This window comes from Thalassophryne amazonica, chromosome 14 (assembly GCF_902500255.1).
Source record: "Thalassophryne amazonica chromosome 14, fThaAma1.1, whole genome shotgun sequence".
Classification (NCBI taxonomy): domain Eukaryota; kingdom Metazoa; phylum Chordata; class Actinopteri; order Batrachoidiformes; family Batrachoididae; genus Thalassophryne; species Thalassophryne amazonica.
Window position 1 is genome coordinate 86691795 of NC_047116.1, and position 1153433 is coordinate 87845227.

The window sequence follows — 1153433 nt, forward strand, 5'->3', positions numbered from 1 at the left end:
CAAGAAGGACGGCGGACTCCGTCCATGCATTGATTACAGAGGGCTGAACGAGATCATGGTTCGTAACCGATACCCGTTACCTCTGTTGGATTCAGTGTTCACGCCCCTGCATGGAGCCCAAATTTTCACGAAATTGGATCTTAGGAATGCTTATCACCTGGTTCGGATCCGGGAGGGAGACGAGTGGAAGACGGCATTTAACACCCCGTTAGGTCACTTTGAGTACCTGGTCATGCCGTTCGGCCTCACCAATGCGCCCGCGACATTCCAAGCATTGGTTAATGACGTCTTGCGGGACTTCCTGCATCGGTTTGTCTTCGTATATCTAGACGATATACTCATTTTTTCTCCGGATCCTGAGACCCATGTTAAGCATGTACGTCAGGTCCTACAGCGGTTGTTGGAGAACCGGCTGTTTGTGAAGGGCGAGAAGTGTGAGTTCCACCGCTCTTCTTTGTCCTTCTTGGGGTTCATCATCTCCTCCAACTCCGTCGCCCCTGATCCGGCCAAGGTTGCGGCGGTGAGAGATTGGCCCCAACCAACGAACCGTAGGAAACTACAACAGTTCCTCGGTTTTGCAAATTTCTACCGGAGGTTCATCAAGGGCTACAGTCAGGTAGTTAGCCCCCTGACAGCCCTGACCTCCACAAAAGTCCCCTTCACCTGGTCGGATCGGTGCGAAGCCGCGTTTAGGGAGTTGAAACGCCGGTTCTCAACTGCACCAGTTCTGGTGCAGCCCGATCCCAAGCGCCAGTTTGTTGTTGAAGTGGATGCCTCTGACTCAGGGATAGGAGCCGTGCTATCCCAGAGCGGAGGGTGTCCGACAAGGTTCTCCATCCATGTGCCTACTTTTCCCGCAGGTTGACCCCAGCTGAACGGAACTATGACGTCGGCAATCGGGAACTTCTTGCGGTGAAGGAGGCTCTTGAAGAGTGGAGACACCTGTTGGAGGGAGCGTCGGTACCATTTACAGTATTCACGGACCATCGGAACCTGGAGTACATCCGGACCTCGAAGCGTCTGAACCCCAGGCAAGCCCGCTGGTCGCTGTTCTTCGGGCGTTTTGACTTCCGGATCACCTACCGCCCCGGGACAAAGAACCAACGATCTGATGCCCTGTCCCGGGTGCACGAAGAGGAGGTCAAGACTGAGCTGTCAGACCCCCCTGACACCATCATCCCCGAGTCCACTGTCATGGCCGCCCTTACCTGGGACGTGGAGAAGACCGTCCGGGAGGCCCTGACATGGAGCCCGGACCCGGGGACCGGTCCGAAGAACAAACTGTACGTCCCACCAGAGGCCAGGGCTGCGGTCCTTGACTTCTGTCACAGTTCCAAGCTCTCCTGTCACCCAGGGGTGCGAAGAACCGTGGCAGTGGTCCGGCAGCGCTTCTCGTGGGCGTCTATGGAAGCCGACGTCCGGGAGTATGTCCAGGCCTGCACCACCTGCGCCAGGGGCAAAGCTGACCATCATAAGGCCCAAGGTCTCCTCCAGCCTCTGCCAGTGCCTCGTCGCCCCTGGTCTCATATCGGCCTGGACTTTGTCACGGGCCTCCCGCCGTCCCAGGGAAACACCACCATTCTAATGATAGTGGACCGGTTTTCCAAGGCGGCCCACTTCGTGGCCCTCCCGAAGCTCCCGACGGCCCAGGAGACTGCAGACCTCCTGGTCCACCACGTCGTGCGTCTGCATGGGATTCCATCAGACATTGTCTCGGATCGTGGTCCTCAGTTCTCCTCCCAGGTCTGGAGGAGTTTCTGTAGGGAACTGGGGGCTACCGTCAGTCTCTCGTCTGGGTACCACCCCCAGACGAACGGGCAGGCAGAGCGGACGAACCAGGAACTGGAGCAGGCCCTCCGTTGCGTGACCTCCGCGCACCCGACGGCCTGGAGTGACCATCTGACCTGGATCGAGTACGCTCATAATAGCCAAGTCTCGTCTGCCACCGGCCTCTCCCCATTTGAAGTTTGTTTGGGGTACCAGCCCCCATTGTTCCCGCTAGTGGAGGGAGAGGTCGGGGTGCCCTCGGTCCAGGCCCATCTGAGAAGGTGCCGTTGGGTGTGGCGTACCGCCCGCTCTGCCCTGCTCAAAGCCCGGACGAGGGCCAAGAACCATGCAGACCGCCGGCGTGCCCCGGCCCCTGCGTACCAGCCTGGGCAGGAGGTTTGGCTTTCTACAAAGGACATTCCCCTGCAAGTGGAATCCCAAAAGTTGAAGGACAGATACATCGGACCTTTCCCTATCCTCAAGGTCCTCAGTCCAGCCGCAGTGAAGCTGAAGCTGCCAGTTTCACTGCGGATCCACCCGGCTTTCCATGTGTCCCACATCAAACCTCACCACGTGTCACCCCTCTGTGCCCCCGGACCGGCGCCGCCTCCTGCCCGGATCATCGACGGGGAGCCGGCTTGGACCGTGCGCCGGCTCCTGGACGTCCGTCGGAAGGGCCGGGGGTTCCAGTATTTGGTCGACTGGGAGGGGTATGGACCCGAAGAACGCTCCTGGGTGAAGAGGAGCTTCATCCTGGACCCGGCCCTCCTGGCCGACTTCTACCAGCGGCACCCGGACAAGCCTGGTCGGGCGCCAGGAGGCGCCCGTTGAGGGGGGGGTCCTGTTGTGTGGGCCGCTGAAGAGGAGGTACTGCTGGCCCACCACCACAAGATGGCGCCCTGCTTGAAGTGCGGGCTTCAAGCACGAGAGGGCGTCGGCTTTGCTGGAGGTGACAGCTGTCATCAATCAACACAAGCTGTCACCCATCACCACCACTACAAAGACTGGACTGCAACTCCACCTCCTCGCCGAGAAATCAACTACCATTCAGGTAATTTCTCTGCTGACTGACACTTTGTGTGTAATAACCTGAACTTCTGTTGCAGCCGTTTTCCTGGAGTGTGTCCTTATCTGAGGGATTGGCGTTTGATGTGACAGCGACGGCTTCGCCTCACACCCCAACCCAGATAAGTGGTTGACCAGGAGCTGCACGAGTGTGTGTGATTGGAGGTGGAAGTTTTCCCTCCTTTACTTAATACAGACTGTGGGATTACTGAGTGTGCGAACTCACACTCATCTGGACTGTCTCTGTTCTCTGCCAGCAGTACCGGGTCTGACTGCTGAAGACAGCGGCCACCTGGGGCGCAGGGCTTGGTGGCTCCGGTGTTCTTCAGCTCCGTTGGTGTTGGAAGCTGTGTGGGGATCCAGCTCTTCTCTCTCCAGGCGTCTTCTATCGTCGAGCCTGCCCACACGTCACCTGGTGTATGATTGACAGTCCACCATATTGTTATTGTCTGTACGTTGTTGTGCGATTCACAACATTAAATTGTTACTTTTTGGCTTATCCATTGTCCGTTCATTAACGCCCCCTGTTGTGGGTCCGTGTCACGACACTTTCACAACAATAAATCCTGTTGCCTCATAATAATGTTATCTAATCAGCATTGCGTTATGTGATGCTAGTGAATTTCATGCTAATGTTAGCCCATTAGGATCACGGAATGTGACGCCAGCGAGTTCTCATGCTAACATTAGCCTTTTCGCGTTATGTTATGTGCTGACCAAATTTTCAAGACCTAAATGAATAGATACATTGTGAATCACTAGTTTAAGTCACTCCCCTCATTCAGGTCCGTGGACACTACAAGTATGCAATTTCTAAAGCACAATATAAATCCCGCCACAAGCACTCATCTTACGATAACATTATCTTACTAACATTGTGTAATGTGATGCTAGTGAATCTTCATGTTGATACTAGCTTAATAGGATCATGGAATGTGACATTAGAGTGTTTTTGGGGATGGTCCACTAGTCCTAGGGCCCACTAGTCCTAGGGTCCACTGGTCATAACCGCTTTATGTTATTTGATAGTGTATATTACAATCCCAAACTGATTTTAAAGTTCACAAATAAATGTAATACTTTCAAATAGCTAACAAACCAGATCTAGTTTTGTTCAATTTACACAAAGAAAACATATGATTCTGTTGACATACACCATAAACCACCTTTAATTGTACTATTGTCTATAAATCTGTTGAACTGAAAATCAACAAATAATGGCAATTCACCATAATTAAATGTTTTTTTTTAATGTCACACATTTGTAACATTGCTTAACCTACTTTAGTGCATCATATAGTCTACTGTAAAAAAAAAAAACACTTCAACATGCTTTCCTTAATACTAGGACTAGTGGAACCTAGGATGAATGGGAAGTTCCCGTGTTTTCATTCCAACATTAGCATGCTAGCATCATGTTATATGACACTAGCAAGTTTTTAAGACACATAAATGATTAAATACACTGTGAATCACTGGTTTAAGGTGCTTCTCTTGTTCAAGTTTAATTATCCAACAGATTATATCCAAATTTATCTGTGATTATGATAAAGTTTATTATATGGCTGTGATGCTATGCGAGCTCTGATTGGCTGATTACTGGTTGGATATTTTTCCATATCAGACCAGTTACCATGACAAATGGTTCGCAACACGGACTTTTGTTACAAACCAGGAAGCCAAATACACAATTGGAAAAACCAAGTCGTACATGAATGTACTCCATAAATATCTAAACAGCATTGAAAAAAACACACAGATTGAAATCTTACCAGCTAATGACCAGACCATCTGTTAAGCTAGCGGAGGTGAAGAAAGCGAATGAGCTCAACACATCAGCACCATATTTGGGCGATACTATAAGTTTGCATGTTTATATATATATATATATATAAAATAAACAAATTATTAACAAACTAAAGAAAGCTGAGCTAAAGAAAGCAGAGGGTTTTCCAAGAAGCGGTGATGAAAGCCAACACCAATGCGATGCACTCATTGCTGCACAACATGACAAACTGCGAATTCAACATCAATTCCTTTGGCCCAGAAGGACAGACGGCACTCCACCAGTCCCTCATTGATGGGAACCTGGAGCTGGTAAAATTGCTGGTGACATTTGGCGCAGATATTTGACTGGCCAACAGAGAAGGGGGGAGAAAAGTAATTTATAGCTACACAATTGTGCCAGATTTAAGGAAAAAATAAAAAACTTTGCAAGCATCACCACCACCAACCACTGTAAACCAATCAAACATGGCGCTCTTTGCACTCTTGAATCCAAAATGCAGCGCTGCTTTTACACAGTGGTTCACTGCAAAAATTTCAAATAAAATAAATAACATGAAACAGCCACGCAGGCCAGTTTTATCAGTAATGAAGTTTTCTCCTTAAGTGTGTGTTAACACCGATCCTGTGCTCCACTCCAGCAGGAGCCGATCCGTGTGTATGTGTGTGTGCGTCAGCGTATGCACATTTGGAGTCCAGATCACAGACGGCCCCCTTTTCATCCTCCACAGTCTCCTCTTCCTCAGCGGGGGTGAAGATTCAAACTGTCTTTTATTTTTTGTCTTTTAAACTTGGTTTATGTCACAGTCAAACATGACACGTGATGCTCAGCATCACAGTGACAGCCCGTTCAGCTGGCTCTGAGACACACTGAGTTGTTGCACAGCTCACCTGACTGGGCTGTTACAGATACAGTGAGGCAAATAAGAATTTGATCCACTGTCGATTTTGCAAGTTTCCCCACCTACAAAGAATGGAGAGGTCTGTAATTTTTGTTGAAGGTACACTTCAACTGTGAGAGACAGAATCTAAAACAAATTTCAGAAAATCACATTGTATGATTTTTAAATAATTAATTTACATTTTATTGCATGAAATAAGTATTTGATTAAATAGAAAATCAGACCTTAATATTTGGTACAGAAACCTTTGTTTGTAATTTTGTTCCACTCCTCCATACAGATCTTCTCCAGATCTTTCAGGTTTCGAGTTTCAGCTCCCTCCAAAGATTTTCTATTGAGTTCAGGTCTGGAGACTGGCTTGGCCACTCCAGGACCTTGAAATGCTTCTTACCGACCCCCTCCTTAGTTGCCCTGACTGTGTGTTTCGGGTCATTGTCATGCTGGAAGACCCAGCCACGACCCATCTTCAATGCTCTTACTGAGGGAAGGAGGTTGTTTGCCAAAATCTCACGATACATGACCCCATCCATCCTCCCTCCAATACGGTGCAGTCATCCTGTCCCCTTTGCAGAAGAGCACCCCCAAAAATGATGTTTCCACCCCCATGTTACATGGTTGGGACGGTGTTCTTGGGGTTGTTCTCATCCTCCAAACACGGTGAGTGGAGTTGATACCAAAAAGCTCTATTTTGGTCTCATATGACCACATGACCTTCTCCCATGCCTCCTCTGAATCATCCAGATGGTCACTGGTGAACTTCAAACAGGCCTGGATATGTGCTGACTTGAGCAGGGGGACCTTGCTGCCCAGTAGGATTTTAAACCATGATGGCGTCGTGTGTTACTAATGTAATCTTTGTGACTGTGGTCCCGGCTCTCTTCAGGTCATTGACCAGGTCGTCCCCTGTAGTTCTGACCTTTCTCAGAATCATCCTTAACCCACAAGGTGAGATCTTGTATGGAGCCTCAGACCAAGGAAGACTGACAGTCATCTTGTGTTTCTTCCATTTTGTGATAATTACACCAACAGTTGTTGTCTTCTCACCAAGCTGCTTGCCTGTTGTCCTGTAGCCCATCCCAGCCTTGTGCAGGTCTACAGTTTTGTCCCTGGTGTCCTTAGACTGCTCTTTGGTCTTGGCCATGGTGGATAAGTTGGAGTGTGATTGATTGAGTGTGTGAACAGGTGACTTTTATACAGGTAACAAGTTCAAACAGGTGCAATTAATACAGGTAAAGAGTGCAGAATAAGAGGGCTCCTTAAAGAAAATTAACAGGTCTGTGAGAGCCAGAATTCTTGATGTTGATAGGTGATCAAATGCTTATTTCATGCAATAAAATCCAAATTAATTATTTAACAATCATACAATGTGATTTTTTGATTTTTTTTTTTTAGATTCTGTCTCTCGCAGTTGAAGTGTACCTACCATAAAAATTACAGACCTCTCCATTCTTTGTAGGTGGGAAAACTTAAAATCAGCAGTGGATCAAATATTTATTTGCCTCACTATACATGGTCATGTCTTCTCATGGAATTAGGATCATTATCTTAGCTGTTGCAGTTGCACGGCGCCCTGCCCCACGGCGAGTCAAAGGCTCTATGCGGTGCGCAACTTACACCCATAATGTGCATGATATTACAGATCCATTGTCAGTCCACCTTAAGTGTCAGAGTTATCATGGCTGTTAGACCCTGTCCAGACAGCCGCAGTGCGCGTCAGTGCGTCACAGAGATGCGCTGACTTGCTGTAACACACAGTGTATTGGGTGTGATTTTGTTCATGTCTAGTGCACATAATGATTGCGTGGCACAGACTTTGCAGGTAACAATATTTACTAACCCTAAGTGTAACCCCAAACAGGAATGGGGGGGGGGGGGGGGGGGGGTGATCCGGCTCATGCAGACAAGATCAGACTGCTGCTCTGAATGCTGGCGGGTTGCCATTTCGGATGCCTGCTGTTTGAATGCCTTTCTAGGAAGCAGTCACATAGCAGTATGACCACTGTATGAATGTTCCCTGGTTCGAATGCAGCATGAGTAGTAGCAGTTGTAGTGTGCCTGTTGTCTACATTTGTGCTGGCCGTGCGAATTTGCTGCATTTCCCTAAGTGCCGCACGAATGCTGTCCGAGCAATTCAAATGCAGCTCAAATGCAATTCGACTGCAGCACGATTTGCACGAATGTCGCTCGAATGTCAATTCATACAGCATTTGTGCAATTTGTGTATAATATGTGGGTATAATATTTGCAGATTAATGCCAGAAACCTGTTTGTTGGGTGTAGTCGGCTTCCTACTTTGACAAGATAACACCGCGTGCACGTCTTTGTATTGAGACTCTTTTAATTTATGTTCTTCTACAGCTGCCATAATTTTGATCCATCAATCAGCCTCTGTCTGAAATTAGATCCAGCCTCAGCATACCTCAATTGTTTCTGTGATGCCATATATATTAAACAGTGACCTAAATCATGGTCACATGGTTGTTTGTTTGATGCTCATTGGCTGGTATGCGGGTCGGCCATTAGCATGGTTTTATGTGGGCTGTTGTGCATGCATCAGTTATTTTGAACCATTGGCTCCGGAGAGATCTCAAGGGAAAATATTATCATAATTATGTCAGCTCCAAAGTGTATCAATAACAACAAATGCTCTTGTGGGATCACAGCACATTTGCAGGCAAAATCGATGGAGAGCTCCGATCACATACACAGTGATGGTGGGCCTGTGCCTGACAGTGCCTTTGAACCGGATCAGGGGCATAGACTGACCTGGAACCCCCAGCCTGACTTCTCATCTGTACATTGTCAAAATCCTGCTGAGAACCCTGAAACCGATAAGGACACTGTGGTCACTTTCCAGACGTTTTGTACGTTCTGTAATAATTGTCCAAATATTGGTTTTCCTGTGAACATTCTGAAGTGATTTTTCTATTCATCTTTTCAACTGTAGATTGGGGGGGGGAGCATAAGGTATAGTTTAGATTTTGTTGCCATTGTCAAAGCAATGCTAATCATGGGTCATGGTCATGCCCCCCGTGGCTGTTACCTTAACTTTGCCTGTTAGTTGATGGTAATATGACTGGCAGAGCAGACACACCTATGGGGTACTACTGCGGCATGGGGTTGAGGGTGCAAAGCTTCCCAACATTGGTAGAACACCTTTAAAAAAACATTTGTTTTATACAGTGGCGGCGCCAGGAATTTTTTGTTGTGGGGTTGAGGGGGGCTAGGGTAAAAGTTGGAGGGGCTCCACAAAATGTCATCGAAATGAACAATATATAGTAAATTGCTTTATAAATACCAAGGTATATGTTTTAGTCACCCGTGTTGCTCTAAAATGTGGTATCAATGCACACACACATCACTTAGAATGAGTGCCGAACAACGATATACAGCTTCTGTATATTCTGTGTTAGTGCGCGGCTGCGGCCAACGTGCTTCATGAATTCCTGCGCAAAAAGTAGTTCCCAGATAATTGTGATATATTCCTGTGAGATAATAAGTATAGCTCATCTAAATCAATTCTAAAATTTACCAGTAGTAAAATTATAAAGATAAGTGACATTTTAAGAGTGGCCATAATAAATATTTAGGAAACCTAAATTTTTGGAGTATGGAGTTAAAATTTTCTCATTAATACTTGTAAATGCACAGAGGGTAATTTACAAATATCCTTTGATTTGTACACATGCTTTGTGATCCACAAACACAAATTTCTGTTTTGTAACTTGTGTGTGGGTTTGTACAAATAAATATTTATTTGCAGCACTGAAAATTCTGTTTGTGAAGGGTGATTCAGCATTGGTGGATCACCGAACACACACATTCATCACTTTGTTCAGTTACGCAATATTGAGACATTCTCAGTGCAGAACTGCAGGTGAGATCCACAAATATGTCAGTCGCTATTCACATTATTGGCAGAATTATTGGGGGGCTGAGGGGAGCTTGGCTCATTATTGGGGGGGGCTTAAGCTCCCCCAACCCCCCTTGGCGCCGCCATTGGTTTTATAACAAAAGAACACTTTGTCTTCAGAAAGTCTTTAAAAAAAGTCTTGAACAGGAGTAGGAGGAGGTCTTATAATCAGGGTCATCTTATATTCAGAACAGTATGTTAATTGGATAAAATAACTATAAGGATTAGTGTTATACAATCAGTACTTCTACTGCTACTTCTCTTTAAGCAATTCTGGCCGGAGATGGACACATTAACATATGCAAGTTACTAAAATATGTTCTGGAGTTTACATCAGCAATTAAGGAAAACAAACAGTATGTAAATCTGACTATAGTAGGCTGTTTTCAAAAACTGAGTGTGAAAAAAGAAGATGAGTGAGGAAAGCCACCAATACACCCTTGACATCTCTGATGAAATTTGAGGATTCTTTGGATATGGGAAAATGGATACGGTTTTTGTCTGTTGTATCACTTATTATAGAGCTTCATGGTGGAGTTGGACAGAGACGGATTTTCTTAGACTCACAATGTGAAATGTAGCTAATTTAGCAAATTGCTAGAAGGCACATGTGAGACTCAAGCTGTTTTCTTGTATTAAAGTTCTTCTCTGTTGCATTCCACCATCTAGTTGTGAGCAGCTGATGCAATTACTGGCCATCTTTTTTTCTGCATGAATGGTGTGTGTATTTTATATTGCAGTGTATAGTTCTGATTAACTGGCAGATAACGTTATTATTTTAGAATTATACATGCCTGTGATGGCAAATTGTGGTGTGTGCACAAAGTGTGCAAGGCCTGTGCACAACAGGAACCCACACACTCATTTATATGGGGACAATTTAATAATGACATATGATACAGCAGCAGGACACAGTCTGCTGCACAGTGTACATAAAAACACATGCAATCAATAAAAAACCTTCATGACCAAACCGAAATAAGTGGCAGAGCTTAATGTGCAAACACTGCACAGTGACAGTCGAATCTGCTGTGGCTGATCTGCTGTGGTGGATCGTTTCAGCAGGAAGCAGAATGGCAATGAAAACTGTTTTTGGGCAGGGTTGTGGAACTGCTTACTCCTTCTTTGCTGCTGGAATGTGTGTACAACTCAGTCCAGCACGCTGTCCTCTTAGACATCAGTGTGTGTGTGTGTGTGTGTGTGTAACTTCTGGTGAACTTCCAGGACAAATCCAATCCAATCCACTTTATTTATATAGCACATTTAACAACAAAAATGTTCCAAAGTGCTGCACATACAGTAGAATCACAATAGATAAAACCCCAATAGTCAAGAAATAAATTAAAAATAAGAAAATTAACAATAAAAATAACTAAAATGTGCAAGCTAAATAAATAAATACATACAGCATACAAAAGATAAAACCAATAAAATCTACCAAAATAAAACAAAACCAATAAATCAGAGGACCACACAATTCACGCAGTGTTAAAAACCAGAGAATAAAAGTGGGTCTTCAGACGAGACTTAAAACACTCCACTGTGGGAGCTGTTCGGACGACAATAAAGTTGTAGCTCGTTGTCTACTTTCCTGAGGTTAGAAACTAGTGTTATTTGTTTTTCTACAATGTTTGTCTTAAGATTAATTGAGCTGTGAACTTCGAAAGTATGAATATCTTTCAAACTTTGCCAGAGTCTTACCATTGGAGCGTTCCAGTCAAACCCTCACCTGCCGTTGTCCCTGGTGTAGGTCAGGCACTTGACACCAGAAGCAAGAGCCGCTCTGGGCTCACTTCTCCACCTCATCGGCTTTAGTGACCCCCACCCCCCAAAACAAACAAACACAAAAAACAAACACAATTTTTTTTTTTTGCGATTATAGGGTTTGCAATCAAGACTTCCTGCAGTAATTGAGCTGTAAACTGAAATCATTAACACTTTGGAGATAATTCATGATTTGCAGCTGATTCACGTTTTGGGGTTAACAGGCCTGTCTATATGGCGTATAAGACACACTGTGTGAAAGCCAGCCAAGCATTTATTTTGGAAAGTCCACTTCCCTGCTCCAAGGCTGAGACATACCAATGGCCAACAGTTTTCCATGCCTTGGCCACTAGATGGCAACTAACTGGGTAATTTGGCATCTGCTCAAGAGGATGTAGAAGATTCAGTGAATGCGCATGGTCCAAACACCTGTCATGCTATCAAGTTACAGATTGAATAACTGAACTTTGATGTTTAATGAATGTGATAAATATATCAGCTGAGTAGGAGGAGAAATCATGTTCAACAATCCCAGGACAAAGATCATTAATATCAGGACTCACTACAGTCTTACTTTCCCTTTTATGCTTGCAGATATCCTTCCATCACAAATCACTCCTGCCACCTTTCCTCAAGCACTGCACTGTGCAGCATTCTCTTTTTCACCTCTCTACCACACTCTCCATTACTTTAGCTGGTTGAAGTATTTACACTCATCTGCATTCACCACCTCTACTCCTAACTGCAATATTCCACCGGGCTCTCATTCACACACATCTGCTCCATTTTACTCTCACTGACTTTCATTCCCCTTCTCTCCAGAGCATATGTCCTCCTCTCCAGACGTTCCACAACCTGCATTCTACTCTCACTACAGATTATGATGTCATTTGCAAACATCATAGTACATGGAGACTCCTGTCTGATTTTGTCTGTCAACCTGTCCATCACTATTGCAAACAAGGAAAGGCTCAGAGCTGATCCTTGATGTCCACAATGAATGCACCTGTCATTCCTATTGCACATTTCACAGCTGTCAAATTGTCCTTGTACATGTCCTGCACCACCCTCACATACTTCTGTGTCACTCCAGATTTCCTCATACAAAATCACAAGTTGTCTCGTGGCACACTGTCATAAACTTTCTCTAAATCTACAAACATAATTCCTTCTGGCCTTCTCTATACTTCTCCATCAGCATTCTCAACACAAACATCGAGTGTGTAGTGCTCCTTCTCTGCATCAAACCATATTGCTACTTAGAGATCAAGCTGTCAAACCCCAAACTTTTGTCCATGTTGTGACACCTGGGTAATGGCTCAAGTAGGGGACTGCCTGTTGGGGTGAAATACAGTGAGGACTTTGTGTGCCCAGTCGCTGGTATGGTAACTTTGAAGGCCCAACAGGAACCCTGAACATGACACACCTAATGGGGATCTGGTGAAACAAGAAGTCCTCAATGGCGGATCACGCAGAGGAGGTGATGGCTTCTAACCCATCAACTGTGTTGATGGATGAAGGCTGCAGCAAGTCCTCAAACCTCGATCATCTGGGCTTTCCCAGCTACTGGACCAGGCTAAGGATCTTTTAAGGACCTTGTGTTTGTCAGTGTGAAATGACATTCCCACCTTAAACAAACCCACCACAGGTATCTCTAAACTGGCCCTGAATATACCATCCTGGAATCGGTCAAGAAACAGTCTTCCTCACCAATGCGAGATTGCCATGACTCAGAGATCATCATCACTTTTCTCAGTCTAGCTTCCACTACTCTTTCCAATAGCTTCATGCTGTGGCTGGTCAACATTATATGCCTGTAGTTAGTGCAGCTCTGCACATCTCCCTTGTTCTTAAAAACTGGAACCAGCACACTTCTTCTCCACTCCTCAAACATCATCTTACTTTCCAAGATTTTATTAAAGAATATAGTTAAAAACTCAACTGCCGTCTCTCCTAAACATCTATATGCCTCCACTGGTATGCCATCTGGACCAGCTGCCTTGCAACTTGTCATCCTTTTCATAGCTGTTATCATGTCATGTTAACACAGTGGATGCTGGAAAGCTTGGCATGACACACAAGACAATCTGGCAGGAGAGAAGAGAGGACACAGTCAATATATACACTGGGAACTAATTGGGGGAACCAGAGACAGCTGAGTGCAACTGTCGTAAGATATTTGGGAAGAGCTGGGCAGACACACAGGAAGAAAGCTAAAATCTACACAAGGAGATGATCACAAAAATAAAACAGGATGTGCAAAAGAAAAACACAACTGTAATACTTTCCAGGTATGTCCCTTGTCTGTCCAAAAATGCTTGTACTTTATTCCTTCTGGTTGGTTGGTTAGTGAGTGCTCCTGGTACCAAAAATTGTTTTGGTCACCATTAAAAAAAAGGCTATGAAAGATGGGATTTACTGTACAATATTTATCACTGTGTGCAAATAACTGTATCAGGTGTACACTTTTTAAACTTCATTCTGAAGCCTTTTTGTTGTTGTGCAATAAATTTGGCTATCTTATTAAATATTCTGACATTAGAAAATTGGCTTATTTGCATTTATTTCTGAAGATATTTGAAATTCTCTGACTTAAAAATCAGGAGTGCCAATAAGTCTGCCCAGGACTATAATCACACATAAACTTGAATTCCCTTGTTGCCCGCTGGGAGTTCCTCAAATGCTTCACAGTCACTGTGCGTGGGACTCCCTAAGGCACTTCCCATTATGGAGAGCATCAGTGGGACTGATGGGGCTTTGCAGATTTATTACACATTTGCATAGATTTCAATATGGCAAGGGTGCAAAATGAGATTGAGTCAGGCGGGTGCTTCCATTTGCAGCAATGATGTGGTCTGTTTTCTAAATTCAACACCTCCACTGCAGCTGAGGGCAGACTGTTGAGGAGATGGTATTGATGACACCTATGCATTAATGTTCATGCATTCAAGTATAATCATGTCCTGGAATGGTGGACTGTGATGTAAACTGTTGGGGATTCATCTGGACTTGTCATAAGCATATAAGAGTACGGTGCATCCGGAAAGTATTCACAGCACTTCACTTTTTCCACATTTTATGTTACAGCCTTATTCCAAAATGGATGACATTCATTCCCCCCCCTCAAAATTCTACACACAATACCCCATAATGTCAATGTGAAAAATGATTTGATATTTTTGGAAATTTATTTAAACATTATTTGTTAAAATTTAGGTTTGTAATTTTTATGGCAGGTACACTTCAACTGTGAGAGACAGAATAAAAAAAAAAAAAAATCAGAAAATCACATTTGTGATTTTTAAATAATTAATTTGCTTTTTATTGCATGAAATAAGTATTTGATCACCTACCAACCAGCAAGAATTCTGGCTCTCACAGAGCTGTTAGTTTTTCTTTAAGAAGCCCTCTTATTCTGCACTCTTTACCTGTATTAATTGCACCTGTTTGAACTTGTTACCTGTATAAAAGACACCTGTTCACACACGCAGTCAATCACCCTCCAACCTGTCCACCATGGTCAAGACCAAACAGCCATCTAAGGACAACAGGGACAAAACTGTAGACCTGCACAAGGCTGGGATGGACTACAGGACAACAGGCAAGCAGCTTGGTGAGAAGTCAATCAGAGCAACTATGGAGTGGCTCCATTAATAGCATTTCAAGGTCCTGGAGTGCCCTGGCCAGGTTCCAGACCTGAACGCAATAGAAAATCTTTGGAGCAAGCTGAAACTCGAAACCTGAAAGAACGGGAGAAGATCTGTCTGGAGGAGAGGACCAAAATCCCTGCTGCAGTATGCAAACTTGATCAAGAACTACAGGAAATGTCTGACATCTGTAATTGCCAACAAATTTTTCTGTAACAAATATTACGGTCTGTTTTTCCATTGTATCAAATACTTATTTCATGCAATAAAATGCAAAGTAATTATTTAAAGATCATACAATGTGATTTTCTGATTTTTTTTTAATTCTGTCTCTCACAGTTGAAGTGTAGCTACGATAAAAATTACAGACCTCTCCATTCTTGGTAGGTGGGAAAACTTGCAAAATTGACAGTGGATCAAATACTTATTTGCCTCACTGTACATAAGTATTCACAGGCTTTGCCATGAAGCTCAAAATTGAGCTCAGGTGCATCCTGTTTCCACTAATCATCCTCCAGAAGTTTCTCCAGCTTAATTGGAGTCTACCTCTGGTAAATTCAGTTGACTGGGCATGATTTGGAAAGACACACACCTGTCTACATATAAGGTCCTTCAGTTGACAGTCAGAGCACAAACCAAGCATGAAGTCAAAGGAATTGTCTGTAGACCTCCGAGACAGGATTGTCAAAGGAGTGGCTTCAGGACAACCCAGCCAGACCGCAGACCTGAATCCGATCGAACATCTCTGGAGAGAACTGAAAATGGCTGTGCACCAATGCTCCCCATCCAACCTGATTGAGCTTGAGAGATGCTGCAAAGAGGAATGGACAAAACTGCCCAAAGATAGGTGCACCAAGCTTGGAGCATCACAGTCAAGAAGACTCGAGGCTGTAATTACTGCTAAAGGTGCATCAACAAAGTATTGAGCATATGTACATATGATTTCTTAGTTATTTTTAATACATTTGAGAAAAAAAAATCTTTTTCATGTTGTCATTATGGGGTGTTGTGAGTATAATTTTTAACATGTGCTGTGAATAGTTTCCGGATGCACCGTATGTGAGGTTATTTTTGCAAACCCAATTTGTCTGTTCAGAGTGATTTGGACTGGTTCATTTAAAAAAAAAAAATTTCTATTTGATTTTACGGTTCATTTGCACAAGCTGATCTCTCAACATGAGCCATCAGGCTATTATTTCTACTCTCCTGTATTTCCCGCCCGTTACCCTGTTTGCACTGTTGAACTTTTGCAAGCATCGCAGAAGTAAGTGCAGTGAGGGATAAGAAATGAATTCCCTGGATGTATCACTTAAGCAAATAGTTCCCAGAAGGGAGGTGAAGCAAACTGCAGGGGTCCTCTGCAAGAAGAATGATACCTGTGCCTGTCTGCTTGCCTGGATATATCTCTGTCTATGATGCAGTCTTACACAGTAAAACATAACTTGCCTATACTTGGTGCAGATCAACAAGCAAATAGGGAAGTGTAAGAAATAACAAATAGGGAGACATGAACTGATGCATCCGATATCAGGGGCACGTCAAACTTTCTCTTGGAAATCTTGAACCACCGTGATATTGAAGAAGAAATGCATGCTGTGTTGCAGCAATTATGGAGCAACAAGAATGGGTTTGTGTTTTAGTATTGTCAGAGTAGAATCAGAAGACTTTATTAATCTAGTAGGAAATTGCTGATGTTACAACTGCACAGATCACCAGAGACACAAGTCAACATGAAGAGCAGCGTATTTAGAAAAACAATCATGCTAGAAGAAAATAAACTGAACATAAATGTCCACATAAGTCTGCTTTAAAAACCTCTTGAACACTGAACTTGAATTATTGCAAAGACTGCACATGCAAACTATTTAATGCACATTCAAATCTTGGAAGGGTTCTAGTACATGAGCAGCTGCAGATGATACCGTATTATAGCATTTCAAACATGGTCAAAACTTCTGTGATGCACCCGGTGCTGTGTTGCCCATAGTGTATAGTGACAAGTGTTAATCAATCAATCAATTTTTTTATATAGCGCCAAATCACAACAAACAGTTGCCCCAAGGCGCTTTATATTGTAAGGCAAGGCCATACAATAATTATGTAAAACCCCAACGGTCAAAACGACCCCCTGTGAGCAAGCACTTGGCTACAGTGGGAAGGAAAAACTCCCTTTTAACAGGAAGAAACCTCCAGCAAAACCAGGCTCAGGGAGGGGCAGTCTTCTGCTGGGACTGGTTGGGGCTGAGGGAGAGAACCAGGAAAAAGACATGCTGTGGAGGGGAGCAGAGATCGATCACTAATGATTAAATGCAGAGTGGTGCATACAGAGCAAAAGAGAAAGAAACAGTGCATCATGGGAACCCCCCAGCAGTCTACGTCTATAGCAGCATAACTAAGGGATGGTTCAGGGTCACCTGATCCAGCCCTAACTATAAGCTTTAGCAAAAAGGAAAGTTTTAAGCCTAATCTTAAAAGTAGAGAGGGTGTCTGTCTCCCTGATCTGAATTGGGAGCTGGTTCCACAGGAGAGGAGCCTGAAAGCTGAAGGCTCTGCCTCCCATTCTACTCTTACAAACCCTAGGAACTACAAGTAAGCCTGCAGTCTGAGAGCGAAGCGCTCTATTGGGGTGATATGGTACTACGAGGTCCCTGAGATAAGATGGGACCTGATTATTCAAAACCTTATAAGTAAGAAGAAGAATTTTAAATTCTATTCTAGAATTAACAGGAAGCCAATGAAGAGAGGCCAATATGGGTGAGATATGCTCTCTCCTTCTAGCCCCCGTCAGTACTCTAGCTGCAGCATTTTGAATTAACTGAAGGCTTTTTAGGGAACTTTTAGGACAACCTGATAATAATGAATTACAATAGTCCAGCCTAGAGGAAATAAATGCATGAATTAGTTTTTCAGCATCACTCTGAGACAAGACCTTTCTGATTTTAGAGATATTGCGTAAATGCAAAAAAGCAGTCCTACATATTTGTTTAATATGCGCTTTGAATGACATATCCTGATCAAAAATGACTCCAAGATTTCTCACAGTATTACTAGAGGTCAGGGTAATGCCATCCACAGTAAGGATCTGGTTAGACACCATGTTTCTAAGATTTGTGGGGCCAAGTACAATAACTTCAGTTTTATCTGAGTTTAAAAGCAGGAAATTAGAGGTCATCTACCTCTATCTAGTGTTATGTGATGTTACATGTTATTACAGGCATAGAGGCACTTGGCAACACACAAACACTTGAGCAAAATGGGAGCAGCCAGACAAAGAAACACGCATAATCACAAAATTGGCAAAATTCCAACAAACTTTTAGGGGGCGATTTGTATCGCACTTGAAATGTTATTGCATCCACACAGTACAAAATTCATTCCCATGGTTTGATTAACTAACGCACACAAGCTCAAATAATTAAATGATTTTGTCAGCACATACAGCCAAGACATTGATTCTTTCATCTTTATGCATATATTTTTCTGAGCAAGGTAAATTTGTATTATGTTCAACAAATGTATTTCCTTTTTTGTTATGATTAGTACAGGTTCTAAGCAAAAGTATTGCTCAGATTAGGAAGAAATCATGAAATTTGGCACACATGTAGCACAGGGTATATGGAAAATAATTAGGGGTGGACACCAGTGAAATTGATCTTCTGAAGAGGTGTGGCAATGTTTTGTTTTTTTAAAAGGTGGCCATCAGAGTGCCAAAAACTGCTTTTTTGAATAGTTCTGTCTTTGCACACTTTGCTTTTTTATTATGACTGATGGGGAAATAATTTTTAAAAACTTACAATGCAGTGTGCTGCCTTTGACTTTCACCTTGCAAATATTTACTTTTTACTTGAATAAATGACAGCAATTGTAATATAATAATATAATAACCTTTTTTTAAGCAGATAAAATCCCATTCAGATAGAGACCTCTTTTGCAAGGGTAACCTGGCCAAGAAAGCCAGGAGCACATGTCATAACAGACAGGTTAACATCTTCAAGAGAACATTAATAACAAATAAAATACAACCCCAATTCCAATGAAGTTGGGACGTTGTGTGAAATTTAAATAAAAACAGAATACAATGATTTGTAAATCCTCTTCAACCTATATTCAATTGAATAAACCACAAAGACAAGATATTTAATGTTCAAACCGATCAACTTTATTGTTTTAATGCAAATATTTTGAAATGCTCATTTTGAAATGGATGCCTGCAAGACTGGGAAAATTGATGAATACTCAAAGAACACCTGTTTAGAAACAGGTGAGTGTCATGATTGGGTATAAAAGGAGCATCCCCAAAAGGCTTCACCTTTCACAAGCAAAGATGGGGTGAGGATCACCACTTTGTGAACAACTGTGTGAAAAAAATAGTCCAACAGTTTAAGAACAATGTTTCTCAACATTCAATTGCAAGGAATTTAGGGATTCCATCATCTACAGTCCATAATATAATCAGAAGATTCAGAGAATCTGGAGAACTTTCTACACGTAAGCAGCAAGGCTGAAAACCAACACTGAATGCCTGTGACCTTCTATCCCTCAGGCAGCACTGCATTAAAAAAACCAACATCACTGTGTAAAGGATCTTACTGCGTGGGCTCAGGAACACTTCAGAAAACCATTGTCAGTTAACACAGTTCGTTACTACATCTACAAGTGCAAGTTAAAACTCTATCATGCAAAGTGAAAGACATACATCAACAACATCCAGAAACGCCGCCGCCTTCTCTGAGCTCATTTGAAATGGACAGACACAAAGTGGAAAAGTGTGCTGTGGTCTGATAAGTCCCCCCCAACCATAACCACCCCGACCCCTCCGCTTCACTTTTAATTTCGTGCAGCCATCATGGAATGAATTAGAATGAATTCGTGCTGCTGTGATGAAAATGAGGCGCTTTCATCACAATATCACGAACCAATAGATTAATGTATATTTCGTGCTGCTGAATCACGACTTGCCGTGAGACCAGGTTGTTCTAACATTAATTTTAAATGATCGTTAGGTCAAAATAATAAACTAAATTTCAACATTTTCCTGTACAGGAAAATGATCAGTTATTGTGAAATGACTAACCACAGCTTGTGCAGCTCCAGTCTTGCTCCTTCGCTGCACTGCTTGGAGCAGATAGTGTTGCCCGCTGTACCATGTATTGTTATGTTTTGGTTTATGATGTGGCAGTATCGCCTCGTGTATGGCTGGTTTCATTCATTGATTTATTTATTTAATATTTCACCTCTTTAACAGTCAGACCTTAGTAGATAATGGGATTGAACCTGTTTTCCAGCAAATGATTTGCTTTGCCAAGAGGGTGATGTCAGGTTATCAGCAAGGAGAAGAAGGAGGTCAAAGAGGAGGTTTATGGATGTGGTGAGGGAGGACATACAGGTGGACAGTGTGACAGAGGACAGGGTGAAACAGAAACGGTTGATCTGCTGTGGTGAGAGGAGCAGCATAAAGAGGAAGAAGAAGAGTTTAACCTTCCACTAACCTTTCTTTTGGCCAATTACAAAAAAATGTACTACACAGCTGAAGGAATACTGTGCACTGTGCACTTTTTTAGCGACCTCACTGTGAAATATGCAACGGCCTCAGAACACAACTGAGGTAACGTTTTAACGTATGGGTCTTCGATGATTTATCAAAGGATACTTTGATCAATGTGAAGAAAATGTTCAAAATCCTTGACACCAAGAGGATTTTCAGGGTAGATTATAAAAACTAAGTAGCTTGTGTCTGTGAAACAAATTGAGAATGTAACACATGTTACATCAGACCATTCATCTCTATACTTGTCTTGAGGGCTTAGTTCATGTGTGGACTGTGTTCTTGGAAATTCTCGGTGTTCATTAATGTATCTAAAACCAAACGCAGAGGTGGAGCAGTGATGCTGCAACACCTGACTACTTCAACGAACTACAAATACTGGTAATGGCAGAATTTGTTCTGATAAGCATCATGAGAGAAATGTTGTTACTCCTATTTACTAATTAGTTCTCATTAATTAGTTTAGCTTTTCAGATCTTGTTTTCCTTCTGTCTTAACTCAGCTTGTCTATTTTAGTCCTCTGACTTCCTCACTGTGAAGTCACTCAGTGTGTGTGCAGGTGTTTTTACTATGGCTGGCAGAAAAATAGCCTGCATTTATATACCGCTTTTCCATCTGCATCAGACACTCAAAGCACTTTACAATAATGCCTCACATTCACCCCAATGTGAGGGTGCTGCCATACAAGGTACTCACTACACACCGGGATCAACTAGAGAATTAAGGACCTTGCCCAAGGGCTCTTAGTGGTTTTCTGGTTTGGTTGGGTTTTGAACCGAGGATCCTCTGGTCTGAAGCCCACCGCTTAAGCACTAGACCATCACCTCCCCACATAATGCATTAATTTAGACTCATTTGTTATATAAGAAATAATAAAAAATAAAATGAATCTCGATTAATCAGACTTCCTGATGCCCTTTGACATGGTTGTTATTCCATCCACGGTAGTTTTGTAAGCATTAGTGGTAGACCAGAATATATATATATATATATATATATATATATATATAGTGCCAAAGAAAGATAACACAAAATATTAATTAATTTGTAAACCAATAATGATTTCAGTGCATCCAAAGCACAGGGATCAACTCTGAAGGTTGTTCCAAAACATAAGGGATTAAAGACAGCTTTGTTTATTTTTCCTGGCCTGTTAATTAATTTTCTTGCAGAAGTGACTTAGTTTAATAACTGTCATAGAAATATATAGATTTTTTTGTTCTGTGTATTTGTGAAGTAGCAGACATTTGACAGAGTTTTGCATCAAAACGATGTTTAACCCTTAAGTACAGCCGCGGTCCATTTAAAACTGTAAAAATTGTAAATTGTGTAAATGTTTGATTCATATAATAATCTGATTATTAAAGGGGTCATACTGATACAAAATCACTTTTTATCTAGCTTTTACATTTTAATGTGTTTGATGTTTAATGTTCAACTTCTCCAAAGTCCCACAATTCTGAGAGTTTTCACAAACATTCTCCTGCTATAAACATCATGGGGAGGTGATGGTGTAGTGGTTAAGTGTTGGGCTTAAGAGCAGAGGATCCTTGGTTCAAATCCCAGCCTAACTGGAAAATCACCAAGGGCCCTTGGGCAAGGTCCTTAATCCCCTAGTTGCTCTCAGTGTGTAGTGGGCGCCTTGTATGGCAGCACCCTGACATCGGTGTGAAATGTGAGGCATTACTGTAAAGCGCTTTGAGCATCTGATGCAGATGAAAAGCGCTATATAAATGTAGTCCATTTACCATTTAAATCCAACACAGCTTGCATTATAACAGAAATGCTGTTCAAATGATTTTATGAAAGACTGCCCTCGCCAACCACCACATACACACACAATTGTCCACGATTACCACTGTATTATAAAATCACAGAAAAAACAAAACAAAACGTAATGTAAAACTTGCAACATGACACAACACCACCTGAATTGAAGTGAAAAAAAAGACCTCCAAAAACCTACAACATGATCTTGCTGCAGATAGTGTCGATGTGCATCGTTCAACTATGCAGCGCACTTTGCACAAAGAGATGCTGTATGATGCTATAATACAGAGGAAGCCTTTTCTGCATACACGCCACAAACAGAGTTGCTTGAGGTATGCTAAAGTGCATTTGGACAAGCCAGCTTCATTTTGGAATATGGTGCTGTGGACTGATGAAACTAAAATTGAGTACTTCTCAAATATCACTGTGTTCATCTGCTATATGCTGCATGTTTCTACATGTTTAGATGAGTAATGCACTGAGAAGGACCTGCATTCTTCATCTTGCAGGAGAAAGCTCAGAGGAGGTGAAGCCCTTCACTACAGAAGCCTGGAAAAAAGTTCTGTCACGTCAGGAAGAAAGACAGAAATGATATACAACGTCCAAATTTTTTGACATTGAACTTCCAGAAAAACACGATGACAAGATCGGGTATCACTTCCAGTGCTACTGCAGTTTCACTGCAGTACCCAAACACGAAAGAGAGACTGTTCAGGAAAACACAGCATCTAGGGTTACGAGATCTGACACAACATTTTTTACCAAGGCCTCCACTGGTGTATTCCCTCGTGTCTCTTTTGTGACAATGCAACAAAATCCCTGGGAAAACACAAGGGCAAGGAGCAACTAGGTGGTTGCGAGGTCACTTCAGCAGCAACATAAGAGAGGCTGCCACAATTCTGAATGAATACAGAATGTTGTCACAGATGGCTGACTTGGATCTGATTGCAAAAGAGGTGAAATATCACCATTCTTGTAAAACCAAGCACCAATACATAACCTTATTTGGTATGTTAACATACCAATAAGAATATGCATTGGTGGACTTGCTACACAAACCATATCATATATTAATGTCCTAAGTAATCTTTTTCTCATCATACCCTTGTTTGATGTCTGTTTCTTTACTTCTACTCATGGCATTTGCTGATGAAAAATTTGTATTTTGTGATTTTGGAGAGAAGAAAATGATATTGGAATGTGTCTATTTTGCGTGAAGTGTATTGTTAGCTCTCATCAAACTCTTCAACTTAGTAACTATGTAAATGTAGCAGAAGAACATTTCATTGGTTCATATACAGTTTCTATGGTTAGGTGTTGCTGTAATTGTTTCCATACAGTGTGTTCAATTTGGTCTTTGCACTGTAAAAATCTTTCATATATAAAAATTAAAAGTGTTGAAGTAAAATAATCAACTTTATAATCTTGTTTACTATAATAATAATGGCAAAAATGAATTATTCATGGCAAGATATTGGACAAAATCTTAGGAACTCTTGAGGTGTGAGTATATCTTAATCACACATTTTATATGCAGTAAAACACTGATGTTGTACAGTGCAATACAGACAAGATAAAGGTACACAAACTGTTGTATACATATTTGATATACTGAGACTGCTGATTTCAAAAGCATTCATTCAGAACTTTAGCTACTGGAATGGTCCATTTGCTCTGGTGGCCATCTTGAAATGCAAATTAGGTGATTAAGAAATTTTTATAGCAAAGAAAGTAAAATATTCAAAATGAGCACCACAGAATTGCCCTGGAAAGTCCATTTTCATTCCATTTGCCTGAGTTTATATGGCTTGAGATACCTTTTCCATGAAACCCATCCCAAACAAAGCTGAAAATCGAGACAGTCAGGTACCCAACTTCAAATCAATATTGCGACGTTGTGTCTACCTTTAGAGCCCCTTCACACATAGTACTAATAAGAACAAATCAGGGCGAATCACGGTGGAACTGCACATATGAGCACGTGGGAACACAGTGCGAGCAGCTGCAGCATGTGTAACCACATCGCACAGCTGCTATGAAAATAAAAAAATTAAAAAATACACAGGAATCGAACCTGCAATTTCCAAAAGCTCTGATTGCCAGCTAGAAATGTAACCACTGTCAAAGGTGTGGGAAAATGCCTGATATCAAGAAGGATGTATTTAAAAAAAACACACACACACCATATAAAAACACTGCATTTTATTGAATCCCTCTTATCAAGCGGGCAATACAAGTATGAGCCATCTGTTCCTCTGTAGATGACCCATAGTCACAGACGTACAGTCATGAAATGACATGAATGAGAAGCAGGCCTCTTATCCACATCTTGTTCACATCTGCTGGCGATGTGTCCTGCTGACATGTGCGTCTTGTGGACAGCACATCGCAGGATAGACACCATGTCATGTGGAACAGAGCTCACATGGGTGACATGACATTCAGATCATCTGCTGCGTGTTATGATTTGATGGTCCATTTCACCTGGGGTAGCCTGTCAATGTGCGCGGTGTGCACTCCCCTGCTGCAGCCCATTGCAACAGCGAATTATGTATGTCCACGTGAGGACAGCAAGCAGACACATGCATGTCACAGTGAGTAGTTAGTTCATGTCAGTCCAAACATGGTATGTGTTCTCCAGCTGGGACATCCAGAACCAGTGGGCGACAACCCCCGTGGCACATGCAAAACACCTCGTGTAAATGCAAAACACCTCATGAATATTCAAACATTGTTGTCTTACTTGTTCTTTTGTTATGTTCAAAATAAACCTTCAAATCAAATCAAATATACATATGAAGCATGAAACATGTTCTTATGATGGTAACATAAAGGAAGAGCAGAAAAACACATTTCTAAAACAGAAATCGAGGCACTTGTGTGTGGTTACAGCCGTGGGATGATAAAAAACAACAAAGGAAATGTAGTCCTGCATATTTCTTGTTAACTTGGATATCACACTCCCTTACAGACAAAACGTTAACAAAAACCTTTAACAGTTTTTAAATATCTTACCATAAGAACCAGCATGAAACTTCCCAATTAATGGAATAACTGCTAGTATTGTACTGAGGGGGGTGGCAGGGTGGATTAGTGGTTAGCACTGTTGTTTCACAGCAAGAAGGTTGTAGGATTGTTCCCCAGGTTTACATGGGTTATTTCTGGGTACTGATCCTGTATATGTTTGTGCCATCTATGTTTTCTCAGTCCAGCCAGCTGTAAAATTGGCTCAGCCTTGGCTGCAGCAGAACCTGCGATGGACTAGTTTCCAATCCAAGGTGAACTCTAGACTTGTCCTCTTGGCACAGCGGAAACCAAATACAACCCCTGGCAAAAATTATGGAATCACCGGCCTCGGAGGATGTTCATTCAGTTGTTTAATTTTGTAGAAAAAAAGCAGATCACAGACATGACACAAAACTAAAGTCATTTCAAATGGCAACTTTCTGGCTTTAAGAAATACTATAAGAAATCAAGAAAAAAGATTGTGGCAGTCAGTAATGGTTACTTTTTTAGACCAAGCAGAGGAAAAAAATATGGAATCACTCAATTCTGAGGAAAAAATTATGGAATCACCCTGTAAATTTTCATCCCCAAAACTAACACCTGCATCATATCAGATCTGCTCGTTAGTCTGCATCTAAAAAGGAGTGAACACACCTTGGAGAGCTGTTGCACCAATTGGACTGACATGAATCATGGCTCCAACACGAGATATGTCAATTGAAACAAAGGAGAGGATTATCAAACTCTTAAAAGAGAGTAAATCATCATGCAATGCTGCAAAAGATGTTGGTTGTTCACAGTCAGCTGTGTCTAAACTCTGGACCAAATACAAACAACATGAGAAGGTTGTTAAAGGCAAACATACTGGTAGACCAAGGAAGACATCAAAGCGTCAAGACAGAAAACTTAAAGCAATATGTCTCAAAAATCGAAAAATGCACAACAAAACAAATGAGGGTGGGCTAAACAATGGGCTAAGGAAAAGCAATCGTGGACTGTGGATGACTGGATGAAAGTCATATTCAGTGATGAATCTCGAATCTGCATTGGGCAAGGTGATGATGCTGGAACTTTTGTTTGGTGCCATTCCAATGAGATTTATAAAGATGACTGCCTGAAGAGAACATGTAAATTTCCACAGTCATTGATGATATGGGGTTGCATGTCAGGTAAAGGCACTGGGGAGATGGCTGTCATTACATCATCAATAAATGCACAAGTTTACGTTGATATTTTGGACAATTGAAAGGATGTTTGGGGATGATGAAATCATTTTTCAAGATGATAATGCATCTTGCCATAGAGCAAAAACTGCGAAAACATTTCTTGCAAGAAGACATGTAGGGTCAATGTCATGGCACAGGGTCAATGTCAACGAGCAGATGTGATTTGATGCAGGTGTTAGTTTTGAGGATGAAAATTTACAGGGTGATTCCATAATTTTTTCCTCAGAATTGAGTGATTCCATATTTTTTCCTCTGCTTGGTCTAAAAAAGTAACAGTTACTGACTGCCATAATATTTTTTTTCTTGATTTCTTATAGTGTTTCTTAAAGCCTGAAAGTTGCCATTTGAAATGACTTTAGTTTTGTGTCATGTCTGTGATCTGCTTTTTTTCTACAAAATTAAACAACTGAATGAACATCCTCCGAGGCCGGTGATTCCATAATTTTTGCCAGGGGTTGTATATTGGAGTGATGTGCCTCATAGCATGGATAGGGTTTACTCTCAGATTGTTTAACCCTTAAGGGCTTAAAGGGTTAAACACCACTCCAAATCTGCTCATGATTTCCACTGTCTTACAAAGTCCTACAAAAACTCTGGTGATAGGTAAGGTGAAGAATTGCACAGGTATTGCGCAACAATACCACCAATTTTGATAAGTTTTTTATGCTTTAAATGAATTCCTAAATTATATATACTCAAAAAACTGATGCATTGGATGAACTCAGTTCAATTATGTGCAGGATTTCCAACTTATAAATATATGTAGCCCCAACGTAAATAAAGCACATCCATGCAACATAATTAAATTTAATTTAGTTGGGACTACATATATTTATTATATGGAAATCCTGCCCATAATTGATTTGAGATCATCCAATGAGTCAGTTGTTTGTGTGATACACTTAAAAAACTGACTCATTGGATTGGACTCCATTTAATAAATATATGTAGCCCCAACTCAATTAAATTCCATTATCTTGCATGGATGTGTTTTATTTGAGTTGGGGCTACATATATTTATTACACATAATTGAATTGAGTTCATCCAAAGAGACATTTTTTTAGTGTATGAAGTCCATTTCACAATACTTTTGCTCATTAAGCTTTGACAAGTAGATAAATAGAATTACTAAACTACACATTTATCCTATTGCAATCACAAGACTTCCCACAATAATCATAATGTTGTGGGACCCTGCTAACAAGTAAATTACTCATAAGGTCACGGACACAACTATAAGTTGATTTTTGGCTGTCAATACATCTTATTTTCGGCAAAAGTTAATTTCTCAAATAAACAGTCGAGACCTTGCCACACATTTGAGCAGCTTTTGTCTCCATCTAGTGGGTGAATGTGAGTATTTCAGAGTCTCTGTGCATTTCCTACTTGAAACCCAAAGTTCTTTAAAAAAAGGCATTTATAAATGTCAGAAACGCATGACTTTTTTGGCAGGAAAAACTTTGACCTCCCAGTATTAATATAGAAAAATTTCAATTTTAAGAGTTTTCATGGTTCTTGAGTTTTAGGACATGGAAGGTTTTGCTGTGCAGATGGATGGAAGGACAGTAGCACAACTTACAGTTGTGAATAACTATCATACTGACAGTATGGTGGTAACCATATAGTGGCATTTGCTTAAGTATCAACAGTGTAAGTATGAGAAGCATGTACATTTGTAGTGTACAGTAGATCCAGTGACAGTGGTAATAAAACTCCCTTAAGAAATCTACACTACTTTGTCTTTGCAGTTTGTTACTGGAGATGTGTTGAAACACTGTCACGCAGATAAATGTCCTGTCACCTGTGAGCATACTTAATAAATATTTTATTATCTCTCACTGATAGCTTGCAGAGGATCAAAGACAGGTTTGTTTGACATGTGGATGGATTTGCCTGATTGGCAATTCATCATGTAGCTTCACACTCAGCAAGGCTGCCCTTCAATCCATAATTTATCTCCTGTTTTCCTCCAATGCTTTCAATTTCAATGACTTGTCAAGAAAATTGGTTTAGGAAAATCATAATAGCATTAACTATTTGTTCAGCCTTGGAATCAGGATACGTAGCAGCTGTGTGAAATAAATAAGGGTGAATGTAATTGGTTTTAGCTTTGCTGTTATCCAGTGATTTGTTTCTTCACACAAAGTGACAGTAACCTTAGTTGTGAAAATGTACATTTTTCATCTGATTACAAAATTCTATAGACCAAACCTACACTGTTAAACCAAACACTCCATTTTAATAATAATTAATTTAATGTAACTGAAACTCATTTCCATTAATTAAACTAACTCAAAAATGAATTGTTGTCATAACAACTCAGTTCCTTTAAGTGCATTTAAAGTTTTGGAGCATTTAAGTGTTGGTGATGTATTTCCAGTGATTCCATTCACTCATTTTAATTGAGTTTATGTAACAGAGCCCAGCAGGTGTCGCTGTGCAGATGTAGTTAGTAAACCTCACTCAAACAGCTCAAAAGAATTCTCTGATCACAAGGCCAGAACCCTGGGTTTTAGCCTTCTGGTTAGAGAGTCCAACTTCCATGCAGGAGATCATGAGTTCGCGTCCCGAGGGGAGCAAATGGGCGGAGTCATAACAACACAACGCAGAGTCAACAAGTAAAGAAAAGAATGCATCAAAAATCTAATCCAAAATGTAATGCAAATTTTTGAGGCATAAATTTATTTGTCACTTTTTTATTGAAAAACATAAACTAGATTTACATAAGTTTAATTAACTATAAATTGTTAAGTTACTAAACCTTTAACAATTACATTTTTGAAAATTATTTTATTTAAGTTGGCAAACTCAAATGGTTTAAGGCAGTCGGTTTCATCATTGAGTTTTACAGTGTATTTTAACTGTGGATGAATTGGGTGCATATTTTGGGTATATAATCAGCACCCGTTCCTGGAAAAAAATTGTAGCCACTGATGATAATTTTACTCCTTTTTAAAAAACATATAGTCCATGGGCCAAGTAGGTTTTTGATACCACTAAAGGTGGCCAAATGACTTTTAGAATCCAGCCATTTAGAATACCATGGCCTAGACAAAAATGTATGATAACCATCCCAGGGTGGTAGCTGTAGCCAGGTAGGGATCAATGAAGAGTTGAGTTATGTGGTAAAAACAACACAAATGGTGAAAAGGTCAGTGTCAGTTTGTACAGAGGTCAGAAGTTAAAGTTGCTCCAATTTCAGTAAAACAATATTACCAATTATTGTTTGGGTTAATAGGGTTCTAAAAAGGAATAGTTTGCACCATCTGTCATGCTTAGTTATCACGTTACAGTGTAACATATGTCACATGTCATTGAATTCTATGGATGTCGACCTTGTTTGACCTTTACTTTGGAGACCAAACATTCAACACAGTCAGAACTATTTCATTTATTAATGTTTGTATTTCAACCAATAACTTGCATCATTTTTTACTGAAATTGCAGCAACTCTATCGTTTGACCCCTGTACCAACTGAAATTGACCTTTGTCACCATTTTGCTGTTTTTACCCCATAACTCCAGAACATTCAGTCACAGACGGTCCAAACTATACATTTTTTAAATTGTTATGATGAAACAAATAATGTAGTATACATTTTAACATGATTGAAGCATTTTTACATTTTGACCTCTATGTAATTCTTCACTGACCTCTACCTGGTTCCAGCTCCCACCCTGGGATGGTTATCATACATTTTTGTGTCGGCCATGATACACTGAGGTGGGAGTCTAAGTGTCGTTTCTTCACCTTACGTGGTCAAAGGTGATGACTGGCTCATAGACAAATATTAATTACACTCAACAAAAATATAAATGCAACACTTTTGGTTTTGCTCCCATTTTGTATGAGATGAACTCAAAGATCTAGAACTTTTTCCACATACACAATATCACCATTTCCCTCAAATATTGTTCACAAACCAGTCTAAATCTGTGATAGTGAGCACTTCTCCTTTGCTGAGATAATCCATCCCACCTCACAGGTGTGCCATATCAAGATGCTGATTAGACACCATGATTAGTGCACAGGTGTGCCTTAGACTGCCCACAATAAAAGGCCACTCTGAAAGGTGCAGTTTTCTCACACAGCACAATGCCACAGATGTCGCAAGATTTGAGGGAGCGTGTAATTGGCCTGCTGACAGCAGGAATGTCAACCAGAGCTGTTGCTCGTGTATTGAATGTTCATTTCTCTACCATAAGTCGTCTCCAAAGGTGTTTCAGAGAATTTGGCAGTACATCCAACCAGCCTCACAACCGCAGACCACGTGTAACCACACCAGACCAGGACCTCCACATCCAGCATGTTCACCTCCAAGATCGTCTGAGACCAGCCACTCGGACAGCTGCTGAAACAATCGGTTTGCATAACCAAAGAATTTCTGCACAAACTGTCAGAAACGTCTCAGGGAAGCTCATCTGCATGCTCGTCATCCTCATCGGGGTCTCGACCTGACTCCAGGTCGTCGTCGTAACCGACTTGAGTGGGCAAATGCTCACATTCGCTGGCATTTGGCACGTTGGAGAGGTGTTCTCTTCATGGATGAATCCCGGTTCACACTGTTCAGGGCAGATGGCAGACAGCGTGTGTGGCGTCGTGTGGGTGAGTGGTTTTCTGATGTCAATGTTGTGGATCGAGTGGCCCATGGTGACGGTGGGGTTATGGTATGGGCAGGCGTCTGTTATGGATGAAGAACACAGGTGCATTTTACTGATGGCATTTTGAATGCACAGAGATACCGTGACGAGATCCTGAGGCCCATTGTTGTGCCATCCATCCAAGAACATCACCTCATGTTGCAGCAGGATAATGCACGGCCCCATGTTGCAAGGATCTGTACACAATTCTTGGAAGCTGAAAATGTCCCAGTTCTTGTATGGCCGGCATACTCACCGGACATGTCACCCATTGAGCATGTTTGGGATGCTCTGGACCGGCGTATACGACAGCGTGTACCAGTTCCTGCCAATATCCAGCAACTTCACACAGCCATTGAAGAGGAGTGGACCAACATTCCACAGGCCACAATTGACAACCTGATCAACTCTATGCGAAGGAGATGTGTTGCACTGCATGAGGCAAATGGTGGTCACACCAGATACTGACTGGTATTCCCCCCCCCAATAAAACAAAACTGCACCTTTCAGAGTGGCCTTTTATTGTGGGCTGTCTAAGGCACACCTGTGAGGTCGCATGGATTATCTCAGCAAAGGAGAAGTGCTCACTATCACAGATTTAGCCTGGTTTGTGAACAATATTTGAGGGAAATGGTGATATTGTGTATGTGGAAAAAGTTTTAGATCTTTGAGTTCATCTCATACAAAATGGGAGCAAAGCCAAAAGTGTTGCATTTATATATTTTTTGAGTGTATTTTACCTTCTGCTTTATATTATCTCACACTAGCCTTGCTGGGACAGAGGATATGGAATTGAGCACCACCTGTGTGTGTGTTTGACCATCAGTCCATCACGTTTTTCGTTCATTACTATATCTTGTCCGATTTGTTCCAAAATTGGTATCTATAACCATACACTACCTGTACTCACCCAATGTTTAGGGCTATCTATCAGCCAGTGCCGTTAAAACAGGGCCACTTCAAACACTGTGTACATTTGATCAATGTTTGTCACTAAATGTTTTTATCCTGTGATTTGTAAATGTAAAGATGAAGTTTTACTGATAGATTTTTGAAATTTAAAGTTTACACACAGACATGTAAGAATTAAATCCATCATTTAGTGGTTTGTTTGTTTTGTAGATTCTTTGCAGTTTTGTGTGGGGAGGTGATGGTCTAGTGGTTAAGCGTTGGGCTTGAGACCAGAGGATCCTTGGTTCAAATCCCAGCATGACCGGAACATCACTAAGGGCCCTTGGGCAAGGCCTTTAATCCCCTAGTTGCTCCCGGTGTGTAGTGAGCACCTTGCATGGCAGCACCCTCACATCGGGGTGAATGTGAGGCATTATTGTAAAGCGCTTTGAGCTTCTGATGCAGATGGAAAAGCACTATATAAATGCAGTCCATTTAACAAGTTCTATAACCTGTGCCAGAATTATTCCATAACACTACATGTACTCATTCAATGAACTTTTGGACCTTCTATCAGTCAGGGCTTTTACAATAGGACCTCTTCAAACATTGTTGACTTTGTACATTATATCATTGTTTAAAATTTTCTATAACCTTTGTACAAATTATTACATATGCATAATCATATATTATGATTCTTAATCCTATGAACTACTGTGCTCTTTCCTCCATGTGGTTTTGTGCTCAGGTGAGATATATTTGACTCAGACTCTACTGTCCTTACTTGGCCTCGTCATCCAATGACATTATCAATGCACCGGCAGCAGCGAGGCAATAAATCGTCCACAATACATCAGCTTGAGTCGATGAGGTGGATAGTATTGAAAAAAGAAAGAAGGTTGTGTGCTTTGTCTTGCGGATTTGAGTACTTGGTTGAAAACATCTTCTGCAGAGTGAATTTTCATTGAAATTTTCATGGTCTTTGACTATGAATGAGGCCCCGTATTTTTCACATCCATGAATCTATTATATCCATAATGTATTTTGCTGCAAGACTATTACTGGCTGGCTAAGGTGGGACTTGCCCTCATCATCACCTTGAAAGTTAACTATTAAAAGAATCCAAAAGCATCGATCCGATCAGTTCCATCTTCAAAGAAAAAATGATTTCTTTTTAAAACTTCAAGGTTTTTCGTGGGCAGTTTTTACATGTTGTGTGGTTTCACACTAGGTCTTAGTTTAAAACTATTTTATTATGTCTCTCTTGTAATATGCATTGTTTACATACGGTCTCTAACAGTAATTAATATACGGCACTCTTATAAATATTCAGTGATGGGATTACAGGAGAAAAATGAGTTGTCTCAGGATGTTTATAGTTTGATTCAAAATGATTAATGTGCACTGTCACTTTTAAATAAGTAATAGAAATACATTAATCCTGCAGTAAGAAACGCAACTCCAGAGAGACACTTGTGTTCCCCTTCATTCCTTCATCGGTTGCTTGTGTTGTAGACCATTTGATCATGACCCTAATAGCTTCAGATTCCAGTTAGACTGTGGGATCTCCATGACAAGGACCAAGAGCAGCACATTTAGCTAAGTAGGAAAAGAAACTGGACTATCAACATGTACAGTAGGCCTCGGTTTGATTCCTGCTAATGCCACCTGTCTGCATCCTTGGACAAGGTGCTTGACCTGATTTACCAAGATTCCAGATAAGGAGTGTTACGGTGCATGGGCAGTCCAAAACTTTTGCATCTTGGGGTGGCAACAGTTTTGTGGCCTTAAGTGCAAAATGAAATTAACCCTCTGGGGTCCGAGGGCATTTTTTGGACAGTTCACTCACTTGGCATAAATGTTTTATTATTGCTGTTAACAGCTCTCCCTGCATCCCACAATCAAGTTTTATGTCTCTTTTTTTCAGGACAACCTGTTCTTTCATAATATATATGCTTTTGTTGTGTTTTGTAAGTGTAATAAAGGTTTACAATCACAAATAACAAAGGAAAAAGTAAAACGGAAAATAATTTTCCACACAGATTTATTCAAAACACACAGCAATCTATAATAAACAACTGTTTTGACACTTTATAAAGGTAATTTGAGGTCTTGTGTGAAAGACTGTACAACAAAAAAGTTCAAACAATAAACACAAATGCACACTTTGTACAATATATTCAAAATGGTCTATGCGTTTATGCTCCAGTCTGAGGAGCAGCCCCTCTCCCTCACCCAATTCATATGGTAAACAGTACTTTACGCCAGAGGGAGAGAGCCACATAGTGATCCAGTAACATTCAAATGCAAACTAGTGGAGCAATCCTGATAGTTACACACTCTTTGTTTGAGCATGTGAGATTGTCAAGCGAGGCTCTCCATCTGCTTTCACTTTTGCTGTGCATAATGGCGCAGGGCACATTGGAGGAGTTAGGGGGCTATTCAAACAGGCCAACTAGTAAGATATCACTCCTGAAAACGATCTTTGGTTTATCACATGAGGTAAATCTGCCCTATGATTGGATTTTGGAAAACCAATGTGACGGTGAACCAATTCCGATTGGACATTCACATTGTGCACATCATCACACAGCTTCTATGAGGAGTACAAAGATGGCCGACGGTGAATCGAAAGTCCGCGGAGTTAACTTTTCAGCAAAAAAAAGTAAGTTTCTATCTCGTATCATTAAAAAGTTATTTATAATTTTGTAAAGCTTGGTACCAGCCGTTGTATACGACGGCATCGGCCCCAGAGGGTTAAATCAGACACGAAAGTTAAATTACCATATTTTCCGGAGTACAAATCACATTTTTTTTTCTAGTTTGGGACTATCAGGCTTGGAGACACACTTGGTTAGGACACAAATGCTGGACTCACTCACAGATGGTCAGCCTTCGAAGCTCTCCGATACACAAAAAGGCAGTCAAAGAAAAGCAGCAGTAACCAAATCATCGGCCGAGAGGCAGAGATCAAAAACAGGTAGAGAAGTTCAAAAGCATGGTAAGGCAGTTAGGACTCACAAAAAAAAAAACTCTGAAGAAAGGCTGGAAATGAAGGCACATGGCACAACAATCTGGCAAAATAGCAGGAAGGAAGAGAGACTGAAATAAGTTGAGTGAACATCCGGTGATGCAGAGCAGGTGCAGAAAAGCAACAATACAAAACAAGATCACAGAACCACCAGTCTGACAGGGACGTTCTGCAACTTATACTTGGGTGCGACTTATATACCAAAAAAAAAAAAAAAAAAAAAATTAATAATGATACTCGTGTCAGATGCAGTTCTCATTGCACACTGTTCGTAACTCTGCTTGCAGCTGTATTTGTGACTGCAGTGGTGTTTGTGCTCATTTTTACACAAGCAAACCTTTGGTAAATCAGGCCTTTAGTATGTAACTGCTGCTAACTACTCAGGAAATAATGCTTTATATATTTGTCTAATTCAGAACATTTCTGTGCAGCGTCTCTCAAGGACACCATTCAGTGTGCCTGACTTGACAGTCCCTCACTTTCTCTTTTTCTTTTGGAGATAAATTTATCCAAACCCCTTTCAGCAGGGTTCTAGAAATATGACCATGTGTTTTGGATTTGTAGAACGTAATCCTTGTGAAGCAGTCAGAAAGAACATATGCTTGTTTCTGTGATTTAACACATTTAAGTGTGGAAATAGTTGACCTTATTTACAACCACACCTGCAAATCATCAATCCAGCATCCGTGAATGATCCAACAGGTAGCAGACATGTTTGTGGGATACTACAAAAGCAAAACAAAGTTAGTTTTTGGTTTAATCTACTGTATCACTCAATTTTAATGATTGTGTCACCTTTATATGCCTGTTTACTTTGGTGAGTTAACTCAGCCACATGGAGTTTCCATACTGGATCGGTTGAGGCCTGAGTTAACAATGACCGCCACAGGGTGCCAGCAGCAATTGGGCTACTGCTGGGCAAAGAAGAAGAGGACAAAAATGTGTCCAAAGACAGCAGGAGAAGAGAAAAAAACAGAAGAGTGGAAGTGAGAGTCACAATCTAGAATGTTGGCAGTATGACTGGTAAAGGGAGAGAGCTGGCTGATATGACGGTGAGAAGAAAGGTAGACATAGTGTGTGTGTGCAAGAAACCAAGTGAAAGGGAAGTAAGAGCAGGAGCACAGGCGGTGGTTCAAGTTGTATGATGGAGTGGATAGGAAAGGAATGGTGCTGCGGTCATCTTAAAGGAAGAGTGTGTTAAGAGTGTGTTGGAGGTTAAGCAAGTGTCTGACAGGATGATGAATGTGAAGTTGAAAATTGAAGGGGTGATGAATATCATCAGTGCATATGCCACACAGGTAGGTTGCGAGATGAAGGAGAAAGAAGATTTCTGGAGTGAGTTTGATGAGGTGGTGGAGAGTGTGTCCAAGCATGAAAGAGTGGTGATAGGAGTGGACTTCAATGGACATGGTGGTGAAGGGAACAGAGGTGATGGGGAAGTAATGGGTAGATATGATATCAAGGATAGGAATGTGGAAGGACAGATGGTAGATGATTTTGCAAAAAGGATGGAAATGGCTGTGGTGAATACCTACTTTAAGAAAAGGGAGGAGCACAGGGTAACATATAAGAGTAGAGGAAGGTGCACACAGGTGGACTACATTCTTTATAGGAGACTGTGAAGATGTTTCACATGAAAGTCCAACTGAAAACAATAAATTCAAAGCATTTTTCCACACTGTGACCTTTTAATTTGAAAGACTCAATGAAAAATATCAAGTTTGAAAAAGACTATTAATGTGCAAAATAACATAAATCATCCAAAGTATTCAGCTCTGGCGTTTCTGGAATTCAGTCATCCAGAGTTGTGTGATTTTTGTGTGTTGATCAGCGTTGTTCTATTTTACCACTAAATGAGTAGGCAGCAGCAGGATAAGAAATCATCCCTTGAGTCTCTCTCTCTCTGTCTTTCTGTCTCTTTTTTTGACAGTGTAACTGTGCATTCCTAATAATAGCAGTTCTGTGTGAGTGAGAGAGTCCCAGTGAGGAGGGATGAACAGGTAAAGTGTGTGTATGTGAACTTGCTCTTAATACGTAACACTTGCCTCAGGGCAAAAGGGAATTTTTGCCCTGTACCATTTGTCATATCACCTGTTTGTCTCCTTGTAACACAGTTTTCTTCCTGGGCATTTTGCCTCCCACATATGCACGTGCACACGGGTTCACGCACATACATACTACACATCTATGCACTCTCCATCGATGCCAGCCATGCTTCAACGCCTCGAGCAGTCTCAAACAGAGCTCGTAAGGAGCTCTTAATGGGCTGAGCTGAATCTCTAATAAAGCTGCATGTGGATTTATTAACGGCTAATGCACATTTTTATTCCAAGTGGCTGCCCGCGTCAACTTGGCAGAAATTCAGTGGAAGCAAACACACTGTGGAATGCTTCTTCAGAGTGGAAAACCTGTGTAAATATAGTATCAAAATGACTGTTGTCCCGCTGTCATTAAGTACTCCTTAGGTGCTCCGTGCATTATTTGTTGATGAAAGATAATCTTCTTCTTTGTCTTTTGGCTGTTCCCATTAGGGGTCGCCACAGCAGATCAATCGTTTCCATCTCACCCTGTCCTCTGTATCTTTCTCTGTCACACCAACCACCTGCATGTCCTCTCTCAGCACATCCATGAACCTCCTCTTTGGTCTCCCTCTTCTCCTCCTGCCTGGTGGCTCCATCCTCAGCATCCTTCTCCCTATATACCCTGGGTCCCTCCTCTGCACATGTCCAAACCATCTCAATCTCGCCTCTCTGACTTTGTCTCCAAACCGTCCCACCTGAGCTGTCCCTCTGATATGTCCATTCCTAATCTTGTCCATTCTTGTCACTCCCAAAGAGAATCTCAACATCTTCAGCTCTGCCACCTCCAGCTCTGCCTCCTGTCTTTTTGTTAGTGCCACTGTCTCTAAACCATACAACATAGCTGGTCTCACTACTGTTTTGTAAACTTTCCCCTTCACTCTTGCTGATATTCTTCGGTCACAAATCACTCCTGCCAACTTTCTCCACCCACTCCACCCTGCTTGCACTCTCTTCTTCACCTCTCTACCACACTCTCCATTACTTTGAACAGTTGACCCCAAATATTTAAACTCATCTACTTTCACCACTTTTACTCCTTGTAACTGCACTATTCCACTGGGGTCCCTCTCGTTCACACACATGTACTCAGTCTTGCTTCTACTGACTTTCATTCCCCTTCTCTCCAAAGCATATCTCCACTTCTCCAGACTAGACTCAACTTGCTCTCTACTCTCACTACAGATCACAATGTCATCTGCAAGCATCATAGTCCATGGGGACTCGTGTCTGATCTCATCTGTCAACCTGTCCATCACCACTGCAAACAAGAAAGGACTCAGAGCTGATCCTTGGTGTAATCCCACCTCCACCTTGAATGAGTCTGTCATTCCGACTGTGCATATCACCGCTGTCACACTATTCTTGTAGATGTCCTGCACTACCCTAACATACTTCTCTGCCACTCCAGACTTCCTCATAAAATGCCACAACTCTTCTCTTGGCACCCTATCATAAGCTTTTTCTAAGTCCACAAACACACAATGTAACGCTTTCTGTCCTTCTCTGTACCTTTCCAACAGTATTCTCAGAGCAAACATTGCATCTGTAGTGCTTTTTCTCGGCATGAAACCATATTGCTGCTCACAGATCTTCGCCTGTTTTCTAAGCCTAGCTTCTACTACTCTTTCCCATAACTTCATGCTGTGGCTGATCAGCTTTATGCCTCTGTAGTTACTGCAGCTCTGCACATCACCCTTGTTCTTGAAAATAGGAACCAGCACACTTCGTCTCCACTCCTCAGGCATCCTCTCACTTTCCAAGATTGCGCGTGCTCTCCCTTCGCGGTGCCGTGACTGGCCTGCTTGATGAGGACGCAGAACACAATGCACTGTAAAAAAAGAAAAGCATGCAAAATTGGACTAAAAAATCCGCGAAACTGCGAGGCCGCGAAAGGTGAACCGTGTAATAGCGACGGACCACTGTATTCATATTTCAGAGTACTTTTGGGTACACACACACACACACACACACACACACACACACACACACACACACACACACACACACACACACACACACACACACACACACACACACACACACACATATATATATATCACACATAATATTTATATGTGATAGCCATCCTAGCATGGTAGTTATGGTCAGTTTGGGGGTGGTGGTGGTTAATGATGGTTTACACAGGGGTTGGTATTTAAAAATGCTCTAATCATATTGAAATTATACCACATCATTTGTCTGACCATAAAGATTCCAAAAGGTATAGTGTGGACTGTCTGACTGAATACTATGGAGTTATGGGGTAAAAACAGCAAAAATGGTGACAAACGTCAATTTCAGTTTGTGCAGGCATCAAAAGTTAAAATAAAATTCTCCAGTTTTGGTAAAAAGTGATGCAAATTATTAGTTCAGCAAACTAAAGGAATATTTTCCTCCTTCTGACATGCTTAGTTATCATATTACAGTTATGTTGCAGACTCCAATGGACATTGACCTTGTTCGACCAAAGCATTCAACATAGTCAAAACTATTCTATTTATTAATCCTATTAGCTCAACCAGTAATTTGCATCACTTTTTACCACAAGTGGAGGATAACTGACCTTAATTTGACCCTTTTTATATACAGAAATTGACCATTGCCACCATTTTTGCCCTTTTAAATCCCATAACATTCAGTCATAGATAGTCCAAACTACATGGTTTTAGAATCCCTGTGTTCAGACTAATAAGATGGTCTACTTCTCAATATGACTGGAGTGTTTTTAAATTTTGATACCTGCATAAATCTTTATGGACTCCAACCTGACTAAAGTTATGACACTGGGGTGGCTATTATAGGTTTCTTCAAGTCCGTCTACATACGTGACCTATCAAAGGCCACCCTGGCTATCTGGCCTATGGACGAGGGCAGGTGACCCCTGCATTACATGTTTGAGACCATTTTTTTTTTTCAAAATCTAATTTTTTTGTCCTTGGCTACCCCTCACTGGACTGAAAATAATACTCTTGCATTCCTTACTGTGCCTGAGTGCAATGAACTGTATCCATATTCATCATCACTGACAGATTCCAGTACATGTTTTATAAGTGTGAGAAGTGTAGGCAGAATATTTCTGACATTTTATTTACCAGACATACTTTTTTTTTTTACATTTTGGTCCTTTTCCACTGAAATACTTGTGAATTACATGACAGTTTTACATGTACAGTATCAGGGTATGAGCATGCCTGGTCATCCATGGTTCCAGAACCTTGAACTTCTGAACTCACTTGAGAGGTGTAGCAGGTTTGACAAGTTTGGAAGTAACTTTATGACTTGTGATATGGCATGTTGTAATTTTAAGCAAGTTGAAATGTACTTCAGCAATGCAATAAAGAAAATAGACTGAAAAAAGAACAGAAACTGAATAATAACAAAACAAACCTCACAAATCTGTAAAGGGTTAAAACTGAGCATTGCTTGGATGATAGTCTATAGTGAAGTGTGGTGGCACTTGGGCAGAACACACAGGTGATGAATGCAGGTGGAGTCCAAATATTTGGCTAAATGATCTCCGATGAGCAGGTGGAGACCATCCTGCAGTCACCCTGTGAGGATCGAGCAGCAACAATCTGGAGGATGCCCTCTGGGGAGGAGAAATCAAACTGAGCCATCTGGAGGATGTCCACAGGGCCAGTGATGGGCCAGACGGCACCTGCAGGAGGGACATGGGAGGACTGTTTCAGCAACGCATTCAAGTAGACAGTAACAGATGGGTGGACACCCTAAAAGAAGCAGGGGACACTCAGATGAATCTACAGTGACTGAGTTGTAGGCAAAAAATGGGAAGTGGGAGGAAAATCAAGTTTTTCCAGTTATTCTTAAATACAGAGTGTGTGAAAGCAATGGAAAGAGAGCATGAGAGTGGATTACTGTGAAATGCCTCTTGCTGTCAGTGTATACCACAGCTAGTACATGGACCTGGGGTCACAATTACCACTTGGGGGGAGGTAATCATATTTTTCTGGAAGTTATATGTCTCTAGAGTTCATTTTAGTTCATGACAGTTGTATTTATTTGTGTCATGATTATCACTGTAAAATGTATGCTGCCTTTTTGGCCGGGTCTCTCTTGTGAAAGAGGTTTTAATCTTAATGAGACTGAATTGGGTAAAAACAAGTAAATTACCCATTAGGGCAAGTGACACAACTGTAAGCTGATTTTGGCTGTCAGCCCATCTTATTTTTGCCAAGGGCTTCTGTACATTTGCTACTTGAAACCCAAAATACAGTATAAAAAAGGCATTTATAAGCATCAGAAATATATGATTTTTTTGTTTTTTGCCAGGCAGATCATTGACTTCTCAGTATTAATGTATAACATTTTCATTTTGACAGTTTTATGGTTATTGATTTTTAAGACACAGAAAGTTTTGCCATTCAGATGGATGGAAGGACAGCGATTTCTCTAGACAAGCACAACTTACAGTTGTCCATAAAAGCTATCAGTGGTGGGCACAGCTAACCAAAACGTTAGCTTCAATAACCTTTAATCCGCTAACTGAAAAGTTAACCTTTATAAAGCTAAACCGATAAACCCCTAAAACATTTAGCGAAAGTCACAGTTAAAAGCTAAACTGATAACTTTTAGTATTGACTCCAGTACACTGGCAGCTACTGACACAACGAGCCAGCGCTTCTGTCCCAGATCAGCCTTCTTTCATCAAAAGAGACCTGGTGACCAGAGAGAAAGGAAGAGGGGCAATAAATAAATAAAAAATAAAAATAATTTATTTTCACAGCCATACAGACTTGCAGATGTATCACAGGAGTCATGCACAGCAAGACAGTTTTGACTTATGGTTAAAATTTTAAACAAACAAATTCCGGACAAGTTTTTGAAATTAACGTCACCTCTGTCATTTTACAAAGTGAAATATCAGCTATATGCTTTAGTTTTAAAGTAACTCACTAATTTTGAAGGTTTTAGTGTTTACAGAAACACATACTGAAATGCATTATGGGAAAATTAGTTTCCTGTCATTAATGGTTGGTCAGTATATGTAAAAAAAACAACACAGAGGTTACTGTAACATGTGTGTTGGTTTTTACAAATAAATCTGTATTTGTAAATCTGTAATTTCTTTCATTTCTTAAAAAAATGGAATTTGAAAACTGAAAATTCTGTTTGTTAAGTGATTCAGCACTTACAGTGAATGTGTGGCAATTGGTATTCACACTGGTGACCCCTCTTACACAGCCTCTTACCCATGAATAGTATGGGTAAGAGGCTGGTCCAGTGTGTGAATGAGTGCTGCACGCAGGCCTCTGAGCCAAGGACTAGAGGATCCTATAAATGGGGATTGTCTGCTGGACTTGGAGGAGAGGGCAGTAGATCTAGCAGGGAGGGGAGGTGATAGTCTAATGGTTAACTGTTGGGCTTGAAACCAGAGGATCCTTAGTTCAAATCCCAGCCTGACTGGAAAATCTCTAAGGTCCTTAATCCCCTAGTTGTTCCTGGTGTGTAGCGAGCGCCTTGTATGGCAGTACCCTGACATCGGGGTGAATGTGAGGCATTATTGTAAAGCGCTATATAAATGCAGTTCATTTACCATTTCTTCTTAACACTCATAACCCCAGTGACTCTCTCTGTGGCCTGGTCCACTTTTCATCATATCTCTATTAATAGGCCATGTCCATACACATTCTTCTTGACAAATATATGTTGCACATTTAGAAGGTTGAGATTGTTCTGAACATTTGGATATGCAACACATGAGCATTATATTTAAATAAACTTCCTGAAAAGGGGGCTTAGGGATTGGTAAAAAGAAGACTTGAAAGTTCAGCTACAGTTTGCCACATGTGAGTTTCAAGCCTACATTTGATCTCTTTTGTTGCATGAATACCTTCATTGCTCCACTCCACTGTGCAGGCTAGTTTAACTTTCACATCATCTTTTGAAGAATGTTTGTTGCTGCATGACTCACTGCTGCACATCTGAACACATTTTATTTTTTGTGTCATTTGATTAGCGGTTATTTGTCTGCACTGAGACAAGCATCCATAAAATCCACCATGTAACATTTCATTTGTAACCTCATAGCAATCAATGTGTTTTTCATAAAGCATGAAAGAATTATGGATTCATTTTGTTTTATAGCGGCTGAATCCTTGGATCGTATTTTAAAATCACACCTCACCTATATGGTTGAAGCTGTGTGTAACAGCCCATCATGTAATAACTCAGCAAGATTAAACCAGTTTCATTTAATCATGTAATAAGGCATTTTCATGGGAAAGGTTGCAAAAATTTCCATTGTGTTGTTCAAACAGATGTGCAGGAAAGGACATTTCTGCAACATGTTTGATCCTAGATGATTACAAATGGAATTTAAATCACAAGTCAGTGTGCATCCCACATCCTTCTTCATGAACATTCATGAACATGGTTATTGTCTCTTTGTCCTCACTTTCACTACATGTCCTTGCTCAGGAAAGGACAGATTTTAACAGAAAATAATAGTCCCAGTATTGGTACATGGCTCCTTAGTACTGTGCTGTCTGCTCGGTGATGAGCCTTCTGATACTTTGTAATAATTCTCTTGTAATAAAAAAGATAATATAGTGAGTCCTTGCCATGCAAGAATGCTCCCATGGTCACTGAAGCAAAGGAGAATTTTACAGCCTTTCCCATGAAAATGCCCAATAACCAGTTGTGATTATAGACTCTTGGGCCAAGGCAAAATATTCACAGGGGGCTACTTTAACCAGCATTTATCAACATTATGTTATAGCTGTAGTCCTATATTATGTGTTAACTGTAAATTAAAAAAACTTTTCTTAGGGTGCCCCGTGTGAGTCCTTGTCACCCCTAGGATTCACCTACACCACCTAAGCAATGGTTAGCGTTTGTTGTACTTTAAAGTTTGTCAACCATCAGGGGCCCCCTAGTGGCTCTGGGCCCGAAGCAGTTGCCTACTTCACCTGTTGGCAAGTGGCACCTCTGGCAGCAACACCTGTATTTTCTAATAAACAGCTGTACCATGTAACATTATTAGTAATATTGTTGGAATGCATCACAGTTGCGTCAAGGTTCATGTTTTGGTCACTTCCTGTCTTGTGATGTTCAATACACAATAAGCCATATGGTTAGAAAGCACAGCAATTTTCTACAACTAGCAGCCACAGACAGGGTGTGCTGTGCAACTGGAGTGCTGAGCTCTGCTCAGTGGCCCTGCACTAGTTGTCACTAAAAGCAAGCATTTTAAACTAAATCTGTCTATTACCTCTGCCAGTGAAGTTGGGTGGCGGTTATGTTTTCACCTTGTTTGTGTGTCTGCTTGTTTGTGCACAGCCTGTAAGCAACATTTTTTTATGTATCATTATAAGAATTTTTTTAAACTGAGGATTCATATTCTGATAGGCAAGAACTGATTCAATTTTCAAGGTCGTAGGTCAAAGGTCAAAGTCAGGAAAAATCATGGAAAATTGGAAAAATCCCTATCTTTAACTTTGAACAAATTTTAAAAAATTCGTAACAGCCATAAAGGTTGAATTTCTGTCATATTTGAGAGCTTTATGTAGGATGGTATCCTTTATCGACTGACAAGTTTGATCCGGATCTGATCCAGATTACAGATTTTGTGGCCATTTAAATTTAACATTAAAAACCCAATTTCATATATATTTTACATTATATCTTAATCAAACATGCCCCAATCACTCCCATATTTGAAAGTGAGGTGCAGACTGGCACTCACTATCACCTGATAAAGTTTGATCCAGATCTGATCCGGTTTGTGGATTTTGTGGACATTTGAATTCAATATTGAAAAGTCCATTTGCTGTACATTTTGCATTATATCTCAATCAAAAGTATCTCAATCACTTACATTTTTGATGAGCAACCTGGCACGGTTGATCCACATCTGGCCTATATTGTGGATTTAGCGGATATTTGATTTTAATACTGAAAAGCCCTTTTGGTTTCCACCTGGCTCTCGCCCAGTTTCTGGCAAAAGTTTTAATGCAGTAGCGCTGCTCCAGTCGTTCCTTCATTTTCCTTGCAATGAAAAACCACCGAGAGTACTACACAAATGCTGCTTGCCAGCAACTGACGCAATCGACAGGTGTGAAAAAATTCATGCATGCGCACAAAGGTTCAAGGTTGGCTCATGCAAGCACACTTGATTCAAATCCATCAGGTTTTTGCAAAAAAAAAATAAGGTCGGATACTTTTCTAAAAGACCTTGTATACAGGCGTGCCGATGATTGTACTGAGGTAATTACAGAATACACACACACATATACACTCAACAAAAATATAAATGCAACACTTGTGGTTTTGCTCCCATTTTGTATGAGATGAACTCAAAGATCTAAACCTTTTTCCACATACACAATATCACCATTTCCCTCAAATATTGTTCACAAACCAGTCTAAATGATTAGTGTACAGGTGTGCCTTAGACTGCCCACAATAAAAGGCCACTCTGAAAGGTGCAGTTTTATCACACAGCACAATGCCACAGATGTCGCAAGATTTGAGGGAGCGTGCAATTGGCATGCTGACAGCAGGAATGTCAACCAGAGCTGTTGCTCATGTATTGAATGTTCATTTCTCTACCATAAGCCGTCTCCAAAGGCGTTTCAGAGAATTTGGCAGTACATCCAACCAGCCTCACAACCGCAGACCACGTGTAACCACACCAGCCCAGGACCTCCACATCCAGCATGTTCACCTCCAAGATCGTCTGAGACCAGCCACTCGGACAGCTGCTGAAACAATCGGTTTGCATAACCAAAGAATTTCTGCACAAACTGTCAGAAACCGTCTCAGGGAAGCTCATCTGCATGCTCGTCGTCCTCATCAGGGTCTCGACCTGACTCCAGTTTGTCGTCATAACCGACTTGAGTGGGCAAATGCTCACATTCACTGGCGTTTGGCACGCTGGAGAGGTGTTCTCTTCACGGATGAATCCCGGTTCACACTGTCCAGGGCAGATGGCAGACAGCGTGTGTGGTGTCGTGTGGGTGAGCGGTTTTCTGATGTCAGTGTTGTGGATCGAGTGGCCCATGGTGGCGGTGGGGTTATGGTATGGGCAGGCGTCTGTTATGGACGAAGAACACAGGTGCATTTTATTGATGGCATTTTGAATGCACAGAGATACCGTGACGAGATCCTGAGGCCCATTGTTGTGCCATACATCCAAGAACATCACCTCATGTTGCAGCAGGATAATGCACGGCCCCATGTTGCAAGGATCTGTACACAATTCTTGGAAGCTGAAAATGTCCCAGTTCTTGCATGGCCGGCATACTCACCGGACATGTCACCCATTGAGCATGTTTGGGATGGTCTGGACCGGCGTATACGACAGCGTGTACCAGTTCCTGCCAATATCCAGCAACTTTGCACAGCCATTGAAGAGGAGTGGACCAACATTCCACTGACTGGTATCTCCCCCAATAAAACAAAACTGCACCTTTCAGAGTGGCCTTTTATTGTGGGCAGTCTAAGGCACACCTGTGCACTAATCATGGTGTCTAATCAGCATCTTGATATGGCACACCTGTGAGGTGGGATGGATTATCTCAGCAAAGGAGAAGTGCTCACTATCACAGATTTAGACTGGTTTGTGAACATTATTTGAGGGAAATGGTGATATTGTGTATGTGGAAAAAGTTTTAGATCTTTGAGTTCATCTCATACAAAATGGGAGCAAAACCAAAAGTGTTGTGTTTATATTTTTGTTGAGTGTATATATATATATATTGCGCATGGTATGTGCAAAATACTGCAAGAGTTTCAAATGCAATGCAAAATATTTGCAACCTTTTTTTACAAATGAATGTGCAGAACACATTAATTGATCATAGCGTAATTCATCCAGGCAGTAAGGAATGTGAAGAAGTAATGAAAACAGTGAGCTGGAGAGATCCCATGTGGAGACAGCAAAGATAAATGGCCCACACAGAGGAGGGGCTCTGTGGGATGGGAGCTCACCTGGTGTCTCCTGATCAAGCACTGGATATGGTCTATTTGTCAGCCTGACTCTCTGAGAGATGGCTCTGCCAGCATATCCGCTGCTCACGACGGGCTACCTTGAATAAATAATGGAAGATCTGCATGTGCAAAGGCGTCTCCCCCCCCCCCCCCCCCCCCCATTGACCACAATTGAATTGAAAGTGGATCCTCACTGACTGGATGGTAGGAGAGTCAGCTGAATGATGAATTGCTGTCATTGGGCTGATAAGGCCTTTTTTGTGAAGAAAGTGACATCTACAGCATGTCAATTAACCACAGGCAACCCACTCCTTTGAGGAACAACCCGCGGTTGGCGCTTCACTCTTATTTGTACTTAAGCTTTAAAACCAACACACCCTATAACAGATTATAAAGTTCTAATCTGTTATAACGTGTTCCATATGCTGCTATTTCACCAAAATTTGCAACATGTGTAATGACCACAGGATGATGCAACTTCCGGAGATGATTTAAATTTCAAAGTTCTCTGCAATTTGAGAGTAGACTAATATATAATTTGACTGATAGGCCAGTGGCTCAACCCATTGAGCTTTTGTTTAGCTATGGCAATAGTCACGCAGATATACTGATATACTGATGTTATATACTGATGGAGCGCCTTGGGGCAACTGTTTGTTGTGATTTGGCGCTATATAAGAAAAAAGTTGATTGATTGATTGATTGATTATTGCTGACACAATTAGTCTGTGCTTGCTCATAGGTTTTCTCTGTGATCATAAAAGGATGTGTTTGATAGGACTGACCAATATTCAGAACAATGGGAAAATCTAAAGAACTCACTGATGATCTTTTGCCACCCTGGCAAAAGTACAGTTCAAAGACATTATTAAAAGCCCCAAATTACAATGACATTAGCACGTTGGGGATCCATGGGCTCGAGATTGGGTAGTGTTTATAAAAATGATAGCTGACATTTTTCAAGGGTGGTAGTAAATTATGCAAAGTTTCTATAATGACTTGGAATGGCATGTGAGTCCAGAATGTAATTATCAATGTTCCATTGTTCACTGTTGGTAGCTATTATACATACTTTCTCCAAAAATACTAGTCCTATCAACATTCTGTTTTGGTGGGGTTCATGCTTGACCAAAATACATAAGCATACCAAACGGCAAATGTCAGGTCTTCTCAGTTTCCCCGTGACCAAAGGTACACGCATACACACACACACACACACACACATGCACGCACACAGAGGCCACTTTGCTTTATATATATATATATATATATATTTATATATATATATACAGTAGTGTTCAGAATAATAGTAGTGCTATGTGACTAAAAAGATTAATCCAGGTTTTGAGTATATTTCTTATTGTTACATGGGAATCAAGGTACCAGTAGATTCAGTAGATTCTCACAAATCCAACAAGACCAAGCATTCATGATATGCACACTCTTAAGGCTATGAAATTGGGCTATTAGTAAAAAAGTAGAAAAGGGGGTGTTCACAATAATAGTAGCATCTGCTGTTGATGATACAAACTCAAAACTATTATGTTCAAACTGCTTTTTTAGCAATCCTGTGAATCACTAAACTAGTATTTAGTTGTATAACCACAGTTTTTCATGATTTCTTCACATCTGCGAGGCATTAACTTTTTAAGATTTTGCTCATTTACTAGTGTGCTTGGGGTCATTGTCTTGTTGAAACACCCATTTCAAGGGCATGTCCTCTTCAGCATAAGGCAACATGACCTCTTCAAGTATTTTGACATATCCAAACTAATACCTAGTATGCGATATATAGGCCCAACACCATAGTAGGAGAAACATGCCCATATCATGATGCTTGCACCACCAAGCTTCACTGTTCTCTGTGAACTGTGGCTTGAATTCAGAGTTTGGGGGTTGTCTCACAAACTGTCTGCGGCCCTTGGACCCAAAAAGAACAATTTTACTCTCATCAGTCCACAAAATATTCCTCCATTTCTCTTTAGGCCAGTTGATGTGTTCTTTGGAAAATTGTAACTTCTTCTGCACATGTCTTTTATTTAACAGAGGGACTTTGCGGGGGATTCTTGCAAATAAATTAGCTTCACACAGGCGTCTTCTAACTGTCACAGCACTTACAGGTAACTCCAGACTGTCTTTGATCATCCTGGAGCTGATCAATGGGTGAGCCTTTGCCATTCTGGTTATTCTTCTATCCATTTTGATGGTTGTTTTCCATTTTCTTCCACGCGTCTCTGTTTTTTTTTTTTTTTTTTTTTGTCCATTTTAAAGCATTGGAGATCATTGTAGATGAACAGCCTATAATTTTTTTGCACCTGCATATAAGTTTTCCCCTCTCCAATCAACTTTTTAATAAAAATGCGCTGTTCTTCTGAACAATGTCTTGAACATCCCATTTTCCTCAGGCTTTCAAAGACAAAAGCATGTTCAACAGGTGCTGGCTTCATCCTTAAATAGGGGACACCTGATTCACACCTGTTTGTTCCACAAAACTGACAAACTCACTGACTGAATGCCACACTGCTATTATTGTGAACACCCCTTTTCTACTTTTTTTTTTACTACTAGCCCAGTTTCATAGCCTTAAGAGTGTGCATATCATGAATGCTTGGTCTTGTTGGATCTGTGACAATCTACTGAATCTACTGGTACCTTGTTTCCCATGTAACAATAAGAAATATACTCAAAACCTGGATTAATCTTTTAAGTCACATAGCACTACTATTATTCTGAACACTACTGTATATATATTCATGCACATGATGAGTGAATGTAAACTTTCGACCACAGCTGTAGTTGTCTACTTATTATGTTAATCTGAACATTTTATTCTGGTTCTTGATGTGATCTTGTTAAAGCTTCTTAAAGTTACGCCCATAAGTGATAGTGATGGGATAATTAAGAAGAAACAGACAGCACTGTGACAGAACTGGGTTCATTAACTTAAAAAATTAATTTTGTATTGTTTTATTTTGAAAATGGGATCAGTGTTATTCCTATTCATTGAACATCTACACTTTCCACTCTCTTTGCAACTCACACTAATGTCAACATCAACACTTGACGGGCCTCTCACAAGCGCCCACTAGTGGCACACTGTATTGTGGAAACTGAGTAAATGTGTGTGTGAGACAGGCTGTGACATCAGGGCTTTCAATAGAAGGTGAAAAAAGGCAGAATCTACATCTACTTGAGAGATTTTACTGTCAGCGGGGGAGGGGGTGGGTGATATATGACAAAAGTAGGACATCACAGACATCCCTCCCGGAAAATATTTTGTGGTGCCGACATCTTTTCTCATATGCCCCCTCAATGAGTGCACAATATAAGGTGCCGTTAAAACTCTTGTCAAGCGGAGCAGCGTCGCAGCATTCTCTGCTTTTGACAGATGGACAGCAGCTTGTTAACTCACTATACAGCATGTGAAACAGTGTGAAAATCAAGACTATCACATTTGGGGCCCTTTCTTTGTTTAGACCTGACTGAGCAGGGGAACAAAAAGATAGCACGTTGAGGGGCAACGGAGGGGCAATCTGCACCTGAAAGGGAGCGGGCCGGATGGATGGAGATGGAGGAAGTGCAGCAGGTAGCTTTTGCACAGATCTGTTTCTTCACCAGAAAACCTCTCACTTTTGTTCTCTGTCTGTGTCCAATATTAAAAAAGCAGTCAAATTCAAGCATTCCACCATTCATCAAAGTAGACTACAGACAGCAGACCACAGAAAGTAGACCACGGAAAGTAGACCACAGACAGCAGACCACAGAAAGTAGACCACAGACAGTAGACCACAGACAGTAGACCAAAGACAGCAGACCACAGAAAGTAGACCACGGAAAGTAGACCACAGAAATCAGACCACAGAAAGTAGACCACAGACAGCAGACCACAGAAAGTAGACCACAGAAAGCAGACCAAAGACAGCAGACCACAGAAAGTAGACCACAGACAGTAGACCACAGAAAGCAGACCAAAGACAGCAGACCACAGAAAGTAGACCACAGACAGTAGACCACAGAAAGCAGACCAAAGACAGCAGACCACAGAAAGTAGACCATAGACAGTAGACCACAGAAAGTAGACCACAGAGAGTAGACCATAGAAAGCAGACCAAAGACAGCAGACCACAGAAAGTAGACCACAGACAGTAGACCACAGAAAGCAGACCAAATACAGCAGACCACAGAAAGTAGACCACAGACAGCAGACCACAGAAAGTAGATCACAGACAGTAGACCACAGAAAGCAGACCAAAGACAGCAGACCACAGACAGTAGACCACAGACAGTAGACCACAGAAAGCAGACTAAAGACAGCAGACCACAGAAAGTAGACCACAGAAAGCAGACCACAGAAAGTAGACCACAGACAGTAGACCACAGAAAGTAGACCACAGACAGTAGACCATAGAAAGCAGACCACAGACAGTAGACCACAGAAAGCAGACCAAAGACAGCAGACTACAGAAAGTAGACCACAGGCAGCAGACCACAGAAAGTAGACTACAGACAGTAGACCACAGAAAGCAGACCAAAGACAGCGGACCACAGAAAGTAGACCATAGACAGTAGACCACAGAAAGTAGACCACAGAGAGTAGACCATAGAAAGCAGACCAAAGACAGCAGACCACAGAAAGTAGACCACAGACAGTAGACCACAGAAAGCAGACCAAATACAGCAGACCACAGAAAGTAGACCACAGACAGCAGACCACAGAAAGTAGATCACAGACAGTAGACCACAGAAAGCAGACCAAAGACAGCAGACCACAGACAGTAGACCACAGACAGTAGACCACAGAAAGCAGACCAAAGACAGCAGACCACAGAAAGTAGACCACAGAAAGCAGACCACAGAAAGTAGACCACAGACAGTAGACCACAGAAAGTAGACCACAGACAGTAGACCATAGAAAGCAGACCACAGACAGTAGACCACAGAAAGCAGACCAAAGACAGCAGACCACAGAAAGTAGACCACAGACAGCAGACCACAGAAAGTAGACTACAGACAGTAGACCACAGAAAGCAGACCAAAGACAGCGGACCACAGAAAGTAGACCACAGACAGTAGACCACAGAAAGCAGACCAAAGACAGCAGACCACAGAAAGCAGACCACAGAAAGTAGACCACAGACAGCAGACCACTGAAAGTAGACCACAGACACAGACCACAGAAATCAGACCAAAGACAGCAGACCACAGAAAGCAGACCACAGAGAGCAGACCACAGAAAGTAGACCAAAGACAGCAGACTACAGAAAGCAGACCACAGACAGCAGACCAAAGACAGCAGACCACAGAAAGCAGACCACAGAGAGTAGACCACAGAAAGCAGACCAAAGACAGCAGATCACAGAGAGCAGACCATGGAAAGCAGACCACAGACAGCAGACCACAGAGATCATACCAAAGACAGCAGACCACAGAGAGCAGACCACAGAAAGCAGACCACAGACAGCAGACCACAGACAGCAGACCACGGAAAGTAGACCACAGACAGCAGACCACAGAAAGAAGACCACAGACAGCAGACCACGGAAAGCAGACCACAGACAGCAGACCAAAGAAAGTAGACCACAGACAGCAGACCACAGAAAGCAGACCAAAGACAGCAGACCACAGAAAATAGACCACAGAGAGTAGACCACAGACAGCAGACCACAGAAAGCAGACCAAAAACAGCAGACCACAGAGAGCAGACCACAGAGAGCAGACCACAGAAAGCAGACCACAGGGAGCAGACCACAGAAAGTAGACCACAGACAGCAGACCACAGAGAGCAGATCATAGAAAGCAGACCAAAAACAGCAGACCACAGAAAGTAGACCACAGACAGCAGACCACAGAAATCAGACCAAAGACAGCAGACCACAGAAAGTAGACCACAGAAAGCAGACCACGGAGAGCAGACCACAGAAAGCAGACCAAAGACAGCAGACCACAGACCACAGAAAGCAGACCAAATACAGCGGACCACAGAAAATAGACCACAGAAAGCAGACCACAGAGAGCAGACCACAGAAGGTAGATGACATACAGCAGACCACAGAAAGCAGACCACAGACAGCAGACCGCAGACAGTAGACCACAGAAAACAGACCACAGAACTCTTCCAGTACAAGAAGCAATCATTAACATTCAACAAGGTGTCCTGACATGAACCAGCCCTTATGGCTCCAGACAGGCACTTAAGCATCCAAGTTGAACAGGCACACGAGCCATGAAGAGCACAGGGAATAACACTAGTAGGTTGGCAGAGCAAAACCTAGCAGTGTCCGTTCAAAGTGAACAATGAGCACTGCCTGCACAAGACGAAAGCCCTACATGTGCAGAAGGAAGTGCTTGGCTGTGTAAAAATTCAACAGGACTATCATAGGCATCTTCAGGAACTCATTGTAACTGGCCAAAACAACACTCAAAGGCCATCTTTGAAACTGATATTTGATCCTGTGCTTTGATCCTGTTTTCTGATCTTTGATCACAAAGACTTATGATCCTGTTTTCTGATCTTTGATCACAAAGACTTATCTTTGAACCTGATATTCTTATTGGTGACCTTTAATCCTGATGACAGAAGTTTAGTCCTGATTGCAGACCTTTGATACAAACTCATCTTTGATTCTAAACATTGATTCTGATTGGTGTCCTTTGATCTTGATAAGTCATCTTTGTTCTTGACCTTAGATCCTGAATGATGAACTTTGACCCTGATAAATTATATTAATCACTCATCTTTGATCTTGACATTTGATCCTTATTGGTGACCATTGATCCTGTTGATAGAGCTTTAGTCCTGATTGTTGTCCTTTGATCGAAACAACTCATCTTTGAACGTGTTATTTGACCCTGCTTGGTGACCCCTGATCCTGATCATATAGCATTTTAGTCCCAATTGCTGAAGTTTGATCCTGATGCCTGATATTTGATCCTAATCATTTATCATGATTGGTGTGACCTTTGATCTTGATAGGTCATCTTTGTTCCTGAACTTTGACCTTGATCATTAATACGAATCACTCATTTTTGATCTACATTACTGATCTTTGTTGTTTGAAATTCACCAAGTAGGGTGTGTTTTTGTTTAAGTTTGTCTTTTTTCCATCTGTCTTATTGAGCTATTTGGAATGGCCAAGTAGATCTGCAATCAGGATCAAAGATCAGGACCCACTCTGCGTTCCTGGTTCCATTTATCCTATAATTAGAATCAAAGGTGGCATGAAGAACAAATAATTCACCATCAAAGATAAGATCTATCCTTTGAACCACATCCATATCAATATTTAATCAGCTCTTCCCTGACCTAAGGTCTTCCTCAAAGTTCTTTGAAATTTGCTGATGTTCTTTCGGGATACTTTACTGACATACTTGTAATTGCTCAAACAGTGGATCCTACTCCAGAAAATCACAACACTGGTAGGTAAAAATCAGGATTTATTAAAGCACTTAATGATGATAGTGTCACAGTACTAGTTAGCAGCTCAACATTAATAGGATTAGCAAGGAGTTCTTTTAGTTGCTTACAAATGCCAGGGCCGGTAAGACAGAAGAACAGTCCAATCAGCAACAGTTTCCCTGTAGAGTGCAGCTGAAGACAAATACATAAATGCAAGCAAGGGGTCAGTACACAGGAAACAATCAAAACAGGGGACCAGAAACAAAAACGAATAACAACAAAAACCCCATTAAACACAACAGCAAGGGTCATTAACTCAAAGGCAAAGGAGCACAAGAGACCTGGCAAGCAGACAATCTGGCATGTAACTAACATGCCAATGACAGTTACAAAGAGCAGAAATTAAATCAACCCTGTCAGAGCAGAGAAACTCAAACCTGGAAAAGCAAGACAGGAAGCAAAGCTACAGGAAGGGAACTTGAAGGACATTTCAGAATAAAAGTGCAGAATTAAACAAACATGGATTGGAAATAAAAATAATAATCTAACCAGATGCAGAACACAACACCTGAAATATGAAAAGGGACAATACTAATGGAGTTAATGAATTCACAATTTTTTTTTTTTACTTGTATTAAAGGAACACTCATTGAGAACTGGATAATGAACATGTTTATTATTATTATTATTATTATTTTTATTTTTATTTTATTTATTTATTTATTTTTATTTTAAACATACCTGTGTTTTTATTTGCCAGTGCCTCAGAAAACCTGATTATGTGAATCTGGTTATATTTAGCATTTTTATTTCCTTAAGAACACTTAGTTTATTTCACAAAGGCTAATCTTCATGATATCCATGAAGCATTTATTCTGAACCTGTGATCAAATGCTTGATGCCTCTGAGGCTGAGAGAAAGCAGGTTTTAAGAGAGCACTTCATCAAAAATGGAGGATGTTTTCTGAAATATTTCTTTTGTTCTGTTGCAGGCCATCTGTTCAGCATGTTCAGGCGATGGACAGATCCTTCTGGGTTAGGGACTGGTCTGGTGATCTCCTTTCCTGACATTGTCAATCTGACCCTGACCAGCAAGGGATGTCCTGTTCTGCTTTCCATAAAAGGAGGATGCAGCACAAAGACTGGCAACAGGACCTTATTAAATAATTGGACCTGCTCCACACTACTGGGCACAGTTCTTTCATCATGCATCTGGGGCATCGTGGATCATTTCATAACTTTATTTGATGATTTCCATTATTATTTTGAGAGCTGTTTCCTGCTGTGTGCCACTGGAGAGATGACATAAAAGTAAATTCCCGCTCTCACTTTCATGGACGTGCACAAGCTCACAGTTTGAAGCCTTGTCTTTAGAAAGTATTAGCCTGGGAGGCTATCCGGGAAGAACGTGAATACTCCCCCATTATGCCCTGGTGTTGTTTGAACTGTGGTGAGATTTTCAAAATGTATGAAGATTTCTTTCTTTGATTGTGACATGTTTTGGTAATCCTTTGAAGTTCTGTTGAGCTCATAACTTTGTTCTACATGCCGTGACCTCGGCCGGAGGCTTTCTGGAATCTCCAAGGTTGTGCTGAAGTTCTACTTTGGGCTACGGTGGAACAGTTGATGTAACTAGATTAAGTAAACACGACATTTGAATGTCTCATAGGGAAATGTTGGCATGTTTCTTTTTGGTAATATACAACCAAAGCTTAGGTATGTTTGTGACGAAAAGAGAGCTGACCCAAAAGGCGAAGGTCTCGATCGACTGGTCAGTCTTCGTTCCTACTCTCACCTGTGGTCACGAGGGTTGGGTCATGACTGAAAGAACTAGAGCGAGTACAAGCGGCTGAAATGTGCTTCCTCAGGAGGGTGGCTGGTGTCTCCCTTAGAGATAAGGTGAGAAGTTCGGTCATCCGTGGGGAGCTCGGAGTAGAGTCGCTGATCCTTCGCGTTGAAAGGAGACAACTGAGGTGGTTCAGGTATTTGTTAAGGATGCCTCCTGGGCACCTCCCTAGGGAGATGTTCCAGGCACGTCCATCTGGGAGGAGACCCCGGGGAAGACCCAGGACTAGGTGGAGACATTATATCTCGACACTGGCCTGGGAACGCCTCGGGATCCCCCAGTCAGAGGTGGTCAGTGTGGCACGGGAAAGGGAAGTCTGGGGACCTCTGCTGGAGCTGTTGCCCCATGACCTGGACCCGGAAAAGTGGTTGAAGATGAGTGAGTGAGTTTAGGTACTTACAATCCCCAGGACTAATTTTCTTTGCTTTGGAAAAGCCTAGACATGTGAGTGAACAGATGGTCAGACAGATGGTCAGACAGACAGACAGTGGTTGGAGATCACAGCGCAACCAAAAGTAGCAAGACTGCATACAATCACGTTGCTGTCACGTGTGGAGAATGCTGTCACGAAAACCCACAGACAATCCTAAAAAGCCGAAACCGGGAACAGTCACTAGAGGGAGACAGCGGACAAGGACAGGCAGATATGAAACATGACAATGGCAACCACGAATTGTTGTGAAAGTGTAGTGACACGGACCCACAACAGGGGGTGTTAATGAACGGACAATGGATAAGCCAAAAAGTAACAATTTAATGTTGTGAATTGCACAACGGAATACAGACAATAACAATTGAGGAGTACAGTCAATCATACACAAGGTGACGTGTGGGCAGGCTCGAGGATAGAAGACATCTGTCCAGAGAAGAGCTGGATCCCACACGGCTTCCACCGCCAGCGGATCTGAAGAACACCGGAGCCACCAAGTCCCGAGTCCCAGGTGGCCACCGTCTCCAGCTGTCAGACCTGGTACTGCTGGCAGAAACAGAAACAGTTAATGGTGGGTGTGTGAAGACACACCCAGTAATCCTTCCTTGCTCAGTTCCTCCGGGAGGGAGAACCTCCATCTCCAGAAACAATTTCACCCGTGCAGCTCCTGTTGGTCTCTTTCCTGGATGGAGTGAGAGGCGAAGAACGTCGCCCTCTCACTGTCCACCAATCCAGCCTCCGACAGAGCCCGCAGGAACACGGCTGCACACAGAACAATGTTTTTAGTCTTAATATAAATCGCAGAGAAGGTTACCTTGAGTGGTAGCTGATTTCTCGGTGAGGAGGTGGAGTTGCTGTCCGGCCTTTATAGTGATGGTGATTAGTGACAGCTGGTGCTGATAAGTGACAGCTGTCACTCCCAGCGGCTCTGACGCCCTCTCGTGCTTGGAGCCCGCACTCCAAGCAGGGCGCCATCTGGTGGTGGTGGGCCAGCAGTACCTCCTCTTCAGCGGCCCACACAACAGGACCCCCCCCCAACGGGTGCCTCCTGGCGCCCGACCAGGCTTGTCCGGGTGCCGGGTGTAGAAGTCGGCCAGGAGGGCCGGGTCCAGGATGAAGCTCCTCTTCACCCAGGAGCGTTCTTCGGGTCCGTACCCCTCCCAGTTCACTAAGTACTGGACCCCCGGCCCTTCCGACGGACGTCCAGGAGCCGGCGTACAGTCCAAGCCGGCTCCCCGTCAATGATCCGGGCAGGTGGCGGTGCCGGTCCAGGGGTACAGAGCGGAGAGGTATGGCAGGGTTTGAGGCGTGACACCTAAAAAACCGGATGGATCCGCAGTGAAGGACTTTGGTGATGGTGAAGGGTCCAATGAATCTGTCCTTCAGTTTCTGGGATTCCACTTGCAGGGGGATGTCCTTTGTAGATAGCCAAACCACCTGCCCGGGCTGATACGTAGGGACCGGGACACGCCGGCGGTCTGCATGGGCCTTAGCCCTCATCCGGGCATTGAGCAGGGCAAAGCGGGTGGCACGCCACACCCGAAGGCACCTCCTCAGATGGGCCTGGACCAAGGGCACCCCAACCTCTCCCTCCACTAGCAGAAACAATGGGGGCTGGTACCCCAAACATACCTCAAACGGGGAGAGGCTGGTGGCAGACGAAACTTGGCTATTATGAGCGTACTCGATCCAGGCCAGATGGTTGCTCCAGGCCGTCGGGTGCGCGGAGGTCACGCAGCGGAGGGCCTGCTCCAGTTCCTGGTTCGTCTGCTCTGCCTGCCCATTCGTCTAGGGGTGGTACCCAGACGAGAGACTTACAGTGGCCCCCAGTTCCCTGCAGAAACTCCTCCAGACCTGGGAGGAGAACTGAGGACCATGATCTGAGACAATGTCTGATGGAATCCCATGCAGACGCACGACGTGGTGGACCATTAGGTCTGCTGTCTCCTGGGCTGTCGGGAGCTTCGGGAGGGCCACGAAGTGGGCCGCCTTGGAGAACTGGTCCACTATCATGAGGATGGCAGTCATGCCCTGGGACGGCGGGATGCCTGTGACGAAGTCCAGGCCGATGTGAGACCAGGGGCGATGAGGCACGGGCAGAGGCTGGAGGAGGTCTTGGGTCTTGTGGTGGTCGGCTTTGCCCCTGGCGCAGGTGGTGCAGGCCTGGACGTACTCCCGGACGTCGGCTTCCAGAGACGCCCACCAGAAGCGCTGCCGGACCACTGCCATGGTTCTTCGCACCCCCGGGTGGCAGGAGAGCTTGGAACCGTGACAGAAGTCAAGGACTGCAGCCCTGGCCTCTGGTGGGACATACATCTTGTCCTTCAGTCCAGTCCCCGGGTCCAGGTTCCGTGTCAGGGCCTCCCGGACGGTCTTCTCCACGTCCCAGGTGAAGGTGGCCACGACAGTGGACTCGGGGATGATGGTTTCTGTAGGGTCTGACAGCTCGGTCCTGACTTCCTCCTCAAATCAATGGCACAATCGTACGGGCGGTGCGGGGGCAGCGTGAGTGCCAGATCTTTGCTGAAGACGTCAGCGAGATCATGGTACTCCTTAGGCACCGCCGTCAGACTGGGGAGGACTTTAACCTCCTCCTTAGCTGTCACACCGGGTGGAACCGAGGATCCTAAACACTCCCGGTGGCAGGTTTCGCTCCACTGCGTCACAACCCCAGACGGCCAATCAATCTGGGGATTGTGTTTTAACACCCATGGAAAAGCCAAAATCACTCGGGAGGTAGAAGGTGTTACATAAAACACAATCTCCTCCCTGTGATTTCCAGGCACAACCATTGTCACTGGCTGTGTCTGATGTGTGATTAGTGGAAGAAGGGTGCCATCTAGTGCCCGTACCGACAATGGTGACGGTAAGGCCACTAGAGGGAGCCCAACCTCCTTTGCCCATCTGCTATCCAGCAGATTCCCCTCTGACCCCGTGTCCACCAGTGCTGGGGTGTGAAGGGTTAGATCCCCACTCAGGATCGTAACTGGGATGCGTGCAGATCGTCGGGGTTTCCCCGCTTGAGTATTATGACCCACCCTTAGCCCAGTCTCTAAGGACGAGTGCTGCTGTTTTGACTGTTTGGGGCAGTTTTTCTGCGTGTGCTCGGTTGAGCTGCAGAGAAAACACTCCCCACGGACCAGCCTCCTTTGTCTCTGATCTGATCGCCTTTTGGCCCTGCTCATCTCTCTAACAACGTCAGCAGGGGGAGCTGTCGTCACGTGGAGTGCCCTGGCTGTGGAGCGTAGGGAAGACGGCTCTCTTTCAGACCCAGGAGGAAGAGGGACGGCTTGTGCCTGACCACGCCCTTCGTCTCGCTCCCGTCGGTGTTCTGTTAATCGGTTGTCTAACTGTATAACCAGGTCGATAAGCCCGTCTAAATCCCGCGGCTCGTCCTTCGCCAACAGGTGCTCCTTAAGGACCAGAGACAGTCCGTTTACAAAGGCGGCGCGGGGCGCAACAGCATTCCAGCCGGCTCGTGCTGCCGCGATGCGGAAGTCGACTGCATACTTCGCTGCGCTCCGACACCCCTGTCTTATCGACAGCAGCACGCTTGAAGCGGTCTCGCCTCTATGAGGGTGGTTGAACACCTGTCGGAACTCCCTCACAAACCCAGCATATGTCACTAGGAGCCGTGAATTCTGCTCCCAGAGCGCCGTAGCCCAGGCGCGTGCCTCTCCACGAAGCAAATTTATAACGTAAGCCACCCGGCTAGCATCTGACGCGTACATGACGGGACGCTGTGAAAAGACGTGCGAGCACTGCATCAAGAAGTCCGCGCACGTCTCGACACAGCCTCCGTACGGCTCCGGAGGGCTTATGTTTGCTTCAGGGGAAGGTTGGGGGGTTCGTTGAACGACCAGTGGAATGTCTGTTTCTGGCATTCAGTCAGCAGGAGGAGGTGCTGCAACACAACACGAATCCCTGAACTGGGTGTGTCGAAGACGCCATCCAGGTCTGCAGCCACCCGCAGTCAGCTGCTCAGCCAGATGGTGATAAAACAAGCATAAGACCGAGTCTGACAGCAACTCACCTGAGTGTGTGAGTGAATGGTGCCTAATCACATGTTACAGACATTTAAATCACCATGTGAAAACATTCAACATGGTGGCCAATATGGCTGGCATGTTGAATAACTTGCATACCATTCATGATAGTTAAATGAGATTGCCATATTTTAATTCATTACCTCAAAATGACCCTATATTGTTAACTTTGTAAACTTTTGGTGACTATAAATGCTTATATGCTAAGATCCAGGGTACACATGGACAAAAAGTAGTCTCGGAGGGGGTGTCATATAACCGTCCGTAGAAAAATTTGCACAACTTTGGACAACTATGGACACCAGACTGGTTATATATGATGGTCAGGGAAATGCATGATGGCACTGGAATTGTTCTGGAAGCCGGGGTACATCTAATCCCTTTTCTAGGCAACTTTTTCAGAACAGGCCTGCAGCAGGTCCTCAGACCCCGATTGCCTGGAATATCCCAGCCATTAGACCAGGATAAAGATGGTTTGTTTGTTGGCACGCAGTGACACTCCCACATTAATCAAAAGCATCCACAGCTGTCTCTAGATTGACCCTGGAGGTGGATCGTCTGGGAATCAATGAAAAGGCCATCTTCCTCACCAACGAGGAATTGATACTAATATATTTGACTGTGGATTCCACTTTGCTGCTTAAGAAAAGTTACTTCTGTGCAAATAAGAGGTCATTACATTCTCACATCCAGATTATGACATTACAAAACCAAGCTGACCTGGATAGTTTGTGGTAAAGTGACCTATTGCTGTGTGTTCGGTAAGTTTTTTGATGTTTTCAGTGACTGGAAAAAAAAATACATTGCCAACTCAGAGTTCATTAATGTTGGAGCTTTAAGAGGCAGATGGTAACAGATTATTCTTTTTCTTCTAAAGATAACTGAGCACTATCTGGTCCCACTGTGCACCCAGAATTTAAATTGGGAAGAGAAATTATACTCTGCAAAACAAGCAGAACTGTGATATTTAGCCAAGTCTTTATTGTAAAATAAAGGTTATATGACTTTACTGGAGCCCTTTGCAATATCAACCTTTAATATATTTCCTTTGATCACAAAAGCTTTTAACTTTATTTCTATTATTTATTCAAATCCATTTAATTTCATCACACGCTCATGGTGGAGGCATAGAAGAAAAACATAACCCCCAAAACATCAAGAAAAATGCTATTAAGCATTTAAACTTCATGACTTTGGGGCACTTTAAAAACACTGGATATTTTCTGAAGTAGCTGGTTATTATTTTGTGCATGTTTTGGGCTTATCAAAGCAGCAAATCCTTTCTTAGAATAATTGTGTCCTTTCAAAAATTTTTCGATGACTTTGAGGCAATATTTTATGAATTTTATCTTGAGGTTCCAGCATGTTTAAGCAGTTTTCACTGATTCAGCATTTTAATTTTTTTGGAGCAGTGAATATTTCTAACGCAATTGTTTCCTTTATTGTTTCAAGCATTTTGAAATGCGATCAGTTTCTTGAAGCAATTTTTTAAAATTGTTTTGCATTTTGAACATTTTGAAATTTAATAACATTTAACTGTATTATTCAGCAATTCAATTGCTGCCTTTGCTGGCTTTGAACATGACTTAAAGCTGCATATCACTGTCTGAAGTAACTGCTTCATAAACTACTTTGAGCAGTTTGAAACTATGTATAATTGGTTGGTTGTCTGTTTATTTTTGAACAGCCTGGAGCCCACAGTTTTTCATATATCATTATGAAATTTTTACTGAGATTCATATCCTTATACGCAAGAACTGGTTCAATTTTCAAGGTCATAGGTCAAATGAGAAAGTCAGGAAAAATCCATATGTTTAACACTGAACAAATTTTCAAAAATTCTTAACTGTGTCAAAAAAGATCAAACTTCTTTCATATCTGAGAGTGTTATGTAGGATGGTATCCTTTATTTACTGAGAAAGTTTGATCCGGATCTGATCCAGATTACTGATTTTGTGGCCATTTAAATTTAACTTTGAAAACCCCATTTAATGTGCATTTTACATTATATCTTAATCAAACGTGCCCCAGTCACTCTCATATTTGAAAGTGAGGTGCAGAGTGACACACTATTGCCTGACAAAGTTTAATCCAGATCTGATCCAGATTGTGAATTTTGTAGACATTTGAATTTCATTTGGAAAAGCCTATTTGATGCACATTTTGCATTGTATCTCAATCAGAAGTGCCTCAATCACTCTCATTTCTGGTACTGAGGTGCAAACTGGCACTCCCAATGAATAGACTAAGTTTGATCCTCATCATCTAGATTTAGAAGATACGAGGTCTGTTAGAAAAGTATCCAACCTTTTTATTTTTTTCAAAGACCTGATGGATTTGAATCATGTGTGCTTGCATGAGCAAACCTTGAACCTTCGTGCGCATGCGTGATTTTTTTCATGCCTGTCGGTTGCGTCATTTGCTTGTAAGCAGACTTTGTGAGGATGGGTGGAGTCTCTCGTTGTTTTTTCTTTGCAAGGAAATGGCAGAATGACTGGAGCAGCGCGACTGCATCAAATTTTGCCACAAACTGGGCGACAGCCAGGTGGAAACCATTCGGATTATTCAGACGGCTTTCGGTGACGATCCTCTGGGCATCACACAGATTAAGGAGCGGTACAACCGGTTTAAAGACGTCCACACAACGGTGGAGAGCGCGCCGCGCTCTGATCGGCATCAACACGCTGAAACGACTGGATCATTTCCAAAGTGAACTCTGTGGTGATGCGGGACCGTCATGTGATTATCTGAGAAATTGCACTTTTTCGGCACATTCCACTGTGAAAGAAGATTTTGCCATGAAAAGAGTGGCGGCAAAATTCATGGGCACGAAGCTGATGGTGCAGCAACAGCGCCTCCGTGATGAAGCCTCACAGGACATGTTGTGACATGTCCAGCTTGTCCACAATTTCTCGGATAGTCACATGACTGAAAAGCCACCGAAAGCCATCTGAATCTTCCCAATGGTTGACAATCAATCATAGGTAGTCCAAACTATACCTTTTTGGAATCATTATCATCACACACTTAATGTGGTATCACTTTCAATATGATTGAAACATTTTTTAATTTTGGCCCCTGTGCACTTCTTCAATTGACCCCAACTTGGCTCCTTTTGAAAATTCAAATGACTAAAGTTATTTTTCTACAATATGTACCAAAAGGTATACACAGTCAAATTTTGTTGCTTGTAACCAGATTTGAACTATTCTTACAGTCTGCTGTACTAAAACAGCATTCAGACTGTCACACCAGCACTCCTGGCAATTAACCCTCAGAGAACACAGGCCCTGGACAGCAACCACATCATTGATGCTTTTGCTCTTAACCACAACAACAGGCGCCTCGTGCTGTTATGACGACATCAACGTAGGGGAAAGATTTCCATTTTTTCCCTGAGGCTAGAGGCTACATGGGTATTAGCTCTGTGGATATTTGTATTGAACAGTAACCTAGGTTTGTGTGTGATTTTGTTTATTCGGCATGTTATCATTGACTGTCGCACATCAGAATGTGGCTAAGTGTGCATACGCCCGTGAATGTGGCAGAGGTGTAGCAGAGAGCCGTCGCAAAACAAGAGCCCTTCATAGCACCCTCGTAAAAATGCCAAGCTCCCCCCATAGCACCCGCAGAAAAAAATCCCTGGAGCCGCCACTGCTTGTAACAAGAAGACGAGAGACAGTTGTGGTGACTGTGATGAGACACACCTGAGAAGGAACACCAAGTGACAGGGCTGCGCTGGCAAGCACACACACGGGAACTGACAGAGAAACATCAAACCACAAAGAAACCCCCCCATGAGCAAGCACTTGGCGACAGTGGGAAGGAAAAACTCTCTTTTAACAGGAAGAAACCTCCAGCAGAACCAGGCTCAGAGAGGGGCAATCTTCTGCTGGGACTGGTTGGGGCTGAAGGGAGAGAATCAGGAAAACAAACTATTCCATTTTAAAAATGTAACCAATAATTTGCATCCCTTTTTACCAAAAACTGAAGCAACCTTAACTTTTGACCCCTGTACAAGCTGAAATTGACCTTTGTCACCATTCTTGCTGTTTTTACCGCCCTTTTCCTCCCCACGTTGAAACTGGAAGTGAACTTACAATTTCATTGGTCGGTTGTGATCGCGTATTTACTTTATTTAACCTACGACTGGGCATATAGCCACTCCAGACAAAATAACGTGGCATAGTTTCCAATCTGATTGGAGTGTCTTATTTTTTACCCTTGTGTAATTCTTCAATTGACCCCTACCTGGTTGCCTACTGAAAATTCACGTGGCTGAATTTAGCGCTTGTATCAGCGCTTGTATCAGCATTTGCAAGATTCCTCTGTAAATATTCTGTTATCTGCTGTACTAAATGGAAAACACAACTACTAAAATACAGGACATATGACAAAGACAGGGGACAGACCACAACAGTTCAACTGTTAAATATATAAGCTGACTCAGTAATGTAATAATTCATCAGCACACTGGATCTGCTGAAATGTCAATAGTAGTGGACATGACTGGATTATTGGCATCATTTGGACAAGGTGTGATGACCTGCCTGCTGCTACAGGCACAAATCAAATGCAAATCTTTTCCTTCCTGCATGTTAAAGTTATGTCCATAAGCAAGTGTGATGTCAGAATTAAGACAAAATGTGCAGGAGCATAAGTGAACCATCATTATGAATGTTTGGAAACCTTTCAAGGCAGTGCTACTGTTTGTTTCATTTATGGTTGAATGTGGGTGATTTGAGGGCAGGGTATGACACAGATCATCTGCCCTCAATTTAAAAGTACTGTATAATTATAAAGAGATTTTTTCTAGCAGTAGAAGTCTGATTTTTACTGTCCATACACATTTAGTATGAATCCTATGCAGTATTTTATGAATGAAACCCCATGTTGGAATTCAATCTGGTGCCCTCTCACGATGAGGAAACTGCACTAATCATTTCTGAAGCAATCATGTCATTTACTTTTTCCACACATTTTGAAATGGTGACTCATTTCTTGAATCAATAAAGCAATTGGTTCATCATTTCACACATTTTGAAACAGCAACACATTTGTTGAAGCAATAAAGTAATCGTTCTTTCAAATTTTGAACATCTTGAAACAGAGAATCAGATTCTGAAGCAATTAACACATTTATGGCCTCACACATTTTGAAACAGTGACACATTTCTTGAGTCAATAAAGCAGTTTTACAATTTTGAACATTTTGATACAGTGAATCACTTTCTGAAGCAATTAGCACATTTACTTTTCCTCAAATTTTGAAAAAGTGACTCATTTCTTGAATCAATAAAGCAATTGTTTCATTCTTTACAATTTTGAACATTTTGATAGTGAATCATTTTCTGACACAATTAGCACATTTATGATCACACACATTTTGAAACAGACTAATTTCTTGAATCAATAAAGCAATTGTTTCATTCTTTACAATTTTGAACATTTTGATACTAAATCATTTTCTGACACAATTAGCACATTTATGATCGCACACATTTCGAAACAGACTCATTTCTTGAATCAATAAAGCAATTGGTTCATTTCAAATTTTGAACATTTTGAAACATTGAATCATTTTCTGTAGCAATGATCACATTTACTTTTTCAACACATTTTGAAATAGCAACACATTTGTTGAATCAGTAAAGCAAATTTTGAACATCTTGAAACAGTGAAACATATTCAGAAGCAATTAACACATTTATGGTCTCACACATTTTGAAACACAGACTCATTTCTTGAATCAATAAAGCAATTGTTTCATTCTTTACAATTTTGAACATTATGATACAGTGAATCACTTTCTGAAGCAATTAACACATTTATGGTCTCACACATTTTGAAACACACTAATTTCTTGACTCAATAAAGCAATTGTTTCATTCTTTACAATTTTAAACATTTTGATACAGTGAAACACTTTCTGAAGCAATTAGCGCATTTATGATCTCACACATTTTGAAACACAGACTCATTTCTTGAATCAAAGCAATTGGTTCATCATTTCAAATTTTGAACATTTTAAAACATTGAATCAGTTTCTGTAGCAATGATCACATTTACTTTTTCCACACATTTTGAAACAGCAACACATTTGTTGAATCAGTAAAGCAACTGTTCTTTCAAATTTTGAACATCTTGAAACAGCGAATTACATTCTGAAGCAATTAACATTTATGATCTCGCACATTTTGAAACAGACTCATTTCTTGAATCAATAAAGCAAATGTTTCATTCTTTACAATTTTGAACATTTTGATAGTGATCACTTTCTGAAGCAACTGGCACATTTACTTTTCCACAGATTTTTAAACAGTGACTGATTTCTTGAATCAATAAAGCAATTTTCATTCTTTACAGTTTTGAACATTTTGATACAGTGAATCACTTTCTGACGCAATTAGCACGTTTATGATCTCACACATTTTGAAACACAGGCTCATTTCTTGAATCAATAAAGCAATTGGTTAATTTCAAATTTTGAACATTTTGAAAGGGTGAATCATTTCCTGAAGCAATTAAATTTTACTGACTAGCATTTTTCTTTTGTTCACAATCTACTACTGTGAGCATTTTGAAACAGTGAATTCTGAAACATTTAAACTGTTTTCATTAGCAGCTGCTTCATTTAATGCTTCACACATTTTGAACCAAGCAATTGTTTCATTTGCGACTGCGACTGACTACAAACAATGGACTATTTTTTTTTTGTTTGTGCCACTGGATCATTTGCTTCATCACACAGTGTATAATATTCTGGGAAGGGTTTGAACCTAAAACTCCATCCTTGAGCAACACCCTGAATTCGTTTTGGGAGCTTTAACAAATTCTCAGAGCTGCACACATATCTTCAAATGGTGCAGCGTTAATTTCTTCAGGGAGTTCTTCACAGACAGATCTAAGCTCTATAATATGATGGATTATGTTACAGATTATTAATCTCAAAACTGAGCCCAAGGGTTTGGTATTGTCGCTGTGAATGCTGGCAAATTAATCTGCAGGTCACTGCCTGCTTCACCCTGGTCTACCATGCAAGGAACATCCTACTGAGGCTCCAGGGAGCATTTAAGTCCCGTCTCGGAGAACGAGAAAACAGCCAGCATCTTATTTGTGCACCTGCCCGTGTTTTGCTTGCAGAAGGTGCCTGCACAGAGCTCAACACCACCTTCTAATTGTCACTAAATGAAAGATGAGGCATCGTGAGCTGGTCTTTTTTCCTCTTGTGTCCCACAGTAAGCAGCTTTATTGGCTTTTGGACTCACTCTGTCTTCTGTGTGCATTTTGTGTCACAGAGCCACTTGCAATGTGTTTTTCATGAGCAATCCTCACATCCAGTCTAAGCACTTTTCTCATTGTGGCAGCTTTATTGTCTGTAGTCGGGGAAGCAAGAGAATAGTTTCATTTATGCACAGCTTCAGGCTGTTTGAGGAAGAGCGGACTACAGAGAGCGCCGGCCGCTCACGTGGATGGATGAATATCTTTGTTTAAAGCAGGGTATCATTTTCAGTTGAGAAAATAGTTCTTGTAGGAGACAAAACATGTTGGTTTAATTTTACAGTGTGTCATGTGATTTGATGTCTTAATTTCCTCAAGAAAATGGATATTGTTTTCAAAATGCTACATTTGTTTTTGCTTGTTTCATCAGAGGTCTTTCCTACATGTTTTAGTGTCACACAATCTACTGTCTGAAATATGACCAGACTATATACAAGGTCTGTTAGAAAAGTATCCGACCTTTTTATTTTTTTCAAAAACCATATGGATTTGAATCATGTGTGATTGCATCAGCCAAGCTTGAACCTTCGTGCGCATGCGTGAGTTTTTTCACGCCTGTCGGTTGCGTCATTCGCCTGTGAGTAGGCTTTGTGTGAGCAGTGGTCCACCCCTCTCGTAGGATTTTTATTGCGAATAAATGTCTGAACGATTTGGAACTTTGCTGCATCAATCCTCTTTCCATGACAAAAACTCCTGTAACAGTGGAATGTGCTGTTCATTTCCAAACTGGACGTGTTGTGTTTTATCCGGGACGTCCTCTGACTAGCACAGGAATTGCGGAAGATGTGGACATCAGCACTTTTTTGGCACATTGAGACAGACGTGCGGAGGAATTCCGCACGTCGCGGTGGAGCCGCATGGTGCAAAACAACGTCATCATGAAGCCTCACAGGACATGTTCTGGTATGTCCAGGCTCATCCACAATTTCTCGGTTCGTCACACGACTGAAAACCCACCGACAGCCGTCTGAAAGCCATCTGAAACCCGTCCTGTGAGACCAACACGGAGGTGGTTTTGTGCTGCACCATGAGCGGCACGGTGGCACATCTGTCCGCTTTTCTTTCCATAAAAAAAACTCCTGTAACAGTGCAATGTGCCGAAAAAGTACTGATGTCCACGTCTCCTGCCATTTTTGTGTAAGTCAGACGATGTCCCGGATCAACAAAGCCTTCACGTTGGAAATGATCTGGTTGTTTCAGCGGGGTTTGAGCCTGTCAATCGGCGCTCGGAGCACAGCACGCTCTCAGCAGCTGTGAGCGGTCTTTAAACCAGCTGGAGCACTCCTTAATCTGTGTAATCCCCATAAAATCATCCCTCAAAGCCATCTGAATTTTCTGAATGGTGTCCACCTGGAGGTCTCTCACAGTTTCTTGAAACATTTGATGCAGCAAAGCTCCAGATCGTTCAGACATTTATTTGCAATAAAAATCCAACGAGAGGGGTGGACCACTGCTCACACAAAGCCTGCTCACAGGCAAATGACGCAACCAACAGGTGTGAAAAAACTCACGCATGCGCACGAAGGTTCAAGTTTGGCTGATGCAATCACACGTGATTCAAATCCATATGGTTTTTGAAAAAAATAAAAAGGTCTGATACTTTTCTAACAGACCTCGTATATATATTTTTGTTATGAATTAATGTGGTAACATTTACTAGACTGAAAAATGTTGTGACTCGGATTTTTCGGTGTCAGATTTGGACCACTTGCATGTTGTCCATTGGTCTGACTGGACGTTGTGAACAGAATCCCAAAGCAAAACACTGATGACAAACTGGAGAAGAATAAAAGTTTTAGTTTGGACAACCCAAATAACTGCTTGGATTCTGTAGCTAAGGGTCCTATCTCACTGGGCTGCAACAGTGTTCGAATAACAACTGCAAAGGAAATCGACTGATTTCACGCGACGTTCGCTGGGTGGCGTTGTTCTCTTGCTTGACTTGCAGGGCGTCACAAGCATTGCACCTGGATTCTGAACGATGACAAGGCTCCTCCCAATATGCTCTTAGAGCCATTGCTGGTGTTGTGTGACCCTCACTGTATTCACTGGCACTCCTAACATGAGATATTCATGAGAGAACTCTGGGAGGGGTGGGTGGGCCACATGCACAAGCTGCTTGGGAGCAAATCAAAATAGTAGAGATGATGGGAGAGGAACAGCTGCATCTGGAAGTGGCCAAGCTGCTGCTGGTGTGGCTGTAGATGCAGTGGGCTTCAGGGCTCCTGTTCGAGCTTTCTGAACTTTTGCAATTATTGATTTTAAATTGAGGAGCATAGTTCTACAGGAACAGAGTGCATAGCACTGTCATTTAAAAAAAAAATATATATATATCTATATCTGGAGTGCCCCACCCCCATCCAGAGGACGTGCGCTGGACTTGTTTGGCATGCTCGCTGTGAGGACAACGCATAACCAGTGAGGAAACTTGATGTCATGATTCCATTAAACAGCAAACTCTGCTCAAATCCAGCTCTCCCACAGTGCACATATGTCTTTAAACTGGAAAATCTTTCTGTTCAATGCCGTGCTGTGGAAATGTGACATCTATCCATCAGAGGTAAAACAGAAGACAGAGGAGGAGGACATCACGCATGATCTTGGCCAAATCAAAATGCATATCCCCCTGGGATCTGCAAAAACACAGAAGCAGCCAAAGAGACTTACAATGTTATTGTCAAATAAATCAAACCAAGTCAAAGGATGCACACCTCCAAAATGCTGTGAGACATCACTGCATCATGGGTTAAAGGCTGGTCCAGTGTGTGGATGAGTGCTGCACGCAGATCTCTGAGCCAAGGACTAAAGGATCCTATAAATGGGGTTTGAATACTGGACTTGGAGGAGAGGACAGTAGCTCTAGCAGGGACCTACACTAGGCTTTATTATTATTTTTTGTTATATTTCACTGATGGTAAACAAACAAAAACAAAACAAAAAATTCTTGCATGGACTTTGAGAACTGATTTAGGCTAATTTTGAGGAGCTGAATCCAAATCTGAGCTCAGATTTTCTGTAACATGTTCTCTATTGATGGATTATGCAAAAGTTGCTCATTCACTCAAGAGTGTGAGTGTGACTAAAGCCACTGCGCAAAAGCAGCTTCAAAAGCATAGTTTTAAACCAGGTTCATGAAATGTGAACAAGAGCCGTAATATTCTATTTGCACTATTCTAACCACTGCCACATGCGGTGTGGAATTTCCAATATGTGAGCATATTAGTGCAAACCAGTAATAGTAATGTACCCGTACACAAATGAAATACAAATTGAAACAATCATCCTTTCTCCTTTAACTGACCATACAGGAGAGATAAAAAAGTATTACATGTCACAGTCCACCAATTTGGTGAAAACAAAGTCATGGGGAGTGGCGTTTGGTTCTGATTTTCTTCACCTCCGGGAACTGACGTTGATGCCACTCAACAACTTGCAGCAGGTATTGGGGCTGCCGCTCCACTCTTAGCTTCATAGTGGAGTACAGAGGAGGAGGATTTTCTTTCACCAAAACAGATCAGAGCTAGGCTTGTATCTCAGATGTACCTTCTGACAATTTGTAGCTAAACTTTCAGGTCTTCTTTTTAAGAAAATCCTCCTCTGTACCACTTCATCATGAAGCTGTATAACAGGGGATACAAATTGCAAAACACTATGCACAATTTCTCCAATCACAGCCACATAACCCTGTAAGATCTTCTCGGTTGTCTGGCTGCTTTCCACATGGCTTCTCCCTCTGGATGCACACTGGGCTCCTTTCATGGATCTTCCCAGCTACAGACCCACTGGGACCCCATCTTGTGATCAGAGGACAGGCTGTTTTATTTAGTCTTTTTCGAGAGTTCAGTCAGCTGTTTGGGACTTTTCCTGTTCCTTGTTTAATAATTAATGATAGATGATTAAATGGATTTTTTGAGCCCACAGCTGAGCTCTGTCAGATTCTATGTGGAGCATTTCCCAAAGTAACAGTGGCCCCATGAAAAATTACGGTGAGTTCAATTTTAAATGAGTTCACAGTGCATTTATCTGTTTCCTGTTCATATTGGCACTCTGCTGTGGAAATGAATGTCTGTTCATTTGTGCACACACAGACATGAACATCTGTTCCTGTGCCTTTTACAGTGCAGTTCTTTGTGTCATTAGACACTCTTTGCTGTTTCACAAAGACATTTATTCGTATTTATTTGCTTGAAGTGGGCATGCTAATTGTATTTTATCTGGGGTCCGACATGAGGAAAAGCTCAAAATAGTAACACCATGACAATTTCTCGTTTAAAGAACGCTTTAATTGTGACCCAACTCTGTTCTAAAAGCGTGCTGTAAGTAGTCAAGCCCCGTTAAGAAGTTTCTACATCTCTCGTTTTTAAAACAAAAAAGCAGTTTGATGCATTTCTCATTTCAAGTGTAAAGAAAATTTGTGGTCATGAATCATGTTTTTTTTTTTTTTGTATATATGTCACATCAGATTCTAAATCGCAGGACCTCTCAAACTCGTAAAAAAAAAAACAAAAAACAAAAAAAAAAACAAACGTGGCTTATACTCCCGAAAATACAGTAAGCTTTTTCAAGTTTTCTTGCGAAGTCTGCTGTGGCTTTCCTGTTCTTGAGTGAAACCAGTGGTTTGCATCTTGCCTCTTATCCTCTGTATTTGCATTCATGAAGGCGTCTTTTGATTTAAGACTTTGACAACAATATGCCTACCTCATTCAGAGTATTCTTGACTTGACTAGATGTTGTGACAGGGTTTTTCTTCACCAAAGAAAAAATTCTTCCATCATCCACTGCAGTTGTCTGTCAGGTTTATTCTGTGCCCCCCCCCCAGCATTATTCCTGTGCAATATGATTCCACAGTTGTATATAGTTCTCGTTTTACATTTTACTTGGTCCACATCTTATTTTATTTTATCTTATGATTATTTAGTTGTACATATATTCCGAATAATTTATTGTTAAATTTTATTATCTTTTATTTGACTAAAAATTACTCGCACCATGGAAAGCACCTTTTTGGAGTTGCACTCAAATCTCGTTGCAATGCAAATTACAATGACAATAAAGGCGATTCTGATTTAATTATGGCCTAATTCATTTGCATTGATGCCTCTTTTTACCTCATATTGAGGTCCAAAACTGCCAAATGGCAAATTCAATATGTGGAATAAACTCCAGACCTTGGATATGGAGAATTTGCTGTGGCATAATGTGGGAACAAGTTTGTCACTTGTCCAATTACTTATGGCCTCAAACAGTGGAGAAACTATAACCAAAAATGGCTTTAATTCCTAAACAATTAATGTGATATTTTTTGTTAAATCCCTTGAATTAGAGCTGAAAGCCTGCACTCCAAGCACATCGTAATTGCATCATTTAAAATCCACTGTGTTGTGCAGAAGCAAAATTACAAAAATTGCGTCATTGTCCAAATAATTCTCAACCTGACGGTACTTGTTGCTGTTATTGTGCTAAATTTTATTATCTTTGTTTGACACACAGCATTTATTGAGATATGTTTGTTTGTGCACTTTATGTGCATTCTATTTTATTCATATTTATTGTCATCATTTTGAAGCTTGCATTATTTGTAGTAAGTGAAACCTCAGTTAAAACCATTTCACTACTTTTTTTCCCCTCTCACACCCACTCATAATAATTGCCTGTAATGATGTTGCTTAGATTGTGGTAATGCCAGGAGAGACGTGTTGGCTCATGGTCTAATTGCTAAGCCTGATTGCACTTCGTTTCTATAAGCCTGAAAGGCCGTACACAGCACGGATTCATCACCGAGTGCCAATATCTCATTTTGCAAGAAAATAAGGATGATGCCACTGGCCTGTCAGACAACTGTAGCAAATTACGGCTTTGGGAAATGAGGGTGCTGTTGGGTATTACTGTAATTAGGAGGACGGATTGGTGAAGAATGAACGGAGCCCCACAGAGTGCAGCTCTCTGTATGGTCACCTCCTTGTTTGTGTTGCAACATTGACCTTCTCAGTAAACTAAAAGGACAGTTTCTCTGTCAGAGCATATGATTTATCAGATTACCCATCAACAATAACTGCCAGAGTACGTGAAGAGCTAAAAGGTTGCTGGAAATATGTCGAGGTGCAGGTCGAGTTTGGTTCTGCACATAAAAAAACACCAAAAACACACTTATTAAAGTGCACCAACAGAATACAAGAGCTCAAAGCCTCGTGCATTTTGTTTCATCTGCCTCTGAATAGAACATTTGCTCTCTGTGTAGCTGCTGTTTTACTTGACACAGTATGTTGGCAGAAAACTGACCATTGCTGACCTTTGCACAATTTCCCATTAACAAAGGACGGTAATGGAGAAGAGGCGAGCATAATGAATACTGACGGGAGTGGGCAACTTCCAGGGGTGGGTGACCGCGCGAGGTCAGTGTGAGAAGAGCACGAGTGCAGAGAAAACAGCTCGGTGAAATAAGTGTTGGTTATTGGTTTTGTTTGGGAGTTGGAGGGGTGTTTGTGCTATCTGTGTGTGGTCTGTTATTTATCAGGAGTCAGAAGGAATTCCCTGATGTATTGTGGTTGTAGGTTGGTTTGTCATTAGTTACTTAGCTGAGGCTGATGCCTACCTGGACTTTTGAGTCTGTGGATGGTGCTGTTTTGTTGTTTCCTCTGCGGTTGTCTTTGGTTCCTGCTTGTTATGGGGAGGTTTTGGCATCAGTGGGTCAGGTGCAGGTTCAGTTGTAGACTTTACTTCTTGCCTTCAGGCAAAGTTTGGGTAGCTATGGGTTCTAGGGTGCAGGTGCTGGGGTTAGTGCCTGGTTTAGGGTTAGTTGTCTCTTGTCTGTTAGTGTTGCTGCAGAGTTTTGGGAATTTCTGTGGAAAATTTTATTTTAACAGACTCTGACTTTTGATTTCCTTTTGTCTTTGGTCTTTTCTAGTTAATCCCATCTTGTACTGGGTTCTTTAGACTCCGGTGGGGTTTCCTCTTTGGTACAGATGCTTCTGCCTCCTGTTATGTGATGAGGATTTTGATATTTTTACTGTGTTCTGTTGCTTTATTACAATAAAAATATCGAAAATGCGTGATATTCCATCACTGTGTCTTCAGCTTCAACAAGGATAGACTGTAAGGAGTCATCATGTATGAACAAAAACCATCAAAAATGAGAATCGATGGTAGTAAAGTCACTGTATTAAACTTATTGTCATGTATGTGAATGTCATGTGAATAGCAGTCCACAAACGAAAACTCACACACACAGATTTGTGGAGGTAAATCTGTTGATTTTGTTACATTAATATTCAGCAGGATATTAGCTAACCTCAGGGGTTAATGGAAAAAAGCCACTTTACTCGAGATGAAAATGAAAGTACATAAACTATATATATTTTCAGAAATTGATTGATGAAGAGGTAGAAAATCTCTCAAATGAAAGCTGTCTATTTTAGCAGGTTTCTTTAGTTGTGGTATACGTGTATGAAATACGAGTTGAGAAATCAAATATACTTCATTATGACCACAGCCAATAACACACACACTCACACACAGTACCGTGCAAAAATTTTGGGTATGCCAGAGTTATAATAAAAGTAGTGTTTATACCTTTCTCCCCCAACCCCTTTTTCATTGTTATGTCGACACAAAACTAAGTACAACAAAAGTGAATATGTGTACTATTTTTAAATTCAATAATAATAATAATTTCTTTGTAAGTGTACTGGCCAGTAGAATACTACACAAACAGTTGCAAATGATCATTCAATATTAAATTAAAACACAATTACTCTGACATTACAGTTTTTCCGAATTTCTAAAACTTGAACCTCCGTTCCTTGAACCAAATTCACAGTGACCTCAACTCATTTCTTCAATCAAGCAACCCTTTGGGCAAAACCTTAAACAAGTTTAGCCTAATTAGACACAATTTGCAGATCTTATGCGCACTTTTTTGCACAACTCTAAACACATTCTCATTCACTAAACACAACATTACACTTTTGTTGCAAAATGTGAACACGACTCCAACACAGCCGTCAGCTTTTACACACAACTCGGAACTGAACACACACGTGTCAAATGATGTGATCAGACAAACTGGGCAGGATGAAAGTCAGGTCAGAGTGCACAGGTGGCACACGTGCATCCATCTACCGTGGACAGAAACATCCACAGAGAGGTGGTGGATGAGGAGGACCAAGAATGATGATATTCAGCAGCACTGCATCCTGCATATGTCGTAGTTTGGGACCATGTGGGCGTTCACCATGTTGTCCTGATATGTGAACAACCAGCACTTCATAAAGGTTTTCTTCCCACCTTCAAGACCCTTTCTGGATGCTACAAAGGAGTTTTTCCTCAGCATGGTGGTCGAAGGTCTGTGACCAACAGCCAAAATAATCACTAAAATGATGAAATGTTGATATTTAAAAAAATCCTGAACAATACAAGTCAATAAGTGCACAGGTGAATAATAAACTACAGCTGTCTGAAGCCTGCGCTCGATTTCAGCCCTCAGCCGCGGCCATATCACCGGAACGGCACCGGCTGATTCAAGCCCAAATCAATTGTAAACACAGCGGAGGTCAAGCTGTTTTCAGATGATTTTTTTTTTCTAGTGTGGAGCTTTTTGAGCCTTATGGTTTTGAGCCTTATTTAGACCACAATGAGGAATGAGGAAAACCTTCAGTCTAACAGTGACGATATTTATTGGCAGAGTTCAGAACACAGAATAGTGATTGTAAAATAAATAAATAATGCAGGCGATTTCAGCATGCGAGTGGAGGTGATAGTGCTTTTTACTCTTGGTTTAATCAACTGATTAAAAATAGTTTTACTGTCTGTGACATCAGAAAAAAATTGATGGTGTGGATTTTTTTTCCCTGAAAAACGGGTACATTCAAATCTGAAAAATGTCATGAGGGACTGAAAATATCAGCTATTTTTAAAATAGGTATTGTTTCCTTCTTGAATAGTTAGTGTACAGTACTTTAGTAGCGTAAATATTAAAACCGTTCACACAAGGAGAAAATAATATAGTCTTACCTGTCCATTTCAGTGAGATCATCTTCAGTCTGATGAAAACGTCTGAAAATAATTTAATTTGTTGTCCTGGCTGAAGAAAAGTCCATGATGGTTTGAGTCTCTGCTGTACTGATCCACGACTGGCACGGTCAGCTACAAGTGTAATCCGTTCATTGCGTCTGCGGCTGATGGACTGAGTCTCTGCTGTTTGCGCTGCAAGTTAAGAGAATGGAAAAGCCGCCGACACCGTGTGAGTGCACTCGTCAATAGAAGTGCTCTGCCTGCCAATCAAAAGGATTCTGTTGGCGAGAATTAACAGTTCTGACACGTATCAAAAATGTGCATCACCAACACGAACCACTTGGTGGAAACTGGGCTGCCAGTAGCATGTAAAAATCCATAAATGAATGGGACTATTAACCCTCTGGGGTCCGAGGGCATTTTTTGGACAGTTCACTCGCCTGGCATAAATGTTTTATTATTGCTGTTAACAGCTCTCCCTGCATCCCACAATCATGTTTTATGTCTGTTTTTTCAGGACAACCTGTTCTTTCATAATACACTCAACAATAATATAAACGCAACACTTTTGGTTTTGCTGCCATTTTGTATGAGATGAACTCAAAGATCTAAAATTTTTTCCACATACACAATATCACCATTTCCCTCAAATATTGTTCACAAACCAGTCTAAATCTGTGATAGTGAGCACTTCTCTTTTGCTGAGATAATCCATCCCACCTCACAGGTGTGCCATATCAAGATGCTGATTAGACACCATGATTAGTGCACAGGTGTGCCTTAGACTGCCCACAATAAAAGGCCACTCTGAAAGGTGCAGTTTTATCACACAGCACAATGCCACAGATGTTGCAAGATTTGAGGGAGCGTGCAATTGGCATGCTGACAGGAGGAATGTCAACCAGAGCTGTTGCTCGTGTATTGAATGTTCATTTCTCTACCATAAGCCGTCTCCAAAGGCATTTCAGAGAATTTGGCAGTACATCCAACCACCCTCACAACCGCAGACCACGTGTAACCACACCAGCCCAGGACCTCCACATCCAGCATGTTCACCTCCAAGATCGTCTGAGACCAGCCACTCGGACAGCTGCTGAAACAATCGGTTTGCATAACCAAAGAATTTCTGCACAAACTGTCAGAAACCATCTCAGGGAAGCTCATCTGCATGCTCGTTGTCCTCATCGGGGTCTCGACCTGACTCCAGTTCGTCGTAACCAACTTGAGTGAGCAAATGCTCACATTCGCTGGCGTTTGGCACGTTGGAGAGGTGTTCTCTTCACGGATGAATCCCGGTTCACACTGTCCAGGGCAGATGGCAGACAGCGTGTGTGGCGTTGTGTGGGTGAGCGGTTTTCTGATGTCAATGTTGTGGATCGAGTGGCCCATGGTGGCGGTGGGGTTATGGTATGGGCAGGCGTCTGTTATGGACGAAGAACACAGGTGCATTTTATTGATGGCATTTTGAATGCACAGAGATACCGTGACGAGATCCTGAGGCCCATTGTTGTGCCATACATCCAAGAACATCACCTCATGTTGCAGCAGGATAATGCACGGCCCCATGTTGCAAGGATCTGTACACAATTCTTGGAAGCTGAAAATGTCCCAGTTCTTGCATGGCCGGCATACTCACCGGACATGTCACCCATAGAGCATGTTTTGGATGCTCTGGACCGACGTATACAACAGCGTGTACCAGTTCCTGCCAATATCCAGCAACTTCACACAGCCATTGAAGAGGAGTGGACCAACATTCCACAGGCCACAATTGACAACCTGATCAACTCTATGCAAAGGAGATGTGTTGCACTGCAATGAGGCAAATGGTGGTCACACCAGATACTGACTGGTATCCCCCCCCCCCCCCAATAAAACAAAACTGCACCTTTCAGAGTGGCCTTTTATTGTGGACAGTCTAAGGCACACCTGTGCACTAATGATGGTGTCTAATCAGAGCTCTATTGAGCTGAGTATTCCATTAACTTTAACTAGTAATGACTTCATGACTTTCTTTGCTAACAAAATTTTAACTATTAGAGAAAACTTACTCATAACCATCCCAAAGACGTATCGTTATCTTTGGCTGCTTTCAGTGATGCCGGTATTTGGTTAGACTCTTTCTCTCCGATTGTTCTGTCTGAGTTATTTTCATTAGTTACTTCATCCAAACCATCAACATGTTTATTAGACCCCATTCCTACCAGGCTGCTCAAGGAAGCCCTACCATTATTTAATGCTTCGATCTTAAATATGATCAATCTATCTTTATTAGTTGGCTATGTACCACAGGCTTTTAAGGTGGCAGTAATTAAACCATTACTTGACCCAGCTATCTTAGCTAATTATAGGCCAATCTCCAACCTTCCTTTTCTCTCAAAAATTCTTGAAAGGGTAGTTGTAAAACAGCTAACTGATCATCTGCAGAGGAATGGTCTATTTGAAGAGTTTCAGTCAGGTTTTAGAATTCATCATAGTACAGAAACAGCATTAGTGAAGGTTACAAATGATCTTCTTATGGCCTCGGACAGTGGACTCATCTCTGTGCTTGTTCTGTTAGACCTCAGTGCTGCTTTTGATACTGTTGACCATAAAATTTTATTACAGAGATTAGAGCATGCCATAGGTATTAAAGGCACTGCGCTGCGGTGGTTTGAATCATATTTGTCTAATAGATTACAATTTGTTCATGTAAATGGGGAATCTTCTTCACAGACTAAAGTTAATTATGGAGTTCCACAAGGTTCTGTGCTAGGACCAATTTTATTCACTTTATACATGCTTCCCTTAGGCAGTATTATTAGACGGTATTGCTTAAATTTTCATTGTTACGCAGATGATACCCAGCTTTATCTATCCGTGAAGCCAGAGGACACACACCAATTAGCTAAACTGCAGGATTGTCTTACAGACATAAAGACATGGATGACCTCTAATTTCCTGCTTTTAAACTCAGATAAAACTGAAGTTATTGTACTTGGCCCCACAAATCTTAGAAGCATGGTGTCTAACCAGATCCTTACTCTGGATGGCATTACCCTGACCTCTAGTAATACTGTGAGAAATCTTGGAGTCATTTTTGATCAGGATATGTCATTCAAAGCGCATATTAAACAAATATGTAGGACTGCTTTTTTGCATTTACGCAATATCTCTAAAATCAGAAAGGTCTTGTCTCAGAGTGATGCTGAAAAACTAATTCATGCATTTATTTCCTCTAGGCTGGACTATTGTAATTCATTATTATCAGGTTGTCCTAAAAGTTCCCTAAAAAGCCTTCAGTTAATTCAAAATGCTGCAGCTAGAGTACTGACGGGGACTAGAAGGAGAGAGCATATCTCACCCATATTGGCCTCTCTTCATTGGCTTCCTGTTAATTCTAGAATAGAATTTAAATTCTTCTTCTTACTTATAAGGTTTTGAATAATCAGGTCCCATCTTATCTTAGGGACCTCGTAGTACCATATCACCCCAATAGAGCGCTTCGCTCTCAGACTGCAGGCTTACTTGTAGTTCCTAGGGTTTGTAAGAGTAGAATGGGAGGCAGAGCCTTCAGCTTTCAGGCTCCTCTCCTGTGGAACCAGCTCCCAATTCAAATCAGGGAGACAGACACCCTCTCTACTTTTAAGATTAGGCTTAAAACTTTCCTTTTTGCTAAAGCTTATAGTTAGGGCTGGATCAGGTGACCCTGAACCATCCCTTAGTTATGCTGCTATAGACGTAGACTGCTGGGGGGTTCCCATGATGCACTGTTTCTTTCTCTTTTTGCTCTGTATGCACCACTCTGCATTTAATCATTAGTGATCGATCTCTGCTCCCCTCCACAGCATGTCTTTTTCCTGGTTCTCTCCCTCAGCCCCAACCAGTCCCAGCAGAAGACTGCCCCTCCCTGAGCCTGGTTCTGCTGGAGGTTTCTTCCTGTTAAAAGGGAGTTTTTCCTTCCCACTGTAGCCAAGTGCTTGCTCACAGGGGGTCGTTTTGACCGTTGGGGTTTTACATAATTATTGTATGGCCTTGCCTTACAATATAAAGCGCCTTGGGGCAACTGTTTGTTGTGATTTGGCGCTATATAAAAAAATTGATTGATTGATTGATTGATTAATCAGCATCTTGATATGGCACACCTGTGAGGTGGGATGGATTATCTCAGCAAAGGAGAAGTGCTCACTATCACAGATTTAGACTGGTTTGTGAACAATATTTGAGGGAAATGGTGATATTGTGTATGTGGAAAAAGTTTTAGATCTTTGAGTTCATCTCATACAAAATGGGAGCAAAACCAAAAGTGTTGCGTTTATATTTTTGTTGAGTGTATATATGCTTTTGTTGTGTTTTCTAAGTGTAATAAAGGTTTACAATCACAAATAACAAAGAAAAAAATAAAGTGAAAAATTATTTTCCACACACATTTACTCAAAACATAGCAAAGTATAATAAACTGTTTTGACACTTTATAAAGGTAATTTGAGGTCTTGTGTGAAAGACTGTACAACAAAAAAGTTAAAACAATAAACACAAATGCACATTTTGAACAATATATACAAAATGGTCTATGCGTTTATGCTCCAGTCTGAGGAGCGGCCCCTCTCCCTCACCTCATTGATATGGTAAACAGTGCTTTACGCCAGAGGGAGAGCCACAGAGTAATCCAGTAACAGTCAAATGCAAACTAGTGGAGCAATCCTGATAGTTATACACTCTTTGTTTGAGCACGTGAGATTGTCATGCGAGGCTCTCCATCTGCTTTCACTTTCGCTGTGCGTAATGGTGCAGGCCACATTGGAGGAGTTAGGGGGCTATTCAAACTAGTAAGATATCACTCCTGAAAACGATCTTTGATTTATCACGTGAGGTAAATCTGCCCTACGATTGGATTTTGGAAAACCATGTGACGGTCAACCAATTCTGATTGGACACTCATACTGCGCACGTCATCACACAGCTTCTATGAGGAGTACAAAGATGGCTGATGGTGGATTGAATGTCCGGAGTTAACTTTTCAGCAAAAAAAGTACATTTCTATCTCATCATTAAAAAGTTATTTCTAATTTAGTAAAGCTTGGTCCCAGCCGTCATATACGATGGCGTCGGCCCCAGAGGGTTAAGATAATGGTTTTGGCGGTGATGCCACTTCCTCCTTCTCCACTGTTGGCACTCGCCAGGAAGTTCCTGGTTTTTAGTGGTGTGCAGATCAAAATCCGAATATTTATCTTTTTAATCACTGCACACCAGGAAAGGATAAATTTCAATCTGTTCTTTGATTTTAGTCTTAAAGAGCAAGGGAAAAAAAAATACATATCGTGTCACCTACACTTTGAACTCTGTATGGACTCTAAATGGAAAAAAAAATCCTAAATAATTTTCGTAGTGTAACAAAGTAAATCATCACTTTGACACCAGTTTTTCTCAGACAACTCAAGAATGGTTACAAGAACATTTCCAAGTCACTAACATTTTTTGTGTGTTTTATTTGATCTCCTCAAACATTCAAATTGGCAAAATTTGGTTTTACCATATTACGTAACACAATAAGCCCACCTGTAGTACATTCAGTATGTGGCTCGTCACATGTATGTTACTTCTGTTCTGCAACCTAATATTTTCCTCAGTGTCTTTTTTTCCCTACTGGACACATAAATAGAAAATACATTTTCACCTCGTACACTTGATATTCTGCTTGCCGCCTGGAATGAAAGCTGTTAGCTAAATCATGAATGCAGTGTAAGACACATGTCTCGGTATCAGCGCCAAACAGCGTTTTTGTCATGCTCCTGTCCACAGGATAACAAGTGGCATCACACACACTCCTGCCAAGAGCCATGACGAGAGAGACGGGTAATCCCCTTTTCCAGCCATGCATTTCTTCCAGACAACCTAAAGTTGAGAATAGTTACAATCTCATTTGGAGTTCAATACGTGGGCAAGGTGAGAACGTCCCAGAAACAATGACCAGTGAAATCAAGGTGGAGACGACAGGATTGGCTGCCTTAAAAGATCTTGAGGGGGGAAAAACGAGATTAAAAAAAAGACACAGCGGTACTGAGACAAGTATTACTCTGCTGTGAATTCCAGCTATAGTCAGGTTCATAAATAGTTTGACAGTGATACTTTTTGTAATTTTGCTTCTGTGCACCACCTTAAAAACAATATGTGAACTTTCAGCTACAGTTTTCCAGAAGGGACTAGAACCTAGATTTGATCTTTTGCTGGATTAAAAGCCTTCACTTCTCCACTGTACCATGAAGCTGTGATTGATGGTGCAGCAGGCAAAGGTTGCACAAATGCTGGTTAAATGTCACCATGTGCCGGTACAAATGGTTCATCTGACCTTTCAGGAATTTGTAAGTGAGAAATGTTTAAAACCAACCGTCGTGGTTGTTTGTGCAGAGATCTTAGTCTTAAGTGGTAAACGAAGAAATAATAAATGTCGGTGATCAATTCTGGAGGAGACAAAGGCATGAATCAGTGTGTCTATCTACAGTACTGTGCAAATGTTTTAGGCGCAATCATAAAAGCATTAAACTATGAAACCCGCTAAATATTCATAAATAAATGAAATGTCTGAATTTCAACTTTTAATGATAATCGTTAAGAAAAATTGGGTTCTATTTACATGTGACTTTTTAAGTCATAGGACCTCAAAAGCTATTTTAAGGATGTGACTTAAAGTATGAGTAATTGTGTTTTGCAATCATTTTAATATTGATCATGATCATTTACAACTATGTTTGCGTGGCATTCTACTGCCAGTACACTTACAAATAAATTATTTCTAGCAAACTACCCACCCTATGGGTGGGAACTGCACTAGGTGCAAATTTTGAATGCTGATATCACATCCTGGAATGGAATTATAATCATTTCATTTTTTACCTGCTATGATGGGGACATTTGCTCAGAATTTTGCCATCTAATAATCACACTGGTCACTGATGTTTATGCAACTTTATAAGAGTAATACATTATGACGCGGCTATTTCTACATCTGTATCACCATGACCACACTCCATTCTCCAATCACAGGACCTCCAGCCACACACCATTGCTGATAAAATTTCTTCTTTGTCTTTTCGCTTCTTCCCAAGGATTTTTAAATGCTCACAGTCCCGGCTGAACAGCCTACTCACTGTAAGAAATGCAGTGTGTTTGGATCCAGTGCCGATTAACGTTGCTGGTAAAAATGGCATTTGTTTTGGATTCAGTGTCGGTTAGCTTTGCCGGCCAAAATGGCGTGTGTTTGGATCCAGTGCCGATTACACCCCCCGGCCAGATGGTGGCGGTAATGCAGCTGTCCCTGTGCTAACTACCATAAAACTTCACAGAGGAGGTGTAGCTAGTTAACATGCTAATTCTTTAGACTAAGATGATAGTACTTAATGCCATATACATGAGTAGCATGCAAAAATTTACCCCCACCCATGTTACCTCAGTGTCTAGATAGACAACATAGAACAAAGGGATCAAATAATCCATGTCTGCATGAACAGGGGAATGGGCGGATATTTCACACGCCTGTCCAGATGGTGGCGCTAATGCATTTGTTGGTCTGACAATTGCTATAGACCTTCAGAAAATAAGATTTGGTGCTGTTTAGCCTGCTAATACTTTTGTTGAGGTTTGAAATGATGGCACCTACTTCTATATAACTATGAGGGGAACATGAAAATGAACTCTATTTTCCTCTCAGGTCTACATAGAAGACACAGAACAAAAATCATGGTGATTGAGTGAGCTGTTTGAGTGATGCTTGATCAGACAGACAGACAGATTTGGTGGATTATTATTATTATGGAATTAAAAATTATAGCTCACATATTCACTTTTGTAAGAACTGATTTTGTGTTGAAATTCAATGAAATGCAGTGGGCTCCATAATAATTTTGCTTATGGGGTCTGCTTGGACCCCAGTTTGATATTATGGTATCAGGTCGGACTCCATCCTCGGTAAACGGTGACATTTCTCAACATTGCAACATTACTGGTTTCGCAGAATGTAAAAGATGGAGAACCACACCCTACTGTTTCTGGGTCAGGCGCAAAACGTCTCAATCAGCCCTCATACCCTGGGTTCAGCACACAGAAGATGTATGCAGGAAAGCACATCGGCAGCTCTACTTCTTGAGGAGGCTGAAGAAGTTTGGTATGAATACCACCAGCATAGTCACCAACTTCTAGAGGAGCACATTTGAGTCTGCTGACAGGCTGCATAACCGTATGATACGGGAACTGTTATGTGTAGGATTCGGGTTAGAGAACTGAACCAGCGTCTGACTGAACCCAGCGCTAAATAATCAGAGAGCGGTTCCAAAGAACAAAATTTATTTCCCTCCTGTGCAATAATACAAGTGCAAACAAAAGACATATAATGGCCTGGCGAGGTGAACGACGGCGCGCTCTCACAGCGCCCAAACGGATCGGAGCCCGGCAGTTCTGGACTCAAGAAACTCCGTCGACACCCCCCAGGTGGTTAGGACACGAACTGACTCTGTGAAGGAGGGACAAGGTGAGGTAAGTTAACACTGTAACACAAAACACCATTCAGAGGCACACATCATCAGCAACACGTTCAGCTTTAAATTCAGGCTTAATTTAAAGGGGAAGCTTCTCACGGCAAGTGGAGGATCATTAATCCGCATGCCACGGCAATGAGGAGCAAACCACACAATCTTCACCACTGTTCCAATAAAGCTGCATTAGACGCCAAATTACAATCATTAATTACTCAAACAGTAGTCACCTCTGAAGTGTGCTGAGAGCGTGTATCCCTCAACCCTGACCTCCTTCACAGGCACGATGTGTCAGAACCTGGAGCGGCCCTCAGCGTCACACAAACGGTTATCACAAGGTCGTATTCTCTGACAATTCAGCCCTGGTCACTCAGGGCTTAAATGCAGTACTTCATCTCATAATTGGTCCCAGCTGAAAGTCTTTAGGTCCGCACGTGAGCGTCATCCACAGGTGCAGCAGATAGGCTTAATGAGGGTGCACGTGAGCGTCATCCACAGGTGCAGCAGATAGGCTTAATGAGGGTGAAGGATTCTTCTGTACAGCACATTCCTTTCAGGAATCAGTTCAAAACCACCTGGAGAGAAATAAAAAATAAAAGCAGCACCAAAAAGTCCAGCCAAACCCCCCCAACACACAACAGTACTCCCCCATCAACGGGAAACCTCCGAACACACAGACCTGGTCCAAAAACAGCCCCTCCCTCCGGGGTTCACTGCAGGAATCAGGCAGTGCGACGCCCCCAGAGTCCACAGCAGGCAACAGGACAGGGTAATGCGGCTGGAAGGCCGGCTGGCATCAAAACCAAAACAGACCCAACAACCCCAAAAGAAACCCATAACACAGTCCAACATGAAAACAAAAACACACAGAAAAACCCCCCAACATACCCCCCAGATGACAGTACAAACACACCCCAGGGAAGCACACCGGGGAACAACATAAAATAAAAACACAATAACCACCCCAACTCCTCCCCAGAGGACCGTCCAATCAAACCTCGGGGAGAAAAGAAAAAATACAATCCCAAAAACCCAACAGAGCCCCATCAACACAATACAAACACAAGTTCCATAAATGAAAAATAACAAAACACCCCCCCAGACGACTAGTGGAGCACAACACCCCCCAGAGGACATTAGCGCCAGCTCCAGGAGTAATAACCATGGCTGGAGCCCTCCTGAGGTCCCCAGGCATATACGGGAGCTTTAGCACCCCCCAGAGGACCGTCCCATCAACCCCAGGAGACACCCCCATGACCCAGAAACCCCAGCCCCAGCCACACACGGCTAGTCAGCCCCACAGTTTTTCCTTCCCACTGTCGCCAAGTGCTTGCTCACAGGGGGTCGTTTTGACCTTTGGGGTTTTTACGTAATTATTGTATGGCCTTGCCTTACAATATAAAGCGCCTTGGGGCAACTGTTTGTTGTGATTTAGTGCTATATAAATAAAATTTAATTGAATTGAATTGAATTGAAAACAGGAGGAAACATAAACAACATAAAGATCCCAAACCCCCAGAGGACCCCAATAAACTACCCCGGGGGCAAATAAAAACAAAAGGAAGCCCCGGTTTCCCCCCCAGCACACAGAAAGATCCCGGAACACCCCCAGAGCCTAACGACAGTAAACGTTTTGGCGAACGGCTCAAAACTACCGAGCCGGGGAAGAAAACAGGAGAAAAAAACCAATCCAGTCCCACCCCAAGCGCAGAGGAAAACCGGAAGTACGTCCGGTGTCATTACTTAGACTATACTTCAGCCTACCGGGAGGGGTGGACAGCGGAAAAGGCGTACGGCTCAGATCGGCGCCACCGCTCCGACTGAAGCACATTCCCACTGCACTACACCTCAGTGACGCCGATGGCGAACGGTCAAAGGCTCACTGAGGCTGGAGTGGAACCGGGAATCAACTAAAAATAAATAACGACCCTGAAACCCCCCCCCCCCCCCCCCCAGGTGCAGAGGTTTTCTTGGAGACGCCCAGCGTAACCAACCTGCACCACCCCACAACACTAAAGACGAACGGTACAGAAGTGTGTGAGGTTGGGGTTAGGGGACAGGGAAATAAAAAACAACAAAACAAAATGACCCAATCCACTAACAGAAAATAAATAACTACAAATAATAAAACCCACGATTATCTGAGTCCAACCGAGCTCCGATCTGCCAGTCTGTTCACTCCACCAGGACCGCCTCAAGTGCTGTGATTCACAAAAACATCATATAATTCCCATAAAACCTCATATCCCAACAAGAAAAACAAAAACAGGCCGAAAAATAAAAACAATTGGTCAGTTTCTTTTTATTTCTCAGTAACTCACAAAAAATCCCCCTCTTTTCTTTACACTACTTATTTCTAAAAACGCCTGAAGCTACGCCATTGTCATACTTACTGACACTTGTTTGACCAGGGCAATATGGCTGTTTTGACCCTGCCGTGCTGCATCGGCTCATCTGCTAGAGGAGCTAGAGGTCCCGTCGGAGGAGTCTCAGTGGGGCGAAGAAGAGGCGGCCCAGATCTGTGTCGGGGAAAACCCCGAGACGTAAAGACCCTCTCAGAGGTCTGCCCTCTCTTGCGTTCACGCTCCTTTATCCGATCGTCTAGACGAATAACCAAAGATATTAACTCATCTAAATCTTTTGGTTCATCACGGACTGCTAGCTCGTCTTTCAGGGAATCGTTCAAACCCTCTACAAACACCCCTCTCAATGCTGCGGCATTCCAACCAGACTGTGCTGAAAAATTCGGAAGTCAACTGAGTAATCTGCTGTGCTCCGCCTCCCCTGTCTGAGATTCAGCAACCCTTGGGCAACGGTATATGTTTTTACCGAATGATCGAAAACCAATCGGAACTCACGGGAAAAATCCTCAAAGGAGTCTAGCAATGGTCTAGCAATGGTGAATCTCTGGACGGCGGAATTATCTGCACCGGTATCGATGGTGCCGCAGCTGGAGCAGCAGGAAGCGGAACGGCTTGCGCTGTGATCTCCATAATACGGGCATCTGTTTGTTTGATTTGGTTCACGAGATGCTGTAATTGCTCCCAAATCTTCTCCAGGTGTCTTTGAACTTTTCCCGAAAAGGAACCACTTCTGCCGCTGGGTCCATTTTGATATGGCCGGAGAATTCTGTTATGTGTAGGACGCTGGTTAGAGAACCGAACCAGCGTCTGACTGAACCCAGCGCTAAATAATCAGAGAGCGGTTCCAAAGAACAAAATTTATTTCCCTCCTGTGCAATAATATGAGGTCTATTAGAAAAGTATCCGACCTTATTATTTTTTTCAAAAACCATATGGATTTGAATCACGTGTGATTACATCAGACATGCTTGGACCCTCATGGGCATGCAAGAGTTTTTTCACGCCTGTCGGTTACGTCATTCGCCTGTGGGCAGTCTTTGAGTGAGGAGTCGCCCACCCTCTCGTCGATTTTTTCATTGTTTAGGAATGGCTCAGAGACTGCTGCTTTGTTTGATCAAAATTTTTTCAAAACTGTAAGGCACAACTGAGTGGACACCATTCGATAAATTCAGCTGATTTTCGGTAAAAATTTTAACGGCTGATGAGAGATTTTGGTCTGGTAGTGTGGCTGTAAGGACGGCCCACAGCGCCTGATGGCGATCTGCGCTTCGAGGTGGCAGCGTCTCGCCGTTTCAAGTTGAAAACTTCCACATTTCAGGCTCTGTTGACCCAGTAAGTCGTCAGAGAACAGAGAACTTTCAGAAGAAGTTGGCATGAGGAGTTTATTCGGACATTCCATTGTTAACGGACATTTTGTAATGAAAGAACGTGCGGGTAGAGTCGCATGTTGGGCCGGACCCGACCGCGGGGGGTCGCGACAGGAAAAACACCTCCGTTGGAAACCTTAACGGGCAAGTTGGAACATGCCCAAGCTGTTAAACAATTTCTCATTTCCTCACTTGTTGGAAGCCATCAAAAGCCACCTGAATTTTACAAATGGTTTTCAACACGGAGGTGTTTTTCCTGTCGCGGCGCTCACAGATTTTGCGCGCACGTCTTTCATTAAAAAATGTCCTTAAACAGTGGAATGTCCGCATAAAGTCCTCATGCCGGCCTCTTCTGAATCTTCTCTGTTCTCTCACGACGTCCTGGGTGAATTAAGCCTTAAATTAGGATGTTTTCAGCTCGAAACAGGCCGACGACGGTGCCTGGAAGCGCTGCGCGATGTCCTGCTCCGTGGGAAGTACTTACAGCGACAGAAACACCCCATAATCTCTCATCAGCTGTTAAACTTTTCACCAAAAACCAGCTGAATTTCTCGAATAGTGTCCACTCGGATATTCCTCACAGGTCCAGAAAAAATTTTGATAAAGCAACGCGCGCCGTCTCGAGCAGCATGTGAAACAAAGGAATTCAGCCGAGAGGGCTGGACCACATCTCACTCAAGGCATGCCCACAGGGAAATGACGTCACCGACACGCGTGAAAAAACTCACACATGCGCACGAGGGTTCAAGCATGATTGGTGTAATCGCACGTCAAATCCATATAGTTAAAAAAAAAAAATGTTGGTTTCTAATCTAATAGACCTCGTACAAGTGCAAACAAAAGACATATAATGGCGTGGCGAGGTGAACGACGGCGTGCTCTCACAGCGCCCAAGCAGATCGGAGCCCGGCAGTTCTGGACCCAAGAAACCCCGCCGACACCCCCCAGGTGGTTAGGACACAAACCGACTCTGTGAAGGACGGACAAGGTGAGGTAAGTTAACACTGTAACACAAAACACCATTCAGAGGCACACATCATCAGCAACACGTTCAGCTTTAAATTCAGGCTTAATTTAAAGGGGCAGCTTCTCATGGCAAGTGGAGGATCATTAATCCGCACGCCACGGCAGTGAGGAGCAAACCACACAATCTTCACCACTGTTCCAATAAAGCTGCGTTAGACGCCAAATTACAATCATTAATTACTCAAACAGTAGTCACCTCTGAAGTGTGCTGACAGCGTGTATCCCTCACCCCCAGCTGAAAGTCCTTAGGTCCGCACGTGAACGTCATCCACAGGTGCAGCAGATAGGCTTAATGAGGATGCACGTGAGCGTCATCCACAGGTGCAGCAGATAGGCTTAATGAGGGTGAAGGATTCTTCTGTACAGCACATTCCTTTCAGGAATCAGTTCAAAACCACCTGGAGAGAAAAACAAAATAAAAGCAGCACCAAAAAGTACAGCCAAACCCCCCAACACACAACAGGAGCTGCTTTACCTGTTGCTGGAAAACTCTACAGAGGGTGGTGGAGGCAGCACAGCGCACTCTAGGCATCTTCCTGCCATGCAGGACATTTACAACCAGCGATGCCTGCAGAAACCATGCCATCAAAGAGAACAGCCACCCTGCACTCCAGCTACTCGCCCTGCTATCATCAGGCAAATGATACAGGAGCTTGGCTGCATGGACCACAAGACTTAAGAACAGTTTCTACCACCAAGCCATGACGCTTCTCAGCTCCCATACACATACTACCTCACTGCACTGGACTTGAACTAAAGGCACATTCTCACACATTATTGCACGGGCCACTTCAGCACAACCTACCTGAATGAATGAATGAATGAGTGAATGCAAATAAAATACAACTGACTGACGTGGAAACTAAGCATATATCATTAATATATAAAAGAAATGACAATGACCCAAGAACTGAACCCTGGGGCACCTCACAAGTAATCATCATGAATTCAGAATTTGTCCCGGCAGTATGGACACACTGATACCTATTGCTTTAGCCAGTGCCAGTCCCGTGATACCATACCTCTGTAGTTTATTCAATAGCAAAGTATGATGTATAGTATCAAATGCTTTCAGTAAATAAAAAAAAACAAAAAAACAAAACAAAACTCTACAGTATATTGCTCATTTTCAATTGTATTTGTAATCTGTAAAAAAAAAAAAAAAATCAATTACAGCCAATGAAGTAGTGGGATTGTTTTTCCTGAAACATATTGTTGCTCGCTAAGTATGTGATGTTTAGTTATGAAATAATTTAACCGCTTTACAAATACCTTTTCCAAAATCTTTGACAACTTTGGTGAGAGTGAGATTGGCCTATAATTTGAAAAGACATGTTTGTCACCATATTTAAACAGTGGTATAACTTTAGCTAGTTTCATTCTGAAAGGAAATTTCCCAGTCATTAGTGACAAATTACAAATATACGTGAAAAGTTTATATTTTTAAGTTAATAAGTTAATATTTTTAATCAAAAACATATCAAAATTATCACTATCAGCTGATTCCCCCCCCCCCCCCCCCCCCGAGTTCATGAACTAAGTCAATTATTTCATATTCATCTATTTCTTTAATGAACATTGAATTCTGAATTTTATTCATTGTTTTACTGTAATTCAAAGACCATATTTTAGAAGATGCAATTGAACTTGCAAAATTTTTACCCACATTAACAAAATCATTAAAATATGCTATAGTTTTATTTTCCTTAACCGTATCAGTATTTGTGTGTGTTTTTTGAAAGGCAGGATATTCTTTAACAACTTTATTCTTATTTATGATTTCATTTAAAAGCATCCAAGTACTCTGTGCTGTGTGCAACAATGGAATTAACTACCTGGATGATCTACTACCGCCATAATGTGCAAATGGACTAGACTACCCTATTCCATGATGCAACTAAACCCTGGTAGCAGAACAAGAACCTCCTGTGAAAAATAAAGATGATACTGGACATAGAGGAACATGGCAGTAGTGTTCAAGAGACCATGGTACTGTGTACACCAGGAAGCTTTTTAAAGTCTTCAGCCATTTTCTATACCTGCTTACTCCAGTCTATTACTATTACAGGATGCTATTACAAGATGCAATTAATAAGTTAATTGCAGAGTTACATGTAGACAAACTCATTCACACACCTACAGCCAAGTTAAATTTTCCAGTCCACCTAACCTGCATGTTTTTGAATGTGGGAGGAAGCACCTTGAGAGAACCCACGCAAACTCCACACAGCAAGGACCAGACGTGGGAAACAATCCCACAACCTTTTTGCTGTGAGTCAACAGTGCTAACCACCATGCCACTCTTTTTAAAATATCTTCTTGCAAAACAGAATTTTGTGCAATATACAAGAGGTTGTGCCAATTTGTCATCTGTAAATATCGGGGGCAAAGACCAGGTTAGGATGGTAATCGGTCCAAATTATGGCCCTACTACTCACTCACTTATTCTAGTACAGAATAGAATAATGATTAGGTAGCAGGTTCCACACTGACATCAGTAGGTACTAAGTATTTGGATGACGGTTTAGCAAAACTCACATATGGGTATTTCCTAGTTGGGATATGGTGACATATCTGTTAATACTTCGTTTGCATCACTCTGGCTGAGTTTGTCATTAATATTTGCATGAAAGGCTGACAAAACTCAGTGTGACACACATACAGGAATCAACTTTTTGACAGCCTTGTTTATGAATGGATCATCACACAAGGGTATTATGAACACATCACAGTGCGACAGTAGATGAAAGGGTTCATGTAGTCTCTGAATTCATGGAAAAGTCAGGAAATAAATACCAATGCAAATCAAATCCCCTGTGTGCTCTGTGCGATTGAGTCTCCAGTGAATGCATATTTAATTAATTCTCATAAAAGACAATTAATCTCTTCAATCAAATTCTTTGGACATATTTGAGTTTGGACAACTTATTTTCCACTAAAGCTGATGATTAATCATGCTGTGTTCAGACAGACTCTCTCTTGGCTCAGCCAAACCTTCTTATTTTCACCATCTTTAGTCACTGGATTTATATTTGGTATAAGTGGCTCTAAGATCATTAAAGCTTGTTCTGATCACAAATTTATGATTTCAGTGGCAAATAATTCTTAGTGTATGTACTGTGTGTGTGTGTGTGTGTATATACATATATATATATATATATATATATATATATATATATATATATATATATATATATATATATATATATAAAAATGATAAAAGGGGTGGGTGTTTAGAAGCTTTTGCTTCTGCCTGCACCCTTTCGGCTGCATAAAACTGGGAAGTTGTTTACACGTTTTTTGTTTTACAATTTTTTTTTGTTAAGTATGCCAGTGTGCCGAATTAATTAATTCATTTATTTATTCACATACATGCATCAACTTTTGCATGTGAAATTGCAGGAATTAACCTTGAAACATGCCAACATATACCAGCCATTTAAAAAAAAAAAAAGTAGGTTATTAGACGGCCTGGTGTACTAAAAGTTTGCAAATTTAAAAATGTGTGCAAACACCTTATTCTTGGCAAAACTTTGTATACTGATTTTACTAAAGTTGGGCACTGAGGACTGCATCTTTCCAATGTGCAAAATGGCATATATTGTCCATTTAACACATTTGCTTTCATGAATGTACAGTTTGAGGTGTGTCCACCTGAGTGCTCAATGTCATGGGTGTTGAACATGCAAATAGGTGAGGTTTGCACAGGCAATGTGATTTATCAAGGCTAAAAGCAATTCCAGGGGCTGAAATTGCATCTATAATTTAATATTTTTGAAAACTTGGAACTAACTTCCCCAGTGTAGCACAGTCAATGCAAACATACATAACTCTGATCAAAGTGATTCCCCGTAAGCATTACAGCGGCCTATTTTCAACAACATAAATGTAAATTTGGAATTTATCATATATTTGTAGTTACTACTTTTCTTTCACTTTGCATTTCACACTGTCATCTGGGTATGAATATCATGGTAAATTTGGGGTTTAATGATATGGCTAAGTGGTTGGTCCACTTGGTTTCAGTACAGAAGGTTTCTGGTTCAAATCCCACCTGTGCCCATTTCTCCATGTAAGGTGGAGTTGCGTCAGGAAGGGCATCTAGCATAAAACCTAGCCAAATCAACATGCAGATCTGCTGTGGTGACCACAAGTGAAAACAAGGGAGCAGCTGAAGGGACTTAATGATATCTTTTGCCATAGAGGAATGACTGCACAGCATGCAACAAAAGAAAAAAGACTTGATTACAGAAGTTTGAATTTATTTACATGCTTAAATCCATACATACGCCCCAATAATATTTCGTTAAATGTCCCATAGCAAGCTAAACCTTGATCACACACTTTTGGTAGCCATCACTAACCTTCTGACCTAATTCTAGCTGGATATTTGACCACTCTTTTTGGCAGAATTAGTAGAGTTCACTGAAATTGGTTGGTTTCCTGGCAAGGACTTGGCTTTTAAGCATAGTCCATACATTTTCATTCAGGTTGAGGTTGGGGCTTTGGGAAGACCATTCCAGAAGCTTAATGTTACTCTGCTTTATCCAACTCACAACCAGTTTTGATGTGGGTTTGTGATCATTGTCCTGTTGGAACACCCAACTGTGGGCAAATTTCAAATATCTAGCTGTTGATTTGAAGTGACGTTGAAGAATTTGTAAGTAGTCCTCTTCCTTAATTATTTCATCCACTTTGTGCAGTGCACCAGCAAAACAGCCCCAAAGCATGATGCTACCATCACCACCATGCTTGACAGTTGTTACAGTGTTAACTTTGAAAATTTTACCTTTACTCCGCCAAACATACCTCTTGTAATTGTAGCCAAATAGGTCAAGCTTCATCTCATCTGACCATCAAATGTTTCTCCAGAAGACATTTAGGTCGTCCATGTGCGCAGCCGCAAAGTTCAGTCGAGCTTGAAGGTGTTGATTGTGGAGCAGGGGCTTCTTTTTTTTTGTCCGCACCCTCTCAGTGCATGACCATGTAAAACTTGCTTCACTATAGACAGTGATGCTGGTGTTCCAGCAGTTTCCATTTCATAGTAGACCTGAGCCTTCGTGGTTCCTGGGTTGGTGATGAAAATCCAAACAAATTTCCTCTCATCTGAGGGTGACAGTTTGTCTTCCAGACCTTGGTAAGTGGTGACACATCTGACTAACTTGTACTTATGTAGAATTGTTTGAACTGATGATCTTGGAATCTGCAATTGTTTAGAATGGCTCCAAGAGACCTTCCCAATTTGTGTAACTCTGCAATTCTTCTTTGATCTTCACTAAGTTCCTTGGACTTAAGTGCTGTCAAACACATCCCTTTTATGCTGGCAAAGTGAACCTATCAGTTGTAGTCAATCATGATCACTAAGAATGAGTTAATAGGTCTTGCCATGTTAAAAAAAAATGTGAAACCTTCAGCACCACTTATTAAAAGATTTAAGTGAACATATGTGCATATTTGAGACTATGTATAATTTTGACGTGGATTAGAGAAGATCCCAAATAAATTCAAACTTTACATCAACTTCTTGTTTTTTTAAAGTCATTTGCGATGTTTGTTGTGCATCATTCCACCTTGGCAAAAGAACAATCCAAAGACATCATTAAAAGCTCCAAATTTCCATGACAGTCATGCTCATGATGCGTGTATGTAAATTTCTGACCACAACAAAAACAAAGTATACAACATTACTCCGTGTACTATGAACTGCAGAAAATAATGCTGTTATATGCATAAACTCGGCCCCATGATGTGTACGAGCCAGCGTGTTCTGAATGCCGGGCCTGAGCCCGGATAAATGGGGGCAACTCAAACATGCAGATGACAATTTGAATTATATAGTGGATCTGCTGATCCCCAGGTTAACAATGACTGCCGCTGGTACTGGTGACCTGCAAGGTGCTGACAGAAACTGCGCTGCCATTGGGTGAAGAAAAAAAGCAGGTGGAGCACGTGTCAGGAGGCAAAGTTAGAGGAGCGTCAAATGTCAGTGTGTGTCGAAACTTTGAATGTTGGCAGTATGACTAGTAAAAGGACAGCAATAACAGATAATATGACAGAGAGGAGAAAGATAGACATCCTGCTCTGCATTCAGTATCTGATAAAAGCTCCCAGCAGTGCCCCCTCCAGCACCATTCTTCTTTCCAGTCTCAATACTCCTTCACCTTTCTCTGTGTATTTATTTGGTTTGGGGGTTCTGGTGTGCCGCAGCTTTGTGATCTCTTCTGCTATTTTAATGGGTTGTTTAAGAGAACATGGTAAAAAATGTCCAGAAACTGAGGCAAAGTCCAAAGGCCGAGAAGAAAACTCTCCCTCTCCCCAGGAGATGACTGAGGACATTCTGAATCATCTGACTGTTTGTCACCCTTCTGACGGGCTGTGTGCTGTGTGTTCATGATGTGCTTTGCGTGGAGGGAGAATAATACACACTCACTCTCACACACCTCAGTCATATCTTCAGAGTTCAATCCTCAGGTCCTGCTGCTTTCTGGTCCCCTGGGAGAATGAACATTTTAGATTTCTAAGCAGTTTTTATTTGCTCATAATGTTCAGATTGGATGAAAGAATAAGCTCACTTTTTTCTTTTTTTTACAGCATTTGTCACATTGAAACATCAATAATTAAGCCTGTGGATAATTTTCCTTTGACATATGCATCATATGCGATACAGAAAATTCATTTTTTACACCACAAATTGCTGAAAAAAAATGAGCACAGCTATTCCACAGGGCGCCATTCTATGATCGCCCACAAATTAATCCAAAGAAGTGCAAAAACAGGATGAAACCGCTTCATTTCCCCCATACTAGCAGCTGCAGGCTTGCCTTCTCTACTGTTGCGCAATCAGCCAGATGTGATCAAGCTGTGCAACTCTGAACAAAAACCACAACACATGTTCATCAGGGCTGCTTCAGCTTCAAATTTTTACCCTGATGGAGCACAATCAAAGACGTTTCTGTCACGACTGAGTCTGTGGGGAGTGGTGGTGTTTTTTTTGTTTTTTTTTTTCCCTTTTATGTTTGCTTGATGTTTTGGTGGAGGGACCTTTCTTGTCTAGTGCTTGGTGTTGGGTGTTTTCCTCCTATCCTCTTTCCTGCTTGCCACGCTCCATTCCAGATCCCTCCTCACACACCTGTCTTGCAGTTTCTCCTGATCACACCCTCTATTAAGTCGCACCCTTTTCATAACCTGTTTGTGAGATTGTTGTGCCTTGTGCCTCTTTCAAACCTTTTGTCTTCAGAGTATTTATCTAGTGTTTGCTTACCTGTGTTCTGACCTATCTACCTGATTTTTGGATTTAGTCTCTGCCACATGTTCCAGACACTGTAGCTTCTATCTGCTTACCGTTTTGTGTACCAAACCCCACCAGAAGCTTTACGATTTGAATCCAGTATTTGTGTCCCACCTCCTAGAACCATCGTGACTGACAGTTTCAAGCTGTAGTCACTGTGAATTCCCTGTTTAAAGACACTCAAACATGATCGAAGCTCTTAAGACTATGAATACCCGTAAGTTACCACGTACTATCAACGATGTCAAGAATCGGGATCAAATGTTTGAACCTTTCAAAAAAAATTTGATTCTGATTTTAAATCTGGTGCTGATGATGGCCATAACTACTATGTACACCAAGTCTGTTCAAGACTGACAAAGATGTATCAAGAAGTTATTTATGATGCTTCAAAACATGCACTGAATTGCTATTCGGGAGTAAACGGGAAGGAACGGCCCTTTGTGGAATAGCCCCACTTGTTCTCACTGTCACAGACACACATTCTGGAGAGTCATGGTTTGAAACATCGTCCTTACCATGGAAAACCTTAGTGTCCAGTGGGTATCCATGCTGAACCAAGATACAGTATCTTGTCATTGTGCCATGGTCTAGTTTTAATTATAGTGTGATTTTGAATATGTTTGAAAATTCACTTTTTCTGTCATGAACCTTTGCATGCTTTGGCAATTCCTTTGAAATGACTGTAATGTTGTAATACATGCTGTTACATCACCAGGAGGATTATTGGACAAGCCAAGGCTGCGCTATAGACATGCTGCGGCATGGTTCCAGGTATTTGTACATATTTTAAAAATATTTATTTGCACACATCGCATGGTTGAGCTCACCGATTATGTGATGAGTGTAAAAATCAGTGGTGTGAGATCAGTGGTGCATGAGATCGACAGATTGGTGCTGTGTCTGAGGTTGCTGTACCAGACTATTGTACTGAAGAAACAGCTGTGTCAGAAAGTGAGACTCTCGATTCACCAGCTGATTTATGTTCCTGTCTTCACTAATGGTCATGGGCTGTGGGTAATCACCAAATGAACAAGGTCACTCATACAAGGGGTTGATATGAGATTTGTACAGTTATCAAGGCTTACACTCAGGGACTCTGAGTAGAGCCACTCTTATTCAAAGTGACCACACCTCCAAATTACAGAACTTTGTCTGAAAACATCTTAAACTACGAAGTTAGAAAAAAACCTCACCCCCTGTGCAGTTGCCATCGAGGAGGAAACTATCTATAGAGAACAAATCTGTTTTTACTAACAGGCCATAAATATTTATTTCTGCTCTAAAGTTGGACATTTTAACATGGAGTCCTATGGGAAGTGCTCTGTTTTGGAGCCAGCCTCAAGCAGTCGAGGAACTGCAACTTTCTGTACTTCTGGTAGGTTCCATGGGGTCCAATGAGGCCCTAACTGCAGGGAATGGACTGAAGATAAAAGGTTGCTTTGTACAGTTCACAGCTCTCTACACTCCCCTGCTGGTGCCCTCCAGTTACTACTAGTACTGCTGGTGTTAGCATGAAATAAAATAGACACAAAGAAATGTAAAATCCTGTGTGCCAACTAGTGAAACTGATGGCAACACTGAAATTTAGCGATAATACAAATACTCAAATGAAGCATGCGAAAACATAGTAAATTAAACATTAACATATTACTGGATCTAACCCCTGTGACAGACTGACGTCCTGTCCAGGGTGTACCTGTTGTGTGGGCCGCTGAAGAGGAGGTACTGCTGGCCCACCACCACCAGTCGGCGCCCTGCTTGGAGTGCGGGCTTCAAGCATGAGAGGGCGCCGAGACAGAGAGTGACAGCTGTCACTCATTTACACCAGCTGTCACCAATCACCTGCATCTCTACAAAAGCCGGATCATTACTCCACCTCCTCGCCGAGAAATCAACTACCGTGAAGGTAACCTTCTCTGCTGAATTATCGTTGTATCTAACATTGTTCTGTGTGCAGCCATATTCCTGTGGATTGAGTCTGAAGCTGCATTGGCGGATAGTGGGAGTGCGACGTTCTTCGCCTCTTACTCCATCCAGGAAAGAGACTAACAGGAGCTGCACGGGTGAAATTATGTCTGGAGGTGGAGGTTTTCCCTCCTTGAAGATCTGTAGAAAAAGGATTACTGGGTGTGTGGATACACACTCACCATTAACTGTTTTTTCATCTTCTGCCAGCAGTACCAGGGTCTGCAACAGAAGACGGTGACCACCTGGGGACTCAGGACTTGGCGGCTCCGGTGTTCTTCAGGCCGTTGGTGGTGAAAGCTGTGCGGGTCCCGGCTCTCCGATCGCCAGAGGTCTCCTATCTTCGAGCCTGCCCGCACGTCACCTTGTGTTCAATTGGCATTATCTTTGTCTGTATTCAGTTGTGCGTTTCACAACATTAAATTGTTACTCTTTGTCTTATCCATTGTCCGTTCATTTGCGCCCCCTGTTGCGGGTCCGTGTTACGACACCTCCCCAACAGTACCACGCCTTGCATTCTATGACTGCTGGGATAGGCTCCAGCCCTCTGCGACCCTTAATTATTGGACATAGAGATCCAACAAATCCATTATTTAAAGAATTAAAGACCTTGAAATTTAATGAATTGGGTGACTACAACCTTTTAAAAGTTATGTATAAAGTTCATAAAAAAAATGACCAGACAATTTGCAAAATAAATTTGCTAAAAGATAAAGTAAATATCAACTAAAAGGAACTGAGGTTTCTGCCAAACCCAGATTTAGAACAACTTTAAAGGAATGATTTATTTCAATCAAAGGTGTAAAGTTTATGGAACAGTCTCGATTGTAAAATTAAAACCTTTGAGTGCATTTATGTATTTAAAAAAAATCGAAGTCTTCTCTGTTGCAAAAATATAACTCTGCAGAGTAGTATTGTTATTGATTATTATGTTTTGTTATTGTTATGCTTAATTGTCATATTACTTATGCTGTAATATTCTGAAACTGATCAGATGTCTGTGTGAACAGCTCAGATGAACTGATTTTGTGTCTTAAAGGGGGCAGATATGATAAGCTGTTGCTTCTTTCTGCTCCTTTTCATTGATGATGAATGCTGCTGTTGCATTTGTCTTTTAAATGAATGAAATAAATGAAATGAATTGGACTAAGCGGTTGAAGATGAGTGTGAGAGTGGATCTAACCCAACGGTATAAGCGCACATTATTCCATCCAGTGACTAGTCAGTATTCCGAAGGTCCATCAGGCTGGATGTGGAGACAGCGTAATGCCTGAATGAGAAGGCCCTGAGTGTCAGAGGAACCTGCAGGCAGAAGCCCGGAGCTTTAACACTTCCCTGCTGCCAGGCCAGAAGCTGAACAAGGATGTCTCCCAGAGAACCTTTCAAAATCTTGAGGAACGTTAGACAATGGGAAGGTGTTACTTAATGCTGTTTGCTAGCTAACTAGCTGACTGGCCTTCTTTAGGGACCTTCGGACCAATGGACCTTCGGAATAACGATCTGTCCTTCACACCAAAATGGCAACATATGGACCTGCCCCAGTTGATCTACACATCCGCTCTTCATAAAAGGCATCTGTGATGTCACAGTGAGCTTGTCCAGTAGATATTCAGCTTACATAATGGAAAAAAAATACATATTTGAAAGTGGTATGCATGAGTGTGTTTGTGTTCCACAAAAGCATTTTATAAAGGGAGAGTGCAGCTATCCACATGTGCAGTATGACCTTTGCATCATATTAATAAGAGGCTTAAACCTGACAGAACTACCCTATTTCAAATAATTAGTCTGTCCAAGCTGAGGGGACAGTAATGCATTGGAAATCTTACATGACAAGTGCTCTGTAGACATCAGCCGTCTGTCACAAGGGTCACTGGCCACAGCTTTTGCAGAGTTCTTCTTTATATAATGTTATGTTCTCACGAAGCACATTAATGCTGCTGCTGTTAAAGAAAGCATGCATACAGCCGCTAGAGTTCAGTGTCACCTGCAGGTACCACCAGTCTATTACCCCATCCACCGCTCGTGATGCGTTGAGAGCTACAAACACAATGACTCTTTGTAGTGACGGAACAAAAAACCCTGCACGTCATTGAAAGAACCTATTACAAGCGCATACATGCTCAGTCATCTGCATCACCTGTACCGCTTCCCTTATGGCCACCAGCAGCAAGAAATATTACTCACTGAAGACTGACAAGACTGAAACTTTACACCGGGAGTGTAATGAGTCTCTTAGTAGCACAAAAGATGTTTATGATGTTGAAACATGCACAGATCCATGCATTTAATACATGGACACATTTCAGAAATGTAAATGATGCACATATAAAATACCTGTGTTTATGTCACATTTCAGAAAAAGCCTTTTGCAGAAAATATATATGAAAACTACAAAGAATAAATGCTGTCATCTTGGAACTGAAGGGCTGTTCCAGGTGCTCACTGGGTGCCATCGTGCTGTGGATGACCCCTCAGCACTGCACCAGTTGCCACCCTCCAAAGCCTCTGGGTGTTGTCCTTTGGTTTCTTCTTGGGGAGTGAAGCACCAAATGGCTTCCTTCCATCCCCTTCATTACATGTGCTACATTCTGATGGAAGGCAGTGACATTTACTCCCATGGAGAGTGGAAAAATAACTTACTAAGGATGAGGAGCATCAATTGCATTGCGGCGGAGCGTCAGGTTTGACATTTTGGCCATGTGGCGCATTTCTGTGTGCATGAAGTAGCTGTAGAAGATCTGGCTGTAGTAGCTCGATGGTTATTTTAGAGATGTGGGGATGGACCAATTGTCTGCATGGGTGGTTGCCACCCAGGACCCAAGGTGATTCCTTGATGTTGGCACCATTGGAGTTTCTTTTTCAGTTATATGTACACAATACCCTTGTGTATTTTATTTTATTAAATGGTTTAGTAGTTTTTACATAATAAACTTGTGTGTGACACCCTGTGCAATACTTACACTTGTGCATGTGCAAATGAGTGTATTGGGCAACGTGCAATACAACCTAGTACTGTAATACGCAATTACAACCAGGTACTGAAGCACTTAGCACTTTAATACAGTACTTTTGCACCTCAACACCCATCACGAAACTCTTTTGGTTCCTCCACCTGTTGTCTATTTATTATCTATCAATTATTGTTGCTTTGAATTGTAAATATCTGTATGTGTATTTTGTTTTAATTGTTTTTCTGTCATGATTAATTGACTTTGGAATATTGTGTGGTCTTAGTCTGTTTTTATGTTACTGAGACTACAGATGGAAATTAGCATTTTGCTATAATCTGGCATTTTTACATGTAACTATGTCCATTAATATGCACTGTCCCATTTCACATAAACATATATATATGTCTGCGTGTCTGTGTGTGTGGAGAAGCACAGCACCTGCATATGCTCCTTGACTTGACTTGTAATTCCACATTACAACAACACATACTGACAATGAAGTGATTCTACAGTAATTAAATCAAAAAAGCAACTCTATTTTGCCTATGTAATATCTCATAGACATGTCTGCCACCTGCTGGATGGTTAGTACAGGCTGGAGGGATTATTACTAGTATATTAGTCCTATCAACTTTACGTTTTTGTGGCATTCATCCTTGACCCAAAATATATAAGTACACCAATTTCAATTCAATTTATTTTCAATTTATTTTCATTATAGCACCAAATCACAACAGAGTTGCCTCAAAGCGCTTCACACAGCTAAGGTCTAACCTTACCAACCCCCAGAGCAACAGTGGTAAGAAAAAACTCCCTCTGTGGAAGAAATCTCAAGCAGACCAGACTCAAAGGGGTGACCCTGTGCTTGGGCCATGCTACAAACATAAATTACAGAACAATTCACAAAACAATTCATGAATGAATATACAAGAAATGCTATTGGCGCACAGGACAGGAGGATCGCCAACATGAATACAACTCCCATCTCTGGATGAAGATGCACCTTAAACAGAGAGAAAAAACAGAATCAGGCATCAGAAAGACAAAAAAATACTGTATAATTTGCCAGCATTAAACAACAAGAAAAACAGAGAAATACTAAGGTGATCGCTGGCCACTAGCCCTAAACTTCAATAAAAGACCCAGAATTTAGGTAAAGTTGAGGCCGCAGCCCGCTCCAATTACTAATGAATGAATTAAGAGTAAAAAGCGTAAAACAAAACTGTACCAGTATGCTAGCCATATGAAAGGGAAAATAAGTGCGTCTTCACAGCAAATGTCAGCTCTCCCCAGTTTCTCCGTGATCGAAGCCGCATACACGTACACAGAGGCTACTTGGCTTTTAAAATACAGACTGTAATGCTTGGATTTCAGTAGAAATGAAATGTTTGCAAGGCCGTGCAGCTTTAATTTACACCCCTATGCACGTGTACATCTTTTTTTTTTTATTGGTAGCAGCTGAATATAGTAATCACAGAGCAGCTCGCCTGCAGTAACAGTAAGACAGAATCGTCCACTTTGTGGTCAACCTCAGAGCTCAAATCCAGTATGAGGCGCATTTCTGCACCCAACAGCAAACCAAAGAACTGTGCTGGCCTGTCTGGTATTCTGACTGTTCCACATGTTAGATAATACCTGTGTTAACTCCTTATTTTATTATTTTATGTTAGTTAATCAAGTATTTGCTTTTATCTGTTTAGAAATGCCTGGAACCTGGTTCAAAGTCTCAATAGAAGAGTTAAGTTTCACTTCCATTACGCATGCGCAAGTATCAGATATAGAGAGGGCTTCCTTCTGTCTGTGGGGAGCCAGTAAGATTAGCTTTGTGAGACTAAAACCCACCCACTGTACTGCCTACGTCGTCTTGTATAAAAGCCATTTGTCGGCCATGTTCGCGGTCCTTCAGAAGATGGATCCTTGGTGTGGGCTGTGTCTCTGGGGACCCGGGCCTGGTTTTCAGCGTGACTTTCAATAAATTCAAACTGAGTAATATATTGATTTTGTTCTTTGTAAGGGGCAGTATTACAGTAAGAACCAGGGGAAAGTAACACACACATTTAGACATTGATATTCCGCATTAGACACTTGTCAGGGGGAAAAAAAATAATCAAGATGAAAGGGGTCAGGTGTTGTGCAGAACTTCTCTCTAATGAACCCCAAGATAACAATGCATGATGGGAAACAGATGTGCAACAATTATTCAATTAACCCCCAGTCCTTTGATAAGGAAGGTCCCTGAATATCTGAACATTCTTAGACTACAAAATGGGACCCAGAGAGACATGTGGTGAACAAAAATGAGACAAAGGGGAAAAACAAAAAGGATGAAAGAAGAGTGAAAATCCCTCTTACACAAAGAAGGAAGCTGAAAGTCTGTGACACCAGAGGGCTGTGAGAGTGTAATTTATAAGCTTCTGAAGGCCACTGCAGACACATTTACTCAGTGTGTCACTAAGAAACATATTTCTCCTCTGCCTGTGGAATCACCTCATATCAATGCATTTCCCCTGAAACACAAAGTTCCCTCAGCACTAAAACCACATGTACCGTACCTTCTGTTTTTGCACTATTTTTCCATGTTAAAATCCATTTTTGTCAACAGCTGAATTGGTTATGGGGAAATTGAGTAGTCATCTATCTAAATAAGGTGTAGAATTTACAGCCCCGCTCTCACTTTCACGGGGATGCATCCTGGAAGGTCACGGGCAATAAGTGAGACAAACCGTTGTGTATAGCTCACGGTGGCCCGTGAACATGATCTACAGGATGGTTTGGCGATGTAACGTTCCAGACCTGCACCATGTGACGTGTGCTACCACCTTAACCTGCTTGTAATTTAACTTGAGGACAACCTCGGTACTTCAGGAATGCTAGCAGGGATGCCAAGGCCTGCACAGCAATGTTTTAAGCTCCAAAAGTATGTTAAAGATTGCAATGGAAAAAAGGAATTTTTAAACATCTTGAAAACAGGCGGTGTGGGGTCAAGTGGTCAGTGTGCTTGTTTCTTGAGCAGAAGGTTTGCAGTTGAAGACCATAAAAACGTGCAAAGTGAAAAAGGGAGACGCAGAAAGAACTTGCTTACAAACATCTTGAAAATCCTGCCATGGTTTAAACAAAATCATGACACAATATCCAGGTTTATCATGGGCACGTTCCCAAAAATCTCTAAGGTTTTCCAAGGTAAGGACAAGTTTCCAAGACCTCTCAAGATCAGTGATGTCAAGTGGCTGATGCTGATAGCAGATTCACAAAAATCTCTGTGAAAACACCAGCGAAGGCGCATTCCAGTGGCCCAACGCAGTGGGCCAACGTGGCCCAACGTCTCCAACGCAGGTCAACTTAGCCCAGCAGAGGGCGTAGTCATACTGGCTGAGTTTGACGCCCACTGAGGCGACAGTCCCCTGCCTCACACAGGATGTAATGTAACTTCTGCCATCAGAGGGTGGGCACATTTGTTGTGGAGCTCATTGTCAAATCAGCGTTTGAGACATCGCGTGATGTAGCCTATACAAACTCAGCGTTAATCTGCGATGGCTTCACTTACTCCTGGTGTGTCCTTGAGACCGATTCTACATATTCCTTCATATTGCTACATACAGTAGTGTTCAGAATAATAGTAGTGCTATGTGATAAAAAGATTAATCCAGGTTTTGAGTATATTTCTTATTGTTACATGGCAAACAAGGTACCAGTAGATTCAATAGATTCTCACAAATCCAACAAGACCAAGCATTCATCATATACACACTCTTAAGGCTATGAAATTGGGCTATTAGTAAAAAAAAAAGTAGAAAAGGGGGTGTTCACAATAATAGTAGTGTGGCATTCAGTCAGTGAGTTCGTCAATTTTGTGGAACAAACAGGTGTGAATCAGGTGTCCCCTATTTAAGGATGAAGCCAGCACCTGTTGAACATGCTTTTCTCTTTGAAAGCCTGAGGAAAATGGGACGTTCAAGACATTGTTCAGAAGAACAGCGTAGTTTGATTAAAATTTGATTGGAGAGGGGAAAACTTGTATGCAGGTGCAAAGAATTATAGGCTGTTCATCTACAATGATCTCCAATGCTTTAAAATGGACAAAACAACAACAACAACAAAAAAAACAGAGATGCATGAAGAAAACGGAAAACAACCATCAAAATGTATAGAATAACCAGAATAGCAAAGGCTCACCCATTGATCAGCTCCAGGATGATCAAAGACAGTCTGGAGTTACCTGTAAGTGCTGTGACAGTTACAAGACGCCTGTGTGAAGCTAATTTATTTGCAAGAATACCCCTCAAAGTCCCTCTGTTAAATAAAAGACGTGTGCAGAAGAGGTTACAATTTGCCAAAGAACACATCAACTGGCCTAAAGAGAAATGGAGGAATATTTTGTGGACTGATGAGAGTAAAATTGTTCTTTTTGGGTCTAAGGGCCGCAGACAGTTTGTGTGACGACCCCCAAACTCTGAATTCAAGCCACAGTTCACAGTGAAGCATGGTGGTGCAAGCATCATGATATGGGCATGTTTCTCCTACTATGGTGTTGGGCCTATATATCGCATACCAGGTATCATGGATCAGTTTGGATATGTCAAAATACTTGAAGAGGTCATGTTGCCTTATGCTGAAGAGGACATGCCCTTGAAATGGGTGTTACAACAAGACAATGACCCCAAGCACACTAGTAAATGAGCAAAATCTTGGTTCCAAACCAACAAAGTTAATGCCTCGCAGATGTGAAGAAATCATGAAAAACTGTGGTTATACAACTAAATACTAGTTTAGTGATTCACAGGATTGCTAAAAAGCAGTTTGTAGCATCAACAGCAGATGCTACTATTATTGCGAACACCCCCTTTTCTACTTTTTTTTTTTATTAATAGCCCAATTTCATAGCCCTAAGAGTGTGCATATCATGAATGCTTGGTGTTGTTGGATTTGTGAGAATCTACTGAATCTACTGGTACCTTGTTTCCCATGTAACAATAAGAAATATACTCAAAACCTGGATTAATCTTTTTAGTCACATAGCACTACTATTATTCTGAACACTACTGTATTTCCTCATGTACAAAGGATCCAGAGAAGGTGGTGCATCCAGTCAAACCTCTGATGCTGGCCAGTCGAGGCTGGTGCAGGTGTACTGGCGGAGGTTATGTAGCCGTATCTGAACTCAACTATTGCCAGTGTTTTAGCATGAAAGTTGAAGATTTTAAGCATGTTGAAAATTTCTCCAGGACCATGCCAGACATGTCCGTTTCCTGACTGATGACTTAGCTCCTGCGAAGTATGGAGGGCCTCTGCGCTGTTCAACGGTAAGCATCTTTTCACTCTCCATCGGCAAATGCCAGGCTAATCATCAGAGTGTAAATGGGTCATAAGGTTTTCCAAGCAGGGCATAACTAGCTTTTATGAAGGAGTCCTAAGATGCCACCCAGTCAACATAGTGAGGAAAGCCACCAAGACATCCAGTCAACTTTGAAGGCGTTCTGGGCTTCTGTGGTTGTGACTGGTGAAACCTGTCTGTTGCATCACCACTCACAGCTTCATAGTGGAGTGGAGCAGAGAAGGATTTCCATAGAACAAAACAGATAAAATCTGGGCTTGTATCTCCCATGTGCCTTCTGACAATTTGTCACTGAAATTTTACTTTTTTTTTTTTTTTTTTAAGAAAATCCTCTGTCATGCCAACATGAAGCTGTATAACTGGGGAGGTCTGCAGAGGGATTACTTATATCTTCCTTTGTTTGAACTTCTCCCAAGTCATACAACATGTCTTTGTAGATGTTCCTACAGGAATTATAGTTGGAAGAGAAATTTTAAAATTCAAAATTGATCCATTGTAGATTTGGCATGGTCATCATGGATCCAGATATCTGGCATAAATTACACCTTAATTTTAAACATCCAAACTTTTGGAATTATTGGTGGTCAGAACTACAATACAGATGCTGTGAATTAAACACTATACACTGTTCAGTTGTTTGGTCTGCTGCATCAGTCTTCTTAAAAACAAAAAGTGGTCAAAACAAGGCTGCAAGACTTGTTCTTGGTTGATCCTCAATAGCAAGTGTTGTAGAAATGCATGAACGTCTCTCCTGGTTGAGGGTTGAGGATAGGCTATCTACTAATATACTGATATATTTTCATAGAGTTATTAACACTTGCACTCCTAAATTTCATTATAATAATATAACTTACTGTTCAACCATTCATTCATATAACACTTGAGGGGCGAATGGTGGTCGGATTACGTTACCCTTACCTAAGTCATCATCTTAATATCATATAGGCCATATTAGCTGACATTTTGACACCAACTAATGGGGATCCTTTTAAATAAACAAATAAGGTATACAAAATGTAAATACTGGCAATTCTTTATACAAGTCCAAGGAACATTCAGAATTATGTCTAAACCATGAAAGTGCTTGTCAGTCATTTGTCCAAATACTTGTGTCCTGTACAAACCTGAGGGGCTCTGTATAATAATAGCTCTGTGTGTAATACAAATATTTAATAACTAATACATGTCAAGATAGCTTGCCATAAACGTTTGAATATCAAGATACATACTTTTACTCAGTAGACATGATCATATAATGACCCTCCATGTTTTGTTGGAAATTGCATAGCTGAGCTGAAAGCTAGGACTCTAGCTTTTAGCTCAACTGTGCAATTGCAAGTGTTCATTATGAGCATGAATTGAGCAAATAAAACTTTTTTCCTCTAGTTTCCATTAATTTACAATCCAACACGAGGAAATGTTCACAGTGAAATCACCAACTGAATGCAAGACTGCACACAAGTCGCACAATTACCGTACATTCTGAGTCATATCTGGAAAATTGAAGAAGATATTAGACTGCTAGAATCCCTTAATAATGATCAATCTGACTCTCTTTGACATACTAATATTCACTTCCTCAAGGAATACACTTTTTCTGAGATAGAATCATTTCAATTGTGCATGTTGCTCGTTACTGGACTTCAGTGAGGGGAATTTAAATTTCAGGCAAATTATCCACTCAGTCTGTGAGGATCAGCCTCCTGTGGCCTCATTTATCAGCACTTTTTCTGATTGTTATGAACTCTTTTGGTCACTCTTATCATGTCAACCGTTTAATAGGATTTTTCAGTGAACCACACCAGCGATGCATCTGTAATCATGGACAGTTTGTGCATCACGGTTTACTGCTGGACTATTACAGTAGTGTTCAGAATAATAGTAGTGCTATGTGACTAAAAAAATTAATCCAGGTTTTGAGTATATTTCTTATTGTTACATGGTAAACAAGGTACCAGTAGATCCAGTAGATTCTCACAAATCCAACAAGACCAAGCATTCATGATATGCACACTCTTAAGGCTATGAAATTGGGCCTTTAGTAAAAAAAAAAAAAAAAGTAGAAAAGGGGTGTTCACAGTAATAGTAGCATCTGCTGTTGATGCTACAAACTCAAAACTATTATGTGCTATATATAGCACATATACTACACTATACTATATATAAACTGCTTTTTTTTTAGCAATCCTGTGAATCACTAAATTAGTATTTAGTTGTATAACTAACTCACTGACTGAATGCCACACTACTATTATTGTGAACACCCCCTTTTCTACTTTTTTTTTACTAATAGCCCAATTTCATAGCCTTAAGAGTGTGCATATCATGAATGCTTGGTCTTGTTGGATTTGTGAGAATCTACTGGATCTACTGGTACCTTGTTTCCCATGTAACAATAAGAAATATACTCAAAACATGGATTCATCTTTTTAGTCACATAGTACTACTATTATTCTGAACACTACTGTATGTTACTCATTACTTTGTTGATCTGCCATAAGGAGTCTTGTCGTCCCCGGGTTTTTCTGTGTTACATAGCCCAGTCTCACTTTTTTTTCTTGTGATTCCGTCACAAAATACAGTAGATTTTTGTGACATGGTCAACCATCGCTGATTTTAATTTGGCAGCCTAACCCTAACCACAACCCTAACACTCCCTGGTGTAGCCCCAGATATCATGATACAGTCACAAAAATGTACTAGATTTCATGATGGTATCACAAACTAATAGATTAAATCACTTTTCATCAGGCAGTCACCTGTATGTTTTTAGACATACAGGAATGTTCTTAATAGTAATATTAATGAGTCTCTGATCTGAAAGTCATAAGTTTCTGATATGATTGATCAAGCCTCTGCTTCAACTGAACACAATAAAACCCCTGGTGCTAATATATACGCATTTATTTACATATATACATGGATAAGCATAGATGACTAACATTTTGAGAATATGAATAATGATTCATATTTTTATTATGGAGACAGTCTGTTAATAATAAAAGATAAAGAACTGAAAGAACAAAGAACTTAAGGAGAATAAATCTGATTGGAATTTAATGATGACTTTGGGTACACAAATTATTACTATTAAGAAAATTATCAAATTGTCAATGATCAATTGACAACAAACTCCTTGGGAACACTTGGTTGGGTCACTTAGCCCGGGTCTGTTAGACTGGATGTGGTTCTGGTCCGGTCCGGTTTCTTGATGGCCCTTTGCATCCTTAGTTTGCCTGTGTTAGGGTTGAACCGCTGGTTTTCCAAGATGACTACAGGGGTTGGTCAAGCTTGTTTTGCTGGCACAACCGAACAGTGGTTTGATGGGTACGTCAGCTGGTTGCGATTGACCCAAGGATGAAGGTTCAGGTGTTTGTTCTCAAAATTGCTCTGGTGGCTTCAAAAACTTGTGGAAGACCAATTTAAAGTCTTTGTATAAATTTAGAAAAAGTTCACGGCTTGATAACAAGAATTGCAAAATTAAAGAAAAAAAAAAAAACGCCTTTGGAAAAATTTGCTCTTAATCTGAAAAACCTGGATAGGAAATAGTCTTTAAAATGCAGAAAACTTGATTCAAGCCTTAAGTTATCAACACTGGTGCCTTACCAACAAAAGTTATTAGATATAATGTAAAATATACATTAAAAGGGGTTTTCGATGTTAAATTTAAATGGCCACAAAATCTGTAATTTGGATCAGATCTGGATCAAACTTTCAGTTGATAAAGGATACCATATATAACACTCTCAAATATGAAATAAATTTTATATTTTTTGACGGTTATGAATTTTTGAAAATTCATTCAGTGTTAAAGATAGGGATTTTTCCAATTTTCCCAGATTTTTCCTGACTTTGACCTATGAAATTGAATCAATTCTTGCCAATCAGGATATGAATCTTCAGTAAACATTTCATCATGATGTATCAAAAATTGTGGACTCCAAGCTGTTCAAAAACAAACAGTGGCGAAAACATAAACTCCACCCAACTTTGCTGGTAGACATAATAATGCTGAGAAATATGCCTTTGAAAGAAACATTGTCACTCATTAAAAGCAATAATTTAGGACAAACAATTGCTTATTTGTGATCTCATGAGGAATATAATTTAGAGGGTGTATTAATAGTTTCTACTGTTTTTGCAAGATAAAAGGAAAGCTTATTGCTTAATTTTCAGAGTGTACTCATCACAACATGATCTGTCAGTGGCTGGCAGACTATAAATTCACTTTGTGGAGGTCCATGTGCAACTGTGTTTAGTTGATTATACTTCCTCTGGATGTACACGCATGCAACATTATGAAACCAAGGAGCTGGATTGACACCACCATCGTAAATATATGCGGTTACAGCTTGAAGAAAAGTAAATTGTTTTTTTAGTTAATATTTTATTATTATTTGGTTCTTATATATACACACCAGTGAGATCCTCTGAATCACTGATAGTTTCCATCACCCCATGACTCTTAACTGGAACAAGTAAGTTTAGAAAATGGATGAATGGATGCGATTCTCTGTTCTCATGAAGGGTCTTCCGTTTTCTGCTGGAACATCCTCTGGCTCCACCACTCTCCAGATTCTGATGATGTTCAGCAGTTTTCAGAGAATCACCTTGTGGGGCGAAATAAATAAATTGGGGTGACATTTTGGTGTGTGCATGGTACCAGTTTCTGCACATAATGGGCTGTTTGTCTAGCCTAAAATATTTAATTTTTAGATCATTTCACATCAGAAATCCAGTCAGGAAGCAAGGAAGCTAACAGATGTGTAAATGCTGTCACAATGCATAAAACGGTGATTAAACATATCCTGTATTATTTTCTATTTTGTTGTGCCTTTTGCCTGTTGTTAAATTTGCTTCTGTTTCAGAGGACCACAATGGGGGGTCATCTGTTATATTATATCATTTGGCACATTGTTTTATGTACATGTAACTTTTATTGCCAAAAAATTAAAATGTTTATACTTAATCTGCATTTTGGACGATAATTACAGAAATTGCAGTTATGCTGAAAACTCTCAATCTTTCCTGTTAAGACATTTTAATGCTTGTTTTATTAACAGTGTCCATGACATCAAACTTATTCCAACATCCAGAAGGACAAAGTGAAAAGATAGGTTTATGGCATAAAAGACTTTTGTGGTTGGTACATAGTCCGTTTGTCAATATTTGCTTATGTATATAGAGATATGGAAGTAATGGTGTTTGGAGCACAGCATGAAGTCAGATTCCATCTGTGTGTTTTCTGAGCCACACCAACGGAGGCTAGTATCTCACTGAGGTGCAACTGGTGGGGAGTAGGCGGAGGCACAAGATTGAGAGAAAAGGCAACAACTTTCTTCAGTAGAATGTCATGAAATTGATCCTACCAATATGTGTGCGCATGTCAGCCGACTGTCTGCTGAATGCTGTCCAGAGTGGCAGCGAAAACACAGCCACAAATCTCCAGCAGTTTGCACACACACCGCGCTGTACACACTCAAGAGTCAAATGACACTGCCGAGGCCTTTGCAGGCACAAAGATTTGTGTGTGAACAGCATGCGGCGTTCTCATGGATGTTGCGTAGAGTAATTTTTGCTAAAGACAGATGAATTGCTAAATAACAAACTTATCATGATGATATGCAAATGCCAGAAGATGGTTTTGTTTATTTCTGATAGTGAACAGATGTTGAGAAGGACATATGTTGTGCAAAATGTATGTTTTATTAAAGGGAATTATAAGGCCAAAATTTTGATTTGAGTGTAATTTGAGAAAACACTTAATTTTTGAAGAAAATGAATATTGAATTAGTTGTGTTTTACAGGAGGGGTAAATGTCCATGACTCAGGGTCTGATCACCCAGAGTTAAACTCACAGGCCTGGGGATATTCCACAAAGTGGTCTCCTCACACTTTTGGCATTTCTGAGAAAAAAATGTAATTGAAAGCTACTTTTATTGGTGTAAGATTCACTAAGTTTGGAAAGACCACCCACTTTGGGTGGAGACACGGACCCCTGAGATGTATATAAGTCCATTATCATCCTTTGTTTTTTTGAAGCGGTCCTTGTGTTTGCTGTTTTATGGGGACTCTGTGAGCTGCTTCCTTCTGCAGGCAAAAAATAAAACTATTGCTTTGAGACTTGATTCTCTCTGGCTTTTCTGGACGCCTTTTAAGAAAATGTTTTTATAACAGAGCACAGTTAAAAGAATTAGACTCTTCTTCTGGTGATCAGTGACTTTGTCCTAAAATCCCCACGACAGCTGCGTGCCACTGGCGTGGCTGAAATTATGACATGTTTGAGCATAGAGTGCTCAGGATGGCTGTGCACGATATGTATACTATTATGTGAAAGAGACTGTAGAAATTCCCCTGACTTTAGGCAGAAAAAGCACTGAAAATAATAATGTAATAAAGTTAAATAATAATAATAAAAAAAGATGCGTGGAAAGCCACTCATGGAATTTGCAGAATGATATCCAGGAGCTGGTACATGTCAATATTATTGTCTTTGCTGCTGACTGTCCTTTCCTTCTGTGAATGACAGTACAACCCTCCACTGGGTGTGCACCATGGTCTGCTTGAAGTGCTGCTCAACGCACATGTGGGCTCCATGATCCTCTGGAAGGCTCCAATAAAAATAAGGCTGGAGCCCTTGCATTGTCCTCATTCAAGGCACAGGTGATGTCCAGCATGCTGTTCATGTGAGCACAGCGAGTGGCCACCGGCCAGCAGCATTAACCTTCTACTTCTGTCCTTAGAAAAATAAATAAAAAACAGGTAAACACAAAAATTGATTCATGTAGCTCCTTCATGGCTGACCAGGATGTGTCAAACTCACTCACTCGTGTGCTGACCAGGAGCATTAAACTTATTTTCACTTCTGTGCTCGGGAAAAAAATAGAGGTAAACACTAGGGATGTGAATCATACAACAACTCACGATTCAATTCGATTCCGATTCTTGGGGTGACGATTCGATTCAGAATCGATTTTCGATTCAAAGAGCTCTGAGAAATAGTTATATTACTTAAAAAATGTTTATGTTTAAGAAAATTCAGCTTTAGAAGGTTAATCAAGTGATTCTAAAGATGTAAATGTACTTATCTTATTTGTTCGTTCAGAGTTGGCTGGCAGTTTAGTGAAGTGATGGAGTGTGTGCTGGTCAGTAGTCAGCAGAGAAGACTGCTCCACTTCTTTTAGCTCCACGTGATGGCGTCATGTGGGCTTGCGGATTTGAAATGTTTCTGAAGTACTTAACTTTCATTTTGCAGATTTTGCACACTGCATAAGTCATGTCAAGCTCCTTCTTACGCAGCAAATAATAAAATCCAAAATGTGCCCAAACATTTGCCTTCAGCAAAGACAGTGCTGGCTAAATTAGCTCTTTGTCCGCCATGCTAAGCTGTGGCTCACGAATGTTTGAAGCACGCCGGACCATCCCCTCGCGGGGACACTGTAGTACGGAAGCCGTTGCCTGACAAACAGTACACGCAGAGAGTAAGAAAGAAAATGTTTTAAAAAATGCTTTTTAAAAATCGATTCTTGGACATTTTGGATCGATTCAGAATCTTAATAGATAAGAATCATGATTCTGACGTGAATCGATTTTTTTCCGGCACACCTAGTAAACACAATAAATCTGGTTTGTGCAGCTCCGTGGCCACACAGGACGTGTCCAGCCAGTTTACATGCAGGCATGATTGTTGTGTGGGCCGCCAGAAGAGGAGGTACTGCTGGCCCACCACCAGAGGGCGCCCTGTCTGAAGTGCGGGCTTCAGGCACGAGAGGGCGCTGCCACCTCCCAAGAGCAGCCGGGTTGACAGCTGTCACTCATCAGCTACGACAGCTGTCACCAATCCTCTGCACTTCACCCCGGATAAAAGCAGGATGACACCTCCACCATGTCGCCGAGATATTGTTCTTCTAAGGAGGTAACACTCTCAGCCTGAGTATTCCTACATTGAGTCCAGTAGATACATTGTTGCAGCTGTCTTTCCGAAGGACCGGCGTAGGCTGCGACTGCTTCGCTCTGCTTTCCGCCAGATAAGTAATCAGACAGGAGCTGCACGAGCGTGTGATTAGAGGTGGAGGTGGAATTACCACCATCCTTATTACTGGGTGTACACACACCCACACTTGACTGTTTTTGCTCTTCGCCAGCAGTACCAGATCCGACACGCGGAGACGGTGGCCACCTGGTGAACTCGGGACCTGGCGGCTCCAGTATCCTTCTGGTTCGGTGGCAGAGGAAATCGTGTGGTTCGGTTCTTCTCTAGACGGACGTCTCCTATCGTCGAGCCTGCCCACACGACACCTTTATCCATTGACTTTGTATTTATTCTATAATCTGCTGTGTGTGGTTGTGGCATTCACAACAGTAAAGTGTTCAAATCTAACTTCTTCTATTGTCCGTTCATTTGCGCCCCCTGTTGTGGGTCTGTGTCACTACACTTTCACAACAATGATGGGTGTGTGCTGACCAGCATTAAGCTACATTCCTCAGGCCTCACATTTCCACAAGAAGACTCAATGGGTTAAAGACAAACGACTTATGTCATAAATTATTTATGATAAGTTATTTAGAAAATTAATGTGGTTTGGCCTCAGTCCTGAATCCTACTGATGGAGGCAGAGGATGGAGCCCACCCCCTACGGTGGACAGGAACCAACTGGTGGTGGGGTGGTGGAGGGAGTGTCAGGCAGGGAACTGAAAAACACAAGAGGTGAGTGACACTGAAGCTTTTAAAGGATGTGCCTGTGTCCAATTGGTTTATGATGATTAACGGTGACGTGTTTAAGATTATGTACATGGTTGAAGTCAATTAGCTGATTGTGAGAGATGCTAAGTTGTGAGTCTTCTGATAGAATTTATGCTGCTCTGCATTTCTTTGGCTTGTTCACTTTGCAGCTCTCTATCAGTGATACTTCTGCAGCCACTGTTCACCGAATAGGCCACAAACAGAGTGAAACACAAGGTTACACAAATTATTATTTGAAAGATTGATTTGATTTAACCTTTAAATCATAATACAATCAATTATAAAAGGAAAGGAAAGCAAGAAAATAGTGGCACATAAATTAAAATACCAAGGATAAGACGAGCAATTCAAATAACTTATTTATATTGTGGTTCTCACAATAAATTCTAAATATGTTCACGAGTGTTATAGAAGCTTCTATTTGAGAGGCTGCAGCCTATACAGCTCTGTATTTAAAGCATTTTTTGTGAAACATTAAATGAATTGAAAAGGCATCTTTGTGTAAACCATATTTCACCGACTGGTGAAATGTGCATTTGGACAAATAACACCAAAACTTCTGTAACACATCTGGGCTACTATTTTTTTTTTTTTTTTTTTTTTTATATTTATTAGCAGCATGGTCCTGTTTTGCGTCAGTGTATTGCAGCAAAATGCTAAAATCCCAAACAGAGCCAGTGGACTGGCTGACGTGCTCATAAACATAAAGATGCTGATGTTATTGTGTGTTTATAACTGCGCACAGAAACGCGGTGGCCACCCTGCCAAAAACATTACGGTCGCCCCTGGTTACCACATATTGCCGCACATTTACTACATGAACTGCGCTGCATGTGAGACGTACACGCATACAGTCAGAATCAGACGCGGTTGCGCGCTTCACCTGCACGCTGAACAAAGGCAGAGACGCGCAGAGTTGCAGAAGACTCGGCTTTGTGTCGCGTGCCGGCTGCCTTGTTGGACTGTTTGCTTCCCATCATGAACCAAACCGCCACCGTGTCACATCAAGTCAAATGCCAGTCTACAAAGACCATCAAGGTAGGAAGCCTCGTGCTCGCGCTCATTAACTTTACGAGTTTTTACCCGCGTCAGCGCGTGCGCCTTCAGCTGCGTAAAAACTTCAGTGCTGCTTTGGCCATGCGCTTTAACGCGCAGTGCGCTTTGGACACGGTTTGGATTTGTGGCAACTCAGTGTTTCACTCCGTTTATGTGAATAAATCCGAGTGACGGGCGGCTGTGTGCGCGCAGTGCGTGACATCCAGTGGAAGTGTGTTGGATAACTGGGAAGATCTCATTCGTATCACGACGCTTGCTTTGTGTGTGTGTGTGTGCGTGTGTGTGTGTGTGCGCGCGCGCGCGCGTGAAATGAATGTGTGCACGGACTACCCTCACTTCCACGCGCCACACACTCCCCCGCTTCATGCACATGTATACGACGACGCAGCAGTTGTCCAACTTCGGTGCGCGTCGGTGTCAGGAGGCTGCGAGACCTGAGACCTGTTGTTGGCCGGTTCAACGTCAGTGAAGTGGCTGCGGATAATAACAAGTGGGTTAGAGATGCGCAGTGAGAGGACAGGTGCGCGATCCGCCAGCATCCGCATTAGAAGCCCACGTTGTGCGCCCGCAGCCTGGGATGGCGCGCGCTGCTGGAGCTTCTTCTTGTGTATGTGCGTGTGTGCACGTGTGTCTGTGCATTATCGATTTTAACCGCGGGTTTTGCATCACTTCCCAACGTAGAAGTCCCACCACACACATTCAGCTTGGGGGAAAATCTATTGATCTGCTTGGTGCAGTTTGAGGAAAACAAAGCAGATTGTTTGAATTGGGAGACTTCACTTTGGGACGAGAGATGGATTAATGCATTAAATTGGTTGCATAGGGCTGCTTCATGTCTCTCTCTTTCTCTTGGCATTTTAACCCTCTAGCCAATCAAAGGCAATAAACTACTTGAATAGCTGAGAACACCAAGTGCGCACCGCCTGCTAATTGTTCCTCCGTGCAGTTGTGCGCTCTGACGTGTGAGACGTCACCATCATTCATGTGCGCCTGTTTCTCGTACCTGTGCAGAAAGCTGCCGCAGTCTTTGTGCTGGTGAGGCTGCTCAACACACGCGCATGGCATTAGAGGCAGATTTTGCACGGAGGCCCAGAATCGAAAATGCCATGCATAATCTATTCTCAGTGGTTCAGAACTGTGCTGCGTTTAAGATGAGGCGGTTTGAATTGTGGAATGCATTTCATTTTGAAAACCCTCACACACCTCTTCAAGTTCAAGCAGGCTGTTTTCTCATGGCCTTTTCTTTTTTAAATTTCAGGCATTCCCTCCCTTTCTTCAGGTTAGCTCACAGGTGTCAAACTGAAGGTCAGAGGGCTGGATGCAGCCATGAACACGAACATTATGGCCCACAGCGTTCTGATATCTTTGTAATTAAATGTGGTTCATTTTTCAACTGGGTGTGCACCCCCCCCCCCCCCCACACACACAATATTCTGTCAATTTTGATGAAACCAGGCAAACTGTTGCAACATATACAACCTCATATGACACAAGCCAACAATAAAATCTTTTATTTTTATTTGTTTGACAGGTTCTATACTATAGTTTCTGGATTATAAGCCACAGATTTGTTATTTATTATTTTGGGATGCCAAGTGACTCATATACACCCCTCCCCACCCCAGAAAACAGAAAAAAAAATCACATATTCATTAATAATAATCATTCTCATATTTATTTATTCAGAACTTTCCCAGGAATCAAAGCACAAAAAGAGACCCCGATAATAAAACAATAATAAATAGAAATAATCAGCCTAGTCTCACATTTTTTTCCTTCATGCTCCCGTCACGGAATGAGTCAAATTTTTGTGACAGGGTTTTTAAACTCGCTGTTACTAACTCTACTCCTACCCCCAACCTTAACCATAACCTAATCCTAATCTTTCCCACAACCTTAACCATAACCGTCCCTCCCCTCCCCCCCCGATTCACTTTTAATTTTGTGCAGCCGTCACAGAATGAATGAGAATGAAATCGTGCTGCCGTGATGAAAATGAGGCACTTTTCGTCACAATATCACGAACCAATAGATTAATGTATATTTTGTGCTCCTTAATGACAACATGCCGCAAGACTAGGTTGAAATAATGGTACACAATAGCAATACAGCTACAGGTGCAACTTTATACTACGGAAAAGACGGGTCACCTTCAGTTCGGTGTGAAATTATTTCCAACATCCAAAATCATCTCCCTTCTCCACTAGATCTCGATGGTGAGATGTAGTGGAGAAGGCTTGCCTCTACTGGTGGTTGGCTCTCACTGCGGTATTGTATCACTTCCTGTTCCGGAGCACAGCAGTGTTTTTCTGTATCTGTTAGCTGTTTAATCTGCGCAGTTAGATTGATCTAGTTATCTAGATTACGATTTGTTTCCCAGTGTAATCTTTACGTGCCTTAACTAAAGCACTTCTTCTGCTGAATCACCTCTAAATTATTTATACATTATTCACTTTGCGTGTTTTTAGGAATCCGCTAGCTTAGCGTAGCTACTAGCTCTTAGCCGATTTAGCATGGCGGCTTCTCCTGTCTCTCCTGCACTTTTCTGCTCTGGGTGTGAAATGTTTAGTTATTCCTCGGCCTCCTTTAGCAGTAATGGTACTTGTAATAAGTGTAGCTTATTCATAGCTTTGGAGGCCAGGCTGGGCGAATTGGAGACTCGGCTCCACACCGTGGAAAATTCTACAGCTAGCCAGGCCCCTGTAGTCGGTGCGGACCAAGGTAGCTTAGCCGCCGTTAGTTACCCCCTGGCAGATCCCGAGCAGCCGGGAAAGCAGGCCGACTGGGTGACTGTGAGGAGGAAGCGTAGTTCTAAACAGAAGCCCCGTGTACATCACCAACCCGTTCACATTTCTAACCGTTTTTCCCCACTCGACAACACACCCGCCGAGGATCAAACTCTGGTTATTGGCGACTCTGTTTTGAGAAATGTGAAGTTAGCGACACCAGCAACCATAGTCAATTGTCTTCCGGGGGCCAGAGCAGGCGACATTGAAGGAAATTTGAAACTGCTGGCTAAGGCTAAGCGTAAATTTGGTAAGATTGTAATTCACGTCGGCAGTAATGACACCCGGTTACGCCAATCGGAGGTCACTAAAATTAACATTAAATCGGTGTGTAACTTTGCAAAAACAATGTCGGACTCTGTACTTTTCTCTGGGCCCCTCCCCAATCGGACCAGGAGTGACATGTTTAGCCGCATGTTCTCCTTGAATTGCTGGCTGTCTGAGTGGTGTCCAAAAAATGAGGTGGGCTTCATAGATAATTGGCAAAGCTTCTGGGGAAAACCTGGTCTTGTTAGGAGAGACGGCATCCATCCCACTTTGGATGGAGCAGCTCTCATTTCTAGAAATCTGGCCAATTTTCTTAAATCCTCCAAACCGTGACTATCCAGGGTTGGGACCAGGAAGCAGAGTTGTAGTCTTACACACCTCTCTGCAGCTTCTCTCCCCCTGCCATCCCCTCATTACCCCATCCCCGTAGAGACGGTGCCTGCTCCCAGACCACCAACAACCAGCAAAAATCTATTTAAGCATAAAAATTCAAAAAGAAAAAATAATATAGCACCTTCAACTGCACCACAGACTAAAACAGTTAAATGTGGTCTATTAAACATTAGGTCTCTCTCTTCTAAGTCCCTGTTGGTAAATGATATAATAATTGATCAACATATTGATTTATTCTGCCTTACAGAAACCTGGTTACAACAGGATGAATATGTTAGTTTAAATGAGTCAACACCCCCGAGTCACACTAACTGCCAGAATGCTCGTAGCACGGGCCGGGGCGGAGGATTAGCAGCAATCTTCCATTCCAGCTTATTAATTAATCAAAAACCCAGACAGAGCTTTAATTCATTTGAAAGCTTGACTCTTAGTCTTGTCCATCCAAATTGGAAGTCCCAAAAAACAGTTTTATTTGTTATTATCTATCGTCCACCTGGTCGTTACTGTGAGTTTCTCTGTGAATTTTCAGACCTTTTGTCTGACTTAGTGCTTAGCTCAGATAAGATAATTATAGTGGGCGATTTTAACATCCACACAGATGCTGAGAATGACAGCCTCAACACTGCATTTAATCTATTATTAGACTCTATTGGCTTTGCTCAAAAAGTAAATGAGTCCACCCACCACTTTAATCATATCTTAGATCTTGTTCTGACTTATGGTATGGAAATAGAAGACTTAACAGTATTCCCTGAAAACTCCCTTCTGTCTGATCATTTCTTAATAACATTTACATTTACTCTGATGGACTACCCAGCAGTGGGGAATAAGTTTCATTACACTAGAAGTCTTTCAGAAAGCGCTGTAACTAGGTTTAAGGATATGATTCCTTCTTTATGTTCTCTAATGCCATATACCAACACAGTGCAGAGTAGCTACCTAAACTCTGTAAGTGAGATAGAGTATCTTGTCAATAGTTTTACATCCTCATTGAAGACAACTTTGGATGCTGTAGCTCCTCTGAAAAAGAGAGCTTTAAATCAGAAGTGCCTGACTCCGTGGTATAACTCACAAACTCGTAGCTTAAAGCAGATAACCCGTAAGTTGGAGAGGAAATGGCATCTCCCTAATTTAGAAGATCTTCACTTAGCCTGGAAAAAGAGTCTGTTGCTCTATAAAAAAGCCCTCCGTAAAGCTAGGACATCTTTCTACTCATCACTAATTGAAGAAAATAAGAACAACCCCAGGTTTCTTTTCAGCACTGTAGCCAGGATGACAAAGAGTCAGAGCTCTATTGAGCTGAGTATTCCATTAACTTTAACTAGTAATGACTTCATGACTTTTTTTGCTAACAAAATTTTAACTATTAGAGAAAAAATTACTCATAACCATCCCAAAGACGTATCGTTATCTTTGACTGCTTTCAGTGATGCCGGTATTTGGTTAGACTCTTTCTCTCCGATTGTTCTGTCTGAGTTATTTTCATTAGTTACTTCATCCAAACCATCAACATGTTTATTAGACCCCATTCCTACCAGGCTGCTCAAGGAAGCCCTACCATTATTTAATGCTTCGATCTTAAATATGATCAATCTATCTTTATTAGTTGGCTATGTACCACAGGCTTTTAAGGTGGCAGTAATTAAACCATTACTTAAAAAGCCATCACTTGACCCAGCTATCTTAGCTAATTATAGGCCAATCTCCAACCTTCCCTTTCTCTCAAAAAATCTTGAAAGGGTAGTTGTAAAACAGCTAACTGATCATCTGCAGAGGAATGGTCTATTTGAAGAGTTTCAGTCAGGTTTTAGAATTCATCATAGTACAGAAACAGCATTAGTGAAGGTTACAAATGATCTTCTTATGGCCTCGGACAGTGGACTCATCTCTGTGCTTGTTCTGTTAGACCTCAGTGCTGCTTTTGATACTGTTGACCATAAAATTTTATTACAGAGATTAGAGCATGCCATAGGTATTAAAGGCACTGTGCTGTGGTGGTTTGAATCATATTTGTCTAATAGATTACAATTTGTTCATGTAAATGGGGAATCTTCTTCACAGACTAAAGTTAATTATGGAGTTCCACAAGGTTCTGTGCTAGGACCAATTTTATTCACTTTATACATGCTTCCCTTAGGTAGTATTATTAGACGGTATTGCTTAAATTTTCATTGTTACGCAGATGATACCCAGCTTTATCTATCCATGAAGCCAGAGGACACACACCAATTAGCTAAACTGCAGGATTGTCTTACAGACATAAAGACATGGATGACCTCTAATTTCCTGCTTTTAAACTCAGATAAAACTGAAGTTATTGTACTTGGCCCCACAAATCTTAGAAACATGGTGTCTAACCAGATCCTTACTCTGGATGGCATTACCCTGACCTCTAGTAATACTGTGAGAAATCTTGGAGTCATTTTTGATCAGGATATGTCATTCAAAGCGCATATTAAACAAATATGTAGGACTGCTTTTTTGCATTTACACAATATCTCTAAAATCAGAAAGGTCTTGTCTCAGAGTGATGCTGAAAAACTAATTCATGCATTTATTTCCTCTAGGCTGGACTATTGTAATTCATTATTATCAGGTTGTCCTAAAAGTTCCCTAAAAAATCTTCAGTTAATTCAAAATGCTGCAGCTAGAGTACTGACGGGGACTAGAAGTAGACAGCATATCTCACCCATATTGGCCTCTCTTCATTGGCTTCCTGTTAATTCTAGAATAGAATTTAAAATTCTTCTTCTTACTTATAAGGTTTTGAATAATCAGGTCCCATCTTATCTTAGGGACCTCGTAGTACCATATCACCCCAATAGAGCGCTTCGCTCTCAGACTGCAGGCTTACTTGTAGTTCCTAGGGTTTGTAAGAGTAGAATGGGAGGCAGAGCCTTCAGCTTTCAGGCTCCTCTCCTGTGGAACCAGCTCCCAATTCAGATCAGGGAGACAGACACCCTCTCTACTTTTAAGATTAGGCTTAAAACTTTCCTTTTTGCTAAAGCTTATAGTTAGGGCTGGATCAGGTGACCCTGAACCATCCCTTAGTTATGCTGCTATAGACGTAGACTGCTGGGGGGTTCCCATGATGCACTGAGTGTTTCTTTCTCTTTTTGCTCTGTATGCACCACTCTGCATTTAATCATTAGTGATCGATCTCTGCTCCCCTCCACAGCATGTCTTTTTCCTGGTTCTCTCCCTCAGCCCCAACCAGTCCCAGCAGAAGACTGCCCCTCCCTGAGCCTGGTTCTGCTGGAGGTTTCTTCCTGTTAAAAGGGAGTTTTTCCTTCCCACTGTAGCCAAGTGCTTGCTCACAGGGGGTCATTTTGACCGTTGGGGTTTTACATAATTATTGTATGGCCTTGCCTTACAATATAAAGCGCCTTGGGGCAACTGTTTGTTGTGATTTGGCGCTATATAAAAAAATTGATTGATTGATTGATAGTACAGTCCATGGGGACAGTTCGGTCTGCGACACTGGATCAGGGGCCACCTGACAGTGAGACCAGGCTGAGGGAATGCTCCTCTGTGTTATTTATGCTTTACACTTCTGATTTAAAGTACAACTATGAGTCATACTTTGCCTTGCCTCTTTGAGCTGAAAATCACTAAACTTTCTGAAACGCACTGTGATGCCACTGCACTGCCTTTTTTATGCAACAGAGCAAAACTTCTCAGCTTCACAAAAGGAACGAGATATTTTTCTCCTTTCTGGCTAAAATCAGCAGACTTGCCAAACAAAATTTAACCCGATAGAAAAAAAAAAACCTCATCCTGCTGACAGTGAGTGCTTTTTATTGCTGTACATTCAACCACATCTCATGGCATTTTGTGATACCATCACGAAAAGTAGATGAATCTGTTCGTTCATGATACTTGTACGCAAATATAGATTTCCGTAGTTTGGGTTACAGTTAGGGTTCAACAACCCCATCACGAAAATCTACTACATATTGTGACGTTATCACGATTTAAGAGTGTGAGACTGGACTGTGTACATTATAAGCTAGTCACTAGCTGTTTGTTGTTACAGAAACAAATCCCACAAGGAGCACTTTTTAGTTTTCAGAAAGCAGTGAAATGGGGCACGGGGATTGTTTCTTAGTGACTTCTCAGCAATTTTCTGCTAGGAAAAACAACAAAAACACCACCACAAAGCAACATGGACAGGCTATGAAAACACCGTGGACTCAGTCCACAGGACTATCGAGCCATAAAAAGTGTATGCGGTCCCATGTTTACCTTTATTACTATGAGCTTTCGATATAATACAGATGCATGTTATTTGTAGATACAAACACCGAGTTTCTTCCTAAATACTTCAAAAACATGAATGCACACTTCCACAGACACCCAGAGTCGTCCGATATTCTTTTACAAACTGGCCTCTTATTTGCTTCAAATGATCACATGGAAATCTTCAACCAATCAAGGTGTGCATGGTATCATGGCATTGCATTTCAGGTCTCCATCAGTAGCTTTGTGTTGGACTAGTCAAGCTAAGTTTCGATTTATGATCCTGCACCGACAGTGGTGTTGGACATTCAATGTTTATATAGAGTAAATGATTTCATTACACTGAAACTGATATTTCATTGTTGGCAGTTTCTGGCTTACATGGAATTAGGAACCATTTCTTCAGTTGTGGCATACAATCATCAAGTAATATTGTATGTTAGTATTTGTGTGTTGTACAAAAGCATACTGATTTTAGCTGCTAGAAAAGGACTCTTAAATACTACACAAAAAGTTTAGTAATTACATCTCTGAATGCACCATTTTAAGGTCATTGTTGGAGATGTTCCTACTGCTGAAAGGGGCACTTTCACCTGTGTATTCAACATGCAGAAATTCATGGACAGCACTGTCATTATGGGGCGGGTGGGAGGAGCGTGGTGGAGGACTTTGTATAGTGATACATGTCCAACTATCTTCAGCTGAACATCTCCAAGATCAAAAAGATGGTGGTGGGTTTCCAAAGGAACAGACTCCATGTGACACTGGTCTGGACTGAAGGGGTCCACATGGAGGTGTTCAGGATCTATAAGTACTTGTGGGAGCAGCTGGACAACAGACTGAAGTGTTCAGCAAACACCAACACTATCTACAGGAAGGGACAATATATTTTGATCCCTTGACATTTGTACTTGGGGGGTACACAGAATAATAATACAAAAGCAAGTTTAGGGTTAGGATAAGTATGAAAGTGATACTGTAAGGTGACCATACAGAGGGTAAAATAATAGTAGCTAATACCAAACAATGGGTAATGGATAACAGACAAGTATCTTAAGAATCTTATTGGGGTGGGTCCAAATATTTCTATGATATTTTGACCCCCGAGTCCAAATCTCATCTGACACTGTCCCTATCTCCTAAATAGGCTGGGGTCCTTGAACATCTGCAGGAAACTCCTGCTGATATTTTAGCACACAGTGGCTGATAGCGATCTGTGTTGTGCTGCAGTGTGTTGGAGTGGCGGCGTTAAGCAGAGGGACTCTGCAGCTTTCTGGGCTGGTGCCTTGCAGGCACAGAGCTGGACTCCTTTAAGTCAGTGGCAGAGAGAAGGACCCTGAGCAAACGATCATCTATCATAGACTATGCCTGCCACCCCGTGCACACTCCGTGCACAGCACATTCACAGGCAGTATTTCACTGGCAGGCTGCTGTCTCTGTCTTGTTCAATAGACATTCCGAGGAGTCTTTTGTTCCCTGGGATATCCAGATGGTCAGCTCCTCCAAGTCACAACAGGCTGAAATAGTTTGAAATTGATTGATTGAACTGATCAATAAATACTTTGATCATGCTGAGTCTGTTATTGGTTAGTTTTGGCTTTGCACACTTTTTGTCTTCTTGCATTATCAATATTACAGTAGTTTACCTCATTTCTGTGTTGCTGCTTGATTTCTGTGCTGTTGCTTCATTTAATTTTAAGCTTTTTTATTCACTTGTTTTTTTCTTCTGCAGTTGAGAGCTGATTTCTATCTGCTTTGCATTTAAGCTGCTATAATTCTTGTAGTGTTGCCTTTACCTTTGCGTAGCCTTCTGTATATGTTCCCAACTGTTTTTTTCTTTTATTTAATATGTTTGAATGTGTTGCATAAGGACAGCTGGGAGCCGCTGGAATGGCGTTGTTTCCTCAGATGAGGAGCATCACTTGTCTTGTGAGAAACATCAGCTCTGACAATTTGGCCATGTGGCATATTTCTATAGGCAAGATCCAGCACTTCAGTGTTGAGGACTCTATCAGTTGGAGAAGCAAAACCGGTTCCCATGTTTCATTTCAATTTACTTTCTTGAGGTGGTGATGGATCCATTGTGGTTGCCATCGATATAATATGGTGGTTGCGGTGCATGCTCCAACACCTTGATTCAAGATTACTTGATTGTCATTGTACAATCCTGTATATACAACAAAATTCAGTGTATGGCTTAAAAACGGAGCTCAATATACGTATATACACCAAACAAAAATATAAACGCAACACTTTTGGTTTTGCTCCCATTTTGTATGAGATGAACTCAAAGATCTAAAACTTTTTCCACATACACAATATCACTATTTCTCTCAAATATTGTTCACAAACCAGTCTAAATCTGTGATAGTGAGCACTTCTCCTTTGCTGAGATAATCCATCCCACCTCACAGGTGTGCCATATCAAGAAGCTGATTATACACCATGATTAGTGCACAGGTGTGCCTTAGACTGCCCACAATAAAAGGCCACTCTGAAAGGTGCAGTTTTATCACACAGCACAATGCCACAGATGTCGCAAGATTTGAGGGAGCGTGCAATTGGCCTGCTGACAGCAGGAATGTCAACCAGAGCTGTTGCTCGTGTATTGAATGTTCATTCAATACATGAGCCAAATCACAACTGTTTGTTGTGATTTGGCGCTATATTAAAAAAAATTGATTGATTGATTGATTGATTTCTCTACCATAAGCCGTCTCCAAAGGCGTTTCAGAGAAATTGGCAGTACATCCAACCAGCCTCACAACCGCAGACCACGTGTAACCACATCAGCCCAGGAGCTCCACGTCCAGCATGTTCACCTCCAAGATCATCTGAGACCAGCCACTCGGACAGCTGCTCAAACAATCGGTTTGCATAACCAAAGAATTTCTGCACAAACTGTCAGAAACCGTCTCAGGGAAGCTCATCTGCATGCTCGTCGTCCTCATCGGGGTCTCGACCTGACTCCAGTTTGTCGTCGTAACCGACTTGAGTGGGCAAATGCTCACATTTGCTGGCGTTTGGCACATTGGAGAGGTGTTCTCTTCATGGATGAATCCCAGTTCACACTGTTCAGGGCAGATGGCAGACAGCATGTGTGGCATTGTGTGGGTGAGCAGTTTTCTGATGTCAGTGTTGTGGATCGAGTGGCCCATGGTGGCGGTGGGGTTATGGTATGGGCAGGCGTCTGTTATGGACGAAGAACACAGGTGCATTTTATTGATGGCATTTAGAATGCACAGAGATACCGTGACGAGATCCTGAGGTGCATTGTTGTGCCATCCAAGAACATCACCTCATGTTGCAGCAGGATAATGCACGGCCCCATGTTGCAAGGATCTGTACACAATTCTTGGAAGCTGAAAATGTCCCAGTTCTTGCATGGCCAGCATACTCACCGGACATGTCACCCATTGAGCATGTTTGGGATGCTCTGGACCGGCGTATACGACAGCGTGTACCAGTTCCTGCCAATATCCAGCAACTTCGCACAGCCATTGAAGAGGAGTGGACCAACATTCCACAGGCCACAATTGACAACCTGATCAACTCTATGCGAAGGAGATGTGTTGCACTGCATGAGACAAATGGTGGTCACACCAGATACTGACTGGTATCCCCCCCAATAAAAAAAACTGCACCTTTCAGAGTGGCCTTTTATTGTGCCTTTTATTTTATTTTATCCCATTACCCCATCCCTGTAGAGACGGTGCCTGCTCCCAGACCACCAATAACCAGCAAAAATCTATTTAAGCATAAAAATTCAAAAAGAAAAAATAATATAGCACCTTCAACTGCACCACAGACTAAAACAGTTAAATGTGGTCTATTAAACATTAGGTCTCTCTCTTCTAAGTCCCTGTTAGTAAATGATATAATAATTGATCAACATATTGATTTATTCTGCCTTACAGAAACCTGGTTACAGCAGGATGAATATGTTAGTTTAAATGAGTCAACACCCCCGAGTCACACTAACTGCCAGAATGCTCGTAGCACGGGCCGAGGCGGAGGATTAGCAGCAATCTTCCATTCCAGCTTATTAATTAATCAAAAACCCAGACAGAGCTTTAATTCATTTGAAAGCTTGACTCTTAGTCTTGTCCATCCAAATTGGAAGTCCCAAAACCCAGTTTATTTGTTATTATCTATCGTCCACCTGGTTGTTACTGTGAGTTTCTCTGTGAATTTTCAGACCTTTTGTCTGACTTAGTGCTTAGCTCAGATAAGATAATTATAGTGGGCGATTTTAACATCCACACAGATGCTGAGAATGACAGCCTCAACACTGCATTTAATCTATTATTAGACTCAATTGGCTTTGCTCAAATGTAAATGAGTCCACCCACCACTTTAATCATATGTTAGATCTTGTTCTGACTTATGGTATGGAAATTGAAGACTTAACAGTATTCCCTGAAAACTCCCTTCTGTCTGATCATTTCTTAATAACATTTACATTTACTCTGATGGACTACCCAGCAGTGGGGAATAAGTTTCATTACACTAGAAGTCTTTCAGAAAGCGCTGTAACTAGGTTTAAGGATATGATTCCTTCTTTATGTTCTCTAATGCCATATACCAACACAGTGCAGAGTAGCTACCTAAACTCTGTAAGTGAGATAGAGTATCTCGTCAATAGTTTTACATCCTCAGTGAAGACAACTTTGGATGCTGTAGCTCCTCTGAAAAAGAGAGCTTTAAATCAGAAGTGCCTGACTCCGTGGTATAACTCACAAACTCGCAGCTTAAAGCAGATAACCCATAAGTTGGAGAGGAAATGGCATCTCACGAATTTAGAAGATCTTCACTTAGCCTGGAAAAAGAGTCTGTTGCTCTATAAAAAAGCCCTCCGTAAAGCTAGGACATCTTACTACTCATCACTAATTGAAGAAAATAAGAACAACCCCAGGTTTCTTTCAGCACTGTAGCCAGGCTGACAAGAGTCAGAGTTCTATTGAGATGAGTATTCCTTTAACTTTAACTAGTAATGACTTCATGACTTTCTTTGCTAATAAATTTTAACTATTAGAGAAAAAATTACTCATAACCATCCCAAAGACGTATCGTTATCTTTGGCTGCTTTCAGTGATGCCAGTATTTGGTTAGACTCTTTGTCTCAGATTGTTCTGTCTGAGTTATTTTCATTAGTTACTTCATCCAAACCATCAACATGTCTATTAGACCCCATTCTACCAGGCTGCTCAAGGAAGCTCCTACCATTATTTAATGCTTCGATCTTAAATATGATCAATCTATCTTTATTAGTTGGCTATGTACCACAGGCTTTTAAGGTGGCAGTAATTAAACCATTACTTAAAAAGCCATCACTTGACCCAGCTATCTTAGCTATTTATAGAGCAATCTCCAACCTTCCTTTTCTCTCAAAAATTCTTGAAAGGGTAGTTGTAAAACAGCTAACTGATCATCTGCAGAGGAATGGTCTATTTGAAGAGTTTCAGTCGGTTTTAGAATTCATCATAGTACAGAAACAGCATTAGTGAGGTTACAAATGATCTTCTTATGGCCTCAGACAGTGGACTCATCTCTGTGCTTGTTCTGTTAGACCTCAGTGCTGCTTTTGATACTGTTGACCATACAATTTTATTACAGAGATTAGAGCATGCCATAGGTATTAAAGGCACTGCCGCTGCGGTGGTTTGAATCATATTTGTCTAATAGATTACAATTTGTTCATGTAAATGGGGAATCTTCTTCACAGACTAAGGTTAATTATGGAGTTCCACAAGGTTCTGTGCTAGGACCAATTTTATTCACTTTATACATGCTTCCCTTAGGCAGTATTATTAGACAGCATTGCTTAAATTTTCATTGTACGCAGATGATAACCCAGCTTTATCTATCCATGAAGCCAGAGGACACACACCAATTAGCTAACTGCAGGATTGTCTTACAGACATAAAGACATGGATGACCTCTAATTTCCTGCTTTTAAATTCAGATAAAACTGAAGTTATTGTACTTGGCCCCACAAATCTTAGAAACATGGTGTCTAACCAGATCCTTACTCTGGATGGCATTACCCTGACCTCTAGTAATACTGTGAGAAATCTTGGAGTCATTTTTGATCAGGATATGTCATTCAAAGCGCATATTAAACAATATGTAGGACTGCTTTTTTGCATTTACGCAATATCTCTAAAATTAGAAAGGTCTTGTCTCAGAGTGATGCTGAAAAACTAATTCATGCATTATTTCCTCTAGGCTGGACTATTGTAATTCATTATTATCAGGTTGTCCTAAAAGTTCCCTGAAAAGCCTTCAGTTAATTCAAAATGCTGCAGCTAGAGTACTAACGGGGACTAGAAGGAGAGAGCATATCTCACCCATATTGGCCTCTCTTCATTGGCTTCCTGTAATTCTAGAATAGAATTTAAAATTCTTCTTCTTACTTATAAGGTTTTGAATAATCAGGTCCCATCTTATCTTAGGGACCTCATAGTACCATATCACCCAATAGAGCGCTTCGTTCTCAGACTGCAGGCTTACTTGTAGTTCCTAGGGTTTGTAAGAGTAGAATGGGAGGCAGAGCCTTCAGCTTTCAGGCTCCTCTCCTGTGGAACCAGCTCCCAATTCAGATCAGGGAGACAGAACCCTCTATATTTTTAAGATTAGGCTTAAAAACTTTCCTTTTTGCTAAAGCTTATAGTTAGGGCTGGATCAGGTGACCCTGAACCATCCCTTATGTTATGCTGCTATAGACTTATACTGCTGGGGGTTCCCATGATGCCTGAGTGTTTCTTTCTCTTTTTGCTCTGTATGCCCACTACTGCATTTAATCATTAGTGATTGACTCTCTGCTCCCTCCACAGCATGTCTTTTTCCTGGTTCTCTCCCTCAGCCCCAACCAGTCCCAGCAAGAAGACTGCCCCTCCCTGAGCCTGGTTCTGCTGGAGGTTTCATGTCTTGATCAACCAAGGAAAAGACATTGTGCCTGGAGGCATATTTCACCAACAAATCATACCATTTGGAGCGTAATTTTGAAAGAACATGATTTTTATGCAAAGCGACCAAGATAACGGAAACTTTGGGGATTGATCTTACAAAGACTGAAGTTTACAAACATTTGTAGGATTTATTACAATTTTTATGGGTTCTGTTTAATTTTTTTTTTGGTCACCCTGTACTGTAGTACTGTCGATAGGCTGTGTGACTTTAGCTGCATTGTCAAACTAACTTTGAAAAGCTACTTTTTTAGTTACTTTATGCAGTTACTTCATTAGCAGCTTTATGCAATTACTTTATTAGAATCTTCCAAAAACTTGCAACTAATAAGTAATGTAACTAATAAGGTAACTAGTAATCTAACTTGGTTACTCTTAAGATTGAGCAATCAGCAAAGTAACTAATCAGCAAAATAACTAATAGTTACTTTTCTGAGTACTAAATCTTAAAATTAATAAAGTCAGATTATGAGTTACTTTATTAATTACATTCAGCAGCTGCTGACAAGTTGTCCACAGCTGCTAATGAAGTAACTGTAAAATATAACTGTATAAAGTAATTAATGAAGTAACTTTTCAAAGTTACATGACAACACTGGATTTTAGTGCATAGTTCAGTGTGATGTAGGCTTAAAAACTGGTTCTCAGTTTTGTGGCGATGGACCTGTATCATTTGCTTGAGGGTCATGCTTATGTTCTTTGGCATTCCAGGTGGTGCAGTCAATGTGGTGGACAATGAAGATGGCGTCATCCTTTTGCCTTTGATTCTGTAAGCATCTTGATGAGGGACCAGAGTAGGTGTGAGAGCAGCTTGATGTACTTGAGGAGCAGTCTCGCTATGCATTTCATGATTATTGGCGTTAAACCCATTGGCTCATCAAGAGGCAAGTTCTTGCCGTATGCTTGGAAGCTGGTCACTTTTGATGTTTTTAGGTTAGTGGGATGTTTGTGTTTGGATGTATTTTGTATAAATTGCTAGAAGCTTTTCTTTTAAGATCAATAAAGTGCCTACCTACATAACCTACCTACCTACCTAATCTATGGAGGTCCATTACAACATCACCAATTTTGTGCTTTCTTGGAGGAAATTCATGCAGTATCTTCTGATCCTTTATATTTATAGTTTGGCAGATTTTTTTTTATACCCATTGAGTTGGTCAAGTGGCTTAATTTGAAGTTCAAAACCTGACTTTTGCATTGACACCAGTGTGTTAGCTGGTATGAAATGGACTGCTGCAGTGTGATGTGTTGCTGCTGTTCTCTTTGACACACTGTGTGCGTTTTATGTGCAAGGGAGTGAAAACTCAAACAGTCACAGTAACACAGTGGGCAGAGCTGTTGAAAAGTCACACAAGGTCCATTGATTTATCTTGTAGCTGAGCTTCTATGAGAACCCTGGCAGTCTGTGGAGCAGGAATGTTGACAGCATATGTTTGCCACAGATTTTATTTTTTTTTGGTCATGGTTCATGTCTGTTGGTCAATTGGATTTCCACACTTCATAGCTTCAGCTGATGGATTGAAAATCTGCATTATTGCTATATCTCTATGGTACAGATGTGCTGTGATTTTCTATAAATGTCAGATATTTACAAGTCAGTAACTTTAAAACCACCCAGAAAAATATTTGTGTGTTCAAACGTGTTCAAAAGCAGTGTGCCATTAACTTTAACTCAACCACCTATAATATATAATTTCAAGAGGGGTACAGACAGTCTCACGCATTGTATTTATCTATAATATAGCAAATTTCAAACCGGATTATTCATAATTTAGCTGGATTAAACATCACAAAACAATACATTTAAGCCAATTTTTGGATTAAATTTTAATGTGTGAATGGTAGAAGAATGATCTTTTTGTATGTTATCCTGGTGTTGAGGCCAAAAGTGTTTTTACATTTGGTTACTGAGTAGTTTGATGGGCAGCTGACAGTCTGCATTCTGTGAATTTCTTATTTACTGTATCCAGCATATTTTTTTTAAACAGTAAGAAAAATTCTACACTCTAAGAAATAAAATGTTGAATTTAGACTCAGACTCAGTAAGCGCATCGGAGGCAGTAAGAGCAATCGTGGTGATGCTGACCGGTGCCACGACCGCGCCTGTTAAGGATGCAGAACACAATGCACTGTTAAAAAACAAAAGCATGCAAAATTGCACTAAAAAAAAATCTGCGAGGCTGCGAAATGTGAACCGCGTTATAGCGAGGGACCACTGTATCCCATAATCCCTTGTGCACCAGAGAGTCGCTGCAGTCAAAACAACATAGAGAATCCACATGACAATTGTAAATGAATATTATACTACAAAAATGTAATTTTTTAATGTTTTTCCATCACATTAATAAGAGACTGCATGCATGATATCCTGAAAACTTGCTCAAACAATTATAATAAATAATCCGTGTCTGCTACGTTTAGTCTGCGTGGAATTTAATAAACGCAAACCAAATTTCAGATGTATTATATATATTAGTCTTGAACAAAGAGGACAAACAGTGTTGTAAAGAACAATAATCAAGACGTTAAAGAGCAAACTTCACTTTCCCCCAGAATGACATGATCAGGAAGCGGACATAGCTCACAGCAGTTCCCATTGAAAATAACGGAGAGACAGGCTGTGATTCTCCCATGTTTACATAAAACAAACGCAATAACAACGTCTAAAAACCCAGAGATATATTCATAAGTGTTTTAGGCACAATATAAAAATAGTTTTATGTTTGATGTTAAAGGTGTTGTTCGTGTGCAGCGGTTAAAGTGCAGCGTGATCAGAGTGTCTCGATGCAGTTCTCAATGTTACTGAGATCTTGCAGTGTGGTGACCTCTCCGAGGTTTTACGGGATTCGAAACCTGAAAGGGCGAATAGGAAGTTAGCTTTGTGTTAGCAGACGTTAGCATGCACACTAACGTCTGCAAATTATCTTGTAAATCAGTTCAGAGGTGTTATTAGGTTCCAAAAACAGCATTTTCAGTTTTAGAAGTGTTTATTTCTCACTAACCTTTACATAATATATGAGAAACGTGTTATTCCAGCCAAAAACAAAGCGAAGTTAGCAGCTAGCAACACCAGGAAGTGACATTACCACTCTAACATCTGTGAGACCGTACCATAAAATTAGGTACAGAATGTGACTTTTTAGCCTCTTAAAATATGTCAGAGTGAGCCATCTTTGAACTTCTCCAAGGTCTGTGACCCAAGAATGTTCCCTGTCAATTTCAAAATCAATTTCAAATCTGAGCTGAAATATGCAACAGAACAGGAAAATCAAAATGGAATTAAATAATAGACAGTTGTCACTGTAGATGGTGTAAAAGCCTTTTATTATTTCAAATTAGTGATGGGAACTCGAAACATTTTGAAGAATTTGAAACACCCGTGTTTCCATCATGGTTCAGGAGGCGGCATGAAAAGCAAGCAATCACAATCTGAGTCAAAATATACAGCAGGATGGGAAACTAAATTTAGAAGTAAAGAACAGATAGAATGTGTGGCTGGGGGTGGTGGCAAAACATGTGATTCAGTTTTGGAGGTGACCTGGAATATATTCTGGAACTGACATCCAGAAGAATATTTGGCACACAGCAACAGCAACATTTAACTAAAAAAACAAAACAAAACAACAAACAAAACAACAACAACAAAAAACAAAACAAACAAACTGAGAGGACATTGATGGCTTTTGGTGTGCAGATATACAATGTCCTAGAAAATGAGGGTTTTGTTTTTAGTTTTTATTCAATCTGGAACATAATTTGGATCCAGGATCTAGACAAAGTTTTAAGCATTTAGGAACATTTCATTCAAACATTTCATAATAATGAAGTTCAGTAACATTTTGTGATCAGATGTATAATGTCCCAGGAAATAGTTTGTGTAACCTTTGAGTTGATACTGAACATGTTCTGGATCTGGGATCCTAAAGAATGTCAGAGTTTCCAGCAGCACTGAACTCAAAAGGTTATGAATGGATCTAGACATTTGAGGAGCATATAGATAAGTTCTTATTGCTCGATACTAAATGCAAATGAAAGTGGATATTTTGGCGGTGGTGTGTGTCCGGTGCAGAGGCATGCACTCTGAGTGCCTTGCAGTTATTTTTATTGAAGCCCTGGTCACACAGCACTAACAAAGGACACCGAAGCCCAAACAAAACAAGAAATCTGGACTTACGTTGACTTGATGGAAACGGCAGTGCACAGTGTAAGAATCGTTCAGTTGATGATGCAAGCACCAAATTTGATATAAATACTTCTGAAAAGTCCTTTCTTTCCTTCAAAAAAACCTTTAGCCACATCAAATTTAAATTTTTGGAGGGTATTCGTGCAGCAGGTAAGTGTATGAATTGCTCAATTGATGATCCCAGCACCAAAGCAGTGCAGCAAATACAAATAATGTAAATATGATGATATGAAACAATCCTTCAAATAGTGACAGACTCCAAAATTTGGCACAAATACTCCTTAGGCATTACTCTTTTGAAAAACAACAACAACAACAACAAAAAAACTGGCCATTTAAATTTTCAATAGGCTGCCAGGTCAATTGAGGAATTACACAGAGGTTAAAATTTAAAAATGCTCAAATCATATTGAAAACTACACATTATTTGTCTGATCATAAAGATTCCAAAAAGGTATACTTTGGACTATCTATGACTGAATGTTATGGGGTAAAAACGGCAAGAAGTTAAAGTTGCTCCAATTTTGGTTAATAAAAGTGATGCAAATGACTGGTTGAGCTAATAGGATTAATAAATGGAATAGTTTTGACTGTGTTGAATGTTTGGTCGCCAAAGTAAAGGTCAAACAGTGTTGACGCCCATTGGATTCTATGACCTGTGACATGTTACCCTGTAACATAACTAAGCATGACAGATGGTGCAAATGATTCCATTTTAAAACCTTACCTAGCAACCAATAATTTGCATCACTTTTTACCAAAATTGAAGCAATTTTAATTTTTGACCTTTTTGACCTTTTTTTTTTAAAGTAAAAACAATACCTCTACTACTAAACCATTACACCCCAAACACTATCACATATTTTGTGGCCTCCATGTTCCACAGCATGCATGTAAAAACATACACAATCCATCTAAAAAGCATGAAAATATTGCCTTAATGTAATGTCAAATCCCTCTTTAACAGGTACACTATTGAAATAAACCAAGATTATGCAAATACAGCTGTGCTCAAACATTTACGTGCCCTGGCAGAATTTTTGTGTCCATTTTTCAGAGAACATGAATACCACAAACAAATGAATACCATTTATTATCAAACAACTGTGTTTATTCTTTTTAAATCATAATGACAACAGAAACCATGGAAATAGAGACCTGGAATGGGCATCATGTGACTAGCGGCATGCCGCACAGCGGCCATTACTAAGGGTGGAGAGAGACCTTGAGCCAGTTAAGGCACCTGTTAAACAGAAGCAAAATGAGGGGGGAAAAGGCAGCTAGTGCTTCACGATCAACTGCATCAACTACAAAAATAAATTCTCAAATACTAAATGAACTGTACAAGGGCCTTAATGTAATTATGTAAAACAAATGTCTATTTCAAAGTCGTTATGTCGCAATTTAATATCGATATACTGAGACTATAACTCAACGCCATAAGTTCTTTTCATTAAGCTGCGTTCACATGCATACAGATATGGAAACAAAAATGTTTAAATGTATATATACTTAGTGTTGTTTAATATGATATGTACATAGTTGTCACAGGTGGCATTTTAATTTTAACAGTGTGGTTGGAAGGGATGGAGGAGGTACTTTTTACCCTGACTGAGGGTCAAAAGTCATAAATTCTGAATGGCTTTATATCTACTTGTAATAAAATGTTAGTAAAACTCATATGTTGTTGTCATTAAAAGACTAGCAATAATATTACAGTGGAAAAAGCAGCAAGGTAAATGAGCACAATGGCAAGGCATACTTCAGATTTATATTTAATACATAAGGATTGCTTATCCAGGCATGTATGGGTTCATTAGAGCTTTTAATCAGCTTGAATACAACTTACAAGGCCTCATTTATAAAAATCCATCGAGAATTATGACAGGAAAAAAACATCAACAGTAAATGAACAGAATGGCATATTTCCCCCCAAATTTCCACAGTTTACATAAACATTTTTTTTCTACCCAGGCATGTATGGTTCATTAGAAAGAGCAATTGAAGGGCTTTAAAATGAGCCTACTTTTATTAAAATCTGTTAACAAATAGCAACAATAGAGCAAGAAAAGCAGCACAGTTTGTCATAATTTCCCCAAATTTCTGCATTTTACATAAAAAAAATTTTTCACCCACACATGCATGGGTTCATTGGAAAGAGCAATTAAAGGGCTTTAAAACAAGCCTACATTTATTAAAATCTGTTAATAGCGACGCTAGTGCAAAAAAAGCAGTCAGTTTATTATTGATGATCTGCACATCTCCACCCTTAGTAATGGCGCCTTCCTGTCCTGAGCGACGCTAATAGATTGAGGCGCGCACGTCCATTCCAGCTCTATATTTCCATGACAGAAACTACCCTGTGCAAGAAGGAGAGTGAGGACAGCCACCAAGACACCCAGATGACCCATATACAACAGTATATGATGAAAATACACATTTCCAGGCACTATCTTGAAAAATTGCTACCATGTTGAAAATTGAAGTGGCTAATTTTTTGCAAAAAGTAGACCCAAGATGTACCATGTTGCCAAATTTGGTGCTTGTATCACAAAATGAAAGATTCATATTTAATATGCATGTATCTGTTGCAGTATCCAGCAATGAATCTCTTATAATCAGAAACATTAGTTACAAGTTTAATTCTAAAAATGAATAAACAAACAAAATGTAATTATGAACATAGTCAAATGATACAGTCCTATTCCAGTAAACTCTATAAACCTTCACATCCCCACAGTATCTGTAGTGTGTGTTGTTTGGACAGTATATGAAAGCTTTCAGCACCAAGGACAGCGTCCAGACCAAATATGCCACAAGTAATTGTAAATATAGAACTAGTAAGTAGCTGGTGGTAATATAGCTTCTACACTGAGATATGAACCATGAAAACATGTTGTTTTATAAATTGGCTGGTAAAATATGGACAGGAAATTAGTTCATATTTTTTCTGGTTTTTGTGAGCGAGTCTGTGCACTGCAGGAAGGACAGTGTGTGGTTGTTCTATCGCTGTTGTCCAAACTGCAGTAGATCACTTATTCCTTACCAAAAAGTAGTATATGCAAGTATGTTTCAAGTATACTTCCAGTTTACTTTTTATATACTTATCAGTACTATTTTTTGGTAAGGGATGTGCATTTGGTTGGCAGCAATTCTCCACTGACATATCTCCCTGGTGGCTTCTCGTTTTTACCTCTGTCCAACCACTCATTTACTTAATCATCTTCAACCACTTAGTCCAATTAAAATGCAATTAAATTATGATTGACACCAGAATTGGTGAATATAAAGCAAATGTTTCCTTCATTTGGCCTGCATGTTTCTGCAGCGCATGCATGAGGGTTACAAAGTGTGCCCCGAGGGCCACATAAGACCCACTCTCCTTTTGTGTGGACATGCTTTACCAGGTGTCTGGACTTAAACTTTGAAGAAAAAAAGTGGGTGCACATGCACCCTAGGTCTGTCAGGGATCACTGGTGGGATTCTGACAATAAATTTTGCTTATACCCAAACATAATGTTTACACTCGTGCCGTTACTGAAATGGTCAGGGAAGCTGAAACTGAGGGATCCTATTCTTTAAATGTAAAATACTTCTGCAGTTTTTTTTTATTTTATTTTTACCACAAATGCAGGACTGTGGCAGCATTATAATAAATAATGACCACATCAGTCAACTTTAGCCTTTGCAATTGTGAGTGGCTCACATTTTTCCTCATGTCCCTTGCGATTTTTTTTTTCCAGGGTGGTGGTGGGGGGGAGGGGGGGGGGGTTGGTCGGTGAGTAACACAGAGCCTGAAAAAATTGTAGTACAAACAAAAAAATATTAAATTAAAAACTCTAAACAACTGTTTCATTTTTAATGTGTCTTATCAGTTCCACTCAGTGCAGAATTAAAACCAAGACAGAGTAATAGTGCTATTTATCATCATTTATCATTATCATTATGTCATCATTTATTATCATTATCACAGTGAGGCAACTAAGTATTGATCCACTGCAGATTTTGCAAGTTTTCCCACCTACAAAGAATGGAGAGGTCTGTAATTTTTATCATAGCTACACTTCAACTGTGAGACAGAACTAAAAACAAACAAACAAAAAGACAACAGAAAATCACATTATATTATTTTTAAATAACTAATTTGCATTTTATTGCATGAAATAAGTATCTGATCCAATAGAAAAACAGACCTTAATTTTGGTACAGAAACCTTTGTTTGTAATTACAGACGTCAGATGTTTCCTGTAGTTCTTGACCAAGTTTGCACACTGCAGCAGGGATTTTGTTCCACTACTACACATAGATCTTCTCCAGATCTTTCAGGTTTTGAGTTTAAGCTCCCTTCAAAGAATTTCTGTTGAATTCAGGTCTGGAGACTGGCTCGGCCACTCCAGGACCTTAAAATGCTCCTTACAGAGCGACTCCTTAGTTGCCCTGGCTGTGTTTTTTGGGTCATTGCTGGAAGACCCAGCCATGACCCATCTTCAGTGCTTTTACTGAGGGAAGTAGGTTGTTTGCCAAAATCTCATGACACATGACCCCATTCATTCTCCCTTCAATACGGTGCAGTTGTCCTGTCCCCTTTGCAGAAAAGCACCCTCGAACATTTTTCCACCCCCATGCTTCACGGTTAGGACGGTGTTCTTGGGGTTGTTCTCATCCTCCAAACAGCAAGTGGAGGTGATACCACAAAGCTTTATTTTGGTCTCATCTAACCACATGACCTTCTCCCATGCTTCCAGATGGTCACTGGTGAACTTTAAATGGGCCTGGACATGTGCTGGCAGGGGGACCTTGCTGCTCTGCAGGATTTTAAACCATGATGGTGTCGTGTGCTACTAATGTAATCTTTGTGACTGTGGTCCCAGTTCTCTATAGGTCATTGATCAGGTCCTCCTGTGTAGGTCTGGGCTTTCTCAGAATCATCCTTATCCCACGAGGCAAGATACTGCATAGCACTCCAGACCGAGGGAGACTGACAGTCATCTTGTGTTTCTCCATTTTGTAATAATTGCACCAACAGTAGTTGTCTTCTCACCAAGCTGCTTGCCTGTTGTCCTGTAGTCCATCCCAGCCTTGTGCAGGTCTACAGTTTTGTCTCTGGTGTCCTTAGACTGCTCTTTGGTCTTGCTATGGTGGACAGATTGGAGTGTGATTGATTGAGTGTGTAAACAGGTGTCTTTTATACAGGTAACAAGTTCAAACAGGTGCAATTAATACAGGTAAAGAGCGCAGAATAGGAGGACTTCTTAAATAAGAACTAACAGGTCTGTGAGAGACAGAAATGGTTGGTAGGGGATCAAATACTTATTTCATGCAATTAAATGCAAATTAATTATTTTAATTAGTTTTTAAAAAATAATCAATGTGATGGCAGACCTCTCCATTCTTTGTCGGTGGAAAACTTGCAAAATAGACAGTGGATATAATGCTTTTTATAGCACTTTTCCATCTGCGTCAAATACTTATTTGCCTCACCATGTATTTTTCAAGCTCTGACTGTGGCAGAACTGAGTGCTGCCTGTTAATGTACACTGTTGATTTTGTTTATTTCTGATAGTGAACATATGTTGAGAAGGACATATGTTGTGCAAAATGTATGTTTTTAAAGGGATTATAAGGCCAAAATTTTGATTTGAGTGTAATTTGAGAAAACTTAATTTTTGAAGAAAATGAATATTGAATTAGTTGTGTTTTACAGGAGGGGTAAATGTCCATGACTCAGGGTCTGATCACCCAGAGTTAAACTCACAGGCCTGGGGATATTCCACAAAGTGGTCTCCTCACACTTTTGGCATTTCTGAGAAAAAAATGTAATTGAAAGCTACTTTTATTGGTGTAAGATTCACTAAGTTTGGAAAGACCACCCACTTTGGGTGGAGACACGGACCCCTGAGATGTATATAAGTCCATTGTCATCCTTTGTTTTTTTGAAGCGGTCCTTGTGTTTGCTGTTTTATGGGGACTCTGTGAGCTGCTTCCTTCTGCAGGCAAAAAATAAAACTATTGCTTTGAGACTTGATTCTCTCTGGCTTTTCTGGACGCCTTTTAAGAAAATGTTTTATAACAGAGCACAGTTAAAAGAATTAGACCTTCTCTCTGGTGATCAGTGACTTTGTCCTAAAATCCCCAGCTGCGTGCCACTGGCGTGGCTGAAATTATGACATGTTTGAGCATAGAGTGCTCAGGATGGCTGTGCACGATATGTATACTATTATGTGAAAGAGACTGTAGAAATTCCCCTGACTTTAGGCAGAAAAAGCACTGAAAATAATAATGTAATAAAGTTAAATAATAATAATAATAAAAAAAGATGCGTGGAAAGCCACTCATGGAATTTGCAGAATGATATCCAGGAGCTGGTACATGTCAATATTATTGTCTTTGCTGCTGACTGTCCTTTCCTTCTGTGAATGACAGTACAACCCTCCACTGGGTGTGCACCATGGTCTGCTTGAAGTGCTGCTCAACGTACATGTGGGCTCCATGATCCTCTGGAAGGCTCCAATAAAAATAAGGCTGGAGCCCTTGCATTGTCCTCATTCAAGGCACAGGTGATGTCCAGCATGCTGTTCATGTGAGCACAGCGAGTGGCCACCGGCCAGCAGCATTAACCTTCTACTTCTGTCCTTAGAAAAATAAATAAAAAACAGGTAAACACAAAAATTGATTCATGTAGCTCCTTCATGGCTGACCAGGATGTGTCAAACTCACTCACCGTGTGCTGACCAGGAGCATTAAACTTATTTTCACTTCTGTGCTCGGGAAAAAAATAGAGGTAAACTAGGGATGTGAATCATACAACAACTCACGATTCAATTCGATTCCGATTCTTGGGGTGACGATTCGATTCAGAATCGATTTTCGATTCAAAGAGCTCTGAGAAATAGTTATATTACTTAAAAAATGTTTATTTTAAGAAAATTCAGCTTTAGAAGGTTAATCAAGTGATTCTAAAGATGTAAATGTACTTATCTTATTTGTTCATTCAGAGTTGGCTGGCAGTTTAGTGAAGTGATGGAGTGTGTGCTGGTCAGTAGTCAGCAGAGAAGACTGCTCCACTTCTTTTAGCTCCACGTGATGGCGTCATGTGGGCTTGCGGATTTGAAATGTTTCTGAAGTACTTAACTTTCATTTTGCAGATTTTGCACACTGCATAAGTCATGTCAAGCTCCTTCTTACGCAGCAAATAATAAAATCCAAAATGTGCCCAAACATTTGCCTTCAGCAAAGACAGTGCTGGCTAAATTAGCTCTTTGTCCGCCATGCTAAGCTGTGGCTCACGAATGTTTGAAGCACGCCGGACCATCCCCTCGCGGGGACACTGTAGTACGGAAGCCGTTGCCTGACAAACAGTACACGCAGAGAGTAAGAAAGAAAATGTTTTAAAAAATGCTTTTTAAAAATCGATTCTTGGACATTTTGGATCGATTCAGAATCTTAATAGATAAGAATCATGATTCTGACGTGAATCGATTTTTTTCCGGCACACCTAGTAAACACAATAAATCTGGTTTGTGCAGCTCCGTGGCCACACAGGACGTGTCCAGCCAGTTTACATGCAGGCATGATTGTTGTGTGGGCCGCCAGAAGAGGAGGTACTGCTGGCCCACCACCAGAGGGCGCCCTGTCTGAAGTGCGGGCTTCAGGCACGAGAGGGCGCTGCCACCCCCAAGAGCAGCCGGGTTGACAGCTGTCACTCATCAGCTACGACAGCTGTCACCAATCCTCTGCACTTCACCCGGATAAAAGCAGGATGACACCTCCACCATGTCGCCGAGATATTGTTCTTCTAAGGAGGTAACACTCTCAGCCTGAGTATTCCTACATTGAGTCCAGTAGATACATTGTTGCAGCTGTCTTTCCGAAGGACCGGCGTAGGCTGCGACTGCTTCGCTCTGCTTTCCGCCAGATAAGTAATCAGACAGGAGCTGCACGAGCGTGTGATTAGAGGTGGAGGTGGAATTACCACCATCCTTATTACTGGGTGTACACACACCCACACTTGACTGTTTTTGCTCTTCGCCAGCAGTACCAGATCCGACACGCGGAGACGGTGGCCACCTGGTGAACTCGGGACCTGGCGGCTCCAGTATCCTTCTGGTTCGGTGGCAGAGGAAATCGTGTGGTTCGGTTCTTCTCTAGACGGACGTCTCCTATCGTCGAGCCTGCCCACACGACACCTTTATCCATTGACTTTGTATTTATTCTATAATCTGCTGTGTGGGTTGTGGCATTCACAACAGTAAAGTGTTCAAATCTAACTTCTTCTATTGTCCGTTCATTTGCGCCCCTGTTGTGGGTCTGTGTCACTACACTTTCACAACAATGATGGGTGTGTGCTGACCAGCATTAAGCTACATTCCTCAGGCCTCACATTTCCACAAGAAGACTCAATGGGTTAAAGACAAACGACTTATGTCATAAATTATTTATGATAAGTTATTTAGAAAATTAATGTGGTTTGGCCTCAGTCCTGAATCCTACTGATGGAGGCAGAGGATGGAGCCCACCCCCTACGGTGGACAGGAACCAACTGGTGGTGGGGTGGTGGAGGGAGTGTCAGGCAGGGAACTGAAAAACACAAGAGGTGAGTGACACTGAAGCTTTTAAAGGATGTGCCTGTGTCCAATTGGTTTATGATGATTAACGGTGACGTGTTTAAGATTATGTACATGGTTGAAGTCAATTAGCTGATTGTGAGAGATGCTAAGTTGTGAGTCTTCTGATAGAATTTATGCTGCTCTGCATTTCTTTGGCTTGTTCACTTTGCAGCTCTCTATCAGTGATACTTCTGCAGCCACTGTTCACCGAATAGGCCACAAACAGAGTGAAACACAAGGTTACACAAATTATTATTTGAAAGATTGATTGATTTAACCTTTAAATCATAATACAATCAATTATAAAAGGAAAGGAAAGCAAGAAAATAGTGGCACATAAATTAAAATACCAAGGATAAGACGAGCAATTCAAATAACTTATTTATATTGTGGTTCTCACAATAAATTCTAAATATGTTCACGAGTGTTATAGAAGCTTCTATTTGAGAGGCTGCAGCCTATACAGCTCTGTATTTAAAGCATTTTTTGTGAAACATTAAATGAATTGAAAAGGCATCTTTGTGTAAACCATATTTCACCGACTGGTGAAATGTGCATTTGGACAAATAACACCAAAACTTCTGTAACACATCTGGGCTACTATTTTTTTTTTTTTTTTTTTATATTTATAGCAGCATGGTCCTGTTTTGCGTCAGTGTATTGCAGCAAAATGCTAAAATCCCAAACAGAGCCAGTGGACTGGCTGACGTGCTCATAAACATAAAGATGCTGATGTTATTGTGTGTTTATAACTGCGCACAGAAACGCGGTGGCCACCCTGCCAAACGGTTCGCCCCTGGTTACCACATATTGCCGCACATTTACTACATGAACTGCGCTGCATGTGAGACGTACACGCATACAGTCAGAATCAGACGCGGTTGCGCGCTTCACCTGCACGCTGAACAAAGGCAGAGACGCGCAGAGTTGCAGAAGACTCGGCTTTGTGTCGCGTGCCGGCTGCCTTGTTGGACTGTTTGCTTCCCATCATGAACCAAACCGCCACCGTGTCACATCAAGTCAAATGCCAGTCTACAAAGACCATCAAGGTAGGAAGCCTCGTGCTCGCGCTCATTAACTTTACGAGTTTTTACCCGCGTCAGCGCGTGCGCCTTCAGCTGCGTAAAAACTTCAGTGCTGCTTTGGCCATGCGCTTTAACGCGCAGTGCGCTTTGGACACGGTTTGGATTTGTGGCAACTCAGTGTTTCACTCCGTTTATGTGAATAAATCCGAGTGACGGGCGGCTGTGTGCGCGCAGTGCGTGACATCCAGTGGAAGTGTGTTGGATAACTGGGAAGATCTCATTCGTATCACGACGCTTGCTTTGTGTGTGTGTGTGCGTGGTGTGTGTGTGCGCGCGCGCGCGTGAAATGAATGTGTGCACGGACTACCTCACTTCACGCGGCCACACACTCCCCCGCTTTCATGCACATGTATACGACGACGCAGCAGTTGTCCAACTTCGGTGCGCGTCGGTGGTCAGGAGGCTGCGAGACCTGAGACCTGTTGTTGGCCGGTTCAACGTCAGTGAAGTGGCTGCGGATAATAACAAGTGGTTAGAGATGCGCAGTGAGAGGACAGGTGCGCGATCCGCCAGCATCCGCATTAGAGCCCACGTTGTGCGCCCGCAGCCTGGGATGGCGCGCGCTGCTGGAGCTTCTTCTTGTGTATGTGCGTGTGTGCACGTGTGTCTGTGCATTATCGATTTTAACCGCGGGTTTTGCATCACTTCCCAACGTAGAAGTCCCACCACACACATTCAGCTTGGGGGAAAATCTATTGATCTGCTTGGTGCAGTTTGAGGAAAACAAAGCAGATTGTTTGAATTGGGAGACTTCACTTTGGGACGAGAGATGGATTAATGCATTAAATTGGTTGCATAGGGCTGCTTCATGTCTCTCTCTTTCTCTTGGCATTTAACCATCTAGCCAATCAAAGGCAATAAACTACTTGAATAGCTGAGAACACCAAGTGCGCACCGCCTGCTAATTGTTCCTCCGTGCAGTTGTGCGCTCTGACGTGTGAGACGTCACCATCATTACATGTGCGCCTGTTTCTCGTACCTGTGCAGAAAGCTGCCGCAGTCTTTGTGCTGGTGAGGCTGCTCAACACACGCGCATGGCATTAGAGGCAGATTTTGCACGGAGGCCCAGATCGAAAATGCCATGCATAATCTATTCTCAGTGGTTCAGAACTGTGCTGCGTTTAAGATGAGGCGGTTTGAATTGTGGAATGCATTTCATTTTGAAAACCCTCACACACCTCTTCAAGTTCAAGCAGGCTGTTTTCTCATGGCCTTTTCTTTTTTAAATTTCAGGCATTCCCTCCCTTTCTTCAGGTTAGCTCACAGGTGTCAAACTGAAGGTCAGAGGGCTGGATGCAGCCATGAACACGAACATTATGGCCCACAGCGTTCTGATATCTTTGTAATTAAATGTGGTTCATTTTTCAACTGGGTGTGCACCCCCCCCCCCCCCACACACACAATATTCTGTCAATTTTGATGAAACCAGGCAAACTGTTGCAACATATACAACCTCATATGACACAAGCCAACAATAAAATCTTTTATTTTTATTTGTTTGACAGGTTCTATACTATAGTTTCTGGATTATAAGCCACAGATTTGTTATTTATTATTTTGGGATGCCAAGTGACTCATATACACCCCTCCCCACCCCAGAAAACAGAAAAAAAAATCACATATTCATTAATAATAATCATTCTCATATTTATTTATTCAGAACTTTCCCAGGAATCAAAGCACAAAAAGAGACCCCGATAATAAAACAATAATAAATAGAAATAATCAGCCTAGTCTCACATTTTTTTCCTTCATGCTCCCGTCACGGAATGAGTCAAATTTTTGTGACAGGGTTTTTAAACTCGCTGTTACTAACTCTACTCCTACCCCCAACCTTAACCATAACCTAATCCTAATCTTTCCCACAACCTTAACCATAACCGTCCCTCCCCTCCCCCCCCGATTCACTTTTAATTTTGTGCAGCCGTCACAGAATGAATGAGAATGAAAATCGTGCTGCCGTGATGAAAATGAGGCACTTTTCGTCACAATATCACGAACCAATAGATTAATGTATATTTTGTGCTCCTTAATGACAACATGCCGCAAGACTAGGTTGAAATAATGGTACACAATAGCAATACAGCTACAGGTGCAACTTTATACTACGGAAAAGACGGGTCACCTTCAGTTCGGTGTGAAATTATTTCCAACATCCAAAATCATCTCCCTTCTCCACTAGATCTCGATGGTGAGATGTAGTGGAGAAGGCTTGCCTCTACTGGTGGTTGGCTCTCACTGCGGTATTGTATCACTTCCTGTTCCGGAGCACAGCAGTGTTTTCTGTATCTGTTAGCTGTTTAATCTGCGCAGTTAGATTGATCTAGTTATCTAGATTACGATTTGTTTCCCAGTGTAATCTTTACGTGCCTTAACTAAAGCACTTCTTCTGCTGAATCACCTCTAAATTATTTATACATTATTCACTTTGCGTGTTTTAGGAATCCGCTAGCTTAGCGTAGCTACTAGCTCTTAGCCGATTTAGCATGGCGGCTTCTCCTGTCTCTCCTGCACTTTTCTGCTCTGGGTGTGAAATGTTTAGTTATTCCTCGGCCTCCTTTAGCAGTAATGGTACTTGTAATAAGTGTAGCTTATTCATAGCTTTGGAGGCCAGGCTGGGCGAATTGGAGACTCGGCTCCACACCGTGGAAAATTCTACAGCTAGCCAGGCCCCTGTAGTCGGTGCGGACCAAGGTAGCTTAGCCGCCGTTAGTTACCCCCTGGCAGATCCCGAGCAGCCGGGAAAGCAGGCCGACTGGGTGACTGTGAGGAGGAAGCGTATTTCTAAACAGAAGCCCCGTGTACATCACCAACCCGTTCACATTTCTAACCGTTTTTCCCCACTCGACAACACACCCGCCGAGGATCAAACTCTGTTATTGGCGACTCTGTTTTGAGAAATGTGAAGTTAGCGACACCAGCAACATAGTCAATTGTCTTCCGGGGGCCAGAGCAGGCGACATTGAAGGAAATTTGAAACTGCTGGCTAAGGCTAAGCGTAAATTGGTAAGATTGTAATTCACGTCGGCAGTAATGACACCCGGTTACGCCAATCGGAGGTCACTAAAATTAACATTAAATCGGTGTGTAACTTTGCAAAAACAATGTCGGACTCTGTACTTTTCTCTGGGCCCCTCCCCAATCGGACCAGGGAGTGACATGTTTAGCCGCATGTTCTCCTTGAATTGCTGGCTGTCTGAGTGGTGTCCAAAAAATGAGGTGGGCTTCATAGATAATTGGCAAAGCTTCTGGGGAAAACCTGGTCTTGTTAGGAGAGACGGCATCCATCCCACTTTGGATGGAGCAAGCTCTCATTTCTAGAAATCTGGCCAATTTTCTTAAATCCTCCAAACCGTGACTATCCAGGGTTGGGACCAGGAAGCAGAGTTGTAGTCTTACACACCTCTCTGCAGCTTCTCTCCCCCTGCCATCCCCTCATTACCCCATCCCCGTAGAGACGGTGCCTGCTCCCAGACCACCAACAACCAGCAAAAATCTATTTAAGCATAAAAATTCAAAAAGAAAAAATAATATAGCACCTTCAACTGCACCACAGACTAAAACAGTTAAATGTGGTCTATTAAACATTAGGTCTCTCTCTTCTAAGTCCCTGTTGGTAAATGATATAATAATTGATCAACATATTGATTTATCTGCCTTACAGAAACCTGGTTACAACAGGATGAATATGTTAGTTTAAATGAGTCAACACCCCCGAGTCACACTAACTGCCAGAATGCTCGTAGCACGGGCCGGGGCGGAGGATTAGCAGCAATCTTCCATTCCAGCTTATTAATTAATCAAAAACCCAGGACAGAGCTTTAATTCATTTGAAAGCTTGACTCTTAGTCTTGTCCATCCAAATTGGAAGTCCCAAAAAACAGTTTTAGTTGTTATTATCTATCGTCCACCTGGTCGTTACTGTGGTTTCTCTGTGAATTTTCAGGACCTTTTGTCTGACTTAGTGCTTAGCTCAGATAAGATAATTATAGTGGGCGATTTTAACATCCACACAGATGCTGAGAATGACAGCCTCAACACTGCATTTAATCTATTATTAGACTCTATTGGCTTTGCTCAAAAAGTAAATGAGTCACCCACCACTTTAATCATATCTTAGATCTTGTTCTGACTTATGGTATGGAAATAGAAGGACTTAACAGTATTCCCTGAAAACTCCCTTCTGTCTGATCATTTCTTAATAACATTTACATTTACTCTGATGGACTACCCCAGCAGTGGGGAATAAGTTTCATTACACTAGAAGTCTTTCAGAAAGCGCTGTAACTAGGTTTAAGGGATATGATTCCTTCTTTATGTTCTCTAATGCCATATACCAACACAGTGCAGAGTAGCTACCTAAACTCTGTAAGTGAGATAGAGTATCTTGTCAATAGTTTTACATCCTCATTGAAGACAACTTTGGATGCTGTAGCTCCTCTGAAAAAGAGAGCTTTAAATCAGAAGTGCCTGACTCCGTGGTATAACTCACAAACTCGTAGCTTAAAGCAGATAACCCGTAAGTTGGAGAGGAAATGGCATCTCCCTAATTTAGAAGATCTTCACTTAGCCTGGAAAAAGAGTCTGTTGCTCTATAAAAAAGCCCTCCGTAAAGCTAGGACATCTTTCTACTCATCACTAATTGAAGAAATAAGAACAACCCCAGGTTTCTTTTCAGCACTGTAGCCAGGATGACAAAGAGTCAGAGCTCTATTGAGCTGAGTATTCCATTAACTTTAACTAGTAATGACTTCATGACTTTTTTTGCTAACAAAATTTTAACTATTAGAGAAAAAATTACTCATAACCATCCCAAAGACGTATCGTTATCTTTGACTGCTTTCAGTGATGCCGGTATTTGGTTAGACTCTTTCTCTCCGATTGTTCTGTCTGAGTTATTTTCATTAGTTACTTCATCCAAACCATCAACATGTTTATTAGACCCCATTCCTACCAGGCTGCTCAAGGAAGCCCTACCATTATTTAATGCTTCGATCTTAATATGATCAATCTATCTTTATTAGTTGGCTATGTACCACAGGCTTTTAAGGTGGCAGTAATTAAACCATTACTTAAAAAGCCATCACTTGACCCAGCTATCTTAGCTAATTATAGGCCAATCTCCAACCTTCCCTTTCTCTCAAAAAATCTTGAAAGGGTAGTTGTAAAACAGCTAACTGATCATCTGCAGAGGAATGGTCTATTTGAAGAGTTTCAGTCAGGTTTTAGAATTCATCATAGTACAGAAACAGCATTAGTGAAGGTTACAAATGATCTTCTTATGGCCTCGGACAGTGGACTCATCTCTGTGCTTGTTCTGTTAGACCTCAGTGCTGCTTTTGATACTGTTGACCATAAAATTTTATTACAGAGATTAGAGCATGCCATAGGTATTAAAGGCACTGTGCTGTGGTGGTTTGAATCATATTTGTCTAATAGATTACAATTTGTTCATGTAAATGGGGAATCTTCTTCACAGACTAAAGTTAATTATGGAGTTCCACAAGGTTCTGTGCTAGGACCAATTTTATTCACTTTATACATGCTTCCCTTAGGTAGTATTATTAGACGGTATTGCTTAAATTTTCATTGTTACGCAGATGATACCCAGCTTTATCTATCCATGAAGCCAGAGGACACACACCAATTAGCTAAACTGCAGGATTGTCTTACAGACATAAAGACATGGATGACCTCTAATTTCCTGCTTTTAAACTCAGATAAAACTGAAGTTATTGTACTTGGCCCCACAAATCTTAGAAACATGGTGTCTAACCAGATCCTTACTCTGGATGGCATTACCCTGACCTCTAGTAATACTGTGAGAAATCTTGGAGTCATTTTGATCAGGATATGTCATTCAAAGCGCATATTAAACAAATATGTAGGACTGCTTTTTTGCATTTACACAATATCTCTAAAATCAGAAAGGTCTTGTCTCAGAGTGATGCTGAAAAACTAATTCATGCATTTATTTCCTCTAGGCTGGACTATTGTAATTCATTATTATCAGGTTGTCCTAAAAGTTCCCTAAAAAATCTTCAGTTAATTCAAAATGCTGCAGCTAGAGTACTGACGGGGACTAGAAGTAGACAGCATATCTCACCCATATTGGCCTCTCTTCATTGGCTTCCTGTTAATTCTAGAATAGAATTTAAAATTCTTCTTCTTACTTATAAGGTTTTGAATAATCAGGTCCCATCTTATCTTAGGGACCTCGTAGTACCATATCACCCCAATAGAGCGCTTCGCTCTCAGACTGCAGGCTTACTTGTAGTTCCTAGGTTTGTAAGAGTAGAATGGGAGGCAGAGCCTTCAGCTTTCAGGCTCCTCTCCTGTGGAACCAGCTCCCAATTCAGATCAGGGAGACAGACACCCTCTCTACTTTTAAGATTAGGCTTAAAACTTTCCTTTTTGCTAAAGCTTATAGTTAGGGCTGGATCAGGGACCCTGAACCATCCCTTAGTTATGCTGCTATAGACGTAGACTGCTGGGGGTTCCCATGATGCACTGAGTGTTTCTTTCTCTTTTTGCTCTGTATGCACCACTCTGCATTTAATCATTAGTGATCGATCTCTGCTCCCCTCCACAGCATGTCTTTTTCCTGGTTCTCTCCCTCAGCCCCAACCAGTCCCCAGCAGAAGACTGCCCCTCCCTGAGCCTGGTTCTGCTGGAGGTTTCTTCCTGTTAAAAGGGAGTTTTTCCTTCCCACTGTAGCCAAGTGCTTGCTCACAGGGGGTCATTTTGACCGTTGGGGTTTTACATAATTATTGTATGGCCTTGCCTTACAATATAAAGCGCCTTGGGGCAACTGTTTGTTGTGATTTGGCGCTATATAAAAAAATTGATTGATTGATTGATAGTACAGTCCATGGGGACAGTTCGGTCTGCGACACTGGATCAGGGGCCACCTGACAGTGAGACCAGGCTGAGGGAATGCTCCTCTGTGTTATTTATGCTTTACACTTCTGATTTAAAGTACAACTATGAGTCATACTTTGCCTTGCCTCTTTGAGCTGAAAATCACTAAACTTTCTGAAACGCACTGTGATGCCACTGCACTGCCTTTTTTATGCAACAGAGCAAAACTTCTCAGCTTCACAAAAGGAACGAGATATTTTTCTCCTTTCTGGCTAAAATCAGCAGACTTGCCAAACAAAATTTAACCCGATAGAAAAAAAAAAAACCTCATCCTGCTGACAGTGAGTGCTTTTTATTGCTGTACATTCAACCACATCTCATGGCATTTGTGATACCATCACGAAAAGTAGATGAATCTGTTCGTTCATGATACTTGTACGCAAATATAGATTTCCGTAGTTTGGGTTACAGTTAGGGTTCAACAACCCCATCACGAAAATCTACTACATATTGTGACGTTATCACGATTTAAGAGTGTGAGACTGGACTGTGTACATTATAAGCTAGTCACTAGCTGTTTGTTGTTACAGAAACAAATCCCACAAGGAGCACTTTTTAGTTTTCAGAAAGCAGTGAAATGGGGCACGGGGATTGTTTCTTAGTGACTTCTCAGCAATTTTCTGCTAGGAAAAACAACAAAAACACCACCACAAAGCAACATGGACAGGCTATGAAAACACCGTGGACTCAGTCCACAGGACTATCGAGCCATAAAAAGTGTATGCGGTCCCATGTTTACCTTTATTACTATGAGCTTTCGATATAATACAGATGCATGTTATTTGTAGATACAAACACCGAGTTTCTTCCTAAATACTTCAAAAACATGAATGCACACTTCCACAGACACCCAGAGTCGTCCGATATTCTTTTACAAACTGGCCTCTTATTTGCTTCAAATGATCACATGGAAATCTTCAACCAATCAAGGTGTGCATGGTATCATGGCATTGCATTTCAGGTCTCCATCAGTAGCTTTGTGTTGGACTAGTCAAGCTAAGTTTCGATTTATGATCCTGCACCGACAGTGGTGTTGGACATTCAATGTTTATATAGAGTAAATGATTTCATTACACTGAAACTGATATTTCATTGTTGGCAGTTTCTGGCTTACATGGAATTAGGAACCATTTCTTCAGTTGTGGCATACAATCATCAAGTAATATTGTATGTTAGTATTTGTGTGTTGTACAAAAGCATACTGATTTTAGCTGCTAGAAAAGGACTCTTAAATACTACACAAAAAGTTTAGTAATTACATCTCTGAATGCACCATTTTAAGGTCATTGTTGGAGATGTTCCTACTGCTGAAAGGGGCACTTTCACCTGTGTATTCAACATGCAGAAATTCATGGACAGCACTGTCATTATGGGGCGGGTGGGAGGAGCGTGGTGGAGGACTTTGTATAGTGATACATGTCCAACTATCTTCAGCTGAACATCTCCAAGATCAAAAAGATGGTGGTGGGTTTCCAAAGGAACAGACTCCATGTGACACTGGTCTGGACTGAAGGGGTCCACATGGAGGTGTTCAGGATCTATAAGTACTTGTGGGAGCAGCTGGACAACAGACTGAAGTGTTCAGCAAACACCAACACTATCTACAGGAAGGGACAATATATTTTGATCCCTTGACATTTGTACTTGGGGGGTACACAGAATAATAATACAAAAGCAAGTTTAGGGTTAGGATAAGTATGAAAGTGATACTGTAAGGTGACCATACAGAGGGTAAAATAATAGTAGCTAATACCAAACAATGGGTAATGGATAACAGACAAGTATCTAAGAATCTTATTGGGGTGGGTCCAAATATTTCTATGATATTTTGACCCCCGAGTCCAAATCTCATCTGACACTGTCCCTATCTCCTAAATAGGCTGGGGTCCTTGAACATCTGCAGGAAACTCCTGCTGATATTTTAGCACACAGTGGCTGATAGCGATCTGTGTTGTGCTGCAGTGTGTTGGAGTGGCGGCGTTAAGCAGAGGGACTCTGCAGCTTTCTGGGCTGGTGCCTTGCAGGCACAGAGCTGGACTCCTTTAAGTCAGTGGCAGAGAGAAGGACCCTGAGCAAACGATCATCTATCATAGACTATGCCTGCCACCCCGTGCACACTCCGTGCACAGCACATTCACAGGCAGTATTTCACTGGCAGGCTGCTGTCTCTGTCTTGTTCAATAGACATTCCGAGGAGTCTTTTGTTCCCTGGGATATCCAGATGGTCAGCTCCTCCAAGTCACAACAGGCTGAAATAGTTTGAAATTGATTGATTGAACTGATCAATAAATACTTTGATCATGCTGAGTCTGTTATTGGTTAGTTTTGGCTTTGCACACTTTTGTCTTCTTGCATTATCAATATTACAGTAGTTTACCTCATTTCTGTGTTGCTGCTTGATTTCTGTGCTGTTGCTTCATTTAATTTTAAGCTTTTTATTCACTTGTTTTTTTCTTCTGCAGTTGAGAGCTGATTTCTATCTGCTTTGCATTTAAGCTGCTATAATTCTTGTAGTGTTGCCTTTACCTTTGCGTAGCCTTCTGTATATGTTCCCAACTGTTTTTTCTTTTATTTATATGTTGAATGTGTTGCATAAGGACAGCTGGGAGCCGCTGGAATGGCGTTGTTTCCTCGATGAGGAGCATCCTGTCTTGGAGAAACATCAGCTCTGACCATTTGGCATGTGGCATATTTCTATAGGCAAGATCCAGCACTTCAGTGTGGGAGGCTCTATCAGTTGTAGAAGCAAAAACCGGTTCCCCATGTTTCATTTCAATTTACTTTCTTGAGGTGGTGATGGATCCATTGTGGTTGCCATCGATTAATATGGTGGTTGCGGTGCATGCTCCAACACCTTGATTCAAGATTACTTGATTGTCATTGTACAATCCTGTATATACAACAAATTCAGTGTATGGCTTTAAAACGGAGCTCAATATACGTATATACACCAAACAAAAAGATAAACGCAACACTTTTGGTTTGCTCCCATTTGTATGAGATGAACTCAAAGATCTAAAACTTTTTCCACATACACATATCACTATTTCTCTCAAATATTGTTCACAAACCAGTCTAAATCTGTGATAGTGAGCACTTCTCCTTTGCTGAGATAATCCATCCCACCCTCACAGGTGTGCCATATCAAGAAGTGATTATACACCATGAGTTAGTGCACAAGGTGTGCCTAGACTGCCCACAATAAAAGGCCACTCTGAAAGGTGCAGTTTTATCACACAGCACAATGCCACAGATGTCGCAAGCTTTGAGGGAGCGTGCAATTGGCCTGCTGACAGCAGGAATGTCAACCAGAGCTGTTGCTCGTGTATTGAATGTTCATTCAATAACCTGAGCCAAATCACAACTGTTTGTTGTGATTTGGCGCTATATTAAAAAAAATTGATTGATTGATTGATTGATTTCTCTACCATAAGCCGTCTCCAAAGGCGTTTCAGAGAAATTGGCAGTACATCCAACCAGCCTCACAACCGCAGACCACGTGTAACCACATCAGCCCAGGAGCTCCACGTCCAGCATGTTCACCTCCAAGATCATCTGAGACCAGCCACTCGGACAGCTGCTCAAACAATCGGTTTGCATAACCAAAGAATTTCTGCACAAACTGTCAGAAAACCGTCTCAGGGAAGACTCATCTGCATGCTCGTCGTCCTCATCGGGGTCTCGACCTGACTCCAGTTTGTCGTCGTAACCGACTTGAGTGGGCAAATGCTCACATTTGCTGGCGTTTGGCACATTGGAGAGGTGTTCTCTTCATGGATGAATCCAGTTCACACTGTTCAGGGCAGATGGCAGACAGCAGTGTTGGCCATTGTGTGGGTGAGCAGTTTTCTGATGTCAGTGTTGTGGATCGAGTGGCCCATGGTGGCGGTGGGGTTATGGTATGGGCAGGCGTCTGTTATGGACGAAGAACACAGGTGCATTTTATTGATGGCATTAGAATGCACAGAGATACCGTGACGAGATCCTGAGGTGCATTGTTGTGCCATCCAAGAACATCACCTCATGTTGCAGCAGGATAATGCACGGCCCCATGTTGCAAGGATCTGTACACAATTCTTGGAAGCTGAAAATGTCCCAGTCTTGCATGGCCAGCATACTCACCGGACATGTCACCCATTGAGCATGTTTGGGATGCTCTGGACCGGTGTATACGACAGCGTGACCAGTTCCTGCCAATATCCAGCAACTTCGCACAGCCATTGAAGAGGAGTGGACCAACATTCCACAGGCCACAATTGACAACCTGATCAACTCTATGCGAAGGAGATGTGTTGCACTGCATGAGACAAATGGTGGTCACACCAGATACTGACTGGTATCCCCCCCAATAAAAAAAACTGCACCTTTCAGAGTGGCCTTTTATTGTGCCTTTTATTTTATTTTATCCATTACCCCATCCCTGTAGAGACGGTGCCTGCTCCCAGACCACCAATAACCAGCAAAAATCTATTTAAGCATAAAAATTCAAAAAGAAAAAAATAATATAGCACCTTCAACTGCACCACAGACTAAAACAGTTAATGTGGTCTATTAAACATTAGGTCTCTCTCTTCTAAGTCCCCTGTTAGTAAATGATATAATAATTGATCAACATATTGATTTATTCTGCCTTACAGAAACCTGGTTACAGCAGGATGAATATGTTAGTTTAAATGAGTCAACACCCCCGAGTCACACTAACTGCCAGAATGCTCGTAGCACGGGCCGAGGCGGAGGATTAGCAGCAATCTTCCATTCCAGCTTATTAATTAATCAAAAACCCAGACAGAGCTTTAATTCATTTGAAAGCTTGACTCTTAGTCTTGTCCATCCAAATTGGAAGTCCCAAAACCCAGTTTTATTTGTTATTATCTATCGTCCACCTGGTTGTTACTGTGAGTTTCTCTGTGAATTTTCAGACCTTTGTCTGACTTAGTGCTTAGCTCAGATAAGATAATTATAGTGGGCGATTTTAACATCCACACAGATTGCTGAGAATGACAGCCTCAACACTGCATTTAATCTATTATTAGACTCAATGGCTTTGCTCAAAATGTAAATGAGTCCACCCACACTTTAATCATATGTTAGATCTTGTTCTGACTTATGGTATGAAATTGAAGACTTAACAGTATTCCCTGAAAACTCCCTTCTGTCTGATCATTTCTTAATAACATTTACATTTACTCTGATGGACTACCCAGCAGTGGGGAATAAGTTTCATTACACTAGAAGTCTTTCAGACAGCGCTGTAACTAGGTTTAAGGATATGATTCCTTCTTTATGTTCTCTAATGCCATATACCAACACAGTGCAGAGTAGCTACCTAAACTCTGTAAGTGAGATAGAGTATCTCGTCAATAGTTTTACATCCTCAGTGAAGACAACTTTGGATGCTGTAGCTCCTCTGAAAAAGAGAGCTTTAAATCAGAAGTGCCTGACTCCGTGGTATAACTCACAAACTCGCAGCTTAAAGCAGATAACCCATAAGTTGGAGAGGAAATGGCATCTCACGAATTTAGAAGATCTTCACTTAGCCTGGAAAAAGAGTCTGTTGCTCTATAAAAAGCCCTCCGTAAAGCTAGGACATCTTACTACTCATCACTAATGAAGAAAATAAGAACAACCCCAGGTTTCTTTTCAGCACTGTAGCCAGGCTGACAAAGAGTCAGAGTTCTATTGAGATGAGTATTCCTTTAACTTTAACTAGTAATGACTTCATGACTTTCTTTGCTAATAAAATTTTAACTATTAGAGAAAAAATTACTCATAACCATCCCAAAGACGTATCGTTATCTTTGGCTGCTTTCAGTGATGCCAGTATTTGGTTAGACTCTTTGTCTCAGATTGTTCTGTCTGAGTTATTTTCATTAGTTACTTCATCCAAACCATCAACATGTCTATTAGACCCCATTCCTACCAGGCTGCTCAAGGAAGCCCTACCATTATTTAATGCTTCGATCTTAAATATGATCAATCTATCTTTATTAGTTGGCTATGTACCACAGGCTTTTAAGGTGGCAGTAATTAAACCATTACTTAAAAAGCCATCACTTGACCCAGCTATCTTAGCTATTTATAGAGCAATCTCCAACCTTCCTTTTCTCTCAAAAATTCTTGAAAGGGTAGTTGTAAAACAGCTAACTGATCATCTGCAGAGGAATGGTCTATTTGAAGAGTTTCAGTCAGGTTTTAGAATTCATCATAGTACAGAAACAGCATTAGTGAAGGTTACAAATGATCTTCTTATGGCCTCAGACAGTGGACTCATCTCTGTGCTTGTTCTGTTAGACCTCAGTGCTGCTTTTGATACTGTTGACCATACAATTTTATTACAGAGATTAGAGCATGCCATAGGTATTAAAGGCACTGCGCTGCGGTGGTTTGAATCATATTTGTCTAATAGATTACAATTTGTTCATGTAAATGGGGAATCTTCTTCACAGACTAAGGTTAATTATGGAGTTCCACAAGGTTCTGTGCTAGGACCAATTTTATTCACTTTATACATGCTTCCCTTAGGCAGTATTATTAGACAGCATTGCTTAAATTTTCATTGTTACGCAGATGATACCCAGCTTTATCTATCCATGAAGCCAGAGGACACACACCAATTAGCTAAACTGCAGGATTGTCTTACAGACATAAAGACATGGATGACCTCTAATTTCCTGCTTTTAAATTCAGATAAAACTGAAGTTATTGTACTTGGCCCCACAAATCTTAGAAACATGGTGTCTAACCAGATCCTTACTCTGGATGGCATTACCCTGACCTCTAGTAATACTGTGAGAAATCTTGGAGTCATTTTTGATCAGGATATGTCATTCAAAGCGCATATTAAACAAATATGTAGGACTGCTTTTTTGCATTTACGCAATATCTCTAAAATTAGAAAGGTCTTGTCTCAGAGTGATGCTGAAAAACTAATTCATGCATTTATTTCCTCTAGGCTGGACTATTGTAATTCATTATTATCAGGTTGTCCTAAAAGTTCCCTGAAAAGCCTTCAGTTAATTCAAAATGCTGCAGCTAGAGTACTAACGGGGACTAGAAGGAGAGAGCATATCTCACCCATATTGGCCTCTCTTCATTGGCTTCCTGTTAATTCTAGAATAGAATTTAAAATTCTTCTCTTACTTATAAGGTTTTTGAATAATCAGGTCCCATCTTATCTTAGGGACCTCATAGTACCATATCACCCCAATAGAGCGCTTCGTTCTCAGACTGCAGGCTTACTTGTAGTTCCTAGGGTTTGTAAGAGTAGAATGGGAGGCAGAGCCTTCAGCTTTCAGGCTCCTCTCCTGTGGAACCAGCTCCCAATTCAGATCAGGGAGACAGACACCCTCTCTATTTTTAAGATTAGGCTTAAAACTTTCCTTTTTGCTAAAGCTTATAGTTAGGGCTGGATCAGGTGACCCTGAACCATCCCTTAGTTATGCTGCTATAGACTTATACTGCTGGGGGGTTCCCATGATGCACTGAGTGTTTCTTTCTCTTTTTGCTCTGTATGCACCACTCTGCATTTAATCATTAGTGATTGATCTCTGCTCCCCTCCACAGCATGTCTTTTCCTGGTTCTCTCCCTCAGCCCCAACCAGTCCCAGCAGAAGACTGCCCCTCCCTGAGCCTGGTTCTGCTGGAGGTTTCATGTCTTGATCAACCAAGGAAAAGACATTGTGCCTGGAGGCATATTTCACCAACAAATCATACCATTTGGAGCGTAATTTTGAAAGAACATGATTTTTATGCAAAGCGACCAAGATAACGGAAACTTTGGGATTGATCTTACAAAGACTGAAGTTTACAAACATTTGTAGGATTTATTACAATTTTTATGGGTTCTGTTTAATTTTTTTTTTTGGTCACCCTGTACTGTAGTACTGTCGATAGGCTGTGTGACTTTAGCTGCATTGTCAAACTAACTTTGAAAAGCTACTTTTTTAGTTACTTTATGCAGTTACTTCATTAGCAGCTTTATGCAATTACTTTATTAGAATCTTCCAAAAACTTGCAACTAATAAGTAATGTAACTAATAAGGTAACTAGTAATCTAACTTGGTTACTCTTAAGATTGAGCAATCAGCAAAGTAACTAATCAGCAAAATAACTAATAGTACTTTTCTGAGTACTAAATCTTAAATTAATAAAGTCAGATTATGAGTTACTTTATTAATTACATTCAGCAGCTGCTGACAAGTTGTCCACAGCTGCTAATGAAGTAACTGTAAAATATAACTGTATAAAGTAATTAATGAAGTAACTTTTCAAAGTTACATGACAACACTGGATTTTAGTGCATAGTTCAGTGTGATGTAGGCTTAAAAACTGGTTCTCAGTTTTGTGGCGATGGACCTGTATCATTTGCTTGAGGGTCATGCTTATGTTCTTTGGCATTCCAGGTGGTGCAGTCAATGTGGTGGACAATGAAGATGGCGTCATCCTTTTGCCTTTGATTCTGTAAGCATCTTGATGAGGGACCAGAGTAGGTGTGAGAGCAGCTTGATGTACTTGAGGAGCAGTCTCGCTATGCATTTCATGATTATTGGCGTTAAACCCATTGGCTCATCAAGAGGCAAGTTCTTGCCGTATGCTTGGAAGCTGGTCACTTTTGATGTTTTTAGGTTAGTGGGGATGTTTGTGTTTGGATGTATTTTTGTATAAATTGCTAGAAGCTTTTCTTTTAAGATCAATAAAGTGCCTACCTACATAACCTACCTACCTACCTAATCTATGGAGGTCCATTACAACATCACCAATTTTGTGCTTTCTTGGAGGAAATTCATGCAGTATCTTCTGATCCTTTATATTTATAGTTTGGCAGATTTTTTTTTATACCCATTGAGTTGGTCAAGTGGCTTAATTTGAAGTTCAAAACCTGACTTTTGCATTGACACCAGTGTGTTAGCTGGTATGAAATGGACTGCTGCAGTGTGATGTGTTGCTGCTGTTCTCTTTGACACACTGTGTGCGTTTTATGTGCAAGGGAGTGAAAACTCAAACAGTCACAGTAACACAGTGGGCAGAGCTGTTGAAAAGTCACACAAGGTCCATTGATTTATCTTGTAGCTGAGCTTCTATGAGAACCCTGGCAGTCTGTGGAGCAGGAATGTTGACAGCATATGTTTGCCACAGATTTTATTTTTTTTTTTGGTCATGGTTCATGTCTGTTGGTCAATTGGATTTCCACACTTCATAGCTTCAGCTGATGGATTGAAAATCTGCATTATTGCTATATCTCTATGGTACAGATGTGCTGTGATTTTCTATAAATGTCAGATATTTACAAGTCAGTAACTTTAAAACCACCCAGAAAAATATTTGTGTGTTCAAACGTGTTCAAAAGCAGTGTGCCATTAACTTTAACTCAACCACCTATAATATATAATTTCAAGAGGGGTACAGACAGTCTCACGCATTGTATTTATCTATAATATAGCAAATTTCAAACCGGATTATTCATAATTTAGCTGGATTAAACATCACAAAACAATACATTTAAGCCAATTTTGGATTAAATTTTAATGTGTGAATGGTAGAAGAATGATCTTTTTGTATGTTATCCTGGTGTTGAGGCCAAAAGTGTTTTTACATTGGTTACTGAGTAGTTTGATGGGCAGCTGACAGTCTGCATTCTGTGAATTTCTTATTTACTGTATCCAGCATATTTTTTTTAACAGTAAGAAAAATTCTACACTCTAAGAAATAAAATGTTGAATTTAGACTCAGACTCAGTAAGCGCATCGGAGGCAGTAAGAGCAATCGTGGTGATGCTGACCGGTGCCACGACCGCGCCTGTTAAGGATGCAGAACACAATGCACTGTTAAAAAACAAAAGCATGCAAAATTGCACTAAAAAAAAATCTGCGAGGCTGCGAAATGTGAACCGCGTTATAGCGAGGGACCACTGTATCCCATAATCCCTTGTGCACCAGAGAGTCGCTGCAGTCAAAACAACATAGAGAATCCACATGACAATTGTAAATGAATATTATACTACAAAAATGTAATTTTTTAATGTTTTTCCATCACATTAATAAGAGACTGCATGCATGATATCCTGAAAACTTGCTCAAACAATTATAATAAATAATCCGTGTCTGCTACGTTTAGTCTGCGTGGAATTTAATAAACGCAAACCAAATTTCAGATGTATTATATATATTAGTCTTGAACAAAGAGGACAAACAGTGTTGTAAAGAACAATAATCAAGACGTTAAAGAGCAAACTTCACTTTCCCCCAGAATGACATGATCAGGAAGCGGACATAGCTCACAGCAGTTCCCATTGAAAATAACGGAGAGACAGGCTGTGATTCTCCCATGTTTACATAAAACAAACGCAATAACAACGTCTAAAAACCCAGAGAATATATTCATAAGTGTTTTAGGCACAATATAAAAATAGTTTTATGTTGTGATGTTAAAGGTGTTGTTCGTGTGCAGCGGTTAAAGTGCAGCGTGATCAGAGTGTCTCGATGCAGTTCTCAATGTTACTGAGATCTTGCAGTGTGGTGACCTCTCCGAGGTTTTACGGGATTCGAAACCTGAAAGGGCGAATAGGAAGTTAGCTTTGTGTTAGCAGACGTTAGCATGCACACTAACGTCTGCAAATTATCTTGTAAATCAGTTCAGAGGTGTTATTAGGTTCCAAAAACAGCATTTTCAGTTTTAGAAGTGTTTATTTCTCACTAACCTTTACATAATATATGAGAAACGTGTTATTTCCAGCCAAAAACAAAGCGAAGTTAGCAGCTAGCAACACCAGGAAGTGACATTACCACTCTAACATCTGTGAGACCGTACCATAAAATTAGGTACAGAATGTGACTTTTTAGCCTCTTAAAATATGTCAGAGTGAGCCATCTTTGAACTTCTCCAAGGTCTGTGACCCAAGAATGTTCCCTGTCAATTTCAAAATCAATTTCAAATCTGAGCTGAAATATGCAACAGAACAGGAAAATCAAAATGGAATTAAATAATAGACAGTTGTCACTGTAGATGGTGTAAAAGCCTTTTATTATTTCAAATTAGTGATGGGAACTCGAAACATTTTGAAGAATTTGAAACACCCGTGTTTCCATCATGGTTCAGGAGGCGGCATGAAAAGCAAGCAATCACAATCTGAGTCAAAATATACAGCAGGATGGGAAACTAAATTTAGAAGTAAAGAACAGATAGAATGTGTGGCTGGGGGTGGTGGCAAAACATGTGATTCAGTTTTGGAGGTGACCTGGAATATATTCTGGAACTGACATCCAGAAGAATATTTGGCACACAGCAACAGCAACATTTAACTAAAAAAACAAAACAAAAACAAACAAACAACAACAACAACAAAAAAACAAAACAAACAAACTGAGAGGACATTGATGGCTTTTGGTGTGCAGATATACAATGTCCTAGAAAATGAGGGTTTTGTTTTTAGTTTTTATTCAATCTGGAACATAATTTGGATCCAGGATCTAGACAAAGTTTTAAGCATTTAGGAACATTTCATTCAAACATTTCATAATAATGAAGTTCAGTAACATTTTGTGATCAGATGTATAATGTCCCAGGAAATAGTTTGTGTAACCTTTGAGTTGATACTGAACATGTTCTGGATCTGGGATCCTAAAGAATGTCAGAGTTTCCAGCAGCACTGAACTCAAAAGGTTATGAATGGATCTAGACATTTGAGGAGCATATAGATAAGTTCTTATTGCTCGATACTAAATGCAAATGAAAGTGGATATTTTGGCGGTGGTGTGTGTCCGGTGCAGAGGCATGCACTCTGAGTGCCTTGCAGTTATTTTTATTGAAGCCCTGGTCACACAGCACTAACAAAGGACACCGAAGCCCAAACAAAACAAGAAATCTGGACTTACGTTGACTTGATGGAAACGGCAGTGCACAGTGTAAGAATCGTTCAGTTGATGATGCAAGCACCAAATTTGATATAAATACTTCTGAAAAGTCCTTTCTTTCCTTCAAAAAAACCTTTAGCCACATCAAATTTAAATTTTTGGAGGGTATTCGTGCAGCAGGTAAGTGTATGAATTGCTCAATTGATGATCCCAGCACCAAAGCAGTGCAGCAAATACAAATAATGTAAATATGATGATATGAAACAATCCTTCAAATAGTGACAGACTCCAAAAATTTGGCACAAATACTCCTTAGGCATTACTCTTTTGAAAAAAACAACAACAACAACAACAAAAAAACTGGCCATTTAAATTTTCAATAGGCTGCCAGGTCAATTGAGGAATTACACAGAGGTTAAAATTTAAAAATGCTCAAATCATATTGAAAACTACACATTATTTGTCTGATCATAAAGATTCCAAAAAGGTATACTTTGGACTATCTATGACTGAATGTTATGGGGTAAAAACGGCAAGAAGTTAAAGTTGCTCCAATTTTGGTTAATAAAAGTGATGCAAATGACTGGTTGAGCTAATAGGATTAATAAATGGAATAGTTTTGACTGTGTTGAATGTTTGGTCGCCAAAGTAAAGGTCAAACAGTGTTGACGCCCATTGGATTCTATGACCTGTGACATGTTACCCTGTAACATAACTAAGCATGACAGATGGTGCAAATGATTCCATTTTAAAACCTTACCTAGCAACCAATAATTTGCATCACTTTTTACCAAAATTGAAGCAATTTTAATTTTTGACCTTTTTGACCTTTTTTTTTTTAAAGTAAAAACAATACCTCTACTACTAAACCATTACACCCCAAACACTATCACATATTTTGTGGCCTCCATGTTCCACAGCATGCATGTAAAAACATACACAATCCATCTAAAAAGCATGAAAATATTGCCTTAATGTAATGTCAAATCCCTCTTTAACAGGTACACTATTGAAATAAACCAAGATTATGCAAATACAGCTGTGCTCAAACATTTACGTGCCCTGGCAGAATTTTTGTGTCCATTTTTCAGAGAACATGAATACCACAAACAAATGAATACCATTTATTATCAAACAACTGTGTTTATTCTTTTTAAATCATAATGACAACAGAAACCATGGAAATAGAGACCTGGAATGGGCATCATGTGACTAGCGGCATGCCGCACAGCGGCCATTACTAAGGGTGGAGAGAGACCTTGAGCCAGTTAAGGCACCTGTTAAACAGAAGCAAAATGAGGGGGGAAAAGGCAGCTAGTGCTTCACGATCAACTGCATCAACTACAAAAATAAATTCTCAAATACTAAATGAACTGTACAAGGGCCTTAATGTAATTATGTAAAACAAATGTCTATTTCAAAGTCGTTATGTCGCAATTTAATATCGATATACTGAGACTATAACTCAACGCCATAAGTTCTTTTCATTAAGCTGCGTTCACATGCATACAGATATGGAAACAAAAATGTTTAAATGTATATATACTTAGTGTTGTTTAATATGATATGTACATAGTTGTCACAGGTGGCATTTTAATTTTAACAGTGTGGTTGGAAGGGATGGAGGAGGTACTTTTTACCCTGACTGAGGGTCAAAAGTCATAAATTCTGAATGGCTTTATATCTACTTGTAATAAAATGTTAGTAAAACTCATATGTTGTTGTCATTAAAAGACTAGCAATAATATTACAGTGGAAAAAGCAGCAAGGTAAATGAGCACAATGGCAAGGCATACTTCAGATTTATATTTTAATACATAAGGATTGCTTATCCAGGCATGTATGGGTTCATTAGAGCTTTTAATCAGCTTGAATACAACTTACAAGGCCTCATTTATAAAATCCATCGAGAATTATGACAGGAAAAAAACATCAACAGTAAATGAACAGAATGGCATATTTCCCCCCAAATTTCCACAGTTTACATAAAACATTTTTTTTCTACCCAGGCATGTATGGTTCATTAGAAAGAGCAATTGAAGGGCTTTAAAATGAGCCTACTTTTATTAAAATCTGTTAACAAATAGCAACAATAGAGCAAGAAAAGCAGCACAGTTTGTCATAATTTCCCCAAATTTCTGCATTTTACATAAAAAAAATTTTTCACCCACACATGCATGGGTTCATTGGAAAGAGCAATTAAAGGGCTTTAAAACAAGCCTACATTTATTAAAATCTGTTAATAGCGACGCTAGTGCAAAAAAAGCAGTCAGTTTATTATTGATGATCTGCACATCTCCACCCTTAGTAATGGCGCCTTCCTGTCCTGAGCGACGCTAATAGATTGAGGCGCGCACGTCCATTCCAGCTCTATATTTCCATGACAGAAACTACCCTGTGCAAGAAGGAGAGTGAGGACAGCCACCAAGACACCCAGATGACCCATATACAACAGTATATGATGAAAATACACATTTCCAGGCACTATCTTGAAAAATTGCTACCATGTTGAAAATTGAAGTGGCTAATTTTTTGCAAAAAGTAGACCCAAGATGTACCATGTTGCCAAATTTGGTGCTTGTATCACAAAATGAAAGATTCATATTTAATATGCATGTATCTGTTGCAGTATCCAGCAATGAATCTCTTATAATCAGAAACATTAGTTACAAGTTTAATTCTAAAAATGAATAAACAAACAAAATGTAATTATGAACATAGTCAAATGATACAGTCCTATTCCAGTAAACTCTATAAACCTTCACATCCCCACAGTATCTGTAGTGTGTGTTGTTTGGACAGTATATGAAAGCTTTCAGCACCAAGGACAGCGTCCAGACCAAATATGCCACAAGTAATTGTAAATATAGAACTAGTAAGTAGCTGGTGGTAATATAGCTTCTACACTGAGATATGAACCATGAAAACATGTTGTTTTATAAATTGGCTGGTAAAATATGGACAGGAAATTAGTTCATATTTTTTCTGGTTTTTGTGAGCGAGTCTGTGCACTGCAGGAAGGACAGTGTGTGGTTGTTCTATCGCTGTTGTCCAAACTGCAGTAGATCACTTATTCCTTACCAAAAAGTAGTATATGCAAGTATGTTTCAAGTATACTTCCAGTTTACTTTTTATATACTTATCAGTACTATTTTTTGGTAAGGGATGTGCATTTGGTTGGCAGCAATTCTCCACTGACATATCTCCCTGGGTGGCTTCTCGTTTTTACCTCTGTCCAACCACTCATTTACTTAATCATCTTCAACCACTTAGTCCAATTAAAATGCAATTAAATTATGATTGACACCAGAATTGGTGAATATAAAGCAAATGTTTCCTTCATTTGGCCTGCATGTTTCTGCAGCGCATGCATGAGGGTTACAAAGTGTGCCCCGAGGGCCACATAAGACCCACTCTCCTTTTGTGTGGACATGCTTTACCAGGGTGTCTGGACTTAAACTTTGAAGAAAAAAAGTGGGTGCACATGCACCCTAGGTCTGTCAGGGATCACTGGTGGGATTCTGACAATAAATTTTGCTTATACCCAAACATAATGTTTACACTCGTGCCGTTACTGAAATGGTCAGGGAAGCTGAAACTGAGGGATCCTATTCTTTTAAATGTAAAATACTTCTGCAGTTTTTTTTTTATTTTTATTTTTTACCACAAATGCAGGACTGTGGCAGCATTATAATAAATAATGACCACATCAGTCAACTTTAGCCTTTGCAATTGTGAGTGGCTCACATTTTTCCTCATGTCCCTTGCGATTTTTTTTTTCCAGGGTGGTGGTGGGGGGGAGGGGGGGGGGGTTGGTCGGTGAGTAACACAGAGCCTGAAAAAATTGTAGTACAAACAAAAAAAATATTAAATTAAAAACTCTAAACAACTGTTTCATTTTTAATGTGTCTTATCAGTTCCACTCAGTGCAGAATTAAAACCAAGACAGAGTAATAGTGCTATTTATCATCATTTATCATTATCATTATTGTCATCATTTATTATCATTATCACAGTGAGGCAACTAAGTATTGATCCACTGCAGATTTTGCAAGTTTTCCCACCTACAAAGAATGGAGAGGTCTGTAATTTTTATCATAGCTACACTTCAACTGTGAGACAGAACTAAAAAACAAACAAACAAAAAAGACAACAGAAAATCACATTATATTATTTTTAAATAACTAATTTGCATTTTATTGCATGAAATAAGTATCTGATCCAATAGAAAAACAGACCTTAATATTTGGTACAGAAACCTTTGTTTGTAATTACAGACGTCAGATGTTTCCTGTAGTTCTTGACCAAGTTTGCACACTGCAGCAGGGATTTTGTTCCACTACTACACATAGATCTTCTCCAGATCTTTCAGGTTTTGAGTTTAAGCTCCCTTCAAAGAATTTCTGTTGAATTCAGGTCTGGAGACTGGCTCGGCCACTCCAGGACCTTAAAATGCTCCTTACAGAGCGACTCCTTAGTTGCCCTGGCTGTGTTTTTTGGGTCATTGCTGGAAGACCCAGCCATGACCCATCTTCAGTGCTTTTACTGAGGGAAGTAGGTTGTTTGCCAAAATCTCATGACACATGACCCCATTCATTCTCCCTTCAATACGGTGCAGTTGTCCTGTCCCCTTTGCAGAAAAGCACCCTCGAACATTTTTCCACCCCCATGCTTCACGGTTAGGACGGTGTTCTTGGGGTTGTTCTCATCCTCCAAACAGCAAGTGGAGGTGATACCACAAAGCTTTATTTTGGTCTCATCTAACCACATGACCTTCTCCCATGCTTCCAGATGGTCACTGGTGAACTTTAAATGGGCCTGGACATGTGCTGGCAGGGGGACCTTGCTGCTCTGCAGGATTTTAAACCATGATGGTGTCGTGTGCTACTAATGTAATCTTTGTGACTGTGGTCCCAGTTCTCTATAGGTCATTGATCAGGTCCTCCTGTGTAGGTCTGGGCTTTCTCAGAATCATCCTTATCCCACGAGGCAAGATACTGCATAGCACTCCAGACCGAGGGAGACTGACAGTCATCTTGTGTTTCTCCATTTTGTAATAATTGCACCAACAGTAGTTGTCTTCTCACCAAGCTGCTTGCCTGTTGTCCTGTAGTCCATCCCAGCCTTGTGCAGGTCTACAGTTTTGTCTCTGGTGTCCTTAGACTGCTCTTTGGTCTTGCTATGGTGGACAGATTGGAGTGTGATTGATTGAGTGTGTAAACAGGTGTCTTTTATACAGGTAACAAGTTCAAACAGGTGCAATTAATACAGGTAAAGAGCGCAGAATAGGAGGACTTCTTAAATAAGAACTAACAGGTCTGTGAGAGACAGAAATGGTTGGTAGGGGATCAAATACTTATTTCATGCAATTAAATGCAAATTAATTATTTTAATTAGTTATTTAAAAATAATACAATGTGATGGCAGACCTCTCCATTCTTTGTCGGTGGAAAACTTGCAAAATAGACAGTGGATATAATGCTTTTTATAGCACTTTTCCATCTGCGTCAAATACTTATTTGCCTCACCATGTATTTTTCAAGCTCTGACTGTGGCAGAACTGAGTGCTGCCTGTTAATGTACACTGTTGATAAGCCGGGTGAATAAAATAAGCTTGTTGCAGATTTAAAGCCGTGTTGAATTGCTTTTAAAGTATGGAGTGTGGCTCTGTAGTGAAGCAGCAGCACCCATGACTCTGTTGGCTCTATTACCACCGTGCTTATAAAGCAAAACAGCAACAACACGCACACACTTATCTGGTGACTCCAGTTTAATTTATCACGTATGGTCAATCAAAAATGTCTTGATTGGGACATCTGTATGTCCAACAGCATGTACTGACGTAAAAGTAATAATAATAAAATGAAAAGGGAAATAATTATATTGAGCCTGATTGCACACCTGGCAGAAGTATGTTCTCTCTGACTGCCTTTCTAGTCTACTTTGCACAGTCTTAAATAGTCATGTGAATGTGAATAACAGAAAAGTTTTATTCCAAATGTTCTGGGTGAAACTTATTTTATCACATTTACATTAATGCAGTCTGCAGATGCTTTAATCCAAAGTGCCTTATAGTCGAGGGAAAGAACAGTGCATGCTGGGAAATGTACATTTCTGTCACACTGGACTGATGAAAGAAAAAGTTACTCTGCGTGCAGTTGTAAGCGTTCTTTGAACTATTAGTTCTAACTTGAGAATACAAAGTGAATATAAAAACTGCACAGTTCCAGACAAACATGGGAGCTGGTTCAGATTTGTTTTAGGATTTTTTTTTTTTCCTTTGTCTTACAGCAACAATAAACAGAGCTGGAATTATTCCGGCTTTTGCAAATACCCTGAGAATATTCAGCCTCATCGTTTGCCAGAGGAGTGCCGTGTCCTGATATGTTTGCCCTGATTGGCTACAGGAGTTACTGCAAAACAAAAACCATGCTTGCATTTTGGTGCACCGCACATTTTTTTCTTTATTTTGCTCCTTTGTGAAGTCAAACAGGAGATGAGCTGCTGTTAAAAAAACTGGTGCTGGTGAAATAACAGTCCAAAGTCTCACAATGATGTGAAGCAGCCGGCACCTGGATCCAGATCACCTCCAAAAATTCAGTGGAGTCTTCTGTGCCCTAATATCTATCTGTGGTGCAAATTTGGTGAGAGTCCGTGAAGTAGTTTTGACGTAATCTTTCAACATGTAAAGTGAAATCTTGATCCAGAATCCGGATCTGGATCCGAATCACCTCCAAAAATTCAGTGGAGTCTTCCGTGCCCTAATATCTATCTGTGGTGCAAGTTTGGTGAGAATCTGTGAAGTAGTTTTGACGTACTCTTTCAACTCGTAAAGTGAAATCTTGATCCAGAATCCGGATCTGGATCTGGATCACTTCCACAAATTCAGTGGAGTCTTCCGTGCCCTAATATCTATCTGTGGTGCAAATTTGGTGAGAATGCGTGAAGTAGTTTTGAGGTACTCTTTCAACTTGTAAAGTGAAATCTTGATCCAGAATCTGGATCTGGATCCGGATCACCTCCAAAAATTCAGTGGAGTCTTTCGTGCCCTAATATCTATCTGTGGTGCAAGTTTGGTGAGAATCTGTGAAGTAGTTTTGATGTACTCTTTCAACTTGTAAAGTGAAATCTTGATCCAGAATCTGGATCTGGATCCAGATCACCTCCAAAAATTCAGTGGAGTCTTCTGTGCCCTAATATCTATCTGTCGTGCAAATTTGGTGAGAGTCCGTGAAGTAGTTTTGACGTAATCTTTCAACTTGTAAAGTGGAATCTTGATCCAGAATCCGGATCTGGATCCGAATCACCTCCACAAATTCAGTGGAGTCTTCCGTGCCCTAATATCTATCTGTGGTGCAAATTTGGTGAGAGTCCGTGAAGTAGTTTTGACGTAATCTTTCAACTCGTATATAAAGTGAAATCTTGAACTAGAATCTGGATTCGGATCCAGATCACCTCTGAAATATAATGGAGTTTTCCATGGCCTAATATGTATCTGTGTTGAAAATTTAATCAAAATCTGTGGTGTAGTTTTGACGTGATCCTTCTAATACTTATCCTTCAAAACATATATCCAGGATCTGGATCCAGATCACCTCCAAAATGAAATGGTTTCTGCCATGGCCTAAAATTGCGTCAAAATCCATGCAGTAGTTTTGACGTAATCTTTCTAAAAGACAGACTAATAAATTCCAGATCCAAATTCCAAATCAGGTCCACGTTTCAAACTACACACATAAACTGGCTTTTTTTTTTTTTCTTTTTGGTGAAACAGCGAGCGGTGTCAGCAGAGCAGAACTTGTTTCTGAAAGACCAATTTTAGGATCCTGTTTCACAGAGACAAGATAAAGCGTGCTTGAGTGCAACACCCACTACCTCCAAACCTTTCAGTCACTTTTAATATTTGGCAGTGAGGGAAAAAAAAAAAACCCTAGCAGCTAAAAATTAAAGTGATGTTTAAGGAGTGGGTGCGACAGTTGTTCATCTAAACAGAAAGTCTGCTCTGTAAAATCACCCCCTGATAGAGCGTTTGTCACTTTCACTCAGATTTGAAGCGTCAGTGTTTGTTTCTACCTGATGTCGTTGTAATTGTTATGGCCAACACCCGCAGCCTGTAAACTGTGACACCGATTGTGCTTGTATTGGTGTGTTAGACTGAAAATGAAGTGTGATGGGTAGTGACGACCAAACAAGACCTCATGAAGCATTTGATGTTTAAGTTTCTGAGTCCACTAGATGGTAGTGTCATTGAAAGAAAAACAAAACAAAAAAGGTTCAAAGGACAATGCAGTACAGTATGCCTAAACCCAGTGGTGGGCACAGTTCAGCTAATCCGATAGCAGATAATTATCGAAGCTAATGTTTTTACTATCGGATTAGCTTTTCAGATAAGTTTTGAAACCATCACTGGGACTAATTATCTTCCAATAAATTTAGTTCCGATAACTTTCAGTTCGATAACATTTTTTTGCTGGTCAAGTTTAACGGTCAAAAACATTTGTAAACCCTAAAATCAAACATTTTAGTCCGTTTGTTGTGTTTTTAGCAGACTGGCTGCCTGTCGCTTGCTGATGACGTCATCATTAAGCACAAAACGTGACTGGCCGCTCGACGCAGGGAGCATTGTGGGTAGTGTAGTTCAGGTTTACTTTGGACGTTACAGTGACTCGTCCACTCAACACAAAAACAAAACAGACTAATTTTAACATTATTTTGTTTTATTTCTTTGTGGCTGTAATTTAATCACCAAGATTCGGTGTGGGAGAGAAGCTCTCACGGTGCAGCTGTGTGTACAGAGGGAGGGACTTTTCTTTACATTTAGACACTGTTTTAGATTTAAAAAAGGACGGTTTATGTGGATTATTTCTTAAGCGGAATCCCACTGAAACTAACAGGTAAGGATTTATATTTACTACGTGTGTTTTATTCTGTATTTTGTTTTTTGAGCCGCAGGGTTCAAAGCGTGTGAAAAAAGCAGCAGCTTTTAGCTCATAAATGACGGTGTATCTAATACTGAGATAAATACTGTGTTTTACTGCTTTTGAAAGATGATGACAGTGTTTGGTTTTTTTTATTTATTCATTTTTTGTGTGTTCTTTGTGTTTGTGATCCTTGAAATTACCCAGCAGTCCCTGCGGTGCTTAAAGTGAAACTGGTTTATTAGATGCCGACAGTGTAATCTGATGTCGCCGTGTCCAAATCAGTACTAATAGTTATTGGTTATCTGTAATAAAGATACATTTTTTGCAGTTTATCGTCATAAAAGATAACATTTCAGTTATCTGATGAATGGTTATCGAAGCTAACTTTGTGGTTAGCTGTGCCCACCACTGCCTAAACCTCTTTTTCTAAAACCAATTGACACTGCCATCTAGTGGGCTCAGAAAAAACACTTAATTCTTCATGAGACCTGACTTTGGCATCACTTGTGGTCTTGTCGGAGCTGCTGCATTTATAGTGTCTGTCACTCAAAGCATTTGTTGCTTTCGACCCCGTCTCCAGAAATTTTTTTTTTCTTGCCTGTAGTGCATGCAGCCACAGTCAGCCACTGTGGGGGGGAACACAGTCACCAGCATGTTTTTGTTTTTTCAGAGAGGACTGATTTAGTTATTTATTTTTGAAAAATCCTTCAACATTTCAGACGGAAGCCATCAGGTCACTGCAGGGCCTCCTCAGGCAAACAAGAGATGAGGATTATTTTTGCTGATTTGTCACTCAGGATTTATTACAGTAGAGACTAAAAAAGAACTCAACTGTGAGCAGACTCATCAGGTCACTGTACAATAAGAAACAGTCAGATGCACCTTACATAAGTGAGTTCACAACACACGTACACTCTACTATGCTGCTCCTGCCGTTTTGTAAAATAGCCATTGTAGGAAAAAAACCAAACAAAAAATATAATATGGACACAGGGCCTTAGACGAGCAAAAAGTGGGTCGAAAGCTCAGCAATATCTCATTGTACAATAAACAGTCAGATGCACCTTACATAAGTGAGTTCACAACACATGTACACACTACTGTGCTGCTCCTGCCGTTTTGTAAAATAGCCAATGTAGGAAAAACAACAAACAAAAAAAAGAGATAAGGGAGGAAAAACATCAGTGTTATGTGAAATACACAAAGAAAAGAATAGGTTAAAAAAGTAAATTGCTGATAAGGGCAGGGACACAAGTGTATTATTGCTTTATAGATAGATGCTTTATAGATAGATAGAAGTTTTAATGTTACAATCATTTTAAGCAACATTTATTTTCAATATGTATGGTGCATTGTGTGATGGATACAGACATGTATGCAGTGCAGTGAAATTTACTTTTAAATGCTAATTTTGTACATTGATAACAATCATCATCAGTAATGTAATACTGGCTATCTAAACCTTTTGCTGTCTTGAACAAAAAAGAGGTTTTATCTGCAGATATAATTTATTCATGTCATCAGGCTCCGATTTTGTTTTCTCCTGCTGTTGTATTTTCGCTTTCCACATTTTCTGTCATTTTTGGCTTCTAGGATATGTATGCCAGATGACTGCTGAAGGGCAACATCTGCCTTGAAGAGTAGCTCAAACAATCAACTAAATTTTCATCTTGTAACAGTCATCATAAAAGACAGCATGCTGTGGAATTTATTTATTTAAGTAGAATGTATTTCATTGCCAGTTAAATTGTTTCTTTACAATATACTGTATGTATTAACAATGCTCTTCAGCACCAAGGACAGCAAATATCAGGACGTTGTTATATGACACATTCACCATTTTACATCTTTATTTGTATTCAAGCATTTTTTCCAATCATGCCTCTGCGACAGCTTTGACGTCTGCATCACATGCAGAGAAATCGCACAGTTTTGGTATTGAGATTGCAGACAGAAGTGAAAGGATTTTTGTTTGTCATTTTCACTTCACTTTCACTTTGTATGTTACAGCATATAAACTTGCCGTCCATGTTCTTGCATGTATGCGTGCAACCAGGACATGAAATACAAAAGCTGATACTCCATTACCAGTGGTGGGCACAGTTCAGCTAATCCGATAACTGATAATTATCAAAGATAATGTTTTTGCTAGCGGATTAGCTTTTCAGATAACTTTTAAAACCATCAGCAGACCTAATATCTTTTGCTAAATTTATTGCTAAATTTAGTTCTGATAACTTTCAGTCTGCTAACATTTTTTCTTTTTTTTTTTTTGCTGGTAAAGTGAGCAAAGTTTAATACGATGGCATATTAGGGCCATTCAAAGACGGGGGGAAAAATGGAGATTACATTTTCGAGTTTAAAGTCACAAATATACAAGAATAAACATGCAAATTTATGAGAAATAACATGCAAGTTTGTGAGATTTAAACATGCAAATTTGCGAGATTATAAACGTATATTTGCGAGAAAGACAACGCGAGATTAGAACACGTAAAACTACAGGTACATAAATGCACATGCAAATGCAGCCTATTGGCGCCTTATAGAAATGGAATGAGACAGTACAATGGCTTCATCATGTATGTTTTTACAGTCAAAAATAATTAATTCATGGGCAGCGGTTTCAATATTTAATGTCTGAGAGATAAGAGAAATAATGCTATAATGCTTGTGCTTGCAGTTAATACAAATGCAGGTAACAGCTAGCCTGGATGTTAGCTACTGTATGTTGATTTGGCTATTTATCAAATTGTAGAGAAGCTTGAATCTTTGACTGGACTGGGTTGCTTGACGCGAGGACGTTTTGCTTCAAATCGCAGAAGCTTCCTCAGCTAAAATTCTTGCTCTGGTGGTCTGACTTCTGTCTTGACTCTTGTAGAGAATAATAATCAAGAAGTCACAAAAGCTGGAGTTTTAAACCTAACCAGACCCCTCCTACCCTGAGGCAGACTGCTATAGGCTAATGACTAAACAATAGCTCTAATTAGCACCTATTGTTCTCTAGTTAGCACCCTCCTAATGACAGGGCAGCTGTCCCTCTCCTGATGGCTCCCTTGATGACTCTGCTGATGACATGAATGACTCATTACCATGAACAAAAGACTGAAACTGCTTTGACCTGAGTACCCCATTGTAAACAGGGGATAAAGCGTGTCTCAGACCCCCTCCCCGGTTAAGGCTGGGTTTCAAACGTTTCACAAAGAATGCCTCCTTGACCCCTCTCTCAAACCATTTCTTCTCTCTGGCTAATATTTTAACTTCCTTGTCCTCAAACGTGTGGTTAGTGTCTTTAAGGTGGAGATGAACTGCAGACTGAGGTCCACTGGCGCCCTCTCTGCGGTGCTGGTATAGCCTTTTGTGTAAAGGTTGCTTAGTCTCACCTATGTAGTGTTCGTTACAGTTTTCCTGACATCTGATAGAATACACTACATTGCTCTGTTTGTAACTAGGGATCCTGTCCTTAGGGTGAACTAATTTGTCTCAAGGTGTTAACCGGTTTAAAGTAAACTGGGATGTTGTGCTGTCTGAAGATCCTCTGTAGTTTATCCCCTACTCCTGCTAAATAAGGGAGAGACACTCCTCTTCTTCTTGTCTCCGTCTCCTGTCTATCTGGTCTCTTTGTTCTCTGGGACTTCTGCACTTTGTCCAGGGACCATCGTGGGTACCCACATACTGTGAGGGCTTTCCGGACAAGTTGTTGCTCTTTAGCCCTTCCCTCTGCAGTTGTGGGCACCTGTAGGGCTCTGTGTTGAAGCGTCCTGATCACCCTGAGCTTGTGTTCAAGGGGGTGGTTTGAGCCAAAGAGCAGATATTGGTCAGTGTGAGTTGGTTTTCTGTAAACCCCTATCTGGAGCTGCCTGTTCTCTCCAATCGTAACATCACAGTCCAAGAAGGCTAAATGGTTGTTTATGGCATCCTCACGTGTGAACTTGATATTGGCGTCCACCGAGTTGATGTGTTCTCTAAAGTCCTCAACTTCCTGTTGCTTGATTTTAACCCATGTGTCATCAACATATCTGAACCAGTGACTGGGAGAGATGCCCGTGAAAGACGTCAAGGCTGTCTTCTCCACTCGCGCCATGTACAGATTGGCCACAATGGGGGATACCGTAGACCCCATCGCACAACCATGAATCTGCCTGTAGTAATTCCCCCTAAACAGGAAATACGTGGTGTTAAGACAGATCTCCAAGAGTTGGCAGATGTGGTCTGGTGTGAGTTTGGTCCTTTCAAGTAGAGACACATCCTCCAGCAGTCTCTGCCTCACAGCTGAGACAGCCTCAGAGGTGGGGATGCAGGTGAACAATGAAGTCACATCAGATGACACGATTGTTTCATCTGCCTCCAGCTGCAGGTCCTTGATCTTGTTCACAAAATGTTGTGTGTTCTCCACATGGTGTTCTGAGTTACCCACTAGAGGAGCCAAAATCCACTTGAGGTGCTTGGCCAAATTGTACGTGATGGAATCTGTGCTACATACAATAGGCCTGAGTGGCACGTCCTGTTTGTGGATTTTGGGCAGTCCATAGATGCACGGAGTGGCGTCCCCAGGGTACAGTCTGTAGTATGTCAGCCTGTCGATGAGTCCCTCTTTCTCCAGGTTTTGGAGGTAGCTAATGATTTTCTTCTTATAGCCGCTCGTGGGGTGTCTCTTCAGACGTTCGTATGTATGGGTTGCTTGACGTCCTCGCGTCAAGCAACCCAGTCCAGTCGAAGATTCAAGCTTCTCTACTATGGAAACCACCTGGACAACTGAGAGCCTACACAGAAATATTTATCAAATTATTAAGTTAATGTAGCGAGCGTGAATGTGCTACTTTTTTCCTCACAGATTTGCATGTTTATTATCTCAAAAATGTGCATGTTTAATCTGCCAAATTTGCTACATTTTTTCTTGCAAATTTGCTGCTTTTTGTCACATATTTGCATGTTTATAATCTCAAAAATTTGCGTGTTTAATTGTTATTTCTCGTAAATTTGCATGTTTATTCTTGTATATTTGTGACTTTAAACTCAAAAATTTAATCTCCATTTAATCTCCATTTTTTTTTCTTGTCTTTGAATGGCCCTAATATGCCATTGTATGGGATCGTAGGGGATCCCAGACTTCCCTTTCCCGTGCCACATTGGCCACCTCTGACTGGGGATCTCGAGGCGTTCCCAGGCCAGTGTAGTCAAAAAACATTTGTAAACCCTAAAATCAAACATTTTAGTCTGTCTGTTGTGTGTTGGTAGCTGTCGCTTGCTGATGACATCATCATTGAGAGGAAAACGTGATTGGTCGGTCGATGCAGGGAGCATTGTGGGTAGTGTAGTTCAGGTTCACTTTGGACGTTACAGTGAGTGTTACCAGCCGCTCAACGCAGAAACAAAAGAGACTAATTTTAACATTATTTTATTTTTTTGTGGCTGTAATTTAATCGCCAAGACTTGGTGGGGGAGAGGAGCTATCATTGCACAGCTGTGTTACAGAGGAACTTTTTTAGACACTGTTTTGGATAATCGGGATGCTTTATGTGGATTATTTCATCAGAATTTAATGAACCCCACTGAAACCAACAGGTAACAGTTTGTAAATATATAATATATAACACCGAGATAAATTGTGACTTCTAATAGTGTTTTACTGCTTTTGAAAGATGACAGTGTTTGGGGTTTTATTTTTATGTTCATTCATTTTTCGTGCCGTCTTTTTGTGTTTGTGATCCTTGAATTTACCCAGCAGCCCCTGTGGCACTTAAAGTTAAACTGGTTTATCAGAAGCTGACAGTGTAATCTGATGTGGCCTTGTCCGAATCACTACAAATAGTTATCATTTATCTGTAATAAAATTAATTTTTTTTTTAGCAGTTTATCGGTTTAACGTCATAAAAGATAACTTTTCAGTTATTGGATTAATGGTTATCGAAGTTAACTTTTTGGTTAGCTGTGGGCACCGCTGCCCATTATGTAAAAGATGGAGGGGGGGGATCATAGCGAGTAATCACAAAGCGGGATGGTGCTCAAATTTGTCAGTTTAGTATAATTTTGTTGGATATGGATAGATCTAACAGCTGGAAACACCATGTCCACATTGTTATTTTACTGAGCTCCAGTGACTTTCTTCAGTGGCCTTGAATGAGAATGGAGCATGTGACTGCAAGCAGCCACATAGAGTTACCCTTTTTTTCTGCAAAAGCTCCAAACACTCACTCATCACCCATCTTCAACAGCTTTTCTGGGTTCGGGTTGCGGGGGCAACTGCTCCAGCAGGGGATCCCAGACTTCCCTTTCCCGTGCCACATTGACCACCTCTGACTGGGGATCTCGAGGCGTTCCCAGGCCAGTGTGGAGATCTAATCTCTCCACCTAGTCCTGGGTCCGGGGTCTCCTCCCAGATGGACACGCCTGGAACACCTCCCTAGGGAGGCGCCCAGGAGGCATCCTTACCAGATGCCCAAACCACCTCAGCTGGCTCCTTTCAACGCGAAGGAGCAGTGACTCTACTCCGAGCTCCCCATGGATGACCGAACGTCTCACCCTATCTCTTAGGAAGACACCAGCCACCCTCCTGAGGACGCCTGGGGCCCTCATCTGGAGCCAGGTCTGGATGTAGGGCCCGTCAGCGTGTGCCTGGTGTCTGGGCTTGCTACAGACCCCAGTCAGGCACAGCCTGAAAAGGCAGCATGGACCTTCCATCTCCACCCTGTGGGCTTACCACCCGCAGGAGGAACAGCTGGTGTCGGGTGTGCTATCCCATGGGTGGAAGTGAAAGTCAAGGGCCTCGACGGACCACACCCGGGCGGCAGGGGCTGGCTCTGGGGGTGTGGAACGTCACCTTGCTGTAGGGGAAGGAGCCAGAGCTTGTGCGGGAGGTGGAGTGATACCAGTTAGATCTGGTGGGCCTCACCTCCACCTACAGCCTTGGCTCCGGAACCACTCTCCTTGATAGGGGAGCTCCAAACACTTCAAACTGAAATGAAATTCTCTTAACTTTTTAGGAACTTGCTGTGTTGTCACTGTGAATTGGACAGTGCAAAATGGATGGAGAATCTTGTTTTTACCGTCTCTGTATATAGTCACTTATGTCATACAGAAGAAACAGTTAAATATTTCCATAATTTTTTTGATAAAGTATACTAAATGTCCATAAAAACTGTCTGTTGTTTTCAGACTTTAGTTGTTATACTCTTCAAACTGGTAGCATTATCAAAATATATATCGAGATAAATATTGATTTTAAAAAGGTCTAGTGAAACCCAATCACCCTAAAGGTGCTAACCAAGATGCGTTACAAATGTCACTTTTCTGTCATTCGTGACACATTCCTGACATTCTTAATGTGACTTAACGCATCTGAATAGGTTTCTTAATAGTGCGTGTTGGTGCGTGATATTCTTGATATTCATGGAGCATGTTTTTGCCTGTCAAATAATCTTCCACGAATGTCACACACCACCCTCATTTCGTCTCACGTCGTGGAGGTCGCAACTGAGCGTATTGATCCGTCTTAATGAGTAGTGATCCTTAATAGAACGTGACAACCTTTGTAGTGGTTCCTGTGATGGTTCTTGGAGCCCAAACTGTCACGCGTTATTATGAAGTGACATGGAAACTGTCAAGTTCTGACACGACTTGTAACGCGGCGTCACATTTCACTGTGTGCCACGACAAATCAGTTTTCTGTCATGTGCGCACAATTAAACTCGGCTCCAAGTGTCGTTCCACAGTTCCTGCTGAAGCTCCTCAGGACGCTCCTGCAGGTTTTCCACCTGCTGTTGTAACCGATGAGCGGGAGGATGAGTCTGAGCCAGAGGAACCAGAGGAGCGAGAGGAGACTCACGTGCAGCCAGACATCTCTGCACCTCCTCCAGTCCGGCGGAGGAAGAAGCGCATGCACAATTAAACCCTGCTGCACCCCATTCAGTTTGATTGCTGACACCAAGTTGGCTAAAAGTCTAATTTCAGTGGTCTTCAGCGCGCTCCTGCAGGTGTTCCACCTACTGCATGCACCTGATGTTTGGGAAAATGCGCGAGACGAGCTGCATGAAGCCACACATCTGGCTCTGTCCTCCTCCTCCTCTCTGCACCACTCCATGGCACAGAGCCCAACTATGCATGCAGTCACAAAGTTCTCCTGAAAAACTGGAGCGATCTGAATTCGGTTGGATGAATATGGGTGTGTGTGTGTGTGGCGACAATTCACCTAGTTCACAACATGACAGAACTTAACGATGCGCTGTTACACGCAATAGCGCGCAACAATGTGGAACACTATTCTTGACCGTGCGTAATGGTTCCTGATAATTCTCCAGCAACACGTGCCATTAATCACACCAGTGTTTTTAATGCATCATAGTTTGTCATGAAACTGTTTTGGGTAATCTTACCTCAAAGATCACCCATCATTAACTCTCATGAGATTATTGTGTGTCATGAATGATTTTCATTCCTTTACTTGAGCCAAGCAGAAGAAAAGTGTGGAATCACTGTCATATTGTCCTAAAACACTGCCTGCTCTCAAAATAGAAGACTTTTTTCACTGTAGATATATTAGGAGATTAAGGGCTGATGTGCTTTGATCTTGCTCAAAGAGTCCCTTATTTTGGAGGAACTGCTTTGACAAGTTCTAATTTTGCTTTCGAAGTGAACATATAAGCCACTTGACTGTCGATTTTTAAAGGGAACTAATGAGGACGTCTTCTGAGGGACACTCAGCGGCTATCTCACTCTGTCATGTAAAAAACGTCGAGTCTGAAAGTTGCCCATCACTGAAGATGTGTTCGTTCAATATCAAAAACAAGTCCCAGAGAGCTGAGGGGTTAAAGTGACGTCTTTTCGAAACTGTTATTGCTTTACTTTTTTTTTTTAATGAATGTATGAGCCTGCACAAAATTTCAGCTTCATTTATGTTTTGCATTTTGAGTACACAAAAGCAGAGCCAGTCAGTCAGTTTAGCTATAAATGAGTGTGACGAGCAGTTAGCATTCCTGGGGTTGTGGCCGGTTTGTGGTTACTCTGGGTTATTGTGCACAGTGTTTATTGATGGGTTCATATAGATTAGAAAGGATGTGAAAAGCCGTCACTGTCATGATACAAGAATGTTACCATGTTCCATGGTAACATTCTTGTATCTGTGACCTCAGGACCTTCATGGTGGGATGGCAGTGGGATCGAACCCGGACGGCTCGCACTAAAGACCATTCCTTTACCAGGTCAGCCAAAGGGGAATTCCCCGTTAGCCAAGCTAGCCGGAACGTCTTTTCAATCAGGACCTGGGACCTTCATCCCACTACGTATAACTGGGTAGCATGCTAATAAATCCATAAATCACCTCAGAGGTATTATATGGTTAAAAAAACATTTTTGGATTCAGAAGTGCTTATGTCTTGTTTACCTTTTCAATATATAAGGGACATAATGAAAAAAAAAATTTATACAGGAATACAGCTGTTTCAAATCATATTCCATCATCTTGGATTAATTTGTTTAAGTGAACCACCAATGCACATCATGCTAACATACCATCACGCTACTTTATCTATCTATTTATCTATTTTTAGCCCTAGCTAGCTGGTGACATAGCGACATTTTGCCTCAAAATGAATGACGGCTGATGTGACCAATGGGTTGGGTTAGTCCCTCATGGTTTGCCATCTTTGTAGCGCGCACACAGCTCTGGTAGTAGATGTTGGTAGCTGTGATGTTGGTACGCCGGCAGCCTGGATACTGAGCACCACAGCCGGTGGGTCCCAGAACCTGCGAGGCATTTCTCCTTTTATAATATCTATCACATAAACACTCTTTAAAAACTGCATGGGATGAGCTTACTCTGGGAATGATGGATGGCTAGAATCAGTCTCCTAAGAACGAGTGCATAGGCTCTCCATTCTCCCAGTCCATAAATTACAGAACTATACCCGCTGATCTCACCATATCCTTCCTCTTAAGCACTTCTCTCATTCCCAAGCCTCCACCATGAATATGTCATTAATTTGTTTTGTGTTTGGGCCACAGAGTCGGAGTGTTACTAACTCTCTGCAGCACATTTTTTTCACAGCAAGAAAAATAAAACTTCAGAGAGAAATTCAGACTCTATAAGTTATTTTTCACCCATGCGTAATGCTTGCACTTGGGGGTTCTTGACATCATCCTTTTAGATCTGAGTACGCTTGAAGATTAATGGTTCCTAAAACAGAAAGTTTGTTTGCAAAGCTGCACAGCCACGAAGATTGAGTTCATTTGCACGATAAGTGCGTGTGATTTTGTTCTCTGATGTGTGATGGTGTTGTGTCACACTAAGGGCAAATGAGAAACTTATTGAACGGCCGTTTGACATTTAAAGACTTCATTTAAACACAAATATGAGTAACTTTTTATCAGAATTTCAGATATTATTTCCTTTATAGACACTGAGTAAGGTATGCTTTGTAGATTGGGGCCTGTATTCACAAACCCTCTGTGTATAAAGAAACTACTTTCATGAAAGCTGAAGAAAAGTCTTAGAAAAACATTTTCTAAGAATTCCTCTTAAAATCAAAAGTATACGAGGGTAGGCTGAAAAGTTCTAAGCCTCCCCATGAAGGAGTAATGCATTAACTGCATTATAGTGAGCCTTAGAACTTTTCAGCCTACCCTCGTATATCCTTGGGTTGAGTTATTCACAAAATATTTTGGCCCTTAGGTCCTAAGCTCCTCAGGTAAACAACCTGAGTAGGGACAAGGAATTTTAAAGTGCTTACAGATTTCTTGCAGTCATTTACTTAATGAGCCAAGAGTAGGCACTGCTCGTATGTCCAGTTCGGTTTTTGAGAACTTTTACTTGATTCCTTGATATTTGCCTTTTACTTGCTAACACTCCAGCCCCCCATGACCCTTAATTGGAGTAAGCGGGTATAGAAAATGGATGGATTGATGCACTGTAAAAAATCAATGAGTTAATTGAACTCAAACCATTTGAGGAAACCAATTGCCTTTAACCATTTGAGTTAGCCAACTTAAATAATTTAAAATTTAATTGTTAAAGTTTTAGTAACTGAACGATTTATAGTTAATTAAACTTATGTAAATCTAGTTTATGTTTTTCAATAAAAAAGTGACAAATTTCTGCCTAAAAAAATTTGCATTACATTTTGGATTAGATTTTTTGATGCATTCTTTGGTTTACTTGTTGACTCCTCGGGACGTGAACTCACGATCTCCGGCATGGAAGTCGAACTGTCTAACCAGAAGACTAAAACCCAGGGCTCTGGCCTTGTGACCAGAGAATTCTTTTGAGCTGTCGGGAGTGAGGTTTACTAACTACATCTGCAAAGCAACACCTGCTGGCCTCTGTTACATAAACTAAATTAAAATGAGTGAATGGAATGCACTGGAAATACATCACCAACACTTAAATGCCCAAAACCTTAAATGCACTTAAAGGAACTGAGATGTTATGACAACAATTTATTTTTGAGTTAGTTTAATTAATGGAAATGAGTGACTATAACTTTTTTCAAAGTTGGAGTTATATTAACTTAATTATTGTATTAAAATGGGGTGTTCGGTTTAACATTTTGGATACTGGCTAACAGTTGAGGTTTACAGACTTGCAATCTCAGAAATTGGTGAATACTGCCCCTTCCTCAATTTAAATAGTAAAATTACTAGCAATTATTAGAAAATAAATATAGTGACTGTTGCTCAAGTATGCCCGTGTTTTCTAATATTTTGTAGGCTACTTTTACAAGATTTAATGTCTGGCTTACAATTGATTAGACATAGATGACATTAAATAATATTCATAATCACATCAGTGTCATAATGGAAACTAAATGGAGACTCTAATTATATGTACATTATCAACAAAGTGCTTTTTTCTCCCAAAATGTTTTCCTAAAATTTTTTTGATCAACCAATCACATTCTTCCACAGAATGTATCATAAGTATCAGTGAGGTCAGCACATCTCCTCATGAATGACCCATTCACACTCCAACAATAACAGTGTAGCAGATAACTAAAACAATCCTTCAAATGGTGATACAAGTACCACATTTGGCACAAATACACCTTAGACATTACTCTTTAAAAAAAAAAAACATTGGCCACTTGAATTTTCAGTTGGTGGTCAGGTAGGGGTCAATTGAAGAATTACACAGGGGTCAAAACTAAAAGATGCTCCAATTATATTGAAAACTATACCACATTATTTGCCTGATCAAGATTCCAAAAAGGTATAGTTTCGACTATATGTGACTGAATGTTATGGAGTTATGTGGTTAAAAACAGCAAGAACGGTGGCAAAGGTCAATTTCAGTTTGTACAGGGGTCAAAAGTTAAAGTTGCTGACCAGCACCAAGGTCCACCAGACTCTACATTAGCTACGTTGACATCACATGGGCAATGCTGATTTTTGTCGTGAATCTGAAAAAAATTTCAACATTCATGGTAAAACACTAGCAAAAGTTTAGCTCTGCTACTGCTGCGTCACCTCCTCTATTGCCATTGCTGCTCTGATGCTTTCAGCTGGCCAGCATCGGAGGCTTGACTGGATGCACCACCTTGGGCATGAAGAAATATGAAGGAATATGTCAAACCTGTCTCAACAACGCACTAGTAGCAAGTGACACAATCCGAGTTACGTCAAGTTTACGAGGTCCGATTAGAAAAATATCGGACCTTTTTATTTTTTTCAAAAACCTGATGGATTTGAATCACGTGTGCTTGCATGAGCCAACCTTGAACCTTCGTGCGCATGCGTGATTTTTTTCACACCTGTTGGTTGCGTCATTTGCTTGTAAGCAGCCTTTGTGTGAGGATAGGTGGAGTCTCTCATCGTTTTTTCTTTGCAAGGAAATGGTGGAACGACTGGAGCAGCGTAACTGCATCAAATTTTGCCAGAAACTGGGCCATAGCCAGGTGGAAACCATTTGGATTATTCAGACGACTTTCGGTGACGATCCTCTGGGGATCACACAGATTAAAGAGCGGTACAACCGGTTTAAAGACGTCCGCACAATGGTGGAGAGTGCGCCACACTCCGATCGGCATCAACACGCTGAAACGACCGGATCATTTCCAAAGTGAACGCTGTGGTGATGCGGGACCGTCGTGTGATTATCCGAGAAATTGTGGAAGAGGTGGACATCAGCACTTTTTCTGCACATTCCACTGTAAAAGAAGATTTTGCCATGAAAAGAGTGGCGACGAAATTCATCGGCACGAAGCTGATGGCGCAGCAACAGCGCCTCTGTGTTGAAGCCTCACAGGACATGCCCTGACATGTCTAGCTCTTGCACCATTCCGAAGATTCAGACAGCTTTCGGTGGCTTTTCAGTCGTGTGACTATCCGAGAAATTGTGGACGAGGTGGACATGCCACAACATGTCCTGTGGTGCTGTTGCTGCGCCATCATCTTCGTGCCGATGAATTTCACTGCAACTTTTTTCATGGCAAAATCTTCTTTCACAGTGGAATGTGCCGAAACAGTGCTGATGTCCACCTCTTCCGCAATTTCTCGGATAATCACACAACGGTCCCGCATCACCACAGCGTTCACTTTGGAAATGATCCGGTCGTTTCAGCGTGTTGATGCCGATCGGAGTGTGGCGCGCTCTCCACCATTGTGCAGACATCTTTAAACCGGTTGTACCGCTCCTTAATCTGTGTGATGCCCAGAGGATCGTCACCGAAAGCCGTCTGAATAATCCCAATCGTTTCCACCTGGCTGTGGCCCAGTTTCTGGCAAAATTTGATGAAGTCGCGCTATTCCAGTTGTTCCGCCATTTCCTTGCAAAGAAAAAACGATGAGAGACTCCACCCATCCTCACACAAAGGCTGCTTACAAGCAAATGACGCAACCAACAGGCGTGTAAAAAATCACGCATGCGCACGAAGGTTCAAGGTTGGCTCATGCAAGCACGCGTGATTCAAATTCAGCAGGTTTTTGAAAAAAATACAAAGGTCCGATACTTTTCTAACAGACCTCATATATAGGCTACGTCACTTGACATCTCAGAACTTTAATCCCAGATCTGCTTTGCCAAGCGACGCTCCTGCTCCATGGAGCTTGAGACCAATGCACAAACTCTTCAATGACAAAAGTTGAACTGTGTTCAATAGTAAGTCAATGGATTGCCACCAAACGTCGCCCTCTGCTGAACTGTGTCAACCTGTGTTGAAGAAAGAAAATTTGGACCCCTGGAGCAAGATTTCTCCAGCGTTTCACAGAGATTTCTGAGAATCTACTACATCAACCAGCGTCAGCCACTTCACGTCATTGTGTGACTCGGCTCCAAGTAAAAGTTTCTGTTCCTTGCTCAGAGACACTCAGATGTTTTTAAAATTATTCCTATGCAAGGAGACCTTGCTAGAAGTTTTTAGATGAAGTTAGGAGCTCTCTGACAGCATTCTCAGAATTTTTATGAATACGCATCCAGGTCTTGGTTAGATCAAAGATCATGCTTTTGTGCCATGTATTACAGCATCCACCACCCTAAGGGTCTGCTCTTAGTACCGATAAAAACCACCCAGTCAGACCAGCAGCCACACTGCAAAAATACAAATCTTACAAAGAGTATTTGTCTAATTTCTACTCAAAACATCCAGTCTACAATTAATAATAATAATGATTAATAAGACACAACCATTTAACAAGTAAATTTCAGAAAGATTTTTTTAGAGCATGCATATTCACCTTAATCAGTGAAATATTCTAAGAAACATCTTGTTTTGAGTCATATCTGAGAAGAAACAAGCTTTTTGGACTTGACATTAAATTTTTAAGATGTCGTGATCTTTGTAAAATATGTAATACTGCCTAATACTAATAAAATACAGCTCAAAATTAGTTTTCTCAGCTAATTACAAACACCTTATTTAAAGAATCAAGCATTTGTTCTTTTCTTTGCTTCTTCTATTGACATTTTTGAACATGAAAACAAGGTGTTTTTAACCTGTAACACTTAAAAATTATATTTAATTAATTTAAGATTTCTTGAAATAAGCTATTGGAATTAGCCTGAAAAAATTGATTTTCCAGCCTAAGGCATACCTGTGCCATAATCATGCTGTCTAATCAGCATCTTTATCTGCCAGACCTATGAGCAAGGTTGGGTAGGATTTGTTGTGAAAGTGTTGGAACACGGACCCACAACAGGGGGCGCAATGAACGGACAATGGAGAAAGTAAATAACAAGATTTACTACTGAACAAGCAAGAGTAATACAACAAACACAATTTAGGGTCGAATCCGCTGGTGTCGTGTGGGCAGGCTCGAAGGTAGGAGACGTCCGTCTCAGTCGAACCGGAACCACCCAGATCTCCTCTGCCACCGAACCCTGGAAATACTGGAACCGCCAAGTCCCGACCTCCCAGGTGGGCACTGCCTCCGCTCGTCGGATCCGGTACTGCTGGCAGGAGAGAGCAACAACACACAGGAGTGGATGAACGCACCCAGTTACAGAGAGGGGAGAAGCCGCCTCCACCTCTTGACAAAGTTCAGCAGGAAGGTGAGTACTTATCCAAGGAATAAGGTTCTTAGTAGTCACCAGTCCTGAAAAACGGTTTTGACAGTCTTAATTAATAATGCAAAGTATACCTGCAGAGAATACTACCTTGGTCTTAGGTGATATCTCGGCACTGAGGTGGAGACGCCGTCCTCCTGATATACCTCGGTGCTGAGTGGAAACAGCTGTGTTTGGTGATGGGTGACAGCTGTCACCCAGATTACTCCCATGATGCGGCAGCGCCCTCTGGTGCCTGGAGCCCGCACTCCAGGCAGGGCGCCCTCTGGTGGTGGTGGGCCAGCAGTACCTCCTCTTCAGCGGCCCACACAACAGGACCCCCCCCTCAACGGGCGCCTCCTGGCGCACGGCCGGGCTTGTTCGGATGGCGACGGTAGAAGTCGGCCAGGAGGGCCGGGTCCAGGATGAAGCCCTTCTTCACCCAGGAGCGCTCCTCGGGGCCGTACCCCTCCCAGTCCACCAGATACTGAAAACCCCGGCCATCCGACGGACGTCAAGGAGCCGGCGGACAGTCCAAGCCGGTGCTCCGTCGATGATCCGGGCAGGAGGCGGTGCCGGACCCGGGGTGCAGAGGGGTGAGGTGCGAAGAGGCTTGATCCGGGAAACATGGAAAACTGGATGGATCCGCAGTGAGGCCGGAAGCTGGAGCCTCACTGCGGCGGGGTTGATGACTTTGAGGATTTTATATGGTCCGATGTATCGTTCTTGCAGTTTAGGAGAGGTAACCTGTAGGGGAATGTCCTTGGTGGATAACCAGACCTCCTGCCCAGGACGATACTTGGGAGCCGGGGCCCGTCGCCGGTCTGCATGTTTCTTCGCCCTCGTCTGGGCCTGCAACAAAGCAGAGCGGGCGGCCCGCCACACCCGACGGCACTTCCGTAGGTGGGCCTGGACCGAGGGCACACCGACCTCTCCCTCAACCACCGGAAACAAGGGGGGCTGATACCCCAAGCACGCCTCAAACGGGGAGAGGCCGGTGGCTGATGACACTTGGCTGTTGTGGGCGTACTCGATCCAGGCCAGATGGGTACTCCAGGCCGTCGGGTGCGCGGGCTGTCACACAGCGAAGTGTCTGCTCCAGTTCTTGATTCGCCCCGCTCTGCCTGCCCGTTGGTCTGGGGGTGGTACCCAGACGAGAGGCTGACCGTGGCCCCCAGTTCCCGGCAGAAACTCCTCCAGACATGTGAGGTGAACTGGGGACCGCGATCGGAGACGATGTCTGATGGTATGCCATGCAGACGGACGACGTGGTGGACCAGGAGGTCCGCTGTCTCCTGGGCCGTAGGGAGCTTCGGGAGGGCCACGAAGTGGGCCGCCTTGGAGAAACGGTCCACTATCGTGAAGATGACAGTGTTTCCCTGGGACGGCGGGAGACCCGTGACGAAATCCAGGCCGATGTGGGACCAGGGGCGATGAGGCACGGGCAATGGCTGTAGTTGCCCTGAGGTTTTTCTATGATCTGCCTTGCCCCTGGCACAGGTGGTACAGGCCTGGATGTAGTCCCGGACGTCGGTCTCCAGGGATGCCCACCAGAAGCGTTGCCGGACGACTGCCACGGTCCTTCGCACCCCTGGGTGACAGGAGAGCTTAGAACCGTGACAGAAGTCCAGGACTGCAGCCCTAGCTTCTGGTGGGACGTATAGTCTGTTTTTTGGTCCGTTTCCGGGGTCCGGGACACGGGTCAGGGCCTCCCGGACGGTCTTCTCCACGTCCCAGGTGAGGGCGGCCACGATAGCGGACTCCGGGATGATGGGATCCGGGGGATCCGACGGTTCCGTTTTGACCTCATCTTCGTGCACCCGGGACAATGCATCCGATCTCTGATTCTTGGTCCCGGGGCGGTAGGTGATCCGGAAGTCAAAACGGCCAAAGAACAGTGACCAGCGGGCTTGCCTGGGGTTCAGACGCTTGGCGGTTCTGATGTACTCCAGGTTCCGATGGTCAGTGAAAACCGTGAATGGCACGGCTGTTCCCTCCAACAGATGTCTCCACTCTTCGAGGGCCTCTTTCACAGCAAGGAGTTCCCGATTGCCGACGTCATAATTCCGCTCAGCGGGGGTCAACCTGCGAGAAAAATAGGCACACGGGTGAAGGACCTTATCGGTCTTCCCGCTCTGGGAGAGCACCGCTCCTATCCCTGAGTCCGAGGCATCCACTTCAACCACCAACTGGCGGCTAGGATCGGGCTGCACCAGAACTGGTGCAGACGAGAAGCGCCATTTCAACTCCTTGAACGCGGCCTCGCACCGGTCCGACCAGGTGAAGGGAACCTTTGGAGAGGTCAGGGCTGTCAGGGGGCTAACTACCTGACTGTAGCCCTTAATGAACCTCCTGTAGAAATTTGCAAAGCCGAGGAACTGTTGCAGCTTCCTACGGGCTTGTAGGTTGGGGCCAATCTCTCACCGCCGCAACCTTGGCCGGGTCCGGGGCGACGGAGTTAGAGGAGATGATAAACCCCAGGAAGGACAAAGAAGTGCGGTGGAACTCACACTTCTCGCCCTTCACAAACAGCCGGTTCTCCAACAACCGCTGTAGGACCTGACGGACATGCCGGACATGAGTCTCAGGATCCGGGGAAAAGATGAGTATATCGTCTAGATATACGAAGACGAACCGGTGCAGGAAGTCCCGCAAGACATCGTTTACCAATGCTTGGAAAGTCGCGGGAGCGTTAGTGAGACCGAACGGCATGACCAGGTACTCAAAATGACCTAAGGGGGTGTTAAATGCCGTCTTCCATTCGTCTCCCTTCCGAATCCGAACCAAATGATACGCATTTCTAAGATCCAGCTTGGTGAAGATTTTGGCTCCATGCAAGGGAGTGAACACTGAATCCAACAAGGGCAACGGGTATCGGTTGCGAACCGTGATCTCGTTCAACCCCCTGTAATCAATGCATGGACGAAGCCCGCCATCTTTTTTACCCACAAAAAAGAAACCTGCGCCCATCGGTGAGGTGGAATTCCGGATCAATCCGGCAGCTAATGAGTCCCGGATGTAGGTCTCCATTGATTCGCGTTTCGGCCGTGAGAGGTTGTACAGCCTACTGGACGGGAACTCACTGCCTGGAACCAAATCGATGGCACAATCATACGGGCGGTGGGGAGGAAGCGTGAGAGCCAGATCCTTGCTGAACACGTCAGCGAGGTCATGGTACTCCGCTGGCACCGCCTTCAGATTGGGCGGGACTCGGACCTCCTCTTTAGCCTGGGAGCCGGGAGGAACCGAGGAACCGAGACACTCCCGATGGCAGGTTTCGCTCCACTGAACCACTACCCCGGACGGCCAATCAATCCGGGGATTGTGTTTAAGCATCCATGGAAACCCTAAAACCACACGGGAGGTGGCCTTAGTCACGAAGAACTCGATCACCTCCCGGTGGTTACCTGACACCACCAGAGTTACTGGAGGTGTCTTGTGCGTAATTGGTGGGAGTAGGGAGCCATCCAGTGCCCGAACCTGCACAGGCGAGGTAAGAGCCACCAGAGGGAGCCCTATCTCCCTGGCCCATCTACTGTCAAGCAGATTCCCCTCAGAGCCCGTGTCCACCAGTGCTGGGGCCTTCAGGGTTGAATCCTCAAACAGGATCGTGACTGGGAGTCGTGTAGCAATGTGGGTGTGTCCCACGTGAATGTTTTGACCCACCCCTGGCCCAGTCTCTAGGGGCGGGCATTTGGCGTTTGACCGCTCGGGGCAGTCTCTCACATGGTGCTCTATTGAACCACAAACCAGACACGCTCCGTGGGTCCATTTCCTCTGTGCATCTGGTGCCCTAAATGTTGCCCTACTCGTGTCCCTAGCTTCGTCAGTAGGGGGAGCTGTGACCCCACGGAGTGCAGGGGCTGTGGAGCGTGGGGAAGGCGGTGCTCGATCGGAACCGGAAGGGAGAGGGACGACGCGTGCCTGGCCACGCCCTTCGCCTAGTTCCCGACGGCGTTCTTCTAACCGGTTGTCGAGTCGTATGACTAGATCGATGAGCCCGTCTAAGTCCCGCGGTTCGTCCTTCGCCACCAGATGCTCTTTTAGGACCAGTGACAGTCCGTTTACAAAGGCGGCGCGGAGGGCAGTGCTATTCCAGCCGGATCTCGCCGCCGCGATGCGGAAGGCGACTGCATAGGCAGCTGCGCTCCGACGCCCCTGTCTCATTGACAGTAGCGCGGTTGAAGCGGACTCTCCTCTGTTGGGATGGTCGAACACCGTTCTGAGCTCCCGTACAAACCCAACGTACGTATGAAGGAGCCGTGAGTTCTGCTCCCAGAGCGCTGTAGCCCAAGCGCGTGCCTCCCCGCGAAGCAGATTTATTACATAAGCTACCTTGCTAGCGTCAGTCACGTACATCACGGGACGCTGTGCGAAGACGAGCGAACACTGCATCAGGAAATCCGCGCACGTCTCCACACAGCCTCCGTACGGTTCTGGAGGGCTTATGTATGCTTCTGGGGACGGAGGAAGGGACCGTTGAACGACCAGTGGAACGTCACTTTTACGCGCAGGGTCCTCGGGAGGGAGAGCCGCAGCGGCGCCCGAAGGGCGCGCCTCCACGTGTGCGGCGAGAGCCTCCACCCTGCGGTTCAGGAGAACGTATTGCTCGGTCATTGAATCGATCCGAGAGGTGAAAGCGGTGAGGATCCGCTGCAACTCGCCGATTACCCCTCCCGAAGCCTCCGCCGCGTCTTGGTCTTCCATTGGCCGTTCAACAGCCGGTTGACGCCCCTCGGGGTCCATGACGCTGGCCGAGATATCCTGTTGTGAAAGTGTTGGAACACGGACCCACAACAGGGGGCGCAATGAACGGACAATGGAGAAAGTAAATAACAAGATTTACTACTGAACAAGCAAGAGTAATACAACAAACACAATTTAGGGTCGAATCCGCTGGTGTCGTGTGGGCAGGCTCGAAGGTAGGAGACGTCCGTCTCAGTCGAACCGGAACCACCCAGATCTCCTCTGCCACCGAACCCTGGAAATACTGGAACCGCCAAGTCCCGACCTCCCAGGTGGGCACTGCCTCCGCTCGTCGGATCCGGTACTGCTGGCAGGAGAGAGCAACAACACACAGGAGTGGATGAACGCACCCAGTTACAGAGAGGGGAGAAGCCGCCTCCACCTCTTGACAAAGTTCAGCAGGAAGGTGAGTACTTATCCAAGGAATAAGGTTCTTAGTAGTCACCAGTCCTGAAAAACGGTTTTGACAGTCTTAATTAATAATGCAAAGTATACCTGCAGAGAATACTACCTTGGTCTTAGGTGATATCTCGGCACTGAGGTGGAGACGCCGTCCTCCTGATATACCTCGGTGCTGAGTGGAAACAGCTGTGTTTGGTGATGGGTGACAGCTGTCACCCAGATTACTCCCATGATGCGGCAGCGCCCTCTGGTGCCTGGAGCCCGCACTCCAGGCAGGGCGCCCTCTGGTGGTGGTGGGCCAGCAGTACCTCCTCTTCAGCGGCCCACACAACAGGATTACTTTGAAAGAATACATGTGGATTACATGTATGTATGTACATACGAGGTCTGTTAGAAAAGTATCCGACCTTTTTATTTTTTGCAAAAACCATATGGATTTGAATCACGTGTGATTGTATCAGCCAAGGTTGAACCTGTGAGGCTTCATCATGGTGTTGCTTTGCGCCATGCGACTCCGTCCCGACGCGCAAATTCCTCCGCTCCTCTTTCCATGACAAAACCTCCTGTAACAGTGGAATGTGCCGTTCATTTCCAAACTGAACGCTGTGTTGATCCGGGACATCGTCTGAATACCAGAGAAATTGCAGAAGACGTTTTCAGCACAGTGAGACAGACATGCAGAGGAATTCGCGCATCGGGACGGAGCTGCATGGTGCAAAGCAACGCCGTGATGAAGCCTCACAGGACATGTTCTGGCATGTCCAGCTCATCCACAATTTCTCGGATAGTCACATGACTGAAAAGCCACTGAAAGCCATCTGAAAGCCGTCCTGTGAGACCAACACGGAGGTGCTTTTGTCCCGCGCCATTCGTGGCTCTGTGGCGCATTCCTCCGCTCCTCTTTCCATAACAAAAACTCCTGTAACAGTGGAATGTGCTGAAAAAGTGTTGATGTCCACGTCTTCTGCCATTTCTGTGGTAGTCACACGATGTCCCGGATCAACACAGCCTTCACTTTGGAAATGATCTGGTCGTTTCAGCCTGTCGATTGCCGCTCGGAGTGCGGCGCAATCTCAGCCGCTGTGTGCGGTCTTTAAACCAGCTGTAACACTCCTTAATCTGTGTGATCCCCATAAAATCGTCCCCGAAAGCCATCTGAATTTTCCGAATGGTGTCCACCTGGCTGTCTCTCACAGTTTCTTGAAAAATTTGATGCAGCAAAGCTCCAAATCGTTCAGACATTTTACTCGCAATAAAAAACAGACGAGGGGGGGTGGACTACTGCTCACACAAAGCCTGCTCACAGGCGAATGACGCAACCGGCAGGCGTGAAAAAACTCACGCATGCGCACGAAGGTTCAAGCTTGGCTGATGCAATCACACGTGATTCAAATCCATATGGTTTTTGCAAAAAATTAAAAGGTCGGATACTTTTCTAACAGACCTCGTACATTTTGATTACTTGTAATCTGATTACTTTTGGATTACATTTCAAAGTAATTCTACCCAACCCTGCCTGTGAGGTGTGATGGATTATCTCGGCAAAGGAGGAGTGCTCACTAACACAGATTTAGACAGATTTGTGAATAATATTTGAGAGAAATAGGGTTTTTGTGTATATAGAAAATGTTTTAGATCATTGAGTTCAGCTCATGCAAAATCAGAGTAAAAACAAAAGTCTTGCGCTCATACTTTTGTTCAGTGTAAACAGATATTTTGATTAGAATTTGAATTTTACTCATCCTAAACACAATGTTGACATAGTAGAACTGCCACACTGAAGCTATCGGGGGATCAATGCCAGGTCGCCACTGTTCAGGTGGACCGATAATCAGAATTGATACTCATCATTTCTCTCATTATCAGTATCGAATTTTGTTTGCTGTGATTGATGTTTAGATGATACCATTTAAAAAGATGCATTACTCTAGGCATGCAGACAGACCTATTAAATCATTATGTGGCTACACGGGTGTGAACAGAAGAAGGGGATAGAGAGCACCAGACACGAAGGCTTCCTCAGTTTTCGTGTGAACAGAAGAAGGGGATAGAGAGCACCAGACACGAAGGCTTCCTCAGTTTTCTTGCACAAGTAAGTCTGTAACTCGATGGCCATTAAACTTAATCTTTGGAAATGAATGAAACTGACAAAGAAGCTCATTTCAAGCAACATATAAATTTAACCACACATGCACCTAATTTCCATCATGCATGTGATGAGATTATTATCACATGCAATGGTCACAGACAATGCTCAGCAGGTGGCAGGCAGGTCAATGACATACTACATAGACAAAACTAAGTTGCTTATTGGAGTGATCTGGTGCATTCAAAGTTAACCAAATTTTAATCAATTTATACACATTATATGCCTTTTTTAATTTGGTAAAGTACATGGTGATGGCATTCATTGTTACCCAAAGCCAAAATATGGCTATCGGTATTGTGAAGGCCTTCCATCCGTCCATCTGTCTGTGCTCAGCACAAGTCCAGTACTATTCCTGCCAGGGTGCTACAGTGAAGACCAAAAAACAAGGTTAGGACCCAAAATGCAGGAAGCTGAAATGAGAAATAACCAAATAATTTTATTGTGCAACAAGAACAATCAGAGATTTCTGACGTCCGCCAATCCAGATCCGGATCATCTTCAAAATTTAATTGATTCTTCCATGGCCTAATATGTATCTGTGTTGAACATTTTGTCAAAATCCATGCAGTAGTTTTGAAACAGAAGTAAAAGAATAAAACAGGTGAAAAAATAAAAACTATTCATAAGAAAGAGAATAAAAATGGGTTTTAAGTTTTGACTTAAAAATGTCCACGTCTCCGACTGCCTCACGGTTGCAGGAAGACCGTTCCACAGGTTTGGTGCACGATGAGAAAAAGCTCTTTGACCCGCTGACTTCTTCTTCACCCTGGAAATACAGAGAAGTCCCGCATCCTGCGACCGCAAAGCCCAGGCCGGCACATAAGATTCCACCAGATAAGACGGCGCCAGTCCATGAACAACTTCATAAGTCAATAAGAAAACCTTAAAATCTGCTCTCCCAGAGACAGAGAGCCAGTGTAAAGATACCAAAATGGGTGTGATATGTTCAGACCTTCTGCTCTGTGTCAAAAGTCTGGCAGCAGCGTTCTGAACCAGCTGAAGACCCCTAATGCTGGACTGCAGTAACCCTGAAAATAGAACATTACAGTAGTCTAGTCTAGAAGAAACAAAAGCATGAATCAGGCCTAATATGGCCTAATATCTATTTGTGGTGAAAATTTCATCAAAATACGGTAGTTTTGACCTAATCCTGCTAACAGACAGACAGACAAATAAATGCTGATGATTTTATTATGTCATTGGCAGAAGTAATAAATAAATGATAAATGTACAAATCCAAGGGGTGAGACACTGGCAGAGGGAGACGCTGACTGGACCAGAACGATGAACGGAAGATATAATTTTCAAACATTAGTCTTGCAATGTTTACTTTTTCAGTATTTAAGTAACCATGTTTAAAAGTTAAAAGGAACTTTTCTTATGGTATTGTTGTTACAGTAAATTTTAACAGTAAGATTTTAATTTGAACTAATCTATATTGGCTCTAAATATCAATTTTCACTCCTTTATTAGTCATAACTGACATCAGCCCTGATCAGATCCAATGCTGCCTTGCTAAAGGGCAGTAGCGTGAAGCTAATGTGCATATGTGAAACATGCACATCCATGAGGACTCCACTAAGAAAGCAGGTTTGCTTTGGCTGGGATTCAATCCCACAATGAGTGGTGGGCACAGCTAAGCAAAAATTAGCTTTGATAACAGATAATGAGCTAACTGAAAAGTTATCTTTTATAAAGCTAAACTGATAAACCACCCAAAAATTTATTCGGAAGCTACAGATAACCGACAACTTCCAGTATTGTCTCCGGTACACTTGCAACTACTAACAAGCTGATTTTGAGTTTTAACACCACGATCGCTTCTGGCAGCATTAAAGGTGACCACAGACCCAAACAAGGAGTCAGCACTTCGGTCTTTGAGCGTCCTGCCCCCTGCCGGAAGCTCCTGTTTATTACATAGGTTCCAGCAGTGAAACAGTTGAGAGGAGCAGCGAAGCTCAACTCTCTACTCAATAACAGCGTTGCCGTGAGGTGGAGGTCTTGAAAAATAAAGCAGTGCTGAGTTATGGTTTGGTTTATAAATAAAATGAATACTGATAGAATAACTCCATTAATGTCAATTCTGTCATTTGTACAAAGTTAAAATATAACATATATCTTTTAATGTTGAATAATGCACTAATTCTGAAGTTTTGTAACAAACACAGACAGACGCCAAAGGGATTATGGGTAAAATGTGCCTCCGCTAACACTGATTGGTTGACTCATTCATTCTATGTAAACCAACACATTAATGTGAGGTATGTCGTGTGTTGGTGTTTACAGATAAATGTGCTTTTGTAAAATGTCATTTTTTTATTTGTAAAAAAAAAGCCAAGACAGTGAAAACTTGCCAAAACAAAATTCCAGATAATCCCTGTCTGCTACATTTAAGATGTGTGAAACTGAATTTCAGACATCTTACACTCAACAAAAATATAAACGCAACACTATTGGTTTTGCTCCCATTTTGTATGAGATGAACTCAAAGATCTAAACCTTTTTCCACATACACAATATCACCATTTCCCTCAAATATTGTTCACAAACCAGTCTAAATCTGTGATAGTGAGCACTTCTCCTTTGTTGAGATAATCCATCCCACCTCACAGGTGTGCCATATCAAGATGCTGATTAGACACCATGATTAGTGCACAGGTGTGCCTTAGACTGCCCACAATAAAAGGCCACTCTGAAAGGTGCAGTTTTATCACACAGCACAATGCCACAGATGTCGCAAGATTTGAGGGAGCGTGCAATTGGCATGCTGACACCAGGAATGTCAACCAGAGCTGTTGCTCGTGTATTGAATGTTCATTTCTCTACCATAAGCCGTCTCCAAAGGCGTTTCAGAGAATTTGGCAGTACATCCAACCAGCCTCACAACCGCAGACCACGTGTAACCACACCAGCCCAGGACCTCCACATCCAGCATGTTCACCTCCAAGATTGTCTGAGACCAGCCACTCGGACAGCTGCTGAAACAATCAGTTTGCAGAACCAAAGAATTTCTGCACAAACTGTCAGAAACCATCTCAGGGAAGCTCATCTGCATGCTCGTCGTCCTCATCGGGGTCTTGACCTGACTCCAGTTCGTCGTCGTAACCGACTTGAGTGGGCAAATGCTCACATTCGCTGGTGTTTGGCACATTGGAGAGGTGTTCTCTTCACGGATGAATCCCGGTTCACACTGTCCAGGGCAGATGGCAGACAGCGTGTGTGGTGTCGTGTGGGTGAGCGGTTTTCTGATGTCAGTGTTGTGGATCGAGTGGCCCATGGTGGCGGTGGGGTTATGGTATGGGCAGGCATCTGTTATGGACGAAGAACACAGGTGCATTTTATTGATGGCATTTTGAATGCACAGAGATACCGTGACGAGATCCTGAGGCCCATTGTTGTGCCATACATCCAAGAACATCACGTCATGTTGCAGCAGGATAATGCACGGCCCCATGTTGCAAGGATCTGTACACAATTCTTGGAAGCTGAAAATGTCCCAGTTCTTGCATGGCTGGCATACTCACCGGACATGTCACCCATTGAGCATGTTTGGGATGCTCTGGACCGGCGTATACGACAGCGTGTACCAGTTCCTGCCAATATCCAGCAACTTCGCACAGCCATTGAAGAGGAGTGGACCAACATTCCACAGGCCACAATTGACAACCTGATCAACTCTATGCGAAGGAGATGTGTTGCACTGCATGAGGCAAATGGTGGTCACACCAGATACTGACTGGTATCCCCCCCAATAAAAAAAAACTGCACCTTTCAGAGTGGCCTTTTATTGTGGGCAGTCTATGGCACACCTGTGCACTAATCATGGTGTCTAATCAGCATCTTGATATGGCACACCTGTGAGGTGGGATGGATTATCTCAGCAAAGGAGAAGTGCTCACTATCACAGATTTAGACTGGTTTGTGAACAATATTTGAGGGAAATGGTGATATTGTCAATCAATCAATCAATCAATCAATTTTATTTATATAGCGCCAAATCACAACAAACAGTTGCCCCAAGGCGCTTTATACTGTAAGGCAAGGCCATACAATAATTACGTAAAAACCCCAATGGTCAAAACGACCCCCTGTGAGCAAGCACTTGGCAACAGTGGGAAGGAAAAACTCCCTTTTAACAGGAAGAAACCTCCAGCAGAACCAGGCTCAGGGAGGGGCAGTCTTCTGCTGGGACTGGTTGGGGCTGAGGGAGAGAACCAGGAAAAGACATGCTGTGGAGGGGAGCAGAGATCAATCACTAATGATTAAATGCAGAGTGGTGCATACAGAGCAAAAGAGAAAGAAACACTCAGTGCATCATGGGAACCCCCCAGCAGTCTAAGTCTATAGCAGCATAACTAAGGGATGGTTCAGGGTCACCTGATCCAGCCCTAACTATAAGCTTTAGCAAAAAGGAAAGTTTTAAGCCTAATCTTAAAAGTAGAGAGGGTGTCTGTCTCCCTGATCTCCCTGATATTGTGTATGTGGAAAAAGTTTAGATCTTTGAGTTCATCTCATACAAAATGGGAGCAAAACCAAAAGTGTTGGGTTTATATTTTTGTTGAGTGTATATATATTACTCTGGAAGAAAGACGACAGTGTTTGACATAAGCATGACTCTAAATAGCAAACAGGAATCGATTGCAGTGATTCCAATTGAAAAAAATGCAGAAGCATCCTGAGCTGTTTCTGGCATTTTTACATAAAACAAACACAATAACAACATCTGTAAACCCAGAGAATATATTCACAAGAGTTTTAGGCACAATATACAAAGAGTTTAATGCTGTTGTCCGTGTGGAGCCTTATCAAAGCGTCTCAAATGCATTTCTTCTGTTGTGAATGTACTGAGATACCCATAATGCACTAGGCATAGCATCTCCACACTAAAACATATATCTGATATTTTCACTTTATAAAACTTCAGACGTGACGTTAATTTTAATAACTTGTCCGAAATTAGTTTGGTTAAAATTTTAACCATAAGTTAAAACTGTATGCCTCTGGATGACTTGGGTGATATTGCCAGCATTTTTTTCTTTTCTGTGACCAGTTCTCCTTTGCCTGCAGAGGATAGAGTGGTTTCTTTTAGAACCAGCTCTCCTCTGTTTACGGAGAATAGATCTGCGCATCTACTACAAAACATTTGAGGTAGGTACTTAACTGATTAAAGATTTCATAAATGTTTGTAACTATTCAGCTTTGTTTACCACGTCTGCAAAAATACATTAGCGGCCCAGAAATTATTGGACCAAAACATATCGAAAGATAATTAGTCTGATAATGGTTTTCAAAGTTATCTGAATAGTAATGAAACTATCTTCGATAATTAGCGGTTAGCGGAACTGCCCACCACTGCCCACAAACCTGAGTGCTAATAACTCCTGTGCTGTGCTGTTCATCATACAGATGAGCATAGTAAAGCTTGAGTAAATCATAGACTTTCATTGGTTTATTAAACCTGTTTACATTTTTTTTTCCTGCACGGTGCTCTTTGTCTGACGCCTTCAGAACTATAAGTGGTGATATGATATTACTGAAAATCAGACAGCTCACATCTTGCGAAGCCTTTATTCATCTTTGATCTGCGGTACATTTACTGTCGGATCTGTGAAGGCTTGTGGGATAATGACAAAGCTTCAGCGCACACAGTGGAAGAGACAGGTGTGAATATACTGAAGAGCTGTATGGCACATTGAATCCTATCCTGCAGTGCCATTCTTGTGGATTTTCTCATTAAGAGCAGCAGCACAGCCTGTTTTTAGGGTCACCTCAAAGCTCAATATCTATACATTCACATTGATTTGAATATAGTGTTGGATACTTGAATCATCTTCATAAGCCCGTCTGTGTGTTTGTCACACAGGTTGTTGGGTTTCTGTCGTTCTAATCAGTTTCCTGAGTAGCTGTACATTGTTGTGTTGTTTGTGTAATACTTGGTTGATTGAATGAAAAGGTAAGAATGAGATTTTTGACTTCGTGTTGTTTCAGAAACACTCCAAAGATAGCTACTTGTAGCAAATGAAAGGCATCGGAGCAGCGATTCATACTGTGCACGCCCACATATTGCTGCATGGTGTAATATTTTGGGAGAATGGTACCTGTAGTGCGCATCATTATGATGTGATCTTGGAAAATGTGTTGAGAAATATGATGTAATTTCATGATTTCATCATAATATAATATTAATTTTGTATACCTGCTTACTCCAATCAAGTGTTATGGGGGCTGGAGCCTACCCCAGCAGTCTCAGGGTGTGAGGCAGGGCACACCCTGGACAGGACGCCAGTCTGTTGTACGGTAGGGTACAATTATCATAATGCTCAAGTATAAGGTTTACATAAGGCACCTTGACACTTACACAAATTTGGTCCCCACACTGGTGTGCCGCTGAGTAAACCCATTGTAAACTGTGCTGGCTGCGTGCAAAGAAAATTTTGAAATGTTCAAAAGTACTTGCACGCATTAATTTCGCACATCTGAATGATATGTTACAGCTATAATAAACATAACGTTACAGATACGTTCTCTAACTCATTAGAAGGAATGAAAATGCAACTGTTTTACCAAGCCATTACAATATATATTATAAATAATTACTTTTGAGACAAGATTCCAAATGCGTTCTCCACCACACAACATGCACAAGATGGCCTGCAGTTGTAGATAATTTCTTTGTGATTCTGGGAGCGATGAGAGATGGTTTCATCAGCCAAGTTCTGAGACCAAATGCATCACTGGCTACAAAATGATTATTTTATATAGTGTGGTGTCAAACGGGACAAAGTGGGATGCACTGGCAAGTGTCAAGGTGCTTATTGGTTATGCAGATACCCTGGAAAATGTGTTTCTCAGACAATATATTTGATGTCCTTGACATTGACCTTTAACCAGCTGGACGACACTCACCCAAGAATATTCCTAGAAAGTGTATTGAAAATCTGATCACTTCTTTGAGTTATTTCTACACAGTCAGATACACTCACATGGTTGGGGACATTGTCCTACAATACCAATGGTGTGCAGAGAAAAATCACTTGGAGATAATGTATATCGAAATATTAATTTACATTTGTGTAAATTTTAAATTACCGTATCTGCTGAATTTCTCCACACAATTTCCAACCAAAAAAAAAAAAAAATCCAACCTCGCCATGGGTTCAAATATGTGTGCGCCAAATGTGTTGTCGCCATTGTTTTTCTGGTTGTGTTTTGTAAATTTGAGTTCATTGGCTAATTTTGGATGCTTTTTTTGGCATTCATCATCATGGGTGTGTGTATATGTAGGTATCTATGCAAGTATATATCTATGTATTTATGTAGTGTGTATGTGTGTGTGTGCTGCGAGCCGACACTGCAATCCGTCCGCACGTCTTTCATTAAAAAAATCTCCTTTAACAGTGGAATATCCAGATAAAATGCTGAAACCGACTTCTTCTGAAACTTCTCTGTTCTCTCACGACATCCTGGATCAATAGAGCCTGAAATGTGGAGGTTTTCAGCTTGAAACAGGCTGACGACGGCTCCTGAGAGCGCTGCGCGACGTCTCGCACCATGGGAAGTCCTTAAAGCGACAGTATCACCTCAAAATTTCTCATCAGCCGTTAAAATTTTCACCAAAAACCAGCTTAATTTTTCGAACCGTGTCCACTTCGATGTGTCTCACAGGTTTAGAAAAAATTTTGATCAAACAAAGCGCCAGTCTCTCAGCAACTTCTCAGACAAAGGAATTCCGACGAGGGGCTGGACGACTCCTCCCACAAGGAGTGCTCACAGGCGAATGACATCACCGACAGGCGTGGAAAAACTCACGCATGCGCACGAGGGTTCAAGCATGTCTGACGTAAAAACATATGAATGAAATCCATATAGTTTTTGAAAAAAATAAAAAGGACCTATACTTTATTGACAGACCTCGTATACATTTATTTTTATAGTATAAGGGGTGGGTATTTATAAGGTTTGCTTCTGCCCTTACCCTTTTGGTCACATGGGTTCATTGAAGAGTTGTTTTGTTATGAGTTTTTTGTTATTGTTTTGTGTGTTGAATAAATTAATTCTTTCATTTATTCATTGTTGGAGCTGATTATTTACACCATGTCATGATCGCAGCACTAATATGATCGCACCTCTATCTTGAACACTACGATTCTACCTCAAAGGTCAGCAGATTTAGAGACAGTCAGACTGGTCAAGTTAATCAGAGTTGTACTGTCTAAGAACCATGCCCAGGTACTGTACCTTGTATTCACGACTGTTCAATGACCACACAAGTGATTTTGGTCTGAAGTTTCAAGAAACAACACTACAGTGTGACTCTTGTACAGAAGCATTTAGTGAACAGAGCACAAAGAAAAACAAATCATGGCTTCCTATATGATGATATTTGAGTGACAGAAGAAAAACCACAGGTAAAGTGTGACAAAAACAAAATCATTCTGAACAAGAAGGCAACAATTAAATGCCTCTGGCTGGTGCAGAGAAGAGAATTATGGGTAATCAAACAACACAGAGGCTTTTTGATGTGCTGATATGCCGCCCTGACAAGTCTGAACAATGCGTTGTTTGTGCGGCACCTTGAGGTTATATTGACCTCCATGGTGAAATAACATGGTTGAAACACAACAAAATAACAAAACCGAAGGAGGAGATGGATGTTTACATCATCACATGAAAATCAGCACAGGGGAAGCTTTCTGTTATAAGATATTATCCAGTACATCATTAGTTAGCTATAGTTAGATAATCGCTTTAACTTGCTAATGTTAGTTGGTGTAACCGTAATGTAGGACAAACATTAGAAACTAGCTACCATTAGCATTCACCCGTAAACATTTTTGGTGCCTAATTCAGAACCTCTGAAGGTAAGAAGGTAAACTGTATGAAACAAGCAAGCTAGCCACTTCCATTAACTGACTACAGACACAACGGGACTACCTAACTAATCACATCATGATGGAAAGGGGCACTGACCAATCATAAAAATGTGACGAGTGAGGAGTGAGAATATGTGGAGACATGTTAAAAAAACTATTTTATTCACACAGAACATCAACAGCGTGCATCAGTCTCGCTCTGTTTCACGACATGATGCAGAAGCCAGTGCACGTGGCGCAAATTTTAAAAACCTATTTCACTCTCCTTTGTGCACCAGGTCTGTTACTAATGGATGATGAATGTGATATAACCTTCTTACTGGTCACTCAAGTAGTACTTTGCACAGTAAATGAGTTTTTCCTTCTCATCGTGTCTGTATAGGTTCATAGTCAGAGGAGTGAGGAGATGAACGTTTCCCCCCTCCCTCCCAAACACCTTTAGAACAAAGGTCCACTTTTGAATAATAAGATGTAAATTGCCCATAACGGCAGGGACCACAACTGTAAATTGATTTTTGGCTGTCAGCCCATCTTATTTTTACCAAAAGTTAACTCGTCAAATCAATAAACTTTCAAGACCTTGCTGCATATATGAGCAGCTTTTTTCACCATCTAGTGGGCGATGTGAGTATTTCAAGGCTTCTACTGCATTTCCTATTTGAAACCTAAAATTCAGTTTAAAAAAAGGCAGTTCAGATTTGCTGAAGGGCACCTCAGAATTTTTTTCTTAACATTTTTTAAATCTTTTTTTGGGGGTGAGGTCATAGGCGTAGGCAAACACTCATTATTTTGTGTTTAGTGATATACATTGTTAGCACTTTTTAATTATTGCTGTATTTCAGCAGAAAGACTGCCAAATCTTCTCAAAGCGATAGTTTAGTTTATTAGTGTTTTTCTTTTCAAAGCTATCTTTTGATTTTTCGTTACACAAATAATGAATGTTTGAGTTCAATGGTACGAATATTTCATGAGGTAAAAGATAAAATGTTCCATTCAATGAGGCAAAGCCGAGTTGAATGGAACATTCCAGCTTTCACAGAATTAAATATTCGATCCATTGAAAGAATGAAAAAAACCACCCTATTAATTATTTGTTTTATATAACAGCTAAAATAGATCCTTGTCATTTGATATTTTATTAATTTATAAACAGAAAAGGGACTTACATTTTTGTGTTCCACTGGTGCTTAACAGTCCAACAGAACTTTGCATTGGAGTCCAGAATTGCGATGATGTTGTCCATGATGCTGTGGATTGACTTTGTGTACTTCCAAAAAAAAAGAAAAAAAAAAGACTTTGTATAGTTCATCAGTCCAGTGAAAATCATGTCAGAAATTTGACCAGCTTTTCGTCATAACAGATCTTCATGCCTCCAGACGGCTTACGGTACAGTGGATTTGTTTTTTCTTTTTTGTCAGAAGAATTAGCAGTGTCAATTAGCTCCTTCATATCGTCATCTGCCAGCAAAAAACAACAAAAAAAATCTCTGCGATGTTTAGCTAAATGTTGCCCCCGGTAATATGAGTGCACGCGGCAGTCGGAGCGTGCAACAGCACATTTCAAATAGCACCAAAATTACACGCTGAAGAACTATTGCAACGTCAATGAAACATAATGGCAAATGGCATGAATAATCCATGTCAGGTGACATATAATCCACCAATCAAATGACAAGGATCTACTCAGCCGTTATATAATTTCAATTAATGCATTTAGAGCGAGTAAATAAAAGCCACTATTGCAGACACATTAACATGCTCGTCCACTTTGTCTTAAGTGAGCAGCTACTGTACTAAACATGCAGCCAGGCTCGTGATGAGGGAGAACATCATTTGAATATTTGAATTTCTGTCAGCAGCAATCTAATGATTTAGGCTTTTAAAACTGTGCTATTCTTGGCTGTATTAAATTTGTGCCTCTGAACGATCAGTGCTATTGCAGCATCCAGATGTGCAGAGCAAAAAAAAAGACATAGCCACATGTAGGCGAAAGGCTGGACCAAGCATGTGCATAGTAACTGCTAAACTGAAGGGTAAATGTGTGTAAATATTTTATATTTCCAGTGAATTTAGATTTGTGTGTGTGCTGATCAATGTCTAAAAAAAAAACTGCATAAAATCACCTGTGACTCAGTGTTTGTTTTAAAAAAAGAAATCATAACAAAATCATAACGGCCTCCAATAGTTCTTTTGTTGGCACCAAAAGAAACCATTAAATTTTGGCAATGACCTGCATACAGCTTTATTAATTTCTTGTGCATAAAAGAGAATTAATCTTACTTCACATGCTCCAAAAGGCCACAAATGGTAGGACTTAATTTCCTTCTGCTTTGAATGACCGCATTGATACATTTGCAAAACCTCCACTATCTTTCAAGACATTTTTCTTCATCATTAGACCACAAAAACAAAAACATATTTTTGGTATCCTTTCATTTAATCATCACAGCAAGAGTGAGTCATCCACAGGAACTTTGCTCGGTGAAAATTTCGAATGCTGAAATCATGTGTCCTGGAATGGAATTATGATCATCATTTGATCTTTTACCTGCTATAAGATAACCATGATGGGGACATTTGCTCAGAGAGTTTATTTACAACAAACCAATCTGTACCTGAAAATGGCTGTAAGCTATGTTAAATTAGTCTTGTACAACTCTGAGGAATCGGGCAAGTTTTGAAGGCTTAAAAATTTCTTGACATCTCGTCAAATTGTGATTCAAAAAAATGAATTATCTGACTTAACTGGTGCAGTTTGAGGGTACTCGTGCAAATGTAGGTGAAAGTGGACGAGCAGCTCCAGTATACAATAATTGAGACCTACAGTTCGCAGAGAAGAAGCCTCCTTCAGATACTCTTCTTCAAAATACAGATGCACTTGTATGTAAGCCGATATACAGTGGATAAAATAAGTATTAAACATGTCACTATTTTTCTCAGTAAATATATACTCAACAAAAATATAAACGCAACACTTTTGGTTTTGCTCCCATTTTGTATGAGATGAACTCAAAGATCTAAAACTTTTTCCACATACACAATATCACCATTTCCCTCAAATATTGTTCACAAACCAGTCTAAATCTGTGATAGTGAGCACTTCTCCTTTGCTGAGATAATCCATCCCACCTCACAGGTGTGCCATATCAAGATGCTGATTAGACACCATGATTAGTGCACAGGTGTGCCTTAGACTGCCCACAATAAAAGGCCACTCTGAAAGGTGCAGTTTTGTTTTATTGGGGGGGGGATACCAGTCAGTATCTGGTGTGACCACCATTTGCCTCATGCAGTGCAACACATCTCCTTCGCATCATCCGTGAAGAGAACACCTCTCCAACGTGCCAAACGCCAGTGAATGTGAGCATTTGCCCACTCAAGTCGGTTACGACGATGAACTGGAGTCAGGTTGAGACCCCGATGAGGACGACGAGCATGCAGATGAGCTTCCCTGAGACGGTTTCTGACAGTTTGTGCAGAAATTCTTTGGTTATGCAAACCGATTGTTTCAGCAGCTGTCCGAGTGGCTGGTCTCAGACGATCTTGGAGGTGAACATGCTGGATGTGGAGGTCCTGGGCTGGTGTGGTTACACGTGGTCTGCGGTTGTGAGGCTGGTTGGATGTACTGCCAAATTCTCTGAAACGCCTTTGGAGACGGCTTATGGTAGAGAAATGAACATTCAATACATGAGCAACAGCTCTGGTTGACATTCCTGCTGTCAGCATGCCAACTGCACGCTCCCTCAAATCTTGCGGCATCTGTGGCATTGTGCTGTGTGATAAAACTGCACCTTTCAGAGTGGCTTTTTATTGTGGGCAGTCTAAGGCACACCTGTGCACTAATCATGGTGTCTAATCAGCATCTTGATATGGCACACCTGTGAGGTGGGATGGATTATCTCAGCAAAGGAGAAGTGCTCACTATCACAGATTTAGTCTGGTTTGTGAACAATATTTGAGGGAAATGGTGATATTGTGTATGTGGAAAAGGTTTTAGAGCTTTGAGTTCATCTCATACAAAATGGGAGCAAAACCAAAAGTGTTGCGTTTATATTTTTGTTGAGTATATATCTAAAGGTGCTACTAACATGAAATTTTCACCAGATGTCAGTAACAATCCAAGAAATTCACACACAAAGAAATCAAACCATAGATGTCCACAAATGAAGTCATGTGTAATAATGTGAAATGACACAGGGAAAAAGTATTGAACACCTGAAGCAAGGGAGTTGCAAAAAGACATGGAAAGCCATGATACCAGCTGAAATCTCAGTGATTAGTAGCAATCCTGCCCCTTGTCAGTGCAAATTAATATCAGCTGGTTCGGTCCCAGATGATGGCCTATAAGAAAAGGTGTCTCATCACCAAGGTGTCACACGAGTAACATCTCATGATGGGCTAAAGCAGAGATCTCACTCAAGATCTTCGCAACCGTATTGTTGCAAAACATACTGACAACATTGGTTACAGAAGGATTTCTAAACTTCTGAATGTTCCAGTGAGCACGGTTGAAGCTATAATCCTGAAGTGAAAAGAACATCATTTCACAATAAACCAGAAACAACCAGGTGCTCTTCACAAGATTTTTAACAGAGGAGTGAAAATAATATCAGAAGAGTTGTCCACTGAGGACCACTTGTGGAGAGCATCAGAAAGACCTGGAAGTAGCAGGTACAAGTGTTTCAAAGAAAACAATAAGTAATGCACTCAAGCCCCATGACCTGTATTCACGCTCACCACACAAAACTCCATTGCTGAAGGAAAAGCATGTTGATGTTGGGAAAGTGTAGTGACACGGACCCACAACAGGGGGCGTAAATGAACGGACAATGGATAAGCCAAAATATAACAATTTAATGTTGCGAATTGTGCACAACGGAATACAGACAAATGCAGTTTGAGAATGATAGTCAATTATACGAAAAGTGACGTGTGGGCAGGCTCGAGGATAGAAGACATCCGTCCAGAGAAGAGCCGGGTCCCACACGGCTTCCACCGCCAACGGATCTGAAGAACACTGGAGCCGCCAAGTCCTGTCAGACCTGGTACTGCTGGCAGGAAGCAGAGACAGTTAATGGTGGGTGTGTGGGTACATACCCAGTAAATCCTCACACACAGATACAGTTCCTTCGGGAGGGAGCACCTCCACCTCCGCAGTAGGAAACAAAATAGCAGCTCCTGTTAAACCACTTATCTGGTTGGAGTGAGAGGCGAAGACGTCGGCACTTTCACTGACCGCCAACCCAGCTGAAAGGGCACCACAGGACAACGGCTGCAAACAGATCAGACGTAAGTCACAGTTTAGATACTGCAGAGAATATTACCTAAGTAGTAGATGATATCTCGGCAGCGAGGTGGAGTTGCTGCCCGGCTTTTATGGTGATGTGGTGATGATGAGTGACAGTTGGTGCTGTTGATGAGTGACAGCTGTCACTCCCGGTTGCGCCGACGCCCTCTCGTGCCTGAAGCCCACACTTCAGGCAGGGCGCCCTCTGGTGGTGGGCCAGCAGTACCTCCTCTTCAGCGGCCCACACAACAGTTGAAGCTCGTTTAAAGTTTGTGACACAACATTTAGACAAACCTGTGAAATACTGGGGGAATACAGTCTGGTCATATGAAACAAAAAAAAAATTGAGCTCCTTGGATGCCATAATGCACAGTTTGGAGGCCAAATGGCACATCACCCCAAAACACCAGACCAACAGTGAAGTTTGGAGGTGGTAACATCATGATGTGGGTCTAGTTTTCTGGCAAAATGTACGGAGACATTCTTGATTAAAAAATCCGTTGCCATCTGCCAGGATGATGATGATGAAACGAGGGTGGACATTTCAACAAGACAATGATCCCAAACACACAGCCAAGGAAACTCTCAACTGGTTGTGGCATGTGACTAGTTTCGCCATACAGGAGGCATCTTGAAGCTTCATTACCAAGAAAGGCTTTTGTGCGAAGTAATAAATAAATTTATCGTGTTCAATACTTTTTCCCTGTGCCATTCCATTTTATTTTCTGTACATACTTGAGCAAATTTCCTTCATTTTGAAATGAGGTCAAAAAATGAGCAATGGGAGACTTAGCCAAGTTCAACAGCAAATAAAGGTCTCCAAGCACACTTTAACACCAGGCTAATTTGCCTTTTTAGAGTTTCAAATGCAAACTTTAAGATGATACCATAATTTTTTAGTCAATACTGAGTGATTCCATAACTTTTCCTCTACCTGATCAGAAAACAATGTACACTACCATTAATACAACCAATCCTATTTCTTTGTTCTGAGTGATGAGCTGGTTCTCTCGAATCAATTTGTCGACTCATTTTTTGTGAAACTCATCTGTTTCTGGCAGAAGTCATCCAACTCTGTTTGTCACACAAATCCATTGTTCTAGCTTTGCCATCTTTGCATCTTTTGAACCAGCACCGCATAGGGCTAACCTCAGCACATCCATTTCCAAACAGGATTTGCGTTCTTTGATGAATTTCCACTGGAGCATCACCTTCTGCTGTCAAGAACTCAATGACCACTCAATGTTTAAAACATAGTTATGTGCTTACTTCATAGGGTTCCATTCTTATCGCAATAACGAGGCAACCTTTCACTAGTAGAAGACGCTACAGACCGTATTAAATCCTGTTTCATGCCAGTGTTGCCAACTGTTGACGAAAAAAGGAAATGGAGGCATTAAAAACTCATATGTTTAAAGAAGCCAGAATCTTCAGTTATTCAACAAAAAGATGTTCTGAGTCATATGAGATTAGTTTATTTTCTATAAACAATGTGGTCAAGCCATCATTTTCTTTTCTTTTTTTTGTCCACAGTTTCATGCACGAAGGGCGTTTCCACACCTGTGCTTTTTAATTGTGGTTAAAACAGGCTTTGCCCATTGGTGCAATTTGTTTAGGCAGATGTGAACACAATCTGGTACCTGGTATTTGTGGTGAGAATGCTAACAAAACCAATAGAACACATAATGAAACCAATGTGAATAATAATAATAATAATAAATGTGAATAAAGTTGTATATCATACAGTATTTTTGCTATAAAACACACCTTGTTATGAAATCAGTCATGGCTAATAATAACGGTTGTATTCCCGAAGCTGCACATGTGACACATACATCTGAAAGAAACACACTGGACCAGTAAGGGGACAGCGTGCTCACATGTTGTTTGCTGTTACACAATAAAATACAGTAAAAGTCGCATATAATGGATTTAGGTGGACTAGCGAATTTTGTCCATTATAATTGAAATCCATTATGTATAAAATGGACAAAATCTATTATATGTATAAAACAGACAAAATCTGTTGTTTCTAAGTCAGCTACGGAGTGGTACCTTAAAGTCCTAAAGCCTGATTTATGATTCTCCAGCTCTGTGGCTATTTTGATGTGCGCGTGGCCCTTTAAAGGTCTCTGTCGCATCTGTATGCAATTTACAGCAGAAACAGCGGCTTTTTCTGGATTCATTTGTCCCTCAACAAGCTCCAAACCTACGGTACATACAATTTCCTCCATGAATTGCAGGTCATTTCAGCATCTTTTTCTGACTACGTGTTGTAAAGTTTGTCATTTTTGTGGGCTTTTCTGCCAAATGTATTTGATCCATGATTGAAATGTAATCGGCGGGCACACTGCCAAAACTTAAATATCATGGGACAGAAAGGAGTGAAAATGTAAAAGTGACAAATCATAGCCCTTGCGGTCTCAGTCATTTAGCAGGTGCACTTCAGGCTCCAGTGAGGGTTCACAGCCACGCAGAGGGCTCTGATCTAAAGCGGTTCTATTCGTCACACCCAGGGATATGTGTGAAATGTAACAACATATTATAGTACAGGCAACAAGCAGCATTTTGTTAATAGTCACTGGCCTTGAATTATGCCCTGCCTTGTTTAGGTGCTGTGTCTGAGCACGGTTTTAAAAATAAACATCCGGTCTTTTAATCAAGGAAATACGGTCCCCACTTTCCTTGAATCGGCGAGTGTCAGTGCTGAACTTTATTTCATACCTCTGTTATTGGGCACATCCAGACTGCTCTGTCTGGCATATGTGAGGGGTGTTTCATGAAAATGCATTGCGGTGAGACAGGACATTTTGTCCAGTGTGAGTGAAAATCCGTTAAATATAGTGTTTATTACATGGAAAACCATACAGAAGCATTGGGACGTTTGCTTTTGTCCAGTGAGTGCGAGTATCCCGTTTATACGATGACTGTTTGGGCGAGTTTTGCTGTATATAAAATATAACAATATTGCTGTGTGAAGGTGAAAAAGCAATGTTGTAACTGAATAAAACAAACTATTAGGTGTGAAAACATCTGAGATGAACATGGAGTTTCCTTCAATCGGATGCTGTAGTTTGACCAATCTCAGATTTTGGTCAGAATAATGTAATCATATAACAAGATTTATATGAATGTAGATAGTGAGCACACCCACTTTAACTACTCTTACTGTGACCACAAGCAGGCACTTCAATTTAACATCTCCTGGCAGTAGAAGACATTTTTAAAGGTTTAATTCTGAATATCACTGAGGACCCAAAGTCATGGTTTGACATTTCAATTACAGTCTGCCTTTGTCCTTGTGTTTCCAATAAGTACCATCAGGAGGGTTATTTATAAATATATATTTACTGATTAGCTACAGAAATATCAGCTAATGTCAGAATATTAATTCATGTATTTCTACCAAATTAGGTAGAATCTTTCATTGGTGGAACTGCAGACCAAGAATCATTATTAATACTATGAATTTATTGGATTATTACCTCTGCCAATGAAGTTGGGCGGAGGTTATGTCATTAATGTTGTTGTTGTTGTCAAGGTATAGTAAGCCGTCCGTTACAGTACACACCCTCCACTGACCACCACACCTTTTGCCATTCGCCCCTCATTAGGGATGAATGAAATTGCTTTAATTTGTGTGAAGCCCTTTGGGAAATCCTGCGACCTTGGACATTATAATTAATTCTCAGGATTTAATGCGTGGATCTCAATTATAAACCATTCAGAATATTTGGTGTATTAATCCACATAAAAAATGTGGGACAGAGCCAGATAATTATCTGTAGTCATTTTGATTATCTGAGGATTTTTTTCCTTCCCTAGAGCTAGTCTAGCTTCCCTAGTCTCTCTTAGTAACCACTCATTTCATATAAAGTCATTCCAGTCATACCCAAGGATGCTCTGAAGAGACCTAGTACCAAAGACTTCTGGTCATCTCCTTAGGTCACTGGTTAGTGTCCAAGTCTCACAACCATACACCAAAACGGCAGCACCAGGAAGGACCCTAAAGAGTTGGACCTTTGTTCACATGCAAAGATATTAGCATCGTCAATGACCTCAGGACCCAGAGGCATGTATATCACTGCAGAGATAAGTGAATGCCTCTACAAGTTCAACTCTTTCAGCACATACAGGAAGTTGTTAAAAGTTGTTAAAAATCTTAGTCTTGATCCAGGACAATCTCAAACCCAGACCCTCTGTTTCCTCACTCAGCTTCTTAAGTGCTGCAATCAGTGTATCCATTGATTCTACAAAGATCGCAGTTAAGGTCAATAAACCTTTCCTCACTGGTTTCCATTATATCACTCTTGCAAAAATAGTGAAATATGTATCATGTTTCATTATTTTATCATAGTCTTAATAGGATACACATCTACACAAGATGGATGATTGGATTCTTTTTGGGTGAAGGACCACTTTAGAAGATGTATTTCTGAGATTTTTTTTTATTGTCACTGTGGCCAAAGCAGATGGTTACTCCACTGGGTCTGTTGGTTTCGTACCACTGTTGCCAATGTGCTTGCTCAGGGGGTGGGTAGGGTTAGACCTTTCTCATGTGAAGGCCTCAGGGTGATTTATGTTGTGATTTGGCACTGTGTATAAATGAACTGAAGTGAATTAAGGAAGAATGGGCCTGATTTGCTAAGATCCTTATAAGTGCTAAAATGTGTGGGTTCAGCATGGAAAAGTGCAGAGCTGTGGTCCACCTGTTACACATGGAGACTTTATTCTTTATCAAACAAGTACAATCTAAATAAATGGACTGCATTTATATAGTCCTTTCCATCTGCATCAGACGCCCTGTCTTTAAACTCTTTAAATATGCTCAACATTTCCAATCAATTATGTTTAATTGTGTTTGAGGAGGTGGCAGTGTCTCGGCCCCTGAAACAGCAGTTTGTCAAACACAAGAAATCAACACCCAGGTTCCAAACTCACAACACATACACACAACCAGAACCACAGCCAGAACATGGAGAATTTCTTTTTGATCTTGATAAATGTCGTGTGTGTAAACATCACCAATGTGCATGTTCACATCCCATAATTTTGCACACTCAGGTGGCCACACCTGAAATTGCATATTCATGAAGGTGTATTCATGTGTTAGAGGCACTATGCAACTCTGCTCAGTTTTCACTGTTTTGTCTTTTTTTGGTTGCATTCTTCTTTATGGAGCTCCCCCTGCAGCTCCAGATATGTCACAAAACGGTCGTAAAAACACAATGGTGACACCCCCAATCCACACACACTGTCCATATGCATTCATTTTCAACTGAATCAGTGAATGCAATCTATGGAGCCATGGCAAGACTGACAGTCCACACAAATACAGCGAGAACAGAGACTTTATATCAACATACAAGTACAGCAGCAGAAACGCCAGGTCTGCATCCATTTTGCACACTTCTTTATCTGTCAGCTCTCTCTATTTCAAGAAAGCCAGACCAAGGTTGACCTGTGCGTGACCCCTCGCTCGGTCTCACACTCTTTCTCTTCCTCGCTTTCTCAGACGGTGGTTTTCTTTGCTTTTTCACCAGCTCTGTTGAGGCGATGAACATGTAAAGTAAATAAAGCCTTCATTGTGTTGTTCTTATAGCTGCTGTCTCGCCGGTGCCTCAATGTTCATGTTTCTCTCGAGACCTCATTAAAAGTGTCAGGATGCCTGAAGCTGCAAGTAAGGATGGGGCTCATCCGATCCAGTATCGGTATCTGCTTCCGATACCAATGTAATTCAAGTATCAGAAATTTCCTCCGGTGTTTTCTGATACCATAGAGGAGCCATGTATGTGAAACCTCTCAAATGCTGCTTGCTCTCTGCTCTGTTTGCTGCTGAGCGTGAGGAGGGGAGGGTGGTAGAGGGAGGTTTCTGAACTGAAGCCGAACTGTTTGAGAGAGATCTCTTCCGCAGTTGAGGAGCAGTGTTCTAGCCACAGGTGGTGGAAAATTTCTGCCTGGCTCTCAGTTTCAAATTGGCTGTGCCGCCGAGCATGGATTTTCTGAAAAATGAGCTGAATTGTTGCTGAAGATGTGTGCTGAAAAATCAGCCACTTTAGCGTCCTGAGGTTGTGAAACACTATGAAATGGCAGCTCAGAGAGGAGCTGAACAGAGTTTCTATTCACTGAATGGGGGGAAAAAAAACTCAAAATCCTTCAGTATTAATCCAGAGTTCCTCGTATGAATGTACCTGATGATACATTGAGAAATTTCTGGTTTATTTTACAGTTGAAATGCTTTGTGTTTCCAAAAAGTTCCATGTTTGCTGTTTTGAGAGAAAGAGAGAGAGAGAGAGAGAGAGAGAGAGAGAGAGAGAGAGAGCTTCATTTTAAATTTTTATTTCCACTTTGACAATGTAAATGTATGTTTTAGATCGGAAGTGATTGGTCCATCCCTAGTTGTAAGGCTGGTTTTATGCTACGAATTGTCTGGTGAGATGGAGTGAGCCTCTATTCTCCCCAAAACAAGTAATTTAATGATTACAGTTATTCCAAAACTGTAAAATTAAAGTAAAAATGTTGCATAGTTCCCCTTTAAATGAACAGTATGCACCATTTTACTCATTTGAAAGATGTAATGCTCAGGGCGCACTGTTAGTAAATTCGTATGCACTCATTTGTGCATGTTTTTATAACAGGCAAACCTTTTTTACTCAGAGTACTTTTAGCCTGCTCTATACTGTTATGAGTGAAAAGATGAATCACAGAACATTTAAAAACGGAGCCTATAGGTTGAAATATTCTGGAGTTACCCCTTAAATGACTTGGAGCAGGATTGGGCGGGGGCATTTCTTGTTAATTGTGTTTTTTTTTTATTTCTATTTGCAACGACATATAATCTGCAGCTGAATCCAACGCGTCCTGTGGGCTGCTTTCTGCAGATTTGAAGTATCTGTCAGCCGACGCTGCTGTTTGCTCTTTAAACAGAATATGGGAAGACTGAGGATGGAAGCAGGAGATGCACTGCCAGTTAAAATTGCACATGCTTTAGACGGCTTTCAGACAGAAACACTTGGCAGAAATCCTGCAGTTCTTTCTCAGAAGGACAGCCTGTGCAGACGTACCACACATCAGGGTCTAAAAGGACTTTTGTTGTCCTTGTTCACCTGCCAGAGAATCATGGTGTTGATTGGAGCTACAGCTTCAATGTGTGAAGGCTTTGCAAATTTGAGGTGAAATCTGCCATTCTCCACATTGCGCTTTCGTGCAGAGAAAAGGATTTTCTTTTTCCCCAGCACACTTCTCTCTGTGTCAGTTCCAGTAAGACAAACCTGACATTTTGACAAATTTGGAAGAAAACATTATTTTTCATGCTGCAAATTTGCATAATTCAGACAGAGATGTATGTCACGCAAACATCGGTGATGCCCTGCAGGGATGTTTTGATTTGGGTTTACTAGGCTGACTGATTAAAATGCTGGTCCTCATCCGGGGTGGTTCTAAGGGGTGGAGGATGGGTCTTGAGGAGACCCTACAACAAGGCTGGACTGTGGTCTAAACTGAGAAACTCCCAAAACATAATCCAGCAGCTGTAACAGCAAATGCAAAACAAGTTATTTGATTCCCAGATTGGTTCACTCCTACCTGGTCTGCTTTCAGCGATAGTTGAGGACTGCACCACTGCAGCCATTCTGGATATCTTTGGCACACGGTCTCTTGTCAGGGGGATGTTGGCTGCAACATTCTTGCCATGTGATGTGTTTCTCTGTACATCATCCAGGGCACAAGTGCTTCAGGACTGATAACATATTTATATATATGTTAGACTCAAGCTCCACCAGAGTCCTGGGAGTTTGAGGGTTCGGCACCGTATCTTAGCTGTTCCTTGGACTGCACTCTTCTGGACAGAGACCTTTGATGTTGTGCCTGGAATCTTCCACTCTTCCAATTTGGGCGTTACCGCTCCTAGTATTCCTGTTACCACTGGGACCACTTTGGACTTTCCACATCTGCTCCAGTTGCTCCTTCAGCCCTTAGTACTTCTCTGTTTTCTCGTGCTTCTTCTTTCTGATGTTGCTGTCAGCTGGGATTGCCACATCAGTCACAACTGCGGTTTTCTTTCCCTTGTCAACCATCACTATGTCTGGTTGGTTGGCCAGCAACTGCTTGTCTGTCTGGAATTTGAAGTCTCACAGGACCTTAGCCCTGTCATTCTCAACCACCTTTGGTGGCGTCTCCCATCAAGACTTGTTGACTTCTAATCCGTATGCAGCACAGATGCTCCTGTACAAGATTCCCAACACTTGGTCGTGCCTCTCAGTGTACACTGTCCCATTTTGCATCTTGCATCCTGCTACTATGTGCTAGACACTCTGAGACAAGACGCGTCATCATCGAGAGCTGCGTGTCATCACTCTCTCAGAGTTGCGTGTCGTAACAGCGAGCGGCAAAAAGTTTGTACCTGAGTTTTCTGAGGTGGTGTTTGTAGTTGCCATCTGCCATGCCGATGTTTGCCAACCCGGACAGTGGGAATACCACCTCAACTGGCAACTTAGCCCCGCGACTGGACAGCAGCAACGTCTGAGGCCCGCCCAACATGGTGAATTCACTGAGGCCGCGCGTCACGAGTGCTGCTTCCCCGAGGCCTTGTGCAGCCACCGCGGATCCATCAGCGCGGAAACACTGAGGCGGCGCGGCACCAGCGCAGTGCAGATCCATCCCGGTGACAAACAACGCAGGCTGTTAACATCGGCAATCGTCAAGCTGCTCATAAGCCGACCATGGAGCCTAAGAAGGTTCTGACAGCGGAGGAAGGTGACGATATTAAAAAATTTCTGGACTTTCTATCAAAGGAGATTTCTGTTGTGAAGCAGCAACAGAAATCAATCATGGATCTGGTGGAGGAGGTGAAGGCATTATGGCTCCAGAACGCCGAGAAAGACCGGCATCTGGTGCAGCTGGAAAATAGAGTGGCTGAATTGGAGCAGTACACCAGAATCAACGACGTCATCATCACCGGTCTTCACATCAAACCACGGTCCTACGCACGGTCGGTAACAGATGAGAGCGGAGGGGATCCCAGTGAACAGGAGGTCAGCTCTGTGGAAAAACAGGTTGTTGATTTCCTCCTATCTAAAGGTATAGAAATGGATTTAAATAACATTGAAGCGTGCCACCCTCTGCCCCGGAGAAATGACGGTGATAAACGAACCGTCATCATGAGATTCATCAACAGAAAACACAAAACAGCACTGTTAAAACAAGGAAGAAAACTGAAAGGGACAAACGTATTCATCAATGAACATCTCACCAAACGGAATGCCGACATCGCCAGGAAAGCACGCTTCTTAAAGAAACAGGGAAAAATCCAGCACACATGGACTTCAAACTGTAAAATATTCATCAAACTGAACTGATCACCAGAACAAGCAAAGGTTATGGCAATAAGGAACATCGAGGAGCTGGACAAATATGAACAATAGGTATGAGGACTCAAACACATCACAGCACCATGATGCAGACTGGAGCAACCCACTCATCCACATCATCTACACCCGGAGACAAGAGAGACATAATGACTAAGGATAATGATCCGTTTATTTCTGCCCAGGAGCTCTGTCTAGATACATTTAATTATAATAACTCTGCTAACCACCCCTTCGAATCTGAAAATGATCCTGATACCTTTTTCAGTGAGAATATTGTGAGACAGTGCAAATATTTTACAGAACAATTCAAAAATTATAAAATCAATGATGAAGATTTTTCTATTATACATTTCAACAGCAGAAGTCTTTCTCGTAATCTGTCCACTATTAATGATTGTTTGAAAACATCCAAAAAATGTTTTTCAGTTATTGCAATTTCAGAAACATGGTTAAATGAGGATAATAAAGATCTGGTATATCTTGATGGTTATGAACTGTTCCTGGTTAACAGGCAGACGAGAAGGGGCGGAGGCGTTGCATTGTTTGTAAGGTCAGATTATAACTGTAATCTCATTAAAAACATGTCATTTACAGTGGACAACATCATGGAATGTGTTACCATAGAAATTACATCTATAAACTCCAAAAACATAGTTGTTAGTTGCATTTACAGAGCTCCTGGGACAAATATTGACACCTTTGAAGACATCATCTTAGGAATGTACAACAAAATCAACAGAAATAAGCATTTATTTGTCTGTAGAGATTTCAATATAGATTTTTTAAACCCTCACAATCATCCACAAATTATAAATTGGGTGTCGAGTTCACTGAGATGTGTCCTTTTTGCGGATGATACAACTGTGTTCTGTAGCGGTGAAAATCTTGAACAGCTTCTGGACATAGTGGAGAAAGAACTGGAAAAATTTAAGGTTTGGTTTGACGCTAATAAGTTGTCACTCAACCTTGGGAAAACTAAATGTATTATATTTGGAAATAAACAGGCACCAAAATGTAAAAATTTAACTATAAACAATAAGGAAATTGAGTTAGTAACAGAGAATAAATTTTTAGGTGTTATAATTGATAATAAACTTAGCTGGAAACCACATATAAATTATGTGAAATCAAAATTGTCAAAAACTATAGCCATTTTGTATAAAGCCAAAGACCTACTGCCGCAAGAAGGGTTACTTACTTTATATCATTCTCTGATGGTACCATATATGACATATTGTGTTGAGTCATGGGGAAACACTTACAAATCAAATACCAATCCAATATTCCTTTTTCAAAAACGAGCCATACGAATCATCTGCAATAAACAATATCGTGAACCAACTCATTCTCTATTTGTGTCTTTAAATTTATTACAATTCATAGATTTGGTCGATTACATTACAATTCAAACTTTATTTCGAACGAAAAACCAAGCCTTACCGAGACATGTCCAGAGTCTGTTCCGATTGAGGGAATCCAGATATAGTTTAAGAGGTTGTGCAATTTTTATGAAACCACCAGTAAGAACAAATGTAAAGGGTTTTTGTGTGTCTGTGGTTGGGGTGAGGAAATGGAACAAATGTTCAACAGAGGTTAGAATGAGTAGTACCTTAGTAAGATTTAAGAAACTACTCAAAAAGAACATTATGTCTAAATATCATAAAGAAGCAAATATAATTTGATTTATATGGAATGTTCAATTTATAAGTGGGACTTATTGTATATTTGAATGTGTGGGTATGTATATGCGTATGTAGATATATAGATATGGGTAGGTGTATATGTATATAAGTGACTGTGTATATGTATGTATATATTTATGTTTGTAAAGTATATACGTATGTATATAGATATATATGGCACAGCCCAAGCAGAGGGTCACCCCCAAGAGCCTGGTCTGCTTGAGGTTTCTTCCTTATAGGGAGTTTTTCCTCACCACAGTTGCCTAGTGCTTGCTCTGGGGTTGGTAAGGTTAGTCCTTACTGGCGTAAAGTGCCTTGATTCGATTTTCTTGTGATCTGGTACTATATAAATATAATTATAAGTGAATAGTATATTGATGTGTATGTCTGTGTGTCGACATGTAGTAGTGAATTTGTATTTATGTAAATATGACTGATTAGAATTGTTGGACTTGTACTAGCAGGGGTGGGCGCTAATAAGCTTTGCTTCAGCCCACACCCTTTCGGACTCACTAGTTTTGTCTGTGTTTGTTTGTGGAATTGTTCATTTTTTTTTCTATTTGAATATTTTGTGTGCCGAATAAAAAAACTTTGTCAAAAAAAAAAAAAAAAAGACTGTCTTTGGGGAACATTTGCACAAACTGCAACTTGGGTCCTGTTTGCTGTGGTAGACTCCTGGCTCTGGATCTGGTGCTCATGGCTTGTTCTTTTGTTGCCATTATCAGAGTCTCTGTGGTGTCCTTTTAGGCCTTCCTTTTCTTGCCACTTGTAGGTCTTCTTGATGTCAGCCACATCCTGTATCTGTTGATGGTACACAGAGGAGCTTTGTCTTTATGATATCTCCTCCTTCTGTTCCTTATCACCATCTGTCGTCAGCTGCCTGAGACATTCTTGTAGCAGCTGATCTCGGGAAGCCATCTTCCTGATGTGTTCATGGATGTGTTGGGAAAGTGTCAGTACACGGACCCACAACAGGGGGCGCAAATGAACGGACAATGGAGAAAGTCAAATAACAAGGCTTTACTGTTGTGAACGTGCACAACGAATACAACCAATCACGAAATGGACAACAGTCAATTCACAAAAGTGTCGTGTGGGCAGGCTCGAAGATAGGAGACGCCTCTCCAAGGTAAGACCCGAACCACACGGCTTCCTCCGCCACAGGACCCCGGAAATACTGGAGCCGCCAAGTCCCGAACTCCCAGGTGGCCACTGCCTCCGCGTGTCGGACCTGGTACTGCTGGCGAGGAACAAAGAACAGTTAGATGGGGGCGCGTTTGCACCCAAGACTCCGAACAGCAGGGAAGTTACCTCCACCTCTCGTTGGAACAGTACTCCACAAGCTATACACTAATCCAAAAGGATACACTCCGTCAGCTTTGATACGTTACCTCGTAGGTAGAAACGATATCTCGGCAATGAGGTGGAGGTGCCGTCCTGCTGATATACCCCACAGATGATTGCCGTCAGCTGTCTCAGGTGATGGGTGACAGCTGTCACCGTAGCTGCTCACGTGAGGCGGCGGCGCCCTCTGGTGCCTGGAGCCCGCACTCCAGGCAGGGCGCCCTCTGGTGGTGGTGGGCCAGCAGTACCTCCTCTTCAGCGGCCCACACAACAGGATGCTCCTCATTTCATCATGGATTGTGGCTCTGACACTCACTAATCCTTGCTGTCCCTCCATGCGTTGCTCATAGAGCCTCAGGGTGCTGGACTTTGGGTGTATTGTGAGGAATTTTTATGTCTTGACATCAGTGGCATCTATCTCCTCCTGTGGCCAAATTATTATCCCAACTGGGTATCTAATGACTGGTAGGATGTATTTATTGATGGCTCGGATCTTATTCCTACCATTGAACTGGCTTCTCTATACCTGTCTTATCTTCTGGAGGCATCTGGCTGTGGCTGACCTTCTTGCATCTTCATCATGGTTCCCATTGGCTTGTGGGATTCCCAGGTACTTGTAGTTGTCCTGTATTTTTCCTATCCTGCCTTCTGGCAACTCTGCCCCCTCAATCCAGATCACCTTCCCTCTTTGTCACCATTTAACCATTCCGAATGACACCCCGATATCCTAGCTGTAGATCCTGGTGAGGTGGATCAGTGAGTCAATGTCTTGCTCATTACTGGCATACAGCTTGATGTCATCCATGTACTGGACGTGGTTTATTGTTACTCCATTCCTGAATTGATATCCGTAGCCGCTGTGTGTGTGTGTGTGTGTGTGTGTATATATATATATATATATATATATACAAAACCCCTGGCAATAATTATGGAATCACCGGCCTCGGAGGATGTTCATTCAGTTGTTTAATTTTGTAAGAAAAAAGCAGATCACAGACATGACACAAAACTAAAGTCATTTCAAATGGCAACTTTCTGGCTTTAAGAAACACTATAAGAAATCAGGAAAAATAATTGTGGCAGTCAGTAACGGTTACTTTTTTAGACCAAGCAGAGGGAAAAAAAATATGGAATCACTCAATTCTGAGGAAAAAATTATGGAATCACCCTGTAAATTTTCATCCCCAAAACTAACACCTGCATCAAATCAGTTCTGCTCGTTAGTCTGCATCTAAAAAGGAGTGATCACACCTTGGAGAGCTGTTGCACCAAATGGACTGACATGAATCATGGCTCCAACACGAGAGATGTCAATTGAAACAAAGGAGAGGATTATCAAACTCTTAAAAGAGGGTAAATCATCACGCAATGTTGCAAAAGATGTTGGTTGTTCACAGTCAGCTGTGTCTAAACTCTGGACCAAATACAAACAACATGGGAAGGTTGTTAAAGGCAAACATACTGGTAGACCAAGGAAGACATCAAAGCGTCAAGACAGAAAACTTAAAGCAGTATGTCTAAAAAATCGAAAATGCACAACAAAACAAATGAGGAACGAATGGGAGGAAACTGGAGTCAACGTCTGTGACCGAACTGTAAGAAACCGCCTAAAGGAAATGGGATTTACATACAGAAAAGCTAAACGAAAGCCATCATTAACACCTAAACAGAAAAAAACAAGGTTACAATGGGCTAAGGAAAAGCAATGGTGGACTGTGGATGACTGGATGAAAGTCATATTCAGTGATGAAACTCGAATCTGCATTGGGCAAGGTGATGATGCTGGAACTTTTGTTTGGTGCCATTCCAATGAGATTTATAAAGATGACTGCCTGAAGAGAACATGTAAATTTCCACAGTCATTGATGATATGGGGCTGCATGTCAGGTAAAGGCACTGGGGAGATGGCTGTCATTACATCATCAATAAATGCACAAGTTTACGTTGATTTTTGGACACTTTTCTTATCCCATCAATTGAAAGGATGTTTGGGGATGACGAAATCATTTTTCTAGATGATAACGCATCTAGCCATATAGCAAAAACTATGAAAACATTCCTTGCAACAAGACACATAGGGTCAATGTCATGGCCTGCAAATAGTCCGGATCTTAATCCAATTGAAAATCTTTGGTGGAAGTTGAAGAAAATGGTCCATGACAAGGCTCCAACCTGCAAAGCTGATCTGGCAACAGCAATCAGAGAAAGTTGGAGCCAGATTGATGAAGAGTACTGTTTGTCACTCATTAAGTCCATGCCTCAGAGACTGCAAGCTGTTATAAAATCCAGAGGTGGTGCAACAAAATACTAGTGATGTGTTGGAGCGTTCTTTTGTTTTTCATGATTCCATAATTTTTTCCTCAGAATTGAGTGATTCCATATTTTTTTCCCTCTGCTTGGTCTAAAAAAGTAACCGTTAGTGACTGCCACAATTTTTTTTCCTGATTTCTTATAGTGTTTCTTAAAGCCAGAAAGTTGCCATTTGAAATGACTTTAGTTTTGTGTCATGTGTGTGATCTGCTTTTTTTCTACAAAATTAAACAACTGAATGAACATCCTCCAAGGCCAGTGATTCCATAATTTTTGCCAGGGGTTGTATATATATATTGAAACCTGCTCTGATTTGGGGAAAACTACGGTTACTAAGTTGTGTAGCATAGTTCATGATTAAACTGAACCGCTGACATAAATTGCTAATATAATCATTTGGAAATCCTAAACATTTAACCATTACAGTTTTACTGTCCAGTCTGCCTTTTGTTTAATTTTCATAACGAAGACATTTGGTGAGAAACTTGGGCTTCCAGTGCTTCCAGGTATCTTCTGAATAAGTTTGGAAGTGTTCTGGTTACTCACCAAAGAAAACAGACTCAACTATGAAATAAATATATTCCTCATTGGCTTTTGTAGTGGCTTGAGGGTGTTGAAGAACTCTGCGGAGAGAGGAGTGAGGTGTGTGTGCATGCACTGTGTGTTTGTCTGTGTAAAGTTGGCACAGATTGATGTGCCAGAGGGGGAACGTGAACGCTCAGCCCAATGACACAGGAGAGGGGTGGAGGGGGATGTCGGAACATTAATGAACAGCTGTGTGTTCTGCACAGTGGCGATAGAGATGGAAGAGGATCCGCATATTTGAAGGGATGTTTCAGACATGCACAGAAACATGTCCATGCATGTTATAATCTGTAATGTTAAATTGTTGAGTCGTCTGGCAAACTTCAAAATTCATTGTTTGAGAATCAACTTAAGACCTCTTTGGCTTCTGTTATAATTTCATTCATTTTCAGTACCTGCGTATTCCAGTAGGAGTCACAGGGGAGTCATGGGAGCTGGAGCCCATTCCTGCAGTCACTGAGTGGGTTGGGGGAGGGGGGTGTACCCCGCACAGGTCGCCAACCCATCACAGGTCCACATGTCGACAGACAAATGCATTCACACCTACTGTCAGTGTGAAGTCTGTAATTCACCTAACCTACACGTGGTATCGAGAATCATGTCAGTTCATGGTACTGGTGTTGAATTCTAAATGTTTGGTATCATGACAACCCTAATCAGGATAAATGATGAGTGATCAGGAGTAATGGTTTCATTCATTCATTCATTCATTCAAATCCTCTGATCAGGATCAATAAGAAAGGTTATGTATTATGTGTATAACTTCACCACTGCCACTGCCTCGGGGATCTGGACCCTGAATGAATGAATGAATGAAAGAATGAATGAAGAAACCTCATATTAAAATGGTTTATGTAACGGCTGAGTGGATCTTTGTCGTTTGATTGGTGATTTGTATGTCATGTGACATGGATTATTCCTCCCATTTGTGTTGCATTCCATTTACCGTACAAATTTGGTTCCATACTTTTTGTACCATTGCACGCTGTGAACCCCGCCCATGCACACACTAGTGGGAGCGGCATTTAGCTAAACATGGCAGAGTTTGTTTTGCTGATGGATGATGATTTGAAGGAGCTAACTGACTGTGCTAATTCTAATACACACATACAAAAATAAATCCACTATGCTGTAAGCCATCTGGAGGCATGAAGAGCTGGACTAATTTCTGATGTGATTTTTCGCTGAAGTCTTTTTTTTTTTTTGGAAGTACACAAAGTCAGTGCACGGCATCGCGGACGACATCGTCAGAATTATTTTTGAACTACCTTACTGTTTTTCCCAGTTGACTGGGAACAATTTAGGACTCATATAAAGTTCATGTTGGACTGTTGATGTCAAAGCACCAGTGATGCACACTAAAATGTATGTCCCTTTTCTGTTGTTTATAATTTAATAAAATATCAAATGACAAGGATTAATTTTAGCCATTATATCCAGTAGTGTTCAGAACAATAGTAGTGCTATGTGACTAAAAAGATTAATCCAGGTTTTGAGTATATTTCTTATTGTTACATGGGAAACAAGGTACCAGTAGATTCAGTAGATTCTCACAAATCCAACAAGACCAAGCATTCATGATATGCACACTCTTAAGGCTATGAAATTGGGCTATTAGTAAAAAAAAGTAGAAAAGGGGGTGTTCACAATAATAGTAGCATCTGCTGTTGACGCTACAAACTCAAAACTATTATGTTTAAACTGCTTTTTTAGCAATCCTGCGAATCACTAAAGTAGTATTTAGTTGTATAACCACAGTTTTTCCTGATTTCTTCACATCTGTGAGGCATGGAGTCAACCAACATGTGGCACCTTTCAGCTGTTATTCCACTCCAAGATTCTTTAACAACATTCCACAATTCATTCACATTTCTTGGTTTTGCTTCAGAAACAGCTTTTTTGATGTCACCCCACAAGTTTTCAATTGGATTTAGGTCCGGGGATTGGGCAGGCCACTCCAAAACATTCATTTTGTTGGTTTGGAACCAAGATTTTGCTCATTTACTAGTGTGCTTGGGGTCATTGTCTTGTTGAAACACCCATTTCAAGGGCATGTCCTCTTCAACATAAGGCAACATGACCTCTTCAAGTATTTTGACATATCCAAACTGATCCATGATACCTGGTATGCGATATATAGGCCCAACACCATAGTAGGAGAAACATGCCCATATCATGATGTTTGCACCACCATGCTTCACTGTCTTCACTGTGAACTGTGGCTTGAATTCAGAGTTTGGGGGTCGTCTCACAAACTGTCTGCGGCCCTTAGACACAAAAAGAACAATTTTACTCTCATCAGTCCACAAAATATTCCTCCATTTCTCATGGCCAGTTGATGTATTCTTTGGCAAATTGTAACTTCTTCTGCACGTCTTTTATTTAACAGAGGGACTTTGCGGGGGATTCTTGCAAATAAATTAGCTTCACACAGGCATCTTCTAACTGTCACAGCACTTACAGGTAACTCCAGACTGTCTTTGATCATCCTGGAGCTGATCAGTGGGTGATTCTTTGCCATTCTGGTTATTCTTCTATCCATTTTGATGGTTGTTTTCCATTTTCTTCCATGCGTCTGTTTTTTTTTTGTCCATTTTAAAGCATTGGAGATCATTGTAGATGAACAGCCTATAATTTTTTTGCACCTGCATATAAGTTTTCCCCTCTCCAATCAACTTTTTAATCAAAATACGCTGTTCTTCTGAACAATGTCTTGAACATCCCATTTTCCTCAGGCTTTCAAAGACAAAAGCATGTTCAACAGGTGCTGGCTTCATCCTTAAATAGGGGACACCTGATTCACACCTGTTTGTTCCACAAAATTGATGAACTCACTGACTGAATGTCACACTACTATTATTGTGAACACCCCCTTTTCTACTTTTTTTTTACTAATAGCCCAATTTCATAGCCTTAAGAGTGTGCATATCATGAATGCTTGGTTTTGTTGGATTTGTGAGAATCTACTGAATCTACTGGTACCTTGTTTCCCATGTAACAATAAGAAATATACTCAAAACCTGGATTAATCTTTTTTAGTCACATAGCACTACTATTATTCTGAACACTACTGTAAAACAATTAATGTTTTTACATTATTTCAGTGGAACACTTATGTAATTCGGTGAAAGCTGGAATGTTCCATTTAACTTGGCTTTGCCTCATTGAATGAAACATTCCAGCTTTCACCTCATGAAATATTCGTACCACTGAACTCATAAACATCCATTATTTGTATAATATTGAGCCTCCAGACAAAATTCACCGCAAACTCTTGGTTTATTTTTTTTAACCCTTTCTCATGTTCTCACATGCTTTTAAGTTATTACACGTGATATTATTGAAAAACACTTTTCCAGACTAAGTATTATGAGAACTATTAAAAAATATAAAGAGTGCTGCACTGTGCAACCTGACTGCAATTAGGTCACTGACAAAATATTTTTCTCATGAAAAAAATATTTGACACTACTGGCCTTTCTTCTATCGCTATAACAAGATACACATTGTTTTTTTTCCCCCCTCTTGGTTATGCAATGACTCTAAAGGTCCTGGCTCACCAAGTCAGCCATCAGCTGCCCCACAGGCATCCTTATGGGTTTCTAGATGAACAGTGCCCTTATTTTTTATTTTTTGCACTGTGCTCAGTGCTGGGGGCTTGACTTAATGCTTTGTGCTGACCATTTGGCCAAATAAAGATTCTGAATTGGCCATGTATCCCGGCAGCAAGAGTGCTGTCTGGATGGTTATCTTAAAGCAGCCATTTGGCATATTTGGTGCATTTGTTCTTATTTTTTTCCATCTCCTTGCTATTCTTATTTTATTCTCTCATTTCTTCTTGATACGGTGACAAAAAATTACTTTGACAAAATTATTGAAATGTTTAAAAATGCATATATAATGCATATAATAATTCATTAGGATATTAATATACAGCCATGTCCATGTTTCAAAGCTGCTGCACCTCAGACGTGTGCGTCTAGTATCAACATCTATGATGCGTAATGATGACGAGAAGCAATATTGTTCTGCAAGGGTGAAAAAAAAAACCAAACAAAAAACTCCTGAGTACCCCGCACCCTGTCAGACACAGCTCACATATTGTTACAGATGCAGTTGCATGTCATGACATTCCTGCCAAAAACAAAAAAACAAAACAAAAAAAATCATTAATTTCATGCTTTTTCTTGTCCGGGTTGTGGTGGCAGCAGACGAAGCAGATAATCCCTCACTTCCCTATCTTTACCCAAGCCCTGTAACTCTTCCTGGGGGATCCTGAGGCATTCCCAAACCATCTGGGAAATATAATCCCTCCAGCGTGTCCCAGGTCTTCTCCTCCTAGTTGGATATGCCTGGAAGGCCTCTCCGGGGGCACAACCATGGAGCATACTCACCAGATGCCTGAACAACCTCAACTGGCTCCCTTCAATGTGAAGAAGCTGTGTGTCCCACCCTGGATCACAGATTTATCGTGATGGAGGGGTTTGAGTGCTCCAGTGATCCTGGAAGATGTCGCCTGGAGTATTAGGTCCTCGTAGGGCCACCCTTGACAAAGTGGTCTGAGGTGAGGAGACAGACAATGCACAATTCAAAAAGACCTGCTATGATGGACAACTGCAGATTCATCTCACCCAGATTAGGAAGACTGGGGCTATTGGTGACCACTGCCCTCTGATGTGCCATAACAGGTTGTTGGTGATCCTTTAACTCACAAGTGTCACCCTGATTGGTTGATATGTTGAACAACAATGCCCTCATGTGATGTTGTGGGTTCCATCCTATCTAGTAAACTGCCAGGGTTTCAGAAGGTTTGAACCCAAAGGGACCACACAGTAGAAACTGCCAGTAGTTTATTTACTGCAACGAGATCCAGTACGTGAAACACAGGGAGTCCAAAAACTGGGAAACAGTCCCAACGACACCAGGACAAGGTGAGACAAACAAACAAACACAAAACTACAAACAGGCCTAGAACAGACCAGGGCAGGGGACAGACCATGACAGGACATAAGACCAGGGCAGGGGACAGGCTGTGACAGGTCATAAGACCAGGGCAGGGGACAGGCTGTGACAGACTAGGGCAGGGGACAGACTGCAACAATAAACCAAACACAGAATTTCAAAAAAGCTAACAAACATTGTGTGTACAGCATGTTGGTGGAGCTGTGATGGTTTGGGGACAGTTGATAGTGGCTTAGTGGTTAGCACTGTTGCCTTACAGCAAGAAGGTAATGGGATCAATTCCCACCTGTGGCCTTTCTGTGTGGAGTTTGCATGTTCTCCCTGTGTTTGTGTGGTGTCCCTCCGGGTGCTCCGGCTTCCTCCCACATCCAAAGACAAGCACGTTAGATGAACTGTAAACTTTAAATTGTCCATAGGTATGAATGTGTTTGTTTTTCCATAAATGTAAGATGAAATGTAAGTGGTCCTTTTAAATCTTTTGTGTAGAGAATCGTGCTAACGATGGAGGGCGCTAGTGCGTCTCTAGACCTTTTGTTGTGTCCAATCGATGTTCTGTGTTGCATACCGTGCTGTTCCAAAGTCATGTTTTTGCTTATAAATGACAGTATTTTCACAAAGAATAGAGTGAAACAACCAGAGGAAGTCACTCCTGTGTATTTCAGATGATAATTCCTCCCTTTGCACATGCTCAAACAAGAATATTAGATGTTTACGGTGCAATAGGATTTAATGCTAAAGTATTAATCTGTAGCAGCAGAACCTGCCAGGTGATGCAATTTCTTAGGTTTATGCTTTTCTTATAATTTGGTTTAATAGGATGTTTAATCCTCTTTTGCAATCACAGCCTAATGTGATATGACAGGGAAAATGATTTACTTAGAATTTTGTTCCCTGAAAGATGACGTAAGTTTAGCTATGGATTGTTTTTGTCAGTGTCATGCTTCAGGATATTTTAGGGCTGACAGGGACACAACGCCGGCTCTTCATTGGTATTCACAGGCTGCTCCGACTGTCTTGCTGTACTACAGAATGCATAGACTTTGTGACAAAATTGATGAAGTGTGCATTTTCATCACAGCAGCAGGGCAGAGCTTCAACAGTGGCTGTGGAGGCATTTAAAAAAGTGTGTGAGGACACAAATGTACATGCACAAAAATGTTATGCCGTGCATGGAAGATGGTTTGTGGTTCTATTTGTTTCTGGTGTCAGTTAATTTTTTTTAAATATTGAAAGTAGCATGCATCTCTGTGAATACAGTGAATCTGGTCAGTACTTCATTTTTTTTCCACATTTTATGTTACAGCCTTATTCCACAATGGATGAAATGCATTGTTTTTCCCTCAAAATTCTACATACAATACCCCATAATGATAATGTGAAAAAGATTTTTGCCAATTTATTAAAAATGAAGGACTAATGACATGTACATAAGTATTCACAGCCTTTGCCGTGAAGCTGAGATTGAGCTCAGGTGCATCCTGTTTCCGCTGATCATCCTTGAGATGTTTCTACAGCTTAATTGGACTCCACCTGGGGTAAATTCAGTTGATTGGACATGATTTGGAAAGACACACACCTGTCTATATATAAGGCCCCACAGTTAACAGTGCATGTCAGAGCACAAACCAAGCATGAAGTCAAAGGACAGGATTGCCTTGAGGCACAAATCTGGGGAAGGGAACAGAAATATTTCTGCTGCTTTGAAGGTCCCAATGAGCACAGTGGCCTCCATCATCCATAAATGGAAGAAGTTTAGATGCAACAGGACTCTTCCTAGAGCTGGCTGCCCATCTAAACTGAGTGATCAGGGGAGAAGGACCTTTTTCAGGGAGGTGACCAAGAACCTGATGGTCACTCTATCAGAGCTCCAGCATTCCTCTGTGGAGAGAGAAGAACCTTCCAGAAGGACAACCATCTCTGCAGCAATCCACCAATCAGGCTTGTATGGTAGAGTGGCCAGACAGAAACTACTCCTTAGTAAAAGGCACATGGCAGCCCACCTGGAGTTTGACAAAAGGCACCTGAAGGACTTTCAAACCACTCACTCATCTTCAACTGCTTACTCCAATTAAGGGTCATGGGGCTTGAGCCTATCCCAGCAATCATAGGGCATGAGGCAGGGTACAACCTGGACAGGATGCCAATCTGTCACAGGGCCACATATGGACAAACAAACACATTCCCACCTGCGCGCACACTTACAGTTTAAAGTTTCCAGTCCATCTAACCTGCGTGTCTTTGGATGTGAGAGGAAGCCTCAACACCAGGTGAGAACCCACTCAAACATGGGGAGAACATGCAAACTCCACACAGAAAGGCCACAGGTGGGAATCAGTCCATCACCTTCTTGCTGTGAGGCAACAGTGCTAACCACTAATCCACCGTGCCACTGACTCTCAGGTCATGAAAAACAAAATTCTCTGGTCCAAAGAAACAAAGATTTGAACTCTTTGGTGTGGATGCCAGGTATCATAGTGCAGCAGATAACAGAATATTTACAGAGGAATCCTTCAAATCTGGAAACAAGCACCAAAGTTGGCACAAATATTCCTTAGACATTACTCTTGTGAAAAAACTGAGTATCCACTTGAATTTTCAGTAGGCGGCCAGGTAGGGGTCAATTGAAGAATTACACAGGGGTCAAAATTTTAAAATGTTTCAATCATATTGAAAGCTATACCACATTATTTGTCTGATCACAATGATACCAAAAAGGTATAGTTTGGACTATCTATGACTGAATGTTATGGAGTTATGGGGTAAAAACAGCAAGAATGGTAACAAAGGTCATCATTAGTTTGTACAGGGGTCAGATGTTAAAGTTGCTCTAAATATTGTAAAATGTGATGCAAATTATTGGTTGAGTTAAAAAGGAATAGTTTGCACTATGTTAGTTATCATGTTACAGGGTAACATACGAGGGTAGGCTGAAAAGTTCTAAGGCTCCCCATGAAGGAGTAATGCATTAACTGCATTATAGTGAGCCTTAGAACTTTTCAGCCTACCCTCGTATGTCACATGTCATAGAATCCAATGGACGTCGCCATTGCTCTACCTTTACCTTGCAGACCAAGCATTCAACACAGTCAAAACTATTTCATTTATTAATCCTATTAGTTCAACCAATAATTTGCACCACTTTTTACCAAAATTGGAGCAACTTTAACTTCTAACCCCTGTACAAACTGAAATTGACCTTTGTCACCATTCTTGTTGTTTTTACCCCATAACTCCATAACATTCAGTCATAGATAGTCCAAACTATACCTTTTTGGTATTGTTGGACAAAACCGCCCAAAAATAGGTGCACCAAGCTTATGACATCATATTCAAGAAGACTTGAGGCTGTAATTGCTGCCAGAGATGCATCAACAAAGTACTGAGCAAAGGGTGTGAATACTTATGTACGTGTGATTTCTTTTTTTAAATTATTTTTAATAAATTTGCAAAAAAAAAAAAAAAACATGTTGATGAATTTCCTCTATTATCGAATAAGGCTGTAATAAATAATAAAATGTGGAAAAAGTGAAGCACTGTGAATACTTTCTGGATGTACTGTATTTCAGTGCATAAACATATGGAGTCAAACTGAGTGGGTGGACTGCTTAATGTCAAATCTCCAGTCCATATATAAATATACACACACACTGGAGTCTTCCCCACAGGGGAAAAAAAAATGAATCCAGCAACCAACATGCTTCATCACAAGACAGAAGCCACTGTGAGGCATCATGGGACTAAAACTGAAAGGGCACAGGGGTCAGTACATAATCGGAGGTCACAAGGGACTTGAATACAACATCAGAAGGTCAAATCATCCACTGCTGCTTGATACACAAGTACGGGGGGTCAGACTTTTCTCATAACGAGAACTCGGTAGCAGGCAGGCGTGTGCTTGAGTGAACTAAAGTCTCAAAAGTATCTTGATCATTTAATGTCATGTGATCAAATGCCTAACAAATATCACTCTCCTCACCAACAACAACCACATAAGTACAAAATGATTTAAAGACAATTCCCTCATGAAAATTCAGTAAGGTATATCTTCTATTATACATTCCAAGTCTAAGGTGGAACTCTACTAGTGTATACTAAGGTACTCCTAAATATAAAAAAAAAACCTAAAAAACAAAAAAAAAGACAAAGAAAGAAGGGACAGAGCCACCTCGGTGAACTACCAATTCAGCCTGAAGAAAGCAGATGCAGTATGACCAAATATGGCATTTGTCGGATTTCTCATTTCAAAAAAATGTCTGATGTCATCACAAATTAAAAAACAAAAATTAAAAAAATTACAAGCATCTAACCTGTTTCCTGTTTGTTTTTGTCCTTTTCTCATTCATTATATGTGTTCCTTGTTTCATGTCACATCAGGTGGTGTCTGCAGAATTTGCCAGAAAGTTCCAGTCAGAGGCTCAGCTTCTCCTAAAATGTTAAAAAATTAAATGGTCAAATATGTGCAGTTTGTTAACATTACATTGACTGGTGTCAATGACAAGGTGTTAGAATTCGATTTTGTTAACCGTCATATATCATTTTCTCATATGGTCTGGGGTCGATGCATTTGTCCATATAAGTCGAGCATCCATTCACGTCAATGGGACTGCATGGAACAGTTTTTTTCATTGCCTCGAAACTTGATGGTCATTGGATAAATGCCATGATTTTGCCCTGCCCCTGGACACTTAGTGTCTCTGGGGGTGAATGGAGCTGTGGGTGGGCCTGGACACTGGGGTTCCGCACAATGATTGGAGGGATGCTGCATCCTGTTTTGATTGACAGCTACTTTGAGATAAAGTCATGTGAGAATTGCGCATTTTTGCATATTTATGCATTTTAAAATTTGCCAAAATTTTAAAGGCACATGTGAGATGTCGCATGCTTATACAGTGTTACCAAACTTTAAAAAAAAAAAAACTTGCTTTGTAAGGGGCGACAAACCGCAGCCAAACAAAAAGAGTCAAAATATGTAGGAAGACAATAGAAACAGATGAAACTGGTGATTTGGATGCCAGGAACATTAACAGAGCAGCAGGCATCTGATACACATGGGATTGGATGTTGTGAGATCCAGGTGAGTTGCTCTCTGCTTTGTTCATCAGTAAGTTTGTTTAAAGGTCATCGCATGTTAAAGTACTGGTTCACAACACAACATCAAAGTATTCATGATTGTAAGTCTATCAGTGTACATGTGGTAAAAATGAATGGCTGCTAATGTATTTTATTGATGACCATTAGTGACAGAGAAACTGAAGCGTTTTGAACGTTTTGAGCGTTTTGTTAAGACCATAGTTGTACAAAATGAAGGGAATTTGGAGGCTTCAAAGGCTTTCAGTGGGGTTAGGTTTCAGTCTGTTCTTCTTTCTTACTACCTGTCCAGTGGTGGAGAAGACCCTCTCATACGGCACAGACGTTGCTGGCATATGAAGACGGATATTGTCCACCCTCCGTATCTCTCCTTGAAAATTCACTGCAGAAAATGGCTCTGGGGAGCATTAGCATGGCTAAAACACTTCAGCTTCTGGGGGAGCTTGGCACCCAGACCCCCCCCGACCAAGGCTCTCTTGACCCCCTGCCATTTTAAGCATTTTTCTTTATTTGCCTCTCACATGCCTAGCTCTGCTGGCCATTGAGAGGATGCTGGTCATGTCCCTGTAAAAGACGCCTACTTCCTATGATAGGGTCACAGACCATTTTCTTGAAAAGGAACGAAGGGCAGAATTTAGATGTAAATAAATTGAAATTTTATGATCTAAGCCGACAATAAGCTTCCCCTCTTTGAAAGACCAGCAGCCGCCACTGGTTTCAGTACACTGTGAAAAATTTGAGCGGACATCAGACGGAGAACTTTCTAGATGGTTGTTTTGTCCTGTGGCCATCCAGTCGAAGTGAAGCTGCTTCCTCACATCGGCAGCATAAAAACTGTCTCACATCCATGTTAATGTTCACAAAGCTAGCCACTGTCCCAGAACATTTCCTCTTTTCTTGCACAACATTCTTTCAAAATAAAAGTACACTTCAACATAAATTTTGATTCCACTACCAGCACACACTGATGACATTGTCACAGAAAAGATGCGGAAGAGACGAGAAAATGTGTAAACTCATCATTTGTTTACTTTTTACGCTGTGTCGAGGTCACAAAATTAATTTATTTTTTGGTGGCTGTTAAATAAACTTAAATAAAAAAATAAATTATAATTTGAATTGAGGATGGGAGTTTATCCAACTTTTTTCAAAAAAGTTGAGATGCTGATGCTCATCCAGTGATGGTCCAGCACATGGATATGGTAATCTAAAAGAAATAAAATAAATCAGTTTTCCACATCTCATTCAATAAATTATACCCCAGATATTGTTGTGTCACAATACCAGAACTGATGTTTTATTGCTCCTTGCTCACATTGACTCTGTGGATGAATCCTACTATGAGTTCACAGAAGTACTCATACACTTGGACTAATGGAATTTCTCAGATTTCAATGCATGGCATTTTTCAAATGCACAGCATGGCCTTCCATCTTCCTACACTCCCTCTCACCTGCAGTCAGTGGAATATGTCTTCATTTGCCATGATGCTTAGAGGGAACTGCTGCAGCCCCCATATGACGGCCCGTTTCGCATGTCAAAAATGGGGGACAAAAACTTTGTGGTAGATGTAGGCAGCAAAGCTGAGCACATTTCAGTGGACTGTCTCAAACTGGCACATCTGGATCTGGACAGACCCAGGAGCTTGCCCATCCTCCTCCAAGGGGGCACCCTCCGACTGGGGGAGGCCTACGGCTCCTTTATGCCACAGTGCCTGCGGTGCAGAGGAGTCATGGCGGCCAGATTATTCACCTGCCCCCTCAGTAACCTTTATTTTTTCCGTTATGGTGAATTCTGGGGCGCACAGGTAGTGGACATTCAACACGTAATGCATGTTGTGGACATAATTCACCATACTGAGGTGTGCATACGGAGTTTCCCTCTCTCAGCAATGTGTATTCTATGCATATAAAGCTGTTTCCCCGGGTGCCGGACTGTGGCAACCCACTGTTCCTAGTGGTTGGTTTGTGTCTAACTGTAATTAAGATGGGTTAAATGCAGAGGACAAATTTCTTTGTGTCTATGTATATGTACAATGACAATAAAGGCTCTATTACCCAGAACAGTAAAATGAATTTCTGAGTAAAAAAAAAACAACTGGGTGCTTGCCTATTATAAAAGCTAATATCATAACAGCAAAATGCTAAACCACCACACAGGCCTGAGGATCAAGGGCTCTAATTTTTACTGTTTTACCCCCCCCCCCAAAAAAAAAAAAAAATCAAAATGTCCTAGGGCTGCCTCTCGAAGGCTGCAATAGAATTTGCTTTTGTGTTCTGGAGATACATGAATCAAATGTTTGAAAACATATTTGTCACTTTTTTACAGTTTGAATGTGAAAAATTTATTTTTCAAACATAATTTACAGTTTTAAATTGTTCAAACAGAAATGAGCTTAAAAACAAACAAAAAACTGACATCAGCTCACTATGGTTCATAAAGCTTGACTGAGTTAATCTGAATTGTGCAAACCTTTTCTTTCACTGTCTGAAATGTGTAAAAAAAAACAGCCTGTCATCAGAAATGTTCAAAAAAGTGCAACAATGATTCTGGGCAGGTACAACTCGTCATGACGCCTGCTTTTGGTGGACCCGTTACTGACAGTAATGTGCTTCAGAGTGGCACACTCGGTGTGCCAAGTTTAGATTTAGGTGGCAACAGTATTGAATAAAGTAAACTTTATTAAAGAATGATGATAAATCTGATAGTCATCTGTACTAAACAAGCTAAACAATATGAGGTCTGTCAATAAAGTATAGGTCCTTTTTATTTTTTTCAAAAACTATATGGATTTCATTCATATGTTTTTACGTCAGACATGCTTGAACCCTCGTGCGCATGCGTGAGTTTTTCCACGCCTGTCGGTGACGTCATTCGCCTGTGAGGACTCCTTGTGGGAGGAGTCGTCCAGCCCCTCGTCGGAATTCCTTTGTCTGAGAAGTTGCTGAGAGACTGGCGCTTTGTTTGATCAAAATTTTTTCTAAACCTGTGAGGCACATCGAAGTGGACACGGTTCGAAAAATTAAGCTGGTTTTCAGTGAAAATTTTAACGGCTGATGAGAGATTTTGAGGTGATACTGTCGCTTTAAGGACTTCCCATAGTGCGAGACGTCGCGCAGCGCTCTCAGGCGCCGTCGTCAGCCTGTTTCAAGCTGAAAACCTCCACATTTCAGGCTCTATTGATCCAGGACGTCGTGAGAGAACAGAGAAGTTTCAGAAGAAGTCGGTTTCAGCATTTTATGCGGATATTCCACTGTTAAAGGAGATTTTTTTTAATGAAAGACGTGCGGACGGATTGCAGCGTCGACTCGCAGCCGCCGCGACGCTCCGCCACAGGAAAAACACCTCCGTTGGAAGCCTTAAGGACAAGTTGGAACATGTCCAGCTGTTAAACAATTTCTCATATACTCACTCCACTGAAAGCCATCAAAAGCCGCCTGGATTTTACAAATGGTTATCAACACGGAGGTGTTTTTCCTGTGCCACCGCACCGCGCCGGCTGTGTCCTGACGCGCGGACCCGTCCGCACGTCTTTCATTAAAAAAAAATCTCCTTTAACAGTGGAATATCTGGATAAAATGCTGAAACCGACTTCTTCTGAAACTTCTCTGTTCTCTCACGACGTCCTGGATCAATAGAGCCTGAAATGTGGAGGTTTTCAGCTTGAAACAGGCTGACGACGGCGCCTGAGAGCGCTGCGCGACGTCTCGCACCGTGGGAAGTCCTTAAAGCGACAGTATCACCTCAAAATCTCTCATCAGCCATTAAAATTTTCACTGAAAACCAGCTTAATTTTTCGAACCGTGTCCACTTCGATGTGTCTCACAGGTTTAGAAAAAATTTTGATCAAACAAAGCGCCAGTCTCTCAGCAACTTCTCAGACAAAGGAATTCTGACGAGGGGCTGGACAACTCCTCCCACAAGGAGTGCTCACAGGCGAATGACATCACCGACAGGCATGGAAAAACTCACGCATGCGCACGAGGGTTCAAGCATGTCTGACGTAAAAACATATGAATGAAATGCATATAGTTTTTGAAAAAAATAAAAAGGACCTATACTTTATTGACAGCGTCCGTATGTTGGGGTGTGCTGTGACTCATTGCAGGCACTGCAGGTGAGATTCTGATGCTCATGCAGGGATGGTCCAGCACGTGGATATGGTAATCTAAAAGAAATAAAATAAATCAGTTTTCCACATCTCATTCAATAAATTATACCCCAGATATTGTTGTGTCACAATACCAAAATTTATGTTTTATTGCTCCTTGCTCACATTGACTCTGTGGATGAAACCTACTATGAGTTCACAGAAGTACTCATACACTTGGACTAATGGAATTTCTCAGATTTCAATGCATGTCATTTTTCAAATGCACAGCATGGCCTTCCGTCTTCCTACACTCCCTCTCACCTGCAGTCAGTGGAATATGTCTTTATTTGCCATGACGCTCAAAGGGGACGGCTGCAGCCACCATATGACGGCCCGTTTCATGTGTCAAAAACGGGGGACAAAAACTTTGTGGCAGACATAGGCAGCAAAGCGCATTTCAGTGGACTGTCTCAAGCTGGCCCACCTAGATCTGGACAGACCTAGTAGCTTGCCCGTCCACCTCCATGGGGGCACCCTGCGACTGGGGGAGGCCTACGGCTCCCTTATGCCACAGTGCCTCCAGTGCAGAGGAGTCATGGTGGCCAGCTTATTCACCCACCCCCTCAGTAACATTTATTCTTTCTGTTATGGTGGATTCTGGGTTGCGCATGTAGCAAACAGTCAACACGTAATGCATGTTGTGGACATAATTCACCATACTGAGGTGTGCATACGGAGTTTCCCTCTCTCAGCAATGTGTATTCTATGCATATAAAGCTGTTTCTGCAGGCGCAGGACAGTGGCTACCCACTTGTAATCTGCATACTTAATTTGGTACAGAGAGTGTATGTATGCAATGCCCTTGCTGACACAATCCCAACATTTTATCTGTTTCTGGGACCAGCACCTGACTGTGCAGTACCTGAATTGTGATGCTTTCACAAAATTCTAAGTTAAATTCTGTATTTGCATAACTTGGTGTTATGGTGGTGTCACTTCCCTGGGTCGAGAGCGATGCTGCCTTTCATATTATAAAGAACCATGGTTGTCACTACATTTTCACAGAGTTGATTTTAGAAATTATAATAATTATTTTAATAGACTAGAAGATATTCAGTTGAGTTAGAAATATTCTAATCTTTGTATTTTGCTGTCATCTACTGGTTTCCAAAGACACCTAATGGTAAAACAACAGAGAAGCATTTAAGTTCTTATCTATAGTTATGAACCTTTAGAATATGTAGTTATATTCATGATTTGCAGTTATTTCCTGTTTCTGGGTGCGGCTGTGAGCTTTTCAGATGCCAACTCAGTCAATAGATCATCAAATGTGCTACGTATATAACTAGATCATGCACCATCTCTGCTGTTGAGATGCCATTCTTATACACACATATACACATAATATTTTAACTTAACACATTAACTGTCCTATTTGTTTAGTGGATCAATGCAATGCAGCCGAAGCATATGCAAAAATCATACAGCAACAAACCGTTTGTTTGCACCAGACCAAATTAAATTGCCATTAATTACCAAATTATGTTGCCGCTGCCCCCACACACCGCATACCTCCACATATAATAAACTGATTTGACAGTGTCTGCTGCAATTTCAGATAATGCACCCACACACAGAAATGCACTGCAAAGCTCCACAACACAAAGTACTAATAACACATAGATATTTCTGTCAGGAGAATTTTTATCAAATATCTATTGCCCAGTGCATTGCAAATAAAATAATATATGGCTGACCTAAGGGTCAAATCATCAATAAAGTAAATAAAGAATCTGTCTCCGCTTTGCTGATCACTTAGACTGGATGCACAGACCAGAAGAGACAATCAGTTAAAGTTCACACGGCAGAAACCTCCTTCAGTGTTGTTACTTTTGTTGTGTTGTGGAGTTTTGCAGCGTGTTTCTGTGTTTGTATTTGCACTGGAAAATCTGTCCCTCTCAAATAAGCCGTATAATCTGAAATCTAGCCAAACTGTCTTGTGTTAAGCAAAAAAAAAAAAAAAAAAAAAAAAAGAAATCTACCAACGGGGTAGAAAAAATTACTTGGCTAGAATTCTCAAAACTAGCAAAATGTCTGGGCATTGAATAATCAAAATGTGCCTTAAAACGAGACATGATTCTTATTTTAAGATTAGCCTCTGTCTTAAAATAAGGAAAACAATCTTGTTCCTTTGCTTGGATGATTTGAAATCCAGTGCCTTTCCTTGTTACTGGTTAAATACAGTGTGATATTAGCTGGATAAAATTATTAAGAAAATGTGAGGTACATTTTTCTTATGTAAAAATGCTTGACAAGATTATTTTTTTCTAATTAGACAAAAATTAAGTAAATTTTTCTTTAAACAAGTCCTTTTTTTCCCCACTTTCTTAGATATCAGTTTTTGCAGTGTGTTTTCTGCATTTGTGATTGTTGTCTTAATTTCGAAGTGCTTTGGAAGGCCATGACGGGTGCTGAATGCAGAGATGAACATGTGTTGGAGTCAATGTCTAAGCAATCCACTTGTTTGATTGTGCAGAACGTTCAGATTCAGACTGGCAATTTTGGAGGCTATGCGGCTAATAGCCTCTGCACAGTTTCCACATGGCTACAAATACTCATAATCCCGTGCAGTGTGGAGCATTACAGGGGATTATGGGTAGTGTAAAATGTGCATGAATGCACAGTATTGCATGTGTCCTTGCACAGCAGTAACCAGCCTTGCTAAATTCTAAGAATAATAGTCTGCCTGATGGATGAGGTTCAACCTCACGGTGCTGAAACAATCTTTTCTTTTTTTAGGCAGTATTCAAGCTGCGCTTCTGTGTTGATTATATCTTAGAAGAACAATTTCTCAGTTACTTAGTTCTTCAAATTATCTTTTTTCTAAAGCAAAGCTGCTGGAAAAGAATCTGACTCTGCCGATAGTACAGAGGGACTACTTTGCCAGAGGAATGAAACTGTGAAGATTAAACAGCTAAGTGTTGAGTTGTGTTTGCAGTGCTGAAACTGTAGTGTGTCTCACAGGCGATAATTAAACCATCTGAAGAAGGGTGAAAAGCGTAGATGATTCCTGGGTATTTTATGGCTCACACTGTGATTTGCTGCAAACATACATTCATAATGCAATGTTTGTTTGCTTCCTTACTTACGACCCTGTTTGCTCCTTTTCAAAAAAGTGATTTCATTTTGGTTTAAGTAAGTAAAGTAAGTCCCTTCGGCTGCTCCCTTGTTTGCACTCGGGGTCGCCACAGCAAATCCAGGGTGGATCTGCATGTTGAATTGGCACAGATTTTATGCCGGATGCCCTTCCTGACGCAACTCCACATTACATGGAGAAATGTGGCAGGGGTGGGATTTGAACCTGGAGCCTTCTGCACTGAAACCAAGCGCATTAACCACTTGGCCACCACCCCTGCTCAAGTGCTGCAAAAAAAAAACCTAAAAAAAAAAATTATATATATATATATATATATATATATATATATATATATATATATATATATATATATATATATATATATATATATATATATTAAACTTTTATTTCTTTTTTAATTTATTTTTTAGAAGTGCTGCAAAAATAAAAACTAATAAAAAATAAATGTCACAAAAAAATCTTTAAAAAAATCTGCATAAATTGTTTTATTCATTTTTGTTTTGTCTGTAAAAGTTTTTTAGATATTGTGCTCCTGAGTAAGTGTTCTGGGCAATTTGAATGTATTATTATTTATTGTTTTTCAGTATCAAATGGCAGTCAGTCAAAAAAATACTTACAGTTTAAGGATTTTTTTTTTTTTAATTTCAAGCACAGTGATGCAAATTTTTTTTTCTGTGACAGACCAAAAACAATGTTAATAAAGTTATTCATTGCTGTAAATTGATCTAAAGTTCTTTCTTTTTGATTTTCTTTAATATTAATAAGGATACAATGTTATGCAGAGGTGTATTTATAACAATTTTATGGACAAATGATACTATTTATAGTCACGGCAGAGAGTGGGGCGCGGGGGGGGGGGGGCGCGAAATGTTTTCTTATTCTTGGGAGGGGTGGCGCAACAGAAGATAATAGAGAAGCACTGATTTAGGCAGTCATGCTTGCTGATTTACAAAATTCTCTGCAGTGCTCACAGCTTAAATATTAAAGAAACATTAAATATGTGTTCTACTTTGTACTCAATTTCACAACAAAAAAAGTGTGAAAAATGACCACACTGACATATTCACACCTGGAAGCTGCCAAGAACACCACAGTGTGACCTGCTGCTCACTGAGGAGCTCACAGTTGGGTGTTAGGACTTCCTCATACAACTGTGGCAGTCGAATGAAATCAGATGCAAGGAATGTTGTCATCTGGATTAAACAACCCATTCAATGGTTGTGCCTAAACCACCACCTGAGTGGGCTGGGACGATCACACCAGTGCCGGCTGCTGGTCTGTCAGAGGGAAAGCTCATTGTCATTTTACATAAAATTTGTCAAGTTGTTTTTATGTAAATTCAAATATGTAAAATGGTCATAACAGTTCCCAGTTGCACGAGCATTTCACAATTTATATAGCCATTACATACAATATTTTATGATGGCACAATCACTTTAGATAGAACCTTATTTAGAACTTTATTAATCCCTTGGGAAGACTGCTTCAAGGATTATAATAACAAGTACCGTATTTTCTGCACCATAAAGCGCACCGGATTATAAGGCGCGCCCTCAATTGGCGGGTACTTATTCCTTACAAAAGGCGCACCGGATTATAAGGCGCGGCCTCAATTAGCGGGTACTTAACCCTGACAAAAGGCACACGCTAAAACATATAGTCTACAAAAAAAATAAAAAAAAAAGGTCACGGAAGCAAAACGGTGAGTTTATTTGAACTTTTTAACAACTTTGAACTACCGGTATTTAACAATATGGTACTCACATTATTTTTTATTATGCTTCTGTCACAAATCCATCGAAGTCCTCATCTTCTGTGTCTGAATTGAACAGCTGGGCAATTTCGCCATCAAACATGCCAGGTTCCCGCTCATCTTCCCTCTCGTTGTCGTTTTTGCCTTCAGCCGAATGGTGACTATAGAGACGCTTCTCCTGGCTGTTCTTTGTTCAATGACCCATTGCTTGAGTTGGTCTTCTAGCTGTGGCCACCTCGCTTTGTTTCCACGGAAACTCCATTTGGTCTTTTTAACTTGGCGCAGTTCATTTTCTTGTTTCCTCTTGCAGCTGCTCTATTCCCATGAACAACCGCGTAACTGATAGCCTGCAGTTTGAATTGTACCTCGTAAGCATTTCTCTTTGCTGGCGCCATTTTCGGGGGTCCTTAGACAAACAAATGTTGTTTTGCAGGATACCTGTAGTATACGGTAACTACCGGAGGAGTGGCGGAGGTAAGTGTACGTACCACGGACTCATGGATTCTTCTCTGATTGGTTTATCGCTGGCAGTGTACGTACTCTACACTACCAGCGTACGTACTTTACGTATTACGTAATGTTCTCCGATTGGTTTATCGCTGCCAGGGTACGTACTCTACGTATTACGTCCTTGTGTCAGCGGGAAATGGTCCGATATTCTGACAGTCAAAGACAACGTCAGTCGTTTTTACAGATTTTGGAATTCAGTGCGCACATAAGGCGCACCGGATTATAGGGCGCACGGCTGATTTTTGTGAAAATTTAAGGCTTTTAGGTGCAGAAATACGGTATGTTATTAATGTTTTTAAACACGATGGACTAACAGGTCTTTGAGGGCCAGAATTTCTGCTGATTGGCAGGTGTTGAAATACTTATTTGCAGCAGTAACATGCAAATAAATTATTAAAAAGATCATACATTGTGATTTCCGGATTTTTTTTTGGGGGGGGGGGGGGGGGGATTATTTCTCTCACAGTGGACATGCACCTAAAATGAAAATTTCAGACCCTCCATGATTTCTAAGTAGGAGAACTTGCAAAATCACAGGGTGTTCAAATACTTGTTTTCCTCACTGTATATACTGGACAGAGCCTGCATGACATCACCCATTGATTTTCTATAGAGAGCCAAAATGAAGCCAGTATCTAGGCTCTATTCTGTACGGCACCATGTTGATAGAACCTAAATGACAAACTCATTAATGCATAAAAGTGTGGAGCACGCATGGCTCTACGTGCAATGAAAGACGCCTGAACACACGTTGTGGAGTCAGAGCCACGTAACCTAGGTTCTGGTGTTTCTTAAATCATATTTACAAAAACTGCACATTGCATTCATGAGTTTTTTTTAATTTGTATTTATTTTTTAGGACAACAGTACAACATACTTGTAATAAAATAATTGAAACACTTTTTGAAGTAAACTGCCTGCCTGCAATGTGTCTTTAACCCCAGACTTGGCTAGATAATAAGTATCAAAAATATATTGGATTACTGTTGCCTGATGTCTGCTTAACTGGTATATCACAATGTCTGCCAAGGTCCATCATGCAGACGAACTCTTACTGTCTTGGATTAATTGCTTTTCCCCATGCTCGAAGTGAAAATTATACACAATCAGACGTTATCACAGACATGATATCTATTAACACATGTTAGAAAGTATTTTTAACCCCTTAACGCCTATTGTCGCATATATGCTACAATATTTAACTCAAATATGCAACATACCAAATTGACCAGTATGCCTGTTGTTGCAAATTTGCAACATACCATTATTATATATTATATTAATATATTAAGTCTGTGTGAACAAGTTAATCTTTCTTCCATAACTATTATGCAAACAATGAATGTTTTTGAGTGCAATGGTAAGAATATCTCATACTCTTTCCAAAAAAATTCATTATTTGTTTTATATAACACTTAAAATACATACTTGTAATTCAGTTACAATTTATGAGGAACATTGTTATTTCAGAAATCAAAGATTCGAACTACCGTAAAAAGTCAGTGTGTTTCGGTTAAAGGTGTTAACACTTGGAATAATTGCCCGGATAACATAAAATCACTTGGTACTTTGGCTGGATTTAAAAGACTCTATAAGAACTACTTGATTACTCACTATAGTATGTTAAATTAGGTTTATTGATTTTGTTTTGTTTTTTGTTGCACTGCTGCTTGCATGTTTGTGTTTTGAAATTTTAGTTCAGGGATCAATTTGTACTTTGTAATAGTTATCAGGGGTATATACATAATTTTATATACATATGTATAATTTTTATTTTTTGTTAAAGGGGTAGGCGTTCACAAGCTTTTGCTTCTGCCTACACCGTTTTTGGCACATGGGTGCATTGATGGATTATTTTCTTTCTTTCTTTGTATGTTTTGTGTTGTCTTGGATCTGTGTGTGCTGAATAAATTCATTCATCTGATGCAGATCTGGCTGTATTCGCTGTGGTGACCCTGAATCAAAAAACGGGAGCAGCCAAAAGTACAACAATAAACAAGAGAATAGGGACTTAGATTTTGGTGTGTCTCGCTGAAATTTGTCAAGCTTTTCATCTGACAGCGCTTCTACTTTAAAGGTCTTTCACACTGCACACATTCAGGACGTTAAAAGTGTCATGCATCACTCTAAAACCCATTATTTTCAATGAGAAGCAAAAACGCGACACTTCTCATGAGTGTGAAAGGCCCTTTAACTAGAGATGCCCCAGTGAATACTGCAAATGCCTCCAGATGTCTTACGGTGTAGTGGATTTGTTTTGTTTGTTTTTTGTGTTAGAAGAATAAGTGCCGTCAATAAGCTTGTTCAGATTGGCATCTGTTACCAAAGCAAACCCCGCCATGTTTGTTTTTAAACTAAGCACCGCTGCCGTTGAGGTGGTCACAGCGTGCAATGGTACAAAACACATGCAACTAAAATTGCACTGTAAATGGAACAAAATGGCAAATGGGATTAGGATGATTCTTTAACTACGGGCACTATTGGCCTTGTAAATGTAATTTCCATCACACCATTGCCTTACAATATAAAGCGCCTTGGGGCAACTGTTTGTTGTGATTTGGCGCTATATACATGTGCTCTGATGTCACTGTTTATCTCCATATAAACTACCCAAACAATCTTTCATACAAACTGTTTAAAGGGACATTACAGTGTTGTGGTGGAAATTACGGCAATAGTGTGGGACAACTACATTTTGTTTAAAAAAATCACAACAGTTGTATGACATTGAATACCCCAATTATGTTTTGATTATTTTACTGATATTTTATTCAGAGATATTTTAAAACATTAGAAAAAATGTTTCTTTACCATTCATTTTATCATTGAAGATCAAAAGTCTGGGTGTGGGACAAGCACAAAACGGCAATATTTGCATATAATGATGCTGAAAAAAGGTGAAAAAGTCATCATAGACTACTAGAACAAATTTCTTAACACACTTTCATTGTGAAGATAACTATAAAAGTGTGAAATTTCTCCTTTTTTCTGTTTTTCATACAATATGATCAAAGGATATAATAAGTGCCCGTAGCCTAAGAATCACCCATTAATGATCTATATCACGTGACATACAAACCACCGATCAAATTCAAATTTATTAATTTACATAGCACCAATTCACAATGAGATCGTGTCAAGGCACTTCACACTGCATAATAAAAACAGGAAAAACTTAATTAAAAATTTAATAATACAATAAAAAGACAAAACCATAAAAGAATACAAGAATAAAACACATAACACTAATGATAAAACAAGGAAAACAAATGAGCCTTTAAATGTGATTTAACCCCCTGGGGTCCGAGAGCATTTTTTGGACAGATCACTCGCCTGTCATAAAAGTTTTATTATTGCTGTTAACAGCTCTCCCTGCATCCCACAATCAAGTTTTATGTCTCTTCTTTTTCAGAACAACCTGTACTTTCAGAATATATATGCTATAGTTGTGTTTTATAAGTGTAATAAAGATTTACAATCAGAAATAATAAAGGAAAAAGTAAAGCAGAAAATAATTTTCCATACACATTTATTCAAAACACACAGTAAACTATAATAAACAACTGTTTTGACACTTTATAAAGGTATTTTGGGCTCTTGTGTGAAAGACTGTACAAAAAGGTTCAAACAATAAACACAAATGCACATTTTGAACAATATCTACAAAATGATCTATGCGTTTTGTTTTTCTTCATCTCAATTTCTGTCTGCTATTACACAAAGGCCACATCACAAACTTCTACTTCTACTGTGTTTTGGAGTGTTTTGTCCTGCCCTGAAAGCAGCTTGGACACTTTGGCCCATTCACACTCTGAGGAGCAGTCCCTCCCCCCCTTGCTCCATTGATATGGTTAACTGTGCTTTACGTCGGAGCGAGAGAGCTTGCTACAGGCTTATTCAATAACATTCACAGGTAATGAGGAGTGGAGCATCTCTAAAACTCACACACTCTTTATTTGAGCAAGTGAGATGGTATGAGAGGTCTTCCGTCTGCTCCCTCCTCTCACTTTCACTGATCGCTGTGCGTAAAGGTGCAGGGCGCATTGGAGCCAGCAGCCAGGGCGCTATTAAAATGGGCCAACTAGTAACATATCACTGCTAAAAATGATCTTTGGTTTATCACGTGAGGTAAATCTGCCCTACGATTGGATATTGGAAAACCATGTGACGGTGAACCAATTCCGATTGGACACTCACATTGCGCACATCATCACACAGCTTTAATGAGGACTACAAAGATGACCGATGGCTGGCTCGAAATTCCGTGGAGTTAACTTTTCAGCAACAAAAAGCAAGTTTCTATCTCATATCATTAAAAAGGTATTTATAATTTAGTAAAGCTTGGTCTCAGCCGTCGTATACAACGGCGTCGGCCCCAGAGGATTAAAAGTATCCACAGTATCTAACTGTTGTATGTGTGCCAGGAGATCGTTCCACAGAGCTGGGGCACAGAGGAGAAAGCTCTGTGACCGGCAGACTTTTTATTCACCCTGGGAACACATAAAAGTCCTGCACCCTGCGAACGTAGGGCCCGAGCTGGTACATAGGGCCTTACCAGGTCAGCCAGATAGGGAGGTGCAAGTCCATGAACAATTTTATAAACTAATAACAGATCTGGAAGCCAGTGTAGGGAGGCCAAAATGGATGTAATGTGGTCAAACTTTCTGCTTTGTGTCAAAAGTCTGGCAGCAGCATTTTGAACCAGTCGAAAACCCCTAATCCTGGACTGTGGTAAATCAGAAAATAGGGCATTACAATAGTTCAATCTAGAACAGACAAATGCATGAATCAAAGTCTCAGCATCAGCCATAGACAGGATGGGACGAATCTTCGCTATATTTCACAAATGGAAGAAAGCAGTCCTTGTAATGTCTCTAATGTGGAGGTCAAAAGACAATGTAGGATCGAAAATTACCCCAAGATTCCTCACTTTATCAATATGATTCTAACACACGAACCTAAGCTAAGCGCTAGCTGATCAAATTGATGTCGATACCTCGCTGGACCAAGAACCATAACTTCAGTCTTATCAGAATTTAAAAGTGGGAAGTTACTAGACATCAAACTTCTCACTGATGCAAGACAATCTTCCAAAGATTTTATGTGAATGAGATTACCAGCAGTTATCGGCATGTACAATTGGGTGTCATCAGCATAGCAATGCTATGACAAGGATCTATTGAAGCCTTCTATAAAACTAAATGAATCAAGCCAACATAATGTTGGTGACTTTAATTCATTCCCCTCTTATAAACACTTGCACTCAGTGTGATACAAACCACGACTAAAAGAATCCTCAAAGAAACCTTTTGTCACAACCATTTTGTGATTTATAGGTGTCAAGACTTTGATTTATTTATTTATAGTTTCACAAGATAGTTGGCCATAGACCATCAGCCAAAGGAAAAGGCCAGATTTAAGAACCTTCTTGATAAATGGTCTGGGGGAAGAAGCAGACAACTTATAGGCAATTCCATCGAACCAGTGATGGATACTGACCAAAAAAAAAAAAAAAAAATCACTCAACTCAGATAACACCTCAATCTGTCTTTTAAAGGAGAGAGAAAAATGAAGCGATACTTTCATTTAGGAGCACAACAGATTCCTTTCAATATCTTCCGGAATAATTGGGCCTCCGTTTTTGCTCACTGAATATCGATTTTATCGGTCGTCACCGCTTGCAGGACCGATGGGCAAATACGAACAAGCAGGCAGAGACAGATTGGCCACCAGTGATCAGGTTTCCTCCCGATTACCGAGCTTATAACGCTGAATAGGAAAGCAGCTAGATGAGGCTGAAACACAAAGCAGACACACAATAGCTGTTTTGTGTCCTGTTTGAATGCAGACTGTGAGCAGGCTTTCCATCGCTCTGACACAGTCATGCTGAGATTCTCTGAAGAAGAGTCAGCTTATTTACAATTTCTGCCAACGTGAGCTGTATTAAATATCAACTTTCCTCCTCCTCCTCAAAAAAAGTGTGCACTGAATAGCCAGCGCTCGCATCTTTGTGTTTGGAATTATTTATGTGAGCAGTTCAAACGTACAATGTGCAACCTGCAGTGAAGAGTGTGTCCTTTCAGATTAAAATATTCCTTCAGTGTGTTTCGGTGTTGGCAGGATGCTCAGCCTGCACGTGCACCATCTGCTGAGAGCAACAACGTCATGTCTCCGGGTTTCACCGGGAGGCACGACGCCGTTGTCACTGTATTGCCAGTGACAAACGTGTGCAGGCTCGTTGTCGGTGCAAGCTGGTGTACTGTGTGCATTTTCTTTTTCTGACCAGCAGAAGTCAGCGTTGCCCTGGAAAACACACACACATGCAGTTGCCACAGAGGCTCTCACTGTTTCTGAACTGACAAGTGAACATGTTGCAGTGGTGGATGGTGGAAAAATAACCAACAAGTTAATGTATATTAAGCCATACTCCTCAAAATAATTAAATAAAATAATGAAATAATTTAGGGTGGCACGGTGGCGTAGTGGTTTGCACTGTTGCCTCACAGCAAGAAGGTCATAGGATCAATTCCCACCTGTGGCCTTTCTGTGTGGCGTTTGCATGTTATCCCTGTGTTTGTGTGGGTTCCCTCTGGGTGCTTCCTCCCACATCCAAAGACACGCAGGTTAGGTGGATTGGAGTCTTTAACTTGACCTTACGTGGGCGTGCAGGTGTGAATGAGTTTGTGTTGTCTACAACCCCTGGCAAAAATTATGGAATCACCGGCCTCGGAGGATGTTCATTCAGTTGTTTAATTTTGTAAAAAAAAAGCAGATCACAGACATGACACAAAACTAAAGTCATTTCAAATGGCAACTTTCTGGCTTTAAGAAACACTATAAGAAATCAAGAAAAAAGATTGTGGCAGTCAGTAACTGTTACTTTTTTAGACCAAGCAGAGGAAAAAAATATGGAATCACTCAATTCTGAGGAAAAAATTATGGAATCACCCTGTAAATTTTCATCCCCAAAACTAACACCTGCATCAAATCAGATCTGCTCGTTAGTCTGCATCTAAAAAGGAGTGATCACACCTTGGAGAGCTGTTGCACCAAGTGGACTGACATGAATCATGGCTCCAACACGAGAGATGTCAATTGAAACAAAGGAGAGGATTATCAAACTCTTAAAAGAGGATAAATCATCACACAATGTTGCAAAAGATGTTGGTTGTTCAGTCAGCTGTGTCTAAACTCTGGACCAAATACAAACAACATGGGAAGGTTGTTAAAGGCAAACATACTGGTAGACCAAGGAAGACATCAAAGCGTCAAGACAGAAAACCTAAAGCAATATGTCTCAAAAATCGAAAAATGCACAACAAAACAAATGAGGAACGAATGGGAGGAAACTGGAGTCAACGTCTGTGACCGAACTGTAAGAAACCGCCTAAAGGAAATGGGATTTACATACAGAAAAGCTAAACGAAAGCCATCATTAACATCTAAACAGAAAAAAACAAGGTTACAATGGGCTAAGGAAAAGCAATCGTGGACTGTGGATGACTGGATGAAAGTCATATTCAGTGATGAATCTCGAATCTGCATTGGGCAAGGTGATGATGCTGGAACTTTTGTTTGGTGCCGTTCCAATGGGATTTATAAAGATGACTGCCTGAAGAGAACATGTAAATTTCCACAGTCATTGATGATATGGGGCTGCATGTCAGGTAAAGGCACTGGGGAGATGGCTGTCATTACATCATCAATAAATGCACAAGTTTATGTTGATATTTTGGACAATTGAAAGGATGTTAGGGGATGATGAAATCATTTTTCAAGATGATAATGCATGTTGCCATAGAGCAAAAACTGTGAAAACATTCCTTGCAAAAAGACACATAGGGTCAATTTCATGACATAGGGTTAATGTCAACGATGAAAATTTACAGGGTGATTCCATAATTTATTCCTCAGAATTGAGTGATTCCATATTTTTTTCCTCTGCTTGGTCTAAAAAAGTAACCGTTACTGACTGCCACAATCTTTTTTTCTTGACTTCTTATAGTGTTTCTTAAAGCCAGAAAGTTGCCATTTGAAATGACTTTAGTTTTGTGTCATGTCTGTGATCTGCTTTTTTTCTACAAAATTAAACAACTGAATGAACATCATTTGAGGCCGCTGATTCCATAATTTTTGCCAGGGGTTGTATATGTGACCCTGCGAGAGACTGGCGTCCTGTCCGGAGTGTACCCTGCCTCTTGGCATATCTCCACTGGGAAAGGCAACTGTTGATTGGAATAAACGGGTATTGGAAATTAATGCATTAAAACAATTTAATCAAATGCTTGATTTCACCTGGTTGACACATTGTTTCTGAATTTTTAAAAATAGTGTCACTGTATTTAACAATGATTTCATTTAATTCATTGATGGAAGCTTGCATCATAGCTAGCTGTCGTGCCCCTGGCAAGAATAGACCACATCTGTTTTTTTCATGCATGTCATGAGCAACATGCAGCTGAAATAGAGAGAAAAATGACCTGGAGGGTGTCACTTTGACATCCTACCCATAACAGTACATAATTAAAACTGGGAAAGAAGTCATCGGCGTATGAAAGCTATTATCAAACACAAATGGCATGGAATGTGTTGTGTTCTCTGTCCATGTCTGTGTCCTGTTGTTTGTATTCTTAGTGTCCTGTCCCCTGTCTAGCTGTGGTTAGTCCTTTGTCTGTGTTCGTGTGTTAACTGTCTTCTGTCTGTGCCCTTTTGTTAGTATTCCTTGTGTGCTGTCCCCTGTCTGTCAGTCATCTGTGTTCGTCATCCTGGTGGTCTGTCCCCTGTCCATGTCTGTCATCTGTTTTGTCTTTGTCCTTGTGATCTGTTCACTGTGCGTGTATCTGTGTTTATTGTCTTTATGTCTTCTTCATGTGTTCTTCAGGTCATCATGTTAGTTTTCCCAGTTTGCACTTTGTACACTTTTGGAGTCCTTGTTTGGTTTTTTGTCTTTGTGTCCTTTGCTTGGTATTTGGTTTTGTGATGTCCTTTTTAGTTTATCTTTTTGTTTTGGTTTTACTCTTCCCTGGGTTTCTGTTAGATTTTTAGTCCCCTTTGGTTTGTCAAGTTCAGCACGTATGTTTCAACCCTGGTCTCCCCTAATTTTCCCACACCTGTTGCTTGTTTTGTATTTAAGTCTGCACCTTTTCCCTTTTTATTTGCCATGCAGTTCCTTTGCATTGGTTCCTCCTGTGTGTAAGTACTTTGAGAATCTTTGTCACCTCCAGTTTGTAGCAGTGTATAATTTGAGTTTTGTTGCCGTTGCGTTTCTTACATGTTTGAAATCTGTCTGGTTTTGGTTTTTTGACTTGCGTTTCTTTTTTTTTCCTCTGTGGCTCTCATGTTGTTTGTTGGACTGTTTGTTAATGTTTTACATTTAGCACGGTCATTTTTTCAACTTGAAAGTGTGAACCTCTTAATTGGAGTAAGCGGTATCGAAAATGGATGGATGGAAGTGCATTATTATTACTATTATGATTACATTGTATTTATTTTGAGGAGTCTTCTTCCATCAGTCTTCACTTCAGGAGCTGAAATACATGTTCAATGAGGGTGAGGTCTGGTGTGTGTCTTGGCCAGCACAGAGACTTCCATCTTTTCTCCCGGATGACATCCTTCATCGAGTCTTGCTGGATGATAAAGTCCATCCTCTTTAATTTGGATGAATTTCTCACCATCAATTAAAAGATATGTTACTCTGTTCCAAAAGCAGTCAAAGCTATGACACAACCACCGCCATGTTTCACACATACATGCATATTGTTATGGGCATATCCTTTCATCATGTGGTCTTTCTGTAACTTCGGGCCGAGATTAATCTTGGTGTCCTCGGTCTATAAAACTTCCAGAACTGTTGTGGCTCATTTTTAGCCTTTGCACATTCCAACCTGGCTTTCTGATTTGAATGATTTAACATCACCATTGCCAAACTAAGATGAATAACCCAAACCAATGCACAGTGACTGGAATAAGTAGCCATTCAGCTGGAGAAGCATCTTCCTCAACAGGAGAACAGAAAACCTAACAATACAACAAATAAACCAAAGCCTATAAACACTGACAGTAATGACCAATCTAATGCTTCGTGTATTGAAAGTTGCATGTAGTGACATAAGGCAGGAATTATTATCCACCGCAAAATAGAACAATGTGGAGGTCATTGATGATGTCACTGACTGTTTTTTGGGGTTATTTAGCCACAACACTCACTGTGTTTCTGTCATCAGCTGATGCTTTCCTTGGTTGACTCGGCCAATACAAGAAAGTATAATGTCTTAAAAATCAAACACACCAGTGGTGTACTATGCCCAGTGTTTGTGCAATACCACTACCGATTTATTATATTTCTTTTCTCAGCTTTAAAATGACTTGCTTTTTTCCCCACAGACAGCTCTGTGGTCTTCACATTAGCTTAACCTTTTTACCAACACCTGCAGCATTCACAGCTGAAACCCAAGGCCAAACCCAAGAATCGACATTCACAACTATTTTGGGTCCTGTTTTGACTAAGTGGTGCCATTGTTTTGTTTAGGGCATTCCCAAGGTCTGTTTGCTATCAAGAAGGCATATAAACTGAGTGCAAAGTGCTGTATTATTCATGGCCATGTTGTGGGCATTCTCTAACCAAATCCAACCCAGTCTTACGGCATGTCGTGATTCAGCAACACGAAATATGCATTAATCTATTGGTTTGTCATATTGTCACGAAAAGTGCAAAATTTTCATCATGGGAGCATAAATTTATTGTCATTCATTCTGTGATGGGTGCACGTAATTAAAAGTGCAGGGGGGGGGGGGTGTTATGGTTAAGTTTAGGGTTGTGGGTAGGGTTAGGGTTAGTGTGAGTTAAAAAAAAACCCTGTCACGAAAATTTTAATCATTTCATGATGGGAGGACAAAACAAAACTAAAAAAAAAAAAAAAAAAAAAACGTGAGACTGGGCTGACCAAATCAGAGTGGCACCTGCCCTCTCCTTTAAGCCAGAGTTTGTCAAGTTCTAGTTTGTTATTGAGCCGGAGCTACGTGTGAATGTGCAGTTGATGCTTAAAAGAATAATTAGATTTTATCTCAACAACTGACTATGTTTTAAAACCCATTTAAAATGGAAACAGGCAGCTGACAAAAAAATAATACCGCATTCGGGCATCGGAGTGCCCGGGGTATTCCTCGCAAAATTTTGCAGTAGTTTTTTGTAATCCTGCTAACGGTAATCCTTCAACACCTATAAAGTAAACTTGAGTGAGTTCACTAAGCTAGCCATTGTCCCAGGACACTTCTTGATTTATTGCACAAGTCTTTCAAAATAAGAGTACATTTCAACAAACTTCCATTCTGCTGCCAGCACACACTGATGATGTCATCACAGGTAAGACATGGAAGAGGTGAGAAAAACATCTTGAGAACATTATTTTTTGCTTTTCACCATATGGTGGGGTTACAAATGTCTTTCTTTTTGGGTGGACATTTAATCAGTTTTAATTTAAAAAAAATTAATTTCAGGTGAATGTTGAACCAACTTTCTTTAAAAAAGGGGGTGGGCTGATGCTTGGCAGTGGTAATTCTTGGAATTGGTAACATTTAATAATTTCAAGTGATACCACACACACTGCAGATACCTTTTAAAATTTAAGAGAGACTACAAACAGTCAGAAATGTGTTCAGGTTGGTTGTCAGGTCAACTGGATTTAAGGTTCTTGGAAAAACCTGATGCTCTTCATCCAGAAAAGCCCAGTCAGTTCTTCAGATTGGAGCTGATGAGTGGAAAACCACAAGTTCTGGTTCAGAATCCCCAAAAGAGTAAGGTACTGTGTCAAGTGAACATTTACTCCCAAACATAATGAAAAGGCATCAGGTTGATGAGCATTAAGATTAAACAGAGCAGTTTTTGTGTCTGCAGGTTCTCTGTGGTTCGTCTGTTTGGTGGCATGCACGAGACGCGAGTAGTAATTGGTGAAATGTGTTTTTCATCATCTAGCATCACAGGTGGTGAACTTTTTTTTTCAGTTTTCCTCAGTTGTGTGGCTGTTGGACTGCTTATTTGTTCTGCATCTTATTTTTGGTGATAGCCGGTGGCTCCGTTTGATCTGCCCGTGCAAAGAAAAATTGCTCACATTTCACTCGTAGGTGGAGACATCTGATATTCAAACACATTAATTCTCCAAGAGACCATTAAATCAACTTCTGTTATCTTTTAAATTAAAGAAGGCCTGTGTGTGTCTTATATTCATTTGGTTTGGTTTGGTGTTCAGAGCAATTCAAATGACTGTGACGGGTTACTGTAGAGCTAAAAGATGCATTTCCTGGCCTGGGGTGCAAACTATTCTCAGGCCAAGGACCGAGCTAATGAAAAACTGGCCGTATCCCTAAAACCTGCAATGTGAGTCCAACAACAAACTGGTCCCATGGTGCATTGCAGCCTCCTGAGCTGAGATAAGAAATACATTACTGGTAGGTGAACATAGTTCAAAGCAATTCTTTTTACCTTTAATAACTTATTGGGAATTGATTTTTATTGCAATCCTTCAAATAGTCAGCTATCTAAACCAAGGTTTTTTTTCTTCCTAAAGCAGAACATAATTATCTTTCTTTGACTGAGCTATCTTTTAGCGGTATAACAATATCTATATCTGATGAGACAGTGCGCTGCACCAGCAGATAGAGTTGCTAAATGGTTTGCTCAAATCAATTCTGATTGGTTCGTTCTGCTGTGTGTGGGTTACTTGTGTAATTATTTCCCCCACAGCCGTACTTCTACCTCACTTTGTGGTTAATATAGGCAAAAACAAACAAACAAACAAACAAACAAAAAAAAAACAGGCTGCAGACAGCAACATAGAAATGTGAATTTCTGAAGTAAGACATGTAGCACAGGGATTCACAAATGTTGTGATTTAAAAACCAGTAGATTTAAAAACTGTTCCTTGCATGTTGACAGCAATGCTTAGGGAACAAAACCCTCTTTGCCTCTTCCACAATTAACAATACCATCTGATATTTGATTGTAATTCCATGTTTTCATTGTTTGAAGAAACACAAGGCCACACCAAAAAGAAAAACCACCAGATGGCCTCTGTAGTGTTGCTGTTGAGTGTTCCTGAGACAGCTGTTGTATCACCTCAAGAAAACAGCATGCACACATACAACCACAGATGGCCTTTTCAGCATGCACAACTGTGCACAAACCCTCTGTCCCACCGTGAAATGAAGCAATCTAACAGCTTAGCTTTCCCTCCAGCTACCACAAATTGTGATCTCAATTGAAAGCAAAGGGACGGTTGCTGGGTGACCACCTGGCTGTACCACATGTACACTTCAGCCGTACCTCCAAACACCAGTAAGTTTGTCTTCTCATGGATAAATCAATAAGGGTCAACCTTCGCATTGGCTACTTGTTTATGATGCTACACCTGAATGGTGGGGAGGAAAACATTACCAAAATGGACTTTTGGCCTAGTTCAAAAATAATGAAGCCAAAGTGTGACATAACCATCAAAATTTAAAAGTGGTCTTTTTTGTGAAATGTAATCATTTTAGGTACGGTTATATATCAGAGTTTCAATATTTCTATTGGTCTCAGTTCAGTCATTGCTAGAAACTATCAGTGCATATATACTATAATGTGCTAGAGCGTAACACTTGTGACAACAGTTGGAGGTATCTTCTTTATTCTGCAGAAGCCTGAAACAAAGAAATTCTGTCCATTAGTTCCTGGTATTATTGAACAAGTAATATAATTATTCTATTGAAGCAGAGTAGGAGATATAGCTAAGGTTTGGCACAAATAAATCAAGGACTTATTCTCAGCGTTACGCTTGCAACAGTTTTACCTTGCTTTAGAAACATGATGTTTTTTCTAGGAAATGACATTTCTACCTTTACAAAAATGTATTACTGTGTGTTAGTATGAAGCACAAACTGACAAAATACAAGGTTATTTAAAGGATAACGCTAAATATCACTGTCAGACAAAATTGATGAAAAAGTGCTATTTTTGGGGTAAATTTCATGAATATCTCTGGAACCGTGTGGAATTTTTCCATGAAATTTTCAGTACCTGTCAAAGAGACTATAGACAACTCAGATAAATCTGGATGGTGCTAAATAAAATAATGGCTTCTTCATGACAAATGCAATGCAAATCAGCAGTTAGGCTTCATTATTTTTGAACTAGGCCATATGTACTGTGCTGTGATCTTTGCAGAATCAATGGATATCCTGATTGTAGCACTTGAGAATCAGTGTGCTGGATACAAAATTAAGACCCAGGCATTCAATAACTTCCTGGACTCATCCGTCAAAAGTGTGTGTGTGTGTGTGTGTGTGTGTGTGTGTGTGTGTGTGTGTGTGTGTGTGTGTGTGTGTGTGTGTGTGTGTGTGTATATATGGTGAAAGTGTTGAACTTGTAGAAACATTCCCTTATCTCAGCAGCATGGGCGGGGGATGGGGGTACATATCCCCCCTACCTTTTCAACCAGGGAGGACAGAATATGGTATGTCCCCCCCACCTTCTGACATATATGTGTGTATTTGAAACATGCAATGCCAGTCTTATGTGCAAAACCATGTCAGAATAGTAGCTTTGTTTCTGCAAGTTTGTATTTTTAGCAGCATTGACTTGTTTACAACACCTGTTTCTTGTTTGTCACATTCAGAATTTTCTGGGACTGCATTTGCCCAGATTTGAAACCAAAAATAGTTGCCTCTAGGGACTAGTGTCTACACATAAGTATCAATGGACCATATGCTAATTTACTAAATTCTGAAAGTTAGAAAATGAAATCAGAAAAGTTATCTGGGACCTCAGAAAGCCCATCTGCAATTATTGCTTGATCTCCAAAATCAGTCTATGCAAGCAAAATTATGTTCAGTATGTTGAGTGTTGTCATTAGTGCCACTTCGAAAATTAAATTCATGATAAGTAATTTATCCTAAACTTATGATCTGTAGTTTTTTCAAACTTATGCAAAAACAAATCTTGAGAAAAAAATACAGCATGCGATAGTTAATAATTATTAAGAGCCTGTTCTTTCATATTTATGAGTATATTTTACCACATTGCAGTTGTTTTTTTTAATGCAAACTCAACTTATCATTCTTTTTGAGTTCTACACATGTGGTGATACCTTATTTACACCAGAATGTTAATAAAATGAATGCTGGCTATTCTCAGAATAAAGTACTTATATCCACAGTTTCAAATTGCATAAGTCAAATGGTGTCCACTTTATGGTCTTCTCAAAACATTAAAATTACTGTTCTGGATGCTCAGAATGCATTTTAGCTTATCTAGAAACCGTTGGCTTCTGGGGGCCTAAAGCGGCCCCCAGACCCCTAGCCTATGGGCTGCGGGCCTTGTACTTTGTCTCCCCACCAATTTCTAGTTCTAAATTGCGCCCTTGCTCAGCAGTGATGTTTATGTCTCAGAGTCCACTGATTTTTGGATAGAGAACCACCTGGGAAGAGCTTATGGTGTCATGAGGTCATTGAACAGAGGTGTTTGGTGATGCCAAAGGTTAACATCTTTAGGCTGCTGGTGCTTCCTGGCATGCTGTATGCTTGTGAGTCTGGGGGACTAACTGGTGACCTAAGGTGATGACTGGGTGTCTTTGGTAGGTCTCAATGGAAGATCCTTGGGTAATGCTGGTATGACTTGTGTCATACCAGAAGACTTGGGAAGACTCAGATAAGAAGTAACACTTTGAGTCTGCGGGAGGGTCATCTTCGACACTTTAGTTATGCATCACCTTTCTCTCCAGCACGTATTTGCCTTAGTTTTGACCCCAATGGTTGGAGAAGGTCAAAGGATGCCCATGCTTCACCTGACTACAGCAGATAGATGGTTACTTTTGAAGGGTGGAGATGTCTGCCTGGGAGGGTCACCATCCAGAACCAAAAGTGGTGTTGAGGGTGCAGAGACGCACAACACCAATGCATGCTTCCAGACTTGACTTGATACTAGAATACATAATTAGTAGACTGGCTTATAGAAATACATTATATCCTCATGATGTTAAAGAAAATCCCTGATTGGTATGACTGACACCACTCCAGGTTTCTGGTACACTAACTTTAAGCAAAGAATTCCTGTTTCTGCACTACATGCATGGGAGCCCACTGGGCATTTAGGAAACACGGTCCTTGACGGTTTCTACTTCGTACAGCAAAGGCATTTGATGTTTCAGGATACCGGGGAAAATACATTTCAACAGCTGGGGGGAAGAGCTGTTTTCACCTTGGTAAGTTATTTTCAGGATTCCCATTAAGTACTGGAACAGTGTTAGGTGCACTTCCCGGGGGTATTTGCTGGAAAGTTTTATAGCGGTACATTGAGAGGCATCAAATGACTGCGCTCAGGTTCCCCATAGTGTTGAAATGTGGGGGGCAGGGAGTTTCAGTGACATCCACAAACATTTGAGAAGTATTTCTTGAACTTGGCATCATTGTTCATCACACAACCTGCCTGTCGAACCAGGTCACAAACACAAAAACAAAAAAGGATCCACATGTTGGTCTGTTTTTTGGTTTTCTTTCATACAAACACACTCTGGGATGAAATTAAGCTGTTTGTCTTTACAGAAAAGATAATTAAAGCAAGTGATTCCAGTGGGGTAATTCATCATTTGTCACTGTTGCTGTGTTTTATGTACTTGTGTGGATGAAATAATAGAAATAAAGCACAGAAATAACATGGGCAGCCGACTGACTTCACTACAAAGCTGACCAACCAACAGGGCCGCTGCTAAGGTTTTGGAGGCCCTAAGCATAACTGGTCAGGGAGGCCCCCCACCCCCATACAAGAGAACCCCCCCCCCCCCCCACACACACACACACACACACACACAAAAGTTCTACTCAAACCGTTACTATTTATTAAAGCATTTAAGTTTAGCGTTTAAAGCTACATCAAATCAGCAAAGCCAACACAACCTAGCTTAAGCAGCACCACTGAACATTAAGTAATCAAAACAATTTAAACCTTTAACACGTACTTACCAGCAAGGGATGCACGGGCATCATCTTTTTGTTTCTTTTTCCTCCGTTTTTCAGCTCCAGACTCCTGCTGTTGCTTCATTGTTTAATTGTGGCATAGTGGCAACTTGTCGTCTCGTGTCAGAATCGAATGTGGGCTAGCAGTGCTACTTCAGTTAGGCGCAGGGTTGCCAGATTGGGTGTTTTCCCATCCAATTGGTTTGTTTAGGGTAAAAATATGGCACTGAATGAGTTTTTTGTATAGAATTGCCACACACATTTTAAAAATCAGTTCAAATTGCGCAGGATTTAGTGCCTCCATGCATTTTTGAGCATTTATTGGACTGGAAATCGTTACATTTGGCAACCCTGGTTAGATGACACAGCGAACAGAGAAAGACGCAAACAGGGCTGTACCATTTCAGGGAATCGGGGCGGGGGTGGATGGGGGCTTTATATTAGCCAAAAAAAACTGTTAAGTAATGGGGTAGGGGCCTACACAATGTTTAAAGACAAAAACGATGGGCCTATTCATAAATAATTCATATTGATTTTTGAATGTAATAATCAGTGTTGCCACAGTTACTTTGATAAAGTAATCCAATTACTGATTACACCTTGAAAAAGTAACTTAGTTACTTTACTGATTACTCAATTGTAAAAGTAACTAAGTTAGATTACTAGTTACTTTTTTAGTTACTTTCCCCAGCTGCCGACGACAACCCTCTGCCACCTCAACATGACAATGATACCTGTTTTGCCAAAACTCACTTTATAGTCACCCTTTCTTGACTTCAATGAAAATAAATACTTGTTTTATAAAAAGTAAAATAATCTTTCTTGACCTCATATTTAACTGTTGACAGCACTGTAACAGTAAAACTCGAAATTTCTAACCTACATTGTTTAGAAATGTAACTATTAAATTCTAACATTTTTCTAACATTTAAATTCTCTATAAACATTTTACTTGTCAAAATTATTATTATTTTAAGTAGTATTAGTAGTTGTAGTGTTGTGAAAGTGTAGTGACACGGACCCACAACAGGGGGCGCAAATGAACGGTCAATAGATGAGCCAAAAATTAACAATTTAATGTTGTGAAGGAGCACAACGAACATACAGACAATCTCAGAATATGATTACAGTCAATCCACAAAGGTGACGTGTGGGCAGGCTTGAGGATAGAAGACGTCTGTCCTGAGAAGAGCCGGAACCACACGATTTCCGCCGCCACCGAACCTGGTGAATACTGGAGCCGCCAAGTCCCGAATTCCCAGGTGATCACCGTCCCCGACTGTCGGATCTGGTACTGCTGGCGAGAACAAAGACAGTCAAGTGTGGGTGTGTGTACACCCCGTAACAACAATGGTGGGAATGCCACCTCCACCTCTCACTCAATATGTAGCAGAGTACTGCAGTGATTCCTCAGGGGAAAAGAGTGCAGTCCAGCACTCAATCAGCTCCCGCAGACAGAGGATAACAGGTACTCCTGCAAAGACTCACAATATACAGATTGATGTGTAAAACACAAACGGCTGAGAATATTACCTCCAATGAAGTACGATATCTCGGCAACGAGGTGGAGATGACGTCTGGTCTTTATGGAGTGAGACGATGTTGAGTAGATGGGTGACAGCTGTCAAGAGATAATGAGTGACAGCTGTCACCCCCGGCTGTGTCCGTGGCGGCAGCGCCCTCTCGTGCCTGAAGCCCGCACTTCAGGCAGGGCGCTCTCTGGTGGTGGGCCAGCAGTACCTCCTGTTCTTGCGGCCCACACACAACATGTAGTTTAAAAAAAACAGCTTCAAAACTGGACCTTTAATCTAGGGGTGTTGTGGGGGAGGGGGGCACATCCCTGCCCCACGCCCCCATTCCATCTGGATTCGCCCCTGCTTTGGCGTTTGAGCACAAAGAATGGTTAACATTTATTTATGCAGAAAACATGACCAGATTTACAGGTAAGAAAGTTTTATTGTGTTTTCACATCATGTGGTCCTCAGAAAGAGAGTTTAGGTGCATTTGAGTGGAAAATAGTGTTAGTTGTTGACATGTCGCAGAGGATCAGCTGTTTTTAACGAGACGATACGGAGCGGCTCAGCTCAGAATTCTAAATAAAGGAGAAACATAAAGCATAAAAATGACTTTGTAAAGCTCAGTGCAGGTGTGCTGTTTTCACCGCGCTTTAAGAGGTGAGGACGAGTCGTAGCTGATGAAAAGCTCACAGCTCGCTTAAAGTGGGCAGTTCAGTCGAACCTCCTGTCCACGGACCAAGTTTAATGCTGCTATCGACCCACAATGTAAAAATAATAGTAACGCACAGTGACTTGGAGAAGTAACTTTAATCTGATTACTCATTTGGAAAGATTAACGCGTTAGATTACTCGTTACAAAAAAAGTGGTTAGATTAGAGTAACACCGGCATCACTGGTAATAATGTAATAATTTCAACACATTTTTCATTCAATTGGAGGCCCTGCAAACTAGTGCAACATGGTTGGTGCCCCACGCAGGCTGCGTAGTCTGCTTATGCTGAACGGCGGTGCTGCCAACCAACAACTGGTGCAGTGGCTGAAGTGCTATAATTCATAAGCTTTTAGAAGCAAATGTGGTTGGATTTCAACTCAGGCAGACAGACAAGCTGTTTGATAAAATTTGGACAGTAGTGCATAAAAGTTTGTGAACCCTTGAGTTTTTACTGAATTTAGTAAAAACTAATAATAATAATAATTCAGGCTTCTTTTTATCAAAATTTGTAAAATGACTGGGCCCCATTCACCAGTATCTTCTTAAGAATCTTCTTAGATTCCTTCTTAAGCTGTCCCTAAGAAGGTTCTTAATAAAACTCTGTCATATCCATCATCATGTTCTTAAACTGCAGAATGGTTTGTAGTTGTGTTCTTAAGCTGATGAATCCCATCTCCTCATAAACTGAAAGCACGTGACTGGTGACCCTAATTAACATATGGTTAGCATATGTAACAGCCCATAAATGCCCATACAAGGGCATGGAAGTGCACTGCATTGTCTAGATGCAGATTTCATAAAGGGGAAACAAAATGCCGAAAGCAAAAGGAAAATCAATTTCAACGCAGTGGTAGTTCAGAGGAGGAGGTAATGCTGTATAATTTTAGTTTATAGTTAATTTTGTTGTGTAAAAAAGTATACAAATTTGTATATATCGCCACATCATAACAAAAAAGGAAAAAAATATATTAACGTAGTGGTGTTACTATATTACAAATCATAATTTCATTTAAAAGCATGCACACTAGGCGAGGAAACCACATTAACATCATAAAAGGATTTTCTTAAAAAGAAGACCTGAAAGTTCACCGACAATTTGTCAGAAGGTACATCTGAGATGCAAGCCGAGATATGATGTTTTGCTGAAAGAAAATCCTTCGCTGCTCCACTTCATCTGGAAGCTGTGTAACTGGGGATACAAAATGCAAAACATGCAAAATTTCCCCAGTCACAGCCAGAGAAGTCTTTAACTTCTTTTGGATGTCTTGGTAGCTTTCCTCACTTTTCTCATTCTTGAACAGTCACTCAGTTTTTGAGAACTGTCTCCTCCACACAGATTTACCATAGTGTGCCACACAGTTTGTATTTGTATTTCCTCCTCCTCCGCTCCTCTTTCCATGACAAAAACTCCTGTAACAGTGGAATGTGCTGTTCATTTCCAAACTGGATGCTGTGTTGATTCGGGACGTCGTCTGACTACAACAGGAATTGCGTAAGACGTGGACATCAGCACTTTTTCGACACATTGAGACAGACGTGCGGAGGAATTCCGCGCGTCGGAACGGAGCCACATGGCACAAAGCAACGCCGTGATGAAGCCTCACAGGACATGTTGTGGCATGTCCAGCTCATGCACAATTTCTCGGATAGTCACACAACTGAAAGCCACTGAAAGCCGCCGGAAAGCCATCTGAAAGCTGTCCTGTGAGAACAACACGGAGGTGGTTTTGTCCCGTGCCATGAGTGGCTCCATGGCACATCCCTCCACTTCTCTTTCCATGAAAAAAACTCCTGTAACAGTGGAATGTGCCGAAAAAGTGGTGATGTCCACGTCTTCTGCCATTTTTGTGGAAGTCAGACGACGTCCCAGATCAACAAAGCCTTCACTTTGGAAATGATCTGGTTGTTTCAGTGGGGTTTCAGCCTGTCGATCGGCACTCAGAGTGCGCCGCGCTCTCAGCAGCTGTGGGCGGTCTTTAAAACGGCTGGAGCACTCCTTAATCTGTGTAATCCCCATAAAATCGTCCCTGAAAGCCATCTGAATTTTCCAAATGGTGTAGGTCTCTCACAGTTTCTGGAAAAATTTGATGCAGCAAAGCTCCAAATCGTTCAGACTTTTTATTCGCAATAAAAATCCAACGAGAGGGGTGGACCACTGCTCACACAAAGCCTGCTCACAGGCGAATGACGCAACCGACAGGCGTGAAAAAACTCACGCATGCGCACGAAGGTTCAAGCTTGTCTGATGCAATCACACGTGATTCAAATCCTTATGGTTTTTGCAAAAAATAAAAAGGTCAGATACTTTTCTAACAGACCTCATATATATATATATATATATATATATATATATATATATATATATATATATATATATATATATATATATATATATATATATATATACAGTGAGGAAAATAAGTATTTGAACACCCTAGCCAAGACCAAAGAGCTATCTAAGGACACCGGGGACAAAACTGTAGACCTGCACAAGGCTGGGATGGACTACAGGACAACAGGCAAGCAGCTTGGTAGAAGACAACAACTGTTATGATTATTTATTAGAAAGTGGAAGAAACACAAGATGACTGTCAATCTCCCTCGGTCTGGGATTCCATGCAAGATCTCACTTTGTGGGGTAAGGATGATTCTGAGAAAGCTCAGAACTATACAGGAGGACCTGGTCAATGACCTGAAGAGAGCTGGGACCACAGTAACAAAGATTACATTAGTAACACATGATGCTGTCATGGTTTAAAATCCTGCAGGGCAGCAAGGTCCCCCTGCTCAAGCCAGCACATGTCCAGGCCTGTTTGAGGTTCACCAGTGACCATCTGGATGATCAAGAGGAGGCATGGGAGAAGGTCATGTGGTCAGATGAGACCAGAATAGAGCTTTTTGCAATCAATTCCACTTACCATGTTTAGAGGAGGAGAACAACCCCAAGAAAACCATCCCAACTGTGAAGCATGGGGGTGGAAACATCGTACTCTGGGGGTGCTCTTCTGCAAAGGGGACAGGATGACTGCACCATATTGAAGGGAGGATGGATGGGGTCATGTATTGTGAGATTTGGGCAAACAACCTCCTTCCCTCAGTAAGAGCATTGAAGATGGGTCATGGCTGGGTCTTCCAGCATGACAATGACCCCAAACACACAGCCAGGGCAACTAAGGAGGGGCTCTGTAAGAAGCATTTCAAGGTCCTGGAGTGGCCTGGCCAGTCTCCATGCCTGAACTCAATAGAAAATCTTTGGAGGGAGCTGAAACTCCAAACCTGAATGATCTAGAGAAGATCTGTATGGAGGAGTGGACCAAAATCCCTTCTGCAGTGTGTGCAAACCTGGCGAAAAACTACAGGAAACGTAGGACCTCTGTAATTACAAACAAAGGCTACTGTACCAAAAATTATCATTGCTTTTCACAGGTGTTCAAATACTTATTTGCAGCAGTAACATATAAATAAATTATTAAAAAATCATACATTGTGGGGGGGTGCTGTTGAACGATGAGAAGATAAGACGCGCTAGCTGTAGCTCCTGCAGAATTTAACTTAAAATTTTATTTAAAACCAAACATACACAAGCTAAATGATTTATTTGGAGGTCTGTGGATTTGTGATACTCAAACCTACAAAAGGGCACCAGAAATGGGCAAACCAAAAGCGAACATTGGGACCGAACTGTCTGAGGGTGGAGGCCCAACCGAAGCACCGAGCCGGAGTGGGAAAGACAATCCCGAAACAAGCACTCAAAGCGCGGATCAGCAGGCAGTGCTAGCCGTTATAGCAGCTCTACAGGCGGACTTGTCACAAGCTAAATCGGACATTTGCACCAAGATTGATGAAAAGATTGCTGATGTGAGTACAGTTTTGAGAGGTGAAATTGCTGCGGTGAAGGCGGAAAGTGATAATGCATTTATTACTGTACATGCTCGCCTTGATGGCCAAAATGACACGCTGAAAAGTTTAGTTGAGTCGGCTAATGCTAATTCTGATGCTGTTACGGATCTCAAAGCTAAAGTTAAGGCACTGCAAAGTCAAGTCGGCCAACTCTCAGAAAAGTGCCTGGACCTTGAGGGGCGGTCTAAACGGCAGAATTAGAGAATTGCAGGAGTTAAAGAGGGGCTGGAAAATGGACAAAAAACTAGAGACTTCGTAGCACAGCTGCTGGCAGATGTCCTACAGCTGGATGAAAGACCAGTGATTCACCGAGCTCACAGGGCACTGCGAGTACGCCTGGATGATAACGAACCGCCTCAGCATCTGATCATCAGGGTGCACTACTGTCATGCCTTCGAGGAGATTCTGAAGAAAGTAATGCAGTCTAGAACCCTCACATATCAACACGAGCGAATTCAAATTTTCAGAGACTTCCCCCCTGCTGTTATCAAACGCCGTGTGGCTTTCACCCCAGCCAGAAACCTACTGCGGGATAAACCTGGAGTGAGATTCGGTCTTATATACCCAGCCAAGCTAAGAGTTACGCACAACAGGAAGGAGACTACATTCACAGACGCAGAGAAGGTGCGTTTGTTTGCTGAACGCCTATTTGGCCACGATCACGAAACACCTGAAGGAGAAAGACGCATGAGACAACTTGCACTGCTGTGAGCCAAAATTATATAAACATTCCCTTTTGGACATATAGGGGCTGGGTCACCTAACCTACTTCAATGCCGACGTTATTGGGTAAGGTAACATTACTACTACTCTCTTTCCTTAAGTGACGTTTTGGGTTTGTTTTGTCTGTTTACAAAAAAAGGAAGAAAGAAAGCAAGCTTAAGTTTCAGAAGGTCATTTCTATGGCTATTTACACTCAGCAAAAATATAAATGCAACACTTTTGGTTTTGCTCCCATTTTGTATGAGATGAACTCAAAGATCTAAAACTTTTTCCACATACACAATATCACCATTTCCCTCAAATATTGTTCACAAACCAGTCTAAATCTGTGATAGTGAGCACTTCTCCTTTGCTGAGATAATCCATCCCACCTCACAGATGTGCCATATCAAGATGCTGATTAGACACCATGATTAGTGCACAGGTGTGCCTTAGACTGTCCACAATAAAAGGCCACTCTGAGAGGTGCAGTTTTGTTTGATTGGGGGGGGATACCAGTCAGTATCTGGTGTGACCACCATTTGCCTCATGCAGTGCAACACATCTCCTTCGCATAGAGTTGATCAGGTTGTCAATTGTGGCCTGTGGAATGTTGGTCCACTCCTCTTCAATGGCTGTACGAAGTTGCTGGATATTGGCAGGAACTGGTACTCGCTGTCGTATACGCCGGTCCAGAGCATCCCAAACATGCTCAATGGGTGACATGTCCAGTGAGTATGCCGGCCATGCAAGATCTCGTCACGGTATCTCTGTGCATTCAAAATGCCATCAATAAAATGCACCTGTGTTCTTCGTCCATAACAGACGCCTGCCCATACCATAACCCCACCACCACCATGGGCCACTCGATCCACAACATTGACATCAGAAAACCGCTCACCCACACGACGCCACACACGCTGTGTGCCATCTGCCCTGAACAGTGTGAACCGGGATTCATCCGTGAAGAGAACACCTCTCCAACGTGCCAAATGCCAGCGAATGTGAGCATTTGCCCACTCAAGTCGGTTACGATGACGAACTGGAGTCAGGTCGAGACCTCGATGAGGATGACGAGCATGCAGATGAGCTTCCCTGAGACGGTTTCTGACAGTTTGTGCAGAAATTCTTTGGTTATGCAAACCGATTGTTTCAGCAGCTGTCCGAGTGGCTGGTTTCAGACGATCTTGGAGGTGAACATGCTGGATGTGGAGGTCCTGGACTGGTGTGAAGATCACATATTGTTCATTGTATCTCTGGGAGGGTATTTAACACTTAAATTGAATTCAAGTAGGTTTGGTTAGGAATTCTATAAATGTAGAGCTACTAGAATGAAGAGTTATTCACTGTTAGTTGTTAAAATTAAGAGTATATTCTCTTTTTGGAAGTTTCCTACTTTGCACTAACTGTCAGGCTGACAATACATATTTTATTTTATTTTATTATTATTATTGTTATTTTTTCTATGTGTCTGTATGTTTCTAGGGTGGGAGGGGGGAGGGGGCAGGGTGGGAAGGAGTGCTATTTAGTTTGTGGTCGTATGTACCAAGCGAGAAAGAGGAAGAGACTAAGGTATGCCTTTATTCTGTCCATATAATGCATGCTGGGAAACAGTTTGGGAAGAGTGGTGGCAACTTAAACTTCTGCTCATGGAATGTGAATGGTATTAATTAACCAGTTAAGAGAGGTGAAGTGCTTGCTCATCTTAAATCATTACAAGCGGATATTATCTTTCTACAAGAAACACACCTAAAGAATGACTCACACGGAAGACTTAGATGTAGGTGGATACAGCAAATTTACCACTCTAATTTTTCCATAAAGGCTAGAGCTGCAGCTATTCTAATCCCCAGGGGGTTCCTTTTAAACAAATGTCCACAATTGCTGACAAGGATGGGAGGTATTTAATTGTTGTGGGGGAAATTCATTCCACCCCAATGACCTTACTGAATATATACGGACCAAACCATGATGACCCGGAATTTTTCAGAAAAGTCCTAAATTTGATACCAGACATTTCCAACACTAACCTAGTCATTGGTGGCGACTTTAATTTTGTTTTGGATACATACCTGGATAGATCTTCTACCATTAGAATAGAACCCTCAAAGGCATGCGATCTCCTTAGGTCATATACAGAAAATATGAATCTTTCTGATGTTTGGCGGATCTCTAATTCTTCAGGCAGAGAGTATTCCTTTCATTCCCAAAGTACACAATGTTTACACAAGGATAGACGTTTTCCTAGTTGATGGCAAATTATTGCCCTACTGTTACAATGCTAAATACCACATTATTATTTCTGACCATAGCCCAGTGTCATTTGCACTTAAGCTCCCTGGGCATATATCCAACCAAAAAAACTGGAGAGTCAATCCAGAACTCCTTACAAACATCAACTTTTGTGAATACCTAGAAACGCACATAAAACTCTTCTTTGAAACTAATGATAAAGATGACATTTCACCCACACTATTGTGGGAAACCTTTAAGGCATATTTCAGAGGCTGTGTTATCTCTTTTCAATCATCCCTTAAAAAGAGTAATAAGGAATGACAAATGGAATTAGAAAAACAAATTAGTCAGCTAGACAGAGATAATACTCAACAACCCTCTTTGGGAAAACACAGAAAGATCGCTGCACTCAAATACGAGCTGAATAAAGTACTGTCTGATAAGATGAGCAGAGCCTTTGTTTTTGTAAAACAAAAGCACTTTGAGTTTGGTGATAAACCGCATAAATTATTAGCAAGACAATTACGTAAAATTGAAAATGACAGAGCAAATCATAAAATCAATTCAGGAGTGGGACTTCTCACTTCACATGAAGACATTAATGACCGATTCAGGCAATTCTACAAAAATTTATACACATCCGAGCATAATACATCGCCAGATGCAGCACAGTCATTTCTGGATAAATGCAACCTCCCATCTTTAAGTGAAGCAGAGCATAAGATCTTAAATGCAGACATTAGCTGTGAGGAGCTACTAGCAACTATTAGATCGCTGAACAATGGCAAAAGCCCAGGCCTTGATGGGCTCAGTAATGATATATACAAAAAATGTGGCGTATTGTTGGTTCCATATCTGCATGCACTATATACCCGGCCACATGAGGACGGTGTGTTACCGCAAACTCTAACTGAAGCCACCATCACCCTATTATTAAAAAAAGGAAAGGGCCCAGAAGAAGTGGGCTCATATAGACCAATGTCCTTATTAAACACTGACCAAAAAATTCTAGCTAAGACGCTAGCCAAGAGGCTTAATGCCTTCATGGGCAAATTAGTGCATCCAGACCAAACGGGGTTGATCCCAAATAGAAACTCTTTTCACAACCTCAGGTGTGTTCTTAATATTATGCACTGTAATAGGCCACCCACACAAGACCTTGTCATCCTTAGCCTAGATGCCGAAAAGGTATTCGACAGGGTGTAATGGCCCTACCTCTTTGCGGTCCTGGAAAAGTTTGGGTGTGGCCATACATTTCTGTCCTGGATCAAGCTACTGTACAATAACCCCTGTGCTAAGATACTTACAAATCAGACACTGTCTGCTCCATTTCAGCTGGGTAGAGGTACTAGACAGGGTTGTCCACTTAGTCCGTTGCTCTTTGCCCTAGCCATAGAACCGCTTGCGGAAACTATCCGTGCACATCCCAGGATACATGGCTATGAAACAGAATGCACCAAGAACAAGATTTCTTTGTATGCAGATGACATATTGTTATATATACGTGGGCTGTCAATAAAGTAACGGTCCTTTTTATTTTTTTCAAAAACTATATGGATTTCATTCATATGTTTTTACGTCAGACATGCTTGAACCCTCGTGCGCATGCGTGAGTTTTTCCACGCCTGTCGGTGACGTCATTCGCCTGTGAGCACGCCTTGTGGGAGCAGTCGTCCAGCCCCTCGTCGGAATTCCTTTGTCTGAGAAGTTGCTGAGAGACTGGCGCTTTGTTTGATCAAAATTTTTTCTAAACCTGTGAGACACATCGAAGTGGACACGGTTCGAAAAATTAAGCTGGTTTTCAGTGAAAATTTTAACGGCTGATGAGAGATTTTGAGGTGATTCTGTCGCTTTAAGGACTTCCCACGGTGCGAGACATTGTGCAGTGCTCTCAGCCGCTGTCGTCAGCCTGTTCAAGCTGAAAACCTCCACATTTCAGGTTCTATTGATCCAGGACGTCGTGAGAGAACAGAGAAGTTTCAGAAGAAGTCGGTTTCAGCATTTTATCCGGATATTCCACTGTTAAAGGAGATTTTTTTAATGAAAGACGTGCGGACGGGTCCGCGCGTCGGGACGCAGCCGCCGCGACGCTCCGCCACAGGAAAAACACCTCTGTTGAAAGCCTTAAGGACAAGTTGGAACATGTCCTGCCTGTTAAACAATTTCTCATATACTCACTCCACTGAAAGCCATCAAAAGCCGCCTGGATTTTACAAATGGTTATCAACACGGAGGTGTTTTTCCTGTGCCGCCGCACTGCATCGGCTGCGTCCCGACGCGCGGACCCGTCCACACGTCTTTCATTAAAAAAATCTCCTTTAACAGTGGAATATCCGGATAAAATGCTGAAACCGACTTCTTCTGAAACTTCTCTGTTCTCTCACGACGTCCTGGATCAATAGAGCCTGAAATGTGGAGGTTTTCAGCTTGAACAGGCTGACGACGGCAGCTGAGAGCACTGAGCGACGTCTCGCACCGTGGGAAGTCCTTAAAGCGACAGTATCACCTCAAAATCTCTCATCAGCCGTTAAAATTTTCACTGAAAACCAGCTTAATTTTTCGAACCGTGTCCACTTCGATGTGTCTCACAGGTTTAGAAAAAAATTTTGATCAAACAACGCGCCAGTCTCTCAGCAACTTCTCAGACAAAGGAATTCCGATGAGGGGCTGGACGACTCCTCCCACAACGAGTGCTCACAGGCGAATGACGTCACAGACAGGCGTGGAAAAACTCACGCATGCGCACGAGGGTGCAAGCATGTCTGACATAAAAACATATGAATGAAATCCATATAGTTTTTGAAAAAAATAAAAAGGACCGTTACTTTATTGACAGCCCTCGTATATTACAGAACCACCAATAACTATTCCTTCAGTATTGGAGGTGTTTAGCTCGTTTGGCGTTTTCTCTGGGTATAGGATTAATTGGGGTAAAAGTGAGTTGTTACCAATACGATTGGGAGATCAGGAGTGGCTCAAACAGCTTCCTTTGCGTGTAGTCCAGGACAATTTAACTTACTTAGGAGTGACAATCACCAAGAACTATAGTGCCCTTTATAAGGCCAACTTCCCAGCCTTGCTAAGAAAACTGGAGCACAGCATTCAGTTTTGGAGAACAGTACCAATTTCCCTTCTGGGAAGAGTCAATGCCATTAAAATGATTTTTCTCCGTCATATACTTTACCTTTTTCAAAACCTACCCATATTTCTCACTAAATCTTTCTTTAAGAAACTAGACTCCATTATTCTTCCTTTTATATGGAACTATAACGCACATAGAATTAAAAAAGAACACCTCTGTAAACATAAATTTGTTGGAGGGTTAGCACTACCCGACTTCAAGCAATACTATTGGGCTGCTGGGTTGCGCTCTATCACACACTGGTTAGAGGATGCCCCTTCACCTTTCAATGGGTTGGAGATGGAGTGTGAAGACTGTTTACCATATTCAATAAGAGCAGTTATATTAGCACCTGTGAAGATCAACAGAGCATGTTACAAGAATAATCCTATCATTCATGACACTATTAGGACATGGAAACAACTGAAAAAGCATCTCAACCTTAGTGCGCTGTCCTCTCTGTTGCCAATAGCGGCCAACCCTACCTTCATCCCCTCCACTTTGGATGGAGCATTCAATGTGTGGAAGGAGTTGGGGATAGGAAGCATTGGGGACCTGTACATTAGGGGCACCTGTGCCTCTTTTCAACAACTCCAGGAGAAATTTAAATTACCAAAGAATCATTTTTTCAGATATCTCCAGATTAGGAATTATGTCAAAACATATCTTCCTAACTTTGAGACGGTAACACCAAATGCTTTGGAGATCTCCATTAAAATGTTTGCCAGGTCACACGCCATAATTTCTCAACTGTATGACACATTGCTGAGCATGGGTTCACCCAAAACGAATGCCCTAAAGGATAAATGGGAAGCAGAGCTTGGAATCCAAATATCTCAGTTCGTGTGGGAAGAATGCCTTGAACACATACATGGTTGTTCCATTAACACCCGACACTGTTTGATACAATTTAAAATTCTACATAGGTTACATTACTCCAAGGCCAAGTTGCATAAAATATTCCCAGACGTATAGCCACTGTGCGAGAAATGTGAATGCGCAGAGGCTACCTTATCACACAGTTATGCCCTATGTCATAAACTACAAAAATATTGGGGTGACATATTTCATTTCCTGTCTAGGCTTCTGGAAGTCCAGATGATCCCAGATCCTGTTTTGATCATTTTGGGAATATCTGATGAGCTCTTAAAGCTTAATGTAGCACAACAGCGTCTCCTGTCATATGGTGTTATAACTGCCAAGAAGCTGATCCTTTTATATTGGAAGGAAAAAGAAGAGCCCTCATTTAAACACTGGCTATCAGACCTGACTGACACCCTCCACCTGGAGAGAATCAGATTCATCCTAAAAGATAAACTGAGGGAGTTTGAAAAAACTTGGGAACCATTGGTCTCTTACCTTGAGTCAATAACTGACTAACATGACCAACAATGTGGCACTCCTGGGGGAGGGGGGGTTAGACTTGGGTTGGGGGGGGCTTGTCCTATATATCGTGTAGGTCTTGTATTTAATACTTAATTTCTTTAGAGCGGGCTACTGCTGTTTATTGTTTTTTTATTTCAAGTATTATTATTATTGTTTCTTATGTTTTGATTATTTTTATTTCTATTATAGATATTGTCACTATGCCTTTTTGTTGTTTATGTATGTGTCAGATTTTTAAAAATATATAATATATATATAATAAATATATTTGAAAACAAAAAATCATACATTGTGATTTCCGGATTTTTTTTTTTTTTTTTTAGATTATGTCTCTCACAGTGGACATGCACCTAAGATGAAAATTTCAGACCCCTCCATGATTTGTAAGTGGGAGAACTTGCAAAACCGCAGGGTGTTCAAATATATATATAGTAAGTCCCTTCGGCTGCTCCCTTGTTTGCACTCGGGGTCGCCACAGCAAATCCAAGATGGATCTGCATGTTGAATTGGCACAGGTTTTACGCCGGATGCCCTTCCTGATGCAACTCCACATTACATGGAGAAATGTGGCAGGGGTGGGATTTGAACCCGGAACCTTCTGCACTGAAACCAAGCGCATTAACCACTTGGCCACCATCCCTACTGTTCAAATATATATATATATATATATATATATATATATATATATATAATTATTCATGGACTGGCACCTCCCTACCTAGCTGACCTAATTAAACCTTATGTACAGGCCCGGGCTTTACGTTCACAGGGTGCAGGACTACTTTGTGTCCCTAAGGTGAATAAGAAGTCTGCGGGTCACAGAGCTTTCTCTTATCGTGCCCCTGTTCTGTGGAATGATCTCCCTGCGTCAATAAATTTTCAAGTCCAGACTTAAGATGCACTTATTTTCCCTTTCATATGGCTAGCATACTGGTACAGTTTTGTTTTACTCTTTTGACTCTTAATTCATTTTATTAGTAATTGGAGGGGGCTGCGGCCTCAACTTTACCTAAATTCTGTCTTTTAGTGAAGTTTAGGGCTAGTGGCCGGCGATCACCTTAGTATTTCTCTGTTTTTCTTGTTGATTAATGCTGGCAAATTATACAGTATTTTTTGTCTTTCTGATGCCTGATTCTGTTTTTTCTCTCTGTATAAGGTGCAGCTCCATCCAGAGATGGGAGTTGTATTCGTGTTGTCGATCCTCCTGTCCTGTGCGGCAATAGCATTTCTTGTTTATTTGACCGTGAATTGTTCTGTAATTTATGTTTGTAGCATGACCCAAGCACAGGGTCACCCCTTTGATTCTGGTCTGCTTGAGGTTTCTTTCTCAGATGGAGTTTTTCCTTACCACTGTTGGTCTGGGGGTTGGTAAGGTTAGACCTTGCCTGTGTGCCTGTTGTGATTTGGCACTATATAAATGAAAATAAATTGAAAATTGAAATATATTTGTATTTTGATTGATTTTGTTCATTTTGTGTATTGGGTTTCATAGCTTTATGTTATAATGTCCAATCATACGTTGGATATGACACAATATTTAGGATCTACTTGAGCAGAATGAACAAAATGTCAGATTTAATCCCCTGGTTTGTCCTTAATTTCCGTTTTCTCTGAAAACTTTCATTTATTTTTTTTCTGATGGAAAGCTTAAGAGTTATATCACAAGAAATCACATAAAGGTCAGGATGAATTTCATAGGCGAAGGAGTGAACCCAAACCACTCGAAAAAGAGTTTGACTTTTAACAACCTAGAGAGTCAAAGTTTTATTAACTCTTTTCAGACAGCACAATACATCACTACCATGCTGTCAAAGCATAGACACTTTCAGATTTTAAAGCACAGATGGGTTATCTCATCGTTTTTGAACACAAGATGATATGTCATGTACACTGGGACTATGCCAACCAAAAGAAGAAAAAGAATAGTGAAGACAAAGATTATGCAATGTGATCTAATTATTGGATTATGTACATTGTACTGACTTTTATTTAGATAATAGTGTTTCTGGTCATATTACAACTCTTAGCACATCAAGTGCTGTTAGTTTAACTATTCGTTGGTGTGTTAATTTTTTCAGAGAATTACACAAAAAATATGATTATAGTAATTCTGCATCCACTTACTTCAAACATGATTCATAGGGCGTGAGGCGAAGTACCCCCTGGACACGATGCCAGTATATCACAGGGCCACATACAAAGACATTCACACTCGCACGCACACATACTGTCAATTTAAAGTGTCCATTTGGAAGCTACAGCACACAAGGGAACCCATGCGACCCCGGGAAGAACATGCAAACGACACAGAAAAGAGAAGGGGGAATCGATAAATCAATAAAGCGCCTTGAGGCAACTCTGTTGTGATTTGGCACTATATAAATGAAAATAAATTGAAATTGAAAATTGAAATTGAAATCGATCTCACAAACTTCATGCTGTGAGGCAAAAGTTCTATCCACTCATCCACCTTGCCACCCAGTATAGCAATATATTAAAATAATATTAGTTACTATTAGCTAAAACAAAAAATTACACAAAATCCCCCAAACAGTCTTGTGGTAAACAACCAATGAGCTCCTCAAGATAACTGTAAGTCTGACACATCTTACATGTGGCTCTTGAAGTGCTGGTTCATTTTGAGCTCTGTCATTGGTAGTTTTGCTACAGGCTGGTTACAATAGAACCCTTGAGGTCATTGGATGGAGATGTTTGGTGATCTTTGCAGTCGAACGAAGGTCCAAGTCCTTAGGGTCCTGGTGCTTCCTCTCTTGCTGTATGGTTGTGAAACTTGGACGATAACCAGTCACCTAAGGCGATGACTGGATGTCCTTAAGGGTCTTAAAAGGATCCTTGGGTACCACTGGAATGAATTTGTATCAAACAAGCGCTTACTGAGAGATGCTAGGATGAGGAGTATTCCTTGCATTGTGAGGGAGCATCAGCTCCAAGATTTTGGCCATGTGGCCCATTTGTGCATAATCCAGAACACAGTTGCACACGTGTCAAGGACCCCAATAGGTGGAGAAGGCTAAGGGGGGGTGACCAAGTTTTACTTGGCTGTGGCAGATCGATGGTTATTTTAGAGATGTGGAAATGGACTGGTTGTTTGACTTTTAACAGTAGTTCAAATCTTTCTTCTTTCAAATATCAGTGTTCCTCACAAATGATAACTGGACTCCCTCATTTTAAACAACTCCTGAACGTGTAGAGGCAAAAGATTCTTTTTAACTTTGTACATGATCTGTATATAAAATAATCCACCAAATTTTGAAATGTCAAAATACCCAGACAAGCAAACAATTGGTTTGTTGGTTCGGAACATGTTTTTTTTTTACTTATAACTCTTTCTTATAAGCTTTCTTTTGTAACAGAAAAACTGAATTTGTTTTTGTTTTATACATGTTTCCCCAAACCTCAATACAATAGGTCATATATGGGACAAGTAATGAATGATACAACAAGACCAATGAATGTTGGTGGGGGAAATAATGTGCTTTGTACAAAATTTAAATAACTTTTGAAATTTTAGATTTGACATAATTTATGTGAGTTTTCCAACTTAATTTATCATCAATAAAAATGCCAAGAAATTTAATTTCAGATACAATTTCAATTTCAACATTGTTCAATGATAAGTGCCTATTTAAATTCCTGGGCTTATTTCCAAATATAATACACAGTCTTACCAAAATGAAGTGACAATTTATTAGAATCAAACCAATATTTAAAATTTAATAATTCCTTCTCCATCCTTTCCAAAAGTTGTCCCATATTGTCCCCACTACCGAACAAACAAAATACAATGCACAGACTTTGACACCAAACTTATATCATTAACATACAACAAAAACAGCAATGGCCCAAGGACTGACCCTTGGGGCACCCCACATGTGATGCTCAATAATTCTGAATGTGTCCCTCCAAAATGAACACACTGATGCCTATTTGATAAATAACTAGCTAACCAATCAAGGGCTAATCCTCTGATGCCGTACTTCTGTAATTTGTCCAGTAATAAAGCATGATCTATGGTATCAAATGCTTTCTGTAAAGAAAACATTGCATTTGTAACAAAATCAATTATAGCCAGAGAAGTGGTGCGACATACTGCTGTTCACTAATGATGTTTGGATATAAAATCATTCAGCCTCTTTACAAATATCTTTTTCCAGAATTTTAGAAAACTGTGATAACAAAGAAATTGGCCTATAATTTGAAAAGACATGCGTGTCACTAGATGTAACCAATGGTATCACCATAGCTGGGAATTTCCCAGTCATTAGGGACAAATTGCAAATATAACTTAAAGGTTTAATAATACAATGAATAATAATTTGGTCACAATCATACTAAAGTTATCACAGCCAGTTGATTTTTTTCCCCTTTAATTTATAAACAATGTTGATAATTTCATTTTCATCTACTTCTCTAATGTATATTGAATCCAAAACAGGATTAATTAATTTATTGTTGTCCATAGAATGTGTTTTATAAGATATAATTGAAATTGCAACGTGGCTGGGTCTTCCAGCATGACAATGATCCCAAACACACCGCTCAGGCAATGAAGGAGTGGCTCCGTAAAAAGCATTGCAAGGTCCTGGAGTGGCCAAGCCATTCTCCAGACCTCAACCCATAGAAAATTTGTTGAGGGAGTTGAAAGTCTGTGTTGCCTAGCGACAACCCCAAAACATCACTGCTCTAGAGGAGATCTGCATGGAGGAATGGACCAAAATACCAGCTACAGTGTGTGCAAACCTGGTGAAGACTTAAGCCTTGGTCCCACCGAATAGTGAAGGCTGAAGAAGGAGCCACGCATGGGTGTGGGGTGATTATTCGAAGAATTACCCACGTTTTGATCTATCACGTATCCACTATGAAGCTGCCACTATGTCCCTCTCTGTACCCCGCATGTGCCGCATAGCAGCCTCTAGTGAGCCACGACCGACCTGTCATTACAGCCTCGAATGGCTCGCATCAGCCACACTAAGCCACGTAGTGCCATGGTAGCGCCATGATAACGCCATGTTGGCACACGTTTAGGCATGAATTTGGTCCAAACCTCCAGCCCTCCCACACCTGGTTCCTTCAAAGTGTGGGTTTTCAATTCACAGATTCACAGCAGCATTTAAAGATGTCCCTTCTTTTTTTTTTAAACGCAGTCCAAAAATAGACACTGCAGCACAGTTCCGCAGTTGTGCGCTGTGCGCCAGGCTGCTGTCCACCTGTAATGCACCAGACCAGCTAGACCCGAACCACGGGTTCCTGGAAAGCCGCCTCTGTGCTCCTTGCTGGCTCCACCGCTCTCTGGCTTTTCTTCTGCGGCTTTAAACACACAAAACTTTATGTTTGTCCATTTATTTCTGCAAAATCGTTCTTTTACGCATGCGCTGCTGTTGTCCGTTCATGGACAGCCGCCTCTTTGCTCTTTCTAAGTGGCTTCCTTTCCATCCATGGCTTGCTGGCTTTTTTTTTTCCCTGGCTTTAAACACAATCATTTTTACAACATGAATCCACTTTTAACTTTGTGTTCGTCCGTTTATTTCCGCAAAAGCTGTTGTGTGGGCCGCTGAAGAGGAGGTACTGCTGGCCCACTACCACCAGAGGGCGCCCTGCTTGGAGTGCGGGCTCCAAGCACGAGAGGGCGCCAGACCCAGAGGAAGTGACAGCTGTCACTCATTACTCCAGCTGTCACTCATCTACACCACCATATAAGCCGGACTGCAACTCCACCTCCCCGCCGAGAAATCGACTACCAGAACCAAGGTAATTTCTCTGCTGACTGACACATTGTGTAACCAACTGAACTTCTATTGCAGCCGTTTTCCTGAAGTGTTGCCTTGTCTGGAGGATTGGCGTTTGGTGTGAGAGTGACGGCTTCACCTCGCACCCCATCCCAGATAAGTGGTAGATCAGGAGCTGCACGAGTGTGTGTGATTTGGAGGTGGAGGTGCTCCCTCCTAACGGTGTCTGGACTATGTATTACTGAGTGTGCGGACTCACACTCACACATCATATTTCTGCTTTCTGCCAGCAGTACCAGGGTCGACAGTCGAAGACAGAGGCCACCTGGGGACTCGGGACTTGGCGGCTCCGGTGTTCTTCAGGCCGTTGGTGGTGGAAGCCGTGTGGGACGCGGCTTCTCTCTCGTCGGGCGTCTTCTATCTTCGAGCCTGCCCACACTTCACCTGGTGTTTATTGACTGTGAGATTAAGACACGTTTCGTTGTGTAATATCACAACATTAAATTGTTACCTTTTGGCTTACTCTTTGTCCGTTCATTTGCGCCCCCTGTTGTGGGTCCGTGCTACGACACCTTCACAACAAAAGCTCTCTTTTGTGCACAGTGCTGTTCTGCATATAGAATGAGGTGGGTGTTTTATTATATACACCTGTGGATCATTTTATATATATATATATATATATTTCTTCTATTTTCTTCTAAATGCTCGTTTGAAGCGTGATGATGAGTCACTGCCTCAGTGCGCACACACAGCGGAGCTCATGTGATCCATTAATTCCAGAAGTGATTAGAGGTGTTTTCAGCATCCAAGGTTTGACAGAAAATGATTAATCTGCTACAAAATATATATATATATATATATATATATATTTCTTTATTTCTTCTATTTTCTTCTAAATGCTCGTTTGAAGCGTGATGATGAGTCACTGCCTCAGTGCGCACACACAGCGGAGCTCATGTGATCCATTAATTCCAGAAGTGATTTGAGGTGTTTTCAGCATCCAAGGTTTGACAGAAAATGATTAATCTGCTACAAAATAATTATTTTATATAGCGTCCAGCGCACAGAGCAGGTGGAATTATGTGCACAAGAGGAGAGCTGTTCCAAAAATAGCCTCTCAGGTCCTGCGAAGGTGCCAGGCGCACGGATAATGGACTTTTTGCAGACTTGTGAGCACCACGCAAATGCCTCTAAGCCGTCACAGTAACTCAAACACAAACTGCGCCACGCTGTTGTTGCTAAATTTTGAACATCTTGAAATTAGCGTCACGCTCAGAGAGGAGCCTCGTTAACTGAAGATAATGCCTCTAAGAGCCACTCTGAGCCACTATACTGCCACGATAACTCACGAAACAAAAAAACAGGGTGCGTGGCTCCTTCTTCATCCTTCATTATTCGGTGGGACCGCGGCTTTACAGGAAACGATTGACCTCTGTCATTGCCAACAAAGATTATGTTACAAAGTATTGAGTTGAACTTTTGTTATTGACCAAATACTTATTTTCCACCATAATTTACAAATAAATTCTTTAAAAATCCTACAATGTGATTTCCTTTTTTTTTTTCTCTCATTTTGTCTCTCATAGTTGAAGTGTACCTATGATGAAAATTACAGACCTCTCTCATCTTTCTAAGCAGGAGAATTTGCACAATCAGGAGCTGACTAAATACTTTTTTACCCCACTGTAATTGAATTGAGTTCATCCAATGAGTCATTTTTACTGTTGTGGACAGTTTATTCAGGATTGTCGCTGCATGTTGACGTTCCATTGGGAATGACACTGAATCCCAAAACGTCTCTCCCTTGGAACACATATACACCACAGAAATGTGTGTGTGTTGGCTGCTGAGACTCAAAAAGACTTCAACACATTATCACAAATCTGCATAAAAAGGTACATCTTGGAATAGAAAATTGCTAGTAGGCGTGCACAGCCTGAGTGCACGTCTACTTTTATACTGTTTTATCAACTCCAGATATTCCCACCGTTTGATCGCTCTCTTTCTCTCAGCTGTTTCATTGAAACATCTGTGTCAAGAGGACAATTGTCAGACAAAGGAACACCTTAGAGAGAAAACTCCACCGCTGTGTAATTATGCACATCCATGCATCGCAAGATTCCCTCAAGCCCTGTTTTGCATTTATATTCTGTGTGATTTAGTATGCTGAGGAGTCCCCGTTGTGTTGCCATCAAGTCTCTGAATATTGTTCTTGCTGATTATACTGATATGTGAACGATGAGAGAGGAGTCTAAGCCAGGGGAATGCAGATGGTGAGACTCTTGTCTTCTCTAAATTCATAGCATTATGATTAGATCAATAGAATATAAGTAACAGCATAGTCAGATATGAGCAGCTGTAAATGAAGATGGATCATCTTGTCTTTGGGATGCAGCCTAAAGGGTCATGCGAACACCCTGAGCAGCGATGCCTCTGATTTAATCTCCCCTCTCTTGCCTCTCATCACAGCAACCAAACATTCTCGCTGACACCGAAATGCCGGATCGACCGGCATGTGCTAAAGTTTCCAAAAGCAGAAGGAAAACATTAGGCGGGGCCCTCGCTCTTGCTGTGTCACCGTGCTGGATATTGATTTTACAACAGCATGTGGTTGGAGTGATGATGATTGACCCAGGAGGAGGGATCTCTGTGTGACCTCTCATTAGCCAGGCCCACTGCCGGTAAACTTACCGTACCAAAACAGACACATGACCCCACACCGGGTGAGTCCACAGCTCTGATGAACCCTCAGAGCTTTCTTGTTATTTTTCCTTGTACTGTGTGACATTTTCTTGTCCGGGATTTGATTCTCTGCTGTCACCTGGAGGGACCTGACCCCCACAGGCTCCACAACCTGAGCTGAGCTCTGATTATAGTATCAGCTCGAACTCCAGGATTCCGGATCAGAAAACTGTGGCTGCAGGCTGAAATCTTCAGTGTGAATTCGATGAATGTCTGTTGGTGCACTTTGCTTGCTGTATTCTGCAGAGCTTGATTTCTGATTTTCAACCACTGGCCACTTACCACCTGGCCACAAGAGTCTGTAGGATAGTAATCCCTCCAAAATCTTTCTTTCATTCATTCAATCAGCTCATCGCACGCTTCTCTATCCACGTTCTGTAACTTTTCCTTGGGGATCCCGAGGCATTCCCAAGCCACCTGGAAAATATCATCCTTCCAGCATGTCCTGGGGTTTTCCCACGGGCCTCCTCCAGTTGGACGTGCCACCTCCCTAGGGAGACAAGCAAGGGGCATCCTCACCAGATACTCAAACCACATCAGCTGGTTCCTTTCCATGAGAAGAAGCCTCTGATCCTGGATATTGAAGCATCTCGCCCTGTTCCTGAGTATAAGCCCAGATACCCGATGGAGGAATCTCAATTTCATTGTGTCTGTAACCTTGTTCTTTCGGTCATTTCCCAAATTTCATGACTATAGGTGAGGATAGGAACATAAATCGAGAGTCTCACCTTCTGGCTCTTTCTTCATGGTCCGGTACAGCGTTTGCAGGATATCAGATGCAGCCCGAGTCCATCTGTTGATCTTGTGCTCCATCATACCCCCGCTTGTGAACAAGACCCTGAGATATTTGAACTCCTCCACTTGAGGCAATAACTCTCCCCTAGTCCAGACAGGACAATCTACACTTTTTTGACAGAGGACCATGACCTTAAATTAAGAGTAGCTGATCCTCATCACAGTTGCTTCACAATTGGCGGCACCCCTGCCCAGTGCACATTGGAGGTCACTGTGTGATGAAACCAACAGAACCACATCAGCAGCAGCAGAGATCTATTTCTGAGGTCACCTAACTGGACACCCTTCAGTCCCTGACTGCTCCTTGAAATCCTGTTCATGAACACCACAAACAGGATTGGTGACGGTGGGCAGGACTGACAGTCCAACACCCAATGAACACAGGTTTGATGTGATACTAAGAATACGGACACAGCTCCTGCTTTGGTAGTACAGGGACTGGATCATGCATTGCAGTTGATCTGGTGTCCAGCCCCCTGCAGCACCCCGGTCATATGCATGTTCTGAGTGCACAAATGCATGGAGACTGGTTGGTCATACTCCTAAACCCCTTCCAACAGCTGCACAAGGGTAAAGAACTGGTCCAAAATCGTTTACTTGTGAGATTTTTATGTTAAAGGAGTCATATTGTGGAAACATTTCTTATCTGTACTTCTACAATTTTGGTGGATTCTATGTTAACAATCTTCAAACTTACACAGATCAATGTTCATGTGGAAACTACACTGTTCTAATTTTTTTTTTTTTTAGGTCTGAAACATGACTTTAGACTACTATAATGTAGGCTATGGAAGTCCACAATGGACTCCTGTTTCCCCTGTACGACACATTCACTGAGCCATTCTGCATTCACTGAGCCATTCCATGTAGATGTTTCGCACATGTCCACATGGTCTGTGGAACAGCTTTTTTCCCCGTAAAAGTAGGTTTAGCATTTAAAATCATACGTAGCTTGAGGGAATTTAGAAGCAGTGATGATCACTGATGGGAACAATGCTGTTAAAATAAACTGCTTTTTTTTTTAGTAATGGGTAAACTAACTAATTACTGTTACCATTGCTATAACACCGACATCATTACTGGCAATAAAATGCAGTGCATTACTATACTTAAGCTCACAGAAGATGTTTTTGTGTCTGCAACATGTAAGTTGACAGACTAGCCACTGTGTGTTATCTGTCAAATCTCAAAATGACTCCAACAAGGCTCATGTTACACAAACTGTCATGTTTCCATGAGGATATATGCAAATAGCACCAATTAGCACCTTTCAACCTGAGGCAAAAAGGCAATGACAGAATTAAACAAGCGGAATTACAACAACCAAGACAGCAGTAGGCCCTGGGATAGACTGTGGCCTTTCCATGGTGTACCTGCCTCTTGCCTGCTGACTGCTGGGATAGCCTGTTAACTGGAACAGCTGGGTTTACAACATGAATGGATGGATGACATACAGCAGTAGTATGACTGATTTTTCTACTTCAACAAGACATGAATGAAAAAAGAAAACTAGCAACAAGTCTTCCTAATCCAGTTTAAAATAGAGAAAACTTCTTGAAAAGCCCCCCGAGGCCCTTGATTGGAGTAAGAGGGTATAGAAAATGAATGAATGTTGTCGTCTCTATTTTTAATGCGTCTGGCATAAAATGTGTTCCAAAATAAATATGCAAGTCCATATCTGATTGGCTGTGGTGACCCAGAGTGAAAAAGAGACAATGTGAAACTAATTAGTTTTATTGAGCATTTACTGAAATGCTTATGTGTTGTACATCTATTTCAATGCTTAACTAAATATTAAACTAAACATTTAGACATTCAACATTCAGCATTTACTGAAATACTTGGTCTATAATTACATATTTAGTATAATATCTAACTAAATATTTATCCGGATATTTGACTAAATGTGGAGCTAAACATTTACCTAAATATTGAACAAAATATGTATTCCATATTTGTTTCAATATTTCAATATATAAACAACAAGAACAATCACAGATTTCTGAATTCCGCCAATCCAGATCCGGATCACCTCCAACATTCAGTGGAGTCTTCCATGCCCTAATATCTATCTGCTGTACAAATTTGGTGAGAATCTGTGAAGTAGTTTTGACGTAATCCTTCAAAGCCTATATAAAGTGTAATCTTGATCCAAAGTCCAGATCCGGATCACCTCCAAACCTTAATGGCATCTTCCATGGCCAAATATCTATCTGTGGTGAAAGTTTTGTCAAAGTCTGTGCGTAATCCTGCCAACAGTCAGACAAATAAATAAATAAATAAATAAGTAAGTAAGTAAAAATCTTGATCCAGAATTCGAATCCGGATCACCTCCAAACCTTAATGGTTTCTTCCATGGCCTAATATCTATCTGTGGTGCAAATTTGGTGAGAATCTGTGCAGTAGTTTTGATGTAATCCTGCCGAGAGTCAGACAAATAAATAAATAATTAAAAATCTTGCTCCAGAATTCGAATCCGGATCACCTCCAAAATGTAATAGTCTTCCATGGCCTAATATCTATCTGTGGTGAAAATTTCATCAAAATCTGTGCAGTACTTTTGACGTAATCCTGCCAACAGTCAGGACAAAAAATAAGTAAATATCTTGATCCAGAATTCGAATCCGGATCACCTGCAAAATTTAATAGTCTTCCATGGCCTAATATCTATATGTTGTGAAAATTTGGTCAAACTCTGTGCAGTAGTTTTGATGTAATCCTGCCAAAAGTCAGACAAACAAATTAATTAATTAATTTAAAAAAGTAAAAATCTTGATCCAGAATTTGAATCTGGATCACCTCCAAAATGTAATAGTCTTCCACGGCCTAATATCTGTCTGTGGTGAAAATTTCATCAAAATCTGTGCAGTAGTTTTTACATAATCCTGCCAACAGTCAGACAAATAAATCAATGCTGATGATTTTATTACTATTTAATCACGTAGTAAAGAATACATTTTCTTACATTATAAAGTTTAGCATGAAGAATTACATTTCAACCTACATATTGAAAGCAAAACATATCTAAATGTGGAAAAAGTAGTCAGGCTCTGCCAGTGTTTGGTAGATATGTGTTTTCTTTGGTCCATGTCTACTTTCTATTTTTGCTGTTGTTGAATGGAGAGGAGCGGCAGATTGGCCACAGCAGCCGTTCTCCCATCTGCAGCATGAACACCCTTTGCCCAAGCATGAAATTGACCTTGGCCTGCATGCTTGGCTCTGAGATAAGCCCAAACAGGTGCGATAAAAAGTAGATTCCCCGGGCACCTGTGGTTAGCATGGTAAGAACGTAACTAAGGGAGGTGACGTCAGGGAAGTTTTATTGTCCGCTTGCTTCAAGCAAAGACATGCAGAGTCTGAGGACAGCTTGCCAGCCCACCTGCCTGCCCATGCTCATGTACAGTGCATTAAAATTCATGAGCTTCTGCACATTGGATTGAATGTCAAGGTTTATGGCAGCATTCTCCCTCTGCATAGGTCCTCAGGGATGAACACTGGAGAGATTAGAAAAGGATGGCTGGCTGAGATATGGGATCAAGAGGGTAAGAGGATGAAAGACCCAGAAAGAGAGCGCGAGACAGAGAAAGATGGTGGATAGGAGGAGATAAGCTAAGAATGGATGGAAGACAGAAGGATGCCATCGAAAATCTGTGGAGTGGTGGGAGGAAGGAAAATTGGAGTGACAAGCAGATAGATAAAGAAAGATGGAGCAAGAAAGCAGTGAAAGTGGCATGAAGTACCAGTACGAGTGTCAGGGACCAAATGGACAGCATGTGGCGAAAGAGGCTGAAATACAAAAAAAAAAGTGTCTGAAGCAGATGTTCAGGCGTTTTGGAGAGCAACAGATTGGACAAAATTGGTTGATGCTTCCTAAAAAGACGCCAACTGAGGTGCTGTGTGATTGATAGGGAGGGAAAGTGCTGGCGAGTGAGGGAGAGAGGAGGAAGTGAGGGGAGCAAATCAGGCAAGTGGGATTGGAGTGAGTGAATGAGTGAGAAGCTGACGGACTGAGAAGGCGAGGTACAGTGACTGAAAAAGGGAACGGGACAAGGCTGACTGACAGATGGAGAGAGAAAGTGAACGAAGCAGAGATTGGATGACAGTCTTGCTTAGTGAGATGTGGGTCAGAATGAGAATCAGGGGGACTCCAGGGGGCAGTGTTGTTCCACGCTGGCTCTGCTGGGTTTTGTGATTAAGATGACGTGCTCTCTGCAGAGGTCATCGCCACGAGGCTACGCTACAGCTGTCCTTCCACATGGACTGGAGAGCGGCAGGACACAATGTGGCAAATATACAGCCAGAGCCTGTGAGACAGTCGACATCCTCCCTCTGCAACCTCCCCAAAAACACTTTGGATCTCTTGCTTATCAATTTAAGCTTCCTTAAGGAAACCTGAGAGAGCTTAATATTCAATTTTAGCACGACAGCTACATCTCCTTTTATGATGAACCTTCTGTGGGATTTAAAAAAGATGAATATGGTTTGAGACAGTTGAATGTCAAAGCAGTGATTCTGTTATCCATTACTGGGGCTGCGTTTTAGCTCTGATGTTGAGTCTGTTTTGCTGAATAGCTGACAATACTTTAAATTCAAAGCCCTCAAGACACTGACAGTCACTAATCAAGAAGAAACGCAAGCACCAATAGAAGACTCCGATAGTACAACAACGTAGATAGTAACGTCCGATAGCACCGTTGTACAACTACAACAGCAGTGCAACAATAAAAAAAAAGTGGCGATGACATTATTGAATTAATTTTGAAACATCAGAGGCTTGGTGATGTAGGCAACAGCATTTCCTTTCTTCTTTACATTTTTATATACACAATGTAATACAAGAACATGATGAGATGGAAAAAGTCTAAGGCACACCTGTGCACTAATCATGGTGTCTAATCAGCATCTTGATATGGCCCACCTGTGAGGTGGGATGGATTATCTCAGCAAAGGAGAAGTGCTCACTATCACAGATTTAGACTGGTTTGTGAACAATATTTGAGGGAAATGGTGATATTGTGTATGTGGAAAAAGTTTTAGATCTTTGAATTCATCTCATACAAAATGGGAGCAAAACCAAAAGTGTTGCATTTATATTTTTGTTGAGTGTAGTTCCATATTTCCAAGTTTTGAAAATAAGTTTCATACTAAAGTTGATTATATTCGTGTTCCTGATTGTTAATGTACACAACTTGTTTACTTTTTGATGGGTGAATAATTTACGAGGGGTGACTGAAAGGTTTTGAGCCTGGTCCAGAAAAAAGTAGGGCATGTTTCTCCATCTTTTTGCATTCTGAGAAAACATCTGTATTATAATAGCCAAGTGGCCTCTGTTTGTGTGTGCGCGTGTGTGTGGCTTCAGTCATGCAAAAACTGTGGAGAATTGACATTTGTTGTTTGGTATGCTTATGTATTTTGGGTCAAGGAGAAACTGTTCAAAACCAAACGCTGATAGGAGTAATTTTTTTAAGGAAGCTCCACATATTAGCTAACAACACTGAACAATAGACATTGATATTTACATTCTGGACTCACGCCAGTCTAGCAGTGGGTGGTAAATCATCTGTTTATTAAGAGTGTGTATGTGATTTTATTTAGTATGTTCAATGTGAGTACATAATATAAGTGTAAATACATTAAAAATACATGGGTGACACAACAAAGTGAAAAATCTTATTTCCATTGTGGTCCATTTAAAATCAAATGACAAAATATAAGTAAAATAATAATTATAATAACAATAACATTGATAGTAGTAATAATAATAATTGTGTTTATATCACAACATGAACCTAAACAGCTTATAAATATATTAAGGCAGTTAATTAACATAACAAATACACAATTAAAAGGAAATAAAAGGGCTGAGTTCTTCAAAAAAGTCATTATAGAAACTTTGCACAATTTATTGCTACCCTTGAAAAGTGTCAGCTACCTATTTTATAAACTCTACCCAATCTAGAGCCCGTGGATCCCCACGGGCACTGCGCTAGTTTCTCTTGTGTGCAATTTTGACTGACTGGGTGCAATGTTGCAGGCATAATATTTCTATGAAGTGAGTAGAGGTGGGCCATACTGGCAAAATGGACAAAGCTGGTGGGTGTGCTGTGATTCAGTATCAAGAAAAAGGTAATGTCTCTGAAGGAGATCCATGAGGATGTGGTAATGACATTAGGGGAGAATGCTACAGTCTTATGCTACAGTTAAACATTGGTCAGCCAAATTCATGTGGGGAAGAACAAGTGTTGAAGATGGAGCAAGGAAGACCCAGATCTGTCACCTCAACGATATGATCCAGAAGAGCCATATGGTCCTTGCTGACAGAAGAGTAAGTTAATGTTACATTCAATTTCAATTTTCAATTTATTTTCACTTATATAGTGCCAAATCACAACAAGGTTGCCAAACCTTACCAACCACCAGAGCAACAGTGGTAAGGAAAAAAACTCCCTCTGAGGACAAAACCTCAAGCAGACCAGACTCAAAGGGGTGACCTTCTGCTTGGGCCACATAGCTAGTATTGTAGGCATTTCCTAGGAGAAAGTTCTAACAGAAGAAAGGGAATGATGAAACTTTCAGCACGGTGGGTCCCAAGGCTTCTCCTGACTGATCAGAAATGCACAAAGTTCCAGATGACCAGGGAGAATGTTCTACTTTTCGAGGCAGATCCGGATAACTTTATGCAACAATTTGTGACCATGGACAAGAGACATGGGTCCATCACTTTGAACTGGGCTCCAGACAACAGTCAAAGAAATGGAATCGTGGATTCTCCCCTGCCAAAGGATGCCAAAGCTGTCTCATCTGCTGGAAAGGTCTTCTCATCTGCCTCTGTCTTCTGGTATGCTGAGGACATCATAATAGTGGGCTATCTCCAGAAGAGAGAGACCATCAGTGGGGCCTATTATGCTTCCCTTTTGGGACAACTGCAGGAGAAAATAAAGCAGAAGTGGCATGGAATGTTCTGATGAGGTGTTATGTTTCACCAGGACAATGCTCCACTATTAAAGCACTGCAGCGACGCTGGAAACGTGTGAGGACTTGTATGGGATTATGTTGAAGAAATAAAACATTACATAATTCAGCCGTGGTTTTGTCTTGTCGGGCTGAAAAGTTTTCAATAACTCCTCATCAGTTATGATGATGATTTCACCTGTTTTGTCTGTTTTTTTTTTTTTAAATGTCACTTTTTCAAAATAGTGCTTATTTGCACTACCTCTGGATCCCTTGGGAATGAAGAATATGTAGAAATGTGCTGGAATGTGTAGAAAGCTTTGATGACACGCCAGTAGCAAGGGACACAATCTCAGTTACATCGAGTTGATATTGGTAACGTCATGTGATGTCTGAAATGCTGAATCAGCAGTAAGGTTCACCGAGCTATGTTAGTGCTTTGAGGAGTGCGCTCACCTTCGCCCGTGATTCACATTGCTATGTCAGTCAATGTCAGCCAATTTACGTCATAGAGTGAATTGGCCCAAAAGTAGCTCAAAGCAGTAGTGTTAGTAGTGAACAGTAGTGTCAAAGGACATGCCCAACACAGCAAACCCAAAATCTGACTAAAGAACATGGCATTCCACAGCTTTTTCTGAATTTGTTTTAACAACAGAGAGAATCACATGAAATTCTGAAGGCTTCAGGGAAGATTTTTTCACCTAGAAAGAGTATGGGGGAAATCTGATTGGACAAAAAGAAAGGAAACGAAAAGTGACTTCCGAGTGTTCAAGGTCTAAAGAGAAAACAAAGTATCACCCGGATGAGCTGATTTTGGGAGCCTAGAAATGATTTCATTGGAAGGTGGAAATAATAAGCAAGCAAATAAATAATGATTTGGTAAAATGCATAGGAATGGAAAGAAGTTTTAAAATTCAGTTTTCACTTTCTGACTATATCTAGGACAGCACAGAAGCCCTCACTGGCCTTGACAGTGCACCATTGGTTAAATTATTCCCACAACATATTGGTATTTTTGGCTGCTAATCATGGATTAGTCAGTTACTGTGTCAACTGATCCGACTGTTTATCAGTGTTAATTTGAAAAAGGAAAAACACGGTGCAATAAGTCATTGTGGCAATCCCTTGGCGGCGAGGAAGACTGTGCATTGGAGCCTCAACAAATCAGTTTGGTGCAGTGATTTAAGAAAAAATAAAGTCTTACAAAATATTTGCATGCCAGTTCATGCTCATTAGAGTCAAATGTTAATTTGTAAGTAGATGATAAAACATTAGAAGGCAGTGCAGCTTCCCACTGACGAGAGGAGAAGATGACCTCAAGTATACCGTATATAGGAGGGAATGCATAACTATCTTGGCTGTTGTGGCCTTGACTTAACTGATGCTTCTTTACATTTGGTGCAAGGATCAATATGTAGGAGTTGGAACGTCTACGGGCTGCAGCACTGCCGCAGACATATTCACAGTGTTTGAAGCAAAATCATAAATCAGCTTGTAGTGGTAAGCAATACTAATGTGGGTACTAAAGAAAACAAAAAGTGGCTTCTGAGTGTTCAAGGTCAAAAACCTGTTTCTTTGAACGGTACTATATGGCTCCTGCACTGGCTTTCTAAAGCATTTTTTTTTCCTCTGTGACATTTGCAGCAGTCAGTTACCCAACAGGGAGTTGTAGTTTCAGTAAAAACAGGGACAAAGCCACTTACAAGAGCTGCAGAGACTGCAGGTGCTAGCTCACTGAATTGTACCTGTTGGAAAAGAAAATGTGCCTTTACAATCATATCAGAGTAATGAAGGTTAAGAGGGTTCCTGTTATAAAGTCTGTTAAGGTGTTGTTCTCCGGGTTTATTTACCTGTTAGGCTGAATCACATATCTTAGACCCACATGCAGGTCACAGCCACCCATTGAGAGACTCCACACGGGTCGGTATATGGTTGTGCAATCTTCCCTTTAGTTAACAGCTTTCAAGGTGTACTTCCATGAATGTCTCACACAGAATACTGCTCTCAGGTCATTTGAACATGGTTAATTGTGTTGATAAAGGTACCATGGTTGCTCCTTTCACCATGCTTCTGTCCTTTAAAAGCGCCACAGTTTATTTTTCTTTGTTGGGCTCGGTTATTTGTAGAACGAGTAGGGGACAAATTGGAGTTTTGGTCAGGGTACCTGTCTGTACCCTTGGACAAGCCAGTTCATCTGCATTGTTCAAGTCCACCCAGTTGTAAATGGGTGCTGGCCTTACTTGGAGAAGTAACCTTCAATGGACTGGCATCTCATCCAGGGGGAGTTGTAGTAGTGCAGCAGACAATCATCCAATGGATGATACAAGCATCAAATTTGGCATAAATACTTCAGAGAAGTCTTTTTCTTCAAAACAGCCATTTGCCACATGAAGGTTTCCAGTTTTCATGTGTAATGGAGGCCAACAGGAGGTGCTGTGCATATGTAGTTTGTAAACCTCACTAACAACAAAAGATGTTCTAGCAACAAATGCTAGAGACCATGAGTTTTAGCCTAGTCGTAGTTACAGTGCATGCCTGCCTCTCATCCCGCAGACTGTGAGTTTGAGCCCAGAGTGGGACAAAGTGAGAGAACGCAACAGGTTACACATGCACTGATATGGCCATTTTGAAAATGGCACCTGGAATAGGATAGGATCTGGCATCAATGGGCCTCATGGCCTATGTGGAGGGATGGGGGCATGATTATTTAGTGGTATTGCAAATAATTTTGTAGTTGATGTAAAATAAGCAATTTGAAGTAAATTTTAAGTACCTAATACATTTAAATTTCCACATGCAGTACACATTCATATGGGACTAATAACAATTGTTGAACCTTTTTCAGACCTAAGGTTTGGGGTGTCTGGGTTTGTGATTATCCTGGATCAAGATTAAGAACAAGGCTCCCATTGACTTCCTGTGTTCTTTGCATATTTTTGATGCTTTTTTATTTGGTCAATTTCGGACAGTTTCTTTTGGGGGGACTACTTAACGAACAAATACGTCCTAATTGAAGATTATTTCAAAGGTGTCAGTAGACATGATTTGAAAAGGAATTCTATCCAAATCAATAATTGTTGCTTGCTTAAAACTGAGGGCCAGTTTGTCCATCTCATCTTCACAGTTGTATCACTTTTCCTGGATTGTACTGCTTTACTATAATGCCCCTTTTGGTTAACATAGAGTTGCGTCATGTGGCCTCATGATGAAGCCAAGTTATGCAGCCTAATGCCACAATTTGCTGAGGGACGTAAAGGGGGACGCAAAATGAACGCAAAAAATTTTACGTTTTTTTCGCGAATTTTCGGCGTAGAGCACTGAATGCAGAAAGGAAGTAGGTTTCACACAAGTTGAGGCAACACTATGGTACTTAAGGTGACTGGATGCCACACCCACACAATACTACGCTAACCGACGCCAATTTATGATTCCTGCTGTGATCCGTTGTTGCTGAGCTATAAATCATGCAGTATTGTTGTCTAACTTTTTGCTCCATTGTTGCTGAGCTATAAATCATGCAGTATTGTTGTTGAACTTTTTATACCGTAACACAATGCAGTAACTATACCGCTCAAAGAGCACATGTGAATAAATAAATGCTCATTACAGCCTGGCTTTAGCTCCTCGCGCTCACCTCCTCAAGTTCTCTCATGACTGTGTTAAATAAAGTCCATTAACTCCTGCTCACAGACCGATTGCCAGCAAAAGGAAATGTCCACATCCAGTATAACATCTCCACGTCCACTCACGGACAGTTTGCACATGTGTGCAATTGCTGGCTGCAGCTCCGCGGTCACAGGAAGAATGATAAACTATAATGGAAATCAGAGCACAGCCCTGCAGCCCTGCACAAGAAGAAAGATAAACTAGAAGAGAAATCAGAGCACATACCTGCAGCACAGCACAGGAAAAATGACAAACCTGAAGACAAATCGGATAAGAGAAATCAGTAATAAAGTTCTTAAAGTTCTTTTCTGGAAATAATGTATTCTGACTTTATCCAATGTATCAACTCCATTTGTGTGTCCAGGCAGTCTGCTGTCCACCCTGTTGTGCGCAACTGACGTAGACATTCCTGCATTATTAGATATGCAGCATATACAACTTGAAGCAGGCCTGGTGTAAAAAAGGGCTTAAGTCGGAGTTGGACAGGTCATTGCAAAAGTTTCACAGATGTACTCCCCAATTAAAAATGTGCAGAACATAGAGAGGTACCCCAAAGGTGACGCGATTTAAATAACTCCTTTTAACAGGCAGTTACTCAGAGGGGTTCACTTGCAATTATCACTTGTGACCCACAGCAATTATCACTTGCTCCCAGCAGACAAAAGGCAATTTCCAACTAATTGAGTGCTAAGCCACAGCAACGCTGAGAGCTTGACCTTTTCACAATGGTTTGGAGGAGCCACTGGAACATTTTTGAGGGCAAAAAGCCGTTTTCAAACGGTGACAGTCAGCTTTACCTTCTTGACCTTAATGATTCTCTCAAAACCATGAAAGGATAGTCACACTTTTTCTAATTGTAGAACTCAATATGTTTAGGCATTCACACCTACTTAAAATGTGTATTTCAGCAACACAAGGATGAATATTTAAATCTGATACTTTGAAGTCATCAAGTTCTTTTTTTAGCTGTGCTGCACTTGATAAAATCCACGACATCTTCAGGGATAAATTACCCAAATTATTTTCTCAAATTGTGGCGAAAACACAGCTCCTTTTACTTCATGCTTATCATTACTCATTACCTGTGTTGCAGTTTAAAATGGACTCACTATTTTTGACCTGCGGTAGATTATCTTCCATCAGGAGTCACAGCGGCATGCTTATTTGGAGGCCTGAATGTCAACCAAGTCATGTGAGTGACTTTAGGAGACGGGTCTATAGAAGAGGACATTGGGTCATTTTACCTCCTCTTATTTTGAAATGTCTGACCTTTCATAGTGACAAGAAAAGATGATATTGATCATTGTACAGTGTCACAGATCCATAAGCTACTGTATGCATGCAAATGTCTGTCTAAAGGTCATGTGCCAACTCAAGTCCTTCAGTTGTTCCAAGTGTGACAGAAGATTGTTACCTTGTGTAGAACATACTGAAAATGGTCCTGTGTGTTCTTGTGTAACTCAGTAACTATTCCTCTGATTATCTTATCATTTTGTACAAGGTTGGATGTCACTGTGGCTCAGATCTCTCCAGGGTCTTTAGCTATCATTTCTGTGCCTTTGTCAGATTAGGCCTATTTATGGCATATTGCACTCTCTCTCAGAAAACATGCTTCTGATATACTTCAAAATATTAGAGTTTAGGTGTCACTGCTTTGTACCCATCCAGGTACACAGGGATCTGGAACCGGATCCTGCAAATTATCCAGAAATTTTGGTCCATAATGTCACATGCAATTTTAATTTACCTGGCTGATATCTTTGGAAAGAATCTCCTGGTTGACTTGAATATTACAAAACAAACAAACAAAAAAACAGCACCATAACTCCTCCTCCATCAAGATGAACTAAATTCACGCATGATTCTAGATTCCGATCATGTCTGGAAGCTGATGCAGCACATCAGTCTTTCCAAATTTCCTGAAAGTACACAAATATCTCTTGCAACTAGGTGATATGTGTCCCCTTGATCAATCAATCAATCAATTTTATTTATATAGCGCCAAATCACAACAAACAGTTACCCCAAGGCGCTTTATATTGTAAGGCAAGGCCATACAATAATTACGTAAAAACCCCAACGGTCAAAACGACCCCCTGTGAGCAAGCACTTGGCGTCAGTGGGAAGGAAAAACTCCCTTTTAACAGGAAGAAACCTCCAGCAGAACCAGGCTCAGGGAGGGGCAGTCTTCTGCTGGGACTGGTTGGGGCTGAGGGAGAGAACCAGGAAAAAGACATGCTGTGGAGGGGAGCAGAGATCAATCACTAATGATTAAATGCAGAGTGGTGCATCATGGGAACCCCCCAGCAGTCTACGTCTATAGCAGCATAACTAAGGGATGGTTCAGGGTCACCTGATCCAGCCCTAACTATAAGCTTTAACAAAAAGGAAAGTTTTAAGCCTAATCTTAAAAGTAGAGAGGGTGTCTGTCTCCCTGATCTGAATTGGGAGCTGGTTCCACAGGAGAGGAGCCTGAAAGCTGAATGCTCTGCCTCCCATTCTACTCTTACAAACCCTAGGAACTACAAGTAAGCCTGCAGTCTGAGAGCAAAGCGCTCTATTGGGGTGATATGGTACTATGAGGTCCCTAAGATAAGATGGGACCTGATTATTCAAAACCTTATAAGTAAGAAGAAGAATTTTAAATTCTATTCTAGAATTAACAGGAAGCCAATGAAGAGAGGCCAATATGGGTGAGATATGCTCTCTCCTTCTAGTCCCCGTTAGTACTCTAGCTGCAGCATTTTGAATTAACTGAAGGCTTTTCAGGGAACCTTTAGGACAACGTGATAATAATGAATTACAATAGTCCAGCCTAGAGGAAATAAATGCATGAATTAGTTTTTCAGCATCACTCTGAGACAAGACCTTTCTAATTTTAGAGATATTGCGTAAATGCAAAAAAGCAGTCCTACATATTTGTTTAATATGCGCATTGAATGACATATCCTGATCAAAAGTGACTCCAAGATTTCCTACAGTATTACTAGAGGTCAGGGTAATGCCATCCAGAGTAAGGATCTGGTTAGACACCATGTTTCTAAGATTTGTGGGGCCAAGTACAATAACTTCAGTTTTATCTGAGTTTAAAAGCAGGAAATTAGAGGTCATCCATATCTTTATGTCTCTAAGACAATCCTGCAGTTTAGCTAATTGGTGTATGTCCTCTGGCTTTATGGATAGATAAAGCTGGGTATCATCTGCGTAACAATGAAAATTTAAGCAATGCTGTCTAATAATACTGCCTAAGGGAAACATGTATAAAGTGAATAAAATTGGTCCTAGCACAAAACCTTGTGGAACTCCATAATTAACCTTAGTCTGTGAAGAAGATTCCCCATTTACATGAACAAATTGTAATCTATTAGATAAATATGATTCAAACCACCGCAGCGCAGTGCCTTTAATACCTATGGCATGCTCTAATCTCTGTAAAAAAATTTTATGGTCAACAGTATCAAAAGTAGCACTGAGGTCTAACTGGTTTGGATGAAGTAACTAATGAAAATAACTCAGACAGAACAATCAGAGAGAAAGAGTCTAACCAAATACCGGCATCACTGAAAGCAGCCAAAGATAACGATACGTCTTTGGGATGGTTATGAGTAATTTTTTCTCTAATAGTTAAAATTTTATTAGCAAAGAAAGTCATGAAGTCATTACTAGTTAAAGTTAAAGGAATACTCGGCTTAATAGAGCTCTGACTCTTTGTTAGCCTGGCTACAGTGCTGAAAAGAAACCTGGGGTTGTTCTTATTTTCTTCAATTAGTGATGAGTAGTAAGATGTCCTAGCTTTACGGAGGGCTTTTTTTATAGAGCAACAGACTCTTTTTCCAGGCTAAGTGAAGATCTTCTAAATTAGTGAGACGCCATTTCCTCTCCAACTTATGGGTTATCTGCTTTAAGCTGCGAGTTTGTGAGTTATACCACGGAGTCAGGCACTTCTGATTTAAAGCTCTCTTTTTCAGAGGAGCTACAGCATCCAAAGTTGTCTTCAATGAGGATGTAAAACTATTGACGAGATACTCTATCTCACTTACAGAGTTTAGGTAGCTACTCTGCACTGTGTTGGTATATGGCATTAGAGAACATAAAGAAGGAATCATATCCTTAAACCTAGTTACAGTGCTTTCTGAAAGACGTCTAGTGTAATGAAACTTATTCCCCACTGCTGGGTAGTCCATCAGAGTAAATGTAAATGTTATTAAGAAATGATCAGACAGAAGGGAGTTTTCAGGGAATACTGTTAAGTCTTCAATTTCCATACCATAAGTCAGAACAAGATCTAAGATATGATTAAAGTGGTGGGTGGACTCATTTACATTTTGAGCAAAGCCAATTGAGTCTAATAATAGATTAAATGCAGTGTTGAGGCTGTCATTCTCAGCATCTGTGTGGATGTTAATATCGTCCACTATAATTATCTTATCTGAGCTAAGCACTAAGTCAGACAAAAGGTCTGAAAATTCACAGAGAAACTCACAGTAACGACCAGGTGGACGATAGATAATAACAAATAAAACTGTTTTTTGGGACTTCCAATTTGGATGGACAAGACTAAGAGTCAAGCTTTCAAATTAATTAAAGCTCTGTCTGGGTTTTTGATTAATTAATAAGCTGGAATGGAAGATTGATGCTAATCCTCCGCCTTGGCCCGTGCTACGAGCATTCTGGCAGTTAGTGTGACTCGGGGGTGTTGACTCATTTAAACTAACATATTCATCCTGCTGTAACCAGGTTTCTGTAAGGCAGAATAAATCAATATGTTGATCAATTATTATATCATTTACTAACAGGGACTTAGAAGAGAGAGACCTAATGTTTAATAGACCACATTTAACTGTTTTAGTCTGTGGTGCAGTTGAAGGTGCTATATTATTTTTTCTTTTTGAATGTTTATGCTTAAATAGATTTTTGCTGGTTATTGGTGGTCTGGGAGCAGGCACCGTCTCTACGGGGATGGGGTAATGAGGGGATGGCAGGGGGAGAGAAGCTGCAGAGAGGTGTGTAAGACTACAACTCTGCTTCCTGGTCCCAACCCTGGATAGTCACGGTTTGGAGGATTTAAGAAAATTGGCCAGATTTCTAGAAATGAGAGCTGCTCCATCCAAAGTGGGATGGATGCCGTCTCTCCTAACAAGACCAGGTTTTCCCCAGAAGCTTTGCCAATTATCTATGAAGCCCACCTCATTTTTTGGACACCACTCAGACAGCCAGCAATTCAAGGAGAACTTGCGGCTAAACATGTCACTCCTGGTCCGATTGGGGAGGGGCCCAGAGAAAACTACAGAATCCGACATTGTTTTTGCAAAGTTACACACCAATTCAATGTTAATTTTAGTGACCTCCGATTGGCGTAACCGGGTGTCATTACTGCTGACGTGAATTACAATCTTACCAAATTTACGCTTAGCCTTAGCCAGCAGTTTCAAATTTCCTTCAATGTTGCCTGCTCTGGCCCCTGGAAGACATTTGACTATGGTTGCTGGTGTCGCTAACTTCACATTTCTCAAAACAGAGTCGCCAATAACCAGAGTTTGTTCCTCGGCGGGTGTGTCGCCGAGTGGGGAAAAACGATTAGAAATGTGAACGGGTTGGCGGTGTACACGGGGCTTCTGTTTAGGACTACGCTTCCTCCTCACAGTCACCCAGTCGGCCTGCTTTCCCGGCTGCTCGGGATCTGCCAGAGGGAAACTAACAGCGGCTAAGCTACCTTGGTCCGCACCGACTACAGGGGCCTGGCTAGCTGTAGAATTTTCCACGGTGCGGAGCCGAGTCTCCAATTCGCCCAGCCTGGCCTCCAAGGCTACGAATAAGATACACTTATTACAAGTACCATTACTGCTAAAGGAGGCCGAGGAATAACTAAACATTTCACACCCAGAGCAGAAAAGTGCAGGAGAGACAGGAGAAGCCGCCATGCTAAACCGGCTAAGAGCTAGTAGCTGCGCTAAGCTAGCGGATTCCTAAAAACACACAAAGTGAATAATGTGTAAATAATTTAGAGGTGATTCAGCAGAGGGAGTGCTTTAGTTAAGGCACGTGAAGATTACACTGGGAAACAAATCGTTATCTAGTTAACTAGATCAATCTAACTGCGCAGATTAAACAGCTAACAGATACAGCAAAACACCACTGTGCTCCGGAACAGGAAGTGATACAATACCGCAGTGAGAGCCAACCACCAGTCAGTAGATCAATCTGATCTACAAAATAACAGCCGGGTGGTTTTCAGCATTAGTCAAGAGCAGTGAAACACAGCAGACCTCCTCCAAACAGTAATATCATTAATGTTCATTACAATATTTTGCATTATCATATACCTATAAATGTTACGCCAATATGATTGGATAAAACACTAAAGAATAAATAGCAATACACCCTTTTCGTGGACAGGTAATATTTTTCATACCACCTGAGTAATCAGCCAATCCGGACAGCGGAGCGAAGAGGCGCGGTCAGAGGAACTGTGAAATACTGGTAAGTCACTATTAATAATTTCTTACGTGTCCAACCTTGTAGGTTGATGGTTAAAATTAAATTTGTTAGTTCTAAAAGCCATCATAATTATTTATAGGAAAACGTTCAATTTTTTTTTACTAAGGTTTGAACTTTGAGAGTTTACACAGGAGAGAAAAGTCAGAAAATGTTAATGCCTGTTTGAGAAAAGTGTATAAAGTGTGTAGTGAGGGGTTATACAGCCTTAAAAAGCCTATAATAATTGTAAAAAATTATGCTGACTACTTCACGGATTTCGCCTATCGCGTGTTATTTTTAGAACGTAAGAAAACCATACATATATGGTTTTCTTCAGGGTGTATAAAGCCATATTCATTGGTGAACACCTTGATAACTGATAATATCTCACAACACGTATCCTGTGCAGTGACAGTCTCACAAATGCATATTGCCATGTTAAGAAATGTTAACACTGGTCAACACGATTTTTCTCGCATGGAGTTTTTCAACAGAATTGGCTAATTCACCCATTCACCTAACAAGCATGTCTGTCCACTGAAACATTTTTATTTGTATCACTGAGTCGCCTTCTTCACTCTCGGGTGTTTGTATTCTTCTAGTTTTATGGCAGTTGGATGACAGAAGCATCATCAGCACACCTGCTTGCTCACTGTCAATCCCACGGACAGTGACCTGTGTTTTTCACCCTTTAATTGGACATTATAATGACTTCATACTTGGGAGCTAGCAGAGTCCATTCAATGTCTGATCCAACTGATTCAGACATTTGCTTTCTTACATATTGTTCCTCTGGGTAATGTCCAGATATGTTGAGGGTTGCTGTGCACATTTTAAAGAGTATTTAGATGTGTAGGCAAAGTTCATTGTGGCCCAGAGGACAATCACAGAATATCAGCCTAAATTTAATGGTATGCCTCTGTGGTTGCCATCCAGGACCCAAGGCAGTTCCTTATGTTGGTGGAAGTAGCGATACACCAGTGCCTGCTCCCACTCCTGACCTGACATAAATTTGACTTTAAAAAGTGGCACTAAATTTGTCATAAACTGAGGCAATAAATGTCACACTAGCAAAGTCATAACTGATGCTTCCTTGTGGGGATGTTAGAAACTTTTAACAAGAAAACTATGACCTATGTTTAAGTTTAAAAATAGCACAAACAGATGCATAAGATACTTGTACAAATTAGAAATGTTAAATACAGCATTATGCAAATGTTTTACACTTTTAAAGATACTGGAAAAGTCTTAAATATATAATATTTATTAATAAGTAATATGTCTGACCACTACACCCATTTAGTAGAGAAGCTTGAATCTTTGACTGGACTGGGTTGCTTGACGCGAGGACGTTTCGCTTAAAATCGCAGAAGCTTCCTCAGCTAAAATTCTTGCTCTGGTGGTCTGACTTCTGTCTTGACTCTTGTAGAGAAGAATAATCAAGAAGTCACAAAAGCTGGAGTTTTAAACCTAACCAGACCCCTCCTACCGAGAGGCAGACTGCTATAGGCTGGTGACTAAACAATAGCTCTAATTAGCACCTATTGTGCTCTAGTTAGCACCCTCCTAATGACAGGGCAGCTGTCCCTCTCCTGATGGCTCCCTTGATGACTCTGCTGATGACGTGAATGACTCATTACCATGAACAAAAGACTGAAACAGCTTTGACCTGAGTACCCCATTGTAAACAGGGGATAAAGCGTGTCTCAGACCCCTCCTCGGTTAAGGCTGGGTTTAGACTGGTTTGTGAATAATATTTGAGGGAAATGGTGATATTGTGTATGTGGAAAAAGTTTTAGATCTTTGAGTTCATCTCATACAAAATGGGAGCAAAACCAAAAGTGTTGCGTTTATATTTTTGTTGAGTGTGTGTATATATATATATATATATATATATATATATATATATATATATATATATATATATATATATATATATATATATATATATATATATATATAATTACCAGTGTTAATTTTAACAGCATTTTTATTCATAGTCTTGATTAAAATGTCAGTTTTCATCATTTTATCATCCGAATTGTTTAAGATTTTAGTAACTCTCCTGTAGATTTAGTTGACTAAAATCTTATATTTAGTCAACAAAAACTAGACTAAAACTAAAGCAATTCAGATTACTAGAATTAAGTGACATTTTAGTCTGGCCTATGACTAAATATGCTGTCAAGATTATGTAATTAAGTAGTACTTACATAAGGTCATCAAAATTAACAAGTGAAACAAATCCAAATTGCATGAATTTACGTAGCATAATCACTAAAATCAAAATCCATCAATAGAATAGAACCTTGATTGTCATTGCACATGTATACATACAATGAAACTTGTCCTCTGCATTTAACCCATCCTATTTACAGTTAGACACAATCTAACCAATAGGACCAGTGGGCAACCAGAGTCCAGCACCCTGGGACCAACTCCAGATGTAGACGCTGCCTTGGTCAGGGACAGAGAAAGTAGCAGACCCTAAATAAACACGTTTTTTATTGAGCATCAAGCATCTGAACTCTAATATTTAACTTAAGTGCTTTTTAAATAAGTAATTATTAAATGTTTGTAGGGACAAGTAGGATAACATCTCTGTGCTTTTGGTACCTTTTCATTTGCAAACTTTGCAACATGCATTGAATCACAGATAAATGTTTTACATTCATGTAGATTTTTTTCACCATTTTCAATATTTTGTCTCCTATTCCAGACGATGTTTTGTATTATACTGAAATTCAAAGGCAAAATGACATCTCCTCTCTGATGTCTACCAAATGGTGTAAATCAAATATTTTATCTGGATTTGGTTGAAAGAAATGTGCTTCTTAGGTGTCATACTAATGGACCCACTGAGGCATTTCCGAGTGGGCAGCTGGTTTTAGTTCCTCTTACGCAGTGGTGGGCACACTTCCAATAATCCGATAACAGATAATTATCGAATGTTTTCATTATCGGAGTATCTTTTTAGATAAATTTAAAAACAATCATCGGACTAATTATCTTCTGATGAATTACCATCCGATAACTTTTAGACCGATAACGTACTAAACTAAGCTGAACAGTGAAAAACATTTTCAAAACTGTTAAAGCTGTTGAGACCTACCTGTTAAAAGTTTCCTAATAAACATGTTGTTCTACCCTCTGCAAACAGAAACCACTCTATCGTCTGTAAGCAAAGGAGAACTGCTGACCAAAAAAAAAGTAATTTCCTTTAAGACCATACTAATATAATCGCAATGTCACCAAGTCATCCAGAGGCATACATGTTTAACTTATGGTTCAAATTTTAACCACTCATTTTAGACAAGTTATTTAAAATTATTGTCATGTCTGATGTTTATAAAGTGAAAATATCAGATATATGTTTTCGTTTTAAAGTAATGTGCTAATTTTTAAGGTTTTGTGAGCGCATGCTGTGCCAGGCAGCAAGGCATTATGGGTAGCATAAGGTAATCTCAGACGTTCACGACAGGACAAATGTATTTCAGACACTCTGTTCAGGGTCCACAGATAACAGCATTAAACTCTAGTGCCTAAAACTCTCGTGAATATATTCTCTGGGTTTATAGACGTTAGTGTATTTGCGTTTGTTAAATTCCACGCATCTTAAATGTAGCAGACACGGATTATCTGGAATTTTGTTTGACATTTTTTCAAGGCCGCTACTGCCATCTACTGGCCAGGAGTGTTCATGGCAGTATTAAACGTCTGGGTACCTGGCTGCTCTCAAAGTGCTGGTATTGTCCATTGTCCAGGTGCTTTTTGTGTGTATATATTTAACTTTGTATTCTAAAACTACGGTTAGAAGTAATTCCGACTCCTTATCGGTCCACACGAACGAGGTTGGCGCCATGTTTTTAGTTTTTGTGGAAGTGACGACAAGAGAATAAGGCTCCTGATTGGATAGAATTTTAATCAGTACCACCACCCAAAGTTTTGGCAGACTAATTACAGCACATTTATACGGTTCAATGTGGATGGATTTTTTTTTAAACGACGTAGTGTGGATGAAGTTTTTTCCCCAAACTGAAAGGGTAAGATATTCGGTTTTACAAATACCCGACAACGTGTGTACATGGCCTTATGTCTGTGAAAGGCACTATATAAATAAATTTACTTACTTACTTACTAATATTGAGTGCACGTTTTACAACATCATAAAAGTTTTAAAACATGCAATTGCGATGACACTTCCAGGACTCCGTAAAAATGCCTGTTTTTACAAATAAAAATGGAATATTTTACAAAAGCACATTTATCTTTAAACCAACACACGACACACACCACATTAACGTGTTGGTTTACATAATGGATTACTGAACCAATCACTGTTTAGCACTTTTACCCAGAATGCTTTGTGGTCTGTGTTTGTTCCAAAACCTCAGAATTAGTGCCTTATTCAACATTAAAATATATATGTTATATTTTAACTTTGTACAAATGACAGAATTGACATTAATGGAGTTATTCTATCAGTATTTTCAAAAAACCATAAGTTAGTATGACTTTATTTTTCAAGACCTCCGCCTGACCGGAGTGTTGAAATTGTTAGGGAGTTGGTCTTGTGGCTGCTCTCAGTGTGCCTCTGTGGTGGGAGTACTGTTGTAAACAAGAGCTTTCAGCAGGGACAGAATGTTGAGAGAAAAATGATTATGATTAATAAAGTGTTGATTTCGTGGGTGCTCTCAGGATTTGTCTGTGCTGTTTCCTGCAGGGGGCAGCATGGTCAAACATTCTTGGTTATTCTTTAGGTCGTCTACCGCTTTTGATGTTTTCAAAAGCAATCATGTTAAAAATCAATTTCAGCTCTTTAGTAACTACAAATGTCCCATAGACAACACCGGAATTTATCGATTATCTGTAACTTCCGATACATTTTTGGGTGGTTTATCTTTATCAAAGATAACTTTTCAGTTATCTGTTATCGAAGTTATTTTTTTGGTTATCTGTGCCCACCACTGCTCTTACATAGCTTTTGTATATGTGCTGTGTTTTCTTGTGTGTTCTTCCTTCTGAAATGATTCCATTTGTAATTGAAAAGGGCAGTCTGAGCTCCAAACACCTTTCATTTCACGCTGACTGAAACCACATGAAGGAACTATTTTGGGCGTGTTGTGTGTGTTGAAGTTCAGCGGAGGCCAGGCGCTTTGATCCAGTTGAGGTTGAGGCAGTTCTAAAGGACGCCTCACATCCTCTTTTTGATCAGTTTGAACTGCTCCCTTCAGGATGGAGGTATAAAACTCCTTTCTGCAGAACTAAGCGCTACAAGAGCACTTTTATTCCTGCTGCTATTAGTGTTCTTAACAGATGACTTTGAATGTATATTTAATTAATTTAGCTGCTATTTTGCATTGAGATGGCACACGCTTTGTGACTTTCTTCTGGGTGCCATGTGATTGTCCTGTACTTGCACTGCTCATTGTATTTTTATATTTTTATTTTTTATTTTATTTTTATTATATTTATGGTATTTTTTATCGGTATTTATGTGTTATGTGATTGTTATGAATGGAGTGACTCACTGCCAAACCATATTTACCTTTTGGTACAAATAAAGTAACCTTGACCTTGACCCTTGACCTTGATCCTAGAGAGCTCCAGCTCCGTGTGTGAATGAGGTGGTGTGGTCACAGTAAGATACTGAATAAAAGTAGATTAAATACAAACGTGTCTAAAGGTTTCCTTTCTTCTGCATTTGTTCTTAGTCATGCATAACAGCACTTCTCAAACACTGATGTGGAAATCATATTAGTATACTGATTTTCAATTTCTGCAGTGTGTTGGCCATTTGTTTGGTGACAATGCTTCCAGACTAGAAATTTCCTGTTTCAAGACCACCCGTGTAATGTGGAATTGCATCAGCAAGGGAATCAAGTGTAAAACTCATGCCAAGTCAACATGCAGATCCATGTTGGATCTGCTGTGCCAATGCTGAGCAACAAGGGAGAAGCTGAAAGATGTTACTTTACAGAATGTCAGTTTCTACCCTTTGTAATTACATATATAATTTTTGTTCTGTAAGTGTCTTTTTTTTCCTTTCTTATCCTTGCTGTGGTTGATAATCAGCACAACTGACAGAACAATATCGAGATGCTTTTCTGTCAGCATACTGCATAATGGAAAACAAGTCTCCTCACACTTTACTATAACCTTACCAGAACTACCCATATTGTTGTGTGGGCCGCTGAAGAGGAGGTACTGCTGGCCCACCATCACCAGAGGGCGCCCTGCCTGGAGTGCAGGCTCCAGGCACCAGAGGGCGCCGCCGCCTCACGGGAGCAGCCTCGGTGACAGCTGTCACCCATCACCTGAGACAGCTGACGGCAATCATCAGTGGGGTATATCAGCAGGACGGCATCTCCACCTCATTGCCGAGATATCGTTTCTACCAGAGAGGTAACATATCAAAGCCTACTGAGTACACAGTTTTGACTGAGCTAGTTATTGGTTTACTGTTCCAACGAGAGGTGGAGGTACCTTTCCTGCCGTTCGGAGTTCTGGGTGCAAACGCGCCCCCATCTAACTGTTCTTTTTCCCTCGCCAGCAGTACCAGGTCCGACACGCGGAGGCAGTGGCCACCTGGGAGTTCGGGACTTGGCGGCTCCAGTATTCCCGGGGTCCTGTGGCGGAGGAAGCCGTGTGGTTCCGGTCTTACCTTGGAGAGGCGTCTCCTATCTTCGAGCCTGCCCACACGACACCTTTGTGTATTGACTTTTGTCCATTTCTGTAATTGGTTGTATTCGTTGTGCACATTCACAACAGTAAAGCGTTGTTATTTTGACTTACTCCATTGTCCGTTCATTTGCGCCCCCTGTTGTGGGTCCGTGTTCCTACACTTTCCCAACACATATTACAAAATAACTTTATAATACATTTTGTGTATCACAACTGCAACTGTATTTTAGGTTGGCATAATCTAATCTAATATCATTGCAAGGATGTTCTTGCTACCTTTGCAAGTCACGTCATATTTGGATATCCTTTGTGAGATTTCTATATTGCATAACAAACATACTGTGATTTTGTAGTTTGTATCAAGAAAGGTGCTTCCGTTGCTTTTAGTAAACACTGTATGTGTTGCATATCAAAATGTTCAAAGCAATCTCAGCCTTTGGAATATATGACACACATTTGTCAAGACCATACTGGCTATAGAACACTGGTTATATAAATGAGCTGGGTCTAAACTTGAAAATATGAAATGCATTTTTTGAAAATTCATCTTTTTTGAAAATACATTTTCATTTAGGTGGACAAACGTTTTTGGCGCTAGAAATGGGTTTACCAAAGTCTTTGGGTCACAAAAGAAGTGTAATGTATTAAGCAAATTATGGATCAGTGTCTAATAAAACCCCAAAATGAAGATATGTAATTTTACATAGAGTGAAAATGCAGTGTCATTGTATATTACCAAATTTTAGTGTTTTAGATAAAATCATACAAAATGACTGCATACTACATATCAAGCTTCATTCATTCCATTTATACTATTTTGCAAGACGCTCATATCTATCACTGATATTCACTTTTATATCAGAGATGAGTTGTGCAAAAGCTAAAGAAAAGGCAAATGGCGAGCTGTACAAGAAATTGAGCAGTAAGGAAGGAGAAAAGTAGTTGTACCGACTGACCAGACAAATAGATTGAGCCGGAAAGGATGTGCAGCAGGTCAGGATGGTAAAGGATACAGATGGTAAAGTGCTGAGAAGTGAGGAGAGTGTGTCGAGAAGGTGGAGTGAATGTTTTGAGGAGCTGTTTAATGAAGAATATGAGAGCGTGAAAAGGTTGGATGACGTGGTGAGAGTAAATCAGGAAGTACAAGAGATTAGTAAGGATGAAGTGAGGGCAGCGATGAGGAGTGGAAAGGCAGTTTGTCCAGATGACATTCCAGTGGAGGCATGGAAATGTTCAGGAAAGATGACAGTGTAGTTTCTAACCAGATTGTTGAATAAAATATTGGAAAATGAGAGGATGCCTGAGGAGTGGAGACAAAGTGTGCTGGTTCCTCTTTTTAAGAACGAGGGTGATGTGCAGAACTGCAGCAACTACAGAAGCATTAAGCTGATCAGCCACAGCACAAAGTTATGGGAAGGAGTAGTAGAAGCTAGGCTTAGAAAACAGGTGCTCCGTTTAACCTGCGTGGAACTTCATAAACACAAACTGAATTTCAGACATCTTATATATTTTACTTTGAAACAAACAGGACAAAAAGTGTTGTAAAGGACAACAAGCAGGGCATTAAAGAGCAAACGTCACTTTCCCCAGAATGACATGAACAGGAAGTGATCGCAGCTCACAGAGATTCACATTGAAAATTGGGGCAGAAGCTCAAACTCTTTTTTCAGTGGCCTCTACTGGTGGTTGGCTCTCACTGCGGTATTGTATCACTTCCTGTTCCGGAGCATAGCGGTGTTTTGCTGTATCTGTTAGCTGTTTAATCTGCACAGTTAGATTGATCTAGTTAACTAGATAACGATTTGTTTCACAGTGTTATCTTCACATGCCTTAACTAAAGCACTCCCTCTGCTGAATCACCTCTAAATTATTTACAAATTATTCACTTTGTGTGTTTTTAGGAATCCGCTAGCTTAGCGCAGCTACTAGCTCTTAGCCGATTTAGCATGGCGGCTTCTCCTGTCTCTCCCGCACTTTTCTGCTCTGGGTGTGAAATGTTTAGTTATTCCTCGGCCTCCTTTAGCAGTAATGGTACTTGTAATAAGTGTAGCTTATTCGTAGCTTTGGAGGCCAGGCTGGGTGAATTGGAGACTCGGCTCCGCACCGTGGAAAATTCTACAGCTAGCCAGGCCCCTGTAGTCGGTGTGGACCAAGGTAGCTTAGCCGCCGTTAGTTCCCTTCCAGCAGATCCCGAGCAGCCGGGAAAGCAGGCCGACTGGGTGACTGTGAGGAGGAAGCGTAGCCCTAAACAGAAGCCCCCTGTACACCGCCAACCCGTTCACATTTCTAACCGTTTTTCCCCACTCGGCGACACACCGGCCGAGGATCAAACTCTGGTTATTGGCGACTCTGTTTTGAGAAATGTGAAGTTAGTGACACCAGCAACCATAGTCAGTTGTCTTCCGGGGGCCAGAGCAGGCGACATTGAAGGAAATTTGAAACTGCTGGCTAAGGCTAAGCGTAAATTTGGTAAGATTGTAATTCACGTCGGCAGTAATGACTCCCAGTTACGCCAATCGGAGGTCACTAAAATTAACATTGAATCGGTGTGTAACTTTGCAAAAACAATGTCGGACTCTGTAGTTTTCTCTGGGCCCCTCCCCAGTCGGTTCTCCTTGAATTGATGGCTGTCTGAGTGGTGTCCAAAAAATGAGGTGGGCTTCATAGATAATTGGCAAAGCTTCTGGGGAAAACCTGGTCCAAATCTGGCCAATTTTCTTAAATCCTCCAAACCGTGACTATCCAGGGTTGGGACCAGGAAGCAGAGTTGTAATCTTACACACCTCTCTGCAGCTTCTCTCCCCCTGCCATCCCCTCATTACCCCATCCCCGTAGAGACGGTGCCTGCTCCCAGACCACCAATAACCAGTAAAAATCTATTTAAGCATAAAAATTCAAAAAGAAAAAATAATATAGCACCTTCAACTGCACCACAGACTAAAACAGTTAAATGTGGTCTATTAAACATTAGGTCTCTCTCTTCTAAGTCCCTGTTAGTAAATGATATAATAATTGATCAACATATTGATTTATTCTTCCTTACAGAAACCTGGTTACAGCAGGATGAATATGTTAGTTTAAATGAGTCAACACCCCCGAGTCACACTAACTGCCAGAACGCTCGTAGCATGGGCCGAGGCGGAGGATTAGCAGCAATCTTCCACTCCAGCTTATTAATTAATCAAAAACCCAGACAGAGCTTTAATTCATTTGAAAGCTTGACTCTTAGTCTTGTCCATCCAAATTGGAAGTCCCAAAAAACAGTTTTATTTGTTGTTATCTATCGTCCACCTGGTCATTACTGTGAGTTTCTCTGTGAATTTTCAGACCTTTTGTCTGACTTAGTGCTTAGCTCAGATAAGATAATTATAGTGGGCAATTTTAACATCCACACAGATGCTGAGAATGACAGCCTCAACACTGCATTTAATCTATTATTAGACTCAATTGGCTTTGCTCAAAATGTAAATGAGTCCACCCACCACTTTAATCATATCTTAGATCTTGTTCTGACTTATGGTATGGAAATTGAAGACTTAACAGTATTCCCTGAAAACTCCCTTCTGTCTGATCATTTCTTAATAACATTTACATTTACTCTGATGGACTACCCAGCAGTGGGGAATAAGTTTCATTACACTAGAAGTCTTTCAGAAAGCACTGTAACTAGGTTTAAGGATATGATTCCTTCTTTATGTTCTCTAATGCCATATACCAACACAGTGCAGAGTAGCTACCTAAACTCTGTGAGTGAGATAGAGTATCTCGTCAATAGTTTTACATCCTCATTGAAGACAACTTTGGATGCTGTAGCTCCTCTGAAAAAGAGAGCCTTAAATCAGAAGTGCCTGACTCCGTGGTATAACTCACAAACTCGCAGCTTAAAGCAGATAACCCGTAAGTTGGAGAGGAAATGGCGTCTCACTAATTTAGAAGATCTTCACTTAGCCTGGAAAAAGAGTCTGTTGCTCTATAACAAAGCCCTCCGTAAAGCTAGGACATCTTACTACTCATCACTAATTGAAGAAAATAAGAACAACCCCAGGTTTCTTTTCAGCACTGTAGCCAGGCTGACAAAGAGTCAGAGCTCTATTGAGCCGAGTATAGAGAGAATATTAGAGTATTAGAGAAAAAAATTACTCATAACCATCCCAAAGACATATCGTTATCTTTGGCTGCTTTCAGTGATACCGGTATTTGGTTAGACTCTTTCTCTCCGATTGTTCTGTCTGAGTTATTTTCATTAGTTACTTCCTCCAAACCATCAACATGTTTATTAGACCCCATTCCTACCAGGCTGCTCAAGGAAGCCCTACCATTAATTAATACTTCGATCTTAAATATGATCAATCTATCTTTATTAGTTGGCTATGTACCACAGGCTTTTAAGGTGGCAGTAATTAAACCATTACTTAAAAAGCCATCACTTGACCCAGCTATCTTAGCTAATTATAGGCCAATCTCCAACCTTCCTTTTCTCTTAAAAATTCTTGAAAGGGTAGTTGTAAAACAGCTAACTGATCATCTGCAGAGGAATGGTCTATTTGAAGAGTTTCAGTCAGGTTTTAGAATCCATCATAGTACAGAAACAGCATTAGTGAAGGTTACAAATGATCTTCTTATGGCCTCAGACAGTGGACTCATCTCTGTGCTTGTTCTGTTAGACCTCAGTGCTGCTTTTGATACTGTTGACCATAAAATTTTATTACAGAGATTAGAGCATGCCATAGGTATTAAAGGCACTGCGCTGCGGTGGTTTGAATCATATTTATCTAATAGATTACAATTTGTTCATGTAAATGGGGAATCTTCTTCACAGACTAAGGTTAATTATGGAGTTCCACAAGGTTCTGTGCTAGGACCAATTTTATTCACTTTATACATGTTTCCCTTAGGCAGTATTATTAGACAGCATTGCTTAAATTTTCATTGTTACGCAGATGATACCCAGCTTTATCTATCCATGAAGCCAGAGGACACACACCAATTAGCTAAACTGCAGGATTGTCTTACAGACATAAAGACATGGATGACCTCTAATTTCCTGCTTTTAAACTCAGATAAAACTGAAGTTATTGTACTTGGCCCCACAAATCTTAGAAACATGGTGTCTAACCAGATCCTTACTCTGGATGGCATTACCCTGACCTCTAGTAATACTGTGAGAAATCTTGGAGTCACTTTTGATCAGGATATGTCATTCAATGCGCATATTAAACAAATATGTAGGACTGCTTTTTTGCATTTGCGCAATATCTCTAAAATTAGAAAGGTCTTGTCTCAGAGTGATGCTGAAAAACTAATTCATGCATTTATTTCCTCTAGGCTGGACTATTGTAATTCATTATTATCAGGTTGTCCTAAAAGTTCCCTGAAAAGCCTTCAGTTAATTCAAAATGCTGCAGCTAGAGTACTGACAGAAGGAGAGAGCATATCTCACCCATATTGGCCTCTCTTCATTGGCTTCCTGTTAATTCTAGAATAGAATGTAAAATTCTTCTTCTTACTTATAAGGTTTTGAATAATCAGGTCCCATCTTATCTTAGGGACCTCATAGTACCATATCACCCCAATAGAGCGCTTCGCACTCAGACTGCAGGCTTACTTGTAGTTCCTAGGGTTTGTAAGAATAGAATGGGAGGCAGAGCCTTCAGCTTTCAGGCTCCTCTCCTGTGGAACCAGCTCCCAATTCAGATCAGGGAGACAGACACCCTCTCTACTTTTAAGATTAGGCTTAAAACTTTCCTTTTTGCTAAAGCTTATAGTTAGGGCTGGATCAGGTGACCCTGAACCATCCCTTAGTTATGCTGCTATAGACTTAGACTGCTGGGGGGTTCCCATGATACACCACTCTGCATTTAATCATTAGTGATTGATCTCTGCTCCCCTCCACAGCATGTCTTTTTCCTGGTTCTCTCCCTCAGCCCCACCCAGTCCCAGCAGAGGACTGCCCCTCCCTGACCCTGGTTCTGCTGGAGGTTTCTTCCTGTTAAAAGGGAGTTTTTCCTTCCCACTGTCGCCAAGTGCTTGCTTACAGGGGGTCGTTTTGACCGTTGGGGTTTTTCCGTAATTATTGTATGGCCTTGCCTTACAATATAAAGCGCCTTGGGGCAACTGTTTGTTGTGATTTGGCGCTATATAAATAAAATTTATTTGATTTGATTTGATTGAAAATAATGGACAAACAACCTGAGATTCTCCCATGTCTACCTAAAACAAACAGATGATATATTCAAATAGTTTTATGTTGCAATGTTAATGCTGTTGTCTGTGTGCAGCGGTTAAATTGCAGCCTTAATATACCAACTCAATGCATTTCTCAATGTTACATCTTGTAGAGTGGCAAACTCTCAGTAGGGTGAATGCGAGCTTCTTCGGTCTCTGTAGTTTCAGGAACTGGTTGAAAGACGTCTGTGATGTTCTGTCACTGATTTATTGATTTATTAATAGAAACATGACAAAGTCAGCTCAGATGCACTGGTATGTCTATGTGTAACAGAGACTGTGGGGTTTCATTCCACTTGCTTGTTGTGTGGTTTTCATTAATTCCATGGCTCAAGAGCGCCCTCTCTCTCTGTGGACTATATAAACCTGGTAGGCAGAGGTACCGCCTTATCAGTGTATGAGAGAGACGCTCAAGGTGAGTTGCAGAGCGCAACACCGTTAGGCATTTCTTTTGTTTTATTTCACAATTGGTATGATATGAAGCTGTAACTGAGCTGAAATATGTATTAGCGGTGCTCATATCATTTACAGGTGTGTACATCTTTGTAACATATATTTAACTACCTGTTTATCCCCACACCAACTTGTGTTGTAGTGTGCTGTCGGAATGAGACACCGAGCTGTGATGTCTGATTATTTTTCCATTTTGTTCAGGTACAAATATGCTTTTGTTTTATTTTTATATACACTTCATTACTTATATTATCAGTGTATGAGAGAGACGCTCAAGTGTGCTCTCGGAATGAGACACCGAGCTGTGATGTCTGATTATTTTTCCATTTTGTTCAGAATAAACCACGATCTGAAGTGAGCCTCCCGATCTTCAATAAAATCACACAACGCAGAGTCGAGGGGTTTACTGAACCGGCCCAGTTGCATGAATCGCGACTGAGAACGGTTACATATGGACCTCAGAACATTAAGGCCACATAGTTTGATAGTTCGTATAACACAAACTATGGTCAGCAGTGTATAGGTTTGCGACTATACCACCAGCACTTCAGATGTCTTTCGCCTTCCTCACTTTCAGAACTGAGGAACTATTGAGGGTTTCTTTTTTGCACTGAGAACAAGTGTTTGTTTTTGTTCATTACACTATTCTCTGCGTAATTCCTCTTAGTTTAGATTTAGTTATCACTCAGTTTGAAGCTTTAAACACATAATGAAAACCTTTGTAATTGACAATTAGCCTTCAGTGAGCTGTAATTGCTGATGGGATCACACAATGGTTCTGAGATAGCACAAGAATAAAGTCCTGGCATGTTTAAGTACAGTTTCTCATTGATACAGTCAGGCCCATAAGTTGTCAGACAGTGACATAATTTTACAATTTTTCATCTAAACACCTCCTCAATGAAGCTGAAATGAAACAAACACGATGTGCTTGTAGTGTAGACATTCATCTTTAATTCAAGGGGGTGTTCTAGAAAATATTGTATTGTCAAGCTCTCTTTCCTCCAGACAGATGTGTAACACACAACCGCAGTTTGTATTTCTTAATGATTGATGTAAATGAGATTCAAGACATATTCAGTGACTTGGGAACATTCATGTATCCATATCCTGACCTTGTTTAAAGAATACTTGCTGTAAATGTGATGATTTATATAAAATCTGTTAGGTATATATATATATATATATATATATAGAGAGAGAGAGAGAGAGAGAGAGAGAGAGATCTATTATTTTGTTTTCTTTGCCATTTGTTTTGGTATCACGTAATTACATAAATGGTTATATTCTTAGTTTGATTTACTTTTAGTCTGTTATTTGTCTTAAAGTGCATGTCGAACTGGGTTAACCTGGTTTTACCACTTAGAACAAAGAGATTCAAATTATAGTATCTCCTGTTATTACGCAGGTTATGGGCAAAGGCTGGATCTCCTTTGAATTCCCACGGGGACCAATAAGGGAAGGATTTTGGGAAATAAGGTCTGCCTTTGTCACGCCAATGTTGTGTTTTATGAAAACTATTTTAGTCTTTTGTTCGAGGTTCTGAATGGATGGATCTCCTGTGAGAGAGAAGTTCTTCAGAATCCATGCCTGTTTTTCCACTGTGACTTTGAATAAATTTAACTTGAGAAGTAGTTTGACTTTGTACTTTGTAAGGGACAGTATTACAATAAGAACCTAATCTTCATATGTAAGATGGGTTTTGCTTGGAAAGAAAGCATCATTTATGATATTTTGGCCATGTGGCACATTTCCCTGGGTATGATCCAACACATCTCTGTGATGACGAACCCAGAGGCATGAGAGGGCCAAAGAGATGCCCACATTACACCTGGCTGTGGCAAATAGATGGTTATTTTCAAAAGGTAGGATGGACCAGATGGTGGCTGGCTGGTTTCCACCCAAGACATGCTCTACCACATTTCGGATCTGCATGTTTTAATGATTGACGAAAACCCATGCAGACAGAGAGAGAACACAAAAACCCCACAAAGAACTGGACATTGGTGAAACTGAATCCTGGACCTGCTTGCTGTGAGGCCACCCTGCTGCTGCTAGTTTTTTTTTTTTTTAAATAGAAAGTCTTTTTAACACATACAGCAGGTGATGGTCAATTTCAATGTTGATTGTGCGCTTCTCACACAAAGACGAGCCCAGTCATCTGTTCTGATCTGATGGCGTGTGCTGGCACAGTGATTACATAGTCGACTGCTGACGAGTCCCTGCAGCCCAGCATTTGAAAGTCATTTACACTGACGCTCACAGAATTCACACTCTATAATTGTGGGCCTCTTGCTGCTGGACAAAATAATCAGAACAGTAAATGCAACCAAAAACATGCAGGACATTTTCATGCATGTTTTTGGTGCCAAAACTACATTGAAAAAACAGAATGGTTGAACCAACTTAAAGTGTTATAATTTGTAAAAAAAACCTGAATGAATTAAGTTGTTTGAACTTAAGTTTGTAAGTTAGAGTTGATTTAACTTTCAAACTTAAGTTCAAACAACTTAAGTCATTCAGATTTTTACAAATTGTAACACTTTTTAAGTTGCTTCAAACATTCTATTTTTTAGTGTATGGTGGCTGATACTGACCAAGACGGCACTAGTATGTAAATACAGAAAAGATTTAGAATTGCAAAATAAAAACAAAGAACATCTGAATCTTGGAAGTGCCACAAATACAAGGGAAGTACTAAAAGCACAAGGGAAGTACTAAAAATAGAACAAAAACACTAAAAACTCAACTGATGTACAATTATTAAATATGATGGTAAAATATGATGCATGTGACATGATTTCTGTTGTGTGGGCCGCTGAAGAGGAGGTACTGCTGGCCCACCACCACTAGAGGGCGCCCTGCCTGGAGTGCGGGCTCCAGGCACCGGAGGGCGCTGCCGCCTTACGGGAGCAGCCAGGATGACAGCTGTCACCCATCACTGGAGACAGCTGATTCCAATCAATAAGGAGGTATATCAGCAGGACAGCATCTCCACCTCATTTGCCGAGATATCGCCTTACCAAAGAGGTAACGAACTCAGCCAGTTGTATTATTCTGAGAATTAATACTGTGTTGCTTGTGCTTAGGTCAGCTGAAGACCGTATTGGACGAAGTAGGATAAGTACTCACCTTCCTACATTACTTGATTGTTGTTGACGAGAGGTGGAGGTGGACTCTCCACTCTCCGTGTTGCTGGGTGCAGCCGCATCCACACCTGACTGTTTCTGTTTCCTGCCAGCAGTACCGGATCCGACGAGCGGAGGCAGTGGCCACCTGGGAATTCGGGACTTGGCGGCTCCAGTATTCCCGGGGTTCGGTGGCAGAGGAAATCGGGTTGGTTCCGGTTCGACTTGGACAGACGTCTCCTATCGTCGAGCCTGCCCACACGACACCGTTGTAATAAGACTCAATCTCCATATTGTAATCAGTTGTATTTGTTGTGCCTTTTTCACAACAGTAAAAACAGTGTTATTTGATTCCTCCATTGTCCGTTCATTTGCACCCCCTGTTGTGGGTCCGTGTTCCTACACTTTCACAACAATTTCTCTACTTCCGGGGATAAAAACATGGCATGTTCTCTGAGTTTTTGGGCAAATTACATGCAAACAAAGTGAAAATGCAAAGAAAAAGTGACAAGTCGATGGAAAAGTGGACATGTGTTGCGGTTTGTTTATGACCTGGAGCTCAAACATGTCGAGGTGGTTTTGCAGGAGGGAGAACGGCGCTACTCTGGTTACGTATGTACGTAGGCCATTGAATGGCATTTCTATACCTGAGGAAAAAACATTAAACATAGAATTTTGAGTTGTTTTTTTACACATGCTGTTAAAATTTGAGATCATTTGAATGAAAATTGGTAAAGTTATTAGATTACGAAATGATCTAAATTTTTGTGAAACACTGTGTGTGTGTTTGTGTGTGTGTGTGTGTGTGTGTGTGTGTGTATACAATATAATTTCTGGCAGTGAAACTAACAAGGCAGGGGTATTGGTTCATTTTCTCTACTGACCATTGGCTGGTCCAATCAGATGTCTTGGCCTACTGCTACTACTACTGCCTTTCATAAACAGGGTGATCACAGTTCATTCCACATGTATCTTAATGCTGTAACAGCAGAGGACTCAAATCACGGGTATGTTTCAGAGCATTTGTTTTGAATCATTTGGCGACATATTGAGGTCCCGTTTAGCACAGCTTGTTTGTGAGTAGTTTTGAGTCTGGGTGCATTTGCATAAATTTGCAGCAGACACATGATCAAATTAAATTCTTGCACATGCTGGAAGTTACTTTTTTTTCTAATATGCAAGAGTTTTTGCTGAAAAAAAATCACAGTTAGGATCATGTTATTTATGTCTTAATTTGGAAGTGTGGTGCCCCTATTGGCCACTGTGCAAAACAACCTTGAATAGCATCATACTAGAAATAATGCAACACATATTACCTGTGCTTCTTGATAAGGGGTGTTGGGTATCCTCAAATTACATATGACATGTGTCATTGTCATGGCTGCAGGTGTCAAGGTTATACAGCATCTCTAGGAGATACACAATCATCATCCACATGTGAATTATACAGCAGCTCGCCAGCAGTAAACACACATTTTATGTATGCCTCATAGCTTTCCACCATTCATTTTAACTGTTGTACAGATTGAATAGTTGGGGTGTAACAGCTCACAACACTCAACAGTTAGGATCATAGTTTTGTGTCACAAAATCTAATCAGCAAAAAAAAAAAAAAAAAAAGATATAACTTTGGGTTTTGAAACAAGAATGAAAGCAAGAAATGCTTGTCCATGGTCCTGAATGAACATGTTTGAAGTTAAATGTTTAAATAATAGTTTTAAATAGAACAATTAATTGTCTATTTAAACTGCATAATGAACCATATTTGTAAGAAAAATAGCTTTTGTCAAAATAATAAAAAGTCACAAAAGAAGAAGACCTGAGTTTAGTAATAATAATAACTTTATTTATATGGGTGATTCTTTAACTACGGGCACTATTGGCCTTGTAAATGTAATTTCCACCACACCATTGCCTTACAATATAAAGCACCTTGGGGCAACTGTTTGTTGTGATTTGGCGCTATATACATGTGCTCTGATGTCTCTGTTTATCTCCATAGAAACTACCCAAACAATCTTTCATACAAACTGTTTAAAGGGACATTACAGTGTTGTGGTGGAAATTACGGCAATAGTGTGGGACAACTACATTTTGTTTAAAAAAATCACAACAGTTGTATGACATTGAGTACCCCAATTATGTTTTGATTATTTTACTGATATTTTATTCAGAGATATTTTAAAACATTAGAAAAAACGTTTCTTTACCATTCATTTTTATCATTGAAGATCAAAAGTCTGGGTGTGGGACAAGCACAAAACGGCAATATTTGCATATAATGATGCTGAAAAAAGGTGAAAAAGTCATCAATAGACTACTAGAACAAATTTCTTAACACACTTTCACTGTAAAGATAACTATAAAAGTGTGAAATTTCCCCTTTTTTCTGTTTTTCATACAATATGATCAAAGGACATAATAAGTGCCCGTAGTCTAAGAATCACCCATATAGCACTTTCAGGAAAAAGCCTTCCTGAAGGCCCTCCACCACTATTTGGCACAGGTCAGAAAAAGTGGACTTTTTTCTTTGGTCAGCTGACTTTGAGCCTCTGATTTGAGGCTCACACGGCACACGCTGCACACGTAGCTCGCACTCACTCACCGATCTGAATCATTCATTCTGTCCTCATCTTCCTGATATTTTGCAGTAATTATTTCTGTGCTTGTACACATATATCAAGCTGCACCAAGGAGTGGAGCACAAAGTAGCAGTGTATATATTCAGTCTGTCTGTCTGCTTTTAAGAAGCTCTGTTCATGTCAACGCACAAATGCTGTTTTTTGTCCATTCATACTTTGATTTCAGTGCAACTCTGCGTTGAGATTTACAGTTATTACTTCAAAAACAATTCACCATGGCAATGCATCTGTGTTTCACACTATTCTGTAAACTTCCAGGGGTGATATGTGTGCCAAACTGTGGGTGGGGGGACCATATGGATCACTGATCAACTGTGGTCCATTACACCACTACTGAACAGGACATGTGTTGAAGATAACACAGCAGAGTGCTGCACTGGGCCAGACAAGGCCAGTACAAATTTGGGTGCTCATGAAAGCGTGGATGAAGGAAGGATTGAATGTAGGAGTGAGTGTGTAAGCATATAAAAATTCAGTTTTTGATTTTGTATATTATAGGTGTGTGCTGGTGAGTGTGGAAATACAAGAAAACTTTAGATGTGAGAAGGTGGACCAGTGATTGAATGAAATGGTGAATTAAGTTGTTAATTATGTAAATTAACTATGTAAATTGTAGAATTATTAATTATGTAAATTGTAGAAAGTCCCAGCCAAGGACAAGAGTTGTAAATTAGCTGTAGCTATAAACTCTTTGTGCATCACATCAGTTGCAAACATTGCTTGCTCTGTGTCTGATTGCATTGTCCCTGTCAAATAAATAAATGAAATAATGTCAAAGAGATAATAGGCTGTTCAAGAACAGAAAAAATGACTGTCCAGTCAGTCTTAAGAAGTCAACAAGAGTACAAGTGGAAGTCCAAAAGAAAGCATCCGAGGCACTCCAAACAATAAAAACTCCATATAGTCCATGAGCCAGTCAAGAATTTTGACCCAATCGGTACCACTTAAGGGGAAAAAATTACACTTAGAATCCAGCCTCACTGTGTCATGGCCTACACAAAAATGTATGATAACCATCACAGGGTGGTAGCTGTAGCCAGGTAGGGGTCAATGGAGAATTACACAGAGGTCAAACTTTAAAAATGCTCCAATCATGTTGAAAACTATGTCCCATTATTTGGCTGATCATAACAATTCCAAAAAGGTATAGTTTGGACTATCTATGATGGAATGTTCTGGAGTTACTGGGTAAAAACAGCATACAATGGTGACAAAGGTCAATTTCAGTTTGTACAGGGGTCAAAAGTTAAACTTGCTCCAATTTCAGCAAAAAATTATGCAAATTATTGGTTGAAATAAAAGGATCAATAAATGGATTAGTTTTGACTGTGTTGAATGCTTTGTCTCCAAAGTAAAGGTCAAACACGGTCAACATCCATTGGATTCAATGACATCTGGCATATGTTACCCTGTTACATGATAACTAAGTATGACAGATGGTGCAAACTATTCCTTTATAGAACCCTATTAACCCAAACAATAATTTGCATTTTTTTTTTTACTGAAATTGGAGCAACTTTGATATTTGACCCCTGTATAAACTGAAATTGACCTTTGTCACAATTTTTGCAGTTTTTACCCCATAACTCCAGAACATTCCATCAGAGATAGTCCAAACTATACATTTTTGGAATTGTTATGATCAGACAAATAATGTGATATAGTTTTCAACATGATTGGGGCATTTTTAAAGTTTGACCTCTATGTAATTCTCCATTGACCCCTACCTGGCTACAGCTACCACCCTGTGATGGTTATCATGCATTTTTGTGTAGGCCATGATACACTGAGGCTGGATTGTAAGTGTTGGTTTTTTTTTCCCCTTAAGTGGTACTGAAAACCTGCTTGGCCCATGGACTAATATTAACTATTGAATGCCATTTTAGTATAAAAACCAAAGCATTTCGATCCAAGAGTCTTCATCAGGGGACACATAAGAAGATACAAAGATGGCAAGTGCCTGAATAGATTTAATAGATCAAAATAATTTGAGCATTCTTATGAAGTGATTAGGTCACATGGCATGGTTAACTATCACTGTAAAAAGGAAATAGGGATACCTTTAACTGAGGAAATATGAGGAAAACCATCTATCATAGAAACAAACAAAACAAGTAATGATTAAGGAAAATCAGTACAACAAAATAAGGAAGTAAAGTAAATCCTTATGAGTCCTGAGGCCCATTGGGCTGCTGCTTATCTGAGGTTTCTGCGGCATGAAGTGGACGAGAGTCTACAACTCCCACTGGAGAGGATCCCAGTCCATCACAGATTAGTTCCCAGCCAAGGCTGGTCCCCATTTTACACCTGGGTGGACTGAGACGATGCAGCTTAAGTGTCTTGCCCAAGGACACACTGATAGCACAAGCGGGATAAAAAAGAAGTGTTTATCACTACACTATGAATAAAAATGAGAAATAAAATAATAAAAACACAATGAAGCAAGATATTGTATTAAAAGGAGAAAAACAGAGGAGAATGTCACAAAAAAGACTAGCAATTAAATATCTAACATCAGGCAAAAATAAAATAACACCATAAATCCTGAAGGTCCTAACTCACTGGGGTGCAACTGTCAGAGTAGTTGTAGATACAAATTAATGACCAAACATGTGAATGAGAGACAAATCTGCAGTTGGTATCTCACTGAAGTGGTGCAAATGACACGCTGGCGCTTGTCGTCCGAATGTCAGCCGTATTTTGCATGGACTTACAGCAAAGATGTCCGCATACATATTGAGAGAGTGCCACTAAAATACCATGCAGCATTCTCGCGAATGTTGAGCGCAGCCTTTGTACATGCAAGAATCTGCTGATTTATGCGTGACTGCTGTGTGGCAATCTTACAGACGTCTAACTCCACTCGTGGCTGAAATGACGAAACATTTGCACACAAAATGATCAGCTGGTATTATCCTGCTATTATGTGAGTAGATGCTGTGGAAATTCCCCTGACTATATCTAATAAGGAACAACCCTATAAAAATATTACTAAAATAAAAAAAATTATAATCATAAATAATAAAAAAAATTACCATGCCTAGCATGGCTCCAGTGAGGAGAAAAAAGAAATGGGGAAAGGAAGAAAAGTAAAACATGTAATGTCCAGCGATCCATGTCATCCAAGAGCTCCTGGCTGACACAGTCACACACAGATTACACATGATCGCCACCCACAGGGTGAAAAATGTAATATCCATCATCCAATCCATCCGGGTGGCACAGTCATGCACATACTGGACGCGATTGCCACCAGGGGACGAGATATGTAATATCCAGCATCCAAGCCATCTAAGAGCTCCTGGTTGGCACAGTCATGCATGGATTGTGCGCGACATCCTCCTGTGGTCACATATTCTCCTCGGTTCTCAAAAATGACCAGTATTCATCCACTGCTCTGCTGAAGCCCACCTCTGTGCATGCACACTGACCATGTTTGCACACAGATCACGGCCACCAGCATGAAAGTGGTTCCCCTTGTGGTCCTGATTTAGATGAGGAAAAACAAACAAAAAAAAGATCATTCCAGCTGCCACAGACAGGTATGTACGGCCCGCTGATCATGAGCCACAGCTGCTCACTTGGCCACTACCAAAAGTGCTGTCTCTGTTCATCTCCACTGTTTTGGCATGCTCCCAAGGTAGCTTGTGCATGACTTCCACAGGGAATGTCAGATCCTCATTTTTGTCTCCAATCCCTCACAATGTTGTTTCATCTATCGTCAACCCTCCACAAAGTCCTCTCATGATTTTCACACACTGTGCATTGCAAGGTTGACATTCAGAGGGCTTCCCATCATCTGGGATGGCTCTGGGAGTGTGTGGGACTGTGTGGTGACGACCCTCATCGCCTCGCCAACTTTGAACTGTCAAAATCCAGGCACAGCGCATGCAACGCGCCCTGCAAGTCAAGCGAGGGAAGGATTTTCTTTCACCAAAACCTAAAATCTAGGCTTTCATCTCAGATGTACCTTCTGGCAAACTGTAGCTGAACTTTCAGGTCGTCTTTTCATGAAAATCTTCTCTACACCACTTCATCATGAGGCTGCATAACTGTGATACAAAATGAAAAACATGCACAATACACAATTTCTCCAGTCAGCCACAGAAGCCTATAACTTCTTCTGGGTTGTCTGGGTGTCTTTGTGGCTTTCCTCACTCTTTTCCTTTTTGCACAGTTGCTCAGTTTTTGAGAACTATCTACACCATACAAATTTACCATAGTGTGCCATACTGTTTGTATTTCTTCATAACTGAGGTAAATAAAGTCCAAGACACATTGAATGACTTGGAAATGTTCATGTATCCATCCCCTGACTTAGCAGTAAAACTGATTATTTCCAGGTATTATACCAGAGTTTGTCAACAGGGGGCACTAGGGCATGGAACACTGCCTCTGTCATCACATGCATCTCATTTTGTCTGACAGATGACACAGAGGGCTGTATTCATTTTCTTGATTAAATGCTTCACTTGACCCCTTGTTGCTGCCACCTGTCTAAAAAGTACAAGTAACAAAGATACAGTCTGTGCTTTTGAAATGCCAATCCTAATGTGTTCTGAGAAATATTCATAGAATGTTTTACTTCGTGTTAGACACGGAATTGTCTTTAGATGTCTCATTCTACTGCACGTACTTTATTACTCATTTGATGCTCTAATAATAGCAGTAACAATTTCTATAGTGCCTTCAAACAATTACAAAATACAAAAATGCTGAAAAAGTATGAAACACAAACATTAAAAAACATAAAAGTTCACAAAATGCAAAGTCACTTAACCACACACACACACACACACACACACACACACACACACACACACACACACACACACACACACACATACATACATACATACATACATACATATATATATATATACTGGTGTGTTGCCTGTGGGGATCCACAGGCTCTAGATTGGGTACTTTTTATAAAATAGGTATATGACATTTTTCAAGGGTGGTAATAAATTAAGCAAAGCTTGTGTAATGAGTTGGAATGTGTGGGAGCCCAGAATGTTTTTAGAACCTTAGACCTCAACAATTTTTAGAAGAGGAACTCAACCATTTTTTATTTACTGTTAATTATGTAATTTTTTTATTTTGATCATATACACACATTATTATTATTATTATTATTTTATTATTATTAATATTATTATTATTATTAATATTACCTTCTGTTTTGTCATTTGATTTTTAAATGGACCACAATGGAAATAAGTGTTTCCACTTTCTTGTGTCACCATGTATTTTTTTTATGTATTTACAATTATATTATGTACTTACATTGAACTTACTAAATAAAATTACTTACTGCAGTCACACTTTTAATATAAATATGACTTACTGCCCCCTGCTGGAATGGCATGTGAGTCCAGAATGCGCAATGAATGAATGTTAGCAACATCCATTGTTTGGTATTGTTAGCTAATATATTTAGCTTCTTTAAATAAATATTTGTCCTATCAACGTTCGGTTTTGGCAGCATTCATCCTTGATCCAAAACACATAAGCATGCCAAATACATAAGCATACTTTTCACAGTTTTTCTGTGATCAAAGTTACATGCATGCATGCTCGCACACATGTACACAGAGCATCTTGTCTTTCCCGCATTCTGCCACAAGCAGGTGCTTCTGATTTTAGACAGGCAGAAACAGAGACAGCGGTGGAAGACATCAAACACACGACAGTTCTCACTCACGGTACCAGCAACATGACACTTAGCTAAACTGACTAAACCACCTGAGCTACAAAAACACAAATCAATAGCCCTAACAACACTGTTGAACTAACATGAACCACAATAACATTTTAAACCCCAAATTCCCAAGGTGCAATACAACACAAGGGCCTTTGTTTACTGGTTAGCAAAAATTGCTAATTCCTCCAAAAATATTTCTCCATTTGAGCACAACTCTAAGTTTGTGATGGACACTAAACATGTCCGACCTGGCAGAGGGGATCATCAGCGGACTTTGATAGTGCTGAAGCATCATGAGAATAAAAAGCAACATTAATTGAATGTTCCTAATTCAAATTGCATAAGAACTAAACTAAAGGTGTTTGTTAGTTTAGTAACTTGGGCAATCTGGGTAAATAACCAAGACATGCAGTAGACCGAAACATCCTCTGATGCGTGAGTTCACTGTCTCTGCATCTTCATACACAGACCAAGACGACAGATGTTATCTTTCACAAGATCAGTCATATTTACTAAAATCCTTCGATAACATACAAGTGCAATGATCTGATGAATATACTTTGAAATAATGAGCAGTCTAGTGGCAGCTCTCCAGTTCTGTTTCCTCCATCTGACTTGAAGCTCAGATCAGTCAGACACTGTCAGGAATTTCATTCTGATTCAACTTTTTTGTCATCTTATTTTGTCATGAAGATTTCTTCACACATTATGACTGTACTGCTGGTGCAGTATTTTTTTTATTTTTTGGTGCTGTTTCTTCAGGAATGTAAGCGGTCGGTCGTTTGCGTCTGGCAGCTGTAAATTCATTCCTGCCATGCAGCGGAGGCGAGTGAATTACATGTCAGTGTGAATAGCATGAAATGGCTTATTGATTACGCTGCTGCAGGGGTGATTAAAATTCATTGAAGGGGAAAAAGATACACAAAAGCAGCCGTAGTGACAAAATGGTCAGCTCAGCCTTTGATGCAGAACATTAAACTGTACATTTTAATTGATTGTTGTTCTCCTAATCTGTCGCTTTGGCCTGTGTGATATCTGACAATGAGTGAGATGGGATGAAAACTGTACATTTGATCTGACACTTATGTGTGGATGCACATTGTGGGATCATGGAAAGCTAAATCCTGCCACTCTGGATTGAGACAGTTGCGTGTCCTCTTGGATTTTTATCAACATACAGTGCATCCAGAAAGTATTCACAGCACTTCACTTTTTCCACATTTTATGTTATGGCCTCATTCCAAAATTGAGTAAATTATTTTTTTCTCAAATTCTACTCACAGTACCCAATAATGACAAGAAAAATAAAATATTAAAATAAAAAAAACTAAGAAATCACAGGTACACAAGTATTTGGGAGAGCAGGAGAGAAAGAGACTGAATAAGCTGGTCAGGAAGTCCAGCTCTGTCCTGGGCTGTCCTCTCTGGAGGAGGTGGCTGAGAGGAGGGTGTTAGCCAAGTTCAAATCCATCATGGACAACTCCTCTCACCCTCTGCACCAGACTGTAGTGGAGCTGAGCAGCTCCTTCAGTGAGAGACTGAGGCACCCTCAGCGCAAGAAGGAACAACACCGCAGGTCGTTCCTCCCTGCTGCTGTCAGACTGTACAATAACACTGTGAAATAACCACATGCAATAATATGTCCACAAATCACGTGCAATATTAATATGTCCACAAATCGTGCAATAACAACTTGTTTACAAATCCCTGCAATAATGTGACCTTATGTCACCTTATCACATCTAAATTCCACTTCACATATTGTAAATAAGATGCTCCTATCGTTTTTGTTCAATCCCAATCATGTTTATATATTTCATTCATATGTTTTTACGTCAGACATGCTTGAACCCTCGTGCGCATGCGTGAGTTTTTCCACGCCTGTCGGTGACGTCATTCGCCTGTGAGCACTCCTTGTGGGAGGAGTCGTCCAGCCCCTCGTCGGAATTCCTTTGTCTGAGAAGTTGCTGAGAGACTGGCGCTTTGTTTGATCAAAATTTTTTCTAAACCTGTGAGGCACATCGAAGTGGACACGGTTCGAAAAATTAAGCTGGTTTTCGGTGAAACTTTTAACGGCTGATGAGAGATTTTGAGGTGATACTGTCGCTTTAAGGACTTCCCATGGAGCGAGACGTCGCGCAGTGCTCCCAGGCGCCATCGTCAGCCTGTTTCAAGCTGAAAACCTCCACATTTCAGGCTCTATTGATCCAGGACGTCGTGAGAGAACAGAGAAGTTTCAGAAGAAGTCGGTTTCAGCATTTTATCCGGATATTCCACTGTTAAAGGAGATTTTTTTAATGAAAGACGTGCGGGCGGATTGCAGCGTCGGCTCACAGCCACTGCGACGCTCCGCCACAGGAAAAACACCTCTGTTGGAAGCCTTAAGGACAAGTTGGAACATGTCCAGCTGTTAAACAATTTCTCATATACTCACTCCACTGAAAGCCATCAAAAGCCGCCTGGATTTTACAAATGGTTATCAACACAGAGGTGTTTTTCCTGTGCCGCTGCACTGCGCCGGCTGCGTCCTGACGCGCGGACCCGTCCGCACGTCTTTCATTAAAAAAAATCTCCATTAACAGTGGAATATCCAGATAAAATGCTGAAACCGACTTCTTCTGAAACTTCTCTGTTCTCTCACGACGTCCTGGATCAATAGAGCCTGAAATATGGAGGTTTTCAGCTTGAAACAGGCTGATGACGGCGCCTGGGAGCGCTGCGGGACGTCTCGCACCGTGGGAAGTCCTTAAAGCGACAGTATCACCTCAAAATCTCTCATCAGCTGTTAAAATTTTTACTGAAAACCAGCTTAATTTTTCGAACCATGTCCACTTCGATGTGCCTCACAGGTTTAGAAAAAATTTTGATCAAACAAAGCGCCAGTCTCTCAGGCGTGGAAAAACTCATGCATGCGCACGAGGGTTCAAGCATGTCTGACGTAAAAACATACGAATGAAATCCATATAGTTTTTGAAAAAAATAAAAAGGACCTATACTTTATTGACAGCCCTTGTGTGTGTGTGTGTATATATATATATATATATATATATATATATATATATATATATATATATATATATAGTGAAAAACTACAGGAAACGTTTGACCTCCGTAATTGCAAACACAGGTGTTGAAATACTTATTTGCAGCAGTAACATACAAATAAATTATTTAAAAAAATCATACATTGTGATGTCCAGATTATTTTTTTTAGATTATGTCTCTCACAGTGGACATGCACATAAGATGAAAATTTCAGACCCCTCCATGATTTCTAAGTGGGAGAACTTGCAAAATCGCAGGGTGTTCAAATACGAGGTCTGTCCATAAAGTATAGGTCCTTTTTATTTTTTTCAAAAACTATATGGATTTCATTCATATGTTTTTACATCAGACATGCTTGAACCCTCGTGCGCATGCGTGAGTTTTTCCACGCCTGTCGGTGACGTCATTCGCCTGTGAGCACTCCTTGTGGGAGGAGTCGTCCAGCCCCTCGTCGGAATTCCTTTGTCTGAGAAGTTGCTGAGAGACTGGTGCTTTGTTTGATCAAAATTTTTTCTAAACCTGTGAGACACATCGAAGTGGACATGGTTCGAAAAATTAAGCTGGTTTTCAGTGAAAATTTTAACGGCTGATGAGAGATTTTGAGGTGACACTGTCGCTTTAAGGACTTCCCACAGTGCGAGACGTCGCACAGCGCTCTCAGGTGGCGTCATCAGCCTGTTTCAAGCTGAAAACCTCCACATTTCAGGCTCTATTGATCCAGGACGCCGTGAGAGAACAGAGAAGTTTCAGAAGAAGTCGGTTTCAGCATTTTATCCGGATATTCCACTGTTTCCACAGGAAAAACACCTCTGGTGGAAGCCTTAAGGACAAGTTGAAACATGTCCAGCTGTTAAACAATTTCTCATATACTCACTCCACTGAAAGCCATCAAAAGCCACCTGGATTTTACAAATGGTTATCAACACGGAGGTGTTTTTCCTGTGCCGCCGCTCCGCGCCGGCTGCGTCCCGACGCGCGGACCCGTCCGCACGTCTTTCATTAAAAAAAATCTCCTTTAACAGTGGAATATCCGGATAAAATGCTGAAACCGACTTCTTCTGAAACTTCTCTGTTCTCTCACGACGTCCTGGATCAATAGAGCCTGAAATGTGGAGGTTTTCAGCTTGAAACAGGCTGATGACGCCGCCTGAGAGCGCAGCGCGACGTCTTGCACCGTGGGAAGTCCTTAAAGCGACAGTATCACCTCAAAATCTCTCATCAGCCGTTAAAATTTTCACTGAAACCCAGCTTAATTTTTCGAACCATGTCCACTTCGATGTGTCTCACAGGTTTAGAAAAAATTTTGATCAAACAAAGCGCCAGTCTCTCAGCAACTTCTCAGACAAAGGAATTCCGACGAGGGGCTGGACGACTCCTCCCACAAGGAGTGCTCACAGGCGAATGACGTCACCGACAGGCGTGGAAAAAGTCACGCATGCGCACGAGGGTTCATGCATGTCTGACGTAAAAACATATGAATGAAATCCATATAGTTTTTGAAAAAAATAAAAAGGACCTATACTTTATGGACAGCCCTCGTACTTATTTTCCTCACTGTACATATATATATATATATATACGAGGTCTCTTAGATAATAAACCGACCCTTTTATTTTTTTTTTTTAACTATATGGATTTGAATGACATGCGATTACACCAATCATGCTTGAACCCTCGTGCGCATGCGTGAGTTTTTTTACGCGTGTCGGTGACGTCATTTCCCTGTGGGCAGGCCTTGAGTGAGATGTGGTCCCGCCCTCTCGGCTGAATTCCTTTGTTTCACACGCTGCTCGAGACGGCGCGCGTTGCTTTATCAAAATTTTTTCTGGACCTGTGAGGAATATCCGAGTGGACACTATTCGAGAAATTAAGCTGGTTTTCTGTGAAAAGTTTAACGGCTGATGAGAGATTATGGGGTGTTTCTGTCGGTGTAAGGACTTCCCACGGAGCGGGACGTCCTGCAGCGCTTCCAGGTGCTGTCGTCGGCCTGTTTCGAGCTGAAAACATCCTAATTTAAGGCTTAATTCACCCAGGACATCGTGAGAGAACAGAGAAGATTCAGAAGAGGCCGGCATGAGGAATTTATGCGGACATTCCACTGTTTAAGGACATTTTTTTAATGAAAGACGTACGCGCAAATTCGCCGAGTCGTTTCCGTGACGACTCGGCAAATCTGTGTGCGCCGGACAGGAAAAACACCTCTGTGTTGAAAACCATTTGTAGAATTCAGGCGGCTTTTAATGGCTTTCAACAAGTGAGTAACTGAGAAATTGTTTAACAGCTTGGGCATGTTCCAACTTGCCCGTTAAGATTTCCAACGGAGGTGTTTTTCCTGCCGCGACCCCCTGCGGTCGGGTCCAGCCCGACATGCGACTCTGCCCGCACGTTCTTTCATTACAAAATGACCGTTAACAATGGAATGTCCGAATAAACTCCTCATGCCGACTTCTTCTGAAAGTTCTCTGTTCTCTGACGACTTACTGCGCCAACAGAGCCTGAAATGTGGAAGTTTTCAACTTGAAACGGCGAGACGCTGCCGCCTCGAAGCGCAGATTGCCGTCAGGCGCCGTGGACCGTCCTTAAAGCGACACTACCAGACCAAAATCTCTCATCAGCCGTTAAAATTTTTACCGAAAACCAGTTGAATTTATTGAATGGTGTCCACTCAGTTGTGCCTTATAGTTTTGAAAAAATTTTTATCAAACAAAGCAACAGTCTCTGAGCCATTCCTAAACAATGAAAAAAATCGACGAGCGGGTGGACGACTCCTCACTCAAAGACTGCCCACAGGCGAATGACGTAACCGACAGGTGTGAAAAAACTCTTGCATGCCCACGAGGGTTCAAGCATGTCTGATGTAATCACACGTGATTCAAATCCATATGGTTTTTGAAAAAAATAATAAGGTCGGATACTTTTCTAATAGACCTCGTATATATATATATATATATATATATATATATATAATGTGTGCGTGTATAAACACACAAACCTACAGTATCACCTGAATATGTAGTCAATGACCTGCTCGCTTCACTCCCATAAAAAAAACTTGCTAACAGATGGTTTGGCCGTTAGCTGGTAAGCTTCAATCTGTGTGTTTTTTTTTTCTTTCCTGATGCTGTTTAGATATTTATAGAGTATATTCATGTCCAACTTGGTTTATCTAGTCATGTTTTTAGCTTTCTGGTTTGCAACGAATGGGATGCACGTTTCCGGTCGATTGCCATGGTAACTGGTCGGATATGGGAAAATATCGAACCAGAAATCAGCCGGTCGGCACACGCATGGCGTCATAGGCAGCCATATAATAGATTTTATTCACCTTATGTATTTACTGAAATGTTGGACAAATTTTGGGAAACATACAAAACAGATCCTCAGTGTTGTCAGTCACAACAAACACTGACAGCATGCCTTTCACAGTAAAGGTATTTGCTGAGATGCTGGCATTAATTGTTTTATTGTGAAATGGTGCGAGCAACATGAACTATCTGATGTTGTTTAAGTTTGCTGCCAGTAACATCAGCGAGCCACGCTGTCTTGGAAGTACAAATGTTACAATGTTAATCAAAATAAAGGTTTCAAAATAAAGCTTTTGAAAATTTATCTCAAAAACTTTAATAATAAAGGATGCACATCAGTGTGCCATGCGCAAGCCATATCCGAAAGCTGAGGCAGATCTGACAAACAGAGAGATATGCGAGCCACATACCCACACACAGATGCTTCTTGCTTTATAGACAGATGTATTTCTTAATGACTAAATGAAGTCCAAGACGTCTTCAGTGACTTGGACTTGTTTATGTTTCCATTCCCTGACTTGTCAAAAACAAGCTGTAAAAGTGAAGCGTCCAGGCCCAAAACTCAGTAAGAGTTTGATGTGTACTTGGCTGCTTGGGTAACTATCAGTGTGTAAAATAAATTTTTTTTAACATATTTTCATTTTATTTATGGGAAATCTCTTTATTTTCAAATGTGCTTTCCTATAAATTCCCATTTTAAACTGAATTTTTCTCTGGCATTTGGACCGTTCAAGTGATTATTTCTATTAACAACTAGGACTGAGAGCTTTATAGACATATAGAGGATGTTGAAGCACATAATGTCACAGGGCACATATTGTCACCAGGATGATATAAGCCGACATTCACGGCCCCATTGCGGCACATAGTGTCGCCAGCGACACTATGTGCCAGGTGTGTTACTACATACAATCCATTGCACCAGCAACAATATGTGGTGTGAACTTTGGTACATATCGTCATGATATGCCGCAACAGTTGTGTTTGTGTGAGAGAGAGAGAGCGAGAGAGAAGTAGATGGTTTGTCGCCATTTTAAAGTATTTCTGTTTTTGTTTTTGCTGTTTCTTTTTCTGTGTTGTCATGGGAACCATGATGGAAATAAGTCTGTGCTTTTTCATGCTATCCTCGGCAAGTATATGTATGTATATTGTCAGTTATTTCAGATCATGTACTTTGCCAAATCAATCAATCAAAAAGTATATATATATATATATATATATATATATATATATATATAAATGTGACACTTTTCATGCTCTCACAGCGATAAAACTCCAGAACCGAACTCGGTGCGCATCCACAGGAAGCCTACTTTTTAGACCGCCATGTGATGCGTGATGGTCTCCGGTGATGGTGTTGAGTAAGTGGGTGTGTGTGTGTGTGTGTGTGTGTATGAGACAGAGCGGGAAAAAAACAATTTATAGTTAAACATCAAGTTTTACTTCTTGCTCTGATGACCAGCGATGATATGTGCCTTGACTGTCACTATATATTGTCGCTTGTGATGATATGTGCCGGCGACATTATGTGCCGGTGCCTTTGAACATCGGCATATCTTGTCGTGGTGACAATATATGCCCTGCGAAAATATGTGCCATAACAGAGGGCACTCAGAGAGGGTATACTTCCACCAAGGTGATCGCTTATTTAGAAAGATTCATCAAAAGCAGCTGTACCTGCAGATTCCTCTTCATTGATATTCATGTCCTTTGTTTTTTGAGAAACTGAGAAAAATGTTGGATAAATAGCCCATCTCACAAAGTGAAAAGCAGTTTTAGTAAATTCCTGTATCCACTCTGCTCTCTGCTCCACCATGCCTTATGAACATCACTTAGTTTTTTAAGTGCGACACTCAACACACGTCCTTCACTGAGGTACGACACCTCAGCCCACCTCCCACCCCCAAAACCTGCCTGTGTTCCTGATATTTGAACAACTTTTGCACTTCTCTGCCGTCACCTTTCTGTTATATTTTAAAGAACATCATACTGGCACTGGGTTTGCTACTGAGGAGATTAATAGGATGTTTGTGTACTTAGTTCTACAATGAGAAACTTCCTTCCACAAAATTTTTAAGTGGGTACCTGCCACTGTGCTATTAAACTCAATCACCCACACACCATTACATTATCTTACTTTGGCAAACAATGTTGTAAAATTAAAATGCTCTTTGGAACAAACTGTGCAAAATATAAATTAGGTTTTATCGTCAACACAGTGTTGGACGTCAATTTAATATCCTTTGAATTGACAGATTTATCAATGAAGTTTTTTGGAGCATGTCTTTCCTTCCTAATTTAAGCAGTCGCTGTGATTAGAATCCACAGACACCGTGGTTAATATAGTTCTAAATCATGATTTAGAACTATATTAATAGATTCTTTTATTTTTTGTGAAAATGGCTGAAGTAGTTTTTTTTTTCCTTGTTATGAACCCATAACTGACTGTAGGACATAAGTAGACCCCCGGTGTCATAGACCGAACGGTCCACCCCTAAAAATTGGTCCACCCTGCCTTCACTGTGCATGCGTCATTTCGGAGCTCAGCCGCTCGTCTAAGGCAGTCTCTTCAACCAAAGCAATCAAATGAATTAATGGGGTTATTAACCATCAGATGACAAGGTAAAACTTCTTAAATCATTCCAGAGTCAGTTTTAATCAGAAACTAGGCCGTTTTAAGCAGAAACAAGGCAAAATTCAGTAATGCTTTGAAATGACCGATGCACAGTAAACACATCAACTAGCAGGTCGTGTAGCTGCGGTGCTCTGATCGCTTCCTCTGTCTTTAATGATGGAATAATACTGAATTTATGCAGAAATGATTGTTGTACAAAAGCTTCAGATATCTGTTGCTGAGATAGATGATGACTGGAGTGCAGTTTTAAGCAGAAACAAGGTGATAATCGGTGAACCATGGCTAATGACAAATGCACAGTGAAGGCATGGTGGAACGATTTTTAGCAGGGACCGTTCAGTCCGTGACACCAGGCTCAATTACATTAACTCCCCATGCACTTGATGGGAGAGCACAGCTATGGCGTTGAAGTACTGTTTCTGTCGGTCATGTTCCACTGTCAAAGTGCAGCTTGGGTTGAAAACACTGAATGTAGTTCTAGCCATCCACAGATTATTCTTTGACAATGACACTCTAGAACATAAATTAAAAGCCATTCACTGATGAAAAGAAATCAGTAAATACATTCTGTTGTATCTGCATTAATGGCAAATGCCCGCTAGGTGGAGATATTGCTCCATTGCTGTGTGGAACGCAAGGACAACCAATCTGTTGTTTGTACTTGTAGATACAGCTGTCACCTATAAAAGCTATGTTAGGTGCCCACTAGCTAGTTGTTCATTTTGAAAAATGGCTGCCATGGCTGTCCTGGGCAAAAATTCATTGGGGTCAACATCCGCATTTGCTCAGAATATGTGTGTACATGTGTGCCAAATTTGGTGCTTTGAAACAAACTGAGCAACTGTTTTCTTCATTCCACTGGACGAAAAGATATTCTACATATTCATTCAATAATACTTCCTTCTCCACTGGAAAGAAATAGGTGGATTCAGCATTTTTTTTCTTTCTGTTGCCATGGGGAATCATGCTATCTGATCTTTTGACAAGGACATTTTATCACCACCAGATTAATTTAACTTCTGGTTGAACTGCTAAAAGTTGTTCACAACAAAAATCGGTAAAGCTGATAAGTTTGACAGCTCGGACATCATGGCCTTCTTTGTCGTACGTCATTTACGAGATCCAAGATAAACAGCACAATCTAGGATCTATTATACACATTCAATTTCCACAGTTTATCAAATACTACATGTGAAGTTTAGATTAGACAAGCCAGAAACATCCATCTGAAATTGAATAAATGTAATAAAATACATGCGGGTGGTTGAAATATTTTTATTTGGTGGACTTTTGGAGTGGATTTATCCACAGGGATTGCATAATATGACCTGAATCATCATCTTCGACAGAATTACTTTTTGTGGTTTAAATTAATGCAGTTTGAATTAGCATTTTATCGTATTCAACCTGTAGGTTTGACAGTTTGATATGTCCATTAGCATATGAGTAGGTAAAGTTAATATTTCACATGCTACTGCAGCTGCCCCCTCGTGAATTTGAGAAGTGGCCAAAAATTCTGATTTGCAGTGACACTGGGTGGCTCTGCACTGCTGCATATGAATGGGAATTTATATCTCAGCACTCCATCTGCAGAGATGAATTATGAATGTTGTCAGTCAGATTGCATGAATAAATAAGGAATAAACACCTCCCACACACAAATGCACACATGATCCGATTACGAGAACACAATATATCATGTAATGATATTAACACACGATTTAAGAGTGGAAGACCAACTTTTACTGTGCACCGTACAGTGTGATTCATAGATTTCCACAGCAGTTGCCAATGAAGCAAATTCATCTTTTAGCCTGCCAAGCCAACGCTGCACTTTAATAAACTATGAAGTGGCCTCACATGAAGTGGAGCAGGAATAACGCACCTCCTCTGAGGGCTGCAGCTGTCTTCTCTAATTCCTCTCTGGTCAAGGTCAAGCATTGCTGCACAGACCAAATGAAACTGATCAGCCTCCATTCATTTTATTTACTGTGCTGCTTTTTGACAATTTGATTGTCGTAGATCAATCTGTCTGCACCCTATTGGAGGTCACAGCATTTGTGCATGTGACTGTATTGTGGCCGAAAGGATCTAAAATTGATATTGATCTTCTGATTTTCATAATAGTAGACGTTATTCGTTAACTAAAAGATTTTAGAATGTACAGAAAAAAGTCAACAGAAAGCAATCAGTGTTGATGTGGGAGGTATTATACTGCATGGGAAGGAAAATCTGTGGCTGATCATCAAAAAAGAGATACTTTTGGAGATGAAGAGGACCTATCGTATGGCTCTTTCACACATAACACAAAGTTGGGCAAAAGAAGCACGAGCTGAAAAACATAAAAAAAAAACAAAAAAACAAAACAAAACAATTTGGAGAGCCACAAAAATTCCATCTGCTGTCGGGAGGGACACACGGTTGGACAGGCAAGAATGATACTGCAGCGATGGTTTTGTCCACGCTCGTGCACGTGCATGGACACAGTGTGAGCATGTTAGAGGTGTGAGACCACATTGTGCACACACAACAGAAGAAATTAGATGTGCAAATGTACACAAATCACAGAAAATGTCTAAGGATAAACTGATAGAGCACACAACAATCAATGTACTTTTTAAATGTAAGACAATCTGGCAATGATTCTGTTCCCACTGTAATAAAATAAAGAACCAAAAGAAAAAAAGGGAAAGAAAATACCCAAAACAATTTACTGTGACTGTTTTGGCACTCTGGCAAAACAATGTCCTTCAGGATTAATAAAATTCCCCTCATTATTCTTATGATGTGTAATTGATGCCTGATGATGTGATGGTCTCTGTTGGAAATGACACAGCAAATGGATTGCATTTTGCCTGGTAAAATATTTAATTCCTGGTTTAAAGAGCAGACAATACAACAATTAACCTCCCTCTGTCCCTGTTCCTCTTTACATGAACCAAGGAATTAATGAACTGACATAATTGAATGATCGTGAACACATCAACCAGCTCTGGTATCTCTAGAGTGCTCAGTGAAGCCCTGCTGAAGGTGTTATGTGTTTTTATTTATTACCACCACAGGAAAGCATGCCGACACGTGTGCCTCACGATGGAGTGTTCAGAGGTGGTGGTCGACATGGCAGGATATGTGTTCTCCAGCTGTGAGCAGCAATGGCACAGAGCTGAACTGTGACATGCCCACCTGTTCAGTGTGAGTCACAGTGGCAGAACACATCTGCCATCAATTCATAACATGCCACAGCAATGCATGTGTGCCGGGCTCTCATGACATGCTGATCATTGTTTTATTATAATATTTATTGTTCTTTTTTTGCAATTTAACACGTTGTGTTCACCCTGTCGGTGACAGCTGCGAGAGTTAAGTCTGAGCTGGACACACCCCCTTATCTGCAAATCAAAGTTATCACAGATGAATGAGCTTGTATTGCTTGTATTTTTTATTTTACCACTGTTTCTTTTAATTGAACACCTCGCTGTCACTCACACTCTCTCTTGACAAGGTGCGTGTCATCTGACAGCATCGGTGAGCCTTCGCTGACATGATCTGAGTGACACACCCCCTTGGGTTCACTGTCCCTCAAAGCCCCACGTTGCGACCGCATGTCACGTGGCTGTCCACTCGATGGCCTCGATGGCCATGGACCAAGCTTTTTTCATTTGTTACTCTGTAGTGCCGACATATGTGCACTGTTGCATGATGGTCCCACCCCAGAGGGACATGCAGAATATGACATCTTGGGCAGTCGACAGCTCCGACATGCCTACAGACTCTCACATGCATCAACTCACATGGGCACGGAGCTGTGCACAGCTGAAATGATCATAATATCCCATTTTATGTAATGGAAGGGAATGTGCGACATGACGTCACGCATTGGACATGGCAGGCCATCCAGATGTGCACACTGCGCTAGACAGTGATTGCACTGCACTCCGACTGCTGTTAAAGCATTTTCCACCTCAACCGCACCTCCACAATGTTGGATTGTGGTTTGGGGGGAAGAGGGAAACACATGGCACACTGGCAGTGTTGCACTCGCACACCATTTCATTTGTGTAGCGGGGGAAAAGGACACTGCATTCATTTTAATTGTTGCTGGGGGGCACGGCGCACTCGTGGAGCACTTAGAAAATATGGGGCCATTCGCACATCCAGCTTGGATGTGGTCACCTGCTCTCTACTCCTGTGCTGGCAGCGCAAATGGCCCCGCCTTTTGTAAGTTTCCTGCGAGTGGTGTTAGATGTTTGTGGGTAGCATCTGAACTCCAGACGACTCCAGCCAAGAGTGGGTTGAATGGCCACGCGCACAGCATTCGATGACTTTCGGCCGCTGGTGTGAAGGATGTCTCGATCGTGTCATTCAGCCATGGTTTGACATGGCCGATGATTTCACGCAGCTGCTCGACCGTGGCACAATATGTCCGACCAGCATACGAAATGCTGTTCAAATGCTCCAAACACGATCAGATGGCAGTGTGACCTCATCTTTCCTGCCGTTCGAATGGGTTTCCGGTGTGAGCAGCACGCGAATACAGACTGCATGTGCCGTGCCCGAATGAATGTGGCAACTGCTGTACGAGGCGTCTGAGTGCGGCTCCCAGTGCTTTTCACGAGTGCCATTTGACTCCTCCTTTGTGCGCCATTCTGTCTCAATCATGTTATGTGTGAAGGGGCCCTTAGCAGCACATTCAGAACTAGAAGGATACCCAGTAGAGTGTACACTAGATCTTCAGAAGATTCAGTTTAATTCAATTCATTTTATTTTATTTATATAGCGCCATATCACAACAACACTGCCTCGAGGCACTTCACATGAGCAAAGTCTAACCTTACCACCCTGAGCAAGCACTCAGGTGCCAGTGGTAAGGAAAAATTCCTTCTGTTGTTTTTGAGTAAGAAAGTTTAGGCAGACCAAACTAGAGGGTCACCGACTGCTTAGGCCATTCTAAAAGTTACAAGGTTTTAACAATTTTTACAAGAATTTCTTGACAAACAGTAGAAATGGAAAAGTCAAATCCATCTGGCCACTCTACCATACATGTGGGATTGGTGGATTACTGCAGAGATGGTTGTCCTTCTGGAAGGTTCTGCTCTCTCCACAGAGGAATGCTGCAGCTCTGACAGAGTGACCATTGGTTTCTTGGTCACGTCCCTGACTAAGGCCCTTCTCCCCTGATTGCTCAGTTTAGATGGGTGGCCAGCTCTTGGAAGAATCATGGTTTACACATGGTGGAGGCCGCTGTGCTCATTGGGACCCTCATAGCAGCAGAAATGTTTTTTTGTTCCATTTCTCAGAATTGTGCCTCAAGACAATCCTGTCTCAGAGGTCTACAGAAAATTCGTTTGACTTCATGCTTAGTTGGGGCTCTGACATGCACTGTCAACATGGGACCTTGTATGTAGACAGGTGTGTGGTTTTCTAAATCGTGTCCAATCACCTGAATTTACCCCAGGTGCACTCCAAGTAAGTTGTAGAAACATCTCAAGGATGATCAGTGGAAACAGGATGAGCTCAATTTTGAGCTTCATGGTAAAGACTGTGAATACTTATGTAGATAAAATTTTAGTTTATTTTTTAATAAATTTGCAAAATTTAAAACAAAATTTTTCATATTGTCATTATGGGGTATTGTGTGCAGGATTTTCAGGAAAAAAATATGAGTTCCATCCATTTTTGAAACAAAATTGTAACAAAATATTGGAAAAAGTGAAGCAGTACAAATACTTTCTGAATACACTGTATATTTGAAATAATGTCATCTATTTTCTACACTTCCCTATCCTTGGCCAAGTCCTGTACCTATACCTGTTCCTGGGGATCCCAATGTATTCCCAAGACAGCTTGGAAATATAATCTCTCCAGCGTGTCCTAGGTCTTCCCCGGGGCCTCCTCCCTGTTGGACATGCCTGGAAGACCTCCCTATAGGGAGACAACCAGGGCTATCCTCCCCAAATGCCCGAATTCCATTCAGAATTCCATTCATGATATCTGACAATTAAGAACAATTGTACGAGGGTAGGCTGAAAAGTTCTAAGGCTCCCCATGAAGGAGTAATGCATTAACTGCATTATAGTAGAACTTTTCAGCCTACCCTTGTATATATGTACAGTGAACATCGTCACTTGTAAGAATTGAATTGTTGATATCAACAATTAACATTTTGACTATTATTAATTAGAATTGCAGCTAGTCAAAACAAAATTACATTATGGGTTTACATGAAATTCTAAGGAGTCACTGAGCTATGATTTGCCGACACTCATGATTACATGTCCTTGTACTTTTTGAATGCAGTGATAATTGTTTCCCATTCAATAAGCATAGTTCTGTGATTTAGGTTGCAGAAATGTTCAGCACTTTGTGGAAAGAAGAGGTCCTTAAACCCCGTCTTTATAAGCTGGACGAGCCAGACGGAGGCTGTAATTAAGGGATCCATTTTCAAACACAAGTGCTTCACTGTGCAGCAAGAGGCGGCTTTGTTGCCTCAGCCTCATGCATTAACAATGAAAGTCATCTTATTGATACAAAAAGAATGGGCAGCATTAAACATCCATTTGTATCATGGCCTTCAGAAACTCTCCTGGTTTGCACTGCAGAGGTATTTGTGTTCACTTTCTGGCTAAATATGCTGCCTTTTTTTCTATTTCCTTAGTTGGAGTACTGTTCTAATTGCAAAATCTGTTATTTTTCTTTTCGAGTTTAATTTGGTAAAAATTTCATCTTATATATCTCCAAAGTGTCAATTTTATATATATATATATATATATATATATATATCAGGGGTGGGCATCGAGGGCCGAGACACTGCAGGTTTTCCATGCAACCATTCAACACAGCAGGTGGGTTGCTGATGAGCTTCTCCTCTGAACATAAACACCTGGTTGTCAATGAAATCACCTGCTGAGACACCTGATCATTAATGAAATCACCTGCTGAGGTGACTGGTTGCACGGAAAACCTGCAGTGTCTCGGCCCTTTATGGCACATGATTGCCCACCCCTGATATATATATATATACGAGGTCTCTTAGATAATAAACCGACCCTTTTATTTTTTTTTTTAACTATATGGATTTGAATGACATGCGATTACACCAATCATGCTTGAACCCTCGTGCGCATGCGGGAGTTTTTTCACGCGTGTCGGTGACGTCATTTCCCTGTGGGCAGGCCTTGAGTGAGATGTGGTCCCGCCCTCTCGGCTGAATTCCTTTGTTTCACACGCTGCTCGAGACGGCGTGCGTTGCTTTATCAAAATTTTTTCTGGACCTGTGAGGAATATCCGAGTGGACACTATTCGAGAAATTAAGCTGGTTTTCTGTGAAAAGTTTAACGGCTGATGAGAGATTATGGGGTGTTTCTGTCGGTGTAAGGACTTCCCACGGAGCGGGACTGCTCTGTGGGAAGTCCTTACACCGACAGAAACACCCCATAATCTCTCATCAGCCGTTAAACTTTTCACAGAAAACCAGCTTAATTTCTCGAATAGTGTCCACTCGGATATTCCTCACAGGTCCAGAAAAAATGTTGATAAAGCAACGCACGCCGTCTCGAGCAGCGTGTGAAACAAAGGAATTCAGCCGAGAGGGCAGGACCACATCTCACTCAAGGCCTGCCCACAGGGAAATGACGTCACCGACACACGTGAAAAAACTCACGCATGTGCACAAGGGTTCAAGCATGATTGGTGTAATCGCACGTCATTCAAATTCATATAGTTTAAAAAAAATAAAAGGGTCGGTTTATTTTCTAATAGACCTTGTATGTATATATATATATATATATATATAATGTCACACTATTCAAATCCAACTCTCACAGCACACATATGTAACTTTAAACTGGAAAAATCTTTATAAAAATGCAATGCTGTGGAAATGTGATGACATCTGTCCATCAGAGCCAAAATGCAGGACTGATGATGACGTGTGTGTGCCAAATTAGTGTCCAGATCTACCTTGTATCTGCTGTGGAGACCCCGAGTGAAAAAACAAGGGAACAACCAAAGGAACTTACAATGTTACTGCAGAATAAATCAAACCAAAGGAAGCACACCCCTGAAGTGCTGCTGTACATCACTGCATCATGGAGAAGAGGCTGGTCTAGCGTGTGGATGAGTATTTCATGCAGATTTTGGAACAGAGAACAAATGGATCATATAAGCAGGATATTATATACTGGACATGGAAGAGAGGACAGGTGATCCAGAAGGGACATCATTCTGCAAGTCGGTGAGTGTGCTGTGCATGCTTTTGTCTCTGTGGAGCTACTGGGCCTTATTATTATTTTTTTTTTATTTTATTTTGTCATTACTACGTACAGTTGTGGGAATTTCCACAATCTATTCACATGGATAACAGCAGGATAATAAGAGCTGAACACTTGTGCACAAACGTCATCATTTCAGCTGCGAGTTCAGTGAGGTATAAACTGTGAAATTGTCACTTGTTCATATTTCCAACTGCTCTCCTACAGTCATAGTCCAGTGAGATATTACTCTTACTGGCTCCATTCCAATGGATACTAGTACTGATTTGTTGAAATGGCAACGAGGTGTGGATGAGAGTCCCTGTAAAATATTCTGCATTAGCATCTCAGTGATTATATTGATGCCAGATAAGTCAACAAGGTAAGGGATCTCCCCAAGCTCACCCCAAACCAGATATATCTCCAACCCCTCCCCAAAATACCCCATCATTGGGGTATGATTTCCTGACTTGCAGTGTAAACCACACACTTATTGATTCTTTTCAACCGAATATAGATGAGCTGGTCATGAACTCATCCCGCACCTTTTCAAAGTTCTTAATTCCTTCAATACCCCCACTCCTGAAAATGTCGGTTTCAGAGAGTAATGTTCAGTTACACCCCAGAAACATACATTTGCATATATCAAATAGTGCAAAATGATTGACAAATATGAAAAAAACAATTCAAATCAGAATGCAAAACAGAACAAAACAGCCATGAGTCTGATGGTGCGGTAATGGATGTGGATCTATCTTATTTGGCAGGTAGTTTATATATGCACCGTAAAGTTAGGTTTATTGCACGTATGGGTGTCACAAAACAAGAATGTCAAATAATTGTATATGGCTGATCAGATGTTTTTTTTTTTCACTTTTTCGTCATGTCTGCTGTGCACTTTATGCTCATTCATGTTCAACATTAAATTACTGTAGGACTTTAAATGTGCATGTTGAAGTATTTTCCCAACAAGCCTATAAATTAACCTGTCTGTCAGAGAAATTGTGCAGTTATAAATAACAAGTACTTGGCAAGATATTCTGTATTTTTCTTCTTCTTTGTCTTAAAGCTGTTTGAAGTGGTTAATGCCCATATGATGATCACTCATCTTGGCTCCGAATCACTTGCCCTCCACCTACCTTGTAGCGATGGTATCTATCCTTCCACATACTCTACAATGTGCTTTGCCAAATGGCCTTTCAACACTGATGATATCCTGCAGCAAACATGATAAACAGGACATGCATAACTTACCCTGTGGCCTCTGTATACAGCTTACTGCAATACTGAGACATGACAACCTATCAACAAGTCCAACGGTGGTAAAAACGTAGTACAGACATCACTGCAAAGGTGTATTGCAAGACGAAACACTATCTGATACTGCGTGAGGCAAATAATTTTAAATATATTGGCTCTAAATCCATCACAGTGCTCACTGAGGACTGTACACAGTGAGTCACCAGCGGTGCAATGAACCTGCACACTTGTACCATACAAAGATGCAATACTGAATAAAATATAACCACACAGTACAACTCATCTGCTGACAGGCTGCAATGACCAAAAAAAAAAAAAAAATCGCAAAAAATCCCCTGCACACTAACAGTGATCCCATAGGGCTTAAAATGGCACTGTCTATACGCCCCTTGGCTTCAAAAGGTAATGTCCCTGCACCGGGGTGCTGCTGAAGGTTGTGTTGCCAAACACTGGCGTGCCATTATCACTGCTTCCATAGTGGCGGCGAGGCGGAGACATTTAGCAGGGTGTCAAACTCACTAGAGTCCTCCATCAAACAGCAGCATGCAGAATAAAGGCTCTGTCAGAAATACTGACAGCAGTTATATTTCACCTGGCCCTGGAAGCCATTCCATCAGCCAAAACACAGACATAGAGATATATTTCATTTCTTTGCCCCTCCACCCCAATCCCACTGTATGACTATATATGAATATTTTGGAGTAGTAGCTTGTGCAGTTGGTGTCACTGTTGGACAAATACAGGACATATTAGTAAGCAACATTCTATTACACGACCTTTGATTACTCATTTTTGAATTGAAAACTGATACAAATCTTCTCCCCAAGATGAGTAATGATTTTTTTGTTCTTCCATTTTAATTTGTTTTTCGTTGCAGCCAGACATTAAAGTGTTTTCAAAGTATCACTTCACTTCAGTACTTTTTCATAGCCACAGCAGTGGTGTTTCATACAAATAAGAAAACGTCTATGTATCAAGTAGCATCTACAAGGATACACTTGAAAAGAAAAATAATAATTTGTACATCACAAAATAAAATTCAATAAAAAAAAATCCAATAAATAAATAAATAAATACCACCATATAATTCTCATTAATCGAAAAAGTGTTATTAGAAACATTAAGATAAAAAAAAAAACTATGGATCAGTGTTAATTTTAGGCAGTTGAATACAAAAAAGTCTTAAGACTAATTCTAAAAAAAAACTATATATATATATATATATATATATATATATATATATATATACGAGGTCTGTCCATAAAGTATAGGTCCTTTTTATTTTTTTCAAAGACTATATGGATTTCATTCATATGTTTTTATGTCAGACATGCTTGAACCCTCGTGCGCATGCGTGAGTTTTTCCACGCCTGTCGGTGACGTCATTCGCCTGTGAGCACTCCTTGTGGGAGGAGTCGTCCAGCCCCTCGTCGGAATTCCTTTGTCTGAGAAGTTGCTGAGAGACTGGCGCTTTGTTTGATCAAAATTTTTCTAAACCTGTGAGACACATCGAAGTGGACATGGTTCGAAAAATTAAGCTGGTTTTCAGTAAAAATTTTAACAGCTGATGAGAGATTTTGAGGTGATACTGTCGCTTTAAGGACTTCCCACGGTGCGAGACGTCGCGCAGCGCTCTCAGGCGGCGTCATCAGCCTGTTTCAAGCTGAAAACCTCCACATTTCAGGCTCTATTGATCCAGGACGTCGTGGGAGAACAGAGAAGTTTCAGAAGAAGTCGGTTTCAGCATTTTATCCGGATATTCCACTGTTAAAGGAGATTTTTTAATGAAAGACGTGCGGACGGGTCCGCGCGTTGGCTCGCAGCTGCCGCGACGCTCCGCCACAGGAAAAACACCTCTGTTGGAAGCCTTAAGGACAAGTTGGAACATGTCCAGCTGTTAAACAATTTCTCATATACTCACTCCACTGAAAGCCATCAAAAGCCGCCTGGATTTTACAAATGGTTATCAACACGGAGGTGTTTTTCCTGTGCCGCCGCAAAAGTGCTGTACACAAAAATCAGTTCACAAAAAACTCCCCAATTATATCCCAAATAATTCCCAAAAAACACCTGGAGCCATATTACTGTCCTGTCTCCTGACACTCGTTTGACCGGGGCAATATGGCTGTTCTAACCCTTCCGAGTTGCATTGGCTCATCCACTAGAGGAGCTAGAGGTCCCGTCGGAGGAGTCTCAGTGGAGCGAAGAAGAGGCGGGGTTTTGTGTCTCGGGGCTTTCCCCGACACACAAAACCCCGCTCGGACGTTCGCCCTCTCTCCCATCCACGCTCCTTAATCCGATCATCTAGACGAATAACCAAGGATATCAACTTGTTTAAATCCTTCGATTCGTCACGGACTACTAGCTCGTCTTTCAGGGAATCATTCAACCCGTCTACAAACACCCCCCTCAAAGCGGCAGCGTTCCAACCGGATTGTGCAGAAAAGATTCGAAAATCCACAGAATAAGCAGCTGTGCTTCGCCGCCCCTGTCGGAGGTTCAGCAATCGTTGAACCACGGTATTTGTCTTTACCGGATGATCAAAAACCAAACGGAACTCACGGGAAAATTCATCAAAAGATTCTAGCAGTGATGATTTATTGCTCCACAACGCAGTGACCCACACCAGGGCGTCCCCTCGCAGCAGATTTGTAACATGACACACGGCTGCTCTCAGAAGAGAAAGACGCCGGTCGCTGAGCAAAAACTAAAGAACACTGCATCAAAAACGGAGCACAAGTATCCACATCTCCCGAATAAGGTTCCGGATGACATATAACCGGTTCAGGAGCCAAATCTCTGGACGGCGAACTTATCTGTACCGGGCTCGATGGAACCGGAGCTGCAACCACAGGAAGCGGAACTGCCTGTGCTACTAGCTCCGTAACATGGGCATCTGTCTGTTGAATTTGGATCGAAAGGTGCTGTACTTGCTCCCAAATCATCTCCAGGTGTTTCTGGACTTTTTCCTGAAAAGGAACTGCCTCTGCAACTGGGTCCATACTGCAATGGCCGGAGAATTCTGTTTTGGTTTGGACGCGGATTGAGGAGCGATCCAGCGTCTGACTGAACCCAGCGTCAAATAACCAGAAGCAGTTCCAAAAGAAACAAGTTTTATTTTTTTCCCCTAGTGCTGTACATGAAATACTAAACAAAACTGGTGAGGTGAAGAGGCGGCGCGCTTTCTCAGCGTCTCAATAGATCGGAGCCTGAACGTTTTGGACTCAGGAATTCCGCCGACACCCCCCAGGTGGCTTTTCCCAGGACTGTACTCTGTGAAGGATGAACAGAGGTGAGGTTATTCAACACTGTTACCACGAAATATTATCTAGAGGCACACTTATCAGCTACACGTTCAGGTCTGTTTTCGGATTTAGTTCAAAAGGGCTGCTGCTCACAGCTAGTGGAGGATAATCAATCCGCGCGCCACTGCCGTGAGGAGCAAACCAGACAATTTTCACCAATATTTAATTATGGCTGCGCAAAAAACCCCAAATTACAATTACAGATAAGCCTTGCAGAATAATCACCTCTGACGTGTGCTGACCGTGTTTGCCTCTCACCCTCGTCCTCCTTCACAGGCGCAATGTCAGAATTTGGAGCGGCCCTCAGCATCCCCAAATGATCGTCACATGGTCGTATTCTCCGGCAATTCAGCCCTGATCACTGCTGGCTTAAATGCAGCTCTTCATTTCTTCATTGGCACCAGCTGAGAGTTCTTAGATCTGCACGTGAATGCCACAGGTGTCGTAGATCGTCCTGATAGAGAGCCGCACGTGAGTGCAACAGGTGCAGCAGATCACCGTAACAGAGGTGAGAGACTCTTCTGCAGCACACTCTCCCCAGAGATCAGCCCCAAACCACCTGGGAGGAAAATAAACACAAAAACAGCAAAACAATGCCCAGCCAAACCCCCCAACACACAACAAACATACTGGCATCATATGTTTCTATGCTATCTACCCTTTTAAATTCATTTTATTATGAAACAGAGCGGCCTGCGGCCTCAACTTTATCTAAAGTCTGGGTCTTTTAGTGAAGCTTAGGACTAGTGGCCGGTGATCACCTTAGTATTTCTTCTGTTTTTCTTGTTGCTTAATGCTGACAAATTATACCTTATTTGTTGTCTTTCTGCTACCTGATTGTTTTTCTTTTCCTCTGTGTTTGAGGTGTGGCTCCATCCAGAAGTGGGAGTGGGTGTCTTCTGCAAGCCTCCTGTCAAGTACACAAGCATGGACTCCCAAAATTTCCTCTATATTTGTATTGTTAAGTGTGTTGGTAGCATGGCCCAAGCAGAGGGTCACCCTTTTGAGTCTGGTCTGCTTGAGGTTTCTTCCTCAAATCATCAAAGGGAGTTTTTCCTTACCACTGTCGACTGTGTGCTTGCTCTAGGGTTGGAAGCGTTAGACCTTACTTATGTGAAGCACCTTGAGGCAACTTTGCTGTGATTTAGCGCCATATAAATAAAATAAATTGAAATAAGTTGACAAAGCACCTTTGCCTCATTAGTTTTAAATATGAATTTATATAAATTATATTTATGTAATTATATGATGAAATACTTATATTGTAGGAAATGTTCATTCACTCATTTTCTATACCCACTTACTCCAGTAAAAAGCCATGGGGGGAAGCCTATCCCAGCAGTCATAGATCATGAGGCAGGCTGCCCCTGGACAGGGTGCCAGTCTGTTGCAGTGCCACATACAAACAGACAAACACATTCACTCCCACAAACACAGCTATGGCCAATTAAAATTTCTCAGTTCACTGAATCTGCATGTTTTTGGAAGTGAAATGAAGGGAACCCAAGTCCACACGGGGAGAACATGCAATCTCCACACAAAAAGAACCTGGCAGATTCAAGGCCTCAGTATACAGTATACTCGGTATACTGTCCCAGCATTGCACTGTGTTCCAGCTGAGTCCATGGTAAATACATCAGACTGTGTATATACTCTGACATCTGTAGATGGGAAGGACAAACTGCAGTTCCACCTATATAGATTAATGTTGGAGTTCATGGTCTTCGTCACATGAGTGCATTTCAGTAACTATGATAAACACATTGGAATTGGACTGCTGAGAATGCAGTGGAGTTAGCTGGTGTAGCTATGGTCCAGCACATTGATTGGTAAACATGAAAGTCAGGGCTGCCCTGTCTCCTGTATTACAGCAACGTGTAGGGAATATGAATAGTATCACTTTGTTTCGAGCAAATTTTGGACATGAAGAAACACTTTCTAGGCGTATGGTGAATGTGAAAGAACCAGAAGGGAAATACTGAGCTGAAGAAACCCAGCACATCGGGTTTGTTTGAGCTACTATCTCTGATTCCTTACAGACAAAGAGCGATGCTCTATCTTGACCTATGTCTTGGAAAATGATTACAAGAGCACATTTTCAGCATCTTCTCATGAGCTTCTGCAAACCCTGACATTATGACGAGGTGCCGAAGGTAGACAGCCAAGATCACTTAGAAGTCTTATGAAAAAAAAAAAGACGTGATACCGCAACCTAGGGAAGGAACTTAGGTTCAGGCACTGTAGCAGCAGTATCACTTATTACGTAGGTTAGAACTAATTGTAGCCCGGGAAGACAGGATTGGTGAGGCAAACAAAAGAGGGCTACAGAAGAGCTTATGGGTGAATGCAAAATAAATAAATAAATAATAGGCTCAATATAAACTGAAATGGGCTACCAAAATACTGTTGCATGCTTATTCTGCAGAGTTGACATGTCACTGGGCATCAAAATGAAGCCAAGAGAAAAACCATCGGGACCTTCACACAGGCTGCAGTGAGAGCCTCCAGGTGGCTCAGGATCAGGAGGATCTGTGGACCAGTACTACTGAGACAACAGTTAGTGTTGAATCAATACCTGAGTTACCTGATGTTGAAATGCAAAAAAACCCTGTTACATGACTGATAATGTGTCCCAGGGAACCTTTGATTGTATACTCATGTTACATCTGTGAGCACTAAGCAGTAGTCATGCGTCGGGATGGGTATTGAAAAGTTTTTATTAATATTGATGCCGTTATCGAGTCCACTTATCGATCTGATTCCTTATCGATTCCCTTATCAATAATGCTTGTGAATTTTGTGTGTACTAAAAGTAGGCTTTACAGGTTTTCTATGTCAACAACATTTTATTGAGTCTTAAACTAAATAAATATGAAATCGGTCACTGGATCCTTAATCTCGGGACATAAATAGAAATAAACAATATTTAGTTTTTGTCAAAAGCATTTCCTTTCAGACATTAATGGCACAAATTTAACTCCATACCTCTAAGCGGAGCTCAGCCGGCTGCCCTGCACATCAGCAACAATGTAACTCATAAAGAATGCAGGACGTCTCATTTTGGGGGGGGAAATGTTTTGGTCAATTGTAGCTTGTTTGTATTACAACATTTGGAAAGAGGTGTCATTTGATTTAAACGACAATTCACTTTGAAGTTACTGATTCTGACCGGACTCTACCTTGACTCGGCAGAGAGCGATGCAGCATTTGGAGCAGTACAAATGGAACAGCTCCCCCTCTAGCTGCCACCTTATCGTGGTGGGGGAGTTTGCGTACCCGGATGATCCTAGGAGCTATGTTGTCAGGGGCTTTGTGCTCCCTGTAGGGTCTCCCAAGGCAAACAGGTCCTAGGTGACGGGTCAGACTAAGGGCAGTTCAGAACCTCCATGACCAGTAAAAAATCAAGGACCGAGATGTCGCCTGGTATGGCAGAGCCGGGGTCCCACCCTGGAGCCAGGCATGGGGTTGGGACTCACGCGCAAGTGCCTGGTGGTCGGGCCTTAGCCCATGGGGCCCTGCTGGGCTCAGCCTGAAAGAGCGACGTGGGCCTGCCCTCCTGTGGGTTCACCACCTGCAGAGGGGGCCATGCGGGTCGGGTGCAGAGAGGATTGGGTGGCGGTCGAGGGCGGGTGGCCCAACAGCCCGGTCCATGCTCACAGCCCCTGGCTGTTGGGACATGGAATGTCACCTCGCTAGGGGGGAAGGAGCCTGAGCTTGTGCGGGAGGTTGAGAAATACCGAGTAAAGATAGTCAGGCTCACCTCCACTCACAGCTTGGGCTCTGGTACCCAACTCCTGGTGATTGCCTGGACACTTCATTTTTCTGGCATTGCCCACAGGGAGAGGCGGAGAGCTGGGGTTGCATTGCTTATTGCTTCCCAGCTCAGTCGCCATGTGTTGGAGTTCACTCCGGTGAACAAGAGGGTCGCGTCCCTATGTCTTCGGGTCGGGGACAGGTCCCTCACCATTGTCTCGGCCTACGGGCCGAGCAGCAGTGCAGAGTACCCGACCTTCCTGGAGTCCCTGGGAGGGGTACTAGATAGCGCTCCAACTGGGGACTCCATTGTTCTCCTGGGGGATTTCAATGCCCACGTGGGCGGCGACAGTGAGACCTGGAGGGGGGTGATCGGGAAGCACGGCCTCCCGATCTGAACCCGAGTGGTGTTCAGTTGTTGGACTTCTGTGCTAGTCACAGTTTGTCCATCACGAACACCATGTTCGAGCACAAGGGTGTCCATAAGTGCACATGGCACCAGGACAGCCTGAGCCGGAGGTTGATGATCAACTTTGTAGTTGTATCATCTGACCTTCGGCCATGTGTCTCGGACACTTGAGTGAAGAGAGGGGCAGAGCTGTCGACCGATCACCACCTGCTGGTGAGTTGGATCCGCTGGGAGGGGAGGAAGCTGGTCAGACCTGGCAGGCCCAAACGTATCATGAGGGTCTGCTGGGAACGACTGGCGGAACCCTCTGTCAGCAAGGTCTTCAACTCCCACCTCCAGGAGAACTTCTCCCAGATCCCGGGGGAGGTTGGAGACATGGAGTCCGAGTGGACCATGTTCTCCACCTCCATTGTCAATGTGGCCGCTCGTAGCTGTGGTCGCAAGGTCTCTGGTGCCTGTCACGACAACAATCCCCGAACCCGGTGGTGGACACCGGAAGTAAGGGATGCCGTCAAGCTGAAGAAGGAGTCCTACTTATCTTTGTTGGTAGGTGGGACCCCAGAGGCAGCTGACAGGTACCGGCAGGCCAAGCATGCCGCAGCCCGTGTGGTCGCAGAGGCAAAAACTCAGGTCTGGGAGGAGTTCGGGGAGGCTATGGAGGAGGACTATCGGTTAGCCTCGAAGAGATTCTGGCAAACCGTCCGACACCTCAGGAGGCGGAAGCAGCTCTCCACCAGCACTGTTTACGGTGCGGGTGGGGAGCTGTTGACCCTGACTGGGGATGTTGTCAGACGGTGGAAGGAGTACTTCGAGGATCTCCTCAATCCCATCGTCACATCTTCTGAAGAGGAAGCAGAGCCTGGGGACTCGGACTCATCCATTACCCAGGCTGAAGTCACCGAGGTGGTTAGAAAGCTCCTCAGTGACAAGGCTCCTGGGGTGGATGAAATCCGCCCTGAGTACCTTAAGTCTCTGGATGTTGTGGGACTGTCTTGGCTGACACGCCTCTGCAACATTGCATGGTGATCGGGGACAGTGCCTCTGGATTGGCAGACTGGGGTGTTGGTCCCTCTGTTTAAGAAGGGGGACCAGAGGGTGTGTTCTGGTGATCTGGAGAAGGCGTTCGACCATGTCCCTCTGGGCACCCTGTGGGGAGTGCTCCGGGAGTACGGGGTCCGGGGTCCTTTGTTAAGGGCTATCCGGTCCCTGTACGACCGCAGCAGGAGCTTGGTTCGCATTGCCGTTAGTAAGTCAAACCTGTTTCCAGTGCACGTTGGCCTCCACCAGGGCTACCCTTTGTCACCGGTTCTGTTCATTATTTTTATGGACAGAATTTCTAGGTGCAGCCAGGGTGTAGAGGGGGTCTGGTTTGGGAACCACAGAATCTCATCTCTGCGGTTTGCGGACGATGTGGTTCTGTTGGCTTCATCAAATCAGGACCTTCAGCGTGCACTGGGGCGGTTTGCAGCTGGAGGGCTGGATCCAGGATGAAAATCAGCACCTCCAAATCCGAGGCCATTGTTCTCGACTGGAAAAAAGGTGTTTTGCCCTCTTCAGGTCGGTGGAGTGTCCTTGCCTCAAGTGGAGGAGTTTAAGTATCTCGGGGTCTTGTTCATGAGTGAGGGACGGATGGAGTGTGAGATCGATAGATGGATCGGTGCAGCATCTGCAGTGATGCAGTCGCTGTATCGGACCATCGTGGTGAAGAGAGAGCTGAGTAGGGGGGCAAAGCTCTCGATTTACCAATCGATCTACGTTCCAATCCTCACTTGTGGTCATGAGATTTGGCTCATGACCAAAAGAACGAGATCGTGAGTACAAGCAGCCGAGATGAGTTTCCTCCACAGGGTGGCTGGGCGCTCCCTTAGAGATAGGGTGAGGAGCTCGGTCACTCGGGAGGAGCTCAAAGTCGAGCCGCTGCTCCTCCACACTGAAAGGAGTCAGTTGAGGTGGCTCGGGTATCTTTTCCAGATGCCCCCTGGACGCCTCGCTGGAGAGGTGTTCCAGGCATGTTCCATTGGGAGGAGGCCCCGGGGAAGACCCAGGACACACTGGAGGGACTACATCTCTTGGCTGGCTTGGGAACGCCTTGGGGTTCCCCCAGAGGAGCTGGGGGAGGTGTGTGGATCGGGAGGTCTGGGCGGCTTTGCTTGAGGTGCTGCCCGCAGGACCCGACTCCGGATAAAGCGGAAGAAAATGGATGGATGGATGTACAAACGGAACGGAGGACGATTCTCATTTCTTGCCCACAACAAGGCAAGACTCTCAGTTAGTGACTTTAATCTGCACAAAGGTAGATAGATAGATAGATAGATAGATAGATAGATAGATAGATAGATAGATAGATAGATAGATAGATAGATAGATAGATAGATAGATAGATAGATAGATAGATAGATAGATAGATAGATAGATAGATAGATAGATAAACTTTATTGATCTCACAGAGGAGAAATTCACGTTATGTAAGCTCTTAAGACAACACACAAGGTGGGTGCAAGTAGAGGAAAATGTTCATCGAACAGCGTGTGCAAGGATAAGCAATAATAATAATACTTGTAACAGTACAAGACATAAGAAATGAGATAGAAATAGAATATATATATATATATACACACACACACACACACACAGACGCCCTCACATACGTGCGTATATATACATACATACACACATATACACATATACATACACACATACACACAGTGACTCACAATTGACATTTTTAAATGGCTTTGAAAGGGGTTAAGAAGCGGACTTGCCCCTTCTGAAAAGCAGTGAAGCAGAGTACCAGCGAAGCAGTGGGTCAGGGCACTGCTTTGTTGGTTCAAGCTTCAAGCAGAGCCACACTGCAGAAGTGGTTGATTACAGACCTGCTGCAGGGTCTGTAATCAACATAGAGAAATGATCATTTTCCTTATAAACACCCTCAAAAACCGTGGTCACTCTGAAGGACTGATAACAGGCAGACAACTGGTTTATTGCCACCTCTTCAAAGTAACCATCCATATGCCATAGCCAGGTGAAACATGGGTATTGTCAGGATCTGTGGTGAACACAAATGCAGACTCATCAATGATGGATGGGAGTAAAGGAGGCTTTATCCAATAAATGGGCAGGGGTATGGCACACAGTAAGACATTCAGCCAGGTGGAGGTGACAGTCAAACGTGAGGCAGAGGCGTGGCCCAAAAATGAGCAGAGTTCAACACACAGATCAAGAAAGTTCAAGGGCAGAGACAAGAGTGAGGTCAAAAAAGGGAGCAAGGTCATACACAGAAAGAAAAACTGAACTATGATGAGAAGGCTGGAATGAAGACACTAAGTACTACAAACTGGCAGTGAGATACATGACACTTAAATACATAGGGGTAATCAAGGCATGATGTGAGACAGGTGCGGGGAACATTCAGGTAAGGGGCGTGGTCGGACGAGACGAGGGAAGACAGGAGACGAGAGTAGAATGACAGGTGGGAGTGGCAGACAGGAGCTGAATTTAAAAAGGATAAGTGAAAGTATCCAAAATGAGAAGAACAAGGAATCAAACTAGGAAACAAATGAAAGAATTGCAAAGCGATCAATGAGAAAATAAAAGGCAGAGACTAAACTAGAACGGAATTCACCACATGGATAAAGCATAACAAACAAATAATTCAACCAGTGATAAAAGTATAGTAACAGATGACAGGTGCCGGTACCAGACAGTTGAACCATGAAGGGGAAAGTGGACACAGACAGGGGACACACCAAGACATAAGCTCAGACAAGGGGCAGAGCATGACAGGCATGTCGGTGGTCTTCTGGGACCCTCAAAAGTGATATACTATATACTGTCTGCAAGATTAGTTGAACAACTTAGTTGCTCTAGATTTTAGACTGATCAGTTTAACAGCAGGAAATGTCTGTAGTATGCAAATTTCTGAACAATCACCTCCTTTGAATTAAAGTTAGATTATTACTGTACCTTCAACTTAAGAGCTGCTGGCTGTCTTGCTGAGGAACAGAGGAAGTGTGAGCAGGCAGAAGACATGATGCTTAAGGTCACAGATCAATTTTAATTGATGCCATGGTTTTTCTGCTCAATGTAACTCATCATTGTGGGTCAAATCTTACAGCAAGAGAGTGCATTGATGTTTTTCTGCTTTTTCTGGATACCTTTCTCTACAATTATCAAGCAACAGCAGATTTACAAGTTGCAACACAGTAAAAGTATATTCATACTATTATGGCATCAGTATCAATATGCATGCTATAATGCTATCATAATAGCCCTATGGATTTGTTTAGGAACCCTGACACTTGTACAACTTTGATTCATGCACTTGTACGCACTGTGTTGTGCAGGAGAGTAAACTCATCTTTAACGCGTGTAGACTGAACATGAGAGGGGCGGCGGTGCATTCAATTGCGCAAAAACAATTTTGAAATGTTCAAAAAATCTACTTTCCAACACTACGTGCAGCTCATCAAGTCCAGTAAAAAAGAAGTGAACCGTGCGAGTGATTGCGTCAGCGCACCGCATCAGAGCGCAGCTCGTCTGAATTATAATAATGAGATGTTAAGTCATAATCATAAACATACTTTTAGAGCTGCAGACAAGAAGGAAAACTCATGCAGCTGTTTTACCAAGCCATTACAATATAAATATGTCCAATAATTACCTTTCTTGACGACTCCAAATACTTTTTCCTGCTCGTTCAGTGCATGCGAGAAAAGCAGCAGCTGGAGCACTCTTCTGTGATTCAGAAGCAATTAGAGGCCTTTTCAATAGCTAACTCGGACAGAAAATGATTAATCCGCTACCAAATAATTATTTTATATACACAGCGTCCAGCGTGCAACATGTGGCAGCCAGTGGAACAAAGCATGGCATCCAGCTGGGAACACAGCGGGTGGGATCACCATGTTGATGTCTGCAGATCAAAGTTGTGCAAGTGTCAGGGGCCTTTTCCCATAAAAATCAATGAAAAGTAAAACTATAGTGTATCTCAACTCATTGTCATTCTAATAGCGGACTAATGTCCAGTGAAGAGTTGACACTGATTAAAGGGAATGAAGGACTACTGGAGCTTATTCATCCTTACCACTTTCACTTTGTCATTATAATTTCATAGTGCTGGTTCACTAAAAAGTCATGCATTAGCAATATTCTGATCACTTGCAGTCATTTTATATTTGTTGGGAAAGTGTAGTGACACGGACCCACAACAGGGGGCACAAATGAACGGTCAATAGATGAGCCAAAATATAACAATTTAATGTTGTGAATGTGCACAACGAACATACAGACAAACACAGAATATCATAACAGTCAATACACAGAGGTGACGTGTGGGCAGGCTCGAGGATAGAAGACGTCTATCCTGAGAAGAGCCGGAACCACACGATTTCCGCCGCCCCAGAACCTGGTGAATACTGGAGCCGCCAAGTCCCGAATTCCCAGGTGATCACCGTCCCCGACTGTCGGATCTGGTACTGCTGGCGAAGAACAAAGACAGTCAAGTGTGGGTGTGTGTGTACACCCAGTAACAACAACGGTGGGAATGCCACCTCCACCTCTCACTCAACACGTTGCAGTGGTCTCAGAGGAAAAGGAGCGCCGTCATGCACAGCCTCCACCAAAACGACCGGTTCTCCTGCAAACACTCACAATCACAGATTTATAAATCTCAAAAAAAGACTGAGAGTAGTACCTCCTATGAAGTATGATATCTCGGCAACGGGGTGGAGATGACGTCTGGTCTTTATGGAGTGAGATGATGTTGAGTAGATGGGTGACAGCTATCAAGAGGTAATGAGCGACAGCTGTCACCCCCGGCTGTGTCCATGGCGGCAGCGCCCTCTCGTGCCTGAAGCCCGCACTTCAGGCAGGGCGCCCTCTGGTGGTGGGCCAGCAGTACCTCCTCTTCTGGCGGCCCACACAACATTATTGCTGTGAATATTACAGGTAACATATTTCTGACGTACAAATAATCTTATATAATTTCTGATTAGATTTTTCTGTGATCACTATTTATTCCACATCTACGTCTTGACATTTGGACAATTTGTGACTCACTTAGTCACAATGTACATTCCAGGTTCCACAACATGTATATTTAAACAGTTCATATACATGAAAGTTTAACAAAAGCATTTTTTGTGTACCTCGATGTAGGCAGCACCCTGGATTAGTGGTTAACTCTGATGCCTTACAGTGACAAGGTCTCAGGTCACTTCTGCCCTTGTCCCTTCTGTGAGGAGTTTGCATGTTCTCCACATGTGTGTGGGTTCTCTGCAGGTGCTCCAGTTTTCTCTCACTTATAAGACATGCAGGTTAGGTGACCTGATAACTCTAAACTGACTGTAGGTGTGAATGTGTTTGTCCAGCGTGTACCAGGTCTCTTGCCCAATGACTGTTGGGATAGGCTCCAGCCACCCTGTGACCCTTAACTGGAGTGAGAGGGTTCAGAAAATGAGAGAATAAGCCTCAGTGCAATCATTGATGATTTGTTACTGAATTATGGCGTGTCATAGTGTGCAACCACTACTCATAGTTGTGTTGTAGAACCAAAAAAATTAAATATGTTCAACACTATCATGACACTATGACCCATTGTGATACACAAAAGTGGATTGTAATCAGGGCAAATAGAGCCTAATATGCGTCATTTCCTTTAATTTCATGACTGCATCTTGAAATAAATCCTTCATGCTTGAATGTGGATTTGGTTGCACAGTCACTTTGACACCAAGTTAAAATGACCAGGCTGAAATTAAAACATAATGCTGGTTTATTTCTTTTGCAATTTCATTGGTTTGAGGTATAGTGCCCGTGCTCCATGGTGTGCAGTAACTGTGCACCAGGGGAGCGGCGAGACAGTAGCAGAACTTGGCAAGATGCACGGTAGGATGTACGGCACAGCGGCACAGCCGGACTCACACCACTGTAATTACGCAGTGGATAACTATTATTTCCATTATTGCAAAACTGGAACTCAACAAGGCTATGAAGGTTAAAATTTCAAATGAACAGACAGTCTTGAACTACTGACTTAGTGACCATAGAAACGTCACAGGTCACGTGGATTCTTCCCCAGACTTGCGAAGGGATGTTGGGAGGCAGACTGACAGCCAGTCACAGTAGAGATGCACGGTGACATCTGCTGGTTGCTCTCTCCACCTGCTAATCCAACGTGGTAGAACATGCTCCACAACCTCTCCACAACTATTTCTGTATAAATCTAGTGGTCAGTAGTTTCTCATATATTATCTAAAAGCTACAAGAAATAAACACCTAAATCTAAAAGCGCTGTTTTTAGAACCAAATAACACCTCCTGAGTGATGTACAAGACATCTTACGGATGTCAGCGTGCATGCTACGTATGCATGCATCACGCGAGGTCAAAGGTAAAAGCTAATGGACGTGCAGATGCACTAACTCCTGTAGATGGCGTTAAAAAGACGAAAATATTTATTATGGAATTTCCCCCAGGTAAATATGTTCTCTTCATTAAAATGACATGTAATTTTGAAATGCATTTCAAAAATAAACTGGATTTATAATGCTTGGATTTCAGTAGAATCTAAATTTTCAGTTTTGTGGAATTTGAGTGGCCCTATAGCTTTATGTAGCTTTGAACGCAAGACAGGGTTGGCACCAGTTTGGTTGGTGTGAGTATTTCTGAAACTGCTGATCTCCTGGGCTTTATAGACACAACCATCTCTATAGTCTACAGACAGCACTTCTAAAATGTCCCATCCAGTGAGTGGTGCCTCTTTGGGCAAAAATATCTTGTGGTCTTGTTAATCTGTAGAATTATAGTGAGTGTGCAGATGGATGTGGACATGTCCTCTACCTGGCGATGAGTCTGTAAGGGCCCTGTCCCACTGGGGAGAGGATTAATTGCGCATGAATTGAGTATACAAATTATAGGCATTCGTTGTCGTCCACAACAAAAATGGCCAAAAATGACAAATGTCCCAGTATGAATTATGGATATATTAATAATATATAGCGAATATATGATGAACAATCACGGTTGTATAACGCATGTAGTGAGGAAACTGATCCGACACATTGAGATTATCACGATAGTATTACGGGTGTATTATGAATGCATCACGCGCGTGTTGCGCGTGCACGGCATCTGCATTGCGGCCATAAAAGAAGCGCACTCGCTCCTTTCGGCATCACTATTCACACCAACAATACATCCTCTGGAGCATTTGCTGGACTTCGACAAGTTGATCACAGAGTTGTTCTTGTTGTCATGCGAGGGTTAACTGTTCATGAGTTTTGGGAGCGGGAGGGGGGAAGCCACTCGGGTGTGAGACGGTGTTTTTTTTTTTGAGAGTGTCACAGAAAGCAGACTTCAGCGTGAGTTGTGGCTAAACAGCAACTCTTCCTTTTGTTGGTGTTAAATAAAAGTCCTGGAGGAGACCCGTTTTCAGTAGCTACATCTTTGTGGATTTACACAGCCGGACCGGCACTGACTGGCAGGTGTGTTGCTTTCTGCCACATATAGTACTTTGGGTTTACGTGTCGTGTTTGTTATGCATTCACAGATTGTCCGCAAATCAGCTGCAAAGCAGATGTAATAAAAACGCTTTATTCGTGGCCAATTTGTATGCATTCGCTACAACTTATTTTAGTTTGTGATGTGGACGTGATAGGCAACTTGCATGAAAACTACTCCTGATCTGCATCCAGTGCTCTATGCTGAAAATCCACGAAAAATTAAACATGAAATTTTTTGGGTCCATTTCGCATTGCCCTTTGTGTCCCTCAGCATATTGTGGCATTAGGCTGCAAAAATCAGCATCGTCATGACGCCACATGACACAGCCCTATGTTGGCCTGGTGTGAAAGGGGCTTAAGCAGTGGGTCACGGGCTGGGCCGATAATCGGTCTATCCCATCAGCAGGGCCGATTTGAGTCAGTTGTCCATCGCCAAACGTCCAACTCGGCCAGGACGTCACCCTCTGCTGAACTACATTGACCTGCACTGAAGACAGGAAATTTGGATGCCTGGAGTTGCATTTCACAGAGATTTTTGAGACAGGCAGCATCAGCCTATTCATGTCATAGTGTGAATGGACCCTTAATTTTATAGAGCAATGCCCCCCCCACACACACACAGTATTGAGAATGTATAATACTCTTCCATGTCTCCCATTTGACAAATACAAATTCCATTTACATGACATATCAAAATGTTCATTTTATTTGCATAATGGAACTCATTCCAAAATTTGAACAAGTGCTACTGTATGTCACTGTCCAAAAAGGGAAAAATACTGTGGTATCAATTTGACATTACATTGCCCTAACCCAGTGCCAATGCCACGTTCTCGGCATTACATCAGACCCTGAGAAGACCAAAAACACACTGGAGAGATTATATTTCCCAGATTGCTTTGGGATGCCTTGGGATCCCCCAGGAAGAGTTACAGGACTTGGCAGAGGATGGGGACATGTGGGATGATGTACTTTCTCTGCTGCTGCTGTGACCTGGACCCAGATAAGTCTTTCAACATGAATGAATTTATTGTCTTCTACCAATCTTTTGCAATTTAGAATTTAGAATTTGTTGAGCCAACAGCCTTCCTGGGCCGTCTTTTTTTTTTTCCCCAGCAGTCTGAGCAGTCTGACAGAGTGAGAACGTAGCTACTTTTGATTTATGAACCCTGAGTAGATGTTCTTTCTGTCTTTTCTTCCATTGTACACACATGTAGGATCACTGTTAATCAGCACCTTTCATCCATCAGACTAGCAGCCTGGCTGAGTATTACCGCTCTACCTCTGGCTGCTTTTACTAATTAAAAAGTTTCACTTCTTGGACTTTCTATTTCCGTCAGAGCTTTTCATACGTTGGCACTGGAATAAGTTGCACTAAAATGCGACACTCATGTGTCACACCTACAGATGTGGTGTGGCCGGGTAATGAGGTGTGAACCTGACCTGTACGTTTGATAGGTGCTACCCGATGGAAGCTGTGCTGATCAGAGGCCTCTTTGTTTGTGTGAAGACCACAGTGGGTGTCCGTGTGGATTATGGGCACCGGCCCCGTTTCACATTCTGCCTCATTTATTTGCACAATAGAAGTAAACAATGGATGGGCAGCTCAGCGTGTGACAAGGCGATGTCAGCTGACGCCAACATTCATCTCCTCATTCACCTGACTCATTCACGTCACGGGGACGCAGCGTGCGGCAGCTGAAAAAAGACTCGCCCCCACCGGAATTGCATTAGAAAAATGATTAATTCAATTCCATCTTCACTGTGTTCTCGGACAATGTTCCACAGGAAAACAAGCCATTGATCTTCCTCAAGAACAACAAAAACAAAGTCATTCTTCAGGAATTTTCTGGCTGCTTCGCCTCAGAAATGAGCAAATATTTGCACAAAAACAATAAAGTTTATCAGTTTGAACATTAAATATCTTGTCTTTGTGGTGTATTCTATTGAATATAGTTTTAAGAGGATTTGCAAGTCATTGAATTCTGTTTTTATTTACATTTCACACAATGTCCCAACTTTATTGGAATTGAGGTTGTATAAATGGGGTGTAAGGGCGATGAGGAACTCCCTCTTCCAATAAATTTCATAATATTTCATAAATTGTGGATAAGAAACTGTTCAGAAATGAGACAAGTAGAGCCCAAGCAGCCGACAATTGCAGCCTTCAAAGTATGCAGCCTCTGAATTTGGACACAGCATTGTAGCTTTAAATTGGCTAAATTCATGCATTGCCTTGAGAAATACATCCTGCATCACTTCCAAGCTGTGCACGAATGCATTTACAGTATGTTTGTGTCTTTGTTGACATGGACATGTCATTCATGGGTGAATGGTTGAGCATGACAAAATGCATAACTGAATTTCCTTGTGTCCTTGTTTTGTCTTTTCGTGTTGTGGACTCATTGGTTAAAATGTCAAGAACGTCAGTCTCCTGAGATAGCAAAGCCATGCTGTACTTCTTAGGGCAAGGGCACCTCGGTCCGGATTTGTGTTCTGCATTTGAAGAGATTGGCCTAATCAAATGACATCACTGAGACATTTTGTCCTGTCCTCGTTCTCCAGTAACCTTCTCACTGTCATATGAAATGTGTATCAGCAAGCAATAGATTTAGAATCCAGTGGCAGTCTACGTTTCTTTAAAAATAACACACACACACACACACACACACACTAAATTAAGATAACCTAGCCAGAATGTAAAACTGTCTATTTCAATTTAATCAACTTATAAAGTGCCAAATAGCAACAAAAGCCACCTCAAGGTGCCTCACACAGAACAGTTCAATATAAAATTTGAAATAAATAAAAAAATTCAAATACATAATTAAAAACAGAAGTAAAAGAATAAAAAAGATTAAAAAAAAAACTATTCATAAGAAAGAGAATAAAAATAGGTTTTAAGTTTTGACTTAAAAATGTTCATGGACTCCGACTGCCTCACGGTCGCAGGAAGACTGTTCCACAGAGCGGGTGCACGGTAAGACTGTGGGCTGTTCATGTTATTAACTGGAACCTGGGTCATTATTCTTCATTGTTTCACAGAAAAATGTTTAAATTCATACGTGAAAATAAAATTTTGAATGTTTGCATGCATAAAATATTGTTGAACAGAAACAATTTTTACATTCCCTGACTCTGACTTTCACATTTCCCATATGGATCAAGTTGGGATCAGCTGGTGTCAACATATAAAAAAATGCTCCAGTCCTGTTGAAAAGAGCTTCAAGACCTCCATAGGCACTATTGAAATTATGATATTGAAAACAGATGCACTAATGAAAGTCATCACAGGCCTGATGTAAACCCTGCAAGAGCTGAACAAATGTACAAGGAGTGATTGGAAAGTCTTGAGCCTGACACAGCCTGAAGCACACACCTGGAGAATCAAACTCCAGCCTGTAGCTTGGTGGTCTACCTCCTCTACCACAGAGCCAACTGCTCCACACAGTGTGGGAAAAGTTATTTAGAATACTCCCATACTCTCATGTGCACCACTAGCTTATGGCAAGCCAACAGTGGATGCTCTCGTTTTGGCCCAACAACGATATACAGTTTCTGTATATTCTGTGTTAGTATGCGCCCGCGGCCGACGTGCTTGATGAATTCCTGCGCAAAAAGTAGTTCCCGGACCTGCGATGGGTAACAAAAACATCAGGAGTACATTTGGCACAGGAACTTGTGTACCTTGTGTGTTTTTACACCTAAATGATTGTAAATCAATACTCACACTCATCCAGCAGCATCTTCTCATTTCGGCAAATTCAGTGCTGGGTCAGGCGAAAGTAGTCTGGCGAGCTATCCCACAATGCAAGATGAGATGAGATGTCACTCCATTGAGAGCGCCACGCTGAGCAGGGTGGAGCACTCCCTCAATCTGATGCTCTTTGTCATTGGTGCTGGTAGCTCTCTGATGTTCAGCAGTTGTGCACTGTGTGTGTGTGTGTGTGTGTGTGTGTGTGTGTGTGTGTGTGTGTGTGTGTGTGTGTGTGTGTGTGTGTGTGTGTGTGTGTGTGTGTGTGTGTGTGTGTAGGCAGGCTTGGCAACCAGGCAGAAACATAAATATGATAAAGTTATAAAAATCAATTACTAATCCACCTTGTTTGTCCTGGAAAACCTGCTTTGTTTTTGCTCTAAACACGAGGATTAAACTGGGAAAATCCAAGTCCAATTTCATCCATTTATTCTTTTGGAGGGTCATAGGCAGGGTGGCGCCTGTTCCAGTATATACTGGACAAAATGCAAGGAACATGTTATCTGTCTGATAATTGTTCACTCTCAAACCTACAATACTGTGCAAATAAGGTTTGGAATATTAAATGTGTTTGAAACTGCAGATATGCTCCTTTGTGTGCTCCTGTCAGATGTCAGAAATGAAGCTGATCAGGTCCTGACTTCTACTTGTCTGGGAGACCACTTTGGAAGACCAGGGGTTGTGTGTGTTTCTCCTTGTAGAAATAGAGTTTGAATGACAAAGCGCATCTGGCATTAAACGTGTCAAATCCCACTCCGGATCTCTACTGCATCCACTCTTGTGACCCTGAACAACCAGGGACAGCTGAAAGACCACAAATGTGTTTGAAACTGTTAAAATAATATAATATTCCCTGAAATCACCACGATAAACAAATGGTTTACTCAGTCGGACATTTAGGATTCTGACAAAAACAGGCACGGATCAGTGAACCACGTGTTTGTGTATTTTGTGAGTCCATGTGGCCCCTCTCACACAAACCATTTGTTTGTGTCATTCAGAGGTGCGTAGAGCACTTGCTGCTATCTGCTACAAACATGTTGCACAACGTCACATCTATCGCTGTGGGCCGTCCTTAAAGCAGCAGTAACAATCCTTAATCTCTCTGAAGCCCATAAAATTTTCACAGAAAGCCAACCGAATCTTCAAAATGGTTTCCAGCTGGTTGTCTGGCAGAGTTTCTGAAAAAATTTTAATGCAACAAAACGGCAGTCCTTCAGACATTCTTCTGACAATGAAAAACGACGAGAGGGGTGGACCAGTGCTCACACAAAGCCTGCCCACAGGCGAATGACGCAACCGACAGGCGTGAAAAAACTCACGCATGCGCACGAAGGTTCAAGCTTGGCTGATGCAATCACACGATTCAAATCCATATGGTTTTTGAAAAAAATAAAAAGGTCCGATACTTTTCTCACAGACCTCGTATTTATATGGTTTATGGGGCAATGATACATCATTTAATTTTGTGTCCTGGTGCAAACTGTTTTTCAGTTTCAAAGTTAATGATCCAGTTTTCTGCGACAGACTGGTGTCCTGTCCTGGGTGTACCCTGCCTCACACCCTATGACTGCTGGGATAGGCTCCAGCCCCACTGCGACCCTTAATTGGACTAAGCGGTAGAAGGTGAATGAATGAATGATCCAGTTTTACTTTCATGAGTTTACTCAACATTTTTGGAAATACAGAATAATAAGACTGAGTTTTTGCCTCACACCAAGAAGGTCATGGGTTCACATCCCACCCTGGGACCTTTCTGTGTGGAGTTTGCATGTTTTCCCCGTGTGCGCTGGCTTCCTCCCACTTCCAAAAGACATGCATGTCAGCTGAATTAGAAACTTTAAATTGACTGTAGGCGTGCATAAGTGTGTATTTGTCTGTTTATATGTGGCCCTGCAATAGACTGATGTCCTGTGCAGCCAGGATGTACCCCCCCTCACGTCCTGTCACTGCTGTCATAGGTTCCAGCCCCCAGTCACCCTGAAGAAGAAGCTTTTATTGTACATATACAATGAAATTTGTCCCCTGCATTTACATCCTGATGACATTTAGACACAATTCAACCACTAGGAGCAGTCACAGTCTGGCATCTGGGGGCCAACTCCAGATGTAGAGACACTGCCTTGGTTTGAGACAGAGAAAGAAGCAGATCCTAAATAGTGTGTTTTTGATTGTGGGAGGAAACTCTTGCAGACACTGGGGGAACATGCAAACTTCACACAGAAAGAGCGGAAAGTGATCCCAAGACCTTATTGTTGTGAGGCATCAGTGCGAACCACTAAGCCACCGTGCCACCTTTAATTGGAGTAAGCGTGTATAAATAATGGGCGGATGGATGGTAAACCGAGTTTTTGAAAAAATAACTAAACAAACAAAAACAAATCAAACTTTGATGTAGCATAAGAATTTTAATTGGTCTTAAAACTCAAATCTATTGTAGCAGGTTGTATTGAGCTTTTGACTTTTCTCAGCTTTTTCATTTTTACAGATTGGTACATTATCCTTGGGTATACTTTAGAGCAGGCTAATAATTTGACTCATTAAGAAAAAGGCTTTCTTGTATCATATTCAAAGAAAACAGTTTCACCGCACCGTAGGAGACCACACTCTAAATGTGTCTTTTAAAATAAATTTTAATTACAGCGTATCATCACAGAGACAAAATAGAGAATTTGCAATTACACAAACACATACTTTACCGATTCATTAGGTACACCTCGTTAGTACCAGGTTGGACCCAGTTTTTAGAATTGCCCTATAATCTTGTGAAGTCCAGATTCAGAAAGGCACCAGTTTTTTTTGGTGTGACAGCATCGCTTTTATCACATCATTACACCACCAGCAGCAGCCTGAATTGCCGATACAATACAGGATGGAGCAATGCTTTCATTTTGTCACTGCAGAAATCAAGCCTCATCAGGCCAGGACATGCTTTCCCAAACTTACTTGGTACAATTTTGGTGATCCTGTGATCACTGTAGCCTCATTTGTGCATTAGGAGCTGCTTTCTGCATGTCATATTTGTAATGAGTGGGTATTTTTGGAGATAGTGGTGTTTTCCTTTTAACTTGAACCAGTCTGGCAATTCTTCTCTGATGTTTTCCACTGTTAATGCCAATTTATTATTTCTCTGACCATTTCTGTAGACGGAACCCTCTTCTGGCACCTACAGCATCCACATTTAAAGTCATATAATTCACCCTTCTTCCAAGCCAAATGGTTGGCTGCAATAAATACACACACTTGGACTTCTAGCACAGTATGGTAAATGGAGTTTTATGGACATTGCTGTCCAGGTTTCTAGTGTTGCAAAAGTCCTGCCAATTTTCTAGGGTCCACATTTCATAAGGTCTGTATATATACCACAGACATCCTGTCTTTCCTGAAGTCAGTTAAAACACAAATATGAGCTAAAACTGTTGTGCTTGTGAGGATACATTTGCTGTTCTGGCCATGCTGTCATCAGCATGCACTTTACCGGATGTGAACCAGGAGTGAGTGATGTGGCTCACCTGGCCTCTTCCTTCCAGTTTCATTCTGCAGAGCATCTTATGTATTTATGAAATGTCAAGCAGCTAGGTGACTTTTTTCCTACTGTTGAGCGCTTTAAGTATGGGATGCACCAGGACTATAGAGAAGCAAGCAACTCTGCGTCCGATGCATGGGCCCCCAGGACATAGTCTGTAATTTAGATTTCATTATGATAGGACCAAGGGTAAAGTAGAAGGCAAGAGGCAGTATGTTGAGGAAGGAGATGGTGGTGGGAGATGGTAGCCATGATGGATCACCCGGATAAGTGTGCACTTTGCTGAGAAAGAGAACCAAAATGAGCAGACAAGATGGTAGATAGTTACTAAAAAGAATGGAAAAAAGTAGGTGACTAAGAAAACTGGTGAATAATTTTTCCAATAAGTGCAGCCTTAAAAAATAAGTTGTGAGAGGGAAATACCAAACATAGCTACTTTTACTATGGAGAGCTTGCAACGCTGTACATCACTATTGTTTCCAAACTTATTACAGGTGTTTGTCGTGTTGAATGTTCAGCAGTGACACGTGTCACTTTATTGCCCTCTTCAGGATGGGAGGGCACCAATCCACAAATATTCATGAGATATACTTTATTGATCTCACAGTGGAGAAATTATGTTTACACTCCAGTTACCTCAGACAGCAATTAGTCCACAGTTATTACTTGTTTACCGTAATAATGGCACACATCAGAATTAAAGGCAGCACATACACATTTGACACTGTTTATGTGCATTAAGTTTGAAGAAGTCTGTTATTCGAATTGAGGCAAGTGGGTGAAGGTCACGCAGCAACACTGAGATGCGCCACCATCAGCTTGGGGGGAGGAACGGGGGCCAGCTGCAGCTAAAACTGCACCGCCCCCACAGAAGGGGAAAGGAATGACGTGAGCAGAAGGGGAGGGAATGGAGCATGCTTAAGTCCTATGAAAACAGTTTATTGTCTTTGTGAGTTGAGATAAGAAACAGCCAAATGTTCCCCAGGCCGAAAAAATTCCTCTGGAGGAAAACAGTCAGGCAATTTGACCTTCAGGCTTGATAAGCCTGTAATGTTGTGGTTTGAGCAGTGAAAAACACTTTTAACAGTTCCACTTGAACAACCAAATCCCAATTATGAATTAAGAATATTCCCAATTATGAATTAAGAATATTCACCGGCCTCTGAAATCTTCAACTTCAACTGCAAGGCATGCATCTGCTCCAAGATGTCATCCAATTTGCATCTGAGTTCAAAAGTCATCGCAGTCTGAGAATGCACTGCCTTGTCAACCTTGTTAATCATGATGGACAAGCGAGGGCCCGTGGTTCTTGATGCCGCCATCTTGACAGTTTTCCTGTAGATCAGGGCAGCACATAAGCCAAAAAGTACCAGCCCTGCTACCATAAGACCAAAAATGAATAAATCCTCAACGTCCTCAACAGAGAAAGGCACCAAGCATGCAATCCGCTAAGACCCTCAGGAGTCGAGAACATAGCCCGCAGGATGCGTTCCATCTGGGCAGGTAGGATCCCCCGGTCCTGACTTTCTTGTAGGAAAAAATGGTGTCAATAGCGTTCAGAGACCAGTTGATCAATTCCATGGTTAATCCAATAGTAGTCCAATAGATCCAGTATCCAATATAATTTGAGGAATTCACAGTCTGGTACAATATTTATGAACAACATTTTACAATATTGATTTTTGGATATTAGCAATCTATTTAGGACTGTTCAAGTGAAAATTGGTATTCATTCCTTTTTTTGTAATGCAAAAAAAAGAGTTTGATATACACACATTGGGATGCCTAAGAGTTATTTCAGCTAATACAATTTGAGTAACATGATTACCTTAATTTGTTTAAAGTAACTTAGTCAGTTTGATTACACATTCATTAATTAGCATAATAATAACAATTTTAAATATATCGAGTTAATATACATACCTTTGATTTTTCATTCATTCACAATATTGCTCAGATAATTTTAAATATTAAATTTCTCCAGCATTGAACCACTAATCTATGCACTATCTTCTTCCACTTGCCCTTTTTTGGATTAGTTTATGTCAGTTTGATGTGCTTTGTACAGTTTTGTCCAAGGTTTGAACAGCCAGATGCCTTCCCTTAAAGTATCCTCTCCAATTTGTATTAGTTGTGGAAGAGGGGACAGTTTGGTGTGTAGTGTCTTGCTCAAGGACACTGTGATGTAGTCAGGGATCAATCCATCAACCATTCCGTTTATACTGTGGATGTCCTGCTCTGCCACATGTGCCATGTTTGCCAAATGGTGTAATGTCACGTGGCGATAAAAACCCCATAAGACAGACTGTGACAGCAAGTCACCTTCTGTGGGTGTGAGCATGAACGGGGCCAAGTTGACAATTACATGCAGTTCATATGATAGAATATCGTATTTTCTGCAGCATAAGGCGCACCGGATTATAAGGCGCGCCCTCAATTAGCGGGTACTTAACCCTTACAAAAGGCACACCGGATTATAAGGCGCAGCCTCAATTAGCGGGTACTTAACCCTTACAAAAGGCGCACGCTAAAACATATAGTCTACAAAAAAAAAAAAAAAGAAAGGTCACAGAAGCAAAACGGTGAGTTTATTTGAACTTTTTAACAACTTTGAACTACCGGTATTTAACAATACGGTACTCACATTATTTTTTATTATGGTTTTGTCCCAAATCCATCGAAGTCTTCATCTTCTGTGTCTGAATTGAACAGCTGGTCTTCTAACTGTGGCCACCTCGCTTTGTTTCTGTGGAAACTCCGTTTGGTCTTTTTAACTTGGCACAGTTCATTTTCTTGTTTCGTCTCGCAGCTGCTCTATTCCCATGGACAACCGCGTAACTGATAGCTTGCAGTTTGAATTGTGCCTCGTAAGCATGTCTCTTCACTGGTGCCATTTTTGGGGGTCCTTAGACAAACATATGTTGTTTTGCAGGATACCTGTAGTATACGGTAACTGCCGGAGGAGTGGCGGAGGTAAGTGTACGTACCACGGACTCACAGACTCTTCTCTGATTGGTTTATCGCTGGCAGCGTACGTACTCTACGCTACCAGCGTACGTACTTTACGTATTACGTAATGTTCTCCGATTGGTTTATCACTGCCAGGGTACGTACTCTACACTGCTAGCGTACGTACTTTATGTATTACGTCCTTGTGTCAGCGGGAAATGGTCCGATATTCCGACGGTCAAAGACAACGTCGGTCGTTTTTACAGATTTTGGAATTCAGTGCGCACATAAGGCGCACCGGATTATAGGGTGCACGGACGATTTTTGTGAAAATTTAAGGCTTTTAGGTGCGCCTTATGGTGCGGAAAATACGGTATATCAAATGAGTTTGACAAATAAGGGAACAGCACAGATCTGTTGGCATCTGTTGTTTCTGTGATGCAGAGCTGCATTTAATGGATAACAAACCACACAGGACCACTGACCAAATTTAAGTTAATTAAGTTAACATTATCAGGATTACTACTTGGATAATATTTGTGTTAAAACATGTCTGGTTTCTCACCTTATTAAGGAGCATGAGTGAGGGCACAAAAGCTGCAGAATATTTCCTTCTGCCTCTATGAAAACCTTAGATGCGTGCAGCATGATTGATTGAGTAATCCCTTATTACATAAATTATGCAGGTGGGACAGGCTTTATATGGCTTTTTCCAGGGAGGAGGAATGAAGCAAGTATTACCAGAAATCTGTGGTTTGCTGAATAGTAATGTGCGACCACAGTGAAGCTGGTACACTGAAAAAAAAGAGAATAGTTGAACCAACTTAAAAAAGCATTACAATTGGTAAAACCTGAATTAATTGAGTTGTCTGAACTCAAGTTTGTAAGTTAAATCAACTCTAACTAACAAACAACTTAATTCATTCAGGTTTTACTCATTGCAATGCTTTTTAAACTTGGTTCTATGACATTGGACAAGTATTAAAAAAAACAAAAAACAAGAAAAACAAATTCATTCAGCTTGAAACGAGTGAGGAATTTATGTCAGAACAGTTGTTATGTATTAATACAAGCACAGGTCACATTTCACAAGTTCTTAAGTTGTTTAAAATGTGTAGTTATGATTTATACAGTCAAATCTTTTTGGTTTCTTTGCTTTAAGAACATATATGAGGTCATACTGACTTTGGTAAATCAAAACTAATACATCTGGCATCACAAGATGCTTTTTTGTGAAACAACTTTGACTTGATTTCTATTTTTTATTTACAAATAAATCCATGAAGTGTCAATACCTTTGGACCTTCATATGATAAAACCTGTGATGCACACAGACAAATGTGCTCCATGTGACACAAGGACCCTTTTTGCAAAACACCCACTGCATAACTTTATATAAAATTTAAATAAAAAAACATCAAATTAATCTATGTAGCCAGTGGCGCCAAAGCACCTGTGGTGATATTTTTAAAAAGAGGCCTAGTGTCACATGGAGAACATTACTGTGTCACATGTATTTTGATGTGACAAGGTCAAAAGGTTGTATAACAAAGTAGATTTGTTTAATTTCTTTTTATTTGATTTTTTATACATTCTAGAACTGCCATTGTGCTAAAGTTACACTGTAATTTTGCTACAGTTGCTTTTGCAGGTTTAATGGTACAAGTTTGGTTTATTACACCATCAATCCACATGCTGCATCACATTGTTATAGACAGTAACCTTCTCAGATGCACGTCCACTTGTGAAGAAAGTGAGAAGGGAGCTCTTACCACAAACTTTTTTTGGTCCCAAACTTTGCAGGATTAGCTGACCAAGACCAAACAGAACACATCAACAGCTTATAAAAGTCAGGCGTTATTGTTGCATAATTCAGACAAGTAAATTACCCATAGGTGCAAGCAGAGCCGGCCCAAGGCATACGCCAACTACGCGGTCGCTTAGGGCCTCCACGCCACCAGGGGGCCCTGAGAGCACCGAGACGTTGTGATAAAAAAAGTAAATATATACATGAAATTAAAATAATATTGAACAATTTAAACGAAATTGTATTACACCCGAAAAAAATAAATTCATTTTGACAAAATACCAATACTAGGTTAATTGATGCCTCCTGTTGGCTGCTGCCACCGTTGGGCAAATTTAGATGCACCGCTTGGGTCCAGGTGGTCGATGACTAATCGTGAGGAAGGAAGTGAGTGAAAGTCATGAAAAGAAATGATCCCTCTGGAGCGGAGAAAAGAAAAAACAAGAAGTTGGAAGACGAGAAAAAACAACAAGACAAAGGTAGGTTTGCATGTCCAATATTACAATTTTTGTTGTCATTATTTGCGAAATGCTCCGTTCGTTTACTGTAAAGTGCTTTAGGTGTCTTAAAGTCAGAGGCGATTGCTCTAAGACTGCAAGGGAAGCTCAGCTTCCCCTAAAATGTCAAAAAATAAGTGATCAAATATATACTGTTGTGTGTACATGTCACTGACTAAATATGCGCTACAACGCGCTCAACTTTTGTTCAGAATCAGCTTCTTATCACTGGGAACGACGCGGCTTTCCTCTCACTCAAACCCGCAGCTTCACAGCGCTTTAAACAGCGTGGAGCGTCCACAGACTTTAATAGCGACACAAAGCATGCAGCGAAATGAGACGAGTCATTGGATAAATGCTGGGCTTTGTCCCGCCCATCGGACGCTCAGCGTGTCTGGGGTCTATGGGGCAGTGGGCTGTCCTCGGCTGGCCCGGACGCTCAGCTTCTGCATGATGATTGGATGATCTGTCTGAGACTGAATCCCTTTTTGATTGACAGCGAAATGAGCGAATCAGCGATCTTTTGGTGTAAATATCCGTGGGAGCATTTTCATTCTGTTCTGAGTTGAACCGGAGACTTTCCTAATCCTCTTAGCGGCATTTTCTTTGTTAAAAATGACGAGCGACAAATCAAGCTTCTATTTCTGGTGGGTTTTTTTTTTGAAGCTGCTTGTGTTTGGAGACTGACTTCTGTCACTCTTTCTGACTTCTATCGCAGTTTCTGTCCCTACCGAGCAGCGGGTGCTGCTGAGCTCCTCCACCGTCACAAAGCGCTCACAGGCGGACACACGTCACACTAGCCTCGCGCCAGTCCCAGCTAGCGAGCTAGCTAGGTAGCAAGCTGCACATAATGGCAGACAATTTCAATGTTGTGGACCGGATTTTGGCGAAGCCATTTGATAGTCTTCCTTACGAAGAAAAACTTAGAGTTAAACAGCAGGGCAGATCAACTCCTCAGATTAATTTGGTGCAAAAGGTGTGGAAAAGTAGTTCAGCTCTCAATGGTTTGCAGGCCAAAGTTAAAGCAATAGCCCCCAGTGCAATGTTTGTGCATTGCTATGCACACACATTGCTGTTATGTTGTGGTTTCTGTGTTCATTTTGGAGATTATTTAAGTATTGTATTTATTATTTAAGTATTTATATTGATTACAACTTTATTTTTCTGTAAGATAATGTGAATGTCTGATTCTATTTTGTATTTGGATATTGAACATTTTGCACACCATTGAACATCTGAAAGAAATTAAACTATTTAACGTGTTTACAGGGCTTAATTTGAGGGGGAGCAAGCCAGAGCGTGCTCCGGAACCTCGGACATTGGCTCCACCAGCTATTTATACTGGATTCGTGATCCGCCACCTCTCTTGACTAACAAAATATATATATATATTTAAAAAAAAAATAAATCACCGCAATTGCTCTCACTGCCACTCACACCGCCTCCCTGTCTGCTGTGCAGAATTGCACCAAATCTGGCAACAGGTCCAGAGGCTACGCTCGCTGTTTTGATCCGGATGTTGACCGTAGCCGCAGAGCTCCGTGGCCACCGAGAGAGGACTTGGATTCTTTGTGGGTCCTGCATCTGTACCCCCAGAGGCAGTGAGTGAAGGGAGAGCCACGCATTGTGTTCCGCGTGTGTCTGTTTATAATCTTCTCACACAGAAGAAAAAAGAGAGTGTTTCCACAAGAGAGAAAAGTGAGAAAATGTTAATGCCTGTTTGAGAAAAGTGTGTAGTGAGGTGTTTTACAGCCTTAAAACATCTATAACAAGTGTAAAAAAAATGCGCTGACTACTTTGCGGATTTCGTTTATCGCGGGTTATTTTTAGAATGTAACTCCCGCGATAAACGAGGGACCACTGTACATCATTAAACAGGAGTTTGTACTCTATCCGGATTTGGTGTGACTAGTGTTATTAGGCCTACAATACATGCCCAGTTTATTTTCAGTGTGGCGCACAGCGTTGTTCGCAAGCCCCCCCCCCCGCCCTTCTTTTTTTTCTGCACCGGAACCACCCATCTTCTGCGCTCCGGGACCTCCCACTTTACAAATTAAGCACTGCGTGTTTACTATAAATGCAGTCTCCTGCCTGCTGATGTTACTTTCAAATAGTCAAATTAATGAGCCATACTTATACATCACTCTGTATGTAGAAGTTAATTAAAACATATTCATGAGTTTGCTACTCCTTTAAGGTTAAAAACAAGAATGACACCTGTATGATGTAAGATAATTACAAATAATGCTAATGATTGTGGGTACATTACACACATAACAGTGTAGCCTATGGAATAATGAGGCATCTGGTGCTGAGGTGATGGTAGGGGGGCCCCCAAATTAAATTCTGCTTAAGGCCCCATAAAGGCTTGGGCCGGCCCTGGGTGCAAGGGACACAACTGTAAGTTGATTTTTGTCTGTCAGCCCATCTTATTTTTGCCAAAAGTTAACTTTTCAAATGAATAAGCAGCTGAGATCTTGCTGCACATTTGAGAAGCATTTGTCACCATCTAGCGGGTGAAAGAAACATTTCAGGGCTTTTGTATTTTTCCTATTTGAAAACCAAATTTTGGTAATAAAGACGTGAGGGATGTATAATTATTTATTTATTTATTTTTGGCAGTGATATTTTTAACCTCCCCAGTTTTGAGAGTTTACGGTTCTTGAATTTTAGGATAAGGAAGGTTTTGCCGTATGGATGGATGGAAGGACAGCAATTTCTCTTGACAAGCACAACTTACAGTTGTGAATAAATTCAGGATTAAATATTTCACATTGCATTTCCAAGTCATGGTGAATAATAAAATTATTCATTATTTGTTACATGGGATGGGGTGGTGGTGAAGTGGTTAACTGTGCTAGTTTCCAGTGGTGAAGGTTCCCTGTTCAAAACCCACCCCTGCCCATTCTAAATGTAATGTGGAAGGGGATCTGGTGTAAAAGCGTGTATCGAGCCATCATGCAGAACCACCTCAGATCTGCTGTGGTGACCTGAGTGAAACAAGGGAGAAGCAAAATAGACTTATTAATTAGATAAAAATCTATCAAGTTAAATTTACTTGCAATATTTTTCAGTACACTCTAAAAAAGGAACTGCTATCTTAAGAGAAAAACAGATGTAACAATTTACATAGATTTTTGAAAGTTACTTCAACTTTCAACTGTGTTAATAACTTAAAAAAAACCCTATGCTAATTGTTACATCACTTTTTCTCATTGAGACAGTGGTTCATTTTTTTAGAGTTTAGATTTAATGGGTTGATAGTTGAAGGCAGTTGGAGTCCTCAAACTATTTGAGTTGAACAAATTTTTCAGGTTCTGCAGTGAATAAAATTTCTCTTGGATGAAGGCAAAATTGATGAAAGCATTTGAGTATGACATATGCTTTCTTTAGTTTGCTTATTTAACAAGCTTTGCGAGATAAGTCACCCAAACACTGAGGAGGATATATCGTAATCCCACTAAAACTTTATATTTGAGCATTTTGCTCTAATTTGTTAACTACAAATCCAGAGCATTTATTCCCAGATGTAGTTATTTGAGGTTTTAAAGGTCTGAATGTCATCTCTTGCAGCCATATGTTAATTAGATCTCGTTAAGATGTCCACTGTCCTGCAGTCTTATCAGCTAAATTGTCTTATTAATGACCTTGACCATTCTAAGTGGGTTGTCCTGACATTTCATTTGTTTTTTAAATTAATCCATAACTCCACAAATGTAATCTTACTACTTTAAAGACAATCAAAACCTAATAGCATTTATGAATGTACCAGTCATCTGTCCACTTTCTTCCATTCGTATTGTTAACTATAAAGCTGTATTCACATTGTCACAGCAAAACCTCTGACATGCACCTTTACTTTGTACGGCTGTATAGGTAGTGTGATAGAAGCTGTTGCTAATAATTCAGACACTGGAATTTCCAGAATTTTACAATTAATTTGAGTTATTTAAACAACTTGGTGTCCAAAAAAAGCAAACGCAGTCCCACAGACTTCATTCTCTACTTTCAACAAACTGCTTACACCTGAACAAACTACTTCTCAATTAACACTGGCCACACAATGTCATAACTTTTTGGATTTTTTCAGCTGCAAGATAAATAACATTCATCATTAACTAATCCCCTCTACATCAACTCTGGCTGAGTCTGCCTCCAGAAACATCTGCAGAAACACCTCAGATCTTTCACTCTCTACCACCTTGTCACCTTTCCAACACCCATCAAAAGAATACATCACTGCACTTATTATGTCATGCAAGACCTCTACCTGCTCACATGATCCCTTCTCTAATTTCCTGGTCAAAGCTTGTTGACCATCTGTTCTGTACCATAGTTAAAGCCTCCATGCCTACTGGTACTGTCCCTCTGCAACTCAGAACTGCTTCTAATACTCTGATTCTTAAAAAAAAAAAAATCTGGCTTAGACCTCACTTATTTCCAGCATTTAGCTAAACATGGCAGAGTTCGTTTTGGTGGCGGACGACAATTTGTAGGAGCAAATTGATGCTGCTAATTCTTCTAACAGACAAGCACACACACACACACACAAAACAAATCCACCACACCGTAAGCCATCTGGAGGCATGATTAGCTGTTAGGACGAAAAGCTGGAAAGATTTCTGATGCAATTTTTTTTGCTGGAGTGAGGAAAACAAACATCAGTTTGTACACAGAGTTAGTGGATGGCTTCACAGACTACTGAGAACAGTTTTGGACTCCTATTTAAAGTTTTTGTTGGACTGTTAAGCACCAGTGATGAACACCAAAATGCAAGTCCCTTTTCTGTTGTTTATAAATTAAAAAATGTTAAATTATGAGGATCTATTTTAGCTATTATAGAAAATAAATAATGTTTATCCATTCTTTCAATGGTACAAATATTTAATGTGGTGAAAGATGGAACGTTCCATCTTTCACCTCATGAAATATTTGTACCATTGAACTCATAAACATTATTTGTATAATGTGTGTGTGTGTGCGTGCGCATATATATATGTATAATTATATAGTGGGGGTGGGAGCGGGGTGTGTTACTAGTACTGAGGGTTCCTTTATTTCCCTGAAGTGTCTGATGAGAGGGCTGCCTTTACCGCACACACTGGCCAAGTTAAAGGCCGCTGTTGACTTTCTATCTGGGCTATCACCTATCCCAAGGCAGCTGCGCACCGACATGGGCACTCACTCAGGCAATGTTTGGTAAAAACATGATTTTCTAATAAATCTGCCTTCACTCTCAATCCTCCTTGAAGTTATCTGTTGTTAATCCTCAAATACCTGAGAAGAACATGCACACTGCTCTTCCATGTCACACCTGCACCTTCTCAGAGGAGACGGCGCATGTATAATTTATGACTAGAAACTGAAGCCTTGAAGAGAGTTTGGAGTGAAGCTGCAGGAATGTGTAATAACGTCCACACTAAAATGAAACGTCCAGTTTAATCAGTAAACCAGAGCTGTTACTGCTCGCGGTGGAGCACTACAGGATGATTGAAGGTGTTATCGTAAATGCTAACATTATTTTCTCCCCAGATTCACAGATATCCATCTTGGTATGTATTTGTGGAGGGATGTGGTTTGAGGCCGGCAGCAGGTACAGCTGCAGTTTATCAGGCTGATAAAACAGGCCCAGCAACTGTGCGCTCACTGTCTTTTACACAGAAGCTGGAATAAAGACAAACACAACCTGAGGACTGCCCGAATCACATTATGAAATGTAAACTGGTGATAAACAGCTCAGTTCAGTCATCCACTATCTCCACTCTGCACACAGTAATTCTTTGTAAATGAGCAATTTTTTTCCCATATAGCATTGCATAATGCAATGCATGATGCTGAGGCATTCCAGACACATGCGGTTGGTTTTGCTATTTTAAACTCAATGCACAGCTGTGGCTTCATTTTTTTTTATCACACAGAACACCTGATGCATATAAAACCTGCAAATTTAAGCCAAAACTTTAACAATTATGGAACTACTGCACACTATCATCCATGTGATCAGGAACACGGTGACCTGAAGGTTGCAGAAGCAACCTTGTAGGTTTAATCAATCAAATCTGGTTGGACAAGGTAAAAGACTTGCAGTTGGTCTGTCATCATTAACGCCAGTATGATGCCCTTGAGCAAGGCCCCTAGTCCTCAGATGCACCAGAAGAGCCACTCAGTGGTTGACAGATCAGACTACAGTTGTATTGCTTCAAAATCTTTATGCTGCGCTTACACATAGGCAGGACACGTTACGAATGTCATATTTGCGGCATTCTTGGCACATTCCTGACTCATCTCTGTGCTTGTTCTGTTAGACCTCAGTGCTGCTTTTTTTTGATACTGTTGACCATAAAATTTTATTACAGAGATTAGAGCATGCCATAGGTATTAAAGGCACTGCGCTGCGGTGGTTTGAATCATATTTGTCTAATAGATTACAATTTGTTCATGTAAATGGGGAATCTTCTTCACAGACTAAAGTTAATTATGGAGTTCCACAAGGTTCTGTGCTAGGACCAATTTTATTTACTTTATACATGCTTCCCTTAGGCAGTATTATTAGACGGTATTGCTTAAATTTTCATTGTTACGCAGATGATACCCAGCTTTATCTATCCATGAAGCCAGAGGACACACACCAATTAGCTAAACTGCAGGATTGTCTTACAGACATAAAGACATGGATGACCTCTAATTTCCTGCTTTTAAACTCAGATAAAACTGAAGTTATTGTACTTGGCCCCACAAATCTTAGAAACATGGTGTCTAACCAGATCCTTACTCTGGATGGCATTACCCTGACCTCTAGTAATACTGTGAGAAATCTTGGAGTCATTTTTGATCAGGATATGTCATTCAAAGCGCATATTAAACAAATATGTAGGACTGCTTTTTTGCATTTACGCAATATCTCTAAAATCAGAAAGGTCTTGTCTCAGAGTGATGCTGAAAAACTAATTCATGCATTTATTTCCTCTAGGCTGGACTATTGTAATTCATTATTATCAGGTTGTCCTAAAAGTTCCCTAAAAAGCCTTCAGTTAATTCAAAATGCTGCAGCTAGAGTACTGACGGGGACTAGAAGGAGAGAGCATATCTCACCCATATTGGCCTCTCTTCATTGGCTTCCTGTTAATTCTAGAATAGAATTTAAAATTCTTCTTCTTACTTATAAGGTTTTGAATAATCAGGTCCCATCTTATCTTAGGGACCTCGTAGTACCATATCACCCCAATAGAGCGCTTCGCTCTCAGACTGCAGGCTTACTTGTAGTTCCTAGGGTTTGTAAGAGTAGAATGGGAGGCAGAGCCTTCAGCTTTCAGGCTCCTCTCCTGTGGAACCAGCTCCCAATTCAGATCAGGGAGACAGACACCCTCTCTACTTTTAAGATTAGGCTTAAAACTTTCCTTTTGCTAAAGCTTATAGTTAGGGCTGGATCAGGTGACCCTGAACCATCCCTTAGTTATGCTGCTATAGACGTAGACTGCTAGGGGGTTCCCATGATGCACTGTTTCTTTCTCTTTTTGCTCTGTATGCACCACTCTGCATTTAATCATTAGTGATCGATCTCTGCTCCCCTCCACAGCATGTCTTTTTCTTGGTTCTCTCCCTCAGCCCCAACCAGTCCCAGCAGAAGACTGCCCCTCCCTGAGCCTGGTTCTGCTGGAGGTTTCTTCCTGTTAAAAGGGAGTTTTTCCTTCCCACTGTAGCCAAGTGCTTGCTCACAGGGGGTCGTTTTGACCGTTGGGGTTTTACATAATTATTGTATGGCCTTGCCTTACAATATAAAGCGCCTTGGGGCAACTGTTTGTTGTGATTTGGCGCTATATAAAAAAATTGATTGATTGATTGATTGATTCTTAACGTGACTTAACACATCTGAATAGGTTTCTTAATAGTGCGTGTTGGTGAGTGATATTCGTGATTTTTGTGGAGCATGGTTTTGCCTGTCAAAAAATCTTCAACAAATGTCACTCACCACGCTCATTTCGCCTCATGTCGTGGAGGTCGCAACTGAGCATGTTGAGCCATCTTGATTAGTGGTGATCCTTTATAGAGCGTGACAGCATTCTTCTCTGACGTGCACACATTTAAACCCTGCTGCACTACATTCAGTTTCATTGCTGCAGTATGCTGAAGAAGGACAGTGATGCCAAGTCGGCTAAAATTTCATTCCAATGCTCCTCAGCACGCTCCTGCTGGTATTCCACCTGCTGCATATGCCTGATGTTTGGGAAAACGCCTGAAACGAGACCTGTGTGGAGCCACACATCTGGCTCTCTGTCTCCTTCTCCTTTCTGCGCCCCTCCATGGCACAGAGCCCAACTAAGCATGCAGTCACAAAGTTCTTCTGCTGTGGATTTTGAGGGGGCAAACTGGAGCATTCTGAGTTGTTCAGCAATTGATGGATGAATATGGGGGTGTGTGTTTAGACAATTCGCCTCATTCAGAGTGTGACAGAACTTAACGATGTACTATTATGCGCAACAACGCAGAACATTATTCTTGACCGTGCGTAATGGTCCCTGATAATTCGCCAGCAACACGTGCCATTAATCGCAATGCGTGGTAACAGGTTGCAGCAGTTCCTGAGGACACCTGACTCCTCTGACTCAGATCAGTGGCCAAGAATGTATACTTCGAAGCATTCTTGACTTGCCGTCATTATGTGTAAACAGGGTTGGGAGGTTACTTTAAAAATGTATTCCGATACAGTTACTAGTTACCTGTTGAAAAATGTAATCAGTAACGTAATCCAAGTACCATAATATTAAAGTAATGTAATTTCATTACTTTCAATTACTTCTGGATTACTCCAATATCAAATATGCTAATACAGACAAAAGAAACTAAATATAAATAGTCTTGACCACATAGTACAGTTTATTAAGCAAAAATAAAACTTTCTTTTACATGGCATGCTCTGTTTTACTTCACATTATGAATTAAGAGCACCCACAATATTGTTTTAAACACACCCAGTGTTCACCTGCTAAATTTTCAACAAAAAATGCCAAATAAATGAAGGATAATGAAAACTCAGGCGTGTGCAGATGAATTTGTAAATAAAAGTGACTTGCAGAACAATATACAAAACAAAAAAAAAGTCTACTACTTGTTCAGTAAATTCGCACCATGTTTACCATATCAGTCCACTTATTGAACATTTAAAATAAGAACAACAGCATAATGAAAACCATTAAGTAAATCCTGTCAGTAAGGAGGCGTGGTCACCATTTTAATTCCAGGCAAGTTAGTGATTTGCGTGCATAGAAGTTCAAGAACAGGTGGAATATGCCGGAAAGCTGCGCATGTTTCCAAAGCCACAAACGGAAGAGCAAGGGAGACAATATTTCCTTCCATAAGTAAGTGGTTTTGGTTCTTCTTGTCACTTTGTCTGTGATATTTGGATGATAAACAGCTGTATGTTTCCTGCCGTACCTGTGTCACCCGATGACACGGACCATTAACTCTTCACTTATGTCTAGTTGATATTTTCCACTGCTAGACCAATGTCTAGTTAAAATACTTGTCATTAGTGATTAAAATTGTTCGTCAAGACTGGAGATTTTTTTTTATTTGCACCTTAAAATAATGAGATTATAATGACCCACGCTGTGCCGCTCACAGTCACACCTGCACAGAGACGTGTACCCACACCACTGACTTCATGAATGAAACTCTGTCACTAAAGGATAATTGTGTAAAAATATAATATGTATATAAATGTATTGTAATGGTTTTAGGAGCTGCGTTGAACACAGCAGCTGCAGGACGCCTCAGCTCAGCAGCTTGAACAGCACAGATCCGTGTAACTTTCAACACTAATATTTGGGAATGTGTGAGTGTGTCAGAGTACGTTTAATACTTTCCTGACATATATTAATGTAATTTAATTTTACTGTCTCAATATCCAGGTCAAAATGGCATTTTAACACGTATTTTGCAAGCATTTTTCTGAGTGTGTCCAGTCGCGGATCTCCATTGAAAATGCATTAACATCCGGGTACTTCATCAATATTTTGCCCAGTTAGGAGACGTCATGTCACTGTCCATGAAGGGACATTTTCGTTTCAAAGAAAAAAAAAATTATATACAGATAATATCATAAAATGCATTCAAATTGTAATCCTGCAAAGTAATCCCCATTTTTACTAACTATACCTGTAATCTGAATATGTATTTTTTTCTGTAACTGTAGCGGAATACAGTTACCTTTTTTGTATCCTAATTACGTAACGCCGTTACATGTATTCCGTTACTCCCCAAGCCTGTGTGTAAATGCAGCATTACATTCACCACAAGTAATCACATTTATGAGCATTTAAAGCTAAGCTGTCCCACTGCAGAGATTTGAGTTTCCTTTTCAGTTTCTGTTGTTGCATTGCACAATATAAGGGCAGGGGATTTCAGCCATAGTTCAGTCTGAGAATAACCACGGTTAGGTATACATCAGGAAAATATTAACAGTTTCTGACTGTAAGTAGAATGTACACTGTAGTATTACATTGGCGAATACAACAAAAAATTGTATGTGAAACACTGTACTCGTAATATTAACTAGTGTGTGTGCCAGGTTGACAAATTCAGCAACATTTCACAAAAAAACTGTACAGAGAAGAGGCAGCATGATGGTGTAGTGGTTAGCACTGATGCCTCACAGCAAGAAGGTCATGGGATCACTTCTCGCATGGGCCTTTCAGCGTGAAGCTTGTCTATATGCGTTGGCTCACGTGGGCTCTGCCTTCTACCCACTTCCAAAGACATACAGATTAGGTGAATTAGAAACTTTGAAATTGGTCATGAGTATGACTGTGTTTATGTGTCTGTATGTGGCTCTGCAATAGACTGGCGTCTTGTCCAGGGTGTACCCTGCTTCGCACCCTGTGATTGCTGGGATAGGCTATAGTGCCCCCATAACCCTTAATTGGAGTAAGTGAGTATGGAAAATGGATTTATAGAGAGGTTCAACAGGTGCTGGCTTCATCCTTACATAGGGGACACTTGATTCATACCTGTTTGTTCCACAAAATTGGCGAACTCACTGACTGAATGCCACACTACTATTATTCTGAACACCCCCTTTTCTACTTTTTTTACTAATAGCCCAATTTCATAGCCTTAAGAGTGTGCATATCATGAATGCTTGGTCTTGTTGGATTTGTGAGAATCTACTGAATCTACTGGTACCTTGTTTCCCATGTAACAATAAGAAATATACTCAAAACCTGGATTAATCTTTTTAGTCACATAGCACTACTATTATTCTGAACCCTACAGTATGTGTTGGCCCTGAAATGGACTTGGAGCCTGTCCAGCAAAGTTCACTATCAGGAACCAGCCATCACTTGCCATTACTGCAATGAAATGAGATGTAGGTATGGAGGGATGTAATGTTTCCATTCCTCTCTGATGACTGCTCACAGATTCTATAACAAATGCCTCCTTCTCTACCCTCAGTGATATCACATCCCACTTTCTAAATTCTTTTTGCAGAATTTCCATCAAGTGATCCCTGTGGATGATATTCAGTCAGCCCTCCGAGATTAAACTCCTGCTTTGGAGATTGGCAACTCCCACATTCAGGTCATTTTTTTGTGTCAATGTTTGGAAGTCCTCCATCCAGATTGTGTGCAGACTCCTGCAAAACAGTCTGAACTTGAAGTTGAGACAGATGTCTTGGCCATTAGACAGGGGGAAATTTACAATATGTCTGTGTTAAGAGTTCACACTTCTGTACGCCCTACACTTCTGCAGGACTCTCCATCAGCTTTCCACTCAACCATAATTTATCTTCTGAGCTAAACCACTGCTTTCATGGTACCATGGCAGGCAGTGTTGCTCTGGATGCTCAAACCTAGTATCCAGTAACTCTAACTTTTTGTAAAGTCAAGGAACATTGAGCCATTTTTTTACCACTTTTTCCTGATCCATGGAGACCACTATAGTCCTTGTAATCAGCCCTGTCAGTGCCAGTGGTTTCACTGAAATCACCCAGGGCCAAATGAGTGTCACCTCTGAGGCAGCTGTCAATCACAGAGTGAAGCTGAATGTAAAAAGTCTCCCCCAGCAAGATATCACTCACTGCAGTCAGAGCGTAGAGTGAAAATTCAGAAGTCTGAGCCTCATACAGTGCTTGTTGAGGGTGAAATTTAACACAAACGGATGGAGCCAGTCTGTCACAGCAACTGCTGTTCCCTCAGTGCACTGACCACTAGAGAGGCCAGACCAAAAGCAGGTGTATCAATAACACGTAGTAACGATGATGATGATAATCATGGCAGTCCCTCAGTGGCAAGGAAGATCATCTCTTGATTGATTCTCAGACGGGATCTACAGTATATCCACGGCTGATCTTGACACAGGTGTTTCAGTGTGGGAATGTCATTGCACACCGACACACACACACACACACACACACACACACACACACACACACACACACACACACGGTCCTTTAGCCTGTTCCGATGACTGGGAAATACCAGACGATTGGGGTGTGAGGACCTGTTGCAGCCTTCATCCACCTTCACAGCCATTGCTTTAAAAATGCATCACATCGTCCTCCTGATCTGCCATTGAAGACTTCTTGTTTCAGCAGAGCCTTGTTAGCAGGGTTACTGTATTTCACCCCAACAGGTAATCCCCTACTTGATCCATTAGCCAGGTGGTACGACGCAGATGAGGGATTGGATTTTAATATTTATAGCTGATTAATTAATTAATTAGCTCCCAGCTGGTGGATGAATTTCCTTCAAACATGAGGTGATTAGTCACTTTTTTTGTATAGCTCAGCATCGTGGAAGCCTAGATAAATGGTAAATGGGCTGCATTTATATAGCGCTTTTCCATCTGCATCAGACGCTCAAAGCACTTTACAATTATGCCTCACATTCACCCCGATGTCAGGATGCTGCCATACAAGGTGCTCACTACACACCGGGAGCAATAGGGGACTAAAGACCTTGCCCAAGGGCCCTTAGTGATTTTCCAGTCAGGCGGGGATTTGAACCCAGGATCTTCTGGTCTCAAGCCCAACACCTTAGATGGATGCTCTAAAGCATATATTGATCAGTAAAATATGTAGGATTGATTGGTATGGATGACTTTATAATGATGTCATATGATGAAGTCATACATAGTCAAAAACACCATGACAGACAAATGTGCATTTTCATGCAGATATATTGTGGTGTGTTGCACGCTCAGGGTATACATCAGCCATTTGACGCGTTTCATTTATTTACAATTTTTCAGTCAGTAAAAGACAGATATTAATGCACATTTCTATTTGCAGAAATATTTTGTTACCTTGAAGTTGCTGATAAAATGTGATTATTAATCACTTGCATGCGGGAAAAATATTTTTTCTTTAACAGAGTGCTGAATGATGATGATGGTGTCCCTTTGAAATAAATCGGGTTTTAACCGATTGCTTTGGAATGAGCAGAATGGATCCTCGTGCTGGTTCAGTATAATGTCTTTGTGAATAACTCATGACTTTATCCAGTGTGTGCATTTTTTTTTTTTTTAGTTGGGATGAAACATTGCCCCCAATGTCAAAGGATACCTGAGGACTTTAAGAGCTCTTTGTTCTTCAGCCAAACTCTCTGCTGATCCGTGATGCACAGAATGCAGAAGCAAGCTTTAGAAAAGTGTAAATGTAGAGTGCTTGAGCTCTGTCACGCTATCAGATCAGTGTGCCTGTCTTTGATCACTGAGGGGGGCTGCGCTCTGCCCCTATACCCCCTCTCCATATGCAGATACCCAGAGGCTGTATTGATTTTGAATAATGCTTTGTGTCTCCCCGAACTGCATACATCCATAATTTGTCTTCCTTATGTTTTGGTCAGAGTCACGTCTGCTGTGTTTGCTTATATTTTAAGTGTTGTTTTCAGAGGAAAAGGTCATGATGAATGCAAGTGAGAGCGCTGCAAGAGGAAAGCTGTAAAATGTACTACATGGCCAGAATTCTTCAACAGTAATCCTATAGTCTGTCTTTAGATTGGTGTGTCTTTACTAAATGATACCACAGATAACGTATGAAAAATGTTTTAATTATTCAAGGTTCAAGCTTTCAAGTGGATTTTTTTGTAGACTGTATTATGAGAAGTATCACTTGCATTGTGAGGGAGCATAGCCTATGACATTTTGCATCCAGCAGATAGGTGTCTCAGTGCTGAGGACCCCTGAGGATGGAGAATGCCAAGGGGACAGGCTGTGACAGATAGTGCCTGTATGCCATGTCCTGCATCATTTGTCTGTCTCTGCACAGACTTTGGTGAATGCTGATCATGAATAAAGGAACTATTGTGACAAGAATAAAATTATTGCAGAAAAGACTTCCAGCTTTTAAAATGTTATTTTTTCTTCTTCTTGTTGGCGGGACAAAGCCCCGGCATCCTCCAGCTAAGTCTCAGAAATGCACCCGGAGCTGACAAACACAGAGGGGCTTCTTAAGAAAAAAGAAAAAAAAGAAAAGCTGGTTATTCACAAGCAGTTTTTCCACAATTAGGAATTAAAGTATTTCCAGACGTCATCTTCCAAAACAAGGGTGTCTTATGTGGATAACAATTTTTGTCTTTGATGATAAATCCGGCTGAACACAAACAACAGGTTAGATTAAAATACTTTACGCTGTGTGCAGCTCTGTAAAGTTTAATTTCTGCTGCTAATTTAATTAGATTCTTACACCAGTTATGTGCATGCTCCACATCTTTTTTTTTTTTGTGGAGGCATTACACCACCACATACAGGCCCGGTGTATGTACTACAGCGGTTTTCTTGTGGATGTAGCTATTTCTTGAAACAGTGCCGTGCTTATGGAACACATTTTGAAAATGAGAAAGAAAAAGATTGTATAGGGAAAGTTCCATTTCTGAGTGGACAAGGCCTCACTTTGAGGTTAATGTCTGTCTACTCTAAAAAGTGAAACTAGTGCTGACTTAAAAAAATTCTTGTAATATATTACACCTAAAAACATTTCCTCAAACTGAAGATGTCATTTAAGGTTTTGACCAAATTCTAAATGTATTTTCAGAAAAACTAAACATTTTCTCAGAAATTACTGAATTGTTTTTTCAAAATTTGGTCAAGTTTCCTATGTATCATCACCACTATAATAATAATAATGATGATCATTATTATTAGCAGTATTGCCTGCAGGGTTTGCACATGCAGACTTTAATTGATGTACATTCACAATACAATGCAGCCACCATTAGAAATACTTCTGACACTGGATGATAATGTAAAATTTATTTAGCGTATTACTGATTTTACCTTCCACCCAAAGCAAAGCAGCACTATGCAGACCACAAGTGTCACTGGCAGTGTACAGTCGTCACAGTTCCAGCATCCATTGCTTTAAGCTGTAAGTCCACTTTCAAGGATCGGTGTGCCCATGAGCATGTTGGTGTAAAAATGAGGTGTAGGTAACTGTGACAAGCATTGCTGTCATATGGCAGAAGAAACAATTTGCACCACAGACCAGCAAAAACTTTGTGTCAAGTCTGAGGAAGAGTCTTATGTTTTTTTTACAAAATGCAGTGTTCAGTGCATCATATGACCACAAACCTGAACTGAAAATGACAATTAACAATGAATAAAAGAAAAACTAATTACAAAAAAACAACTGTAATACGATGCTAGATGTTTGTACTATATTTGGTTGTGTGCATGTGTGTGGGAGGGGAGAATTCTGCTTTGGTAAGGGGCCTGGACCTTTTACATGGTATAAATGAAAACTGTTGACAATATGCTATTAAGATGTACAACAACCACTGCTTTGACACAAAAACGCATTAAGAAACACTAATCCCACACTCCAACCTTAACAGGATGGCATGTCTGAACACAGCACACCGAATGCACAGCATTTTCAGTTTTTGTGACATTAACAGTTTTTATCGTACTGTTAACAGTGCTACAGAACATTATACTTTTATTTATTTAGTCTTTTTCTCTCAAAGGCCAGATATGTCTTATGTGCATGGTGAATGGACCACTGGCAGTTCCGTTATGCTAAGAATGAATGTTCACACATACGAGGGCTGTCCGTAAAGTATAGGTCCTTTTTATTTTTTTCAAAAACTATATGGATTTCATTCATATGTTTTTACGTCAGACATGCTTGCACCCTCGTGCGCATGCGTGAGTTTTTCCACGCCTGTCGGTGACGTCATTCGCCTGTGAGCACTCCTTGTGGGAGGAGTCGTCCAGCCCCTCGTCGGAATTCCTTTGTCTGAGAAGTTGCTGAGAGACTGGCGCTTTGTTTGATCAAAATGTTTTCTAAACCTGTGAGACACATCGAAGTGGACATGGTTCGAAAAATTAAGCTGGTTTTCAGTGAAAATTTTAACAGCTGATGAGAGATTTTGAGGTGATTCTGTCGCTTTAAGGACTTCCCACGGTGCGAGACATCGCGCAGCGCTCCCAGGCAGCGTCATCAGCCTGTTTCAAGCTTAAAACCTCCACATTTCAGGCTCTATTGATCCAGGACGTCGTGAGAGAACAGAGAAGTTTCAGAAGAAGTCGGTTTCAGCATTTTATCCGGATATTCCACTGTTAAAGGAGATTTTTTTTAATGAAAGACGTGCGGACGGGTCCGCGCATCGGGACGCAGCCGACGCGGTGCGGCGGCACAGGAAAAACACCTCCGTGTTGATAACCATTTGTAAAATCCAGGCGGCTTTTGATGGCTTTCAGTGGAGTGAGTATATGAGAAATTGTTTATCAGCTGGAGATGTTCCAACTTGTCCTCAAGGCTTCCAACAGAGGTGTTTTTCCTGTGGCGGAGCATCGCGGCGGCTGCGAGCCGACGCTGCAATCCGCCTGCACGTCTTTCATTAAAAAAATCTCCTTTAACAGTGGAATATCCGGATAAAATGCTGAAACCGACTTCTTCTGAAACTTCTCTGTTCTCTCACGACGTCCTGGATCAATAAAGCCTGAAATGTGGAGGTTTTCAGCTTGAAACAGGCTGATGACGCCGCCTGAGAGCGCTGCGCGACGTCTCGCACCGTGAAAAGTCCTTAAAGCGACAGAATCACCTCAAAATCTCTCATCAGCCGTTAAAATTTTCACTGAAAACCAGCTTAATTTTTCGAACCGTGTCCACTTCGATGTGTCTCACAGGTTTAGAAAAAATTTTGATCAAACAAAGCGCCAGTCTCTCAGCAACTTCTCAGACAAAGGAATTCCGACGAGGGGCTGGACGACTCCTCCCACAAGGAGTGTTCACAGGCGAATGACGTCACCGACAGGCGTGGAAAAACTCACGCATGCGCACGAGGGTTCAAGCATGTCTGACGTAAAAACATATGAATGAAATCCATATAGTTTTTGAAAAAAATAAAAAGGACCTATACTTTACGGACAGCCCTCGTAGCTGTGGATGCAGCATACGTAAGCAGCCACTACGCTTTCTTCTTGGCATGGCTTACAGCATTTTGCGGTATTTTGACAGATGTTTTGTGTTGTCCATGTTGTGGAGGAAAGGAAAAATCAGGTAGACATCTGTGCAATAAGGGAAAAAAGTTGAAGTGGAAAGGCCAGACTCTTCCACGAGACTACAACAAGCATCACAAGATAAGCAACAGACTACAAACCACAGTGGGAAAAGAATCGACGGAGGTCAAAAAACAGCAGATGTTGGACCCTGATAGACCTTGAGACAGTGGACATCACCTGATAGCAAGCAAAATCTCCTGCCAAAATAAAATGAGTGAGGTGCAGGCCCTGTGCTTTCAAGAGGTAATGAAAACTAAGCAAAGCCATGTCATTTTTACCTTTTGTTTCTGTTCACATATTTTCAGCACAGCGGCATAGTGACCTCACAATAAAACCTCTCACTGCTGTTTTCACCCTCTGAATACCAATGTGTGAGGTGCTGTTTCACTTGTCTCTTTAAAAGAATGATAGGACGCACTCCGACTGGTTTATGTCATGTTACCCCTCAAACACACCCATGACTAAGAAGCACAGCTTACAACTTAATTCCACCATGCGACTCATATCTGGCACATTGCAATCAACTCCGATACAGTGGCTGCCAGTACTGGCTGACAGTGCCAGTGCCAGACTAGTTTAGAAGGCAATCAACAATAAATCCTGGCCACTCCGCAATGATGTTGACAACCACTCAAGACTGTGCCTACCAACATGGAAACCACTATGGATCACACACTCATCTTTTGATATCACCAGTTGATGGTGGCAAGCCTGAAAATTGGAGAATATGGTCAGCAGTGCTCTAGTAGCTGACCCAGCAGTCCAACAACCTGGTTTTGACCTTCCCCGACACCTGTGGTACCTTTTGAACCATTTTCAGACTGGACAAGGCCACTATGGAGCACTATGGAAAAGATGGGATCTGACAAACAATGATCTATGCCTATGTGGAGATTTATAAATAAAGGGGCACATCACAAACAGCTGTCCCATTACAAAATATAATGGTGGACTGTGGGGATTGCATCAAGCTGATGAAGATGCCACCAACTGGCTGCTGACTGACAAACGAGTGTAAATTGCACACGCTAAATAGTTCACGCAACTGCACGCACAGTTCTGGGTCTGACTGTAGCCCTTAAATATGAAAGTTAGAATTTTATATGAGTGCACAATGCACATATTTAAAGCATGCAACAGGTGCCAGTGTTCAGCATGTGTTCCTTCTGATGTGCAAATTATTGGTTGAAATAAAGCAGTAATAAATGGAATAGTTTTGACTGTGTTGAATGTTTGGGGGATTCTTTAACTACGGGCACTATTGGCCTTGTAAATGTAATTTCCACCACACCATTGCCTTACAATATAAAGCACCTTGGGGCAACTGTTTGTTGTGATTTGGCGCTATATACATGTGCTCTGATGTCACTGTTTATCTCCATAGAAACTACCCAAACAATCTTTCATACAAACTGTTTAGGGACATTACAGTGTTGTGGTGGAAATTACGGCAATAGTGTGGGACAACTACATTTTGTTTAAAAAAAAATCACAACAGTTGTATGACATTGAATACCCCAATTATGTTTTGATTATTTTACTGATATTTTATTCAGAGATATTTTAAAACATTAGAAAAAACTTTTATTTACCATTCATTTTTATCATTGAAGATCAAAAGTCTGGGTGTGGGACAAGCACAAAACGGCAATATTTGCATATAATGATGCTGAAAAAAGGTGAAAAAGTCATCATAGACTACTAGAACAAATTTCTTAACACACTTTCATTGTAAAGATAACTATAAAGTGTGAAATTTCCCTTTTTTTTCTGTTTTTCATACAATATGATCAAAGGACATAATAAGTGCCCGTAGTCTAAGAATCACCTGTTTGGTCTCCAAGGTAAAGGTCAAACAAGGTAGATGTCCACTAAATTCAATGACAGGTGGTATAAGCAGTGGTGGGCACAGCTAACCAAAACGTTAGCTTCGCTAACCATTAATCAGATAACTTAAAAGTTATCTTTTATGTCGATAAACCGATAAACTGCTAAAAAAATTATCTTTATTACAGATAACCGATAACTATTAGTATTGATTTGGACGCGGCCACATCAGATTACGCTGTCGGCTTCTGATAAACCAGTTTCATTTTAAGCGCCGCAGGGGCTGCTGGGTAAATTCAAGGATCACAAATGCAAAAGAATGCACAAAAAATGAATGAATAAAAAAAAAAAAAAAAAAACCCAAACACTGTCATCATCTGTCAAAAGCAGTAAAACACAGTATTAGAAGTCACAGTTTATCTCTGTATTAGATACACCATCATTTACGAACTAAAAAGTTGTTGCTTTTTTCACACGCTTTCAACCCTGCGGATTAAACAACTAAAATACGTCCATTAATGGATTGGTTGGCAGAGTAAAAATACACGTAGTAAATATAAATTCTTACCTGTTAGTTTCAGTGGGATTCATCTGAAAAAAAAAATCATCCTGAGATTATCCAAAATGGTCTAACGGTGAAGAAACGTCCCTCTGTACACAGCTGCACCATGAGAGCTCCTCTAGTCCACCGAGTCTTGGCGATACCATCAGCCACAAATTTTAAAATAATGTTAAAATTAGTCAGTTTTGTTTTTGAGTCGAGCGGACAATAACACTTCTTCTTCTTTCGGATCCAATGGCGGATGGCACCATCTTAAGGTGCATTTACCACCACCTACCGGGCTGGTGAGTAATCACTGAGATTTTACAAAACCTTAACTCCTGGCAGCCAGTCATTTGTTTAGATGTGACAAAGTAATCCAGTGTCCTTTAGATATTTAAATAATTCTTTTTGCACGATGCATGATGGGTTTTGCAGCAAGGGACAAGGGACATAAAAACACTAATGTCCAAAGTGAACCTGAACTACACTACCCACAATGCTCCCTGTGTCCACCGGCCAATCACGTTCTGCACTTAATGACATTGTAAGCAAATTACAGCCAGTCTGCCAAAAATAAACACACAACAGACGGACTAAAATGTTTGATTTTAGGGTTTACAAACGTTTTTGACCGTTGAACTTTGCTCACTTTACCAGCAAAAAAAAATGTTATCAGACTGAAAGTTATCGGAACTAAATTTATCGGAAGATAATTGGTCCGATGGTGGTTTTTAAACTTGTCTGTAAAGATAATCCATTAGCAAAAACATTAGCTTCGATAATTAGCTGCTATCAGATTAGCTGAACTGTGCCTACTATTGGGTATACTGTATGTTACTCTGTAACATGATAACTAAGCATGATAGATGATGCAGATTATTCCATATTATAGCCCCATCAACCCAAACAATAATTTGCATCTTTTTTTTTTTTTTTTACTGAAACTGGAGCAACTTTAACTTTTGACCCTGTACAAACTGAAACTGACCTTTGTCACAATTTTTGTTGTTTTAACCCCATAACTCCAGAACATTCATCACAGATGGTCCAAACTATCAATTTCTGGAATCGTTATGAGCTTGGTTTCAGTTCAGAAGGCGCCGGGTTCAAATTCCACCCCTGCCTCCAGTCCATACAAGCACTGAACAGTGTAAGAGCAAGAACACAACCCTGTGGAACACCAGCTTTCATTGAGGAAAGGTTTTTGGTTGAACTCTGTAAAGCAAACAGAGTTCCTGGATATAGACAGGCTGTGATGACCAGCACCATCTTAGAGATCACACAAAAGCTCACAATGTCAAGAGCACCATGGTCACCTGAATGAAGTGGTTTGCAAAAGTCAACATAGGCTACAAAGAAGCAATGCCGATATCTGCGCTTGCATTTAGTGGGTACTCGTGGAGTGTTAGGTGTAAAGCGTAGATTTATGTCGACACTACCTGGCTATACCCGCCCGCTGTGCATAAGCAAATTATGTCATAGCACGCGTGCAGCCGAAGAACTGTCCACGGAGGGGAAAAAAACTGTCCGCAGAGGAAAAGATAAAAAGACGAGAAATGTGTGATGGTCCCAATATGGATATTCTGGATGATTTTCTCATGGATAGTACGACAATGAACATCAGCCAAAGCAGCCAGCTTGATGAGGACACACTGCCGAATTTGGAGAGCAGCGCGCGTCAGTCGACATGACAAAAGTTAAAGTGAGCCAACTTTTTATGTGTATGCGTTACGTGTTGTGTATCTCAGAAAAAGTGATGATAATGCAAATAACATGCATTTGTTGTGCGGTATGCATTTTCTGAGTCCCTCCGTCCATGCCGTTGCCCGCAATGACAGATATTCGCCCGAGTTAGATGTCATTTTAGGCGACTGGCCATGGACATCGGGCCTCTGAAAATGCATACCACCCCCCCAAAGCATGTTATTGTACTATTACGTACTCTGTTAAGTTGGTAATTCAAAAGATGACAGTATTTATGGTTTTTGAGTTATTGAGTCACTAGGATGCAGTAAATCACTCACTCATCTACAATGCTGGTGTCCAAACCCTGTGCTGTTACCAGCACAGGAAATTAAAAGACTAAATACAAAAACTCTGCTTGACTTTGAGTTCAGATATTATGCTGTATAAACACTATCATGGGGTTGGACTCATGATAAATGCATTCTCCCCTATTCGCTTTAGACCATGTGCCACAGATTGTCAAGATAAGGGCCATAGGATGTGAATTTTACAAATACTCCCATTGGTACTGATGCCATATGTGTGAACACATGTCTGGTACACACATGACTGTTCCCTGAATTACTGTGTCAGATGTGAGACTTAAAATTTTGTAGGAGTGAAATGGTTTACAGTAGTGTTCAGAATAATAGTAGTGCTATGTGACTAAAAAGATTAATCCAGGTTTTGAGTATATTTCTTATTGTTACATGGGAAACAAGGTACCAGTAGATTCAGTAGATTCTCACCAATCTAACAAGACTGTGTGTGTGTCAAGATGGCGCCACTGTGTTTGGTTCGCCGTCCTCGTCTGCTAGACTTACTTTGATTCTGGGTTTTGTTTTGCTTGTCCTACACAATGTATCATCTCTGATTGTGTATGATCGCCTGACACTGCTGAAAATATGTGATACCTTGAACTGTTTGCCTGGCTGTACTATAAACGGACAATCGAAGTCACCTCCACCACCACTCCTAGCTTCTGTACCTCTCTACCTGAGGCGTCTTGCCTGTGTGTTGCCTCACAGCAAGAAGCGTAGACGTGGAAGGAGGGGGGGATTACACGTCAGGATTAAAACTTACCTGGCCTTCTCTGGAGGGAAATATCTCAACTGCCAAACAGTGATGTCCATGGAGTGTGGCGGTCTCGGTCTGTGCCGCTCCAGATGCCACTGGCGATGGCTCCGGATGGTCATTCCCAGCACCGAGTATCTGCCTCCATCTTGCCGGCAAACAAGGACTCAGCGCCAGGGCTGCGTGCAGGAGAATCTTCGCCCGCTCAGCCGTGCAGCTCTGTGGCAGAGTACGAGTCCCAAGCTGGTGTGCGCAGCACTGCTGAACGCCCGCTCAATCATGAACAAGACGTTTGTCTTAAATGACTTTATTTCCTCCCAGAAATTGGATCTGTTCATGCTCATGGGGACCTGGCTAAAGCCAGGTGACAACAGTGCTTTCTCTGAGCTCCTCCCCTCTGGTTACTCTTTCCTGAGTGCGTCCCGTACAGCGAGCCATGGAGGCGGGCTTGCTACTGTGTACAAACAGAGCATCAGCTGTTTGGAGGGCAATCATTTCTGCTTCAACTGTCACGTCCCATACTGGGTGCTGTAGTTTATCGTCCTCCCAAACACAACAAGGATTTCATCTCTGAAATGTCAGATTTTCTCTCAGAAATAATACCAATTTATGACAGTTTTTTCATTTGTGGGGACTTGAACATTCATGTCTGTTGTCCTTCCAGTCAGCTGACAAATGAGTTTAAAAGCCTTTTGGCCTCTTTAGATCTGACTCAGTTTGTAAATGCTCCCACACATCAGCGCGGCCATACATTGGACCTAGTTATCTCCTACGGTCTCCCATTGTCTGTCTCTGAAATATGTGACACCTGTATCTCTGACCATTTCCCCATTATATTTAATTTCACTGTCTGTCCCCCAGCAACTAAAACGCTTGCCCCTGCCTGTGGCTGCCATACCATCACCTCAGACACAGTAAAAAAAAAATTCATTGCAGCCTTTGTGAACTCCAATATACATGTTGAACCAACTTCCCAATCCCCGGACAAATTCCTTGCCTCATTCTATTCCACCTGTTCTGGAATCCTGAACACCATTGCGCCTGTCAAATTTAAATCTACCAAACCTACACCAGACCCCTGGTTAAATGACACCACCCAGGCTCTGCGGAGGCATTGTAGGCAGGCTGAACGCAGGTGCAAAAATGACAGACTGCATGTATCACTGGAGATGCTTAGGGACTCCTTCTCTGATTACCAACATGCAGTAAAGGAGGCAAAGTGCAAATATCTTTCCAACATAATTTCTACCAGCTGCAACTGTCCCCGTGCATTATTCAATACAATTCAATCAGTCGTAAATCCTACAGATAAAAATTTCAATAATGCAACCACGTCAACTTGTGAAGACTTTCTTCAATTTTTTGTTGACAAAGTGGCATCTGTCAGACAAAGTATAAAACCAAACCACCATATCTCTACTTTGCCAAGCTCACCTCCCCCTCTGTTGTCTCCAGTTCCAGTGTTCTCAAAGAGTTTGTGCCAGTGTCACTCTCTCAGCTTTCTGAGGTTGTGCAGAAGTTGAGACCTACCACCTGTCCCCTGGACATAATTCCACCAAAGATGCTGAAGCAAATTTTTGACACAGTAGGACCAAGGCTTCTTTTATTTTTCAACAACTGTTTAAGATCTGGGTCTGTTCCAGCTGTTTTCAAACAGGCTGTGGTCAGACCGCTGCTTAAAAAAAACAAACCTTGATCCAGTAGTACTGTCAAACTTCAGACCAGTGTCCCATTTGGCTTTTCTCTCCAAAATTCTAGAGAAGCTTGTTTTTCAGTTACTGTCTTTTCTGGACCAGAATCAGATTTTGATAAATTTCAGTCAGGTTTTCGTACACGCCACAGTACTGAGTTTGTGCTGTTGAGAGTCCAAAATGACATCCTGTTGTCCCTGGACTCAAAGAGACCTGTACTGTTGGTAATGCTTGATCTCACTGCAGCATTCAATACAGTGGACCACTCCATCCTCCTGAACCATCTAGCCCAGCAGGTGGGCTTTCAGAGACCCGTGCTGCAGTGGTTCAGGTCCTATTTAACAGACAGGCACTTCTCTGTTTTCTTCAATGGCCACTCCTCTTCTACTGCCCGACTGTCTTCTGGTGTCCCGCAAGGCTCCATTTTGGGCCCAGTTCTGTTCTGTCTTTACATGCTGCCTCTGGGTTCAATCATCTCCAGCCATAATGTGTCTTTTCATATGTATGCCGATGATCTTCAAATCTATCTACCAGTCTCACCAGATTCTCCAAATGCATCTCAGGCTATCAACACCTGTATGGATGACATTAAGCACTGGCTCACACAGAATTTCCTGAGTCTAAATGAATCCAAAACAGAATTCTGTCTTTTTGGCACCACAAGCCCACTCGCCGTTGTCTCAAACGGTCACTCACTTCCTCACAATAACACCGTAATCAGAAACTTGGGAGTTCACTTGGACACTGACCTAAATCTCCATAAACAAATTGACTCTGTTGTTAAGACAAGCTTCTTTCAGCTCCGCATTCTCACAAAAGTGAAACCCTTCCTCAGTTGTTGTGACCTGGAGAAAGCAATCCACGCATTCATCAGCTCACGCTTGGACTACTGCAATGCTCTGTACATTGGACTCAGTCAAACATCCTTACACAGATTACAACTGGTACAGAATGCTGCTGCCAGGCTCCTCACAAATTCTCGTAAACATCACCATATCACACCTGTTCTGCGCTCTCTCCACTGGCTGCCAGTGAAATACAGAATCCAGTACAAACTTCTGTTCATTTTCTGCTCCATCCACAGCCTCGCACCTGCATATCTATGTGAGATTCTGACCCTTCACCAGCCCAGCAGATTTCTATGATCTGCACAGCTCTACTTGTTGGAGCAGCCCAGGTCTTGGGAATAAAATGTATCTGTGTTCTTCTGTTTAACTATATTTTAAATACGATTTTTATATGTACAGCGCTTTGGTTAACTTAGGTTGTTGTAAAGTGCTTAACAAATAAAATTTGATTGATTGATTGATTGAAGACCAAGCATTCATGATATGCACACTCTTAAGGCTATGAAATTGGGCTATTAGTAAAAAAAGTAGAAAAGGGGGTGTTCACAATAATGTTGATGCTACAAACTCAAAACTATTATGTTCAAACTGCTTTTTTAGTAATCCTGTGAATCACTAAAGTAGTATTTAGTTGTATAACCACAGTTTTTCATGATTTCTTCACATCTGCGAGGCATTAATTTTGTTGGTTTGGAACCAAGATTTTGCTTGTTTACTAGTGTGCTTGGGGTCATTGTCTTGTTGAAACACCCATTTCAAGGGCATGTCCTCTTCAGCGTAAGGCAACATGACCTCTTCAAGTATTTTGACATATCCAAACTGATCCATGATACCTGGTATGTGATATATAGGCCCAACACCATAGTAGGAGAAACATGCCCATATCATGATGCTTGCACCACCATGCTTCACTGTCTTCACTGTGAACTGTGGCTTGAATTCAGAGTTTGGGGTCATCTCACAAACTGTCTGCAGCCCTTGGACCCAAAAAGAACAGTTTTATTCTCATCAGTCCACAAAATATTCCTCCATTTCACTTTAGGCCAGTTGATGTGTTCTTTGGCAAATTGTAACCTCTTCTGAACATGTATTTTATTTAACAGAGGGACTTTGTGGGGGATTCTTGCAAATAAATTGGCTTCACACAGGCGTCTTCTAACTGTCACAGCACTTACAGGTAACTCCAGACTGTCTTTGATCATCCTGGAGCTGATCAGTGGGTGAGCCTTTGCCATTCTGGCTATTCTTCTATCCATTATGATGGTTGTTTTCCATTTTCTTCCATGCATCTCTGTTTTTTTGTCCATTTTAAAGCATTGGAGATCTTTGTAGATGAACAGACTATAATTTTTTGCACCTGCGTATAAGTTTTCCCCTCTCCAATCTACTTTTTAATCAAACTATGCTGTTCTTCTGGACAATGTCTTGAACGTCCCATTTTCCTCAGGCTTTCAAAGAGAAAAGCATGTTCAACAGGTGCTGGCTTCATCCTTAAATAGGGGACACCTGATTCACACCTGTTTGTTCCACAAAATTGACGAACTCACTGAATGAATGCCACACTACTGTATTATTGTGAACACCCCCTTTTCTGCTTTTTTTTTTTTTTTTTTACTAATAGCCCAATTTCATAGCCTTAACAGTGTGCATATCATGAATGCTTGGTCTTGTTGGATTTGTGAGAATCTACTGAATCTACTGGTACCTTGTTTCCCATCTAACAATAAGAAATATACTCAAAACCTGGATTAATCTTTGTAGTCACATAACACTACTATTATTCTGAACACTACTTATCAGCAGTGTCTGCCTGTGTTGTCATAGTGTCACCCTGGAAAACACCATTTAGATTTCATTCTGCATGTCTGGCACACCCTTTGACTATATCAACAAACAGTATGATAACACAACAGTCATAAATGAGATCCGTTGACTGCAGAATGAATGACGTTGCAATGTCAACAGCAGGGAGCTGTAGTCTAATCTGAGCCTTGGTGCATAAAATTGAATTAATGAGTAAATCAGTTTGCAGAGATCTTAGCTTGAAGCTGCTCTGTGTGACGGCTTTTGGCCTAAAATCAAACAACATTCTAATTTGCCCTGTCTAATAATATAATTACAGTTATTACTTTGTTGCTTTGTCTAAGATTTAACACATAGCAGGAACTCAGTGACATTAAACTAAAATCATTCTGGTGTTTGAGCACATCCTATTTTATTATTTGACTGACTATGAAGGTAAAAGCCTGAAACAAGCAACACAGTTATTTAGCAACCACTGCAGGAGGCTGGAATAACTGTAATGTATTAAAGTGATATAATGCATGAGTTAAAAATATCCAGGTCAAAATGAGTGTTCCTACATTTTGAATGTATCGCCACATGATGACACATGCAGCCATGCTGCTCTGTGCACACCTGATGTGGTCAGATCTCAGAAGCAGGGTAGGTCCCGACTAATACTTGGCTGGGAGTGGTGGATAAAATCAGGATCTACACACATTTCTCCATGTTGCACTGGAATTATGGTATCCTGTAAAAGACTTATGCCATACCCCAATATGGGTCTCTGGCTTATCCTGTGTAGTGACTCCAAGCAGGTGGGGGCAGCCAAAAACCAACAAATAAAAAAACAAAGCATGTTTTTTCTAAAGGGGTTCTGTTATTTCTAGTGTGTGTCCACTTACTGGATGGTGGTATCATTGGTAGCACAGTGGGACAGGTGTTGGGCTACCAGTATGTAGACTTCGGTTTGATTCAGAGTCACACTCACTGTCTGTATCCTTGGACAAGACACTTCATCTGCATTGCCCCAGTCCACTCGTGTAAAAGGGTACTGGCTTTAGCTGGGGAAGTTATCTGTGATGGACTGGTGTCCCATTCAGTAGGAGAATTAAAAGTTAGTATATACCAATTAGCCAGAAGGTCCAAAAAAAAAAAAAGGTCCCCATTTTATCTCCAAGCCAACCCTGACCCAATAAGGCATGGACTCCACTTGACCTCTAAAGGTGTGCTGTTGTATCTGGAACACAGACATTAGCAGCCAGACCCATTAAATCCTGAGCGTTGTGAGGTAGTGCCTGTATGAACTGGTGTCACAGACCGAATGGTCCCCCTTAAAATTCGGTCCACCCTGCCTTCACTGCACATGCATAATTTCTGAGCATCAGCAGCGATTCATTGTTTATATTCTCATGTCTGCTTCAAACTGCAATTCAGTTATCTGTCACAGTGATGGATATCTACAACATTTGTACAACAATCATTTCCACATTAATTCAGCATAATTTCATCATAAAAGATGGAGGAAGTGATCAGAGCACCGCAGCAGCATATCTGAGTTTGACGTGCTGCTGCTGCTGCACCTACATCATTTCGGAGCGTCAGTAGTGATTCACTGATTATCACTTTGTTTCTGCTTAAAACTGACTTTGGAATGATTTAAGAGGTACTTTGTCATCTGATGGTAATAATCACATTATTCCCTTTGATCGCTTTGGGTGTAGAGAGTCAGACTCACAGAGTCAGTCTCAGTTGCATGCGCAGTGAAGGCACATAGAAGACAGGGTAGAGCAATTTTTAAAGGGGACCGCCGGTCGGTGACACCGGACTTGTTTGTCCAGCACATACCACATGACTCTGTCTCCAGTTTACTGGTTTGCCTTCCTTGGATCACATTTGGTAAGTATGACCACAACAGATTGGGAACATCACACAAGAGCTGCAGTTTTGGAGATGCTCTGGCCCACTCACTGAACCGACACATATCGAGCACTTGTCAAAGTCACTCACATCTTTGAGTCCCTGTTTCTCCTGCTTCCAACACACCAACAGCGAGGACAACTTGTGTTATACACAGTGGTGGGCACAGTTCAGCTAATCCAATAACAGATAATTCATTCATTCATCTTCTACCGCTTAGTCCAAGTAAGGGCCACGGGAGGCTGGAGCCTATCCCAGCAGTCATACAGAGCGAGGCGGAGTACACCCAGGACAGGACGCCAGTCTGTCGCAGGGTCACAAATAGACAAACAAACACAGACACACCCACACACATACCTACGGACAATTTTAAAGATTCCAATCCACCTAACCCGCATGTCTTTGGATGTGGGAGGAAAGCGGAGTGCCCGGAAGAAACCCACGCAAACACGGGGAGAACATGCAAACTCCACACAGAAAGGCTGCGGGAATTGAACCCTCAACCTTCTCGCTGTGAGGCAACAGTGCTAACCACTAAGCCACCGTGCTGCCCCATAACAGATAATTATCTAAGCTAATGTTTTTACTATTGGATTAGCTTTTCAGACAAGTTTTAAAACCATCATCGGACCAATTATCTTCCGATAAATTTAGTTCTGACATCTTTCAGTCCAATACCATTTTTTTGCTGGTAAAGTGAGCAAAGTTTAATGGTCAAAAACATTTGTAAAAAAAAACATTGTAAACCCTAAAATCAAAAATATTTTGTGTATTTGTGGCAGACTGGCTGCCTGTTGCTTGCTGATGATGTCATCATTAAGCGCAAGATGTCATTGGCCAGTCAACGCAGAGAGTATTGTGGGTAGTGTAGTTCAGGTTCACTTTGGACGTTACACTATTACGGTCCACTTGAAGCCAAACAAAATGGACTAATTTCAACATTATTTTATTTTATTACTTTGTGGCACGGGATAATTTAATTGGCAAGACTCGATGGGAGAGAGGAGATCTCACGGCACACCTGCAAGGACTTTTCTTTATCATTTACATTTGGATTTAAAAAAAAGGATGCTTTATTTCTTCAGAAGAATCCCACTGAAACTAACAGGTAAGAATTTATATTTACGAATGTGTCTTTTATTCTGCCAATCAATGCATTAATGGACGTATTTCAGTTGTTTAAGCAGCAGGGTTCAAAATGTGTGAAAAAAGCAGCAGATTTTTAGTTCATGTATATAATTCTGAGATAAAGTGTGACTTCAAATACTGTGTTTTACTGCCTTTGAAAGATGATGACAGTGTTTGGGGTTTTATTTTTATTCGTTCATTTTTCATGTGTTCTTTTTGTGTTTGTGATCCTTGAATTTACAAAGCAGGGAAAAGTGAAAGTGAAGCTGGTTTATCAGAAGCTGACGGTGTAATCTGATGTGGCTGCATCCAAATCAATACTAAAATGTGCTTGGGACTCTGATGAGGGTGGTCGCATCTCCTCCACTCTCCCTTATCTCTGTTCTCTGCTTTAACCTTCAAGTCACTACTTCACGAGACTGTGAATTCCTCAAATTATATTGGATACTGGATCTATTGGACTACTATTGGATTAACCATGGAATTGATCAGCTGGTCTATCAATGCTATTGACACCATTTTTTCTACAAGAAGGTCAGGACCGGGGGATCCTACCTGCCCAGATGGAACGTATCCTGTTCTCGACTCCTGGAGTTCCTGGCGTGTGGCATGCTTGGTGCCTTTCTCCATTGAGGACGTCGAGGATTTATTCATTTTTGGTCTTATGGTAGCAGGGCTGGTACTTTCTGGCTTATGTGCTGCCCTGATCTACTGGAAAGTTGGCAAGATGGTGGCATCAAGAACCACGACCCCTCGCTTGTCCGTCATGATTAACGAGGTTGGCAAGGCAGTGCATTCTCAGACTGCGATGACTCTGGAACTCAGATATAAATTGGATGACATCTTGGAGCAGATGCGTGCCTTGCAGTTGAAGCTGAAGATTTCAGAGGCCGGTGAATATTCTTAATTCATAATTGGGGATTTGATTGTTCAAGTGGAACTGTTAAAAGTGTTTTTTACTGGTCAAACCATAACATTACAGGCTTATCAAGCCTGAAGATCAAATTGCCCGACTGTTTTCCCTCCAGAGGATTTTGTTTGGCCTGGGGATCATTTGGCTGTTTCTTATCTCAACTCACAAAGACAATAAACTGCTTTTCACAGGACTGAAGCATGCTCCATTTCCTCCCCCCACCCCCTCCTATCCCCCATCAACACTCCCCACTCCGGCGCCTGCTCACATCACTCCTTCCCCCTTCTGCGGGGGCAGTGCAGTTTTAGCTGCAGCCCCCGTTACTCCCCCCAAGCCGACGGCGGCACATCTCAGGGTTGCTGTGTGACTTTCACCCACTTGCCTCAATTCGGATAACGGACTTCTTCAAACTTAGTGCACATAAACAATGTCAAATGTGTATGTGCTGTCTTTAATTCTGATGTGTGCCATTATTACGGTAAACAAGTAATAATTGTGGACTAAATGCTGCCTTAGGTAACTGGAGTGTAAACATAATTTCTCCACTGTGAGATCAATAAAGTATATCTCTTAAAAGTTATTGGTTATGGGTTATCTGTAATAAACATACATTTTTTTTAGCGTTGGCCATTGTAACGAGATAATCAATGTTATTCACTTCAGCTGTCAGTGGTCACAATGTTATGGCTGTTTAGTGTATTTCATCATAATAATATTCACCCTCTTGTAAAATTGTAATTTCCCATGTTGATATTTATTTGTGAGTTATTTTCTAACAGGTTGTTTTGGACTGACTGACCTGCATTTTGAGGTCTAAGTTATGATTTTCATGACTGGAAACAGGAAAAAGGTACCACAAATTCTTCTGGTTCTCCAGAGTCCATGAGAACCAAGAATGTCTTGACTTCCTCTGACATTTTTGTTCTCTGGATTTGGAAACCTCTGAGCAGTGAACCTGAACAACCCTCCTAAACTCATGTAGCCCTTTGAAGTCCTACAGAAGGTTGTTATGGAGTTGGATAGTAACAGTCTTTAAAAGGACGGATGGACCTCTAAAAAAAATAAAAGAAGTCTATTAGTAAGCTGTTTTATTGATGTGTTCAGGGACAGTCTGACCCTGCAGTTTCTTTGCAAACTATGTTGAAACATGAGATTGTTTATTTTGCACTGTTTGGTCTGTTAGCCTTTTTAGCATTCTAACGCCTGCTGACATATTTCAGTGGAGGTGCCTTTCGTGCTGTACTGCCCTCCAGTACTTGTTGATTTGTCCACATAGATAGCAGCTTTTATTTGAAGGCAGGCTTCAATAATCAGTAGCTTTGCTGTGGCACAACATGTACCCTTCATATTTTGCCTGCTTCGTGTACAATGGTTGCTGTCCTGTCCTTTCAGAACATTTGGGGCCTGGTGCTGTTTTGCAAGATGTTCCTTTTGCATCTGAGTAACCACATTTGTCATAACTTTAGATGAACTTTTAATGGTTACTTTTGTGTCCTAAAGGCTCTAATAAAATGTTTTTCCCAAACTTGGTTGTTGATGAAACACATTTGCTTTTTTGTGTGTGCACATCCATTCTAAGTTGTGTCAAATAAAAAAAAAATTTTTCACAGTACTTCATGTACACTGATGTACAACATCTTTTAATAGGGTACCGTAGTCTCCTTTGAGGGTGGGTGATAAAGGAGTTAAATGAAAGAGCATATAACATACATCTGGGGACAGCCTCAGTATCATTATTGACATTAAATCTCGTTAAAAATAACTGACACAACCTCTCTCATTTGCCTTTTCTTCCCGTCTCCACTAGGAACCGAAAAAACCTGCATTTTTTTGTGAGTGATTCTGTGATTTCAGCCAAGAATAAAACAGTACACCATTTTTCCATTAGAAGTGATGCTCTGTTGGTGTAGGATTTGACGACCCGGTTTCAGAGTGGCCTTTTATTGTGGCCAGCCTAAGGAACACCTGTGCATTAATCATGCTGTCATATCAGCAGTGGTGGGCACAGATAACCAAAAAATTAACTTCGATAACAGATAATCTAATAACTGAAACATTATCTTTGATAAAGATAAACCACCCAAAAATGTATCGGAAGTTACAGATAACCGATAACCGATAAATTCCAGTATTGTCTCTGGTACATTTGCAACTACTAACAAGCTGAATTTAAGTTTTAACATGCTGCCCCTGCTAGAAGCTACATGGCTACAGCACAGAAGCACCCTGAGAGCAGCCACAAAGCCAGCTCTCTACCAATCACAATGCTCTGGTCAGGCGGAGGTCTCGAAAAATAAAGGCATGCTGACTTGTGGTTTTGTGTGAATACTGATAGAATAACTCCATTAATGTCACTTTTGTCATTTGTACAAAGTTAAAATATAACATTTAATCTTTTAATGTTGAATAATGCACTAATTCTGAGGTTTTGTAAACACAGACAGATCGCAAAGGATTCTGGTTAAAAGTGCCTCTGTTAAACACTGATTGGTTCAGTCATTCATTATGTAAACCAACACGTTAATGTGACGTGTGTCGTGTGTTGGTGTTTACAGATAAATGTGCCTTTGTAAAATATTCCATTTTTTATTTGTAAAAACAGGCATTTTTATGGAGCCCTGGAAATGTCATTGCAAAATGTTTTGCATGTGGAGAGAATCTGCGCTCATTTTATTAATTTTATTATTAGTTTTATGATGTGCGCATGTTTTATGATGTAAAATATGCACTCAATATTGTCTTGAAACATAAATGTTGGCTTTACACTGTGCGAGTTTTGGCCCTTTTTCAGATGATTTTTCATTCGTGCAAGAATTTTTTGGGCCAAGTTTCAGGTTAATCGCCTGTCCTGCATCATGTAGTGTAAATGGAGTAACAAGCTGCATTTAACATCTTACGACCACCTCCTGATCGCTGATCGTATGGTTGAATGAAAATCAAACCTATCTGATATTATTCTGGTCGACTGTCGTCAGGTTATCCTGCTGCTGAAGAGCTACAAGCATCCAACCACTCGCACTGTGCATGTGCAAACACCACAGAGCTGTCTTGTAATGTGTTTTGTTGTTGTTTTGTTTTTAAACTTAATTTGTAAAACAAAAGCCATTTGCAAAGCCAAAAAGTTGATTTGACAACCATCTGATATAACCAGGGTTAAAATAAATAGATCACTGCCATCTACTGGTGCCCAGATGCTTAGTACTTAGGGCGAATACTGCCATGAACACTACTGGCCAGTAGATGGCAGTAGAGGCCTTGAAAACTTGCCAAAACAAAATTCCAGATAATCCGTGTCTGCTACATTTAAGATGCGTGGAATTTAACAAACGCAAATACAATAATGTCTATAAACCCAGAGAATATATTCACGATCGTTTTGGGCACTAGAGTTTAATGCTGCTGTCCGTGGAGCCTGAACAGAGTGTCTGAAATGCATTTGTCCTGTCATGAACGTACTGAGATTACCCTATCCTACCCATAATGCACTGCTGGGCACAGCATGTGCTCACAAAACCTTAAAAATTAGCACATTACTTTAAAACTAAAACATATATCTATTTTCACTTTATAAAACTTCAGACGTGACAGTAATTTTAAATAACTTGTCCAAAATTAGTTTGGTTAAAATTTGAACCATTAGTTAAAAATGTATGCCTCTGGATGACTTGGGTGATATTGCCAGCATATCAGTATGGTGTTAAAGAAAATTATTATTTTTTTGTGACCAGTTCTCCTTTGCCTGCAGAGGATAGAGTGGTTTCTTCTGAAAGCAGCTCTTTTCTGTTTGCAGAGGGTAGAACTATACATCTATTAGGAAACTTTTAACAGGTAGGTCTCAACTGATTTTAAATTTAAAAAATGTTTACCGCTGTTCAGCTTGGTTTACTACGTATCGGACGAAAATTTATCAGAAGATAATTAGTCCAATAATGGTTTTTAAAGTTATCTACGAGGTCTGTTAGAGAAGTATCGGACCTTTTTAATTTTTTCAAAAACCTGATGGATTTGAATCACGTGTGCTTGCACGAGCCAACCTTGAACCTTCGTGCGCATGTGTGAATTTTTTCACGCCTGTCGATTGCATCATTTCCTGGTAAGCAGCCTTTGTGTGGGACGTGTGCTGTGCGCTCAGCGTTTTTTCATTCCAAGGAAAAAGATGGAACGACTGGAGCAGCACCGCATCAAATTTTGCCAGAAACTGCGCGGCTTTCCATCACAAAATCTCTTGTTAAAAGTGAAATCTGCCGGAAAATGGCTGATGTCTCGTATCCACAGAGCCATCCGTTTGGAAATGGTCCGGTGGCTTGTGCCGCGTCGTCGCAGCTCAGGGCGCGACGCGCTGAACGTCCTTAAAGGGGTCCTTAAAGCTGTACTAACAGACCTTATTCTCTGTGAAGCCTGTAAAATTTTCACCGAAAGCCAGATAAATTTTTCGAATGGTTTCCAGGTGCCAATCTCTAACAGCTTCTGAAAAAATTCTGATTGAAAAAAACTCCAAATCATTCTGCCATTTCCAGACAATGAAAATCCGACGACGGGGCGGGACCACTCCTTCCACAAGGTGTGCTCACAGGCGAATGACGTCACCGACAGGCGTGGAATAACTCACACATGCGCACGAGGGTTCAAGCTTGTCTGACGTGAAAACATATGAATCAAATCCATATAGTTTAAAAAAAAATAAAAAGGTACGATACTTTATGGACAGACCTCGTATCTTCGATAATTGTCTGTTATCGGATTATCGGAAGTGTGCCCACCACTGCTTATCAGAATATTGACATGCCACACCTGTGAGGTGGGATGGATTATCTCAGCAAAGAAGGGCTCACTAACACAGATTTAGACAGATTTGTGAACAATATTTGAGAGAAATAGGTTTTTTGTGTCTATATAAAATGTTTTAGATGTTTGAGTTCAACTCATGCAGAATGGGAGCAAAAGCAAAAGCGTTTATATTTTTGTTCAGTGTAGTTCTACATGCAGATGCTAGATTTCCAACTAGATCTTGGAAATATGACCACAATTGCTCAATAATAATAAAAATAATGATAATAATAATAATAAGAAAATACTATTATTACTGTATTTTCCTGACTATAAATAGCACTGGAGTCTTTGTCACATCTGTCAAGAAATGCATCTTCAAGAGGGGGAAATACAAAAATGATTTAACAAGCCCATTATTTGGGCAATTCTACAGTAATGGAATTACAATCTGAGCTAATCTGTCGTGGTTAGATGCCATATGTCCAGATTTTGCCGCTGTTGTAATTCCGTTACCATAGAATTGCCCATTTATAATGCAAATACCGCAGTAGCAATTGTAAGCTAATTACCTAATTAATGTTGCTGTATGTGGCACAAAGAACTTGAGTAAACTGCTTCTTTTGGCCAAGGAACCAATCATAGATGAGGTAAACATGCAATGTAAGTAAACTTGTGAAAACTCAGGTCATTGTATATTTATAATGCAAACACTACATTCATGATCAGACGCTAACAAGAGAATTAATGTTATTGTATGAGACAAAACACGCATGTGCATTGCTGGAGTGTTGTTCATGTTGTTGATTGCACGACATATGTCCTGCACCTGAGTTGCGAGTACACAGCGTTCAGCTGACCCAGCTGGACATTACAGCCATCCAGATGCATGCGGCACTAGCCAGCGATTGCACTGCAGCCATGTCAGCAGCACCTGACAATGTTCGATCATGGCGTGGGTGGGGTGGGGGGGGTGACACACTCCTTATGATATCTGTGTTGCAGGGGGGATCACACTTGCATGTCACATGTGTTGCACAGAGGGAGTGCAACACACTCACACTCCACATGTTGTGGGGCCTTGCATGATGTGTTGATCGGTAAAGGCATACTCGTGGGGCACTTAGAAAGTGTGCTGCCATTCGCACGGCCAGGTTGAAAGTGGTCAGATGCTCTCTACTCTCATGCTGGCAGCGCGAATGGCCCTGACTTTTCTAAGTACCCCACAAGTGGTGTTGTATGTTCATGGGTGGCACCTGGACTCCGGCTGACACCTGCCAAAAGGGGGTCAGTTAGGCACTTGCAAAGCACTTGCTGGCTTTTGGCTGTTGGTGTGCGTGAATGGTGGCTCCGATTTTTCACGAGTGGCATGCGATTGCTCCTTTGTGTGCCAGTTGGCTTCAATTGTGTTATCTGTGAAGGGGCACTTAGATTTAGCTTGCTGACCTGCTGTTGTTGTTATCTTACACAGTCCAAACAAATAATGCTTAATGCTGAATTGTACCTTAAGTGTAGTTTTTTGTGGCTGACTGATTCTGTTGTCTTTTTCTCTTTGTTTGAGATGCGGCTGGATTCACGTGCTGGATTGGATGATTTCTGTGGCAGATGTAGGATGGAACAAATCCTTAAAGCTATTTAAACTAAATAAATTAAAACTGAAGTTAAATTGATAAAACCAAGAACAGCTGTCCCCTCCATTTTAGTCATATATTTTTTTATAATTATTTATTTATTCACTCTATCTATCTATCTATCGATCTATCGATCTATCGATCTATCTATCTATCGATCTATCTATCTATCTATCTATCTATCTATCTATCCATCCATCCATCCATCCATCCATCCATCCCACAGTATATGAAGTGGTTCAGTTTCTGTTGACAACCTCCACACCACAGTGCTGTTCTCCAAGTTTTCACAAAACTATGCAGAGCCTTCAGCATGTCAAACAAAATCTAATCTGATTTTCTTGTATTGACCGATTATTTTCCTTTCTTTTTAAGTATAAGTGCTACTTCAGTGATACCTTTGAAGGACAATGGTAGCAGTTATTGCATGCCCTCTAAATCTGTCTCTTTCACAAAAAGTATACTCATGTAATTTCTTCAAAACGTTGCTTTCATTGTGTGGCACATTTTCATTCAGGGACAGCAATTCTGCTGACAAAAGCCTCTTCTAAACCCTGTCCTTGAAAACAGAAAGGATCGGAAAGTTTTTACCATCGTATTATTGGCTGAACCAAGAGAAACAGGAGCTTGTGGTTTGCCTGATGATAATACAAAGTCCATTTCCACTGAATCTTTAATGGCTGTTTATGTTCTGTGGTCTGTAATTACCTCTATCAAGGAAGTAATGTTTCCACCATGGTTTGTCTGTTAGTCCGTAAGCAGGATTACTCAAAAAACAATGAACGAATTTCAGTGAGATTTGGTGAGCAAATAGATAATATTGTGGGAAATAAGTGACTGAATTGTGGAGGTGATCCAAGATCCAGAACAATGTTTGACACATAGCAACATTTCTCGAGATCTGGTGAGAAGTTTGACAATGTCATAGAAAATGAAGGATTTTATTTTCAATTTGAGCCTGGAACATGTTTTGGATCCAGGATCCAGAATAACTTTTGAGAGCATTCAAAAACATTTAATTAAAAAATCTCCCAAGATATAATTTATCGAATTTTTCAGTAAATGATTCCAGAATATATTCAGGACTTCATTCTTCTGGATCACCAGAAATGTTAGTTATAGCAAACTTGACCTCATAAAATTATGAATGGATTTTGATGAAATTTTATGAGCACAAACAGTGCAAGTATTCACAGCACTTAACGTTTTCTACATTTTATGTTACAGCCTTATTCTAAAATAGAATAAATTTAATTTTTCCCTCAAAATTGTACTCACAGCAACCCTTAATGACAACTTGAAAAAGGTTTTGTTGAATTTTTTTGCAAATTTATTAAAAATAAAAACTAAGAAATCACTTGTACGTAAATATTCACACTCTTTGTTCAGTACTTTGTTGATGCACCTTTGGCAGCAATTACAGCCTCAGGTCACCTTGAATATGATGCCACAAGCTTGGTGCACCTATCTTTGGGCAGTTTTGTCCATTCTTCTGTGCAGCACCTCTCAAGCTCCATCAGGTTGGATGGGGAGCACTGGTGCACAGCCATTTTCAGATCTGTCCAGAGATCAGATTCAGATCTGAACTCTGGCTGGGCCACTTAAGGACATTCACAGAGTTGTCTTGAAGCCACTCGTTTGATATCTTGAGTGTGTGTTTAGGGTCATTGTCCTGCTGAAAGATGAACCATCGCCCCAGTCTGAGGTCCCAGTCAAGAGTGCTCTGGAGCAGGTTTTCATCCACGATGTCTCTGTACATTGCTGCATTCATCTTTCCCTCAATCCTGACTAGTCTCCCAGTTCCTGCCGCTACAAACATCCTCACAGCATGATGTTGCCACCACCATGCTTCACTGTAGGGATGGTGCCTGGTTTCCTCCAAGCATTATGCCTGGCATTCACACCAAAGAGTTCAGTCTTTGTCTCATCAGACCAGAGAATTTTGTTTCTCATAGTCTAAGAGTCCTTCAGCTCCCTTTTGGCAAACTCCAGGTGGGCTGCCATGTGCCTTTTACTAAAGAGTGGCTTCCGTTTACCATACAGGCTTGATTGGTGGATTGCTGCAGAGATGGTTGTCCTTCTGGAAAGTTCTCCTCTCTCCACAGAGGAATGCTGGAGCTCTGACAGAGTGACAGTCAGTTTCTTGGTCACCTCCCTGACTAAGGCCCTTCTCCCCAATCACGCAGTTTGGACGGGCTGCCAGCTCTAGGAATAGTCCTGGTGGATCTGAATTTCTTCCATTTATGGATGATGGAGGTCACTGTCCTCATTGGGACCTTCAAAGCAGCAGAAATATTTCTGTTCCCTTCCTCTGATTTGTGCCTCAAGACAATCTTGTCCTTTGACTTCATGCTTGGTTTGTGCTCTGACATGCACTGTCAGCTGTGGGACCTTATATGTAAACAAATGTGTGTCTTTCCAAATTATGTTCAATCAACTGAATTTACCACAGGTGGACTCCAGTTAAGCTGGAGAAATGTTTCAAGGAAACAGAAAGCACCTGAGCTCATGTTTGAGCTTCATAACAAAGGCTGTGAATACTTATGTACATGTGATTTATTAGCTTTTTTTATTTGTGATAAATTTGCAAAAATCTAAAAAAAACTTTTTTTATATTGTCATTATGGGGTATTCTGTGTAGAATTGTGGGGAAAATAGAATTGAATCCATTGTGGAATAAGGCTGTAACATAAAATGTGGAAGAAGTGAAGCACTGTGAATACTTTCAGGATGCACTGGAGATAAAATCTGAGGAAAAATGGCTTGATGTTTGCTACAAACAAATCAAAGTGGGTATTTTAGTGGTGGGGAATATCTGATCTTGGCAGAGGTATGCACTCTGAGTGCCTTCTTGTTATTTTTATGGTTTTATCTTTATTTTGAATTATTCTTATGGATGTAAAAGTTTGCTTTGTTGTTGTGCCTTGACACTTTTATTTTGTAAATTATTCTCCCTGAAATTACTATATGTAAATAAATCAGTTATTTGTTTTGCTGTTGCAATGAAACCAGTAAGATGGTACGGTGTATCCGCTTACCTAAGAGTGACTTTGAACAGTCTCCATGTCCTACTGATTTGGTTCTGTAGTGGTAATATTGCTGCCAGACAGAAGTGTTAGTAGTTGCTGTAATGTTGCTGTGAACGCAGAGTTGCTCTGACTTAGCTGCAGTTGCACACAGTGGACTTGGGTCATGAAACTTTCATCAGCGGTCTGGTGGCGTGGAGTTCCTGAATGTCTGCACTAAATTGCCCCAGGGTCATAAATACTTTATCAACAGCTGACACCTCAGCAAAAACACCTCCCCAGGGCTCTCTCTCACTCTCACTTTACCTTTCTCGACTTTACTTCTCTTGCTTTTTCTTGGCCACCCCTGTATCTTCTTTCCTTGGCTCTTCAGAGCTCTCCTTGGTTGTTTAATCTCTCTCTTCTCTCTTTTGCTCTCTCTCCGTGCATGGCAATTTAGTGCTCACCTTCCCAATTCTGTTGCAAATTATATCCTGAAATAAAACGTCATTGCAGAGGCAGAGTATTGTTTCACACCATGGGCCTTATCTTACACTCGGCACACAGAGAAGCAAAGCAAGTGTCAGTGCTGATTTTCATCTATCGCAGTTGTCATTTTTATGCCTGCCACCCATGTCCCCCAAGTGATAGTAGCACTAGGGCTCCTCTTTTGGGCACACTGCCCAAAACATTATGGGTGGCTCGATGATCTGGTGTGTAGATATTGTCCATCGCCATTTGTCCAGTGCTGTCGATTCCTTTACAATGAGCTCAACAGTCAAATGTGAATTAGATAATCAGGTTCACCAGAAAAGTCTCCTTTGTAACCTATAGGACTGTAATATTAACCCTCAAGCTACCAAGATGCTTTAGCAACTAAAATGGCTGAGTGGTGTCATTTAAGATTTTTTTAATGGCTCTGTTTGTATTTATCATACCTATACTATGTATGTATATATATATATATATATATATATATATATATATATATATGTTGATATCGGTTTAGGTGTGTAGGAATCTATGTGTATATGTGGCAAAGGGTATTACTGGTTGTGGGGAAGAAGGGGTAGGGATAAACAAGCTGATGCTTCACCCTACCCCTTTTCGGACATGTTGGGTACACAGTAGGAACTTTTTTGTTGTTGTCTTTACTGATCTATCTTGTAATTGTTGTATCAAATGTTCGAAATAAACAGTTTTCATTCATTCATACTGCTTCCTTTATCCATGACAGTATTCTAAAATGTTATAATATTAATTTTTGATTCATATGATATTTAATCCTATATAAAAACCAAACACACACACATGCATATCTATCTATCTATCTATCTATCTATCTATCTATCTATCTATCTATCTATCTATCTATCTATCTATCTATCTATCTATCTATCTATCTATCTATCTATCTATCTATCTATCTATCTATCTATCTATGATATGACTTTCATGCTACATGCTCTCTGATTGGCTGATTTCTGGTCTGATATTTTCCCATATCAGACTGTTACCAGGGCAATTATGTATCAGATTTGTTACAAACCAGAAAGGTTAAAGCAAGTCAGACATGAACATACTCCATAAATATCTAAACTGCATCAGAAAGAAACGGATTGAAACCAGTTAATGACCAGACCATCTGTTAGCATGTTCTTCACAGAGTTGAAGAAAGCGAAGAAGTCTCACTGCGAGACCAAAACCGTCAGCTCCTTTAATATTTGGGCAATACCGTACATTTGTGTGTTTTTATATATAATAGCCATAGAATAAACAAATTATTAACCTTGCTTGTTTGGTCTGTACGGGAATATCAGATCTCTGATCTCTCACTTTGCTTAACCCGTACTGTCAACACCTCTGTCTGATATTCATCCGTACAGACATCGCGTTGATAATCATAATAATAATAATATATACACACACTCACACAGTACTGTGCAAATGTTTTATGCATCCCAGAGTTATAATAAAAGTAGTGTTTGATGCCCAAGCCCCACCCCTTTTTATTGGCATGCCAACACAAAATCAGTTCCAACAAAAGTGAAAATGTGAGCTATATTTTTTTATTCAGCAATAATAATAATACTAATAATATTTTTTGTAAGTGTACTGGCCAGTGGAATACCACACAAGCACAGTTGCAAATTATCATGCAATATCAAAATGATTTTAAAATACAATTGCTTTTTTCTTAAAATATTTTTCGAGGTCATGCAACTTGTACTCTGCTGTGACCTATATACCCAAAAATCACATGTAAAGAGAACCCAGTTGTCTTCGGTTTGATGAGCTCAGGACCTCAGAAACTCAGGGTTTGTGTTACTGGTTTATTGTGTTTTTGTAGCTCAATTGGTTTACTCAGTTTAGATAAGTCTCATGTTGCTATTACCATGAGTGATTTTCCTGTTGGTAACATGAGTGAAATGTTTTGTGGTTTTAATGTCTTCAACCACTGTCTTTGTTTGTCAAATTAAAACCACCTGCTTACAGCAGCTGTGCATACGTGTGTGTATACATGCATGCTGCTAGCTACTTTCTGGACTCACGCCATTCCAGCAGGGAGTGGTAAGTCATCTTTATATTAAAAGCATGAGTTTGGTGACTGATTTTTAGTTCAATGTAAGATAATGTTCAATGTAACATAATATAATTGTAAAAATGTTAATAATACATGGATGACACAAGAAAGTGAAATTCCATTCCAGCAAGATATTCACTTATTTCCATTGTAGTCCATTTAAAAATCAAATAACAAAACAGAAGTAGAAATAAAATAATAATTGTGTATATGATAACAAGAACTTAAACAATTTATAAATACATTAAGACAGTAAATTAACATAAAAAATACATAATTAACAGGAAATAAAAGGGTTGAGTTCTCCTAAAAATTGAGGTCTAAGGTTCTAAGTATATACTGGACTCACACGCCATTCCAACTCATTATACAAATTTAATTTATTACCAACCTTGAAAAATGTCAGCTACCTATTTTATAAACACTACCCAATCTAAAACTGTGGATCCCCACGGGCAACATGCTAGTGTTGATTTAAATAAATAATTTACACTTTTAAATATACACTTAGCCTTGAAATTAAATTAGTGTTCACATTAACAGGATTATTATGATTAATGGTGCTGTCATTAATTCAGGCATCAAAAGACAGCAGTGCCTTTGAACATGTATGCACACAAACCAGTGCATTAAATTAGCACATGTATTTCCCTTGAACCATTATAGTGTGAAAGGTAAGAGGTCTTTCTTACTGTGTTGAAAAAGATAAACAAATAGACTTACTAAGACTGTTGTCACTCAGTGAAATTTCAAAAGCAATGAAACAGCTGAATGGGTACACCTGCAGGGATCTATGTTCTCAGGGCTGAGTTTCCTTGGCATTGCAAATATTTGCTTTTATGTAACAGCTGAGTGGATCCTTGTCATTTGATTGGTGCTTTGTATGTCATGTGACAGGGATTATTCGCCCCATTTGTGTTGCATTGCATTTAGTGTGCAATTTGGTTCCTTTTAGCTTGCAAATTTGGTTCCATACATTTGGTACCATTGCACTCTGGGCACGCACACACATGCACATGCATGCACACACATGCAAAACAAATCCACTGCACTGTAAGCTGTCTGGAGGCATAAGAGCTGTTAGGAGAAAGTTAGAATGAAGAGCTGGACTAATTTCTGACGTGATTTTTTTTTTTTTTTTTTGGAAGTACATGTGCACAAGAGCCGCACCGCTTGTGTGAGTGTGCGCATGCATGCCATCTGGAGACATGAAGAGTTACACGTCACAATTTGGACTCCTATTTAAAGTTCGTGTTGTACTTTGGCAGCAGTGGAACACCAAAATGTAAGTCCCTTTTCTGTTTTTTTTATAAATTAATAAAATATCAAATGACAAGCTGTTATATAAAACAAATAATGAATGTTTTTACATTTTTCAATGGAGCAAATATTTAATTCAGTGAAAGATGGAATATACTATTTAACTCAGCTTTGCCTCGTTGAATGTTATGTTCCATCTTTTACCTCATGAAATATTTGTACCACTGAACTCAAATGTTCATTATTTGTATAATATCTGGTAGACAGGTATCACCCCAACAGACTGGAAAAAGGACTTGTCATCCCTTTCTGGAAAGAAAAAGGTGATCACTTGCATTGTAACTATGTACAGAGGTACTGCACCATTGTCTGTATCCATTCTGCCTTCTGTCCTGCTTAGTACTTCCATGATCTGGGTGTTAGAAAAGGCCATGGAGTCCAGGAACTTAGGTGCCTTAGTCACTGAGGAAAGGATTACTGACACTAACTTTAAAGACCATGCTGTGGCCCTTGTGGAATCAATGGATGCCCTCATTGCAACATGTGAGAAGCTGAGTGAGAAGTCAATCTTCTGATTGTTCTCGATCAAGACTGTCAGCCACACTTCCTCAGCCTCTGACTCAGCCATCACAATTTAATCTATTAGTGATGAAAGTGCTGAACTTGTTGCATGAGTAACTTACCTCTCTGGGCCCTTGGTCTTTAACATTGAGATATGTCTGGGAATTAGAGGCCGACCTATATATTGGCTGTATGAGCATTTCATTAATATATTGGTATCAGTGTTATTTTTGCAGACAGGAAAACTTTTTTTAACTGAATAAACATTTAAGCAGAAAAAAACTGGGCTGCTGGAAATGGTGTCATTAATTAGATTGTCCAGCAGAAGGCACTCACAGCATTGTTTACAATGCTGTTAAGTATGGTTGGGACCCCCATCAGCCCTTCCTCACATTAGCTACAAGAGACAGAGGCAAAGCAAGCAGCTGCCATACATTTTCAATCAAAGTGGGTGTTTTACAGTGATGAGAGAAGTGGTCACTATGTCACCAGCTACGCAGGGCCAAAATAGAAAAAAGTCAATCTTATGTAAATGCTGAGTGATATGACACAGTGACTGCTAGTCCGAGTGAAGGCAGCATGAAGGCAGTGTGACGTACATTGATTACTTGGTTATTATATTTACAGTAGTGTTCAGAATAATAGTAGTGCTGTGTGACTAAAAAGATTAATCCAGGTTTTGAGTATATTTCTTGTTGTTACATGGGAAACAAGGTACAAGTAGATTCAGTAGATTCTCACAAATCCAACAAGACCAAGCATTCAGGATATGCACACTCTTAAGGCTATGAAATTGGGCTATTAGTAAAAAAAGTAGAAAAGGGGGTGTTCACAATAATAGTAGTGTGGCATTCAGTCAATGAGTTTGTCAATTTTGTGGAACAAACAGGTGTGAATCAGGTGTCCCCTATTTAAGGATGAAGCCAGCACCTGTTGAATATGCTTTTCTCTTTGAAAGCCTGAGGAAAATGGGACGTTCAAGACGTTGTTCAGAAGAACAGCGTAGTTTGATTAAAAAGTTGATTGGAGAGGGGAAAACTTATATGCAGGTGCAAAAAATTGTAGGCTGTTCATCTATAATGATCTCCAATGCTTTAAAATGGACAAAAACAAACAAACAAATAAACAAAACAAAAAAAAAAAAACAGACGCGTGGAAGAAAATGGAAAACCATCAAAATGGATAGAAGAATAACCAGAATGGCAAAGGCTCACCCATTGATCAGCTCCAGGATGATCAAAGACAGTCTGGAGTTACCTGTAAGTGCTGTGACAGTTAGAAGACACCTGTGTGAAGCTAATTTAGTTGCAAGAATCCCCCGCAAAGTCCCTCTGTTAAATAAAAGACATGTGCAGAAGAGGTTACAATTTGCCAAAGAACGCATCAACTGGCCTAAAGAGAAATGGACGAATATTTTGTGGACTGATGAGAGTAAAATTGTTATTTTTGGGTCCAAAGGCCACAGACAGTTTCTGAGACGACCCCCAAACTCTGAATTCAAGCCACAGTTCACAGTGAAGACAGTGAAGCATGGTGGTGCAAGCATCATGATATGGGCATGTTTCTCCTACTATGGTGTCGGGCCTATATATCGCATACCAGGTATCATGGATCAGTTTGGATATGTCAAAATACTTGAAGAGGTCATGTTGCCTTATGCTGAAGAGGATATGCCCTTGAAATGGGTGTTTCAACAAGACAATGACCCCAAGCACACTAGTAAACCAGCAAAATCTTGGTTCCAAACCAACAAAATTAATGCCTCGCAGATGTGAAGAAATCATGAAAAACTGTGGTTATACAACTAAATACTAGTTTAGTGATTCACAGGATTGCTAAAAAAGCAGTTTGAACATAATAGTTTTGAGTTTGTAGAGTCAACAGCAGATGCTACTATTATTGTGAACACCCCCTTTTCTACTTTTTTTACTTATAGCCCAATTTCATAGCCTTACGAGTGTGCATATCATGAATGCTTGGTCTTGTTGCATTTGTGAGAATCTACTGAATCTACTGGTACCTTGTTTCCCATGTAACAATAAGAAATATACTCAAAACCTGGATTAATCTTTTAGTTACATAGCGCTACTATTATTCTGAACACTACTGTATATAGTTAATTTTAATAAAGTTCATATTTAAACTGCAAAACATCACACCTCAGTTACATTTCTTTGTTGTAGGGGATGGTTTACAAAATGTCAGGAATCATTGCCACTTTTTTAACTTAACCCTGATATATCTGTCTGTCTGTCCATCTGTCCATCCATTTGTTTTTGATTGTTAGCACGATATCTCAAGAACCAATTGACCTTTTCATTCATATTTATCATAAGAGTATACTTGGTTGATCCCCTGATACCAGCCGATTACAGTAACCATGGGGTCAATTTCAAGGTCACAGCAAGATATTCAAGATATTGTCATTGCCACCCTTGTTAATGCGATATCTCAAGTACCAATTGACCAATTTCATTCATGTTTAGCATAAGGGTGTGCTTGGGTGATCCCTTGACACCTGTCGATTACGGTGACCAAGAAAACTGGAGCACCTGGAGGGAACCCACAACATGCAAACTCCACACAGAAAGAATAAGTATTCTTTTATTAATTAAGTAAAACCTGTTTCCCCTTTTGCTTGAGGGGAGGGGGGTACATGTGTGATGGGCTGAGAGGTGTGGAGTATTGGGGGATGAGTTCTGCCTTCGTTTCACATAAGTTGGGCTGGGGATGGAAACCACTGATGTAAATGAAGACTGAGACATATTCAGTGACTTGTAAATGTTCATGAATTCATCCCTTGACTTGTCTAAAGAAAACTGTGTGTAATAGTAATCTTGTAGTCACAGTAATCCTTATATTTAGTTTGCCCAATTACTTGTGGCCTCTGTTGAATCCTTAGAATTAAAGTTCACACTCTACACTGCAAGTACACTTGGATTGTTTCACTTTAACTCTATTGTGGTGGTGCACAGTGGAAAAAAAATGTGTCACTCTCCATACGTGCGGACTTTACTGTAAATATCAGTCAACCTGCTAACTATACTCAACAAAAATATAAATGCAACACTTTTGGTTTTGCTTCCATTTTGTATGAGATGAACTCAAAGATCTAAAACTTTTTCCACATACACAATATCACCATTTCCCTCAAATATTGTTCACAAACCAGTCTAAATCTGTGATAGTGAGCACTTCTCCTTTGCTGAGATAATCCATCCCACCTCACAGGTGTGCCATATCAAGATGCTGATTAGACACCATGATTAGTGCACAGGTGTGCCTTAGACTGTCCACAATAAAAGGCCGCTCTGAAAGGTGCAGTTTTATTTTATTGGGGGGGATACCAGTCAGTATCTGGTGTGACCACCATTTGCCTCATGCAGTGCAACACATCTCCTTCGCATAGAGTTGATCAGGTTGTCAATTGTGGCCTGTGGAATGTTGGTCCACTCCTCTTCAATGGCTGTGCGAAGTTGCTGGATATTGGCAGGAACTGGTACACGCTGTCCTATACGCCGGTCCAGAGCATCCCAAACATGCTCAACGGGTGACATGTCCGGTGAGTATGCCGGCCATGCAAGAACTGGGACATTTTCAGCTTTCAAGAATTGTGTACAGATCCTTGCAACATGGGACCGTGCATTATCCTGCTGCAACATGAGGTGATGCTCTTGGATGTATGGCACAACAATGGGCCTCAGGATCTCGTCACGGCATCTCTGTGCATTCAAAATGCCATCAATAAAATGCACCTGTGTTCTTCGTCCATAACAGACGCCTGCCCATACCATAACCCCACCGCCACCATGGGCCACTCGATCCACAACATTGACATCAGAAAACCGCTCACCCACACGACGCCACACACGCTGTCTGCCATCTGCCCTGAACAGTGTGAACCGGGATTCATCCATGAAGAGAACACCTCTCCAACGTGCCAAACGCCAGCGAATGTGAGCATTTGCCCACTCAAGTCGGTTACGACGACGAACTGGAGTCAGGTCGAGACCCCGATGAGGACGACGAGCATGCAGATGAGCTTCCCTGAGACGGTTTCTGACAGTTTGTGCAGAAATTCTTTGGTTATGCAAACCGATTGTTTCAGCCGTTGTCCGAGTGGCTGGTCTCAGATAATCTTGGAGGTGAACATGCTGGATGTGGAGGTCCTGGGCTGGTGTGGTTACACGTGGTCTGCGGTTGTGAGGCTGGTTGGATGTACTGCCAAATTCTCTGAAACACCTTTGGAGACGGCTTATGGTAGAGAAATGAACATTCAATACGCGAGCAACAGCTCTGGTTGACATTCCTGCTGTCAGCATGCCAATTGCACACTCCCTCAAATCTTGCGACATCTGTGGCATTGTGCTGTGTGATAAAACTGCACCTTTCAGAGTGGCCTTTTATTGTGGGCAGTATAAGGCACACCTGTGCACTAATCATGGTGTCTAATCAGCATCTTGATATGGCCCACCTGTGAGGTGGGATGGATTATCTCAGCAAAGGAGAAGTGCTCACTATCACAGATTTAGACTGGTTTGTGAACAATATTTGAGGGAAATGGTGATATTGTGTATGTGGAAAAAGTTTTAGAGCTTTGAGTTCATCTCATACAAAATGGGAGCAAAACCAAAAGTGTTGCGTTTATATTTTTGTTGAGTGTATGAGCAAAAGGTGGAGTAGCGTCCAACCCAATCTCATGCTGAGCGGCTGAATGTCTGGCAACAAGAAATGTGTTCATTCTGTGCACTGATGCATGTTTTCTTTCTAATCTGAGTTTTCAGCCACATGAAATCGTGTCTTAACACTCTGAACAATGCTGTCTGCTAAACTCCTCGCTGACTTTGATAAGGTTTGGTAAGGTTCACAGGTGGCGTTTCACTCTTAAGTATTCCAAACTCCGATTCAGTTGCATTCGGAGCAAAGTGATGCGTTTATCTGGCTGCGCTGAGCCCCGCTGAATCCGGTTTTATTGACCGCTTAAGCTCCTCGCTTAAGGCCAAGTCAAAGCTCCGGGATTCCAACAAAACAACATGCTTTTCAGCTGCCTGTTTCACTGTGGAACAACCAGAGCTGGCGTGCTGTTTGCGCCTGTGCGCACTGAGGATGAATGGATGCGCGTTCAGCACCGCGGACAGCGCCGCCGTCACCGACACCACTCCAGCTGTCAATCACCGCATCTGACGCGTGTGATCGAGGTCCGACAAACCCCCTGCTCTCTGGAAAACCATCACAAGACCACTTGAGTGCACTCCTCCTCCTCCTGTCCCTCCTCCTCCTCCTCCTCCTCATCATCATCACAAACACCAGTGGGGGATTCGGGCGCAGAGTTCTCACCGCCCCGTTTCACGCGCAGCTAAATTGTGCTAAATCGTGAGAACACTTCTCCTTTCTCGGTCGTACGAGGAGCGCAACGGATCGACTCCCCTGCTCCCTTTTCCCGACGTGCACGCACGGACTCCTCCTCGCGCCTCTCCTCCATCCTGTTTGAGATTCCACGGCTTCTCCACTGCATCCGTCCATTTTCTCACTTATTCCGCGCACAGTCTGGATCTTGCCGTTTTTTGTTGGTGTTTGGGTCCGAGCCAGTCAGTGAAGTTGATCACACGAGGAGTTTTTATTTATTTGTTTGTTTATTTACAATGACAGCTACCAAGGAGCAGCCGAACCAGAGACCCAGTCAGTCGCAACAGGATGAGGTGGGATTTTTTTTTCTTGCTTCTTTGAGATCGTGTTCTTGCTGTTACTGTTCGACTAATCTCAGTTGAATAATTGCTGGAAATGATTTGCAGGGACAGCTGGGTTACAATTAATTATCTCATAATTGGGAATTTTGTATTTCCGTTCATTTCCAGCTGCAGATTTGTGGTTATAGAGCCAGGAACTGCTGCTCAGTGTCTGTTTTGACGGCAGCAACATTAATCTTACCCTGGCTCTGACCCTCATCTGTCACAGAAAATGGAGAAAACTTTATATCTGCGCTTAAAAAAAATCTAAACTGATGTGCAGTTTGGGCTCAGGTTTTAATTTTTGTGCAAGCAGAGTGGAAGCCGATGCAGCAGAAAAGGGGCTCTGGGATAATGCAAACCTCCACTAACTGACACAAGACTTGCTTTCAGTTTGGTTGCTTGTGCTTGTGACCTCATAAAGCAGATTAGGTTTACAGCCACAGGACTGGTGCTGAAACGTACACTGAAAAAATATGACTCATTGGATGAACTCAGCTCAATTCTGGACAAGATTTGCCTCCAGGACACATAAAAATTAAATTAAATTTCATTGTGTGGATATACTTTGAGTTTGGCCTGCACATATTTATGGGATGCAAATCCTGCACAAAATTGATTGAGTTTATCCAGTGAGTCTTTTGAAATTGTGCAGCTTTTTTATTCATTACAATGTTTTTATTTTTGTTCAAGATTCAGACAAAAATCAGTTTGCAGTAAGACCATAATTGAATACAATTGTAATATCTATCTATCTATCTATCTATCTATCTATCTATCTATCTATCTATCTATCTATCTATCTATCTATCTATCTATCTATCTATCTATCTATCTATCTATCTATCTATCTATCTATCTATCTATCTATCTATCTATCTATCTATCTATCTATCTATCTATCTATCTATCTATCTATCTATCTATCTATCTATCTATCTATCTATCTATCTATCTATCTATCTATCTATCTATCTATCTATCTATCTATCTATCTATCTCCTTCCTTCCTTCCTTCCTTCCTTCCTTCCTTCCTGTTAGAGTGGCATACTTGTGACACCATACATAAAAATCATGATGGTGCATTGAGCAAGGTCATTAATCCCCAATTTGGTATGTAGTTGCAGTATCATTCACTCACTCACTCACTCATCTTCAATCGCTTACTCCAATTCAGGGTCACAGGGGTCTGGAGCCTATTCCAGCAGTCATAGGGCATGAGGCGGGGTTCACCCTGGACAGGGTGCCAGTTTGTCGCAGTGCCACATATAGACAAACAAACACATTCACACCCGCACGCACACCTACAGACAATTTAAAGTTTCCAATCCACCTAAACTGCATGTCTTTGGATGTGGGAGGAAGCCGGAGCACCCGGAGAGAACCCACGCAAAAACGGGAACATGCAAACACCACACAGAAAGGCCACAGGTGGGAATGGATTCCATGACCGTCTTGCTGTGAGGCAACAGTGCTAACCACTAATCCACTGTGCTGCCATAGTTTGTCTTTTCTCATGAAAATTTCACAGTAAAATGTAAGAAAAAGTGGTGTACAAAAATCAGTACATATCATGCATTTTCTGCTGGGAGGAAGCAGTGCCATCATCAACACCAAGATGGTGGGTCACCCAAGTTTATGCAAGATGTGGTAAATAATGTTTTAATTATTATTATTACCCTAACATAACCCTAACCTAACCAAAATGTCATACATATGGGAAAAGCATGTTACAAGTGCACTTATGAATTTGTAAGAATTTGCAAGGAATTTAGCGCTTGACTTGTAATATATCATGAGAAAATGAAAATATGTTGTCAGATGAGCGTCTTGCATGGCAGCATCCTGACATCGGTGTGAGTGACTGTGTGGATGAGTGAATGTCAGCCATTATGTTTTATAAAATGCTTTGAGCTTCTGCATCAGATGGAAAAGCACACTGAAGGTAGTCTATTTTAATACAGATGAATAAAAGTAAGTTTCAGATTATTGAAGGGAACTGGAGATTATTCAGTGAATGTAAATACAAGTTTGAATATTGATGTAAACAACTTAAAAAAATTTCATCACTTCATTGTTCCAAGGGTATTTTTAAACATCTGGTGACCTATAGGAGCTTATACAAAATGTAATGTTCTTTGCCGAGGAAGGACCCATCACAATTTCTTTCCTTTGAGATTTGTCCTTTCGTTCTTGTTATTGCAGCAGATAACTGAAACAATCATGCAAATGGTGATAAAAGCATCAAATTTGGCAGAAATACTCCTTAGACACTCCTCTTTTGAAAAAACCTATTGGCCACTTGACTTTTCAACCGGTGGTCAGGTAGTGGTCAATTGAAGAATTACACAGAGGTCAAAATTAAAAGATGCTCCAATCATATTGAAAAATGTTCCACATTATTTGCCTGATCATAAAGATTCCAAAAAGGTATAGTTTGGACTACCTGTGACTGATTTCTATGGAGTTACGGGATTAAAAACAGCAAGAATGGTGACAAAGCTCAGTTTCATTTTGTACAGGGGTCAAAAGTTGAAGTTGCTCCAATTTTGGTAAAATGTGATGCAAATTATTGGTTGAGCTAATAGGATTAATAAATGGAATAGTTTTGACAGTGTTGAATGCTTGGTCTCCAAAGTAAAGGTCAAACAAGGTCTACGTCTATTGGATTCTATGACATGTGAAATATATTGCCCCGTAACGTGATAAGTAAGGATGATACATGGTCCAAACTATTCCTTTTTTAAACCGTGTTAACTCAACTAGTAATTTGCATCACTTTTTACCAAAATTGGAGCAACTTTAACTTTTTTGACCCCTGTACAAATTGACATTAACCTCTCACCATTCTTGCTGTTTTTAATCCCATAACTCCATAGAATTCAGTTACAGACCATCCAAACCATACCTTTTTGGAATCTTTATGATCAGGCAAATAATGTGGCATAGGTTTCAATATGATTGGAGCATCTTTTAATTTTGACTCCTGTGTAATTCTTCAATTGACCTCTACCTGAATGCCAAGTGAAAATTCAAGTGGCCAATCAGTTTTTTCAAAAGAGGATTGTCTGAGGACTATTTCTGCCAAATTTGATGCTTTTATCAAAATTTGCAGGATTCCACTCTAAATATTCTCTTATCTGCTGCACTACGTATGTGACTGTGGTCAAAACAGAAATATGTGCAAAAGGATGGAGAGAAGCGATCACTCATTAGGTCACAGAATTGAGTGCAACATCCCGCTTCTCAGATGTGTTAAGTGAAATGTGTGAAAGCATTCAGGTGCTGTACTGCTGGTGGTTTGCACCTTGTCTCCATCAGCATCAATTTTGTGCACTGATGATACAGTGCAAGTGGTGATGGAGCTGCATATGGCAACAGTGAAACAATCCAGCTATCATCATGCTCAGCCTGCAGACTGTCAGCTGTCATAGTGGATCACAGTATCCTTGCATCCTGTGAACACCAGTGATGTTAGAAGAGCAGGAGGAGAGCACAGGATGCATTGCAATTCATCCACTGCTTCCTCCCCTCAGCTGCCCCTGACACCTTGGAAGAGAACAGTCGTGAAAAATCACTTTGTTAACACAAAAAGAAAGACACTATCTCCGCATTTTCCCTTCATCCTCTCTCACACTTCCACCTGAGGATTCTGTCTGTAATCCAGACACGGTCAGATAGCCTTTGTTGGACAAAGTAGCTGCATTTATAGGAAGGTCTCCAGTCAGAACATTCATTCAGATCAGTAAATCCACATGTATCATTTACTGTAAATGTGCGTTATAAGAACATAACATTGTGACCACCTGCCTAGTATTGTGTAGGTCCAACTTTTGCTGCCAGAACAGCCTCAACACACTAAGCCATGGACTGCACTACACCTGTGAAGTTTAGCTCACTTGATCTGGACTCTGTGTGTGTGTGTGTGTGGGGGGGGGGGGGGGGCACAAGGTGTGCAGAAGTGGAGGTGTCGATCTCTTTTTTTGTCTGCATATTGTTGTATGCATGTATCTATCAGAGGATGCATAATCTTTTCCAAAAATGGTTACAAATTAAATTTAAATTAAATTTCAAAGTAAAACTGCTGACAGTTGCTGACTGACTGTGGTGTGTTGTGTATACACTCCAAATTAACAATGTTTACTTTCATTGTTTTTTTGCAATACACACACACACACACACACACACACACACACACACACACACACATACGAGGGCTGTCAATAAAGTATAGGTCCTTTTTATTTTTTTCAAAAACTATATGGATTTCATTCATATGTTTTTACGTCAGACATGCTTGAACCCTCGTGCACATGCGTGAGTTTTTCCACGCCTGTCGGTGACGTCATTTGCCTGTGAGCACTCCATGTGGGAGGAGTCGTCCAGCCCCTCCTCGGAATTCCTTTGTCTGAGAAGTTGCTGAGAGACTGGTGCTTTGTTTGATCAAAATGTTTTCTAAACCTGTGAGGCACATCGAAGTGGACACGGTTCGAAAAATTAAGCTGGTTTTCTGTGAAAATTTTAACGGCTGATGAGAGATTTTGAGGTGATACTGTCGCTTTAAGGACTTCCCACGGTGCGAGACGTCGCGCAGTGCTCTCAGGCGCCGTCGTCAGCCTGTTTCAAGCTGAAAACCTCCACATTTCAGGCTCTATTGATCCAGGACGTCGTGAGAGAACAGAGAAGTTTCAGAAGAAGTCGGTTTCAGCATTTTATCCGGATATTCCACTGTTAAAGGAGATTTTTTTAATGAAAGACGTGCGGACGGGTCCGCACGTCGGGACGCAGCCGGTGCGGTTTGGCGGCACAGGAAAAACCCCTCCGTGTTGATAACCATTTGTAAAATCCAGGCGGCTTTTGAAGGCTTTCAGTGGAGTGAGTATATGAGAAATTGTTTAACAGCTGGACATGTTCCAACTTGTCCTTAAGGCTTCCAACAGAGGTGTTTTTCCTGTGGCGGAGCATCGCGGCGGCTGCGAGCCGACGCTGCAATCCGTCCGCACGTCTTTCATTAAAAAAATCTCCTTTAACAGTGGAATATCCGGATAAAATGCTGAAACCGACTTCTTCTGAAACTTCTCTGTTCTCTCACGATGTCCTGGATCAATAGAGCAAAAATAGTTAGCACTTCTTCTTTTTTTAATATATATTGCAACTGTTATTGATTTAATTTCTTGGTAATTTTATGGAAAGATTTAAGATTCAAGGAAACTCTTCCCAATTGGGGCAATTTAAAGACATTATTCATGTTGTATTTCAATTGATGCTTTAATAAATTTATTATATTCTGTATGGTGTTTATTTTTTGGCCCCTTTTAAACTATTATAATTGTAAATGTGATATAATGAGAGAGAAATAAAATGCTGGATGATGTGGATAGAATAAATCATGAATGCAAGTGGTTAGTAAGGATGAAGTGAGGGCAGCTATGAAGAGGATGAAGAGTGGAAAGGCAGTTGGTCCAGATGACATTCTAGTGGAGGCATGGAAATGTCTAGGAGAGATGGCAGTGGACTTTCCAACCAGATTGTTTAATAACATCTTGGAAAGTAAGAGGGTACCTGAGGAGTGGAGACGAAGTGTGCTGGTTCCTATTTTTAAGAGCAAGGATAATGTGCAGAGCTGCAGTAACTACAGAGGCATAAATTAATCAGACACAGCATGAAGTTATGGGAAAGTAGTCAAATCTAGGCTTAGAAAACAGGTGAAGATCTGTGAGCGGCAATATGGTTTCATGCTGAGAAAGAGCACTACAGATGCAATGTTTGCTCTGAGAATACTGATGGAGAAGTGCAGAGAAGGCCAGAAGGAGTTACATTGTGTGTTTGTGTATTCAGAGAAAGCTTATGACAGGGTGCCAAGAGAAGAGTTGTGATTGTGAGTTGATCTTTTCGTGGTGACCAAAGCAGTATACATGCTACAATCTTTGCCGAGAACAACACAACACAAGAACAACACAAGCTACTTTTCATGTTGTAGTAATGAATGATTTTCATGACTAAAACTGTGAAAAAAAAGTTCATTATGTACAAATGTACATAGGATTACAGCTGCCAGCACAAGTGTAGGCTGATTGCTTTGTCTCTGTGATAAGCAAACAGTTTTTGGCTGAGATACCATTATGAAGAAGATTTCACATGATGCTGCATTTTCTCTTTAAGAATTTCTATGCCTGATTGCAGCATGACAAGCGCACATATCTGTTTTCACCTAAAGCACTGAGCATCTGAGACCATCAGCTGTAGATTTCCTTCTATCAGTCTAAAGCCTTCTGGTCGATGAGACCAACATGAATGATGCAGATTTTTTTCTTTCACCATGGGCCTTCTGGGAGATGTGACTCTTAAACGGACTGCCAAATATATTCTGCCTCTTCCCTGCTGAATCCAGCCGGTCCTATTACTCCAAGAAATCAAAACCTCAGCTCGTAATTGAGTTTCTGTGCCTATAATATGAGCTGGCCCCGTGAGATGTGCTTGAAATATGATACCTGTTCAATACCTGCTCGTCTGAAAGAGTTATCTTGTTGGTGGGAGTGGCGTTCGCTGATATAATTAGAGATGATGCTGTATGGTCGCAGTGTTACTCGAGCCTGGTGCTGCTGCTTCTGGAGACACTCTGAGTGATTTGAAACCTGCGTGTAGCTGCCTACTCTTCCACTTTGTGGCACATGTGAATTTATTTAATAACACCTTGATGATTCCAAAGCAACTCTGTACCATTCACATTTGGACTGATCATGAATTTTCAGCCTATCAGATGGTGTTTTGTGACTTTAAGTAGCGTACCGAAGAACCACGCCCACCTTGTGCTTTTAGTTTTGTTGTATCGTGCAACTCTGCTACTTTTATTTCTATGCCACCTATATCGTTTGATCAAAGTCATCATTTTTCTTACTGGTTTTCTTTGTGTGACAAATTTCCTCACTTTGGTTCAGGTGATCTCTCTCATGTTTGGCTGGTGTGAACACTGAGATCAAACAAGCATTCACAGTCTAGCAGGTTGTCTAAGTACACTGTGACTGTAAAGTTGATGCCCTAAAGTGTCACATTCCAACTTTCAAGTGTGCAAGTAAAGTCAATTTAAAATTTATCATATTTTCTGGAGTATAAGTCACATCTGACAAATATATATATATATTCTTGAAAAGAAAAAAAACATACATAAGTTGCACTGGAACATAAATCACACTGAAGTATGAGTCAGATATTTTTCTCTGTGTATTATCTACTCTTTAATTAGGGATTTTTGTGCATTGTTCTATTGTACTTTTTATTATTGGCATTTGTACTTTTATTAGACTTTTTTGTTTAGTACTTTGATTCCTAGAAATGTCTGATCTTATTAGTCATTAGAATTATTATTATTAATAAGTAATTTTGATTTTTGCTATATAAGTCACACCGGAGTATAAGTCCCAAATTACTGATAACCCACCCCCCCAAAACAAATATGACTTATACCACAGAAAATATGGTATTTATATCACACATTCAGACAATTACTGTTAACCAAAGTGCTGTACCTAGGCCATAAATAAATGCTATGAACCAAAACAGATAACTAAAAACACACAGAAAGCAACTTATAACAACACAGACGAAACACCAGGTGGACTGGCTCGGTATTACGGGAGGGTTCAAATGCATAAAAATAAAAGTGGGCTTTACACAGACTTGAGGATGTGGATGGATGAATAAATTGTTTTTTTTTTTTTTTTTTTTTTTCTACAGAAGAAGAAGAACGGGGAAATCTGTGAAATTCTGCCACGTGATACGCTCAAATATTTTCATAATTTTTCCATTTTCTATTTACTTATGTCCTGTGCTTCAGATTTGTGAGTTTTGATGATTACTTTGAGATACTGTGAGTCCCTAAATAACAACACTTGTCTATTTGCTTTGAGCACTTTAGTAGTGGTTAGCAAAGCCTGTTAGCTTTGGCTCCCACTAGCTTTTTTGTTATTTGGTTTAGAGTTAATTCCTAATGAATGCTGTGAAAACGGAAAGTTGATAGGACTAATATTTTTTGGAGAAATTGGTACTTTTAGCTAACCAGTAAACAGTGGACATTGTGCACCATGCAGTGCATCATGGGAGTTTGGGGTTTTAAATGTTATTGTGGTTCGTGTTAGTTTATCAGTGTTGTTAGTGTTACTGAATGATTGTGTTTTGGTAGTTCAATTGGTTTAGTCAGTTTAGTTAAGTGTCATGTTGTCATTACCATGATTGAAAAGAGAATTGCTTTTGATGTCTTCCACCACCGTCTCTGTTTGCTTACAGCAGAATGCAGAAAAAACAAAAAAGCTCTGCATGCACGTGACTGGGGACAGCTGGCATTTGTCGCTTTGGGTCAAGGGTGAATGGCACCAAAACAGAATGTTGATAGAACTAATATTTTTGGAGAAGCTACAGATATTAGCTAACGTTGCACATGCAAATATCAGCACCTCTAAAATAATAAAACCCTCAATGGCTTTAAAAGGATTTTAGTATTTTGCACAATTGTGATGCAGCGAGCAAGGTTGTAAAAGTTGGTGTAAGAGCAGTGCTTCTTCAACGCCAAAGCTATTACTGTCCCAGGCAGTACTCAAAGTTCCTTGGCAGGCTTTTAACAGGGTTACTGTTCATTAAAGTTGTATGACGATGCTGACAGAATTACAAATAAGGAAAGCACTACGGGATCTTTAAATAATGGGTGAAGGAAAGCCTTGGTTGCTTTAGTATCAGCATTGTGGAGGAGCAGTTAATTCTTTTATTGCCATTAAACAGGTAACTGAGGATAAACCCAAACAGTGTTAGCTGTAATGTGTGGAGGATTGTTGAGAAACTACCCAAACAGTAATTAGGAAACCTAGTGAAAAGGTTGACCCCAGCCTGGACTGTCATCCTCTCCATTCGGTTCAGTTTATGGAGAGGGCATACCTTATGGTGTTGAGTGCTGCAGCAATGTTAGGCCTTCATTATATTTTTCATTTGTGCTATTCGCTGAACTGGTTGACATACCTGTAAAATTTTATGCATTATCCTTGGAAAAAAAGGCTCAGTCTTATTTATTTATTTTTTTTTTTGTCCAACATTCAAGTAATAGGCTGCAGATATTTGTTGGGGAAATTGAAGATGTTTAGTACTCATGCGCCTACACACTTCAACATTTATCACTGCCACATGGTTTGCAGCCACAATATTAGGATCATGTGAGTGAGGCAAAATACGTACCTTCAGGCCTATATGTAGCTGGAAAATGACACAGTATCTGTAATTTTGCCTCTGTGCAACACCACATGGTGGCTGATAAGGGCCACAATGTTTTCAAATTATGACAACACTAGCAAATGAAGAAAACATTTACAAATACAAATACACACCTGCATCAATTTAGCAATAGGTAGTTGCATCAAAAAGCCTTTTGCAAACTGAAAAAAAATGCTTGCAGGCATAAACAATACAAATACACGTAACAATTTGATGATGCAAATTCAGACAGTGAATGCAAAACACAGTGTGGAAGTACTCAGCAAAAAGAAAAAAAAAAAGACATTTCTGCCAGGGGGACTTTAACTGACTTCCATTGTTCAATTCATTGCAAATAAAACAATAAAATATATAATATAGCTATCCTTAGAATAAAATCAATAAACCTACTCAGCTGTGCTGAGCAGGTTGAGATGAAGAGCAGAGCACTGCTATGCATTGCAAATAATAGAATAAAATGTGAAACTATAGCCAGCGTGAGAGGAAAATCATCAATAAGATAAATAATTAGACACTCAGCTCTGCTGAACAGGAACAATAGAGTGGACTGCTGTCCGCCATTCCTGCATTTAAGGCCTGCAAAACATTCCAAATACTTTGGGACACTAAAGCATTTGCCACTTGTAATGTTACTATTCCTTCTCACAGCACTTAAAAGATGTTGAGGACAGCAAGCAATGAAGCTTTTCAGGTGTTTTTGTTGCGACAGGCCCGGGAACTGAAACTAACTTGAATGCAATGAGGCAGGAAATGATAAAGAACTGATTATTGTAATGGTGTTTAGGATATAGTTGGTGTGGTGGAGACCAGGAGTTGAAGGCACTGGAGGACGGGTTGCGGGTGCAGGAAACCAGACAGGTTTGGTGGCTGCAGACTGCACAAAAGACAAACACAAAACTTAGAATAACTAAGGAAAAATCCAAACGGGGAAAAACACAGACAAGAATCAATAAATTGCGCAACACTAAACATGAGGCCAGTATTACCACTCCGGAGATGGAAAGATCTGGCAGCGTCCTACTGTTCAGCTGAGGCTTAAGTAGTACGCCGCTGACTGATGCAAGTGTACCGCAACCACAGGTATAGATGATGATCAGCTCCACTGACAGAGAAGTACAGGAAGGAGGGGAGAACAACAAAAGGAGCCACACCGATTCTCCAGACCACAAGAGTTATTTTGTTCCATTTTTTCTGCAAACATGTCTTAGGGCCCCTTCATACACAACACGATTGAGGTAGAATGGAACATGAAGGAGGAGTCAAATAACACTCGAGAAAAATCAGAGCCGCCTCAAACGCCTCGTACAGCTGTCGCGACAACCATTCGCACACACCAGCGGCGGAAAGAATGCCCTGCGAGTGGCCATTCGACTCCTCTCTTGGCAGGTGTCGACCAAATTCCAAGTGTTGCACATGAACATTGAACACTACTCGTTGGACACTTAGAAAAGGCAGAGCTATTTGCTTTCCCAGCACGAGAGTAGACAGCAGGTGACCACAACTGACCTGTCTATGAAATCTGTGTAAGTGCCCCATGAGTGTGCCATAACCTAGCAACACACATGGGTGTGACTGTGCCGAACCCTCCCACACACACACACACCATGAATCCAACATTGTCAGTTGTCGCTGAGGGTCCCGGAGTCCGGTCACTGTACAGCACAGTGCGCTGCTGGAACAGTTGATCGTTATGTACTGCAACGCAGCTGTTGAACACGAAATGCACATGTGTGGGTGGGTGTTCATGCCCTCATGACATGCTGATAATTACGTACCGACACGATCACATGAGGACAGGTGCGCGGCATGGTGTGAAGCCGGCTGAGCAGGCTGATGTTACTTCTACCATGTAAGTTGTAGTTTACATGACAGAAAGAGTGGAGATTAAATAACACAAATAAGGGTAAAGGCATGAATTCATTCATTTGTGATCGCTTTGCTCGTATGCTTTGCTCATACGCTTTGCTGTGGATATATAGCGCCTGTCAGCTGACCGCCAACTGAAAGCTGGTGTGAACGTGCACGCAAAGGTGTTAGATTACAAACACAGACATCAGACAGATGCAGAATAAACAAATAGCAATACATACATCAAATAAAAATCACAGAATGAAGGAACAGAGAGTGAGCCTTTTTGTTCTGTGAGCTGCCGTGACCCGCAGACAGAGGTGGGCATGTCCCCCTGTGACATGCAGCTGTTCAGATATCTGTGCTCACAAATCACAGGTGGGGAACACCTGTACTGGCTTGTAGGATATGAAGTCACATAATGACAGCATGAAGCGCAGACGTTGGCATGCTGTCCTCGTGTGGAATAAATCAAAACACATATTCCTTCAGCTGACCACAGCCTCAACGCACTGCAACGCTGGTGAATATGATGCCATACAGGTAATCACCCCACGGTATGCCCCCGCGAGGTGCGTGTCACTGTGGGATTTCCTCACATTCCTAATAATTAAAACACATATCACATTTGCAGCAGATCACTGCACGCTGGACATGCCATGACGGCTGAGGTGTTCATGATGCAAGAGCCTGGTGTCGACAGAACAGGCCGCCCCTAAAAATGAGTCCACCCTGCCTCCACTGTACATGCGTCATTTTGGGGCTCAACCACTCGTCTAAGACCGAGTCTCTTCACCAAAAGAGATCAAATGGATTAATGGGATTATTAACCCTCAGATGACAAGGTAAAACCTCTTAAATCATTCTAATGTTAGTCTTAAGCAGAAACAAGGCCATTTAAAGCAGAAACAAGGTGATACTCATGACGCTTTGAAATGACCGTTGCACAGTGAATGCATCAGCTAGCAGCTTGTGTAGCCGTGGCGCTCTGATTGCTTCCTCTGTCTTTTATGATGAAATAATGCTGAATTTTTGTGGAAATGATTGTTGTACAAAAGGTTCCGATATCTGTTGCTGAGATAGATGATGACTGGAGTGCAGTTTGAAGCAGAAACGAGGTGATAATTCATGAACCGTGGCTAATGAAGCATGCGCAGTGAAGGCAGGGTGAACCGATTTTTAGGGGGGAACCGTTTGGTCAACAACACCTGGTTTTCGTGACACGGGAGCCGACTCTTTATGAGATGAGCCCATCAGGTAATTCATGTAAAACATAGAAGGGAGAACAGTAATCCACCTCATTTCATTACTTCCTGGTGTATGTCTAGGTAGAGGCTAAATCTGCTCTTTATAACAGGAATTAAGTATTATAGATTCAACTCCAACTTCAACTTATTTTCATTTATATAGCTCCAAATCACAACAGAGTTGCCTCAAAGCGCTTCACACAGGTAAGGTCTAACCTTACCTGTGTGATTTTACATTGTGGTGTTTTTAATTTTTTTTTCCTCTGCTGCTGTGTGCGCAACTTTCCACATGCTCACACTGTGTTCGTGCGTGCGAACATGGGCATGCACAAAACCGTCACCCCGTATCATGCACGCCTGTCCAACCATGCATCCCTCCTGACAGTAGGTGGAATGTTTCACGGTTCCCCATTTCGTTTTTGGTTCATGGATTTTCTTCTGGTTTCTGCATCTTTTGTGTTATGTGTGAAGGGGCCCTTAATTTATACAACAGTATGGGGATTTTGTTGTTGCATTTTTGCTTTGGGGACATATTAGGACTGCACACAGGCGAGTCCAATAGCCATACCAACTTCTTCTGCAGGTCATGCCTTTGTAGTGTGCGCAGGATGTGTTTTTGCATTGTCTTGTTGAAAAAAATACATAGCCTACCCTGAAAAAGATGTCTTAAAGGCAGCATATGTTGCTCCAAAAACTTAATGTATTTTTCTGCATTTCTGCAATGCTGTCACCACAAAAGTGTAACTTACGTTTGCCAAGAGCAGTGACACAACCCTGTACTATCACAGACCCTGACTTTTGGACTTCTTGCTGGTAACTGCCTGGATTGTCCTTTTTGTCTTTGGTCCAGAGCACATGACCTCTATTTCTTCCCAAAAAAATATCTGGAATACTTATTCTTCTAACCACAATACACATTTCCACTGTGCAATGGTCCAACCCACGTGCCTCGGAACTCAGAGATGTGATTCTAGACAAGGTTAACATAGAGATTCTTTTTTGCACAGTAGAGTTTTAAGTGGCATTTGTGACTGCAACTGCACATTGTAGTGGTTTGACAAAGGTTTCCCAAAGTAATCCCTTGCCCATGTGGTTACATCAGCTCTTGATGATGGATGGTTCTTGATGCAGTGCTGTCTGAGGGATTGGAGATCATGGGTGTTAGGTTTATGCCCTTGCCCTTTACTGACTGAAATTCCTCCACTTTCCTTAATTTGTTTCATGACATGAACTGTAGAGGGTGAAATATGCAACCACTTCCAGTCTTTCTTTGAGGAACATTGTTTTTAGCCATAAATTGCCTTTGTCCCAACTTATATTGAGAAATCAAATGAAGTCTTCCCACCTTTTTCTGATTTGGGCTTGTAAATCAAAACTGATTTTACACACTATAACCCTTCAACAGCTGTCATTCTGATGTCATTGACTTGTATTTTGGGTCTCTGTTTACCAGTGGCAGCTGGTGGTATTGATTTTTAAGACAGCGCATCTTCACTTCTTCATGAAGGGAGATTTGCTACAGGGCTACATTACTTTTCACCTAATAAACTGTGAACTGTATACAGTTAGACCTTGCTTACTCTCTCTCTCTGTCTCTCTCTCTCACTCACACAGACCTATCACCTATCATTCGATAACATTTAATCAATTGATGTATTGAAAGATCAGTGCAGTGCCTCTGTGCTGTTCAGGCAGCCCCACGACTCTGATAGACTGTATAGGAGTATGTCTCATGTATTTGAACCATTAGGTGAAGCTGTTGATGTCTGAAGTTGATCAGCTGCTGTTTCTTGTTTTGAATTCAGCCTGTGCGACTAGCTTTGATTCAAAAATTTCATTCAATGTTTTGAATAATCCAGAGTGCTTTGGCTGCAGTGTTTGCGTCACGTTGATATCTAATGTTATCAATCGATAACTTGGTACTGTAAATTACTTAGTCTTTATTAGACTTCTTGTTCTGAATTCAGCCTGTGAAACTAGCTTTGGTTTGTGTGCTGAAAGTTGTTGAGCCCCGTTATGAAGTTTCCCCCTCTCTCATTTATTTCAACAAAAAAGATTTAATATTATGTTTCTTGTCTCCACTGTAATGTAAATTCAAGATCATAAATTGAGATTTTTTTCAGTGTTTAAGTCGTAGGACCTCTTCATCTAGTAAAAAAAGTGACTTATAATCTGGAAAATGTAGTAAATAAAATGACAGTAAATAAAATTAAAACTACAAAGTGAAGTATTAAGACACTGACAGGTGCTTGCATACTCTGACTCTGTGCTAACTATACTTATTTATTAATTATGCTATAGTATGTAACCTTTTCTCAATATTTTGAGGGGGTGGTGCCGTAGTGCCTTCTAGTTTCCAGCCACCCCTGGTTTTTTGCAAACATGCAGAAAATGGGCTTGTTGCAGCACTCAGGACAGTCAAACAATGTGGCTGAGGTTGCTTTAGTTTGTCTGAAAGAATAGCCAGACTCATGTGACACAGGCCAGACTGACCAGGACTTACACAACAGTTTGACTGAGAGGTTGACCTCCTGCAGGAGCTCGTGTCCAAGTCAGACGAGTCATTAACTTGTATAGACTTTCCACCTGTTCTGACAGAGGGGCCTCCTTTGCTCTGTGAGTGGAGCTGTAGGCTCAGACTGCACCTGGGACAAAGGCAAGCGTTGAGAGAAATGGATGCCTCCTTTATTGGGAGTAAGAGGAGCACTTTCACTCGCTATGATCCCCTGGCCTTAGAAACTATAACTCAAGCTAAGGGAGATAAAGGTCCAGGAGACAGTGTCTACTTCATATGAGCCTCACAGGAAGAGCAGTGTGAGACAAGACTGAGGGAATAAGGAGGTTAAAGGAGTGGACGGACAGCAATATCAGGAAAGAAATGAAAGGAAAAATGGGGAGCTTATCTTCTACCTAACAAAAAGCAGCATGCAGTGCAGGTTTTGCTGGTTGTCACCTCATACGACTGCCATTTTCACACCTAAAACCTTTGTGAAGCACTGTGTGGTGACTTATGTTGTGATTTGATGCTATATAAATACACTTCATTAAACTGAACAGTACATGTATTTGTATTGAACTGTTTCGGTACGGGACGTTCGGTTCGATACAGGGCTGTGCACGGGTGAGTTTGCGTTGCGTGTGTTTACATTCAGTGTTGCCAACTTGGTGAGTTTTCTCACTTTCCAAACCCTCTTGACGACTTGTTTTCTGAAAAGCGACTAGCGACAAATCTAGCTACTTTTTCTGGCCTTACTGGAGACATTTCTGATGTTTGGTGACTGAAGGTGAAAGCCTCTGTTGTCACCGAGTGTCAGCAGGTCTCATTTGCTGCACTGTGATTAAATAGTCCCCAGACTTTGATAAGCGCTGGCCTTGAGAAGTTATTTTATTTTAATAAGTGATGGCCAATTTTAATGGCAAAATAAATAAACAAACCAAGAATCAAGTTTATTTGTGGTTCTAAATATTTTTAAGGTGATTTTGTTTTACTAATTTTTTGCATCTCCTACAATGTTTTTGTTTTCAAATCTTTATTTAAAAAGATATATTAACAAACATTAAGTGGACAGTTAATAGAAATAGATAGAAAATAAAATAAATTGTACAAAAGTAAAGGGATTCTTTAACATTAATTCTCTTTTAAAAAATTCCTTATAGAGGGTGACAGTTTTGGACAAGTTAATTTTTCTGGCAAAAATATGAAAGTTGAATAAAATTGAACATGGCTTCATGCTGGAGTTGTTGTGCTGTGCTTTACTTGTAGAAAGGTTTTTTCAAAGCTGTTTACTAGGAATTTGTTTTTATAATATTTCATACATTTGTTGTTCATTTGAGAACATTTTATTTAACTTATTACCAGGCAGCATTTTGCACTTATTTGATTTTCCTGTTTGTATGTTACAATAAATTGTTGGTTTAAACAAGCAAATTTAGGTTTTGCATTTTCTTCCCATACTGTACCGAAAATGAACCGAACCATGGCCTCAAAACCGAGGTACGTACCGAACCATGATTTTTGTGTATCGTTACACCCCTAACGTCAAGATTTGCACCTCCCCATGGACAGCGGCACATGTTCGACTGTTGACCAGCTGATGGAAAAGAAATCAGCAACTTCAGAAGCCAAAGAACCATGTTGAACACAGAACATATTGTTCACTAAATGAACCTGGCAAAACTGTATTCTGCAGACACTTGGGTAGCAAGCTAGCCAACACAGCAAGACAGTAATAGATGCAAGCGCACTGTTGAGTACAGATGTCCGAACATCATATACAGCAAATTTGCCAACATCATCTTGAATTCTTTCTTGGCTACACCTCAGTTGAAATGGGCTTGCCTATCTCATGATCATAAACTAGCAACTTGCCAACTTCACTGACAGCCTCACAACAAGGAAGCACAAGACAAAGTTATTGCTCCAAGAGCTGCACGGTTGAGTCGGCATCTGAACCCTTTTGCATTTCTGAGAACTCACCAAAGAGTAAAACCTGGTTAATTATTCAATTTTGTCCAGTTTCTTGCGCATCAACTTGACTTTTTCTCTTCTTCATTTCCTCCAACAATGTCCTTTCTGGTTTCTCCACTGGCTCTGCCATTATATCCATTCTGAGAATACCAAGGTAGCTTCTTCTTATAGCTACCTATTGAGTGAATTCCCGGTGACTTAGTGGTTAGCACTGTTTCCTTACTGTAAGAAGGTTGTGGGATCTGAGTTTGCAAGTTGTTTGAGTGGCTTCTCTCCAGGTACTTCGGCTTCCTCCCACATTCAAAGGCATGCAGGTTAGGTGAATTTGAGACTTTAACTGTAGATGTGTGAATGTGCTTGTCTGTCTGTACAGGCCATGGTATAGACTGGTTGTCCTGTTTGGGGTGTACCCCACATTATGCCCTAAGACTGCTGGGATAGGTTCCAGCCCTCCATTGACCCTTGACTAGAGTATGAGGATATAGAAAATGAAAGAATGACTAAATTCCACCTGTGTAAAGTCTGGTTTGGTGTGTGAGGTATGTCATGAAGCATTTCACAGAATTTGTGCTCAATCATGAAACCTTAGGGCAGTAAGAGGCATTTTGGGAACACTATGCCAATGACAGATACTTCATTCTCCTTATTATATGTTGGTATGTCATCAAAATGATTCTGAAGCCTTTATTTATGTAAGAAACTCCATATTATTACTTTAAACACCATGTCTACTCATGCTCATCTGTGTCCCCATGGGGGTGTTGGTCTTAAAATAAGGTGTGATAACACATATTTTTGGTACATTGCTATTGTGAGGAAGCAGAAAGCAGAGTTTTACTGCTATGTACATGGTGTCGTACAATCACCTTAAATAGGTGGTGTCATGACATGTGTACCCTCCCCTTACAGGCATATGTGCACATTGCATCAAACTACAACACAACTGAATGGAAACAAAAAATTTAAAATGAAAAAAAAAAAAAATACACTAAAGGAAAGAGAGAAAAATGTCAAAAAACTCGTTTGTACCATATTTATACGGTCAGATCATGTGCCATGTAAATACCAAAGGGAAGCTGGACATGCATTAAATTCACAATACATTTTAGATCCTGTGCCATTGATTGTCAGACTCAGGCCCAGAAAGAGGAAACTAATGGAGTGGACAGGACCGGGAGAGTTACAAAGATGGAAAAGTACAGAGGTTGAAATGGTCGAGTGATTTATAGAAGATCAGGAGGCGGATGAAAGGATAGATAAAATTAAGTGAGAAGAAGAGGTGTGAGGTTAGGAGGTATTTGACTAAGACAGATGGGAGTTGGAAGTAAAGCACGACCTTATATTATAGCACATAAAAAAGATGGACGCTGCACTTCATTTCACTCCCACAGTGAGCACAGATGTCTAATTAACATTATTAACACTACTGCAAATAACTTTTTGGTTTAAAAGAAAGGTTGGAAAGTTTGGTACAGCACATGTGAAAGTCATTGCAGCTTATTTGTATGACATGCCCCACTGACCTGATGTCAGACGCCAGATTCATCCCGGTCTCATCCCCAAAGCTTTAAATAATATGCAGTGCACATGTACCACCAAATGTAGCTGTTTTATGTCAGCCCTCATCTGAAACATTATGGTGGTCCAACTATAATCTCACAAGCACAAAACCAGGACTACGTACTACATGCACCAAATTTAGATGTATTGTTCATTGTCTAGTGGTCCAGTCTCTCTGATTTGGTCTGTTCAGGTTTGCGAGGATGTGACAGTGTAGTCACATCCAAAACATTATAGAACTGTTCTGAATCCCACGTAGACAACCAGTCTATCTCCACCTCCCAACAGTAGACTTCTAAATGCTACAGTCATGTCAAATATGCGTGTTCCATTGGCCTTTTTGAAGAAGCTGGGGTCCTCATTCATTAATCCTCTAGGGTCAACACCGTCCGTCGTATACAACGGCTAAGACCAAGCATTGCTAAATTCTAAATAACTTTTGAATAATATGAGATGGAAACTTTTTTTTTTTTTTGCTGAAAAGTTAACTCCGCAGACTTTCGAGCCAGCCATCGGCCATCTTTGTACTCCTCATAGAAGCTGTGTGATGACGTGCACAATGTGAGTGTCCAATCGGAATTAGTTCACCGTCACATGGTTTTACAAAAATCCAATCGTAGGGCAGATTTATCTCACGTGAAAAGCCAAAGATCGTTTTCAGGAGTGATATGTTACTAGTTGGCCCGTTTGAATAGCCCCCTGGGTGCTCCAATGAGTTCATACTATTAGTACATACTCAGTGTGCCCTGCGCCATTACGCACAGCGATCAGTGACAGCAGGAGCAGACGGAGATCCTCTGATGACAATCTCACATGCTCAAACAAAGAGTGTGTAACTATCAGGATTGCTCCATTAGTTTGCATGCGATTGTTACTGGATAACTGTTGCTTTCTCTGCGTAAAGCACTGTTTACCATATCAATGGACAACAAATTGTGCATTTATATTTGTTTGAACTTTTTTGATGTACACAAGACCTCAAATTACCTTTATAAAGTGTCAAAACAATTGTTTATTATAGTTTGCTGTGTGTTTTGAATAAATGTGTGTGGAAATTTTTTTTTTCCACTTTATTTTTCCTTGCCTATTTTTGATTGTAAACCTTTATTACACTTGTAAAACACAACAAAAACATATATATTCTGAGAGCACAGGTTGTCCTGAAAAAAGAGACATAAAACTTGATTGTGGGATGCAGGGAGAGCTGTTAACAGCAATAATAAAACATTTATGCCAGGTGAGTGAACTGTTTAAAAAACGCCCTCGGACCCCAGAGGTTTAAGGTACCTACGTGCTGGATCATGACCAGAGAAAAGTGGCACATGACCAAAATGTTGTTGATGTTCCCAAACAATGTAAGTGATACTCCTTATTTCAGTCTCCCCTAAAGCCCATGGCACACAGCACTACGAAGGACAACGAAGCCCAAACGAAACAAGAAATTTGGACTTTCACTGAGTTTCGGAGGCATCGTTTAACCTTCGTTCAGCTTCAGTGCTGCCAGCTGGTGCTTCGTCAGAATTTTTTAAACTGTTTGAAAAATTTGAATACCATTGATGATCTCAGTTCTTCTGTATTTCATTTTGCTTTTGTTGTTGACGGTTTCTTATTGTTTGCTTAGTTTTCACACCGTACGTTAGCCTTTCATTTGACTTTCGTCCCAACTTCGTTAAAGCTCCCAAGTGCAACGTATTGAATGAACACAACAATATCTGAACGAATCAGTAACTAAAGAATCGATGAGCTGAATGAAGCATCCTTGTATCATGAATGAATCGTTCATTTGTGGGACAAAAAGCAACTTTTCATAAAGAAACAGTGCTAAGAATGTTTTATCAATTACTTTAACTATTTACGCATGTTTCAACCATTTGTGGCTGGCTTGTGTGTGCGTGTCTTCAGGAGTAGCCTTCGTCTGGCACGGGACAGTTTCCCATGGCTGATGCCGTGGACTCGTCAAAGGTACTCATCAGGACAAGTACTATCACAGATATAAAATGTTCAACAAGGTATAGACACGCTGTGAGAACACAGAATGTGAAGATAAACAAACATGTTGTTGTGAAGACAAACAAAATCTCTCACCTGTTTTCAAGAAAAAAAAATCTTACTGTTGGGAAAGTGTAGTGACAGGGACCCACAACAGGGGGCGTAAATGAACGGACAATAGAGGAAGTTAAATGTGAACACTTTACTGTTGTGAATGTCACAACCACACACAGCAGATTATAGAATAGATACAAGTCAAGAATGAAGGTGTCATGTGGGCAGGCTCGACGATAGGAGACGTCCGCCTGGAGATGAACCGGAACCACACGATTTCCACCGCCACCGAACCCGAAGGATACTGGAGCTGCCAAGTCCGAAGTCCCCAGGTGGCCACCAGCGTGTCGGATCTGGTACTGCTGGTGGAGAACAAAGACAGTCAAGTGTGGGTGTGTATACACCCCATAACAATAACGGTGGGAATTCCACCTCCACCTCAACATACACTCGTGCAGCTCCTGTCTCAGTACTTATCTGGTGGGAAGTAGGACGAAACAGTCGCGACCCACGCCGGTCCTCTGAGTAGACCAGCTGCAAACACAATAGCTCTTGGAATCAATCAACACAGGCAGAGAAAGTTACCTCTCAAAGAAGTCGATATCTCGGCGACGTGGTGGAGGTTGTCATCCTGCTTTTATCCAGGGTGAAGTGCAGATGAATCGGTGACAGCTGTCATAGTTGATGAGTGACAGCTGTCACCTCGGCTGTTCCTGTAAGGCGGCAGCTGCCCCCACTCGTGCCTGAAGCCCGCACTTCAGGCAGGGCGCCCTCTGGTGGTGGGCCAGCAGACCTCCTCTTCTGGCGGCCCACACAACACTTACACCTGCAAGTACTGCAAAAATGAGGACAAGGCTGGCTGTACTAGGCTTTATACCCCACTTTCGGTGACGTCATTGTGAATGTTTCATTTTAGCTTTGTTTTAAAGCGTTGTGGTCGACGTTTGCTTCGTTTTTCTTCCGTTAGTTTCTTCCTTTCATTTCGGTGATGGAAAAGTGCAGGATCTTTTGTCCACCTTTTCTTGACCATTTTGACTTTTTATCCTTCACCAGTTGTTGCCAAACCGGGAGCATAAAAAAACCCTCATTTGACCCAAAGTCATTTACTCGAAGAGACCTGGTACCAAAAAACATCTATTTAGGTTACTGATTAGCATCCAAGTCTCCAAACCATACAGTAAGCCAGGATAGTGCCAGGACTCTCAAGAATTATACCTCTGTTGTTCCTGTAAAGCATCACCAAACATCTCTGTCCAGATAACTCATGACTCCATTAAACTCTAACCAAGGAGTCTCTCCATTTCAGTGGTTGATTAGCCAGAGACATGAGTATCACTGCTGAGATAAGTGAATCTTCATACTTTCTCTGCATTCTGATGCATTCTGCTGGCTGAGGCCAGGAAATAATGAAAGCCTGGATCTTTGTTCTTTATCCAGCACAAATGGAAATTCAGGCCCTCAAACACCTCACTCAGCTTTTGAGGTGCTGGAATCAGGGCATCCTTTGATTCAACAAAGATCACAGCATCACTTCAATTTCAAGATCATTTAATCCAGTGTCTGATTGGCCATGGTGAAAATCCACCATGTCTGCTATTTTTCAGCATGGCAGATAAAACATTAATTTATTTTCTATAGCTGCATATTCTGGTCAAATGTAACAGGGGAGCTGGAGCCTATCCAGTAGTCATAGGGTATAAGGCAGGGTACACCCTGAATATAACGCCATCTAAAGGAGGGCCAGATGAAAACCAACTTTCTAAATTTTATCTTGGCTATAGAAATGATGTAATTGGCAGATCTATTTTTGTTTTTGTCAAGTTAATAATAATTTTTTGCCATTCTACATCATAATTAAAAAAAAAGTTAACAGAGACATGCTAATTTGCAGACCTGTCAACTATCAACACAACAACTGATCAAGACAAACAAAAATGAACCATATATTGTCAACATTTTGGCACATAAGAGCAATAAAATATTCATCAACTTTGTGTTTTTCGAACATTTCATAATTTTTACATTTTAATTTGAATTCATTATTCAAACTTATACAGCATCAATCATGACAGCGTCACCTCAAAGTGCTTCACAGAAAATAATACAAATCCCAAAATGGACCAAAGATCAATGAGCATAATTAAGATTAAAAGCACAATAAAAGAGTAAAAAAACAAAAAAAACAAACAAAAAAAGCATAATAACACAAGATGCTAATCATATAAGAGAGGAAAACAAATGCATCTGCCTCACTGACGCAGGGAGATCATTCCACAGGACAGAGGCACGTTAAGAGAAGGCCTCGAGGACCCGCAGACTTTTTATTCACCCTAGGGACACAAAATAATCGTGCGTCCTGTGAACGCAAAGGCCCGGGCCGGTACGTAGGGTTTAAGTAGATCAGCTAAATAGGGCGGTGCCAGTCCATGAACAATTTATAGTGCCAGTAGCAGGACCTTAAAATCTGATCTCGCAGAGGACAGGAAGCCAGTGAAGAGATGCCAAAATGGGAGTAAAGTGGTCAAACTTTCAGCTCCGTGTCAAACGTCCTGCCAGCAGCATTTTGAATCAATTGAAGACCCCTTCTTGTGTATTAAGCCCCTTTTTAATTTTGAAATGTTTTCATGACAATTTTTTACATTTCCAAAATGGCCATGAAAGGATTTTTTGCTTGTTTTGGGGCTGTTAGAAAATGATCAAATATATATTATGTCAAAATATTTTGTTCTAAAAGAACTTTTTAAAAGCATCTTCTGATCCTGTTTTTAAGTTGATCCATTTTGGCAAATGCAAGAAACCTTCACTTGTGCAAAAGTACAAGCAAGGAGCTATTCAGAGAAAAATATATCATCCTGAAGGACAACAAATGGACATGATCGAGAGAGGAAGAAGCGATTCATCATGAAACATCAGTAGGTGGCTGTTGTGATCTGTCATGTATACAGTTCAGGTTTGGTTACTGGTGAACAGCTATTTACGGTTATGGATGCATTTTTCAAAGAAATCAACACTGAGTGCTTGTTGAGGACAGGAAACAAGATCTAGTGTCAAAGTTGGATTGTCGTTGTGAACATCTATTCACTGCAGCTTCCTCTTTGGGTGATGTGTGGCAGGATAACAATGTCACACTATGTCTGCCTTTGTTACAAAACATAAAAGGCCACTTAAAGAAATGCAGTTTGGAAATCTATCAATGGTGAATGTTGCTCACATCTCAACAAATCAATTCAAAGAAAGAAAGAAAAAGACAAGTTTTACAAGCAACTGAAAAGTGGACTTTGAGCATATATATATAATGAAAGAAGTGTAGAAGGTGTCTTTTGGTCAATGTGGTATGAGGTCCTCCTAAAAAACAGCAGGAAATATATGAAATCATCTCTTTTCTGAAAGTGACATGTCATTGTTCATCATATCTGTCTAAAAATGTGTTATAAAGAGGAAAAACTCATCAAGTCCAGCTTGTTTTGAAGCATGGATCTAGTGCTTAATACAACAAGAAGCAAAATTAATTGAATTGGCACATTATTTATACATTGGCTCACCATCTATGGTTCGTAGCTTGGCTTAAGGTTTGGGCTGGTAAAGTAAACAGTCTTCCTCCTCATTGCTGCTCTGACTTTCCAACAAGGGTGCAAACAAGTGGAGTGCGGAAGGCTATCTCCTTTCTATTTTCAACAGCATGGTTTTTCAGTTTGAAACCATGATTTTTTTCCCCAAAGTTCTACAAACAATACCCCATATAACGTGAAAAATGTTGTTTTTTTTTTTGCTAATTTATTAAAAATGGAAAACTAAGAATTCACATGTCCATAAGTATTCAAGCCTTTCCCATGAAGCCCAAAATTGATCTCAGGTTCTTCCTGTTTCCAACTGATCATCCTTGAGATGTTTCAACAGCTTAACTGGTGTCCACCTGGGGTAAATTCAGTTGGCTGGACATAATTTGGAAAGACCACACCTGTCTACATATAAAGGTCCCACAGTTGACAGTGCATCCAGAGCACAAATCAAGCATGAAGTCAGAGGAATTGTCGTAGACCTCAGAGACAGGATTGTCTCGAGGCAACAAATCTGGGGAAGAGTACAGAAACATTTTGTTGTTTGAAGTCCCATGGAGCACAGTGGCTTCCATCACTGTAAATGGAAGAAGTTCAGATCCACCAGTGGAGAAAAGTGGCAGACAAGAACAGAAGCAGAGTCAAAAAACAGGCACAAGTCAAAACCACAGCATAAGGGCAATCAGAGGCAAGACAAAACTCAAGGTCAAAAACAGGCAGGTCAAAATACTGATAAGCTGGACAAAATTAGGCATGAAACAGAGGCTGGAAAGTGACACAAATTCGATGATCTGGCAGTGAGCTGTGAGACTGTGAGGGCTTAAATAACTGGTGGTGTGATTAGTGAAATGAGATGCAGGTGTTGGTGAAGGTTCTGGAAGGGGGCGTCACTAGTGAACAGAGATATGCATGGGACAAGATAGTGAAGGCAGGAAAACAGAGTGGGGTGATGAAACAGACAAAGATGCGTGAGTAGGTGCAAGAGCGGGAGTGAGTGAAAATGCAAAGCAGACCGAATCAAAGTGTGGGAGACAAAGACACAAGAGCTGGAGCAGGGGCGGTCAAAGAACAAGAGGCAAAACAGAAACCATGGACAGAATGCAGAACAACTAAACTGGTAACAAACTAAGCATGAACATAAGAACTGAATACACAAATGAGAAGAGCAAAATAAACAACTGAAAAACAGAGAATAAACAAACCCAGTAACTAGAGAATAATGCAATTAATAAAAATAACTGATAAACAGAAAATGCAATAATAACAGATGGAACATAATCAGATAAGAAATGCTTGAAGATAAATGATAACCAAAACCTGTGACTAAAGTAATCCAGACAATATGATAAACACTATTAAACTAAGACTAAAGCATAAGGGACCAAGAGTGAAAGAAAATAATAAACAAAGCAAAACTAAATACATGATAAAGAAAAGATACACGGAGACAAAAAGAAAAACAAATCATAACTGAAGCATGACCATGGCAACCAGATATAATATAAATAAACCAGAAGATTCAGAACATGAACCCATCATGGGCAGTAGCATGACAGAGACATCTGTGCTTGGGTTTGTTTAATGTGGAAATGTCATTGCACACTGACCAGCACATGGTCATTAAAAGATCCTTAGCCTGATCCAATGGCTGGGAAATCCCAGAAGATCGGGGTCTGAGGACCTGCTGCAGTGTTTGTCCACCTTCACAGCCATTGGCAGGGCTTGACAATAAGGCAATTTATGCACTGGCCCACAGGGCCAGTAGAATTGAAAGTTACTGGCTCGGATGAAAATATCACTGGCCCATACTTTTCACGCCCGCACCGAACCGGGGGTAACCGATATGAATTTTTTAAATCAACACTCAGACATTAGAATTGGGTTTCTTTCATTCAAAAACACTTGAAAACAAACACAATATTCTTATACTACATGATAAAAACCTTAAAGTGAGTCAACTTTGAAAAAAATGTCGGTAGGTAACTGATAGGTTTTTTCAACACTCAGACATTAAAAAATAAATTTATTTCTTGATCATTTACAAAATTAATATAAGTTAAATTTCATATACCAAGCTCCCTTGCTAATGTTGTCACTGGGGTTTCCACAAGGGCATACTGATTAGACTTTTAAACTGGCGTATGAAATCATACCAGATGTCTACCAGGACTTGGTATATTTATACTTACTTGTTAGCATATTCTGGCATGGCCCTACAAGTTCCACAGAAGACAGCCTCGCTCCTCATCACGCTCCAGCCATGGCCATCTTTTCTTCCGGGAAGCTTGCCAAGTTTTCCTCACCCTTTTCTTCTCATATTCAGCATCAGCAGCCTTCCTCTTCTGTGCTTGTTTTGAGGGTGATAGCTGTTCTTTCCTTTGCTTCCCTGGTTTCTGCCCATGAGCAGGAGGTTTCAAGAAATTCATAATATTCACTGCGCTCGATCTTGCTTATGTGAAAATGATGCGTCGATGTTGAAGCGAAATTTGCGCCACATCAGAAGATGCTCCTGCAGACAAAGTTCGTCTGCACTTCGGCAATGTTCCGAACATTGCCGAAGTGGTGCAACATGTCCTGTCTCTGGTAGCAGCCTGTGAGCAGGACGTATGTCTCTTTTGTCCTTTATTTCACAATTATGACAAGAGTTTTTGGAGCGAGCAGCAGCCCCACAGCAGCGGGAGTGGAGTTTCTTTCTCTTTTTATTTACGTGCGCGCGCCAGCGAATCGTCTGTAGAGAATATTTTATTAATTACCTACACAGATGTATAATAAAACAAATGGTGACTGGTTTCTAAACACAATTGTGACAGACTTCTTGGGGAAGAGTGAGCTGCAGCCACACAGCAGGAAGCAGAGTTTCTTTCTTTTTTTTTTAATTGTTCACATGTGCGCGCATGAACAGGACAGTTGGTCCTCAAACTGGGTCCCGCAGAGGTGCAAGGACCGCTGAAAGCAGCCGTCATCCAGACGCAGCTCCTGCAGCAAATAATGATACTGCCTGAATTGGGAACGTCTCATGACGTTTGTCCGCTTTCCACAACAACTCGCTCCGTGTGATCAAGGTCCGTCATGTTAACTTGACTCACAACTGGAGCTGGCGAGCTGAATGGAAGCTCCTCCTATTTGATGACACACTGGGGCAAATTCGCAGCAAAAGCAGAGCGACACACCCGGCGAAGGAGGCACGTCCGTTGCCACGCGACCCCCGTGAATTTATAGCGTCTGATCACACCCGGTGTGAACGTGGCATTAGACTAATAAATTTGCCAAAAGCGATTTTAATTCTTACTGGCCCGTATGGACCAGTGAAATATGAACTTCACTGGCCCGTGGTGGCCCGGAACGTGTAAAAAAGGCTGCCGGGCCATCGGACCAGTGCTATTGTCAAGCCCAGTTTGGGTTACAAGCAATAACCATTGAAGACATCTGTTTCAACAGCGTCCACTAAGCCATCTCGTGTTCAGGGTTCCTGTTGGGCCTTCATGACTACCTTAGCGGCCACGGTACACACTAGGTCCCCACTATATTTCATCCCAACAGGCAATCCCCTACTTGATCCATTAGCCAGGTGTTATAATGTGGACGAGGTGTTGGATTTTGACATCCGAATATAAAAGTAATCACATATTAAATTAATGCTGTATGAAGCTAACAGAATATAATGTTAACTCAGTCCAATCCAAAATAATATGAGGCCTATGCATCTATTTATTTAGCATTTTAACAGATGCCTACATAACCTAAAGTATGAGTTTGAGTGGTCCTGACATACATCTATAGGAGTCCAAAATTCACAGCTGAATATACAGTAGTTTTTACCAAGATATATGCGGAAATTTGGCGTCTCTACTGGTTCATTGATTTATTCCATTGCAAATGCAATGAAATAATGCAAAACTAACACAATGTAAAGTGAACTCAATCTAAAACCCATTTAGAACTCACTGAATATAAAATGAGCAGGATATAAAACTAACAGACTTTTCCGTGTATTGATTTAAACGAGTCCCCTTCATTTGGCGAGCTTTGCATCCTGGGGCTGCTGGTAGCCCAAATTAGCCAGCTATGACACATGTTCTCTCCTTGAATGTATTAAAAGCCAATTACAAAGTTTGAGTCATCAGTTGTGACACAGACACGGGACAGACTGCGCTCAAACCCCCTGTAACACGAAGAACAGCTCGTCCTTGTGTGAACAGCAGGCATCTAAGTGAGCACAGATAACCGCATATGCATGAGTAAACCAAGTTTATACAGTAGCTCGGCTTAGGTAATCCATGGATCCATGATTGTGGTTCTGTTAATGATTTTTTTTCTTTTTCTGTTAGGCTTCATAGAATTGTTACTGTCAAAATTTAAAGCGGCTTCAGGCACCATTCTTCAACAAAGTCATCTTTTTAAAAAAAAAATAAATGTTGCAAGATGTGGGTACTATTTATTTTTCCAATGTTTTCTGGAAATGCTGCCAAATATGCAAAAGTCTGTAAGCTGTGCATAATACCATGTGTACTGTAAATACATCATTCTAGTCTATAAATACTAGTCATTACCACACTGAGCTCCCACAGTTAAAAATTATTGATGGGCATGAACAGGTGTTTGCACATGAAAAACTACATCAACGATCAATGAACAGCAGATCAGAGAAGAACAGCTGTTTCTTCCAAATTACTTTAAAACATCTGAGAACTACTTTTTGTGAACTGGTGGCCATGCTGATGCCATTACAAGAGAACAAAGGTCCACTTAGGGCAGGGGTGGCCAAGTTCGGTCCTCGAGAGCTACCTTCCTGACACTCTTAGTTGAAAGGCTCATTCTAATGAGCCTTTCATTGGATTCAGGTGTGTTGAAGCAGGGAGACAACTAAGAGTGTCAGGAAGGTAGCTCTCGAGGACCGAACTTGGCCACCCCTGACTTAGGGCCCTGGTGTTTCCTGTCTTACTGTATGGTTATGAGACCTGGAAGATGGGCAATACTTTTTTTTTGACTTCGTGGATCATTAATGTAATTTTCATTGCAAATAGAATGCTGGAATCAACCAAAAACAAGAAAAATAACTTATTTTAATAACTTATTTAAAAAACTGAATGTCCTTTCTGCAATTTATTTTATTAGCATCACAGGGCTTTATTTATTCATGATCAGCATTCACCACAGCCATCCATCGTCTCTTCAGCACTCTGCTAGCGACGGAAATGAATCACCTGAGCAACCAAGACAAAAAACAAAACAAAACATTAAATTACACTGTTAACAATAACATGTCTTTCATTATGAGCTGCTGAGGTTACAGAGGCGGGGCTATGACATCATGGTTTCAGAAAAGCTGACCTGTTTTCAAAAAGTATTATTTTTACCCACCGAAAACACCTTTTCTATATTTTGACAAAATGCCAATATGATACAAAACCTATGCAGATACACCTGAACCCATTTCAGTGTGGAACCGGGCCTCAGATGAGGCATAGGACTTGCATTGACAGGGAACTTCACCTACAACGTTTTGGTCATGTGGCTCAGTTCAGACATACATAATTTAGTCCGTAACATGGATGTTTTGGGGTACAAAAATCATACAACTCGAGTGTTTGTAAAATAGTGATGTCATGCTTCTTTTATGGGCTACAGATACCTCCAGTGTTGTTTTATTTTTACAGCAATATTTGCATTGGCAGGTGTAGAGCCATTGTGAGGGTGGTAGGAACCCAGTGTACCACAGGTTAAAAATTTGTCAAATCCAAAATTGGATGAAGTCTATCTTGCTCTTGTATTCCTGAACAATCCTGCGACCACATTTCTTGGTTTGACCAGTTTTCTTGGTATGCCACTATGGTATGGTTTTAGTGGGTATATGTTTTCAGGTAGTAACAGTAACTTTGGTAAAACTGAAACTGCAGCAGCATACGTACTTGATGAGATTACTTAATAATACTCAGACATTTTTCTGACTATAGTCAGAGAGCTGAAGCAAACCCATTCACACAGAGAGACAACAGAGAAGTAATAACAGCCACATTTACATATGGCCACCAATCGACCAAAAAATACCATAAATACAAATACACCATAAGACTTAAGCAGATTCTAGCCAAACTGTTGGATATTATGTGGGTCAGTCCACGTTACCTCTACGCAGGTATCCAAACTGACCATCTCCAATTTGCTTCATATGTATGTTCACAAACTACAGGGTGGGACGAAGTCATCATCAGGTCACTCTCAAGTCATGAATCTGCAAGTCCCAAGTCAAGTCTCAAGTCAGTTTGGTGACTTGAGACTTGGCTTGGGACTTGCAGATTCATGACTTGACAGTGACTTCGTCCTACCTCTGACAAACTGATTTTGTTATTCCCAGTAAACTCCACACAAAATTTCAGCTTTATGTCTTTAAATGAATGGCACAGACAAAGATAAGTCAATAATCCATTACTTCAACTATTCATGCTAGATGCATGGAACTGTCAGGAGTTGTTCTCAGATACTAGATGTCTTTAAGTACTATAGAAAATATCCACAGTTGCATATTTGTTAGTTTGTAACATGATGAAAATTGTTACAATAAAAAGTGCTTTGGATTGGTTTTGGCCTCATATTTCCACACTGAAGTAATCATGTCTTTCAAATTTTGGTGTTTAGACAAACAAAACATTCACACCCGCACGCACACCTACAGACAATTTAAAGTTTCCAATCCACCTAAACTGCATGTCTTTGGATGTGGGAGGAAGCCGGAGCACCCGGAGAGAACCCACGCAAAAACGGGAACATGCAAACACCACACAGAAAGGCCACAGGTGGGAATGGATTCCATGACCGTCTTGCTGTGAGGCAACAGTGCTAACCACTAATCCACTGTGCTGCCATAGTTTGTCTTTTCTCATGAAAATTTCACAGTAAAATGTAAGAAAAAGTGGTGTACAAAAATCAGTACATATCATGCATTTTCTGCTGGGAGGAAGCAGTGCCATCATCAACACCAAGATGGTGGGTCACCCAAGTTTATGCAAGATGTGGTAAATAATGTTTTAATTATTATTATTACCCTAACATAACCCTAACCTAACCAAAATGTCATACATATGGGAAAAGCATGTTACAAGTGCACTTATGAATTTGTAAGAATTTGCAAGGAATTTAGCGCTTGACTTGTAATATATCATGAGAAAATGAAAATATGTTGTCAGATGAGCGTCTTGCATGGCAGCATCCTGACATCGGTGTGAGTGACTGTGTGGATGAGTGAATGTCAGCCATTATGTTTTATAAAATGCTTTGAGCTTCTGCATCAGATGGAAAAGCACACTGAAGGTAGTCTATTTTAATACAGATGATAAAAGTAAGTTTCAGATTATTGAAGGGAACTGGAGATTATTCAGTGAATGTAAATACAAGTTTGAATATTGATGTAAACAACTTAAAAAAATTTCATCACTTCATTGTTCCAAGGGTATTTTTAAACATCTGGTGACCTATAGGAGCTTATACAAAATGTAATGTTCTTTGCCGAGGAAGGACCCATCACAATTTCTTTCCTTTGAGATTTGTCCTTTCGTTCTTGTTATTGCAGCAGATAACTGAAACAATCATGCAAATGGTGAAAAGCATCAAATTTGGCAGAAATACCTTAGACACTCTCTTTTGAAAAAACCTATTGGCCACTTGACTTTTCAACCGGTGGTCAGGTAGTGGTCAATTGAAGAATTACACAGAGGTCAAAATTAAAAGATGCTCCAATCATATTGAAAAATGTTCCACATTATTTGCCTGATCATAAAGATTCCAAAAAGGTATAGTTTGGACTACCTGTGACTGATTTCTATGGAGTTACGGGATTAAAAACAGCAAGAATGGTGACAAAGCTCAGTTTCATTTTGTACAGGGGTCAAAAGTTGAAGTTGCTCCAATTTTGGTAAAATGTGATGCAAATTATTGGTTGAGCTAATAGGATTAATAAATGGAATAGTTTTGACAGTGTTGAATGCTTGGTCTCCAAAGTAAAGGTCAAACAAGGTCTACGTCTATTGGATTCTATGACATGTGAAATATATTGCCCCGTAACGTGATAAGTAAGGATGATACATGGTCCAAACTATTCCTTTTTTAAACCGTGTTAACTCAACTAGTAATTTGCATCACTTTTTACCAAAATTGGAGCAACTTTAACTTTTTTGACCCCTGTACAAATTGACATTAACCTCTCACCATTCTTGCTTTTTAATCCCATAACTCCATAGAATTCAGTTACAGACCATCCAAACCATACCTTTTTGGAATCTTTATGATCAGGCAAATAATGTGGCATAGGTTTCAATATGATTGGAGCATCTTTTAATTTTGACTCCTGTGTAATTCTTCAATTGACCTCTACCTGAATGCCAAGTGAAAATTCAAGTGGCCAATCAGTTTTTTCAAAAGAGGATTGTCTGAGGACTATTTCTGCCAAATTTGATGCTTTTATCAAAATTTGCAGGATTCCACTCTAAATATTCTCTTATCTGCTGCACTACGTATGTGACTGTGGTCAAAACAGAAATATGTGCAAAAGGATGGAGAGAAGCGATCACTCATTAGGTCACAGAATTGAGTGCAACATCCCGCTTCTCAGATGTGTTAAGTGAAATGTGTGAAAGCATTCAGGTGCTGTACTGCTGGTGGTTTGCACCTTGTCTCCATCAGCATCAATTTTGTGCACTGATGATACAGTGCAAGTGGTGATGGAGCTGCATATGGCAACAGTGAAACAATCCAGCTATCATCATGCTCAGCCTGCAGACTGTCAGCTGTCATAGTGGATCACAGTATCCTTGCATCCTGTGAACACCAGTGATGTTAGAAGAGCAGGAGGAGAGCACAGGATGCATTGCAATTCATCCACTGCTTCCTCCCCTCAGCTGCCCCTGACACCTTGGAAGAGAACAGTCGTGAAAAATCACTTTGTTAACACAAAAAGAAAGACACTATCTCCGCATTTTCCCTTCATCCTCTCTCACACTTCCACCTGAGGATTCTGTCTGTAATCCAGACACGGTCAGATAGCCTTTGTTGGACAAAGTAGCTGCATTTATAGGAAGGTCTCCAGTCAGAACATTCATTCAGATCAGTAAATCCACATGTATCATTTACTGTAAATGTGCGTTATAAGAACATAACATTGTGACCACCTGCCTAGTATTGTGTAGGTCCAACTTTTGCTGCCAGAACAGCCTCAACACACTAAGCCATGGACTGCACTACACCTGTGAAGTTTAGCTCACTTGATCTGGACTCTGTGTGTGTGTGTGGGGGGGGGGGGGGGCACAAGGTGTGCAGAAGTGGGGGGGGCGATCTCTTTTTTTGTCTGCATATTGTTGTATGCATGTATCTATCAGAGGATGCATAATCTTTTCCAAAAATGGTTACAAATTAAATTTAAATTAAATTTCAAAGTAAACTGCTGACAGTTGCTGACTGACTGTGGTGTGTTGTGTATACACTCCAAATTAACAATGTTTACTTTCATTGTTTTTTTGCAATACACACACACACACACACACACACATACGAGGGCTGTCAATAAAGTATAGGTCCTTTTTATTTTTTTCAAAAACTATATGGATTTCATTCATATGTTTTTACGTCAGACATGCTTGAACCCTCGTGCACATGCGTGAGTTTTTCCACGCCTGTCGGTGACGTCATTTGCCTGTGAGCACTCCATGTGGGAGGAGTCGTCCAGCCCCTCCTCGGAATTCCTTTGTCTGAGAAGTTGCTGAGAGACTGGTGCTTTGTTTGATCAAAATGTTTTCTAAACCTGTGAGGCACATCGAAGTGGACACGGTTCGAAAAATTAAGCTGGTTTTCTGTGAAAATTTTAACGGCTGATGAGAGATTTTGAGGTGATACTGTCGCTTTAAGGACTTCCCACGGTGCGAGACGTCGCGCAGTGCTCTCAGGCGCCGTCGTCAGCCTGTTTCAAGCTGAAAACCTCCACATTTCAGGCTCTATTGATCCAGGACGTCGTGAGAGAACAGAGAAGTTTCAGAAGAAGTCGGTTTCAGCATTTTATCCGGATATTCCACTGTTAAAGGAGATTTTTTTAATGAAAGACGTGCGGACGGGTCCGCACGTCGGGACGCAGCCGGTGCGGTTTGGCGGCACAGGAAAAACCCCTCCGTGTTGATAACCATTTGTAAAATCCAGGCGGCTTTTGAAGGCTTTCAGTGGAGTGAGTATATGAGAAATTGTTTAACAGCTGGACATGTTCCAACTTGTCCTTAAGGCTTCCAACAGAGGTGTTTTTCCTGTGGCGGAGCATCGCGGCGGCTGCGAGCCGACGCTGCAATCCGTCCGCACGTCTTTCATTAAAAAAATCTCCTTTAACAGTGGAATATCCGGATAAAATGCTGAAACCGACTTCTTCTGAAACTTCTCTGTTCTCTCACGATGTCCTGGATCAATAGAGCAAAAATAGTTAGCACTTCTTCTTTTTTTAATATAATTGCAACTGTTATTGATTTAATTTCTTGGTAATTTTATGGAAAGATTTAAGATTCAAGGAAACTCTTCCCAATTGGGGCAATTTAAAGACATTATTCATGTTGTATTTCAATTGATGCTTTAATAAATTTATTATATTCTGTATGGTGTTTATTTTTTGGCCCCTTTTAAACTATTATAATTGTAAATGTGATAATGAGAGAGAAATAAAATGCTGGATGATGTGGATAGAATAAATCATGAATGCAAGTGGTTAGTAAGGATGAAGTGAGGGCAGCTATGAAGAGGATGAAGAGTGGAAAGGCAGTTGGTCCAGATGACATTCTAGTGGAGGCATGGAAATGTCTAGGAGAGATGGCAGTGGACTTTCCAACCAGATTGTTTAATAACATCTTGGAAAGTAAGAGGGTACCTGAGGAGTGGAGACGAAGTGTGCTGGTTCCTATTTTTAAGAGCAAGGATAATGTGCAGAGCTGCAGTAACTACAGAGGCATAAATTAATCAGACACAGCATGAAGTTATGGGAAAGTAGTCAAATCTAGGCTTAGAAAACAGGTGAAGATCTGTGAGCGGCAATATGGTTTCATGCTGAGAAAGAGCACTACAGATGCAATGTTTGCTCTGAGAATACTGATGGAGAAGTGCAGAGAAGGCCAGAAGGAGTTACATGTGTGTTTGTGTATTCAGAGAAAGCTTATGACAGGGTGCCAAGAGAAGAGTTGTGATTGTGAGTTGATCTTTTCGTGGTGACCAAAGCAGTATACATGCTACAATCTTTGCCGAGAACAACACAACACAAGAACAACACAAGCTACTTTTCATGTTGTAGTAATGAATGATTTTCATGACTAAAACTGTGAAAAAAAAGTTCATTATGTACAAATGTACATAGGATTACAGCTGCCAGCACAGTGTAGGCTGATTGCTTTGTCTCTGTGATAAGCAAACAGTTTTTGGCTGAGATACCATTATGAAGAAGATTTCACATGATGCTGCATTTTCTCTTTAAGAATTTCTATGCCTGATTGCAGCATGACAAGCGCACATATCTGTTTTCACCTAAAGCACTGAGCATCTGAGACCATCAGCTGTAGATTTCCTTCTATCAGTCTAAAGCCTTCTGGTCGATGAGACCAACATGAATGATGCAGATTTTTTCTTTCACCATGGGCCTTCTGGGAGATGTGACTCTTAAACGGACTGCCAAATATTCTGCCTCTTCCCTGCTGAATCCAGCCGGTCCTATTACTCCAAGAAATCAAAACCTCAGCTCGTAATTGAGTTTCTGTGCCTATAATATGAGCTGGCCCCGTGAGATGTGCTTGAAATATGATACCTGTTCAATACCTGCTCGTCTGAAAGAGTTATCTTGTTGGTGGGAGTGGCGTTCGCTGATATTAGAGATGATGCTGTATGGTCGCAGTGTTACTCGAGCCTGGTGCTGCTGCTTCTGGAGACACTCTGAGTGATTTGAAACCTGCGTGTAGCTGCCTACTCTTCCACTTTGTGGCACATGTGAATTTATTTAATAACACCTTGATGATTCCAAAGCAACTCTGTACCATTCACATTTGGACTGATCATGAATTTTCAGCCTATCAGATGGTGTTTTGTGACTTTAAGTAGCGTACCGAAGAACCACGCCCACCTTGTGCTTTTAGTTTTGTTGTATCGTGCAACTCTGCTACTTTTATTTCTATGCCACCTATATCGTTTGATCAAAGTCATCATTTTTTCTTACTGGTTTTCTTTGTGTGACAAATTTCCTCACTTTGGTTCAGGTGATCTCTCTCATGTTTGGCTGGTGTGAACACTGAGATCAAACAAGCATTCACAGTCTAGCAGGTTGTCTAAGTACACTGTGACTGTAAAGTTGATGCCCTAAAGTGTCACATTCCAACTTTCAAGTGTGCAAGTAAAGTCAATTTAAAATTTATCATATTTTCTGGAGTATAAGTCACATCTGACAAATATATATATATTCTTGAAAAGAAAAAAAACATACATAAGTTGCACTGGAACATAAATCACACTGAAGTATGAGTCAGATATTTTTCTCTGTGTATTATCTACTCTTTAATTAGGGATTTTTGTGCATTGTTCTATTGTTTTTATTATTGGCATTTGTACTTTTATTAGATTTTTGTTTAGTACTTTGATTCCTAGAAATGTCTGATCTTATTAGTCATTAGAATTATTATTATTAATAAGTAATTTTGATTTTTGCTATATAAGTCACACCGGAGTATAAGTCCCAAATTACTGATAACCCACCCCCCCAAAACAAATATGACTTATACCACAGAAAATATGGTATTTATATCACACATTCAGACAATTACTGTTAACCAAAGTGCTGTACCTAGGCCATAAATAAATGCTATGAACCAAAACAGATAACTAAAACACACAGAAAGCAACTTATAACAACACAGACGAAACACCAGGTGGACTGGCTCGGTATTACGGGAGGGTTCAAATGCATAAAAATAAAAGTGGGCTTTACACAGACTTGAGGATGTGGATGGATGAATAAATTGTTTTTTTTTTTTTTTTTTTCTACAGAAGAAGAAGAACGGGAAATCTGTGAAATTCTGCCACGTGATACGCTCAAATATTTTCATAATTTTCCATTTTCTATTTACTTATGTCCTGTGCTTCAGATTTGTGAGTTTTGATGATTACTTTGAGATACTGTGAGTCCCTAAATAACAACACTTGTCTATTTGCTTTGAGCACTTTAGTAGTGGTTAGCAAAGCCTGTTAGCTTTGGCTCCCACTAGCTTTTTTGTTATTTGGTTTAGAGTTAATTCCTAATGAATGCTGTGAAAACGGAAAGTTGATAGGACTAATATTTTTTGGAGAAATTGGTACTTTTAGCTAACCAGTAAACAGTGGACATTGTGCACCATGCAGTGCATCATGGGAGTTTGGGGTTTTAAATGTTATTGTGGTTCGTGTTAGTTTATCAGTGTTGTTAGTGTTACTGAATGATTGTGTTTTGGTAGTTCAATTGGTTTAGTCAGTTTAGTTAAGTGTCATGTTGTCATTACCATGATTGAAAAGAGAATTGCTTTTGATGTCTTCCACCACCGTCTCTGTTTGCTTACAGCAGAATGCAGAAAAAACAAAAAAGCTCTGCATGCACGTGACTGGGGACAGCTGGCATTTGTCGCTTTGGGTCAAGGGTGAATGGCACCAAAACAGAATGTTGATAGAACTAATATTTTTGGAGAAGCTACAGATATTAGCTAACGTTGCACATGCAAATATCAGCACCTCTAAAATAATAAAACCCTCAATGGCTTTAAAAGGATTTTAGTATTTTGCACAATTGTGATGCAGCGAGCAAGGTTGTAAAAGTTGGTGTAAGAGCAGTGCTTCTTCAACGCCAAAGCTATTACTGTCCCAGGCAGTACTCAAAGTTCCTTGGCAGGCTTTTAACAGGGTTACTGTTCATTAAAGTTGTATGACGATGCTGACAGAATTACAAATAAGGAAAGCACTACGGGATCTTTAAATAATGGGTGAAGGAAAGCCTTGGTTGCTTTAGTATCAGCATTGTGGAGGAGCAGTTAATTCTTTTATTGCCATTAAACAGGTAACTGAGGATAAACCCAAACAGTGTTAGCTGTAATGGTGGAGGATTGTTGAGAAACTACCCAAACAGTAATTAGGAAACCTAGTGAAAAGGTTGACCCCAGCCTGGACTGTCATCCTCTCCATTCGGTTCAGTTTATGGAGAGGGCATACCTTATGGTGTTGAGTGCTGCAGCAATGTTAGGCCTTCATTATATTTTCATTTGTGCTATTCGCTGAACTGGTTGACATACCTGTAAAATTTTATGCATTATCCTTGGAAAAAAAGGCTCAGTCTTATTTATTTTTTTTTTTTGTCCAACATTCAAGTAATAGGCTGCAGATATTTGTTGGGGAAATTGAAGATGTTTAGTACTCATGCGCCTACACACTTCAACATTTATCACTGCCACATGGTTTGCAGCCACAATATTAGGATCATGTGAGTGAGGCAAAATACGTACCTTCAGGCCTATATGTAGCTGGAAAATGACACAGTATCTGTAATTTTGCCTCTGTGCAACACCACATGGTGGCTGATAAGGGCCACAATGTTTTCAAATTATGACAACACTAGCAAATGAAAAAACATTTACAAATACAAATACACACCTGCATCAATTTAGCAATAGGTAGTTGCATCAAAAAGCCTTTTGCAAACTGAAAAAAAATGCTTGCAGGCATAAACAATACAAATACACGTAACAATTTGATGATGCAAATTCAGACAGTGAATGCAAAACACAGTGTGGAAGTACTCAGCAAAAAGAAAAAAAAAAGACATTTCTGCCAGGGGGACTTTAACTGACTTCCATTGTTCAATTCATTGCAATAAAACAATAAAATATTAATATAGCTATCCTTAGAATAAAATCAATAAACCTACTCAGCTGTGCTGAGCAGGTTGAGATGAAGAGCAGAGCACTGCTATGCATTGCAAATAATAGAATAAAATGTGAAACTATAGCCAGCGTGAGAGGAAAATCATCAATAAGATAAATAATTAGACACTCAGCTCTGCTGAACAGGAACAATAGAGTGGACTGCTGTCCGCCATTCCTGCATTTAAGGCCTGCAAAACATTCCAAATACTTTGGGACACTAAAGCATTTGCCACTTGTAATGTTACTATTCCTTCTCACAGCACTTAAAAGATGTTGAGGACAGCAAGCAATGAAGCTTTTCAGGGTTTTTGTTGCGACAGGCCCGGGAACTGAAACTAACTTGAATGCAATGAGGCAGGAAATGAAAGAACTGATTATTGTAATGGTGTTTAGGATATAGTTGGTGTGGTGGAGACCAGGAGTTGAAGGCACTGGAGGACGGGTTGCGGGTGCAGGAAACCAGACAGGTTTGGTGGCTGCAGACTGCACAAAAGACAAACACAAAACTTAGAATAACTAAGGAAAAATCCAAACGGGGAAAAACACAGACAAGAATCAATAAATTGCGCAACACTAAACATGAGGCCAGTATTACCACTCCGGAGATGGAAAGATCTGGCAGCGTCCTACTGTTCAGCTGAGGCTTAAGTAGTACGCCGCTGACTGATGCAAGTGTACCGCAACCACAGGTATAGATGATCAGCTCCACTGACAGAGAAGTACAGGAAGGAGGGGAGAACAACAAAAGGAGCCACACCGATTCTCCAGACCACAAGAGTTATTTTGTTCCATTTTTTCTGCAAACATGTCTTAGGGCCCCTTCATACACAACACGATTGGGTAGAATGGAACATGAAGGAGGAGTCAAATAACACTCGAGAAAAATCAGAGCCGCCTCAAACGCCTCGTACAGCTGTCGCGACAACCATTCGCACACACCAGCGGCGGAAAGAATGCCCTGCGAGTGGCCATTCGACTCCTCTCTTGGCAGGTGTCGACCAAATTCCAAGTGTTGCACATGAACATTGAACACTACTCGTTGGACACTTAGAAAAGGCAGAGCTATTTGCTTTCCCAGCACGAGAGTAGACAGCAGGTGACCACAACTGACCTGTCTATGAAATCTGTGTAAGTGCCCCATGAGTGTGCCATAACCTAGCAACACACATGGGTGTGACTGTGCCGAACCCTCCCACACACACACACACCATGAATCCAACATTGTCAGTTGTCGCTGAGGGTCCCGGAGTCCGGTCACTGTACAGCACAGTGCGCTGCTGGAACAGTTGATCGTTATGTACTGCAACGCAGCTGTTGAACACGAAATGCACATGTGTGGGTGGGTGTTCATGCCCTCATGACATGCTGATAATTACGTACCGACACGATCACATGAGGACAGGTGCGCGGCATGGTGTGAAGCCGGCTGAGCAGGCTGATGTTACTTCTACCATGTAAGTTGTAGTTTACATGACAGAAAGAGTGGAGATTAAATAACACAAATAAGGGTAAAGGCATGAATTCATTCATTTGTGATCGCTTTGCTCGTATGCTTTGCTCATACGCTTTGGTGGATATATAGCGCCTGTCAGCTGACCGCCAACTGAAAGCTGGTGTGAACGTGCACGCAAAGGTGTTAGATTACAAACACAGACATCAGACAGATGCAGAATAAACAAATAGCAATACATACATCAAAAAAAATCACAGAATGAAGGAACAGAGAGTGAGCCTTTTTGTTCTGTGAGCTGCCGTGACCCGCAGACAGAGGTGGGCATGTCCCCCTGTGACATGCAGCTGTTCAGATATCTGTGCTCACAAATCACAGGTGGGGAACACCTGTACTGGCTTGTAGGATATGAAGTCACATAATGACAGCATGAAGCGCAGACGTTGGCATGCTGTCCTCGTGTGGAATAAATCAAAACACATATTCCTTCAGCTGACCACAGCCTCAACGCACTGCAACGCTGGTGAATATGATGCCATACAGGTAATCACCCCACGGTATGCCCCCGCGAGGTGCGTGTCACTGTGGGATTTCCTCACATTCCTAATAATTAAAACACATATCACATTTGCAGCAGATCACTGCACGCTGGACATGCCATGACGGCTGAGGTGTTCATGATGCAAGAGCCTGGTGTCGACAGAACAGGCCGCCCCTAAAAATGAGTCCACCCTGCCTCCACTGTACATGCGTCATTTGGGGCTCAACCACTCGTCTAAGACCGAGTCTCTTCACCAAAAGAGATCAAATGGATTAATGGGATTATTAACCCTCAGATGACAAGGTAAAACCTCTTAAATCATTCTAATGTTAGTCTTAAGCAGAAACAAGGCCATTTAAAGCAGAAACAAGGTGATACTCATGACGCTTTGAAATGACCGTTGCACAGTGAATGCATCAGCTAGCAGCTTGTGTAGCCGTGGCGCTCTGATTGCTTCCTCTGTCTTTTATGATGAAATAATGCTGAATTTTGTGGAAATGATTGTTGTACAAAAGGTTCCGATATCTGTTGCTGAGGATGATGAGGAGTGCAGTTTGAAGCAGAAACGAGGTGATAATTCATGAACCGTGGCTAATGAAGCATGCGCAGTGAAGGCAGGGTGAACCGATTTTTAGGGGGGAACCGTTTGGTCAACAACACCTGGTTTTCGTGACACGGGAGCCGACTCTTTATGAGATGAGCCCATCAGGTAATTCATGTAAACATAGAAGGGAGAACAGTAATCCACCTCATTTCATTACTTCCTGGTGTATGTCTAGGTAGAGGCTAAATCTGCTCTTTATAACAGGAATTAAGTATTATAGATTCAACTCCAACTTCAACTTATTTCATTTATATAGCTCCAAATCACAACAGAGTTGCCTCAAAGCGCTTCACACAGGTAAGGTCTAAACCTGTGTGATTTTACATTGTGGGTTTTTAATTTTTTTTCCTCTGCTGCTGTGTGCGCAACTTTCCACATGCTCACACTGTGTTCGTGCGTGCGAACATGGGCATGCACAAAACCGTCACCCCGTATCATGCACGCCTGTCCAACCATGCATCCCTCCTGACAGTAGGTGGAATGTTTCACGGTTCCCCATTTCGTTTTGGTTCATGGATTTCTTCTGGTTTCTGCATCTTTTGTGTTATGTGTGAAGGGGCCCTTAATTATACAACAGTATGGGGATTTTGTTGTTGCATTTTTGCTTTGGGGACATATTAGGACTGCACAGGCGAGTCCAATAGCCATACCAACTTCTTCTGCAGGTCATGCCTTTGTAGTGTGCGCAGGATGTGTTTTTGCATTGTCTTGTTGAAAAAAATACATAGCCTACCCTGAAAAAGATGTCTTAAAGGCAGCATATGTTGCTCCAAAAACTTAATGTATTTTCTGCATTTCTGCAATGCTGTCACCACAAAGTGTAACTTACGTTTGCCAAGAGCAGTGACACAACCCTGTACTATCACAGACCCTGACTTTTGGACTTCTTGCTGGTAACTGCCTGGATTGTCCTTTTTGTCTTTGGTCCAGAGCACATGACCTCTATTTCTTCCCAAAAAAATATCTGGAATACTTATTCTTCTAACCACAATACACATTTCCACTGTGCAATGGTCCAACCCACGTGCCTCGGAACTCAGAGATGTGATTCTAGACAAGGTTAACATAGAGATTCTTTTTGCACAGTAGAGTTTTAAGTGGCATTTGTGACTGCAACTGCACATTGTAGTGGTTTGACAAAGGTTTCCCAAAGTAATCCCTTGCCCATGTGGTTACATCAGCTCTTGATGATGGATGGTTCTTGATGCAGTGCTGTCTGAGGGATTGGAGATCATGGGTGTTAGGTTTATGCCCTTGCCCTTACTGACTGACTGAAATTCCTCCACTTTCCTTAATTTGTTTCATGACATGAACTGTAGAGGGTGAAATATGCAACCACTTCCAGTCTTTCTTTGAGGAACATTGTTTTAGCCATAAATTGCCTTTGTCCCAACTTATATTGAGAAATCAAATGAAGTCTTCCCACCTTTTTCTGATTTGGGCTTGTAAATCAAAACTGATTTTACACACTATAACCCTTCAACAGCTGTCATTCTGATGTCATTGACTTGTATTTTGGGTCTCTGTTTACCAGTGGCAGCTGGTGGTATTGATTTTTAAGACAGCGCATCTTCACTTCTTCATGAAGGGAGATTTGCTACAGGGCTACATTACTTTTCACCTAATAAACTGTGAACTGTATACAGTTAGACCTTGCTTACTCTCTCTCTCTGTCTCTCTCTCTCACTCACACAGACCTATCACCTATCATTCGATAACATTTAATCAATTGATGTATTGAAAGATCAGTGCAGTGCCTCTGTGCTGTTCAGGCAGCCCACGACTCTGATAGACTGTATAGGAGTATGTCTCATGTATTTGAACCATTAGGTGAAGCTGTTGATGTCTGAAGTTGATCAGCTGCTGTTCTTGTTTTGAATTCAGCCTGTGCGACTAGCTTGATTCAAAATTTCATTCAATGTTTTGAATAATCCAGAGTGCTTTGGCTGCAGTGTTTGCGTCACGTTGATATCTAATGTTATCAATCGATAACTTGGTACTGTAAATTACTTAGTCTTTATTAGACTTCTTGTTCTGAATTCAGCCTGTGAAACTAGCTTTGGTTTGTGTGCTGAAAGTTGTTGAGCCCCCGTTATGAAGTTTCCCCCTCTCTCATTTATTTCAACAAAAAAGATTTAATATTATGTTTCTTGTCTCCACTGTAATGTAAATTCAAGATCATAAATTGAGATTTTTTTCAGTGTTTAAGTCGTAGGACCTCTTCATCTAGTAAAAAAAGTGACTTATAATCTGAAAAATGTAGTAAATAAAATGACAGTAAATAAAAATTAAAACTACAAAGTGAAAGTATTAAGACACTGACAGGTGCTTGCATACTCTGACTCTGTGCTAACTATACTTATTTATTAATTATGCTATAGTATGTAACCTTTTCTCAATATTTGAGGGGGTGGTGCCGTAGTGCCTTCTAGTTTCCAGCCACCCCTGGTTTTTGCAAACATGCAGAAAATGGGCTTGTTGCAGCACTCAGGACAGTCAAACAATGTGCTGAGGGTTGCTTTAGTTTGTCTGAAAGAATAGCCAGACTCATGTGACACAGGCCAGACTGACCAGGACTTACACAACAGTTTGACTGAGAGGTTGACCTCTGCAGGAGCTCGTGTCCAAGTCAGACGAGTCATTAACTTGTATAGACTTTCCACCGGTTCTGACAGAGGGGCCTCCTTGCTCTGTGAGTGGAGCTGTAGGCCTCAGACTGCACCTGGGACAAAAGGCAAGCGTTGAGAGAAATGGATGCCTCCTTTATTGGGAGTAAGAGGAGCACTTTCACTCGCTATGATCCCCTGGCCTTAGAAACTATAACTCAAGCTAAGGGAGATAAAGGTCCAGGAGACAGTGTCTACTTCATATGAGCCTCACAGGAAGAGCAGTGTGAGACAAGACTGAGGGAATAAGGAGGTTAAAGGAGTGGACGGACAGCATATCAGGAAAGAAATGAAAGGAAAAATGGGGAGCTTATCTCTACCTAACAAAAAGCAGCATGCAGTGCAGGTTTTGCTGGTTGTCACCTCATACGACTGCCATTTTCACACCTAAAACCTTTGTGAAGCACTGTGTGGTGACTTATGTTGTGATTTGATGCTATATAAATACACTTCATTAAACTGAACAGTACATGTATTTGTATTGAACTGTTTCGGTACGGGACGTTCGGTTCGATACAGGGCTGTGCACGGGTGAGTTTGCGTTGCGTGTGTTTACATTCAGTGTTGCCAACTTGGTGAGTTTTCTCACTTTCCAAACCCTCTTGACGACTTGTTTTCTGAAAAGCGACTAGCGACAAATCTAGCTACTTTTTCTGGCCTTACTGGAGACATTTCTGATGTTTGGTGACTGAAGGTGAAAGCCTCTGTTGTCACCGAGTGTCAGCAGGTCTCATTTGCTGCACTGTGATTAAATAGTCCCCAGACTTTGATAAGCGCTGGCCTTGAGAAGTTATTTATTTTAATAAGTGATGGCCAATTTTAATGGCAAAATAAATAAACAAACCAAGAATCAAGTTTATTTGTGTTCTAAATATTTTAAGGTGATTTTGTTTTACTAATTTTTTGCATCTCCTACAATGTTTTGTTTTCAAATCTTTATTTAAAAAGATATATTAAACAAACATTAAGTGGACAGTTAATAGAAATAGATAGAAAATAAAATAAATTGTACAAAAGTAAAGGGATTCTTTAACATTAATTCTCTTTTAAAAAATTCCTTATAGAGGGTTGACAGTTTTGGACAAGTTAATTTTTCTGGCAAAAATAGAAAGGTTGAATAAAATTGAACATGGCTTCATGCTGGAGTTGTTGTGCTGTGCTTTACTTGTAGAAAAGGTTTTTTCAAAGCTGTTACTAGGAATTTGGTTTTTATAATATTTCATACATTTGTTGTTCATTTGAGAACATTTTATTTAACTTATTACCAGGCAGCATTTTGCACTTATTTGATTTCCTGTTGTATGTACAATAAATTGTTGGTTTAAACAAGCAAATTTAGGTTTTGCATTTTCTTCCCATACGTACCGAAAATGAACCGAACCATGGCCTCAAACCGAGGTACGTACCGAACCATGATTTTTGTGTATCGTTACCACCCCTAACGTCAAGATTTGCACCTCCCCATGGACAGCGGCACATGTTCGACTGTTGACCAGCTGATGGAAAAGAAATCAGCAACTTCAGAAGCCAAAGAACCATGTGAACACAGAACATATGTTCACTAAATGAACCTGGCAAAACTGTATTCTGCAGGACACTTGGGTAGCAAGCTAGCCAACACAGCAAGACAGTAATAGATGCAAGCGCACTGTTGAGTACAGATGTCCGAACATCATATACAGCAAATTTGCCAACATCATCTTGAATTCTTTCTTGGCTACACCTCAGTTGAAATGGGCTTGCCTATCTCATGATCATAAACTAGCAACTTGCCAACTTCACTGACAGCCTCACAACAAGGAAGCACAAGACAAAGTTATTGCTCCAAGAGCTGCACGGTTGAGTCGGCATCTGAACCCTTTTGCATTTCTGAGAACTCACCAAAGAGTAAAACCTGGTTAATTATTCAATTTTGTCCAGTTTCTTGCGCATCAACTTGACTTTTCTCTTCTTCATTCCTCCAACAATGTCCTTTCTGGTTTCTCCACTGGCTCTGCCATTATATCCATTCTGAGAATACCAGGTAGCTTCTTCTTATAGCTACCTATTGAGTGAATTCCCGGTGACTTAGTGGTTAGCACTGTTTCCTTACTGTAAGAAGGTTGTGGGATCTGAGTTTGCAAGTTGTTTGAGTGGCTTCTCTCCAGGTACTTCGGCTTCCTCCCACATTCAAAGGCATGCAGGTTAGGTGAATTTGAGACTTTAACTGTAGATGTGTGAATGTGCTTGTCTGTCTGTACATGGCCATGGTATAGACTGGTGTCCTGTTTGGGGTGTACCCCACATTATGCCCTAAGACTGCTGGGATAGGTTCCAGCCCTCCATTGACCCTTGACTAGAGTATGAGGATATAGAAAATGAAGAATGACTAAATTCCACCTGTGTAAAGTCTGGTTTGGTGTGTGAGGTATTAGTCATGAAGCATTTCACAGAATTTGTGCTCATCATGAAACCTTAGGGCAGTAAGAGGCATTTTGGGGAACACTATGCCAATGACAGATACTTCATTCTCCTTATTATATGTTGGTAGTTCATCAAAATGATTCTGAAGCCTTTATTTATGTAAGAAACTCCATATTATTACTTTAAAACACCATGTCTACTCATGCTCATCTGTGTCCCCATGGGGTGTTGGTCTTAAAATAAGGTGTGATAACACATATTTTTGGTACATTGCTATTGTGAGGAAGCAGAAAGCAGAGTTTTACTGCTATGTACATGGTGTCGTACAATCACCTTAAATAGGTGGTGTCATGACATGTGTACCCTCCCCTTACAGGCATATGTGCACATTGCATCAAACTACAACACAACTGAATGGAAACAAAAAATTTAAATGAAAACAAAAAAAATACACTAAAGGAAAGAGAGAAAAATGTCAAAAACTCCGTTTGTACCATATTTATACGGTCAGGATCATGTGCCATGTAAATACCAAAGGGAAGCTGGACATGCATTAAATTCACAATACATTTTAGATCCTGTGCCATTGATTGTCAGACTCAGGCCCAGAAAGAGGAACTAATGGAGTGGACAGGACCGGGAGAGTTACAAAGATGGAAAAGTACAGAGGTTGAAATGGTCGAGTGATTTATAGAAGATCAGGAGGCGGATGAAAGGATAGATAAAATTAAGTGAGAAGAAGAGGTGTGAGGTTAGGAGGTATTTGACTAAGACAGATGGGAGTTGGAAGTAAAGCACGACCTTATATTATAGCACATAAAAAAGATGGACGCTGCACTTCATTTCACTCCCACAGTGAGCACAGATGTCTAATTAACATTATTAACACTACTGCAAATAACTTTTTGGTTTAAAAGAAAAGGTTGGAAAGTTTGGTACAGCACATGTGAAAGTCATTGCAGCTTATTTGTATGACATGCCCCACTGACCTGATGTCAGACGCCAGATTCATCCCGGTCTCATCCCAAAGCTTTAAATAATATGCAGTGCACATGTACCACCAAATGTAGCTGTTTTATGTCAGCCCTCATCTGAAACATTATGTGGTCCAACTATAATCTCACAAGCACAAAACCAGGACTACGTACTACATGCACCAAATTTAGATGTATTGTTCATTGTCTAGTGGTCCAGTCTCTCTGATTTGGTCTGTTCAGGTTTGCGAGGATGTGACAGTGTAGTCACATCCAAAACATTATAGAACTGTTCTGAATCCCACGTAGACAACCAGTCTATCTCCACCTCCCAACAGTAGACTTCTAAATGCTACAGTCATGTCAAATATGCGTGTTCCATTGGCCTTTTTGAAGAAGCTGGGGTCCTCATTCATTAATCCTCTAGGGTCAACACCGTCCGTCGTATACAACGGCTAAGACCAAGCATTGCTAAATTCTAAATAACTTTGAATAATATGAGATGGAAACCTTTTTTTTTTTTTTGCTGAAAAGTTAACTCCGCAGACTTTCGAGCCAGCCATCGGCCATCTTTGTACTCCTCATAGAAGCTGTGTGATGACGTGCACAATGTGAGTGTCCAATCGGAATTAGTTCACCGTCACATGGTTTTACAAAATCCAATCGTAGGGCAGATTTATCTCACGTGAAAGCCAAAGATCGTTTTCAGGAGTGATATGTTACTAGTTGGCCCGTTTGAATAGCCCCTGGGTTGCTCCAATGAGTTCATACTATTAGTACATACTCAGTGTGCCCTGCGCCATTACGCACAGCGATCAGTGACGCAGGAGCAGACGGAGATCCTCTGATGACAATCTCACATGCTCAAACAAAGAGTGTGTAACTATCAGGATTGCTCCATTAGTTTGCATGCGATTGTTACTGGATAACTGTTGCTTTCTCTGCGTAAAGCACTGTTTACCATATCAATGGACAACAAATTGTGCATTTATATTTGTTTGAACTTTTTTGATGTACACAAGACCTCAAATTACCTTATAAAGTGTCAAAACAATTGTTTATTATAGTTTGCTGTGTGTTTTGAATAAATGTGTGTGGAAATTTTTTTTTTCCACTTTATTTTTCCTTGCCTATTTTGATTGTAAACCTTTATTACACTTGTAAAACACAACAAAAACATATATATTCTGAGAGCACAGGTTGTCCTGAAAAAAGAGACATAAAACTTGATTGTGGGATGCAGGGAGAGCTGTTAACAGCAATAATAAAACATTTATGCCAGGTGAGTGAACTGTTTAAAAAACGCCCTCGGACCCCAGAGGTTTAAGGTACCTACGTGCTGGATCATGACCAGAGAAAAGTGGCACATGACCAAAATGTTGTTGATGTTCCCAAACAATGTAAGTGATACTCCTTATTTCAGTCTCCCTAAAGCCCATGGCACACAGCACTAACGAAGGACAACGAAGCCCAAACGAAACAAGAAATTTGGACTTTCACTGAGTTTCGGAGGCATCGTTTAACCTTCGTTCAGCTTCAGTGCTGCAGCTGGTGCTTCGTCAGAATTTTTAAACTGTTGAAAAATTTGAATACCATTGATGATCTCAGTTCTTCTGTATTTCATTTTGCTTTTGTTGTTGACGGTTTCTTATTGTTTGCTTAGTTTTCACAACGTACGTTAGCCTTTCATTTGACTTTCGTCCAACTTCGTTAAAGCTCCCAAGTGCAACGTATTGAATGAACACAACAATATCTGAACGAATCAGTAACTAAAGAATCGATGAGCTGAATGAAGCATCCTTGTATCATGAATGAATCGTTCATTTGTGGGACAAAAAAGCAACTTTTCATAAAGAAACAGTGCTAAGAATGTTTTATCAATTACTTTAACTATTTACGCATGTTTCAACCATTTGTGGCTGGCTTGTGTGTGCGTGTCTTCAGGAGTAGCCTTCGTCTGGCACGGACAGTTTCCCATGGCTGATGCCGTGGACTCGTCAAAGGTACTCATCAGGACAAGTACTATCACAGATATAAAATGTTCAACAAGGTATAGACACGCTGTGAGAACACAGAATGTGAAGATAAACAAAACATGTTGTTGTGAAGACAAACAAAATCTCTCACCTGTTTTCAAGAAAAAAAAAATCTTACTGTTGGGAAAGTGTAGTGACAGGGACCCACAACAGGGGGCGTAAATGAACGGACAATAGAGGAAGTTAAATGTGAACACTTTACTGTTGTGAATGTCACAACCACACACAGCAGATTATAGAATAGATACAAGTCAATGAATGAAGGTGTCATGTGGGCAGGCTCGACGATAGGAGACGTCCGCCTGGAGATGAACCGGAACCACACGATTTCCACCGCCACCGAACCCGAAGGATACTGGAGCTGCCAAGTCCCGAAGTCCCCAGGTGGCCACCAGCGTGTCGGATCTGGTACTGCTGGCGGAGAACAAAGACAGTCAAGTGTGGGTGTGTATACACCCCATAACAATAACGGTGGGAATTCCACCTCCACCTCAACATACACTCGTGCAGCTCCTGTCTCAGTACTTATCTGGTGGGAAGTAGGACGAAACAGTCGCGACCCACGCCGGTCCTCTGAGTAGACAGCTGCAACACAATAGCTCTTGGAATCAATCAACACAGGCAGAGAAAGTTACCTCTCAAAGAAGTCGATATCTCGGCGACGTGGTGGAGGTGTCATCCTGCTTTTATCCAGGGTGAAGTGCAGATGATCGGTGACAGCTGTCATAGTTGATGAGTGACAGCTGTCACCTCGGCTGTTCCTGTAAGGCGGCAGCGCCCCCCTCGTGCCTGAAGCCCGCACTTCAGGCAGGGCGCCCTCTGGTGGTGGGCCAGCAGTACCTCCTCTTCTGGCGGCCCACACAACACTTACACCTGCAAGTACTGCAAAAATGAGGACAAGGCTGGCTGTACTAGGCTTTATACCCACTTTCGGTGACGTCATTGTGAATGTTTCATTTTAGCTTTGTTTAAAGCGTTGTGGTCGACGTTTGCTTCGTTTTTCTTCCGTTAGTTTCGTTCCTTTCATTTCGGTGATGGGAAAAGTGCAGGATCTTTTGTCCACCTTTTCTTGACCATTTTGACTTTTTATCCTTCACCAGTTGTTGCCAAACCGGGAGCATAAAAAAACCCTCATTTGACCCAAAGTCATTTTACTCGAAGAGACCTGGTACCAAAAACATCTATTTAGGTTACTGATTAGCATCCAAGTCTCACAACCATACAGTAAGCCAGGAAGTGCCAGGACTCTCAAGACTTATACCTCTGTGTTCCTGTAAAGCATCACCAAACATCTCTGTCCAGATACCTCATGACTCCATTAACTCTAACCAGGAGTCTCTCCATTTCAGTGGTTGATTAGCCAGAGACATGAGTATCACTGCTGAGATAAGTGAATCTTCAATACTTTCTCTGCATTCTGATGCATTTCTGCTGGCTGAGGCCAGGAAATAATTGAAAGCCTGGATCTTTGTCTTTATCCAGCACAAATGGAAATTCAGGCCCTCAAACACCTCACTCAGCTTTTGAGGTGCTGGAATCAGGGCATCCTTTGATTCAACAAAGATCACAGCATCACCTTCAATTTCAAGATCATTTAATCAGTTGTCTGATTGGCCATGTGAAAATCCACCATGTCTGCTATTTTTCAGCATGGCAGATAAAACATTAATTTATTTTCTATAGCTGCATATTCTGGTCAAATGTAACAGGGAGCTGGAGCCTATCCCAGTAGTCATAGGGTATAAGGCAGGGTACACCCTGAATATAACGCCCATCTAAAGGAGGGCCAGATGAAACAACTTTCTAAATTTTATCTTGGCTATAGAAATGATGTAATTGGCAGATCTATTTTTGTTTTTGTCAAGTTAATAATAATTTTTTGCCATTCTACATCATAATTAAAAAAAAAGTTAACAGAGACATGCTAATTTTGCAGACCTGTCAATACTCAACACAACAACTGATCAAGACAAACAAAAATGAACACATATATTGTCAACATTTTGGCACATAAGAGCAATAAAATATTCATCAACTTTGTGTTTTTCGAACATTTCATAATTTTTACATTTTAATTTGAATTCAATTTATTCAACTTATACAGCATCAAATCATGACAGCGTCACCTCAAAGTGCTTCACAGAAAATAATACAAATCCAAAATGGACCAAAAGATCAATGAGCATAATTAAGATTAAAAGCACAATAAAAGAGTAAAAAAACAAAAAAAACAAACAAAAAAAAGCATAATAACACAAGATGCTAATCATATAAGAGAGAAAACAAATGCATCTGCCTCACTGACGCAGGGAGATCATTCCACAGGACAGAGGCACGTTAAGAGAAGGCTCGAGGACCCGCAGACTTTTTATTCACCCTAGGGACACAAAATAATCGTGCGTCCTGTGAACGCAAAGCCCGGGCCGGTACGTAGGGTTTAAGTAGATCAGCTAAATAGGGCGGTGCCAGTCCATGAACAATTTTATAGTGCCAGTAGCAGGACCTTAAAATCTGATCTCGCAGAGACAGGAAGCCAGTGAAGAGATGCCAAAATGGGAGTAAAGTGGTCAAACTTTCAGCTCCGTGTCAAACGTCTGCCAGCAGCATTTTGAATCAATTGAAGACCCCTTCTTGTTGTATTAAGCCCCTTTTAATTTTGAAATGTTTTCATGACAATTTTTACATTTCCAAAATGGCCATGAAAGGATTTTTTGCTTGTTTTGGGGCTGTTAGAAAAATGATCAAATATATATTATGTCAAAATATTTTGTTCTAAAAGAACTTTTTAAAAGCATCTTCTGATCCTGTTTTAAGTTGATCCATTTTGCAAATGCAAGAAACCTTCACTTGTGCAAAAGTACAAGCAAGGAGCTATTCAGAGAAAAATATATCATCCTGAAGGACAACAAATGGACATGATCGAGAGAGGAAGAAGCGATTCATCATGAAACATCAGTAGGTGGCTGTTGTGATCTGTCATGTATACAGTTCAGGTTTGGTTACTGGTGAACAGCTATTTAAGGTTATGGATGCATTTTTCAAAGAAATCAACACTGAGTGCTTGTTGAGGACAGGAAACAAGATCTAGTGTCAAAGTTGGATTGTCGTTGTGAACATCTATTCACTGCAGCTTCCTCTTTGGGTGATGTGTGGCAGGATAACAATGTCACACTATGTCTGCCTTTGTTACAAAACATAAAAGGCCACTTAAAGAAATGCAGTTTGGAAATCTATCAATGGTGAATGTTGCTCACATCTCAACAAATCAATTCAAAGAAAGAAAGAAAAAGACAAGTTTTACAAGCAACTGAAAAGTGGACTTTGAGCATATATATATAATGAAAGAAGTGTAGAAGGTGTCTTTTGGTCAATGTGGTATGAGGTCCTCCTAAAAAACAGTCAGGAAATATATGAAATCATCTCTTTCTGAAAAGTGACATGTCATTGTTCATCATATCTGTCTAAAAATGTGTTATAAAGAGGAAAAACTCATCAAGTCCAGCTTGTTTTTGAAGCATGGATCTAGTGCTTAATACAACAAGAAGCAAAATTAATTGAATTGGCACATTATTTATACATTGGCTCACCATCTATGGTTCGTAGCTTGGCTTAAGGTTTGGGCTGGTAAAGAAACAGTCTTCCTCCTCATTGCTGCTCTGACTTTCCAACAAGGTGCAAACAAGTGGAGTGCGGAAGGCTATCTCCTTTCTATTTTCAACAGCATGGTTTTTCAGTTTGAAACCATGATTTTTTCCCCAAAGTTCTACAAACAATACCCCATAATAACGTGAAAAATGTTGTTTTTTTTTTGCTAATTTATTAAAAATGGAAAACTAAGAATTCACATGTCCATAAGTATTCAAAGCCTTTCCCATGAAGCCCAAAATTGATCTCAGGTTCTTCCTGTTTCCACTGATCATCCTTGAGATGTTTCAACAGCTTAACTGGTGTCCACCTGGGGTAAATTCAGTTGGCTGGACATAATTTGGAAAGACACACACCTGTCTACATATAAAGGTCCCACAGTTGACAGTGCATCTCAGAGCACAAATCAAGCATGAAGTCAGAGGAATTGTCTGTAGACCTCAGAGACAGGATTGTCTCGAGGCACAAATCTGGGGAAGAGTACAGAAACATTTCTGTTGTTTGAAGGTCCCATTGAGCACAGTGGCTTCCATCAACTGTAAATGGAAGAAGTTCAGATCCACCAGTGGAGAAAAGTGGGCAGACAAGAAACAGAAGCAGAGTCAAAAAACAGGCACAAGTCAAAACACACAGCATAAGGGCAATCAGAGGCAAGACAAAACTCAAGGTCAAAAACAGGCAAGGTCAAAATACTGATAAGCTGGACAAAATTAGGCATGAAACAGAGGCTGGAAAGTGACACAAATTCGATGATCTGGCAGTGAGCTGTGAGACTGTGAGGGCTTAAATAACTGGTGGTGTGATTAGTGAAATGAGATGCAGGTGTTGGTGAAGGTTCTGGAAGGGGGCGTCACTAGTGAACAGAGATATGCATGGGACAAGATAGTGAAGGCAGGAAAACAGAGTGGGGTGATGAAACAGACAAAGATGCGTGAGTAGGTGCAAGAGCGGGAGTGAGTGAAAATGCAAAGCAGACCGAATCAAAGTGTGGGAGACAAAGACACAAGAGCTGGAGCAGGGGCGGTCAAAGAACAAGAGGCAATAACAGAAACCATGGACAGAATGCAGAACAACTAAACTGGTAACAAACTAAGCATGAACATAAGAACTGAATACACAAATGAGAAGAGCAAAATAAACAACTGAAAAACAGAGAATAAACAAACCCAGTAACTAGAGAATAATGCAATTAATAAAAAATAACTGATAAACAGAAAATGCAATAAATAACAGATGGAACATAATCAGATAAGAAATGCTTGAAGATAAATGATAACCAAAACCTGTGACTAAAGTATAATCCAGACAATATGATAAACACTATTAAACTAAGACTAAAGCAATATAAGGGACCAAGAGTGAAAGAAAATAATAAACAAAGCAAAACTAAATACATGATAAAGAAAAGATACACGGAGACAAAAAGAAAAACAAATCATAACTGAAGCATGACCATGGCAACCAGATATAATATAAATAAACCAGAAGATTCAGAACATGAACCCATCATGGGCAGTAGCATGACAGAGACATCTGTGCTTGGGTTTGTTTAATGTGGAAATGTCATTGCACACTGACCAGCACATGGTCATTAAAAGATCCTTAGCCTGATCCAATGGCTGGGAAATCCCAGAAGATCGGGGTCTGAGGACCTGCTGCAGTGTTTGTCCACCTTCACAGCCATTGGCAGGGCTTGACAATAAGGCAATTTATGCACTGGCCCACAGGGCCAGTAGAATTGAAAGTTACTGGCTCGGATGAAAATATCACTGGCCCATACTTTTCACGCCCGCACCGAACCGGGGGTAACCGATATGAATTTTTTAAATCAACACTCAGACATTAGAATTGGGTTTCTTTCATTCAAAAACACTTGAAAACAAACACAATATTCTTATACTACATGATAAAAACCTTAAAGTGAGTCAACTTTGAAAAAAATGTCGGTAGGTAACTGATAGGAATTTTTTCAACACTCAGACATTAAAAAATAAATTTATTTCTTGATCATTTACAAAATTAATATAAGTTAAATTTCATATACCAAGCTCCCTTGCTAATGTTGTCACTGTGGGGTTTCCACAAGGGCATACTGATTAGACTTTTAAACTGGCGTATGAAATCATACCAGATGTCTACCAGGACTTGGTATATTTATACTTACTTGTTAGCATATTCTGGCATGGCCCTACAAGTTCCACAGAAGACAGCCTCGCTCTCCTCATCACGCTCCAGCCATGGCCATCTTTTCTTCCGGGAAGCTTGCCAAGTTTTCCTCACCCTTTTCTTCTCATATTCAGCATCAGCAGCCTTCCTCTTCTGTGCTTGTTTTGAGGGTGATAGCTGTTCTTTCCTTTGCTTCCCTGGTTTCTGCCCATGAGCAGGAGGTTTCAAGAAATTCATAATATTCACTGCGCTCGATCTTGCTTATGTGAAAATGATGCGTCGATGTTGAAGCGAAATTTGCGCCACATCAGAAGATGCTCCTGCAGACAAAGTTCGTCTGCACTTCGGCAATGTTCCGAACATTGCCGAAGTGGTGCAACATGTCCTGTCTCTGGTAGCAGCCTGTGAGCAGGACGTATGTCTCTTTTGTCCTTTATTTCACAATTATGACAAGAGTTTTTGGAGCGAGCAGCAGCCCCACAGCAGCGGGAGTGGAGTTTCTTTCTCTTTTTATTTACGTGCGCGCGCCAGCGAATCGTCTGTAGAGAATATTTTATTAATTACCTACACAGATGTATAATAAAACAAATGGTGACTGGTTTCTAAACACAATTGTGACAGACTTCTTGGGGGAAGAGTGAGCTGCAGCCACACAGCAGGAAGCAGAGTTTCTTTCTTTTTTTTTTAATTGTTCACATGTGCGCGCATGAACAGGACAGTTGGTCCTCAAACTGGGTCCCGCAGAGGTGCAAGGACCGCTGAAAGCAGCCGTCATCCAGACGCAGCTCCTGCAGCAAATAATGATACTGCCTGAATTGGGAACGTCTCATGACGTTTGTCCGCTTTCCACAACAACTCGCTCCGTGTGATCAAGGTCCGTCATGTTAACTTGACTCACAACTGGAGCTGGCGAGCTGAATGGAAGCTCCTCCTATTTGATGACACACTGGGGCAAATTCGCAGCAAAAGCAGAGCGACACACCCGGCGAAGGAGGCACGTCCGTTGCCACGCGACCCCCGTGAATTTATAGCGTCTGATCACACCCGGTGTGAACGTGGCATTAGACTAATAAATTTGCCAAAAGCGATTTTAATTCTTACTGGCCCGTATGGACCAGTGAAATATGAACTTCACTGGCCCGTGGTGGCCCGGAACGTGTAAAAAAGGCTGCCGGGCCATCGGACCAGTGCTATTGTCAAGCCCAGTTTGGGTTACAAGCAATAACCATTGAAGACATCTGTTTCAACAGCGTCCACTAAGCCATCTCGTGTTCAGGGTTCCTGTTGGGCCTTCATGACTACCTTAGCGGCCACGGTACACACTAGGTCCCCACTATATTTCATCCCAACAGGCAATCCCCTACTTGATCCATTAGCCAGGTGTTATAATGTGGACGAGGTGTTGGATTTTGACATCCGAATATAAAAGTAATCACATATTAAATTAATGCTGTATGAAGCTAACAGAATATAATGTTAACTCAGTCCAATCCAAAATAATATGAGGCCTATGCATCTATTTATTTAGCATTTTAACAGATGCCTACATAACCTAAAGTATGAGTTTGAGTGGTCCTGACATACATCTATAGGAGTCCAAAAATTCACAGCTGAATATACAGTAGTTTTTACCAAGATATATGCGGAAATTTGGCGTCTCTACTGGTTCATTGATTTATTCCATTGCAAATGCAATGAAATAATGCAAAACTAACACAATGTAAAGTGAACTCAATCTAAAACCCATTTAGAACTCACTGAATATAAAATGAGCAGGATATAAAACTAACAGACTTTTCCGTGTATTGATTTAAACGAGTCCCCTTCATTTGGCGAGCTTTGCATCCTGGGGCTGCTGGTAGCCCAAATTAGCCAGCTATGACACATGTTCTCTCCTTGAATGTATTAAAAGCCAATTACAAAGTTTGAGTCATCAGTTGTGACACAGACACGGGACAGACTGCGCTCAAACCCCCTGTAACACGAAGAACAGCTCGTCCTTGTGTGAACAGCAGGCATCTAAGTGAGCACAGATAACCGCATATGCATGAGTAAACCAAGTTTATACAGTAGCTCGGCTTAGGTAATCCATGGATCCATGATTGTGGTTCTGTTAATGATTTTTTTTTCTTTTTCTGTTAGGCTTCATAGAATTGTTACTGTCAAAATTTAAAGCGGCTTCAGGCACCATTCTTCAACAAAGTCATCTTTTTAAAAAAAAAATAAATGTTGCAAGATGTGGGTACTATTTATTTTTCCAATGTTTTCTGGAAATGCTGCCAAATATGCAAAAGTCTGTAAGCTGTGCATAATACCATGTGTACTGTAAATACATCATTCTAGTCTATAAATACTAGTCATTACCACACTGAGCTCCCACAGTTAAAAATTATTGATGGGCATGAACAGGTGTTTGCACATGAAAAACTACATCAACGATCAATGAACAGCAGATCAGAGAAGAACAGCTGTTTCTTCCAAATTACTTTAAAACATCTGAGAACTACTTTTTGTGAACTGGTGGCCATGCTGATGCCATTACAAGAGAACAAAGGTCCACTTAGGGCAGGGGTGGCCAAGTTCGGTCCTCGAGAGCTACCTTCCTGACACTCTTAGTTGAAAGGCTCATTCTAATGAGCCTTTCATTGGATTCAGGTGTGTTGAAGCAGGGAGACAACTAAGAGTGTCAGGAAGGTAGCTCTCGAGGACCGAACTTGGCCACCCCTAACTTAGGGCCCTGGTGTTTCCTGTCTTACTGTATGGTTATGAGACCTGGAAGATGGGCAATACTTTTTTTTTTGACTTCGTGGATCATTAATGTAATATTTTCATTGCAAATAGAATGCTGGAATCAACCAAAAACAAGAAAAATAACTTATTTTAATAACTATTATTTTAAAAAACTGAATGTCCTTTCTGCAATTTATTTTATTAGCATCACAGGGCTTTATTTATTCATGATCAGCATTCACCACAGCCATCCATCGTCTCTTCAGCACTCTGCTAGCGACGGAAATGAATCACCTGAGCAACCAAGACAAAAAACAAAACAAAACATTAAATTACACTGTTAACAATAACATGTCTTTCATTATGAGCTGCTGAGGTTACAGAGGCGGGGCTATGACATCATGGTTTCAGAAAAGCTGACCTGTTTTCAAAAAGTATTATTTTTACCCACCGAAAACACCTTTTCTATATTTTGACAAAATGCCAATATGATACAAAACCTATGCAGATACACCTGAACCCATTTCAGTGTGGAACCGGGCCTCAGATGAGGCATAGGACTTGCATTGACAGGGAACTTCACCTACAACGTTTTGGTCATGTGGCTCAGTTCAGACATACATAATTTAGTCCGTAACATGGATGTTTTGGGGTACAAAAATCATACAACTCGAGTGTTTGTAAAATAGTGATGTCATGCTTCTTTTATGGGCTACAGATACCTCCAGTGTTGTTTTATTTTTACAGCAATATTTGCATTGGCAGGTGTAGAGCCATTGTGAGGGTGGTAGGAACCCAGTGTACCACAGGTTAAAAATTTGTCAAATCCAAAATTGGATGAAGTCTATCTTGCTCTTGTATTCCTGAACAATCCTGCGACCACATTTCTTGGTTTGACCAGTTTTCTTGGTATGCCACTATGGTATGGTTTTAGTGGGTATATGTTTTCAGGTAGTAACAGTAACTTTGGTAAAACTGAAACTGCAGCATACGTACTTGATGAGATTACTTAAATAATACTCAGACATTTTTCTGACTATAGTCAGAGAGCTGAAGCAAACCCATTCACACAGAGAGACAACAGAGAAGTAATAACAGCCACATTTACTCATATGGCCACCAATCGACCAAAAAATACCATAAATACAAATACACCATAAGACTTAAGCAGATTCTAGCCAAACTGTTGGATATTATGTGGGTCAGTCCACGTTACCTCTACGCAGGTATCCAAACTGACCATCTCCAATTTGCTTCATATGTATGTTCACAAACTACAGAGGTGGGACGAAGTCATCATCAGGTCACTCTCAAGTCATGAATCTGCAAGTCCCAAGTCAAGTCTCAAGTCAGTTTGGTGACTTGAGACTTGGCTTGGGACTTGCAGATTCATGACTTGACAGTGACTTCGTCCTACCTCTGACAAACTGATTTTGTTATTCCCAGTAAACTCCACACAAAATTTCAGCTTTATGTCTTTAAATGAATGGCACAGACAAAGATAAGTCAAATAATCCATTACTCTTCAACTATTCATGCTAGATGCATGGAACTGTCAGGAGTTGTTCTCAGATACTAGATGTCTTTAAGTACTATAGAAAATATCCACAGTTGCATATTTGTTAGTTTGTAACATGATGAAAATTGTTACAATAAAAAGTGCTTTGGATTGGTTTTGGCCCTCTATATTTCCACACTGAAGTACATCATGTCTTTCAAATTTTGGTGTTTATTTCATATGTTATAGTACTGTTTGATGACTATGTATTTTTCTAAAATTAATTCAAATGATGATTTATGAAAAACCATATATTTCACACCTATATTTCAAATGCATATAGCTCATGTATGACAAGGTCTACCATAAAATTAATTACACATCTGGAATGCATGTTTTCATTAATAAAGTCACAAAATATGAAGATAAGGGTCAATCGGGGGGTGGGGGGTGTCGACTATCATTAGGTGTGAGGCAGTAGGCACCCTAGACAGTCTACTGCAGGGCAGACACATATACAGATGAGCATAATCACACTCTCACTCACACCTACAGTCAATTTAATGTTTCCAATTAACCTGCATATCTTTGAACTTTAAATTGACCTTTGGTATGCATGCATTTATCTGTCTATATACATATGTGGCTGATGATGGACTGGTGGCCTGTCCATGTTGTAACCCTCTTTGCCAAAGATTACTGGGATAGGCTCCTGCTTTCCCGTTACCTTCAGTTGGGATAAGGGAGTCTAGAAAATGAACAAATGCATGTCTTTGGGAAAGGAAGGAAGTCGGAGAGCACGGGGAGAACATGCAGACCCCACACAGAAAAGACCAGGTGGGATGCGATCCCAGGACCTTCTTACTGTAAGGCATCAGTGTTAACCATTAAAAAAACCGTACTGCACAATAGACAGATAGACAGACAGACCAATAGATATTGCACAGTTTTCTTTTCATTGTGAAGGTATGGAGATTTATTTTTGGACTGTGGACATCAGTATTGACAACATGGCCTGTGCCAGGTGTGTGTTTGCCGCTAGTTCGTCAGCTCAGGTCTGATGAAGTGTGACAGCATTTCTGTCAATTTTCTGTACAAGTAGGACTTATTGTAAGCACTGAAAACAGACTAACATCGATTCCAGTCCCAGTGGTACATAATCAAACATTCCTCTGAAAGGCACAGATCCAAGCACTGTGCAAAACATCTATCTATCTATCTATCTATCTATCTATCTATCTATCTATCTATCTATCTATCTATCTATCTATCTATCTATCTATCTATCTATCTATCTATCTATCTATCTATCTATCTATCTATCTATCTATCTATCTTATCTATCTTATCTATCTATCTATCTAATCTATCTAATCTATCTAATCTAATCTAATCTAATCTATCTAACTTGTATTAAAAGCTAAGTAGTCCTTCCAGGTTACTGCACTGTTATTCCTGGTAGTTTTCGATTTTTTCGACCGATCACTATCAGAAATAACTGTGCAGTAATCTGGAAGGACTACTTAACTTGTAATATTCATGAGAATTTTACAATAATGAAGTCCTTTGGTGAGTGTTTTTTTTAAAGACTTGCACAGAGACTCTGGAATTATTCTAATTAAATAATTGTGTGCACAATCTACATCATAGGGGTACAAACAAAACTGAATTCATTCCATTTCTTTTGTTTGCTTCTCATATTCTTGCATCTGCCCATTGTCCCTGTCTTGTGTCCTGTTTGTTATTAAATATTGTAGGTTCTGGTGGGTTTGTGGTCACTTTATCCTTGTTTTATACTTTAGCCATTTTTGAGTTCTGCTTTAGTTGCTATTCACTGGAGTTGTTTTTGGTTTATTCTCACTCTGGTTTCATTTATAGTCTGATGTTTTCACTCTGTCATTCTGAGTAGAGCAGTTAGTGGAGTGGATGAGGAGTTGGCCTACAAATATTGTATCTAGACCTAGGTTAGAATCCCACTTCATCTACATTGTCTCAGTCCACCCATCTCTATGTGGAGAATGGCCTCGGCTGGGGAAGTAATGTGCATCAGACTGGCGTCCTACCCAGGGCGAGGCATAGACTCTCATCTGCTTCCTGCTATGGGCCTCGAGGGCCTATATAGGACTTACTTCTTCTGTCATTGTGTGTATGGTCCCATTACCTGGTGTTCCTCACAGCTGTTTCATGTTACAATCACTGAACCTGCCACATTTCTTGCTAAATTGCTTGATTATTCTTGTGATTTTCATTGTCCTTCATCTCCCCATCACACCGTACTGCCACCGACTCACCGTCCTGACAACCTGCTGTTTAAGATTTTTCCCTGTTATTCACCAGTCCATCTGCTGTGGGGTTATGTCTGAATTTCTGGGTTTATGTGACTGCACATTGTTCCATTCCTTCAGTTCTTTCTCCATTTGATTAATGATGCAGTATTATTCGGGATGGACAACAGCTTTGCTTACTTGCTGCTTGCTGACTGATAGAAGTGCTGGAGGTTTGGTTATGTACGTGTTTTTTTTCCACTGTGAAGCTTTAAATGATAAATGGACTGCATTTACCGTATTTTCCGGACTATAAGTCGCACCGGAGTATAAGTCGCACCAGCCACTTTATCCATTATAAAGAAAAATAAACCATAAATAAGTCGCACCGGAGTATAAGTCGCAACAGCCACTTTATCCATTATAAAGAAAAATAAACCATAAATAAGGTCCACTGGACTATAAGTCCCATGGACATACAGGTATGTTAACATGAAAAGTTCAGATGATAATATTGTGACGGCTACCGTTTTCGGATGCATATTTCACCAGTCGCAACTTGTAATCTGCAGAGTATGATTTTCTTTTTGGTGGCATTTTTTCGGGCCTTCTCCGTTGTCTTGTTATGTTATCAGTAACGTTAAAATTTTTATTTTTCTATGGTAGTCAGAAGTCGCAGGAACAGTCACACAAGCCTCGAGTGCCCTCTCGTGAGCTGCATTTTACCTACGGATATGTTTGTATTTTGCGGACCACATTGCGAGCCGAACCATGCAGCGCCTACCTGCGCAGCTCATGACCGCCCAGCGGTGTCGATCCAGCTCCTTCCAAGTGCAGACGCTAATCCTCCGCCGTCGCTCAGTGCTCCCATGCAGCTCTCAGCGTCAACTCTGCTCACACTGATATCCAAGGGTTGAAGCTGTCTTGTTAGCCGTCCCGGAATAAACACCATGTTCATCTGCTTCAAACGCTTTTCACAATCATCGACGCCAGCTCCTTCCAAGTGCACACGCTAATCCTCCGCCGTCGCTCACCCAATGCTCCCACGCAGCTCTCAGCGTCAACTTAAACACTCTGCTCACATTGATATCCAAGGGTTGAAGCTGTTCTGTTCGCCAAGCCGGAATAACAGCAAGCACCGAGTTCGTCAGCTTCACACGCTGTGGGTGAGGTGAGGAATACGCATCCAAAGTTCTGTTCTCTGATTGGTTATCGCGACCAGCGTGAACTATAGGATGGCCGTCATACTACAGTGCCCATGATGCATTGCATTTCCTTTTCCGGTGGCCATTTTAAAACATAGATCGACTCTGTCACGTAAAATTGTTTTGTTACAGTAAATTAATTGAGATCCTACCGGTATATTTTTCATTTATAAGTCGCACCGGAGTATAGGTCGCACCCCCGGACAAAACATGTAATAAAGTGCGACTTATAGTCCGGAAAATACGGTATATAGCACTTTTCCATCTTTATCAGAAGCGTTACAGTGATGCATGCATTCACCCATTCAAACAGACACACACACCAATGTCAGCGTGCTGCCATGCAAAGTACTCACTACACACCGGTAACAATTAAGGGATTAAGGACCTTGCACAAGGGTCCATAGTGATTGTCCGGCCAGACTGGGGTTTGAACCGAGGATCCTCTGGTCTGAAGCCCACTGCTTTACCACTAGACCATCACCTTCCCATCAATTACTTTAGACATAATTATGTGATGTTACAAATCTAATACTGCATTCACATGCTGATGGTAAATATACTGTCACTCTGGTCATATTGCCGAATTACGGTCATCTGCAGGAGCAGATGGTAGATGAACTGAAGCATGGTTGTTTTTCTCTGTTAACGAGATAGACAATAATTTACTTAACTAAAAAATACAACAGAGTCTTCTATTTTTTAGTCTTATAAAGCAGCCTTGGCTCTGATGATTGATTTAAAAAGTCAACTATTTGTGACGCTACAACTTACCACAGTTTCTCTCTGAAATATCACACAAATTATTCACATTTACGCAATATAAAACCAAGTGTTTCTGCACTTAAATACTGCAGTTCATCTTTTGCTGCCCATCATTAAAGACAAAACAATAAAAGTTGAACATTGTTTCACTTTTAATGCCAAATGTGGCAGAAAGGTGGCAGAAATTGACATTGTTTCCTCAGTAGAAGAGACGGTTAACCATTTGCCACGTACGCCCAACATGTGAAAGCAGCGTGAGGGCAATCCAGTTAATCATGTTGCTGACTGGTAGCCTGATGTACACACTCAACAGGTTCACTTCTCAGCCAGCTGTGATAGCTAGTGCAACTGCTACCCAGAGAAATCAATCAATCAAAAGGAAATCCACTACAATACAGAGTGTATTTGTTCTCTGTATTATTGCCTTCCAGCTCTCTACCAATAATACATTTTATGGGTGATTCATGAAGAATAAGTGTGCAAATGGCAGCAGGTGGTAAATAAATGAGGATTTTTGATGTTAATGACCATAAGTGCAAAATGAAATTCAGCCACTTGCAGATATGCAAATAAATAAGACAAACACACACATTTTAACTTAAAATGTCTATTGAACAGTTATTAAACTGTAAATGAATGTGGCTTGAAAATGGCTTCTCTGCTATTACAAAGAAGGTGCACAGTGTGTAGCACAAGCCCGGATTCACACCACTGAAGTGGAAATTCCACAGCCGTCACAAATGAAGACTATTTTGATTTTATTAATGCAAAATGCCCTGTTGTAAATTGACTCAGTGCTCATTCATTGTCTCTGCAGATACTAGAATATCCTCAATAAAAAATATTGAATATAAAATTCTCAGCTTAATGTGACAATCTACAAATGCACGTTCCTGTGGTGGAGGGGATTTGCATGACATGGGTACTGTTAATATATTTACTCCTAGTTCACAGAAATGGACAGGATCCAACATAGAATCAGAATCCTATAGATGTGTATGCTTTATTTTTAAGTGGACCTGTGCACAGAAGCAGCGCTGGAACAGTTAGCGCTTACAGATCTGCAAAGTACAGACATGTCATGAGCCTCTAAAATTTCTTCAGGTCTTGATAAATCACGTTGCATGTACTAAATTAATTTATTCGCATATTTTCCTCCCAGTATTTTATGCACTTAGGTTGACATACACCATTCAATAAGGCAAATGTACTAAATGGACAACATGTACATGCAAACCTCAGTGCACACAATTATGAGATGTTTGCAAGTGATATGGAGTTAGCATATACCTCTGCATTTAACCCATCCTAGTTACAGTTAGACGCAATCCAACCATGAGGAGCAGTGGGCATTACCTGTTAGCAAGTAATGCCTACTGAACTACTGAAACACTTTGGGTCACCCATGCTGATAACTTGTCCATTACCACCTCCTGAAAGTAGCCATCTGTCTGCTACAGCCAGGTGACATGTGCATGTCAACCAGTTGTTGGGGCCTTCACAACTGTGGCTTCAACACGCTAGATCACACTCAGGGAAGGGTGCTATATGTCCCCACAGCATTGTAACTGATGTTCTGTCCTAATGCAAGTCATATGCTTCAGTCAAGTCTCCCTAAAATTTGTTTGAAGTCAGTCTAGCATTAACCAACAATTCTCCAGAGTGACCTAGTACCAAATATATCCAGTTATCACCTTAGGTCACCGGTTAATGTTGAGGTCTCATAACCATGCAATAAGACAGGAAGCACCATGAACTCATAGACCTTTGTTCTCCTAAAAAGATATCAGCATTGCCACGTACAGCTGTCCAGTAATTTCTCAGGTGTCTCTCAATGTCAAAGGTGGAAGACCCAGGTACATGAATGTCGCTGTTTAGTTAAGTGAATCTTTCAAAAGATTCAGCATTTTCACCACATGCAGTTGCACTTCTCATTGAGTCCAGTAAATTATCAGACAGGATGTTCAGGAATGGCAGGACACAAATGCATGGCTCAAACAGAGAGCTCTGGGTTTCAGAAGACTTTATGATTGTGGTTAGCGGAGGTTGGTACACAAGTAAGCAGTCCAGAAAAAAACAACTGTACAAAAATCATCAGGCAAACGGGCATGGTCACAGCAACAGACTAGAGGTCAGGTACACACAAGGAGGCAGGCAGTACTATGGAATGCAGATACAGAGCTGGAATGAAGGCACAAGGCACGACAAACTGGCGAGAGACAAACAGCCTCAATGAGCTTATATAACCCCAGGTGGCAATCAGCAAATCAGAAACAGGTGTGCATGGAAAGCACCAGAACCAGGGCGTGGCCAGAGAGAGAGAGAGAAGAGTAACAGAGACAGACAACCCTAAGCAGAAAAACCCAGCAAGAGAATAAACAAACCAGACCCAATGAAATACACAAATTAACAGAACAAAATAAAACAGACAACCAAACCCAAAACTCATCTCCTGACATAAATGACTGAAAGTTGGGCTCTTAGTCTTGATTCTAGCAGTCATTTGCAAACTGGATGGAGAGAAATGTAAGATCTCCAACAAATGCTTTCTCTTGGCTTAGGCTTTTCTCCACCAAAACCATGAGAAGGTAACAGAGGGTCAAAATTATGTGAAAAGAGTGTATTTGTATATTTGTAGGGATTTTGAGTCAAATTTTAGCTACATTTCTTTTTTATTTTGAACAATTTACACTTCACTTGGCAAGACTATAAAATCTGATAACTTGTGATATACTGTGACATCTGCTCTTGTAGGCTTTCATGAAAGTACTGCAGTGAGTAGTCCACAGCTAACTGTATATTTGTACTATCCTGTATTGCCTTCCAACTTTGTACTTTCAATGGGTGGTATGAAATGAAATCAGATGAAGAGTTAATGTAGTAGCTGCCTATAGAACACGTGTTTACTTCCACCTTGTCTGTGTTATTTCTGTTCTTGCTGGTCACCCTGCGGCACCTAAAGAAAAGTAACAGCAAGGAATGAAGCAGCCTGACTGCAGTGGATGTATTGTCAACGTATGGGAAATTCAAGGGCAGATGCACACACAGATATAATTGCGTTGACTTGTGCAAGTGGCTGTGGGTAAATAAATGAGGGGACCCACGTGGTCTCTCTCCTTTCTTTGAGGAATAACTAATTGCTGAATGTTCGTTTTTGCAGCATTATTTAATATCAATATCTTCAAATAATATTCTGATTGTCCATTCAATGCAATTCAGTTAGCAGGCCAAAGTTGTCCAACAGCTCAGCGTGTTATCTGAGCTAATTTGTGCAAGTGCCCATTGTAAGTAGAATGCTCTGGATGTACTGTGTTGTCCTGTGTACTTGCTCTAAGACAGAGAAGACAAAAGAGAAACAATAATGTGGAGTAGTGATTTGCATGTGATCAGCCTTCATATTAGAGTTCCTGGTCAAAATTCAGTTGTTCTCAACTACTTCTGGTCTAACAGCTTCCTTTATATTTTGAACATGGGGCATTTTCTATTTGCCTGGACTGTTTGTAAAAATCCACAGCATGGTGGCTTAGTGGTTAGCACTGTTGCCTCACAGTAAGAAGGTCCCAGGTTCACTTCCCACATGGTCTTTTCTATATGGACTTTGCATGTTCTCCCAGTGTTCATGTAGGTTCCCTCCACATGCTCCAACTTCTCTCCACTCCCAAAGACATGTAGATTAGATGTTGGCCCTTGATATACCCCAACAACTCCTAGGATAGGCTCCAGCTCCCCCATGACCCTTAGGGCCTGGTCACACAGCACATGATAGATAGCCAAACGAAGGAAAAAAGTCACAAAGTCACAAATCGTTGAGAAAAAGTGGATGAATGAGCCAGCGCCAGAGCACATAAGAGAACAAAACAAAACTGAAACTAACTGAAAATAAAATGAAGTGACCAGTGACCTCGAGGCTTTAAACAAAATCAAAATGAAACATTCATGATGACATAACTTGACAGCGTGTATCACACCGAGTGCCAGCCTGTGATCAAGTTTGCAGCCAACCTGTGGTATCCACAGCACCTGCAGGTGTGGGATCTGGTTGTCTTGACAACAGGTTAGTCTTCACAATAACAATGTGTGTGCACATGCATATCCCATCCACAGATGGTTGGAACGTGCGTAAATAGTTAACGTAGTTGATAAACCGTTCTTGCCGCTATTGCTCCTGTATGACAGCGTTGCTTTTTGTCCCACACATGGAAGAGTCACGTTCAGCTCATTGGAGTTTTAGTTATTGATCCGTTCAGATGCTGTCGACGTTCGTGCAAGACGTCGGACTTGGGAGGTTGAACAAAGTTGGACAACAACTAAACAGAACACTGATGGTACGGGAACTATGCAAACGATGAGGAACCGTCAAGACAGAAAGCAAAATGGAATACGGATGAATTGAGGCTGTCACCAGGATTCATTCACATTTTTCAAAAGAAAATTCAGATGAAGCGCCGGCTGCAGGAATGAAGCTGGACGACAGTTAAACGATGTCTCCAAAAGTCAACGTAAGTCCAGATTTCTTGTTTGGTTTTGGCTTCAGTGTCCTTCGTTAGTGCTGTGTGCCCGGGGCTTTACGTGGACTAAACAGGTTTAGAAAATAGATGGAGGGATGTTTAGCCAAAGCAAGACACAAAGGATCTGTTCAAAATAGTAGCTCCTGCTTTTCTGCTCCATGCCACTGTTTTTGTTGCAGGATGTACCAGTCCTATGGGTATTCTTTCAGACTAAGGCAATGCCATTTAACTAGGATTTGAGTTGGACATGGTACGTGCATGATCATGTACATGGAAAGATATTAGTGGGAACATGTCTGCCAAAAATGGTTCTGTACAAAAAGGGACTACAACTTGCTGGATCATGGTTTCACTGTCCAGAGTGGCACCTTTGGACATAGTATTTTAATACCATCCATGTTGCTAAGATGATTGGTCATGCTATCTTGGAAATACTCTGGACTTAAGAGTCTGGATTTTTCTGTAGAATTCTAAGGACTTGAACTGCCCACAGATTTGTTGTAGATTTCTAAATGTATAGGGCAGCGCAATCTTGTTTGAACCCCTGCGTGATTGCGTGTTTGAGGTTTGATCAACAGATAAATTCTGTTGTCAAAGCTAGTTTTTTCCAACTTCGCCTCTTGGCTAAAATAAAGCACTTTCTCAGTAGACGTGATCTTGAGACGGCCATTCATGCTTTCATCAGCTCCAGACTTGATTATTGTAATGCACTTTATGCGGGCATTAATCAGTCGTCTCTTGTGCGTCTCCAGTTGGTGCAGAATGCTGCTGCTCGTCTTTTGACAAACACTTCTAGACGTGAGCATGTTGCGCCCATCCTATACTCACTCCACTGGCTTCCAGTTCGTTTTAGAATTGATTTTAAAATTTTAATGTTTGTTTTTAAAGCTATTTATGGCCTTGCACCTCCCTACTTGTCTGAAATTTTAACTTTGCGCACCTACAGCAGGACGTTAAGGGCGTCTGGCCAGCTTTACTTAGATGTTCCAAGGTCAAGATATAAACGCTGGGGTGATCATGCTTTCGCGGTAGCTGGCCCCAGACTGTGGAATGAGCTACCTCTTGAGTTACGTACTATTCCTGACCTAGCACTTTTTAAATCTAAGTTAAAGACTTATTTATTTAAACTGGCTTTTAACACTTAGTGGGGAGGTGACATGTTCTGTTATTTTTATGTTCTTTTTTTTTATGTGTTGTTTTAAAATTTTATTTTATATGTGTTTTATTTTGTAAATTTGTGTTTTTAATGTTAAGCACTTTGGACACCAGTCGGTGCTGTAAAGCGCTTTATAAATAAATGTTGATTGATTGATTGATTGATATTGCAGGATTTGTCCACTTTTGGGGACAGCCTGCCGTTTTACAACACAAACACAGTGTTACTTCTAATGGAAAACGGTGTAGTGTTTTGTTTTTGGCTGCAATCACTGAAGCAGTCGTGAAAAGTGCAGTTTTTTTTGGTTCCCAGTGGAGAAGGGAAGACGAGGCAAATGGGAGAAATTGTGTCGTAAGTCTTAGCCTACACACCTAGCCAGAGTAGCTGCCCACAGCTAGTCTAGTCAGTGGCCAAAATTAAATCTGGTTCAACTTCAAGATCAGTCTTTACCCAGAATTTATATGAAATCTAGATGGATGACCTGAAGAAAAGTGATTTGTGAGTCTCCCAATGTAACATATCACTTTTTATACTTTGACCTCACACATGACCTTTGTGCACACAGCCAATAACTATAGGGCAGAGGCAATTTCAGAATCTTAGAAGAAAAGCAAGAGAAATTTTGTGCAGCACTACAGACAGGCTTGGGGATGTCAATGATTATAACACCCAATGTGGTGCCAGCTTTCCTGTTGCTGCTATTGACTCCTGTGAGAAAATGCAAAGTTGTATAAGAGGTAAAAGTTTGAAACAAAAGCAAATATAAATGCCACACTGACCTTCAATGTATTTGGATGTAATTTGAGGGGCCTCTCCAGCATGTGCTGTTTGGGGCACCACTCACATGGTATCTCCGTCTCTGTAGGAGCCTCCTCATTAGCGCGGTTCTTTCCTCTTCTCAGAGCTTGCCGGGTCACTGAGTAGGCAAGAAGCCACTCTGTGCTTCCAGATTCTGCATTTTCTCAATGTTTAGTCTGGTTGTCTGTGATCAAATCAGCCTTGGTGGTATTAACACAGACAGTTTGTTTGCTGCAATGTAGCACTTTTTCCTTGGTTTGGTTAACTTTCACCAGGCAGTATTTCTCAGCAGTCCACAGCAACACATTTTTTTTTTCTTCATGTCTTGCACACTGTCCCCTCTGTTGCATGTATAGTATTATTTATTTGTATAATTTTTCCCAGATAAGTTAACTGAATTAGTCACACTGTGGACAATTAAAATCTGAACAGAGTGAGGTTTTATGAGATGCCGTCATTTGTGAATAAGTAAATCAAACTTAAATTGACTAGATTTTGAAGGCAGTGTGGCTCCGCGTGTCGTGTCACATAAAAATAAAAACAAAAGACAAAACAAAAAACAAAATTCATCCCAACGTGAATGATAAAGAGTAGAGTCTTTGGTTATGTAGGAGTTTCCTCCAATTGAAACATCTCCTAATATGGTTCTTTTTCAGCTAACTGACATATTATGTTTATGGGGTAATCAAGTGCTCCATGATTATATTTCACTGGGTGGTATTCCATATACTTGTCTAGCCTTGTTTTGAAGGCTGATGATTGATGGTGCAGTGATGTCATCAAGTAGCCCATTCCACCATGGTATGACCCAGTGACTGAAGAAGGACAATCTTTTGTTAGTATAGTACTCCTTTTTAAGCATAGAGTATGCCCTCTAGTCTTCCTATCCCTCATCACTTCTGGTGTGCACAGTATAGTGTCATATAGTCTGAGTACATAAGTGAATGTGTTGATGAGGTTCCCCCATTGTAGTGCTTTCTGTCTTTCTTCATGTAGTCCCGGCACTCTCTTGGTTGCTCGTCTTTGGACACTTTCCACTAGACCTGCTAGTTTCCATGTGCACAGTGACTAAATCGGTGCCACATACCTGATGTGTGGTTGTATCAGTGACTGATACACAATTTTGAAAACTTCTTTCTCCACATATTCAAAGGATCGCCACAGAGGTCTCACTAGTTGGTTCACTTTGAAGACACTGGATGCAATGTGGCTTTCAAATGTCAAGTCTTAGTGAACAATGATTGATTACAACCTGTGAATGCATGGAAGAACGGCAATGCCTGAGCTTGGGATGGAGGCAGAGAAGCAACGATCTCATGTATTGCAATGTACCTCTGTGATTTACCACTGCCAAATGATATCCACAACTCAGAGACATTGAATTTGTGGAAATTTGCCACAGGAAGTACAACCACATCAGTGTCTGCTGTTCTGATGAGGATACGTTGGTGGCCCTTGTTGGCAGCATCCATGACATGCAGCATGATGCAACTGTCAGCTTCCTCTTGGGTGCAGGGCTCCAGGTGGGACTTGTCAGTGACTGCTGTATTGCTCACTGCCTCATCTTTCATGGTGCACAGTATTTGTTTGTTATGCTCCTCAATTCCTGCGCCATGTTCAGCAAGAAGGCCACAGAGTTCTGTTTTGTTGTCACTGTTATGCAGAAAGCTTTGCCAGTTGCCAAGGATTTTTGTAGTAAGAGCTACTCTCCTACGTACACCAGTACCTCTCTTCTCTCTGGTTGACATCTTGAGGCTTTGAATGTCACAGACATCAAAGACAGCGTCTACTCTCTCTACATTCTGAAGGATACTCTGGATGTAGGGTTTGAAGACTTCTATTGCAATTCCTGCAAAGGTCTTTGCTGTTCCAGGAGTAAGGAAGTGCACCACCAGTGCTGCACAAGTGACCTGAGGTGTTGTGTTGGTTCCCTGTGAGAGTTCCTCTAGGGGAGAGCAAGTCAGATTTCTTGCCTGATCTCATCTCGCCTGACTTTGACAGTGATGGTGGCCATGGTTGATTCTCAAAATTGAAGAACTCTTAAAGTTTACCTTTTCTATAATGGCAAGAGCTACAGTAGTGTTCAGAATAATAGTAGTACTATGTGACTATAAAGATTAATACAGGTTTTGAGTATATTTCTTATTGTTACATGGGAAACAAGGTACCAGTAGATTCAGTAGATTCTCACAAATCCAACAAGACCAAGCATTCATGATATGCACACTCTTAAGGCTATGAAATTGGGCTATTAGTAAACTAGAAGCACTCAGAGAGTGCAAACCTCCGCCAAGGCTATGGGGTCACTGACGCCATAACAGCTACACACCGTGGAATCATTGAACCTAAAAAAGTCTAACAATGATGTTTGCTCAGTAGTAAAAAAAAGTTTCATCTGCTGTGACTGGATAGCATGTATCCTTAGTGCTTGGCATCACAGTTTATTGCATCTTGCACCTTTCCCAGAAGCTACTGTCATCTGAGCACTGATATTGATATTGCATGTGCTTATAGACAAAAACAAATAAGAGACAAAATTCAATATATTATTCAACTAAACTGCAAATATATTAATGTTTTAACATTTATGAAACACTTCTCTAAACAAGGCCATATGGTCACTGACCCTAAACAAATTCCTTCCTTGGCACAGTGATCTATTTCTTTTTGTCTCTTTCTCTAAAATTGTATATAATAATCATTAGATTATTAATACTGTATATAAACAAAAATAAATTTAAGAAAGAAATGATCCAGATCACCACTAAAATTTAATCACTTGCTCCTCTTGTCATTTCCAACCACTCCACAAAATTTCTATAAACAAAAATAAATTTAAGAAATATTACAATTTAAAAACAAATGCACCCGAACGTGATGACAGTTGCAACTGCTTAATGCTAACTTTCAATATTGAAAATGCCATAGACATGCTAACGCGTTATCATCGGGATCCGGATCGGGATCCGGATCACCACTAAAATGTAATCTCTTGTTCCTCTTGTCATTTCCAGCCACTCCACAGAATTTCATCAAAATCCGTTCAAAACCTTTTGAGTTATCCTGCTGACAGACAGACAAACAAACAAATGCGACTGAAAACATAACCTCCTTGGCGGAGGTAACAAGGCCATAGGGTCACTGACCCTAAAGAGATTCCCTCCTTGGCACAGTGATCTATTCAACAATCAGTGTTACAACCAAAACTATGATACATACACTTTCTTTGATACATTATGATACATACATACATTTGATACATTCTTATGATACATACACTTTTCTTTCCTTATATTTGACATCCTTGACCATGAAAATATACCACTAGAACTTGGAATCACTTTTATGTCTTTATTAGTTCAAAGATTATTGTATAAAAATGATTTTTCAGTAATGGCGGTTTTCTTCTCGATCTAGCTCCATAACATTTGAAGCTACATCAAATCTGATGACACCTTACTGAATCAGTACAGATTCAGCTACAATTTGGTGTTAGTTGTGCATCTCTAGCTTCATTTGTCACCTCACACTGACACATTTTCTATTTTCCCTATATTTTTGCATATTCTGGATCACCACATCTGGAATCCGGATCCAGTCATCACCAAACTTTGTTGTTTGAACATTTGACTATGTTACACCCTAATTTTTTTCAAGCCTTTCTGCCTTGTTTTTGTGGAGTTAGAAACTAGAATGTCAAAATTCCCCCTATCCTGCAATGTGAAGAATCCTTAAAAAAATTCCTTGATTCGGATCGTGATCCGGATCACCACTATAATTTAATCACTTGTTCCTCTTGTCATTTGCAACCACTCCACAAAATGTCATCAAAATCCATTCAAAACTTTTTGAGTTATCCTGCTGACAAACAGACAAACAAACAAACGCGACTGAGGTAAAAAAAAAAAAAAAAAAAAGTAGAAAAGGGGGTGTTCTTCAAAAAGGCATTTGAAGGACCTGAAGGAAAAGCAGGCACCATGCTTCCACCATGAAGCATGGTGGTGGCAGCATCATGCTGTGGGGATGTTTTTCAGTGGCAGGAACTGGGAAACTAGTCAAGATTGAGGGAAAGATGAATACAGCAATGTACAGAGACATCCTGGATGAAAACCTGCTCCAGAGTGCTCTTGACATCAAGACTGGGACAATGGTTCGTCTTTCAGCAAGACAATGGCCCTAAGCACACAGCCAAGATATCAAAGGCATATCTTCAGGACAACTTTTATTTTTTATTTCAGACATGTACATGTAAAAACATTAACAGTCCATAGATGAAAAATAAAAAACAAATATAAAACTAGGACTGCAAGCAGTCATATTCGGGCCCTTGTTCCGCGCGACCGCCTGCCCAGGCTAATGCATGCCCTTGTGACCAGATGTGGGCATGTGCGTACAGGGGCAACCACTTATCCCACAATTCAAATTTCAAGCAAATCACACAATGCATGAAGGAGTTATGACATGTTGATGGTTCATCCACTAGGGGGCACTCAGTGTACAAACAGAGGGGCCAGGTGTGTTGAGGGGCCAACTGTCATCATACATGTTAAGTTTCAAGTCAATCAGGCAAAGCATGAAGGAGTTATCATGACTTGATGTTCCATGGCAAAGGGTCAAAATGGCGGCACCATAGCGGCCACACCCTTCAACATAGAGTAAAGCTTTCAATAACTTTTGGTCAGTATCATCTCTGGATGCTGTTAAATAAATTTGAAGTGCATTGGACAAAATCCCTAGCAAGAGTTTGTTCAAATACAACGTGTGGAAATCATGGCAAAATGACAAGAAAATTGAAAATGGCCGACTTCCTGTTTGGAGTAGACCAATGGTGCAAGAGACTTTTGAGATATGACCTAACATTGTTCCATACAAACATGAAAGGAGCACTACATCTATGGCTCAGGTTATGAAAGATTCTTAAAGCATCATTATAAGCAACTTTAATTGATGCTCTGCTTTAAAATGCTCTGCTTTACACTACTTTAAAATTTCTCCACAATACACATAAGCAAATAAGCATGGCCGGCATACTCACCGGACATGTCACCCATTGAGCATGTTTGGGATGCTCTGGACCGGAGCATACGACAGCGTGTACCAGTTCCTGCCAATATCCAGCAACTTCGCACAGCCATTGAAGAGGAGTGGACCAACATTCCACAGGCCACAATTGACAACCTGATCAACTCTATGCGAAGGAGATGTGTTGCACTGCATGAGGCAAATGGTGGTCACACCAGATACTGACTGGTATCCCCCCCCCCAATAAAACAAAACTGCACCTTTCAGAGTGGCCTTTTATTGTGGGCAGTCTAAGGCACACCTGTGCACTAATCATGGTGTCTAATCAGCATCTTGATATGGCACACCTGTGAGGTGGGATGGATTATCTCAGCAAAGGAGAAGTGCTCACTATCACAGATTTAGACTTGTTTGTGAAAAAATGGTGATATTGTGTATGTGGAAAAAGTTTTAGATCTTTGAGTTCATCTCATACAAAATGGGAGCAAAACCAAAACTGTTGCATTTATATTTTTGTTGAGTGTATAATGTTCCATGGCGAAGTGTCAAAATGGCGGTGCCATAGCGGCCACCCTTCAACATAGAGAAAAGCTTTCGATAACTTTTGATCAGTATTGTCTCTGGATGATCTGGAAGAAATCTGAAGTGCATTGGACAAAATCCGTAGGAGGAGTTTGTTCAAATATAACGTGTGGAAATCACCCCAAAATTACCAGAAAATTCAAAATGGCCGACTTCCTGTTTGGAGTAGACCTATGGTGCAAGAGACTTTTTTGTACCTTTATGCAAGTCACACATGTGTACCAATTTTCATCTCCCTACTCCAAAAAAAAAAAACCCTATGCGGAGAGGTTTTTGAAAGTTTCAAGGGGGCGCTATTGAGGCTTTTTGCCTCGCCCATGGGCGACGTCCTATGAATTGTAAGAGGCTGTCATGCTTGACCTGTGTATCAATTTTCATGATGATATGACAAAATTAAAGCCGTCAAAGGAAGAACATAATTTCATTGCGATATGGGCAATATTCGGCACGCCGCCACACAGACGCAGTTACTCATAACTTCACGGCGTTCATCGCCTACATTCACCAACTTGTTCTGCATGTTTTAGAAGTGGAATGAAGTTGATTGGGTTAAGTATATGACATCAGGACCTCTTAAAGTAAAAATAGGACATTTCCCGCCACCACCGGGGGCGCTATGGCGGAGGTGGGAACTTAATATATGTAGACATTCAGGGCAGAGCCCTCATCATGTCCAGCAAGTTTGAAGGATCTACGATGAAGTATGTGGGCGGGACAGCCATTCCAAGTGAAACGGCGTGCTCCGAAAAGCTCGCCAAAGTTTGCCGACCCCTAGCACCCACGCCTTTTGACTTAATTAGAATCATTTGATAACTTTTGATCACCATTGTGTCACCATTGTGTTGACCAAATTTGAAGATGATCGGATGAAATCCCTAGAACGAGTTCGTTCAAATGAAAGTAGTGGAAATGGCCAAAAATGGGAAAAATTTGCTCAAAATCGAAACTTAAAATAAAAATGGCTGACTTCCTGTCGATATTTCACCATGACGGTAAGAGACTTTTTTGTGTGTCCTAGCATTATAAATATGTGTACCAAATTTCGTGAGGCTACGACGAATAAACCCCAATGCGGAGGGGTTTTTGAAAATTTCTAAGGGGCGCTATTTCGCTGCGAACATGTGCGACGCCCCCAAAATATCGAATTTTGGATCCGGCCGGATGACTTCTGAAAGTTTGGTGAGTTTTTGAGCACGGGAACAGGCCAAAATTTTGATTTCAAGAGTGAGAAGAATAATAAATAATAATAATAATAACTAGGACTGCAAGCAGTCATATACGGGCCCTCGTTCCGCGTGACCGCCTACCCAGGCCAGTGGGTGCCCTTGTGACCACATGTGGGCATGTGCATGCAGGGGTAACCACTCATCACAGTTAAAATTTTAAACAAATCACACAATGCATCAAGGAGTTATGACATGTTGATTGTTCATCCACTAGGGGGCGCTCAGTGTACAAACAGAGGGGCTGGGTGTGTTCAGGGGCCAACCGTCATCATCATGTGAAGTTTCAAGTCAATCAGGCAAAGCATGAAGTAGTTATCATGACTTGATGTTCTATGGCAAGGGTCAAAATGGTGGCACCATAGCGGCCACACCCTTCAACATAGAGAAAAGCTTTCGATAACTTTTGTTCAGTATCATCTTTGGATGCTGTCAAAGAAATTTGAAGTGCACTGGACAAAATCCCTGGGAGGAGTTCGTTCATATACAACATGTGGAAATCACGCCAAAATGAGAAGAAAATTGAAAATGGCTGACTTCCTGTTTGGAGTAGACTCATGGTGCAAGAGACTTTTTTGTACGTCTATGAAAGTCACACGTGTACCAATTTTCATCTCCCTACTCCAAAAAAACCCCTATGTGGAGGCGTTTTTGAAAGTTTCAAGGGGGCGCTATTGAGTCATTTTGCCTCGCCCATGGGCGACGCCCCTATGAATTGTAAGAGGTTGTCATGCTCGACTTGTGTATCAATTTTCATGATGATGTGACAAAATTAAAGCTGTCAAAATGAAGAACGTAATTTCATGGCGAATGGGCAATATTCGGCACGCCGCCACACGGACGCCGTTACTCATAACTTCACGGTGTTCATCGCCTACGTTCACCAATTTGTTCTGCATGTTTAGAAGTGGAATGAAGTTGATTGGGTTAAGTATGTGACATCAGGACCTCTAAAGTAAAAATAGGACATTTTCCCGCCACCACCGGGGGGCACTATGGCGCAGGTGGGAACTTAAGATATGGAGACGTTCAGGGCGGAGCCCTCATCATGTCCAGCAAGTTTGAAGGATCTACGATGATGTATGTGGGCGTGACAGCCGTTTGAAGTGAAATGGCGTGCTCTGAAAAGCTCGCCAAAGTTTGACGACCCCTAGCAGCCACACCTTTTGACTTAATTAGAATCTTTTGATAACTTTTGATCACCATTGTGTTGTGATGATTTTGACCAAATTTGAAGACGATCGGATAAAATCCGTTCAAATGTAAGTAGTGGAAATGGCCAAAAATGGCAAAAATTTGCTCAAAATCAAAACTTAAAATCAAAATGGCCGACTTCCTGTCGATATTTCACCATGACAGTAAGAGACTTTTTCGTGCGTCCTGGCATGGTAAATACGTGTACCGAATTTCGTGAGGCTACAACGAAAAAAGCCCAATGCGGAGGGGTTTTTGAAAATTTCTAGGGGGCGCTATTTTGCGATTTTTCTGCGACCATGTGCGATGCCCCCAAAATATCGAATTTCGGATCCGGCCGAACGACTTTGGAAAGTTTGGTGAGTTTTTGAGCATGGGAAGAGGCCGAAATTTCGATTTCAAGAGTGAGAATAATAATAATAATAATAATAAATAATAATAATAATAATAAACAGCGCAATTACAATAGGTCCTCGTAGGACGTTGCCTACTCGGGCCCTAATAATAATAATAAATAATAATCAACAGCGCAATTACAATAGGGTCCTCGTAGGACCTTTTCCTACTCGGGCCCTAATAAAAGCGCCTTCAAAATCATTCACTAATAACAAGTGTTTACAATGACTATTCCAGAGCGCCAGCAATGACGAGGATAAGTAAACATCAGTTGTAACCAGCAAAACAGCAGTGACATTTGTTTATGAGCAAAGGTGGTTCATGAAGCAGTTGTTTTGTACATTTTGAGATATGACGTAACATTGTTCCATACAAACATGAAACAAGCACTACATCTATGGCTCAGGTTATGAAAGATTCTAAAAGCATCATTATAAGCACTTTAATTGATGCTCTGCTTAAATGCTCTGCTTTACGCTACTTTAAATTTCTCCACAATACACATAAGCAAATAAGCATGGCCGGCATACTCACCGGACATGTCACCCATTGAGCTGTTTGGGATGCTCTGGACCGGCGTATACGACAGCGTGTACCAGTTCCTGCCAATATCCAGCAACTTCGCACAGCATTGAAGAGGAGTGGACCAACATTCCACAGGCCACAATTGACAACCTGATCAACTCTATGCGAAGGAGATGTGTTGCACTGCATGAGGGCAAATGGTGGTCACACCAGATACTGACTGGTATTGTGGGCAGTCTAAGGCACACCTGTGTACTAATCATGGTGTCTAATCAGCATCTTGATATGGCACACCTGTGAGGTGGGATGGATTATCTCAGCAAAGGAGAAGTGCTCACTATCACAGATTTAGACTGGTTTGTGAACAATATTGAGGGAAATGTTGATATTGTGTATGTGGAAAAACGTTTTAGATCTTTCAGTTCATCTCATACAAAATGGGAGCAAAACCAAAAGTGTTGCGTTTATATTTTGTTCAGTATATTTCCACAATATGAGCTGAACAATCTATTTTCAACAGAAGTTTAACAAAAATAAATTTTTGTCACTAATGTATTACTTCGAGCGTACAAGAGATCAATTTTCCTTTTCATATCTAAGTCAATAATTCTAACAATGTATAATGGAACACCAGCACTAACCAGTTTGGCTAAAAGTTTCATGTGATTCAAGTTGTCAAACGCCTTTTATGTGTCCAGGTATGCCACAAACATTTGAGAGCCATGTTTAATATAATATTGAATAATTTCTTTCAAAGCATAAACACACATGTCAGTACAATGTTTAGGTTTGAAACCAAATTGATTTGTGGTTGTACATAAGAACTGTTTAACAAGGCGAAGTATCACAATTTCAATCATTTTTTGTCAAAATATTTGATAGACCAGATGGGCAATTATTCTTGTCACTACCACGCTTGTTTTATCCTTGATTAAAGCAACAATAACAGTTTCTATACATTCTTCAGGCATATACCCATGAATCAACACAGAACTAACAATGATAAAAAGATAGAAATATTCATGCCAATATTCTTCAGTTGCTCAGAGGATAAGTGAAACCTGTGAACCATAAATACACCCAGATAAGGTACAAATTAGGAACAGGTGTGCGTGGAAAGCACCAGAGCAAGGGTGTGGCCATACAGAGTGAAACACCAAGCACCAAGGAAAAGACAAGAGAGAAAGGGAGAGAGAAAACCCAAGCAAAAGAAGACTAGCAAGATAACTAACGACATAGAAAAACTAACACAATACACAGAGCACTCAGTTCAAACAAGACACAAAAATCCAAATCCTGACATGAGGGGCCCAGCCAGAGCCCCAGACCTGAATCCAAGTGAACATCTCTGGAGAGATCTGAAATGGCTGTGCACTGACGCTCCCCATCCAACCTGATAGATCTTGAGAGATGCTGCAAAGAGGAATGGACAAACCTGCCCAAAGATAGGTGCACCACGCATGTGGCATCATATTCAAGAAGACTTGAGGTTGTAATTGCTGCCAAATGTGCATCAACAAAGTATTGAGTGTGACTACTTACATATATGTGATTTCTTAGTTAGTTTATATATATATGTAAATTTGCAAAAAAAAAAAAAAACTTTTTCCATGTTGTCATTATGGGGTGTGGTGAGTAGAATTTTGAGGGAAAAATTCATTCACTACATTTTGCAAATAAGGCTGTAACTGTAAAAGTGAAGCACTGTGAATACCTTCAGGATGTACTGTTATGACCACGGTATCCACTGTAAATATCATAGGTGTGGAGATGGCCAAATCAGTTGCAGAAGCACAGTTTCCAGTCTGACTCACAAATGTGTTGTCCTTCAAGCTCCACTTCTTCATGTGCAGTAATTCCCTCTCGACGAGTAATTTTATAGCTCAGTGCCCACCGAATCCTCCAATATCACCTATAGGTATAAAAAAATATACACAATGCCCCTTTTCAACCTTGCACACAGAGACAATTTCCTGTTTCCACATGGAGACAGTCAATCCATGTTGATGAGTTCCTGTTGACTAGTGTTGCTCATTTTTATTTCTCTTGATAAGCATGCTTTGTTTTTGAAATGGGTGGAAACAGCTACAGTCTTATCCAAAGCCTTGAGTGTCATTTGCCTAAGAATGCATTCAGCTGTGACTAATTGCTTTATAATAAGAGATTTGACTGCAGGGGAGAAACAAAAAAATTGGCACCCACTATCTAAATTTCACCAAATCTTATTATAATGAGTGGAAGGCAAAATAGAGAAGAATAAATAATAAATAGAAGTTTATGAATATAAATACTTTTCTTTTTTCCTGCCTTTGGGCTCATATTTGTGAATTCTAAAATACTACAGGATAAATTATGCAAAATTATTTTTTCTGTTTTTTTAACTCCACTAAAAGCAGTGCAGCTACTTTGTATCTGAGATTTAATTGATCCCAACATTGAACTTTTATGAAACAACTTCTGTGTTCTTTTTCAAGAAATCAAATGAATGCTACAAAACATAGAGTGCATTTAATTTTAAGTATTCTCTTGAGGAAAACTAATGATATTGTTTATTTCCAGTGTATTTTCTGGTGTGGCTCCTTCATCCCAGACTTCACTGTCCAATGAAATATTACATTCAAATGACCTATCTGTCACTTCCTTGTCTTACTTCTTTGATCCTAGCACTAGTTTTCAGGGAATATTTATATTTTCTTCACCCTCCATGTTGACGAAGCAGAGATAGCAAAATAATGTTTTCATTGGAGTTTGTGTGTGTCTGTGGACAATATAACAAAAAAAACGAAGATTGCACAACAGCGCGAGGATCAAATTCGTGCAAGTGTCGAGGTGCCTTAAAACACATTTTGCCCTTGCACCGGGAGCGGGGCGGGTGGAGCGACTGCGGGACGAAGAATTAGTCCCACACGGGGCTCTACTTTACATTTCTGGCCTAAAAAAAGTGCCCCACTTAGAACAATGCAAGGCCCTTCTGCAAATCTGTGTCTGATGCTGAGACTGGTCATGGCATCTGATCATGTGAATTTCTACCCTTCAAGGGTCAAATTCTAAATTGTTTCCAGGCAGCACACATTTTTTGATAATATTGGCAATATCATATTATGAATCTTTTATTTAAATGCTAAGGAATAAAATAATACTGGTGCCAAAGAAAATTATTTTTATGACTTAAATCTTAAAAAACACAGAAGCCATACAGCTTTTGGTTATCAGTTCCATTTGACAGTCAGTGGTTGACTAGTCATCCAATATCACTCAACCACTCATTTTCAACTGATTACTCCTCTTAAGGGTCACAGGGGGCCAGTCATGGCGCATGAGATGGGGTACACCCTGGACAGGACGCCAGTCTGTCGCAGGGTCACATATAGACAAACAAACACATTCACACCAGCACGCACACCTACGGACAATTTAAAGTTTCCAATCCACCTAACCTGCATGTCTTTGGATGTGGGAGGAAGCCGGATCACCCGGAGAGAACCCACGCAAACACGGGGAGAACATGCAAACACCACACAGAAAGGCCACAGGTGGGAATAGATCCCATGACCTTCTTGCTGTGAGGCAACAGTGCTAACCACTAAGCTGCCATGGTGCAATACACATATATTCTTCCCAGTTACACCTCAGGTTTCCGTCACTGTTTTGAAGCTGTCCTCGCCAGCTGTTGGTGTGGGCAGAATTCTCAGCAACATTGTGACAACAGCAATCACGGTTTTCAATTTATCAGCTCAAACAAACCATAACAACACACATCTTTTCACAAATTCAGCCTTCCTCCTTCAGGCATTTTTTACTTCCCTGTTGAGAATTTTGCAGAGCAAAGGTTGTAATCAATTCAGTTTCAATTTAATTCGATTTATTTTCATTTATAAATTGCCAAATCACAACAAACTTGCTTCAAGGCACTTCACACAAGTAAGGTGTAACCTTACCAACCCCCGGAGCAAGCACACAGGTGACAGTGATAACAAAAAAACTCCCTCTGAGGAAGAAACCTCAAGCAGTCCAGACTCAAAGAGGTGACCCTCGGCTTGGGCCATACTACTGACCCAAATTACAAAACAATTCACAAAATGAATGTACAGGAAATGCTGCCTGTGCACAGGACAGGAGGGTTTCAGAAACAGACACCACACACATCTCTGGATGGAGAATCAGGCATCAGATAGACAACCAATACAGTATAATTTGTCAGCATTAAGCAACAAGAAGAACAAAAGAAATACTAAGGTGATTGCTGGCCACTAGCCCCAAGCTCATTTTAGAGTATTTTCAAGCCATTCCTCTTCTCTTCTGTTGACTGTTACTGCGCTACTTACAGTAACATGAGAGCAGAGTTGGAGCTTGTGAGTACAAAGGAGCATAATCAGGGTTTGATGTCAATGACAGGTTAGCTGAATCTTGCCAAAATGGGCGACATCAGACAAAACAAATTGATATGTAGCACAGGATGCAGCATTCAGTACAAAAAGGTGCATTTGCCTTTTGCTCCATTCAGGAATTGTTGGCTTTGCACACAGAGCGGCCATTTGCCAACCTTTGTGCTGCACCAAGGGAAGGTTGTGTACTGAAGGCAGCTTTTCACACTCACTCCTGACAAAAATCAGTGATCTTGGCTTCCACAGGCTTGAGAGTGCAATCAGTGGAGTGCTCGGAACAGCCTTCAGTCCCAGATAGATGTGCTTTACTTTGCTTTGTTCTCTCCCACCAACTGACATTTTATCATACGGTAAAAACATTACACTTCAACTTCTTTACTTTTACAACATTCGCACCTTTGTTTTCTATCTATCTTTCTCTAATGAGGCGTTCTATAATGGCGTGTGAGTCCAGAATGTTTTTAGAACCTTAGACCTTAGCCCTCAACAGTTTTAAGAAGAGGAACTCAACCCTTTTATTTCCTGTTTATTACATCAATTTTTAATGTTAATTTACTGTCTTAGTGTGGTTATAAATTGTTTAGGTTCTTGTTATCATGTATACACTACTACACAGGAACTTTTGCTGAGTAAACTTTACTCTGCTGGGATAACATCTAGTTCCAGTCTATACAGAGTTAAATACAGTAGTGTTCACAATAATAGTAGTGCTATGTGACTAAAAAGATTAATCCAGGTTTTGAGTATATTTCTTATTGTTACATGGGAAACAAGGTACCAGTAGATTCAGTAGATTCTCACAAATCCAACAAGACCAAGCATTCATGATATGCACACTCTTAAGGCTATGAAATTGGGCTATTAGTAAAAAAAAGTAGAAAGGGGGGTGTTCACAATAATAGTAGCATCTGCTGTTGACGCTACAAACTCAAAACTATTATGTTCAAACTGCTTTTTTAGCAATCCTGTGAATCACTAAGCTAGTATTTAGTTGTATAACCACAGTTTTTCATGATTTCTTCACATCTGCGAGGCATTAATTTTGTTGGTTTAGAACCAAGATTTTGCTCATTTACTAGTGTGCTTGGGGTCATTGTCTTGTTGAAACACCCATTTCAAGGGCATGTCCTCTTCAGCATAAGGCAACATGACCTCTTCAAGTATTTTGACATATCCAACTGATCCATGATACCTGGTATGCGATATATAGGCCCAACACCATAGTAGGAGAAACATGCCCATATCATGATGCTTGCACCACCATGCTTCACTGTCTTCACTGTGAACTGTGGCTTGAATTCAGAGTTTGGGGGTCGTCTCACAAACTGTCTGCAGCCTTTGGACCCAAAAAGAACAATTTTACTCTCATCAGTCCACAAAATATTCCTCCATTTCTCTTTAGGCCAGTTGATGCGTTCTTTGGCAAATTGTAATCTCTTCCGCACATGTCTTTTATTAAACAGAGGGACTTTGCAGGGGATTCTGTTGGGAAGGTGTCGTGACACGGACCCACAACAGGGGGCATTAATGAACGGACAATGGATAAGCCAAAAGTAACAATTTAATGTTGTGAATCGCACAACGAAATACAGACAATAACAATAATGTGGATTGTCAATTATACACAAGGTGACGTGTGGGCAGGCTCGAAGATAGAAGACGTCTGGCGAGAGAAGAGCCAGATCCCACACAGCTTCCACCACCAACGGATCTGAAGAACACCGGAGCCGCCAAGCCCTGTGCCCCAGGTGGCCACTGTCTTCAGCAGTCAGACCCGGTACTGCTGGCAGAAAACAGAAACAGTTAATGGTGGGTGTGTGAATACACACCCAGCAATTGTGTAAAGCTTAGTTCCTCCGGGAGGGAGAACCTCCACCTCCAGACACAGAATCACCCGTGCAGCTCCTGTCAGTCACTCTCCCTGGAAGGAGTGTGAGGTGAAGACATCGCAAGTCACACTATCCGCCAATCCAGTTACAGACTGAGTCCACAGGATACACGGCTGCACACAGAACAATGTTCAAACACTCAGAAAATCACAGCAGAGAAAGATTACCTGGAACGGTAGCTGATTTCTCGGCGAGGAGGTGGAGTTGCAGTCCGGCTTATATGGTGATGAGTTGAACGAGTGACAGCTGGTGCTGATAAGTGACAGCTGTCACTCCCAGCGGCTCCGACGCCCTCTCGTGCTTGAAGCCCGCACTCCAAGCAGGGCGCCATCTGGTGGTAGTGGGCCAGCAGTACCTCCTCTTCAGCGGCCCACACAACAGATTCTTGCAAATAAATTAGCTTCTCGCAGGTGTCTTCTAACTGTCACAGCTCTTACAGGTAACTCCAGACTGTCTTTGATCATCCTGGAGCTGATCAGTGGTTGAGCCTTTGCCATTCTGGTTATTCTATCCATTTTGATGGTTGTTTTCCGTTTTCTTCCATGCGCCTCTGGTTTTTTGTCCATTTTAAAGCATTGGAGATCATTGTAGATGAACAGACTATAATTTTTTGCACCTGCGTATATGTTTTCCCCTCTCCAATCAACTTTTTAATCAAACTACGCTGTTCTTCTGAACAATGTCTTGAACGTCCCATTTTCCTCAGGCTTTCAAAGAGGAAAGCATGTTCAACAGGTGCTGGCTTCATCCTTAAATAGGGGACACCTGATTCACACCTGTTTGTTCCACAAAATTGACAAACTCACTGACTGAATGCCACGCTATTATTATTGTGAACAGCCCCTTTTCTACTTTTGTTACTAATAGCCCAATTTCATAGCCTTAAGAGTGTGCATATCATGAATGCTCGGTCTTGTTGGATTTGTGAGAATCTACTGAATCTACTGGTACCTTGTTTCCCATGTAACAATAAGAAATATACTCAAAACCTGGATTAATCTTTTTAGTCACATAGCACTACTATTATTCTGAACACTACTGTAAACTCTGCCACAGGGCTAAATCAACTCTTATTGGAGTAAAACCACTTGCATTGACTAGACGGTTTCGCTGACCGAACGGTCTGCCTTAAAAATCAGTCCGCCCTACCTTCACTGCGCATGCGTCATCAGCCGCGGTTCACACTATATAACAAATTTTTATTTTTGTTTTGTTCCTGGGTACACAGTGTGTTTTCCTAACCTGTTATGCCTGAAATAAATAGAAAATAGCTGTTATTCCACAGAAACCTCTGTGATCAGGACAATGATATTTTGAAATTTGTCTGTTTTCAAGAATATTCTCGATTCGCCTTCACCACTACTGAGTAGTCTTCTAGAATATTCTTTAACTGCTAGAACTGTCCAGAATTTTCTAGAAGTTTCCAGAATTATCTAGAAATTTCAAGAAACTTTTGGAACTTTCTAGAGCATAAAAAAATTAAATCAAAGTTTGTGCTGAATGTAGTCATTTTTTCATAGACTTTAGACATAAGCAGTTGAAATATAACACTTAGAAGCCAGGAACAAAAATTGTGTTACATAATGTTACCTCGTTTCTGCTTCAAACTGCACTCCAGTCATCATCTGTCTCAGCAACAGATATCTGAAGCTTTTGTACAACAATCATTTCCACATAAATTCAGCATTATTTCATCAGAAAAAGCGGAGGAAGTGATCACAGCGCCACAGCTAGACGGGCTCCTATCTGTTGAGTTCACTGACTGTCTGTTATTTCAAAGCGTCACGGATTAACGCCTCATTCCTGCTTAAAATGGCCTCATTTCTGCTTACAACTGACTTCAGAATGATTTAAGAGGTTTTACCTTGTCATCTGATGGTTAATAATCCTATTAATCCACTTCATCACTTTGGATGAAGACAGTCCATCCACAGAGTGTATGAGCTCTGAAATGACACATGCGCAGTGGGGGGAGGGGCTTCAGTCGGCAACACAGGTAGAGCTGATTTCACTCTACAATATACTGTTTTTTTACTCTTTAGATGGGGATCAAATGTTATCCCGGCAGAGTCAATTTTACTCAGCAAAATTTGTACTATCATTATTATTGTTATTTAAGTTTTACTTTTATTTTGTCATTTGATTTTTGAATGGACCACAGTGGAAATAAGTAATGACTTGGATTTATAGAGCACTTTTCAAGACACCCAAAGCTCTTTACAAGTTTCATTATTCATTCACTTGCACATTCACACATTGGTGATAGTTAGGATTAGTGTTAGGATTAGTGAACTAGTGTAGCCACAGCTGCCCCGATGGAAGCACGGCTGCCATTCTGCACGTATGACCCCCCTGGGACCACCACCTTATTTATACACAGGCAAGGGTTAAGTGTCTTGCCCAAGGACAAAATGTCAATATGCAAATTTATAACTGGGTGGAAGCCGGATTCGAACTGCAGACCCTTTGGTCATAACACGGCTCGCTCTACCAACTGAGCTATTGCTGCCCCAGTGTTTAAGTGTTTTCATGTTTTTGTGACATCCTCTTCTGGATTGGAATATCCATTGTCCAGTGTTGTTCGCTAATATATGTAACTTTCTAAAAATCTTAGTCTCATCAATGTTCAGGTTTGGTGCCGTTCATCCTTGATCCAAAATACATAAACATACAAAACGACAAAAGTCAGCTCTCCCCAGTTTATGCATGACCAAAATTGCATGCATGTACACATGAATAGCTTTTTGTTTTTCTGCATTCTGCTGGAAGCAGGTGCTTTTAATTGGACAAACAGAGACTGTGGCTGAAGACATTGGAAGCGCTTTACTTTTCACTTATGGTACCGGGAGCATGACTCTTCAGTCACTCATGACAACAGCAACATAACACTTAACTAAACTGACTAAACCAATTGAACTAGAAAAAAACAATGGATCAATAACACTAACAACACTGTTAAACTAATGTGAACCACAATAACAAAATTTTAAACCCCAAAATCGTGAACTCCCATGGTGCATTGCAGCACTGCATGTTGATTTGAAGTTTTGCGCAGCTCCACATTACATGGAGAAATGTGGCAGGTGTGGGGTTTGAATCGATAACCTTCTATAGCAGCTTCAAAGTACATTAATCTAAAGTAATCATGTTTAATATTTCAGGGTAAAAATGAAACAAAGAAAACCCTCAAATTGCAAGTCTCTGGGATAGGCTTAGTACTCCATCTTTGATGAATTAATGTCAGTCAAGAATATTTTTGATGGCTCAAACCCTTTTCTTTAGAAGTAAAACTGTAGTCAAAATGATATAGTTTTATATCAATGCTTGAATTGCCCATCATATAAATACATTTATTTATTTATTATTCCAAACTGAAGAGAAGGTTTCTGTGCAACTGAATACTGGAATTTTAACTTTCCAGTATTACTAATTTCTAGATTACTATTTATGCACAGTACAGTACAGCTGTGTGTGAGTTCATATCTGACACCGACACGGCTGACACAGTGGCTAATTGAGAATTATCTCACATGAATCTCAGGCCAATGACGATGTCCTTCAGGACAAGGCTGGTAATGCTAAATACAATGAGATGACAATGCGTGGCTAAGCTTGCCATTTCCTATTAGCCAGTGGATCAATTTCAGATGTTAATCCTCAAGACACCAGCTTGGCTTAGGGTGTGGCTGTCAATGATATATGAGGCAGTGAGTAATGGTATTTCATGGGTAAACAAAAATCAGGCCATAGAGACGGTATTTATTTTTCTGGCTCTGACCCTGCTGTCATTGTTGAAATGGCCTGGCTTCTGCTGAAATGCTGCTTGTCATTTGTCACACTCTCTCCAAGGTCAGAGTCCAGGCGAGGGGAAGCTCACGTCTCTATAAATAGCCCGACTCCTCTAACAGGAGGCTTATTGCATTGCATGTGCATGCACGTGCGTGCACACCCACTCAAACATGCATACAGACTGTGAGCGAGTGACAAATGTGTTTATTAGGTGGGGGCTGATGAAGATGGCAGGGGGCTTAATCAAACATCTTGGAGGCATTATTAGCATTCTAATCTTACCAGGTTTGACTCTCTGTCTCACATTGTCTGTTTAAGCTCACATGTATGCCAATAATAGCTTTCTTGTCATGGTTTTTTCTCTTTGTCCATATCGTCCCCTGGGACTTAACGGTTTCCATTCAAGACCAGGTCCAACAATCTTTAGGGATTTCACCAAAAGGTTACTCTAAATTGAAACATTTTGGGCCATATTTTTGTACCTGGCTCAAAACAGCTTGCAGCACAAATGTCACTGTGAGACTCCATCTGACAAATTTGTCATTTTCATACCCAGTGCTCACATTATTTCAGTAGCCAGTGTACTTGTAGTTAACTGTGGCCTCATAGGTGTGATAGACTTAAAATAAGGTGTGGTCACGCATAGTGTTGGTACATTGCTATTGCAAGACAGCAGAAAGTGTTTGCACCACAGACTAATGAAAACCTGGCCCCATGATGTAATATCTAGACAAGTATTTCTATGAATTTTATTAACTGTGAAGTATTAACACACTTCCCATGAACTTTTGTGTTTCCACTAAGCCTGCTTATTTTGGACTTATGACCTTGGTTACTTTTTTGGATATGCCTGAATTCCAGCGCCGTGTTTATTTAGACTATTTTGGGTTTTGTTTTTGATATCTCTTTTATTAAGATGTCCTTCCTAAGTTGTATTTTAGTATTGAAGTCTTTGTGTTATTGAGTTTTGATTATTGCTCCCTGTGGCGCATTAACAGGTCTCCTTTTATTAATAAATTCCCTTTACTTTATCACAGGCTTTCAGTGTGTGTTCCTCTGCAAAGAGGTCGATTGCCTTAGCGCCCCTAGTGTCTCTGCTCCATGACAAAAAGCCATCTTGTAACTCTCAAAGCAAAAATAATTTTTTTAAAGGCTGAAGTGATAATTTAGTGGCTAACTTTGGTATACGGGATAATAAGCAACTTTGGTCTGCCTATGTAATATCCCATAGACATGTCTGCCACCTGCTGGTTTGGTTGGTGAATGCTGGCTAGATCATGGAAAATTGGAAACAGCTGCCTGCCTTCACATGAACATCAGCTCACAACCTCCTTTACGTGATCATCAGTTAGCAGGCTGGCAACCGCAAGGAGAAATAAGGGACCAAATATATAGTGCACTATTTGAAACATTTCAAAAGCTCTGCAACACCTGTGTTTTAAAGCATTGAGTCCAAATTAAAAAAGACACCATAGGCTTTTTACGTGCAAAAAATTGCAGCTGAGGTTGCCAGAACAATTGTATAAAATATACAGTAAAAATATGTAAATACCTTTACAGAAAATACAGCATATTTTACAGTGTAAAACCATTGCAATTTGCAAATAAATAAAAGAAGAATGGGGTTTGGACAGCCTTGAACTTTGGGAACCACCTTTCTGTCACATGTGTTTGAAAATATAATGAACTGCAGAATTCTTTTTATCCTTCTTATATGTAGCCTACTCACTTCTAAACAAACATGATTTTTTCAAAACTCCTCATATTAACATACTATGTACACATACAGTAAAAATGTTAATATGGCAGCATGACATACAATTCAGTATACTGTCAGAGTAGTTCCTGTTGTTTGACAACACAGTAATGGAAATGAAATATCCTAGTTTCAAGGCAACCTGAAGCCCATCCACCTTATACAGCTGGACTTGTGTTCAAAATATGAGACCAATACGTGGATCCCATACCAAAATGGTGGTGGCCTGGAGGAAATTGGATTCAAGGTACAATAGGTAAGAACTGCATTTAAATAACATGGAAATAATGTTGTGTGGGCCGCTGAAGAGGAGGTACTGCTGGCCCACCACCACCAGAGGGCGCCCTGCCTGGAGTGCGGGCTCCAGGCACCAGAGGGCACTGCCGCATCATGGGAGTAGCCTGGGTGACAGCTGTCACCCATCACCAGACACAGCTGTTCTACTCAGCACCGAGGTATATCAGGAGGACGGCGTCTCCACCTCAGTGCCGAGATATCGCCTAAGACCAAGGTAGTATTCTCTGCAGTTATACATTGCATCATCAGCTAAGACTGTTAAAACCTTTTTCAGGACTGGTGACTACTGAAAACCTCATTGTTTGGATAAGTACTCACCTTCCTGCTATACTTTGCCAAGAGGTGGAGGCGGCTTCTCCCCTCTCTGTTACTGGGTGCGTTCATCCACTCCTGTGTGTTGTTGCTCTCTCCTGCCAGCAGTACCGGATCCGACGAGCGGAGGCAGTGGCCACCTGGGAATTCGGGACTTGGCGGTTCCAGTATTTCCAGGGTTTGGTGGCAGAGGAGATCTGGGTGGTTCCGGTTCGACTGAGACAGACGTCTCCTACCTTCGAGCCTGCCCACACGACACCAGCGGATTCGACCCCAAATTGTGTTTGTTGTATTACTCGTGCTTGTTTCAGTAGTAAATCTTGTTATTTACTCTCTCCATTGTCCGTTCATTGCGCCCCCTGTTGTGGGTCCGTGTTCCTACACTTTCACAACAGGATATCTCGGCCAGCGTCATGGATCCCGAGGGGCATCAACCGGCTGTTGAACGGCCAATGGAAGACCAAGGCGCGGCGGAGGCTTCGGGAGGGGTAATCGGTGAGTTGCAGCGGATCCTCACCGCTTTCACCTCTCGGATCGACTTAATGACCGAGCAGCACGTTCTCCTAAACCGCAGGGTGGAGGCTCTAGCCGCACAAGTGGAGGCGCGCCCTTCGGGCGCCGCTGCGGCTCTCCCTCCCGAGGACCCTGCGTGCGAAAGTAACGTTCCACTGGTCGTTCAACGGTCCCTCCCTCCGTCCCCGAAGCATACATAAGGCCCTCCAGAAACGTACGGAGGCTGTGTGGACGTGCGCGGACTTTCTTATGCAGTGTTCGCTCGTCTTCCGCTCAGCGTCCCGTGATGTACGTGACTGATGCTAGCAAAGTAGCTTATGTGATAAATCTGCTTCGCGGGGAGGCACGCGCTTGGGCTACAGCGCTCTGGGAGCAGAACTCACGGCTCCTTCATACATATGATGGGTTTGTACGGGAGCTCAGAACGGTGTTCGATCATCCCAACAGAGGAGAGTCCGCTTCAAACCGCACTACTGTCCATACGACAGGGACGTCGGAGCGCAGCTGCCCTATGCAGTCGCCTCCGCATCGCGGCGGCGAGATCCGGCTGGAATAGCACGCCCTCTTCGCTGCCTTTGTAAACGGACTGTCTCTGGTCCTAAGAGCACCTGGTGGCTAAGGGACGAACCGCGGGATTTAGATGGGCTCATCGATCTAGTCATACGACTCGACAACCGGTTAGAAGAACGCCGTCGGGAACGAGGCGAAGGGCGTGGCCAGGCAACGCGTCGTCCCTCTCCCTTCCGGGTCCGATCGAGCTCCGCCCTCCCCACGCTCCTCTGTTCCTGCGCTCTGTGCGCCTATGGCTCCCCCTGCTGACGAAGCTATGGACACGAGCAGGGCAACATTTAGGGCACCTGGAGCACAAAGGAGGCGGCCCACGGCGCTTGTTAATGTTTGGTGCTCGAGTGAGCATATGGCAAACGACTGCCCGAGCGGTTAACCCAACGCCCGCCCCTAGAGACTGGGCCAGGGGTGGGCCAAAACATTCACGTGGGACACACCCACATTGCTACACGACTCCCAGTCACGATCCTTTATGAGGATTCAACCCTGAAGGCCCCAGCACTGGTGGACACGGGCTCTGAGGGGAATCTGCTTGACAGTAGATGGGCCAGGGAGATAGGGCTCCCTCTGGTGGCTCTTACCTCGCCTGTGCAGGTTCGGGCGCTAGATGGCTCCCTACTCCCACCAATCACACATAAGACACCTCCAGTAACTCTGGTGGTGTCAGGTAACCACCGGGAGGTGATCGAGTTCTTCGTGACTCAGGCCACCTCCCGTGTGGTTTTAAGGGTTTCCATGGATGCTAAAGCACAATCCCCGGATTGGATTGGCCGTCCGGGGTAGTGGTTCAGTGGAGCGAAACCTGCCATCGGGAGTGTCTAGGTTCCTCGGTTCCTCCCGGCTCCCAAGCTAAGGAGGAGGTCAGAGTCCCGCCCAATCTGAAGGCGGTGCCAGCGGAGTACCATGACCTCGCTGATGTGTTCAGCAAGGATCTGGCTCTCACGCTTCCTCCTCACCGCCCGTACGATTGTGCCATTGATTTGGTTCCAGGCAGTGAGTTTCCGTCCAGTAGGCTGTACAACCTCTCACGGCCGGAGCGTGCAATCAATGGAAAGCCTACATCCGGGACTCCATTAGCTGCCGGGTTGATCCGGAATCCACCTCTCCGATGGGTGCTGGTTTCTTTTTGTGGGTAAAAAAGGATGGCGGGCTTCGTCCATGCATTGACTAGAGGGGGTTGAACGAATCACGGTTCGCAATCGATACCCGTTGCCCCTGTTGGATTCGGTGTTCACCCCCTTGCTGGAGCCAATATCGTCAACCAAACTTGATCTTAGGAATGCCTATCATTTGGTTCGGATCCGGAAGGGAGACGAATGGAAGACGGCATTTAACACCCCGTTGGGCCATTTTGAGTACCTGGTCATGCCGTTCGGTCTCACTAACGCTCCCGCGACCTTCCAAGTGTTGGTAAACGATGTCCTGCGGGACTTCCTGCACCGGTTCGTCTTCGTGTATCTGGACGATATACTCATCTTTTCCCCGGATCCTGAGACTCATGTCCGGCATGTCCGTCAGGTCCTGCAGCGGTTGTTGGAGAACCGCCTGTTTGTGAAGGGCGAGAAGTGTGAGTTCCACCGCACTTCTTTGTCCTTCCTGGGGTTTATCATCTCCTCTAACTCCGTCGCCCCGGACCCGGCCAAGGTTGCGGCGGTGAGAGATTGGCCCCAACCTACAAGCCGTAGGAAGCTGCAACAGTTCCTCGGTTTTGCTAATTTTTATAGGAGGTTCATTAAGGGCTACAGTCAGGTAGTTAGCCCCCTGACAGCCCTGACCTCTCCAAAAGTTCCCTTCACCTGGTCGGACCGGTGCGAGGCCGCGTTCAAGGAGTTGAAACGGCGCTTCTCGTCTGCACCAGTTCTGGTGCAGCCCGATCCTAGCCGCCAGTTAGTGGTTGAAGTGGATGCCTCGGACTCAGGGATAGGAGCGGTGCTCTCCCAGAGCGGGAAGACCGATAAGGTCCTTCACCCGTGTGCCTATTTTTCTCGCAGGTTGACCCCCGCTGAACGGAATTATGACGTTGGCAATCGGGAACTCCTTGCTGTGAAAGAGGCCCTCGAAGAGTGGAGACATCTGTTGGAGGGAACAGCCGTGCCATTCACGGTTTTCACTGACCATCGGAACCTGGAGTACATCAGAACCGCCAAGCGTCTGAACCCCAGGCAAGCCCGCTGGTCACTGTTCTTTGGCCGTTTTGACTTCCGGATTACCTACCGTCCCGGGACCAAGAATCAGAGATCGGATGCATTGTCCCGGGTGCACGAAGATGAGGTCAAAACGGAACCGTCGGATCCCCCGGATCCCATCATCCCGGCGTCCGCTATCGTGGCCCGCCCTCACCTGGGACGTGGAGAAGACCGTCCGGGAGGCCCTGACCCGTGCCCGGACCCCGGAAACGGACCAAAAAACAGACTATACGTCCCACCAGAGGCTAGAGCTGCAGTCCTGGACTTCTGTCACGGTTTCTAAGCTCTCCTGTCACCCAGGGGTGCGAAGGACCGGGGCAGTCGTCCGGCAACGCTTCTGGTGGGCATCCCTGGAGACCGACGTCCGGGACTACGTCCAGGCCTGTACCACCTGCGCCAGGGGCAAGGCCGACCATAGGAAGACCTCAGGCAGCTACAGCCATTGCCCGTGCCTCATCGCCCCTGGTCCCACATCGGCCTGGACTTCGTCACGGGTCTCCCGCCGTCCCAGGGAAACACCGTCGTCTTCACGATAGTGGACCGTTTCTCCAAGGCGGCCCACTTCGTGGCCCTCCCGAAGCTCCCTACGGCCCAGGAGACAGCGGCCCTCCTGGTCCACCATGTCGTCCGTCTGCATGGCATACCATCAGACATCGTCTCCGATCGCGGTCCCCAGTTCACCTCACATGTCTGGAGGAGCTTCTGCCGGGAACTGGGGGCCACGGTCAGCCTCTCGTCTGGGTACCACCCCCAGACCAACGGGCAGGCAGAGCGGGCGAATCAAGAACTGGAGCAGACACTTCGCTGTGTGACAGCCGCGCACATCCGACGGCCTGGAGTACCCACCTGGCCTGGATCGAGTACGCCCACAACAGCCAAGTGTCATCAGCCACCGGCCTCTCCCCGTTTGAGGTGTGCTTGGGGTATCAGCCCCCCTTGTTTCCGGTGGTTGAGGGAGAGGTCGGTGTGCCCCTCGTCCAGGCCCACCTACGGAAGTGCCGTCGGGTGTGGCGGGCCGCCCGCTCTGCCTTGTTGCAGGCCCGGACGAGGGCGAAGAAACATGCAGACCGGCGGCGAGCCCCGGCCCCCAAGTATCGTCCTGGGCAGGAGGTCTGGTTGTCCACGAAGGACATTCCCCTACAGGTTGATTCTCCAAAACTGCAAGAACGGTACATCGGACCTTATAAGATCCTCAAGGTCATCAACCCCGCCGCAGTGAGGCTCCAGCTTCCGGCCTCACTGCGGATCCATCCAGTCTTCCATGTTTCCCGGATCAAGCCTCTTCACACCTCACCCCTCTGCACCCCGGGTCCGGCGCCGCCTCCTGCCCGGATCATCGACGGAGCACCGGCTTGGACTGTCCGCCGGCTCCTTGACGTCCGTCGGATGGGCCGGGTTTTCAGTATCTGGTGGACTGGGAGGGGTACGGCCCCGAGGAGCGCTCCTGGTTGAAGAAGGGCTTCATCCTGGACCCGGCCCTCCTGGCCGACTTCTACCGACGCCATCCGGACAAGCCCGGTCGTGCGCCAGGAGGCGCCCGTTGAGGGGGTGGGTGCTGTGTGTGGGCCGCTGAAGAGGAGGTACTGCTGGCCCACCACCACCAGAGGGCGCCCTGCCTGGAGTGCGGGCTCCAGGCACCAGAGGTCGCTGCCGCATCATGGGAGTAGCCTGGGTGACAGCTGTCACCCCATCACCAGACACAGCTGTTCTACTCAGCACCGAGGTATATCAGGAGGACGGCGTCTTCCACCTCAGTGCCGAGATATCGCCTAAGACCAAGGTAGTATTCTCTGCAGTTATACATTGCATCATCAGCTAAGACTGTTAAAACCTTTTCAGGACTGGTGACTACTGAAAACCTCATTCTTTGGATAAGTACTCACCTTCCTGCTATACTTTGCCAAGAGGTGGAGGCGGCTTCTCCCCTCTCTGTTACTGGGTGCATTCATCCACTCCTGTGTGTTGTTGCTCTCTCCTGCCAGCAGTACCGGATCCGACGAGCGGAGGCAGTGGCCACCTGGGAATTCGGGACTTGGCGGTTCCAGTATTTCCAGGGTTCGGTGGCAGAGGAGATCTGGGTGGTTCCGGTTCGACTGAGACAGACGTCTCCTACCTTCGAGCCTGCCCACACGACACCAGCGGATTCGACCCCAAATTGTGTTTGTTGTATTACTCGTGCTTGTTTCAGTAGTAAATCTTGTTATTTACTCTCTCCATTGTCCGTTCATTGCGCCCCCTGTTGTGGGTCCGTGTTCCTACACTTTCACAACAAATAATTAGTTTTAAAACAGCATTATAATGACAATTTAACAGAAAAATGCTGTTGGATTTATTGATTTAAAATGTTAATTTTTGTGAATTACAACAGGTTTATACTGTAAAATTTACAGGTTGTTCTGTAAAATTTACATATTTATATGTTTGTTTTATTGAGTTTTGTTTTTTGTTTTTTTTTAAAGAATAATTGGGGCAACCCCAGCTGCCATTTTTTTTAAAAAGTGAAAACATGTCAAATGTTACAAAATCTTTTGGGCCACATGTTGTTCTTGTTCCACTAATAAAATAAAAGGCCTGTGCCAAATTTTATTGTAATCGGACATTGTTTAAGGGTCCCCCACAAAGCAATAATTTTCCCCAAATAAGCCAAGTAGTAATCCAGAAAATACAGTAATGTTCTCCTCTGGGTGACCAATCAACCACCACTTTTTGTGATTAGAAGCCATCACATGTACCTGTAAAATAAAAGTAATGGCATCAGAGCCTTTAGTAGAGAAGCTTGAATCTTCAACATGGACTGGGTTGCTTGACACAAGGATGTTTCGCTTCTAATCGCAGAAGCTTCCTCAGTTAAATCTCTTGCTCTGGTAGTCTGACTTCTGTCTTGACTCTTGTAGAGAAGAACTTTAACACATGGAAATAGAACTCATCTGTATTTGAGCTCTAATTTCTTTAGTTAATGGGGCTGTGACTGATTTCTGATTCATGTCAAGATAAACATTTTCATGTTTTGTGTGTTGTGCTCTGTGTGTGTTTAACTAATGGTCCCATTAGAAATTCAGTGCTGATAGCCTTCTTTCCTTAGCAGAATAAGTTTGTAGATTTGTAAGAAACATTTTGAGCTCAACTATATTTCTATTATCTGTAATAATCTGTTAATAATTCTAATAATTGCAGATCTGAATAGAAATGCCTCATGTAACAGTGAATGTAATTAACCAGCAATCAAAATAATAGCTGTAATAATAAGCGATGTGAACTGTTGATAATCTGATACCTTGGAAAATTTTCAAACCTTTTGATTAAAGTGGCTTCAGAATCTTTTTCCATCCAGTGCCTGTGTACATTATTTTTCAATGCATTATGGGGTGATGGGGTGAAGGCTTTGTGTTTAAGCAGTGGGGTTGACACAAGAGGATCCTCGGTTCAAATCTCTGCCAGAGCAGAAAATCTCTAAGGGCCCTGGGCAAGGTTCTTAATCCTCCAGTTGCTCATTAGTGTGCAGTTGAGTGCCTTGCATGGCAGCACTCTGACATCAGTGTGTGAGTGTGTATGTGAATAGGTGAATGCAAGGCATCATTATAAATGCTTTGAGTTTCTGATTCAGATGGAAAAGCACTATACCAGGGTGGGCCAGGTTCGGTCCTCGAGAGCCACCTTCCTGACACTTAGTTGTCTCCCTGCTCCAACACACCTGAATCCAATGAAAGACTCGTTAGCAGACTTTTAATGAGCCTTTCATTGGATTCAGGTGTGTTGGAGCAGGGAGACAACTAAGTGTCAGGAAGGTGGCTCTCAAGGACCGAACTTGGCCACCCCTGCTCTATACAAATGCAGTCCATTTACCATTTTTCTCCCTGCTGGAATTTCAGGAAAAAATTTCAGCAGGAAAATACATTCATTCATTCATTCATCCATCTTCTACCGCTTAGTCCAATTAAGGGTCGCGGGGGGCTGGAGCCTATCCCAGCAGTCATAGAGCGCGAGGCAGTGTACACCCAGGACAGGACGCTAGTCTGTCGCAGGGCCAGGAAAATACAAACTGAGATAAAATTAGACAGCTGGTCCATTTTCAAACTTTTGTGCCACACAGTTTATGAAAACATTGATGCAGTTGTGTGAGATGTTTATCTGGGGCTGGGTATTAAACTATGATAAAAGCTTTCCTCAACCTTCAGAAAGATGTGACCACGCAAGAGAAAAGGGTCTCAACTCCAGCACAGCATAGAGAATTAGTGGTGGATCAACTTAGCTACTGAAATTCAAGCCCTCCCCAACAGAAATGACACCAGAGGCTTTTAATGCCACCAAAGCAATCTATGGCCCCTCCGTCCAAAGACAAGCACCTCTTTGAAGCAAGGATGGCCTGAGCCTGCTGAAGACCAAAGATGACATCAGTGCTCGATGGAAAGAACACTTTTAAACTTAAACCAATCACTCAGGAAGAGGAAGTGCTCAGCCATTTACCAAGATAAGACATGAAGATCTCAGCTGAACCCCAACACATGTGGAAACTCTCATTGCCCTTCAAGAAATGGGAAAACAACAAAGCACCTTGGAGGAAAACATTCCTGGTGAGGTCTTTAAGGAAGGACGTCCCTTTCTACAATGTCAACTGCACCAACTCATCAAAATCTGGTCTCAAGAAGAAATACCTGCAGACCTGAAAGACTCAATCATTCGCACCATGTTGTTGTTGCACGGATTGCAGAAAATGTCTTTCCTGAAGTCAGGAACAGGGCCTTCAACCAGCTTCGAACCTTTGTTTTCAATAACAGACACCTTTGACATGACATGAAAATCATTGTCAATAAGAGGTCTTCATGCCAACCCTGCTGTACTGATCTGAGACCTGGACCACCTCCCGCACCACCTAAAAACCGTCACGCTATTACATCTGTTACATCAACACTGCCTGCAGAGTATCCTGCCACCGCCCATATATATATATATATATATATATATATATGGGCGGTGGTGGGGTGTTTCTACACACAAATGGTAAAGGCGCCATATTTCTCCAACTGAAATAGCCACATAGTTATGGGTTTGGGGGGTCTGACGTTTATGTCACACTTAACAGAAAGACTGCTAAACTCACACAGCCTATGGCTAGCTTAATCAGGTATACGTATCAAAGTTACAGCATGAACAATGGTAGCGATATAGAATATTTTTTGAATGGTACCCAACAATTCAAAAAAAAATCCTTTGTGGAAAGCTCATGGGATAAGGAGTTGGGCTCCCAATATCTAGACCTGAGTTTGATTCACAGTTATGGTACTTGTCTTTGTCCTTGGTCAAAGCGCTTCATCTGTAATGTGTCAGTTCCACCCAGCTGTGAGTTAGTACTGTCGTGGGTTGGGGAAGTCATTAGCGGGAGTTGTAGACTGTCATCCACTTCATACCACAGAATCGGGGGATAAGGAGCACCACCTCAGGGTCTATATGTGACTTAACTTCACATCTCATAAACATAGTTGTTGAGCCTGAAGAAATACATTCCATTGTTGTAGCTTTGCCTTGATTTGTCCTGCAGGTTTCAAATAGAGGACAGTCATAGTAAGAATAAGAAAGAGCACGTACACGTTCAACACAGATTCATACAAGTGAATTCTTTGTGATTTAGCATGCTCTGTGTTACCATCACATACTGTATTCAGCATAAGTCTTGTTTTTTTTTTTTTTTTTACTAGTTTGGGAGGCCCTGCAACTTATACTCTGGTGCGGCTGATATGCTGCAAATTCACAAGTTTGTTGGAATTTGGAATGTGATTTATTGTCATTGTCATCACAAATACAACAACGAGATTACGTTTACACTCCAATTACCTCAGATAAAATACAGCAATTAATCCACAATTATTACTTGTTTACCGTAATAGTGGCACACATCAAAATTAAAGACAGCACATATACATTTGACATTGTTTATGTGCCCTAAACTTGAAGCAGTCCGTCATCCGACTTGAGGCAAAGTGGGCGAGGGCCGACACAACATGAGTCGTGCCGCCAATTCACAAGTTTGTTATTAATAATAGTAATTAGAATGACTATTTATATAGAACATTTCCAAGAGTCAAAGCACTAAACAAAATAAATTCCAATAATAAAAGCATAATGCCAGTAATAGAAAAAATGCACTCCAACAATGCACAAACATCCCAAATTAAAGAGCTCATAACTAGGGATGTGAATTGTACAACAACTCACGATTCAATTCGATTCCGATTCTTGGGGTGACGACCTGATTCAGAATCAATTTTCAATTCAAAGAGCTCTGGGGAGTCGAGCTGCTGCTCCTCCACATCAAAAGGAGTCAGTTGAGGTGGCTCGGGCATCTCTTCTGGATGCCCCCTGGACGCCTCGCTGGAGAGGTGTTCCGGGCACGTCCCATTGGAAGGAGGCCCCGGGGAAGACCCAGGATACGATGGAGGGACTACATCTCTCGGCTGGCTTGGAAACGCCTTGGGGTTCCCCCGGAGGAGCTGGGGGAGGTGTGTGTGGATTGGGAGGTCTGGGCGGCTTTGCTTGAGCTGCTGCCCCCGCGACCCGACTCCGGATAAAGCGGAACAAAATGGATGGATGGATGGATGGATGTTTATGTTTAAGAAAATGCAGCTTTACAAGGTTAATAAAGTGATTCTAGATTCTAGATTCTAGAGCTGGCTGGCAGTTTAGTGAAGCACTGGTCAGTAGTCGGCAGATACCATTGCTCCCCTCTTTTAGCTCCGGGTGATAGCGTAGCATGTGGGCTTGCGGATTTGAAGTGTTTCCGAAGTACTTGACTTTCATTTTGCAGATTTTGCACACTGCATAAGTCATGTCAAGCTCCTTCTTACGCAGCAAATAATAAAATCCAAAATGCGCCCAAACATTTGCCTTCAGCAAAGAGGGTGCTGGCTGAATTAGCTCTTCGTCCGCCATGCTAAGCTGCAGCTCACAAATGTTTGAAGCACGCCGGACCATCCCCTTGCAGGGATGCTGTAGTATGGAAGCTGTTGCCTGACAAACAGTACACACAGCGAGTAAGTAAGAAAATGGTTAAAAAATGCTTTTTAAAAATTGATTCTTGGACATTTTGGATCGATTCAGAATCGTAATAAATAAGAATCGCGATTCGGACGTGAATTGATTTTTTCCTACACCCCGACTCATAACATAGATAAAGGTGCGAGTTATAGTCTGGTGTGACTTCTACTCTGGTGTGACATATATATATTTTGCATCTTCATGAGGCCTTTTTTTTCCCCCAGGTGTGACTTATACTCTGGAAAATACGGTGTGGTTCAGGCTGATGTTGACATTTGGTTATTTCTGTCTATAATTTTAGCTTTGACGAACACACAACTTTTTCAGCATGTTTAATCCATAGTGTCGCCAAACTGTTTGAATTAACCAGTTGAGTTTGACCTTTCAAGGTCAAAGGTCACATGACTCACAGAAATGTAATATATGACTTCATATTAGTACCCAAATGTAATCATAGATGTATCTTTAACTAATTCCTCATGCACGTCATTCTTCAGTATCTATCCCCTACACACTGTATAAGGATTGGGCTCAATTTTAATCCTTTGCTGGTGACCTTGACTTTTTCAAATATATTGTCCTTGCCAAGCCCTCAATCATTACACCATGTTTCGACGAAATTGGATCAAAACCTTCTGAGTTATTTTGGTCATACACAGATGTTCATGTCGGCCCTGAAAGCAATACCTTCAACTGCACTACCGCTGTGCGCCGTTGCAACAAAGGTCAAGCTTAGTGAAGCTGTTGCTTGAAAATCTGTGGTGTTTGCTTTACGTCAGAGTGGACGTGTTTGCTGTCAGCTTGTTGCACTGGTTTCTTCAGCCTCAGGATCAAAGCTGTTTAGAGCTGGCTGCTCATTAAAATGACTGACAAGTGCTGCTCCAAGAACTGCACAACTGGAGGTGGTAGAATACTGGACTAACATTCAGCTCCCTCTCGCTCACTTAAAAAAAAAGAAAATACTGGTTTAAAGGTACAATCCTAAATGTTCTTACAGTGCCAGCAGTCCTAAATGCTTCATAAGCCTTCACGGATTATACCCGTAAAGCTGCACAGCAGATTTGATATGAAATGCAAAGGACTGAATAACGAGTGGTTCTTCTCCACACTCGTGCAGAGAACAGGAACTATAAATACACCGTACGTTACATGTTCAGTCTCCATGCAATCAGGCAGCATTTTACATTCAGTGCGCTGTCTGTACACCTCAAGCCGGCCTATGCTTTCATTTTCGGCCTCCTAGTATAAAAAGCATTTCATTTCCATTGTTGCACATTGGGTTGCTTTTTCTCTCTTGCCGTGGCCTGCTTTTCAAAGACAGATGATGTGATTATAGAAAATGGGTTCTGTTAGCCACAGCTAAGTCCTACGACTGCCTGGGGACTGCTTTACAGCAATCACTGGAGTTTTACCCTATCGTCCTCAACAATGTCCGCTTCAGCATTTAACACCCCTTCCAGACATTTCCCGAGCGAAAAATGTAACAGAATAATCTCTGCTCACTGAACCTATATTGAAATTGACTTGGATTATTCACACATGGTTGGAACTATAAATTCTCTACCTCCGATGACTCACATGTTCGCTTCCTCGCTGTAAATCTGTCTATATCTTAAATATTTCATTGTTGGCAGCACTGTGTCCTTCAGGTCCTGCAGAACTTTACACTTGCATGAACATCATCTGTTCATTCAGTTGTGTCCATCTTTCCTAACAAATGTTCCCTGTTATTTTCTGTGGTCTGCTTGACCTGATGAATAATTGATCGTATTGACTGAGATGGTGTTCCTTTCACAGGAAGCCTGCTGGAATCACAGCCAGTGTCTGTTTAATTATCAGGTGGATTTACATGAATTCCAATAGGAATATCAATTTAGGGGAGCCACAGACCAAAGCAGTGTGTGCTGTCTGCAGTAGTATGGAGGGAAAGTACATCTTTTTAGGAATATAAATCAACGGATTCATCAAGGACGCATGCAGTGTTGGTAGAACTTGTACCGTGCATCCGGTAAGTATTCACAGTGCTTCAGTTTTTTTCACATTTTATGTTACAACCATATTCCAAAATGGATGAAATTCATTTTTTCCTTGGAATCCTACACAAAATACCCCATAATGACAATGTGAAAAGTTTTTTTTTTTTTTGCAAAATTATTAAAAATAAAAAAAACCAAGAAATCACATATACAAGTGTATTCACAATCCTTGCCACAAAGCTCAAACTTGAGCTCAGATGCAGACTCTTTCCATGGATCATCCTTGAGGTTAGATCTTACTTGTGTGAAGCATCTTGAGGCAACTTTGTTGTGATTTGGCGCTATATAAATGAAAAGAAATTGAAATTGAGAGCTTTCTACAGCTTAATTGGAGTCCACCTGGGATAAATTCAGTTGATTGGACATAATTTAAAAAGGCACACACCTATCTACAAATAAGGTCCTACAGTTGACAGTGCATGTCAGAGCACAAACCAAGCATGAAGTGAAAGGAATTGTCTGTAGACCTCTGACATAGGATTGTCTCGAGGCACAAATATGAGAAAGGGTACAGAAACACTTCTGCTGCTTTGAAGGTCCCAATGAAGTTCGAATGCCCTAGGACTGTTCCTAGAGCTGGCTGCCTGTCTAAACTGAGCAATTGGGGGAGAAGGACCTTAGTCAGGGAGGTGACCAAGAACCTCTTGGTCACTCTGTCAGAGCTCCAGCATTAATCTGTGTAGAGAGGATAACCTTCCAGAAGGACAACTATCTCTTCAGCAATCCACCAATCAGGCCTGAGTGATCAGATGGAAGCTACTCCTTAGTAAGAGGCACATGGCAGCCCAGCTGGAGTGTCCCAAAAGGCACCTGAAGAACTCTCCGTTCATGAGAAACAAAATTTTCTGGTCTGATGAGACAAAGATTGAACTCTTTGGCTTAAATACCAGGCATCATGTTTGGAGAAAAAGTGTGGTGGTGGCAGCACCATGCTGTGGTGATGTTTTTCAGCAACAGGAACTGGGAGACTAGTCAGGATTGAGAGAAAGATGAATACAGCAATGTACAGAGACTGTGGTGACTGTTCATCTTTCAGCAGGACAATGACCCTAAGCACACAGTCAAGATATCAAAGGAGTGGCTTCAGGACAACTCTGTGAATGTCCTTGATTGGCCCGGCCACAGCCCAGACCTGAATTCAATTGAACATCTCTGGAGAGATCTGAAAATTGCTTTGCACTGATGTTCGCATCCAACCTGATGAAGCTTAAGAGGTGCTGCAAAGAGGAATGGACAAAACTGCCCAAAGATAGGTGCACCAAGCTTGTGACATCATATTCATGAAGACTTGAGGCTGTAATTGCTACCAAAGCCAAAGTGCATCAACAAAGTATTGAGCAAGGCTGTGAATACTTACTTACATGTGACTTCTTAATTTTATATTTTAATAAATTTGCTAAAATTTCAAAACAAAATATGTTGTCATTATGGGGTGTTGTGAGTAGAATTTTGATGAAAAAAAAAAATTTACTCCATTTTCAAATGAGGCTGTAACATAACAAAATTAGTGCAGCGGAATAAGAGAATATTTAGAGGGAATCCTGCAAATGGTGATAAAAGCATCAAATTTGGCAGAAATAGTTCTCAGACAATCCTCTTTTGAAAAACCAATTGGCCAGTTAAATGATCAATCGGTGGTCAGGTAGGGGTCAATTGAAGAATTACACAGAGGTTAAAATTAAAAGATGCTCCAATCATATTGAAAAATATTCCACATTATTTGCCTGATCATAAAGATTCCATAAAGGTATAGTTTGGACTATCTGTGACTGAATTCTATGGAGTTATGGGATAAAAACAGCAAGAATGGTGACAAAGGTCAGTTTCATTTTGTATAGGGGTCAAAAGTTAAAGTTGCTCCAGTTTTGGTAAAAAGTGATGCAAATTACTAGCTGAGTTAACACGGTTTTAAAAAGGAATAGTTTGGACCATGTATCATCCTTACTTATTACGTTACAGGGCAATATATGTCACATGTCATAGAATCCGTCTCACTAATTTAGAAGATCTTCACTTAGCCTGGAAAAAGAGTCTGTTGCTCTATAAAAAAGCCCTCCGTAAAGCTAGGACATCTTTCTACTCATCACTAATTGAAGAAAATAAGAACAACCCCAGGTTTCTTTTCAGCACTGTAGCCAGGCTGACAAAGAGTCAGAGCTCTATTGAGCTCAGTATTCCATTAACTTTAACTAGTAATGACTTCATGACTTTCTTTGCTAACAAAATTTTAACTATTAGAGAAAAAATTACTCATAACCATCCCAAAGATGTATCGTTATCTTTGGCTGCTTTCAGTGATGCCGGTATTTGGTTAGACTCTTTCTCTCCGATTGTTCTGTCTGAGTTATTTTCATTAGTTACTTCATCCAAACCATCAACATGTTTATTAGACCCCATTCCTACCAGGCTGCTCAAGGAAGCCCTACCATTATTTAATGCTTCGATCTTAAATATGATCAATCTATCTTTGTTAGTTGGCTATGTACCACAGGCTTTTAAGGTGGCAGTAATTAAACCATTACTTAAAAAGCCATCACTTGACCCAGCTATCTTAGCTAACTATAGGCCAATCTCCAACCTTCCTTTTCTCTCAAAAATTCTTGAAAGGGTAGTTGTAAAACAGCTAACTGATCATCTGCAGAGGAATGGTCTATTTGAAGAGTTTCAGTCAGGTTTTAGAATTCATCATAGTACAGAAACAGCATTAGTGAAGGTTACAAATGATCTTCTTATGGCCTCGGACAGTGGACTCATCTCTGTGCTTGTTCTGTTAGACCTCAGTGCTGCTTTTGATACTGTTGACCATAAAATTTTATTACAGAGATTAGAGCATGCCATAGGTATTAAAGGCACTGTGCTGCGGTGGTTTGAATCATATTTGTCTAATAGATTACAATTTGTTCATGTAAATGGGGAATCTTCTTCACAGACTAAAGTTAATTATGGAGTTCCACAAGGTTCTGTGCTAGGACCAATTTTATTCACTTTATACATGCTTCCCTTAGGCAGTATTATTAGACGGTATTGCCTAAATTTTCATTGTTACGCAGATGATACCCAGCTTTATCTATCCATGAAGCCAGAGGACACACACCAATTAGCTAAACTGCAGGATTGTCTTACAGACATAAAGACATGGATGACCTCTAATTTCCTGCTTTTAAACTCAGATAAAACTGAAGTTATTGTACTTGGCCCCACAAATCTTAGAAACATGGTGTCTAACCAGATCCTTACTCTGGATGGCATTACCCTGACCTCTAGTAATACTGTGAGAAATCTTGGAGTCATTTTGATCAGGATATGTCATTCAAAGCGCATATTAAACAAATATGTAGGACTGCTTTTTTGCATTTACGCAATATCTCTAAAATCAGAAAGGTCTTGTCTCAGAGTGATGCTGAAAAAACTAATTCATGCATTTATTTCCTCTAGGCTGGACTATTGTAATTCATTATTATCAGGTTGTCCTAAAAGTTCCCTAAAAAGCCTTCAGTTAATTCAAAATGCTGCAGCTAGAGTACTGACGGGGACTAGAAGGAGAGAGCATATCTCACCCATATGGCCTCTCTTCATTGGCTTCCTGTTAATTCTAGAATAGAATTTAAAATTCTTCTTCTTACTTATAAGGTTTTGAATAATCAGGTCCCATCTTATCTTAGGGACCTCGTAGTACCATATCACCCCAATAGAGCGCTTCGCTCTCAGACTGCAGGCTTACTTGTAGTTCCTAGGGTTTGTAATAGTAGAATGGGAGGCATAGCCTTCAGCTTTCAGGCTCCTCTCCTGTGGAACCAGCTCCCAATTCAGATCAGGGAGACAGACACCCTCTCTACTTTTAAGATTAGGCTTAAAACTTTCCTTTTTGCTAAAGCTTATAGTTAGGGCTGGATCAGGTGACCCTGAACCATCCCTTAGTTATGCTGCTATAGACATAGACTGCTGGGGGGTTCCCATGATGCACTGTTTCTTTCTCTTTTTGCTCTGTATGCACCACTCTGCATTTAATCATTAGTGATCGATCTCTGCTCCCCTCCACAGCATGTCTTTTTCCTGGTTCTCTCCCTCAGCCCCAACCAGTCCCAGCAGAAGACTGCCCCTCCCTGAGCCTGGTTCTGCTGGAGGTTTCTTCCTGTTAAAAGGGAGTTTTTCCTTCCCACTGTAGCCAAGTGCTTGCTCACAGGGGGACGTTTGGACCGTTGGGGTTTTACATAATTATTGTATGGCCTTGCCTTACAATATAAAGCGCCTTGGGGCAACTGTTTGTTGTGATTTGGCGCTATATTAAAAAAAAAATGAATTGAATTGAATCCAATAGACGTAGACCTTGTTTGACCTTTACTTTGGTGACCAAGCATTCAGCCCTGTCAACACTATTCCATTTATTAATCCTATTAGCTCAACCAATAATTTGCATCACCTTTTACCAAAATTGGAGCAACTTTAACTTTTGACCCCTGTACAAAATGACACTGACCTTTGTCACCATTCTTGCTGTTTTTATCCCGTAATTCCATATAATTCAGTCACAGAAAGTCCAAGCTATATCTTTTTGGAATCTTTATGATCGGGCAAATAATGTGGAATATTTTTTTTTCAATATGATTGGAGCATCTTTTAATTTTGACCTCTGTGTAATTCTTCAATTGACCCCTACCTGACCACCGATTGAAAAGTCAAGTGGCCAATAATTTTTTTCAAAAGAGAAGTGTCTAAGGAGTATTACTGCGGAATTTGATGCTTTTATCACCATTTGCATGATTGTTTCACTTATCTGCTGCACTAAATGTGGAAACAGTGGAGCAATGTGAATGCACGTATTACTAGAATTCAGCTGTATGGTATCTGTTGTCTTTACAGAATAGCATTTTCCTGATTAGCAGGGTAAGCACAGTAGTAATACATTCAATCATTCAAAATTTCTGTAAGTAAGACTTTAAAAACTTATTCAACTCTGAAATTTTGGTAGATAAAGGTGAGAATCAGTGAACATCTCATTTTGGTCCATGTTGGCAGTTTTTGGAACATCCACAATAACCACAACATAAATAAGGCAGCCAGGCTTATCAAGTTGCTTGTGAAGTGTTGTTGCTAATCACAAGGTCCTGGTGGTCAATAAGGCCATTGGTGCTTGTCAGTAAAGTTCAAATTGAACCATCATAGCTCGCTGTGTGAGCGACAGATGCTAAGCCTGGATGCTGGTTGTATGGTATGGATGTGAAGTACTTGTTTCAAATTTCCTGACCGGTACAATCATGATGCAGTGTCCCTGGGTGATGCTGCACTGAAGTACATACTAAATACTACAATGTGTGGAGTAGAAGAAAGAAGAATGTTCTATTTAGTTGGCCCAAGAAGGTTATTGCAGTCCATTTTTTTTGATAATTTCACTCACATTCATAGTAATTGTTATGCTGAAATAGGTGTTTCGCATGAGGGGCAAAGACAGAAGAGTTTTCCTACCTGCTGATCACCTGAGCAGGTGATTTAAAAGATAAGGACTTTAAAGCTATAGGGCCTTTCAAATTTCACAAAATAGAAAATTTTGTCTCTGCCAAAATCCAAGCATTATAATGTAGGTTTATTTTTGTAACATGTTACAAAATTAGCTCATTTTAATGAAGAAGACATATTTATCTGTGGGAACTCCATAGTGAGTATGATCTTTCCTTCATCACCATCATCAAGACTAACTGTGTCTGAGCTTGCATGAGGATTTGAAATTACTTGTGACCTATCTTACGTTAACATCCATAAGATTTTTTTTGTCAGTCACTTCCACGTCTACCAAATGTTGGCCATCACATCTGATTCCTTGAATTTCTTCCCCTCAGGGGTTGAAATTTTAAATTGTTTCCAGACAGCATTTATTTTGGTCATATTAGCAACATCATGTTATAAATCCCATATGTAAATGCTAAGGAATAAAGTTATAGTGGTGACAAAGAAAATGATTTTTATGTCTTCAATTAAAAAACAAAACAAAACATTGGCACTATACCTTTTAGGCTAGGGGGGATGATCATGAGCTCAGGTGCTGAGCCCTTTGGTTGCAAGAAAAACCTGTCTTGGCCTGTCATGGGACCATGTTGCCCACTCCTGCTTGAAACTTAATCCTTGATCATATCTTTGATGATGAACTGATGAAGTTTTTCTTGATGAAGAGTGAAACATCTTCAAGGAACTAAGCAAATTCAGTTGACCTGACTCAACCTACTTGGAAGTACAGGGATACTTTTAAACCAGTTTTTGCATTCAGATTACATAATCTTTACCTGTAATTTATTACTCATCAAGGTCTATATAATTCAGTGCTTGAATAGGATACGTTTAAACTTTACTGGTATAAGTTCTCATACTTAACTCTCCTTTAAATCCACTGTCTTTCATTGCATGCCAATGAGGCTGCCAGAACGTATCAGTGGCCAAAACATAATGGGATCAGAGCCATAAATCACTTGAGACCTGAATTTAGTGAGGGGCCATCCTGCACATACAGATCATGCAGAACTGAAAATCCATTCAAAGTAAATCTGACGCTTCAATGGGGGATTTTTAAGATCCTGACAGATCTTAGACAGCGCCTAAGTGCATGTGTGATAATGTCAAAACTCTATCCGGTTAGGGACACACGGTTTGTTCAATAAGAACTGTCAAGAAACTTTCTCATGTGTGGTTGGAGTTGTGCAGCAGTAGTAATAGCCTTTTGAATGCTTGAATAACAATGTCACAAAGAAATCAAATAATAGTGAAAACATGTTCATTACACCCAGAATGTTGGTGTTTTGGTTGTTGAACTTTCCTAGCAACAAAGCCCCGGTCACATGGCACTAACGAAGGACACTGAAGTCAAAACAAAACAATAAATCTGGACTTACGTTGGCTTTCAGAGACATCATTTAACTGTAGTCCAGCTTCTTTCCTGTACGAATCCCAACAGCAACTTTAAGTTGTCCGTATTCAGTTTTGCTTTCTGTCTTGATGGCTCCTCATTGTTTCCGTAATTCCCGTACCATCAGCGTTCTGTTTGACTGTCATCCAACTTTGTCCAACCACCAAAGTTTGACGTGTGTGTGCACAGTACAATGTTCATGCAAGATGTTGGACTTGGGAGGTTGGACGAAGATGGATGGTCAAATGGAACGCTGGCGGTACAGGAATTACACTAACGATGAGGAGCCGTCAAGACAGAAAGCAAACGGAATACGGATGACTTGAAGTTGCCGTCGGGATTCGTACGGGAACTAAGCTGGAGGACGGTTAAATGATGTCTCGGAAAATCAATGTAAGTCCAGATTTATTGTTTTGTTTTGGCCTCAGTGTCCTTCATTAGTACCGTTTGACCGTGGCTTTAGATCGATATTTACTCCACCAGAGCACTCCTTCTCATTCCTTGTCTGTTAACAACAATGACAACAAAATTGCTTTCCGATGTGGTGTGGAATTCACCTCCAGTGGCTCTTTCACTCCCTGGAAATCTGACAGCTGAACAGGTGTTTCTAATGAAGCTAAACACGTGAGCGAGAGGCTCACTAACCAGAAGTCTTGGCAGCACAACTTGAAAATTGTCCATTGAATTCAGTGCAATATGATTTATTTATAACCACAAAGTAACAAACTGACAGGCCAAAAAATGGGAAAGCAGCATAACAAAAGATTAAGGCTGAATCTCGATTCTACCCCTTGGCCCTTCCCCTTACCCCTTCCCCTCCATTTTGTGCGGGCATGAGAGACAGAGGGGTGTCTCAATTCTCTTTTAGGAGCGAGACGGAGCGTTAGGCGGAGAGCTTCAAACTCTTCCATTTGGAGTGAATCTGGATGCACACTCCGTTTAGAGGGGTAGGAGGAGCTTACTGCTGCCTTCAAAGAAACAAACATGGCGTTGATAGAGCCGCACAAATGTAAGCGGCTTTCATTACAAATTACACTGTTTACAAAGTTATAACTTGACAAAAAAACTTTACAGGCAGTTGTCTATGACAGCAACGTGTATACTGCTGGATGCATGTTGTGTATATTGTCGTTCTGAAGAATATCGTAACTTCGCTCGTGCGCTGAGGCGTTACAATGCATATACACACGAACGCTACGATAAGACACTTTTATATCTCACAATGGAGAAAATCATGATAAAGGATAAGCACGTTCATTTGTATGTTCATAAATGTTTAGATCATAGCGACCCCTGCTGTTGGATTTCAAGGTCTGTAACAGGTGTGTGCATTTTGTAAACAAACAGGGAGCCCTGAGCACACTTGGCTCCTAATAAGCTTTCAGGCAGAAAATGAGAGAGAAGTTTCACCAATGGGAGTAAGTTGGAAAATATATACACACACATGTATATATGTAACACATAACCTGATGTGCTAAAAGACTGGTATTATTTCTCAAGGAAATTTCTTAAGGAAATAGGGCTGGATGCAAAAAATTGGAGAATTTGAAAAAGAAATATAAGGTTAACAGAACTAAATGCAACCCAAAACATACATACAGGTGCTGGACGTATAATTAGAATATCATGAAAAAGTTGATTTATTTTAGTCATTCCCTTCAAAAAGTGAAACTTGTATAATATTATATTTCAAGGGTTTATTGTTGGGGGAAGTGTCGTGACACGGACCCACAACAGGGGGCGTTAATGAAGGGACAATGGAATAGCCAAAAAGTAACAATTTAATGTTGTGAAGGTGCACAACGTAATACAGACAGATACAAATATGCGTTATATCAATCCGACAAAAAGGTGACGTGTGGCAGGCTCGAAGATAGGAGACGTCCGGTGAGAGAAAAGCCGGAACCCACACAAACCTCACCACCCACGGACCTGAAGAACACCGGAGCCGCCAAGCCCTGCGCCCCAGGTGGCCACTGTCTTCAGCAGTCAGACCCGATACTGCTGGCAGAAAACAGAAACAGTTCTGGATGAGTGTGAGTTCGCACACTCAGTAATCCCACAGTCTGTGTTCAGTAAGGAGGGAGAACCTCCACCTCCAATCACACACTCGTGCAGCTCCTGAGATAACCACTTATCTGGGTGGGGTGTGAGGCGAAGCCGTCGCAGTCCACACCAAACGCCAACTCCGCGGACAGGGTATCCGTCCCAGGAAAACGGCTGCAAAGAGATCAGACTAATACTCGAATTTAAGGTTTAGCAGAGAAATTACCTGTATGGTAGAAGATTTCTCGGTGAGGAGGGTGGAGTTGCAGTCCGGTCTTTGTAGTGGTGGTGATGGGTGACAGCTGGTGTTGATAGATGACAGCTGTCACCTCCAGCGGCTCCGATGGCCCTCTCGGGCTTGGAGCCCGCACTCAAGCAGGGCGCCATCTGGTGGTGGTGGCCAGCAGTACCTCCTCTTCAGCGGCCCACACAACATTTATTTTTGAATTACTAATGAATTAATTACTTAATTAATTATTAATAAATCAATTAATGATTACTCAATTAACAATATAAATTATGAATATTATTAATGATTAATTATTAATTATTAGTAGTATTATTAACATTGATTTCTAATAAATTAATTATTACTCTTAATTATTATTATTATAAATGACTAATTAATTAAATTAATTATTAACAACACAATTCTCCATCATGCATTATGATGCTCGAAGAAATCTGACTTCTTCTATTTCTTTGCATGACACGTACAGTCAATTAAAAGTCACCAAGTTACCTATCCGTATGTCTTTAGTAGGGAGGTCATAGCGCCCAGAGGGAAACCCACACAAATGGGGAGAATTTGCAGTCTCCACAAAGAAGGTCCAGGTAGAGGGACCACGCTGGAAGTGAACCGTGGGACCTTCTTGCTCCAAGGCAGCAGTGCTAATCACTACCACCTTTTTAAAAGACTTTTTGTCACAATCAAGTCCTCTCTATTTGTATGGTGGGAGAAAAATAAAATGAAAAATAAAAATGTATTTTTCTCTGTTGTTTTAAGTGCTCACGCTGTCACATGTGTATACCCCTGTGTAGCACAGGCCCACACATCATTGTGGAGTAAACAAGTACATTTTGAGACAGAATGACAGCTGACATAAAATCAAAGCATAAAAAATTGGGTTGTCAAGGAAAAAAACAATGCTATTTGGTAATAATATTTTTGATTTATGGTGTCGCACTTTTCCTTTGAACCAAGAGAGTGGAACGTCAGTTGTCTGTTTTCCCCTATAAGAGGGAACAAAAGTAATGTTGCATAAGGTTTCATTATAGAACTCATACAGGTTACAGTCACAATTTCTTATTCTAACAAAGTAAAAGGACACGTTAACTTTTTATAGCCTTGAGCCCTAAGTGGATGAGATTTGTTTGCTTTTGGGAGGTGGGATGATGATGTGACTATTACCAGAGTTTGTCCGTGATTTTAGTTCCATGCAAATACACAATGACAGTGAAAATTCCATTGACTTTTGCCTTCTTTAAAATGATCTACACAGAAATAGCCTCAGGTTAGACTCATCCTGTCCAAATAAACATGTCTGTAAACATCCCATCATATCCTGTAGAAGTGGAGTGTTCCATTTATCTCAAACATGGAGGCATTTGAATGGGCTTTTGGTAGACAGTCAACCTGGCAACAGCAGAGATTGGACATTCACACTAAAGTTTTATTCAAGCAGAATTTCTCCATCAGTCTGTTCACACATATTGCAGCTAAAGTCTCTAAAACCTTGTTCATTTCACCACTCACACCTCTGTGTTCACAAACTGTGCGTCTTCTACAGCAGGCAGAGTAAAAGATAAACTGACACATTAACCCTCTGGTGCCAACGCCGTCGTATACGACGGCTAAGACCAAGATTTACTAAATTATAAATAACTTTTTAATGATATGAGATAGAAACATACTTTTTTTGCTGAAAAGTTAACTCTTTTGGACTTTCAAGTCAGCCATTGGCCATCTTTGTACTCCTAGAAGCTGTGTGATGATGTGCACAATGTGAGTGTCCATCAGAATTGCTTCACCATCACATGGTTTCCAAAATCCAATCGTAGGGGCAGATTTACCCTCACGTGAAAAGCCAAAGATTGTTTTCAGGAGTGATATGTTACTAGCTTGTCTGTTTGAATAGCCCCCTGAGTGCTCCAATGAGTACATACTATTAGTACATACTCTGGCGCCATTACGCACAGCGATAGTGAAAGCAGGAGCACACGGAGAGCCTCTGATGACAATCGCACATGCTCAAACAAAGAGTATGTAACTATCAGGATTGGTCCACTAGTTTGCATGTGAATGTTACTGGATAACTCTGTTGCTTTCTCTGCATAAAGCACTGTTTACCATATCAATGGACAACAAAACACATAGACTATTTTGTATATATTGTTCAAAATGTGCATTTGCGTTTAGTTTGAACCTTTTTGTTGTACAGTCTTTCACACAAGACCTCAAATTTCCTTTATAAAGTGTCAAAACAGTTGTTTATTATAGTTTGCTGTGTGTTTTGAATAAATGTGTGTGGAAAATTATTTTTCGCTTTATTTTTTCCTTGCCTATTTTTGATTGTATACCTTTACACTTATAAAACACAACAAAAACATATATATTCTGAAAGCACAGGTTGTCGTGAAAAAGAAAGAGAGACATAAAACTTGATTGTGGGATGCAGGGACAGCTGTTAACAGCAATAATAAAACATTTATGCCAGGTGAGTGAACTGTCCAAAAAATGCCCTCAGACCTTAAAGACAAAGTCAGTGGGATGGGGCAGCTTTGTTTCATACTTGTGTGAGTGATCGAACTTAGGCTACCTGAATCTAAAACTGGCACACACTGTTGAAATATAAAATTTTATGCTGCTGTCATGTAATCACAAAGTGCTACGTAGTGCTCTGAATCAGGTGTTAAAGGCCGAGTTGTGCCTGCTGAGAATTTCATGCAGCTCACGGGGAACGCACACAGCTAAAGAGGAAACAAATGAACAGATATCACAGATTTTTAGGGAAAAGCCCACCTGAAAGTGACACAATCCAAATATCAAATTTACTAAATTATCTGACATTGGTAGTTTGAGTATATCTGGATGACTGTCCTCTACACCTCTCATTATTTTCTATACCCACGTACTCCAATCAGGGGTCACGGGGGTCTATCCCAGCAGTCAAAGGGTGTGAGGTCTGTGGATGTGGGAGGAAGCTGTAGCACCTGGAATGAACGCACACGAACACGGGGGGAACAATGCAAACTCCACACGAACAGGACCAGGTGGGAAGCAATTCCACGACCTTGCTGCACCGGGCAGCACGGTGACAACAGTGCTAACCACTAAGCCACAGTTCTGCGCTCATTCATTCATTTTTAAGCAAAATTTTTCATCTTCAAAAGTGAATAGAACACTCAGAAGCTTCACTGATAACAGTTTTTAGGGTTTGAAAATAAAAGTGGACTCAACCTTCTATATGAGACCATTGTTGTTTCGGCAGCATTTGTATTCATGGTTTTAGAGTATCCCAGAATCCTTTGTGCGCTGGGGAAGGAGGCTGGAAAATGGCTTAGCTTAATGCTAACTTAAACATTGAAAATGCCATAGACATGCTAACGCGTTAGTATCCTTCCTGTTTTTAAGTTATAAAATACATCTATCAATTGTTTCAGAAGACCATAACAGGTCAGTTTAACATATGCTCTTTAAGATTTTAGCAGGGAAAAATTTAGATAAAGCGAAATAAAACAATGAATCAATGAAGCAGCAGGTCGAAGATCAAAGCACTGCTTCATTGATTCAAGATTCAAAGCAAAGCCGTGCTGCAGAAACGGTTGATTATACAGACCGCTGCAGGGTCTGTAATCAATGTAGAGAAATGATCATTTTCCTGACAAAGACCCTGCAAAAACAACGGCCACTCTGAAACACCAATAAGGGAAGCGTTAAACAAAACGTCTATTGATGTTGATGGATCGAATCATTTCTTAAGGATACCCGAAAGGAACTGGTGATTTGTAATTTACATCTGTAGCATGGCCCAAGTAAGTAAGTAAGTAAGTACACTTTATTTGTATAGCACCTTTCACAGACAAGAGCCACAAGGTGCTTCACAAAAAAAAAAAAAAACAGACAACACAATGCACCACACAATGGCCGAGACTTTTAAAAACTTAGCATAGCAGCCTAAAAAACTAAGCAAAAGCTTGTGTAAAAAAGAAAGTCTTAAGTTGGCTTTTAAAAGTGTCAACAGAGTCCAGCGAGTGCAGCGAGAGTGGGAGACCGTTCCAAAGCCTGCTTCCCAGGCTTTGGAATGGACCCAAGCAGAGGGTCGCCCCTTTGAGTCTGGTCTGCTTGAGGTTTCTTCCTCAGAGGGAGTTTTTCCTTACCACTGCTGCACTGGGGGTTAGTAAGGTTAGACCTTACTTGTGTGAAGCACCTTGAGGCAACTCTGTTGTGATTCGGCGCTATATAAATGAAAATAATTTGAATTGAAATTGGTTCCCAACACACAATCCTAACAGCAACACTTTTTTTTTATAAAACTCACATAAAAACTCGTGATTATCTTAGTTAACACCTAAATACATATTTTGTTTGAACTCACTTTTTTTTTTTTTTAAATAAAACTCACATTAAAGACACGATTATCTTAGTTAAACACCTAAATATATATTTTGGTTGAACTCACCTTTTTTTTTTTTAATAAAACTCACATTAAAGACTCACGATTATCTTAAACACCTAAATACATATTTTGGTTGAACTCACCTTTTATTTTTTAATAAAACTCACATTTTAATAAAAACTCACATTAAGACTCACAATTATCTTAGTTAAACACCTAAATACATGTCTTGGTTGAACTCACCTTTTTTTTTAATAAAACTCACATTAAAGACTCATGATTATCTTAGTTAAACACCTAAATACATATTTTGGTTGAACTCACCTTTTTTTTTTTTTTTATAAATCTCACATTAAATACTCACGATTATCTTAGTTAAACACCTAAATACACTCAACAAAAATATAAACGCAACACTTTTGGTTTTGCTCCCATTTTGTATGAGATGAACTCAAAGATCTAAAACTTTTTCCACATACACAATATCACCATTTCGCTCAAATATTGTTCACAAACCAGTCTAAATCTGTGATAGTGAGCACTTCTCCTTTGCTGAGATAATCCATCCCACCTCACAGATGTGCCATATCAAGATGCTGATTAGACACCATGATTAGTGCACAGGTGTGCCTTAGACTGCCCACAATAAAAGGCCACTCTGAAAGGTGCAGTTTTATCACACAGCACAATGCCACAGATGTCGCAAGATTTGAGGGAGCGTTGCAATTGGCCTGCTGACAGCAGGAATGTCAACCAGAGCTGTTGCTCGTGTATTGAATGTTCATTTCTCTACCATAAGCCGTCTCCAAAGGTGTTTCAGAGAATTTGGCAGTACATCCAACCAGCCTCACAACCGCAGACCACGTGTAACCACACCAGACCAGGACCTCCACATCCAGCATGTTCACCTCCAAGATCTTCTGAGACCAGCCACTCGGACAGCTGCTGAAACAATCGGTTTGCATAACCAAAGAATTTCTGCACAAACTGTCAGAAACCGTCTCAGGGAAGCTCATCTGCATGCTCGTCGTCTTCATCGGGGTCTCGACCTGACTCCAGTTCGTCGTCGTAACCAACTTGAGTGGGCAAATGCTCACATTCGCTGGCGTTTGGCACGTTGGAGAGGTGTTCTCTTCACGGATGAATCCCGGTTCACACTGTTCAGGGCAGATGGCAGACAGCATGTGTGGCATCGTGTGGGTGAGCGGTTTTTCTGATGTCAATGTTGTGGATCGAGTGGCCCATGGTGGCGGGTGGGGTTATGGTACGGGCAGGCGTCTGTTATGGACAAAGAACACAGGTGCATTTTATTGATGGCATTTTGAATGCACAGAGATACCGTGACAAGATCCTGAGGCCCATTGTTGTGCCATACATCCAAGAACATCACCTCATGTTGCAGCAGGATAATGCACGGCCCCATGTTGCAAGGATCTGTACACAATTCTTGGAAGCTGAAAATGTCCCAGTTCTTGCATGGCCGGCATACTCACCGGACATGTCACCCATTGAGTGTGTTTGGGATGCTCTGGACCGGCGTATACGACAGCGTGTACCAGTTCCTGCCAATATCCAGCAACTTCGCACAGCCATTGAAGAGGAGTGGACCAACATTCCACAGGCCACAATTGACAACCTGATTAACTTTATGCGAAGGAGATGTGTTGCACTGCATGAGGCAAATGGTGGTCACACCAGATACTGACTGGTATCCCCCCAATAAAACAAAACTGCACCTTTCAGAGTGGCCTTTTATTGTGGACAGTCTAAGGCACACCTGTGCACTAATCATGGTGTCTAATCAGCATCTTGATATGGCACACCTGTGAGGTGGGATGGATTATCTCAGCAAAGGAGAAGTGCTCACTATCACAGATTTAGACTGGTTTGTGAACAATATTTGAGGGAAATGGTGATATTGTGTATGTGGAAAAAGTTTTAGATCTTTGAGTTCATCTCATACAAAATGGGAGCAAAACCAAAAGTGTTGCATTTATATTTTTGCTGAGTGTACATTTTTTGGTTAAACTCACCTTTTTTTTTTTTTAAATAAATCTCACATTAAAGACTCACGATTATCTTAGTTAAACACCTAAATACATATTTTGGTTGAACTCACCTCCATAATGACACAATGTTGCAAACAAGTTGCCGCAAATGCTTGTTTACACTGATAACGAAATCTTGGCCTCCCCAGTGAGAACGTGTTTACGCACGAGATTTCAGACCATAAAGGCGTCTATTCCTGTTGTCAAGACGTTTATGCAAAAGCAGCTGTTTTTCTTGTTTAGTCTTCAAGATGTTTCACCACTCATCCAAATGGATTTTTCAGTTAAAACCCAGATGGAAACATGGCACAGAGCAAATATCAATGGAAACCAGTTGATTCCATTTTGTAAAGGTGTCCAGTTGGTCCCTCTACATATTGCACGCATCCTAGATGGCCTCCGTGTACTGTAATTCCAGTGATGAGGGTCTAATGACTGTTCTAAAGATGTTGCTTGGTGAGTGTCCCTGAGAAACCCTCCCAGCCTGCTTGCAGCCTCTTATCTCCCATGAAGCTATATCAGGGTGGCGGCCATGCTTCTATAATTCTTATAATGATAATAGAGGGACTCAGGAGGTTGAAATTCTCTTAGTGGTTTCTATTATTGCTCATAATTGAGTTAATAAATTGCGGATGGTTATTCAAAAGTAGCTAAATAGGAAGTGGGCAGAAAATGAAGAGAATAAGGGAGTGCAACAGAGAAGGAGAAAGAATGTCATGCATGCATGGAAGCACAAGGGCAATTTGGAGTTGCTGTCAGTTTTCAAGGACACGTCATCCTTTTGTGATATGAATGAAATGAGCACTGGCCCACGTCCTGATAATAGATCAACCTTATGAGTCCATCGGGGCTGTAAATGATTTAACATTGTGTTCCTATAATGTGCACCTACGGTTATATTCTTCTGAGGCTGAATGGATGAGTTGAGCTTTTGTGTGTCAGATGTTGGTTGATTCAGCTTGCGTCCCGACTATAGGCTGTATATACGTACTGTACAAAGCCTGTGTGACATTTTCCATTGGTTTCACCCGGATGAGTCAAAATAACCCCCTTGTTTGGGTCTCGCTATGTTGACAGCCTCATCCACACTGATTCACACAATGAACTCATGAATACATAAAGTGGCAGCACACGGGTGGCTCAGTGTGTGACAAAAAAGCCTGAACACGTCCCCGTCTTTGAGTCCAAAGTACCAGCTAACAGGCTAATCTCAGTCAGGTGTTTATTAATCATATATTTGGGGACTGCTTGGTAGTACTTTGGTGTGGACAGGAAACATTATGCACCACATATTTCTCAGTAATTGTATATTAAATGGACCTACCGACTGCTTAAAAGTGCTAACACCGTTAGCACACAACATTAACCAAGACAACTGTTTCACTCATTGTCAGTATTACAACAGAAACATCTTTAAGATCTGTTAGGATGTTTCACCGCACAACAAGCTGTTTTATTTCAGATGTTTGTGATAAATATTCTAAACAGACAGCAAGAACACAACAGCTAGTGGTTCTGCATCGAGCAGACGGGGTCAGAGGTTACGAGAGGAGGAGTCACTGGGCTCAGTCGCTCTTACTCAAACAAATTACACAGAACTTTATGAATTAAAAGATCTAAACTAAATCCACCCCTGTACAGTTGTCATGGAGGAAGAAAACTATCTATAGCGACCAAAAACCATTTTTCTACACTGAACAAAGATAATAGTTGAACCAACTTAAAAAAAAGCATTACACTTGATAAAACCTGAATGAATTAAGTTGTTTGAACTTAAGTTTGTAAACTCCAGCTTACAAACTGAAGTTCAAACAACTTAATTCATTCAGGTTTTACCAATTGCCATGCTTTTTTTAAAAGTTGGTTCTTTTTCAGTGTACCAGGCTGTAAACATGTTTATTTCTACTCTAAACTTTGACATTTTAAAATGGGCTTCAATGTGAATGTGCTCTGTTTTATGGCAACTGGAGGTACTTGTCAAATAAAACTGATCATTACCTCATCACTCACTGTAAGCGTTTGAGTTCACATAAATGGTCCATCTTGACTATTAGATAAAAATATATAGTTTTCTACCCTTATTTAACCATCAGTTCTAAGTACTAAATCCATTTTAGAGAAAATGTTTGAGAGTTGATGAATTCTCCTTTATAAAATGTAACCTATCTCTAATTGGCAATCTGTATCTAACCCCCTGCCCCCCGGACCCAGCACCCTGCAGCCAGTCAAGCTGTAGAAGTAGGTTTGTGGCAAGTAATCACTACATTGGTGCTATAGGGTTGTGTGGGTAATTGAGGCCAGAAGGAGATGCAGAGAAAAAAAAATAAAGGAGTTTATTTCACCTTATTCAAGGAAGCAGCAGTGGTGAAAGACCAACTAATACTGAGTTTCAGTGGTGGAGTTGTTGGTAAAAGCTTCACAGTCTGGGGTAGCTGTTCTACTGTAGATGATATTACACAGTTTTGTCTGCACCCACTCAGGCTGCTTCAACTATTTCTTTATTAAATTAATTTGCCTGATTTTTTTTTTTTTTTTTTGGCTGATGAAGTGCCTAAATGCAAATTCCTGTTATATTTCTCTTAAATAATGCAGCATATTCCGTTTTGGTTAGGGTTAGGAGACCTCGGCAGTTAGTGTTTACTTGTCTGTGGCTCAGATGTGTTTTATAACACATCAGTTTACTGTCTGATTTAGGTTTTTGGAGAGGCTTCCTAACAGATGGTAGTAATTCCAACATTTTATAATATCTGTAGAAATCTATAATGTTGGCTTGACAAAATACCATACAAACAAATAAACCCTACAATTACAATAGGTCACAGTCCATTTGTAGCAAAAGGTTATTCATGTTTGACAAAAAAAAAAAAAAAAAGCTTCTTTCTTTCAGGGGGATACTCTTACAGATCTTTCAATCATTTTCATGGTAGTGAAGATTCTGCCACAAGCGCTAGTCCCAGCATTAGCAACATTATGTCCTAAAAACCCATATTAATTGGTTCGCTGATGGCTGGGTCTACAACTGTGGGACTTGGTTGGGCTCAGTCTGAAAAACAACATGGTGTCTCCAGATTCACACTCAATTATGGTACTCGAAAAGACACATTCTTCATCATATTTTGCAACTAGAGCTCTTGGCAGAACCTGCATTAATGGTAAATGTCCACAAGGTGGAAATATTACTCCATTTCAAGAACCTTGGTTATAGGCTGCTGAGGGACACTGCCAATGATCACCAAACAAATTAGCAGATGTGGCAGTTAGGCAAGTCAGTTAGCAATGTACAGTTGTTTCAACTCTGCTGGTATCCCAGATTCACATTTTGTTGGATTTTTGTATAATTTATTTTAAAGGTTTTAAATATTCAATTATTTGGGTTTGAGCCTGTTGTTCGGTCAAGGATTGTGAGAGCAACAAATTAGCAGTTATGCTGTTGTGTTGGAGAAAAGTTGTTCTTTGATAAGTTGGCCCAGAGGATGTGAATGAGCCAGAATCTTGTTGATGTGTTCTATCATGCAGTTCAATAGAGCAGTGATTCTCAACCGGGGTGCCGCGGCACCCTAGGGTGCCGTGATCGATCGTCAGGAGTGCCGTGGGTATTTTTCATATTCGCGATTACCATGAATTATTTATTTTATCCATAAAGCATAAAACGACTCAGCCTTGCGTGCTGCAGCCTCACTCTCGTCTTAAGGCGGGACAATAACAAGGAGGCTGACGGCCGATTAAAACAGTGCCGTCTCCTTCAAAAGCCGTCTAAAATGCGGAGCTGTCGGTGTGTGTGTCAGTGCCTGTGTGTGTGTGCGCGCGTGCGGAGTTAACAGGCTGCAGACTGTGAGGGAGGGGGTGAGTGAGGGAGATTCCTGAATGCAGGCGCGACACGTTCAGTGCGCAGCGAGCGCGGAGCAGAGAGAGGATTTTAACCCGAGTGAACGTTAACAAAACAGAAACATGAAGCTGCCTTTACTTCTCTCTGAACTTTCTCTAAAGGTGTGATTCTGCCGTTACCTTCCTGTTCACACCATGTGCGCGTCGTATGCTGAATTTATGAGATCATGAGATGAAATAAATGGTCAAACATATTTAAAAAATGAGAATATATGAATGAACTGAGCCCACAAAAAAAAAAAACAATGTTCAGACGCACAGATCACAAAAAGCAGGTGAGAACTCTGAACTTTAACAGCTGTTATTTTCCAAAGGTATTTATTTGTTCAATCTTGAGCTTAATGCAGTGTTTAAGCACAAAACGTGACTGATGAGGAGAAACAATTTCAGAAATGCAACAGAAACAACCACAAATCAGAAAAAGTTGGGACTGTATGTAAAATGAAGATAAAAATAAAAATGTTGCACCATTCCAGTTTCTCCACTCACAGAAGCCAAACGTTCTTCCAGAGTTGTGTAATTATACTACAATAGTAGAATATAAAGAAGGGGAAAAAAGAAAAAAAATAGACAATATATTCGTCAATCGCAATTATTTGTCTGACAATTAATCGTCTCCAGAAATTCGTAATCGTGACAGCCCTACTTGAGATCAGAGCGCAAAATGCTTGAGGATTTTCGAAATGCGGTGTTTTCTGTATCGATTTTCTATTGCGATAATTGGGTTTTGTGCAAAAGCAGAGGTAATAGCATTATAATATTATTTTAGTTGGTGGTGTGCCGCAGGATTTTGTAAATATAAAAAGGGTGCCGGGGCTCAAAAAGGTTGAAAATCACTGCAATAGAGTATGATTGCAGTAAGCATGGGAAGCTTGTAATTCACTGTCAGTCTAAAACTGTAGACACACTGTGACAGATTGACGAAACAATGAGTCATGGGTATGAAATTTTGATATCTGTTTGTGTCCATTTTTGTTTTCTACAAATCCTTTTCTTGAGTGCGTTAGAAAGTTTTGTGCATGCTCAAACTTTGAGCAGACACCACATGGAGAGCTTCCTGGTCGTTACACATTTGCTTGCCATTCTGTTCTGTACTTGTTCATTAGCTTGCCATTGGCAGACATTAGTGGTATCTGTGCATTATCTGTTCATCTTCTGGAAAGCGCTGTGCACCTGCAATCAGTGGTTGTCCAGTCAACCCATCAGAGCCCCAAATGCACTGATTAGGTGATTTTTGCCACTGGACACATTATTTCAACTTGTTACTAATCAGTTTACTCAGTCCATCACAGCGTTACTACACCGCTGCAATTTGAGAGGATTTGCAATCCAAAGCTATCTATATTGTTTAATGTTGCTCATTTAAGTACTTATTTGTACAGTATATGCGTGGTTTGCATGCATTTTCTTTTACAGCACTTAGCCCAGCACAAATTTTCTCCAAGGATACAAAAGATAGTATTGCATCTTATTATAACCACTCATTAAAACCATGGTGGTGGAAACAATTGGAGGTTGTGAATTAACTGACCCTGCAACTAAAATTTGAATAGATCCATGTTTTATGATGTGATTAAGCAGATAATAGACCTGAATGAAGCTATTATTTAGTGCAGCTGATTCTGTAAAACACCAATGTTGTAATCAATGCAGATCAACCAACAAATTGCAACTTCAAGCAGTTTACATGCCTTAATTAAGTTATAGCTTGGCTCATTCAATGCAGTTCATTGTTCTTAGTTTTATCATGCAAGAGCTTGAGTGCATGATAAAAATCTCTATGGTCTGTGCTCATAATAGATGCTGTTCACTGCAACAAAGTGAAGGATAGTGCTGATGTCCACTCGAAGAGCTGGATAACTGATAGTGTTGCTGAGTTGAAGGTTCCTCTACTGGCATGCATAAGAATACTAATATCTATGGCATATACCTTGTCCTGTTTACTTATTTATGTTTCTGCTTTTTGTATCATTTGCATCATTTGTAGTGGGGTGGCATAGCAAAACAATTATTAATTTTGTGATAAAAGCATGGAATTTGGCACACATATTCTAAATTAACTAATGTTTATTTTTAGTTTTGGCGCCATCCTGGAGCTGACCTTGAATGAGCTACAGGGGTCAAAGAATTACACAGGGGTCAAAATTTTAAACTGCTCCAATCATGTTGAAAACTATACCACATTATTTGTCTGATCATAACAATTCCTAAAAGGTATAGTATTGACTATCTATGACTGAATGTTCTGGAGTTATGGGGTGAAAATGGCAAAATTGTGACAAAGATCAGTTTCAGTTTGTACAGGGCTAAAAAAAGTGAAAGTTGCTCCAGTTTTGGGAAAATATGATCTAAATTATTGGTTGAAATAAAAGGATTAATAAATGGAATAGTTTTGTCTCTTTTGAATGCTTGGTCTCCAAACTAAAGGTCAAACAAGGTCGACATCCATTGGATTCTGTGACGTACGACATGTTACCCGTAACATAACTAAGCATGACAGATGATGCAAACTATTCCTTTTTAAAATGCTATTAAGTCAACCAATAATTTGCATATTTTTTTTACCAAAATTGGATCAACTTTAACTTTTGACCCCTGTACAAACTGAAACTGACCATTGTCACCATTCTTTGCTGTTTTTACATCATAACTCCATGGAATTCAGTCATAGATAGTCCAAACTATACCTTTTGGAATCATTATGATCAGACAAACAATGTGGTATAGTTTTCAACATGATTGGAGCATTTTTATATTTTGACCCCTTGTAATTCTTCAATTAACCCCTGTAGCTCATTAGAGGTCATCTCCAGGATAGCTCCATATCTGAAAATAAACATTAGTTAATTTAGAATATGTGTGCCAAATTCCATGCCTTTATCACAAAATGACAATTTTTATGGAACTTTAGCTATGCTGCACTGCTATTGAAGTATACATCCATCTTTAGTCCCTATTACAGAGCACTTATAATAGGGATGTACAGTTCTGGTCAGAATACTGACACACCTATATTCTATGTACACATTTTAAAATAGAGTCAGAAATAAAAACAAAAAACAAATTTTTGTTCATAAAAATAATTTTATTGTCACACAAGACCAAAACAAAATGCTTTCATGAAGTGAAACAAAAAATCCTGACATAAAACCTATGCTGTACACAGTTATTGGCATCTTTTGATAAATTATCATCAATTTACAGCCAGTTTTCTTTAGAGAAACCAGTGGATTGATACATGAACATATTAAATTTCATTGACTATGTCTTGGAAGTCATTTCCATCAGTCTTTTTAGAATTATAAATAGTATGGTGCTGTATGGTAAATCTACTTGGAGGAAGCAGTTATCAAAAACTGAGTGACCATGCAAGGAGACTAGTGAGGGAAAGCCACCAAGACACCCAAGACAACTCAAAAGAAGTGATACAGTAGGCTTCTGCGGCTGTGAATGGAGAACTTGGGCATATCAGAACTATTTTGAATCAAGAAATTGCGTTGTTTGCATTTATTTTTGACCATACTTTACAAATGTGTACTTAAAAATACAGGTGCTGTTCATTCTGGGCAATACTGTAATAACAAATCTACATTTACTTACTGCTGTTAGTTGCAGTGATGTGAAGCAGTGAAATTTGTCTTTCAAACTTTGTCTGAATTGGTTTCAGTAATATATACAGTGAGGCAAATAAGTATTTGAGCCACTGTTTTTTAGATTATGTCTCTCACAGTGAAGTGTACCTTTGATAAAAACTTACAGAAGTCTCTATTCTTTGTAGGTGGGAAAACTTGAAAATTGACAGTGGATCAAATCCTTACTTGCCCCACTGTATGTCAAATCTTATGCTAACATGGTCAATTCCTTTCTTGACCATTGTATCTCCAAGTGGAACCAGTCAGGTACTTGGTTTGCTGATGGGTGACAAAGAGGAGGCGTGAGGTGCCAATACAAGCAGGACTCAACCGACCGCATTCCAGAGCCTGGATAGGAGGTCTAATCGCTGAACCACCACACTCTCAGCATTGCATACTGAGCATTAATTTATTCCTTAATGCCTGGCAAACTGGGATTAATTTGGGGATGCTAGCCAGTGGCTCACACTCTGGTTGGAAGTTTGTGTTTTAATATTAGTTGGCAAAACTTTGATTCCAAAGGTAATGGCCATGGTAAAAAAAAAAGCCCGGACTTTAATAACTATCTCCTGCCACACCTGATACACGACGTGCGATGAGCTGTGTGGGTGGAAGCTGAATGATGTGTGCTATGATCACTTTATGCCTAATAAGATCAACCCATTGAAATCACATTCTGAAATAATATAATAAATTTCTGCTGAAATTACACTCTGGCCACATATTTCATGTCATGCCATGGAAGCGATCTGTCATTTCATTGTCTTTATTAGAGAGACTGCTGTGTTTCTAGCCCAGCATCAGTCTTTTTCTTTCAATATAACATGCAATGAAGCAACTTCATTGTCTTTCTGGTTCCCTCTAATGTTTTTATTGTTTCATATTCTTTCTCTGTAGGACCTGGGAGGAATGAGTACCCTCAGAGGAACTGGAGGGGATTGCCATCGCCTGCTGGTAATCCTCGTGGTGTGTTCTCTGATCACCATGTCTGTCATCCTCCTCACACCAGGTAATAGAGCCCTGGATCCCCTATTTTTGTTTTTGTTTTGTTGTTTTTTTAATGCACATGCAAGCAATCCAAAGCTTTAGTTCAAAATTCCTCTGCAAGTCTGAAACAAGTCATAAATCTACTGAGCAAAACATCCAATGCAAAACCAAGCGATAACATTCAACAGTCCAAAATGGGGCACAACAGAAAGAAGAACAAGCTGCATTTTCTTGACTGGCCACTTCAAGCTTACTCCAGAATAGAGGAGGTTCCCATGGAAGACCATGTTAAAATGTCAAAATTTTGACCAGAAATGAACATGTAATTTTGTCTCTATAGATAGTTTCCCCCTCTATGAGAACTGCCACAGAGGGCTGACTTTGTTTCTAACTTCTTAGTTTAAGATGCTTTAAAATTATGCATAATTTGTTGCGTGACCCCTTTGAGTGACAGCTTGTGTAATGCCACTGCTAAGTTAAACTCAAAGCTCTGTTAGCTCAGCGGCCACTAGCTGTGGCTGCTGGGGAGGACTGTGTCTATCCTTTCTGAGAATTGAATTGCAAATATCTCTATAATATAGCCTGTTGTGTGGTTAATTGTCCTAATGGATTATCTAAAATATCTGTACTGGACTGAAATTTTCATCTTATTTAATGTTGTATGCTAACAGCATTAGCACTTTTAGGAGCTATTGGAAACTGAGGACATTAGGTCCAATTAATCCATGATTACTGAGGTAATAAGTGGGTCAGGAATACCCACACAAAGTCAGGAATTATGAAAAACCACTACCCAGTTCCCAAAAAATGATGTAATAAACACCCCAGGCAAGGTTAGCCTGTTAGCTTAGCTAGGTTCATTAACTAAAAGATTGGGTGTGATTGGGGATTCATAGTCTAACCTAGGTCACATAGGCCATGGGCCTGCATGGGCTTGCGTGCATTTGGCATCATTAGAACGCTTAGGATGTCTAGATACAAAAATAACTGGTAGTAGTAAAATGTGAGCACTTTTATTGACCTACCTTAGCCAAACCAAATGTTCGGCATCTGATTTATTTTTTTCCGCACCACACAAAGTTACAAATCATCATCTATTAACCCTCTGGGCCGACGTCATCGTATACGATGTGTTGTGAAAGTGTAGGAACACGGACCCACAACAGGGGGCGCAAATGAACGGACAATGGAGTAAGTCAAATAACAAAGCTTTACTGTTGTGAAACTCGCACAACAAAACACAACAGATAACAATTTCGTGAATAAGCCGAATTCCAATGGTGTCGTGTGGGCAGGCTCGAAGGTAGGAGACGTCTGTCCCAAGTCGAACCGGAACCACTCGATTTCCACCGCCACCGAACCCGGGAATACTGGAGCCGCCAAGTCCCGAACTCCCAGGTGACCACTGCCTCCGCTTGTCGGATCTTGGTACTGCTGGCGAGGAACAAAAACAGTCAGAGGTGGGTGCGCTGCACCCAGCAACACGGACGGTGGTAACACCACCTCCCCCTCTCGTCAAGTAAACACTGAAGTGCAGGAGTGTGAGTACTTATCCAATACTGTCTCCTGCTGCTCTTCTCTCTCTCTGTATAAAGGCAAAAAGTATTCAAAGGTGATATAGTCGGCTGGATACGTTACCTCCTCGGTAGAACGATATCTCGGCAATGAGGTGGAGATGCCGTCTGCTGATATACCCCTCTGCTGATTGCTGTCAGCTGTCTCAGGTGATGGGTGACAGCTGTCACCCTGGCTGCTCCTGTTAGGCGGGCAGCGCCCTCTGGTGCCTGGAGCCCGCACTCCAGGCAGGGCGCCCTCTGGTGGTGGTGGGCCAGCAGCACCTCCTCTTCAGCGGCCCACACAACACGATGGCTAAGACCAAGCTTTACTTTTTAATATGAGATAGAAATTTACTTTTTTTTGCTGAAAAGTTAACTCTGTGGACTTTGAGCCAGTCATCTTTGTACTCCTCACAGAAGCTGTGTGATGCAATGTGAGTGTCCAATCAGAATTGGTTCACCGCCACATGGCTTTCCAAAATCCAATTGTAGGGCAGATTACCTCATGTGAAAAGCAAAGATCATTTTCAGGAGTGATATATTACTAGTTGGCCCTTTTGAATAGCCACCTGGGTGCTCCAATGAGTACATACTATTGGACTCCAATGCGCCCTGCACCATTACGCACAGTGATCAGTGAAAGCAGACAGAAACAGACAGAGAGCCTCTGATGACAATCTCACGTGGTCAAACAAACAGTGTGTCACTATCAGGACTGCTCCACTAGTTTTCATGTGAATGTTACTGGATAACTCTGTTGCTTTCTCGGCGTAAAGCACTGTTTACCATATCAATGGAGCGAGGGGGAGGGCCACTCCTCAGACTGTAAGGAGGCAAAGTGGGAAAAGGGTGATTGAAAGCTGCTTTAGGACTAAGCAGCTGTTACACCAAAGGCTATACCAGCACCACAGAGAGGGCGCCAGTGGACCTCAGTCTGCAGTTCATCTCCACCTTAAAGACACTACACCACAGTTTGAGGACAAGAAAGTTAAATCTTAGCCAGAGAAAAGAAATGGTTTGAGAGAGGGATGAAGGAGGCATTGTATGTGAAACAGTTGAAACCCAGCCTTAACCGGGGAGGGGGGTCTGAGACATGCTTTGTCCCCTGTTTACAATGGGGTACTCAGATCAAAGCAGTTTCAGTCTTTTGTTCATGGTAATGAGTCATTCACGTCATCAGGAGAGCCGTCAGGAGATGCATCAGTCCCATCGTTAGGAGGGACAGCTACCCTGTCATTAGGAGGGTTCTAGCTAGAGCACAATAGGTGCTAATTTAAAACACTTGTTTAGTCACTAACCAATAGCAGTCTGCCTTTCGGTGGAGAGGTCTGGTTAGGTTAAAACTCCAGCTTCTCTACAAGGGTCAAGACAGACGTCAGATTACCAGAGCAAGAATTTTAGCTGAGGAAGCTTCTGTGATTTGAAGCAAAACGTCCTTGCGTCAAGCAACCCAGTCCAGTCGAAGATTCAAGCTTCTCTACTGCTGATTTAGGAGCAGCACAGAACACTCCAAAACACAGTAGAAGTAGAAGTTTGTGATGTAACCTTTGTGTAATAGCAGATAGAAATTGCTTTGAGATGAAGACAAACAAAGCGCACAAACCATTTTGTATATATTGTTCAAAATGTGCATTTGTTTATTGTTTGAACCTTTTTGTTGTACAGTCTTTCACACAATACCTCAAATTACCTTCATAAAGTGTCAAAACAGTTGTTTATTACAGTTTGCTGTGTGTTTTGAATGAATGTGTGGAAAATTATTTTCCACTTTACTTTTTCCTTTCTTATTTCTGATTGTAAACCTTTATTACACTTATAAAACACAACAAAAGCGTATGTATTATGAAAGCACAGGTTGTCCTGAAAAAAGAGACATAAAACTTGATTGTGGAATGCAGGGAGAGCTGTTAACAGCAATCATAAAACATTTATGCCAGGCGAGTGAACTGTCCAAAAAATGCCCTCAGACCCCAGAGAGTTAAGCAGATTGGATATATAAGACACCAAATGAAAGCTGTCCTTATATAGATTTGACTACATTTTGAAATATGTGCACAGCTTTATTGGTCAGATCAGAGGGTTTGCCTTCATACAAACCCCTATATCGAAGGTTATAATGACATACTCTTGACCTACTTCACGTATGGCCTCTTCTGCTACTCATGGGTATTCTTTAACAGTTTTGTCATCAGTAATAAGGTGGTTAATAACAGTGTAGTAAACCAATGTTTTCATATGTCATGGTGAGTCCCAGTATTGTTACTGTTACCAGTTATTTTTGTAATCTAGACATCCTAAGCTTTGAAGTGATAAAAAACGTATAGGGTTGTGGGGGGGGTGCACATGGGAAAATGCTGGCCCATGGCCTAACATAGGGCATCACCCAGACTCCACCTCTTTACCCATTTATGGGTTCCCTGTGATAGAGGCAGACTAAGTACTACCAACATGGCGACGCCCGCAGCTGCAGTTTTTGAGATTTAAAACAACTGTTAGCCCCCACATGATCTATTAGGTCTCTACCAAATGCAGGTCATGGCATCTGATAGCTCGAATTTCTACCCATCAGAGGTTGAAATTGAAAATTGTTTCCAGGCAGCGCAAATTTGTGATCATATTGGCAATATAATATTATGAATCTCTTATTTAAACATTAAGGAATAATATTACACCAGTGCCAAAGACAATTCTTTCAATGACTTAAATCTTAAAAAACCCAAAGGCTGTATGACTTTAAGTTATTATAATTTCCATATGACACAATTAATGGTTGAATAGCGACATTTTTTTCCCCACAGTTTTTTTTTCCATCACTGTTTTGGAGCTCTCCTCGCCAGCTGTTATTGTGAGCAGAAATCTCAACAACATTTTCGTGTCCGTTTGGCCTCCTGCAGACTGATTGGTCATTCTTATGTCCTCTGATTTACACAGCATTCACAGTGGCATGACAGACGTGATGTCATCAGTGTAGTCTTGTTACATGTGGTCTGGGGGCAGGGAGTAGGTCACTTGTGTTGTTTGTGTCGTATCGACTCCACAACCTCAAAATAGAGGACAGATTGACATTGTGCACTTGTACAACTGTTGTTGTGGCATTTCACCAACAAGCATGACAACACTTCATTCTCCTTCAAGGTGAGACAAAATGTTATTTAATGTAGGCTTCAACATGTCCCAAAAGGACCAGTCAGTTAAAAAAAAAAAGCATGAATGTGACCAGCCCATTATTGCAAAATCTGCCACAAAATTTTTATTTTCAAAAAGAAAATCTTTTTTTAAGTTTTAAAATATATTAAATGAATCATTATCCAAAATTCAATACATTCTTAATTTTGCTCATCATTTGCTCAGTGTTAGTATTTTGTAGTCAGTTTGAACTCAGATCAGGTCAAGCTGAGGAACATGGGTCAGAATCACTCCTGTCATGTGGTTTCAAGCTGCGTGAATGGATTTAAAGGAGTAGTTGAATTCTAAATCATGTCACCAATTTTGTGTGGAAATTTCTGGAGGCTAGGAATCACAGGCACATCCATATACAGAGTTAAAGATATATAGGATGCACACTGAGCACTGTGGTTCAGCATTTTTCTTGTGGACACTTCAACAGATCATGTCAGGTTTGTTGCGTCCACCACACCACATAACCACCTGGATCGAGAATGGTAACCTGTCGGGCAGGCAATCAGTCCGTTCCCACTTTTCAAAGGCAACCATCAATCGACCAGATGAAATGTTATTCTTCAGCCCTCCACGCTGGGGCACCTATGTGCTGGATCATGCACAGAGAAACGTGGCATATAACTGATCATACGTATCAATGCAAGTGATACTCCTCATCTTTATCTCGCTCAGTGACCATTCATTTGACACAAAGTCATTTCAATGGTAACCAAGAACCCTTTGAAGAGACCAAGTACCAAAGGCATCTAAATGTCTCCTTAGGTCCAAGTCTCCCAACCTTACAGTAAAACAAGAAGCACCAGGACTCTAAAGACATGGATCTTCATTCTCCTTTGAGATATCACACTGTAAAACTCAATGAGTTAGTTGAACTCAAACCATTTGAGGAAACCGGTTGCCTTAAACCATTTGAGTTTACGTACATAAAATAATTTTCCAAAATTTAATTGTTAAAGTTTTAGTAACTTAACAATTTCTAGTTAATTAAACTTATGTAAATCTAGTTTATGTTTTTCACAAAAAAAATGACAAATTTATGCCTAAAAAATTTGCATTATATTTTGGATTTTTTTTTTTTTTTTTTTGATGCATTCTTTGGTTTACTTGTTGACAATAATTTACTTTCTAAAAAAAAAAAAAAAAAATCTAAAAGGACTAGAACAGAATGAAAAAGGCTAAATGGTAGCCCATGAACAGAACTTGCAGTTTTTCATAATGGTATAAATGTAGTGGCTGCACTCCTGCATTGTGTTGTTATGACTCCGCCCATTCACTCCCTCGGGATGCGAACTCACAATCTCCAGCATGGAAGTCAGACTCTCTAACCAGAAGGCTAAAACCCAGGGCTCTGGCCTTGTGACCAGAGAATTCTTTTGATCTGTTGGGAGTGAGGTTTACTAACTACATCTGCACAGCGACACCTGCTGGCCTCCGTTACATAAATGAATGGAATGCACTGGAAATACATCATTAACACTTAAATGCCCCAAAACTTTACATGCACTTAAAGGAACTGAGTTGTTATGACAATTCATTTTTGAGTTAGTTTAATTAATGGAAATGAGTGAGTATAATTATTTTCAAAGTTTGAGTTACATTAACTTAATTATTGTATTAAAATGGAGTTTTCAGTTTAACAGTGCAGCATTGCCAAATATTTCTGTCCAATGATCTCAGCACATGCACAAGATGAGCTAAGATTTGACCCCTTAGCTTTTTGATTGGATCGTTCCTTTGCTGATTTCAACAAGAATCAAGAAGTAAAAATAAATATGCATAATTTATTTAAAACCTTTTCACGTTGGCTGCATAAATCATCAAATCATTTTCTTAATTTCAACATGTGAAGCCCCAGTAGCTTCATATTTATTCAGGCCACTTTGTTGGTTTAATTTATTTAATACTTTAATATATCCACTTCAACAGGAGTTAAACAATAGAGTCAGTCCGACGCTGACGTACGCTCATCACAATCTGTTGCTCACCCAGCCGCTTCCCCCAGTGCATTCCATGGTTGGTTAGACTTTCATTGCTTTTATAAACAAACATGCTGTGTGGAGTTATCAAGGAAGCCAATATGGCTGACATTCAAAATGACTTGGCCCTCCTCTAATGCCCACAGTGAGCAGCTGTCCTATTCAGAATGTGCTTATAATTGGTTTAGCACATTCTGTTTCTGCTAAAAGCATAATGATTCATAATTAAACTGACCAGTTTCCTCTAACAAATGCAGAGTAGTTGAATGATGTCACCCACAAATGATTGTGCTATTAAATATATGACGTGATATTGTAAGAAAATGTTCCTTGTCAGAAGTTGTTTCATTGACATGTATTTGTGTGCGTGTGTGTGTGTGACATGTTTGCCTCCAGAACAGAAACCACACAGCTCTATCCCATCTTTTTATCATATGGAGTGTCGCCATATTTGATATTTGGTTTACAGACTGTAGTATATAATGTGACATATTACATTGGGGGAAGTTTCAATTTTAAATGTTTGCTTTAAAAAGAAAACTAACACTTATTCAAAACTGCTTTTTACTCATGCCTGTTCCCTATGTAATAAAGGTCCATTGGTACCAGTGTCGCCAACTGAATGGTCCCCCACGCCTTCATTGCACATGCGTCATTTCTGTGTCTTATATGAGTTTTATGTGCTGCTCTGACTTTCCTTGTCCCCTTTTCTCTCCTGCTCTACACATATGCCCTTCCGGGTCGAGCAATTATGTGGCTTATTTCCTCTTCAGCACAGGTAATTTCAAAATAAAATAAACATCTTAAGCTGTAAAGCCGTGTTACACATAGCCTTAAATAATCGTGCAGTTATTTACCAAAATGAACAAAGGAAATTTTGTATCATATTCCTGTTGTCGTGGTAACCTATATACAATTCATTTGGCGTCAGTTACACTCCCACCAAATTACCTATGATACACAATGAAGATGCTGCACTTTACACTCTTCATTTAAATAAATCAATGGTAATTTCAAAGAAATCATCTACTTTCTACAAGAACGACAAGCTTTTGGATGGGTCTCTCTATAATGGATGGTTTGCGCAAGCGTTCACCCTTCTTCCCCAGTTGCTTGTCTCCAACTTGTAGTGACACCTTTCTAATCAGTCCATCATCACCCTCGTGTACATCTACCACTCTGCCAAGTGTCCATTCATTACGAGGGATGTTTTCATCCTTGACTATCACAATATCACCAACTCTCATGTTGCGCTTAGGGGCATGCCATCGCTGTCTCAGAGTGAGGTTAGCAAGGTATTCTTTCCTCCATCTGTTCCAAACTGCTCTGTAGCATACTGGACTCTTCTCCAGCGTTTGGTGGCATACACGTCTTCTTGAACAAACTTGCCAGGTGGGGGCAGTGGTACAGCGCATTTCATGGTGATAAGATGATTTGGTGTTAAGGGCTCCAAACTTGTGGGATCACTGATACTGTTAACAGTGAGTGGGCGACTGTTTACAATGTACATGGCTTCATAAAGAAAGGTTCTTAAAGATGCGTCATTCAACCTTCCAGCACTTTGGGCAAGAACTTTACTCAGTACACTTTTTACAGTCCTGATTTGGCGCTCCCATGCGCCTCCAGCATGGCTTGAGCTTGGTGCATTCATGAGGAAGTCGCACTGCTTATTTGCCAAGTATGATGTCACTTTGTCTTTGTAGATTTCTCGTAGAGTTTTGCCATTTCATTCTTTGCTCCCATGAAGTTAGATCCCTGATCCGATCTGATTTGTCTGATAGCTCCACGGATAGCTATAAACAGCGTAAAGCATTGATGAATGTATCAGTTGTCATGTCTTCTAGCATCTCTAAATGAATTGCTCTCGAGCTGAGACATGTGAAGAGAAGAGCATAGCGTTTGTACACTTTGCGGCCTTGTTTGGTACTGAAGGGGCCAAAGCAATCCATACCTACATAGGTGAATGGTGGGGAAGGGTCAGTGCGATCACTAGGCAGATCTGCCATTCTTTGTTCCTCTGGTGGTGCACGGGCTCTCTTACACCACACACATTGTCTGATATACTTAGCTACTGCTTTACCTCCTCCAACAATCCAAAACCCATTAGCTCTGATCTCATTTAAGGTTTGACCTTGACCTTGATGCTGTGTCTTCTCATGACAGTGTCCAATAATGAGCCTTGTAATAATGCTGTCTTTAGGGAGTATTGCAGGATGCTTCACCTCAAAATGTGTGGATGCCTTCCTTAGCCTACCTCCAACTCTCATCACACAGTCCTTGAGGAATGGATCAAGCTGATAGAGTCTGTTATTACAGGGCATCTTTCCTGTTTTCTGTTCAAGGTTATTCAGCTCTTCCTGAAAAGCATTTTGTTGTGCAAGTTTAACAGGGTCAATGTGGCTTGTCTCCTTTGTTCCACATCTGGTGGCTCCGATGTCTTTATTTTCTTTGCCATTCGTTGAATGCGTGCAGCAATATTGACTGCAGTAGTCCATTTGGAGAGTCGTGACAAATGTTCTGCAATGCCCCATTGTTGTTCCAACTCAGTATCCAGCACTTGTATGGCCTTTACCTCTGGATCTCCCACCAACAGCTCCGGAATGTTTTGTTCTGTTACTATCTCTCTTTCCCATAAAAATCTGCGACCTGTGAACCAGTTTGAGTCAATAAGGTCAGTGACTTTTAGGCCACGTGAGGTGTGGTCAGCTGGATTTTCTGCAGTGGCAACATAATACCACTGTTCCCGGGTTTGTAGTTTCGCGGATTCTCTGTACACGATTGGCTACAAAAACATGGAATCTTTTGGCCTCGTTGATATAGCCTAGAACTACCTGTGAGTCTGTCCAATAGTATTCCCTGTCAACTTTGAGCTCTAGTTCTCTTTTTAGCATAGAGCTCACAGCAGCAGAAGTTACGGCCGCTGTTAGTTCTAGTCTTGGGATAGTGACTATTCTGGTTGGCGCAACCCTTGCTTTGCCCATGACTAAAGTGCAGTGCACTTGTTGGTCACTCACCAACCTGAGGTAGGAGCACTGGCCATACCCTTGACTGCTTGCATCAGAGAAGTGATGAAGTTCAACTCTCAGGACTTCACCAAAGTTTATGGGTTTGAAGCATCTGGGGATCTGGATCATTTTGAGATTTTCTAAATCTTTCAGCCAACCCTCCCACCTTAGCTTCAGTTCAGTAGGTAGCGGATCGTCCCACCCAATGCCTTTCTGACACATTTCTTGCAACACTTTCTTTCCTTCTAAAATGAAGGGGCCAGGAACCCTAAGGGATCATAAAGAGATGCCACAACAGAGAGAATACCACGGCGTGTCAGTGGTTTCTCATCGAATGTCACCTGGAAGAAAAAGTTGTCATTTTCTACATTCCATCTTATGCCTAATACTAGTTGCACTGGAAGGTCATTGTAGTTGAGGTCCACGTCCTTTATCTCAACTGCACGTTCCATTACATCGATTGTGTCTAGCACGTCTCTGCTGTTGGAAAGAAACTTGTGAAGGTGCAGCTTCCCTTTGGCACACAAAGCTTGGGCCTCCTTTAGAAGCTCAATTGCTTCTCCAACAGTTTCCACACTTATGAGGCCATCATCCACATAAAAATGCCTTTTAACAAAGTTGGCTGCTAGCGGGTACTCTCTCTCATTTTCATTGGCCAGATGTTTCATACCGTAATTAGCACAACCTGGGGATGAGGATGCTCCGAAGAGGTGGACTTTCATGCGGTATTCTGTGGGCTCCAAGTCTGTGTTCCCATTTTCCCACCAGAGAAACCTCAAATAGTCTCTATCCTCTGATCTGACGTGGAACCTGTGAAACATCTTTTCTATGTCACACACAAGTGCAATGGGGTGCTTACGGAAACGACGTAGTACTCCCGTGAGGCCATTTGTGAGATCAGGCCCTGTCGTTAAGTGGTCGTTTAAAGCTGTCCCTTCAAACTTTGCAGAGCAGTCAAATACCACCCTGATCTTGCCTGGTTTTCTCGGGTGATAAACACCTTGGTGTGGTATATACCAGACATTTCCTATCGTCGGCTTTAAGTCTGTCTTTTCAGCATCACCATCTCTGAAAACTCCTTCCATGAACTTCACATAGTCATTTTTAAACTTAGGATCTCTGTCCAGTTTCCTTTTGAGGTGCTTCAAACGAACCAGAGCCAGACTCTTGTTGTTTGGGAGTTGGGGGCGTGCCTTAAATGGAAGGGGCATTTCAAGATGACCATGCTCATTTTGATGGATCCCTTCTTTTAGGATTTGGAGGAATTGGATATCCTCTTGCAATATATCACTCTCGTTTGGTTTGGTATCTGCAAAATCTGACTCGAGTACTTTAATAATGGCAGTTGGGGTTACGGGAGGTATCTCTTTCACAGCCACACGATGACATAGACCAGTTACATTGCTTGCATTTGCCAACTGTGGTGCCCCTCCTACAATGCTCCAGCCTAGGTCTGTTCTGACAGCATAAGGCTCATCTCTAGTGATGACCTCTCTGGGAGCTAGGGCTCTGGAACAGTCGTAGCCTATCAGCAATCCAACTGCACAGTCCATTAAAGGGGGAATCTCTTGAGCAATGTTTGCGAGATGTTTCCATTTGCTGGCTGTTTGACAAGTAGGAATGTGTGTGCGCTCAAGTGGAATGAAGTCTCTTGTGTAAGCTGGAGGTAGGTCGATGCACGTATTGGAGAAGAATCCTCTGACCTTAAGTCCTTGTGCTCTTTGACTCTTCACAATAGTGTCCTTTTGACCATAGTTGCGAGCTTTAGTTTTACTGGCTCTAACACTGCCTGCAGCTTTCCACACACTTCCTGATCAACAAACGTGTGGGTGCTTTGCGTATCTAACAGCGCATACACCAAGGTTTCACTGCTAGGAGAATTAGTTGACGAAATCCACACTGGCACAATCATTGAGGTGCTTCCATTCTTACTTCCTTCCACTGAACAAGAGAGTGAGGCCATGTTCTCATCTGCTGTAATTTGTACAGGTTTGTCTGCTGGAGAGTGATCTCATGCAGAGGAGTTGGATGGCTTCTTTTGCATATGCTGCACGTGGCTCTGTTTTTACAGTCTTTAGAGATGTGACCTGTCCTCAGGCATGCAAAGCACAGTTTGTTTTCATGTACATAGTTTTTCTTATCATCCACAGACATTTCTGTTAGCCTTGGACATTTATGTATGGTGTGATTTTCTCCACAGCAAATGCACTTGCTTGTGCTGGAGTTTTGTGGCAGTATGTCTCTTTTCTTTTGCTTATCAGTGTCTCTTATCTTTATTTCCTCTATGTCAGACTTAGCTGTGAAGGTTGCAGTGTCTGAAGCCTTTACACGGGTGACAAAGGCATTTGCTTTTGTGCGTTTTGTTTCTCTCGCTAGGATTTCTGCAGGTGGCTTTAAAGCGTGTAAGGACGACACTGGGTTACAGGCTATGCGTGCCTCCTTAGAGATAAAGGAGGCAAAGTCTTTAAAGCTTGGATAGTTCTCACTTTTATCCAGCTGTTCTGTTACATAGCGATTCCACCTGGACGTTATCCAATCTGGGAGTTTGACCAACAACTTCTGGTTCTCCTCACAATCATCTAGCACTTGTAGACCTTTTATGTGAGGCATGGCATTGCTACATGTTTGCAGGAAATCACTGAATTCTCTCAGTTTGACATACTCTTTTCCCCCGATTTTTGGCCATTTGTTGAGTTTCTCTCTGAAAGCACGTTGCACTACAAATGAATGACCATATCTTGCATTGAGCCTATCCCATGCTTCCTTATAGGCTTCCTCATCTTTACGGTAGAAACTACCTTCAAGAGTAGATTTAGCTTCTCCTGCTATGTATTTTTGCAGATAAAATAGCCTGTCTGCAGGATTTGAGCATCGTCTCTCTATTAGAGCCTTAAAACTTGTGCTCCACTCTATGAACTTGAAAGGTTCACCGTAAAACACAGCAGGCTCTGGGGCAGGTAACCGAGTGAGAGCTATTGACTCTTGAACCATCTGTACAATGGCTGACTCATTTTTTGTGACTGGCTGATCATCACGTTCAATGTAAGAGGTGGACAGCGTAGGGCTTACTTTGCCGTGTGCACATCTCTCACTTTTTTCTTTAATCTCCTCTTCTGTGTAGACTTTCAGCTTTGCCTGCATTACTTCAATGTCTCTTTGGTTTTCAAGTTTTTTCAATTGTTGATGATGAGCTTCAATAGCTTCTTCCAATTCCATTTCGGCTTTCTTTGCAGCTAGTTGTGCGGCCGTCTCCGCTCTCTTGTTTGAGATGCTAGGTGACTCAGAGAGATGGTCAGAATGAAGGCTGTGTGTAGTTACTCTGGAAGCAGTAGATCCATATATTGATCTGGCATATTCGTTATCAAGGAGCATACGTAATCTTGCCTTTTCTGCTACAGCATCAAACCCATTTTCTTCTTCTATTAGTCGTAGTCTCATTAACCGCACCAAGTCCAAAGTTACAGCAGAGCATGCATCAACTTTCCTCCGAATTTCTTGACTTGGGACTGCTTGCCTTCTAATGTTGTCATAGGTTTCTTTCAATTCGGAATCAAGCATTTCAACATCATCCATCATGTCACACAAGTCCTTTCCTGAGCATGCTTCTTTTAATCTTGTGCGAGTATCTCTTACTTTAGTTTTCCACTTGTCATAGAGTGATTGGAACTTCTTTTGCTTTTGGTCTAACTCCTGTTCCTTGAGTTCTTGCATTTTAGGTGTAAAATGTCTTTCACAGGAGGATTTTCTTATTTCTCTTCCAGACTGATCAGTTATAGCATACATTTCCTTTGGTCTTACAGCTGCCTCTGTATGTACTTCCCCTTGTTCTTGGGGCTCATGGTCGATTTGGTTATCATTTTGTAACAAGGAATTGTCATTGGAAGTCATTTTGTATTTTTCTTGCTTTATTTTCTGTCGTTTTGTTATTCATTTGACTCTTTATTTATCCATCAGTAGCTCTGGCCATTCATAACTACACAATTTGCCCTTAAGATGCGCATTTGCACTTGGTCTTGCAGCTGCAGATGAAACTTTGAACTCTGAAGCCTTGGCTTGCTGCAGGATGCGAAGAACTCTGGCGCCGCCTTGTGGGTGTAGGACGAAACAGCCTCAGCACGATGGATCAGGTCATGTTTTCACTGTAGCTACGCTGGTCTGCTCAAAAAGGACTTCACGCTCCTTACTGATGTCCACAGACATTTATTTCTTTATTCAGCTCGTGTAACACCCGTGGAACACCGTGAAAACTAAAAAAGACAAAATGCTACATTTAAACTCATATTCATAGACATTAACCCTAAATTACACATTTCGGCTGTAACAAGACAAAACAGCATTATAAAATAACTTTTACCGTGTGCGCCTGTTTGACCAGCAGTAGAATGACACCATAAGCAGATTCTGTGTCTTATATGAGTTTTACGTGCTGCTCTGACTTTCCTTGTCCCCTTTTCTCTCCCGCTCTACACATATGCCCTTCCGGGTCGAGCAATTACGTGGCTTATTTCCTCTTCAGCACAGGTAATTTCAAAATAAAATAAACATCTTAAGCTGTAAAGCCGTGTTACACATAGCCTTAAATAATCGTGCAGTTATTTACCAAAATGAACAAAGGAAATTTTGTATCATATTCCTCTTGTCGTGGTAACCTATATACAATTCATTTTGGCGTCAGTTACAGTTGCAAAGAAAACCTGCACCCTCTTGGCCCTTTCTGGAATTGGTTTGACACCTCTGCACTAGGAATGCAAGGGGATTAGAGAAAGTATGTGGACCACGTCCATCTGTCAAAAACATGCTCCATGAAAATCACAAATATCATGCGCCAACACGCACTATTAAGAAACCTATTCAGATGCGTTAAGTCACATTAAGAATGTCAGGAATGTGCCAAGAATGATGAAATATGACATTCATAACGCGTCTTGCCTATGTGTAAATGCAGGAATAATAGTTACATTTATAACAATGTTGACTAAAAATTATTGGCTAAAGGTTTTACCACTACAGTGCTGTCAACAGTTAAATATGAGGTCAAGAAAGATGTCTGTTTTATTCTTTACAAAACAAGTATTTATGTTCATTGAAATCAAGAGTGACTATAAAATGACTACTGGCAAAACTGGTTATCATTTTCATGTTGAGGGGCAGGGGGGTTGTTGTTGGCAGCTGCTGAAAGTAACTAACAATCTAACTTAGTTACTTTTAAAACTGAGTAATCAGTAAAATAACTAAGTTACTTTTCAAGGAGTAATCAGTAATTGGACTACTTTTTAAAAGTAACTGTGGCAACACTGGATCCAACATAGATGAGAGTTGTGGACTGGAGCTGTCCAGCACACGGAGGTGCTGTTCCCACACTGGATAGACACACAACCTGAAAAGATAAAAGTCCCCATAGAAATGTAACATTGGTGTCAAAGGGGAAATAAAAAAAAAAACATTTCATATTTCGTTATACTAATTAGGCCACGAGAAATGAATGTGTAATTGTGCAGTGTTTTCTCCATTAAAAATGATTAGTAAATGAAAATAATGGAATGCAATGTCTGCAACTACAGTAACACAGGTATTACACTGATTTCACATGTGCAAAATATAGAACCCACTTAACTTCCTTTTGACCTTGATAGATTTTGCGCACTTGGCTAGACACACTCCAAATTGCATATTCGTGAAGGCAAATGTGTTAAATGGCCAATATGTGCTGTTTAGCCCATTTGAAAGGCACAATCCTGAGTGTGCACCATTAGTGGTTCAGCATGCACATTTGCTGGAGCTACACAGTTTGTGTACATTTCTACACATGCAAACCTTTTAGAAATCAGGCCCATGATTTCATTTGGTGACATCATCATGATGCCACATCTAGATCAGCAGATAGTATTCTGTTCTGATAAATTAATTGTGAAAAATGTGGCTTTCAGACTAGTCAATAACTGTGATTGAACTTGACCTTTTAGGTCAATGTTCATGTTGTGCTGAGATGTTATCACTCACAGTATGAATCCAATTAGTAATAAAAAATTCCTGGCCTGTTTTTGCAGCGGACAATCAAGCAGGAAGCGACACCAAACTGACTGTGGAGGATCTTTTCAAACCTGAGTTCAGAGTCCACGATCCGGAAGCCCAGTGGATCAATGGTGAGTGTCCAGACAAATCTTTGGCCTCTTCTGTTCTCTGCCTTATCCAAGGATGAGAACAGAATGTGACTCTGAAATGAATGACATGAGCATGAATGACAGCTGTTTCTTTTTTATTTCAAGCACTTATTACACAGAAGGATTAAGGGGACCAGAAAGGCTTTTTGAGAATTTGTTTGTGCATTCCTTGGTAAAAATTAAGTGTTATTCATACACTTGCAGAATATTTGAGCACAGTGTAGATAATATTATTTAAATCAAATTTGCCACTAAAGTGACACGTAAATGGCCATTGGCTGACGTCAGTGGAGGGCAGTTCCGTTTGACGTCACTGGTTGGGGTCGTCCTCTGCTGGGGACAAGTGCAGTTTATTGAGCTCGCTCATTGAAGTGCTATTAGTCTCATCAAGAAACAGGTGGAATACGCTGGAAAGCTGCGCATGTTGGCAAAGCCACAAATGGAGGAACAAGGGAGACAATATTTCCTTCCATAAGTGGTTTTGGTTATTCTTGTCACTTTGTCCGTGACATTTGGTTGATAAACAGGTGTATGTTTCCTGCCCGTGCCTTACACACGCCACTCACACACAGAGATGTGCACACACACCAAATATAATATATATATATATATATATATATATATATATATAAATAATAGGGGTGCTGGAAAAATTTAATTCACGTCCGAATCACGATTCTTATTTATTACGATTCTGAATCCATCCAAAATGTCCAAGAATCGATTTTTAAAAAAGCATTTTTTTTTTTACATTTTCTTGCTTACTCGCTGCATGTACTGTCAGGCAACAGCTTCCATACTACAGCGTCCCCACGAGGGGAGGGTCTGACGTGCTTCAAACATTCGTGAGCTGCAGCCTAGCATGGAAGACGAAGAGGTAATTCAGCCAGCACCATCTTTGCTGATGGCAAATGTTTGGGCGCATTTTGGATTTTATTATTTGCTGCGTAAGAAGGAGCTTGACATGACTTATGCAGTGTGCAAAATCTGCAAAATGAAAGTCAAGTACTTCAGAAACACTTCAAATCCTCAAACCCACATGCTACACCATCACCCGGAGCTAAAAGGAGTGGAGCAGCGGTCTCTGCCGACTACTGACCAGTGCTTCGCTAAACTGCCAGCCAACTCTGAACGAGCAAAGCAGATAAGTAAATTTACAACTTGAATCACTTGTTTAACCTTGTAAAGCTTCATTTTCTTAAACATAAACATTTTTTAAGTAATATAACTATTTCTCAGAGCTCTTTCAATTGAAAGTCGATTCTGAATCGAATCGTCACCCCAAGAATCAGAATCGAATTGAATCGTGAGTTGTTATACGATTCACATTCCTAATATATAAATGTTTGGTAATGGTTTTAGGAGCGGCACTGCACTGAAAACAGCAGTGCAGCTTAACAGTGCAGATCCGTGTAACGTTCAGCACTAATATTTGGGAGTGTGTGGGTGTCAGAGTAAGTTTAATACTTTCCTGACATGATTTAATGTTAATTAATTGTACTGGCTCGGTATCCAGGTCAGAATGGTATTTTAACATGTATTTTGCGAGTGTTTATCTGAGTGTGTTCAGTCATGAATCTACATTGAAAATGCATTAACATCCAGGAACTTTGGCAATATTTTGCCCGGTTAGGAGGCGTCATGTCGCTGTCCATGAAGGGACGTTCATGTTTAGTGGGCAGCATTGGGAGTGGGGACTCCCATAGTCATATATAACCTCTTTGTTGGTTATGCCATGGAGTGGTGCAGAAAGGAAGAGGAGAGGGAGAGCCAGATGTGTGGCTCCACATGGCTCTCGTCTCACTCGAGAAGGAACACCTGCAGGAGTGTGCTGAGGAGCATTGGAATTAAACTTTTAGCCGACTTGGCATCACTGTGCTTCTTCAGCATACTGCAGCAATGAAACTGAATGCGGTGCAGCAGGGTTTAATTGTGTGCACGTGAGAGAAGAACGCTGTCACACTCTATTAAGGCTTACCACTAATCAAGACGGCTCAACATGCTCAGTTGTCACCTCCACGACATGAGGTGAAGGTGGTTCGTGACATTTGTGGAAGATTTTTTGACATCCAAAAACATGGTCCATGAAAATCATGAATATCACGCACCAACACACACTATTAAGAAACCCATTCAGATGTGTTAAGTCATGTTAAGAATGTCAGGAATGTGGCAAGAATGATGCAAATATGACATTCATAATGCGTCTTGCCTATGTGTAAACGCAGCATAACGTTGAACAAAATAAGATTTATTCATCAAAGTTTGAATAAGAAATTTAACGGTATGTGCATTTCATGAACAATTTCACAAGTTTTCAATATGTGCACTGTGTTGGAGCATACACTAGCAGAGTGCTGCTTCTTTTCCAATGAATGGCATTTCTATACCTGGAAAACAAAAAACAAAATAAACATTAAATCTAGAATTTTGAGTTGTTTCTATAAATGCTGTTAAAATGTGAGATAATTTGAATGAAGATTATATTGCTGAATTAGTTATATATGTATATATGTATTATATCCTTGTAATATATATATATATATATATAAAATAAATGGGTCAAGTTGACCAACAGAGCAATGATGTCTCTCTTTACACTTGAAACATCTCAGACAGTTCACTCGTGAACAAGGCTGGCATGCTCTGCTTGCACATTCTAATGGAAATATAGACATCTATATTTATTTTTCTGCTCTGATTTATATCACAGTGATTCTATTTTTGCTAGAAGGGACAACATGTTTAGCCTAAAGGTGTTAGCTGGAAATAAACCACTTCACATAAAGAACAAGTATATGTGATTATGGTTAACGATCCCACTGAGAGGATACGTGAGCAGAATGGTGACATTCCCACTTTGGTACGAGTCTGTCTACTTACCTGCAGATTTGTGTGTTTGTCTTGGCATTCTCCTTCATTGCTCATTGACTGGGAGACTCACTCCAAGCCTGAAGGCAACTGAAAGAAGCAAGGCCTTTCTGTCCATCAATATTTCATCCAAGGTGACATTTTACCACTATCCTTGCAATATCATCTCATTTCCAGAACTGACCTCAGGCTGGATCCACAGACTACCAAAGGTGTGCTATGAGGTATTCCGAAAAGTCAGGTTCAAAGGGTCGTTTGTGGGGAGCTGGGCTAAAACAGACCCCAGACAAATGAGAGAAGATAACAGACAGACGGGTGAGAATCATGATTGATCACTAGGCTTGGACTATTTTTTCCCTTCCTAAAGGCAGAAGATGTGGTGATTTTCACATCTAAAGGTTTAATATCAGTCAACATTATGCTTAATCTGATTGGATACATGGCAGCTAATGAATCGTTAACCTCAAATATGAAGCAGTTGTGTGCAACGTTTTACCTTTGTGAAGAGGTTATATTGGTTCATTTGCTGGATTATTAGCTCAGTTACTGTGTGTGTATTTAGGGAGCGGGTGTACTGGCACCCCTAGTTTCAACTTGAAACCTCCCAAAACCAAGGTTTTGGGGTTTCAAAACACACATACTCTTGCTACCTGTTATTGTAAATACAGTGGTCCCCTTCATCAGTAGCCTCTCTCATGAGAGGCCACGTCTCATATTTCTACTTCCACATTTTTACTGCAACAACTTTCTATGGATTTCACCTCTCAAGACAGACCACACTGTCAGGCGTGGCACAAACAGAGCAGGACACAAATGCAAAACTCTCACAGCCAGACTGGTGTAACAAAAAGGTCTAATTTAACAAGCAGGGATTTGGTACACGGGAGGTCCAGCAGCGAAGCAAAGGTACAGACAGACGTGAGGCTGAGGCTTGGTCCAAAAAACAGGCTGAGGTCAAAATGCATGGCGTGGAGGTGTTCAGAGGCAAAGACAAGTTCAAGGTCAAGGGAAAAGCAAGGTCAAACACTAGCAGGCAAAACAAGATGAGGAATGGCTGGAAAGTGAATAACATTCAACAATCGGGCAGTGAGCTGTGAGACTGTGAGGGTTAAATAACTGGTGGTGTAATTAGTGGAACAAGATGCAGGTGTCAGTGAAAGTTCTGGAAGGGGGCGTGACTAGTGAACAAAGATTAAGCATGGGCAAGATAATGGGGAAGGGAGTGCACAAAGTGGAGTGATGTCAGATACAAAGATACGTGAGCAGGTGCAAGAGCGGGAGTGAATGAAAAATGCAAAACAGACAGAATCAAAGTGTGGGAGACAAAGACACGAGGCGGGTGCAGGATGTGGAGTGAAACAGAAATAAGCACAAAGCTACAACTGAATATTACTGTGAACAGGAACCAAATATGAACATGAGAACTAAACTAATCATGAACTGGCAACGCGGACTTGCACGGACTTGGAGACATGCAGCAAAATACTAAAAGGACATTAAACACAAACTGACTTAAGAAAACAAGGCAGTAAGACAAACCATAAGAAAAAGCAGTGACCAAACAATAACCAAAACAAAGGGGGAGGTGATGGTCTAGTGGTTAACGTGTGGGCTTGAGTCCAGAAGATCATGGGTTCAAATCCCCGCCTGACTGGAAAATCACTAAGGGCCCTTGGGCAAGGCCTTTAATCCCCTATTGCTCCCGGTGTGTAGTGAGCGCCTTGTATGGCAGCACCCTGACATCGGGGTGAATGTGAGGCATGATTGTAAAGCGCTTTGAGCGTCTGATGCAGATGGAAAAGCGCTATATAAATTTTACCAATTTTACCATTTACCATAATCCTGACATAACAGTACAACAAGTGATAACTTAATAAACAATGACTGAAAACTACTAGAACAGAATGAAAGGCCAAAGTAAAAAGTGACAAAGAAAACAAAGTGACAAATCAAAACAGAACAGAGAACCATATGATGAAAATGAAATAACTAGTGAATCATAACAAACAGAACAAAGTGACAAGAAAAACATGACAGAATAAATCCTGATGAAAATAAATATTAATAAATCAAAGCTGAAGCAGACAGGAAATAACAAAAAGGGGAAAAACAAGGGCTCAGCGCCCTCACTTGGCCAAATCCCTGACACACACAAACTCAAATGCAGCCAGCAGCCCACTCAAAAGGGTGAAAATCCCCTCAACAGCATCCATTCCATGGAAATTCCCAACTGGGTTTTCCCACAGAAGGCACATCAAAACTCTCCCATGACATGAGCTTGCGAGATTAGTCCAGTGAACAAATTAAAGAAAAATGGCTCCTTGTGGCAAAAACATCTGCATCTCCGAAAAGAAAAGCTTCAACGTCAGAAGTAAAGGTGAAAGGTCCATCCATCCATTTTCTTCCGCTTTATCCGGAGTCGGGTCGTGGGTGCAGCAAGCTCAAGCAAAGCCGCCCAGACCTTCCGATCCACACACACCCTCCCCCAGCTCACTCCGGGGAACCCCGAGGGGTTCCCAAGCCAGTCGAGTGACGTAGTTCCTCCAGAGTGTCCTGGGTCTTCCCTGGGGCCTCCTCCCGATGGGACGTGCCTGGAACACCTCTCCAGCAAGGCATCCAGGGGGCATCCAGAAAAGATGCCTGAGCCACCTCAGCTGGCTCCTTTCGATGTGGAGGAGCAGCGGCTCGACTTCGAGCTCCCCCCGAGTGACTGAGCCCTCAGCCTATCTCTAATGGATTGGCCCAGCCACCCTGCAGTGGAAACTCATCTCAGCCCGCTTGTTACTCGCATCTCATTCTTTCGGTCATGAGCCAATCTCATGACCATAGTGAGGGTCAGAACATAGATCGATTGGTAAATCAAGAGCTTTGTCCCCTACTCAGCTCTCTTTTCACCACAAATGGTCTGATACAGCGACCACATCACTGCAGAGCTGCACTGAGCCGTCTGTTGATCTCACTGCTCCATCCGTCCATCATTCGTGAACAAGACCAGAGATACTTAAATCCTCCACTTGAGACAAGGACACTCCACCAACCTGAAGAGGACAAGGCACCTTTTTCTGGTCGAGAACTATGGCCTCGGATTTGGAGGTGTTGATTTTCATCCCGGACGCTTCACACTCGGCTGCAAACTGCCCCAGTGCATGCTGAAGGTCCTCATTTGACGAAGCCAACAGAACCACATCGTCTGCAAACAGCAGAGACGAGATTCTGTGGTTCCCAAACCAGACCCCCTCTACAACCTGGCTGCGCCTAGAATTCTGTCCATACAGATAATGAACAGAACCGGTGACAAAGGGCAGCCCTGGTGGAGGCCCATGTGCACTGGAAACAGGTTTGACTACTACCGGAAATGCGAACCAAGCTCCTGCTGCGGTCGTACAGGGACCAGATAGCCCTTAGCAAAGGACCCTGGACCCCGTACTCCCGGAGCACCCCCACAGGGTGCCCCAAGGGACACGGTCCAACACCTTCTCCAGATCCACAAAGCACATGTGGACTGGTTGGGTGAACTCCCATGAACCCTCGAGCACCCTATGGAGTGTGTAGAGCTGGTCCAGTGTGCCGCAACCAGGATAAAAACCACACTGCTCCTCCTGAATTTGAGGTTTCATTATCGGTCGAATTCTCCTCTCCAGTACTCTGGAATAGACCTTACCGGGGAGGCTGAGGAGTGTGATCCCCCTGTAGTTGGAACACACCCTCCAGTCACCCTTCTTAAACAGAGGGACCACCACCCCGGTCTGCCAATCCATAGGCACTGTCCCCGACCACCATGCGATGTTGCAGAGGCGCGTCAACCAAGACAGTCCCACAACATCCAGAAACTTAAGGTACTGAGGTCTTCCACCCCAGGAGCCTTGCCACGGAGTAGCTTTTTACCACCTCATTGACTTCAGCCTGGGTGATGGATGAGTCCGCCTCTGAGTCCTCAGTCTCTGCTTCCTCTTCGGAAGACGTGATGATGGGGTTGATGAGATCCTTGAGTATTCCTTCCACGCGCCCGACAACATCCCCAGTCAGGGTCAACAGCTCCCCACTCACACCGTAGACAGTGCGTGGAGAGCTACTTCCGCCCTCCTAAGGTGTCGGATGGTTTACCAGAATTTCTTTATGGACCGACCGATAGTCCTCCTCCATAGCCTCTTCGAACTCCTCCCAGACCCAAGGTTATTGCCTCTTGCGACTGCATGGGCTGCAGCACACTTGGCCTGCCGGGTACTGTCAGCTCCGGGGTCCCACTACCAACAAAGACAAGTAGGACTTCCTTCAGCTTGACGGCATCCCTTACTTCCGACATCCACAACCGGTTCGGGGATTGCCGCCGCAACAGGCACCAGAGACCTTGTGACCACAGCTACGAGTGGCCGCATTGACAGTGGAGGTGGAGAACATGGTCCACTCGGACTCCATGTCTCCAACCTCCCCCAGGATCTCTGAGAAGCTCTCCCGGAGGTGGGAGTTGAAGACCTTGCTGACACAGGGTTCCACCAGTCGTTCCCAGCAGACCCTCATGATACGTTTGGGCCTGCCAGGTCTGACCAGCTTCCTCCCCTCCCAGCGGATCCAACTCACTACCAGGTGGTGATCGGTCGACAGCTCAGCCCCTCTCTTCACCTGAGTGTCCAAGAGATGTGGCCAAAGGTCAGATGACACGACTACAAAGTCGATCATCGACCTCCGGCTCAGGGTGTCCTGTTGCCATGTGCACTTATGGACACCCTTGTGCTCGAACATGGTGTTCGTGATGGACAAACTGTGACTAGCACAGAAGTCCAACAACTGAACACCAAAGTCATTTGTTTGAATGAGAAAACAGAAGGTTCCTGAAGTTTAGTTGTTGATTAGTTGTTGATTTCAGTTCCGGTAAAACAGATCAAGAACATTCATACAAATGCTGAAGATGCACTACAGGAAGAAACCCTTGTATCATGTGTTGATGGTAATACATGGTGTTTCCAAGGCACCAGATGTTGCTAGGCAAGTTAAAGATTTTATGTGCTTAACCGTTTTGTGGACTGATCTTGTTTTGATTTTACATCATTTTTGTGACTTTAAAGGATAGAATTCTTGTGCTGTGATGTTTGAACTTAGATCAAGTGGAAGACATGGTTTGTCTGTGAATATACAGTAGTCAATAAATCTGTCATGTTTTTCCCCATACTTCATGCTTGTAGCAATATGTTATTGAATACTGTACTGTGCACATGCTGGACTTTGTCTCCCCTTCAACAGAGGCCAACCATCTGATGTGGCCATTTTTAGTCTGCAGTTCAGGTGGCCTTAATAGAGGGGGACCACTATACTGCAATATATTTTCTATGTTCATGTGTTACAGTTTGGAGGTAGAGTCCAAATGAAACCCCCAAGATGCAAGCAGCCAGGGGACAAACAGTCAGGTGCAAAAACCACAGAGCTTTAATTGTCCACATGGCATAAACATTCTAACATAGACCAGTGCCAGGGCAAGCATACAAAAAAAGAGTTCGGGACAAAAATACAGGGTGGAGCACCGACAGGAGGTGCAAGGAGAAAACGGAAACTAACAGTGGTAGGAAATACAGTGGGAATTAATGAACACAAAATACTTACAAAACGTGACCACAGGAGAGAGTAACAAAACCACATAACACTGGCAATCAAACGACAAGGGAACAAGCAGGACAGGTGTTGACTTAAAAGCAAACAGAACTAATGAACTCAGGTGTGAGGAATCAATGATGGCCGGAAGAACAGGGACGCATGAGGATCTAATGGAACATAAGACGACTAAACACTGAATCAAGACGAACACTGAAATAAACCCTGAACATGAAACAAACCTGAGATGTAAAACCACAATAGAACATCAAGTACATAAATGTAAAAGCAACTGTGGAACTAAAAGACAACATGATAAAGAAAAACAACTCAATGATTAATAAATCAAGTTAATGTAAAAACCCCATATGAAACACATGTGAACACATTGCCAAAACAGGGAAACAGAACCTGATCAACCAAAGAACATATACGGAAGACATACTGACAAAACCCACAACAATGATATAGGGCAAGAACCAAGACTACAAACACTGATGGGAGACAAACCTCAAGGAAACACAAATGACCTACACACGCAGGGGAGTGAACACAACGCATTACAAATTATACACATACACAAAAGGCACACAAATGAACCACGGTGTGCACATACACGACAGGGATCCACACAGATGACAGACACAGAAGACACACCACACACACACATTGAAACCAAGTGAGATGTTTGACAACAGACAATAACATAAACCGTATACAAAAGGACAGGACTGAACACAGGAACAGACAGGGCAGATGGATGCACACACAACATCATGCTTCAAAGCTGTCATAATTTTGACAGCATATTTTGTTTTAGTTTTAGTGGGTTTTGACTAAAAGATCATTGAGTTTTTGGCATATTTTACTCATTTGTTGATGTGGAAATTCAGTTTGTACTCTGCATCTTTAGTTTGGCTTGTTTTATGCCAGATGTTGTTCCTGATACAACCATACTCATTTCTCCGGGCTTGGGACTGGCACTCAGAGTGTACTGGGTGGACACCCCATGTGACTGAGATTTGACAAACTTTAAGATCAAGCCCTGTCTCCTTTTAGCCTTATTTATCGGGGCATGGGACTGGCACTCAGAATGTACTGGCTGCACACCTCATGTGGCCGAGTTTAATCTAGTTTTACAAAGGTGTAACACAAGAGCAATCAGAGATTTCTGAGATCCGCCAGTTTGGATCAGATCACCTCCAAAATTTAATGGAGTCTTCCTTGGTCTAACATCTATCTGTGGTGAAAATTTAATCAAAATCTGTGCATTAGTTTTGACGTAATCCTGCTAACAGACAGACGTAATAAGAGAAAACTCACATGAAGAACTAACACATGAAAAGCGGCAATCAAATGAAGTACATAAACAAAAAACTAAGTCAAGAACTCAAACAGAAAAGCAGCGTGGAGATCAGCATAGAATACAAGTGCTACAGTAAAGAAACTAAACACACACACACACACCAGGTGTTATTTGTATAAAAGCAGGAACCATTTGATGACACTTCCTCAGTCTCCTTCAGAACATATCTGTGTGTTCAAATGTTCAAAATCACTCAAAGGTGTGTGCTTACTTCGTAAGCCATTTTAACCCTTATAGGGTCTTAGTTTTTTGTTACACAGGGAGTCCTGCTGGATCTGGTGGACCCATTGTATTTTGGGGCTTTTAATTCAACCTAATCACACTTTTTTGTTAAAATGTTTACTTCATCCCAATTGCAAGTAATATGAACAACACTTATGTTAAGTTTGTTCCTTTTACCTTTGTTAAATCACATTTATGAATAGAAATGCAACTCATTTTTATTTTTTCATTAAAATGTAAGAAAATAAGGAAATGCTTCATAAAACAGGCATAATGGGAAAATAATTAACAAATGTACAAATGAAGCAAGATTTTTCAAAACTATAGTGTTTTATTTTTTTTGTTTTCATGAGAAATTTAACCTACTCAGGTCAGTTTACACATAACACCTGTCTGAACAACACATTAGCTCCATTGAACTCAGCCATTTTCATACCAGACTATACCACACATCCACTGTATGTATTGCATATGTTCCTCTTGCACTGGGTACATTTATATTGTGTTTTTTCTGTCCATCTTGGGTCCACACACTTCTAGACTAGTCCTGGCTGCTGAAGGGCTGGTGTATTTATGGTGTCAGGTTTATGGTGAAATGTGTGGGAATGTGGCTGCAGTCACTGCACAATGTTGCAACCTTGTGCGGGAACGGTGGTGCTCACAAACTATGGGCATATTCACCTGCTCCGCTCCACTCCATTCCACTCCACCCACTTACTCACTCAAAGGCCCAGAGAGCAGGAAGGATAAAGGAGGGTGCACAGGACCTATGATTTCTACACTTTGAATAGCCCTGGTTCCAGTGGACCCGAAGACCCTGTATGCAATATAAATGTAAAGAGGGGTATACAGGGGGCACCACTGAAAATGTTTTCTGATTTATGTTCCTCACAGAAAATGAGCCAAAGCCAATGAATCTTAGTTTGCAAAATAGTATTTATATCATTTTTCTTAAGCTAAAAACTGAAAACTGGTCCCACAGACCCAAGACCTTACAAGGGTTAAGTTTGCAGAAAGTGTGTGTAGAACATATGAATGCAGTAATGGATACTGACATTTGCTGAAGGAGAGTCATATTTACGATTGGCTGTGTGTCCTTGATGATGATAAATCCTCGCCTTTCTGTGGCTTAATGACTAACATGAGCTGATTAATATGTTTGACTAATGAGAAATCCTGTTTTTTGCAGGTACGTCACACCCACATTCATGAACTGCAGAATTCTTGCTCATAAGTCATATCAGAACTCATATGGTCCTTCATATGAATTGTTCTAGAACCTAAGTTGTGTTGAACACTGCAGTTACAATAACAAGCAGTTACACTATTTAATGTAAATTATCATACGATTAGCTGTCAAGCATAGAGATTTTGTTTGGAAGATGGAGCTGTTAGGACAGAGTAACTGCATAGGCCTGCTGGAATATTGGAAATTAGTTCCCTTTTTTCCGTGCTCATTTGTGCTGGAGACCTGGGATTGAACATAAAACATGATTTTTACCCCCATGTTCTTCCTAATGAGTTGCTCACCTTTTTCGCCATGGTTATACTGATATAATCCAGTATGTTGGCTGTGGGGAAGTACTTGGTACTTTTTTATTATTATTCTAAATTTAATGCATGTATTTACTGATTTATTTTTGTAGAAGGTGGTGCTACCTGTCACTGAGATTCCAATGAACAGGCTGTAAGCCAACCCGGTTATCAATCCATGTCAACATGCTGAGTGCCTCGGAAAAGTGTTTACCTCCTTCTGCCCCTGGATTAGTTAAAAATATGAAACACGATCTATTTTTATCTCTTCTTTTTTTTGTATTCTTTGTGCAAATAAAATCAAAACAGTGTTTTGATTTTACAGCTTTAGCAGCAATGATACAAGGGGTGATGGAGAATTTCTGAGCCCGACCCAGAAAAATGGCATGGTTCTCCAGCATTTGTCAGCTTAACACCATGAGTCAAAATGGCACATTCTTGAGAAATGTTGGTTTCTCAGAATGCAAAAGATGGAGAACCACGGCCTACTATTTCTGGGTCAGACTCAGAACATCTCAAATGTCCCTCATAGCTTTAACCCCATGTACACACATTACCATCTTTGCATATCTATATATTGCAGTTTTTTTTTTTTACTGTTTTGGAAATTTGTTCAACTAGCGCAGTGCGTGTAGGAAGTTTGTATTCTTATAGAAATTTGGGATAAAAAAATGCAATAAAAAGGCCATAACCAGAGCAATACCGTATAATAATGCCAAATGTTGTGAAACGCCATCAACAGAATGCAGTGCTTTCAAATGCCACCAGTTATAATATAAATAATAAAAATCATAACAAATGAATATACCTGTGCAGTATTTAGCACAATGCTTTAATTTTCCCTCAAAATATTTTATTTTACAAACTATAACTCATCAGTTTTGAATAGTTTATCTATTAAAGATGGGCTGGACGACTCCTCCCACAAGGAGTGCTCACAGGCGAATGACGCCACCGACAGGCGTGGAAAAACTCACGCATGCGCACGAGGGTTCAAGCATGTCTGACGTAAAAACATATGAATGAAATCCATATAGTTTTTGAAAAAAATAAAAAGGACCTATACTTTATTGACAGCCCTCGTGTGTGTGTATATATATATATATATATATATATATATATATATATATATATATATATATATATATATATATATATATATATAAAGTTAGCGTTTTTTATGATGAAATAAATGGAACATGGAAGCAAATTTTGACAGAAATCCATATACAAGTGGAGGATTTGCAGGGAAGAGATGCCAAGGAGGGCGCCATCTTAGAAGTACTAATGCTACAATGTCAAAATAAAGGTTTAATGTCAAAATAAAGGTTTTTCTAAATTAATCCCCAGTATGGAGTTGCATCAGGAAAGGCATCCTCCATAAAACCTGTGCCAAATAACTATGCAGATCCACTTTAGATCTGCATGGTGATTTGATGCAGGTTTTCAGATCCACCAGGATTCTTCCTAGAGCTGGCCACATGTCTAACTGAATGATCAGGGGAGAAGGGCCCTTAGTCAGGGAGGTGACCAAGAACCTGATGATCACTCTGTCAGAGCTCCAGCATTCCTTTGTGGAAAGAGGAGAACCTTCCAGAATGACAACCATTTCTGCAGCAATCCACCAATCAGGCCTGTATGGTAGAGTGGCCAGACGGAAGCCACTACTTAGTAAAAGGCACATGGCAGCCCACCTGGAGTTTGCCAAAAGGCACCTGAAGGACTCTCACACCTTGAGAAACAAAATTCTCTGGTCTGATGAGACAAAGATTGAACTCTTGGTGTGAATGCCAGTCGTCGTGTTTGGAGGAAACCACACACACAGTAAATTTTGCAGAGTAACATTTACTTTGCCAAATAACATTTGGTCCCAGTCCAAATAGAGTTAAATATACTCTATCTCAGTACTAAATCAGCTCTATCACAGTGTAAAATTAACTCTTATTGGAGTAGAAACACTTGATTTGAATAAACGGTAGAGCTGATTTCACTCTATAATAGAGTGTATTTTACTCTATTTAGATTGGGACCAAATGTTATGCCGGCAGAGTATATTTTACTCAGTAACATTTACTGTGCAAGCACCATCCCTACTGTGAAATGTGGTGGCAGCATCATGCTGTTGGGATGTTTTTCAGCACTAGGAACTGGGAGACTAGTCAGGATTGAGGGAAAGATGAATGCAGCAATGTACAGAGACATCCTGGATGAAAACCTGCTCCAGGGCGCTCTTGATCTCAGACTAGGGTGAAGGTTCATCTTTCAGTAGGACAATGACCCTGCGTCATTGTCAACAGATGTCAAACGAGTGGCTTCAGGACAACTCTGTAATTGTCCTTGAGTGGCCCAGCCAGAGCCCAGACCTGAATCTGATTGAACATCTCTGGAGAGATCTGAACATGGCTGTGCACCGACACTCCTCATCCAACCTGATGGAGCTTGAGAGGTGCTGCAAAGAGGAATGGGCAAAACTGCCCAGAGATAGGTGCACCAAGCTTGTGGCATCATATTCAGGAAGACTTGAGGCTGTAATTGCTACCAAAGGTGCATCAACAAAGTATTGAGCAAAGGGTGTGAATACTTATGTACCATGTTTCTTTAGTTTTGTATTTTTAATAAATTTGCAAAAATAAAAAAATCATGTCGTCATTATGGGGTTCTGTGAGTAGAACTTTGACAGGGAAGAAATGAATTTACTCCATTTTGGAAGAAGGCTGTAACATAAAATATGGAAAGAAGTGAATTGCTGTGAATACTCTCTGGATGCACTGTACTTTCAAAAGGGGTGATGGGCCAGCTGTTCATCTGGGTGGCTGTCATGTGAGAACCACGGTGGTTTTGCGGCGATGTGTTGCACCCAGTCTCACTGTAACCCCTGACCTTCTGATTAATGGTCCCATTGAAAACAGGGCAGACCCTAGAGAGATGATCTCCTTTAGGTGGAGCTGTTCGTCTTCTGTCTTTACAATGTTGGGCAGTCCACCTGTTTCTCAATTTCAGCAGATTCTGGTACCTGCATGTAGTTGTTTAACAAGACAGCATGATTCAAAAATCATGGTTGTACCAGATACCAGGTACAGGTTACAGGTACCAGATACCAGAGACATTCTAAATGTACTGTAGCTCACATATGTGAGGAGCATTAACATGCTCAGCTTATCACACTGAAATACTTAAAGTAGATGTAATACGTGCTATGGAAACAGGTTCCACTATTGGACAAAATCAGCAGCTGCACCCTGGAGCTGCCTATGTCTGACACATCATTTAAAGATGCGTGTTGTGCAATCCTTTATCTCATGTTGGCATACACCGTTCAAATTAAGAGCAATCACAGCCACAAAGCTGAGTGTTTGTCATGAATGGGCCGTGACTGGAGGTTTTAACTTACTGCAGGTCTCCTGCTGTGATCTGTCAGCTATTATCTTCCATCCAATACATCACTGTCATCCATCCACTGGCCCTGCCTCCTCCTTGCTGCTAGGTGAAAGCAAATCAATACGCTACCTCGTTAGAATGCCACAGAATAGTATCCAGCTTCTGCACTGCATCGTTATTAGCAGAGACAACAAAAACAGGTACATGCAGTTACCATTTCCCAACATGTTATCACAGCACAATGTATTATCACATGACAGAAGTGAAGTAGAATGGGCACTCAGAGTACAACACCCAGGCCTTCCATTTTTGACATCAAGTCATGCAAATTATGTCTTCATGATTCAGATTTATCATCAAGTATGATTCTGAGGGGTCTTGATGTTGGAACAATTCTGTCTAAATTTGAATTCTTCATATGTGACAAACACACAGGCCTTCCACCATGTTTAATCCATATTGGCTGCAAACTACTTGAGTTAAATAGTTACAACATTCACTTTAACCTTTCAAGGTCACTCATCCAAGATCAAGGGTAATGCAACCAAGAGAACAGCAATGTGTGATTTTGTGTGTCAGATTCCTCAAAATAGTCATTCTACAAGCTTTTGGCCTTTCAAGGTTCCCTAAAGTCAAAGGTCATGTGACCAAGAGAAAGGCCATATAGGACTTGATATTAGTGTTTAATAGTAGCCATAGTTGTATCAGGAAACAATTTCTTAAAATAGCCATTCAAAGTGAGTTTGATCTTTCAGGGTCATCCAAGGTTAAAGGCCATATGACCAATAGATAGGTGATATATAATTTCAAATTTGTGCCTCATCGTGACCATGGATTTATCCTTAAGTGGTTCCTCAAAAACATTCTTAATGTGCCCTGTATATCAGCGTTAAGCCCAAATTTTGACTTTGGCCTGTGACCTTAATTTGAAATGATTTTTTTTCCCTAAATCAAATCACTTTGCTCTTGATTGACTTTCAAGTCTTGTTTCAAGTTTGATTAAAATTGTAAAAAAAAAAAGTAAAGTTATTTCATTGACTTATTTTGATAATTTGAGAGATAAATAAATAAAACTGAATTTGATACGGCAGGGGCACAAGAAATAAATAAACATTTTATAGTCGTACCTGTACAGTAATGATGAATCAGAAAAAGTACATCAAATTATTTAATGCTTACATAATCAGTGCCGATCTAGCTGATATCTAAACCTAATTCTTATGCAGATACATTGCCTTAAGCATTATTTCATCACTTCTCACAGTAAGCTTGGACACAGTCAAAACCAACTGCAATAAAATCATGTCTGTAATCTGTGTTTAAAAAAAACAGACTGATTTTTGCAAATTTATGCTTTTTGGAACTACTTGATCAATACAAACAAAACAACCTAATACATTTGTGGATTTATTAAAGATACACATTTATTAAAAATGTAACATAATTTAAAATGCATTCATTTATTTGAACACATTTTCTACATTTATTAAAATTTAAAAGTCAAATAAATTTGTAAAAGTATACATATTTAAAATGTTTTTTGCACACTCTTATCACAGTAAGAATTTGTAATTCAAATCTAATTCCACAGTTGTTTAGGTGAACTCATGAAAATTTTTCAGATGGTGCACAACTTATATTTCGCAAACACTCCATTATTGACCAGTACAGATGCACACATTTTGGAATCAAATAACTCTGAACACCAAAATAATTTCCTTTCTGTATCACAATGTCTGGAACAATGTGGTTTCATGCCCAAGATGTTGACCATCAACCCTATCCTAGTTCTGCAAGTACTCATTGAATGCAAGCATGAACAGCAGTAGTTGTAGCTTCTTTGTAGCCTGTGTTGATTTTTGCAAAGTTTTGATTTGGTTGACTGGACCTCTCTGTGGGACATTTTGAGAATTTGTGGAATCCCCAGGGAGTTGATAGGCATCATAGCGGAAAGGAATATCTGAGTTCTTTGTAGTGCCATTCTGGCTTTTATCCAAGATGTGTGTTGGCTTCTACTCTGTTCAGTGCTTGGATGGACTGGGTGTTGGGTAGATTTGTAGAGTCCAGTTACATATGTGGCTTTGTTGGTGGGAAAAGGTTTATTGACCTTAACTTTGAGAATTCACTGATCATGGAAGTGACATTCAATGACAAATATGGGCAGGCATTGATTACAGGGCCATGATAAGAGTTGTGAGTTCTCTGGACAAGGGTGCTACATTATGCCAACACTTTTACAGGAGAATGAAGTTCCACATGTTTACAGTGGTGGTGGTGCTTCCTGTCTTTCTGTATAGTCATGAGACCAGTTACAGAATTAAATTAATACAATTCACTTTATTTGTATAGCACTAAGTCACAATATAAGTCACCCCAAGGAGCTCTGCAAAAGTTAGGTCTAACATTTCCCACCCTCTGAGCACCCATATTGGCAACAGTGGTAAGGCATTTTTTGATTGTACAAAGAAACGTTAAGAAGACCAGAGCTAGAGATGTGACTATCTGCTTTGGCCATCTTACCAATACAAAATTAACAAATAAAACCAAGTACAACAAAGAATTGTCAAAAATGTAAGACAGAGAAGGTAGAGCTAAGCATCCAATTGATCATAAAATCCAGGGGTCATATTAACCAAATGTCAAATACAAGCAAGCAGTAAAGATGATGGACCTGAGAAGTATAGCACATTTGGTATAATCGGTGAGTTCACATTTCTGATTCTTGGGAACATCTTGACTGTACCAGTCCCCAGAGTCATGCACCTACAGCGATGACCAAATACCTTTGGTAGTAGGTCTCTTCTGACCTTTGGCTAAACGAACAGTTACTACAAAAGTCTGAGTTGAGGCATATGACTTGCATTGTGAGGGAATATCATGTCAGAAAGTTTGGCTAAATGGGGCACTTTCTGGCCTTGATCCAACATGCAGGTGCCTCAGTGGTGAGGACAGCTGTAGCTGTAAAAAAAAATTAAGGGGATGCCCAAGCATCATGTGGCTGCAGTTGGTAGATGGTTACTTTTCAGAGGTGGGGATGGGCTGATAGTATAGCTGGGTGGTTGCTTACCAGGATCCAAGGCAGTTCTGTAGTGTGTTGGATGTGGTCGCATGTGGCACCACCAGATGGTGCCATACCTCACGAAATCATAAGTTGAAAGCATCGTTCAACTGTGATGCTTTAGTAGGTACTTTACACAGTTACATTTTACAGTTACTTTAAACAGTTACTTCATTAGCAGCTATGGACAACTTGTCGGCTGCTGCTGAATGCAACTAATAAAGTAACTAGTACTCTAACTTGGTTATTTTTTAAGATTGAGTACTTAGAAAAGTAACTATTAGTTACTTTGCTTATTAGTTAGGTTACCACAGTCTAGCATTAGGGGTCTCCAGCTGGTTCAGAATGCTGCTGCCAGACCTTTGACACAAAGCAGAAGGTTTGGCCATGTTACCCCCATTCTGATATCTCTTCATTGGCTTCCTGTATCTTTGAGAGCGGACTTTAAGGTTTTGCTGCTAACCTACAAAATTGTTCACGGACTGGTGCCCTGCTCCCTGGTTGATTTGGTGAAACCCTACGTACCGACCCGGGCTCTGCGTTCGTAGGATGTGGGACTACTTTGTGTTCCTAGGGTGAAAAAAAGTCAGTGGGTCAAAGAGCCTTCTTTTACCGGGCCCCTGCTCTGTGGAACAGTCCTCCAATGTCACTGAGGCAGTCTGATTCTGTGGACTTTAAGTCTAGGCTCGAATCATGCTTGTTTTCCCATGCTTATGATTAGCATTTTATGCCATTAAAATTTTTATTGTGCTATTTGCCTTTTCTTTCTTTTATTTAATCGTGACTTTTAAATTTTTTATCTGTTTTTAAATTGTTTTTATGTGAGGCGCCTTGAGACAATGTAGTTGTGAGTTGACGCTGTATAAATTGAATAAAATGAATTGAAATGAGTTACTTTGCTGGTTACTCAATCTTAAGAGTAACCAAGTTAGAGTACTAGTTACCTTATTAGTTACATTATTTATTAGTTACAAGTTGTCACCAGCTCCTAATAAAGTAACTGCACAAAGCTGCTAATGAAGTAACTGTATAAAGTAACTAAAAAAGTAACTAATAAAGTAACATTTCGAAGAACTGTGGAAACCCTGCTGTTCAGTTTGTTGTTCATAAATAAATAACATGTAATGTTGCCACAAATTAACTACTACTACTACTAATAATGTGCATGACTGTGTGAAACATGTATAGTGTGGGTGTGGTCCTGTCTGACTGGCCCTTCTGGACTTTTAGCTATTCACACAAAAGGAGAAGGACAAGGTCTTGTGAGAGTGTGAAAGACATTTCACTGCTATAATATTTTACAATCCCTGCCTCCCTCCCTCACTCACCCACCCTAAACATTATGCACTGAGCCATGATGGCTCTCTGGCAAAGATCCATTTATGGCTGGGGGATGTACGATGTCCAATTTTGATGACTATTTGCACATTTCTGTGCAAATCAGAAAGCACCCTCTATCCAGCTCAGAGAGCAAAAGATGTATTTCAAAATTAGTAGCACTGAAATGTCAGTCTTTATGAGGTCCTAATCACTATGTTCATGTTGGCAACGGTTCCTTTGTTAAAAAACACACACAGACACACACACACACACACACACACACACTGAGCACAGACAGAATTCAAGCTCTCCCTTTTAATCAGTCTCCCTCGCTGCTCAGAAAAAGTGATAATGGACATGTAGGGATCCACAAAAACAGGATGGTGCAAAAGAAGCTTAATGGAAGATGGTGAAAAAAGATACAAAAAGCTTAAAGGGGTCTCAACCCTGAGGTGAGTGACACTGGAGTTCTCACAGTACTGAGACACCAACTCCAAACAGAAGATTTTGTCTCTGAGAGTAGGATAAGGAGCCGTGTGCATTCGTACACATACACCCAAATAGACAAAAGCCGCCTTCTCTGCACCAGTGCTTCAGCATCACTTGTTGGCACAGCATGGGGAATCTCTAATGTTAATTAATGGGAGGCACCAGAGCATGCAATTCCTAATTAACCCCTGAGACTCATCCTGCTAAGTCATGCAAGTGGAAAAACAGCTTGAAAAAGAATGCAATTTACTTTTTAAACACCCTATTTTCCTGCTGCCAGTCCATACATTGCAAACCACTTTGCAGATCGTTGGCAACTGACAGCAAAATGACGGCTAGCACGCTGAGTGGCAGTGGAATAGACATGGACTGCTCTTATTCATTGATTGTCTTCATCATGTAGCTAATTACAAAAATGAAAGAAAATCAAGGTAGGTATATGTTAACATAAGGAGAGAAGCACGATGTTGGGGTAGTTGGTGACAGTAGCAGAAGCTTGCAGTTACTCTGTGATACAGACCGTACATCCAGAAAGTATTCACTGTGCTTCACTGTTGCCTGGTAGTTTAACATAATGTAGTGTTAAATAATGCAAACCCTTAAAATTTCTGGGATTAATTAATTGTTTACCTGATTCGGCACTTGCCGATGGTGCACATCCACTGCAACGTCTGCGGTCCAGCAAAAATCAGAGTCTTTTGGTCAGTCTGCTGACTCTGACCCATTTGATTTTGTTTCATCTGCTCATTTTGACATGCACCTGTTTCTTGACATTGTCTTTTTCTCCATGAGTGTGACCAGTGAGCTGAGCCCCACCCGGCAATTGTTTAGTGTTGCTCAGAAATACCTATTCGAGAGCAGGGATTTATTTTGCCATTCAGGGGCAGTCAGTGCAGTGAGACGTGCAAAGATCTAGAACCCCCTAAAATGGCCCGCAAGTTCTTGCAGTGTGAACAGGGTTAATAATCATCTGAAGGCATCCAGTACCAATAGCATCCACAGGAGCACCAGAACCCTTAAAGGAAATGTTGCACCAAAATCATAATTTAGATTTAGGCTGTTAGTGGCCATCCGATGATCCACTGGGATTACTTTGTGCACTTCCGTGACAGGTTTCAAAGTATACGGCATTTACAGCAAACAGCTACAGAGACGTCCGAAAACAAAGTACTCGTGAGTACTCGGGTGTTTCTGGCAAGTAATGTAGCTATTAGAAGCATCCCAGCATGCGCTTCAGTGGAATGTAGCTACTAATATTAAGAACTGAGGCACAGATTAATTCCAAAGTTTACATAAGTGTGATGTTGTGTTATGATGAGTCATTTTTAAGTGAAAACTGTTAATTGTGATAGAGTCACAGTTAAAGGTGCAGCTCTGTGAAGGTTTCTGTGCACCTGCACGGCCATGAGTCATAAACACAGCCTGTCACTAACCATCTCTGCTGCACGATCAGTTTTGTGCAGGATTAATTATAAGTTGTTTTTTTTTATCAATAAAATCTAAAAAAATACATCTGGAAATACATGTGGAAAAAAAATAAAAACATCTTTGAGACATTTCTTTTGCAGTGAGCTGAGAGGAGCAACAGGCAACACACACACTCACACACACCACACACACACACACACACACACACACACACACACACACACACACACACACACACACACACAAAGCAGGCGAAGCAATTGCCGGCTCCAGCTTCACCTCTCTCACAATCGTGGCACTTTAAATAATGTCCATTATTTCTTGGAAATAATGTATTCTGACTTTTTTTAATTTAACAAACCCATTTCTGTGTCCAGGCAGTCTGTTAAAAACAGTGTAGGGGTGATTCTTTAACTACGGGCACTATTGGCCTTGTAAATGTAATTTCCACCACACCATTGCCTTACAATATAAAGCGCCTTGGGGCAACTGTTTCTTGTGATTTGGCGCTATATACATGTGCTCTGATGTCACTGTTTATCTCCATAGAAACTACACAAACAATCTTTCATACAAACTGTTTAAAGGGACATTACAGTGTTGTGGTGGAAATTACGGCAATAGTGTGGGACAACTACATTTTGTTTAAAAAAATCACAACAGTTGTATGACATTGAATACCCCAATTATGTTTTGATTATTTTACTGATATTTTATTCAGAGATATTTTAAACATTAGAAAAAACGTTTCTTTACCATTCATTGTTATCATTGAAGATCAAAAGTCTGGGTGCGGGACAAGCACAAAACGGCAATATTTGCATATAATGATGCTGAAAAAAGGTGAAAAAGTCGTCATAGACTACTAGAACAAATTTCTTAACACACTTTCATTGTAAAGATAACTATAAAAGTGTGAAATTTCCCCTTTTTTCTGTTTTTCATACAATATGATCAAAGGACATAATAAGTGCCCGTAGTCTAAGAATCACCCGTAGATGTTCCAACGTCCATGTCCACAGCTTCAGAAACCAGCATCCACACAAACAGAGCGTCACCACACTTTAAGCTCCAAAATCCAACACTCTGAAAAAGTTAAGAGTTTCGGGGTGAAGCGTCTCATCTCCTCTTTGCAAATCTGAGCCATCGCTTTTGAACGGCAGCTCAGAAGCTTCGTTTTTGGACGGAGAAGGTTCATTTCCCTGTGTCAGTCATTGCAATGTTTCTGTTTTTCTAATAAGGATGTCACACACTGAAAAATGCTGAGGATTGCAGAGTGAAACGTTTTCTGGAAATGCACCTGCTAACGCTCAAAGTGAGAGGAATAAAATACATCAGAGATCACTAATTATTAGCACATTTGTGCGGAGACACTTACAGTCATGAGTACTTTTATGCTGTCTTGCTAACTGGGATGTTAAAAAACATGAGACATGTCCTTTAAGACTTGAACCTTTGTTCTCCAGCAAAAGTTTCATGTTAGGATTTCTGACAAGTTTTTATTTTATTTTCAATTTTTTTTATGTAAAGTTGAAGAGATTTTCTACTTTTTGCGATGATTCAGAGCTTTTCAACTGAAACCCAACTAACTGTCTAATGACCTTCCCTTTTAATCAGTCTCCCTCGCCGCTCAGAAAAGTGATAATGGATATGTAGGGATCCACAAAAATAGGATGGTGCAAAAGAAGCTTAATCCATCGTAACTCAGGTGGTGAAAAAAAAAACTCAGTATTTGTCTGAACTGTGCCATTGTTAGCTGTGTTGTTAATCAAAATTTTAATTTGTGTCCAATGAAAATTATGTTCCAATTGTGTTTTCTTTTCTAAATAAGAATTAGGGCCACTTAAACAAGCCTCACATTTTGTAGTCTGGTTTACCTTCACTTGTTACCCATGACAACCATGTGCTTTAGATAACCGTTCATGGCTCAAATGCAGCTGATATTGAGGTTCAAAGGCAAGATTCAAACTCATTAATACCAGTCTGTGTAATCTGACGTGAAGATTTTATTTCACACATGTATTTTTTTGTAGAATGAAGCCACTCTGAGGGCACTGTGGATAAGTGGTTAGCACTGTTGCCTCACAGCAAGAATATTGTTTACGATCGCTTCCCACCTGGTCCTTTCTGTGTAGAGTTTGCATGTTATCACGTGTTCGTGTCAGTTTCCTACAGGTGGATTCCTCCCACTTCCAAAGACCTGCAGGTTTGGGAAATTAGGATGTTGGAACTGAACAAGAGCATGTGTGTGAATGAGCTTGTTTGTCTATATGTGGCCCTGTGACAGACTGGTGTCGTGTCCAGGTTGTACCCTGCCTCTTGCCCTATGACTGGATATGCTCCAGTCACCCCCCCCCGTCCCCACTGTGACCCTTAATTGGAGTAGGCAGGCATAAAAAATTAATGAATGAAGCCACGTTTCTGCACACCATAGAGATTAATAATGACTGGAGGAGACACGGAGCTCATTCCCACAATATTTCCATCCACCATGTTAGTAAAGCGATTGTCATGAGTTCTATTGACAGGAACATTAAGATCCCCAGTATTCAGCCTTATTCTTAACAACATGGTTCTGTCATCACATTTGCACTGCAATAAACAGACCTGACACAGGTAGAACCGCATAATAAATAGAAACAATTCATAGGTGGATCCCCTCACAAACCTTTCATAGGGGAGGTGGTGGTCTAGTGGTTAAGGCGTTGGGCTTGAAACCAGAAAATCCTTGGTTCAAATCCCAGCCTGACTGGAAAATCACTAACCCTAATCCATGGGCAAAGTCCTTCATCCCCTAGTTGTTCCCGGTGTGTAGTGAGAACCTTGTATGGCAGCACCCTGACATCGGGGTGAATGTGAGGCATTATTGTAAAGCCCTTTGAGCGTCTGATGCAGATGGAGAAGCGCTATATAAATGCAGTCCATTTACCATTTCTGCTGCTTTTAGGGTGGAAGCAGTGAGCATATTGCTTTGATTGTATTGTGTGAGGCCACTCAATCCCTCTCCCAAGATGGCGCCCCGAGCCATCGTAACTGGCGGCTTAAGAGAATGACTGTTCCCTCTAGTCACTAATAATCTCTATTGTTGCAACGTTAATATGGGTGCTAGTGCATATCTCACTCATAATAGACACATTATTGCATTGATGTTTGACATCCTGACACAGTGCTACAATTTTACCAAAGCTCCCATAAGCAGAACTGAAATTGTGAATGCAATTTACACGCCATGTCTTGTGCTGTTTGACACTTTCCGTGCAATTGTGGTCTCGACCAGTGTATAATTTGCATAAGCTATGGTCTCTATGCTCCTGTCAATTTTTTTAAGGTGTATTTTCACCCCGAACAGCACAGTGGCTTAGTGGTTCACACTGTTGCCTCACATCAAGTAGGTCATGAGTTTGGATGTTCTCCCGGTGTTTGCGTGGGTTCTGTCCAGGTCCTCTGGCTTTCTCTCACATCCAGAATACATGCAGGTTAGGTGAATTGAAAGTTTTAAATTGACCTTAGGTCTGCATGCGGGTATGAATGTGTGTGTCTGTCTATATGTGGCCCTGTGATACACTGGCATCCTGTCCAGGGTGTATCCCGCCTCACGCCCTATTACTGCTGGGATAGGGTCCATCCACCCGTCACCCTTATTTGGAGTAAGCAGGTATATAAAATGGATGGATGGATGGATGTACTTTCACCTCAACCACTGATTTTAAAAGCATTTTTCACATTCTGAAGACTAAATAGCAATAGCTCAGTTGGTAGAGCAAGCCATCTTGTGACTGAAGGGTCGACGGTTTGAATCCGGCTCCAAACCAGTCAAAAATCTGCATATTGCCATTGTGTCCTTGGGCAAGTCACTTAACCCACCTTGCCTGTGTATCAATGAGGTGGTGGTCAGAGGGGCCATAGGCACAGATTGGCAGCCACACTTCCATGAGTTTGCCCAGGGGCAGCTGTGGCGACACTAGTAGCTCACCACCATCAATGTGTGTGAATGTGCAAGTGAATAAATAAATCCAAGGCATCATTATTATTATTATTATTATTAAATACACACTATCTGCATGTTTACAAGAGCCTTGAAGATGTAGAGGAAATTAATATCACCTTTAAACGTGATTATTTTCAAGCTCACGCCAAACTCTGTCAAAACATCCTGAACTGATCCGACCACGACTGAGCTCCACAGAGAACAAAACAAAACAAAACAAGAAAACCTTTGTGGCTGCCTTTGCTGTCAGACATATCTGTGTGATAATGAAATATTCATCAAATGAAATTGGTGTTCACTATTAAAGTATCAAGCAAATCAGATTGAGATGAGGGAAATTTTTCCAACACAAATATTCCGTTTCTTTCACCACTTTGGAGGAAAACAAAGATGGGATAGCAAATGTGTGTTTGCTCATGGAACTTTAAAACAAATATGGATGCAACTGACTCAAACATTTTATTCAGGATTTTATTATTTATTAAGGTATTGGAGAGACCAAACTTTTCACTGAAGGTGACCCTGAAATTGCTGTTAAATAATACATTTTGGCAGAGGTCAAGGTCAAATCATTTAATTTTCAACCCAGTTTGAACCAAATGTGGCAAAACACTTAGGTGAATTCTAGAATTACTCTGGCATGATCACCCAGAGGTCAATCAATTGGGTGAATGTCACCGTCACTGGGGTCACAACCTGATTGCCTTAGCTCTTATTGCCTACATACCCAGATTTGCTATTACTTACTTATCCCACATTAATAGGTAATGTAGTTCTGTCAAGACAAAGTGTTTCCATACACAATATGAGATATTTTGACATTACAAACACAGTTTTCTGCAAACGTCTCTCTGCCAGAAGCAGGAAACTACTAAGTAAGTGGTACAATCTGCCGTTTCTGATGCTCTTGCATGCAGTGGTGAACTTGCTGAGTGCCTTATGGTTTGATTAAAAGCTTTGTTAAAGCTTCTCATTGTGGGAAGTATAAAGCATTCGCTATGAAGTTAAAAAGTCATAATGCTGTGTTTCTTTCCCTTTATTCTCACATTCATGCAAAAGCAAATGTGGGCCCCAACAGTCACAGGTGCCTCACAGATATCAACACACTTTGCAGCCAAATGCTAAATGATACAAGCCAGAATAAATTATCTTTCTCTGAATAAAGATGCTTAAAAGATGTGGGTACCACAGTATGTGGGTACCCACGTTGGTCCCTGGACAAAGTGCAGAAGTCCCAGAAAACAAAGAGACCAGATAGACAGGAGACAAGAAGAAGAGGAGTGTCTCTCCCTTATTTAGCAGGAGTAGGGGGAAAAACTACAGAGGATCTTCAGACAGCACAAAATCCCAGTTTACTTTAAACTATTCAACACCTTGAGACAGAAATAGTTCACCCTAAGGACAGGATCCCTAGTTACCAAACAGAGCAATGTAGTGTATCATATCAGATGTCAGGAAAACTGTAATGAACACTACATAGGTGAGACGAAGCAACTTTTACACAAGAGGCTATACCAGCACCGCAGAGAGGTCGCCAGTGGACCTCAGTCTGCAGTTCATCTCCACCTGAAAGACACTAACCACACGTTTGAGGACAAGGAAGTTAAAATCTTAGCCAGAGAGAAGAAATGGTTTGAGAGAGGTGTCAAGGAAGCATTCTTTGTAAAACAGTTGAAACCCAGCCTTAACCGCGGAGCGGGTCTCAGACACGCTTTGTCCCCTGTTTACAATGTGGTACTCAGGTCAAAGCAGTTTCAGTCTTTTGTTCATGGTAATGAGTCGTTCACGTCATCAGGAGAGAGTTGTCAAGGGAGCCATCAGGGGAGGCTTCCGTCCTGTCATTAGGAGAGTGCAAACTAGAGCACAATAGGTGCTAATTAGAGCTATTGTTTAGTCACTAGCCTATAGCAGTCAGCCTCTCGGTAGGTGGGGTCTGGTTAGGTTAAAAAACTCCAGCTTTTGTTGGCTTCTGGTTTATTCTTCTCTACAAGAGTCAAGACAGAAGTCAGACTACCAGAGCAAGAATTTTAGCTGAGGAAGCTTCTGTGATTTGAAGCGAAATGTCCTTACGTCAAGCAACCCAGTCCAGTCGAAGATTCAAGCTTCTCTACTATGCTTAAAGATGCATGTATTGTAGGGCACAACGGTCAGTCCCACTATTTTACATAGACAGGATTAATGATGAAATAATGCTGTCTCAGGAGCAGGCAGTAAAGATCTGCTGGGTGGGCAGTGCGTGTGTGTGTGTGGAACAGAATAACTGGCTTAGTGGGGGAACATGAGCTGGTTATTTTTCAGCTTAGTCAATAAGGCTCTTCCAAGGCATCTCTCAGTCTCGGGGGCTGAGGTGCCAGAGACATGAGTGTCACTGCTGAAGATCACGGAATCTCTTAAGAACTTTAACACTTTCACCACAAATAGATACAATACGATGAAGAAATTCAGGAAGTCAATGAACACCTGGAGATTATTTGTGAATCACGACAATCACAAACCGAGACACTTCCACGACTCACTCAGCTTTTCAAGTGTTGCAAACGGGATATCCATAGATTCCACAAACATTATACCATTTTTGTAAAGTTAAGGTCAGTATACTTTTCCTGGCCAACAAAGTCACATAAGTAAGTGGACTCCTAAACTACTCAGTCCATACAAACACTGAAAAGAGGAGAAGCGAGAACATATTCCTGATGAACACCAGAATTGTATTCATTGCTTAAACATCAGATACGGTGCACCTATAAAGTATTCACAGCGCTTCACTTTTTCCCACATTTTTTATGTTGCATCCTTATTCCAAAATGGATGAAATTAATTTTTTCTTCAAAATTCTACACACAACACCCCATAAGGACAATATGAAAAAGCTTTTGAGAGATTTTTGCAAATTATTAAAAAAAAACACCTAACAAATCAAACATAAGTAGTCACAGCCTTTGCCATGAAGCTCAAAATTGAGCTCAGGTACCTCCTGTTTCCACTGACCATCCTTGAGATGTTTCTGCAGCTTAATTGGAGTCCACCTGGGGTAAATTCAGTTGATTGGACATGATTTCGAAAGACACACAACTGTCTACATATAAGGTCCCACAGTTGACAGTGCATGTCAGAGCACAAACCAACCATGAAGTCAAAGGAATTGTCTATAGACCTCTGACACAGGATTGTCTCAATCTGGGGAAGGGTACAGAAATATTTCTGCTGCTTTGAGGTCCCAATGAGCACAGTGACATCCATCAACTGTAAATGGAACAAGTTCAGATCCACCAGTACTCTTCCTAGAGCTGGTGGTCACCCATCTAAACTGAGTGATGGGGAGAAGGACCTTAGTCAGGGAGGTAACCAAGAATCCAATGGTCACTCTGTCAGAGCTCCAGCATTCCCCTGTGGATAGAGGAGATCTTCCCAGCGGGAACCTCTGAAGCAATCCATCAATCGGCCTGTATGGTAGAGTGGCCAGACAGAAGTCGCTCACAGCCAAGATATCAAAGGAGTGACTTCAGGACAACTCTGTGAATGTGCTTTAGTGGCCCAGAACTGAATCTGATTGAACATCTCTGGAACAATCTGAAATGGCGGTGCAACGACACTCCACATCCAACCTGATGGAGCTTGAGAGGTGCTGCAAAGAGGAATGGACAGAACTGCCCAAAGATAGGTGCACCAAGCTTGTGGCATCATATTCAAGAAGACTAGAGGCTGTAATTGCTGCAATGGTGCATCAACCAAAGTATTGAGCAAATGGCATGAATACTTATGTACATTTGATTTCTTACTTTTTATTTTTAATAATTTTACAGAAATTAAAAAAAAAGTTGTCATTATGGGGTGTTGTGAGTAGAATTTTGAGAGAAAGAAATTCATTTATTCCATTTTGGAATAAGGCTGCACAAAATGTGGAAAAAGTGAAGTGCTGTGAATACTTTCCAGATGTACTCTATGACTTTTGGCTACGAGTACAGCAACTTATTTGGGATCACACAAATTTTCAGAATGTCCCAGAGAGAAAACTGGGCCATCCAAATCAACAACAGCTGCAAAGAAGCGCAATTGCATTTAGTGGGAACTCGCAGAGCTAAACTGTTGGACTATTTTTTCACACAGTTGTTCACAAAGTGGTGGTCTTCGCACCATCTTTGCTTGTGAAGGCTGAGCCTTTTGGGGATGCTCCTTTTATACCCAATCATGACACTCACCTGTTTCCAATTAACCTGTTCACCTGTGGAATGTTCCTAACAGGTGTTCTTTGCGCATTCATCAACTTTCCCACTCTTTTGTTGCCCCGTCCCAGCTTTTTTGAAATGTGTTGCAGGCATCCATTTCAAAATAAGCAAATATTGCACACAAATATTTGTCTTTGTGGTGTATTCAGTTGAATAGGTTGAAGAGAATTTGCAAATCATTGTATTCTGTTTTATTTACATTTCACACAACATTCCAACTTCATTGGAATTGGGGTTGTGTGTGTGTATATATATATATATATATATATATATATATATTATATATATACACCCACACACACACACGAAGAAGTGAAACAGTTGTGTACAAGAAGGAAACTGAGTGAAATTCAGCGTTTATTGAAGTAAAATTGCTCCCGAACCAGGTTAGGTTCACAGTAAAGCCCCGTTTACACATAGACGGTTTAGTCGGCGGGTAGTACGTAGACCGAAGTTCGCGGTAGTTCCGGCTGTTTTCACAGTGGAAAGGGGTGGAGCACTTTGCCGTCGTTTTGACCGCTGTACTATCTGCAAATAGGCGGATGAAACGCCACTAAATCCACCAAATAAAGTGATGTTTTGACGCTGTAGCATCCGGCACACATCAGGCAATGGGGGTTAATACCCAGTTCTATCCCTTACAATCGCAGGTTAAGACGCGGGTGAGAATGGCGGTGTTCTGCTGACGCCGATAAAGCCCTGTATACCACTGGTTAATACCCAGGTTTTTACCCAGGCAAACAGGGTAAATCCTGCGTTACTGTGGGAAGGTGTCGTAACACGGACCCACAACAGGGGCGCAAATGAACGGACAATGAGTAAGCCAAAAGGTAACAATTTAATGTTGTGATATTACACAACGAAACGTGTCTTAATGTTCACAGTCAATAAACACCAGGTGACGTGTGGGCAGGCTCGAAGATAGAAGACGCCCGACGAGAGAGAAGCCGCGTCCCACACGGCCTCCACCACCAACGGCCTGAAGAACACCGGAGCCGCCAAGTCCCGAGTCCCCAGGTGGCCTCTGTCTTCGGCTGTCGACCCTGGTACTGCTGGCAGAAAACAGAAAGATGATGTGTGAGTGTGAGTCCGCACACTCAGTAATTAACAGTCCAAACACAGTTGGGAGGAAGCACCTCCACCTCCAACCTAGGAACACACTAGCAGCTCCTGTAACCACTTATCTGGATGGAGTGAGAGGCGAAGACGTCGCTTCTCTCACTGACCGCCAACCCAGTTGAAAGGGCACCACAGGACAACGGCTGCAAACAGATCAGACGTAAGTCACAGTTTAAATTCAGCAGAGAAATTACCTTAGTACTGGTAGTCGATTTCTCGGCGGGGAGGTGGAGTTGCAGTCCGGCTTATATGGTGGTGTAGATGAGTGACAGCTGGAGTAATGAGTGACAGCTGTCACTTCCTCTGGTCTGGCGCCCTCTCGTGCTTGGAGCCGCACTCCAAGCAGGGCGCCCTCTGGTGGTAGTGGGCCAGCAGTACCTCCTCTTCAGCGGCCCACACAACAGGACCCCCCCCTCAACGGGCGCCTCCTGGCGCCCGACCAGGCTTGTCCGGGTGTCGTCTGTAGAAATCGGCCAGGAGGGCCGGGTCCAGGATGAAGCTCCTCTTCATCCAGGAGCGTTCTTCAGGTCCATACCCCTCCAAGTCCACCAGATATTGGAACCCCCGGCCCTTACGACGGACGTCCAGGAGCCTGCGGACCGTCCAAGCAGGCTCCCCGTCGATGAGCCGGGCAGGAGGCGGCGGAGGTCCAGGTGCACAGAGGGGCGAGGAGTGGTGTGGCTTAATACGGGACACGTGGAAGACAGGGTGGATCCGCAGTGAAGCCGGGAGTCGGAGCTTCACTGCGGCCGGGTTGATGATCTTGAGGATGGGGAATGGTCCGATGTACCTGTCCTTTAATTTGGGTGAGTCCACACAGAGGGGGATGTCCTTTGTCGACAGCCACACCTCCTGCCCGGGCTGGTACGTGGGGGCCGGGGAACGTCAGCGGTCCGCATGGGTCTTGGCCCTCGTCCGGGCCTTTAACAGGGCAGAGCGGGCGGTCCGCCACACCCGGCGGCACCTCCTGAGGTGGGCCTGGACCGAGGGCACACCGACCTCTCCCTCCACCAGCGGGAACAATGGGGGCTGGAACCCCAAACATGCCTCAAAAGGGGAGAGGCCGGTAGCAGACGAGACTTGGCTGTTATGGGCATACTCGATCCAGGCCAGATGGTGACTCCAGGCCGCCGGGTGCGCGGAGGTGACGCAGCGAAGGGCCTGTTCCAACTCCTGGTTAGCCCGCTCTGCCTGGCCGTTGGTCTGGGGGTGGTACCCGGACGAGAGACTCACGGTGGCCCCCAGCTCCTTACAGAAACTCTTCCACACCTGCGAAGAGAACTGGGGACCACGATCTGATACGATGTCCGATGGTATCCCATGCAGCCGCATGACGTGGTGGACCAGGAGGTCTGCCGTCTCCTGGGCTGTCGGGAGCTTCGGGAGGGCCACGAAGTGGGCCGCCTTGGAGAACCGGTCCACTATCGTGAGAATAACGGTGTTGCCCTGGGACGGCGGGAGGCCCGTGATGAAGTCCAGGCCGATGTGAGACCAGGGGCGATGAGGCACTGGCAGGGGTTGGAGGAGTCCCGTCGTCCTCCGATGGTCTGCCTTGCCCCTGGCGCAGATGGTACAGGCCTGGACGTAGTCCCGGACGTCGGTTTCCAGGGACGCCCACCAGAAGCGCTGCTGGACTACTGCCACGGTCCTACGCACTCCGGGATGACAGGAGAGCTTGGACCCGTGACAGAAGTCCAATACGGCAGCTCTTGCCTCTGGTGGGACGTACAGTCTGTTCTTGGGGCCAGTTCCCGGGTCCGGGCTCCTTGTCAGGGCCTCCCGGACGGTCTTCTCCACGTCCCAGGTGAGGGTGGCCACGACAGTGGACTCGGGGATGATGGTCTCGGTGGGGTTCGACAGCCCCGCTTTGGCTTCTTCTTCGTGCACCCCGGGACAATGCATCTGGTTTTTGGTTCTTGGTCCCGGGGCGATACGTGATTTGGAAGTCAAAGCGCCCGAAGAACAGAGACCAGCGGGCTTGCCTGGGGTTCAGCCGCTTGGCGGTCCGGATGTACTCCAGGTTCCGATGGTCCGTGAAAACCGTGAAGGGCAACGATGCCCCCTCCAGCAGGTGTCTCCACTCTTCAAGAGCCTCCTTCACCGCAAGAAGTTCCCGATTGCCGACGTCATAGTTCCGTTCAGCTGGGGTCAACCTGCGGGAATAAAAGGCACAAGGATGGAGGACTTTATCAGCCTCCACGCTCTGGGACAGCACGGCTCCTATCCCCGAGTCAGAGGCGTCCACTTCTACTATGTACTGGCGATCAGGATCAGGCTGCACCAGAACTGGTGCAGTCGAGAACCGACGTTTCAACTCCTGGAACGCGGCTTCGCACCGATCCGACCAGGCGAAGGGGACCTTGGTGGAGGTCAGGGCAGTCAGGGGGCTAACTACCTGACTGTAACCTTTAATAAACCTCCTGTAGAAATTTGCAAAACCTAGGAACTGCTGTAGTTTCCTGCGGCTTATCGGTTGGGGCCAATCTCTCACCGCCGCAACCTTAGCCGGATCAGGGGCGACGGAGTTGGAGGAGATGATGAACCCCAGGAAGGACAAAGAAGTGCGGTGGAACTCGCACTTCTCGCCCTTCACAAACAGCCGGTTCTTCAACAACCGCAGTAGGACCTGACGTACATGCTGGACATGGGTCTCAGGGTCCGGGGAAAAGATGAGTATATCGTCCAGATATACGAAGACGAACCGATGCAGGAAGTCCCGCAAGACGTCATTTACCAAAGCTTGGAACGTCGCGGGGGGCGTAGTGAGGCCGAACGGCATGACCAGGTACTCAAAATGACCTAACGGGGTGTTGAATGCCGTCTTCCATTCGTCTCCCTTCCGGACCCGAACCAGGTGGTACGCGTTTCTAAGATCCAATTTTGTGAAAATTCGGGCTCCATGCAGGGGCGTGAACACTGAATCCAACAGAGGTAACGGGTATCGGTGCGAACCGTGATCTCGTTCAGCCCTCTGTAATCAATGCATGGACGGAGTTCCGCCGTCTTTCTTGCCCACAAAAAAGAAACCAGCACCCATCGGGGAGGTGGAGTTCCGGATCAGCCCGGCAGCTAAGGAGTCCCGGATGTATGGTCTCCATTGATTTCGCGTTCCGGACGTGAGAGGTTGTACAACCTACTGGACGGGTACTCAGCGCCCGGGACCAAATCGATGGCACAATCATACGGTCGGTGCGGGGGAAGAGTGAGTGCCAGATCTTTGCTGAAAACGTCAGCAAGATCGTGGTACTTCCCTTGGCACCGCCGATAGATTGGGGGGAACTTTGACCTCCTCATTAGCCGTGGTGCCGGGAGGAACCGAGGATCCTAAGCACTCCCGGTGGCAGGTTTCGCTCCACTGCGTCACAACCCCAGACGGCCAATCAATCCGGGGATTGTGCTTCACCATCCATGGAAAGCCCAAAATCACTCGGGAGGTAGAAGGTGTTACATGGAACACTATCTCCTCCCTGTGATTCCCAGACACAACCAAAGTCACTGGTTGTGTCTGATGTGTGATTAATGGAAGCAGGGTGCCATCTAGTGCTCGCACCTGCAATGGTGCCGGCAGAGCCACCAGAGGGAGCCCTACTTCCTTTACCCATCTGCTGTCCAGCAGATTCCCTTCAGACCCTGTGTCTATCAGTGCTGGGGCATGAAGGGTTAAATCCCCACAAAGGATTGTTACTGGGACTCGTGCTGATTTGCGGGGTTTTCCCGCGTGCGTGTTATGACCCACCCTTAGCCCAGTTTCTAAGGACGGGCGTTGTAGATTGACCGTTTTTAGGGCAGTCCTTCTGCATGTGCTCGCAAGAGCCGCAGACAAAACACTCCTCGCGGGCCAGCCTCCTTTGTCTGATTTTTGATCTTAATTTGGCCCTGCTCGTGTCCCTAGCCTCCTCAGCAGGGGGAGCCGTAGCCACACGGAGCTCTCTGGCAGTGAAGCGTGGGGACGACGTCACCTTGTCGGAACCGGAAGGGGGAGGGACGGCTCGTGCCCGGTCACGCCCCCCGGCCTGCTCCCGACGATGCTCATTCAAACGGTTGTCTAAACGTATAACCAAATCGATCAGCCCGTCGAATTCCCGCGGTTCATCCTTGGCCAGTAGGTGCTCCTTAAGGACCGGGGACAGTCCATTTACAAAGGCGGCACGGAGCGCAACGTTATTCCAGCCGGACCTTGCTGCCGCGATGCGGAAGCCGACTGCATACTCGGCTGCGCTACGGCGCCCCTGTCTCATCGACAGCAGCACGTTCGAAGCGGTCTCGCCTCTGTTGGGATGATCAAACACTTGTTTGAATTCCCGTATGAACCCAGTATAAGACGTTAGGAGCCGTGAATTCTGCTCCCAAAGCGCCGTAGCCCATGCGCGTGCCTCTCCTCGAAGCAGATTAATAACATAAGCTACCCGGCTAGCATCTGATGCGTACATGACGGGGCGCTGTGAAAAGACGAGCGAACACTGCATGAGGAAGTCCGCGCACGTCTCGACACAGCCCCCGTACGGTTCCGGAGGGCTTATGTATGCTTCAGGGGACGGTGGGGGGGTTCGTTGAACGACCAGTGGAACGTGTGATACAGGCCCAGGACCAGCCAGAGGAGTGGCTGCAGCGGCGCCCTGATCGCGCGCTTCCACCCTGGCGGTGAGAGCCTCCACCCTCCGATTAAGGAGGACACTCTGCTCGGTCACTAATTCTAACCGGGCCTTGAAGGCGGTTAAGATCTGCTGCAGCTCACTCAACCCGCCTCCCGCTGACGCCTGCGCTCCTGGCTCTTCCATTGGCCGTTCAAGCTGGAGTTGACACCCCTCGGAGTCCATGACGATTGGCTGAGAAATCCTGTTGGGAAGGTGTCGTAACACGGACCCACAACAGGGGGCGCAAATGAACGGACAATGAGTAAGCCAAAAGGTAACAATTTAATGTTGTGATATTACACAACGAAACGTGTCTTAATGTTCACAGTCAATAAACACCAGGTGACGTGTGGGCAGGCTCGAAGATAGAAGACGCCCGACGAGAGAGAAGCCGCGTCCCACACGGCCTCCACCACCAACGGCCTGAAGAACACCGGAGCCGCCAAGTCCCGAGTCCCCAGGTGGCCTCTGTCTTCGGCTGTCGACCCTGGTACTGCTGGCAGAAAACAGAAAGATGATGTGTGAGTGTGAGTCCGCACACTCAGTAATTAACAGTCCAAACACAGTTGGGAGGAAGCACCTCCACCTCCAACCTAGGAACACACTAGCAGCTCCTGTAACCACTTATCTGGATGGAGTGAGAGGCGAAGACGTCGCTTCTCTCACTGACCGCCAACCCAGTTGAAAGGGCACCACAGGACAACGGCTGCAAACAGATCAGATGTAAGTCACAGTTTAAATTCAGCAGAGAAATTACCTTAGTACTGGTAGTCGATTTCTCGGCGGGGAGGTGAGTTGCAGTCCGGCTTATATGGTGGTGTAGATGAGTGACAGCTGGAGTAATGAGTGACAGCTGTCACTTCCTCTGGGTCTGGCGCCCTCTCGTGCTTGGAGCCCGCACTCCAAGCAGGGCGCCCTCTGGTGGTAGTGGGCCAGCAGTACCTCCTCTTCAGCCGTCCACACAACAGTTACTCCAGGATCATATTTTTTATTATTATCTGTTTGTTCTTCTTCTGTTTCTTCTTTTTATACTATACTTTTTATACTGGAATGCTGTTTTAACCAGGAGGTGGCGTATAGAACGGTGTACTGTCTGCTAGCACCGCCGTTTTGACTGCCTCTGTTGCCGTTCTATACGCCATTGATTATGGATACAACAGCGGTGTAAACTGCGGCACTACAGGAAGAGAAAGGATGAAACAGTGATGAAAAAGTATCAAACGCCATTGTTCGCATTGTCTCCGTCGTCACGCGAATTCTCCGGTCTTCTCCATGAGCGCTCCCGGAATTATTCAACATGTTGAATAATTTTTTCGACGATTCCCGGTAAAGCCAGAACTAAGCCACACCCCCTAGTGCCGGCGTTAACAATGGTGTTGATCCCTAAGACGGCCCGGAGGAGCCAAAAACTCTTCCGGTGTAAATGGGGCTTAAGTGATTGTGTGCTTATCTTACCCCCCTCTTTGAAATGGGCTTGAGTTACCCATCTTTCTTAGGTTAGATTAAACTCCCTGTCTGAAGCAGAAAACTCAGTTTCCCTCAGTTCAGGGTTAACAAACAGAGTTCTCTCTGAAGCTGCTTTCTGAAACAGGCCCCAGAGCTGCTCTGTCGATATTCAAAGGATTCAAGGATTCAAAAGAATTTTATTGTCATATGCACAAAGGAACATGTTCCCTGCACAATGAAATATGATTACTGCATTTAACCATCCTAATTGCCAGTTAGGAGCAGAAGTCGCCTTTAGGCGCCCGGGGACCAGCTCCAGATGTATATCCTGCCTTAGGTCAACAGCAGGGCTGAGCAAACCTTGACCGGCCTCATGACGACAGACGACACACACATAACACACACATAAGCCGGTCCGGTACATGAACACATATAAAAAGCACACACAAGGTAAAACCTTGTGTGTGCACCTTATCCGGGGTCAGTTAGTTGGTCAAGGCCACTGGAATCAAATATCAGATTGTCAGGCCTTATTTTCTACAGACCCCTGGTACAATGATCTAGTTATTCAAATTTAGTAGTTAATGTGGATTTGTTGTCCAGAAATGTGTTTCCACACATAGCATGAGATATTTTGGCATTACAAACATGGCTATTCACAAAAAGTCTCTTTTTCAAAAAAGCATGAAACTGCTCAGTAGGGGGTTGGATTTGCAATCTCTGATTGCTCTTACTTGCAGTTGTGAAATTGCTGAATGCCTTAAGGTTTGATATCCTGTGTTAAAAGCTCCTCACAGTAAGAAGCATTCTCTTTGAAGTTAACAAAATAATAACACCGGGTTTTTGTTCCCTTTATTCTCATATTTGTCCAAAAGCAAATGGGTGCCCAACAGTTACAGGTGCTTCACAGATTTCTACACAGTTTGCAACCAAATGGCAAGTGATATGGGCCAGAATAAATTATCTTTCTGTGCATAAAATTGTCTCTAAAACACGTGTGTTATAGGGCGCAATGGTCAGCCCCATTATTTTACACATACACAATAAATGAACAAAACAATGACTGTCTGATGTGTAGGTGATCTGCTGGTGTGTGTGTGTGTGTGTGTGTGTGTGTGGTGTGTGTGTGTGTGTGTGTGTGTGTGTGTGTGTGTGTGTGGTGTGTGTGTGTGTGTGTGTGTGTGTGTGTGTGTGTGTGTGTCTAAAACAGAATTTTTATTATACAGCAACTCTGAGTATTTTTTTCCCATTGACTTCATGTCATCTTGTTTTCAGAATACTTTTTACAATCAAATCTAGAAGTCAAATGGACAAAGCCTGACTAGCTTTACTTTGTTTCAGACTCACAGCTGTCATGAGTCCGAGTTTAGACCCAAATGCATGACAAATACTGTGGTCCAATTTAGAATCAGTGAGCTTTCATCAAAAACAGAGACATGGAAAGGATGGCAGAAGGGTACATCTTATGTTCCATTAAGTAGAAACAGACTTGGTGCATATTTGAAGCAAAGGAGAGTGAAATATGTTTTTTAAACTTGCACTGTGGCGGCATTGAGCAGTGCCTATTGTCAATCTGTGTTCATGAAACAGAATGAGACTGATGCACACTGTTGATGACGTGAGTGAATATTTAAACAAAGGAGAGCGTTATAGTGCAGCAGCTAAGAGAATATTTAGAGCAAAATCCTACAAATGTTGATGGAACCATCAAACCCAGCACACTTACTGCTTAGAAATACCCTTAACATTTTTACCCCTGTACAAACTCAAACTGACCTTTGTCACCATTTTTGCTGTTTTACCCCATAACTCCTGAACCTTCAGTCATAGAAGGTCCAAACTATACCTTTTGGAATCATTTGTCATGACTGGGTGTGACATGGCACAGAAAGTGGTAGGGCACACAATGCAGACTCACAGGCTGAAGCATGGAGGTAAAAAATAAGCTTCATCAAAAAACAGGCAATGGTTCGGTACACAAAAAGGCAGTCAGCGGGGCGGCAGTACAGACAAGCAAGAGGCAGATTTGTTGTTCATTACACAAGCAGGGTGTGTGGCGGAGATCGAGTCAAACAAGCAAGGTCAAAAACAAGGCAAACTGTGACAAAGAAGGTGAGGATGTGACACACGATCAACAAACTAGCAGGGAAGTGAGGGACTGTGAGAGCTTAAATACATGGGGAGTAATCAGGGCGTGATGTAAAACAGGTGTGGGGATGGTTCTGGAAGGGGAGTGGCCAGACAAGACAGGTGGGTGTGAAAGACAAAACAACTAAGTGCCAGTGACACACCCACAACCAACAAAGATAAAAAGAACTGAAAATCACAAAGTGATGTGCTCCTGTGTCAGGACCCAAAAATAAAAAGGCAGGGACTTAACTAAGGGCCCTGTCCCACTGGCATTTAGGAGGATTTGCGCATGAAATGAGGAGACAAAAGCTGAGCGTCCACAACAAAGGTGGGCGGGAAATGACAAATGTTCCGGGTGGATCAGCGAATACATGAGGAAGAAAAGCGGATATAACAGGGAACAGAAGCGAAGGCGCCCCCATGAGGGGCACAGCGGCCATGATGCACTCGCTTCATCCGTGCCCACTCTGTCTGCATGTGTGACATACCATTTGCGACCGTGATGTGGCCGTGCTGGGCACGCGTCATATCTGTTTTGCATGCTGTCCCGGTCCGCCGCCAAGCCGCTCCAACCTGTCAGTTGCGGATATCAGCGGATAACAGGGGATATGCGGCACGTTGGTTGTGTATGTCCTGCGTATGTCTTCAGTATGTGTTCAGGCAGTGATGCGGATCTCATCCGCAGCAGGATTTTTGAGTCGCTCAAAAATCCTGGCTGCGGACATGCGTGACTCTGCGGATGATCACGGACGTGTTCGGATGGCGGCCGACTCATACAGGAATGTTACACTGTTATTGCGGTTGTTTGGCAGATGTGGGGCCACTTTTGTGCGCATTCCATCCGCAAATCCTCCTAAACGCCAGTGGCACAGGGCCCTAAGACAGAACTCACCCTGTGGCTAAAGAATAAAGGGAATACATATAAGTGCAAGGCAGAGTGCAAGTAAAGAAGAAAGAGAAAAAAGCAAGGTCTAAACTAGAACTGATACAGAATAAAGTAAGAAAGTAATGCCATGACCGACTATTAGCTGACTAAGAAAAATAAAAGGCACAAGACTAAACCAATGACAAAAGAATCCCAATGAAATACAACACAGCATAACTGATAATCAGAGAAAGCAATGAATAACTAAAGGAAGATAACAGGAAGAAAACACTGAAGGTAAATACTAACCAAAACCAGTGAATAAAGTATAAAGCAATAATGTGATAAACAAATAACTAAACTGGGACTGAAGTAACTAAAGGGACCATGAGTAAAAGAATACAAATCCATTACAATGAGCCATAAAGAAGAACAAACTACAGATCAGACAGAAACAAAGACAAAACTAAATACATGGTAACCTGGTGATACAAAGAAAATAAATGAAACAAAACTAATCATAACAGAGCATAACAAGATGAGAAGACACAAGACATAGAGATAAACAGAAACCACAGACAGAATAATCACAAACCAGCAGTGAGGCAAAATGATGAAAACATGACCAGGGTGCTGAATGGGCCGAATCCTGACATCGTTATGATCAGACAAATAATGTAATGTAGTTTTCAATTTGATTGGAGCATTTTTAATTTTGACCCCTGTGTAATTCTTCAATTTACCCCGACCTGGCCGCCTATTGAAATTCAAGTCGCTAGTTGTTTTTTCAAAAGAGTAATGTTTAAGGAGTATTTGTGCCGACATTGGGTGCTTGTATCACCATTTGCAGTATTGTTTCAGTTATCTGCTGCAGTATTATGCAGCTTTGTAGTGAAGCAGCAGCAGACATGACTCCCTGTTTGGTCCACTGGCACTGTGTCTGTAGAGTGAAGCAAAGGGAATGTGCACTTATTTGGTGACTCAGGTTGAATTGATCCAATATCGGTCAATTTAAAAATCCCTTGTGTCAATTCTTGTCATTCCAAATGTATCGGAACATCCCTAGTGGCTTGTGCTTGTGATCAGCAGTTTTGCCCTCTTTGTATTATATTGTAGATTCTTTCCATTTCAGAAGCTATGGGCTGTTTACAAATAATCACTTTTGCAGCCACTTTTCTTTAGACAAGTCAAAGGATGGACACGTGAACATTTCTCTAGCACTTAATATGTCTCATTTCTGTGATGTCCTCTCTGTGACTGAATCAAAGTGATGGATATGTGAGGCTTCAAGAAGCTTTTTGTGTTTTTTTACTCAGCCTAGTAGATGACAGTGTCAAAAGAGCTCAAAGCACACCACGGTTTGTTTCTTACAAACCCTTTTTTGAATGCACACTGCACTTCTTGAGGCCTTCTTAGACCGTCACTGCTGAACAGATTTGTCTTCATAGTCACTTCCCTGTTGATTTCTTTTTTAAGCTATCCGTCGCCTGACCCATTAGCACAAAGAAATTGATTTGAAAACAAAAAAAAGAAGGAATATGAAGGAGTTCCTGCAGGATCAATTTCAGTGCTCCTGAAAATGATCTGCTTTGTGCACAGATCCATTTCCTTTCCAGAAAACCTCTCACTACTGTCACTTACCGAGTCCACTATCCATACAGCAATGCACCAGATCCAGTGCCCATATAACCTTTTAAAAGGGAATGAGAGATGACATTCTGAATGGTTCATGTTACAGCCAACACACCCAAGAAACTCCAAGCAACAAAACAACAGGAGATGACCACACTTCAGCTGAACTTGTGGTTCATATCTTTTGTAAGATCTTTGTATGGGCAGTCAGATTAGATGCCAGCAATAAAAAGCATCTTCCTGATCAGCACTGAAATCAGTCAGAGCAAGTTTTTAACTGTTTTTACTGTGCATGAAACATTTGTTAGTCTGGTAGCAGACAGGCTTCTCAAGTGCATGTTTGGTAGGAGACATACAGTACAGAAGCCATGGATCAAGAGAGTGCTCTTTCTGTGCCTCGTGTTCTCAGTTTATTCTGCCAAAAAAGTTGCCACGTTCAATTTGACACATGCTCAAGTGTGAGAAAGCAAAGGAACAACTGGCAGTATGAAGCTTTATTTCACTGAAAATCAGATTGCACAAAAATAAGCTTGACAGTGGGCATTTCCATCCATTGAATTGTTTTTATTATTGATTTTTTTTCCCTCCCCCCAAAAACTCAGGGCTCTGGAAGCAATTTCCCATCAGTTTTGCTGGAAGGTGTTTGCAGCAAAAACGTGTGTGCTGTGTATCAGACACACTCAAAAGAGAGAGCAGTGCACCCCATGACAAAATGGCGTTCAAAGTTCTTCCCCTTCAATGTTAGGTTTCTGTTACACAGCAATAAGCAACAGTGTGGATTTAAGGAATTCTTCAAAGAGTTAATTAAAAAAATGAGCTTTGCAAAAAAAAAAAAAAAAAAGCAAACGGTGTTGCTTTGCGCCATGCGGCTCTGTCCCGACGCGCAAATTTCTCTGCTCCTCTTTCCATGACAAAAACACCTGTAACAGTGGAATGTGTCGTTCATTTCCAAAGTGAAGGCTTTGTTAATCCGGGACATCGTCTGACTTCCACAGAAATTGCAGAAGACGTGGACATCAGCACTTTTCGACACATGAGACAGATGTGCGGAGAAATTCAGTGGCGCATCCCTCCGCTTCTCTTTCCATGACAAAAACTCCCGTAACAGTGGAATTGTTATGTGGGCCGCTGAAGAGGAGGTACTGCTGGCCCACCACCACCAGATGGCACCCTGCTTGAAGTGCGGGCTTCAAGCACGAGGAGGGCGTCATAGCAACCGGGAGTGACAGCTGTCACTCGTCATCAGCACCAGCTGTCACTCATCCACATCACCATCACCATAAAGGCCGGACTGCTACTCCACCTCCCGCCAAGAAATCAGCTACCTTAGAGGTAATATTCTCTGCTGTGTCTGAACTTAACACTGACTTATAGGCTGAACTTCTTTGCAGCCGTTTTCCTGTAAGTGTTGCCTTATCTGTGGGATTAGCGTTTGGTGTGATCAGCGACGACTTCGCTTCACACCCCAACCAGATAAGTGGTAAGACAGGAGCTGCACGTGTGTGTGATTGGAGGTGGAGGTGCTCCCTCCCAAAGGAACACAGACTGTGGGATTACTGAGTGTGCGTACTCACACTCATCTGTGCTGTTTTTGTTCTCTGCCAGCAGTACCAGGTCTGACAGCTGGAGACGGTGGCCACTGGGGACTCAGGACTGGCGGGCTCTGGTGTTCTTCAGATCCATTGGCGGTGAGGGCCGTGTGGGATCCGGCTCGGTTCTGGACGGGCGTCTCCTATCCTCAAGCTGCCCACACGTCACTCAACGTGTAATTGACTGTAGTTCCAAACGTGTTATTGTCTGTATTCCGTAGTGCACAATTTACAACATTAAATTGTTACTGTTTGGCTTTTCCATGCCCGTTCATTTACGCCACCTGTTGTGGGTCCGTGTTCCTACACTTTCACAACAGGATTTCTCGGCCAGCGTCATGGATCCCGAGGGACGTCAACCATCGCTTGAACAGCCAATGGAAGAGCGAGGTGCACAGGCGCCAGCAGGAGGCGTGTTAGGTGAGCTGCAGCACATCTTAACCGCTTTTACTGCTCGGTTGGACTTAGTTACCGAGCAGAGCATTATTCTCAATTGAAGGATGGAGGCTCTCACCGCCCAGGTGGAAGCGCATGCTCAGGGCGCTGCTGCAGCACCTCCTCCTGCTGACCGAATGCCAGAAACAGACATTCCACTGGTCGTTCAACGAACCCCCCCACCTTCCCCTGAAGCATACATAAGCCCTCCGGAGCCGTACGGAGGCTGTCGAGACGTGCGCGGACTTCTTGATGCAGTGCTCGCTCGTCTTTTCACAGCGTCCCGTCATGTACGCGTCAGACGCTAGCCGGGTGGCTTACGTTATAAATTTTGCTTCGAGGAGAGGCACGCGCCTGGGCTACGGCGCTCTGGGAGCAGAATTCACGGCTCCTAACGACATATGCTGGGTTTGTGAGGGAGTTCCGACAGGTGTTCGACCACCCTCATAGAGGCGAGACCGCTTCAAGCGTGCTGCTGTCGATAAGACAGGGGTGTCGGAGCGCAGCGAAGTATGCAGTCAACTTCCGCATCGCAGCAGCGCGAGCCGGCTGGAATGCTGTTGCGCTCCGCGCCGCCTTCGTAAACGGACTGTCTCTGGTCCTTAAGGAGCATCTGGTGGCGAAGGACGAGCCGCGGGATTTAGACGGCTTATCGACCTGGTTATACGGTTAGCCAACCGATTAACAGAACACTGACTGTGAGCGAGACGAAGGGCGTGGTCAGGCACAAACCGTCCCTCTTCCTCCCGGATCCGAAAGGGAGCCGTCTTCCCCATGCTCCACAGCCAGGGCACTCCACGTGATGACAGCTCCCCCTGCTGACGGTGTTAGAGAGACGAGCAAGGCCAAAAGGCGATCAGATCAGAGACAAAGGAGGCTGGTCCGTGGGGAGTGTTTTCTCTGCAGCTCAACCGAGCACACACAGAAAAAATGCCCCAAACGGTCAATACAGCAGCACTTGTCCTTAGAGACTGGGCTAAGGGTGGGTCATAATACCCACGCGGGGAGGACCCCGAAAATCTGCACGCATCCCAGTCACGATCCTGAGTGGGGATCTAACCCTTCACACCCCAGCACTGGTGGACACGGGGTCGGAGGGGAATCTGCTGGATAGCAGATGGGCAAAGGAGGTTGGGCTCCCTCTAGTGGCCTTACCGTCACTGTTGTCGGTGCGGGCACTAGATGGCACCCTTCTTCCACTAATCACACACCAGACACAGCCAGTGACATTGTTGCGTCTGGAAATCACAGGAGGAGCTTGTGTTTTATGTAACACCTTCTACCTCCTGAGGTGATTTGGGTTTTCCATGGTGTTAAAACACAATCACCGGATTGATTGGCCATCTGGGGTTGTGGTTCAGTGGAGCGAAACCTGCCACCGGGAGTGTTTAGGATCCTCTGTTCCACCCGGTGTGACAGCTAAGGAGGAGGTTTTAGTCCCCCCCAATCTGGCGGCGGTGCCAGCCGAGTACCATGACCTTGCTGACGTCTTCAGCAAGGATCTGGCACTCATGCTGCCCCCGCACCGTCCGTACGATTGTGCCATAGATTTGATACCGGGCGCTGAGTACCCGTCCAGCAGGCTGTACAACCTCTCACGTCCGGAACGTGAATCAATGGAGACCTACATCCGGGACTCTTTAGCTGCCGGGTTGATCCGGAACTCCACCTCCCCGATGGGTGCTGGTTTCTTTTTTGTGGGCAGAAGGACGGCGGACTCCGTCCATGCATTGTTTACAGACGGCTGAACGAGATCACGGTTCGCAACCGATACCTGTTACCTCTGTTGGATTCAGTGTTCACGCCCTTGCATGGAGCCCAAATTTTCACTAAACTGGATCTCAGGAATGCTTATCACCTGGTTCGGATCCGGGAGGGAGACGAGTGGAAGACGGTATTTAACACCCCGTTAGGTCACTTGAGTACCTGGTCATGCTGTGAGGCCTCACAATGCGCCGCGACGTTCCAAGCATTTGGTTAATGACGTCTTGCGGGACTTCTGCATCGGTTGTCTTCGTATATCTGGACGATATACTCATCTTTTCTCCGGATCCTGAGACCCATGTCAAGCATGTACGTCAGGTCCTGCAGCGGTTGTTGGAGAACCGGCTGTTTGTGAAGGGCGAGAAGTGCAAGTTCCACCGCACTTCTTTGTCCTTCCTGGGGGTCATAATCTCCTCCAAATCCGTCGCCCCTGATCCGGCCAAGTTGCGGCGGTGAGAGACTTGCCACAACCAAACAAACCGTAGGAAACTGCAAACAGTTCCTCGGTTTGCAAATTTCTACCGGAGGTTCATCAAGGGATACAGTCAGGTAGTTAGCCCCCTGACAGCCCTGACCTCCACAAAAGTCCCCTTCACCTGGTCGGATCGGTGTGAAGCCGCGTTTAGGGAGTTGAAACGACGGTTATCTCAACTGCACCAGTTCTGGTGCAGCCTGATCCCAATCGCCAGTTTATAGTTGAAGTGGACGCCCTCTGATCAGGGATAGGAGCCGTGCTATCCCAGAGGGGGAGTCCAACAAGGTTCTCCATCCATGTGCCTACTTTTCCCGCAGGTTGACACCGGCTGAAAGGAACTATGACGTCGGCAATCGGGAACTTCAGCGGTTGAAGGAGGCTCTGGAGGAGTGGAGACACTGTTGGAGGGAGCATCGGTCCCATTTACGGTTTTCACGGACCATCGGAACCTGGAGTACATTTGGACCGCCAGGCGTCTGAACCCCAGGCAAGCCCGCTGGTCACTGTTCTTCGGGTTGTTTTGACTTTCGGATCACCTACCGCCCCGGGACGACGAACCGACGATCTGACGCCCTGTACCGGGCTGCACGAAAGGAGGTCAAGACCGAGCTGTCAGACCCAATGGAAACATCATCCCCGAGTCCACTGTCGTGGCCACCTCACTGGGACGTGGAGAAGACCATCCGGGATGGCCCGACACGGAGCACGGGACACAGGGGACAGTCGAAGGACAAGTTGTAAGTCCCACCAAAGGCAGGGCTGCGGTCCTAGGACTTCTGTCACGGTTTTTCCAAGCTCTCCTGTCATCCAGGGGTGTTGAAGACCGTGGCAGTGGTCGGCAGCGCTTCTGGTGGGCGTCTATGGAAGCCGACGTCCGGAGTATGTCCAGGCCTGCACCACCTGCGCCAGGGCAAAGCCCGACCCACCACAAGGCCCAAGGCCTCCTCCAGCCTCTGCCCGTGACTCATCGCCCCTGGTCTCACATCGGCCTGGACTTTGTCACGGGCCTCCCGCGTCCCAGGGCATGACTACCATCCTCACGATAGTGGACCGGTTCTCCAAGGCGGCCCACTTCGTGGCCCTCCCGAAGCTCCCGACATTGAGACAGATGTGTGGAGAAATTCAGTGGCGCATCCCTCCGCTTTCTCTTTCCATGACAAAAACTCCCGTAACAGTGGAATTGTTATGTGGGCCGCTGAAGAGGACGGTACTGCTGGCCCACCACCACCAGATGGCGCCCTGCTTGAAGTCGGGTCTCAAGCATGAGATGGGCGTCATAGCAACCGGGAGGACAGCTGTCACTTGTCATCAGCACCAGCTGTCACTCATTCACATCACCATCACCATAAGGCCGGACTGCCACTCCACCTCCCCTCCTTGAAATCAGCTACCTTAGAGGTAATATTCTCTGCTGTGTCTGAGCGTAACATGATTTATAGGCTGAACTTCTTTGCAGCCGTTTTCCTGTAAGTGTTGCCTTATCTGTGGGATTGGCATTTGGTGTGATCAGCGACGGCTTCGCTTCACACCCCAACCAGATAAGTGGTTAGACAGGAGCTGCACATGTGTGTGATTGGAGGTGGAGGTGCTCCCTCCCAAAGGAACACAGACTGGGATTACTGAGTGTGCGTACTCACACTCATCTGTGCTGTCTTTGTTCTCTGCCAGCAGTGCCAGGTCTGACAGCTGGAGACGGTGGCCACCTGGGGACCCAGGACTTGGCGGCTCCGGTGTTCTTCAGATCCGTTGGAGGTGAGGGCCGTGTGGGACCCGGCTCGGTTCTGGACGGGCGTCTCCTATCCTCAAGCCTGCCCACACGTCACTCAACGTGTAATTGACTGTATTTCCAAACTTGTTATTGTCTGTATTCGGTGCACAATTTACAACATTAAATTGTTACTGTTTGGCTTTTCCATTGCCGTTCATTTACGCCCCCTGTTGTGGGTCCGTGTTCCTACACTTTCACAACAGGAATGTGCCAAAAAAGTGGTGATGTCCACGTCTTCTGCCATTTCTGTGGAAGTCAGATGACGTCCCGGATCAACAAAGCCTTCACTTTGGAAATGATCTGGTTGTTTCAGTGGGGTTTCAGGAGTGCGGTGCGCTCTCAGCCGCTGTGGGCGGTCTTTAAACCGGCTGTAACACTCCTTAATCTGTGTAATCCCCATAAAATCGTCCCTGAAAGCCATCTGAATTTTCCAAACGGTGTCCACCTGGAGGTCTCTCACAGTTTCTGGAAAAATTTGATGCAGCAAAGCTCCAAATTGTTCCAACATTTTATTCGCAATAAATATCCAACGAGAGGGGTGGACCACTGCTCACACAAAGCCTGCTCACAGGCGAATGATGCAACCGACAGGCGTTAAAAAACTCACGCATGCACACGAAGGTTCAAGCTTGGCTGATGCAATCACACGTGATTCAAATCCATATGGTTTTTGCAAAAAATAAAAAGGTTGGATACTTTTCTAACAGACCTTGTATTTTTTTATTTTAATAAATTTTCAAAAATCTAAAAAAAAAAAAATCACATTGTCATTATGGGGTGTTGTGTGTAAGATTTTGAGGAAAAAATTAATTTCATCCATTTAATTTGTGCAGCACGGTGGCTTAGAGTATCTGGCTAATAAACCACATTTCATTTTGAGAGATTTTTAATTTATTTTCCTTTTTTTTTCTCTGCAAAAATCCTGAATAAAATTTGCTCTGACAGTTCAGTAGTTATGAAAATTTGACACTAAACTCAAAATTCTGCTGTGGCATTTGTGTTGGGAAAAGTGTAGTGACGCGGACCCACAACAGGGGTCGTAAATGAACGGACAATGGATCAGCCGAAATACAACAATTTAATGTTGTGAATGTGCACAACGGAAAAAACAGACAAATGCAATTTAGAACAATAGTCAATAATACGAGGTGACGTGTGGGCAGGCTCGAGGATAGAAGACGTCTGTCCAGAGAAGAGCCGGGTCCCACACGATTTCCACTGCCCACGGATCTGGAACACACCGGAGCCACCAAGTCCTGAATTCCCAGGTGGCCACCGTCTCCAGCTGTCAGATCGGTACTGCTGGCAGGAAGCAAAAACAGTTTATGGTGGGTGTGTGCACACCCAGCAAAACAATCAGCAATCAGTTCTTATCCACTTGGAGGGAACACCTCCACCTCCAACTCAGGAACAATTTAACGGCAGAGCCTGAACCACTACTTATCGTATGTGGAGCGAGGAGTGAAGGTTGTCACTCCTCCACCGTCCACAAAACCCAGCTCCCAGCTGCAAATAGAGGTACAGGAACTCCTGCAAATAGTTCAGAAAAGGATTACGTTCAATCGGCACAACAGCGGCTGAGAATTTTACCTTCCAGGTAGACTGATATCGGCTTTTATGGTGCTGTGGTGATGATGAGTGACAGCTGGTGCTGTTCGACAATCACAAACCGAGACACTTCCACTCACTCAGCTTTTCAAGTGTTGCAAACGGATATCCATAGATTCCACAAACATTATACCATTTTTTGTAAAGTTAAGGTCAGTATACTTTTCCTGGCCAACAAAGTCACATAAGTAAGTGGACTCCTAAACTACTCAGTCCATACAAACACTGAAAAGAGGAGAAGCGAGAACATATTCCTGATGAACACCAGAATTGTATTCATTGCTTAAACATCAGATACGGTGCACCTATAAAGTATTCACAGCGCTTCACTTTTCCCACATTTTTTTATGTTGCATCCTTATTCCAAAATGGATGAAATTAATTTTTTCTTCAAAATTCTACACACAACACCCCATAAGGACAATATGAAAAAAGCTTTTGAGAGATTTTTGCAAATTTATTAAAAAAAAAACACCTAACAAATCAAACATAAGTAGTCACAGCCTTTGCCATGAAGCTCAAAATTGAGCTCAGGTACCTCCTGTTTCCACTGACCATCCTTGAGATGTTTCTGCAGCTTAATTGGAGTCCACCTGGGGTAAATTCAGTTGATTGGACATGATTTCGAAAGACACACAACTGTCTACATATAAGGTCCCACAGTTGACAGTGCATGTCAGAGCACAAACCAACCATGAAGTCAAAGGAATTGTCTATAGACCTCTGACACAGGATTGTCTCAATCTGGGGAAGGGTACAGAAATATTTCTGCTGCTTTGAAGGTCCCAATGAGCACAGTGACATCCATCAACTGTAAATGGAACAAGTTCAGATCCACCAGTACTCTTCCTAGAGCTGGTGGTCACCCATCTAAACTGAGTGATGGGGAGAAGGACCTTAGTCAGGGAGGTAACCAAGAATCCAATGGTCACTCTGTCAGAGCTCCAGCATTCCCCTGTGGATAGAGGAGATCTTCCCAGCGGGAACCTCTGAAGCAATCCATCAATCAGGCCTGTATGGTAGAGTGGCCAGACAGAAGTCGCTCACAGCCAAGATATCAAAGGAGTGACTTCAGGACAACTCTGTGAATGTGCTTTAGTGGCCCAGACCTGAATCTGATTGAACATCTCTGGAACAATCTGAAAATGGCGGTGCAACGACACTCCACATCCAACCTGATGGAGCTTGAGAGGTGCTGCAAAGAGGAATGGACAGAACTGCCCAAAGATAGGTGCACCAAGCTTGTGGCATCATATTCAAGAAGACTAGAGGCTGTAATTGCTGCCAATGGTGCATCAACAAAGTATTGAGCAAATGGCATGAATACTTATGTACATTTGATTTCTTACTTTTTATTTTTAATAATTTTACAGAAAATTTTAAAAAAAGTTTGTCATTATGGGGTGTTGTGAGTAGAATTTTGAGAGAAAGAAATTCATTTATTCCATTTTGGAATAAGGCTGCACAAATGTGGAAAAAGTGAAGTGCTGTGAATACTTTCCAGATGTACTCTATGACTTTTGGCTACGAGTACAGCAACTTATTTGGGATCACACAAATTTTCAGAATGTCCCAGAGAGAAACTGGGCCATCCAAATCAACAACAGCTGCAAAGAAGCGCAATTGCATTTAGTGGGAACTCGCAGAGCTAAACTGTTGGACTATTTTTTCACACAGTTGTTCACAAAGTGGTGGTCTTCGCACCATCTTTGCTTGTGAACGGCTGAGCCTTTTGGGGATGCTCCTTTTATACCCAATCATGACACTCACCTGTTTCCAATTAACCTGTTCACCTGTGGAATGTTCCTAACAGGTGTTCTTTGCGCATTCATCAACTTTCCCACTCTTTTGTTGCCCCGTCCCAGCTTTTTTGAAATGTGTTGCAGGCATCCATTTCAAAATAAGCAAATATTGCACACAAATATTTTGTCTTTGTGGTGTATTCAGTTGAATATAGGTTGAAGAGAATTTGCAAATCATTGTATTCTGTTTTTATTTACATTTCACACAACATTCCAACTTCATTGGAATTGGGGTTGTGTGTGTATATATATATATATATATATATATATATATATATATATACACACACACACACGAAGAAGTGAAACAGTTGTGTACAAGAAGGAAACTGAGTGAAATTCAGCGTTTATTGAAGTAAAATTGCTCCCGAACCAGGTTAGGTTCACAGTAAAGCCCCGTTTACACATAGACGGTTTAGTCGGCGGGTAGTACGTAGACCGAAGTTCGCGGTAGTTCCGGCTGTTTTCACAGTGGAAAGGGGTGGAGCACTTTGCCGTCGTTTTGACCGCTGTACTATCTGCAAATAGGCGGATGAAACGCCACTAAATCCACCAAATAAAGTGATGTTTTGACGCTGTAGCATCCGGCACACATCAGGCAATGGGGGTTAATACCCAGTTCTATCCCTTACAATCGCAGGTTAAGACGCGGGTGAGAATGGCGGTGTTCTGCTGACGCCGATAAAGCCCTGTATACCACTGGTTAATACCCAGGTTTTTACCCAGGCAAACAGGGTAAATCCTGCGTTACTGTTGGGAAGGTGTCGTAACACGGACCCACAACAGGGGGCGCAAATGAACGGACAATGAGTAAGCCAAAAGGTAACAATTTAATGTTGTGATATTACACAACGAAACGTGTCTTAATGTTCACAGTCAATAACACCAGGTGACGTGTGGGCAGGCTCGAAGATAGAAGACGCCCGACGAGAGAGAAGCCGCGTCCCACACGGCCTCCACCACCAACGGCCTGAAGAACACCGGAGCCGCCAAGTCCCGAGTCCCCAGGTGGCCTCTGTCTTCGGCTGTCGACCCTGGTACTGCTGGCAGAAAACAGAAAGATGATGTGTGAGTGTGAGTCCGCACACTCAGTAATTAACAGTCCAAACACAGTTGGGAGGAAGCACCTCCACCTCCAACCTAGGAACACACTAGCAGCTCCTGTAACCACTTATCTGGATGGAGTGAGAGGCGAAGACGTCGCTTCTCTCACTGACCGCCAACCCAGTTGAAAGGGCACCACAGGACAACGGCTGCAAACAGATCAGACGTAAGTCACAGTTTAAATTCAGCAGAGAAATTACCTTAGTACTGGTAGTCGATTTCTCGGCGGGGAGGTGGAGTTGCAGTCCGGCTTATATGGTGGTGTAGATGAGTGACAGCTGGAGTAATGAGTGACAGCTGTCACTTCCTCTGGGTCTGGCGCCCTCTCGTGCTTGGAGCCCGCACTCCAAGCAGGGCGCCTCTGGTGGTAGTGGGCCAGCAGTACCTCCTCTTCAGCGGCCCACACAACAGGACCCCCCCCTCAACGGGCGCCTCCTGGCGCCCGACCAGGCTTGTCTGTGTAGAAATCGGCCAGGAGGGCCGGGTCCAGGATGAAGCTCCTCTTCATCCAGGAGCGTTCTTCAGGTCCATACCCCTCCAAGTCCACCAGATATTGGAACCCCCGGCCCTTACGACGGACGTCCAGGAGCCTGCGGACCGTCCAAGCAGGCTCCCCGTCGATGAGCCGGGCAGGAGGCGGCGGAGGTCCAGGTGCACAGAGGGGCGAGGAGTGTGTGGCTTAATACGGGACACGTGGAAGACAGGGTGGATCCGCAGTGAAGCCGGGAGTCGGAGCTTCACTGCGGCCGGGTTGATGATCTTGAGGATGGGGAATGGTCCGATGTACCTGTCCTTTAATTTGGGTGAGTCCACACAGAGGGGGATGTCCTTTGTCGACAGCCACACCTCCTGCCCGGGCTGGTACGTGGGGGCCGGGAACGTCGCGGTCCGCATGGGTCTTGGCCCTCGTCCGGGCCTTTAACAGGGCAGAGCGGGCGGTCCGCCACCCCGGCGGCACCTCCTGAGGTGGCCTGGACCGAGGGCACACCGACCTCTCCCTCCACCAGCGGGAACAATGGGGGCTGGAACCCCAAACATGCCTCAAAAGGGGAGGCCGGTAGCAGACGAGACTTGGCTGTTATGGGCATACTCGATCCAGGCCAGATGGTGACTCCAGGCCGCCGGGTGCGCGGAGGTGACGCAGCGAAGGGCCTGTTCCAACTCCTGGTTAGCCCGCTCTGCCTGGCCGTTGGTCTGGGGGTGGTACCCGGACGAGAGACTCACGGTGGCCCCCAGCTCCTTACAGAAACTCTTCCACACCTGCGAAGAGAACTGGGGACCACGATCTGATACGATGTCCGATGGTATCCCATGCAGCCGCATGACGTGGTGGACCAGGAGGTCTGCCGTCTCCTGGGCTGTCGGGAGCTTCGGGAGGGCCACGAAGTGGGCCGCCTTGGAGAACCGGTCCACTATCGTGAGAATAACGGTGTTGCCCTGGGACGGCGGGAGGCCCGTGATGAAGTCCAGGCCGATGTGAGACCAGGGGCGATGAGGCACTGGCAGGGGTTGGAGGAGTCCCGTCGTCCTCCGATGGTCTGCCTTGCCCCTGGCGCAGATGGTACAGGCCTGGACGTAGTCCCGGACGTCGGTTTCCAGGGACGCCCACCAGAAGCGCTGCTGGACTACTGCCACGGTCCTACGCACTCCGGGATGACAGGAGAGCTTGGACCCGTGACAGAAGTCCAATACGGCAGCTCTTGCCTCTGGTGGGACGTACAGTCTGTTCTTGGGGCCAGTTCCCGGGTCCGGGCTCCTTGTCAGGGCCTCCCGGACGGTCTTCTCCACGTCCCAGGTGAGGGTGGCCACGACAGTGGACTCGGGGATGATGGTCTCGGTGGGGTTCGACAGCCCCGCTTTGGCTTCTTCTTCGTGCACCCGGGACAATGCATCTGGTTTTTGGTTCTTGGTCCCGGGGCGATACGTGATTTGGAAGTCAAAGCGCCCGAAGAACAGAGACCAGCGGGCTTGCCTGGGGTTCAGCCGCTTGGCGGTCCGGATGTACTCCAGGTTCCGATGGTCCGTGAAAACCGTGAAGGGCAACGATGCCCCCTCCAGCAGGTGTCTCCACTCTTCAAGAGCCCTTCACCGCAAGAAGTTCCCGATTGCCGACGTCATAGTTCCGTTCAGCTGGGGTCAACCTGCGGGAATAAAAGGCACAAGGATGGAGGACTTTATCAGCCTCCACGCTCTGGGACAGCACGGCTCCTATCCCCGAGTCAGAGGCGTCCACTTCTACTATGTACTGGCGATCAGGATCAGGCTGCACCAGAACTGGTGCAGTCGAGAACCGACGTTTCAACTCCTGGAACGCGGCTTCGCACCGATCCGACCAGGCGAAGGGGACCTTGGTGGAGGTCAGGGCAGTCAGGGGGCTAACTACCTGACTGTAACCTTTAATAAACCTCCTGTAGAAATTTGCAAAACCTAGGAACTGCTGTAGTTTCCTGCGGCTTATCGGTTGGGGCCAATCTCTCACCGCCGCAACCTTAGCCGGATCAGGGGCGACGGAGTTGGAGGAGATGATGAACCCCAGGAAGGACAAAGAAGTGCGGTGGAACTCGCACTTCTCGCCCTTCACAAACAGCCGGTTCTTCAACAACCGCAGTAGGACCTGACGTACATGCTGGACATGGGTCTCAGGGTCCGGGGAAAAGATGAGTATATCGTCCAGATATACGAAGACGAACCGATGCAGGAAGTCCCGCAAGACGTCATTTACCAAAGCTTGGAACGTCGCGGGGGCGTTAGTGAGGCCGAACGGCATGACCAGGTACTCAAAATGACCTAACGGGGTGTGAATGCCGTCTTCCATTCGTCTCCCTTCCGGACCCGAACCAGGTGGTACGCGTTTCTAAGATCCAATTTTGTGAAAATTCGGGCTCCATGCAGGGGCGTGAACACTGAATCCAACAGAGGTAACGGGTATCGGTTGCGAACCGTGATCTCGTTCAGCCCTCTGTAATCAATGCATGGACGGAGTCCGCCGTCTTTCTTGCCCACAAAAAAGAAACCAGCACCCATCGGGGAGGTGGAGTTCCGGATCAGCCCGGCAGCTAAGGAGTCCCGGATGTAGGTCTCCATTGATTCGCGTTCCGGACGTGAGAGGTTGTACAACCTACTGGACGGGTACTCAGCGCCCGGGACCAAATCGATGGCACAATCATACGGTCGGTGCGGGGGAAGAGTGAGTGCCAGATCTTTGCTGAAAACGTCAGCAAGATCGTGGTACTCCCTTGGCACCGCCGATAGATTGGGGGGAACTTTGACCTCCTCATTAGCCGTGGTGCCGGGAGGAACCGAGGATCCTAAGCACTCCCGGTGGCAGGTTTCGCTCCACTGCGTCACAACCCCAGACGGCCAATCAATCCGGGGATTGTGCTTCACCATCCATGGAAAGCCCAAAATCACTCGGGAGGTAGAAGGTGTTACATGGAACACTATCTCCTCCCTGTGATTCCCAGACACAACCAAAGTCACTGGTTGTGTCTGATGTGTGATTAATGGAAGCAGGGTGCCATCTAGTGCTCGCACCTGCAATGGTGCCGGCAGAGCCACCAGAGGGAGCCCTACTTCCTTTACCCATCTGCTGTCCAGCAGATTCCCTTCAGACCCTGTGTCTATCAGTGCTGGGGCATGAAGGGTTAAATCCCCACAAAGGATTGTTACTGGGATTCGTGCTGATTTGCGGGGTTTTCCCGCGTGCGTGTTATGACCCACCCTTAGCCCAGTTTCTAAGGACGGGCGTTGTAGATTGACCGTTTTAGGGCAGTCCTTCTGCATGTGCTCGCAAGAGCCGCAGACAAAACACTCCTCGCGGGCCAGCCTCCTTTGTCTGATTTTTGATCTTAATTTGGCCCTGCTCGTGTCCCTAGCCTCCTCAGCAGGGGGAGCCGTAGCCACACGGAGCTCTCTGGCAGTGAAGCGTGGGGACGACGTCACCTTGTCGGAACCGGAAGGGGGAGGGACGGCTCGTGCCCGGTCACGCCCCCCCCGGCCTGCTCCCGACGATGCTCATTCAAACGGTTGTCTAAACGTATAACCAAATCGATCAGCCCGTCGAATTCCCGCGGTTCATCCTTGGCCAGTAGGTGCTCCTTAAGGACCGGGGACAGTCCATTTACAAAGGCGGCACGGAGCGCAACGTTATTCCAGCCGGACCTCGCTGCCGCGATGCGGAAGCCGACTGCATACTCGGCTGCGCTACGGCGCCCCTGTCTCATCGACAGCAGCACGTTCGAAGCGGTCTCGCCTCTGTTGGGATGATCAAACACTTGTTTGAATTCCCGTATGAACCCAGTATAAGACGTTAGGAGCCGTGAATTCTGCTCCCAAAGCGCCGTAGCCCATGCGCGTGCCTCTCCTCGAAGCAGATTAATAACATAAGCTACCCGGCTAGCATCTGATGCGTACATGACGGGGCGCTGTGAAAAAGACGATCGCGAACACTGCATGAGGAAGTCTCCGCGCACGTTCGACACAGCCCCCGTACGGTTCCGGAGGGCTTATGTATGCTTCAGGGGACGGTGGGGGGGTTCGTTGAACGACCAGTGGAACGTGTGATACAGGCCAGGACCAGCCAGAGGAGTGGCTGCAGCGGCGCCCTGATCGCGCGCTTCCACCCTGGCGGGTGAGAGCCTCCACCCTCCGATTAAGGAGGACACTCTGCTCGGTCACTAATTCTAACCGGGCCTTGAAGGCGGTTAAGATCTGCTGCAGCTCACTCAACCCGCCTCCGCTGACGCCTGCGCTCCTGGCTCTTCCATTGGCCGTTCAAGCTGGAGTTGACACCCCTCGGAGTCCATGACGATTGGCTGAGAAATCCTGTTGGGAAGGTGTCGAAACACGGACCCACAACAGGGGGCGCAAATGATACGGACAATGAGTAAGCCAAAGGTAACAATTTAATGTGTGATATTACACAACGAAACGTGTCTTAATGTTCACAGTCAATAAACACCAGGTGACGTGTGGGCAGGCTCGAAGATAGGAAGACGCCGACGAGAGAGAAGCCGCGTCCCACACGGCCTCCACCACCAACGGCCTGAAGAACACCGGAGCCGCCAAGTCCCGAGTCCCCAGGTGGCCTCTGTCTTCGGCTGTCGACCCTGGTACTGCTGGCAGAAAACAGAAAGATGATGTGTGAGTGTGAGTCCGCACACTCAGTAATTAACAGTCCAAACACAGTTGGGAGGAAGCACCTCCACCTCCAACCTAGGAACACACTGGCAGCTCCTGTAACCACTTATCGGATGGAGTGAGAGGCGAAGACGTCGCTTCTCTCACTGACCGCCAACCCAGTTGAAAGGGCACCACAGGACAACGGCTGCAAACAGATCAGATGTAAGTCACAGTTTAAATTCAGCAGAGAAATTACCTTAGTACTGGTAGTCGATTTCTCGGCGGGGAGGGTGGAGTTGCAGTCCGGCTTATATGGTGGTGTAGATGAGTGACAGCTGGAGTAATGAGTGACAGCTGTCACTTCCTCTGGGTCTGGCGCCCTCTCGTGCTTGGAGCCCGCACTCCAAGCAGGGCGCCCTCTGGTGGTAGTGGGCCAGCAGTACCTCCTCTTCAGCCGTCCACACAACAGTTACTCCAGGATCATATTTTTTTATTATTATCTGTTTGTTCTTCTTCTGTTTCTTCTTTTTATACTATACTTTTTATACTGGAATGCTGTTTTAACCAGGAGGTGGCGTATAGAACGGTGTACTGTCTGCTAGCACCCGCCGTTTTGACTGCCTCTGTTGCCGTTCTATACGCCATTGATTATGGATACAACAGCGGTGTAAACTGCGGCACTACAGGAAGAGAAAGGATGAAACAGTGATGAAAAAGTATCAAACGCCATTGTTCGCATTGTCTCCGTCGTCACGCGAATTCTCCGGTCTTCTCCATGAGCGCTCCCGGAATTATTCAACATGTTGAATAATTTTTTCGACGATTCCCGGTAAAGCCAGAACTAAGCCACACCCCCTAGTGCCGGCGTTAACAATGGTGTGTGATCCCTAAGACGGCCCGGAGGAGCCAAAAACTCTTCCGGTGTAAATGGGGCTTAAGTGATTGTGTGCTTATCTTACCCCCCTCTTTGAAATGGGCTTGAGTTACCCATCTTTCTTAGGTTAGATTAAACTCCCTGTCTGAAGCAGAAAACTCAGTTTCCCTCAGTTCAGGGTTAACAAACAGTTCTCTCTGAAGCTGCTTTCTGAAACAGGCCCCAGAGCTGCTCTGTCGATATTCAAAGGATTCAAGGATTCAAAAGAATTTTATTGTCATATGCACAAAGGAACATGTTCCCTGCACAATGAAATATGATTACTGCATTTAACCCATCCTAATTGCCAGTTAGGAGCAGAAGTCGCCTTTAGGCGCCCGGGGACCAGCTCCAGATGTATATCCTGCCTTAGGTCAACAGCAGGGCTGAGCAAACCTTGACCGGCCTCATGACGACAGACGACACACACATAACACACACATAAGCCGGTCCGGTACATGAACACATATAAAAAGCACACACAAGGTAAAACCTTGTGTGTGCACCTTATCCGGGGTCAGTTAGTTGGTCAAGGCCACTGGAATCAAATATCAGATTGTCAGGCCTTATTTTCTACAGACCCCTGGTACAATGATCTAGTTATTCAAATTTAGTAGTTAATGTGGATTTGTTGTCCAGAAATGTGTTTCCACACATAGCATGAGATATTTTGGCATTACAAACATGGCTATTCACAAAAAAGTCTCTTTTTCAAAAAAGCATGAAACTGCTCAGTAGGGGGTTGGATTTGCAATCTCTGATTGCTCTTACTTGCAGTTGTGAAATTGCTGAATGCCTTAAGGTTTGATATCCTGTGTTAAAAGCTCCTCACAGTAAGAAGCATTCTCTTTGAAGTTAACAAAATAATAACACCGGGTTTTCTGTTCCCTTTATTCTCATATTTGTCCAAAAGCAAAATGGGTGCCCACAGTTACAGGTGCTTCACAGATTTCTACACAGTTTGCAACCAAATGGCAAGTGATATGGGCCAGAATAAATTATCTTTCTGTGCATAAATTGTCTCTAAAACCGTGTGTTATAGGGCGCAATGGTCAGCCCCATTATTTTACACATACACAATAAATGAACAAAACAATGACTGTCTGATGTGTAGGTGATCTGCTGGTGTGTGTGTGTGTGTGTGGGTGTGTGTGTGTGTGTGTGTGTGTGTGTGTGTGTGTGTGTGTGGTGTGTGTGTGTGTGTGTGTGTGTGTGTGTGTGTGTGTGTGTGTGTGTGTGTCGTGTCTAAAACAGAATTTTTATTATACAGCAACTCTGAGTATTTTTTTCCCATTGACTTCATGTCATCTTGTTTTCAGAATACTTTTTACAATCAAATCTAGAAGTCAAATGGACAAAGCTTGACTAGCTTTACTTTGTTTCAGACTCACAGCTGTCAGTGAGTCCGAGTTTAGACCCAAATGCATGACAAATACTGTGGTCCAATTTAGAATCAGTGAGCTTTCATCAAAAACAGAGACATGGAAAGGATGGCAGAAGGGTACATCTTATGTTCCATTAAGTAGAAACAGACTTGGTGCATATTTGAAGCAAAGGAGAGTGAAATATGTTTTTTAAAACTTGCACTGTGGCGGCATTGAGCAGTGCCTATTGTCAATCTGTGTTCATGAAACAGAATGAGACTGATGCACACTGTTGATGACGTGAGTGAATATTTAAAACAAAGGAGAGCGTTTATAGTGCAGCAGCTAAGAGAATATTTAGAGCAAAATCCTACAAATGTTGATGGAACCATCAAACCCAGCACACTTACTGCTTAGAAATACCCTTAACATTTTTACCCCTGTACAAACTCAAACTGACCTTTGTCACCATTTTTGCTGTTTTTACCCCATAACTCCTGAACCTTCAGTCATAGAAGGTCCAAACTATACCTTTTTGGAATCATTTGTCATGACTGGGTGTGACATGGCACAGAAAGTGGTAGGGCACACAATGCAGACTCACAGGCTGAAGCATGGAGGTAAAAAATAAGCTTCATCAAAAAACAGGCAATGGTTCGGTACACAAAAAGGCAGTCAGCGGGGCGGCAGTACAGACAAGCAAGAGGCAGATTTGTTGTTCATTACACAAGCAGGGTGTGTGGCGGAGATCGAGTCAAACAAGCAAGGTCAAAAACAAGGCAAACTGTGACAAAGAAGGTGAGGATGTGACACACGATCAACAAACTAGCAGGGAAGTGAGGGACTGTGAGAGCTTAAATACATGGGGAGTAATCAGGGCGTGATGTAAAACAGGTGTGGGGATGGTTCTGGAAGGGGAGTGGCCAGACAAGACAGGTGGGTGTGAAAGACAAAACAACTAAGTGCCAGTGACACACCCACAACCAACAAAGATAAAAAGAACTGAAAATCACAAAGTGATGTGCTCCTGTGTCAGGACCCAAAAAATAAAAAGGCAGGGACTTAACTAAGGGCCCTGTCCCACTGGCATTTAGGAGGATTTGCGCATGAAATGAGGAGACAAAAGCTGAGCGTCCACAACAAAGGTGGGCGGAAATGACAAATGTTCCAGGGTGGATCAGCGAATACATGAGGAAGAAAAGCGGATATAACAGGGAACAGAAGCGAAGGCGCCCCCATGAGGGGCACAGCGGCCATGATGCACTCGCTTCATCCGTGCCCACTCTGTCTGCATGTGTGACATACCATTTGCGACCGTGATGTGGCCGTGCTGGGCACGCGTCATATCTGTTTTGCATGCTGTCCCGGTCCGCCGCCAAGCCGCTCCAACCTGTCAGTTGCGGATATCAGCGGATAACAGGGGATATGCGGCACGTTGGTTGTGTATGTCCTGCGTATGTCTTCAGTATGTGTTCAGGCAGTGATGCGGATCTCATCCGCAGCAGGATTTTTGAGTCGCTCAAAAATCCTGGCTGCGGACATGCGTGACTCTGCGGATGATCACGGACGTGTTCGGATGGCGGCCGACTCATACAGGAATGTTACACTGTTATTGCGGTTGTTTGGCAGATGTGGGCCACTTTTGTGCGCATTCCATCCGCAAATCCTCCTAAACGCCAGTGGCACAGGGCCCTAAGACAGAACTCACCCTGTGGCTAAAGAATAAAGGGAAATACATATAAGTGCAAGGCAGAGTGCAAGTAAAGAAGAAAGAAGAAAAAAGCAAGGTCTAAACTAGAACTGATACAGAATAAAGTAAGAAAGTAAATGCCATGACCGACTATTAGCTGACTAAGAAAAATAAAAGGCACAAGACTAAACCAATGACAAAAGAATCCCAATGAAATACAACACAGCATAACTGATAATCAGAGAAAGCAATGAATAACTAAAGGAAGATAACAGGAAGAAAACACTGAAGGTAAATACTAACCAAAACCAGTGAATAAAGTATAAAGCAATAAATGTGATAAACAAATAACTAAACTGGGACTGAAGTAACTAAAGGGACCATGAGTAAAAGAATACAAATCCATTACAATGAGCCATAAAGAAGAACAAACTACAGATCAGACAGAAACAAAGACAAAACTAAATACATGGTAACCTGGTGATACAAAGAAAATAAATGAAACAAAACTAATCATAAACAGAGCATAACAAGATGAGAAGACACAAGACATAGAGATAAACAGAAACCACAGACAGAATAATCAAAACCAGCAGTGAGGCAAAATGATGAAAACATGACCAGGGTGCTGAATGGGCCGAATCCTGACATCGTTATGATCAGACAAATAATGTAATGTAGTTTTCAATTTGATTGGAGCATTTTTAATTTTGACCCCTGTGTAATTCTTCAATTTACCCCGACCTGGCCGCCTATTGAAAATTCAAGTCGCTAGTTGTTTTTTCAAAAGAGTAATGTTTAAGGAGTATTTGTGCCGACATTGGTGCTTGTATCACCATTTGCAGTATTGTTTCAGTTATCTGCTGCAGTATTATGCAGCTTTGTAGTGAAGCAGCAGCAGACATGACTCCCTGTTTGGTCCACTGGCACTGTGTCTGTAGAGTGAAGCAAAGGGAATGTGCACTTATTTGGTGACTCAGGTTGAATTGATCCAATATCGGTCAATTTAAAAATCCCTTGTGTCAATTCTTGTCATTCCAAATGTATCGGAACATCCCTAGTGGCTTGTGCTTGTGATCAGCAGTTTTGCCCTCTTTGTATTATATTGTAGATTCTTTCCATTTTCAGAAGCTATGGGCTGTTTACAAATAATCACTTTTGCAGCCACTTTTCTTTAGACAAGTCAAAGGATGGACACGTGAACATTTCTCTAGCACTTAATATGTCTCATTTCTGTGATGTCCTCTCTGTGACTGAATCAAAGTGATGGATATGTGAGGCTTCAAGAAGCTTTTTGTGTTTTTTTACTCAGCCTAGTAGATGACAGTGTCAAAAAGAGCTCAAAGCACACCACGGTTTTGTTTCTTACAAACCCTTTTTTGAATGCACACTGCACTTCTTGAGGCCTTCTTAGACCGTCACTGCTGAACAGATTTGTCTTCATAGTCACTCCCTGTTGATTTCTTTTTTAAGCTATCCGTCGCCTGACCCATTAGCACAAAGAAATTGATTTGAAAACAAAAAAAGAAGGAATATGAAGGAGTTCCTGCAGGATCAATTTCAGTGCTCCTGAAAATGATCTGCTTTGTGCACAGATCCATTTCCTTTCCAGAAAACCTCTCACTACTGTCACTTACCGAGTCCACTATCCATACAGCAATGCACCAGATTCCAGTGCCCATATAACCTTTTAAAAGGGAATGAGAGATGACATTCTGAATGGTTCATGTTACAGCCAACACACCCAAGAAACTCCAAGCAACAAAACAACAGGAGATGACCACACTTCAGCTGAACTTGTGGTTCATATCTTTTGTAAGATCTTTGTATGGGCAGTCAGATTAGATGCCAGCAATAAAAAGCATCTTCCTGATCAGCACTGAAATCAGTCAGAGCAAGTTTTTAACTGTTTTTACTGTGCATGAAACATTTGTTAGTCTGGTAGCAGACAGGCTTCTCAAGTGCATGTTTGGTAGGAGACATACAGTACAGAAGCCATGGATCAAGAGAGTGCTCTTTCTGTGCCTCGTGTTCTCAGTTTATTCTGCCAAAAAAGTTGCCACGTTCAATTTGACAACATGCTCAAGTGGAGAAAGCAAAGGAACAACTGGCAGTATGAAGCTTTATTTCACTGAAAATCAGATTGCACAAAAATAAGCTTGACAGTGGGCATTTCCATCCATTGAATTGTTTTTATTTATTGATTTTTTTCCCTCCCCCCAAAAACTCAGGGCTCTGGAAGCAATTTCCCATCAGTTTTGCTGGAAGGTGTTTGCAGCAAAAACGTGTGTGCTGTGTATCAGACACACTCAAAAGAGAGAGCAGTGCACCCCATGACAAAAATGGCGTTCAAAGTTCTTCCCCTTCAATGTTAGGTTTCTGTTACACAGCAATAAGCAACAGTGTGGATTTTAAGGAATTCTTCAAAAGAGTTAATTAAAAAAATGAGCTTTGCAAAAAAAAAAAAAAAAAAAGCAAACGGTGTTGCTTTGCGCCATGCGGCTCTGTCCCGACGCGCAAATTTCTCTGCTCCTCTTTCCATGACAAAAACACCTGTAACAGTGGAATGTGTCGTTCATTTCCAAAGTGAAGGCTTTGTTAATCCGGGACATCGTCTGACTTCCACAGAAATTGCAGAAGACGTGGACATCAGCACTTTTTCGACACATTGAGACAGATGTGCGGAGAAATTCAGTGGCGCATCCCTCCGCTTCTCTTTCCATGACAAAAACTCCCGTAACAGTGGAATTGTTATGTGGGCCGCTGAAGAGGAGGTACTGCTGGCCCACCACCACCAGATGGCACCCTGCTTGAAGTGCGGGCTTCAAGCACGAGAGGGCGTCATAGCAACCGGGAGTGACAGCTGTCACTCGTCATCAGCACCAGCTGTCACTCATCCACATCACCATCACCATAAAGGCCGGACTGCTACTCCACCTCCCCGCCAAGAAATCAGCTACCTTAGAGGTAATATTCTCTGCTGTGTCTGAACTTAACACTGACTTATAGGCTGAACTTCTTTGCAGCCGTTTTCCTGTAAGTGTTGCCTTATCTGTGGGATTAGCGTTTGGTGTGATCAGCGACGACTTCGCTTCACACCCCAACCAGATAAGTGGTAAGACAGGAGCTGCACGTGTGTGTGATTGGAGGTGGAGGTGCTCCCTCCCAAAGGAACACAGACTGTGGGATTACTGAGTGTGCGTACTCACACTCATCTGTGCTGTTTTTGTTCTCTGCCAGCAGTACCAGGTCTGACAGCTGGAGACGGTGGCCACCTGGGGACTCAGGACTTGGCGGCTCTGGTGTTCTTCAGATCCATTGGCGGTGAGGGCCGTGTGGGATCCGGCTCGGTTCTGGACGGGCGTCTCCTATCCTCAAGCCTGCCCACACGTCACTCAACGTGTAATTGACTGTAGTTCCAAACGTGTTATTGTCTGTATTCCGTAGTGCACAATTTACAACATTAAATTGTTACTGTTTGGCTTTTCCATTGCCCGTTCATTTACGCCACCTGTTGTGGGTCCGTGTTCCTACACTTTCACAACAGGATTTCTCGGCCAGCGTCATGGATCCCGAGGGACGTCAACCATCGCTTGAACAGCCAATGGAAGAGCGAGGTGCACAGGCGCCAGCAGGAGGCGTGTTAGGTGAGCTGCAGCACATCTTAACCGCTTTTACTGCTCGGTTGGACTTAGTTACCGAGCAGAAGCATTATTCTCAATTGAAGGATGGAGGCTCTCACCGCCCAGGTGGAAGCGCATGCTCAGGGCGCTGCTGCAGCACCTCCTCCTGCTGACCGAATGCCAGAAACAGACATTCCACTGGTCGTTCAACGAACCCCCCCACCTTCCCCTGAAGCATACATAAGCCCTCCGGAGCCGTACGGAGGCTGTCGAGACGTGCGCGGACTTCTTGATGCAGTGCTCGCTCGTCTTTTCACAGCGTCCCGTCATGTACGCGTCAGACGCTAGCCGGGTGGCTTACGTTATAAATTTGCTTCGAGGAGAGGCACGCGCCTGGGCTACGGCGCTCTGGGAGCAGAATTCACGGCTCCTAACGACATATGCTGGGTTTGTGAGGGAGTTCCGACAGGTGTTCGACCACCCTCATAGAGGCGAGACCGCTTCAAGCGTGCTGCTGTCGATAAGACAGGGGTGTCGGAGCGCAGCGAAGTATGCAGTCAACTTCCGCATCGCAGCAGCGCGAGCCGGCTGGAATGCTGTTGCGCTCCGCGCCGCCTTCGTAAACGGACTGTCTCTGGTCCTTAAGGAGCATCTGGTGGCGAAGGACGAGCCGCGGGATTTAGACGGGCTTATCGACCTGGTTATACGGTTAGCCAACCGATTAACAGAACACTGACGTGAGCGAGACGAAGGGCGTGGTCAGGCACAAACCGTCCCTCTTCCTCCCGGATCCGAAAGGGAGCCGTCTTCCCCATGCTCCACAGCCAGGGCACTCCACGTGATGACAGCTCCCCCTGCTGACGGTGTTAGAGAGACGAGCAAGGCCAAAAGGCGATCAGATCAGAGACAAAGGAGGCTGGTCCGTGGGGAGTGTTTTCTCTGCAGCTCAACCGAGCACACACAGAAAAAATGCCCCAAACGGTCAATACAGCAGCACTTGTCCTTAGAGACTGGGCTAAGGGTGGGTCATAATACCCACGCGGGGAGACCCCGAAAATCTGCACGCATCCCAGTCACGATCCTGAGTGGGGATCTAACCCTTCACACCCCAGCACTGGTGGACACGGGGTCGGAGGGGAATCTGCTGGATAGCAGATGGGCAAAGGAGGTTGGGCTCCCTCTAGTGGCCTTACCGTCACTGTTGTCGGTGCGGGCACTAGATGGCACCCTTCTTCCACTAATCACACACCAGACACAGCCAGTGACATTGGTTGCGTCTGGAAATCACAGGGAGGAGATTGTGTTTTATGTAACACCTTCTACCTCCTGAGTGATTTTGGGTTTTCCATGGGTGTTAAAACACAATCACCGGATTGATTGGCCATCTGGGGTTGTGGTTCAGTGGAGCGAAACCTGCCACCGGGAGTGTTTAGGATCCTCTGTTCCACCCGGTGTGACAGCTAAGGAGGAGGTTTTAGTCCCCCCCCAATCTGGCGGCGGTGCCAGCCGAGTACCATGACCTTGCTGACGTCTTCAGCAAGGATCTGGCACTCATGCTGCCCCCGCACCGTCCGTACGATTGTGCCATAGATTTGATACCGGGCGCTGAGTACCCGTCCAGCAGGCTGTACAACCTCTCACGTCCGGAACGTGAATCAATGGAGACCTACATCCGGGACTCTTTAGCTGCCGGGTTGATCCGGAACTCCACCTCCCCGATGGGTGCTGGTTTCTTTTTTGTGGGCAAGAAGGACGGCGGACTCCGTCCATGCATTGTTTACAGACGGCTGAACGAGATCACGGTTCGCAACCGATACCTGTTACCTCTGTTGGATTCAGTGTTCACGCCCTTGCATGGAGCCCAAATTTTCACTAAACTGGATCTCAGGAATGCTTATCACCTGGTTCGGATCCGGGAGGGAGACGAGTGGAAGACGGTATTTAACACCCCGTTAGGTCACTTTGAGTACCTGGTCATGCTGTGAGGCCTCACCAATGCGCCCGCGACGTTCCAAGCTTTGGTTAATGACGTCTTGCGGGACTTCCTGCATCGGTTTGTCTTCGTATATCTGGACGATATACTCATCTTTTCTCCGGATCCTGAGACCCATGTCAAGCATGTACGTCAGGTCCTGCAGCGGTTGTTGGAGAACCGGCTGTTTGTGAAGGGCGAGAAGTGCAAGTTCCACCGCACTTCTTTGTCCTTCCTGGGGTTCATAATCTCCTCCAAATCCGTCGCCCCTGATCCGGCCAAGGTTGCGGCGGTGAGAGACTGGCCCCAACCAACAAACCGTAGGAAACTGCAACAGTTCCTCGGTTTTGCAAATTTCTACCGGAGGTTCATCAAGGGCTACAGTCAGGTAGTTAGCCCCCTGACAGCCCTGACCTCCACAAAAGTCCCCTTCACCTGGTCGGATCGGTGTGAAGCCGCGTTTAGGGAGTTGAAACGCCGGTTCTCAACTGCACCAGTTCTGGTGCAGCCTGATCCCAATCGCCAGTTTATAGTTGAAGTGGACGCCTCTGACTCAGGGATAGGAGCCGTGCTATCCCAGAGTGGGGAGTCCAACAAGGTTCTCCATCCATGTGCCTACTTTTCCCGCAGGTTGACCCCGGCTGAAAGGAACTATGACGTCGGCAATCGGGAACTTCTAGCGGTGAAGGAGGCTCTGGAGGAGTGGAGACACCTGTTGGAGGGAGCATCGGTACCATTTACGGTTTTCACGGACCATCGGAACCTGGAGTACATTTGGACCGCCAGGCGTCTGAACCCCAGGCAAGCCCGCTGGTCACTGTTCTTCGGGTGTTTTGACTTTCGGATCACCTACCGCCCCGGGACGAAGAACCGACGATCTGACGCCCTGTCCCGGGTGCACGAAGAGGAGGTCAAGACCGAGCTGTCAGACCCAATGGAAACCATCATCCCCGAGTCCACTGTCGTGGCCACCCTCACCTGGGACGTGGAGAAGACCATCCGGGAGGCCCTGACACGGAGCCCGGACCCGGGGACAGGTCCGAAGGACAAGTTGTACGTCCCACCAAAGGCCAGGGCTGCGGTCCTAGACTTCTGTCACGGTTCCAAGCTCTCCTGTCATCCAGGGGTGTGAAGGACCGTGGCAGTGGTCCGGCAGCGCTTCTGGTGGGCGTCTATGGAAGCCGACGTCCCTGGAGTATGTCCAGGCCTGCACCACCTGCGCCAGGGGCAAAGCCGACCACCACAAGGCCCAAGGCCTCCTCCAGCCTCTGCCCGTGCCTCATCGCCCCTGGTCTCACATCGGCCTGGACTTTGTCACGGGCCTCCCGCCGTCCCAGGGCATGACTACCATCCTCACGATAGTGGACCGGTTCTCCAAGGCGGCCCACTTCGTGGCCCTCCCGAAGCTCCCGACATTGAGACAGATGTGTGGAGAAATTCAGTGGCGCATCCCTCCGCTTCTCTTTCCATGACAAAAACTCCCGTAACAGTGGAATTGTTATGTGGGCCGCTGAAGAGGAGGTACTGCTGGCCCACCACCACCAGATGGCGCCCTGCTTGAAGTGCGGTCTTCAAGCATGAGAGGGCGTCATAGCAACCGGGAGTGACAGCTGTCACTTGTCATCAGCACCAGCTGTCACTCATTCACATCACCATCACCATAAAGGCCGGACTGCCACTCCACCTCCCCTCCTTGAAATCAGCTACCTTAGAGGTAATATTCTCTGCTGTGTCTGAGCGTAACACTGATTTATAGGCTGAACTTCTTTGCAGCCGTTTTCCTGTAAGTGTTGCCTTATCTGTGGGATTGGCATTTGGTGTGATCAGCGACGGCTTCGCTTCACACCCCAACCAGATAAGTGGTTAGACAGGAGCTGCACATGTGTGTGATTGGAGGTGGAGGTGCTCCCTCCCAAAGGAACACAGACTGTGGGATTACTGAGTGTGCGTACTCACACTCATCTGTGCTGTCTTTGTTCTCTGCCAGCAGTGCCAGGTCTGACAGCTGGAGACGGTGGCCACCTGGGGACCCAGGACTTGGCGGCTCCGGTGTTCTTCAGATCCGTTGGAGGTGAGGGCCGTGTGGGACCCGGCTCGGTTCTGGACGGGCGTCTCCTATCCTCAAGCCTGCCCACACGTCACTCAACGTGTAATTGACTGTATTTCCAAACTTGTTATTGTCTGTATTCCGTTGTGCACAATTTACAACATTAAATTGTTACTGTTTGGCTTTTCCATTGCCCGTTCATTTACGCCCCCTGTTGTGGGTCCGTGTTCCTACACTTTCACAACAGGAATGTGCCAAAAAAGTGGTGATGTCCACGTCTTCTGCCATTTCTGTGGAAGTCAGATGACGTCCCGGATCAACAAAGCCTTCACTTTGGAAATGATCTGGTTGTTTCAGTGGGGTTTCAGGAGTGCGGTGCGCTCTCAGCCGCTGTGGGCGGTCTTTAAACCGGCTGTAACACTCCTTAATCTGTGTAATCCCCATAAAATCGTCCCTGAAAGCCATCTGAATTTTCCAAACGGTGTCCACCTGGAGGTCTCTCACAGTTTCTGGAAAAATTTGATGCAGCAAAGCTCCAAATTGTTCCAACATTTTATTCGCAATAAATATCCAACGAGAGGGGTGGACCACTGCTCACACAAAGCCTGCTCACAGGCGAATGATGCAACCGACAGGCGTTAAAAAACTCACGCATGCACACGAAGGTTCAAGCTTGGCTGATGCAATCACACGTGATTCAAATCCATATGGTTTTTGCAAAAAATAAAAAGGTTGGATACTTTTCTAACAGACCTTGTATATTTTTTTATTTTTAATAAATTTTCAAAAATCTAAAAAAAAAAAAATCACATTGTCATTATGGGGTGTTGTGTGTAAGATTTTGAGGAAAAAATTAATTTCATCCATTTTAATTTGTGCAGCACGGTGGCTTAGAGTATCTGGCTAATAAACCACATTTCATTTTGAGAGATTTTTAATTTATTTTCCTTCTTTTTTTCTCTGCAAAAATCCTGAATAAAATTTGCTCTGACAGTTCAGTAGTTATGAAAATTTGACACTAAACTCAAAATTCTGCTGTGGCATTTGTGTTGGGAAAAGTGTAGTGACGCGGACCCACAACAGGGGTCGTAAATGAACGGACAATGGATCAGCCGAAATACAACAATTTAATGTTGTGAATGTGCACAACGGAAAAAACAGACAAATGCAATTTAGAACAATAGTCAATAATACGAGGTGACGTGTGGGCAGGCTCGAGGATAGAAGACGTCTGTCCAGAGAAGAGCCGGGTCCCACACGATTTCCACTGCCCACGGATCTGGAACACACCGGAGCCACCAAGTCCTGAATTCCCAGGTGGCCACCGTCTCCAGCTGTCAGATCGGTACTGCTGGCAGGAAGCAAAAACAGTTTATGGTGGGTGTGTGCACACCCAGCAAAACAATCAGCAATCAGTTCTTATCCACTTGGAGGGAACACCTCCACCTCCAACTCAGGAACAATTTAACGGCAGAGCCTGAACCACTACTTATCGTATGTGGAGCGAGGAGTGAAGGTTGTCACTCCTCCACCGTCCACAAAACCCAGCTCCCAGCTGCAAATAGAGGTACAGGAACTCCTGCAAATAGTTCAGAAAAGGATTACGTTCAATCGGCACAACAGCGGCTGAGAATTTTACCTTCCAGGTAGACTGATATCGGCTTTTATGGTGCTGTGGTGATGATGAGTGACAGCTGGTGCTGTTGATGAGTGACAGCTGTCACGTCCGGTTGCTCCGGCGCCCTCTCGTGCCTGAAGCCCGCACTTCAGGTAGGGCGCCCTCTGGTGGTGGGCCAGCAGTACCTCCTCTTCAGCGGCCCACACAACAATTTGACCAGATACAATATCAAATTGGGGTCCAAGTGGTCCCCATGGGATGAATTATTATGGAGCCCACCATGTTTAATCAAATTGGATCAAAACAAGTGAAACTGATAATAATTGTATAGGTGACAATTACATAAAACTTCAGCTGAATAAGTATAATGGTTCAGAAAATATACCATATTTAAAGAAGTCGCATTTTTGTTTTACTAGTTTGGGAGGCCCTGTGACTTATACTCCAGTGTGACTTATATACCAAAAATTCACAAGTTTGTTATTAATAATAGTAATTATAATGACTATTCATTTTGTACTATTTTTGTACTATTCATTTCCCACGAATCAAACCACGAAACAAATGAAACTCCAATAACAAAAGAATAAATGGCAGTAATAAAAATACACTACAACAATGCACAAAAATCCAAAATTAAAGAGCTCATAACACAGACTTATAGTCCAGTGTGACTTATATATGGTTTTTCCTCTTCAAGAGGCATTTTTTGACAGGTGCGATTTATACTCCGGTGCAATTTATACTCCAGAAAATATGGTGTCAATAACTTTGGGTTTGTTTGTGGTATCAAGTTAAATGAAACGTGTTCTGTCAGTGATGATCAAAAATCCAAATCTAATGAAGCTTCTATCAGACTTTGAAACCAGTGAAGTGAAATTAATAGGCGTCAATGAGCTGCGTTAATCCACGTTCATCTTGCAGTTATTATTCATAGCAAGCGTTTAAGTGTGCTGTCAAAACACCCAGTTGCAGGTTCAAAAGTATTACTTACAGTTCAGTATGTCTGAGGAACCTTTAAGTACCATTCAACCACCACTTTAACAAATGAAAGGCAGCACAATCGCTTTCTTCAGGTTACAGAGGATCCCAATTAAAGCGGGTCTGTGAAGCATGCTGCTGCCACCTGTCCATCCCAACACTGTAGCTGCTGCCTCCCTCGTGCGCAATTTAAGAATTATCCAGAATGCATCCAGTCATCCACAAATCCACCTTACACTGCCCCAATGTACTGTATTCAAAGACTAAGTAACTGAAAAATTAGCAGCACAATATTTTTTGTCTTTTATTATTCCGAGCTCCACTCGGGGAGAATTATTTTGAACTCATGGCAGCTTACTCATGACGTCTGCGACTGATTTCCTTTTCTTTTTCTTTCTTTCTTTCTTCTCTTTTTTTTGCAAGAAGTAATTGTGTTCCTCATGTTGAGGAACTCTGCTGTTGTCAAAAACTCTTTTTTGTCAAACTCTCAATCTTTTTTAGTGAGTGACAGTGAGGCGTCGTAGTGATGAAAGACTTTGGGATAATGGAAACTTTCCTGTTAAGTGCCGCAGGGAAAGTGCACGATGCAGGCGGAACTGCTGACTGCACAGAACAATGCAGAGCCCAGGTGCACCCTGGGAAAGCATTTGAATGTTGGAAAGGCACCTTTTTCGAGAGGACTCTGCTGCCTTCCCAAAAAAAGAGCGCTGGCTTTGCTATATGAACGTTAGGGTGCAAGAAAACTGTATACAGTGCCTTAATAAACTATTTAGTCCTTTGGGGTTTGATGTTTTATTTTTAATTGTTTTATGACATAGAACTATCATGTTATATTCTATTATTAAAAAAATATATGCTTTTTGACCTTAAAGCGAAACCAAATCTGTACATATTGCACATTAATTTAGGTTGTCCACGTTCCTTCTAGCAAACTACAGCCACTATTTCACATTTTCTTTGAAACAGAGTCCTCTGTTTTCTTCTACCAGAAAGATGTATCTGGTGTACAAATACGTAAATCACAGCCACTGATGCTTGTAACTTCTTCCGAGTTACCGGATACTTCTTGGTGGCTTCCCTCACAAGACTTCTTGTTGCACCATGTTTTTGGGGATAGTTGACTCCTACAGATTTACCACACACAGCCTTTTACTTCTCTTTGTGTCGTTCCTGTTCGGGGTTGTCGCAGCAGATCATCCATCTACACCTCACCACCTCACCATTTTCTCTACATCTTCTTCTGTCCTTCCTCACCACATCCATAAACTTCATCTTGTTCTCTTTCTCCTCCTCTTTCTGCTTTGCATATGCCGACACCATCTCAATCTCACCTCGAACTATGACTAGCCAGTAAACCAGTAGCGATCAGCATGTCTGGAATTTATATTTGTGTATTTATATTTATATTTGCAAACTGATTTTTTTGCTTTTGTTTTGATACTCTGTGTGCTTTTTACCCTGCTATACAATGTTGCTGAAACCTCAATTTCCCTGATCACTGATCCCTTCCCAAGGGATCAGTAAAGTTCTATCTATTCTCTTTACAGCCTGTGCTGTCTCACTGACATGGTCATTTGTAAACCCATCCATCCTCACCACTCCTAAGGAAAATCACAGCATCTTCAGCTCTGTCTTTTCTAAGCGCCACCACCTTTACACCATACAACATAACTGGATTTTTCTTTCAGTCATGCACATGCACACTGTCCTATTTTAAACTTTCATTCCCTTTCTCTCCAGTGCATATCTGTTCACTAATCTCACTATAGATCACAATGTTGTCTGCAGCCATTGATATCTGATCTGATTTGTCAACCTGTCCATCACCATTGTAAAGCTCAGAGTTGATCCTTGATGTAATCCCACCTCCACCTTGAACCCATCCATCATTCCTACAGCACATCTTATCAGTGTTACAGTGTCCTTGTATACATGTATATACCATGGTCTCATGCTTCTCTGCAACTTCAGACTTTCTCATGCAATATCACAGGTCGTCTCTTGGCATCCTGTCATAAGCTTTCTCTAAATCCACAAACACACAATGTAATGCTTTCTGCCCTTCTTAGTCCTTCTCCATCAGCAGTCCCAGAGAAAACATTGCATCTGTGGTGAGATTTCTCAGCATGAAACCATGTTGTTTCTCACAGATCCTCACCTCCTTTCTAAGCCTAGCTTCCTCTATTCTTTCACGTATCTTAACACAGTGGCTGATCAATTTTATGCCTCAGTAGCTACGGCAGCTTTGCACATCACCCTTGTTCTTAAAAAACAAAACGAGTGCACATCTTTTCCAGTCCTCAGGCATTCTTCTCTTCTTATTCTAAGATTTTATTAATTCATTTGCTTAACTCCACTGATGGCTCCACTGTTTTGTCATCTGGACCAAACATATTTTTGCCCCTTCACATTTCCTGTATTATCTCCACATCATCCATTGTGCTGCCAATAACTAACATCCAAGACAAAATGTATTATGTTTTATAACCTTTGCATACAGAGCAATATTTCACATCATCTCATTTTTAGCATGCACACCCACTTGTCCCACTAGTCATGGACTCAGTGCACAGATGACAAGGCTTTTTAGACTAGTTCATTCCAAAAAGCATGTACAATTATTCATTCTTTAATTTTCTATACCCACTTACCCCAATCAAGGGTCACATTTGGGATGGGCTAGAGCCTATCTCAGCAGCCATAGGGCTCTCTCTCTCTCTCTCTCTCTCTCTCTCTCTCTCTCTCTCTCTCTCTCTCTCTCTCTCTCTCTCTCTCTCTCTCTCTCTCTCTCTCTCTCTCTCTCTCTCTCTCTCTATATATATATATATATATTAAGTCAGGTTCACCAGTGAAAACAGGTGTCCATTATGAATATTTATTGACTCCTACATTGCTCAAGGGTTGCATAGACTGGGCGTTGGATACAGTTGTGGAAACCAGTGACTTATATTCTTTTGTTGGCCTTTACTTTGAAAACAATTTTGTGGTCTTTATGGGCCCCTTCACACATTGTGCAAAAACGTACAACTCCAGGGTAACTCACGGGGAAACAGCTCATACGATGTCAGAAACATTACCACTGAGCTACGATCACAGTCCTGTGAAAGTTGCGGGAACCTGCCTGATATGGGGAAGGAGATGAACATATTTAAAATGATATAAACCCACACACCATGGAAAAACACCATTTATCAAGTTGGCAATACAAACATGATCCATCTGCTCCTCTGTAGATGACCCATGGTCACAGACATACAGTCATTAAATGGTAAATAAATGGTTAATGGACTGCATTTATATTGTGCTTTCCCATCTGCATCAGACGCTCAAAGCGCTTTACGATAATGCCTCACATTCACCCCAATGTCATGAAGGGGCCCTTAAATAACCCTGGTTAAATAAAAAGAAAAATCACCACCGGATTCAAACCCACATGCTCTGATTACCAGATGGAAACTTTACCACTGCGCTACAATCACTGTCTTGTAACAGGGGCATGAAATGGGTAAAATCAACAGCAGATAAATATTTTTTCTATATAAAAAAACAAAAAACAAAACCCTGTGATAACTGACCAAACATTGTTTGGTAAGGCGTATTTCTGCTGATACATGACTGAAAGTGGCGTATTTGTCATACTGTTGGCTTGTCCTGGTCATGCGGTGCGCCACTCACAGCCCTCACGGCCCGACGCGTGTCCTGTCAGATGTGACATTCAGATCACCTGCTGCATGTCCAAACGGACTGACGGCCTGTTTCTCCTCCTATCACAAAAGCGATATATGTTTTTATGTATTTCCACACAAGCACACACGCACGTGTCTGTAAAAACATGGGACATGCTCTGCAGCTGTGATGTCCAGAATTGAAGATGTCTCAACAGCTGTGGGCAGCTAGCCACACCCCCTGTCCTGTCAGTGCACAGACCAAGATGTCACTCTGTGATCAGATGAGACGTGCCTCCTCTGCGGGGGGGCGAATCACGTGCACAGATGTGTTGTGGGGATGGGGAGTGGGGGAGCGCAAACCACACGCACACATGTTGTGGGGGGAGCCGACACTCTGTCACACTATATGTACACTCTGCAATTTCACAGTCATGGGGCATTTAGACAAATTTCACATCCAGCTCGACAGTGATTGTCTGCAGACTGTTGTCATGTTAATACTACGAATGGCCACGCATTTTCTAAGTGCCAAGGGAGCGGTGTTAGATGTTTGTGCGTGTCATTTGAAATTTGGCCGACACCTGCTGCGAGAGGTTTGCACAGAGCACACTCTGTCTTTCAGCCACTGGTGTGTGCAACTAATTGTAGCAACAGGTGTATGAGGCATTGGAGGCAGCTACGAAATTACATGTTTTGCACACAATTCCTGCTTCATGCGCATTTTCTGTGCAAATTGACCAAATTCACACTGTGTGTGAAGGGGCCCTATGGCGAATCTGAGAAAGGAATTGAAGTTTCTGGTTTTGCAGTTGTCTTTGATCAAGACTAAGATCCAGGTTATTAATGATTTTCTTCGACTCTGCCATCAGAAGTGTGTCTGCATGTGGTGAAAGTGTTGATTTTGTTGACATTGACTTATCTCAGCAGTGACATTAATGTCTTCGTGTTCTCAGTCTTTGTAATTAAAATAGGCCAGGGAATAGTTTAGTCAGCAGAATACTGGAGTCATGAGCTCACTGGACAGAGGTTTTGGGAATGCTGATATTTTACAGCAGAATGGAGGTCCAAGTCTTCTGGGTTTTGGTGCTGCCTGTCTTACTGTATGATTGTGAGACTTGGATGCTAACTGGGGACAAAAGGGGAAGACTGGATGTCTTTTGTCCTGGTTGTGTTCAAATGATTCTTGGGTACAACTGGAATGACTTCATGTCAAACGAGCAGTTGACAGGTCCATGTTCTTAAGGTCCTGGTGCTTCTTGTCTTATTGTATGGTTGTGGGACTTGGTTACTACATGTCTGTGAGAAATAGGCACTAACCAGTGACCAAAGGTGGTGACTGGATGTCTTTTTCAATCAATCTCTTTGGCAGATCCTTGGGTACCTCTGAAGTGGCTTTGTGTCAAATGAACAGTTTCACAGAGAGACTTGGATGAGAAGTATCGCTTAGACTGTGAGGGTACATCAGGTATGATATTTTGGGCATGAGGCACATTTCACTGGTCATGATCTACCACATAAGTGCTTCAGTATTGAGGACCCCAGTGGCTGGAGAAGGCCAAGGCGATTCATCCTTTTCACGTTGCTGCCACAGATGAATGTTTACATTTGAGTGATGGGGACCTGCTTTCTGCCATCCAGGTCCCTAGACAGTTTTGTGGTGTAGTGTATGCGGTGATGCATGGCACCAGCATATTCTCCCAGACAACCTGACCAATACATCAATGATTCAATCATCAGGATCGTTTAATGCATCAGACTCAGTAATTAATTACATTTCTACATTGATAGTGGCTAATGAGCTCATGTTGCTGAGGAGGTGTGTTAATTTATCTGTTAATCTATTCATTGAATTAGATAATGTCGGTGGGTTATTTTAGGGACAGAAAAAAGAGTCAGATTTTAAAAGGATTGTCATAGGGCTTATTCTAATTTAGGCGCTGGACTGCTCCTGTTTTGTCAATCACAGTGTGTTGGTTCCTAGATTCAGTGCAACGTGAGGCAGATAATTGGATGAAGCTTTCACCAGACCACTTTCAGGGACATGACAGCGGGAGAATTTTGAGAAACACTGGCAAAGTACTGTAATGCAGTAGTCGGTGCATTACAAATGGATTTTATGAAGGCAGCAGAGTACTGGCTGAAATTTAAAGACTAAAATTAACATTATCCAAAATGCAGAGGATGATGTTCTTTAGTCCATTCAGTGCAAGACAAATGTGATTTTAGTGATTCTTTCTTGGTCTTGTTCTCTGTCAAAACTGGCTCAGTCTCATGCAATGCAGTTGTGTTACCATCAGGAAATGAAGTAGATTTTCATGATGGGGATAAATACTTCAAGTGGCAGTCTAACCCTGACCCTAACGCCCCACAGTGGGTCCGTAAAACAGCCCAGTCTCACAGGAGTTCATGATCTATTAGCTCGTGTTATCCTCACGCAAATCTACTACATTTCATCAGACTACATTGGCCAAAACCCAATAGAGTCAATTTTCCGATGTTAAAAGTAATACATCACACTTTTCTGGCTCTAACAAAAAAACATCAAAACATGCTTATTTAGAGTCTGCTCCTTTCTCTGCCCTGGAGTTGGTCGGCAGGTGCCGGACTCTGGCTGCCCACTGCTCCTAGTTGTTGGATTGTGTCTAAATGTAATTAGGATGGGTTAAATGCAGAGGATGCATTTCATTGTATGAATGTATATGTATAATGACAATAAAGGCTCTATTATTATTATTATTATTATTATTATTACCTTTTCAAGATGACACACACACACACACACACAGACACACACACACCTCTTTTTTGATGGTGGTGGTTGTGGTCACTCATTACACACACAATTCTTTAAAACAGTCAAAATAAAGACTTTACATTCATTTAAATGTGAATAACTAAAAATGATGAAAGTGGAGTATTTTTAATGTCTTCAATAATAATAATGAACAAATAATAAATGAATAATAAATAAACATGGATTGTGTCCCAGTATTTTCAATGCCAAGATTCAAATTAATGTATATTGGATCTAGAGGTTTGGAATAAACCTGATTTTGATGAGTTGGGGGGGGGGGGGGGGCATGGGACCCACCTCTGGCCCATGGCCTATTTTGTAGTGTTGAAATGGACAATAGGATCTGCTGAAGTTCAAACCAAGCATGTGGAACAAAGATGATCTGAAGATGATTTTGTGTCATGGCTGTTGACTAGTTGGAGTATTTCACAAACTGCTGGTGATAATACTTTTTTGTAAGGAACCTTCAGATAAACATATCAGATGAGAGTGCATCTATCTAAAAAGCAAGACGTAGCTGTGTGTGGGTATGTGGCTTGTGTATCTCTCTGTCAGATCAGCCTCAGTTTTCGGATATGGCTTGCACATAGCACAATGATCTGTATCTTTTATTATGAAAATTTTGGGAATTAATTTTCAAAACCTTTATTTTGATTAACAATGTAGCATTTGTATTTCAAGATGGCGTGGCTCGCTGGTGTTACTGGTAGCAAAGTTAAACAACAATAGGTAGCTCATGTTGCTCGCACCGGCAGCACGGTGGATTAGTGATTAGCACTGTTGCCTCACAGTGGGAAGGTCGTGGGTTCAATTCCCGTGGCCTTTCTGTGTGGAGTTTGCATGTTCTCCCCGTGTTTGCATGGGTTTCCTCCGGGTGCTCCGGTTTCCTCTCACATCCAAAGACATGCGGGTTAGGTGGATTGGAATCTTTAAAATTGTCCGTAGGTGTGTGTGTGGGTGTGTCTGTGTTTGTTTGTGTATTTGTGGCCCTGCAACAGACTGGCATCCTGTCCTGGGTGTACCCCGCCTCGTGCTCTATGACTGCTGGGATAGGCTCCAGCCCCCCACGACCCTTAATTGGACTAAGCGGTAGAAGATGAATGAATGTTGCTTGCTTGTTAAAACATTAAAACATTTAATGCCAGCATCCCAGCAAATACTTTTGCTGTGAAACACATGCTGTCAGTGTTCCTTGTGATTGAGTTTAACTTGACAACTCTGAGGAGACAGTGAATATCCATTTTTTGCTAACACAAAAATTTTCCACTATTTGTGCAACATGTCAGTAAGTACACAAGCTGAATAGAATCTTTGCTGTGAGTCTCTTCCAATAACCTTTTTAATAGGAATCCCTTTATTTTCATATAATTGATAATAAAACTGATTTTTAAAACAATATATACTATATTCAAATAATAATATACTATAACATAAGTACACCTCTTTGTACATCCCACCTTCAAACACAGCCTCATACGACCATCCATGAGAAATCTACTTAAGCTCCCAATGTTCTATAGGAATACAAACTTTCTACAAGCACTGCACTACACAAAACACTGCATTGATCAAAACGCTTTTCAACTAACTACTCGTGACAACTCAGCTTTGTAGAAGAGCATCTCTGAATGTACGTAAAACACAAGGAACCTGAAAGTAGATGAGCTACATCAGCAGAATATGACACGAGATACCACTTTCTGTCAGCTTAGAACAGTCTACAGTGGACTACTGTCCAAAATTGGACAGTAAAAGGAAGTCGGTGGCCTGGTCTGATGAACCTGAATATCTGCTGTGACATTCAGATGGTGGGGTCAAAATTTGGATGAAAGCATGAATCCATTCATTGCTTGTATCTACAATTCAGGCAGTAACAACTACACGATCATCATGTCATTATAGACCAAAATGTCTGTATATGTGTCTGTGTCTGTAATGTCTGTCAATATAGACCAAAATGTCAATATAGACCAAAAAACACTTTGCTTTGAAAACATTTCAGCAGAAAAAAAAAAAAAACACATACAAGCAAGAGGTATCTCAATAAGTAACCACAGGGCGCAAACTATTGCGAGATTGTTGGAGTTACTATGGAAATGGTTAGGGCCTATTTTCCGGCATTTGTGCTTTATCAGCTGACACGGTAACCTTGTACACGAATCCAACATGAACTGATCTGAAGTGCGAGTTGTCTGTTTTCAACAGCATGATTGTTTTGTGCAAAATGATTTCCATATAAATATTTGGAGGACAGGCCACATGAGCACCATCTGAATGCACTCGCATCGTCTCGGTAGCATCCCTTCTTCAGCCTGAGTGTGTTTGCCACTCAGTAACTCTCATTAACTGTTATTTCGCTAAGTGAATGCTGTATTCATGTTGTTGTCATACATCTGTAATTGAACTCGTGCATCATTAATGTGCTTTTACATGGGAGTTTTGCTTCCCCTCTATTTAGTGTTTTTCCTGTCAGTGTTTATTAAGTTGATCAGGATTCATTTGAATGAATTTCTCTGTCATGGGTAAATTCTGGATAATAGTATTAATGATAAACTTCATATGTAGAACAGCTTTTGTAGAAAAACTGTAAGGCCCCTTTTGCATTTTTTCTGTGCTCTTTGTTTTGAGTTTTCTTTTATTTGTGCCTCAAAGGTGAGGAAAAAGAAAAAAAAAAAAAACACCTCGGAAATCTCCGGGGCTTACAGTTCTTTTTTGGAATGAATGTGACTACTGAGACAAATCAGGAAAATATTTTCTGTCATTTTAATCTACTGTGCATCCAGAAAGTATTCACAGCACTTTATTTTTTTCACATTTTATGTTACAGCCTTATTCCAAAATGGATGAAATAATTTTTTTCTCAAAATTCTACACATAATACCCCATAATGACATACATATATATATACATATATATACACAACACTTTTGGTTTTGCTCCCATTTTGTATTAGATGAACTCAAAGATCTAAAAATTTTTCCACATACACAATATCACCATTTCCCTCAAATATTGTTCACAAACCAGTCTAAATCTGTGATAGTGAGCACTTCTCCTTTGCTGAGATAATCCATCCCACCTCACAGATGTGCCATATCAAGATGCTGATTAGACACCATGATTAGTGCACAGGTGTGCCTTAGACTGCCCACAATAAAAGGCCACTCTGAAAGGTGCAGTTTTATCACACAGCACAATGCCACAGATGTCGCAAGATTTGAGGGAGCGTGCAATTGGCATGCTGACAGCAGGAATGTCAACCAGAGCTGTTGCTTGTGTATTGAATGTTCATTTCTCTACCATAAGCCGTCTCCAAAGGCGTCTCAGAGAATTTGGCAGTACATCCAACCAGCCTCACAACCGCAGACCACGTGTAACCACACCAGCCCAGGACCTCCACATCCAGCATGTTCAACTCCAAGATCGTCTGAGATCAGCCACTCGGACAGCTGCTGAAACAATCGGTTTGCATAACCAAAGACTTTCTGCACAAACTGTCAGAAACCGTCTCAGGGAAGCTCATCTGCATGCTCGTCGTCCTCATCGGGGTCTAGACCTGACTCCAGTTCATCGTCGTAACCGACTTGAGTGGGCAAATGCTCACATTCGCTGGCGTTTGGCACGTTGGAGAGGTGTTCTCTTCATGGATGAATCCCGGTTCACACTATCCAGGGCAGATGGCAGACAGCGTGTGTGGCGTCGTGTGGGTTAGCGGTTTTCTGATGTCAATGTTGTGGATCGAGTGGCCCATGGTGGCGGTGGGGTTATGGTATGGGCAGGCGTCTGTTATGGACGAAGAACACAGGTGCATTTTATTGATGGCATTTTGAATGCACAGAGATACCGTGACGAGATCCTGAGGCCCATTGTTGTGCCATACATCCAAGAACATCACCTCATGTTGCAGCAGGATAATGCACGGCCCCATGTTGCAAGGATCTGTACACAATTCTTGGAAGCTGAAATGTCCCAGTTCTTGCATGGCCGGCATACTCACCGGACATGTCACCCATTGAGCATGTTTGGGATGCTCTGGACCGGCGTATACGACAGCGTGTACCAGTTCCTGCCAATATCCAGCAACTTCGCACAGCCATTGAAGAGGAGTGGACCAACATTCCACAGGCCACAATTGACAACCTGATCAACTCTATGCGAAGGAGATGTGTTGCACTGCATGAGGCAAATGGTGGTCACACCAGATACTGACTGGTATCCCCCCCAATAAAACAAAACTGCACCTTTCAGAGTGGCCTTTTATTGTGGGCAGTCTAAGGCACACCTGTGCACTAATCATGGTGTCTAATCAGCATCTTGATATGGCACACCTGTGAGGTGGGATGGATTATCTCAGCAAAGGAGAAGTGCTCACTATCACAGATTTAGACTGGTTTGTGAACAATATTTGAGGGAAATGGTGATATTGTGTATGTGGAAAAAGTTTTAGATCTTTGAGTTCATCTCATACAAAATGGGAGCAAAACCAAAAGTGTTGCGTTTATATTTTTGTTGAGTATATTAAGCAAAGGGTGTGAATACTTACGTACCTTTGATTTCTTAGTTTTAGTTAGTATTGAGCAATGGGTGTGAATTCCTATGTTCATGTGATTTCTTGTTTTGTTGTTTTTTAAATAAATTTGCATAAAACAAACAGAAAACCCAACTTTTCTCATGTTGCTGTTATGGGGTGTTGTGAGTAGAATTTTGAGGGAAAACATGAATTTCATCCATTTTGGAATAAGGCTGTAACATAACAAAATGTGGAAAAAGTGAAGCGCTGTGAATTCTTTCCGGATACATTGTAGATAGACAACATAGTTTATGTTTACTATAAGCATCAATGACATCATTTTTAATACACCTTATTTTATTGCCCATGTAAGCATAGACATTAATTATTATCAATAACAGTTCATTATGTTTTCTGTCTCATTTATGATTATGTTTGTTGCATTATTGAAAGTGAAAATAAAATGAATGGTTGGAAATAAAATTATATTATTATTGTTATTTGTTGTGAAAGTGTAGTGACACGGACCCACAACAGGGGGCGCAAATGAACGGTCAATAGATGAGCCAAAAGGTAACAATTTAATGTTGTGAAACGTGCACAACGAACATACAGACAATCTCAGAATATAATTACAGTCAAATTCTAAAGGTGACGTGTGGGCAGGCTCGAGGATAGAAGACGTCTGTCCTGAGAAGAGCCGGAACCACACGATTTCCGCCCCCACAGAACCTGGTGAATACTGGAGCCGCCAAGTCCCGAATTCCCAGGTGATCACCGTCCCCGACTGTCGGATCTGGTACTGCTGGCGAAGAACAAAGACAGTCAAGTGTGGGTGTGTGTACACCCAGTAACAACAGCGGTGGGAATGCCACCTCCACCTCTCACTCAATATGTTGCAGAGTACCGCAGTGATTCCTCAGGGGAAAAGAGTGCCGTCCTGCACTCACTCAGCCTCCACAGAAAAAGGAACCGGTACTCCTGCAAACACTCACAATATACAGATATATTGCAAAAGACACAAACGGCTGAGGATATTACCTCCAATGAAGTATGATATCTCGGCGATGAGGTGGAGATGACGTCTGGTCTTTATGGAGTGCAATGATGAAGAATGTGTGACAGCTGTCAGGAATTAATGAGTGACAGCTGTCACTCCCGGCTGTGTCCGTGGCGGCAGCGCCCTCTCATGCCTGAAGCCCGCACTTCAGGCAGGGCGCCCTTTGGTGGTGGGCCAGCAGTACATCCTCTTCTGGCGGCCCACACAACAGGACCCCCCCCTCAACGGGCGCCTCCTGGCGCCCGACCAGGCTTGTCCGGGTGTCTGCGGTAGAAATCGGCCAGGAGGGCCGGGTCCAGGATGAAGCTCCTCTTCACCCAGGAGCGTTCTTCGGGTCCATACCCTTCCCAGTCCACCAAATACTGGAACCCCCGGCCCATTCGACGGACGTCCAGGAGCCGGCGCACTGTCCAAGCCGGCTCCCCGTCAATGATCCGGGCAGGAGGCGGCGCCGGACCGGGAGCACAGAGGGGTGGGGTGTGGTGAGGCTTGAGTCTGGACACATGAAAAACCGGGTGGATCCGCAGTGCAGTTTTGACCTCCTCTTCGTGTACCCGGGACAAGGCATCCGACCTCTGGTTCTTGGTCCCGGGGCGATAGGTGATCCGGAAGTCAAAACACCCGAAGAACAGTGACCAGCGGGCTTGCCTGGGGTTCAGCCGCTTGGCGGTCCTGATATACTCCAGGTTCCGATGGTCAGTGAAAACCGTGAACGGCACAGACGCTCCTTTCAACAGGATATCTCGGCCAGCGTCATGGACTCCGAGGGGCGTCACCCGGCTGTTGAACGACCAGTGGGAGAGCAGGGAGCGCAGGCGTCTGCAGGAGGCGTGATTGGTGAGCTACAGCACATTCTCACCGCCTTTACGGCTCGGTTGGATCAAATGGCCGAGATATCCTGTTGTGAAAGTGTAGTGACACGGACCCACAACAGGGGGCGCAAATGAACGGTCAATAGATGAGCCAAAAGGTAACAATTTAATGTTGTGAAACGTGCACAACGAACATACAGACAATCTCAGAATATAATTACAGTCAAATTACAAAGGTGACGTGTGGGCAGGCTCGAGGATAGAAGACGTCTGTCCTGAGAAGAGCCGGAACCACACGATTTCCGCCCCCACAGAACCTGGTGAATACTGGAGCCGCCAAGTCCCGAATTCCCAGGTGATCACCGTCCCCGACTGTCGGATCTGGTACTGCTGGCGAAGAACAAAGACAGTCAAGTGTGGGTGTGTGTACACCCAGTAACAACAGCGGTGGGAATGCCACCTCCACCTCTCACTCAATATGTTGCAGAGTACCGCAGTGATTCCTCAGGGGAAAAGAGTGCCGTCCTGCACTCACTCAGCCTCCACAGAAAAAGGAACCGGTACTCCTGCAAACACTCACAATATACAGATATATTGCAAAAGACACAAACGGCTGAGGATATTACCTCCAATGAAGTATGATATCTCGGCGATGAGGTGGAGATGACGTCTGGTCTTTATGGAGTGCGATGATGAAGAATGTGTGACAGCTGTCACCCCCGGCTGTGTCCGTGGCGGCAGCGCCCTCTCGTGCCTGAAGCCCGCACTTCAGGCAGGGCACCCTTTGGTGGTGGGCCAGCAGTACATCCTCTTCTGGCGGCCCACACAACAGTTATTATTATTATTATTACTGACAAGACAAATCTTATGTTAAAAATCCTAGCAACAATTAAATAAATGAAAATGAAAACACTTGTGAAGTTTTAGAAATGCATTATTTTCTCTCTTTCTTTTTTAACCAAGATTTTTGAATTGCTTGGTGGGGGGAGGGGGGGCAAAATCCATCTTTCAGTATTTCACAAAGTTTTAATGACATTTAATTTAATATTTAATTATATGCTTAATTATTTTACTTTACTTACAAAATGATGATATCAACATGTCAGCTGTGTGTGCGTCACACATTTTTAGATCAACATGCCCACATGTGCATAAGAGGTATAATGATTTAAAGGATGGCGGGTGCTGGACATAAAGACGCCACGTGCATCAGGAGGAAGTGAGTAGTGACACTTGTGTTATGTGCTGCTTTGTGCCGAGAGACCTCCATATGTTTGCCGTTAGCTTTTATGATTGTAAATCTCTGACTCAATTACAAATAAACCTGCAGAAAGAAACAAATCATTTTAAGCTGCAGTTCCATACTTTCTGGCTTGCATTTCTATTTCTATATAGTCTCTGTATACACACACACACACACACAAAATGTTGATTTGTCTTTACACTTGTATCACAAATATAAGTTGTACGAGTACAAAATGACTGTGATTGATTGGAGGCTTCTTTTTCATTTGTGCACAAAGACAGTGAAGTGGTTCAGCAATGACGAAAAGTGAATCTTTTCACTGGAGCACATGCTGACTTATTTACACTGCAGAAAACCACTTGTGTTCTATTTTTCATAAGATAGCTTTGAGCTTGACTAGCTCTGATATTTAGTGGAACCTTAGGGCTCATGGAACCTGTGGGACTGCAGACATCCCATTCAAGTATTATGTCACCTGGGTTAAATAATTCAGAGTGTGCTATGCATATTACATTGTGCCCAGAATTCCCCTTTTACCACTCGGCTTCTGTTTTCCATTGGCTTTGGCTGTAGCTGCTAATGATGCAGCTGAATTTTTCAGTAGGCTACATTTGACTTCTCACAGGTGAAGAGACTGCAGCAAATTTTGCAAAAAAAAAAAGTTGTTGAACAATGCAGTTAAGCATACATGATAGGATGCTGTGGTAGTTGATAATGGTTAAAATCAGCTCCTGGATTGTAGGTTTTTGGAATCAAAACCATCAAACTTTGTGCCATCAACACCATCCCTGTCATATTCTGTATAATAAAAGCAATAAGTACATCTTATATTTCTCCATATTGAAAGGGTCATCAAAATCCAGCCTCTTGTCATCGTCATGACACCTAGATAATGGATCAAGTAGGGGATTATCTGTTGGAGTGAAATATAGCTGTATCCTTTGTGGCCCACTACTTCTACGGTAACCATGAAGGCCCAACAGGAACCCTGAATGCGAGATGCTAAAGGGGCTCTGGTGAAACAACAAGTCCTTAATGGTGGATCAGTCGGAGGAGGTGATGGCTTGCAACACAACAGCTGTGAAAGCGGACGAAGGCTGCAGCAGGTCCTCGGACACCGATCATCTAGGATTTCTCAGCCATTGGACCAGGCTAAGGATCTGTCAAGACTGTGTGTTTGTCAACAATGACGTGTGAAGGCTGCCTCGATCGCACCATTCGGCCACAGTTCGACATGGCCGATGAGTTCGTGCATATGTCCGACCTGTGTACGACATGCCGTGTGAATGCTGCGAACACGATCAGATGACAGTGAAACCTTATCTTGTCCGCTGTTCGAATGGGTTTCCAGTGTGAGCGGCACGCGAATATGGAGTATATGTGCCTGACTGGATGTGGCAACTGCTGTGCAAGGCATTCAAGTGTGGCTCCGATTTCCCATGAGTACCATTCGAATCCTCCTTCATGTGCCCTTCTGCCTCAATCGTGTTATGTGTGAAGGGGCCCTAACATTCATTTAGGAAGCCCTCAAATGACATGTGCTGGCATTTTGTTAACACTCAGCAGGTTTATTTATGTAAGTTTGTAGAAAACTAAAGAACTGAGGTAATAAGACAACCATTTAATCTTGAACACCTTGAAACATTGTGGCATAAGTGTTTAGCACAATCTGTTGTGTCACATGTCACATTCTCCATGTACATCTGGAATTGTGTCAGGATTAGGAGATGCGGATATAACACATTGTGATCCATAAAACATCAATAATTGAATCTAATTTGTACTAACAAAAGGTAGAGTATGTATGAGGGGTGAGTGAGAGGTTTTGAGCCTGACCCAAGAAAAGTAGGGTGTGGTTCTCCAACTTTTGCATTCTGAGAAACCAACATTTCACATGAATGTTTGAAGTTTTGACTCAAAGGGTGCAATGTTGAGAAATGTTGGGTTCTCAGAATGCTACAGTTGGAGAATTACACCCTACATTTCCTCAGTCAGGCTCAAAACTTCCCAGCCTCCACTCATATTTGCGCACTGTGACCATCAAATTAATAAAGCTTGACACTCCAGTCCTGGCTGGAGGTGAGTCACTCTGTTTTGCTCCATCTTGCAGTTGTAGTGATTCTGCCACCAATTTTATGGGTCAAATGAATCTGAGTACCAGTGATTCAAAGTCTTCTATGTGTTTTTCTCCTGAGGAAACTCCCCTGATTCCCTCAATCAGCTCACCTGCAACCCCCTGAGGCATGAGATGAATTGTTGTGCCAACCAATCCCTGATGTCTGCAAGTTGTGGAACCTCTGGCAGCTACTTGCTACTTGTAAAAACTAGGCAGATGGAGTGGGGTATCTCATAAGGAGACTGAGTGTATTGAATGCAACATCATTTTAATTCGGCTGGTGTTAGCAACAGGTGTAGGGCCAAAGGGATCTGGGTTACTGGTATCATGGGTCATGTTTTGATGTTGAGGTTTGATCTCTGTTATTCTGGTTTTGCACCTTCATATCGAGGCTTTTCTCTGACATTCTTCTCTGTGTGATTATTATTCTCTGTTATCTTGCTAATTCTACCCAATGGTCATTATTCTCTGACAACTTTAATTTTACATTTCTATCGTGTTATTTTTGTATAGTTTAACCTCCAGTGTCTGGCCGTCTGGTCTCATGTTTCCACACATCCACGTTTGATTGTTTGGTTATCTACATATCCACTATTAATGCATTTTGTCACTGCCAGATTGTATAGGTTCATCCTGCACTTTTGAGTTACTATTCCACTGTTTTTTACCTTGATGTTAAAGTAATGAAATTTTGCCTTCTGCTTCTTCCTTTTGAAAGACTGTTAGAATTTGTGCTGATTACCAGTGTACTTGACCTGTTTTCTGTTTTTGACCAAGGCTGTTAGTCTGCTGATCATGACAGTAATATACGTGTATTTCCCTGCTGGACAATAAACTTGCTTTTACCTTCCATTGTTGTGGTTCTCTGCGTTAGGATCCCTTTGCCAAATAATTACAAATGGAGACTAGAGACTTGTCACTTCCAAATAAGATCTAGATCAATGTTCTAAATAAGTCAGGACTTGTCCAAGTATAAATAAAAGTTCAAAATTTTAGATCATGTGAGGTGAAATGTCTCAAAAATGAAAATGCTACATAAAATCTTTAGACTAACATCAGGCGTCATCTGGACATTTTATGCAAAAGATTGGTTGATTTATCCAGAGGCAGGATGTGAAAATCACTCTATACATACATACTCATTCAACTATCATTTATCATTTCTTGTTACGATTGAATGTAGACGAGTGTGTGATTATGACACGTTTTCCATTCAAGCTGTATTTTATATTTTCTATTGAATGTTGTTCATTGCTACCTTCAGTTTGGCAGAATTAATCATGTATTTCCTCCCAGGGATGGTAGTTATGTGGGCAATAGACTCTGGAGGTGGACAGTTAAAACTGGAAAAAAAAAAGAAAAATCTCCAATTGTCAAAAATTACACTGTGTCCCAAGGTTCACTAAGTATACCCACTGGAAGGCACACATTATTATCCCACCCTCATTTACTTCTTGTCGTGTGCTTGGACATTTATATGGGAATAACAGCTCAGCCCACATACATTATCTGGAAGGAAATTTCAAAATAGGCAATTTGGATTCTGTGTTTCAGTCATTTATTGTGAACACCTATTGCTCAATCAATGAAATGGTATTTTCTTTTAAAATGTACTTCATGATGTCAGTGGTGAATCCTCTGCAAAGGATGGTGGTGCAGTTAAACTGTCACTGCAGTCTACACCTGATTCACATAGACTCTTTCCCTAATGTCACACTGGCTCATTTTGGACTAAAGCAATAAATATGTTCTCATCCAGAATATTTCAGAGTGGCACTCTTGACATTTTTGGAACAATGTGGATGCTTTTTTTTTTCTTTCTATAAACCATGGATTTGGACCATACTTCCCTTGACCTTTCACAAACCAACTCCAAAATCTAATTACTACTAGATATCTTCTCATGAAGGTTTTTTCACTTTTGACTTATCTTGTTAAAGGATATCTTCTGGCAACTCACCAATTTAAAAGATGCTTTAACGAGGATATATAATGAGAAAGTGTTGTGATGTGGATGTTTGTGACACCTGTGTTTATGCCACATTGTCTGAATTTGCAGCACACGCAATATCAAATCAAAGTGTTGTATGTGTTGGAGGCTATACTTGTTTATGTTCTCTGTGTTTGCAGTTATTTTCTCAATTTGCAAGGTATTTTTGTGCATCTGTCTGTTGAACTGATGCAGGTGTTTTGTCTGTCTTCTTGTAAGGCTGTATATGCTAATGTATTAATTTGGAGGTACTGTGCCCTGTCATCCACCCACCATTAACCCTTTAATATCCTCACATTTTTCAATAGAAAGTAGTAGATATCAATATGCTCTACCAAATGGTTGAGTTGACCATTAATAGTTTAAAAAAACCCAACAATGCAACAATGTCAAGACAACATGGATCTTAAGGAGAATGACAATTAATAATATGTTAAAACACAGCCATAAATAATCAAGAGACTAAGTACAACTTGTCTGTGCCCTACTCTGAATGTATGTCCTGTGACAGGCCCCAAATGACTTGGTGTTAGACCATGTAATTATGGTAGATCATCAAGATAGGGTCTTCAATCTTTGACTGTTTGTGCATTGTTTATCTTGATCATTTTTGCTCTCTTCTGGTGCACACATAAACACAAATAATAGCATGTGTACTCTGATCCACGTACATGCATCCAGACCCATGATAAGAGACTGTGATCCACCCTGGTGCAGACTACACTGACTGATATTTAACTTTTACTTCTTCCTGGAACAGGTCATACTGATTCTCTTGAGCTGGACTATATCATAAGTTGCCCACATTGGGATGAAAATCATCACATACAGTAAAAAGTATTTATTCAGCCCCTGATTGTGCAAGTTCTCCTACTTAGAAAGATGAGAGAGGTCTGTAATTTTTATCATAGGTACACTTCAGCTATGAGACAAAATGAGACAAAAAAAAAATCCGGAAATCACATTGTAGAATTTTTAAAGAATTTATTTGTAAATTATGGTGGAAAATAAGTATTTGGTCAATAACAAAAGTTCAACTCAATACTTTGCAACAAAGATTGTTACAATGGCAGATGTCAAACGTTTCCTGTAAGTCTTCACCAGGTTTGCACACACTGTAGCTTGCATTTTGTCCCATTCTTCCAAGCAGATCTCCTCTAGAGCAGTGATGTTTTGGGGCTGTCCCTGGGCAACATGGACTTTCAACTCCCTCCACAAATTTTCTAAGGGGTTGAGGTCTGGAGATTGGCTAGGCCACTCCAGGACCTTGAAATGCTTTTAGAAGCCACTCCTTCATTGCCTGAGCGGTGTGTTTGGGATCATTGCAGCGGTGGGCACAGATAACCAAAAAAAAATTAACGTTGATAACAGATAATCACATAACTGAAAAGTTATCTGTGATAAAGCTAAAATGATAAACCACCCAAAAATGTATTGAAAGTTACAGATAACCAATAAATTCCAGTATTGTCTCCGGTACACTTGCAACTACTAACAAGATGATTTTGAGTTGTAACACCACGATCACTTCTGGAAGCATCAAAGGTGACGACAGACCCAAGCAATGAGTCAGCACTTTGTCTTTGAGCATCCTGCCTTGAAGCTTCTGGAGAACCTGCACAATCAGCAGCTGACTAAATACTTTTTTTACCCCACTGTAGTAAATTATTACTTCCACAAACTGGCAAAGAAATACTGAAGGTTATGTGAACACCCTGTCAGGATTCATGGTGAGGAATTAACAGAATGCAGGACACAATGCAGACTCACAGAAACTGGAGTTGGAGTAATAAAAGGCTTTATCTGGAAAAACTGGCATAGATTCAGTACACAGGTGATCACTCAAGGTGGCAGAGGTAATAGGTAGACGTAAGGCTGAGGCGTGGTCAAAGCAAACTGGGTTCAGTGGCACAGAGTAGCAATGTTGTCAGGACAGGCAGAATCAGAGTCAAAAAACAAGCACAGTTCAAAAAAGCACAGTGAGTCAAGGGCTGAGGCAAAAAACAGGGTCTAACACAAAGCAAGGTCTTACACGGTTGAGCAAAAGGTCAGGAGCAAAACAAGGCTGGAACGCAGACTAGGTCAAACAAACTGGCAGAGGAGTGGAGAAAAGGAAGGCCTTAAATACACAGATGAGGTAATTAGCTTAACAAGGTGCATGTGTGGATGAAAGTTCCAGAAGGGAGGTGTGGTTGGGTGAATCCAAGAGGAGCGAAAAGATGCAAGAGAGTGAGGGAGTGATTCAGGGGGACTGTGACAAAGATGAAACAGACACATGCAAGAGAATAAGTGAATCTAAGGACAAAACAGAGACAAAGAAGAAACAGACAGGTGCAAGAGTGTACGTGAAGGAAATGCAATCGGTGACCAAAATTAATGACAATAAAGGAACAAACTAAACACATGGCTAAAGTCAAGAAGATAATAAACATAGCAAAGAACCTATAAATTACCATCTGAACTGTAACACAGAAAACAAAACACAAGACAATCATATAAGCTACATGAAGAACACAAGAGGACTGAAACAACTAAAGACTACATTATAAGAATCAGGAGACAAACCAGAATGGTTAACACAGTGGAAACAACCATAACTGGATAGAACAAAGAATGAAAAAAAAAAACTACATGACTAAAATATGAAAAACAGAAAATCCAAAAATAAACAGAAAACAAAACCAGAGACTAGAGAATACAGAACAGAAAATAAATGATGAACTCAGAATGAAACTAATAACTAGAAAACTGAGCTATGAAAATGGGAAATAAGTGAACCTACCCCACCTTGGGGCTGGACCCTGACAGTACCCCCCCACCAAAACGGCCGACCCCGGAGGCCGACAGAACCCCCCCAAAAAAACATGGCAGAAGGAGACACAAGGCCATCAACAATGGGCGGGCCGGTGAGGGCTGGCAGGCGGGCCCAATCCCACCGAAGAGCTACCGGAAAGGATCCCTGAGGCCAGAGGCCAAAAGGGCAAGAACAGAAACAGAAACCTTGCCCCGGGGGTGTCAGTCCCCAGTCAAAACCACAACTGGGGGGTCGACTAAGAGGCAGACCAACACCAAGAGCAGGAGGTCGACCATGAAAACCAAAAGTTCCCCACTTCTTGGGAAAACGGTGGGCAAGATGACCAGAAGCTGAGGCAGGGATAGAGGCAGGCCTAAAGGGAGATGCAGGAGACAAAACCTCAGAAAAACCAGACCCCTTACTGGGAACAAATTGTTGGGGTCCAGCATAGCGGGCAGGACAAATTAAAGAAAAAATGGACTGAAAAGCCATGTGTACCCGCATCCAAAACAAAAACACAAAGCGGGGAATCAGAAGAAATAAAAAACCATCAAAAACCAAGCAACCCAAAAAAAAACAACCGAGTGGAGGAGGGACTGGTGAAAAACAAAGGGGACCTGAACCCAGGAAAAATGGAATATACCACATGAAAAATCCAACATAAGGATCTCGGCCGGAAGTAACCCAGGTTAATTAAATCAGCAAAAGATTTGAGATAAGTGAAAACCAACAAAAGACCTGGGGGGTAAATCAACATTATAAATGGGCAAAAATGAAGAAGCCAACCAGAAAAACCATAACCAGGGCAACAAAACGGAAACAGATTAATAACCGACCAATAGGGGGCACCAAACCAAGAAAAGATAAGAAAAACAAACACACCATAAAGGAGGGCAAAAGAAAATGGACAAATCACTGGAAAAGATCAAAAGAAAAATTATACTTGGAATTGGGGCCCAACCAATGCAGAAAACAAAATAATACGTCATGAAAACACTGAGACACCAATGAACCAAACCAAGTAAATTGGACCCAAACCATAGCAGGCATCTCGTGAAAAAGAAAAACAAACTGGTGGAATGGACTTGAGGACTGACAAAAAATGGGCAACTTAAGCCAGGAACCAAATAACCTTACCCATATGTCATGCAGGGAAATTACTGGTTTCCCTTTTGATTTTAACATATGTAAAAACCAGAAAAACATGAAAGACAGGGTGTACCAGACCAGAGAAAGGATTATAACTGATGTAACATGATGACTTAACGAAAAAGGAACAAAACATTGCTTTAAGAGTCCAGACTGCATGTCAAATGAAAACGATAGAAAACACAGCAAGCAGAGTTGCCCAAAGGAATAAAAAGAAGCAAAACTCAGTCATGAAGATGATGGAGTTGGTGGTTTGTTTTGGTGAATCCACAGTAGTGCAGGGAAGTTGTGAAAGTCCGGAAGTTGTGTTCTGGGGTGAATTCTCCTCTGTGGCGCAGGCTGGAGATGAGCTCGGTGCCATGCATGCAGCTGGTTCAGGGGCTGTGCATGGAGCAACCCATTCTGGAGCTGCTTTAAGGTGTGAGGCTGCTGGTGGGGGTGCTGGAACCACCTCCTTCGACACCATAGACATCTGTGGAGCTGCGGGCAATATGATTGCATCAGGTGAAGATTTGAGTCCGCTGTGTCCTTGTATGGCCAGTTCGTTCTGTCGGGATTCATGGTGAGGAATGAACAGAATGCAGGACACAGAATGCAGACTCACAGAAACTGGAGTTGGAGTAATAAAAGGCTTTATCTGGAAAAACTGGCATAGATTCAGTACACAGGTGACCAGTCAAGGTGGCAGAGGTAATAGGTAGACGTAAGGCTGAGGCGTGGTCAAAGCAAACTGGGTTCAGTGGCACAGAGTAGCAGTGTTGTCAGGACTGAGGCAGAATCAGAGTCAAAAAACAAGCACAGTTCAAAAAAGCACAGTGAATCCAAGTACAAGGGCTGAGGCAAAAAACAGGGTCTAACACAAAGCAAGGTCTTACACGGTTGAGCAAAAGGTCAGGAGCAAAACAAGGTTGGAACGCAGACTAGGTCAAACAAACTGGCAGAGGAGTGGAGAAAAGGAAGGCCTTAAATACACAGATGAGGTAATTAGCTTAACAAGGTGCATGTGTGGATGAAAGTTCCAGAAGGGAGGTGAGGTTGGGTGAATCCAAGAGGAGAGAAAAGATGCAAGTGAGTGAGGGAGTGATTCAGGGGGACTGTGACAAAGATGAAACAGACACGTGCAAGAGAATAAGTGAACCTAAGGACAAAACAGAGACAAAGATGAAACAAACACGTGCAAGAGTGTAAGTGAACACACGGGGGGAACAAAGAAGAAACAGACAGGTGCAAGAGTGTACGTGAAGGAAATGCAATCGGTGACCAAAATTAATGACAATAAAGGAACAAACTAAACACATGGCTAAAGTCAAGAAGATAATAAACATAGCAAAGAACCTATAAATTACCATCTGAGCTGTAAAACAGAAAACAAAACACAAGACAACCATATAAGCTACATGAAGAACACAAGAGGACTGAAACAACTAAAGACTACATTATAAGAATCAGAAGACAAACCAGAATGGTTAACGCAGTGGAAACAACCATAACTGGATAGAACAAAGAATGAAAAAACTACATGACTAAAATATGAAAAACAGAAAATCCAAAAATAAACAGAAAACAAAACCAGAGACTAGAGAATATAGAACAGAAAATAAATGATGAACTCAGAATGAAACTAATAACTAGAAAACTGAGCTATGAAAATGGGAAATAAGTGAACCTACCCCACCCTGGGGCTGGACCCTGACACACCCATATGTCTGTTTGACTGTTAAAGTTTGAAGTTGATCAGTTTGTATAGGTGGGTGATTCTTTAACTACGGGCACTATTGGCTTTGTAAATGTAATTTCCACCACACCATTGCCTTACAATATAAAGCGCCTTGGGGCAACTGTTTGTTGTGATTTGGCGCTATATACATGTGCTCTGGTGTCACTGTTTATCTCCATAGAAACTACCCAAACAATCTTTCATACAAACTGTTTAGGGACATTACAGTGTTGTGGTGGAAATTACGGCAATAGTGCGGGACAACTACATTTTGTTTAAAAAAATCACAACAGTTGTATGACATTGAATACCCCAATTATGTTTTGATTATTTTACTGATATTTTATTCAGAGATATTTTAAAACATTAGAAAAAAAACGTTTCTTTACCATTCATTTTTATCATTGAAGATCAAAAGTCTGGGTGTGGGACAAGCACAAAATGGCAATATTTGCATATAATGATGCTGAAAAAAGGTGAAAAAGTCATCATAGACTACTAGAACAAAGTTCTTAACACACTTTCATTGTAAAGATAAGTATTAAAGTGTGAAATTTCCCCTTTTTTCTGTTTTTCATACAATATGATCAAAGGACATAATAAGTGCCCGTAGTCTAAGAATCACCCAGGTATAGTTTATTTTTCTTGTTTATTTCAGACTTCAGACAACTTTATTGATCCCTAAAAGCAAGCAATTAATCCACAATTATTACTTGTTTACCATAATAATGGCACACATCAAAATTAAAGACAACACATATACATTTGACATTGTTTATGTGCTCTAAACTTGAAGCAGTCCGTCATCCGAATTGAGGCAAAGTGGGTGAAGGCCGCAGCAGGAGGGGCCTGCCCACCCAGCTTGTGGTTGAAGGCTGCAGCAATAAAAACTGTGCTGCCTTTGAGGTGGCAGGGAGGAAGCCAGGGTGAGGGGAGTGGAGAGACATGGGGGGTTAATAGGGATGGAGGGGGGAGACATGCATAGTGTGTAGATAAGTTAAATTTCTGTCCATTTCTGTCTGTGTGTGTATAAAGTGTGACAGTTTCTGTCCATGTGTGTGTAAAGTCTGACTTTGCTAGGCAACAGCAGTGTGGAGGGGGGTGAAAGATGAGAAGGTAGCTGTAGATGCTGTAGGCGGAGGATACAGAATTCCATTTACTGCACCTCTGACCGTCTAGAATCCAAATTCTTCTATAACATTCTCTTTTTATGACATCACAAAGATCTGATGCATGGAAAAAATCTGAATTTAAACTATGCTCTCTCAACTCAATGCTGTACTGATGGTTGTCAGTTATTACCCCGAAAGAGGTGACCATTCTAAGTTGTGTGATAAATACACTCAGTCAACCCATTTAATTTGATCCAGTTAGTGTTGATGTAATTACTGCAGTAGAACATCATCAAAAACCTAATGCTGTTGATCTTACACTATAAGTAAGGAAAAAAAATATTTTGAAGATGGAAACACTGTGGGATGTTGAAAGCACAGGGAAACATATTTGATTTATAGTTATTTAAACCACTTTGCCCACACTGCAGTGTGACATTACACACTGTAATTCATGTTTTTCCAACATGCTTTTGAAGTATGTCACTCAGTGACATACTAAGAGTGTGTATGTATCGTCTGATGTAACTGAACATGTAAGTGGCTTGTGGTGAATGACATGGAACCTTACTTCTAAGGATATTATCAACTGATTTTATATGAGATTAACTTGTTCCAACATAACAATGGTAATGTCAAAGTCCTGTCACAATAAATAGTTCTGCACCTTGGCCATGTTACCACAATGCATTAACTCAGTCTTGCACAGTTTAAAAGTGGCATGTCTTTTCAGTTCTTGACTGTACCTTTGTTCTCTTTTTAGATCTAAATTCAGCAGGACAGATAGCTCCCTGTTTTAAGTCCAACACTATTTCCATACAGTGCATACTTTAGGTCAGCATCTGTAAGGAGGCGTGGTCTTGTGCTTGAGAAAAGGAGGTGTGGCCACACCCCTCTGCCTGCTGTGTGTGACTAACTGTGGTGCGAGTCAAATGAAGTCAAGTGACTGGGTTATTCCAATCAGAAATTTTGGAATATGAATATAAATGGAATTTGTTAATTTACGTTTTTTCTTCTGAAAGACTAATCTAAAAGCAAAAGCGTACTGATGACTCATTTGTTGTTGAATCACTGCGCCTGGATGAAATCAGACCGCATTCAAGTTTAGACGCCACCAATTTATGACAAAAGCTGTTTTATATGGAGTAAATTTCACAGATGAGATAGCTGCCGGATAGCGACACTACGTACAATGATTTAAAATCTGTACAGAGTGACGTTTTATGAGATGGCGATTTGCGCAAAACGCAAACCAACGTAAAATGGGAAAAATACTGAAGGGAGACTGGCTCTACACATTACAAAAAAATACAAAAAAAAAAACCACACACACAGCACAGTAAAATCATCCCAATGTGAATGACATGATGTAATCAATTAATAAATGTTTCACGAAAAAAGAAAGTTTACATTTACACTTTGTCTCACACTGTGAAAGTGTCTGACAGCAGCTACCTACTGATCACAGTTTAAAGTTGCTGTCCCAAACTTGTACCAAACCATCACGTCTAAACACAAGTATGTACTGAACCATGATTTTTGTGTACTGTGATAACGCGAATATATATAAATATATATATATAAATATATATATATATATATATATATATATATATATATACACACGAGGTCTGTCAATAAAGTATAGGTCCTTTTTATTTTTTTCAAAAACTATATGGATTTCATTCATATGTTTTTACATCAGACATGCTTGAACCCTCGTGCGCATGCGTGAGTTTTTCCACGCCTGTCGGTGACATCATTCGCCTGTGAGCACTCCTTGTGGGAGGAGTCGTCCAGCCCCTCGTGCGGACGGATTGCAGCGTCGGCTCGCAGCCGCCGCGACGCTCCGCCAGAGGAAAAACACCTCTGTTGGAAGCCTTAAGGACAAGTTGGAACATGTCCAGCTGTTAAACAATTTCTCATATACTCACTCCACTGAAAGCCATCAAAAGCCGCCTGGATTTTACAAATGGTTATCAACACGGAGGTGTTTTTCCTGTGCCGCCGCACCGCGCCGGCTGCGGCCCGACGCGCGGACCCGTCCGCACGTCTTTCATTAAAAAAAATCTCCTTTAACAGTGGAATATCCGGATAAAATGCTGAAACCGACTTCTTCTGAAACTTCTCTGTTCTCTCACGACGTCCTGGATCAATAGAGCCTGAAATGTGGAGGTTTTCAGCTTGAAACAGGCTGACGACGGCGCCTGGGAGCGCTGCGGGACGTCTCGCACCGTGGGAAGTCCTTAAAGCGACAGTATCACCTCAAAATCTCTCATCAGCCGTTAACATTTTCACCGAAAACCAGCTTAATAGCCCTATATATATATATATATATATATATATATATATATATATATATATATATATACATACATATATGTATACATATATATATATATATATATATATATATATATATATATATACATATATATATATATGTATATATACGAGGGCTGTCCGTAAAGTATAGGTCCTTTTTATTTTTTTCTAAAACTATATGGATTTCATTCATATGTTTTTACGTCAGACATGCTTGAACCCTCGTGCGCATGCGTGAGTTTTTCCACGCCTGTCGGTGACGTCATTCGCCTGTGAGCACTCCTTGTGGGAGGAGTCGTCCAGCCCCTCGTCGGAATTCCTTTGTCTGAGAAGTTGCTGAGAGACTGGCGCTTTGTTTGATCAAAATTTTTTCTAAACCTGTGAGACACATCGAAGTGGACATGGTTCAAAAAATTAAGCTGGTCTTCAGTGAAAATTTTAACAGCTGATGAGAGATTTTGAGGTGATTCTGTCGCTTTAAGGACTTTTCACGGTGCGAGACGTCACGCAGCGCTCTCAGGCGGCGTCATCAGCCTGTTTCAAGCTTAAAACCTCCACATTTCAGGCTTTATTGATCCAGGACGTCGTGAGAGAACAGAGAAGTTTCAGAAGAAGTCGGTTTCAGCATTTTATCCGGATATTCCACTGTTAAAGGAGATTTTTTTTAATGAAAGACGTGCAGGCGGATTGCAGCGTCGGCTCGCATCCGCCGCGACGCTCCGCCACAGGAAAAACACCTCTGTTGGAAGCCTTGAGGACAAGTTGGAACATCTCCAGCTGATAAACAATTTCTCATATACTCACTCCACTGAAAGCCATCAAAAGCCGCCTGGATTTTACAAATGGTTATCAACACAGAGGTGTTTTTCCTGTGCCGCCGCGCCGCAACGGCTGCGTCCCGACGCGCGGACCCGTCCGCACGTCTTTCATTAAAAAAATCTCCTTTAACAGTGGAATATCCGGATAAAATGCTGAAACCGACTTCTTCTGAAACTTCTCTGTTCTCTCACGACGTCCTGGATCAATAGAGCCTGAAATGTGGAGGTTTTAAGCTTGAAACAGGCTGATGACGCCGCCTGAGAGCGCTGCGCGACGTCTCGCACCGTGAAAAGTCCTTAAAGCGACAGAATCACCTCAAAATCTCTCATCAGCTGTTAAAATTTTCACTGAAAACCAGCTTAATTTTTCGAACCATGTCCACTTCGATGTGTCTCACAGGTTTAGAAAAAATTTTGATCAAACAAAGCGCCAGTCTCTCAGCAACTTCTCAGACAAAGGAATTCCGACGAGGGGCTGGACGACTCCTCCCACAAGGAGTGCTCACAGGCAGATGACGTCACCGACAGGCGTGGAAAAACTCACGCATGCGCACGAGGGTTCAAGCATGTCTGACGTAAAAACATATGAATGAAATCCATATAGTTTTTGAAAAAAATAAAAAGGACCTATACTTTACGGACAGCCCTCGTATATATATATATATATATATATATATATATATATATATATATATATATACATTCTTCAGTCTTTGTTGTTGGACATTGGACTTGTCAAAATAATTGAAACAAATGCATGCTGTTATTGCAATATATACAACACGAGGCACCTCCTCTCAGCTTCTGTATGCAAGTTTCCTTGTTGTTGCAATTTGGATTCAGCAGATTGAACTATTGTGCAGGACCTCATGGTGTGACATGGTGCTGGGTGTGATGACAACCATACATGTCACCTATGTTCCTCAGCAGCTAAGCTGTTTGAGCATTTCCAAGCCTGTTATAAAACAAAATATAAGCTTACTTTCAACAGCGCCTTCAGTGTGCTTGCGGAGTTTGGAAGATGAGTTTTTTAAGAGCAGAGATTACAGTGTTAACTGTGCTGCACGATTTTGCTACCTGATTTGGAGTGGTCTGTTTGTAAAGGAGATATTATGGCAAATATGGACAGTGGCGGTTCTACATTGAATTACTCCCTGGGCGAGACCCCCTCCGAGCCCCCCCCCCAAAAACAATTGTACAAACAGCCATTTTTTATTATAACACTAAGGTGCACAATCTCCTCCCACCTCCAAGACAATGAGGCAATTCTGTACAAAACAGTACAAGTTATCGAAACCTAAATATACACTATTTACATAAATACACGCCGCCAACACTAATTTCCATTTCTAGAAATTTTTACCTTGAAAAAAAAAATTCACAGTCAAAGTCCTGTTAGAAGTGGCTTTTCATAAGCTAAAATACAATACAAAATATTGCTCAAAAGTGTTTTCAATGTTAAAATCAAATACCCACTAAATCCACAATACGAATTAGATGCGGATCAAACTTAGTGTATTCATTGAATGCACCAGTTTGCACCTCACTGTCACAAATGAGAGTGATTGAGGCACCTTTGATTGAGATATCATACAAAATGTATACCAAATGGGCTTTTCAATATTAAATTCAAATGGCGATAAAATCCACAATCCAGATGAGATCTGGATCAAACTTTCCCAGGTGATAGTGAGTGCCAGTCTGCACCTCACTTTCAAATATGAGAGTGACTGGGGCATGTTGGATTAAGATATAATGTATAATGTAAAATATACAATAAATGAGGTTTTCAATGTTAAATTTAAATGGCCACAAAATCTGTAATCTGGATTAGATCTGGATCAAACATCATTAGTTGATAAACAATACCATCCTACAAAAGAAATTTGATCTTTTTTGACAGTTATGAATTTTTGAAAATTTGTTCAGTGTTAAAGGATAGGGATTTTTCTCTGATTTATTTCCTGACTTTGACCTGTGACCTTGAAATTTTAATCAGTTCTTGTCTATCAGGATATGAATCGTCTGTAAAAATTTCATAGCGATATATGAAAAATTGTGGGTTCCAGACTGTTCACAAACAAACAAACAGGTGAAAATGTAACTTCCAGCTTTGTTGGTGGAGGTGACAATGATACAAAGCATTTTTTTCCTAACTCACCACACAATGAATTTTCTATCCATAATGACAATTCTGATACTCACTTCTGATAAATAGGCTTTCCCTTTGTGTTTGTTTGGTTGTGAGATGTCACTTTGATTTTCAGAATAAATCGTATTTGTTCATATTCAAGCCTGTTTGGCTGTCTGCTATACTGTCACCGTTATTTACCTTTCTGGAAAAATCATGCTGTCATTCATTTATTCTTCACCGTATAGTGTAACCAGGATTTCTACATCAGACAACTTTTAATTTGTGTGTAAGTTTTATTTGGTGGGGGAATGTGACATGGAGGGGGGGGCTCAATTTTCTTCACTCATAAGTTGTTTTCTTCTCATTTCCTGTCATCCCTGAATAGATTCTGAAGTCCTCTACAGAAACAGTGATGGTCACGTCATCAAGTTTAACATCCTCACAAACGAAACAGAAATTGTTCTGACAAACACAACCTTTGTAAGTAGATGGTGTCTCCAAGTTTGTGTGTGTGTGCATTGTTCTGTCATTTCTTTTGCAAACATGTGACTAGTGTATTTATTGGTGTGTCTATGAAATCAATCTAATTGATTTTCCACTAGATAAATTTCAACGTTGCCAAGTATTCTGTCTCCGCTGACTTGAAATACGTCCTCTTCACTTATGATGTGAAACAGGTAAGGTGCACAATTATTCTTGTATTTTGAAACTTCAAACAATATTCAGAATTTTGTTTTCATAGTACAGTCGGGGGAGTTTACATGTTCCCATATTGTTTGTGTGGGTTTCCTCCGGGTGATCCAACTTCCTCCCACATCCAAAGACATACAGGTTAAGTGGACTAGAAACTTTAAATTGTCTGTAGGTGTGCGTGCGAGTGTGTGTTTGTCTACATGTGGCCCTGCGACAGACTGGCGTCCTGGCTAGGGTGTACCCCACCTCATGCCCTATGACTGCTGGGATAGGCTCGCGGCCCCTGTGATCCTTAATTGGAGCAAGCAGTTGAAGATGAGTGAGTAAGTGAGTAGTCAGGTTCATACATATTTGGACATTGACACATTTATTATAATTTTGCCTCTGTGCATCACGACTATGGAGTTAAAATGAAATGATCCAGATGTGCTTGCCATGCTGACATTGAGCACTAATTCAAGGGGTTTCACAAGAGCATTGCATTAATTAATTTACAAATTCCAGCCATTTTTTTTACACAGCCCTTCTCTTTACAGAGGCCATAATTGGACAGACAAAGTATCAGGGGTGTGAAATGAAAATAGTGAAATCCAAAGAAAATTTGCAGGGGGTCTGGGGGGTGTAGGTCCCTGGGGCCCCAGAAAATAAATTACTTTTTTATCTAATGACACATTTTCAGCATGTCCTGGAAGAATAAATCTCAAAACTAGAGCATGCTTGTATTGAAATGATCCTACATTCAACCTTTCATTTGAACTGTCAATGATCAAGTTGAAATAACAGAATATGTCATGGAAGTAGGACCTGGAAGGATTTTCCTTTGAATTGTAAACCAAATTATGCATCAACTCAGAACAATTAAACTACATGAAATTCATGAAGACTGAAAAGACTGTTAAAGCATTTCAAAAACCACAGCTAAAGCTTGTAGAATATTTTGAAAATCATGGTAACATGTCAATAACATACCTTATAGTAAAAAAGCCACATATTCTTGTGTAAATTTCTGTAAATCCACTCAAAGCCACAGTGTCTTTTTCCCATGAAAAAAGTCTACATTAATAAAAACTCATTTAAATTCTTGTGTAAATTAATGTTAATCCATTCAAAACCACAGTCTTTTTTTCCAATGAAAGAAAGTCTAGATTAATGAAAAAAAAGTCACACAATCCTAAAATCCTGTTTGAACAGCACAATGTTTATTTTCCAGAGAGAAAAAAAATCTTACTGTCTTTCCTGACAGCACAGTTTGCTTTTCCCGTTTCTTTTATATTTCAGGTGTGTTCATGAAGCCAGCGACAATTCCACGGATTCTTGTCCTTATCAAACTTTTTCAAGCCGCCTTTCTCACCATCTCCCCTCTGTCTGATGTCACTCTGTGAGACAGACATGCTGCACTATTCTTTTAAAAACTTGAGGCCTCTAAAAGTTTGCAATGTCCACATGCTACGTTTAGCTTAAGCTTTGCGCATGAGCCACACAGCGTCTCCGCAGCAACCAACCAGTCCCGCTTTATGACAACTGTCATAACAACCAGGCTTTGAGCAGCATTTTTCCTCTGCGAAGTTCTGCGGATCCACGGAAACTGATTTGTATCTTTAACACACAGATCAGTGTCCACGGACTTATAAAACTTGCACGATGTCGTAAAAAAAAAGAACGCTTTGCGATAAGCATTTTAAAAACTCAGTGTCGATCACAATTAAAGAGTACAACACTAGCACCCCCCATGAGGAAATCCACGGAATTTCTGGATCCGCTGAGTTTTTACAGCCCTTATAACAGGGCTGTAAGTAAAGTTTATTTCTGTAGCACTTTTCAAGATAAAATCACAAAGTGCTTTACAGGAATTTAAGAACACAGACATAAAAATGCAGAAATGAAAAGCAGCAATAACACAAAACTGGTTAAAAGCAAGTATGTACAAATACGTCTTGAGCTTCTCCTTAAATGTTCCAACAGAGTCCACAGAACGTAGGTGTAGTGGCAGTGCATTCCACAGTTTGTGTGCCACAAACTCAAATGCACAGGCTCCTTTGGTCTTCAGCCTTGACCTTGGTACAACCAACAGGTTCTGGTCCAAGGACCTCAGAGACCTGCTTGTCACATACGGGTTCAAGAGTTCACTGACGTAAAGTGGCATTTGATTGAGCAAAGGTCTAAAAGTCATCACCAGTATTTTAAATTGCAGTCTGAACTCAATTGGGAGCCAATGCAAAGAGGACAGAATGGGTGTTACATCAGACCACTTAGATGACCTTGTAAGGAGCCACATTCTGAACCATTGTAAGCGGTCCAGCGAAGATGTCAAGATGTGAATAAATAAAAGTATGAATTATCTGTTCTCGCTCAGCTTCAGACACAATGTTTCTAAGGTGGGTAATAGCATAGTGTAGTATAAGGATTATTGGGGAAAAAATCATCACTTTTATGACTTATACTCCAGAAAATATGGTAAATATCAGTAAGTTCAAAAATAACTTTTATGCATGGATGTTATTATCACTGATACTGCTCATATAATGTATTTTTTTTCTTTTTTATGTTCTGTGTGTTGGATGTGGAACAATTTCTGAATTTTTATATTTAGGAAATTCTCACATCCCAGTTTGTGTGGAAAGCAACATTTTCCTGTCAAGCAACATGCTGTGTGAATCTAAATTATGACAAGAATGTCACTATGTTAAATCCAGAATGTAAGCACACACGAGATGGGAGTGGTGGGTGAGGAGCTCGGAAATCTGACTGTCTGGCTGTTGGTTTTCCGATGTAATAATGGTGTTGGTCTGTCAAATTTGAATTCATACCGTGTCAGATTTCTGCTGTACTGCAGACTTCACTGTGAATATAGCAACTCAAAAACCATTTTTACAAACATATGACATATGAGTGAAAACACCTCAAATGCATCCCTTCTTTAATATTATTCTGTCCATTCTGTTGTACAGAAAACTTTAGCCCATAAAGACATGTTATGAAGAAATAGATTGTCAGAGTTGAATAAGTCTGGGCTATAGTCCTTGTGTGATTAACTCATTTTGAGGAGTGCCGGGGTCAGGGCGTGATTAAAAATTCAAGTGTGGCCCATCTGCGATTGGCAGCTCAAATTCATTCACTAATGGAGGAGTGTGCCAAACCTGAACCATAATTACCATCTTTCCATCAGAAAAAGAGGAGATGCAAAAATGAGATATGCAAATTATGGCCTCTATTCTGGAAGGGATCAACCATGAGGATTAGTGACAAGGCTATTAATCAGACCTTATTAGCATACGAGGTCTGTTAGAAAAGTATCCGACCTTTTTATTTTTTTCAAAAACCTGATGGATTTGAATCACGTGTGCTTGCATGAGCCAACCTTGAACCTTCGTGCGCATGCGTGATTTTTTTCACGTCTGTCGGTTGCGTCATTTGCTTGTAAGCAGCCTTTGTGTGAGGATGGGTGGAGTCTCTCCTCGTTTTTTCTTTGCAAGGAAATGGTGGAATGACTGGAGCAGCGTGACTGCATCAAATTTTGCCACAAACTGGGCGACAGCCAGGTGGAAACCATTTGGATTATTCAGATGGCTTTCGGTGACGATCCTCTGGGCATCACACAGATTAAGGAGTGGTACAACCGGTTTAAAGACGGCCGCACAACGGTGGAGGGCGTCCCGCGCTCCGATCGGCCATCAACACGCTGAAACGACCGGATCATTTCCAAAGTGAACTCTGTGGTGATGTGGGACCGTCGTGCCATGAAAAGAGTGGTGGCGAAATTCATCGGCACGAAGCTGATGGCGCAGCAACAGCGCCTCCGTGATGAAGTGTCACAGGACATGTTGTAACATGCCCAGCTCGTCAACCATTCGGAAGATTCAGATGGCTTTCGGTGGCTTTTCAGTCGCGTGACTATCTGAGAAATTGTGGACAAGCTGGACATGTCAGGGCAAAAAAATAAAAAGGTCCGATACTTTTCTAACAGACCTCAGCGCCTCCATGTATGTAGGAATTCAAACATTGCAACAATTCTGTTGTCAGTTTTTGTCTGTTTTTATGACTGATTGTAATTTTTTGTAAAATGTAAAAAAAATATCATGCACTGATCAGCCCCTCTCATGTATGTGTGTGTGTGTGTGTGTGTGTGTCTGGCACTCAGAGGCATGTGTAGCACTTGTTGCTCACCTTGACACTATTCACTACAAATGTCACTACTCACCACAAACATATCACACAATGCTACACAGTTGTGGAAATTCGCACAGTGTGACAAGTGTTGCCACTAAACTCCACTCATCTTGTGGTCGACCTTTAAACACCACTCGTTCTCCACACATGCCACACCACGTACAGGGTGTCTGTGTGACAGGAAAAGCACCAGGTTGATGAGAAACTCCAAATTCATGATAAAATGGAATAAAAAGAGACAAAGACCAGGAGGAGCAGGTGATGTACTCTATTAAACATCACTCACATGCAGTGGTCTCATGTCGTGCACCTGCTGGCAATCACTGTACTTGCAGGTGAGGATAGCATGACAGTGTTTACCATTAACATGCCACATATCCGCCTTCTGTGTGAGAGGGGCTATAGTTTGTGGATAAAATCAAATGCAGTTATGCAGAAAAAAGATCTCTTCATTTCAGTTATTATATAAAATTTTTACCCATAATACCTCTGTGTAATTGTGTTTTTGTCAAATTTGTTGTGCTTGCAGAATTGTCTCTCTGTCTCTTTCTCTCTTGCTCTCTCTCCAAAAATATATCTTATCCATGTTATCAATAGTTCCACCTTAGAATTGGAATATAATGTATAAGATATACCTACTGAATTTTCATGTGCTGGACCACCCCTGGCCAAGCGGCAGTTCACTCCCTTTTTTGAAGAAATTTCGTTAAATGCCCACTTTAAAGTTTACTAAATGACCACCCTAAAATAAATCAATTTTGTGACCCCACCACATCTTAAAAAGCAGAAAATAATGAGTTTTCACAACGTTTTTCTCGTCTCTTCCATTATCTTACCTGTGATGACATTATCAGTGTGCCCTGGCAGTGAAATTCAAATTTCTGAAAAGTTCTCTTGAGAGACTCAAGAAAACAGGAAGTGTTCAAGGACAATGCCTAGCTGTGTAAATGTTAAGACAGAATTCCATTGTGAGACAGCAGAACGTTTACTGGACATCCGCTGGAAAGCTACAAACAAGTACAGGTACAAAATAACCATCTGGAAAGTTCTCTGTCTGATGTCCAGGGATTAAGGTTCTCAGTTGCTATGTCAGTTGGGCTGCCAAAAGCCAAAATGCAAAATCAAGGCTGGACGTACGATATAAAATTTACCGTGTTCAAAATCAATTTGTAGAATAAAGTCTGTTTTGTTTTTGGCTTAAAAACTGGACCTTTAATCTAGGGGTGTTGTGTGAGGGGGCACATCCCTGCCCCACCCCCTTTCCACCTGGATTCGCCCCTGCTTTGGCGTTTGAGCACAAAGAATGGATAACATTTATTTATGTAGAAAACATGACCAGATTTACAGGTAAGAAAGTTTTATTGCATTTTTACATCATGCCATCCTCAGAAAGAGAGTTTAGACGCATGAGTGGGAAAAAGTGTTAGTTGTTAAGGCTTTGTGGCTCAGCTGTTTTAATCGAGCAGACACAGAGCGGCTCAGCTCAGAGTTATAAAGGGGAAAAAAAAAAAGCATAAAATTGTCTGTAAAGCTCAGTGCAGATGTGCTGTTGTCACCACGCTTTAAGAGCTGAGTATGAGTCATAGCTGCTGCAGAAAACTGGTTGAAAAGCTCACACCTTGGTTGCAGTGTGCAGTTCAGTCAAACCCTGACCCCCTGCCCACGGACCACGTTTAATGCTGTGATCGACCCACAATGCAAAAAATAATAGTAACACAGTGACTTGGAGAAGTAACTTTAATCTGATTACTGATTTGGAAAGATTAACGCGTTAGATTACTCGTTACTGAAGAAAGTGGTCAGATTACAGTAATGCATTACTGGCATCATTGTGTGGGTAACATCAACAGTGGGTGACCTCCAATTTCCATTTCAAGCGGTTGTTTCCAGTACGCAAGGTTCATGGCTCAAGGCCAACCCCGCACATTCTCCATGTGATGTGGAGCTGCATCAGGAAGGGCATCCGGTGTAAAACGTGCCAAATTCACATACACAACCACTTCGGATCTGCTGTGGTGATCCTGAGTGAAACGAGAGAGAAGGCAAAGTGGCTTATTTACTGATACATGCTGCTTCAAACTCATCAATCCAGGAGTTAAAAAGCACTGGAAAGAATATGGAAGATGCATCACTGGTTCATATTTTGTGTAAGTAAGCATAGCAGAGGCATGTTTTCTCTATTGCTGCCTGATAGTCAGAGCTGTGTCACTAATAACTGGAGGGTGTAAACGTTCATCGATGAAACTAATGTGCAGCCAAGTGTAGCTAGATGCATCATCGTCATGGCAATTTGATAGATTTTACCATGTTGTACAGGGTTAGGGGCACATATGTGACAATCCAAACCTTTGGTTGGTCTTTTGTTTAGTTTGCTTATAGCGACAATTTCTAAAAGGCAAGGACGAGATAAAGTTAGTCCTTTCTGATTTGCCAATGGGCTTATTTAGGTCTTCTTTGGGTTCATTTTCTAATAGCAGTTCCAGACTGTTTGCAAGACTGATTGTACGTGACTTTTTATCGTTCTTGATTTTTGTGTCTCCAGTTCACACACATGCAGCGGGTTGTGAATGAGGCTATAGATGTGTTATGTCCTTTGATCATATTGTATGAAAAACAGAAAAAAGGGGAAATTTCACACTTTTATAGTTATCTTTACAATGAAAGTGTGTTAAGAAGTTTGTTCTAGTACTCTGATGACTTTTTCACCTTTTTTCAGCATCATTATATGCAAATATTGCCGTTTCGTGCTTGTCCCACACCCAGACTTTTGATCTTCAATGATAAAAATGAATGGGAAAAACATTTTTTCTAATGTTTTAAAATCTCTCAATAAAATATCAGTAAAATAATCAAAACATAATTAGGGTATTCAATGTCATACAACTGTTTTGATTTTTTAAACAAAATGTAGTTGTCCCACACTACTGCCGTAATTTCCACCACAACACTGTAATGTCCCTTTAAACAGTTTGTGTAGTTTCTATGGAGATAAACAGTGACAGAGCACATGTATATAGCGCCAAATCACAAGAAACAGTTGCCCCAAGGCGCTTTATATTGTAAGGCAATGGTGTGGTGGAAATTACATTTACAAGGCCAATAGTGCCCGTAGTTAAAGAATCACCCTTATATGTCTGCGATGCTACGCGCACTCTGATTGGCTGATTACCGATTGGGTATTTTCCCATATGAGACCAGTTTCCATGACAATCCGTCCAAAATGTGTATTTTCTTTATAAACCAGAAGCCAAAAACGTGATTAGAAAAAACAAGTTGGACATGAATGTACTCCATAAATATCTAAATACCATCTGAAAAAAAATACACAGATTTAAAGCTTACCAGCTAAGGTCCGGACAATCTGTTAGCAAGTTCTTCATAGAGGTGAAGTGAACAAGTTGGACTATGAGCTGTCGTCATATTTGGGCGATACTGTAAGTTTGCATGTTATATATATATATAAAAAGCCATATAATAAATTATTAGCCTCACTTGCTTGGTCTGTACAGGGATAGACCTGTGTTTTTCCCCATGCAGACTGAGCAAGGGAGGTTAATAATCTAATATTATGACAGCAGAGACCATAGGACAGTCAAGTAAGAATGAAATTAAGGATGGAGTGTACAAGCAGATGTCCATAATGCCATTTTAAGCTTTTAAAACATTTGTATAGCGCTTTTCCATCTGCATCAGACGCTCAAATCACTTTACAATAATGCTTCACATTCACCCTGATGTCAGGGTGCTGCCATACAAGGCTCTCACTACACCTTGCTCAAGATCTTTAATCCCCTATTAGTGATTTTCCAGTCAGGCTGGGATTTGAACAAGGATCTTCTGGTCTCAAGCCCAGTGACTTAACCACTAGACCATCACATTTCATACTGAATTATGCAATGAAATGTGATGTCAGATAATTGAATCAAGATAGAGCACATATAAAGAGAAATGAACAGGCCCCAAAATATACCCTAGCAGAACTCCACGTTATCAGGCCTGAAAAAAAAGCCAGAGGTGTTTGTTGTGTGTACATTTGGTGACTGCACTGCGTAAATGTACTGCATTTATATAGCAGTTTTCCATCTGTATCAGACATTCAAAGCGCTTTACAATTATGCCTCACATTCACCCAAACACACCAATGTCAGAGTGCGGCCATGCAAGGCACTCACTACACACCGGGAGCAAGTTGGGGATTAAGGACCTTGCCCAAGGGCCCTTAGTGATTTTCTGGTCAGCCTGGGATTTGAACAGAGGATCCCCTGGTCTCAAGCACAACTCTTACCCACTAGGCCATCACCTCCCTCAATGTTTTCTTGATTTTCATTTAGGCCACTGTTAACAGATTGCACACCATCTGCACGAGGAAAGCATCCCAGAGGAGTCCCAAATATGTGTCTCACATTACTGCTGAGGCGCTCCACTCAGGAATACAGCCAGCACGTTTTTTTCTACATGTGATGGGAGTGACAGGTAGTAAAACTAGACAGAAAAATCATTTTAACATTATACTGGCAACATCTTTTGCTGGAGTCCATATGCCTAGGGAAGAAGCCACAGACAAGTGTAAATTACTTAAAACCAGTTGACTAATTTAAAAAAAGTCACATGACTACTATTTGGTTACAAGACACTTGTTTCCATTTTTCAAAATCCTTAATCAAGCTCAACGAGAGGCCTGTCCGTGTATCTGGATTATTGTCAAGTTGAGTACAAAGTTGTGAGTCCAGCATAGAGAACAGATCACAAGATTGAGTTCAAAGTTCTTTATTCAGAGACAGGAATCAGCCCAGGTTCATTAACAGAAAGGTCATCCATTAGGTATTTCAGAGGGAGATGGCAGAGGGTTATCCAAAAATAAGCAGAGTTCATTAACAAGGAGTTTTCATACCCAGCCATCAATCTGAAATGGAATATCAAAATAAGGAACATTGGGACAGCTGCACACATGCTTTTTGGCATCATGTCTGTAAAATGCTAAAACCTTCCAAATTAGTGCATTACTTTAAAACTAAAACATAGCTGATATTTTCACTTGTAAAATGACAGGTGACAATTTCAATAACTTTAAAATTTTAACCATTAGTCAAAACTATCTTGCTGTGCATGATGTGATACATACTGTGATACTTCTGCAAGTCTGTGTGGTTGTGAAAATAAATATCACCCACCCCGCTCCTTTCTCTCTGGTAGCCAGCTCTCTTCTGTTAGCAGAGGCTTGGGCTCTATCTCTCATACCTGTCTTTCTGCTACAAAACATAGGCACTAGAATGTATGATTTCAGGCTTTACAAATGTGTTTAACTGTTAAGCTTTATTCACTATACCCGCAAAAGTTTTTGAACTAAATTTCGTGGAAGTTAATTGGTCCACTGATGGTTTTCAAAGTTAGCTGAAATGCTAATCAGCTAACAAAAAAGTTAGCTTTGCTAATTAGCAGTTAGTGGATTAGCAGAAATGTGCCCACCACTGTTGGCTAGCTTGTGGATGGAAACTCCATGCTTGGATGAGGTCTGCTGATCCTCAACTACCGCAAGGACAAGAGCAGGTGGGACATGCTGCTTGGTCACGAGCTTGAAAATGGAGAGGATAGGCACAGAGGCCACAGCATCCTCTTGAAGGGGCTTTTTGAAGATGGCTCATTCTATTTTCAGGACTCTGTTACTGCACCATCCTCTAATGGGGGCTCTGTTGTTGCAGCATCTTCTTGTGGGAGCTCTGTGGCCACAGCAACGTGTTGAGGAAACTCAGGATTAGACTCCAGGGACTCTGGAGGCGAAACCCTGGATTCTGATAGTGCAGCAGCACACAGAGGAGTGGACTTTGGGAGTACAGCAGTGGTGTCCTGCACAGACTGTAGTACCTGTAGCCGCAGCAGAGCTGGAGCCTGTGGCAGTGAAAGGAGCCCTGAGGAGGGCCGTGAGGAGGCCTGATGAGCTGGGGCGTGCTGTGACTGGAGATGTGGAGCATGTAGCAGCTGTGACTAAGAAAATTAAACATGAAGTAGTTTTGAGTGATGAACTGAAAAATGCAGTTTCTGTGACAGAGATGACCTACTGACAGCTGGGGTGGAGAAGACGTGCTGCTCTTCTTCCATCCCAGGAGCACTGGACAGCCGGGACCAGTGAGGTGCACTGTGTCAGCAGCAGAAGAGGAAAGGCCACTTCTGGTCAGGGGCCACAAATGCAGGAGTAGGTGAGGCAGCTGCTTGTCACCCATCTCAGAGATGATAACACATGTGGCTGCCTCCCTTTGAGCAGATAGTGGTGGCAAAGTGCACCGCATGTGTAAAATTACATTTCAGTGAAATAAAGCACACTGTAGTAACTTTTTTGGTAAAGGTTATTTCAATGTGTATCTTTAAAAATAAGGCTGACAAATGTTGCCCAATGTCAGTGAAGGGCTCATCTGGAATTTAATCAGTTTTCTTGTATCTTTGTTACTGTGCAGCCTGGCATTAGGGTTATGAAAGAGTGAAATTCAGACAAGCCACCCTCTTATTACATTTGGAGCTTTAATGCTCTGTGATCAGTCGTACATCAGGGAGGGGAGACATTTTAAGGAGTCTGGCAGAACGCTTCGTCATGAGATATACGTCTGCATTTCACTGTCGGAGCTGAAGATTTTATTACACAATATGAAATCAATGTTTTCTTGTCAACGTCCTGTTGGGAATTCATGAGTATGTTATTGAGGCTGTTAGATTGGTTTCATAAGATGGAGCGAACAAAAGGTCAGAGATTTTTCAGAAGGACAAAGTCAAACCCTTGGTGCTTTGCTACAGAGGCCGCACCAAGCTGTGAGGTGACGGCAGCAAAAGAAAAAAGGTCAGCCTCCGCTAGTCTGAAAAGCCTGTGGAAATTACTTTGAAATTAAATCTGTTGTGTAACTCCTGGAAAGCTGAGCTGACACTGAGGATTTAGGTTCTTTCTCATGATGTATGATACATGCTGCAGAGTATTTACTGTTGGATGCCCTTTAGATTGTCGCCTGAGCAATAATAATCTGAAGCTGCTTCTCGACACTGTTCTCACAGGTACATGAACTTTTTTAGCTGTTATTGAGTCTCCATTAATTTCTATGAATCTCTAAATTATCTGTTGCTTTTTTGGTACAATGTGAAACTGGTATTTGTGAAATGATTGTGTGTGTGTGTGTGTATACATACATACATACATACATACACACACACATCCCTCTCACCCCCTGTGAAGGTGGTATGTGTTAAGGTTTGTTTGCAGAGTTCAATTGTAACCAAAGCATGCAGGCAGCGTGGACACAAAGGATTATATCAACCAAGTTGATTTATTGTGACATAGTTCCAAAAAGGTGCAAATCTTTAACAGTCCCAAAATATTCCATACATACAGTACAGCAAAAATACAACAAAGGCTGCAAAGTGAAAAATCAAAAACCAGAGCCAGAAATGCAAAAAGTCTAAAACTGGAGAAAACACCAGAAACAATACTTACACATAAGGACATACAGGAACCTGGGTGACAGGAGACATACAATGACCCAGCAATAACTGACAACTGAGGAAGTGCCTAAATAACCAAACTGATTAAGGAACAGGTGTGTTGAATCAGGGGAAGGAGGAGGAGCAAGTGCACAGGAGTAGTTGACTGAACAAAATGGAGGATGGGTCAAAGGTCATGTGAAAACTCATAAAAAGTGATCAGAATTAAATAGAATCTGCAGGTGAGTTGAACATAAAATATACAGAAAAGCTAAACCAGGAGCAAAGGTGCACATAAAGTAACTACAGAAAACAGAGAAAATAAGAAAACAAGCAATTTAACAAAATCACAGTGAAAACTGAGCAATAACCAGAATGAATTACATAACCAAAACTAGAGAGGAACTCAAACCAGTGAGGGAGTGTAACAGAAAACTAAGACAGGACATGAGAACAGCACACAAAACCATTGCAAATAAAACTCAAAAGTGCACTAACAGGGGAAAATCCCAACAGTATGTGTGTTCCTAGGACTGCACTCTTCTGGACAGAGACATCCAGAAGTTATATATATATATGAGGTCTGTTAGAAAAGTAACAGACCTTTTTATTTTATGCAAAAAATATATGGATTTGATTCATATGTTTTTACATCAGCCAAGCTTGAACCTTCATGCGTATGCGTGAGTTTTTTCACGCCTGTCAGTTGCGTCATTCGCCTGTGGGCAGGCTTTGAGTGAGCACTGGTCCACCCCCCTCGTCGGATTTTTATGGTCAGGGAAATGGCGGAATGATTTGGGCTTTGCTCCATCAGAATTTTTTCAGAAACTGTTAGAGACAGGCAGCTGGAAACCATTCGGAAAATTCATTTGGCTTTCAGTGAAAATCTTTTGGGCTTCACAGAGATTAAGGAGTGTTACTACCGCTTTAAGGACGGCCCACAATGGTGCACGGTGCGCCATGCCCCCCGAGCCGTGATCGACAGGCAGAAACGACCATTTCATTTCTAAATGGATGGCTGTATGGCTCTGGGACCATCGTGTGCAATTTCTCTGGTTATCACAAGAGCTGGACATCAGCCATTTTCTGGCAGATTTCACTTTTAACAAGAGATTTTGTCATGGAAAGCCGCGCGGAGACTTTGCACGTCACGACGGATTCGCTGATGGAGCGAGACAAAGAACACCTCCGTTTTGGAGTGTCAGAGGACAAGTTGGGACATGCCTATCTTGACTTTGAGTGGCTTACCAGTCGAGTGAGTATAAGAGAAATTGTGGAGAGCTGGGCATGTCCCAACTTGTCCTCTGACACTCCAAAACAGAGGTGTTCTTTGTCTCGCTCCATCAACGGCTCTGTCATGATGCGCGAAGCCTCTGAGCGGCTTTCCATGACAAAATCTCTTGTTAAAAGTGAAATCTGCGGGAAAATGGCTGATGTCCAGCTCTTGTGATAACCAGAGAAATTGCACACGATGGTCCCGAAGCCATACAGCCATCCATTTAGAAATGAAATGGTCGTTTCTGCCTGTCGATTGCGGCTCGGAGCGCGGCGCGCCATGCGCCATTGTGGATCGTCCTTAAAGCGGTAGTAACACTCCTTAATCTCTGTGAAGCCCAAAAAATTTTCACTGAAAGCCAAATGAATTTTCCGAATGGTTTCCAGCTGCCTGTCTGTAACAGTTTCTGAAAAAATTCTGATGGAGCAAAGCCCAAATCACTCCGCCATTTCCCTGACAATAAAAATCCGACGAGGGGGGTGGACCAGTGCTCACTCAAAGCCTGCCCACAGGCAAATGACGCAACCGACAGGTGTGAAAAAACTCACGCATGCGCACGAAGGTTCAAGCTTGGCTGACGTAAAAACATATGAATAAAATCCATATATTTTTTGCATAAAATAAAAAGGTCCGTTACTTTTCTAACAGACCTCGTATATATATACATACGAGGGCTGTCAATAAAGTAACGGTCCTTTTTATTTTTTTCAAAAACTATATGGATTTCATTCATATGTTTTTACGTCAGACATGCTTGAACCCTCGTGCGCATGCGTGAGTTTTTCCACGCCTGTCGGTGACGTCATTCGCCTGTGAGCACTCCTTGTGGGAGGAGTCGTCCAGCCCCTTGTCGGAATTCCTTTGTCTGAGAAGTTGCTGAGAGACTGGCGCTTTGTTTGATCAAAATTTTTTCTAAACCTGTGAGACACATCGAAGTGGACACGGTTCGAAAAATTAAGCTGGTTTTCAGTGAAAATTTTAACGGCTGATGAGAGATTTTGAGGTGATTCTGTCGCTTTAAGGACTTTTCACGGTGCGAGACGTCGCGCAGCGCTCTCAGGCAGCGTCATCAGCCTGTTTCAAGCTGAAAACCTCCACATTTCAGGCTCTATTGATCCAGGACGTCGTGAGAGAACAGAGAAGTTTCAGAAGAAGTCGGTTTCAGCATTTTATCCGGATATTCCACTGTTAAAGGAGATTTTTTTAATGAAAGACGTGCGGACGGGTCCGCGCGTCGGGACGCAGCCGACGCGGTGCGGCGGCACAGGAAAAACACCTCCGTGTTGATAACCATTTGTAAAATCCAGGCGGCTTTTGATGGCTTTCAGTGGAGTGAGTATATGAGAAATTGTTTAACAGGCAGGACATGTTCCAACTTGTCCTTAAGGCTTTCAAAAGAGGTGTTTTTCCTGTGGCGGAGCGTCGCGGTGGCTGCATCCCGACGCGCAGACCCGTCCGCACATCTTTCATTAAAAAAATCTCCTTTAACAGTGGAATATCCGGATAAAATGCTGAAACCGACTTCTTCTGAAACTTCTCTGTTCTCTCACGACGTCCTGGATCAATAGAGCCTGAAATGTGGAGGTTTTCAGCTTGAACAGGCTGATGACGCCGCCTGAGAGCGCTGAGCGACGTCTCGCACCGTGAAAAGTCCTTAAAGCGACAGAATCACCTCAAAATCTCTCATCAGCTGTTAAAATTTTCACTGAAAACCAGCTTAATTTTTCGAACCGTGTCCACTTCGATGTGTCTCACAGGTTTAGAAAAAATTTTGATCAAACAAAGCGCCAGTCTCTCAGCAACTTCTCAGACAAAGGAATTCCGACGAGGGGCTGGACGACTCCTCCCACAAGGAGTGCTCACAGGCGAATGACGTCACCGACAGGCGTGGAAAAACTCACGCATGCGCACGAGGGTTCAAGCATGTCTGACGTTAAAACATATGAATGAAATCCATATAGTTTTTGAAAAAAATAAAAAGGAACGTTACTTTATTGACAGACCTCGTATATATATATATATATGTATATATATATATATATATATATATATATATGCAGCCGGTCTGCTCTGTGTCAGCCTGATCCCGTCAGATCTCAGAAGCTAAACAGTGCAGCGTCTGATTAGTACTTGGATGGGAGACCTCTTTGAAACACCAGCGGCTGTGTGTGTTTCTCCAGGTAAAACTGGACTTGCATCAGGAAGGACATCCAGTGTGCCAAATACGTATCTGACTTTATCCACTGTGGCGACCCCAAACAATGATGGAAGCAACTGAACTGACAACTATATATATATATATATACACACACACCCACCCTTGTTTGTTGCAGCTAAATGAATACATTTCAGGTACATTATTTTTCTTTTTCCTTCTTTTTTCCCCTTCCTTTACTTATTTGCTCCAGTTATGTGTGATGGAAAATGGTTCTATATCAGGTTTAAACTTGAAAATGGTTTGTATATTCTTTTAAACTTGTATTCTTGTAAATGCAATTACAACAAAATTAACGCACAGTCAACAGGAACATAAATCGATGACTTCAAACTAAGCACACCATAAGTCAGAAGAAATCTATCAAAATTAAATTAAACTTGAGCCCAGTTGTTCTATAAAATGTTCCAGAAAAACTATATGAAGCCTTGATTTAAACCCTTCTTTGAGTTTACTTGTGTAATACAGACTGGTTTCTTCAGTGATGTCTGCAGGTAATGACAGTTTGGTCTGTTGGTGTGTTATCTAACCTGCTACTGAACTGTAAATAAATATCTTGACCTGTAAGAAACATGTGTACATGTCATTTATACAACAAATCCTCTGATCCTTATGAATATATATATATATGCGATTTGTTAATACTCTCTTATACAATCCACAGGATTCCAGTTTCAGAAAGCATGAAATATAAAATGTCTGTGGGTGGCTTTGAAGTGTGGACGTCATTGTTACACACCTGCTTAAGGTCAACTACAGTTTGTCAGAAGACACATGGGAGACTGGAGCCTAGATTTGTTCTCTAAAGGAGTTGTAAGCTTATATCACTGTGCCTGCTGATGTACAGTTTCTACTTTACAGTCACAGCGATAGAAACTTAGAGTGCCTTCAGAATTGTCATGAGTTTCTTGGTGGCTTCCCTCACTTATCACCTTTTTTCAAAGTCACTCAGTTGCTGAGAACTGCCTTCTCCATGCAGATTTATCACATAGTACTATACTCTTTGCATTTATTATTGACTGATGTAAATGAAGTAAAAGGCATATTCAGTGAGTTGGATATGTTAATATATCAATCCACTAAAGACTAAAGACCAACCACTGTGGAAATCATGATTTAATCATGATATTTATCTTTTTTAGTTTGTCCAATTACTTATGGCTTCTGAAAATGGAAGAGCTCTGCATTAAAAGGGTTTTAATTTATAGATGCAATATTTTTGTCAATCCCTTGAATTAAAGCTGAAGGTCTACACTTTGAGAACATGAATGGTTCATTTCATCTCCATTGTCGTGGTGTACAGTGGTAAAATGACTAAAATGATGTCACTGTCCAAATACTTATGGACCTGGCTGTATTTTAACATGAACAACTTGTCATTATCTGCTTTCTGATAGCATGGCCCCAGATTTTGCACACTTTCTTTGTCCATGAATTTGATTCTGTGTTATGAAATGTGAATAATACAACCTGTTTCTCAGGTCTCTATTATCAAGTCATGAAAAGATTCCCCAGAGACTTTCAAACAGCTTCATGTGCACCCCTCTGTCGCTGAATGGCCCTCACTTTCTCCTTGCTCCCTGGACTCTCTGGGCAGACACACTGGGCGATGATGGGTTTCTCAGTGGGAGTTAAAATGTCTCATCCCACTGCTGTCATCTATGCAAATTGTATTGTCTCCAGATTCTATCAGTGAAACTTCCAGCAGCCTCTTTTCTTTGATGCCTTTTATCTTTTGCTTTTTATTCATAGTGTCATTTTGTGCGGCAGAGCTGCTTTTCTCCTTAATGTTTTATCTGCCTGTGTGTGTTTTCCAGGTTTACCGTCACTCCTACATGGCCTCATACAGCATCTACAATATACACACCAGGTGTGTTTTCGTCCTCTGCTGCACTTGCTGCATGGCAGGTTCTGTGTTTAGGTGCACTTACACGAGCATGCCTTTGCTTCACGCAACAGCATGACGTGTGTCGTGACGATCCCACCCGCTGTGTTCACAGCTGGACGCCGTTCTTTGTTCTACCGCCTGCCACGCGCTCTGAACTGGACGCTGCGTATATAAAATAATTATTTTGTGGTGGATTAATCTTTTTTTTCTGCAAATTAGCCATTGAAAAAGGCTCCAATCACTTCCTGAATCACAGAGAAAGCTGCAGCCGGCGCCGTTCGCGTGTGTGCGCCTAACAAGCTGCAGGAAGCATTTTGAGCCGTCTAAAAAGGTATTATTTGTCTTGTTTACATCGTCATGGCTTGATAAAACAGTTGCGTGTTTTTCCTTCTTGTCTGCAGCTATTAAAGTATGTTTATAACAGATTTAACTTCTCGTTATAATCATTCAGATGAGCTGCGCTCTGATGCGATCCGCTGACGTCACCACTTGCTCTGTTCATTTCTTGTTTACTCCACTTGATGAGCTGCACATTGTGTTGGAGATTAGATCACGCCACAAAGCACAGCATTTGTGGATGAAAGATTTTTTGAACATTTAAATAATTCTCTGTGTGCAATAGCACGCACCGGCACCCCTCTGGCTTCCTGTCTGCACCAGTTAAAAATGAGTTTAATCTCCAGCACGACACATCGTGACACAGGTCGTGCTGTTGCATGAATCAGAAACATGCTCATGTAAATCCCCCTTTTCAAAAAAGTGCAGTGTGCAGGAACAGGAACTCAGATAACTTTATGGAATTGCCAGTTAACGACGAAGCTCAACAATTTACTCATCAGCTCCATTTTTAGGTGTTTTGTGGTTGAGCTTTTCACTTGTGACAAAAAGGAATTTGGGGAAGTGGGCAGTACAATGGATTAGCAGTTAGCACTATTGCCTCACAGCAAGAAGGTCATGGGGTTGATTCCCTTTCTGTGTGGAGTTTTCATGTTCTCCCCGTGTTTGCATGTGTTTCCTCAGGGTTTTTTTTAATAATCATTTATTTACACAAATATAAACAATACAGGCTAATAAAACAAACAGAACATAAAACACAGAACAATGGCTTGAGGTGTGCAAACAAAGAAAGGCATTAAAATAAAGAGCTTCATAACGGGGTACAGAAAACGGATTAAAAGTTAAATTTTCTTAATAACGTTTTGGTTTTTACAGCTTTTTTGTTAGTGCAATGTTTCAAGGTCTCCATATATGATTTCAAATAAGCCAAGAAAACAACAAAATTGGGTTTTTGATTAAAAAATTTGCTGGTGTGTATATGGAATTTGGCTAAAATAATAACAAGGTTGATCAGATATGTTTTTTAGCACGGGTTTCATCATTAAAGTATCCAGATAACACAAATTCCACTTTAAATTGAAAAAAGAGAAATATCGTTCGAAAAGGTATAACAAAGAGTACAATCAAAGAAAAGATGAACAATGAATTCCTCAGAAAGCTGACAAAATGTACAAAAGGGGTCCACATTGAGTCTGTATTTCCCAACAATTAACAGGATAACATCTGTGTAAAATTTTCAGACACTTCTCGCACCTTATTTGAAATGAAAAATTTTCCATGCAAAGACCATGTTTTTTCACAGTCAACATTATAATATAAGTTATTCCAGAAAAAAAAAACAGATGCAGGTTTACAAACAATATTTCTATGAATTAATTCCCAGGGGTTTCCTCGGGGTGCTCGAGTTTCCTCCAACATTTAAAGACATGCCGGTTAGGTGAATTGGAAACGTTATAATTGTCCACGTCTCCCATACAAAAGAGATCTTGATCTCAGTGGGACTAACCTGGTTAAATAAAGGTTAAATTAAATTAAACAGTGCAGTATTGATTTAGAACACAAAATCCATTACATCTTAACCTGCTGCATCATGTTTCTGAGTGGGGCAAACTAAAAACACAGTAAACTGCTTCTTGTCACCATTTAACAGGTGGAAATATTGTTATTAGCATGTATAGACTATGTATGTGTGTGCATGTGTGTGTATGTGTGTGTGTACATACATACAGAGGGTAAAATAATTATTAATTGTGTCACCACTTTTCTCAGTAAATATATTTGTAAAGGTGCTACTGACATTTTCACCAGATGTTGGTAACAACACAAGTAATCCAGATACACATCCAATGAAACAGAAACAAATAAGTACAGAAATTACATTATGTGTAATAATGTGACATGACACAGGAAATAAGTATTGAACACATGAAGAAAGGGAGGTGCAAAAAGCCATGGAAAACACACCAGTTGAAATCTATCACTAATTACAAAGCAATCCGGCCCCTTGTCAGTGCAAATTAAACAAGAAATATCTCAAGATGGGTAAAAACAAAGAGCTCATTCAAGATCTTTGCAACCTCATTGTTGCAAAGTATACTGCTGACATTGGTTGCAGAAGGATTTCTAAACTTCTGAATGTTCCAGTGAGCACTGTGGGGCCAGGTGCTGTTTGCAAGATTACTGGCAGAGGGCTGAAAAGAATTATCAGAAGAGCTACCCAACAGCCAAGGACCACTCATGGAGAGCAAGTGAACAATTGTTTCAAAGAAAACAATACGCAATGCACTCAACCGCCATGACCTGTATGCACACTCACCACACAAGACTCCATTGCTGAAGAAAAAGCATGTTGAGACATGTTTAAAGTTAGCTGTACAACATTTAGACAAGCCTGTGAAATACTGGGAAGATCAATATTGAACTCTTTGGATGCTTTAATACACACCATGCTTGGAGGTCAAATGTCACAGCACATCACCCCAAAAACACCAAACCAACAGTGAAGATTGGAGGTGGGAATATCATTGTGTGGGGCTGTTTATCATCATATGACACAGGCAAACTTTATATGACTGACGGAAGGATGCCTGGAAAAATATATCGAGGCATTCTTGATAAAAATCTAATGCCATCTACCAGGATGATGAAAATGAAACGAGGGTGGACATTTCAACAAGACAATGATCCAAAACACACATCCAAGGAAACTCTCAAATGGTTCCAGAGAATGAAAATAAAGCTGTTAGAATGGCCCAGCGAATCACCTGACTTGAATCCAAGAGAAAATCTCTGAAAAGAACTAAACATCAGAGTTCATAGAAGAGGTCCACAGAATCTTCGAGATTTGAAGATCGTTTGTGTGGAAGAATGGACCAAAATCACACTTGAGCAGTGCATGCCACTTGTTTATCCATACAGGAGGCATCTTGAAGCTTCATTACCAACAAAGGCTTTTGTTCAAAGCATTAAATAAATTTCAGTAAGTGTGTTCAATATTTTTTTTTCCTGTTTCATTCCATTTTATTGCACATAACTTTATTTCTGTACGTATTTGTTTTTATGTGTGGATTACTTTACCAATATCTGGTGAAAATGTCATGTCGGTAGGACCTTTAGAAATATATTCACTGAGAAAATGGTGACGCGCAATACATATTTTACCTGCTCTGTGTGTGTGTGTGTGTGTGTGTATATATGTGTATATATATATATATATATATATATATATATATATATATATATATATATATATATATATATATATACACATAGGTTTCCTGAAAAGATGTGGGCATTAAAAATTATGACCCACTTATTTCCTCAGTAATCATGGATTAACTGGACCTAACATCATCAAGTTAAAAGTGTCTATTGGCGCTAACATTTCAAGTTAAAAAACATGGAAATTTTACTCAACAAGAGGGTTGTGGGATCTCTTCCCATCCTTTCTGTGTAGTGTTTGTATTTTCTCCCCATGTCTTTCCTCTGGGCACTCTGGTTTCCTTCCACAATCAAAGACATGCTGTGGAACATCTACCAGGGAGAAGAGATGGAAATTAGCTGATGGCTATAATCTGCCTTGTTTACTTCACTGTATGGGGATGTACATGAACTTGCACTGCGGGGGTTGGAGCCTATCCCAGTACACATTGGGTGAGAGGTGGTCTACCCTCTGGACAGGACACCAGTCTACCAAAGGGCCACATATAGACAGACAAACATCCACAATCTCACTCACACCTAACAACAACTGACCTAAGCTGCATGTCTTTGGAAGGGGGAGGCAGCCACAGGGAATCCATGAGAATACAAGGAGAACATGCAACCTAAACACAGAAATGTCCAGGTGGAAAGCAAACCAACAAACCTCTTGCTGTGAGGCAACAGTGTTCACCATTCTGCCCCCACTAAATATAAATAAAATTTTAAATTTGACAGATTGTACAGTGACCTGCTTACCTTAGCATATCCATCATCCCACAGTTCACCTCACCACTCATCAGCAGCTGATTGCCAATGAGGGACTCATTATGTAAAATACAGCCTCATTGACAATCGACTTATAATGCCTTAATGGACTGTAGCCCCGCTGGACAGCTATGATGCTAAATTAAGCAGCTAACTCCATAATCCATTGGTGTTTTTGAAACGTTTGTTTACATTTAGTGAGGTATAGACCCTCTCCTTGCTACCAGTAACTTCTAATGAGATTTTTGCCTCTTCATTGGGGACTAAAAGCAGTTTACTGTGATTGTTTTCAGTTTGTCCCATCTAATAACATTAATTAGCCGGTTAGCCCGTGACCATGTTTGTGTTCTAAGTCTATTTGTTTCTGTGATTGAAAAGGTTAACCCCGACACATCTAAAAATTGAGCCTAGGTTGAAAAATATTGAATTTCCCCTTGAACAGGCTTTTGATATAAAGCGCAGTTGCGTTGCTGTTCTGTCCTTGCTGCAGAAGCCGGTGGTGACATTCTGTGTTCCCTTTATTTTCTGACTCAGGGAGGTCTGGGAGTTGGACCCTCCTGAGGTGGTGAATTCTGTCCTGCAGTACGCTGCCTGGGGTGTTCAAGGACAACAATTGGTGAGAACACAGAAAAACATCCACACGTCCTTGCTCATTCACCTCCCAAACACATCATTTCATTTCTGGGAATAAATAAGAGTTTTCTAAGACTGAAGCACCTTTATTGAATTTATTCGCATTTCTTAAGATCAGATAAGAGTTTATGATGACATTATGGGCTTTATGTCAAAATCAAAGCACAGGGCTTGACAAAAACTATTTGGTCATGTGCACAAGAACTGTGTTAACAGAACTGACTTTTATTTTTGTGCAAATAGGCACAGAGTTGTGACATGGTTGTTTCACCAAAACCAACAAACAATCACTTGAAAAAACACCAGGAACAAGCAGATGGTGATGTTTTTAAAAATTTGTGTTTATGAGGGTACTGTATGTCCAAATCATATCGATGTAACTTTATTAGCAGCACCACCAGAAACGTATGTTCTTGTGATCTGCTTGGTTTCTATAGCCCTGTCACACAGAAGGCGTTTAGAGGGGCATGCAGCACTCGACACGCAACTCACCATATCCGCCACAAACATGTCACACAAATCCACATAGTTGCCAACACCAGGATCATCAACTGTTGAGTGGTTGACCCTTACATGCCAAACACGCCATGCACACGGTGTCTGCGTGACAGGTTGGAAACCACCAGGTTGTTCAAAAGCTCCACATCTATTATAAAATGGAAGAAAACAGAGACAAAACTGATAAGACACTGACCAGGAAGCAGCAGATGATTAACGCCAATGAAATGAGGAGTACATAGAGTGCCAGGCTGTACACAGTGAGTATAGTATGCAGTGGTTTCCACGAACACGCCAAGCACACGCCTTTTGTGTCAGAGCAGCTAAAGTAACTATGTTTGTATACATGTCAGCAAGATTTCTCAAGAATGCCTAATTCGGATGGAGTAGGTACATGGGGGTTTACCCCTTTTGGTTCTGGTGTTCGGACTTTGGCCCCCAGTTACGGGGGTACCTGGGGTGTTGCTGGTTTACTCCCCAGAGAAGATACACAATAAATCCAAACTTGTGCGCCCATTTCTTGTTTTTTTTTATTCATTGATGTATGCTGTTCAATCCACCCTGGCAAAGGAACAGTTTAAATACATCATTAAAAGCCCAAAGCTACCATGATATTCATTCCCATGGTGAGTGTATGTAAATTTCCAACCATGACTATATTTGTGAATGTATTTGTTTAAAAGCCCATGTAACTTTTTCTTTTCATGTCTGACGATTTCAAATGTGGGCGTGGCATTTTGACTTAATTTGTGTGTATATAGCACCAAAACACAACAGACATCACCTCTAAACTTTGTACATACAGAGCAGGATTGTTGTACTGTATGATTTACAGAGACCCAACATATCCCCATGACCAAGCACAAGCAGTTCTGCTAATGTTACATGTTTTATTTTGAGATATTCACAACAGCCCTAACATATTGCTGACGATGTTTTAGTCAACAGGAAAGCAGTACTCCATTCTCATGCCTTTTATTTTAATGCAGTAATAGTTTACTGTAGTTTATTATTTTTTTATTTTTATTATATCAGTGATTAAGCTGAATAAATCAAATAACTGCTGAATATGAACAATATTTCCTTTGTAATTTTAACATAAATTAATTTTCTTTAAAAAAAAAACAAAAACAAACACATGAAAAATAAAGACAACAATCCTAGAAACCAAGTGTGGTTCTCTGTAACTTGGTGGCTTTAACAGAAAAATAAAAATTGTTCACTAACCCTTGCGTTTGATTTGGGAAATTTTCATGTTTGCTTGTAGATCTGATTTAGATCTCACCTATGTTGCCATGATTGCTATGAAGACTGTCACATCAGAGACTGTAAGCCTAAACCCATTGACATACATAAGTGTTAACATTCCAGATTATAAAGGTTAATATGGCAAAAAGTCCATCCAGCCATCTTATGCTTACGCCAGTTAAGTGTCATGGGGGGCTGTAGCTCTATCCCAGTAGTCATAGGGTGAGAGGTGGGGCATACCATGAACAGGACGCTACTCTGTTGCAGTGCTTGGCGAAAAGTCAAAAAAAAAAAAAAAAAAAATATATATATATATATATATATATATATATATATATATATATATATATGTGTGTGTGTGTGTGTGTGTATATGTATGTATGCACTTCACGTATCTCGGTAGGGTTATCTCAAACGACGCATCTGTTGCCAAGGACCTAGACAGTCGCCTTGCCAAGGCCAGCAGTTCTTTTGGTCGACTCTCAAAGAAAGTCTGGCAGAATCATGCACTGCACTTTTCCACAAAAGTGCAGGTCTACAGAGCCATTGTGGTCCCTACCCTCCTGTATGGAGCTGAAACCTGGGTTCTGTATCGCCAGCAGATCAGATTACTGGAATGCTTTCATCAGCGTTGTCTCCGAAACATCTTTGTGATCAAGTGGCAGGACTACGTCTCAAATGAGGACATCCTTACCAGAGCCAAATTGCCCAGCATGGAGTCTATTATACTCAAACAACAGCTTCGTTGGGCAGGTCACGTAGCCAGGATGGATGATACACGCATGCCGAAATTAATTCTCTTTGGCGAGCTCAAGGAAGGGAGACGAAACCAAGGGGCCCCCAAAAAGCGCTATAAGGACCAGCTGAAGAAACAGCTCTCCCTTGCAGGCATTCAGCATCAGTCATGGCAGCATCTAGCTACAGATAGACTCAGCTGGCGTTCCAGCATCAAATCCGCCAGCCTAAAGTTTGAGGCAGAAAGAAGTCAATCAATCAATCAATCAATTTTTTTATATAGCGCCAAATCACAACAAACAGTTGCCCCAAGGCGCTTTATATTGTAAGGCAAGGCCATACAATAATTATGTAAAACCCCAACGGTCAAAACGACCCCCTGTGAGCAAGCACTTGGCTACAGTGGGAAGGAAAAACTCCCTTTTAACAGGAAGAAACCTCCAGCAGAACCAGGCTCAGGGAGGGGCAGTCTTCTGCTGGGACTGGTTGGGGCTGAGGGAGAGAACCAGGAAAAAGACATGCTGTGGAGGGGAGCAGAGATCGATCACTAATGATTAAATGGAGAGTGGTGCATACAGAGCAAAAAGAGAAAGAAACAGTGCATCATGGGAACCCCCCAGCAGTCTACGTCTATAGCAGCATAACTAAGGGATGGTTTAGGGTCACCTGATCCAGCCCTAACTATAAGCTTTAGCAAAAAGGAAAGTTTTAAGCCTAATCTTAAAAGTAGAGAGGGTGTCTGTCTCCCTGATCTGAATTGGGAGCTGGTTCCACAGGAGAGGAGCCTGAAAGCTGAAGGCTCTGCCTCCCATTCTACTCTTACAAACCCTAGGAACTACAAGTAAGCCTGCAGTCTGAGAGCGAAGCGCTCTATTGGGGTGATATGGTACTATGAGGTCCGTAAGATAAGATGGGACCTGATTATTCAAAACCTTATAAGTAAGAAGAAGAATTTTAAATTCTATTCTAGAATTAACAGGAAGCCAATGAAGAGAGGCCAATATGGGTGAGATATGCTCTCTCCTTCTAGTCCCTGTCAGTACTCTAGCTGCAGCATTTTGAATTAACTGAAGGCTTTTTAGGGAACTTTTAGGACAACCTGATAATAATGAATTACAATAGTCCAGCCTAGAGGAAATAAATGTATGAATTAGTTTTTCAGCATCACTCTGAGACAAGACCTTTCTGATTTTAGAGATATTGCGTAAATGCAAAAAAGCAGTCCTACATATTTGTTTAATATACGCTTTGAATGACATATCCTGATCAAAAATGACTCCAAGATTTCTCACAGTATTACTAGAGGTCAGGGTAATGCCATCCAGAGTAAGGATCTGGTTAGACACCATGTTTCTAAGATTTGTGGGGCCAAGTACAATAACTTCAGATTTATCTGAGTTTAAAAGCAGGAAATTAGAGGTCATCCATGTGAGGCCTCACGCCAGAAGCGTCAAAGACAGAAAGAGCAGGCAGCAACACAAGCCCAGCCTACTCAAGTGTTCATTTGCCCCAAGTGTAACAGGTCTTGTGCATCCCGCATCAGACTTTTCAGCCACCAGAGGGCTTGTAGAAAATAAACTAAAAAAGGCCTTCCCACTATCCTCGCAAGCGAGGAAACTGCCAACATGTATGTATGTATGTATGTATGTATGTATATGTGTGTATATGTACACACACACAATAGACCTGTTCAAAATGTCAAATCTTTTGGGCCACATGTTGTTCTTGTTCCACTAATAAAATAAAAGATCTGTGCTAAATTTTATTGCAATCAGACATTGTTTAGAGGTCCCCCACAAAGCAAAAGTTTTCCCCAAACAAGCAATGTAGTAATCCAGTAATTCCATTAATGTTCTCCTCTAGATGACCAATCAACCACCACTTTTTGTGATTAGAAGCCATCACATGTACCTCTAAAAGAAAAATAATGCATCAGAGTTCCCGTTAGGGTGACGTTGTCTTGCCAGTGGAGGGAGAGGAAAATGTGTCACTCTGGGGGACCTCTCAGTCTTATCTTACTGAGTTCAAATTTGATCCGCACTTATAAAACCCCAAGTTGAACAAAAACAACATGTGGCCCGAAGTCTCTCAGAACTTTTACTTTTTCACTATATAACATGAACAGCCCATATATATATTCTATCTATCTATCTATCTATCTATCTATCTATCTATCTATCTATCTATCTATCTATCTATCTATCTATCTATCTATCTATCTATCTATCTATCTATCTGTCTGTCTGTCTGTCTGTCTGTCTGTCTGTCTGTCTGTCTGTCTGTCTGTCTGTCTGTCTGTCTGTCTGTCTGTCTGTCTGTCTGTCTGTCTGCCTGCCTGCCTGCCTGCCTGCCTGCCTGCCTGCCTGCCTGCCTGCCTGCCTGCCTGCCTGCCTGCCTGCCTGCCTGCCTATCTATCTATCTATCTATCTATCTATCTATCTATCTATCTATCTATCTATCTATCTATCTATCTATCTATCTATCTATCTATCTATCTATCTATCTATCTATCTATCTATCTATCTATCTATCTATCTATCTATCTATCTATCTATCTATCTATCTATCTATCTATCTATCTATCTATCTATCTATCTATCTATCTATCTATCTATCTATCTATCTATCTATCTATCTATCTATCTATCTATCTATCTATCTATCTATCTATCTATCTATCTATCTATCTATCTATCTATCTATCTATCTATCTATCTATCTATCTATCTATCTATCTATCTATCTATCTATCTATCTATCTATCTATCTATATCTATCTATCTATCTATCTATCTATCTATCTATCTATCTATCTATCTATCTATCTATCTATCTATCTATCTATCTATCTATCTATCTATCTATCTATCTATCTATCTATCTATCTATCTATCTATCTATCTATCTATCTATCTATCTATCTATCTATCTATCTATCTATCTATCTATCTATCTATATATATATATATATGTACACACTCACTCACCTTCAACTTATCTAAAGTTTTAAAAACTTGGTACACTGCAAATGATTTGGTTCTTACCATCATAACAAAAACAGATTTAGAAGTGTTAGATAATTTGTTATTTTATGTGTTTGAATGCTTCTTTCTAGATTTAACAAATGTTATTCACATCTTGTCAAGTAATCTGTTCATGCAGCAAGATAATTTACCTCAGATTTAGTGTTTTTATCTTCTTTTTAGACACCCCTTTTTTGCAGTGTACATTTGATCTGCTTTGTTGTTCATGTTAAGCTTTTCTGAATTAGAATGCTAAACTTGTCTCGTAATGTGCTCCAGTTCAGTTTTTGAAGAAACCTTATTAGCTACTAATTTTTTCCTGTAATACCTTTTTATTTATCTACTCTGGACAGATGGGGAGGTTATTTTGTTGACAGCTAAAAGGCTTAAGTATAACAAAGCATCTGTCTGCATTAGCCGCTTCCTCCACAGAATATTTGAGCATAAGTCACACATGACTCCATTAGGAAGTCATTATGGTGATAAGGAGGTGTGAGTTAGACTGATGTGAAGACTTTCCACCTCTCGACTGCAATAATGCAGCAGTAACTATGTAACTATGAGTTTATCTTTTCAGAACCGGTGATACAGCCTGTTTTTTATGCCATGATCATAATTGTCTGGAATGAGTCAGTCTTTTAATATAGTGAGTAATATGTTTCAGAGTTCATCATTGAATATGAAAGTTCAGTAGTATACCACAATACATATCTGCAGAGTAAGGCTGGTATTGGTTAACATTCAGAGGATTTGTGTGTTCAAAAATTCTGGTGTCCATATTTAAGCTTCCCATCAAATTGCAAGTAGAATTAAAAACCAACAAAGTGTGCATAGTTAAGACCAGCTGGGGAACATAATCCCTCCAGCACAGGGGTGGGCAATCATGTGCCATGAAGGGCCAAGACACTGCAGGTTTGCTTTCTACAAATCATCTCAGCAGATGATTTCATTGATGATCAGGTGTTTATGTTCAGTGGAGAAGCTCATCACCAAACCCACTTGCTGAGGTGATTGGTTGTCTTGGCCCTCATTGCCCATCCCTGCTCCAGCATGTCCTGGGTCTTCCCCAGGGCCTCCTCCCAGTTGAATGTGCCTGGAAGACTTCTCTACGAAACATGCCCTTTGATGTGAAGAAACAGCAGCTGCACTCCAAGTCTCTCCAGGATAGTTGAGCCTCTCACCCTGAAACAGTCTGTTGGATTTGCCTGATTTAATTATGCAAATCTGTTGCACATGATCAGAATGTGTCCAAATAACATAATTTTCTTATGCTTCAATTTGAGAAACATGTGTTATTTGGACACATTCTGATCCTGTGGAAATATAAATGATACTCCCAGAATTTCATGCAGCCAAAGATCCCTAATGGAGGAATCTCATTCCCACTGCTTGCATATGCGACCATGTTCTTTTGGTCATTCACCAAAGTTTATGACCATACGTAGGTGAGAATAGGAGCGTAAAATGATTGGTAAATCCAGAGTCTCAACTTCTGGCTCAGCTCTTTCTTTGCCATGAGGGTCTGGTACAGCATCCTTAAAATGTCAGATGCAGCCCCAATCTGTCTGGACCTTAGTGCAGCTTTTGAGACTATCGATCATTGCATGTTGTCAAATAGATTTGAAAACTCTTTGCACTTCTGATTAGATTCTTTCATGGTTGACAACATGCCTGTCCAAACAACCAAATGTGTTTTGTTTCACGCTACTTCCAAATCTTCTGTGGTGAGGTATGGGATACCTTAAGGTTCTGTTTCAGGTCCTTTGTTGATGTATCTTCATATAGCTTACAGAGATATTTCAAAACGATGGAATGAGTTTTCACTGTTACACCGATGAGAGTTTTCTGCCTATAAAGCAAAACAATTTGTCTTATAAGAAGATCTTAGAGGACTGGCTAGCTTCAGTCTCAAACAAGTTGTCATGTCATTTTGTACTTGTAAAAGACTGAGATGATGGTGATTGGCACAGCAAGGCAAAGATGATCAGTTAACGTTGTCCGTGGATATATGGATAGAAACAAATGTTTAAAGCTCAAAATCTTGTGGTGACTTCCTGTCCCACATTTTTCTTTAACCTGTACTTCAGAGAGATAACAAATAATGTGTATTTTTAAAGGGATATAGTGAAGATTCTGCTTATGCTGTCTGTGGCTGATGCAGAGACATTGGTTAATGTGCTCAATTAATTTAGAATTGATTTTTGTAAAATGATTTGTGGTTTGCTGCACACTAATATTAGAGGTTAACAATGTTGCTGTGAGCATTCTGACTACACTCTAAAATAAGATCTGCTGTCTCAATGAGAAAAATTCATGTGGTAATTTGCATAGATTTTTTTTTAGTTATTTCAACTTAGTTATTTCAACTTTCAACTGAATTAATGCTACAAGACTTCTGTAGTTAAGTTGAAATAACTTTAGTTAAGTTGAAATAACTTTAAAAAAATCTATGCAAATTGTTACATCACTTTTTCTTGTTGAGAGAGCAGTTCATTTTTTACACTGTAGGAAGAGAAAATTATAACCATACTACACTAATCTTCACTCACTTCCTGTTAATTTATGATTTTCCTTGTTACCTTGCATAATCTTAAATGGACGAGCGCCTTTTCTATGGAACAGCTTAGCACCTCAAATAATTCAGTAGACTCTTTCAAGACTCAAGACACAACTTTTCTCAAAAACATATATAACTTGTAACTCATTAAACATATGTTATTATCACTTAGGTTAGTCCAGTGATAAAATGGGGGTGATTCTGTTTGATATGTTTTTAGTTATTTTATATATATTTGATATGTTTACATTTAATTCTAAAAACACTTAGAATTTTCTAATATGTGCTAAAAACTTTATTAGTTTATTATTAAAGTTTCTTATTATTGTAGGTTTTAGGGTGCTTTGCCTGTACCCTTGCAAAAAATGAGTGTCGTACAAAAGTATTCAACTCAAACTACATTTAGTGTTCCATTCAATTCATAATTTCAGAATAAGAAATGTCATTGATTGTAATTTTTGATGTATTAATATGTTCATGGCAGATATCTAATAAATATAATACGTTGCTGCAAAGAAGCAAATACTTGGTGAAGATGTCAGGTAAGTGTGGTGGCGTAAAAAAGTGCAATATTTGCCTTTCAGATGTAGTATAAGAGCTTTGGGGTACAAAATGAAGTTGAGCACAGGTCGCCTGCTCTCTGGAGTGCTGCTGTGCTGCAGCCACATGCACACACGCACGCATGCACTCACACGCACACGCACGCACACACACACACACACATACATACACACAGCTGATTCATCATGTTTCGTTTGTTCCTTTCTCACAAGGTACAGTACATCCAGACTTTTTTTAAACTCATAGATGCATTTTGAAATGCAGCAAGATGTCATGTTTTTGATAAAAATAAGTAAGGCTCAAACTAAAATTACATAACAAGTATGCAAACCATACAAATAATAATAATAATAATAATAATAATAATAATAATAAAAACTGGTAGCTTTGTTACAAAATGAAATTCAATACTTCCACACAACATCACCACAATTCTTTTTTTTTTTTTTTTTTTTGGCGGGGGGGCACTACAGCCGGTGAGGTGCGGAGGTGATCCAAGGTGTCAAGCGCCTGGCCCTGCTGGGTGTGTCCCCCTCTGGTGACAGTGTCAGGTGAGGAGTTTGACTGAGACAGTCCACCTGTCAAATGGTAACGACAGTGTCAAACTCAGGGAGGAGAGAAACGGCTCAGTAATCTTAAGAGAAATGTTGTAGAAAAACAAACACTAGTTTCTTACCACAGGAAGGTAAACAACGAACTACAACCTTATTTTTATCCATATGATCTGTCCTCTGAGCTGGAAAAATAATATTGACCTGAACGAGCAGGTGGCTGAGAAACGAAAGTGTAGGGACCACCTACAAAGTGCAAAAACAAGACACCAGAAAATATTCAATAAGTTCAGGTGAGGTGTCACCGAATTCACTGCACACATCAGTGGTCTGCTGATGAATTGCTCATTTTATGGCTTATTTTAATGATACAAAATCACTAACATTCAATTTTTGCATATTTTTCCAAACTGAGTGCTGTATTACAACCAGCAGGACCCCGCTGATGTGTGCAGAAAATTTTGTGTGACTACACTTAATAACAATGATGTCCCTGAAAATTTAAACAATGAAAAATTCTCCAAAGTTTTTCACAATTGCATTTTTCCAAACTGAGTGCTGTCGTATAACCAGCAGGAGACCACTGATGTGTGCAGTGAATTTGGTGACACCACACCTGAATTTATTGTATTCTTTTCTGGTGTCTTGTTTGCACTTTGTAGACGGTCCCTACACTTCTGCCTGCCATCTGCTCGTTCAAGTCAGTATTATTTATCCAGCTCAGAGGATGGATCATATGGATTAAAAATAAGGTTGCAGTTCATTGTAGCTCATTGTTTACCTTCCTGAGGTTAGACACAAGTTTGTTTTTCTACAACATTTCCCTTAAGATTTATTGAGCCATTTACTGGAGGGGGCGGTTTCTGTCATCTGTGAGTTTGACAGGTGGACCGTCCCAGGCAAACCCCTCACCTTGCACTGTCCCCTGGAGCGGGACACTCTCAGCAAGGCTGGCGCTTCACACCAGGACTGAGAGCTTGGATCACCACCACCCCTCACCAGCTGTAGTGACCCCCCGCTCCGCCAATAATAATAATAATAATAATAATAATAATAATTTTTGAGGTGATAGGGTTTGCGATCAAGATTTCCTGCAATATTTGATCTGTAAACTGAAATGCATAAACTACTTACTACTTACTCTGGGGTCCGAGGGCATTTTTTGGACAGTTCACTCACCTGGCATAAATGTTTTATTGTTGCTGTTAACAGCTCTCTCTGCATCCCACAATTAAGTTTTATGTCTCTTTTTTCAGGACAACCTGTGCTTTCAGAATATATATGTTTTTGTTGTGTTAAGTGTAATAAAGGTTTGTTGTGTTAAGTGTAATAAAGGTTTACAATCAAAAATAGGCAAGGAAAAACTAAAGTGAAAAATAATTTTCTACACACATTTATTCAAAACACACAGCAAACTATAATAAACAACTGTTTTGACACTTTATAAAGGTAATTTGGGGTCTTGTGAGAAAAATTGTACAAGAAAAAGGTTCAAACAATAAACACAAATGCACATTTTGAACAATATATACAAAATGGTCTATGCATTTTGTTGTCCATTGATATGTAAACAGTGCTTTACGCAGAGAAAGCAACAGAGTTATCCAGTAACATTCACATGCAAACTAGTGGAGCAATCTTGATAGTTACGCACTCTTTGTTTGAGCATGTGAGATTGTCATCAGAGGCTCTCCATGTGCTCCTGCTTTCACTGATCGCTGTGTGTAATGGTGCAGGGCACACTGAGTATGTACTAATAGTATGAACTCATTGGAGCACCCAGGGGGCTATTCAAACGATCCAACTAGTAACACATCACTCCTGAAAATGATCTGTGTCTTTTCACGTGAGGTAAATCTGCCCTAGATTGAATTTTGGAAAACCATGTGATGGTGAATCAATTTTGATTGGACACTCACATTGCGCACGTCATCACACAGCTTCTATGAGGAGTACAAAGATGGCCGATGGCTGGCTCGAAAGTCCGTGGAGTTAACTTCTCAGCAAAAAAAAGTAAGTTTCTATCTTATATAATTCAAAAGTTATTTATAATTTAGTAACGCATGGTCTTAGCCGTCGGCCCCAGAGGGTTAAACCGAAAGAAAGAAAATTTATATACATCACAGTATTCATGTTTTGCAAGTAACGCTTTGTGGATAATTCATTATTTGATTCATGATTTGCAGCTGATTCACATTTTGGGGTTAACAGCCCTGTTAACCATCTTGTTTTCAGGGTTCCTGTTGGCCTTCATGGTTACCGTAGCAGCCACGGGGCACACAATGTCCCCACCATATTCTACCCCAACAGGCCATCGTCTACTTGATCTGTTACCCAGGTGTCATGACACGGATGAGGAGTTGAATTTTGACACCCTAGTTGCCTTAGTGCTGTGAAACCCAGCCACTGGAAGAGGCCAACAGGACACCTACATAACACCTAGTTGGGGCAGATATTTGGCTACTTTTGGGAGGTGAAGGCCCACCTTGGTGGCTGCCATCAGGACCCATTATGGTTCCATAATGTGGTGGATGCAGTGGAGCACAGCAGCAGTACATTCAAAATTGACAGAAACCTACTGCAATAAAATACATTAAATTCTAATCAAAAGGTATAAAATTACATATAATTAAATGATGTTAAAATGGGGCAGCACTTTGACTTAGTGCTTAGTACTGTTCCCTCACAGCATGAAGGTTATGGGATCGCTTCCAACATGGGGCTTTTCTGTGTGGAGTTTTCATGTTCTCCCAGTGACTTCTCTCCGGGTGCTTCGGCTTCCTCCCACATCCACAGACATACAGTTTCAGTGGATTGGAAACTTTAAATTGTCTGTAAATGTGCGTGTGGGTGTGAATGTGTTTGTTTGTCTATATGTGACCCTTAACTGGATTAAGTGGGTAGAGAAAATGGATGGATGATGTTAACATGGTTGAAAATATAGCATTTCACAGGATTAAAATAATGCAAAATAGACTGTAAATCTGGAGGCTTTTCTCTTTTTCTAAAAAGCTAATTTTGGCATGTCACAAAATGTTAAAAATAATAAATGAGGATGGATGCTACAATTTATTCATTAATGATAAAATGTTCAAATTTCCTTGGATAGGGGCTTCTTTATATTGACTGTATTTTTCAAGGGCTTTTTCTGGTTAATTGCGTGACCTTCTGTTTGCAGAATTTGTGTTGAATAAATTGAGAATTTCTTGTAAGCCATATATGTATGTTATAGTCCAGCGGATATGCGTCAATTTTCGATAGAATCGTTCACTTCCGGATAGAAGCATGAAATGTGGCACAAATGTAGCTATCTATGTCCTCTTTCATATAAAAGCAAGACCCACCTCAGATCTTGCACGGTTCTTGCGTTATTCAAGATGGCGTTCAAGATGGCGTCCAAGATGGCTGCCAAAAATCACTTTTTTGCAAATAACTCAAAACTATGACTAGTTAGAGCAAAATATTGTATTACTAGTGAATAGAAATATGGCTATTCTACACATTGTAAGCATAGTTACATGTCTGTATGATGCACAGTTCCTGAGATACACCATTGCAAAGTTTAAAGGATTCCAAGAAATCTAATATATAAGGGCTTAATCTTTAACGATACAAATGTAGTAAATAAATCTTTTCTCAGTATCATTGGACATACTAAGCCCTCTTTCTCATACTGGGCCACTGCCTTGTTGCCCAAATCTGCAGATATTTGCAGAACCCTATCGTACGATATGCAAAGACCCATTTGATTAAACTTGTCAATTAGGTCTCTTTTACGAGTTTCTGCATGAATCACTAATGCTATATAGATAGCAAGGGGAGTCTCCTTGTCAGCATTATGTTTCAATGACACTGCATTGGGTGATCTTTTTTCACAAAATTGTACATAAGCAATTCAGAAATTGCAGATGAAACAGTGGAGACAGATTCAGCTTGACTTTGCTGGATGATATCTGGGCCTTCAAGAATCATGCTCACCATGGCTTTCAAAGATTCAGGCACACATTTTTTGTGACAATCAGTGCTGAAAGAGCCATTGAAGTCTTGCTTGCAGTTAAGCATTTCATTGCGAATGATCTTTGCTGCATTTGCTAAAGTTTTGCTCTTACTGTCATAGCTGTTGTCTTTGGCAAATTTCAGAACTTCCCCAATATTCTCTTCAAAAGCTAACAGTATGTCTCGTCCTGATTTGAATGCCTGCAAACCTGACACTTGTGAGAGCAGATGTTGTTTAAGCCGTGTTGAGTTTACTTTGTCAGGTTTAGGAACCCCGAGCTGTCTAATGCGAGCTTCATAAAGCTTGACCAAATCAGACAGTTTGAAACTGAACACCATATCGTCAGCCTGTTCCTCAACATAGGATGCTAACTCAGCTAGTGCAATACTCTCGGCCCAAATTTTATCATTATTACCTTTGTTAATCTTTCTGCTGTGAGAACGAGCTTTGTTATATAAATTAACCAAGCAACCATTGTGATAAACGATATCTAAGGCATGCATATCTGATCCGACACCAGTCTGATCAAAACGACGGCTCTACTGGTTGTTGGCTCTCACTGCGGTATTGTATCACTTCCATTCCGGAGCACAGCGGTGTTTTGCTGTATCTGTTAGCTGTTTAATCTGCGCAGTTAGATTGATCTAGTTAACTAGATAACGATTTGTTTCACAGTGTAATCTTCAGGTGCCTTAACTAAAGCACTCCCTCTGCTGAATCACCTCTAAATTATTTACACATTATTCACTTTGTGTGTTTTTAAGAATCCGCTAGCTTAGCACAGCTACTAGCTCTTAGCCGGTTTAGCATGTCGGCTTCTCCTGTCTCTCCCGCACTTTTCTGCTCTGGGTGTGAAATGTTTAGTTATTCCTCGGCCTCCTTTAGCAGTAATGGTACTTGTAATAAGTATAGCTTGTTCGTAGCTTTGGAGGCCAGGCTGGGCGAATTAGAGACTTGGCTACGCACCTTGGAAAATCCTACAGCTAGCCAGGCCCCTGTAGTCGGTGCGGACCAAAGCAGCTTAGCCGCCGTTAGTTCCCCTCCAGCAGATCCCGAGCAGCCGGGAAAGCAGGCCAACTGGGTGACTGTGAGGAGGAAGCGTAGTCCTAAACAGAAGCCCCGTGTACACCGCCAACCCGTTCACATCTCTAACCGTTTTTCCCCACTCGACGACACACCTGCCGAGGAACAAACTCTGGTTATTGGCAACTCTGTTTTGAGAAATGTGAAGTTAGCGACACCAGCAACCATAGTCAAATGTCTTCTGGGGGCCAGAGCAGGCGACATTGAAGGAAATTTGAAACTGCTGGCTAAGGCTAAGCGTAAATTTGGTAAGATTGTAATTCACGTCGGCACTAATAACACCCGGTTACGCCAATCGGAGGTCACTAAAATTAATATTGAATCGGTGTGTAACTTAAAACAATGTCAGACTCTGTAGTTTTCTCTTGGCCCCTCCCCAATCGGACCGGGAGTGACATGTTTAGCCGCATGTTCTCCTTGAATTGCTGGCTGTCTGAGTGGTGTCCAAAAAATGAGGGTGGGCTTCATAGATAATTGGCAAAGCTTCTGGGGAAAACCTGGTCTTGTTAGGAGAGACGGCTCCATCCCACGGAGCAGCTCTCATTTCTAGAATCTGGCCAATTTTCTTAAATCCTCCAAACCGTGACTATCCAGGGTTGGGACCAGGAAGCAGAGTTGTAGTCTTACGCACCTCTCTGCAGCTTCTCTCCCCCTGCCATCCCGTCATTACCCCATCCTCGTAGAGACGGTGCCTGCTCCCAGACCACAATAACCAGCAAAAATCTATTTAAGCATAAAAATTCAAAAAGAAAAAAATAATATAGCACCTTCAACTGCACCACAGACTAAAACAGTTAAATGTGGTCTATTAAACATTAGATCTCTCTTTTCTAAGTCCCTGTTAGTAAATTATATAATAATTGATCAAATCAAATCAAATCAACTTTATTTATATAGCGCCAAATCACAACAAACAGCTGCCCCAAGGCACTTTATATTGTAAGGCAAGGCCATACAATAATTACGGAAAAACCCCAACGGTCAAAACAACCCCCTGTGAGCAAGCACTTGGCGACAGTGGGAAGGAAAAACTCCCTTTTAACAGGAAGAAACCTCCAGCAGAACCAGGCTCAGGGAGGGGCAGTCTTCTGCTGGGACTGGTTGGGGCTGAGGGAGAGAACCAGGAAAAAGACATGCTGTGGAAGAGAGCAGAGATCAATCACTAATGATTAAATGCAGAGTGGTGCATACAGAGCAAAAAGAGAAAGAAACACTCAGTGCATCATGGGAACCCCCCAGCAGTCTAAGTCTATAGCAGCATAACTAAGGGATGGTTCAGGGTCACCCGATCCAGCCCTAACTATAAGCTTTAGCAAAAAGGAAAGTTTTAAGCCTAATCTTAAAAGTAGAGAGGGTGTCTGTCTCCCTGATCTGAATTGGGAGCTGGTTCCACAGGAGAGGAGCCTGAAAGCTGAAGGCTCCGCCTCCCATTCTACTCTTACAAACCCTAGGAACTACAAGTAAGCCTGCAGTCTGAGAGCGAAGCACTCTATTGGGGTGATATGGTACTATGAGGTCCGTAAGATAAGATGGGACCTGATTATTCAAAACCTTATAAGTAAGAAGAAGAATTTTAAATTCTATTCTAGAATTAACAGGAAGCCAATGAAGAGAGGCCAATATGGGTGAGATATGCTCTCTCCTTCTAGTCCCTGTCAGTACTCTAGCTGCAGCATTTTGAATTAACTGAAGGCTTTTCAGGGAACTTTTAGGACAACCTGATAATAATGAATTACAATAGTCCAGCCTAGAGGAAATAAATGCATGAATTAGTTTTTCAGCATCACTCTGAGACAAGACCTTTCTAATTTTAGAGGTATTGCGCAAATGCAAAAAAGCAGTCCTACATATTTGTTTAATATGCGCATTGAATGACATATCCTGATCAAAATTGACTCCAAGATTTCTCACAGTATTACTAGAGGTCAGGGTAATGCCATCCAGAGTAAGGATCTGGTTAGACACCATGTTTCTAAGATTTGTGGGGCCAAGTACAATAACTTCGGTTTTATCTGAGTTTAAAAGCAGGAAATTAGAGGTCATCCATGTCTTTATGTCTGTAAGACAATCCTGCAGTTTAGCTAATTGGTGTGTGTCCTCTGGCTTCATGGATAGATAAAGCTGGGTATCATCTGCGTAACAATGAAAATTTAAGCAATGCTGTCTAATAATACTAAGGGAAACATGTATTAAGTGAATAAAATTGGTCCTAGCACAAAACCTTGTGGAACTCCATAATTAACCTTAGTCTGTGAAGAAGATTCCCCATTTACATGAACAAATTGTAATCTATTAGATAAATATTATTCAAACCACTGCAGTGCAGTGCCTTTAGTACCTATGGCATGCTCTAATCTCTGTAATAAAATTTTATGGTCAACAGTATCAAAAGCAGCACTGAGGTCTAACAGAACAAGCACAGAGATGAGTCCACTGTCTGAGGCCATAAGAAGATCATTTGTAACCTTCACTAATGCTGTTTCTGAACTATGATGAATTCTAAAACCTGACTGAAACTCTTCAAATAGACCATTCCTCTGCAGATGATCAGTTAGCTGTTTTACAACTACCCTTTCAAGAATTTTTTGAGAGAAAAGGAAGGTTGGAGATTGGCCTATAATTAGCTAAGATAGCTGGGTCAAGTGATGGCTTTTTAAGTAATGGTTTAATTACTGCCACCTTAAAAGCCTGTGGTACATAGCCAACTAATAAAGATAGATTGATCATATTTAAGATCGAAGCATTAATTAATGGTAGGGCTTCCTTGAGCAGCCTGGTAGGAATGGGGTCTAATAGACATGTTGATGGTTTCGAGGAAGCAACTAATGAAAATATTTCAGACAGAACAATCGGAGAGAAAGAGTCTAACCAAATACCGGCATCACTGAAAGCAGCCAAAGATAACGATATGTCTTTGGGATGGTTATGAGTAATTTTTTCTCTAATAGTTAGAATTTTATTTGCAAAGAAAGTCATGAAGTCATTACTAGTTAAAGTTAAAGGAATACTCAGCTCAATAGAGCTCTGACTCTTTGTCAGCCTGGCTACAGTGCTGAAAAGAAACCTGGGGTTGTTTTTATTTTCTTCAATTAGTGATGAGTAGTAAGACGTCCTAGCTTTACGGAGGGCTTTTTTATAGAGCAACAGACTCTTTTTCCAGGCTAAGTGAAGATCTTCTAAATTAGTGAGATGCCATTTCCTCTCCAACTTAGGGGTTATCTGCTTTAAGCTGCGAGTTTGTGAGTTATACCACGGAGTCAGGCACTTCTGATTTAAGGCTCTCTTTTTCAGAGGAGCTACAGCATCCAAAGTTGTCTTCAATGAGGATGTAAAACTATTGACGAGATACTCTATCTCACTCACAGAGTTTAGGTAACTAGTCTGCACTGTGTTGGTATATGGCATTCGAGAACATAAAGAAGGAATCATATCCTTAAACGTAGTTACAGCGCTTTCTGAAAGACTTCTACTGTAATGAAACTTATTCCCCACTGCTGGGTAGTCCATCAGAGTAAATGGAAATGTTATTAAGAAATGATCAGACAGAATGGTGGGTGGACTCATTTACATTTTGAGCAAAGCCAATTGAGTCTAATAATAGATTAAATGCAGTGTTGAGGCTGTCATTCTCAGCATCTGTGTGGATGTTAAAATCGCCCACTATAATTATCTTATCTGAGCTAAGCACTGAGTCAGACAAAAGGTCTGAAAATATACAGAGAAACTCACAGTAACGACCAGGTGGACGATAGATAATAACAAATAAAACTGGTTTTTGGGACTTCCAATTTGGATGGACAAGACTAAGAGTCAAGCATTCAAATGAATTAAAGCTCTGTCTGGGTTTTGGATTAATTAATAAGATGGAATGGAAGATTGCTGCTAATCCTCCACCTCGGCCCGTGCTACGAGCGTTCTGGCAGTTAGTGTGACTCGGGGGTGTTGACTCATTTAAACTAACATATTCATCCTGCTGTAACCAGGTTTCTGTAAGGCAGAATAATCAATATGTTGATCAATTATTATATCATTTACTAACAGGGACTTAGAAGAGAGAGACCTAATGTTTAATAGACCACATTTAACTGTTTTAGTCTGTGGTGCAGTTGAAGGTGCTATATTATTTTTTCTTTTTGAATTTTTATGCTTAAATAGATTTTTGCTGGTTATTGGTGGTCTGGGAGCAGGCACCATCTCTACGGGATGGGGTAATGAGGGGATGGCAGGGGGAGAGAAGCTGCAGAGAGGAGTGTAAGACTACAACTCTGCTTCCTGGTCCCAACCCTGGATAGTCATGGTTTGGAGGATTTAAGAAAATTGGCCAGATTTCTAGAAATGAGAGCTGCTCCATCCAAAGTGGGATGGATGCCGTCTCTCCTAACAAGACCAGGTTTTCCCCAGAAGCTTTGCCAATTATCTATGAAGCCCACCTCATTTTTTGGACACCACTCAGACAGCCAGCAATTCAAGGAGAACATGCGGCTAAACATGTCACTCCCGGTCCGATTGGGGAGGGGCCCAGAGAAAACTACAGAGTCCGACATTGTTTTTGCAAAGTTACACACCAATTCAATGTTAATTTTAGTGACCTCCGATTGGCGTAACCGGGTGTCATTACTGCCGACGTGAATTACAATCTTACCAAATTTACGCTTAGCCTTAGCCAGCAGTTTCAAATTTCCTTCAATGTCGTCTGCTCTGGCCCCCGGAAGACAATTGACTATGGTTGCTGGTGTCGCTAACTTCACATTTCTCAAAACAGAGTCACCAATAACCAGAGTTTGATCCTCGGCGGGTGTGTCGCAGAGTGGGGAAAAACGGTTAGAAATGTGAACGGGTTGGCGGTGTACACGGGGCTTCTGTTTAGGCCTACACTTCCTCCTCACAGTCACCCAGTCGAGCTGCTTTCCCGGCTGCTCGGGATCTGCTGGAAGGGAACTAACAGCGGCTAAGCTATCTTGGTCCGCACCGACTACAGGGGCCTGGCTAGCTGTAGAATTTTCCACGGTGCGGAGCCGAGTCTCCAATTCGCCCAGCCTGGCCTCCAAAGCTACGAATAAGCTACACTTATTACAAGTACCATTACTGCTAAAGGAGGCCGAGGAATAACTAAACATTTCACACCCAGAGCAGAAAAGTGCGGGAGAGACAGGAGAAGCCACCATGCTAAACCGGCTAAGAGCTAGTAGCTGCGCTAAGCTAGCGGATTCCTAAAAACACACAAAGTGAATAGTGTGTAAATAATTTACAGGTGATTCAGCAGACGGAGTGCTTTAGTTAAGGCACGTGAAGATTACACTGTGAAACAAATCGTTATCTAGATCAAGCTAACTGCGCAGATTAAACAGCTAACAGATACAGCAAAACACCGTTGTGCTCCGGAACAGGAAGTGATACAATACCGCAGTGAGAGCCAACCACCAGTAGAGGCAAGCCAGTAGAATTAGCACGTACTCAAACTCAAGGAAACAGTTGAGTTTCTCTGTGAATTTTCTGACCTTTTGTCTGACTTAGTGCTTAGCTCAGATAATTATAGTGGGCGATTTTAACATCCACACAGATGCTGAGAATGACAGCCTAAACGCTGCATTTAATCTATTGTTAGACTCGATTGGCTTTGCTCAAAATGTAAATGAGTCCACCCACCACTTTAATCATACCTTAGATCTTGTTCTGACTTATGGTATGGAAATTGAAGACTTAACCGTATTCCCTGAAAACCCCCTTCTGTCTGATCATTTCTTAATAACATTTACTTTAATGGACTACCCAGCAGTGGGGAATAAGTTCATTACAGTAGAAGTCTTTCAGAAAGCGCTGTAACTAGGTTTAAGGATATGATTCCTTCTTTATGTTCTCCAATGCCATATACCAACACAGGGCAGAGTAGCTACCTAAACTCTGTGAGTGAGATAGATTATCTCGTCAATAGTTTTATATCCTCATTGAGGACAACTTTGGATGCTGTAGCTCCTCTGAAAAAGAGAGCCTTAAATCAGAAGTGCCTGACTCCGTGGTATAACTCACAAACCCGCAGCTTAAAGCAGATAACCCATAAGTTGGAGAGGAAATGGCATCTCACTAATTTAGAAGATCTTCACTTAGCCTGGAAAAAGAGTCTGTTGCTCTATAAAAAAAAAGCCCTCCATAAAGCTAGGACATCTTACTACTCATCACTAATTGAAGAAAATAAGAACAACCCCAGGTTTCTTTTCAGCACTGTAGCCAGGCTGACAAAGAGTCAGAGCTCTATTGAGCCGAGTATTCCTTTAACTTTAACTAGTAATGACTTCATGACTTTCTTTGCTAATACAATTTTAACTATTAGAGAAAAAATTACTCATAACCATCCCAATGACATATCGTTCTCTTTGGCTGCTTTCAGTGATGCCGGTATTTGGTTAGACTCTTTCTCTCCGATTGTTCTGTCTGAGTTATTTCCGTTAGTTACTTCCTCCACCCCATCAACATGTCTATTAGACCCCATTCCTACCAGGCTGCTCAAGGAAGCCCTACCATTAATTAATGCTTCGATCTTAAATATGATCAATATGTCTTTATTAGTTGGCTATGTACCACAGGCTTTTAAGGTGGCAGTAATTAAACCTTTACTTAAAACGCCATCACTTGACCCAGCTATCTTAGCTAATTATAGGCCAATCTCCAACCTTCCTTTTTGCTCAAAAATTCTTGAAAGGGTAGTTGTAAAACAGCTAACTGACCATCTGCAGAGGAATGGTCTATTTGAAGAGTTTCAGTCAGGGTTTAGAATTCATCATAGTACAGAATCAGCATTAGTGAAGGTTACAAATGATCTTCTTATGGCCTCAGACAGTGGACTCATCTCTGTGCTTGTTCTGTTAGACCTCAGTGCTGCTTTTGATACTGTTGACCATAAAATTGTATTACAGAGATTAGAGCATGCCATAGGTATTAAAGGCACTGCGCTGCGGTGGTTTGAATCATATTTATCTAATAGTTTACAATTTGTTCATGTAAATGGGGAATCTTCTTCACAGTCTAAGGTTAATTATGGAGTTCCACAAGGTTCTGTGCTAGGACCAATTTTATTCACTTTATACATGCTTCCCTTAGGCAGTATTATTAGACGGCATTGCTTAAATTTTCATTGTTACGCAGATGATACCCAGCTTTATCTATCCATGAAGCCAGAGGACACACACCAATTAGCTAAACTGCAGGATTGTCTTACAGACATAAGGACATGGATGACCTCTAATTTCCTGCTTTTAAACTCAGATAAAACTGAAGTTATTGTACTTGGCCCCACAAATCTTAGAAACATGGTGTCTAACCAGATCCTTACTCTGGATGGCATTACCCTGACCTCTAGTAATACTGTGAGAAATCTTGGAGTCATTTTTGATCAGGATATGTCATTCAAAGCACATATTAAACAAATATGTAAGACAGCTTTTTTGCATTTACGCAATATCTCTAAAATTAGAAAGGTCTTGTCTCAGAGTGATGCTGAAAAACTAATTATTGCATTTATTTCCTCTAGGCTGGACTATTGTAATTCATTATTATCAGGTTGTCCTAAAAGATCCCTGAAAAGCCTTCAATTCATTCAAAATGCTGCAGCTAGAGTACTGACAGGGACTAGAAGGAGAGAGCATATCTCACCCATATTGGCCTCTCTTCATTGGCTTCCTGTTAATTCTAGAATAGAATTTAAAATTCTTCTTCTTACTTATAAGGTTTTGAATAATCAGGTCCCATCTTATCTTAGGGACCTCATAGTACCATATCACACCAATAGAGCGCTTCGCTCTCAGACTGCAGGCTTACTTGTAGTTCCTAAGGTTTGTAAGAGTAGAATGGGAGGTAGAGCCTTCAGCTTTCAGGCTCCTCTCCTGTGGAACCAGCTCCCAATTCAGATTAGGGAGACAGACACCCTCTCTACTTTTAAGATTAGGTTTAAAACTTTCCTTTTTGCTAAAGCTTATAGTTAGGGCTGGATCAGGTGACCTTGAACCATCCCTTAGTTATGCTGCTATAGACTTAGACTGCTGGGGGGTTCCCATGATGCACTGAGTGTTTCTTTCTCTTTTTGCTCTGTATGCACCACTCTGCATTTAATCATTAGTGATTGATCTCTGCTCCCCTCCACAGCATGTCTTTTTCCTGGTTCTCTCCCTCAGCCCCAACCAGTACCTGCAGAAGACTGCCCCTCCCTGAGCCTGGTTCTGCTGGAGGTTTCTTCCTGTTAAAAGGGAGTTTTTCCTTCCCACTGTCGCCAAGTGCTTGCTCACAGGGGGTCGTTTTGACCGTTGGGGTTTTTCCGTAATTATTGTATGGCTTTGACTTACAATATAAAGCGCCTTGGGGCAACTGTTTGTTGTGATTTGGCGCTATATAAAAAAATTGATTTGATTTGATCCAGCTAACTTGGCAAGGAGCTTAGTGTCATTAATTTCTTGTGCACACTGGTTGACCTTTTCATCAATTTCCATTGTCCTTGCCTTATGCAATGTTCCTTCATTCTTTTCACAAAAAAGACAGCTATCACAGGATGTATTGAGAGCAATCTTAGCTCAAGTTTTGACCCGGCTTACAATAGTTTCAGTGCTTTTTCTCTTTATGGCTCTCTCAAGTTTCATGTTGCTAACTTTGCCATAGCAAGACTTATGCCAAACAGCTTTCTTAGACTTTAGTGTGTCTTCAATCCCTTGTCCTTCATCTAATAGGCGTAAATCTACATTTATAGGGAATTCACCTATCTCTTTGAATTTGTTCAGATTGTTTGCAAAAGTAGTATAAACTGAGCCAAATGAGCTTCTGGTACTGTTTGCTGGACATATTAGTTTTTCATCTATGTCAACCTGGCATATCACACACTTTGTCCAGTCAAGTTTATAAGTTGAACTTTCTCTTGCACAGTTTGAAGCCATATTCAGCTTTCCTTCACATATACATCTACGGACAACTACCACCAAAAGTCCAGAATCTAACCATCACCACCAGCTAGCTAGACAGTACATAGACAATTAGACATAGCCCAATGCATTGTTACCAGTCATTCTGAGTGTTGGGCAAGTGTGTGCACATGTGACTGCTGACTACACACCTTGGTAGTGGGCAGCAGTGTGGAGGCCTGGAGGTATGTGCTGGCCTACAGGGACAGTGCATAGTCATTCCATTAGTGAGTCTGACAAGGCTCTGTGTGATCTGAATAGAACAGATTGTTGCAGTATAGGGGTAAGTGGATCCTTAGTACTTATTAAATGCCTAAACTTTATTGATTGCATTCATAATAATATTATTTAATTGTTTTAACAGTTGTAGATGTTGAATCCTGTGCAGCCTATATTTTTAATGGTGACTGCTGGATTTAGGCCATACATAAGTTAGGTAACAATGCATTTTGTATGAAGTTGATACTTACTATTAATTGATCAAATGTCTGAACACATTGTCACAAACTTGAAAAAATATTTTGTATAATATGGAAATGTATGTGTGATTGTGTTTATTGTCTGTTTACAGATATAATTTTTAATAAAGTTTGTATACAAAATCACCCAGCTATTAGTGTTACATTGAATATACAAAGATCCGCTACTGTTAATTGATTAAAAAAATTGTATCTTTAAAACTATTCATGCTACCAGCTTGTAATTAGGCTCAAAATGTGCAGAATAGCCATATTTCCATACAATAGTAATACAATATTTTGCTCTAACTAGTCATAGTTTTGAGTTATTTGCCAAAAACAGATTTTTGGTGGCCATCTTGGACGCCATCTTGAATAACGCAAGAACCATGCAAGATCTGAGGTGGGTCTTGCTGTTATATGAGAGGACATAATTAGCTACATTTGTGCCAAATTTCATGCTTCTATCCGGGAGTGAACGATTCTTCTACATATCCACTGGACTATTAAAAAAAACCTGGAAAGCTCCCTGTTTTCTGGGAAAAAAAAAAGATTAAAGCTGCAGCTGGTTATTCTCAAACACGGTTGCTCTAATGAACATTAGCAGATATGAGAGAGGATGCAGATGTTGGTTTTGAAGCGGGGACTGTGTAGGACTGGCATAGAAGCTTTTTCTCTGAGCCTTTTAGCACATGCGTGCTTCCTGGGCTGATTACATTGGAGCTTGACGCCTTCCAGCTCAACCACAACAAGCTCTGCTGCCTGTGAGGTTGCGTCGGTGCAGGGAGAGGCTCCTTAAAAATGATTTTTTTTTAATTTTTTTAATAAATGATTACATTCGGTCAGAGAGCTGGTTTATTAAAGAAGGACTCTGTTTCATTGAAAGGCAGATTTAGATGAACTGTGATTGTGCCACAAATCACCTGTCAGACAAAAATAAAAAAACAATGATTTCATGAATATTGTCGCAGAAACTGACAAACAGACATAAAAAAATGTTGGAATTTGGGATTTGCTTTGATTTGGGTGTTGCATAGTAAGAAAGCACAAGGTTTGGTTTGGCAGTTTTTGCAGAAAACATTGTTCATGGTGGAGCAAATAAGCTGATTACACACCCTCACTGACTTGACCAAAAACAACAGATTTCATAAGCCAAAAGTGTGCCATAATAATAATAATAACCAGCTTTACCTGTGTGATGCACATACATACACTATTTATTTGTAGGACAGACTGTCTGAGTTTATCCCAGTTATTACTGGCGTGCCTCAGGGATGTCTTCAGGCTCCCAGACTGTTCACTGTTAGCATGGATTGGATGTTGGATTGGGTTGTGGAAACCTGCAGCTTCTGTGTTTTTTTTTTTCTTTAGTGATAAAATGTGTTCTGACCCCGGCCGGCTCTTCTCTGTACTCACAGTACCTGCACTGGAAAAAAATGATCAAGGTGATTCTACTTAAAAACAGAACTGCAGTCACTGCCTTACAAGCATGAGTCAACTCAGCTTCAGAATGTTTTGTTTCAACAAGTTTAAGTTATGAAAGTGGTTTAATTCATGATCATTTGTAACTTAACATTTTGTGATAAAACAAAAGTTATTAACCTATGTGTCAGTGAGGCAGCGGTAGCAGGGTATTGTTTTCACTGTCGGGTCTGTGCCTGTGTACACAATAACTCAAAAACAGCTGGATGCATTTTCTTCAAAGTTGGTGGGAATATTACTTGGAAGGATATCTAGAGGTGATTAGTTTTATGGGTAGTTTGGTCGAAGGTTAAGGTCAAGGAAAACATATTCTAGAAACCCTGGATGAATCAAACTTGGTGGTAAGATTGGATAGATATCTAGAGGTGATTAGATTTTCAACGAGTTTGGGCAAACTCCAAGATCAAGAAAAACATGGTTCTAAAAACACCTTTTTTGTGTATCTCAACAACCAAGAATCCTAGACTGACTGAAAGCACATGTTGATCAGCAAAATATATGTAATTGATTGGTATGAATGAGTTACAATGAAGTCACACAGACGTTTTAGTATGAAGTCATACATTGTCAAAATGAAAGTCATCAGAGGGTGCACAGGCTATGTAATAAGTGGTGTTTACTCATGTTGGAAGCAATTGTACTTGTGTATTCAGATAAAACCACTATGATAATTTTTACAGTGTTTGTATCTGCTGGCTACTTGTGAGATTCCCAGCAACATCCTGGAAATCTCATAAGTTCTGAGGATCTCTGAGAGAGCAGCCCAGTCATCTGAATCAAGCAGTTTGTGAAAATCAAAAGAGGCTGCAAAAAAGTACTTTGCTTCATCTGGCTCGGTCACTCCAGTACTTGTTGAGCTCCGCCACACTTACCCAAAGATCACATTAGCTACAAATGACGATGACAAGCAGCTGGCTTTGTTGCTTGATGGGTGTTCCTGGGACATGCACGTTAGCATCTCCCTAAGCTATAGTAAGTTGTCTCCATGCTTTATGTCATTATCGCAACAGAGCCTGGTGGCTACCGTCTGTGGATTAAGGACAACATAATGCAACATTGTAAAAGTAGCAATTTCAAGTAGAAGAATACATCATCCAATAGACAGACTACTAGGGGAGCTACAACCACTACCTTTGCAACCCCCCCCCCCCATGGACTAAACCAAATAAACTTTTTTAGGTTCCTGAGATGACCCCAAAACACAATCAGGATGTTCCCAAAAATAAAAACTGGCCTCAAGCCAGTTATCCAAGATGGCGTCCAAAATAGGGTTTTTCTCACTAAAACACCTTTAAACAACATAAAAACAACTCCCTAATATGTATTTTAATTATAAGGGTGTATTGGTGGCCATTTTGGATGCCATTTTGAGTCTTAAACCCATAAATGAATTTAGGCACAAATGAGTTTGCTGTGACCTGCAATGGTCTTCCCATTGAATCTCTGTGATATTTAAGTTGTTTATATTTTGTTTAAAGGTGTTTTAGTGAAAAAAAAAAAAAAACACATTTTGGCGACCATTTTGGACGCCATTATGGCTAAGTGGCTTGAGGCCAGGTTTTATTTTTGGGAACATCCTGATTGTGTTTTGGGGTCATCTAAGGAACCTAAAAAGTTGGATTGGTTTAGTCCTGGGGGGGGGGGGGGGGGGGGTGCAAAGGTAATGGTCATAGTTCCCCTAGTAAATGTGCAGTAGATACACCCGTATGAAACTCAGATGGTGGATCAATGCCATCATTCCTCGGAGGAGTTCTTTTCAGACTCGGCACCAACTGCATGTGTAACAATATTTTTTGAATGCCATTTAATTGTTTTCCTGTTCAAAGAAAGCAACCGTGGGCCAACTCAATCATTTCATGCGGACATTACATGAAACATTTAACTTTGATACATTTTGGTGTCCTTTGTAATGATACATTTTGGTGTCCTTTGTCTTTCCAGATCTACATATTGAAAACAACATCTACATATCAGTCTGATGTCAAAAGTAACTCCCTGAGATTAACTTCGTCGGGAAAAGAAGGAGTCATCTTCAATGGAATTGCTGACTGGCTCTATGAAGGTAGTAACTCTTTCTCGAATGTTCTTGTTCAATCTCAGAGCATGACTGACTGTATTTCAATTTATCAGACTGTGTTCAAAGGCATTTGCCTTTTAGAAAATGATAGAACTGTCCATGCTTCAGTTGTGTGTTTGAAATCTTTTCAAGCATAAACAGTGGCAGGAGTTTGACAAGATGAAATTCTTACAGCTTTCCTCTTTATTCTATAGATCCTTTAACTTTCAGTATTGAAAGAAATGTTGTCACTCATTCTTATGTTTATGATATACATTTTTACATCTTTCTCAAATTGTTGATCAGTCATCCCAAGTTATGACCTTATTGGATTGGTTGGTTGTATCAGATAATGGATGTCCCTAAAATGTTTTATTGTCTTTTGTCCTATTCGGATTTGTTATATGGGGAGGTAGGGGTAAAGTAATTATTATCAGATTTCATCATTTTTATCAACTCCGAATGTGCCATCTTAGATATGTTCACTCTGTTGTAAAGCTTTTGAAGCATTTTGGCTTCTGTAAAACAATTTATAGAAATTATTCCAGGTTATATTAATCCCGTGTGAACAGAGAGGTCAGTAATATTGTCTGGAAAAGTAGTTTTCCACCATTTATCTCAAGTATGGAGGCTCTGAAAGATGCATTTTGAAGACAATCACTGTGTCAGTGGCAGCAATTTTTACACTCATGTTTGAGTTGCGTTTTAACAGAATTTCTATAGCAGTCTGTTGAAACATAATGGCTGTGAAATAATGTGATAATTTTCATCTCAGCACCTCACCACTGTGCATTCACTCAAGCAGAGCACTCTGTTTGTATGAGAGGTATTTGCACCACCTGCTTTTGCACACTGAGCGTGCACCTCCGGATGAAGCACCTCCACGCACAACCCAAATAACAGGAAAAAAGTGAAGTCATTCTTATGTTTATGATATACATTTTTACATCTTTCTCAAATTGTTGATCAGTCATCCCAAGTTATGACCTTATTGGATTGGTTGGTTGTATCAGATAATGGATGTCCCTAAAATGTTTTATTGTCTTTTGTCCTATTCGGATTTGTTATATGGGGAGGTAGGGGTAAAGTAATTATTATCAGATTTCATCATTTTTATCAACTCCGAATGTGCCATCTTAGATATGTTCACTCTGTTGTAAAGCTTTTGAAGCATTTTGGCTTCTGTAAAACAATTTATAGAAATTATTCCAGGTTATATTAATCCCGTGTGAACAGAGAGGTCAGTAATATTGTCTGGAAAAGTAGTTTTCCACCATTTATCTCAAGTATGGAGGCTCTGAAAGATGCATTTTGAAGACAATCACTGTGTCAGTGGCAGCAATTTTTACACTCATGTTTGAGTTGCGTTTTAACAGAATTTCTATAGCAGTCTGTTGAAACATAATGGCTGTGAAATAATGTGATAATTTTCATCTCAGCACCTCACCACTGTGCATTCACTCAAGCAGAGCACTCTGTGAACCATGCACCAGCACATGCAGATTAAAAATATTCCAAAGTTGATGGGGTGGGAAACATTTGTATTGTGTTTGTATGAGAGGTATTTGCACCACCTGCTTTTGCACACTGAGCGTGCACCTCCGGATGAAGCACCTCCACGCACAACCCAAATAACAGGAAAAAAGTGAAGTCAACACATAGCACACAGAAGTTAGAGGCCACAAAGAGAAGTCCATTCTATTAATCATAGCACTTTTATTTTCTCCTGTTTTCATGGAGTGATGCAGTGCTTCAGAACTGATTATTAAGTGGCCACTCCCATCACTGTCATTTATACTGAGCTTTCTTATTGTATGCAAGTTGGCCATAAACATTACAGATGTAGTTTGGTAAATTGCATTACTCGCACGCACGCACACACACACACACACACACACACACACACACACACACACACACACACACACACACACACACACACACACACACACACACACACACACACACACACACACACACACACACACAGAGTGTGAAGCTGTTTAACAGTGTTATTCAAGAAATTATGTTGTTTTTAAAATAGTAAATGCTCTGGCTTTTAAATAGATCACAGACACCCTCACTGTCTATAATCAGAGCTGTTAGGCTACTCAGTGGTGTCTTCTCCCTTTATGTCAAATAGTACCCAGGTCTAATGACATGTCTTTCAGCATAATTGATCTTTCTTGTACTTTGAAATAAGTTTCACTTCAGTTCATATTACTTGAGGTCAGTCACTAAAATGCTCATATTTAAAAGTTGAACATTTTTTTAGGATTACATTTGGCTGTGTGTGCATAAAACGGGTTATTTGTGCTTGTGTGTGTGTATATGGGGAGGGAGCGTTAGTTGATGAGTAAGGATGTGGTACACATTACATTTGATGTTTTACCGCTCTTCTGTTTTGTTCAAGTGCTCAGTAATAATGCTTAGTAATTTTATTCAAAGTGATTTACAGTTGATCCCCCAAGCAAGGTGCTCTCCTACACCTGGAGCAGCTTGGACTTGAGTGACTTGCTGAATGACACTTTAACAAACACAGGAGTAGCTGGCCATGATCTAAAGGATAGCTCACACTATCGATTGAGCTATGGCTGTACTTTCTTGTGAAAAGTGTTTTAACCTGCACTTTCATTTGAAAAGTGCTACAATAATAAAGTTTATTTTTGTGGTATTATTTTGACCTGTGACCTGGAGCAGTCCTTGGAAAGCTTATTAAAGAAATCCAGTGATAAATAGGAACTAGATGTCAGATTATGAAATGTTTAGAAGCTGCTTTGCCACCATTTTTATGAATACTACCTGATAAAAGTGATTAAAAATTCATGGTTGTTCTTTACTACAGATAGCATCACCCTGCTGAATGGGCAAAGTTATTTTTGTGCATGTTATCCAGTGTGTTTCATGTAAAAACCACACATACATTTAGGAGCTTTGCTCAGAGAAAAGAAGGGTATACATATAGTATATTTAAAAATTGAGATTTTGAGAGGCAGCCTCAGTGGTTGCATTGCTGATTTTTACCCGAGGCCATCAAATACGGCTATCGGGTATTGCAAAGGCTTTGCGTTCGTCCACCCGTCCATCCGTCTGAAGTGATTTAGAAGACATTTAGCGGGTGTTCATATATTATGTAAAAGCTAGCGACAAATAAAAACTTAGAAAACTGAAAATGTTGTTTTTGTAACCTGATAGCACATCTATTTTAACCTATAGATAGATAGATAGATAGATAGATAGATAGATAGATAGATAGATAGATAGATAGATAGATAGATAGATAGATAGATAGATAGATAGATAGATAGATAGAGGGAGGGAGGGGGGGTTCTGCATTGTTATTGAACATGTATAAATTGTACGTAAGACAGTAGGATCTTAATAATTAAACAACTGCAAATTATAAGAAAACACAATACTCATAAGACCAAGGGTATTTTAGTATTGCATTATATTTCTTAATCTGTTGAATTTTTAAATGTATTTGTAAAGTACAAAAACCTAGCAGTAAATGGTGTTTGACTCTAAAAGTATTTGTTTTTTGTTTTTAGATCTGGTTCATGTTGATTGATTTATGTTCCATGTTACTCTACTTACAGATGATGAGTCAGGTTTCCATCATGGGTTTATTTCATATTCTAGACCATAGGTGTCAAACTGATTCCAGAAAGGGCCAACAGGGTGCAGGTTTTCTTTGTAACCACCAACTCCAGCAGCTGATTTCACTGATGAACTCTTCCCATCTGCTCAAAGTGATGTTCATCAGTGAAATCACCTGCTGGAGTTGGTGGTTACAAAGAAAACCTGCACCCTCTTGGCCCTTTCTGGAATCAGTTTGACACCTATGTTCTAGATTAAGATGACTGTTCAAGACCCGTTGCCTTCATTGGTGCTTAAACCACTTCAAATCTGTCGTGGTGAGGCCCTGAACGCAGTGTTTGTGATGTTGTATATTCACTAGAAATCTACACAGTGGCAATGTATTAATTCATTCATTCATTCATTTTTTTCCACTTATCTGGATCTTTGACCAAGCAGCTCATTCCATACTTCCTTATCTTCAAGCAAGTCCTCTAACTCTTCCTGGGGGACCCCAAGGCATTCAGAAGGCAGCGGGGAAATATAATCCCTCCAGCATGTCCTGAGTCTTCCCCAGGGCATCCTCCCAGCTGGACACACCTGGAAGACTTCCCTAAGGAGATGACCAGGATCCTCACCAGATGCTAAGACATTTTGGAAAATGCAGTGATCATTCAATAATCCAAGAGCCAATTATTTTAAGGTTTTCAGAATTTTTCCATTTTAATTCTTTTTTGTTGCGGTTTGAAATATTTTTGTGAAGATTTTCACATCACCCCTAAAGTAATGTTACACATAATATGCTTGCTAATGGAGCGATTAACCCTCCTGCATCTCTCTCTCTCACTCTCTCTCTCTCTCTCTCTCTCTCTCTCTCTCTCTCTGTACTCAGAAAGCCACCGTGTTACATTATTATGGACAAAGACCTGCTCATCTTCTGCTACATGGGCTTTTGTATTATTGTCATTTAGTTTTATGAGATAATGAGGTTCTTGCTTATTGTTTCTTGGGTGCAAAAATGGATTATTGACAAAATAATCTACTTTACAGCACGTCTACACTTTAAGAAGATCCCTCTGAGTCTCGGATTATTTGTATAGTTTAATTGCTCTCTTCACACCTCAGCAGTTGGCACACAGTAATAACTGTGAATGACACACAGCACCAGTGAAGACTGTGACGCAGTGTTAACCTCAGCCCACGACGCAAATGCAGTTTTTACTCCTGGTCTGATTGTCACTTTGCTTGCAGAGATCGTTTGCCCTGCCACTGTTGCCAAAAACACTAAAAACTACACCTTTGTGTGATTGATCGAGGGCACTGACATTTTCTAAAATAATAAATTCTAATTTTAAAAATTCTGTTACTAAATGCAACCTGTTCAGTGATTGCTTTTGTAATTTTCCACAACTATGAACAATACTAGCATACAACACACTGGCCACTTTGGTAGGTACACCTTGGTTGCATTGGATTGAGCCCAATTCTGCCTTCAAAAATCCTTAAACTCCTCATATCATATACAGTGAGTCCAGAAAGTATTCACAGCACTTCACTTTTTACACATTTTTGTTATGTTACAGCCTTATTCCAAAATGGTGTAATTTTTTCCCAGAAAATTCTACTCACAACACCCCATAATGACAACATGAAAATTTTTTTGTTTGTTTTTATAAATTTCCATGTTTAAATTCATTATTTAAATGAAAAATAAACAAAATCTATGAAATCACATGTACATAAGTATACACACCCTTTGTTGATGCACCTTTAGCAGCAATTAGAGCCTCAAGTTTGCGGCAGGACTCAAGCTTCATCAGGTTGGATGGGGAGCGTAGGTGCACAGCCATTTTCAGATCTCTCCAGAGATGTTCAATCGGATTCAGATCTGGGCTCTGGCTGGGCCACTCAAGGACATTCACGGAGTTGTCCTGAAGCCACTCCTTTGATATCTTGGCTGTGTGTTTAGGGTCATTGTCCTGTTGAAAGATGAACCGTCGCCCCAGTCGAGGTCAAGAGTGCTCTGGAGCAGGTTTTCATCCAGGATGTCTCTGTACATTGCTGCATTCATCTTTCCCTCAATCCTGACTAGTCTTCCAGTTCCTGCCACTGAAAACATCCCCACAGTATGATGCGATCACCACCATGCTTCACTGTAGGGGTGGTGCCTGGTTTCCTCAAAATATGCCACCTGACATTCAAGCCAAAGAGTTTAGTCTTTTACTCATCAGGAGAATTTTGTTTCTTATGGTCTGAGAGTGCTTCAAGGTGCCTTTTGGCAAACTCCAGGTGGGCTGTCATGTGCCTTTTACTAAGGAGTGGGTTCCATCTGGCCACTCTGCCATACAGGCCTGATTGGTGGATTGCTGCAGATATGGTTGTCCTTCTGGAAGGTTCTCCTCTCTACACAGAGGAATACTGGAGCTCTGACAGAGTGGTTCTTGGTCACCTCCCTGACTAAGGTCCTTCTCCCCCAATCACTCAGTTTAGACGGGTGGCCAGCTCTAGGAAGAGTCCTGGTGGATCCAGACTATGGGTCATTATTGCATCAAAAGTATTTGCAAATGTGTATTTTGATCCACAAATGTGTAAAAAAATAAAATAAAATCCATGTGTGTGTAACCGTGTGTCTGTGAAAAATGGGCCACTCGATTGGATGTGTTCTTACACGTGACTTTTGCTACAGTTCTGCTGCGTTAGATCTGTAAATACATGCAGCAATTTGTACTTGTGTGGAGACTAACCACCAGGGGGCGCAAGCACCAATGATATTAGTCACCACTACCATTTTAAGCCTGTGGCAAAATGATTTCCTTTGGGATCAGTAAAGTTTATCTTATCTTAATTGTTTCTGTATCCTTCTCCAGATTTGTGCCCCAAGATAATACTTTGTTGGAGTTCTACAGATAATTCCTTTGCTTGGTTTGTGCTCTGATATGCCACTGTCAACTGTAGGACCTTTTATGTGTGTTTCTTTCAAAATCATGTCCAATCAACTGAATTTACCCCAGGAAGGACTCCAATTAAGCTGTAGAAACATCTCAAGGATGATCAGTGGAAACAGGATGCACCTGAGCTCAATTTTGAGCTCAATCTTCATGACAAAGGCTGTTAATACTTATGTACATGTGATTTCTTAGTTTTTTCCCACATTGTCATTATGGGGTATTGTGTGTAGAATTTTGTGGGAAAAAATGACTTTCATTCATTTTGGAATAAGGCTGAAATATAATAAAATGTGGAAAATGAAGTGCTGCAAATACTTTCCTGATGCACTGCAGAATTTTAGCAAATCATCTTGACCATGTCTTCATGCCTGGATGCATTGATTTTCTGTCATATGATTGTCTGATTAGATATTTTCTATGTTGAACAGTTGAACTCTTCACCTAATGAAGAGGTCAGTGAACTAGATCACCTCCTTTGCAGCAAGTATTAAATATCAAGCAGGTTTGATAGGAATTTTACTTGTTCATTTTCTTCCTTGAAGACTGGCAACAGAGTGGTTCTGATATTAGCACAGCAGAAAGAACAGAGAAGTTGCCTTTTCGATTGCTCAATTTGTTTTCCAACACCAGTCCAAGAAGGAATGATTTCACCAGCTTTAACCTGTTGTGTTTCTAAACAGAGGAGATCCTTCAGACCCATGTGGCACACTGGTGGTCACCTGATGGAGAGAGGTTGGCCTTCCTTGTCCTTAATGACACTCATGTCCCCAACATGGTTTTGCCTCGTTTCACCGGCATGACGTATCCCAGAGGGAAGCAGTACCCTTACCCAAAGGTAACCAAATGCTTGAAGAAATACAGAATATCACATAATGTGCTATTGTCAGTGCATTTACAAAAAAAAAAAAAAAATCATCTACTGTGATTTGTCCTTTTAAAAATTTAAATCAGATGCAAATATTACTTACTCTACTATTTTGCAACCTAAAATAAAAAAATTAAATAATAAAGTATTTCTGGTAACTCATCCGACCCTATTATCTGCAGACATTTATTACACTGTGTTTGTGTTGTTAACTTTGGTTAAAACAGTGGCAAGTTTTTCGTTGTGCTGCTCCTGAAGCAGGGTCGTACTGACATCCTGCGGGCTACACCTGCCATGGCCACCTACTGTGTGGACATGCTTTACCACGGTGTCTGGACTTTTTATTTATTTTGGCAAGGCTAAGTTACAATGCAGCTGGCACAAGACAATTTTTATAAATCAAGACCTGTTATGTATTTGTGTTTTCTATTTTTTGTTTGTTTTTGTTTTTTATTTGTATCCAAGAGGTCAAATTAGAACCAACTTTTTCTGGAGAATATTATTGTTTGTAATGTGGTTGAACCAAGAATCCAACATGACCTCAAGTGATGCAAGTTCACCCCGTTGAAGGATATTGCGAGATGGTGAAGACGGGCGTGACCTGGATGTATAGTTGGCTTTGCTAGAACTGAATTTACTTATGTAAGTTTAATAAGGGTTGCTCCAACCAATCTTAATCCACACAGGACAAATTCCAAACGGGAATCAAGAAATCAATGGAAATACATTTGCATCAATGCACTTGATCAAAAAATGAAAAAAACAAAACAACAAAAACCGGTGCCAACCCACCCTATTTTTACTTTTAATGTTACTGGAAACAAACATTTTTTTTCTCTAATAGGCCTTATCATTATTTTGTGTGTTCTTAAAATCTTCAAGAATGATTGCTATTCTCTTTTTTTTTTTTTTTTTTTTTGATACAAACACCCAGTGCTACCTGGTTTTCAACCTCAATTCTGAAGACTACAGCTGTGTTTGAGACATTCAGACAGTAAATTTCCAGCCCTTTTCTCGTGTGGTGGCATATCTGTCTTATCACCACTGGTTTAACTGAATAGAAGGTGTACATATGAAGTAGAGACTGACAGGTCAAATGCATCTTGAAAGCAGAAAGCTGGAAGATAAACAGCACATATCAGGTTTTGTTGTCAGTCAGTGTCCATCAGAAGGTTAAACAGGAAATGCACCAATATTTAACACTGATGCCATCCACTGTATAAGTTGCAGAGAACCCAGTTCTCCCTGCTGCTGTGTATTTAGCAAATCACAACACACATCACAACAATCAATACTGACAATTTAGTTGAAAAGTACTGCCTAAAGAATATAGTACATACAGAATGATACAACCCCTGGCAAAAATTATGGAATCACCGGCCTCGGAGGATGTTCGTTCAGTTGTTTAATTTTGTAGAAAAAAAGCAGATCACAGACATGACACAAAACTAAAGTCATTTCAAATGGCAACTTTCTGGCTTTAAGAAACACTATAAGAAATCAAGAAAAAAGATTGTGGCAGTCAGTAACGGTTACTTTTTTAGACCAAGCAGAGGAAAAAAAATATGGAATCACTCAATTCTGAGGAAAAAATTATGGAATCACCCTGTAAATTTTCATCCCCCAAATTAACACCTGCATCAAATCAGATCTGCTCATTGACATTGACCCTACGCCATGACATTGACCCTATGTGTCTTTTTGCAAGGAATGTTTTTGCAGTTTTTGCTCTATGGCAAGATGCATTATCATCTTGAAAAATGATTTCATCATCCCCAAACATCCTTTCAATTGTCCAAAATATCAACTTGTGCATTTATTGATGATGTAATGACAGCCATCTCCCCAGTGCCTTTACCTGACATGCAGCCCCATATCATCAATGACTGTGGAATTTTTCATGTTCTCTTCAGGCAGTCATCTTTATAAATCTCATTGGAAAGGTACCAAACAAAAGTTCCAGCATCATCACCTTGCCCAATGCAGATTCGAGATTCATCACTGAATATGACTTTCATCCAGTCATCCACAGTCCACAATTGCTTTTCCTTAGCCCATTGTAACCTTGTTTTTTTCTGTTTAGGTGTTAATGATGCCTTTCGTTTAGCTTTTCTGTATGTAAATCCCATTTCCTTTAGGCGGTTTCTTACAGTTCGGTCACAGACGTTGACTCCAGTTTCCTCCCATTCGTTCCTCATTTGTTTTGTTGTACATTTTTCGATTTTTGAGACATATTGCTTTAAGTTTTCTGTCTTGATGCTTTGTCTTCCTTGGTCTACCAGTATGTTTGCCTTTAACAACCTTCCCATGTTGTTTGTATTTGGTCCAGAGTTTAGACACAGCTGACTGTGAACAACCAACTTCTTTTGCAACATTGCGTGATGATTTACTCTCTTTTAAGAGTTTGATAATCCTCTCCTTTGTTTCAATTGACATCTCTCGTGTTGGAGCCATGATTCATGTCAGTCCACTTGGTGCAACAGCTCTCCAAGGTGTGTTCACTCCTTTTTAGATGCAGACTAACGAGCAGATCTGATATGATGCAGGTGTTAGTTTTGGGGATGAAAATTTACAGGGTGATTCCATAATTTTTTCCTCAGAATTGAGTGATTCCATATTTTTTTCCTCTGCTTGGTCTAAAAAAGTAACCATTACTGACTGCCACAATCTTTTTTTCTTGATTTATTATAGTGTTTCTTAAAGCCAGAAAGTTGCCATTTGAAATGACTTTAGTTTTGTGTCATGTCTGTGATCTGCTTTTTTTCTACAAAATTAAACAACTGAATGAACATCCTCTGAGGCCGGTGATTCCATAATGTTTGCCAGGGGTTGTAGAAAAATGCCACCTACAAATTAGGGTGCAAAACAGATTTAATGCAGCCTTTGACTGTTCAGACTTGCAACACGGCATCAAATTCAAATCAGATATGCACATAAATCTGATTTTTGTTGACAGTCGCTACATAAAAGATTTATGCACATTTAATCTGTAGGCAGAAGCAGCCAGTCTACTGTGTTTGGGCCTGATCCCGTCAGATCTCAGAAGCTAAGCAGAGTGGGCCCTGCTTAGTGCTTGGATGGGAGACCTCTTCAGAAGACCAGGGGCTGCATGTGTTTCCCTGTGTAAAACTGGAATTGCTTCAGAAGAGGCATCCAGTGTAAAATCTGTGCAAAATCCCATTGCAGATCTGTGCTGGCTCCACTGGTTCAACCCCGAATAACCAGGGGCAGCTGAAAGGCATGCAACAAAAACAGTATGTCATAGGTGGAGCTGTCCACAGTACTCGGCTGCTGTGTTGCTCCTTGTGCATGGCATTGGACAGACACAGATAGCATGTTACTTACATTTGTGCAAACTTGCACATGCTCTTATTAGACCCTGAAAATTATTTTGGGCTTGATAACTCATGTGTGTTAAATGAACCTATTTCCATGTTGTCCTCCCAGTGTTTTGCATACTCAGGTAGACACACCCCAAATTGCACATTCGTTAGAGCAAATGTATTAAATGGACAATTTGTCATATTTTGTGCATTTGAAAGACTCAGTCGTTAGTGTGCAATGCTAGTAGATCAGGGTGCACATTTGTTTAAGGGTTGTAGAGCATTTGCACTTGTTTTTATACATGCAAACCTTTAGGAAACCAGGCCCAATATCTTATGCAGGTCAGAGGGAGGACATGCCATTGCTACAAGAGGAGGAAATATAGCACTCTTCCATATGGCTTCTTATTACAAGGGCGATAAGCAGTTATAGGTGCATGGGTTATGTCAGGGCCAGAACACCACTCTATCACAGGATTTATGCATACAGACAGACAACCCCTCATTCTCACCTACTGTCAGTTTTATTGTCACCAAAAGCTTAAGTTTTTGGTCTGTGGGAGGAAGCCAGACAACCCACACAAACTTAGAGAAAACATGCAAATTCCATATAGAAATGCTACATGTGGGTAAGAACCCACAACCTTGTTGCTATGAGAGAACACCGCTAACCACCACGATGCCTACAGTGATGCACCATGAAAGATCTTTTGCCAAAATCTTAGCTTTGGAAATAATTTAACCAAGGACACAATCAGTCTCTTGCAGTGTAATAATGTCAGAAACAAGGTTACATCCCACAGCAGAATGCACGTGCCATTCTTAATAGCATTGTCTGTAATAATGCAAGCCGAAAACATAAAGGGTTCAATTTACTAAAGACCATTGCACTCACAAATAAATCTGCACAGTGATTTTAGGATTGCATTTGCCAAATGTGCAAATACCACATATTCTCAATTTAGCATGTTTGCCTTTATAAATATGCAATTTGGGGATTGTCCACCAAAGAGCACAAAACTATGGGAAGAAACATGCAGATAGATAAGGTTTGCACACTCCACACAATTTATCAGGGTCTAAAGGAAATTAAACAAGTGCTGGATTTTGTGATTTTGAAACATTGGCATCAACTAACTGTGCTCAAGACACTGCTGTTTCACAATGCTGTTCTAACACAGAAGGAACAAAGAATAAAAATAAGTAAATAAATACAAAAAAAAATTGCTGTAAATGTCAGGTATATTTAACTTCATTCTATGCCTGTTTCTTTAAGAATAAATGTGTATTTATTTTATTTTTATTTGTATTATTTGCATTGTGTTCAGTCATTTGTCAGAGTTCATGACAACAGATATAAAGATGCAAGGTGCATAATGCAAGTGAAAGTACTCCTGATCACCTTTAAAAGAAAACAACATAAGCAAGAAATTATTTGAAAGGTCACATCTGGATGAGAGTAAATTTTCATTTACATTGAGAAAAAACACAGAGTGTAGTCAGTTTAAAAACAGATTAGACAAACACAGGAGAAATGATGATAATAAATATAATATAGACAGCACTAGATAAATCAATAAAATATACTGCTATTCAAGTCGTGAATTGTCTTCCTTGGATATAGATGTGCCTCACACCTGTGTCCAGTAGCTCAACTTAAGTGGCTGATTTAATTTAATTTTGCACTTATGGTCTTTAACATGCCCAAATTACTCATTTACTGTACGTACTACTGTCTTCATAAATCAGGACTAAAATGTATTTCCACTGTATCAAGTCAACAGTAATTTTTGTGTCTAATTGTTTCAACTAGACCACACACTTTCAGCAGAGACACAATGGTATTACTGTATGTCTATTTTATAGGATTCATTAAATGCTTTTTAAAAGCTTCCACTTCATGAATTATTCAGTTCTACCGTGCATCCAGAAAGTATTCACAGTGTGTCACTTTTTCCACATTTTGTTATGTTACAGCCTTATTCCAAAGTTCTTTTTTTTCCTCAAAATTCTACATGCAATACTCAAGAATGACAATGTAAAAAAGTTTTTTGAGATTTTTGCGAATTTATTAAAAATAAGAAATCACACGTAACCTTTGCCACGAAGCTCAAAACTGAGTTCAGGTGCATCCTGTTTCCACTGGGGATGCGACGACTGGTCGTAATAGTCGACTATGACTAGCTAAGCTCCAACTATTCAAGTATTTTTTTTTATTAGTCAACTAGTCGAAAGCCATTTATTAACTTCATTTAACCCTTAAAAGAATAAAGCTGCTGGAGTTGCCGCCACTCCCTTCACTCACTGAAGAAAGTGTGTGAACCTTGAAAGGTGAATTAGTCGGCTCAAACAGGTAGTCTATGCCTAGTAAATGAATGCAGGTATGCCAATGCTGTTTTTGTATTTGTGATTTTGTGCTTTTATTTGTTAAAATCAATGTGACATTTGAGTGTCATCATGAAGATTCAAATTTGGCTTATTTCATTGTGTCAAATGGTACCTGGCTAGTTGACTAGTCGATGACTAATGGTACCCAACTAATGATTTTCATTAGTCTTCCCAACCATAGTTTCCACTGATCATCCTTGAGATGTTTCTACAGCTTAACTGAAGTCCACCTGCATAAATTCAGTTGATTGGACATGATTTGGAAAGGTACACACCTGTCTACATAAAAGAAGGTCCCACAGTTGACAGTGCATGTCAGAGCACAAGCCAAGCATGAAGTCAAAGGAATTGTCTCTAGACCTCTGAGACAGGATTGTCTCAAGGCACAAATCTGGGGAAGGGTACAGAAACATTTCTGCTGCTTGAAGGTCCCAATGAGCACAGTAGCCTCTATCATCTGTAAATGGATCATGTTCAGATCCACCAGGAATCTTCCTAGAGCTGGTCACCTGTCTAAACTGAAAGACTGGGACAGAAGGGCCAAAGTTAGGGAGGTGACTGTCAGAGCTCCAGCATTCCTCTGTGGAGAGAGGAGAACCTTCCAGAAGGACAACCATTTCTGCAGCAATCCACCAATCAGGCCTGTATGGTTGAGTGGACAAATGGAAGCCACTCCTTAGTAAAAGGCACATGGCAGCCCATATGGAGTTTTCCCAAAGGCACCTGAAGGACTCTCAGACCATGAGAAACAAAATTCTCTGGTTTGATGAGACAAACATTGAACTCTTTGCTGTGAATGCCAGGCATCATGTTTGGAGAAAACCAGGCACCATCCCTTCAGTGAAGCATGGTGGTGGCAGCATCATACTGTGGGGATGTTTTTCAGCAACAGGAACTGGGAGACTAGTCAGGATTGAGGGAACGATGAATGCAACAATTTACAGAGACATCCTGGCTGAAAACCTGCTCCAGAGTGCTCTTGACCTCAGATTGGGGTGGCGGTTCATCTTTCAGCATGACAATGATCATAAGAACACAGCCAAGATATCTAAGGAGTGGCTTCAGGACAACTCTTTGAATGTCCTTGAGTGGCCCAGCCAGAGCCCAGACCTGAATCTGACTGAACATCTCTGGAGAGATCTGAAAATGGCTTGAGAGGTGCTGCAAAGAGGAATGGGCAAATCTTCCCAAAGATAGATTGTGGCATCATATTCAAGAAGACTTGAGGCTGTAATTGCTGCCAAAGGTGCATCAACAAAGTATTGAGCAAAGGCTGTGAATACTTATGCACATGCGATTTCTTTTTTTATTTTTATTATTATTTTAAACAAATTTTCTAAAATTTCAAAAAAAGCTTTTTTCATGTTGTCATTATGATGTGTTATGAGTAGAATTTTCAGGGCAAAAAAAATAATTGACACCATTTTGGAATACGGCTGTAACATAACAAAAATGTGGAAAAACTGAAGCGCTGTGAATACTTTCTGGATGCACTGAATCCACTACAGCTTTAGTGTTCATGCTTCTCATTTCAGGAAATATTGCACAAAGGATTTTTATTTATTTGCTGCATTTGTAAGGCTTTTGTTCGTAAAGTCCAGTATTGTCTGTTCATGCAGGCAGGTCAACCAAACCCAGTGGTGAAGCTGTTTGTTGTCAACCTTTATGGGCCTACACACACGCTGGAACTTATGCCTCCAGAGAGCCTCAAATTACGGTGAGAAGAGCTGCTCTGCTATTGCACTGGTTTGTCAAAACTTTGCATCATCAGTTAGAAGGAAAATTGACATTTTGAATGATAAAGGTATCTGTATGTGCACTGTGATGCTGCAGTACTGGATTTTCTTATGTCTTGTCAATGTTTTTCAACACAGATTGTCGATAAAAAATTAAAAACTTTTTTAAAAACTCTATAACCAATAAATTTCACCCTATGTTGTATGTCATACCAGATTAAACTTGTCACTTTTGGAACCCTATCTATCAATTGATTATCTACGGTGTTTTGAGAAAGTATTCAGCCCCTTGGGATTTTACATATTTTAATTTGTTTATGTGGACTCAAATACAAAAAGTAATTCAGGCTTCTCAATATTAAAGTCTCCAAAATTATCCTCCTTAAACTCAAACTCAAAGCAAATCTCTACAACTTGATATAAATTAAATAAAAATATGAAAGCCAAGATGATGGGTTGCAAAAGTATTGATCCCCTTTAGTGACATGCACATAAATCACCAGTGATACAGCTTCATGATGAAGTGGTATAGAGCAGGGGTGGCCATGTTCTGTCCTTGAGAGCCACCTTCCTGACACTCTTAGTTGTCTCCCTGCTCCAACACACCTGAATCCAATGAAAGGCTCATTAAAAGTCTGCTAACGAGTCTTTCATTGGATTCAGGTGTGTTGGAGTATGGAGACAACTAAGAGTGTCAGGAAGGTGGCTCTCGAGGACTGAATTTGGCCACCCCTGGTATAGAGGAAGATTTTATTAAAAAGACATGAAAGTTCAGCTACAATTAGCCAGAAAGTACATCAGAGATGTAAGCCTAGATTTGATCTGTTTTCTTGAAAGAATAGCCTTCTCTGCTCCACTCCACTATGAAGCTAGGAGTGGTGATGCAAAATGAAAAACTTGTGCTGTGCACAATTTCTCCAGTCAGAACCACAGAAGCCTGTAACTTCTCTTGGGTTGCCCTGGTGTCTTGGAAGCATTCTTCACCCATCTCTTTCTTGCACAGTCACTTAGTTTTTAAGAACTGCCTACATCAGACAGAGTTACCATACAGTACCACAAGGGCAGATATGGGGGGGGGGCAGTGTTCTTTGTTACTTATCATCATAACATAATAGCATTGCATTCAAGATTGTACAATACAAGTTCAAATTAATAAAAAAAAAAAGAAGTTAGAATGTTTCTTTTCTCTGTGGTGTATTTTGTAGTAAAATATGTTCCAAAATTCCAAAATTCTGAAAATGGCACCTAAAATTCAAACACCTCCCTTGCCCCCACCACCACCATCAAGTCATGCCTTAGTCATTCTCAAGTCCACGCAACCCCCCCAACCCCGTTTCACAAAATCCTGCATCTACCCCTGGTAGTATACTGTTTGTATTTCTTTAAGACTGATGCAAATTAAATTGAGGACATGTTCAGTGATTTGGAAATATTCAAGTATCCTTCCCCTGACTTGTCTTAAAAAAAGAAAACTGGTAATAAATGTGATTATTTACATGTGTTATACCAAAGAGGACCAGTACTTATGCAACTCATCAGCTGAGTGAGAATCCTGCATTACTTTTTGTATTTGAAATGGCATAAACAAAATAAAAATGTCTAAAATCCCAAGGGGCTGAATAGTTTTTTACAAGTCACAATGTAAAACACATAGCCCAAGAGCATTTGGGGTTTAAATAGCAAAACCTCACTTTGTTATTTCTGTGTTGCAAAATCTGGCCACAATGCATTAAGTTTAATTATTTTCTGTAGAAACTTCTGTTTATTTAATGAAGTTTTTATTTATTTATTTATTGACATTTTCCACTATTTTGGCAAATATTGGAAAGCTCCACACTCTCTTACTGCTATTGAACCTCACCCAGCTGTCATATGCACAGCGCTGCTGCAGTTGTCTGAATTAATAGAGCAGATTCAGCAGCAGGCATCCACACAGTGACTGCGCTGAAGCCTGAATGCCTTCCACTGGTTGTCTCTGTTACAGTAAGTCATATTGCGAATTGACTGACTTGTGCTTTAATGCGTTTAGTCCAGCTGACCAGACAAAGTTTTGTGAAATCTTCTTCTAATATGAATTGTGCTCTCCATGCCCAAAATGAATGATATCCTTTGCTGTGGTGCTAAGGATGCCTTTGTGTGGCGACACTCCAGTGTGACATTTGTGCAATGAAAAGTACCTAAACCTGAGCTTCAAAACTGGTTTAATTCTCAACAATAAGAAGATTTTGCTTTTAATTCTTTAGTTTCATTTAACATCTTGAGACTTGAGCTTTGATTTGAAAACAATAATGTTCCCCTCGTGTGGATGCATCAGGAGCGCACCTTTCACACATTTCTATCTCAGTGGTGAATTCCAGTCACATTTTGAGTGGATGAAAACAGCTCTGAAGCTGCTGTGAAGAGCACAAGATAACATTTTATTGCAATATTGCTATTGTGATTTAAATGAACATGCTGGTGTTAAAATCTTGACGTTAAGAAGTTGAACCAGTCCAATGCACTTATGATTCTTCCTGTAGGGAACATTATGTGACGATGGTGACATGGATTAGCAAAACCAAGACGTGCGTCAGGTGGTTGAACCGCGCCCAGAACGTCTCCATCCTGACCGTCTGTGACACCACCACCGGAGCCTGCGTCACGGTGTGTGTATTGTGTGTACAGTATGTGTGAGTGTTCCAATAAGTTTGATGATTGTCATGTGGGGCAGCTCGACGGCTTAGTGGTTACCACAGTTGCCTCACAGTGAGAAGATCCTAGATTTGCTTCCAGTCTGGTCCTTTATGTGTCACTGTCTGTTCAGGGTGTATCCCACCTCTCACCCATTGGCTGCTGGGATAGGCTGGAGCCAAGACCCTTAATTGAAATGAGACAGTTTCTAAAATGGATGGATGAATTTTCATGTGTGATGCATAAATAGTTTCCTATTTTTCATGAGAATCTCACAAATACGAGGGCTGTCCGTAAAGTATAGGTCCTTTTTATTTTTTTCTAAAACTATATGGATTTCATTCATATGTTTTTACGTCAGACATGCTTGAACCCTCGTGCGCATGCGTGAGTTTTTCCACACCTGTCGGTGACGTCATTTGCCTGTGAGCACTCCTTGTGGGAGGAGTCGTCCAGCCCCTCGTTGGAATTCCTTTATCTGAGAAGTTGCTGAGAGACTGGCGCTTTGTTTGATCCAAATTTTTTCTAAACCTGTGAGACACATCGAAGTGGACATGGTTCGAAAAATTAAGCTGGTCTTCAGTGAAAATTTTAACAGCTGATGAGAGATTTTGAGGTGATTCTGTCGCTTTAAGGACTTTTCACGGTGCGAGACGTCGCGCAGCGCTCTCAGGCGGCGTCATCAGCCTGTTTCAAGTTTAAAACCTCCACATTTCAGGCTTTATTGATCCAGGACGTCGTGAGAGAACAGAGAAGTTTCAGAAGAAGTCGGTTTCAGCATTTTATCCGGATATTCCACTGTTAAAGGAGATTTTTTTAATGAAAGACGTGCAGGCGGATTGCAGCGTCGGCTCGCAGCCGCCGCGACGCTCCGCCACAGGAAAAACACCTCTGTTGGAAGCCTTGAGGACAAGTTGGAACATCTCCAGCTGATAAACAATTTCTCATATACTCACTCCACTGAAAGCCATCAAAAGCCAACTGGATTTTAACAAATGGTTATCAACACAGAGGTGTTTTTCCTGTGCCGCCGCGCCGCGTCCGCACGTCTTTCATTAAAAAAATCTCCTTTAACAGTGGAATATCCGGATAAAATGCTGAAACCGACTTCTTCTGAAACTTCTCTGTTCTCTCACGACGTCCTGGATCAATAGAGCCTGAAATGTGGAGGTTTTAAGCTTGAAACAGGCTGATGACGCCGCCTGAGAGCGCAGCGCGACGTCTCGCACCGTGAAAAGTCCTTAAAGCGACAGAATCACCTCAAAATCTCTCATCAGCTGTTAAAATTTTCACTGAAAACCAGCTTAATTTTTCGAACCATGTCCACTTCAATGTGTCTCACAGGTTTAGAAAAAAGTTTGATCAAACAAAGCGCCAGTCTCTCAGCAACTTCTCAGACAAAGGAATTCCGATGAGGGGCTGGACGACTCCTCCCACAAGGAGTGCTCACAGGCGAATGACGTCACCGACAGGCATGGAAAAACTCACGCATGCGCACGAGGGTTCAAGCATGTCTGACGTAAAAACATATGAATGAAATCCATATAGTTTTTGAAAAAAAAATAAAAAGGACCTATACTTTATGGACAGCCCTCGTATGATGTATTTTACTTTTTACATGAATGAACAGATAAAGTGAGGAAGTGACCACTATCATGAACACTAACCCTCCCTGTCACCACTGACATTTACAGGCATAGTTCCTGGTGGTAATGGAGTTCATTTCTGTTGCACTTTTCCAGAGGAGATGCTCTAAGTGATTTACAGTGATGCCTCACATTCACTCATTCTCACACACACACACCACTGTCAGCATGTTGCCATGAAAGGTGCTCAGCTGCAGCAATTTGGGGATTAAGGACCTTGCCCAAGAGCCTGTAGTGATTTTCTGGTCTGAAAGGGACTTTAAACAAGGATCCTTTGGCTTCAAGTCCACCACTTTAATTATCACCTCCTCATCTTATGTAATGTGAGTAACTGTATTAATCCCTGTTAAAGCCTTGACCTTGACCTTTGTCAAAGTGAAGGCTTTGTGAAGGTCCATTCATCTTCACAAAGGACAAATAGCAAAAATCACATAGTAGACAGTCCATAAAACATACAAAACACCACCAACTGTCAGGACTGGTGATGGATTGACACAGGATGCAGGTGGAGACCAATGCAGACTCTCAGACATGATTGGTTGTGATGAATAAAAGGCTTTATCTTGTAACCAGGCAGTAGATTTGGTACACAGGTAGTCGGAAAATGAGGCAGATGTATCAGACAGGGTACAGGCTGGGACATGGTCCATAATACAGGCTGAGGTCATACCAACGGTTTCGAGGAATATAACAGGCAAAAACAGAGGCAGAGTCAAAATACAAGCTGAGTTCAGGATTGAGGCAAGGCGGAGGTCGGGGCAAACAAGCAAGGTCAAAACACTGAGACGCAAACAAGACATGAACTAAGGGGCGAGAGAGTGAACAAAGTCAACAATCGGGCAGTGAGCTGTGGGAACTGTGAGGGCTTAAATAAGGAGCAAACTAATCAGGGAGATGTGAAGCAGGTGTGTGGAAGTCTCTGAACTCTGTTATTTCTGTTTTGCAAAATCTGGCCACAATGCATTAAGTTTAATTATTTTCTGTAGAAACTTCTGTTTATTTAATGAAGTTTTTATTCATTTATTTATTGACATTTTCCACTATTCTGGCAAATATTGGAAAGCTCCACACTCTCTTACTGCTATTGAACCTCACCCAGCTGTCATATGCACAGCGCTGCTGCAGTTGTCTGAATTAATAGAGCAGATTCAGCAGCAGACATCCACACAGTGACTGTGCTGAAGCCTGAATGCCTTCCACTGGTTGTCTCTGTTACAATAAGTCATATTGCGAATTGACTGACTTGTGCTTTAATGCATTTAGTCCAGCTGACCAGACAAAGTTTTGTGAAATCTTCTTCTAATATGAATTATGCTCTCCATGCCCAAAATGAATGATATCCTTTGCTGTGGTGCTAAGGATGCCTTTGTGTGGCGACACTCCAGTGTGACATTTGTGCAATGAAAAGTACCTAAACCTGAGCTTCAAAACTGGTTTAATTCTCAACAATAAGAAGATTTTGCTTTTAATTCTTTAGTTTCATTTAACATCTTGAGACTTGAGCTTTGATTTGAAAACAATAATGTTCCCCTCGTGTGGATGCATCAGGAGCGCACCTTTCACACATTTCTATCTCAGTGGTGAATTCCAGTCACATTTTGAGTGGATGAAAACAGCTCTGAAGCTCCTGTGACGAGCACAAGATAACATTTTATTGCAATATTGCTACTGTGATTTAAATGAACTTGCTGGTGTTGAAATCTTGACGTTAAGAAGTTGAACCAGCCCAGTTCAACCATCACATTGTAGACAGTCCATAAAACATACAAAACACCACCAACTGTCAGGACTGGTGATGGATTGACACAGGAAGCAGGTGGAGACCTATGCAGACTCTCAGACATGATTGGTTGTGATGAATAAAAGGGTTTATCTTGTAACCAGGCAGTAGATTTGGTACACAGGTAGTCGGAAAATGAGGCAGATGTATCAGACAGGGTACAGGCTGGGACATGGTCCATAATACAGGCTGAGGTCATACCAACGGTGTCGAGGAATATAACAGGCAAAAACAGAGGCAGAGTCAAAATACAAGCTGAGTTCAGGATTGAGGCAAGGCGGAGGTCGGGGCAAACAAGCAAGGTCAAAACACTGAGAAGCAAACAAGACATGAAGTAAGGGGCGAGAGAGTGAACAAAGTCAACAATCGGGCAGTGAGCTGTGGGAACTGTGAGGGCTTAAATAAGGAGCAAACTAATCAGGGTGATGTGAAGCAGGTGTGTGGAAGTCTCTGAAGGGGACGTGACCAGGGAAGACAAAAATTGTGCACAGTGCAAGATAGTGAAGGAAGGAAAAGAGAGAGTGAAGTGATGAAAGACAAAGACGCAAGCAGGTGCAAGAGTGGAAGTGGATGAAAATACAGAGAAGAAAGAGCCGTAGTGAGAGACGAAGACACAAGAGCTGATGCAGGGGCAATCAAATAAGATGAGGCAACAACTGAGAACAAAGATAAATCAGAAACTGTGGACAGAATACAATACAACTATGACCAGGAATGAACTAAGCATGAACATATGAACTGAAAAGTGAATCATCAGAATAAAAACAAAAATAGAATGGAAACTAATCATTGTTGAAGGAAGAAATAAAAGGTAACCAGGTGGCAAAACAAATAGGTTTTGGTTTTGGTTATTGGTTAAACAGCAGATAAACAAAACCGGTGACTACAGAATGGTGCAATAAATAAAACAAGATAACTGATAAACAGATAATGCAATAAATAACAAATGGAACAAAATCAGATAAGCAATCACTGAAGATAAATAATAACAAAAACCTATGACTTAATCATTATACAATAAATGTGATAAACAGAACTAAACTAAGACTAAAGTAACTTAAAGGGCCACGAGTGAAAGAATACAATAACCAACTGCAGAAGAAATGACAACCAGAGAGGGAACCAGTGACTAAATATTAAACAAAGCAAAGTAATACACAGAACCAAACTGAGACTTACATGATAAAGTAAAATTTAATGAAAAGTAAAACCAGAAAACCACAGAGAAAATAACATAAACAGGGTTGGGTAGGATTACTTTGAAAGAATACATGTGGATTACATGTATGTATGTACATACATTTGGATTACTTGTACTCTGATTACTTTTGGATTACATTTCAAAGTAATCCTACCCAACCTTGAACATAAAGCATTAGGATCTAAACCCTGAGCCAGTGCCAAGCATGACACCAACATCATATGGCATTAATATATGGAATATTACTGTCATATGTAGTAAACAGATAAAGTAAGGAACTACCTGTTTCTAAACAAGCCCTAGTAACAGTCCATGTCACTTCTGTCATTAACAGATACACAGTTGTGCTCAAATGTTTACATACCCTGGCAGAATTTTGAGGGGTTATTTTGGCCATTTTTGAGAAAATATGAATGGCAACAGAAAATCCTTTTTTTTTTCACTCATGGTTAGTGGTTGGATGAAACCATTTACGTGGGCTGTCCGTAAAGTATCAGTCCTTTTTATTTTTTTTTAAACTATATGGATTTCATTCATATGTTTTTACGTCAGGCAAGTTTGAACCCTTGTGCGCATGCGTGAGTTTTTCCACGCCTGTCGGTGACGTCATTCGCCTGTGAGTACGCCTTGGGAAGGAGTGCTCCTGCCCCCTCGTCGGAATTTCATTGTCTGGAAATGGCGGAATGAAAAGGACTTTTTTTCCATCAGATTTTTTTCAGAAGCTGTTAGAAACTGGCACCTGGAAACCATTCGAAAAAATTATTTGGCTTTCGGTGAAAATTTTGTGGGCTTCACAGAGTATAAGGACTGTTAACTGTCGCTTTAAGGACCCCTTTAAGGACGCTTGGTGCACTGCGCTCCGAGCTGCGACAACACGGCACAAAACACTGTATCATTTCTAAACGGATGGCTCTGTGGATACGAGATGTCGTGTGCTCTTTCTCCGGTAATCACAAGAGCTGGACATCAGCCATTTTCCGGTAGATTTCACTTTTAACCAGAGATTTTGTCATGGAACGCCACGCGGAGGCTTCGCACGTCACGACCAATTCACTTGATGAGCGAGACAAAGAACGCCTCCGTTTCGGCATGTCAGAGGACAAGTTTGGACATGCCTATCTCGGCTTTCAATGCTTACCAGTCCAGTAAGTATCAGAGAAACTGTGGAGAGCTAGACATGTCCAAACATGTCCACTGACACGCCGAAACGGAGGCGTTCTTTGTCTCGCTCATCAAGCGAATCGGTCATGACGCGCGAAGCCTCCGCACGGTGTTCCATGACATGTGCACGAGGGTTCAAACTTGCCTGACGTAAAAACATATGAATGAAATCCATATAGTTTTTAAAAAAAATAAAAAGGACCGATACTTTACGGACAGCCCACGTATTGTCAAACAACTGTGTTTACTCTTTTTAAATCGTAATGACAACAGAAATTACACAAATGATCTTGATCAAAAGTTTACACATCTCTGTTCGTGTATTGCCCCCTTTTAACATCAGTGACAGCTTGGAGTCTTTTGTAGTAGTTGTGGACGAGGCTCTCTGATGGTAAAACTGCCATTGAATATGTCTTTGACTATATTTACATGAATCCACAATTATCCACAGAGGCACGTTTTTCTGTTACCAGGATTTTTGAGCTGCACAAAATTTTGGTTGCGGATGACATCCGCCTTACATACGCAATACATAATACATAATCTATCCGTTATCCGCTGATATCCTCAACTGACAGGATATTATGGCTTGGCAGTGGACTGGGACAGTGTGTAAAACGGATATATAGCATGCCTATCACGTCCACATCACAAACTAAAATAACTTGTAGTGAATGCAGACAGAGTGGCCACGAGTAAAGCGTTTGTATTACGTCTGCTTTGCATCTGATTTGCGGACAATTTGCAAATGCATAACAAACACTTCACGTAAACCCACAGTACTATATAATTGTGGCAGAAATCGACATACTTGCCAGTCATTGCCAGTCCAGCTCTGGAGATGTACAGATGTAGTTATGGATCCCCAAAGATGTAGTGTGATAGTTGCTGCCATCCAACAACATACCAATCAACTTGCCCAAGTCCAGCAATTGCTCCAGAGGCTGTGGTGTTGGTGTGAATAGTGATGCTGAAAGACCCGAGTGCTCTTCTTTTGTGACCGTAATGCAGATGCCGCGCATGCGCAATACAACCGCTGTTTCCGCAACACGTGCGCAATGCATTCTCAATACATCCATAATACTTCCGTGACAGTCGCAATGCGTCCGATCCGTTTCCTCAATACATACATTATACATCTGTGATTGTTTGTTATATATTTGCTATACATTATTAATATATCCGTAATTCATACTGAGAAATTTGTCATTCCTGGCCAATTTTGTTGCAGATGACAACAAACGCCCGAAATTTGTATACTCAATTCATGCGCAATTAATCCTCTCCCCAGTGGGACCAGGCCTTTAGCTTCATAGTGGAGTAGAGCAGAGAAGGATTTTGTTCACCAGCACAGATCAAATCTAGGCTTGCATCTTAGATGTACCTTGTGGAAATTTGTTGCTAAACTTTCAGTTTTATTCTTAGGAAAATCTTCCACTTCATCATGAAGCCGTGTAACTTTAACCACTTTAACCACTGAACCATCACCTCCAATTTACTCAGTGTACTACATCCGGATTGTCCAATTTATCATGTTTATTTAAAGTAACTCACAATCTCATGTTTTGTCTTTAAAAGAATAGTAGAGAAGCTTGAATCTTTGACTGGACTGGGTTGCTTGACGTGAGGACGTTTCGCTTCAAATCACAGAAGCTTCCTCAGCTAAAATTCTTGCTCTGGTAGTCTGACTTCTGTCTTGCCTCTTGTAGAGAAGAATAAACCAGAAGCCAACAAAAGCTGGAGTTTTTTAACCTAACCAGACCCCACCTACCGCGAGGCTGACTGCTATAGGCTAGTGACTAAACAATGGCTCTAATTAGCACCTATTGTGCTCTAGTTAGCACTCTCCTAATGACAGGACGGAAGCCTCCCCTGATGGCTCCCTTGACTCCCTTGATTTGATTCTTTAAAAGAATCAAATGAAGTTGAAAATATGTTATCAAAGATGAGAGAGACTTTGCTTGAGGATGAAAATACATTAGTCTCCAATACTCTCAAAATTTATTTTTAACCAAATATATTCATCTCAATTTGACATTGTATCTGAATAAAAATTTTAACTATACACAAGTTAGTCAAACATAACATTCATTCATGTTCCATACCTGCGTACTTTAATTAAGAGTGACAGGGGGAGGCTGGAGTCTACCCCATCAGTCATCGGGCGAGAGGTGGGTACACCCTGAATAGGATGCCAGTCTATCACAGGGCCACATATAGGCAGAGAAACTATTAACATAGTGTACGATTTTCAGTAATCTTGTTTACCAAAAGTCTTTCAACTCAGAAAGTGTAAAGGTCTGGGCACCTTGTTGCTATATTTTTTTGTCTGAACTTCATTGTTTATTAATGCATTGTTCTGCAAAATTACTTTAATTTCTCATCTTAGTTAAAACCCATGATTGAATACGTGCTCAGACACAACCTCCCCTGCTGATGCTTTTGAGTTTGACAGTGGAACTCAGGCTGTGGCCCCCAAGTCCCTGAAATCTTGCAATTACATTACTAGGTAATGAAAGTAAACTTGGCAACAGTACTGTCAGGGTCTCACTGGAGCAGTGTCTGGCAGCCTTATTTGGTATATTTGTATTCAAAGATTGTTAAGGTAATTCACTCTCCCCATGAATACACACTGATTTACATACAGGCGGAATTCAGCAAGTTTATTCACTATGCAATTGCCTGGATTTACAAACATTTGCTGAGTCTTGCATGGTACAATTATACAAGCTCATCATACCAGAGGTGAGAAGAAGTCACCATCAAGTCACTTTCAAGTCATGAATCAGCAAGTCCCATGTCAAGTCTCAAGTCATAATGACCACCAATTGTTTGCAAGCTGACTTGAGACTTGACTTGGGACTTGCAGACTGATGACTTGAGAATAACTTGACAGTGACTTTGTCTGAAAGTATGGGAGATTTGAGAGAAATCATGATACCCAGTGTGCAGGTTTCTTGCTGTGGTGAGTCCCTCACAAGATGGTGGTGCATTTTACATATGTACAGTTTGTGTCATTTCACTGACATGTTACATCTCATTTACATCTGTACATGTAAGTGTATATTGGCCTCACTATTGTTTTAAATTTAATGACAATGAATAATCAGTGACATGACATAGGATTCTTAAGTTTTATTCCCACTAAAAGCTGAAAAATTATGAAAAAATATTTACATACTTGTGTTGAAAAAGAATAATGCATGACATCTCACAGAATTTTTTGGTAGCTAATTCAAACCTGCTGAATAAAAAAAAAATCATCTTAAAAAAGAAAACAGAACCAAGACAGAGAAATTAATGGACTTCTAGGAGATGATCTGGGTGGATTTGCATTAGTCTGATGTTCTTCCCTGATGTCTTTTTTTCAGAGGCATGAAGAAAGTTCTGAACTCTGGCTTTCAAAGCAGGTAAAGTGTTTTTCATATTTCAAAGTGTAGACTTATTACTTTGTTAAAAGCTTTGAGTTGGTGGATCCACTTGTTATCCATTACTGGTGTCTTATTATTATTTATCATTGCACAAAAAAAGACAAATACTCCAATATTCCACTTTCGCTCTGTGCATTTGTCAAGCTGCATCTGTGATGTGTATTTTTTTTTAAACTCCCTGGATTCTATGCATTTGGAGACACTGCACCTCATGTTTCAAATCAAAAATGGGGTTGCAGCATGGAAGTCTCATTGTTGGGAAAGTGTAGGTACACGGACCCACAACAGGGGGCGCAAATGAACGGACAATGGAGTAGGTCAAATAACAACACTTTACTGTTGTGAATGTGCACAACAAATACAACAGATTAGAACAATAGACAACAGTCAATTCACAAAGGTGTCGTGTGGGCAGGCTCGAAGATAGGAGACGCCTGTCCAAAGCAGAACCGGAACCACACGATTTCCTCCGCCACCAGACCCCGGGAATACTGGAGCCGCCAAGTCCCGAACTCCCAGGTGGCCACTGCCTCCGCGTGTCGGACCTGGTACTGCTGGCGAGGAACAAAAAGCAATTAAATGGGGATGCGTTTGCACCCAGGAATCCGCACGGTAGGAAAGCTACCTCCACCTCTCGTTGGAAAAGTAGTCCACTAGTCTATGCACAAAAACACTGTCAAACAGTCAGCTGAGGTACGTTACCTTCCAGGTAGAATGATATCTCGGCAAAGAGGTGGAGATGACGTCTTGCTGATATACCGATGCTGATCCGATGAGTGGTGACAGCTGTCATAGGTGATGAGTGTCAGCTGTCACCCCGGCTGCTCCTGTGAGGCGGCAGCGCCCTCTGGTGCCTGGAGCCCGCACTCCAGGCAGGGTGCCCTCTGGTGGTGGTGGGCCAGCAGTACCTCCTCTTCAGCGGCCCACACAACAGGACCCCCCCCTCAACGGGCGCCTCCTGGCGCCCGACCAGGCTTGTCCGGGTGGCGGCGGTAGAAATCGGCCAGGAGGGCCGGGTCCAGGATGAAGCTCCTCTTCACCCAGGAACGTTCTTCAGGTCCGTACCCCTCCCAGTCCACCAAATACTGGAAGCCCCGGCCCATCCTACGGACATCTAAGAGCCGGCGCACTGTCCAAGCCGGCTCGCCATCGATGATCCGGGCAGGAGGTGGTGCCAGACCCAGAGTACAGAGGGGTGAGGTGTGATGGGGCTTGATCCAGGACACGTGGAAAACGGGATGGATCCGCAGTGAGGCCGGAAGCTGAAGCCTCACTGCGGCTGGACTGAGTACCTTGATTATCTTAAACGGACCGATATACCGGTCCTGCAGTTTAGGGGAGTCCACTTGAAGGGGAATGTCCTTAGTAGACAACCACACTGCCTGCCCTGGCCGGTACGTTGGGGCCGGGGTCCGCCGACAGTCTGCATGGGCCTTCGTCCTCATCCGGGCCCTCAGCAAGGCAGAACGGGCGGCACGCCACACCCGACGGCACTTCCGTAGGTGGGCCTGGACCGAGGGCACACCGACCTCTCCCTCAACCACCGGAAACAAAGGAAGTTGGTACCCCAGACACACCTCGAAAGGGGAGAGGCCGGTGGCTGACGACACCTGGCTGTTATGGGCATACTCGATCCAGGCCAGATGGGTACTCCAGGCCACCGGGTGCGCGGCTGTCACGCAACGCAGGGCCTGCTCCACCTCCTGATTGGACCGTTCTGCTTGCCCGTTGGTCTGGGGATGATACCCGGATGAGAGACTCACCGTGGCCCCCAGTTCCCGGCAGAAGCTCCTCCAGACTTGCGAGGAGAACTGGGGACCGCGATCGGAGACGATGTCTGTTGGGATCCCATGCAGCCGGACGACGTGGTGGACCAGGAGGTCCGCTGTCTCCTGGGCCGTCGGGAGCTTCGGGAGGGCCACGAAGTGGGCCGCCTTGGAGAATCGGTCCACTATCGTGAGGATGGTGGTGTTGCCCTGGGATGGCAGGAGGCCCGTGACAAAATCCAGGCCGATGTGGGACCAGGGGCAATGGGGCACGGGCAGCGGCTGGAGCAGCCCCGAAGCCCTGCGATGGTCAGCCTTGCCCCTGGCGCAGGTGGTGCAGGCCTGGATATAATCCCGGACGTCGGCCTCTAGGGACGCCCACCAGAAGCGCTGCCGGACAACTGCCACGGTTCTTCGCACCCCTGGATGACAGGAGAGCTTAGAGCCGTGACAGAAGTCCAGGACTGCAGCCCTAGCTTCTGGTGGGACGTAGAGTCTGTTCTTCGGCCCAGTTCTGGGGTCCGGGCTTCGTGCCAGGGCCTCCCGGATGGTTCTCTCTACGTCCCAGGTGAGGGTGGCCACGATAGTGGACTCCGGGATGATGGGTTCCGGTGGATCCGACAACTCCGCTTTGACTTCATCTTCATGTACCCGGGACAAGGCATCTGATCTCTGGTTTTTGGTCCCGGGACGGTAGGTGATCCGGAAGTCAAAACGGCCGAAGAACAGTGACCAGCGGGCTTGCCTGGGGTTCAGCCGCTTGGCGGTCCTGATATACTCCAGGTTCCGGTGGTCAGTGAAAACCGTGAATGGCACGGACGTTGCCTCCAACAGATGTCTCCACTCTTCAAGAGCCTCTTTCACCGCAAGGAGTTCTCGATTGCCGACGTCATAGTTCCGTTCGGCCGGGGTCAACCTGCGGGAAAAATAGGCACACGGGTGAAGGACCTTATCGGTCTTCCCGCTCTGGGAAAGCACAGCTCCTATCCCTGAGTCCGAGGCGTCCACTTCAACCACTAACTGGCGACTTGGATCGGGCTGCACCAGAACGGGTGCAGACGAGAAGCGCCGTTTCAACTCCTTGAACGCGGCATCGCAACGATCCGACCAGGTGAAGGGGACTTTTGGTGAGGTCAGGGCTGTCAGGGGGCTAACTACCTGACTGTAGCCCTTAATGAACCTCCTGTAAAAATTAGCAAAGCCGAGGAACTGTTGCAGCTTCCTACGGCTGGTGGGTTGGGGCCAGTCTCTCACCACCGCGACCTTGGCCGGATCAGGAGCGACGGAGTTAGGGGAGATGATAAACCCCAGGAAGGACAAAGAAGTGCGGTGGAACTCGCACTTCTCGCCCTTCACAAACAGCCGGTTCTCCAACAACCGCTGCAGGACCTGACGTACATGCCGGACATGGGTCTCAGGATCCGGAGAAAAGATGAGTATGTCATCCAGATATACGAAGACGAATCGGTGCAGGAAATCCCGCAAGACATCATTAACCAATGCTTGGAACGTCGCGGGGGCGTTTGTAAGACCGAACGGCATGACCAGGTACTCAAAGTGACCTAACGGGGTGTTAAATGCCGTCTTCCACTCGTCTCCCTTCCGGATCCGAACCAGGTGATATGCATTCCTAAGATCGAGCTTGGTGAACATTTGGGCTCCATGCAGGGGCGTGAACACCGAATCCAACAAGGGCAATGGGTATCGGTTACGAACCGTGATTTCGTTCAGCCCCCTGTAATCAATGCATGGACGTAGTCCGCCATCCTTTTTTCCCACAAAAAAGAAACCTGCACCCATCGGGGAAGTGGAATTCCGGATCAACCCGGCAGCTAAAGAGTCCCGGATGTAGGTCTCCATTGATTCGCGCTCAGGACGTGAGAGGTTGTACAACCTGCTGGACGGGAACTCAACGCCCGGAACCAAATCAATGGCACAATCGTACGGACGGTGGGGGGGAAGGGTGAGCGCCAGATCCTTACTGAACACATCCACAAGGTCATGGTACTCCACCGGCACCGTCCCTAGATTGGGCGGGACTCTGACCTCCTCCTTAGCCTGGGAACCGGGAGGAACCGAGGAACCTAAACATACCCGATGGCAGGTCTCGCTCCACTGAACCACTACCCCGGACGGCCAATCAATCCGGGGATTGTGTTTTAACATCCAGGGGAACCCTAAAATCACATGGGAGGTAGCAGGAGTCACAAAAAACTCGATCTCCTCCCGGTGATTTCCTGACACCACCAGAGTTACTGGTGGTGTCTTATGTGTGATTGGAGGGAGTAGGGAGCCATCTAGTGCCCGCACCTGCACAGGCAAGGTAAGCGCCACCAGAGGGAACCCTATCTCCCTGGCCCATCTGCTGTCTAACAGATTCCCTTCAGAGCCCGTGTCCACCAGTGCTGGGGCCTTCAGGGTGAAATCCTCATAAAGGATTGTAACTGGGAGTCGAGTGGCAATGTGGGTGTGTCCCACATGAATGTCTCGGCCCACCCCTAGCCCAGTTTCTAGGGGCGGGCGTTGGTGTTTAACCGCTCGGGGCAGTCTCTTACCTGATGCTCTATCGAGCCACAAACAAAACACGCTCCGCGGGCCAGCCTCCTCTGTCTATCTGGTGCCCTAAATGTGGCCCTGCTCGTGTCCATAGCTTCGTCAGCAGGGGGAGCTGTAACCAAACGGAGCGTAGGGGCCGTGGAGTGTGGGGAGGGCGAAACGCGGTCGGAACCGGAAGGGAGAGGGACAGCGCATGCCCGGCCACGCCCTTCGTCTCATTCCCGACGGCGTTCTTCTAACCGATTGTCTAATCGTATAACGAGATCAATAAGCCCATCTAAATCCCGCGGTTCGTCCTTAGCCACCAGGTGCTCCTTTAGAACCAACGACAGTCCGTTTACAAAGGCGGCGCGGAGGGCAGTGCTTTTCCAGCCGGACCTCGCAGCCGCGATGCGGAAGTCGACTGCATAGTCGACTGCGCTCCGGCGCCCCTGTCTCATTGACAGCAGCACGGCTGAAGCGGTCTCTCCTCTATTTGGGTGATCGAACACTGTTCTGAACTCCCTCACAAACCCATCATATGTCTGAAGGAGCCGTGAATTCTGCTCCCAGAGCGTTGTAGCCCAAGCGCGTGCCTCACCGCGAAGCAAGTTTATTACATAAGCTATCTTGCTGGCATCAGTCGCGTACATGACAGGACGTTGTGCGAAGACGAGCGAACACTGCATAAGGAAGTCCGCGCACGTCTCCACACAACCTCCGTACGGCTCTGGAGGGCTTATGTATGCTTCCGGGGAAGGTGGGAGGGGTCGTTGAACGACCTGTGGAACGTCACTGTTACGCACAGGGTCGACTGGAGGGAGAGCCGCAGCGGCGCCCTGAGGGCGCGCTTCCACCTGCGCGGCGAGAGCCTCCACCCTGCGGTTAAGGAGGACGTTCTGCTTGTTCATTAAATCCAACCGAGCTGTGAAAGCGGTGTGGATCCGCTGCAACTCACCGATCATTCCTCCTGCGGACGCCTGTGCGCCCTGCTCTTCCATTGGCTGTTCAACAGCCGGTTGACGCCCCTCGGGATCCATGACGCTGGCCGAGATATCCTGTTGGGAAAGTGTAGGTACACAGACCCACAACAGGGGGCGCAAATGAACGGACAATGGAGTAGGTCAAATAACAACACTTTACTGTTGTGAATGTGCACAACAAATACAACAGATTACAACAATAGACAACAGTCAATTCACAAAGGTGTCGTGTGGGCAGGCTCGAAGATAGGAGACGCCTGTCCAAAGCAGAACCGGAACCACACGATTTCCTCCGCCACCAGACCCCGGGAATACTGGAGCCGCCAAGTCCCGAACTCCCAGGTGGCCACTGCCTCCGCGTGTCGGACCTGGTACTGCTGGCGAGGAACAAAAAGCAATTAAATGGGGATGCGTTTGCACCCAGGAATCCGCACGGTAGGAAAGCTACCTCCACCTCTCGCTGGAAAAGTAGTCCACTAGTCTATGCACAAAAACACTGTCAAACAGTCAGCTGACGTACGTTACCTTCCAGGTAGAACGATATCTCGACAAAGAGGTGGAGATGACGTCTTGCTGATATACCGATGCTGATCCGATGAGTGGTGACAGCTGTCATAGGTGATGAGTGTCAGCTGTCACCCCGGCTGCTCCTGTGAGGCGGCAGCGCCCTCTGGTGCCTGGAGTCCGCACTCCAGGCAGGGTGCCCTCTGGTGGTGGTGGACCAGCAGTACCTCCTCTTCAGCGGCCCACACAACACTCATGTTTGCTCCAAAACCATGAATCACTGTCCTCAGAATGGCATAAGAGTCTGAAAAGTGAAACCGAAGCCAAATGAAGCTGTAGGCTATAAAAAAAGATATATATCTGATTCTGCTAGCCTAGCAAGCCTCATTTTAGCTACATTCATTTACAACAATTTGCAGATTTTTGGCAGGGATGTTTAAAAAATACAAACAAACATGCTCATCTATATTTATAATAGTCAAGTGACCTCTGTGCGTATGCGTGTGTAAGCTTTCATAACCAAAAACCGGGGAGAGCTGACATTTACCATTTGGTATGCTTATGTATTTTGGGCCAAGAACAAACGCTGCATAAAACAAAAGTTGATAGGACAAATTTGTTTAGAGAAATTAGCAATTTACCTAACCAGTAAACAATGTATGTTGTGCTGCAGTGCACCATGGGAGTTCAGGGTTTTGGGGTTTTAAATGTTGTTATTGTGGTTCATGTTAGTCTAACAGTATTGTTAGTGTTACTGGTTTTATTGTGTTTTGTAGTTCAATTGGTTTAGTCAGTTTAGTTAAGTCTCATGTTGTCATTACTTTGAATGAAAAGCATATTGCTTTTGATATCTTCCACCACTAACTCTGTTTGTTTGTGTGTAAAAATTAAAAGCACCTGTTTGCAGCAGTATACAGAGAAAAAAGAGACAGCTCTGCATGTGTGTGACATTTGTCATTTGTTATGCTAATGTGGTTTGTGTCAAGGATTTTAGAGAAACTACGGATATTAAGTGTCATTGCTAATTACATTCTGGACTAACACGCCACTCCAGCAGGAGATATATATATATATATACATATATATATATATATATATATATATATATATATATATATATGCGTGCGTGCATGCATGCGTGATTTTATTGAGTAAATTCAATGTAAGTACATAATATAATTGTAAATATGTTAAATATATATGGATGACACAAGAAAGTGAAAACACTTATTTACCTTGTGGTCCATTTAAAAATCATAAAAATCAAATGACAAAATAGAAGTAATAATAATAATAATAATAATGCCAATAATAATAATGATAATATAATATTGTGCATGTGATAACAACAACCTAAACAATTTATAAATACACTAAGACAATAAATTAACATTAAAAATTTACATAATTAACAAAAAATAAAAAGTTGAGTTCTTTTTCTAAATGTTGTTGAGGTCTAAGTTTCTAAAAACATTCTGGACTTGCACACCATTCCAACTCATGATACAAGCTTTGGTTAATTTATTAACACCCTTGAAAAATGTAACCTATCTATTTTATAAACATTACCCAATCTAGAACCTGTGGATGCCCACTGGCAACACACTAGTCTAGTTTAATAATGTTACTCTGTAGAATTCATATGTTACATTATTGATTCCGCAGAAACATTGTACATATCTTATGTATTTAACAGCCAGGAGGCTGTGATGACATCAGTGAAGCCAAGGATTTTTAACTGAAAGAAGGTGGAATTTTTAAATACTTAGTGTAGTATGTCACTGGGCTGCTGCTGTTGGTGAGTATTTGGAGACACAAATTAATGGCAAAGATGCAAATTAGCAACAATTATCACTTGGACTCAGATATGATGACATATTTGAAACCAAAGTGCTCAGGATGGCTGTGGGCTGCCATGATACTGCTATTATGTGAAAAGTAAAAGTGAAAAAGTCCCATATGGGAGTGCCTTGTCTTTTTAGGATGCTGAGATTTTAATCCACTCTTTTGTGACATCATGGTTGGATTGTTGTAATGCCCTTTCATCTGGTCTGTCAAAGAAGACTACTCAAGGTCTACAAATTGTTCAGAATGTGGCAGCTCATATCCTGACCAGAGCTGGCAAATTTGAAGACTTCACTCCAGTGCTGGGTCCAGCGCCCAGGATTTAGCCTTCATGGTTAGAGCATCAGCTTCCCATGCCAGAGATCATCAGTTTGATGATCATCAAATTGGAGCAAGTTTTGACCGCTGTACAAACTGAAACTAACCTTTGTCACCATTTTTGCTGTTTTTACCCCATAACTCCAGAACATTCCGTCACAGATAGTCCAAACTATACCTTTTTGGAATTGTTATGATCAGACAAAAATATATGTATAATATTATGTTGCAGTTATATAGTTTGAAAGGTGATTGGAAGAATGTAACGTGTGGTAGTTATAATCCATTACTGGTTCACCACCTTAAATGGCTTAATACAATTTTGCAGCCATCTAAAAAACTGTGAAAGAACTTTCTCACCATGGAATTGTTTTCACAAGAGGGTATGACATTTACTGTGTTAACATTTATTGTTTATTCAAAAACTGGGAGGACATTAACAGAGGGGATAATCAAATAATTGTCCTGCATCCATAGACTTTTTGTTCATTATTTACCACTTGTCAGTATCGGCACTTGCATCTTCTTGTCACTGGTAAAGTGGTTATCTGTGAGATTGTCACTTATTGGTTGTGATTACTAGAAGTTCTAATGCATTTAAGATTGCTTCATGTTTGTATGTTTCACAATGTTTAATGGAATTTATGCTATTTCTCAGCGTAATTTATTGTTGTTTTAATGGGTTTAAAAATATTATAAAGTAATTTAACCATCATTTCAAAACAATACTTCTGTTTTGTTTGTTTGTGAGCAGAAATTTGAAATTCATGGAGACGACGTGAAAGCAAAGGTTTCATTTATTTTTTTCCGGTACTTGGTGGAAGCATTGAAACAGTTACAGACTGAATAGTAATATTGATATTGAGCACAGTTCACCTGCATCTTTGAAAATAATTTAGGTTTTTCTCAGTCTTAGCTTACTAGAATGTTGAAGAAAGGAATGTTTGTGTGCTAACCTGCTGTAATAATTCTTTATAAAAATAGAACAAACCTTTTTTTGGCAATGGTGTTTTGAGCACTGACCACAGTGTGTGAGATGAGATAGCTGGAAAGACTGTTATCAAGAACCCATGCCATATGATGAAGCAGCTAATGCCATTTGACTGGTTCCTTGTGGAACACCTGATAAAATTTTCCAATATGTGCTTTTGTAATTTTTTGTGGTGGCAGTATTAACATCTGGAGACATACATTGGATGTATATGTCTGTGCAGTACTGCATTTTGGTTCATACTCTCATTTACTGCACCACATTGATAAATCATGCAATGTTAATCAATTTAATGCAGCAAATTTTATGTTTCAATCATTTTCACAGTCTTATTTAACAGGGGAATATTTAACATTTTCAAAGGGAAATATTGGTTTGTACTGTTGTGGTAATAGCTCTGTGGTAAGTAAGATTGTGTCTTGGTCAATTCCTGGATGGGATGGTGGAATTCTACATCCAGGGTTGATCCAGACATACCCGTGAGCTCATTTGTTTAATTTGGGAATGTAATTGCAATCTGACAAACACAGGGTCTTTGACAGACCCTTAGCCTGGTCTGATGGCTGGGAAATCCCAGACAGTCTGGGTCTGAGGACCTCCTGTAGCCTTCATCCACCTTCACAACCATTGGGTTACAAGCCATCATCTCCTCCGCCTGATCAGCTGTTGAGGACTTTTTTTTTCATCAGAGCATCATTACTCATCTCATATTCAGGGTTCCTTTTGGACTTTCATGGTTACCATAGTGAACACGGGGTACAGGTCTTCATCATATTTGAGCCCAACAGGCAATCCCCTACTTGATTCGTTACACAGGTGTCACAACATGGATGAGGGGTTGAATTTTGACACCCTTCACTTTGCACCAACAGGTGAAGAAATGTGGAATTTGTGGTGTAGAAAATGTGGAAACGTGAAATTTTTGCATTAAGTTTGAATGATTTCATCTTAATTTACTAAGATGCACACATTTGTTGCTGCCTAAACAGATAAAATACTTGAGTACAATAATATGTGCAAGTGTTTCAAGACACGTTCATCTTTGGTGAACTTGAACACGTAAATTCACATTGCCAAGTTAAAATTGTCTTGATTCTGCTGATTCTGATTTATAGTTTGCATAGCGACTGGGCCTGATGGCAACCCTGGCCTAACACAGTGACTCACGGACAGCTAGTTTGGCTAGTTAGCATGTAGCTGAAACAGAAAGGAAATTGCTCAGTTCCTCTGTACAGAAATGTGGTCATCGCTTAGGAACAGGCTGATTACACAGGTTGTGATTTGATGAAAAAAAACCCCACTGATTTGTGTTATTACATATCTATGCATGACGGTGACACAATGGTCCCTGTTAAAGTCTCCATGTCATTATGTTTCCAGCTACAACCACCTCCCTAGTCCACACAGATCAAATATTCATTGACGCTTCCAAGTGTGACCACTCACAAGTGGTCTTTACAGTCAAATGCGATGGAATTGGAACATTTATTACCTAGTGTATAACAGTACATTAATTCATAGAAATGGTTCTACATTACTTAATGACAAAAACAAAGGTTTTGATCTTGATAAAATGTGGATCAGGTGTGGCACAATGCTTTAGGTCTAAATCAGCTGATCCATCATTGCTTTTACAGAACCAAGAGCCGGTGTTCTCTAGGGATGGCAGCAGGTTCTTCCTGACCATCCCAGTTAAGCAAGGAGGACGTGGAGAGTTCCATCACATCGCCATGTTCACTACACAGGTGAAAGTCTCTTCACCACAGCTATAGAACTTTCTAAATAGAACTTTCTGGTTTCTGATATTTCTATATTTATTTTTACAAAATGTGTTGTAACCCATGTCAAAATATTCTCATATAGTTGAATGAAAATAACTCTTATTCACCGTCCAACTGTTTGAACCATTGCTTTAATCAACAGTCACAGAGCACATTTCCATCAGCACAGATGTTCAACTTTTCCATCTGAATCCAATTAATTTTGGTGTGTGCATGCAGGGTTTTTAGTCATCATTGTGGAGATGAAGATGCTTATTTCAATCTAATTTCAATCAGTTGTTTTTAACTGTAAAAAAAACTCCAGCAGCCGTGTTTCCAGAATAATTTTGTAAAAAAAAGAAAAACAGAAAAAAGAAAATACAGACATATAAATAGCTTTAGAACAAAAATACAGCAAAATTTTACAGTATAAAACTATTGTTATTTGCAGAAAAATAAAATATAAGGAGAATGGGGTTATGGGCAGCCTTGAACCAGGGACACTTTTTGGTCAACAGAAGCACTAAATACTTGAGCCTTCGTTTTGTCACATAGTGTGAATTAGTCTGAAAATATAACATACTGTAGAACCTGTTTTTATACTGTTGATACGTAGCCCACTCAAAACCAAACACATATGATTGTGTCATCATATTAACATAATTTGTACAAATAAAGTAAAAATAAGATAATATGGCAACCTGATATACAGTTCATTATATTTTCAGAATGTGTGACAGCACAGTGATGTAAACAGTAAGCGTGCATGTCTCTCACATGAAATATCCCAGTTTCAAGGCTACCTGAGGTCCATCCACCTTAAACAGCTGGAGTTGTTTGAAAATGCACATCGACATGCGAACTCTGTGCCAAACGTCCAGTGGTAGCCTGGAACAAATGGGATTCAATGTATAATAAGTAACAGTTGTGTTTAAATTCTGCAGAAATACTATTAAATAAATAATGTTAATTGTTTAAGCAAGAAAGAAAATCAGTTTGATTTATGCTGCGTTTACACATAGGCAGGATGCTTTACGAATGTCATATTTGTGTCATTCTTGGCACATTCCTGACATTCTTAACTTGACTTAGCACATCTGAATAGGTTTCTTAATAGTGCATTTTGGTGTGTGATATTCTCGATTTTGGTGGAGCATGTTTTTAGCTGACAAAAAAATCTTCCACGAATGTCACACATCACCCTCATTTCGCCTCATGTTGTGGAGGTCGCAACTGAGCGTGTTGATCCATCTTGATTAGTGGTGATCCTTAATAGAGAGTGACAGCGTTCTTCTCTGATGTGTGCACAATAAACCCTACTGCACCGCATTGAGTTTCATTGCTGCAGTATGCTGAAGAAGGACAGTGACGCTAAGTCAGCTAAAAGTCTCGTTCCAATGCTCATCAGCATGCTCCTGCAGGTGTTCCACCTGCTGCATGTGCCTGATGTTTTGGAAAGTGAGTGAGATGAGAGGCATGTGAAGCCACACCTCTGGTTCTCTCAGTCTCCTCCTCCTTTCTGCTCCACTCCATGCCACAGAGCCCAACTAAGCATGGAGTCACAAAGTTCTTCTGCTGTGGATTTTGAAGCGCAAACTGGAGCGATCTGAATTGTTCAGCAGCTGATGGATGAATATGGGTGTGTTTGGAGACAATTCGCCTCATTCACAACATGGCAGAATGTAATGATGAGCTGTTATGCGCAATAGCACGGAACATTATTCTTGATTGTGCGTAATGGTTCCTGATAATTGTCCAGCAACACGTGCCATTAAATGTAAGGCATAGTAACACATTGCAGCAGTTCCTGAGGACATCTGATGCCTCTCCCTCAAATCATCACATTCATGATCAGTGGCCAAGAATGTATACTTGGTGGCATTCGTGACTTGTCATCGTTATGTGTAAACACAGCATTACTGGTTTAAAATGTCAATTTTTATAAACTACAACAGGCATTCAACCTGTCAATAGCATTGACGGGTTGTTCTGGAAAAGTTAGTGTCAGTTAAGGTTAAGGTTAAACATCATTCATCTGTACATACTTTACATAATCACTCTAATTCAGAACCTCCGAAAGTAAGAAAGTAAAGTGTAGTGAACAAGCTGGATAACCACTGACATGGATATCTGACAGCTTGCACCACGCCAATCAAATGATATGGTCCACTTTAGGGGTGTCTGATTCTCCTATAGGCATAAATATGGAAAATATTAAAGGATTATTAACCGAGCGCAAGGACTTTTTGCACGGTGTGTTCTCTGTGTTGTCTCGCCATGCTCGGTCCGTACTGTCAACACCTCGGAATGATATTTTCTCATACAGGCCGAGCAAGCCTGGTTAATGATTAGTTTATTATATGGCTATTATATATAAAAACACACGACATTCCAGTATCGCCCAAAAATGAAAGCTGCTGACGGTGTTGGGCTTGTTGTCAGACCCGTTCCCTTTCTTCACCTGCATGAAGAACTTGCTTACCAGATGGTCTGGTTGTTAGCTGGTAAGCTCTCAATCTGTGTGTGTGTGTGTGTGTGTGTGTGTGTGTGTGTGTGTGTGTGTGTGTGTGTGTGTGTGTGTGTGTGTGTGTGTGTGTATGTGTGGTTTTTTCCCGATGTTATTTAGATATTTATGGGGTATATTCATGCCTGACTTGGTTTTCCTAATCGTGTTTTTAGCCTTCTGGTTTGTAATGAAGTTTTCAATGTGTTCTTGAATGTTCAGAGCTGTGTTTTCTTAGGGCTAGTGGCCAGTGATCACCTTAGTATTTCTCTGTTTTTCTTGTTGATTAATGCTGGCAAATTATACAGTATTTTTTTGTCTTTCTGATGCCTGATTCTGTTTTTTCTCTCTGTTTAAGGTGCAGCTCCATCCAGAGATGGGAGTTGTATTCATGTTGGCAATCCTCCTGTCCTGTGCGCCAATAGCATTTCTTGTATATTCGTCCGTGAATTGTTCTGTGAATTGTTCTATAATTTATGTTTGTAGCATGGCCCAAGCAGAGGGTCACCCCTTTGAGTCTGGTCTGCTTGAGGTTTCTTCCTCAGAGGGAGTTTTTCCTTACCACTGTTGCTCTGGGGGTTGGTAAGGTTAGACCTTACCTGTGTGAAGCGCTTTGAGGCAACTCTGTTGTGTTTTGGCGCTATATAAATGAAAATCAATTGAAATTGAAATTTCTTTTTATTGACGGAGATCATGCACCCCTGTAATTCAAACCATGTGTTTAGCTAAATTTCTGTAAAAATTTGCAAAATCTGAAAAAACTGAAAAAAAACCTATATTGTAAAATCCATCCATCCATCCATCTACTACCGCTTAGTCCAATTAAGGGTCGCGGGGGGCTGGAGTCTATCCCAGCAGTCATAGGGCGTGAGGCGGGGTACACCCAGGACAGGACGCCAGTCTGTCGCAGTACATTGTAAAATGTATCAGGTTATTCTGAATCAAACAGAAATAATGAATGACTCACAATCAGAATTTCTTACCTTTACACTGACTCATGCATCAGGTTTGGGTAAAAGCACTTTAATTAGATCACAATGTAATAAAAAACATCATCTGTTGGAGTGACAGTAGATAACAGAACTGTTTCCTGTTTCTCAGTTCAGGGCAGATCAAAATGAAGTCCGTCATCTGACATCAGGGAATTGGGAGGTGGCCAAAATCGTTGTCTATGATGAGAACAGTGACAACCTGTAAGTCCTTCCACTCACATGCTGGCAGCATTCAAGACTCTTAGATACAGTGTATCTAAGTGATGACTGTCTGGTAATAATATCTGTTAACATATAATTTTATCTGTTCAAATCCTGATCCACTTCCTCTCCCTGCTGATCTGCTGTTTAATGTTTCGTCTTAGTTCCACATTGGAAGTCAAAATGTGCACATGATGGAGGTTCTCCATCACTGTCCCCTACAGACACTGGAACAATTTTGTGTGTCAAAGTCAGTCTTTCCTTGGTGACATTTTTTCCCTCCAAGCGTTATGGCCAAGGTTAAACAAGTGTCCCTTAATTTTATTTCTATAGCAGTTCTATGCAATCACTCCAATCACACCTTTTTAACTTAATGTGTGGAGATGGTTCTTGGGTCAGAGAGGTGTTGATTACTTTATGATGCAGATCTGGACTTTATTCATAAACCTATCTCTTTATTTTCCACTTACCTCTTTCCTTGTATTTCAAGTACTGATACAGACACTTCATCTGCATTATCCCTATCCACCCAGTTGTAAATAAGTAGTGCCTTGGCTGTTGAAGTAACCTGAATTCAAGTGCCATCCCATCCAGTGGGCACCAATGGGCCTCAGGGTCTATATAAGTTTTAATTCCAGTCCAGTCTCATGGTATTCGATCGTGATACCATCACGGAATGTAGTACATTTTCGTGATGGAGATTAGGGCTGGCTATCGATTCAAATTTCAAAGATCGATTTTATTCTAATTCTTAAGATTCAGATTCTGCTCTCTGAGTCCACCTTCTAGTTAGATAATGTCATTACAACTACTGTGGGAAAACACTGGAGAAATCTACAGAACTGTAGGGTCTACAGAAGTACCCATTTTGTGAATTTTAAACACAGACTTGTTGTGGCTTCCCTGAATATTCGGCTAAAGTCTTGCAAATGAGTCCCTGCTCAGTCCCCAAGATTAAATCTGACCATACTTCAAGATCAGACTGTTTCTTAGGAATTTGTGTGCAATTTGGCTGGAGGACTTGCAGACATCGACACAAATGACAATCCGATTGGATTGTGGGAGTTCTTCTGCAGCAAGACCCTGAAAGTTGCTGAGTATTGTATTGGAGCTACCTGTGTCCATTAGAGGAGGTGTTTCAAAACTGAGTTCTTCCCAGTAAAAACTGGTGATCACCACAAATGTGTTCTGGCTTCTATACTGTTCAAGGCTTGCATGGACTAGGTATTGGGTAGGGTTGTGAATACCAATAACTTAGGTGATGTTGTTGGTGAGGAAAGGTTTACTGACCTCATCTTCACAGATGATGCCTTGATCTTTGCGGAATTAATGGATATTCAAACCGCTTGAGAAGGTGAGTGAGGAATCAAAGTGGCTGTGTTTGTGATCATCCTAGATCAAGACTATGATTCATGAAACAACTTCCTGGACTCAGTCACCAGAAGTGTATCTATGTGGTGAACATGTTGAAATTGAAGAGATACATATTCACTTATTTCTGTTGTGACATTCATGTCCCTGGATCCTGACATTGAGAGGTGCCTGTGAAGAGCTTATGGAGTCAGGAAGTCGCTGGACAGAGGTGTTTATCAATATCTCTGCAGGAGCATGAAGGTCCAAGTCTTTAGGGTCCTGGTGCTATCTGTCTTGGTGTATGGTTGTGAGACTTGGAAGATAACCAGTCACCTACAACCCCAATTCCAATGAGGTTGGGACATTGTGTGAAATGTATGATGTTACACAGTGGTAAACTGTATGATGTAACACAGTGGTAAACATACCGCTGTCCCAGGTTTTTTTGAAATGTGTTGCAGGCATCCATTTCAAAATGAGCAAATATTTGCACAAAAACAATGAAGTGTATCAGTTTGAACATTAAATATCTTGTCTTTGTGGTGTATTCAATTGAATATAGGTTGAAGAGGATTTGCAAATCATTGTACTCTGTTTTTATTTAAATTTTGCACAACATCCCAACTTAATTGGAATTGGGGTTGTAATATGATGACGAGATGTCTTTGGTATAGGTCTCTTCAGAAGATCCTTGGGTACAGCTGAAATGAATTTGTGTCAGTTGATCACTTATATTTTAAGAGAGTAAGATGAGCAGTATCACATGCATTGTGAAGGAGTGTCAGCTTTGACATTTTGTCCTGTTTCTCTGCGCATGATTCAGCATGTACGTGCATGAGTGTTGAGGACCCCAGTTGCCGGAAATGGTCAAGGGGATGCCCATGTTTCTCCTGAGTGAGGTAGATAGATTGTTTTAGAGATGGTGGAAATGACTGGTTATCTGCCTGGGTGGTTGCCATTTGGGACCCAAACAGAGTTACGTGGTGTTATGGATGCGATGAAGTGCAACATCACAACATGCTCCCACCCATAATTTGACATTTATTTTTGAGACTCTAGAACAATTATATTGACATCATGATTGCTGGATTGTGTCCATTCATTCAGTGAAATTATTTTTTTCTAATTAAGTTAAAAAATATATATTTTACTTATGTGATTACTTAAAAAAATAAATAATGAGCATGCTGAATACTCGATGCAAAATTTTCTGAATTGCTAACTTTGTAGACCTTGTGCTAATGATGGAATTTATCATGATTATTAACTTTTATAAAGGGAAATCACTGTAATGTAATGAATTTTAATATTAATTTAGCAAGTCAGAGTGGTGATTTCTTTATTTGGTAGACTCAATCTGTAGAACAGTTTTTCTATTAACCACAGGCTTGCAGGGCTTTACCTCTTGTAACTTAATGTTAATGGGCCCTTGAGCAAAATCCCCCAAAACTACTTGGAGCACCTTGATAGCACATAAATGTGGGAAGAAGTTGATGTATCTTTGTTTTCATCCAACAGTTATTTCCTCAGTACAGAAGGTTCACCTCGAAGACGCCAACTTTTCAGGTGATTCACTTTCAGCTACATTATTTTATAGTATTTGGTCTTCACAATGTTTTATACTTTGTTCAAAATGTAATAACTACACAATCTATTATTTAAAACTCTCTTTTCAGCCTCTGCAATCAGGAAAAAACTTATGATGGCTTTAGATTTTTCTTAAACCTCTATTTTAAACTGCACATATTATCAATGTAGTGTGTGTCGCAGTGTGTTACATCTTTAATCCTATAATACTTATTTAAAAAAAAAATTGGGATTAGCACCACATTATGGCTGTGTTTTACTTGATCATTTATATGTCTTACTTTCTTAACTGTATCTTCTTTCTTCAGTGTTAAAACTGTAGGTCTGTTTCCACGGCGGTGTTTAACGTGTGAGCTAAATAAGGCCCACTGTCTGTACTTTGATGCTGACATCAGCCCCACATATCAGCACATTATTCTCCACTGTAAAGGTAAGTCAGCAAATAACCTGCTGATACTGTTAAGTTTTGTCCACTGATAATGTTATCCAAACTATACGTAGGTCAGATAAACCAAAAATCATCCACCTTGGAAAAGGTATCGTTTGCATATTCAGTCATTGAATCAAATTGGATATATATATATCTCTATATCTATATATATATATATATCTATATCTATATCTATATATATATATATATATATATATATATATATATATATATATATATATATATATATATATATATATATATATATGAGGTCTGTTAGAAAAGTATCAGACCTTTTTATTTTTTTCAAAAACTATATGGATTTGAATCACGTGCGATTACATCAGACAAGCTTGAACCCTCATGGGCATGCGAGAGTTTTTTCACGCCTGTCGGTTACGTCATTCGCCTGTGGGCTGGCTTTGAGTGAGGAGTGGTCCACCCCTCCCGTCGGAATCTCTTTGTCTGAGAACTTCCTGAGAGACTAGCGCTTTGCTTGATCAAACGTTTTTCCAAAACTGTGAGGCACATCGAAGTGGACATCATTTGAGAAATTCAGCTGGTTTTCTGTGAAAATTTTAACAGCTGATGAGAGATTATGGACTGTTGCTGTCGCTTTAAGGACTGCCCACGGAGCGGGACATCGCGACGCGCCCTGAGCCGCCGCTGTCTGCCTGTTTCGAGCTGAAAGCTTCCAAATTTAAGCCTCTGTTGACCCAGGATGTCATGAGAGAACAGAGAACTTTCAGAAGAGGTCGGGATCAGCAGTTTATCCGGACATTCCACTGTTAAAGGAGATTTTGTAATGAAAGAAAGTGCGGACGGGTCCGCACGTCGGGACGCAGCCGGTGCCACGCGCCGCCACAGGAAAAACACCTCCGTTGGAAGCGTTAAGGACAAGTTGGAAGATGTCCAGCTGTTAAACAATTTCTCAGATACTCACTCAACTGAAAGCCATCAAAAGCCGCCTGGTTTTTACAAATGGTTATCAACACGGAGGTGTTTTTCCTGTGCCGCCGCAACGCGCCGGCTGCATCCCGACGCGCGGACCCGTCCGCACGTCTTTCATTAATAAAATCTCCTTTAACAGTGGAATGTCCGGATAAACTGCTGATCCCGACCTCTTCTGAAAGTTCTCTGTTCTCTCACAACGTCCTGGGTGGTAGTTCAAATATATATATATATACATATATATATATATATATATATATATATTTTTTTTTTTATTTTTTTTTTAACTCAGTGACCAGCTTCTGCTGCATTTTTTTTTATTGTCAGAGCCTTACAGCGCCACATACAGCTCTGGCATATAGAGTGTTTTCAGTGTCCCACAGCTGACATGGAATGTTGTTAACCGTTTTCGGAACAATATATATATTTTTTGTTGTAACCGTTTCGAATGGAACACAAAACTGGAATCATAATACCAGTTCTGTTCAGAAGTATATATATATATATATATATATATATGGCTGTGAAACATGGCTATTTTCAGTGCAACGTCTAAGATGTAATTACCAACAAAACACAAACTGTTGGCTTTGTACTGCCTCATTTAAATAAAAGTCACAGTTTTGTGAAATCAAATCCAAGAACAAAGCCAGTTTCATTGTCAGAAAAATACCAGGATGTTGGTGCACTGCTTATTCTGATCATTAAGCCTGCAGGAAAATAATAATCATCGCTTTGACCCTGTACTTCTAAGTTGTTTGTTTTTAAAAAGAAAATTAAATTACAGTATTATTGCATGTATTGGTGGTCTGTAGCATTAGTAGTAACTGCATATCCAGAACTTGGAAACAAGATTATTTTTATTTTGACAGTCAAGCTACAGTTGAATATAAGAACACAGTTATGAGCGATTCTCTGTGTTGACTTATCAGGTTTCTCATCCACATTGAATCTGAACATTCAGAAGCCAACTAGCCTAAATGAAAACAATCTATATTTACTTTCCTGAAAAACTGTTCAAATGAGATTACTCAACTGTCGGCGCATGATTCAATTACATTTGGATGATACTGTGTTTAGCATTTGATTTATCTCTTTATTGGTACTAATCTGGACCATGTGACAGATGTCAAGGATTGCCCCAAGTAATCAATTATCCTTCTAATATTCAGTTCAAATTGATCTCAAATCAATTCCAAATGAGTAGCAGAAAATTAAAACAATTATCCACTGTATTGTGTTTAATTAGTTTTAGTCTGCATTACTGGCAACAACAACTTTATTTAATCAAGGGCAACTGTTCATATTGTTTGTGATTTCAATTTTTCATTTTCAAGTTATTTTCATTTCTATAGCACCAAATCACAACAGAGTTGCCTCAAAGCGCTTCACACAGGTAAGGTCTAACCTTACCAACCCCCAGAGCAACAGTGGTAAGGAAAAACTCCCTCTGAGGAAGAAACCTCAAGCAGACCAGACTCAAAGGGGTGACCCTCTGCTTGGGCCATGCTACAAACATAAATTACAGAACAATTCACGGACAAATATACAAGAAATGCTATTGGCGCACAGGACAGGAGGATCGCAAACACGAATACAACTCCCATCCCTGGAGCTGCACCTTAAACAGAGAGAAAAAACAGAATCAGGCATCAGAAAGACAAAAAATACTGTATAATTTGCCAGCATTAATCAACAAGAAAAACAAAAGAAATACTAAGGTGATCGCCGGCCACTAGCCCTAATTTTAATTTATATTTAGGAGGCAAGAGTCTTTCATGCACTGATGAATTTTCATGGTACACCAATTCATTATTCATTTTAATGCCAACAAACAAAAAACAAAACAAAACAAACATGTTATTTTCATAGTCCTGAACCCACCCAATCTGTGACATTTCTAGTGAAATAATAATAATAATAATAATAATAATAATAAATTGACTAACATGTTTAAGTAGGTGGAAATTCATTGTTTTTCTTGTTTTGTTTTTGTCCATTTGAAAGTCACTGAGATGTCAGGTCATATCTGGAAACATGCAGTCATGCCACACAACATCACATCCACCAAACTTGACAACTTCCCTGGATCCTAATTGGCTACCAAGGTTAAGCACTGGCCTGGTGGGGCTCACGGCCGGTGTAGGACTTTTCTAAGATGAAATACCTCCTGTGAACATTAAGAGCTTCACTGCAGTCTCTGGCAGCATCCACAATCTATTCAGGTCATTTGTTTTGTCTGTTTCTGGAAATGTTCCATCAACATTCTCCTCCTGTAAAACAGCTTGAGCAGGCAGTTGTCTGTGGGGCCAGTGAATCCTTACTGAAGTTGCAACAACTCTATTGTCAGAGTGCAAACTGGGCACTTTTGTAGATCCTGCTATTCTGCAAGTCTCCAGCACTTTGCCACAACAGCATAAACTACACCACAGCTGTTGTGAATACTGTATTCAGCAGTGCAGCTCTGGACCTTGGATCCCACCACCACACCCCAAAAGCAATTGTCTGCAGGCTGGAGGACCAACGACAGTCTTGTGTTTAACATTGTGCCTTGGTTGCAACTGAGCTTAGCTGTACCGAATTTGTATTCTACAGTGCCCATAATACACAGCCTTTTGCCATATTAAAAGTAACGTAGAAACGAAAATAGAATCAACATTTGGACCATTCAAAACAAGCGGATAAATGTAAAATTTCAAAACCACTTGTCTGACACCAAATCCATCTGACACGCCTTTTTCAAGACGGATATGCAGTTTCCACCCATTGTGTCCAGTCTACCTATTTCGTAAACCACTGTGCAATTTCAACATAAAGAATATCACCACATAATATGGATTCATGATATAATCCATGGTTTCAAGAGCTTTAGATAGATGACTTTAGATGACTTTTATCCTTCCTGTATGTTAGGTTTGAATACAATTTAATAGAGTAGCAATTTCTTTTTCCTCGAAAGCATCACAGCCTTTTTCGTTCCACTCAAAACCACTCTTTAATGCTTTGATGTTTAGAAGCAGATACATGCACATAATGAAACCATTTCTCAGTGTGACAGAAGAAAGCACAGTAAGAATGCAAATGTCAAAACCAAAATGCCCCGAATGCATAAGTGCAAGAAAAGAAAGGATTCGTTTAAAGCCAACTTTTGACTGTTTGTGCAAGAGAAGAAGGTGGAAGGAGGTGAGATGTCAGCAACAGTTGACCTTTTGAGTAAATCTACTATCCCATTAACCCCTGACTCTGTGTGATGCAAAGACAACATTGAAAAGAAGTGATTTGATTGAACAGTCTGAGGCGATAAGATAAGTAATTTTAATTGTCTTTCAGCTCAGACTGAGACGGGGAACACAGGGAAGGTGACATGTGAAACACAATTAAAGATGATTAAAGTTCATTGTAACTACATTACACGACTGCCAGCTGCTTACCAAGTGGTCTTACCATGTTTGTCTTTATGGTGTGAAGAAGAGAAACGTTCTCATGTGGTATTGTTTGAAATGTTCTCCAATAGTTAGAGACAGCAGGAAATATTTTAGGACTGTATCATATCCTACTTCTAAGATTTGGATTTTGTTTTTTTTGTTTTTTGCCCTTTAGGTCCTGGAGCACCAACTGTGATCTTACACAGCCTCAATAACTCAAGTAAGAAGTGCAATCCATTAATGTTAAGTCACCACTAGATGATGTGATGTCACCATATGGACTCTAAAATACTGTTAATATTGGTATAATTATCCTAACATAAAATGTGCAATGTATGACCCCATGGCAGCATGCCATTACACAGGACCTAGAGACCCTTTGGTTTTACTTCCACAGGGGTAGTGCTACATGTCACAGTACTGTGTTGGATTGTTAGCCTAGCATAACATGTCACTGATGGGATTATACAGGTGCTGGTCATATAATTAGAATTTCATGAAAAAGTTGATTTATTTCAGTAATTCCATTCAAAAAGTGAAACTTGTATATTATGTTCATTCATTGCACACAGACAGATATATTTCAAATGTTTATTTCTTTTAATTTTGATGATTATAAGTGACATCTAATGAAAATCCCAGATTCAGTATCTCAGAAAATTAAATTAAGACCAATACAAAAAAGGTCTTTAATCCCCTATTTCTCCCGGTGTGTAGTGAGTGCCTTGTATGGCAGCACTCTGACACTGAGGCGAATGTGAGGTATTATTGTAAAACGCTTTAAGCGCCTGAAGCAGATGGAAAAGCGCTATATAATTGCTGTGCATTTACCACCACTTCCCATTTACTTGCTAAAATACAGAGTAAACTTGAACACACTCACTCACTCACTCACGCATCTTCAAACGCTTACTCCAGTTAAGTGTCAAGGAGGGGCTGGAACCTATCCCAGCAGTCAGAGGGCGTGAGGCGGGGTACACCCTAGACAGGACGCCAGTCTGTCACAGGGCTACATATAGACAAACACATTCACACCCACACCTACGGACAGTTAAAAGTTTCCAATTCACCTAACCGGCATGTCTTCGGATGAGAGAGCCCACACAAACACGGGGACAACATGCAAACTTCACACAGAAAGGGATGAGGTGGGAATCAATCCCATGAAGATCTCGCTGTGAGGCAACAGTGCTAACCACTAATCCACTGTGCTGCCGATGCTGCTTCGTATGTTTCCCAAACATACAACTGCACATATTGGGTGCTCCATGTTGTGTGTGCCTGTGTATCTGTCTTGTCTTTTCTCTCCACAATAACTTAACATCTATGCAGCAGAAAAGCAAGCAGTTTACCCAGGGTTATTTGGACTGGCCCTCTGTCCACAGCTGGGAACTCAAAGCCTCTGGTGGTTCTATAATGAGACGTCTATTGATTTTGGGTTTTCTATTAGAAATGCTGGATGAATTCCATTTCATTTAGTTGATTCTCAGATGCACTGAATGGAAAAATAGCCAAATCAGAATCATTGTTTATTGTGTGAAGGGGAAATAGTAGAGTTACTGTTTTTGACGCTGCCATCAGGATTCTGTTGTCGCTAAAAACGCTTTTTTTCTGAAACAAGACCTTTTGAATGTATAATATGATAGTTTGAATTAACAGTTTAAATGGTTATCCTCATGAATTGTTACCTTTTTCTTTAAAATCATTGGTAAATGTCTTTATTTCCATTCATATCTACTTTTCAGGATGTATTCAGTTTTTAAAGACATTGTTTAGAATTTATTTTTCCATTTATTTTATGTTATTTTAACAAAAACATACGCTGTTTGAGTTTTGGTCAAACGTCTCTTTTAATCAATGCAAGAAATACAGAGTTCTGCTCACAGGTACCACACAGTGAGAACTAAATCAATGACACGCAGATGTTTTTTGGCAAACTGTGACTAGAATTTTGTTTCTTATTGTAATACATGATCTGAATAGAAATCCTTGTCTTGTAAGTCATAAAATTATCAGCACTTTTCAGATCTGCATTTCTTCTCATCCTTGTAGATTACTACATCCTTGAGAACAACTCTTTGCTAAAAGCAGCCTTGAAGTATAAAAGAATACAGCTGACTGACTTCACAAATGTTCAAATGGAACATTTTGGTGAGAAAAATCATCATTCTATATGCCCTGTGTCCATATTGCATTTTTTGTTTCCTGGCAGAAAAGTGCAGAGAGCACACTGAGAACTGCTTCATCCCAGCACTTCATCTCAGTAGTTTCTTAAAAAGAAAAAGCACTCCTCACAGGATGTTCCTATGACAACAACAAAGAGCTAATGACTGGTTTATAATGTATATAAAAAGTACTCACCCTGAGTGGGAACATAGCATCTGTCTAATCTGCGGTCTTTGTTTTGTTTTTTTCTTATGATGGATTTTATGTGACACATCAGTTATAGACAGAACTGCAAAAACAAAGTTCTCTTTCCTTGAGGATGAAAGGTGTTGCTCTTTCTGATTGAATGCTCAATAAGTTGATGTAGTACATCACAGCACCTATGAAAGGTTCAGGGATTTTCATCTTAACCCTCTGGGATCCAGGAGTACTTTCTCAATGTTACCATGCTTTCAGTAATTAAACTTTTTAAATAACGCTTTTGAGGATAATGTCCATGTGTTGCATATCACAATGTTCATAACAATCTCTGCTTTCGATATATGTGTTTTGAACATTGTATGTAGAAATAGTTTAAATCTGAAAAAAATTAAATGCATTTTTAGAAAATTCTTCAAATCTTTATTGAAAATGCACCTTTACAGATGTGGATGATGGTGCTGGAAATAGGTTTGCCAATGTTTTTGGCTCATAAAAGTAGTGTAATATATGAAGAAAATTAAAGATCGGTGGATGATAAATGTCCAAAATGAAAATATGTAATTTTATTTTTTGAATATATTGTTGTCCATAACTTTGAATTTACCAAATTTTAGAGGCATAATGTCCATATGTTGCATATCACAATGCTCAGAAGAGCTTTTTGGATATGTAAGACATATTTGTCTAGAACGTTGTATAGACAAATAATTTCTTTAACCCTGTAAAAAAAAAAAGTGCTTTAAAAAAAAATGAAGTCTTTCATGAAAATACACCTGTATGAGCTGTTTTGGTGCTAGAAATGGGTTTACCAAAGTTTTTAGGTCGCAAAAATAGCGTAATATATGAAAACGTATCAATAAATTCCAAAAAATATGTGATGCATTGCAGCAGCTCTAATGACTGGGAACTGCCAATATTAAAGTTGCCTTCAAAATATTACAAATAATAAATCTTAATAGTCATAATCTCAATAAAATAACTTACCATTTTCAGCAAGATGTTTTCTGTTTTTACCCAAGGCCAAAATATGGCCACTGGGTGTTGCAAAGACTTTGCATCCATCTGTCTGTCTGTGCTCAGCATAAGTCCATTCCTATTACTACCAGGGTCTTCAAATTCACAGAGTGAATTCTTGAGACACGGACACAGACCTTAGATAAGTTCAAAGATGAATAACCCTGACCAATTTCAAGAGGTCATAAGGTCACATTTTGTTTCTTATGCTTATATGGCTGAGGGTATTTTAGCATTGCATTATATTTACTCTATGCAGAAATGTACATCAATAGCCTTCAGTGAATGAAAAATAGAAACCCCTCACTCTAATGTCCATTTGCACCGTTAGACAAACAAAAAAACAACACCAAAAAACAACTAGAAAAACAAACAAACAAGAAAAGCTTGTGGATCTTGAAAAAAAGAAAATCTGTCCATATGTTTTTTTCATGACAGTTTGCATTGTCTGTGGCCAAGTGGTTAGTGCACTTGGCTTCTGTGCAGAAGGCTCCCGGTTCAGACCCCACCTGTGACACATTTTTCCATGTAAGTGAGTTACTTCAAGAAGGGCATCTGGTGTACATCTTGTGCCAATTCAACATGCAGATACACCTTGGATTTGCCGTGGTGACCCTGAGTGAAAACAAGGGAGAAGCCAAAGAGACTTACTTGCTGACAGGCTGTTCTTTTAGCATTTATGCATGTTTAGTAGCAGTGTGAATCAGTGAGAATCCTCACACAATGATGCAGTCTCTGGCAGCGGCAGGCAGCAAGAGACACACACCCATGTGACCTTTTTAAGGCTCTAGGATTGCCTATAATTTCAGGAGGTCATCAAATGAACTCTTTGTCATCCTGTCTCTCATCTATTAATAGAAATGAGAAGACAGAGTTGGACGCGCCGGTGCGTCCATTGACCCCAGAGGGTTGAATCACTTGCATCACAAAAAAGTCAAAGCACTCGCTCCTAAAAAAGTTATTCACTGTGGCCCTTTAATCTGGATGTGGCCACATGCTGCCTTTAGAGCAATTGAAAAAAGATTGTGACAGAAAAGAAAAGTGATATGAAGTCAGACCCTTACATAAAAGCTGAAAATCAAACAGTAACTGTTGATAAGTAACACTGTGCTTTTTGTCTTTTCTTTTCACAGAGTTACCTTTAAAGATTTCCTACCCACCAGACTTCTCAGATTCTCGTCACTATGGCTTGTTGTTGGTGGTGTATGTATCTGTAATGACACGTCCATTTTGATGTGACCTATATTTCCTGGCAGGTTTTGTTTGTGTGCATCACACAAGCAGCAGATTAATGCATAGACTCATACCTTTGTAGAAGAAAGAAAATCCAATTGTTTGGAGTCCTGGACCCAGTTTCAGAAAGCAGTCTAATATTGTTTAGTAGACTAAACTCACTTAGCCGACTCATCTTTTGGCATTAGTCTTTGCACAAAGCGCATAGTCGGTTAATGTTTCACGTTACCCGACTAAAGTTTTTAGCCTGGTACAAAGGAAGCTAATCTTATTTTAGTCAACAAAACTTCAAAAAAGATGGCTATCATGTGCCACTACTTGTTGGAGGAGGAAGGAAAGAGAGACTTGTGGCAGGAGCGGGTGTTCCGGGACCGCTGAAGTTGAGAGCACTTTACTGCGGCAGACTTGGCCATGTTTGTAACAGTCGACCAACCTGGAAGTAAACAAAACTGTTGTGCATTGGAGGCATTTCTTGGCAGTGATAGTTGCAAGGCTGCTATGACCGTGAAAATGGTCGACTAACATAAGATGGCTAATCTACAAGTTTAGCCGTCAATGTGAAATGGAGATTAGACTAATAATGTTGGGCAATTAACCTTAGTCGATTAAGTAAGCTTAGTAGACTAAAAGATTAGACTGCTTTATGAAACTGGGCCCTGGTCCTTCCTTTCTTTCTGCAAGGTGGTGAGATTGGATGCTAACCACTTACTTAAGGCAGCGCCTGGATGTCTTTGGAACTTTGTCTCGTCAGAGGATCCTTGGGTACCACTGGAATGACTTTGTGACAGAAGAACAGTTGTTCAAGGAGACTGAGATGAATCATACCAATTGCATGTGAGGGAACGTAAGCTACAACATTTTAGCCATGTGGCACTGTCGCTTGCTCAGCATGAGCACACACATGCCAGTGTTGAGGACCCCACATTCCTTGAGGCTCCAGCAGACAGATGACAACTTTCAAAAGGTGGTGATGGACCAGTTACCTTCCTGCGTGGTTGTCCTTCAGGACCCAAGGTGGTTCAGTAGTGTGGAGGATGCTGTAATGATTGGCACCAACACCTGCATTCGGACTTCGCCTGCGCTAAAGATGAGGGGTCCCACAGCTCTCTTGCATGAGTTTTGCTAAGCCCAAAAACATGAATCAGCTGCAAATGGTGAATTATCCGCAAACTGTTAACTGCAAAAGTGAATGCTGAAAAAATATCTCCCAAAACGTCAATATCAGTCATGATATATATGTTTCTTTCAGTTTCAGTAGTTTATGGATTTCAGTTTGTGGATCAGTTACTGCAGGAAAACTTAATCTCAAACCCAATCTCAGCAGAAATGTTTTTTATTATTATTTTTGGTTGTGGGGGGGATGTCACTACAGCCGGTGTGGTGGGGAGGCAATCGAAGGAGCTCTCCCTTCTGGTGTCAAGCAAGTAGTATAACCAGCAGGACCCCACTGATGTGTGCAGTGAATTCGGTGACACCACACCTAAATTTATTGAATATTTTTCTGGAGTCTTGTTTTTGCACTTTGTAGACACTTCCCTACACTTCCATGTCTCAGCCGCCTGCTCATTCAGATTATTGTTATTTTTCCAACTCAGAGGACGGCTCATATGGATAAAAATAAGATTGTAGCTTGTTGTCTACCTTCCTGAAGTTAGAAAATAGTGTTGTTTGTTTTTCTGCAACGTTTCTCTTACGATTATTAAGCTGTTTACTGGATGGGGAGGTTTCTGTCCTCTGTGGGTTTGACAGGTGGACCGTCTCAGTCAAACTCCTCACCTGATCACACTGTCCTGGGAGCGGGACACACCCAGCGGGGTCCGGCGCTTGACACCATAACCGAGAGGGGGGCCCGTGGTCCCTTTAATCCACCCGTAACCAAATTTTTGGAACAGGACAGAAAATACATACATACTACAATATGCAATATTTAATTATGATAATTAAACTTGTATTTTCATACATATTAGCACAGAGTAGTTTGTATTCATAATGAAATAATGCAATGTTTGTTTCTCAACTGAACAAAAAAATATGTTTTTTTAAACAAACATTACTGATGTGAACATCTGCAACAACTTTGAAAGATGCCAAATACATTTTACTTGTTTTCATTTAATGTGGTTGGTCTCAGTCTTACAAGCTGTGGCCCACTTTCAAATATGAAAATCTTCTTCAGCCCACTCAAACCTTTAATGTGTGTGTGTGTGTGTGTGTCTGTCTGTCTATATACACACACAGCAGGTAAAATAAGTACTGAACCTGTCACAGTTTTCTTAATATATTTCTAACCTTACTGCAAGTGACATGAAATTTTCACTAGATGTCTGTAACAACCAAAGTAATCCATAGATACAAAGAAATCAAAACAAATCACTACAGAAATTAAGTTATGTGAAATAAAATGGGAAAAGGTTTTGAACATGCTCACTGAAAATTTTTTTTAATGCTTTGTACAAAAAGGTTTTTTTTTTGTAATGAAGCTTCAAGATGCCTCCTGTATAGAGAATCTAGTTGCATGCATTCCTCAGGTGTGATTTTGGCTCATTCTTAAGGTGCGTTTGCACATACGCAAGACGCATTACGAATGGCATATTTGCGTCATTCTTGGCACATTCCTGACATTCTTAATGTGACTTAACGCATCTGAATAGGTTCTTAGTAGCACATGTTGGTGCGTGATATTCGTGAATTTCGTGGAGCATGTTTTTGGCTGTCAAAAAATCTTCCACGAATGTCACGCACCACAGTCATTTTGCCTCATGTCGTGGAGGTCACAACTGAGCGTGTTGATCCGTCTTGATGAGTGATGATCCTTAATAGAGCATGACAGCGTTCTTCTCTGACATGCGCACAGTTAAACCCTGCTGCACCACATTCAGTTTCATTGCTGCAGTATGCTGAAGGACAGTGACGCCAAGTGGGCTAAAAGTATCGTTCCACTGCTCATCAGGGCGCTCCTGCAGGTGTTCCACCTGCTGCATGTGCCTGATGTTTGGGAAAATGAGCGAGACGAGAGCCACGTGAAGCCACACATGTGGCTCTCTCGGTCTCCTCCTCCTCTCTGCTCCACTCCGTGGCACAGAGCCCAACGAAACATGCAGTCACAAAGTTCTTCTGCTGTGGCTGTTGAGGAAAAACTGGAGCGATCTGAATTGTTCAGCAGCTGACGGTTGGATGAATATGTGTGTGTGTGTGTATGTGTGTGGAGACAAGTTGCCTCATTCGCAACATGATAGAACTTAGCGATGCGCTGTTACGCATGATAGTACGCAACAATGCGGAACATTATTCTTGACCGTGCATAATGGGTCCTGATAATTCTCCAGCAACACGTGTCATTAATAGTAACGTGTGGTAACAGGTTGCCGCAGTTCCTGAGGACACCTGACCAAGAATGTATACTTCATGGCATTCGTGACGTGCCATCATTATGTGCAAATGCAGCATAACACACAAACAGTCTTCAAATGTTGAAGGTTCTGTGGACCTCTTCTATGTATGAACTCTGATCTTTAGTTCTTTACATAGATTTTATAGTGAATTCAAGAGAGATGATTGACTGGGTTATCTAGAGGAGGTGTTCCACCTGTGATGGACTGTCGTCTTATTGTCCATACTTCACGAGCTTTGTTTACATAGTGAGTGCTGAGCTCCTGACACAGGAACTCTGCTGTAACAACATCTCACGTGAGTTCTGGGCTGCAATCCTGCAAGAGATTCACAACTGCGAAACAGTGAACTGAGAGTTTCCTTGGCTGTGTGTTTCAGATCATTGTCTTGCTGAAATGTCCGCCCTCGTTTCAACGTCATCATCTTGGTAGATAACGGCAGATTTGATCAAGAATGTCTCGGTACATTTTTCATTCATCCTTCTGTCAATTTTATGAAGTTTGCCAGAAAAATAGACCCATTCCATGATGTTCCCACCTCTAAACTTCACCCTTGGTATGGTGTTTTGGTGTGATGTGCAGTGCCATTTGACCTCCAAACATGGTGTGTATTATGGCATCCAAAGTGGTCAGTTTTTCTCCCAGTTTTTCTCCCAGTATTTCACAGGCTTGTCTAGATGTTTTGCAGCAAACTTTAAATGAGCTTCAACATGCTTTTTCTTCAGCAATGGAGTCTTGTGTGGTGAGCGTGCATACAGGTCATGGTGGTTGAGTGCATTACTTATTCTTTTCTTTGAAACAATTGTACCTGTTAATTCCAGGTATTTATGAAGTGGGCCTTGGCTCTTCAGATAATAATTTTCACTCCTCTTGTGAAGTGCACATGGCCGTGGCTGGTTTATGGTGAAATGATGTTCTTTCCACTTTCAGATTATGTTCCCACAGTGCTCACTGGAATATTCATAAGTTCAGAAATCCTTCTGTAACCAATGCCAACAGTATGTTTTGCAAAGATCTTGTGAGAGGTCTTTGCTTTCACCCGCATTGGATGTTTCTTGTGTGACATCTTAATAATGAGACACCTTTTTATATGTCATCAGTTGGGACTGAACTAGCTGATATTAATTTGCAATGACAAGGGGCAGGATTGCTTTCTAATTATGGATGTCTTGGCTTTCCATGCCTTTTTGCACCTCCTGTTCTTCAGGTATTCAATACTTGTTCCCTGTGTCATTACACGTTATTGCACATAACTTAATTTCTGTACTTATTTATTTTGATTTCTTTGCATTGATGGATTACTTGGGTTGTTACTGACATCTGGTGAAAATTTAATGTGAATAGTACCTTGAGAAATGTATTTGTTGAGACAAATTGTGTCGTGTTCAATACTTATTTTACCCACTGTATATAATCAGATAAACAATGAATTATGACTTTACCAGTGACCCTCTAAAACTGAGTTAATTCTGTGCAGTTACATTTTCCTCATTGTGACTCTGTGTTGCCATTTGTATTGCCATTGCTCTTTAGTGATGGTGCCCCTGGTGGTCAGGCCGTGAGTGACCGATTTGATCTCAGCTGGGACTCTGTGCTGGTCAGCTCGGACAATGTCATTGTGGCGCGTCTGGACAGCCGGGGCAGTGGTTTCCAGGGCCAAAGAATCTTGCACGAGGTTCACCATAGGCTCGGAACCGTTGAGGTTCAGGACCAGATTGCAGCAGTGGAGTAAGTTTTCCTCTGTATGTTCTTGACTTTCACCCACTTTGAATGTTCACTTCAATTCCAGTTATTAGATTGAGAGTATGCTTTTCATTCCATATGTAATTCTTTTCGAGATGTTGCATAGAATTAATTTCTATCTTATTGTTACTGTGAGAGAATCTGAGATATCATTGGTATTACAGGTTATGGGCATATAATGCTTTGTAATGTTGTAGATGAAATGTAAGGATGTTGAGTTAGACACTTGTAGTTTTGGCCATATGAAGTAAAAGTTCAATGAAAAAACTATTTAAATATTTACTGTAATGGATATTAAATTTTCACCTGTTTTGTTTTATTCATTTGTTTTGTGATTTTTCAGTCATATTACTAATAATGATTGATTTTCATGAAATTTGGTCAAGGTGTAAGGCATGGGCCAAAAAATACTCCATTAAACTTTGATTTGTATTTGGATACAGGTTATCTTCATTGCAAGTTTCAACATTTTCACAGTATTGTTCAACTTAAAATGAAATGACACACCAACCTAGAAGCAGATTCAAATTACATCATAAATTTGTAACATTTTAATATCTATCTACAGACTCATTTCATAAAAAATAAGATCTGAAGGCTCTAGATGCGGACATCAGTGGACCAAGTGCATTGATGTTAAGGGAGACTATTCTGAAAAATAATAAGAACAATGGGCCTCATTCACGAACCGTTCTTAAGAACAAATTTATTCCTAAATCCTGCTTATGAGGTTTTTACGAATATTGTGGCAATTATGAATGTTTTCTGATTCTTGAACACATCCATCCATCCATCCATCCATCCAATGAACTACCTCCTCACCTACATGACAACATGACTCATGACCTACCTGCTGGACATACTCACCCCCGCTGTGCATCAACTTAACCATGAATCTGGACACAAGTGGTTTTCCATTGGTTCTCCATGAAGCAATTATATGCAACTGCATGAAATATTTGTTAAATTTGCTCTGCCATGAATTGCAAAGAACAAAGTCTGCAGATGCTTTACAAAAAGAATTAAATGTTTTAATAAAAGACTATATATAAAACATGTAATTACAAATGGTTGAAAAATCATTTAATTGTATTTTATAGCTGTATAAAGTTGAGTTTCAGATTTTAGGAATATGTCAATTTGTATCTCCAAAAGTAAAGTTTTTTTTTCTTTTTTACCCCAGGTACATAATGAAATTTCCATATATTGATCGGACACGCATAGCAGTGTTTGGAAAGGTGAGTCAATGTTGTGTTTTTCCTATGAGTAGTTCTCAAGTGAGTTCCTTCTCAAGACTAATTTTACACATATACGCGTATACAGCTTGTTGAGATAATGTTACATGTGCTTCTGTCAGAATCTCTTTAAATACCAAAGTGCAAAATGCCATGTGTCAAAAGGCAGTTACGTGGTTTCAGCTGCATGACTCTAACGAATGCTTTCATACCGTATATCATTCCTGTGACATGAAAAACACACACGTCCATTTCACCAAAAGTAGTTAAAGTGTTTTTCATCTGACAGTTACGACATGTACTTCAGCAGGATTATGGATTGTGCCATTTAACTACTATACATTTCTACATTTTTTTCCTAAGGGATATGGTGGATACATAACATTAATGATGCTCAAGTCGACTGACAGCGTGTTCAGATGTGCATGTGCAATGTCACCAGTGACAGATTGGAAACTTTATGGTGAGTGCCGCACATCACAGTAAATCCTATATTTTGATGCCTTCACGTTTACTGACAGGCACGTTCTGTATCATATCAAGCAAAGAGTTCATATTTGATTCTAAAAGTGGAAGCAGATCAAGTATAGGCACATTATAACTGTAGGTGGAATTTTAATTTTCTTTTTAGTTATACATGAGCATAAACTCTTCCTCAACACTCTGATGTGATCTTTATGGAAATAAAATTCTTATGAGTGTAAACCTGAATTAAGTTGGTAGAACAAAAAAACACCCAAACAAACAAACAAAAAGGATGATTACCTCATTTTTTTAAGTTTATGTACTCAAAAATAAATTATAATTGGAGTTACTGTTACATGTATGTTGTAATTGCACCCCCCCACCCCCCAAAAATGAAATAAATTGTTAAATTAACCCCTATATTTTCAGTGCAGAGCTTTCATAGACTGTGGCAGAATTTCTTTTTCCCAGGGAATATTGGTGTTCATCAGGGATGTGTTATGGCTCCTGCTCTGTTCAGTGCTTGCATGGACTGGGTGTGAGATAGTGTTGTGAAAGCCAGCAGCTTTGGTGTCTTTTTGGTGAGGAAAGGTTTGCTGAGCATCACCTTGTGAATGATGCTGTGATCTTTGCGGAACCAATGGATGTCCTGATTGTAACACTTGAGTTAGTCCTGGAACATTACGAAATCCAAGCTTTCACTGGCTTCCTTGACTGGACGATCAGAAGGGTAGGCCTACATGATGAAAGTGTTGAACTTTAAGAGACATTCACTTATGTCAGCAGTCATATACAAGAGTCTGGGTACTTAACATCAAGAGACACCTGGGAAGAGTTTATGCATTTTTGAAGTCTCTGGCATCTCCGTGATGTGCTGACACACAGTGCGGCCATCTGGACAAGGGCTAACAGCCATATTAACATGATATTACAGATGCATCCTCTGACACATGAGGTGGACTGACAAGACAGTCATCTTGTGTTCCTTCCATTTTCTAATAATTGCACCAACAGTTGTTGTCTTCTCACCAAGCTGCTTTCCTATTGTCCTGTAGCCCATCACAGCCTTGTGTAGGTCTACAGTTTTGTTCCTGATGTCCTTAGACAGCTCTTTGGTCTTGGCCATGGTGGATAAGTTGGAGTGTGATTGATTGAGTGTGTGGACAGGTGTCTCTTATACAGATAACAAGTTCAAACAGGTGCAGTTAATACAGGTAGAGTGCAGAATAGGAGGACTTCTTGAAGAAAAACTAACAGGTCTGTGAGAGACAGAATTCTTGCTGTTTGGTAGGTAATCAAATACTTATTTCATGCAATAAAATGCAAATTAATTATTTAAAAATCATACAATGTGATTTTCTGAAATTTTTTTAGATTCTGTCTCCCAGTTGAACTGTACCTACAATAAAAGGGCGATTCTTTCACTACGGACACTATTGGCCTTGTAAATGTAATTTCCACCACACCATTGCCTTACAATATAAAGCACCTTGGGGCAACTGTTTGTTGTGATTTGGCACTATATGCATGTGCTCTGATGTCACTGTTTATCTCCATAGAAACTACCCAAACAATCTTTCATACAAACTGTTTAAAGGGACATTACAGTGTTGTGGTGGAAATTACGGCAATAGTGTGGGACAACTACATTTTGTTTAAAAAAAATCACAACAGTTGTATGACATTGAATACCCCAATTATGTTTTGATTATTTTACTGATATTTTATTCAGAGATATTTTAAAACATTAGAAAAAACGTTTCTTTACCATTCATTTTTATCATTGAAGATCAAAAGTCTGGGTGTGGGACAAGCACAAAACGGAAATATTTGCATATAATGATGCTGAAAAAAGGTGAAAAAGTCATCATAGACTACTAGAACAAATTTCTTAACACACTTTCATTGTAAAGATAACTATAAAAGTGTGAAATTTCCCCTTTTTTCTGTTTTTCATACAATATGATCAAAGGACATAATAAGTGCCCATAGTCTAAGAATCACCCAAAAATTACAGACCTCTCCATTCTTTGTAGGTTGGAAAACTTGTAAAATTGACAGTGGATCAAACACTTATTTGCCTCACTGTAGTTGTTCACTATGTGATGAGTGCAGTTTTTAGTGTTTCAAAACCCCACACAGAGACCACAGCAGTGAACGCAGATAGAGCAAACATTCCTCAGAGTCATTTGACACTTTCACCTATATAATGTCATTTCATTTTCACTAAAAGCATTGCATTAGTGCCGCAATGTCAGAAATGACATTTAGTTTAGACACTTCGGTGCGGCTGAAGCACAGACGCACTGTTTAAAATGTTATCACATCTCATTTGTTCAGCATCAGCGTTCTCCGAGAGATACCTTGGCATGCCATTACGGGATGACAGCAGATATCAGGTACGTGCTTACTTCCTCCTCTTGCTTGCCATTGATCTTGTTTAGGACTTTGAAAGCAGCTGTAACATCACTGACAGTCCTCCTAAAGTTAAGCTCCCACCGTTACTGAATGTCGCTGCTATCAAAGTCAGAGGTAGCGGGGCTTTGCCTTCTTTTCTGCCTTCTTAATGCTCTGTAGGATATTGTCACTCATTTCTCTGTGGTAACCGAGCGCCCCAGCATTTTAGATCACGTCATTTTGTGAAGTGCTATAAAGGCTTGTCTGGCTCTTTCTGGTCTCCTGCACAGAGTCGATGTTTAGTTATCACAGGTGTTTTCTGCAGAGATGAGAAATACTAGAAAGGAGTTTTTTGAAAGCATAGTGTGATTGCTCAAATAATGCATCTGTCCAGCTGTTTACAGTGTAATGAGGCTTTGCATCGCACATTCATCCATACTCAGGAATCATAACGGTCCCCAGTCTGTTTCTAGATATGTTAAGTACACATGAAGTAGTGTTTTCTCTTGAAAAATGATACTTTTGCTTAGTCTAATACACAAGTAAAAAAAAAACTGGACCAAGGGTAGCCAGCAACAACATTAATACAGTGCCCGCCATCTGGTGGTGGTATTGCAGTAAAACAGCAGGTGAGTTTCCATTAACTTCCAAATTGTGCAAATAGTGCAGCAGATAACTGAAACAATCCTCCAAATGGTGATGGAAGCACCAAATTCAGCACAAATACTCCTTCAACATTATGCTTATAAAAAACTGACTGGCCACTTGAATTTTCAATAGGTGGCCGGTAGGGATCAATTGAAGAATTTCACAGGGGTTAAAATTTTAAAACACTCCAATCATATTGAAACCTATACCATATTATTTGTATGATCATAAATATTCCAAAAAGGTATAGTTTGCACTCACTATGACTGAATGTTATGGTGTTATGGCGTAAAAACAGCAAGAATGGCTTTTTGTATTATTTGCATCCTTTGTAGTGGGGCGGCATAGCAAAACAATTGTTCATTTTGTGATAAAAGCATGGCATTTGACACACATATTCTAAATTAACTAATGTTTATTTTCAGATATGGAGCCATCCTGAAGCTGACCTCTGAGCTACAGGAGTCAATAAAGAATTACATAGGGGTCAAAATTTTAAAATGTTCCAATCATGTTGAAAACTATACCACATTATTTGTCTGATCATAACAATTCCAAAAATGTATAGTTTGGACTATTTATGACTGAATGTTCTGGAGTTATGGGGTGAAAATGGCAAAAAAAATAGTGACAAAGATCCGTATAGGTTGACCTAATGGGATTAATAAATGGAATAGTTTTGACTATGTTGACTGCTTGGTCACTAAAGAAAATGTCAAACAATGTCTAGGTCCACTGGATTCTATAACATGTGACATGTTACCCTGTAAGGTGATAACTAAGCATGACATATTCCTTTCTAAAAACCTGTTAACACCAAAATTGGAGCAGCTTTAACTTTTGACCCCTGTACAAACTGAAATTGACCATTGTCACCATTCTTGCTGTTTTTACCCCATAACCTTCAGTCAAAGATAGTCCAAACTATAATTTTTATCTATACCTTAACTATACCTTTACCACAAATAATGTGGTATAGTTTTCAATATGTTTGGAGCGTTTTTAAATTTTTACCCATGTGTAAATTCTTCAGTTGACCTGAACTTGGCCGCCTACTGAAAATTCAAGTGGCCAATCATTTTTTTTTTTTGTTTGAAAGAGTAATGTCTAAGGGGTATTTCTGCCAAATGTGGTGCTTGTATCACCATTTGCAAGATTACTCAAAAATATTCTGTTATCTTCTGCACTAAAATTGAAGTTGTGAATCTAAAATATGGTAAATGGAAACACGTATTAAAAACCCCTCAAATATCATAAAAGTGTTTTTACGCTTACATGAGGTGATTTTTCCAGGCAATTCACAAAAGCCTTTTTTAGGAAAAGTGTAATGGAAACACTTTTTCACTGTTACAGGTCACATGATGTACAGAAAGCATTGTTTGACTTGATAAAAGTTACAGTTCTATCAGCATAACTTTAGTGGATTTATAGTTCTCACGAGAAACTCGCTAAAATAACAATTATCACAAGAACACAGTACCCAGAAAGTCACATTTTATCAGTTCATGAAAACACTGTCAATTCAGAATCCTGCTCTGTCAACATTCTGAAAATACCGCTAAACTTTTAGTGCAAATCTATAATATAATAAACCAGTGAAAAATCTGTGAAAATCTGTAAGTTTTGTCAAATTTAAGCATTTATTTGTGATTCACTCTCATCAGTATCATCGCCTTGCTCAGGTTAGCCTATGAAAAGTATATAAATAATAATAGCACAATATAATTGTTATTCAAACTACAGCTGTGATAAAACTACAACTTAGAAATAAATCAAAGTCCAGTGTTCCCAGATTCAAACATGTTCCTACGTGTCCATTAGCTTGGAAATAGAATTTGAATGTTTACGCAGCTTTAGCTCCATCTTCAGTTTGTGCCAAATTCATATTCCCCTTCTAGTGCTATTGTAATTCATCCCGCTTAGAATTTAAGAACATTTCTGCTTCTTATAGAGCTTTCAATGTTTTTCAACCATTACAGTTCTTCTCAGACTGTACCTCCATTCATGCAGTCATGTAGTCTAAAACTCTATGTAAAACAGGTGAATAAAAGCTGCTGAGGCCCAATCCCAATACTTTCCCTTCACCTTATCACTTCACACTTTCCACATGAATGTCCAAAATGAAGGTTAAGGTAGAATATTGGGACTCGGTCTAAACCCGTAAGTCAGGGTGGTTTTGCGGGGAAACAGTGGAAGAAAATACACAGAGTGTAAAGCGACTGTACACCTTTAATAGGTCCCTGAAGGAAGTGTTTTTTATCATTCAAAACCCTGCAACTGGCCTGAATGGTTTTGCTGCTCTAGTTTGAAATCAGATGTAACATAATACCAGCCAATGTATTTGATGCAAACACATCTGGTGTGTTTTTATTGTGCTCCTTTGTGCCAGAAGGTAGCACATCTGTCAGTCAATTTCCCTGCTCTTTCTGATTTTATTACAGTTTTCCAGCGTGCTGCAGAATGTTCAGGCATTTAGGGAGCAGACGCTGATGCTGGTGCACGGCACAGCAGATGGTAAGAGAAAATAAATGGTGACAGAATGAAAATACTGTGTCTGTGGTGCATCACTGCTGAGCAAAGTGAAGCACGCAATCCCTAAAGGTAATGAATCAAATGGATTGTAATCAAAAGATAAAAAGAAAGTGGGTTATCTAAATTCATGTCGGGGTTACCAGAGGAAAGCATTCAGACGAAGCATTGCTGAGGCACTTCCATCCATTCCCTGTCTGTTCTGTCAGAGTGCGATTATTTCTTCGTTCTTTAGGATTCAGGTTGAATTTTGCTGACGTGTTTTGTTTCTTTTCTTACAGCTAATGTTCACTTTCAGCATACTGCTGAGCTTGTCAAGAACCTGGTGAAAGTTGGAGCAAACTACTCAATGCAGGTGTGCACAGCAGAGACAACGCCAGAGCAAGTAGCCCAGAGTACATCTGTAAATTATTTAAACTAGGACCGCAATAATAATCCATGAATGTAACTTGGGTGTTATGCTACTGCAGTAGCACTATATTTAGATTATAAAATCAAATGTATCCAATCTTCATGAGTCCTACTGGAGAACAGAAGCTGGCAAATAATATTTGGGAATCGTCCTGGTTCAAGGTTCACTGAAAAATCAATGGTATGGCTTCACCTTGTTAACAAGTTGAATGGTAAATGGACTGCATTTATATAGCGCTTTTCCATCTGCATCAGACGCTCAAAGCGCTTTACAAATAATGCCTCACATTCACCCCGATGTGAGGGTGCTGCCATACAAGGTGCTCACTACACACCGGGAGCAATGGGGGATTAAGGACCTTGTCCAAGGGCCCTTAGTGATTTTCCAGTCAGGCTGGAATTTGAGCCGAAGATCTTCTGGTCTCAAGCCCAATGCCTTAACCACAAGACCATCACCTCGCCCAAGGTACCTTGGAAGACAGGTTTCTAAGTCTAAGGTTCCCTTTTTCTTATAGGAATCAATGACCCGTTCACACTTTGATAAGCCCAGCATAAGTTGCTTACTGCTGACCAGCACTGAGGTCCACCAGATGCTGCAGGAGCTAAGTCGACATCAGTCAGCCAACGCTGATGTTTGTTGTAGTCCCAGAAACATTTTCAACATTAAAATCTTTGACGTTCATGCTAAAATGGCGGTCACCTCTACTGCTTTGTTGCCCTCTGCTGGACTCTGCTGGCCAACATCAGAGTCTTGACTGGATGCAACACCTCCTCTGGATCCTTTGGAAATGAAGAAATATGCAGAAATATTAAGAAAAGTGAAGGAATATGTTAAACCTGTCTTGACAACGGACCAGGAGAAAGTGACACAAATGCAGAGTGGCGTTGAGTTTATATTGAAAATGTCATGTAATGTCTCAAATATTGAATTGACGATGAGCTCTGTGAAGTCACGCTGCTGCTCCAAGGAGTGCACTAGCAATGCGCCTGCCCATCGACGGAGGTTAATCTGCATCCCGTGTGAGTCAGTGGGCCATTGCCAAATGTCAAGGTCCACCAGTACAACAGCTACATCAACCTGCATTCGAGACAGGAAATTTGGACCCCTGTAGCGCACCTTCGTCTGTCACAGAGATTTTTGTGAATACGCTACATTAGCCAGTGTCAGCCACTTCACATTATAGTGTGAATGGGCATTGGAGCGTGACAGAATTTGGGTAACATTACTGACGAGACAGAATATCCAAAAGTGTCATTTATGGCCCCATTTATCTGAAAGAACTGTCAATCACACTGCTGAACACGCCTCTTAATATTTTGTGGAAAGAAATTTCAAAATTGTGAGGAAGGTTAAATTTTTTTTGGCTGCAGTTAGGATAAATAAAACTGATCTACTCAAGCAAGGACATTTTTGGCCAACATCTGTTGGAATTCTTTTTGATACCCCTCTCCAACAAACATCTGGGGTGTATAGACTCACACGATCTGTCCATCTGATTTTTTTTTTTTTTTTTAAGCACAGCTTCTTCTAAAGTGGTCGGTGGAGTTCAGTCAAACACATCACAAATGATTAACGACTCCTAATATACTATAATACATGCAAGCAACTCGTATGGGAGTGGGTGGGGGTGTGTTTTCTCCAGTTACCTCTTTCAAGTAAGGTCAACATTTTGATGTTTTTGTTGTTTTCTTTACCCACCAGATCTATCCAGATGAGGGCCACTTCCTGTCACAGCAGAGTCGCCTGCATCTCTACGCCACGCTGACCAGTTTTTACAGGGATTGTCTGAAGGAGGAGCTATTACCGTTGCCTGATGAAGAGGATGATGAGGAAGAGTAGGCAGAAGGCTTTGATGGTCAACCTTCAACAGAGCTTGGAGAATTTTCCCAAAATCCATCAAGGCCTTTTGCATTTGGACCAATAACCAGATGTTGATTGGACAGAGGTGTAAATGCTCTGTTTGTGTGTGTGTGTGTGTGTGTGCGCGTGTGAGTAAAACTGGATTTACATGTGATGAAGGTAACTGAAGGACACATTTTGATGACAGTGACACTTGCCTGGACTTGAGGTGGGACCTGGCTTTGGGCATAAAGTGTCCACAGTGGTGGGACGGTCCCCTTGTTGGCAAAGCACAGAAATCTGCCTTCATCACTGGCAGGACATTCGGACTAAATCACCCGCACTTACTGAGTGCATGGTTCTTCTTCCTCCTTTCTGCTTCACTCATTATCCCACATTAATCTCTCGTGGTAGCACTTGGGATGAAACCACACAGATGTACACTTTGACCTCACCTCTCCTTTGGTTGTGCCGCTGTAGCAGGAACTGTTAGTCAGCTGCAGAAATCCGTAGAATGTTAAATCACATGATTCACTGCAGCCAAGCTGATCACGAATAAGTGCAATTCTTGCTGACACGATCCTCCATCACTCACTCAAAATGAAAATGGTCTTTGTAGGTCACATTTTATTGTACAGAAGTGTTGTGTAGACATGTTTGATGCCTTATGAGGTTCAATATTATTTACTGGTAGAGGTAGTCATTCATGTTAGCCTGTTTCAACTCAGGTTGTCCAGATACAGCAGCGCATATTCAGCTTACTCTTTAAAACAGCTACAACTTGGGCTGCAGCTAATGATTATTTTCATAAACGATGAATGCACCAATATTTTTTATGATTAATTAAATGACCAAATGCACTGCCCCCTTAGAGAGTGAGCAGACTTAAACCGGCCACACATGATAGGATTGTGCATTGTGTCTGCATCACACATGAATGCATGTCGTATTGCAGTGTGTATTTTGTAACTGCAGTAGCATGATTTAATTGGAAACTGGTAACTGGATTTAGAACATGCTTGAAAGAACCATGTCTCACAGTTCATCTTAGAAATTTCAAATTTAATTTTTACTTTTATATATATATATATATATATATATATATATATATATATATATATATATACGAGGGCTGTCCATAAAGTATAGGTCCTTATTATTTTTTTCAAAAACTATATGGATTTCATTCATATGTTTTTAGGTCAGACATGCTTGAACCCTTGTGCGCATGCGTGAGTTTTTTCACGCCTGTCGGTGACGTCATTCGCCTGTGAGCACTCCTTGTGGGAGGAGTCGTCCAGCCCCTCGTCAGAATTCCTTTGTCTGAGAAGTTGCTGAGAGACTGGCGCTTTGTTTGATCAAAATTTTTTCTAAACCTGTGAGGCACATCGAAGTGGACACGGTTCGAAAAATTAAGCTGGTTTTCGGTGAAAACTTTAACGGCTGATGAGAGATTTTGAGGTGATACTGTCGCTTTAAGGACTTCCCACGGTGCGAGACGTCGTGCAGCGCTCCCAGGCGCTGTCGTCAGCCTGTTTCAAGCTGAAAACCTCCACATTTCAGGCTCTATTGATCCAGGACATCGTGAGAGAACATAGAAGTTTCAGAAGAAGTCGGTTTCAGCATTTTATCCGGATATTCCACTGTTAAAGGAGATTTTTTTAATGAAAGACATGCGGGCAGATTGCAGCGTCGGCTCGCAGCCGCCGCGACGCTCCGCCACAGGAAAAACACCTCCGTTGGAAGCCTTAAGGACAAGTTGGAACATGTCCGGCTGCGTCCCGACGCGCGGACCCGTCCGCACGTCTTTCATTAAAAAAATCTCCTTTAACAGTGGAATATCCGGATAAAATGCTGAAGGTTTTCAGCTTGAAACAGGCTGACGACGGCGCCTGGGAGTGCTGTGGGACGTCTCGCACCGTGGGAAGTCCTTAAAGCGACAGTATCACCTGAAAATCTCTCATCAGCCGTTAAATTTTTCACCAAAAACCAGCTTAATTTTTCGAACCGTGTCCACTTCGATGTGCCTCACAGGTTTAGAAAAAATTTTGATCAAACAAAGCGCCAGTCTCTCAGCAACTTCTCAGACAAAGGAATTCCGACGAGGGGCTGGACGACTCCTCCCACAAGGAGTGCTCACAGGCGAATGACGTCACCGACAGGCGTGGAAAAACTCACACATGCGCACGAGGGTTCAAGCATGTCTGATGTAAAAACATATGAATGAAATCCATATAGTTTTTGAAAAAAATAAAAAGGACCTATACTTTACGGACAGCCCTCGTTGTGGTTAGTGTTTCACGCTAAGTGTTCCATTAGCGTGTTTCACACTAATTTCACGCTAAGTGTTCCATTAGCATGAAATTTTTGTTGTATCTGTTTTGTGTTATTGCTGTTGTACTCACACTAGCGGCAACGGTGCTTAGCTTAAAAACAAACAGCGGCTTGACGATGTCCAGATTCGCTGGGTATTTGACGGGAAGGCTGGATGCGCTGCGGTGGGGGAAGGGGGTTCCTGTGAAAAGCAACGTTTGCCGGAGACAGAGCCACACAGGCCGTGTTGGCTCTTGTCAAAGCTCTGGGCTTACATGGGGCCACTGGGGCACAGCATGCTCCATCAGATGACAACTGGGTGAGACCAGGCATCTCAGCCTCGCTACTGCTCGCTACTGAGCTTTGGTGGACTATTTTAGGCATTATATAAAACAAATAATTAATTGCTGAGTTGAATGCAAAATTTCATCTTTCAATGTATGAAATATTTGTATGAAAAAAACATTAATTATTTCTTTGTATATATATATATATATATATATATATATATATATATATTTTTTTTTTTTTTTTTTTTTTTTTTTTTTTAACCATATCTGTGCACTAGACCAGCCCTGGCTGAGGATTAGCCCACTGATTAAAGTTGGTTAAACGCCCACCGAAAAGTGTTATTTTTTATTAAATTTTTCTAAATGCCCACCCTTAAAAAAAAAAAAAACACAAAAAATAATATTTTTGTTACTCCAATACTTCATGAAAAGCAAAAAATATTGACCTTTCACAATATTTTTCTTGGTGCCTTACCTGTGAGGACATCATCAGTGTGCACTGGTAGTGGAATCAAAGTTTATGTTGAAATGTACTCTTTTGTGCAAGAAAACGGGGACTTTTCCAGGACAATGGCGAGCTTAGTGAGGGTTAAGACAGAATTCTGCTGTGGGGGTTTTTATTCTGCCAACATGAGAAAACAGCATAAAGGTGACTGGTCCACTGGCAAGCTACAAACAAGAAAAGGACTAATCAACTATCCAGAAAGTTCTGTGTGTGATGTCCGCTCAAAGTTTTGAGCATGTATATAACTTTCCGGTGGACTCGCTAGACATCAGCTGTAATGAATGAGAAAAGGATTTGTACAGTACAGATTTTGAACAGATTTGTACAGAAACAGCCAGAAATGGGTGAGTTGTGATTTTATTCTTTATTTGTGTTGAAAAATCAGTCATTTTATTAAAATGGGGAGTCTGACCAATCTAAAATTTGGCTGCGCTTGTGCACTGCACACCCCCGCTTCAGGCAGAATTTTGTGCGGAATGCCAATGGCACACTCTGATGTGTGAATACGGTGTGTGTATATATATATATATATATATATATATATATATATATATATACACACACACACACACCGTATTCACCCAAGCATCAGCCCATCTCTTTTTTGAAGAAAGTTGGTTAAGTGCCTAACCTAAATGAAATTATAAAGAACACTTTTAATGAATGAGAAAGGACAAAAAGTGGACACAGGTAAGTTATTTGTGATTTATTTTTGTTCGTAATGAAATCAGACATTTTATTGAAATGGGTATTCTGATGAACGTAATATTGGCCATGCTCGTGCATCGACCCACCTCCTCTTCAAGCAAAATTTGGTATGCCCTGGGCATGCTGTGTGTGTGTGTGTGTGTCATCATGATGTGGCCAGCTTCTGTTATTTGCATTTGCTCACTCATATTGTTCACTCAGAATCACTGTATCATATCAAACTGACCTTGTAAACAGCATAAAGTTAGCTGGTCACTGATAGATAATCTCTTACTAATACCGGTTTCTTCTTCCAGCAAGCCTAAAGGACATTAACATTTTTAAAACGGTCACTATTCATCACACGTTTTATAATATATGAAGCGTTAAGACACTTTGTATGTTTTGGTGCATTGGTGCAAATCATGCATGCACATTTCTGGTGCAGAATAGTGTACCTCCACAAGATGAATGGAATTAGAAGAATTAATGCAGAAAACCTGACTCGGGTATTCTTATTACTATATTTGGGAATTAATGCAGCCCTCATTATAATGTCAGCTGTTGTCACATAGTCAATAAGTCATGAATTTCACATGAGGATAATGAACACTGTTCATGTCACGACTTACGTTTGAGGTCACACTTCACATTCCTTCATCTTAATGTTATTTCATTTTTTTTTTTCTTTAAAAAAATTGCTTTACTGAAAACGTGATGAAGTCTTTAAAAATGGTGTGAGAGCTTTTACCGGTGTCTTCACCCTATTCAAGAAGGTTCATCACGTCAGACAACTTCTGTATTTAAAGATATTCTGAAATTTTAGTAAGAAGAAGAAAAACTAAAACTGCTACATATTGGAAATGACTGAAATGTGGTGTTTTAAGATGGACATTTTTAGTGTCAGTAAGATGTTTGCATGTCTACAGAGAATGTGTCAAGTGTTGCCACATTTTGTACAGTACAATAAAGCAGAGTGTGTACATAAATATATTTTTGAGATGTCACATCTCATAGAAAGTTTAGTCTACAGGGATGGATTAATTTGACCTAAATGTCTTGTATCGTTTTATTGATTTTACATTTTCTTTTCAGCAGTTGATTTTCCTCTTATATGGATTTTGTAATGCTTGTTCTTGTTCTTTTTGCTGTTTTAAAAGGGATGGGGCAGGGTTCAAAGTCTGGGATTATTGTGATTGTCCTCTAGTGATGATTATAAATAAAAACATTCAAAAAAATAATGACTATATTATCGTGATGGATGTTGCAGCAGAGGTTCGCATCAGCATCAGTTGTTTCCAGCATCGATTGAGTCAGAGGATGAATAATCCAATCATCGTCCTCACACTTTACAATTAGGTGTCTTTGTTCCTTCACCTTTGGACTCGTATTAAAGAGCGGAGATGTTGTGTTGTGGCCTCAGGATGCCAGCCGTAATGATTCAGCAGCCAGGATCTACTTGTTTAGAGCCATCGTTGTCACGGCATCAACACTGTGTCTGCATTCATTAATCAGAGTGCACACTTTGCCGGCCTTAATGGTCGAGCAGATGTCGACTCTGCAGAAGGACAGAAACTCTTAAATCTTTTTACTGCAGGAGCTGAGCAAACGCCGATGAATTCGATCAGCATATATGAGCCTCTTAATCCCACCGTGATAGAGTTACCATTCCATAACCTTTTTGGTTTTAGCAGAAAATCTATGAAAATAATGTGATTTATGTATTATTTGATCGCTTATACAGCGTGAGAAAAGGAGAAGACCTTACAAAAGATTTTGAATTTCCCCACCGTGCTAATGCAATAAAAATATGCAGATGGTTTATGCAAATAGCAAAGCAACATCAAAACTTGCATGGACATCCACCTGGGATCTCCATTTCAAAACAGCTTTTTAACCATCGCAAAGTTCAAGATGGCCAATATTTCCAAGAATAATTACAATTTTTGTCATATATTTAAGCATTTCAATATTCAGAGGAACCATCTTAATTTTTTTGTTTTTATTAAATCATTTTTTTGGGGCAGCATGGTGGAATACTGGTTAGCACTGTTACCTCACAGCGAGAACGTTGTGGGATCACATCCCACCTGTGGCCTTTCCGTGTGCAGTTTGCATGGGTGTGCTCCAGTTTCCTCCCACATCTAAAGACATGCTAGTTAGGTGAATTGGAAACTTTGTAATTGTCCAGGTCCCCCTTGCAAAAAATATCTCAAGCTCAATGGGACTAACCATTTTAACCACCGTTAAAGTATTTTTTTTCTCATCCATTTATTAAAGATTACATACAACTTTGCCTTTGGACTGACTCTGGGGAAAGTTCCAGTGACTGCAGGGGAAATCCTCCTGCCGGTTGGTAAAACCACAAGCCGGGATCCTTTTGAGGTTATGTAAGACCGACATGGCAACGTCTGGGGTGGTATCTGTCAAGCTTATGGGACTCGTCAACAGAACCCTGTTCTTTACCCCTTTAATCCTGAATTTCAAATCAGGGTGTGTTTTGAAACATCACAGTAATTTCTTGAAACATCTTTGCCCATACTTGGTGTACATTCATTATGGCCGTCATCTGTGCCAGATTTGAAATTGGGATCCAATTTTTGAACTGCATAAAAATTTCATCTCGATTCTCAAAATTGTTGAGAGTACATGGTGACTTCCAGGTAGTCGTCGTCTTAACGGCTTCAAACGTGTTCTATCTTCTACAAACGGGACATTTGTAGTGACTATGGCTTGAAGTCTGTTTGATCGTGCACCATCAGGGTAAAAATTTGAAGCTGAAGCAGCATTTGTTGCAGTTTTTCAGAGCCTTTCTTTCATTTTTGGGTGGGTTGCCAGGTCTGCACTTTATAAGTCAGCTTGTTTCAACCCATTTTACATTTTTTTGGTCTGCGGGCCAATCATTGTAGAATGGTGCCCTATGGAATAGCCCTGTTAAGGTACCTTGACACTTGCACAAATTTGATCCGAGCGCTGGCACACAATCTGCCGTGCCAGAGAGTAAACTCACTGTAAACTGTTGGAAATTGTGCGGACTGCGTGCAAGTGCACAAAGAAGGTTTTGAAATGTACAAAATACCTGGCACGCATTCATTTTGTGAACTACACGTGATCATTGCACAAACAATTAAAAAACACTGAGTGTCACTCCGAGTCAGAGTGTCAGCAAATCACAGCGCAGCTCATCTGAACAATTATGACAAGCTGTAAAATCTATCATAAATATAATTTTACAGATAAAAAGGAATGAAAATGCAACTGTTTTACCAAGCCATTACAATATAAATACAAATACATATACAAATAATTACTTTTTAGACAATTCCAAATGCGTTCTCCAAGTCATATATATATATATATACAGTAGTGTTCAGAATAATAGTAGTGCTATGTGACTAAAAAGATTAATCCAGGTTTTGAGTATATTTCTTATTGTTACATGGGAAACAAGGTACCAGTAGATTCAGTAGATCCTCACAAATCCAACAAGACCAAGCATTCATGATAAGCACACTCTTAAGGCTATGAAATTGGGCTATTAGTAAAAAAAAGTAGAAAAGGGGGCATTCACAATAATAGTACAAACTCAAAACTTCTTCGTCTTTCGGCTGTTCCCGTTAGGGGTCGCCACAGCAGATCAATCGTTTCCATCTCACCCTGTCCTCTGTATCTTCCTCTGTCACACCAACCACCTGCATGTCCTCTCTCAGCACATCCATGAACCTCCTCTTTGGTCTCCCTCTTCTCCTCCTGCCTGGTGGCTCCATCCTCAGCATCCTTCTCCCTATATACCCTGGGTCCCTCCTCTGCACATGTCCAAACCATCTCAATCTCACCTCTCTGACTTTGTCTCCAAACCGTCCCACCTGAGCTGTCCCTCTGATATGTCCATTCCTAATCTTGTCCATTCTTGTCACTCCCAAAGAGAATCTCAACATCTTCAGCTCTGCCACCTCCAGCTCTGCCTCCTGTCTTTTTGTTAGTGCCACTGTCTCTAAACCATACAACATAGCTGGTCTCACTACTGTTTTGTAAACTTTCCCCTTCACTCTTGCTGATATTCTTCGGTCACAAATCACTCCTGCCACCTTTCTCCACCCACTCCACCCTGCCTGCACTCTCTACCACACTCTCCATTACTTTGAACAGTTGACCCCAAATATTTAAACTCATCTACTTTCACCACTTCTACTCCTTGTAACTGCACTATTCCACTGGGCTCGCTCTCATTCACGCACATGTACTCACGCACATGTACTCAGTCTTGCTTCTACTGACTTTCATTCCCCTTCTCTCCAAAGCATATCTCCACTTCTCCAGACTAGACTCAACTTGCTCTCTACTCTCACTACAGATCACAATGTCATCTGCAAGCATCATAGTCCATGGGGACTCCTGTCTGATCTCATCTGTCAACCTGTCCATCACCACTGCAAACAAGAAAGGACTCAGAGCTGATCCTTGGTGTAATCCCACCTCCACCTTGAATGAGTCTGTCATTCTGACTGCGCATCTCACCGCTGTCACACTATTCTTGTACATGTCCTGCACTACCCTAACATACTTCTCTGCCACTCCAGACTTCCTCATACAATGCCACAACTCTTCTCTTGGCACCCTATGATAAGCTTTTTCTAAGTCCACAAACACACAATGTAACTCTTTCTGTCCTTCTCTGTACTTTTCCAACAGTATTCTCAGAGCAAACATTGCATCTGTAGTGCTCTTTCTCGGCATGAAACCATATTGCTGCTCACAGATCTTCACCTGTTTTCTAAGCCTAGCTTCTACTACTCTTTCCCATAACTTCATGCTGTGGCTGATCAGCTTTATGCCTCTGTAGTTACTGCAGCTCTGCACATCACCCTTGTTCTTGAAAATAGGAACCAGCACACTTCGTCTCCACTACTCAGGCATCCTCTCACTTTCCAAGATTTTATTAAACAATCTGGTTAGAAACTCTACTGCCATCTCTCCTAGACATTTCCATGCCTCCATTGAAATGTCATCTGGACCAACTGCCTTTCCACTCTTCATCCTCTTCATAGCAGCCCTCACTTCTTCCTTGCTAATCTCTTTTACTTCCTGATTTACTCTGACTACATCATCCAGCCTTTTCTCTCGCTACAAACTCAAAACTATTATGTTCAAACTGCTTTTTTAGCAATCCCGTGAATCACTAAACTAGTATTTAGTTGTATAACCACAGTTTTTCATGATTTCTTCACATCTGCAAGGCATTCATTTTGTTGGTTTGGAACCCAGATTTTGCTCATTTAATAGTTTAATAGTGTGCTTGGGGTCATTGTGATAAAACTGAAGTTATTGTACTTGGCCCCACATATCTTAGAAATATGGTGTCTAACCAGATCCTTACTCTGGATGGCATTACCCTGACCTCTAGTAATACTGTGAGAAATCTTGGCGTCATTTTTGATCGGGATATGTCCTTCAATGTGCATATTAAGCAAATATGTAGGACTGCTTTTTTACATTTACGCAATATCTCTAAAATTAGAAAGGTCTTGTCTCAGAGTGATGCTGAAAAACTAATTCATGCATTTATTTCCTCTAGGCTGGACTATTGTAATTCATTATTATCAGGTTGTCCTAAAAGTTCCCTGAAAAGCCTTCAGTTAATTCAAAATGCTGCAGCTAGAGTACTGACAGGGACTAGAAGGAGAGAGCATATTTCACCCATATTGGCCTCTCTTCATTGGCTTCCTGTTAATTCTAGAATAGAATTTAAAATTCTTCTTCTTACTTATAAGCTTTTGAATAATCAGGTCCCATCTTATCTTATGGACCTCATAGTACCATATCACCCCAATAGAGCGCTTCGCTCTCAGACTGCAGGCTTATTTGTAGTTCCTAGGGTTTGTAAGAGTAGAATGGGAGGCAGAGCCTTCAGCTTTCAGGCTCCTCTCCTGTGGAACCAGCTCCCAATTCGGATCAGGGAGACAGACACCCTCTCTACTTTTAAGATTAGGCTTAAAACTTTCCTTTTTGATAAAGCTTATAGTTAGGGCTGGATCAGGTGACCCTGAACCATCCCTTAGTTATGCTGCTATAGACTTAGACTGCTGGGGGGTTCCCATGATGCACTGACTGTTTCTTTCTCTTTTTGCTCTGTATGCACCACTCTGCATTTAATCATTAGTGATTGATCTCTGCTCCCCTTCACAGCATGTCTTTTTCCTGGTTCTCTCCCTCAGCCCCAACCAGTCCCAGCAGAAGACTGCCCCTGCCTGAGCCTGGTTCTGCTGGAGGTTTCTTCCTGTTAAAAGGGAGTTTTTCCTTCCCACTGTCGCCAAGTGCTTGCTCACAGGGGGTCGTTTTGACCATTGGGGTTTTTCTGTAATTATTGTATGCACTTGCCTTACAATATAAAGCGCCTTGGGGCAACTGTTTGTTGTGATTTGGCGCTATATAAATAAAATGGATTTGATTTGATTGTCTTGTTGAAACACCCATTTCAAGGGCATCTCCTTTTCAGCATAAGGCAACATGACCTCTTCAAGTATTCTGACATATCCAAACTGATCCATGATACCTGGTATGTGATATAGAGGCCCAACACCATAGTAGGAGAAACATGCCCATATCATGATGCTTGCACCACCATGCTTCACTGTCTTCACTGTGAACTGTGGCTTGAATTCAGAGTTTGGGGGTTGTCTCACAAACTGTCTATGGCCCTTGGACCCAAAAAGAACAGTTTTACTCTCATCAGTCTGCAAAATATTCCTCCATTTCTCTTTAGGCCAGTTGATGTGTTCTTTGGCAAATTGTAACCTCTTCTGCACGTCTTTTATTTGACAGAGGGACTTTGCGGGGGATTCTTGCAAATAAATTAGCTTCACACAGGCATCTTCTGTCACAGCACTTACAGGTAACTCCAGACTGTCTTTGATCATCCTAGAGCTGATCAGTGGGTGAGCCTTTGCCATTCTGGTTATTCTTCTATCCATTTTGATGGTTGTTTTCCGTTTTCTTCCACACGTCTCTGTTTTTTTTTGTCCATTTTAAAGCATTGGAGATCATTGTAGATGAACAGCCTCTAATTTTTTGCACCTGCGTATAAGTTTTCCCCTCTCCAATCAACTTTTTAATCAAAATACGCTGTTCTTCTGAACAATGTCTTGAACATCCCATTTTCCTCAGGCTTTCAAAGAGAAAAGCATGTTCAACAGGTGCTGGCTTCATCCTTAAATAGGGGACATCTGATTCACACCTGTTTGTTTCACAAAACTGACAAACTCACTGACTGAATGCCACACTACTATTATTGTGAACACCCCCTTTTCTACTTTTTTACTAATAGCCCAATTTCATAGCCTTAAGAGTGTGCATATCATGAATGCTTGGTCTTGTTGGATTTGTGAGAATCTACTGAATCTACTGGTACCTTGTTTCCCATGTAACAATAAGAAATATACTCAAAACCTGGATTAATCTTTTTAGTCACATAGCACTGCTATTATTCTGAACACTACTGTATATATCATGAATGATATTCACGTTTTGTGAGACCCGTGTTGACCTTGTGGAAGATATTTTTTCAGTATTCACGTTTTGCATTTAACGGCTTGCTGATAATTCATGATTTGCAGCTAATTCACGTTTTGGGAGTTAACACGGCCTATGATGATGTTTTGAAATTCTTATTTTTATATATCAAACATCTTTTTTCTTTTTTGTATTATTATTTACTTACCTGTTTATTTAAAAAAAAAAATTTGCTATGTTTTTATTTTTGCTATTTTTTTAAAAGCATTTTCAATCAATCACTCAAAATTTGTTGGGAAAGTGTAGGAACACGGACCCACAACAGGGGGCGCAAATGAACGGACAATGGAGTAAGTCAAAATAACAACGCTTTACTGTTGTGAATGTGCACAACGAATACAACCAATTACAGAAATGGACAACAGTCAATTCACAAAAGTGTCGTGTGGGCAGGCTCGAAGATAGGAGACGCCTCTCCAAGGTAAGACCGGAACCACACGGCTTCCTCCGCCACAGGACCCCGGGAATACTGGAGCCGCCAAGTCCCGAACTCCCAGGTGGCCACTGCCTCCACGTGTCGGACCTGGTACTGCTGGCGAGGAACAAAGAACAGTTAGATGGAGGCGCGTTTGCACCCAGAACTCCGAACAGCAGGAAAGGTACCTCCACCTCTCGTTGGAACAGTAATCCAATAAACTAGCTCAATCCAAAAATATGTACTCTGTTTGCTTCGATATGTTACCTCTCCGGTAGAAACGATATCTCGGCGATGAGGTGGAGATGCCGTCCTGCTGATATACCCCACTGATGATTGCCGTCAGCTGTCTCAGGTGATGGGTGACAGCTGTCACCGAGGCTGCTCCCGTGAGGCGGCGGCGCCCTCTGGTGCCTGGAGCCCGCACTCCAGGCAGGGCTCCCTCTGGTGGTGGTGGGCCAGCAGTACCTCCTCTTCAGCGGCCCACACAACAAAAATTTATTTATATAGCCCTTTCCATAACCCAAAGGGTGACCAAAATGCATCAGTCAGATAAAAAAAACCTAAAGAATAATTTAAGACAATATACAAATTTAAAACAGACACATCAAGAAAAATAAACATCCAAATTATTTGCAGATAAGAACCGAATAAAATGTCAGTGCTGCTGATTGTGCAAAGCCATTCTAAAAAGGAAGGTTTTTAATTTAGATTTAAAAAGACCCAGATCAGTGATGGCGCAGATTTTGTTTGTATCATTTTAAAAGATTACAGAAGTAACTAATTTATTTTTATTTAAGTTGTGCACAGTTATAATAATAGAGTTATGTTGTAGTTGGGTGAGTTAAAACGCACCCAACCACAATGTAATCCTATTATAATATCCATGTCATCCTTTATACTCTACATAAAATGTTCAAGAGATGTGGATGTTTTGGATACTTGAACACACATTATATCACACTGTGCATAAAGTTTGTATACTATACGTTCTGCCTCAGAGTGTGGCAGAAGAGTCTATACTTGTTGTTCTGTAGCTAAAAATAAATAGCAAATTTCAAAATAAAATATACAGGAAATATAAATCTCATTCAAGAAACAACCTGAAGTAAAACAGCTCTTATTCATCGGCTTATGAAATGAAAGTTGAGTGGCATGTTTCTCCTTCTGAAGCTTGATGAACCACCATCAGGACAACTAGACTGTCAGATATCAGCAGTAAATAAATAATAAAGATGCCACACAGATTACAGCTTTGACATGAACATGCAAGTTAAAGCTCACTTCCCATTTGATCAATTCATGTTCTGTCAAACAAACATTAAAGCTGCACGGCCTTTCAAATATCGCTAAATGACAAAATTTATTTTCTACCCAAATCCAAGCATTATAATGTTACTTTGTTTTTGAAATGTTGCAAAATTGCAGCTCATTTTAATGAAGAGAATGTATTTATCTGGGGGGCTTACATGGTGTTCTTTTCCTTTTAATGCTGTCTGCAGGAGGAAGCGCGTGAATGCATGCATGAGGTTTTGAAATAAATGGAAATTACCTTTGGTGTTGTGTGATGTCCGCACGAGGCATGCATGCTAACATCCATAAGATGTCTTGTAAATCACTTCAGAGGTGTTATCTGGTGTCAAAACTTGCATTTTGTTTTATTTAGAAGTGTTTATTTCTCATGACCCTCCACAAAATATATGAGAAAAATATTAGAGTTGTACAGAAATAAGCTTATTTGGAACATTTTCTGCCGTCTTGGTTTATTTTGTTTGAGCCAGCAAGCAGCTGACGTCACGCTGCCTTTCTTTATGCTGACTGGCTGCCGTCATGTGCTTCACAGCATCCCTCTTGCAAGTTGTGGAAAGCCTCACGCGATGATGTCGCTGTAGTCACCATAGACTATGGGTCACTACCAAATGTAGTTCATGGCTCTCCAGACTACGTGAATTTTGATCATGTTACCAATTTTATATTACGAATCCCTCATTTAAAGGCTAATGAAGAAAAAATGACAGTGGTGCAAAAAACATTCTTTTTCTGAGTTAAATCTTAAAAATTTGACAGGCCCATACCTTTAAGCAGGATAATAGAGCAGCACACAGACAAAAAGCTTCAGTAGTTTAACAATTTATTCCAAAATTTAAACAAAATAATGGGTGACATATGTGAAATATGACTGAAGCAGTGCAGAAGCTTGCGTCATGCTGATCAGGGATCAGTTAGCTACAGATTCAACCTATCTGGTTATGCAGGATGTACAACATATTTTCCAATGTCTTTATTTTTGTGTCCTTCTGACATTTCCTTTAGTTTACAGTGCAACAGGAATAAATCTGAGATTGTGAAACTCAAAAGGAAAAATAATTCATGAAAGGAACTACACACAATACTAGAACATGTTGATTAAAATATATTAAATGGTATTATTGTTATGATACACTTTACATGCAGTGTTAATGATAAAAAATGCACACTCCTTTGCAATTAGCTTTTTGTGCATTGAAAACAAATTTGGTAGTTTTACACATTCATTTTAAAATGTTATGCTGTTTAATATCAAAGTGAAAAAGATCTATACAATATGACAAAAATGAAATACAATGATAAAATGTGAAATAATGGATGACAGGCAGCAAGTGCTCACCACCTTTAATATAACACACCTAAACAATCATTTGAATTGTCACATGAATAACTTAAAAGTCAATATTGCTCCGATTTCAGTTAAATCAATAAAAACAGAAATGGAAGCATTATGGTGCACTATCTGACAAAACTCCCTCAGGAGAATTGAGGTTCCAGCAGCATTATATAGCATCACACAGGGTAAGAAGCACACAGAGTATCAAAAGTGAAAGTAAAAAAAAGTTTGCAAATATAAATACACAAATATAAATACCAGACATACTGATTACACATCCGTTGTTAATAAGAATAACAATATTTATATAGGGCTTTCCCAAGAATCAAAGCACTAAACAAAAGAAACTCTAATAATGAAAGAATAAATGCCAATAATAAAATGAACTCCACAAAAATCTCAAATTAAAGAGCTGATAATACAGAAAAAAAGGCATGACTTATACTCCAGAAAATACAACAACTTAATTTGGGGTAAAATTTAATTAATCCAAAATTTTTCTTGTGAATATTAAACCAATAGAAATCTAGTTTACACTTAAAGCTTGACATCAAATATTCACCACCAATAAATATAGAGTTTAAGTGATTGTACAATGGATGGTTAATTTTATTGGGCTTTGCTCGGATGCAATTCAGGTTAGTCAGGTTCTCTGGCCACCAACTGCCCCACAGCACAAAGTGCACATAATAAAGCTCAATTCTCAGATAAGTTGATTTTTTTTTCTTTGCTTTTAGGAATTTCAGTATGTGTTATTTTGGAGTAAAGCAATCAACACTCTAAACTCAGAGTGGACAACCCTCTTCTGGGGGTGTTTATTTCATAAATAAGTGTCCTAAAAGTCCATTGTACAATGCCAGTTAAATATGTGGAGACAACAGATTTCACTCTGTCTACCATTGTCACATTTTAAAATAACAGCAAACTCTTAAACAAGATAAAGTACTCAAAATCCCTCAAATGAAGTAACTAGCTCACTGCTTACTGTTAAAAAAGTTTGTTCAAAATAAAATGCAATTTCTGTAATAATAATATAATATAGAAATAATATATATTAACATAATAATTATTTTGTCATTTAGTGACTGCCTAAGTGCTCTAGGCCACATTTATACTTGGCATTAAAAATATGTTTCTACTAGATTGGGTGAAGATATGATTTTAACCTAGTTACATGTATAGCTGGTATTAATGTGTCTACACTCGTACTACCTTGTGTGATCATGCACTATGCAGTTGTAATCCATTCACCCATTGAACATGAGTGTCAAATTGGGTGTAGAATTGGGTGCCAATATCAAACCCCTCTTCCGCATCATGACACCTTGGTAATGGCTCACATCGAGGATTGCCTTTTGGGGTAAAATACAGTGTGGACCTTGTGTGCCCTCTGGCTGCTACAGTAATCATGAGGGCCCAAAAGGAACTCTGAATATAAGATGGCTAATGGGGCTCTGTGGACCTCAAAGGTGGATCAGGTGGAGGAGGTGGCTGTGAAGGTCTTGGCCCTCCATCGTTTCTCAGCCATCGGACCAGACTAAGAATCTGTCAAGGACTATCTGTTGGCGTGCAATGACATTCCCACTTTAAACAAACCCCTGCGAAAGCATTTCTCGAATTGACCCTGAATGTAGATTTTCACCATGGCCACCATGTCATTCGGGACACTCTTCCTCACCACTGAGGGATTGCCACAACAAAAAAATCAAATCACTCAAAACACATTTAAAGGGCAGGTATAAATATGTCTGTTCTAGCCTCTTAATCCCAAATGTTTGGAGCCTTTTAGTGGTGGGTGGATCAGAAAGATTCCATAGGACCAGCATTTACATTTATTAGCTTCTGTTAATATAGCTACAATTAGCTGTAGCACTGAACTAGTGAATTCTAGATGTGTTTACATTTGGAACATCAAAAAAAAAAAAAAAAAAAAAAAAAAATTGGCTGTGTTAGATTTTGTGAAATAAGCTACTTTTTGTGCTGAAATGATTAAACCACATATTTGACAAGCACATTTTTCAACAGTGTTTAAAGATGATGGTGTGTAACTAGTATATTTATCTTTAAAAATGGCAGATTTACCTCCATAAAACCATTATTGTCATTCATTCTTTCTGTGTAAAGGCCTTTAGATAAAAGCAACAATGCAAACAACACCTTTTCATTGAAATTACGATGCCATCTTTTGATTCCAAGCACAAACCACTTGTCTTAATGCCGTCTTATTGCCTTCGGGGCCCCCAGGAAGCACAGTAGCTCTGCAGTGTCTGATGAGAACAGTTGGTTGACACGTCCTTGTTTGCAATTACAAAACTGTATCGTTGGCTCAGTCACCACGCTTAGATTTCAGTGGAACAACATCCTTAAAGCAGCGCTCAAAGAACGCAATCACTGAATTTAGCATGTATCGCAGACTCTTAACAGAGGCAAAGTTGTGCCCTTCATCTGGGAAAATCTATCAAGGAATAAGATATTAAGGTAATTTATTCATTTATTTTTAAAAAATGAATTTGTTTTCTATTTTGCCAGAAAAAGAAATGCCACAGGATATCACATCACAAATTATTCAGTATAAACCAATTAATTTTGAAATATTTAATGCTGAAGGATAATGTTCAGAGATGTTTGTTTGGCTATCTTCTTTCATAGTGGAACACAATGTTAATCTACCCACGAGTTATAAAAGGAAAACCACTAACAGAGCTTTTTTACCACCAAGTATTGAGTTCAGGAACTGGAGTTGTTCATGTTTATTTGAACCTTGGAGACATCTAGAGAACCACTTTGTGTTTCCACGAGTTTTGAGCAGAACTATTGGAGTCAAGGACATCCTTTACACCGTCAGCATTCACTGTAAAATCCAGCAATTTTTTGTTCAGCTGCAAAGCTGGGACAGTGGTATGTTTACCACTGTGTTACATCACCTTTCCTTCCAACACTCAATAAGTGTTTGGGAACTGAGGACACTCATGATTGGGTATAAAAGGAGTATCCCCAAAAGGCTCAGCCGTTCACAAGCAACGATGGGGTGAGGATCACCACTTTGTGAACAACTGCATGAAATAATAGTCCAACAATTTAAGAACAATGTTTTTTCAATGTTCAACTGCAAGGAATTTAGGGATTCCATCATCTACAGTCCATAATATAATCAGAAGATTCAGAGAATCTGGAGAACTTTCTACACGTAAGCGGCAAGGCCGAAAGCCAACACTGAATACCTGTGACCTTCGATCCCTCAGGCAGTACTGCATTAAAAACCAACATCATTGTGTAAAGTGCAAGTTAAAACTCTACCATGCAAAGTGAAAGCCATACATCAACAACATCCAGAAACGCCACTGCCTTCTGTGGGCATGAGCTCATTTGTAATGGACAGACGCAAAGTGGAAAAGTGTGCTGCGGTTTGATGAATCCACATTTCAAATTGTTTTTGGAAATCATGGATGTTGTGTCCTCTGAACAAAAGAGGACAAAGACCATTCAGATTGTTACCAGCGCAAAGTTCAAAAGCCAGGATCTGGGATGGTATGGGGGTGTGTTAGTGCCCATGGCATGGGCAACTTACACATCTGTGATGGCACCATCAATGCTGAAAAGTACATCCAGGTTTTGGAGCAACACATGCTGCCATCCAAGCAACGTCTTTTTCTGGGACGTCCCTGCTTATTTCAGCAAGACAATGCTAAGCCACATTCATAATAGTAATATTATAATAGTGACTTAGTGGCATAATAGTAAAAGAGTGCGGGTACTAGACTGGCCTGCCGACAGTCCCGACCTGTCACCCATTGGAAATGTGTGGTGCATTATGAAGTACAAAATATGACAACAGAGACCCCGGACTGTTTGAACAACTGAATTTGTACATCAAGAAAGAATGGGAAAGAATTCCACCTACAAAGCTTCAACAATTAGTGTCCTTAGTTCCAAAATGCTTATTGAGTGTTGTTAGAAGGAAAGGTGATGTAACACAGTGGTAAACATAACACTGTCCCAGCTTTTTTGAAACATGTTTCAGGCATCCATTTCAAAATGAGCAAATATTTGAACAAAAACAATAAAGTTTATCCGTTTGAACATTAAATATCTTGTCTTTGTGGTGTATTCAATTGAATATAGGTTGAAGAGGATTTGCACATCATTGTATGTTGTTTTTATTTACATTTTACACAATGTTCCAACTTTATTGGAATTGGGGTTGTACCTTAGAAGAGGCATTACTTAAGTTGTGTCTATTAAAATCAAGAACACACCCCATGGACCCCAGAGGGTTAAAGTTAGTTTATTTTTGATGGAAACACAATGAGCAGCTCAAAATTTCTTGCGTGGACTAGAATGGAGCCTGTTTGCTGTACAGCCAGTGAAAAAGGCCTGTAATAGTATTCTGACTCAAAAAATGACTCATTGGTTGAACTCAATTCTATTATGAGCAGGATTTCCATCTAATTTCCATCTTTCCATCTAACTCAAATAAAGCACATTCATGCAAGCTAAATTTAATTATTTTGCATGAATGCAAGATAATTTATTTTAATTTAGTTGAGACTACATATATTTATTAGATGGAAATCCAATCCAATGAGACAGTTTATTGAGTGCAGAAATAAGGCGTTCCTTTTCAGTTATATCCCCTTTGTTTCCTAATTTTTGTCTAAGTGAAAGGGTTTCTCCAGTATAAGTGTCTTCAGATGGTGCCTACACTAAAAAAACTGACTCACTGGATGAACCCAATTAAATTATGTGCACAATTTCCATTTAATAAAGATATGTAGCCTCAACACAAAAAAAGCACATCCATGCAAGCTAATTTAATGTAATTTAGTTGGGGCTACACAGAATCAGTTTTTTGAGTGTCGACTGTCAAGCCCAGAGAATCCTATTTGTGAAACTGGACGTAATGAATAAAGTCCACATGGGTCAATTTTTTTTGTTTTTTAAATGAAATAAGGGTGTTAGAAAATCCAATGAATAACTTTTTGGGATGTACTCAGTTGCAGTTGAAGTTTTCAAATTTGGGTGATGGGAGCATCAGCACATACACACAACTTTGTTGTCTGCATGAGACACACGAGACATCTATCCAGACACATCAGACTGAACAAAATACACTTTGATGTTGTTTGAAAGGCATCAAAGCCTTCTTTTGAAGAGGGGCATAATAAACTGAAGCTGAACAACACAAAATGATTTTTCTGTGGAAACGAGGAAAATGACCACATTTATTTCCAATATGTGTTTTTATGACTGTAACTGGACACAAAATGGTTTTAGGAAATATGCATCATTTTAGAATGTAATGACAAAAGACAGATTTTGTTGTTTGAATGTGTCAACATGAGCAACATTTGAATTAAGAGGAAATGGCAATGCTCACCTGGAGAGTGTAGCTGACATTTGATGCCGAAAGAAATTTGACCAACTCGGCAGAATGCTGGAAATGAACAGTTGCTGAAAAAGATAATTAACATGCATTCATCACGGTGTGATGTAACAGATATTCAGTCTATTATTACATTTACACAGACAGACTGACTTCAGCAATTAAATGCTTTGGTTGAAATAAATGTCGAGCAATTGGTTGTTTCATTTTGTGCAGCTAAACAGCTTTTATACACCAGCAATGCACTCAAACAACTGTACTACAGTATTTTCCACAAATCCTACACACATTGGGTGCTATTGCTTAAAGCTATGCAGCCATTCAAATTTCACTAAACTGACATTTTTTTATTTTTACTTAATCCAAGCAATATAATGTTGGTTTATTTTTAAACATGTTTAAAACTCCAGTTAATTTTAATGAAGGGACCATATTCATCTGGTGGGAATTCCATAAAGAATATTTTCTTCTCTTTATACCACTGTCTCCAGGATTTAGTGCATGTGTGTGCATCCATGACTGATAGATCTTGATAGAACCTTGCTTGTTTTTCAACCACACCTCAGCCTCTCCTTTCCCTCTTACCTTTACATCTCTGATTGTCAACCTGTGTACCGATCCTGTGCCTGTTTTCCAAGATAAAGCCTTTTTCTTTACTCCAACTCCTGAGTCCATGAGTCTGCCTTCGTGTCCAGCATCCTGTTTGTTTCATGTCACGCATCCTGACAGAACGAACTGGCCAAACATGGACACAGCGGACTCAAATCTGGCCGCCCCCAACCCAGACACTGCCGCAATCAAAGACATTTTTTTCTGAAATTAACTTCTTCTTCAGCTTTTTGCATTCATGCCACACCTTGAGAAAAAGATTTAGATTATGAGATAATGGACTCTTTTTTGTTGCTTCTCTAATTTTTCAGTTTTTCTTTTTCTGTTTCCTCTGTTTTTTTTCTTCTCATTTTTTGTAAAGACTTTGCAATTGTGACAATGGCCCAAGCAGTGGGTCACACCCCACCCCCCGAAAACTGAAAATGAATTGAACAGAGTGCACAGCTTTTGCAAAATGTCCACATATCAGTCAATGTTCACAATGTTCCAAACATTATGTGAGGACAATGCCATCGCACCCATATTTGTTTCTGTGCATTTGTGGCTGTGATGGGGAGCCCCACGACAGGCCTGGTCTTGCAGACTTGTTATGGCTGGACTTTCACCCTTCAAACTCCTTGCTGACTTTCTGATTGTGGTGACATCCACACAGGCACTGCCATAGACAACACACATTCATCAGTGAGTGTCCACAGGTGCAGGAATTCAATAACAACACTTTGTTTCAAATTCATGTCCATGTGCATCTCAATTTTTTACCTACATCTGTGCGCATGTGTTACATCGAAGGTGATTGTTTGATGCAACAATACTCAATAAGTAAAGGACTAGTCTCGTACCTGTTTTCGTGCCTCATGCATTCAAAGTGCTTTGAGCATCTGATGCAGATGAAAAAGCGTTATATAAATGCAGTCCATTTAACTTATGTAATGTCCTGAAGATGTGATATTTTGTGAGTCACTCCAACTTCAATTTCCATATTTGCAAATGTTGGCACTAGGATTAGCAAAATCATTGCTTTAAGTTAAACTCTCACACAACCATTTTATCCTGATCTTAATAATACATTTTTGTGAACTTTCTTTTGTGCTTATTGTATCACACAACGCTTCTTGAAAACCAAGTGCTGGCTCTCTTGCCATTGAGATTTTGTCTGTGCCATCGTGAGCAGCTCTCTATAGTTTCTTTTCATGCATTGAGTCGCTGAGATGAAGCACCTCACAGCCAGTTTCTACACAGTGGCATAAAAGAACTCTGTTCAGAAGGAATACCGTGCATTATATGCTTGTTTTTAAAAGCCTGTACTTCCATATTTGTTTGTCTTTTAATGTACACTGTACCTTTTCTCAACAGGTTATTTTGTCATTTAGGAATGCTATAATAAAATGTCAAAAGTCACAATAAACAATCATGCCAAGGCAATACCAGACTCAAGCCCATGATAAGATTTTAACAGCCAGTCAACCATACTACACATCCACATTGCTTTATTATTGTCTGCATTCACACTGCATTGTCTTAACTTCTCTCAATCAATAGTAGGGAGGGGTGTTATTTCAAAAAATTTGAAAATCTATAAATGTTTGCATGGAATATGGAAATATACACGGAATAAACCATAGCAGGATAAATTTTGTGTGTTTTGGTTCCAAAAACCCATATGGACAGAGCCGGTGAAGATATCGGGTTCCAAAATTGCCAAAAATATCGACAAAAATGTCATATCTTGAGAACCGCTGTACCTAGAGACTTGAAATTTGGCTCCAAATGTTGCTTGACCCCAAGTTTATATTCAACTTCTAAACGAGGTCTGTTAGAAAAGTATCGGACCTTTTTATTTTTTTGCAAAAACCTGATGGATTTGAATCACATGTGCTTGCATGAGCAAACCTTGAACCTTTGTGCGCATGCGTGAATTTTTTCACGCCTGTCGATTGCATAATTTTCTGGTAAGCAGCCTTTGTGTGGGACGTGTGCTGTGCGCTCGGTGGATTTTCATTTCAAGGAAAAAGAAAAAGACGGAACGACTGCATCAAATTTTGCCAGAAACTGAGCAACAGCCAGGTGGAAACCATTTGGATGATTCAGACGGCTTTCAGTGACTTTTCAGTCGTGTGACTATCTGAGAAATTGTGGAAGAGGCGGGCATGTCACAACATGTCCTGTGAGGCTTCAACACAAAGCACTTTTGCTGCGCTGTCAGCAGCAGCATGAATTTCACTGCCACTCTTTTCATGGCCAAATCTTCTGTCACAGTGGAATGTACCGAAAAAATGCTGATGTCCACCTCTTCCGCAATTTCTTGGATAGTCACACGACGGTCCCGCATCACCACAGCATTCACTTTGGAAATGACCTGGTCATTTCAGCATGTTGATGGCTGACCGGAGCGTGGCTCGCTCTCCACCGTTGTGCGGACGTCTTTAAACCGGTTGTACCGCTCCTTAATCTGTGTGATGCCCATAGCATTGTCACCGAAAGCCGTCTGAATAATCCGAATGGTTTCCACCTGGTTGTCGCCCAGTTTCTGGCAAAATTTGATGCGGCGCTGCTCCAGTCATTCCGTCTTTTGCCTTGAAATGAAAATCCGCCAGGCACACAGCACACGTCCCACACAAAGGCTGCTTACCAGGAAATGACGCAATCGTCAGGCGTGAAAAGTTCACGCATGCGCACGAAGGTTCAAGGTTGGCTCATGCAAGCACACGTGATTCAAATCCATCAGATTTTTGCAAAAAATAAAAAGATCCGATACTTTTCTAACAGACCTCGTAGTAACAATAAGCCTATCTGGTGTTTTTTTAAGAGTAATTGACAAAAAAACCTAATTTTAGTACATATGTTATGATCAGGGCAGGATGGTGGATTAGTGGTTAGCACTGTTGCCTCACAGCGAGAAGGTCGTGGGTTCAATTCCTGTGGCCTTTCTGTGTGGAGTTTGCATGTTCTCCCCGTATTTGCATGGGTTTCCTCTGGGTGCTCCAGTTTCCTCCTACATCCAAAGACATGCGGGTTAGGTGGATTGGAATCTTTAAATTGTCCATAGGTGTGTGTGTGGGTGTGTCTGTGATTGTTTGTCTGTTTGTCGCCCTGCGACAGACTGGCGTCCTGTCCTGGGTGTACCCCGCCTCGCGCTCTATGGCTGCTGGGATAGGCTCCAGCCCCCCGTGACCCTTAATTGGACTAAGCGGAAGAAGATGAATGAATGAATGAATGAATGTTACGATCAATTGTAACAAACAAAATCTATGTAGTTTTTATTTCAGGAACATCAGTTGAGTATAATCATCACATGTAAAGAATGACAAGGCCACAATGAACTAATTATAAGCAACAGAGTGATTTTCTACGTCAACAGCACATATACGACACACGCTTTACTTGAAATTTTCAAACGCTCTGTCCATATGGGTTTTGGAACCAAATGATCCAAAATTTATCCTGCTATAGTTTATTCCATGTACGTATATTTCCATATTCCATGCAAACATTTATAGATTTCCAAATTTTTTTAAATAACACCCCTCCCTATCAATAGGAGGGAAAGAAAAATTGGCCAAACATTTCCTGTTTACTCACCATCTGCTGTGCTGTGGATGATCAGAAAGTTCACCTGATTTGATGCTGTGATGTTCCTCAGAAAACTGGAAATCTGTTGGAGGTAGTACAGAATTAGCCATCAAAGAGCAATATTATTAATTATATGTGAATACCATCACAACAACAGCTTCTATTTAGCAGTTATTATTATGTTTAAAAGAGTTTTTATTTGAAATGTTCTCATTTCACAATTTGAAAAAAACTACAAACCCAAATCAGGTAAAGCTGGAGCGCAGGGAAAATGTATGTTTTTGACTAAACGTGACGTCCCTTTATGACTTCATTGTGACATAACTGTGTCATCACTTATAAAAATCAATTACAAATATTTTGCTGATCCCAATAAGCTTCTTTGTAGCCCTATTGGTTGTGGAGATATTGTAGAAGATACGGTGCATCTAGAAAGTATACACAGTGGTTCACTTTTTCCACATTTTGTTGTCACTCACTCACTCATCTTTAACTGCTTATCTGGGATCGGGTTGCGGAGGCAGCAGCTCCAGCAGGGGACCCTAGACTTCCATTTCCTGGGTCACACTGACCACCTCTGACCATGGGATCCGGAGGCGTTCCCAGGTCAGTGTGGAGATATAATCTCTCCACCTAGTCCTTGGTCTTCACCTAACAGAAGCAGTGTAAGAGGTTTGGAGCATGGCTGTCTCCTGGGTTGTCCCCGGGGACAGGGGCTGTCCTTGCCATGCGGTTTGCTCCGTTTTGGCTCTGGACAGAGCATCCTGCTCCGTTCAGAGAGATCCTACTATCCAGCTCTACAGCATCTCCTGTGGCAGGGCAAAGTCCACTTAGGATGCAACACAGAACCAGAACCACAGCTCTGCTCCACATTTCTCTACAGATCATCCAGCACCAAAACAAAGGCAGAAGTAGGCAGCCAGTTTATAAAGGAAAAGGTGCTTGAAAGCGAACAGACAGGGTGGAAGTACCAGAATCTCACCGGAGAGGACAAACTGCCTTCTCAGGACAAAACGTTTGCAGAAAGGACAGCCTGCATATTTCTAAGGAGGGTTTAAACTTGAGCTGCATTTGCATTATTAGCTGAAGTGACTTGAATCTGACCTTTTTTGTGTGCCTGCATGTTATGCTGTGTACACTTTAACAAATTAAAAGATATATGTACTTAATCTAGTTTTGTTAACCATAACCACATAACATGGTGGTTCAACAAAATGTATAATTAATTTAATAAAATAAAATATTGTATTGTATTTTACAGCATATTCTGTTTAATATTTAAACAACCAATGTGGGACAGAACTGGATTAAGTGAATACAGCAGGGCATGTTCATTCAAATTTGTAATTCATGGATGTTTTGTACAGTTATATTGTAGCCTGCGGTCTTTTGATGTCAATTTCAACTGCAATTTTAGGGGCACTTCTAAAGTATTCAAAATAATAATTAAGTATTTTTTTTAAATGGCCATTTCTTTGGAGGGGTGCACTAAGGGTGGAGGGTCTTGCACGGGGAGTAATTCAGTGTAGAACTGCCACTGACAGTCAGGAGGCGCTGAACCATCTATGGGGAATCCCCAGCACCAATTAGGTTTAGGTATTTCCTTGATTAAAAACCTGACCTTGAATTGGGACCTGCCTCCTTTAATGACCGGGTTTGTCTTCGTCTGAAAAAAATAAATGCCTGCCTTAAATAAGCGACATTTATGTGCATTAAAAAGGATTACATTTGGTCAGTCACTCTTTTTTCTAAGTCTGCTGCAGAGTGGTACCTTGATATGTTAAAGCCTGATTTATGCATCTCCAACTCTGTAACTCCATGGCCATGCAGTGACGTTGACGTGAGCATTCCTCTTTTAAAGTTCTCCGTTGCATCTTTATGCAATATACCACAAATACAGCTTCTTTTTCTGGATTAATTTATCCCTCAATGAGCTCCACTTCTTTATAGAATCATCAACCTTCAAACCACTGATGCGGTACGTACAATTTCCTTCTAGAATTGTGGGTCATTTGAGTGTCTTTTTCCAAGTCTGGTTGTGAAGTTGTTCATATTTGATATCAACCTGCAAATATTATTTATTTAATTTTATTGTAGCCCTGAATTACCCTGAATTGCCCAATCTATATTTTTGTGGAATTGTGTTGTAGGTGGGAAATGCAGAAATGGATGCATATTCACAAATTAAATGAAGCTGACCACACAAACCATGACATATTCTGGGTTCATCTTGTTATAATAAATACTAGAAATCAAAGTCAATGTAAAACATCACGCCTTCCCCCCTGCATTTTAAGTAGCGTCCAATCCTTTTTCCGATTTGGGTTGTAATGGTTCAACCCTTGTTTATAATTGTCCACAACAATATTTCCAAATGTTTACAATATGAAAACAATTAAAAACTAAACATTATAGAATGCAGGTATGCAGTACTTGGTATTTGTGTTCCTTTTTTTCTTGAATCCCAAAGTATTTTTCACTGAAGGCAGACCCTTTCAGAAGAGAGAGAGAAAAAAAAAAACACCAGATGATTAATTAAAGTGTTGTGTTGAATTCAGTTTCATACAACTACAACCCCTGGCAAAAATTATGGAATCACTGGCTTCAGAGGATGCTCATTCAGTTGTTTAATTTTGTAGAAAAAAAGCAGATCACAGACATGACACAAAACTAAAGTCATTTCAAATGGCAACTTTCTGGCTTTAAGAAACACTATAAGAAATCAAGAAAAAGATTGTGGCAGTCAGTAACGGTTACTTTTTTAGATCAAGCAGAGGAAAAAAAATAGGGAATCACTCAATTCTGAGGAAAAAATTATGGAATCACCCTGTAAATTTTTCATCCCCAAATTAACACCTGCATCCAAATCAGATCTGCTCATTGACATTGACCCTATGTGTCTTTTTGCAAGGAATGTTTTTGCAGTTTTTGCTCTATGGCAAGATGCATTATCATCTTGAAAAATGATTTCATCATCCCCAAACATCATTTCAATTCTGTTATATGGCTGGGGGGGGCCTGGCTGCCGGTTTGTTTGTCTATTTGTTTTCCTCCCAGGTGGCGTGCATTGGGACTGAGTGGACGGTGTGCTGAGGCTGTCAGGACCTCACCCTGATCAACCTGCGACTCGTCAGGACATCACAGCTGAGGTGCATCTGGATGGATTGGAGCATGTTGGCATTTAAGACTGGAGTGCACAGTGTGTATTTGCCAGAGACTCGACCTTGTGACCAGACGGGTGAGATCGTCGTCTCGGGAGCCATCTCATCAGCAGCGGCTGCTGAGAAACGTCCAGGTTTGATGCACAGTCTGTGAAAGAGGAGGGGGTGAGGTCTCACGCTCGTCAGCACACTTCCTGAGGTACGTTAGATTTTGTGACTAACAGTTATACAGTCAGTAAATGTGGTGTCCCTCACACCTTATTGTATTGAGCTGTTTGTTAGTCATGTATCAGCTTCCACTGCGGTGGAGTTTTGTGAACTGGATGTTCCATGCCTGCAGGTTGGAAGCTGATCAGCAATCAAGCCAGGAAGTGTTTGCTGTTTGTACACCTTTAAGTGTTCTGTGTGTAGAGTGTGGACTCACATAATGGTTCCTTCTTTCACAGACTCGGTTGTTGCGGCCACCTGGGGGGTGTCGGCGGGGTCCTTGGGTCCGAAACAGCTTCTGGCTCCGGACCGTTAGCGCTGCTGGGAGCGCACCACGCCAGGCCGCATCTTTTTGTTATCACATTTTCACTGTTATGTATTAAATTCAGTTAGCCTTTGTACCGTGCTCTGCTTATTTCATACTGGGTCCTTCAAACGCTGGTCGGTTCTCCGAGCTGCGTCCGACACATAACAAATTGTCCAAAATATCAACATAAACTTGTGCATTTATTGATGATGTAATGACAGCCATCTCCCCAGTGCCTTTACCTGACATGCAGCCCCATATCATCAATGACTGTGGAAATTTACATGTTCTCTTCAGGCAGTCATCTTTATAAATCTCATTGGAAAGGCACCATAACCTTGTTTTTTTCTGTTTAGGTGTTAATGATGCCTTTCGTTTAGCTTTTCTGTATGTAAATCCCATTTCCTTTAGGCGGTTTCTTACAGTTCGGTCACAGACGTTGACTCCAGTCTCCTCCCATTTGTTCCTCATTTGTTTTGTTGTACATTTTTCGATTTTTGAGACATATTGCTTTAAGTTTTCTGTCTTGACGCTTTGATGTCTTCCTTGGTCTACCAGTATGTTTGCCTTTAACAACCTTCCCATGTTGTTTGTATTTGGTCCAGAGTTTAAACACAGCTGACTGTGAACAACCAACATCTTTTGCAACACTGCGTGATGATTTACTCTCTTTTAAGAGTTTGATAATCCTCTCCTTTGTTTCAATTGACATCTCTCGTGTTGGAGCCATGATTCATGTCAGTCCACTTGGTGCAACAGCTCTCCAAGGTGTGTTCACTCCTTTTTAGATGCAGACTAATGAGCAGATCTGATATGATGCAGGTGTTAATTTGGGGGATGAAAATTTACAGGGTGATTCCATAATTTTTCCTCAGAATTGAGTGAGTCCATATTTTTTTCCTCTGCTTGGTCTAAAAAAGTAACCGTTACTGACTGCCACAATCTTTTTTTCTTGATTTCTTATAGTGTTTCTTAAAGCCAGAAAGTTGCCATTTGAAATGACTTTAGTTTTGTGTCATGTCTGTGATCTGCTTTTTTTCTACAAAATTAAACAACTGAATGAACATCCTCTGAGGCCGGTGATTCCATAATTTTTGCCAGGGGTTGTATATTTATCAATCTAGCAGAAATTGAATCGATCAGCTCTGAGCTGCAGACACACAGTACAAAATCCGTACAAATTCTGTAACAAGGAAATTAGCAACAACTGAAAATCAATAAGTCCTGGATAAGTAATTAGGTGAAATCAATAAATGTGTTAAAGTAAGGCCTTATTGCACAAATGGTTCAATCAAATATTAAAAATACATGAAAACTGTAAGAACTACAATGTAGTTAGTTTTACAAGCAGGTAAAATATAACATCCTTTTTGCAGCACAGATAATTCACTTGTACATATGTGTACAAAAGAGAGAAATAAATACATAAATTCATTATGTATTTATTTGTAACTAGCTGAGTTACCCTTTCTATGCACGGGTAATAGAGAAAAATTTTATCCATGTCATTGTATATTTCATCTCACTTTAGTTAAGGTGTAGTAACTTGCATTGCAATGTGATTGTGTGAATGCTGTCATCATTAATTTTTATAGAGCAATTTGTGACATTCATGAGACTCAAATGACCTACCTGACCTGAGTACCATGTGTACTATGATAATAAGGGCTGAAGTGAGCGGGTCATGATCCAGTATTATAAGGCTGACCATGTGTGTGTGTGTGTGTGTTGACGCCCGTACGCTTTCAACCTAAGGGCCCCAGTGACCTCCCCCTTGGTGCCACCAGTCACCCTACCAAATTTGGTGTCGAATGCTTAATTACTGTGGCTGTGCATTGTGAACACAGACCGTGGCACATACATACACACATACAAGGTCTATTAGAAAAGTATCCTACCTTTTTATTTTTTTAAAAAACTATGTGGATTTGATTCAGTAGTTTTCTCTGGGCCCCTCTCCAATCAGACCGGGAGTGACATGTTTAGCCGCATGTTCTCCTTGAATTGCTGGCTGTCTGAGTGGTGTCCAAAAACTGAGGTGGGCTTCATAGATAATTGGCAAAGCTTCTGGGGAAAACCTGGTCTTGTTAGGAGAGATGGCATCCATCCCACTTTGGATGGAGCAGCTCTCATTTCTAGAAATCTGGCCAATTTTCTTAAATCCTCCAAACCGTGACTATCCAGGGTTGGGACCAGGAAGCAGAGTTGTAGTCTTACACACCTCTCTGCAGCTTCTCTCCCCCTGCCATCCCCTCATTACCCCATCCCCGTAGAGACGGTGCCTGCTCCCAGACTACCAATAACCAGCAAAAATCTATTTAAGCATAAAAATTCAAAAAGAAAAAATAATATAGCACCTTCAACTGCACCACAGACTAAAACAGTTAAATGTGGTCTATTAAACATTAGGTCTCTCTCTTCTAAGTCCCTGTTGGTAAATGATATAATAATTGATCAACATATTGATTTATTCTGCCTTACAGAAACCTGGTTACAGCAGGATGAATATGTTAGTTTAAATGAGTCAACACCCCGAGTCACACTAACTGTCAGAATGCTCGTAGCACGGGCCGGGGCGGAGGATTAGCAGCAATCTTCCATTCCAGCTTATTAATTAATCAAAAACCCAGACAGAGCTTTAATTCATTTGAAAGCTTGACTCTTAGTCTTGTCCATCCAAATTGGAAGTCCCAAAAACCAGTTTTATTTGTTATTATCTATCGTCCACCTGGTCGTTACTGTGAGTTTCTCTGTGAATTTTCAGACCTTTTGTCTGACTTAGTGCTTAGCTCAGATAAGATAATTATAGTGGGCGATTTTAACATCCACACAGATGCTGAGAATGACAGCCTCAACACTGCATTTAATCTATTATTAGACTCTATTGGCTTTGCTCAAAAGTAAATGAGTCCACCCACCACTTTAATCATATCTTAGATCTTGTTCTGACTTATGGTATGGAAATAGAAGACTTAACAGTATTCCCTGAAACTCCCTTCTGTCTGATCATTTCTTAATAACATTTACATTTACTCTGATGGACTACCCAGCAGTGGGGAATAAGTTTCATTACACTAGAAGTCTTTCAGAAAGCGCTGTAACTAGGTTTAAGGATATGATTCCTTCTTTATGTTCTCTAATGCCATATACCAACACAGTGCAGAGTAGCTACCTAAACTCTGTAAGTGAGATAGAGTATCTCGTCAATAGTTTTACATCCTCACTGAAGACAACTTTGGATGCTGTAGCTCCTCTAAAAAAGAGAGCTTTAAATCAGAAGTGCCTGACTCCGTGGTATAACTCACAAACTCGTAGCTTAAAGCAGATAACCCGTAAGTTGGAGAGGAAATGGCGTCTCACTAATTTAGAAGATCTTCACTTAGCCTGGAAAAAGAGTCTGTTGCTCTATAAAAAAGCCCTCCGTAAAGCTAGGACATCTTTCTACTCATCACTAATTGAAGAAAATAAGAACAACCCCAGGTTTCTTTTCAGCACTGTAGCCAGGCTGACAAAGAGTCAGAGCTCTATTGAGCTGAGTATTCCATTAACTTTAACTAGTAATGACTTCATGACTTTCTTTGCTAACAAAATTTTAACTATTAGAGAAAAAATTACTCATAACCATCCCAAAGACGTATCGTTATCTTTGGCTGCTTTCAGTGATGCCTGTATTTGGTTAGACTCTTTCTCTCCGATTGTTCTGTCTGAGTTATTTTCATTAGTTACTTCATCCAAATCATCAACATGTTTATTAGACCCCATTCCTACCAGGCTGCTCAAGGAAGCCCTACCGTTATTTAATGCTTCGATCTTAAATATGATCAATCTATCTTTGTTAGTTGGCTATGTACCACAGGCTTTTAAGGTGGCAGTAATTAAACCATTACTTAAAAAGCCATCACTTGACCCAGCTATCTTAGCTAATTATAGGCCAATCTCCAACCTTCCTTTTCTCTCAAAAATTCTTGAAAGGGTAGTTGTTAAACAGCTAACTGATCATCTGCAGAGGAATGGTCTATTTGAGAGTTTCCAGTCAGGTTTTAGAATTCATCATAGTACAGAAACGCATTAGTGAAGGGTTACAAATGATCTTCTATGGGCCTCGGACAGTGGACTCATCTCTGTGCTTGTTCTGTTAGGACCTCAGTGCTGCTTTTGATACTGTTGACCATAAAAATTTTTATTACAGAGATTAGAGCATGCACTAGGTATTACAAGGCACTGCGCTGCGGTGGTTTTGAATCATATTTGTCTAATAGATTACAATTGTTCATGTAAATGGGGACATCTTCTTCACCGACTAAGTTAATTATGGAGTTCCAACAAGGTTCTGTGCTAGGACCAATTTTATTCACTTTATACATGCTTCCCTTAGGCAGTATTATAGACGGTAATTGCTTAAATTTTCATTGTTACGCAGATGATACCCAGCTTTATCATAGCATGAAGCCAGAGGACAGACACCCAATTAGCTAAACTGCAGGATTGTCTTACAGACATGAAAGACATGGATGACCTCTCATTCTCCTGCTTTTAAACCTCAGATAAAACTGAAGTTATTGTACTTGGCCCCACAAATCTTAGAAACCATGGTGTCTAACCAGATCCTTACTGTGGATGGCATTACCTGACCTCTAGTAATACTGTGAGAAATCTTGGAGTCATTTGTGATCAGGATATGTCATTCAAAGGCGATATAAACAAATATGTAGGACTGCTTTTTTGCTTTTACGCAATATCTCTAAAATCAGAAAGGTCTTGTCTCAGAGTGATGCTGAAAAACTAATTCATGCATTTATTTCCTCTAGGCTGGACTATTGTCATTCATTATTATCAGGTTGCCTAAAAGTTCCCTAAAAAGCCTTCAGTTAATTCAAAAGGCTGCAGCTAGAGTACTGACGGGACTAGAAGGAGGAGCATATCTCACCCATATTGGCCTCTCTTCATTGGCTTCCTGTTAATTCTAGAATAGAATTTAAAATTCTTCTTCTTAAAGGTTTTGAATAATCAGGTCCCATCTTATCTTAGGACCTCGTATACATATCACCCCAATAGAGCGGCTTCGCTCTCAGACTGCAGCTGTACTTTAGTTCCTAGGGTGTTGTAAGAGTAGAATGGGAGGCAGAGCTTCAGCTTTCAGGCTCTCTCCTGTGGAACCAGCTCCCAATCAGATCAGGGAGACAGACACCCTCTCTACTTTTAAGATTAGGCTTAAAACTTCCTTTTTGCTAAAGCTTATAGTTAGGGCTGGATCAGGTGACCCTGAACCATCCCTTATTTATGCTGCTATAGACGAGTACTGCTGGGGGTTCCCATGATGCACTGTTCTTTCTTCTTTTTGCTCTGTATGCACCACTCTGCATTTAATCATTAGTGATCGATCTCTGCTCCCCTCCACAGCATGTCTTTTTCCGGTTTCTCTCCCTCAGCCCCAACCAGTCCCAGCAGAAGACTGCCCTCCCGAGCCTGGTTCTGCTGGAGGTTTTGTCCTGTTAAAAGGAGTTTTTCCTTCCCACTGTAGCCAAGTGCTTGCTCACAGGGGGTCGTTTTGACCGTTGGGGTTTTACATAATTTAGTGTATGCCTTGCCTTACAATATTACAGCGCCTTGGGGCAACTGTTTGTTGTGATTTGGCGCTATATAAAAAAAAATTGATTGATTGATTGATGATTGATTCATATGTTTTTACGTCAACCAAGCTTGAACCTTCGTGCGCATGCGTGAGTTTTCCCACCTGTCGGTGACCGTCATTCGCCTGTGAGCACGCCTTGTGGGAGGAGTGGTCCAGCCCCCTCGTCGGAATTCCTTTGTCTGAGAAGTTGCTGAGAGACTGGCGCTGTGCTTCATCAAAATTTTTTCCAAAACTATGAGGCACATCCGAGTGGATACCATTCGACAAATTAAGCTGGTTTTTGGTGAAAATTTTAACGGCTGATGAGAGATTTTGGATTGTTTCTATCACTGTAAGGACTTCCCACGGAGTGGGACATCACGCAGTGCTCCGAGGCGACATCGTCATCCTGTTTCAAGCTGAAAACCTCCAAATTTAAGCCTCTGTTGACCCAAGACGTTGTGAGAGAACAGAGAACTTTCAGAAGAAGTCGGGATCAGCAGTTCATCCGGACATTCCACTGTTAAAGGAGATTTTTTTTAATGAAAGATGTACGGACGGATTGGCACGTCAGCTCACAGCCGGCGCAGCACGCCCGCCACAGGAAAAACACCTCCGTGTTGATAACCATTTGTAAAATCCAGGCGGCTTTTGGTGGCTTTCAGTTGAGTGAGTATCTGAGAAAATTGTTTACCGCAGGGCATGTTCCAACTTGTCCTTAAGGCTTCCAACGGAGGTGTTTTTCCTGTGGCGGGCGCGCTTGCAACGGCTGCGAGCCGACGCGTCAATCCATCCGCACGGTCTTCATTAGAAAAATCTCCTTTAACAGTGGAATGTCCGGATAAACTGCTGATCCCGACTTCTTCTGAAAGTTCTCTGTTCTCTCACGACGTTCCTGGTCAACAGAGGCTTAAATTTGGAGGTTTTCAGCTTGAAACAGGATGACGACGTCGCCTCGGAGCACTGCGCGGACGTCCCGCTCCGTGGGAAGTCCTTTACAGCGATAGAAACAATTCAAAATCTCTCATCAGCCGATAAATTTTCACCGAAACCAGCTTAATTTGTCGAATGGTATCCACTCGGATGTGCCTCACAGTTTTGGAAAAAATTTTGATGAAGCACAGTGCCAGTCTCTCAGCAACTTCTCAGACAAAGGAATTCTGACAAGGGGGCTGGACCACTCCTCCCACAAGGCGTGCTCACAGGCGAATGACGTCACCGACAGACGTGAAAAAACTCTTGCATGCCCACGAGGGTTCAAGCTTGGCTGATGTAATCACACGTGATTCAAATCCATATGGTTTTTTAAAAAAATAATAAGGTCGGATACTTTTCTAATAGACCGTACATACATAGTTTGCCTTTTCTATACAGATCATGGATATCCTGGCTTTCAGAGGCTGCTTGTTTCCTTTACTTGAATGTCAGAGTTTTTGTTTGCCTGAAAGCATCAAAGATGAGGGCCCCTTCACACATAATACTGTAAGTAGGTCTCAGGGCGAATCAGGGCAAATCATGGCGAAACAGCCCGAATGAGTGAACCCCAAAAACATCAAGCCAACATCGGGAGGGACATAGGGTCAGGCAGGCATAAACAATCCTGCTGCGACTGTTTTGTGCATGCGCACGAGCGTGCACAAACCGTCACAGCGGGAACATAGGGTGAGCAGATGGAGCATGTGGAACCACATTGCACTGCTGATGTGGAAAAAAATAAAATAAAACAAAGCTGGAGCATGTGGAACCACATTGCACTGCTGATGTGGAGAAAAAATAAAATAAAACAAAGCTGGAGCATGTGGAACCACATTGCACTGCTGATGTGGAGAAAAAATAAAATAAAACAAAGCTGAAACATGTGGAACCACATCGCGCACTACTGTTGAGAAAAAAAAATAAAAAATACATGCCACTTGCGGGAATTGAACCTGCAATCTACAAAAGCTCTGATTAACAGACAGAAACTTTTACCACTGCGACGCCATTGCTGTCATATAACAAGAGCATAAAATGCCTAAAATCAACAAGGAGATGAACATATTTAAAAAAAGAAAAGTTAGACAATCTAGACAAGAGGATGTTTTCATCATCTTTAATTACGGCGAAAAAAGTGCCATAATAACTGACAAAACAATGTTTGTTACTGTGTAATTTCATGGATACATGACAGAAAGTGGCGTATTTGTCGCACTGTTGGCTTGTAGTCCTACGGCATAGGACACACGTGTCCTGTCAGACAGATGTGAGATTCAGATTGCCTGCTGCGTGACCACATGATCTGATGATCTGTTTCACTTGGGACAGCGTATCAATGTGCGCGCCGTGCGCTTGCTTGCAACAGCGATATATGTTTTTATGTATGTCCACATGAGGACAGCAAGCAGACACACGCACGTCACAGTGGACAGTTGTAAGGCCATGTCCGTCAAAACATGGTACGTGTTCCCCAGCCATGACATCCAGAACCAGAGATCTCAACAGCTGCTGCTGTCTGTGGCCACGCCCCCCTGTCCATTGTGATCTTGTGATCTTTGTTTGCTGCCGTCCAGCTGGCAGGCGGTTCGCCGTGTGTGTGTGCTCAGATGTGGTTGGCCAGTCCCCATCTGTACATGCATATCAGCATTCCATGCAAGTGTGCACCCCCGGCACACAGCCTCATGTTTGGTGGGGGTGGAGGTGCAAAACACATGCACACCACATGTGTTGTGGGGGAGGAGCAGGGGCGCGTAACACACGCGTGATACACATGCACGGCACGTGTTGAGGTGGAAGCCGACACTCTGGTATGCCACGTGTGTTGCTTTGCAATGCCACAGTCATGGGGGCACTTAGACAAATTTCACACCCAGCTCAAAAGTGATCATCTGCTCACTATTTTCATGCTAACAGCACAAATGGCCCCACATTTTCTAAGTGTCCAGCGAGCAGTTGAGGATGTTCATGTGTGTCACCTGGAATTTAGCCGACCCCTGCCATGAGAGGGATCGAATGGGCTCTCATAGGGCACTCTCTGTCTTTTGGCCGCTGGTGTGTGTGAATAACTGTAGTGACAGGTGTATGAGGCATTGGAGGCAGCTCCGATTTTTCACAAGTGGCATGCAATTCCTCTTTCGTGCAGTAGTCGTCTTCAATCGTGTTATTTGTGAAGGGCCTTATCTTATCAGTGTTTCCCCTCTGTATTTTTTCATTTTCTTGGACTGAGGTGACATTTTCAGTTCAGTTCAGTTTCTTTTATGACATTTAGAAGACATAGGTTCAACATGAAAACGGACACAGCACACCACCACCCCTGACCAAAGTCTGAGTTATTTTGTTGCATCGCCATTTGGATGGTCTTGTCACATTTGTGGCACTAACAACTTCAGACTTAATCTATGAAATCATGAAAATTGTTTGTTTGTTTGGATCATGTATTCCATCAATGGCAGCATCTATTGGAAGCCAAACCTAAATGTATAAGCTTCTCACTGTAAAAATCAATTTGTTTCTAAAATGGTTTCAAGTCAAGTATTTAATGTGATTTTCAATTTAAAACATGCTAATACGCATGAAAATTTCTGCACAAAATGACAAGAATATTGGCCAACCAACATAGCAAAATTTTTCAAAGTGTTAAGCACACTTAGAAGAAGCAAGAAATGTGTTATATTCCTTTAATAATTACAAATACTAGACATATTAAGAGGTCTAACCATGTATCATACACCTGTCTACCTAGGTCTAAGTTCCACCATGCACACAATTATTCTGTGCAACAAGCCCAAACATGTCCAGCAGGTGACAGAGGTATATGATACATGACACAGACACCCTACAGTTGGTGGACTTATTGTTTTTGTCAGCATGTATCTGTTAATAGTAAAGGTCATAAAATTACCCTGAAAACAGCCGAGGACCCACACGGTTAACAAAGTATCTGAAGAATAAATGGATGGATTTCAACTAAAATGTTGCTCCTGGGTTGCCTTCCTTCCAAGAATGAGGCCATTAATGTTTGAGGTTCAGGGGTAGAAGATGAAGTTACCAGCACAACATTACAAGTTTGTCCTGATGCAAATAAAGAAGAGAAAAATGTTCAAAGGCTTGTAACTCCTGAATTGTAGCCAGTTGTCCCAATAAATACTGTTCAACATAAACAGGAAATCATACACTGGCTTTGAAAGTCAAGGTCACTCAAGCATTGACTGCTTGTAGTGGCTAAATGGTGCCAGATAAACACGTAATTACTAATAGACATGAATACAAAGACATATTTTGGCATTCAAAATATGACTTTTTTTTACCTTGAGTGAACTTGAAGATACGTATCAAGGTCACTCAAACATTGACTGCTTGTAGTGGCTAAACTGTGCCAGATAGATGGATAATTCCAAAGTATACTAACAGATTTTCTCTTGGGTGACCTTGGAGATGAAAAATCACGGTGAAGCATTTCTCCCAGTGCAAATATATATGAGTACCCATATGAGGACATTTTCAAAGTTTCGTAAATCATGAATCAAGCCTGGCAGACCCATTGTTCTTATTATACATGAATAGGAAGTCATATGTTGGGTTGTAGAAGATACTATCAGATTTGATTTTGAATGAGCTTGAATTCAAGGTTTGTCAAACTTTAATCAATTGATTTGCCCAATGTAAATATGCAAGAGGGAGATTTTCCACAGCTTGCAACTCATGAATCAGAGGCAATATGGTTTCTATTGCACATGAATAGGAGGTTATACTGTGTGGTCATTCATTCATTCATTCACTTATTTTCTATACCTACTTACACCCTGGACAGACACCAGTCTATCGCAGGGGCACATGTAGACAGACAAACACATTCACACTAGCACACACACACCTATGGTCAATGTTAAGTTCTCATAATTTGCATGTTTTTGAAAGGGGGAGGATGCTGGATTACCCAGAGGGAACCCACACAAATACGGGGAGAACATGTGAACTCCACACAGAAAGGATCAGGTGGGAAGTGATCCCACAACCTTCTTGCCGTGAGGCAACAGTGCCACTACGCCACCATGCTGCCCTCATACTGTATATCCATCTATCCATTTTCTATACCCGCTTATTCCAACTAAGGGTCACAAGGGGGCTGGAACTTATTCCAGCAGTTCACACTGTATATGTCATTACAAAATGTAAAATCTTATTTGCACTGAGTAGTTTTCAATGCAGCAATAAAGCTCACTCAAACTTTGCTTATGATGGCTAGAAGGTGTCAGATATGGCCACGGTTACCATTACACTTGAATAGGATATCATATGTGGCTGTTTAAAAAGCAAAAATTAAGAACTAATTACACCTGCAGTGATTCAGCATGCAGATGTTCACCTTTGGCCTAGATGTTAGAGGCAGGCTTGTGACCAGAGGATCCGTGGTTGCATTCAGACAGGACGTTCACTTACAAGCCGTACTGCTATGAACTGTAGTTTGTTTCTTAGCCATTTTGCATGAAAAATTCTCCTCACACAATGCAGTCATGACCCCACTGCAAATCAGTTGCTCAAGCGCAGCAGTGTCACAAAACACCATCATGGCCACATCTACACCTGACAAAACTTCAACAATCTCCAAGAATCATCACAATGTCAATATGCAACCTCACGCTGAGATTACTACTGTATGTCGATAGGCTATACCCCAACATGAACCTTAGGCAATATAGTAAGAGGCTTTGAATTGTTTTATGCAGAACTAGAATATTCAATGCTCGGGAAAGCTGACCGTTAGTCATTGCCTAAATCTTGTCATCTTACCATATAGCCTCCAATCTGTTATAGGAGCTACAGCAATCCCACATCTGAACAAAGAGCCATGTGAGAGGAGCAGGAGGGAGCTCAGGAAGCCTCCATACACCTGGAAAAACAAAATACTTATTTTTAAGAAACTCAAGACAAGAAATCAACAGCATGTTATTATCAGACAGTTAAACGGCACGTAACCTTTCCATAAACTCCAACATTGTTACCGTCAATATATGGTAAGCTGATCAGGTGCCTGAAAAGAGAAAGTACAACTTGTTATAAAAATGTGAAGTTTCACAACAAAATGAACTGTTAACAGTCTAATAATCGAGGTTTTTTAAATCTTCCCTAAAGACACACTTCTTCTCCCTGGCATTTAATCAAGTTTAAGGGGGCTTTTGGCAAAATTTCCATGCAATTTTAATTAATTTCATTCCATTTTATTTTATTTTATAGCACTGTATTATGTATTTGAGTATTATTAATTTACTGTAATTGCTGCATTTTACTGATTATCTTGCCTTTAATGTGTACAGGATTTTGGTCAACCCTGTTGTTTTAAATGTGCTCTATAAATAAAGTTTGAGTTGAGTAGAGTAAAAATGAAGTCACAAATCACACTGCCATTCCGGATTACTTATGGCCCACATTACCAATGACTGTTACATCTCAAAGGCCCAGCACCAAATTGCTCCCTAAACCCTAACCCAAGAACCCTCACAGATTTAAATGACATTGAAAGTGAGTGAGTACAAGAGGCTGCAAAGGTTCAAAATGGTATAAACAGAAATGGGACACATCGGCAAAACGGCATCAACAAGCAAACATTTAAATAACTGATTGATGAACAAACTATGTGTGTAGTACAGAATACACCTGCATTCCTCTGATTTCATGTTTTTTTTTATAACATTTGTATAAAATTTTATTTGTAAATTCAGGCACACCTGTACATTTTATGAAGTTTTATGAAGCTTGTAGTTGGTATGCGTTAACTGTTGTTTATTTACTGGTTTACCCTGGTTTGATGTTACAACATTTCATGTTTTTATAACATTTGTATCAAATTTTATTTGTAAATTCAGGCACACCTGTACATTTTATGAAGTTTTATGAAGCTTGTAGTTGGTATGCGTTAACTGTTGTTTATTTACTGGTTTACCCTGGTTTGATGTTACAACATTTCATGTTTTTATAACATTTGTATCAAATTTTATTTGTAAATTCAGGCACACCTGTACATTTTATGAAGTTTGTAGTTGGTATGCAATAACTGTTGTTTATTTACTGGTTTACCCTGATTTGATATGACAACATTTCATGTTTTTATTAACATTTGTATCAACTTTTATTTGTAAATTCAGGCACACCTGTACATTTTATGAAGTTTTATGAAGTTTGTAGTTGTATGCGATAACTGTTGTTTATTTACTGGTTTACCCTGGTTTGACGTTACAACATTTCATGTTTTTATAACATTTGTATAAAATTTTATGTGTAAATTCAGGCACACCTGCACATTTTATGAAGTATTATGAAGTTTGTAGTTCGTATGCGATAACTGTTGTTTATTTACTGGTTTACCATGGTTTGACGTTACAACACTATGAACTGTGAGTCATTCTCGTAGCTAAAGTGTGGAAAAATGGCCACTTGTAGAAAGTGGGGAAAAGGGCTGAAAATTTCTCCCTAAGAGCCTTCATGCGCTTGACAGTGGGATACCCCTAAATCGTCACGCACCAAGCGTAAACGCACTTCAAACTCTGTGAGTCAGTGAGGGTGGATATTGGGATGGGGCCAACATCATACAGCATAGCAGGTCTCACTCCGGTCTGATAAGCTTTCTCTTTGACTCTTGCAGATACCCTCCAACCACAAATTGCTTCTGCCACTCTCCTCCATCGACTCCACCCTGACTGCTCTTCTTTACCACCCTATCACACTCTCCATTACACTGAACATGTCACGTTAAACACTTGAACTCATCACGACTTATAACAGAAGGATGGTGAGACCAGCTGTATTGTATGGCTAAGAGATGGTAGCACAAACAACAGGAGAGAAGGTTGCTTCTTTCTGTGGGAGTGAGGAGATTGGACAAGAATAGGAATGAGCATATGGGCCAGCACAGGTAGGACAACTTGGAGACAAAGTGAGAGAAGTGAGATTGAGATGGTTTGGGCATGTTTAGAGAACGGATGCAGGCCATATCAGGACAATGCTGAGGATGGAGTCACTAGGCAGGAGGAGAAGAGTTAAGATGACAACCACCGAGGCCAACAAGTCCACACTTAAAGTTCAAAAATATCATCCAGATCATTTTCATTCATAAAAATAATAATAATAATGATACTCCAGCAGTACGATGAGGTCCTGAAGCTCCACTGTTCCCAGTCTCTGGTGGACTTCATAGAGGTTTTCCTGGCCCTTGAAGCCACTGCCCCGAGCATCGACACGAGCCACAATGACACTGTTTGAGCTGACCAGCACAGAGTCCCAGCTGAGGGTGAAGTGGTCATTTACGGCCTGACCACCAGGGGCACGCTCTCTGTTAGAGACAGAACATGTTTGTTAGAACAGGACAAATGCGTCAATCCAGTTCCCAGATTTAAGTAAACATGTCAAAATCACCTTTTGCCTGAATTGTCTGATGTAGCTTTTATGATGTCACAAGGCGATGGTGGCAAAATGGCAAATTACTTCAAATTAAATAATCTTGATAAGTCATAAAACAATAATGTATAAACAGTGTGGAGCATCTACATAATTCAGACCTATTATGTAAACAACAGTCCTTGTGAACAGCCAGTTTTATTTTATTTATTTTTATCACAGTCATCGCACTGCATTTATATCTAACCTGGGAGAATCACATTATAATAAGTGTATGTTCTATGTACAGTGCTATATGCTGAACTCACATTTAAATTTTTCTTGTTTCACTATACTGAAAGTATTTCCTAATTTAAATTAATTTCTCTTGTGAAAAAGTTTATTGTCGAAACTTAAATACTACAATATTAACAAAGAATGTAGCCGAGCAGATGTGACTATTTACATGTTTGTAACACTTGCTGCAAAATACACTCCAACATGTATATATGTGATATGTGTGATATATGTGATATGTAAAAATGAGGTGGGCTTCATAGATAATTGGCAAAGCTTCTGGGGAAAACCTGGTCTTGTTAGGAGAGACGGCATCCATCCCACTTTGGATGGAGCAGCTCTCATTTCTAGAAATCTGGCCAATTTTCTTAAATCCTCCAAACCGTGACTATCCAGGGTTGGGACCAGGAAGCAGAGTTGTAGTCTTACACACCTCTCTGCAGCTTCTCTCCCCCTGCCATCCCCTCATTACCCCATCCCCGTAGAGACGGTGCCTGCTCCCAGACTACCAATAACCAGCAAAAATCTATTTAAGCATAAAAATTCAAAAAGAAAAAATTATATAGCACCTTCAACTGCACCACAGACTAAAACAGTTAAATGTGGTCTATTAAACATTAGGTCTCTCTCTTCTAAGTCCCTGTTGGTAAATGATATAATAATTGATCAACATATTGATTTATTCTGCCTTACAGAAACCTGGTTACAGCAGGATGAATATGTTAGTTTAAATGAGTCAACACCCCCGAGTCACACTAACTGTCAGAATGCTCGTAGCACGGGCCGGGGTGGAGGATTAGCAGCAATCTTCCATTCCAGCTTATTAATTAATCCAAAACCCAGACAGAGCTTTAATTCATTTGAAAGCTTGTCTCTTAGTCTTGTCCATCCAAATTGGAAGTCCCAAAAACCAGTTTTATTTGTTATTATCTATCGTCCACCTGGTCGTTACTGTGAGTTTCTCTGTGAATTTTCAGACCTTTTGTCTGACTTAGTGCTTAGCTCAGATAAGATAATTATAGTGGGCGATTTTAACATCCACACAGATGCTGAGAATGACAGCCTCAACACTGCATTTAATCTATTATTAGACTCTATTGGCTTTGCTCAAAAAGTAAATGAGTCCACCCACCACTTTAATCAAATCTTAGATCTTGTTCTGACTTATGGTATGGAAATAGAAGACTTAACAGTATTCCCTGAAAACTCCCTTCTGTCTGATCATTTCTTAATAACATTTACATTTACTCTGATGGACTACCCAGCAGTGGGGAATAAGTTTCATTACACTAGAAGTCTTTCAGAAAGCGCTGTAACTAGGTTTAAGGATATGATTCCTTCTTTATGTTCTCTAAAGCCATATACCAACACAGTGCAGAGTAGCTACCTAAACTCTGTAAGGGAGATAGAGTATCTCGTCAATAGTTTTACATCCTCATTGAAGACAACTTTGGATGCTGTAGCTCCTCTGAAAAAGAGAGCTTTAAATCAGAAGTGTCTGACTCCGTGGTATAACTCACAAACTCGTAGCTTAAAGCAGATAACCCGTAAGTTGGAGAGGAAATGGCGTCTCACTAATTTAGAAGATCTTCACTTAGCCTGGAAAAAGAATCTGTTGCTCTATAAAAAAGCCCTCCGTAAAGCTAGGACATCTTTCTACTCATCACTAATTGAAGAAAATAAGAACAACCCCAGGTTTCTTTTCAGCACTGTAGCCAGGCTGACAAAGAGTCAGAGCTCTATTGAGCTGAGTATTCCATTAACTTTAACTAGTAATGACTTCATGACTTTCTTTGCTAACAAAATTTTAACTATTAGAGAAAAAATTACTCATAACCATCCCAAAGACATATCGTTATCTTTGGCTGCTTTCAGTGATGCCGGTATTTGGTTAGACTCTTTCTCTCCGATTGTTCTGTCTGAGTTATTCTCATTAGTTACTTCATCCAAACCATCAACATGTTTATTAGACCCCATTCCTACCAGGCTGCTCAAGGAAGCCCTACCATTATTTAATGCTTCGATCTTAAATATGATCAATCTATCTTTGTTAGTTGGCTATGTACCACAGGCTTTTAAGGTGGCAGTAATTAAACCATTACTTAAAAAGCCATCACTTGACCCAGCTATCTTAGCTAATTATAGGCCAATCTCCAACCTTCCTTTTCTCTCAAAAATTCTTGAAAGGGTAGTTGTAAAACAGCTAACTGATCATCTGCAGAGGAATGGTCTATTTGAAGAGTTTCAGTCAGGTTTTAGAATTCATCATAGTACAGAAACAGCATTAGTGAAGGTTACAAATGATCTTCTTATGGCCTCGGACAGTGGACTCATCTCTGTGCTTGTTCTGTTAGACCTCAGTGCTGCTTTTGATACTGTTGACCATAAAATTTTATTACAGAGATTAGAGCATGCCATAGGTATTAAAGGCACTGCGCTGCGGTGGTTTGAATCATATTTGTCTAATAGATTACAATTTGTTCATGTAAATGGGGAATCTTCTTCACAGACTAAAGTTAATTATGGAGTTCCACAAGGTTCTGTGCTAGGACCAATTTTATTCACTTTATACATGCTTCCCTTAGGCAGTATTATTAGACGGTATTGCTTAAATTTTCATTGTTACGCAGATGATGCCCAGCTTTATCTATCCATGAAGCCAGAGGACACACACCAATTAGCTAAACTGCAGGATTGTCTTACAGACATAAAGACATGGATGACCTCTAATTTCCTGCTTTTAAACTCAGATAAAACTGAAGTTATTGTACTTGGCCCCACAAATCTTAGAAACATGGTGTCTAACCAGATCCTTACTCTGGATGGCATTACCCTGACCTCTAGTAATACTGTGAGAAATCTTGGAGTCATTTTTGATCAGGATATGTCATTCAAAGCGCATATTAAACAAATATGTAGGACTGCTTTTTTGCTTTTACGCAATATCTCTAAAATCAGAAAGGTCTTGTCTCAGAGTGATGCTGAAAAACTAATTCATGCATTTATTTCCTCTAGGCTGGACTATTGTAATTCATTATTATCAGGTTGTCCTAAAAGTTCCCTAAAAAGCCTTCAGTTAATTCAAAATGCTGCAGCTAGAGTACTGACGGGGACTAGAAGGAGAGAGCATATCTCACCCATATTGGCCTCTCTTCATTGGCTTCCTGTTAATTCTAGAATAGAATTTAAAATTCTTCTTCTTACTTATAAGGTTTTGAATAATCAGGTCCCATCTTATCTTAGGGACCTCGTAGTACCATATCACCCCAATAGAGCGCTTCGCTCTCAGACTGCAGGCTTACTTGTAGTTCCTAGGGTTTGTAAGAGTAGAATGGGAGGCAGAGCCTTCAGCTTTCAGGCTCCTCTCCTGTGGAACCAGCTCCCAATTCAGATCAGGGAGACAGACACCCTCTCTACTTTTAAGATTAGGCTTAAAATTTTCCTTTTTGCTAAAGCTTATAGTTAGGGCTGGATCAGGTGACCCTGAACCATCCCTTAGTTATGCTGCTATAGACGTAGACTGCTGGGGGGTTCCCATGATGCACTGTTTCTTTCTCTTTTTGCTCTGTATGCACCACTCTGCATTTAATCATTAGTGATCGATCTCTGCTCCCCTCCACAGCATGTCTTTTTCCTGGTTCTCTCCCTCAGCCCCAACCAGTCCCAGCAGAAGACTGCCCCTCCCTGAGCCTGGTTCTGCTGGAGGTTTCTTCCTGGTAAAAGGGAGTTTTTCCTTCCCACTGTAGCCAAGTGCTTGCTCACAGGGGGTCGTTTTGACCGTTGGGGATTTACATAATTATTGTATGGCCTTGTCTTACAATATAAAGCGCCTTGGGGCAACTGTTTGTTGTGATTTGGCGCTATATAAAAAAATTGATTGATTGATTGATTGATATGTCAGGGAGTCTTCCCAAGGGATCAATAAAGTAATCTAAACTAAATGTACAATAATGTAAATGCATGTATATCAAATATTATTTTCATTTTTACAGGAGCCAGGATATCATAGCAACATTCAAAAGAAAAAAGATGTTTTAATTCCTACATACATGATCCATATAGTGTTTAGTGATCATATCGAATCAAGTATCCGACTGTAAGAAAATCCTGTCTACAACCTGCTCACGGTGTGATGACAAACTACTGCTGGAGACAGAACATGGATTGAAAATCCAATGAAAAGTTAAATTTACCTACAGAATTAGTAAGAGTGGGTGCTCCTTTGTTTCATCCAAATTATCTGGGACCGTTAATTCCAGATGATATCCTGCAATAGAAGTAAATATACTGTAACAGTCCTGCTACACAATTATCACTTCACAGGTTACAGGAAAATTCCAGGATTTTTTTTGCTGGTGGTATAACTGTCACTCACTATCATTATTACAGTTGTGGACACAACTTTACAAACACCTTGGCTGAAACCTTTCCAAAAAAAATTTTACCCGATCACACATATTTCATTTCATGAAGTAATATGCGATAAGTCAGTTAGAACATCAACTTTATTTCTTAAGAAAAAGTAAGTCCTATATACGGTCCCAAGTCCTGTTGGTGTCGGTGCATATCTGTGGATTTCATAGCATCAAGAGGATGTAAATAAAATATTCATACTGGAACATTTGTACAGTGTGTGTTTATTACCTCTGCCAATGAAGTTGGGTGGATATGTTTTCACCACTGTTTGTTTGTTTGTCTGTATGTGAACACCCAGTAACCCACAATTATTCATATATCATTCTGAAATTTCTACAGAGGATTAATATCCTGATAGGCAAGAAGTGAGTCAATTGTCAAGGTCAATGGTCAAAGTCATGAAAAATCTTGGAAAATTGGAAAAATCCCGATCCTTTAACATTGAATGAATTTTCAAAATTTCCTAACTCTGTCAAATATATATATATATATATATATATATATATATATATATATATATATTTGCAAACATTATGTAGGATGGTATAACAATGGTAGATGGTAACCCCATTTAATGTATATTTTACATTATATCTTTAACAAATGTGCTCCAATCACTCTCATATTTGAAAGTGAGGTGCAGACTGGCACTCACTATCAGCTGACAAAGTCTGATCCAGATCTGATCCAGACTGTGGATTTTGTGGACATTTGAATTTCATATTGGAAAGCCCATTTGGTGTAGATTTTATATTACAACCCCTGGCAAAAATTATGGAATCACTGGCCTAATTTTTAATTTTGTAGAAAAAAGCAGATCACAGACATGACAAAACTAAAGACATTTCAAATGGCAACTTTCTGGCTTTAAGAAACACTATAAGAAATCAGGAAAAAAAAATTGTGGCAGTCAATAATGGTTACTTTTTTAGACCAAGAGACCAATTGGTCTCTGGACACAATTGACACTATTTTTTCTACAAGACACTCGGGAGCGGAGGACCCGACCTGTCCTGCCGGGACACATGTGATGGGTTACGTAATGGACAGTTGGAGGAAATGGCAGGTCATGTGCCTTTACACGCTGTCTGTGGAGGACGTCGAAGATGTGTATATATTTGGCACAGTGGTGACCGGGTTCCTGCTGTGTGGAGCGGGCATAGCGCTGGTTTACAGGAAAATTAAGAAAGTGGAAGCTGCAATAATTAGCCCGTCCAGGCTGCCCCACATGATTGATTCGATTGGAAGGGCAGTGTCAGCTCAGTCGGCGGTGAAAGAGGATAATTATAATTTTATTTATTTTTTGTCTTATTTTATAGCTCTTACTGTGTGTTCAAGTGGTCATAAGGCTCGTAAAATAAGCACCGTGAACCATCAGTTAAAGAGTCTGACCATCATTCAGCCGGGAACATTACACCACTACCTGCTTCGCAACAGTTTAAAAATAGCATGTTTGTTCAAAACATCTTTTGTCCCTTTTCTCACACAGTGATGGCACTGTGAAAGAGACAGTTATCTCTGATCAATCAGGAATGGGTAGTATTTTCACATCAACAGTCAGTACCACCTCTGCACTTGGAATCACAATGATGGTGAAACCAAAAGCAGGACCAGGTACCAGGAATTAAGTACCAGGTTTGGCCAAAGGAAAACTGAAAAAGTAGAGTCAGGTTGAGCCAAACAGGGAACATGCAGCGCCAAAGACCTTTAACTCTGTAAAGAATTACACAGTATGTGTGACAGAGTCCCGGCTAACTGCATTTTTCACACACCAACAGCTCCACAGAAGACGAGGTTTTGCTTGTGTCAGCACAGAATTGGTGAGATCATATTCTGCACACCTTCTCTGTTTCCATATCTTCATAATGTCAGAATGCACCAACACGTGCACACACGTTGTGCCTCACCTCGTCCCACAGCAGGTCATCTCTGTGCACTGTGGGGTGTGTGCATGTGCCTGTGGTGCTCTGTTGGTTATTGTTATTCTGCAGGGTTTTTCTCCGCACTTATATAAACCCACACAGGTTTAAATCCCTTTAGTAGTTGTGTAATAAAAAGAACATGCCATTTTACTGTCATTTCAAGTAAAGGGCTCAGGGATTGCTGAAGTATTTAAGGAGAAGATGCTTAAATCTTATTTGTGTTACCGCTGTGGATTTGCTTCACCTATAACTTATTTGTATGTCTCATAGCATTACGTGTGAACATTTAGGGAATAACTGTTATGTGTCAGACGCAGCCCGGAGAACCGACCAGCGTTTGAAGGACCCAGTATAAAATAAGCAGAGCACGGTACAAAGGATAACAAAATTTAATTACATAACAGTGATGTGAAGAATACAACAAATGAGTGCGCGGTCTGGCGTAGTGGAATTGCGGTGTGCTCCCAGCAGCACTAACGGTCCGGAGCCAGAAACTGTTCGGACCCAAGGACCCCGCCGACACCCCCCAGGTGGCCGCGACAAACCGAGTCTGTGAAAGAAGAAATCATCATGTGAGTCCACACTCCACACACAGAGAGACCACTCAAAGGTGTGCATAAACAGCAAACACTTCCTGGCTTAATTACTAATCAGCTTCCCACCCTGCAGGCATGGAACACCCTGTTCACATACTCAAACTACAGTGGAAGCTGATTAAACGACTAACATAACAGCTCAATACAATAAGGTGTGAGGGACACCACATATACTGACTGTACAAATGTTAGTCACAAAACCTAACGTACCTCAGGAAGTGTGCTGACGAGCGTGAGACCTCACCCCCTCCTCTTTCACAGACCATGCATCAAACCTGGACGTTCTCTGCATCCACTGATGATGAGATGGCTCTCGAGACAACGATCTCACCCGTCTGGTCACAAGGTCGAGTCTCTGGCAAATACACACTGTGTACTCCAGACTTAAATGCCACCATGCTCCAATCCGTGTAGATGCACCACAGCTGTGAGTCCTGACGAGCTGCACTTGATCAGCCTCAGGTGATCAGGGTGAGGTCCTGAAAACTCAGCCACACAGCCACTCAGTCCTAAACGCAAGCCACCTGGAAGGAAAAACAAAAGACAGCACAGAAGACAGAAACAAAAGGCAGCCAGGCCCCCCAGCCACAACAGCACCCCACCCTCACGGGAAGCCTCCCGGCGACCACACAAACCTGGCCCAGGAGAAACACCCCCCTCCAGGGACCATGGCTGGAAACCGTATCTGCATTCATCTTCCAACAGAATCTTCATCTAACAGAACGGTTGATGTCTTCTCCTCTGGCTGCATCTTTGCTTTTGTTTCTGTCAGTCAATTAGCACAGGTGTGGCCAGGAGTTCTTGAATCTGTGCGGTCAGCCTTTGTCCAACCATATTTACAGTCTGATTAGTCATAAAACAAAAAAGACAAACACAAACAACCAAACCAACACCCCCCCTCCTCCCCAGAGGACCGTTCCATCAAACCCCGGGAAGGGGAGAAAAGAAAAACAACCCAAACTTAAGCTTGCAAATAAAAATGCTAACACCCTCCCCCCCCCCTCCCCAGAGGACCGTCCCATCAAACCCTGGGAAGAGGAGAAAAGAAAAACCCAAACTTGCAAATAAAAACGCTAACATCCCCCCCCCCCCGACGACATGTAGGGACCAACACCCCCCAGAGGACATCCTGCCAGCTCCAGGAGTAATAACCACAGCCGAGGTCCCTCTGGGATCCAAAGTCACCCACGGGGACTCCCAGCGCCTCCCAGAGGACCGTTCCATCAACCCCAGGAGACGCCCCCCCTCATGACCAACGGACCCAGCCCCGGCCATCTATGGCTAGATGGACCCACAGCCCTTTCCCCCCCAGAGGACACCACAGTCACACCCTGAGGGCGGAAACTGGGGGGAAAAACAAAAGGAGAGAAAAAAAAACAAACAAACAAAACAACCCCAGTCCCACCCCCTCGGCGCAGTGGAAACTGGAAGCACGTCCAGCGTCACCAACCATGACTATACCCCAGAAGTCCACCGGGAGGAGTGGAACAGCGGTTATGGCAGACGGCACAAAACGGCGCCACCCCTCCAACTTCCAAACCAGCCACCAGCTGCGGGTATATTCCACTGCCCCAAACCTCAGCCACACCGATGGCAGACGGCTCAAAGGCGCGCTGAAGCCGGAGGTGGAACAGGGAATCAACAAAAAAAAAAACAACACACCAAACCACCCCCCCCCCCCAGGTGCAGAGGTTACCTGGGAAACGCCCAGCATAAGCAAACTGCACCACTCCAGCAACGCCGACAACCTACGGCTCACACGGCTGGAGCCAGAGGAGAAGAGAGGGAATAAAAAAAAATTAACCCCAAAACCCCCCCCCCCTCCCGGGTGCAGAGGTTACCTGGGAAACGCCCAGCATAACCAAACTGCACCACTCCAGCAACGCCAACACGTACGACTCACACGGCTGGAGCCAGAGGAGAAGAGAGAGCATAACAAAAAACAAAAAAAAAGAAAAAAACAACCCAATTACCCCCCCATCACCCCCCAGGGGACCGTCCTATCAAACCCTGGGAGGTGAAACCAAAAGAAATAAAAAGAAAGACTAACAGACTAACATAAAGTTACTTGGGTCCTGTTTATGCTCCAGACAGACTGCAGGGTCACGACCCCAGACACTAATAGTGAAAAAAATCTCCCACACAAAAACCAACTCAAAAAACACCCACAAAAAAATGAACCAACACAAAACTAATCAGTGACTCATACCGTTAAGCTCAAACAAATGGAACACACCTGTTCCATCTTAAGAGCATTAACGGTACTGTGACTCAGTCACCAACAGAGGGAGCCAGAGTGCTGAAAATGAAAAACCCCTTTGGTAACAGAGAAAACAACATGCTGCTTTTTCTGTGCGCAGCTATGTGTAAAACACAACCAAAAACGTGCTTCAACTAAATTACGCCGGAGCTGATACAACAGACGCAGTAGTTATCTTCACCCAGGGAAACGGGGCTACAACTGTAACACAGGAAGCTCAGCAACCCGTGCCACAGAGCTCCGCCGTGCGCGTTCACCCATTACAGACACTCTCTTGCAGCTCCCGTTTAAACCTCTTATCCGGTCGGAGCGTGACGCGAAGCCGTCGCCAGTCACACTCCACCACGACCCACGGATAAGGCACAACACAGGAACACGGCTGCAAGAGAGCTCAAATCAGTATTCGTGTAATGGGTTCTCAGACACGCACCGTCCGGGCGGAGAGCACCCGCAACTGATCCGGATAACTTCTGAACGTCTGCTGCCGCCTTACCGGCGCGTTACCGTCTCTGCTACCGCTGGGTCCGTGATGTATGGCCAGAGACTAGTTATGTGTCAGACGCAGCCCGGAGAACCGACCAGCGTTTGAAGGACCCAGTATAAAATAAGCAGAGCACAGTACAAAGGATAACAAAATTGAATTACATAACAGTGATGTGAAGAATACAACAAATGAGTGCGCGGTCTGGCGTAGTGGAATTGCGGTGTGCTCCCAGCAGCACTAACGGTCCGGAGCCAGAAACTGTTCGGACCCAAGGACCCCGCTGACACCCCCCAGGTGGCCGCGACAAACCGAGTCTGTGAAAGAAGAAATCATCATGTGAGTCCACACTCCACACACAGAGAGACCACTCAAAGGTGTGCATAAACAGCAAACACTTCCTGGCTTAATTACTAATCAGCTTCCCACCCTGCAGGCATGGAACACCCTGTTCACATACTCAAACTGCAGTGGAAGCTGATTAAACGACTAACATAACAGCTCAATACAATAAGGTGTGAGGTACACCACATATACTGACTGTACAAATGTTAGTCACAAAACCTAACGTACCTCAGGAAGTGTGCTGACGAGCGTGAGACCTCACCCCCTCCTCTTTCACAGACCATGCATCAAACCTGGACGTTCTCTGCATCCACTGATGATGAGATGGCTCTCGAGACGACAACCTCACCCGTCTGGTCACAAGGTCGAGTCTCTGGCAAATACACACTGTGTACTCCAGACTTAAATGCCACCATGCTCCAATCCGTGTAGATGCACCACAGCTGTGAGTCCTGACGAGCTGCACTTGATCAGCCTCAGGTGATCAGGGTGAGGTCCTGAAAACTCAGCCACACAGCCACTCAGTCCTAAACGCAAGCCACCTGGAAGGAAAAACAAAAGACAGCACAGAAGACAGAAACAAAAGGCAGCCAGGCCCCCCAGCCACAACAGCACCCCACCCTCACGGGAAGCCTCCCGGCGACCACACAAACCTGGCCCAGGAGAAACACCCCCCTCCAGGGACCATGGCTGGAAACCGTATCTGCATTCATCTTCCAACAGAATCTTCATCTAACAGAACGGTTGATGTCTTCTCCTCTGGCTGCATCTTTGCTTTTGTTTCTGTCAGTCAATTAGCACAGGTGTGGCCAGGAGTTCTTGAATCTGTGCGGTCAGCCTTTGTCCAACCATATTTACAGTCTGATTAGTCATAAAACAAAAAAGACAAACACAAACAACCAAACCAACACCCCCCCTCCTCCCCAGAGGACCGTTCCATCAAACCCCGGGAAGGGGAGAAAAGAAAAACAACCCAAACTTAAGCTTGCAAATAAAAATGCTAACACCCTCCCCCCCCCTCCCCAGAGGACCGTCCCATCAAACCCCGGGAAGAGGAGAAAAGAAAAACCCAAACTTGCAAATAAAAACGCTAACATCCCCCCCCCCGACGACATGTAGGGACCAACACCCCCCAGAGGACATCCTGCCAGCTCCAGGAGTAATAACCACAGCCGAGGTCCCTCTGGGATCCAAAGTCACCCACGGGGACTCCCAGCGCCTCCCAGAGGACCGTTCCATCAACCCCAGGAGACGCCCCCCCTCATGACCAACGGACCCAGCCCCGGCCATCTATGGCTAGATGGACCCACAGCCCTTTCCCCCCCAGAGGACACCACAGTCACACCCTGAGGGCGGAAACTGGGGGGAAAAACAAAAGGAGAGAAAAAAAAACAAACAAACAAAACAACCCCAGTCCCACCCCCTCGGCGCAGTGGAAACTGGAAGCACGTCCAGCGTCACCAACCATGACTATACCCCAGAAGTCCACCGGGAGGAGTGGAACAGCGGTTATGGCAGACGGCACAAAACGGCGCCACCCCTCCAACTTCCAAACCAGCCACCAGCTGCGGGTATATTCCACTGCCCCAAACCTCAGCCACACCGATGGCAGACGGCTCAAAGGCGCGCTGAAGCCGGAGGTGGAACAGGGAATCAACAAAAAAAAAAACAACACACCAAACCACCCCCCCCCCCCCAGGTGCAGAGGTTACCTGGGAAACGCCCAGCATAAGCAAACTGCACCACTCCAGCAACGCCGACAACCTACGGCTCACACGGCTGGAGCCAGAGGAGAAGAGAGGGAATAAAAAAAAATTAACCCCAAACCCCCCCCCCCCCTCCCGGGTGCAGAGGTTACCTGGGAAACGCCCAGCATAACCAAACTGCACCACTCCAGCAACGCCAACACGTACGGCTCACACGGCTGGAGCCAGAGGAGAAGAGAGAGCATAACAAAAAACAAAAAAAAAGAAAAAAAGAAAAAAACAACCCAATTACCCCCCCATCACCCCCCAGGGGACCGTCCTATCAAACCCTGGGAGGTGAAACCAAAAGAAATAAAAAGAAAGACTAACAGACTAACATAAAGTTACTTGGGTCCTGTTTATGCTCCAGACAGACTGCAGGGTCACGACCCCAGACACTAATAGTGAAAAAAATCTCCCACACAAAAACCAACTCAAAAAACACCCACAAAAAAATGAACCAACACAAAACTAATCAGTGACTCATACCGTTAAGCTCAAACAAATGGAACACACCTGTTCCATCTTAAGAGCATTAACGGTACTGTGACTCAGTCACCAACAGAGGGAGCCAGAGTGCTGAAAATGAAAAACCCCTTTGGTAACAGAGAAAACAACATGCTGCTTTTTCTGTGCGCAGCTATGTGTAAAACACAACCAAAAACGTGCTTCAACTAAATTACGCCGGAGCTGATACAACAGACGCAGTAGTTATCTTCACCCAGGGAAACGGGGCTACAACTGTAACACAGGAAGCTCAGCAACCCGTGCCACAGAGCTCCGCCGTGCGCGTTCACCCATTACAGACACTCTCTTGCAGCTCCCGTTTAAACCTCTTATCCGGTCGGAGCGTGACGCGAAGCCGTCGCCAGTCACACTCCACCACGACCCACGGATAAGGCACAACACAGGAACACGGCTGCAAGAGAGCTCAAATCAGTATTCGTGTAATGGGTTCTCAGACACGCACCGTCCGGGCGGAGAGCACCCGCAACTGATCCGGATAACTTCTGAACGTCTGCTGCCACCTTACCGGCGCGTTACCGTCTCTGCTACCGCTGGGTCCGTGATGTATGGCCAGAGACTAGTTATGTGTCAGACGCAGCCCGGAGAACCGACCAGCGTTTGAAGGACCCAGTATAAAATAAGCAGAGCACAGTACAAAGGATAACAAAATTGAATTACATAACAGTGATGTGAAGAATACAACAAATGAGTGCGCGGTCTGGCGTAGTGGAATTGCGGTGTGCTCCCAGCAGCACTAACGGTCCGGAGCCAGAAACTGTTCGGACCCAAGGACCCCGCCGACACCCCCCAGGCGGCCGCGACAAACCGAGTCTGTGAAAGAAGAAATCATCATGTGAGTCCACACTCCACACACAGAGAGACCACTCAAAGGTGTGCATAAACAGCAAACACTTCCTGGCTTAATTACTAATCAGCTTCCCACCCTGCAGGCATGGAACACCCTGTTCACATACTCAAACTGCAGTGGAAGCTGATTAAACGACTAACATAACAGCTCAATACAATAAGGTGTGAGGTACACCACATATACTGACTGTACAAATGTTAGTCACAAAACCTAACGTACCTCAGGAAGTGTGCTGACGAGCGTGAGACCTCACCCCCTCCTCTTTCACAGACCATGCATCAAACCTGGACGTTCTCTGCATCCACTGATGATGAGATGGCTCTCGAGACGACAACCTCACCCGTCTGGTCACAAGGTCGAGTCTCTGGCAAATACACACTGTGTACTCCAGACTTAAATGCCACCATGCTCCAATCCGTGTAGATGCACCACAGCTGTGAGTCCTGACGAGCTGCACTTGATCAGCCTCAGGTGATCAGGGTGAGGTCCTGAAAACTCAGCCACACAGCCACTCAGTCCTAAACGCAAGCCACCTGGAAGGAAAAACAAAAGACAGCACAGAAGACAGAAACAAAAGGCAGCCAGGCCCCCCAGCCACAACAATAACCCTGTTGTGTCTGATGATTTGTGGATGTTCATGCTGGATTTTACGGTCGCAAATTGAGTTTTACCAGCAACGCATTAGTGGAGCTGGTAAAATGGATATTTGCGACCATAATCTGGCATTAACGTAAGAAAAATAGTGCAAAAATCAAACTGGTGAAGGAAGCCACCAAGGCACCCAAACAACTCTTAAGGTTATATGAGCATCTGTATCTGTGATTGGAGAGACTGGGTGCAGTGCAACTTTGGCTTGTTGCACCACCTCTCACACCTTCATGGTGACATGATACAGAGAAAGACTTTAATCCAAGAAAATTGATCAAATCTGAACTGAAATTTCACATTTTTAAGCTATATTTTTAATTTGATTTAAATCCTTCTCTATACCCTGTCTACACTTGAGGCCCCAGAATTTTGCCAATTAGTTACAGGGGAGCATTTAGCCTAGAAATAAATCTATCTTGTCGCTATTATTTTTAAATAACTACATATAAAAATAAAGTAGGCATGATAACTGAGTTAACAGTTTTCATAAAATGGAATGTGTGCAGTTGGAGAGAATTTGCCCTATTGAGGTTTCAGATACTGCAAAATCTCACAAAACTTTGGAGAGTTCACCACTCTGCGAGATGTCAGTAACATTGAGAAATGCATTGAGACGGTCTGATCAGGCTGCAATTTAACCACTGCACATGGACAACAGCATTAACATCGCAACATAAAACTCTTTGTATATTGTATGTAAAACTCTTGTGAATATATTATCTGGGTTTATAGATGTTGTTATTGTGTTTCTTTTATGTAAACATGCAAGAAGCTCAGGTTGTTCCTCCGTTATTTTCAATGGGAGTTGCTGTGAGCTACGATCGCTTCCTGTTCTGGGGGAGAGTGAAGTTTGCTCTTTAACGTCCTGCTTATTGTCCTTTACAGTGCTGATTGTCCTGTTTGTTGTCTGAAATACGTTTTGCATTTATTATAATCCACGCACGTTAAATGTAGCAGACAATGAATATTTGGAATATTTGTATTAGGGAGTTTTCAGGGTCCCATGCATGCAGTCTCATATTAACGTGATGAAAAGCATAAAAAAATACATTTTGGTTGGATAATGTTCATTTGCAATTGTTGTCATGTGGATTCTTTATGTTGTTTAGACTGCAGTAACTCTCTGGCGTGCAAGGGATTATGGGATGTCTCAATAGGGCGAATTGGGTTTGAAAGTTTTATATATCCACAATAGAAACCCAGTGAGTCAGAACAGCTTCATCAGTCATAAAACAACAACTGTGCAGTAATTCCAAAGCTAAGAAAAGACAAATGCAGATATTTAAAAAAAAAAACTGAAAAATGCATGTTAGACCTCACGTCAAGAATCTGAAAATGTTGCTCCTGGTGTAATTCATAAAGCATCAACTTTTTGGAAGAGGTTAAGGGGCTGTCACACTTTGAAAATGTTGCCCAAAAGTTAGGTCATGAGATAAAGTTACACAATGTAGGTTTTTATCTTAAAATAAGAGCTTCAAAGCCATTTTGATGGTACACCAACTTATAAAAGAGAAAACAACGTCTCTGTCAGTGGTGCAGTGCCTGTGAAACACCTGGTAGAGCTCTAACTCTGCTGTGCCGTGAAGAAAGATTTCTCATGAGAACAGTGAATTGTGCAAAATGCGTTATGACAAACTTCACACAAACGACCAGCAGAGTTCATCCTGTGTGCCCAAATCTGCTGACAGTGCACAACTCCAGCCTCCTTTGTGTGTGTGTGTGTGTGTGTGTGTGTGTGTGTGTGTGTGTGTGTGTGTGTGTGGTGGTGTGTGGTGGAGGGGGGGGGGGGGGGGGGGGTCACAAGTCAGGGTTAGTGTTTATTGGAGGATAGTTCTAAAAAATATTGTAGCTTGTGTCTGCATTTTATCCGGAACATGTGGCTCTTACATCCTCCTTTTCTGCCTTTCCTTCTCATTTGTCATGTTCAATACAGACAATGTTTTGTTTGTTTTTTTTGTTTTTTTTCTGCAGAATAAATTCTAATTTTGAAAGGCAAAATGACAATGGTGACAAAGAGAGGGAAGGTGTGGAGTTGCCAGAAGGCAGGATAGTGGACATACAGGACAGTGACAAGTATCTGGGAGTCCCACAAGCCACAGCTAACCATGATGAAGATGCAAGAAGGTTAACCACAGCCAAATAGCTCCAGAAGGTAAGACAGGTGCTGAGAAGCCAACCCAATGGTAGGAGTAACATCCGAGGCATCAATGCATACGTTCTCCCAGTCATCAGATACCCAGCTAGAATAAGAAGTTGGCCACAAGAGGAGATAGATGCCACTGATATCAAGACATGAAAATGACATGTGTCATATACCAACACAGAGCAGAGTAGCTACCTAAACTCTGTAAGGGAGTTAGAGTATCTCGTCAATAGTTTTACATCCTCATTGAAGACAACTTTGGATGCTGTAGCTCCTCTGAAAAAGAGAGCTTTAAATCAGAAGTGTCTGACTCCGTGGTATAACTCACAAACTCGTAGCTTAAAGCAGATAACCCGTAAGTTGGAGAGGAAATGGCGTCTCACTAATTTAGAAGATCTTCACTTAGCCTGGAAAAAAGAGTTTGTTGCTCTATAAAAAAGCCCTCCGTAAAGCTAGGACATCTTTCTACTCATCACTAATTGAAGAAAATAAGAACAACCCCAGGTTTCTTTTCAGCACTGTAGCCAGGCTGACAAAGAGTCAGAGCTCTATTGAGCTGAGTATTCCATTAACTTTAACTAGTAATGACTTCATGACTTTCTTTGCTAACAAAATTTTGACTATTAGAGAAAAAATTACTCATAACCATCCCAAAGATGTATCGTTATCTTTGGCTGCTTTCAGTGATGCCGGTATTTGGTTAGACTCTTTCTCTCCGATTGTTCTGTCTGAGTTATTTTCATTAATTACTTCATCCAAACCATCAACATGTTTATTAGACCCCATTCCTGCCAGGCTGCTCAAGGAAGTCCTACCATTATTTAATGCTTCAATCTTAAATATGATCAATCTGTCTTTGTTAGTTGGTTATGTACCACAGGCCTTTAAGGTGGCAGTAATTAAACCATTACTTAAAAAGCCATCACTTGACCCAGCTATCTTAGCTAATTATAGGCCAATCTCCAACCTTCCTTTTCTCTCAAGATTCTTGAGAGGGTAGTTGTAAAACAGCTAACTGATCACCTGCAGAGGAATGGTCTATTTGAAGAGTTTCAGTCAGGTTTTAGAATTCATCATAGTACAGAAACAGCATTAGTGAAGGTTACAAATGATCTTCTTATGGCTTCGGACAGTGGACTTATCTCTGTGCTTGTTCTGTTGGACCTCAGTGCTGCTTTTGATACTGTTGACCATAAAATTTTATTACAGAGATTAGAGCATGTCATAGGTATTAAGGGCACTGCGCTGCGGTGGTTTGAATCATATTTGTCTAATAGATTACAGTTTGTTCATGTAAATGGGGAATCTTCTTCACAGACTGAAGTTAATTATGGAGTTCCACAAGGTTCTGTGCTAGGACCAATTTTGTTCACTTTGTACATGCTTCCCTTGGGCAGTATTATTAGACGGTATTGCTTAAATTTTCATTGTTACGCAGATGATACCCAGCTTTATCTATCCATGAAGCCAGAGGATACACACCAATTAGCTAAACTGCAGGATTGTCTTACAGACATAAAGACATGGATGACCTCTAATTTCCTGCTTTTAAACTCAGATAAAACTGAAGTTATTGTACTTGGCCCCACAAATCTTAGAAGCATGGTGTCTAACCAGATCGTTACTCTGGATGGCATTTCCCTGATCTCTAGTAATACTGTGAGAATCTTGGAGTCATTTTTGATCAGGATATGTCATTCAAAGCGCATATTAAACAAATATGTAGGACTGCCTTTTTGCATTTACGCAATATCTCTAAAATCAGAAAGGTCTTGTCTCAGAGTGATGCTGAAAAACTAATTCATGCATTTATTTCCTCTAGGCTGGACTATTGTAATTCATTATTATCAGGTTGTCCTAAAAGTTCCCTAAAAAGCCTTCAGTTGGTTCAGAATGCTGCAGCTAGAGTACTGACGGGGACTAGCAGGAGAGAGCATATCTCACCCGTGTTGGCCTCTCTTCATTGGCTTCCTGTTAATTCTAGAATAGAATTTAAAATTCTTCTTCTTACTTATAAGGTTTTGAATAATCAGGTCCCATCTTATCTTAGGGACCTCGTAGTACCATATTACCCCATTAGAGCGCTTCGCTCTCAGACTGCGGGCTTACTTGTGGTTCCTAGGGTTTGTAAGAGTAGAATGGGAGGCAGAGCCTTCAGCTTTCAGGCTCCTCTCCTGTGGAACCAGCTCCCAATTCAGATCAGGGAGACAGATACCCTCTCTACTTTTAAGATTAGGCTTAAAACTTTCCTTTTCGCTAAGGCTTATAGTTAGGGCTGGATCGGGTGACCCTGGACCATCCCTTGGTTATGTTGCTTTAGACGTAGACTGTGGGGGGTTCCCATGATGCACTGTTTCTTTCTCTTTTTGCTCCGTATGCATCACTCTGCATTTAATCATTAGTGATCGTTCTCTGCCCCCCTTCTCGGCATGTCTTTTTCCTGGTTCTTTCCCTCAGCCCCAACCAGTCTCAGCAGAAGACTGCCCCTCCCTGAGCCTGGTTCTGCTGGAGGTTTCTTCCTGTTAAAAGGGAGTTTTTCCTTCCCACTGTGGCCAAGTGCTTGCTCATAGGGGGTCGTTTTGACCGTTGGGGTTTTTCATATTTATTGTATGGCCTTGCCTTACAATGTGGAGCGCCTTGGGGCAACTGTTTGTTGTGATTTGGCGCTATATAAGAAAAAAGTTGATTGATTGATTGATGAAAACGATCTTCACAATGCACAGAGGTTTCCACCCAAACTCCAGCACCTTGAGGCTCTATGTGCAATGGTTTAGTGAGTGTCGGAGCCACAATACAGGATGAGATGAGCAGCATAAATACATCACAATATCCACTGCATCAAGGATGCCTCAGACAGCTGCAAACTGATGTGATAAGGAACAGGAAGAGGCGGTATCATGGAAGACCAAGCCTCTCCATGGGATGTACCATCGATAGATAGAAGAAGTGGTTGGCATGAAAGAGGTCCAACCCCTGGCTACAAAAGGCCTACCTGATGGACAGCACAGAGACTCTGAGTGCAAGAACAAGCACAAAGCACCAGATCACAGTCTCCCGCAGCCAACAGGACCCAAGTTGCAGGTTGTGCAAATGTGCCACAGAGACAGTCCAGCACATAGCAGCAGGATGCAAGATGTAAGCTGGAACAGCATACACTGAGAGGGACAACCAAGTTGGGAATCATGTACAGGAACATCTGTGCCACATATGGATTAGAAGTCTCCAAGTCCCAATGGGAGACACCGTCGAAGGTGGTTGAGAATGAGAGTGCTAAGGTCCTGTGGGACTTCAAATTCCAGACAGACAAGCAGCTGCTGGCCAACCGACCAGACATAGTGATGGTTGACAAGGGAAAGACAACCGCAGTTGTGATCGATGTTGCAATCCCATCTGACAGCAACATCAGAATGAAGGAGCACGAGAAAATAGAGAAGTACCAAGAGCTGAAGGAGCAACTGGAGCAGATGTGGAAAGTCCAATGTGGTGGTAATGGCTTTCTGCATTTAATCATACATTGCCATTTTATTGAGAAATGATTATAAAACAGATCAAAAACTATACTGCCAGGGCACTAGGCCCATCCCCAGATTGCTCCAGTTTTAAGGCTTACAACGAGTGATAAATGTATTTAAAATGAACCTATAAGTTCAGTGGTTAGAACTTGATATGACTGACATAGCTAAATGACTTCATCACTATACATTGTACAATATTAATTCAGTGCCCCTAAATGAACAGAAGTCATAAATTAAATTTGATTTGCATTCTGTTTTTGATCACACTGCCTCTAATAAAAAATACCAATGAGAGATATGATGCCATGTGGTGAGCCGTTGCTCAAGAAGCTGCACCTGTTCATTTATTTGTGTGTGACCTTCCACAAATCTTGCAGACTGTTCATATGACAGACACACATGGTGAAACACAACATTTACTAATCAGCTGATTATCATTAACTGAGTGAGGTGAGAAGTGCTTGTCAGTTTGAAACAGTTTTGCAGACAGATTGCTACAGAAGCATACCAATGTTCTTGATTTGTAAAGTTCTTCGTTCCCTCTTGGGTATCGTTCTGGTTTCCAGAGCTTGTTTTAATACTGTGTTTGCTTCCAGTGTCTTGTGGCCTGTAAAAAAAAAAAAAAAATGCTTTTGTCAGAAGAAAATTCAAATGAATACAACGTGTAGTGCAGCAGATAACAGAATATTTACAGAGGAATCCTGCAAATGGTGATAGAAGCACCAAAATCAGCAAAAATAGTCCTTGGACATTACTCTTTTGAAAAAACCGAGAGGCCACTTGAATTTCAATAGATGGCCAGGTAGGGGTCAATTGAAGAATTACACAGGGGTCAAAATTTTAAAATGCTCCAGTCACATTGAAAACTGTACCACATTATTTGACTGATTATAAATATTCCAAAGGGGTATAATTTGGACTATCTATGACTGTTATGTAGTTATGGGGTAAAAACAGCAAGAAGGGTGACAAAGTTCAATTTCAATTTGTAAAGGGGTCAAAAGTTACAGCTGGTCCAATCTTGGTAAAAAAAGAAAAAAAAAGAAAAAAGAAAAAAAAAGCAAATTATTGGTTGAGTTAATAAGGTTTTAAAAAGGAATAGATTGCACCAAATGTCATGCTTAGTTATCACACATTTTATGGGGTAACATATGTCACATGTCATGACTTTCTTTGCTAATAAAATTTTAACTATTAGAGAAAAAAATTACTCATAACCATCCCAAAGACATATCGTTATCTTTGGCTGCTTTCAGTGATGCCGGTATTTGGTTAGACTCTTTCTCTCCGATTGTTCTGTCTGAGTTATTTTCATTAGTTACTTCCTCCAAACCATCAACATGTCTATTAGACCCCAAAGCCCTACCATTAATTAATACTTTGATCTTAAATATGATCAATCTATCTTTATTAGTTGGCTATGTACCACAGGCTTTTAAGGTGGCAGTAATTAAACCATTACTTAAAAAGCCATCACTTGACCCAGCTATCTTAGCTAATTATAGGCCAATCTCCAACATTCCTTTTCTTTCAAAAATTCTTGAAAGGGTAGTTGTAAAACAGCTAACTGATCATCTGCAGAGGAATGGTCTATTTGAAGAGTTTCAGTCAGGTTTTAGAATTCATCATAGTACAGAAACAGCATTAGTGAAGGTTACAAATGATCTTCTTTTGGCCTCAGACAGTGGACTCATCTCTGTGCTTGTTCTGTTAGACCTCAGTGCTGCTTTTGATACTGTTGACCATAAAATTTTATTACAGAGATTAGAGCATGCCATAGGTATTAAAGGCACTGTGCTGCGGTGGTTTGAATCATATTTATCTAATAGATTACAATTTGTTCATGTAAATGGGGAATCTTCTTCACAGACTAAGGTTAATTATGGAGTTCCACAAGGTACTGGGCTAGGACCAATTTTATTCACTTTATACATGCTTCCCTTAGGCAGTATTATTAGACAGCATTGCTTAAATTTTCATTGTTATGCAGATGATACCCAGCTTTATCTATCCATGAAGCCAGAGGACACACACCAATTAGCTAAACTGCAGGATTGTCTTACAGACATAAAGACATGGATGACCTCTAATTTCCTGCTTTTAAACTCAGATAAAACTGAAGTTATTGTACTTGGCCCCACAAATCTTAGAAACATGGTGTCTAACCAGATCCTTACTCTGGATGGCATTACCCTGACCTCTAGTAATACTGTGAGAAATCTTGGAGTCATTTTTGATCAGGATATGTCCTTCAATGCGCATATTAAGCAAATATGTAGGACTGCTTTTTTGCATTTGCGCAATATCACTAAAATTAGAAAGGTCTTGTCTCAGAGTGATGCTGAAAAACTAATTCATGCATTTATTTCCTCTAGGCTGGGCTATTGTAATTCATTATTATCAGGTTGTCCTAAAAGTTCGCTGAAAAGCCTTCAGTTAATTCAAAATGCTGCAGCTAGGGTACTGACGGGGACTAGAAGGAGAGAGCATATTTCACCCATATTGGCCTCTCTTCATTGGCCTCCTGTTAATTCTAGAATAGAATTTAAAATTGTTCTTCTTATAAGGTTTTGAATAATCAGGTCCCATCTTATCTTAGGGACCTCGTAGTACCATATCACCCCAATAGAGCGCTTCGCTCTCAGACTGCAGGCTTACTTGTAGTTCCTAGGGTTTTTAAGAGTAGAATGGGAGGCAGAGCCTTCAGCTTTCAGGCTCCTCTCCTGTGGAACCAGCTCCCAATTCGGATCAGGGAGACAGACACCCTCTCTACTTTTAAGATTAGGCTTAAAACTTTCCTTTTTGCTAAAGCTTATAGTTAGGGCTGGATCAGGTGACCCTGAACCATCCCTTAGTTATGCTGCTATAGACTTAGACTGCTGGGGGGTTCCCATGATGCACTGAGTGTTTCTTTCTCTTTTTGCTCTGTATGCACCACTCTGCATTTAATCATTAGTGATTGATCTCTGCTCCCCTCCACAGCATGTCTTTTTCCTGATTCTCTCCCTCAGCCCCAACCAGTCCCAGCAGAAAACTGCCCCTCCCTGAGCCTGGTTCTGCTGGAGGTTTCTTCCTGTTAAAAGGGAGTTTTTCCTTCCCACTGTCGCCAAGTGCTTGCTCACAGGGGGTCGTTTTGACCGTTGGTGTTAAACACAATGCTCTGCATGATGGCTAGTTCAGGCTACTGCTGTCTTGAGCATCCTACCTTGAAGCATGCACAAAACATTGTACAAATTAAGGGTTTACAGCCACATCGGATCATTTCCAAAAAGTAGTCTGGGGCAGGTTTTGTGTTGTTCGGTAAAGTGATTGGGGGTCAATGATTTGTTGTCTGGGTCCTTTTCCAACCAAATGCTTCTGGGTCCAATTTCGTAGGGTCAACATCGACATTTTGCCACAACATTGCCTTAAAATGTGCCTGATTCACGTTTTCTATAAAGGCCTCTCTTGTTGACATCGGGGTGAATGTGAAGCATAATTGTAAAGCGCTTTGAGTGTCTGATGCAGATGGAAAAGCGCTATATAAATGCAGTCCATTTACCATTTACCATTTTTTGGTGGAAGAGTAGCCAAGTTTGGTGAAGATGAAAGGCCTTTGCCATTCTTTATTCCCCACATCAGAAGTCGTGTGTGAGATATGTCTGTGCTGTCCCTTGTGCCATAACACGCTGAGATGAAACTTGTTGCTTGATCAATTACTTGCTGGAGGGGTGCATCCATATTCCCTACTGCTGACAGATCATATCCATCTTTCAGGGTTTTGATGACTTTCCCTTGTCCATTTCCAAAGTAACATGCCACTGTGTCACATCCTGATATAGCATGCACAGGAAGAAGGTTCTTAACTATTTCCTTATGCTTAGCCAGTGTCAACTTGATATCCAGTATTGCCCTTTCCTTGCTAGGGGATTCCAAGGTAAGTAGCAGTTCCAGTCCTGCCATTTGGTAGTGATGAAGTAGCAAAACAAATACATCAGTATCATCTGAAATCACAGATATTTGCTGGGCCTCCCTGACACACTTCAGCACTTGTTGGACAATTATGACATCAGCTTCTTCCTGGTGAGTTTCAAGATCAAATCGAGTCCTTCTTTCTTTCTTTCTGATTTCAACAGGGCAAGGATCCTCCCCAGTCACTACCAACTTGTGGTCTAGTACTCTGAAGATCAAAAATCCTGTCTTGTGTCAGCTCTTCACAGAGGATATGGATCAACTGTTTCTTGTTTTCAACAGAAGACAAGACAACCTTCTGTGCAGGCAACTTTGTTGTCCGAAGCAAATGATGCTTCCTAGTAACACCCGTCTGCCATCTTTCATAGTGGACTTTATGCTGTACTCATCTGTCAAGAATGAGATAGACATCACTGCTGGTCAAGTAGGAGGCTATTCTTTTATTGAAGTTCATGACAAAGTCTGCAACAGTACCAACTTTCAAATCTGTAAAAAGGAAAAACCCTTTATTGTTTACCAATATGGTCTTTTAACCACTCAAGGCATCACACATACGTGATAATGATAACACATAGGAACACAGAAAAAAAGTTGGAATTAACCAGGGTCTCTAGATTATCCGGATGTTGCTCTTATCATGAAGCTACCAAGGTTCACTTGATCTTCAGTGTTATATTCACACTAGAGTCAGCTGTAGAAATATTTTTCTTACATGCGTAATCTGTTCAGGGTTTCAAAGCAAAATTTTATTTCTGAAAATTGAGGTAATTGAACTCTTGTTTATATGTATTCATGAACAAACCTCAGAGGAACTAGCACACAACAGAGATGATGCAGTAAGTTTGGTGATCTGTTAAAAGATGGCAGCACACACTAATCAAAGATGTTCGCTTAAGCTTTATTATTATTACGGCTTTAAAAACCACAATGAGGGTATCAGAGAAATAAAGGAATGATTCTAGTTCTGCTATAGTGTATGTACTTACATTTGTTGCCTTTGAAACTGATGAGATATGACTTCTTTTACTGAATTGAAAACTTAAAACAATGGAATGGAAAATGTGCTTCAACAGGAAAAACTGCAGTTAAGTGGTGTCTATAGTAAGACTGAGTGACCAAATTAAACTGGTACGCTCAGCTGATGACACCCAGGCTACTACAGTAGTAACACAAATGACTAGAAAATGGTTAATTGACCTAATTAAGGAATTAAAAATTATTTGGACACACTCAAAAACACAAGCATATTTAAGCCTTTTATTAACTCACTTCTTTTGCGAAATGGAGAAAATTGACTTTGTCCTGAAATAGCGCATATCCAACAGAAAGGGGTTAATATCCAAAGTTGCGCAAGAGATATAACTGAGCACCCCCCTAATTCTTGTTTACCTATCCCTAGGCTACATGAATCAACAGAGAAAAAAACTTTATCCGACAAAACAAGGTTCATCAAAATTTAGGGGTTTGACTCCTGGACTATAAAGAATATTCTAGAAGACTACTCAGTAGTGGTGAAGGCGAATCGAGAATATTCTTGAAAACAGACAATTTCAAAATATCATTGTCCTGATCACAGAAGCAAAGTTTCTGTGGAATAACAGCTATTTTCTATTTATTTAAGGCATAACAGGTTAGGAAAACACACTGTGTACCCAGGAACAAAACAAAAATAAAAATTTGTTACATAGTGTAATCCAATGGACGTCGACATTGACCTTTACTTTGCAGACCGAGAATTCAACACAGTCAAAACTATTTCATTTATTAATCCTATCTGCTCAACCACTAATTTGCACCCTTTTACCAAAATTGGAGCAACTGTAACTTTTGACCCCTGTACAAATTGAAATTGACCTTTGTCACCATTCCTGCTGTTTTTATCCCATAACTCCAGAACATTCAGTCATAGATAGTCCAAATTATACCTTTTTGGAATCTTTATGATCAGAAAAATAATGTGGTATAGCTTTCAATATGATTGAAGCATTTTAAAATTTTGACCCTGTGTAATTCTGGCCGCTTGTTGAAATATCAAGTGGCCAGTCAGCTTTTTTTTTGTTCAAAAGAGTAATGTCTAAGGAGTAGTTGTGCTGAATTTGGTGCTTGTATCACCATTTCAATGCTTGTTTTCAGTTATCTGCTGCACTAATGAACCAATTCAGAATATCTATTGCATGATAACGTGCTGTTTTAGTGGAAGTCCTTTCATGCACATTTTCACAAATGCACAAAACTCAGCGATGCAAACCTCAAGAAAATGTATGATCCATATACTGAATAAAGAAATAAATGACAGGGACTGCACTGCATTCCACATATCCATGTGTGTGCATTGTGAGCTCCAAAATAATTATGAGCACAAAATAAGTGGGCGTAAACCATTTGGGGAATGTCTAAGCACACAGTGCTATTTAAATGATGTGCAAACATATGTGCTGGGTGCAAAGGAGTTGGATTTACCATGTTTATTAGGCATGGGCATGTCGTAGTGTAAGGATGAATGATCCAGACTTAAAATTTTGCACAATATTCCATGGTATTTTTGGCAAAAACAATACATGAAGATATGAAAATAGTATGAGTCATCACACTCACTGGTGGCCAAAAACCAAGAGACTTCCATAAACAATTTTTGTTCAGTGAAGATGGATGCTTCTGTTTAAAATCATCAAGGGGAACAGCCAATAGAAAGAAAAAAGATGCACATCTGTAAACCACCAGATTTCTAAAGTGCACACATGAAGGTGTTCACAGTGGGACCAGAGAGGTCACGGAGAAGAAGGTATACAAAGTACCCCCCCCCCCACACACACACACACACCAGGGGGAGGGTGGTATGTGTGTTCCTCAAGCTCAGGTCCTCTACCAGAGTCTTGGGAGTTTGAGGGTTCGGCGCAGTATCTTAGCTGTTCGGAGGGCTGCACTCTTCTGGACAGAGACCTCTGTTGTTGTGCCGGGAATCTGCTGGAGCCACTCTTCCAATTTAAGGATGACAGCTCCTAGTGCTCCTATTACCACTGGGACCACATTGGATTTTACCTTCCACACCTGCTGCAGTTGCTCCTTCAGCTTGTGGTACTTCTCTATTTTCTTGTGCTCCTTCTTTCTGATGTTGCTGTCAGCTGGGATTGCAACATATATCACAACTGCAGTTTTCTTTCCCTTTTCAACCACCACTTTGTCTGGTTGGTTGGCCAGCAGCTGCTTGTCCATCTGGAATTTGAAGTCCCACAGGAATGTAGCCCTATTGTTCTCATCCACCTTCTGTGGTGTCTTCCATCAGGACTGGGGACGTCTAATCCGTATACGGCAGAGATGGTCCTGTACACTATTCCTGACACTTGGTTCTGTTTATCCTAACAGATGTTTTTCTTGAATATTACAAGAAACTGTTGGGCAATTTGGGGAGGTCATGTGTTGTGGAATTTGCACTAAGATGTTAATATGTTTTCTATTGATTATGTATTTGTATTTTAAATTTGATCTATTACGTGGTTGTTTTTGATGCATGTGTGGTATGTGTTGGATGTGTCGTTGTGTAGCAGACCCCTCTGTCCAAGGCAAATTTCTCTTTAGGGAGACAAATAAAGACACTTTGACTTTGAAAATCAAATCATGTTTGTTTGTTTTGTTGTTGTGGTATGTTGTTATGTGATTTCAAAGCACAGATCTCTCATTTCAGATATTTTTTACAGTGTAATGACAAGTGGATGTTCCAGTACAGTTTTAAAAAGTGGTCAACAGAATTATGTTAATTCCAAAATGGCCATGGAATAATGTGAGTCCCATTTATTTTCACACATTGCAGACACACTTACTTGAATATATACATAAATTAAACTTTGCTTTGACCCAACTTAATAACTAAGTAAAACTGATGCAACTGACTTAAAGAGTCAGATGACATATCCTCAACTAGTTCCCATATGCCAGTGCACTTACTGCTCATATCACTTAGATTGTGAAGGGTCACTTGAGGTATTCCCGGACCTGAAAAAAAAATGCAATGGTTTTAGTAAACTGAACAGCAGATTTTATCTCCAAGGTAACTCAAAGTGCCATGCTCAGCTTAAATGACACAGAATTGATAAAATCATTAAAAAAGTACTTTAAAGAAGACCAAAGCAAGTAATTCAGAATCTGTCTGGCAATAAACAGTATTGTGACTCATATCTACCAAACATGAATCTACCAAACCAAAATCTCTTTCCTTATGAGAGCACATCACATCAGGTACGCTATTTTGGGCATGCGGCACATTTCTCTTGGCATGATCTAGCACAGGTATTAAGGACATCAGTGGCTCAGGAAGGCCAAGAGGACACACATATTTCACCAGGTTGATGGAGATAAGATGTCTACATCTGAAAAGTGGCATGGACCGGTTACCATTTGGGTACTTGTTATTAAGGACCCAAGTGGTTCTGGATGTGGTGACTGCTGTGGCACCTGCACATGCTCACAGGTCTGACCAGACCCAAGCACAGCCTTCCCTAGCTTTTTTAAGACTATTTTAGGTCAAGATGAGGTACTACTCTATGTGAAAGCTTTTCTGACAACATGTTTGATTCTAGAGATATAGAAAACATTACTAATCATTTAAAAAAAAAACTCTAGACCCAATACAACAAAAGAAGTGTTTTTGCTGTTGTTACCTCTGCAGTGGAGAAGAACCTGCTGATAGTCTGGACTGAGGACAGCATCGTAGTAGGAACATCGCATTTTGAAGAGGGAACAGGTGAGGCATTCTCGATGAAATGGATCCACAGAGGAGACCCTGATTTACCAAAAACAACAAGCTTTTCTGAAAATTCAAGATGATTTGAGAGCACATGCTACAAGTGAGACGCAATCCATGGGTTTGTGGACTGAAGGAGAAACAAAATAAAGACAAACTGATGGTACTGAGTGCATCATTATGACCACAAAACAGTATTTCTGCATCTGAACTTTTGATTTTCTCCTACATTATCGCTGTGTACAGCCACTATTTCACACACACACACACACACACACACACACACACACACACACACACACACACACACACACACGCATGCACAAAAATATCAATTCATAACTAGAAAAACTGTTGGGAAAGTGTAGGTACACGGACCCACAACAGGGGGCGCAAATGAACGGACAATGGAGGAAGTCAAATAACAACACTTTACTGTTGTGAATGGGCACAACAAACACAACAGATTACAACAATAGACAAAAAGCCAAATCACAAAAGGTGTCGTGTGGGCAGGCTCGAAGATAGAAGACGTCTGTCCAAAGTAGAACCGGAACCACACGATTTCCTCCGCCACCAGACCCCGGGAATACTGGAGCCGCCAAGTCCCGAACTCCCAGGTGGCCACTGCCTCCGCGTGTCGGACCTGGTACTGCTGGCGAGGAACAAAAAAACAATTAAATGTGGGCGCGCTTGCACCCAGCAATCCACACGGCAGGAAAACTACCTCCACCTCTCGTTGGAAAAAGAGTCTGCTATACAATGCACAAAAGTCACAAAAGGTTACTGTTGAAAGATCACACAGTCAGCTGAGAACATTACCTTCTAGGTAGAGCGATATCTCGGCAAAGAGGTGGAGACGTCTTGCTGATGTACCCCTGCTGATCAGGTGATTGGTAACAGCTGTTGCAGGTGATGCATGACAGCTGTCACCCTGGCTGCTCCTGTGAGGCGGCTGCGCCCTCTGGTGCCTGGAGCCCGCACTCCAGACAGGGCGCCCTCTGGTGGTGGGCCAGCAGTACCTCCTCTTCTGGCGGCCCACACAACAAAAACAATCACCAATAGCACCTACCTCTCCATTTGCAGTCTCCAAATAAATTAGAATTAAATGAATTTGGAAATCCATGGTTTCTATCATTAGCCTCACCTTAGATTTTTAGCTCACACTTGTCAGGGATTTGGCTGGGCCAGGGCGCTGAGCCCTTGTTTTTCCCCGTTTTGTGGTTTTCCATCTGCTTTGGCTTTAATTTATCAGTAATTATTTTCATCACGAGTTATTCTGTTATGTTTTTCTTATCACTTTGTTACTTTCCATTCTTTAGCCGTTGTCCAGTTCTGTTCTAGTTCTGTTCAGCCAGTTTGTGTTTTCATTGTTTATCATTTAGCTTTCTTCTGTATATGTTGGCTGTTGTACTTTTATATCGGGTTTGATTTCTGTTTATTAGTCTGTTCCTGTTTAATTTTGCTTTTGTATTGATTTCCTGATCAGTTCTAGTTGCTTTTGTTCTCATGCTCATGTTTGATTTTGGTTCCTGTTGTTGTTGTTGCATTATATTCTGACCATGATTTCCAATTTAGTTCTATTTTTACCATTTGTTCCCACTCCGCACCTCCCATCATGTCTTCGTTCCTTGTCTCACGCCCAGTTACTTATGGTCACTCCACGTCTTGCACCTGCCATTATGTTTTTCCCTCACTTTGATTCAGTCTGTTTTGTTTCCATTCATTCACGCTCTTGCACCAGCTCACGTGTCTTTGTCTATTACATCACGCCACTTTGTGCACTCTCTTCCTCACTGTCTTCCCCCATGTATACTCTTTGTTCACTAGCCACGCCCCTTCTAGATTGTTCCTCACGTGCACCTTGTTATCACCTGCCTATTTAATCTCCACCCAGTCACCACACATTTGCCAGTTTGTTGTTGCTTTTTGCACACATCCCAGCCTTTTGTTCTCAGTCCTGTTTTGCCAAGCCGTGTATCGATTGTTGCTGTTTTTCCTCAACCACGTTTTTTGCCTCATCCTTGATAACTGTGTTTGCTCGTGCCTTGACCCCTGCTGGATCATGACTGCGTTTTGGTCTGACCCCAATTGTACCTCTGCTTCACTGCTTGATCACCTGCGCACCTAACCTAAGCCTGAAATAAAGACTATGTTTTTTTCCTTCTCCAACAACAAGTCTGGAAGTCTGCATTGCGGGTCCAGCTGCTATGGATGTCGGGCAGTCGCCCGTCCTGACAACACTCAACTAAAAAAGTAGGGTGAAGAAAGTAAAAACAAAACACAACAAACAAAACAAAAATTTAAACTTTACACCTCTATCCATTTCTAAACAAATATGCAATATACTCAATATAAATAATTATGATTGTAGTATTTTTTAAAAATAAGTGTATTCCAGAATTGCATATAATGTGGTAGTGTTTGAACGCTTGCATTTGTTTACCTCTTGTTATGGTTGATCTATATTTTTGAGAAGTGCCTTCCCATTAGAATAAGGTGAAAACAAGTAGGTGTTTAAACATGTAAGTGGAAAATTATTAGCACCGTTTATAGGTTGCTAAAATACTCCAAATCCTGAACAAATCTGTTCTAAATTCCCCACAGAAACATATTTTGTACATTAGTATCAACTAAAATTGTTAACCAATTTCTTACTTGGAGTATCGCTATTAACAATTACAACTCACATCATGCCCCAATTTCAAAATGATAACACTGGGGTTTGTTTTATATATAGATAATGTTTGTAGCATATGTTTTGCTCAGTTTAAATATGATCTTCAGGCCAGTTCTTTTTTAAACAAACCAATGTAAAAAACACGATCAGCACAGCCAAACTGCTTGGATCAGCCTACAGCTGAGAACAATGTTCCCATATGTGAGGAATAAAAATAGCCTTGTAAATGTTCCCTGCTGCTCCACATCCAAATCAAAGTACTTTTCTTTCAAAAGCAACTTGCATAACTGTAATGAATATAACTAACATGGGGGTTTGAGTGTATACTATCACGCACATTTTGCTCTTAAACACTTAAATTTTTGATTCATGATGTTTTCACTCTAAATTGACCGTAAGTGCACGTGCAGGTCTGAATGAATTTGACTCTCTGTATGTGGAGCTGTGACAGACTGGCATCCTGTCCAGGGTGCACCCCACCTCAGATCCTGTGACTGCTGGGATAAGCTCCAGCCGCCCACGTAAGCAGGTATAGTGAATCTCCAAAGTCCCACAATTCTCTGAGTGTTTTTCACAGATATTCTCTTGATTTAAGCAGAATTCATGACTGACACAGCTTGTTTTACACTAATTTTACCTCAGATTATTATAAACTCACTTCCTCAAAGCCAACCAGACTCTTTCTCAGTAGCTGAAGATTACAACTTTACAGCAAATTCACACACACAAAAAAAAACCTTACACAAAGTGAAAATTATTAAATCACACACGTCACCTTGAGGTAATAATTCTCTTTATAGTGTAGCAGTTAATAATGAGCACAGTTTATTTTTTATACATGAACATATTTCTGTAAATGTTTTTAATAAGAGTTTTGATTCACTTTGCTACATTTCTGAGAGTCTCATATTTATATGTTGTATGTGCATTCTGATTTGATGGGAGTACTAAAAATGATAAATTCAATTACATGCGATTAATATAGACGGATTCATTGCAAAGACTGTAATTTTTTTTAATTGCACGACATACATACATACATACATACATACATATATATATATATATATATTGCAGGTAAAATAAGTACTGAACATGTCACAATTTTTTTTTTCTCAGTAAATATATTTCTAAATGGGCTATTGACATGAAGTTTTTCATCAGATGTCAGTAACAGCCCAAGGCACATGCATAGGGAAACCAAAATGAAAAAGTACAGGAATTATGTGTAAAAAAAATAGAATGACACAAGGGAAAAATTATTGACCATGCTAACTGAAATGTATTTAACACGTTGTACAAAAGCCTTTGTAGGTAATGAAGCTTCAAGATGCATCCTGTATGGAGAAACTAGTCACATGCATTGCTCAGGTGTGATTTTGGCCCATTCTACACAAACAGTCTTCAAATCTTGAAGGTTCTGTAGACCTCTTCTATGAACTATGATCTTTAGTTCTTTCCATAGACTTTCTATTGGATTCAAGTCAGATGATTCGCTGGACCATTCTAGCAGCTTTATTTTCAATCTCTCAAACCAGTTGAGAGTTTCTTTGGAGATGTGTTTGGGATCATTGTCTTGTTGAAATGTCCACTCTCATTTCATCTTTATCATCCTGATAGATGGCAGCAGATTTTTTATCAAGAATGTCTTGGTAGATTTTCCATTTATCCATCCTTCAATTATATGAAGATTGCCAGAAAAACAGCCCCACACCATCATGTTACCATCTCCAGACTTCACTGTTGGTATGGTGTTTTTTGGGGTGATGTGCAATGTGTGTATTGTGGCATCCAAAGAGTCCAATTTTGGTCTCATCTGACCGGACTGTATTCTCCCAGTTGTCTAAATGTTGTGCACCAAGCTTTAAATGAGCTTCAGCATGCTTTCTGTCAGCATGTGTGGTGAGCGCCCATACAGGCCATGGTAGTCGAGTACATTATTTCTAGTTTTCTTTGAAACAATTGTACCTGCTAATTCCAGGTCTTTCTGAAGCTATCAGCAGGTGGTCCTTGGCTCTTGGACAACTCTTCTGATAATTCTTTTCACTCTTCTGACAGAAATCTTGTGAGGTGCACCTGGTCGTGGCCAGTTTATGGTGAAATGTTCTTTCCACTTTCAGATTTTGGCCCCAACAGTGCTCATTCAGAAGTTTAGAAAGCCTTCCATTGCCAATGCCATGAGTATGTTTGCACCAATAAGGTTGCAAAGATCTTGAGAGAGCTCTTTCCTTTTACCCATCATGAGATGTTTCTTGTGTGACACATTGGAAGTGAGGCACTTTTTTATAGACCATCCAATGGGACTGAACTAGCTGATATAAATTTGCACTGAAAAGGGGCTTTCTAATTACTGATAGATTTCTGATGGTGTCTTGGCTTTCCTTGCCTTTTTACACCTCCCTTTCTTCAGGTGTTCTGTACTTTTTCCCTGAGTCATTTCACATTATTAGACATAACTTTATTTATGGACATCAATGGTTTGATTTCTTTGTATGTGTTGATTAGTTGGGTTGTTATCAACATCTGGTGAAAATTTCATGTCCATAACAGCTTTAGGAATGTGTAGTTACTGGGAACAAGAGTGGCGTGTTCAGTGTTCAATATGTATTTTACCTGCTGTGTATATATATATATATATATATATATATATATATATATATATATATATATATATCAGCCCAGTCTCACTTTTTTTTGTGCTCCCGTGACAAAATGAGTCAAATTTTCGTGGCAGGTTTTCTTTTTTAACTTACTATTACTAACCCTACTCCTACCCCTGACCCTAACCTTAACCATAATCTAATCTTACTCTTTCCCCCCACCCTAACCATAACCACCCAACCCCCCTGATTCACTTTTAATTTCGTAAAACCATCATGGAATGAATTAGAATGAATTTGTGCTACCGTGACAAAAATGAGGCGCTTATCATCACAATATCACAAATCAATAGATTAATGTATATTTCATGCTGTTGAATCACAACTTGCCATGAGACCAGGTTGAGATATATATATATATATATATATATATATATATATATATATATATATATATATATATACACACACATACACACACAGTGGGTAAAACACATAACACACCTGAGAAGATTAATGTAAATAAACAGACCAACAGTATTAAAATGTCATGAATTTTTTTTTAGAAACAAGAAAAAAAAACTAATGGAGTCTGTCCCCAAAACAAAGTGTTAAAAAAATCTTAAGAATTATTCTTTTATCTTGAATTAATCCACTGCATCCAAAGGGTGAAGTGGAGCAATCACAACTGCCTTCCATTTCTTGTTCTTGGTGATGGTTTTGGTAACGGTAAAGAAAATAGGAGAATGACCCAGCTGATGATACGGTAAAGGAGTTGTGTGCATACTCAACCCATATGCGGTTGCATGCCAAACACAGAAGAACACACTTTTGATTATAGTTTGATCAATTTCACCATCATCAGGGAGGTAATGTCAAGTAGTTAAAGTGCTGTGTTTGTGACCAGAGGATCCTCAGTTCAAATCCCAGTCAGAATGAAAAATTACTTTCATAAAGCAACAGTCATATTGTTCTTTATGCTTAATCAGTAAATAGAATGGACAAACACAGTTATCACTTAACCTAGAGAATTTTTGTTAGACAGCTAAAAGATAATAAATGCCCATGTAATGTGATAAAACAAACAAGAAGAAAAACAAAAGATGAGCAATACAACCAAATCAATAAGTAAACAAGAGTACTCTGAGAGCACAATGTCCCTCACTGGGAACTGCTGCTTTGGTACAAGTGCTGCTACTTTCTGATAACATTTCAAGGAATCTGATAGCTATTTGAACGTCTAGCAAACACTGTAAAATGAGCTACTTTTAGTGAAAAATTTCTTCCATAATTCAACAGAAACATTTCCTGCTTATGAATCACAGGATAGAATAATTAATATATCAAATCTTGCTGTTGTCCATTCAGCTGCTGCCGTTTGTGCTCGGGGTCACCACATTGGACACAGCCAGATCTGTATTGGTATGACAGCAAAATATGTGTATAATCAATATATCTCAAGGATTTTTACCAATTTTCTCAAAATTTGTCCTAAATATGTGAGGAGTTTATTTCAGAATGCAGCGAACAACTCATGAAACTGGCAGTGTCTATATTTGATAATCAAGGGCCATAACTCTGGTCCAATGGCCCCAACTCAAACAATATGATAATATGCACATTACCAACCTATAACAAGGACTTGTACCACGTTTCACGAAATTCCCCCTAAAAATGTGACAGGAGTTCATTATAGAACACTCATCCCATTTTTTGGACAGACGGCAGACAGATAGACTGATGGACAGATGGACACACAGACATCACCACAACATAATTCCCCTTTGGGCCTTCAGCCAGCAGGGGATAACAAAGTGAATACCACTCATTTGACCTGCTTCATGTTCAATTTGGTGTAATAATTATGACTTTTTTCTTCATTTCCATACTGAAATTCATACTGTACCTGTAAAGCTGACGTTGTGTTGAGCCATCCTCTGTACTCAGGAAATATCTGAAAAATAGTTCAAATTCACATTACCCTATTCTACAGAGCAGCGTTCCTGCCCATTTCATCCCAAATAGCAAATCGGGGTGCGTTTTGTAGCATCACAGTAACTGCTTGATCCATCTTTTGTTCATTTTGAACAAACTTGGTGTACACAGTAGTTACGGTCATCATCAGCAGCAGTTTTGAAATCAGGGTGAAATTTTCAAACTGTTCAAAAATTTCATCCCAATTCGTCAAATCGGGGTCATTACGCAGTCACTTCCGGGTGATCATAGTCTTAACATCTTTATTCATGTTCAGTCATCTTTAAACAGGGTAGTACTAGTGAGTACAGCTTGAAACCTGTTTGATTGTGTTCCATCGGGGTAAAAATGTGAAGCAAAAGCAGCGTTTGTTGTGGTTCCAGCTGAGAATGCAGCTGGGCACAGTTTTACTTTAGTTTTCAGACCGGTTGCCATTTATGTGCTTTATAAGCCAGCCAGTTGCCAGGTTTAAACTTTATAAAGCAGGCTGTTAGGATGCATGCTGGAGGAAGCCATTTCATTCCATTTTTTGCACTTTGTCTGGATAGTGCAGGATTAAGTATTTGAACTGGCTCAAGGAATTAAAATGAAAACCAAAGTTCCCGAATAAATGTTTATCTGAATAAACAGTTAATTCTGTTATGTCTTTGTTCTTTTATTACAAATTCAAATATTTTCTGCTTGCAATAGCGTGGTGCTCAGTTCACTTCCTGTCTTCCTCTCAGTGTTAAGGATGTATCTGTCTGCATCCCAATTCAGTGGTTGTACACTGTCAAGGCTGGAATCATCAGCTGTTTATGTCAAAAATGGTGCGACTGGGCTGTCACATTTCAAAGTCTGGTTGTGAAGCAGCCAACGTTTGCAGGCTTCTTTCCCTGAAAATGATGGACACATCAGGATCCTTCATGACCCAAACAATCCCGTAAATCATTGCGTGATTTTTTTTGTTTGTTTGTTTGTTTTCTTTCTTCTGCTTCCAAAGACAGGTTAGGTGAACTGGAAACTTTAAATTGACTGTGGGAGTGCGTGTGAGAGTGTGAATGTCTTTGTCTGTCTATATGTGACCTTGTGATAAACTGGAGTTTTGTCCATGGTGCACCCCGCCTATCGCCCTATGACTGCTGGCCCGTCACCCCAGATTGGAGTAAGTGGGTATAGAAAATGAATGAATGAATGAATGGTTCATGTTTTTAAATGACACTTTTGGTCTCAGTATGTACGATTATAAATAAGTGATATTTGTAAGTAAAGCATAAATAAGTACTGAAAAATGATTACCACACTACAGGTTATGCCGACTACACTACCTGTCAAGGCTGCCAGGTGACAGGAGGTAAGGACACGGAAACACAACAGCAAAGTGTTCCATGGACTGGACTGTCTTATTTCAGAACAATTTGTTCCAGCATCTGCTGTGACCGAACTGCTGAACCCTGAAGAGTTTCATAAAAACAGCCCTTATGCTGCGTTCACACCGGGCGCGACCAGATGCCACAAATTCACTTCGGGCGCGTTGCGACAGATGCGCCACCATCGCCCGGTGTGTCGCTCTGCTTTTCCTGCGAAAATTCGCCCCAGTGCTTTGCTTTATTATACATCTGTGTAGTTAATTAATAAAATAATCTTCAGGGACGATTTGCTTGCGCGTGCACGTAAAAGAAGAAAACAAACCTCCGCTCCCCCTGCTGTGGAGCTGCTCCTCACTCTTCCCCAAAAAACTCTGTCATAATTGTGTTTAGAAACCAGTCACCATTTACTTTATTATACATCTGTGTTGTTAATTAATAAAATAATCTTCACAGACGACTCTCTCGCGCGCGCATGTAAAACAGAAGAGAAAGAAAAAAACTCCGCTCCCCCTGCTGTGGGGCTGCTGCTCGCTCCAAAAACTCTGTCATAATTGTGAAATAAAGGACAAAAGGGACATAAGTCCTGCTCACAGGCTGGCTACCAGAGAAAGGACATGTTCACATCCAACTCAGTCAAACTCCAGACATCTCCATGTCACTACATATCCAGTCCCTGATTGGTCAACGTGGCGCAACAAGACAAAAAAGTTCAGATTTTTCAACTTGGGGAGGAGGGCATTGCGACGTGACGCAACGCAATATCGCGCCACAAACGCACCAATCGCTCAAAATCTCTTCACTCGCATCACTTCATTCGCATCCATCGCGTCGCACTACGCGGCTTGGCAGCAAAACGCGTCCTTCCATAGGGATTACATGACAACCTGTCGCTGCTGTCGCTCGCATCATGCCCGGTGTGAACGCGGCATAAGAAGGGTGCTGAGCCTGAATTGGGACACAGCTTTGGATGGTGGAGAGAAGTTTTACCAGCAGCAGGTGATTAAAGTAAAACTTGGTGGTCTCTCTGATTCCAACCAGAGGAGGTAAATGTTGTGCTATGTGCCTTATAAATGCTGCTCTTAGACAACTTCATCAGTGTTTGAAGGACAGGCTAACACGAGGAGAAACAGTTAGCTCACTCAAGTTAGGGTAAACGATGTGCCAGCATAGACTAGCAAGTTAACTGTGGCATTAACAATTTACTACAGATAAAATATAGCTTTTTATCAAAAGGCATTCTAAAAACATCTGAATTTAACACACTGTTACATGACACAGCCTAACAAGGAACAATATTAGCTGGGATTTCTTTGAGTTTAAACTGGTGGAACTTCAAATCAGAAATGTTAAAATATAAATTCTGCTGGGAATTACAAAAAAAAAAAGAAAGAAGAAACTTATAGCCCTGTTCAAGAGCTTTTTTCTTTCCATTTCACATAACAGTGTATCATTATGCTGTGCTTACACTGCATTTGTTCTCTGGTCATAGGCCAGAATTTGATAGACTTCCCAGCTTCCGGCAGTAAGGTGATGAACGCTGATCTCTTTCTCTTGGAACTGGTGAAACATGAGACAGAAAAAAAACAACAGTGAAGAAAAAGCTTGTTAACTTGTCTTTAGGTGATCTATTTTGTCATAAAGTTGTTTAAATTTGTTTATAATGATGGACTAATGGAATAATAATGAACATACATCTCTCCTTCGATGTTATTTAACTTTTATTTAACTTATCTCAGTAGAAACTCAATTAACCTTCTAAGAACCAGCGCCTCAGGTACTTCTACTGTACAGCACTCTCCCTAAATGATTCACTCGAATATGTTCTTAATTTTCCACTGTTTCAGGAAATGGGCTATGATTCAAAATGCTGAGGCTTCATACTGGAGGCAAATATATGAACAGGATGAATAATTGGAAAAGTTGTAGTGTGGTAAGTGAAGAAAAGATAAGATGGCAAAGAAAAGCAAAAATCTGAAAAACTACATATAACATGCAAGTTTCATGTGAGCAGGCAAAGCAGCAAATAAAATCAATTATCTTGTGTAAAAGTTTGGAATAGTTTTACTTGGTTTGAGATCATAGCAATGTGGTTGAATGTCCTATGGCCACCATGTTTTAAGGGCATCGTGATGAAGAAAACTGTGCAGTCCTTGGAAAATACTGGCTCCTCAGTCTGAGAAAAAAACAAAAGTAGAAGTCAAGTGAAGGAATATTTCACCACAATAATGTGTTTTAAACATTTTAAACATTATTTATTACCTATGCATAACATCAAATGGCATGAGAAGTATCATCCAGTGACAGAAATCTTCTATCTGGAAATAGTAAGTGATTTTATTTTACATTTACATTGGTAAAATTATTTCTTGTATCAAAACAATTCATCTGCATGAAAAAAAGGTGCATTTTTAATAATGATATGAAGCATTTTTAAAAAACAAACGTGCCAAATTCTCAACTTGTGCCAAACTCTTCTTGTGCCAAACTCTTCTGTGTACCTTTGACACCCCTGCTAATCATGTAACACACTGATTTACAGGCTTCACAACAATTACGACTACGAAGTTCTGAAATATTTCAGGTGTGACATTTAAGGGGAAGGAAAATGAAGCGAATGTGACAGGTCGACTGCATCCTGTGGAATTGTTTGCGTAAGTAGACTTAATACTCAGACAAAATAAAAGCACTCACCTGATGATCAAGCCACTTCTCTGACGTCATCACATGTTTCTAAATCAAAACGATCAACTCAGCACACAGTTTCTTGAATTAGTAAATTATGTATCTGTATACGTAATTGCAGTTCTTGTGCATTTTGGCATCATCAACATAGAAAAACATACCTGCATGCAGCTGTTTGTGGTGACATCACAAAGGGAAAGCACGGACATGTTTTGAGCTCGATTCACCCAGCGCACAGTCAGCTTCTCCCCAGTCACCCACTTCACCATGGTGATGTAGTACACGCTGCAAGATGGGAACGTATGATATAATTATACATAAAAACATGCTGATTTAATAAAACATGGAGAACATTTGGTTCAATCATACCTCTTTGCAAAGCTGTCAGGTGGTCTCAGCTCAGTGGTTTGGGAGCTGCCATCTAAAGTGACAACATACAGTCTGACAGAGGGATTGATTTGACCCATCTAAAAAAATAAATAAATAAAAAATTCAAAAACAATATAATAGATTTGCACTCCAATTCAAGTTCAACGTGATATCCATTATGCAGAACATGTGATGCACCAATCACAGTGAGCATGGAGTAGCACACAGGCTATCAAGATGAACAACACACTGCAGAATAAGATGAGAAGCAGTGAGCCAGGCAGGTCACTGCGGACTGGAGTCCCACAAGTCAGTTCCTTCATTCAAGTGTCAATCAGAAATGAAGTTCATTACACTCCAGGATGACAACATCAAAAACACAGCACAGTCCCCCAAAGTTTTTATTATCCATTAACCTGTCTTTGTGATCATTGTTTGTTATCATTTTGTATTTTTACTACTTCAGAAGCATTTTCATTCATCATATTTTCCAATACTAGAGTACCATCATGGGCAGCGTGGTGGCCCCAGAGCTTTAGCTTTGACTCACCACTGTTAATGCTGCATGGTCCACATGTTGATTGGATGTAAGTATATGACAGATGCCCTCCCTGACACTACTCCAGATGCACATGAGGATTAGGACATGGGTGGACTTGAACCAGAAATCTACTTCTTCCACCTTCTTCTTGCAATTGGACCAACAATTTATTAAGAGTGAGAGAAAAAAATCACATACAAGGAAATTCTCTATTTTCAGATGAAAAGTTTGCATTGTAGTTTCATATTTACTTACGTATAAATATTAGCTATTTACAACAGAAAGTTTTTATTATTATTATTATTTACTGTGCATTGTAAGTCGCATTGATTCAGTACTTGTCCATGTTTACTGTAGGATGAAGCAAATGACAGCCGATGACCCCCCCCAGCAACAGGAACGCTAATCCATCAAAGGTTACTTTGCCAGTCATTCTAGGAAACCATTTACAGCTGAGTGGACTTGGACAATATAAATGAAATATCTTTTCCAAGGACAAAGACAAACAGACAGCCTGAAGGACATAGTCCATGGGACGAGCAAGTTTCCAGTACAACAACATCACTTACAATCCAGCCTCATTGTACCATGGCCTACACAAAACTGCATGATAGCCATGCGAGGGTGGTAGCTGTAGGCAGGTAGAATTGTACAGAGGTCAAAATTTAAAAATGCTGCAATCATATTGAAAAGTATACCAGATTATTTGTCTGATCATAGACAAATAAAGTTAAATAAATAAAGTTAAAGGTTTTTTTTTATCTGTTGCTTCTTTCTTTTCGTTCTTTTCAACAAAAGTTTTTTTTTTTATTTTGAGAGTCTGTGGATGTGGTGTGTGTGTGTGTGTGTGTGTGTGTGCGCGCGCGCACGCGCAGCATCTGTTTTAACCCCCAATTTAGATGGGCATCTGCCTGAATTTGAATAATATATCATCAGTATTAAGCTTGTAAACTCTCTCAAATGTCATAACACTGTCAATCTCTATAAGGAACTTTTTCCAAAGAGAATTAATGTTGAATAATCCCTTTAAAAAACAACTGACATGTAGGTTAAAACGGCTGCTATGCTGTTTTAACCCACATGTCAGCTGTTTGTTGCCACAGTTATATGCAACACTTATTAGCTTTCTTAACAGGCTGCGTTTTTGACAAAACCTTCTCACAGCTGCTCCTTTTACCATGACTGCATCAAATGGACAGTTATCACTTAAAAACAAGTCATCATAACAACATCACACTTGTGTAAACTTTGGAATTAAACTGTGCCTCAGTTCTTAACGTCAGCAGATACATTCCACTGAAGCACATGCTGGGACGCTTCTAGTAATTATGTCACCTGTCGGAAACACCCGAGTACTCATGAGTACTTTCTTTCGGAAGTCTCCATAGCTTTGCTGCGAATGCCGTATACTTTGAAACCGGTCACAGAGGTGCACAAAGTAATCCCGGTGGCTCATCCGATGCTCACTAACAGCCTAAATCTAAATTGTTATGAATTCAGTGCGACATGTCCTTTAATGTAACAGTCACATTCAGATTTGACAGTCGGGAGCTTCTGAAAAAAACAGCATCGTGTAGCTTCCATTTGAATGATGCTCACTTCCACCATGACCATGAGGCCACTGTTTGAGTGTGCATTTTCCACACAAGGCAGGGGATATGTTATTGTGTTTCATGGAATCTTGGGCTATTTCAGTAAAAACTAATTGTACATGATTGTACAAAATCATAAATATACATTGTGAGAAACTAAAAAAATTAGCTGTAACAAATTACATCAATTTTTTAAAGTTGATCCAAAGTAGCATTTTTTTCAGTGTGACAGTGGGATGTCTTCACATTATAAAACTTCATTACCAGAGATGGATGAATCACTGTGGCAACCCTGAATGCACGACAGCAGATGAAAGAAAAGACATGCTGATGTGTTATACTTAGATTTAATTTAGATGAGAGGCCAACAAGATATTCCTTCATTCAAGATGCTTTACAAGTGTTCTGTCATGTGAAAGAGGAACTATGCAATATTTTTACTGTAATTTTACAGTTGTGGAGTAATTGTAATCATTAAATGGCTTGTTTTGGGGAGAATGAGGACTTTCCCCCACCAAGCCTCTTGTAGCAGAAAACCAGCCTTGCAACTCTAGGGGCGCCGGTCCAGTGTCCTTTGAAAAAGAGTATTGGGTCTTGCAAGAAACATGAACTGCATTACGGCAGTTCATGTTATGAACCCCCCGTCGAGGCATCAGGCTTTATTTTTTGACATGTTCATCGCTATGGCAGTGCCATTGAAAAAGAAAAAGAAGAAACTTCCTGCTGTCTGAGGAAGAGAAGAAGAGGAAAATGAGCATGTGACCAAGCAAGGGGTCACACTCTGGTCAACCTTGGTAGAGCTTTCTTTGAGTAGCAAACACTGCTAGACTGAAGCGTGCAAAACTGATGCAGACCTGGCATTCTTGCTGCTACACTTCTAAGTATACTGAAATAAACTCTGTTCTCTATGTATTTCTAGGAATTGTCACTATTTTGACAGTTGCATGGATTGCATTTGCCGGCTCTGTTGAAAACAAATGCATGGGACGAACATGGGGTGAAACTTGAGGTGTTAAGGGCTGGCAGTGAGTTTTTAATTAGTTTTTGTGGCATATGTACTCTCCATAGAGAGGAATATGACCAAAAAAAAACAACGAAACAGCGAAAAGCTGACCAGAGTCGCCACGTTCCTCTTGAAGAAGTTGAATTATGTCCAACACTAAGTCAGTGGACTATCGCCAAACAACACTTTCTGCTGAGCTATGTCGACCTGCATTGAAGACAGGAAATTTAGACCCCTGAAGTGAGCCATCTCCGGTGGTTCACAGAGATTTTAGTCAATCCCCTACATCAGCCAGAGTCCACCACTTCACGTAATAGTGCGAATGGGCCCTTAAGACTGGTTCACATGGCAAGATTTTCAAATTGTCTGTAGGTTTCCAATACCTGAGAGACCACACACATGGAGATAAAAAAAAAATCATAGATCTAACAGTTTTGGTCATACAGTGTATGGTGTGCAGCCACATGGTAAAGACAACACACCACACATGAACAGATTTCACACACGAACATTCCCAGGTCAGACGGGAAATCTTGCAAAATCCCTCGAGATTAAACGTGACTTCAGAGTAAACAAACATGGTGGATGAGGAAGACGCAACGGAGATAAGTTTGTGGATTATTTTTAACATAGGAAAAAAAAAATGATACAAAAAGAAAAAGAAAAGGTGACTGCCGGACTTTCTGGTGCGCCATAACAGCTATTTTGATTTTGGATTCCACTCCATGCATCTGTCACATCGCTTTCTGATTGGCAACACATCACAATCAGCAGGCTGCATGCTCGTTTGTGGTTGGGGAACACCACATACGCTGCGATACAATCCAACATGATGAATATCCCCGATTTGCGGTCTGAGCGGTCCCGGCATCCTTCTGAGCAGACTAGAGTGCTCATAACACACCACACACAACAGGAATATTTGATAGGATTATCTTTAGCGTCATCACAATAATTGGGGTGTCCTTAAGATTGTCGGAAGCAGAAGATCGGGTCTGATATCGGCCTAATTATCTTGTCTTGTGAACCAGGCATTAGGATGGACAATGAGTAGTATCAAATTTGATCTAAAACAGTTGCCACAAGCTTTTCAAGGAAAAATTTAATAATGCACCAAACTTCCTGTCTCAAGCATCTTTCATCCCATTTTATTAGCCCGATTTATGAAATCCTTGCCAGTTCCCTCAGGTATAGTTAAAAATATATATAAATATTGGCTTATATGTTGTTGGCTTGATATTCTTAAATATTTATATCTGTATCATTTGTATTAAAAAACAGTTGCTGCAACTCTGCTTACTGCTGCAATATCCTGAGTACACAATTTCATGTACTGGAAGGGGTTTAGTAAAAATCAAGCAGTGATTCATTAATTACACATCTTCCAGTGAATTCCCTGCCTAATGCCTTTGCCCTCTATCTTACACAACTCATTCCCCAGTTTTCCAATCTTCTTTTCCACCTAAGAAGCATCAATACACCAAAACATCTGGATCAAAGCACACATTTGTGTATGATGGGTTAATTTGCTTTACTGAAACAGTTCTCATTTCCTCCCGCTGCCCTATATCTCAACAACTGCTTCTTCAAAGGGAACAAGTCAGCATTAATGTAAATTAAACAAGAACAGGATTTAGTAACCCTTTCAGAAAAAAAATTAACTCACAGCCAGAACCTTAATTTATTTATACAACTTCTTTTGCACAGTGACATGCATCTTTTGAGGTTACGTGCCCATGCAATGTTTAATTGAGTCCGATAGAAAAGGGCTGTTGCATCAAGTAACCTAAAGGATGTCAGGAGCACTGGATCTAATTATTTCCAATGTCGGTTCAGCTGATACAGCATCTTACGGGATCAAAGGAGGTTAGGGGTGTTCAGAATATTTCCGAGAATTTGTTGGAATTCAGACCGATGACCTGTACAGCATGTATCCCTTGTCCCACCCAGTGTGTGCTGTGATTATAGGCTCCAGCAACAGGATAAGTGGAAGTGGATGGAGTTCAACAAACACAACATGAAGAGTGTCAGATGTATCAATGGTAGTGGGTTTGGTGATAGGGTAAGGCAGAGGTGGGAGGAAGTCACTGTCAAGTCATCCTTAAGTCATGAATTGGCAAGCCTCAAGTCTCAAGTCAGCTTGCAAACAATTGGTGGTCATAATGACTTGAGACTTGACTTGAGACTTGAGCCTTGCTGATTCATGACTTGAGAATGACTTGCTGGTGACTTTGTCTCACCTCTGGGGTAAGGTGGTAATTATCTTCCCCCTCACTACCTGCTACTCCACAGTCAGGCTGCTGAGGGAACATCAGGCTAGAGCTTCTTATATGGAACAGGCATGAAACATGAACAAGGCTTCCTGCTGGTTTGTCATGTATTCCAATCAATTTTGTGACGAGCTGCCATTGAAGTTAGGAGAAACATTGCAAATTCTGTTTATATACCAGCATAATACGAATGACAGCAATTTCAGCTCTTATGATACAGAAGAGCACAGCCAAAACAGTGAAAAACAAGATGCCCAAGGAGGATGCGTTAAGTCAGTTGCCGAGATCACATAGTCAGTGAAGAGATATTGCAAATTCCGAGGAATGAATGAAACTTTAAAGAGCAGCAATTTCAGATAGAAGGTCATATTTTGCATCTGCCAGACAGCCAACACTCCCAAATTGTGAAGGCATAGATACTACAGACCAAAAGGTACGTGGCACAGAGCCTTCAAAAAAGAGAAACTGCTGCTGAAAATTGTAACAGATGGCGACAACATGCTTTTGAATGCACAGGCACAGGAGGAACTAAGTATAATCAATTAAAACAGCATTAAGCAGATCACTGGAATTAATGACAAAAGCATTTATAAATGATGTTTATGTCTGATGAAGGTGGCACGATGGCTTAGTGGTTAGCATTGTTGCATACAGCAAGAAGGTCATGGGATTGCTTCCCATCTGGGCCTTTCTGTGTGGGTGTGTCGGTTCCCTTTGGTTGTTCCAGCTTTGAAAGGCATGGAAGTTAGTGAACTGGTAATTTTAAATTGACCACAGTTCTGAATAATTTTGTTGGCTGATAAGTGCCCTGTGATAAACTGGCGTCCTGTCCAGGGTTTACCCTGCCTCTCGTCCAATGGCTGCTGGGATAACCCCCACCCCGCCCACCCTTTATTGGACATAAATGAATGAACTGAAAGTGCGCATTTGCACACTCTTTCTTGTTAAACTCACAACATTTTGCGTGTGTGCAACAAACTCTGCCAAGTTGTGGACATTGTACATGTTGTTGTGTGCTTCAGTGTCTAACGGATGAATGTGGAAAATACATGTTTAACAGGAGAATGCTCAAAAATTAATACCATCCATCCTAAAAATGACCTTAGCAGCTTCCTAAGACACACACAAAAATACTGCATTTTGAGAAAGCAGAATTACTGGTGATACACGCAGCTTTACAATACCTACCAGGTCGGATGAAGGTAGTCCATTTTAAATCGCATATGTTAACAATAAAACATAAACTGTAAAACTATATTGTATTTGAGCTGCTGTTCAAGCTCAGCCCTTTAGTTACTGAACCTGCGAAAACTACCGTAATTTCTGGACTATTCCGCACCTGAATATTAGCCACACCCACCAATTAAAAAAAAGTACATAAATAAGCCACACTTATCTACAAGCTACCACGTTGTAACATGAGATATTTACACAGAAAGACGTTACACAGAAAGATTTTTTGACTTTTAATAAAATATGTACCGTAAATGCTTTTTTCCCCTGAAGCGTTACACATAAGTATTGATGTGCATGTTATCCAGTGTCTCTGCTCCAAATGGAGAACTGAATAATTTTAACTTTTTCTTTTTCTAACTTTCATCGTGTGCAGCCACGATCAGATGGAGTCTGTGGTAATGAGATGTTAATAAGGCGCTGTGACTTTTTCAACTTGTTGCGCCAAGACAGAGAAGGCGGAGAAGGCTCCAGTCCGCTGACTGATCTGATGGCGCAACTCGGGCGCAAAGTGTCAGAGAGGGACTTTTCTTCACTAATACGAACGGGTAAGACCTTATATTTACACTGTGTGTGAATTTACACCGCATGAGGAGTGCAGCATTCAGGAAATCAATTGACAGTATCAATTGACGTATTTCGACTTATGAAAAAGCTCGTCAAAATCCATGAATTAGCCGCAAGATTGTAAATGCTGCAGTGCTTAAAGCATGTTAAAAAACTAGTGGTTCATAGTCCAGAAATTACGATATGTACCCAGAACTGTATAACCCAAACTTCAGGATGTCCTAATGCACTTCTGGAAAAACATCAAGTTCATGATCTCTGGACAAGGTTTGTAATTCAGGAAATAGTTGCTGCCATGCAAAAAGGTCCTAACTGAATGCTGTCTAAAGGTCATAACCAAAATCACTGCAACTTTGGTACTGTTTCATAAACTATACCATACAAAATAAGTTTGTTTAAGTATGGACAAAACATTACAGAAGGTGTTTGATGTTTCAACTTCATCACCTTCAGTCCTACCTTTGGGTAAGGGTACTCCTTCCCTCTGGGGTAAAGAGATTCTGTGAAGCGGGGAAGGTACATGTTAGGGACCAAGGAGTCATTGATGGTGAGGTATGCCAATCTGGAGCCATTGGGTGACCACCAGTGAGCCACCTGAGTGTCCAACACCAATTCTGAAAAAATAGGTGAAAATATCAAACATGTGACCCAACAGAGGGTTCACTTGCATATAAATGGATGTATGAACAGTTTTTAAATGCATTACTCTGTTATAAAACATATGGCATGAAACAAAGTTTGACATTAACCAATTGGCCACAAAACTTTACTTTGTGGCCACCGGAAATCCCATAGCTTTGCTGTAGACCTTCACAAATGGAGCTTTAATACCCAAAAATCCCAGTTCATACAGTTCCAAAAATAATCCAGTTCTTCACCCCATTTTGTCAAAATGTGACAAACATAATGGACAGTATAGTAACATACAGTAGAGTAACATTACTGTTGGAAAACAGTTCTGTCTCGTCACAGACATTTAGTAGCTATCCTTATGCCAGGACTTTTCAGGTATAGGCTTACCATGTCTACTCATCCTGCTAACGTGAAGGCAGAACTTTATTTATTTATTTATTTATTTTACTCCATGTCTCTGCATATTACTGCAGTATGAGTCACAGCCAGCTCATCCCAGTAAATATATATGCAATTTTTAACACTGCATCAACAATTTACAACAATTTGCAAAAGAACCATTAATAAAAGCAGCCAGCAGGCAGAAGACAAAATGAAGGTGAAAGATTAAGTTAAGGGATGCAGCGAAGGAGGACATACAGAAAACTGCTGTGATAAAAGAAGTGCCAGAGGACAGCATGAGATGGAGATGGGTGATCTGCTGTGATGGTCTCCTAAACTGTAACTGTGACAGAAGATGGGGAAAAAAGCAAAAATTCTGAAAAGCTGAAATGAGTCATTTTTGGGGGTGTAAATTATTCATAGACCACTTTGTTGATTAAATATGTTGATAAATTATGTCAACTGATATCCATTATTCAAGGAAAATTCTCAACAATATGTTTGTTGTGTAAAATTAATGTTTGAATGAAAATAATATCCATAAAATGCCTGTTTTTCTCCCGGTAGAAACATAATTGCTCATTTACAAGTACCTGAACAATCCTACTTCTGTTTTGTCACAGTTAACAGTTGTCAGAATAAGAAAAAACCTCATAGACCAACATAACAGGTTTATTTGATTCACTACATTTTTGTGATCTGAACTAATACCAGTGTTCACGGAATTGAAAAATTTGAGAAATTCCTAATATTCCTCTATGCAGCATAGACTTCATAGTGCTTACACACACTAAATTTGATAAAAAAAATAATAATTTGGCATACATCCTCCATTGCATAGTGTTTACTGTAGCCTTTTCTTGGTGTTGACAGTCTTACCCTCATACAGCCAGTCGGCGATGCCGTTAAAAATGTTCCCATCTTGTCCTGAAGATGTGAGTCTCCATGAGCTGCTCTGAACATCCATTTTGTAGTAAATGTTGTTTTCAAATATGTACATCTTCAGAAGAAAACAAAACAATTTCACTACTTCCAGAATAAATGTAGTTGTAATATTCACACTAGGAATATGCATTATTATTATTATTATTATTATTATTTGCAAATCACTTCCCAGCACATTTCAAAGTGCAGTAAAAATCATTTTATTAAAAACAACTTAAAATAAATAAGACCGATTAAAAGACATACAAAACAGCCCCAAAATTACAAAAACATGATTATCAATACATATGGTATTTAAGCAAAACAACTGAAAAAACCCAATTAAATTATGAAAACTGAATTAAAGTGGAAATATGTTTTTATTGAATTAACTAATTTAATCAGTTATGAAGTTATTAAGCATATTGACAGATGCCAATGTTCACTAAATAATAAAATGATTGCAATAACCTAATTAAACTAAATCCAATTGTCTGAATAGTTGAAAGCGACCACCAAAATGCAATGATGCCCATTTCTCTTTCATCCCTCCGCGACGTAGCGAAACACTTGATACCTATAAGTTGTCCTTTAGATGTTGTTCCAGCTAAGGTGTTGTAAGAGGTTTTTATTATTGTCAAGTTGGGTCTCCTAACTTTTATCAACCGTTGTCTTAGTTCAGGGTCTGTTCCAGCTGCTGATAAAGATGCTGTGGTTTGGCCCCTTCTTAAAAAAAACCTAATCTTGACTCATAAGTTTTATCACATTTTACAGCTGTCTTGCATCTGCCATTTCTTTTTAAGGTTTTAGAAAAGGTTGTTTTGATACAGTTGCAGCCATTTTTAGAAAACAATCACATTCTTAAAAAATTCCAATCTGGATTTAAGTCACGGCACAGCACTGAGTCAACACTTTTAAAAGTACATAATGACATCACTCTGGAGGTGGATGCAGGAAATCCTGCTGTGCTGTTCTGTTGGACCTCACAGCAGCTTTTGACACTGTGGAATACACAGTACTTGTTTCCTGGTTAGAACATCTTGTTGGTATTCATGGAACATCTTGTTGGTATTCATGGTACTGTACAAGTGGTTAAAATCCTACAACCCCAATTCCAATGAAGTTGAGACGTTGTGTAAAATGTAAATGAAACACAATACAATGATTTGCAAATCCTGTTGTCTTATATTCAGATGAATACACCACACAGATAAGATATTTAATGTTCAAACTGATAAACTGATAAACTTTATTGTTTTTGTGCAAATATTTGCTCATTTTGAAATGGATGCCTGCAACACATTTCAAAAAAGCTGGGACAGTGGTATGTTAACCACTGTGTTACATCACATTTCCTTCTATCAACACTCAATAAGTGTTTGGGAATTGAGCACACTAATTGTGAGGGGCATGATTGGGTATAAAAGGAGCATCCCAAAAAGGCTCAGCCGTTCACAAGCAAAGATGGGGTGAGGATCACCACTTTGTGAACAACTGTGTGAAAAATAGTCCAACAGTTTAAGAACAATGTTTCTCAACATTCAATTGCAAGGAATTTAGGGATTCCATCATCTATAGTCCATAATAAAATGCCTGTGACCTTCAATCCCTCAGGCGGCACTGCATTAAAAACCAACATCATTGTGTAAAGGATCTTACCGTGTGGGCTCAGGAACACTTCAGAAAACCATTGTCAGTTAACACAGTTCGTCGGTACATCTACAAGTACGAGTTAAAACTCTACCATGCAAAGTGAAAGCCATACATCAACAACATGCAGAAACACAGCTGCCTTTTCTGGGCCTGAGCTCATTTGAAATGGACAGATGCAAAGTGGAAAAGTGTGCTGTGGTCTGATGAGTCCACATTTCAAATTATTCTTGGAAATCATGGACGTCGTGTCCTGCAGAAAAAAGAGGGGGAAAAAAACATCCAGATTGTTACCAGTGCAAAGTTCAAAAGCCAGCATCTGTGATGGTATGGGGGTGTGTTAGTGCCCATGTCATGGGCAACTTACACATCTGTGATGGCACCATCAATGCTGAAAGTAACATCCAGGTTTTGGAGCAACACATGCTGCTATCCAAACAACGTTTTTTTCAGCGACATCCCTGCTTATTTCAGCAAGACAATGCCAAGTAAGTACATCAAGTAAGACTGGGAAAGAATTCCACCTACAAAGCTTCAACAATTAGTGTCCTCAGTTCCCAAATGCTTATTGAGTGTTGTTAGAAGGAAAGGTGATGTAACTCAGTGGTAAACATACAACTGTCCCAGCTAATAAATAAATGTTGATTGATGATTAATCTATCTATCTATCCATCCATCCATCTTTGTAGTGTCTTATCACACTGTATTGTGTACATGCACAGGCTTTTACAAATAATAGGTAAAAAATTAAATCATGAATTAAATGATCATTTTTAATATTGCAAGCCTTTGCAATCAAAGGATTATCAGGAAGGAAATTTTCTTCATCTCAAAATCACTTCAAACATACCCAAATAAAGATTGATTTGGCATGCTGAATAACTAAAAGAAAAATAGAGCTTTGATTGCTCGTGTTGTTCTGCCTTTTATTCAGCTCCTGCTTGTGCTTTGGTGGACGCTATCAACAGATTTAACATGGGCAAATAAAATATTGGTAACATGGATTCCTGAAAGGGAGAAGTTGAGAGGTGGTATCAACCTCTTTTGATTTTACAAATATCTGAGCAATGTTTTCAGATTGACAAACATCATTACAACTTAAGACATCTGTGTTGTGCAACATTAGAAAGATTAGTGATTGCGTATCGATAACGTTCACTGGAAACACCCCCATACGAAGGAAGGGGCTCATCTGTAGGAAGTGATAACGGGCACATATGCTGGGAAGGTTCATGAATAATAAGCGCTGCTTAGCCATTAGGAGTGTGACACACTGCTGGAGGGCAGGAAACAGATTCCATAGAGTGCAGGTATAAATACTGAGAAACCTAGATAAATCTGCTATCAAATAGTTAATTACTTTTCTTGTCTGCTGTGGTTGAAAATAATGGACTGATTATTCAGTGCTTAATACTCTGAGGATGCAGGCATTACTCACACGGAGGGCTTTGGTGCATTTGCTGGTTGTTGCTCAAAGTCCAACTGTGTCTTTAAGCAACAGCATGATTAGTGTAACTGTTGGCCGCTCTTAAAAATAATTGCTTGGTTTAAGGGGACTTTGCCTCTTCTCTCAATTCAACAGCAGCCTTTGATCAGTTGGAGCCTCGGAGCAGAAAGGATTTATTAATAACACATATCACAGTCCTGCAAATGCTACATAACGATTGCAGGACTGCACGTCTTGCTTGAAAACATGCATTAACATTTTAGAAGCTATTGGAGGTTTGTTTACACAGGAAGCCCTTATTTTGCATTTTCTTCAGAATTTTACAGAATGCATATTTAAATTTGCCCAACACTTTATCATCCAGAAACACCAAACATTATGTTAGTTATAAAATCACAGCTGCATGAGTGCTACCACGTGCACTCGTCTTTGTATCAAATCTTTATTACATCCGCCAAGGATGTAATAACATCATCGCCGTTTATTTATTGTCTGTCTGTCTGTTAGCAGGATTACGTCAAAACTACTGAACAGATTTTGATGAAATTTTCACCACAGATAGATATTAGGCCACGAAAGACTCCGTTAAATTTTGTAGGTGATCCGTATCTGAATACAGATTCTGGATCAAGATTTCACTGGATATAGGCCTTGAAGGATTAGATCAAAACTACTTCATGGATTCTCACCAAATTTGAACCACAGATAAATATTAGTGCATGAAAGACTCCACTGAATTTTTTGAGTTGATCCGGATCTGGATTGGCGGACATCAGAAATCTCTGACTGCTCTTGTTGTATGTGTAATCCATAAAAAAAGAGAACTCTACAGATGTTTTGGAATGAAACAATACTGAACTTAATCCCTTGGTCACATTAGGTACAAGAGACAGAGCAGTGGTGGGCACACTTCCGATAATCCGATAGATAATTATCGTTTTCATTCATTCATTCATTATCGGATTATCTTTTTAGATAAATTTAAAACCATCATCAGACTAATTATCTTCCGATGAATTACCGTCCGATAACTTTTAGACCGATAACGTACTAAACTAAGCTGAACAGTGAAAAATATTTTTAAAACTGTTAAAGCTGTTGAGACCTACCTGTTAAAAGTTTCCTAATAGGTATGGTGTTCTATCCTCTGTAAGCAAAGGCGAACTGGTGACCAAAAAAAAAGTCATTTACTTTAACACCATACTAATATAATCGCAATGTCACCAAGTCATCCAGAGGCATACATGTTTAACTTATGGTTCAAACTTTAACCACTCATTTTAGACAAGTTATTTAAAATTATTGTCATGTCTGAAGTTTATAAAGTGAAAATATCGGATATATGTTTTTGTTTTAAAGTAATGTGCTAATTTTTAAGGTTTTGTGAGCACATGCTGTGCCAGGCAGCAATGCATTATGGGTAGCATAAGGTAATCTCAGACGATCACGACAGGACAAATGCATTTCAGACACTCTGTTCAGGGTCCACAGATAACAGCATTAAACTCTAGTGCCTAAAACTCTCGTGAATATATTCTCTGGGTTTATAGACGTTAGTGTATTTGCATTTGTTAAATTCCACGCATCTTAAATGTAGCAGACACGGATTATCTGGAATTTTGTTTGATATTTTTTCAAGGCCGCTACTGCCATCTACTGGCCAGGAGTGTTCATGGCAGTATTAAATGTCTGGGTACATGGCTGCTCTCAAAGTGTTGGTATTGTCCATTGTCCAGGCGCTTTTTGTGTGCATATATTTGTTAACTTTGTATTCTAAAACTACAGTTAAAAGTAATTCCGACTCCTTATCGGTCCACATGAACGAGGTTGGCGCCATGTTTTTAGTTTTTGTGGAAGTGACAACATGAGAATAAAGCTCCTGATTGGATAGAATTTTAATCAGTACCGCCACCCAAAGGTTTGGCAGACTAATTACAACACATTTATACGGTTTGATGTGGATGGATTTTTTTTTTTTAAACGACGTAGTGTGGATGAAGTTTTTTCCCCAAACTGAAAGGGTAAGATATTCGGTTTTACAAATACCCGACAACGTGTGTACATGGCCTTATGTCTGTGAAAGGCACTATATAAATAAATTTACTTACTTACTAATACTGAGTGTACATTTTACAACATCATAAAAGTTTTAAAACATGCAATTGCGATGACACTTCCAGGGCTCCGTAAAAATGCCTGTTTTTACAAATAAAAATGGAATATTTTACAAAAGCACATTTATCTTTAAACCAACACACGACACACGTCACATTAACGTGTTGGTTTACATAGTGGATTACTGAACCAATCACTGTTTAGCACTTTTACCCAGAATGCTTTGCGGTCTGTGTTTGTTACAAAACCTCAGAATTAGTGCCTTATTCAACATTAAAAGATATATGTTATATTTTAACTTTGTACAAATGACAGAATTGACATTAATGGAGTTATTCTATCAGTATTTTCAAAAAACCATAAGTTAGTATGATTTTATTTTTCAAGACCTCTGCCTGACTGGAGTGTTGAAATTGATATGGAGCTGGCTGCTTTTGGTGTGTCTCTGTGGTGGGAGTGCTGTTGTTAACAAGAGCTTCCAGCAAGGGCAGGATGTTGAAAGAAAAATGATTATAATTAGTAAAGAGTTGATTTTGTGGGTGCTCTCAGGATTTGTCTGTGCTGCTTCCTGCAGGGGGCAGCATGGTCAGTCATTCTTGCTTATTCTTTAGGTCGTTTACCGCTTTCAAAAGCGATCGTGTTAAAAATCAATTTCAGCTCTTTAGTAACTGCAAATGTCCCATAGACACCGGAATTTATCGGTTATCGATTATCTGTAACTTCTGATACATTTTGGGGTGGTTTATCGGTTTATCTTTATCAAAGATAACTTTTCCGTTATCTTATTATCTGTTATCGAAGTTAATTTTTTGGTTATCTGTGCCCACCACTGAGACAGAGGCAAAGTGAACAGCTGAGATTTATTTTCAGTCAGAGTGAGCGTCTTACAGTGACAAGAGATAATGGTTGCTCTTCTGCCAGCTAGGTGGGGCAAAAAATAGGAGATGCTGAGCGACACGACATAGCAACTGCCAATCCAAGTGAATAGGCAATGTGACGCCAACTGGTATCACGCGAGAACAAAATAAGCAAAGATGGCGGAAAATGCTCTGAAACAGCTTATTACTGAATAAATCTAGCATGTTTCTCATATACTTTGTAAAAGTTTGTGGAAAAAAAACCACTTCTAAATCTAAAAACGCTTTTTTTTTTTTTTACCCAGACAGACAACAACTCTGAAGTGATTTACAAGACATCTTAGGAAGATATTACAGTGCGCACCCCAAGAACGCCTATCAAACAACACAGTTAAGAGCGTGTCACCATAATTTCAGATAATGTAACCACAGGGTTACAGAAACAAGAGACAAGAGGTGGCTATGCCGCCAGCTAGGCGTGACCAAAATAGACAAGAAGTCTGTTTTTTGTAAATGCAGAGTGATGCGACACAACTCAAAACCACGTGAAGGCAGCGTGATGACAGTCTGATATTTTCCCATATCAGACCTGTTACCATGACAATCAGACTGGAACATCTATCACATTTATTACAAACCAGAAAGCTGAAAACACGATTAGAAAAACCAAGTCGGACAATAAAATACTCCATAAATATCAAAATGGCATCAGAAAAAAAACACAGGTTGGAAGCTTACCAGCTAATGACTGGACCACCTGTTAGCAAGTTCTTAATACCACGAGCCGTCACCAGCTTTCATATTTGGGTGATACCATAAATTTGCATTTATATGCTCGGTTAATAATCCTTTAAAATTTTGTCATGGTCAGCAAGAAATAAACGCTTCTAAATCTAACAACTCTTTTTGTAACCAGATAATACCTCTGAGGTGATTTTTTTTTTTCCCAGACATCTTACAGAGACCTTAGCATGCTAATTAATGATACAGGAGTTTCATAGTGACACACATTTCACTGAAATAAATCATTCAAACTTTGGTTCCATCAAGTCAGCCATGGAGGAAAATGCCATAGTGACAGTGTCAGGTTGCCTTTATAATGCATCATTAAACATTATACACATTAAAGGCAGGTAACCAAACAAGCTGGCCATGCCCCGGGAATGTCCAAGTGACAAACACTGCTGTCACCCTCATTTGTAACTAATCTGATCGTGGGGTTACAGTTGTGCTCAAACATTTACATACCCTGGCAGAATTTTTGTTTTGGGGGGCATTTTTCAGAGAATATGAATGATGACACAAAAACTTTTTTTTCATTCATGGTTAGTGGTGGGGTGAAGCCATTTATTGTCAAACAACTGTGTTTACTCATTTTAAATCATAATGACAACAGAAACTACCCAAATAAGCTTGTTCAAATTGTCCTCGGTCATCAAAACAAACCCCGCCATGTTTGTTTTTAAGCTAAGCGCTGTTGCTGCTAGTGTGAGTGCACCTGGGGCCTGTACTACGAAGCGGGGTTAACTTACTCAGATGTAACCCAGGGTCAACCTCTTAAACCGGGGTTGACAAAACCTGGTTTTCTCAAGTGGTGTTAATCGGTACTACGACGCTGAATAAGATGTTGATTTGTTGAACCTGTGTTAACCTAATTGGAGTTTGTGTGCGTTCACATAAAAGGGGCAGGTTGCAGCACACGTCACCATTTTTCAATGATGGCGCGGTCACCTTACTTTACCGAAGAAGAATACACAATTATTATGCGGAGCTACGAGGAATTTAAAATCATGTTAAGGGAGAAATTGAACACATCGTCTGCCATTAAAGCAAGACAGGCTTGTTGGCAGCGTATTGCTGATCGGGTAATTGCTCACATGTCATCTAAGGATTTAAAGCCATTAATGGTCATCCTGTTAACATAGGTACACATACGTGGTCTATTAGATAATAAACCGACCCTTTTTTTTTTTTTTACTATATGGTTTTGAATGACGTGCGATTACACCAATCATGCTTGAACCCTCATGCGCATGCGTGAGTTTTTTCACGCATGTCGGTGACGTCATTTCCCTATGGGCAGGCCTTGAGTGAGATGTGGTCCCGCCCTCTCGGCTGAATTCCTTTGTTTCACACCCTGCTCGAGACGGCATGCGTTGCTTTATCAACATTTTTTCTGGACCTGTGAGGAATATCCGAGTGGACACTATTCGAGAAATTAAGCTGGTTTTTGGTGAAAAGTTTAACGGCTGATGAGAGATTATGGGGTGTATCTGTTGGTGTAAGGACTTCCCACGCAGCGGGACATCGTGCAGCGCTTCCAGGCACCCTCGTCGGCCTGTTTCGACCTGAAAACATCCTAATTTAAGGCTTAATTCACCCAGGACATCGTGAGAGAACAGAGAAGATTCAGAAGAGGCCGGCATGAGGACTTTATGCGGACATTCCACTGTTTAAGGACATTTTATAATGAAAGACGTGCGCGCAAATTCGCCGAGTCGTTTCCGTGACGACTCGGCAAATCTGTGTGCGCCGCGACAGGAAAAACACCTCCGTGTTGAAAACCATTTGTAAAATTTAGGCGGCTTTTGATGGCTTTCAACAAGTGAGTAACTGAGAAATTGTTTGGGCATGTTCCAACTTGCCCATTAAGGTTTCCAATGGAGGTGTTTTTCCTGTCGCGACCCCCCGCGGTCGGGTCCGGCCCGACATGCGACTCTGCCCGCACGTTCTTTCATTACAAAATGTCCGTTAACAATGGAATGTCCGAATAAACTCCTCATGCCGACTTCTTCTGAAAGTTCTCTGTTCTCTGACGACTTCCTGGATCAACAGAGCCTGAAATGTGGAAGTTTTCAACTTGAAACAGTGAGACGCTGCCGCCTCGAAGCGCAGATCGCCGTGAGGCGCCGTGGGCCATCCTTAAAGCGACAGTTACAGACCAAAATCTCTCATCAGCCGTTAAAATTGTTACCGAAAACCAGCTGAATTTATCGAATGGTGTCCACTCAGTTGTGCCTTACAGTTTTGAAAAAATTTTTATCAAACAAAGCAGCAGTCTCTGAGCCATTCCTAAACAATGAAAAAACGACGAGAGGGTGGGCCACTCCTCACTCAAAGACTGCCCACAGGCGAATGAAGTAACCGACAGGCGTGAAAAAACTCTCGCATGCCCACGAGGGTTCAAGCATGTCTGATGTAATCACACGTGATTCAAATCCATATGGTTTTTGAAAAAAATAATAAGGTCGGATACTTTTCTAATAGACCTCGTATATCACTTTGGCATGAAGGTTATCCAACAGGACAGCCCCATGTGAAATATGTCATTATAGAATGTGAAATATGTCATTATAGTAACTGCATATGGGAATGTTTAGAAAAATCAACCAAACCAAAGCAGCCCTTATGTGGCTGAAATAAGTGAAAAGAAGGTGAGCTTAGAGTGGACTACACGATAATGGGTATATGAAATAGGCCGAATAGAATGGCTATACCTGCACATTGATGCTGTGAAAAGATTTGCGATTGACATAATCGCCCTCGTGCTCTCCCAGGGGTGCACTGATTGGGATTTCCGTGCAATCAATGGCTCCTATTACTCTTGGGAAACCTACGAGAAATTGTTATAGATAAGCGGTCTTTAAAAACCCTCACCCTGCGAAGAGAGCCTCTCACAATTTGTGCCCCAATATCAAACGGATCATCCAGGTAGGCCGGCATTGTCTTTGGAGCAATTGAAGGTGGATGGGCAGTGCTTATAAAGGGAGTGGTTAAGCGAAAACCTCAAGCTAACCTAGAACATAACCTGCCCGGAGCAGGTTTGGCACGCAGCATAAATTGCCATGGCAGCATACCTCGATCAAAACCTATCCACCTTTCGTAGTACGGGTTAACTGGGAAGTTACTCCACACGTCATCAATTTACTCCCGAAGTTACCCTGATAAGCCAGTAACCCCGATTCGTAGTACTGGCCCCTGGTGGCAAATGGTATGAATAATCCATGTCACATACATACAAAACACCAACCAAGTGACAAGGATCTATTTGGACATTATATGAATCCAGATAATGTCTTCATCGGCATCCCACACAAGTGGAGAACATTGTCTCTCTTCTCTTACCAACAGCTACTGCAGCCGTGTCAGGTGCAAATGAGATGAGACATGATCTTTATCTGTTTCCATTAAATCACTGGTACAATTTGCAGTAAATGTTGTGAAAAGTGTAATGACACGGACCCACAACAGGGGGCGTAAATGAATGGTCAATGGAAATAAGAAGTAACACTTTTAATGTTGTGAAATGTGCACAACGGATACAGATACAATGCAATACTAGGGTCAATTATAAAGTTGGTGTCGTGTGGGCAGGCTCGAGGATAGGAGATGCCCGAACAGAGAAGAGTCGGGACCCACACGATTTCCACCGTCAACGGATCTGGAACACTCCAGAGCCGCCAAGTCCTGAGTCCCCAGGTGGCCACCGACTCCAGCTGTCAGATCGGGTACTGCACTCCCTTCGACTCAGCAGACAGCGGAGAAGCTGCAAACTCAGAAGGTAAATTAGCTACTAATACAGATGTGAAGGATGTCACAACTTAATAGTACGGCTGAGTGTCTACCTGAATGATTCAGATGATTTCACGGCAGAGGTGTGGTGTCTTCTCCAGGCTTTTATGGGTGGCATGATGAGTTGATGAATGACAGCTGTCAGAGTTCCTGGTGCTCCTGGCGGTGACTGCGCCCTCTAGTGCCTGAAGCCCATCTACAGGCAGGGCACCTTCTGGCGTTGGGCCAGCAGTACCTCCTCTTCGGGCGGCCCACACAACAGGACCCCCCCCCCTCAACGGGTGCCTCCTGGCGCCAGACCAGGCTTGTTGGGATGTCGTTGGTAGAAATCGGCCAGGAGGGCCGGGTCCAGAATGAAGCTCTGCTTCACCCAGGAGCGGTCCGTACCCCTCCCAGTCCACCAGATATTGGAATCCCTGGCCCCGTTGACGAACGTCCAGAAGCCTGCGGACGGTCCACGCAGGCTCTCCATCGATGATCCGGGCAGGAGGCGATGCTGGTCCAGGAGTGCAGAGGTTGGAGGAGTGACATGGTTTAATCCGGGACACGTGAAAAACTGGATGTATCCACAGTGAAGCTGGCAGCCGGAGTGAAGCTGCGGCTGGACTGAGGACTTTGGTGATTGCAAAAGGTCCGATATATCTGTCCTTCAGTTTTTGGGAGTCCACCTGCAGAGGGATGTCCTTAGTTGACAGCCAAACATCCTACCCGGGCTGGTTTGCAGGGGCCGGGGTACGCCGGCGGTCTGCATGGTCTTTAGCCCTCGTCCGGGCCTTCAGAAGGGCAGAGCGGACAGTGCGCCACACCCAACGGCACCTTCTGAGGTGGGCCTGGACCGAGGGGACCTCGACCTCTCCCCGTACGGCTGGAAACAATCGGGGCTGGTACCCCAAACACACCTCAAAGGGGGAGAGGGCGGTGGCAGATGAGACCTGACTGTTGTGGGCGTATTCAATCCAGGCCAGATGTTGACTCCAGGCCGTCGGGTGTGCGGAGGGGACACACCGCAGGGCCTGCTCCAGGTCTTGGTTCGCCCGCTCTGCCTGTCCATTGGTCTGAGGGTGGTACCCGGACAAGAGGCTCACCGTGGCCCCCAGTTCCCTACAGAAACTCCTCCAGACTTGCAAGGAGAACTGGGGACCACGATCTGAGACTATGTTCATGGGGATACCATGCAGACGCACGACATGGTGGACCAGGAGGTCTGCAGTCTCCTGGGCCGTCGGGAGCTTCGGGAGGACCACGAAGTGGGCCGCCTTGGAGAACCGGTCCACTATCGTCAGGATGGTCATCATACCCTGGGACGCAGGGAGACCCGTGATGAAGTCCAGGCCTATGTGGGACCAGGGGCGACGAGGCACCGGCAGTGACTGGAGGAGTCCTTGGGCCTTCTTATGTACTGCCTTGCCCCTGGCACAGGTGGTGCAGGCCTGGACGTACTCCCGGATGTCGGTTTCCATCGACGCCCACCAGAAGCGCTGCCGGATCACTGCCACAGTTCTTCGCACCCCTGGGTGGCAGGAGAGCTTAGAACCGTGACAGAAGTCCAAGACCGCAGCCCTGGCCTCTGGTGGGACGTACAGCCGGTTTTCAGGTCCATCTCTGGGGTCCGGGTGTCGAGTCAGGGCCTCCCGGACGGTCTTCTCCACGTCCCAGGTGAGGGTTGTGACGACAGTGGACTCAGGGATGTTGGTGTCCGGTGGATCCGACAGCTCTGGCTTGACTTCCTCTTCATGCACCTGGGACAGTGCATCAGACCGTTGGTTTTTAGTCCCGGGGCGATACGTGATCTGGAAGTCAAACCGACCAAAGAACAGTGACCAACGGGCTTGCCTGGGGTTCAGACGCTTGGCGGTCCAGATGTATTCCAAGTTCCAATGGTCCGTGAAAACCATGAAGGGAACCGTGGCTCCCTCCAGAAGGTGTCTCCACTCCTCAAGAGCCTCTTTCACCGCCAGAAGTTCCCGATTGCCGACGTTATAGTTCCTTTCAACCGGGGTCAACCTGCGGGAATAGTAGGCACAAGGATGGAGTACCTTATCGGACTCCCCACTCTGGGACAGCATGGCTCCTATCCCTGAGTCAGAGGCATCCACTTCGACTATAAACTGGCGATCAGGGTCAGGCTGCACCAGAACTGGTGCAGTCGAGAACCAACGTTTCAACTCCTTAAACGCGGCTTCGCACTGATCCGACCAGGTGAAGGGGACTTTAGTGAAGGTCAGGGCTGTCAGGGGGCTAACAACCTGACTGTAGCCCTTAATGAACCTCCGATAGAAATTCGCAAAACCGAGGAACTGTTGCAATTTCCTACGGCTTGTTGGTTGGGGCCAATCTCTCACCGCTGGAACCTTGGCTGGATCAGGGGCAACAGAGTTGGAGGAGATTATGAACCCCAGGAAGGACAAAGAAGCGCGGTGGAACTCACACTTCTCACCCTTCACAAACAGCCGGTTCTTCAACAACCTCTGCAGGACCTGACGTACATGCTTAACATGGGTCTCAGGATCAGGGGAGAAGATGAGAATATCGTCCAGATATACGAAGACGAACCGATGCAGGAAGTCCCGCAAGACGTCATTAACCACGGCTTGGAACGTCGCGGGCGCATTGGTGAGACCGAACGGCATGACCAGGTACTCAAAGTGACCTAAGGGGGTGTTAAATGCTGTCTTCCACTCATCTCCCTTCCGGATCCGAACCAGGTGATACGCACTTCTAAGATCCAACTTTGTGAAAATTTGGGCTCCATGCAGGGGCGTGAACACCGAATCCAGCAGAGGTAACGGGTATCGTTGCGAACCATGATCTCGTTCAGCCCTCTGTAATCAATGCATGGACGGAGTCCGCCGTCCTTCTTACCCACAAAAAAGAAACCAGCCCCCATCGGGGATGTGGAGTTCCGGATCAACCCGGCAACTAAAGAGTCCCGGATGTAGGTCTCCATTGATTCGCGTTCCGGACGTGAGAGGTTGTACAACCTGCTGGACGGGTACTCAGCGCCCGGTACCAAATCTATGGCACAATCGTACGGACGGTGTGGGGGCAGCGTGAGTGCCAGACCCTTGCTGAAGACGTCAGCAAGATCATGGTACTCAGCTGGCACCGCTGCGAGATTGGGGGGGACTTGAACCTCCTCCTTGGCTAGTACACCTGGTGGAATCGAGGATCCTAAACATTCCCGGTGGCATGTTTCGCTCCACTGTGTTACAACCCCAGACGGCCAATCAATCCAGGGCTTGTGTTTTACCATCCAGAGATAACCCAAAATCACCCGGGAGGTAGAAGGTGTTACATAAAACACAATCTCCTCCCTGTCATTCCCAGACACGACCAATGTCAATGGCTGTGTCTGGTGTGTGATTAATGGGAGAAGGATGCCATCTAGTGCCCGAACCGACAAAGGTGACGGTAAGACCACTAGAGGGAGCCCTACCTCCCTAGCCCATCTGCTGTCCAGCAGATTCCCCTCCGACCCCATGTCCACCAGTGCTGGGGCGTGAAGGGTGAGATCCCCACTCAGGATCATAACTGGGATTCGTGCGGATTTGTGGGATTTCCCCTTGTGAGTGTTATGGCCCACCCTTAGCCCAGTCTCTAAGGGCGGGTGTTGTAGTTTGACCATTTGGGGCAATTCCTCTGTATATGCTCACTCGAGCCACAGAAAAAACACTCCCCGCGGGCCAGTCTCCGTTGTCTGTTTTCTGATTTTACTTTAGCCCTGCTCGTGTCCATAGCTTCATCAGCAGGGGGAGCTGTCGCCTCATGGAGTGCTCTGGCAGTGGAGCGGGGAGACGGCAACATCCGTTCGGACCCAGAAGGAAGAGGGACGGCTCGTGCCCGGCCACACCCCTTGCCTTGCTCCCGGCAATGTTCCTCTAGTCGGTTGTCTAGCCGTCTAGCCGAAGGCGGCGCGGAGTGCAACGTTATTCCAGCCGGACCTCGCTGCCGCGATGCGGAAGTCGACTGCATATTCGGCTGCGTTCCGACGCCCCTGTCTCATCGACAGCAGCACGTTTGAAGCGGTCTCGCCTCTATTGGGGTGATCAAACACTTGTTTGAACTCCCGCGCAAACCCAGTGTATGTAGTTAGGGGCCGTGAGTTCTGCTCCCAAAGCGCCGTAGCCCAGGCGCGTGCCTCTCCGTGAAGCAGATTTACCACATAAGCCACCCTGCTAGTGTCAGACGTGTACATAACCGGACGCTGTGAAAAGACGTGCGAACACTGCATTAAAAAGTCAGCGCACGTCTCGACACAGCCTCCGTACGGCTCTGGAGGGCTTATGTATGGTTCAGGGGACGGGGGGGGGGGGGGGGGGGTTCATTGAACGGCCACTGGAATATCTATATCTGGCACTCGGGCAGCAGGAGGAGGTGCCGCAGCAGCGCCCTGCGCGTGCGCTTCCACCTGAGCAGTGAGAGCCTCCATCCTCCGATTGAGGATAACGTTCTGCTCGGTTACCAAGTCCAACCGAGCAGTGAAGGCGGTTAGGATTTGCTGCAGCTCACCTAGTACGCCTCCTGCTGGCCCCCGTGCACCCTGCGTTTCCATTGGTGGTTCACTCGATGGTTGACGCCCCTCAGGATCCATGACGATGGCCGAGAAATCCTGTTGTGAAAAGTGTAATGACACGGACCCACAACAGGGGGCGTAAATGCATGGTCAATGGAAATAAGAAGTAACACTTTTAATGTTGTGAAATGTGCACAACGGATACAGATACAATGCAATACTAAGGTCAATTATAAAGTTGGTGTCGTGTCGGCAGGCTCGAGGATAGGAGACGCCTGCCCACACGATTTCCACCGCCAACGGATCTGGAACACTCCAGAGCCGCCAAGTCCTGAGTCCCCAGGTGGCCACCGTCTCCAGCTGTCAGATCGGGTACTGCACTCCCTTCGACTTGGCAGACAGTGGAGAAGCTGCAAACTCAGAAGGTAAATTAGCTACTAATACAGATGTGAAGGACGTCACAACTTAATAGTACGGCTGAGTGTCTACCTGAATAATTCAGACGATTTCTTGGCAGAGGTGTGGTGTCTTCTCCAGGCTTTTATGGGTGGCATGATGAGTTGATGAATGACAGCTGTCAGAGTTCCTGGTGCTCCTGGCGGCGACTGCGCCCTCTGGTGCCTGAAGCCCGTCTACAGGCAGGGCGCCCTCTGGAGTTGGGCCAGCAGTACCTCCTCTTCGGGCGGCCCACACAACAGTAAAGTCACATTGCATGGTTAATTTACATCAGTGGTCTCAAACCAGTTCCAGAAAGGGCCGAGAGGGTGCAGGTTTTCTGTGAGCCACTGAATCCAGCAGGTGATTTTACTGATTAACATCACTTTGAGCAGGTGGAATCAGTTAATCAGTGAAATCACCTTCTGGAGTGGGTGGTTGCACAGAAAATCTGCATCCTCTTGGCCTTTCTGGAACAGTTTGAGACCTCTGATTTACATACTCTCCTCCCCAAAATTTTGCAGTCTGAAAGTAAATGTCCTACAAATTCATGTGCAATGAGGCCAGCCACAAAAATAACTGTCCACAGCTTTGCCGCCCCAACTTTCCACTGTGCTTCTAAAGTCAATTTCAACAGTACTTTCTTGAATCCACAACAAGGTTTGCTCTGGAAAAATCCCTTGGTAAATTTAACCCCTAAACTTTAATATTTAGCACTCAGGATTGTAAATTATTTGATATGTGAAATGCTTTCATTATTACGTCCACCAAGGACATAATAAAATCATCTGCATTCATTTATTTATTTGTCTGTCTGTAAGCAGGATTACATCAAAACGAAGGGCCCCTTCACACAGTGCGAATACGTACAACTCCAGGGTGACTCACGGTGGTAGAGCTCATATGAGCCCACCATGAAACATCACGCTGACGGGCAGGTGTTCACGATGCCGCTGCGATTGTTCATGCATACGGGAACACAGTGTGAGCAGCTGCATGATGTATAACCACATCGCGTATCTGCTGTGAAGAAAAAATAAATAATTTAAAAAATAGATGCTGTGATGGTTCCGTGCACGCGGGAACACAGCAGCTTTTCACAGCAACTGTGCAATGTGGTTGAAAATAAAAAAATAAATAAAAATTACCTGCTACCCAGGGAATTGAACCCGTGCCTTCCAAAAGCTCCAATTTCCAGTCAGAAACTTTACCACTAAGCTACAATCACTGTCCTGTGAAAGCTGCAGGGATCTGCCTGATATCAGAAAGGACATGGACATATTTAAAAAAAATAAAATAAAACCACACACCATATAAAAACACCAGATTTATCAACCGGGCAAAGAAATATGATCCATCTGTTCATCTGTGGATGACCCATGGTCACTGACGTACGGTCATGAAATGACATGAATGAGAAGCAGTGTGCTCTGATCATGTCCACATCTGCTGGCGTGTGTCCAGCCAGCCCGCGCACGTGTCCTGTCCAACACGTGTGTCTTGTGGACGGCGTGCCAGAACTGACACTGCATCATATGGAACAGAGCTCACGTGGGTGCCGTGAAAGTCAGCTTGCCCGCTGCATGTTCTGATCTGATGGTCCATTTCAACCTGGGGGTAGCCTGTCAATGGGCTGCAGCAAGGGAGCGTGTGCATGCTGCAGCCCACAGCATATATCACCACAGCGATATATGTTTCTATTTATGTCAACATGATGACAGCAAACAGTGGGCAGTTGTTAGTCCCTGTCTGTCCAAACACAGTATGTGTTGTCCAGCTGGGATGTCCAGAATGACAGATCTCCACAGCTGCTTCTGTCAGCAGCCACACTTCCTGTCAATTAAATCACACACACCAAAGCCACACTCATGGGGAACGTAGACAAATTTCACTGCCAGCACGACAGTGATTGTCTGCAGACTGTTGTTGTGCCAAGAGTGGGAATGGCCACACATTATCTAAGTGCCAAGCGAGTGGTGTTAGATGTACGTGTGTGTCACCTGGAGTTTGGCTGACACTTGCCACGAGAGGGTTCGATGTAGACTTTTAAGGATTACGTCAAAACGACTTCACGGATACGACATCACAATGTAAAACCAAAATCAGGAAGACACTATTTTGTTTCAGCTTGTGAATTAAATATCTGATTGCAACATCTTCATCACTCGAACCATTCTGGATCAGTACACAATTATTGCATTGTGTTGTGGAAGCTGGATCCAGGTCAAATCCAGATCATGATGTCAAATCAAATCAAATGAAATCAATTTTATTTATATAGCGCCAAATCACAACAAACAGTTGCCCCAAGGCGCTTTATATTGTAAGGCAAAAGCCATACAATAATTACAGAAAAACCCCAACGGTCAAAATGACCCCCTGTGAGCAAGCACTTGGCGACAGTGGGAAGGAAAAACTCCCTTTTAACAGGAAGAAACCTCCAGCAGAACCAGGCTCAGGGAGGGGCAGTCTTCTGCTGGGACTGGTTGGGGCTGAGGGGAGAGAATCAGGAAAAAGACATGCTGTGGAAGAGAGCAGAGATCAATCACTAATGATTAAATGCAGAGTGGTGCATACAGAGCAAAAAGAGAAAGAAAGAGCAGTCTAAGTCTATAGCAGCATAACTAAGGGATGGTTCAGGGTCACCTGATCCAGCCCTAACTATAAGCTTTAGCAAAAAGGAAAGTTTTAAGCCTAATCTTAAAAGTAGAGAGGGTGTCTGTCTCCCTGATCTGAATTGGGAGCTGGTTCCACAGGAGAGGAGCCTGAAAGCTGAAGGCTCTGCCTCCCATTCTACTCTTAAAAACCCTAGGAACTACAAGTAAGCCTGCAGTCTGAGTCTGAGAGCGAAGCGCTCTATTGGGGTGATATGGTACTATGAGGTCCCTAAGATAAGATGGGACCTGATTATTCAAAACCTTATAAGTAAGAAGAAGAATTGTAAATTCTATTCTAGAATTAACAGGAAGCCAATGAAGAGAGGCCAATATGGGTGAAATATGCTCTCTCCTTCTAGTCCCCGTCAGTACTCTAGCTGCAGCATTTTGAATTAACCGAAGGCTTTTCAGCGAACTTTTAGGACAACCTGATAATAATGAATTACAATAGTCCAGCCTAGAGGAAATAAATGCATGAATTAGTTTTTCAGCATCACTCTGAGACAAGACCTTTCTAATTTTAGAGATATTGCGCAAATGCAAAAAAGCAGTCCCACATATTTGCTTAATATGCACATTGAAGGACATATCCTGATCAAAAATGACTCCAAGATTTCTCACAGTATTACTGGAGGTCAGGGTAATGCCATCCAGAGTAAGGATCTGGTTAGACACCATGTTTCTAAGATTTGTGGGGCCAAGTACAATAACTTCAGTTTTATCTGAATTTAAAAGCAGGAAATTAGAGGTCATCCATGTCTTTATGTCTGTAAGACATTCCTGCAGTTTAACTAATTGGTGTGTGTCCTCTGGCTTCATGGATAGATAAAGCTGGGTATCATCTGCGTAACAATGAAAATTTAAGCAATGCTTTCTAATAATACTGCCTAAGGGAAGCATGTATAAAGTGAATAAAATTGGTCCTAGCACAGAACCTTGTGGAACTCCATAATTAACCTTAGTCTGTGAAGAAGATTCCCCATTTACATGAACAAATTGTAATCTATTAGATAAATATGATTCAAACCACCGCAGCGCAGTGCCTTTAATACCTATGGCATGCTCTAATCTCTGTAATAAAATTTTATGGTCAACAGTATCAAAAGCAGCACTGAGGTCTAACAGAACAAGCACAGAGATGAGTCCACTGTCTGAGGCCATAAGAAGATCATTTGTAACCTTGACTAATGCTGTTTCTGTACTATGATGAATTCTAAAACCTGACTGAAACTCTTCAAATAGACCATTCCTCTGCAGATGATCAGTTAGCTGTTTTACAACTACCCTTTCAAGAATTTTTGAGAGAAAAGGAAGGTTGGAGATTGGCCTATAATTAGCTAAGATAGCTGGGTCAAGTGATGGCTTTTCAAGTAATGGTTTAATTACTGACACCTTAAAAGCCTGTGGTACATAGCCAACTAATAAAGATAGATTGATCATATTTAAGATCGAAGCATTAATTAATGGTAGGGCTTCCTTGAGCAGCCTGGTAATGAATTACATTATGAATTACATATCTTTTATTCTGAGTCCTCGTCAACCCTTGGCAGACATCAGAAATCTCTGATTGCTCTTGTTATTTTAATGTTTTCTTGTTGTAACATTGTGCTGCCCTCCTGGCCAGATTGCTCTTCGAAAAGAAATTTTTAATCTCAACCATGCCTATGTGGGAAAATAAAGGATTGTTATTTATGCAGCTTCTTTTTGTTAGCATTTCTTTAATAGGGTCTAATGTTTCTACACAATACTGCAGAACAATACACTGATGACACAGTTCAACCCATAGGATCAAATTATCCAAGGCTCCTCCAGAGAATCAACACTGGAAACCTTGAAATAATCAAGAAATGACTCACCAGCTGCTGACCACAACTGCCCCATGATGCAAACTGTAGAACAGAATCTGACACCTCAGGTGGATTCAGCTCATGCACTTCTCTAAACAAGAGTGATATCCCAATAATGACTTAGTGTACATTCATCTCTCTACAAGACTGGAACAGTTATTACAAATTCAAAATCAGTTTAGTTCATTTTTGGGATAAAACTCATACATTTCATGTAAATCTGATTCTGTTTTATTGGTGTTACAGTTTACTCACCTTGTGTACAGGTTGTAGATCAAGTATGAAGCTAAGAACGAATGCTGATACACCTAAAGACCACTCACACAAAAACAAACAAGTTAATTCTCTTCACCTTCATCATGAAGTGATTTATAGCAGAACCAGAAAAGAGCCAAAACAACTAAATTAATACAGTATCGTTACCTGACAGTGAACATTTTTGTAAAGTACTCCGCAGATACAGATGCAAATTCTTTATTGTCATTGTAACAAGTACAGCGAAAGTAAGGTCCGGAGTCCGTGGACATTTTTAAGTCAAGACTGAAAACCTATTTTTATTGTCTTTCTTATGAATAGTTTTTATTTTTATCTGATTTATTCTTTTACTTGTTTTTATTCATGTATTAAAATGTTTTTATTCATTTTTAATTATTTATTAAATTTTATGTTGAGTTGGTTTATGTAAGGCGCCTTGAGATGGCTTTTGCTGTGAGTTGGTGCATTATAAGCTAATTAAATTAAGCTGCAAGTCTTTTCAGTGTAAATATAAACCTGAGTAAACCATGCACAGACTTGAAATGTCTAGGAACTAGGGAAAAAAAGAAAAGAAAATTTGATAGAATGAAAAAGGCATGCTTAAAGCACAAGTTTAAAAAAGTACGTAGTACTAAAGAATTTATACATACAAATGAGAAAAGTAAGTACAAAACTGTGGATATCTTACAGTGGCAGTGAATATTGCACATTAACAAATATTGCACTTATTTCAAGTGTGCCATGTGACATGGCTATTTTATTTCAGTGGGATTCATAGCTCCAACGGTGATTGGGTAGAAATTGTTTTTCAGTCTATTTGTACTTGCTTTAATGGCCCTGTACCATCTGCATGATGGCAGTTGCTCAAACAGAGCGTGGCCATGGTGGGATGAGTCCTTTAGGATGGTGTTGGCTCTCCTCAGACAATAAGAGCCATGAAGGTCCCCCAGTGTGGGTAGAGGGCAATCACTGAGCTTGTTTTCCATTTTAGCAACCCTCTGGACCTCTTTCCTGTTTGCCTGCCACCATGCAGCTGGCAAACCACATACAGAGGCAATATGGGAGAATACTCGCCATGGTGAGCAATCTGTGGTTTATGTTATTTTTTCTTGAGGATTCTCACAAAATGGAGTCTTTGTTGCACCTTCTTTATCAGCTGTGTGGTGTTCCTGTCCCAGGTCAGGTTCTCCTCTATGTGGACTCCCACCTCCTCTGTATCACTTGGGCATGATAAAAATATGTAAAAATATTTATAGTTATATTGGGTTTATATAGGCTACGTCACATAACAGCTCTACTAAGCTATGCTACTGCTCTGCAGAGTGTGCTACCAAAGTTCCTGCCCTCCAATAGCAAAAGCTGAACTATATCCAATAGTAAGTCAGTGAACCATTAAAGTTTCATGTTCAAGCAAATGACAGGAAGAGACTGTTAAACAGAACGCATGACAGACTCTTAAAAACTCAGCAGTAAATAGGCCTGGAGAAAATTATCCTGAAAAACTGATTGTGATCAGAGGATACAATAAGAACACCCACAAGCCCAAGAGAGTAAGAACTTCATATGCTGTACATTTAGAATGTAGAATGTAATGAGATGCTGTATCATCGTCTCTCAGGAGTTCATGAGAACAACAGACTTTGTCAATTTATGTTCCAGATCATTACACGACTACATAGAGCCACACTATCCAAATAAAACTTATACTACTATTAAAGTATCTAACATTCAAAGAGAATCATCAAAATTGACTTACATTCAATGTGGGATTCAACGATGAATCCCAGACTCAAGTAAGCAGGTCAAATACTGGCAACTCATCAATAATAAAATTGTCAGTTATCAACCTTCAGTTTGTTGTGCCCAATATCTCATTAAATGAAATCAGTGCCACATTACAGAAACTCAAATTAGAGCTTTTTTTTTTTTTTTTTTAGGAAAAAATGTGCTACATTTTCACATTGTTAATCTGATTTGGATTTTCCAGATGATGATGATTGTTTGTCTGTTTGTGATTGTTTTGGATCTAGATTCACTTATACTGGAACTGACATTCATGTCTATGGATCCTCAGCCCAATGACACAAAAACACATAATATCAGGTTGGTTTTGTCATTGCCCAGTTTTGGTCCCAAATTCAAAATGGAAGAAATCAGGCCCAGTTGTTTTCAGTCATAGTCAACATACATATCTAATTGCAGTTCTTACTATAACCTGTTTTTTTTTTTTTTATTCCCTGCTTACATATGAGTGTAACCATTTATTACTGAATACACCAAGTATGTAAGCTTGCTGTTGTAATTCCTATATCAAAACTGTATTCTGTTGAAGAGAGCGACATGCTTTTCATTGGTTTCATGCTGTGGAGGAGACTCATTTAAATGTCATTATTCAGTTTTTTGGATCAAGCTTCATCATGACATCACAAATTTTTAAAACATTTCTTTACCACCAATTATATCCATTTTCAAGCCCCAATTGAGTACCTGAGTATTTTTATGCTAAAACTGTTGACAATCAGGTACCAAAAATGAGCAATGAAAGACCACTGATAGATGGTTAGTTTTGAGAGGTTGGGGTGGATCAGTTGACTGCCAGGGTGGTTACCATCCAGGACCCGGGGCAGTTCGGTGGCATGGTAGATGGGGCAATGTACAGTTGCAAAGTTAACTTGACCATTAACCTAAATCCAATTCATCTGCAGCTTCCTGTTATACAAATACATTTCAGCATCATCATTAATTTCAGCTTGCAGTGCAGTAAATGTCTGGCATTTACACAACCACTTCACTGCTCCCAGTAATGCTCCCTGTAGGCCGATGACAAAATGACCAGAGCCACTCGCAAAGCATTTTATTTTTGGATTAGTTGAGATAATACTTCACCACCTAAGCGTCTCTATATGGTAATCAGATGGAACATTAGCATTACAGTATTACAGTAAGTTCGCCCCTGAGCAGCATGATAAATACTGCAGAGCTACTCCTTTCCCCTCTGCAAAAGACCAATTGTGCATGGAATGGAGTTTGCTCGGCTGATCGACTCGCTATCCAGCCTTCACTCTTAATTTGGATTTCCGTCTTTGCTTTGCATCAGCGTTCGTCAGTAAAGAAAAATGAATGTGTGTTCTAACTTGGTTCCTCTTCTTTAAAAAAAAAGGTGTCAGCAGCGTTCAGCAGACGCCCCTGATAGCTGACAGCTCTGCGAGGGCGCCTTGATAAAAGTGTCAGCTGCGGGTGACATATGCGAACAGAGAGGATGTTTGGTGATGGAGAGACAATTTCAGAACAGATTTAGTGATGTGTGAGGGGTATCAACCTGAAACACACAACTTGCAAATAGTACATTTGTATTAACCAGGCAAAAACAACATCTGCAGTGTTTACCACATCATGTCAATAATAACCAAAATTTAATTAAATTTAATGAAAAATAAAAAAAAACTCAAGCAGACCAAATACAGTAGGGTGACCATCTGCTTTGGCTATACTTACATAATAAAACAAATGAGTAATAAAGAATTGTCAGAACATGCAGTCAGGAATGTGACAGCTAAGTAACCATGTACACTCCAGTCTCCACCAAGAGGTTAAGGTTAGGGTAGTAGCTCAGTGGGCTGCGACAGCTTGCAAATGGCATCTGTGAAGAAGTTTGCAAAATTTCATATGGCTTTCACGGGGGTTTGCATTCTCCTCACATGACTCGCAGGACGTCACTCTCCTGTCAGTTGAATTTTGAACAAACCATTGATGATATCAACCAATCATAATGGCACCTGTCTGCCATTTAATCCAAACACCAGATCTTCATGCTGTAAGGCAAGAGTGCTAACTACTGAACCAATGTGCTGCCCACACATAACTCCCTCACAGACTAACTAGGGAAGCCACCAAAACAAATATGACAACTCTGAAGGAGTTATAGGCTTCTGTGACTGGAGAGGAAAAGCAGAGTGGAATTTATATCAGGTGCATAAAAGTTACACAGCTTCATGGTGCAGTGGAGCAGAGAAAATCTTTCTTGTACAGAAATTTCAGCGAGTTTGCCGGAAATCACCTGAGAGACTTGAGCCTAGATTTGATCTTATTTCCTTTCATCTTGACAACAAGAAGATGTCCTACATAGGCCCTGAGGCCCAATGGTGCTTGTGCTTGACCCCAGACTCTGAAGTGTGACCTCAGATTATTTCTACCACCAAGATTGTGACCCCGCACCAGAGGTGGAAGGAAATCACACTCATTTCTTGGCACTGCAAGACCCAATTCAGGTCCCACGTCATCACCCAATACATGACAGTCAAGATGACTTGACACTTTATTTGGGACAAGTCCTACAGCTCGCTCTCAGGTTTTGAGATTGCACAGTTGAGCAGAATTGGAACATGCAGGGTCTTTATCTCAACTATGTATTGTAGATCTGCTGAAATGTCTCCATTTGATATCAGTTACTCTAATAAAGTAGATGTATATTCGGTCATTTGTTGTTTTTAGTTACACAAGGCCATTTACCAATTTGCAGAAATTATTCTGAGCCACATTGAGGAAAGATATCCGACATATTGTAATTTTAGTCATGCAAAAAGAGAAAACCCACACAGAAAGCTGCCAACCTTATAAAACAGATGACTTTCTTAGATGCAGTGACACAGCAGCGTACTAAAGTGGAGAAGCTGTGTGATCATGATAAATTCATAAGACAAGTGGAGACAGTGGTGCAGGGCCAGGCCATTATTCTCCATAGACTCAAGCTGTCATTTTGATGATGAACATATCTGCTCAGTCCATCTCAGAGCCAGATACCACCTCAAGACACTGTTTCAACCCCATCAACCTCACAGAGATCATTATCAAGCCTCCTTATAGTTCTGCCACACCGAGATGTTCCTGCATTCAAGGTATTACCGAATATAATGATGTGGAAGACATATTTGCAACAAGCAATTTCACTGGAATTAGACAGGAACAGCAGTGGCTTTCTGGATTAATCTTAAATGTATCAAACTGTCCTGAGCTGCCAATCAGATAGAAATCTACAGGGACAAGAAGAACTGTGCAGGAAAGGACACACAGTTCCACTTCCAGTCCCTTCTTTGTTACCTCCACCAATAAGGTAATGTTTCACTCACATTTGTTTGTTTGCCTGTTAGCAGAAAAACATAAACTAATGAACAGGTATCAGAGAAATCTGGTGAGTAGATAGATAATGTTCCAGGAAAGAAGTGATTTCAATTTGGTAAGTGATGCACAGGATATTCAGGAGCTGGGCTCCAGAAGAATGTTTAGCATATGGAGGAGGAGATGGTCAAGTGGTTAAGGCGTTGGGCTTGAGACCAGAGGATCCTTGGTTAAAATCCCAGCCTGACCGGAAAATCACTAAGGGCCCTTGGACAAGGTCCTTAATCTCCTAGTTGCTCCCGGCGTGGAGTGAGTACCTTGTATGGCAGCACTCTGACATCAGGGTGAATGTGAGGCATTTGTTATGTGTCGATGCGGGTTGAGGGGCGGACCTGCGTCTGACGGAACCCAGCGCTAAAATAACCAGAAAGCGGTTCCAATAACAAAACGATTTATTTTTCCACCCTCTGGTGCATAACAAAGTGTATGAACAAAAGATGCGTCAGTCTGGTGGAGTGAAGGCTGGCACGCTCTCCAGCGCCTAAAAGGATCGAAGCCCGGCGCTTCTGGACTCACTTTACCGCCAAACACCCCCCAGGTGGACACGACAAACCGACTCTCTGCGAAGGATAGAAAAGGAGAGGTAAGTCAGCAGCTACAACCAATATCCTTCAAAAGGCACACACTATCAGCAACACATTTAGGTCTGTATTTAAGCTTTATGTAAATGAGTAGATTCTCACAACAGGTGGAGGATTACCACTCCGCACGCCACGGCAGTGAGAAGCGAGCTGCACAATTCTCATCACAATTCAAATCTACTGCGTAACAAAATACCAAGTTACTATCAACAATTAGTCAAACAATTAATCACCTCAGATGTGTGCTGACAGCATGTGTCCCTCACCCTTCTTCCTTCACAGGCACGATGTGTCAAACCCAGGCGCGGTCCTCAGCGTCTCACAAACGAACATCACAAGGTTGAGTTCCCGGCAATTCTGCTTGAATCACACATGGCTTAAATGCAGAACGCCATCTCATTATCTGCTTCAGCTGAAAGTCTTTAAGGTTGCACTTGAGCACCATCCACAGGTGCTGCACATAACGTTGATGAGGGTGAAGGACTCTTCAGCCAGCACCTTCTCCACAGACAAATCAGTTTTCATACCACCTGGAGAGCAAAGAAAAGAAAAGAACACCAAAATGTCCAGCCACAACCCCCCCAACACACAACAGTACCCCCCCTTTAACGGGAAGCCTCCCGGCGACCGAACAGACCAGGTCCGAGAACAGCACCTCCCTCCGGGGTCCTCGTCAGGAAGCAAACAGCATAACGCTCCCAAGGTCCACCACAGACAGCAGGACAGGGCACCGCAGCTGGAAGGCCGGCTGGCATCAACAAAAACCCCAAAACAGTCCCTAGTACAATCCAGGAGCAGCCGGGGTGACAGCTGACACTCATCACCTGTGACAGCTGTCACCGCTCATCTGATCTGCATCGGTATATCAGCAAGACGTCATCTCCACCTCTTTGCCGAGATATCGTTCTACCTGAAAGGTAATATCCTCAGCCTGACTGCTTGATAGAAAGCCCTTTTTGTGATTTTTGTGAGTGATAACAGACTTTTTCTCCAACGAGAGGTAGAGGTAGCTTCCCTGCCGTGCAGATTGCTGGGTGCAGACGCACCCACGTTTAATTGTGTTTTTGTTCCTCGCCAGCAGTACCAGGTCCGACACGCGGAGGCAGTGGCCACCTGGGAGTTCGGGACTTGGCGGCTCCAGTATTCCCGGGGTCTGGTGGTGGAGGAAATCGTGTGGTTCCGGTTCTGCTTTGGACAGGCGTCTCCTATCTTCGAGCCTGCCCACACGACACCTTGTTATTTGACCAAATTCCATTGTCCGTTCATTTGCGCCCCCTGTTGTGGGTCCGTGTACTTACACTTTCCCAACACCTATCGTTCACTCCACCAGACACACATCTCTGACTCCCCAAACAAATTATAACCCCTATTCAAAGAAACAAAACATTAGCCCATACAAGTTTTTTTTTCTTTTTTGTGTGTATTATTTCGCCTGTCCCAGAACACCTGGAGATACGTCACCATTATTTTTCTTGACGCTTATATGTCGGGGCAATACAGCGGCCTCAGCTCGTCCGAGCTGCATGGGCTCGTCTGCAAGAGGAGCCAGAGGTCCCGTCGGAGGAGCCTCAGTGGGGCGAAGAAGAGGCGGCCCAGATCTGTGTCGGGGAAAGCCCCGAGACAAAAAAACCCGTTCTGATGGCCGCCCTCTTTCGCGTCCACGCTCCTTCATCTGATCATCTAAACGAATCACCAACGATATTAGCTCATCTAAATCGTTTGGCTCGTCACGGACTGCCAGCTCGTCTTTTAATGACTCATTTAACCCATCTACAAACACTCCTCGTAAAGCTGCGGCGTTCCAACCTGACTGAGCAGAAAAAATCCGGAAGTCCACGGAATACTCCGCCGCACTCCGCCTCCCCTGCCTGAGATTCAGCAACCGTTGGGCAACGGTATTCGTTTTCACTGGATGGTCAAAAACCAGTCGGAACTCCCGGGACAAATCCTTAAAGGATCCTAACAATGGCGAGTTGTTACTCCACAAGGCTGTGACCTAAGCTAAGGCGTCATCTCGGAGCAAATTTGTCACATATGAAACACGGCTCCCATCAGAAGAGAAGGAAGCCGGTCGCTGAGCAAAAACCAGAGAACATTGCATCAAAAACGAAGCACAAGCTTCAACGTCTCCCGCATAAGGCTCCGGATGACAAATAATCGGTTCAGACGCCGAATCTCTGGGTGACGGAGTTATCTGCACCGGTATCGATGGTGCCGCAGCTGGAGCAGCAGGAAGCGGAACGGCTTGCGCTGCAAGCTCCGTAACACGGGCGTCTGTTTGTTTAATTTGGTTTGCGAGATGCTGTAATTGCTCCCATATTTTCTCCAAGTGTTCTTGAACTCTTTCGGCGAAAGGAACCGCCTCTGCCGCTGGGTCCATTATGGAATGGCCGGGAACTACTGTTATGTGTCGACGCGGGTTGAGGAGCGGACCTGCGTCTGACGGAACCCAGCGCTAAAATAATCAGAAAGCGGTTCCAATAACAAAACGATTTATTTTTCCACCCTCTGGTGCATAACAAAGTGTATGAACAAAAGATGCGTCAGTCTGGTGGAGTGAAGGCTGGCACGCTCTCCAGCGCCTAAAAGGATCGAAGCCCGGCGCTTCTGGACTCACTTTACCGCCAAACACCCCCCAGGTGGACACGACAAACCGACTCTCTGTGAAGGATAGAAAAGGTGAGGTAAGTCAGCAGCTACAACCAATATCCTTCAAAAGGCACACACTATCAGCAACACATTTAGGTCTGTATTTAAGCTTTATGTAAATGAGCAGCTTCTCACAACAGGTGGAGGATTACCACTCTGCACGCCACGGCAGTGAGAAGCGAGCTGCACAATTCTCATCACAATTCAAATCTACTGCGTAACAAAATACCAAGTTACTATCAACAATTAGTCAAACAATTAATCACCTCAGATGTGTGCTGACAGCATGTGTCCCTCACCCTTCTTCCTTCACAGGCACGATGTGTCAAACCCAGGTGCGGTCCTCAGCGTCTCACAAACGAACATCACAAGGTCGAGTTCCCGGCAATTCTGCTTGAATCACACATGGCTTAAATGCAGAACGCCATCTCATTATCTGCTTCAGCTGAAAGTCTTTAAGGTTGCACTTGAGCACCATCCACAGGTGCTGCACATAACATTGATGAGGGTGAAGGACTCTTCAGCCAGCACCTTCTCCACAGACAAATCAGTTTTCATACCACCTGGAGAGCAAAGAAAAGAAAAGAACACCAAAATGTCCAGCCACACACCCCCAACACACAACAACATTATTGTAAAGCGCTTTGAGCGTCTGACACAGATGGAAAAGCGTTATATAAATGCAGTCCATTTACCATTTCTATATTTACCATATAGCATTGTTGCTATATTTAGCAACTATAACTCAAAAAAGTTATGGGAGGATTTTGATGAAATTTGGTGAGAAGATGGACAGTGTTCCAGAAATAAGGGATTTTATTTTGAATTTGATCTGGAACAGATTTTGGAGAATTGGAAGTATTTTTAAGCATTCATGAACATGTGGTTTTGGCAGAGGAATGCGCTCTGAGTGCCTCCTAGTTTCATCAGTCAAAGAATTTGCTCTAAAGGTCAAAATAAAGAACTGATGAATGAGTTGGAGGCATCAGTTAGAGATGTGACTTTGTCCACCTTTAAGGGAGCACTCCATCAGGATGGTCTGAAAGGCTGTCAACCAAGGAGGAAGCCACTATTCCAAAACGGACATTTTTTTAAAATGCTTGGCCTTTTTTTGGGGGGGGTATTCGCTGTAATCTTCTGTCTGGCCTTCTATCAACAGTATTTATGAGTCACATCTGTGACAAAAAAGCCTCTTGAAGAAGGAAAAAGGTATATACATTGCACCTTCATCAGATGAACACAGATTGCTGGCGTACAGCAACAGTGGCTTCAAGTCAGTTTGGGCTCAACTGTAACATAACTATTGGATACTACTGATGCAATATTTATAGACTTGTAAACACAAGAGGAAAAATGCAGGCAGAGGAGTAAAATGATGTACTACACTATTATTCACAGATCATACTTCTTGTGATCTCTTTGGTACCAGGGTGGATGTATGTGCTAGCATTTTCCTGTTGAGAGTGTAGATTACAGATAAGATATATGTTATTATCCAATTCAGATCAGGGAGACAGACACCCTCTCTACTTTTAAGATTAGGCTTAAAACCTTCCTTTTTGCTAAAGCTTATAGTTAGGGCTGGATCAGGTGACCCTGAACCATCCCTTAGTTATGCTGCTATAGACGTAGACTGCTGGGGGGTTCCCATGATGCACTGTTTCTTTCTCTTTTTGCTCTGTATGCACCACTCTGCATTTAATCATTAGTGATCGATCTCTGCTCCCCTCCACAGCATGTCTTTTTCCTGGTTCTCTCCCTCAGCCCCAACCAGTTCCAGCAGAAGACTGCCCCTCCCTGAGCCTGGTTCTGCTGGAGGTTTCTTCCTGTTAAAAGGGAGTTTTTCCTTCCCACTGTAGCCAAGTGCTTGCTCACAGGGGGTCGTTTTGACCGTTGGGGTTTTACATAATTATTGTATGGCCTTGCCTTACAATATAAAGCGCCTTGGGGCAACTGTTTGTTGTGATTTGGTGCTATATAAAAAAAATTGATTGATTGATTGATTGATTATTATTATCACTTTACCGGGGCGTTGCTGGGCCGGTATCGTAGATTTATGTTGACGCTACCTGGCTATACCCGCCCACTGTGCGTAAACAAATGACATCATACTGCGTGCGCAGCCCAAGAAGTGTCCGCAGAGGGGAAAAAAAACTAAAAAGGCGAGAAGTGTGTGTTGGTCCCAATATGGATAGTCCAGATGATTTTCTCATGGATAGCATGACAATGAACAGCAGCCAGAGCAGCCAGCTTGATGAGAACGCACTGCTGAATTTGGAGAGCAGCGCACACCAGCCGACACGACAAAAGTTAAGTGAGCTAACTTTTTATGTACGCGTTACGTGTTGTGTATCTCAGTAAAAACTGATAATAATGCAAATAACATGCTGTTGTCGTGCAGTATGCATTTTCTGAGTCCCTCCGTCCATGGCCAGTCGCCAAAAATGACAGATATTCGCCCGAGTTAGAAAATGCATACCGCCCTCCAAAAGCATGTTATTGTATTATTACTTAATTTACAACCCCAAATTAAAAAAAAAAAAGCTGGGACAATGAGGGAAAAAGTGATCCTTACATTTACTATGACACCTATTTATATCTGTATAAACCCAAGGCCTTGAGATATACAATGAAATAGAAGGCAAAGTCAAAATAAGGTTCACTGCTTTTATTTGCAGTGCATCCAGTAAGTACTCACATCACTGCATGTTTTTCAAATTTTTTTATGTTACAGCCTTATTCCAAAATCAGAGCCATTGCCATAAAGCTCAAAATTGAGCTCAGGTGCTTCCTGCTTCCACTGATTATCCTTGAGGTCCCACAGTTGACAGTGCATGTCAGACCACAAACCAAGTATGACATCGAAGGAATTGTTTGGAGACCTCCAAGACAGGATTGTCTTGAGGCACAAATCTGGGGAAGGGGTCAGAAAGATTTCTGCTGCTTTGAAGGTCCCAATGAGCGCATTGGCCTCCATCATCTGTAAATAGACAGGACACTTCCTAGAGCTGACCGCCAATCTAAACTGAGCAATTGGGGTAGAAGGGGCTTAGGCAGGGAGGTGACCAAGAACCCAATGGTCAACCTGTCAGAGCTTCAGCATTACTTTGTGGAGAGAAGAGAACCTTCCAGAAGGACAACCACCTCTGCAGCAATCCAACAATCAGACATGTGTGGTAGAGTGGCCAGACAGAAGCCACTCCTTTGTAAATGGCACATGGCAGCCCACCTGGAATTTGAGAAAAAGGCACCCGAAGGACTCTCAGACCATGAGAAATAAAATTCTCTGGTCTGATGAGAAAAAAGATTGAACTCTTTGGCATGAATGCCAAGTGACATGTTTGGAGAAAACCATGCACCATCCCAACAGTGAAGTAGAAGAGGAGTATTGAAATTGTCCACAGACAGCGGGAGAATAGAAATACCAGAAGGGTGGAAATGAGAGTCGGGACTTTGAATGTTTTCAGTATGACTGGTAAAGGGACAAAACTAGTTGATGTGATGGGAGAAAGGTAGATATATTGTGATTGCAAGAGACCAAGCGGAAGGGAAGTAAGAACAGGAGCATAGACGGTGGGTTCAAGTTGTTGTATCATGGTGTAGATAGGAAGAGAAATAGTGCTGGGGTAATTTTAAAGGAAGAGTATGTTAAGAGTGTGTTGGAAGTTAAGCGAGTGTCTGTGATGAGTGTGAAGTTAAAATTGAAGGGGTGATGATGAACATCATCAGTGCATATGCCCTACAGTTAAGTTGTGAGATGAAGGAGAAAGATTTCTGAAGTGAGTTAGATGAGGTGGTGGAGAGTGTGCCCAGGCATGAAAGAGTGGTGATAGGAGTGGACTTCAATGGGCATGTTGGTGAAGTGAACAGAGGTGATGATGAAGTAATGGGTAGATATGATGACAGGAAGGACAGCAATGTAGAAGGACAGATGGTAGTTGATTTTGCAACAAGGATGGTCATTTGTAGGATGACATTAGAGGTGAAGAAGAAGAGAGTGATAGCTCAACAAAGGATCAGATGGTGGAAACTGAAGGAGGAAGACTGTTGTGTAAAATTCAGTGAGCAGGTGAGAGGGGAAGCAATTTTGCACAATTGGAAAAATACTGCAGAAGTGGTGAGGGAAACAGCTAGGAAGGAACTGGGTGTGATATCTGGACATTAGAAGGAAGACAAGGAGATTTGGTGGTGGATGATGTCCAGGAAGAGAAAGAGGTTGCAGAAAACATTTGGGACAGTCAGAGAGATTAAAAAAGTAGTGAGCTGTACAAGAAGTTGGACAGTAAGGAAGGAGAAAAGGACATGTACCGATTGGCCAGACAAAGTGATAGAGCTGGAAAGGATGTGCAGTATGTTAGGGTGGTAAAATGTAATAAAATGGTAATGTGTTGACAAGTGAGGAGAATGTGTTGAAAAGGTGGAGGGTATATTTTGAGGAGTTGATGAATAAAGAAAATGAGAGAGAGAAAGGGATGAATAATGCGGACAGTAAATCAGGAAGTGCAAGGGATTAGTAAGGATGAACTGAGGGCAGCTATGAAGAGGATGAAGAGTGGAAAGGCAGTTGGTCCAGATGACATTCCAGTGGAGACATGGAAATGTCAAGGAGAGATGGCTGTGGAGTTTCTAACCAGATTAAAATCTTGGAAAGTGAGAGGACACCTGAGGAGTGGAAATGAAGTGCGCTGGTTCCCATTTTTAAGACCAAGGGTGATGTGTAGAGCTGCAGCAACTACAGATGCATTAAGCTGATCAGCCACAGCATGAAGTTATGGGAAAGAGTAGCAGAAGCTAGACTTGGAAACAGTTGAAGATCTGTGATCAGCGTAATGAGAATACTGATGGAGAAGTATGGAAAAAGCTAGAAGGAGTTACATTGTGTGTTTGTGGATGTAGAGAAAGCTTATTACGGGGTGCCAAGAGAAGCCTTGTGGTATTGTATGAGGAATTTTGGAGTGGCAGAGAAGAATCTGAGGGTAGTGCAGGACATGTTCAAGGATAGTGTGGCAGTGGTGAGATGCACAGTAGGAACTACAGACTCTTCAAGGTGGAGGTGGGATTACACCAAGGATCAGCTCTGTTCTCTTGTTCACTACAGTGATGGATAGGTTGATGGATGAGCTCAGACAGGACTCTCCATGGACTATAATATTTGTAGAGGACCTTGTGATCTGCAGTGAGAGTAGAGAGCAAATTTAGTCTAGCCTGGAAAGGTGGAGATATCCTCTGGAAAGCAAGGGAATAAAAGTCAGTAGGAGCAAGACTGAGTACATGTGTGTGAGTGAGAGGAAGCCAATTGGAAAAGTGCAGTTACAAGGAGTAGAGGTGGCGAAAAGAGATGGGTTTAAACACTTGGGGTCTGCTGTCCAAAGTAATGGAGAGTGTGGTAGAAAGATAAGGAACAGAGTGCAGGCAGGGTGGAGTGGGTGAAGAAAAGTGGCAGGAGTGATTTGTGACTGAAGAATATCTGTAAGAGTGAATGAGAAGTCTACAAGATAATAGTGAGACATTTGGCACAAACTGGTCTCACTGGAGATGGTGGAACTAACAAAAAGACAGGAGGCAGAGCTGAAGATGTTCTGATTCTCTTTGAGAGTGATGAGATTAGGCAGGAACAGGAATGAACATATCAGAGGGACAGCTCAGGTGGGACGGTTTGGAGACAACGTCAGAGAGGTGAGATTGAAATGGTTTGGGCATGTGCAGAGGAGAGACCCAGAGTATATAGGGAGAAGGATGCTGAGGATGGAGTCACTAGTCAGGAGGAGTAGAGATCCCTCTTCTCCTCCTGCCTAGTGGCTCCATCCTCAGTGTGAGGATGTGCTGAGGGAGGACATGCAGGTGGTTAGTGTGTCAGAGGAAGTTACAGAAGACAGGGTGACATGGAAACAATTGATCTGCTGTAGTGACCCTTAATGGGAGAAGCCAGAGTGTATATTCACACCAGGCCAGGGCTGATGGCAACTTCGTGCCAAGAACAAGGTTGTGGAGGTACAACCTTGAACAACTCCAGCTTCATGCGCGTCCACCAGATCTGCATGCTCAACATACTCCTCCATGGTAGCGAGGCATGGACCGCCTATGCCAGACATGAGAAAAAGCTCAATCGCTACTTTCTGAGGTGCCTTAGACAAATTCTGCACATCGGATGGCAGGACAAGGTGCCCATACAGAGGTCTTGGAATGCGTCAACATGAGCAGCATGTTCACCATTCTTGGCAAAAGGTGCCTTCATTGGCTAAGCCACATAAGGAGAATGGATCTGGGTCACATTCCTAAAGAACTCCTGTATAGTGAGCTGGCAGATGGCACTCATTTGGCTGGTCGACCATCCCTGCGCTTCAAGGATGTCTGCAAGAAGAACATGAAAATGTGCAGCATCAAAATCAATATGTGCAGAGGACCGCACAGCCTGGTGCCTTGCTGTCAGAACAGGTGTACAGAGGGCTGAACAGAAGAGGAACCAAGATTTTGCTGAGCAACAAGCTAGGAGGAAGGGGCGACAGCGGAGGCATCAGCACACATCACAGTACACATGCAACAAATGCAGAGAGATTGTCACTCGTGCATTGGACTGATAAGTCATTTGCGCAGATTCAGATAGAAACAAAAGACAAAGAGTGTAAAAAAGCCTGCAGACGGACACATATATATGTGTGTGTGTGTGTGTCTCTGTGTGTGTAAATTGTTCATTGCTTATTCAGACAGAATTTGTAGAATATACTGTCGTCTTCCTTTCTTTAAAATCTGTGTTCACAGGAAAACAGCTTGGATAAGAGAAAAGCTGAAATGGTGCAAACATAAAGTGCCCTTACAGACCTGATTGCTGTGATAATCCTGTCAGGCAGCGCTCCCACAACACACAATCACACTTGCAAAGAAAATCCGCTCTTTGTGTGCCACAACACAAAGCTCGATGTTTGTTTGCCATTTTAGTATCAGATGTGCCAGAAATATCAGCAGCTTAACGCCCTGATCTCTAACCAGGCCCCTGCTGCCCTTCAGGAAAAAGAAGCAAGTTCCTTTTAATCATTCTCTATTGGCAAACAAGGAGATGAAATAATAATTAAAAAAAATCTAGATTGTTTTTTATGATGCTGTTCTGCTCAACACTTCTCACTCAAAGCTTTCCAGTAGGAATGTGTACAAATGAATAACACTGAATTTATTTGTACATGCAATCCTCAGTGCATCACTCTGAATGACAACTTACCCATTAAACTTTGCTAAAAATTACACACAGAGAACAAACACACTTAAACTCATGCCAAGATATGGAATTAAACTATACTATTGCTGTATTTGGAGCACAATAACAATTTCATGGTAAAACAGTTTCTGTAGATGCCAAGTCATCCAATTCCTACCGTATCCCACATAACAAGTATAACACAACTGTTTTTGAAGGAAAGGGCTTATAGAAAGAACAGTTCTGTAAATATGAAGGGTGACTGAGACGTTTTGAGCCTGACCCAGAAAAAGTAGGGTGTGGTTTCCATCTTTTGCATTCTGAGACACCAACACTCCTCAGTGTTTGTAAGAAGCATTTCAAGGTCCTGGAGAGGCCTAGCCAGTCTCCAGACCTGAACTCAATAGAAAATCTTTGGAGGGACCTGAAACGCAAAATCTGAAAGATCTGGAGATCTGTATGGATGAGTGGAACAAAATCCCTGCTGCAGTGTGCAAAACTGGTCAAGAACTATAGCAAAATGTCTGAGCTCTGCAATTGCAAACAAAGGTTACTGTACCAAATATTAAGGTCTGTTTTTCTATTGTATCAAATACTTATTTCATGCGATAAAATGCAAATTAATTATTTAAAACTCCTACAATGTAATTTTCTCAATTTGTTTTGTTTTTAGATTCTGTCTCTCACAGTTGAAGCGTACCTATGATAAAAATTACAGACCTCTCAATTCTTTGCAGGTGGGAAAACTGGCAAAATCAACCGTGGATCAAATACTTATTTGACTCACTGTGGATATTGGTGCACTGCAAAAAATGGATTTATTTGTTTAACTATTATTTAACTATTATTTAACCAGGAAAATCACATTGAGATTAAAAAGCTCTTTTTCAAGGGAGACCTGGCCAAGATAGGCAGCATTAAATACAAAAGCACAATTACACACACACAAATAAAAGACAAATACAAAGATAAAAAAAAATTAAAATTACAAGTATATTATAAAAATAAGTACATGCTGTGGGGTTGGCCTCATGTACTCTCAATTTGGATTTAAAAGTGCTCAGTGAAATTAATGCTGTTAATTTCTACTCCTGCAATGGATTCCAAGCAAAGGGTGCGGAGTGGACAAAAGCCCTTTTACCCAATTCAGCACAGGCATATGGAACAGAAAGGAAAAAGTAATCTTCTGAGTAGAAAGAGTAAGGACCAGCACTTCTCTTTACAACTGTAGGAAGGCAGCAGTCCAAGTATTGCTTTATGTATAAAAGTATACCAATGACTGGTCTGGTGGCCAGAGCAGGTCATCCCACCCGACAGTATAATTCACAGTGGTGTGTCAACACTTGGGTGGAAAGAAGGGTTAGGGTTTGAGCAAAGCAATCAGACATGAATGAGTTCACGCCTTCACCCTCATGTGTTGGATTTAATTTCCACTCTTTTCGTCTGTCATGTAAACTACAATTTACATGGTGGAAGTGACATCAGCCGTCAGGCGGCTTCACCCTGTGCCACATGCTCAGATGCTGGCCGGTCCTCATAAGGGCATGAGCGCCCACACACATGTGTGCACTGCGTGTTCGCCAGCTGAGGTGCAGGACACAGCGGTCAGCTGTGTCCTGCACCTCAGCTGAAAATGTTGGAATCATGGTGTGTGTGTGTGTGTGTGTTTGTTGGTGGTTGGAGGCAGGGGTGACAACACATTCCACAAGCCATGTGTGTTGGGGGCAGATGACGATGACACACTCCACACACCATTTGTGTGTGTGTGGGGGGGGGGGGGGGGTTCGGCACAGTTACACCCATGTGTGTCGCTAGGTTACACCACTTTCGTGTGGCACTTAGACACTTTTCACAAACAGCTGGAATGTGATCGCCTGCTCTCTACCATCGTGCCAGGTACGCAAATAGCCCCACCTTTTCTAAGTGTGCAGCGAGCGGTGTTAGATGTTCGTGTGTGACACCTAGAATTTGGCTGACACCTGCCGAGAGGGGGATCGAATGAGCTGCTTGTGTACACGATGGTTGTGGCTACAGGTGTACAAGGCATTTGAGGCGGTTCCCATTTTTCATGAATGGAATGCAATTCCTCCTTCGTGCACTAGTTGGCTTCAATCATGTTATGTGTGACGGGCCCTAAGATCTGCTTGTTGCACTCTGAGCACTCCATCTTCTTTATGAGGTCAAAGTGAACGAATAACAGATCGTAAGAAAACCAGTCACAATGAAAAAGAAAGAGGTAACAGGGAAATCAACTGCAGAATCATAAGGAAAGATATTGGAAAGGCAACCCTAACAAAACAACAAAAAAAAAAAGATAGTGTTGAGGCAGATCTGGAAATTTAATCAATTCTTTCGTATTCCAATGACAATGTCGCCACAAATATTCATGAAAATGCAATTATATTTGACACTGCCAGACAAACAATTGGACAGACAAGTGATTGCTAATGTTTTCTTTGTGCATTTTGACATCGACATTGTAATTTCCTTCAAAGTTCAGTACAAGCAGCCCAAGGTTAAATGAGAATATAATGAAGTTCTCACCGGCTTGATGTCATATGCCAGAAGAACAAAGTTCAGATCTGGGGAGACTGCAAACTCAGAGCCCTTAAAAGTTGCCTGTGGGAAGAACAAGAAATATATCTTTTTTATTCCTACACCAAACCAATTACTAATTCATTTTTCCAACACTTGAAATGATGTTCACAGAAACATGTAAAGTGTTACAACCTTCACACAACCTAAGACCCATTTTCATTTCAGGTTTTAACTACAGTGTAAATTTGACAAAGGTGAATCCAAATGCAAGTTACAAGCAATGGTGTGTGTGTGTGTGTGTGTGTGTGTAGTTTGTTTTACAGGACAGAATTTTTTACTTTTTCTGAGAAGATAGCTGATACTCACAAATGTTGTATTTTTCAGCAAGCGCTCCATCTTGTTGCTGTGTGTGTTGACTTTTACAACATCACCATCCCAGCTTCGAAATATGATGTCCTCCTCTAGAAAACACACAGGGATGTATTTGAAGAGTTTTAATATGTAAATCTTTCTGGGACTATAATGCAGTTGATCCAGATGTCCAGGTTCTTACTGCCATCTAAAGTGTGTATAAACATAAAACCAAGGTGCTTGCAAAGGGTTTGGATTTATCATTCTCATTAGTCAAGGGCAGGTTGTGGGCCCAACAAAAATTCAACCAATAAGAGTGTCTCCCATCATTCCCTGTAATACTATATGAATGCAAGTCAGAGATGAGATGATTCCTGGCAAAGGAACAGACCTGCACAGATGAAATCATAACACTAGATCTTGTTATGAAAGATGAATTAAAAATATGTGAATATTGCAATATCCTTTAAAATTATTTACATCCAATATGTGAAAAAAAGTGTTCAACACTGTGTTGTGGTCTGGAGGATCAGCCTGGTCTGTTCCTGGTTTTCTCTCCTCCTTCCTGTATCTTGCTGATAGTGGAGATGATAATCACCTACACCTGTGGCACACCTGCTTCTAATCAGCAGTATCCTATTTAAGATGAACATGAGGATGTTGTAAGCTCTGTCCACATTTGAAGTGGTAATGCTGGCCTCAAGTAATGGTTTCCACACCGCATTACTATCCTGATCTGTGCTTCCCCAATGAAGGAAGAATCTAATCTGTATTTATCTTTTTGTCCATTCCAAGGCTCACCTCACCTGCAACCCATCTTCCAGTGTCTTCACCTCCTGGTCTCCATCACCTCACTACAGAACTGTCATCACTGTTAAAATAAAGCGTTTGCTTTTACAATGACCTCATGACATAAATGAGTCCTCTCCAGTTCCCGGTGTTATCAAAACACACTGTGCATAGCTGTACATGTAAGGTACTGTTTCAGCCTTTGAGGTGAAACTCACATGTAAAATCCTGAGTGAATAAAAGTATCTATGTCAACTGCAGCACCTTTTAACGTAAGTTAAAAACTGTTCACAGGGTCTCTTAAATATATTTTTGCTCTTGTAGACTTTGTGTACTCTATCTGAATGCTGTAACAAAGAATGAGTAAGTTTTCTTTTGTGTCAAGGTTGGAGTGTGATTAGTGTTAGTAGTGTGCTTTTGTATCAAATCATACATCATTAAATATTCAAAATGTATTAGTAGTAAGTTAGTAAGTTGATTTATAAAATTTGATCTTAAACATATTTTCAGTCTATGTTTTCTCATTATCCTGGACAGTGACCAAAGGTATTTTAAACTTTGTGACAGAAAAGATTCCCATTTTAGACAAAATGTTTTGACACTCTACAAATTTGATGCAGACATTTTGGTCATAAATTTTATATAAAATTATTGGACAAAATAACATATTATTGTAATCCAACAAGCTCATGACAGTCACCCAGTTTCCTGAACAAGACTATGCACTTGGGCTTTAAATGGATTTCATGATTATGGAGAACATTAAAGACTAAAAAAGAATGTTTTATAGATTTGGATCTCAGAGCGCTACTACGATGATCATGATTTGTCTATACCATCTTGTCTAATACAATATTGCAGACTGGTTGGGTGATAGGCTTGGCTGCAGAAGGTAAAGTGAAAATAACTGCAGAATTTATTTGTTTCCATGTTTTTGTGAGCAGCTTTTTGATGTGGATATACATTTTCTGAACAAAAATAATATATTTTTTAAAAATTTCCATTCAAGAATAAAGTTGCCCCCCTATGTGTTGCATGAAACAGAGCTTTAGATGAGCATGTATAATGGCCTATGTTATGTTTTGCTGAGCAGTGCCTGGCTCATGTGCTTTATTTTGTAATTATGTTTAGTGTTTGCGATGCTACCTGCTTATTGACTATGAAAGGACATATGAAAGAATCAAGCAACATAAACCTGACGATGGAATGTTTACTGATATCATGTGGGACTCCTAGAATTTGGAAATGTCTATGGAGATAATTACTTTGTTTACATACAAAACCATGTGAAAATGGAGCAGCACCAAACAGAAGAATGATATTTGACATGGCTGCTATGTGTGAACACGGGAGAAGTAAAATCAGCATGATGTGGCTGTTTCAGGATATGTATTTATTACTACTTTATTTGTGGTTGCTCAGTTCTACTTCAATGTATCTGATGTTTTTTGTAATTATTATTTTGCTTCTGTAATACAACAAGGGTTACAAAATCTTTTTGTAAAAAAATGTGGTGAGCTGGGTGTGTGACTGTACTTCCAGCTTCAATCATTTATTTTGCAGACAATGTGAATCTGAGGCTGGAATTATTTTTTGTTGTTGTTGTTGTTGTTGTTGTTGTGCTGTCAGAAATGCAGTGTAACCCTCTGGGGTCCGAGGGCATTTTTTGGACAGTTCACTCGCCTGGCATAAATGTTTTATTATTACTGTTAACAACTCTCCCTGCATCCCACAAACACGTTTTATGTCTCTTTTTTTTTTTGAGACAACCTGTGGTTTCAGAATATATATGTTTTTGTTGTGTTTTATAAGTGTAATAAAGGTTTATAATCAAAAACAGGCAAGGAAACAATAAAGCGAAAAATAATTTTCCGCACACATTCATTCAAAACACACAGCAAACTATAATAAACAACTGTTTTGACACTTTATAAAGGTGTGAAAGACTGCACAACAAAAAGGTTCAAACAATAAACACAAATGTACATTTTGAACAATATATACAAAATGGTCTATGCGTTTTGTTGTCCATTGATATGGTAAACAGTGCTTTACGCAGAGAAAGCAGCAAAGTTATCCAGTAACATTCACATGCAAACTAGTGGAGCAATCCTGATAGTTACACACTCTTTGTTTGAGCATGTGAGATTGTCATCAGAGGCTCTCCGTGTGCTCCTTCTTTCATTGATCGCTGTGCGTAATGGTGCAGGGCACACTGAGTATGTACTAATAGTATGTACTCATTGGAGCACCCAGGGGGCTATTCAAACGGGCCAACTTGTAACATATCACTCCTGAAAATGATCTTTGGCTTTTCACGTGAGGTAAATCTGCCATACGATTGGATTTTGGAAAACCATGTGACGGTGAACCAATTCCCATTGGAGACTCACATTGTGCACGTCATCACACAGCTTCTATGAGGAGTACAAAGATGGCTGATGGCTGGGTTGAAAGTCTGCAGAGTTAACTTTTCAGCAAAAAAAGTACGTTTCTATCTCATATCATTAAAAAGTTATTTAGAATTTAGTAAAGCTTGGTCTTAGCCATTGTATACGATGGCGTTGGCCCCAGAGGGTTAACCATATGTCGTAACAAAACACCTGTATGATGCTTATGTTCTTCACTGGAATAACAAAAAGCTAAAGAAGAGTACTAATGTCTGTAAAATAGAGATCATGGTGCTTTTGTGTGGTCTGTTCAGTGAGAAAAATAAATGTGTGTGGCAACACAAGGTGGCACTGATAAGGCTACAAGAAATTTTAAACACCAACCATTCTTAATGACCATTAACCAGTGGTGTGCACAGCTAACCAAACTGTAATTCATCTATTGGAGGGGAGTGTAACTAGCATCCAACTGTCACATGGTCACCATTCGGTGAGCTGAATCACACTGAGCAAACAGAATTTTCAGTTTTGCAAATACCTTTTGTTTTACAAATGAAAAACAAATGACATATTTACAAAAACAAATTTATTTGTAAAAACACACACATTACAGTAACTTGTGCGTTGTTTTTTTTTTTTACAAATAAACAGCCAACCAGTGATGGGGAGGCTCATTTTCCCATAATGCCTTTTGGCATCTGTGAGTTTAGTGCACTAATGCATTAATTTAAAACTAAAAGATATTTGTGGTATTTTCAATTTGTAAAAATGACAAAGTCGATGTTAAAATCAATAAAATGGCAGTCTATATTGAATGTAAATGACTTTTTTTTTTGGAGCAGCCAGGCAGCCTGGCCCCTTCTGCTGGGGTTGGGTTGAGCTCAGCTCTTCACAGCTGCCTAACTGCTGCAAAACATATAACTAGAGTTGGGTGGGTCGATCCTAATATTGATAATATCATATAACGATCCTCGTGTAAAAAGATCGATACTCAAGCTTTTTTCTCTCCTGCACACACTGACTGTTGTGCACACAGATTCATCAAAGTCTATGCTCTGTATGTAAGAGCAGCGCTGCACTGTGTCACACAACATGGAGCAGCGCACCCTTGTATTGTGGTTTGTCAGCCTTCTACCTCAGGAGATTTGGTTTTAAGTTGTGTTGAGTGATTTTTTTTAAATGTTGATTGTGATAATAAAGTATTTTGTTGTCACGTACAATGTTTGGTGAAATTCTATCCTAGGTCTTTAGGATTCTTTGGATCTATGAAGTTTAAATATGAAAAAGTATCAGTATCGACTGGGCCTGTATTTACTTGGTATCGGATCAATAGCAAAATTCCCGGTATCGCCCACCTCTACATATAACACACAGGAACTAACATATGTGATTTTAGAGTTTACAAACGTTTTTGACCCTTCAGCTTTACTTACTATGCCAGCAACAAAGCATTAGCAGACTGAAAGTTAGCAAAACTACATTTAGCAGAAGCTAATTGGTAATTGAAGTTATCTGAAAAGCTAATCCGCTAATCAAAAACTTAGCTTTGCTAATTAGCGGTTAGTGGATTAGCGGAACTGTGCCCACCAATGCCATTAACTCATGATGTCACATGGTTTCTTACTTTAGCAGTTGCAGTCACTTATTGACAAATTTTAACAAGTTTAAGAAGCTTTAACAAGCTCACAGTAACCTGCATTAAAATTTCCAATGAACAGAATAAGTAGACAATTATTATCATGGGAAGCATGGTGGTTAGTGGTTAGCAACATAGCATCACAGCAAGAAGGTCCTGGGATTTCTTTCCACCTGCTCTCTTCAGTGTGGTGTTTGCATGTTCTTCCTGTATTTGTGTGGGTTCCTTACAGGAGCTCCGGTGTCTTTCTGCTTACAAGGACATGTAAGGTTCAGTGAATTGGTGACTCTAAATTGATTGCAGGCGTGAGTGAGAGTGTGAATGTGTTTGTCTGTTTATATGTGGCTCTGCAACAAACTGGCAGACTGGCCAACGACTGCTGGGATATTCTTTATCATTGCAGTTGTCCCAGAACCCATTGCTCTCACCATGCTGCCATTTTTATTAACATAAAATCTCTTAATGAAATTTGAGCAGTGAAAGCAGCTTAGGCCTATTTTTCATATAAAATTGCAGGATGGAAACAATTTGATTCATGCCTTATAGCAGCAGGCAGAGATCAAGGTGCTTGTGAATGAGGTTAGGAGCTGGTTTTGAGTTCACAGAGGTGTCTTTGGAGTTTTTAACACCAATGAGACTACACATCTGTTTCAAACTCAAAGTAATTACTGCCTGTCCACTTATTAATATATGAGGAAATAAACTACGCATATGGATGAGGCTGCATGGTGTAACATCAGCAATGCTTTCTAGTTCAGTTTCCCTGTTCTACAACTAGATGCTGTGTATGCATGGTCAGAGCTGTGTGCAAATTTATGCATGTTTCTAAGTATAAGTAATATGTATATGTCACAGACACAAATCATCTCACCATGTCATTTAGGTCTTTCAGACTTTTTTTAGTAAATGCTTCTGGGGAGCATAAGCATGGGTAAAATCTTCAGCGGGGCTTCACTCCCCAGACCCCTCAAACTACAGCTCTCTTAACCCCCTGCTACTTTAAGCATTTTTTTATATAGATGTAAATTAATATTCAAAATTTCAGCTAGTTGACAGTAGACTTGCACAATATGGCCATATTATCATATCTCAACAATGAAGCCAAATATTATATCTACCATTATGATATAGAATATGACTATGATTTCACACAAAGTAGAGCAACAGTGAAAATTAAACATTCTTAAACAAAACAGTAATGATACCACACTCATTTTGCACTCATCAAAAGGTTAGGATACTGTGCCCTCCAAAAGTATTGGAACACTTGGTATTTCACACATTTTAATTTGTTCATGCCATTTCAAATACAAGAAATGCAAAAATATAAAAAATAAAAATTTCTAAATTTATATTCCTCAAACTCAAACTGAAAGCAAATCTCTAAAACCTGATACCTGTAAATAATAATCCGTTTCATTGCCAGTTTGTTTCAGACAAGTCAGGAGATGGATACATAAACATTACCAAGTTACTGAATATGTCTTGGACTTTTTCACATCACTTATGAAGAAATACAAAATTTGATTTCATACGAACATCAAATCTAGGCTTGCATCTCAGATGTACTCTCTAGCAAATTGTAGCCAATGTTTCTGTTTTTTTAAGAAAATCCTCCTCTATACCACTTCATCAGGAAGCTCTATTTTATATTTTTAATTAATTGATATCAAGTTGTAGACATCTGCTTTCAGTCTGAGTTTAAGGAAGATCATTTTTTAATTTATTTATTGTAATTGAAATGGCATAAACAAGTGAAAATTTGGCACGTGTATTTTTAAATGAAACGCATCGTCCTGGTGTCACCTAGAGAGCAAAATTAAGAGGTTTTAAAAAAAAGTCCTTCGGAGAGCAAAATTAAGAGGCATCTGCTTTTTTGTGCTTACTTAGTGATTTCACTGCAACTGTTCATTGAGATTTATGCAGTCATTACTTTAAAAACAATTTCATATGGCAATAAATCTGTATTTCACACAATTTTGTAAACTTTACCATTTAAATTTATTCACATGCCTGCCAAACCGTGGGGAGGTGTGCGGGAGGGAGGGGGTGTGTGTGTATGGATGATGAATCAACTATGGTCCATTACACCTCTAGGAAAGAGAATTCTGTCATCTCAAAAAAGCAGCCACGTTGCAAGAGTTCACTGGATATGTTGGATATGTTCCAGAGATATGTTTATTCAAAATGCCTTTTGATTACACTTGATCAAGGGCTGTCCCTTTGAGGGTACATTTTCAAGCTGTATGCCAAGTAAGCAAAAGGCTTCTTTTGAGATATTCATTGGTTTCTCATATAATATGATTTTGGCTCATGTCTGTTTCAAAGTCATTTCACAAAATAATATTCCAACAAGTGAGATTTGCCAACAAGAAGACAAACATTCTACATCCTGGGAAACACCACAGGATTTAACCGAGGGTTGACACTTAGGAAATAGTGAGTGTTCACGCAATAATTTACAGGTCCAAACAAGTCAGTAAATGACTTGATGAAGGGAAGAATCCATTATTGCCCCTGAACAGACAAAGCATTTATTTCTGTTTTCTCTTCCATTGACAGACTGATTGAGGATGTCTATGACAGCCAGGCTCATTGAGATTACATTTTAGCAAAAACTGACAGTAATAATTTTCTTCTAATCCCTAACCAGTGTGACAATCCAGAGGGGCCTGATATCCATTAATTCATGTGGCAGACATAAATCATTTCATGTTCCCCATCAAGTGAAGTAGATGTCAGTGAATGAGCTCTGAGGCATCGATCTTAGGCAACGGGGGTTTTGATGAGCAAAACAGGCAAAATACCATTGAGAATAAGGACAGCTTAACAAATATTGAAGCTAGATGGATTTCTTGTGTTTAATGGGCAAAAAAATCCTCAATGGGCTTTGTCATTTACATAACTGCACGGGCCATAAAACAGGCTGCAGTCCTTTGTACATATTTTAAATGCCTCACACATGTCAAATCAATGGTCATAGTGAAGCATTTGAAGATAATTTAATCACAAAGTGAGGCACTTTTTCTTCTGGAGCGACAACAGTTTCATTAATTTAAAAAAAAAAGAATGTTCCAAGGAGAAGATGATATACATATGTTTTATAAACCTCAAAATGAATGCAAAAAACATGTTCGTGTTGTTCCTGAAATGTGAATGTTTCTTTCACCAAAACATCAAATCTATGTTTGCATCTCAGACATACCTTCTTGAAGATTGTAGTTGAACTTTCAGGTCTTTTTTTTTTTAAAGAAAATCCTCCTCTATACCACCCCATCATGAAGCTGTATAACTAGGGATACAAAATGCAAAAACATGCACTCTGCACGCACAATTTCTCCAATTACAGCCACAGAAGTCTGTAAATTCTTCTGGGTTGTCTGGGTGTGTTGGTGGCTTTCCTCATTCTTCTCCCTCCACAGTCAATTCAATTCCGCAGTCACTTCAATTCACTTCAGTTTATTTAATTTATATAGTGCCAAATCACAACAAAGTTGCCTCAAGGTGCTTCACACAAGTAAGGTCTAACCTTAATTTTTGAGAACTGTTTACTCAATACAGATTTACCACAGAGTGCCATACTGTTTGTACTTCTTCATAACTTATATGAATAAAGTCCAAGACATATTGAGTGACTTGGAAATGTTCATGTCTCCATCCTCTTACTTGTCTGAAGAAAACTGGCAATAAAAGGGATTATTTCCAGGTATTATTCCAAAGAGGCCCATTACTTACTTATGTAACCCATCATCTTGGCTTTTATATTTTTAATTTATATCAAGTTGTTGAGATTTGTTTTGAGTTTAAGGAAGATCATTTTAGATTTTTTTTTTCAATTGAGAAGCCTGATTTACTTTTTGTATTTGAAAGTGCATAAATAAAATAAATGTGTGGAATATCAAGGGGCCGAATACTTTTGCAAACCACGTTATAGTTTTGCCTACAAACCAGGAGCCCTCTGGCTCCCTACCAGGGCTCTGACCTGGACCTGGCTGAGTCCCTATGGTGGGCCACAGACCCCCTGCCAATCTTCTGGATTTTTCAGTTTCTCGTTTTCATGCCTAAAAATGAAATGTAAGGTACATTTCACTTTTTTTTCCAAGGGTTTTTTTTTTTTTTTGGCTGATCTGGAAAATGATCTGATCCATGGCTTACAACCCGTGTCCGATCTGAACCATGGCTTTTGTGATTGCTGACACCACAAATATCAACAAATAAAATGAAGTTGATGCCAGAAAACATGAAATATCTTGGGTTCATGCTGTCTGCAATGAAACAGGACTCAAAGTAAATGTAAGAATCACTGGGTTTTTCTAATTTGCATTTACCAAATGTCACAACTTTTTCTGATCTGGATCTGTACAATCAACACAAGCTGCAAAGAAGCGGTGTCAGCATTCGCCTTTGTTTTCAATGAGTACACAAAGACCTAGGATTGTCCAAAAAAAGGCACCCATAATTCCTCAATGTTTAAGGTGACATTTGTGTTAAACATCTACAACTACATCAGAAAGTGTGCACTACGAGGATATCATGATTGTTTCTTTTCAATTCCAGGCGTTGCTATCCAAAAATGGTCTGTATTTTTTGATGATGTGACTGCTGAGAAAAGCAGTGCGATGCATTCTGACATGTTTAGAGCTTTTCTTTATGGTCTGCTCACATTCAGCCAAATATTTCATCACTTGTTCACAGAACAAATAGATACTGAAAGACTTTTATTAGACAGAGAAGATGAGTGGTCTGCCATGACCAAGTCAGTCACTTCACCACAATCCATTGGATCAGTGTTTTATTTGCTCAAGATAAATCTGTAGATAGCATGCCCCAAAGCACAAACAGGAGCTGAAAACCAGGCAGAGCAACACCAGCAATCAAAGCTCTATTCTTGTTTTAGTTATATGATGTATGTGTTGTAGGTGTTGTGTGCCAATCAGTGTTCATTTTGGGTATGACTAATGTGACTGAAGTTCTTGTGAGATGATGACAAAAAACCTTCCTGATAATCCTCACTCACTCACTCACTCACTCACTCACTCACTCACTCACTCACTCACTCACTCACTCACTCACTCACTCACTCACTCACTCACTCACTCACTCACTCACTCACTCATCTTCAACCACTTATTCCAATTAAGAGTTAGGGGGAGCTGGAGTCAATCCCAGCAGTCATAGGGCGTGAAGCGGGGTTCACCCTGGACAGGACGACAGTCTGTCGCAGGGCCACATATAGACAAACAAGCATATACACCTGCACACATGCCTACGGACATTATTTTCATTTGTGTTTGTGTTTGCCAGCATTTGTTCAATGTGCAAGATGTTTTTGATGCCACTACCTGTTATTGAATTATCCAGCTGTATTTTAAGTGTGCACTAATCATGGTGTCTAATCAGCATCTTGATATGGCACACCTGTGAGTGAGATGGATTATCTCAGCAAAGGAGAAGTGCTCACTATCACAGATTTAGACTGGTTTGTGAACAATATTTGAGGGAAATGATGATATTGTGTATGTGGAAAAAGTTTTAGATCTTTGAGTTCATCTCATACAAAATGGGAGCAAAACCAAAAGTGTTGCGTTTATATTTTTGTTGAGTATATTTTCTGAAAATATAGTGCTTTCATGGTCACAGTAATTTATAGTGATGGATCATATTCACAGATTTGCATGTGTGCAGAAACACACACACACATACACAGACACATCAATGTCAGGGTGTACCCAATGGCTGTGAAGGCAGATGAAGGCTGCAGCAGGTCCTCAGACCCTGATCGTGTGGGATTTCCCAACCATCGGACCAGGCTAAGGATCTGTCAAGGACTGTGTGCTTGTCAGTGTGCAGTGACATTCCCACGTTAAAAACACTCATACACAGCTGTCTCTAGATACACCAATGTACAATCCCAATCCCAATGAAGTTGGGACGTTGTGTAAAATGTAAATAAAAACAGAATACAATGATCTGCAAATCCTCTTAAACCTATATTTAGTTGAATGCACAAAGACAAGATATTTAACATTCAAAGTGATAAACTTGATTGTTTTTGTGCAAATATTTGCTCATTTTGAAATGGATGCCTGATACACATTTCAAAAAAGCTGGGACAGTGGTATGTTTACCACTGTGTTACATCACCTTTCCTCTAACAACACTCAATAAGCATTTGGGAACTGAGGACACTAATTGTTGAAGCTTTGTAGGTGGTCTCCAGGGTCTCCTTTGTTGTATTTTGTGCTTCATAATGCACCACACATTTTCAATGGGCAACAGGTCTGGACTGCAGGCAGGCCAGTCTAGTACCCGCACTCTTTTACTATGAAGCCACACTGTTGTAACACGTGCAGAATGTGGCTTGGCATTGTCTTGCTGAAATAAGCAGGGGCATCCCTGAAAAAGACTTTGCTTGGATGGCAGCATGTGTTGCTCCAAAACCTGGATGTACCTTTCAGCATTGATGGTACCATCACAGATGTGTAAGTTGCCCATGCCATGGGCACTAACACATCCCATACCATCACAGATGCTGGCTTTTGAAATTTGCGCTGGTAACAGTCTGGATTGGCTTTTTTCTCTTTTGTCCTTAGGACACAATTTCCATGATTTCCAAAAACAATTTGAAATGTGGACTTATGAGACCACAGCACACTTTTCCACTTTGCATCTGTCCATTTCAAATGAGCTCGGGCCCAGAGAAGGCGGCGGCATTTCTGGATGTTGTTGATGTAAGGCTTTCACTTTGCATGGTAGAGTTTTAACTTGCACTTGTAGATGTAGCGACGAACTGTGATAACTGACAATGGTTTTCTGAAGTGTTCCTGAACCCACGCGGTAAGATCCTTTACACAATGATGTCGGTTTTTAATGCAGTGCCGCCTGAGGGATTGCAGGTCACAGGCATTTAATGTTGGTTTTTGGCCTTGCCACTTATGCCTAGAAAGTTGTCCAGATTCTCTGAATCTTCTGATTATATTATGGGCTGTAGATGATGGAATTCCTGAATTACTTGCAATTGAACGTTGAGAAACATTGTTCTTAAACTGTTGGACTATTTCTTCATGCAGTTGTTCCCAAAGTGGTGATCCTTGCCCCATCTTTGCTTGTGAATGACTGAGACTTTTGGGGATGCTCCTTTTATACCCAATCATGACACTCACCTGTTTCCAATTAGGTGTTCTTTGAGCATTCATCAACTTTCCCAGTCTTTTGTTGCCCCATCCCAGCTTTTTTGATATGTATTGCAGGCATCCATTTCAAAATGAGCAAATATTTGCACAAAAACAACAAAGTTTGAACATTAAATATCTTGTCTTTTTGTGGTGCATTCAATTGAATATAGGTTGAAGAGGATTTTTAAATCATTGTATACTGTTTTAATTTACATTTTACACAACATCCCAACTTCATTGGAATTGGGGTTGTAGATCTCCTGTCCAGGAATTCATCAAGAGACAATCTTCTTCATCAATGAGAGATTGCCACTACACGCTGGGAGCAACTTTGATAAAGGACCTTGCCCAAGGACCCTGTGTGATTTTCTGGCCAGACAGGGATTTGAACCAAGGATCCTCTGGTCACAAGTTCACTGATTTATGGATTTGAGCATCACTATTGTCTAAATTTGGAAGTGCTGTGACCTCTCTCAATCACTGTAGAGATGGACTCATTCATTCATTCAGTTATCTGTTCACTTGGTAAATTTTAGAGGGTACATGCCTAGGCTCTTCAAACTCTACAAACATCTATTCCAAACCAGGCCCAAACTTATCCTCAGTTTTACTGTTTTTTTTTTTGTTTTTTTTTAGTGTATCTGCAAACAGGCACAGGCAAAAAAAGGAAAAATAAAACAATCCTTGATGATGGATGTAATCCTGATTCATGACTTTGCTCTTAGTATACAATATGAATGAAACATTTAGTGGTGCCAGACACTCGATCACTGTCATTTGTGTTGAAAGTGTGTGTCTATATATATAAAATATGTGTGTATGTATGGTGTCGATAAAGGAGTCCTGCAATATGTGAAATCTAAGTAAAGCTGAATGCTGAATCATCAGCACTGGATAAACAAACGTATTGCCATCCTGCAGATACACTGTGGCATTTTATACTTGGAAGCAGTAAAAGACTTGTAGCACCTTTATGATCCAAATTAATGAGTTTCCAACTAATGACTAAACTAAAAAATTAAAGAGAGGAAGAGATCCTCAAAGCAGAGCCCTTGACTAAGTGTACTGTGCAAAAAATGTTATCTCTCCCATGAAAGCATACTGATTGCATGCAGATAAGGAAATTAACAGTTTAATTAACAAATACGGGGTGCTCTGAACCGGGATGTTCACTGATATGTTGTGTCTCATCGTATGTTTAAAGGCTTTACTGAGGCACAAATGTATGAATTTTGACCTAAAACTTCAATCTCACTGAATATGTCTGAAACGTTCTTTGTTAGTAGGACTGTGTGTGTGTGGGGGGGGGGGGGGGGGGGGATGCACCATTTGGAAGTCTTTTTCGGTGCCAAACTAAATATTTGGCTTGAGAGCAGGTTTTACTTTTGGGAACATCCTGATTGTGTTTTTGGATTGTCAAAGAACCTAAAAATGGATTGATGCATTTTTTTGGTGGGGGTGGGGGGTGCAAAGGGGACGGTGCTATCTCAACTACTTACACTGGGGAGGTGATCATCTAGTGGTTAAGCATTGGGCTTAGAACCAGAGGATCCTCAGTTCCGAACCCAGCAAGACTGAAAAATCCCTAAAAAAAATCCCTCAAGGTCCTTAATCCTGGTGTGTAGTGAGCGCCTGGTGCAACCAAAGAAACTTCCAGGATGGACAGGACATGCAAAAACACCTTTCTGTGTAAGTGCTCTAACGTCCCTTGTGGATTGCATGAGCATTGTCAAGACCAAATTTCTTGACGATCTCACGAGCATCGTCTGTGCTTCATCTGTGCAACTATCGGCAACCATGGAGTTCTATTCAGCAGTGCTTCTGCCTCCTAATAGACCCCTGAGAGTATTTTTGGCAACTCTGATGTCTGCTATACGACCACATGCATCTGGTAATCAATCAATCAATCTACACTCAACAAAAATATAAACGCAACACTTTTGGTTTTGCTCCCATTTTGTATGAGATGAACTCAAAGATCTAAAACTTTTTCCACATACACAATATCACCATTTCCCTCAAATATTGTTCACAAACCAGTCTAAATCTGTGATAGTGAGCACTTCTCCTTTGCTGAGATAATCCATCCCACCTCACAGGTGTGCCATATCAAGATGCTGATTAGACACCATGATTAGTGCACAGGTGTGCCTTAGACTGTCCACAATAAAAGGCCACTCTGAAAGGTGCAGTTTTATCACACAGCACAATGCCACAGATGTCGCAAGATTTGAGGGAGCGTGCAATTGGCATGCTGACAGCAGGAATGTCAACCAGAGCTGTTGCTCGTGTATTGAATGTTCATGTCTCTACCATAAGCCGTCTCCAAAGGCGTTTCAGAGAATTTGGCAGTACATCCAACCAGCCTCACAACCGCAGACCACGTGTAACCACACCAGCCCAGGACCTCCACATCCAGCATGTTCACCTCCAAGATCGTCTGAGACCAGCCACTCAGACAGCTGCTGGAACAATCGGTTTGCATAACCAAAGAATTTCTGCACAAACTGTCAGAAAGCGTCTCAGGGAAGCTCATCTGCATGCTCGTCGTCCTCATCGGGGTCTCAACCTGACTCCAGTTCGTCGTCGTAACCGACTTGAGTGGGCAAATGCTCACATTCACTGGCGTTTGGCACGTTGGAGAGGTGTTCTCTTCATGGATGATGCGAAGGAGATGTGTTGCACTGCATGAGGCAAATGGTGGTCACACCAGATACTGACTGCTATCTCCCCCCCCCCAATAAAACAAAACTACACCTTTCAGAGTGGCCTTTTATTGTGGGCAGTCTAAGGCACACCTGTGCACTAATCATGGTGTCTAATCAGCATCTTGATATGGCACACCTGTGAGGTGGGATGGATTATCTCAGCAAAGGAGAAGTGCTCACTATCACAGATTTAGACTGGTTTGTGAACAATATTTGAGGGAAATGGTGATATTGTGTATGTGGAAAAAGTTTTAGATCTTTGAGTTCATCTCATACAAAATGGGAGCAAAACCAAAAGTGTTGCGTTTATATTTTTGTTGAGTATATCTATCTATCTATCTATCTATCTATCTATGACAGTCGCACTCATGATCTAACTAACATATAACTAACACACAGGTTTGGGTCTTATAGAATTATGATGTAGGTTACTGTTATTGTTATCATGGCAGCACGGTGGCTTAGTGGTTTGCACTGTTGCCTCACAGCAAGAAGGTCATGGGTTCGATTCCCACCTGTGGCCTTTCTGTGTGGAGTTTGCATGTTCTCCCCGTGTTTGTGTGGGTTCTCTCTGGGTGCGCTGGCGTCCTCCCACATCCAAAGACATGCAGGTTAGGTCGATTGGAAACTTTAAATTGTCCGTAGGTGTGCGTGCAGGTGTGAATGTGTTTGTTTGTCATTTTGTGGCCCTGAGACAGACTGGCATCCTGTCCAGGGTGTACCCCGCCTCACACTGTATGACTGCTGGGATAGGCTCCAGCCCCCGTGACCCTTAATTGGACTCAGTGGTTGAAGATGAGTGTGTGTTATTGTTATCATTATAATAATTATTATTTAATTTAATTAAGTTGCCCTTTTGAAAAATGCATCTAAAACAGTTCTATCCTCAGAAACAGACATTATGGGGATTATTTAGGGACACTAGCTCCTGTGTCAGCGGGTGTGAGTGGCAGGTTGGTTTGTGAGCTTGGCCTCTCAGTCGTGGAAACCAAGCGTGACTGAGACAGGCTAACGGCTGCAGTGCTGTCAGGAGAAGGAAGGGTGAGACAGCTTGACTGCTGCAGTGCAAACAGTCGGACTTCAACCATTCGCTGGAGAGCCTCAAATGAAGAGGACCGCTCCATCACCACTAGTGCTATTGTGTTATTCATGCATAGTGTCCCTGGGTAAAAGAGTCGGGTGAATGAACCGGTGTAGGAGAGAAAAACATCCCTTCACATGTCACTCAGAGACCCCCCAACACACTCTCTTGTTCTCTGGGTCCCAAGAAAGCAGAATGCAATTGATGAGGCTTGATTATATCTCTGCAGTCACTTTGGAAGTGTGTTTGGTTTGCAGCAGGATTAGTCTAAAACTTATAAAGCAGTTTTAGTTCAACTTGCGGGAGTTTTTCTTTTTTTTTTTAGGAAACTCATTTCAGGAGCAATGGAATTCAGACGTGATTGCAGGAGATTACTACTTTAACATCACCACAAATGTATTTTTAAAATGGGCGGGCACGTGTTTCCTGACTGACCTTCTACAGTTACACAACAAAATCTGGAGTATAATATTCTCAGAGCCAAATATTTCAGAGATGAGTGTAACTCTTAAAAGTGTTGTTTTATCTCCATGCTGAACCTGGTTGCTGGAGCCTATCCCAGCGGTTGTGTGAGAGGCGGGGCACACCCTGGACAGGATGCCAGTCCATCGCAGGGCAGGGATGGAGTTGTTTCATAATGATAGTGTTGATTAAACTCTCTTAAAGTGTAATTTACATCTTTGAGGATGTAAGTTTAACAAGGGCCCTATCGTGACTGTTTACAAGCCATTAAAACACAAGTAAATGAAATAGGATCACACTGGTCTGAATGTGAAATTTAAAGGTGACCTTCTGCAGAAGGTTTTTACATGCACGAGCACTTGTGTTTTAATGTTGTAACATAAATCAACTGGACCGTCTCAATGAATTTCTTTTGACCAGTTGGTGACATACTAAGGCCTCACACATGACAGCTCACCATGTCTTTCACTTGATACAGACTCTGAAACAATGATCAAAACAGGTTTCAACCCAAACAGTGTTTTCAGTTAGCGTCAGTAGTTTGTAGAACCAATGAAATCTTTTGGCAGCATTCCAAGCCACACTTTCTATTTTTTTTTTATTACAGTTTTGGTGTCCTGTTTTGTTGTATATTTTGTATGTACCTTCTAGTATCATGTTTCTCCCAAAACGTTCTTATTTATTCAGTATCCATAACTGAACACACACTCATGAAGGCAAGCACCTCCACTAATCATCCAGCTGGTGACAGTGTGTCTATAGGCCAGTGGTGGGCACAGCTAACTGAAAAATTAGTTTGGATAACCATTAATCCCCTAACTGAAAAGTTAACTTTTATAACGCTAAACCGATAAACCACTACTAAAAGTTAGCGGTTAGCGGTAACTTCACCTTGATGTTAGCCAGCATATGCCGATCATATTAAAATTGCTGGGCATATGCTGGCATATGTCTAATAAGTTATGGGTACTTTTTATAAGTTAAGAGCACATTGAAGCATGTTGATTTATGTCATCATACACCCAGTACCTCAAAAAATTTTGGACATGTACAATATTTTTGAGATATGCCAGCATATCACTCATACGCCCCACACATGCGGGACATAAGTTGTAAAAACGTTATGTGATAGTTGACACGTGTTTCTTGTAATTTACTCATAAGCTGAAATTGTCTATTAACGCTGTCCATTGATTGGCTGAAAACTGCAGTACTCATGCAAACAGATTGGTTTTAAGATTTGAAACATTCACATACAAAGTAAATATGAAGTCTTACCTGTTCATTTCAGTTGGATTCATCATCACATTCTGAGGAAAAGGTATCCACATAAAGTGTCCTGATTTTGGAAAATGACATCTGAAAATACTTGTGGCTGAAGAAACGTAGCATTTTAAAGCAAGGCCGCACGAGGGGACCAGTCAGACCATGACCGGTGCTTAAAAGTTGAGTCACAACGCTTCATTCATTCACGTTAGCATTCACCACAGACATCAGTCTGCATGTGATGAAAATCCCATGATCCACCAAGTCAAAAATAATATAAAATAACGTTAAATTACTCCATTGTGCCTCCATGTGGAGAAGAGATGCCGTGCGACACCGTACACGCGCTGAATGATGTGCTCATCAATATTTAAATGTTCCACCTGCCAAACAAAAGGGTTCTACCGGTGGTGGAAACGCAAGCCAAGCCAAACTTAACTGTTCTGACCCTCACTACACCGTGCAGTACCAACCCGAACCACTTGGTGGAAATGGGACTGTCAGCATAACACAGGCTAAAATATCAAGGTGTGACAGGACCATCACATTAGAATTCAGTCTACTCCAACTTTATTCATGAGCACTCAAGGAATTAAAACACATTCACAAAACATGCCACTATCCAAAAAATGTTTTTTTAATCAAAAATGATTCTCAGTAAAAAATATTCTTGCTTTTAAATGAACTACATACCATTTATCCACTTTGCATCAGGATCATGTGTGAGGAAGCTTCTTTGGAAGAGGTCATCAAGTGTCAACTTTGAGCCAAAGGATTTTCCAGCATCATCTGTAGGAAGAATGTCAAACCCACAACATTGCAACAGCAATAAAAATCTACAAGCTGTAAATCAGTACTGCAGATCATTCAGTCCAATCACACATGAGATACGTGCACACAGTGAGTGGATCCACATTAATGCTGCCATCATTATTACTGTGGGAAGTTGTAGCTGTTGATCAGGTCTACATTTAAGACATTAGGTCAGTGGTTCAATCCTGTGTGCTCCTGAAAGACGATGAAGTGGGAAGAGGCTGCATTGTAAGATGTAACTTTTATGGCTTTATGATGTCCAGCATTGCTTTAATATTTGACATTTACCAAGCAAAAGCTGATTTTTTCTTCCAACAATAAAAAAGGCTACTTCGAATTAAAATCATCGCAAGCTGAGTGAACTCATGTCGTAATTCACTCAACTCCCTTGCTCATTTTCCAAACTTGAAAAACAATTTCCAATAAATTAACTCCTCATCATTGTGCAATTAATTTAGATCTGTTAATTGTTGAATTGATCAAGCTTTTCTTCAGCCCAGTCTCATGTTTGTTTTTTTGTGCTCCTGTGATGAAATGAGTCAATTTTCATGACAGGGATTTTTTTCACTCACTATTCCTATAATACTCCTACCCCCAACCATAACCTTAACCATAACCTAATCTTACTCCTTCCACCGACTCTAACCATAACCACCCCCGACCCCCCCGCTTCACTTTAATTTCGTGCAGCCATCACGTACTGAATTAGAATGAATTTGTGCGGCCATGATGCAATGAGGTGGTTTTCGTCACAATATCACGAACCAACAGATTAATGTATATTTTGTGCTGCTGAATCATGACTGCTGTGAGACCAGGTTGTTTTCTCAGAATTCACAAATGTGTTTGATGAGTTTGGGTGCAGGCAATTTTGTTTGGGTTTTCCAGTGCATCCGTGGCAATCCCTTGGTGGCAAAGAAGATTATCTCTTGATCGAAGGGTCAGTCTAGAGACACCTGTGTGTGGGTTTCTTTAATGTGAGAATGCCTTTGCATGCCGACAAACACACAGTCCTTCACAGATCCTTTGCCTGGTCCAATGGCTGGAAATCCCAAATGATCGAGGTCTGAGGACCTGCTGCAGTCCTGACCCACCTTCAAAGCCATTGGCTTACAAACCATCACCTCCTCCACCTGATCTGCCATTGAGGACTTTTTGTTTCACCAGAGTCCCATTAGCAGTTTCATGTTCAAGGTTCCTGTTGGGCCTTCATGGCTATAGTAGCAGCCACGGGGTGCACAAGGTCCCCACCATATTTTAGCCCAATAGACAATCCCCAACTAGACCCAATTACCCAGGTGTCATGATGCGGACAATGGCTGACAGTGAGAATAAAAGTGTGAACAGTGAAGAAAGAAGCAGACCTAACTGGAAAATAAAGGATGCACAATCAAAATCATAAAAACTTTACACTTGATAATTTTGTTTGTTGAATTACATACACAAAATATCATTCCGTAGAGTTGGGAGCCTGTCATTGACCCCATTAACGACTGCCAACTGAACATCACGCACTTCAACAACCATCACAAAATTAATTTATGCTACAAAAGTACAGCTGACATGCATTACTAATATAGTTTGACGTAAAGTTTCAAGTGGACATTTGTTTTGTAGTTCATATGCTGTTAATTAGTCACGATGAGTAATCTTTTCTCAACATGACAGACACATATGAAGAGTTCAGATGCAAAACCCAGTAAGTATTTTTTTTTTTTTAAATGGAGAAAAATGCAGTTGAAAATGGAGATTTAAAGGAAACCATATTCGGAAATGCACAGACTTTCATTCAAAACTTATGGTTTTGGAGATACTGAGTTTTGCATCTGAACTCTTCATATGACAAAATAACAATCAGGCAAAATCCTATTTTATAATGTGTAGACAAATATTATTGGCAAAAATACTTGAACAGACCTCACCACCTGTGATTAAAAAGTGAATAGTAGCATTTTTTTTACCATTATATTACAGTGTTTTGTTTTGTTTTGTTTTTTAGATAATGGCAACAGGACTGATAGAACACAATGAAATCTACATGGTGTCTAACACAGTTAAGAATGTTTGGGTTTTTTTCACATTATTATGTCAGAGTGTTTTATTGAGCAGAGACAAGCTTGAGGATTTATGACTCATCTTTTTAATAAATGCTGGTGAGGTATGAGATCAAACTAGCTTTTGTAGGCAAAAGTACTTTAGTATTTTCTAATACCAAAACACACCCTGTACATTTCATGATCTCATCTACTGCAATAGATGACTATGTAAGGCATCTCCAGTCAAGCCGCCTGCCTGGTCTGTGCTGAACGGTTAAACCACATTGACATTGTCACCACATGCTGTGAATAAGAGTTGGGGGGTGGAAGAGCTCTGAAAGTATGCCAAAATGAAGACTTTTGAAACATATCCTGTCTGCCTAAAATTTAGAAGGCCAAATCAGTAGGCTAAAACAGATGATCTAAGCTGGCCAGTACATTAGTGCTTTGCACTGTGCATCCTCCTGCATACAGTTCATGCACTCGCCTTCCAAACAGAATATACCTGGTTCAAAAATTCTCCTTGTGCAAGTAGAGTAGTGTGACAAATGCCAAATCAGCATGTGGATCCCAAACGGAAACTTCTGTGGTGACCTTGAGCAGCCTAATGAAATCTCTTTGAATGAATAACAACGTTATTCATTGGTGAACGTGACTTTGATACCGAGGACCTTATTAGGTTTTTCTGTCTCACAATTTTGTTGGAAATTAGTTTAATATTGACAGTTTGCACTTTGTGACCTTTTTGACACCAGTGGCCTTGTTTGTCATTTGTTGAATTGCCCTACTTTGAAGCAACAATCAGGTGGAAACCAAATGTCTCAGTGCTAACAGCTGGATGTATCTTCATATACACACCTTCACATTATCAGATGGAATACTTGAGAATAGCAATGAATAGCAAGAATGAGAATAGCAACAAACAAACAGTACTAAAATTAATCTGAATGAGTAATTACAACACTGAAGCATCAATAAAATCATTGGCATTTATTTATTTATTTGTCTGTCTGTTAGCAGGATTACATCAAAACTACTGCACAGATTTTGACAAAATTTTCACCACTCTCATGGCCAAGGAAGACTCCATTAAATTTTGGAGGTGATCTGGATAAAGATCTGGATCACCTCTAAATGTGCATTCTCATGATGCTTCAGTGTCATAATTACTGATACTGATGAATGCAGTCGAACATACTCGATTATGTCACAAAGACAAAAAGAGCAAAGGTCCCACATGTCACAAAGCAGCATTAAAGGGCAGACTGCTCTTTGTCTCCAGTCTTAAAGGACATACTTGCTGAGCAGCAGAAGGCAGAAAAAGTACTTTGGCTTGTGGACTTTATCCAGACTGAGCTCAAACCCTCACCGTAGAGAGTCCATCAGAGGTGATCCACGCAAAGTGTGAGAAGGTGGAGATGGATGCTGAGGCAGTGATGATGAATGAGCTGCTTGCTGATCTGAAAATGGATTTTCAGAGGCAGATTGTCAAAATACAGAACGATTTCAAAGAAGAGCTGAAATCTTAGAACGCCGGTTACAGAAGTCTTCTGGCTTCCCAGGAGCAGCATTATGAGGAGAAGTAGAACTGTCCCTGGCAATGCAGGGACAGTTCTATGAAAGGAAGCTGGCAATCCAAGAACTGCACTATGAGAAGAAGCTGGCTGAACAGCAGCAGTATCCAGCTCATCCAGTTTAAACAAGAAATGAAAGCAAAGGAGGAGGGCTTTCAGATGGAACGAGACAAACACAAGAAGAAGCAAATCCACTACAGTCTGATCCTTGGATGTGGCCTCTTTAGTGGACTGATGGCAGCTGCCTATTTTTTTAAGCCGTAATTGAATAACTGCCTGAGAGAGGTGGAAACCATCACCAAGGACAAGAAATGGAAGTCAGCTGTGGTCATCCCGTGTTCCCGTTCTGATGCAGTAAACTAAGTCATGATAATTGAATAATTCTTAAAAGTTGTTTGAACATGTTCTTGATGTATTGGGTACAAATTATTTTAGTTATATTTCTTATGTGTAAATAAAATATTCATATTGAAATTGTAGTACTGTTTGTCTGTTTATTTACATTACTCTTCTCCAGTATCCCATCTGATCATGTCAAGTTCAACCCAACGAATACCACCAGGACATGTTTATACACCTCACAGTTGCCCCAAAATTGGGTGATTTAACAAATGGCAAATTCATTGGAGTCAGTACTGAACTCATTGCCAACAAAATTATTAGGCTGGAAGGTCCAACGTTATCAAATTCAGAGTTGGAGCATTTTATTTGAAGAAGCAAACATTGAATTAAAGTCACATACTGTATTTTCTCAGGTGTGCAGTAAAAACATGTTACTCTGGTCCTCCGTGCACACTCTGCCGTATAAATTACCCCCGCTGCCCTCCCAATATGATATTTACACTTTCTATCTGAGAGGAAGCAGCTTTCATGCTGAAACATGGTTTCCTCCAGTCGGCTTGGGGTCACCACCAGAGGTTCATTTTGGGATCTACATGTTGCTTTCACTTTTCTAATGCAACTCCGGCTCTCCAAGGAGAATAGGGCATTGGTGGCTTCAAACCAGGTATATTCTGTATGGGAAGCAACTGCATGACCTGCATGCAGCACCATGCACTGTGCAATGCATAAATATATTGGTCAGTTTAACTCATCTCGTTTAGTCTACTGATATAGCCTACTCAAATCTACGCACACATGACACTGGACAAAATTCTTCCTATTACTCCTATTGTCAGAGCCCACATTCACTGCATTTGGTGGTGATTTTAATTGGGGCTTCAGCTGTGTGACATATTACTAAAATATACCTCACCATCACTCAGGTTGTTGTACAGCATTTTAGACTGAAAGGAACAAGATGGTACCCTGGATGTAAAAGAGGAGGAGCTTGAGGGAAGTAGGGGATTGGCTTCTCGAGGTCAGGATGGGGGTGGCTTCTCGAGGTCAGGATAGGGGTGGTGTCTCATGGTCGGGGACTGGAAAATCATAAAATATGTTTTGAGGTCATGGACCAGAAATGCCAAATGTCGTTTGGCCAGAATGGGTGTGGCTGGAAATGCCAAATGGCTTGGAAGGGGTGTGGTGTGAAATGCCAAATATCAGAATATATAAACTCACAGTGTTCATACGGAGATGGGACCAGGTGTTGGTTAGAGGAAAGCAATACTTTGATTACTGTGTAAAATGTCATGAAACCACAGATGGTGTGTCACTGGCTACCAGATTCCTCTAACCAATGTCTCCTGGTCTACCCTAAGTGTCATCACAGTACAGTTTTTCACCTATCTTTACAGTGCAGCATCACCACTAATATGTCCACTCAAATGTTTCTGGGTTATATTTAGAAGGCCCTCTGACATAAAACACCTCCTCCTGTGAAACTCCCAATGCAATCCCTGTCAGCTTTCAGTGTCTTTTCATGGAAGATGCCCCACATCCTATTTATCTGATTTGTTGTGTTGGTGTTTGCATGGATAATATCATACAAAAAAGCATGAGGTACCCACTGCTCAAAATGTCTTGTTAGTAAAATTGTATTGTTTGTTCGATCTGTGTAATAGTTCAAATGACCAGATCTGTGGGCAGTGAAAAGTTGGCAGCTCCATCATGACAATGCACCTGCCCATTCTGCTCAGCTGATTCAGGCTTTCCTGGCCAAACACAAGATTCCTGTGATTCTTCAGGCTCCCTACTGCCTGACAAGGCTCCCTCTACTTTTTAGTGGTTCCCCAAGATCAAAACAACACTAAAAGGGACTTGATTTGATTTGTGAAAAGACATCAGGCAGAATGTGATGGCCAAGCTGGGCACCATTCCAAAAGAGACCTTCCAGAAATGATTCCAACAATGGTAGAACCACTGGCAGGAGTATGTGCAGTTGCAGGGAGACTACTTCAAATGGGATTAGGATTTCAGACCCCCATTATGTTATCTGTCAAATATTTACATGTGATTTATAAAGAAATCCTCACCTTTTGACAGAAGAACAATGGACAGTCCAATGAGTGAAAGAACCACTACAATAACCAGCAATGAGATGCCAATTCCCTTCCAGTTCCTATGAGTTCCAATGGTGAACGCCTACAGAAACACAAAGAAACATCTGGGTTAATGCACAACTGATGGAAAAGTGCTCCACCATGAAAACTCTCTAAGTACAGCTGTAGAAATATGTAGAAGTACCATTCGCTACTGCCACTTGGTGTCTTTCTGGGTTTCCACATTTGTTTTATTCATACTTCCTCAGGTTTAAGTTGAAATACTGTTTATCAAATTGTTGTTTATAGTCCCACATACACACACACACACACGTGCATATTTCAACAGACTGTTTCTGGGTGTAATTGGTCACCAAAAATACAAAGAATAGTTCAAATAAAAAAGGCAGAAGGAGAGGTAAAACATCAAATAGTGTTTACTATCTGCAGGGCTTGTCATGACTTAAAAAGTACCCAGAGTAAAAGCAAATTGCATGAATTAAGTGCACATTTATGTATGTGAGAGAGCTATAAATCTGTGTAAGTACCGTGCATCTGGAAAGTATTCACAGTGCTGCACTTCTTCCACATTTTATGTTATAGCCTTATTCCAAAATTTTTTTCCCTTGAAATCCAACACAAGACCCCATAATGACATTGTGAAAAAACCTTTTTTTCTTTGAGATGTTTCTACAGCGTAACTAGAGTCCACCTGGAGTAAATTCAGTTGCATGGACATGATTTGGAAAGGCACACACCTGTCTGCATATACATACATGATGAGATCTGTGATCAAGTCTGTAAAGGAGGAGTTATGCCAAAGCTACATTGCCTCCACACCACTGGTGAGCCCATGGGTCAGCACGGAACAACATGAGCAGGCCCAGAGTATAATTGGGGAGCTTCGACCAGGTAGAAAATGGAGAGGCACAAAAAAAACAGCTTGCATGGAAGAGCAGACTAGGCATGTAACATCTAAAATACAAACACCAGGTCCTGACACCATACTGGGCACAAACCCTGCAGCAAGGGTAGGCCAATGCCCTACTTAAGACCACCAACCAGGACAACACCAAGTAATGACCTGAGCACCAATATCGCCCCCAAAGCTGAAGCCATGGCATTGGAGGCAAAGAGACAACATCCTCAACTGGCCATAGCACACGCCCATACCATCACAATTACCAATCATGGAGGAGGTGATATTAACATACTGCTACTACTACTGCCAATAATAATAATAATAATAATAATAATAATAATGATAATAATAAAAATTATTATTATTAAAATGAACAGTCCATGTCTGATAATACTGTTAATCATAAAAATAATAAATAAATAAATAAATACACCAGACGAAATACACTGGGAAACATGTCAATGTTAAATCACAAGCTAGCAATCAGAAACAAATTTGTGCCATAAGGATCAAAAGTCTTACGATCTAAGACTATTGGAAAAGGGATCAAAGAAATAAATAAAAAAGAAAGATATGGAAGGAAAGTTTTGTCATATGTCCATATGACAAATTAATATTAGATGCTTGAAATGTGGAACCCACAAAAAGTCATGTTATTCCTACTATGGTCTCCTGATTTGGACATAATTATTTTAAAATTAAATTTGAAAATCTGCACAGTGACCTCATAGTTATTTAATATTGTTATGTCTACTGGTCCCACAAAGCACGGTTGTTACTTTAAATAGGAAATGTCATCTACAATTAACTGTCAGAATTTGTTACAATTTACTTTTCAGTTTAAACAATCACATTTTTTGAAGTAGTCGACACACCTAGATTAAGCAAATACTGCACAATCCCCATTGACAGAACCACTGAAAACACACCAGAATTCCCCAAAAATAATAATAATTAAAATACATATTTAAGTAAATGTATTAAATTAATGGATGATATAAAATCTCATAAATAACGATAATGATTTTAATAGGTTTATTAAGTCATAGTAGTTATGAAATATGAATTGATTAAAAAATATATACATTATTATGATCACAGCCAATAAATACTGGCAGTACTCGCATAAATACAGAGAAACTTGCTCCAAGGTCCTTCTAAATTACATTTTTAATCCGGTTGCAGTTGATAATTGGTAAATGCTGTCATTGCTGTTTCTTTATGCTACGGAACACATTAGCTACAAACAACAGTGACACACAGTTGGCATTGTTGTTTGATGGGCTTCCCGGGGCGTACCAGCTACATCTCCCTAAGATGTCTTGTAAATCACTTCAGAGGGTAATGTGATTATAAAAACAGTGTTTTTGGTTTTAAAAGTGTTTATTTCTCGCTGACTTTTATAAAACACATGAGAAACAGATTTATACAGATGCATCCATCTTGGATCAATTCGTTAGAGTGAACAACCAGTTGATGTTAAAATGTCTATTCACTCTGACTGGTATTTGCCACGTCCCGCCACTCAGTATTTGTATAAAATGGACTTCATGTCTATTGTGGCACCGCCTAGCTGGCAGCAGAGTGACCAGTGTTCTACTATGAATGAAAATGAATGGCAAGTTGTTTTTGCCTCTGTCGCCAGTAGTGAATGTGACCATAGCTTTATTTTAGTAAAGTTCCAGCCTTTAAACAATAGGCTGTACAATTTGAATGGCAGTATCTTGGCATTAGGTGCGATGCCAACTCTAAAGCAGTGATTCATGATACAATTAATCATTCATGTCTTTTAAAAGTCATTAACATCACATAACATGATTCTGACCGGTTTACAGTAGCATGAAAAGTCACTAGCAACACATAATGCAGTGATAACTTGCTAATGTTACCATGAAAACCTGCTAGCATCACATAATGCAATTCTAACAGGTATCAATAATTTGATGCTAACATGCTAATGTTAGCATGAGATAAGTGCCTTCATTGTGAGCAATAGAATTTACAATGTGCTTCATGACAGTTTTCCTTAGAAAAATATTACTGCACATCTTCATGTAATTTTCCACGTTACCTGAAAAAATGACAACGTACCAGTGGGAGTGGGTTTGTGTGTGTGTGTGTTTCACCAGACAGGCAAACATTTAAGAGACACACATATTAGAGAATGAATTATTGATAACATTTATTTTTTAGACTGCATACATAGATGTGGAATAGGGTGCTTTTTTCTTTTAATAAATACCACCATCATCCCCCCACCACCAACCCAACCAAGGAAAAAACAAAGCAAAACATATCTTCTTCCAATATGGCATACTGCTGAAGTGTTCTTGAGCAAACACAGTGGTTACAGTAAGCACAGGCAGCTCTGTAATAGCTGACTGAGCCTCTGCCTAAAGGGAACAAGAGTAACTTTACACATTGGGGATTAAACAAACAAATCCACTCCAAAATACCAGTTTTGCTCGGTAAGAAGTTGCTGCAGTGAAATGCCAAATTACAGAGCTTTAGCAGCCCAAATAAAACTGCTCTTTGAAACATCATATGTACATCCATTGGATCAAATCTCAACAGGAAGTGAAAACAGATCACATTTTATCTCCCATCCCTGTTTATGTGCACAGGCACAAAAGCAGTCATGCAGTGATATATGCCAATCTGTGGAAAGTGATAAAAGGTTTGTCATATACAAATACTTTTGTGCTTGTGAAAAATCACAGCTAACTATAGTTTTTGAAATCCTTCACTACTAGAGTATGCTGCACTCAACTTGGTTAAGGAAGTTCTGTGATTAGCAGCGTTTGTTTGTTTACAGGATTACGCAAAAATTCCTGAACTGATTTGAATGAACTTGTTAGAAATTAAATTCAATTTTTGTTCCTTTATGCTGAGCTTTCACCATGACGCCTTTGATCCTAATTACAAAATCTGATTACGAGATCTAGGATCATTGGTCAGGTTCCAAGGTCATGCATGAAAGGTCATGATCAGGAGCTTCCTATCTTACTGTGTGGTTGTGAGACTTGGACATGCAACTATGACCTGAGGTGATGCCTGGTTGTTTTTAATCCTTGGTTCCTTCAGTACAGCATGAATAACTTTGTGTCAAACGAACGGTTACTTATGGGACTATTTCACAGAGCACCATTCCTTCCCATTTAATCCTGAATAGCAAATCAGGTATGTTTTGAAGCATCATAGTAACTTCTTGAACCATCTTTTGTCAATTTTGAAGAAACTTGGTGAATGTAGTAGTCATCGGCACCAGATTTGAAATCAGGATCCATTTTTTTCAATTGTTCAAAAATTTCATTCTGATTCTGAAAATACATGGTAATGTCTGTGTAATGGTAGTCTTAATGGCTTCAGTCATCTTTGAACTTCTTTAAATGGGGTATTCATACTGACTATGGCTTGAAACTTCTTTGATTGTGCTCCATCGGGGTAAAAATTTGAAGCTGAACCAGCATTTGTTGTGGTTTTTGTTCAAAGTTGAACAGCTCTAGATCCTTCTTTCATTTTTGGGTGGGTTGCCAGCTTTGCACTTTATAAGACAGCCAGTTGCCAGGTCTGCACTTTATAAGCCAGCCTGTTAGGAGGCAAGCCGGATTAAGATGTTTCATCCCGGTTTTGCATTTTTTTTGGATCATGAGTGATCGTACTAGAATGACGCTGTGCTTGCATTTTGAGGGAAACTCCCTTACAGGATGTTGACCATGTGGCATGTTTCTCTGGGCATGATTTAAGACAGAAGTGCCTCAGTGTTAGGGACCCCAGCAACTAGTAATAGCTAAAGACCCAGTCACAGTGGGAAGTTAAAACCGCTCTTCTACAAGTTCACGACAAAATGTGGCAGGTCTGCCTGGCACATTCACTTAACTATCACAGAAAAAGCAGATCAATCGTTTCCATCTCACCCTGTCCTCTGTATCTTCCTCTGTCACACCAACCACCTGCATGTCCTCCTTCAACACATCCATAAACCTCTTCTTTGGCCTCCCTCTTCTCCTACTGCCTGGTGGCTCCATCCTCAGCATCCTTCTCTATATACCCTGGGTCCCTCCTCTGCACATGTCCAAACCATCTCAATCTCGCCTCTCTGACTTTGTCTCCAAACCGTCCCACTGAGCTGTCCCTCTGATATGTTCATTCCTAATCTTGTCCATTCTTGTTACTCCCAAAGAGAATCTCAACATCTTCAGCTCTGCCACCTCCAGCTCTGCCTCCTGTCTTTTTGTTAGTGCCACCGTCTCTAAGCGGTACAACATAGCTGGTCTCACTACTGTTTTGAAAACTTTCTCCTTCACTCATGCTGATATTCTTTGGTCACAAATCACTCCTGCCACCTTTCTCAACCCACTCCACCCTGCCTGCACCCTCTTCTCACCTCCCTTCCACACTCTCCATTACTTTGAACAGTTGACCCCAAATATTTAAACTCATCTACTTTCACCACTTCTACTCCTTGTAACTGCACTATTCCACTGGGCTCCCTCCTATTCACACACATGTACTCAGTCTTGCTTCTACTGACTTTCATTCCCCTTCTCTCCAAAGCATATCTCCACTTCTCCAGACTAGACTCAACTTGCTCTCTACTCTCACTACAGATCACAATGTCATCTGCAAACATCAGAATCCATGGGGACTCCTATCTGATCTCATCCGTCAACCTGTCCATCACCATTTAAACAAGAAAGGACTCAGAGCTGATCCTTGGTGTAATCCCACCTCCACCTTGAATGAGTCTGTCATTCCGACTGTGCATCTCACCGCTGTCACACTATTCTTGTAGATGTCCTGCACTACCCTAACATACTTCTCTGCCACTCCAGAATTCCTCATACAATACCACAGCTCTTCTCTTGGCACCCTGTCATAAGCTTTTTCTAAGTCCACAAACACACAATGTAACTCTTTCTGGCCTTCTCTGTACTTCTCCAACAGTATTCTCAGAGCAAACATTGCATCTGTAGTGCTCTTTCTCGGCATGCAACCATATTGCTGCTCACAGATCTTCACCTGTTTTCTAAGCATAGCTTCTACTACTCTTTCCCATAACTTCATGCTGTGGCTGATCAACTTTATGCCTCTGTAGTTACTGCAGCGCTGCACATCACCCTTGTTCTTGAAAATAGGAACCAACACACTTTGTCTCCACTCCTCAGGCATCCTCTCACTTTCCAAGATTTTATTAAACAATCTGGTTAGAAATTCTACTGCCATCTCTCCTAGACATTTCCATGCCTCCACTGGAATGTCATCTGGACCAATGGCCTTTCCACTCTTCATCCTCTTCATAGCAGCCCTCACTTCTTCCTGACTAATCTCTTGTACTTCCTGATTTACTCTCACCACATCATCCAGCCTTTTCTCTTGCTCATTTTCTTTATTCATCAACTCTTCAAAATATTCCCTCCACCTTCTCAGCACACACTCCTCACTTGTCAGCACATTACCATGTGCATCTTTTACCACCTAACCTGCTGCACATCCTTTCCAGCTCTGTCCCTTTGTCTGGCCAATCGGTACAAGTCCTTTTCTCCTTCCTTACTATTCAACTTCTTATTCAGCTCGCAACATGCCTTTTCCTTCGGTTTGCCACTTCTCTTTTTGCCTTACACCACATCTCCTTGTACTCCCGTCTACTTTCTTCATCTCTATGACTATCCCAAAACTTTTTTGCCAACCTCTTTCTCCTTATGATTTCCTGGACCTATTCATTCCACCACCAAGTCTCCTTGTCTTCCTTCCACTGTCCAGATGTCATTGTTGGGAAAGTGTAGTGACACGGACCCACAACAGGGGGCGTAAATGAACGGACAATAGAGGGAGTAAAATTAGAACACTTTACTGTTGTGAATGTCACAACCACACACAGCAGATTACAGAATGAATACAAGTCAATTAATGAAGGTGTCGTGGGCAGGCTCGACGATAGGAACGCCCGTCTGGAGACGAACCGGAACCACACGATTTCCACCGCCACCGAACCCGAGGGATACTGGAGCCGCCAAGTCCCGAAGTCCCCAGGTGGCCACCGTCTCAGCTGTCGGATCTGGTACTGCTGGCGGAGAACAAAACAGTCAAGTGTGGGTGTGTGTACACCCCGTAACAATAATGGTGGGAATTCCACCTCCACCTCCGAAAATATGAACACAGTCTTTTACAGAACCTGAACAGTCACTTGTCTCACTGATCGTGAAGGGTGCGATCCGTCCCCCTGTCGTTACCGACCAGCTCAGCTTCCCGCTGACACAAACGACTGAAACCTCCTGTACAAAGATCAGAAACACACAGTGCAGTACGGCACAGATTAAGGCTGAGAATGTTACCTCTCGCAGAAGTCGATATCTCGGCGATGTGGTGGAGGTGTCATCCTGCTTTTATCCCAGTGAGATGCAGATGATCGGTGACAGCTGTCATAGTTGATGAGTGACAGCTGTCACCTCGGCTGTTCCTGTAGGCGGCAGCGCCCTCTCGTGCCTGAAGCCCGCACTTCAGGCAGGGCCCCTCTGGTGGTGGGCCAGCAGTACCTCCTCTTCTGGCGGCCCACACAACAGGACCCCCCCCTCAACGGGCGCCTCCTGGCGCCCGACCAGGCTTGTCCGGGTGGCGTCGGTAAAATGGCCAGGAGGGCCGGGTCCAGGATGAAGCTCCTCTTCACCCAGGAGCGTTCTTCGGGTCCATACCCTCCCAGTCCACCAAATATTGAAAGCCCCGGCCCATTCGACGGACGTCCAAGAGCCGGCGTACTGTCCAAGCCGGCTCCCGTCGATAATACGGGCAGGAGGCGGCACCGGACCGGGTGCACAGAGGGGTGAGGTGTGATGTGGTTTCAACCTGGAGACGTGAAAGACTGGATGGATCCGCAGTGAGGCCGGGAGTTGGAGCCTCACTGCGGTGGGACTGAGGACCTTGAGGATGCGGAACGGCCCTATGTAACGGTCTTTCAACTTCGGGGAAGCCACTTGGAGAGGTATGTCCTTGGTTGATAGCCATACCTCCTGCCCGGGCTGGTATGCGGGGCCGGGGACCGTCGACGGTCTGCATGGGCTTTTGCCCTCGTCCGGGCCCTCAACAAGGCCGAACGGGCGGTGCGCCACACCCGACGGCATCTGCAGGTGGCCTGGACCGAGGGCACACCGACCTCTCCCTCCACCACAGGAAACAAAGGGGGTTGGTACCCAAGACACACTCAAACGGGGAGAGGCCGGTGGCAGAGGACACTTGGCTGTTATGCGCGTACTCGATCCAGGCCAGGTGTTCACTCCAAGCCGTCGGGTGTGCGGATGTTGTACAACGCAGGGCCTGCTCCAACTCTTGATTGGCCCGTTCGGCCTGTCCGTTAGTCTGAGGGTGATACCCAGACGAGAGGCTCACGGTGGCCCCCAGTTCCCGGCAGAAACTCCTCCACACCTGCGAGGAGAACTGGGGACCGCGATCCGAAACGATGTCTGTAGGTATCCCATGCAGCCGGACGACATGGTGGACCAGGAGATCCGCCGTCTCCTGGGCCGATGGGAGCTTCGGGAGGGCCACGAAGTGGGCCGCCTTGGAGAACCGGTCCACTATCGTGAGGATGGTGGTGTGCCCCCGGGACGGCGGGAGGCCCGTGAAAAATCCAGACCGATGTGGGACCAGGGGCGATGAGGCACAGGAAGTGGCTGCAGGAGTCCCTGTGCCTTCTGGTGGTCCGCCTTGCCCCTGGCGCAGGTGGTGCAGGCCTGGATATAAGCCCGGACGTCAGCCTCCAGAGACCCACCAGAAGCGCTGCCGGACCACTGCCACGGTCCTACGCACCCCTGGGTGGCAGGAGAGCTTGGACCCGTGACAGAAGTCCAGGACGGCAGCTCTGGCTTCTTGGGACGTACAGTCTGTTTCTCTCCTGTTCGGGATCCGGGCTCCGTGCCAGGGCCTCCCGGACGGTCTTCTCCACGTCCCAGGTAAGGGTAGCCACGATAGTGGACTCCGGTAAGATGGGTTCCGGTGGATCCGACAGCTCGGTCTTGACTTCATGTTCGTGCACCCAGGACAGGGCATCCGACCTCTGGTTTTTGGTCCCGGGGCGGTAAGTGATCCGGAAGTCAAAACGGCCGAAAAACAGTGACCAGCGGGCTTGCCTGGGGTTCAGTCGCTTGGCGGTCCTGATATACTCCAGGTTCCGGTGGTCAGTAAAAACCGTGAAAGGCACTGACGCTCCCTCCAGCAGGTGTCTCCACTCCTCAAGAGCCTCTTTCACCGCAAGGAGCTCTCGATTGCCCACGTCATAGTTCCGCTCTACTGGGGTCAACCTGCGGGAGAAATAGGCACACGGGTGAAGAACCTTATCGGTCTCTCCGCTCTGGGATAGCACGGCTCCTATCCCTGAGTCAGAGGCGTCCACTTCAACCACAAACTGGCGACTAGGATCGGGCTGCACCAAGACAGGTGCAGTCGAGAAGCGCTGTTTCAACTCCCTGGACGCGGCATCGCACCGATCCGACCAGGTGAAGGGAACTTTTGGTGAGGTCAGGGCTGTCAGGGGCTAACTACCTGACTATACCCCTTAATGAACCTCCTGTAAAAATTTGCGAAGCCGAGGAACTGTTGCAGCTTCCTACGGCTCGTAGGTTGGGGCCAGTCTCTCACCGCTGCGACCTTGGCCGGATCCGGAGCGACGGAGTTGGAGGAGATGATAAACCCCAGGAAGGACAAAGAGGTGCGGTGAAACTCACACTTCTCGCCCTTCACAAACAGCCGGTTCTCCAACAACCGCTGCAGGACCTGACGTACATGCCGTACATGGGTCTCAGGATCCGGAGAAAAGATGAGTATATCGTCCAGATATACGAAGACGAATCGGTGCAGGAAGTCCCGCAAGAAGTCATTAACCAAAGCTTGGAACGTCGGGGGCGTTTGTGAGGCCGAACGGCATGACCAGGTACTCAAAATGACCTAACGGGGTGTTGAATGCCGTCTTCCATTCGTCTCCCTTCCGGACCCGAACTAGGTGGTATGCGTTCCTAAGATCCAGCTTTGTGAAGATTTTGGCTCCATGCAGGGGGGTGAACACCGAATCCAACAAAGGCAACGGGTATCGGTTGCGAACCGTGATCTCGTTCAGCCCCCGGTAATCAATGCATGGACGAAGACCGCCATCTTTTTTGCCCACAAAAAGAAACCTGCTCCCATCGGGAGGTGGAGTTACGGATCAGCCCGGCAGCTAAGGAGTCCCGGATGTAGGTCTCCATCGATTCGCTCAGGTCGGGAGAGGTTGTACAGCCTGCTGGACGGGAACTCCACGCCTGGCAACAAATCGATGGCACAATCGTACGGACGGTGCGGGGGAAGGGTGAGTGCCCGATCCTTGCTAAAAACGTCAGCAAGATCGTGGTACTCAACCGGCACCGCCGACAGATTGGGGGGAACTTTGACCTGCTCCTTAGCCTGGGAACCGGGAGGAACCGAGGATCCCAAACACACCCGATGGCAGGTCTCGCTCCACTGTACCACCACCCCGGACGGCCAATCAATCCGGGGATTGTGTTTTAGCATCCAGGGGAACCCCAGAATCACACGGGAGGTAGAGGGAGTCACAAAAAACTCAATCTCCTCCCTATGATTCCCTGACACTACCAGAGTTACTGGTAGTGTCCTGTGTGATTAAAGGGAGTAGGGTGCCATCTAGTGCTCGCACCTGCAATGGCGAAGGAAGCGCCACCAGAGGGAGCCCTACCTCCCTGGCCCATCTGCTGTCTAGCAGATTCCCTTCTGACCCTGTGTCTACCAGTGCTGGGGCCTGAAGGGTTAAATCCCCGCTAAGGATTGTAACTGGGAGCCGTGTGGAAATGTGTGTGTGTCCCACGTGAATTTCTTGGCCCACCCTAAGCCCAGTTTCTAGGGGCGGGCGTTGGTGTTTAACCGTTCGGGGCAATTACTCAATTGGTGCTCAATTGAGCCGCAAACAAAACACGCCCCGCGGGGAAGCCTCCTCTGTCTATTCGGTGGTCTGAATGTGGCCCTGCTCGTGTCCATAGCTTCGTCAGCAGGGGGAGCTGTCACCACACGGGACGTAGAGGCCAGGGACGTGGGAAGGGCGGACCTTTTTCGGACCCGGAAGGAAGAGGGACGGCGCGCGCCCGGCCACGCCCTTCGTCTCGTTCCCGACGGCGTTCTTCCAACCGATTGTCTAACCGTATAACAAGATCGATAAGCCCATATTCCCGCGTTCCTTGGCCACCAGGTGCTCCTTCAGGACCGATGACAGTCCGTTTACGAAGGCGCGCGGAGCGCAGCGTTATTCCAGCCGGACCTCGCAGCCGCGATGCGGAAGTCGACTGCATAAGCGGCTGCGCTCCGGCGTCCCTGTCTCATTGACAGCAGCACAGTTGAAGCGGTCTCTCCCCTGTTAGGGTGATCAAACACAGTCTGAACTCCCTCACAAACCCAGTGTACGTGTGAAGGAGCCGTGAATTTTGCTCCCAAAGCGCCGTAGCCCAAGCGCGTGCCTCTCCCCGAAGCAGATTAATCACATAAGCTACTTTACTAGCATCTGACGCGTACATGACGGGACGTTGTGCGAAGACGAGCGAACACTGCATGAGAAAGTCCGCATGTCTCCACACAACCTCCGTACGGCTCAGGAGGGCTTATGTATGCTTCAGGGATGGTGGGAGGGGTTGTTGAACCACCACTGGAACATTCATATCCTGCACAGGGTCGGCAGGAGGAGGAGCTGCAGCAGCGCCCTGAGCGCTCGCCGCCACCTGCGCGGAGAGAGCCTCCACCCTGCGGTTCAGGAGGATGTTTTGCTCGGTCATTTGATCCAACCGAGCCGTAAAGGCGGTGAGAATGTGCTGCAGCTCACCAATCACGCCTCCTGCAGATGCCTGCGCTCCCTGCTCTCCCATTGGTCGTTCAACAGCTGGGTGACGCCCCTCGGAGTCCATGACGCTGGCCGAGATATCCTGTTGGGAAAGTGTAGTGACACGGACCCACAACAGGGGCGTAAATGAACGGACAATAGAGGGAGTAAATTAGAACACTTTACTGTTGTGAATGTCACAACCCACACACAGCAGATTACAGAATGAATACAAGTCAATTAATGAAGGTGTCGTGTGGGCAGGCTCGACGATAGGAGACGCCCGTCTGGAGACGAACCGGAACCACACGATTTCCACCGCCACCGAACCCGAGGGATACTGGAGCCGCCAAGTCCCGAAGTCCCCAGGTGGCCACCGTCTCAGCGTGTCGGATCTGGTACTGCTGGCGGAGAACAAAAACAGTCAAGTGTGGGTGTGTACACCCCGTAACAATAATGGTGGGAATTCCACCTCCACCTCCGAAAATATGAACAGTTTTACAGAACCTGAACAGTCACTTGTCTCACTGATCGTGAAGGGTGCGATCCGTCACCCTGTCGTTACCGACCAGCTCAGCTTCCCGCTGACACAAACGACTGAAACCTCCTGTACAAAGATCAGAAACACACAGTGCAGTACGGCACAGATTAAGGCTGAGAATGTTACCTCTCGCAGAAGTCGATATCTCGGCGATGTGGTGGAGGTGTCATCCTGCTTTTATCCCAGATGAGATGCAGATGATCGGTGACAGCTGTCATAGTTGATGAGTGACAGCTGTCACCTCGGCTGTTCCTGTAGGCGGCAGCGCCCTCTCGTGCCTGAAGCCCGCACTTCAGGCAGGGCGCCCTCTGGTGGTGGGCCAGCAGTACCTCCTCTTCTGGCGGCCCACACAACAGTCATACCCAGTACTGTCCTAGCTGTCTCCCTCACCACATCTGCAGTACTTTTCCAGTTGTCCAAACTTGCTTCCCCTCCAACCAGTGCTTCTCTCACCTGCTCGCTAAATTTCACACAACAGTCTTCCTCCTTCAGCTTCCACCATCTGATCCTTTGTTGAGCTCTCACTCTCTTCTTCTTCTTTACCTCTAAATTCATCCTACAAACAACCATCCTATGCTGTCCCTACTCTCATTTCCACCCTTCTAGTTTCTTCTTCTTTCCCAAACTGGCAAAGGAGTCGTGGCTGGGAGGAGTTTAAATAAGCAGGTATTAACAATGTGCACATGCAGGTGAACAATTTATAAAGGGGATGTGGCTGGTGGACAAAGATTGTACATGGTGCAAAATAGTGAGAAAGGACTACACAAAGTGGAGTGATGAAAAAAGACAAAGACATGTGAGGAGGTGCAAAGAGTGGGAGTGAATAGAAACACAAAGCAGAAAGACTCAGAGTGAGAGACAAAGACACAATGGCAGGTGCAGGAGCGTGGGGTGAAAACAAACAAATGGAATGAGGAAAACAGAGAACAAGGAGCGATCAGAAACCGAGGGCAGAATACAATATTACTATGAACAAAACATGGACAGAGCATGAACATGAGAACTAAAAGCAAACTATCAGATTATAAGCACAGAAGAAAAACAACATAGCAACTGATCAGAGAACAATAAGGAAAAAATAAACACTAAGACCAAACTAAACTGGAACTGACTAAGAAAACAAAGTGGCTGAATAAAAATTAAATAAAACAGAGACTCAGTGATGAACAAAACTCGATACTAAAGCACAACAGATAATATCAGAAATGAGAACAGCAAAATAAACAAATAACTAAATGATAAACAATGAATACACTGACTGACTGAACAAATCAAGAACTGAACCATGGCAAAAGAAAAGTAACAAAGAAACAAAGTAGAAAAGCAAAACAGAACAGAGAATAAACGTGGCAGAAATAAAAACCAACTAATAAATCAAAGCTGAAGCAGACAGTGGGTAAAAGAAAGGAGGCAAAATAAAACCATAACCCCGGTCAGGGCCAAAACCTGACAAATACATGCCACACTCACATGGCAGCACACATGCATAAGCACCTTTTGCAAAAGAATCATATATGTGACAGCAACTTTTCTTTTTTCACAAAATCTGCAAATGTATTCTTAACGGGGTTTGCAGAGATTTTCGCCAGCTCTCCTAAATCGCTGACAGTCTTATCTCTGTGACTGGGGCTTAAGGGGATGCCCATGTTTCACCTCACTGTGGCTACTTTTGAGGGGTGGGGACAGAGTGGTTGTCTGCCTGGTTGCCTTCCAGAACTCAAGGCAAGCCCATTGTGTGGTGGTGTGATGCATGGCGCAAGCACATGCTCACAGACCTGACCTAACCTGGGATAGCTCATTTACTTCTCAGTTTCTCATTTTTACCTGATATGTGGTGAAAACCACATATAATTTTCAGACAGGACGGTGCAATATTGTGGATTTAGATTTGAAATGTGTCTCATGGCTTAAATTAAAGAGGACTGTGGAGCACCAGAGAAGGTATGCACTCTTCTGATAGCCCTTCCAGTTTATTTTATTTATTCTTAAACTGGACAAAGTATAAAGTATTGCTAAATTTTGATATGTGTAACAACTCAAACATGGAGCTCAGGCTGTGGACTGGATCATCAATCAGATGTTATATCCCACCTTGGAATTTTGAAGTATGTCTGCCAGATTCAAAGATAACTTGCAGAAATCTGCCCTTACTTTATTTCAGTTTTATTTCAGATTAAAAAAAAAATCTTAGAACTGTATTGTACATATTGCAAAACAGCTGCACTGAAAGCACTATTTAACATGAAAATAGTCGTATAATTCCAGCACAAGGTTGAGTCCATTGTCTGAAAGTATTTTTGTAAATTGTATTTTCAAGTTAGTTTTAGGAGTTATAATTTTTTCCACCTCAAACATGAATATTAAGGTTGAATTTTTTTGTTTGTTTGTTTTTTTCATTTCATTTTTCATTTCAGCTTTTGGTTCTCCATGAGTTAAAAATTCAAGTCCACAGTGGTGTCAGAAGAGTGAATAGAAATACAGAGGTTGTGACTCAACATCTCTTGAATTTAGTAGCTGAGCTCAAATAACTGATGTTTGGCTTTGTGCCTTACAAAAAAAAGAAATTCTGTAGCACATTTATCATGCAAGGTCACACAGTGATTCACAAAAAGAGTGCAATACACATAAATAGTATTATCAAAACCACCAAAGTGCAGTCTTTTGTCAGGACCTGTACCATCTCCATAGTAACATCTGACACATTTCATTACTGACAAAGTAAAGGCGCCCTGACACTTGCACAACTTTGATCCGCGCACTTGCACGTATAATGTTGTGATGATCCCACCCACTGTGTTCCCAGCTGGACGCCGTGTTTTGTTCCACTGGCTGCCACGCATTGTGCTCTGGATGCTGCGTATATAAAATAACTATTTTGTAGCAAATTAATCATTTTCTGTCCAAGCTGACTATTGAAATGGCTCTAATCACAGAGGAGCGCTGCAGCTGCTGCTTTAATCATGCACGCTTAATGTGCATATGTTTGGTACCATTGCACTCTGACAGACACACATGCATGCGCACACACACAAACACACACACAACATGCACTCATGCATGCGCACGCACACACACACACACACCACACACACACCAAATCCACTGCTGCTGTAGAGCTGTTAGGAGGATGTTAGAATGAAAAGCTGGACTAATTTCTGATGTGATTTTTTTCGCTGCACTGAGGAAGTACACAGTTTTTTTGGGGGGGGGGAAGTACACGCGCACACAAGCACCGTACCTTGTGTGAGCGTGCAGGATGGTGCTTAGCTTTAAAATAAACATGGCGGAGCTTGTGTTCCTGATGGACGACGAGTTCTTCTAACACACACAACACCCACACACACACACACACACACACCCACACACACACACACCACACACACCACACACACACACACAACACACACCACACACAAAAAATCGCCACTGTAAGTTGTCTGGAGGCATGAAGAGCTACACGTCACAGTTTGGACTCCTTTTTAAAGTTTATGTTGGACTTTAGCAACACACAAAATGCAAGTCCCTTTTCTGTTGTTTATAAATTAATAAAATGTCAAATGACAAGGATCTATTTTAGCCATTATATACGAGGTCTGTTAGAAAAATCCGACCTTATTATTTTTTTCAAAAACCATATGGATTTGAAACACGTGTGATTACATCAGACATGCTTGAACCCTCGGGGGCATGCAAGAGTTTTTTCACGCCTGTCGGTTACGTCATTCGCCTGTGGGCAGTCTTTGAGTGAGGAGTCGCCCACCCTCTCGTCGATTTTTTCATTGTTTAGGAATGGCTCAGAGACTGCTGCTTTGTTTGATCAAAATTTTTTCAAAAACTGTAAGGCACAACTGAGTGAACACCATTCAATAAATTCAGCTGGTTTTCAGTAAAATTTTAACGGCTGATGAGAGATTTTGGTCTGTAAGTGTCGCTTTAAGGACGGCCCATGGCGCCTGACTGCAATCTGCGCTCCGAGGCGGCGTCGTCTTGCTGTTTCAAGTTGAAAACTTCCACATTTCAGGCTCTGTTCACCCAGGTCGTCGTCAGAGAACAGAAGTTTCAGAAGAGGTCGGCACGAGGAGTTTATGTGGACATTCCACTGTTAAAGGAGATTTTGTAATGAAAGAATGTGCGGGCAGATTCGCATGTTGGGCCGGACCCGACCGCGGGGGGTCGCCACAGGAAAAACACCTCCGTTGGAAACCTTAACGGACAAGTTGGAACATGCCCAGCTGTTAAACAATTTCTCAGATACTCACTTGTTGAAAGCCATCAAAAGCCGCCTGAATTTTACAAATGGTTTTCAACACGGAGGTGTTTTTCCTGTCGCGGCGCACACAGATTTGCGTCGTCGTCACGGAACCGACTCGGCGAATTTGCCCGCACGTTCTTTCATTACAAAATCTCCTTTAACAGTGGAATGTCTGCATAAACTCCTCATGCCGACTTTTCTGAAACTTCTCTGTTCTCTGACGACGACCTGGGTGAACAGAGCCTGAAATGTGGAAGTTTTCAGCTTGAAACAGCCACGGACGCCACCTCCGACCGCGCCGCGCCGATCCGCTTTGTGAGCTGTCCTTAAAGCGAAAGAAACTCCACAATCTCTCATCAGCCGTTAAACTTTTCACCGAGAACCAGCTGAATTTCTCGAATAGTGTCCACTCGGATATCCCTCTCAGGTCCTGAAAAAATTTTGATAAAGCAATGCGCGCCGTCTCCAGCAGCGTCTCAGACAAAGGATTTCAGCCGAGAGAGCTGGACCAGTGCTCACTCAAAGCCTGCCCACAGGCGAATGACGTCACCAACACGCATGAAAAACTCACGCATGCGCACGAGGGTTCAAGCATGTCTGGTGTAATCGCACGTGATTCAAATCCATATAGTTTTTTATTTTTTTATATAGAAAACTGCCGGTTAGTTAGACCTCGTAAAACAAATAATGAATGTTTTTACATGCTTTCAATGGAACAAATATTTAATTTGGTGAAAGCTGGAACAAAACCATTCAACTTGGCTTCATCTCATTGAATGGTTCCAGCTTTCACCTCATGAAATATTCATACCATTAAACTCATAAACATTCATTATTTGTATAATAATCGTTCAGACACGTGCAGAATGTGGCTTGGCATTGTCTTGCTGAAATAAGCAGGGCATCCCTGAAAAAGACTTTGCTTGGATGGCAGCATGTTTGCTCCAAAACCTGGATGTACCTTTCAGCAGATGGTACCATCACAGATGTGTAAGTTGCCCATGCCATGGGCACTAACACATCCCATACCATCACAATGCTGGCTTTTGAAATTTGCGCTGGTAACAGTCTGGATTGGCTTTTTTCTCTTTTGTCCTTAGGACACAATTTCCATGATTTCCAAAACAATTTGAAATGTGGACTTATGAGACCACAGCACACTTTTCCACTTTGCATCTGTCCATTTCAAATGAGCTCGGGCCCAGAGAAGGCGGCGGCATTTCTGGATGTTGTTGATGTAAGGCTTTCACTTTGCATGGTAGAGTTTTAACTTGCACTTGTAGATGTAGCGACGAACTGTGATAACTGACAATGGTTTCTGAAGTGTTCCTGAACCCACGCGGTAAGATCCTTTACACAATGATGTCGGTTTTTAATGCAGTGCCGCCTGAGGGATTGCAGGTCACAGGCATTTAATGTTGGTTTTTGGCCTTGCCACTTATGCCTAGAAAGTTGTCCAGATTCTCTGAATCTTCTGATTATATTATGGGCTGTAGATGATGGAATTCCTGAATTACTTGCAATTGAACGTTGAGAAACATTGTTCTTAAACTGTTGGACTATTTCTTCATGCAGTTGTTCCCAAAGTGGTCCTTGCCCCATCTTTGCTTGTGAATGACTGAGACTTTTGGGGATGCTCCTTTTATACCCAATCATGACACTCACCTGTTTCCAATTAGGTGTTCTTTGAGCATTCATCAACTTTCCCAGTCTTTTGTTGCCCCATCCCAGCTTTTTTGATATGTATTGCAGGCATCCATTTCAAAATGAGCAATATTTGCACAAAAACAACAAAGTTTGAACATTAATATCTTGTCTTTTTGTGGTGCATTCAATTGAATATAGGTTGAAGAGGATTTTTAAATCATTGTATACTGTTTTAATTTACATTTTACACAACATCCCAACTTCATTGGAATTGGGGTTGTAGATCTCCTGTCCAGGAATTCATCAAGAGACAATCTTCTTCATCAATGAGAGATTGCCACTACACGCTGGGAGCAACTTTGATAAAGGACCTTGCCCAAGGACCCTGTGTGATTTTCTGGCCAGACAGGGATTTGAACCAAGGATCCTCTGGTCACAAGTTCACTGATTTATGGATTTGAGCATCACTATTGTCTAAATTTGGAAGTGCTGTGACCTCTCTCAATCACTGTAGAGATGGACTCATTCATTCATTCAGTTATCTGTTCACTTGGTAAATTTTAGAGGGTACATGCCTAGGCTCTTCAAACTCTACAAACATCTATTCCAAACCAGGCCCAAACTTATCCTCAGTTTTACTGTTTTTTTTTTGTTTTTTTTTAGTGTATCTGCAAACAGGCACAGGCAAAAAAAGGAAAATAAAACAATCCTTGATGATGGATGTAATCCTGATTCATGACTTTGCTCTTAGTATACAATATGAATGAAACATTTAGTGGTGCCAGACACTCGATCACTGTCATTTGTGTTGAAAGTGTGTGTCTATATATATAAAATATGTGTGTATGTATGTGTTCGATAAAGGAGTCCTGCAATATGTGAAATCTAAGTAAAGCTGAATGCTGAATCATCAGCACTGGATAAACAAACGTATTGCCATCCTGCAGATACACTGTGGCCATTTTATACTTTGAAGCAGTAAAAGACTTGTAGCACCTTTATGATCCAAATTAATGAGTTTCCAACTAATGACTAAACTAAAAAATTAAAGAGAGGAAGAGATCCTCAAAGCAGAGCCCTTGACTAAGTGTACTGTGCAAAAAATGTTATCTCTCCCATGAAAGCATACTGATTGCATGCAGATAAGGAAATTAACAGTTTAATTAACAAATACGGGGTGCTCTGAACCGGGATGTTCACTGATATGTTGTGTCTCATCGTATGTTTAAAGGCTTTACTGAGGCACAAATGTATGAATTTTGACCTAAAACTTCAATCTCACTGAATATGTCTGAAACGTTCTTTGTTAGTAGGACTGTGTGTGTGTGGGGGGGGGGGGGGGGATGCACCATTTGGAAGTCTTTTCGGTGCCAAACTAAATATTTGGCTTGAGAGCAGGTTTTACTTTTGGGAACATCCTGATTGTGTTTTTGGATTGTCAAAGAACCTAAAAATGGATTGATGCATTTTTTTGGTGGGGGTGGGGGGTGCAAAGGGGACGGTGCTATCTCAACTACTTACACTGGGGAGGTGATCATCTAGTGGTTAAGCATTGGGCTTAGAACCAGAGGATCCTCAGTTCCGAACCCAGCAAGACTGAAAAATCCCTAAAAAAAATCCCTCAAGGTCCTTAATCCTGTGTGTAGTGAGCGCCTGGTGCAACCAAAGAAACTTCCAGGATGGACAGGACATGCAAAAACACCTTTCTGTGTAAGTGCTCTAACGTCCCTTGTGGATTGCATGAGCATTGTCAAGACCAAATTTCTTGACGATCTCACGAGCATCGTCTGTGCTTCATCTGTGCAACTATCGGCAACCATGGAGTTCTATTCAGCAGTGCTTCTGCCTCCTAATAGACCCCTGAGAGTATTTTTGGCAACTCTGATGTCTGCTATACGACCACATGCATCTGGTAATCAATCAATCAATCTACACTCAACAAAATATAAACGCAACACTTTTGGTTTTGCTCCCATTTGTATGAGATGAACTCAAAGATCTAAAACTTTTTCCACATACACAATATCACCATTTCCCTCAAATATTGTTCACAAACCAGTCTAAATCTGTGATAGTGAGCACTTCTCCTTTGCTGAGATAATCCATCCCACCTCACAGGTGTGCCATATCAAGATGCTGATTAGACACCATGATTAGTGCACAGGTGTGCCTTAGACTGTCCACAATAAAAGGCCACTCTGAAAGGTGCAGTTTTATCACACAGCACAATGCCACAGATGTCGCAAGATTTGAGGGAGCGTGCAATTGGCATGCTGACAGCAGGAATGTCAACCAGAGCTGTTGCTCGTGTATTGAATGTTCATGTCTCTACCATAAGCCGTCTCCAAAGGCGTTTCAGAGAATTTGGCAGTACATCCAACCAGCCTCACAACCGCAGACCACGTGTAACCACACCAGCCCAGGACCTCCACATCCAGCATGTTCACCTCCAAGATCGTCTGAGACCAGCCACTCAGACAGCTGCTGGAACAATCGGTTTGCATAACCAAAGAATTTCTGCACAAACTGTCAGAAGCGTCTCAGGGAAGCTCATCTGCATGCTCGTCGTCCTCATCGGGGTCTCAACCTGACTCCAGTTCGTCGTCGTAACCGACTTGAGTGGGCAAATGCTCACATTCACTGGCGTTTGGCACGTTGGAGAGGTGTTCTCTTCATGGATGATGCGAAGGAGATGTGTTGCACTGCATGAGGCAAATGGTGGTCACACCAGATACTGACTGCTATCTCCCCCCCCCAATAAAACAAAACTACACCTTTCAGAGTGGCCTTTTATTGTGGGCAGTCTAAGGCACACCTGTGCACTAATCATGGTGTCTAATCAGCATCTTGATATGGCACACCTGTGAGGTGGGATGGATTATCTCAGCAAAGGAGAAGTGCTCACTATCACAGATTTAGACTGGTTTGTGAACAATATTTGAGGGAAATGGTGATATTGTGTATGTGGAAAAAGTTTTAGATCTTTGAGTTCATCTCATACAAAATGGGAGCAAAACCAAAAGTGTTGCGTTTATATTTTTGTTGAGTATCTATCTATCTATCTATCTATCTATCTATGACAGTCGCACTCATGATCTAACTAACATATAACTAACACACAGGTTTGGGTCTTATAGAATTATGATGTAGGTTACTGTTATTGTTATCATGGCAGCACGGTGGCTTAGTGGTTTGCACTGTTGCCTCACAGCAAGAAGGTCATGGGTTCGATTCCCACCTGTGGCCTTTCTGTGTGGAGTTTGCATGTTCTCCCCGTGTTTGTGTGGGTTCTCTCTGGGTGCGCTGGCGTCCTCCCACATCCAAAGACATGCAGGTTAGGTCGATTGGAAACTTTAAATTGTCCGTAGGTGTGCGTGCAGGTGTGAATGTGTTTGTTTGTCATTTTGTGGCCCTGAGACAGACTGGCATCCTGTCCAGGGTGTACCCCCTCACACTGTATGACTGCTGGGATAGGCTCCAGCCCCCGTGACCCTTAATTGGACTCAGTGGTTGAAGATGAGTGTGTGTTTTGTTATCATTATAATAATTATTATTTAATTTAATTAAGTTGCCCTTTTGAAAAATGCATCTAAAACAGTTCTATCCTCAGAAACAGACATTATGGGGATTATTTAGGGACACTAGCTCCTGTGTCAGCGGGTGTGAGTGGCAGGTTGGTTTGTGAGCTTGGCCTCTCAGTCGTGGAAACCAAGCGTGACTGAGACAGGCTAACGGCTGCAGTGCTGTCAGGAGAAGGAAGGGTGAGACAGCTTGACTGCTGCAGTGCAAACAGTCGGACTTCAACCATTCGCTGGAGAGCCTCAAATGAAGAGGACCGCTCCATCACCACTAGTGCTATTGTGTTATTCATGCATAGTGTCCCTGGGTAAAAGAGTCGGGTGAATGAACCGGTGTAGGAGAGAAAAACATCCCTTCACATGTCACTCAGAGACCCCCCAACACACTCTCTTGTCTCTGGGTCCCAAGAAAGCAGAATGCAATTGAGGCTTGATTATATCTCTGCAGTCACTTTGGAAGTGTGTTTGGTTTGCAGCAGGATTAGTCTAAAACTTATAAAGCAGTTTTAGTTCAACTTGCGGGAGTTTTTCTTTTTTTTTTTTAGGAAACTCATTTCAGGAGCAATGGAATTCAGACGTGATTGCAGGAGATTACTACTTTAACATCACCACAAATGTATTTTTAAAATGGGCGGGCACGTGTTTCCTGACTGACCTTCTACAGTTACACAACAAAATCTGGAGTATAATATTCTCAGAGCCAAATATTTCAGAGATGAGTGTAACTCTTAAAAGTGTTGTTTTATCTCCATGCTGAACCTGGTTGCTGGAGCCTATCCCAGCGGTGTGTGAGAGGCGGGGCACACCCTGGACAGGATGCCAGTCCATCGCAGGGCAGGGATGGAGTTGTTTCATAATGATAGTGTTGATTAAACTCTCTTAAAGTGTAATTTACATCTTTGAGGATGTAAGTTTAACAAGGGCCCTATCGTGACTGTTTACAAGCCATTAAAACACAAGTAATGAAATAGGATCACACTGGTCTGAATGTGAAATTTAAAGGTGACCTTCTGCAGAAGGTTTTTACATGCACGAGCACTTGTGTTTTAATGTTGTAACATAAATCAACTGGACCGTCTCAATGAATTTCTTTTGACCAGTTGGTGACATACTAAGGCCTCACACATGACAGCTCACCATGTCTTTCACTTGATACAGACTCTGAAACAATGATCAAAACAGGTTTCAACCCAAACAGTGTTTTCAGTTAGCGTCAGTAGTTTGTAGAACCAATGAAATCTTTTGGCAGCATTCCAAGCCACACTTTCTATTTTTTTTTTATTACAGTTTTGGTGTCCTGTTTTGTTGTATATTTTGTATGTACCTTCTAGTATCATGTTTCTCCCAAAACGTTCTTATTTATTCAGTATCCATAACTGACACACACTCATGAAGGCAAGCACCTCCACTAATCATCCAGCTGGTGACAGTGTGTCTATAGGCCAGTGGTGGGCACAGCTAACTGAAAAATTAGTTTGGATAACCATTAATCCCCTAACTGAAAAGTTAACTTTATAACGCTAAACCGATAAACCACTACTAAAAGTTAGCGGTTAGCGGTAACTTCACCTTGATGTTAGCCAGCATATGCCGATCATATTAAATTGCTGGGCATATGCTGGCATATGTCTAATAAGTTATGGGTACTTTTTATAAGTTAAGAGCACATTGAAGCATGTTGATTTATGTCATCATACACCCAGTACCTCAAAAAATTTTGGACATGTACAATATTTTTGAGATATGCCAGCATATCACTCATACGCCCCACACATGCGGGACATAAGTTGTAAAAACGTTATGTGATAGTTGACACGTGTTTCTTGTAATTTACTCATAAGCTGAAATTGTCTATTAACGCTGTCCATTGATGGCTGAAAACTGCAGTACTCATGCAAACAGATTGGTTTTAAGATTTGAAACATTCACATACAAAGTAAATATGAAGTCTTACCTGTTCATTTCAGTTGGATTCATCATCACATTCTGAGGAAAAGGTATCCACATAAAGTGTCCTGATTTTGGAAAATGACATCTGAAAATACTTGTGGCTGAAGAAACGTAGCATTTTAAAGCAAGGCCGCACGAGGGGACCAGTCAGACCATGACCGGTGCTTAAAAGTTGAGTCACAACGCTTCATTCATTCACGTTAGCATTCACCACAGACATCAGTCTGCATGTGATGAAAATCCCATGATCCACCAAGTCAAAAATATATAAAAACGTTAAATTACTCCATTGTGCCTCCATGTGGAGAAGAGATGCCGTGCGACACCGTACACGCGCTGAATGATGTGCTCATCAATATTTAAATGTTCCACCTGCCAAACAAAAGGGTTCTACCGGTGGTGGAAACGCAAGCCAAGCCAAACTTAACTGTTCTGACCCTCACTACACCGTGCAGTACCAACCCGAACCACTTGGTGGAAATGGGACTGTCAGCATACACAGGCTAAAATATCAAGGTGTGACAGGACCATCACATTAGAATTCAGTCTACTCCAACTTTATTCATGAGCACTCAAGGAATTTAAAACACATTCACAAAACATGCCACTATCCAAAAAATGTTTTTTTAATCAAAAATGATTCTCAGTAAAAAATATTCTTGCTTTTAAATGAACTACATACCATTTATCCACTTTGCATCAGGATCATGTGTGAGGAAGCTTCTTTGGAAGAGGTCATCAAGTGTCAACTTTGAGCCAAAGGATTTTCCAGCATCATCTGTAGGAAGAATGTCAAACCCACAACATTGCAACAGCAATAAAAATCTACAAGCTGTAAATCAGTACTGCAGATCATTCAGTCCAATCACACATGAGATACGTGCACACAGTGAGTGGATCCACATTAATGCTGCCATCATTATTACTGTGGGAAGTGTAGCTGTTGATCAGGGTCTACATTTAAGACATTAGGTCAGTGGTTCAATCCTTGTGTGCTCCTGAAAGACGATGAAGTGGGAAGAGGCTGCATTGTAAGATGTAACTTTTATGGCTTTATGATGTCCAGCATTGCTTTAATATTTGACATTTACCAAGCAAAAGCTGATTTTTCTTCCAACAATAAAAAATGCTACTTCGAATTAAAATCTCGCAAGCTGAGTGAACTCATGTCGTAATTCACTCAACTCCCTTGCTCATTTTCCAAACTTGAAAAACAATTTCCAATAAATTAACTCCTCATCATTGTGCAATTAATTTAGATCTGTTAATTGTTGAATTGATCAAGCTTTTCTTCAGCCCAGTCTCATGTTTTGTTTTTTTGTGCTCCTGTGATGAAATGAGTCCAATTTTCATGACAGGGATTTTTTTCAACTCACTATTCCTAATAATACTCCTACCCCCAACCATAACCTTAACCATAACCTAATCTTACTCCTTCCACCGACTCTAACCATAACCACCCCGACCCCCCCGCTTCACTTTTAATTTCGTGCAGCCATCACGTAATGAATTAGAATGAATTTGTGCTGCCATGATGCAATGAGGTGGTTTTCGTCACAATATCACGAACCAACAGATTAATGTATATTTTGTGCTGCTGAATCATGACTTGCTGTGAGACCAGGTTGTTTTCTCAGAATTCACAAATGTGTTTGATGAGTTTGGGTGCAGGCAATTTTGTTTGGGTTTTCCAGTGCATCCGTGGCAATCCCTTGGTGGCAAAGAAGATTATCTCTTGATCGAAGGGTCAGTCTAGAGACACCTGTGTGTGGGTTTCTTAATGTGAGAATGCCTTTGCATGCCGACAAACACACAGTCCTTCACAGATCCTTTGCCTGGTCCAATGGCTGGGAAATCCCAAATGATCGAGGTCTGAGGACCTGCTGCAGTCCTGACCCACCTTCAAAGCCATTGGCTTACAAACCATCACCTCCTCCACCTGATCTGCCATTGAGGACTTTTTGTTTCACCAGAGTCCCATTAGCAGTTTCATGTTCAAGGTTCCTGTTGGGCCTTCATGGCTATAGTAGCAGCCACGGGGTGCACAAGGTCCCCACCATATTTTAGCCCAATAGACAATCCCCAACTAGACCCAATTACCCAGGTGTCATGATGCGGACAATGGCTGACAGTGAGAATAAAAGTGTGAACAGTGAGAAAGAAGCAGACCTAACTGGAAATAAAAGGATGCAATCAAAATCATAAAAACTTTACACTTGATAATTTTGTTTGTTGAATTACATACACAAATATCATTCCGTAGAGTGGGAGCCTGTCATTGACCCCATTAACGACTGCCAACTGAACATCACGCACTTCAACAACCATCACAAAAATTAATTTATGCTACAAAGTACAGCTGACATGCATTACTAATATAGTTTGACGTAAAGTTTCAAGTGGACATTTGTTTTGTAGTTCATATGCTGTTAATTAGTCACGATGAGTAATCTTTTCTCAAACTGACAGACAACATATGAAGAGTTCAGATGCAAAACCCAGTAAGTATTTTTTTTTTTTAAATGGAGAAAAATGCAGTTGAAAATGGAGATTTAAAGGAAACCATATTCGGAAATGCACAGACTTTCATTCAAAACTTATGGTTTTGGAGATACTGAGTTTTGCATCTGAACTCTTGACACTCTATGACAAAATAACAATCAGGCAAAATCCTATTTTATAATGTGTAGACAAATATTATTGGCAAAAATACTTGAACAGACCTCACCACCTGTGATTAAAAAGTGAATAGTAGCATTTTTTTTACCATTATATTACAGTGTTTTGTTTTGTTTTGTTTTTTAGATAATGGCAACAGGACTGATAGAACACAATGAAATCTACATGGTGTCTAACACAGTTAAGAATGTTTGGTTTTTTTTCACATTATTATGTCAGAGTGTTTTATTGAGCAGAGACAAGCTTGAGGATTTATGACTCATCTTTTTAATAAATGTGCTGGTGAGGTATGAGATCAAACTAGCTTTTGTAGGCAAAAGTACTTTAGTATTTTTCTAATACCAAAACACACCCTGTACATTTCATGATCTCATCTACTGCAATAGATGACTATGTAAGGCATCTCCAGTCAAGCCGCCTGCCTGGTCTGTGCTGAACGGTTAAACCACATTGACATTGTCACCACATGCTGTGAATAAGAGTTGGGGGGTGGAAGAGCTCTGAAAGTATGCCAAAATGAAGACTTTTGAAACATATCCTGTCTGCCTAAAATTTAGAAGGCCAAATCAGTAGGCTAAAACAGATGATCTAAGCTGGCCAGTACATTAGTGCTTTGCACTGTGCATCCTCCTGCATACAGTTCATGCACTCGCCTTCCAAACAGAATATACCTGGTTCAAAAATTCTCCTTGTGCAAGTAGAGTAGTGTGACAAATGCCAAATCAGCATGTGGATCCCAAACGGAAACTTCTGTGGTGACCTTGAGCAGCCTAATGAAATCTCTTTGAATGAATAACAACGTTATTCATTGGTGAACGTGACTTTGATACCGAGGACCTTATTAGGTTTTTCTGTCCTCACAATTTTGTTGGAAATTAGTTTAATATTGACAGTTTGCACTTTGTGACCTTTTTGACACCAGTGGCCTTGTTTGTCATTTGTTGAATTGCCCTACTTGAAGCAACAATCAGGTGGAAACCAAATGTCTCAGTGCAAACAGCTGGATGTATCTTCATATACACACCTTCACATTATCAGATGGAATACTTGAGAATAGCAATGAATAGCAAGAATGAGAATAGCAACAAACAAACAGTACTAAAATTAATCTGAATGAGTAATTACAACACTGAAGCATCAATAAAATCATTGGCATTTATTTATTTATTTGTCTGTCTGTTAGCAGGATTACATCAAAACTACTGCACAGCATTTTGACAAAATTTTCACCACTCTCATGGCCAAGGAAGACTCCATTAAATTTGGAGGTGATCTGGATAAAGATCTGGATCACCTCTAAATGTGCATTCTCATGATGCTTCAGTGTCATAATTACTGATACTGATGAATGCAGTCGAACATACTCGATTATGTCACAAAGACAAAAGAGCAAGGTCCCACATGTCACAAAGCAGCATTAAAGGGCAGGACTGCTCTTTGTCTCAGTCTTAAAGGACATACTTGCTGAGCAGCAGAAGGCAGAAAAAGTACTTTGGCTTGTGGACTTTATCCAGACTGAGCTCAAAACCCTCACCGTAGAGAGTCCATCAGAGGTGATTCCACGCAAAGTGTGAGAAGTGGAGATGGATCTGAGGCAGTGATGATGAATGAGCTTGCTTGCTGATCTGAAAATGGATTTTCAGAGGCAGATTGTCAAAATACAGAACGATTTCAAAGAAGAGCTGAAATCTTAGAACGCCGGTTACAGAAGTCTTCTGGCTTCCCAGGAGCAGCATTATGAGGAGAAGTAGAACTGTCCCTGCATTGCCAGGGACAGTTCTATGAAAGGAAGCTGGCAATCCAGAACTGCACTATGAGAAGAAGCTGGCTGAACAGCAGCAGTATCCAGCTCATCCAGTTTAAACAAGAAATGAAAGCAAAGGAGGAGGGCTTTCAGATGGAACGAGACAAACACAAGAAGAAGCAAATCCACTACAGTCTGATCCTGGATGTGGCCTCTTTAGTGGACTGATGGCAGCTGCCTATTTTTTTAAGCCGTAATTGAATAACTGCCTGAGAGAGGTGGAAACCATCACCAAGGACAAGAAATGGAAGTCAGCTGTGGTCATCCCGTGTTCCCGTTCTGATGCAGTAAACTAAGTCATGATAATTGAATAATTCTTAAAGTTGTTTGAACATGTTCTTGATGTATTGGTACAAATTATTTTAGTTATATTTCTTATGTGTAAATAAAATATTCAATATTGAAATTGTAGTACTGTTTGTCTGTTTATTTACATTACTCTTCTCCAGTATCCCATCTGATCATGTCAGTTCAACCCACGAATACCACCAGGACATGTTTATACACCTCACAGTTGCCCCAAAATTGGGTGATTTAACAAATGGCAAATTCATTGGAGTCAGTACTGAACTCATTGCCAACAAAATTATTAGGCTGGAAGGTCCAACGTTATCAAATTCAGAGTTGGAGCATTTTATTTGAAGAAGCAACATTGAATTAAAGTCACATACTGTATTTTCTCAGGTGTGCAGTAAAAACATGTTACTCTGGTCCTCCGTGCACACTCTGCCGTATAAATTACCCCCGCTGCCCTCCAATATGATATTTACACTTTCTATCTGAGAGGAAGCAGCTTTCATGCTGAAACATGGTTTCCTCCAGTCGGCTTGGGGTCACCACCAGAGGTTCATTTTGGGATCTACATGTTGCTTTCACTTTTCTAATGCAACTCCGGCTCTCCAAGGAGAATAGGGCATTGGTGGCTTCAAACCAGGTATATTCTGTATGGGAAGCAACTGCATGACCTGCATGCAGCACCATGCACTGTGCAATGCATAAATATATTGGTCAGTTTAACTCATCTCGTTTAGTCTACTGATATAGCCTACTCAAATCTACGCACACATGACACTGGACAAAATTCTTCCTATTACTCCTATTGTCAGAGCCCACATTCACTGCATTTGGTGGTGATTTTAATTGGGGCTTCAGCTGTGTGACATATTACTAAAATATACCTCACCATCACTCAGGTTGTTGTACAGCATTTTAGACTGAAAGGAACAAGATGGTACCCTGGATGTAAAAGAGGAGGAGCTTGAGGGAAGTAGGGGATTGGCTTCTCGAGGTCAGGATGGGGGTGGCTTCTCGAGGTCAGGATAGGGGTGGTGTCTCATGGTCGGGGACTGGAAAATCATAAAATATGTTTTGAGGTCATGGACCAGAAATGCCAAATGTCGTTTGGCCAGAATGGGTGTGGCTGGAAATGCCAAATGGCTTGGAAGGGGTGTGGTGTGAAATGCCAATATCAGAATATATAACTCACAGTGTTCATACGGAGATGGGACCAGGTGTTGGTTAGAGGAAAGCAATACTTTGATTACTGTGTAAAATGTCATGAAACCACAGATGGTGTGTCACTGGCTACCAGATTCCTCTAACCAATGTCTCCTGGTCTACCCTAAGTGTCATCACAGTACAGTTTTTCACCTATCTTTACAGTGCAGCATCACCACTAATATGTCCACTCAAATGTTTCTGGGTTATATTTAGAAGGCCCTCTGACATAAAACACCTCCTCCTGTGAAACTCCCAATGCAATCCCTGTCAGCTTTCAGTGTCTTTTCATGGAAGATGCCCCACATCCTATTTATCTGATTTGTTGTGTTGGTGTTTGCATGGATAATATCATACAAAAAAGCATGAGGTACCCACTGCTCAAAATGTCTTGTTAGTAAAATTGTATTGTTTGTTCGATCTGTGTAATAGTTCAAATGACCAGATCTGTGGGCAGTGAAAGTTGGCAGCTCCATCATGACAATGCACCTGCCCATTCTGCTCAGCTGATTCAGGCTTTCCTGGCCAAACACAAGATTCCTGTGATTCTTCAGGCTCCCTACTGCCTGACAAGGCTCCCTCTACTTTTTAGTGGTTCCCCAAGATCAAAACAACACTAAAAGGGACTTGATTTGATTTGTGAAAAGACATCAGGCAGAATGTGATGGCCAAGCTGGGCACCATTCCAAAGAGACCTTCCAGAAATGATTCCAACAATGGTAGAACCACTGGCAGGAGTATGTGCAGTTGCAGGGAGACTACTTCAAATGGGATTAGGATTTTCAGACCCCATTATGTTATCTGTCAAATATTTACATGTGATTTATAAAGAAATCCTCACCTTTTGACAGAAGAACAATGGACAGTCCAATGAGTGAAAGAACCACTACAATAACCAGCAATGAGATGCCAATTCCCTTCCAGTTCCTATGAGTTCCAATGGTGAACGCCTACAGAAACACAAAGAAACATCTGGGTTAATGCACAACTGATGGAAAAGTGCTCCACCATGAAAACTCTCTAAGTACAGCTGTAGAAATATGTAGAAGTACCATTCGCTACTGCCACTTGGTGTCTTTCTGGGTTTCCACATTTGTCTGTTTTATTCATACTTCCTCAGGTTTAAGTTGAAATACTGTTTATCAAATTGTTGTTTATAGTCCCACATACACACACACACACACACGTGCATATTTCAACAGACTGTTTCTGGGTGTAATTGGTCACCAAAAATACAAAGAATAGTTCAAATAAAAAAGGCAGAAGGAGAGGTAAAAACATCAAATAGTGTTTACTATCTGCAGGGCTTGTCATGACTTAAAAAGTACCCAGAGTAAAAGCAAATTGCATGAATATAAGTGCACATTTATGTATGTGAGAGAGCTATAAATCTGTGTAAGTACCGTGCATCTGGAAAGTATTCACAGTGCTGCACTTCTTCCACATTTTATGTTATAGCCTTATTCCAAAATGTTTTTTTCCCTTGAAATCCAACACACAAGACCCCATAATGACATTGTGAAAAAACCTTTTTTTCTTTGAGATGTTTCTACAGCGTAACTAGAGTCCACCTGGAGTAAATTCAGTTGCATGGACATGATTTGGAAAGGCACACACCTGTCTGCATATACATACATGATGAGATCTGTGATCAAGTCTGTAAAGGAGGAGTTATGCCAAAGCTACATTGCCTCCACACCACTGGTGAGCCCATGGGTCAGCACGGAACAACATGAGCAGGCCCAGAGTATAATTGGGGAGCTTCGACCAGGTAGAAAATGGAGAGGCACAAAAAAAACAGCTTGCATGGAAGAGCAGACTAGGCATGTAACATCTAAATACAAACACCAGGTCCTGACACCATACTGGGCACAAACCCTGCAGCAAGGGTAGGCCAATGCCCTACTTAAGACCACCAACCAGGACAACACCAAGTAATGACCTGAGCACCAATATCGCCCCCAAAGCTGAAGCCATGGCATTGGAGGCAAAGAGACAACATCCTCAACTGGCCATAGCACACGCCCATACCATCACAATTACCAATCATGGAGGAGGTGATATTAACATACTGCTACTACTACTGCCAATAATAATAATAATAATAATAATAATAATGATAATAATAAAAATTATTATTATTAAAATGAACAGTCCATGTCTGATAATACTGTTAATCATAAAAATAATAAATAAATAAATAAATACACCAGACGAAATACACTGGGAAACATGTCAATGTTAAATCACAAGCTAGCAATCAGAAACAAATTTGTGCCATAAGGATCAAAAGTCTTACGATCTAAGACTATTGGAAAAGGGATCAAAGAAATAAATAAAAAAGAAAGATATGGAAGGAAAGTTTTGTCATATGTCCATATGACAAATTAATATTAGATGCTTGAAATGTGGAACCACACAAAAAGTCATGTTATTCCTACTATGGTCTCCTGATTTGGACATAATTATTTTTAAAATTAAATTTGAAAATCTGCACAGTGACCTCATAGTTATTTAATATTGTTATGTCTACTGGTCCCACAAAGCATGGTTGTTACTTTAAATAGGAAATGTCATCTACAATTAACTGTCAGAATTTGTTACAATTTACTTTTCAGTTTAAACAATCACATTTTCTTGAAGTAGTCGACACACCTAGATTAAGCAAATACTGCACAATCCCCATTGACAGAACCACTGAAAACACACCAGAATTCCCCAAAAATAATAATAATTAAAATACATATTTAAGTAAATGTATTAAATTAATGGATGATATAAAATCTCATAAATAACGATAATGATTTTAATAGGTTTATTAAGTCATAGTAGTTATGAAATATGAATTGATTAAAAAATATATACATTATTATGATCACAGCCAATAAATACTGGCAGTACTCGCATAAATACAGAGAAACTTGCTCCAAGGTCCTTCTAAATTACATTTTTAATCCAGTTGCAGTTGATAATTGGTAAATGCTGTCATTGCTGTTTCTTTATGCTACGGAACACATTAGCTACAAACAACAGTGACACACAGTTGGCATTGTTGTTTGATGGGCTTCCCGGGGCGTACCAGCTACATCTCCCTAAGATGTCTTGTAAATCACTTCAGAGGGGTAATGTGATTATAAAAACAGTGTTTTTGGTTTTAAAAGTGTTTATTTCTCGCTGACTTTTATAAAACACATGAGAAACAGATTTATACAGATGCATCCATCTTGGATCAATTCGTTAGAGTGAACAACCAGTTGATGTTAAAATGTCTATTCACTCTGACTGGTATTTGCCACGTCCCGCCACTCAGTATTTGTATAAAATGGACTTCATGTCTATTGTGGCACCGCCTAGCTGGCAGCAGAGTGACCAGTGTTCTACTATGAATGAAAATGAATGGCAAGTTGTTGTTTTGCCTCTGTCGCCAGTAGTGAATGTGACCATAGCTTTATTTTAGTAAAGTTCCAGCCTTTAAACAATAGGCTGTACAATTTGAATGGCAGTATCTTGGCATTAGGTGCGATGCCAACTCTAAAGCAGTGATTCATGATACAATTAATCATTCATGTCTTTTAAAAGTCATTAACATCACATAACATGATTCTGACCGGTTTACAGTAGCATGAAAAGTCACTAGCAACACATAATGCAGTGATAACTTGCTAATGTTACCATGAAAACCTGCTAGCATCACATAATGCAATTCTAACAGGTATCAAATAATTTGATGCTAACATGCTAATGTTAGCATGAGATAAGTGCCTTCATTGTGAGCAATAGAATTTACAATGTGCTTCATGACAATTTTCCTTAGAAAAATATTACTGCACATCTTCATGTAATTTTCCACGTTACCTGAAAAAATGACAACGTACCAGTGGGAGTGGGTTTGTGTGTGTGTGTGTGTTTCACCAGACAGGCAAACATTTAAGAGACACACATATTAGAGAATGAATTATTGATAACATTTATTTTTTAGACTGCATACATAGATGTGGAATAGGGTGCTTTTTTCTTTTAATAAATACCACCATCATCCCCCCCACCACCAACCCAACCAAGGAAAAAAACAAAGCAAAACATATCTTCTTCCAATATGGCATACTGCTGAAGTGTTCTTGAGCAAACACAGTGGTTACAGTAAGCACAGGCAGCTCTGTAATAGCTGACTGAGCCTCTGCCTAAAGGGAACAAGAGTAACTTTACACATTGGGGATTAAACAAACAAATCCACTCCAAAATACCAGTTTTGCTCGGTAAGAAGTTGCTGCAGTGAAATGCCAAATTACAGAGCTTTAGCAGCCCAAATAAAACTGCTCTTTGAAACATCATATGTACATCCATTGGATCAAATCTCAACAGGAAGTGAAAACAGATCACATTTTATCTCCCATCCCTGTTTATGTGCACAGGCACAAAAGCAGTCATGCAGTGATATATGCCAATCTGTGGAAAGTGATAAAAGGTTTGTCATATACAAATACTTTTGTGCTTGTGAAAAATCACAGCTAACTATAGTTTTTGATATAAATCCTTCACTACTAGAGTATGCTGCACTCAACTTGGTTAAGGAAGTTCTGTGATTAGCAGCGTTTGTTTGTTTACAGGATTACGCAAAAATTCCTGAACTGATTTGAATGAACTTGTTAGAAATTAAATTCAATTTTTGTTCCTTTATGCTGAGCTTTCACCATGACGCCTTTGATCCTAATTACAAAATCTGATTACGAGATCTAGGATCATTGGTCAGGTTCCAAGGTCATGCATGAAAGGTCATGATCAGGAGCTTCCTATCTTACTGTGTGGTTGTGAGACTTGGACATGCAACTATGACCTGAGGTGATGCCTGGTTGTTTTTAATCCTTGGTTCCTTCAGTACAGCATGAATAACTTTGTGTCAAACGAACGGTTACTTATGGGACTATTTCACAGAGCACCATTCCTTCCCATTTAATCCTGAATAGCAAATCAGGTATGTTTTGAAGCATCATAGTAACTTCTTGAACCATCTTTTGTCAATTTTGAAGAAACTTGGTGAATGTAGTAGTCATCGGCACCAGATTTGAAATCAGGATCCATTTTTTTCAATTGTTCAAAAATTTCATTCTGATTCTGAAAATACATGGTAATGTCTGTGTAATGGTAGTCTTAATGGCTTCAGTCATCTTTGAACTTCTTTAAATGGGGTATTCATACTGACTATGGCTTGAAACTTCTTTGATTGTGCTCCATCGGGGTAAAAATTTGAAGCTGAACCAGCATTTGTTGTGGTTTTTGTTCAAAGTTGAACAGCTCTAGATCCTTCTTTCATTTTTGGGTGGGTTGCCAGCTTTGCACTTTATAAGACAGCCAGTTGCCAGGTCTGCACTTTATAAGCCAGCCTGTTAGGAGGCAAGCCGGATTAAGATGTTTCATCCCGGTTTTGCATTTTTTTTTGGATCATGAGTGATCGTACTAGAATGACGCTGTGCTTGCATTTTGAGGGAAACTCCCTTACAGGATGTTGACCATGTGGCATGTTTCTCTGGGCATGATTTAAGACAGAAGTGCCTCAGTGTTAGGGACCCCAGCAACTAGTAATAGCTAAAGACCCAGTCACAGTGGGAAGTTAAAACCGCTCTTCTACAAGTTCACGACAAAATGTGGCAGGTCTGCCTGGCACATTCACTTAACTATCACAGAAAAAGCAGATCAATCGTTTCCATCTCACCCTGTCCTCTGTATCTTCCTCTGTCACACCAACCACCTGCATGTCCTCCTTCAACACATCCATAAACCTCTTCTTTGGCCTCCCTCTTCTCCTACTGCCTGGTGGCTCCATCCTCAGCATCCTTCTCTATATACCCTGGGTCCCTCCTCTGCACATGTCCAAACCATCTCAATCTCGCCTCTCTGACTTTGTCTCCAAACCGTCCCACCTGAGCTGTCCCTCTGATATGTTCATTCCTAATCTTGTCCATTCTTGTTACTCCCAAAGAGAATCTCAACATCTTCAGCTCTGCCACCTCCAGCTCTGCCTCCTGTCTTTTTGTTAGTGCCACCGTCTCTAAGCGGTACAACATAGCTGGTCTCACTACTGTTTTGAAAACTTTCTCCTTCACTCATGCTGATATTCTTTGGTCACAAATCACTCCTGCCACCTTTCTCAACCCACTCCACCCTGCCTGCACCCTCTTCTTCACCTCCCTTCCACACTCTCCATTACTTTGAACAGTTGACCCCAAATATTTAAACTCATCTACTTTCACCACTTCTACTCCTTGTAACTGCACTATTCCACTGGGCTCCCTCCTATTCACACACATGTACTCAGTCTTGCTTCTACTGACTTTCATTCCCCTTCTCTCCAAAGCATATCTCCACTTCTCCAGACTAGACTCAACTTGCTCTCTACTCTCACTACAGATCACAATGTCATCTGCAAACATCAGAATCCATGGGGACTCCTATCTGATCTCATCCGTCAACCTGTCCATCACCATTTAAACAAGAAAGGACTCAGAGCTGATCCTTGGTGTAATCCCACCTCCACCTTGAATGAGTCTGTCATTCCGACTGTGCATCTCACCGCTGTCACACTATTCTTGTAGATGTCCTGCACTACCCTAACATACTTCTCTGCCACTCCAGAATTCCTCATACAATACCACAGCTCTTCTCTTGGCACCCTGTCATAAGCTTTTTCTAAGTCCACAAACACACAATGTAACTCTTTCTGGCCTTCTCTGTACTTCTCCAACAGTATTCTCAGAGCAAACATTGCATCTGTAGTGCTCTTTCTCGGCATGCAACCATATTGCTGCTCACAGATCTTCACCTGTTTTCTAAGCATAGCTTCTACTACTCTTTCCCATAACTTCATGCTGTGGCTGATCAACTTTATGCCTCTGTAGTTACTGCAGCGCTGCACATCACCCTTGTTCTTGAAAATAGGAACCAACACACTTTGTCTCCACTCCTCAGGCATCCTCTCACTTTCCAAGATTTTATTAAACAATCTGGTTAGAAATTCTACTGCCATCTCTCCTAGACATTTCCATGCCTCCACTGGAATGTCATCTGGACCAATGGCCTTTCCACTCTTCATCCTCTTCATAGCAGCCCTCACTTCTTCCTGACTAATCTCTTGTACTTCCTGATTTACTCTCACCACATCATCCAGCCTTTTCTCTTGCTCATTTTCTTTATTCATCAACTCTTCAAAATATTCCCTCCACCTTCTCAGCACACACTCCTCACTTGTCAGCACATTACCATGTGCATCTTTTACCACCCTAACCTGCTGCACATCCTTTCCAGCTCTGTCCCTTTGTCTGGCCAATCGGTACAAGTCCTTTTCTCCTTCCTTACTATTCAACTTCTTATTCAGCTCGCAACATGCCTTTTCCTTCGGTTTGCCACTTCTCTTTTTGCCTTACACCACATCTCCTTGTACTCCCGTCTACTTTCTTCATCTCTATGACTATCCCAAAACTTTTTTGCCAACCTCTTTCTCCTTATGATTTCCTGGACCTATTCATTCCACCACCAAGTCTCCTTGTCTTCCTTCCACTGTCCAGATGTCATTGTTGGGAAAGTGTAGTGACACGGACCCACAACAGGGGGCGTAAATGAACGGACAATAGAGGGAGTAAAATTAGAACACTTTACTGTTGTGAATGTCACAACCACACACAGCAGATTACAGAATGAATACAAGTCAATTAATGAAGGTGTCGTGTGGGCAGGCTCGACGATAGGAAACGCCCGTCTGGAGACGAACCGGAACCACACGATTTCCACCGCCACCGAACCCGAGGGATACTGGAGCCGCCAAGTCCCGAAGTCCCCAGGTGGCCACCGTCTCAGCCTGTCGGATCTGGTACTGCTGGCGGAGAACAAAAACAGTCAAGTGTGGGTGTGTGTACACCCCGTAACAATAATGGTGGGAATTCCACCTCCACCTCCGAAAATATGAACACAGTCTTTTACAGAACCTGAACAGTCACTTGTCTCACTGATCGTGAAGGGTGCGATCCGTCACACTGTCGTTACCAACCAGCTCAGCTTCCCGCTGACACAAACGACTGAAACCTCCTGTACAAAGATCAGAAACACACAGTGCAGTACGGCACAGATTAAGGCTGAGAATGTTACCTCTCGCAGAAGTCGATATCTCGGCGATGTGGTGGAGGTGTCATCCTGCTTTTATCCCAGATGAGATGCAGATGATCGGTGACAGCTGTCATAGCTAATGAGTGACAGCTGTCACCTCGGCTGTTCCTGTAGGCGGCAGCGCCCTCTCGTGCCTGAAGCCCGCACTTCAGGCAGGGCACCCTCTGGTGGTGGGCCAGCACTACCTCCTCTTCTGGCGGCCCACACAACAGGACCCCCCCCTCAACGGGCGCCTCCTGGCGCCCGACCAGGCTTGTCCGGGTGGCGTCGGTAAAAATTGGCCAGGAGGGCCGGGTCCAGGATGAAGCTCCTCTTCACCCAGGAGCGTTCTTCGGGTCCATACCCTCCCCAGTCCACCAAATATTGAAAGCCCCGGCCCATTCGATGGACGTCCAAGAGCCGGCGTACTGTCCAAGCCGGCTCCCTGTCGATAATACGGGCAGGAGGCGGCACCGGACCGGGTGCACAGAGGGGTGAGGTGTGATGTGGTTTCAACCTGGAGACGTGAAAGACTGGATGGATCCACAGTGAGGCCGGGAGTTGGAGCCTCACTGCGGTGGGACTGAGGACCTTGAGGATGCGGAACGGCCCTATGTAACGGTCTTTCAACTTCGGGGAAGCCACTTGGAGAGGTATGTCCTTGGTTGATAGCCATACCTCCTGCCCGGGCTGGTATGCAGCGGCCGGGGACCGTCGATGGTCTGCATGGGCTTTTGCCCTCGTCCGGGCCCTCAACAAGGTCGAACGGGCGGTGCGCCACACCCGACGGCATCTCTGCAGGTGGACCTGGACCGAGGGCACACCGACCTCTCCCTCCACCACAGGAAACAAAGGGGGTTGGTACCCAAGACACACTTCAAACGGGGAGAGGCCGGTGGCAGAGGACACTTGGCTGTTATGCGCGTACTCGATCCAGGCCAGGTGTTCACTCCAAGCCGTCGGGTGTGCGGATGTTGTACAACGCAGGGCCTGCTCCAACTCTTGATTGGCCCGTTCGGCCTGTCCGTTAGTCTGAGGGTGATACCCAGACGAGAGGCTCACGGTGGCCCCCAGTTCCCGGCAGAAACTCCTCCACACCTGCGAGGAGAACTGGGGACCGCGATCCGAAATGATGTCTGTAGGTATCCCATGCAGCCGGACGACATGGTGGACCAGGAGATCCGCCATCTCCTGGGCCGATGGGAGCTTCGGGAGGGCCACGAAGTGGGCCACCTTGGAGAACCGGTCCACTATCGTGAGGATGGTGGTGTGCCCCCGGGACGGCGGGAGGCCCGTGAAAAAATCCAGACCGATGTGGGACCAGGGGCGATGAGGCACAGGAAGTGGCTGCAGGAGTCCCTGTGCCTTCTGGTGGTCCGCCTTGCCCCTGGCGCAGGTGGTGCAGGCCTGGATATAAGCCCGGACCTCAGCCTCCAGACACCCACCAGAAGCGCTGCCGGACCACTGCCACGGTCCTACGCACCCCTGGGTGGCAGGAGAGCTTGGACCCGTGACAGAAGTCCAGGACGGCAGCTCTGGCTTCTGTTGGGACGTACAGTCTGTTTCTCAATCCTGTTCTGGGATCCGGGCTCCGTGCCAGGGCCTCCCGGACGGTCTTCTCCACGTCCCAGGTAAGGGTAGCCACGATAGTGGACTCCAGTAAGATGGGTTCCGGTGGATCCGACAGCTCGGTCTTGACTTCATGTTCGTGCACCCAGGACAGGGCATCCGACCTCTGGTTTTTGGTCCCGGGGCGGTAAGTGATCCGGAAGTCAAAACGGCCGAAAAACAGTGACCAGCGGGCTTGCCTGGGGTTCAGTCGCTTGGCGGTCCTGATATACTCCAGGTTCCGGTGGTCAGTAAAAACCGTGAAAGGCACTGACGCTCCCTCCAGCAGGTGTCTCCACTCCTCAAGAGCCTCTTTCACCGCAAGGAGCTCTCGATTGCCCACGTCATAGTTCCGCTCTACTGGGGTCAACCTGCGGGAGAAATAGGCACACGGGTGAAGAACCTTACCGGTCTCTCCGCTCTGGGATAGCACGGCTCCTATCCCTGAGTCAGAGGCGTCCACCTCAACCACAAACTGGCGACTAGGATCGGGCTGCACCAAGACAGGTGCAGTCGAGAAGCGCTGTTTCAACTCCCTGAACGCGGCATCGCACCGATCTGACCAGGTGAAGGGAACTTTTGGTGAGGTCAGGGCTGTCAGGGGGCTAACTACCTGACTATACCTCTTAATGAACCTCCTGTAAAAATTTGCGAAGCCGAGGAACTGTTGCAGCTTCCTACGGCTCGTAGGTTGGGGCCAGTCTCTCACCGCTGCGACCTTGGCCGGATCCGGAGCGACGGAGTTGGAGGAGATGATAAACCCCAGGAAGGACAAAGAGGTGCGGTGAAACTCACACTTCTCGCCCTTCACAAACAGCCGGTTCTCCAACAACCGCTGCAGGACCTGACGTACATGCCGTACATGGGTCTCAGGATCCGGAGAAAAGATGAGTATATCGTCCAGATATACGAAGACGAATTGGTGCAGGAAGTCCCGCAAGAAGTCATTAACCAAAGCTTGGAACGTCGCGGGGGCGTTTGTGAGGCCGAATGGCATGACCAGGTACTCAAAATGACCTAACGGGGTGTTGAATGCCGTCTTCCATTCGTCTCCCTTCCGGACCCGAACTAGGTGGTATGCGTTCCTAAGATCCAGCTTTGTGAAGATTTTGGCTCCATGCAGGGGGGTGAACACCGAATCCAACAAAGGCAACGGGTATCAGTTGCGAACCGTGATCTCGTTCAGCCCCCGGTAATCAATGCATGGACGAAGACCGCCATCTTTTTTGCCCACAAAAAAGAAACCTGCTCCCATCGGGGAGGTGGAGTTACGGATCAGCCCGGCAGCTAAGGAGTCCCGGATGTAGGTCTCCATCGATTCGCACTCAGGTCGGGAGAGGTTGTACAGCCTGCTGGACGGGAACTCCACGCCTGGCAACAAATCGATGGCACAATCGTACGGACGGTGCGGGGGAAGGGTGAGTGCCCAATCCTTGCTAAAAACGTCAGCAAGATCGTGGTACTCAACCGGCACCGCCGACAGATTGGGGGGAACTTTGACCTGCTCCTTATCCTGGGAACCGGGAGGAACCGAGGATCCCAAATACACCCGATGGCAGGTCTCGCTCCACTGTACCACCACCCCGGACGGCCAATCAATCCGGGGATTGTGTTTTAGCATCCAGGGGAACCCCAGAATCACACGGGAGGTAGAGGGAGTCACAAAAAACTCAATCTCCTCCCTATGATTCCCTGACACTACCAGAGTTACTGGTAGTGTCCTGTGTGTGATTAAAGGGAGTAGGGTGCCATCTAGTGCTCGCACCTGCAATGGCGAAGAAAGCGCCACCAGAGGGAGCCCTACCTCCCTGGCCCATCTGCTGTCTAGCAGATTCCCTTCTGACCCTGTGTCTACCAGTGCTGGGGCCTGAAGGGTTAAATCCCCGCTAAGGGTTGTAACTGGGAGCCGTGAGGAAATGTGTGTGTGTCCCACGTGAATTTCTTGGCCCACCCTAAGCCCAGTTTCTAGGGGCAGGCGTTGGTGTTTAACCGTTCGGGGCAATTACTCAACTGGTGCTCAATTGAGCCGCAAACAAAACACGTCCCGCGGGGAAGCCTCCTCTGTCTATTCGGTGGTCTGAATGTGGCCCTGCTCGTGTCCATAGCTTCGTCAGCAGGGGGAGCTGTCACCACACGGGACGTAGAGGCCAGGGAACGTGGGAAGGGCGGACCTTTTTTGGACCCGGAAGGAAGAGGGACGGCGTGCGCCCGGCCACGCCCTTCATCTCGATCCCGACGGCATTCTTCCAACCCATTGTCTAACCGTATAACAAGATCGATAATCCCACATATTCCCGCAGTTCATCTTTGGCCACCAGGTGCTCCTTCAGGACCGATGACAGTCCGTTTATGAAGGCAGCGCGGAGCGCAGCGTTATTCCAGCCGGACCTCGCAGCCGCGATGCGGAAGTCAACTGCATAAGCGGCTGCGCTCCGGCGTCCCTGTCTCATTGACAGCAGCACAGTTGAAGCGGTCTCTCCCCTGTTAGGGTGATCAAACACAGTCTTGAACTCCCTCACAAACCCAGTGTACGTGTGAAGGAGCCGTGAATTTTGCTCCCAAAGCGCCGTAGCCCAAGCGCGTGCCTCTCCCCGAAGCAGATTAATCACATAAGCTACTTTACTAGCATCTGACGCGTACATGACGGGACGTTGTGCGAAGACGAGCGAACACTTCATGAGAAAGTCCACGCATGTCTCCACACAACCTCCGTACGGCTCAGGAGGGCTTATGTATGCTTCAGGGGATGGTGGGAGGGGTTGTTGAACCACCACTGGAACATTCATATCCTGCACAGGGTCGGCAGGAGGAGGAGCTGCAGCAGCGCCCTGAGCGCTCGCCGCCACCTGCGCGGAGAGAGCCTCCACCCTGCGGTTCAGGAGGATGTTTTGCTCGGTCATTTGATCCAACCGAGCCGTAAAGGCGGTGAGAATGTGCTGCAGCTCACCAATCACGCCTCCTGCAGATGCCTGCGCTCCCTGCTCTCCCATTGGTCGTTCAACAGCTGGGTGACGCCCCTCGGAGTCCATGACGCTGGCCGAGATATCCTGTTGGGAAAGTGTAGTGACACGGACCCACAACAGGGGGCGTAAATGAACGGACAATAGAGGGAGTAAAATTAGAACACTTTACTGTTGTGAATGTCACAACCACACACAGCAGATTACAGAATGAATACAAGTCAATTAATGAAGGTGTCGTGTGGGCAGGCTCGACGATAGGAGACGCCCGTCTGGAGATGAACCGGAACCACACGATTTCCACCGCCACCGAACCCGAGGGATACTGGAGCCGCCAAGTCCCGAAGTCCCCAGGTGGCCACCGTCTCAGCGTGACGGATCTGGTACTGCTGGCGGAGAACAAAAACAGTCAAGTGTGGGTATGTGTACACCCCGTAACAATAATGGTGGGAATTCCACCTCCACCTCCGAAAATATGAACAGTTTTTACAGAACCTGAACAGTCACTTGTCTCACTGATCGTGAAGGGTGCGATCCGTCACCCTGTCGTTACCGACCAGCTCAGCTTCCCGCTGACACAAACGACTGAAACCTCCTGTACAAAGATCAGAAACACACAGTGCAGTACGGCACAGATTAAGGCTGAGAATGTTACCTCTCGCAGAAGTCGATATCTCGGCGATGTGGTGGAGGTGTCATCCTGCTTTTATCCCAGATGAGATGCAGATGATCGGTGACAGCTGTCATAGTTGATGAGTGACAGCTGTCACCTCGGCTGTTCCTGTAGGCGGCAGCGCCCTCTCGTGCCTGAAGCCCGCACTTCAGGCAGGGCGCCCTCTGGTGGTGGGCCAGCAGTACCTCCTCTTCTGGCGGCCCACACAACAGTCATACCCAGTACTGTCCTAGCTGTCTCCCTCACCACATCTGCAGTACTTTTCCAGTTGTCCAAACTTGCTTCCCCTCCAACCAGTGCTTCTCTCACCTGCTCGCTAAATTTCACACAACAGTCTTCCTCCTTCAGCTTCCACCATCTGATCCTTTGTTGAGCTCTCACTCTCTTCTTCTTCTTTACCTCTAAATTCATCCTACAAACAACCATCCTATGCTGTCCCTACTCTCATTTCCACCCTTCTAGTTTTCTTCTTCTTTCCCAAACTGGCAAAGGAGTCGTGGCTGGGAGGAGTTTAAATAAGCAGGTATTAACAATGTGCACATGCAGGTGAACAATTTATAAAGGGGATGTGGCTGGTGGACAAAGATTGTACATGGTGCAAAATAGTGAGAAAGGACTACACAAAGTGGAGTGATGAAAAAGACAAAGACATGTGAGGAGGTGCAAAGAGTGGGAGTGAATAGAAACACAAAGCAGAAAGACTCAGAGTGAGAGACAAAGACACAATGGCAGGTGCAGGAGCGTGGGGTGAAAACAAACAAATGGAATGAGGAAAACAGAGAACAAGGAGCGATCAGAAACCGAGGGCAGAATACAATATTACTATGAACAAACATGGACAGAGCATGAACATGAGAACTAAAAGCAAACTATCAGATTATAAGCACAGAAGAAAAACAACATAGCAACTGATCAGAGAACAATAAGGAAAAAATAAACACTAAGACCAAACTAAACTGGAACTGACTAAGAAAACAAAGTGGCTGAATAAAAATTAAATAAAACAGAGACTCAGTGATGAACAAAACTCGATACTAAAGCACAACAGATAATATCAGAAATGAGAACAGCAAAATAAACAAATAACTAAATGATAAACAATGAATACACTGACTGACTGAACAAATCAAGAACTGAACCATGGCAAAAGAAAAGTAACAAAGAAACAAAGTAGAAAAGCAAAACAGAACAGAGAATAAACGTGGCAGAAATAAACCAACTAATAAATCAAAGCTGAAGCAGACAGTGGGTAAAAGAAAGGAGGCAAAATAAAACCATAACCCCGGTCAGGGCCAAAACCTGACAAATACATGCCACACTCACATGGCAGAGCACACATATGCATAAGCACCTTTTGCAAAAGAATCATATATGTGACAGCAACTTTTCTTTTTTCACAAAATCTGCAAATGTATTCTTAACGGGGTTTCAGAGATTTTCGCCAGCTCTCCTAAATCGCTGACAGTCTTATCTCTGTGACTGGGGCTTAAGGGGATGCCCATGTTTCACCTCACTGTGGCTACTTTTGAGGGGTGGGGACAGAGTGGTTGTCTGCCTGGTTGCCTTCCAGAACTCAAGGCAAGCCCATTGTGTGGTGGATGTGGTGATGCATGGCGCAAGCACATGCTCACAGACCTGACCTAACCTGGGATAGCTCATTTACTTCTCAGTTTCTCATTTTTACCTGATATGTGGTGAAAACCACATATAATTTTCAGACAGGACGGTGCAATATTGTGGATTTAGATTTGAAATGTGTCTCATGGCTTAAATTAAAGAGGACTGTGGAGCACCAGAGAAGGTATGCACTCTTCTGATAGCCCTTCCAGTTTATTTTATTTATTCTTAAACTGGACAAAGTATAAAGTATTGCTAAATTTTGATATGTGTAACAACTCAAACATGGAGCTCAGGCTGTGGACTGGATCATCAATCAGATGTTATATCCCACCTTGGAATTTTGAAGTATGTCTGCCAGATTCAAAGATAACTTGCAGAAATCTGCCCTTACTTTATTTCAGTTTTATTTCAGATTAAAAAAAAAATCTTTAGAACTGTTCATTGTACATATTGCAAACAACAGCTGCACTGAAAGCACTATTTAACATGAAAATAGTCGTATAATTCCAGCACAAGGTTGAGTCCATTGTCTGAAAAGTATTTTTGTAAATTGTATTTTCAAGTTAGTTTTAGGAGTTATAATTTTTTCCACCTCAAACATGAATATTAAGGTTGAATTTTTTTGTTTGTTTGTTTTTTCATTTCATTTTTCATTTCAGCTTTTGGTTCTCCATGAGTTAAAAATTCAAGTCCACAGTGGTGTCAGAAGAGTGAATAGAAATACAGAGGTTGTGACTCAACATCTCTTGAATTTAGTAGCTGAGCTCAAATAACTGATGTTTGGCTTTGTGCCTTACAAAAAAAAGAAATTCTGTAGCACATTTATCATGCAAGGTCACACAGTGATTCACAAAGAAGAGTGCAATACACATAAATAGTATTATACAAAACCAACCAAAGTGCAGTCTTTTGTCAGGACCTGTACCATCTCCATAGTAACATCTGACACATTTCATTACTGACAAAGTAAAGGCGCCCTGACACTTGCACAACTTTGATCCGCGCACTTGCACGTATAATGTTGTGATGATCCCACCCACTGTGTTCCCAGCTGGACGCCGTGTTTTGTTCCACTGGCTGCCACGCATTGTGCTCTGGATGCTGCGTATATAAAATAACTATTTTGTAGCAAATTAATCATTTTCTGTCCAAGCTGACTATTGAAATGGCTCTAATCACAGAGGAGCGCTGCAGCTGCTGCTTTAATCATGCACGCTTAATGTGCATATGTTTGGTACCATTGCACTCTGACAGACACACATGCATGCGCACACACACAAACACACACACACAACATGCACTCATGCATGCGCACGCACACACACACACACACACACACACACACACGACAAATCCACTGCTGCTGTAGAGCTGTTAGGAGGATGTTAGAATGAAAAGCTGGACTAATTTCTGATGTGATTTTTTTCGCTGCACTGAGGAAGTACACAGTTTTTTTGGGGGGGGGAAGTACACGCGCACACAAGCACCGTACCTTGTGTGAGCGTGCAGGATGGTGCTTAGCTTTAAAATAAACATGGCGGAGCTTGTGTTCCTGATGGACGACGAGTTCTTCTAACACACACACACACACACACACACACACACACACACACACACACACACACACACACACACACACACACACACACACACACACACACACACACACACACACACAAAATCAACGCCACTGTAAGTTGTCTGGAGGCATGAAGAGCTACACGTCACAGTTTGGACTCCTTTTTAAAGTTTATGTTGGACTTTAGCAACACACAAAAATGCAAGTCCCTTTTCTGTTGTTTATAAATTAATAAAATGTCAAATGACAAGGATCTATTTTAGCCATTATATACGAGGTCTGTTAGAAAAGTATCCGACCTTATTATTTTTTTCAAAAACCATATGGATTTGAAACACGTGTGATTACATCAGACATGCTTGAACCCTCGGGGGCATGCAAGAGTTTTTTCACGCCTGTCGGTTACGTCATTCGCCTGTGGGCAGTCTTTGAGTGAGGAGTCGCCCACCCTCTCGTCGATTTTTTCATTGTTTAGGAATGGCTCAGAGACTGCTGCTTTGTTTGATCAAAATTTTTTCAAAAACTGTAAGGCACAACTGAGTGAACACCATTCAATAAATTCAGCTGGTTTTCAGTAAAAATTTTAACGGCTGATGAGAGATTTTGGTCTGTAAGTGTCGCTTTAAGGACGGCCCATGGCGCCTGACTGCAATCTGCGCTCCGAGGCGGCGTCGTCTTGCTGTTTCAAGTTGAAAACTTCCACATTTCAGGCTCTGTTCACCCAGGTCGTCGTCAGAGAACAGAGAAGTTTCAGAAGAGGTCGGCACGAGGAGTTTATGTGGACATTCCACTGTTAAAGGAGATTTTGTAATGAAAGAATGTGCGGGCAGATTCGCATGTTGGGCCGGACCCGACCGCGGGGGGTCGCCACAGGAAAAACACCTCCGTTGGAAACCTTAACGGACAAGTTGGAACATGCCCAGCTGTTAAACAATTTCTCAGATACTCACTTGTTGAAAGCCATCAAAAGCCGCCTGAATTTTACAAATGGTTTTCAACACGGAGGTGTTTTTCCTGTCGCGGCGCACACAGATTTGCGTCGTCGTCACGGAACCGACTCGGCGAATTTGCCCGCACGTTCTTTCATTACAAAATCTCCTTTAACAGTGGAATGTCTGCATAAACTCCTCATGCCGACTTCTTCTGAAACTTCTCTGTTCTCTGACGACGACCTGGGTGAACAGAGCCTGAAATGTGGAAGTTTTCAGCTTGAAACAGCCAGACGGACGCCACCTCCGACCGCGCCGCGCCGATCCGCTTTGTGAGCTGTCCTTAAAGCGAAAGAAACTCCACAATCTCTCATCAGCCGTTAAACTTTTCACCGAGAACCAGCTGAATTTCTCGAATAGTGTCCACTCGGATATCCCTCTCAGGTCCTGAAAAAATTTTGATAAAGCAATGCGCGCCGTCTCCAGCAGCGTCTCAGACAAAGGATTTCAGCCGAGAGAGCTGGACCAGTGCTCACTCAAAGCCTGCCCACAGGCGAATGACGTCACCAACACGCATGAAAAAACTCACGCATGCGCACGAGGGTTCAAGCATGTCTGGTGTAATCGCACGTGATTCAAATCCATATAGTTTTTTATTTTTTTATATAGAAAACTGCCGGTTAGTTAGACCTCGTAAAACAAATAATGAATGTTTTTACATGCTTTCAATGGAACAAATATTTAATTTGGTGAAAGCTGGAACAAACCATTCAACTTGGCTTCATCTCATTGAATGGTTCCAGCTTTCACCTCATGAAATATTCATACCATTAAACTCATAAACATTCATTATTTGTATAATAATCGTTCAGACAAGCTGAGCTCTGATGCGGTGCGCTGACGCAATCACTCGCACTCTGTGTTGTTGACTTGGTTACGTAATGTTCACGTGAAGTTCACATCATTAATGCATGATGGAGATTTTGAACATTTCAAAATTTTCTTTGCTTACTTGCATGAAGCTGCACACAGTTTACACAGACGAGTTTACTCTCGTGCATGGCAGAGTGTGTGCAACTGTGCGGATCAAAGTTGTGCAAGTGTCAGGGGGCTGAAAGGCTGAAATTTAGTCATACATTCAGATCATTTTCTTTTCCTACCTGTATGTTACATCAAAATTATTATTATTATTATTATTATTATTATTATACTTTTGGGTAACCGGTACATTAATATAAAAATGAAGAAAACGGTTAACTTTTTAGAATGAATGATTTTTAAGTAATTGATTAGTTTGTCCTTGTTTTAACATTTATTGTTTGTCTCAGGAAATCTCACGGTACTGATCCATTTACAGAAGTGTTTGTTTTACTGAAATAGAACAATGTCCTGGACTCACATAGTCTGAAGACACCTGCACAATGAAGACAGTCTGATGATGTTATGTATAAGACTGTTATGTGCTGACGCGGGTCAGAGAACCGAACCAGCATCTGACAAGGGCCCAGCGCTAAATAACCAGAAAACGGTTCCAAAAAACAAAACAAATTTATTTCCCTCCTGTGCAATAATTTGTGTACAACATAAATGTTCGGTTGTCTGGCGAGGTGAAGGACGGCGCGCTCTCCAGCGCCCAAATGGATCAAAGCCCGGCGCTTCTGGACTCAGATTCACCTGTTATGTGCAGACGCGAGTTGAGGAGCGGACCTGCATCTGACTGAACCCAGCGCTAAAATAACCAGAAAGCGGTTCTAAAAACAAAACAATTTTATTTTTCTCCCGTGCAATAATTGGTGTACAACATAAATGTGCGTTTGTCTGGCGGAGTGAAGGACGGCGCGCTCTCCAGCGCCGAAATGGATCAAAGCTCGGCGCTTCTGGACCCAGACTCACCGCCGAACACCCCCCAGGTGGATACGACAAACTGACTCTGTGAAGGATGGAAAAGGTGAGGTAAGTCAACAGCTACAACAAATATCCTTCAAAGGCACACACTATCAGCAACACATTCAGGTCTGAATTAAGCTTTATGTAAATGAGCAGCTTCTCACAACAGGTGGAGGATCATCATTCCGTACGCCACGGCAGTGGGAAGCGAGCTGCACAATTCTCATCAATGTTCAAATATACTGCGTAACAAAATACCAAATTACTGTTAACACTTAGACAATCAATCACCTCTGATGTGTGCTGACAGCATGTGTCCCTCACCCGTCCTCCTTCACAGGCACGATGTGTCAAACCCAGGCGCGGTCCTCAGCGGCTCACAAACGAACGTCACAAGGTCGAGTTCCCGGCAATTCTGCTTGAATCACTTATGGCTTAAATGCAGAACGCCATCTCATTATCTGCTTCAGCTGAAAGTCTTTAAGTTTGCACGTGAGAATCATCCACAGGTGCTGCGAGTCATCAGGCCTGCACGTGAACATCCTCCACAAGTGCAGCCAATAATGTTGATGAGGGTGAAGGACTCTTCTGCCAGCACCTTCTCCACAGACAAAAACCAGTTTGCATACCACCTGGAGAGCAAAGAAAAGAAAACAACACAAAAACATCCAGCCAAACCCCCCAACACACAACAGTACCCCCCCATCAACGGGAAGCCTCCCGGCGACCGAACAGACCAGGCCCGAGAACAGCACCTCCCTCCGGGGTCCATGACAGCAAGCAGACGGCGTAACGCTCCCAAGGTCCACAGCAGACAGCAGGACAGGGCACCGCGGCTGGAAGGCCGGCTGGCATCAACAAAACCCCAAAAGAGTCCCATATACAACCCAACATACAAGAAAAAACACAAAACCCACCCAAACCCTCCCCAGGGGACCGTCCCATCCAACCCCGGGAAGAAAAGAAAAACTCCCAAATGCAAAAACCCAACACAGCCCCAACAACACAATACAAACACAAATTCACAAAGAAAAATAACAAACAACCCCCCCCCCCCCAGAACGATATGCAGAGCCCAACCCCCCCCCCCCCACCCCCCCCAGAAGACCTTTACCGCCAGTTCCAGGAGAGACAACCAAAACCGGAATCCTACAGAGGTCCCCAGGTTTACATGGAGGAACAGCGCCCCCCAGAGGACCGTACCATCAACCCCAGGAGGCACCCTCTCCACAACCCAGGAACCCCAGACCCGGCCACACTTGGTTGGTCGGTCCCACAATCAATTCCCCCTCCAGAGGACCGTCCCATCAACCCTGGAGGTGGAACCTGGAAGGAAGCATAAAAACACAAAAATCCAACCCCCGGCGGACTACATTAAAACACCCCGGGGGCAAATAAAACAACTGGAAAACCCTGTTACCTCCCCCAGCACCCCGAAAGACCCCAGATCACTCCCAGAGCCAGTCGTTAGCTCCATTTTGGTGAACGGCACAAAACTACTAAGCTGGGGAAGGAAACAGGAAAAACTAACCCGGTCCCATCCCCGAAGCGCAGCGGAAAACCGGAAAGACATCCAGTGCCCCAACCCGACCACACCACCAGCCTCTCGGGCGGGGTGGAACTACCGAAATGGTGAACGGCAACAGATCGGCCCATCACTCCGACTGAGGTATGTTCCCGCTGCACCACACCCCGGTAACACCAATGACGAACGGTCAAAGGCCCACCGGGGCTGGAGAGGAACCGGGCCCTAACCAAACCCAAAAAAAACGCCCCTGACAACCCCCCCCTAGGTGCAGAGGTCTTCTGAGAAACGCTCAGCGTGACCAACCTGCACCACCCCACAACCCAAAAGACAAACGGTCTCAGAGCAATGTGAGATTGGGGTTAGGGAAGCAGGGAAATAAAAAAACAACAAAACAAAACGACCCAATCCTCAAACAGAAAATACTTAAGTCCAAATAATGAAAAACAATTACCTGAGTCCAGCCGAGCTCCGAACTGCCAGTCGTTCACTCCACCAGAACCGCCTCTAAATCCCCAAACAATTTATAACCCCTTACATGAAAACAAAAACAGCCCAAATAACTAAACAACCAAAGGTCTGCCCTTTTTTTTTTTGTGTCCATTATTATGCCTGTCTAAGAACACCTGGAGATACGTCATCGTTATCTTTCTTGACGCTTATGTGACCGGGGCAATATGGCGGCTTCAGCTCATCCGAGCTGCATGGGCTCATCCGCAAGAGGAGCCAGAGGTCCCGTCGGAGGAGTCTCATTGGGGCGAAGAAGAGGCAGCCCTGATCTGTGTCGAGGAAAGCCCCGAGACAAAAAGACCCACTCTGATGTCCGCCCTCTCTCGCGTCCACGCTCCTTTATCCGATCATCTAGACGAAAAGCCAAAGATATTAGCTCATCTAAATCTTTTGGTTCGTCACGGACTGCTAGCTCGTCTTTTAATGAATCATACAAACCATCCACAAACACTCCTCTCAAAGCTGCGGCATCCCAACCGGACTGAGCAGGCAAAATTCAGAAATCCACGGAATAATCCGCTGCACTCCGCCTCCCCTTGGGTGACGGAGTTATCTGCACCGGTATCGATAGTGCCGCAGCTGGAGCAGCAGGAAGCAGAACGGCTTGCGCTGCAAGCTCCGTAATGCGAGCATCTGTTTGTTTAATTTGATTTGCGAGAGGCCGTAATTGCTCCCATATCTTCTCCAAGTATTCTTGAACTTTTTCAGCAAATGGAACCGCTTCTGCCGCTGGGTCCATTTTGGAATGGCCTTGAACTACTGTTATGTGCCGACGTGGGTTGAGGAGCGGACCTGCGTCTGACTGAACCCAGCGCTAAATAACCAGAAAGCGGTTCCAAAAACAAAACAATTTTATTTCCCCTCTTGTGCAATACTTGGTGTACAACATAAAAGTGCGTTTGTATGGTGGAGTGAAGGACGGCGCGCTCTCCAGCGCCGAAATGGATCAAAGCTCGGCGCTTCTGGACCCAGACTCACCGCCGAACACCCCCCAGGTGGATACGACAAACTGACTCTGTGAAGGATGGAAAAGGTGAGGTAAGTCAACAGCTACAACAAATATCCTTCAAAGGCACACACTATCAGCAACACATTCAGGTCTGAATTTAAACTTTATGTAAATGAGCAGCTTCTCACAACAGGTGGAGGATCATCAATCCGTACGCCACGACAGTGAGGAGCAAACTGCACAATTCTCATCAATGTTCAAATATACTGCGTAACAAAATACCAAATTACTGTTAACACTTATTCAGACAATCATCACCTCTGATGTGTGCTGACAGCATGTGTCCCTCACCCGTCCTCCTTCACAGGCATGATGTGTCAAACCCTGGCGCGGTCCTCAGCGTCTCACAAACGAACGTCACAAGGTCGAGTTCCCGGCAATTCTCCACAGAAAAAAACAGTTTGCATACCACCTGGAGAGCAAAGAAAAGAAAACAGCACCAAAATGTCCAGCCAAACCCCCCAACACACAACAAAGACAACATTAAAGACTCAAAAAAGAAAGAAAAACTGTTCTGAAGAGGCCACATGTTCTTGTGAATTTATTTTTTTCTTCTAAGTACCCAGATGGATTATGAATCCCAAATGCTGTGAAAATTAAACTCCAAGGGAACAAAAAATGTGATTTTCAAAAGTTTAATACTGAAAATAAAAACTGTAATTAGAACATTCAAAAGTTAACTTATAAAATGCTTCATCAAAAGATTTACAGTTACATTATCGAAGCTTTTTCTTTTCTTAAAGCCATAAAAAACAGGTTAAATAGTTTCTCACTATTTTCAGAACAATAATTTTGTGGTGTCAGTTTCCTTGAAAGTCTGAACTCCATTGCAAGAAACAACTTTACCAGATGGACAAATTAGTAAATCTATAGCACCGAGTGACACAAACAGGTCTGCTCACAGATGGAAGTTTCCCAGACGGTTCAGTAAATGTGCTTCTCAGAACATAACTGGGATAGTTGTTGAGATGTACATGCCGTTCTGTTGTCAATGAGACAAAACACGACTGAAAACTCAATTCTGGAGGTAGGACAGCAACATGTCAACCTCTTCATCTTCCCAACAATGACAATAAAGCCTGATTTCATTTCCAGCAACAGAGCAGTGTTATAAATAAATCTCTCACTGTCAGAGCCCCAAGCAACTGAAACCCATCTGTGTATTTACTCATCCATTTGTTTTCCAGCTCTAATTGGTGCTGAGATTCAAAGACAAATATCCTGGAGCAGCACCTTCTCTGCAGCCCCCCCAGTGGTACGCAACAGCTTTTGTCTTACACCTGGTCCCCGTGGCTTTGACTTGATTCAATTCTGGCTTGATGGTGAGAATAAAAAAGACATTTTCCTCCCGTATCGATTCAACATGACTTTGTTTGTGTTTTCTATTTTGTGCAGCTTCATTAACCAGAACAACCCTCATTACACCTCAGGGAACATTATTTTCTGTTGCAGTTTCGACATTAATGTTGTTATTCATAAACCTACAATAACACACAGACTGATCAGCCCGTTATGATTATGGTAATTTACATGACATTTACATAGCCTGGAATTCTTTGAATTTAGTCATATCCCACTGTGAAGAAGTGCTGGGAGCCGTTGCCAAAATAGATGAATCCAAAAATAAATAAATAAATGAATATATAAAAGCATTGGAATAGCGATTGAATACCTTCATGAATATAGATGAGCTGATATCAGAGATATTAAATATCAGATGAGGACAAAATGAAATCATCTCACACATGGTCATTTGTTGACATCAACTAAATGTTAGAATCATCTAACAACAAAGACAACTCATACAACAGTACATATAAACCAACCCAATCTCATGCCATTTTGTGATGGCATCATGAAAAGTAAATGAATCTATGGTTCATGCTCCCAACATGAAAAGTGCCTGGTGCGGGGGGTTATGCTTAGAGTTAGGAGAAGGGATGGGGAGGGAAATAGTAAAATTTTAAAAACGTGATTCATTTCGTGATGGGAGCATGAAAAAAGCATGAGACTGGGCTGTCATAAACACTTAAATGTAGACTGTGCATACAGAGTGCCACACCCCCATGCATTTGGCCCAGTGTTCATATATGGGTCTTTTTTGGAGGGCGGGGGTGTTACAGAAATGCACTGAGAGTAGGGCTGAAATGATTACTTGTATAACTCAAATAATTCGATTACAGAAAATGTTTGACGTAAATTCTTTGCCTCAAGGCTTTGTTTAATTCCTATCACCTGTAGTATTCTTGCTAGGCATGTATGTGGCGCTGTAACACTCCCACAAAAAACATAAAAGAAGACACAGAGCATGCACATAACCGGTGTAAGGAGCTAATAATGTAGCAGCAGAAGGTACAACTTTCCAAAGCGGCACACTTGGTAAAATAAAGCCTTTTAAGAGAAAGAGGATCAACTTAAAGAGACTTAGAAATACAGTGCATATTTAAAGTGAAACAGTGTGCTTGTGTATATACAAAAAACACACGGTCCACTGGCTGTTCTCCACCTCTCATACTCAGTGAAAGGACACATACTTTAAGTGAATCTAGTTTAACTATTCAACTATTCATTCGGATTTGACCACAGATATCATCAACAGGGTTAACAGCGGATTTATCACTGAAGCTGCTAGCCAGCTAACCCCTAGCTGCTCCCATTGGAGTCATCAAGACCAGCTTGCCCACTTGCTTGCCTGTGGCTGTGCAAAGAGGAATGGGCAAAACCACCCAAAGATAGGTGTGCCAAGCTTGTGGCATCATATTCAAAAAAGGCCTGAGGCTGTAACTGCTGCCAAAGGTGCATCAACAAAGTATTGAGCAAAGGGTATGAATACTTACGTACACGTGATTTCTTAGGGGTTTTTTTTAAATACATTTGCAAAACCATTTTTTCATGTTGTCATTATGGGGTGTTGTGAGTAGAATTTTGAAGAAAAAAAATGAATTTACTCCATTTCATTATAAGGCTGTAACATACATTGTAACATACTGTGAATACTTTCTGGATGCACTGTAAATATGGTTTGCAGTCTGTGGCAGGATGGTTGAAACCCCCAGCATGACTGGGCCCTAAGAAACACAGCTCTTCATTGAGGCCAATCTTGGACATGAGAACAGTAGATAAAATATTTTAGAGTATTCTACTCAATGTTAACATCACCCAATCTCTTTAAACTGATTTCAAAGGGAAAGTGTTTCACTTCAGTGGATCTGAAACTTTGTTTCCACATTGCAGCTGGTAAGGTTTCAAGCACTTACATTTCAAGACAGATTTCAAATATTCTGTTCTTCTTTTGAGACTGTGTGGCCCCACTAACATTTTCAGTGTTTGTATAGATGTAGCTGTTCCACTGTGAGTGCTCAAGGGATAAGGGTCACGTTCTATCTGGACATCTGCTGTTCGTGGTGCTACAGAGCATTGGCACCCTCTGAGATGCAGATATTCATCAGTCACCTTCCCTGTTTGGGGTTTTTGGGTGAAAAGCTTCCTGCTTCCCACACAGACTACATTTTTGTTTTGCTTTTTTTTCTTTTTTTCCTGGATCATGAGCTGATTTCCATGCAGGCTCCTATTATCTAGGAAAGATGCAAAAAAAAGTTGTCACTGTAGCCTACATATTAAATCAGACAAGCATGACCAGGGGATGTCAGGGGTTCTTTTTTTTTTTTTTTTTTACTCAGACTGATGGCAGTTGCCTCAACCATCATTCCAATGGTCCAACAGCGGTAGTTCATTATTTTTATTTAAGAAATTTGTAAGTGGAGAAACTTCCAGGTGCTGACAATCTCATAGATATGTGGACAAGTACACAGGTCGGCTGAAAAGATCTGCCTTGTGTGTGATTATTTTAATAACAAGCAAGGCACTCACATGAATCACGTATCTCTTCTCTACCAGGCAGTGTCATTACTTTTCTACATAGTTACTGTTCCACACATTTATGCCAACACCGGATATGACTTTGTATTTCGTCAATGAAGAAATGGGGTGTATTCTTTCCAAACCAGCCATGCACGAGTGCATGTACCTCTGCATCATTAGTGTAACATGCTGCTTTAGGTGTTATTTCAGCTTAGGAAAAAGGAAAACTTCAAAGATCCAGATGATACTGTGGATGCAGTAAGATTTGAGGCACTGCAACGCATCTTGTGTTTGTGGACAAGCATTGTCAGGCTGAAGAATTGCATCTTTTCTAAAGTGTTATCACATTGGTCGGAGATGACAGTGTTGCCATGTTTCAAAAATTTTGTGAGGACTGCACCATCATAGTCCCAAACAATAGTCATTAAGACTTTTCCCACTGAATGGATGACTTTGATTTTTTTGCTCTTCAAACTCGTTGTCCACCTCCTGACTGTACTGACGTCCATATAGGCATACTTTTTTTAAGTAACTACTGTGCGCTTGTGTTATGTCAAAGGTGATTCTGTGCAGGCCTGAAATTGCAGGCAAAAACAGTTTAGTGTGGCACAAGTCAACAAATAAAGGGTTATTCTCGTATCACTTTTACATTGATATCTTGCTTGTTATTGAAATAATTACCTTAAAAGCAGACCTTTTTCAGCCAACCCACCTAGATTAAAACTAGTTGGATGCTCTCCAACTTTCTACAAAGTGGTAAAGTTTGATGTGGTCAGAGGAGAACCTCCCGAAGCACAAAAAGTTGCAATTCCGTGACTGGCCACTTGAGGCTGGTTCCAAAACAGAGCACATCCCCCCAGGAGTCTGTGTTAAAATGTCCAACTTTAGAGCAGAAATAAACATATTTACAGTCTAGTACAAACACTCATTTTTCTCTATATAGATAGTTTCCAGCTCCATGATAATGGTACACAGAATGAATTTTTTTCCAACTTCTTAGTTTAAGATGTTTTAAGCTGGTCCTTGCTGGACCTGATGGTTTGGAGCCATTTTTTTCTTAAACTGGCTGCAAACCTGATTGCTGAGCCTCTAACTACAACCCCTGGCAAAAATTATGGAATCACCTGCATCAAATCAGATCTGCTCATTGACATTGACCCTATGCCATGACATTGACCCTATGTGTCTTTTTGCAAGGAATGTTTTTGCAGTTTTTGCTCTATGGCAAGATGCATTATCATCTTGAAAAATGATTTCATCATCCCCAAACATCCTTTCAATTGTCCAAAATATCAACATAAACTTGTGCATTTATTGATGATGTAATGACAGCCATCTCCCCAGTGCCTTTACCTGACATGCAGCCCCATATCATCAATGACTGTGGAAATTTACATGTTCTCTTCAGGCAGTCATCTTTATAAATCTCATTCGAAAGGCACCAAACAAAAGTTCCAGCATCATCACCTTGCCCAATGCAGATTCGAGATTCATCTGTTATGTGTCGGACGCAGCTCGGAGAACCGACCAGCGTTTGAAGGACCCAGTATGAAATAAGCAGAGCACGGTACAAAGGCTAACTGAATTTAATACATAACAGTGAAAATGTAATAACAGAAAGGTGCGGCCTGGCGTGGTGCGCTCCCAGCAGCGCTAACGGTCCGGAGCCAGAAGCTGTTTCGGACCCAAGGACCCCGCCGACACCCCCCAGGTGGCCGCAACAACCGAGTCTGTGAAAGAAGGAACCATTATGTGAGTCCACACTCTACACACAGAACACTTAAAGGTGTACAAACAGCAAACACTTCCTGGCTTGATTACTGATCAGCTTCCCAACCTGCAGGCATGGAACATCCCGTTCACAAAACTCCACCGCAGTGGAAGCTGATACATGACTAACATACAGCTCAATACAATAAGGTGTGAGGGACACCACATTTACTGACTGTATAACTGTTAGTCACAAAATCTAACGTACCTCAGGAAGTGTGCTGACGAGCGTGAGACCTCACCCCCTCCTCTTTCACAGACCGTGCATCAAACCTGGACATTCTCAGCGTCCGCTGCTGATGAGATGGCTCCCAAGACGACGATCTCACCCGTCTGGTCACAAGGTCGAGTCTCTGGCAAATACACACTGTGCACTCCAGTCTTAAATGCCAACATGCTCCAATCCATCCAGATGCACCTCAGCTGTGAGTCCTGACGAGTCGCAGGTGATCAGGGTGAGGTCCTGACAGCCTCAGCAACACAGCCACTCAGTCCCAAATGCACGCCACCTGGGAGGAAAACAAAAAGACAAACAAACCGGCAGCCAGGCCCCCCCAGCCATATAACATCATCACTGAATATGACTTTCATCCAGTCATCCACAGTCCACAATTGCTTTTCCTTAGCCCATTGTAACCTTGTTTTTTTCTGTTTAGGTGTTAATGATGCCTTTCGTTTAGCTTTTCTGTATGTAAATCCCATTTCCTTTAGGCGGTTTCTCACAGTTCGGTCACAGACGTTGACTCCAGTTTCCTCCCATTCGTTCCTCATTTGTTTTGTTGTACATTTTTCGATTTTTGAGACATATTGCTTTAAGTTTTCTGTCTTGACACTTTGATGTCTTCCTTGGTCTACCAGTATGTTTGCCTTTAACAACCTTCCCATGTTGTTTGTATTTGGTCCAGAGTTTAGACACAGCTGACTGTGAACAACCAACATCTTTTGCAACATTGCGTGATGATTTACCCTCTTTTAAGAGTTTGATAATCCTCTCCTTTGTTTCAATTGATATCTCTCGTGTTGGAGCCATGATTCATGTCAGTCCAGTTGGTGCAACAGCTCTCCAAGGTGGGATCACTCCTTTTTAGGTGCAGACTAACGAGCAGATCTGATATGATGCAGGTGTTAGTTTTGGGGATGAAAATTTACAGGGTGATTCCATAATTTTTTCCTCAGAATTGAGTGATTCCATATTTTTTTCCTCTGCTTGGTCTAAAAAGTAACCGTTACTGACTGCCACAATCTTTATTTCTTGATTTCTTATAGTGTTTCTTAAAGCCAGAATGTTGCCATTTGAAATGACTTTAGTTTTGTGTCATGTCTGTGATCTGCTTTTTTTCTACAAAATTAAACAACTGAATGAACATCCTCCGAGGCCGGTGATTCCATAATTTTTGCCAGGGGTTGTACTATCTTTAATTGGAGCCTAACAACAGCACGAACAAACTCCCAAAAGTCTGGGAATCTACCCTTGTCATGCCCCTTCTAAAAGGAGGTGAACCTTCAAATGTGTCAAAATTACAAACCGATTTCAAAATTATGCATTTTGGCAAAGCTATTTGAAAAGTTGGTCTGTGATCAATTAAAGGACTTCCTAGAATCATATAATATTTTAAACCCTTTCCAGTCTGGTTTTAAGAAGCAGCATAGCACCAAATCTGCTATTCTGAAAGTTTTAAATGATGTATTTGAGGTATTGGAATTTTGCACAAAACATTTTCTCATCACGATGAACTACTTTTTCAGGAAACACCTTAAGAAAGTCACATTTTTATTTTTGGCATACTATATATGTATATATATATGACTGCTTGTCATTTTATCGTCAGATTGACGGGAGACCCCAACATATTTCTGGCCTGAAAATGATGTTACGAAACTACAGTGTACAGAATAATGAATGGATTAAATGACATTAGGAAATGAGATTTATCAATATAATTAACTAATCTAAGTTAACGCATTACTTTGACAACTATTAACTCCATAAAATCCATATGCCTGCACCCAGTCATTTAATTCTACATAACTTGGTGGTCAGTATCCCTTACTTATTAGCAAGAGAAATAAATTGTGTTGTGTGTGAGTGTGTGAACTGGTTGAAATGTGTGTGTCTTACTGTCAATGCAGGAGACTTGAGACCCCTTGGTAGAAATAAATTTGGTATCCCAAGTAACCCACACCAGATCTGTTTTTTGTGCTTAAAGTTCCTGATATTGGGTTGTATGTGGCTTCTGCCATGACTGCCACACCTGATATTGGTAACATACCAGCTTTATCATCTATTTTTTCATAAATGGAAGCCACTTACTTTCCACCTCACTAGAATTCCTCTGAAAACATTTGTGAATGATAAACGCACCACCAGCAGGATGCTTTACTCTTAAAAGATGAGAGGAGGACCTGTTTCACTGGATTATCAGCATTACTGTTTGATGTCTTCTACATTGTAATTCTATATAAAAGTGAAGTGTCTTTTTATATTCTTAAGGAGTATTTGGCAGGGGTATATCTGCCTTTCATGTGGGAACAAATGTAAACCTCCAGGTAAGCGTGTTTCAGCGTCCCATTTTATGTAAGGTGTCTGCTGGTTATTTACACATAATCATTCCTTAATCCCTTCATGGGATTTGGTTAGGGTATTAGAAGGTATGACTAAAACTCAACGTCTCCAGGGCAGAATTATCTTGGTTTTTACAAAGCGCTATTAATAGCACTAGCTTTAGAAAAAAAATTGTGGTTTTTGACTGTAATGTCTGTACAAATCCTGATGTTTTTCCACTATGAACCAGAGAGTGACTTTGTGGTGTAACCCTGCTTATCAACCACAAATTATTTCAGCCCAGACTCAGATGAGGTGTAGCAACTGTCTTTGTCACTACATCAGCTTGCTACAGTAGCTAGATGTGTGCTTTAGGGAGACTAATGGAGATCCAGGGAGGCTATATAAGGCAGCGCATGCTAATTTAGCCTTAAGTTTGCTGTTTACATAACATGTTTTCTTCCTTGAAACAGTTTTTTTTCAATCCAGTAAACAATATACCTGCAGCAGATGGCTTGAACTGATTGATTTCAAGTATGAGGTGCAATTGAGATGTTTTGTGCCTGATCCAGAAAAAAGTAGGGCATAGTTCTCAGTCTTTTGCATTCTGATAAACCAAGATTTCTCATCATGGCATCCAATGAGTCAAATCTTCACACATTCTCGAGAAAAGTTGGTTGGCCACTCCTCCTTCAAGGTGTTCTGGAGTTGAACAACAGTGTTTGGTATCGGAATATGAGCTCAAACACGATGATCCAGAATATCCCAAAAGTGTTCTATGGGTCTGCCACGCCTCCTCCCTGTGTCACGGCACCTCCTCCTTAACTGGCTGATAGTTGAATCATAAACTTTCAACCGGCTATGTGCCGCGGTGTCAAACCAGCATCCAGCATGCCAATGGCGCGTCCACGTAGAGTTTCAGTGAGGCATGGCAGCAAGTCATTGTTCAAAACATGCTACACATTTGTAATTCTGTTCAGGTACTTGCCAACGTCCATCTTTGTGTTTGTGTGCAAATGCATGTTCCTTGACTTAAAGCCAGGGTCGGACTGGGAACAAATTTTGGCCCTGGCATTTTTCCTCTGGACCAGCCCACTATTGGCCCGACGAATCCACCCCCAAACACGCACATCCACCCGTCCATACCAAACCCCCAATGAACAAATACTATACACCTAAACACCATGAACACACACCTAAACACACACTTTCACTGTCATTTCACCTTGATCATAGTACAAAATGGAAGCAAATGCACACAGGTGGAAAAAAGCTTTTGTGTCTCCAAAGTGTGTGTGTGCGTGTGTGTGTGAGTGAGTGAGTGAGTGAGTGAGTGAGTGAGTGAGTGAGTGAGTGAGTGAGACAGAGAAAATGAAGGTACTATTTTGCATGAACATTACTGAGTGGAATAGAGGCAAAAAAGAAGCTTGAAAAACTTAAACTGAATAATTTGACTAACTAATAACACCAAAACCTTTAAATTAAATTGGTTTAAAATTAATTAACAGTGTAGAGGACAAAGCAAATTAAGTATACAAAACCACTTAATTAAATGCGTTGCTCAACTTGGGTTTGTCTGACTATAAGTGTCTTGTGTGTACTCAGTGGCTGAGTTAGACTTTCTTTAAAAAAACCTGCGAATTGCTATTTTAGGGTTTTGTTTTGTTTTGTTTTGAAACTGAGCAAATAATTTGTTTTAGACTGTGGAATACTACAAAGAATACGAGGTCTCTTAGATAATAAACCGACCCTTTAATTTTTTTTTTTAACTATATGGATTTGAATGACGTGCGATTACACCAATCATGCTTGAACCCTCGTGCGCATGCGTGAGTTTTTTCACGCGTGTCGGTGACATCATTTCCCTGTGGGCAGGCCTTGAGTGAGATGTGGTCCCGCCAGCTCGGCTGAATTCCTTTGTTTCACACGCTGCTCGAGACGGCGCGCGTTGCTTTATCAAAATTTTTTCTGGACCTGTGAGGAATATCCGAGTGGACACTATTCGAGAAATTAAGCTGGTTTTCTGTGAAAAGTTTAACGGCTGATGAGAGATTATGGGGTGTTTCTGTCGGTGTAAGGACCTCCCACGGAGCGGGACGTCCTGCAGCGCTTCCAGGCGCCGTCGTCGGCCTGTTTCAAGCTGAAACCATCCTAATTTAAGGCTTAATTCACCCAGGACATCGTGAGAGAACAGAGAAGATTCAGAAGAGGCCGGCATGAGGAATTTATGCGGACATTCCACTGTTTAAGGACATTTTTTTAATGAAAGACGTACGCGCAAATTCGCCGAGTCGTTTCCGTGATGACTCTGCAAATCTGTGTGCGCTGCGACAGGAAAAACACCTCCGTGTTGAAAACCATTTGTAGAATTCAGGCGGCTTTTAATGGCTTTCAACAAGTGAGTAACTGAGAAATTGTTTAACAGCTTGGGCATGTTCCAACTTGCCCGTTAAGGTTTCCAACGGAGGTGTTTTTCCTGCCGCGACCCCCCGCGGTCGGGTCCAGCCCGACATGCGACTCTGCCCGCACGTTCTTTCATTACAAAATGACCGTTAACAATGGAATGTCCGAATAAACTCCTCATGCCGACTTCTTCTGAAAGTTCTCTGTTCTCTGATGACTTACTGCGTCAACAGAGCCTGAAATGTGGAAGTTTTCAACTTGAAACGGTGAGACGCTGCCGCCTTGAAGCGCAGATCGCCGTCAGGCGCCGTGGACCATCCTTAAAGCGACACTACCAGACCAAAATCTCTCATCAGCTGTTAAAATTTTTACCGAAAACCAGCTGAATTTATTGAATGGTGTTCACTCAGTTGTGCCTTACAGTTTTGAAAAAATTTTTATCAAACAAAGCAGCAGTCTCTGAGCCATTCCTAAACAATGAAAAAAATCGACGAGCGGGTGGACGACTCCTCACTCAAAGACTGCCCACAGGCGAATGACGTAACCGACAGGCGTGAAAAAACTCTCGCATACCCACGAGGGTTCAAGCATGTCTGATGTAATCACACGTGATTCAAATCCATATGGTTTTTGAAAAAATAATAAGGTCGGATACTTTTCTAATAGACCTCGTATTTCACTTCTGTGAACTGATCCTCATAACGTGTAAAGTGAAATCAAAATGCCAGCATGGCTGCAGCTTTGAACACTGTTACAAACAGCCCCGGCCTCCCCTATTACCATTATAACTGGTCTGCTGGCACAATAAAGATCACAGCTTTGACCCCCTAAAACAAAAACAAAAAAATCACTCATTCATTTTATCTTAAATTTTCACCCTCGTTTCCACACCAGGAGCAACATTCGGGAATAAATCCGAGCAGCAGGGAGAGCGCAAAGCGCAGAGAAGTCCAGGCGCCAAGGACTCAGTCCATTCACAGGGGCGCAGTGTTGCCAGATATGAAATATGAAACTATCGTACCAAAACCTCAAAATTATCGTATTTTTGGAGAAATGATCGTACACAAACAAAACGCATACAACGTAGCTATTTTAGCGGGGGGTTTTTTAATTTCCAAAGAATTTTATGTCACATTTTTAAACAGTAATTATAGTAATGGGGAAACTAGAACGCACTACTAGAAAGATTTTTTTTTTTCTGTGAAGGGACACAAACGTGTTAATTATCAGACTAGAAAGAGTCGAATTCAACCTCGAGGTCGCTGTCGTCATCCGATGCCATGGCCACTTGTGCAGATTTTGTTCAACACAGAAAAAATGTTGACACCTCCATAAGGAACTTGAACTTTTTTTATTGTTCTTGTCTATCTCTTTGCTCTTGTGTTTTGTTCATTTGTTATTGACTTTGTTGAAATAAAGTTTCAAAAAAAAAAAAAAAGGTGTTGGTTGGGGAATCTTCCTGTCACGGCAGAGATTGGATGGGACGTTCAATGACGTTGTCCCGGCCGGCCAAAGCCAGCAGCAGCCCTATGTGTGTTGTGTCTTTGATGCCGCCTGAGTGCAACGCCTGCAAAATGATTCTTGGGTGTCAGAGAGAGATGCATGTTTGGGCAACCAACTGAAATTATCGTACATTTTGGATTTTTTCCCATTATTGATCGTACATCGTACAGAGGGCAAAACTATCATAGAAATACGATAATTATCGTACATCTGGCAACACTGCAGGGGCGGGAGCGGCCGCCTGCTCTTCCTGCAATCTGATTGGCCACCCTGTATGCTTCTCCAATTGTCATTGGCTGTTGGTCATGTCAATCATTGTGCTTGATGTAAGTCACCGTTGTGTGATCAAACGGAAACAAAACTGAAACCTAGAATAAGACTGCGCCATGTATGAAACACTACAGAACTTTTATTTTGACACAAATTCAGGACGTGGTTCTGCAGCTGCGCCGATTAAATGCTGTAGCTTCACTGATCACGGACTTTCCTCGTGTTAGCAGCGCGCGGTTCAAGAACACTGTATTTCCATAATCTCTATAAATATGGGAGGGCCGGCCCACGCACGTGAAAACGTGCAGCGGCCCACCGGGCAAATGCCCAAAATCACAGATTATCAGTCCGAGTATGCTTAAAGCTCACTATTTATAATCTGCATCCCTGCGGTAGACTCCAAATGACAATTACTCTCCTCCCTACTGTTTGTAGAAAAAAACTTGTGTCTGTTTTGTTGTTCATTATATAGAAGACTGTTTTGTGATGGTCACAAAGGCACTGTGGCACACCAAATGCATGACAGCGGCAACACTGTTGTGAGATGGCCATGTGGATGTGGCACAAATTTATAAGACTGTCTTAAGCCCCCATCACACACAGCCAGAATGTACAGGAAGCAAGCCGACATGGCAAAAATGGTTATAATCCAGATGCAGGCAAAGAGGCATGGTCAGCCGTGTCAGAACACAGACAGCCTGCCTCGTCCACACCTGTCAGATCGCATCAAACTCGTAGTGGAGGTGGAAATTATAAGTGGACAAGTGGCATGTGCAGATCATACCGGCAGGCTCTGCTATGCCTGATCCATCTCAAGGTTCCCTCATACATGCTCAAATCATTTTAGATCCTGTTTATGCTGCCTTCAGAATATGTAAGTTCCAGTCAGATGGAGCTCAGACTGCAGTCAGGTAGGTGTCCCATGTCAATGGCGCTCAGAGGGTTTTGAACATGTGCATCACACTTGGGGCTGCCAGCCAATTTTGACAAACTATGTGGACTTCCGTAGATGGCTGTCAGAACATTTTGGAACTGAAATCCGACACTTTTCGGATGTGCGCCGATTCAACATTCCAACACCAGTCTGCATGATTCTGGCTATGTGTGACAGGGGTATTAGTTTTTTCAGAAAATAACATGACTGTGGCAGAATGGTCATACATGTATTCTGCGTATGTCACAAAACTGTTTTCCCTCCAAAATCGTTGTGACAGCCACCAACATACTGTGGCCTACGGGTCTTTAAAAGTAGTTGACACATTGTGGAGTGGCAGGAGTCGCTAAGAGCATTATGAACATATTCAAGATGCACTCTGCAACTCATTTTCAGCCCACGACACATCGGTGTCATACATTTTTTTCTTGAACCTGTGGCAGGGTAGTCGTGACACCCGGTATGACTGGGTGCTAAGACTCATTTAGGGAACGGATCTTGAACATATGTGTCTGTTTGATGTTTGAGCCAAAAATATAAAAGTATCATACAGATTATCTTAATAGGAACCATTTTCCACACCATAAAAATGATCAGACGTTCTTGTACTCTGGCATAGTACATTGTACATAGTACATTCCTTTAACTTTAACTAGTTGTTGTGAAAGTGTAGTGACATGGACCCACAACAGGGGGCGTAAATGAACGGACAATGAAAGAGTCGAATATAAACACTTTACTGTTGTGAATGAGCACAGCACAGAGGAATGTGAAATTTTGCTCAGTCAATCACAGGGGTGACGTGTGGGCAGGCTCGAGGATAGAAGACGTCTGTCCTGAGATGAACCGGAACCACACGATTTCCTCCGCCACCGAACCCGGAGAATACTGGAGCCGCCAAGTCCCGAGTCCCCAGGTGGCCACCGCCCTCGGAGGTCGGATCTGGTACTGCTGGCAGGGCGCAGAGACAATAAGATATGGGTGTGTGTACACCCAGTAGCAACAACGGTGGGAATGCCACCTCCACCTCTAACACACACTCGTGCAGCTCCTGTCTACCCACTTATCTGGTAGAGGTGTGCAGCGGAGCCGTTGCTAGTCACACCGTACGCCGGTCTCACAGACACGGAATACCACAGGAAAACGGCTGCAAAAAAGAGTTCAGACTGATACACAGTTCAATTGTAAGGCTGAGAATACTACCTGAACGGTTTGACGATATCTCGGCGATGAGGTGGAGATGACGTCTGGGTTTTATGGAGTGAGATGATGAAGCATGAATGAGTGACAGCTGTCAGGAGATAATGAGTGACAGCTGTCACCCCTGGCTGTGTCCGCGGCGGCAGCGCCCTCTCGTGCCTGAAGCCCGCACTTCAGGCAGGGCGCCCTCTGGTGGTGGGCCAGCAGTACCTCCTCTTCTGGCGGCCCACACAACAGGACCCCCCCCCCTCAACGGGCGCCTCCTGGCGCCCGACCAGGCTTATTGGGGTGTCGACGGTAGAAATCGGCCAGGAGGGCCGGATCCAGGATGAAGCTCCTCTTCACCCATGAGCGTTCTTCGGGTCCATACCCCTCCCAGTCCACCAGATATTGGAACCCCCGACCCATTCGACGGATGTCCAGGAGCCGGCACACTGTCCAAGCCGGCTCCCGGTCAATGATCCGGGCAGGAGGCGGCGCCGGACCAGGAGCACAGAGGGGTGAGGTGTGGTGCGGTTTGATCTTTGAGATGTGGAACACCGGGTGGATCCGCAGTGAAGCTGGGAGCTGGAGCTTCACTGCAGCAGGGCTAAGGACCTTGAGGATGTGGAAGGGTCTGATGAACCTGTCCATTAGTTTCGGTGACTGTACCTGAAGCGGGATGCCCTTCGTCGACAACCACACCTCCTGCCCGGGCTGGTATGCAGGGGCCGGGGACCGCCGGCGGTCTGCATGGGTCTTGGCCCTCGTCCGGGCCTTCAACAAGGCAGAACGGGCGGTCCGCCACACCCGACGGCACCTCCGAAGGTAGGCCCGGACCGAGGGCACACCGACCTCTCCCTCAACCACAGGAAATAATGGGGGCTGGTACCCCAAACACACCTCAAACGGGGAGAGGCCGGTGGCAGAAGACACCTGGCTGTTATGCGCATACTCGATCCAGGCCAGGTGATTGCTCCAGGCCGTCGGGTGCACGGATGTCACACAGCGGAGGGTCTGTTCCAACTCCTGGTTGGCACGTTCTGCCTGTCCGTTCGTCTGTGGATGGTACACGGACGAGAGGCTCACAGTGGCCCCCAGTTCCCTGCAGAAACTCCTCCAGACGTGAGAGGAAAACTGGGGACCACGATCCGAGACTACGTCAGTAGGGATCCCATGCAGATGGACGACGTGGTGGACCAGGAGGTCTGCTGTCTCCTGGGCCGTAGGGATCTTCGGGAGGGCCACGAAGTGGGCCGCCTTGGAGAATCGGTCCACTATCGTGAGGATGGTGGTGTTGCCCTGGGACGGTGGGAGGCCCTTGACAAAATCCAGGCCGATGTGGGACCAGGGGCGATGAGGCACAGGAAGCGGTTGGAGCAGACCTTGGGACTTCCTGTGGTCAGTCTTGCCCCTGGTGCAGGTGGTGCAGGCCTGGATGTACTCCTGGACGTTGGCCTCCATAGACGCCCACCAGAAGCGCTGCCGGACCACTGCCACGGTCCTTCGCACCCCTGGATGACAGGAGAGCTTGGAACCATGACAGAAGTCTAGGACAGCAGCCCTGGCCTCTGGTGGGACGTATAGTTTGTCTTTTGATCCAGTTCCCGGGTCCGGGCTTCGTGCCAGGGCCTCCCGGACGATCTTCTCCACGTCCCAGGTGAGGGTGGCCACGATAGTGGACTCAGGCAGGATGGGCTCCGGTGGATCCGACAGCGCAGTTTTGACCTCCTCTTCATGTACCCGGGACAAGGCATCCAACCTCTGGTTCTTGGTCCCGGGGCGATAGGTGATCCGGAAGTCAAAACGCCCGAAGAACAGTGACCAGCGGGCTTGCCTGGGGTTCAGCCACTTGGCGGTCCTGATATACTCCAGGTTCCGATGGTCAGTGAAAACCGTGAATGGCACAGACGCTCCCTCCAACAGGCAAGGAGTTCTCGATTGCCGACGTCATAGTTCCGTTCAGCCGGGGTCAACCTGCGAGAAAAGTAGGCAAACGGGTGAAGAACCTTATCAGTCTCTCCGCTCTGGGATAGCACGGCTCCTATCCCTGAGTCAGAGGCGTCCACTTCAACCACGAACTGGCGGCTAGGGTCGGGCTGCACCAGAACTGGTGCAGACGAGAACCATCGTTTCAACTCCTTGAACGCGGCTTCGCACTGATCCGACCAGGTGAAGCGGACTTTTGGAGAGGTCAGGGCTGTCATGGGGCTAACTACCTGACTGTAGCCCTTAATGAACCTCCTATAGAAATTAGTGAAGCCGAGGAACTGTTGCAGCTTCCTACGGCTTGTTGGTTGGGGCCAATCTCTCACCGCCGCAACCTTGGCCGGATCAGGGGCGACGGAGTTAGAGGAGATGATAAACCCCAGGAAGGACAAAGAAGTGCGGTGAAACTCGCACTTCTCGCCCTTCACAAACAGTCGGTTCTCTAACAACCGCTGCAGGACCTGACGTACATGCTGGACATGGGTCTCAGGATCCGGAGAAAAGATGAGAATATCGTCCAGATATACGAAGACGAATCGGTGCAGGAAGTCCCGCAAGACATCGTTAACCAAGGCTTGGAACGTCGCGGGGGCGTTGGTGAGGCCGAACGGCATGACCAGGTACTCAAAGTGACCTAACGGGGTGTTAAATGCCGTCTTCCATTCGTCTCCCTTCCGGATCCGAACCAGGTGATACGCATTCCTAAGATCCAGCTTAGTAAAGATTTTGGCTCCATGCAGGGGGGTGAACACAGAATCTAACAACAGCAACGGGTATCGGTTGTGAACCGTAATCTCATTCAGCCCCCTGTAATCAATGCATGGACGGAGTCCGCCATCTTTCTTGCCCACAAAAAAGAAACCTGCACCCATCGGGGAGGTGGAGTTCCGGATCAGCCCGGCAGCTAATGAGTCCCGGATGTAGGTCTCCATTGATTCGCGCTCAGGTCATGAGAGGTTGTACAGCCTGCTGGATGGGAACTCAATGCCTGGAACCAAATCAATGGCACAATCGTACGGACGGTGCGGGGGAAGGGTGAGTGCTAGATCCTTGCTGAAGACGTCAGCAAGATCGTGGTACTCAACCAGCACCGCCGTCAGATTGGGAGGGACTTTGACCTCCTCCTTAGCATGTAAACCGGGAGGAACCGAGGATCCTAAACACACCCGATGGCAGGTTTCGCTCCACTGAACCACTACCCCAGACGGCCAATCAATCCGGGGATTGTGTTTCAACATCCATGGGAAGCCCAAAATCACGCGGGAGGTAGAAGGAGTTACAAAAAACTCGATCTCCTCCCGATGATTTCCAGACACCACCAGAGTTACTGGTTGTGTCTTGTGTGTGATTAAAGGGAGAAGGGTGCCATCTAGTGCCCGCACCTGCAATGGCAAAGGAAGCGCCACCAGAGGGAGCCCTACCTCCCTTGCCCATCTGCTGTCTAGCAGATTCCCTTCTGACCCCGTGTCCACCAGTGCTGGGGCTTGAAGGGTTAAATCCCCGCTCAGGATTGTAACTGGGAGTCGTGTGGCAATATGTGTGTGTCCCACGTGAATGTGATGACCCCCCCTTAGCCCAGTCTCTAAGGGTGGTTGTTGTCGTTGTGGCCGTTTGGGGCAGTTTTTCTGTATGTGCTCTTTTGAGCTGCAGAGAAAACACTCCCCGCGGACCAGCCTCCTCATTCTGTCATCTGTTCTCATTTTGGCCCTGTGCATTTCCCTAGCAACGTCAGCAGGGGGAGCTGTTGCCCCACGGAGAGCTGCGGCTGTGGAGCGTGGGGAGGGCGGAACCTTTTCGAACCCAGAAGGGAGAGGGATGGCGCGTACCCGGCCACGTCCTTCGCCTCGCTCCCGACGGTGTTCCTCCAACCGATTGTCTAACCGTATAACGAGATCGATAAGCCCATCTAAATCCCGCGGTTCTTCCTTAGCTACCAGATGTTCCTTCAGGACCGATGACAGTCCGTTTATGAAGGCGGCGCGGAGCGCAACGTTATTCCAGCCGGACCTCGCAGCCGCGATGCGGAAGTCGACTGCATATTCGGCTGTGCTCCGGCGCCCCTGTCGCATTGACAGCAGCACTGTTGAAGCGGTCTCTCCTCTGTTAGGGTGATCAAACACTGTTCTGAACTCCCTCACAAACCCAGTGTAAGTGGTAAGGAGCCGTGAGTTTTGCTCCCAAAGCGCTGTAGCCCAAGCACGTGCCTTACCCCGAAGCAAGTTAATAACATAAGCCACCTTGCTGGCGTCAGACGCGTACATCACGGGTCATTGTGCAAAGACGAGCGAACACTGCATCAGAAAGTCCACGCACATCTCCACACAACCCCCGTACGGCTCTGGGGGACTTATGTATGCTTCAGGGGATGGTGGGGGGGTTCGTTGAAGGACCAGTGGAATGTTAATATCCGGCACCGGGTCAGCAGGAGGAGGAGCCGCAGCAGTGCTCTGATCGCACGCTTCCACCTGTGCGGTGAGAGCCTCCATCCTGCGATTAAGGATGACGTGTTGCTCGGTCATCAAATCCAGCCGAGCGGTAAAGGCGGTGAGGATTTGCTGCAACTCACCGAGCACACTTCCTGCAGACGCCTGTGCACCCTGTTCTCCCATTGGCTGTCCAACAGATGGGTGACGCCCCTCGGGATCCATGACGCTGGCCGAGATATCCTGTCTACCCACTTATCTGGTAGAGGTGTGCAGCGGAGCCGTTGCTGGTCACACCGTACGCCGGTCTCACAGACACGGAATACCACAGGAAAACGGCTGCAAAAAAGAGTTCAGACTGATACACAGTTCAATTGTAAGGCTGAGAATACTACCTGAACGGTTTGATGATATCTCGGCGATGAGGTGGAGATGACGTCTGGGTTTTATGGAGTGAGATGATGAAGCATGAATGAGTGACAGCTGTCAGGGGATAATGAGTGACAGCTGTCACCCCCGGCTGTGTCCGTGGCGGCAGCGCCCTCTCGTGCCTGAAGCCCGCACTTCAGGCAGGGCGCCCTCTGGTGGTGGGCCAGCAGTACCTCCTCTTCTGGCGGCCCACACAACACTAGTAATGACTTCATGACTTTCTTTGCTAATAAAATTTTAGAGAAAAAAATTACTCATAACCATCCCAAAGACGTATCGTTATCTTTGGCTGCTTTCAGTGATGCCGGTATTTGGTTAGACTCTTTCTCTCCGATTGTTCTGTCTGAGTTATTTTCATTAGTTTCTTCCTCCAAACCATCAACATGTCTATTAGACCCCATTCCTACCAGGCTGCTCAAGAAAGCCCTACCATTAATTAATGCTCGATCTTAAATATGATCAATCTATCTTTATTAGTTGGCTATGTACCACAGGCTTTTAAGGTGGCAGTAATTAAACCATTACTTAAAAAGCCATCACTTGACCCAGCTATCTTAGCTAATTATAGGCCAATCTCCAACCTTCCTTTTCTCTCGAAAATTCTTGAAAGGGTAGTTGTAAAACAGCTAACTGATCATCTGCAGAGGAATGGTCTATTTGAAGAGTTTCAGTCAGGTTTTAGAATTCATCAAAGTACAGAAACAGCATTAGTGAAGGTTACAAATGATCTTCTTATGGCCTCAGACAGTGGACTCATCTCTGTACTTGTCCTGTTAGACCTCAGTGCTGCTTTTGATACTGTTGACCATAAAATTTTATTACAGAGATTAGAGCATGCCATAGGTATTAAAGGCACTGCGCTGCGGTGGCTTGAATCATATTTATCTAATAGATTACAATTTGTTCATGTAAATGGGGAATCTTCATCACAGACTAAGGTTAATTATGGAGTTCCACAAGGTTCTGTGCTAGGACCAATTTTATTCACTTTATACATGCTTCCCTTAGGCAATATTATTAGACAGCATTGCTTAAATTTTCATTGTTACGCAGATGATACCCAGCTTTATCTATCCATGAAGCCAGAGGACACACACCAATTAGCTAAACTGCAGGATTGTCTTACAGACATAAAGACATGGATGACCTCTAATTTCCTGCTTTTAAACTCAGATACAACTGAAGTTATTGTACTTGGCCCCACAAATCTTAGAAACATGGTGTCTAACCAGATCCTTACTCTGGATGGCATTACCCTGACCTCTAGTAATACTGTGAGAAATCTTGGAGTCATTTTTGATCAGGATATGTCATTCAAAGCGCATATTAAACAAATATGTAGGACTGCTTTTTTGCATTTACGCAATATCTCTAAAATCAGAAAGGTCTTGTCTCAGAGTGATGCTGAAAAACTAATTCATGCATTTATTTCCTCTAGGCTGGACTATTGTAATTCATTATTATCAGGTTGTCCTAAAAGTTCCCTGAAAAGCCTTCAGTTAATTCAAAATGCTGCAGCTAGAGTACTGACAGGGACTAGAAGGAGAGAGCATATCTCACCCATATTGGCCTCTCTTCATTGGCTTCCTGTTAATTCTAGAATAGAATTTAAAATTCTTCTTCTTACTTATAAGGTTTTCAATAATCAGGTCCCATCTTATCTTAGGGACCTCATAGTACCATATCACCCCAATAGAGCGCTTCGCTCTCAGACTGCAGGCTTACTTGTAGTTCCTAGGGTTTGTAAGAGTAGAATGGGAGGCAGAGCCTTCAGCTTTCAGGCTCCTCTCCTGTGGAACCGGCTCCCAATTCAGATCAGGGAGACAGACACCTTCTCTACTTTTAAGATTAGGCTTAAACTTTCCTTTTTGCTAAAGCTTATAGTTAGGGCTGGATCAGGTGACCCTGAACCATCCCTTAGTTATGCTGCTATAGACTTAGACTGCTGGGGGGTTCCCATGATGCACTGAGTGTTTCTTTCTCTTTTTGCTCTGTATGCACCACTCTGCATTTATTCATTAGTGATTGATCTCTGCTCCCCTTCACAGCATGTCTTTTTCCTGGTTCTCTCCCTCAGCCCCAACCAGTCCCAGCAGAAAACTGCCCCTCCCTGAGCCTGGTTCTGCTGGAGGTTTCTTCCTGTTAAAAGGGAGTTTTTCCTTCCCACTGTCGCCAAGTGCTTGCTCACAGGGGGTCGTTTTGACCGTTGGGGTTTTTCCGTAATTATTGTATGGCTTTGCCTTACAATATAAAGCGCCTTGGGGCAACTGTTTGTTGTGATTTGGTGTTATATAAATAAAATTGATTTGATTTGATTGTGCTCCCCACTCCCTCTCTACACGACATGTTTCATGTTACATGACAGTGTGACTTTTGTTTTGCAAAAAGAGCACTAATAAGTTAAGCCATATTTAGATGAGATTAGTTTTATATGAGAAAGTGGTGCATTGTAATATTTATTTTTGACTGAATAAAGCAGGTAAGAAACCATTACGAAAACTGATAAGAAAGTTCGATATAAATGACAGAGGCGGGAGTGGCTACTCAACTAGGTCAAATGCACAGCTGGCACTCCTCAAAAACACAAAAAAGTGTGTGTGTGTGTGAGAGAGAGAAAGAAAGAAGACAAAACACCAAGCTTCTGTGCTTTTGTGTTTGTTCTCGGTCTGTGATAGAATGGATTAATTTCAACAGTCATTTTGTTATCTGGCTTTAAATGATCTAGGCTTCACTTTTTTTTTTTTTCTTTTTTGTCTGTTTGCACTTCATGCATAGTTAAAAAGATAACTGAAACAATCCTGCAAATGTTGATAGAAGCACCAAATTCAACACAAATACTCCTTAGACATTACTCTTTTGAAAAACTGGCAACTTGAATTTTCAATAGGTAGCTAGGTAGAGGAGCCAACTGAAGAATTGCACAGGGGTCAAAATTAAAAGATGCTCCAATCATATTGAAAATTATACCACGTTATTTGTCTGATCCTAAATATTCCAAAAAAGTATAGTTTAGACTATCTATGACTGAATGTTATGGAGTTATGAGGTAAAAACACCAAGAATAGTGACAAAGGTCAATTTCAGTTTGTACAGGAGTCAAAAATTAGTTGCTCCAATTTTGGTATAAAGTGATGCAAATTATAGGTTGAGTTAGTAGGGTTTTAAAATGAAAAAGTTTGCACCATGTGTCATGCTTAGTTATCGCATTACGGGGTATGTAACATGAGAACTGTCATTGTTACATATGTCACATGTCATAGAGTCCAATGGATGTGGACATTCTTTGACCTTTACTTTGCAGACCAAGAATTCAGTACAGTCAAACTATTCCATTTATTAACCCTATTATCTCAACCACTAATTTGCACCACATTTTACCAAAATTGGGGCAACTTTAATTTGAACTTAAACTGGCTGCATACTGAAAATTCAAGTTGGCAATCAGTAATTTTCAAAAGAGTAATGTCTAAGGAGCATTTATGCTGAATTTGGTGTTTCTATCACCATTTTCAGAACTATTGATTGGTATCTGCTGCACTAGCAGTGGCACATGCTCTTTGTATCAAAAAGCACAGCGTGTGGTTTGAACACTTCTCCCACAGGCACCAAACAAACATAACCCATCCCACTGACTTTGCATGTTTAATGTATAATTTATTTGTTTTTAACTTTGCAAACAGACTTGTGTGTGTGCCCAAGCAGGTGTCCTGAAGACACAATAAGGAAAAGCACAGAGCTGAGGGCAGTGCAATGCTCTATCCCTAAATTAGTTGAAAATGAATAAATTTAACAAATTCACACACTTCATTTCAATAAATTCCACCAATATTCAGTAAAAAATGATCCTGGATGCATATCTGCCAAAATAATAAAATAAAATGCCTTAAAGGAAAAAACTATTAACCAGATTCTGTTGAAATCTCAGTGATGTGAGTTTCCCTTGAGAGAAAAAAAAACTGAAAATGTTGTTCATCATCTCACAAGGCCTGCAGGGGCACAGGGCCTAGAGAGGGGTCTGGTGGGGTGGGGGGTGGGGCTCCCCCATAAAATTTTAAGATATTACATGCAATTTGGTCCAATTAATAAGATAAATAAAAAAATAAATAAATAAACATATCTAGTTTGCATGTAGACAGTTTGAAGTAAATTCATCCCAAAGACAGATAGATTTGTGTGAAGTAACTTGTATCATGTCAACTGACATTGAACTCATGGAGAATACTGCTGCCTATGACATCAACAATACATGATATAATAAGACAAAAAAAACTTGGCGGGGGGGGGGGGGGGCAAATACCAATGCGGAACTGACCAAATACCAATGTGGTTCTGGCTGTGTCCACTGTGGCAACCCCAAACAAAACGGGAACATCCAAATGAACAACAACAACAACTACAAAAATTTGAAATATATAATCTCTGCTTTCGGTCTTTTTCCTCGAACCTGGCAAACTTGAATTTACTCTTCATGGAACTGCTGAACTTCAAATAGTCTCCCTGCTGCAGAACAGCATAAGACTGTGATCTATGATTTGTTTTGTAGTTTCAACACAATGCGGGCATTTTCAGAATGCCATGGACTTCATAGTATAATTTGTATGCTGCCTGTACAATTAACGGCCATTGATTTTTCATTTAACCAGGTTAGCCCTATTGAGATGGAGGTCTCTTTTGCAAGGGAGACCTGGGCAATTATAAAGTTTCCAATTCACCTAAACTGTATATCTTTAAATGTGGGAGGAAACCGGAGGACCCGGAGGAAACTCTCAAACTCCACACAGAAAGGCCACAGGTGGGGATCGATCCCATGACCTTATTGCTGTGAGGCAACAGTGTTAACCACTAAGCCACCGTGCTGCCATAAATTTTGATTTATGCTTTTTGATAAATGGGATTGCACGTTACATTTATTTTTCTGTCTCAAATGTTTGGGATGAAGATGTGAAAATGTGACATCATATCCACTATATGGTGTTTCCAATTGATTTTACAAACACCACATTTTGCCAGCACAGACATACCCAAAATCCAACCTAGACCACTTCAGAAAAGAAAAAAAAAGGAAAAAACTGACTGTGGAATTTTCAGAAGACTCACATTACTGAAACCTGAAGTATCTTTTTGAAATATGCAGACAAGAAATTTGAAAATGTAGACAAAAATACATCCTCCGTAATGGCGGTTGTATCACAATTATCAAGATTCAACTTCATCGTCAAGAGCTTCTGTCTTTAAAAAGTGAAGTTTATTTTTAACCACCCTGCAGCATTAAGCTGCAACAATATTACATTGGCATATACTTTGTGTCAAAGTCAATTTTTTTTTTTTTTCAAAGCTTGTGATACATATGTTTGAACAACAGTGTGCACATTTTGCATAAAGCTTGAGTTTCAGTTAACTCCCAGGGTATAAACAGAAAATATGATTTCTTTCCAATCTGAATAACCTGCACTGTGGATAAATTCATATATGTGTAAGTGAGTACTTTTGACAAGAATGTAAAATGTGAGCTGGAGAGCTGCTGTGGTGTGTCACGAGTTTCTGCAATCCAAAGTAGGTGAACATCAAGTACTTAAGCAGTGATCTGAGGAAAGCAGCCTTTTATTTGTAGGTGAACTCTTAATCATGTAGACTGGAGAAAGACAATCTTCTTTTCTTGTCTGCTAAATCTTTTGAACTTAGTTTTGAAGCAAAAGGTGGCTCAGGAGACAGTAAGAGGATTTTTGCTTGTTTTCCGATTCTTGTGTAAGACTCTGGAGAAATGACCACTTGCTGGTCTTGGTCTTTCTGCCTGTCATTACAATGCTAGTGGTGCTCCTCAGTTATAAAACACGAGTACAAATCTAAGTGATAGTGCACACAGTTATATCTGAGCTACCAGGGCAAAATATTTCCTCCAAGATTGGTCAATTTTCTTTGTGATGTGTGATTGTACTAGTTATGAAATGCATTCCAGTCTGAAGCTGTGGGCCAGGTGGTGTTTTAAAGATACACAGCTGCAGAAACCGAGGTGTACAGGAAAGGGGTCATACATATGTACTGTGTTATAAGGCAGCTAACCTCTCCAGGAATCACCATTTGAAATAAATAAAAAACAAAACCTCTGTGCTGTTGAACCCCTTGTGGACAGTGCCAAAGACAAAGACTAATTTAAACCTCAAACAACCATGTGGGGTCATTTATGACCCCAGGCACCATTTTTATAATTTTAATAGGAAGAAAAGGTTCCTACTATGAATATGTCAGTCTATTTGTCCTGCATTTGTTCATAGAATTTTTCAAGGATCGGCCGATCCGTGTAGCAAGTATAATCCAAACTTGTGAGGGGTCACTTATGACCCCAGGAAGATCTATGAGACTTTGGGCATTATAGCTTCAGATGGTATTCTAATTTGACAACTCTAGTCATTATATTTTACTGTTTTGCAGGGAAGCCAACATACCAGGAATAGGAAGATTTACAGCTGCACAAGCATTGAGAGTGTTTCTTGATAGTCCTGGCCAGTGTTGCCACAGTTACTTTGAAAAAGTAATCCAATTACTGATTACTGATTACTCCTTGAAAAAGTAACTTAGTTACTTTACTGATTACTCAATTGTAAAAGGAACTAAGTTAGATTACTAGTTACTTTTTTAGTTACTTTTCCCAGCTGCCGACAACAACCCTCTGCCACCGCAACATGACAATGATACCTGTTTTGCCAAAACTTACTTTATAGTCACCCTTTCTTGACTTCAATGAAAATAAATACTTATTTTATAAAAAGTAAAATAAAGACCTCTTTCTTGACCTCATATTTAACTGCTGACAGCACTGTAACAGTAAAACGTGCAATTTCGAACCTACATTGTTTATAAATGTAACTATTAAATTAATTCTAGCATTTTTCTAACATTTAAATTCTCTCTAAATATTTTACTTGTCGAAATTAATATTATTTTAAGTAGTATTAGTAGCTGTAGTAAAAAAAAAGGCTTCAAAACTGGACCTTTAATCTAGGGGTGTTGTGAGGGGGGCACATCCCTCCCCCACGCCCCCATTCCATCTGGATTCGCCCCTACTTTGGCGTTTGAGCACAAAGAATGGATAACATTTATTTATGCAGAAAACAGGACCAGATTTACAGGTAAGAAAGTTTTATTGTGTTTTCACATCATGTGGTCCTCAGAAAGAGAGTTTAGGTGCATTTGAGTGGAAAATAGTGTTAGTTGTTGACGCATCGCGGAGGATCAGCTGTTTTTAACGAGACGATACGGAGCGGCTCAGCTCAGAATTCTAAATAAAGGAGGAAAAAAGTATAAAAATGTCTTTGTAAAGCTCAGTGCAGGTGTGCTGATCACCGTGCCTTAAGAGGAGACGACGAGTCGAGCAGCTGCAAAAAACCGCGGATGAAAAGCTCACAGCTCACTTAAAGTGGGCAGTTCAGTCGAACCCCGACCTCCTGCCCACGGACCAAGTTTAATGCTGCTATCGACCCACAATGAAAAATAATAGTAACGCACAGTGACATGGAGAAGTAACTTTAATCTGATTACTGATTTGGAAAGATTAACACGTTAGATTACTCGTTACTAAAAAAAGTGGTCAGATTAGAGTAACGCGTTACTAAGTAACGCGTTACCGGCATCACTGGTCCTGGCCCTGTCCTAGGACCCTGCATACATCTCAAAGGCAAGACTTTTTGACTGCCGTTTTGAGTAACTGGGTTGATCAGTTTTCAAAATCACACAGGTGGACATTCAAATTTAACAGAGAATGGCCGCCAGGCGGCATATTCCAAAATGGCCACCGATCAGACATCAGAATTACTTTTTTATTTTGTACCCTATATTTTAATGTGACACCTCTATAGTAGGGTTTTTGAACATGTGTAACTCATTTCTGACCTTATTTTTGAGTTTCACCTGCTCAATCACATGATTCTGAGCTGACGATGTTTTAACAGAATAGAATACCGTAGAACAGAAAAGACAAACTTTATTGCATTGAATGTAATGTACAATATAATTTTACTACTAATATTATCAGTCAATTTAGTAATACTGTATCAATTTGAATACAATAACTATATATATATATATATATATATATATATATATATATATATATATATATATATATATATATATATATATATATATATATATAGTATTAACACGCAGCACCACTGGTTCAGTGTCATTGGATATGACCACAACACGCTCATTTCCTCTCCGGACTGCCCACCACCAATGAGGTACAGTTTGACAGTCAGCCTCTTCCAGCCAACTGGTGAGCTCTGTAGCTTTGGTGACAACACCATCAGATGTCTTAACCACAGCTGGAATGGCTTCATCATTGACAGCCGTGCCACTGACAACCACATCTGGCAGCTCACGTTGTGCAATATCACGGGCAAGAAGCTGCAAATTTTGCTTGTTAGACACCTATGCCCAAAACGTCTCATACTGTTGGGGAATGGGCACTGATTCATCTATGATGGCTAGATCTATAGGAGCAACTTCAAATGTTCTTCTCAGATGCTCAGCACTCCTTGTAGCTGTCGAATACCATGTGTATCCTTTCAGAAGGACAGTAATTCTTTGCTTGTTGTGTAACGACTGCAAGTATTTCACTAAAATTTCTGAAGCTGGTGAGATTCGTAAGCTGGCGAATATTTGACATTAAGCCAATGACTACATCAGTCTGTAAGACAGAATTTTGAGAAAAGGCAAGACTGTCCAAGAGTGCTTCAAGACTGGTCATGAGTTGTGCCTTTTGTGGTTTTGTAGGCAGTTTGCCTTCAGAGTGCTGCTAGGAGGAGAACATAAGCAAAGCTCTCCTCAAGGGGCACACCTCTCATCATGGCAATCTCCCCGTCTTGCTGGGCACTAGATATGTCCTTGGTTGAGACAGTCTGTTTCACTGTCATGCTTTTGTTGCTTGCAGTGTGATTGAATGCTAGTGGGTTCTTTTTGATTGTGTCACTGATCTTCTTGAACATATCTATCTTCACAATACTGCTGGTAGGATTCTTGCCCATCAACTAGAACTGTCAGGATTCTTTCCTTTACATTTGCTTCAACTGTTTGTTTTGTAACAATGTTGTGCAGACTAACATTGGGCCCTGGTGTTGATGAAGTCCAGCAATCTAAGAACATTCTTGTCAATATTTCACCTTTTTGACCACCACGTTCATGTTGGATTGCTGTCTCCAAGTGATTCATGGGATGCACATTGGGCAGCTGGTGCAGCAGATTTGTGATGGCATTTATCTCATGAAAGAGCAGATTGTGTGGTGTTTGAAGAAAGATACAGTAATGATTTTGAATTAATGAAAAAAGTTTTGAAATTTCCTTTAAAAAAGTGAATAATTCCTTCTAGCTTTAATTAATAAAAAAAAATAGGGTCAGAAATGAGTTCTGCATGTTCAAAAACCCTAGCGTAAAGGTGTCACATTAAGATATAGAATAAAAAAAGTTTAAAAGTTGTAATTCCGATGTCTGATCTGCGGCCATTTTGGAAAACACCCTCTGGCGGCAATTCGCTATTAAATTTGAATGTCCACCTGTGTGAATTTGAAAGCTGATAGACCCAGTTACTCAAAACAGCTGTCAAAAATTCTTGCCTATGAAATGTATGCAGGGTTCTAGGGCCAGGACTATGATGCCCAGAGTGAGGATGAAAATAGCATTGATGGAGATGAGTCAGCATGAGACTCTCAGGCTTACTGGTACAGCATGGCTGGACACAAATGCAGGATTCAGATGAGGGTTTAACAAATGTTCATGTAGAGTTTGGTAGGCCAAGGTAGGTAGGCCAAGATAAACAACAGGATCTGAAGCATTAGGCAGAAACAAGGTCAAAAACAGGCAGATATGTAAAAAAAAAACACAGGCAGGTTTAACAAGGACAAAATGCTCAGAAGAAAAGTGTTCATAAGTGGCTCAAGGCTCAACAATCTCACAACTAGGTATGGTGAAAGGTGTGGCTTAAATAGAGAGAGTGATAGCAGGAAATGCATGACAGGTGTGTGTTGATAGATCTGGAAAGGGGTGTGGCAAGCAGGAGAGAGGACCAAAGTGAAATGCCCATCACCAAGCAGAAGACAGCAGACAAGAAAAGTCCCTCCACTAAAACCCCAAGTAAACATAACAGTGACAGAATTTGGCAGAAACAAAATAAAGAAAACAAAACTCCTCCACTCCTTACAGACCCCAATCATGACATAGACAGTGAAGATGTGTTGTGTTGAAGTATTGGCATATTTTGATGCTCTGATTATCCTATCATGTAATACTTTATTTTTTCTGATTTATTATTTTCATTTTTGATGCAAAGAAAAAACATGCAAAGAAATAAAAATTAACTTGCACTTTACAAGATGTAACACACAAGGGTTGACCAAATACATGTAATGTTGTTCAATCGGTGTGTGTTTGTTCAAATTCCCACACCTTATTACATTAGATGATGGACAAATATATCCGAGTGAAATAAATATGAAGAACCCTAAAAGAATCACTTATGTAGAAGTATTCCAATATAAAGTCAATGGGGTCATAAATGACCCCACTCGGTCATAATAGTCGCTAAAATAGCTTGGCCGCTTGAGGGTTAAAACCAGATAATTATCCAGATTTGGACATTTTTGTGGATGAGAAAAATTGGTTGAAGAATGGTAAAAAAAATAAATAAATAAGGAAGATGGGTTAAGTTCAGGTTTAAACATTGCCAGGTTCAACAATCATGATAAAATAAAATGTACATACATTTGTATGTACAAAGTGCATGTAAATGTTATCCAACCTTATTTTTTCCCAAGGTAATAAATGCAGCATGCAAGGCATCATTTGGTGAGGAGTTGTAGGGAACCTTCTTGTGCATGTGTGATTTTTTTTCTAATCTACAGAGCACATTAGATGCAATGACTGTGCGCTCACCTCAGTAATGCACTTTGTTTTTGATGCTATTCTGGTGTTTCTATTTCCTGTTTCTTCAGCTTGGTAAAAGTTTGTACAAACCTTGTAACTGTTAGAATGGCCTAAGCAGTGGGTCACTCCTCTGAGTCTGGTCTGCTTGAGGTTTCTTTCTCAGTATCAACAGAGGGAGTTTTTCCTTACCACTGCCACCTGTGTGTTTGCTCTAAGGTTAGACCTTACTTGTGTGAAGCGCCTTGAGGTAGCTTCGGTCATGATGATTCTTAAAGATCATGTATTTTATTTTTTTATTTTATTTGTTGCTTGCTTATTTATGTATTCCTTAAAAACAGAGGTACTCAAATTAATTCCCTTGGAAGGACCATAAATTAATCTAAATGGCTGGCCAAAAATCTAATTTATCTTGTGTGAATGAGATAAAATTACAACTGACTGCATTATAATTTATAGGAAATTTACATTCTAATTCAATTTCATTTGTTCTGCAAATCTGATTGGTTAATCGTGTGAGATTTCAGACCATAAAATATCGAGTAGATGGTGGCAAAATATTTGACTGTTTCACATTTGATGTATAACTCCACACCCTGACTGCGTTGCTGCGCAGGTGTCAATAATGGCGCAGCGATGATGCTGAAATAAGTGGATTCAGTGGATTTGACTGGATTGATTGATGGATTTACAGTGGATTTAACTCATTGCAGCTGACGAGAGGAAGAAATCTGTGGGTCTGCTCACAGAATTTCCAGTTTGAAGAAGCTGTTGCTAGGGTAAGCTTTGACGAGCCGACCACACACGTTCATAACGATTTGCTGGCCAAATTACTCAAAAAAACCCCAAAACAAAACAAAAAAAAAACAATGAAATTGGATTAGAATGGGAATAACCCTGTTGTGTGTGATGATTTGCGGACACTCATGATGACGGTCGCAAATATCCATTTTACTGCAAATCATCAGACACAACAGGGTTATTCTCTAATTCTAAATCTAAAATCCTGTTTCAATATAATAAAATCACTTCTGTGTAATTTTCTTAACAGCAATTTATTAATTTCAGAGAGCATGAAAATTGTCAAGGTGTGCTTAACCAAAGGGAAGTTGGGCATCACTGTAGCTTGCTTGACTGTGGTACAGTCTCTCTGTCTCACTCGCTCAGTTTTCCCTCGTGATACATTCTCACTTTTCATGTAAAGAAAAATAGAATGATGCACTATATACAGTGTATATACTGCCTCCCGTTATTTAGCAGTGCTTTTTTGGGCAGGGGGGTGATTTGAGATGTTTCTGACACTGCATTTCTGTGCAAACAGAAATAAGGAAGTGAGTTTGCTGATGTACAGCTATACGCGGTGCCACAAGAAACAATAATTAGTCAAATTTGGAGAAAAATTGTGGTGATTGAACAAAGCTGCAATGGGATGTTACAGGATTGATTGAATTTGTCCAAACTGTTGGAATTGTGGCATAACATTTTACAGACTATTGGATTATTCTGATGCGCCCTCCCAGGGGCTTTGTCTCAAAGATGAGACATGAACACATTTGATTGCCTGAAAGGGGAGGGTGCTGTTGAAGGGTAAAGCTGGCTCTGTTCTGGGGGTTGAGCTGGAGGTGTCAGAGAGGAGGATGTTGAGGAAACTGCACAGCATCCCGGACAACACCTTCTATCCCCTGCATGCCACACTGACGTCCTGTCAGAGCACCTTCAGCCATAGACTGAGACCACCAAGGTGCACCACAAAACACCGCAGGAGATCTTTCCTACCTGTGGCAATCAGACTCTATAATCCCCCCCTTGCAGGATGAATACTTACTTACTTCAGCTACTCAGTTATGTGCAATATTGGCGAACATCTTGTGAAAATGTCTTCAGTCATTTTGTATAAATTTGTTTTACCTATTGTATAAAAAAATGTTCACTGTTTACTGTTCGGTACGGCAAAATAATTTCCTTTGGATAATAAAGTTCATCTTATTATGTCAGATGCACATACAAACCGTCAGACATGGAGACAAGAGCTTTTCAGCATACTAACAACTGTAATATGTGCAAGAATAATTGTTATTTGCCGACAGTTGTTTGTCTATAGCTCAAGTAAGAATAAAAATTAAGATGAGTTACTTCCTTTTCTCTTCAGCACACACAAAAAATATGCTATCAAAAAGAGAAAAAACAAAAAGCTTTTTCACCACCACCCAGAGCATAAATATAGGTTATAAACTAAATAGACACTGCCAGTAACCATAAATCCTGCCTTGTAACATTTTGTGACTTTTGTGTTTGATATTGATCAGTGTATGCAGTCTTTAACCGCTAAATTTCATATACCCTACTGGCTGAGTTGTTGCTTCATTCTCCTTTAATTGAAGCAATGTTTGGCCTTTATGTCACACCATATAAATGTTTCTAAAAGTAAAACCACATACTCTGTTCTCAAACTACAAAAGTACACATTTTGTATTCCTTCTGGACCCTGTGGCATTTCAAGTCAATGATGTCATTACTGCAGTGTGCCGGCTTCCTAATGAGATTGCAGTGATTTATACTGGTCTGAAATCCATGTCAGTATTAAGAGTATTTATCACTGCCACAGTCCATCAGTCAAAAGGCCTGTAAGATCATTCATTTGCCATATCTTACACAGAAAACAGATTTTACCACTGTGTCAATAATGCTAAACATTTCGAAGTGTATGCAAGTGTATCTCAAACAAACAGAATATCATGAAAGAGTTTAAAATTTTTGGCAGTTATTACAGACAGAGAAAATTTTATGTATTGATATGAGCTGAAAACTAAAAAAAAATTATCTCAAAATATTAAAATATTTCATTTTAAGTATGATTAACTTGTTATTTATGGAGGGCAAATACTATGAATCTCTCAGCCTGGGTCAGTACACACAACCACAATCATGGGGAAGACTGCTGACTTAACAATTGACCATAAGACACTCACTGACACCCTCCACAAGGAGGGTTAGTCACCGGTCATCGCTGAAGTGGCTGGCTGTATCAAAGCATATTTATGGAAGCCTGACTGGAAAGGAAAACTGTGTTAGGAAAAGATGTACAAGCAATAGAGATGACCACAGCCAAGAAGACTGTCAAGCATTATAAAACATCTGTAACTCCAACAGTAATGGCAACAGAAGACTAAATATTGCTTAATGTTACCGTGTCTTTGTTTCTTTTAATCATGAAAAAAGTTTTCATTCCACTTTTTTCAAAATAAGACTTTTTGGAATCACCTGAAAAACCATCTCATGCAAGGATAAAAATGTTTTAGTGACATTGAAGAGGTTTTGTTTCCCCTCAAAAAACAGCTTTTACATTTTGCATATTTTGAATTCGCTCTTTCAGTTTGCACAATTTGGAGGGTAATGGAAACCTGCCTAGGGCATCAAGAACCACTAAACAAAGACATGTCCACAAAATAGGCTACAAGAGCTGCATAGTGTCAAGCTACTCCTGAACCAGAGAAAATGTACTTGGGCAAGAACAAAAAAGACTGGACCATTTGTCAGTGGTCCAAAGTCTTCTTATCAGATGAAAGTAAATTTAGCATTTAATTTGGAAATCAAGGTCCCAGAGTGTGGAGGAAGAGTGGAGAGGTGCAGAATCCAAGATGCTTGAAGTGCTGTGTGAAGTTTCCACAGTCAATGATGATTTGGGGTGCCATGTCATCTGCTGGTGTTGGTGCTGGAGTCCAAAGTCAACACAACCGTCTACCACAAGATTTTAGAGCACTTCATAACAAGCTTTATGGAAATGCAAATTTCTGTTTCCAGCAGGACTGAGCACCTGCCCACAGGGGCTATACTACTAGTAACTGCTTTTATTGTCAAAGATGAACATATGTTTGACATTTCTAAATTACAAATTTCTTTTTTTTGGGGGGGGGGGGGGGGGGGTATATTTTGTGACATTCTGATATTTTCAGATACTTTTTTTTTCTATATTTGGAGCTGTAGGCTGCAATTATCATAATTAAATAAAAAATGTTTGAAACATTTTAGTTTCTATGCAATGAGTTGAGAATATACACTCAACAAAAATATAAACGCAACACTTTTGGTTTTGCTCCCATTTTGTATGAGATGAACTCAAAGATCTAAAACTTTTTCCACATACACAATATCACCATTTCCCTCAAATATTGTTCACAAACCAGTCTAAATCTGTGATAGTGAGCACTTCTCCTTTACTGAGATAATCCATCCCACCTCACAGGTGTGCCATATCAAGATGCTGATTAGACACCATGATTAGTGCACAGGTGTGCCTTAGACTGCCCACAATAAAAGGCCACTCTGAAAGGTGCAGTTTTATCACACAGCACAATGCCACAGATGTTGCAAGATTTGAGGGAGCGTGCAATTGGTATGCTGACAGCAGGAATGTCAACCAGAGCTGTTGCTCGTGTATTGAATGTTCATTTCTCTACCATAAGCCATCTCCAAAGGCGTTTCAGAGAATTTGGCAGTACATCCAACCAGCCTCACAACCGCAGACCACGTGTAACCACACCAGTCCAGGACCTCCACATCCAGCATGTTCACCTCCAAGATCGTCTGAGACCAGCCACTCAGACAGCTGCTGATACAATCGGTTTGCATAACCAAAGAATTTCTGCACAAACTGTTGGAAACCGTCTCAGGGAAGCTCATCTGCATGCTCGTCGTCCTCATCGGGGTCTCGACCTGTCTCCAGTTCGTCGTCGTAACCGACTTGAGTGGGCAAATGCTCACATTCGCTGGCATTTGGCACGTTGGAGAGGTGTTCTCTTCACGGATGAATCCCGGTTCACACTGTCCAGGGCAGATGACAGACAGCGTGTGTGGCGTCGTGTGGGTGAGCGGTTTTCTGATGTCAATGTTGTGGATCAAGTGGCCCATGGTGGCAGTGGGGTTATGGTACGGGCAGGCGTCTGTTATGGACGAAGAACACAGGTGCATTTTATTGATGGCATTTTGAATGCACAGAGATACCGTGACGAGATCCTGAGGCCCATTGTTGTGCCATACATCCAAGAACATCACCTCATGTTGCAGCAGGATAATGCACGGCCCCATGTTGCAAGGATCTGTACACAATTCTTGGAAGCTGAAAATGTCCCAGTTCTTGCATGGCCGGCATACTCACCGGACATGTCACCCGTTGAGCATGTTTGGGATGGTCTGGACCGGCGTATACGACAGCGTGTACCAGTTCCTGCCAATATGCAGCAACTTCACACAGCCATTGAAGAGGAGTGGACCAACATTACACAGGCCACAATTGACAACCTGATCAACTCTATGCGAAGGAGATGTGTTGCACTGCATGAGGCAAATGGTGGTCACACTAGATACTGACTGGTATCCCCCCCCAATAAAACAAAACTGCACCTTTCAGAGTGGCCTTTTATTGTGGACAGTCTAAGGCACACCTGTGCACTAATCATGGTGTCTAATCAGCATCTTGATATGGCACACCTGTGAGGTGGGATGGATTATCTCAGCAAAGGAGAAGTGCTCACTATCACAGATTTAGACTGGTTTGTGAACAATATTTGAGGGAAATGGTGATATTGTGTAGTTTTAGATCTTTGAGTTCATCTCATACAAAATGGGAGCAAAACCAAAAGTGTTGCGTTTATATTTTTGTTGAGTGTACAATATTTTCACTTTCTGACATAACACAATAAATGAACTTTTATATGATATTCTACTTATTTATTTTTAGATGCACATATAATGTGAACAAACTGCCATTCAATTAGTAATTGGAGGCTTTGGGGAAGCAGTCATAAATGCATATATGAGAATTAATATGGTCAAATAAAAACAGAATTACTGAAGGGATTTTCTTTCAATTATATTTTAGGGTCTTAACTGACACATCCATTTTTTGGAAAAGTACTTTAGGGTGTCACCTTGATGACCTACAAGCTGAAAAGTATTTTTAATTTTATAAATTGTTGAAGAAGAATGCACCTTCTGCAGATTTGCTTCTCTTCACCGTCACCTCCATGCTGCCATATTGATTGACATCTTAGCATCTGCTTCCTGCTGACGTCAGGGTAGATGGATTTGTTTTGGGTTTGAGTTGTAGCCTTTCCACCTTTCAATGATTTATTTATTTATTTAAATAGGAAGTCAAAAAGTTTGAGTTTTGAGTTGTCTGGAACATAGCAAAAGTTGTCAAACTTTTAATTCTAACGCCTGACACACTCACAACCTAAATATTACCCGGGTGGTGTGTGAGTGCATAAGTGCATAGGGTGTGTGGCAAGGGTGAAGCAATTAAAATTACGATGCAGATAGGACAACGGGCACCGTGGAGTCCAGGTAACATTTTGGCCACATGCAGACCAAGCTTTAGGTGTCTAACACACAACTAAAAGACCTGGAAGAGACCCAGAAGGACACAGTTATCTCCAGGAATTCTAGTCCCCCCTGCACCTCACCCCAAAACCCCACAGACCAACATCTACCAAGTGCAATGTGTATTATTATGACATGGTTGCATCTGGGAGGTCCACCCAAGAATGCATGAGTAACCCCCTTCTAACTCTGACCATAGACGGGGATCCAAGAAAGGCACCAAACAATGGAAATGACCCTCCCTGCACCCCCCCAAGATGGGGTACACAAAGAAGAAACCACCATCCTTAAACCTAATGGACAAATTTGCTCTTTTCTATTTTTGGCTGCTCAACTTACCTTTGACAACTGTGTAATGTCAGAGAAATCCTTTTTGTTCCAAAACAAAATAAAATACACAGGTAACTGTTGTATGGAATGTTTCATGATGCATGTCCAAACGTTCTCAGACCACTTAATGTTACAAATTGGATTTGACCTGACTGCTTGTGCAGCCATGACCCATGCCCAAAAATGTCATCATTTGCATCCAGTCTAAACTGATAAAACCAAGGTCTTCATATCTGTCTGGGGCAAAACCTCTGTAACATGAAATGTTCTGTTCTTTGCTTATCACCCTGACACAAACACATTCATCACAAACTTTTGATATGACACATACCGCTTGAATATAACAACGCAATCACATCACCGGCTTACCTCATCAATGCACCACTTTTCACAACCAATCACATAGCTCCACTGATCAACACATCAGGGCAAGACCCCCCACCTGGGGGCAGGCTGAGTGCAGGCTTAAAAAGCAGCCTAACCTTAATGTTGGGGCTCTTGTTTGCAGAGGCGTATGTGACGTTCTGCTTCAGCGCTGTCGTAGTTGACTCTGTTCATTAGTGTAGGCATCTTTCGTTGGTTTTTAAGTCCATCTCCTGTCAGTCTTTGAGTTTTCTGACCACATAAAACTACCGGGAGGGGTTCAACAGGCAGTAAAAAACCTACATAACAATGGGAGCCTGCAGTAGAGCTCAAAATTAATTCAGTTATGTAGTTACTAACATGTTTGGGCATTTTTTTGTGTACAACATCTATTGGTGGTGATACTGCCACGTGTCTCTAGGGACTATTTCCACATTGGTGGCACTCATACTGTAAACTTCCATTGAAGATTCAAAGTTCAGCTGTTCGTTGTCCATGTTTGAAAAACAATGCTAAGCTGTATAGCTGTATGTTAGCTGGTAAACAAGTATCTTCTAAGACTGATGCAGGTTTGATAAAATGGGTATGTTGGAAAGAAAATACACCTACTTGGTCATATGTGCAGATGTTATCATATAACTCTTGTATTACAAGTACGTAAGCTGCTAGTCTTATTTTGTTGCAATTTTTCACATGCAGCAGCTTAATGTATCTTATCGGAAGACTACCTCATTCAATGTCTTTCATTCCTTCATACTTTTGTTGTAAGCAGGATTTCGCACACAAAGAAATCATTAAAGGTGAGTTGAGTGTGCAGAGGCCTGATTTGTAATAATATTTCAACCCTCATCATACTACCATATAATGCTACCAATCCTAGGGTCAAATATATAGATTTTTTTTAAACGTGTGCATGTTTGTTTGTATTTTTCTTTTTTGGATTGATGCTAATCCTCTACACTGATTTGTCAACACAATCTGCTGGGACATCATTGCGACAGGATTTAGCTCATGGTTCTTCTGCAGTGCTTTTCAAGAGGTTGTGACCAAAAGAACATCAGATGTTTTCATTTATTCACCAGAAGCTACATCATGATTTCAATATTTTAAAATAAGGATTTTGAAAAACGGAAACAATATTTGTGATGCATGAGCAGAATAAAACATGTGAATGTCCTGAAGGCTGGGAATCGAAGGTAATGTATGAGTGAGCTGCAGCGTGGAGCCAGAGCTACTTGACATTTCCAACAGCAGGAACGCTGTGCTTCAGTGGTTATTCAATATTAAGAAAAGTGGGAGGAGAAATGTTCTTTGGTCACACCAAAAGGCTGCCACTTTCCCGTCATTTTTACAACAAAACCTGGTGAGACAATAACAACAGGTGGGAAGAACAACAGACTCATTACTCATCTTTGACATAATGTAAGGTGTGTCTCAATCACCTATACAACATAAAACAAAGTTGTAAAGTACAAGCTTAAGCATATGACATCTGTGTGAGTTCATTATGAAGTCATTCACATCACTTGATCACAAATATGCTTATCAATATATGCTTAAGATTATCCATTTAGAGTTCTTGATTGGTGATATATACAAAAATGTGTTTTTTAGGAACTTGATTTTCTTGACCCTTGACCTTTGACCAAACTACTCTAAAATAGGTTGTCCTCTAGATATCTGGATAGATATCTGGATATTTCTCCAAGTAATATTCCCACCAAGGTTGATGCATTTCAGGTTCTTTTTTGTTGAAATACACAAAAACAGGTTTGTTTGTTTTTTGTTGTTGTTGTTTTGGGGGGGGTTCAGACCATCTTTGAACTCTGACCAAACTACTCCAAAATCTAATCACCTGTATATATATATATATATATATATATATATATATATACGAGGTCTGTTAGAAAAGTATCCGACCTTTTTATTTTTTGCAAAAACCATATGGATTTGAATCACGTGTGATTGCATCAGCCAAGATTGAACCTTCGTGCGCATGTGTGAGTTTTTTCACGCCTGTCGGTTGCATCATTCGCCTGTGAGCAGGCTTTGTGTGAGCAGTGGTCCACCCCTCTCGTCGGATTTTTATTGTGAATAAATGAAGGATTTGGAGCTTTGCTGCATCAAATTTTTCCAGAAACTGTGAGAGACCTCCAGGTGGACACCATTCGGAAAATTCAGATGGCTTTCAGGGACGATTTTATGTGGATTACACAGATTAAGGAGTGCTCCAGCCGGTTTAAAGACCGCCCACAGCGTCTGAGAGCGCGGCGCACTCCGAGTGCCGATCGACAGGCTGACACCCCGCTGAAACAACCTGATCATTTCCAACGTGAAGGCTTTGTTGATCCGGGACATCGTTTGACTTCCACAAAAATGGCAGGAGACGTGGACATCAAGACGTTTTTGGCACATTCCACTGTTACAGGAGTTTTTTTCATGGAAAGAGAAGCGGAGGGATGCGCCACGGAGCCGCGAATGGCGCGGGACAAAAACACCTCTGTGTTGGTCTCACAGGAGGGCTTTCAGATGGCTTTTCAGTCGTGTGACTATCCGAGAAATTGTGCATGAGCTGGACATGCCAGGACATGTCCTGTGAGGCTTCATCACGGCGTTGCTTTGCGCCATGCGGCTCCACCGTGACGCACGGAGTTCCTCCGCTCCTCTTTCCATGACAAAAACTCCTGTAACAGTGAAATGTGCCGTTCATTTCCACACTGGATGCTGTGTTGATCTGGGACGTCGTCTGACTTCCACAGGAATTGCGGAAGACGTGGACATCTACACTTTTTTGGCACATTGAGACAGACGTGCGCCTTGTTATGTCCAAATAACTCAATTTTAGTTTCATCAGTCCACAACGCCTTATTCCAAAATGAAGCTGGCTTGTCCAAATGTGCTTTAGCATACCTCAAGCGACTGTTTGTGGCATGGACACAGAAAAGGTTTCCTCTGCATTACAGCATCATACAGCATCTCTTTGTGCAAAGTGCACTGTATAGTTTAACAATGCACAGAGACACTATCTGCAGCAAGATCATGTTGTAGGCCTTTGGAGCAGGTCTGTGGGTTGACTATGACTGTTCTCCCAATCCTTTGCTTCAGCCATTCTGAAATTTTTCTTGGCCTGCCAATTCGGGCTTTAACTAGTGCTGTGCCTGCAGCCTTCCATTTCCTCACTATTTTCCTCACAGTGGAAACTGACATCTGAAATCTCTGAGATAGCTTTTTGTATCCTTCCCCTAAACCATGATGTTGAACAAGCCTTGTTTTCAGGTCATTTGAGAGTTGTTTAGAGGCTCCCATGTTGCCACTCATTAGAAGAGACGCAAAGAGGAGAAACATTTGCAAATGGTCACCTGATTCACGACACCAAACATGTTTCGGAGCGCACGAACAGTGCTTTATTTTGCCTTCTGAATTAGGGCCTGCACACAAACGCGCATCCTGTGCAGAACTCATCAGGTGGAGGAAGGCAAAAAAAAGCTTTTGTGAAGCCACTGATCTTCTGATTGTGACCAGCAGACTCAGCAGGAGACCCGATGGACTCACCGAAAAGCTACCGCTGGTGCACGAGCCCTTTCAATTTTCAAGTGAATTTCTCCCAGTAGCAGTTCTAGACCAATTTTAATGTGGGGGACCTGGATGGGGCCAGGGTTTGTCAGAGGGCAACATTCAACCCAGGAAAAGAAATACAAAGATTTGAAATCTTATTTTATTTATTTTTATTTTCATAAAACTAGTGATTGACCTTTGTAACCAAAGTGAATGGTTCAACATATCAGATTTGAGACACAAATATATTAAGATAAGAAAGATAAGATAAGAAAAGCCTTTATTCATCCCTCAATGGGGAAATGTCAGTGTCACATCGCAGCATAGAACAGTAGGAATAGAAGGGCATGCAATAAAACAGACAAGTATCTTTTAAAAACAAGAACTAAAAAAAGCACTGAGTGCCGGGTAACACTAAGGCTACCATTGTTTAGTTCAATGCTGCACTGCTGGGATGTGAAAGTGATCAGATAAAGTGACTTCACCGTGAAATGTACGATAAGTTACTCTGATATTTACACTATGGACAGGTTAAAATATAGTAGGTAAAGTGACTTAAGTTTGCACCATAAGTTAAATTATTGCACCTAATAAATACAGCAGGTAATGACATGATTATTGTCCTGGTTGCTATGGTTACCACAGTACTAGCATTGTTCATTGTACCGTCTGACAGCAGCCGGGAAAAACGATCTGCGGAATCTCTCCCTCACACAGCGAGGGTGGATGAGTCTGTCACTGAAACTGCTCTCCAGAGCAGACAAACGTCCTACAGGGGTTGACACTCGTGGTCCAGCATAGATTTAAGTTTAGCCAGGACCCTCCTGTCCCCCACCTCCTCCACAGAGTCCAGAGGATAGCCCAGGACAGAGCAGGATTTCCTGATGATATTATCCAGTCTTTTCCTGTCCCTCTCTGTGATGCTGCTGCTCCAGCAGACCACACCATACAGGATGGCTGCAGCCACCACAGAGTCATAGAAGGTCCTCAGGAGTGGCCCCCTCACTCCAAAAGACCTCAGCCCCCTCAGGAGGTAGAGGCAGCTCTGACCCTTCCTGTAAAGTGTGTCCGTGTTGTGATTCCAGTCCAGTTTGTTGTTCAGATGAACACCCAGGTACTTATAAGAGTCCACTCTCTCAAAGTCCCTTCCCTGGATGTTCACTGGGGGGAGTGTAGTGGGGCGGCGTCTGAAGTCCACCACCATCTCTTTGGTCTTCCCTGCATTGATGAGGAGGTGGTTCCTCTGACACCAGTCCACAAAGTCCTGCATTAGTCCTCTGTACTCCCCGTCATCGTCGTCCATAATGAGTCCAATGAGGGCGGAGTCGTCGGAGGACACAGCTGTCCGTGTTGTGTCTGAAGTCTGCAGTGTAGAGAGTGAAGAGGAAGGGCGCGAGGACCATCCCCTGGGGGGCCCCCACACTGCAGGTCAGGAGGTCAGACACGCAGTTCTTGGTCCTCACAAACTGGGGCCGGTTTGTGAGGTAGTCCAGGACCCACTCAGCCAGATCCTCGTCTACTCCTGCAATCACCAGCTTGTCCCTCAGGAGCCGCGGCTGGATGGTGTTGAAAGCACTGGAGAAGTCAAAGAAAAGAATCCTCACAGCGCTGCCAGGCCTCTCCAGGTGGGACAGCGAGCAGTGCAGCAAGGAGATGATGCCGAACTATAGCAGTTTGCTTACCGGGCCGGTAAGCAAACTGCTGTGGGTCCATAGCAGAGCTCACCGTGGAGCGGAGGTAACACAGGATGAGGCGCTCTAGGGTCTTCATCAGGTGGGATGTAAGTGCCACTGGCCTGAAGCTGTTGAGGTCCTTGGCATGCGGTGTTTTGGGCACTGGGACCACACATCTTCAGGCTCAGGTTGAAGACCCACTCCATGACCCCACACAGCTCATCTGCGCAGGATTTGAGGAGCCTCTGGCTAATCTTGTTTGAGCCTGCTGCCTTTTTGCTCTTTATTCTCTTCAGCTGACTCCTGACCTGATCTGCCATGAAGAGTAGAGAACAGGTGCGGGGGAAGGTAGGGGTGGAGGAGGGGGAGGAGGTCTGGCTGGTGCCAGGATGTGTTTTGGGGATGAAGCAGTCTGTGGCGGCGGTGTGAGCACAAGTGTAAGGAGGGGCAGGGAGGATACTGGGCAGAGGCACAGAAGACAGAGCAGGGGGAGGAGGAGGAGGGGTTGTGTCAAACCTCAGGAAGTGCTTGTTGAGGTCGTTTGCCCAATGATGGTCACATTCCGCCTGTTTGGGTGGGGGTTTGAACCCAGACATGGTCTTCAAGCTGCTCTACACTCCCCGGATGTTCTGGTGTTGGAGCTGCTCCTCCAACTTCCTCTTGTAGGTGGTCTGAGCCTTGTGAATTTCCCTCCTCAGTTCTCTCTGTATATTCTTCAGGGCCTCTCGGTTCCCTGACTTAAAGGCTCTCTTCTTCTCCTTCAGCAGAGTCTTTATATCAGGGTTAATCCATGGTTTGTTGTTCGAAAAACACCGCACTGTCTGGGTAGGTACGGTGTTTTCAAAGGAAAAGTTGATGTAGTCCGTGATGCATTCTGTCATGGCGTTTATGTCCTCCTTGTGAGGGTCACAGAGTTCGGACCACACAGTTGTGCTGAAACAGTCTCTAAGTGGCGCCTCACTCTCTGCAGACCACTTCTGTACAATCCGAGACTCAACAGGCTGCCTTCGCACAAGTGGGAGATATACTGGTGCCAAATGGATGAGATTGTGGTCTGATCTGCCCAGTGGGGGAAGGGGGAAGAGGTGTATGCCTCCTTCACACTGGCAAAAAATAAGTCCAGTGTTTTATTGTCTCTGGTGGGACAGGTCACATACTGAGTGTGTGTGGGGAGGACAGAGGCAGGGTTGGAGTGGTTGAAGTCACCAGAGGTGGTAAGGAACAGGGCCTTTGGGTGTCTTGACTGCAGATCACTGATGCAATTTAGCAGATGCTCACAAGCGATTTCAGGGTTAGCAGATGGGGCTACATACACAGCTATCATGATAACTTATGAAAATTCCTGAGGCAGATGATATAGTCTAATTGCTAACAGCAAGAAGTTCGATGTGTGTGTTGCACATCTGCATCTTAACAGTACAGTGTTTTGCTTTGGACCATTGTTCACCATTTTGGACCATTTTTATATTGACTTGAATAAATGGTAAATGGACTGCATTTATATAGCGCTTTTCCACCTGCATCAGATGCTCAAAGCGCTTTACACATGAATGCTTCACATTCAACCCCCGATGACAGGCTGGCACCATGCAAGGCGCCCACTACACACCAGGAGCAACTAGGGGATTAAAGACCTTGCCCAAGGGCCCTTAGTGATTTCAACTCAGGCTGGGATTTGAACTGAGGATCCTCTGGTGTCAAGCCCAATGTTTTAACCACTAGACCATCACCTCCCCTAAATAAGAGAAACCTACTTGAGAAAAATAATCAGCAGATAATTTAATAATGAAAATAACTGTTAAGTGCGGCCTTGGTTCAGTTTCTCAGTCCAAAATTATATAAATACATTGACCGTTCTACGTCAACTGTATTCCGCAGTTTTGGTGATTTCTGGCAAACTAATCAACAAATGAGTCAAGACTCAATGACTTTGCCCTCCTAGACTCGATGCTCTGCTTAATCTCTTATCATTCATGGTGGATGTGAGGCATGTTCTCACAAGTTTTAACTTTAAAAAACTCAGTTCACAAGAAGCAGTACTCACTGGGATAAAAACTACTATTTTACAGAGTCTATAGAGCTCAAAAACACTTCTTAATTTGACCAGTGGTGGGCACAGCTAACCAAAAAGTTAGCTTCTGACGTAGTAACTGGGTCACCTCATTATCTAAAGAAAGTGTCATATAGCTAACTAAAAGGTTAGCTTCAATAACTGATAATCAGCTAACTGAAAAGTCTTTTTTAACGCTAAACTGATAAACTGCCTAAAAACCTATCAGAAGCTACAGATAACTGATAATTTTAAATTTTGCCTCCCATACACTATCAACTACTAAGAAGCTGATTTTTAGTTTAAACACTGCCAAAGCTTCTGATAGAATCAACGGTGATCACAAACCCAAATAACCAATGAACCAGCACTTCTCTTTGTGCACTCTGCCCCCTGCTGTAAAAAAAAAATGTCATTTACCCTGACAGGATACAGTGGCCCCTCGATGAGGCAGAGGTCTTGAAATGGAAAGCAGGTTTGAATTATGGTTTTGCTGTAAAAATAAATTTATTCCGCATAGAATAACTACACTAATGTAAACTCTTAAAATGTATAAAGTGATATATAACACATATCTGTTACTTTAAAATAATGCACTAATTCTGAAGTTTTGAACATAAACACACAGATCCCCAAAGGGGATTATGGGTAACTAAGCCTGTGCTCATACTGAATGGTTGATTCATTCATTCTATGTAAAAGCCAACAAAAGTGAATCAATGTAACATGTTAGTGTTTACAAATAAATGTGCTTTTGTAAAATATGTAATTTTTTCATTTGTATAAAAAATAAATAAATAAATTTTCAAGATCCCGCTAGACAGCACCTAAGAGCACACGTGATGACATCACAACTTTATCTGGTTAGGGAGACAAGGTTTCTTTCAATAACAAGAACTGTCAAAAAAATTTTCTCGTGTGTTGGAATTGTGTGGCGATAGGAATCGCCTTTTGGATGCTTGAATAATAATGTCAGTTGCACAAAGAAATTAAATAATAGTGAAAACATGTTCGGTGCAGTGTTATAACAGATCAATCAGTTATGACGCTCCGCTCCATGAGGCATCATAACATCAAGCCTGGTTCATATGGCAAGATAATTAGGCTGATATCAGATCTGATCTTCCCCTTCCAACAATCTTAAGGATGCTCCGACAATCGTGATGACGCTAAATATAATCTTATCAGATATTCCTGCCGTGTGTGGTTTGTAATAGTGCTCTGATCTGCTCATAAGGATGTGAGGAGCTAAGTGTGACATGCAGCCAATCAGAAAGCAAGGTATCTGACCTGGGAATGTTCGTGTGTGAAATCTGTTTGTGTGTGTTGTTTTTACCGTGTGTCTGACACCACACACTGTAGAACTAAACCTGTCAGATCTATGATTTGTTTTTATCTCCACGTGTGGGGTCTCTCAGGTTTTGGAAACCTACAAATAATTTTAAAATCTTGCGGTCCACAACATTGTGATATAACCGGTTGCCAGTAGATGGCAGTGTTCTATGCATTTTGACGCTGGTTATATCACACGGCCTGAATCACAATTGTGGCTTTTGGAAAAGCAACCTGGGCTTCTTCTGGCATTTTTACATAAAACAAACACAGTAACAATGTCTATAAACCCAGAGAATATATTCAGAAGAGTTTTAGGCACAATATACAGAGTTTAATGGTGTTGTCAGTGTGGAGCCTGATCAGAGTGTCTCAAATGCATTTCTCCTGTTGTGAACTTTTACCTATAATGCACTGCGCACACACCATGTCCACACTAAAACCTTCCAAATTAGTGCATTACTTTAAAACTAAAACATATATCTGATATTTTCACTTTATAAAACTTAAGACGTGACGTTAATTTAAATAACTTGTCCAAAATTAGTTTGGTTAAAATTCTAACCATAAGTTAAAACTCTATGCCTCTGGATGACTTGGGTGATATTGAAAAGAAATGAGTTTTTCCTTTTCTATGACCAGTTCTCCTTTGCCTGCAGAGGATAGAGCAGTTTATTCTGGAAACAGCTCTTCTCTGTTTGTAGAGGATAGAACTACAAAAAAACTACATCTACTACAAAAAACTACATCTGCAAAAATGTTAGCAGTCTAAAAATTATCAGACTAAAATTATCGGAAGGTAATTGGTCCGATGATGGTTTTCAAGGTTATCTGAAAGCTAATCCGATAATGAAAACATTATCTTTGATAATTAGCGGTTAACGGATTAGTGAAACTGTGCCCACCACTGAATTTGACTCAATGAAATGTACAAGCTCTACTGTATTGGAGGGTCTCTGCATCCCAGTTTGTATTTTCCTGTTTTTATTTCTGAGAAATTTTCTTCAAAATAAATGTAAATTTGATGAATATATGAAAACAATCAACAGAATGTGCTGCCCGTTACGTGTTGAAGTAGATTTTAGTGCGCTGGACACGAATTATCATTTGTACCAGGCTACAGGAGCCTACAATGTCTTTAATATCTTTAACATGCAGCGAGTGTGTGAAGCAGCATGTTAAAGATATTTTGAGTGCCACAGTTCCTGCAAGAATCTAATCTTACTTTCACCCCTGCATTTCACTTCAATGCGAATGTGACATGCTTCAATAGAAGCGCTGATTGCAGCACTCGAGAAGCTGACTGAGGAATCAAAGTGTGTGGGGATTGCCACTGTTCTGGATCCCGATGAAGATTCAAGCATTCAATGACTTCCTGGACATGGCCATTAGAAGTGTGTCTGTATGTGATGAGAGTGTCAAACTTGCACAAACATTCAATTACCTCTGCAGTGGCATTCTTGTCCTTGTGAGTAAATGCTTGAGAATTCTACAGAGCTGTAGGGTCTACAGAAGTGCCCATTTTGTGAATTCTAACCGCAGACTTGTTGTGGGTTCCCTGAGGATTCAACTGAAGTCCCATTGGCAATTGCCTACTCAGTGCCCAAGAGTAAATCTGGTCAGACTTCAGCAGCAGCCTGTTTCCCAGGAATTTGCAAGCAAGTTGGCTGGAGGATTTCCAGATCTGGGCACAACTGGTGATTTAAATAGGTTGTGGTACCACTTCCACAACCAGACCCAAAACAATGCTGAAGATTGTGTTGGAGCCACTAGTGTCCACAGGATGAGGTATTTCATATCTGAAGACACTAAATATCATCTAGAGGTGCAGTAGTGCATGACTTCATGGAAATCTGTACAGGGAGCTAAGAAAGCGGGCTGTGATGACCCTGAAAATGGACAAGGAGGTGTTTGTTAGAGGCATCTGTGATCAAGTGACACACTACCAGTCAGGGGCGTGCTGGGAACAATATTCAGCCCAGGAGTTTCATATCCAACCGGCCCAAAAATCGCCAGTGCACAGTGATAATAAGAGTTCTGCTGTGGCATTTCAATCCAGCATTTATGTGCTGACTGACTGTGAAAATTGGGTGGCTTATAATAGAAAGTAAAAGCTAGTTAGTTAAAAGAACGGTATTGTTAACTCACCATTTTTGGCCCTTTTTCAGCCAATTTTTCACTCCTGCGAGAATTTTTTGGATTGCGCCGAGTTTCAGCTTAATCGTGCGTCCTGCATCGTGCGTCTACATGGAGTAACGAGCTGCGTGTAACATCTCACGACCACCTCCCGATGGGGAACCATATGGTCGGATGAATATCAAGAATGTTTGATATTTTGGTCGGCCGTCGTGACTCATGAGGGTTCCGCGCTGCTGAAGCAGCACTACAAGCGTCTACGTGCTGATTACGTCACGCACTGTGCATGTGCAAACACCGGAGAGAGGAAACAGTGATCTCATGTAAAGTCTTGTGGTTTTTTTTATTGCGTTCCCTCACAATAACCTAATATCATATTAAAGTTCAGCGCGCACAGTGAGTGGAATCAAGTTGGGGGAGACTGAACGTATATGCACGCGTGCACACACACACACACACAGCAGACAACAACAGGATTCACGACAGACGAGGCAATAAGTTGCTACACCTTCCACAGCTGTATGACTCCGTATGAATTCTAGTTTATTTATACAACAGTGTAAGTAGCAACACTTGTTATGAATGTTTATGTTTTCTTTTTTGTCCTCTCATGAATCACGTTGCTGTCTGCTGTGTGTGTGTGCACGCGCGCATATGCGCTCAGTCTCCACCCACCTGATTTCACTCACTGTGCGCGCTGATAGGCATGAAATAAAAAAAAAAAAAAAAAAGAAACACGACCCCGACGTGTGGTTTTTGAAGGTACAATGTGAGCAGTCAGATCGCATCAGAGCATCAGTGTGAGAACACGAATCGTGCGCTCTGAACTTTTAAACCCTGCAGTTTTGCCGCACAGTTTGAGCTGGAGCCGAGTACAATGATTGAAAATATCGTACAGTGTCTGCCCAGCCAAGTCAGTGTCTTTTTCTTTTTCTTAATCTAGCTTTTTCAGCTCCACCTGGCTTTTTTCTGTCCATCTTTTCACTCACGGGCCACTCCTCCTATACTTGCTAGTAGTACAAGTCCCATCTGAGCGCACAGGGCTTAGTTGGACTGAACTAACTGTAATGAATGCATAGGGATGTTAAATGTGCAATGGGATGTCCCTACCTCAGGCTTTGGAAAAGATAATGTTGCAAAAGAAGCAGTCTTAAGTTATTTTCTTGTGAATTTTCATGATTGTAAGACATTTATAACACTTAATGTCTTCTCTTTAAGATACAGCAGCCCAAGTGTCTTGTTGTGTAGCCTAACAGTGGTGGTCATATATGTATGTATATATTAACATGGAATGTAATGGAATGTAACAACTACAGTGGTATCACACTGCTCTCTGTGATGGTGGGAAGGTACTTGGAACGATACTTCTTAAAATGATTGATTTCCAGCTACTTGCTGCTCAGCGACTAGAACAGTCTGGCTTCACACCCAAGAAGTCAACCATCAACCTCATTTTACTACTCATAGAAAGCAAGCATAAATATCGGCAGTGCTTCTTTGTAGCCTTTGCTGTTTTTCAAAAAGTATTTGAGTCCTTTGATCAGACTGCACATCCTGAGAATTCGTAAGAATCCAAAGAAGTTACTGGACATCATAGCTACCCTATACACAGATACTGTGAGTGTTGAACGGAGCTGAGGCAGAGACTCTGACTTTTTCCCAATAAGAACTGGCATTCCTCAGGATCCCTTCACACATAGTGCAAAGTTTGGATGGCGTTTGGATGAAAATGGCGAAATAGCGCGAAACAGTTCGACATTAGTGCACGTAACATCATGCATGAAACATCGCTCCGATGGGCAGGCGTGAACGAACCCGGTGCGAGAGTTTCCGCCGGTGTCCATTGAGCAGGAACAGTGCCAGTTGCACCACATGGTGCCACTTATGTGGAAGAAATAAAAACCAGCTGGTACGTGTGGAACCACATCACGCCGTTTATGTGGAATAATAAAAAAAAGAAAAAAAACACAATACCCGGGACACGAACTTGCGCCTTTCAAAACCTCTGATTCCCAGCCAGAGGCTTTACCACTAAGCTACAGAGCTGTTTTTTGAAAGCTGCAGGAAGCTGCCTCATATCAGGAAGGACATGGAAGTATTACAAAAAAAAAATTTTTTAAATCCCACATCATATAAAAACACTGTATTTATCAAACGAGCAAAACAAATATGATCCATCTGTTCCTCTGGTGATGACCCATGGTCACAGACATACAGTCATGAAATGACATCAATCAATCAATCAATCAATTTTTTTTTATATAGCGCCAAATCACAACAAACAGTTGCCCCAAGGCGCTTTATATTGTAAGGCAAGGCCATACAATAATTATGTAAAACCCCAACGGTCAAAACGACCCCCTGTGAGCAAGCACTTGGCTACAGTGGGAAGGAAAAACTCCCTTTTAACAGGAAGAAACCTCCAGCAGAACCAGGCTCAGGGAGGGGCAGTCTTCTGCTGGGACTGGTTGGGGCTGAGGGAGAGAACCAGGAAAAAGACATGCTGTGGAGGGGAGCAGAGATCGATCACTAATGATTAAATGCAGAGTGGTGCATACAGAGCAAAAAGAGAAATAAACAGTGCATCATGGGAACCCCCCAGCAGTCTACGTCTATAGCAGCATAACTAAGGGATGGTTCAGGGTCACCTGATCCAGCCCTAACTATAAGCTTTAGCAAAAAGGAAAGTTTTAAGCCTAATCTTAAAAGTAGAGAGGGTGTCTGTCTCCCTGATCTGACTTGGGAGCTGGTTCCACAGGAGAGGAGCCTGAAAGCTGAAGGCTCTGCCTCCCATTCTACTCTTACAAACCCTAGGAACTACAAGTAAGCCTGCAGTCTGAGAGCGAAGCGCTCTATTGGGGTGATATGGTACTACGAGGTCCCTAAGATAAGATGGGACCTGATTATTCAAAACCTTATAAGTAAGAAGAAGAATTTTAAATTCTATTCTAGAATTAACAGGAAGCCAATGAAGAGAGGCCAATATGGGTGAGATATGCTCTCTCCTTCTAGTCCCCGTCAGTACTCTAGCTGCAGCATTTTGAATTAACTGAAGGCTTTTTAGGGAACTTTTAGGACAACCTGATAATAATGAATTACAATAGTCCAGCCTAGAGGAAATAAATGCATGAATTAGTTTTTCAGCATCACTCTGAGACAAGGCCTTTCTGATTTTAGAGATATTGCGTAAATGCAAAAAAGCAGTCCTACATATTTGTTTAATATGCGCTTTGAATGACATATCCTGATCAAAAATGACTCCAAGATTTCTCACAGTATTACTAGAGGTCAGGGTAATGCCATCCAGAGTAAGGATCTGGTTAGACACCATGTTTCTAAGATTTGTGGGGCCAAGTACAATAACTTCAGTTTTATCTGAGTTTAAAAGCAGGAAATTAGAGGTCATCCATGTCTTTATGTCTGTAAGACAATCCTGCAGTTTAGCTAATTGGTGTGTGTCCTCTGGCTTCATGGATAGATAAAGCTGGGTATCATCTGCGTAACAATGAAAATTTAAGCAATACCGTCTAATAATACTGCCTAAGGGAAGCATATATAAAGTGAATAAAATTGGTCCTAGCACAGAACCTTGTGGAACTCCATAATTAACTTTAGTCTGTGAAGAAGATTCCCCATTTACATGAACAAATTGTAATCTATTAGACAAATATGATTCAAACCACCGCAGCGCAGTGCCTTTAATACCTATGGCATGCTCTAATCTCTGTAATAAAATTTTATGGTCAACAGTATCAAAAGCAGCACTGAGGTCTAACAGAACAAGCACAGAGATGAGTCCACTGTCCGAGGCCATAAGAAGATCATTTGTAACCTTCACTAATGCTGTTTCTGTACTATGATGAATTCTAAAACCTGACTGAAACTCTTCAAATAGACCATTCCTCTGCAGATGATCAGTTAGCTGTTTTACAACTACCCTTTCAAGAATTTTTGAGAGAAAAGGAAGGTTGGAGATTGGCCTATAATTAGCTAAGATAGCTGGGTCAAGTGATGGCTTTTTAAGTAATGGTTTAATTACTGCCACCTTAAAAGCCTGTGGTACATAGCCAACTAACAAAGATAGATTGATCATATTTAAGATCGAAGCATTAAATAATGGTAGGGCTTCCTTGAGCAGCCTGGTAGGAATGGGGTCTAATAAACATGTTGATGGTTTGGATGAAGTAACTAATGAAAATAACTCAGACAGAACAATCGGAGAGAAAGAGTCTAACCAAATACCGGCATCACTGAAAGCAGCCAAAGATAACGATACGTCTTTGGGATGGTTATGAGTAATTTTTTCTCTAATAGTTAAAATTTTGTTAGCAAAGAAAGTCATGAAGTCATTACTAGTTAAAGTTAATGGAATACTCAGCTCAATAGAGCTCTGACTCTTTGTCAGTCTGGCTACAGTGCTGAAAAGAAACCTGGGGTTGTTCTTATTTTCTTCAATTAGTGATGAGTAGAAAGATGTCCTAGCTTTACGGAGGGCTTTTTTATAGAGCAACAGACTCTTTTTCCAGGCTAAGTGAAGATCTTCTAAATTAGTGAGACGCCATTTCCTCTCCAACTTACGGGTTATCTGCTTTAAGCTACGAGTTTGTGAGTTATACCACGGAGTCAGACACTTCTGATTTAAAGCTCTCTTTTTCAGAGGAGCTACAGCATCCAAAGTTGTCTTCAATGAGGATGTAAAACTATTGACGAGATACTCTATCTCCCTTACAGAGTTTAGGTAGCTACTCTGCACTGTGTTGTTATATGGCATTAGAGAACATAAAGAAGGAATCATATCCTTAAACCTAGTTACAGCGCTTTCTGAAAGACTTCTAGTGTAATGAAACTTATTCCCTACTGCTGGGTAGTCCATCAGAGTAAATGTAAATGTTATTAAGAAATGATCAGACAGAAGGGAGTTTTCAGGGAATACTGTTAAGTGTTCTATTTCCATACCATAAGTCAGAACAAGATCTAAGATATGATTAAAGTGGTGGGTGGACTCATTTACTTTTTGAGCAAAGCCAATAGAGTCTAATAATAGATTAAATGCAGTGTTGAGGCTGTCATTCTCAGCATCTGTGTGGATGTTAAAATCGCCCACTATAATTATCTTATCTGAGCTAAGCACTAAGTCAGACAAAAGGTCTGAAAATTCACAGAGAAACTCACAGTAACGACCAGGTGGACGATAGATAATAACAAATAAAACTGGTTTTTGGGACTTCCAATTTGGATGGACAAGACTAAGAGACAAGCTTTCAAATGAATTAAAGCTCTGTCTGGGTTTTTGATTAATTAATAAGCTGGAATGGAAGATTGCTGCTAATCCACCGCCCCGGCCCGTGCTACGAGCATTCTGACAGTTAGTGTGACTCGGGGGTGTTGACTCATTTAAACTAACATATTCATCCTGCTGTAACCAGGTTTCTGTAAGGCAGAATAAATCAATATGTTGATCAATTATTATATCATTTACCAACAGGGACTTAGAAGAGAGAGACCTAATGTTTAATAGACCACATTTAACTGTTTTAGTCTGTGGTGCAGTTGAAGGTGCTATATTATTTTTTCTTTTTGAATTTTTATGCTTAAATAGATTTTTGCTGGTTATTGGTAGTCTGGGAGCAGGCACCGTCTCTACGGGGATGAGGTAATGAGGGGATGGCAGGGGGAGAGAAGCTGCAGAGAGGTGTGTAAGACTACAACTCTGCTTCCTGGTCCCAACCCTGGATAGTCACGGTTTGGAGGATTTAAGAAAATTGGCCAGATTTCTAGAAATGAGAGCTGCTCCATCCAAAGTGGGATGGATGCCGTCTCTCCTAACAAGACCAGGTTTTCCCCAGAAGCTTTGCCAATTATCTATGAAGCCCACCTCATTTTTTGGACACCACTCAGACAGCCAGCAATTCAAGGAGAACATGCGGCTAAACATGTCACTCCCGGTCCGATTGGGGAGGGGCCCAGAGAAAACTACAGAGTCCGACATTGTTTTTGCAAAGTTACACACCGATTTAATGTTAATTTTAGTGACCTCCGATTGGCGTAACCGGGTGTCATTACTGCCGACGTGAATTACAATCTTACCAAATTTACGCTTAGCCTTAGCCAGCAGTTTCAAATTTCCTTCAATGTCGCCTGCTCTGGCCCCCGGAAGACAATTGACTATGGTTGCTGGTGTCGCTAACTTCACATTTCTCAAAACAGAGTCGCCAATAACCAGAGTTTGATCCTCGGCGGGTGTGTCGTCGAGTGGGGAAAAACGGTTAGAGATGTGAACGGGTTGGCGGTGTACACGGGGCTTCTGTTTAGGGCTACGCTTCCTCCTCACAGTCACCCAGTCAGCCTGCTTTCCCGGCTGCTCGGGATCTGCCAGGGGGGAACTAACGGCGGCTAAGCTACCTTGGTCCGCACCGACTACAGGGGCCTGGCTAACTGTAGAATTTTCCACGGTGCGGAGCCGAGTCTCCAATTGAATGAGAAGCAGTGTGCTTTGATGTTCAGATCTACTGGTCAAGTGCTAGTCGGCCGTGTGCATGTTCTTCCCGACACGTGTACTTGTGGACAGCATTCCACAGCACAGCCACTGCATAATGTGGAACAGAGCTCACGTGGGTGACATGACAGTCAGATCACCCATTGTGTGTTCTGATCTGACGGTCCGTTTCAACTTGGAGAGCTTGTCAGTGTCCACTCCGTGCGCTTGCTCACTTGCTGCAGCTTGGCGGCAATATATGTTTTTATTTATGTCCATGTAAATACAGCAATCAGACACATGGTCCTCACAGTGGACATTTGTTTGTCCATAACTGTCCAAACACAGTAGGTGTTGTCCAGTTGGAATGTCTAGAATGACAGATCACCACAGCTGCTTCTGTCAGAAGCCACTGCTCCCGTGAGTGGAGCGCACACACCTGCGTGTCAGTGTGTGTATTTGCAAAGTCACACTTGTGGGGAACTTAGACAAATTTCACAGCAGTACGACAGTGGTTGTCTACAGTCTGTTATTGTGCCAAGAGTGCAACTGGCCATGCATTTTCTAAGTGCCATGTAAGTGGTGTTAGGTGTTCAGGCATGTCACTTAGAATTTGGCCAGCACCTGCCATGAGAGGGTGTGATGGGCTCGCACAGCACACACTTTGTCTTTCAGGTGCTTGTGTGCGCAAATAGTTGTAGCAACTGGTGTACGAGGCGTTGGCGACAGGGACGACATTACATGGTTTGCACACGATTCCTGCGTCATGTGCACTAAGTGTGAACTTTGTCCAAACTTCGCACTATGTGTGAAGGGGCCCTTAAGGAGGCTGTTGTTGGTGGGTGTGTATAGTATAATCTGGGAATTATTGGAAACAGCCGCAGTGCAGTCCAGTCCAGTCAAGTTTTTCCAACTGTGCAACAATTCCTAACACAGTTTTCGTCTTCTTGTCAGCCTTCAATTAAAACTCCTGCTGTAATGCATTAATACTACTTAAGTCTGTCATAACTGAGGCCTTCAGAAATCCTCAGCATAAATGATACTTATAAAGGTTAACATCCTGACATTTTACCTGTTGTCATCCCAGCGTATCAACTTTTAATACTTTCACCACTCAGCAAAGTCCATTATTCAAAGCTGACCACCATCTGTGCTTTTCTGTCTGCACCGTGAACAACGGGGAACATTAAGGAATCACAACCCTGAGCCATATTTAATGAATTCATCTGATGGGTTATAACAAAGTGAGTTTTCGTGCACAGACAGGTTCTGCAGACTCATTTGCAGAGGTGAGCGGATCCAAATTGAGGTCAGGAAAAGATAGTGATGCTATCAGCCAATTCATCTCCCTTAAATGAGCCTTTTTAATTAAAAAGAGAATGAAAAGTTAGTCTGGGCTATACTGTCTCCATGCACCATACTCATAGAAGTGGGAAAGAACTGCTATTTTAGTAAAATCTAATAATTTCTTCTGCATTGGCATAATTGTTTAAATTTCTTTTTTGGAAAATAAGGTCAGATAGTCATTTTATCAGTTCTTAAGTGGTTTTTGATGGGTGGTTGGAATAACTGCCTTACTGATTTTTATGTGCTTTTTTCAGGCAGGGTAGCAGATTAAAGAATTTATCTAAATAAACTAAGTACCTTTTTAAAAAGATTAAAGTTTATTTAGCCCAGAGTAATATGAACATATGATATCATAATATTTGTATAATTACAGAGTCTACATGCATATAGAAAGGCCTGTGAAGCAGTTTGTTTAACATGGGAATGTCGCTGCACACCATCAAACACATAGTCCTTTAACAGATCCTTAGCCTGTTTTGATGTTTGGGAAATCCCAGACAAAGGGAGTCTGTGGACCTGCTGAAGCCTTCATCCACCGGCACAGTTGAGGACTTCTTGTTTCACCATAGCCACATTAGCCATCTCGTGGTGTAGTGTTCCTTTTGGGTCTTCGTGGTTACTATAGCAGCCATGGAGCACACATAGTCTCTACCATATTTCACCCCAACAGCCAATCACTACCTGGGCCATTACCTTCTTGTCATGACGTGGGTGAGGGGTTGGATTTTGATAGCTAATTACAGAATAGAGTGTATAAATATTACAAGACAATATCACAAGATCAAATAAGTATTGATCATTTTTGGACTGTAGACCCTTCTCCAAGATGTCAGTTTTTGCTGTTGTTGGAATGTTCCATGACGCATGTCCAAATGTCCTCTGACCATTTAATGTTACAAACTGGTTTTGACCTGACTGCATTACATGCAGCCATGATGCATGTCCAAATGTCATCATTTGCATGCAGTCTAACTGAAGGGCTTTGTATCTGTCTGGGAGAAATATTGGTCCCATGACGCTGACACATCCACATTAACCACAAAGTTTTGATATGACACATACCGCTTGAACATAACAATGCGATCACCTCATCCACTTACCCTGTCAACGCACCACACCTTTGTAGCCAATCACATAGTTCCACTGATCCACATGGTGAGACAAGACCCGCCCACCTGGGGGGTCTTGAAATGTGAAATGTTTCACTAATCAGGGTGGCCAGAACAAATATCATGGAGTCAAATCTACTCCATAGACACATATAAAGAAGCCCAAGCATCAATACGCTTAGCTTTGAGTTTCTGATGCAAATGACCATTTACCATGAGAAAACAGGTTGCAGTGACAAGACTGATGTTTCTATGGGTTTGCTACATACCAGTTACTACATGCAACAGCCATTGTTCCCCTGCAAGATAACCTGCATGGATTTTCATCAAACTTTGGTGGGAAAATTACTTGGTGAACTATCTTTGGTTGAGGTCATTAAATTTTGGAGAGGATTCGACAAAGCTCAAGGTCAACAAAAACATGGTGCAAAAACAGATTTTCTGCTATATCTTTGTAACCAACAGTACAAGAGAGATGATCTAAAGTTTATATTGATCAGCAAAATATTTGTGATTCATTGGTATAAGTGATGTCATGATGAAGTCACAAAGAAATCAGAAAAGCAATTCATGGTTTTTTTTCATAGCATGCAGGGTTTGCATCACACCGCTGTTGCTTTTCTTTGCAGAAGGTGCTGATGTAAAACAAAATACTTGCCGGATTAAATGGTTTGCTTTTTATGCGCCCTTAAAAAAATAGACACATTATGTGTTCATGACACATGCCAACATTTTCAATTTAGTGATTTGGCCATATCAATGTCCCCTTACAGATTAAAAAATAAGTAACACATGGACTTTTCTTTTTTTGACAAATAATTTTATGTTTCTCAAAAGTTAAGCTGTGCAGTTCATGTTTTTGTACCAGATGTTACACAGAATGATTACTTTCACTGAGACAGTCAGGTGTTGACTCTGAAATGTCGCCCAGGGCAGACACACTATCAATCTTGCCAACAACAAAACTGTCACATTTTAACCTTGAGCAGAATTCAGTCAAACTGGCATGTGGGTTTAGGCCTTGAAATCACATTGGGCCTCATGTATCAACATTGCGTACGGCGATATTTGAGCGTATATGGGGTGTACGCCAAAACGGCTGCGCTACTTGGCATTTATCAATGTGGTCGTTGGCGTACGCTGCGCTGAAAATATACACCAGGTCGAGAGGTGGCGTAAATTATACACCAAAATGAACCAGCACTGGAATCCATATAAAAATGAAGATGATCAACATGATAAACAGTGCCATTATACAAATCAATGCATATGTTACATAAATAACACTTTCCTGATTATACTACATAATAATTAATACAAATCCCACCTTTGCAGGATTGTTATGGAGCACGATCCGTGGCCACAGCGCTGACAGGAAGGACAGCGCTGCACACCTTTTTCTCCAGACTTCGAGCCTGGAGCCAGAGCAGTGTTGAGCTTAACTTCATGTGGTGTGATCGTTTTAGACAATGAAATTGATAATAACAACTGTAGTTTCGTCATTCCCTTAATTCGCCCGTGCTGCAGCCAGGTTTTGTTGTCTCCATTCGTTTGTCACAATAAAATAAATACAGAAATACATTTAAAAAATAAAGAAATCTGACAGATTAGGCGTGTCTTATTAATTGAGCGAGCAAATATCCACATGTCAAGAATTATTGACATGTGAAAAGAGAATACAGTGGTCCCTCACTATAACGCCATTCACCTGTGTTCACCTGCGGAGTATTTAGTCCAATTTTGCATGCCTTTTTTTTTTTTTTACAGTGTTCTGTGTTCTGCATATCTGTTTATAAGAATCTTGTTGCCCAGAAGAGAAAAGAGCGCCAACAACTACTCATAACTGTGTTTGTCACACGGAAATATACACCTGCTGCAGCCAGATGTGAGTGGGAAAAGGCTCAGCGTCAGGACGCAGAGGCCCGATCTGTGAAATACTGGTCAGTCACTATTAATAATTTCTTATGTGTCCGACCTCGTTCGTTGATTGTTAAAATTAATTTGTTAGTTCTAAAAGCCATCATAATTATTTATAGGAAAACGTTCTATTTTTATTTCTCAAACAAATGTTTGGGCCTGAAAACAGTTTGGTATTATTTTCCTATTAAGGTTTGAACTTTGAGAGTGTTTACACACGAGAGAAAAGTGAGAAAATGTTCATGCCTGATTGAGAAAAGTGTATAAACTGTGTAGTGAGGGGTTTTACAGCCTTAAAACGTCTATAATAATTGTAAAAAATAACACTGACTATGTCGCGGTATCGCGTATTTCAGGCTATTTTTTAGAACGTAACTCCAGCAATTAATGAGGGACCACTGTAACACTTTATTGATTATATACTACAAAACAATTGATACGATGGCCGCTTTTGACGCTCTATTGGCACGCGTCGTGATTGGTGGAGTTCTTTTTCATTGCCGTCTTCCTGACTTCCATGTCGTAAAATGAGGGTGTGTCTGAAGCGAAGTGTGAATATTTATGGGCGTGTTTATTATAATTACGATCGTTTCCACCCGCCGCATTTATCAAGATCATGTCAGGCGTACACCAGAAATGGGCAGGTGCGCACTGCTTGATACATGTCACGGTGACTTTGGTGTATTTCAAGTTTACGCCGTAAATTTACGCCACAATTGCGCAACATTGATACATGAGGCCCATTCAGTTGTCAGTTAGAGACAAAATGACCTGTGATGGTAAACGTCCTCTTGAATTTTTTTGAAGGCTTGAAGCAGTAACTGCAGATTTGCCAATAAGGTGAATAAATGTCACTGCTTTTCCACAGTTAGAACTTTTGAAAGAGATGATTTTATTCAAGCTAGGGATTAAAAGGACTACAAACAGAGATAGGAAATGAAATTAGTTTGAACTGTTCGTTACATATTTAATTTTTCCTGCTATTTGATGCCATTTGATATCAATGATATGTTATACAGTATCTTTCTTGTAGGCACGTGTTCATGCGCATGAACACAGTACGAGTGTCGGGGTAAAATTGTTGATCCCCAATGTCTGCATACTGGGCCAAGTTTATTCATCGGCTGCTGGCTGTGTTGATAGAACAGGTTTTGTTTCTCCGAGTTCATGACAAAACATCTCATTGTTTTCTACACTAACTGAAAGCCACGTCTGTATTGTGGAGCCCTTAAGATGGCTCGCGGGGTTGCTAAAATCAGAAGGCTCTGTGCTTTATGTCTGCTTGCATGTCTATCGGGGTCTCCTCCAGATATATCTGTTAATGTGTTTATATGCTTAGACTGCAATTAAACCTTTCTCACTGCATCCTTGTGGTCCTTGCTCACTGGTCTCATCTCTTGCTGACATCATCCTGAAAAGCACGTGGAATGTCACGTACACAGCAGCGGAGCAAAATATTAAAAAAACACCACAATTTATGATACTTAATTCCTGTTATAAAGCGTAGACTTAGACTCCACCTAGTCATACACCAGGAAGTAATGAAATGGAGAAATGTTCACCCTTTTATGTTTTATATGCATTATCTGATGCGCCCCTCTCATGAAGGCATCAGTTGTGCTCCCGTCTCATGAAGAGTCAGCTGCCATCTCATAAATGCATCAGCCAGCATGGCATGTCCAGCGCACAGTGTTCCGCTGGTGATCGCGTTGCAAATGTGATATGTGTTTTAATTATTACAATGTGGGGAAATCGCACAGTGGCATGTACCTGATGGTGATTTTCTGCATGGCACAATATTCACCAGAGTTACAGTGCGCTGACGCGGTGGTCAGCTGAAGCGATACGTGTTTTAATTTATTTCCATGTGAGCACAGCATGCCGATGTCCGCGCCTCATGGCAGAGTTATGCCAGGTATGCCCTACAAGCCAGTAAAGATGTTCTCCAGATGTGACTTGCGAGATCACAGAGATCTGAACAGCTGCACGTCGCAGGGGGACACGCCCACTTTTGTCTGTAGATCTCATCAGCTCACTAAAAAACAGGCTCACTCTCTGTTCCTTTATACTGCGATTTTCATTTTTTGTATGTATTATTATTTGTGTTGCATCTGTCTGATGTCTGTGTTTGTAATTTAACACCTTGTGTGCACGGTCACGTCCAGCTGACAGTTGGCGGTCAGCTGACAGGCGCTGTGTGTCCACAATAAAGCGTATGAGCAATGCGATCACAAATGAATGAGTTCATGCCTTTACCTGTATTAGTTTTATTTAGTCTCCACTCTTTCTGTCTGTTATGTTAACTCCAATTTACATGGTGGAAGTGACATTAGCCTGCTTGGCCAGCTTCACACCGTGCTGCATGCTCAGGTGCTGGCTAGTCCTCAGGCGATCGTATCAGTATGTAATTATCAGCATGTGAAGAGGGCATGAGCGCCCGATCACACATGTGCATTGCATGTTCACCAGCTGAGCTGCAGTCCACAGCAATCAGCTGTTCCAACAATGCGCTGCAAGGGACATCAACCGGACTCTGGGGCCCTCAGCCCCACAAGCCATTCGTGTGTGTGTGGCGGGGGGGTCGGCATAGTCATGCCCATGTGTGTTGCTAGGTGATGCCACACTCGTGTTGCACTTTGACAAATTTCACAGACAGCTCGAATGTGGTCACCTGCACTCTTCTCTTGTACCAGGAAAGCAGATAGCCCTGCCTTTTCTAAGTGTCCAGTGAGAGGTGTTGGATGTCCACGTGCGACACCTGGAATTTGGCGAGATGTTCACATGCGACACCTGGAATTTGGCGAGCACCTGCCAAGAGGGGGCTCGAATGAGCATGCGCAGGGCACCCGCTGTCATTCGGTCGCTGGTGTGCACAAATGGTTGTAGAGACAGCTATACGAGGTGTTTGTAGCGGCTTTGATTTTTCACGAGTGGCATTTGACTCCTTCATACGCCATTCTGCCTCAATCATGTTATGTGTGACTCCAATGAATTTGGGAGGATGTAAAAAAATCAGCAACAGTTGCAATATGTTAAAAAATAAGCAGTGCAACTTTTTTGGCAAAGCCACACACCAAATACTGAAGACAATTAGTTTTCTTCAAACCTGTAAATATACACTCATTGGAACGCTGCGACTGCATCACTTGCTCCTGGTGTGTCATCGAGAAAGATTCTACATGTTCCTTCACATTCCTTTTCATTTCATTTATTCACATTTTACATGTCTACGTATTTTTTCATGCCTAAGGGATCCAGAGGAGGTGGTGCATCCTGCCAAGCCTCCGATTTTGGCCAGCAGAGGCTGGCAGAGGGGAACGGAGCAGTCACGGTGTAAAGTGGAGGTGATGTAACAGCAGTGGAGCTCAACTCTTGTCAGTGTTTTAGCATGAACACTGAAGAGTTTGAGCCTGTTGAAAATGTTTCCAGGACCACGACGAACATCAGTGTTTTCTGAGCGTGGAGTCTGGGGGACCTCGGCGCTGGTCAGTGGTAAGCAACTTTTCACTCTCCATTGGCAAATTGCCAGGTTAACCGCCAGAGTGCAAATGGGCCATAAATAATGTTATCTCTGCAGTCCCAGAAAATGTAAGTCCTAACCCGGCCCTGAGACCTGTGCACATCCATGCAAATGTAGCATGAAACAGATGAGTCTACTGCAGTGGTTCCAGTTTGCCACAGTAATTATAGAAATACAGATGAAAAGTTTGGTTATAATCACAACCCACACCTTCTATCCTTTAAACCTGGTTTTACTTTCCTACTACAAGGGCTGTCCGTAAAGTATAGGTCCTTTTTATTTTTTTCAAAAACTATATGGATTTCATTCATATGTTTTTACGTCAGACATGCTTGAACCCTCGTGCGCATGCGTGAGTTTTTCCATGCCTGTCGGTGACGTCATTCGCCTGTGAGCACTCCTTGTGGGAGGAGTCGTCCAGCCCCTCGTCGGAATTCCTTTGTCTGAGAAGTTGCTGAGAGACTGGCGCTTTGTTTGCTCAAAATTTTTTCTAAACCTGTGAGACACATCGAAGTGGACATGGTTCGAAAAATTAAGCTGGTTTTCAGTGAAAATTTTAACAGCTGATGAGAGATTTTGAGGTGATTCTGTCGCTTTAAGGACTTTTCACAGTGCGAGACGTCGTGCAGCGCTCTCAGGCAGCGTCATCAGCCTGTTTCAAGCTTAAAACCTCCACATTTCAGGCTCTATTGATCCAGGACGTCGTGAGAGAACAGAGACGTTTCAGAAGAAGTCGGTTTCAGCATTTTATCCGGATATTCCACTGTTAAAGGAGATTTTTTTAATGAAAGACGTGCGGACGGGTCCGCGTATCGGGACGCAGCCGACGCGGCGCGGCGGCACAGGAAAAACACCTCCGTGTTGATAACCATTTGTTAAAATCCAGTTGGCTTTTGATGGCTTTCAGTGGAGTGAGTATATGAGAAATTGTTTATCAGCTGGAGATGTTCCAACTTGTCCTCAAGGCTTCCAACAGAGGTGTTTTTCCTGTGGCGGAGCGTCACGGCGGCTGCGAGCCGACGCTGCAATCCGCCCGCACGTCTTTCATTAAAAAAATCTCCTTTAACAGTGGAATATCCGGATAAAATGCTGAAACCAACTTCTTCTGAAACTTCTCTGTTCTCTCACGACGTCCTGGATCAACAGAGCCTGAAATGTGGAGGTTTTAAGCTTGGAACAGGCTGATGACACTGCCTGAGAGCGCTGCGCGACGTCTCGCACCGTGAAAAGTCCTTAAAGCGACAGAATCACCTCAAAATCTCTCATCAGCTGTTAAAATTTTCACTGAAGACCAGCTTAATTTTTCGAACCATGTCCACTTCGATGTGTCTCACAGGTTTAGAAAAAATTTTGATCAAACAAAGCGCCAGTCTCTCAGCAACTTCTCAGACAAAGGAATTCCGACGAGGGGCTGGACGACTCCTCCCACAAGGAGTGCTCACAGGCGAATGACGTCACAGACAGGCGTGGAAAAACTCACGCATGCGCACGAGGGTTCAAGCATGTCTGACGTAAAAACATATGAATGAAATCCATATAGTTTTTGAAAAAAATAAAAAGGACCTATACTTTACGGACAGACCTCGTATGTTGTTTCATCGGGTACATCACCGCCATTTTTATGGTTTCTACCTTGTTACTTAACATTCACATGAAGACAAGCAGTCGTTTTTAATTTTCCATAATACAGGCTACATGCTCCGTTTGCAAAATGATGGTGATTTTGGGATTTATCAGGTGAATCAAAGTTAACCACCACTTAAACAGTTTATCTTTCTGATTCACTCATTGAATTTGATGAGTTACAAGATAATAGCATTTTATGTTATTTTGTACAGGAGGTAGCTGGGATGGACTAACCGACCTGCGCGTAAACAATTTTACTGACGAAGGAAAATCTATTTTGAAATATGGATAGAGAGGCCTATCAGTTTGCTTGTGAAGTCCACTCAGGCCCTTCAGCTTGTATAATTAAGATGAATTGCGTGCTCAAATATTCGGACCAGGACTACGAGGACGCAGTATCATTGTTGTGTTTGTCAAACTGACAGCTGAAAACCATTTTACCTTTCATCTTCCAAACCCCCCCAAAAAGTGAAACCAAGTAAAGGGAAGATGTTTTTCCTCTGGCTTTTTTTTTTCATATTTCCAGAGACAGAAAATACATTGGCAGCATTAAAATTCTGACAGCAACAAAATACCGTATCATTCCACTACCATAATAATAAGGCTGTTACCATTGTCCACCTGTGCATCTGGCTGGCTTATATACATCCTGCATCTTCTGACCATCTGCTGTCATGACAAACATGATGCGAGGGTGAACCTTTTGCAGAGTGGCACAGAGATAAGATGGGACACAAACGATGCGCTTCCACCTTGCCGTGCAGCTCATCTCATTACTGTGGCCGCCCTGTTGGCAGCAGGATCATAATTAATCTTCATTGTGCTGTTGGGCTGTCTTCCTGACAGAGTAAATGACTGGGGCGGCAGAGGGGCGGATAACAATGTCCTCCAATGTGGCGTTAACACGGGATTCAATGAGTTTAATGGCAGGTTGCGGAAAGCGGGGCACGCTGTGACTCACACCAACTGTTTCCTCGTAAAGAAGGTGAGGTGCAGAGCCCAAAAAGATTTAGGTTCAGTGCTTTGAGTCCCCTGGGCATTTCATAAGCTGCAATTCACACATCAGTATCGCAGCATATAATATAAAGTTTAAATCCACCACTGCCGAGGAGCTGTTTTCATTATTTTTCCACAAAAGTGTCAGCATGGGAGCCCACTCATTTGATTTAAATATCAAATAATTCATTCAGCCTCAGCTTCCCCAGACAAAATGATTCAGAGGTTTGTTTACATCCTGGCAGTAGCCAGAGGCTGATCAATTCACCAAATCGATTGAAACTGCTTTTGAGCTCATCATTTCATTGCAATGCAAAACAGCCTTGAGAAAAACAATTTATTCCAGCAGTAATGGCATGCGTATAATGCGATTTCTGCGCAGCTGATATCCACTGATGCTTTCAGAATGTTAGACTAACCTAAAATAAAAAAGGATGCTGAATGAAAGGTTTGAACTGGAATCGCTTTACATGCCAGATGCAGCAAAGTCCACTTGAAGATGGACAATGTGTGAATCCAGGAAGCAGAAAACAGCACACATATGCAGCTTCAAATAGAAAAACTATGCATACACGGTGCTCATATATTCTTCATTTTCATATATATTAAATTTGAGTCAAACATCTCCTGTCTACTCCCAGTTTGACGTAAAAGAACGGTGCCAGACAGCTGCACAACCTGGTTTGAATATAATATTTATCATAGTCACAGAGCAGAAAATTGGTATTGTGGCACTGATTATGTAATGTGTATTGTGAAGCATAATGGGCTATTTGGTGGCACAAATAAGGCATCATAGGCCTTTAAAAAGGCATATCTGTGTTATGATTTAAAATAGATCATCTACATTTCTACGGACTGCAAAATGTCTTTGCATTGTGCAGAACTATTTACACCTGTGCAGGGTGGCAGCACATGCAGGTGTGCTGTTTTGTGTCCTATGTGTCTGCACATGTGAAAACTAAATAACACAAAAAAGTTTTATCGAATTTGAATCAAACGTGGTGGAATGTTTGAGGGTCAGCCACAAAGCAATTTAATTTTGAGAAAACATTAAATAAATGTCAAGGTCATTGTCAACTTTCAGAGTGCGAATGTGTGTCAGATGCATTTATCTACCCAACGCCCAATCATTGGGTAGATAAATATGTCTTTCCTTATTCGCCCAACCGTGATCATGTATTTGACATGTTTTGTGCATCTAAACTATGTTTTTTTGCACCACTTTTTTAAGGCTCTATTGCGGTGTGAAAAGCGGCGTATGTTTGACACATTTAATGGCACCATCTTTAATTACTGTGAAAAAAAAAAACACCGTAATGGATGAAAGCAGACAAACTTCATAAGCATTTTGAACAGAAGCCTGTCAACGACAACAAAACAGTTTTTATGAACAAAATCCTGCTTGTGGCCTGTGTTAGTTTGACACAGTTCCCTGGGTGTGATGAGCCAAACAGAACCGCTTTAGATCACAGCCCCTCAATGGGCTGCAAACCCTCCCGCAGCCAGCGAGAAAATATCTGCTCTTTTTTTCCCCACACTGAAACCGGAAGTGAACTTACAAGTGTGCTCATTGGTCGGTTGTGGTTGGGCATATATGCTTGCATATTTACTTTATTGAATCAACGGTTGGGCGTATAGCCACTCCGTATAGAGAAACTACATAACAATTGTAAATGAACATTCTACCAAAATGTATATACGTAGTGTTCAGAATAATAGTAGTGCTATGTGACTAAAAAGATGAATCCAGGTTTTGAGTATGTCTTATTGTTACATGGGAAACAAGGTATCAGTAGATTCAGTAGATTCTCACAAATCCAACAAGACCGAGCATTCATGATATGCACACTCTTAAGGCTATGAAATTGGGCTATTAGTAAAAAAAAGTAGAAAAGGGGGTGTTCACAATAATAGTAGTGTGGCATTCAGTCAGTGAGTTCGTCAATTTTGTGGAACAAACAGGTGTGAATCAGGTGTCCCCTATTTAAGGATGAAGCCAGCACCTGTTGAACATGCTTTTCTATTTGAAAGCCTGAGGAAAATGGGACGTTCAAGACATTGTTCAGAAGAACAGTGTAGTTTGATTAAAAAGTTGATTGGAGAGGGGAAAACTTATATGCAGGTGCAAAAAATTATAGGCTGTTCATCTACAATGATCTCAAATGCTTTAAAATGGACAAAAAAACAGAGACGCGTGGAAGAAAATGGAAAACAACCATCAAAATGGATAGAAGAATAACCAGAATGGCAAAGGCTCACCCATTGATCAGCTCCAGGATGATCAAAGACAGTCTGGAGTTACCTGTAAGTGTTGTGACAGTTAGAAGACGCCTGTGTGAAGCTAATTTATTTGCAAGAATCCCCCGCAAAGTCCCTCTGTTAAATAAAAGATGTGCAGAAGAGGTTACAATTTGTCAAAGAACACATCAACTGGCCTAAAGAGAAATGGAGGAATATTTTGTGGACTGATGAGAGTAAAATTGTTCTTTCTGGGTCCAAGGGCCGCAGACAGTTTGTGAGACGACCCCCAAACTCTGAATTCAAGCCACAGTTCACAGTGAAGACAGAGAAGCATAGTGGTGCAAGCATCATGATATGGACATGTTTCTCCTACTATGGTGTTGGGCCTCTATATCACATACCAGGTATCATGGATCAGTTTGGATATGTCAAAATACTTGAAGAGGTCACGTTGCCTTATGCTGAAGAGGACATGCCCTTGAAATGGGTGTTTCAACAAGACAATGACCCCAAGCACACTAGTAAATGAGCAAAATTGTGGTTCCAAACCAACAAAATGAATGCCTCGCAGATGTGAAGAAATCATCAAAAACTGTGGTTATACAACTAAATACTAGTTTAGTGATTCACAGGATTGCTAAAAAAGCAGTTTGAACATAATAGTTTTGAGTTTGTAGCATCAACAGCAGATGCTACTATTATTGTGAACACCCCCTTTTCTACTTTTTTGTACTAATAGCAGAATTTCATAGCCTTAAGAGTGTGCATATCATGAATGCTTGGTCTTGCTGGATTTGTGAGAATCTACTGAATCTACTGGTACCTTGTTTCCCATGTAACAATAAGAAATATACTCAAAACCTGGATTAATCTTTTTAGTCATATAGCACTACTATTATTCTGAACACTACTGTATTTTTTAATGTTTTTCATCACGTCAATAAGAGACTGCTTGGTAAGGTTAGACCTTACTTGTGTGAAGCACCTTGAGGCAACCTGGTTATTTGGCGCTATATAAATGAAAATAAATTGAAAATATCTCCATGGTTACCATGAAACACTAATATGAAGGCATAAGTCACATTTCTGTTGGTAACATGACTTTTGAACTTGGTTGGCCTTGAAAGGTCAAACTCAAAGTCATAACTATTGAACTCAGTCTGGAGCCAGTCTGGATTAACCATGGTGGAAGGGTTGTGTGTTTGTCAAGGAAGAACTGGTTCAGTTTTACAAGGCTATTCCACAGGATGCCGTTCTACTATGATTGTCCACGATCCAAAAAGTGCAAAAAATGTGATGAAATGGCTTAATCGGCTTGCTTCCAAACAGGCTGGCTTATAAAGTGCAGACCTGGTGTTATAAAGGTTAATGTTGTTAATGCTCTGTCAAATATATTTACCATTATAATTGACTGTGACTTGCTATTTATTTGCCATTTGCCATTTATTTTGCTGTGATAGCATTTAACACTCAGGGCATTGAAATGTTTTATGTGTCAAAAAGAGTGTGCAAAGACCACAGATAAGATTAATGAGGCGAGACATTCTTTCAATCAGTGCATGATGAAGGAGCTGGAACAGACTCTGAGACTGACTGTTCTGATCTTCAATCAATGAACTTTGGCACACCTTGGCACTGTATATAAGTGGCGTGAAACTGAATGTTCGGGGTACTTGTCTTCAGACGTGTACTCTGTATGACATGTAACTTTAAAGCTTTAAATAATGTTCTGAGTACTTATCTTCAGAGCTGATAAGCGAACAATAAACACACAAAAGTTCTCAGGTCTCAGGGAGGACTTAAAGGAAAAACAGACATCAGGATGCAAAACCAAAACAGTCTCTGAATTACAACTGAACTGTTAATCAGGCAAACAAGAACTACAAACCCAAAATAATTACTCCAGGATTATCAGGCTCAGTTGGAGACACACAAAAAGTCACAGGAAGTTTCTTATATCATTCTGCAGTTATTGTCCATCAGCAAGAATCTCAGAGTTCTAATACTTATTTCCTAGAAATCGCAGAGAACTCAGGAAATGAGGAACCATGAAACAGGCACTATAGTGTGTCCACCACCTGCATCTGACACACACACACACACACACACACACACACACACACACACACACACACACACACACACACACACACACACACACACACACACACACACACACACACACACACACACACACACACACACACACACACACAGAGCATGGAACCAGGAAACTCGTAATGGCATGGCAGCAGGTTTCTAATGCAATCCACCAATGGGATCTGACTCACGATCCCTGACTCTCCATCCATGTGTGTCCACAGGGAAGTGGGGAATAGAGGCTGCCCGAGGTATCTGTGCTGCCACCTAGTGGATAAAAAATTGCACCTCACTGCAATGCATTCTGGAAAAAAAAAAAGGTTAAGATGCCCTGCTGTATGTGATTGTGCCACTCTACACTTTTGTTTATCTGGTGTGTGTTTAAGGTGGTTTACTGGTGTTAATGGTTCACAGACAGCATGGTTTTCTTCTGTGAGGCTGCAGAATGAGCAAACTGAAAAAGCTGGATGTTTACCTGTGGATGTCGAGCGTTGGCTTCTCCGTTTATGTTCAGACTCCTCATGATCACAATCCCAAACATCCTCATATCTGACCTCTGCCTGTTCTACAAATTCTAATAACTCTCTTGTTTTTGTTGCATGCAAGTAGTCCTTTGCTAGATAGACTTTCTTGCAGTTGTTACCTGGTAACCTTTGACAGCGATCCATCAGAAGCTCTGTTGGATTTTGTGTGTTGACTAGTTGCACAAATGAGATGCAAATTTTGTCCCACTAGGTGAAGGCACAGTTTTATGTCGGTGGGCACTTTGTCGCCAAGAAATGAATGAGGAAAATATAAAACTAAACATGGACTACAATAAAGACAGAACGGATGATCAGAGGGAATCACAGCACATCAGGAAACATAAAAAGTGCACTTGTGACAAAGAGTACTGAGCTAAAACTCCATAAAGTGGTCATATTCTCAATTTGACAAAACAGTGGGACAACAGTCAGCTGTCTGGAGCGTGACAGCTGTGGCAACATGGAAAACAGAGATCCCAAATGAAACTAGCAGGGCTGAAACACAAACAGAGGAAACACCACATTACGTAACTATAATAGAAGGAGAAGCACCAAAGTCAAATTAAAGTGAGACACGTAGGAGGCAGACTGCACGCAACTACACGTGGCTGCACAGGGAAACTGAATGAGCACTTAAGTGCAGAGCATGAGGGGAACTACCATAAGGGTGGACACGCAGACCTAAAAGAAGTAATGAATCAAATCAAATAAATGGCCAAGGGAACATTAAGGCCACATCACAGCCAGATACTCTGACCTGATCATGACACCTTTTAGTGTCATTTTTGTTTATTCCTGAAAACAAAGGATACATAGTTTTCAAAGGGGCTGGATTTCTGTAGCAGGTTTCCAATACAAGGCACTCAATTGCACACTTAAAGCAGCTTTATGATTAAAGACCAGTCTGACGGGGATTTGAACAGAGCCTCCTCTGGTCACAAGCCCACCGCTGTAACCTTAGACATCACCTCCTCATTCATACAGTTTCTGCTATTATGTACAGTAAATGGCAAGAAATAACTCGTGGAATAATAGAAAACACACCTTCTTGCATACTGCTAAAAATCTGAGTTCCCACTGATTGAGTTAGCTTCATGCATTTGCAGCATTCATTCCTTAATTTTCTGTGCCCACTTTATCCCAGCAGTCATAGGGCACAAGGCAGGGTCTGGACAGGATGCCAGTCTGTCATAGAGCCACATATAGACAGCCAAACACATTCACACACCTACGGTCAATTTAGAGTCACAATTCACCTAACGTGCATATTTTTGGAAGTGGGATGAAGCACCCGGAGGAAACCCACATAAACACAGAGAGAACATTCAAACTCAGCACAGAAATGTCCAGGAGGGAAGCGATCTCATGACCTTCTTGCTGTGAAGCAACACTGCTAACCACTAAACAACTGTGCTGCACACATTTGCACCCACTGTTGTAATAATTATTGCAGCAGTGATAGTTACAATAGCGGCTGTAACAAAGGTGTAGATCGCAATAACGAGGATATAGCACAGAATATATTATTTTGATGATTGTGCAAATAAATTCCAGAGTGCCACCCATGCCAGGTGATTGAACAGTCTTGATAGAGGCATGCACACAGAGTGTCCCCTGTCATTTGGCATTTTAGTGTCTAGTCCTTTGCTGTTTGACTTTGTGGTGTATTTAAAGGCATCATTTCCAATGCATGAGTGTGTAATCCTCTGGAGGGCTTTTATTGCGTCTGCTGGAAGCTGTTTTATTAGCATTAGTTCAACAACAACAAAGAGCAGGAAAACGTAATGTGCAGAAGGAATTAAACCGTGTATGAGAATGTAGCCAGATTAACCTACAACAGACCTTGAGGGTAAAAATAAGGTGTTGGCCCCTTTTGAATCCCTATACTTCCCACTCCCTGTGCACAGTGTAAGTACTCTTGTTAGCTTCAAGTATCATGTCCAGTGCACAGCAGATACACTTGACTTATTTATATTCCATGTACCACCTCAAAATTCAACCTCTTTGGAAATCTGCTTTTCCCGAGGGATGCCGTGTGCCAATTAGTTTATGGTAATTTGATTAGAGTGCTTAAAGTGAACTAATAATAATATTAAAACTGGGCTTTGACACTGAACCACTCTGAAAGACAGCATTCAAAGATTTGAGACCCTGTTTTCCACTTGGCACATTGTACAATGCAAGTGCCATTCCTTGTGTACAAGCAACCCAGCTGTCATATTCTTGGCCGAAACTCAGTTCAGAAAAACAACAAATAGCACTGTGCTCATTTCTCTGCACATGGGTGTGTTGGTGGTAAAACAGACTGAGGTCAAATGCAGAATTACTGCATTAGTATCATGTGCCAGCAGATAGTGATTATGCCACACAAACTTGAAAAGGTAGTCTAAAGTCAAGTGGCACAATACGTAGATGCAAAGTATATAAGCGGGCTCATGACACAAGTACACTCCACTTGAAACAATCCAGTCATATAACTGGTCCATCCTCACCTCCCAAAAGTAGTCATCTATCTCCCACAACCTTGTAACACATGCGCGACTCCTTGGCAACAACAAAGCCACGTGTTGAATTATGCCCAGAGAATCATGCCTCATGGCCACAATGAAAAAGCTGAGCCTGTCCTGGAATAGATATTATTACATGTTTGGGCCCACGACATGTGGGGTTAAACAAAAAAACAAAAACAAAAAAATTAAATACTTGCTTGAAATTGGAAAACAAGGTCTTTTTAACAAGTCAAACAGAAATAAATAGGTGTGCGCTGGTACAACAATAAATGGACCATGATCTTTCTCTTGAACATTGCAAGACTGCAATATCTGGCATTGACTAAAGTTTTAAAATGATGATCTCAAAGAGGTATAAATTTGGACTCACTCACTCGTCTTCAACCGCTTACTCCAGTTAAGGGTCAGGGAGAGCTGGAGCCTATCTGAGCAGTCATGGGGTGTGCAGCGGGGTACACCATGGACAGGACGCCAGTCTGTCACAGGATCACATATAGACAGACAAACACATTCACACCTGCGGACAATTTAAAGTTTCCAATCCACCTAACCTGCATGTCTTTGGATGTGGGAGGAAGCCAGGACACATGGAGGGAACCCACACAAACACGAGGAAAACAGGCAAACTCCACACAGAAAGGCCACAGGTGGGAATTGATCCCACCTGTGGCCTTCTTGCTGTAAGACAACAGTGCTAAACACTAAGCCACTGTGCTGCCCTAAATGTAGACTCTTGATATGAAAAATAGGCAATGTTCAGTCTGTGAGTATGACATTGTAGATGGATGGTCTGCTCTTGGGATATTGTAATTTTGTATTAAAATAATAATATATCATGAAGTAGAACTTCTCTCAAAAATGAAATGGCTAGTCATTCATCCATAAAATAACCAGAAGGGAGTGTTTTTGGCTAATGTAAAATAAACACCTGACAAATTCATCCTGTAAATTTAGCAGTGACATACAGTAGCACGGCTCACTGATTTACAACATAGGGCCAATAACCCAATATATACTGACTGTCCTTACCAAGGAATAAAATAGATCACACTCATTATCCCTGTTACTGGTTTAGAAAGGAATTTTGAAATCGGTCACAAGAACGCACTGTTTGTATTTGGTGCTTTTGCACTTTAAACTAAAATGGGTTTTGCCAGCTAGTCTATAACAGAAGAGATGCCAGTCTTCCAATTTCCAGGAGTATTTTTATTTTTTTGGTTTAAGCAGAATTCTTCCCCTGTCCTTATACAGCTTAAATGGAGCTTTGCAGAAGAGGACATACAAAAGGAAGACAACTTATGATATATTGGGGGAAACAGCACTGATGGAGTCATTTCTCAAAAGCAGGAAATGCCGACAGATGACCCTGGATAAGACTTTACTGACCGGTTTTGAAAACTTGCCTTCATTAAAATGAATCACAGCTAAAATCAGATGGAGTACCTGGGAAATCCAGGTTAAAGCTGCTATCTAGGTTTTGTGAAATACCCCAGAGTTCAGCATTATGGTAACATATTTTTGTTTAGGCATAATTATATTCTGAGTTTAAGGTTGAAATTAATTAATTCTTTTTCAGAAGAAGATCAGAAATTAGTAATTAATTTGATTCAATTGTGTACATGTTGTAGAGTTATCTTATTTTGATTCAGCAGTATCCGCCCAGCAGATTACTCTCTCAAAGGCTTTGAAATGTGACTAATATTTTTTATCCTCTTAGCAGTGCTTGAAAATTCTAAAAGCTCCCAGTAAACATATTTTCAAGCTTTTGGTAGGATTGTTATCTTTGACATCAAAAGTGAACCCAGCATGTCTTAATATGTGGCAGAAACCACTCAAAAGGCACTGGGAGAGAAAGATACCACAGTATGAATTGAGCACAGACATTTGAAAACTGACTTTAATATACTTACAGTAGTGTTCAGAATAATAGTAGTGGTATGTGACTAAAAAGATTAAGCCAGGTTTTGAGTATATTTCTTATTTTTACATGGGAAACAAGGTACCAGTAGATTCTCTCAAATCGAACAAGACCAAGCATTCATGATATGCAAATCTTAAGGCTATGAAATTGGGCTATTAGTAAATAAAAGTAGAAAAGGGGGTATTCACAATAATAGTAGCATCTGCTGTGGATGCTACAAACTCAAAACTATTATGTTCAAACTGCTTTTTTAGCAATCCTGTGAATCACTAAACTAGTATTTAGTTGTATAACCACAGTTTTTCATGATTTCTTCACATCTTTAAGGCATTAATTTTGTTGGTTTGGAACCAAAATTTTGCTGGTTTACTAGTGTGCTTGGGGTCATTGTCTTGTTGAAACACCCATTTCAAGGGCATGTCCTCTTCAGCATAAGGCAATGTGACCTCTTCAAGTATTTTTACATATCCAAACTGATCCATGATACCTGGTATGCGATATATAGGCCCAACACCATAGTAGGAGAAACATGCCCATATCATGATGCTTGCACCACCATGCTTCACTGTCTTCACTGTGAACTGTGGCTTGAATTCAGAGTTTGGGGGTCGTCTCACAAACTTGTCTGCGGCCCTTGGACCCAGAAAGAACAATTTTACTCTCATCAGTCCACAAAATATTCCTCCATTTCTCTTTAGGCCAGTTGATGTGTTCTTTGGCAAATTGTAACCTCTTCTGCACGTGTTTTATTTAACAGAGGGACTTTGCGGGGGATTCTTGCAAATAAATTAGCTTCACACAGGCGTCTTCTAACTGTCACAGCACTTACAGGTAACTCCAGACTGTTTTTGATCATCCTGGAGCTGATCAATGGGTGAGCCTTTGCCATTCTGGTTATTCTTCTATCCATTTTGATGGTTGTTTTCCATTTTCTTCCACGCATCTATGTTTTTTTGTCCATTTTAAAGCATTTGAGATCATTGTAGATGAACAGCCTATAATTTTTTGCACCTGCATATAGGTTTCCCCTCTCCAATCAACTTTTTAATCAAACTACACTGTTCTTCTGAACAATGTCTTGAACGTCCCATATTCCTCTGGCTTTCAAATAGAAAAGCATGTTCAGCAGGTGCTGGCTTCATCCTTAAATAGGGGACACCTGATTCACACCTGTTTGTTCCACAAAATTGACGAACTCACTGACTGAATGCCACACTACTATTATTGTGAACACCCCCCTTTCTACTTTTTTTTACTAATAGTCCAATTTCATAGCCTTAAGAGTGTGCATATCATGAATGCTTGGTCTTGTTGGATTTGTGAGAATCTACTGAATCTACTGATACCTTGTTTCCCATGTAACAATAAGACATATACTCAAAACCTGGATTAATCTTTTTAGTCACATAGCACTACTATTATTCTGAACACTACATATATACATTTTGGTAGAATATTCATTTACAATTGTTGTCATGTAGTTTCTCTATACGGAGTGACTATACGCCCAACCGTTGATTCAATAAAGTAAATATGCAAGCATATATGCCCAACCACAACCGACCAATGAGCACACTTGTAAGTTCACTTCCGGTTTCAATGTGGGGAAAAAAAGAGCAGATATTTTCTCGCTGGCTGCGGGAGGGTTTGCAGCCCATTGAGGGGGTGTGATCTAAAGCGGTTCTGTTTGGCTCATCACCATCATCATAGGCTTAAGAGTGTGCATATCATGAATGCTTGGTCTTGTTGGATTTGTGAGAATCTACTGAATCTACTGGTAACAATAAGAAATATACTCAAAAACCTGGATTCATCTTTTTAGTCACATAACACTAATATTATTCTGAACACTACTGTAAATAACTTGTAGAACATATGATGTACAACATTTGCTCACAGCCATACAGGCTCATTTCTGAGCAAGCTACAAGTCGATCTAGCTTGTCTAGTTATGAGCCACAACTTCAGTCAGTAGTTATTTGAAGGAATTGTATTTGAGTCATTCCCTGTGAATACTTACAACAGCCTCTTTTTCGAACACTTTAGGCTTTGACTTGGCAGAAATATGTAAGATTAGAATGATGACCACTGCTGATTTGTTTGTTTGTTTGTTTGTCTCATTTCAGTATATTTTTTCTTCTTTGTTGGTGTCATACCTAAAGGAAAAGTTATAGCAAGAATGCAATTTCCTGAAGGGAAATGAAGCTGACCACAGGGGATAGAATACGAATATAAGAAATGCAGGGGGACAGAGGCACAGTCACACATCAGACATTGCTCTCAGTGGAGGTGAATCAGAATCAGAATCAGAAGAAGTTTATTGCCATTGCCAATGAACAGGATTCACAGACTAGGAATTTGCTTTGATATAATGGTGCAACATTAAGCAGAAAGCAATATAAAATGCTAAGATAAAATAAAATATAAAATATGTGCTAAAATAAGAAAATATAAGATAAAATATGAAATATGAAAGGCTGTGTGCAACAGAAAAACAGAACAACAGTGCAGTGGGAGGAGTGCAATTAAAAACCAAAGTACATTTGTCTAAAGTGACCCGTGATAAAATGATAAAGTGACAGAGTTAAGGTTAAGGTGACTGAGTTATGAAGTGTTCATGAGTCTAACAGCAGAGGGGAAGAAACTGTTCTTATGGCGGGAGGTTCTGGTCCGGATGGACCGTAGCCTCCTGCCCGAGGGGAGTGGTTTGAATAGACCGTGTGCAGGGTGAGAAGGGTCAGCTGTGATCCGACCTGCTCGGCCCAGAGTCCTGGAGACGTGCAGGTCGTGGAGAGATGGAAGGCTACAGCCGATCACCTTCTCAGCAGAGGCCACAATGCTCTGCAGTCTGTGTCTGTCCCTGGCTGTGGTCCCGGCATACCACACCGTGATGGAGGAGCAGAGGATGGACTCAATGATGGCTATGTAGAACTGCATTATCAGCTGGGCAGGCAGCTTGGCCTTCTTCAGCTGCTGCAGGAAGTACATCCTCTGCTGGGCCTTCTTGATGAGGGAGCTGATGGTTGACTCCCACTTGAGGTCCTGGGTGATGGTGGTGCCGAGGAAGCGGTGACCAATGGTCCAATGTGTGGACCAATCAGACAAACCCTGTGTTCAGCTTCACCTATCTTTGGGCAATTTAATATATTGAAAAGGATGAAAAAAATACACATAATATGAGATACACAACATTCTACTTCTAAAAATAATGAATAACACAGAAAGAGATATGAAAACCCAATCACATTCACTGTGAATCAAAGGTGACTTTGTAGACCCCTTTTCCTGTGCAAGTTCTTAAATAGAACAGCAGATAAATGCACAGATCATAAGTATGATACAATGATACATGAATGGTGCATATATCCTAAGAATGATACACTCAGACATTTTATGATGCAAGCACCAAATGTGACACCCTGGTTCTTCTTGGGCTACTTTTTGCAAAAAAAAAAAAAAAAAGGCATTACCCACTTCAATTTTCAAGCTGGCGGCCATTTTTTAAAGATGGCACCCAGAAATATGTATTTTCATCAATCTTGGTTTATTTCAATGTTGTACCTTTTAAATATTATACTTCAGACTAAGGGGGGATTGGAAGTTAAATGGATTGTATGTTTTTAATGAGTGCACATGCATGCTGTAGCGTGTACAATAATGTTTGGGGTGTAAGGGTTTGTAAGTAGAAGCAGTACGTTTGTATTATATCATATTGTCCTTTGAAAGAACACTAGTCCTCACTGCTTACCTAAATCTTATGTATGGGTCCAAGTAGCTGCTTGTGCATGGCAATGGCCACCCCCCAGAAAACTGCATTGGCTTGCGAGATAAACTAGGTAGAGAGACTCTGGGTGATGAAGTCTGATTTACTCCCATATTAGTGCATGAACACTAGAAACTTCCCAAAAAGTCTACCCCCAAAAGATTAAAGATTGAAATTTGACGTGGCTAACAGCTTTTTTTGAAGAAGAAGAAGAAGAAAAGGACTTCTCAGAAGTATTTATCCCAACTTTGGTGCTTCTATCATCAACTGAATGATTGCTACACTTACCTGTTGCACTAATACCCCCAAAAAATTTATTTCATGTGGCTAATGGCTTTTTTGAAAGAAAAAAAGCACCTTTCAGATGTGTTTATCTCAAATTTGGTGGTTTTATCATAAACTGAATGATTTTTACGCTTATCTGCTGCACTAAAAGTAGTCTGTGCAAAGAGACAGTACAGCAGAGCCATCTTTTAGGACTGAGCCATCACTCGTCATGACTGCGATGAGCCAAGGTGTAAGTTTTGAGGAACCAATAAATACTTTGATTCCTCTGTAAGCAGACAAAGGGTCACTAAATCACAGATAAGGAGTCACCTTATGACATATTCCTACAACAAATGCCTCTTACCATCAGGGATATCATGATCCATTTTCCCAGCTCCCTATCCAGCCTATAATTCCCATTATCCACAACTCTCCTGGATAATGGAATATCATCAGATATGAAAGACTTCCTCCCGACAAATTGGTAACTTTAATCAAAACATTCCTTGCCAACACTCAAGGTTTTATTATGGAAGAACAAACATGACAGCATGAACTGTTTCTATTTCATTGTTGACACAGGTTGGATGGGACCCATGCATCTACATTTCTGCTGTCAAAGCCCCACTCTGAGAGCAGGGAATGTGATAACAAAACAGATCTAATAAAATTAGAACTTACAACACAAAAGGAATCATTGAGGGCAACTTTAACTGCAAGAATTGAAAGAAAATTCATGTAAATCCCACTCATGCTACCTGTCTGTGTTCTTGGACAAGACACGTCATCTACATTGCCTCAGTCCACCCAGATGAAAATGGGTACCAGTCTGGGCATGGGAAATAACCTGTGTTGTACTGGTGTCCCATCCAGGGGGAGTTGCAGACTTTCATCCACTTGACGCTAAGGAATCTGGAGATAAGCACTGGCACAACGAGCCTCAGGACCTATGAGAGGGCGTGACTGTTCTATATGTCACTTACGGCGAAGTGGCGAATCCAAAGGTGAGAATTTGTACTTCAGCGACTAGCCATCCGATGAAAACACGCTCAGGCTGTATAGATTATTGAAATAAGCTGGTTTGGTTTTGTATCTTGCTTCTAACAGCCAGCTGATATCTCTCACTGCCTGGAACCATGAGATTTATACACCAAGCTGACCTGAAATGAACCATTGTACATTAAACTGACTTTATTGACAAGTCTGACCCCTTTGAAAAGTGACCAAATTACATGTATTTGTATTGCGTTTGGCAATGTTTTCATTGGCAAGAAACAGCCACCAGCGAGTAAAATCCGCAGCAACCCATATAGGACTTCTCCTTTTTCATGTAAATACAAGTAACCTGTGTTTTGTTTTGTTTTTTTGCCTTCTTGCTCTCGGTCGGTACGGTCGCATTTTTCTTTCCTCCTCCCTCCCCAACTTCCCTGCTACTGTAGCGTGTTTGTCTGTGAGGCTGCCCTGCTCCTCTGGAAAACGGCAAAATGGATCTGATCAAGTGGTCTCTGAATGCAATTGACACTATTTTTTCTACAAGACACTCATTAGCGGAGGACCCGACCTGTCCTGCCGGGACACATGTGGCAGGTTACGGATGGACAGCTGGCGGAGGTGGCAAGTCATGTGCCTGTACACGTTGTCTGTGGAGGACGTTGAAGATGTTTACTTATTTGGAGCTGTGGTGACCGTGTTTCTGCTGTATGGAGCGGCCATAGCACTGGTTTACCGGAAAATTAAGAAGGTGGAGGCGGCATTAACTGGCCCGTCCAGGCTGCCCCACATGATTGATTCGATTGGAAGGGCAGTGTCAGCTCAGTCGGCGGGTGTTAACCGCACGTTGGAATCCATCTCGGGGAGAATGGCTGCACTGGAAAACCGCTTTGATCATCAGTAATGACCACATCTCCTCTCCTCTATTCAGATGTATTTGGGAGCCACTCTGAAGTTTCAGACGGTGGAATCTTTCAGGCATCTGTTAATCTGGATATCTATTTGGTTTCCAAACACCAGCTGCCCTTCAAGGCTGCTGGGATAAAATCCTCCCCCCGAGGAACACTCCTGATGCCTCGCTCCTCGTCTCCCCCGCCTCTTTGTCTTCTCCCTCCTCCCAGTCCTGAGATGTTGACTGTGGGACCTTGAGACTCTGGTGGACTGATTCAGGACTGGGATCCCCCCCCCAGGATGGACAGATAAAGCCTGTCGATGGCGCCAAGGGCAGCCTTCCGGGCTGTCTGTCTGAACACTGGACACATTCAAGTCTCGGCTGTCATCTGTTTACTGTTTTCCTGTGCTGTGGGGTTTTTTTTTCTCCAGTGCTGCTGCGTGAGTTCAACACAGGAGCAATGGAGGTTTTTCTTTTCCCAATTCTTCCCTTGTGTGTGCTTTTATAGGTGTTCATGTACCGGGCCGGCTTATGTGTGTTGTGTGTGTTGTGTGTATTGTTGTTTGTTTGTCATGAGGCCGGTCAAGGTTTGCTCAGCCCTGCTCATGACCTAGGGCAGGGATGTACATCTGGAGCTGGTCCCCGGGAGCCAAAAAGGCGACCTCTGCTCCTAACTGGCAATTAGGATGGGTAAAATGCAGTAAGCACATTTCATTGTGCAGGGAACATGTTCCTATGTGCATATGACAATAAACTCCTTTTGAATCCTTGAATCCTTGAAGTAAAACTTAAAGCTTAATGGGGTTTTACACAAATTAAGATCTTTTACCACAACCAACTTAATGGGGCAGCGCAATTTCATTTGAATTCCTGTGTGATATCATGAGATTTGACCGCTTCCGGGAACAGCCTGCTGTTGAGCAATCACCGAAGCAGTTTCTAAAATTGCAGTTTTTCGGTTCCCAGTGGAGGAGGGAAAAACGAGGCAAATGAGAGAAGTCGTGTTGGCAAGTGTTAACCTACACAGCTAACCAGAGTAACTACGTTCTCTCTCCTGCACAACCGCCTCGACATGTTTGAGCTCCGGGTCATAAACAAACCACAAAACATGTCCACTTTCCCCCGCGTTGTTACTTTTTCTTTGCATTTTCACTTTGTTTGCTGTGTAATTTGCCCAAAAACTCAGAGAAATTGCCATGTTTCTGATGGTGACATACGAGGGCTGGTCACCAGATGTAGGATTATTGTGTCATATACATCATATTTTAACCCTTTAGCACTCACCCTCAAGCAAGATTACGGTGCCCAATTCAAAATTCAAATTGCATACATACCTAGATGAGGTAATACACAAATAAATAAATACGTTATTTCACACAGTTGATGTCAACAAGTAATTGTAATCATGATTTGGTAGAAAAGTAGTATCCACAAAAGGAGGAGTCTTTGAGAAGAAAAAATTGGCAGAAGACCTCCGGTTTGTCATCAAATACCTGAGATAATTAGTGAAAAGTTTAGAAACACTATTACTAAAAAAAAAAATGGAAGTATTGTAGGGTCCTGGTGGCCACAAAAACCACTGTTGCTTGTTTTGGTACAAATAATATGTGTTAATATATGTAGGTGACAACAGCAAAAGCAAAAACAATTACTACATAATTATGATTCGATCTTTTTTTTAATCCCTGCACATCTCGCGGCTCTTACATCTAAAAAAAGCAGGTCCAATGTTTTTTCACGCTTTATCTCTGGCTTATTCTAATTACGTCTGTTCAATTTGCTTTACCTCATTGGTTTCTTCTGATTTCTCTTTTTGATGTGCAAGCTGTTGTAAGGAGGAACCAAAGTGTGCAATGTGTACTTGCAAATACACATCAGAGAAGAAGAAATTGCCTGAAGCAGCAGTGACTGGCTGGAGAAATCAGAGGTGCCCTGAGTAAATAAGAACATAATCTTCCAGCTATGATCTCTGCAAATCACTGAAAGCAGCCAAAGAACTAGAAACAGAATGAAATTTTGTTGTTTTCACATTGTTGCTACATGATCAACTCAGTTTAGTTTGTTTTCCGTCTAACAACAACTTAAAGTACGGCCCTGGTCAACATTACTGACACCACTGACTCTTAGAGACAGCTTTTAAAATGTGGAGAGAAATAAATGCAAATGAAAAAAAGTTTGCAAAATCTGAATACAAAAAAAAAAAAAAAAAAATCACTCACACCTACCATTGATTTAGAGTCACTAGTACAACTAACCTGCATGTTTTTGGAAGTGGGAGAAAGCAGGAGCACCCAGAGGGAACTGGATAGAATCTGGACCAAGTCGAGAGGATGGAGACATGAAAACTTAAAACCTCACTGAATATGTCTTGAACTGGGGTTCTGAATGGCAACCACCCAGCCAGACATCTTCAAAGTAACCATCTGTCTGCTGGAGCCATGTGAAATGTGACCAGCCCCTTGATCTTCTCCAGCAACTGGGGTCCTCAACACAGAGGCACCAAAAAATTGGATCATGCCCAGAGAAACATGTCATGGCTGACGTACCATCACAATGCAACAGATACTCCTCATCTGAGTATCACTAAGTAACCATTCAGAAAGTCACACAATGTCAATCCAGTAGTACACAAGGATCCTACTACAAAAGACATCTAGTTATTAGGTCTCACAAACATACAGATAGACAGGAAGAACCAGGACACGAATGACTTGGACCTTCATTCCCCTGCAAAGGTATCAGCATCACCAAACAAGTGTCCAGCAATCTCATGATGTCATAAGCTATTCCAGGCATCCCACATCTCAAAGTCACTGCAAGTGAATGTCTCCATAACTGTGATACTTGCACTGCTTGCAGCTGTACTTGTGATAGATGGGTCCAGGAAGTAGTCTCTTAGTCTCGATCCAGGACAGTCACAAACTCAGACACTCAGATTCCTTGATTCATTGATTCTACAAAGGTCACAACATTGTCCACAAAGTCAAGGTCAGTAAGAGTTTGCTCACCAACAAATCAATATGTTGTTGGATTTCACAACACAGCTCCCAGTCCATGCAAGCGCTGAACAGTGTAGGAACCACAATACATCCTTGATGAACACCAGTATTTACTGGTGCCGTTACACACAGTAGGCACAGTACCTACATATTTGCAGGGTGTGATGTCTAACAACTTTTTGGCAAATCCCATGAATTTTCAGATGTCCCAGAGAGCAGCCCAGTAAGTTGAATTGAACACTTTACAAAGATCAGCATAGGTTACAAAGAAGCACTCCTGATATTTTGCATTTGCATTCAAGAAGTACTCACAGAGCCAGGAATGTGGTGAATGGTTGACTGCTTGGATGTGAAGAATTTACATAAATTATTCAGAAGTAGAAAAAGTGTACCTCCCAGAAAAAGACTACTGTGGAAAGCTATAGCTTTCACCACCTGGGTAGTAGATTTACTGGGGGGAGGGTCCATTAGTTCTAGGACTAGTGAACCACTAGTCCTAGGATCCACTGGTTCTAACATCTTTATATAATTTGATGGTGTATATTACAACTCCAAACTGATTTTAAAGTTCACAAATGAATGTAATATTTTCAAATAGCTAACAAACCAGATCCAGTTTCGTTTATAAAAATAAAATGTATGATGACCATATGACTAGGTAGTTCCCATTTACTGGTATATGTATACCTGGTGTATATGTCACCCATTGTAATGGGATGCCAAATGTAGTGCTTTCATTCTCAAAGTGCTTTACAATGATGCCTCAAATTCACACATTCTCACACAGACACACACCAGAGCAAGGGTGTTGATGTGCATGGCACTCAACTACACACTGGGGGTTGGGGTTACACCACTGTTTTGTTATTTTCCAATATCTGTACTTCATTCAGTTAAATTCACTATGAGATACAACCCCAAGTCCAATGAAGTTGGGACATTGTGTAAAATGTAAATAAAAACAGAACGCAATGATTTGCAAATCCTCTTCAACCTATATTCAATTGAATACACCACAAAGACAAGATATTTAATGTTCAAACTGATAAACTTAATTGTTTCTGGAAAAATATTTGCTCATTTTGAAATGGATGCCTGCAACACGTTTCAAAAAAGTGGAGACGGGGCAACAAAAGACTAGGAAAGTTGATGAATGCTCAAAGAATGCCTAATTAGAAACAGGTGAGTGTCATCATTGGGTATAAAAGGAGAATCCCCAAAAGGCTCAGCCATTCACAAGCAAAGATGGGGTGAGGATCACCACTTTGTGAACAACTGCATGAAAAAATAGTCCAACAGTTTAAGAACAATGTTTCTTAGCGTTCAGTTGCAAAGAATTTATGGATTCCATCATCTACAGTCCATAATATGAGAAAACCAAGACTGAATTCCCGTGACCTTCGATCCTTCAGGCAGCACTGCATTAGAAACTGACATCATTGTGTAAAGGATCTTATCGCGTGGGCTCAGGAACACTTCAGAAAACCATTGTCAGTTAACGTTAACATTGAGAAACCTTGTTCTTTAACTGTTGGACTATTTTTTCAAGTAGTTGTTCACAAAGTTGTGATCCTCGACCCATCTTTGCTTGTGAACAGCTGAGCCTTTTGCGGATGCTCCTTTTATACCCAATCATGACTCTCACCTGTTTCCAATTAGGTGTTTGTTGAGCATTCATCAACTTTCCCAGTCTTTTGTTGCCCTCATTTTGAAATGTGTTGCAAGCATCCATTTCAAAATGAGCAAATATTTGCATAAAAACAAAAAAGTCTATCAGTTTGAACATTAAATATCTTGTCTTTGTGGTGTATTCATTTGAATATAGGTTGAAGAGGATTTGCAAATCATTGTATTCTGTTTTTATTTGCATTTCACACAAAGTCCCAACTTCACTAGAATTGGGGTTGTACAATTATCTCACAGTATTTAGTTGTTGGTCTCATGTTCCAATGTTCTCATCAAGATTTCTGTCATGTGCTCCAAGTTTACTGATCATGTGCTTTCAGTTTCTTGTACTGGTAAATAAACCATTTGCTTACTTCAATTCTTTGTGCATATTCCCTACAATTAGGGTTCACATTGTGCTTAAACTACAACACGTGAACTCAGCAGGCATGAGTACAACAAATGTGTAAAAATATTATGGTGATTTTATTCTTTATTAGCTACATTTTATTTTTCTTATGATAGCTTGTCTTTCTATTGTGACCTGAATAAAACCGCTGTGCCTTTGTGTGCTAAAAAGTGCTGAACCAGTATTGAGACGGGATGTGAAAACATGTTTTTCTATTTTTCTGATGAATCATGTAACTGAGACAAGGCCAAGTTTGTTTGTCTTATTGGGCAATCAGGAGACGAGGTCAAGTTGTTTTTCTCATTGAGGCAGGGGTGACACGTGCAGTTCAATCGGGGGGGTTGTATGATATTTCCTTTTTAGGTCATGATCAGCGCTGGGATACAAGAAGAAACAAGACTGCACTGCACGCAGGACGAGAAGCGGACCAATCAAGAAAGAATACAACATGTTAGTGTAGTGACACAATGTTTAGACAGAAACTCATAGTATATATGGGTTCAGGGAGAGGTAGACGGGGGTTCCTGCTCAGACCCTGATTGCTAGGGCAAACTAAGCATGAACCCAGAGACTCTCTGTTATTATTACTTTGGCTCATTCTCTGTATTAAAGGTGAGGTCAATCTGAGAACTGGACTGAGTCCTGGTCATCTTTCCCTCTCTCATCAATGGAAGACGCGGGGTGTGACCGAGGTAAATTGTTAACAATTTCATGTTGATGTTTTGGGTTTACAGTTGTATGATACTGTTGTAAAAGGTCCGCTCCAACACATGATACAATCAAACCTATGTTTGAGCAATTAAAGCTTTTTTTCAGCTGTCTGCACACTTGCTCCCATCCTGGCATGTAATTTAAATTTCTGGATGATGCTTGGACTCGCTGCCTGCTTGCACCGATTTTTTCCAAGGCACACCGACGGTTCAGAACACCTGAGCAGCCATTGTTTTTGAGGGTGTTTATTGAGAAAAGGATTATTTCTCTATGTTGATTGCAGACTGCATTGGGTCTGCTTGAAGCTTGAAGCAACGAAACAGCGCTTCGACCCACTGTTCGTTGGTTTTCAGAATCGGCAAGTCCACTGGCATAACCACCAGCCGGTGTGTAAACTGAAGTTGTCCATCAGGTAAAGGAAATAATAATATCCTCTGTTCTGTGAGACTAAATGCATGGCTCGTTTGGAATTAATAGCTTTAGAGCGAATCACCATTTTAAAACAAATGACACTTCTTTCCAAAAGTTATAATACAAATAATAAGCTACAACCAACCAAATCCGGGTTTTTTTTCCCCCAAAATCAGACGTCCTGGGTTTCTTATGAATTACATCCTGACGTGCAGCCGGCTGCAAGAGCTCAGCTCAGATTCTATGGAGTTACTGTACATTTATGCCATTAATATCTGAAAGGAAATGCTTTGGACAAAAATGACAGATTTTGTTCATTTCTATTTATGTCCAGAGATCAAGGATCCAGTGACCAATTTCATATTTATTTACTTTACGGCTCAATAGAATGTTGTTGACATAGAAAAGCTGTAAAGCCTACTTTTAGTACATAGAAAATTCACAAGAGGTATTGATAATGGAATTCATAAGGAATTGGATTGATAAGTGGAATCGATAGATAAAATCTTATCAATACCCATCAATCATATCTCACCAAATTGCATCATATTGCATTGTGACGAATTGAATCACCATCAAATACATATCAAATTGCATTGAATCGGGAACAGGGGTGAATCGTTTCGCATCGTATCGCCAGTATCATGCATCGCTATATATATCTTATTGCTGGTAGTGTATCGAGGTGAATATTGAATTGTTGTCAGTGATGAGATTCACATGCCTAGAAGGGAAGCTTCCTGACTGTATATATCATCCTGGGCATTATTTGCTATCGGGGGTCCACCCCTGAACCTGGGTACTGACTTTCATTTTTTGAGGCTGAGGAAGTTTATCTCTCTGATGCTGAGGCGAATGATCTCTTCGACATTGCCACAGACAGTGAATACCTGGACAGGAAGGTGTTTTTTTTCATATTCAAAACCTGTATAATGACCACAGAATATAGCACACCAAACAAGATAAGATACTGCACACCCAACAAGAATGATTCAGTCTCATTTAGCTCTAATTATTGGGGGTATTTGCTGAATAAAGGACTTTACCACCAACAAGCGTGTTAGCATGTTAATTGTTAATTAAAAGTGAATTTGATTTTTCATGTGGATTGGTTGTTGTTTTAAGTTGTTCTTTTATTCTGTTCTGTTTTTCTTCTGTAACACAACAAAATATGGAAAAGGTGAAGCATAAATACTTTCCGGATGCACTGTGTATATATATATATATATAGCTGTTCAGACACTGCACTGAACTTGTGTATATTTTATGGATTTATTGTCACCCCTGGTCTTGCAAGACTTCTTTCAAAACTATAGTAATGAGTTTCTTTTATTTTATGTTTCTTTGACAAGTTTGTAATTAGTTGTGTGGTTAAATTCATTGTCAAAGTTGACAGTTATAATCACACACATCAAAATGTTTTGTTTGTGCAAGGTTTCTTTGTATCCACAGAGAAAATGTAGTGACTTCATTTCTTGCCAAGATGTGTCTCTTCAACGAGCCTGTAACTGGCAGGCAAGGCTGAACTCGTTTCTCATAAAAATGTCTCTGTGTTATTCTGAATCGTGTCTGTGACTTCCATACTCAACTTCTGCAGATCAAATATAATTCATCATCACTGCGTGGTCTATAAACACTGCCATTTGCTTCCTTTTTTATTTTAAAATGTTTTAAATTTAATTTAATTTTGTTCTTTTGTTTTATTGTGAAAAAACTTTATTACCTTTACTCTTAATGTGCCATAGAAAGATTTTTTGTTTCCTTCATTACCAAGAATAATGATGCTGAGCACCATGAACTATGGCATGACCGGCATTCAATCTCCATTCAATTATACAGTATGTCAGTAATGACATAATCACTGTCTGAGGAGAAGAGAAATTTAGTGGTACCCATTTTTAAGGAAAATGGTGATGTCCAAATGGTCATGCTGCCAGCTACATTTACTCTGACAAAGCCTTGAGAGGCTGCAACTTCCATTTTAAGGAGCATTGTCAAAGCAATGTTTTATGCCATCAGTGATGTATCACCAAGTTCAACATGCTTATGGATCTACGCCTCCCTGCAGTCTCCACCTCTGGTAATCCACCCAAGTCTCAGAGGAGCGCTGACTAGGTTCCAAAGACATACCAACACTGACACAGTGAACAGTTCACTTAAGTCCTGCCAGCTCAAGCAACTAAACCGATTGAGAGACTTCACTTCCAAGCCGGACCACAGATGCCCCCCCCACAGCACAACCACTCAAGATCTCGAGGAGAGATCATCTATCACTTTGTCCAAAGTAAGCAGCTGGGCTTATGTCAGAATGAAAATGCAGAGTGGCTTTATGACGATCAGAGTCAATGACCCTACTCCTACCTCATTCTTCCGACATTGTTTCATTTTACAATATTGTCCCGATGATGTTTCTCCTGTTTAGGGTCCCATTACACAGGATGGTGTCATTTAGGAGTTCGTTGTGCATCCTAAAAATTTGCCAGGATGCAGAAGGGATGCAAAAGCGCCTTTCTGTGTAATTGCTTCAGCATCCCTTGTGAGTCATTGTTATCTCCTGTGGAGTTGGGGGTGCTACAGATAATGTCACATTTCCACAGAGATCTGCACTAGCAGAAGGATTTTCATGGTTTACAGACACGCATGCTGGGTTTGAGTGGGGTTTGCCGTGGTCTAAAAGCATGACATCATATTTCCTCACTGTTCGTGGACTATGACATCAAACAACTCCACCACACCTTCTCACTGAGAGAGAGAAAAAGAGAGACGCTAAGAAAGAGAGAGACAGTTGTCTTTTTTTCAAGACATGGAACTGCACCACATATTCAAATGTGCTGAATTGATACTGGAGCTTTGACCAATCAGAAGCCCAGAATGAACCATCAGACAGCTGCAGGAAAAGTACAAGACACAGCTCTCTGCCTGATCTCCACTCAAAATTTTGAACACGTACAAAACTTTCTGATGAACTCGGCAGACATCAGCTGACAAGGAACTCATTTTGGGCTTCATAACGGTGCTTTATAAAATGGATTTTATTCATAAAAATCATGAAAAACAGACCAGATCATTGTGCATTCATTCAGCATCCACTGACTGAGCATGGTGTCATCTGTGTATTCTTTGTGCATCGTCTGTACATCGTTTGAGCTTCCTCCAGCCTTGGGGTCCCTTCTGCATTTGTTTGGAACATGCTCCATACTTCAAAGTAACCACGTCCTGTGTGCTTTCACTAAGCGTGTCTTGTATGATCTTGGCGTGCACTGTGTATTCATTCGGTGTCCTGTGGTGTCATTGCCAATTTTCTGGCCGCACAAGGAACACAGACCAGACTTTGCTTCTGTGTAATGAGGGTTGAACAGGACTAGTAATAAGTAGAATGAGAAGGATGATGGGATGTGGATGAAGGGTGATGCGTGGAGAGGTGATGGTCTGGTGGTTAAGCAGTGGGCTTGAGACCAGATCATTCTTGGTTCAAACACCACATATGGCTTGAAAATTAGTAAGGGCCCTTGGGCAAGGTCTTTAAAACCCAAAACTGATCCCGGTGTGTAGTGAGTGCCTTCCATGGCAGCACACTGACGTTGTGAGTGGGAGGCATTACTGTAGAGGGCTGTGAGCTTCTGATATTGATGAAAAAGCCCAATATAAATGCAGTCGATGTAACATTTTTAACTGTATTTTCAGCTCAAATTACATTTTCTTCCATCAGTTAGCCTGTCACTTGCTTTCATTTGTTTGAATACTATCCTCCAAAAGTTCAGAAATGTAATGTACAAGATATGCGATGCTTGGTTGTCAGTCATGGGTGCATTAAGGTCAGTTGCAGGCTCTATTCATGACTTTGTTTTCATTTAAATGTGAAGTTGATTATGTGACAAGGCAGGTGGGAGTTTTTTAAAGTCGGCTCCAAGAAAGTTCAGCACCCTTAGGAGACCAAAATAGAGGTTTCTGTGCACAAAATACATTAAGAACAGTTTTTGGCATAACCCAAACATTGAACACCATCATGCTCAGCACACACACACACACACACACACACACACACACACACACACACACACACACACACACACACACACACACACACACACACACACACACACACACACACACACACACACCATCATGAGCATGAAGTGTCGTGGTTGCAGCATCGTGCTGTGGGGGAATGCTTCTCTGCTGCAGGCCCTAGTAGCTTGTTAAGAGAATGTAACAGGAATTCACAAAATACATAAATCTTTGAGGAAAATATGATGCAGCGTGCAAGAAGACTGACATTAGGTAAGATTTACTTTGCAGAAAAACAGTGACTGAGTGCACTGTCCAGATGTGCAAAGTTGACTGAGACCTTCTCACAGTAAAGCCTGATATTGCTGCTAATGGTGCAAAACAAAACATACCAAGTGGGTGGAGATACGTACTTCATACAGCTGAATATTGTGTTTTGTGACATGAACAATAGGGAACATAAAAAAAATCATGCCATAAATAATTCATGCTTTTATGTGATCAACTATAAATACATGTTAAACTCAGTGTTGTCAGAAGATCTTAGCATCCTCTGGAGATTCAGTGATGCTATAAAATCTGACTGAATACCATACATGGTTATATTAAGTGCAAAGGCTCTTTTGATGCATTAAAAGCATGAACAATCTTATGTGTCTCAGTTTTACACTCTGCCGTCTCTTGGAGAGTGGGAGCAATTTACTTGGTGCTTAAGTGTGTGTTACATTTCATTCCTTGATGCATCTCAGGGGATAACACACAGGTTCATCTCATGCTACGCTTTATGTAGGATGTAGCTTTTACCGGTATATCATGCATGATTGCTGAACATTCCTTTTTGGAAACATGATTTCTGCAACAGATGGCTATGAAATTGACAGCTGGATTACAAAAAGGCTCCAAGAAAGCTCTGTACCCTTCGGAGACCAAAACTGAGGTTTATGAGCATGAAAATACGTTTAGAGCAGTTTTTGGCATAACCCTAGATAGGCTAGAACCCCACACCCTCCCTGTAACCCTTAACTGGAGTAAGAGGGTATAGAAATTGGATGGATTACAAAAAAATAAAAACCAAACATTTGCAGGTCCTCTTTCACCACATTCATGAACTCCTTTTGGCTCCCCTCTTGTCCTTGTGCATCTGCCTGTTGGCTCCATCCTCAGCATCCTTCTTCCTATCTACCCTGGGTCCCTCTTCTCACGTGTCCAAACCATCTCAACCTCATATATCTGACTTTTGTCTTCAACCTGTCCTACCTGCGCTGTCCTCGATATGCTCATTCCTAATCCTGTCCATCCTCAGCACTCCCAAAGAAAACTGCAGCATCGACAGCTCTGCCTCCTGTCTTTTTGTTCATGCCACTACTCCAAAGCCATACATGATAGCTGGTCTCACTGCCATCTTGTAGACCTCTCTTTCACTTTTGCAGATATCCTTCTATCACATTTCATTCCTACCACCCTTCTGCAGCCACCCCACCCTGCCTGAACTCTTGTACCACACTCTCCCTTAGGGTCCTAGCTCACTGAGCGTGACTACTGGAGAGCTGTAGGAGATGCGATTTAGCAACCAAACATGCAAATAACCAAAAGTGTCTCAGATGGTATCTCACTGAAGTGGCCGAATGACATGTTTGCACACAAAGTGTTCAGCTCTTATTATCCGGCTATTATCCATGTGAAAAGATTGTGGAAATTCCCTCACTGTTCCCAAATATGGCAAAACAAAACAAAATGCAATACACAGAAGAAAAATATAAATGCAGCACTTTTGTTTTTGCTCTCATTTTTCATGAGTTGAACTCAAAGATCTAAAACTTTTTCTGTATACACAAAAGACCTATTTCTCTCAAATATTATTCACAAATCTGTCTAAATCTGTGTTAGTGAGCACTTCTCATTTGCCAAGATAATCCATCCCACCTCACAGGTGTGGCATATCAAGATGCTGATTAGACAGCATGAATATGGCACTCCCATTGACTTTCATTCTCCTTTTCTCCAGAGCATATCTTCTCTTCTTCAGGCTTTTCTACTCTTTGTCCTTATGTGATTCAATCCTGTGCTTTCTAACTCATATCTCCATCATTTCAAGCATAACTCAAGTTGTTCTTTATTCTCTTTTGCTGACACTATCCACTTCCATCCATTGTCCCTCTTTTCTTAGTTTCACAGTCCATCACAATAGCAAACAGAAGTGAACTAAGTATTGAGCTATGTTATGCTGTGTTTACATATAGGCATGACTCATTACGAATGTCATATTTATGTCATTCTTGGCACATTCCTGACATTCTTAACGTGACTTAAGACATCTGAATAGGTTTCTTAATAGTGCGTGTTGGTGCATGATATTTGTGATTTTCGTGGAACATGTTTTTGGCTGTCAAAAAAATCTTCCACGAATGTCATGCGCCACCCTCATTTTGCCTCATGTCGTGAAGGTCACAACTGAGCGTATTGATCCATCTTGATTAGTGGTGATCTTTAACAGAGCGTGACAATGTTCTTCTCTAATGTGCGCACAATTAAACCCTGCTGTACCACATTCAGTTTCACTGCTGCAGTATGCTGAAGAACGACAGTGACACCAACTTGGCTAAAAGTTTTGTTCCAATGTTCCTCAGTGCGCTCCTGCAGGTGTTCCACCTGATGCATGTCCCTGATGTTTGAGAAAACGAGCAAGACGAGAGCCGCGCAGAGCCACACATCTGGCTCTCCCTCTCCTCCTCCTTTCTGCGCCACTCCATGGCACAGAGCCCAACTAAGCATGCGGTCACAAAGTTCTTCTGCTGTGGATTTTGAGGAGCAAACTGGAGCGATCTGAATTGTTCAGCAGCTGATGGATGAATAAGGGTGCATGTGTGGAGACAATTCGCCTCATTCACAATAGCGTGGAACAGCGCGTAACAGCGTGGAACAGCGCGCAACATTATTCTTGACTGTGCGTAATGGCTCCTGATCATTCGCCAACAACACGTGACATTAATCATAAAGCGTGGTAACAGGTTGCAGCAGTTCCTGAGGACACCTGATGCCTCTGCCCTGAATCATCACATTCGTGATCAGTGGCCAAGAATGTATACTTTGTGGCATTCGTGACTTGTCGTCGTTATGTGTAAATGCAGCATTACAAACTAGTATCTACTTGGAATGCTTCAGTCACTCCCATCCAATGTCCTGCAATGTTTCATGCCCTGACTGCAATTAATGCCACAATTTCTTCTGTCAACCCCTATGACAAGCCTTCACCAGATCTGTGAACACATAGTGCAGCTCCTTTGAGCCCTCACAGTACTTCTCACTTCACACAGACAAGGCAAAGACACACTGAGCATCCTGCTGCTCATCTTTTTCCACTTCCCTTCTTATTTCATCCTCAGTCAGATTTTACCACATGTTCAGTTTGTGGCTCATAGGTTTGATTCCACAATAGTTTACTCTCCCTGAACAGGATCATCATAAATGTCACTGCTTGTTTTCCAAACACCCCCAAACCTCTGGCAGGGTGTTATCTTGCATCCACAATCTTTCCATTTTTTCCATTTCTGCATTGGGTTTTTCACCTCTTTCATGCTTGTGTTTTGCATGTCACACCCAATTTAGTTTCCACCATGCATCTTTTCTCCCTCTCATTCTGTTTTGGAAACCCAGATGAGGTGTACTACTTACACTGCAAGAGGAACATCAATTATGACACTGTGGTCATGTAGCTCATTTTCTTCTAGCACATAGGTGCACTGGTCATGAAAACAATGACAACAGGGCAAGGTCGGTGAGATATCTATGCATAACCTGCCTCAGTGGTTCTGTTGGATGGGGGGTGGGGGTTGCAGCAATGCATAATCCTGGACCTGTTTCTCTATATCATAGGTGTCAAACTGATTCTAGAAAGGGCCAAGAGGGTGCAGGTTTTCTCTGTAACCACCAACTCCACCAGGTGATTTCACTGATGAACTCTTCCCATCTGCTCAAAGTGATGTTCATCAGTGAAATCACCTGGTGGAGTTGGTGGTTACAAAGAAAACCTGCACCCTGTTGGCCCTTTCTAGTTTGACACCTATGCTCTATATTCATTACCATTTAAACTAAGGGCTCTGTCCCACTGGGGAGAGGATTAATTGCACATGAATTGAGTACACAAAATTACGGGCATTTGCTGTCATCCGCAACAAAAAATGACCAAAAATGACAAATGTTCCAGTATGAATTATGGATATATTAATAATATATAGTGAATAAACGATGAACAATCATGGTTGTATAACGCATGTAGTGAGGAAACAGATCAGACGCACTGCGATTATCACTGCAGTATTACGGGTGCAGGGGTGTCGGACTGGGGGGGTAAAGGGTACTATGTACCCAGGGCCCAGAGCATGGGGGGCCCACAAAAAAAACTGGCATTAAATACATTTTTGTGTTGCATGTTATTAATGTCCATACAATTCATGTTGTAAAAAAATATAATTAGAATGAATGTATAAATGTTGCAAAACATAATTCTGCTCTAACAATAATATTGAAAGATCTCTGAGGGCCCTTCCACCCCTGCACAGTTGTACAATGGTTTATTCCAGGCACACAGGTGGCACCCCCCCCCCCCCCCCCCACACACACACACACACACACATCCCAAACAGGATCTGACAGACAGAGGAGGTGTTTAGTAGTGTTGAAACAACTAATCGATTTAATCGATTATTAAAATAGCTGTCAACTAATTTAGTCATCAATTAGTTGTTAAATAACTTTGTTTGACGGCAAATGTGTCATTTCTTCCATATAAATCAACCATTTCTGCAGTGCGGCTTTACTTTGAACCTTGAACCAATCGAAGCAGTGATTCGCAGATCGAAGCAGTGCTTCATTCTGGTGCTTTGTTGATTCAGTGTTTCATTTCACTTAATCTTAATTTTTCCCCACTAAAACCCCAAAGAGCATATGTCTGTGAGTAACATTTACCTTTTTATGTTAATCTGACCTGTTATGGTCTTCTGAAACAGTTGATAGATGTATTTTATAACTTAAAAACGGGACAGATGCTAACGTGTTAGCATGTCTATGGCGTTTTCAATGTTAAACTTAGCATTAAGCTGTTGCAGCTGTCAGCACATTTGTTTTCTGTGTAATAATTCATGGCTCATTGTTTTTTTTTTATGAGTCAAATGTATTACAAATTGTAATATTTTATTCATTTATTTGTATTTATATATCAATAATAATAATAATAGAAACAACAACAATAATAGTAATAACTAATAATGCTACAATACAGTTTTAGAGAAACGGACAAAAAGAATCTGATAAAACAAAACAGAAAAGATTAAACCAACTAACAATGAACATAATTAAATATAGAAATAACTGTTTCCTGTGAACTCCTAGTGACTCTTAAACCTCCACTTCATCCCTGTTTTATTAAGTTTAATGACAATTTGTTTCGGTTAAACCACATCTAAGCTGTGTTTTTACACAAGAAAAAAATAAAATGCAGTAAACTGCACATTTGTGTCTTTTTTCATGAAAATATCTTATTAAATATAACATATTACACTTTCGTCAGGACTTTAAAATACCTTTGTGGACAGTTGCTGTAATATGTTGTCAGTGGTTGAGATAGTTGCTGTAGGCATGTAAAAATGCTCATAATTGGATGAAACCTGTTGGAAATCTCTTTGTGGTGTGTCAGTGATGTATGTATGTGCAAAATAAAACAAAACACTACTCCAGGTATGTTTTTGACGAGAATATAACATAACGTTGTTACAAAATCAAACATTGATGTTGTGTGACAAAGGCCTTTTAATAATAACTCAAAGAAAAAATAACCGACCGATGAACTGATTAGTAAGATAATCGTTAGTTGCAGCCCTAGTGTTTAGGCTGAAATAAAATATGTCTTTCCTAAAAAATCAAAGTCCGGATTTCAAAAAAGAAGAGAAAAAAGGACAGGGAAAGAAAACTAAATGAGGGAAAGCAGCTGCTAACCAAATTCTTTGAAGACAGAGGTGAGCTTGAAAGCTAGCTATATTGAGTTGGACCATTTTTCTAGAAAATGGTGCAATTTGGTGCATTCCTGTGCATTTTAACAGACGGGAATGCACCAAATTGCACCATTTTTTTGGGGTTCTGACTCCCAGGTGTGATCTAAGGTATACATGATTTAGACCTGGTTTGACTACGCATAAGAAATTTGGTGTTTGCGTTAATAAAAAAGAACAGTGGGGGGGGTCTTCAATATGGCTAATACCTAGGGCCCAGAATTTGGTGCTACGCCCCTGTACGGGTGTATTATGAATGCATCGCGCACATGTTGCGCGTGCAAGGCATCTGCATTGTGGTCATAAATGAAGCGAACTCACTCCTTTCAGCATCACTATTCACACCAACAATACAGCCTCTGGAGCATTTGCTGGACTTGGACAAGTTGATTGGAGTAAAGAAGCAGTGAACAGGGTGAGTGGTGACGTCAGCGGATCACATCAGAGTGCAGCTCGTCTGACCAAATTTAACCAGAAGTTAAATCTGTTATAAACATAGGAATTAATACTGTAACAGCTGCAGACAAGAAGGAAAAAACACGCACCTGTTTTATCAAGCCTTGACAATGTAAACAAGTCAAATAATTACCTTTTGCAGCGGGGGACACGCCCACATACACAGACAGAAATGGGACACACATAAATGACAGACACTGGGAAGACCAGACACACACAAACACATACGGGACCCCCATGACAAAGACACACAAACACCAGACAGATACGGCCCAGAGGTGAGCACGCACAGACACACACACAACTCACACAAGATGCAGTGTTGTCAGTGTAGTGATTTTGTTCCGCAATGTAGCAATATTTTGACCTCCCCTGGGAACTAAGAGACTAGAGACAAATGTGGCAACTTTTACAACCCAGGCATTTTGTAAGTAAACAACACTGCTTAGCACTCATCTTCACCCACCCAGGATACCATTCAGTTCCAACTTGCTATATTTTATCCATTAATATTGCGTATGTAACTTGCGTATGGAAGTTGTACTTGATGACATCATCACATAAACAAACAACTTTTTATGACATTTCAGAGAGCCTGTGGTTACTTGTGGTCCATTTTTTTTCTTCAGAAACACTGAATGTCACACTTTCTGCAAACCTCTGTCTATGTGATGTAACGTCAACAACACTATGGTGGGTTTGTGGCACCGATTTTTGATGGCGTTACAGTGTGGTAGTGCAGGAAGAAACTTGTCTGGACAATGCTTCACATCTCAAGCATCCAGTCCCTTCTTTTACCTTCTACCCATGCGTCCTGTGGAGAAGATCTCAGTCTGAGTGAAGGTATTATACAATGACAGTGCTCCAAGGAACTACTCAATTCACCTGAAAAAAAGGCTTTTTGGGGGACCACGTTGCATCGATAAACACATTAGCTATGCTAATATTGTATATAGTATATATAATGAAATGAATCTATAGTGTCACATCAATCAGTATGAAAGTGATGTGGTAGAAAACATGCACTGTCTTTTGTTTATTTGTTTGTATATTATCTGGTGCAAGCAGTTTATGAAACAAAATATTACTGGATAAAATATAGAAAATTTTGTCAATTATATTTACAATTTGTCTGACCGTATGTCATGTGCTACACATTATGAAATAAAAAGAATTTACCTTTTTTGAAGGTTTTAGAGTAAAATGAGGGAATAATTTTTTAAATGTACTGACCTTCCTCATTTAAGTGCAACATGTCTTCATCATTAATTAGCAGTAAATGTGCAGTAGAAATGGGAAGGATAGTAAAACACTGTGGGGGGAAAAACATCTAATAGTAATAATAATGAATTGAGCATGAATGCACCATGAAGTAAATGTCTTTCTAATACCTCTTATTATGTTTCTGTGATCACCACGAGTGATGTCTCTCCCAAGCTTCCAGTTATATGCAAATTGCTCCACTGCAGCTTTTTTTTCAGTGCCAATGTTTCCTTTTTAGGTGAGGTTTTGTCTTTCAATGCCAAATTTTATTTTCAGTATCAAAGTTAGCGCCACCATTCTGGCTCCATATATATCCGCAGCTCAAGGAAAAAATAGGAAATAAGAAAAAAAAACATTGCCCTCTCCAAGAGGTGATTATGTCATCAAATCACTGCTCCATCGAGATGTATAATAGATTCACACTCCAAACGCTGAGCCCTTTGGCAATAATGATGAACTGAATTTGTTCCATTTCCTTTGATAGCTCTATTTTTGCACTTTTCTTCTTGTCACTTCTAGAAATGGGGATCCACGAGTACTCGATTAATAGGTAGCTGACATTTTTCAAGGATGGTAATAAATTGTGCAAAGTTTCAATAATGAGCCGGAATGGTGTGTGAGTCCAGAATGTTTTTAGAACCTTAGACCGTAACAGTTTTTTTTAAGAAGAACTCAACCCTTTTATTTCCTGTTATATTATAGTTTTAATGTTAATGAATATTTAATGTTAATTTACTGTCTGAATGTATTTATAAATTAAGTTTCTTGCTATCATATACACACTATTATTATCATTATAATAATTGTCAGCATTAATATTATAATTATTATTACTACTATTATTATTATCATCAGTATTATTATTATTTTATTTTTACTTCTATTTTGTCATTTGATTTTTAAATGGACCACAATGGAAATAAGTGTTTTCACTTTCTTGTACCATCCATGTATTTTTAAGGTATTTACAATTATATTATGTACTTACATTGAACTTACTACATAAAATCATGCATGCACACACACACACACTCAGGCTTTTAATATATAAATGATTTAATGCCCCCATGCTGGATTGGTGTGTAATATGTGTAGCTTCCCTAAAAATATTAGTCCTGTCAGCGTTCAGTTTTGGCGCCGTTCATCCTTGACCCAAAATATGTAAACATACCGAATGGCAAATGTCAGCTCTCCACAGTTTGTGTGCATAATCAAAATAGCACGCACGCACAGCTTTATGTCTTTTCTGAAATCTGCTGTAAGCAGGTGCTTTTAAGTTGACAGAGATGATGGCAGAAGACACTAAAAGCACTACACATTTCACTCATGGAATCAACATAACACTTAAGTCACTTACAGTAACACCAACATAACACTTAACTAAACTGACTAAACCAATTGAACTACAAAAACACAATAAATCAATAAAACTAACATTGTTAAACTAACATAAACCACAATAACATTTAAAACCTTAAAACCCAAAACTCCCATGGTGCATTGCAGCACAATGTCCATTGTTTACTGGTTAGCTGAAATTGCTAATTTCTCCAAAAAAAAATTATCCTAACAAATTCTGTTTTTGTAGTGTTCATCCTTTACCAAACAGTAAATGTCAGTTCTCCCCGGTTTCACTGTGATCGAAGCCATATACACGCACGCACACAGAGGCCACTTGCCTATTATCAGTATCAGTGGAGTTAAAGTATAAAATCCTAGTAAATAAAATGTGAAATGAGCTGACCATTCTAAATAAATAAAGAATTATGAAAATAGTGATGTATTTCATTTTACCTTTGGTGCCATAAGCCCAGAGAAATTAAATCATAAAGATGAGGAAATCAACATCTGAGTCTAAACGCTCAGAGGCCTTAAGCTGTGAGGAATATGAATTTTGGTGATGTCATCTCAGGTCTGACCCCTAAAATCAGTTGTGGAAAAAGTATGTTTTTACAGTGTGAAATTAGTGTTTGTGGACTTTGATGGTGAATACATCTAAATCAGGAAGACCCAGAACTGCTACCTCGACCGATATGATCTAGAAGATCTATGATATGGTCCTTGCTGACAGAAGAGTAAGTGAGTGTCACATAGCCAGTACTGTAGGCATTTCCCAGGAGAGAGTTTATTTGGATCTGATGCAAGAACTGGGAATGACAAAACTTTTAGCACGATGGGTCCCAAGGCTTCTCTCAGCAAATCACAAATGCACAAGATTCCAGACGTCCAGGGAGACTCTTCGGCTTTTTAAGGCACATCCGGATAACTTCATGTGACAATTTGTGACCATGGATGAGACCTGGATCCATGGAGTCTAAACAACAGTTGAAGCAATGGAAATGTGAGTTCTCCCCTGCTGAAGAAAGCCAAAGCTGTCTCATCTGCTGGAAAGGTCATGGCCTCTGCCTTCTGTTATGCTGGTGGTATCAAAATGGTGGACTATCTCCAAAAGGGACAGGGCATCAATGGGCTATATGCTTCCATTTTGTGATAACTGCAGGAGAAAATAAAGCAGAAGCAGCATGGAATGTTCTGATGAGGTGTTCTGTTTCACCAGGACAATGCTCTGGTCCACACACTGCAATGGCTGCCATTCAGACTTGTTCCGTACACCTCATTCCCTTGATTTGACTCCTTCAGACTTCCATCTGTTTCCAAACATGGAAAGTCATCTTGCTGAAACTCATTATAACACTGAAAATGATATCATATTTGCAGTGGATGATTTCCTTGAGCTCCACGATAAGACCTTCTATGAGAACAGTCATTTTAGATAAGATGTAAAGTTGAAGTTGCAGGAAATGGCTTCCACTGGTATTTGAAAAAGATAAAAAAAAAAAATGCTAGAGCTTTTCTCCTTGGATGGGGACTAAACCGCTCAGCACCTCCCCCCACCTCCACACCCAGCCTGACCTCAAGCGCCATTATCCTAAATTTCTGTGAAGAACCCTGGTATCAGATGTGAACGTGCCATAAATGCATTTACCATGCTAAAGGCTATAAATCTATCAGTGTTCCAGTCTATTGATTTCTAGAACTCTGTTGTCTTTAAACTAAAAAACACCTAATTACTATATTTCCCTCCGAAAGATGTGGAGAACTCTGTTTCAGCTACTCTTTCATACATGCAGTAAATAAGAGAACAGTTGTGTGTAACATTCATAGAAATTATGCGACAGTAGCCCAGAACCTGCACAATTCAACTTTAACTCAACACTGTAGTCTTTGACTAAGTCTTGTTTATATGATCATGATACGTACAAGATAAGTCTGTTTATTATAAATATATAAAAAATTTATTTGATTTTGAGCAATCAGAAATATGAACAATATGTCTAATTTTGGACTTGCTACCATATCCAGGCCTTCGTGAAAAGCAGATCACACAAGATAGACCAAAACCTACTCAATCTTCCCACTGTACACTAAACGTTAGCGGTTTCACACCTGTGAAGCGAACAGCAAGCTAGTTACTAACATCTTAAGTTGGTACAAGCACCATTTTCACAAAATGTGAAAAATTCACCAAAATTTCCTGGGGTTGTAATTTCAAAACTTTTCAAGATACAGACCTAAGGGCTGCTTCACACACAGTACGAATGTGGTCGATTTGTGCATGAAGGTGCATGAAGCAGGAATTGTACACAATTTGTGTAAAATCAAAGCTGCCTCCAACGCCAGCAAGACAGAGTGTGCTCTGTGAGAGCCCATCGAACCCTAACACGGCAGGTGTCGGCCAAATTCCAGCAGACACACACAAACATCTAAAGCCCCTTTCAGACCGGGCCCACTTTGAGTTGCGTCGTGCGGCGTCATGGCAACACCACATGGAAGCAACCTAGTGCTGAGACAACGTACCTCAACACCACAACACTGTGACGGACGCAAAGGACGAAGCGAATCGGATGCCAAAAATTAAACATGTTTAATTTTTTTGGCGTCGAGCACAGGACGCAGAAAGGAAATGGTTTCAACGCACGTCAGGGCAAAGTAACAGTATTCAACGTGACTGGAAGCCACACCCTCACAATACAACATTACCCGATGCCAATTTATGATTCCTGCTATGTTCCATTGTTGTAGAAGTATAAATCATGCAGGATTGTTTTTATACCGTGTAACATTGCAGTAAAACTACACGCTCAAAGAACACAGAAAAAAAAATGGTGATTGCAGCCTGACAGCTGCTGCAGCTCCTTGCTCTTAAATTCTCTCACAACTGTGTTTAAATAAAGTCCATAAAAGTCCTGCTCACAAACTGATTGCCAGGGACAGGACATGCCCCCATCCAGTAAAAACTCCGGACATCTCCAGTCCACTCAGTCCACTTCGTTCGTTCTGTTAAATAAAGGACAAAAAAGGACATTAAGTCCTACTCACAGACTGATTGCCAGAGACAAGGCATGTCCACATCAAGTATAACTCCAGACATCTCCACATTTACTCACGGAGGGTTTACTCACGCAGCTTGTGGTCAAAGGAAGAAAGATAAACTATAACAGAACTCAGAGCACAGACCTGCAGCCCTGCAGCCCTGCAGAAGAACAAATATAAACTAGAAGAAAAATCAGAGTAAACAGTCTGGCTGCAGCCAAACTGCCTGCAGATCCTCCTCTGCATTCTCACCTCCTCTCTGCCCTCCTGCTGCACGCACCTAATCCACACATTCCTGTCGTCATGACGCCACATGAAGCAACTCGAAGCAGGCCCGGTGTTAAAGGGGCTTAACACTGCTCGCTTGGCACTTAGAAAATGTGTGCCCATTCACACTATTAACATGACAACAGTCAGCAGATGATCACTGTCGAGCTGGATGTGAAATTTGTCTAATTGCCCCATGAGTGTGGCTTTGCAAACAGACACAGTGACACGTTGATGTGTGCCCTGAACTGACAGGGGGTGTGTCCGCCCACAGGAGCGGCTGCAGAACACGTACCGTGTTTGGACGGACATGAACTAACAACTACCCAATGTGACGCGTGTGTGTCTGCTTGCTGTCCTCACATGGACATACATAAAAACATATATCGCTGTTGCAATGGGCTACAGCGAGCTCGTGCACGGCATGCACATTGATAGGCTACCCCAGGTGAAACGGACCATCAGATCATAACACACAACAAGCGATCTGAATGTCATACCACGCACGTGAGCTCTGTTCCACATGACGTGGCGTCTGTCCTGCAGCATGCTGTCCACAAGACACATGTGTCAGGCAGGACACATGCGCAGGGCCGGCTGGACATGCTGCCAGCAGATTTCGACATAAGAGTGCCCTGCTTCTTATTCATGTCATTTCATGACTACATCTGTGAGCATGGATCATCTACAGAGGAACCGACGGATCATATTTGTATTGCCTGCAATTCAATTAGGGATGAGTGAGTTCACCACTATCTGTATCTGTTCAACCATTTAAATTACCTGTATCTGTACTCGAAGTGAGCAGGGCCTAAAGCAGAAGTGGGCATGGCTTAGCCCGAAATAGGTGGGGCTTAAATCGGTAAATTATTTTAAGTCTGAAATTGATATGGATTGATCAGAAGATGCTATGGTTATTGTTTATTTAAAAACTATTTACAGAACAGAGTCAAAATTGAGATTCAAATCAATGTTTTTGTTCACAGAAGAGAACTATTTACAGAACAAGTTTTTTTATGAACTCAGAACATGTATATTCTTAAGTGTATGAATGAATAACAGCCTCAGAATTGACATTCAATGTAATAGGAAAATATGAACTACTAAGCATGCATGAACAAGAGTCGTCATACTCAACACAACTTTCTTTTTTATTTTATGATCAAACTGTGATTTGTTTTTTCAATTATTTATTTTTACTACCTAACGTTCTTGGCATTTTTTCCACACAGAGTTAAACAATATTGATTAAGGTGTGTGTGTGTGTGTGTGAGAGAGAGAGACTGAGTGACTGTGTGAGAGGGAGAGAGAGAGGTTGTTCGACTGACCAATTTATTTTTATGAATTGCAGTGAGAAAGTGTCAGATACTGCATGCAGCCATATTCAACAAAAATATTAATATAGGCTACTTTGTGTGTTCAGCTATATCTGTGTATGTGTGTAAGTGGTCTGTAAGACTGTTTATTTTTTAATGATCTGTGTGAACCTGGTGATTCATGCAAACATCCAGTGATGGCAAACGGGGAAATAATGTCAGCCTTGTTCACTGTATTCTTCTCAAAAGCACCGCATTCAGTACAAGCAAAGTTTTCCAACTGATTTTATATCACCAGCCAAACTAAGAGCAAACAAACAGTAAAAAAAAAAAAAAAAAAAACCTGGAGTGGAGGCGGTGACCGACACAACACAAGCCGTTTTCAGCTCTGTCTTGTCAAATGCACCGCGTACGATACGAAACAAGTTCACCAACTAACTTTCAATATCATACAAACTAAAAAAGAGGTGAGCTGAAGAAAACTTAAGGAGTACTGAGAGAGCAACTTGAGGCAGAGTCAAACCAAGCACACACAGAGAGAGATCAGTTCCTGTATGTGTGTGTGCGAGAGACTGCAGAGAGACGCGTCTGTGTAGGGAGAGGTGGGCGCTGTGTGTGACTGGCCAATCATAGAGTGCGAAGACAGTCAGTTAGCCAATGAGAATTTTCCTTCAGCACAGGCACTGATATTGACAAGTTTTACTCGTATCATGCTCGTACTCATCAAAAATGCTTTATCCATACTGGATACTCATCTGAAACGAGTATCTGGCTCAACCCCAGATTCAATAAAATGCAGTGTTTATATACGAGGTCTGTGAGAAAAGTATCGGACCTTTTTATTTTTTTCAAAAACCATATGGATTTGAATCACGTGAGATTGCATCAGCCAAGCTTGAACGTTCGTGCACATGCGTGAGTTTTTTTCACGCCTGTCGGTTGCGTCATTCGCCTGTGAGCAGGCTTTGTGTGAGCAGTGGTCCACCCCTCTTGTCGGCTTTTTATTGTGAATAAATGTTTGAACGATTTGGAGCTTTGCTGCATCAATTTTTTTCCAGAAACTGTGAGAGACCTCCAGGTGGACACCGTTCGGAAAATTAATATGGCTTTCAGGGACGATTTTATGGGGATTATACAGATTAAGGAGTGTTACTGCCGCTTTAAGGATGGCTCACAACTGCTGAGAACGCGGCGTGCTCCCAGCGCCGATCGACATGCTCAGACCCCGCTGAAACAACCAGATCATTTCCAACGTGAAGGCTTTGTTGATTCGGAACCTCGTCTGACATTCACAAAAAGGCAGGAGACATGGACATCAGCACTTTTTCAGCACATTCCACTGTTACAGAAGTTTTCTTCATGGAAAGAAAAGCGGAGGGACGCGCCATGGAGCCGCTCCACCGCAACGTGCGGAACTACTCCGCACGTCTTAATCTGCTGAAAAAGTGCTGATGTCCACGTCTTTTCACAATTCCTGTGCTAGTCAGACAACATACCGGATCAAGACAGCGTCCAGTTTAGAAATAAACGTCACATTCCACTGTTACAGGAGTTTTTGTCATGGAAAGAGGAGTGGCGCGGTGGAGCCGCATGGCGCAAAGCAACGCCGTGATGAAGCCTTCCAGGACATGTTGGGGCATGTCCAGCTCATGCACAATCACAATTGGATAATCACATGACTGAAAAGCAACCGGAATCCATCTGAAATCCACCTGAAAGCCGTCCTGTGAGACCAACACTGAGGTGGTTTTGTCCCGCGCAATGAACAGCTCCGTGGCGCATCCCTCCGCTTTTCTTTCCATGAAAAAAAAAAACTCCTGTAACAGTGGAATGTGCTGAAAAAGTGCTGATGTCCACATCTCCTGCCTTTTTGTGAAAGTCAGACGAGGTCCCGGATCAACAAAGCCTTCACGTTGGAAATGATCTGGTTGTTTCAGCGGGGTCTGAGCATGTCGATCGGCGCTGGGAGCACGCCGCGTTCTCAGCAGTTGTGAGCCATCCTTAAAGTGGCAGTAACACTCCTTAATCTGTATAATCCCCATAAAATCGTCCCTGAAAGCCATATTAATTTTCCGAACGGTGTCCACCTGGAGGTCTCTCACAGTTTCTGGAAAAAAATTGATGCAGCAAAGCTCCAAATTGTTCAGACATTTATTTGCAATAAAAATCCGATGAGAGGGGTGGACCACTGCTCACACAAAGCCTGCTCACAGGCAAATGACGCAACCGACAGGCGTGAAAAAACTCACACATGCGCACGAAGGTTCAAGCTTGGCTGATGCAATCACGTGATTCAAATCCATATGGTTTTTGAAAAAAAATAAAAAGGTCCGATACTTTTCTTACAGACCTCGTATGGTGTGGTTTTTTTTTTTTTTTTTAAATACATCTATGTCCTTTTTGATATCAGGCATTTTCCTGCATCAGCAAACCATCACAGCATGTATTTTTTATTTGTTTTTTCCACATCGCGCAAACGCTCGCACGAAACCGTTGCAGTGGCATTGTGCACACCTGCCCATCAGCTCGACATTTTCGTGATTCACTCATACGAGCTGTTCCGCCGTGATTCGTCTTGATTTGTACTTAGTCGTAGTATGTGTGAAGGGTGAATATTTGGCATTTCATCCTAACTTTGGAATGTGAGTGACATATCAAATTGACAGAACAGGGCTGAGGAGTAACCTGGGAAATATTTTTAAAACTGGGTGATTTGACATGGAATAACCCTACAGTAGTTTAAGATCATCATACCATATGTTCTGAATGAATTGCTTGAGAAATATACAACCCGAAATCAGTGGAACCTGGACAGTAGTGTTTATATTTCTTAACAATGGATGTAATTGAACTCCAAGACATGTTCAGTTACTTGTAAATGTTCATGCAGCCATCCCCTGACACCTGAGCATCTCAAGAAATTTGGGTAAAAGTGATGATTTAATCTTTATATTCAGAAAAATGTGCTCCATCCAAACTTTTTTTTTTGCAGTGTGTTGCAGCCTCATATTGTTTCCAGTGAAGTAGAAGTCAAAGTAAATGCAAGGATCATTGCATTTAGTTTTGCATTTTCCATAATGTCACAGGTTTGAAAAGAGATTTTTGTATCAACGTAGATTGTGACTGTGTCCAATATGTGATTTCTAGTTTCACTCAGTCAAGTTTTCGAGACACGGTGTGTAGGTTGCAATCTGTTATTTTTACAGAACACAAAAACCATTTTGCGACTGATCAACTTTACTTGTGACCCTAAACAGCAACAAGAAGGAAAGCAGTAGTAAACTGACAACACGACTGATCTGCCAACAAAAGTCCTGTTGTGGCGCTTCATGGAGCCTGTGCTGTATTCAAAGTGTTTCATTCCTAAAGGGAAATGACAGCTCAGACAGGAACAGGAAAGATTAGAGGGCTCAAAAAAAAAACACATTAAGAGGGCAGAGAGGTTCTGTGCTATCTGTGGTCTTTTCTCAGAACACATCCTAACTGTGCCTTATATCAAATGACCTCAAATGGATTCCATGGCTGTCAGAGGAGCACCTGTGGCATCAGGCTGATCTATTGCAGACCCACATGAACAGATGGGCTCCTCTACCTCATTAGTACCCACAATCCACAGGGGGCTTCCATGGCATCATCGGTTTCACACTGAGCACAAATATGAATATTCATGACGTATTTTCTCCAATAGCATGTTATGAAAAGCCAAAGTCCCTGCAGTGTGTATAGTTCATACAATATACAATAGATGTGAGTGGGAACCTGTGAAATATCATTGAAATGCCAAATTCTTTAAAACTGCGTCAACTCAATAACTGAATTATTTCAAAATTAATAGGCAGATAATTCTTCTTATGTGTAATCAAAAACAAATAGTTAAAAGGTATGCTGCACTGATGAAACACAATTACAAAACAACATCACTAAAACAATATCACTAAAGCAACAACACCAGTAACGCATTCCAGGATCACTGTATTCCAATGATAATTTCCATTTTTTACTCTGTGCATCAGTAAAGTGGTGAAGAGGATGTTGTTTTTGGATAGATACCTTGAAGTGATTAGACTTTGCAGTAGTTTTGTCAAAGTTCAAGCAAAATGTGGTCTGGATAAAAAAAACTACAGCATATATTTGGCCCTCAGGGGTCGAAGGACATTTTCTTGATATTACCGTATTTTCAAAAATTCTCCTTTGTAGCACATGGCCTCCCTTCGCCGTAATTAAATAAATACATTAATGCTTTCTCAACAAAAACCTGAGGTTTTGAACTGAGGACAGAGAGTGTTGTTTTCACTTCTAACTCTGAAATTCCTGGGCCCATCTGGAGATAAGCTTTTGAGACACCCCCCTGTGGGCCACAGTGTGGGCACCCAGCACAACAGAAGTGTAACTCAAAGTTCTTCAAAGGAGCCCTTGCTTGTTTATCAGTTAAATTTCGGTAACGGTCAATTACATGACAGTATAATCGCTTCATGTCAGAATCTAAACTTCCCCAGGCCTGAAAAATCCACCTTTTATGGCCTTATGCCAAGGCCAGAACCTCTCCAGACGCTGCAGGAAGATCTCTTCCATAATAAGACATGGTCATAAACTTTGAGCCTTGACAACCATCTTTAGGTCTAAGTGAAGGACAAGACATTTTCTTAAAATGCTGTCTGTGTTGCTTACGAGGTCTATTAGAAAAGTATCCGACATTATTTTTTTCAAAAACCATATGGATTTGAATCACGTGTGATTGCGTCAGACAAGCTTGAACCCTCGTGCGCATGCGTGAGTTTTTCCACGCCTGTCAGTTGTGTCATTCGCCTGTGAGCATGCCTTGTGGGAGGAGTGGTCCAGCCCCCTCTTCGGATTTTCATTGTCAGGAAATGGCGGAATGATTTGGGCTTTTTTTCCATCAGAATTTTTTCAGAAACTGTTAGAGACTGGCAGCTGGAAACCATTAGAAAAATTTATCTGGCTTTCGGTGAAAATGTTACGGGCTTGGTAGAGAATAAGGAGTGTTACTGTTGCTTTAAGGATGGCCCCCAGCGGCTGTGGGGCGCGCCGCGCTCCGAAGCCGCCATTGACAGGCTGAACGACCATTTCATTTCTAAACGGATGGCTGCCTGGATCCGTGACCATCGTGTGGCCGCGACGCGCGAAACCTCCGCTCCTCTTTCCATGACAAAAAGTCCTGTAACAGTGGAATGTGCCGTTCATTTCAAAACTGGACACTGTGTTTTATCCGGGACGTCGTCTGACTAGCACAGGAATTGGGAAAAGACGTGGACATCAGCACTTTTTTGGCACATTGAGACAGACGTGCGGAGGAATTCCGCGCGTCGCGGCGGTGCCGCATGGCGCACAGCAACGCCGTGATGAAGCCTCACAGGACATGTTCTGGCATGTCCAGGCACATCCACAATTTCTCGGATAATCACTCGATGGAAAAACCACCGACAGCTGTCTGAATGCCATCTCAAAGCCGTCCTGTGAGACCAAAACGGAGGTGGTTTTGTCTCGCTCCAGTAGCGAATCCATCGTGACGCACAAAGCCTCCCCTCAGCTTTCCATGACAAAATCTCTTGTTAAAAAGTGAAATCTGCCGGAAAATGGTTGATGTTCAGCTCTTGTGATAACCAGAGAAATGGCACACGATGGTCACGGATCCAGACAGCCATCCGTTTAGAAATGAAATGGTCGTTCAGCCTCTCGATGCCGGCTTCGGAGCGCGGCGCGTCCCACAGCCGCTGGGGGCCGTCCTTAAAGCGACAGTAACACTCCTTATTCTCTACCAAGCCCGTAACATTTTCACCGAAAGCCAGATACATTTTTCTAATGGTTTCCAGCTGCCAGTCTCTAACAGTTTCTGAAAAAATTCTGATGGAAAAAAAGCCCAAATCATTCCGCCATTTCCTGGCAATGAAACAACGACGAGGGGGCTGGACCACTCCTCACTCAAAGCCTGCTCACAGGCGAATGACGCCACCGACAGGCGTGGAAAAACTCACGCATGCGCACGAGGGTTCAAACTTGTCTGACGCAATCACACGTGATTCAAATCCATATGGTTTTTGAAAAAAATAAAAAGGTTGGATACTTTTCTAATAGACCTCGTATTCAAGCAAATGCTTTGCATGTATTCCATTTAATTAACATGTGGTCTTTGTAACTGATGTGTGTTAAATGTGATGTTTCTGACTCATCCATGTTTTGATAACCGTGGAATATTCTGTTAACCAAGTGGTGTGTGTAGGATGTGTTTAAGCCGTTAATAACATTATACTCATCCCAAAAATGTCTTAGAACACATAGCATGCCAAAATAGTTCATGTGTTTAAATATTTGAATTATTTCTTTGTCTGTTTCTCTAACACATGAAGTTTCTGTGAAATTATACACCCTAAATGGATGGAGTTTAATGATGTAAATCCCATTTAAAAGTTTAGAACAGAGTTTCTTCTGCCCTTCTGCCGGCCCTTTCTGGTCCCTCTCTTGGAGCTCTCCTGCAAGCCTCTGCTACAACTCTTCTCCCTTCCTTTCTTTAAATGCTTAACTTTATTTTTGGGTCAACAAGGCCCCATGCTAGCCAAGTTGAAGCTACCACGTGGCTTCATTCATTCGTTGTTATTCTTTGACAAACTTAACAAATTAACAGCCTGACGCTTTAAGGTGAGTCATGTCTGTCAGATTTTTAAGAGAACTTCCTAGCTGAACTTTTCAAAATAATAGTGAATTTACAGAAAAGCAGCTTTCTTTTTCTGTAATTTTCCAAAGCTCAAGAGTTTTATCTTTTTTTTTCTCAATTCACAAAGACTTTTAATCTGGCTCCAACAAACATTTTAAAAGCTACCAGAACCCATATTCAACAAACGCCTTCCACCTCTGGGATCAAGCACGCTGACGACGGAGTTGTCAAATCATCAGCCATCCTGTTGGTAAAGCCAGCCTTGGCTGAAGCCTTGGGGAGACCACTGGTTTAACCCCTGACCCAAGTGAGCACACTGCAAAGAGCCTAACACATCAACGATGGACGGACAGTCCATCCAAACCACCTCTTCAAAGGATCAGCTAAGTGACCCAGTTAAAGGTTCCAGAAAAAAGGGGTTTTGTTGTCAATGGATGCAAAGTGGCTTCTTTTTAAACATATTCATATGTTTGTTGAATAATTTTCTTAAAATTAATTGGCTTCAAATTCATCACTAAATTTTAATCAGATTTATTTACTTAAAGTCTTTAAGCTTTATCTCTCTGCTTTCTTTCAATGTCTCATGAGTAAGCAAATTGCCACTAAACTGTTCATTTCTTTTATAATTGTAAATAAAATGTAAATATTTCTGCTGTGGTTCATTTTGTCTTCAGAAGGAAACCCTTGGTCAATCGTATCGTAGAATTCAGACTTTCAGACCCGAGACTGATTAATTAAATTGAGACTGATTGATTAATTTGAGACTGATAAATTAATGAATGTTTACATTAAAGTACATATGCTTTAAATAGGTGGTGCCCTGAGGGTATATTAATCTAATTACATAATTATTAAACCCTAAAATTGTTAATTATTTTGGTGATCCATTAAATGAGGTCTAGGCCAATCTAATTCAATTTGAGAGTTTAATAATACTTTTACTATTTTGGGGGCTCTCCATGAGGCCAATAACACATTGAGAGGCTTAACTACTTATTCCCTACATTAAATTCGTGCTCGTGTGAGGTGCCATTCATTCCAAATAAGTAAGTTAAATGTAATTTCCTTACAGTTTGTTTTGGTGTACCTGTGTGAGGCGATTTAGAATTTCGCTTACATCTTTGAAGGTACTTTCTTTTATTATATAATGCCCATGTGTTGTACATCACAGAAAAAACTCAGCTTTCTGAGAGTAACTATATATATATATATATATATATATATATATATATATATGGGTTGAAGGCTTATGAATTGAAGGCCCTTTAGTGTGAGACTGGCGTTGTGTGTTCGCCGCTCCTCTGGTTTTTCTCCAGTTTTTCTCATTTGTAACTTGGTTTTTAGTGCTTTGAGTGTGATTTTTTATCTTTGGGTATGCACTTGACGTGGTTCTTGGTCCTTCAGTGTGCATTACCATTTTTAATTGTTTAGTGCCTTTTTTGCACTGCATGACGCCGCACATCACTCCCTCAGCTAGCGCGATGCTAAGCTACTCTCCAGCTGAGCTACGGAGCCTGAACAACAACAATGTCCCTCGGGACATTCTCGCTATCAGAGAGCTTGGTTTGCTCCGCCGACGTTGCTGCGTCCACAGAGGCTCTGAGAAAGTTTGTATTCCATTGGACTGGGTCGTCTGTGCCGGTTATCTGGTCAGCTGAGCGCATCGGCGCTCGGCGCCCACGTCATCAGAGCGCTGCAGCTTCTGGGACTTGTAGTCCTGATGTGACGACAGCGGTTTCTGACAGTCTCCGGGCACTGGATGGAAAACGTGGAGTGGATTTTAAGCTACTCAGGCCTATTCAAAGATGTCAGTCTGTCAAACTGACAGAAGTCTTCAGTTTGGGTCTCATTAACATCAGATCACTGTCCTCAAAATCCCTGTTGATCAACGATCTAATTATGGATCATCACTTGGACATGATTGGGTTATGTGAAACCTGGCTCAAACCCACAGCTGTTCTTCCTCTGAATGAGGCGTGCCCACCAGGGTACACAATTGGTCACATGTCTCGTGATACAAAGAAGGCAGGGGTGTTGCTTTTATTTATAAATCCAGGTTTACCTTATTGACTGTTGGGGGTCATAAATATAATTCGTTTGAGCATCTGACTCTCCGCTTTGCTCATGATGCTACATATTGTCAGGGTCAGAAGTATTGGAATCACTCATGTAATTTTGTCACTGTAATTTTGTCACTGTTTATATAAATATATATATATAATATAATATATATAATAAATATATAAATAAGCCCTCTGATCCCCTTTGCAAGTCATTTATGGAACTTGTGGATGCGTTGGGATTCCAGCAATGCACTCAGGATTCAACGCACATTAGTGGAAATACCCTTGATCTGGTTCTCACACGTGGCCTTGCTGTCATGAACATTGACATTTTGCCTCTTGCCTCGGTGGTCTCTGACCACTCATTTATTAGGTGTGCATTTATGTTGCCACGTTTAGTGGCCCGAAAGCCTTGTCTATCTCTGCGGCGACGCATTAATCTCTCAACTATGACTGAACTCGAAGCCAGACTGCTTGAAATTTTGGCTTCAGGTTTGGAGAATGTTCAATCAGTGGATAGTCTTGCAGATGGCTTGAATTCAGCGCTCAAGGCTACACTGGATAAGGTTGCGCCTCCTCTTTTAAGGCCATGCCTTCCCAGGGCGCAGTTGCCTTGTTTCAGTGGTTACTTGCGTGACTTCAGGCAGAAGGCTTGAGGTTTGGAACGGAAATGGCGTAGTTCTAAATTAGAGGTGTTCCACCCTTGCATGGCGTGATGCTGTCTTAAATTATAAGCATGCACTACTGGCTACAAAGTGTGCCCATTATTCTGATTTGATCAATAAAAACAATCATAATTCAAAGTTTTTGTTTGAAACTGTAGCATTTCTCATTCATGGACAGCCACCTGTTATTCACTCTCCCTTTTCAGCACAGGACTTCTTGGACTATTTCGAGAAGAAAACTGAGGATATTAGGTTGAGCATATCTCAGCAGGCTTTGGTCCAGCCACCGCATACTGCTATGGAGGTGGATGCGCCCACTGAGGTGTTACCCAGATTTACAGATTTTGATGGTATCTCGCTAGGCGCGCTGACGAAGCTCATGATGTCTACTAAAAGCACAACCTGTTTATTTGATCCTATACCAACAAAACTGTTTAAGGACTGTGCTGGAAATTATAAATCTCTCATTAACTTCTGGATCTGTTCCTAAATGTTTCAAGTCTGCAGTGATTAAACCATTACTTAAGAAATCCAATCTCGACCCTAGTGTATTGAAAAATTATAGACCAATATCAAATCTATCATTTTGTTCTAAATTCCTGGAAAAAGTGGTTTCGTGACAGCTCGTGGACTACCTCATTGAGAATAATCTTTTTGAGCCACTGCAGTCTGCTTTTAGAAAATACCACTCCACAGAGACAGCAGTTACTAAAGTAGTGAATGACCTTTTGCGAGCAATGGACTCAGATACCGCTACAGTCTTGGTGCTGTTGGATCTTAGTGCTGCGTTCGATACTGTTGATCATCATATTTTACTCAATAGGCTGGAGAATCACTTTGGGATTACTGGAACTGCTCTTGCATGGTTGACGTCATACCTGTCCAGTCGTTCTTACTGTGTATTGTGTAATAGCACCTCTTCTTATCGTAGGGACATGAAGTTTGGGGTTCCGCAGGGATCCATTTTAGGCCCCCTGCTTTTTTCCCTTTATGTAGCACCCCTTGGGAATATACTGCGGCGCTTTGGGATTCCCTTTCATTGCTATGCTGATGACACTCAATTGTACATGCCAATAACTGCTGGTAATCTCATTCACATAAAATCTTTGGAAGATTGCCTTGTATCAGTAAGAAGTTGGATGTCTGGTAACTTCCTACTTTTAAATTCTGATAGGCCTGAAGTTATGGTTCTTGGTCCAGCGAGGTATCGGCATCAATTTGATCAGCTAGCACAGGGGTGGCCAAGTTCGGTCCTCGAGAGCCACATTCCTGACACTCTTAGTTGTCTCCCTGCTCCAACACACCTGAATCCAATGAAAGGCTCATTAAAAGTCTGCTAACGAGTCTTTCATTGGATTCAGGTGTGTTGGAGCAGGGAGACAACTAAGAGTGTCAGAAATGTGGCTCTCGTGGACCGAACTTGGCCACCCCTGAACTAGCACTTAGCTTAGGTTTGTGTGTTATACATCATACGGATAAAGTGTGGAACCTTGGAGTAATTTTTGATCCTATGGTGTCCTTTGATCTCCACATTAGAGACATTACGAGGACTGCTTTCTTCCATTTGCGAAATATAGTGAAGATTCGTCCCATCCTGTCTATGGCTGATGCTGAGACTTTGATTCATGCATTTGTCTCTTCTAGATTAGACTATTGTAATGCTCTATTTTCTGGCTTACCACAGTCCAGGATTAGGGGTCTTCAAATGGTTCAAAACGCTGCTGCCAGACTTTTGACACAAAGCAGAAAGTTTGACCACATTACGCCCGTTTTGGCATCCCTGCACTGGCTACCAGTTGCTGCAAGATCGGATTTTAAAGTACTGTTAGTTTATAAAATTGTTCATGGACTTGCACCTCCCTATCTTGTTGACCTGGTAAGCCCCTATGTACCGGCTCGGGCCCTGCGTTCTCAGGGTGCAGGACTTCTGTGTGTTCCCAGGGTGAATAAAAAGTCTGCTGGTCACAGAGCTTTCTCCTACTGTGCTCCAGCTCTGTGGAACGATCTCTGGCACACATTCGGCAGTCTGATACTGGAGACTTTTAAGTCACGTTTAAAGACTCATTTGTTTTCCCTGTTTTATCATTAGTGTTATGATGTGTTTTTATTCTTGTATTCTTTTATGGTCATCTTTTTATTGTGTTTTAAATTTTTAATTCAGTTTTTTTGTTGTTTTATGTTGTGTGAAGCGCCTTGAGATGAGTTTGTCGTGAGTTGGCGCTATATAAATTAATAAATTTTGAAATTTGATATATAGTTGTCTCAAACACTGTGTAAAAGATATCATTTATAACTAATATAATTTGGCTGTAAAGCTCAAAATATGAAAAGTGGCTTTTAATGGTTTTGAAAACCATTAAAGATAATACATTTTTATTCATGTTGACAAACTGTTTTGGTGTTCAAAATGGTTTTACCAAAGTCTTCAGATCATAAAAGTGGTGTAATATATGTAATGCACAATAAATAAAAAGTAAAATAAATCACATGCCGTGTTGTGAAGCAGTGCCACCTGCTGGGAAGTACATGATGGAGATCTGGAACTTTCAAAAACAGCATATTTGTAAAATAATATGACTTGTCTCCTGTCTGCTGCTGTTGTCATGTAATTACTTTCTGGATGAATAAAATCAATTTGTGAAGAAAGCTGATGTCAAAAAATTATCCATTGTTCCCTTGAAAAAATTAATAGAACATTGCTGCCCTCTACGATTGGGTAATGTCAAAGATTGTCTAGTGGACAGATCCATTTTACAGGTGAGAATTTCTATTTTCAGGAGATGGTAAATGAAGTATCTGTGATGTTCTGTTGTTGATCTATCAACATGACTGTCAATCACCAGCAAGTGTTTTATAAATGTGGTTTGTCAGAGAGGTGGGATATGCAGCGTAGGTGCATGCTTGCAGTAAACACTTTTGAACCGATCACTCAAATATAAAGCGGTGCGAGATTCCCATCACGACTGCTACAGAGAATTTTGAACTGACCTTAATGTGAACTACTGAGAATGTTGAACTGACTTGAAGACTCTATGGGAATGACAGAGTAATAAGAACATGAATGTCTTTTCTTCAATATTTGCTATGGCTGTCGATCAGTACAACAGGAAACTTCATGAAAGAGTTTTGAGGAAAATTTCAGGGGTGCAGGGGTGTATATTGATTCTGCTTCACTGAAATACACAGGCAACACAGTCTGGCTTATTGATTTGTCAAGACCTGTCTTTCTCACGTCCTTCATGGCCACAAACACTGTAAGAGACCTCCAGGTAGACACCGTTCGAAAAATTAATATGGCTTTCAGGGACGATTTTATGGGGATTAAACAGATTAAGGAGTGTTACTGCCCCTTTAAGGACGGCCCACAACTGCTGAGAGCACAGCGCGCTCCCAGCACCGATGGACAGGCTGACACCCCGCACAAACAACCAGATCATTTCCAACGTGAAAGCTTTGTTGATACGTGACCTCGTCTGATTTTCACAAAAAGGCAGAAGATGTGGACATCAGCACTTTTTCAGCACATTCATAACATGCACCATTACAGGAGGGTTTTTTTTCATGGAAAAAGAAGCCGAGGGACGCGCCACGGAGCCGTTCATTACGCGGGACAAAACCACCTCGGTGTTGGTCTCACAGGACGGCTTAAAGGTGGATTTCAGACGGATTCCGGTTGCTTTCCAGTCATGTGAATATCCGATTGTGATTGTGCATGAGCTGGACATGCCAGAACATGTCCTGTGAGGCTTCATCACGGCGTTTCTTTTCGCCACGCAGCTCCGCGGCGATGCGCGGAATTTCTCCGCCTTTGTTCCTCTTTCCATGACAAAAACTCCTGTAACAGTGAAATGTGCTGTTCATTTCTAAACTGGACACTGTCTTGATCCGGTATTTCATCTGACTAGCACAGGAATCTGTTTAATCCTCATAAAATCGTCCCTGAAATGTTGGGAAACTGTAGTGACATGGACCCACAACAGGGGGCGTAAATGAACGGACAATAGAGGAAGTCAAATTTGAACACTTTACTGTTGTGAATGTCACAACCACACACAGCAGATTATAGAATAAATACAAGTCAATGAATGAAGGTGTCGTGTGGGCAGGCTCGACGATAGGAGACGTCCGTCTGGAGATGAACCGGAACCACACGATTTCCACCGCCACCGAACCCGAAGGATACTGGAGCCGCCAGGTCCCGAAGTCCCCAGGTGGCCACCGTCTCAGCGTGTCGGATCTGGTACTGCTGGCGGAGAACAAAGACAGTCAAATGTGGGTGTGTGTACACCCCGTAACAATAACGGTGGGAATTCCACCTCCACCTCTAACACACACTCGTGCAGCGTCTGAGTAGCACTTATCTGGTGGGAAGTAGGACGAAACAGTTGCGACCCACGCCGGTCCTCTGGGTAGACAGCTGCAACACAGTAGCTCTTGGAATCAATCAATATAGTACGCAGGCAGAGAAAGTTACCTCTCAAAGAAGTACGATATCTCGGCGACGTGGTGGAGGTGTCATCCTGCTTTTATCCGGGGAGAGGTGCAGATGATCAGTGACAGCTGTCATAGTTGATGAGTGACAGCTGTCACCTCGGCTGTTCCTGTAAGGCGGCAGCGCCCCCTCGTGCCTGAAGCCCGCACTTCAGGCAGGGCGCCCCCTGGTGGTGGGCTAGCAGTACCTCCTCTTCTGGCGGCCCACACAACATGAAAGCCATATTAATTTTTCGAATGGTGTCCACCTGGAGGTCTCTTACAGTTTCTGGAAAAAAATTGATGCAGCAAAGATCCAAATCATTCGCAATAAAAAATAGACGAGAGGGGTAGACCACACCTCACTCAAAGCCTGCGCACAGGCGAATGAAGCAACCGACAGGCATGAAAAAACTCACGCATGCGCACGAGGGGTCAAGCTTGGCTGAAGCAATCACACGTAATTCAAATCCATATGGTTTTTGAAAAAAAAAAAAATAAGGTCGGATACTTTTCTAACAGACCTCGTACATACAATTGTATTTGCAAAGAAGTGTGAAGTGTGTTATATGGAAGGTGGAAAGTGTGTGTGTGTGTGTGTGTGTGTGTGTGTGTGTGTATATATATGGGGATGTGGTGTGCAAACAATTCTTGGTTTAAGTATACTGGACAATGTATATGTGTATATGTAAATTTTGTCCTTGGATTTGCATGTCTCTCTTGAATGGCATCATCAAAACAAAAAAAACAAGTCTGAAATCTGCAGTCTGAAATTTCATGCTTGCCATTCCCAACGGATGAATTTGTTGTTGTTCTTCAAACTGCAAGTGCACCATGAGGATGATGTACTGAAATGAGGTGTGCAGAGTCACAGTGTTAGAGCATTGCGATTGTGAGGCAGCACAAAGAGACTGGGTTAAAGACCACCAAAAACTTGGTCTAAATTTAGTTGCAGCATATTTACACCCGCCAAGGACCAAATAAAATCATCAAGGTTTATTTATTTATTTGTCTGTCTTTTAGGGCCCGGTCCCACTGGGGAGAGGATTAATTGCGCATGAATTGAGTACACAAAGTACGGGCATTCGTTGCCGGCCGCAACAAAAATGGCCAAAAATGACAAATGTCCCAGTATGAATTACGGATATCTTAATAATATATAGCGAATATATGATGAACAGTCACGGTTGTATAACGCATGTAGTGAGGAAACGGATCTGATGCATAGTGATTATCATGGCAGTATTATGGGTATATTATGAATGCATCACGCACGTGTTGCGCATGCACGGCATCTGCATTCCAGTCATAAAAGAAGCGCACTCGGGCCGTCGGCATCACTATTCACACCAACAATACAGCCTCTGGAGCATTTGCTGGACTTGGACAAGTTGACTGGAGTAAACAACCAGTGAACAGGGCGAGTGGTGACGTCAGCAGATTGCACCAGAGTGCAGCTCGTCTGAACGATTATAACAAGAAGTTAAATCTGTTATAAACATAGGAATAAATACTGTAACAGCTTCAGACAAGAAGGAAAAAACACACAACTGTTTTATCAAGCCTTTACAATGTAAACAAGTGAAATAATTACCTTTTTAGACAGCTCAAAATGCTTTATGCAGCTTCCTCTGTGATTCAGGAGGTGATTAGAGCAGTTTGCAACAGCCAATTTGCAGAATAAAATGATTAATCTGCTACCAAATAATTATCTTTATGGAAGTGGCTATTCGCACGGCCGCCATATCCATAACTCTCATTAGGCTATTCGCACGGCAAGACTCTGGTGGTAAAACTTGGAACTACTTGTATAACATACTGCATTAAATGAGAGTTATGGACACGGCCGCCATTCGAATAGCCACAGCCTTATTTTATATACACAGCATCCAGCGCAGAGTGTGTGGCAGCTGGTAGAACAAAGAACGGCGTCCAGCTGTGAACACAGTGCATCTGCTTTGCATCCGCCGCAAATCAGATGCAAAGCAGACGTAATAAAAATGCTTTATTTGTGGCCAATCTGTATGCAGTTGCTACAACTCATTTTAGGTCGTGACGTGGACATGATGGGCACGCAAAATATACGTTTTACACACTGTCCCAGTCCACTGCCAAGCTGCAAATCCCTGTCAGTTGCAGATATCAGCAGATGACGGCGAATATACAGCACATAGATTGAGTATATATTGTATAAGTATGGAGTATGTAAGGCGGATGTCATCTGCAGCCAAAATTTTGTGCAGCTCAAAAATCCTGGCAATGGAAAAACGTACCTCTGCGGATAATTGCAGACGTGTGGGTGTCGGCCGACTCATACATGCATGTTTCACACATATTGTGGATGTTAAGCGAATATGAGCCAATTTTGTGTGCAATACATATGCAAATCCTCCTAAACGCCAGTGGGACCGGGCCCTTAGCAGGATTACGTCAAAACTACTGCACGGATTTTAAAGAAATTTTCACCACAGACAGATATTAGGGCATGGAAGGCTCCATTAAATTTTGGAGATGATCTGGATCCTTATTATGGATCAAGATTTCACTTTATATAGGCTTTGAAGAATTACATATTACATATTATATATATATATATATATATATATATATACACACACACACACACACACACACACACACACACACACACACACACACACACACACACACACACACACACACACACACACACACACACACACACACACACACACACACTTCACAGATTCTCTCACCAAATTTGCACCACAGATAGATATTAAGGGATGGAAGACTCAACGGAATTTTGGAGGTGATCCAGATCCAGACTGGCGGATGACAGAAATCTCTGTTTACTCTTGTTTTGATATGTCTTTGGCCTAGTATTCAGATAAGCATTGCATATATTGGCAGGTTCATGAACCGATGTAGACCCTGCATGTAGACGTAATGGGCCTCATGTATCAAAGTTGCGCACTTGTGGTGTAAATTTACGGTGTAAATTTGAAGTACACCAAAGTTGCCGTGACATGTATCAAGCAGTGCGCACCTGCCCATTTCCGGCGTACGCCTGACGTGACCTTGATAAATGTGGTGGGTGAAAACAATCGTAATTATAATAAACACGCCCATAAATATTCAGACTCCGCTTCAGACACGCCCTCATTTTACGACATGGAAGCCAGGAAGACGGCAAAGAAAAAGAACTCCACCAATCACGACGCGTGCCAATAGAGCGTCAAAAGCGGCCATCATATCAATTGTTTTGTAGTATAATCAAAAAAGTGTTACAGTGGTCCCTCGTTTATCGCAGGAGTTATGTTCTAAAAATAGCCCGTAATACGCGAAACCGCGACGTAGTCAGCGTTATTTTTTACAATTATTATAGACGTTTCAAAGCTGTAAAACCACTTTATACACTTTCTCAAATAGGCATGAACATTTTCTCACTTTTCTCTCGTGTGTAAACACTCTCAAAGTTCAAACCTTATTAGAAAAATAAGACCAACCTGTTTTCAGGCCCAAACATTTGTTTAAGAAATAAAAATAGAACATTTTCCTATAAATAATTATGATGGCTTTTAGAACTAACAAATTTAATTTTAATGATCAATGTACGAGGTTGGACACATAAGAAATTATTAATAGTGACTGACCAGTATTTCACAGATCGCACCTCTGCGTCCTGACGCTGCGCCTTTTCCCACTCACACCTGGCTGCAGGTGTCTGTTTACGAGTGACAAACACAGTTATGAGTAGTTGTTGGCGCTCTTTTTTCTTCTGGGCGAGAAGATTCTTATAAACAGACACGCAGAACACAGAACACTGTAAAAAAAAAAAAGGCATGCAAAATTGGACTAAAAACTCCACGAAACGGCAAGGCCGCGAAAGGTGAACCGCGTTATAGCGAGGGACCACTGTATTGTCTTTTCACATGTCAATAATTCTTGACATGTGGATATTTGCTCGCTCAATAAGACACGCCTAATTTTTCAGATTTCTTTATTTATTTTATTGTGACAAACGAATGGAGACGACACAACCTGACTGCAGCACAGGCGAAGGGAATGACAACACTATAGGTGTAATTATCAATTTCATTGTCTAAAACGATCACACCACATAAAGTTAAGCTCAGCGCTGCTCTGGCTCCAGGCTCTGGAGAAAAAGGCGAGCAGCGCTTTCTTTGCGGTCAGCGCTGTGACCACGGATCGTGCTCAATAGACCAGCAATCCCGCAAAAAGCATGATTTGTATTGATTATTATGTAGTATAATCAGGAAAGTGTTATTTATGTAACATATGCATTGATTTGTATAATGGCACTGTTTATCATGTTGATCATTTCATTTTTATGTGGATTCCAGCGCAGGTTCATTTTGGTGTATAATTTACACCACCTCTCGACCTGGTGTATATTTTCAGCGCAGCATACGCCAACGACCACATTGATAAATGCCAAGTAGCACAACCGTTTTGGCGTACACCCCATATAAGCTCAAATATCGCCGTACGCACGTTGATACATGAGGCCCAATGAAACAGTTGAAAACAACAAACAAAGTAAAAGCAACACCAATGGAAAATATCTTTATATATTATTGCTCCACTGTTTCACTGCAGGCAGCTTTGGTGTCTGCTCTCTGCTCATGCACTGTGATGTGTTGCATGCAGATCCCTTAACTTGCCAGAAAACCCCTTCCTTGAGGACACTATTAAAAACAGCAGTGAGCCAGGTTTGAGCACATTCCAGCGCTCAGTAGATGACAGATGACAATTGGACTGGGTTATGTCATGTTCTGCACAAAACACACCAATGAATGATTAAATGATTAAGTACAAATCCTTTGCAAACTGCATTTTTCACTGGGCTCAGATTACCTTCTCTGTAAAATTACAAAAAATGCAACATCCACTTTTGACTGTGTGCCAAAGGTCATCAAAATAGAGCTCTAAATTATTTGGACATTAATGATAAGAACACCTCAGGTTAGGGAGGCAACAGTACAACCACAGCATTTAAAATTATAGCGCGTGCTAAAAGAAGGCCATTTTCTCATTTCTCATTCTGTTCATAAAAGAGATAAAATGATACTTTCATCCATCCATCCATTTTCTATTCCTGTTTACTCCAATTAAGGGTCACGGGGGGCTGGAACCTATCCTTGTAGGGTGTGAGGTAGGGTACACCTTACACTTGTAGTGAATTGAATCAAAATCGGTGTAAACATCTCAGAGAAACAACTCAAACATGGTGCAAGGTTCAAAATCAACTTGTAAATATTTGACTGAGATTTTAACATGAGTTTTTACTGTGTGGTGTCCTTCTGAAAGGTCTTATGTCATCTCAGCAAGTCTGCAACCTAACTAAGAATTAATCAGCAAGGATGGAGGGAAAAGGAGGTGATGGACTCCTCTATTAACCAACTTGTCACTCATCATTTCTTGACCTGTCAGGTAAACACAGTGGGACACAGGCCTCTGGTGGTGTTGGTAGTCCGCACCTTCCACATTTTGTTTGCTGTCGCACATTTTAATCTGCCGCACTGATTGCTTTTTGCCCACCTCGGCTGACAGCCCTGTGGAGCCTAATCACAGGCCAGAGTTTTATGTCACTGCTGTCTGGACATAATCAACTGGACAGATTATGGTAATGTGTTCACATCCAAGGAGCAGTGTAAGCCTCAGTGCTTAGACAGGATCCCACTCAAAGGAACCACAATCTCTTTCAGGCTTTCACAACATTTCCCTTCAAATACCAGTAGTATGTCATAGTTTTATCTTTATCCTCTCGATATATTAACTGTCTTAGGTTATGTAAACACACTGCTTCATGAGGGAAAAGGCATTCCGTCTGTGCTCCATGAATTAGTGATGTTTTACCCACTTCTAACTATGGCATATTGTCTCCTTCCAGTGCATCAGACAGACATCAAAAACTCAAACATATTTATCTTCCTCAGCCTCGCATTAAGTTGCCCTTGAACAAAAAATCAAATCAAATCAATTTTATTTATATAGCGCCAAATCACAACAAACAGTTGGCCCAAGGCGCCTTATATTGTAAGGCAAGGCCATACAATAATTACGGAAAAACCCCAACGGTCAAAACGACCCCCTGTGAGCAAGCACTTGGCAACAGTGGGAAGGAAAAACTCCCTTTTAACAGGAAGAAACCTCCAGCAGAACCAGGCTCAGGGAGGGGCAGTCTTCTGCTGGGACTGGTTGGGGCTGAGGGAGAGAACCAGGAAAAAGACATGCTGTGGAAGGCAGCAGAGATCAATCACTAATGATTAAATGCAGAGTGGTGCATACAGAGCAAAAAGAGAAAGAAACACTCAGTGCATCATGGGAACCCCCCAGCAGTCTAAGTCTATAGCAGCATAACTAAGGGATGGTTCAGGGTCACCTGATCCAGCCCTAACTATAAGCTTTAGCAAAAAGGAAAGTTTTAAGCCTAATCTTAAAAGTAGAGAGGGTGTCTGTCTCCCTGATCTGAATTGGGAGCTGGTTCCACAGGAGAGGAGCCTGAAAGCTGAAGGCTCTGCCTCCCATTCTACTCTTACAAACCCTAGGAACTACAAGTAAGCCTGCAGTCAGAGCAAAGCGCTCTATTGGGGTGATATGGTACTATGAGGTCCCTAAGATAAGATGGGACCTGATTATTCAAAACTTTATAAGTAAGAAGAAGAATTTTAAATTCTATTCTAGAATTAACAGGAAGCCAATGAAGAGAGGCCAATATGGGTGAGATATGCTCTCTCCTAGTCCCTGTTAGCACTCTAGCTGAGGCATTTTGAATTAACTGAAGGCTTTTCAGGGAACTTTTAGGACAACCTGATAATAATGAATTACAATAGTCCAGCCTAGAGGAAATAAATGCATGAATTAGTTTTTCAGCATCACTCTGAGACAAGACCTTTCTAATTTTAGAGATATTGCGCAAATGCAAAAAAGCAGTCCTACATATTTGTTTAATATGCGCATTGAATGACATATCCTGATCAAAAATGACTCCAAGATTTCTCACAGTATTACTAGAGGTCAGGGTAATGCCATCCAGAGTAAGGATCTGGTTAGACACCATGTTTCTAAGATTTGTGGGGCCAAGTACAATAACTTCAGTTTTATCTGAGTTTAAAAGCAAGAAATTAGAAGTCATCCATGTCTTTATGTCTGTAAGACAATCCTGCAGTTTAGCTAATTGGTGTGTGTCCTCTGGCTTCATGGATAGATAAAACTGGGTATCATCTGCATAACAATGAAAATTTAAGCAATGCCGTCTAATAATACTGCCTAAGGGAAACATGTATAAAGTGAATAAAACTGGTCCTAGCACAGAACCTTGTGGAACTCCATAATTAACCTTAGTCTGTGAAGAAGATTCCCCATTTACATGAACAAATTGCAATCTATTAGATAAATATGATTCAAACCACCGCAGCGCAGTGCCTTTAATACATATGGCATGCTCTAATCTCTGTAATAAAATTTTATGGTCAACAGTATCAAAAGCAGCACTGAGGTCTAACAGAACAAGCACAGAGATGAGTCCACTGTCTGAGGCCATAAGAAGATCATTTGTAACCTTCCCTAATGCTGTTTCTGTACTATGATGAATTCTAAAACCTGACTGAAACTCTTCAAATAGACCATTCCTCTGCAGATGATTAGTTAGCTGTTTTACAACTACCCTTTCAAGAATTTTTGAGAGAAAAGGAAGGTTGGAGATTGGCCTATAATTAGCTAAGATAGCTGGGTCAAGTGATGGCTTTTTAAGTAATGGTTTAATTACTGCCACCTTAAAAGCCTGTGATACATAGCCAACTAATAAAGATAGATTGATCATATTTAAGATCGAAGCATTAATTAATGGTAGGGCTTCCTTGAGCAGCCTGGTAGGAATGGGGTCTAATAGACATGTTGATGGTTTGGAGGAAGTAACTAATGAAAATAACTCAGACAGAACAATCGGAGAGAAAGAGTCTAACCAAATACCGGCATCACTGAAAGCAGCCAAAGATAACGATATGTCTTTGGGATGGTTATGAGTAATTTTTTCTCTAAAATTTTATTAGCAAAGAAAGTCATGAAGTCATTACTAGTTAAAGTTAAAGGAATACTCGGCTCAATAGAGCTCTGACTCTTTGTCAGCCTGGCTACAGTGCTGAAAAGAAAGCTGGGGTTGTTCTTATGTTCTTCAATTAGTGATGAGTAGTAAGATGTCCTAGCTTTATGGAGGGCTTTTTTTATAGAGCAACAGACTCTTTTTCCAGGCTAAGTGAAGATCTTCTAAATTAGTGAGATGCCATTTCCTCTCCAACTTACGGGTTATCTGCTTTAAGCTGCGAGTTTGTGAGTTATACCACGGAGTCAGGCACTTCTGATTTAAAGCTCTCTTTTTCAGAGGAGCTACAGCATCCAAAGTTGTCTTCAATGAGGATGTAAAACTATTGACGAGATACTCTATCTCACAGAGTTTAGGTAGCTACTCTGCACTGTGTTGGTATATGGCATTAGAGAACATAAAGAAGGAATCATCCTTAAACCTAGTTACAGCGCTTTCTGAAAGACTTCTAGTATAATGAAACTTATTCCCCACTGCTGGGTAGTCCATCAGAGTAAATGTTATTAAGAAATGATCAGACAGAAGGGAGTTTTCAGGGAATACTGTTAAGTCTTCAATTTCCATACCATAAGTCAGAACAAGATCTAAGATATGATTAAAGTGGTGGGTGGACTCATTTACATTTTGAGCAAAGCCAATTGAGTCTAATAATAGATTAAATGCAGTGTTGAGGCTGTCATTTTCAGCATCTGTGTGGATGTTAAAATCGCCCACTATAATTACCTTATCTGAGCTAAGCACCAAGTCAGACAAAAGGTCTGAAAATTCACAGAGAAACTCACAGTAACGACCAGGTGGACGACAGATAATAACAAATAAAACGGGTTTTTGGGACTTCCAATTTGGATGGACAAGACTAAGAGTCAAGCTTTCAAATGAATTAAAGCTCTGTCTGGGTTTTTGATTAATTAATAAGCTGGAATGGAAGATTGCTGCTAATCCTTCGCCTCGGCCCGTGCTACGAGCATTCTGGCAGTTAGTGTGACTCGGGGGTGTTGACTCATTTAAACTAACATATTCATCCTGCTGTAACCAGGTTTCTGTAAGGCAGAATAAATCAATATGTTGATCAATTATTATATCATTTACTAACAGGGACTTAGAAGAGAGAGACCTAATGTTTAATAGACCACATTTAACTGTTTTAGTCTGTGGTGCAGTTGAAGGTGCTATATTATTTTTTCTTTTTAAATTTTTATGCTTAAATAGATTTTTACTGGTTATTGGTGGTCTGGGAGCAGGCACCGTCTCTACGGGGATGGGGTAATGAGGGGATGGAAAAAGAATTAAAAAGAGAAGAAAAGTCATTCTGATTCAGTAAAACCAAGCTTGATATTTATGTGCTTTTGTTTTTTCTTTCCTGGCTTATAAAACCTAAACCACCAACACCAACCCTTAGTCTGACGCATGTGATCAGTGTGTGTTCAGTGCATGTGGAATGCATGTGACAAGTTTAACGAGTCTCATAAGCCAGGAGGACATGCTGCACTCATGCTTAGCGTGGTAGCTCATGCATCTCCTCAGTTTCTATCATCTGCCTGTAGAAGTCCAACACCCTCTGTCATTGCAGCGGTATGGTGACAGACATCTTCTTCCCTTCTACATTGCTACATGCTACACAATTCCCCCAACATACATACCCAGAATCTTGTCACTTGGGTCGTGTGCTGTTTGCATGCGTTGTGTACGTGCCACACATAGGGGTAGAAAGTGAGATGTACTTCCGTCTTGCAGGCTGCACAAATAGCAAGCGAAGAATACTTGTGTAGTACTTCTGAGGCACGTCATGCATACAATTACCATGCATCATTCATGTGTATTACTGTCACTGTAAAGCCCCTAGCCATGCTCCTGACTTGGTTCAGGCGTACAAAAGGAGTGTGGGTCCCGTACGTACTGTATGCATTCTTGATTTTTCGCAAGACCTGTAGATTTTGGATGTGCAGGACCAAAAGTCTCCCCCGGCCAGTCTGTGACCTTCTACTGTGCTGAACACACAAGTGATGCACGAGTCTCAAGCACGGTTTTGCCCGTTTTTTCCCCCATAGAGTGCCCGTAGTAACACGTGCAGTGGGTTGTGAGTTAGGCATACGGCAGCTATGTCCTGTTACTATTTGAAGCTTTGAGCTGCATATGAGAAGAGCCTTTCACAAAGAATACATTTTTTACCTTTAATACAAAATACCTGTTTTAGTTTGTCGGCTAGCTGAGCTGTGAACTGTGTCAGTAAGTCACTCTTACTGGCAGATGATGAACATTGCAATGTCCATCCAACACATTTTACAATGTAGTTTCTTAAACAGGGGTGGTTTTAATGTTCATACTGCTCTTTAACTCTTATTTGAGACCATGCGTTCATATCTAACGTGGCTATAAACTTTTAAAGTTTTATTCACTATAAAATTTTCATGTGCCTCCCCAGTTTAAACACACAAAGATAAATGTCTCTTTCAACAGCATGAAAAACACCAGAAGAATACAGAAACTGAATAAGTTCCTTTTAAAAGCTGCTGAATTAGTAATCAGCACAGGTGGAAAAACCCAGCATACGAAAGTAAACATCTGGCCATGTATTGTTTTTATCTATACACCTAAAAGAGTTGATTTCAGTCATCATTCAGTCTCACCTAACTGTCTGAAGAGTGAAACTATTGTAATAAGATAATTAGAGCCCATTCAATCCTTCTCGCGGCAGGTGTCAGCCATTCATGTCATTTCATGACTGTACGTCTGTGACCATGGGTCATCTACAGAGGAACAGATGGATCATACTTGTATTGTCCGATTGATATGGTGTTGGTTGCATTTTTAAAAAAATACATCCATATCCTTTTTGATACTATCAGGCATTTCCCGCACCTTTTACAGGACAGCAATGGTAGCTCATTGGTAACATTTCTAGGTGGCAGTCAGAGCTTTTGGAAATTGTAGGTTCGAATCTCATGGGTGGCATTTTTTTTCCACAGCAGCTACGCAATGTGGTTACACATGCTGCAGCTGCTTGCACTGTGTTCCTGCATGCACAAAACCATCGCAGTGGCATTGTTCATGCCTGCCCATCAGCTTGATGTTTCTGTGGTTCGCTCATATGAGCTGTTCCGCAGTGATTCACCCTGTTTTGACTTATTCGTACTATGTGTGAAGGGGCCCTTACTTTCTGAAACCGGTATTTTTCACCTCTGCTAATTACTGGTGTGCCATATTGCGTTGTGCCATGGATTGTGCGATATTGTCAACACTGATAAATCAGTTTCCCCCCTTTAATTGTACAGAAGATGGCCCAAGTTAAACTCTTGCGCAAATAAGATATTTAGTAAAGGGGTCATGTTGTTCAAAACTAGTAATACCATGATGTAATGCCATCATTGTACAAATATTTTTAGGTGACATTGTCCACCCCTGCTAATTTGCCTAATAATAATCTCTGTAAACAGCTTGAAGATCAGAGTTGCTGTTATTTTTTTATTAATACTTTTGGGAGTTTGGTGCTGCATACTGGCACATCAACACACTACAAATGATATAATACATCACTGTACAAATATTGCAGTGCCTATGGAAAGCATTTACAGTGCTTCACTTTTTCCACATTTTGTTATGTTACAGCATTATTCCAAAATGAAATACACTTATATTTTCCCTCAAAACTCTACTCACAACATCCTATGACAAAATGAGAAAAGTTTTTTTTTTTTAATTTTGCAAATTTATTTAAACAACAACAAAAACTCCAGAAGAAACTACGTGCATTTAAGTATTCACACCCTTTGCTCAGTACTTTGTTGATGCACCTTTGGCAACAATTACAGCCTCAAGTCTCATTGAATATGATGCCACAAACTTGGCACAACTATCTTTGGGCAGTTTTGCCCATTCCTCTTTGCAGCACCTCTCAAGCTCCATCAGGTTGGATGGGGAGCGTCGGTGCACAGACATTTTCAGATCTCTCCAGAGATGTTCAATCAGATTCAGGTCTGGGCTCTGGCTGGGCCACTCAAGGACATTCACAGAGTTGTCCTGAAGCCACTCCTTTGATATCTTGGCTGTGTGTTTAGGGTCATTGTCCTGCTGAAAGATGGACCGTTGCCCCAGTCTGAGGTCAAGAGTGCTCTGGAGCAGGTTTTCATCCAGGATGTCTCTGTACATTGCTGCATTCATCTTTCCCTCAAAACTGACTAGTCTCCCACTTCCTGCCACTGAAAAACATCCCCACAGCATGATGCTGCCACCACCATGATTCACTGTAGGGATGGCGCCTGGTTTCCTCCAAACATGAAGCCTGGCATTCAGGCCAAAGAGTTCAATCTTTGTCTCATCAGACCAGACAATTTTATTTTTCATGGTCTGAGAGTCCTTCAAGTGCCTTTTGGCAAACTCCAGGTGGCTGCCATGTGCCTTTTACTAAGAAGTGGCTTCTGTGGCCACTCTACCATATACTGGCCTGATTGGTGGATTGCTACAGAGATGACTGTCCTTCTGGAAGCTTTTCCTCTCTCCACAGAGGAATGCTGGAGCTCTGACAAAGTGACAAGAGAGTTGTTGATCACCTCCTTGACTAAGGCCCTCCTGTTGTGAAAGTGTAGGTACACGGACCCACAACAGGGGGCGTTAATGAACGGACAATGGATAAGCCAAAAGTAACAATTTAATGTTGTAAATTGTGCACAACGGAATACAGACAACAATCACTTTGGAACTACAGTCAATTACACGTTGGGTGACGTGTGGGCAGGCTTGAGGATAGGAGACGCCCATCCAGAACCGAGCCAGATCCCACACGGCCCTCACCGCCAACGGATCTGAAGAACACCGGAGCTGCCAAGTCCTGGGTCCCCAGGTGGTCACCGTCTCCCGCTGTCAGACCTTGTACTGCTGGCAGAGAACAGAAACAGCACAGGTGAGTGTGAGTACGCACACTCAGTAATCCCACAGTCTGTGTTCTTTTGGGAGGGAGCACCTCCACCTCCAGTCACACACTCGTGCAGCTCCTGTCTAACCACTTATCTGGTTGGGGTGTGAAGCGAAGCCGTCACTGATCACACCAAACACCAATCCCTCAGATAAGGCACACCACAGGAAAACAGCTGCAAAGAAGTTCAGACTTTAAGTCAGAGTTAAGTGTAGCAGAGAAATTACCTCCAAGGTAGCTGATTTCTCGGCGAGGAGGTGGAGTTGAAGTCCGGCCTTTATGGTGATGGTGATGAGTTGAATGAGTGACAGCTGGTGCTGATGAAGAGTGACAGCCGTCACTCCCAGTGGCTCCGGCGCCCTCTCGTGCTTGAAGCCCGCACTCCAAGCAGGGCGTCATCTGGTGGTGGTGGGCCAGCAGTACCTCCTCTTCAGAGGACCACACAACAAGACCCCCCCCTCAACGGGTGCCTTCTGGCGCCCGACCAGGCTTGTCCGGGTGCCGCCGGTAGAAGTCGCCCAGGAGGGCCGGGTCCAGGATGAAGCTCCTCTTCACCCAGGAGCGTTCTTCGGGTCCATACCCCTCCCAGTCCACCAAATACTGGAACCCTCGGCCCTTCCGACGGACGTCCTGGAGCCGGCGCACGGTCCAAGCTGGCTCCCCGTCGATGATCCGGGCAGGAGGCGGCGCCGGTCCGGGGGTACAGAGGGGTGAAATATGGTAAGGTTTGATGCGTGACACATGGAAAACCGGGTGGATCCGCAGCGAAGCTGGCAGCTTCAGCTTCACTGCGGCTGGACTGAGGATCTTGAGTATGGTGAATGGTCCAATGTATCTGTCCTTTAATTTCTGGGATTCCACTTGCAGGGGAATGTCTTTCGTGGAAAGCCAAACCTCCTGCCCAGGCTGATACGTAGGGGCCGGGGCACGCCGGCGGTCTGCATGGTTCTTGGCCCTCGTCCGGGCTTTGAGCAGTGCAGAGCAGGCGGTACGCCACACCCGACGGCACCTTTTCAGATGGGCCTGGACCGAGGGCACCCCGACCTCTCCCTCCACTAGCGGAAACAATGGGGGCTGGTACCCCAAACACACCTCAAACGGGGAGAGGCCGGTAGCAGACGATACTTGGCTATTATGAGCGTACTCGATCCAGGCCAGATGGTTGCTCCAGGCCGTCGGGTGCGCGGAGGTCACGCAGCGGAGGGCCTGCTCCAATTCCTGGTTCGCCCGCTCTGCCTGAGGATGGTACCCGGACGAGAGACTCACGGTGGCCCCCAGTTCCCTGCAGAAACTCCTCCAGACCTGAGAGGAGAACTGAGGACCACGGTCTGAGACAATATCTGATGGAATCCCATGCAGACGCACGACATGGTGGACCAGGAGGTCTGCAGTCTCCTGGGCCGTCGGGAGCTTCGGGAAGGCCACGAAGTGTGCCGCCTTGGAGAACCGGTCCACTATCGTGAGGATGGTTGTCATGCCCTGGGACGGCGGGAGGCCCGTGACAAAGTCCAGGCCGATGTGAGACCAGGTGCGATGAGGCACGGGCAGAGGCTGGAGGAGGCCTTGGGCCTTGTGGTGGTCGGCTTTGCCCCTGGCACAGGTGGTGCAGGCCTGGACATACTCCCGGACGTCGGCTTCCATAGACGCCCACCAGAAGCGCTGCCGGACCACTGCCACGGCCCTTCGCACCCCTGGATGACAGGAGAGCTTGGAACCGTGACAGAAGTCTAGGACCACAGCCCTGGCCTCTGGTGGGATGTACAATTTGTCCTTCGGACCTGTCCCAGCGTTCCGGGCTCCGTGTCAGGGCCTCCCGGACGGTCTTCTCCACGTCCCAGGTGAGGGTGGCCACGACAGTGGACTCGGGTATGATGGTCTCCGTCGGGTCTGACAGCTCGGTCTTGACCTCCTCTTCATGCACCCGGGACAGGGCGTCAGATCGTTGGTTTTTCATCCCGGGGCGGTAGGTGATCCGAAAGTCAAAACGCCCGAAGAACAGTGACCAGCAGGCTTGCCTGGGGTTCAGATGCCTGACGGTCCGAATGTACTCCAGGTTCCGATGGTCCGTGAAAACCGTAAATGGTACCGATGCTCCCTCAAACAGGTGTCTCCACTCCTCAAGAGCCTCCTTCACCGCAAGAAGTTCCTGATTGCCGACGTCATAGTTCCTTTCAGCCGGGGTCAACCTGGCGGGAAAAGTAGGCACATGGATGGAGAACCTTGTCGGACTCCCCGCTCTGGGATAGCACGGCTCCTATCCCTGAGTCAGAGGCGTCCACTTCAACTACAAACTGGAGATTGGGATCGGGCTGCACCAGAACCGGTGCAGTCGAGAACCGGCGTTTCAACTCCCTAAACGCGGCTTTGCACCGATCTGACCAGGTGAAGGGGACTTTTGTGGAGGTCAGGGCTGTCAGGGGGCTAACTACCTGACTGTAGCCCTTGATGAACCTCCGGTAGAAATTTGCAAAACTGAGGAACTGTAGCAGTTTCCTACGGTTTGTTGGTTGGGGCCAATCTCTCACCGCCGCAACCTTGGCCAGATCAGGGGCGACGGAGTTGGAGGAGATTATGAATCCCAGGAAGGACAAAGAAGTGCGGTGGAACTCGCACTTCTCGCCCTTCACAAACAGCCGGTTCTCCAACAACCGCTGTAGGAACTGACGTACATGCTTGACATGGGTCTCAGGATCCGGAGAAAAGATGAGTATATCGTCTAGATATACGAAGACAAACCGATGCAGGAAGTCCCACAAGACGTCATTAACCAACGCTTGGAACGTCGCGGGCGCATTGGTGAGGCCGAACGGCATGACCAGGTACTCAAAGTGACCTAACGGGGTGTTAAATGCCGTCTTCCACTCGTCTCCCTCCCGGATCCGAACCAGGTGATAAGCATTCCTAGGATCCAATTTCGTGAAAATTTGGGCTCCATGCAAGGGCGTGAACACTGAATCCAACAGAGGTAACGGGTATCGGTTGCGAACTGTGATCTCGTTCAGCCCTCTGTAATCAATGCATGGACGGAGTCCGCCGTCCTTCTTGCCCACAAAAAAGAAACCAGCACCCATCGGGGAGGTGGAGTTCCGGATCAACCCGGCAGCTAACGAGTCCCGGATGTAGGTCTCCATTGATTCACGTTCCGGACGTGAGAGGTTGTACAGCCTGCTGGACGGGTACTCAGCGCCCGGTATCAAATCAATGGCACAATCGTACGGACGGTGTGGGGGCAGCGTGAGTGCCAGATCCTTGCTGAAGACGTCAGCAAGGTCATGGTACTCGGCTGGCACCGCCGCCAGATTGGGGGGGACTAAAACCTCCTCCTTAGCTGTCACACCAGGTGGAACCGAGGATCCTAAACACTCCCAGTGGCAGGTTTCGCTCCACTGAACCACAAGCCCAGACGGCCAATCAATCCGGGGATTGTGTTTTAACACCCATGGAAAACCCAAAATCACTCAGGAGGTAGAAGGTGTTACATAAAACACAATCTCCTCCCTGTGATTCCCAGATACAACCAAAGTCACGAGCTGTGTCTGGTGTGTGATTTGTGGAAGAAGGGTGCCATCTAGTGCCCGCACCGACAATGGTGACGGTAAGGCCACTAGAGGGAGCCCAACCTCCTTTGCCCATCTGCTATCCAGCAGATTCCCCTCCGACCCCGTGTCCACCAGTGCTGGGGCGTGAAGGGTTAGATCCCCACTCAGGATCGTGACTGGGATACGTGCAGATTTTCGGGGTCTCCCTGCGTGGATATTGTGACCCACCCTTAGCCCAGTCTCTAAGGACGAGTGCTGCTGTTTTGACCGTTTGGGGCATTCTCTCTCTGTGTGTGCTTGGTTGAGCTGCAGAGAAAACACTCTCCACGGATCAGCCTCCTTTGTCTCTGATCTGATCGCTTTTTGGCCCTGCTCGTTTCCATAGCAACGTCAGCAGGGGGAGCTGTCGTCACGTGGAGTGCCCTGGCTGTGGAGCGTGGGGAAGTCGGCTCCCTTTCGGACCCGGGAGGAAGAGGGACGGCTTGTGCCTGACCACGCCCTTCGTCTCGCTCCCGTTGGTGTTCTGTTAATCGGTTGTCTAACCGTATAACCAGGTCGATAAGCCCGTCTAAATCCCGCGGCTCGTCCTTCGCCACCAGGTGCTCCTTAAGGACCAGGGACAGTCCGTTTAGTCCGAGCGCAACAGCATTCAGCGCTGCCGCGATGCGGAAGTCGACTGCATACTTCGCTGCACTCCGACAACCCTGTCTTATCGACAGCAGCACGCTTGAAGCGGTCTCGCCTCTATGAGGGTGGTCAAACACCTGTCGGAACTCCCTCACAAACTCAGTGTAAATCATTAGGAGCCGTGAATTCTGCTCCCAGAGCGCCGTAGCCCAGGCGCGTGCCTCTCCTCAAAGCAAATTTATAACGTAAGCCACCCGGCTAGCGTCTGACGCGTACATGACGGGATGCTGTGAAAAGACGAGCGAGCACTGCATCAAGAAGTCCACGCACGTCTCCACACAGCCTCCGTACAGCTCCGGAGGGCTTATGTATGCTTCAGGGGAAGGTGGGGGGGGTTCGTTGAATGACCAGTGGAATGTCTGTCTCTGGCATTCGGTCAGCAGGAGGAGGTGCTGCAGCAGCGCCCTGAGTATGCGCTTCCACCTGGGCGGTTAGAGCCTCCATCCTTTGATTGAGAACAGTGCTCTGCTCGGTAACTAAATCCAACCGAGCAGTAAAAGCGATTAAGATGCGCTGCAGCTCACCTAACACGCCTCCTGCTGGCGCCTGTGCACCTCGCTTTTCCATTGGCTGTTCAAGCAATGGTTGATGCCCCTCGGGATCCATGACGCTGGCAGAGAAATCCTGTTGTGAAAGTGTAGGTACATGGACCCACAACAGGGGGCGTTAATGAACGGACAATGGATAAGCCAAAAGTAACAATTTAATGTTGTAAATTGTGCACAACGGAATACAGACAACAATCACTTTGGAACTACAGTCAATTACACGTTGGGTGACGTTTGGGCAGGCCTGAGATAGGAGACGCCCATCCAGAACCGAGCCGGATCCCACACGGCCCTCACCGCCAACGGATCTGAAGAACACCGGAGCCGCCAAGTCCTGGGTCCCCAGGTGGTCACCGTCTCCCGCTGTCAGACCTGGTACTGCTGGCAGAGAACAGAAACAGCACAGGTGAGTGTGAGTACGCACACTCAGTAATCCCACAGTCTGTGTTCTTTTGGGAGGGAGCACCTCCACCTCCAGTCACACACTCGTGCAGCTCCTGTCTAACCACTTATCTGGTTGGGGTGTGAAGCGAAGCCGTCGCTGATCACACCAAACGCCAATCCCTCAGATAAGGCACACCACAGGAAAACGGCTGCAAAGAAGTTCAGACTTTAAGTCAGAGTTAAGTGTAGCAGAGAAATTACCTCCAAGGTAGCTGATTTCTCGGCAAGGAGGTGGAGTTGCAGTCCAGCCTTTATGGTGATGGTGATGAGTTGAATGAGTGACAGCTGGTGCTGATGAAGAGTGACAGCTGTCACTCCCAGTGGCTCCGGCGCCCTCTCGTGCTTGAAGCCCGCACTCCAAGCAGGGCGCCATCTGGTGGTGGGCCAGCAGTACCTCCTCTTCAGCGGCCCACACAACACCTTCTCCCCTGATCACTCAGTTTAGATGGGCGGCCAGCTCCAGGAAGAGTCCTGGTGGATCCAAACTTCCATTTGTAGATGATGGAGGCCACACTGCTCACTGGGACTTTCAAAGCAGCAGAAATGTTTCTTCCCCAGATTTGTTCCTCAAGGCAATCCTGTCTTGGAGGTCTACGGACAATTCCTTTGACTTCATGCTTGGTTTGTGCTCTGACATGACTGTCCATTGTCGACCTTATATGCAGACAGGTGTGTGCCTTTACAAATCATGTCCAATCAACTGAATTTACCCAAGGTGCACTCCAATTAAGCTGTAGAAACATCTCAAGGATGGAAACAGGATGCACCTGAGCTCAATTTTTCAGCTTCATGGCAAAGGCAGTGAATACTTATGTACATGTGATTTCTTAGTTTTTTTATTTGTAATAAATTTGCAAAAATAAAAAAAAACATTTTTCAGATTGTCATTATGGAGTATTATGTGTACAATTTTGAGGGGAAAAAATAATTTTCATTTATTTTGGAATAAGGCTGTAAACATTAAATATGTGGACAAAGTGAAGTGCTGTAAATACTACGCAATATTGCTGGTGTTGAACAGGCAAATATGTGAGATTTGCCAGAAGCAAAAATTGGATTGGTAATTGAGCACATCTGAAAACATGGTGCTAACTTTCCCAATGTTGTGCAAGCAATGCAGACACATAAATCTGAGTAAAGGTTATTCCCTGTGGCTCTGCATTTCTGTATTTCCACTCAATGTTGTTTAGCACAGAACACACCATGAATAAACATTAATTTATACTGGGGTATTTTTAAGAAAATGAAACATCCACAGCCTAAATAGAATTTAATGTGAGATTCATGATATCTTTCTATGTAATAGAAATATAAACAGCACATCTTCTGTGCATCTGTTCAGCTCCAGTACATCATTGCTGATGAGGGCTGATAGCAGTCACCACAGTCTGTAGTCAGAACCGTAGACAGCTCCGTGGACGGTATTCTCTCTTTAAAATCATCACTGCACCGATTATGTGACAGGAAACTGAATACATTAACATCACTGTGACTGCGCCATTGCAGGAACTCCCATTTGAAGATGGTCACCTGACACCAGTTGTTCAAAAACAGGTCCTCAAGGACCACCAAGCCTACACATTTTCCATTTCTCCCTGCTCTGCAATGAATTGGTTAACCCATTCAGTTGCAATCAATCAAGTACTAACAGACAACTGAATGAGAGAATCAGCATGTGGCAGAGCAGGGAGAAATGGAAAACATGTAGTGTAGGTTAGGTGGTACTTGAGGACCTGTTTGAGAACCACTGCCTTAGACGGTTTAATGCGAGCAGTGCTGAATGTAGACCTTGGAAAATGCACAAAATAGTTACAGTAACACATTAAAAATCATGATAACACAAGACAGTGCATAGCATTTACTACTGTGTGTATTGGTGAACGTGTGAAAGCAGGGTTTTCACTGGTGTGTGTGGGTATCTGTCTGTGGACAAGATAACTCAAAAACACCTGGACGGATTTGTAAAACTTGGTTGGAATATATAAAAGACCAAATTTTATCTCACATGTATCCACCTTATTCCTCATTCCCATGAGGCCTTATGTGAATTATGGGCGAGACTTGCAGTATGAGCCGGCGCTTGTTTGCTTGCTAACTGTTCGCGGTAATCTATTTTCTATGAGGGTTAGACACAAGCTATGTGGGAACAGCAGCTATCACAGCTGAAATTAGACAACATTATCCCACAATCCCGCTGTCTACAAATAGAGAGGTGGGAGGACGACATGAAGAAGTCACCTAAGATAACATACTGTTACATTTTTAGCTCCTTTTTTGTTAACTCTCGCGTCAGACAGGGGGGCATGAACATTCTGAAAAGCTCTGAGGTGTATCAGTAGCTGCACAGTAATAAGGTTGGTCCCATTCTGCTAAAAGAGGTCTTGGGACACAACTTATTTACCTTAAGGCAGACGTAGAGGCCAGCAGAAGCCTTAATGTCCCTGATCATTGAGTTTTAGTTTCAGCATTAGGTGAAACACAAACGGCAGGTGTTCTTGTATCGCAGGTCAAGGTATACTCAACAAAAATCTAAACGCAACACTTTTGGTTTTGCTCCCATTTTGTATGAGATGAACTCAAAGATCTAAAACTTTTTCCACATACACAATATCACCATTTCCCTCAAATATTGTTCACAAACCAGTCTAAATCTGTGATAGTGAGCACTTCTCCTTTGCTGAGATAATCCATCCCACCTCACAGGTGTGCCATATCAAGATGCTGATTAGACACCATGATTAGTGCACAGGTGTGCCTTAGACTGCCCACAATAAAAGGCCACTCTGAAAGGTGCAGTTTTGTTTTATTGGAGGGGGATACCAGTCAGTATCTGGTGTGACCACCATTTGCCTCATGCAGTGCAAATGGTGGTCATCTCCTTCGCATCATCCGTGAAGAGAACACCTCTCCAACGTGCCAAATGCCAGCGAATGTGAGCATTTGCCCACTCAAGTCGGTTACGACGACAAACTGGAGTCAGGTCGAGACCCCGATGAGGACGACGAGCATGCAGATGAGCTTCCCTGAGACGGTTTCTGACAGTTTGTGCAAAAATTCTTTGGTTATGAAAACCGATTGTTTCAGCAGCTGTCCGAGTGGCTGGTCTCAGACGATCTTGGAGGTGAACATGCTGGATGTGGAGGTCCTGGGCTGGTGTGGTTACACGTGGTCTGCGGTTGTGAGGCTGGTTGGATGTACTGCCAAATTCTCTGAAACGACTTTGGAGACAGCTTATGGTAGAGAAATGAACATTCAATACACGAGCAACAGCTCTGGTTGACATTCCTGCTGTCAGCATGCCAACTGCACGCTCCCTCAAATCTTGCGACATCTGTGGCATTGTGCTGTGTGATAAAACTGCACCTTTCAGAGTGGCCTTTTATTGTGGGCAGTCTAAGGCACACCTGTGCACTAATCATGGTGTCTAATCAGCATCTTGATATGGCACACCTGTGAGGTGGGATGGATTATCTCAGCAAAGGAGAAGTGCTCACTATCACAGATTTAGACTGGTTTGTGAACAATATTTGAGGGAAATGGTGATATTGTGTATGTGGAAAAAGTTTTAGATCTTTGAGTTCATCTCATACAAAATGGGAGCAAAACCAAAAGTGTTGCGTTTATATTTTTGTTGAGTATAGATAACCAGGTGGGTACATTTAGTTAATTATAATGTATGAACTAATATGACATGTGGGCCTTGATTAAAAATAAACTCTACACCATATTTTTGCATTTTATTTTTACATTCCTCCAGTTCCAGCTGACAGTGATGTGTGTCCGTGGCTGTTATCTGTACACAACTGAGCACCTGGAGTTGGACATTTCATTTGACAAAGTTTTTACAGACACAGATGAAGCACCTCTAAAATTTGTGCTTCCAACATTAGTGGATGAATTTGTTGCAAAAAAAAGGTTCTGCTCTGCCCCAAATATCTGAATCTCTTGAAAACACAGTAATCACTTAACAGGTGTGTTACAGACAACAAAACAGGACTGTATGAAGGAAAATAAAGAAGGATGGAAATTAGACATTTTCAGTTGTTTATTTATTCATTAGTGTTAGCAAAGTGCTCTTTAAAAGCTTTTGGCAATGTTGCTTTGATTGTTTCATGAGGCAATGTTAGACATATTAGTGGGTTTATATTCTATTTTGATTACACGTTTTTCTGTGAGTCTGGTAACTGCTTTAAAGGTGTATGTGGAACAGGATTTGGTTTTTAGAACAAAGAGGGTTTGGGTTTCACATGGGCCTTGCATGCCTGGTGTCACCGACTGAACGGCCCCCCTAAAAATCGATCCCCCGATGACACGGTTCACGGATTATCACCTCGTTTCTGCTTCAAACTGCACACCAGTCATCATCTGTCTCAGTGATAGATATCTGAAGCTTTTGTACAACAATCATTTCCACATAAATTCAGCATTATTTCCTCATAAATGGTGACGGAAGACATCAAAGCGCTGCGGCTAAATGAGCTGCGGGTCGGACATTTCAAAGTGTTAGGGAATTTCTCCTTGTTTCTGCTTAAAACTGACTTTAGAATGATTTAAGAGGTTTTACCTTTATCATCTGATGGTTAATAATCCCATTAATCCATTTGATCACTTTGGGTGAAGAGACTCCATCTCAGACGTGCTGCTGTGGTCCGAGATGAAGCATGCGTAGATGCAAAAGGCGGACTGATTTTTAGGGACAGACCGTTTGGTCTGCTATGGTCTTGAATAAGGAGGTGGGTTCCCCCTATGCCCACAGGAAGCCATTGAGGTTGGTACTTGCCAGTATGGAGTCTGCCTTTGGCCACACCCACATTGCTTTTTATAAAGTGTTCCTGTTTGTTCTGGGCTTTTTCACTGGTGGATCTCCTGTGTGTGTGAAGCCTGCGGGAAGCCCAGCCCTGTTTCTCACCATGATTTTGAATAAAGGTAAGCTGAGAAATAGTTTGACTTTGTACTTTGTAGGGACAGCATTACAATAAGGACTGGGGTAGAACTATCAGCAAGCACACAATGAGATCCTTCATGTATTCACACATAATGTCTACCCAAATCCCCACTGTCTTGCTGACCTGACCTTGTGATATTTTAAATCGGTGTGCTAAATCAGCCATGGCAAGGTTTTGTCTTAGCTTCATCAAAGTAATTAGAAATTGGTCTTCAACTGGTCCGCAAGCGGCTGTAGGCAGGCTACAATGTTTTAAATTCTGTGAGTGGAATCCCTGTACAGGATGTGGCAGTTCTGGTGGTGGTTGATGCATTTCACAAGTGATTGTGGGCCCATTTGAACAGGTATGATCCTCCATCCCTGGGTCGGACAGGATGACTTTGCTGCTGCACACAAGCTCCTCACCCTGATCCATCCCATCTTGTTCATGTGAGGGCAGCAACAGAGGACATGATTATCAAGAAGTGATGCATTCGGGTTTTCATTACAGCTCTTTTTTTACACCATTAACCTTCCATCATATCCACTACACCCCACTGGTAACAGCATCACCTCTGTGCTCCAGAAACCAAGGAGAAACCTGGTAGATAATAACAGCTACGACAGTAAATTCAGATTAAGATTAATGTACTGCATTGTTGAACATTTTATGTTTGTACTGAAATTATGGCATTAGGTTCATACTGACCAGCAGTCCAAACGCACGTTACATTTTAACATTTCTGTTCAGAAAAGGGTAATATATGTTGAAATTACACCTGTTGTTCTTGTGACACTGCTGTCAATCCTCTTTAGCACCCGGAGTCTCTTCTCCAATGTTCCTTTGAGTTTTTTTCAACCGCATCCTTCTGGGTTCCTCATTCCTCAGTAGGCAGTATAAACTCTTAGTTCGGGTGCATGTTCAAAACATTGCTGTTGTAACCACAGATTCGTCTGGTTGTTAGTACAACCGTGAACAGCGCAACATGTTTCCAGGCTGTGGAAGGACATTTTTAAATGCTTCGGTAGATGATCATCGTTTAGAAAAGAAAATAAACTTTCAAATAAACTGGTATGGGAAACAAAAACTACTAGTAAACAATGGCTCACTGCTACTTCTAGTAAAAAAAAAAAAAAAATCACTCTCATATTTTATCTCTGTGTGAACTACAGCTCAGTTGATGGAGCGGGTTGTCCGAGAACAGAGGGTCAGTCAGTTTAATCCCAGATTACTGCTCAAAATGTCCAAATGCAAGACACAGATCTGCAAATAACTGTTCAGCCTTGGGGCACATTGCTGCAATCTGACTCACACAAATTTGTGTAGAGAAAGGAATGAGTCATGATGTGTCTGTAAAGATGCAAAAGCAAAATGTTTTGTAAACAGCTTGAAGATCAGGTTGCTGTTATACTTTTATTAATACTTTTGGAAGTCTGGTGCTGCATATTGCCACATTAACACACTATGAAACTAGCTTTGGCCCTGGGTGGCAGACAACCGTTCCAATCCTTGCCTCCAGAAAGTAACCATCTATATGCCACAGCCAGATGATACATGGGCGCCAAGTTTTCCAGATGCTCGGGCCCAAAACACCGAGACACATGCATTCTGGGTCATATCCAGAGAAACTCCTGAAATGGTCAAAATACAGTAACTGACACTCCCTCACAAAGCAAGTAATATGCCACTTCTGACACAAAGCCATTTCTGTGGTACCTCAGGATCATCTCAAGAGGCTGGATTACCAAAGACATCCAGTCTTCACCTTGGGTCACTGATTGGTGCCAAGTCTCACAACCATATAATAAGACAGGAAGCACCAGGATCCTCAGGACCTGGACCTTTGTTCTCCTGCATAGCTATCAGCATCACACTTATGTCCAGGGAACCCATGACTCCATAAGATCCTGCTCAGGGATCTTTGACTCTCAAAGGCGGCAGATCCAGAGACATCATTGTCACTGCAGACAAGTAAATCTCTTGACAAGTTCAACAGTTTCACGACAAACACAAGCATTTCTGATGGCTGAGTCAAGAAAGTTACTCAAAGCCAGGATCTTATTCTTGAACTAGGAAAATTGCAAACCCAGATGTTTGGCCTCCTCAGCCAGCTTCTCAATTACTGTAATCAGGGCATCCATTAATTCCACAAAGAACAAAGCATCACCCACAAACTCAAGGTCAGAAAACCTTTAATCTCGAACAAAAGCTGCCAAGTAGCTCGGCTCCACAACCCTACCCAACAGCCAGACCAGGCAAGAACTGAACAGAGTAGCAGCCAGAAAACACCAGAGACTCTGCCTCAACTCCATGCAGTGCTCTCAGTACCTGCATATAGGCCAGGTATAATGTCCAGCAGACTGGTCAACTCAATCAAATGCTTTTGGAAAACAAACATAGGCTGATAAAAAAGAACTGTTTATATGTAAGCTTGCCTTCAGTGAGTATTTGCACAGCTATGACAAAAAGTGTTAAAATGTGGAGAGGTTCTCTCTGTGAAGCCAGATGTCTCATGTGCAACATTGTGGTGCAGGATGATGTTTCTACAAATGCCACCAGCATTTGTATTCTGCTGACTAACAGAACTGCACAAACTCAACAGAATGATAAGTCTTTACTTCCAGCCTGTGTGGTTGTGGGACATGGATGCCAACCAGTGACCTAAGGCAATGAATGGATGTTTTTGGCACTAGGTCTCTTCAGAAGCTCTTTGGGTATTATAGCAAGGACTTTGTGTCAAACAAGGGGTTACATAGGGAGCCTAAGATGAGGATTTCTGTTGGTATGATCCACTACAGAGGCACCTCACTGTTGCTGGAGAAGGCATAGATGGCTGTTTTTGAGAGGTGGGGATGGACCAATTGTCTGCCTGGGTGGTTGAAATCCAGGACACAAGACTGTTCTGTAATATGAATGCAGTGACTCTGGGCAATGCTCCACTGCATGCTGTCAGAGCACACCTGATGTGACCTGACCTATTGTATTAAAAAAATAATAACAAAAAACACAGTGCCATGAAATATAAAATTCACACACACATGCACACACCCTATGTTCTCTTGACTGACTAAGCTTTTACTCCCTCACTTTCTCTGACTCTTCATAATGAGAAATTGTGAAGGGACAAATCTGTAAAAAATGACAAATTGTAACAAAAACACCATGAATTCCATCTACCAGTCGAACACTATTTTCCACTGGCTACCACATATTCCTCTAATTCTGTCCTATTGCATCACAGCAGCCAGAACCAACCTGGAACTGCCGACAAAGTTTACAAGGTGATTTCAGCTGCAAAAGCTTTGAATAAAACATGCATTTTTTATGTTTCTTAATAAGCCAGCAGACACTTTAAATATATCGACATGGTATTTCTTTTTAAGTCCGAGCTCTTTAGTTAGATTTGACAACAGATGCAGATGTGAGAAAGCTGAACTAAAGTCTGAAAAATAAGCTTAGGGTCTGTGTGCAAACACCTGATTTTCTCCACTATTCTTGCCAAGACACGTGTCAAAAGATCACAGCCTGGAGAGCAAGTCAGTGTCGTCATCCATAAATTTGAGGCAAACTTCAGTTCTTCAAAGTTACTCCACCTCCGTCTCAATATTCATCAAAGTTTCAGCTCAGAGTTATTAGATTCTGGGGCTATGCCCATATTACAATTCTGCTCCTCTGCTGACCAGCTTGCTTTGATGTTCCTTCACAATTTCATGGCTTGAGCAAATCTGTATTATTCCTTAAAAATGTGTAATTGTATTTTACTCTGTTCCTCCTCCCGCAGCTGAAATCAAACCGAACTTGCACCACCTTGCCAATTTAAAAGCTCAGGCAAATTAATCCAAATTGCTTTGATGGTTCAATGAGTCAGGTTTGAGTTTCAGCCAAGCCAAAGATATACTACATGCATAACACATAGTACTATATGTGATGCACACAAACTGTTTGGTCACATTGGTTTGTGTTTAGTTATTAATTATTTGGTTTTGGTCATATTTTCATCCTTTAAAATGTACTGTCTTATTTGGAGGAACCGCCAAAATGCCTTGCTTGAGATAAATATCAAAATATTAACTGCCAACGAAGTGTAATGGAACCTATGGACAGTAGGTGGCAGTGCAGCACTGTGGTTTCACTTTTGACCTTCGTGTATGTGCACAACCGTCATCTTCTCAGAAATGAAGACGACTCTGGAAAAGAAGCCGCTCGTCTGCCTGCCTCACTCATTTTCCTGTTTTCTCAGGTTCATGCACACACCTGCCAACAGGCTCTTACCAACTAAGACCTGTAACAAATCTTTGGGGGCTTGAGCCTGACATCGGAAGAGATCTGGGGCTTATCTAAATCATTGGACCAGTTGTTGATCTTGACCCAAATACGCTGGACGAAAATGATGAAGAATGTTGTTTTGATTATCTATGTGCATGTCCAGCAATTCCTTATTGACTTTAGAAGATGAAGGTATTTCATGGTTACTGTACCTGAAAGATAAGCTAGAGGGGATAATTGAAAGCCACAGTGAGAATCCATTGACAGGTTAACACTGAGGAAGAGACTGCTCCCCCCACCCCCATCTTGTTGCATTCCTCACCCACTAGCAAAGCTACTGCTAGTAATGATACTGGGTCAAGGCCAGTGGTGGGCACAGTTATGCTAAGCCGCTAACCGCTAATTATCGAAGATAATATTTTCATTATCGGATTAGCTTTTCAGATAACTTTGAAAACCATCATCATACCAATTATCTTCCGATAAGTTTTGGTCCGATAATTTTTAGACCGCTAACATTTTTGCAGATGTAGCTTTTTGTAGTCGATGCACAGGTATATCCTCTACAAACAAAGAAGAGCTGGTTCTAGAAGAAACTATTCTGTCCACTGCAGGCAAAGGAGAACTGGTCATAGAAAAGAAAAAAGCTAATTTCTTTTGACCCCATACTAATACGCTGGCAATAGCACCCAAGTCATCCAGAGGCATACAGTTTTAACTTATAGTTAAAATTTTAACCAAACTAATTTCAGACAAGTTATTTAACTTAACATCACATCTGAAGTTTCAGATATATGTTTTAGTTTTAAAGTAATGCACTAATTTTGAAGGTTTTAGTATGGGCATGGTGAAAGAGGAAATTGCTGCAGAGATGAAACGTTTCCTTCAATCTCACCTTGGTGAAAAGAACAGCACAGAACTATTTCAAGAACTGATGTGTGCAAAACAACAAGGAAATGAGACAATCCAGCAGTACCTGTACAAGATGATTGGACTAAAGCAGAACAAAACTTTTGCATCCAGACAGTCCAGCTCTATAGTTAAGTATGATGCATCCACAGGACAGTGTGTGTTCCTGAACATGATCTACCAAGGTCTAAGTGCAAAACATGAAGATGGGAGACAAGAACTAAGACCTCTACTGTCTGACCCTAATGTGTCCAATGAATCACTGCTAAGGCAAGTAATCAAGACTACCAGTGAAGAAAGTGAAAGGAAGCGCAGTCTGGGTCACACTTCTGTCCGCAAAGTCATTCATGCTCACAGTACTCAGCCTGACCCTGAAAAGACAAATCAAGGGAACAAGGACATTGAAACTGAAAGTAAAGACAAGACAATCCAGAGGGTGACTGCCCAAGTCAAGGCCTTAACCCAGACCATAGACTCACTGAAACAACTAAGAGCACAAACTCAGGCACCTGAACAGCCATACTCACCTGTAAGTAAGCACCCCGTTTACAAAGCCAGGTCACAGAGGAAGTAAAGATCCTATGGGTGCCCTTAGTGTGTGGAACATAGTCTGCCTAACTGTAACCACTGTTTCATTTGTGGAGAAGGTCACCGTGCAGTGGGTTGCCTAAAAAAAGTCAAAGCAGTTGGGAAAAGGGCTTCAGTCAAGGCAGGGGTACAACCCATGACCACATTCCCAACATAGTGATGTTTTGGTGTCCCAGCCTGCCAAAGTGGACTCAGTCATTCATCCCCACATGTCAACCAAAACTCAGCCAGTCACAGACAAAGTTGCTCCACTCATTGGGCACGAGTCCTTGCTCAAATGCAGCATTGCAGGCTATGCTGTCACAGTTCTGTTGGACACTGGAGCCAATGTGAGTATCCTTGATTGTACCTGGAAAGAAAAATATTTACCCTACCAAGACATCCAGCCTCTCAGTGAGCTCATTGACAAGGAGTTGGATGTTCTGGCCATCACTGGGGATGAACTATCCTACAATGGATGGGATGAGGTTATAGTTAACCTACAAGGTAATAATGATCCAGATCTGTCTATTCGAGTGCCATTCCTGGTGAGCTGTCTACAGTTAGAAAGGCCGTTGATCAGGTTCAGTGTGATTCAAGAGCTCATCATGGGCCACCAGAGTAGACATCCAACTTGCTATGGTAACTGGGGGCACCAAGGGGGAGGTCACTGGGATCCTTACGTTGAAAGCGCACATGGGCGAACACACACACACACACACACACACACACACACACACACACACAGTCAGCCTTTATTAGATCATGACTCGCTCAATGGAGCCCTTATTTTCACAGTTCACATGATACTGAGGTCAGGTAGCAAGCATCACACATTACTTACTATGTAGTAGCGGGGGGTGAGGATGGACTTTAATTGGAGTCCAAATCGGCCAGTGCGCACCACTTGCAAGTTAAGTCGTGCATTTTTTACTTAAAATGCACCTGCTGTGTCCAGCATGCAGACTGGTAGGCTGTTGATATGTGTCCCAAGAAGCGAGGGGCATTAGGTCGTGAAGCCCCAAATGCTAAATGGATGAAATGTAACAGAGCTGGGAAACATCTGCAGACACACTAAGAACATTATATATCCCACAGCATTGCAGAGATATGCTATCACCTTTTATCATCATTCACTTGAGTCTCATGAATGTCACAAATTGCTCTATGAAAATTAATGACGACAACATTCACACAATGAAATGCAACTTACTATACCTTAACTAAAGTGACATGAAATATACAATGACATAGCTAAAATTATTCTCTATTACCTGTGCATAGAACTGGTAATTCAGCTAGTACTATATATATATATATATATATATATATATATATATATACATACACACTCAACAAAAATATAAACGCAACACTTTTGGTTTTGCTCCCATTTTGTATGAGATGAACTCAAAGATCTAAAACTTTTTCCACATACACAATATCACCATTTCCCTCAAATATTGTTCACAAACCAGTCTAAATCTGTGATAGTGAGCACTTCTCCTTTGCTGAGATAATCCATCCCACCTCACAGGTGTGCCATATCAAGATGCTGATTAGACACCATGATTAGTGCACAGGTGTGCCTTAGACTGTCCACAATAAAAGGCCACTCTGAAAGGTGCAGTTTTGTTTTATTGGGGGGGGATACCAGTCAGTATCTGGTGTGACCACCATTTGCCTCATGCAGTGCAACACATCTCCTTCGCATAGAGTTGAAGAGAACACCTCTCCAACGTGCCAAACGCCAGCGAATGTGAGCATTTGCCCACTCAAGTCGGTTACGACGACAAACTGGAGTCAGGTCGAGACCCCGATGAGGATGACGAGCATGCAGATGAGCTTCCCTGAGACGGTTTCTGACAGTTTGTGCAGAAATTCTTTGGTTATGCAAACCGATTGTTTCAGCAGCTGTCCGAGTGGCTGGTCTCAGACGATCTTGGAGGTGAACATGCTGGATGTGGAGGTCCTGGGCTGGTGTGGTTACACATGGTCTGCGGTTATGAGGCTGGTTGGATGTACTGCCAAATTCTCTGAAACGCCTTTGGAGATGGCTTATGGTAGAGACATGAACATTCAATACACGAGCAACAGCTCTGCTTGACATTCCTGCTGTCAGCATGCCAATTGCACGCTCCCTCAAATCTTGCGACATCTGTGGCATTGTGCTGTGTGATAAAACTGCACCTTTCAGAGTGGCCTTTTATTGTGGACAGTCTAAGGCACACCTGTGCACTAATCATGGTGTCTAATCAGCATCTTGGTATGGCACACCTGTGAGGTGGGATGGATTATCTCAGCAAAGGAGAAGTGCTCACTATCACAGATTTAGACTGGTTTGTGAGCAATATTTGAGGGAAATGGTGATATTGTGTATGTGGAAAAAGGTTTAGATCTTTGAGTTCATCTCATACAAAATGGGAGCAAAACCACAAGTGTTGCGTTTATATTTTTGTTGAGTAATATATCATATGTAGTACGACATATATAGTATATGGATATATAGAATTACTGAATATATAATACGTGTATATTATATGAAGTACTACAAAGACACTCCATGTATATAAAACAGTATTCTGTGCCATGAGAATAACACATAGTACTACAATGATACACCATGTGTACAGCATGAAATACTATATACCATGCACATTGCATGAAGTACCACAAAAATACATCCTGGGCCTGATTTAAAGGGTTGCATGTATAAAATGTTCACAGACTCCATATCACCCACAAACAAATGTGCACCTGGTCTACTAATGACACGCACTGGGTGTTCCATCTGTCAAATGAGCAAAATAACATGTGCTGTATGCAAGTCCCTTTAGCCACTCCCTTCTTTTGACTCAGGGTCGCCACTGCAGATCGCAGGTGCATGTTGATTTGGCACAAGTTTTTTGTCGGATGCACCTCCTGATGCAACTCCATATTAGCCAGAGATTGGGCAGGGGTGTACTTTGTACAACAACCTTCCACACTGGAAACAAGTATGCTTAACCGCCACCTCTGCCTAGCAAAACAACATGTATTGTCTATTTAATATGCTTGTCTTAACGAATATGCACTTTTGGGTGTGTCCACCTGAGTGTGCAAAGTACTGGGGGGAGAACATTCAAAGAGTTAATTTAGCACATGAAATGTGATTTATTAAGCTCAAACAAAATTAAAGGGTCTCGGGACTTCATTGCATTGACATCAACTCAACCACAACTGAACTCAACGCTAGACTGCAGGACCTGTGGCCCACTCTTGGGCTGACTCTGCTGGAAAATATTAATCTCTCGTTAACCTCTGGATCTGTTCTTAAATGTTTCAAATCTGCAGTGATTAAACCATTACTTAAGAAATCTAATCTTGACCCTAGTATATTGAAAAGCTATAGGCCGATATCAAATCTATCATTGTGCTCTAAAATTCTGGAAAAGGTGGTTTCACAGCAGCTTATGGACCACCTTACTGAGAATAATCTTTTTGAGCCACTGCAGTCTGCTTTTAGAAAATATCATTCCCCAGAGCCGGCTCTCACTAAAGTGGTGAATGATCATCAGAGGGAGTTTTTCCTTACCACTGTCGCCTGTGTGCTTGCTCTAGGGGTTGGTAAGGTTAGACCTTACTTGTGTGAAGGGCCTTGAAGCAACTGTGTTGTGATTTTGCGCTATATAAATGAAATAAATTGAAATACCATATGGCAAATGTCAGCTCTCCAGTTTGTCTGTGATCGACGTTATACACATGCATGCACACATGCATACAAGTACACTTAGGCCACTTGGCATTTAATATATAGATAGATGATTTACAGCCCCCTGCCAGAATGGTGTTTGAGTTGAGAATGTAATTATCAATGTCAATTGTTCACTGCTGTTTGCTAATATCCATATTTTTCCAAAAATTGGAGTCCTAACAACATACCATTGTGGAAGCACAAAACTACCAACGTCAGCTCTCCTGTTTGTTCACGTTCGAAGGTACACACACACATGCACACACACACACACACACACACACACACACACACACACACACACACACACACACACACACACACACACGTGCAGGAATTATCAATGTCCATTGTTCCCTGTTAGCTAAACACAGTTTTCCAAAAAACTTGACCCAAAAGACATAAGTATACCAAATAGCAAATGTCAGCTCTCCCCTGTCTGTGTTCAAAGGTACACACATGCACGCACATATACAAATGACACTTCGCTTTTAATATATTGTGGTGAGCTGCGCGGAAGAATGAAAACCGAGCAAGAGCATTTTGTCTTTTTTGCATTCTCCTTGAAGCAGGTGCTTTTATTTTTACACACCCACTAACAGAGGGAGCAGAGACATCAAATGCACTACACTTCCTACTCATGGTAACAGAAACATGACACTTGACTGACACTAAACTGACTAAACCAACTGAATGACAAAAACACAATAAATCAATAACACTAACAATCTAACATGAACCACAATAACATTTAAAACTCCAAAACCCTGAACTCCCATGGTTCATTACAGCAAAATGTCCATTGTTCACTGTTGTTAATATCCCTAATTTTTCCAAAAATATAAATCATATCAACTTTCTCTATTTGCAGCATTCATCCTTAACAAAAAAAACAAACAAACATAGCAAACGGCGAACGTCAGCTCTCTCCAGTTCCTCTGTGATCAAAGCCATACACATGCACACACATATACAAGCAGACACAGGCCACTTGGCTATTATAATATTGATGAGTGTCAACAACATACTGTACTTTGCTGGATATCCTGCAGTTGTTTTGAATCACCAAAAATAAAATGTTTTCACACTCGAAACAAAATTAACTTTGATACAGTATGATCACCACTTTTGATTTGACCAGAATTTGACTGTTCCAGATCGTGGTCCATGACAGCTATCAAACACTGAAACAATGTGCATGAGACAGACTGAAGAGGTACTTGTGAGTTATGATATAGGGTGCCGCAAATTTCCTCAAGCAGGACAAATAAAGGAATATATTATATAACGCCTTAATAGATCCTTGTCATGATTGGTGGTTTGTATGTCAAGTGATATGGATTATTCATCCTATTTGCCATTTTGTTCCATTTTCTGTGCAATTTTGGTTGCATACGTTTTGCACCATTGCATGTTGTGACCACATTGACACAGCAATAGTGCTTAGTTTAAAACCAAACATGGCAAAGTTTGTTTTGGTGACAGATGACAATTTTAACAAGCTTATTGATGGTGCTCATTCTTCTACACACCAAAACCAAATCCAGTACCCTGTAAGCTATCTGGAGGCATTTGCAGTATTCGCTGAGACGTCTCTAGCTGAAGTAGAAGCGCTGTCAGATGAAAAGGTTGACAAATTTCTGACATGATTTTTTGCTGGATTGAGGAAAGCAGGCACTAATCCAATCCAAGAACAATTTTGGTTTGGATTGCTATTTAAAGTTCATGTTGGACTGTTTGAAACCTCTTGACCTCAAAAGACCAGTGATGCACACCAAAATGTAAGTGCCTTTTCTCTTGTTTCTGAATTAATAAAATATCAAATGACAAGGATCTATTTTTGCATCATATAAAACAAATGATTTTTTTTTCATTTGTGCAATGGAAAGAATATTTCATGAGGTGAAAGATGAAATGTTCCATTCAACGAGTTGCAGCCGAGTTGAATTGAGTTGAAGTATTTATCAGATATCTGGCTGTCATGACAACAACACTGGCAAGGATTAATCTTCATGCAGGAAGACCGACACATGTTGCTGCTGAGATTCTGAGAGATGAAAGGGAAACATCGACAATCGGTTTCTGTTACTCAAAACAACACGCGAGTATAATGGCCTCTTCACACATAGCGCAAAGTTTGGTTAAAGTCTGGTTGATTACAGTGAAACGGCGCAAAACAGTTTGAAATTAGCGCACCATGAAACATCGCGCTGACGGGCAGGCATGTACGAACCCAGTGCAAGAGTTTGTGCATGCACCGGTGTCTTTCGAGCAGGCACAGTGCCAGGTGCAGTACATGGTGCCGCTTATGTGGATGAAATAAAAACCAGCTGGTACGTGTGGAACCAAACTGTGCTCCTTATGTGGAATAAAAAATAAAACCAGCCGGTACCTGTGGGACCACATCGTGCCGCTTATGTGGAATAATAATAATAATAAAAAAATTCATCCAGGATACAAACTCATGCCTTTCAAAGGCTCTGATTGCCAGTCAGTGACTTTACCACTGAGCTACGGAGCTGTTCTTTGAAAGCTGCGGGAATCTGCCTCATATCAGGAAGGACATGAAAGTATTACAAACAAAATTAAAATCCCACACCATATAAAAACACAGCATTTATCAAGCGAGCAATACAAATATGATCTGTCTGTTCATCTGTAGATGACCCATGGTCACTGACATACAGTAATGAAGTGACATGAATGAGAAGCAGTGTGCTCTGATGTCCACATCTATTGGTTTGGTGCATCCAGTTGGCCGCACTTGTGTCTTGTGTACAGTGTGTCACAGCACAGACACCACATCATGTGAAACAGCTCACGTGGGTGACGTGCCGGTTAGATCACCCAATGTGTGTTCTGATCTGACCGGTCCGTTTCAGCCTGGCAGGCTGCGTCCACTCCGTGTCCAGGTAAATACAGCAATCAGACACATGTGCCTCACAGTGGACAGGTGGTAGTCCATGTCTGTCCAAACACAAGCTGGAATGTCCAGAAATTAAGATCACCACAGCTGCTTCTTTCACAGCCACACCTCCGTTCTCAGTTGTCAGAGCACACACCAAAGCCACAGTCGTGTGGAACTTAGACAAATTTCTCTACCAATACGACAGTGGTTGTCTACAGTCTGCTGTCATGTGAAGAGTGAAACTGGCCACACATTTTCTAAGTGCCATGTGAACGGTGTTAGATGTTTGTGCGAGTCACCTGGAATTTGGCTGACACCTGCCGCGAGAGGGTGCGATGGGTTCGCACAGGGCACACTTTGTCTTTCAGCCACTGCTGTGCACAAATAGTTGTCGCAACAGGTGTATGAGGCGCTAGAGGCAGGGACAATTTCACACAGTTTGCACACATCGTCCAAACGTCGCACTATGTGTGAAGGGGCCCTAATGTTGGAGGAGAGCCATGGGTGCCCACTCAGTATATAGTCAGTGTCACTAAAAAAAATTACATTCCTCCTGTGGTGATTGTCAGCATGGGGGAAAATTGCCAAGGACTGTTCAACCACTTAATCCCAATCACATGATGCTTTATGACCACCAGTGAAAGGAATCTACCACAGGGTTTCAGAAGGCAACGTAAAAAATGTGGTGCCTTTGAGACTTCAGTCCCACCTACAGGGTCCAAGCTTTATTTTCACCTCACTGGTTCTGTGACACAGTAATTATAGCAATAGACAAAGTGGGTAAAGTCAATGTATTGCATCATAATGGGATTACCACTCAAAAAGTCCCCCGACCTCATCCCGTTGGCACATTGCGTATCAGTTCATGTCACCATTGTGTCACAGTATATTTTAATGTTAACCAATGGCTACATTCATTCCTTTATTTTTTCTGGGCCCCTCCCCAATCAGACCGGGAGTGACATGTTTAGCCGCATGTTCTCCTTGAATTGCTGGCTGTCTGAGTGGTGTCCAAAAAATGAGGTGGGCTTCATAGATAATTGGCAAAGCTTCTGGGGAAAACCTGGTCTTGTTAGGAGAGACGGCATCCATCCCACTTTGGATGGAGCAGCTCTCATTTCTAGAAATCTGGCTAATTTTCTTAAATCCTCCAAACCGTGACTATCCAGGGTTGGGACCAGGAAGCAGAGTTGTAGTCTTACACACCTCTCTGCAGCTTCTCTCCCCCTGCCATCCCCTCATTACCCCATCCCCGTAGAGACGGTGCCTGCTCCCAGACTACCAATAACCAGCAAAAATCTATTTAAGCATAAAAATTCAAAAAGAAAAAATAATATAGCACCTTCTACTGCACCACAGACTAAAACAGTTAAATGTGGTCTATTAAACATTAGGTCTCTCTCTTCTAAGTCCCTGTTGGTAAATGATATAATAATTGATCAACATATTGATTTATTCTGCCTTACAGAAACCTGGTTACAGCAGGATGAATATGTTAGTTTAAATGAGTCAACACCCCCGAGTCACACTAACTGTCAGAATGCTCGTAGCACGGGCCGGGGCGGTGGATTAGCAGCAATCTTCCATTCCAGCTTATTAATTAATCAAAAACCCAGACAGAGCTTTAATTCATTTGAAAGCTTGTCTCTTAGTCTTGTCCATCCAAATTGGAAGTCCCAAAAACCAGTTTTATTTGTTATTATCTATCGTCCACCTGGTCGTTACTGTGAGTTTCTCTGTGAATTTTCAGACCTTTTGTCTGACTTAGTGCTTAGCTCAGATAAGATAATTATAGTGGGCGATTTTAACATCCACACAGATGCTGAGAATGACAGCCTCAACACTGCATTTAATCTATTATTAGACTCTATTGGCTTTGCTCAAAAAGTAAATGAGTCCACCCACCACTTTAATCATATCTTAGATCTTGTTCTGACTTATGGTATGGAAATAGAAGACTTAACAGTATTCCCTGAAAACTCCCTTCTGTCTGATCATTTTTTAATAACATTTACATTTACTCTGATGGACTACCCAGCAGTAGGGAATAAGTTTCATTACACTAGAAGTCTTTCAGAAAGCGCTGTAACTAGGTTTAAGGATATGATTCCTTCTTTATGTTCTCTAATGCCATATAACAACACAGTGCAGAGTAGCTACCTAAACTCTGTAAGGGAGATAGAGTATCTCGTCAATAGTTTTACATCCTCATTGAAGACAACTTTGGATGCTGTAGCTCCTCTGAAAAAGAGAGCTTTAAATCAGAAGTGTCTGACTCCATGGTATAACTCTCAAACTCGTAGCTTAAAGCAGATAACCCGTAAGTTGGAGAGGAAATGGCGTCTCACTAATTTAGAAGATCTTCACTTAGCCTGGAAAAAGAGTCTGTTGCTCTATAAAAAAGCCCTCCGTAAAGCTAGGACATCTTTCTACTCATCACTAATTGAAGAAAATAAGAACAACCCCAGGTTTCTTTTCAGCACTGTAGCCAGGCTGACAAAGAGTCAGAGCTCTATTGAGCTGAGTATTCCATTATCTTTAACTAGTAATGAGTTCATGACTTTCTTTGCTAACAAAATTTTAACTATTAGAGAAAAAATTACTCATAACCATCCCAAAGACGTATCGTTATCTTTGGCTGCTTTCAGTGATGCCGGTATTTGGTTAGACTCTTTCTCTCCGATTGTTCTGTCTGAGTTAATGAGGGTTAGGGTGTTTTTGTTTTTTGCTTCGGCTTGTAAATATATAGTATTTTGTATGTAAGTAGGTATGTGAAGGTGTATATTTATGTTTGTGTATATATATGTGTATATATGTATATGTGTATATATGTGTATGTATGTTGATGTGTGTATGTATATATATATGTGTATGTATATGTATATATATATATATTGATATCGATTTAGGTGTGTAGGAATCTATGTGTATATGTGGCAAAGGGTGTTACTGGTTGTGGGGAAGAAGGGGTAGGGATAAATAAGCTGATGCTTCACCCTACCCCTTTTCGGACATGTTGGGTACACAGTAGGAACTTTTTTGTTGTTGTCTTTACTGATCTATCTTGTAATTGTTGTTGTATCAAATGTTCGAAATAAACAGTTTTCATTCATTCATAGTTACTTCATCCAAACCATCAACATGTTTATTAGACCCCATTCCTACCAGGCTGCTCAAGGAAGCCCTACCATTATTTAATGCTTCGATCTTAAATATGATCAATCTATCTTTGTTAGTTGGCTATGTACCACAGGCTTTTAAGGTGGCAGTAATTAAACCATTACTTAAAAAGCCATCACTTGACCCAGCTATCTTAGCTAATTATAGGCCAATCTCCAACCTTCCTTTTCTCTCAAAAATTCTTGAAAGGGTAGTTGTAAAACAGCTAACTGATCATCTGCAGAGGAATGGTCTATTTGAAGAGTTTCAGTCAGGTTTTAGAATTCATCATAGTACAGAAACAGCATTAGTGAAGGTTACAAATGATCTTCTTATGGCCTCGGACAGTGGACTCATCTCTGTGCTTGTTCTGTTAGACCTCAGTGCTGCTTTTGATACTGTTGACCATAAAATTTTATTACAGAGATTAGAGCATGCCATAGGTATTAAAGGCACTGCGCTGCGGTGGTTTGAATCATATTTGTCTAATAGATTACAATTTGTTCATGTAAATGGGGAATCTTCTTCACAGACTAAAGTTAATTATGGAGTTCCACAAGGTTCTGTGCTAGGACCAATTTTATTCACTTTATATATGCTTCCCTTAGGCAGTATTATTAGACGGTATTGCTTAAATTTTCATTGTTACGCAGATGATACCCAGCTTTATCTATCCATGAAGCCAGAGGACACACACCAATTAGCTAAACTGCAGGATTGTCTTACAGACATAAAGACATGGATGACCTCTAATTTCCTGCTTTTAAACTCAGATAAAACTGAAGTTATTGTTCTTGGCCCCACAAATCTTAGAAACATGGTGTCTAACCAGATCCTTACTCTGGATGGCATTACCCTGACCTCTAGTAATACTGTGAGAAATCTTGGAGTCATTTTTGATCAGGATATGTCATTCAAAGCGCATATTAAACAAATATGTAGGACTGCTTTTTTGCATTTACGCAATATCTCTAAAATCAGAAAGGTCTTGTCTCAGAGTGATGCTGAAAAACTAATTCATGCATTTATTTCCTCTAGGCTGGACTATTGTAATTCATTATTATCAGGTTGTCCTAAAAGTTCCCTAAAAAGCCTTCAGTTAATTCAAAATGCTGCAGCTAGAGTGCTGACGGGGACTAGAAGGAGAGAGCATATCTCACCCATATTGGCCTCTCTTCATTGGCTTCCTGTTAATTCTAGAATAGAATTTAAAATTCTTCTTCTTACTTATAAGGTTTTGAATAATCAGGTCCCATCTTATCTTAGGGACCTCGTAGTACCATATCACCCCAATAGAGCGCTTCGCTCTCAGACTGCAGGCTTACTTGTAGTTCCTAGGGTTTGTAAGAGTAGAATGGGAGGCAGAGCCTTCAGCTTTCAGGCTCCTCTCCTGTGGAACCAGCTCCCAATTCAGATCAGGGAGACAGACACCCTCTCTACTTTTAAGATTAGGCTTAAAACTTTCCTTTTTGCTAAAGCTTATAGTTAGGGCTGGATCAGGTGACCCTGAACCATCCCTTAGTTATGCTGCTATAGACGTAGACTGCTGGGGGGTTCCCATGATGCACTGTTTCTTTCTCTTTTTGCTCTGTATGCACCACTCTGCATTTAATCATTAGTGATCGATCTCTGCTCCCCTCCACAGCATGTCTTTTTCCTGGTTCTCTCCCTCAGCCCCAACCAGTCCCAGCAGAAGACTGCCCCTCCCTGAGCCTGGTTCTGCTGGAGGTTTCTTCCTGTTAAAAGGGAGTTTTTCCTTCCCACTGTAGCCAAGTGCTTGCTCACAGGGGGTCGTTTTGACCGTTGGGGTTTTACATCATTATTGTATGGCCTTGCCTTACAATATAAAGCGCCTTGGGGCAACTGTTTGTTGTGATTTGGCGCTATATAAAAAAAAAATTGATTGATTGATTGATTTATTTTCTAAATCCACCTACTTCAATCAAGGCTTGAGCCCATCCCAGCAGTCATAGGGCATGAGTCAGGGTTGACCCTGGACAGTATGCCAGTCTATCACTGTGCCACATATAGACACACAAACACATTCACACACATGCACATATGGCCACTTTTAGCATCACCAGTTCACCAAACCTACAGAACTTTGGAAGAGGGAGGAGGCAAGAGCCCCCGGAGTGAACCCATGTGAAAACGAGCAATACATGCAAACTCCACTAAGAAAGATCCAATAGTACATATGGATACAAATTGAAAGAACTATGTATAAGGTCTGTGCTGACACACAATAATATCAAAGATGCATATGAAATGACGACACCATGTACCACATGGCTTTAG

At 41.7% G+C, this 1153433-nt stretch overlaps 2 protein-coding genes, 1 long non-coding RNA gene and 1 pseudogene across 4 annotated transcripts; 3 read left to right on the plus strand and 1 right to left on the minus strand.

Annotated features, from left to right (window-relative positions):
• Nucleotides 1-145880: 145880 nt before the first annotated feature.
• LOC117524075 (inactive dipeptidyl peptidase 10-like) lies at nt 145881-789113 on the plus strand. Of its 2 annotated transcripts, none has more exons than XM_034185800.1 (26): nt 145881-146088; nt 552894-553005; nt 568748-568843; nt 670654-670748; nt 670871-670945; nt 687895-687947; nt 692805-692886; nt 719977-720097; nt 727299-727453; nt 734814-734911; nt 737450-737573; nt 746760-746798; nt 757399-757506; nt 761126-761217; nt 764089-764136; nt 764466-764587; nt 769139-769183; nt 771016-771114; nt 773478-773547; nt 778500-778694; nt 779893-779947; nt 780308-780407; nt 782750-782808; nt 785896-785968; nt 786265-786338; nt 788097-789113. In XM_034185800.1, exons 1-26 carry the CDS (start codon nt 146029-146031, stop codon nt 788232-788234), a joined length of 2388 nt encoding a protein of 795 aa, XP_034041691.1. In that variant the 5' UTR covers nt 145881-146028; the 3' UTR covers nt 788235-789113. The 2 variants fall into 2 exon arrangements, with proteins under 2 accessions (XP_034041691.1, XP_034041692.1); XM_034185801.1 differs by lacking the exon at nt 145881-146088 and adding an exon at nt 424559-424820 and having other exon boundaries at nt 788097-788234.
• LOC117525446 lies at nt 730479-730597 on the plus strand (annotated as a pseudogene).
• Nucleotides 789114-804937: 15824 nt separating the features above from the next.
• On the minus strand, nt 804938-956323 carry LOC117524317 (inactive dipeptidyl peptidase 10-like). The gene is made up of 26 exons (XM_034186080.1): nt 956225-956323; nt 942257-942365; nt 936113-936208; nt 917928-918022; nt 917568-917642; nt 899430-899482; nt 899184-899265; nt 879037-879157; nt 877603-877757; nt 869938-870035; nt 869730-869853; nt 869578-869616; nt 868952-869059; nt 868352-868443; nt 865470-865517; nt 858201-858322; nt 857488-857535; nt 850103-850201; nt 834346-834415; nt 829613-829807; nt 827458-827512; nt 827272-827371; nt 814653-814711; nt 812229-812301; nt 808035-808108; nt 804938-805112 (listed from the first exon to the last, which is right to left on the minus strand). Exons 1-26 carry the CDS (start codon nt 956321-956323, stop codon nt 804984-804986), a joined length of 2418 nt encoding a protein of 805 aa, XP_034041971.1. The 3' UTR covers nt 804938-804983.
• LOC117525101 lies at nt 919702-924628 on the plus strand. The gene is made up of 3 exons (XR_004564957.1): nt 919702-919775; nt 921276-921278; nt 924618-924628. It is a non-coding gene; the product is annotated as an uncharacterized LOC117525101 (long non-coding RNA).
• Nucleotides 956324-1153433: the final 197110 nt, after the last annotated feature.

Excerpts from the sequence above, each read along its gene's own strand:
- LOC117524317 (XM_034186080.1), bottom strand. The coding sequence starts at position 956,323 with ATGCATCACACCACCACACAATGGGCTTGCCTTGAGTTCTGGAAGGCA. Across the intron at positions 869,854-869,937 it reads CCTGACAGCTTTGCAAAGAG|CGTGTACTACATCACCATGG; the intron begins GTATGATTGAAC and ends CCCATCTTGCAG. Across the intron at positions 805,113-808,034 it reads ATGTCAGCTACACTCTCCAG|ATTTTCCCAGATGAAGGGCA; the intron begins GTGAGCATTGCC and ends ATTCCTTGATAG.
- LOC117524075 (XM_034185800.1), top strand. The coding sequence starts at position 146,029 with ATGAACCAAACCGCCACCGTGTCACATCAAGTCAAATGCCAGTCTACA. Across the intron at positions 764,137-764,465 it reads CGAAGACGCCAACTTTTCAG|TGTTAAAACTGTAGGTCTGT; the intron begins GTGATTCACTTT and ends TTCTTTCTTCAG. Across the intron at positions 782,809-785,895 it reads GGGATGACAGCAGATATCAG|TTTTCCAGCGTGCTGCAGAA; the intron begins GTACGTGCTTAC and ends ATTTTATTACAG.